Below are 1,034,478 nucleotides of genomic sequence, written 5' to 3'. Positions count from 1 at the left end.
TCTCGCACGCCCGCCCCCCCCCGTCTCTCTCTCTCGCACGCCCCGCCCCCCCGTCTCTCTCTCTCGCACGCCCGCCCCCCCCTCGTCTCTCTCTCGCACGCGCCCGCCCCCCCGGTCTCTCTCTCTCGCACGCCGCCCGCCCCCCCCGTCTCTCTCTCTCGCACGCCCGCCCCCCCGTCTCTCTCTCTCGCACGCCGCCCCCCCGTCTCTCTCTCTCGCACGCCCGCCCCCCCCGTCTCTCTCTCTCGCACGCCCGCCCACCCCGTCCTCTCTCTCTCGCACGCCCGCCCCCCCGTCTCTCTCTCTCGCACGCCTGCCCCCCCGTCTCTCTCTCTCGCACGACCGCCCCCCCCCTCTCTCTCGCACGCCCGCCCCCCCCTCTCTCTCTCGCACGCCCGCCCCCCCCCTCTCTCGCACGCCCGCCCCCCCCGTCTCTCTCTCGCACGCCCGCCCCCCCCCTCGCACGCCCGCCCACTCTCTCGCTCTCTCTCACGCCCGCCCTCTCTCTCTCTCTCTCTCTCTCTCTCTCACTCTCTCATGCCCGCCCTCTCTCTCTCTCTCTCTCTCTCTCTCTCTCTCTCTCTCTCTCTCTCTCTCTCTCTCTCTCTCTCTCACTCACACCCGCCCCCTCTCTCTCTCTCATGCCTGCCCTCTCCCTCTCTCTCTCTCTCTCTCTCTCTCATGCCCGCCCTCTCTCTCTCTCTCTCTCTCCCTCCCTCTTTCTCTCTCTCTCACGCCCTCTCTCTCTCTCTCTCTCACTCACGCCCCGCCCGCCCTCTCTCTCTCTCTCTTCTCTCTCTCTCTCTCTCACCCGCCCACCCTCTGTCTGTCTCTCACGCCCGCGCCACCCTCTCTCTCTCTCACGCCCGTCCCCCCTCTCTCTCTCTGTCTCCCACACACCCCCCCTCTCTCTCTCTCACGCCCGTCCCCTCTCTCTGCCGCTCTCACGCCCGTCCCTCTCTCTCTCTCTCGCTCACACACCCCCCCACTCACTCACACTCTCTCTCTCTCTCTCACCCCTCCCACCCTCTGTCTGTCTCTCATGCCCGCCCCCCCCCTCCTTCCCTCTCTCTCTCTCTATCTCGCACGCCCGCCCCCCCCGTCTCTCTCTCTCGCACGCCCGCCCCCCCGACTCTCTCTCGCACTCCCGCCCCCCCGACTCTCTCTCTCGCACTCCCGCCCCCCCGTCTCTCTCTCTCGCACGCCCGCCCCCTCTCTCTCTCTCGCACGCCTGCCCCATCTCTCTGTCTCTCACGCCCGCCCTCTCTCTCTCTCTCTCTCGCCCGCCCTCTCTCTCTCTCTCTCTCTCGCACGCCTTCCCCCTCTCTCTCTCTCGCACGCCTGCCCCCTCTCTCTCTCTCGCACGCCTGCCCCCTCTCTCTCTCTCGCACGCCTGCCCCCTCTCTCTCTCTCGCACGCCTGCCCCCTCTCTCTCTCTCTCGCTCGCCCGCCCTCTCTCTCTCTCACGCCCGCCCTCTCTCTCTCTCGCACGCCAGCCCCCCTCTCTCTCTCTCGCTCGCCCGCCCTCTCTCTCTCTCTCTCTCTCTCTCTCTCGCTCTCTCTCTCTCTCTCACGCCCGCCCTCTCTCTCTCTCGCACGCCCGCCCCCCCCCTCGCACGCCCGCCCACTCCCTCTCTCTCACGCACGCCCGCCCCCCCCTCTCTCACCACGCCCGTTCCCCCCCCCCCCCTCTCTCTCTTTCTCTTAAAGCACAGCACGCAAGGATTAGGTGGTGCCTTTTTTAGAGTCACAGTCATACTGCGCAGAGACAGACCCTTTGGTCCAACTGGTCCATGCCAACTATAATTCCAAACTAAACTATTCCCACCTGCTTGCGCTTGTCCCATAACCCGTTAAACATTTCTTATTCATGTGCCTATCTAAACGTCTTTTAAATGTTGTAACTTTACCTGCACCCACCACTTCCTCTAGAAGCTCTTTTCACACAGGAACCACTGTCTGTGTAAAGACAAAAAAAGTCCCCTTATGTTTTATTAGATCCTTCTCTTCTGACCTTAGAAATATACACCCTGGTCTTGAAATCCCCCACCCTAGGGAAAAGACACCTGCTGTTCCCCTTATCTATACCCCTCATGATGCTATAAACCTCTAGTGTCACCTGTCAACCTCCTACACTCCCAGTGGAAACAGTCCCTGCCTATCCAGCTCTCTTTATAACTAAAACCCACCATTCCTGGCAACATCCTGCTAAATCTCTTCTGAACTCTAGAGGCCTCATAAACATCCTGTACAATTTCAGCATAACGTCCTATATTCAAAGGCCTAACCAATGAAGGCAGCATGCTAAATGCCTTCTAAACCACATTATCTATGTGTTGCAAAATTCAAAGAATTCTGTATCTGTACCCCTAGGTCTCTGTTCTACCACACTACCCAAGGCCTTACTGTTAATTGCATAAGTCATGTCTTTGTTTATTTTACCAAAATGCAATACTTCACATTTATCCAAATTAAATTGCATCTGCCCTTTGACCCAATTAATCAAGATCTCTTTGTAATCTTAGATAATGTTCTTCAATGCTCACTATACCACCAATCTTGGTGTCATCCACAGACTTACTAATCATGTTTTCTATAATTCTCATCTAAATCATATAAATGACTAACAGAAGTGGACCCAGCACCGATCTCTGTGGAACATCTCTTGTCATAGGCCTCCTGTCTGAAAAACAGCCTTTTACCAACAATCTGTCTCTGCTGTTAAGCCAATTTTGTATGCAGTTGGCATGCTCACCTGAATCCCATGTGGTCTAACTTTACTAATTAGTCGACCATGCAGATCCTTGTCAAAGGCTTTAACAAAGTTCAAGTAATCAATGTCTATTGCTGTGCCTTCGTCAGTTTTCGTGGTTACTTTGTATTGTTCGACAATGAGCTCCCACTCCTGTACAAGTATGGGAACCTCAGCTTGAGAACACATTGTATTACCCTGAAAGGTCCCAGTGGAAGAGGGAATTGAATAAATGCTGAGCCTTGTAATGTAGCCCTGACTGCTACTGTGTACAGTCTATAGTGTCCTGCATCTGGTTTGCTGCAGCTGATCATAGTTCGTCATAGTGACCACAGTAATGGGGTCAGTTGACAATCACAGCACATACAGATGATATTTAAACATTGTCCTCCAAACTCTGGGGCATGAAGGTCTTTGATAAGGAGGACAACATGATGTCTTTGCTTGAATTTTTTATATAGTAGACCTGATGTAGATGTTTGCTGGGCCAGGATGCGGCACAGATGCAATAGAAAATTACAAAAAGACTTTTTTGTCCCCGCCCCCACCTCCACATTGTATGAGGCAGGCATCATTGCATCCCGAATAATGGTATGGACATCGTATAGTTCAATCTGTGAGGTAATCATCTCCTGGACCTTCTGCAGGCTCTGAGACCCTTGAAAATGTTTCAAAATTACGGAGCACAAGTGTAACTCTATAGTGTGTCTGACGTTACTTTTGCTTCACAGCAGTTTATTGGGTTCACTTGTTCATTTTGTTCTGCTTTATCCTAAGCATAAAGATGAGTGCCTGTCCCCACACACAAAGCAACCCAGCAGCAACATTGCATTGAAACGTGTGAGTGAACTCCAAGGTGCATTGTTCCTCCATGAGTGAATTGGATCTGTGCTACGATGCTGTGGTGAGGCTGTGGTTGGCTTATACCAGTGTTTGTAGAAGTGGTGCAGGCAGCTGCTGCCCATTGAGATGCCCCGAGATGATGGGAATGCAGGTCAAGATTGCTAATTGGAGAAGAACCTGAGTTGCTGTTGTCCACTAACTGCTGTCTAGTATCTCTCCAGGACCTGTCAAAATAGTGGTCTGCATATAAATGGGATGAGATTCGGTCATAATGAGGTACCCATACATGCAAATAGGCACCTTGTCACTCACTGACAAGGTTCTCATCTAGCCACTGAAAGCTTATTTGGAAATTGGAGTCTTTTCTTCTCAATGTTGAGAATCAAAATTTTCCATTCTCACAATATTTTCCAAACTCTCTCTGCATTTGCCCACGTTGTTCAGGGCCTGGAAAAACCAGCCCTTTTTTCTTTCTGTATAAAATCTTCATACCTGAGAGGTTTTGTTGTACAAATGAAAAGAACACTCGGTTATGTGCTGGTAGAAAATGTTTGTGTAAACCTTCAGATTTTGCAGTAAATGATCTCAGACAGCAGTTAGGATAAAATTCCTGTTCTGTGGTCTCTAATTTGGGCACATTAATGAAACATGAAGTTGTGGATATTTGAGCTTAATTATAGTGAGAAAGCCAAGTGCCCAAAAGAATGAATAACAAACTTGGAGAAGGAATACACTAATCCTGGTTTCTTGTGCATTCCGAATTTTAATTGCTCCACCATTTGGAGGTTACACCTTCAGTTGCTTAAGCCTCATGTACCAGAATTCCCTGTTTAGAACATAGAACATAGAACATAGAACAGTACAGCACAGAACAGGCCCTTCAGCCCACAATGTTGTGCCGACCATTGATCCTCATGGATGCACCCTCAAATTTCTGTGACCATATGCATGTCCAGCAGTCTCTTAAATGACCCCAATGACCTTGCTTCCACAACTGCTGCTGGCAACGCATTCCATGCTCTCACAACTCTCTGCGTAAAGAACCTGCCTCTGACATCCCCTCTATACTTTCCACCAACCAGCTTAAAACTATGACCCCTCGTGCTAGCCATTTCTGCCCTGGGAAATAGTCTCTGGCTATCGACTCTATCTATGCCTCTCATTATCTTGTATACCTCAATTAGGTCCCCTCTCCTCCTCCTTTTCTCCAATGAAAAGAGACCGAGCTCAGTCAACCTCTTTTCATAAGATAAGCCCTCCAGTCCAGGCAGCATCCTGGTAAACCTCCTCTGAACCCTCTCCAAAGCATCCACATCTTTCCTATAATAGGGCGCCCAGAACTGGACGCAGTATTCCAAGTGCGGTCTAACCAAAGTTTTATAGAGCTGCAACAAGATCTCACGACTCTTAAACTCAATCCCCCTGTTAATGAAAGCCAAAACACCATATGCTTTCTTAACAACCCTGTCCACTTGGGTGGCCATTTTAAGGGATCTATGTATCTGCACACCAAGATCCCTCTGTTCCTCCACGCTGCCAAGAATCCTATCCTTAATCCTGTACTCAGCTTTCAAATTCGACCTTCCAAAATGCATCACCTCGCATTTATCCAGGTTGAACTCCATCTGCCACCTCTCAGCCCATCTCTGCATCCTGTCAATGTCCCGCTGCAGCCTACAACAGCCCTCTACACTGTCAACGACACCTCCGACCTTTGTGTCGTCTGCAAACTTGCTGACCCATCCTTCAATTCCCTCGTCCAAGTCATTAATAAATCTTTCCATCTCATTAACTTTATTTGAGACACTTCTTAAAGCTTTAACTGAGAGCTTTTACCCCTTTAACCAAGCTTTAGCCGAATGACATAATAATATCTTGTTGCTTTTGCTATGCGATACTCCTGTGAAGTACTTTAGGACCTCTCATTACATTAAAGGTGCTATGTTAGTACAAATAGTTGTTGGGTTTTGCTGTTGTGTGACAAATGACTTTGTATTCTATGCTTATGTGGTTGAAACATGTCCCAGTTTATTTTTACTTAAGCAATAATGCTTTTATGAGAGTCTCTTTAATGTAACTAGTTTTCCAGGTACACAACCTACTGTTTGGCATAAGGGAACTAACATTGACTTTTACTAAAGTGGAAATCCTGTTGATGAATTATTTGTTTGCAGTTCTTTTTAAACTGGGGAGAACCTGCCAACCTGTTGCTTGGCATACTTACTAAAGTTGACTTTGAAGAAATGCGTGGCAAAATGGTGCGACCGAAAACGGAAGAGCCACAAACTGTGAAACTTAAATTTGTTTATTGTTTCTTAGGATTTTGCAGCCAGTGGAATTCGTGTTGGTACACTGTACACTGAAAATGCAGACGTAATCAATGCCCTCGGACAGTTGGCATCCTACCATGGTGTTCCAGGTCCCACGCAACATATGGTAGCACAGTTACTACGAGATCAAGGTACATCTACCGCAGTGGAGAGTTACCTTATTCCATGTCTGTTTGGGACTTGTGTGTCACATAAGTAGCAAGCTCAGTATACCATATGGAGAGTTTTATCTTGCACAGATTGAAGACCTCCTGCAAAACTGTTATGTCTTTTATGACAAATGCTGGCAAGCAGATGTCAAAGATTGCCACCATTTGCAGTATGTCTTCTTTGTATTCGATTCTGAAACCTTCCTCATCTTTACCTTACTGCTGTCCTGAAGATACTACTCCTGTTGGTGTATAGGTGTACATGCACCTCACCAAACATAACCTCTCGCATGTAAGAGCCTCTACAGTGTACGTCAACAAGTTAGATGCGAAAAGTATTGCAGTTATACTGATGGCAATTCCTTTACACACCGGATGTCTTCAACAGACATATGTGCACCTTTTACAACTGATATAACTGACTGTATTGAGGCCAGGAAATCTTGGCTGATTATTTATCTTTTCTTTGCTGCAGTAGCTGCAGAAAATAGTAACAACTCAATCAATTATTGCATTGTTGACATCAACTAACTCAGCTCATACCTGGAGATAAAGTTGCCATCTTGCTCTATTTGGCAGAGCATTAAATATGCAGAGGGTGGTGGATTGGATACACTCACCTACTAAAACACACACAGCTTTCTTTATTAACCCATGAGTCAATAAATATCATTTCAGAAACTAATTATTAAGGCAGTAAATTACTGAACCCCTGAACCTGACACTTGCTAAGTTTGTATTTTGCAGTTTATAAATCTAAATCTGTCTTTACCTACTGATCTGTTACTCCTTTAAAAGAGCAAGCTACTGACACAATTGTGCTTTGAAAGATTCTGGCCGGTCTGTATTTGTAAGATCTTGTGATGATCAGACTCCTCATTGAGCTTTTGAAGAATCCAAATAAAGAAAGTGTGTATTTTGCAGTCATTTGTTGTGGCTGTAGATTCTGCTTAATGCCATCATTTGCCACCTCAGGACATCAAATGTGAAATAAGGTATTTTCTATTTGTTACATTTGGACCATGTTCTATTTCCCTGAGCCTTAAGACTAAGGGTATGTAATATTCTGATGAGGTTGGAGAGCTCACATTATTGGCAGCATGAGTTGTAAACAAATACTTCATCCATGGGATTTTTACTTTCCTTCTGAGGAGTCTTTAGCATGATGCTGTTCTAAACAAACTATTATGTATTTGTGTGGAATATATCAGTGTGATTGTTGATATTAATGTGTAAATTTATTCAAAAAATTTGTAAGGGCATTCATCTAACATTAGCTGTTAAAGCAAGATGACTAAGTAATTGCAATTTTCCAGCATGAAAAGTTAATTGTGGCATCTTGAAAGATCAGATTTTCTTCTTGGTTAAACTGACTTGACGCTGAGGCGAGAATGTCCGGGTCCAAGTTGCACTCCTGAGGCTTGAGCACAGAAATCTAGTGCTGACGGTGTGCTGTGCTCTCAAACATGTTTGCTTTTGACCAAAATGTTAGTCAGAGATTGTGTGAATCCCCTCAGATGGATGTCAATGGCCCCATGGCATTAATTCAAAGAAGGCGAAACGAGTTATTCCCAGTGTCCTGGTCAATAGTTATGGGCTCAATCCACATCGTTGAAACCGCAGATTAATTGTTCATTATAAAATGCCTATTTGTGAGAGCCTGTCCTGTGCAAATTGACTGTCATGTTTACTATGTTGCAACATTGAAACTTAGAAGTATTCCATCGGCTGTCGGTGTTTTGGAGCATACCGAAATTGTGAAGGCCGTAGCGTGAATATGTCATTTTTCTAAGAGGTTTAAAATTTCTTAATGCCTCCTATCACAATAATCCACTGAGTTGATTTTTCTCGCCTCTCTGCTGTATAGATTGGATCAATCAGGTGTTTTTGCCAACAAATCGAGCCAGATTGAAATCTGCCCACAAGTGTGTAGCAAATGAACTCACAGCAATGGGCATTCCTTTCCTGAACCGGCACGCAGGCTTGTATATCTGGGCTGATTTCAGAAAGGTAATCTGTGCAATTATTTTTATGTTTCTGTCATTTCTCTTATTGTACTGGTGCAAATAAAGGAATGAATTGGGATTAAGTATAACTCTATTGCGTCAATTTACACAGTGATGGGATAGCCAAAAAATGTATTGGAGCTGTGTTGTTCTTAGCATTCATTTCTATTTTGAATCTTGCATTAGATTTCAGACTTGCAGTGACACTTTGCTTCACTGTAGGATATCTTGAGTACAATGAATTTGACAGTCTCAATTTGTTTTGTCTTTAGAGGCCAAATCAGTTTTTGAGCCCAAAACAATAAGAAAAGATTGTAATTACTTTAAATGTAGGTGTTGCAAAAGTGTTTGAAAATGGAAATTCAAGAGCTTGTATGTATTGGAAAAGAATCAATTATGAATTTTGGATAATAAAAAGTACTGGCCAATGATCTGGTGACCTTTGAAGCAGTACCAAAAGAGTAGTAGTTAAAATACAGAGACTGTATGACATACAATAAAAAGGAAAACAAAGCTGGAGAGGGGAGGTGTTCACTTTTCCTAATAGATTCCTGAGAGAGACTTTGATATTTGCTTTGTGTGTATTTATAGTTTATATCAAATGTGATTTGCCTGTTAACTTGTTTCTATTTTATTTTGATTCTGATTCAAACTGAAGTAAAACTACAAAAAATTGAAAACTTGTTCAAGAATTGGTTGTAAATATCTGATACCATACTTTACGCAGTTTAGAAAAAAAATCTTCTAATTTTAGAAACTAAATTCTTAAATGTAAAATATGACGAAATGTTTGGGTTTGAAAAATAGGTAAACATCCCTAAAATGAGGGTGGATTGAAAAGACTGAACAATGAGCTATTTACCTGAGTTTCTTGATAGACATGGAATGTCTGCAATTGACTTTGCAGAGGGTTCAATTATGTAGTTCCCAGACCAGAGGAACTAGAAGCACCCTTGCAAAAAAAAAATGGAGGTTTCCTGGTGAGAACTGCTGGAATTAAAAGTTATCTGTATGACTTCCAGAATCAAAAGGTTTAGTTTTGAACTTCAATTAATTGAAAAATTTAGTCACTATTTTAACTAACCTCAGTTACTGTAGAGATGAATGATTAACAGTGGAGCTTTGTTTGGGATTCTGGGATGTTGACTGAGTGAATTTGGTTTAGAAAGTCATTGGGGTTGAGGCTGGAAACAGCCAAGTTGGTGGGTCTAATTCCTCACTTTAGAAGGCAGAAGCTGTGGACCAGGAGGACAAAGGTATTGAAAACTCGAAGTATATTAATTTTCTGTCAAAGCCACCGTGCAGGAATTGCAGGAAGGTCAAACTTGAGCTGAGAAGCTTAGATTTGACAAAATCTCTTTGTAAAAAGTTTGGAGTTAATCCCAAGGAAGTGGATAGCCTTCAAGAATTTGATAAGTTGCCAAAGGCTTCCCAGGGAAAGTCAAAGTGAAAATCCCAAAGGGATGTTTATTGGAGGTTTTTAGTCTAAACTATCTGTGTGTTTGTTGTACTTTTGATATTAAGTATAAAGATATATATGTGTTTATTTTGTATTGTCTGCTTTACTTTGTTCTTGTATAGCAAAATTCATTTATTTTAAATGCAGAATTATAGTTTTGTTTTTCAGTGAATCACTGGCTGAATTTTTCTTTATGCCTTTGGGGGTCTCTGTGGGGATCACAACAAATGTCTACTTGTTTATTCAGTAAATTTGCTTCTTTATGAGTTCCTTTGGGCACTGTAACAAAGCAACAGTGAAGGGAAATCATTTATATTCATCATCTCTATAATGTTACTGATCTCTATGATGTGCCATGTCACTGCAAAATTCAATGACATATGTGACAAATTTGGATGTTTTACCTCTACATGCTAGTACAAGCTATTCTGTTGGAAAAATGCAAAGGATTGGGACTGCCCAAGATATAATTAAAGATAATTATATTTGTATTAGTTCATCCCAGAAATGACATGGCATGTGATGGTTTGAATGATCTGAAGTGAACTCTGAAAGGGGTGGACCCTGCAGAGGGGCCATGGAATATAAAGATGAAGGGCTATGCGTACTCATAAAGGCTGTCTATTAGTTTGGTTAGATCCGTTTCATTGATTGGAAGAAGAGCAAGTGAATTGGAGAATTTCAAACAAAGTTGTGAGAACAGTGAGAACTAAAGTGAAAGCTAACAACACATTTAAAGACCATGAATGATGGTTTACGAGGATAGAGGGGGCTAGCATGGATTTTTCTTTAGGAGGATCTCATTTGATGGCTGTTCTCTTGGTGTACTGGGCTGTGAAGAATCATGGACCTTCAGCAAGAAAGAACTGGATTCTACCAGTTTTTGTTTAGTAATGATTCTTAATTTGAAGTGTCTGTACATTGAGCTGCTTTGAGCCCTTTCCCACCCTCAGAGTAGATTTAAAAGTGCATTGGGTGATTCAGCAGATGAACTGCAGGAGTGAAAACCACAGAAATATAATACACCCATTTCTTCTGATCCAGTACTTAAAGGATCCGACATTTGAAGAAGAGGAAAAACTATTGAAGCAGTTAGTCAAGAATAAAATTCTTCTTGTCAACGGGAAATCATTTGGCTGCTGTGAGCCAGGCTGGTTCCGTATCGTATTTGCTGATGAAACCTACCGGCTACAGTTAGGTAAGTAGACTGATGAAAATATCTTCACGTTGTTGGTTTCAGCTCTCTTTTTGTGCCTCCATTACTTTCAAACATATATTTCCACAGCTCCTATTCCTCTACTAGAGGACTGTATAATCAAAATGCAGACGTTGGTAAAAGTGCATGTTTTTCGGAATATTGAAACATTAATTATCATTGGCATTACTGGATTGAAGTCCCTATTTACAGACAAAGATCCCTGAATGAAACTGTTTGTGTTCTAATTTTAATAGTAATACTGGAATTCTTCAGTATGTCCTTCCCAACCCCAATCCCACCAATGTAATGTCGTGCCAAATAACACTTATTGCACCATATTGTGTATTCACTGGGGAGGCAATAGCCTAGTGGTATTATTGCTGGACTGTTAATCCATTAGACCTGAGTAATGTTCTGAGGATCTAGGTTTGAATTCCACCATGACAGATGGTGGAATTTGAATTCAATAAATATCTGGAATTCAGAGTCTAATGATGACCATGAATCCATTGCCAATTGTTGGAAAAACCCATTAAGTTCACCAATGTCCTTTATGGAAGGAAACTGCTGTCCTTACCTGGTCTGGCCTATGTGTGACTGCAGACCCACAGCAATGTAGTTGACTCTGAACTGCCCTCTGGGCAATAAATGCTGACCAATGCATTCATCCCCTGAAAGTTTTTTTTTAAAATTCATTCTCCCCTGCACATCTGACACGCTGCACCAATTCTTCACGAGCATTTAGTTGGGCTAGATTTAATTCAGCCCATTGTGACAGGAAATATTGTAACTGGAGCTAATTAATAATGATGAGGCTGCGTAGCTGTCTCACCACCGGTGGGAAAAGCTTTTAGAATTACGTCTGAGGATGCAAGAGTCCGGCTGGGGAAGCGTGCCTGCTCATTAGTGAGCTGACTGATTCCTCTCATACTGGATCCACGTGGAGTGTCGTTGGTGGTTCAGGAACTAAATATGACAGGCACAGCTTTACCTGTCAAACTTAGCTGTGGCTTTTTGAGGGTGGTATCATTCTTTCAAAGGTACTTAACACTTGATTGAGGAATTCGGTGCCATGCAAGGTGGTTGTCACTGAAAAAAATGGCTCAGACTGTCCAGCCTCTGTTTTAACCCGATCCTGACTTTACCCACATTTGGCCTGGATCCTGAGTGATCTTAGTAATGCACCTGGGAGGAGGCCTGACAACAAGGCACTGTGTGGCCAGCAGTTCTTACTGGGTGAGATTTCTACTCCTGGGCTCATAAATCTCAGGAAGGACCTGAGACAGGCCAGTTAGTCTAGTCAGGCCTCACCCTCAGAGGTAGGGGAGGTAATGGCCTTGTGCTATTATCACTGCTCTGTTAATCCAGAGACCCAAGTAATGTTCTTGAGCCCTGGTTTCAAATCCTGCCACAGCAGATGGTAGAATTTCAATTCAATGAAAATCTGGAATTAGGCGTCTAAGAATGACCATTAATCCATTGTTGATTGACAGAAAAACTTACTTAATATCCTTTAGGGAAGGAAATTGCCATCCTCACCTGGCCTGGCCTATGTGTGACTCCAGACCCACAGAAATGCGGTCGAGTCATTAGAGCAATAAATGCTGATGTCATTCTATGAATGAATTTAATAAAAATTGATGTGCTAAAACCATGCCAATTACATTAAATTCCATGATAAATGTGCATTTGTGATCCTTGTACCCATTTTTTAGAGGCTACCCAGTTTATCCCCCATGGTTTGTGACAAAGTTCCATTATGCCCGTTCTAAGTCAAGCCAAAACTTTGAATGAAGTGACAAAAGAAATTCAAAATAATTTTGCTGCCTCTACTTTAATATGATAAGTAGCATTGTGAAGTATGTTTGAAAGTTATTTCTTCTTTTATTTTGCTAAACTTTCCAAAAGCAATTTGATATTTCACTCTTCTTTTGCTTAGGAATGCAGAGGCTTAGAAAGGTTCTGGAAGAGCAAGATTCAGAAATCCAGTCGATTGAAAAGGGACCGAATTCTGATTCTGAGAATAGAACCAAAATTGCTGAGGATGTAGTAGAAATTGGTGTTCAGCAGTCTCCACCTGATCCTGCTCTTGATGGTCTAATTGGACTGCTGCGTCAACAGATCCGATCAACTGACTGGTTACAGAGAAATACACCTGAACAGTTTGCTCAGGAGAATCCAGAAGTTTACGATGTTTTCTGCAAACTTGTAGAGAAATAATCTGCCTCTGTAATTTTAGAAAATGCGTTGACTGGAGTTCAATAGTGATTACTTTCAAATTTGTAAAATACTTGTAGCTTGTTCCTCATGACTTACTAACCCTTCAGCAAATGTGGGAAGGGAAACAGTTCTTAACACTGAAGTGAAACTGTTTGACACTGCTGGTATTTTACAATTTTTTTTGCCACCTATTTCTAATTTTGCCTATTCATTCATCCACCTTCCCCAGTATATGATGACTAATTTATGATTGTCCTCATATATTTTACTATGTGATGCTTTCAGAAGTTTCACTACCACGTATTGCTTTGTCAATATTCACAATTCTGTTAACTGATTTTGAATTAAGATAGAAGGTAGGGGAATGTGAAGTTTCACCATCCTTGTTAATGCGATACAGTAAGACAATACGCTATCCTGAATGATGGCTGAATGTGATGGGATGCTGAGAAATTTGCTATATACTGCTTCTTTATATATCCACTTAATCAAAGATGTGACTTACCTTCTCTAGGAGAAATGAATTAATCTTCTTAAAAATACTTTTTTGGTGTTGTCATCTATTCACATAGTTCCCAGACCAGATCTTTTCATCATGTTATTAAATTGTATGCAATTCTAGTTCATAAAGTTGATTTTAATTCACCAGCAGGACAATAGGAAGGAAGATTGTCTCTTCAATAGTGCATTGGGTTGGATGTCATTATTGATCATTCCTGGCACCTATGTTGCAAAATTTGCAAGAGAAGTTCATTGTTTTTCACTTTGTTAATGTCTTTGTGGAAAATTCAACCCATTGTGGGGCACCAAAACAAAACAGTCTGACTATTTTAAAGTATAGGCCCCAAAATATAATAGTAAAAGGAATGAATGGTCTCCTTCCCTTCTATGGAAACTAATCTTCTGTGTACCAAAACTCAAAGATCACATGCAAAGACGATCCTCATGGTCTTTATATTAAAAGGACAAGATAAATATTCTCGCATGTACTGAAGCTATGAGCTCATTTCTTAATGGGTCAAGTTTAGCAATAAAATTAATATATAGATTTGCTTATCTGTAGAGCTCCAGATTAATTATTTTCGAGGAGAGACGATATTGGTTGACACACAAGACTATCAATATTTTAGAATTACTCAAAAAAAGAAGTTACATCTGCCTAGAATGAGAGTGAGGAGGGTAGAGCCTGGATGTCACAATGATTGAATTCTTTGTATGTTCTGATAACTCTGTCTTGTGATTCCCTCACTTCCTTCACCCCCACTATTGGTCACCTTGCTTTCAACCATTACAGTCCTAATCTCTGGAACTCTAGCTCTTTGCTAATTCTCTCCTCTTTTCAGATAAGCCTGAAAGAATACCCCTTTGCCAAAGTTTTTGGTCACCCATTTAATCTTTCCAACTTTGGTTGGCTGCTTATTTTTTTTTTGATAGTGTTCCATTAAAGTGCATTTGCTTTATTAAAGATTCTACATGAATGAAACATTATATTACTGATATAACAAGGTGTAGAGTTGGATGAACACGGCAGGCCAAGCAGCATTAGAGGAGCAGGAAGGCTGACGTTTCGGGCCTGGACCCTTTTCTGAAGATCTATGCCCGAAACGTTAGCCTTCCTGCTCCTCTGATGCTGCTTGGCCTGCTACGTTGATCCAGCTCCACACCTTGTTATCTCAGATTCTCCAGCATCTGCAGTTCCTACTATCTCTGATTATATTACTGATGTTGGGAGCAGAAAGCTTTCTCTACTTGCCAGTTTAGTTCTGTGTCAATCATTGTAACTTTTTTCAAATACATTTACAATTTCACTAAATAAAACACATGTAGGAAATCTTGGAGACAGTAGGAACTGCAGATGCTGGAGAATCTGAAATAACGGGGTGGAGAGCTGGATAAACACGGCAGGCCAAGCAGCATCAGAGGAGCAGGAAGGCTGACATTTGTAGCCTAGACCCTTCTTTTTCTGATCATCCATCAGGCTGCTTAGTTTTGTTATTTTTCCTGCATTGAAACTGAGTTCATGATTTGGAGTTCCCCTGTACACTGACTGACTGATTCTAAATGAAATAGAAACTCTCATTCCACTTCCTGCTAGATGTGAGACTGAAATACCAAGTTGCTAGTGTTTTGCCTCCACATGTTTGACAGTCTCACTCCTGGAGCTACCAAATTATTGGAATGAGAGAAAGGGAACCATTTGTAAATACAGTCAGTTTGATTTTGAGATCACCATTTGAAGCATGGAGGGAACTTTATTCTGTGATTTCTCAACCTGGCAATATTTGGTGTTCATATTGCTTTTTAATGTGACAATACATTCTCTTCCTTAACACTGACTTCCCTCGGCTTGATATTAAAAAAAAGTTGGCAAATTTTTTTTAACATTATAAAGCGTCTACTGGTAGTGCTATAAACTCTACTGCAGTATTATTCTATGAAATGTACTGGGATGAATTCAGTCATGTAGTGCAAGTTGCAAATGAGCTAAGTTCCATATCAACAATATAAATCATAATTGTGAATAATAGGTCATGTAGGTTTTAATAAGTCGGTGATGATGGTTCATGCTGCTTTTCATTCAGTGCTTGCAGCAGTGCTTAGTACTTGTAGCGGATGCATTAATTAAACTGCTATTTAGTGTAATGAATAATTTGTTTTTTAGAGAGGTGAATGGCAAGCTTGTTAGAACAACAAAGAAGTCATTTTATACTTCTATTAATGCTTTAAAGCTTTCAAATTCTTACTCAATCAGAAGGGTGAAATCATGAAGCTGACCACAGCAGTTATTCAAATTAAAAGAAAAGAAAATTCTGCAGATAAATCAGACTTGAACTTGGTTTGGACAAAGGGCCACACCTGAGATAATAATCTTTTTTGCTGATTATCATTTTCTGTTTACAGTTAAAATTTCCATTGCTTTTTACGTCCACAGTGGGTTCCAGACCTACTTTTCAAGGAAGCAGGTAAACAGCAACCTGTTTGGAGTATAATTTAACTCATTATATCTCGGCAGATTTGTTGATCAAATAATATTTCTGATTTTGTGTAAAAGTTGTAATGGCCATGGAAATTGCCATCAATTAATGAGTAATGATTAATGTAGTCTCTCACTGTAAAAGACTACAAGATAAGTGACTGCCAGCAGCATTTTTGTTTTTACTTGTCATTATTCATGAATGAAACTGAAAGCTGGTTCTAGAAGGCGTTTTGTGTTTAGTTGTGACTTCTAGTTGTGTTGACTGAAAGCAAATTATTGACAGAAAGTTAATGGCATTGTTGAGGTGTCTAGAGTTTTTATTTAAATCTTTTTGCATTATGATAGTCCTGCATTATGTTTCACGTAAGTTACAGTTTAATGAAGCAAGGAGATCATGTTAGGAAATGGAGTGATTTTAAACACTGTGGACAGATCCTTCAAAAATTGATTTAGAATGACTCTCAAATTTATATTTCATGTGTCATGTGGAATATGATCTGTTGAAAGTGGATTTTCAGATTGTTGGGTTGTGTTGGAATCCCATCCCAGGTTGAAGCTTAGGGCAGTTGGATGGTTATGTTACAGTTTAAGTTATGTATTGCAGTGAAATTATGGTGCTTTTACTTGGATGTGTTATGTGAACCTGACAAAAATATGTTATTGTAACTTAGTATCCAGCACATGCATTGTTTTATTCTTAATAATTTTGGACTAAATTTTGTGCCAAATTTATGTAAATTTGTGTCGCAATATTTGTTTGTGCCTCTTGTTTAATTTGTTTGAGCAACTCTACACGTAGCGTTTTAATTCACTCTGGAGAAGAAATTTAGGTTTTGTCATTTAAACAAGTGCTGTTCCTCAGGATTTCTATGACAGGAAAGTTTGTGTTTTCATTTCTGGCAATTTTAATTCCTTCGTGTGACATGGGCATTGCTGGTTTGGTCTGTTTAAGAGCCTGTTTCTAATGGCTGTGATAAGGCGCTGGTGAACTGCTTCTTGAACTGTTAGAGCTGGACGTGGGACAGTAGGTTCAGATATATGAAGTAGGTTCACCCACATCGCTGGTAGGAAGAAATTCCCATGACTTTGACTAATTGACAGTGAAGGAATGGCAAAATAATTCCAAGTCATGATGGTTTGTTTCTTTGAAGGATTTAGTTTTGCCATGAAAGTCAACACATAAGTTGGCCTTTGAAGTCTGAAAATCCCTCCAAAAAATGGTGCTTGACTTGTACAGTGAACATAGGCAAAAATTATTTCTGGAGGACACGAAAATGGGGTTGATAAACGTCAACTTATATACTGCAATTTGGATATTAGCTGTACTTGGCTGGTTCAGTTTTGAAGATATGTGTGATTTAAACAACATCTTTTGAATATTTTAACCTTTTTTTGCAGTCCCATTTAAGAAAAAGATTCTGAAATTTTTGCAACTTTGTAAGAAACATCAAAATTGTAATTTTAACCAAAGTATGTTTCATTTAATTCAGGCAAATTGTGACTTAAATGGAAAAAGATGTTTTAATTTTTTTTTAGTGTGGACTCATTTGAAAGTCTTTTCCAGAAATGTTTTATATTTTTAAAGGTAGGGACAAGCATGCTGTGAATTCCTAGCATTTGGATATACTTGAAGGGAAACAGTTGTATGGCTGTGAGATGTATTGAATACCCTCACCAAAGAGCAGGCACAAGTGCGATAGACCAAATAACATTCACGTGTGCCACATCAATCCATGTTCCTATGAATGTCAAATTTTCTTTTGGGTTATGAGCATTTGCTGTTTATTTTTTTCCCCTAAGTATTTTGTTTCCATTATGGGAATCTTCAGGGTTATGTTAACAAATCTTGTCAGTGAAGGCCAATTTAGCAGTTTGACTGTGTTGCATGACTGTAATTTGTATCACATGACCCTCTCATGATGTACATTCAATGCAAGAAAGGAGCAGTGTTTTGGAGGAATACTCATCACAATATACGGTTGGAACTATTGTCACTAATTGTTGAAGTGAAATGTGAATTTGGATTAATCTGGACAATTTAGATGGCAGTGTGAAGTTCAAATAGGTTTTGTGCGAAAAAATTTATGCCAACGTTTGGTCTGTGTGATTGCTGATTTTGAACATATGATAATTATCAAGTTCCTATTGTCTAGAATGAACAGCAGTGACTTGTTTTAAATGGAGATATTTTTAAAAATTAAATGTAAATCATTAAGAAGCATTTAGTCAGGCTAACCTGACAACATGTGAAAACATTATCTTTCTACTTATTTCGCACTGAGCCTTGAAAGCTGATCAGATTATTGGAGTTGCCATTCTCTGACAGTATTAAACATACCATGGAGGACAGAAGTATGGTTTTTTTAATTGAAAAAATGGATTTTTTATTAATGTATAATATTCCCTTTAATAACTCAAATGGGACACAAACATGATATGTCACTTCTCATGTTAGAATCTTTGGACAACTACTAGGTTCGCACGTGGTTGAGCTACTTGTAACTAATGTACATTGCTGTCACGTGAAGTTGAATTGTGCATCTTGTTGTGAACCTTACCGAGGGAGGGAAGGCAAATGTATTTCATGTATTATTGCATCCAGTGCTGTATAAAAATAATAATTCAACATGATATATATGGTCATAGATTGTGAAACGATTTGAAATGTACCTTTTTAATGTAACCATTATTATAAAATTAATTCTTGTTTTGTACTGTCTATGTATCTGTCAAGTAAAATTTCACATAATTGCCTCAAGCATTTTACTCTGCATTGTGACTGGGGTGGGGTTACTCAAATCCTGCAAAACAATCTTGTGTTTGCTTAATTTGAACAAATGAGCAGGTTTACATTTGAATACCAAGCATTAACAGTGAAGGAATCAGCCAGAGAATGTCCCAACAAAGTTTTCTTCCCTTTGATGGAAAGAAAAACAAAGTTACATGAGTCTTCTGGAATTTATGACTTTTTCCTGGAGTTTCTGGTGGTATATTGTGTGTATTTTATGTGCCAGTTTTCTGTGTGTCTCATAAATGACCTTCTGCAGAGCTATGGTTGTCTTTCAGTATCTGGGTCAGGTCATCTTCTATCAAATGTGATCGTACAAAATAAGCTGTCAGGATATCCACCTGTGGGTGGTCATTGTCCTTGAAATACGCTCCACAGTGTCCACAAGCACCTGATCATTACCAAACATAAACCAGTCTTGGCTGTGCATTTTCAGAACTTATTCAAAACAAAGACTCTCAGTCAGCACCACTGATCTCCATGTTGAATGATGCATGTGAACTGTCCCAAACTTAAATGCAAATTTACCAGATTTTACTGCCAAATATCATAGCTTTCTTTAATTGTGGAAAACCATATGATGAACATGTTTTTCACTGGAATCATTGCAGATAACATGTCTCCAGTTCTACAGCTATGCAAGACCATGTGCCATTTTATGAATCTCAACCTTTAACTCTGACTTTATCCAGTAAGTGAGGTTTGTTGAATTGCTTGCCGAGCAAGTCATCAAGCTCACCTCCAACCTGAGGTACTAATCTTTGCTAAAACCTTACCCAGTAAGTGTAATTTACCTTTTGAAGGCTAATTACCCAAAGCATGTGATTTCCGTTCTCTCGATGTTTATTAGGACTTTTCTCCCAATGAGTATCCAATTAAAATTCTAATGCTGAAATTGTTTAGCTCTAAAACATATGACATTTGGGCTGAAATTTTCCTAAATTTAACTGAATGTTAATTTTGAGGAGTTTCATTGAGGGTTCTTCACCAAGAGCTCCAGTGAGTTTCGGTGTGTGATTTTACAATGCTAGCCTCATTAAATATGTGTCACATCTCCACGGTGCTGCTCTGACGCTATCTTGTGCTCAGTGGCATTGGTTGTACTCAAAATCGGCCAGCGTCTTTCAATTTCCTGCCCCACAGTTAAAGCCCAGCCATCTACCAGTTCAGACACCGGAACCCAAGTTTCAGCGTTTGAAAAATTTGCTCCAAAATTGGCCAAATTTGGCAGGTTGACATCCCAGATTTGCTGACAGATCCTGGAGATCCTGGTGGACCTTTTACATCTTGTCAAGTGAATAAGATTCATTGTGATGTGCTGTTCTCCTTTCCCAGTACAGCCACTATGAACATATTCTTAACATTACCCCTATTTTGCATCTAACTCCCCTTAGTCTTGTGCAGGCATGAGAGGTGTCCACACAGACTCTGTCATGAAAAACCAGCCACTCAGCTTTAATCACTTCATTCAATTGCATGAATATTTGCAGGAGCAGAAGGCAGGTCAATTAGAGACACTTAGGAAAATGGCTTGAAGGTTGGAGGAATCCACCAATGCCATCTATACCATGTTGGACTGGCGTCTGCAAGTGGCTGTCTCCATATTCCAGCTACCTGGCCAGACCACACCCAGCAAAATGCTCATTGATAACTGGAGGTGTTTGCAAAACTCCATGGTGTTACCCATTAGTGGCTGACAATTGCTAGGTGACAGGTTCTCCTTTCTCACAAGGGGACAGGGTGGTATCTGTAGGCACCCAGTCAAAGTAGGAACTACATACAGGACCCTGAACACACTCTGTTAAAACAGCAGGAAATATGAGGGGGGAAAAAAACAATTTAAAAAAGAAACCACACTTGTTTCTGGAACTAAATCTGTTTGACCTTCGAGCAACTAACTTACAGTCAATGAGTGATTACTTCACTCAACACAGATCTACAAGAAGTGGGTGTCAATTAACTCCTCTGCCTCATTTCCTCCTCAGAAGACTGCAGCCACTTTCCCAGCTCTTCAGCATCCATCACATTCCCTGCTCCATTTATGCAGAGCACAGCGGGCTCAGATTTTGTGGCACACTCAAAGAAAAGCAAAATACTGCTGATGATGGGAATCTAAAATAAAAACAGACAATTGCTGAAGAAACTCAGGACTGCCGATGTCTGTGTAATGAGAAATGTTTCTGTCTTCGCTAGATCTGCTTTGTTTCTCCCAGCATTTTGTTTCCACGCAGCACATTGGAATGTACTGATCCATGCATTGGAACTGTGTCTTCAGGATGCCTACTATCTGCTCCATGAAGATGCTCAGCACGTGGGAGAAGCCAGCTATGTTGGCAAAGCTCAGGTTACAGTATTGGCCTTGTCACAGGGAAATGAGATAAAGTGGTGGGATCTGACACAAATAACATTGGTAACAGTTTTGATACGTTTCTAAGTGAGGATTCAGAGATACCACCCAGGACCCCAGTGGTTCCTTGGAAGCAGCTAGTTGTATAAAAGTTAGTGTTGCTATTACCTTGAAGGTGACTGGGAGTGAATGGCCATCCACCCCTTCAGGTCACAAGTCCTGCTTCAGCAGATGTCTTGTCTTGTCCTGGGACATCCTCATATGGAGGTGACAATGTTCGTTCATCTGGAAGAAATTACATCAAAGGCAATAGGCTCTGGGCCTTTTGTAGCGCCAACTCATCCTGAGGATACCTGTCCCGTGATGAATTTTTGTGGACACTGTTCAGCTGCTGGAAGTTGCTAATGGCCCTAAGCTTCCTGCTGCGTCTGTTCCTCCTCCATTTCCTTGAGCCTTCATGATGCAGTGACCACACGAAAGATAACCCTTTCTGCAGCTGCATCCAATGTGGGGAATATCAGGAACAAAATTGCTTCTTAATAACGTGAGCAGTCAGCAGTTGCAGCACACTTAAATGACAAATCTGCAATGGTCCACTATACAATGAGACATGGAAACTTTTAATAAGGAGGTCATGGGATGCCTTTCCATGGCCCTTTGACATAACTGACCTTATTCAGATAGAAGCAGTACAACCCAGGTCATGAAAATACAATAGGAAATTGTAAATGGCATAGCTTTACTGAAACCTTGATGCTACATCACTCAAGAAAGGACCATTGCATATAATAGCATATTGACTAATACTTACAGTTCAAGAGGGTCTCCATGCCCTTGGGCAGACAATGCAACCTTGGAAAGTATCAATTATGGTCTACAGGTGATACTTGAAAGGTAGCCTGTAATTACATCTGCTTGAGACCCTGTAATTTAGGTAACTTCCTCTTGAAGGGCACCACATTGTATCCAATGGAGTGGCTTCCTTGTAAACAATCAATTCTCTCCTGGCCATCTTTAATTACCATTGCACATTTGTCATTTGGTTGATGGTAGAAGGCAACAGAATGAGCTCTATATTTGGTATATTATTGAGGGTGAACCCCCAAACTTTGTGTTTCCTTCTGCCTCTGTCACTCCCATCAGGTTTGAGATTCCCATGTTGCTAACCATTTTATTTAGCTTATGTCACCATTTTACCCCCTTAACCCCAAACCTAGAGCTTAGTTATGCCAAATATCTTTTGCACTGCATTCCCTGTTGAAACCAGGGTGACAGTAACCAACAATAACTTCCCCTCTGGCATTATCAGGTGCTGTGCAATGGCCTTTTGTCTCCCATCCTTACATTTTCAGTTTCCTGTTTCACAATTATTGTTGCCTCTATTGCACAGCATACTGCCTCCTATTCCTGTAAGTGACTTCTCTAACATTTTCAACAAGAGTCATGGCACCTCATAGCCTGCCTTGACTTTCTGTGATCAGACCCTAGGATTGAGTATGGACCTTTCCCCGACTGACCTAGAATTACTGTAGGATATCTGTAAATCTCCCAGATTGACTAACTGCCATTCTGCAGATTGGTTTCACTGGACCTACAGAATTGACACATGGCTCTTTCCCTAGATTGTAATAATATAAAAGCCCTGACCTTGGTCACTCCTGACTGTCCAAGTCTAGGCCACTGGACTGATGTCAGGTGATGATATTTATTGACTATGGTGGGTACTCCTTTACTAATGGCATCCCCTTGCACTTGACTAATGACTACTCCTCTTAGACATGATCATTTGAAGGAAGCAGATAAAATACTATTCACCAATAAGTCTGCTCCTTTCACTGACTATAGCTGGTAAACTTAAAATGCAAGGCGAGACAGAAGACATCTGTAATTTCTGAATGAGGCAGCAATGTGCAAAAACAAAAGCAAGGCAGAGATTCTGTAAGCATCCAAACAGGTACAAAATTGAGTGAACACTTATAAAGCAAGCTAAGAGCCCTGAGGTGCATGAGATGAGTAGCAATGCTTGTGTGTAAAGCGACCTGAACAGTAAGGTGCCAGTGAGCTCCAAGGTGCAATATTGAAGTGGGGCAGTGTATTAGAAATGATATGGTGATGTGCCTTGATGTCAGCCCCTGTTGATGAGCTGCAATCATCAGGTACTGCTCTGAATTTTGTGTCAAGACTTGTCACTGTCCAATTTCTCTCTGCTGCTGTGGAAGATTGCAAAGTGTATATGAATGAATGGTATTTGGTAATATTGAGATCTTATTGTGTGCCAGTGAGTTCAAGGCCATTCACTAGCAAGATTTTTTATCAAGTCATTGAAACCTTATGTGTGAAATCAAACTTTTTTCTTAATGTTAATAATCTTATTTTTTGTCATCATTTTTCTTCACTAACTTGCCATTGCTCATGAAATTGAGGACCTGGGATAATTCAGCTGAATATCTCTTTTATGATTGGTAAAATGTATTGCCTTTTTTTTCAAATGGTATTTGCAATTCCTTTTTCACATACCAAAGACTTTATATACTTATCTGCACTAAAACGTATACAACACTATTTGTCCAGTTACCGATTTGAAATACTTAAGTTGTTGCCTTGATTCTCATTACTCTTCCTGACCTAATTCATTGATTTCATTTAAATTTGCTTTCAGTGCTGCATACTCTTTAGCATTTTAATTAATCATAGCAAAGACAATTGAAGGTCTTGCAATTTTATCTCTTGCTCTTATGTTTTAGGAAAAAATTGACTTCCACTGTCCTGTGAGCCCTGCCATTGTGGGTTCATGTGTGTGTGTGCAAGTAAGATGAGATTGTGACATCCTCAGCTCTGGTAACCCAGTATAAAGCATCATGCTATGCATGGTGTCAAGCTTCATACATGAATCACACATGTGGACACCATACTGTCACAGTGCCTTCAGGATAGAGATGTAAATTATTGAAGTTTTAAAAGGAAAACATGTAGGATAATGTCTGAAAGCTTGGAAAATTTACGAGTGCAGTAACTTTATTTTCTATATATAACATCTTGAATTATTGGGGCCAACAGTGTATTTAATTAAAGTCTAATAACTTCAGAATTGCATGATTATTAGTAACTACTCAAATGCAGTCTGTGGAAACTGATACAATATTTGTATCTTCATAAGTATTTTAGAAATGCCTATGACCAAAAAGGAATAGTATAATTAATTACTTTCAAAGATGATTTCAAGGATTCTACAATGCTCTTTTGATACTAAGTTCCTAAAGTTGCCAAAGGTACTATTTGAGCCCTTCAGTCTGCTTCAAGTGAGTGAAACAACTACTTTAATTGTTTGTGTTGTTGTCTGATGATTGTGACTGTGTGCATATTCTTACATAGCAAATAAAAGGTGTTTCAAGTAGTCTTAGCTCACAAGTGTTAGGATGAGGAAAATTGATCAATCACTCATCTGCCGTGAATGACAGTAGTAATGGTTTTAATAGTAGATTATTCACCCATAGTGGAATAATCCTCATTCACAAAGTGATCTTCACATATTGGTGCCAAGTGCTGTACCAGGGAGTAGACATACACCTGTCTGAACATAGTTTGGTTGTTCTACATTTGGCTGATGCTTCCTTCTGTCTGGTACATATCACTTTGTAGTGCAGTGGTAGTCTCCCTACCTCTGGTCCAAAAGATCTGCTTCAAGTCCCAACTGCCCTGGAAGTGTCACATTAAACATACGTGAAATAACTGCACTTCTACTGTTCATTGTGCAATGCTTTGTTTTGCATTTGATTCTCAAATGGTCAGCTATTCATCAAATATTCCCATGCTCATTCTGTCACCTTAATTCACAACTCTGTTCTTAGTCAGGGGGAGATGGAAGATAGTTCTTTGTAATGTGCTGGCAATAATATATATGTGTATATATATAAAATTTTCAAGCACACCTGAAAATAGGGTATTGGCCTTTTAAAGATGTTTAATGGGACTTTAATAGAACATAGAACAGTACAGCACTTGAACCTTTTTGCAAAAGTGTTTCTAAGGACAATGTGTCAAGGGGAAAGAAAACAAATTTTTTACGAGGACTGCCCTAGAAACTTAGTGGGGCTAGTTTGGTGGGTGGGTATGTGTGCTAATGGCATGAGATAAGATGATTATGGCACAAATATGCACTTTACAGTTACAAGTTACAAGTATCCAGTTATTTGGTTGACCACAAAAAAAGTGATCAAAATATTAATACAGAAGATAGGGGTGATGGGGTTGGGGGTGATGTATTAGCTTGGATAGAGGGTTGGGATAAATGAGTATTTTTCTGGTTGGCAAGATATAACTAGTGAGCGAACCACATGATTTGGTCCTTGGGCCCCAACTGTTCACTTGAAGGCATGCCAGGTGAAGTATTCATAAATATTTTTAAAGTAGTTTATTTAATTTTATTTGAAAAACAACAATTTAGATGTTTTTAAATTCATGGCATGAGGATGTCACCAGGCGGCATTTATTGTCGAGAGGGCAGTTAAGAGTCAACCATGTTGCTGTGGGTCTGGAGTCACATGTAGACCAAACCAGGTAAGGATGGCAGTTTCTTTCCCTAAAGGGCATTAGTGAACCAGATGGGTTTTCACAACAATCAACAATGGATTCATGGTCATCAGTTGATTCTTAATTCCAGATATTTTATCAAATTCAAATTCCACCATCTGCCATGGTGGGATTTGAACCCTGGTCCCCAGAACATTTTCTAGGTCTCTGGATTAACAGCCCAGCAATAATACCATTAGGCTATTGCCTCCCCCGTGATATGATGCAGTCAAAAGCCAAAGTGGTAGGGAACACTTCGTGGTCCTTCTCCATCATTCCTGATCCACCTGCTATCTGAAGAAGGCAGCTGCCTGATGAAGACTCCAAATGTTGAGGAATACCTATTGTCTCTGAGCAGTGGGTGGGGCTGAAAGGGTCAATCGTGTGCTTGAACCTTTTCAACCAATGAATGCGGGAATTACCCAAGATTTCAGGATAGTCACATACTTCCTTGTCTATAACTCAGCTGTGATCAGCATTTTAATTTCAGGCTGAGGGTCAGTTTCTGACCATTTTTAACACTTACATATATAAGGGGTTGCACAGGATTGCGGGAGGCTCCTGGACATAAGTTCAGGAATGGTGTGACCTTAATATTGGTTGTGCAATCTCTCTACCTTGCTGAGTTCCTTGATTACTTAATATAATCATTTTCCTGTAGGAGAGGACAGTTGATACTGTGCAGCTGATTTATAAGAGTTCTTTAATGATCTTTCCTGAGGGTTCTTATTTCTTACATTAGTATGTAAAAACCATTGCTCTTTATTGTTTAGATACAAATTACAAACGTCATTTGAGCATGTCTGTGGACATTTACACACATGAAACATCTTCACCACAGTCACACTTTCTCTTATTCACAGTAGTTTTAACAAGGAAATGTTAAATTATATCATCTAATGCTCAAAATATATTAAGGTGGGTTTTGTGTATGTGTGTGTGTGGGGGTGGGCATCTGTCCCCAATATCCCTGAAATCAACTGAGAGAATTCACCTAATTGGCTGATCAATCTGAGAAAAGTAGTCTCTGTAAATCAAATGGAAGGAAGTAGTTAGAAAATGCTTTTCCAATCTCCATTTTCTCTTGTGTTTCCTGCTGGTAGGCTTATTAGTGAGTCCATGAGAGCAAAACAACTTGTGATTGGATGAGCATCGAATATGAGGTAATGAAATGCTAGCAGTGAGGAAACCAGGGTGTGCACAGAGAACTGAGGGTCTGGGGTCAAAAGCAGGGGTTCAGAAATGGATGGGCAAGGTTACCAGTCACCACTTTACCACGGCTGGAAGATAGAGCAGGGCAGGAGCTGCTGGCGGACCGGGGTAAGACTAGGAGAATGCAAGGGAGATGGATAGAGACAGGGGGTACCGTTGGGATAGGATTGGGCTGGGTGAGATGGGAAGGTTGTAAGTGCAGCGTGGGGAGAGAGAAGCCGCAAGGGTTTGAGAAAGGCGGAAGCTGCTGGGAATGGGGGAGTGTTACTGCAGGGCAGGTGAGAGAGTGAGATATATACGCTGTAAGAGGGAGTGGCGAGAGAAAGAGCAGGAGTTGCAAGGGGCATGACAAAGAGATGATGTCTGCAAGAGGGGATGTCAAAGAGAAATGGAGGCCACCAGCTGTGTGACAGAGAGGGAGTCCATAAGGGGCTGGAGTAGGTGAGAAGGAGGTCTTAAGGGGCTGTTATAGGAGTGAGGGAATCTGTGATGAAGAGAGAACATTTTCAAATATAACAGGAATAATCAGCTAACTAGAAGCTAAGTAAACATGAAATCATTGAGATAACAAATTACTTGCAAATGAATGCAGAATCTCTACCTTAAATGCTGCATAGTTCAGAAGCTATTGTAGAGGAAACATGCAGCTTATTTTAATAGACATTAAAAAAGGATAATAAATGATTGGTTAAAGTGTTCCGGTTTTGTGAATATGCAATGGAAGCAGTTTTATTATGACCTTGCCAATGTGGAATGTGTATTTCGGATGATTTTTGTTTCCCTGTGTAGAAGTTTGTGTCACTTATTCTTCAAGTTAGCTTATACCAATTTAAATACTATTTTATTATTTCTTGGAATTCACTGCATTCCTTGTGTTTTGTAGCTTTAAATTTAATGAAGGATTAACTATTGAAGATGTTGCTGAATTCTTTTAATTCCGCTTCTGTGTCCTAATGCTCGATATGTCTACGCCAATACAGAATGTATTGTTACGATGATTACAATCACCTAATCAATGAGCAAGTGAGAATGAAAAAGTGGCCCCTGAAAATCAAAAGATGCTGTCAAAAATCAGTAAGTAGCCCTCAGATTCTTCTAGAAAAATAGAGTAGTCCTGTCTAGGTGTTACTTCTGCAGTTCCTAAAGGAGACTGTTTTTGAAAAACAAATCTCCCTAAATCTGTGAACTCTACGTGAAAATAGTCTTGGTGTTCTCAGTCTGGTGGTTGTCAGAAGTTGTAATGACTTTATACAGATTCACACGATTCTTGTCGTGAAACACACTCCTGAAATGTTGAGCTCCTGTTCATTTTATATTTCGAGTTCTCGGTGTGAGCACTGCTCCATCATGTAAATAATTGGTAAAATAACTAGCAGTGTGAACCAAGCACACATTCCCACCCAGTATGCAGAGCCAAATTGTGTGATATCATTCTTCATTTGTTCCATGTGACGGTTGGTGAACAAAGACCATGCGATGAAATATAGTAGAGCTGGAAAGAAAAACATTGAAACTTCAAATTTTCCTGCAAAGGTCAGGTTGGTAATTCATGTAGTTACTATTGATGTGAAGTGTTAGTGATGGGTGGGAACTGAAGTGACCCCTTAAATATAATTTCCCAATGGAATTATCCAGATAAATTAGTGTTTTTCCAGGCACCTTTGAATGATAGCTAAGGTAAGAACCGACTGACTCAATTCTGTTAGTAAATCTTCTGATTATTTTTCAAAATAATTTGTAATAGTTATAAAATCCTTTGAGTATTAAGATAAATTTGACACAGTCATTGTTATGTATAGCCTACACCCTACACATTCACTTTTTCTAGCACTGACATAGTTGCAGCAATGGTCCTCACTGACAAGTTACACTTCAGCATCTCACCAAGACTCCATTGACAGCACCTTCCAAACTTTCAATTTCTAATACTAGAAGAGCAAGGGTATTGGATGCTTGAAATAACCAACACCACTCCAAGAGATATACAATCCTAACTTGGAACTGTATGCCATGCCTTCATTGTTGTTGGGCCAAAATCCCTTCTTAAAAGTTCTGTGGGGATTCTTCCACCCTGTTAAATACAGTGGTTCATGAAGGTTCTTGACCTTCTTGTCTAGTACCGATAGGAATGGAATGGTGGCCTTGGAAGTAATGTTCATATCCCATAAATGTATAAGTGAGCTTTCTCATTAACGTTAAATTAATATTCATCAGCTCTGCAGTAACAAGAAAGAGAATATCCCCACAACTGTTGACCAGTTTAAAGAAAACCGATTAAAAACTCAAAATGTTACTTCGTCGTAAATTTGATTTATCACTATATATGTTTATCAATAATAATGCAATGATTAAATCAAATGAACTGATTTGCTCAATTAGTCAGTGTAAAAAGCTGATTGTTCAGGGACCTACCAAAATTAATCTGTTACATCTCAGTAAATAGCAGTATGCAATAGTAAAACCCCAAATTCCATCTTTAGTTTATATTAAGACAACTGAGGTGGGAATCCTATATCACATCCTTGATAATGAGTGTTGGCAGGTCACATACCACAGGGGCAACAAACCTGATGTCTATGTATTTATCTTGAGCTAAAATAGTGATCACTGATGAGAAGCTTAAACTTCTTCCTCCCTTAAAAAAGAGGGCCATTACAGCCAGTTATAACACCCTTATTGCCAGTGTGATTGATCTGGGGATTAAATCTGTGATTTATATGGTCTACTTGACTCTGTTATTCCATATCTTTAACCAGCTGAGGAGCTCCAGTGACTGTTCTTACCAGTTGGCACCAGAATTACAATCAGCAATTTTCCTGGATGCAGTATCCGCCCAGGATTCATCTTGGATTCAGTATAGGTATCTGGGTTCCAGCAACAGATGAGCAGTAATGCGATACAGATGGCTGTGATTGCCATCATAGTCGCAATCACCCCAAATACACGTTCTGCTTCCACTGCTGGAAAGGAAAACAACAGTAACTGAACGAAGAATACAAGCAATACCTGAATATTGTTCTTGGATTCAAAATTCCATATTATTTAATCTACAGAATATTTTCAGTTTGTAAACAAAGCTGTTATTTCCTGACAACTAACGTCATGCTTTGTTATGCAAATTTCAATTGGACGTGAGGTGAAAATTGCACCCATTTCAGGATTTTTGTCAACCCCATTTCCTGCAGCAGTGGAAAGGCAACTAAAAGCCAACTATCAACATCAAAACTGCAAACCCAAGTGAATTAGAATTAGAATTAGTTTTATTGTCACATATGCACATAAGTACAGTGAAAAGTTTACAAGTTGCACTTAACGATGCCATCTTATGTCCCAGAAATAGAATGCCTTTCTGAAATTTTACAGGGAAATGCTGGTGTGAAATTTAAATGCAGGGAGAAACGTCATCATAATTGGGCATTAATATGGTGAAAATATGCTAATCAAAACAAATATCCGGTGTTATGGCTTTATTCTTTTAAGTGCCTGTTTCATAATTCCAGATTATGCTCTTTCAAACTTGTATTACAAATGATTGGTCGGAATAGAAACAGAAAGCTTGATGAATTTTGCATCATTATTAATAGCACTAGAGGTGGAAAGTAGAAATGGAGTTTGTGAAGTAAACACTACTAAAACTAAAACAGGAAATACAAATCTATGATTTATATCATAGAGAAGTGCTCCTTACTGCTCATAGCACTGTGTAGCATTTTTTCTCTGGCTGAAAATTAAAGCTTTTGAATTAAATACCTTCCAAATTATAGTGCTAGTATCGCTGGAAAATCTCAATTTGGAAAAAAAAATTTGAAGATACAAATCAAAGAGGGCCTGGCTGATTGACATTGAGCTACAGCAGTAACAGACCTTGGTGAATGACACATACTTAAAGCTTCAGTCCTTGTTTGTCTGCTAGTGTAGGGGATTGTGAGAGTGATATTTGTTTTCTGTCAAGGCTCCCAGCCAGGTAGCTAGGTCTGGCAATTGTGAACAGCAGTTTTTTTTAACAGATAGGAGTTATCATTTGGACGGTACCATCTAGTGATTCAATAGACTATAAACTCATATGACTCTTATCTTAGAAAAGAGACCTCTGTTGCTAACCACACGTAGTTAACAGGTTGGTCTGTTCACAGATGTACGTGGGATGATCCCTGTGGAGTTAAGTTCTGACAAAGGATCACTGGAGTCAAAACACTAATTGTTTGTCTCTTCGCAGATGGTGCCAGACCTATTGAGTTTCTTGAGTACTTTCTGTTTTTGTTATTGTTTCAGATCTCCAGCATCTACACTTTCAGGGAATTTTAACCTTGTTCACTTGTGCAAAGTAATCCATTGTATGTAAAGCACCTTGTGCTTATTTTCAGAGACGTGCTCCTGAGTAAGTCTACAGATTTGGGATCCTCCATTTTGGATTCAGCTTTGCTGGGACTGTAATCAGAGAAATAAAAACAATATCCAGTCTGATTCACTCATTTCTAGAATGTATAATCCATATCCTTACCTAAAAAGTTCAACATTCCCATTACAATCTTTCTTGCACAACTGAATGTTCCCCATAATCCAAGAAGTTCATCTGTTCAAGATCCTTCATGAGCTGATCATATCCTACTCTGGCAATCTAGATTACAAGTGTTCACTTTATCCTCCAGCAATAATGGCTCTGTGCCATGAGTCATTATGCCTTTGTTCTCTGGAACTCACTCCCTGAATTGCCCTGGTTTGCTGCTTGCTTTTTGTCTTTCCAAAACTTACTCACCTCACTAGGCTTTTCAGCTCCATATTTCCCTGTTTTTACATTTTGCCTCCTCTTTTATTTGTCCACTATTTACAAGTAAACTGTATATTAAACACACTGACACATTAGCTTTGTATGGGAGGAATGCAACCACAATGTAAATGATTTTAGTAGAGGTAATTTTTTTTAAGATTCAATGTCTCCCTTCCCTGTTCTTCATTGATCCTCCTTCAAATAGGTTATTGTCTGGCAACTGACTTTGATCACATTATTCAAGGTGCAAGTTTTCTGCATTGTTACTGCCAAACGATTGCTTGGGAACCTTATGACATTAATAAAACTATAGACTAAAACAAACTTGCCAAAATGGACTGGATGAGGTGTATGAGTAGTGAACAATCATAATTTTGCATCAGTGATAATGGGAACTGCAGATGCTGGAGAATCCAAGACAATAAAATGTGAGGCTGGATGAACACAGCAGGCCAAGCAGCATCTCAGGAGCACAAAAGCTGATGTTTCGGGCCTGGACCCTTCATCAGAGACCCTTCATAATTTTGCATCGTTGTCTTGTCAAGTTGACAATAGTGTAACATTGACTTGCTCAAAATTAAGAGATTTTCAGTCATTAAATAAGAAGCAAATATTTTGAAAAGCAGGAAGGCCAGTAAACAGCTGTAAGATAATTGGCTGGACTGCCCTGTTGAAAGAGGAATGGAAATAGGTTGAATAGAAACCTTCAAAAAGGTGTGGAATTTATACTTGTATAAGATAAGAAACAAAAGATGCTGAGCTGTACAACGACAGTATGGCTATGGTAATGTTTTTTCTATTCATGTGTGGGATGTGGGTGTCACTGGCTGGCCAGCATTTCTTGCCCATCTCTAGGTGCCCTTGAGAAGGTGGTAGTGAGCTGCCTTCTTGAACTGCTGCAGTCCTCCTGTTGTGGGTTGACCCAAAAACCATTAGGGAGGGAATTCCTGTAGGTTGTAGGTTGACCCATTAATGCCATTAGGGAGGGAATATTGGTACCCTTTATAATGTGCTACAATGAAGTGTTGTCAACAAAAATGGACACTGAACCTCTTTAGGAAAAACAATTAAAAGCTTCCTGAAAGACAGAGATTGTAAGAAATGAGTTTGATGAAGGTTCACAACATATTATTGTTCTTAAGAACTTGGGTTCTAAAATGACATAGGACCAATTATGGTCAGCTACTTCATTAATCAGCTTCCAGATATTTGCATAATATTCAGCACCATTTGTACCTCTCAAGATACCAAAACAATCCAGGGCCAAATGTGACAAGAAATGGATATTACTCAAGCTTGGGATGACAAGAAGCAATAACATTCATGCCATGCAAATGCTGGGCAATGACCACGGTCAACAAGAGGGAATCTAACTATTGACTCTGTGACATTCAATGATGTTATTATCGTTGGGTATCCCCCTATCAATGTGCTGGAGTTTGCAACAGGTAGTAACTCACCCCCTGACTCCTCAAAGTCTCTCCACCATATACAAGGTACAAATCACAAGTGTGATGGAATGCGTACCATTTGCCTAGATGAATGCTGCTCCAAAAACATTCAAGAAGCTTGAAAACATCTAGGACAAAGCAGCCTGCTATACTGGCACCTCATCAATCTTCTTCAATATTCACTTCCTCCACCACCAAAGTTCAGTAATTGTAGTGTCTACAAGATGCACTGCAGAAATTCACTCAGACTCCTCACAACCTTCCACACCCATGCCCACTATCATTTAGAAGGACAAAGGAAGCAGATACATGGGTTTACCACCACTTGCAAGTTCCCCTCGTGTACTGAAGATCACATACAGGTTAGTAAACTTAGGAACATAAGATCTTGGAGTAGGAGCAGGCAATTCAGCCCCTTGACTTGCTCTTACATTTCATACAATCATAACTGATCTCACCTCCACCTCAACATCACTTTCCGGCTTCCTCTCTTTATCTTCTCCTTAAATTTATTTAGTGTACCAGCATCCACTATACTTTGGGGCAGTGAGTTCCACAAGTTCACAACCCTTACAGACAAATAATTCCTCCTTACCTCAGTTTTAAATCTGCCACCTTTTATCCTAAATGATCTCTCCTTCCAGATTGCTCCACAAGGGAAAATGTTCACTCAAATCTAATTGGTCAATCCTGTTAGTTTCTTATATACCCCAGTTAGCTCTTCTCTCATTCTTCTAAAGTCTGGCATATATGCCTAAACTGCTCAAACTCTCTTCATAAGTCAAACCCCGCTTCCCTGGAATCAACCTAATGAACACACTCTGCACCTCCTCCGAAACAACTACATCCGTTCTCAATTACGTTGATCAAAACTGTATGCAATACTCCAGGTGACGTAGCTGTGACATTTACCTATTTCTATATTCCATTCATTTAGCATCAAATGCTGTAATTCAATTGCCTTCCTTATTACCTACTGTAGCTCTGCCTGGTTTTCTGTGATTCAAAACTTACATCCTTCTACATCCAAGCATTTTGAAAATTCTCTCAATTTAGATAATAAGTTGGCTTTTTTTCATTCTGGAATACAGTCCAGTCTTTCTACGGTTCTACAATTTTGTTTTCTGGGGCCGGTACATCTAAAACGGACATTCTGAATGTACGGAATGAGCTGCCAGAGGAGGTGGTGGAGGCTGGTACAATTACAACATTTACAAGGCATCTGAATGAGATGGGTTTAGAGTGCTAAGGGCCTAATATTGACAAATGGAACTGGATTAATGTAGAATATCTGGTGGGCCTGGACGAGTTGGACCGAAGTGTCCGTTTTCATGCTGTACATCTCTATGATTGCGTGAGTAGAGATGTGGCAAGGAGTTGGGATGAGCTGATCCTACTCAGAGCACAGGAAGCAGATGAGACAGAGAGAGATGGGGGGTGGGGGTGAACTGTTGGTGAGAAAGGCCGCATCGAATGGGCCAAATGGTTTTTCTTTCGGTTCTGCCCGAATCTGTGATACCACGTACTCTTCAGTTTAGAGACACCATCTGGAGTCGGTGTCCCTACGGCGCTTACCTCGGCTAAGCAGGTGGTCAAGTTCAGTCTGTTGAGAGGTGTTTGTATTTGTGAATTCCGACATGGACCACAGCCCCTTGCTCTGATACCAGCTAGGGCTACAAACCGAGTAGATCAAAGCGACAGAGCCGATTATTACAACGGTGTTCTGCAACAACCTGCACCTCAGCTCCCTTCTCCGTATCCCCATTGGTCTAATTCTGAGTGTCCAGTCTGCCGGGGGGGCGGTCACTGTTTCTGGAAGAAAACCACGTGGATCCTGAAGGTCAGAATCAGAATATTAAACGTTCCGGTCAACTGGTGTCGACAACTGCATTGGAACCGTTCAGATTCCTGAGCGAGAGACCTGTGATGCCGGATTTCCGAGCGAAACGCTGCAAGGCTGGAAAGAAGTCGCGGAATTTCCCTCCGTGTTTTCAAGCAGCTATTGGAAAGTCCCAGGCGATGGCTCCAACAGGGCCTGGAGATTTGCCGATGAATGACTGACCCCGGGAAGGACCATCAGCCCCGGGAACGAGCCGGCGCCACGAGGAAATAGAATCTGTTGCCAAAACCTCAACCCTGCAGAAGTGCAACCGAAGCGATAGAGTCATTTCACACCACAGGAAGGAAATTAAACAAAATGTGCTGATATTTCCACCTCTGTTCTTCACTCAGCGCACAGATGGGCCACTTCAACACCGGCAAGTTAGCATCACGGTCAGCTAGTATAAGGCAGCACCATGCAGTCCCAATGATGTGACAGAATGGGTGATTTTTTTTGACTGTGGAACAACGGCGACATTTACAACAGAAACTTTCCGTCAGAAATGTTGCTTTCCCCCAGTGATGTTCCTGGTTGTTGCGGTGAGGCACAGTACTTTTTGTTTTTTTTAAACGCTAACCTGCTTTTAATACAAAGCCGGAAAAGATTCACGAAAATAGTTCTGCGGCTCAGTAGAAACATAGTGATACTGTTTCCCCCAGAGATCAAGTTGCAGAGAGGAGATTGTATTGAGGCTGTACAAAATCAGAAGCAATTTGGGACTGAATTTGTTCCCATTGGCGGGAGGATCTAAGAAGAAAACTCATAATTTTAGGAACTTGAAGAATGAGTGAAAACTTATTTTACACGCAACTGGTGGGGATCACGAATGTGCAGCCTGAAGGTGTAACGGGGACACGCCGGAGGAAATTAGATCATGTGCAAAGGGAGTTGGGGGAGCGGGACTGGGGAGAAGGGCGAGGCTGATACCTCGCTAATTGAACTTTCGGAGAACCAGTAGAAACACAAGAACGCCGAACAGCCGCCTTCTCTGTTGTAATCATTGTGTGATTTTTATCTAACTCCCTGCTGGAATGACCACTGTGTATATGTGTGTCCCACGAAATGTGAAATTAGGCATTAAGTACTTAGCAGCCTAAACGTTTGCAGACTTTCGGATATTAGATTTCCTCAATCTTTTTCAAGTACCGATCGATTCTTGTCCCCTCTCTTCGTATTTGTGCAGCCATGATATTGGTCCTGCCTCAAGATACAGGTGAATGTTTCATGCAGATACACCCATTCAAACTGTGGCCAAATTTCAGGTGCACCTTACCTTAAACGGGCAAATAGAAGGTTGTTCCATGAATTAATGAAGTTGTCAAGTTTCATAGATATGTGTATCAAGATTGCTGAATATAAACAGACAGTGTTCTCTGTGATTTCTAATATTGTCAGAGGTACTGTTAAGGACACACTATTGTGACCTTGCAAACCCATGGCCACTACCACCTATAAGGATAAGGACAGCAAATACATAGGAACACTATACCTAGCAAGATCCTCTTCAAGCCACTCATTATCCTGACTTGGAAATGTGTTGTTGTTCTTTCAGTGTCACTGGGTCAAAATCCTGGACTTCCCCCCCTCTCTCTCTCTCTCTCACAGCACTGTGAGTCTACCTAGACCCAAAAGAACAGCAGCAATTCAAGAAGGCAGCTCACCACTGCTTTCTCACAGGCAACCAGGGATGGGCAATAAATGCTGGTTTGGCCAGTGATGCTCACGTCCCATGAATGAATAGAAAATGTCACTAATGTTTTCATTTCGCTCCTGACTTAGGATGAAGTATTGTGTGGCTTTGAACTACTGAAGCAGAATTCTTCACAATCAGCAACTTTATGAAAATCTTATGAGGAAAAACATGAATTTGCCAAATGATTGATGATACGTAAAAACACTGAACAAAAATATTTTCTGACCAAACCCCCAAAGACAGACACTCCTCTCCAACTGCTGTAATAAACCTGGAAAGACAATAAGCAACCCTCACAGTTGCTGACAGATCCTAACAGTCCCCTTTTAAACCACATAAGAGCTTGAGACACCCAATAAAGTGAAACAACTCCTAACTGACCAAAGCATATTGTGGTAAACACAAACAAACATTGAAGATGCAAAGGGATAATAGGAACTGCAGATGCTGGAGAATCCGAGATAACAAGGTGTAGAGCTGGATGAACACAGCAGGCCAAGCAGCATCTCAGGAGTAGGAAAACTGACATTTTGGGCCTAGACCCTTCATCAGAAATGGGGGAGGGGAAGGACGTTCTGAAATAAATAGGGAGAGAAGGGAAGGTGGATCGAAGATAGTTAGAGGTCTTCGATCCGCCTCCCCCTCTCTACCTATTTATTTCAGAACCCCCTTCCCCTCCCCCATTTCTGATGAAGGGTGCAGGCCTGAAACAACAAGATAACAAAGCGTGGAGCTGGATGAACACAGCAGGCCAAGCAGCATCTTAGGAGCACAAAAGCTGACGTTTCGGGCCTTGACCCTTCATCAGAAAAGGGGGATGGGGAGAGGATTCTGAAATAAATAGGGAGAGAGGGAGAGGCGGACCGAAGATGGATAGAGGCGAAGATAAATGGAGAGGAGATTATAGGTGGGGAGGGGATAGGTCAGTCCGTGGAGGACGGACAGGCCAAGGGGGTGGGATGAGGTTAGTACATAGGAAATGGAGGTGCAGCTTGATGTGGGAGGAGGGGATAGGTTAGAGGAAGAACAGGTTAGGGAGGCGGGGACGAGCTGGGCTGGTTTTGGGATGCATTATGGGGAGGGGAGATTTTGAAGCTGTGAAATCCACATTGAAACCATTGGGCTGCAGGGTTCCCAAGCGGAATATGAGTTGCTGTTCCTGCAACCTTCGGGTGGCATCACTGTGGCACTGCAGGAGGCCCAGGATGGACATGTTGTCTCAGGAATGGGAGGGGGAGTTAAAATGGTTTGCAACTGGGAGGTGCAGTTGACGTCAGCTGTCCTGCTCCGAAGATGCTGCTTGGCCTTCTGTGTTCATCCAGCTCTACACCTTGTTATCATTGAAGATGCAAACATACGTTAGCAAATATTGACAGGCTTAAAACACATGTAAGAGCTTTACAGAATCTAACAGAACTTAGCAAGACCTGATTGATTGAAACAAACAGAAAAAATGCCTAACTGATCAAATAACGCAAATTTTAACAGTTTTTTGCAGGATTGTGTGTATTGGCTGGACTAGCATTGATTGCCAATCTCTTAATTGCTAAGTAGCCACTTAAGAGTTAAGCATATTGCTGTGGGTCTAGAGTCACATGTAGGTCAGACATGGTAAGGATGGCAGTATCATTCCCTAAAGGGTTTTGGTGAACCACTTGGTTTTCCCCAACCACTAGCAATGGTGTCATAGAATCCCTATAGTGTGGAAGCAGGCCATCTGGCCCATTGAGTCCACAATGACTGTCCAAGTGTTTTCCATCCAGACCCAACACCTGGCCCCATCCCTGTAACCCTGCATTTCTCATGACTTATGGCCTCTTTCGATCTGTTACAATCTGTTAGGGACCATTTTGGTCTGCTGGCATCTTTTTGCATCAATTTGGTACTATTAGGTTCTGTCTGAGTCTGTTTGGGTTTGTTTAGATCTGTTTATTTTTGTTTTGACAAGGGCACTATAGGTAATATGCCCTTAAGGAGGTAGAGCTGAGTGACTCTCATGACTGTTGCAGTCCATCTGGTACAGGGACACCTGCAATGCTGTTAGGAAGAGAACTCCAAATTTTTGACCCAGCAACAGCATTGAAAATTTGGTGATATAATTCCAAGTCAGGATCCTGTGTTGCCTAGAGGGAAACTGCAAGTTAAGGCATTCTTACGTTGTTGCTGTGCTTGTTCTTCTAAACTGGCGCTACCCAAAATAATTTCTAATGTGACCACTTTTCAGTGCTTGAAAGTTAATGTGACCCTTGATACCAACAAAAATCATACAGCAACATAATTATATTCAGTTCAAAATTAATTTGGTTTGCAAAATCAACACATTATACAAATATGAAAAAATGTAATGAAATCTGGGCTTTGGCCAAGTCCTCCCACGGCTCTTTGGTCATGGTTATTAACTAAGATTCTGGTGGCTGGGGAAGTTTTCAGTCCATCCTCCACACCTGACTTCTCTTGGTCACACTCAGATGTGTCCACCCTTTGGTTGACACTCACTGGTTGATCGGACTCTGGTTTTAATTTGATTTGAACTGCACTTGGATCTCCCTTGTGGTGGTAACAAGGATGCTTGACCTTCAGGGCTACTAACTTCACTTGGCCCAATAACTTAGTGGGAGAGAGGGTTTTTTTATTTCCCAACTTAGTCCATTTCAATTGGGACACTACTGCCCTCTTGTGGGTGTACAGCCCCTGCTACTCTACCCTGTAAGCTCATCAAATAGATGAGACATCTCCTTCACCATCAGCATATCTTTTTGGAAGCTTTCCTGTTCTTTCTCTAAGGTCTGCAAAATGGTGTTGTCTAGCCAGACCTCCTGCTCTGCTAGCAACAGTTTAGGTCGCCTTCCTTTTTTACGAATTTTGTGGTTGAGACCTCTCTGCATCCCTACAGTGTTCTGTATCTTTGAGGACCTTCTCGCTCCCAGGGGTTGAAATGGCTTAAACTGTGCCCTGTGGCTCTTCAATTGGATCAGGAAGTTTCCTCACCAGTTCTGACAGTGATTGGGAACCATTGTGGTTCAGCCAGGCAACTCCTGTGTCTATCTTCAAATTCAGAAAGGCAGGTTTGGATAGCTAAATCTTGCTCACCCAATGGGGGTGTGGGCTTCTTACTTTAAAATCTGGCTGAGATAGTTTCCATCCAGACTGGTCTATTCTGATGATTTTCCTCTAAATGTGAGAATGTTTCGGTTAGCCAGATATGGTGTGAATCCAGCAGGAAAGTGCTGGATTTGAAATATACCAGCTAGCTATGGGAACTTTCTGTGCCCCTCTTTACCCTGGGAAAAGAAATCTACCAGCCACACTTAAGTTAGTCCCCCTTCAATAACTCCCATCCCAGCCATTTTGCTTGCTCTGGTTCCTCAATTAAATGCACACTGGTTTTGAGTACCTGGGAATTATTGGCAGCACAGACATTGTCCCTTGGGTTGTTACAAGCATGATATTGTTTCAGAGTATTGATTTTCACAATTTAGATATTGTGGAAATGGGCTAGAGTCTATTCTGTTCTATATCTGCTGCGATAACCTGGCTCATGGGCCTGCTCTCAGCATTTTTAAATCTAGGTAGCTTCGCTTGAGTCAACTTATCCCTGATGGATTCTTTCACCCTTTGCAGGCCTCTGAACTTTTTCTAGGCTTCTTCCACGCGGCAAAATTTGGCTAAAATGCTTTAATTTGTCCAGCTTCTTTGGACTGTCTCCTGGGTTTCATCCTGATCACTCTAGACACTCGGCTCTTTTTTGGCTGTTTTGATTCACAGGGTTCTATCCTGGCCCTTTTAAGTTATCACAATTTCAAATTCAGCTTGAAGGAGAGCAAATTAGGTCTGAATTCAGTCTCTTGAACTTATACACTTAAGGGGAAGGTCAGTAGTGAAGCAGTGGAAAAAAAGTTATTTCATAACATTCAATAAAAAAATTCTCATCATAAATAACTCAATAGGAAAGGTGAACTATGTGTGTTAACAGAGGCCGTTAGGGAGAGCATCCAATATAAGATTAAGGCTTGTGAAGTGGCTACTAGTGGGAGGCCAGAGGATCAGAAATGTAGCAGATGATTAAAATGCCAATAAAAAATCAAAATTGATTACGAAAATAAATTGGCAAGAAATATAAAAATAAAATAACGAGCTTTGAAAATTCATAAAAAAGCAGGTAGCTAAAGTGAATATAGACTCTAGTAGTATGTGACAGGGGAATTAATAACAGGAAGCAGAGAAATGGCAGATAATTTAAACCAATATATTTCACCAGTTTTCAATGTGGAGCACACTGTAAGCATCCCAAACATATCAGATAAGCATAGTGCTGGTGGGAGGAAAGGTCTTATGTCTACTACAGGAGAGAAAGTGTTTGACAAAATGATGAGATTGAAGGCAGACAAGTCATCAGAACCTGATGGCCCGGATCCCAAAGATTTTGAAGGAATTGATTGCAGAGATAGTGGAGATATTGGTTGAAATATTCCAGAACTCATAGGATTCTGGGAGGCTTCCAACAGATTGCAGAACCATTAACATGATGCTGCTATTCAAGAATGATAGGAGGCAGAAAGCAGAAAACTTTAGGTCTGTTAGCCTAACATTTGTCATTGAGAAAATGCTAAATTTATAAATAAAAGAAATAAATAGAAGGACATTCAGTGGTCTGATATTTAAGTGGTCTCCATTTCTTCATTCATACTTTGGTTTTTAAATAATAAAACTCAGGTGTTGGTTCTGATCCAATTTCTGAATGGATTATTTAATACAACTCTCAATTTAGAATCACTGTTGGATTACGATTAAAGAAAGAAAACCTTTCTGCATCATTTTCTTTTCCTTTCTAATTTTTTTTTTGATAATTGTTTCCAATAACTGTGTTTCCAAATCACCTCCTTTCTTGGAGTCTTCTTTTCTTCCTGTCTAATTCTATGGTTCTATGGTAAAATTCCATCAATTACCTTTGATGAGGCCAATATTTTTGGACCAGTCAAGTCATCCCCCAAGATGAAATCAATTTCTTCTCTCATGATTTGATTCATGATGCAAACTACAAATTCTCCATTTACGAAATCATTCTTTAATCTGTCTCTTAATTCAGTGTTCTCTGTTCTGAGACTTTTCCAAGAGGGGAAAGATCCTGTCACCATTTACCCCATCAAGCCTGTCATATTGGGGATCATCCTAGTGAACATTCTCTGAACTGGCGGATGAAATGATATATCTTCTTAAAGACCAAAACTGCTCACAGTACTCCAGATGTGGTATTACCAACACCTTGTACAGTTGTAGTAAGACTTCCTTACTGTTATACTGCAACCCCGTTGAAATAAGGGTCAACATTCTGTTAGCATTCCTGATTACCTGCTGCATGTGTGTGCTAGTTTTTTGTGTTTTGTGTCCATGTACTCCCAAGTTCCTCTGTGTTGCAGCTTTCTGCAATTTTTCTCCATTTAATTGATGTTCTGTTTTTGGTCTCCTTTCCAAAAGGAAGAACTTCACATTTTCCCACATTGTACTCCATTTATCAACTTTTTGCCCACTTACTTAACTTATCCACATCTCTCTGCAAACAGTTTGTATCCCTCTTGCAACCTGTCTTTCCACCAAATTTGGCTACAGTACATCGGTTTCCTTCCTCTAAGTCATTAATATATATTGTAAATAGTTGAGGTCCCAGCGCTGATCCCTGTGTAACCCCACTGATCACAGGTGACCAACCTGAGAAAGAATCCCTTAACCCCACTTGCTGTTTCCTGCCAGTGAAGTAATTATCTATCCAAGTCAATACACTACCTCTAAAACCATGGGCTCTTACCTTACGACTTCACTTTTTGTGAGGGACCTTGTTGAATACCTTCTGGAAGTCCAAGTACAACACATCTACTGGGTTCCCACTAACCGCGATGGTTGAGATTGCTTGAAAACTCCAATGAAATAGTCAAACACGATTTCCCTTTTATAAAACAAAGAAATGTGGATGCAAAAATTCTGAAATAAGAACATAAATTGCTGGAGAAACTCAGGAGGACTGATAATATATCTGAGTAGAGACAGCAGGTTTAACATTTCGTGTCCAGTGACCCTTCTTCAGAACAGATTCTGAAGACGGATTCTGGATCTGGAACATTCACACAATGATTTCACTTTCAGTGCACATATCACACACAATCAAATTGTAGCTTTAATTACAATTATGACACTAAAGGTAAATACTGCTGTGAGTGCAATAGGAGGTAAATGAAATAGATAAAGGATATAGAGGAATTTAGTCAAAAGGAAGGTAACCCCTTTTTTTTAAGTGATATGGCTGAACCCATAACCCATAGAAAAGGAATGAGGAGCTATGCAAGCTCCTTTTCTAGGCAAAAATAATTATTCCTCCAGAGTGCACTGAAATGGAATTCCCTCTCTCTAAGGGCATGTGGACTGCAGCCATTCAAGAAGGCTGCTGATTATTACCTTCTCAAGGACAACCAGGGACAGGCAATAAATGATGTCCATGTCCCACAAATGAATTTTAAAAAGTTTTAATAGGTGGAAAAGAAGAAAATATATACTCTTAGTATATGACTTCTTATCTGGAAATGTGACAGTGGGAGTTATTCAGAATTACCAGTGGCTATGGTTGACATCTATTAGGGAAATATATGACTGGAGTAAAGATGGCGGCAGTGGAGTTTAATTTCGAGTGCATGCCTCCTGCCAGAGCTATAAAAACTTTAAACTTGCCATGCTTATGAAATCTTGCTTTCTTTTTACTATCTGTGTGTCTGCTAACTCTCTCGTCTTAGCCTTAAACAAAGACTTCAAACATCTACTATTCCTATAAAAGTTTTGCAACATTCAAATGATTTTTTTGTAGTCCACCCCATGCAGTAAACTTCACCACAAAGTCTTGTTTATTTCCAATACATTTTGTTAAATAAAATTACAGTTCATTCTTGAGTTCAATGAATTCAGATCCTACAAAGAGCCTACACTAGTTATGGCTCTAGCTGATGTATAACTGGACAAAGCAGATTGCAGCATGAAACCTGGCTTTGATAGTTCACTTGTATTTTTTTTGCTTGGTTAGTTAATGTATTATTTGGTCACTGACATATATTTACATAAGCTGAAAATTTTCTTCACAACAGAACATATAATTATTGCATAGAAGACAACTGACTCAAGTTATATATACACAAAGTCATACAGCAGGGAAACAGATCTTACGGTCCAACTTGTCCATGCCAAACATAATCCCAAACTAAACTAGTCCCACTTGCTTGCTCCTGGCCCATATCCCTCCAAATCTTTCCTATTCATATACTTATCCAAATGTCTTTTAAATGTTATAATTGTGCCCACATTCACCATTTCCTCAGGAAGTCATTCCACACACAAACCACCCTCTGTGTAAAATGTTTGCTCCTCATGTCTTTTTTAAATCTCTCTCCTCCCTCCTTAAAATGTGCCACCTCATCTTGAAATCCCCCACTATGGAGAAAAGAACCAACCATCAACTCTATCAACACCCCTGATTATTTTATAAACTTCGATAAGGTCACCTCTCAATCTCCCCCAGTGAAAAACGTCCCAGCCTATTCAACCTTTCTTTATAACTCAACCTTCCATACCAGGCAGCATCCTGCTAAATCTCTTCTGAACCCTCTCCAGCTTGATAATACTCTTCCTATAACTGGGTGATTAGAATTGGACACAGTACTCCAGAAGAGGCCTCACCAATGCACTGTACAACCTCAACATTACTTCCCAACTCCTATAGTCAAAGGACTGAGCAATGAAGGTAAGTGTGCTAAACATCTTTTTAACCACCCTGTCTATATGTGAGGCAAACTTCAAAGAATTCTGCAATTGCACCCCTGGGTCCCTCTGCTCTACAACACTACCTAAGACCCTAACATTTATTGTATAAGTCCTACCCCTGTTTATTATAACAAAATGCAATACCTCGCATTTATCCAGATTGAACTCCATCTGCCATTTTTCAGCCCATTGACCCTTTTGATCAAGATCCCTTTAAACTTCTTCACTGTCTACAATGCCACCAATTTTGGTGTCACCTGCAAACTTACTAACGATGCCTTCTAAATTCTGATCCAAATCGTTTATATGAATGCCGATCCCTTTGGAACACCACTGGTGACACCCCTCCAGTCTGAAAAACAATCCTGCATCACCACTCTCTCCTGCCATTAAGCCAAATATGTATCCAATTGGCAAGCTCACCCTGAATCCCATGTGACTTAACTTTACTAATTAGACTACCAGTTGGAACCTTGTCAAAGACTTTACTAAGTCCAAACAAATAATGTCTACTGCTCTGTTCTCATCAATCCTTTTGGTGACTTCCTCAAAAAAATTCAATTAAGTTTGTGAGACACAATATTCCTCACACAAAACCAAGCTGACTACCCCTAATTTTTGCCTCTCCAAATGTCTATAAATCCAAACTTCTAAAAATGCCTCCAACTATTTACCCACAAACAAAGTCAAACTCCTAGATCTCTAGTTCCTTGGTTTCTCCTCACAACCTTTCTTAAACAAAAGTACAAAATAAGCCACTCACCAGTAATTTGGCACCTCACCTTTATTTGTAAACGATCCAAATATTTCTGCAAGGGGTCTCACAATTTCTTCCCTTCCCACAACATCTTGGATACATTAGATCATGTTTCAGCGATTTATCTTCCTTTATATTCTCTAAGTCCTCTAGGACTTTCTCTTTTCCAATGTGAACTGAACTTAATATTTATTTTCCTGTATTCTCTAACCTCCATTTCTTTCTCCACAGTAAAAACTGACACAAAATATTCATTTAGTGTCTCTCCTATCTCCTGGGGTCCAACACAAAGATGACCTCCTTGGTTTTTAAGAGACCCTCTCTTTAGTTACCTTCTTACTCTAATGTACTTGTAGAATCACTCTAGATTATCCTTATCCGCTAATGCTACCTCATATCTGCTTTGTCTCCCTGATTTCTTTCTTATGAATGCTCCTACACTCTTTAAATTGATTAAGAGATTCAAATGAACTAAGTTGTTTATATCTAAAATAAGATTCTCTTTTATTTTTGTCTAGAACTTCCAATATCTTTATTCATCCATTCTTCCTTAATCATATCAACCCTACCCCTCACTCTTACAAGAACAATGCCTTTGAACTCTTGTCTTCACACTTGAAAGCCTCCCACTTGTCAGACTTCATTCTACCTGTGAACAATCTACTCCAATCAATTTCTGAAAGTTCTTGTCTCAAACCATTATGATTTGCCTTATTACAATTTAAAACTTTTACTTTTATGGAAGGCATATCCTTTTCATAACCATTTTGAAACAAATAAGATTTATGATTACAGTTAGAAAGATTTTAGCTTTAATATTAAAACAAAGTTTCAAACTGTTTCTCAACTGTAACTGTTTCAGAGACTGCTATTCAGATTAATTACATACCTTCTCAATGTTTTAAGTTTTCTATGTAACTGATTCCTTCAATTCCTCTGTTTTGAACTGCAGAGGCAATTTTGCAATTCCTGTCTAGGTGTGATGGCCTGAACCTTTCACTGATGGTGACCTAAATTTTTGTCAATTCTAACAACATAAAGATTTCTATCCCAAATTCTCCTGGCTTTGAAAACTTTAAAAACAAGGGAGAAAAGCACTGCTATTGCAGTGACTGATATCCCCTGAACAAAAGCGAGCCAAAATGAAATAAATTGAATTGAACTAAAATTTGCCAGAAGAGAAAAAAATGCAACTTTTCATTCTTCTGAGCTAAACTCTGGCATTCTCTGCTCTGAAGTCAAAATGAAACGAATGGCTTAACATACATATGCTGCCTGTCATTAAGTCCAAAAATGCAGACATCATATTCCACTAGCACACCAGGTGCGTTCACAAGCCTTTGTTTACAGTCACATTTCTTCTTGGAACAAGTGCATTTACGTCACTGTTCCATAATGACTTTCTGACCTATCAAAATAAAACCTTCACAACACTAACCTGGATCCATATGACTTTCTGTTTAAAACATCCCAAATTAAGAACAACTTCTTCCCCATTGCTAGCAGAGTTTTGAATGGACCTGACAAATGTTAATTCTGATCTTGCTCTCTGTGCCTACTCTGCTGTTGTAACAGTATACTCTGCGCTTTGCTACACTTATGCACTTTGTATGGCACAATATGCCTGTATAATATGCAAAATGACACTTTTCACTGTATTTCAGCATGTGACACAAATAAATCAAACTCAAATTCCTAAAACAATAATATATTTTAAACAGTTGACATTACTTTTCTCTTTTCTGAGCTTCTGCTTCTTCTCCTTCAGCTTTTGACTTCATTTGGAAAACATTTATTTTTTCTCCATTTCCTGAGAGTCCTTCTCTGTTTCTTACAAAACCTTTCTGGTCACCTCCTTTCCAGCCCTATCTGCTATTTAAGGCTAGATGATTATTTTGTGTAAAGGACTTCTGTTAATTTTTGGTTCTGACTCTGCTATTCTGGTTAGGGACTGATGTTAATGTGCTCAAACTGCATTCAGAATAACTCATGTCTTTAGAAGGTATTTCTTCCAGCTACCAAATGCAATGCAAGAGTAGCTACGCTAGAATCTTACCAATTGATTCTTCCTTTCCTACACCTGTCTTTGTAGTATAGCTTGCCGTAATGTTAGATCAAGAGATTTTACTGTAGTTGTGTTTTTTTCTAAAAGTAATTTCAGCCATGAAACTTTTCATTCTTTGGTTTTCCAATGGTTCGTTTTAGTAACTGTTGCTGTTCATTTTAAAGTTTTATCTCTAGCCCTTTTCTTGCACTTCGATCAAATAATGCTCATTTTGTAATAATTTATCTCAAATGTGAAACCAGGGTTTTGGTCACAGACAAGAGGAAGGAGCGAATTCAACTATATTTACTGCTCTCCTCATCTGCTTATAAAATACATGGTGATTACTTTTTTTTATTTTAGTTGTTTTCCCTTTCCAAATAGGCATGGTATCCCACACTGTATTTTTTTAATGATCCACAGCAAATTCCTGAGTGCATAAACAAGGTATCAATTCTTAATATTAAAAACTTCCAGGAATGGTTCAAACATAGACACACAATTTACAAATTATATATTACTTAAAATTAAGGATGTGGCATCAATACAAATGCATTTGAGAGACTAGTAAGTAGATTGAAAGTGGAAGGCCTTTCTGAGCACAGAAATAAGTAAAACCTCTCAGGCAGTCAAGTGCAGTAGAAGTTGCCAGGACTTGCATCTGTTGTTTTCTTGTCTGGTGTTACAAGCAGAAAGAGGTCAGAAGTGAAACAATTAAACAAAGAAGCAGCTTTATTCAGGTGGCTTTTGGGTTAGGTCACCTTAGTTAACGTGTTTGCTTTGATGACCCCTCAATCATTGTATGCTAAAGAGGCCGTTAGCATCAAGGTCAAGTCAAGCATAATACGAAACGTCAGCTTTTGTGCTCCTGAGATGCTGCTTGGCCTGCTGTGTTCATCCAGCTTCACACTTTGTTATCTCGGATTCTCCAGCATCTGCAGTTCCCATTATCTCTGATCACAACTGTTGTGATACATTCTTTGGGCTTCTTTTGCACTGCCTTTTCTGGAATATTCATACAAATGGTGGTGCAATATTCCAAAGAGATGATACTTTTGTTCTAGTTATTGCCAGAAATTTCTAGCAACAGCCAATTTGGCCATTCTACGTTTAGAAGTAACCATATTATATCCACCAAGAGTCTGTTTACTTTTACAAAAAAAACAATCAAAACAGTGACATAGTTTCTGGGCATGACAGCAGGTCATTCCTACCGATACTCTCATGAGCTATTGCATGAACAACCAGTAGAAAGATCAGAGTGAGGTAAATTTGACTTTTCCATTTTGTGGGTTCTATTCCGACTTACAGCAAACTCAGTCTGGCTGGTATGTCTTTTAGGACTTGGTCAACTAAGTGGTGCTACTTGGTGATGAGCATGGAAGACCCCCAATTATAGTATATTCTGTGCTCCTGCCACCATCAATGCCTCTCCTAAATTGTGCTCAACATGAAATAGAAATGATTTGTCAGTTGAGAGAGGCAGCAGGAGCTTAAGGTTTCCTTCCTGATATTGGACCTGTTAAAAGGAGATGCCAAGCAGTCTGGCATCAATGTTCAGTCGGTTCAGATCACTTACAGTTAGTTTTGGTTACTCAGCATCAGTTAGGGGTTGTTATATACTATTTGGATTTATTTTCGGGACCATCTGCATCCATTACAACCTTTAATGAGTCTCTCATTATCTGTTAGGCTCTGTTTTGTATTGTTGGGTCTGTTAGAATTTGCTAGGGCCCATTTGATCTCTCAATATTTATTTGGTATATTTGGGTCTGTTTGAGTTCATAAAGATCTGAGTCCTCTGTTTGGATCTGTTAGTTTCTGGAAGGTGCTGTTGGAGTAATATTGGTCACTTGCTGCAGTGCATCTTGCAGATGACATGCAATACTACAACTGTGCATCAGTGGTGAGCGAGGGAATATCAGAGTGGCAGATGGGTTGCTGATCAAACAGACAGCTCTGTATTGCTTTTCCACTAAATTTGGATTATAAACAGAAATATTTTAATGCTATTTTGTTTATAAGACCATAAGACATAGGAGTGGAAGTAAGGTCATTCGGCCCATCGAGTCCACTCTGCCATTTAATCATGGCTGATGGGCATTTCACCTCCACTTACCTGCACTCTCCCCGTAGCCCCTTAATTCCTTGCGAGATCAAGAATTTATCAATCTCTGCCTTAAAGACATTTAACATCCCGGCCTTCAATGTGCTCTGTGGCAATGAATTCCACAGGCCCACCACTCTCTGGCGGAAGAAATGTCTCCTCATTTCCGTTCTAAGTTGACCCCCTCTAATTCTAAGGCTGTGCCCATGGGTCCTAGCCTCCCCGCCTAACAGAAACAACTTCCCAGCGTCCACCCTTTCTAAGCAATACATTATCTTGTAAGTTTCTATTGGATCTCCCCTCAACCTTCTAAACTCTAATGAACACAATCCCAGGATCCTCAGCAGTTCATTGTACGTTAGGCCTACCATTCCAGGGATCATCCGTGTGAAACTCAGCTGGACATGCTCCAGTGCCAGAATGTCCTTCCTGAGGTGTGTGGCCCAAAATTGGACACAGTATTCTAAATGGGGTCTAACTAGAGCTTTATAAAGTCTCAGAAGCACATTGCTGCTTTTATATTCCAACCCTCTTGAGATAAGTGACAACATTACATTCGCTTTCTTAATCACGGACTCGATCTGCAAGTTAACCTTTAGAGAATCCTGGACCAACACTCCCAGATCCCTTTATACTTCTGTTTTATAAATTTTCTCACTGTTTAGAAAATAATCCATCTCTGTATTCTTTGTTCCAAAGTGCAAGACCTCGCATTTGCTCACGTTGAATTTCATCAGCCATTTCCTGGACAACTCTCCTAAACTGTCTAAACCTTTCCGCGGCCTCCCCACCTCCTCAGTACGACCTGCCTGTCCACCTAACTTCGTACCATCGGCAAGCTTCACCAGAATGCCCCCAGTCCCTTCACCCAGACCATTAATATATAAAGTGAACAGCTGCAGCCCCAACACTCAACCCTGCGGGACACCACTTGTCACTGGTCGCCATTCCGAAAAAGAGCCTTTTATCCCAACTCTTTGCCTTCTGACAGACAGCCAATCCTCAATCCATGCCAGTTGCTCACCTTGAACAACATGGGCCCTCACCTTAGTCATCAGCCTCCCGTGAGGCACCTTATCAAAGGCCTTTTGGAAGTCTAGATAGATAACATCCACTGGGTTTCCCTGGTCTAACCTACTTGTTACCTCTTCAAAGAATTCTAACAGGTTTGTCAGGCACAACCTCCCGTTACTAAATCCGTGCTGACTTGTTCTAATCTGACCCTGCACTTCCAAGAATCTAGAAATATCATCCTTGATGATGGATTCTAGAATTTTACCAACAACCGAGGTTAGGCTAATTGGCCTATAAGTTTCCATCTTTTGTCTTGATCCTTTCTTGAGCAAGGGGGTTACAATAGCAATTTTCCAATCATCTGGGACTTTCTCTGACTCCAGTGAGTTTTGAAAGATCACAACCAACGTCTCCGCTATTTCCTCAGCCACCTCCCTCAGAACTCTAGAATGTAGCCCATCGGGGCCAGGAGATTTATCAATTTTTAGACCTTTTAGCTTTTCTAGCACTTTCTCTTTTGGAATGCCTACTATACTCAACTCTGCCTCCAACTCTCCTTAATTGTTGGGATATTACTCATGCCTTCCACTATGAAGACTGACACAAAGTACTTATTAGGTTCTTCAGCTATTTCCTTATCTCTCATCACTAGCCTTCCAGCATCAATTTGGAGCGGCCCAATGTCTACTTTTGCCTCTTGTTTGTTTCTTACGTATTGAAATAAACTTTTACTATCATTTCTAATATTCCTGGCTAACCTACCTTCATATTTGATCACCTCCTTCCTTATTTCTCTCTTTGTTCTCCTTTGTCTGTTTTTGTAGCCTTCCCAATCTTCTTATTTCCCAGTGTTCTTGGCCACTTTATAGGCTGTCTCTTTTTCTTTGGTACATTTCCTGACTTCCTTTGTCAGCCAAGGCTGTCTAATCCCCCCTGCCCACCCCGGATAATCTTTCTTTTCTTTGGGATGAACCTCTGTAACATAGAAGGATCTGCTGATCCTCAAAATGTCGGGCTGAGACGACGTCACCGAGCCGTCGTCCTCCTTTGGCCGGCTAAGCACAGAGCTGTCTTTGTGCACCTTCTGAAAGAAGAAACGCGAGCATGTCTCATCCTGCTCCACAGAGCAGACCCTGGACCGGAAGATTATCCTGGAGGCCTCCGCGGCGAAGAGCAAGGCTTGCTGGCCCCTCATCTCGCGGAGGTCCTCCGTGACATCGACCCCCATCAACTGCAGAAGGAGCAGGTTCTGCACCCTTTTCTGGAGTCGCGACAGCTTTCCCCACCTCTCTCTCGCCATCTGAAAACCCTTGAGGACAAAGAACCTCTTGATGTTCTCCTTCACTGTCTCCTACCAGTCGCCCGGAGACTCAAAGAGGGGTTTCACAGTTCTCCAACCGGCGTACTCCCTCTTAAGCTCCTCGACGTTCTCTGGGGTCAACAGAGTCGTGTTGAGCTTCCACGTCCCCTTGCCGGCCGGCTGGTCGTCCTGTAAGTGACAGTCGGCCAGCAGGAGGCAGTGGTCAGAGAAGAACACCGGCTCGATGCTGGTGGACCTGACCGAGAACGCCCGTGACACAAACAGGAAGTCTATCCTTGAGCGGATAGACCCGTCTGGCCGCGACCAGGTGTACCTCTGCTGCGCTCCGTCTGCAGGGGTGCTGAAGACGTCGAGCAGCTTGGCGTCCTTCACCATGCCCATCAGGAATCTGGACGTGACGTCCAGTTGACTCCCCCCACCCACTGTCCCCACGCCGGATCTTCCATCTGCATCGATGATGCAGTTGAAGTCTCCGCCTAGGAAGACCGGCCTGGACCTAGCCAGCAGGGGTGGAAGCCGCTGCAGGACGGCCAACCGCTCATTCCGTACCGCTTGGGCGTACACTTTGATCAGCCTCAGAGGAGCGTTCCTGTAGGTGACATCAGCCACTAGGAGGCGCCCCCCCCCCCACCACCTCCTGAACTTGAGAGATGGTGAAGTCGCGCCCCCGCAGCAGAATAGCCAGGCCCGAGGAGCGACAGTCGTTACCCCCCGACCAGATCGAAGGCCCACAGGTCCAGGCGCCGGACCATTCCCTGTACCTGCCGAGGTGCGGTATCCCGCACTCCTGCAGAAACAGGAGTTCCGCGTTGATGGTGGTCAGGTAGGCCAACGCGGACACACATCTTGCGGCGGACTTGACGCTGCGCACATTAATGCTCGCAACTCGTACCCCCATTGTGGGCAGTGACCGCAGTACCGTCCCCAAGTCCAAGGTCCAGCCCCTCCATCTGTCCCTTCATGCCCATTGCCCGGGCTAACCGCTGGACGCTCTCTGGGCTCAGGAAACCGTCTGAGCTGCCTTCCGGGTGGCATCCCCCCGTCAGGGGTGTGGAGGCAGGAGGGTCCGGCTCTGGGTCAGGCTGGGGACGCGCTGTTTCCTCCTTCCCGCCTGGTAGTTCCGGGGGGCCCTCCAGTGCCCCAGCGGCACGTGACTGGGTGTCGGAGGGAGCCTCTGGATGCCTCCCGTCATCTGGAAGCGGGGTGCTGCCTTCCTTCTCCCTCGAGATCTTTAACTTCTGCTTCAGGCGGGCCCACTCCGAATCCCCCTCGTCAGAGGAGCTCTTATAGCCCCCCTGTAGCTGCCTCTTCCCGCCTGATGGTTGCGGTTCCTGGGCCCATCGACGCACCTTCCTCCTCGCTTTCCGGACCGTCATCCACTCCCCTGGGTCGCCTGTCACTGCCTCCATCGACTCCGGGTTGTCGGGGGGGACCGGAGCCTTCAGGGGTGCTTTGCTGGCCTCGGGCCCATCCTGCGGGGCTAGGCCCTCCTGCACGACCTGGCCCTCCTGCACATTAGTGGGGTCCTTGCGGGGTCCTGGTGCCTTCCTCTCCTCCGGAGGGGCTGGCCCCGCATTGCCCCTGCCGACGACCTGGGCATAGGTGGTCCCCCGCTGTGGGCATGCCCTATAGAGGTGGCCCGCTTCCCTGCAAAGGTTGCAGCTTTTCTCTTGTGGGCAATCCTTTGCAAGGTGTCCTTCCTCCCTGCAGATGGTGGCTTTGCAGTCGGCCGCCACGTGCCCTGACCTACCACAGGCATGGCAGACTATAGGTTGCCCTGCATAGGTCAGGTAGCCCTTGATCCCGCCGATCGCAAAGCTGGACGGTGGGTGTACGACATTCCCGTCCGCGCCCATCTTCAGCGTCACCTTGACCTGCCTCTTACTGGTCCAGATGCCAAAGGGGTCCATGATGTCAGTTAGGTCTCCTTCCACCTTCACGTACCTTCCAAGGAAGGTCAGGACATCAACTGCTGGCACATGCAGGTTGTACATGTGTACGGTCACCATACGGCTCCTCTGTGCTGGCATCACAAACAGCAGGACAGCGGTCAGTACAGAGAGGGGGCCCTCACCTCCTTTCTCCTTGAAAACCTCCAGGAAGCGCTCGCAAAGCTTGGCACTCCTGAAGGTCACATCGTAAAAACCTCCTCCAGGGAAATCCTGCAGGCAGTAAATGTCCGCAGCAGCGAACCCACAACAGTCCAACAGGACCCTCTTCACGAAGAAGGTGCGGTCCACAGGTGCACCTGCATCCACCTTCTTTACGGAAACACGGATGGCGTTCTGGACCCCCTGACCTGGGGCACGAGCACTTGCCACAGCCATCGTTGCAGGTTGGCTGCTCCCCTGAACCAGCGTTAGGCCAAAGCCAGCATTAAGATCCACTGGTTGGAAGGGTGCACAGCCAACCCGACGTCCTCCTTTCACCTCCAAGACTGCACTCTCCTCCTCTCGGTCCACAAGAGAGTGGGTCTTTATTTTGATCCGGATGTAAGCTGGTTCACTGAGCAGGAAGGTTCGTTCCCAGACGTTTCGTCACCATTCCAGGTAACATCGTCAGTGAGCCTCTGATGAAGCGCTGGTGTTGTGTCCCGCTTTCTATTTATCTGTTCAGGTTTCCTTGGGTTGGTGATGTCATTTCCTGCATTGATGATGTCATTTCATCTTCTTCTTCTCAGAGGATGGTAGAGCCAATTGAGTTGGAGCCAATCTCCCATCCTCTGAGAAAAAGAACAGGAAATGACATCAACCCAAGGAAACCTAAACAGATAAATAGAAAGCGGGACATAACACCAGCGCTTCATTGGAGGCTCACTGACGATGTTACCTGGAATGGTGACGAAACGTCTGGGAACGAACCTTCCTGCTCAGTGAACCAGCTTACATCCGGATCAAAATAAAGACCCACTCTTTTGTGGACTGAGAAGAGGAGAGTGTGACTGTGTTGGAGGTGGAAGGAAGACGTCGGGTTGGCTGTGCACCGTTGCAACCGGTGGATCTTAATGCTGGCTTCGGTCTAACGCTGGTTCAGGGGAGCAGCCAACCTGCAATGATGGCTGCGGCGCATGTTCGTGCCCCAGGTCAGGGGGTCCGGAACACCATCCGCATTTCCGTGAAGAAGGTGGATGAAGGTGCACCTGTGGACCGCACCTTCTTCATGAAGAGGGTCCAGTTGGACTGTTGTGGGTTCGCTGCTGCGGACATTTACTGCCTGCAGGATTTCCCTGGAGGAGGTTTTTACGATGTGACCTTCAGGAGTGCCAAGCTTTGCGAGCGCTTCCTGGAGGTTTTCAAGGAGAAAGGAGGTGAGGGCCCCCTCTCTGTATTGACCGCTGTCCCGCTGTTCGTGTTGCCAGCGCAGAGGAGCCGTATGGTGACTGTACACATGTACAACCCGCATGTGCCAGCAGTTGATGTCCTGACCTTCCTTGGAAGGTACGTGAAGGTGGAAGGGGACCTAACCAATATCGTGGACCCCTTCGGGATCTGGACCAGTAAGAGGCAGGTCAAGGTGATGCTGAGGACGGGTGCGGACGGGAACATCGTACACCCACCATCCAGCTTCGTGATCGGCGGGAGCAAGGGCTACCTGACCTATGCAGGGCAACCTAAAGTCTGCCATGCCTTTGGTAGGTCAGGTCACGTGGTTGCTGACTGCAAAGCCACCATCTGCAGGGAGGAGGGACACCTTGCAAAGGAGTGCCCACAAGAAAAAAGCTGCAACCTTTGCGGGGAAGCGAGCCACCTCGAGAGGACATGCCCGCGGCAGGGGACCACCTACGTCCAGGTCGTCAGCAGGGGCAATGCGGGGCAAGCCCCCCCGGAGGAGAGGACCGCACCAGGGCCCTGCAAGGATGCCCCTAATGTGCAGGAGGGCCAGTTCGTGCAGGAGGGCCCAGCCCTGCAGGACGGACCCGAGGCCAGCAAAGCGCCCCTGCAGGCTCTGCTACTGACCCCCGCCCCCGCCACCGACAACCCGAAGTCGATGGAGGAGGTGACAGGTGACCCAGAAGAGTAGACGACGGTCCGGAAAGCGAGGAGGAAGGCGCGCCGGCAGGACCAGGCACCGCAACCATCAGCGGGAAGTGGCAGCTACAGGGGGGCTATAAGAGCTCCTCTGATGAGGGAGATTCGGAGGAGGCCTGCCCAAAGCAGAAGCTAAAGGTCTCAAGGGAGAAGGAAAGCAGCACCCCGCTTCCAGGTGACGGGTGGCGTCCTGAGGCTCCCTCCGACACCCAGCCAAGCGCCGCTGGGGCCCCCCGGAACTTCCAGCGGGAAGGAGGAAACAGCATGTCCCCAGCCTGACCCAGAACCGGACTCTCCTGCCTCCATACCCCCGACGAGGGGATGCCACCCGGAAGGCAGCACGGATGGTTTCGTGAGCCCGGAAAGCGTCCAGCAGTTAGCCCGGGCAATGGGCATGAAGGGACAGATGGAGGGGCTGGACCTTGGACTTGGGGAGGGTTCTACGGTCACTGCCCACAATGGGGGTATGAGTTGCGAGCATTAATGTGCGCAGTGTCAACTCCATCGCAAGATGTGTGTCCACGTTGGCCTACCTGACCACCGTCAAGGCAGACCTCCTGTTTCTGCAGGAGTGCGGGATACCGCAACTCAGCAGGTATGGGAAATGGTCCGGCGCCTGGATCTGTGGGCCTTCGATCTGGTCGGGGGGTAACGACTGTCGCTCCTCGGGCCTGAATATTCTGCTGCGGGGGCGCAACTTCACCATCTCTCAAGTTCAGGAGGTAGTGGGGGGGGGCGCATCCTAGTGGCTGATGTCACCTACAGGAACGCTCCTCTGAGGCTGATCAACGTGTATGCCCCAGCGGTACGGAACGAGCGGTTGGCCGTCCTGCAGCGGCTTTGGCTTCTACCCCTGCTGGCTACGTCCAGGCCGGTCATCCTAGACAGAGACTTCAACTGCATCATCGATGCAGATGGAAGATCCGGCGTGGGGACAGCGGGTGGGGGGTGTCAACTGGACGTCACATCCAGATTTCTCATGGGCACGGTGAAGGACGCCAAGCTGCTCGGTGTCTTCAGCACCCCTGCAGATGGAGCGCAGCGGAGATACACCTGGTCGCAGCCAGACGGGTCTATCCGCTCAAGGATAGACTTCCTGTTTGTATCACGGGCATTCTCAGTCAGATCCACCGGCGTTGAGCCGGTGTTCTTCTCTGACCACTGCCTCCTGCTGGCCGACTGTCACTTACAGGATGGCCAGCCGGCCGGCAAGGGGACGTGAAAGCTCAATACGACTCTGTTGACCCCAGAGAACGTCGAGGAGCTTAAGAGGGAGTATGCTGGTTGGAGAACTGTGAAACCCCTCTTTGAGTCTCCGGGCAACTGGTGGGAGACAGTGAAGGAGAACATCAAGAGGTTCTTTGTCCTCAAGGGTTTTCAGAAGGCGAGAGAGAGGTGGGGAAAGCTGTCGCGACTCCAGAAAAGGGTGCAGAACCTGCTCCTTCTGCAGTTGATGGGGGTCGATGTCACGGAGGACCTCCACGAGGTGAGGGGCCAGCAAGCCTTGCTCTTCGCCGCGGAGGCCTCCAGGATAATCTTCCGGTCCAGGGTCTGCTCTGTGGAGCAGGATGAGACATGCTCGCGTTTCTTCTTTCAGAAGGTGAACAAAGACAGCTCTGTGCTTAGCCGGCCAAAGGAGGACGACGGCTCGGTGACGTCGTCTCAGCCCGACATTTTGAGGATCAGCAGATCCTTCTATGCTGGACTGTACGACTCAAAGCCCACGGACAGCACGGCCTCTGAGTCGTTCCTGTCATCTATCATGGAGGTCTTAGATGACGGCACGAGGGAGTGGCTGGACCGGCCGATATCCCCGGACGAGCTGACCAGAGCCCTCAAGTCCTTGGAGAGGAATAAGACTCCCGGGAGTGACGGCTTACTGGTCGAGCTGTATTCCGCTCTGTGGGACCTGGTTGGCCAGGACCTGCTGGAGGTGTACGATAGTGCACTTCGGGCAGGGGAAATGTGCAAGTCCATGAGGAAGGGCATCATCACCCTCACTTACAAGAGGAAGGGGGAGAGGGAAGAAATTAAGAATTGGTGTCCCATTTCACTGTTGAATGTGGACTACAAAATCCTGGCCAAGGTCATAGCCAACCGGGTCAGGTGTGTCCTGGAGTCGGTGATTCACCCTGACCAAACCTGTGCTGTGCCGGGCAGGAAGATCGCTGAGAGCCTCGCGCTCATCAGCGATACGATCGCCTACGTGCAGGACAGGCGGGTGGACACCTGCCTCATCAGCCTGGACCAGGAGAAGGCCTTCGACAGGGTCTCTCATGCTTACATGAGGGATGTCCTCTCCAAATTGGGGTTAGGGGAGGGCATCCGCAATTGGATCCGGCTGCCCTACACCAACATTGTTCGCGCAGTCTCGATCAACGGGTGGGAATTGGGCAGTTTTTACGTCATCTGGAGTCGGGCAGGGCTGCCCACTCTCTCCTGCCTTGTTTGTGTGCTGTGTTGAGCCCTTTGCTGCATCCATCAGGAAGGACGTGAGCCTGAAGGGTGTGACTATCCCAGGCAGTGGAGGCCTTCAGGTCAAGACCTCCCCATACATAGACGATGTCGTCGTCTTCTGCACCGATCGTCGGATGGTGAGTAGGCTGTTGGACATCTGCGGTCAGTTTGAACTGGCCTTGGGTGCCAAAGTCAATAGGGGTAAGAGTGAGGCCATGTTCTTCGGGAACTGGGATGACCGCTACTTCATCCCCTTCACCATCAGGACAGACTACCTGAAGTTGCTGGGTGTTTGGTTCGGTGGAGCTGGGGCGTGCACTAAGACTTGGGAGGTGCGTATCACCAGTCTGAAGCAGAAGCTGGGCAGGTGGACGCTCCGGTCCCCCTCCATCATGGGTAAGAACCTGGTTGTCAGGTGCGAGGGCTTTCGGTACTGTTGTATGTGGCACAGGCCTGGCCTATTCCCTGGACCTGCGCCGCTGCAGTCACCTGGCCAATCTTCCACTTCATTTGGGGGTCGAGGATGGACCAGGTCCGCAGGGACACCATGTACAAAGACCTGGAAAATGGGGGAAAGGGCATACCGAACACCACCCTCGCCCTAACGGCTACCTTTGTGTGCGGCTGCATCAAGTTGTGCGTAGATCCTCAGTACGCAAACACCAAGTGTCACTACTTACTGAGGTTCTACCTGTCCCCGGTGTTGCGAAGGATGGGCCTGGCCTCGTTGCCGTGGAACGCTCCGAGTAGTTGGACGGTCCCGTACTGCCTGTCCTTCGTGGAGAAATTTTTGAAGGGAAACACCTTTTGACCACAAGGCCGTCAGGCAGTGGTCAGCACGTAGTATCCTCAAGACCCTTCAGGAAAAGGAGAGGGTGGATCCCGTCGTGTGGTTCCCCATGCAGACTGCCAAAGTTTTTTTGCAGAATGCCTCATCGCCAGAACTTTCAAACAAGCACAAGGACATTGCTTGGCTGGCGGTGAGAGGGGCTCTGCCAGTGAGATCCTTTATGCATGCCCGGAATCTCTGCGCCACCGCACGCTGCCCTCCAGGCGGCAGCCGGGGGGACGAGACTGTCAATCACCTCCTTCTGGAGTGTGCCTATGCGCAGGAGGTCTGGAGGGGGATGCAGTGGTATTTGTCGAGGTTCATCCCGAGCAGCTCCGTGACATGGGACTCCGTGCTCTACGGGCTGTTTCCCGGGACGCACACCGAGACCAACATCAACTGCGCCCTGGAGGACCATCAATGCAGTGAAAGACACTCTTTGGTCTGCCCGCAACTTGCTGGTCTGCCAGCTGAAAGAACTGACCCCGACCGAGTGTTGCAGACTGGCGCACTCCAAGGTCCAGGACTACGTGCTGAGGGATGCGCTAAAGCTTGGGGCAGCCGCCGCCAAGGCGCGGTGGGGAAAGACCACCGTATGAAACCCTTTGTACAGAATAGAAAAAAGGGCCCTATCTGGTAACTGGGCCCAATGGGGACTGTTTGGGGAGACGACTGCTGGGGTATTTTCTTTGCTGTGTTTTTTTTCCTTCTTTGTTTTGTTTTTTCCTTTAGTTGGTGTACGTACCCCCTGGGTAACCCGGAGTGGCTTGCATGACTCGGTAGATGTATAAATGTTTTATTTTTTGTACATCTTATGAATAAAGTATATTTTTTTCAAATAAAAGTGACAAAATGTCTGAAAACTAGCCTTCCAGCTCAGCGAGCAAACTCACATCCAGAAACTCAACCTGAGCTACAAATCTTCTCAAAACTCGCTATGCCCTATCTCTTTCCCGGTGCGTCTTGCACCCCTGGTCCTGACCACTGTTAGGAGGTCTGTACATAACTCCCATTAGGGCTTTTTTGCCTTTGTGGTTCCTCAACTCCACCCACACTGACCGCACATCATCTGACCCTATGTCGTTCAGTGCCATAGATTTAATTTCATTCTTAACTAACAAGGCAACTGCTCCCCCTCCCTGTCTTTTCGATAAGTTGTAAATCCTTGGATGTTATCTCCTGGTTTAGTTGATTTTAAAAGAGCTGAATAACATTCCATTTTTTAAAAAAAATTATGCCTTCATACACTGTTTTTCCCATTTGGAGAATGCTGGTGTGATGGTGGTATTGAACCACACAGTGAACACTCATCTGTCACCATTCAGATGTAACATAGGACTTGAACTCAAAGGTAGAGACAGTGTCACTGTACCACTCGTCTTTATATGATTTATCTCTTAATGTTTGCTAACTCCTAATATAATTCTGTGAAAGGTGTGCAGTAGATGCCAAATTTTCAACTCTGAGGATTCAGGTCAATCAGCGACTTTGACCACCTCTGAAAAGATTGTAAACTGCTGCCAAAGTTGCGATCCCAACCTTGGGTTTTGTCATTTGATCATACCCAGGTAGTTTACAGACATCACAACCAAAGAAACAAACGATGTACCTTTAATAATTTTATTAGAACATATAATATTTATTAAAATTGCATGAATGACATCACTCTCTGATAATGAATATGATAACTCCATCCAATTGACAGTTTGAATATATAATTTTCCTCAGAAGACCTCAACAGCCAGCTCACTTGGAGATTCAACACTAATGTTCTTTATAAGCGAACAATTATGCAATCTTAGGGGTTAACTTTTTACATGTTTTGAACATTACAAAATATTAAGTTCTTACAAATTAACACAGGCAATAATCTGTTTTTCCATGCAAAACTAATGCAGAGTTATTATGATAAGTATGGTTAGGTGATGTGATGTCTTTATAATAATCTACAATTGTTTTCAATCACTACTTTTTGCAAAAGCTTCTCAATAGTCCTGATTCAATAGTTACAACTAAATTAAATAAATAAAGTAATGCATCTCTGTGTGTGATTTAGATTTGAGGCTTCTGCAAAAGAAAATATATTTATACAGCACGTTCCATGATCTCAAAACAAAGCAATTTACAGCCAATAAAGTATAATCAATGGTGTAATTTAAACACAACAGCCTCTTTGTACACAGTGAATCACAGCAAACAAACAGATGTCCTGATAAACTATTCTTTAGTGACACTGATTCACAGATAAATATTATCCAGGATCTCAACGATCACCCCTATATTCTCCAGAAGAATCATCAGGTTTTACATCCATCTGGAAACTGTCTTCTGAACATTGACGCCTTGTACAATGCAGCAACCTGTCAAATCAAAACTGCATTAGTGTGCCAGCCTGTGTTATTGTTCTGAGGTTCTGAAGTGGGATTTCAACCTAGAAGCCTGTGACTCAGAACAGCCTTAACAACTGAGTCATTGCAAATACTAAGTAAGAATTCAGTGTTGTGCATTCTTCATTCTATTAACAACTTGTCCATTTCAGTATTCAATATTCATTAGACTGACATGTAGCAAATCTCTTTATAACTATGACCATAATAAACTAACCTTCTTTATCCATTTGCAAACAATCTTCAGCCTTTGATAGGTGACCACAAAATCATCCTCTGTTCTCTAATCATCAATAGTAAGAGAATCACCTTCCTCTGCTACACTATTATCCCTTAAATCTGTTTCTCATTTATACAGTACCTTTGCAACACCACCTGAAAGTGCTGGACCAATTTCCACATGCACTGATAACTCTATTGTGACACCACATCACAATGTCTCCCCACTAACTCAAAATGCTCATCCTGACATTTTACATTCAGTAATGGATGGAACGGAAATTTTCATCCATTAAAAGTAAGAAAGGCCAAAGTCGTTTTTTATTGGTTTCACTGGCAATCAACCTCCATCCTTCTCCTTGATAATTGTTTGATGCTGATGTAGACTGTTCACAACCTTTATGTCATACTTGACAATCAGCTTCTGAAAACATATCTGAACAATTACTAGGAAACAGTATTTCTATCTTTGTAACCTTACTTGACTGTGCCCCTGCCTTAACTTATTTTCTGCTGGAACTCTTGTTCATGCCTTTGTTACACATAATGGTGACTACATTTTTGGGATGTGTAACACACCTTTTTTTTCACCTTCTGAAGTCAGAGAAAATGATGATCATTACACCTTTCCAAGGAAATGCATATCTTGTTTGCTTCATTAATTGCTATGCCTGGATTTTTAAGGTGTACAGGCTGATGCTCAATGTGAATAAAGCAAAAGAGGGTCTCTTAAAAAAAGGATAAACACTGAGTAGCGTAGTGGTGAGATAATATTAAGGCTTCATTTCTTTTTGTACACAATAGATCTGAGGTATTTCCTCTTTGTAATCATGCTATTAACTCTAACTAATCTGTTTGCCGTTGCACAAATTCTCTTATTGACACAGAATCAGCAATCTCTGCTTGAGTAGAGGTGTATTCGGGACATTTTACACTACTTGTGTACACATGTTCATTTAAATAACTAAGTTATTTTTACACATTACTGAACAGTGGAATTTACCCTTGAATTACACATTTTAAATTTTTTTTGCGGTTATTGGTTGAATTATTAGATGTGTGAATTCAGCTCGCAAAGCAATAGAGGGCGCCATGAACTTCAAATCCAACACATTGGCGATTTCGGATGTCATGTCCTCCGGCTTGCAATTTGAATCGGTTTGTTTTACAGTATTATGCGAGGGAGGAAAGAAAAATTTTAAACGGTAAGCAACAAAATCAAAAGACGTGAAAACATTTTATTTCTGAAGATTAGGTTTCTGAAGGGTAAGAACAGAAACCATGAATTATTTGGCAAACCGGTCATTTCATTGCTGGAAACATAAATGATAAATATCTTTTTCACAGGTAGAAAAATTGTTTTTGTTTCCTTCCTTTAGACCTGAGACTGGTAAATTTGCGATGTGTACGTACAAAAGTTTGACTCTAAAGGGCAGATCTTGCGCGTCCACACTCCCAGCGAACACTTGGACTGCTTGTTTAGATTTTTGTTCAAGGATACGAGCTCAGATGTAGTGGTACTAGAGTGAAACGTATTATGGAATAAAAGCATGCGATAGAGTTTGGGTAGAAAACCGATCAAGAGATTCTAACCCAACTACTGGAAAGAAAATAAAACGGATATTAGGAAAAGTTGTGAAACTGCATTGATTGGAGCCTTAAAGATTTAACTAAAATTACCCTAGATGTGTTCTGTTCAGCAATAAGCCATTGGCTGCAACGCACCAGTGCACCCCGACAAAAGAACACAGTTCCGTGGATCGCTAATGATGAACTGTAAACAATAAAATAACGTCGGATAAAAATCTGGACAGCCTCACTTGAAATAGTAAATAAACTACCCTTCTATTTGGAAGTGGTCCGTGAGTTGCTTATAGATGAAACTTTTAAGCTAAAAGTTTTAATTTCAGATTTGTTAGTACAACAGAAACCGCAAATTGAAAGTCTGAAATGCATGCTATTAATTGTATGATGATATTAACAGTGCTCGCAGTAAAGTTATTTGCACGAAAGACTTAAAATTTCTGTAAAGGTAGCACAAAAGCTTTTCTTTAAAAAAAAAGCTGTTCCGATTTCAATAATCGGCGGCGTTTTCTTTTCGTAGAATCTCCACACTGTGCAAACAGGCCATTCGGCCCACGATATCCACACCTACCCTCCGAAGAGCATCTTAGCTAAATCCCCATATTCCTCCCATAGCTCTGTTAACCTTGCATTTCCCATGGCTAATCCATGTCTTTGAACTGTGGGAGGAAACTCACGCAGACATGGAGAGAATTCCAAACGGTCTGCTACTCAAGCATGGAATCGAACTCGGGACCCTGGCGCAGTGAAGCAGCAGTAAAGTCTGCTCAGATTTTCAGACTTTTTTTATTTAGGATTCTTAACTGCCGTGTTGTCTAATGTTTACACATGATACGTATTTACGATTTTCTGAAATAAATTCTTAATTTTCTGAGATAACAAGGTGTAGAGCTGGATGAACACAGCACGCCAAGCAGCATCAGAAAGGCTGATGTTTCGAAGGGTCTGGGCTCGAAACGTCAGCCTTCCTGCTCCTCTGATGCTGCTTGGCCTGCTGTGTGCATCCAGGTCTACACCTTGTTATCTCAGATTCTCCAGCATCTGCAGTGCCTGCGATCTCTGAAGCAACCTTCTTAATCTTATACTGGTTTCAATTCCTACAAAGTTACAAATAATGCTCATACAATCAATATACCTTTAAAAAAAGAAAACGCACACTTTTAAATTACAAATCGATATTTGTAGTTAATGCCAACTGCTTAAATTTAATTAAATTCCAGTTTTATTTGTAAAACTTGAGGCATTAAATTCCACAATTTTGTCGATTTTCCCATTTAAAAACATAAATGCTATGGCGCATTTATGCTGGAGTTACCCATCAAATTCTAGGCATTATCTCACTCATTGTAGCATTCCCGTTTGTTTTCGTCCTGAAAAGGGAAAGTGGTACATATGCGCTTATATTACACATGTTTACATGGCACAAACGGGAACATCTGAATTTTGTAAACATTTAAAATCAACTCCAAGTAAGTTTTCCTTAGCAGTGCCGAAATTATCAGAGCCAATATACACTTTTACGCCATATGTGACGAACGTTGGTATTAAATTCAACTAATATCAAAAGTAGAAATTAAATTACCTCTTTTCGGGAGCTCCATGATTAGGCTTTGAAGTTGACCTGTCTTTCTCATATTGTTCCAAAGGAAAAAACGAAAGTGATACTGCGCCGTAATCGCACCTTTGCTTGGTTTCTACTGGAAAGTTGCCCTTGTATTAACGATTTTAGTTTGAAATCTTCTATTTCTGGGCTTAGCTTGTTTTTTTTAAATGGCATGCTTCTGCTCCCATGTGGACGCACTTGCACAACCGCAGACCAGATAATTTGACCCCAGATCTAAATTCCCAAGGTTTGCTTACAATATTTGAGTGTGTTGATGGAACTAAGTAACATCGCCGACGTTCTGATCTCCGAAAACATACATACATCGGTCTAATCGTTGTTGTAAACTCCCTGACTTGTGGGCTCACTGACTGGGCAAACTTGAGACCTGAGACCTACGGCCGATTATAAAGAAAAAAAACTAGCAAACTAGTAGACATGTGCTGGGAACCTCGAGGCTCTTTGGGGTGCCGGTAGCGTCCATACCCATCCGACTATCCCTACGGGCAGAAAATCTCGGTTCGAGTTTCAAATGTCTCGGAGGATATCATAATCGGTTGGTTAAAACAACTGTAATGGCAATCTAAATGGGAGGGTTGTATCAACAAAAACAGTATAAATGTTGATCGGTTTCTGCTAATTACCTTACTACACTGAAAGAATTAGCATCCAATTAGCCCGTAATTATACAATTCTCTGAGACTTGGGAAACACTCTTCTCCCATCTCATAAATCGGAAAGGCTCTTTTCAAGATAACAAAGTGTGAAGCTGGATGAACACAGCAGGCGAAACAGCATCTCAGGAGCACAAAAGCTTCTTTTCATTTTATGAAAAAAATCAACTCTTGCTAATCAACTCAGAAAAAGTAGATAAAAAATCTCCAATGTTGTTTCCAACAATTAGATGCCATTCTTTATTCTTTATTACATTCTATAAATGTAATGCTTCACTGCCTTAGGGTGGGTCTGAATCTGTGATTAAACCCTACACGGTCGTGCTGGTTAGGTTTCCATCAAAGAAGGGATCACACACAAGATTGACTTATCTACTCATCGAACCTGGTCTCTTCGATTCGCAAACTGCATGACTGTACAAAGTATGTCGCATCCGGGGACAGCGAAGGCTACAGAGCTAAGCGAGTTTTGAGAAGATTTGTAGCTCAGGTTGAGGTTCTGGATGTGAGTTTGCTCGCTGAGCTGGAAGGTTAGTTTTCAGACGTTTCGTCACCATTCTAGGTAACATCATCAGTGAGCCTCCGACGAAGCGCTGGTGTTATGTCCCGCATTTCTATTTATAAATAGAAATGCGGGACATAACACCAGCGCTTCGTCGGAGGCTCACTGATGATGTTACCTAGAATGGTGACGAAACGTCTGAAAACTAACCTTCCAGCTCAGCGAGCAAACTCACATCCAGAGCTACAGAGCTTATTGGGGGCTGCGGGTTCCTACACTTTTGAGGCACGGGCTGTTGCTCTCTTGAGACATGGTGTGAACTAGCCTGATGCAAACCCAACCAATCGCTTCTCGCAAACCCATCAGGAACTGTTAACTTCAGCACCAGGGGGGGAACCTGCCCGAGAAAGAGGTTTCAAACATCCCCGAGGCTTATTGCTGTAGAGAATTAACGAACACATGTTAAGTCAACCCCACCCCGAACACCACAAAAGAGCCATATGTTTAATATATATTTAAGTACATCGGGTTCCTTTGGATTTGGGAACTGTCTCTGCCTGCCTGTGTACTTCAGGGCCTATCGCTGCTCCCTTGCTCTTCCTCATCCCCGGTCTCGGAGTGCTGGCGGTGCGGCTCCGTGAGCTTCCTCCTGCGGGTGGTGTGCTCGGGCGGCGGGAAGATGTCGAAGGTGGCGGCGTGAGGCGCGGCGTGGCCCCCGGCCTGCTCGGCGTCGGGCATGGGCACCCGGACGGTGTTCCCGAACTTGGAGTAGTCGACCGAGTAGCGGCCGTCCTCCTGGCTGACGACGGCGACGAAGCGGTGGCCCCAGAGGATCTCGTCGGAGAGGTAGGAGGTTCGGGCCTGGGTGGTGATGCCGGTGGTCTCGACCACCCCCTCGAGGATGACAACGATCTCGAAATGGCGGCTGTGCAGGTCGGCGGCGCGCAGCGGGTACAGCGGGCTGCCGGGCGCGATCACGTGCGCGATGATGATCGGCGCCACCAGGAAGATGCCGCCGCCGCCCACCGGGCTGTCCATCTCCACGTCGATCTGGTCGAGCGGCAGCACCTCGCCCTCGGCCGTGGCCGTCTGGCGGACCAGCTGCAGCCGCACCGTCGCGCCGATGATCATGCTCTTGCGGAGGTCGCCGATCCGGCACATGAAGCAGAGGCGGCCGTTGCGCGGCGACACCACGGCGTGGCGGCTGAAGATGAGCGTCTCGGCGCGGCGGTGCGCCTGCGAGGTCTTCATGAAGATGCAGCCCAGCATGATGGCGTTGATGACCAGGCCGACGATGTTCTGCGCCAGCAGCACGGTGATGGCGGCCGGGCACTCCTCGGTGATCATGCGGCCCCCGAAGCCGATGGTGACCTGCACCTCGATGGAGAAGAGGAACGCCGAGGTGAACGAGTGCAGGCTGGTCACGCACGGCACGGCCCCCTCGGTCCCAGCCCCCGGCCGGTGCAGGTCTCCGTGAGCGAAGGCGATCAGCCACCAGATCATGGCGAAGAGCAGCCAGCTGCACAGGAACGACATGGTGAAGATGAGCAGCGTGTGCCTCCACTTGAGGTCCACCAGGGTGGTGAAGACGTCCTGCAGGAAGCGGCCCTGCTCTCGGATGTTGGTGTGCGCCACGTTGCAGGCGCCGTTCTTGGCCACGAAGCGCACCTTGCGCTCCCGGGCCCGGTACCGGGGCCTGGACACGTCCTCCACCAGCCGCAGCACATATTCCTCGGGCACCAGGCCTTTCCTGGCCAACATCTCCGGCCCATCAGACACACCGCCCCTGTCCCCCCCGTCTCTCTCTCTCTCTCTCTCACACACACACACACACACACACACACACAAACACACACGGGGACAGGGACACAGACCGAGCTGCTGCCTCCCTCCTCCCGGCTCACACTCGCTCTGCCAGGCTACCGCTCACTGATTCTCTCTCTGTGTCCCCAAGGAAGGGACATCCTTCCAGCAGCCCGCCTGGTGCCGCCAATCACTCCGGTAACTCGATATAAGGGCAGGCTGAGGGCAGTCCGGGCAATGAATCAGCCCAGTGCCAGGCTCGCTGCTCAGCACCAGTTCCCGGCTCCTCCCAGCTGCTCCGCGCCGCCAGAGGGAGGGGAGCCGCAGCGCCTTCCTGCCTCTCACCTTCTTCATTATCCTCTCCTCCCCAAACTCTCCCCCCTTCACTATCCTCTCCTCCGCCGCAGCCTTTCATCTTCTTCACTATACTCTCCTCCCCAACTTCTCTCCTCTTCACTGTCCTCTCCTCGCTAGCCTCTCTCCTTTTTTACCATCTTGCCGCCCCCGGTTTCTGCCCTCTCCCCTCTCCTGTCCTGCCCGGCTTCTTCTATCTCCTGCCCCTCCTAACCTCGCACTGTTTACCCCGATTCAAGATTTGCTACAGTTCTTATCTGGGCTCGAACACATAGGTCGGCTTTGCACGGAATTCAATTTGTGTCGTGTAAGCAGTGAAAAACAAAAGTTCCCTCTCCGCTGCCTGTCATGAATATTATTAGCCCGGCATTTCAGCACGCTTTTGCTCCATTCGCTCGATTGAGTGTCTTTTCAAAAGACCGACGAGATGCCGCAGGCCCAATCAGAACACACATACACAAAAAGCTGGAATTAGACAAATGTTGTGGAGAGAGCGTGAGCAAGGGATCTCGGACCCGAAACTTCATTAGCTCTGTTTCGCTCCCTGCAATGACGCTCCCAGACCGTTTAATGCGGTATAGTTTGATGTGGTGTAGCTAAGATTTCCCAACGTAACCAGGCTATACCCTGCCTAATAAAATCCGAATAAAACTGCGAATGCTGTAAATCAGAAACAGAAATTGCTGGAAAAGCTTAGCAGTTCTGGCAGCATCTATGGAGAGCAATCAGAGTTAACGTTTCGGATCGAGCGACCCTTCTTCAGTTCCTGCCTCACGTGGTTTTCTGTGATTGAATGACGGGAGAAACTGTTTAGATTTGGTGGGATATTCCCGCTGTCCACTGCTATTTTGAGCTTGTTTGTCAGCAGTTCCAAGGCTCACTGCATAGTAGAATGATTAGCTTACCACAGTGCTAACATTTACCGGGCTTGTGTTGATCAGTGTCGAAACAACAGCGCTACCCATTGACAGCAAAAACAGAAGTTGCTGGAAAAGCTCAGCAGGTCTGGCAGCGTCTGAGAAAGGGTGACCAGACCCGTAACTTTAACTGAGTTTTTTTCTTCACAGATGCTGCCAGACCTGCTGAGCTTTTCCAGCAACTTTCGTTCCTGATTTACAGCATCAGCAGTTCTTTCGGTTTTTATTCAGCACTAAACCATTAGTTGTGCTTACCCGCAAACTTTTGCACAGTAGTTTGCGGCGAGCAGAGAGCTATTTCAGCCTAACACCCTTTCCAAGGGTTCTAAAACTTATGCGCGGAAATGTATCACATAGGCTGAAGACTGAAACTGGGAGTGTAAGTTGGACGGGTGAATTCAGTGACAAATTGGGTGCAGCAAACAAAGAGAAATATTGGCCGTGGGAGAGGAAAGACATAGAAATAAAAGACTGAAAACAATTGCAATTTTGACCTCCACCAATGACCAAAATATGAGACTCCACTGTTAATTTTAGCCCCCGAGGAGTGGCCCAGAAGTAATTAAAACAGATCAAACATTTAAAAGATACTTGCGCTGGAATGGATAAGTTTGAAATTTCTTGTGAGTTCAGTGAGCACCAACACAAGTACGGCAACTCCTTGCTGAGTGTCTTAGTATGATTCAGTGATTTCAGCATCTAGAGGATTAGTTCAGTAGAAACACTTTCCTGATTTCCGTATTTATGACTGCACATGCGCGGCTGCAAGAAACCGCTGTTCCATTTATACTTGAATAACAATGAGTGTTGCTAGCCTCCTTGTTATTTTTACTATGCCATTCAAGCCAGTCGTATTTATATGAATGGACCCTAGGTGGTCTTGGCTCTGCCAACTGTGTGTCTATTGAGGGTTTCAAATTCAGTTTTCCTATCTCGGAAAGGGTTTTGAGCAAGTCTGTTTACAAACAAACGCCACGCTTCTTGTCAGGCAAACGTGGGTATTTCGTTTATTGAAAGGAAGTTTAAATGAAATCCCTGATGGTTTGCAAAACATGCCCTTGGTACTTCAAACCTTGTTTTGATATGGAACTGGAATAACAGTCCATACACAGGCTTGCATCTCATCTGAAGCCGGGTAGATTCACCAATTTGTGTCCGCAGCCGTTGGTTACTTGCAGTAACTATTCAGCAGTGAGGCGAGAGTTACAACTTCACTGTGAGTTTAGAGCAGCAGGATTTCAATTTAAGGATTCCGCAAGCTTTAAGGATGACTAGATTTCGTCCTGAAATTATTCGGCAAAACTGGAAGCATACTTGAATTACCGCATAGTAAGGTGGCAAATAGAGTCTGCTTTATGAAATAACCAGGTGTAGGGCTGGATGAAAAGCAGGCCAAGCAGCATTGGAGGAGCAGGAAGGCTGACGTTTCGGACCAAGACCCTCTTCAGACCCTTCCTGCTCCTCTGATGCTGCTTGGCCTGCTGTGTTCATCCAACTGTACGCCTGTTTATCTCAGGTCCTCCAGTATCTAAGCTCAGACTGGCTTGCGTTTCCGTCTTGGAAGGTAACAGGAGAGAGCTGCATATGTCTGAATATGGTGTAAAAAGTGAATATTTTAAAAGTAGGAAGGAGCAAACCATGTTTTATAATTAGAAGCAGCGTCTATTGTAATTTAGTATGAAGTAATGTTCTGGACTTAACTTTTCGTAATTCGATATCCTCAGTGTCCTTCCTTGGTCACCTCTTTTCAGAGGGGATAAGCCATTATCCTCATTCAGTCTCCCATCGTTCTCATCAATCCAAAGGGCATTCTAGTACTTTGTTGTGGTATTGTGAGTGGCTGGTGTTCTGAATGCAGTACTGGGTGAATATATAGCAACGGCAGTGCAGCTCAGCCTGTTGCACCATTCGGTACTGGCTCCCGTCCATTTTCCAACTCTATGCCCATAACCATCAATTTCCCTAACTAAGAGATAGCAATCTCAGTTTTGAAGTTTTCAATTGACTCATGACCTCCCCGTTATGAGACAGACAGATACTTGGAGAATTTCACTACGCCACTTATGAAGTTTCTTCGCCCCGGATAGCCTCACGCTCTCATTTTTATTGCACGCCACTCCGTTCTGAAAAAAAAACCACTATAAATTTCTATCTCCTTGGGATCCTGTAACCAACTCAATCGAACATAGGACGCGGCAATGTGCGGAAAGTTGGTAAAGTGGGCTCTTGCTTTTCATCGCTTCACCCTTTCTGGGCTCTAGTCCTGGCGAGTTGTTGTAGTACCCGGCTGGATTGGGGAATGGATCAAAGGGCACGAGGCCGTCCGGCTATTGCAGCCTTCAAAGAAACGGATTAAATCTAACTTCTTTGAAACTTAATTGAAATATATAAAATAATCAGAGGGTTAGATAGGGTGGATAGGGAGAGCCTTTTTCCTAGGATGGTGACGGCGAGCACGAGGGGGCATAGCTTTAAATTGAGGGGTGAAAGATGTAGGACAGATGTCAGAGGTAGTTTCTTTACTCAGAGAGTAGTAAGGGAATGGAACGCTTTGCCTGCAACGGTAGTAGATTCGCCGAGTTTAGGTACATTTAAGTCGACATTGGATGAGCATATGGACGTACATGGAATAGTGTAGGTTAGATGGGCTTGAGATCGGTATGACAGGTCGGAACAACGTCGAGGGCCGAAGGGCCTGTACTGTGCTGTAATGTTCTATGTTCTTGGTGTACCTTGTTGATCTGTCCGGTGTGGTGTAGGTTTTTGCGGGTTTGTGAAGTGTTATTCTGAAGGATGGGAACTGATCGGAGTGCATCTCCGAACAGATGATTCTCCCAGTTGAGTTATTTGCTGATTTACAATAGGAGAGGATGCTAGGAATGGTTGGTGGGTGTGAGAGACTAATGTATCAGTTCACAGATATTGTCCTGAGTAACCAACTCACTGAAAGATAAAGGATACAGGCAACAAAAGAATGTCGTGGTGCGCTGCCAAGCGCTGTCAAAATGCTAGAATAGCTCAAAAGTACCAACATCGAGCCTTCAGACAATCAGGTGTGAACTTTTCAGCTTCTACTTTTGCACATTTATATTTATTAGCATCTATTACTATTGAAGACGACGTGATAAACCTTCAGCCAATCTTTCCCTCTTTGATTTGGACGCGCGTGATCAAACCTCCTTTACTGATGGTACCCCTCTGAGTTGTGTCCCGAGGGTCTTCCCTGTTATTGGTCTGTGGAGGTGAGTCACCGAGAACTACCTCAGGTCAGGCCGAAACAATTAGCTCTTCAACTCTTTCTCCCGGAAATTCAGACTGCGCGGGAAACTTTCTCTGTACCTGTGATCCCCTCATCCTGCCTCCTTGACCTATCCGTCTTCCCTGGACTGACCTATCCCCTCCCTACCTCCCCACCTATACTCTCCTCTCTACCTATCTTCTTTTCTCCATCTCCGGTCCGCCTCCCGTTCTCTCCCTATTTATTCCAGTTCCCTCTCCCCGTCCCCCTCTCTGATGAAGGGTCTAGGCCCGAAACGTCAGATTCTGTGCTCCTGAGATGCTGCTTGGCCTGCTGTGTTCATCCAGCTCCGCAATTCGTTTTCTCTGTACCTGTCAGTTTGTACGGCATAACTTCAAAGTGTTACTAAAATAGACCCCTAAGCTCCTAAAACGTGATTATTAAAGGTACGACTAAGACAATGACCCTGATAATATGTCCAGTTATTTGCGCGACTAAATCCATTACCACGAATGTTGTGATATTAAATTTGCTATTTCACCAATTTTTACCCTGAGATTTATTTACAAATTTCAATATTCGCACGGCTCTGCATTATGCTACATGGTAATTTGAATACGATAGGGTGAGTGTACATTGCCACACAATTCACCTCAACTCGATTCAAATTTAGTGTGAATTCTAAATTCAACTGCATCGAGTAACATTAGCTAGTGTTGAGTAGTGACCTACCTTTTGTAGGTAGTGCCTCATTGTATTGCGATACTGTAGTAATTAGACTAAGGTACATCGGATGGAGTAATTTTACCAATTATGCGCAGTAATACAGTATGTAATATTTGTAATACATACTTGACTCTTGTATGTATTAAGAAAATTATCCAATTTGTCGTTTTTTTCTGGAAGCAATAACAGACATTTTGATGTCCGCGTATTCGGCCGGAGTAACAAAAAAAAACACAGCTAGGCAGTTTCAGCATTAAATGCCACGTGGAGCAACAGGATTTCGTAAGGATGTGTTCTTTATTGCTGTGGGACGAAGATTTGCTATGAAGACCTTGTGCGATATAAGTTTGAATAGAAAACGGAGAATAAAAGTTTAATGTCTGTAGACATGATTGTGAGTATTTGTATTGAGATTTTTAGTATTCGGGGAGTGAATAACTGATACGCGGTGTGTTCCTGATGTTTTGAGAGATGGAACCTTGACAAACTAGATATTACAGAATTTTTAAAAAAATCTCGCTGATATGGATTGAACATTATGTTTGTGTGGAATTATAAGGCGTTAATGCTAGTTTATTACATTAGGGATATCATAAGAGAACATGGATTTGGAGATTTATTGAATTCTTTTCAGTAATGGTAATGTTAAATGTTGTTTTGTTTTGACGTTTGAAAAACTTTTGTGTCAGTGAGAGATTAGCTGCGATTTTCCTAGTAATTCGTTGTATTAATTTGTGCAAGCAATGGTGTTACTTTACATGTTGTGATGGTGGTGAACAACTTATCCATTGCGATAGAATCATAAGAAATGTGCCAATTTTATTTACAGATCAAATGAAATTACAAAAGCAATTCTAGAATGCAATTATTGCTATGTATCATTTATCTGCCTGCACAAAAGAGGCAAAGATTCCGTCCCTCTGTTCTAAGAGTATACTGGGAGTGTCATATTCTAGGATAATCCCTCTTTTCATCACAATCACCAAGTCTGCATTCAGAATAGTGTGCACTCGATGCTGGAAAACAGAAACACCCATTAGCGTGATTCAGTGCAAATCGATATACCTTTTCAAAGTGTGAGCTTGGTTAGGCACTCAATGCTGAAATGTAAAAAAAATACAGCCCGTGTTAGTGTGGAAGCAGAATGCAGCTCGATTTCTGTGAGGGTTTACAAACCATTCCCATACAAACCCGGCAGGCCAGTTTGTGACCAGTCTCTACTTATTGGACTTCACTAAGAAGGCAAATGTGCTGTTCCTGCTCAGTAAATTGGATACAGTATCATTTTCTGCTACTGTGCCATCTGACAGGACTATAATCTGATCTGCATCCAGAATTAGCGAAATCCGGTGCTACAAAAGAAAAAGTAAAGAAATCTTTCACACAAGCCTGACATGAGCCAGGGAATAACAACGCTTCCACAATAGCTATTGCAATTACGTGTTCAATAGATGGTTATCCATATATGGGATGAACTACCTCATCTCACTCTCACTCGAAAATCCCATGTCAGAATACTGTACCATTCAAATTTTAAATCCATTGTTAATAGTCAAAGTTTATTTTTCTCTATCACCAAACTCATATTATCAAGCAGCTACCTTTGCATACTTACAACAGTTAGTGATCAATTACTCAACCACTCCTGTCATACAGACACGGATGGACAATATTCACTTCTCCTGAATTAAATGAAGCAGTATTTTTAACCCTTTTAGTCATTGAGAATCTCTATGACAAACCTCATGTAGCATACCTTCTGATTTCTCTACATAGTGAAAATCTGACTGCAGCATTTATTGGAGCATAATCTGAGTATGATTTAGCACTTTATTATGCCAGAGTTAAATAATTAAGATAGTTCAGCTCTGGAAGAGAAAGAGGACTTTTGTTGCTTCTGCTTTTTCTAAATATTTTCGGCCTCGGCAAATGATTCTTACTTTGCTACAAGAGAAGAAGTTTGGTGATTATCTGATAAATAACTAATGTTTCTTCTATTTCTTAGGCTCAAAATAATATAGCAACTGGTGGCATGGTTAATAAATACATAAAATAACTAAATAAAACATTCAATTAAAAAGTCATTATTTAAACATATTGAGGATGGCAGGACAAATGATGTGCCACAGTTGCAGAATGTAGGAGTTCCTGGATGCCAGTGTGGTTCAGAGCAAACATTTACTGTAAATATTTAAAGTTCAAGCAGCTTCAGCACAGAATTTATGAACTGAAGACAGACAATGCACAATTTGAAGGGGAAAGTTACCTGGATTCTTTGTACCAGGAGGCAGCCACATCTTTTGGGGTCATTTAATCATTCTTTAGGATCAGTAGCGTCTGACAATGATTCAGTCAGGGAAGAGGATCTAGAGGACAAGAACCTCAGCAGTTCGATGGAGGACAAGAATGAGGGCTGTGGGGTGAATAAACTAACTGACCATGACAGTAAAGTACAGAAAGCCATTCATGTAGGGGCACCTGGGACAGTAAAAAGAGACGTAATAGTAAGGGGCAGTATGGTGAGGAGCCGTCTTCATTGATCTTTGCTGTTTTCTGCAGCAAACAGCAAGAGTCCAAACAGCACTGTTGTTAGCATTTGGGACATCTGCTCAGGGTTGGAGAGAGACTTGGAGTAGGACAGGAAATATTCAGTAGTCATCATCCGTTTAGAGTTATAGAATCCCTACAGTGTGGAAGCAGGCCATTCAGCCCATTGAGTCTACACAAACCCTTTGAAGAGCAACCACCCAGATCTGCCCCCCACCGTATTCCTGTAACTCTGCATTTCCCATGGCTAATCCATCCAACTTGCACATTGTTGGGCTATGGAAGGAAACTACAGCACCTGGAAGAAAACTGTGCAGCCATGGGGAGAATATTTGCATAAACATTTTTTAAAATTTGCCTTACCGGGTTTCTTCTGGCCATAATCATTCCCATGTTCATATTAAGTTTTAAAATAGCGGAACAAGTCTCTGATTTAACTGGAACCTAATCTGTATATTTAAGGATAACTACTTCAGCTCTGATTGAGCATTCTTATTACTGTAATTCAATATTGACCTTGGTCAGATTGGAATCGACATTTTAACTGTCACTTCTTGGAAAACTGGTGACAGTCCTCAAGACAAATCCAACACCTTGGCTCATTCCCATTATTCTACCAGATTATCACATCAAATGCAATTTATTTTAATAATTAGAACATGTTAATGTGGTGAACTTGTAATTCAGATGTCTGGTCAATAACACAGAAGTACTAGATTCAAATTCACCTCATTCATTTAAAAATGAGTTCAGTTGAATGAAAAAGTGATTGATAAATTAAGATGATAAATTCACTGATGGCCCTTCCTAATTTGGCCCTAAAAGTTCCTGTCTTACATCAACATTAATCATACTGAATTGCCATATGAAGTGGCAGTTGCATCAAATCACCTGATCCACTGTATTCTCATGCACAAAATATGTTGTCTATTTTCTTGATGCCACATTCCAAAAATTAATTAAAATATATTTCCTTGTTCAATCAGTGAACCATGCAACTTGAATTCCCCGGAAAAACCTTTTTTCTTGTTGAAAATATAGTTCGCCCGACTCTAACTTCTTTCACAATGAATTGAACTCAAGATCCTTGAAATTCAATGACCTTTCTCAGTTTTAGCTAATGTGAAACCAAGAAAGTAGTTGTTACTTACAGCGATGGTCACCACTGTCCGATCTGCAAAGGCTGTCATCACAACTTTCTGTAAAATATTTTCCTACAAAAGATAATAATGAACATGGTCTACATACCAATAATTATGATGCTCCTCTTTCCATATTACAGATCTTTTCAATGTACATTGCCTAACTGGTAACTGCCGTTATTGCCCAGCTCCCATCCATGTCAAAGATCTTCCATAAGATATAGGAGCAGAAATTAGGCCATTTTGACTCATTGAGTCTGCTCTACCTTTCAAATATGGCTGATATGCTTGTCAACCCCTTTCTCCCATCATCTCCCTATAACCTTTGATCCCCTTAACAATTGAAAACCTATCTATCTTTGTCTTAAATGTACTCAAAGACCTGGCCTCCACTGCTTTCTGTGGCAATGAATTCCAAAGATTCACCACTTCCTGGCTGAAGAAGTTTCTCCTAATCTCTGTTCAAAAGGGTCTTCCCTTTATTCTAAGGCTGTGCCCTGGGGTCCTACTTTCTCCTGCGAATGGAAACATCTTCCCAATGTCTACTCTATCCAGGTCTTTCAGTATTCTGTAAGTTTCAATTAGATCCTCCCTCATTCTTCTAAACTCCATTGAATATAGACCCAGAGTCCTCAAATGTTCCTTATATGTTAAACCTTTCATTCCTGAGATCATTCTCGTGAACCTTTGCTGGACCCACTCCAGGACCAGTACATCCCTTTTGAGATATGGGGCCCAGAATTGCTCACAACATTCTAAATGTGGTCTGACCAGAGCTTTATAAGGCCTCAGAAGTACATCCCTGTCTTTATATTCTAGTCCTGTCAAAATAATTGCCAACATTGTATTTGCCTTCCTGAATATTGACTCAACCTGCAAGTTAAACTTCAGAGAATCCTGGACTAGAATTCCCCAAGTCCCTTTGCACTTCAGATTTCTGAATTATCTCCCCATTTAGAAAGTAGTCTATGCCTCTATTGTTCCTATCAAAGTGAATGACCTCACACTCTCCCACTTGTATTCCATCTGCCACTTCTTTGCCCACTCTCCTAACCTGTCTAAGTCCTTCTGCAGCCTTCCTGTCTCCTTAATCTACCTGTCCCTCCACCTATCTTTGTATTGTCTGCAAACAGCCAGAATGCTCACAGTTCCTTCATCTAGATCATTAATGTATAAATTGAAAAGTTGTGTCCCTAACATTGACCCTAGTCATTGGCTGCCATCCTGAGAAAGACTCTTTTATCCCCATTCTTCACTTTCTGTAAGACAGCCAATTTCCAATCCATGCTAACTCTTTGCCTCTAACACCATGGACCCTCATCTTACTCAGTAGTTTCTTGTGCATCACTTTGTCAAAGGCCTTCTGGAAGTCCAAATATATACCATCCATTGGCTCTCCTGTGTCTAACCTGCTTGTTACCTCTGCAAAGAATTCCAACTGATTTGTCAGGCCCTGACCTCCCCTTGATGAAGCTATGCTGACTTTGCCATATTTTACCATGCACTTCACAAATATTCAAAAATCTCATCTTTCACAATGGACTCCAAAATCTTACCAAAGAAGGAGGTCAGGCTAATTGGCCTGTAATTTCTTGTCTTTTGCCTTACTCCCTTGCTAAACAGGGAGAGTGTGGGGGGAGGGGGGTTTGAAATAGCGATTTTTCCAGTCCTCTGGGACCCTCCCTGTCTACAGTGATTCATGGAAGATCACCACTAATACCTCCAGTATCTTTTGAGCTATCTTCTTCCGAAGCCTGTGGTGTAGTCCATCTGGTCCAGGTAATTTATCTAACTTCAGGCCTTTCAGTTTTTCTAGCACTTTCTCCCTGGTGATGGCGACCATACTGACCTCTGCCCCCCCCCCCCCCACCCCAATTCTTTTGAATGTTTGGAATGTTACTTATGTATTTCACCAGGAAGACCAACACAAAGTACTTGTTTAGTTCCTCCACCATTTTTTGATCCCCATTATCACTTCTCCTGCATCATTTTACAGTGGCCCAAAATCTAAAGAAACTCTTGCTATCCTTCTTCAGAAAAATGGCATATTATGCTTCAGGACAGGGTTTGGATCTAAAATTATACCACAAGATATTCCTGTATTGCAATCACTTGTCCTCAATATTACCTTTTCAGTAACAGGCACTGGTCAAATTTGAGCTTGATGCATATGATACAAGAATGAATACATTCACAACAATGAATCACCAATTTTCAATTATACCGTATGTGTCCAAATTTGATATTCCGAGGCTAAGCAAATACTGCACAGCATCAAGAATGTGTGTAGGTGCAAAAGATTGCAGATGCTGAAAATATGAAACAAACACAGAAAATGCTGAAGAAACTCAGCAGGTCTGGCAGCATCTGTGCAAACAGAAACAGAACTAGGGTTTCATGTCCTGTATGACTCTTCTTTAGAAGCATTGATACAGGGTGTTTTTCATACATGTACATGGTGAATATGCACAAATACTCTGCACACCCAATGATGATGATTAGAAAATTTGATCAGTTTTTGTAATTGGGTTTCACTTAAGTACAATGGGTGAACTGCTAGGATTATAAGGTTCCTTATAGATCATCATTCGGGAGAATGTGGGATCCAAAAAGTCTTCCACCACTTGAAGAACAAAGAACAAAGAAAATTACAGCACAGGAACAGGCCCTTCAGCCCTCCAAGCCTGTGTTGATCCAGTTCCTCTATTTAAACCTGTTGCCCATTTTCCAAGGATCCGTATCCCTCTGCTACCTGCCCATTCATGTACCTGTCTAGATACATCTTAAATGATGCTATCATGCCTGCCTCTACCACCTCCACTGGCAACGCGTTCCAGGCACCCACCATCCTCTGTGTAAAGAACGTTCCACAAATACCTCCCTTAAACTTTTCCCCTCTCACCTTGAAATCATGGCCCCCCGTAACTGAATCCTCCTCTCTGGGAAAAAAAGCTTCTTGCTATCCATCCTGTCAATGCCTGTCATGATTTTGTAGACCTCAATCAGGTTCCCCCTCAACCTTTGTCTTTCTAATGTAAATAATCCTAATGTGCTCAACCTCTCTTCACAGCTAGTGCCCTCCATACCAGGCAACATCCTGGTGAACCTCCTCTGCACCCTCTCCAAAGCATCAACATCCTTTTGGTAATGTGGCAACCAGAACAATACGCAGTATTTCAAATGCCATTGAATCAAAGTCCTATACAACAGTAACATGACCTGCCAACTCTTGTACTCAATACCCTGTCCGATGACTGAAAGCACGCAGTATGCCTTCTTGACCACTCTATCGACCTGTGTTGCTACCTTCAGGGTACAATGGACTTGAACACCCAGATCGCTCTGTGAATCAATTTTCCCCATGGCTTTTCCATTTACCATATAGTTCGCTCTTGAATTGGATCTTCCAAAATGTATCACATCGCATTTTCCTGGATTGAACTCCATCTGCCATTTCTCCGCCCAACTCTCCAATCTATCTACATTATGATGCATTCTCCGACAGTCCCCTTCACTATCTGCTACTCCATCAATCTTAGTGTCATCTGCAAACTTGCTAATCAGACCATCTATACCTTTCTCCAGATCATTTATATATCTCACAAACAACAGTGGTCCCAACACGTATCCCTGTGGAACACCACTGGTCACAGTTCTCCATTTTGAGAAATGCCCCTTCACTACAACTCTGTGTGGACTGTTGCCCAGTCAGCTCTCTATCCACCTAGCTGTTCACCCTGGACCCCATGCGACTTCACTTTCTCTATCAGCCTACCATGGTGAACCTTATCAAACACCTTACTGAAGTTCATGTATATGACATCCACAGCCCTTCCCTCATCTATCAACTGTTACTTCCTCAAAGAATTCTATCAAGTTGGTAAGACTAGACCTTGCCTGCACAAAACCATGCTGCTTATCACTTATAAGCCCATTTTCTTCCAAATATAGATAGATCCTATCCCTCAGTATCTTCTCCAGCAGCTTCCCCACCACTGACGTCAGGGTCACCAGTCTATAATTACCTGGATTATCCTTGCTACCCTTCTTAAACAAGGGGACAACATTAGCAAGTCTTCAGCCCTTTGGGACCTCACCTATGCTCAAGGATGCTGCAAAGATATCTGTTAAGTCCCCAGCTATTTCCTCTCTCCCTTCCCCTATTAACCTGGAAGAGATCCCATCTTGGGGACTTGTCCACTCTAATGCCTTTTAGAATACCCAACACTTCCCCCCGCCTTATACCGACTTGACCTAGATTAATAAAACATCTATCCCTAACCTCAACATCTGTCATGTCCCTTTCCTCAGTGAATACCAATGCAAAGTACTCATTAAGAATCTCATTCATTTTCTCTGACACCTCACATAACTTCCCTCCTTTGTCCTTGAGTGAGCCAACCTTTTCTCTAGTGACCCTCTTGCTCCTTATGTACGAATAAAAGGTGTTGGGATTTTCCTTAACCCTGTTTGCTAAAGATATTTCATGACCCCTTTTAGCCCTCTTAATTCTTTGTTTCAGATTGGGTCTCTTTCCCAATATTCTTCCAAAGCTTTGTTTGTTTTCAGTTGCTTAGACCTTAATAATGCTTACTTTTCCCTTTTTGCTAGTCTCACAATTTCATCTGTCATCAATGGTTACCTAATTTTGCCCTTTCTATCCCTCATTTTCACAGGGACACATCTGTCCTGCACTCTTAAACAACCTCTCTTTAAAACCTTCCCACATATCAAATGTGGATTTACCCTCAAACAGCTGCTCGCAATCCACATTCCCCAGCTCTTGGCGAATTTTGCTATAGTTGGCCTTCTCCCAATTTAGCACTTTCCTTTAGCACCACTCTCATCTTTGTCCATCAGTATTCTAAAACTTACAGAATTGTGATCACTATTCCCAAAGTAATCCTCTACTGAAACTTCAACCACCTGGCCAGGCTCATTCCCCAACACCAGGTCCAGTATGGCCCCTTCCTGAGTTGGACTATTTACATACTGTCTAGAAAACCCTCTGGATGCTCCTTACAAATTCTGCTCCATCCAAACCCCTAACACTAAGTGAATCCCAGTCAATGTTGGGAAAATTAGAATCTCCCATCACCACCACCTGGTTGCTCCTACATCTTTCCATAGTCTGTCTACATATTTGTAAAAGGGTAAAACATTTTGCAAAAGCGCTTCCTGGAGATCTCACTAGAGGTAACATGCAGCACAATGTCATTAGTGGTCCCCTGATTTTCAGATGCATTGTGGAGGTGGTATGGTGCAATAAGGGAAGTCCCATTGGCAGGGACATCAGCCCTAGGTTCTGGTGCAGACTGTCTGGATTCTGTATAATGACAACCTCTCCATTTGCAGTTTGATACAGGAATTTACAATCTGCTACATCTTTCCAAGACGACTGACTGAGATTTAATTAAATTCATTATTTGTATCTTAATGTTGGTCAAATTAGGATAAAATCAGAAATCAAAAAGTCAGGAAAAATGTAAGGGTATGGTTTAAATTCCTCAGTAATGCAGCAAAGTAAGTGTCATGGAAATAATCTTCTCATTTGGAATATATTGGGAGTGGAGTTCACCAAATAAAACCCAGGCTAAACTCCAGTAACATATGACCTTCGATATTTGAACACTTATAGCTTTTTCTGCAAGTGGTTATTAAGGGAGAGATGCAAAGTGGATTTGTGTCTGAGGTGTCTGTGATGCATGTCACTTTACACATGGGATTTTATATACTGACCTAGGGTCATCTATCTGGATGTGGAGGTGCCGGTGCTGGACTGGGGCAGACAAAATCATATGACACCAGGTTATGGTACAACAGGTTTATTTGAAAACGCAAGGTATGTTCAAGCCATCAGAGACTGTGCGAATGCCAGATTTATCAGCAGCATTCACAAGGTAGCGCAAAACATCGCCCACACACAATGTAATGCCATCTGTGCTCTCAAGACCAATCACAACATTATCATCAAGCCAGCAGACAAAGGAGGAGCCATCTTCATACAGAACAGAACGGACTACTGCAAGGAAGTGTATCAACAACTAAACAACCAGGAACACTTCAGACGATTCCCTGCTGATCTGACCAAGCACACACCTGTCGACTGAACAGACTGATCAACACTTTGATCCAGACCTTCAGAGTACCTTATGCGCTCTCATCACATGTACTCCCCGTGTAGGGGACTTCTACTGCCTTCCAAATTACACAAAACCAATACTCCTGGACATCACATCATATCAGGCAATGGGACCCTCTATGAGAACCTCTCTGGCTATGACAAGGGCATCTTGAAACCCATTGTACAGGAAACCCCCAGCTTCTAACATGACACTACAGATTTCTTACGGAAACTCAGTTCCCATGGACCAGTCGAGCCAGGAACGTTTCTCATCACAATGGGTGTTTTGGCACTCTACACCAGCATCCCCCATGATGACAGCATCACTGCAACAGCCTCAGCACTCAACACCAACAAATGCCAATCGCCAGACGCCATTCTACAAATCATCTGCTTTATCCTTGACCACTACATCTTCACTTTCGACAACCAGTTCTTCATCCAGACACACAGAATAGCCATGGGGACCAGATTTGCTCCTCAGTATGCCAATATTTTCATGCACAGGTTCAAACAAGACTTCTTTGCTGCACAGAACCTCCAACCAATGTTGCACATCAGTTACATTGATGAAATTTTCATCCTTTGGACTCATTGTGAGGAATCACTGAAACAACTACATAGTGATATCATCAAGTTTCATCCCACCATCAGACTTACCATGGGCTACTATTTAGAATCTGTCTCATTCTTGGTCACATGCATCTCCATCAGGGACGGACACCTCAGTACAAAACTCCATTGTGAGCCAACAGATAAACTGTACTTCTCTAGCTTCCACCCGAAACATATTAAAACAGCCATCCCCTATGGACAAGCCCTACGCATACACAGAATCTTTTTGGATGAGGAGGAACGAGACAGATTTGAAGATGTTGAAGGATGCACTCATAGGAATGAGATACGATGCTCAACTCATCGATTGCCAGTTCCATTGTGCCACAGCAGAAAACTGTAATGACCTCCTCAGAGGACAGACATGGGAGATGTCTGATAGGTTGCCCCTTGTCATCCAGTACTTGCCAGGAGCAGAGAAACTGTGCCATGTGAAATAACAAGGTGTAGAGCTGGATGAGCCTTGAGCCTGAAATGTCAGCTTTCCTGCTCCTCTGATGCTGCTTGGTCTGCTGTGTTCATCCAGTTCTACACCTTGTTATCTCAGATTCACCAGCATCTGCAGTTCCTACTATCTCTGAAACTACACCATGTTCTTTGCAGTCTTCAACACGTTATCGATGATGATGGTTATCTCGCTGAGAGCTTCCCTATGCCTTCACTTCTCGCCTTCAAACAACTGCCAAATCTTAAATGGACCGTTGTTCACAGTACCCAGCCTTCAGGACAACATCAACCACAACAATGTACAACCATGTCATGGCAACCGCTGCAAGACATGTCAGATCTTTGACATGGGCACTGCCATTACACCCACCACATGCATGGCAGATACTCATGTAACTCAGCCAATGTTGTTTATCTCATAGGCTGTGGGCAAGGATGCCCCGAGATATGGTAGATTGGTGAAACTATGCAGACACTATGACAACAAATGAATGGACACCTCACAACAATTGCCAGACAAGGATGTTTCCTCCCAGTGGGTCAAGGACACTTGGTCTCAGATCTTTGGGTAAATGTACTCCAAATCGGACTTCAGGATACACAGCACAGAGTTGCCGAGCAGAGGCTTATAGCCAAGTTCACTACCCATGAGGATGGCCTCAGCCGGGATCTTGGGTTCATGTCGCACTACAGGTGACTCCACCACCCTGTACACTCTCTCTCACACACACTTCTCTCTCTCTCTCCCTCTCTCTCTCACACACACACACACACACACACATCTATGGGGTGAATTTGTATTTGCAGATAAATTTTATTCTGTTCAAAAAGTATGCAATTTACAGACAATTTGGCATTTTATAAATTCCTACTTTAGAACTAAAACCAATCTGACTCCAAACCAAAACACAAACAGATTTTGAACAAGGCCTCACACTAACATGCATTGTCTGATTTAAAATGTCACCTCTTCTTTAAGTTAAGAAAAACTTTCGTTCTCTCAGGAATTTGGGGATTTACATATACATATTAATCAGTTAAAACCATCTCACTGATTAAAGATTTAACAGCATCTTTGGTTTGTTTAGTGGATCCTCATCAACAGTGTGACCCTTTGATCTTTTGCTTATAAATTCTGTGTTTGATACTACCTCTCTCACTAATACCTGAAGGAGGACTGAGCTCCAAACCCGAAATGTCACCTTTCCTGCTCCCCTGATGCCACTTGGTCTGCTGTATTCATCTAGCTCTACACCTTGTTATCTCTGAGTCTCCAAAAGCTTGTGTTTTCAAATAAACCTATTGGATTATAACCTGGTATTGTGTGATTTCTGACATCTATCTGGAAATTTCTGAAGAAACCTATCTTTGCAAGCTATCCTTCATTGTTGAGTTACTGGCATATAACATCAGAGACATTGACCACATTCTAATGAAACTATGTGCTGCCCTCTCTAAAGCTTTATTACATTTTCTTTCACATGGAGCTTAAATCGTCAGCAGCGCTTTTTAAGATCTTATATAGGTTTTTCTGCATCTCTACTTTTATAATTTCTATTTATTGGGATAAAATCCAGGATTTTAATAGCTTTTCTACAGCTTTATTAAGTTTAGCTGTCGTCTGCAATCTGATGTTTGTTCACACCACTGACCATACTTCCATTAAACCTCATTTCTTCTGCTATTCCGTCTGTGAAAATGCTACCTCGTTTACTCAAATTGAATTCCATCTATCACTTTCTGCTTCACTGTTCCACCCCACTACCCTTTAACATTAACGTTCTTTAGCCATTTGAAGTATTAACTAAAACTCCTATTTTATAACTTACTGATTTCAACATATTGGTCTCTAGGCCCGTAAAAACACAATTGCTGCAAAGGGTGAAAAGAAATAGCTCCAGGACTGAACATTATGGGACACTATTAGTCGCTTTAAACCTCTGAAAAACCTGTACTCTACCTTCCTCTATGTACCAACAAATTTCTAATCCAGGTTGTGATGTTTCCCCTAATTCAAGATCTTTAACTGTCTCTTACAATGTACCATATGGGACCTTATCCAAGGCAAAGTCCATATCAATTGCATCAACTGTAATTACCCTATATCCCATTTCTATTATCCCAATATGGGATTTTAGAGCCACAAAAATGCATATGGATTTGGAGCAGATGTGGGCCACTCAAACCCTTGAGCCTGGTCTGTCATACAATAAAATTATGGCCGATCAGCTTGTAACTTCAAATACAGATACCGGCTTACCTCAGAGAGCCTTTCACTCCCTTACTTACCAAGACTCTATCTAGCTCTACCTTGAAAATATTTAAAGACCCTGCTGCATTATCTTTTCAGGAAGGGAGTTCAGAGGCTTCTGACCCGCAGAGATTAAAATTAAATCCTCATCTGTGCTTTAAATGGGATAACACTTATTTTTGAATAGTGATCCCAATTTCAGATTCACCCAAACCAGGAAATATACTCTCCACATCTACCCTGTTGAGAATCTTCATGAACTTAAATGTTTCAATCAAGTGATATTTTACTCTTCTAAGCTGCAGAGGGTACAAGCCTAGCATGTTCACCCTTTTCGGCCCTCACCATTGTCTTACAAACAGCGGTACGGGGAAAGGGTAGATAAAAGACATTTGAAATGTAAAAGAAATCATCTGGCATGATGGTAGCAGGACAAGTCACTTCATTTTGAGCTCCACTCTGCTTGCCAGTTCCCTTTCGTTTACCTTTCCTTTTCTCTTCTTCATCTGCCCTTTTAACTACCTATCTAAGGAGTTGGGAAGGAGTCGGTTGTGACCAGGGTGTGCGCGGTGGGAGCTGATCTTGCGAGTTCTGTCCTGCAGCGATGATGGATTGAGTGTGGGCCGGAGTGAGTGGTGGATCAGGAGTGGGCCAGCTTGGCAATGAGAGTGGGCCAGTGGGACAGCAGCGGTGAGGGGGCAGCAGTGAGAGCGGGCCAGAGAGGGGGCAGCAGGAAGAGAGGGCCGGTGAAGGGGTGGCAGGGAGAGAGGGCCGGTGAGGGGGCAGCACTGAGAGTGGGGCCAGTGAAGGTGCAGCAGCAGTGAGAGCGGGCGGTGAGGATGCAACTGTGAGAGCAGGCTGGTGAGGGGGCAGCAGCAGTGAGAGTGTGCCAGTGAGAGCGGGCCGGTGAGGGAGCAACAGCGGTTAGTGCGGGCAGTGAGGGACAATGTGAGAGCGGGCGGTGATGGACAGCAGTGAGAGCAGGCCCAGTGAGGGGGCAGCAGTCAGAGGCGGCCTAGTGATTTGAGTGGAGTCTGCACCATTGTGGAGGTGGGACTTGGGTCTTTGAGATCTGGTCTTTTTTTGATTACTTACCTTTTGGCTCTGTTAAAATCTTGTTTTTGTGACCAAGTGGGTGCCGGTGAATGGGCGACATTATGGACTTTTTGCTGTGCTTATGTATTCCTACACTTTGTACATGTGACAAATAAATAAGTAAATTTATTATTGAATAGTATGTAGGCTGGAGGTGCTGAATGGCCTATTCCTGTTACAATGTCCAACATATCTTGTGCTGTCAGCAAATTTGGCAACTGTACCTTTCGTCCCTTCATCTAATCACTTACATAAATATTGTACACATTTGAAGTTTCAGCTACAATCCTATTGACCCACCTCCCCCTCTCACTGCAATTTCTTCTCAAGCGCTGATGTCCTGATGTCCCATACCCTGACACTAGGCTGGTAATACTGCCAACTGGACCCGTGCACATTTCCCGCAGACAATGGTGTCATTTCTTCACACTGTGCACTCTGCTACCTCTGCATTCATTCTCTTGAATGGCTTCTTGTACCATGTTCAGTTAGTTCATCCACCCTGCAGCCCTAATTCTCATCCAAGCAAGCACCAATATCCCTTTTGAAATCTGTACTGACTGTATTTAAATATTCATTTTTAAAATCTAGATATTGGTAATTCAATTTCTAATTAGAAAGAGAGAGAGAGAGAGAGAGGCTGTAAGATTTCCCAGAACAGATGTTGAACTAACTGACCTCTTTAAATCATTTCGATCGCGGTACTGTTGAAGCCTATCAAAGTTAGAGTGGAAGACTTTGGAATTTCCAGGTTTGAAATACCTTTACAAAGTATGGATCTTTGTGGTGAGGTCTCACAGTAAACAAATCATCAGTGGAAGTTGAAGCTTGGTACTTACAGTTGCCATGTCTATTGAGGCTGTAGCTTCATCCATGATCAGTACGCTACTCTTGCGTACAAAAGCTCTCGCCAAACAAAACAGTTGACGCTGACCCAAGCTGAAATTTTCTCCTCCTTCAGTAACTATAGCATCTACCATTCAAAAGTGAAAAGGAAAAAAAAGGAAACTTGATAACCATTCTTGTGACTGTTAACTTTTACCTAAACTTTCCTATGACGCACTATAAGACCAAAAGGTTTCTGTTTCTGGTACAATGTGAAAAAGGCATATGTGATTAGTTTTTGCCCTTACTCTGTCTAGACATGTTTCTAATTACTACTGTCTGGTTTATTGTTTCAGAAGTTAAATTAGTTTGAACGACAAAATATAAAGTGAATCTGGCACTTACTGTCAGGCTTTGTATTTGGTCCTTCAAACAAGTGCCGGAATGTGCCTACCAGTGACCTGCTGGGCTGATTGGGAGGCCATTTAATTCAAATAATGGAGGAAGAGACCTGCAACATCTGCGATGAGCCTCAGGAACCTGACACATAACATTAGCTGAAAAATGTGACTTTGTTTTAGCCAAGATCTGGGAGCATTGATAGGTTCTGGTGGGAGGGGGCATGTGTTAGGTTAAGATGGAAACTGGCTAACAAGTCCTCACCTTTAGGCACACCCTTGCATATGTGACTGTCTGTGGTTAAGGCAGGTGGCCACTCTGAACTATGTCATCCTCAGAAAAACTTCACAAATCTTCTTGGGGGAAGGTGAGAGCATAAAGTGCCTGCGGCTCTTCTTGATGCCAAATCCCTCAGTTAGCAATTGCCTGTGAATGAGCCTAGACTACCAAAAAAGTCTATTAACAGCCGTGCTTAAAGAAATTCAACATGAAATATTAGTGAACCTTCAACAAATCGGAAAAATTAAATTAAAAATGGTGTGGAACCTTCACTTAAAAAATGTCACCTGCACTAGTTCCACTGGTTTGATTGACAGGCCATTCATTTGATTCAAAAAAATAGCTATCTGTTATTCATGTTTCAACAGGCTCCCTTGTTTCGAACTTTATTGGTTTATTTTGACAGTTGAGCCAATTATATGGTTGTGTTTCAAAGGTCAAAATAATACTTTCTTCAGCAGGGGTCTGTGTATTATATTTATAGTTTTAAGAGGTTATTAATGTTATAACAACTGAACAGAACTTTGCTTTTACAACTGAATGACCAGATGAGGAGTTTGCCAGAGAAGATAGCAGGATATAGATAGGCTGGAGATTTTGGTGGAGAAATAGCAGATGAAATTTAATCTGGTGAAGTATGTTGGAAGGTTTAATGCAGAAGGGAATTATACAGTAAATGGGAGATACACAGGGATGTAGGTGTACAGGTCCACAGGTCCCTGAAAGTGACATCACATGTGGATGAGTTTGTCAAGAAGGCATATGGCATCCTTCATCAGTCAGGGCACTGAGTATAAAAATCTGCGAGTCATGTTGCAGTTGTTTAGAGCTTTAGTAAGGCCACTTCTAGAATATTGGAAACAGTTCCGATCACAAAAGGATGTGGTGGCTTTGAAGAGGGTCTAGAAAAGGATGTTGCCTGGTTTGGAGGGTATGAGCAATGAGGAGGCATTGAACAAACTTAATTTGTTTTCACATGACCATCAGAGGCCAAGGGATGACTTGATAAAAGTTTACAAAATTATGAGAGGCATAGTTGTTTAGTTGGACTCTTTTCCCACTGTAGAAATGTCAACCATTTAGGGACATAGGTTTAAAGCAAAAGGGAAGAAATTTTAAAAGGAGATGTGAGAAGTAAGTTTTCTTTTACACAGAGGGTGATAAGTGCCTGGAATGTGCTCCCAGAGGAGATGGTGGAAGCAGATACAATAGCAATGTTTGAGAGGCATATTGACAGATATGTGAATAGGCAGTGAATAGAGGGATATGGACTGTATAGAGGCAAAAGGGTTTTTGTTTAGAAAGGCAAGGCTTGGGTTGAATGGCTTGTTACTGTGCTGTAGTGTTCTTTGTGATCACATAAGGAGATTTAAAACGGTCTTATTGGGCTTGGAGCTATTTTTCCTCAGGATGATGGTTGTGTGTTTGAAAAATAGGTCTTTTTGAGTTAGGTTTTCTAACCAGCCTGCCTTGGCATCCACACTTCTCCAACGCTGCCTGAAGAGCTGGAAAGTGCAAACCCATGTATCCAGAAGGTGAAAACGTGGAGGTACGGGCAGAGATGAGAAATTCTTGTTTTCAGATCTCGACATAAAAATTCAACACAGTGAAGCAAGTATTTTTAGACTTGTTCCTGAAAAGGGAAATTATTTGTCCCTTATCTATTGGAAGTAGAAAAATGGTCAAAGATAGCTCAATAAATCTTCTCAGAATTAATTATATTTAGATTCCCATAAACCATAAAGACAGATGCAATAAACATTTACTTTTCCTCTCTCACTCTTCACTTTTAAATATTTCTCCCTTATTCTGAACTAAACATAAATACATGAAAATAGTTTCCTTTAATCCAAAACAACTACATCTAATTTTGAAATCATCTGGAAAAACATATTCATAATTATTGTTATAACTAATTATTCAGTCTTCATGGAGGTGAAATTCACTTGTGCTGTACCCTAAAATGTATGAAACAACAGCCTTTTTTACACTACTTCAAATTTTCTTTTTAATGGCTTCATTGGAAAAGAAAATCATGCAGACTGTGAAATGGTTTGCCAATTTGCTAGTGGTCATTTTCCAATACCCATCAAAATGAATTTCACTCAATTTTCTCTCTTCTTGTTACATGCTGTCTTGCTTTCTCTCATACAATCTCTGTCCCACTGAGATTTCTCTCTCAATCACATATACTGCTCTTATCCAATCTTTTCTTTCCCACAAATACACCTAAAGTTGGATAATTGCTTGCACCTTCAGACTATAAGCCAGCAGAATTTTAGTTTTGTATCAAAATATAAACTGAAGACACATGCTAAAATGTCTTGCCCATCATCAAGTCTATGACAGAGACACAATGAAGAAAATAAAGACATTGATAAAGATATTCAGACATGTAAATTCAACAGAGGAGCTTAACAATACTATTTTGAAAGACTTTTAAAAATGAATAAAACCTGTATTTAATCTTAAATTTGAAGATTGTTACAAAGTTTGTATACAGTGAATTGAAACATGTAAAACCTATTCATCAAGTTACACCCTTGAAGAAACATAAGAAACAAAGGAGAATAGCAAGCTTGTTGAGGATTACTATCATTAAAGCATACACTTTGTTAGTGGCTTCCCTGTGTAACTGTCACATAGAATCAAATTGCCTATGTTACCTAAGCCTCCTGGTAGTGCCTTCACCACATGTTTGAGCTGAGCGATCTCCAGGGACTCCCACAACACACTGTCTGTGCATTTTTTTTCTGGATCCAAATTAAATCTACAAAAGGAAATTTCGATTCAAACACAAGTGACAAAACCTTATACTTGTCTTACAAAATCCTGGTCAACAATCTGCTAACCTGTCATTCCCAAGCTTGCTGGTCAATATATTTTCAATGAATATAATAAGTTGTTTTATTGTTTATATATTCCTTAAAAATAGCAGTTACATTTCATTTGATGGTTTATAAAACAAGTCAAAATTTAACATCATTGCAGTCAGGGGATCAAAATAAAGTAGTATTTTGATTGTTATAGTTAATTGTATTCGGTTTCGGATTACAATGAATTCTTAGATAAATTCAAAAAGGGATGTTTTAATATGAGAACTTCTATTCACAAGTATGAAGATAAGTTCCAATGCTAATTCTATTTATTCCTTCTTAACATGGAGACTAATATTCAGATTTTTGAGCTGAATAAAACTTTTGGCTTGAAATTACAAACACCAAGGTCAAAAAAAAATGGCAATGCATGATGTAATGTCAAATGTAACTATCATCATCAGCATGAAGATATTCATAGTTTGATCCTGATTTGTTAATTGACAGTGACAGATGGATGAAATGATCAAACGTACATCTTGCCATTAAAGTAATCTCCCGAATTACCATACTTACTTTCTCTATCTGTCTCTGTGTGTATATATACATATATAATGATCTGTGCTACGAATTGGAATAGGGAAAAGCCTAGATTAAACACTTCAGTGAGGAGCTTGACTGATCATCAAGAAACACCATTCTTGTCTCAATCCCTATTTTAAAAAATGTCAAGTTCCAAGTTATTCCAATTGGCAAGAAATAAAACCGATCACTCAGAAAATCTTCTGTACTTTGAATCTAACGCTGTTCAGTGTGCCCTCTGCATTGCTGGGGTCTGCCTATAAACATGTTGACTGCACTTTGATTATGTTTTCAAGCAGTGTTGTGTGCAGGAGAACTTTTATAGCTTTCCATCAAGTAAACTATCATAGGGAATGCACTGAAAAGTAATCAAACAGATTACACTTAAATATGAGGAATTAATTAAGGTGTGATGCTTGAGATTACTCTAGTTGAGATTTTCTGCAATCTATATAATAGACAATGATTTTCACTAATGGGACAGCACAAGCTTATTTGTGCAAGCACATAGACCATTATAGAATAATCAGATCTGTGTCTCTGCTACAGACATTTATACTACATTACCTCCCATGGCATATTTTCCTTATTGGTAATGGTTAAATGTGTTTATTTTAGAAATATTTTCTGACACCACTTCAGAGACAAAAGCCCATTAAAATATCCAAAAGTTCCAAACTGTATGGATGCAAATATTTTATTTAAAAGATCAAAAAAAAAACTGGAAAAGAATGCCATTTTATAGAATTTAAACTGGTTACTTTAGAGGATGACTAATTGTGCAATGGCCTTTGCTGAATTATTTGTAGTAGATCCAGATGGCCTTATGGTTGATACTTACCGAATTGAACCACTGAATAGCACAGGATCTTGAAGAATAATGGAAAGTCTGGACCGTAAAGTGTTTAGTGGCAATTTGGAAATATCAATTCCGTCAATGATTATCCTCCCTGTGCAGAAAAACAAACATAACTCAGAAGAGATACTTTTAAGCTATGCTTCTATAAAAGTTTCATGGCATTTGATAAATAGTAGATTCTAAATGGAAAGTAAATAGTTCACGGTCAATATATTTATATGTAAAAATATGTCTTTTTAAGAAAAGAAAGACTTGCATTTATATAGTACTTTCACCACTGGGCATTCTGAAGTACTTTACAGCCAACCTGCTACTTTTTCTGAAATTTTGTCACTGTTGTTGTGGACTCATGGTAGCAAATTTGTACATAGTAAGCTTCTCCAAACTGTATTGTGACAATGACTATATAACCTGTTTCTTGATTGCCAATTGAGGAATAAACATTGGGCAAAGTATCAGGCATAACTCCCCTCTTTTTTGAAATAATGCATGGGATCTTTTATATCCATCCTGGAAGGCAGATCGGGTCTCTGTTCATCATCATCCAAAAGGTGACAATTTCTACACTTCAGCACTTCCTTCGTGCTGTACTGGAGTATCAATCCAGATTTCGCGCTCAGGTTCTGAAGTGAGACATGAATTCTGACACAAAAATGAGATAGCTACCAGTTGAGGCACAACTGACGCCAACACTAAGTAAACTCCAGACAAATTGAATATGATAATCTTATTTTCAGTAGAATTCAAATGAACATTCAGCTGTTTACATCTTTGTTCTCAAGTGTCTATTTTGTTTCAATTAACTGGATATCAGTAAAACACAAAAATATTGCATTTTGAAAAGCACCACCATTCTGAAATATTGACAAAAAGACCAAGGAGAAAAAGAGCCTATGATAATATGCTCTGATGAATGCACTTCCTTATAATGTTACTGAGCATTATGATAAGGTTTTCAACTAAATATACACAGTGTCACCTCAGTCTCATCAGTGATCCAAAGCTTTTAATTATTACACAAAGGAAGTAGTTATAGCTGTGCAATGGTTGGGGCTGAGGTGGGGAGGAAGATACATCTGTGTTATGTCTCATTTCTTAAATTTGTGTAGTTAACTGTGTGGTTAACTGAATACATTTTCTAATCTGTTAAATCACAAGTTTGGGCATGTTCATCACACACTCCCAGAATAAATCATTGGCGATAAAAGGAATATTTAAAACTTTTATAACTACAGGTACTTAGTGACAATAGTATTTCTATCATATGTAAAGGAAAGCCAGACTATTATTGTGTCATAAAGTATGTTTATTTACTGTGAACATCAACCTTCCATTTCCTTTGAATGTAGGGGGAGAATCAGTGAAAATAAACACAGGGCAATCAATCAATTTGGCTTGGTCTGGCAAAGGAAACTTTGCTCATTTGAAATCCACAGCCAGGCAGAAACAAAAAATGAGCAGACAAAGTGATTCAGTCCTCTAATTTGTACTTCTGTTTGCAAAAAAGGATATAACAATAGTTTTCTATGTTTAGTTTCAGTCTGTAAAATAAAACAGCCTAGGAAGTGGTAGTTAACATAAGCATACTGAGGTGCCTACTGAAAAACTAGATAAATGCACTTGAGGGTGTGTGCAAGATTCAAAATACCCATTGAAAAGCACGGTGAAAGCTGGGAAACTGAAAATAAAAGACTGCTGGAAACGCTCAAGCTTGTTATGGCAGCAGTTGTGGAGAGAAGTAGAGTTAATGTTTCAGCTGGGAAATGGTCACAGACATAATACCCAGTTTGGACCAAATAGGAGTCCAATTCTTACTCTCTGATTATGCTACCACATTGGTAGATATTGGGATTTCTGGGCACATACCTGCATGTAATACACTTGGATTACTTGCAGGAGTGATCAGTAAAGGGGACAGTACAACAAATTGTCTGCCAAGTTAAAAGAGAAACGAAACATATCTAACATTTTACACACATCATATTCATAGCATATCTTTGATGGCTGGCAAAATAGACTGGCTGCTATATATTTGGCAGGTCAGTTTTTGTGATTGCAAGTTTACTTTGATACTTTGCTGGGCAGTACCAACAGCGTCACAGTGTTTCAGAACTATGTGTAGCCAGCCAAGGCATTTAAAAGTACCAATATCTGTAGCTTAGGTTCAAGCCAGGATTCATTGCGAGGCAGTTATCAGTAGGTTCAAAAAAACTGAATGACAAAATATACAACACAAAGACGGAATAAAACATTTTACCTTCAAACATATCTACCATCCTGAAAAAGGCTAAAGAAAAGGAGGACTTGCCACTACCAGTTCGTCCACAGATTCCAACCTGTGTAATAAATAGATTCTAATATTGAATCTTATAATATTATGCATATTAAACCTTCAGAGATGCATACTAACGACTTGTTTCACTTACAAATATCATATTTATTAAAATCATGTTGTGATTTACATATAACAGTCTGGTTTTTGTGTTAAAATGGTGAGGCTAGCTTTATATTCAATTGTTTTTATTTCTGTCTCTTTCATATACTGTGCATATCTTAATCTCCTTTGCCTTTTCATCTGTTTTTGTTTTCTGTACTTCACATTGCAATGAATTAAGCATTCATACTTATACTTGATTTAGACTTCTGGGTCAGTGAATACTCTTCAGTTTGACTGATTGAAGGGCGGCATGGTGGCTCAGTGGTTAGCACTGCAGCCTCACAGCGCCAGTGACTGGGGTTCAATTCCAGCCCCGGGTGACTGTCTGTGTGGAGTTTGCACATTCTCCCCGTGTCTGCGTGGGTTTCCTCCGGGTGCTCCGGTTTCCTCCCACTGTCCAAAGATGTGCACGTTAGGTGGATTGGCCATGCTAAATTGCCCGTAGTGTTCAGGGGTGTGTGAGTTATAGGGGGATGAATCTGGGTGGGATGCTTCAAGCGGTGGTGTGGGCTTGTTGGGCCGAAGGGCCTGTTTCCACACTGTAGGTAATCTAATCTAATCTAATCTAAATGTACTGTTGCTTGATTTGCTCCTATGCACCACTGATCCCTTGGAAATAATCTCTAGGAACCATAAGTTGTTGCTTAAAAGCACACAACAAGTTTGTCAACAATTGTGATCACAATGAATGTGAACATTTTTGCTTTACTTCTGGCAAGAAAATCCAGGTCTGAGTGCTGTCTTGTTATAAGATTCTCATGATATGAATTACTATCATGTTGGATAACAAACCAGCTGTTTTGCACCAGCAAAATTACATAAACATAAGTGGCATGAATGACCTTTCTATTTTTAACAGGTGCTATTAATTGATAGAGGTATATTGGCCAGGACACCTGAAGAATTTCACTGCTCTTTGTTAAAATGAACTAAAATGCAAAGACAGCTGGAGGCCTCAGTGCTATTTCCCATCCAAAGGACAGCTGCTCTGATAATTCAGCTATGCTCATATTGGAACGCCTACCTGAATTATGAGCTCCAGTTACAGCATGAACTCAGAAGCGCAACCTTCAGAGTGAGAAGCACAGTTCCAAGGAGTGATCTAAGCTGCTATTTACTCAGGGCAAGGTCAGAAGATGAAAGAGCAGTGCTCCAAAAGCTTGAAATTTCAAATAAACCTGTTGGACTATAAGCCAATGTTGCGTGATTTCTGACCTTGCCCACTCCCCATCCAACACTGGCACCTCCACTTCATTTATTCTGTAAATAAATAATCTTGCAGATACTCATTTGTCAAAATGTTACAGTTAAAAACTACTTTAATCTATTTTCAGTTAATCTACCCTTTCCCCCTCAACCATTATACATTCTGATTTGGTTTTGTACTGATGCATGGCTGTAAGGTTCTCAATATTTCATTTTTTGGTTCCATATCAGCAATCAGGGATTAAACAATATTGACTCCAAATGGCTTCATTGGAAAATAACTGACTTTCTAACAAAAAGGAACAAAAATATCTGAATGCTTTCTCTTAAAATATATTTTCTTCTATCTCTAAAAATATGCTTTTAGTTGACGATATTCTGCCCTGCATCTAACATCATGCAATAAAGCATGTTCAAATACATGCTACAGCTCGGATAACAGAGATACAGTGTAAGTATGGAGTCTAGTCTTACTGTTGGAATTGATGCATAATAGACCATTGAAAAACACAACAATATTTCAGATAAACCAGATATTTTGAGCAAGTGGAGAGCTCAAAGTAAAAGGTACACAATCTGCTTTTATTCCAGCACAAGTACCATGGCATTAACATTGTACTAAATGGGTAGTGCTTAAAAACAAAATCTACTTGATAGCTTTGTCCTCATAACATAAGCTGTTTTGTAACATAATGGAGGAACATTACTCTAAAGCTAGTTATAAGCACGCATGAGCATGGCTGGAGTTACTTTCCTATGAAGTTTCTCCTTATTCTTGTGGTATTAAATCCACACTCAATGCTAACATTAAAATAAGGAATGTGCTATGTACAGAATGTAAGCTCAACTGTTCAACTCCTAACTTGTAGCACAATGTTCTCCTTCCCTCCAGCTCACAGAGGCACCATTTCCAATTCATGCCATGGATTAATTGCCAGTGTAAGAATTGCATTTTCCAACCCCATGCTAATGGTGCAAACTTTTCTTCGGGAGACCAAACAGTTTCTACACCACTCCTGGCCAATGCTCAACATGGTGCTGCATGATTTTAATTATTATTCAATATTTGGAAGGCCAATTTTAAAGGAATATTTAATCTGTCTCCAGCTGACCGCTTCAGATTAGCCAAGGACAGGGTGCGAACCTACCTTCTGTCCTGGGCTGATGTGGGCATTCACATTCTTTAGCACTGGTTTTAGGCTGCTGTCATAACGGACACTGAGATTCTGAATTTTAATTTCACCCTCATTTGGCCAGTTTGTAGGAATCTGGGAAGGTGCTATAGGAGAGTAATCAGGATGAGAAAAAAAAGCTATGTTAGATATTTCATTCACTAATTGGCAGCTTGGTTATATTTAGATTTCCTATTAAATGAATGCTCACAAAGAAGTCCCTCATAGTTTTCCGTTTCAATTTTAAGAAGACTGTTTACTCTTTGCACGGCACCCAGTTGTACTTCCATATCAGCTAGATTGCGTACCATCCAGTTCAAGTAGTTTGAAATCTGGAGAGAGACAGCAATAAAAGAAACAATTGACCATATGCCATTGGTAGCATCCAACCATGCTAATTACAGTCAATATGAAAAGACAAAACATAATGCACTACCGATCTTCCACATGAACAAATGTAATGATACATAAATCATAAATTTATAGAAAACAAGTTTCCTCTGGTCCCAACTTCATCAATGCTGAACATTTTCTCTGCCTTAACTTTAAATCTAAAATAAACCCCCAGGCAACGATTGTTGGTAAATTTACCCTTGCAGCTGTAAAGACCAAATCTATTTAATTTTCTTCATTTTTGGATTCTGGGCCAAAATGGGAAAAGGATTGTGGAGGGAATTTCTGTAATTTTTGGAAAAAAAAACACAAAAATTACTAGTTCTGATAGTGAGCTATGTTTACACTGTTGCCTTGTGCAAGCAGATTGGGAAGATGTCTAAGATGCCACGGCACTATAGGTGGGTGTGCAGAGCAAGCTGCGCTCAGAGAAAGATTGTTGATTGGTTTGTGTAATCAGGCCCTGTTGTGGAGGCCAGGAATCGTCAACATGTCAACGACTCTCTGAATGGCTCATGGGCAGGTTACACAGAGCATGGGTACAATACCAGAACAGAGATCTCAAGATTACAACAATAGTCTCAGGATATATTTTCTGAGGGTGTTTTAAGACATGTATAATTTCTTGGATTTCATTTACTAATTTATAAAGAGTTTCCTTCTGTATATAAGTATTCCATTCACACCCATATTTAAACTGCATCTTAACTATTCAAATATACATTGGGTTCTGCATCTTTGTGATATTAGAATAAGTTAACTAAAACAAAACTGAGGTATTCATGTTCAAATGTTATTTAAATATCTGCTAACTTCAGCAGTTTGACATGGATGAAATACCCTTACCATAAGTGCATAGGTAAGTCCTAGACCCACAAGTCCTGATGTTAGTCCGTAATACAATGAGTTGGTGATAGAAGCCACTGCTGCAATAAGAACTACACAGGCTCCAATGTACTCCTGAGAAATCATAAGAAACATGATTCCAGACACATAACCTTAGTGCTTAAGAAAAAACAAAAATGAACATGTAAGCATGGATGGACAGTAACACAGAGCTTGAGAAGAAATATAAGGAAAAATACTGAACAGAATGCAGGCAGCATTTAATGCTATGATGCAAAAATCTAACGTGATCAACATTTAATTTTTCATGGGAAAATGCATTGCGCAGTTTGTAGCTATTGATAAACGAGGCTCAGCAAGGATATTTGCCGAGATAGTAGGAACTGCAGATGCTGGAGAATCTGAGATAACAAGGTGTAGAGCTGGATGAACACAGCAGGCCAAGCAGCATCAGAGGAGCAGGAAGGCTGACGTTTTGGGCCTAGACCCTTCTTCAGAAATGGGGGAGGGGATGGGGGTTCTGATATAAGTAGGGAGAGATGGGGAGCTGGGTAGAAGATGGATAGAGGAGAAGATAGGTGGAAAGGAGACAGACAGGTCAAAGAGGCAGGGATGGAGCCAGTAAAGGTGAGTGTAGGTGGGGAGGTAAGGAGGAGATAGGTCATTCCGGGGAGGACGGACAGGTCAAGGGGGCGGGATGAGGTTAGTAGGTAGGACATGGGGTTGGGGCTTGAGCTGGGAGGTGGGGATAGGTGACAGGAAGGACAGGTTAGTGAGATTGAGACAAGCTGGGCTGATTTTGGGTTGCGATAGAGGGAGGGGAGATTTTGAAGCTTGTGAAATCCACGTTGATACCATTGGGCTGCAGGGTTCCCATGCGGAATATAAGTTGCTGTTCCTGCAACGTTCAGGTGGCATCGTTGTGACACTGTAGGAGGGCCAGGATGGACATGTTGTCTGAGGAATGGGAGGGGGAGTTGAAATAGTTCATGACTGGGAGTTGCAGTTGTTTTGTGTGAACTGAGTGTAGGTGTTCCGCAAAGCATCCCCAAGCAGATCCTCTACATTGGGGAAACCAAGCGGAGGCTTGGGGACCGCTTTGCAGAACACGTCCGCTCGATTTGCACTAAACAACTGCACCTCCTAGTTGCGAACCATTTTAACTCCCCCCTCCCATTTCTCAGACGACACGTCCATCCTGGGTCTCCTGCAGTGCCACAAGGATGCTACCCGAAGGTTGCAGGAACAGCAATTCATATTCCGCTTGGGAATCCTGCAGCCCAAGGGTACCAATGTGGACTTCACAAGCTTCAAAATCTCCCCTCCCCCTACCGCATCCCAAAACCAGCCCAGCTCATTTCACCCTCCCTAATCTGTCCTTCCTCTCACCTATCCCCTCCTCCCACCTCAAGACCCACCCCCATCTCCTACCTACTAACCTCATCCCACCCCCTTTACCTGTCCGTCCTCCCTGGACTGACCTATCCCCTCCCTAACTCCCCACCTACACTCACCTTTACTGGCTCCATCCCTGCCTCTTTGACCTGTCTGTCTCCTTTCCATCTATCTTCTCCTCTATCCATCTTCTATCTGCCTCCCCTTCTCTCCCTATTTATTTCCCCTTCCTCTCCCCCATTTCTGAAGAAGGGTCTAGGCCTGAAACATCAGCCTTCCTGCTCCTCTGATGCTGCTTGGCCTGCTGTATTCATCCAGCTCTACACCTTGTTATCAAGGGACAGAATTCAGTTAGCAACACAGTATAAAGGCATAAAATTTTTATGGCATGGAAAGAAGCCCTTCTGTCCATCATGTCCATGCTGGTCATTAAATATCTATTCTAATCCCATTTTCCAGCACTTGGCTCGTCACATTGTTTGCTATCCCCACGTAATAAGCACCCCCTCAATTCATCTGCTTTACTTGAAAGACTTCTTGCATTGAAATAAATGCCATCTAGCCTTGCCATGCTCCTCCACCTACCCTCCACAATGTTCCTTGGTCTTGCTCCAGTTTGGGTTCAACCCATTGACCTCGTACTGTTCCCATCTTCCCCAGAAATGAACCCAATAATCCAGGAATCTAAAAACCTCCCCTCAGCTTCAAATCTTCAGCCACACATTTATCTGTTCTTTTTGCCTATTCCTGTAGTTACAAGCCTGAGTCACCAGGAGTAAACCCAGAAATTACAACCTTTGATGTTCTGCTTTTTAAACCTGCTGCTTAGCTCCCTAAATTCTTGCTGCAGGACCTCATTCCTCATTTTACCTACGCCCCTGGTCCCAGTTTAAAATACAATCTTTGAATGTTTGCCTCCCCACTATGGAATACCCTGCAGCTGTCCAATGACCTCTACAATGCTTGCCCCAGGGAGACCATACTCCATCCTGTAGTCACAGAGACATCTATCTGTACCCTTCATTATTGAGTCTGCTACCATTGTTGTTCTCCATCTCTTTCTGCTCACCCCTTGGCTGGGATGCTGTACCCCCAGCAAAAGCATTACTCTCATTGTTTTCCAACTCAGTGAAAATTTGTTCTTGAGTGAGATGCACTCTGGTGTTTTCCCAACTACTTGGCTGCCACCTTCCTTCGGAACAACGGTCATCCATTCCCTCTCTGACTGAACTTGCTGAAGCTGCAGGGTGGTCACATAACTCTCAGCCTTGCAGATGCACTGCTGTGCCTCTAGCCAACACTCAGGCTTCAAAGCCCAGTACTCAGGCTGATGAAACCAATGGCACATCCCGCAGATGTTGTCATCCACAATTTCAAGAGAATTAAGATTCCCCTCAGTGTGAGGCTGTAGGAAAACAGCTGATCAGGCAGCAGGATACCAGTGCTGATGAAGGGTCTAGGCTCGAAACGTCGACTCTCCTGCTCCCCTTATGCTGTGTTCTTCCAGGTCTACACTGTATCGACTCTGATTCCAGTATCTGCAGTTCTTGCTATCTCCTAAGATTTCCCACATACTGCAGGACATGGTCCAACACATATGACTGATCTCCCCTGTATTAGCCTGAAACCTAGTTAAGATTCAGTGGGGACAATGTTCTGGATGTTATGGGCTGTTTAAGTAGCTGCAGCAGGATTTGCCAACCCAGTCAGAGGGCAAGCTGCTCAGCAGCATCACCAGGAGCAGTGACCATTCCTAAGGCAAACAGGGAGGAACTCAGAAAAAAAAACTTCATGGAACAGAAATCCCTCCGAGAGTATTACTGGGGCCATGGTGTCTGTTGGCCCAGTCCATGGCACCCATAGCCATGCCACACTGCTCAGGAGGAGCAGGGTGTGTGAGGGAGGGGGTCAATCTGCCATCAGCAAAATACTGACAGCAAGGTAAAATGGCTATTATCAATTCTTTTCTTACTTACACTGGCTACTGCCCCCTTGGGGATTCTGGTCCATTGTTGGTAACATATTGGCAGGATCTGACATGGCTCCTCATGATTTTACCAGCTTATCTCACTTCCCACTTCCTGCATGCCAGTAAAGTTCAGCCCACGGTATTTGGGAAACCACTGAGCAATTTTTCTTTCTGAATTCTCTGGTAGCTATACCATTCTGTGCCTTTTCAAACTAACTTTACAATGTCTCCCAGTTCCCAATTCCTGAAATTAAAAATGTGCATTCTTGTGTGCAATTTCATCCAGGACCTCGCCTCTTCTTTGTCTTGAGCTCCTTGAACTTTAAAATCCCACCTTCAAACACCACCTTTCTTTCTTTCACATTCACCATTCCCACCATTGGTTACTGTGCCATCATCTCTTGTGCCATCATCCCAACATCTCCCTGTTTTTCTACATCTACATCACCCTCTAATACTTAAGACTCCAAAGTAATTTCCTCCCAATAAACTCTTGCTTGGCTCAACATTCACTGTTTTTCATTCATGTCTTGAGTATCTTCCTGTATCAAGACATAAATACACATTTATGTATTTATGCTCAAGGAAACTGCAGCAATATTCATGTTATGATAGTCATTGTGGTCACAGTATATTTATCAGTAGCTTCAACTATAGAGAAGATTACTTCAACTGGTGAAAGTAATAATATAGATTTATAAATTTGTGTTTAGATGAGGGTGGATCACTCATTTATTGCTCATCCCTGGTAGCCCTTAAATAGATAGAATCTTCCTCTCCGATTCCTGCAGTACATATGATGGAGTTACTCTGTGATTCAGTTAAGTAGCAGATTTTGGCCATGTGTACCTAAATTGGATGTTGGCTGACTTTGAGGGGAACTTGACAGTAAACTTGGAAGATAGCATTTCCACACACCTGTTCAACTATGATATTCCAATGATGGACAGGAGGAATATTTAAGCTGGTGTGGGAAGCATCAAACATATAATAGTTCGTATTGAGTGTCTTGAATGTTGGTGCAACTGTACCCATATAGACAACTGGAAAATATTCTGTCGCCATTCCCTGTAATATTCTGTTCCACTCACAGTTCAAGCCAATCAGAATTGCTGCAACAGTATATTGTTGAAAACAAATGATGAAAATCCAAATTATTAACGTTAAAACCCCATAAACTCTCATAGTCTCAAGACAAACTTGGCCAATTTCTCACCAATTTCTATTTATTGCTATTCCTTAGCTAATTAATCAGTATAGCCCTGTGTTTAATGCAATGTAGAAGGAATAAAGTGGACAGCAAGTGTGTTGATGTACTTTGGATGAGGCCTTCAATGTCCATCACGAAAGGTGGTTGGATAAAATCATTCCTGACCTTACTGGCTGAGTTCTGAAGGATAAAGTTGTCAGACAAGGCTTCCAGCACATCGCAGAAATCACAGGAGAGAAGAAAGCTCATTTGACTTCATCCTCGATTAACCTGTCACAGATCCATCTGAACTTGACAGTAATGGTAGGAGTTATCACAACACTATCTTTGTGGAGAGACAAAGTTTCTCCACCATTGACACTCTCCATTATGTTGCTATAGCATCATTGAGCACTCTGTCTCATCATCCACAGTAAGTGGCATTCCATCACAGTCTAAAAGCTCTTGTTATGATGTATCCCTTATTCTATTATCACTCATCGATGGGATTGAAACTGGTTCAGTTCATGCAGAGGTGCATACTTGGAAAAGCACCAATTACCTGAAAATGAGGTGCCCACCTGGTGGCGCTACAACACAAGATTGCCTGCTACAAACTCAGCAGCAGAATGTGATCGAGAGAGCAAAGTGATTCCATAAATAACAGATCAAACCAAAGCTACAAAGTTCTCCAACAATCAGCCATGAATGTTTGTGTAGCATTAAACAGCTAAGAAGAAAATGGCTCAGAGTGCTGTGAGGCTGGGTCATTAATTATATTCGAGGCTGATAATAGATGGGTTTTTAACCATTAAGGCCGCAAAGTGGAGCTAAGGACTATCAGGTCAGCCATGATCTCATTGAATGGCAGAGCAGAATCAATGGGCTAAATGACCTACTTCTGCTCCTGTGCCTTCTGATCTTGGGTCTGATCACGTCCACTTGATTGGCATTGCGATCACTAAATTCTCAACTATCAGCAGTCGCTGAGTCATCATTGGTTAGGTATTCTGCAGTAAGTGCCTATGTTCCTGACTACCAAAAGTTGCTCCACCATCTGCAAGTCACAAGTCAGGAGTTTGATGGATTACTCTCAATATGCTTGGAGGAATGCAGTTCCACCAGTACTCAAACAGTTTAACACAACACAGCCCACTTGTATAGTCCACCGTTTACCACTATAAACATATAGTGCCTTCACTATATGGGTACATTGATTGCTAAATCTTTGTGTCACATGCATTGCAGCACCTCAGCAAGGCTTCTTCAACAGTATCTTCCAAACTATGACTTCTACCACCAAATTGGACATGAGGACTGGGCACTTGGGAGTACACCTCCATTAAAGAAAAAACACTGCATTCTAATTTGGTAATACATCACTGATTCCATCTGTAGATATAGTGCCCTGCCTTTGGTTTAGAAATTGTAGTTTACAGAGTATGTGGGGAGAAGAATTAATATTTGAGTGTCAAATATATTCCTGTTTATGAAATACCTGAATTAGGCTTAATTCAGCTTGATTTGCTGTCAGACTGCACTGAGACATTACACCTTTCAGGCAGCCTCACAATGTTTCTATTTAGATCAAGACCAAGATCCACTGCAGGAGCTATACATTCAATACATCTTTTGTTACAATCTATGAAGTGAGTAGCAGAAGGAGAACACTATTCAGCAAGGTTTTGGCTGTTTAAAATAAATGAACTCAAGGAAAAATAAATATCTTCGTTAAGTCCTTTTGAAGTATGGGTTTGTGAGGATGAATTTTTTTGGAAATCTGCAGTGCAGGCACTGAATAGATCAATTGTTATGTCCATCAAGTAAGAGCAAAAATGAGTCAATGTTAATTATTAAAAATGGAGAAACTGAAAGCCTTACCATGCGAACTTCTAGCCAGCGATTGGCAGCTGTGAGGAACAAGGAGGCGATGTTATTAGTGTCGGTGAGCTCCAGCAGATGCTGCCTAAAGCGATTTTCTTCCCTGAAAATATAGAGTCAAGTGATAGAAGGTAGATAAGTTCATGTCTGATGATAATTAGGAGAAAATGAACATTCTTCCTTGACAATCCTTATTCATCAACTGAAATAATTTATTCAGAATCTACAATCAGTTCAAAATGCTATTTTAGCTCTCAATAGTACTAACACACAGCACACCATGTAAGTCTTTTATGGATAGCATTCCTGATCTGTGCTGAGCTAGTTAAGCTGACTGTACAATCGAACTGTGTGAGTCAACGTCAATGCCTAAATCGTCACAATTACATTTGGAGGTCTGGAAGGTAGCTAATTTACTTTTGATACAAAATCCATGTGATTCACACTGCCTTGGAGATGAGCATTCAGTGGGGAATACCATTAAAAATCACTGTAGTGCCACGTTACAATTTTTTGGATCATCTATCTCTTATCAGTATCAGCTGTTAGATAGTACTGAATGGCAGAGTGGGCTCAATGGGCTGGCTGGCTTATTCATCCTTCTTCATATGAGATTTTTGTTATTCCACGTTTCTTGGATTAATTAGCACTCGGATATGAACCAACCAACTCCAGTTTAATCAAGGTTACAATGATAACATAGGCCTGTACAGGATTGCAAACATCATTGTAAACCACCTGCACTGTCACAGGGTTCATAAAGTACCACTCTGAACTCCAGTTTTTACATCCCTCAATTTACCAACACTACGCTAAAAAATAGATTTCGGTTTTCACAACAAGGGCAGTGATGTGGTGAAACATTTTATACACTTCATAAATACTGCCTGATTTTCATTCTAATTCTAATCTGCTGTATATGCATTTTCTAATTTTCTGAACAGCAAACTGATGAACTCTTTAGTAGATATTATGATAACTATTTTATAACCAGTGTAAATATACAGAACAATGACATTTTAGCTTATCTTATGTTCACTTCTTAGAACAAAACAACTAAATCACAGTGGGCTAGATAAACCTGACCTTTGCTCTGACCTTATGACGGAATCAAATGAAGATATGCTCTAAAGCTCAATGATTTTCTTCCTAACTAGCCAAGGACCTTACTAGCCTTTCTCAGCAGAGCATACCAATTGCATGGAACAAACATTTTCTTATTGCCTCCTTCTTGGAGATGCAGTTGGGAATTTGACCTTTGACTCTTAGACTTTGTGTGAAATGGCAAAATCAGAATAGTTTTGAAAAAGTGATATTGGAATGGCTAAATCTATGTGACAATAAGGTTTTCAGCAGTTGGAAGGCTGAGGGACAGCAGGTTGCACATGGTGTCTTATCATTAGAGGCTGTGTCTTTAGCCACTGACGCCCCTTCCTCCCTTCAGCTCCTCTGTATTGCTGTTACAACATAGGGACAGGTGGCTGAACTGAATCAGCTCTTCTACCTCTGTATTTGCAACATAGTAAAGTTAACTCATTGAACACCACTCTTCCCTCCACACCAAAGCTGACTCAAATGGTTTCTATTCCAGGCTATTGAAGAACCAATCCCAAACTTTGTGAATAAATAATACCAGGCCCTGGTTTTGTATCACAAGCAAAAGACTCAATTTAGTGAATACCCAATAACTTTGGCAGAGAAAAGCATAAACAAGAAGGTAATCTGATTAATATCAGTGCTTTGAACTCATTTGTTTTCACCGCCATCATTCACACAAGACAGGCAGACAAACAAACAAAGTCAAGAGATAATAAATGAAAATAACAAAATTGGCTTTCATGAATGATCGTTTCACAGGCATAGTTATGGACTGCTTGGGTTGCTTTACTCCAAGTATCACTCAGGGTCACCTCCTCAGTTCACTCACGGAAAAGGCAGTTTTACTTCTAGCTCAATTTTCTACTTCTCTGGCTTCCAAAATTTGTCGTGTGAGATAAGACAGGGAGCTTTCAAATCTTCATGGTGTGTTGTCACCTGCCTAGTGCATCTTCTCCAGAAAACACTGCCAGTGTTGAAATAGGACTCCAACTCTGGTTCTGACTGATGGACCGAACATATTTTTCCACTGAGACCTGAAATATGACACAACAACTGCTGTCCTTTTTAACATAGGATTTCTTCCAGACCTGCTGGAACCAATTCTCAGATACTAATCTCGTTAATAGCCATCTTCTGCTGTCTGTTTAAACACAATGCTCTTCCCAAGGATTGCTATGTCTGTAGGAAACCTGTTGATCAAGACTCAGTCTGCAATTAACCTCCACGCCTGACCTCACAAACAAATAAAAGTTTGCCTGGTCTATTCTGTTCCTTTTCCACAAACTGTTTCAGTTAATCCATAAATCACCTTTCGCTCCATACCAAAATTATTAAAAGAAGAAAATCAAAAATAATGAAAAATCAACAAGGGTTCTAAAATGACTTAAGCCACAAATGTTTGTCATCTGATGCTTGATTTCATGTTGAAAATTGACAATCAATTGAGATAAAGCATCAAGGGAACTGTTGCTATTTCCTACTCATGAATGCTGAATTTGGGATCCATTCAGGCCACTGATTGCAGCATTGGCCTGAGCATGTTCAGAAGGGCTGATCTTGAATGGTGACATGAGAGTGACTGCCACTGGCATCAATGTCATTTTAGGATAGTAGGTGGGTTCAACATCGTGGGGTGAAGGGCCTGTATTGTGCTATATTGTTCTATGTTCTGTGTTCTAAAGTGGTAATTGCCTGAGTATTCCATTCAGGGGTGAGCAAAATTGAAGTCAATGGAATCAGGAGCAAAGACTCAATCAGCTGCTGCCAGACCTAATGTTAACGAAGATGGTTATGGCTGCTAGAGGCCAATCTTTCAGCCCCAGGACACTGCTTTAGGCGTTTTTCAGTGCTGTTTATAAGACTCAAGCCTTTTCAGCTGCTTCCCTCCTTCATTAAGTCAGAAGTGGGGATGTTTGCTAATAATTACAGTGTTCAGTCTATGTGGAATTTCTCAAATGGTGAAGTGTATCTGTTTCTATAGCAGCAAGACCTGGCTAAAACATTGTGTGGTTTAGACTGATAAGTGGCAATAACAACAGCACTATAGAAGTCACAATAATCATTATATCTAACAACAGAGTTCAACCAATTGTCTTTGACATTTAATGAAATTACCATAGTAGTACAAAGTAATAGGAATGTGTAGCAAAGATGCAGGATATTTGCCCTATTAAATTTGCACTGACTGTCAAGTAACAATCCATCTTAAGTCTTGTAGTTTTGAAGCACTTCATTTATTTATTCAAGAATTTTAAAATGTTTTAAGGGTTTCAACCTCTACCATCCTTTCAGGCAGTGAGTTCCAGATTCTCCTCACTGTCTGCATATAAATATTTCCCTTTGAAACCACCCAGATCTCTTACCTTAAATCTATGCCCTCTGGTTATGGACCCATCAATCAAAAACAGTAGGAATGATCCACGGTCTAGACACCTCATAATTTTATATACTCCACTTCAGTCTCCTCTCACCCCGCTTTATTCCAAAGAAAACAATCTTAGACTGTCTGTTCTCTTGAAGTGGTGTGATTGGGTAGGTAGTTCACCATTAAACAGAAATTTAACTGGACCAGGTATGTAAGTACTGCAACTACAAAAACAGATCAGAAACCAGGTTTTCTACAGTGAGTTGTTCATTTCCTAACTCCCCAAAGTCTTCCTAAAATCCAGAAAATCCAGACTACTTTGCGCACTTGCTTGAACACATACAATTCCAAGAACGCTGTTTAATATGGTGTTAATTGAAACATTCCTATTGTTCTGTCTAATTGAGTTCAAATAATAGGCATAGAGTGTGAAATAGCAACAATTTTCTTGATGCTTTATCTCAATTGACTGTCAATTTTCAACATGAAATCAAGCATCAGATGACAGACATTCGTGGCTTAAGTCATGTTAGAACCCTTGTTGATTTTTCTATGTGTGCTACGGCATGTTTAACCAGTAGACCGAAATCTGCACACTCTGTGCCAGGGTATCTGTTATGTTTGAATTGCTTTGAGTTATGTTTGCTCTGGAGCCACTTGCAGTTCCTTTTTTTCTTCCTCCGACATATATCTGAGAAATATCGGGGCCCCATTGGGATTCCATTTTGCAGTCTTTGAAAAATTTGGGTCAAAATCTCCAGGCTGAGAATATACACCAGAAAGACCTAACTTTACAGCTGAGGCCAGAAAGTCAGATGTACAGGAGGTAAAATTATACTTAAAAGTGTTCCCCATGAAACAACTTAGGTATTTAGCCTTCAACGCTTCATTTGCATCTTTAACTGCCAGTTCTTTGGCAGGATATTAGCTTTAGATATTTTCTAATCAACATGTTTAGAAATGTTATTACATATCTCTAGAGCAAGTCAGACTTGAACCCAGGCCTCCTGGTCAGTGCATACTACCACTGTACTACAAATGCCTCCAGGTATATGCATTATACTGATACATAGTAAAAGGATGGAGTTCAGGGCAGAGACTGTGAATTTAGGATGGGGGAGATAATTCAATTCTAAGACTGTAATTTGCATCTTAGTACTATAATTAGTACTATAAATTAGGTGGATGTTAATTTGGATACATTATTCATGGGATGAAAGTATGCTAGAATGGAATTCAGCTTCAAATATTAGCCATGTACATTAGCACCGTTATAATTATGTCTTTCTTGGTCTGACAAATTTCAAGATCATTTAATTAGGTACAACTCAAAATTCATTGTCATTGGGGCTTGTGTCATCTTTTGATCAATAGTGCTTTAGGATAACAGCCAAAAATAGACTGTTATAGCATTTGTCACAGTTCACAGTAGTAGACTTATAAGAAGTGCTACCATTTTTCATTTTGTTTAAATTATTCTGCTGGCTGTACAACATTAGCTTGCTACACAAGATCACATTCCTCCATAATGATTAATTTACTGTGTGTCACTGGGAAGAGTTTATAGATGAAGTAACAAGAAGCAGCAAGAAAATTATTGAATACACTAATAAGTGGCATGCTACATGACAAATTTTAATGGAACAAGAATGCCATTCTAACCTGAGTTTATATTTACCTCAAGGCGCGTATTGTGGTTAATCCCTCCACAGTTTCAGAAAAATGGGATAACAGGGGAAGTTGTGTGCTGTCATCTAATTGCTGGAGGTCTCTGCAGTAAATAGGAGAATGTAAGTAGAATGAGCATTCTATTGGTGGTAAAGATTTTGCATTATTCTTCATTCAAAAGATAGTAATCCTAAATCAGCTGCATTGGAACAAATTCTAATCAACATCTTCTCTGCCTAAATCCTCATGTGCGATAGGATTGTTAATTACAAAATTTGATAATCTGAATTATATGAAATATTCACAAGCAGGATAGATTTTTCTAATCAACTAGTTTAAAGATGTTATGACATATCTGTCAACCAGCTGGGACTTGAAGCTCGCCCCTTGTAGTTCAGATCCCATTCATAAACAGGATTAGAATATCTAATTTGTTCAATCAATAAGGAAGCATTCCACAATTTGTCAGTGATAATATCATATATGAGATGTAAGTTTCTAATAGCTACTCCAGTAAAGGATTCTGATTTTTACCTTTGTGCATTCTTAACATACAATAGGTACACTGGTAGTTATTTGCCATTCGGTGAAGCTTTCACTTCAGAAAGAATCTGTAGTCATTAGAACTTCAAATATGAGGAGAGGTTGAAATGTCAGTATCTCTATTTCTGGAATAGAACAGGTTAAAAAATGATGGTGGAAATATTTTCAAGGTAGTGAGAAAGTTTGGGAGACCATTTGGGGATAAGCTGCTCAGTCTCTGAGGTGTGCATCATTGACCACAGGTCATAGATTTTTAAAATCATTAGCAAAAGATCTAAAGGGGACATCAAGAGATATTTTTTAAATCAAAGTTTTTATTTCATCCAGAACATTTATCTGAAAAATCTGTTGGAAACTGATTCCATCAATTAACGTAAAAAAAGTTGAATTGGTACTCACAGAGTTTCGACAAAAAAAACGGCAATTTGGGGGTGAGCATGTCTGCCTTGTCGAAGAGCTGAAATCGGCCTGAGCGCCAATGGCCTCCTGTGGTGTATATTTCTATAATTCTACTCAAATTCATTTGATGCTGGAACTGGAAGCTTTTATCTCCTCATTATGGTTAGGATTGAATCAAAGTTCAAAGGTGAAAGACATCTGTCCAACTGCACCAAATAAATTCAATAATATTTTAACGCTGTTTTAATTCATCAAATGATATAATATCTTATATATATAGTTCTAACTGACTAAAGATCTTTCCTGAAGTGAAAGTTTCACCGAATTGCCCACAATGCTCTAAGTGAGACTTACCCAATTCTTTAAATGTTCTAACAATATTTTTTGCTTTCATATGTTATTCCACTATTTACAAAAAAAGTAACCCCCTTTTAAAAATAACTTTAGGGTTATATGAATACCAAAATTCTTTTGCTCATTTACACTTTTCAAAATTGTGCCATTTTTCGTAAATTATCTCTCCATTTCTGCCTTACCAATATTTGCCACTTAAACTTGTAAACATTGGATTCCATCTGTCATATTGCAAGTTTTGTATTGTCATGTCCAAAAAGGCATGAAGAGGCCTTAAATTGTTTATAAAAACAAAACCAGAAGAAGGAAGGGTCACTGGACCGGAAATGTTAACTCTGACTTTTCTTCACAGATGCTGCCAAACCTGATGAGCTTTTCCAGCAACTTCTGTTTTTGTTTCTGATTTACAGCATCCGCAGTTGATTAGATTCCCTACTGTGTGGAAACAGGCCTTTCAGCCCAACAAGTCCACACTGCCCCTTACAGTATCCCACCCGGACCCATCCCCCTACAATCCACACACCCCTGAACACTACGGGCAATTTAGCATGGCCAATCCATCTAGCCTGCACATCTTTGGACTGTGGGAGGAAATTGGAACACCTAGAGGAAACCCACACAGACACGGGGAGAATGTGCAAACTCCACACAGACAGTTACCTGAAGCTGGAATCGAACCCTGGCCTGTGGCGCTGTGAGGCTGCACTGCTAACAACTAAGCCACTGTGCCGCCTGTTCTTTTGGTCATTTTTTAAAAATTGTTTATGTTTTGGAAAATACATTCTCTTGTGTTTTTTTTAAATGAGCACCTGCAAGTTTTAAAATAGCTGCCAACCATAGAAACTGCTTTCCAGAAACTTCCAGGTGACAAAAACTAACGTAATACCCTCTGGGACTGTCACATCTTTGCAGTACAAACACGTTCTGGTCAGTCACATAAAGGAGCAATGAGCAGTCTGTCTCCTCCAGTTGTGTTTGGTTTGAAATAAAACTGCACTGCACAAAATTAAAACTCAATGCTAGAGACTGCCCTCATGGTCCCCACAAGAATCTCCCAAAATTAGATTGGTTTAACCAGATGCATCAAAGCTACCTCTTTCACTGAAGCGACTCATCCAGGAGCCCTGGTCACGTGGCTACATGCCTTTTGTGTAGTTTTCATTAGACAGCTTGGCTGTCTTGCTTCAGATTGCTTTTATTATCAGGACAGAAGTAACAGCAGCAGCTTCAGACTGTTATCAGTCTACCTCTAGTCTCAAGCTCTTTTGAAATCTTGGTTTCTTGGAAGAATTCAATATCTCACCTAAAATGTGAACTAATTCCCAGTCACAAAAAAGTTTTACACAATATTCTCTAACAAGTATTATTTGTTTTCCGAATGAACTTGCTCATAGATGTCATTAAACAATTCTGAAGCAGGTAGACATGAACCAATGTCTCCTGGCCCAGAGGTAGGACACTACCACAAGATCCAGCTCAACAGGAATTGATTATTTTAGCTTCAATTTAAAAAAAAAGTAACCTATTTTTATAATCAATTCGTTCAGGGATATTATTATACATATCTGGAAGTTGGGATTTGAACTGGGCCTTTTGGTTTAGGGACACCACCACTGTGTGACACGAGTCCCTCAACACGAATTATTATCTTTAATTGTGTTTTTATTCAACTAATTTATATAGTTGACCTGTTCAGAAATGTTATTGCATATCTCTGGAGCAGGTGAGACTTGAACCTGGTCCTCCCAGTTCAGGGGCAAGGACACTACCACAGCATCACAAGACAGCACCAATCAGGAATTATTTTGCTGCATCTTCAACTGCATTCATTTGTGTCTGATATCTACATAAATGAATTCTGCCAGACCAGTCAAGTGCAAAAAATCACTGCACATTGACTTTTTGGACTCTAACTTGTGAGAATGAAACTTTGAACCTGAAGTATCTGTAATTGTAAATTCTTTCCTTTTCTTTTTCCTTTTGCTCTTTTTTGTATACTTGACTAGTATCAGTCACAATAATTAGCCTTGTATGTTTTAACTGTTTTAAAATTGGACTTCATAAACTAGTTTTGGGGAAATGCGTCACTGCATATTTCAAAGTGTTAATAGCATAAGAATAAAAATCATATCTGTTATGCAAAAAGGAGGACAACTATAAAAAAATACAATTGGACTCTTGTCTATGACACTTGCATTTGAAAATTTTATAACTTTGATCGTTACATCAATAACTTATATTTATAAAATATTTAACATCATCAAATAGTCTAAAATCATTATCAGTTAAAAAAATGACGTTTTGAGATTAAGCGTAGGAGGAGATCTCAGGAAAAGAACGATCAATCTCAGGATCAAAGAGATAAAGTTTTAGGAGCAATATATAGGAAGGGTGAGAGGTTTAAGGACACACATTCAGAGCTTAGAGCCAATGCAACAAAAAGCACCACCACAAATGGGGGGGAGTGATTAAAATAAGAAGTGTTCAAAAGTCTAAAATTGGAGTAGGATTTAGTAGGGGCAGTAGAGTTTTGGATGAGCAGTGTTTATTTAAGGTTGAAGGTGGGAAGCCAGCTGGTGGAGTATTGTGGTAGCCAAGTCTGGAAGGACCAATGGCATGGATGAATGCTTGGAATCAAGCAACGTTACTGAGGTGAAAGTAGGCTGTCTTGGTGTAGAACAGATAAGTTGGAAATTCAACTCAGGATCCAACACAAATGGTCTTACTCATGTTAAGGCAGTTACTAGGGATGAAAATGTTAAACAAGGAAGGGGCTTGGTGGTGAGTACCAATGAGAATGTTTTCAGCTACTCTAACATTTTTGTTGGAAGAAATTACTGATCATCCTCGAAGAGATATTAAACCAGCAATTTGACAAATCAGAAACAATGGAGAGGTTCACATATGTGATGATGAGATGGAGTATCCTTAACAATACATGTGAAATCTGATGTTATATTTTTGGATGATATTGCTGAGGACTAGCATGAGGTGAGGAATGGAATGGGGTTAAGATTAGATCCTTGGGTAACTTCAGATTAATAGAACAAGAGTGGAAAAAGTCATTGCAGATAATGGATATGATTAGGTGCAGAAAATCAAATTAAGCTAGGCAAGTCCACCCTCCTGGATGTTGGAACAGAACTACAGGACGTGGCAACTGCAGATTAATTGTGCTTAATTTATGCAGATTGGGGCATAAATTGGGAATTTACATGAACTGCTATAGAAGGATTTGAATGAAACTGTTGTTGTTCCATTAGAATGTTTGTTACTAAATAAATAGAGACATTTGCTAAGATTAGCTTTAGTTATACTCTTCATCAGCTGGGTCCTAGGATTAAAACAAGAGCAGATTGTTGCGGCCGACTGTGTTTAAGTCAGTAATTAGATCCAGAAGAATGTTAAAGGGTAGCTTACAGTCACAAAGGATGCAACTTGTCTTAACTCAATTAATAGTGAACTGTGCTCAGTTGGTCATCTCACTCAAAAAGACCATAGAGTGGCTAGTTTTAGAAAGGGCACACTAGTTCAATCAACATTTCTCTTTAGTCACTGGGTCTTACAGGTACTAGAAGTTATTGGGATAGACTTGAGGGAGCTTTGCTCCGCTCTTCACCATGCTTCACCTTACCAATGAGAGATGGCTAATACAGGAGTTCCAGTTTCCCAGTGGCAGTAGCCTTCACCTTGAATGTTATCAATAGGCTGGTTCTGTAATTTGAACTCTCTATACAACAGCATATTCAGTTCCTGATAAGAAGTTACCTGGATGCTACTCTGAAGTATTTCTGAATGAAGTAATAAGCCACAGCAAGAGGAACTAAGGTAATAAGGAATACAGGGGTCACATAAGAGATCACAGCCAAGGCAGAGACACACAGCAGAGTTGATCGACTGAGACACTCCAGAGTGGCAGGAATGTGCTGAAAATAAACACACCAAAGCATCAAATAATACAAAATCAATAAAATAAATTTAAAACTCTATTAGAAATTCATAATCAGCCCCCATTCTTCAAATCTATTGATCAAACCAAATTATCACTCAAACAGCTCTTTTAGTACTAGTAAGAATTCAAGGATTTGATTGTGTCAAGGAGGTGACAATCAAGGAGGTGAACATACATGGTTTCCCTAATAACATCAGATTAGCTTTTTGAAAGCTTATAGCTTCACTTACTCAACCTACAGCAGCTCTCCTATGATGTTACAAGTATTCACCATTTACCAAAAACATTTTAGAAACAATAACCAAGTGAAAGTTAATAACACAGACTACTAGGTGTCCCTGGGTTTTGAACAGGTTCCACTCTGGAGTCTGTTTGCAAGTTGATTTGTGTGCAACTCGGAACACTTTGTAGGTGAATATAAAACAGCCTTTCGTAAGTATGAGCAAATATTCACTTTAGATCTTTAGAATTAAAATTAGTACGCCTTTGTACGGGATTGCATTCATAACTATGAGCACTTGTAAGTTGCATATTCATAAGGTGTGGACCCCTGTATTTAAAGAGAGCCAGCAAAAGCGTGGTTTCTGATGAGGTGACAATGGGTGTGGATGAGAAAATTGCAGTTGATTTTGAGTATATAAATTTATAAAAGGTATTTGTTAACATACCACTTGTTATGTCACTGGTAAGATTAAAGCCTGAGAGATACAGAGGGCAGTAACAGCAGGGATACAAAATAGTTAAGGGACAGGTACAAACACATGTAGTGAAAGGCCTTCAATCATACAAGAGGAAGGAATGCAGAGTTAGATCCTAAGGCTCAGTATTCAGACCATTGCTGTTTTTGATAAGCATGAGTGAATTTGATTGGAGGTTCTATGCACAGTCTCAAAAATTTGAACATGACTTAAGATGCGCAAGGGTAATATACAATGAGGAAGGCTTCAAAAGCTGTGGAATGGGTGAAGCATGACAAATGAATTCTAACAGAAAACGGTGTGGAATGACATTATCAGGAAGAATAAAGCAAGACAATACAAACAAAAGATTACAATTTTCATGGAGGAACAAGAACAGAGTGTCTTACACAAATCATTGAAGATTACCCAAACAGATAATGGAATATATGAAATCATGTACAAAAACCTGGAACCTATAGTAAACCTACAGTAAACACTACTTATTACAAAGCTGATGTATTGTGTCTTGTTATGAAATCAAGTCAAAATGTTGCTTGTATTACTTTATGAAGAATACGAAGGCTTTGGGAAGGATGCAGAAGAGATTTCCCAGGGCTGAAGGATACAGTTAGGTAGGAGAAGCCAGGGTTACTTTCCACAGAGCAAAGAAAATTAACAAGGGCCTTAATAGAGGTGTATAAAATCAAGGAAAGTTTTGATGAAATCGATGAATAGTAACTGTTTCCAATGGTTTAAGATTTGATGACCAGAAGACCCAGACTTAAGTGAATGGTTAAAAATTGAGGAGAAATTAATTATTTTTAAGAAAATGAGTGGTTATGATTTGGAATGCCTGATAAGATGATGGATATAGATTAAAGAATAGCCTTCAAAAGGGATTTGGGTAAACAGTTGAAGGAAAAGACAATTGCAAGAGTATGAATAAAAAATGGGGATTTAATTTACAAAGAAGCTAGGACAGACTCACTGAACTAAAGAGTGTCCTTTTGGTGTGCCTTACTATAATACTATGAGTCTAATTATTGGAAACTAGACACCAAAAGGATGTTTATTGGCATTGATAAGCAGGTGGATGGGACATTTTATGATTTTCATATTAAAATTGCTCATGCCATGGGCATGCAAAGATAAGGCTGTGAAGCACATGTGCACATACAGACCTACAACAATGTAAAATGCTGGGGCCAGCAATGTCTTACAGGTTCTAGAACAATAACTGAGCCCTAGTAATATCAATCCACATGGTTCTGAAGCACCACACAAACACTTGTTTTTCATTCTCAAAGGAGGAGAATGCCTAGTCTTCATCTTTTCCTATTATTCCTTCCTGCAGCTACTGGATAATACAGAGGAAGGAATGAAGGATAGACAGCCTTTACTTTTCTCCTTCATCATATCAGGACGATGGTGTTAAAGGTGATGAATAGTAATACAAGCAACTTTTCGACTTGAATCAATCTGGCCCATTCACCTCTGCCCCAAATATCCTATAGGTATTGCCTACAGTACTTGCTTCCTGTCTCCCAACACAGAGAATGTACACCTGTAGATATTAGCCAGGGATAATGAGAAATTTACTGATTCTTGGACATTCATCTATGATATCAAACCTGGTGCAGAGTGGGCAATGCTCCCTTCCCAGTTGAATAAGAGCAAAAATGGCTTCATAATTGTGGAATTAGGCAGCAGATATCTAAAGAGGAAGCATCACTAACATCAGAGCGAGGTGCAAGCTTTGAGGGCAATCTCACAGGATGTGCAGCAGCTGTTAGAAATGGCAGATTTCCTCTGTGGCAAGATCTCATAGCTTTGTGCACTTGGCAGGCACCACTAAAACATCCTGCATCAGGCCCATATATAAGAGGCAGTTAGAGATCTCAGCAGATATTTTACAATTATAATAATTGCAAAATCCATTATTATAATTGAGCACATACTTGAGGCTCCCTTTTTAATGTGAACTAATAGCAGGCTGTTGTACCTCAGGCAAGATTCTTCCAGTAAGTCAGCAACTCCAATGAACAATACCTGCTGAGATCTCAGTCTGCCTCTTACATTGGGGGCCTGATGCAGGATCACTGCAGTCTCATTTGTTGTATTCATAGAATCAGATTAAGATCTCAGTATATACTGTTCAGCTGTCCATGCTCAGGGATGTCTTAAATCTAAATATCCAAGAGAAAGCTGTGCCCCATTATTTGAACGTAAAAATGTCTGTCTCAATTTTACAGTTCACATCAATGCAGATCTCATTTACATTTTTGCAGTCATTTTAAGCTACTGTATTCCAATGCTGGGTGGTAACTACCTGACATTCTCTGCTTCCTGTTACATTTCATGAAGATTCTGCCATCATTCAAGAATTTCTGCATACTGGAAGACCCCTGAACAATCAGGGAAATATCTCACCTGGTCAATGATATTTGTGTCCGCAGAAAATCGATTTAAAATGTTTCCAAGAGGAGTGGTTTCAAAGAACCTGAAGGGAAACAAGCAACAATACGGAATTTGTACTGAATATTTAGACGTGACAGCTACTTTGTATTTTGTAGTGTTCCACTTTGATCCCTTGGCTTACATGAGATTTAGTTCTGTTGCAACATTCACTTTGTAGTTACTGGTAGTAATTTCTGATGACTATTACAATTGTAATTAAGTACTCTTGATAATGCTTAAAAAGCATTAATGATAAAAAGCTACCCACAACTCTAATGGTTGTCTATAAAGATTTCCTTTGTCACTTTTAGCTTCTAATTTCCTAAATTTTGCCTTGTAACCTCTAGTTCAAATTAGAAGCAAATGGAAGCAAATTACTTTCATATGTAAATTTTGTTAATTCCTTTCGGGATCACTGGCGCCACATCACCAGAAGCTACTTTTAATCAGCTAAGCCTTGTCCAATTTATTATTCTTTTAAGTGAGGAATTCTGAGAAAACAATTACAAAATTTCTTCAATTTATCTGCTACCAGCATTCTGCATTAAAGCAGACTAACATCAAGATGTGGGCAGATCCAGAAATTTACGAGCATGCCTAAGTTGCCAATTCCTTTGAAATTTTGACTTTCTCACTTTGATTGAAAAACAATTACAGTAAGATGAGCTCTCAAATGTGACAAGTTACCTTTTAAACTATGGGGGTAGCTTAAACCTAATCAAATGGTGGGTGTTGCATTGGGCCTTGGTTACTACCACTAGTGTTAGTAGTGTTTGGGGTAATCAGCTGCATCAATCCTCCTTGTATTGCTGAGTATAATGGCCTGCTTAATTATCAGTGGAAAGGTATAAACCACAAGAGAGTCTTAACAAAAAGAGTCACTCACCTTACATAACAAATTGCAGCTCATTGCATGATTACAATAGGTACAAATAACATTAACTAATTAGGTATTGTTATAATTATTAGGAACCAGATATGACATATTAGTCTCCACTGGGACCTAGACAATTCTGCATCCAAAGACTGTGGGACATTGTTAGAGTTGAACACAGATTAAACATCAACTCTTTCAGAACCATTACTTTATTAATAGTGGGGAAATGAAGTCGATAAGAAATGAAACTTGGCAACAGGTAAATTGAGCTGTTGGTTGGAGTCTTGTCAGGAGGGTGAGGTTAAAAATACATCCTTATAATTTAAAGTTAATATTAATGAAAGGTAATTTGAAAAGGTGGTCCGATACCTCATGGGTGCCAGGATGACCTTGTTGAGCAAACTCTTGTGTAGTTCCTTGGTCACTTTGAGACCTGTCCATTCCACAGCAATAGAGGTAACTAAACAGAGGACAATTCCCAGGCAGCAAAGAATGCTGAACACTATTGTGTAGGAGGAATGATTGAAGCGACAGTCCTAGAGCAAAAAATAAAATGAAAGCATTACACAATGCTGACCACCAGAATAAAACAAGTAAGTCTGTTTTTTTAAAGTGAGTTTCATGTGTCAATGTCTGTACCTGGAAGTGCTCGCCTGTAGTGAAAGTTTCCAAATTTTCTATACGTTTAAATTAATAGAAAGAAAATTCAAAAAGCTTAGTTCCAGGTTGCAATCCTCCTTGCCTGATAATGCTGTTCATGATTTGTCACAAGAATGCTTTATAATCAATTGTATCCCCATATTTCTAGGATACTACTTAACCCAGTCAAAAATGCTTAGTCAAATAAGCATTACTTTCCAAAATATTCTTACAGTTTCTTTTCAATTTCTATAAATGGTATTGAACACTTCAATGACATTTCAGGTTTAATGGATCGCTTGTAGTCTTTTGATTTGGAAAAAAGAAATAATAATTTTTGATGTACCTTTTTGAACAGGAATTGTCTTTTATGCTTTTGTTAATGGCTATAATTTTATGCTTTGGATCCCAGCTAGTGAATGATTTATATTTAGATTGGGCCAATCCACCAATGGACTTAAGAAGCTGGCAGTTTGCTTTCTATTGACTTAGCAGTGAAACAGAAAAGTCACAGGCAAGTAATTCAGTAATCATCACTTTAAAATCTATATTTCATTTGGACATACAAGAACAGCATTGGATGCCAGAATGTACACTGAATGTATTTAAGCACAGAGGTTTTCTCAGTTTCACTTATAACTTTTTTGAAAGTGGTTTCATTCTAAACATAAATATGCTTATTTTGAATGATGTTTCAAAGACAGTGTGACATTTTTATATCTTTTTAGTAGGTTTATTGTACAAATCCCCCATAATTGTCTTTTTATTCCATAGACGTCCATGTTTGGCCATTTGAAAAGCCTGGATGATGATGCTGCCGTAGTCACTATGTACATCGGTGACACAGGCAGAGAATAGATTCCTCCCTTCTGAAGGCAGGCTTAAGGTTTATTGTTATCATTGGTGAAGTCAACACAAATCCCAATTAAGTTGTGAAAACATTTGCCTCTCCCAACACTAACACTGAAAATGATGATAAAAAGGTCACTTGAAAATGATTTGGCTGAACTCAGCACACAGACTGTGAGAACTGAAATTCTCTTCCCTGGAGGAGATGAGAAGGGGAAATAATTGGGTGAATTGGCCTTGGAAATATATTTGTCCTCACCCCACCATCCCCTCCTTGCTACATCATCAATTCAATGCCAAACAAGGAGGTCTACTGGGAACATTCCCGATTCACCAGTAATTAACGCTCTTCAGTGGTCAATAAAATGGTCACCTAAGTGCCTTTACTCATCATTCTGACTTCCTGCCTTCCTGGCAGGTGAGAAAAATGACCAACTTCCTGACTGGGAAACCAGGATGACTTGCCACTGGATTGGAGAGTTGGGCCTCAGTTTGCCCTGGTTTGGGGAAAATCAGAGACACAGGTTGGGTAGATAAGTGAGTGGCCTCTGAGGCCCTGACTCCCAACTTCCTGCAATATCCACCCTGTGCAAAAGAAGGTCATCTACCTTCTTTCCATTGGGTCCCTTGAAGACTAGACCACAACCAATGGTCCTTAGGACCCAGAATCTGCTGACCTTTGATTGTCGGGCTACATCTGGCTGTATGTGACTCTGCTGTGAATGTTTGTGATGGGCTGAAGAACTTGCTGGTCAGCTCTTAACAAGCTGATTAGCTCATGATCTGATAAACTGTGAAGATGACAAGTCAATTAGGAACCTACCAGCGCCCACACTCACCCAGCAAATGGGAGAATTTTAGCCTTGCAGTAGGTTTGCAGGATAGATTGTAACAATTGTTACAACTGTACAAAGGAAATGGATGCAAAGGCTTTCTAGAATCTCGGACCAAGAATAGTGACAGCACAGAAAAATGCCATTTGGCCTGACGCATCAGCCCTCACTCTGCTCATTCCACTCTTGCACTTTTTTTTACTTAGCTCTGAAGATTACTTTTCGTCAGATTCCATCCAGTTTCCTTTTGGAAGCTCTGACTGACTGCCACCATTGTACTCTTGAGCACAGCATTCCTGAATCTATTCAGTTGTTGCATAAAACAGTTTTTCCCCATTTCACCTTTGATTTTTTTTTATGAATGACCGTTAATCTGTAGCCTTTGTTCCTCAACACGCCTGTCAATGGGAACAGTGTTTCACGATATCCACACTCTCTAGACCCTTTATAATTTTGAACACTTTGATCAAATCATTTCTCAATGTTCTAATTCCTAACCCTCATCCTTGAAATCAGTCTCATTAATCTTTTCCACACACTAGTTAAAACCTTCAGATTCTTCCTAAAGTGTAGTGTCCCAGAATTTGTAATGATATGTCAGTTCAGGCAAAGTCACTGTTTTATAAAGGAGTTGTAAATGTTTTTTCTGCTCTGTCGTCTACTATAATTTGTACACATATACCTTTGGGTGTCTCTGTTTTTGCAGGTTCTTTAGAATTATAGTTATATTTATGTTATATTGCCTCTCCTCATTCTACCTTCCAAAATATATCACTTCAACAGCACTCACCAATGCCATTAGATGATACACTGTATCTGACAACATTATAATAGGATTATTGTTAATCTATTTTCTTGAAATCATTAACGGTTACTCCTGTCAGAGAAAAAAAAATTGCTCATGGTTTTAGACAGTTTCAAATTGCATTCATTCTGAGAACGATGGGAATTAAGTGCAATGTTCTAGTACATAGACATGAATTTATTCATGTGTGTTCTGCCCAAGGGTAGGTCCTTGGCTCATTGTTTGCTGATTCTTCACTCTGGGTCATTTCCTTTGCAGCTTCTGTGAGGAGATGGTTTGCTGTTTCTCAGGAGCAGGAGAAAGGCAAAGGTACAAAGTTGGTAACAATGATCATTTGAAGAGCTGGTGCAGGCACAATTGGCTATATGGGCTCTTTCTAAACTGTGACTTGAGAACTGTGATAACTGTAGATTTGCAGTCACACGTAGGCTCGGCTCGGTAAAGATGGTAGAGGTGATGACATAGTAATCCAGAGGCCTGGATGAATACCATGAAGATATGTTTCAAACCCCACCATGGCAGCTGGTGAAATTGAAATGAAATTAATCAATCTGAAATATTATGTTAGGCTCAGTAATGGTGGCCATGAAATTATTATTGATTGTGCAAAATATCTGTCTGGTCCATTAATGTCCTTTAGGGAAGAAAATCTACAATGTCACTCTAGATGCACAGTAATGCAGCTGACACTTAACTGCTCTCTGAAGTGGTCTAGCAGTCATTCAGTTCATAATAAAGGCTTACCTGGATCAGAGTACAGTTTATTTTCTCTGCTTCAATTTTAAATTGAATAGCATCTGAGGTCCATTTTGCTAGCCAGTAATCAATTGCCACCATCACTGTGTGCTTGAAAAGTTGTGAGAAGATCAGGAGAGGCAGTAAAAGACAACCTGCAGAGCTCAGGTACTTCCCACAAGCATGCCATGGCATCTTTGCTCTCTGGCGCAAGACAGATGAAAGGTTGTCTTCATCATCACTTTCAGTAATATCTTCTGTAATCAATGTACAAAGCAGGTCATAAGCCATTGACATAATACGTTTACTTTCACATTGACTGCAATGTCTGTAACTGAACAGTTAAGAGTGTGTAAGGGTTCTAAATTCCTCCCCCTGAAAGAAATTCACAAACCCAGTTATTCCTCTGAAGCTTCCTTTCTTGTTCCTGTTTACACATATTCTTCTCATTTTCTACATCTTTACACATTATAATCAAGATTCATCACATTATCTCTGAATTTCTCATGCTTTAGGAGAACTGCAACTTCTAAACAGCCCACTTATTCTCATGTTCATCTACAACCTTCAGCTTTTTAAACCCAACCCTGACGTTACCTAGTGAATATCCCACCATTTTCATTTTTCGCTTGATGGCAGTGCTGCATCTTAGCCTTGGCCCTGATTGAGGTTTCTCAATTCCAAAACACATTGAAACTTCAGGAGCTTTGCATTAAAATGATTTTTTTCATTGTCATTTACAAATTATATTCTGTCGTCGACAGTATTCCCTATTTTATTAAGTGATGGCAAATTGCTCACTCTCACTTTGGTGCTATGATCTCCTGAGAGTTTGGGCTGGATTTCACAAGCCCTCACAGACTGTGTTTTCAGTGGGGGAGCATGTAAGACGAGTTATGGGGCCATCACCCAATGCTGAGTTCACCCACACGCTATGGAGGGTTTGCATCTTTCCCACCAGAAATAAATAAATAAATCAGGGTCAGTTTAATTGACCCCAATATTATCCTGTTCATGCAAATAATATGATTGGTATGGTCAGTGGAATGAGCAGACTTCTTCAAAGCGGGCTTTTAAAAATGCAGCGAGGAAGTGGAATCCTATCTTTAGAAAACACCTTTTGCCCCTTGGGGCACCCTTTTAGAATACAGTATTGTGGCCTCCCTTCTGATCTACTTGGGCTTTAAAATTCACTCCTCTTTTATCCTCCCCACCCTCTCTAAGTTGCTAAACCCGTCCAGCTCATGACCGTTGATTTTCCTGGGTTCGCTGTTCTCAGTTGTCCTATGTGGGCCTGCCAGCAGGCAATGTTGGAGCTGCTGGTCAGTCATATTGACCAACTGTTCCAGAGGGTTGTACCCCTTGCCACTGAGGGGCAGGAAGCCCACTGTGTCTGGGGCAGGCTTATTCTGCTTCTTTTGGCTCATTTCCAGCTTTTCTTCCACTTTCCTGCCTCAGGACATCAGCATGAATCTAATTCTCTGATGATTTTTGCACACTGTTCATGAAAAATTAGATGAATACCTTCATCTTCGCTCTCTTGCAACGTTTTGAGAAGGGCTTCCCGTGAATACATTGCTCTCCGTAGGTTTTTCCTTTCCATTGCTGTCTTGCTTTCAGCTATTGTCTCCTGTAGAACAAAATAACGATTTTCCCTATTCATACTCAACATGCACTGACAGAACAAAAAAAAATGTTACTTCAAATAATGGCTAAGTGTATCATTGAAAACCAAATACTGGAAAGAGAACTCAGTGTTATCAAGTATTGGACTTCCAGCATTTTGTGCTGGAAAAACCTATACATTGGATAACTGCTGATAAGGTACAAATTCATTTTTATTTGTGACGCAAGGAAATAATTTTCTTTGCCTTCTTTTGACTTTGTTCATTTTTTTGCAAAAACAATTAAAATCCAGTCAGTCACCAAAGTAAACTCAAACTTGTTTCAATATGATAATATAAGCAAACTGAGAAATTTGAAAAACCTTTTCTAGATCCTGATCCTGCCTGTTCATTAGTGTTTTCCAAAGTTCAAATAGTTCCGGATCAGAATTCTGGATATCCTTGAGAGTTCCCTCTCTCTGAATTGTACCATCCTTCATTGCTATAATCTATGGAAATATAAAGTACATTGATGAAGATATTTAAACACATAATTTGTAAATAGTTTAAATGATAAATATATTCAAGCATTAACGTGTCTATGAAAACATCACGGTTTGAATTTGCAAGGCAATGGTGGGCAGTTTTGCCGGGAGTGGGTGAGAAAGATTAGGGATGTTTTTATGTAACAGATCCTTAGTTAATGGAGGCAATTGCACATGTAAAAGTGAAGCTGTCTTCATACAGATCCAATTTTCATTAGTGGGGTGTCAAAACACAGCTTGCGGAGGTCTAAACTCACCAGAATTGTTTATTTTAAAACTTGGCAGCATTTAAATCTGCACTTGAAATGTAGTTTAAAAAAAGTTTTTAAAAATGTGTTGTTATTGGCTGTTGACAATCATGTTAGTATTAATGCTGCATGACTGATTTCATATCATTATGGCAATGAAAAGTTGGTTGCTTTGTTTGAGAGTTCTGTTAAATTGACTCCTGCACAGCCAAAAAGAATGTCCTATGTTGTAAGTGCTTCTATGCTTCCACCTGCTACCACAACCTGATTTTTTTTCTCCATGAAGTGCCCCTATTTGTTTATATTGGCTCCCTCTCTAATTGTGCTCACTCAGCATTCTATTACAAGAAATGTCTACATTGTAGAAAGATAATTTATAACTTATGTTCAAAATTCTTATCCAACAGTGATTACTGCTACAAGATTCCAAGGTGCATATTTCATGAAGAACTTGTTGTACCATCATTCTGAATCATTTTGAGTTAGTTCCTTGACCCTCAGGTTCACCTGCCATCTGTCCCTGTCCCTATCCCTGTCCCAGTCTCTCTCTCCCTCTCTCTCTCTCTCTCTCTCTCTCTCCCCGCCCACCCATCTCTATGGCGACTGTACATTTACAATAAATAACAAAATTGCACAATGACTCTGCAGAAAAATGTGTCTGACAATACTTTTGTTAAAGAGGCCCTTAATCATTGGTATTCAGCTAATAATGTATGCTGATGCTTCACCCTGAGCTGTTTCCTTGGCAGTTTTGTCATTGGTGGTTTGCCATTGTTTTCTAATTTTAGGCATGGGACAAGAAAGAACACTTCAAACAAAATGGAAATCAAATGCACATGTTAGTATTATTTTCAATCTTCCATTAACCATCTAGCCCATTGACATCTCCAGCTCCAAAAATCATCATTTACAAAGCCAGAAAAGAATTAAAAAATGTAAGCTGTCTCACCCAGTCTGCATGAGGCAGGTACTGCAGCTTATGGGTAACCAGGACTACAGTCCGTTTCTCATCTTGCAGCAGCTTCAGGATTCCATCTTGCATAAGGTGATCACTCAAGTGAATGTCCAGCGCCGAGAATGGGTCATCCTAAAAAAACATTTGATTAATATTTGATTTAGTTCTCTCTTTCAATTTCACTGAAGAATGCACAAAGTGACACACATATAACAAGAAATATTGTGAACTTATTAGTTCTGCCAAAAATTGAAAGCATGTTTTTGTGGCTTAATGCTTCTTGATTGTCTATTAGCAGAACAGAGAAAATGTACAAACATTTATATTTTAAGAGATGCACAGTATCGCTTCCTTAAATTACTCAAAAATTCTCTTGTTCCCTACTCTGCCAGAAGTCCAATGTTAATCTTCATTTTGTGAAGAACTTGTCCTAAATTACATTCTATTTAGTTAAACCTCTTTCTCCATGCTCATAGATTAAAGTGGTATTTAGAGTTTATCTTTTCTCTAATAGTTAATAGCGTCAATTTCACTTTCAGCTGCCTATTTCAGCAGATTTCTCCAAAGGCTTGACCATTTCCTCAGAACCCAATCTCTCTGAAATTTGGGATAGCCCTCAGCAGTTTTTCTGCATCACCATAGCCGTCTGATGATTACAAATTGAAGCTCTCAAAAGTCTTATTTCAAAACCTTTTGCACCTAACTTGCTGGAAATGCAAGCACAGAATGGCATGATGTGGGCCATGGGGTATCAAAAGGCAATAGTCTACTTTGCACAGTCACATGGATGTGTAGCAGCCCATATTTCTGATGCAAGCTGCGTGGAAGTCAATCTCCTTAATTTACTGCCCTAAATTTCCAACATGAGTTTAACGGACAATTAATGTACAAATACAGAAAGTTCTTAGAAATACTAGGAGGGCAAAGACAAGGCAATTTTCGTATGAAATGGGGCCTGTAAATTAAACAGTAAGTCTGAAGATTTGCAACTCACACTGTATCTCTAAATGAATTGAATGGCTAATATGTGGATTGATAACAGGGCTGATATTTGTCTGTAGCAAGACAAGGAGTTAAAAATGGAAAACACCAAGTTCTGTTTCCAGTACACACTGCAACTCTTTCACTACTGGATACCTTTTCCAGATATTGTGCATGATTCATGTCCAACAGTCTTATTGGCAGGAAAACCTGCAAAAGAGCAATGTTCCAAAGGGAGGTGGCAAGGCAGTGAGAGATTGCTGTTGAAGTGTAAGGTGGTGAGATTTCAGCAAGTGTTGTGCTCTTCATATCACCCAAACTAATTGTGTGTGAGGGGCAAACAGAAAGGGGAAGTTGGTTTGGGGGTGTGGTCAGTCTGATTGTTGACCCTGGAAAAACACAACCTCTTCCTCAATTAGCTTTTGAATTGGATCTTTCTTTCATGGTTTTCCAAGGGAAGCTAACAGATAAAAATGGCTTTAAAGTGAAAATATACATCTGTCCTTAAAAAACTCTTTACCACCTGAATGCCTTCTGGGAAGGAACTGGTTGTTGATTTACTGACCTGCCTCTGTTGAAACTGGCTTAAATTTTTAAATTTTAACTTCTTGTTTGCCTGATCATAGTTATTTTTTGAGGGTTAACATTAGCCACAAATGGGAGGTGGAAAATTGGGGGGTGGTGGTGTGGGGGTCCACATGTGGGCGCAAATCTGAAGGATGTGGCATGCATCCTGTGTATGTCAGTGCTTAGGTCCTGCGTGCACTCCAAACGCATGGCTCTGTCAATGGAAGAACTCATGCACTATGTACCCCAAACCATGATGGTGCTTATGAGCTGATTCTTTCATTCTCTACCCATGGCCCTGCTTCAGGGAACTTCAACACGAGGGAGCACATCTATTACTGCTGAACCAGTTACAGCCTCCTTTGCTGTGACTCCTGCACTCCTGAACGAAGCCCAGCCAAGCAGGGCTGGATCTGTCTGCTGTGCTTTGAAGTACTGCTCCACATCTACCACACCTCCTCTCCAGCAAGTGTTGTGCATTTCATACCACTAATTGTTTGTGAGTGCCCACTGAGGTGAGAATATTTATGATAGTGGAGGGTACATGCATGAAGCATGTTGCTTCTTCTGAGCTTTGAGGTTGATGTTCGCGGAAGGATAGTGTGGGAGTTGACCTCATTTGTCTCAGTACCTGTGGAAAACATGAGGAGATCATCAGAGCTACCTTGGAGATAGTAATTGTCTGAGTGCTGAGGCTTGCAGCTGTAACGCAAAGCTGAAAACACACGGCAATATGTTCCCCAGATCTCTGACTGAAATGTCAGGCCAAAGTTCACTCACAGATAACTGGCTGCCATTTTATGTTTGGCAGGGTGTCCATTGGCACAGGTCAAGATGTCTTCCCCCATGTGGGGAGAAAGTCCTACCTTAAGTGGCTGCTGGGTTAGATTTGGGCAGTGGCTGAAGAAAAGGAGGTTATGGACACCATTCTGAAGTTAATTCAGTATCAACAAGTTGGCAGATCTCAGTGAGAGTGGTGAGATTGTGGCAGAGCTTAAGAGATCAGGGTGTGAAGGTAGCAAGTGGAGCACAATGTGGGGAAATGTGGGGTTATTCATTTGATAATCATTTTGTTTAAATGGTGAGAAACTATGAAACCTCGATGTTCATAAAAAAACTTGTACACAGAATATCCAAGTTAAGATGCAAGTCAAGGAAGAAATTAGCAAGATGTGTTGGCCATTCTTGCAAGGGGACATGAGTTCAAGACTCAAGAAGTATTGGTAGGGTTTTACTGAGATTATGGAGCACGGTTTAGCTCAGTTGGCTGAATGGTTGATTTGTGAAGCAGTGTGTTGCCAACAGTGTGGGTTAAATTTCCACACTGGCTGAGATTATCATGAAGGACTCTCTTTCTCAATCTCTTTGTTGTCTGAGGTACAGTGGCCATCAGGTTAAAGCACCAGCAGCCGTCTCTCTCTAATGATAGAGCAGGTCTATAGTCTGCAAAGACTTTGGTGGCATACTGATACTGAGATTACACTTGGAGTAATGCGTACGGTTTTCATATCTGCAGCTAAGGAAGGATATGCCAGATTGACTTTGTAGATGAAGGAAATGTTGAGTGGAAAGGCCATTACTCTCTGAAATTTAGAAGCATGAGAGATACTCTCATTGAAACAGACAAATTTTCAGAGGGTTTGACTGGTAAATTATTGAAAGTCTATTTCCCCTCACTAAAGAGTCTACAAATAAGGTACAGAATTCTCACAAAAAGGAGTCGCTCACTTATTACCCAGATGGAGAGAAATTTCTTCACTCAGAAGTTTGGAAATTTCGAGCCACACCCCAGAAGGCTGTGGCTGCTCAGATGTTGATTGTGTTCAAAACGGAGGTTCTGGATTTTTGCACTCTAAAAGAATTGAGGGATGTGGGGAATCAGGCCGGAAGTGGAGTTAGGTATAAGGTCAGCCATGATTCTATTGAACAACGCAGCAGGCTATAGCAGTCATGTAGCCAATTTCTACTAGTTCTTATATAGTTACACTAAAAATCTCCTACATCTTGGTCTTTTAGAAAAAGGAACAATTTCTGATGTGAGCAGTATGTAAAAAAAAAGTATCTGAATATCTAATTACTGACTAGAAAATTCAAGTTAGCAAGCTAACATGAAGAACTCAAGTACAAACCACATGCATTTTAAATAGAAACAAGCAAATAAGTGAACCAACCAGAAATACCACATTAGTTTGCTGGTACAGGGATCTTGCAACACTAATACGTTGACGTTGTCCACCACTTAAGTTAATTCCCTGGAGAACATTGGGAGAAGAAATAATCAAACCAAGTGAAATCCAATTTATTCACTTAACCAAAGCACAGTGAACAAATCTATACAGACACAAATTCATTCCCCAGAAACTCATTATCATTTAATCAGAATGAAATGAAGAGGCTCACATCCTTCAATATCAGTATGCCATTAAAGCTCTTACTTAACCTGACGATATGCCAAATGGATTGCAGGTATTTAACAATACACTGGCCATTTCGTATCTCCCCATCTAGGTATATCCATTAAACCTCTGCAGGGAATAGCAACGAACTTGCTACAGTACTGCCCCAGCAATTGTGAAGGCATGTAAGAGGGTTTGGGGATCTGTAACGTATTACAGTGCACGGCAGGTATTTGTAATCAACCTATTCAGACATGCTTTGACATTCCTCTGGAACATCTGGCACTTGAACCCACATTTTTCTGGCCTCAAGATAGGACACTAAGATTATACCACAACCAACTTCCCAAGAAGATACTAAAGCCTCAGAATGACAAACCATTAGGAAAATTGGCAGGGGACAACTTCTTGGTATCCTGTGGGAGAATGTCCAATGATGGAGGACTTTGACACAATGCTGTGTTGAAAAGCATTCAAAAACTGTCAACAGGATGACTTAATGGTTTATGGCCCAAAGCAACTAAATTAGTTGACCACTTGAAAGCTACTGATTTTTTGGGATGGCACGGTGGCTCAGTGATTAGCACTGCTGCCTCATTGCACCAGGGACCTGGGTTCGATTCCAGCCTCAGGCAATTGTCTGTGCGGAGTTTGCACATTCTCCCCGTGTCTGCGTGGGTTTCCTCCGGGTGCTCCGGTTTCCTCCCACAGTCCAAAAATGTGCAGGCTAGGTGGGTTGGCCATGCTAAATTGTCCGTAGTGTTCAGGGATGTGTGGATTAGTTGTGTTACAAAGGGATGGGTCTGGGTGGGATTCTCTGAGATTCGGTATGGACTTGTTGGGCCGAAGGGCCTGTTTCCACACTGTAGGGATTCTATGATTTCAAGCTGCAATCCTGGGTTTGAATATGCAATCCACATTGATAGTTGTGTACAATAATAGGAGCACCAAAGCCTTTAATGATATAATAAACCAAGGCACTGTCTGTCTTTTCCAATGATTCAAATGGATGTTAACAATGTCCTATTCTTGAAAGATTAGCAATCTTTCTTGGTACCTTGCCCACATTCCTCCCTTAGCCATGATCACCAAAAGAAAATTGCTCATTGAGCTGGGTCTATTGAGCTGAGAGATATGTCGGGGTCAATCTGATTTTTGGTATTTAAATGATGGATTTACACTAGCTGATTCTGACATTCTAGTGGATGGACTGAGGAGAATTGCAAAGGTTCCTGATTTTAGCAACATGAGGCTTAGTGGATTATAACTTGTGGTTTATTTTCTGTGTGCAGTTGGCAGGGTCACTGTGCAGGGTGATGGATCATTTACTCATACAGCAGTGATTGCATTTGAAAATACTCACTATTTAAACACTATTTGGAAAGTTTTTCAGAAATGTGATATGTTAGAAATACAAGTTAATTTTTTTAGGACATCATGAAAATCTCTTGAGGTTAGATGTACAGGCAGACATTTGAGATGATAGGTGGTCTGTAGTAAATAACGCGTTCAGTATTGGTGGCTCATGGCAGTGTTTCTGAAGTTTTAAACGGGCATATATTCTGGAGTTAATCTGATTATACTTGGGATTATTAAATTGTTATGTGGAACTTTTTCTGGAGGGATTAAATGTGTAGAGTGCCAGGATTTGAGAGCACAGATTGAAAATTGAAGAATGGACTTGGTAAGAAATGCATTTTCTCATTCTACTTTTATCAGACATTGTAGATTTTTACAGCCCTCACAAAAGTGAGCATTAAACATCTCATTCTATTAAATCCCCAATAACAAAGACATCTTGTATTTATATAGTAACTTGAAAAATCACGGGAACACTATCATACAAAATGTGAGACTAAGCTACACAATACAACCTTAGTTAAGGGAACATTCCCAAAAGCACGTTCAAAGGGGCAAGCTTTAGGGAGAGTGTTAAAGTAGGAAAATGTGGTTTAGCGTTTGAACTCCAGAGTTAGAGCTTTAGCAGTTGAAGGCATGGCCATTAATGGTGAAGATTAAAATCAGGGACATTCAGGGGGTCAGATATCTTGGAGGAGATTTGAAAGTAAAGGTCAGAATTTTAAAATGCAGTATTGATTAACTAGGAACAGGTACAGGTCAGTGCACAAGTTAGAAGAGTGACAGAGTTTAGTAAGGTGGAATATGGGAGTCAGCCAGGACTGCATTAGAATAATGATGTCTGACGCTAACAAAAGTATTTCATTGGTTTCATTGAGTGAAGCAGAGATGAAGACAAACAATGGTGATTGAATGGAAACAACAACAACACAGCCATGTGGGTTAACAAGGTGTAGAGCTGGATGAACACAGCAGGCCAAGCAGCATCAGAGGGGCAGGAAAGCTGACAGTTTGGGCCTAGCTTTCCTGCTCCTCTGATGCTGCTTGGCCCGCTGTGTTCATCCAGCTCTACACCTTGTTATCTCAGATTGTCCAGCTCCTACCATCTCTGAGACAGCTATGTGGGTAACAGCTTACCTTGAAGTTGAACATGGTAAGCTTGCAAACAGACAGTTTGATTCAGCCTCAGCACTTCGCCATTGAAATGGATGGAGTTTATGGTTCAGGAGCAGGGTTGTGATGGAGTGTACCAGTAAATAGAGATTGATTGATTGTTTTCCAAGGGAAAGAATGGGACTGGATATTATTTGCCCCTTCCAGGTGTGGTTTCAGTGGTGGGGGCTGGAGGTGTGTGGTGTTGGGGGATGGAGAGGTTGGAGTGGGGATGGGTTGGGGAGGAGGGTGCTCATCCACATGACATTATGACTGTAGAGCAGACAAAAGCTGATATTGTTGGCTCTCTTCAATGATTTTCCTTCTGGGAATGCAGTGACATGGTGTTGAGGGTTGGCCATCCAACTCCCCTTAAGTTCTGCCAATGGGCCAAATATTTAATAGCTATCTGTACACCCTTTATAATGGCAAACTATATGGAAATATTGCTCATGCTGTGGGAACAGGTCTTTTACCAGCAAACTTTGTGTAATGGCATCATGCTACAGTGACCACCTGCTGAATATCATAACCTATACTGGCTATTACATACAATAAAGATGGATGCTATTTCCTACAAAATCTATACCAATGTTACACTATTGTCGAACTTTGTTTATGATAGAAGTTTTGTTTTGAAAACCGAACCAGTTAAATTGCTGCTTAGAAAGAGGAAATGATCTTTCACAGAATATTATGACAACTGCATACTGTGCTTTGTACTAACAAAATGTTAAAGCCAGGATGTCATGTCCTGTCTAGGTCATGCTGTTACTAAGCGGGGGTGAATACTTCCACTAGAGGTGAAACTGGGAGAAAATGAACATAAGTGACTTAAATACCCCTCATTAATGGTCATCTGCAAAGAGATTACCTGGATGTGGGATCAGGTTTTTTGCCTGCTCTCAACATCACAGAATGATGTAAATATATCACGATGATCTAAATGACAAATAGAAAAAAAAAACACAAAAAAACCCCTAAACTACAGTGGTTGCTCCTCATAGGTATGTGTTATTTTGTAGGTTAGCAAGATTCCCATAACAATTGCCCTATCACCCTCTCAAATAGAAAGTCAGTGTTTTAGTAAACATAAATGCAAATGGCTGATTCTGTTCATTATCAGACATGAAAAAAATAGAGTGAAACAAATTTTGGCTGAAACCCAAGTGATTGGTTTTGACAAAATCAGACCTTTTATTGAATGATAAATTACATTTTTTTAAAAATAACAAAAAAATCAAACATAAACATATGGTTACTGACCCTCTCACCAATCTGAGTCTGATCTCCCTGAGGAAGGATGTCAATATCTGGCTGAAGTGAACAAGCATCAATTACTGTTTTATATCTGTGAAGAAAGCAGCAAAGAGTCAATTGGCATGCATTTATTACATCGAACTAATTGATTCAAGGGAAATTAACACAGATTGTCCAGCTGGAAACTATTGATTTTATCTGAAAGCCTAATGGACCCTTGAGACATTGTGTAAGCAGCACACCTCTGCATTATTTTGCTGATTGTGGCAGTAATTTATTTTCCACGATCTTGCGTATTTCATCTCCATAAAAGAAAAGCAATGAGTTAGACAGGTGACCAATACATTTATTACTAGGCAGTGTGACATGAGATGCTATGATACATGCTAAAAATTCCTCATGCAGCCCATAGGGAAAATAAAGATGGATTTGAAATTGTAAAAGCTAAAAGAATTCTTTAAAAAGTGACGCTTAGAAAGAGAAACATCAGTTTTGCACCTATTTGAGCAGAGCTGGATAGCTATAATCTCTTCTGCATGCTTAGGTGGAGGGCAGCAGAGAGAAGAGTTAACCTAGGCATAGTTGGATGAGAGCTATCATTGAATGGTTGCACACAAGCTGTAGTGATTTTATGAAGAAGGTACAAGACAGGTGTACCACAAAGCAGATCCCCTGGCACAAGTGGCTGCAACTAACGGCAGTGACTTCTTTTCTATGTTCTTGTTAAATCAATGGTTAATTGTCAAGAAAAATCAAACCATAATCCACTTCTCAACCCAAGACTGTGGGAAGTTCTTTTATTGTTTTGTCACTCTCTGTATGTAATAGTTTTGCTCAGAGTCACACTAACCCTAGAAACTAACCAGTTTATACAGAAATTAAAATCACATTTCACAGTGAATCTAACATTGCTTAACTATTACTCCTGATGGAATATAAAAGAATGCAGCATTAAAGGACATTTTAAAAGCTTTTTCTGAAGTTTCTTCTCAAATGTTGACAAAAATTGACTCACTGATTTCTTGATTCTTTCACATTAACATCTATCCATCGTAATCTTAACAAGAGGAGTCTTGCTTGCCCATCAACAAGGACAATGGTGGTAGCATGTGAATCTATACATTTTGCTAGTAATATTACTGAAATTCCCAAGCAGTGGAAATCTAGAGTTCCTATTTTAGCAACCCACCTTGCTTGGAATGGAAAGCAAGTAGAATAAAACTAAATGAGTATAACTGACTCATAATGGCCAATCACCAAAATACAGCCTATTATTTAAAAGAAGAGAGATTCCCAAAAAAAACAGTGCAATGCACAGGGATCTGGATGTTCCTGTGTATGAAATGTGAAAAGTTAACATGGAGATGCAGCAAATAATTAAGTAGACAAACGGAATTTTGGTCTTTATTCGTAGGCGGTTAGCATTTAAAAACTGGGAAGTCTTGTTCCAACTATGCAGGGTGTTGGTGAGGCTGCACCTAGAATACTGACTACAGTTTTGCTACAGTATTTAAGAAACCATATACTGGCATTAGAGTCAGTTCAATGCAATTCTGGATTGACTTATGAAGGACGGATAAACAAGTTAGGTTTGGAGTTTATAAGAATAAGGGATGAACTCATTGAACCACACAGGATTTTGAGGGGGTTTGACAGAGTAGACGTTGAGAAGATGTTTTTATTGGTGGGGAAATCTTGTACCAAAGCACATAGTTACAGAATTGTGTGGCGGTCATTTAAAACTAAGATGTGAAGGATTTCGTTTCTGAGGTTGGTCAAGGTCCAATTAGATAGGACACTGAAAATGTTTAAAGAGGAGGTAGAAAAGGTTTCTTGAAATATCAGGTATGAGGAGACAACAGGAAACCTGAGTTGAGGCCTGGGTAAGATCAGCCATGATCTAGTTGATCAGCAGATCAGTCTTAAGGGACTGAATGATCTAACTCTCTCTCTGTTTCTTCTGTTCCTGGGTAGTAGGATCTTAACAGCTGAATTAATACAAGGCTCTTGCGTTTGTTGTAGAATATGTTCTATGGATCTCTGGCCAATTATAAGAGGATTTTGACAAGATTCAATTCAGACAATTTGTCATTGAAGAGGAGAATTGTTTTTCCATCAATCTCAATTACAGTGCCTTTGAGGTGAAATGTAAGATTTCTTTATCATGCTATTCACCATACTCAGTCTAAATTTGAATCATCAAATTCTTCCTTATTGTATGCTATCAGTTTTATGATGGCTTTAGATAGAGAATTCCTCTCCAACCCATTGTGTCTCAGTAAGAAATATATTGTTGTCAAATCATTGATCAAACTACCTAGTAACAGTGCCCTAAAGAAACACCATCTGTCATGCTTTGCAAAACGTTGCTATTTTGGATAGATCTTTGCTTACTGAACCATTAATACTGCAAATATTGACAAAGCCATTTACTATTTGATGTGACTGTACAACCTTCATTACGTTACTTATGCACCATGTGAGAAGTATAGACCATCATCATGGCCCAAACTAAGTAAATGTCATTAAAGCAGTAGGTCATTACTGCAAGGTTATGACTTTTGGAAAGAGAAACAATCCCAACCACAAGCCCTGATCCCTTTCTCCTCCACCAATCTGAACTCCTAGGACTTGACACCTCCCATCCCTCCCCCAGGCTGGTAGCATGCATTGCTTGCTGGCCCCAATAATCCCTTCACACTTTTGTGTCACAACCCACCCCATCTTCTAGTTTCCCATAGTCCTGACAGCACAGCCCCCATCTCATGCTGGTCTCATTCACACTCCTCTCAGCTTCAGGCAAACCTCTCTTGGCCACATGGACACACACCCACTACACTTGCTGCCAGCTCAAACCCCTATCCCCAAACTACCTTAAGTACTCCATCAATCTACCTGGCACCCTAACTTCATATGTGCCTTATATATGATCCTTTCACAGCAGTCAGAACACGGCACTGTGACTGCTACAAAAGAATGTGTAGTCTGACTTCTCCCAACCATTCTTCACTATGAGGGAACTATTTGATTTTAGGTACATTCTGCATTTCTAAAGGAGCTGAGATTGGAGTTCCTGGCTACAAAATGCAGCGTTCTGTTTTAACGATAAAAGATACAAGCAGAATGCCAATCGATTGTGATTGCCACTCTTCAGAATATCCAAACTAATATTTCTCTCCAGTTAGCTAGCAAGTTTCTAGATCACTTGTGCTGGATCTACAACTTCTAACCATACAGCTCAGGCAGGCAACATCAAAGAGCTAAGAACTGATGGAGGAATGTGTCTTTGTTTATGTCAGTAATGTCTCTGTGCATGTGTTTCGTGTATGTGTGTGTTTGTGTTTGGTACGTGTGTACATGTGTGTTTGGTATATGTACATTGTGCAAGATGTCACCAGTACTATGCTTAAATTCCACATCTAATACAGTGGGTCTTGACATTGTGTCATTGTATTAAATGGGTGACAGGGACTCAGTCTCTCCCTATTTTTATATTCACTGATTTAAATATTTTGTATTAAGTATTTACTGCCAAAAATGATCATGTATAAAATGGATTCAGTTTTATTTCAAATTTGAATCAAACTCTGTTTCTGTAATACACAGAAGCAGCTTCTGTCTTGTTTATCTAGTGTTGTCTGTCTTCGTCAACTGTGTCAATTGTCCTGAATAAAACAATAAATAAAGAAAACAAAAACAGAAATGATTTGGAAAAATTCAGCAGGTGTGGTGGCATATTTGGAGAGAGAGCACAGTTATTTCAGATCCAGTGATCCTTCTTGAGCTTTTATTTCATTTTCAAATGGGAAATAGCTAGCATTATTTTGAATCCCCATTGTATGAACAATGCTTATTTTTTTAAACCTCTAGATAGGAATGAAGGACTATAAAAAAACTTGCAAAAGGTCATGAAAAGCAGCAACTTTTCTTTAACTTCTGTGGACAAATTAGGAAAAGTATCAAACAGCTATGAACCTAGCATTATTTAATTATAACCGTTTGATATCCTTTCTTGAGAACGGATAGGTATGCAGGTGTTGTTGGGTCAATAACAATGTAATAAATCGGTCACAGACCGTGCAAGTGAATATTTTCTTGGGTTAATCTACAGTTTAACTTCATAAAAGTAAAAGTAGAAAAAATAATGGGTGCACATGAAACTTATCTTTCTTCTTTTTCTTAAATGTCATCTGCTGCTTTCTCATCAATGAGACAAAAATACAATGGCATAGGACACAACTGAACTATCAAATTACCTGAATTAAGTTGATTTTTTAATTCCTCTTGATGGCCTTCAGGAGATCATTATCTTGAATTGATTACCCTTTCTGATATGTACATTATAATCTGGAGAGAAGATCTTAAACTAGGGTTGGATATTTCTTTGGAGTGGCCCTGCTAACTTTGCCTATGCTTTCATGGCATTTCAAGAAAAGCTATGAAGTAGAGTGGAACCATCTCTGTTATATTATCCTGACTCATGCCAATTTCTGCTATAGGCATCCCCTCACACCCCACTCCAATTGTACCATTCTTGCTGTAATCAGCTCATTTCAATATCTCCTTTCACCAGCCAGGTAATCAACCTGGCTAAATGCTAGGTGAGATTCTGCAGAGGTTTATCCAAATGAGGACTCCCCTTTACAATGGCACAGCCTTTGAATTAATTATCTTGTCGAATGGATTGTCTGCAGCCAGTGTTCTCCCACTCTCAACAGTGTCCCCAATGGAACTCAAGCCATCTTCTCGACATTGATCCTACCGTGCCCCTTTATCACTTAAAAGATCGCTGGAAGTCTCTTATCAGTCTTCAATACAAAAGGCACCTGCCAGTCCAGTCCTTTCTGGCAGTTGTCAGTCTGGTAAGGAAGCAATTGTGATGTTTCTGTTCAGGCCCAAGGTGAAACACTATTGATTTGTCATGAATTAATGTGCCATATTAAGTCAATAGGATCAACAATATTAATGTCAATATTAAGTCAGCAGGATCAATTCTGCCTGCTTTAAATTGGTGCTTCTTCAGCCTGTAGATTAAAATGGGAAATGGAACAAACATTTTGCATGTAAGGAAGATCGTTGTTTTTTAACAGCCCTCTTATCCAGGCAAATGGGGTTAAAATCTTTCCTTGAAAAGGAATCTAAACAAAATCTGGAACTTTTATAGAAACTTTGTGCAAGAATTCTGCTCCCTCCAAAACATTGATACAGCCATGTCCTCTATAAAATTCTGATTACAATATTTAATGACCACGTATCAAATGCCCCACAGTCAAAATAACACAGAAGTTCAATGCTTATACTACATGTCTATTCTACAAATTAAACTTTATATAACATTTATTACCTTTGTTTGTTAAATGGATTTCCAAAGGTGATGTTCTCTTCCACAGTTGTGTTCAATATCCAAGGTTTCTGTGCAGCATAGGCCACAGCACTCCTTCTCCTAGGGATAACAAACACACTAAATGCTGAGAACACTGGGGTGCGCCTATTCTGAGAATCACATTAATCTATTTTGAACTTCCAAGAACCTGTCTTGAACGACCCATGAGAATATTTTCATACTCTTTAGCTTGTCGTACCTCATTGCATGGATGACATTCACAAAGACAACTATATTTCCACTGATTAGAAGCTTAAAATATTTGCGAGGTATCAACCTTTTTCGCTGCATTTTGTTCCAATTAATTTGACTATGTTTCAAACTTCCTTTGATAATTATTTAAACTGATTCACAAACATGTGGCAATAGTAGCAGGGTTTTTTTTGTTAAATCAGCATGGACAATGCTACCTACCAGGGACAATATTGGAAATTAATTTTATTTGCCCTGCCAATGGATGTTGTTATGATCACTGCAGAAACCACTAACTTTTATAAATAGAAATTCACATTTCTGCCTAATACCTGTGAGCGCGATTTAGAAGACTTCATGCTTATGCTGTAACAATCGCACCAACCACGAGTGGATAAAAAAACTATTGACTAAATGCTATTGTTGTATACAACTTCTTAAACAACAAAACTTTCCAACATTACTTTTAACATAACCATAAAACTCACTTCATCCGTATACACTACACAAACCCTTAATAGTCATTCAAGTTTCCAAAACTCAGTCCAATGTGATATTTTGTTTCCCAGGGTTTACTTCTATTCATTTCCAGCAAATTTTACAGCCTTGTTTCAAATCCTCATGAATTTTGGTCTTTTCAATCTGAGCATGAGTTCCAAACCCCAAGTTTGCCTTGTGAATCATAAAGATTTTCGGTCTCTTGTTGTTCCTTTTCTCTTGGATCTTGGCAAACTAACTTGTCCATAAGTTTCAGGAACATCATCAAAACCATTTTCCTCTCATACTTAGCTGCATTCAATAGTGACTGACATGGATTGTAACCATGTAGAAATGCTAATTAGCTAATTTTTAGACTCCAAAGATATTCACTTTGGAATTAAACAAATAGTTTAAGCACACTATTTACAAACTGGCATTTTCAGCACATTCATTGGACTTTTGGGATTCTGTCTGACCACTGTAAACATAGATGCTGCACCGCTCCTGCTAATGTGGACACTTGACACATTCCTCATAAAGTATCACACCTTTCTTTAAAATTCACGGCCTGATCACCCAGACCTGTGGTCAGACACTTCAGCACCCATCACCTGCATCCCTCATGTCTCCTAAGTAAAAACACAGTCCAAAATATAACTAATAAATCTCATAACTGTAAAATGATCAAGAACTCTTATTCTGAGAATTGTCAAAGTTACATTCACCAACGCAGGCTGACAACTAAATAACAACATTTATCCATGCTAGGCACAAAAAAATCTCCAGGCATAATAAGCTATTTGACAATATTTTCACTGCTTGACACAATATCAAATGCAAAACTTGTGACATTTGTTTAATTATCTTTATCATTCAGGGACAGCAGAAAAAAAAATCACAAAGGAACACTCTCAACATCTGAACTATAATTTAGGATTTTTCCATTTCAAAGGGTTTAGCTAACAGTTTCTTAAAAGGAAATGGGAGATATTATAGGAAGGAATCAGATTATTTTGAAAAATGTTTCATTGTTCTGTAATCATAACTCCTAAACGTAATAACCTGTGTATCACAGAAGCTAAACTTCATAAATAACTTACAAGTATATTTGTTTAGTGCACCACAAAACATAGCAGTGTGACACAGCACCCCAAAGAAATTAAAATAAATGTTAAGGTGTATCTTTAAATAGAGCATGTACAGATAGAGTCAGATAAAGTCTTCCATGAAAGGATTAATGATAGGTGTGTGGTCAGAGGATGCAGGGACATCACCAGTGGAAAAGTACCACCAAGGTAGGGTTGCCAATTCTGGTTGTTTATATTCATAGGAGATTTCACATATCCTCGTACCCGTCCTTGATCACCAACCATGTCTATCTTTTCAGTGTACTTTTCTCCTTGGAAAGCAAATGCTCTTAATTATCCACAAAAACGAAATGGTCTTTGAATCCCATATCTGAATGTTGATTAGTTTAAAAATATTCAAGAAAATTTAAACAAAAATCAATAGCTTAAATAATATGATGTTACAAATTTGCTTGTTAGCAGTGCCATAGAGATTAATATTCAATGCCTGCAAACTCTGAGATGATCCTGGAGATTTGGCAGCCCTAAACCCAGGGGATACATCCAACAAAATCTGCTAATATTCACAACTGTGAAACAACACCAGGAGGAATTTTGGTAAGAGAGCAGCTTTCCATTGATAGGAAAGAACAAGTTGATATACCTCACTTCAATATCAACAGTCGAGTCTTCCTCTGTACTGCTGCAATATGTTAAACAGAAAGAGTACAAAATATTATGTCTCTTTAGGACAATGAAATATATATTACTCCAGTTAATTCCTCCAAAATATACAAGTACAAGTCTAAAATGTAGGAGATATACAGCTGTTCAGTCATCTACATCTATACCCTTCATTAGAATAAGATTAGCTTCTGTATGAGTTGTTGTCCAATATACAACTTTCCAATCCATTATTGCTTCTTTGTCGAAAAAGCATACCACCTCCACCAACTGTTTCTTTTTTCTCCACCAGTTTCATTCTTGGGAAAAACAATTGATAAAAGATTCTATTCAGAATATTAAGCCAAATTTCTGTCTCAGATTCTGACTGGACTGTTATCAATTTCATGCTCATAATGTTTCTATTCCTGAGTCAAACCATTATGTGTTTTGCTGTTATCACTCAAAAGTACAGCTCATACTGATGTGTCAAAGGGATGGGGTAGTGTTTTTTGTCATAATGTTTTATGGTGAAGGGGAGTCTGGCAGCAAGGGATTTGAAGCTTCAGTTTTGAAATCTTAAAATGATGTTTGTTAAATTCACATAATGTTCGGCTGTTCATCAGACTAATTTTTTTTCATCAATCTTTGAGACCTGCCACTTTATTTTCAGGAAGGTTGAAGCCAGAGGATTTGAGACAGGTCCTGATCTCAAATTGAAATTTGATTGATCTGATTGGTCACTTGAGTTTTAGAAGGATGTTGGTTGGAACATATTACAGTGATTAGAGTGCCTGAGGCGGAATGTAGCAGAGAACTATACTGATAGTGTGTGCAAGAAATAAATTGAATAAAGTGAGGGTCATGAGGGGAGACAACGGCCTAGTTGTATTATCACCTGACTGTTAATCCAGAGACCCAGATAATGGTCCGGGGACCCTGGTTCAAATCCTGTCACAGCAGACGGTGGAATTTGAATTCAATAAAATATCTGGCATTAACAATCTAGTGATGACTGTGAATCTATTGTTGACTGTAGAAAAAACCCATCTGGTTCACTAATATTCTTTAGGGAAGGAAACTGCCATCCTTACTTGGTCTGGCCTACATGTGACTCCAGACCCACAGCAATGTGTTTGATTCTTAACTGCTGTCTGGGAAATTAGGGATGGGCAATAAATGCTGCCTGGTCAGCGACACTCTCTTCCCGTGAATGAATAAATGAAATGTGGAGGATAAACATTGGCGTAGAACAGTTAGGCTGAATATTCCTGTACTGTAGATTCAGTGGAATTCTTTGGAAAAATCCAAATTATTTTCCATTTTCCTGGGAAACTGCATTGCGTATTTAAAGTTATATCTGCTAATGGTCATCCAATACTATGTTCAATGCATGACCATATTTTTCTGCCCATCTCCATTCTCCCAATGATGCATGATCTCAATTTATGAATTGGGGCTAAGATTTCTGCATCAGCAATTTCACCATATACAAGGAGGACATGCTGGAGATTTTCACACTCTGCTATGAGTTAGTAACAATTGTTCATTCCAATGAATGAAAATCACAAATGACAGAAACTTATACTTGTGCCTATTTTAATGTAAGCCTTATTTCACAAAATATTTTAGTTAACAGTGATATCTTGAGTCCACTGAAAATCCATCTAGATATATTCACTAAAAAATATTCTTGACTGATCTATCTTAGAAAGTTGCACTAACATTTTTAATTGGTCATCCGTTGCACCAAGATGCCAAAATAAAGGGAAGGCTGATAATTCTTTACCTTTGGTAAGTTGTCCAAAAACTAGTCTCATTATTTGATAGAATAACCTCGGTGCCACCTAAGTTGTACACTGCAAGCAACTGGTCCTCTTTTTACAACACCAAAGACACCAAACAATATAAAACTGCAGTGATAAATAATTCATAGAGTAAAAGTTATTAACCTGAACTGTTAAGTGTGTTCCTCTGCTCATAAATGTTGCCTGATCTGCTCAGAATTTCCACCATTTTGTATTTTTGTTTCAGATTTTCAAACTCTGCAGCTTGTTTTTGTATAAGGGGCTCTGCTGTTTACAGACCACCAATTCATGGAAATAAACAACATGTGGGATAAACAACCTCAAGTTTAATAAAGAGATGTTGCTGAAAATCATCAGCAGGAGCGAGCAACAACTACGGAGAGGCAAGTTAATGTTGAAAGGACTATCAACTGAAGTGTTACCTTTGTCTCTCTCTACTCAGATGCTGCATGGCTTGCTGAGTATTTACAGCATTTTCTATAATATCGTTCAGATTTCCAGCATCCACAATATTTTGTTTGTGTCCAAAATCTTTTTTTAATCTTGTCCTTTAACTGCATACCTGGCTGAAAGATTTGGGGGCAATACAGCGAACAGAATTGGAGACCATACCTGCTATTTCCCTCCATGCACTCACTGTATGTAGTACCGGAGGAGAATAAAGGAAACACGAATAAAGGAAAAACAGGGTGAAACTTATTTATGCAGAAACAGAAACAGAGAACAATGATCTTGCACATATATAGCACCATTTACAACTTCTGAATGTGCCAAAATGCATTTCAATTAATTCAATATTTTTGAAGTACAGTTGTTATGATAATGAAGGAAATGTGATAGCCAATATACTCGCCATATGAAATATATGAATGATTCATATAGTTTTAAGTGTTAAATGTGTGACAAATGTTGCACAAAACAGTGGGAAAATGTCCATGTTAATGAGTGCCCTGTGATCTTTTATGGTTCATCTGAGAAAGCAGGGAGGGTCTCGATTTCACATTTCAACAAAAAGATAAAAAATAAAGAATGCAACAGTGTGGTGGCCTTTAATTCACAAATCAGTACAGCAAGGAAATTGTGTAATTATTTAAATTGATTCTTGGGAAATGGACATTGCTGGCTAAACCAGTATTCATTGCTTATCCAAGATAACAAAGTGTGAAGCTGGATGAACTACCTCCCCACCTTTACTCTCCTCTCCACCTATCTTCTTTTCCGTCCATCTTCGGTCCGCCTCCCCCTCTCTCCCTATTTATTCCAGAACCCTCTCCCCATCCTCCTCTCTGATGCACATTGTCTCTAAAGTCCAATTTTGTGATTCTGACTACTTCAAACTCATACTTGGCCATTCTGTGAAGCACCTCTTTTAATTTCGCAATGAGCTCAATATCAATAAGAAGGACTTTCAAAGTTGACAGGATTGGGTTTGCTTGTTTCTGGAGCCTACATTGATGCTGGGTGGTCTATCCAGTTTTGTAGCTTGCTATAGACTTTGCATTGACTTTGATACAACTAACTTGCTTGCTGGATAACAAAGTGTGGAGCCGGATGAACACAGCAGGCCAAATTGCATCTTTGGAGCACCAAAGCTGACGTTTTGGGCCTAGACCCTTCACCTGTCTCAGTAATGTGTTTGACTCTTAACTGGCCTCTAAAATGGTCTAACTTGCTTGCTAGGCCATTTTAGAGGTCAGTTAGGAGTCAAACACATTACTGAGACTGGGGTCACATATAGGGGAGATCAGCATTCCTTCCCTAAAGAATATTAGTGAACAAAATCAGTCTTTACAACCATAGACTATGGTTACATGATTGGTATTAAACTACCTTTATAATTCCAAATATTTTATTAAATTTCAATTTCACATTATGCTGTTGTGGTATTCAAACTCATGGCCACATAGCATGAGACTGGGGCTCTGATTACTGGTCCAACGTTAATGCCACTACGTTTCCACTTTCCATTACAACATCTAGGAACTCTGTAATTGCTTTTAAGATTTTTTTGAAAAGGAATTCTCAGAGTTTAAATTAATTGTGAAGGGATCCATTGTAACTGTCCTGAATAATAAGAAATACTGGCCTATCTAAACTGAGGGTCCTTGACCGGGAAGCAGAAGAAACAGAAAGGAAGTAAGGAAGAGTCTGTCACTGACAGACATAGAATCAAATCCCCACAGTATGAAATCAGGCCATTTGGGCCATCAAGTCCAGACCAGCCCTTTGAAGGGCCTCCCACCAAACCCACCCTATCCCTGCAAGCCTGAACTTCCCATGGTTAATCCACTTAGCCTGCAATTCCCTGGTCACTATGGAAAAATTAGCATGGCTAATCCACCTAACCTGCATGTTTTGGGCTGTGGGAGGAAACTGCAGCACCCAGAGGAAACCCACACAGACATGGGGAGAATGTGCAAACTACACACAGACAGTTGCCTGAGGGTGGAATTGAACTTGGCTTCCTGGTGCTGTTGGGCAGTAGAGTTAACCACTGTGCCACCCCTAAAAAAGAACAGTTGGAAAGGAATACAAAGTGTGGAGCTGGATGAACACAGCAGGCCAAGCAGCATCTCAGGAGCACAAAAGCTGACGTTTCGGGCCTAGAGCCTTCATCAGAGAGGGGAATGGGGAGAGGAAACTGGAATAAATGGGGAGGGGGGAGGCGGACCGAAGATGGAGATTACAAGAGAGTTGCAGTGGGAGAGAGATTCCCTGAGGTTGGTCCGGAGGGAGGAGGGTAACTTCTTCAGGTTAGGCATCCCTGGAAGAGGCTTCACAGTGGGGTTGAAATTGTATCAGTGATAATGGGAACTGCAGATGCTGGAGAATCCAAGAATACAAAGTGTGGAGCTGGATGGATTCTCCAGCATCTGCAGTTCCCATTATCACTGATACAATTTCAACCCCACTGCGAAACCTCTTCCAGGGATGCCTAACCTGAAGAAGTTACCCTCCTCCCTCCGGACCAACCTCAGGGAATCTCTCTCCCACTGCAACTCTCTTGTAATCTCCATCTTCGGTCCGCCTCCCCCTCTCTCCCTATTTATTCCAGTTCCCTCTCCCCATCCCCCTTTTCTGATGAAGGGTCTAGGCCCAAAACGTCAGCTTTTGTGCTCCTGAGATGCTGCTTGGCCTGCTGTGTTCATCCAGCTCCATACTTTGTTATCTTGGATTCTCCAGCATCTGCAGTTCCCATTATCACTGTTGGAAAGGATAGCTTTATGCAGAGAAGCGGGAGGTTGTAGCAGATCGCACAATGAGAAAGTGCAGAGGCAGATCAAGTAACACAGACAATACGTGACAGATGAAGATGCACTTGCAGGAAGTGTTGAGTTTTTATTTGTTTCACTGAAAAGGAGAAAGAAGCTCTTGGATATACTGTGTGAGTAATTGTAAAGATCAAAAGCCTGGACTGCTGTATGAGTAGCTTGGAGGTGCTAGAGTTGGTATTTTCTCAGAAGTGGGCAAACAATGAACTCGGGTGTTATTGTTATTGTTTAGTTGGTTGAAATGGAATGCTACACCATCAGGACTGTCTTAACATGATGGAGACGGGGTTGCAGAAGTGGGCCATGCTGATGCTTATTCTACCCAGGAAACTTTCAGGTGAAAGCTATTTTTGGATAGGACTCCTGACCTCCCGAGTGAATCAAGAATAGGATAATGTAGAATTGTATAGCCACATAATGCTGCACACAATGAAGGGAAATGTTCATATCTTTGTTGTATTGTTTAAAGATGAGTTTATGTTTTTATTTCAAGTATCATTTTCCTGTTAATCAATGTTTAATTGACCTTAGTTCTGATTGATGTTAAAGAAGTGAAGTCTTGCTTGTCATTTCTTCATTTGGTGGAAGGGTCATTTGGCAAATTTGGTTGTTTTCAAATTACGGTTCCTCCTTGGGGATTGCGACAATAGTACTTGCTGTGAGGGCTGAGTAAACACTGGGTTGTGCAAATTGCCCATATGCTGAATTCCCAAATTCAGTACAATATTTTCAAGGTTACATTTGTTTTGTCTCTTTTTTGCAAAATTATGACCTCTGTCGGAAATTTGTGATTATCGCTTAGTTTGCAGAACAAGGCAAAAGCGACTTTAGGATATAAAGATCTCCAGACCATTCATGAAGAACACAACCGTAAGTGATTGCAGTTGATTCAGCTATAATTAGGAAGTTTTAATAATTCAGGACACACTTTAATATCATTCAGTTGCTTCAGTACCTGTTCCAGTAGACATTTCCAGAATTTTTTTGCATTTCTCCAAGAATTGCCAAAAGTAAGGAAGATTTGCCACACCCGACCTGACCAACTATCATGGTAAGCTGTCCTAAGGAAAAGAGAAAAACCTTTCAACTGCATATTACTTATACATCAGATCAGCAATACATATGAATATAACTTGTTTCAAAAAGTTGAATTGATAAAATTGCTATAAGACATTATTATCTCGTCGCTGACTAGCCATACATATTGCTCCAAAAGATATATTTTGGCATCGTGCAATAAATTTAAGATGAAGTCTTATATATATTTGGGTACTTTCCGAACCAACCTGTTCAGAGTTGTTATTACATGCCTCTGGAGTAGGTGTGACTTTAACCTCTGGCCGAGAGGTTGGGACCTTTCTACTTTGTTACAAGAGCACCACTCATATAATCACATAATTTACATAAATACACTTCGTATGTTTGTATTTACAATTAAAACATTAATGTTTTGCTAGAATAGCCGCCACCAATCTGCCAGACACAGCCATGTCTGTGCAACTTCTCAATTTTCCTCTAGCATCTACTGATGGTGCCTTAACTGCCTTAGACTAATTTATGAAAATGTTGACTTTCAAATTAAAATACAACAGACCTGCTCCTACTCTTCATTTGGAGCTGCTTGTCCATTGCCATGTAGTTTCCAATTGTGGATACTGGAGTTTAAAGTCACCAGGATTTAGTGGACCACAGGGACATACTCCTATCAGAGAGAGACACTGGTGTTGGCTTAATGTAAGCTTCACCACACTTCAGGCAAGGGGAGAGGTTGCAAAGAAGAATTTGTCATGGTAAGGTCAACCGGTGCAGGAATTGAGCCCACACTGTTGGCCTCACCCCATATTGTAAACAACCATCGAACCAATTGAAGCTACAACACAGAACCAGAAGCATATTGAAAAGAAGCATATTCTACGATTGCATTATAATCACTGAATACCCCAATACCCTGGCAATTAACACTGACCAGAAGCCCAACTGAAGCTGCTCCAAACATACTTCAACAATAGGTCAGTTGGTGGGAATTCTACAGCAACTATCACATCTCCTGTCTGCTGAGGCCTATTCACTATTAAGCACAAGTCAGGAGTGCTTTAGAATACTCCACCTACCTGAGCGAGTACAGCTCTAACAACTGTCCAGACCTTCAAAATCATCCAGGACCAATCAACTTGCTTGATCTGCGCCCCATCCACCACCTTCAACACTCACTCCCGCCAGCATTGTGGCAGCAAGGAGTGACTTTACAAGATGAACTGCAAGAACTTGTAAGGCTCCCTTGTAAAACCAGTGACCTTTAAAACTAGCCACTTCTACCACGGAGAAGAATAAAGCTAGAACCAAAACAAAGATGGTGGAAAAGCTCAGCAGATCTGGCATGAAGAAGGGTCACTGGACACGAAACATTAACTCTGTTTTCTCCTCCACAGATGTTGCCAGACCTGCTGAGCTTTTCCATCAACTTTGTTTTGGTTCCTGATTTACAGCATCCACAGTTCTTTTGGTTCTTATGAAGAATAAAACAAGCCAGTGTGTAAGGAAATTACCACCTACAGTTTTCCTCTTAGGCACACATCGTTCCAACTTGAAATATGTGTTCCTTCATTTTACAGGATAGAAATCCTGGAATTTTCTCCTTAACAGTGCTGTCTTTGTCCCAAGACCCAAAGGACTGGAGCAGTTTTCCCCTTAGCAATGGTAACCAGGAAATCACAGATTTAAAAAAAAATCCATTACACTTCAAACAGTAAGGGAAGGTGGTGGCTTAATGGCTATGTCACTAGACTTGTAAGCCAGACTAGTATTCTGGGGAAGCAAAAACAGAAGTTGCTGGAAAAGCTCAGCAGGGCTGGCAGCATCTGTGAAGAAAAAATCAGAGTTAACATTTTGGGTCCAGTAACCCTTCCTCAGAACTAGTATTCTGGGGACAAGGGTTTCAATCCCAACATGGTAAATGTTGAAATTTGAATTCAATCAATTTTGAATAAAAAGCTAGTCTAAAGGTGACCATCTTGTATCCATCTTGTTATTGTTGTAGGCCGTTCTGTTTCACTAATGCCATTTAGGGAATAAAATCTGTTGCCCTTAATTGGTCTGGCCAACATGTGACATCCACAGTTATGTGATTGACTCTTAACTATCCTTGGGGCATTTCGTTTGGTTAGTTTAGCAATTACATGTTTAGCTTTTTATTCTGGCCTTATTTACTTGGATATGTGGTTCGTACACTGAAATTTATTTGCTGTGCAACCATAATTGGTTACCTAACTTCAAAAAAGCCTGCACTTTGTTTTATTACATAATCATCTTGAAATTCATTTGAAAATTGTAAGCCCATTCTTCACTTATTAATGTCTCTGTAGAATTTGTTGCATTCCTCCTCAGTGTTAACTAGACCTCTTAATTAGGTATTTTCATCAATTTAGAAATTGTGTTTTTGATTACAAATTTCAAATACCAGTGATTGCAGCATTGGCCTTTACGGAACTCCACTTCCTGCCTTCTGCTGCTCTGAATACAGTGTCTACCATCCTGAAGATACAAGTATTGTAACTTGTCCAGGCTTCATTAACAGTACCTTCTAAACTGTGATCTTTGCTACCTAGCAGAATAAGAGCATGGGAACACCAACAACTCTCCCTCAACCATCCTGACTTGGAGATATCATGCTCTTCTTTCACTGTCATTGGCTCAAAATCCTAATCCAGACCTCATGGCTGTGTGGATATCTGTGCATCATGTGGCTGCAGAGATTGCAATAACTGTTTCTAGCTCTCTTTTCAAGGTCAATGAGATATGGATAATAGATGCTGACCTTTCCAGCAATACAGACATTTCATAAATTAATAAGAAAAAGCCTAACTGCATGTTCTGATCTGATCCAACCAAAGAATGCATAATAATAGGACACCTGATGACCATGACATCAGTAAATTCTGAGCACATCTTGGATGTCCATCATAGAACATAGAACAATACAGCACAGAACAGGCCCTTCGGCCCTCGATGTTGCACCGGCCTGTGAATTAATCTAAGCTCCTCCCCCTACACTATCCCATCATTATCCCTATGCTTATCCAAGGACTGTTTAAATGCCCCTAATGTGGCTGAGTTAACTACATTGGCAGGCGGGGCTTTCTACGCCCTTACCACTCTCTGAGTAAAGAACCTGCCTCTGACAACTGTCTTAAATCTATCCCCCTCAATTTGTAGCTATGTCCCCTCGTACAAGCTGAAGTCATCATCTTTGGAAAAAGACTCCCACTGTCCACCCTATCTAATCCTCTGATCATCTTGTATGTCTCTATTAAATCCCCTCTTAGCCCCCTTCTCTCCAATGAAAACAGACCCAAGTCCCTCAGCCTTTCTTCATAGGGCCTGCACTCCAGACCAGGCAACATCCTGGTAAATCTCCTCTGCACCTTTTCCAATGTTTCCACATCCTTCCTGTAATGGGGCGACCAGAACTGCACGCAATATTCCAAACGAGGCCGCACTAGCATTTTGTACAGTTGCAGCATGGCATCACGGCTCCAGAGCTCAATCCCTCTATCAATAAAACCTAAAACACCGTAAGCCTTCTTAACAGCACTATCAAGAGCCAACAACATTTAATACTAGTGCCAACTAAGGATGCAGCTTCTCTGCCTGCCACACACCCACACACCATCAATTAATGCCAGCAATGAAGGAAAATGCTGATTAGTTACTTTAGCCCCTAATTGAACCTGAATGAAGACTCTTTCATGTAAACTTTCATAAGAACATAGAAACAGGAGTAGGCTATTCAGCCTCTCAAATTTATTCTGCACTTCATGGCTGCAATGTGCCCTGACTCTACATTTTGATCTTTATTCTTTTACAGCTTTGCTTAACAATAGCCTATCACAGATTTAAAATCAACAATCGATTTACTATATTTTGTGGTAGAAAATTCTAAATCTTTATCACCTTTCCTGTCTGGAAATGCTTCTTAACATGCTTTCTATGGTTTATCCCTAATTTGTAGACTATGCCCTTAGTTCTAGAATCTCCTACCAGTGGAAACAGTTTATCTACACATCCTTTTTCTGTTAATATCTTGAAGACTTGGATAGATCACTTGTTAACCATCTAAATCCTTGAGAATCCAGGCCTAATTTATATAATCTCTTTTTATAACACAACTCCTGAAGTCCAGGGGGTATCGTTCTTGTCTGTTAGTGCTGATGCTTTATTATTTCTCTTTTCCAATTTAACCAACACACTTTTTGAAGTTTTGCCGCTAACTGCAGGACCTTAAATATGATTGCTGATTATTTCCTCATTCTCTATCCTGTTACTTGATTTTGAAACTGTATTGACTTCCCCTGAGCCCTCCTTCCCATTTATTGCTTTAAAGTCCACATGATCATCTTATTTAGCCTTCCTGCTCAGATCCTGGCACAGTGGAGTTTCCTCCTGTCCCAATGATGATAACAGTGCTCCACAAAATGGAACCCCTCTTAACCACATCATTTCTTTAGCCATGCATTTACATTATTAATTTTCTTATCTCTACGCCAATTTGCACGTCGTTTGGGATAAAACACCAATACTCCCTTGAGGGCCTGTTCTTTAATTTTGTCCCTAATTCCTGATTTTCCCAAACAGGACATCTTGTTTACTCTTGCCTACGTTGTTGATGCCAACATGGACCACAACAACTTGATCCTACCCCTCCCACTCCAATGTCCTTTCAAGCTAGTTTCAGGTGTCCCTTAACTTGGCACCAAGCAAGCAACGGACATCGTGGCTCTCTCAATCCTGCTTACAAAGGTGTTTTCTGTGCACCTAAATATAGAAGTCCTTCCCATTTCTTTTCACTAGCCCCACCTGAATGGCATCCTGTACACAGCACATGGTTAGTTTGCCCATTCTCCCTATAATCTTTTTCTTCATCCACACAGGGAGCAAGTTTCTCATTCTTGTTTGACAAGGTCAAGAGCTGAGGCTCCTTCTAAGTCACTTGTAGTCAACACCCTGCCTGTCACTGACCATTGGCCAAATTTGAAGTACTTAACGTACAGGGTATGACTGCTTTTTGAAACACAGTGTCCATGTAACTCTCCCCCTCCCTGATGTGTTACAGTATTTGTTGCTTGGAACCCAGGCTCATTCCTTGAGCAATTAACACTTGCCACATGTGTACTTACTCTGAACCACAATGGGGTCCACCAGCTCCCACATCATGCAGGTACAACACATTCACCTGGCCTTGCATCTCTACATTATTTAGTTAAAAGTTTTGATTAATTTTATACATTTCCTAATGGTCTTTACTTTTTAATCTGTAAAATATTTCCTCTATTAATCATTTTCAAATGTAACCCATTTCCATCCTTCAGGGAGACTCTGTTTGTCATGGTCTCTAGACAAATCCTCTTGGAAACTAACTGTAAGGATTTGAACCTATCATATTTGAATCTTGGTTCATTTTTGATCCTTTTCTAGTGCTACTGCTATGTTGGGAGTTTGAAGTAACCATGCACTAATTTACGGACACAGATCCCACATTTGTAATGATAACAATGTTCAGAATCAGTTAACTGTTTAATGCACAGAACTTAGCCCTCACTTTAGAATCATGGTTATCTCTGTTTCCATTTCAGAATCCATAAACAAAAGGAGATCAAGAAGAATCATTGGCTGACATTGATACTAGCCAAAGGTAAAATAAACTTGAGAATTAACTGATTTCTGTCTGTTGTAAATTTGCCAGAATTTATTGCACTTCACAATGTGCAAGTGGACATTTCTACAAATCCCTTTGAATAGTTGTAGCATGTTCAACAGAACAGAAAACGCAATTGCTGATTTCAGTAGCTGGAACTCTACGCTATCAACAGGTAACAAAAAGAACAAAGGCTGATTAATTCATGTTCCCAATCAATATAACAACATTTTTTATTTATCAAGGCATTACACATTTATTGTTCATGTATTTCTTTCACTGTCCTACCATGAGGAATCTTGATTTCAATGTTAGACAAAGTAGGAGCTCCGTCAGACGTCCAGGTAAAAAATCCATTTGTCACCTGCAGTTACATAGAAAAGTATTAGAAAAACCTGCAAACTATAAATAGTTCTGAAACATCAGTGATCAACTTTGTGATGTATATAATGTGTATATGTGAATTGCAGTCATTCTTATTAGCCCAAAAAACATTGACATGGGCCTGGATTGTACTATTTGCACAGAAGTCCTGGTCTTGGGAGGAAATGACTGTCGCCGGCACTGTCAGACAAGCAGCAGAACGTCAGAGCTTTATGGGCAGCAGCTAATTAAATTGCTTTCACAGGACTGCTTATAGGCCAGATGTACTCGTATTTCATCCTGAAGCATACAAAGTTTGCCAATGTTGTATGGACGTGACAGCTCACTATGCTGTATGAACTGCTGCACATGATGAAGATTATTGCTACCATCCTCCTGAAGTGCAAGAAACTACAGGACCTCCTAAGTCTAATCACTTCTTGGTCTAACCAGAAGAGATTCTTGGAGTTAACAATGACATTCTTATTGCATGTTAACAACTAGTTACCGGTTATATTAATATAACAGTGTTAACATTGTTACAGAGCTTTGAAGAAGACCTGGGTGTTAGGACTTACTCCTTCAAGATCCTAAGCTGAAGCTCCTACAAGTCCATGTGACATGATCAGAGTGGGTGATACTTATGGCATGCCTTTCAGACCCATGTACCAATGGCATGCATGTGCAACAAGCAATAAGAAAGCAAATGGAATGTTGGCCTTTATGGAGAATGTAGTATAAAACTTGAAATTTTTTTATGACTGTTCATGCTTTTTTATTATTGAGGCCACACCCCAGAGTACTGCAAGTAGTTTTTTTCTTATTAAAAGAGAGATATACTTGCATTGGAGACAGTTCAGTGAAGGTTTATTTAGCTGATTCCTGTGATGAAAGCGTTGTCCTACAGAGAAAGGCTTAGAAGGTTGGAACTATACTCATTGGAGTCTAGAAAAATAAGAGGTGATCCTCTTGAAAACATTAAAATTTGGAGGGACTTTGATAAGGTCGATGTTGAAAGCGTGTTTCCCTTTATATTTTAGGGAAATCTAAAATCGGGGGTACCATTTCAGAATAAGGGAGCTAGCATTTAAGGTGGAGATGAAGAGGAATTTCTTCTGGCCCAACGTTGTTAATTTTTGGAATTTTCTTCTATGGGGCGTAGAGAAAGCTGAGTTGTTGGCACTTTGATCTCTGCTAGCAGGGCAGATGTCTCTCTGTTCTTCACAGTCAAAAGACATTTTAGTTCTGAAGAAAAACTAAAGAAGAAATCCAGTTCACTTTTCCTTCAGCAGTTGTTGTAAGCTATGACTTTTAACTGATAAGTCAGAGACCCCTTATCAGTGTAGCAGCCTCCTTGTGTCTCTCGCAAACCAACAGAATTATCCAAAGAAAATTGACTCAAAAGCGGCATTCTAACAATCAAAAGAATCTGAACCAAAGAACTACCTCCCCATTTTCCTCTGCCCATAATTTATCTTTCCCTGTGTGTTTGTGTCTGTGTCTGTGTGTGTGTGTGTGTGTGTCTGTGTGTGTGTGTGTGTGTGTGTGTGTTGAGGTATATCAGTTCTAACTTGTGTTATATTCAATGCTTTGTAACTACTAACCCATAGTTAGAGGCTAATTACTTGTACTATATCGTAATTCTTGTTCATTAGCAAAACCTGGTTCTTGCTCTCTATCAACTTGTGTCCGAAAATCATGTAAAATGAGGAATTTTGCATATTCATTTTAAAATCTTTAACTTTTGCAATGACCCCAGGAATAGTGAGGTTTGATTTCTGGCTTGCTATCCCAGTGAGCCGTGACAATGTCCACTATGAACTGCTTCCCATGCTGCCTCAATACAAAGTGCTTCTGCAAAATGTCTGGACCACACACACAGGCTTGGTGCAGCAAGTGTCAGTTTGTAGGGCAAAAACACAGAATCCATATTTGCTGGACATAATGACATTGTAGCATCAGATACAGCCACTTCCAGAGTCATGCTAGTTGCAATCAGTTCACTGCCCACTTTCTATGAATGGACAGTGAAGGTGCTTCGAGATCAGATTTGGTCAAAGGCAATTTACAACGTACAACGTGCTTGAAAATTAAACTTGGGCATCTCAATGATGAAGTTAGCACCAATGACATTACAAAGGGTCACTGATGTCCAAAATGGAATCATTCTTTATGCCACCTTCCAGGGTCCTTTGTGTGCCACACGTCATTGCTTCATTGGTTACCATGCAAGATGGTCTAGACTGAATGTTGTGAGAAATTGATTTATTGATGTGGGGCAGGCAGGATGTCAGACTGCTGTAGGCACTTCCTTCGTGATGAACTGGGGAGTCATTCAGCTGGTATGTCTCATTTACCTCATCACGTTGCTGTGGATTTCATCAATAAGATTCCATTCGATTCAACTGTGAAGTGTGTGCCGCTATCCTGGAAGATGCTAAAATGTCTACATCCTAGAGCACTGTCATGTAGTTGGTGAATTTGAGAGTCTGGTTGCCTGCAGAACAGATACCCACAGATGCTTATGACACCATTAGACAGTCCTGACTGGTACAGAGAGCAGGTTTTATGTAACCCCTGTCTCAAACGGGTCTGTCATAGAGGAGATAATTGGGCTGTTCAGGATGTGGTTCCGTTGCCTGAACTGGGGGCCATCCAGTGTAGTCTTAACAGACTGGTGGTCAGTCTGTAATTAGGGTGAGAGAATGAGGTTCTGTGTGTGAGGGAATGTTGCCATGTCAACTATGTGCCATGGGTAGCGTGGCTTCATAACTGCGGTGTGGCAAGCTACAGGGATAATGCTGGATTGCCAAGTATAGTCCAAATTGCACTGTGGACTTTCAAAGGTGACACGGGTGCAATGGGTGCCAATCTCACAGCGATCTCGCGAGTGGTGACTTGTTCTGGGTATAGTGTGTGGTAAGATGGGGATGAAATTGGATGTAAGGGACACAGTCTGGGTAGGCTAGGTAGTTAGTGAGGTGAGCTTGGTAAAATATAGAAGAAATATTGCTAAGCTTCATGGTGGAATTTCTGCCAGAAAACACTATGCAACTTGGACTTAGCGAAAAAAAAGTAAAATTCAGCCCTTAATTTATTTTTCTGCTAAGGAAGGCCCTACAAATGGAATTCCACTTTTAACATTTATTTCTGTACAATTTTCAGGATTGCAACTCTGGCTTTTCGTGAGAACGCCCTTTATTGCTGGAGCAGCTCAGTGGATGCCATCTATCAGGACACTTTGTTTCTTAAGTGGCTGCTACTCAGCATGTTTCTCTGACCTAAATTCCAGACTTCATTTGTTTTAATTGTTCACTCAGTGAAAGAAATTAAGAATAAGCTGGTTGCATTTCATTGTTTAAAAGTAAATCCTCAAATATTTTGGCTTTTTTTTCCATTCATTCACAGGACACTGGCCAGGCAGCATTTTGCCCATCTCTAGTTGCACAGAGAGCACTTAAGGGCCAACCACATTGCTTTGGGTCTGGAGTCACATTTGGGCAGATTTCCTTCCCTAAAGGGTATGTGAGAATGAGATGGGCTTTTCCCCAAAAATTGACCATGGATTCATGATCATCATTGGACTCTTAGGTCAAGATATTTATTGAATTGAAATTCTGCTGTCTGCCATAGCAGGATTTGAACCTGAGTCACCAGATCATTACTGAGGTCTCTCAGTTAACAGTCCAGCAATAATAAAGGCCATCGTTTCCCCTATCTCAGCTTCACTATTTCAGCTTAAACATCTGCCAGGTTCTTTTGGATCTTCACAGAACTGACATAGTTGCATGAAACATTTAGGAAAAAATGCAAGCCAAAAATAAATATACATACCTAAATCATAAAACTGACAATTCTCACCTTCATAAAATTTAAAAAAAAATTGATTGTAGCTATTGTGAAAATAGATATAATTGACATTTATTTCACCTTTATAAAAACATCATCTCCTTCTGTGATGCTTATCTGCTGTCTGGACTGAGGTTCGTAATTGTGCCATTCCTCTTTGCTGGGCCGTTTGCGGTTAATGACTTTAAGGGGCTGTGCAGGAGTGAGCGGAAAATGGAAGGGTAAGTGTTCATAGTACGATACGTGCTAATTAAATTACATAAACAAATGCACACACAGCTTGAATCCATATAAATACATTCTTAAAGATTGTGTATTACATAACGGATGCTGTTAATAGAAGCGATTGATTGTGATGGACTTTTGGTTACAGGGTTCTCCTATTGCATGGTAGATTGTGAACATGCAGGAATGATGGAAGCAGGGCAATAGCACTGAGGAGCTGGCTGGGTGCTTTGCAGAAATGTTAATTTGTACTCACTACAGTCTGGTACTTGCTATTATTTTCGCTGTTCAGCTGGACCACAACCCGGCTGTGATCCTCTCCAATTTCTTCACTTGAGAAGAATTCGCTTAGTTTCTGCACGCTGGAAGAAAAATACAGTAACTTGCAACATAGGAACAGATGCTTGCAGTGTCAGGAGACAATGTGATCGCATTTATTTATCTGTGCATTGATAACTATTAAAAACAGCGTAATCTAGTGTAGGAAATATTTCAAACATTATTACAATTGTTCCCCTGCTTTGTCTTGAATGCATCTTGTAGTAAAGCTCCGCAGGCATCGACTGCATTCCATTATTTTATCAAAATACCAGTTGGACTGAGCAACCGAAGTGCACAACATATAACAAAAATACCAGTTGGATTGAGTGAGGAAGTTTGCAGATAGGCCTAATCCAGTTTTAAATCTGGAGTACATTTCTTTTCTTTTAAAACAAAACACATTTTATATCCATGATAATAAAATGTGAGGCTGGATGAACACAGCAGGCCAAGCAGCATCTCAGGAGCACAAAAGCTGACGTTTTGGGCCTAGACCCTTCATCAGAGAGGGGGATGGGGAGAGGGAACTGGAATAAATAGGGAGAGAGGGGGAGGCGGACCGAAGATGGAGAGTAAAGAAGATAGATGGAGAGAGTATAGGTGGGGAGGTAGGGAGGGGATAGGTCAGTCCAGGGAAGATGGACAGGTCAAGGAGGTGGGATGAGGTTAGTAGGTAGATGGGGGTGTGGCTTGGGGTGGGAGGAAGGGATGGGTGAGAGGAAGAACCGGTTAGGGAGGCAGAGACAGGTTGGACTGGTTTTGGGATGCAGTGGGTGGGGGGGAAGAGCTGGGCTGGTTGTGTGGTGCAGTGGGGGGAGGGGACGAACTGGGCTGGTTTAGGGATGCAGTAGGGGAAGGGGAGATTTTGAAACTGGTGAAGTCCACATTGATACCATTAGGCTGCAGGGTTCCCAGGCGGAATATGAGTTGCTGTTCCTGCAACCTTCGGGTGGCATCATTGTGGCAATGCAGGAGGCCCATGATGGACATGTCATCTAGAGAATGGGAGGGGGAGTCTCCCGTATTTCCCGCAACACATCCCTCACACCCCGCCCCCGCCACAACCACCCTAAGAGGATCCCCCTCGTTCTCACACACCACCCTACCAACCTCCGGATACAACGCATCATCCTCCGACACTTTCGCCATTTACAATCCGACCCCACCACCCAAGACATTTTTCCATCCCCACCCCTGTCTGCTTTCCGGAGAGACCACTCTCTCCGTGACTCCCTTGTTCACTCCACACTGCCCTCCAACCCCACCACACCCGGCACCTTCCCCTGCAACCGCAGGAAATGCTACACTTGCCCCCACACCTCCACCCTCACCCCTATCCCAGGCCCCAAGATGACATTCCACATTAAGCAGAGGTTCACCTGCACATCTGCCAATGTGGTATACTGCATCCACTGTACCCGGTGCGGCTTCCTCTACATTGGGGAAACCAAGCGGAGGCTTGGAGACCGCTTTGCAGAACACCTCCGCTCAGTTCGCAACAAACAACTGCACCTCCCAGTCGCAAACCATTTCCACTCCCCCTCCCATTCTCTAGATGACATGTCCATCATGGGCCTCCTGCACTGCCACAATGATGCCACCCGAAGGTTGCAGGAACAGCAACTCATATTCCGCCTGGGAACCCTGCAGCCATATGGTATCAATGTGGACTTCACCAGTTTCAAAATCTCCCCTTCCCCTACTGCATCCCTAAACCAGCCCAGTTCGTCCCCTCCCCCCACTGCACCACACAACCAGCCCAGCTCTTCCCCCCCACCCACTGCATCCCAAAACCAGTCCAACCTGTCTCTGCCTCCCTAACCGGTTCTTCGTCTCACCCATCCCTTCCTCCCACCCCAAGCCGCACCCCCAACTACCTACTAACCTCATCCCACCTCCTTGACCTGTCCGTCTTCCCTGGACTGACCTATCCCCTCCCTACCTGCCCACCTATACTCTCTCCACCTATCTTCTTTACTCTCCATCTTCGGTCCGCCTCCCCCTCTCTCCCTATTTATTCCAGTTCCCTCTCCCCATCCCCGTCTCTGATGAAGGGTCTAGGCCCGAAACGTCAGCTTTTGAGCTCCTGAGATGCTGCTTGGCCTGCTGTGTTCATCCAGCCTCACATTTTATTATCTTGGAATTCTCCAGCATCTGCAGTTCCCATTATCACATTTTATATCCATTCTGACTTTTTTGGGTAACACTAACATGTGAAGGAAAATATATCAGTTCATGTATGTATCTTTTTCAGCAGCATTCAATACAAACTGGTCCAAGGTGTAAACACAAAGCAATGTATATTTTAGTAGCTTTGTATCAATTCAGTTGCCAGCCTGACTCAATGACTCCTTTAGATATTTCTCTCCACTCCCCAATGATGCTATTTTATGTCTTACATAGAAATAAGTGGAAAAGTGACATTGAGATTAATCCAAATTATTTCTGCTCCAAATAGAACTGATTTTCACCAAATTGCTCTCCTTTGCCTAGTAAGAATGATGTTTTGGGGGTGTTAATACTGCATCAATTTATTTACTAATTAGGCTCCCATTGTTGTCTGGCACCATCTCTTCTTTGCTACCATTGAAGCCATCCAAAAATCTTTGCTACAATCAGCTAGGAAAATAATTAAATATTGAAGTTGTGGCTCAAACACAGTGATAAATATGAATATAGGGGGTATGGTTAGTATGTTTGCAGATGACACCAATATAGGTGGTGTATTGGATATTGAAGAAGATAACCTCAGAGAACAACAGGACCTTGAACAGATGGCCAATAGACTGAGGAGTTGCAGATGGAGTTTAATTTAGAAAAATGTGAGGTGTTGCATTTGAAAGGCAAATCAGGGCAGGACTTATACAGTTAATGGTAGGGCCCTGGGGAGTGTTGTCAACAAAGAAATCTAGGGAAGCAAATACGTAGTTCCTTGAAACTGGAGTCACAGGTAGACAGGGTAGTGAAAAAAAGTGTTTGGCACGCTTGCCTGTATTAGTCAGTGCATTGAGTACAGATGTTGGAATGTCATGTTGTAGCTGTACAGGGACACTGGTGAGGTCACTTTTAGAATACTATGTACAATTTCGTTTGCCCTTCTACAGGAAAGATGTTGTTAAACTTGAGAGCGTTCAGAAAAGATTGACAAGGATTTTGCCGGGGTTGGTGGGTTTGAGCTTCAGGGAGAGAATTTCTACAGTGTGGAAACAGGCCCTTCGGCCCAAAGAATCCACACTGGCCTTCCAAACTGCATCCCACCCAGACCCATCTCCCTACCCCTTTCCTCCAATCCTCCATTTCCCATGGCTAATACACCTAATCAACACATCCCTGACCACCATGGGCAATGTAGCATGGCCAAATGACCTATTATTCTAAGCTGGGCCTTTCTTCCCTGGAGCACCGGAGGCTGTGGGCTAGCCTAATAGAAGTTTCTAAGATCGTTAGGGACATGGATGGGGTGAATAGCCAAGGCCTTTTTCTCAGGGTAGAGGAATCCAAAACTAAATAGCATAGGTTTAAGGTGAGAGGGGAAAAGTTTTAAAGGGAGCTGAGAGACAACATTTTCATGCAGAGGGTGCTGCATGTAGGGAATGAGCTATAAGAGGAAGTGGTGGAGGCTGGTGCAGTTACAACATTTAAAAGGCATCTGAGTATGTCAATAGGAAGAGTTTAGAGGGATATGGGCCAAATGCTAGCAAATGGGACTAGATCTGTTTAGGATGACATGGACAAGTTGGACCGAAAGATCTGTTACTATGCTGCATAACTCTACGGTTCTCTAACCAGATGTGATTTTAACATTATGTTGGGAGAATCCTGATTTCTGTGGGACCTGAGATTTGAGATATGCCACTACAGGCTGAATGGCTAGATAGGACCAAAGCCAATTCTTTAAAAAGTTACAAGTTGATAAAATCTTTGTGGTGCAGGATTAATGAGAGTGCCCCCTGCTCCAACCCTCAACAAATAAATCCCAAAAGTCCTTGGGCGTCCCAAAACCCAGCATTGCCTTGGCTCTTGGTATTAAATCATTTAAAGCTTTTAGCAGAGCTAAGGTTATGCTGAAGACAGTGCCTTCGGGGTCCTGGCATCTTAAGGTTCCGGAGTCAATTTCTAGTTTCTCCCTTGCACCACCCATCCCTGTCCCTAAAGAAGATAATGATAAGAAAGAATATGCGAGATAAGGATATAACTGATTGCATTATAAAACCAATCTCGTATCCACTGTTTAAGTAACAACTATCAGTCCATGCTTGCAGCTTCAATTAACTTTTTGCAGAGTCAAGGTGAACCTGAAGGCCTTTATATACAGTGGGCGTGACCTGATTCTTGATTCCCATTCACATTCCAAGCACCAGCACTTTTCTAGTCGATGTGGTTCTACAGAGCAAAAGTATTGGCTATAGGGTGTCAATTTATATTGTCTGACGAGTTGGGAAATTTCCTGACTTGAGATTCTTGCCTCATTAGAGAAAATCTGGCTCTTTGTACTTCAGCCACCATATAAAAGCTCCTATTGCTCTTGTTGATGTCTCAGTTTTAGTTTCATGCATTATGACAGCATTCAGTGGATCAAAAGATCAAACATGGTGTTTGAACAGTATTTTACCTCACTAAAGCTTTGACAGTAGAACGAACCACACTGGAGAGCAGGAAGAGGGGTGTGACCAGGATGTGGAAGAGGGAGAGTGAAGCGAAGGCAACTGCTGGCGAGAGATCTGCATTCTCATACAGGTGGGTGTGAACCACAAATGTCTTTTGGAAAATTAGAAACATAATTGAAATCAGCCCTTTGCAGGCAAATAAAGATACATCTGAAGTAAAAATTACATGTGCAAAGCAATCACACTCAAAGAACTGACCAATCAAAATTCAGTCAATCCTGGAATCAGGTTAGGTTTAAATACTTCAGTGGGAGAATCTGATTCTATCTGTCCAAAGGAAGCCAGACAAATGGGCAGTAAAATACCTACTTTGCTTACTTGGTAGAAGACTGCTGGAATCAACATGTTGTTAATATTTTCTTACAAGCAGCTAAATGGCCAAAGTCAACAGGTTCATAAATCATGGAGATAAAGGTACAGAGCTGGATGAACACAGCAGGCCAAGTAGCATCAGAGGGTCAGGAAGACTGACGTTTTGGGTCTGGACCCTTCTTCAGATATGGGGGAAGGGAAGGGGATTCTGAAATAAATAGGGAGGGAGGGGGAGGCGGATGTAAGATGGATAAAGGAGCAGACATGTGGAGAGGAGACAGACATGTCAAGGAGGCGGGGATGGAACCAGTAAAGGTGAGTGTAGGTGGGGAGTTAGGATGGGTTTGGTCCGTCCATGGAAGACGGACAGGTCAAGGAGGTGGGGATGAGGCTGGTAGGTAGGAGGTGGGGTGGGGCTTGAGGTGGGAGGAGTGGATAGGTGGGCGAAAGGATGGACAGGCTAGGGAGGTGGGGACGAGCTGGCTGGTTTTGGGGTGCGTTAGGGGGAGGGGAGATTTTGAAGCTTGTGAAGTCCACATCAGTACCATTGGGCTGCAGGGTTTCCAAGTGAAATATGAGGTGCGGTTCCTGCAACCTTCAGGTGGCATCGTTGTGACACTGCAGGAGGCCCAGGATAGACATGTCATCCAAGGAGTGGGAGGGGGTGTTGAAGTGGTTCGCGACTGGGAGATGCAGTCGTTTTTCATGAACTGAGCGTAGGTGTTCCATAAAGTGGTCTCCAAGCCTCCACTTGGTTTCCCAGATGTAGAAGAGGCCACATCAGGAACAGCGGATACACTATACAACATTAGTAGATGTGCAGGTGAATGTCTGTTTGATGTGGAAAGTTGTCTTGGGGCCTGGGATGGGGGTGAGAGGGGAGGTGTAGGGGCAGGTATAGCACTTGCTGCAGTTGCAGCGGAAAGTGCTGGGGTTGGTGGTGTTGGCGGGGAGTGTGGACTGGTCTAGGGAATATGGAGAGAGTGATCTCTCCAGAAGGCAGATAAGGGTGGGGAGGGAAAAATGTCTTTGGTATGGGGTCAGATTGCAGATGGCAGAAATGCTGGAGGATGATGTGTTGGATCCGAAGGTTGGTGGGGCAGTATGTGAGGATGAGGGGAATCTGCTTTGGTTGTTATTGCAGGGAGGGGGTGTGAAGGGTGAGTTGCAGGAAATGTGAGAGACATGGTCGAGGGCGTTTTCGACCATTGTGGAGGAGAAGTTGCAGTCTTTGAAAAACAAGGACATCTGGGATGTCCGGGAGTGGAATGCCTCATCTCGGGAGCAGATGTGGTGGAGGCGAAGGAATTGGAAATAGGGGATGGCATTTTTGCAGGAAGGTGAGAGGAGGTGTATTCTAGGTAGTTGTGGGAGTCGGTAGGCTTGAAATGGATATTGGTTTCCAGGTGGTTGCCAGAGATGGAAACACAGAGGTCCAGGAAGGAGAGAGAGGTGTTGGAGATGGTACAGGTGAACTTAAGGTTAGGGTGGAAGGTGTTAGTGAAGTGGATGAACTGTTCGAGCTCCTCGTGGGAGCATGAGGCGGTGCCGATGTAGTCATTGATGTAATGGAAGAAGAGGTGGGGGATAGGGCCAGTGTAGCTTCGGGAGAGGGATTGTTCCATGTATCCTACAAAGAAGCAGGCATAGCTTGGGCCCTTTTGGTACCCATGACCAACCCCACTGTCTGTAGGAAGTGAGAGGAATTGAAGGAGAATTTGTTGAGGGTGAGGACAAGTTCATATATGCCAATGAGGGTGTCAGTAGAGGGAGACTGGTCGGTCCTGTGGCAAAGGAAGAAGCCAAGGGTCTTCAGGCCGTCTGCGTTGGAAATCCAAGTGTATAGGGACTGGACATCCATGGATCCATAAATCATGGATGTTCATTAGGACCCAATAACAGCAACTTGCTATGACAGTCTTTCTAGCTGAATGTGAAGTGCATCTTGAAGCTGAAATAGTCGTTTGGGTAAAAACTTTCTGTTGCAGGTGTAGGAGCAACAGGAGTCTTGGCAAATCAAGAAATGTTTGGGTCTCCCTGGGTCTGAACAATTTCCTGGAGGCTGGCAACTGCTTTCCACTCTTTGAGTTGGGTGTGGCCATTATTAAGCACCATTTAAAATTTCAAAAATCGAAGGGTGTTAATTTTAACATTTTGGGTTGCCAATGATCCCATACTAGCAAAAGAGTGTCTGAAGCAATTTCAAGACCTGGGCCTCATTTACAGTATTGGCTAGACCATAAAAGGCACTGTACCACGACATATAATAAAATGTAAAAACAAAATACTTTGGAAATATTTCGTGTAACATTCAGACTATAAAGCACAAGGCAATTTGAGGTGGCTTTTTTCCAATAAAGAAAAGTATCTTATGTTCCAGACAATATGGCAAATGGCATGGATTTTTTGTCCAAACAGGGGTCACTGTGCATCTTGTTTCTTACAGGCGGACACAACATTGGACAGCCTGAAGGCTGCTCGGCTGGTAAGTAGGCAAGATCGCATGAAAGAAGCCCAGGTTATTTTCATAAGGTTCAAAAAACCACTCCTGCCCAACAGAAATAATTAAAGCATTCTGTTACATGGCCTTATCAGCAGTCTTTCCATAAAAAAGTTGGAGAGGGGATAGATCAGGTCTGTAACCTGTTTAGGCCAAAGCACGTTATTAGAGAATGGGCACATTTTCTAAAACAGCTATCTTTGCACAATCCTCCACAATACTGAGTACTGTGTGTTAATGTAGAACAAGGGTAGGAGCACTGAGTGGACATCAGATTTATTTCTTGGTGGGGGAAGGATAAATGGGAATGGACTAGCCTTATCCATTCTCATCTTGTTCCAGAGGAATGTGCAGAGAGCTGTGTGTGCATCATGGGCTAGAGAATTAAAAAAAGGGAGTCACAGTCTCAGAACAAAGAATAGAAATCAATTACTTTGTAAGTTGGATCCTTTTTTGCCTCTGTAGTTTTGCATTTGTAACAGATTGATCATTTCAATTTAGGTAATGCAAGGCTAATATTCATAAAATAAATATATACGGTATCAAAACAAATTAAATTCGGACTACTTACTGTGAGGACTGCTGCAATGGGTATTGCTGCATTCATAAAAACTACAAATAAAGAGAAAACCTTGTGAAGATATGAAGCTAAAGCAGCTCACCTGTAACAATACAACAGAAAACTTAAATGCATTTCATTCTGGAAACACGGCTTGAATTTTAAGAAACACTAGGCCCAACATTAATAGATTAGTTGCAGTTTGGCCACCTTTATTTGTGGTGCACTTGAACATATGTTTGAATAACTTAGAAGTCTATTTGTTTCCCAGTCAGCTTTGTCCATCCAGCCTCCATTGTATGTTAAAATAAAAAGGGGCCATGTGAAAAGAAACCTGTTGCAAGGTAACACTGAGATTGAAGTAAAGGATATTGCAACTTAATTAAAAAGTACAGCAGTATCTTATTGGCAAAATTTTGAAAGAACAAACATAACTCCCCATAATAATACTTACAATAAGTGGGGAGTCTTTTGTTTCACTTGAGGGCAGAGTGTAAATCCCTATATTTTTTCTTGGAAGGAAGAGGGGTACATCTTTTTAGCTTTACTGGGTACAAAGCTGAAGAAAATAATAAACAGATTGTCTTCTTCATGAATTACACCTTCAACAGTTCATTGTGTAATTAAAAGCTTGTTTTCTTAAATAATAATTTTTTGGGGTACTATGCATCTATGTGAGTTCTGAGTGTCACCTTCAGCTACATGCACATGAATTATGCCAGAAGACATATTGCGAAAGTTACTAGTGACAACACAGTGATATTTGAGTGAATTGTGCAGAACAGATCAATTAGCAAGCAACACTGATTCAATGCCATTGCTGCCACTTTGGGGTTCCATGCTCAAGATGTATCGTATTATTGTCATTTTCTGTTCTTCAAAAATTCCTTGCTGTTAGATAGATTGTCTATGTTTCTTCATTTTCTTTAATCAACTTCTACACTTGCACCTCTGAAAATAGGTTATTGATAAATATCCGCAATAAGCCTGCCAAACCTCCTTGCACACTTTTCCTGCAAGGGCTTTATTCTAATTTTCTAGTTTCCCCACCTGTCAAATCTGTCATAACAATACCACCTTCTATACAAGTACTTTAGTATGTCAGAGATAATGGGAACTGCAGATGCTGGAGATTCCAAGATAATAAAATGTGAGGCTGGATGAACACAGCAGGCCAAGCAGCATCTCAGGAGCACAAAAGCTGTTTCGGGCCTAGACCCTTCATCAGAGAGGGGGATGGGGGGAGGGAACTGGAATAAATAGGGAGAGAGGGGGAGGCGGACCGAAGATGGAGAGTAAAGAAGATAGGTGGAGAGGGTGTAGGTGGGGAGGTAGGGAGGGGATAGGTCAGTCCAGGGAAGACGGACAGGTCAAGGAGGTGGGATGAGGTTAGTAGGTAGCTGGGGGTGCGGCTTGGGGTGGGAGGAAGGGATGGGTGAGGAAGGGATTTGTGCTCCTGAGATGCTGCTTGGCCTGCTGTGTTCATCCAGCCTCACATTTTATTACTTTAGTATGTCGTCCATTTTCATCAGTTGAAGATTTCTGTCCAGCATGTGATAGGACCTCCAGCAGTGTCTATCCCATTTCCTCCACTTCTGCTCTTACCCTTTTTTCCTGCCTGCCAACCTCACACTAGAACTTGCTTTCTCCTCATCTTCCACTCAACAGCCTCCATCCTCAATGGATCAGTTTTCATCTTTCCCTTTACCTCCAGCTTAATGCTAGCACTGAACACACCTTCACCTTTTCCTCTCTCACATTTAAGCATCTCCAGGGACTATTCTTTGTATAATATTCGGATCTATTCCTCAATCAGTCTAATACTCCCCCACTGTGCTTTTATCTGCAGCACCTACCCATTCAAACACAGTAGATGCAACACATTACCTGTTACCTCATCCCTTCAATTCACAGCTCACAATGTTCTTTCTTCTTAACTGAGTACATTCATTCAAATTAATCACCCTGATTTTTCAGGTCATCTATCATTTTAATTCTCCATCCCACTCCCATCCCTAACTGCCCTGTCCTTGACTGCCCAACAACATTCATTAAATTTGGATAAATTCAATAAATAAGGAGAGTATCAACAAAAAGTTCAATGCAAGTTTGATATCTCATTTTGATATAGACACTTCCTTGCCTTCTCAACACAACATTGAGTTCCACAAGTTCACTTAATGAACTCAGGCCCCATTATTTTTGGACAACAGCTATTGATACTGTTTAGGCTTTACCTTATTTTAGAAATCTCTTCTAGGCACTTTTTCCATCTTTACTTGTCCAAATATTATCTGCTTTGGCCTTGCTCCATTATCTCTTCTGACATCTAATCTCTCCTATCTTCCACATTATCACAAACATTCACTTTGGTTCTTTTCTCCCTTTCCTGTTTATTCTTGCTTAAGCTCCATTACATCTCTATGTATGCCTATTTCTGATGACATTTCTTCAACCTGAAATGCTGGACTGGATATTTCTGATTCAGTAGCTGTGAGATTGGAGTTGAAGGTGGGGTTTGGGGTTGGCAGGGGTGGGATTGAAAACAGGGGACAACATGGTTAATATGTTTAATAAAAACCAAAAAGAACTGCAGATGCTGTAAATCAGGAACAAAAACAAAGTTGCTGGAAAAGCTCAGCAGGTCTGTGAGCTAATGTGAAGGAAAAAGCAGAGTTAATGTTTCAGGTCCAGTGACCCTTCCTCAGAAGTTAATATGCCTTTCCAATGCATTCTTGTTTACGGGGGCATTCCCAGGTTGAGCTAGGAACTTGGGTATCCCAGTTGTTCCATGGAGGCAAGTATCTAATAAGTTCAATAAAGATTCACCTTTTGGGCTGTTATGAGCCAGTACCTATATTTTGTTGGCATCTCAGAGGCTTCTTGCTGGGTGTGAATGTTGCCAGCTCATGCAAAGAAGCCTCCCAGTGCCAGGCAAAGGGAGCCACATACCTGAAAGTTCTATACCTGGATGTCACAGCCAGCAGTTGTGATGATAGTGCCAGCAGTGAATAGGCCTGTACAGGGATCTTTCTTTTAGTGTGACTTTCATGCTGGCCTGATGCCTTTTAATTTATAATTTCAATGAAGACAGGCATAGGGTGCCTCCATGCTATGGCAGTTCGCAGCTTCCTGGGTTGTGCCCAACTCTGGAGATACTGGCTTGACATTGCACCTGGGTCTCTGATTGGGCCTAGAGCACCAGGTACCCATCTGTCATTTTAATAAGATGGCTTGTGACCCCACAAAGGTCAGGTGATAGGCATACCAAAGCCTACTGGAAGTTGTAAACCCTTTGGGCAGAATCTTGTAAGGGTCTGAGTGACATGAGCTACGGTGAGGTTTGACTAGAGCATGGGCAGGTTTCTCACGAGGCAGTGACAGGTTGCCAATTAAAGGGGATTTATTGCCTGACCTCAGTAGTATTCAGCTTCCTAAAACTTGGAATAAGAGTGGGTACCTGGCGAGTTAGCTCACTGCTTGTTCCGAAGAACCACGTTGTGAAGGTGCTGTAATGGCTATTTACAAAAGAGAGTGCATAATGTGTTGTAACCCCTTCTCATCTCAGACCTATATCAATTCTTCAATTTCTCATTGTATTCAGTACAGACCATTGTTAAACTGACATGGCAGATAACAAAGTGATGGTCTCCAACTCCCACAGCAACTTTGGAAGCCACATGATTAATGGGCAGCATTGACCACTTTTTACATCACTGCTGCAAACCTCGGCATCATTGAGATGCCCAAGCTCAATTTACAACAGCATGGTGCAATTTGCCTTTGATCTGCATTTGAGCCCTAAGCACATTCTGTCTGCACACATAGCAAATGGGCAATAAAATGATTGTAAATTAATCCCTGGGGTATGAGATGCCTGCTTCATGTTTTTTGCCCCTTCAATGTCTTAGCACCCAGCCGACACGCATCCTGCAAACACAGCAATTAGAAATCTGGTCAGTCATGTCTCAGGGCTGCTCAAAGTCAGCCAAAAGTCTAAGGTGAACGCAGTCCTGAGAGTCTGTCCATCCACTGTTCAAGAGAGTGCAACGGGCAGCAGGGGATCACTATCAAAAGTAGTGATGGGAGTCAGCATTGGGATGGGGGTGCATGAAGAGGCAGTTGTACAGATGGGAACAAGGTCAGTGAGGGGGTGCTGTAATCTGAAAGTGTATAGGGGTCATCAAAGTGACACTGACTTTGTGCATTCTGGGCATTGTCCCAATCATTTTCTTGTAGTAATTTCCATTGAGAGAAAGGGAAGTGAGAGGCAATGAATGCAGTTTGAGGTGGACAATGACATCATGGGTTATTCCTGGTCATCAGGAACCACCCTCTTTTCTTCCCCCCAGAACCTCCATGTCCCTTCTAACCTTGGTGTATCCCAAAAGCCCATTTCTACCCATCTCCTTCCCACCACGTTGACAGCAACCACTTAGAAGTTCACCTACAATTGTCCTCCTTATCCCCTAAACCTGACATTACATCTCAATGATGTCCACCCCGCTCCTCTATGCTTGCAGTGTAAAACCATGGTGGTGGTTACTGCCTTTAGTCTCCTCCTCCATAGCCTACCATGCCCTATGACGCAGTTCCACATAACCCATATACACATTCAGATTACAACCACCATCACTGACCTTGCTTCCATCTGTACAAATGCCACTGCATTCACCCCTATCTCAATCTTGACTCCCCCCACTAGTTTTAATAGTGATCCGCTGCAGCTCATTGCACCCTCTTGAACAATGGATGGACAGACTCTCAGAACTGTATTCACCTTTAACATCTGGCTTAGCTTTGAGCAGCCCTGAGACATGACTGACCAGACTTCTAATTGTTGGTGCTTGCAGCTCATGCCACTTTTCCTAGTGGAATGGAGAAGGTCATTGACATCCTTCCTATGTACTCTATATTCCAATGGATGGCTGAGACTGCACAGACCTGGGTTGCAACCTTGAACCAGGCTGGCATGATTTAGTGTCATTGCCTATACTGCTGGTCCTGGTGAGGAGGATTCCCATGTCTGCATCACTCTGCCCACCAGGATCCCCAAACCTGCAAAGTGAGGCGTTGATTTCCCCTTGTCTGCCATTTGTAGGGTAAATGTCAGCAACAATGAAGACCAACCATTCTTGTGGTGCACAATGGCCTTTTAACAATAGTGCTGGTCCATTCTGAACTATTTTGGCAGTGACCAACTGCTCCTGGTACAGCAAGTGGGAGAATGGGGCTAGAGCCAGGATAGAGGGGTTCCATAGGGGTAGGTGCACTTGGTAAGATAAGGCAAGAGCAGGATCTCATTAGGCTTTGAGGAGAAAAACTCTCCACGAAGCTTGAAACTGACATTTAGCTAAATTAAAGTAAGAGTCAGCTCAAAATTCTGATTAATTTTCAGTTATTTATTACCCTTTAAGTCACATTAAGGCTGTTCACAAAAATTACAGCTACTAAAAACCACTGAAATGAGATTATCCAAAATGGATAATATAATGGTCTCCCTGGTACGCAGCTGAAAGTTATGCAAATGCATGTATGATAGCCTTGGCAGTGATATGCACCCAATTTGTTTGCTATTGGGCAGATTGGACTTGTACCGTAGTGAGCCAGTGAAGTGACTGTAAAACTTTCTGTTATGTAACATCAAACTGGAGGAGACAAAGGAGATCATTAAAAATGAAGGAAACTGCAAGTTAACCCACAAGGATATCATCTTCATGCATTGTTAGCAATTTATGGAATGTACTGCCATCTAGCGTAGTCAAGTTTAACTCAGTTGGAGTATTTAAAAGCAAATCAGCTCAACACCTAATTCAATGTTGGATCAAAAGAAATAAGTTTGGTAAAGGAAAAATGCAGATTTTGTTATGAAGCTTGAACTGGACCTGAGAACAAACTTGAATGACCTCATCAGATTCATGCAGTATCAATTTTAACACTGAGTAGGATGACATCTTTTATGTGCTTCTCATAATCAAGAAATACAAGACTTCAAAGGACAACTTATGTTCCTCCAAATTGTCTATGAAAACATTAAATAGAATATCATTTTTCTAGGTCTCTCCTGACCTTCAGCAATTGGGTTCAATTTCTAGTTAATATCACATCGGGTTCTGGACTACATCAACGGACCTTAACAGTTTCAGATTAATAAAGCACCTACTTCTCAACTGATATGACCCTGATGGTCTGAAGCTCAGCAGTTAAAATGATGCTGGGTAAAAATAGTTCCTGACCATGATCCACAATTTTAGTATATCCCCCACATTAATTATGCCAGGGAAGCTGGGTTAAAATTGGGGCTAAATTATTTATCAAATACCTTATTGAATCAAACTGGGTTGCTGAGAAATCAGTTGTGAAGATTTTATCCAATTAAAAATTAAACTGCATAACTGCAATATTCTATTCAGAAGCATATTTCCAGCTTATTAACTAGTGTGCTTGGCATTGGATATATTTTCAGGGAATGACTGGTTCTAGAGATAGCCACAGCATTCCTTTATATAAATAGCTCTGTGATTACATGAGCTTAGTAAGTCTGGTTCCCAGAAGCTGTTTTGTGGTTCAGGCAAATGCAATCTCATTGGCCTCATATGTTTGTTGCAATATTTTGGCAACAGCTTTGTTTACCTTTAGCTAGTTAATTTGTCTTTGACCTTTATTATTTTTAGAGATGGATATCAGTAGTCATGAAGCTGAAGCTATCCATCTTCATTACGCAAGCAATGTGTTAATATTAAATACTGCAAACCATTCTGTAAACTGCCAGGCATATTTCTGCTTTGCCTGTTAGTGTTGCTTCCTTTGGTGCTGACAATTTACTTAAATATTAAGTAAACTGATATTGATGACCTGAATAAATCGACAAGAGAACAAATGAGCTTGAAAGTGTATCTTCATCTCATACTTTCTTAATGAGAAGCACTCAAAATAGCCACATGTAAACTGATATTTGAAGGGTTTATAGTGAGCAAAGGATGGGATGGTTAATAGAGCTGCAGAATTTAGAATATCATTTAGTTTCCACTCGAGGGGGAGGATCAAGCACACACATACAACACTGTCAGATGAAAAATCATGCTAGATGTTTGCTCTATTCCAATAGTGTATCTTATTTTCAAGCTCAGAAGAGCATCTTCATTTCACAGAAAATAAATCTTTCGCATAAATCATAACTCATCTAACATATCCTGTGGAGTCCTCTGACATTGGCAATTTGGTTACAATTACCACATAGCCTTCAGCAGTTTTATGCTGGGGTCGAAAGTTCATTATATCAATTGATGTTGCCTTTAACAGTCATATAAAAAAAAGTAACTCCCAAGTGCATCATGTGGTATCTGCAATTTATATGGCTTAGAAATTAATGAAGCAGGTAGTAACAAGGCAAACTATATCAAAGATTATGCTGCATCAAGTTGATGATATTTGGAGCTACATTGAATCATATCTTTGGATCATATTGTAGCCAGCCTGCATTTTCCTTTGCAATATACAATTAGTGGCTAAAATTAATTTTGGGAATTTTTAATGGGCAGGATTTCATGAGTAATGGGACCATGTTCCCTATGAATTGTGCCAATGTGTAGTCTGTGCAGCAATTTGGAACACGTGCTAGTACTAACACTTGAAGATATACTCAAGTGTAATCTGAACAGCACTGGGCAATGTAACAGTCACTCTCTACACAACAAACAGAAGCTACAGAAGACATTGGGTAGGATTGCCCACATAGTTAAATTTGGAGGAAAGAAAGTCACACCTACAGTCTGATTCTAGATCCTATTAAGTGTGCTTGGCTGCATGGAGTAAATTGTTCATCAGAGTCTGTGCTTTTGTACAGGCAGCTGGGAGGATAACTGAGTCCAACTGAGGAACATTTCATTGAAATCTAACATTTCTTGTCTCTAACACAATTTCTTGGACCTTGGAAAATGGACTTGGAAAAAGGAGGCAAGTCTATATACTTTACAGAAATCCAACAAAGCCAAATAGCTTGAATTTAATAAATGTTCAATTTTTGCAGAGCTTTGTTAATTCTTTCTCATAAATATTTACCAGACTGTTCTTGTGATCTTACACATCAGTATGGGAGGTCTCTCGGATATTGTTGGCAGTACATCAAATAGGAAGATAATCAACAGCCCATTGCAGCAATGATGTACTGGGGTGAGATATGTTGGTGCACAGGAGGGTGATGTATAACATGTCATAAGCATTTCCATTCGGCAGGGTATAAGTACCTGATAACGCACAGTATGTTAGCTCCCGCAATGTAAGAACTTACAAGGGTAACGTAATTCTGAAAGATTCAATAAGCATTTATAACAGTTCCTGGTATTTACATTATGACACTCAGTGTTAGGGCTACTGCTGAACTATTTGGACACAAACTGTAGCGCACTTCCATCAGCGTGCCATGCTTCAAGTGGCCTCAGGTAAAATGCACTTGAAGATCCTTACACTCTCAATTCATGTTATGATGCAGAAATGATACAATGAGCATGTTCTGTAAAGTTATAATACACATTAGCTACGAGATATAACATAGCAAGATGGAGTGCACAAGAGAGAGGCTGTCAAGACTAACCATATGCCAATCGTGAGCTATTTGCTATTTAGTTTGCCTTGTAGTCTCTGATCACCACATTACGGGTGACAGCTAATTTCTGGTCTGCTAAAATAGTATACTTGGTAAATGGATGAGAAAGGTAAAAGAATGGAAAATTCAATTGTCCATGTTAGGTCTGGGAGATATTTTTTGGTCACTCTTTATAGTGGAGAAATAATAAAGTTTGGACTAACCATTTAATCATGGTTAACTAATGGAGTCATGGTGAAAGAGTGATGAGCTTGAATGTACTTTCTTGGCTGCATGCAATCTGATGTTTGTACGGTGTGTCTTTTGATATATTATGATTTGTTGTTAGTATGCATTGAGTGTGCAGACCAAAGGCAGTACTGGTATTAATATTAGAGACAATTACTGATTTGCTCTCATCAGATAGAAACCTAGAAGCGTAGTGCTGGGTTATTGTTGGGAGTTGTGAAAACAACAATGAAGAATTGGATAAATGGTACTGTCATGTTTTACTCGTCTGAATATTTACTCATGCGGCTTTGTGTAAAATGAGTACATTAAAGAAATATTCCAACAAAAGACGACTGTCAAAACTGATGTCTGTATTTAAGTAATGACAGAAAATAGAACAGGAAAGTAGCTCGACAACCTAGGGAACTCAGGCTGCAATTTTCCAGTCCCTGAAAAAAATGAGCAGTGACAAGAAAGATGGTAAAATCCAGCATACAGCTTCCCAACTTCAAGAGTAAAACGTTCAATTTTTTAGTGAAGTTTGAGCAGCAAGATGAGATTCTCAACAGTGAGAGGCCACAATCTATTTGCATGTATTAGCATGCATGCCTGCTTTGTCATGGTTGTCAGCTGTGATCAATCAAGGAGACAGACATATTAAGACCATAAGACAGGTGAGCAGAAGTAGGCCATTCAATCCATCAAATCCGTTGCCTTTTCCTCATAAAACTCAATTGCCTTAATGATTAAAAATGATTTTAACTCAGCCTTGAATAACGTAGCATATTTAATAATCCAACCTCAACAGCGTTTTGGGTAAAGAACTCCTCAGATTCTTCATCATCTAAGAAAGAAATTCTTCTTCTTCTCTGTCTATAGTGGGTGATCCCTCATTCTGAAATTATTCCTCTGGTCTTAGATTCTCCCACAAGGGGAATCAATCTCTCCGTATCTCCCTGTTAAGCCCTAAGAAGCTCATAGGCTTCAATAAGCTCTTCTCCCATTCTTCTAAATGTCAATGAGTATGAACATAACCCACTCAGCCTCTCCTCATGGCAAAATGGCTCTATAGCCAGGATTAACCTCGTGAACATTCTCTAGACTGTGTCCAGTGCTCGTATATCTTTCTTTAGATAAGGGGCCAAAATTGTTTACAGCTTTAGCAATAACCTCCTTATTTTCTTGTTCTATTCCCTTTGAAATAAAGTTTAACATCATTTGCCTTCCATTTAATCCACTGAACCTGGCTTTTAGCCGTTTGTTATTAATGCACAAGGAATCTCAAATTCCTTTGTGCTGCAGCTTTCTGCAGTCTTTCTCCATTTAAATAATGTTCAGCACTTCTAGTCTTCCTGACAAAATATAAAACATCACACTTTCCCATGTTATATTCCATCTGCTAACTTTGTGTCCACTTGTGTAATCTGTTTATTTCTCTCTGTAGACTCCTTGTGTCAGCCTCACAACTTGCCTTCCCACCTATTCTTGTGTCATCTACAAATCTAGCAACAGTATGTTCACTTTCCTCAATCAAGTCATTACTGCAAACAATTGTGAGCCCAACATGGGCCTGAGACACACCACTAGTTACAGGTTGCCATTCTAACTCTCTGTCTATTAGTTATCCAATCCTCTATCTATGCTAATATCCTAGCCATAACACATAGTTTCTTATCGTATTAAATTGGGATAATTAATCAACTATCTTTTGGAAATACAAATATATTATGTTTATTGGTTACCCTTTATCTATACTGCTTATTAATTCCTTAAAGAATTCTAATAAATTTGTCACACATAATTTCCCCTTTATGAAGTCAAATTGACTCTGCTGGATTAAATGCACTACTATTACATTCTTTCTAATAGACTCTTAACATTTTTCCAATGAGAGATGTCAAGCTAACTGGCCTATAGCTACCTGTATTTTGTTGCTTCTCTTTATGAATAGGGTGCAATATTAGCAGTTTTCCAATTCTCTCGGTTTTTTCCAAAATCTAAGGATTCTTGGATGATTGCTACCAGTGCATTCACTATCTCTGCAGTTGCTCCATTAAAATCCTAGGATTCAAGCTATCAGGTCAAGCCTTTAGTCCCATGAGTTTCTGTAGTACATTTCTCTAGCGACAGTCAATTTGTTTATTTCCATCCCCTTCAACCCTTCATTATTCTGTATTTTTGGAATGCTATTAGTGTCCTTTACTATAAAGATTGATGCAAAGTGTTAATTCACCCCTGCCATTTCCTTGTTCCCCATTATTACTTCCCTAGCCTCATTATTTAAGGGCCCATGTTAACTGCAGCCTCTGTCTTCATTTTGATAGAATTAAAGAGGCATTAACTATCAATTTTATGTTATTTGCTATTTGCCATCCTAATTTATTTTCTCCTTTTTGGCCATTTTTTGTTAGCTTTTAAAACTTCCTCAAATATCTGATTTACACATCTTTGCAATATTTGATGCTCATTTTTTCAATTTGAAACTATTTTTAACTTCCTTAGTCACTATCAGTAATGCCTACACACCATACAAGAACAAGAAACAAAAAGAGCTACACTACCACTAGGAGCCTTATATAGGGAGCCAATGCAATGTTGCATATTTTAGATGTCTAGGCAGATCTGGGAGTATCTTCAGAATTCACTAGTAAGGGGGTACAGAGTAAGAGTGGTGTGCTGAGTCTTGCATTACATTGTACAGCAGAAAACATTGTGGGTGGAAATAAAAATGGTGCCCATCACTCATCTTCAGATAAGGACAACATTGAGGTGGTGGGGGAGGTCATATTAAGATAAGGTACCACTGTCTGACTAATTGTGCACGTTGCAGTGAGCTAGGGCAAGATTGTTTTAAAATTTAGCAATTTTTGACAAAAACATTATAAGTGGAATTTTCTGGCCACTTCCAGGACCAGAATGACAATCAATTCTGTCACTTTGCATTGTTGACTCTTTCAACTACACATCTACCCAATTCAAATTGGATCTTGAAATGTATCATCTTTAAGCAAATGAAAAGGTGGACTGACCCTTAGAATGCAGTAATTGATGAGATGTGAAAATGATTTTCAGCAATTCTTTTTGTTTTTGTAAGAAGGAAACTTAACAGCATTACATTTTGTTTATCACTCATGTCCTTGCTGAATTTCAGTGAATTTCTCTTATGCAGCCTGTAAGTTCTGTAGAAGTAAAGAGAGAAGCTGTTCAAATTCCATCTCTAAGTGTTGAAATGTTTTTGGCCTACGCTGTCTGGGGTTTAGAGTCTAGAGTGCCCTAGGTGATGATTATTGTGAATGTCAGTATCACAGTCTAGCACGCACAGAAGCAGCCGTAAAGATATATTTTCAGATATCAGACCATTTACTAAATTCAGGCAAACTAAGCTGCAGATGGCTTGAAAAAATATACATGACACAAAAATTGATTCTTAATGTTGTAAGCATTGATTGTTGCTGTATACAAAAAGCCTCTCCTCTCCTTCATCAGTTGATGTGGGAATCTACCGGGCAGACTGACAGACTCTCAAACTGAAAATTACCCTGACATACTTATCATTAATGAATTTTTCCAATAAAACCTAGCTATATACTGCATGTTAATTTACCAGGACTAGCATTTTGATGTCATTGCATGCACTCCTCAAGCATGTGACATTTCAACACTGCAGCAGGGAAAATATCTGTATTGTCACCCAAATTCCACCATTATTTTGACAGAATACCGATGGAAACCTTAGAGGGGCAGTGCTAATTATTGCCTTCTTGGCCTTTGTCCCAGGCCTCCACCAATATTTCATTGAAGGTATTGCAGATAATTTCAGAAATTCCAGCCAAATGTTTTTACATGGAGGCCAAGTTGATTTGTAACCAGAGAGAGAGAAGAAATACACACGTTCCAGGAGGCAATTGACCAAGTCATTGAGAGTAAAAGCTTACAAGAAATGAACTGAGATGAATCTTAAAGCTTTGCCTAAGCTGAATGGTATCATCCAGTTTTGTACCGTTTATTGATCCAATCCTGTAATGTCACATAAACATTTGTTTATGTATTCTGCATTACGTACTTCATGTATTTCTGTAAAGGTTGACACCATTTTCCGGAATCAAAGCCCAAAATTTATGGAAGCAAAGGGTATGTGGGGTTAGGAAGAGAAAGCTGTTGTTTTTAATGCTTGGAATGGCAAGAATGATGCCAAATAATTTTTTTTCATTTATTCATTAATTGGATGAGGTTGTCATGGGCCAGGCAGCATTAATTGCTCACTTCCAATTACCCAGAGGTCAGTTCAGAGTCAACCACACTGCTGTGGGTCTGGAGTCACATGTAGGCCAGATCCTAAGTAAGGGTGGTAATTTCCTTCCCTAAAGGACATTAGTGAACCAGACGGGTTTTTCTGACAATTGACAATGGATTCATGTCATCATTAGATTCAATATTTTGTTGAATTCAAATTCCACCATCTGCATTGATGGGATTTGAATCTATGTCCCCAGAACATTATCTGTCTCTGGATTAACAGACCAGTAAGAATATCACGAGGCCATTGCCTCTCCCACCTCAACAATAGTACAAAAATTCCCAGTAGGCGTAAAAGTTGTAGCGATAATTTCAGTGATGTGTTCGTAGCTGAAATTATAAATGCTGCTTTACTTTCTTCTTGAGCAAATCAACTTATCTTACTACTGCTTTCTCTGTCATATGCTTATCCAGCATTCACTTAATGCAAGTCATCTCAACCACTCACTGAGTAAACAAAAATCCTCCTGAACTCCCTATCAGACTTATCTTTTAACTATTGTTTCCAGTTCAGGAATCTACAAGTGGAAAAATCTTTTACACATCCACCCATCAAAGCCTTCCATGATGGTACAGGTATCTATCAGACCATGCTTCAGTCTTCTTTTATAAGGGAGAAGAGCCCCAGCCTGTTAAATCATTCCGAATAAGTATGACCATTGAGTTCTGATTGTAAGTTACTTCTGCACCTTCTCCAGTATAAAACTTCTTCGACTCATGGAGACCAGAATTGTTTTCAGCGATTTAACCAGGATTGCCGACAAGTTTAATCTAATTTCAATATTTTCCAATTTAAGATCTGTTGAAATGGACCAAATGATCAGTTTACTTTTTTCACTGACCTTACATATCTGCATCACCACCTTTAGTGTTTTACATATCTGTACCTAAGATCCTATTACTCCTCTACCCCAGTTGGATGCTAATTTTTAAAAGAATTGTAGCCTCCTTATTCTCTCACCAAATGTCCACTTCACACTTAGCTATAATGATGCTCATTTGCAAATTGCCTCCCCATTCTGCATGATTATTAATATTTTCCTGTATTTTTCAGTGTTTGTTTTTACCATATTCATCAATTTGGTGTCGACCATTAAATTTGAAAATTCAGAGTCCAAATCACTGGTGTAATTAATGTAATTGATGTACTATTGTAATGAACAAAAGTTGGCTGAGGATTGATTTTTGAGAAACACTGCTGCCACTTTTGCCAATGTGATTAACTGATTCCTAAAGAGATAGTGGGAACTGCCGATGCTGGAGAATTGAGACAACAAGTCGTGGAGCTGGATGGGCACAGCAGGCCAAGCAGCATTGGAGGAGCAGGAAAGCTGATGTGCAGGGTCAGATTAGAACAAGTCAGCATGGATTTAGTAAGGGGAGGTCATGCCTGACAAACCTGTTAGAATTCTTTGAAGAGGTAACAAGTATGCTAGACCAGGGAAACCCAATAGATGTTATCTATCTAGAGTTCCAAAAGGCCTTTGATACGGCACCTCTTGGGAGGCTGCTGAGCAAGGTGAAGGCCCATGGTGTTCAAGGTGAGCTACTGGCTTGGACTGAGGATTGGCTGTCTGACAGAAGGCAGAGAGTTGGGATAAAAGGCTCTTTTTCGGAATGGCAACCGGCGACGAGTGGTGTCCCGTAGGGTTCAGTGTTGGGGCCGCAGCTGTTCACTTTATATATTAATGATCTGGATGAAGGGACTGGGGGCATTCTGATGAAGTTTGCCAATGATACAAAGATAGGTGGACAGGCAGGTAGTACTGAGGAGGTGCAGAAGCTGCAGAAAGATTTAGATAGTTTAGGAGAGTGGTTCAGGAAATGGCTGATGAAATTCAATGTGAGTAAATGTGAGGTTTTGCACTTTGGAAAAAAAGAATACAGGCATGGACTATTTTCTAAATGGTGAGAAAATTCGCAAAGCAGAGGTACAAAGGGATCTGGGAGTGTTGGTCCAGGATTCGCTAAAGGTTAACTTGCAGGCAGAGTCTGTAATTAAGAAAGCGAGTGTAATGTTGTCATTTATCTCAAGAGGGTTGGAATATAAAAGCAGCGATGTGCTTCTGAAGCTTTATAAAGCTCTAGTTAGGCCCCATTTAGAATACTGTGTCCAATTTTGGGCCCCACACCTCAGGAAGGACATACTAGCCCTGGAGTGTGTCCAGCGGAGATTCACACGGATGATCCCTGGAATGGTAGGTTTAACGTATGATGAACGGCTAAGGATCCTGGGATTGTACTCATTAGAGTTTAGAAGGTTGAGGGGAGATCTAATAAAAACTTACAAGATAATGTATGGCTTAGAAGGGGTGGACGCTAGGAAGTTGTTTCCGTTAGTCGGGGAGACTAGGGCCCGTGGGCACAGCCTTAAAATCAGAGGGGGTAAATTTAAAACTGAAATGAGATGACATTTCTTCAGCCAGAAAGTGGTGGGCTTGTGGAGTTCATTGCCACAGAGTGCAGTGGAGGCCGGGACGTTGGATGCCTTCAAGGCAGAGATCGACAAATTCTTGATCTCGAAAGGAATCAAGGGCTATGGGGAGAGTGCAGAGAAGTGGAGTTGAAATGCCCATCAGCCATGATTTAAATGGCAGAGTGGACTTGATGGGCTGAATGGCCTTACTCCACTCCTATGTCTTATGGTCTTATGATCTCATGGTTTCAGGTCTTCAGAAAAAGCCCTTCTGAAGAAGGGTCCAGCTTTCCTGCTCCTCTGGTGCTGCTTGGCCTGCTGTGTCCATCCAGCTCTACGCCTTGTTATAACTGATACCTACTCTCTGTTTTCCAAATTTGTAGCTGCCTCACCTTTCACATTCACCTCACACTCTACAAGTTATCCTTGGACACCACAGGTTCTGACCTTAGGCTTGAATTTATTAGACAATTCTTACTAAAATCTGTTTGAAATGTCACAAGTGAAGACATCTCCCTTAAATCTATCCTGTCAAAATGTTTCATTATGCTAAAGAACTCCTTCAGACAACCTCTTAGTTAAATGTTTGTAGCTACAACAGCTCCAATCTGTTCAGTCTTTGGACTACAGCATTACTCTTTATCAAGCTATTTTGTTATCATGATCTTCTTTTTTCAAATGCATGCTTTTCAGGATATTTTCAGTTTCTAGGATTTTTAAAACTAAAATCTTTGAACAAAGATTCTATTATAATTTGTACCAATAAATACAAGCTAATTTGTTGGATATTTTTCAATTTTTTGCCGTAAATATTGGCATGATATCTGTTTGCTAGTCCGGTGGCACTGGTACCTTTTAGAAAGATATTTTACATATAAGTCATAATATTTTCCTATCATGTAATTTATTTTAATATATATGAATGTAATCAATGTTTTATTTTTTATATCGTTGTTTAGTTTTTTACTTATTTCCTTAAGTGTAAACCACTTGATTCTTTTGTTGCTCTTTTCTAATTGTTAAGTGATCTTGTCAAATAAATGGGAAGTCTGGAGTTGGAATCTCAGCGATGCTTTTTAGCTGTGTCTTAAATCAATGGCTTTAAACTAACCTGGCAAAGGGATGATGCAATTAAAACAGGCGGAGAAAATTCTAAAATGTTATGCCCACCATGATAAGTTCTAAAACCTCTCTGATAAATTCAAGTTAATTTAATTTTTATACACTGGCTATTGGAGAAACTCAGCAGGTCTAGCAGCATCTGTGGATGCAACAGAGGTAACGTTCCAAAACTGATACGACTGCTCTTCCAACTAAATTTCTCCAGCGTTCTCTGAAGATGTTTCATCTGGCTGGAGATTTGTAAAAACAAGGGACACAATTTTAAAATCAGGTGGAAGTCACCAAGGAGAAATTGCTTTACTTAGAGGGTGCTGAGTCATTGGAATTCTGTACCACAGAAGGCTATGGTGGTTCAGCAATTGGATGTCTGTGATGCTGGACGTCATAATTGCATAATTTGATTTATTATTGTCAAATGTGCTGAGATACAGTGAAAAGTATTGTCTTGCATCATACCTTAAAAAAGTACATCATGGCAAGAGGACAGAATGCAGAATATGGCAACCACTGGTGTCCAAGACAGAAATGAATAGATTTCCATGTATTAAAAATACTAAGCAATTCAGAGGTAATGAGGGAAAATGGCTATGAGGTAGAAGCTCAGTCATGATCAAGTCAAACGTGGAACAGTCTCAATGGGCTGAATGATTGATTCTGGTTACGATTTCCTTTCTATCTACAAGAGAATGTTGAATATTTTGGTAGATTTCTCAAGAGCACAGAACAAAAAGGGGAAAATGCCATCAAAAAGGCCAAATGGGACAGGGAAGGAGGTTTCACAGACACTGCTTCTTTCTAATATGTGCAAATTTCCTCATTACCTGTGAGCATAAGGATGCAAGCAGTACATGGACAGCCAGGGTATTATCTATGGCACCATGGAAAAGTGAGCAGTCAAAGGTGGGGAAGAACATATCAGAATAATTGTTGTCACAAGGATTATATTCTGCCCCCATCATTGTGACTGTGACTCCAACAGGATATGTCTCCTTATCTGATAAAGTGAAAGGATATCTTTCAGCAACTGGAGAGGAACTTGGTAAGAGGATGAGAAAAACCTAGGCATGTGACCAATGCTGTAAGGGATAATAGGGAGCAGTTCTTGGTACGGGACTGTCATAAACTAGGAACTAAAGTAAGAAACAGGACCTTACATATGGAACAGGTATAGGCCATTCAGTCCATTGTGTCTTCTTCACCATTCAAAATGGTCATGGCTGATCATCCACCTGCATGCATTTTTCTCACACTATCCCTATTCCCCTTTAGGCCAATGGTAATCCAAAATCTGTCAATCGCTGTGTTTAGCATAATCAATGACTGAGCTTCCTGAGCCCTGCTCATCTCAGTTCTAAAATGGTCTACCTCTTATTCTGAGACAGAGGCAGAATGTACAAACTCTACACAGACAGTCACCCAAGGCTGGAATTCAATGCAGGTCCCTGGTGCTGTGAAGCAGCAGTGCCAACCACTGTGCCACTGTGCCGCATGAAAGCCATGGCTTCATTGCTTTTCTCAGCGAATGCCTGAAGCTAGTACATGGTTGCTCTCTGCTCCATTTTGGGAAGGTGCTAAATTGAGATTACAAACAATTAGACAACATTTGACTCAAACCTCCCTCTGTAAGTCAACACCTATGCTTTTTGAAGTAGAGCTCCATGATAATAAGAGATGCATCTGAATTAATCTTTAGTTATATTTGTTATAACTATTATTATCAGGAAAACAACAGTGAGATACAATAAACTATTCTTTAAAATGTTTGATATTTTGTAAAGTGGCAAGATATTCTCAGCATCATGAGAAATGAGAAATGTTACAAGAAATATTCACTATAGGTCAACAAGTTTCATTAATCAGACACTGGACTGTATGATATAAGTCAAAAGGGGTCTTGCTCTAAGTTCACATGACCCACAATTTCTTTATTAGAGACAGGTTTATGTACAAGAAAGACAGGTACAATTAGTCATTAGCCATTTCAGTTATTTCCTTCTTACCATCCAGAACACAATCTGGACCTTGTATCTAAATTGAAGGTCCTTTCAATAATTATAGAAAAAATGACTTCTCAACCATCTAATCTCCTCTAAAGAGAAGGGTCCAAACATCAAATTTTACTTAAACCTTACTATGTAGTTTAGCACCCTTTTGAGAAAAGCAGACCGATTATGATTCCATGATGATTCCACTATGATTACCATGGCTTTTTTGAAGTGTAAAGCAAACATCTTATATCCTATCATAATGTATCATAAACAAACAGGTATTGAACTTTCTATAATGAAATGTAAACTGATTCTTACTAGATATGGAAGTATAGAGGGCAAAGGATTTGAGACTTGTTAGCTCCTTGTGTCGAGTCTCTTCCACACTTTTATGGAAGATTTTCTCCCAAGCATAGAGCTTCAGTAACTTGATTCCTCGCAGCAGTTCATTTGTTTTCCTCAAACGCTCGCTTGAATAATTCTACAAGAGTAAGGACAATATGCAGTTGGACTTGGAGAAGGACAAATTAATCTAACAGGTACATCCAAGGACAAGAACAACTGTCTATCAGCTTTAATGATTGCCTTACTCATTGTGTGTGTATTACCATCTTTTCTTTCAAATTCATTATTACCTCTTGCTCATGAAGGTTTGAAAACTCATTGTTGGAAAATGTAGCATATTCCCACTTCAGTCAAAGATGTCAGCATTAAGCACTCCAATGTTAAGCTCTGTAGGCTAGTGGAACGTAAAATTTCCCCTATTCTGTTCAAATACGTGTGTTACTCTGAGAAATGTACTCAAAAAAGTACTACTCCTGTCTCATAGTACCCATAATCAACACTCTAGCTATCTCTCTGAATGAGACTGAACTTCAAAAAAAATACTGTTTCTGTGTAGCATTTTTTGAAGTTAGTCAGGAACCGAACTCAGATTGCCTCAACAACAACAACCTTCATTTATAGAGCACCTTTAGTATTGCAAGAAGTCCTCAGCCCCTTCAAAGGATCACACCACGCAAAAGTTGACAACAAGCCAGAAAAGGAGACATCAGGATAAGTTACCAAATGTTTGCTGAAAGAGTTAACTTTTAAGGATTGTTGTAAAGCAGGTAGAGATTGTTGGCACAGTTGAAACAGGGAATACTAGAGCCATTTATGTAGTCAATTCAAAGAATGATCAATGTTGACATGAAAGAAGTCAGGACTGCACAAGGGGTCAGAATTGGTTGAACACAGAGTCTTTCAAGTCTCTCATTTGGCAGGTTTTCTGAATCTACACTGAAAAAATTCCTGATGTAACCCCAAAGGCACTATAAAAATGTAGACACATGCTTGCTCTAGTTACGGCTAAAAGTAGCTGATACTAATTGGATGAAGGTAAGGACATGTCTGTAAGAACTAGCGTCAACCTGAGCACAGATTGCTCTGTGAGAGGGATAAGTCATCTGTTTTTGCTGAATTCTCTGAATAAACCCGTGGGTAAGACGGACTGGATCCTGTTTATTCCTTTGCCAGATGAATGTTTACTAATTAGCTGAAAGAAAAATGTGGGTGATCTTTTCATGCCAATTTGAGTTTATGCCAACCATGATAATTACTCCATCCTGCTGTACCGTTGATATGAGAACTTTTAAAAATTCAAGTTGAAGAAATTGTGTTAGAAAGTGATGTGAATCAGTCAACCTTCCAGCAACATAGTTGAAACAGGCACTCAGAGAAATGTTGAAGTTAACTTGCATACCAACATTCTGTGGCACAGCACTTTGGAAGTAATCATGCTATACTGGGCTTCTATAGCACATTGTGACAGTTCTAAACACCCTTCATGTTGGTTTAATATTATTGAAAACGTGCATAACGTCAATGCATATAGCTTTGCTGAGAAAACCTACAAAAAGGAACTTACAAAAGTAGGAAGTAGGAGCAGGAGTGGGCTATTTGTCCATCGTGCATTCCCCACCATTCAACTGATCTTCTACCTCAATGATATTTTCCTGGCTATCCCTCAATATCTTTCATATTGAGAAAGATACCAAGCCCTGTCTTGAACATACCCAATAACTGAGCTTCCACAGCCCTCTTGAGGAGAGAATTCCAAAGATTCACCACCCTCTGAGTGAATAAATTCCTTCTCTCTTCGTGCCAAGTGGCCTATCTCTAAATCTGAGCTGTGTCTCTTCATTCTAGATACCCTTGTCACACCCCACCCTTCCCATCAAGCCAGGGAGCACACTTCCTATGTCTACTCATGAGAGTTTTATATCCAAGTATCCCTAAGTCCCTTTGTGTTGCAGCTTTCTGAAGTTTTTCTACATTTAACTAATACTGTTCTTTTGTTCTCCCTTCCAAAATGAACGACTTCACATTTTCCCACTTCAAATAACAACTTTTTACTCACTTACGTAATCTACCAATATTTCTCTGTAAGTCCAGGTGAACCATGTAAAAATTTGAATGTTTCAACGAGATCACCTCTTAATCTCTCAAACTCTTGGAAGTATGGGCATAGTCTTCTCAATCCCTCCACGTAGGAAAATCCTGATATCCAAGGGGTCAATCCAGTGAACCATCTTTACAGTTCCTCACAGGCAAGTGTATTATTCCCTAGGCAAGGAGACCAAAGCTGTACACAATACTCCTAATGTGGTCTCACCAATGTACTATAAGATATCAGCAAGATGTCTTTGTATTTGCACTCAAATGGCCTTGCAATCAAAGGATAACATACCACATATTTTCCTAGTCACTTGCTGAACCTCCATGTTAGCTTTCTGTGCATTATGAACAAGGACACTCAGGTACTTTTACATGTTGTCATTTTCCAGGCTCTTACTAGTAAATTAAGACTCCTCATGTCTTTATTTCCTATAGATGAAATCAAACTTGTAGTTTTGGAGATTTAAGGATTTGACAGCCTTTGACATCATCATATTCTATACAATCCCTCAGAAACATAAGCACTCATCTATATACTTGGGATCTGTAAAACATCCCTGTTTGGCTCACTCAACAAAACTCCATTCTTGTTTGCATTCTTAGAAAGGAAGTGGCAATTTGAAGATACTTTTTCAGAATGAACTGATCGTTGGACTAACCTCTACTATTCTCTTGAGCCCTGCTCAATAGTGGTTGGTAGAATAGCAAAGATACAACTTCATGACAACATCTCTTGGTTGCCTGCATTTTTGGTAAATATACCATGTGAGAACAGAACAGAAGAAGAGAAATTATTCCCATTCACAAACCAGCATTTGTATAAGTGATACTTACCAATGTGCTTCGCTGGGCCTGAGAGAATTTTGTTGCTACAAAGTACTGGACTGGGGCCAGCACTGCAATTACAGTTGCTCCAATTAAGGCACTAATTCCAAGGAGGTAGTAGAGAAGAATCACACCTACAATTATCTGTAAGAAATTAAAATGTGCATTTACACAGATATTCAATTAACTCTACTTAACAATTTGAACTACAGGTAATCCATATCCTGTTCACTTCATAACCATTATCTACTTTATGTTGCAATTTTTTTTCAAGTTAGAATCCTCTCCTCACCAATAAGAAAATCATACAGGGCCTGATTTTTTTTTTCCTGACAAATAATATCTACAGCTCACCAAAATAGGTGCTAATTATTGTTGCATCAATCCTCAGAGCAATCAGAATCTTCAGCCTGCCTCATTTAAAGTTTAAACAAGCTTAGCAATTAACTGTCAATAATCATGAACTGGTGCTTTCTCCACTGCAACATCTCTCTCAATCAGAGTCCACAACCCAGCCAGACAGTATAAATGATGTTTTTTTTTCTGATACAGGCATTCTTGTAAACTGTCCCGATGAGAGCAAGACAACAATGTTCAACGAAATGTATCTTTTTTCAACAATATTCAAGAAAGTTATCATTGTGTAACAACCTTACAGACAACAGGACTCCACTGATTGCTTCCTAATGACATGGAACTGAGCTGTATGGACTAGTAAAGTCTTACATTCCATCCCTAAGTATGCAATGAGTTTGCTCATCTCAGATACAGCAGTAATACTAAGACTACAATTTTGCACAATACAATTAGTTTCAGTCTGAATGGTTTTGGGAACAGAAAACAAACCAGGCTGGATTCAGCTCTTAACTACTAACTAGTGAATCCTGGACATCTTCAACGACATGACTGATTTGATTGCGATACCGCCATCATTGTTGAATTGCTAACAAGACTCACTCCTCATGTTCAACATGAAACATGACTAGAGAGCTTTCCCAGGAACTGAATAATCACACATCACTAGGGATGACCTCTTATACCTTACAGGCATCTCAAATAAATGTAGACCACTGGGGAGATAATGGTATAGTGGGAATATCACCAGACAGTAACTAATATGGATGTCCCAACTAATTCTTAAGGATATCAATTCATATTCTACCACACAGCTTGCAGAATTTGAGCTAATGAAATAAATCAGGAATTAAAAAGGCCAGTATCAGTAAAGGTAGCAAAGTTTTATATCTAATAATTATTTAATATTGATTTTAAATTAATAAAATAATGTTCAGTAACTATATTTTAAAAGTCATAAAAATCCATCTGGTTCACTAATGCCTATCAGGATGGAAAATCTGCCATCCTTATCTAGCCTGGCCTACATTGGATGACTAGTTGACTCTGAAGTGCCCAAGCAGTTGAATCAACTCAGAGAAGTCAAGCTAAAGCCTGACATAATCAGATGGAATCACACTTACAGACCATGTTCCTGACATCGCTGTTCCTGTATATGTCCTGACCTATGCCAGCACGGCAGACCCAGCAGAGGTGGAGGCACAGTGGTATACATCAGTGAGGGAACTGCCCTGGGAACCCTTAACAACTCCAGTCTCCAAGAAGTCTCATGGCATCAGATCAAATATGGGCAAGGAAATATCATTTTTTAATTACCACCAATGCACAGCTACAGTGTGCCAGGTACAAAATGCACTGCAGTAGTTGTTCATCAGCACCTTCCTAACTCATGACCTCTACCACACAGAAGGACAAGGACAGTAGACACAAGCCAAGTGCATGGATGGTGAATGTTGAAGGTGATGGAATTCAATTTGGGGGTGGCACGGAGGCTCAGTGGTTAGCACTGCAGCCTCACAGCACCAGGGACCCGGGTTCGATTCCAGCCTTGGGCAACTGTCTGTGTGGAGTTTGCACATTCTCCTCGTGTCTGCGTGGGTTTCCTCCAGGTGCTCCGGTTTCCTCTCACAGTCCAAAGATGTGTAGGCTAGGTGGATTGGCCATGCTAAATTGCCTGTAGTGTTCAGGGGTGTCTGGGTTATAGGGGGATGGGTTTGGGTGGGATGTTCCAAAGGGCGGTGTGGACTTGTTGGGCTGAAGGGCCTGTTTCCACACTGTAGGGAATCTAATCTAATTCAATTCAATTCAACATCAAGGGGGTTACTTTGTCCCAAATACTGTTGTTGGCATTGCCTCCATCCAGACAAGTGGATCATAATCAATCATAATCCTGACTGTGCTTTGTAGGTGGTGGACAGGCTTTGGGGAGTGAGGAGGTGAGTAGTTTGCCCCAAGATGCTCAGCCTCTAATCTGCTCTTGCAGCCATCTGCAAGTTGACTTCAAGCCACACATCATCCTGACTTGGAAATATATTGCAATTTGTTCAGTGCTGCTAGATTAAAATGCTGGAACTCTCTTCTGTACCGTGCTGCGGGTCTATCTACACCATGGACTATAACAGTTCATAGAGGTGGCTTACGACCACCTTTTCCAGGGCAACTAATGATGTGGAGTCAATACTGGCTCCATCAGCGATATTTATAAAACAGGAATGAATAATAAAATAAGGACACATTGCACTGGTACCAGCAAGTACAATAAATTAATATTCAATGGTTCTTTATACGGATTAAACCGCAGAGAGATATTTTTGATTATGTCGCGATGGTAGCAAATGGGTAGTAACATATTGGCTCTACATTACACACCCAGCTCAATTTTCCTTCATACTGAAGTCAAGAGGGAACTGGGTGGGTTGTGTAAATAGGGGACTATTGGTGTACTGCCTGAACTCTGCCAAGAGTTAGTCAGTCTTCTCATCTCAAATATGACCATAAGATAATGTTTCATAGCAGCTGCTTACATGTCAATCATCAGAATCAGCTGATGCTGTGTTTCAGTCATTAACTTTATTATTGGTTTGAGTTCTTCATCTGCTGTTCTAAGGTCAATGATTTTTGATTACAGATTCTGTTTTAGCCCTCAGAGGCTCAATTACAATAAATCTTCTCATGAAATCCTATCCCTAATATAAATAATGCTCAGGATTATGTGAAAGTTTATCTGAAAGAATTATGAATGCCCAGTCACTATGTCATATAATACTGCAAGACTCAAAGGGTGAAAACATCTGGTGAGGCGGTGAAATTGGAATTGAGAAGGGCGCTTAATTATTCCCAATCCTATTCATTCCCAATTCCTAGAATCGTCTCACCTTGAAACAGCATTAATTCCTGGTGGAAGGCCTGTAATTAATTTTGTCATATTCTTCCCCCTCTGCCCACTGCCAATTGAGGTGTTTACGTAGCCAATTATGGATCACTTAAAGGGCTCAGTCTACTACTGCAGGGATTAAGCCAGCTACAAATGGGCCTGTCACCGTACAGTGTCCCAGACAAGGTCACCCTTTGTCACACTGGCATGGGTGGCATCCCTCCGTTCAAGGCAATCAGTGCCTGATTAGGAGAACTCAAGATTGGGCAGTCTGTCCCTCTGGGAGTCATACGCCTGCATTTATTTTCAACACCTTTGCCTTATCTCTCCATGACCAAGGACAATCAGTCTCTCGCAAATTACTTACCCTTGTCTTGGGTTCACGATGATCCTGGGACTTTCTGGTGGGTGGGGAGGACAGGGATGGTGGCTGTTCATCCACCTACATCCAGGACCTCCACCACGGGTCTCTGATTGCTCAGCAGCTCTTCTGGGTGACTAGAGTTATTTTTCCAGGTAAATGCCTTCCACTGGTCTCACCACTGCCTGATTGAGCTGGCCTTCCCTCATAGAAGCAACATCGATTTCTCATTGACTAACCAGCTGGCTGACAAGAACCATGCTGCTTCAAAAATACTCGCCCCACATTTTCCCAACACCTCAGACTTTCACTCAGAATGCAGTCATTTATTTTACAAAGTTATTCCTGGCTTTCTTTCTATCCAAGCTCCGCATTGATCTGCTTTTTCAAACATATTGTCATGCAGATCATCCGATATTTAGTCAGCATTTATTTCTACTGCTCAGCAGTTCACAATTAATCATTTGGAGGTTGTTATACAGTGATAACAACCGACATTATTTGTATCATGGTCTCAAGTAAGTTGATAATTCTGAGAAGGACTATTTAAATCTTAAGACTTAAAATTTGCCAAAATGTGGGTATTAAAATAGCATGACTTTTACCAAATGTTTCCTTTACTGAAAGGGGCAAGGTTATCCTGTTTGATTTAATGGTGACCAGACTCAGGGAATGAAAAGTCCACTAACATGACACCAAGTTGATGGTAGATGTTTGATGTAAGAGTTGTCATTGTTTACAGATTGGATTTGATACATTTTAAACCATAGCATCTTCTCCCTGTTTGTGGCACACCTGTGGGACCCCTCTCACAATAATAAAGGTTTTCATTGTATACCGCACTGCATGATGCTCAGTTGGGCTGTATCATTCTCAGCAAGAAGCCCACAACGTTACATTGGTGGAGTGGGAGGTGCTGATAGCTGCTGACTGCTATTTGTGCTGTTCAGCCCACCCTATAACTATAACACAGAGAACACAACCCAATTCTGGGGTCAATAAGATCAAAAGAAGAGGCTTGAAAAGCTGGGTAGTTCAGGAAATTCTCCTGTTGTTTGCAGAATTCAAACACAAATTCTCACCAGCTTCCAAACCTGCCTGCATCTTTCATCAACTCCCATATTTTGACGTTTTAGCAGCTGTGTGGATTCTTCATCTCTTTCTGGAAAGATATTCCTCAGTCTTCAGAGTCTTCACATACACTGTTTCACTACAAATGCTATGAGCTGTCAAATGCCTTGCAGTTTTGGTGAACTTAAATCTCTGGCAGCTAGTCCATTCCATCCACATAATATAAATAAATGAATCCTGGGGCACTTTGCACAAATAATTCTTACCGAAATTTAAGAAGCCAGAAAGTGAAGTCAAGAGTTCTAAAATTCACCAACTTTTTTATCCTAGCATCAAATTATCTGGAGCACAAGTTAAACAGAGGAACAAGCTCCCATATGTTCCTTATCTCAAGTTAGAACGGCACCTTTGTATATTGTAACGTGATCTTACATATCTCACAACTCAATCTTAAATTTGGGTTTATGATTGTAATGTAGAGATAGTGAACGAAGAGCTCGAAGCAAATAGGCAGAATGAAAGCATTGGCCACTCCTACTACAATGTTGAAGATGGTCTTAACGGAGATCTGGGAATATGCCATTCAAAGCGTTCATACTCAGGACTCCTGAGCTAAAGAAGAGGTTTGGGAAATTGTTAAAGGAGCAAAACTGAGAAAAACTGACCCCTTCACAGAGTAGTTATACATAACTCATCATTTTAATTCATCAAGTAATTGCAGTCGAGCATTTGAAAAATATTGCTGTATACACAGGTTTTAACCTTTTTTCATGACACTATAAAACTGGAGACACAACCTGGTGCTCCAGTGTAGCATAACAGTATGACAATGCTGACAGGGATAACTATGTTTGTCATTTGAGGTGCAAGGAATGAAACTTCAAACCATGAGCAGCAAATGTGTAAACATCTCACTCATGCATCAATCATTATCATTATCTTCAAGCTATTCTGCAAGATTCCACATTGGTGTCAACCTCTCATTCTAACCTAGGTTAGGAAGGCATATCTGGCACTCAAAGGGATTGCCATTGTTGTCAAGTTGAACATCTGTGATAATTCATCAGTGGTTAGAGTGAAGCAGGTAAATTTCCACGTCTAAGATCACAGAATCACAGAACTGTTGTGGTGCAGAAGAGGGTTATTTGGCCATTGTGGATGCACTAACTCTCTAAATGAACATTCGGACCTAGTGCAAATTTTCCTGCCTTTTTCTGTATTACTGCATGTTGTTTCATTTGAAATAGTTACTGAAAGCCCTCTTGAATGTCTTGATTAAACCTGCCTCCCGTGTCCTTCCAGGCTCTGAATTCCAGACCCTAACTATGTGCTACGTGAATTTTTTTTCCCATATCACATTTGCTTCGAAAGCAAATGACTTTAAATATATGCCCTCTCATTATACATCCATTTAAGAGTGGGGACACTTTCTCCCTGAATATTCGAGCAGATAGATCATCCTTATGACGATTTCTGCCAGATCTCCTGCTAGCCTTCTCCTCGCTGAAGAAAACAGTCCCAACTTCTCCAATCTATCTTTGCAACTGAACTTTTTCATCCATCAAACTATTCTTGCAAATTTCTTGCGCAGTCTCTCCAATGTGGTTGCAGCCTTCCTGGAGGGTGGTGCCCAGAGCACTACACAATATTCTAGCTGAGGTCTAACTAATATTTACAAATTCAGCATAACTTCCTTGCTCTTGTACTTCATACTTATTTCAATAAGAGCCAGGATACTGTTTGTTTTATTAACTGTTCCCCACCTGATCTGCTAACTTTAAAGACTAATGCACAAATACTTTGGGGTCTCTCTACTTCTGCACAACCTTTATAGCAGTAGACTTTATCTTGGGCTGTCATTCTATGTTCTTTCTACCAAACTGTATCACCTTACACTTGTCCAAATTGAAATTGATCTGGAGTCCAAACCTGGAGTATTGTGTGCAGTTTTGGTCTTTTTTGTGGATGTTATAGTTATGGAGGAACTGTAACAGAGGTTTACCAGACTAACATATGTAGAGAGGTGGGATTGGTTAGGACTATATTCATTGGAGTTTAGAAGAATGGGAGGGGGGTCAGATCTCATAAAAACCTATAAAATTCTAACAGGACTATACAGCATAAATGAAAGGAGGATGCTCCTGACATGACCACTGAGTCCCCAGAACTAGGGATCACAGTTTAAGGATATGGTGAAGTCCATTAGGAGCTTTATGTCTCACTAACTTGATTGAGTTTTTCGAAGAAGTGACAAAGAGAATTGATGAGGGCAGATCGGTGGACATGATCTACATGGATTTCAGTAAGGCATTCAACAAGGTTCCTCATGGTTAGCAAGGTTAGATCATGTGGATTACAAGGAGAAAGTGTCATTTGAATACAGAACTGGCTTGAAGGTAGTAGACAGAGAGCGGTGGTGGAGGGTTGCTTTTCAGACTATGACCAGCAGTGTGCCACAAGGTTCGGTGCTGGGCCCACTGATTTTTGTCATTTACGTAAATTATTTAGATATGAATTTAGGAAGTATGATTAGTGTTTTTGCAGATTACACTTAAACTGGAGGTGTAGTGGATAGTGAAGAAAGTTAACTCAGAGTACAATGGGATCTTGATCAGATGGGCCAATTGGCTGAAGAATGGCTGATGTGAGGTGCTGCATTTTGGATAAGCAAATCAGGCAGGACTTGTATGCTGAATAGTAAGGTCCTGGGGAGTGTTGCTGAACAAAGAGACCTTGCAGTGTGGGTTCATAGTTCCTTGAAAGCGGAGTCGCAGGTACACAGGGTAATGAAGAAGGTATTTGGTATGTTGGTCTGTATTGGTCAGTGCATTGAGTATAGGAGTTGGGGGGGGGTGTTGTGTTACAGCTGTACAGGACATTGGTTAGGCCACTTATGGAATACCACATGTAATGCTGGTCTCCCTGCTATAGGAAGGATGTTGTGAAACTTGAAAGGTTTCAGAAAAGATTTACATGGATGTTGCCAGGGTTAGAGGATTGAGCTATATGGAGAGGCTGAATAGGCTGGGGCTATTACCCTGTAATGTTGCAGGCTGAGGGGTGCCCTTACAGAGGTTTATAAAATCATGAGGGGCATGGATTGGGTGAATAGGCAAGGTCTTTTCCCTGGGTTGGGGGAGTCCAAAACTAGAGGACATAGGTTTAAGGTGAGGGGGGCAAGATTTAAAAGGGACCTAAGGAGCAACTTTTTCATGCAGAGGGTGATGCTTGTATGGAATGAGCTGCCAGAGGAAGTGGTGGAGGCAGGTACAATGACAACATTTAAAAGGCATCTGGATGGGTACATGAATAGGAAGGGTTTAGAGGGATATGGGCCAAATGCTCGCAACTGGTTCTAGATTTATTCAGGATATCTGGTTAGCATGGATGAGTTGGACTGAAGAATCTGTTTCCATGCTGTACAGCTCTATTACTTTCTGATTGATAGAAGGATAAATTTCTTCACTCAGACAGTGGTAAACTTGTGGAATTCTCTGTCAAAGAAAGTGGTTTTGCCATTTCAAGAAGGAGTTAAATTCTTCAGCAAATGTGATCAAAAGTTTAGGGGAGGAAGCAGGAAATGAATTGGATAATCATCCATGATCATATTGAATGGCAGACTAGACTTGAAGGGTCAAATGTCCAAGGCTGCTCCTACGTTTTATGTTTCTATGACACCTATATGCCATTCCACCAACTTCTCAATGTCTCTTTTAAGCTCTACACTGTCCTCCTCATATGTTACAGTGCTTCCAAGTATTGTATGGTCTGTAAACTTTGAAACTGTCCTGCACACCAAGATCTAAATCTAATATATATCAGGAAAAGCAAGAGAACCAACAAGAAAGAAAAATTATGGCCAGTTCTACTGCAATTTCGACTCGCACTTCTTTCATAGTCCTTGGATGTATCTCATTCAGCCTTGTCATGTTTAAATACGGGGAGATTCTGTCCAGGGCCTCTTCTTGAACAATTTTGAACCATCCCTGTGAGTGAATATTCTCCACTGTTACCATAGTCTGACTACAAAATAAGTAAAATAATCGGAAATAAATAGGGATTTGATTCTTGATTCCATTTTCAGCCAATATTGTATAGTCAAGTTGAGCATTTAATTGGTTGCATCTGTAATACATTCTTTTATAGTTTGGAAGACCTTTCTGTCTTGTTACCAATGATAGCTGAAAAGCCAGGATAGTATACATAATGGGGAAATCTGATGATTTCACTCTTGTCTTGTTATGTTAAGTGAATCTCCTATTTATTACAGGCAATAGCTACCTGTGGTCAGGAACTTGTTCATTGCGGGGTGGCTTCCAGAAGTTATGCAAAAACACAAAGCTGACCTATATCTGTAGAAGAGCATTTCCCAGAATAAAATTTTATACCAAAATAAACAGAAGTATTACCTTGTTTAGATTTCAGCACTGTAACCAATGACAATACTCTCACCTGCAATAGGACTGTGATATCAATTTACCAAAAGTAAAGACCTTTAGCTTGTATATGCTCAATCTCTTTATAAATGACGGTGGGACAGCCTTTTGGAGTCACTCTATGAATATCTTGTTAGCTTAATTATGGGAATTTTCTCAGTGGCTTTGATGACAAGAAATATATATATACAAATGTAAAATATTAAGCATTTTATAGTACTGTAGTGCTATATGCAGAGAATGCAGAGAAAAATAAAGTCAATGGCACCCTACAGGATAACTTACACGCCCTACCTTCTTCTTCTGCCAATGTTGTCCAAATCTGTAAAATAGCATTAGGTGTTCCAATTCACAAGTATGGATAATTTCTAACACATGTCCCCTTAGGGAGACGTCTAAATGCCCATTAAAATAGCAGCTTTCAGCAAATTAAAACTTGTATATCAAGGTGGAATACAATTTTTCTTTTACATTATCAATATCAAGAAAGAAATTGTACCTTGTGTGCCACAGGATCTCAAAAGGCTTGAAGGGAGCACCAGGATATTACATAATCCCATCCGAGAGCCATTTATGCTCAACTAGGCCTTAGAAGGGCTCAAGCAATGCAAGCTTTCTATACTGATCATCTTGAAACTGTGGTGGGATACAGGTTAGTTTTGTCTGTCAATGACCCTTTCTTGTGGACCTCTGGATTATTTATAAAAATACTTTTTTATTGGAGTTCATTATTAAGATTTGAAAGATACAATGAGAACTTCAATTTTTATTGCTCATCTTTTGGTAACTCTGAGGTAATCATCGTCCTCCTCCTTAGACGACAGCAATCTTTATGCTAAAGATATGTCTAAATGGTGTTACAGAATTCCAACAATTTAGCCAAACAATGATCAAGGACTATGAGGCACTATGCTGAGTTTAAGACATTGTGTGGCTAGAAGGAAACTTGAAGGTAATCCCACTCATTCACAATATAAAAAAAAACCTGCTAAGAATTCAAATGAAAATGTGAGTTGTATACTGCACTCCAGACTGTGTTGTGTAATAAGATAAAAACATTTGAAATTGTAGGAATTATTATTACAAGTATCCTGTGTACACATTGTCATGACTGTGATCATAAATCCTGATCACCTATGGACATAGCGAACTTTGAAATTCCAATATGTGTTTTTCAAAGAGAATTTATTTAGCTGAAATTACTGCAGGTGTAAATCCAGTGGCTGTCAATAAAGAAATTGTGACAAGTCACACCTGATGGTGTCAAGAAGTTTCAAGGGAAAAACAAACCAGGAACTGAATTGTAATCCCCAGTGTGAACACGATGGTTAAAAATGATAGCAATCTGACTAAGGGGCATCTTCAGCTTCCAAGAATACACAGAGATAGGGTTAAAAACAAGCTACAACTCTGGTCAGTATGCATTCATGGCCTGACAGCCAACAACTGTTAAAAGGAACCAGGCCAAAGGAATATCAATTAGCCTACAAATGAAAAAATTCTCAAAATCAACTGTTTGATTATCAATGTCAACACAATTGGTTACATTCACTGCAACAGTCATAACTTTCGAATATCGTGTCCCTGTGGGTTTCCTCCGGGTGCTCCAGTTTCCTCCCACAGTCCAAAGATGTGCAGGCTAGGTGGATTGGCCATGCTAAATTGCCCATAGTGTTCAGAGATGTGTGGATTACAGGGGAATGGGTCTGGGTGAGATGCTTCAAGGGGCGGTGTGGGCTTGTTGGGCCGAAGTTTCCACACAGTAGGGAATGTAATCTAATCTATTCTTTATGAATGTTCAGAGATTTTTTCACATTGCTTTTATTTCACTTTGTTTTTTTTTGGACTCACTTCTTTCTCCTTACCAGTATGTATTTGTGCTGCACTATGATTTCTTTTTGCTCTAAGTGACTAATAAACTTAATCTTTTTTAACTCAAGGGAGCCTGGTTAAATTGTCTCCTTTTAAAGCACAATTCATTTGAGTGTGGAAGATATTGGCAAAGGAGGGCGTTCTTCTTAAAGTAACCTTGTTGTGATCAACTTAAGGGCCAGTGAATAATTAAGGGGAGTCAGTTCATCCCTCCTCAGCTAGAAGCTGAAAAACTTGGAGTAGTTTGTCAGGAACGTCACCGGAACAGGTTGTAACATGAACCATATGCACAGCATCTACTGGTCCTGCGTATTACCATCGTAATAATCTTTCCTTCAATGAGCCTCAGCAGGCTGATGATAACACTTGGCAAAAATCTGTGGAATTGATGTTGTGTGGCTAAGAGCTACATGAAAACTCTTAAAGAAAATTTGTATGTAAAGTACTCTACTTCAGGTTTTCCTTTCCAAGTAAATTATAAAAGGGTCTGAGCTCACTTTGTCTCAATCACACAGACGTATAATTCTCTCTTACGTGTCCATCAGAGACATGGTTTTTCACAGGACCAGAGCTCAATAAAACATCCAGTACAGGTGAATACTTTGGAGCAACACATAGTCACAAAACATTACAAACTAAAACAAGAACTGTGAACATCTGAAAAACCATTGAGTTAAATCATCATAAAGAGCAAATATATGCAGCAGAAAAATTAGGAAAAGATGAAACCATAAATACACTCTTATTACACTTATTTGAGTACATGTAGGTATTGTAGAAGTACAAATTGGAAATTTTCCCAAGTACTCACTCCAGCCTCAGTTGTTCTCCACACATTTCACATGGAGAGCAAGGCAGGTATCAGAGCTTTAAAAGTTGGAATCTGACCCCAAATAGCGTCTCAGCCCTCAACTGGGTTTAGTGGAGGTTGGACAGTGGGCAGACAATCAATCTGCTCTCAGGAGGTAAGTTAGAAATTTAAAGATTGTTCCCAGACTTTGGAAAACTCAACAAATGGAAGGAAGTGAGGATAACTATGGGGAGAAAAGTAAGTGTCAATACAGTATCTCTTGGGGCTGGAAGGAAAGTGGTGCTTCCTTCTTGACACCCCTGACTCCCCAGTAAAAGATTTCGTCTACTTTCAAGGATCAGAATCATCGCTCCCCAAACAGCAGATCCTGGAACATTCTGACCAATCCTTGCAGTCTGCTTCAGAGTCCTCATTTTCTGACCAGAGACCGAACCTTTCAATCAATCAATCAGTCTGACTTCTAGGCAGTGAATCTGTCCAGTGCAAAAGATTTGTACTGAAATTAAACTCCACAACATCGGTGGAAACCCTCAGTACCCAGCCGAATCTCTTGAACCTTCCACCTGCCTATCCAACTTTCCTAAGTTTTCATAAATTTTAGAACTACTCCAACATGTTTGCACTCATCACAAGAAGCAGAAATAATGTACTGCTAAAGCCATTTAATAACCAAAATTCAACTTTTGGATCAGCAAAATTAAACAAGTGGGAAAATTAATGAAAGGATTTATCTTTCCATGGTGTTCATATCATGTTGTTAGGACTGTGATGTTGTCCCAAAGCACAGTAATTCTAATGCTATGAAGTACAGCTACTGTCATCATGAAGCAGACATAACAACTGACTTATACACAATTTAAGTGCACAGCCAGTTAATCTGTATGTTTGATGGGGCTATTTGAGAAAAGTATCAGGCAGGACATCTTGCAATTTGACTCTTGTTGAATCATGTCACAGGATTGTTTACCTATATCCAAAAAAGGCCTTGGTTGAACATCTCATGTTAAATATGAATCTTAACAATGAAGCACTAGTTCTGATGTTCTATTATTACTGAAATCATGAAGATGGCTTTATTTCATAATCCTCTACCTCAGAAGTGAGAATGTTACCATTTAAAGTACACTATTTCAAGAGCGCAAACTACTTTCAATTTGGAAATTTATGCTTAATCAAATGGAGAGATGCTAAACCTTTCATTTTGAGCGTGCCTCCAGCAACCCTGCTTTGTTGGTGCGCCATGTACAAACATGTTCTAAAAAATCAACAATCCAAGTCTGGATCTCCAGAGCTATTCTTCTGTAGTTAGGGACTGTTGTCTTCTTCAAAGACACCATGAGCTGATCTCAGCTTCACTCACTGTGAGGATCGAGGTGTGAAAACTCTGACATAACTTGTTACTTGAAGCACTGGTCTCAGTGCTTCAAGGGAAATTGTTCAGCCCTTAAAAGACCACCCAGGAATTTCAATGTAGGACCGGGGCCTGGTATGTCCATTCTGGTCTGATGTCTACCTCTAAGTCGGGAGGACACTGAAAAAGCTATGGCCCCTTGGCACCAGTAGACATGGTACTAATGCCTAATTTATGAAAGTTATATTCAATTTCAAGTGATAAGTCTCTTATCTTTCCAATACTCTGATTGATGTTATATGTCTGCACTACGATCACTAAAGTTATGATGGCTATGTTAGTAGGGATTTAACAGACACTTATAAAATGTGATTACCTGCACAGGCATGGCCCATAGATTTGGAGAGAGAAAGAAAAACCACATTAGCTGGTTTGTATCTATGGCAATCAGATTGCAGATCTGTCCAACTGTCATCTCCCCCATGGACATGTTTGAGGTTGACAAACGAAGAATCTTATTGTAGATCTTTGTCTGTAGTAAAAAAGAAAATGAATTACAGTTAGTGTGAGAAACCGTCAGGAAAATTCTCCACCAACAAGTCTTAATATATTTATAACAAGATTTTGAAGAGTGTAAAAGTAAGTAATTGTGACTATAGAACATAGAACATTGAACATTATTAGTGCAGGCCTTGAAGTGATAGCAAACCATTAATAAAATTAAATTGTATGAACTCAAATACATTTTAATTCATTTAACAAACATAGGTCAGTTGTTCCAGCCTTATTTGAAATTTTGGTCTCCCTGTTAGAGCATAATGGTCGGTAACTGATCAAGCTCACCAACTCATTTCTGTTCCACCTATGAATGGCAGATATCTCAGTGGTTCTGGAAGGACTGGAAATTCACCAACTAACAGCCCAACCATGTGATAGGCAATTATTCTTGGAATATCATCAGTAGTTCACTCCTGTTAATACTGGTATAATTTTTTTAAAAAATCATTATTTCCTAGGTTATTTTATGAATGGTCTTTAAGGGCACTTCAAAGACCACTGGATAGGCCTCCCACTACTCAGTGCAAATGTATAGAGATCATGGAGTGTATGTTCTGCTTAAGCGTACCTTGAAATTTTCACCAGGATTCTCTGCATGTCACAGAAGTTTGATTTGAAAAATCTAATGAGGCCATCACCTGATCCAGCTGAGCAAATGGGTGAAACTGAAAAAGGCCCTGGTAATGTTGTGATGGGAGGAATTGAATTGGAACAGGGTATTAAGTGTAGAATAACCCAATGATGCTACTTTATTGTTCCCATCTGGTGAACAAAGCTAAGTTCAGTCTGACTGCTTCCCACACTCAAGGAGGATGTGGTCACTTCTCTTATCAGTGAATGGTCATCGGTTTCTAGCAGTGCTCCTTACATTTTGTGTTTTCACCATCAAGTAGGGCAATATAATTCTGTAGGACTATGGCCACTAACAAATCTTCATCAAAATTTGAGATAAACAGTCAGTAATGCTGAAACCATAACATAATTGCATTTACAGCACTGCTAATGGACCTGGAGGATTAACAAGGTTTTTAGAAAACCAGCCTCTGACCCATTTCAAGATAATAAAATGTGAGGCTGGATAAACACAGCAGGCCCAGCAGCATCTCAGGAGCACAAAAGCTGACGTTTCGGGTCTAGGCCCGAAACATCAGCTTTTGTGCTCCTGAGATGCTGCTGGGCCTGCTGTGTTCATCCAGCCTCACATTTTATTATCTTGGATTCTCCAGCATCTGCAGTTCCCATTATCTCTGACCCATTTCATGTGTATAACACCTTCACAACTATCTCCTCCACACAGCCATCATCTGACTGCCCTCCCTGGCCAACACATGCTTCCCTATCGTTTTTTTGCCACCCACACTACAATTGAGGCCCAGCTTCACCCCCAATTGATACCCCTAGCGACCATCTCGGCCTCATCCCTCACTCTAGTCTCATGGCTGGAATCCCCAGCTACTATTCTCCATCCCCAAAGGTCATTCCTGGTCAATATATTGGCCAAAGGTGGGAAATCTATAGAAAGCAAAAAGTACTCAGCCCCTGATGAGAACCTGTGAGTGGAATCTTTTGAAGTGGAATGGGGATTGTATTGCAGCCATCATACATTTCTGCTTGACCTGGAAATTCTCCTACACTTAGTATTTGTCACATGTATTTTTGAAGGTTTTGCAGGTTGGGAATCAACCTAGTTGGTCACATCACGAACACCATCCATAACCAGCAAGCCAATGAGTGGGAAGTGAACCAAGAATATGGTTCGGGGTGGAGCTACCACCTACTGTGACAAAGTGTCTATCTGGCATAAGGTCAGTCTGTACTTCCAGGTTTCCTGTTGTTAACTTCAAATTCAAGGTAAGATGGGGGCCACAGAAAGTAACAAATTTGTACTCCTCTCATCTGATCATTATATCCAGCAACCAAGAAAAACTAATCTTCTTGATGGCCTCCTGTCTTAACTCACCCCAGATTAAACGACTTTTAATTGCTGCCTTGATTATCTCTGCAAATATCTATTTCTGCTTAATTTACGCATTGTTTGTGACTCATAATGTTTTTGTAAGTCAGAAAACAGCTTTTTTTCATCTAAACTCAGTAATTAGTTGTGAGTCAAGATCTGCCCTGTAAGACTCAGTTTTTATTGACTTGATGGAAAATGAGGAAACTAGGTCATATGAAGTCAGCACGTTAACGTTTCAATTAGAAACATGTGCAGATGAAGCAGAGTGTAGGTTTTACCCTTTAGTTGTTTGATGAGTCTTCACTTTCAACCATTTCACTAAGAGAGTTTCACACACAGCAGTCATTTCCCTCAGAAGGTGAAAAGAAAGTCAAGACATTCTTGTCATAAAATTAGATCATTAATCCCCAGTTAACTTGGTAGGGGTGAGGTTTGGATCTATACTTAACTCTGCATCTTTGACTTGAAATGTGACCACAGCATTCCCTTAGGAAGGGGCACAAGGACAGCCCGTACTGCCCTGTTTCTCAGTGTAGCTTGGATTTGTTTGATTCATAAGAATGAGAGAGATTCAGTATGTTACCTACTTTATTAACATGGCTTCAAGCTCTCTTTGTCGATGGCAAACACAGGCCCAGCTTAAACCCCTCTCTCACCAATAAAGCTTTCTGAAATCAGAAAGCAGCATTAAAAGACTCCAGTTAAGTAATCTGTTAACATTTGCCTTGAGTTTTACCAATGAAGAAAATGGGCTTTGTGGCTGAAATGTTCAGCTGGATACATGTTTGACAGGTAAATATCGTCTATCATTTTTTACTGAAAGACTGGAGAGAAGCTATAACCATAATGAGTAGAGAAATATTGTGGCCAGAATTTTAATTATGCCTGGCTCCATAACTATTATGGGCTTTTGCATTAGAACTTGAGGCAATTTGAAATCTACTCGAGCACGAATGCCCCCACAGGGGATTTGGAACCTGTGTGAACATCGCAAACACCAGCAGTCAAATCAATGAATCAGACTGAAGAATCTTTACTCAGTTTGCAGAACCCGAGTCAGGAGGTGTGAGGCAGAACAGTGAAATCATTATAAAATCATGTAATGAAGGTGACATAAAAACAGGAGAAAGAAAATTATACTATGTCATGTACAAGAGAGAAAAAATACTTATTTTTTAAGTAATTAGTAAATATCCAAGAATAATTAAATCCAAAGGCATGTGACTACACACTTAACAAAGTAAATTTTCAGTGGATTCCCAGTGTAGTAGTTTGGCAAAATTAAAGTGTAACATGCATTAAAATTTCACTTATAGAGAAAGCTGTTGGCTTTTCTGGTGAGTTTAGCGGGTAAGTAAGGCCCATGTTTTGACATTCCAACAATTCTACTCTGAGACCTTGGGTGAGGAACTGCTGCAGCAAAGCTTATGGAGAAGCAGGATAACTCAGAAAGTGACTCTATTCTCAGCCATTCATCCCCATCATTGCCATCCTTTCCTCCATTGTCTGTCTCCTGTTAGTAATTTTGGCTCTTTATTTTTATCTTGTCCCTTTTTCATTGCCACTGCTGCTCGTTTTTACTTCAGTCCAACTGTGAATGCACTAGGACAGGCACTTGCCTTCTCACCATGCGGTTCCAAATGCTAATAGCAATTGCAGACCTTTTACCGTGGAGAAGAAATCAGAATGTTCTTACATGGCTAATCTAATATGTAAGGTTTGACTCATTGATAATCTATATTAACTAAGGCAAAAGCTCTCTGACTGAATCTTAAGATACATAATAACAGCTATATATTTTTCTTCCTTTCTTCTTGAGAAGATGCATTCAGTGGTTAAGCTTCCTTCCCATTTCTCTCCCTGTTAATCCTGACACTCGGCAATTTGGGAAAATTACAGATGCAAGGTTATGCTCCACCAGTTGGTGGTACTGAACTCCAACATGTCACCCTTCCAGAATAATTTGTTTCCTATGAGATTTTCAGGGACTTCTAGCTTCTTCGCTTACTAATAAATGCCTTCAGCTTGACACAGTAACATAGTTCAGGAACTTTGTAACAGAATTCTGTTTAGTAAACATCAATTTTATCTTCAGGCATAAATTACTACAGAAATGCAGATGACCATTTAAAGTGCCATCCTGAGCTGAGGTGGGTATAATAATAGGTCGACAGATTTTTGTTTGGCTCCATATAAATGCTTCTAAACGCTAATAACACTTTTTGTTGAGGTCTCCAGCAGTCCCTTAAGGACAATGGGTATGGCCTCAATGTCGAGTGAAACCAGATCCGAGAAGTACTTCACATACCTCACTCAGTTTTCAATAAAAGTCACAGCAAGCATAGAGCTGTCATTTAAATATTTATGCAGTTTTCCATCTGAATTTGAAATCATGATATGTGAAGAGAGAATTCTCACACAACACTCGAGAGAACTGTATTTGAGAATCTACCATGTATCGACATAAATCAAGGAGTTTTGCAACACATATGGAGTTCCTTTTTTAAATATAACAAGGGTATAGCTTCAGGGATAATGCCTTTGCAAGCACCCACAGCTCTGGATACTCCAGACTGATATCTCACTGTGTAGGTAGCAAGCCTTGTACATAAGAAAAAGCAGCTGTCAATTTGATAACCTTCCTGATGATTGATTTAATTGGAAAATGGGTACACAAGACTCCTGGCACATTTTCAACTGCTGATCATATATTTCACAGATGAGAAACAGACAGTGAACAATTTAAGGATTCTCCCTTTAGCTCTTTGAGGTTGACATACCATGAAAGTAGTTGAGGCATGCACAGTAAATTCAAAATATTACTCATAATCTGACATAAAATCACTTGGACAGCGTTTTTATTTGCTGTTCACTTGCTGCCATCAGCAGAACTGCAAGAAAATCTTCTAAATTTTCAGTTGTTACTTTAGACCTCCTTTTCTAAGTGTGTGAATTTTTTAAGAGAAACTATTGACGTAGTTTCCTAAACTGACATAAGAATTGTAATTTTTTCTTGATTTTACACTTGTATGTCTTTAGGATGTTTATTAAGAATTGAATGCCAAGCATCTTTGGTTCATCAGAGTGCTTGATTTTCACACTTTCAATGACAATGAGATTAATGATATGATTAAGGGTTTGCAATGTAAGTAAGGCAAGCCCTAAGCAACATATCTTTGCTTTAAAAACACCAATGCTTTCCTGTTGTCATAAATCACTTTTAAAGCATTCCCCACTCAGACTGACAATTTAAACGTGAAAAATTTTGTGGACTTTAGATTGTGCCAAGAGCAAATATGATGAAATTGTGCATCTCCCAACTTGGAAGTTTGGTGAAGAAGTTAAATCATGTACCACTACCTCTAGAGGTGCTACACAGGCTTGGTCAATTCTCTGGGGACAGGCAGCTCTACACGATTGTCCCATGCAAGATTCTTCATTGATATCAGTGAGGAGATCCATGTGTCGCACAGGAGTGTCCTGTAGTGATGCTGACTTTCTGGAAATTGATGTAGATTTGTGTAATTCTAGCTCAAGCAGTGCTACGTAAATGGATTTCTCCCTCATTATGTTTATAAATGAGAAGTGAAGAGCAAGTCAGTATTAGGAATGAGGAAACCTGTGATATAAATTCCAGACACATGCCAGCAGCAAGCACATTGAATATATTAGTTTTTCAACAATGCGAGACTGCTTTTGTGTGTTTTGTTGTTGCATGCTGCACATACTAATTTAGGTTTACAGACACTTAGTTTACATTCACAGAGGCAAAAAGAAGTTCACGTCATTGGTCATAACTAGACTTAACTTTAGGGTTTACTGGAGAATGATCACTGTAATAACTCACCACACTGATCATTCAATACAATTTATGGACAGGGAACCAATTGTTATTCTATCAAAGTAAATATATCTGGAATCTCATGTTAATGCATAATTGCATTATTATTTTAGAACACTTATTGGGAAGGAAATTTCTTTCAGTTTTAAATGAAGAATTAGCCTAATGGTAGAATGGATCTTCTAGATAAAAAGCACTTAAAACAATACCTGAATTGCTCCTCGTAGGTTAATTCCAGTTTCTATAGCAACATAATAAGATGCCTGAAGAAATGTCCTTTGCAAAAGAAGGGCAAGAAACAAAAGGACTGCGATAACATAAGCATTGGCCAAAAACTCCTGTGAGGAAATGAAGTAAACGCCCAGCAATTTGACCTATAAACAAAAAACAGAATCTGTAAATAGTCAGTAGCAATGTCTGTCATGAGCAGTTTGCAAAATATAATTTCCTAACAACTTTCATGAATTGGTTTAATTCGGTAAAATCATCAGCAAAATAGAAATATGAATCCTTACAAACAGGTGAGAAGGAGTGAACTAGCTTTCTTTTTTTCACCCTCTCCTCATTCAGAAGCAACAAAGATGATAATCCTTTTCAGTCTGAAGTAATATTATACTTCAATTAAAATATAATACTAGTAAAAATTAAGGTGAAAATGAAACAGTTTCTTGAGTAAAAGAAAAAGTAATCATATTATTTAGCAACTCCATTAAAATATAATAAAATGCAACATCAAATACATACACAAACACAGGCATAACATTTTAAAAAGGGGAGCATATTTAGCTCTGCACGAATAATAAATATGCAGTTTAAAAAGCTCTTGAGGTCCTTATATTGTCATAAGTGAATCTGACACCATGGCTGTTTAGTTTAGGTCTTATATCCTAAGCAGTGGTGAAATTTGAAAAACTATGAATTCTGAGTGAATGGAAATCTCTTTGCTTTGTTATATCACCGGTGCTGTTTTTGACAGCATTGAGAAGGAAACAGGAAGAGACAGACTCTTCCATCCCTTGCTGATACTTATGTATGTTGCTTCTCTTTTACAGCTGCTCTGCCATGGTGCCTATGTGTATTCACAGGTTTGGCTCCATGGTGATTGTTACAAGGTCAGCCGGGTGGATCTCATAGAACATGAGCTCCCTTCTTGGAACTGCTAGCGATTCAATCAGGGAGCCCTGGCTGACAGAGAAAAACAGGAATGTCAGACATCCTGAGAATTGGCTTTGAGGGAGCTGGATCAGTGTCAAGGACTTTCCACGGGTAAATAAAGGGTAATGTGGTGACAGGACAATGTCCTCTGTGGACTTATTCCAGGCTCCACTGTCTTTCTAAGCTGGATAGTTGCCAACAACCCTTCAATGCCCAAAGCGTGCAACTTCTCATACAAGTGTGAATTAAGTCAGAAAATGTGAATTTATTACATTTATCTTGACAAAATGGTAATGTCAGTTCAAATGATTTTGTTTACTCCACATAGTTTCCTAAACTTGCCTCAATCTATGGTCACATGGTTGCTGCAGCCATTATGGGTCCATGTTTCTTCCTTTGAATTGACCAACTTGGTCCATGAAGTCTTGGTTATTAATGTCAGACCATACAGTTAAAAATTGATAGTCCATATGTTATTATCATCGTGTTAGGATATTAAAAAGTGGGCTGGATTTTGTGTGAGTGCACTGAGTATGTTTTGGCGGAAGGATAAAATGGATTTGGGGTAAAATAGGTTAGACTCCAAGCTTACCACCGTTCTATTCACCACCAGATCACTCCATAATAAGCCAAGCAAATCCACCTGCTATATGTGAATAAATAAATGAATGTCTATAACACTTGTTGACAAGTCTATTGAACTAGACATTGTACTGCTTGTGCCATTGTACACTCATCATGACCGGCATGTGGAAAATAGTCCCTTTACATGGCCAGGATGGGATAGGGCAGGATTGAAGAAAGTGGGGAAGGGCTCAGTCAGTGAGATGCCCTGCCTGCATTAGAGCACCCAAAATGTCATTTTCCCCTTTGCCCCACCCCACTCACTCTCCAAATCCTGGCTCCCAAACTATATCTTTCCCTTCTCTGGACTCTGGGATCTCTCTCCATCTTAAAACCCCAGGAGTTTCCTTTCTGGGGGCATCATGATCTCCTTTGGGGGCTCCCACTAGAAAACTCATTCACAACCACTGCTCAGACCTAACATTCCAGACTCTCTTGGATCTTCCAGTCAAGCAGATTGGCTGGCACCTCCTGAAGGTGGGATTTTCTCTCATTGAGGAGCAGAACTTTAGCCTGCCCCATATTGTTATGGCTGCAGCCTGAAGAGTCGGCTTCTTCTGGGTGCATTGGCTTTCCTTCCAGGTGCACCCCCATCTTCAGCTTCACATAACATCCAGCTGAGTGATTCAGTCTTAAACTAGACAATCTTCTTTTAATCATATCCATACATTTGGTGCTGAGGTGATCGTATATTATATTACTTCATTACTTTGACCTATCTTAATCCATGAAGTTTCAACTCAGAATCGGCATTTAACTGTGGTATTGTTTAAAAATATTAGTAACAATAAGCTGTAAAGACATGGGGATTTTTTCTAACATACAAGTGGAAATTTGAACATAAACCAAGTGGAAAAAAAAGAGCACTGTATTGCCTTGAATTATTTTGTTATCATTAATGAGCTTGCCTCAGGGCTGTGAGGTATAAGAGGTATCCATTTGTGCAGAATGGATGAATTGTACATAATGATTAAAAGCAAGATCCCTGAGATTTGTTTTAATTCAGACAAACTGCACACTTGATGGGGTGAACGTGTGACCTCGTGGTCTGAAATCTGACTTTTACTAATAGTAAACTATGAACAGTTTGTTAAAAGAGAGATAGAAAGACAACACATGAAGAGTGACAACCAGTAACAGGAAGAAATGGCAGGTGATCAGCAGTTTATTAGGAATTAGGTAGCATTTAAGGGTTTCGGCAGTGTTTAGTTTCGCCCCCTTCTCTGGTCTTCGGTTCTCTGCTGGAACAAATTTGAACCTGTAAAAGCGCATAGATTCGGGGGATTTAAAATGACTGAAATAGGCAGCACATTGGGAAGCTGGCTCCAAATTATCAATGTCCAATTTAACTGCAGCTAGTTTGCACAGATAGGAGTCCCTCAGGGATAGCAGCTACAACAGCACCAGGCTGTTCCTTGCAAAGTCGCTGCTCCATAGGTCAAGACAGGGTGAGCGGAGAGCTCCACATGAGATTTATAATGAGGATGGTTTTCCTCAACATGTCAGAAAACCAGCTTCTTACAAAGCGCAGGTCTCAAAAGTAGGTAAGCATTGACATTTGCAACCTACTGGAACATGACCTGCTACTTGTTACTCGATCTTATGCCACGTTGTACCAGCAGCTACTACAGTCAACATCCTCTCAACTTCTTTTTCTTTCGATCCATCCTGAACTTTGCCAGAATCAATTTTGTAAGGTCATGGAGATGCCGATTCACCAATGCATAACACATGACTGCTGATTTGTTTACCAGAAAAAGCAATTGCCTCAACTTTGGCACCAATAATGCCAGTCAAAATGAGCAAGGCTTGGATTTGTGGCGCTAGTTGGCTGCCTGTAGATGTACAGCATCATCAGCGTATTTATGTGGCTTTCAAGATCTGCAAGGAACAAAATCACCTGTACAGTCTTCCACTGCACACTGATGAGCAACCATAAAAAGATGTTCACACAAGATTCCTGGACAGCTATCTGACTGCTGTACTCAAAAACTTCTTTCTGCCAGAAAAATAGTTCTGCTATGACCATGCCTCTTGACAAGTGAAAAGGCCGCTTGCAAAGTGAGCAGCCACAAATCCACAATGTGGGCAAACGATGGAGAAAAAAAAATCAATGTATATGACTCAAAGGTTAAACAGAAACAGAACATTCTAGTATTATGCTAATACCCATAGCCTGTGTAACAGCAAGTCTTTACACTTCTTCTTGAAAGTAGTTTTTTCTAGAGGTATCTGTATCTTCAACAGGGGAAGTTAGTGGTTTTTGTGATTTGATTGCTTGCATCATATCAAAAGTGGGGCAGCACAATGGATCAGTGGTTAGCATTACTGCCTCACAATGCCAGGGACCTGGGTTTGATGCCACCCTCAGGCGACTGTGTGTGGTTTGCATATTCTTCCCATGTCTGTGAGGGATTCCTTTGGGTGCTTGGGTTTCCTCCCACTGTCCAATGAGGTATAAATTAGGTGGATTTGCTATGCTAAATTGTCCGTAGTATCCAAAGATGTGTTGGCTAGGTGAATTAGCCATGGGAAATGCAAGGCTACAGGAAGGGTAATGGGGTCGGGCTGGGTGGAATGCTCTTCAGAAGGTCAGTGTTAACTCGATGGGCCAAATAGCCTGCTTCCACACTGTCGGCTTACTATGACTTTAAGTGCAGACAGGTTCTACAGTTGATAGTCTGTGCGACAAACCACAGGAGTCTTCCATCTCTGCTCAGCTGAGCCAATGAGAGGTGCATGTTACTATCCGGATAACTCAGATTTTCTGGAGCATGTAATGACCTACTCAAGGTTGCACCACTGCAGGGACAGATTTGGCCTTTGAGATGCAAGTCATCATGTGGAGTAAGGACTGAGTGAGTAGCAATAGTTGGGAAGAGGAAGAGTTTTCAGCCCTGCATCACTTCCACGTCCCTTTTCTTCATCATCATTATCTTTCTCATAGCCCATTCACACTATCCTGGTAACAATGAGCTGGAGTGCGCTATGTTGTGGATCAGTGTGGCAATTAGTATTTAAGGCTAGGATTGCATTTCTAAGGTGGCTTTCACAACACAATCAGGGGCTTTTTGTAATGATTTGTCATTTCATGCATAAGGACATCATCACAAATAGGTATTGTTCTACTCTTTATTCCATCCTTAGCCAATTACAGCCATGATGTCAAAAGCAGTTATTCTCACTTCACCTGTGGCTTGAGAAGTCAGAGTGAGAGAACTGATGAGGAAATTATGTCAGGACTGTGAGCATGGAGTTGAAAAAGCTAAGAATCAGATAAACGAATGAGAAGCAATAGCAAGATGAGAAGGATATTTTCCCGGCAAGCAGATGGGATATGTGGAATAGAGTCTAGACATTGCAATAATTAGCAATGTTTTAAAGGTACTGTATGAATATTTTGGCTGGGAATGGCACCAAGAATTATCAGAACAGTGAATGATACCTCAGAATTAATGAATCCTAATATCTTCTGTGCTTTACAGGGCATGGAAGTATAATGCAGAAAGAAGAATTTAATCTTAACTGCATTATTCTGGATGATAGATTAGTAGAGTTTCAAGAAATTTAATGTTACTTGTAATAGTCCTATTTCTAAACTACTTAGAGGAACACACAATCTATTCCATTTGTTAATAAGACCAGGAACAACTGATCTTTTACTCCATCACTCTTAGAACAAATTTGTATTACATATTTGCTTGCTGGATGCTACTCATTGAAGGTTAGAAATCACCATGTGAGTTGTATGAAATAGATTTCCCATTAGCCCGATGCTTAATCTATGTTTTACAACAGCGATTAAATTGCTGTACCGGTGTACGAAAGGTCTTGTTTTCATTACTCAGGTGATGCACAATCCCAGAGATGCAGAGTGGACCTGCAAAGCCCAGCAAGTCTGCCAGAATGCGAAATGTACTGCTGAGGACAATGGGATGACCAAATGCTTGCCGTAGCACATGCCAGATTAGCTTTGAATCCTGAGGACTGACTGTGGTTTTATTCTGCAACAAAAAACACAACAAACATTTCTCACCAACAGAATGATGGTACAATTCTTCTGTATTGTAAGGAAGAACAAACTTCATTTACTTGTCAGTTACAATACCTATTCAAACATTCTTTTTACCTAAACTGTAAATATTTCTCAACGTTGAAAAATAGATTCACATGAAGAAATGTTTTACTATGATAACAATAAGGATATGATATAAGAATACAATTGAAACATTTCAACCTAAACTATCTTGCGATGTCTTATTTTGCAACATTCATGAAGTACATAATAACAATTGCAGAAAGAGATTTCAGTCAAAGTAATCAAGTGGAAATGCTGAGTAGAATTAGGAACAGTAAAAAATGAAACACTCAAGTAGATGTTTTATATAGACACTACATCACTACTTCCAGGAGGTCTAAGATGTATAAATAGAGAGATCAGGAAAGCTCACGGTAGAAGGAAATCACTCAGAGACAGCAAGAACTGCAGATGCTAGAGTCAGAGATAACACAGTGTGGAGCTGGGGGAACACAGCAGACCAGCAGCTGCAGAGGAGCAGGAACGTTGATGTTTTAGGTCAGGTCCCTAGTTCAGGAATGGGCAGGGGGAAGGGACCTCAGAAGTAAATAGAGAGAGGAGGGGTGGGGCTGGGAAAGGTAGTTGGGATGGTGATAGGTGAGTGCAGATAGGGAATGGTGGGGATTGGTCAGTGAGGTGGGAGGAGTGGATACATGGGAGAGAAGATGGGCAGGTTGTGTTAGCTCCAGAAGGCGGGGATGAGAGGGATCATTGGATGTGGGATGAGGCTGGGGTTGGGAAGATTTTAAAACAGGCAAAATCCATGTTTAGGCCATTGGGCTGCAGGCTCCCAAGGTGGAATATGAGGTGCTGCTCCTCCAGTTTCCAGGTGGCGTCATTGTGACACTAGAGGAGACCCAGGATGGACATATCACCCGGGGAGTGAGAGGGGGAGTTAAAAAAGAAACATTCTGCCTTATTTGTTCAGTATCCCTCTATTCCTCCCCCATTATGTAACCATCCAGATGCCTCTTAAATGTCACCAACATGCTTGCTTTCACCACCTCTACTGGCAGTGCATTTCAGTTCCTACCCTTCTCTGTGTGAAAAAACTTCCCCTGCACATCTCCTTTAAACTTTCCCCTCTCACTTTGAACCTGTGCCCTCTTGTAATTGAAACTTCAACCCTGGGAAAAAGCCACCCTATCTATGCCTCTCAAAATTTCGTAGACCTCTATCAGGTCTCCTCTCAGCCTCTGTCTTTCCACTGAAAACAATCCCAGTCTTCTTCACCTTTCCTCCTAGGCAATTCCCTCAAGACTGGGCAACATCCTGGTAAGCTTTCTCTGCACTCTCTCCAAACCTTCCACATCCTTCTGGTAGTGTGGTAACCAAAAGTGCGCACAATACTCCAAATGCGGCCGAACAATGATTTTATATAGTTGTAACTCTTCTAGTCCATGCCCTGGCCAATGAAGGCCAGCACACCATTTGCCTTCTTAATCACCATGGTTACCTATGTTGCCACATTTAGGGAAACGTTGACCTGCACACTTGGATCCGTCTGGATGTTAATGTTCCCAAGGGCTCTGCCACTTACAGTATAATTCACACCTAAACCTGATCCTCCAAAACACATCACCTCGCATTTGTCTGGCTTAAACTCCATCTGACATTTCTGTGCCCAAGTTGCTAATCCATCTATATCCTGTTGTATCCGTTCACAATTGTCGGCACTATCAGTAACTTCACCAATCATCGTGTCATCTGTCAACTTCCTCATCAGACCACCCACATTTTCCTGTAGATCATTTATATATATATCAAACAACAGAGGATCTAAGACTGGCCTCTGTGGAACACCACTAGTTACCAGTCTCCATCCTTAAAAACACCCTTCCACCGCTAACCTCTGTCTTTAATGACCAAGCTAGTTTTGTATCTATCTAGCCAGCCCACCCCAAATCCCATGTGATTTTAGCTTTTCTACCAATCTGCTGTGTAGGGCTTTATCAAATGCCTTACTGAAGTGTGACGTCTTCTCCTTTGGATCCTATAAAGATAAATATCAATTATGCCTTAATAGAAAGAGTCAAAATGCTGAGGAAGAGCAAAATGGATTAGAACATCAGAAAACCTGGTGCACTGTTGTAAAAAGCACTTTAAAATGCTAATGGAAACTTGGCATTTATCTCAATGGAGAGGAATTTAAAAGTTAGGCAATGATCCTTTTATTGTAAGAAACCCTAGTCAGACATCTGGAAGAATGCTGTCAATTTTGGGTATCAATCTTTTGTAATACTCTGCTGATGAGACAGTACATGCGGAGAGAAAAATAGAGGTTGCATTTTAGGGTGAAGATCTTTCATCACAACTGGTGAAACAGCATCACCCTGAAACACTGCGCTGTCAGCAAGCTAGGTTTCTGCTGAGGGGATCTTTCCTCAGTATTTTTCCACCCACCCCAGGCTCACCCTCAGAACACAGCATGGGAGAAACACTGAAATCAGCAGCTCAATGACCACTCCTATTCTCCTTCAATTTAGCCCACCTTCAGCTCTGTATGATTGCAGGGAAGATTTGATATCAGTCTGTTTCCATTCTTCCAGTTCATCAGCATGTCTACCCACTCCACTATCCAATACTTTTCCATCCATTGACTTAGAGTTGAAGTGAATTCACCACCTTAACATGGGCTGGTTGCAAATTAATGAACTTTAAAATCAGCCACCTCAATAACATATTGTGGGTGGCCTCAATAAGTTGAAGGTCAGGGCTTTTGCCCCTCATTGGAAGGAAGTCCTGCTTTCCTAACCTTTTGAGCTGTAGACAAACTTGATTGTCACAGCAGCACAAGAACAAAGTGGTGATATCAAGCTATGTTAAACAGTGATATAAATACAATAATTATTGTTATTTATCAGATGTGAATGCTAAGAGATTCACAATGAAGCATGCTTGACACTTGGGATAAGTAAGTTTGTTTTTTTATAGATGGTGAAGAAATGGGTTCCATACTGAGGAGGAACGGAGTGCTTTGGAGGGTAGGTAGGGAAACAGAAAGTCGGGGTTTGGTCTTAGGGGGACTGACCCTAACGTGCGCAGGCACTTTCCCACCCCCGGCCCTCCTCCTAATTGATAAGAGATTCTGCTTCCTTCCTACCTTTTCACCACTTTCCACTCTCATCCACTTTATTCTATCCAGCATATTATGGCAATGGAGTTGGATTGATGCTCTAAATTGTTATCTGATTTGGCACTTAAGGGCTTCAACAGGCCTATGGGTGAAGAACCAGCCTGTTTTTTTTAAGAGGCGAATTCACTAGAACTTATTGTAGGATAGAGGCCAATAGATTTCTAGAATCAGAAACATTACCAAAGTTTATGAGGCATTCAGACAGACACATGAGCTGGTAGGGAATAGAGGGATGTGGACCATATGCAGGCAGACAGGATTAGTTTAGAATGGCATCATGGCAGGGGTTGAGTCCGGAATATTATCTATATAATTACCACTGTATGTGCAAAGTCTTTCCTAACTTAACACATATTGAAATATTGGCTATGTTAAACAATGATATAAATATAATAATTATTGCTATTTATCAGATGTGAATTTAAATGTACACATTATAAGCTAAGTGCCCAATCATGCTGCACTGAAAACATTCCCAGGCGGGCAGTGGAAGGGCAGAAAATTGAAAAATCCAGCCCTCCCATTTCCGCAGTATTTCCGTTTAGGATTTTGTTTCAGTAAAGCTATACTGACCTTGAATTGATTAGAGCACAGATTCACCAGAATGAAACAGAATTTGAAATACAAAACGTGACTTAAATTATTAATTTTTGAAACCCAAAGAATATACCAATGTAAAATTTCCAAAATTATAAAGGTTCAATCAGGCCCATACAGATAAACAAGTTTCTTTGGAGGGTAAATTCAGAATTTTTTTTTCTAATTCATTCACAGGATGTGGGTGTTACTGGCTAGGCCAGCATTTATAGCCAATCCTTACTTTTCCACAGGGTAGTTAATAGTCAACCACATTGCTGTGGAGTCACACGTAGGCCAAACCAGGTAGGGACAGCAGTTTCCTTTCCTAATGGACATTACTGAACCAGGTGGATTTTTCTGACAGTCAACAACTTTTATTGTCATCATTAGATTCTTAATTCCAGTTTTTTATTGAGTCCAAATTCCAACACTGACCATGGCAGGTTTCAAACACAGGTCCCAGAACCCTCAGAATAAGGCTATAATCTAAAAATTCCTGTCAGAGTGGTATCAGGGAGCATTTTATCACAGTAAGGATAGTGAAAACTTTGAACTCTTGCACTCAAAGGCCAAGGGTGCTAGCTCAATTGAAATTTTCAAAATAGATATCAATAGAATTTTTGTTTTGTTAAGTAAAGCTATCAATGAAAACGGAGCAAAGACTGATCTTTGAACTTGAGTTTCAGCTCCATCATAATCTAAGCAAATTATCAAATGAGCTAAAGGCCAATTCTATTCCTATGCCAAATCAATATGTTTCTTGATTTGTTCATTATACGGAGATAAAAACTGATTGGATCACACTTCCAAACTTTACTGGATTGAGGATGATTGTGTGTGTGTGTGCATGTGTATTGATCTCAATGTAGTCCAAACTCTTATCATTTTTAGAGGGTGGCTTCATCTTCAAATGTTGAAGTTAATGTTAACAAAACTACTCAGATATTTGAATGGAGTCAGACATACTTGTAAAATTTCATATTACATAATTTTTGTTGAGAGATTCTGAAATTTCATTTGAAATTCAACCAAAGAAGACATCAGACTGTCTAAAACTCAGCTAATCAATCCCCACTGAATATCAATTCTTAGTTTTTATAACACTCCTCACTGAATTCAGCAACATTTGGTACAAAAACATGAAGCATAATTTTGTGAAATATCAACAAAAAAACACAGAATACTGGTAATCTTGAAGCTTTGAGGAGTTAATAGTCACTTCTCCAACCAAAATAGAGATCATACGCTTTGCTCTTGACTGTCTCATTTCCTTCATGACATCAAATATTAATGTGAGTAGGCAAACCATAAGTAAAGAAAACAAACAATTGAACTAGACACAGTGAATCATTTGCCAGTTTAGGCTTGGATTATGTGTAATTAACTAGTGAGATAAACAAAAAGATGACAAGGACATTGCTCCACCCTCCAGAAAGATGGAACCAAAATAGAAAAAAATTCGAAAAGACATTGAAACTGATCTAATTTTGTATTCTACTGAATTTAGTTTACTGTCATATCTGACAAATAGCAATAAGACTTGAATTTATATCAAAACCAGTCAAATTTAATAGTTCAATGTGCTTTACCTCAAATAATACTTTGCAAGTGCAGTGGTACATGCATCAATAAAAATATACTGAGATCAGGAAGTAGAATTTGCACAGGAATTCCCTGACCTCACACCATAGCCCAGGAGAAAACACATCAATCTCCACTACACTGTTTCTCCAGGGTTTCCAATTACATTTCAACGGAGGTCAGAAAATCCTCTGTCCAATTTTTACTCATTGCATGATTGAAAGGGTGATAGAAAATACTGATCTACGTTTAATTGCTTTATAGACTTCATGATACCCATTAGTTTTACCAAATCATTCCTGCTAATAGAGCACAAAATCTGAAATGGGGATTAAATTCCAAGATCCAAGAAGTCAAAGTTAACTTGTGTAATGATTATCTGTATCTTGATGGGGTATCTTTTTAAAAAGATTGCTGACAATTTGTCTTTGTTAACAGACCATGAAGTATGCTGAAAGCGATGTACTGTCTGCTCTGTAATAAAAAGAAAACTCATAGCTTCCTGGGTGTTTTTTAGGGATATCTGATGGATGATTAAAATAAAACAAGAGCAGGAGTAGGTCATTTGGTTCTTTTATTGGCTCCATTATTCAATATATACATGGCTGGTCACCCAACTCAATACCCTATTTCCACTTTCTCCCCATACTCTTTGATCTGTTTAGCTCTAAGTCCTTCTTGAATGTATCAAATTGTAGAAATAAATCCTTCTGATTGCTTCTGATGTCTCAAAATTTTTTGTGATACTTTTGTTGAATATCAACTCTTTATAGTATCTAGCTTAGCAAATGTTGGATTTCTACATGTCATTCCAGAGAATATAGATGGCACAGAAAATACAATTGTAGCAAATGTCCAAACAGATGCTTGGCTGCTTTTCAAACAAATGAATGCCAGTCTACTACAATAGATGGCAATCTGGAATGTCTGGTAAAATATCATACATAAGCTGATTGTAAAAAATTAATCATCTTTCTTTATAGGACCAGAAACTCTTCTATCCTGATTTCAGGTGACATGGAATGCACTGTTCCAAACAGTCAGCGAGAAAATAGAAATATGCAAATGTATTCAATGTCTTTCATTCTTAAGCTCCTTTTATTTGGCTTAATCAAATTTGATCACAGAAGGAAGAAGATTTGCAGCTGTTAAGAAGGTATTTACATATGCTGCCAATGATTAGGGTCAAGCAGTGTGGTATAAATGAATTTCCCTCAAAAAACTGCTGATGAAAAATGGGAAAGGCAATGATACACAACTTATCGCAGTTGTTAGCGTAAGACTACATTTGGATTGTTCCAGTGTTATTGCTAGTCATCTTGTGGAATAAAGTTTTGTTATATTTATATCATAGCTTCCAGAACTTATGAAATTTATTATTAAACTTTAAGATTTTGGCTATAATGTAACTGATAGAATGAAAATAATCTCCATGCTTTCTTACAGTGAACTCCCTGATCTTGGGAAATGGTGATAGAAATTATATTCATAATTTATCCAGCAGAAACAGTGGATGCTTTGATAAAAGCTTTCACAATGATTACTTGCCTTTGAAAGCAATAGAAAACAAAGAGCTTTCAGACTCACTTTTTAATAATAGAAGTTCAAAGTCACAAATAAATTGGGGATTGGTTTCCAATGAACACTGATTTACAAGTAAAAAGTCAATTGTCCCTGACAAATTGGGTTTCACAAAGACGTCACTTAGCTTGCTTGAACAACAGGACATAATATAAGAATACCTCCTAATTGCAGTCATAATCTTGAGGGTCCTTCTTTCTTTTTGGAAGAATGAATGGATTATCATCCAACAATGAGATATAGTTGAAAAATCAAACGTTTGACTCTAACAAAAAGTCAAAAGCCTCACAAATAGTATTTTTTATGATCAAAATCTGCTCATCATATTACCAAGCAGTTTTTAGAATGTGTGGAGATCATGTATATATGAGTAAGCTATACATTTTCACATTGATTGCTTTTTTTATCAAGTTTATTGACAGAATGATCTACTAGCATTAATGTCTCTGCTATCACTTCATCTTTTTCTCTTCACGTTTTTAACTTTTCTGAGAAAGATGGCACATGCTGATTTATAAGTGCTAGTGCGTCTGCTCCTCTGATGTTGCCTGGCCTGCTGTGTTCATCCAGCTCCACACCTTGTTATCTTAAACTCAATGGCAACTGTTCTGGTGTGAAAACAGTGAGTGCCAATAGGCTGCTTAACCATTGTGGAACTTAACACTTCAGCTACACCTAGTTGTTACCCATTTGTACACAAGTGCCTCACAGCAAGTATCACTTGCTTCTGATCCGAAGCAGGGAATTAAAATGGAAATTTTCCCCCTAGCTTGGCAACACTGAGGCAAACCTTTCCTAGGTAAAGTTGGCTCGCAGAACATGGACCTCCAACTAAATCCTGGAAATTCCTGATGTGCCCATGAGAGTATCAAGGCAGTTTTACCCAGAATAACCAAAGGAGCCTAATACATAGCACTAAACGTTTAGGTAAAATGCAAAGAATGCACCAAACTAAACAAAATACTTCCAAATATTTGAGTGCTCTACCTTTTGTGCTTCATATGCATCCTTTAGGTGCACATAATTGGTCGCAGCTCTCATAGCAAAAGGCAGTTTGCCAATGGCTTTAAGGTCAATCGGTCTTTTATGTGCTGTTGTGATGAAGGTGTTCATCCACCAGTACGTGCCTTTTGAGAGTAGGTTCACAAATGGTTGCAAGAATCTGACACCTAAATCCTGCAAGTCTTCAGGAGGTTTCACTTCTCGCGAATGTTTGTAGAAGATGTAGCGCTAAATCAGGAACAATAAATTCTGGAGTTAATGATTGTTTTCTGCAGAAAACGGTGATGCAATTGAAAGTTTACAGTATTTATTAATTATAGCAAATTAAGAATCATGACTGTTCTTTTGTTAACATAAAATTAGCATGCACAGACTGTGCTTTTTGTCCCATTTTTACTGCCACCTTTTCTGAAGGTGTTGAATCTAAGGAGAAAGGAAGGAGTTCAATGTTATTTGAAAACCTAGTTCATGTTTCACATTGATAACCACTCACCATTCCCATAGTTTCAGACAGAAAGTTTCAATTGATTTTTTGATTGTGTGGCAGCATCAGAAGCTATTTCTATTTCCTCCCATGCACACACACACATACGTACATAGAGATAATGGGAACTGCAGATGCTGGAGAATCCACGATAACAAAGTGTGGGGCTAGATGAACACAGCAGGCCAAGCAGCATCTCAGGAGCACAAAAGCTGATGTTTCGGGCCTAGACCCTTCATCAGAGGGGTCTAGGCCCGAAACGTCAGCTTTTGTGCTCCTGAGATGCTGCTTGGCCTGCTGTGTTCATCCAGCTCCACACTTTGTTATCTCACATACGTACAAACATCATTTACCAAGTGTATCAGACAGTAAACATCAATAGAAGAGCTAGGTTACTTTATTCCCCTTCCTTTTGAGCACACTGAAGCCAAATATAATGCCACTAGCTCCACTTTAGTTGAGTTGAACTTTATCCTTTTGCTTAAATAGACATACTAAAATTGTGCAATGGATTCTCAAAGTGAACATTTATGCAAGGCTCATAAATAATGGAAACCATGCCCAAGTCAACCTATGGGAAAGAAGAATTTTCACAACAGCATCAATTACAAAATGTATGATATGAATTATGTCTCTCATATTTACTATAGCTAGATCTATCTCACATGTTCATTTTATATCTACTATGTTGATCACATCCAATGAATCCAGTCTGAATATTCAATGTTATATAGTTTACACAGTACAAAAACATTGGCAATGGTGACCAATTTGAGAGAATGCAATGAGAATGGAAAAGTTAAAATCTTGCTGTTGTGAAAAAATCCAATTTTCTCTTTAAGGTTTCAATAACCAGACGGGATCCTTGCCAGTAAACAGTGAGCATCCTATTTCTGTATATTTGCATCTCATTATTAGCAAATCATGCCTCATTTTTAAGCTAAACACGATTCTTGCAGATACTAATGAGAAACTAGGCAACACCAATTCTTGCCTTGCAGGTTTGAGTGATGATCCCGTAACTATACAACTTGCAGCCATTTTCTCTGGGCCACCATATTCATCATCATTTTCTAACATCTCTTTGCATGCTCAATGACCCGTGCCCATCTCTACCCTTCATTCTCAGAAGTCAGCATTGGCAAAACACTACCCTCATCACACCATCAGGGCTGATCTCGGACAACTGCAATACACACAACAGCATGGCACCACTGTACTTTGGAGCTCTCCAACACCTTACATTGCAATGCTCTTGTCAGATTGCTCTACATGCAGGGGCACACATTTTTCACATATATCTGCTGCACAGGAGGGAACTCAAGGCTCTGAGCTTGCTTTCTTCATGTTCACTCATTTGCGTTTACTTGGACACACAGCTTCTCCAATTTGCTTTTTAGCACAGATAAAAACCAGTCACCCTTTCATGTTTACTCACACTGAACAGTCAAAGGGATGGGCATGCTGCTGTGCAGCACTGTGCTTCACCGACGTCACATCTTACAGTACGTGCCAGCATCTCCTGTGACAGACATTGTATGTGTTTTAACCAACTGGCTATGCCTGTAATTCTGAAGGAGGTGGTCTTTAGTGGAGTGAAGGGAGATTATGATGGATCAGGAGGTTCTGACGTATTTCGTCAAGAGTACATCCAATCTCAGTCTATGGTATAATCCCTGGTCAATTAGATGTTTGACGTGCTTAGGATCCAGGAATTTACATTCTTCCAGGCTGGAGATTGGGTCACAGTCAGTCCTGCAGGTCAAATCTGATTTGTGTGGGGATAACAGAAAAGGCAGAAGACAATCATGACTGAAAAGTTGAGATGACAAGGTGTAGAGCTGGATGAACACAGCAGGCCAAGCAGCATCAGAGGACTGGGAAAGCTGACGTTTCAGGCCCAGGAGTTTCTGAGAAAGGTCTGGGCTTGAAACGTCAGCTTTCCTGCTCCTCTGATGCTGCTTGGCCTGCTGTGTTCATCTAGTTCTACACCTTGTTATTTCAGATTCTTCAGCATCTGCAGTTCCTACTATTACTGAAAAATTGCTCTGTTTTTGAATTCCCTACATAGGTTCATTGTACCCATCAAAATGGATGAGGTAACAGAAGATGCTTTCATTGCGGTCATACAAATACAGTGCAAATGAACTGACAATATTCAATGGCAGTAGCATCAGCAAGCCCAGTGTCTGACAAACAGCTTCCACTTGGAGAAGCTGAAGCAAAGGTTCCCACTAGCCAGTTACCTACCATCTTTGCTGTCATTTCTTCCAGATGACTAATGGTCAGTGTAGACACAGATGGAGGATGTTGTGGGGGAACCATTATGGAACTACATTACCTGCTGGAGCATGACTTATGCTCTGAAGGAGTGGGTGGACATCCTATCCCAGTGGCTGTTTTTTTCTGACTGTGAACTTCCAAGGCTCTACGGGGACCTATGTGGGATCTCAACCTCCAAACGTTACATGTGGAATTTGTGCAAGATTACACCACTTCATCTCTTTTGCCTGTGATGCTATGACAACCTAGACAGCGAGAGTTTTCATTATCATCATGGTCTCTGTTCAGAATCCTAAGGAAATAGGGCAGCTTCCATTCTATCATCTTGTCCACCAGGACCTCTATGTGGTTACTGGTGAACTGGTGGGTCAGCTAATAGCTTTCTCAACTATTTGTGGCAACCAGCACACTTCGAACAGTAATTCCTGGCCTGTAGTGATCTACATCTGGGATTTTTACATGGCTCTTGCAGAGTGAATGACAGAAGGTCCTACGATGGGGTGAACCTCTGCCTCTAGGAATGGCCACTCAGAGACTCATTAAAAAGTTGTTTGTTACATTAAATTCCTCCTATTGTTTATTAAAGTAGTTGCATGGCAAACATTTCAAAAAACATCATCACCTTGCAGTTTCCAGCTGTTTGGGAATAAACACAGCATTGATATCAACTTCAAGCATTAATTATAAGAATACTCACCAGTTCATGTTTATTTCTCCCATCCCTCAACTATAGGACATACCTTCTTCCTTAGCAAGAAGACCACCTACACTGCTTCCAACCAATAGTTAGTGCTAAACATGCAGATGAGTAGTTTAGCACCTCCAGGCAAATACAAATTAAGGTAATTAGCTATTACCACAGTTCTAATATAGCACTTGGTTTCACTCACCCTCTCTTTGAATTGCTTCCCCTACACCCCAAGCACCCATATTTATACAAAAACTGTAAAAACTGCAGATGCTGGAAATCAGAAACAGAAACAGAAATTGCTGGATAGAAACCAGAGTTAAGATTTTGGGTCCGGGGACCCTTCTTCAGAACTTCGCTGTTGCTCCTGGCTATTAATATGTCACATTTACATCTCTGTGCTGAATTTTTATACTCTTCAAAGGGTTACACTGGGCAGGATATAACGGCTTAGCAAAGGATGCCTGTGGCAAGTGCACAATCACACCAAGGCAGAAATAATGTTACCTCCTGTGGTGATAAATAATGAAATGGAAGTGACTCTGGGTTAAAGGATACCTGCATGAAATATTTCTCACCCTAAATTATTCAAATATTTAGAACTTTGCTATATCACTTATTGCAACACTGAGTTTCACGTGGTTTGAATGAAAACCTGGGTGTCTGTGCTATTTTAAACAGTTCTGAAGTGCTCAGCAAGGACAAATAAAAATCACACCCACGCACTTTTGTACAAAAGTGCAGTTGTTTTGTTGCTTCTGTTCATTATACAATGTCAGTTGGTGTTTCTAAGGTTAAGCACAAAAATTATGTTTTAAGGTTATTAATGCACTCACAAAGTTAGTAAAAATAGATTGCTTTTATTTGTCTACTGGACCTCACCTGCAATGATACGGAATATATATGGATTGAATGTCATCACGGGAGGTTCCAGCATTCATTAAAAATGATCAAAACAAGTTAATTCTGGGGAACACAAAGAATGAGTTATTAACCAGGACAGAAAGATGACAGCAATGGAAAGCAATGGATCTGGCACAGAAAGGGCTGATGAATGGAACAGTAAATAGCCTGCATTAAAGTCAGGGACCAGAATTCTGAAGGCTTCACTGTGCAATCAGACTGCCCAAGTTAAAACCATCCCTATATATAGAGGTGGGATAATTAAAATGGTTTTGATATGTAGTTTGCAAATTGCAAAGGTAAATCAGAGACACCTAGTTGGAAAGCTGAGCTATTTTATGAATTTGACATCAATGCTAGAAGTCTAAAAATTTCACAACTCTAACGGGAGCCACGAACATTTAAGTTCAGGTCAGCAATCTGGTCCAGCATTTATTGAGTACGTGGACCTCTGTACAGTAGCTCAGCAAATACCTCCTGCATGTCTCCTTCTGGTGTGTGAGTGTCTATAACATTGCAAAAACATCCGATGTAGACGTGTGGGTTTGGGCCCTTCTTCAGAACGAGGGTGTTTGTTTTTGTGGAGATATGGAGGCGTTGGAAAATGTGTAGAGGAGATTTATCAGGATGTTGCCTGAAATGGAGGGAAGGTCTTACAAGGAAAGATTGAGAGAGCTAGGGCTTTTCTCTTTAGAACAACGAAGGATGAGAGGTGACTTTATAGAGGTGTACAAAATGATCAGAGGTATAGATAGAATAGACAGCCAGAGGCTTTTTCCTAAGGGTGGAGGTAGCTATTACGAGGAGACATAGTTTTAAAATGAGTGGAGGTAGATATAGAGGACACGTCAGAGGTAGGTTCTTTTCTCAGAGAGTGGTTGGGGCGTGGAATGCATTGCCGGAGAGGGTAGTGTTGTTGGCCTCATGAGGGGCATTTAAGCAGCTATTAGATAGGCATATGGATGATAGTATAAGGTGGGGTGAAGGTCAGATAGACCTTAGGATTAGGGTAAAAGTTCAGCATAACATCATGGGTTGCAGGGCCTTACAGTGCTGTACTGTTCTTTGTTCTATGTTCTTTTTCTGAAGAAGGGTCCAGAAATGAAATGTACCAACTTTCCTGCTCCCCGATGTTGCTTCGACTGCTGTGTTCATCCAGCTCTACACCTTGTTATCTCAGATTTTCCAGCATCAGCAGTTCTACTATCTCTGAACCATTCATTGGAATCACATCATTTGGAAAGTCACTGTAATGAGGGGTTGGGATTTCTTGTAGAAGTTGTGGCCTCAGATTACAAGCCCAGCTCTGTCTTCCCAGGAACTGATAGCCTTATTTTATGTGTTTCATCAATTAGTCAGTGGAAGTCATGGTCTCTCCTGTCTGATGCTGGATTCCTTAACTCCAATACTTCTAGTTCATCAGAAGGCAGGCAGCTCTTCATCCCAGAAAAATCACTGGGAGTGGTGGCCCCTGTAAAGATGGCAACAGTTCCCAGAGCAGTGACCCTAGATCCAGATCAGAGTTTAGATAAGTAGGGTTGGGTACCACAGGGCCAATCAGGATGGGTGGAGGCCACTCACAAAGGAAGGAGCAGATAGTCCTTTGAACATTGCCCATGCTTCTATGATCTACAGGGATCAAAAATGACAAAATGATCGAAATGGACATCCACCAGATCCCACAGGGACGTGACCAGGTTTAACGACCTCCTAGATTGAAAAGTGCTGTTTCCCCCACTATCCTAACGGAATTGGGAGTAAGTCTGAAGTAGCATTAATTAGCCACTTAACAGGCTTAATTGGTCTGATTACCAGTACTTTTCCGTTGTGGACGCAAGAAAGTGTTGGGCATGTCACCCACACCATAATTCCATGTTACACTCCATATTCCTCTAATATTGCCAAATGCAGGTACAAAGAGTAGGAAAGCTTCCTGGTCAATCAAACTGTGCGGAAAGCTGCAAGACAACAGTCCTGCTACATTACATTACATTACAACGTGTGCAGGTCCTTGCCGTCATCATTTTGGAGGAATGATACTGAAATATGGACACGTATACAAGGGCACACAGAAAACTTGATTTAACTTAAAGCAGTTTGTCACAAGCTATGCTGGGAAATGAAATACAATATTTGGGGAAAAAGGAACTTATAAACACGAGAAAGTTGGGGCTCTAAGTGGCCATTGACCCCACAAACCTGCTTCTTTCACAAATTTTCTATTTTATTTCAGTTCAATTCATATAATGTCATGAGCTAAACTTAATTAGAGTTTCAGCCAGTGCCTCCCCATATCCTGACCCCAACACGAATCAACGCACCAAATTCTTGTATAATTTTGCATCCCATTTTAGGCACTCTTCATGGATTGAATGTTGTTGTAGTGTGATAGCTCAAGATTATCTCTGTAGGTTCTAGACCTTCTCACTAGCATTTTGATCATCTTACACCTCATAATACATTGAGTGACAGGATCATGTTTCATGCTGAAGGGGATTCCCATGTTTCAGCAGATGACCACAATTAGGAGCATGACTAATTGAATCACTGTTGATGTTCTTCTTCATTCATGCCATATCAATTCTCACAAGCTACTAACTGTACTTAGGTCAAAGTCATAGGACAGTCGAACAATGAAATGCCAGTGTTAATACATGTACAAAATGGCATGCAACAACAATCATTGACTTGCCAAATGGTCTAACTAGAATATGAATAAAATATACAGACTGGAATCTACAGAAATGTGTAAAACATCAGAAATATTAAAGCTCAAAGATTTTTTTTAACCAAAGAGCAATAAAGGTTTACAGCACAAAGAAGATCATTTATTTCATTGTTATTACAGGTCCTATGCCTAAACTGTGATACACTTGGGACATGGCCATGCTAGATTTTGGGTTTTTCTGGATTTTGGATGTGATCTGCCAAACTGCATTTGCCTGCTCAGTATTCCAAGAAAGCTTGACAAACATTCTTTTATTTCAGGCTTTACCTTAGATTCTGAAACATTAATGTGGGTGGCTGTACCTTGATGATAAAGTATGTTATTTGCTTCTCTCATTTTGTCTTCCACATAACACCCTCATCAGAGTTGGGAAAGGCGACATAAATGAAACTGCAAAGATGAACTTCTCCATTTTAATTATTATTAATTTATATCATGTTTTTTTTATCACACTCTTTAACATTATTTTTAATGCCTAACTGTACTATTCTACGCTGTAATTAATCTGTTTATTTTGATGTCATAATCACTGCGCTAAAATAGCTCAAACTAGAATTTAACATAACTGTATTAACTTGTGTGGCAGAAATTAAGCACCAGTATTTTATTTATTTTGATGTCATAATCACTGCGTTAAAATAGCTCAAACTAGAATTTAACATAAATGTATTAACTTGTGTGGCAGAAATTAAGCACCAGTATTTTAGTGTTCAAATTGGTACAGGAGTTATGGGCCAATCTTTAGAAAGGTATGTTGGTTTTAAATGAGTTGTGTTTAATTAAACCTCTAGTGAGCTCAAAAAGGATTTATCCACTTCGGCTTTGAATGTCATTAGTGAACCTAGCTCCACCTGGTGCGTTTCAGATTCAAATTACTCACTGTGTAAAAAGGTGTCTCCTGTTGGTTCTTTATTCATTCACATTGTATTGATGTCCATTGGTTCTTCTGCCAATGGGATCAGTTTATCCCTGAGAACTCTATCCAGATTAGTCATGATTTTGAATGCCTAGAATAAATCTCCTCTCAAACTTCTCTTGACTAAGAAGAACACCAGAACTTTTAAAATGTAATTGAAACTACTAGTTCCTGGAGCCACTGTTGTAAATCTTTGCTAGATGATTTCTATAAAAAAAAACACATCCTTCCTAAAGCATAGGGTCCAGAATGGTACATCTTGGGTTGAGATTGTCATGGTATTTTTCACATTCCATATTCTCTTAAAATACACATTCATGGTATTATCACTGTATCCCAGCATCTGACCTGAGGGTATAAAGGTCTCAAACCATCTTATCCTGGGATCTCTTGAAGTATGATGTATTACTGGAAGCATGCTGCTCAGTGTTACTCTGTTATAACCTATTAAATAAATGTTAGCCAAGATATGTAGGTGTCTGAAAAATGTAATGTTCGCATATACTAGATAGTCATAATAAATGCGTGTGGTATTCTTAAGACCATAAGATCCACACCCAGTTTCAGATATTACAAGGAAAGAATGAGCATCCCTGCATCAGGTGAATTGTATTGCTGGATTCAAAATCACATCAGAGGCTGGACCACTGTCTTATAAGGACTCATCGCATTTTCCTCCCTTTTGGGTTTTTTTGCCTCTGTTTATAAAGCCCAGGATTCTATATGCTGCCATCAGTAGTTTATGTATCAATGACAGCAGATTACTCTGTTCTTGTGACCCCCTTTGTAATTATACCTTTTATTTTATATTGTGTCTCCTCACTTATCCTGCCAACATGTATCATTTTGCAAACAGAAGTATTGGCAACTTGTCTCATATTTTAAAAACAATATTTAGTTAATTAGGTGACGAATTGAAGAGTAAGCTTGGAATGAGCAGTAGTTCCTGTCCTTGGCGTCAAAGGTTTTAGTTATTAGCTTCATTCCAGGCCTAAAGCACAGGAAGTCTTCCAACTGAATGTATCCCCAAGGAAAAGTGGAATTGATGATTTGGCTGATACTTATCAAAGGACAAATGAGGTTTTCACTGTACCGGGATACAGATTTAGCTTGCCTTTACATGTGCAGAACTGCTCTTTTATCTTTAGTTCAATACAACTTAATGCATTACCCCCAGTGCTGAGCAGCAGCATTTGAGAGGAGAGTGGGGTTGGGGATAATATAATTATCCGGAAAGGACCAGTTTGGGGTGCCTGTCAGCTTCACAACTCCTCACCCCATACCAAGGATTACGTCAGGGCCAGGGAATGTTGAGGTCAGCCTTCAACCTGCTGGCCCATAAACAGACTCATTTTGTTGCTACTGGTCATGGGTCAAGTTACTAGGCAGGTTACCAGACATATTCTGGTGGCCTCTCTGAAGACTCTGGGAAGGGGGGAGTGCACTGAACGCTTTAACCTTTTTTAAAAGTTCACTTGTGGGACATGGAGCACTGCTGGTGGTGAGCATTTATTACCCGACCCTGGCTACCCATGAGAAAGTGGTGGTGAACTGCCTTCTTGAACTGCTGCAGTGCTGTAGATTAACCCACAATGTCCTTTGGGAGGGAATTCCAGGACCTTTACACAGTGACAGTGAAGCAATGGTGATACATTTCCAAGTCAGGATGGTGAGTGGCTTGGAGGGGAACTTGCAAGTGGTGGTGTTCCCATGTATTTGCTGCCCTTGTCCTTCTGGATGGATGTGGTCATTGGTTTGGAAGGTGCTGTCTAAAGATCTTTGGTAAATTTCTGCAGAGCTTCTTATAGATAGTACACACTGCTTAGCAATGAATTGGATTTGGTGTCAATCAAGCAGGCTGCTGTGTCCTGGATGGTGTCAAGCTTCTAGAGTGTTGTTGGAGCTGCATCCATTCAGGCAAGTGGGGGGTATACCATTACACTCCTGACTTGTGCCAGGTTGATGATGGACAGGCTTCGGAGAGTCAGGAGGTGAGTTACTTGCTGCAGTATTCCTAGCCTCTGACCTGCTCTTGTAGCCACTGTGTTTATGTGATGAGTCCAGTTGGGTTTCTGATCAATGATAACCCTCAAAATGTTGAAAGCGGTGGATTCAGTGATGGTAATACTGGTGAACATCAAGAAGCTGAGATTAAATGGTCTAGTATTGCAGATTATCATTGCTTGGCAATCATGTGGCACAACTTGTTAAGTTGCTACATGTCAGTACAAGCCTGGACACTGTCCGGATCTTATTCCATTTGAACATGGACTGCTTCAGTATCTAAGGAGTCTAATGACGCTGAACATTGTGCAATAATCGGTGAACATCCCCACTTCTGATCTTATGATGGAGGGAAGGGTATTGATGAAACATCTGAAGATGGTTCTAGGACACTACCTTGAGGAACTCCTGCAGCAATGTCTTGGAGCTAAGATGACTGACCTCCAACAACCACAAATATCATTCTATGAGCCAGGTATCACTTTAACCAGTGGAGGGTTTTGCTCCTGTTACCCACTGATTCCAGTTTTGCTCGGGCTTCTTGATGCCACCTTCCCAATGGACAAGGCAATCTCTCTGAAAAAGTCCCCAGGCCTTCCCCAATGAGCACTAGGTACATGATCCCACAATCTGGCACTACTCATTTTCTTCTAGGGCCTGCATCACATTCTGCTGCTTTTGGTCACCTGTAGCCTCAGTACTAGTCCCAGTAGTACTGCTGGGAATGAAGATCTACCAGCTATCTGACTGGCCAGAATCTTGAGGGTGTAGAATCTTTGCCATTAAAACATGGGCACCCTGACAGCAAGTTAGGCATTAAATCTTGTCGAGACTGTCAGAAATGGCCAGGGAAGGGTTTTGATCCAGTGAATGAGGCCTCTGTTGCAGTCATTAAATTCAGCTCATTGGGTGCAAATTGACTGCATTACAAATTAGTTAAAGCAATAATCTTGAAGGCAATTAATTGGTCGTGAAGCAGTTTGGGACATTGAGGATTTGAAATACTGCAACTTGTTTCTATTTTAATGCCATTTCTACACAGATTTCAAATGATTTTGTAACCACATAATTTATGCATTTAAGAAGCATAGACAGTTATCTTGCAAATTTTTCCACATCGATAAACAACATGTGATTTTCTCACTTTAAGTGGGTTGTATCAATAATTACATTTACATTACTTGCCAGGGGAATTATCATGTTAGCAGTCATGACACTGTCCAGATGAAGTATGCTGTTGGACTCTAGTGCCAGTTTGAAGAGGTTCTGAGGAAAGTCCTTGACTTGAAACATCAACACTTTTTTTTCTCTGCAAAAATGCTGCAAGAGCTGTTGCTTATTTTCAGCAATTCCATTTTTGGTTATGATTGAAGAGGTTAGACTTTGCTGACATCATTTTAAAAACAATAAGTTACTTGGAGCTGTATTTCCCCAATTGCAGTTAAGGTCTAGGGGCAAGTGAGTTTCATAGCATATGTCAGCCATGAAATAGGACAAATTTTCTCACGCAATCTTCCGCTTTTCATCTCATTATTAACGCAAATGAGATACTGAGATAGTCTGTGAAATGTCTGGCACTTATGATGGAAATGCTCGCCACTAATGGGATCTTTCGGCTTCCATGTCTCTGGCACCACATTTAACACCCAGCTGCATGCCATTTCACATGCTGCAATCTAGGAGCAACCCCTCATACTAAAATGGTCAACAGTGAAAAGATCACTGAAGAAAGGCATGCTAGCTCCTCACTTCCAGGATAGGTATCTGGAAGTAGTGGTGGATGGAGCTGTGGAGGGGATGGAGCCCTTTTCTTTCAGAATGCCAAAGGAGGCCACACTAATTCGCATGATAAGCCGAGACAGAAATTACAGGATGGGACAGTGTTGTGTCATGCATCAAAAAGGAACACCCAGCAGTGCAGCAAGAAGGTCAATGATCTTCCACACTTTGGAATGATAAGGGTCACTGTCTTCCCTCCTCTATTTCACACTCAAGGGACAGTAATCAATTTAACTTGGCCACTGCATGTACATCTCACCAAAGCTGTGCATCAAAACCCTCAGTATCATGCTGACTCAAGAGTTCACACTGATCACTTCCAAATTGCAAATCCTTCTGCCTTCCATACCTCCTACTCATTCAATGAGGACATCTTACCACCTAAGCTGCTCACTGCTCTTCCATCTACTTACATCATACTCAATCCCTCCCCTTTGTCTAACTATAAGCAGGAAAAGCTGTCATCGTTCACCAAACGCCATCTCAACAGCGCCTTGAGTGATATACCAATGATCTGTTGACTGCTTACTCGTGACCTGCAATATTGAGTGTGGTCAAACCTTTGTAGTGTAAATAGGCAACTTCTTGATTGAGTGTAATCTCCCCTCATTACATCAAAGGCTTTTCCTCTTTGAATTGCACACATTACCATTTGCTTGGAGCACATGCAGAATCTTCGTCACATAGGTTACTAACACATGCTGCAGCTCTGACACTGATGTAGCACAGTACCATAAAGGTACATGTCCATCCCCGATCTGATTGATTGACTGAATGTTTAATGCTCCCCTCCTGTCACAAGCAGCCTGCATTTCTGCACTAAAAATAGAGACAAAATGCAAAGGCTGGCAGCCTGTAATTCAATGCTAAATTTAGTAAGCACTATGAAAGCAAGGTAAGAGACAGAATGTGTGTGTGTGTGTGTGTGTCGATAACATTGCAAAAACATCCGATGCAGATGTGCATATCAGCTTGGGAGAAGGATGCAAGTCATCGGTGTGCATTGGCTCCAAAGTAAAATGTTGAAGGGCCGAAGTTATGCCTGAGTTAGCCTGAGAGCAGGCAGAATGATGTGGGGAAGTTAGTGATTTATGGATGCAGAGCTGCAACGATGAAGGATTGTGGAGAATTGCGGCCAAGATGTGTGCAGGGACAGTGTACAGAGAAGCAGTTTCTTGATGGCTGGGACAGGCACATAGTGCGCTGCAGCCAATAAGTAATAATGGGAACTGCAGATGCTGGAGAATCCAAGATAACAAAGTGTGGGGCTGGATGAACACAGCAGGCCAAGCAGCATCTCAGGAGCACAAAAGCTGACGTTTCAGGCCTAGACCCTTCATCAGAGAATAAGCCAATAAGTACTTGCTTTCTTTTACCTGTCAGTTACTGTCTAGGTTTTATGAAGGAGAGGAGAATTGAAAGTGTGATGTAAATAGTATGAATTGGGGCTTTACTGAGATGCAAATGCATAGAGATAAGGGAGTCACCACTCAAAAATGAGATTCTGATAGAAGGGTCACTTGATCGGAAACGTCAACTCTGATTTCTCGCCGCAGGTGCTGCCAGACTTGTTGCGCTTTGCCAGCAATTTCTGTTTTTGTTTCTGATGATGCTATTTAAGGGGGAAATCAGGAGAATTCTTTTTTGACTTTGTGAAATTTTGAATCTGATCTTATTTGGTCACCATATTCTCCATGTTAAGTAAGAGTCAAGCCAACCCACATTCTGGCAACATAAACTGTAAGGCAGATGCTAAGTTTCAGAAAAATAGGTTTAAAGAAGTTAATTCCCATTAACTTGCGATGCAGTCATGAGTGGACCCTCATTATTTCTCTAATGGATTAATGGACTGGTGATTGATTTGGTGTGAGACTGAATCAAACATAGCAAAATAAAAAGTTCAATGTTAGATTACTTACAGACTAAACTACTAGATTTAGACATCATGCACATCATGAAATAAATAGAGAAAGCGGGGGGAAGACAAAGGAAGATGGATAAAGGAGCACATAGGTGGACAGGCGACAGACAGGCCAAAGAGATGGGGATGGAACTAGTAAAGGTGAGTGTAGGTGGGAAGTTAGGATGGGGAAAGGTCAGTCCAGGGAGGACGGACAGGTCAAGGAGGTGGGATGAGGCTTGAGGTGAGAGGAGGGGATAGGTGAGAGTAAGGACAAGTTAGGGAGGTGGGGACAAGCTGGGCTGGTTTTGGGATGCGGTAGGGAGAGGGGGGATTTTGAAGCTTGTGAAGTCCACATCGATACCATTGGGCTGCAGGGTTCCCAAGTGAAATATGAGTTGCGGTTCCTGCAACCTTTGGGTGGCATCGTTGTGGCGCTGGAGGAAGCCCAGGATGGACATGTCATCTAAGGAGTGGGAGGGGGAGTTGAAATGGTTCACGACTGGGAGGTGCAGTTGGTTGTCGCGAACTGAACGTAGGTGTTCCACAAAGCGGTCTCCAAGCCTTTGCAGACATGTCCATCCTCGGCCTCCTCTAGTGCCACAATGATGCCATCTGAAGATGGCAGGAACAGCAATTCATATTTCACTTGGGAACCCTGCAGAACAATGATATCAATGTGGACTTCACATGCTTCAAAATCTCCCCTCCTCCATCTGCCTCCCAAAACCAGCCCAGCTCGTCCCTGCCTCCCTAACCTGTCCGTCCACTCCTCCCATCTCAAGCCCCACCCCCACATCCTACCTATCAGCCTCATCCCGCCTCCTTGACCTGTCCGTTCTCCCTGGACTGAACTATCCCCTCCCTCACTCCCCACTGACACTCACCTTTACTGGCTCCATCCCCGCCTCCTTGACCTGTCCGTCTCCCCTCCACCTATCTGCTCCTTTATGTACCTTCCATCCGCCTTGAAGGGTCCAGACCCAAAATGTCAGCTTTCCGGCCCCTCTGATGCTGCTTGGCCTGCTGTGTTCATCCCGCTCTACACCTTGTTATCTCAAATTGTCCAGCATCTGCGGTTCCCACTATCTCTGTTTAGAATTAGAGTTGTGCACTCAAGAGGCAAGTTAGGAAACCAGTTAGTCACACAAAGGATGGTCATATCATGGAACTCTCTCCCACAAATTAGGTGATAATTTGGCTAATAATTTTAAATCTGAGATTAACGGTTTTTCAGTCATCAAGGATACAGAGCCAATGCAAATGGATGGAGTTAAGATCTAGTTCCATAACCATCTCACTGAATGGCATCTAAAATAGATTTGATTAGCTAAATAGCCTAATGTTGTTATTATGTTTCCATGTCTAATTGTGACTCTGCAGTAATAACTCATTTGTATAAACGGCAGACAAGGACAGGACATGGTTGACATGAGGTGCCCTGGAATCAACTAATGTACTGATTCTCAGTCTTTGGCATTGTGCCTGCATTATGACTGTTCAGATGAGCTTGTGAAGGTTGGTTGTCATACTCATAGAATCCCTACAGTGTGGAAACAGGCTATTTGGCCCAACAAGTCCACACCACCCCTCTGAAGAGCATCCCAACCAGATCCTTTCCCTTACCCCTGCATTTTCCATGTCTAACCGAGGTAACCTAAACATCCCTGGGCACTGTGGGCAATTTAGCATGGCCAATCCACCTAACCTCCACATCTTTGGACTGTGGGAGGAAACCGGAGACCCTGATGGAAACCCCCATAGACACAGAAAGAATGTGCAAACTCCACACAGACAGGAGCCTGCGGGTGAATCTGTACCTGGGTCCCTGGCACAATGAGGCAGCAGTGCTAACCACTGAGCCACCGTCCTCCCTTACAAAATTGAGAAGAAAGGGTGGCTGTTCACTTACCCGTACTCTGATGACGTTGACTTCCACAGCCAACAACATCCCATACAAAATAACCAACAGCGCAGCAATACAGAACCGGAGTTGACTTAGACCAATGCCATGTTCACAAAACTTGGCAAACTTGACGGTTTTTGTAATGAATGCTAAACTCCAATAGACCAGCAAAGCTGCAAAACAAACACACATTGACGCTATCAACATTTTAGAAAGTTATAACAAAAATGCAAACTGTATGAAACTATCAATTCCACACATAAAACAATTAATATTTTTTGAACAAATAAGCTCATAACTCAAGTCTTGTGCCTGTGGAAACCAGAAGTTTTAAAGAAAAGGTTTTAAGTGCTAACAATTGCTTTACTGTTTATAAATCTGTGTTGTTAAAACTATCACCATTTTAACCTATTACTGTGTGAAATAATTCTGAAACTGAAACATAAGAGCAGGAGTAGGCCCTCCACAAAACCTGTGTTTTCCTGTTGTTAGCCAATGGATTTAATGATCTTGTTAATTCAAACCGTTGCCCTGTTAATCTTGAACTAATCTGATTTTCCATCTGTGGAGTCTTATGAGAAAACCTTTTGCCAGATTTGCTTCTAAATGATTTCATATCTTAGTTTCTAAAAAAAACAAATAACATCTTAAGACCATAAGTCCATAAGATATTGGAGCAGAATTCGGCCATTTAGCCCAACATGTCTCTCTGTCATTTGATCATGGCTGACAATGTAATTCAACCCCAATTTCCTGCCTTTTCCCTGTAAGCCTTGATTCCCTTACTAGTCAAGAATCTATTTCTTTCTGTCTTAAACACACTCAATGATTTGGCTTCAATGCCCTCTGTCAAAATGAGTTCCATAGTTTCACTGCCCTTTGGATGAAAAAATTCCATGTCTTCTCAGATCTAAAGGGTTGTTCCTTCACTCTGAGGCTGTGCCCTCAGGCTCTACTTGTGGAATCATGTCCACATCTACTCTATCCGGGCCTCTCAGTGTTCTGTAAGTTTCAATCAAATTCTCCCTCATCCTTCTAAATTCAATAGAGTACAGACCCGGAATCCTCAACCACTCCTTAGATGACAGGCCTTCATCCCCAGGATCATTCTTGTAAAACTCCTCTGGACCTTCTCCAACATCAGCAAATCTTTCCTTCGAGATAGGCCCCAAACTGCTCACAATATTCTAAAAGCGATCTGACCAGAGCCTTGTACAGCCTCAGAAGTATATCCCTGCTCTTGTATGCTCTTATATCCCTCTCTTGAAATGAATGCCGACATTGCATCCGCCTTCCTAACCACCAACTGGGCCTGTGCGTTAACCTTAAGAGCAGAGGCTGAGAGCCAGTTTGGTATCCTGGATCTTGGGCTCATGTCGCACTACAGGTGACCCCACACTCGCGCACATGCATACATACACACACACACTCACTTTCATATACACATACTCTCTAACTCCCACCCACCCTTCCTGCCCCCACACACATACATACACACACACTCTCTCACTCCCCCACCCACAAACCCACACCCACACACACACTCTCTCTCATTCTCTCCCTCGCCTCCCCACCCCCAACACACACATATATCTATCGGGTGAATTTGTATTTGCAGATACATTATGTTTTATTCAAAAAGCACACAATATTTTGGCAGTCAGTCAATGTGGTGTTTTATAAATTCCTACTTTAGAAATTTATAATCTGTCTGACTCCCAACCAAAACATAGATTCTAAACAAGGCCTCACACTTAACATGCATTGTCTGATCTAAAATGTCACCTCTTCTTTACACTGATAAAATCTTCAGTTCTCTCAGGACAGTGACTTTGAAGGAATTCAGGGATTTACATATACATATTAAACAATTAAAGCCTTCTAACTGATTAAAGATTTAACAGCATCTTAGGTTTGTTTAATACGTCCTCATCAGTGGTGAGGCCCTTTCATCTTTTACTGACAAATTCTGTGTCTGGTACTAACGCTCTCACTAACACTTGAAGAAGGAATAAGACTTAGAAAGCTTGAGTTCTCAAATAAACCTGTTGGATGATAACCTGGTGTCGTGTGACTCCTGACCTTGTCCACCCCCAGGCCAACACCGGCACTTCCACATCATAAGAGAGTCCCGAACTAGGACTCCCAAGTCCCTTTTGTTTCTAACTGACTTTCCGAATTCCCATAGTGGGAGGTGTGTTATGATTTCTTTTTCCCAGAATTCAAAACAATTACACTTTTTAAACTCAGAATGCTTAGAACCATGAGGGATGGTGGCTCGGTGATTAGCACTGCTGCCTCACAGACGCAGGGAGCCAGGTTTGATTCCAACCTCAAGTGACTATCTGTTTGGAGTTTGCACATTCTCCCTCTGACTGCATGGGTTTGCTCTGGTTTCCTCCCACAGTCCAAAGATATGCAGTTTAGATGGATTAGCCATGGTATCCGGCGGCGCGGTGGCTCAGTGGTTAGCACTGCAGCCTCACAGCGCCAGGGACCTGGGCTCAATTCCAGCCTTGGATGTCTGTCCTTGTGGAGTTTGCACATTCTCCCCGTGTCTGCGTGGGTCTCCTTGCACAGTCCAAAGATGTGTAGGCTAGGTGAATTGGCCATATTAAATTGCCCGTAGTGTTCAGGGGTGTGGGGTTTATAGGGGGATGGGTCTGGGTGGGATAATTCAAGGGGCAGTGTGGACTACTTGGGCCGAAGGGCCTGCTTCCAAACTGTAGGGAAAATAATCCAAATGTGGGGTTATGGAGATAGGGTAGGAGTTTGGCTGGGGTGCTTTTCAGAGGGTCAGGGCAGACTCAGTCAGCTGAATGGTCTTTTCTCTGCACTGTAGGAATTCTATCAATCTTTGGGCATATGGGTATTTCTTATAACTCTCTGTGTGGCTAGTGGATGGATACATTGTTGCTTGATGCCTGACTGAAGTGCAACTGCAAATGCGACTAGATGTACATTCTCATAACAATTAGTTTCTAGCTCCTTACAAGTAATAGAAGAAAATATCAGAAGCAGCACACCTTTATCGCTGACCTTGCCAATCCTCTCATTGCTTTAAAAACTCAACTCATCCCTTTAACCTTGGTACTGAATTATGCACGGAGATAATAACATTGTAGATTTATTTTAAATCAAGATATCCTTTTGGAAAGATATGATGCATTTTTAGATCTTGGCCGAGGTCAACCTTGACACCCTTTAGGAGAGATCTCGTGCTATTTGGGAGTGTTAAAGCAGCCTCGCTTTTGCATAAAATGATTTGGACCGTCAAGCTATCAAAGCTGCCAAAAGAAATGTCATAGATGTCAGAGCACTGTTGAGAGTAAATATTAAGAATCCCCCTTGTGTACTAAGTACAATGTTGAAAGAATTGCATAGTTCATGTAAAGACCAATTTTGATGGAATTATAAACACAGGAAGACTACTGTCCAAGCATTAATTCTCCAACAGCTGATTACAAATTAAATGTGGATAAGACTATGCTGCCAAATTATTGCTGCTAAAGTTATGAATATTGACATGTGAATAAGTTCCATATTTATGCAAGATCCTTAGTTGAATTTTTAAATGCGCTTTTACAATTGGATCCTAAGTTCTATTTTGCTTCTGACTCCGTATTGTCAGCATGAAAGTTAGATATCCTAGAAATGCCTCTCGTAAAGTAAGTCAGTAAGAGAGGAATGGTGAAGGTAGGGGTGTAAGGGACGTTGGGAAAATCTTGTGGCTGGGATAGCACAGGGATTGATTATTTTAATGGAGCCCTGAGAAGTAATCCTGCTCCCCTGAGCTTCACAAATGAAAGGTCTGTGAAACTACCTCTGTGGTTCTATTGGCTGCACTTGTTTGTACAGCTGCAACAGATGCCCATAAGGCCATAACATAAAGGAGCAGAATTGGGCCATTCAGCCCACTTTAATTGTTCTGTCATTCGATAATAGCTGATAAAACTATTATTCCTATTCTCCTGCCTTATGACCCTTGATCCCCTTTTTAATCAAGAACCCACATATCTCTATCTTAAGTACTCCCAGTGAGTTGGCCTCCACAGTTCTCAGCAGCAATGAAGTCAACAGATTAACCCTCTGGCAGAGGAAATTCCTCCTTATCTCAGTTCTAAAGGGTCAACCCTTCATTCTAAGTGCCCTCGGGTCTCAGTCTATCTAACGACTGGAAGCATCTTATCCACATCCGTTATTGAGGCCTCCCAGTATTCTGTGAGTTTCATTCAGATCTCCCCTCACCCTTTTAAACTTCATTAAGTACAGATCCAGAATCCTCACCTACTCCTCATATGACAAGCGCAGGATCGTTCTTCTAAATCTCCTCTGGAGGCCCTCCAAGGCCAGCACATCTTTCCTTAAGACATGGGTGCTCCAAAGCCGTTCGCAATATTTCAAATGTGGACAGATCAGAGCCTTTGCAGCCTCAGCAGTACAACCTGCTTTTGTACTGTAGCCTTCTTGAAATGGATGCTAACATTATATTTGCCTTCCTAACTGCCTGTTGAACCTATATATTAACAATGAAATAGGATTCCTAATGTGCCTTTGTGTTTCAGATTTCTGTTACCTTTTATGTTTAGAAAATAGTTTATGCCTCTATTTTCCTGGCTGAAGTACAAGATCTTACACTTTCCTACATTGTATTCCATTTACCACTTCTCTGCCCATTCTCTGAGCCTGTCCAAATCATTCTGCAGCTTCCCCACTTCCTCAACACTACCTGTCTCTCCACCTATCTTTGTATCATCTGCAAACTTAGCAACGACGCCCTCAGTTCTTTTGTCCAGATTGTTAATGTATAATGTGAATAGTTGTGAACTCAACACTGAACCCTGTAGAGCTCCATGAGTCATTAGCTGCCATCTTGGAAAAGATTCCTTTATCCCCACTGTTTGCTTCCTGTCAGTCAGCTAATCCTGTAACCATTCCTGTAACTTGCCGCTAACACCATGCAATTTTATCATATTTAGCAACGCCTGTTTGGGTCCTTGTCATAGACAGGTTAAAATGCATCTGTATCCCACATACATTACAACTTTAATACACTGAAATTGCAGATCAACAAAGCAAAAAAATAGGATGTATCCACTTTCGGCGTTGCCCTTCTCCTTTAATGTCAATCACAGACATTAAAATTGCCTTCTGTAGTTTGTTACTTAAAAAGAAATGAAGGCAAGGCCTTAACTTAGAGTTCTGATAGACTCCTCAATCAATACAGTCTCTGCTTTTGTAAAGGAAAATTAGCAGGACTTGACTCACTGTATAGAACCTCAGTAACAGTGAGTATGTCAGTGGAGTGTAGGCTACAATATTGTAACCCTAGTGTTGTAACATCACAAGAATTGAACTGTACCCAGCTAAATGTCCCTATGAAATCATCCAGATGATACCGGGGTAATTCATAATCAGAATATTTCTTCCATACATTAGAGACTTACCAAACTAAACTGGATAAACATAATTTTATTCACATTTCAAAGTTTGTTTTGATCTGAGTGAAATTCAGTTTAATGTTTTAAAAGTAAAGTTTAGAAAGAACTCAGACACAATAACTGTACAAAATTGCCTATCTTATTGTACCAGAATTTAAATTAAATTCATTCTGCATGGGTTGTTTCTAACAGGAAAGGCTCTTCAGACTTCTTAATAATGTCGTGATCAAGTGCGCTCTCAAGTATGGTCCTATACCATAAAGACAGTGGATGGAATTTTAATTCAGTAACATGCCCGAGCTAGGTAGAATATGGGGAACACAAAGGTTTCTGCAGCTTATTTGTCATTATTTACTTAAACCAGCCATGATATTAGCATCTGGCTTCTGGGATTCCCAACAAATTAGCTCAAGCAGGCATGACCTGTATAAATCTATGTCAGTGGAATTATTTACTGAGACACTGCAGAGATGACAATTGCAGAATTCTACAGTGGCTTGAGCTGCAGAAATGATTACTAATGTGGCCACATACACTTTCATTCACTGATGTCTTCATAGAGCTGATTCAGTGGTCATGAGACTGTGGGCAAATTCTCCTTCCTGCCAACAGAAGGAAGAAGCCTGCCTCAGAAAATTCCAATGTTTTACTGAAGATTGCAGTGGTGACTAATAGGAGAGCCACTTGCTGTCTGGTACAGTGTCAGTTCAGGAAAGGGTATAACACATGACAACATGTACATAAGATATAAGAATCTGCTTTGTTAAGGCTACTTTGACTGTGATGTCATCCACTGCTCGTACCCCATAATTGCTGATTCTCATCTCATTCAAAAATGTGTCCTGAATATCTGTCTCAGTCTTTAATGGTATTCAGTTGTGTAGTCTCCACAGCTATCTGAGGTAGGGAATTCTAACTCAAAGAGAGAAATCTGTCCTCATATCAATATTCAATGGGTGACCTTTACTCTGAAGGTACACCCTAATTCTAGATTCTGTCATGATGCCTAGCATTCTTTAGCATAAATCCTGTCATCCTCAGATTCATGCATATACCAGTAAATCATTCTTCTGACCTTTAAAGAACAAAGGCCCAAACTGCTCAACATTTCTTCATAAGCCAACTCCTTCATCTCAGGATTCAGTGTCATCAATCTTCTCTGCACTGTCTCCAATACAAAAAATATGCTGCTAAAATGGGGCTAAAACTGTACGCAATGTTAGTGGTGTACTCTCACGAATCCCTGCACAGTTGAAACAATGCTCCCCTATTTTTTACATTCAATTCTCCAAAACAACATTGCAGTTGCCTCTCTAATTATTTGCTGTATCTGCATTCCAGTGTTTCATGGATATTCCATGGATGAGGACATTGAGATCTGCCATAGCACAACATTCTGAAGTCTCTCTCCATTTAATAAAATGTTGCTTTTCTATCCCTCTTATTGAAGTAGTTGACCTCATGTTTTCCATATCTGCTAAATTTTGTACCTGCTCATTCAACCATTCTAAATCTTTATAAAATGCTGATCCAGCTGTGAAAATCTCGAACACCAGTATGCAAGATGATTCAGATATACTTCTTTGCAAACGGTTAAGATGTTGGACCACTTGCCGTTATTGTTTTCCTCAGCATACTTATCTTGTCATGACTCCCAATGTCTTATTCTATTCAATACTCGCACAGCCCCTTCAATCCTTCCTGGTACGCGCTCAGATTACATTGAAAGGTTAATTACATTGAAAATGAGTAAGCCGTTCAACCCATCAAGTTTATTCTGCCAATTAACCCTAACTCATTGCAGGGTTCCTCAGTTGAAGCGTTGTCAATTCAATATTATTGAAAAGTAACAATGTATGATGCCAATCAATAATAATAATGAATAAACAAATAAATCGACTGTTTTATTAAAATGGATCCTAGGATTTAAAAGTTATTTAGATGATTGTTTTTCATAATTTTATCCAGCTTTCCATTGTATTTGGACAACGTTGCAAAAACCATAGAAATTAAATAATGCAAACTTTTAAAGCTGTAAGCAGAACATTTATCCACAGTAATGGGGTAAGTCCGCTACTGGGTAAATTGACAGAAGATAAGTGGAAGATATTCAATAAGGCTTTAACATGATACCCAATCCATTTATACTGCTGAGGGACAACAGCACCACTGGCCAAAGAACAGCCATGAATGGCAAGAAAGGAAACAAACTAAAAGGAACAGTTCACAAAAATGCAAAATCGCACCCATCTTGATTACATGGAGACAGTAAGTAAGAGAGACAGTAAGATTACAAAAACAAATATGAAAATAAACTTTCAAGGAATATTAACACCACCACAAATAATTTTAAATTGATTTTAGGAAAAAACAGACTGGTCTAGAGCATGGTGAAGGTGTTAAAAATTAATAATTGTATGTTATGCTCAATGGAGGCATGTCCTATTCATAACTTTCAACATGGACTGTGTTCCCTTGGAAGCTTACATGGCTGCCTTTATATTTTTTTAAATGGATGCTGATGAACTGTTTAAAAGGCAACAAAAAGTCAACTGACCTGTGCTTATTAACAATGGACTAACTCAAAATGTCTGGGGAGTTCGTAGGTGAATAACCACATATGAGAGCCATCTTCAAATGGACACACTAAGATGAAACCTATCTTAAATTTAGTCTTGCTGTTGTTTGAAGATTCATTTTCAACATGAGCCCAGAAACACTGACTGAATTGGAACCCGAGCAACAAAAGGTGGATAGTGGGGATGGCATTGTGGCTCAGTGGTTAGCAAGGCTGCCTCACAACGCCAGGGACCTGGGCTTGATTCCAGCCTTGGGTGACTGTCTTTGTGGAGTTTGCGCATTCTCATCATGTCTGCGTGGGGTTCTTCCAGGTACTCTGGTTTCCTCCCACAGTCCAAAGATGTGCGGGTTAGGTGGATTGGCCGAGCTCAATTCCCCATAGTGAGTAGAGGATGTGCAGGCTGGGTGGGTTAGCCATGGGAAATACAGGGGTACAGGGATAAGGTAACTTGATAAGGACCTGCTCTTTGGCAGGTCAGTGTGGACACAATGGGCAGAAGGCCTGATTACATTGTAGGGTTTCTATGATTCTATGAAAAGCATACCTAACCACCCTGTCTTGTACAGCTCAATCTCCCTCTCTGTGTCAGCAGAAACTAATATCACATGAAGGGTAAACAGGATGCTAAATACAAGAGTGAAACACATTGTCAATTTTCACTTGTTAAACAATACATTTTCTGGTAGTGGAAATCTTTACTTATATTCTTTTGCTACAAGATTTGTCATGTTGAACATTGTTCTGCCACATGTCAGGTACTGGACTATAATCCAGGAAAAATGAGTTTGTTTTTGAAAAGTTCAAAATTTTGGAAAAGAAAACCTGGGAATAATGCTCCCTATGTCAATGTGCATAGCAATAGCCTTCAGATAAGCCCTTTGGTCAAAAATATGACTATTGTTCACATATACAAAACCAGCTGTGGTTAATAGCTTTGATCTGGGAACCCAGAACAGATCTGAGCAGTCTTTAACAGTTCATTGAAAACTTCAAGAATATCAGCAGCAACAAAGCAGTGCCATATTTGCTTTTTTAAGAAACAGAAGCTGTAAAGTATTTCTCAAGTTTATCAGCCTGATCCCAAAACTCCAAATCCATCAGCAAAGAAAATAAAAACCGAAAGAACTGTGGATGCTGTAAATCAGGAAAAAAAACAGAAGTTGCTGGAAAAGCTCAGCAAGTCTGGCAGCATCTGTGAAGAAAAAAATCAGAGTTATCATTTCGAGTCAGGTGACTCTTCTCATATGAAGCCAGATGTGCCTAACGTCATGATCAGCTGAACACTAACCTAAACAAATGAATCCTGTAGAAATCCTGATTCCTGACTTCAACCATCAGAACTAGAATTCAGGAGTAGAAAAGACTTCCTTTGTCACTGCAGTACAAGGACTGGTTGATGCTACAATGAGCTAAGCATTTAACTATTCTTCTGGTTTAAGTATAATAGAAGTGTAGTGGTAATGCTTATGACTCTGAACCAGGATGCCCAGGTACAAGTCCCATTTGCTTTGGAGGTGCTCTTTAACTATATCTTTCATCACTGCATGGTGTGTAACTGTTGATTTTTCAGAGTATGAAAATAAATACCCTCCTTATAAAAACCCATGAAAGTTTGCTGTTGTTATTAAAACTGACCACATACTCAGGACGCCAAAAAGCACATGCAACTATCGTTCGAAAATAACTTGCTGACTATGTACAGCAAGAGAAGGGAATTGGTTGTTTCAGTTAATGTCTTCTTACCTGTCTACAATTTGTGTTACAGCATGATCAATGATTTTAAAAGAAAATTCAATTGGATCTTAAGGGAAAGAAACTGAAATAAAGCCGAGAGACCAGTATCCCATCACCAAGTCACCCTTTACTTATATATGGAAAGTTCTTGACACTGATTCAGCTCTCAGAGTGTCACGATGTCTGGCACTCGCCTTTTTTATCTGTAAGCCAGGGCTCCTTAATTAGACCAGATTAACAGCCTCAATCAGGGAACTCATATTCTATGAGATCTACCTGGTTGACCTCATTCCAATCATTACATCCCTCCTCCTCTGAGTCCAAGGACATAGGCTGGTTCATTTTTCTGTAGCTCCTCCTGGTTTGTTTTATCACCAGGGCAGGTCCCTCTGACGCTAGCTTAGATATGGGCAGGTTATAAAGCATAGTAGCTCGCCTATTGCCCAGAGCATCTCAGGAAAAATTCATTCTCTTCTTCAGGTGGCAAAGGCATTGAAGTGGTGACATCTGCCATGTCCACCTCAGGTTCTGATTTCTCTTCAATGCTTGATGGTGAAGGACAACCTATGGGATCTTCCAGCGTACCTAACTGTTCTGAAGAGCTGGGCACCACACCATTTGTGAGTCTACAAATCTTATATGGTCCAAATTCTTGTTCAGGACAATCTCACCTACCCAAACCTTATATGTCACTGGACCCAACCTTGTGTCACCATGCCTCTTACCCATGCAAAGCCATTTCTATGGTTCCTACGCCAAACTTTGCCTCCTAAAGTAAACTGTCACTCTGGCTTAGCAGAGTCTTGTGTCTGGCATTGGTATTCCTGATGCAATTTTACCCTCTCCTCCCAGTTTGGGAAGTTCAGATTTAACCTGGTGCAGAGTCTTCTCCCTATTAGCAACTCTGCTGGTGCTCTCCCTGCAGTTGCATTAAGGATGGTCCTATAATCAAACAGAAACCATGACCGTTTGGTATTTAGTGAAGCTTTTGGCTGTTTTTTAAAGCCTGTCTTCAAAGATTGGACTGCTTTTTCTGCAAGACCATTGGATGACGGATAGTAATTAAAATTGATTTTATATTCAAGTTCCCTGCTGGTAAATGATAGTCTATTATCTGGGACCAATGCTTCTGACAGTCAGTGTATTGTAAAAGATGTGTGCAGTTTTTTGAACAATGTTCCAATGTTTGACAAAATAACTCAATGCACATCCAGTCACTTTGAGTGGGCTTCCACAATGACTAGGACCATTGAGCCCATGAAAGGACTTCCAGAGTCGACATGTATTGAGTCCATGGTTTACCTGGCCATCTCTAAGGCGGTAATTTTTGTCCTTGTTGGCATTCTGGACACCACCCAACCAACATGGCTATGTCGGCACCCGATCCTGGCCACTAGCATTTTCATTTTGGAAATCCCTGGATGACCCTGGTGGAATTCAGCCAGTATCTGGAGGTGACCTTTGCTCAGGACAATGATTCTTGCCGTCCTCCACTGTGACCCGGTCTCCCTCGGTCCAAAAATGTTTCAATTCCAGTTGTGAGTGCCCTTTTAGTTTCCCCCATCACCACCAGCTGTTTCAGTTTTGTGAGGACCAGATCTTTCGGCTTCCAAAGTCTGATATTGTCAGCTATAACTGGATGCGTGTTCAGGAAATTTAAGAGCATTTTGGACTCTTCCAGTGGTGATATCACTGGTCGTGTATCTGCCAGCAGAAGGTAGCTCAATTCATCTGCATTTGCTGCTTGTTTTCTAGGATGATATTCCAACTTATGATTATACACAGTGTTAGAGCCCACCACTGAATTCAGCCTGAAGCTATGTGTGGCACTGCCTTATCCTCTTTAAGTAGACATAACAGGGGTTTGTAGTCCATTATTATTAGAAATTTATATCTGAAAACGTACTGGTAGAGGTTCCTGACTCCAAATATGACCAAAAAACCTTCCTTCTCTATATGGGTGCATTTATGCTCTGCATTAGCCAAAGTCCTAGATGCATACACTGTTGGGTGTCCCTTTCCACTGGGTCACCTATGAGTTAATACTACCCTAATGCCATGTGGGGAGGCATCGCATGTCAATATCAAATCTTGCTTGGGATCATAGTGTGTCAACACCTTGGAGGATCATAGTATTTCATCACCTCCCTGAAAGCTATGGCTTGGCTACATGACCATTTCCGAGGCTGATAATTTTTAGGAGTTGATGCAAAGGTGCCAGAATAAATGATATTATGTCAGGTTATATATGAATAGTCAGACATATTTCACTAGCCCAAGGAAAGACCTAAGCCCTGGTACACATGTGGGTGCTGGGGTACCTTTGATCACTCCCACTTTATCTTCCAATGGGTGTAACCAATCTTGCTCACTGCATAGCCCAAGTAGGTCACTTGAGGTGTCAGAAACACACATTTTCACCTCTAATGCATATGTCCATCTGGGAGAAACATGTTAAGGAATATGTCCAAGTTCTCTAAGCACTCCTTATTGGTCTTCCCTGTTGTTAGGACATCATCGAAATAAATGGCGAGCTGGGGTAGACATTGTAAAATGTTCTCTATTGTCCACTGAAAAAGTACACAGGCTGATGATACCGCAAAAAGCAGTGTTGTGTATTGGTACAAGCCTTTATGTGTATTAATTTTAGCATTCTTCTGGGAATCGTCAACCACTACAAATTGCAAGTATGCATGGCCTATGTCCAGCTTTAGAAAGGACAACCCTCCTACCAGCTTCGTGTGTAAATTCTCTATGCAAGGGATTGGGTATTTATCCAACTGTGAAAAACAGTTTACCATTTATTTAAAATAGTTGCAATGGCAAACTGACTTGTCAGCCTTCACAATTGGCACGACTGGTGCTCCCCATTCTGTAAGCTTTACTGGTTTGATGATTCCTTCACATTCCAACCTTCTGATTTCTGCCACTACTTTCACCCATAAGGCAAATGGCATTGGTCACGCCTTGCACAACTGCTGAATTGCTTCCTGATCAACATGCAAGGTGGCCTTTGACAATCCTTAGGCCTTCCTGAAAAACGTCCAGGTATTGAATTAGGAATTCATTCTAATCATTTTCTAATCAAAAATTGTTGAGCCAATCCATAAGCATTTTTCTCAACCAATTTCACCCCAACAAGCCTGGGCCTGAACATTTTACCACAATCAGTGATAGTTGAACCAGCTGCTTTACATTAAGAGTTAAACTAAAGTCACATGCCTCTGCCAGTCATCGTAAAACTCGTCAAAAATCCTGACATGGATTCCCTGGCTCTCAACATGCTGGGTAAAAGGATAGGGACTCAGAATTAGAGAAGACTGGCACAGGGGTCATAATATTCCCTAATTTGATCCATCAACTCTTGAAATATTTCAATATATGGTGCCTCAAGGAAAGATAGGTTCCTAATAACAGAAAAAGCTGCGGGTCCACAAGCTGTCAGAGAAATTACTCATTGCTTTACATCTGCCCTGATGGCATTTGCCCATTAAAAAAAGAATAAGGTGTTCTATTCACATACTGGGCCCATTCTTCAAAAGAGTTAAGCTTCCAAAATAACTACACAATGCTAAAAATGCTTACCCTAACCTAAAGATGAGTGTTGCATGTAAATTTCTTCAGGACCGTGCTTTGCTCTCATCGCCACTGAAATAACTCCACGAAGGCCAGTATCCCATTGCTAAGTCATCTTTTATTTACACATGCAATGTCCATTGTTTCTATCCAGCTCCCTCAGAGTCAGTTCTCAGAGTGTCAGGATGTCTCACATTCCTGTTTATATCTGTCAGCTAGAGCTCACTGACTGGACGAGATTAACAGCCCCAGTCAGGGAACTCATATTTGATGGCATCTACCTGGCTGACCTCATTACAATCACTACATAAACTTAGTGTTATAGAGATAGAGCAGGGCAATGAGTCTGACTGGATTGGTCTACAGACAGTGTATTATAATTAATTAGTTATTGGATTTAATGGCTTCCTTTTGTGTCATAATGACTGCATACTGATTCTTTGCAAACTCCTTGACTCCTCATAATGACCTTTCTTTTAACCTTTATTTGCTTCATCAGCAAATTTGAATAGCACACACTTGATCCTTTTATACAAATCATTATTATTGATTGAAATAGGAGGTCCAAGCAGTCAACCCTGCTACATTCCCATTAGTTACAGTTTGCCAACTTGAAAATAATCTATTTTTCCAATGCACTATTTTCTGTGAATTAGAAAATTCTCCACACTATGCCAAGAACTCTTATATTGTAGTGCTATCTGTGTGACACTTTTCAGAAATCGAAGCCACTACAGCCAATGGTTCCCCTTTATTCACACTACTGAATATATCATGAAAACTAATCATTTTATTTCTCTTTCACAAAACCATGTTGATCCTATGTGACTGAAACATGATTTTCCTAGTACCATTTTATTGCAATTCTAATTGCAGATTCCAACACTTTCCAAATGAGAGATATTAGGCTGACTGGACTATAATTTCCTCATTTCTATGTCTCATGTTTCCTGGACAATGGTGTTATATTTGCAATTTTCCAGCCAACTGGGGCTTTCTGAGAACCTAGGGAACTTTGGGAAATTATAACGTAAGAACATAAGAACTAGGAGCAGGAGTAGGTCATCTGCCCTTCGAGCCTGCCCCATCATTTAATGAGATCATGGTTGATCTTTTTGAGACTCAGCTCCACTTACATACCCACACACCATAACCCTTAATTCCTTTACTCTTCAAAAATTTATTGCCTTAAAAAACATTCAGCGAGGTAGCTTCAACTACTTCACTGGGCAGGGAATTCCACGGATTCACAACCCTTTGGGTGAAGAAGTTCCTCCTGACCTCAGTCCTACATCTGTTTCCCTTTATTTTGAGGTGATGCCCCCTAGTCCTAGTTTCATCTGCTAGCGGAAACAACCTCCCTGCCTCCACCTTATCTATTCCCTTCATAATCTTACATGTTTCTATAAGGTCTCCCCTCATTCTTTTGAATTCCAATGGCCTCCAGTCTACTCAGTCTCTCCTCATAATCCAACCCTCTCAACTCTGGAATCAACCGAGTGTATCTCCTCTGTACCCCCTCCAGTGCTGGTATATCTCTTCTCAAGTAAGGGGATCAAAACTGCACATAGTACTCCAGGTGTGGCCTCATCAGGACCCTATACAGCTACAGCATAGCCTTCCTGTTTCTAAACTCCATCGATCTGGCAATGGTAGACAAAATTCTATTTGCCTTTTTAATTACCTGCTGCACCTGCAATCCTACTTTTAGCGATTCATGCACAAGGACACCCAAGTCTCTCTGCGCAGCAGTGTTCTTCAATTTTTTACCATTTAAAACATAGTTCATTTTGCTGTTATTCCTACCAAAATGGATGACCTCACACTTATCAACATTGTACTCCATCTGTCAGACCTTTGGCCACTCACTTAGACTATCTATATCCTTTTGCAGACTTTCAGTGTCTCTTGTACACTTTGCTCTACCACTTATCTTCATGTCATCTGCAAATTTTGACACACCACACTTAGTCCTCAACTCCAAATCATCTATGTAAATTGTAAACAATTGTGGTCCGAACAATGATCCCCGAGGCACACCACTAGCCACTGACCGCCAACCAGAAAAACACTCATTTACCCCTACTCTTTGCTTTCTACTGGACAACCAATCGTCTATCCATGCCAATATGTTACCTGTAATATCGTGCAACTTTATCTTATGTGGCAGCATTTGGTGTGGCATCTTGTCAAACGCCTTCTGGAAATCCAGATATACCACATCCACAGGTTCCCCATTGTCCATGATGCAAGTAAAGTCCTCAAAAAATTCTACCAATTTAGTTAAACATGATCTACCCTTCATGAACCCATGCTGGGTGTTCCAAATGGGACAATTTATATCCAGATGTCTTGCTACTTCTTCCTTAATGATAGATTCAAGCATTTTCCCCACTACCGAAGCTAAGCTAACCGGCCTGTAGTTACCTGATTTGAATCTAGGCGTCCGAGCTCAGAGGTAAGACACTGCACTGAGAGCCATTTCCAACTATACCTTACTTACTTTGAATTTTTATAGGTGTCACCAGCTATATTCTCAATTGTAAGCCTTTATCTCCAAGCAGCCTGATACTAATGCTTACATGTACCTTTTCTTCTTTGGCTGCACGTGGCTGGCTATTGATGGATTAAAGTTAATGATGACTTCAGTATGATAGGATGGTGCCCCATATGCCAATCAAAGAGCAGAAAAGTGTGCTGAATATTCTGTACTCCCAAGCACACTTTCGGCCACTTTTTTAATTCAATCACTCTTCTTGGCAGTAAATTCCACAATGTTGTAGATACCCCCAGGAGATACCTGGACATTTCAGAGGCAAAAGAAGTTGAGGTCACTGTGAGAGTCACTGGGAAAGCATAGCCATCAGCTCCACTTGGCAACTGGTCTTTGTTTAGCCGGCAAATGTTGGTGATCATCTGACATGATGCCACAAGCCACCTGAGACATTGGTTTTCAGGCACATCCAGGAAGCTTGAACTTCTGCCAATAGGTCCTCAGTTGGGTGTATCACCTCTGAGAACTGATCCACTTTATCATCAATAATGCCAGTCAGAGTCAGTAGATGTTGCAGCTCTAGTTGGCTTCCCATAAATCCATGGAGTCACTCTTTGCTCACATGGGGCAATCAGTGCACCATCACATCACACTGGGGTCTTTGCTAACTGCTCCCCATCAATGTTCAGTTTGTGTGCATCTATAAAGATTAGGCATTGTGGACAAGTATTAGAATCTGCTCCTACACAAAGCATGTCAGTGAGGCTACTGTTGCTTCTGCTGGTACAGTGCCTGTTGCTTATCTTGAATATAATCTGAGGTTCAAGGTTAGGCAAATCATGCTAATCTGATATTAGACAGATGGAAAGTGTAGATTAGTTGCACCAAACTCCAAAGTATTAAAAGTAATCTCCATAATATTGGAAAACACTTCCAAGGTAATGAAGGTGCACTTTTACAAGAAAGCATCTTTGAGATCGCAGCTCTTTCAGGGTTCTTACTTATTGTTTGTTCAGCCCCCGTCAAATCCCCATTGTCCTGTTGTCTCACTTTCACCAGTCAGTTCCAGGGTGCCTGAGGAACCTTTGCACCCACTGTGAAAGTAGTTAATTCCAGTTAAAACAACTGTTACTTACCCCTTAAATATTGGAATTGGCAACCCATATTGCCTAGGTTGTGTCTTTTTTTCTGCAAAGCACAGTACAATTAAAAGTAGAAGCAGCAGTGAGTTCAAATCAAACTCGTACCATGCTGGTCATTTGCCTGCTCATTCCAAAACTCACCCACTCTGCTAGGTTGCAAATACCCTAAGGTGTCCAGATTAATCCCAAATCTGTTCTACCAAGAGACCTGAGTTCAAGCTCCACCTGTTCCAAAGGTGTGTAATAACATCTCTGAACAGGTTCTTTAGTGATACAGGTTAAATTTTAAAAATGAATAAATTTCACCTGGAATTGGGACATCAGAGAGTTGATCCTATGGAAGTATGCTTTAAAACAAAGTCATCTGGAAGCTACTTTCATTTAAACTTTGGGAAAATACAACATAGCACATGTTAAAGCTAGTTAACGTAACTTTAAAACAATGTTAAAGGGTTCTTCTACAAACCAAAAGTGACCAATGTTTGGATTATACTCCCACAGCAGGTAATGGAGGCAAAAGCTTTAGAACCATTTCAGAAATAAGTAGAAAGCAACTGGATCAAAGTGCAATTGTTCTAATGGATAAATTAGGTTAAACACCAGTCTTCATCAGAAAATATGTTTTTGTCTCAGCTCCTACAGGAATTGAGGGATTACAATTGACTGCAATGTCCATAGGACTTGGGATGGATGAACAAAAAGCCAGGATTCACATATCTGATTCTAATCCCTGTGGGAAGGTATAAATAGACTTGAAGAGACTCTTTCACCTTGTGGGGCAGTCTTGGACCAGAGGGAACAAATCTTGGAGTAAGGGGTTACCCACTTAAGACGGAAATGAAGAGGAATTTCTTTTCTCAGAGAGCAGTGAAACTCTGGAATTCCTTACTGCAGAAAGATGTCGAGGCTGGTCATTAAGAATATTCAAATGGACAGTTTTTTTTATCAGTGAGGAAATCAAAGGGGATGGGGTAAAGGCAGAAAAGTGGGGTTCAGGGTTATTAGAAATCATTGCATGGCAGAAAAGATTTGATGGGCCAAATGGCATAATTTTGTTCTTCTGTCTTCTAGTCTTGTGGTCTGATATATTAGATATTGAAGAGCAATGGTATACAATAGCTATGGTACTGATCATTTGTCCTGATGTGGTAATGCTCCTCAAGTATAAAGCATTTCTTATACTACAAAACTATGATTTAAAGTCCAAATGTTTACCAAACAATTGCCCTATTCAAGTAATTATCCTTACGATTCCACATTTAATTGACACATTCACATTACAATTCCATCAGGTTACAGCTGAACAACTTTAATAATGCCCAAGGGAGGGCTTTTGGTAATTAATTTCCACAAATTGGCCTCATTAATGCAATAAATTATGCCATTTTCATTCAAATGCCAAGTTAGGAAGATTTACATTGGCATACTTTTTATTATATAATCTATAGCTTCCCGCATTCTGAATGACCAGAATGGAACTACTGCACAAATATTGACACAATGTTCTAAATTCAACTCATTCCACTGTGTTAACTTGATCACTAGGATTATAGATGTAACGATAATCTACAATAATGAAGAGAAATTTACCAAACAGGGAGTAGAATAAGAAGGTCTTTTTTACACGCATTATGCATTTAAAAAAAGGTTAGTGGAGACAGATGCTCCTAGTTGAGAAGTTAATGTCAAAAAGTTATTGCTTTAAAACTGTCACAATAGGCAAATGATAACAAAGTGTGAAGCTGGATGAACACAGCAGGCCAAGCAGCATCTCAGGAGCACAAAAGCTGACGTTTCGGGCCGAGACACTTCTTCAGAGAGGGGGATGGGGAAAGGGAACTGGAATAAATAGGGAGAGACGGGGAGGCGGACCGAAGATGGAGAGAAAAGAAGATAGGTAGAGAGGAGAGTATAAGTGAGGAGGTAGGGAGGGAATAGGTCAGTCCAGGGAAGACGGACAGGTCAAGGAGGCGGGATGAGGGGGTAGGTAGGAAATGAGGTGGGAGGAAGGGATGGGTGAGAGGAAGAACAGGTTAGGGAAGTGGAGACAGGCTGGGCTGGTTTTGTGATGCAGTGGAGGGAGGGGAAGAACTGGGCTGGTTTTGGGATGTAGTGGGGGAAGGGGAGATTTTGAAGCTTGTGAAGTCCACATTGATACCATTGGGCTGCAGGGTTCCCAAGCGGAATATGAGTTGCTGTTCTTGCAACCTTCGGGTGGCATCATTGTGGCACTGCAGGAGGCCCATGATGGACATGTCATCTGAGGAATGGGAGGGGGAGTTAAAATGGTTCGCGACTGGGAGGTGCAGTTGTTTGTTGCAAACCGAGCGGAAGTGTTCTGCAAAGCGGACCCCAAGCCTCCGCTTGGTTTCCCCAATGTAGAGGCAGTCACACCGGGTACAATGGATACAGTATACCACATTGGCAGATGTGCAGGTGAACATCAGCTTAATATGGAAGGTCATCTTGGGGCCTGGGATGGGGGTGAGGGAGGAGGTGTGGGGGCAAGTGTAGCACTTCCTGTGGTTGCAGGGGAAGGTGCCGGGTGTGGTGGGGTTGGAGGGGTGTGTGGAGCGGACAAGGGAGTCGCAGAGAGAGTGGTCTCTCCGGAAGGCGGACTAGGGTGGAGATGGAAAAATGGCTTGGGTGGTGGGGTCGGATTCTAGATGGCGGAAGTGTTGGAGGATGATGCGTTGTATCCGGAGGTTGGTGGAGTGGTATGTGAGAACGAGGGGGATCCTCTGGGGGCGGTTGTGGCGGGGGCGGGGTGTGAGGGATGTGTTGCGGGAAATGCGGGAGACGTGGTCAAGGGTGTTCTCGACCACTGGGAGGAAGGGATGGGTGAGAAGAAGAACAGGTTAGGGAAGCTGAAGCAGGCTGGGCTGGTTTTGGGATGCAATGGGGGAGGGGCATCATCGTCCGACACTTCCGCCATCTACAATCTGACCCCACCACCCAAGCCATTTTTCCATCCCCACCCTCGTCTGCCTTCCGGACAGACCACTCTTCCGCTACTACCTTGTCCGCTCCACACTCCCCTCCAACCCCACCACACCCGGCACCTTCCCCTGCAACCGCAGGAAGTGCGACACTTGCCCCCACACCTCCTCCCTCACCCCCATCCCAGGCCCCAAGATGACCTTCCATATTAAGCTGATGTTCACCTGCACATCTGCCAATGTGGTATACTGTATCCATTGTGCCCGGTGTGACTGCCTCTACATTGGGGAAACCAAGCGGAGGCTTGGGGACCGCTTTGCAGAACACCTCCGCTGGGTTCGCAACAAACAACTGCACCTCCCAGTCACGAACCATTTTAACTCCCCCTCCCATTCCTCAGATGACATGGGCCTCCTGCAGTGCCACAGTGATGCCTCCCGAAGGTTGCAAGAACAGCAACTCATATTCCGCTTGGGAACCCTACAGCCCAATGGTATCCACGTGGACTTCACAAGCTTCAAAATCTCCCCTTACCCCACTACATCCCAAAACCAGCCCAGTTCTTCCCCTCCCCCCACTGCATCCCAAAACCAGCCCAGCATGTCTCTGCCTCCCTAGCCTGTTCTTCCTCTCACCCATCCCTTCCTCCCACCTCCATTTCCTACCTACCCCCTCATCCCGCCTCCTTGACCTGTCCGTCTTCCCTGGACTGACCTATCCCCTCCCTACCTCCTCACCTATACTCTCCTCTCTACCTATCTTCTTTTCTCTCCATCTTCGGTCAGCCTCCCCGTCTCTCCCTATTTATTCCAGTTCCCTCTCCCCATCCTCCTCTCTGATGAAGGGTCTCAGCCCGAAATATCAGCTTTTGTGCTCCTGAGATGCTGCTTGGCCTGCTGTGTTCATCCAGCTTCACACTTTGATATCTTGGATTCTACAGCATCTGCAGTTCCCATTATCACTGATACAATGGGTAAATGTTTTTGATCCCCTGTCAATGGGTTTGCAGGTGCCTTTAAAATTCCTTGGATGGCCTCCCATGGCCTCCAGCCTGCCTTGGTCTCTCCACAATTTTAGAGTGGAACAGTGAGATCTCCAACTGAGGTCCTTAAAAGGCCAATTATTGACCAAGAATAGGCAATTTCCAACACCACCTCCACTTTTTGGGCTGTCAGGGAAAGGTCAGCAATAGGTGGAAAGTCAGGAGAATGACCCTGCTCTGGCTTCAGTGATGGAATGGGCTAGTCACCTCCAATAATAACCTTCTTTCAAAATTGGGGCACTCCCTCTTGGGTCTTCACCCTAGATTGTTCTCTATACCACCCACCATGTTCTTCATTTCTCTCCACCAGTGTGATTTGGACATGCTGCCAGTGTGGGCAAATGCATGGCAGGTGCAGTATCATATGTATATATGTGGGGATTTCCATTTTGAGTGCAAAAACAGGAAGGCAGATTATTATCTGAATGGCTATAAATTGAGAGATGGAAATATACTACAAGACCTGGTGTCCTTGCATGCCTGTCATTGAAGATAAGCATGCAAGTGCAGCAGTTGGTTAAGAAGACAATGTTATGTTGGCCTTCATAGTGAGAGGATTCAAGTACAGGAGCAGGGATGTCTTGCTGCAAATGTACAGGACCTCAGTGAGACCACACCTGGAGTACTGTGTGCAATTTTGGTCTCCTTGTCTGAGGAAAGATGTTCATCCTATAGAGCAAGTACAGCAAAGGTTTACCAGACTGAATCCTGGGATAGCAGGACTGATGCGTATGGAGTGATTGAATGAGATAGAATTATGTTCACCAGAATTCAGAAAAATGAAGGGCAATTACAAAGAAGCCTATAAAATTCTAAAAAGACTAGACAGTGTAATTGCAGAAAGGCTGTTCCTGATGATAGGCGAGTGCGGAACCAGTCCAGTAACAGCTTAAAGATACAGCATAAACCAGTTAGGGTTGAGATGATGAGAAATTTCTTCATCTGAAGAGAGGTGAACCTATGTAATGCATAAGCACAGAAAGCAGTCAAGGCTAAAACTTTATATGATTTCAAGAGGAGTTGGATATAACACCTGGGGCTAAAGAGATCAAAGGGGGAAAACCAGGAACAAGCTATTAAGTTGCATGATAAGCCATGATCATAATGAATGGGTAAGCAGGCTTGGAGGACTAAATAGCCTACTCCTGCTCTGATTTTTCATGTTTTTATGTTAATACCTCACCACCAGGCCTTACCACCCAAACTCAAACCCCAACCCCTACCCTGAGACCCAACACTACTTTGCACTATGGGGTTTGGACTCGAGGGACTGGTTGTGGTTCCAATCCTCTTCACTGCAGCTTGTATCAATTCCTGAGACTACAGGCATGTCAATCATTCAGATTGAGTCGCAGCTCACTGAAAGGGGACTTCCACCCAAATGAGGGGCAAGAGTCCCATTTCCAATCAGTAATGGTCCTTGGGATATTAAATGGTTGCACAGCAACTCTTTTTGGTATCAATTAATTCTTCAATGACTCTTCAGGTGGGGGCCAGGAAACCCTGCCATCTGAAAAAGTCTGGCCTAAAAGAGGGAGGAGAAAATTAGACAGGAACGTCTTATGCATGAAAAGTTTTGTAGAAGTGTATTGCCATGTTTCAGACTGGGGAATAATTTAAGGAAAAATTGGATGAGTTATAGGAAAGGATGACAGAGTTCTAAAGAGAGAGAATAGAGCAGCTGCATTGTGTGATCACACAATTGTTACAGTGTATAACTAGGCCATTTTGGTTTTACTCTGGCAAAGAGCTCACAATAGACATGATGAACTGTATGGCTTCCACAGGTTCTAGATGTTTTAGTACTGGGACCAATGAGCTTAGGTGCATTGAATTTATTTTGGATTAGAAGTTCTAATTTGGGCAAATAAACAAACTATACATAGACTAATTTACATTAACATTAATCATCAGGTCAGAATCTTATAAGCCAGTCACTCCTTTCCAGCACATTGGTTTACACAGTAAATTACTAATGACTTAAATAAGAGCACCAACAGTTGCCAAATTTGGAGGTAACAACTTCATCAAAATTGCAACTATGTTACCGTTAACTCTGAAAGGACATCTTGTTCATGTCAAGCAACTTTTATGGCCCAACAGTTACGCAAAGAAACAATGCCGTAGACTTTTTGATCATTTTGCAGTACCACATTTCAAAACCTACCGAGCAATAGTTTGGGAAAGTTTGATGTTTCAATGTTGTGGTAATAAATAATGGATGTTATTGCAGCCAAGAAGCCCATGCCAGCTGGCATATAGAGATGCAAGTGACGTGTGTCAGTAAACCTAGAACATAAGACAAAAATAAATAACAAATATTAATTTGACAAAATGCCAATACAATACTGGTAAAATAATCAGGTATATCATTATTTTAAAAGTCCTTCACACATTATACTTCTGTTCACATATATTTTTGTAAATGTCTCCCAACCAACTGTTGTAACTACAAGAGAGGAGCAAAAACCAGGAGATTGGGTTTCTGTGAAGTTTCAGTGGCTTTTTGAAGTTCAGTTACAAATGAAGATGTATATTTTGTTATAGCTTTGGCATTGAGGTGTATAATGATGGGAATGGTCCTGATTTTGTTGTCAGCAGAGTAACAAAAAATACTGCGGGTCTTGAAGATCAGAGCAGTGGGAGATCTAGCAATCTCTGTAATGAGGACTTTACCATCATCAGCATGGAAAAGTAGTACAAGGACTGATTAAGCTGAAAGCTAATGGAGTAAATTACTATTCATCTTATGTAATTGATTTCACATTGTTTCTTGGGGGTTCCCTGCGATGTGCCACACTGATGTCATCAAGTTGACAATCACACAAAAAGAATGTTCATCAATGACGAACCAAGAATAAAGGCACTAATATTCAAAAGGCTTTTGACAAAGTTGAGGGAGAAATAAATATTGGAACATACGCAGGAAGCTAAAGTGTGAGCTTTCATATCATGAATAAATAGTTAAAAGATTTTAAAAAATCCAACAACTGATCATAAAGGAGAAATTTAGTAGCATCCCATAATTTTTATTTTAAAGAACCAAGTCAATTGTTCACTAGTAGTATCACCCAGATTATCACAAAAAATCCACCTGCATCTGACTGAGCAAGGTTTGAACTTCTTCTCGAGTTTCTAACAACAATGTGAAATTGGAACAGAGGAAATCCATTGCTTTTGATAATTCTCATCCCAGGGTGGTAGGCTCAGTGGGTAGAGTTTCAAAGTGCTGTCTGTAGCAAAGTTGTGAATGATGTGTCACACCTCCAGGGCTTCTGTGTTGATTGACGTGTGTGCCAAATCCTGAAGTAGCTGTCAGATTCAGAGGGCCAATGGTGACAAATGCTGACAGCTGACCAACAAATAGTGCATACATTCAATACTATTATACTACCGCAAAAATTTGAAAATTCCTTGCTTATTTTCTATCATGGCATGTTTCAATGGTAATACATTTAACTTAATTTAATTAGCATACTGTAAATCTTGAAGACTGTCTTCTAAATTCTGTATAAATGGACAAATAAAAATACTACTTATTCTCTCTGATATCTGCAGTTTCAATTTACTGAAGCTGAAGAGGAGCAATTGTGCTTTCTAACAGACATGAATCTATAATGCAAATAGTCAAAGCATTCTTACTCTCAGAGTCAAACGTGTGTTGCAGTGGAATGTGTAGGCATGATTGTATTGCAAAATAAGGATTGCTGAGGCAGAATCAATTAAACATTATTAGGCACCTAATGTTTCAATATTTAGTAACGTATTCTTTGATCTCTTTCCCACTCTAGCTAATATACCATTCAAGTCAGATTCACTAGTCCTACGAATGGTTAACATAATATGTATCTCTGACATGCTAATTGCAAATCTTCTAGGATATTGGCAATATTACAAAAATGAATAATTATTTAGTATCATTGGAACATATAGAACAGGAATAGGACAAGTGGTCCCTTGAGCCTGCTCCATCACTCAATGAGATCATGGAAATTCTATCAGCTCTATTTTTCTGCTCCTTCTCTAGATATCTCAGTTGCCTTCATACACAAAAATTCTATTGGCCTCATTTTAGAGTATATTCAATGATAAATCATGCACAGCCCTCCATCCAGAGAATTTCTGCTCTTTACTATTTATATTATGTTCTTTTAACTCCCATTTTGGAAACATTTTGGAGAATATTTCGTTGGATTACATATTTTTCCTTGGACCTACACTTATTATCTATATGTAGCGTGATACTTTGAAGATTTCTTTTACTATTTCATGATTTTCCAGCAACCTTGCTGATGATGTGTCAATTAAGCAAAAAATCATCACCCTATGATAACCGGTTATAGATTCATGTATTAGTCGATATGGAAATCATCAATTCAATTAGTGCTAGTTCTTTGAAAGACCTACACAATTAATTCATTTCTCGCTCTTTACCCACCTTTTGGGTTACACTGTTTCTATTCTGCGAATGCTATTCAGAATACTTATAACAATTAAAACCTAAAAATGTTTGCTAATTGATGAGTAGATAATGTGACATTTGAATCAAAACTATTAGTCCCCAATTTCATACATTGAGTGATGTTGCAAACCTATTTGAAGAAATGATTATCTCCAATTAAATAGTGGCAAAGGAATATAATACACATGGTACACTCACTAATATTGTCAGTATAATTTTTAAACTCAGATCAAAGTGTCATGTGGCTTCAGGTGTAGCACTCTATTCATAAGGTTGAAAGTTAAATTTCTATTGAAGGATTTAAGCAATAATCTAGATTGATAACTGAAGGATGGCAACAATAGCATAGATGCAGACCTTCAGATAATACATAAATTTGAGCTCCAATCTGCCAATTAAATGGATGTAAAATTATTTAATTCTTTTTTGAAGGAGGTTGTTTTCTTAGTGTGCTTGACTCTTTTTAGCTCTCAGTCAATTCCTTCAAATAAAATTAAATGGCCATTATATTTCAAAAACAATGCTGAAAAGACTTGTCAGGTGGGTCCAAATTCATTAATGTGATAAATGAGTTAACTATCCATTTTTCTGGTGTTGGCTGTTTCACCAGAACTAGTATTTTATCTCATTGGCCATGAGACCATGCTGTGTACAAATTTGCTGCCCTATTTTCCTACAAAAAGTTCAGTTGCTATCCACAAAAAAAGTGGTTATAAAGAGCTTGGAGGCAATAAAAGTAAGCCTTTACTTATGACATCTGGATTCTAACTCTACAGTACGAACATTTCTTGTTTGTTCAAAACTTAAATTTTTCAAAACCTTGAGGAAATCAGATTGGAGAAGTTGGAGCTGTTTTCCTTGGAGAGGAGAACTCTAAGAGGATACATGTAGTACTTTTCAAAGTCATGAGGGTCTGGACAAGGTAGATAGGTAGAAATTGTTCCCTTTTCTAATTGAGAATGAGAGGGCGCTGATTTGAAGTAATTTTCAAAAGAAGCAAATGCAATGTCTGGAGGTTTGGTGAAAACTGGTTCAGTCAAGGCTTTTAAGAAGTTATCAGATGATGGAAACAACATGAAGGGATACAGGAAAAGGCAGGAGATTGGCACTAGGTCATAACACTCATTAGGAGAGCCTGTACGGTAATAATGAGCTGAATGGGCTCTGTTTGCACTGTAACAATTCAGCGATTCTCTGAAGTGACCTCTTCTGATGTATGCTGCAAGAGTAAGCTTGGGTATTTGATAGATCAAAGTAAAGTTTAGATTATTTTACTGGGAATCATGTTGAAGGCATTCATACTTGGAGACATGAGTTTGCAATTGGTAGATTTTGAGGGCAAATTTTCCCTGTTTTAGCATAGTGGAGGAGTTTGCACAAGAGAAACCTGCAGCCTTCCACCCAGGCAGGATCATCCATGAGAAAGGGTGTTGTTCTCTTTTTGTGAGAGGTCTCAGGGGCTCAGGAGGGTAAGAATCAAGAGCAGTAGTATGACTCCCGACAGCCATTCTGCTACTGGAGATCCAATTCCTCGATCTTGCAAGAAGCAGTGCTGATTGAGGGGCAATGCAAACTCCATAGGATTATTACCTGTTTGCATTAGTTAAACAAGTGGGTAAACCAATTCTGTTTTTATCCTGCCTGAGGTTTATGAAGTTCCAGACTAAAACCTAATTTGCATACGGGGTGGGCAAGGTGTCAAGGCTCTGGTCTGCTACCATCCTGTGCAATTAAGTGCACATCCTGCCTTGTGGCTCAGAGGATTCCCCCTCCCAAAACCCTAGGTAGGAGTATCAACAATTGATTTGTGCACAGTTGTGCCACACTGTCCATTTACTACTAAGGTAAAAGAACTGGGAGAGGGAATTCAAGGATAGCAAATGAACATTTCCACCTGAATGTAAAGTTATATTTGATTTCATGCTGTAATAGAGAAGAGGATGGAGGAAGCTATTTTGAGATAAGATTACGGGCTTCCCTACAAATCAATGATTATTACAGACAGACAGCAGTTTTGCATGCAGTCAGTCAGAAAGGTTGTTTGGCTTCGTCAATGACAACAACCAAATATGGAAAGGAAGTAATCTTTAGTCAAAGAGACACATCTGGCAGAATCATTGGGACCTACTTTACTGCTGGCGATAGTTTTAAGAAACTCTCCAAAACCAATGGTCACTTAAAGTTATGACACAGCAAAACAGAGAAATTGGAATGACTAGAAGCTGCAAACTGAGGCCTGTTTGATAAAAGGACTGTCATTCTTTGGAAGGCGCGATGAGGCTATGTATTGAAGGGGAAAGTCATTTCCTGTATTTTAATGTATAGGTTCGAAATAAAAAGAACATAAGTCACATTTTCGCTTTCTGGGAGGGGAAGGGAAAGTGATAAGATGGCAAATAATTGGGTGAGTTAGTCCTGGGGAGACAGGCACCCTTGGTGATCACTGTAGCAATTAAACATTAGGCAAGAAGTTCCACTGGAATTGTTTTTGATTTGCCAACAGTTCAGACCCTTAGGTAGTCAGTTAATGGCCGCTTAAGGACCTCAACTTACCACTGACCTGATTATCTGTATCCCTGTCTCTGAGCTAGGAGGTTTGGTTGTAAATCACACCTAAACCAGAGATGTGTCACAGAACATCTGTCCAGGTTAATTAAAAATATCTTTCAGCCTTATCAGCAGACATGAATGAAACAGCTACTCTGCAGACTAGGAAACCTGGTCAACCTGACTGGTGGGTTCAAGGGCAAGGACCTCCATTTACTCCATCCTGGGGTTGAGAGGAAAGTGGGGAGGGGGTGGTCACTGATAGTCACTCCCCTCCCCTTGCCTTTAAGCCCCTGGGCTGGCAGCTTCTGATGTTGTGGAACTGCATTGTTGAGGCCTGCGATTCACCAAGAAGCATATCAATCAGCTCAAACAAGTGAACTGCAGCTTGACTCAATGCACTTTCTCAAATAACGAGTCAGTTGCCACTGAACATACCTGCCCTCGCACTTCGGCAATAAATCAAAGATTCCCAGCTGTGGTGTGTGGCAGTAGTGCTTTTAGTTATGAATCCAGTAAATGTTTTAAAATGTGAAATATTTTTTGGATCGTACTTTCAACCAATATCTGAAAGGTCAAATCTTTTTCAATGTTATCAGACTCAAAAATCTAGTGTGCAATAATTTCTTTTAATCATTCCTTGTGATCATTGCTGGCTAGGACAGCAGTTATTGCCCTGGAGAAGGTAGTGGTGAGCTGCCTTCTTGTAGTACAGCTAGTTCTGGAGCTTGAGTCTTCAGTACTATTGCCTGACTGTTACCAGGGCAAGCATGCACTGCCTTCAGCCATTCCTTGCTATCACTTGGAGTGAATCAAATTGCTTGAAGACTGACATTTGTGTTGCTGGGGACCTCCAAAGAAACTCTGGCTGAAGATGGCTGTAAATACTTGCACTGATGTGTAGGTTCCATCTTCATTGGGGATGTGGATATTTATGAAGCCTCCACTGCCTGTTATTTGTTTAATTATCTGCTACCATTCATGACGGGATGAAGCAGGAATGTAGAACTTACAATCTAATTTACCTTTGGTCTAGACAACTTCAAGTAACGCTTCTTGTTAATTTCCAGTTAATCAGCTGCAAAGTCTCTCTTCTTGATTTATGCTATTTTAATATAAAGCGTTCTTAATATTACCGCTGTTCCTATTGCATTCCTCAGTTCCAAACCAACACTGAGCAAAATGCTTTGTGACAATAACCCAAACCTTTAAACAGATGCCGACTGACAACTGATTTTTAGAAGTTGCGACATTCAGAACATCTGAACTTAATAATTAATCATTTGTACCAGTGAGCACAAAGTAACATTCCATTGCATTTCAAATTAAGTAGTGATCATACTGATCTTTTGGCTCACGTGATGATTTGTACTCTTAGGTAAAGCTACCATAGGAATCAAATTTTACGATATTTGTGTTACATTACATTCTAGATTTTATGTGGATTAAAGCAATGAGATGAACAGTGCATTGTGTCAGACAGTAAATTCCAGTATCTGCTTGTACATAGTTAAAACAGAATTCCAAAAGCTACTATCAGCTATGCTGCACTGTTCCACAAGATAACTGTCACGGTGTACATCAGTAGACAGAATGCAAAAATAAATGTAACAGCATGAACTTTGGGAAATTTCCTACTAGTTTGCCGCAAAACAGGCCAGAAAATGTTAAGGATTGTTGTATTCAGCAACAAGTAGATTTTAAAATTGTGATAAGTGACAATTACAGAAGGACCACCTCTCTGGCTGTGAAAATATAATTTTATACATGTGTAGTATCATTACATCACAAGTTAATTTTGGTTTGAAATTTAAGACTGCTTTTTCTATGTTTATTATATCCCTCTCTCCTAATTCTACTCTTTTGAAATATCTAGCCCACTTTATTAACATGAGTTATGTTTAATTCATTCTTCCTGCTGAGAACTTTATATGACTCAGTGAGGATTATTTGATCTGTATGGTTGAAGAAGGTTGCTGTTTCCTGACCATTTCTCAAAGATCAAAGATGCCCTAAGAAGGTGCTACATTGAATCTGACACCAGATTGGAGTAGTCCTGTTCTAAACCCAGAGACTATGTGGGAAACTGTCAATAAAATGAATGGTGAACAGTATTCCTTCACCATTGAGAGAAAACTTTGGCCATATATATCATTCTAACTATTCTCGTACCTCAATGATCAGTCACATGACATAACTGCCAATAGTAAATATTTTCGGACCAACTCTGGATAGCAATGAAAGAGCAAAAAGTGAAGATGTAATACATAAAATAATAGGATGTCGCAAACTAAAGCACAAATTTAGTGCTCAGTTTACACACAAAAACCTCCCTGTTTTAATTCTTGCAGTCTGAAATCATATTGAATCCTGCATTTGCTACTTCTGAAGATCAAACAACTAAAATTGATACTGAGAGGCCAAAAGAAGCAATTTATAATGGTGCATGTGCAGTATTTATTTGCAGCAATACAATTTCAAGTACTGTATATGTGGCTCTAAACTCACTGATCAGAGTTTATTCCTCAATCTGCCCATAACAATGTCTAACTGCATCTGCTCAACAAGATACTCCCAAACACTTTTTTAAACACACCATTGATAGCAAAGAGTTGACTGTACTGTTAGCTTTTTATTAGCATTAGAATGTAATGTTACCCTGACCAACAGGGAATGGAGTGGTAGCATGAACAAGTTCAGCATTGTCAGTTCACTCTGTTTTAAAGCAAGTACTGTTGTCTTTTTGTCCATGACAAGTACACCAAAACCTGAGTATCTGTAAAGGTCAATACTGACATTTTCTCTTGTACACGCTTAAATCAGAGCGTTCTAGCAATGCTCAACCATAAAATTATTGTTTGTTTTCGCGTGCATAATCAATACGTCATAAGTATTGAGATGTAGTAGTAATATTTTCTGGACACCGGTCAAGACCTTTTATTTGGTTATTTCATTCACCGCTATCTTGTTGTGATCCATGAATGTAATCTGATAGCAGAAATCTTTCACAGCTTCCAATAACAAACGTTACTGTTTCTCCCCATTTTGGATTGACTTAGTCCTCACTATTCCATAATCTTTAATAGCCTTAAATAAGTAACTAATATTACAAGCAAAGATAATTGTTTAATAAACAATTATACAGTACAAATCATATTTGGTTGATCCTATTCAATCTTATTTTCCCTAGGTTTTCCTTTTCAAAGCGACGGGAAGGATTTGAAACTTTATTTAAAAAACGATCAAGTTGTAAGTTGGGAAGAATTCAGAATTTAAACATTGAAGAACACTGTGGTGTAAAAGTGAGGGAAGCATTTTACATGCTATTTATTTGTTCATTGAAAGGAACACTACAGCGGTTATGCCTGAGTCTATGGGGAGAGCACACACTTCAGGTATGTCCCAGAGTTTGTATCATTGAAATCCCGACTCTTGTCTTCCCGCTGTGGGTTAACACAGACTGACATTTCCCTCCCTCTGACACTGAAGTAAATATTGCGAGAGGACAACTGGTGCAAGCAATGAAGCGCAAACCCCGCGCCGAGCTCGATCAGTAAAAATAGCCCTAGACGATGTGGAAAACACATGCGGCCACTTACTTACCCATCTGAAACGATCCCCTCTGCTATTTCACACACCAGGACAAACAGGAGGATAAACGTGAGGATCCATCGCAAATTATGTCCGGGAAAATGCAGCCACGTGCTGTGATGAATGTGGACTTTGGAACTCTGACTTCCCCAACCTCGAATCCAAAACAACGACAGATTTTATGCAGTTTTGCTTTTCTACATTATGACAGTACCGTAAATATGTAAACATAATTCAACCGAAACGCTGTGGTCTCCCTATTCCGAGAGCTTACCTATGAATAATATGGGGAAGGTGATGAAAAGCAGCAACACATGGGGGACAACATTCAAGGCGTCCACGAAACAGCCGTTGTTGAGCACTCCGTTGTCCACATTGTAGGCAGCCGTGTCGTTGTCATTGCCGCAAAAAGACAAGGACATGGTCGAACTGGGGCTCTGGTCAAATCGAAGAGGGGCAAAGCTTTAGCACATTTTCAGAGAAGTAATGCCAAAACGATCCAAAGTCGAAAAGAAAGGAAAGCGCGAGAACGCCGTGCTGTCAATGAGCTGACAGCGTTCCCGACTCCTGACTGTCCAGATCCATTTCTCCCATTACATCAGGACTTCTCGCTGATGAAACGAGAATAGGATCCAACTTCAGCGACTGCAGCAGCGGCTAACTTCTGCAACCCTAAGCAAATCTGCAACTGCTCAGAGTTGGGCACAGGCACACAGATAAAACAGCGCTATCTAGAAAGACATTTAATCACAGCGTGTGAAGTTTCAAGCGTTTAATGACTTGAATTGGAAGTTGAAGCCGAATACATAGACTTTCATACCCAAAGACAAGTATTTCGTAAAATTCCTTTTGAACACGAGCTGTAGTAGGCAATTACTAAAGACTGACTAACAACTTGGGTTATTTCCTTTTCTCTGAAGAAAGGTCACGTGTTTTACAAGGGTGTTACCATCACTGAATAATTGTGGGCAGTTTTGTCACCACGGAAAGTGAGGGGGAATTCATGCTGAAAAATTGTCACAATATAGCTACACAATACAGTTCAAGAACAGCGAATGAACATTCGATCTAAACAAAACCTTGTCAGGGATCTGTTCCACCTACTTGTTTTCTGGATCTCCATAAGAAAGCTTGCATAATATAGTGCCTTTAACCCATGAAACACTGTTTAATGCCTCACGATGTTTCAACGAGATTGGCATTAATGTAATTTTCAAAAACCAAATAAGAAATATTTAATAACGCTGCTAAGGTATAGGGATTTGTTTACTGTAGGATTTTGAGTACAAAGTTAAAAAGCTGGCAATCCAATTTAGCACTGAGGGTGTGCTGCACTGTTGGAGATAACCCCTGTCATAGGGGACTTTTAATTGAAGTCCAACTGCTAGCTGGAGTTGACATTCCTGAAGAATTGGTGGACCAGGGCACAGTTCTAATATTTAAAAGACACTTAGACAAGGTGTTGTTCTCCAATTTTGCATTCCGAGTTACAGTTTATCTTCCGCCTGGGCACACTACAGGTGGGAGGACTCAACCTTGACTTCTCCAATTTCAAATAACCTTACCACTCATTCCAGGCCTCCCCTTCCAGCCCCACCTCCTCCCTTCCAGTTCACTTTCTAATCTTTCCTTCCAGCCACCAACCAATTCATCCCAGCCATCGGCCAACCAGGTCATATCTATTACCAGTGTCCACCTATCACCACCATTCCATCTCCACCATTTGCCCCACATTTATCTGCAGCTCCCCCACACTCATATCGAGTCCTGAAGAAGGGTAATACCGGAAACGTTGACTTCTCTCCTCCAGATGCTGCCTGGCTTGCTTGGACTAGTTCAGTTTGAAATTATGTTCAGTGTAGACTGGTGGGACGAAAAGGTCTATTTCCATGCTATATGACTGCATTAAAGATTCCAAGATGCTATTCAGAAGAGGAGTAGAAGAGTTGTTCCTGGTGTGCTGATTAATACAAACGTCACATAAAGAACCAATTGTCTGGTCGTTATCACATTGTTTACAGATATCTTTCATGCTCTTTGCAAATTGGCTATTGCAATTCCTACATTGCAGCAATGACTACACGTCAAGTAGTTACTTGGCCATAAAGTGCTTTAAATGTTCGCTGGTCATGATGGGTATGTGCATTTCTTTATTTTGTTTCTGGCTAGTATTTAATGACTATCCCTAATTGCCCTTGACAAAGTGGTGGTCAGTTGTGTCCTTGAACCATTGAAGTCCTTGGACTGTTGGTACTCCCATGATGCTATTAAAAAGGGACTTCCAAGAATCTGACCTCGAGGCAATGAAACATGACAATATAGTTCCAAATCAAGTTGGTGTTAGCTAAAACAGGACCAAACCAGCCAAAGAGATAGCCTTTAATGTGAATTGTAAAAAATGAATGAGCATGAACCAGAGTTGGAGAAACAGAATTCTCAGTGATTTCCAGACCTGGAGGAGACTCCAGGATCGGGAGGGGTGAGAGTAAGAAAATTAAGGTCAAGGCATTCATGGGTCAGGGATCAGTATGGTGAAATGCGAACAGCACAGTGAATGTAAGATTCTTAAAATGAGTTAAAATATGGTAAAGCAGAGCTTTGAGTAGGTTTAATTTTCAGGATGATGTAAATGAAAGGTAGTCAGAACATTGGAATAACTGAATTTGAAAATAATGCAGAGTTTCAGCAGTTGATGAACTGAATGAGGGGCAGAAATAGGTAGTATTTTACAGAAGTTAAGGTGGAAGGGCTTGGTAAAGGGGAGGACACAAAAGTTCAGTTCAAGGTGAAATATAATTGAAGGTGATGCGTAGCCTGTGTTTCCAGACAATTGGTCAGTATGTAGATAGGATAAGTGGCAGTTTCAAAAAGCCAACCATTTTGCTTTTCCCAATTAAGGTGAACTGGAGGCAATTTTATCTTATCTGGGTCTTGATGTCGGAGAGACTGACGTCTCAAAGCATTGGAGGGGTTAAGAAGGAGATGGCAATGTAGAACAGGGCATGTACATGGGACTCATTGCATGTCATTGAGTGATGTTGCCAAGCGGCAATATGCAAATGAGAAATAGGAAAGATATCTATAGTCGATGCTTGAAGTCTCCAAAGGCATTGATAGGTGGAAGCAGAAACAGTCTAATTGCCACTGATACTTGTTCAGTTGTCCATTCCAATAGCTTAACATAATCAATAACTTTTAAATTAAATATGTCTCCCTTTTTTTAGAATCTTTTTGTTCTTAACTACCCAAGCTCTGGCCATTGATATTAAGACCAACCACCACAATGAAAAATTTGCTTCAATCAGTTTTGTTAATTCATTTCATAATCCTGAAAATGCCATCGCATCACTTGTGTATTACATTATCACTACGTTTTGGGCATGTTTATTTTGTTTGTGTTTTCACTACAAATTAACAATTAATGGCCCATGAAATGTTGCATTTTTTGTTCAAGATAATCAGATAGTTACATCTTTCTCCTCTTTTCATTAAATTGAGAAAGACAACTAAAGGATGATTGAATTGCAAAATATTGCTAAGATTGAACACAATGGAAAACAATGCAATAAGTCAGCAACTTGTGATTAGTTGTCAAGCTTAGATTTTTAAAGTCTGCACATTACAGAAGACAGAATAAATTGCAGAGTATAATGTTTAATAATTGTCAATATCAGACCTCTTCAAAACATTCCAAATGCCACTTTATGTCATATTGAATAGAAGATTTTCACCAATTTCATGTGAACATTTTGTTGTTTTTGTTAGCAGGCAACTATTTTGTTCTAATTCTCACTAATTCAAGATCATTGCCCAAGGGTGTAAATTATCTGGAATCATTGAGTTCATTTTAACATTTTGTACAGCTTCAGCTAATAGAGATAAGGTAAAGTCTCAAATTTATTTACGAGCAGCTGGATTTTCATTAATTAGAAGCTACTATTGAAATTAAAATGAGACAGAACCCAAAGGAGGGTGCAAAGACTGGGAGTTAAATACATTCTCCTGAGACGAGTAAGCTGTTGAAGTCTAATTTGTTGTCTCACATATAAAATTGTTGATACATTTCAATTATTGACCGTGTCTAAAAGAATGTTGATACAATCTAAAATCAAAAATACATCAGCAGGATGACAATAGTATTAATAGGCATGATTACTCTAACGTCCTTCATGGAAATTAAGTCCCATCACCATACACTGAAGGCAACCTCTATGATATTATGTGATATTACCACTATGCTAAACTGTACAGATTCAGAACACATCTAGGAACTGGAATCTTGCATCCGTGAACAAGTGTAGCCATCAGCAGCAGCAGAGCTGTATTCAGCTATAAAGATAGCCTCATCACTTGGCATTGCCCCCCCTCTATCATTAGAGTCAAGTCATGGGATCAACTCTGGTTCAACAAAGAGTGCTGGAGACCGTGCCAGGAGCAGCACAAAGCATATCTAAAAATTCTCAAAATGAGGTGCCAACCTAGAGAAGTTACAGCATCAGACATGACAAGCAGCATGAATGGTGCCGGACAATGAAACAACTAGTTAAAAAACTAGATCTACAAACTTCTCCATCTGCAAGGATGGCAGAGTCCAGCACATTAGTGCAATAATCTCAGCCAGAAATACTGGGTGGATGATTCGTCTTGCAACTTGGTCGCCTCCTCAGTTGCCCATCATCTTCAGCCAATTTGATTCACTCCACAAGCAATAGGTGAAGGCTTGGTGCAGCAATAGCTTTGGGTCACGGTAGTAATATTAATGATTTGCTTCAGATTAGGCGGACCTCTAGCAAAGCCATTGAGGTAGTAACGAAACTGGCATTTACCCAAATGAGAAAATTTCCCCAGTTCATAAAAAGCAGAACAAATCTAACTCAGTCAATTTCTACCCTTTTAATCTCCTTTCAATCATAATGTGATGGAAAGTGTCATTAGCAATGTTATGACGCAGGATTTATGAAGCAATAACTAAATGGCTAATGCTTAGTTTGTATATTGCTATGGCCACATAGCTCCAAACCCATCTACAACCTTGGTACAAATGTGAGTAAAAGTGAAGAACTCGAGAAGTGAGGTAAAAGTGACTGGTCTTGACATTGAGGTAGCACTTGACTAAGTACGATATTAAGGAGTCTGAGCAAAACTGAAGTCAATGGGAATCAGGTGAAAACCTTTCCATTGGTTGAAGTCATACTTAGAACAAAGAAAGACAGTTGTGGTTGTTGGATATCAATCACCTCAGTCCCAGGGCATCACTCAGGATAGTGTCCTCTGCCCAATATCTTTGGCTGCTTAACAATGAACGTCAAGCTATATTAAAGTCAGTTATACAGATTATTGCTAATAATTGTACAGTTTATCACCACTCATGACTCCTCGGATTCTAAAGTGATCCTTATTCATGTGCAGCAAATCCTACATAACATTCAGTCATGGGCTTATAAGTGGCAAGTAATATTCCTAGCGCACAAAAGTCAGGTAATGACCATCTCCAAAAAGCGAGAATCAACCATCTTCCTTGACATTTAACAACATTACCAGCCCTGAAATCCTCACCATCAATACCCTGGGATTACCACTCACAGAACTGTATTTCATCAAGCCATATAAATAACTGTGGCTTCAAGAACACGTCAAAATTATGTGGCCAGTAACACAACCAGCTCCCGAAAGCCTGCCTACCATTACAAGGCAAAAGTCAAGAAAGTGATGGAATAATCTCCGCTTTCCTACTTAAGAGTACCTCTAAGAATTTGCCTGAAGCTTAACACATTTAAGGGCACAATAACCCATTTGATCAGTAACTCTTCTACCATAGCAAAAAAAATCTGTGTGCTTCCACTAATGATGTATGGTGGTAGCGATGAGAAACATGCACAAGATGCATTGCAGCAACTCTACAAGGCTCTTTCAACAGTACTTTTCAAATCTGGAATTTCTATCACCAAGGAGAACAAGAAAGCAAATACATGGGAACATCATCACCTGTTTCCCTTCTGAAACATACGTCATTCTAATTGAAACTCTGTATCCACAGTGCTGGGCCAACATCCCAAACTCCCTTCATAACAACACTATGGGTATCTACACTGGTTAATCTGAATTAATTCAAGAAGAGAGCTCACCACTATAATGTTCACATACCCAAAAAAAGAAATAATAGTAAAAACAATTTCTACTTCTTTCTACATGTGATGCATACATTTAGTACATCAATATGTACTATGCAATACTATTTTCAAGCAATGTAAAATTAACTTGTATTCTTTAAGTTGCTGGATTAATGCAAAAATTCAATAATAATTAGGAAGTTAATTTACAGCACCATTAAATTCTCCCAGCCATGTGACTCCTGGTCTATATCTTGTATCTATAGCTGCAAAGTTAATAACTGACTATTTACCAGTAGGTTTATTTGTATAATAGATATAAATGTTTGCAACAGCTGATGGAAAACTAGCTAACATCAAAACAGAAGTGAACGCAAAGACCTAGAGCAAAAATATGTATTTAAGGTGATAAGGGAAAAAACCAAAATAGCTAGGAACAATGGCTTCGAATATTATTGCAAATTCATTTCTGTATCTTAGCAGTTTGCTTTCTAGTCTCTACAGGAAATAACTACTTTATTCTGGTTACTGATTCAAAACATTTATTTGTAATGTAAATCTATTTTATTTTAAATTCAATCATGGTCTGTTGATGTTGCTGACTTGGTCAATATTTAGAGGTTATTTCTGGTTGTTCTTGAGCAGATATTGGTGAGCTATCTACCTGAACTATTTCATTCCATTTGGTACATCCACAATAGCATTAGGCAGGGAGGTCCAGGATTCTGATCCATTAAATCAGGAGGAAAGGCAATATATTTGCAAGTCAGAATTGTGACCAGCTTGGATGCGAACTTACTGGCGGAGCAGTAACTTTTTTTTTACATGAGAATCTAATCTTCCTACCAATAGACGGTAGTTTGTATTTTTCATTTCTAACATCACTCTTTGGATATATGTGCTCCACAATGTTGATTGGAAACCATCGTCCTTATATTGGTGTTCATTAGATTGATAATAATAACTTAGTAGTAATCAATAGGATGTATAAACATTTGGTTTGATGAATTGTTATGGCTTGTAGGTTGGGGACAGTAATGTTATGCTTTACTAAATTTATTAAAACAAATTATTCTGTATTTCTTGCCTCTTTATATTGACTGAATGGGAAACATTTTGCCAACTGAAATTCATGAGCTAATTGTAACTATAATGTGACCCATTTCTGTGAATGCTATTGAAAACTATAACCTGAAATTCTATAATATTGACAAATATTGCCTTTTTCAACAAGTGGTAATGACACTCAAAACAACTACCCAATAGATTCAAATACCCTAAAATTAATTGGGATTTGACAGTTGTATTGTTCCAGTTTTCAGTAAATGCCTAACAGATACGTAGCTACCTCATAAAAATTCAACGTGCTTTGGGGTCAACCATAGATTCTGGATTTAAGCTACTTGGCTGATAGAATGATTGTTCATTATGGAGTTATCCTTCTTTCTCAAATTGGAAAGGAAAACCTGCAAGGGGATCTTAAGTATTGATTTTCAAGGCAGTGAATTACACTGTTGCAATTATGCAACATTATGTTACATGTTGGCAGTGCCCACACCCCATGAACGAATAAACTAAAACAGCTGAATACATCCGTCTAAACCACCAACGGCCGGGATAACGCACCCTCCCATCGGCCATGGTAACAAATATTAGCTGACTGCTGATGTAGCTGGTTTTGCTGGGAGCATGTGAGGTCTCACCATCCTTTCAAGGGCTCGTTGTTTTACGTAAAATGCCTGCCAAGATTTGGGCTGCTTAGCCAGACATTAACGTGAAGTATACTACAAGAATCTTTTTTTTCAAAAATCGTTAGGAATTGTTTACAGCCACATCGCATTACACATCTGAAGTCGTGATTCTAAGCATTGCACTAGCAGAAGTAGAGGGGATTAGTTTGTACTTTGTTCCTGGTAGGGGACTCCTTGTCATGTGATATAATCGAGACCAAACACAGCTCGAAGCAAAATCAAGACCCCAGTTGTGTAACAAAGCAAAATTCCTGGCAGCGAGCCACCTAGCGTATACAAATTCATGGTGCTGGATGTATACATTATACTGATGTTGGGAGTAACCCCCGTATCTAATCTACACCAAATTGGCTGTCGCACTATATTCTTATGAGCATAAAGTTGAGGATGTGATCAAATATGTCGTAAAATCTACCTAAATATAACCGGGTGTTACAAAGAATACAACCTAAAGAAATAAGTACTTCCGATAGTGTTCATATCCAGTGTCTTTCTTTTACTGGAAGAATGTGAATTTGGAAGTACATCGATATGTCATATTGACAGAATGAAGTAAAAACAATAACGATAGAAGATGAAAACAAAAATGACCCCGAGCTCTAGAGAAATGAAATACTGCAGTGCACTTGCCCAACGCAATTAGTAGTGCTCGTTTCAAACTCTAAGGGGGTTCGTAGTCGTTGGAGTCAGTATTTCCTTGAAAAGGGGTAACTTCATCCCATTACCTGACCTTCCCTCAGCCGCAGATGCAGCATTGCCGTCCCTCCTCTTCCCCTTCACTCATTGGCTCAACTACTCCGGCGGCGTCTGCACAGCAAACGTCATTTTGAGAAAAATACCCCACTTTGAGCTGACACCTCTTCAGCGTTTCAGTTCGGGTCCCGCTTCTATTGCGGTGCAAGTGATCACTTCAAACGTGTAGGCTAAAACAAAGACAAAACCCCGAACGTTCACCTTTAAAGGGAGCTGAGTCCATACTGACGGATACAGTGCCTGCAGCAGCTGCTCCGGACCCTGGATTTCGGAACCCTGATCTGGTTACTCTGACAAGCTTCTAAACCCCACAGCAGGCAGCACTTACTGAAGGGAGATACAATGCGGGTTCCCATGGTGCGATAATCACGACATTTAAATGTGCTTTAAGCTTACCTCTTTATACCTGGTTATCATTTTTTAGCTCCGAATTTAAGCTGTGAATAGTGTGCCATTGAGAATTACAGAGGTTCACGCACATTCGGCACAGCAGGTCGTGAAAATTGAAACAGGTCAGGACCGCGTGGCGGTCAAACCTATCACCGGAATCTCTCCTGCTTTGTTATGCTTCAAACTCCATCTTTTTCTCCAGAAGTAGGTCGACACTGTCATTGCTTCATCCCGATGCTATTTTCCGCGCCTCATGTTCTGTCGCCGTCGCTCTACTTGGCTGAGTGCAGGTTGATTACTGGAGTGCCGTTGCTACAGTGGGTCACACAAACACCCGGAAAGAAAAGGCTGGTGGGGGAGGGACACACACACACAGCTCAGTAATAAGGGGGAAGCTGCATTTAGGGTTCAGCGGGAGCTGCTTGAAGTGAGAGCAGCGCGGGATGTACTGTAAATAAGGCAGCAGAGCGCTCTCCGTGGTACCTGGAGTCATTTGCTAAAAGCTCTCGGCGCGGTAAAGGCGGAAAGCCGACTGTGCAATCTGATGTCATATTTGTTTGTCGAATGTGTATTTCTTTCGCTTCAGTGCAGGTGAAAAGCCAACATCGTGCCAATCAAGAGTTGGATAACATCTCGAAATCTAGTCTCACATCGACTCCACCGGACAGATACAATGACAGCATTCGCAACCTGAGTCAGGCAGTGACGGTTCGAGAGACTCATCATCCAAACCTACCGCTATCCTCTGGGTCAATTATTTGGAACATTTTCCAACTTCATAATCAGAGAATCATTTGTAAGGCGTTAGATACAACGTCTTAATGGGTGCAAGCCTTTTTCCATTTTCTTGAAGCATTTTATTCTTCATGATTTCAACAGCCAACGAAATGAGACCAGAGTTGAAAATGTAGAAATACATTAGATGTACAATTACTATAAAGAGTTTACCTTACAGAACAAAGATCAATTCAACCTCACACTGAAAGTGGTCCCTGTCAAATGCTTCAAAAGAATTTTTGTTTGCGATCCTAAGGTTCAAGCACCCCAGTCATTCATTGGTCGTTGGCACAACATATTTCCGTGGCTACGTCATTACTTACTTCCCACCTGATATCTGCGCTGCTTTCCCTCTGTTTTCCAGTATACCCCCCCCCCCACCTGTCCCCATTATATGGTGAGAATATGTTGGGAATATTGTAAGGATCACATAGGAGGCCTCAATGGAATGTGTAAATGGAGTTGGAGCTCCTGTGAACATTCAAAGATTGAGATCCTTTAAAGGGTAGATTTGAAGCCAAAGGGGATCTGGTGAGCTGAGGGACAGAGAAAATGAGGAAGCATTGACTAGTATAATTGGTTAGAAATGGGTATACATTTGAACTGTTAAAGCCAGAGAGATGGAGACATGATGCAGGTTGAACCATCTGAGTATGGTTATAACAAAGTGTGGAGCTGGATGAACACAGCAGGCCAAGCAGCATCTCAGGAGCACAAAAGCTGATGTTTCAGGCCTCGACCCTTCATCAGAGAGCTCTCTGAAGTGGTCCTGAGATGCTGCTTGGCCTGCTGTGTTCATCCAGCTCCACACTTTGTTATATTGGATTCTCCAGCATCTGCAGTTCCCATTATCACTGAGTATGGTTATAGCTTAGAATATGATCGATGCGATGATGGTTTCTAGCCTGGGAGTGTGAAGAAGAGGGCAGGACTACAGAGATGTCAGAGGGAATTTAATTAAGTGTGCTCCCCTATATATTGACAAGGTCTTAGGTTAGACCTCTAATTCTGCTGCCATGAAATCCTGGCAATCTAAAATGAAATAATATGTTCTTATATTTTTAAACCTACCTTTTCCTTTTGCAATCAGGATACTTTGCTTTGCTTCTTTGTGACTGGCTTTAGAGTAGGATTTGCACTATCTTAGTATCAGTTTTATGTTACAGGAAATGGATAAACACAGCTGAATAAAAAAATCCATTTTACAAATAAATTTGTGTATCATAGTCTTCATTAATGCTGCATTGAATTTTATGATGTAGTAGAGCAGAACGTTTGTGCACATGAATAATCATACATCAAAAGGATAATTTATCAGTTACAAGAAATTCTTATCTTTCAAGGCTATTGAAAACACCAACTATTTAAAACAATCACTATAATTTTTCCTTTTCCTTAAACAACAGCTTCCCTTAAAGTGATGTACCAGTTGAGACAGAGAGAAAGAATTAAACCTGGCAAAAATGTACCCAGAGATAATGGGAACTGCAGATGCTGGAGAATCCAAGATAACAAAGTGTGAAGCTGGATGAACACAGCAGGCCAAGCAGCATCTCAGGAGCACAAAAGCTGACGTTTCGGGTCTAGACCTTTCATCAGCTCTGATGAAGGGTCTAGTTTGTGCCTAGACCCAAACAGGCAAATTTCGTTCAAATAGAAACTCTAGGATTAGCTGCTGAAACTCTGTAATCATATTTTTCACAGCATAACATGCAGTTGTTGCGTGTTTGATAATACGTCCTCCTCGTGTCATGCAGATAAAATAGCACAGATGATTCATTTAGTTTTTATAAATCCCAGTAAATTTTGCACATTTTGATTGGTTACAACTATGGGCAATATTTGCAAAGTATTTAATATAATTCAGGAAAACACTCCAGTCAATGCCATAATCAATTTCATACCCATCATTTTAAATGTTCTGCAGTCAGATAAGCACACTTTGAATAGTTACCTTGCCTACATTTTAGAATTAGCCTGGACTATCTGGGAATTGAAGATTATTTTCCAGGACACTATTGAAGTCAATGTTGAAATCAAGCCAAAGGATGATACAAGGAAGTTGTAACCATTTTTTCATTTTTAAAATCTTTTTTATTAGAAGATGAAAAGATTACTTGAATGAAAATAATGTGTAATTCAGTTGCAATTTACTTTCACTTGCAAGGTAAATGCAAGGGAGATCCAGGTGGGTGATACTTCAGCATAAATAATAGAAGGTAATATTGAATGGTCACGAGAGCTTCAACTGCTGCAGCATATTTTTGTTCTGATGGTATTTTCTAGGGAGTTGACGCTTTCTGCTGGAAAATGGAACATCAACTGAAGATCAACATTGTGCCCTATTCTCCATTGAAAACATTTGTGACCATTCCTTCATAGATCTCAGCCCTAATATTGAAGTCACGGAGCTGAGAAATGACAGTGGAAAACAAGGAAACTGGGCCCAGAAAATGAGTTTCATCATGTTAGCCATTGTGATAGAGGTGGGAGGACAAGCAAAGTCAGAGTCAGGTCTGCAGCCAAATGATGGGTAGTTGTGTAGTTGTGAAATCAAGAAGAATTTTCCTTATGGATTGTTATGGCTTGGATCCAAAACAATCAGGTATCACTTGGTAAACATATCAATTAGTAGTGTTCGCTGTTCCGTTTGCTTTCTGGGTCCATACTGTGGTACACTGGTTAAAAAAAAGATCCTTAGTTCTGTGACACACACTCTCATTTGATGTCATGCATAACATTACAGCATTTTGTTCAATGGAGACTTAGTTTGCTCATGGTGAAATAACTCCACAGAGGCTAGTATCCCATCACTAAGTCATCCTTTGTTGAAATGTGCATAGTACTTGATGTTGATCTGGCTTCCTCAGAGCCAGCTTTCAGAGTGAACAGGATTTCCAACACTCCTGTTTATATCCGTCAGCTAGGGCTCCCTGACTTGACCAGATTAACAGACCCAATAAGGAAACTGATTCTATGAGATCCACCTGACTGACCTGCTTACAATTATATCCCTCCCCCTGTCAATGCCACAATCAATTTCATACCAATCATCTTAAATGTTCTGTCTGGGGATGTTGATCTGGTCTTTCTCTCGCAAGCCTCTCCTGGAGTGTTTTCACGCTAGGTCCACTTCCTCTGACTCTGCCTCAGACACAAGTGGCCTGTACCAGACTGTAACCTGCCTCTTGCATCCAGAATGTCTCACAAGAAATTCATCTTCAGGCAGTAAAGGTGTTGACACTGCGACATCCATTGTGTCCATCTCAGACTCTGAGGTTTCTTTGACGCTAGACCAAGGGAGAGAATGCATGGGTTCCAATAGCCTTTCTGGATGTTCTGAGGGGCTATGTGTGTTTTGCTCCTGCCTTATTTGCCAGTTTGCTGCTTTCACATGGTCCATGTACTTGTTCAAGTCCAGGTCACTCCCAAGCCAAATTTAGGTGGACTTTCCAGGGTGTGTACTCTCCTGGATACTGGGCTTATGAGTTTTCTTACTCCCGTTAGATCTAGTGGGACTCTTTTGTTGTCTTGAGTCAGCATACCATCAGCAACCACAATAGGTTGCTGTTTGGCTGAGGCTTGGCTTTGTTTTTGAGTTTTGTTGTGGGCTGACCTGGGGTCCCAAATGAGGCTATGCAATTGCTTTAATTCAAGTGGTGCTCTCCAAGCTCAGTCAGCATGCAAGGATGCCCACTCCATTGGCACACCCTGTAACTCATATGCTACACTTGCTGCATTTTCTAATGAGAAAGCCAGTAGCAGTGCCTGCTTGAAGTCCAGTTGGACTTGAGCTAGTAGGTGCTTTTGCATGGTCACATCATTAATCCCACATACCAAATAGTCTCTCATCTTCTTATTAAGGGTTAAACCAAAGTCACATGTCTCTGCCAGGTATCTAATCAGGTAAACAGGTAATCCCTGGTATCTGCCAGGTAATCCCAACACAATCCCCCTGTTCCTTGAACTGTTGAGTAAAACCGATAGCATCTTAAAATTAGAGGAAGCTAGATTCATAAAATTCCTGAACTAAATCCATCAACTCTTGAAAGATTTTACTATCTGGTGTGGCATGAAATATTAGGCTTCTTGTAACTAAAAAAGCTGTGGGTCCACATTACTTATTGCTTTTCATCTGGCCTAATGTCATTTGCTTAGAAAAAATGACACTATCTTTCCATATACTGGTAAACATCCTCAGTGCAGCCTCCGATGAAGTGTTGGTGTGTTTTCTGGCCTGGTTTTTAAACTCTGGAGTCAAAAACCAGGTGGGAAAACACACCAACACTTCATCGGAGGCTGCTTTGAGAATGTTACCCAAGCGTGGTAATGAAACGTCTGTGATACAAGAAACCAATTTGGCGAGCCAACCAACCTCAACACCCACAACCCAAGCTACAAATCTACTATAAGACCTTAGATACTGGTAAAACTGACACATTGCTCTCAAATAACACAACAATCTTCAAGTGATAGCAATTTTGTTAAACTAGATAAACATTGGTACTCCACATTTTATATCCTGATCTGAGGCTGTGAGCACACTTATCTGGAAGTCTGAGAGGTATACCAGTCAGCTCTTTGCAATCGACCCATGCTGAATTTGCAAAGGGATATAAAAAAGGGACAAAACAGACAATCTGTAAAGTGATTGGTTGCCAAGAAACTGCAATTAGTGACTGTGTTTAAATTGCTGTAAAATAACAATGCATTTTTTCCTCTAAGAGTTAGCCATATTTTATTCATTCATGGGATGTGGGTATTATTGGCTGGGTCAGCATTTACTCCCCCTCCTTAGCAGCCCTGGAGAAAGTGGTGGTGAGCTGCCTTCTTGAACCTGTCCACTCCATTTGGTGTAACGACATCCACTGTGGGTCCAGACTGACCAACATTGAAGGAGTGACGATACAGCTCCAAGTCAGGTTGGTTATTGGTTTGGCAAAGAACTTGCAGGTGGTGGTGTTCCCAAGTATTTGCTGCTTTTGTGCTTATAGATGGAAACAGTCGTGGGTTTGGAAGGACAAAGGAAATGAGAAACATCAGGAGCACGGTACATTCAGGGCCAAGACAATAATGTAATGCAGGTAATCCAAGACAAAGTTAATATAAAGGAAGTCATTTCATAACATTTAGATTTAAATTTAGATTCTTATGTCACATGTTCTCCAGTATACAGATACAGGAGTACAGTGAAAAAGAATACAAATTCACTATTCTCTGGTGCCAACTTAGTATACAAGACAGAATTACATATTTTTGAGGTGAAAGAAGATTTTTAAAAAGACATGATGGGCAAATGTTTTTTTTAACCAGACAGTAGTCTATATGAGGACTGAAATTCTTGAGGAAGTGGTGGACATGGTAAGTTCAGGAATTCGAAAAATTTGGAGGGTATGGGCCAGGAGGAGGCAGGTGGGACTGGTTTAGTTTGAGATCATGTTCAGCATGAACTGGTTGAACGGTTGTATGACTATGACTTTATAAGTAAAAAGAACCTGCCAAGAGAAAGGGAAATGTCCAGATCACTCCCCACCTCTACCATGAGTCCTCACTGCCACAAAGTCCATGCCTCAGTTTGTGAATACTCAGCTGCCCTCAGTCCCTGCACACCACTGCAGCTGGAACATCACCACCTCCACAGTCAGGACTCTGGGCCCAGCCATTGCTGCTAGAACCATGTCGCCATTGTTCAGTGCCATCTTGCCTCCACCAATGTTGTCGCTGCCATGAGTCCGTGCTGAGCTGATCTCAGTGATGCAGCTGCTGTTAAAGTCGCTGAGTCCTGAACTGGGCTCAGATTCAAAGCTGGGCACACTGCCACCGGCTCGCTGAGAATAGGATGGCTCCTACTGCTGAAGGAAACACTCCCACCAATAAAGGGGGAAAAAAAGAACAAAAATGAAAAAAATAGCAAAAGTAAAAGAAAGGGAGAGAGGAAAAGAAATGCATTTGGAAGTGGATGAGCACTGGGTTCAGGACCTGGGCATGAATTCTACTACTCTGCTACAGCGATCTTTTCTGTCATGGCAGTGCAGCTCAGTCAAATGAAATATTGGCCTGTAATAGTTGGGAAATTATAGTCCTTACTGATTTCCTCAATAACTATGTTGCACAAGTTATTGTCAGTGGCAGAAACTTGAATCGTGGTTTTCATAACTCAGTCACTGTGGGACATCATGGCTGGTTTTGGGGAAGACAATATCTGTACAAGCCAGGTGGGTTCCACTTGATCAGAGCTAGTACTGAGTTCCTTGTGGGGCCCTTTGCTAATACTGTTGGGAGGGCTTTAAACTAATTCTGCAGGGGTGTAAGAATCGAGTGGCACTACGAAAGCTGAAACTAGGGATGCACAAAATGTTTGCAGAGACTGATAACATGAGTATCGAAAATATAAAGGTGAAGGTGGAATGAGGAGAAAGGAACTCAGTTTAAAATCAGGATTATTGTGTATGTTTGTGAATGCACAGGATGTAGTAAATTAGACGGGGGAAATACGGGTGCAGATTGTCATCTGGAAATATGATGATGTGACGATAACAGAGACCTAGGACACGGAAGAGCAAGAATGGGGGTGTTAAAAATTACAGAGTAAATGCTGTTTAAAAAAGATAGGAAAGGAAAGAATGGATGAAGAATGGTGGTGGTGGTGAAGGAATTTTATAACAGAAGGAGGCAAAAAAGCTCATTAGAATCCAAGGCATTGTGAGAAAAGTCTGGTCGCCAATGGAAATTATCGAGTTTCTTGAAACAACAATTCTTTCTGCTAGCAGTAGACTGAGTTGATATTAGTCCAGGCCAGGAATTGTAACAGCAGAACTAAAAGAACCATTCATTTCTCACTTTAAGGACACTCAAAATTCCCTCAACTTGTATTAGGAGACATCATTCAACACAAGGAAGAAATCCATGACTTACTCAATGATGCTGATGCTTCATAAAAATAAAGTAACTGGAAAAAGCAGGGAGATGTTGAGGAAGATGCCCCAAAGTTGTTCAGAATTCTGATTGATATATTAAAATAAAAGTGCCAGAGAAAGGTAACACAGAAGCTGTCAATCTTACCACTGATGCACCAAAAACATGGTATTTGTTTCTGAAATTCCATAGCTTTAGGAAAGCTCAAATGAAGCAATTTATTGACCCATGTAATGCAAAAGATATCAATTTCTTTAGTTGTTTACCCAAGATTAAATTTATGATAGTATTATATAATCAAATACAATAGTATTTTGCAATAGAGAGTTCTTGGCTAAGGCATATTAATTCATAGATTGTACTTAAATGTTCTCCACATGCAACTTTCCTATGCCATTTTGGGTTGGGAGAAATAGTCAAAGGTGTATTTGGAACATAGAAACAGGAGTAGACCATTCAGCCCCTTGAGGCTGTTCCACCATTCAATGAGATCATGGCTGATCTGTCCTCTAAGTCCAAATATCTGCCTTTGGCTCATAGCCCTTAACACCTTTGATTAACAAAACAAAATCTCAGATTTAAAATTAACAATTTGTGATAGGGGGAAAAGTCCCCCATACCTGATATGACAACAGTCTATTCCTTTGAAGGACAGTTACTTCCCAACATTAAGCAACCAATGTTAAAATATTTGGTGAACTTATTGAACATAAAAAGTGTGGAACAGAATGAAACGATTTAGCTGAATGTATCACACCAACACAGTTCTACGAGGTAACCAACCCGGCAAGATAAAAAAAAATGCTTTATCAAAGGTGGCTCATTAAGCTGTTAAGTGTTGCGGAAGGTGGAGTTATGAACCACAAATCTTGGAATCCATTTCCTATCATCCATGTACATCACCGTATGGATATTGTAAACAGTTACAACCTTAATTTTTACAGGTTTTATTGAGAACCTCTGAGCAGCAGAACTGAATTAGTGGTCTTGCCACCTTGAGGGCTTGTGAATTGCATCATTGCCCCAGCTATGCCTGCCACTTTGTAGGTTATGTGGAACAGTCCCTCTTCCGCAACAACACAGGCCCCAAACCCCACCTCTTCCTCCGTTACATTGATGACTGTATCGGCGCCGCCTCTTGCTCCCCAGAGGAGCTCGAACAGTTCATCCACTTCACCAACACCTTCCAATCCAACCTTCAGTTCACCTCGGCCATCTCCAGCACATCCCTCACCTTCCTGGACCTCTCAGTCTCCATCTCAGGCAACCAGCTTGTAACTGATGTCCATTTCAAGCCCACCAACTCCCACAGCTACCTAGAATACACCTCCTCCCACCCACCCTCCTGCAAAAATTCCATTCCCTATTCCCAATTCCTCCACCGCATCTGCTCCCAGGATGAGGCATTCCACTCCCGCACATCCCAGATGTCCAAGTTCTTCAAGGACCGCAATTTTCCCCCCACAGTGGTCGAGAACGCCCTTGACCGTGTCTCCCGCATTTCCTGCAACACATCCCTAACACCCCGCTCCCGCCACAACCGCCCAAAGAGGATCCCCCTCATTCTCACACACCACCCCACCAACCTCCGGATACAACGCATCATACTCCAACACTTCCGCCATCTACAATCCAACCCCACCACCCAAGACATTTTTCCATCCCCACCCTTGTCTGCTTTCCGGAGAGACCACTCTCTCCGTGACTCCATTGTTCGCTCCGCACTGCCCTCCAACCCCACCACACCCGGCACCTTCCCCTGCAACCGCAGGAAATGCTACACGTGCCCCCACACCTCCTCCCTCACCCCTATCCCAGGCCCCAAGATGACTTTCCACATTAAGCAGAGGTTCATCTGCACATCTGCCAATCTGGTATACTGTATCCATTGTACCTGGTGTGGCTTCCTCTACATTGGGGCAACCAAGCGGAGGCTTGGGGACCGCTTTGCAGAACACCTCCACTCAGTTCGCAATAAACAACTGCACCTCCCAGTCGCGAACCATCTCCACTCCCCCTCCCATTCTTTAGATGACAACCAGCCCAGCTCTTCTCCTCCACCCACTGCATCCCAAAACCAGTCCAGCCTGTCTCTGCCTCCCTAACCTGTTCTTCCTCTCACCCATCCCAAGCCGCACCTCCATCTCCTACCTACTAACCTCATCCCACCACCTTGACCTGTCCGTCTTCCCTGGACTGACCTATCCCCTCCCTACCTCCCCACCTATACTCTCCTCTCCACCTATCCTCTTTTCTCTCCATCTTCGGTCCGCCTCCCCCTCTCTCCCTATTTATTCCAGAACCCTCACGCCATCCCACTCTCTGATGAAGGGTCTAGGCCCGAAACGTCAGCTTTTGTGCTCCCGAGATGCTGCTGGGCCTGCTGTGTTCATCAGCCTCACATTTTATTATGTTGTGAATTGTGATGGTTTTCTTAAAGATTTAATGGTTACAATTATCTCTGGGTGGATTAGAAAAGTATATATTTAAACAGATGCATGACAAAGTTTGACTTTTATGGTTTCCCTTGAAAGCAATAATGACCAAAAATTTGGATTAATTACAGATTTGAAAACAACAGTCACAGTGTGAAGAACAATAAATAATTACATTTATTAGATATTTGTGTAGTCATAAATTGGTTTTTAATTTAAGATTTCTTGAACAACACAGGCATTCTTAGCAATATACCTATTTAATTATTGAATGCAGGTGATTCAACTGTCATCACTATATTTAAGTAAATATTTTATGATTTCCACTTATATGTGCTGCTGCAACTAATTTTCCATGTTACATATTAATTGTACAAAAATGTACAAACTATAAGTGATCAAAAAACCCAACATCACTTCACATCAATTGGTGGATGTGTTTTTAGCAATTCCAGTGCCACTCTGGTAAATATGGTTCACATTTAACAAATTCCACTTTGGCATGAAGCCATGCAATTTGTGAAAGGGGGTTAGAGAATCAATCTCAGTGGGTGTGAAATTTATTTCTGGGCATGGGATCTGCAAAGTGTGGTGTGCAAACACATATTCTGATGGAAATGGGCAAGACATCAAATTTACCTGCACACCTCATCTGAATGAGTGTCTGGTGCCTCCGACATTGGTCTTTTCACCTGTATACCCACGTTGAGCTCCTCACATACCTCGCTACACAATTTGTTGCAGAGGCAGCATGCTTGTTCTTAAAGTTCAACGGCCTTTTGAAGAAGTGATAGGGAATAAGACTGCCACAATGGAAATTCTACAAATAGATCACAAGGGCACACAGAACGATTAAAAGTTGCACAATGTTACACTGGAGGCATTAAAGGCTATGGGTAGTGGGGAGAGATCTTTAAGAAGATTCACCAGTGAAGGGATGGAAGCAGCCAGTGAACAATTTGAACTCATGGAGTCTGAACTGAAGGGTCTTACAGCAGCACCGGAAGAACTCTAAGACAGGGAGTACATATGGCATTCCCTATCCACAACATTAATGTCTCATACTCTTTACTACACATTGACTCACTCAGAAACATACCCCAGCCTTCAGGAATCATGCATACCATCAAAAAACTCTAACCATAAATGATGTCAGCCTCATATCTGCTTGTCACTAACTCCACAGATACTTACCTATGGTGGGTACATCACCCAAATGCACTCATAGAATCCTACAGTGTGGAAAGAGGCTATTCATCCCATTGAGCTACATCAACCTGCTGAAGGGCATCCCATCCAGATCCATTCCCTCCAAGTTATGGATAATCCACCTAACCTGCACATCCTGAGACACTGTGGGACAATTTAGCAGGCCAATCCACCTAACCTGTACAGCTTTGTGGCAGGAGACTGGAGCAACCACAGGAAACCCCCACAGACATCGGGAGAATGTGAAAACTCCACACAGGCAGTCGCTTGAGAGTAGAATCGAACCCGGGTCCCAAGTGCTGTGAGGTAGCAGTGCTAATCACTGAGCCACTGTGCTGCATCCCTACACAGCCAGTGACGTACTATCTTTTCTTTTGCAGAAGATGGTGGCACACAATAGGAGGAAGCAAACCTCATGACCAACCAATCAGATATCCAGTTTGTTGCCCTGTCACATCCAGTAATGATCTTGGATAATTAAACAATGAACCCTAAGAGGCAGCTCCACAAATATTATCATCCCTCTTAATGGGGGAACCCAGCACATTTATGTAGCAGCCAAGACTGAAATATTGCCAACTATCTTCAACTAGAAGTTGTGATTTCCTCCACCTGATGTGCCCAACATTACAGATGCCAATTGTTAACCAATTTGATTTATGCCGTGTAATATCAAGAAACAGCTGAAAGCACTAGATACAGTAAACACTATGGGCCCTGATAACATTTCAGCAATACTATAGAAAACTTGTGATCCAGAACAAGCCACATCCAGAGCTAAGCTGTTCCAGTATAGCTACAACACTGGAATCTGTCCAAAAATGTGGATGATTTCTCAGATATGAGAAAGGCACAATAACAAGACAAATCCAACCTGCTGAATTAATGATAACAAAGTGGTGTGGGGTTGGATGAACGCAGCAGGCCAAGTAGCATCTTAGGAGCACAAAAGCTGACGTTTCGGGCCTAGACCCTTCATCAGAAAAGCTTTTCTGATGAAGGGTCTAGGCCCAAAACGTCAGCTTTTGTGCTCCTAAGATGCTGCTTGGCCTGCTGTGTTCATCCAGCCCCTCACTTCGTTATCTTGGATTCTCCAGCATCTGCAGTTCCCATTATCTCTGCTGAATTAATGCACCATCAGTCTACTATCAATCATCAGAAAATATTTAGAAGGCATCATTGACTGAGCTATTCAGCAATAACATGCTCACTGACTCTCAGTTTGGGTTCTGCAAAGTCCTCTCAGCTCCTGACTTCATCATAGCCTAGGTCTAATATGGACCAAAGAGCTGGATTCCTGAGGAGAAATGTGAGTGACTAGCCTAGACATCAAGGGTAACATTTGACTGACTATGACATCAAAGACTATAGTAAAATTAAAGTTGATAGAAATCAGTGGAAAATTCTCCACTGGTTGAAGTCATACCTAACACAAAGGGTTTTTGTGAAGGTTGTTGAATGTCAATCATCTCAGTTCCAGGATATCACAGCCATGTTCCTCAAGGTATTGTTCTAGGTCCAACTGTTCTCACGTGTTTCATTTCTCCATAAGGTCAGAAGTGGGAAATATTTGACAATGATTGCACAACATTCAGCACCATTTATGTCTCTTCAGACACTCCCAAAACAACTTGAGCCCTTATGCAGTGAGATCCGGACAACCTTGAGGCGTGAGCTGATTATAGTCAAGTAACATTCATAACATACAAGGGTGAGGCAATGATCATCTTCAACCAGAGCGAATCTATCCATTTTCTCTTGACAATTAATGCTTTAATCATTGCTGAATCTTTCTGTAACAAAACCCTGCAGGTTACTATTGATCAGAAACTGAACTGGAGTAGCCATATAAATACAGTAGGTAAAAGAGAAGGTCACATACTTGGAATTCTGCAGTGAGTAATCTGCCACCGACTCCCTAAAGCCTGCTCAACATCTACAATGCATATGTCAGGAGCATCATGACATACTCTCCACTTGTCTGGCTTGCTGCAGTTTCAACAGTAAGCATGAAGCTCAACACCAGCAAGACTGAAGCAGCCCACTTGACTGGCACCACATCAACTCCTATTAGTAATGCAGTGTGTAATCAGTTTGTACCATCTACAAGATACATTACAACAACTCACTAGGGCTCCTTAGTCAGCATGCTCCAAACCTGCAACTTCTTGGATCTAGAAGTACAAGAGCAGCATTAACTCTTAAATTCACCTCTCATTCCAGTTCCCTATTTGGGGCTATATCAAAATCTCCTCACTATTTTTGGGTCAAAGCCCTGCCTCTCTTCTCCTAACAACATTATGGGCTGTAGCTATATCACATGGACTGCAACATTTTAAGAAGACAGCTCAACATCACCTTGTCAAACACAACAATTGCTGACCTAGCCAGTGGCACCTACAACCTGTGAAAAACAATAAAAAAGAAAGCAGAGCCAGTAGAGGACAAGAATGTCTGTGTCTCCTGGTCCCTAGAGAGAAGATAGCTTTCTGCTTGATGGGACAGGCTGTATTTGGCCTTGCAGCATTTAATGCTATGGATGTAAATGAAGATGATGGTCACTTCATGCCTTATGGTCCTTCATTTAACTATTCTGGCATGATGAGCAGGTGCCAGGCAGTATCATCATGAAACTCTTACTTTCCACCTGAAGCTTTGTCTCATAAAAACCTCCCCCTTCTAATTTCTTGTTTTCAGTTTGTCCACTAATTATTTTCAACAATAGCAGCTGAGAGTTTTCATGATTCCACTTGTAAAGGCTCTCAGGTCATTGCAGTTTCATTGTATTTAACAACAGTAGCTTTCCTGTTCCGCCTTTGAGATGAGGTTTAATTCCTGGTTCTTGACTGTGCTTTTCTTACCCAGCACATTTGCTATCTGTAAAAGCAGATAGCTCGTCTTGTGTAAGTGCTATCTCCAATTCAATTAATTAAGCATAGGATTACAAAGATAAAGTGTGTCAGCAGAACAATATCAGACACATTCAGATCTGGAACAGCTTCGTGAACCTACAGGCAAACCTTATTAGGATAGGCTTATGAAGGTGAAGTACATTTCTGTTCATCATTGATTGTGTGACTCAGATTAAATCTCCTTCGTAAATTTTTAGGTTTTTTGAAAATTTGGTTGTAAGAAGATAATTTTTGCCAAACCTTCCAATATGATCTCAAATGAACATTAATTTGACACAGTACATTAAAAAATGCTTCTGTTACATTCACTTAAAAAACGTTTGGCTTTTGTTTACTACTTGTAGCAATATGCATCATCTGCATCTTTTATCATTATCATTACTTTCTGAATAAGATGAATCAATTTGATTTGCTTCCTTCTTTCTCATTTTCATAGATTCTAACATTGGCCAATATGGAGATAATTTGATTCTGGAGAGGGATTTTCCTTCTGAAGCTTTTGTTTCTTCACTGTCAAAAGAATGTCCTGTAAAAAGAGAAAAAAAGTGTTTATTTACTTTAACTTTTTATGCACTTGAAGTGCATTTGCTTCCCTTTGACAGGTTTCCCTGGGCAATTTACCATGTCTCTCAGAATCCCAGAAGTTGGCCTGTTTCAGGGCCTCATCCAATGCCACATTTTGACAACTATTTGAAACCTTTTCCATTTGAAACCATAAATAGATTGGGATATGTATCTTTTCAACTCTTTGAAACCGGAGCTGCATGGGTTTTCAATTTTCATGCATTTTAACCTCTAACATAACCCCAAATTAGTCATGTCTTTGTTATAATTCAGTCCATTAATCTGCACCAACATGCTGCCTGTAATTATCATTGATAGATGGAGTACCAATGTTAGGTAAAATTTTAAAATTAATTCCAAAGTTACCAGTAGAACTGAGACAACAATTATTAATGAGGCCAAAAATGTTAAATTGTAACCAATTAGAAATAATTTTTACAGAATTAAATGCTTTACCTCAAACAAATTGCACACAAAGATTTGATTTCAACAAAGGAACAGAATATTCTAATGTTAGGGATTAGAATAGTTGGCTGATTGTTTTTGACTGGCGCAGACTCAAAAAGGGGAGAAGGGACTTTTTTCTCTAACACTCTAAAATACAGAGTTCTGGATTCTAAAGCAGACGCTTCAATTAACATTTGCAGCAAAAACAGGTGCAAGGATTGTGATGTGTGATTAACCCAATGCTATCGTTTCCCACAAAGCCAAAATTAAATGTGCTGTAAGTGGCCAAGAGTTCACATTAGCTTACATACCTAAAGCCCTGTGCTGGAAATCATTCCAGATGCTGGGTTAATCCAAGAAAGACACAGGAGTGGCCGAGGCTGGGCTCGAAGATTTACTAATAAAGCACTGTAGGCCTTGATGCTGCAGGAGGACACTGGGAGAGGCTTAATCCTCCTTCAGGAACCCATAAACTCACCAAGCAAACTTTGAGAAGGTGGTTGGACGAGATAGCTAAATAGCAAGTAAAAAGGCGAAGGCACCATGATCCAGTTGGAGCAAAAAGCTGCTCCCTAATTACAGAGAAACAATTGATGGTGGTTTAAACTGAGGGTCACTACTCCTTAGGCAAGGTGAGAAGTTGAGGAGGAGGGTCCTCCAAGGTAACATCAACTAGTGCAGGAATTGAACCTGTGCTGCACTGCGAACAGCTGTCCGGCTAACTGAGCGAATCACCCCACACAGCCAAGTAGCAGGTATATCTTAAGGATTGGGGCAAGTGTCATAAGAAAGTTAATGATCTCATGCAAGTGGTTGGGGCTGGCAAATGCATCTTCAAATATCATATTCCACCACAACTGTGAAGGAGCAAGCAGAGTTAACGTTTCGGGTCCGGTGACCCTTTCAGGAAGGGTCACCAGACCCAAAATATTAACTCTGTCTTCTCCTTCACAGATGCTGCCAGACATGCTGAGCTTTTCCAGCAACTTTGTTTTTGTTCCTGATTTATGGCATCTGCAGTTCATATTCTACCAACTGTGTCAGCAGCTTTACAGAGTATTCAATGCATCACACCTCCATCACTTAGCTCCTAACAATTGATACAAATCCCAAACCATTCTTCACATTCACCGTTTACCTCAACTTCACAAACCTAGCGCTGCTGCAAGCCTCACACCTGCAACACACAGCTTGCACATGTGGCCAACCATTCAATTACCTCAGGAATGCCATTCACAGCAAGCATACTGCATCACACTCACTGGTATATATCCACTGCTCCTGCAGGACAACTGCACAGCTGCATATCCTCACCCAATCTAGGCCATGAAAGTGTTGATTCAGTCGGATTGATGACATTATGGTCTAATACAGGGCTGACTACCATCCTGGCAAAGTCACATGCATATTGTGTTTAGCTCTCTGGAAAAATAAAACAGCAATATTTTTCCCTTTGCATCCAGAGTTTCAATCTCACACAACTGTGAACAGGGAATTGCACAATATTGGAGAAGGCTCTTGCTGTAGCTTAGAATAAGCACAGTATAAAGAAGTTCATGGCTGTAATCACCCTCACTACCATTGACAGTGTCATCTTTGCCCTGCTTTGATGCTACAGATTTGCCTGGAGATGGGCAGCAAGATTGTTAGTGAAATGGAGGCACTGGGCATATTGCTTCTCATAGATACAAGTTACAGAACTCATGATAGAGCAAGTGGTTTAAGCAGAATCTGGGAAATCAGAACCAAGGGCTTCACCATGTCAGCTCATTCCCTTTAACATCACTAATTTGAAATGACAATACAAACAGAACAACAACTATTAGAAATTAATGACTAACATGGGAGAGGTTAATGACCTCTTTAAATTGTGTTGGTGCAGTCTTTCCTTTTGCTACATGCACTTTTAGGTGAGCAATATTAAATGAGGGCATTGGTTTGATTGGCGCAGCAAAAAAATGGCACTGCAAGAATCAAATCAACATTGTAATGATGGAAATCACAATCTGTCTACCTTGTACATTTCCAGCACTCCAGGAACTGTTAATCATGATCTATTTGAAATGGATCCAGTAAGGCCCACATCTGGAGTGTTGGTGCATGGCATTTTGGGATGCAGTAGTATTTGCAACATTCAAATTGTATATGCTATTGCAGCAAATTTTTCTGATCATTACTCCAGCACTGATAGAATAGTACATGCGATTTTTCAGTTCCACAGTTGAAAGCAGCAACATTTGCCAGTTAATGTTAGGTTAGCAGTAACATCAGTGACATGGAAAACATAACATGCGCACCTTTCTAAGAACAAATGATGCCAAACATCAGACTTACTGCAAACAAATTAATTACTTTACTTCATCGATGCCTCACTTTTTTCAAAGTCAATTATCGTCAATACACTATAAACAAGCATTTAAATCTTTCTGACTTTAATGATAACAATCTTCTAATATCTGTAGTGGATGTCATAGGTGTCGACAGCAATGTCATCCTCTGTTGATTAAGAAGCCACTAAAGCCTTCCTCTCAGTCCTCTGCTGCACCTCCCCACATTTGTTTGAGCAACAGCAGATTTGCACTCAAATAATAATGATGTTCAACAATCTCTGTCAAAACCCTCATGATTTGTGAAGCCAAGGTGACAGATGTGCAAATTTTCATTGCTAATTTAGCTTCAAGCTTTGAAATTATCCACAATATAAAGCTCAATTCTTGGAATGTGTTCATTTGTTTACTCGTAGTGTTTATGATTTGCTTGCAATACCTATCCACACAATGGGATCAGTCATTGATGTTCATTTGAGGTTTACAGATTTTTAGGAAGTACTTCTTCACCTGTGAGATACGAGTATCAAAGTCAAGAACACTATTTATTACCCATTCTGGTAGTCCTAAAATGGTTGAGCCATCTTCATTTGGAATCACTGCTTCGCCACTTTAGAGAGCAACTAAGTGACAAATACAATGCGTTGCCCACTATGGTCCCTATTCTCCAAATCTCTCTCCTATCCAGGATGTCGGACACTTTTCACTGGCTTCCTATACTAGAAGATATAGGTACAGCCCTTGAAAAAAATCTTTTCATTTGAAGATCAGTAACATTGAAAAGAGAGAAAAGATTTAAAAGATGCATATAGATATCTGAATGGTAATTCACATAATACTGCATGCAGATGGAAATTAACCAATGCTTAGCTGTAAATTTTGACCTACACTTCATCTTCATATTCCTTTGGTGGGGACACAGCAATAACAAGATCTATCCAATCCTGTAAGAAAAATACAATAGCTTTATATTTCGTAATAAAAAGATTTAAGTTATTGTTTAAAAATATGCTTTTGGTGGCTCTTTAATGAGCAAAAGGAGCCACATAGAGATCGAGAAGAGAGAGATGTTAACTGGCATTACTGATCTCAGTCAAGCAATGAAAATGTTGCAAAAATTAATGCAAATCTCCTAAGAGTTAGAAAGGGGAAAAATCAGCTGGTTGTTACCATGGATTGCTATCCAGTTAATTTCTGGAAGCCCATTAATCATGGAGATCAAGTGATGATATGATCCAGCTTCCCATGTTGATTGGTCAAATACTTTATCACACATCACATAGAAGCACAGAATGAGCACAGAATTCAAGGATTTTCAATGGTACTTTAAAAGTTCTAATTCCCTTCAGACAGATTTATGGCACTCCAGAACTATACTAACCAAAATACTGTTGAAATGGAGAAAAATATGTTCAGCACTAGATTTAGGGTGAAAGGTTACCTTCGTACATTTGATTTTTATATTTGGTGCCTAGCACAAACCTGAGCCATGAAGTACATTCTTTCTGGAAACAACTCGGATATTGCTGCAATCAACCAATGCAGCATATGGCACAAATTAATCTGAGACATTTTTGGCCAATGGATCTTAGCTAATTTTTACATGTCTTTGAGCTAACATACTGATAATTATTGACATAATAATTAATTTTTTCATTCGAAAACTGATTTTGCCTTTTATTTCAAACCTCCAAATTTCAACCAGAAATCAATGGGCATGAGAATTGAGTGGATTTGAAGTATCTGTTTTATCATTAGTGAATAGATTCAATTTCTTTCCTGCTTGTGTTGAAATCCACGTGATTTGGATAAGAGACAACGATGAATAGCTATGGAAGTTATCAGCTGAATTAATATAAGCCAGTGTGTACTCTTTCGATACTTTGTATCATGGAAGTTTCTATGGAATTCCTCAAGATCAAATGCAGCTGGGCTACAGTCTTTCATTGTAAAGTAGAAACATTTCAATAAATAATCAAAGAGGGTAGATGATTTGATGTCAGTAATGACAAAAATGAAAATAAATCAGAAGAAGGAACAAAAAAAATGTAGAGATAGGAGTCATACAGTTTTTTGATGTTTTTAAATGTTGAGACAATAAAGGAGGTATTTTCATGATAAAATCACTATTCATGAATTTTGGTTGTTAAGGGTTTCATTGTGTATTACTCAATAATGGATGTTGACCAGGTCTTACAATACGAATGTTGACTATTTCAGAATCTAAGGTGTCATGAATGGTGTTGAATTTTGTGCAATCATCAGTAAACATTCCCATTTCTGACATTGTATTGTAAGGAAGGCCATTGAGGAAGCATCTGAAGATGGCCAGTTTTGACGTCTAACCCATTTAGTTCAGTAGTACTGCCATACAACTAGCCATTGATTGGAGTAGCAGCTCCTCACCATTCCTTCCATTCTATTTATTGGGGTTATATTTCTCTGGCTGGATGTCCCCATGAGTTTCCAGGCGATTTGGCAACATTCGGGGCAGATTTACTCGCTGCCCTGTAATTGGAACACTGAATCTTCCTATGCTGAAAGCACTATTTAAATAAAAGTTATTTTATCTTGCAGATAAAGCTGTTGTTTACTGTATGTATGTTATCACCTGGACATTTACAGCAACCAATCATTAGAGATTTTGAAAGCTAGGATTCAATAAAACCCATTAGTCAGAGAAACTGTTTTATTCTTTCACCATCTGTAATTTTTTCCACCACATTGTGTTCCACCTCACAAAACAGGCTGAACTCAATTTTCTTGTAGTCATTGGGAAAGTATAATAAAAATACCCTCAGACCAATAATTTTTGCTGTTAGTAATGAGAATAAAAATGATTATAGATATTTCTGACTTGCTGCATGCTGCCTCTCATCTTTCTGCAAATACAACTGATCTTTTAAAAAGACAAGTGAATGATATTTAGTATGTAAATACAAGAATGTGTGTGAGATCCATACATAGGTGGAAATATACAGACTAGGGGAGACATGGTCTCAGGAATGGAATGGGGAAGATGGAAAGAAAGAATAAATGAGGTGGAAACAGTGAAAGACAAAAATCATTAGAATGATACAGCTATGAGAGTGGTGACTGACAAGCATAGAAAAAAAAAGTGGAAAAATGAAACCAACTTAGGAGCTCAAGAAAGAATTAATGTGTGTAAGAAAAAGATTTGGAAGTATACAGTCTATTACGCATTATTATACTTCTGACAATTTTACACATCTTACTCAATACAGGCAATGCTAAAGAAGAATTATTAAGTGTTGTGACAGACCTGCAAACAACATGTTAATCTAGACTTAGTGGTCAGTGGCAAGAGAATACAACCATCATTCATTATCTGTATTGTTGCCCAAAATCCTCTTGTTGGCTTTTGGCTGGTGATATGATCACTAGGAATGTAATGCAGCACAGAATAATCTCCTAGAGATTGGGGTCTGTGTGAATTGGGTAAGCAATTAGTGTTCAACTAATCAGATCAAGGAGTTTTATTGAGTCACTCAAAGTCTAAACCAGGACATCCAAGAATATTAAAATCATTGTTAAGTCACATAAATGACACAAAATGAAGAAGGGAAAGAAAAATAATATTGAAAGTGAGATAGAGAAGACAAAGAAAGAGTTAATGAAATTACTTGTTTTAATGTGTTCCACAATAATCAGAATCTGAAGGAATGGAATTCCACATTTCTACAAGTCAACCTTCGGTAGCATTTACATTTGAGTGGGCTTGTCCTAAACTTCTCTTGTATGTTTAGTGGATATCTACTGGATAATTTGATATATCACATACCTTTTTTGTGCTCCACTGTCATGTCACTTAGTGAGATACCAGTACTAAAAGGGCTGTGCAGCAAAAGCAGGGTCAATCGCTAAAATATTACCTGTGTTAACTGTGGACACTAGGGGTTGCTGTCCAATTTATTTCTTAATAATCGGGAGCACAGATAGTCTAACTGTTACTTCTACCACAAAATCCAGGATAATCATAATTTGCATGCCAATGGCACCATAGCACAGAAATCTTAATAAAACACATATTAATAATAAACAGAAAATATAGCAAAAACCTGAGTATCCTACCCACCCACTTCATCACACCCCATCTTCCCCACCCGAGGGCAGGGTGTGTGAATCCAGCACTGGTTAGTTTCACCACCTCAACACACATATTTTCCTTGATTTCATTTATTATTGTCATGTACCTGGGTACAGCAAAAAGTTTTGTTTTGCATGCACTATAGGCAGATCATACCACACAAAGTGCATACAGTAATAGAACAGAGTGAAGAATACAATGTTACAACTGCAGAGAAGGCGCACAGAGAGCGAGATCAACATTAAATTTAAAATTTGAGAGGTCCATTCCGATGTCTAATAGTAGCGGGGAAGAAGTTGTTCTTGAATCTGTTCACATGTGTATCCAAACTTTTATATCTTCTTCCTGATGGAAGAGGGTGGGAGAGAGTATTACCAGAGTGGGAGGGGCCTTTGGTTATGGAATACTGGAGTGGAAGTAGGTTATTACTCAATCCTGAGGCACTACCTGAGAAGGTATATTTAAGCATGGAGAGAACATGCAGTATTAAATTTTTTAACATGCTTCACTGAAATGTAAAAGTGAAATCAGCTAAACAAGATGTGAAGAAGAGTCACAAAGTTTTGGTAAAGAAATGCATGTTAATGGATGCTGGCAAATATAAGCTAATGCTGGTCAGCAAGCTTGCAGGAGAAGGATGTTAAAAAAAAATTAGGAAATACTGCTTGGGAAACAGAGTGGGCACAGTTCGTGATTAGGAAAGGTATAGGCTTAGAAGCTCAATATATGTTGAGGATGTTTAAGTTGAAAATCACCTGGTTCAGTCTAAAACAATAGCTATGCAGGAGTTTGAGTCATTACTTGAATATGGAGCTTGTGGCAGGTTGCTCATAAAATGGCAATTGTTTTTCCCAATTTTTTGGTGCAGTTCCTCCATAACTCACTAATGAAGAAGCAACGTCATTGTACAGACAGTGAAAAGATCACAAGGGCTGCACAGTGGTTAGCACTGCTACCTCACAGCACCAGGGACCCACATTCAATTCCACCCTTGGGAGACTGTGCAAACTACAGAGACATTCTCCCCATGTCTGCATGGGTTTTCTCTGGATGTCAGGTTTCTTCCCACAGTCCAAAGATGTGCAGGTTAAGTGGATTGGCCTTGATAAATTGCTCACAGTGTCAAGGGATGTGCAGGTTACGTGGATTAGCCATGAGAAATGCAGAGTTACCGGCTAGGGTAGTGGGGTGGGCTGCTCTTCGGTGAGTTGGTGTGGACTGAATGGCCTGCTTCCACACTGCAGGGATTCTATAATTCTAAGATGTGATGGTCAATAGGATATCAATGGTGTAAAATCAACTATATCCGTGGACAATGTGGGTAATTAGAGGTTTCTCTGGAGGATGTAAATAGTGATTGTTTTGCCTGAGGTCGATTAAAATTAGTTCTATTTTGGTCTTCCTTTTAAAAAATGGTACTGGATCACTTAATGGTCACACCCTAAAAAGTCTATTATGAGAGGTATGTATACTTACACCACCACTATTCCAAGACTTTTCCAGTGTTGCCTGAGCTTCACGTAAGGTAGCATCTGTGAGTATCTTTCCATTGACAGCCATTATTTGATCTCCCTTCACTATTCCACCTGATGGAGACAGTTGGAAACATAACAAAGACAAGATTGAAGGGAAAAAAAGCATAATCTATATCAATGCATCACTGAAATTTTGCACCAGGTGAACTACACCTCTGCTTTGAATGTGTTTAGCTAAGGTTGAAATTTAAATTGTACTCATAAGGCATTGGCAGTTTGAGCAAGAAAGGAAACCATATGTCTTTTTTTCTCCCATTGCCCTCTTGTACCATTCAATGAGATCATGGCCTCTCTGAGGTTTAACCTGTTAAAACTACTTTTACCTGATATCACTATATACCACTGGTTAACCAAAAAAACCAACTTCACTTTTAAAGATAATGGGAACTGCAGATGCTGGAGATTCCAAGATAATAAAATGTGAGGCTGGATGAACACAGCAGGCCAAGCAGCATCTCAGGAGCACAAAAGCTGACGTTTCGGGCCTAGACCCTTCATCAGAGCTCTGATAAAGGGTCTAGGCCCGAAACGTCAGCTTTTGTGCTCCTGAGATGCTGCTTGGCCTGCTGTGTTCATCCAGCCTCACATTTTATTAACTTCACTTTTAAACTTGGTTATGGATCTAGGAATGATTGTTTGCTACATAAGAGAATTCCAAGCTTCTACCATCTTTTGCTTGTAACAATTGATTTCTGATGTGTGTGGCTCTAACCTTTAGATTACCAATGTGCCTTCAAGACATGGGTTCCCAAATAGTGGCAATCGTTTATTTCTACTTACTTGAAATTTAAAAGTCAGCAATCAAATGACCCTTTAACTTTCTAAAATTCTCAGGAATACTTGTGTAATCTCTCCTAGTAACTTAACTCTTGAAGACTAGGAATCATTGAGAAAACTACTTAACCTTGTTCCAATAAATTTTTATTCATTTAAGGGATATGGGCGTCGCTGGCGGGTCAGCATTTGTTGGCCATCCCTAACTATCTTGCAGGCAGTCAAGATTCAACCATGCTGCTGAGGGTCTGGAGTCACATGTAGGCCAGACCAGGCAAGGACAGCAGTTTCCTCCCTAAAATGTGATGTGTAGATCTTCTTATAGTACTCAAGAGGGTAAATTTTACAAGAGGACAGATTATCATCCTCCTGTCAGACAGCACCTTAATGATCTGATAGTTGGTTGCTCCACAGCAATACCACATTAGGAGTGCCATAATTAAAGAGAGAGTGAGAGTGAGAGCGAGAGAGAGTGAGAGAGCGTGTGTGTGTGTGTGTGTGTGTGTGTGTGTGTGTGTGTGTGTGTGTGTGTGTGTGCACGCGCGCGCATGTTCGGGAGGGGTGTGGGTAACTTCTGCTTCTCAGGCATTGGAAGTCGTTCTGCAGAAATCCAATGGCTAATCTGATTAGTCAGCAGCTCTGTAGTTTCAGAAATCTTTAATGGCCACTACAAGGAGTCCCCACAAAAAAGCAAAGGTATCTCAAGACAATGGGGAAGTTGGAGGGTTTTGGCACATGTGATTGCAGACTCTTACATAGGAGGATAGAGCTGGGGAGGTGCGGTCAAGAGAGGAAATGGGGGAAGAAGAGATTAAGAGGGGAATATCATCATGGAAAAGTAGGCACAAGAAATATCCCCAGAGGAGGTATCCCCACATCTTTCTACCCAACAACAGCCCACATTGTCAAACTCCTGGGCTGTCTGCTATGTTTCTACCTTCCCTCACAGACAGAGAAATTCCAGCAAAGGAAGAATGAGGCCCTTACGTAGCAGTTAATTACATTGTGTGGAGCTGGGAGGAACACAGCAGGCCAGGCAGCATCAGGGCAGCAGGAAAGTTAACGTTCCAGGTTGGGACCTTTCTTCAAAAATAGGGTCGGCGAAGGGAGTTCTGAAATAAATAGAGAAGAGGGGTGGGGCTGGCGAAGGTCAGTGGGATGGTGATAGGTGAGTGCAGGTAGGCTGTGGTGGGGATTGGTCAGTGAGGCAGGAAGAGCAGATAGGTGGGAGAGAAGATGGACAGGTTGTGTCAGGTCAAGCAGGCGGGGATGAGAGGGAGAGTTAGACATGGGATGAGGCCGGGGGTGAGGAGATTTTAAAACTGGTGAATTCCATGTTTAGGCCCTCGGGCTGTAGGCTACCAAGATGGCTCCTTCAGTTTGCGGGTGGTGACATTGTGACATTGGAGGCGGCCCAGGATGGTGGAGAAAGCTGTGCTGGATGCAGAGGTTGGTGGTGTGATACGTGAGGCAAGAGGGATTCTGTCTTTAATTTGTTGGGGTGAGGGATCTGAGGGCAGAAGGGCAGGAAATGCAAGAGATACAATTGAGGGCTTTTTTGATCACCAGAGAGCGGACGTTGCGGTCCTTGAAGCGGGAGGACATCTGGGATGTCCAGGAGTGGAACCTTCCATATTGGAAGGAGATGTGTTGGAAGTGGAGGAATTGAGAATAGGGGATCACATTATTGCAGGAGGATGGATGAGAGGATTTTCATTTCCCTTGCATTTCCTACACTTTTGCCCTCAAACCCCTTCCCCAAACAAAAATAAAGACAGAACCCCCCTTGTCCTCACATATACCCCACCAACCTCTGCATCCAATGTATCATTCTCCACCACCTGCAATCTGACCCACAACCAAAGATATATTTCCCTCCCCACCCCTATGTGCCTTTCATAGGGACTGCTCACTCTCCACTAGCCTCACTATACCCTCAGCATTTTTCTCTGCAACCGCAGGAAGTGCTACACCTGCCCCGACACCACCCCTCTCACCTCCATTCAAAGCCCAAAGCAGACCTTACATATCAGACATGGGGTCACCTGTACATTCATCAGCTTGGTGTACTGCATCCTCTACATCAGTGAGACCAAGTGGAGACTCAGAGGCCGTTTTGTAGAGCATCTGCGCTCTGCACACGACAAACGACAACATCTTCTGGTCGAGAACCATTTTAAATCCCCTTCCCACTCCCACTCGCTGGGTGACATGTCTGTCCTGGGCCTCCTTCAGTGTTACAACGACACCGCCCGCAAACTGACAGAGCAACACCTCATATTCTGCTTCAGGAGGCCACAGCCTGATGGCCTAAACATTGAATTCACCAGTTCTAAAATCTCCCTACCACTAGCCTCATCCCATGTCCAACCCTCCCTCTCATCTCCGCCTCCTTGACCTGACACAACCTGACACGATCTGTACACCTTCTCTCCCATCTGTCCGCTCCTCCTGCTTCACTGATCAATTCCCACTACTCCCTACCTGCACTCACCTATCACCATCCCACTTAGCTGTCCCAGCCTCATCCCTGCTCCCTATTTATTTCCCAGCTCCCTTCCTGTTCCCCATTTCCGAACAAGGGTCCTGACCTGAAACATCAACTTTCCTGCTCCTCTGATGCTGCCTGGCCTCAGCTCCACACTGTGTTGTCTCTGACTCCAGCATCTGTAGTTCTTGCTATCTCTAAGTAGCAGTTAATTGTTCACTTTTTGGTCTCAATTGCCCCAACGGCAGAGAGGCTATCTGAAACCTTACCCTTCCCTCATAACATGACCACAGGTAAGGGATTTCGGTTTTTAAAATTTTCCTTTGGATTTGGGCATTGGTAGCGAGGCCAGGATTTGTTACCCATTCCTATTGATTTTGAACTGAGTAGCTTGTCAGACAATTACAGAGGGCAGTTAAGAATCAACAACAATGTGATCTGAAGTGGATATATGGCATAGACCAGGAAAACAAGAATTCAAACTGGTCAGGGAGTGGTGGAAGAGCAAAAGCTGGCCAACAGCAGAAAGACATGAGTAAAGGAGTATGTTATCTCACTCTCAATCTTGCAGCCAAAGCTTACAGACAAACATTATACATTTTTAGGACAATTGTTTAGAGGAAGGATCAGCATGTGGTGTGAGACACAGATCAAGGTGCCTGCAACCTGGAGAGGCAATAAAGATAACAAATGTCAGCCTGCCACTGGAGGATGTAGTCACTCCAGTTATGCTGCATAGGACTCAGAAGAGACTTTGATAGAAGAAGGCTGATGGGACTACACAGTTGAATTCTTAGTGTAAAAGGCCCTCTTGTGGTGTGGTGGTAGTGACCCACTCTTGAACCGACAAACCTGGATTCAAGTCCCACCTGCTCCAGAGGTGTGTAATAAGATCTCTGAATAGGTTGATTAGAAAAATAGATAAAACGCTCAGCGCATTGGCTTACCAGAAAGACTACAGTCAATGCCATAGAACATGGAGAAGTCTGGCACCTAATTGATACAGGATTTTGAGCAGAGCCTGGAGCCCATTTATTTTAGATGATATTGGAAACAAACTCGATGTGATGGTTCGTGTCTCAGTTTCTATTGCAGCACCAACAAAGCTAATCAACATCTCATTGTTGAAGTTGAGGTTCAGGCTGCAATATTGCAAGGCCTGCCTGCTGTCCCAGAAACTCATTGCCGTTATTGTAGCTAAGGATACAAGTATTCAAAATGGTCTGCAGTGTGGAAAGCAGCTCAGGAATGTGTCCTCCAAAGCCTCACTAGGATTGCTACTGCTACACCTTGGAATGAGTAGTGGCTTCATGGAGCATGAACCTTTTCAGAATAATAGCATTCATCTTTCCATCACTGTCACTCTATCAAAGCCTTTGTAGATTCTCCTCAGCTAGCTAGCCTAGCCCGCTGCCAATCCTGCCAAGGTGACACACTCTAAAGCTCAGCTTCTCCTTCAACAGCTGCATAAGATTGTCTTGCAAAGTCAGCTGTAGCTTCACCAATGGAATCTTCAGCCTTCTACTAACTATGTTGGAGCCACTAGCATAACTTTACACTAGGACTACAAGGAAGGTTAAGGCACCTTCACTTTGTCAGCATAAATAGGAAGGCATAATATTATTCGAATGGCTGAAAATTGAAGGAAGGGAAGATTCAACAAGACCTGGGTGTCCTCGTGCACTAGTTGCGGACAGTCTGCATACACTCACAGCAGGCAGCGGAGAAGGTAAACTGTATGTTGACTTTCACAGTGAGACAATTTGAGCACAAAAATAAGGATTATCTTCTGCAATTACCCAGGGCACAGGTGAAGCCACACCTGGAACAGCGTGTGCAGTTTTGGTCTCCTTATCTAGGGGAAGATGTTTTTTGCTGTGGGGAAAGAAGATTTATCAATTTGATTACTGGATGGCAGGATTGACATATGAGAAGGTGAGATGGTTAGGACTGTATTTGCTGCAGTTTAGAAGAATGAGGGGTGGGGGGACAGGGGTTTAAGGAAACCTATAAAATTCCAACAGAACGAGGCAGGTTGTATACAGAAAGGAAGGATGGTCTTGATGGTGGGAGAATCCAGAACCAGGGGTAATAATTTAAGGATAATGTGTAAACCTTTTTGGATTGAGATGTGGAGACAGCCAAAAAGTGATGAGCATGCGGAATCCACTGCCACAGAAAGTGGTTCAGGCCAAAGCATCGTATGATTTCACAAAAGAGATAGACTTAACTGTTGTGTTAAAGGGATCAAAGGATATGGGAGGAGGATTGAGCTCAATGATCAGCCATGATGATAATTAATGGCTAAACAGGCTTGGGGGTGCAAATGGCCTATTCCTAGTTCTATCTTCCATGTTTCCATGTGAATGCTGTGATGATCAGTAACAGAGGGGAGATAAGATGTGGGATTGTTGGTAAATGGGTAATAGGATCCTGCTTACCACAGCTGAGTGTATGTTTATTGTGGATGGTCTCACCAGGCATGGTGCATCTTCGATAATGGGAACTGCAGATGCTGGAGAATCCAAGATAACAAAGTGTGGAGCTGGATGAACACAGCAGGCCAAGCAGCATCTCAGGAGCACAAAAGCTGATGTTTCGGGCCTAGACCCTTCATCAGAGACAGGGATGGGGAGAGGGTTCTGGAATAAATAGGGAGAGGGGGGGAGGTGGACTGAAGATGGAGAGAAAAGAAGATAGGTGGAGAGGAGAGTATAGGTGGGGAAGTAGGGAGGGGATAGGTCAGTCCAGGGAAGACGGACAGGTCAAGGAGGTGGGATGAGGTTAGTAGGTAGGAAATGGAGGTGTGGCTTGAAGTGGGAGGAAGGCATGGGTGAGAGGAAGAACAGGTTAGGGAGGCAGAGACAGGCTGGGCTGGTTTTGGGGTGCAGAGGGGGGAGGGGACGAACTGGGCTGGTTTTGGAATGCGGTGCGGGAAGGGGAGATTTTGAAGCTGGTGAAGTCCACATTGATACCACTGGGCTGCAGGGTTCCCAAGCGGAATATAAGTTGCTGTTCCTGCAACCCTCGGGTGGCATCCTTGTGGCACTGCAGGAGGCCCATGATGGACATGTCGTCTGAAGAATGGGAGGGGGAGTTAAAATGGTTTGCAACTGGGAGGTGCAGTTGTTTATTGCGAACCGAGCGGAGGTGTTCTGCAAGGCCCTCCGCTTCTTCCTGTCCCGCAGGCCCGACCAGTCCCCCTCCACCGACACCCTCATCCGCCTAACTGAACTCGTCCTCACTCTCAACAACTTCTCTTTCGATTTCTCCCACTTCCTACAGAACAAGGGGGTGGCCATGGGCACCCGCATGGGCCCCAGCTATGCCTGCCTCTTTGTAGGTTACGTGGAACAGTCCCTCTTCCGCACCTACACAGGCCCCCAAACCCCACCTCTTCCTCTGTTACATTGATGACTGTATTGGCGCCGCCCCTTGCTCCCCAGAGGAACTCGAACAGTTCATCCACTTCACCAACACCTTCCACCCCAACCTCAAGTTCACCTGGGCCATCTCCAGCACATCCCTCACCTTCCTGGACCTCTCAGTCTCCATCTCAGGCAACCAGCTAGTAACTGATGTCCATTTCAAGCCCACCGACTCCCACAGCTACCTAGAATACACCTCCTCCCACCCACCCTCCTGCAAAAATTCCATCCCCTATTCCCAATTCCTCCGCCTCTGCCGCATCTGCTCCCAGGATGAGGCATTCCACTCCTGCACATCCCAGATGTCCAAGTTCTTCAAGGACTGCAACTTTCCCCCCATGGTGGACGAGAACGCCATTGACCGCGTCTCCCGCATTTCCCACAACACATCCCTCACACCCCGCCCCCGCCACAACCACCCAAAGAAGATCCACCTCGTTCTCACACACCACCCGATCAACCTCCGGATACAATACACCTCCTCCCACCCACCCTCCTCCGACCACTTCCGCCATCTACAATCCAACCCCACCACCCAAGACATTTTTCCATCCCCACCCTTGTCTGCCTTCCAGAGAGACTACTCTCTCCGTGACTCCCTTGTTCGCTCCACACTGCCCTCCAACCCCACCACACCTGGCACCTTCCCCTGCAACCGCAGGAAATGCGACACTTGCCCCCACACCTCCTCCCTCACCCCTATCCCAGGCCCCAAGATGACTTTCCATATTAAGCAGAGGTTCACCTGCACATCTGCCAACGTGGTATACTGTATCCATTGTACCCGGGGTGGCTTCCTCTACATTGGGGAAACCAAGTGGAGGCTTGGGGACCGCTTTGCAGAACACGTCCGCTCGGTTCACAATAAACAACTGCACCTCCCAGTCGCGAGCCATTTTAACACCCCCTCCCATTCTTCAGACGACATGTTCAAGATGGGCCTCCTGCAGTGCCACAATGATGCCACCCGAAGGTTGCAGGTACAGCAACTCATATTCCGCTTGGGAACCCTGCAGCCCAATGGTATCAATGTGGACTTCACCAGCTTCAAAATCTCCCCTTCCCGCACTGCATCCCAAAACCAGCCCAGTTCGTCCCCTCCCCCCACTGCAACCCAAAACCAGCCCAGCCGGTCTCTGCCTCCCTGACCTGTTCTTCCTCTCACCCATCCCTTCCTCCCACCTCAAGCCGCACCTCCATTTCCTACCTACTAACCTCATCCCCCCTCCTTGACCTGTCCCTAGGACTGATCTATTCCCTCCCTATCTCCCCACCTATACTCTCCTCTCTACCTATCTTCTTTTCTCTCCATCTTCGGTCCACCTCCCCCCCTCTCCCTATTTATTCCAGAACCCTCTCCCCATCCCTGTCTCTGATGAAGGGTCCAGGCCCGAAACATCAGCTTTTGTGCTCCTGAGATGCTGCTGGGCCTGCTGTGTTCATCCAGCTCCACACTTTGTTATCATGGTGCATCTTAGAGTTGTCATGCTACATGCACAAAACAACCTGTGCAGATTCAAAAGCACCATGGGGAGTCTGCAATCCTTGTGAAGCATTCTGCTGACTTGACTTAAATATCTTTAGCAAGCAAGCTTGGAAAAAGAAAGGTGCATAAATGTTGATACACATAATCACTTTCATAACTGTTGCCAATTCCGTGCTCACCCTACTTTGAGGTTGAAGTTGTGCCGACAGCAGTTAGCAAATTTCATTTAGGTCATCTATAGTGTAGTAATGCCGTCTGACTGTTATTTATTGAACAATAATTGCTGTTTAAATAAGTCTGAGTTGTCCTGGCTTCTTGCTGAGAGGTCTTCTCCCTTCCCTGAATCTCTGCCTCTTCTTACAGCTTTACTATTTTTGTCACCTCTGTTCATACTTTCTATTACTCTACAGTCCATGGTGAATGACTACAATTGTACCCGTGACTAGGAGCAGGTAGACTATCTTTCCATTTAGTCTTACTCAGATTGGAACAGTGTTGACGTGTTTGGTGTTGTCTAAAATTGTTTAAACTTGAAAACAATAGGACAAAACTTCACAAAATGGGGGACTGGGATCCCAAAGTAGGCTCTTGAGCTGAAACTTGCAGCACCAACTCTGAGACAACAATAGGGGTCAGCACTTGTCACACCATGCTCCCACTGTGACCTTATTTAGAAATGATAATTGTGATTATTGTGATTGTAACGAGGTCAGCCAGTTGGACCTCATATAATACAAATTCCCGGATTGGGGCTGTTAATCTGGTCGAATCAGGGACTGGTGGCTGACAGATAGGAATAGGAGAGTCTGAGAGCTGGCTCTGAGGGAGCTGGATCACTGTCAAGGGCACTCCATGTGTCAATAAACAGTGATTTGGTGATGCAATATTGGCCTCTGTACAGTTATTTCAGTGATGATGGTTCAGTTCGAACTTTGAGAGCAGTTGGGCTATTAGTGAGGGAGGCACAACTGTTTATAACTCTGCCAAAATTCTACCACATTGTTTCTTCAGATCTGGCAACACAAATTTGAGCTCATGACATCGCTTTGGGATCCCAACTGCCCACTTTTTGAAGCCTCATCCTATAGTACTCAAGTTTAAACAATTTTGGAAGACACCAAACAAGCCAACACAGTTTCAATCTGAATAAGAGTTAATGAAAATCAAGCAGCAAGTAATTTTGCTGTGGTTGATAACTCCCTTCAAATATGTATGTTCAAAACAGAGGACAAAGGCTTCAAAATGGCAGTGTGACCTCAATTTCACCTGTGCACTATGGATGCCATTTCGGAAGTCATTCATAATGCTGAAACTATTGGGTGCTAATATACTGAAGTTCACAGCAGTAACATCTGCAACTAAGAGATGAACAAGGAACTGGAAACAGGAGGGGGCAGTAGAATTGATAATATAGCCACATGCCTTTTCTTAATCATGACCAATAATGCTTGAAGCTCTTTCTTCCATTAGGCTACAGTATTCAAATGTTAGCTTTGGCTGTAAAGAGTTAGTGACGGCTGCTAAAATATTTTGCTTAAAAGGGAAACTGAACAGGAGATATTGACGTTTCACCTCAAACTAATCCTTTTACATGCTTCATTTTCACTTATTTTCTCTTGTGACCTCTAAGTAGTTCTCTATCCCAGTCTATCCAGTGGAATGCATGTTAATTTGTAATGTTTCTCTCAACTAATGACAAATTGTGATAAATTGTTTAATGAAGATTGCCCTTATTTCTGCTGTTCTTACTCCACTTTATTGAGATTGTGGTGAAGATTTTAAGTTAGCAACATCGGTGTCAATAGGACAGTAGATTTAACATGTCAGGCCGATTTAACAGGGATCTGCTGAAGACTGGCTGTAGTGCCCATCTATTTTAGACAGTATCAGAGATAATGGGAACTGCAGATGCTGGAGAATTCCGAGGTAATAAAATGTGAGGCTGGATGAACACAGCAGGCCAAGCAGCATCTCAGGAGCACAAAAGCTGACGTTTGGGCCTAGACCCTTAAGCAGAGAGGGGGATGGGGAGAGGGAACAGGAATAAATAGGGAGAGAGGGGGAGGTGGACTGAAGATGGAGAGTAAAGAAGATAGGTGGAGAGCGTATAGGTGGGGAGGTAGGGAGGGGATAGGTCAGTCCAGGGAAGACTGACAGGTCAAGGAGGTGGGATGAGGTTAGTAGGTAGATGGGGGTGCGGCTTGGGGTGGGAGGAAGGGATGGGTGAGAGGAAGAACCGGTTAGGGAGGCAGAGACAGGTTGGACTGGTTTTGGGATGCAGTGGGTGGGGGGGGGGGGGGGGAAGAGCTGGGCTGGTTGTGTGGTGCAGTGGGGGGAGGGGACGAACTGGGCTGGTTTAGTAATGCAGTTGGGGAAGGGGAGATTTTGAAACTGGTGAAGTCCACATTGATACCATTAGGCTGCAGGGTTCCCAGGCGGAATATGAGTTGCTGTTCCTGCAACCTTCGGGTGGCATCATTGTGGCACTGCAGGAGGCCCATGATGGACATGTCATCTAAAGAATGGGAGGGGGAGTGGAAATGGTTTGCGACTGGGAGGTGCAGTTGCTTGTTGCGAACTGAGCGGAGGTGTTCTGCAAAGCGGTCTCCAAGCCTCCGCTTGGTTTCCCCAACATAGAGGTAGCCACACCGAGTACAGTGGATGCAGTGCACCCGCATGGGCCCCAGCTATGCCTGCCTCTTTGTAGGTTACGTGGAACAGTTCCTCTTCCACACCTACACAGGCCCCAAACCCCACCTCTTCCTCCGGTACATTGATTACTGTATCGGCGCCGCCTCTTGCTCCCCAGAGGAGCTCGAACAGTTCATCCACTTCACCAACACCTTCCACCCCAACCTTCAGTTCACCTGGGCCATCTCCAGCACATCCCTCACCTTCCTGGACCTCTCAGTCTCCATCTCAGGCAACCAGCTTGTAACTGATGTCCATTTCAAGCCCACCGACTCCCACAGCTACCTAGAATACACCTCCTCCCACCCACCCTCCTGAAAAAATTCCATCCCCTATTCCCAATTCCTCCGCCTCCGCCGCATCTGCTCCCAGGATGAGGCATTCCACTCCCGCACATCCCAGATGTCCAAGTTCTTCAAGGACCGCAATTTTCCCCCCACAGTGATCGCGAACGCCCTTGACCGCGTCTCCCGTATTTCCCGCAACACATCCCTCACACCCCGCCCCCGCCACAACTGCCCAAAGAGGATCCCCCTCGTTCTCACACACCACCCTACCAACCTCCGGATACAACGCATCATCCTCAAACAATTCCGCCATTTACAATCCAACCCCACCACCCAAGACATTTTTCCATCCCCACCTCTGTCTGCTTTCCAGAGAGACCACTCTCTCCGTGACTCCCTTGTTCGCTCCACACTGCCCTCCAACCCCACCATACCCGGCACCTTCCCCTGCAACCGCAGGAAATGCTACACTTGCCCCCACACCTCCTCCCTCACCCCTACCCAGGCCCCAAGATGACATTCCACATTAAGCAGAGGTTCACCTGCACATCTGCCAATGTGGTATACTGCATCCACTGTACCCGGTGTGGCTTCCTCTACATTGGGGAAACCAAGCGGAGGCTTGGAGACCGCTTTGCAGAACACCTCCGCTCAGTTCGCAACAAACAACTGCAGCTCCCAGTCGCAAACCATTTCCACTCCCCCTCCCATTCTTTAGATGACATGTCCATCATGGGCCTCCTGCACTGCCACAGTGATGCCACCCGAAGGTTGCAGGAACAGCAACTCATATTCCGCCTGGGAACCCTGCAGCCTAATGGTATCAATGTGGACTTCACCAGTTTCAAAATCTCCCCTTCCCCTACTGCATCCCTAAACCAGCCCAGTTCGTCCCCTCCCCCCACTGCACCACACAACCAGCCCAGCTCTTCCCCCCCACCCACTGCATCCCAAAACCAGTCCAACCTGTCTCTGCCTCCCTAACCGGTTCTTCCTCTCACCCATCCCTTCCTCCCACCCCAAGCCGCACCCCCATCTACCTACTAACCTCATCCCACCTCCTTGACCTGTCAGTCTTCCCTGGACTGACCTATCCCCTCCCTACCTCCCCACCTATACTCTCTCCACCTATCTTCTTTACTCTCCATCTTCGGTCCGCCTCCCCCTCTCTCCCTATTTATTCCAGTTCCCTCTCCCCATCCCCCTCTCTGCTTAAGGGTCTAGGCCTGAAACGTCAGCTTTTGTGCTCCTGAGATGCTGCTTGGCCTGCTGTGTTCATCCAGCCTCACATTGTATTATTTTAGACAGTAGTTGCCTTTTCATTATAAAGGGGGAGCTATAGCACATGTATTGGCAATTACCATTTCAGACCAGCTGTGATCAGACTCTGTAACCAATTTTGCTGGGGAAACTGACAAGGTGACCCCAGAAGGGCAATTTACACATTAATTCTTTGGGTTCAGGAGGAGGAATGCTCCTTCACAAAACTCATCTAGATGACTGTCAATTTAAGATTTCCCTCCTTGACAAGTATGAGTTCACCTAAAATTTAGGTTGATGGTGGCTAGATAGCCTTCAGCCTCAGGGCACCACACTGAACCATGTTAATTAGGGCACTGATAGTGATTTGGAATGAACAACACATTAGTTCAACTTAAACAAGCCTTGGGTATCAAAATGGCTCTGATTCCTACAGTGCTGGAGTGGGCAGTCAATCAGCACTGTTCAACAGTTGGTCATCCAGAAGTTAACATCATAGATGACTCCTTTCTGTCTTAAGAGTATCATCAGTGATATTTAGATAAGCTTAAGTTAATATGCTCAGAGAAATGAATTGGAATACTTATTCCTTATTAATGGAAATTTTCCATACATCTACAGGATCTTTCTCACATCTTTCAGAAGTGGCATGCATCATTTCAGACCTAGCTTTAGGCTTTAATTGCAAATGAATTGGTTAAATAATAGATGAGCAAGTTCATAAATAGTGCTAATGTAATACAATAGATTTTAAGTGACAATAACTCCTTGTAGGGAAAATAACAGTTTACTGTGTCTTCATTACTATTTTATAATTAATAAAACTTCCCATGTGTCCAACATGAAGACCATTTGGACTTAAAGTCAAGATCATCTGGCTTATATTGAATCTGTTAGACAATAGATATAATTAATCTGTTTATTGTAAATGTAACCTAATTTGAATGAAAAAAGTTGTTAAAAACCTTACAGGTAATAGCTGGCCTCATTATTCTTGGGTGAAGAAAAACAAAATAGCTAAACTCCCTGTTCATGTGTACTCTCCACTGACACCTGTTAGAAGGTGTACCCATATAAAGGTAATTTGAGGACTGGACCAGTCTTTGTGAATACCCATGTAAGAAATTAGTAACAGTCACTGTTTATTAGCCATGAGGAAAAATAAAGAAAATTTATAATTATTTTATACGTATATTATTTTTTCTCCATCACTTCAGCATTTTTATAAAAGGTACAGGAAAAAATCTACAGAACAGTAAACCTACAAAGATGGTATAAACCTACGGTAGTCTTTGGTATTTTGTAAATGCCTTGTCATTGTACTCTTTTTAATAGACAAGGATTTTACTTACTATTGATATTAGATGAACTGGTTTGTAATTATTGGTCCCTCCTTTTGTTTTAAATGACATGGTATATTTGGCACCTTCCAATCTGCCAGGATATATTGATATGTTGTCTCCCTGGTGCTAGGCTCATGGATGTTTCAGAGCGGCTAGGCAACACCCTGGAGGAGGGTGATCACCTAATGGTTATGGTACACATTGCTACAAAAGACATTTTTTTTTAAGCAAAAAGGATGAGGTCCTAAAAGCATAATATAGGGAGTTAGGAAGCAAGCTGAAAAGTAGTATCTCAAAGGTAGTGATGATCTCAGGAATACCAGCAGTGTCAGGTGCTAGTCAGTAGAATTAACTGGATATAATTGGATGAATACATGCCTACAGAGATGGGGAAAGGTTTCAGATTCCTGGGGCAGTGGGATCGGTTCTGGGAGAGGTGGGGCCAGTGCAAATTGGGTAGGACCAGTACTGATGCTCAAGGGAGAGTTTTTGCTAGAGTGGTTAGGGGTAACCATATGGGTCAGTACTAGGACTCCAGCTAAATTCACAATATATGTCACTGATTTAGAAGAGGGTGGAAGGGTAAGCTGTGGGGAGGATGCAGAGATGTTGCAGTGAGATTTGGACAGGCTGTGTGAGTAAATGCACAACAGATGCAGCATAATGTGGATAAATGGGAAGTATTTCACTTCAGTAGCAAAAATAGGAGACCAGATTATTATTTAGTTAAAAATTGAAAGAAGGAAATAATCAATGAGACATGGGTGTCCTTGTGCACCAGTTGTTGCCAGGAAGCATACAGGTGCAGCAGGCAAACGGCATGTTGACCTACACAGCGAGAGGATTCAAGTTCAGGGACAAGGATATTTTGCTGCAATTATACAGGGTATTGCTGAGACCACACCGGGAATATCATGTGCAGTTTTGGTCTCTTTATCTGAGGAAGGATGTTCTTGCTACGGAGGGAGCACAGCAAAGGTTTACCAAATTGATTCCTGGGATAGCATGACTGACATGTGAAGAGAGGTTGAGTCGGTTCGGAATGTATTCACTGGAGAAGTATAAATGGGGGATCTCATAGAAATCTAAAAAATTCTAATGGGACTAGATAGGATGCACATAGGATGTTCCTAATGGTGAGAGAGTCCAGAACCATGGGCCACAGTTTAAGGGTAAACCTGGTAAGACTTCAATGACGAGAAACTTCTTCATCCAGAGAGTGGTGAGTGTGAGGAATTCACTACCACAGAAAGTGGTTGAGGCCAAAGTGTTGATGTGTTTTCAAGGAGGTAGATATAGCTCTTGTGGCTAAAGGGTCCAAGGGGGTAGGGTAGGATTAGGGTATTGAGCTTGAAGATCAGCCATGCTTATAGCGAATAGTCACAGCAAGCTTGAGAGTCAAATGGCCTACTCCTGCTCCTATCTTTTATTTTATGTTTCTATGTAGGATTGTTCTGGAATTTTGGAACTTGACAGTAGGAACTGCAAATGCTGCAGAATCTGAGATAACAAGGTGTAGAGCTGGATGAACACAGCAGGCCAAGCAGCATCCGAGGAGCAGGAAGGGTGACGTTTTGGGCCTCAACCCTTCTTCAGAAAATATTTCCTGAAGAAGGGTCTAGGCCCAAAACATCAGCCTTCCTGCTCCTCTGATGCTGCTTGGCCTGGCATGTTCATCTAGCTCTACACTTTGTTATCTCAACTTTTTCCACTGCCTTCTTCTTCAGTATCCTATGATGTAGATTAGGGAGCCAGTAACTTTCAGTCCCATTAACTTTCCCAGCACTAGTTTTTTCACTGATGCTAATTTCCTTCAATTCCTCCTCCTCAATTCACCCTTGCTTTCCAGCATTTGTGTCTTCTTTTGAGAATGCAGAGCTTCAGTGGTTTTGTAACAGCTCTGCCATTTGCTTGTTCTGCATTATCAAATCTCCCATTTCAGAATGTGTGTATATTTGTTTTCACAAAACCTTTTCTTTTTATATATTTATAGAAGTTCTTACAGTCTGTTTCTAAGTCCCTTGCAGGTTTACTTTTACACTCTATTTTAACCCTCTTAATCAAACTCCTAGTCCTTCTTTGCAGAATTCTAAATTACTCCCAATCGTCAGACTTGCTACTTTTACGAGCAACTTTATATGCCTCGTCTTTGGATCTAATCCTACCCTCAATTTATTTTGTTAGCCACAGTTGGGCCTATTTCCCTGTTGTATTGTCGAATGAGAAAGGAATAAATAACTTTTGCAATGTATGCATTCATTCTTTAAAATTTGCAAATGCCTACCCACCAACATGTTTTTCAGTGAATGTACCGAATTTATCACAGTCGACTCATACTGAACACCTTTGCAGTTTTTGTGTTATAGATTTAAGAATTGTTTGATGTTATGGTCACTCTTTCTAAAAGGACCTTACACAAGATTAATTAACCTATTCTTGACATACAATATGAAATCTTGGGCAGCCTGCTCTCTAATTGATTCCTCAAATGTTAGTCTAATATGCCTTTTTAATACTTACCTCAGGAATTCATTTGCTACTGAATTATTGCAGATGTGGCTTCCACAGGTTAAATGTAGACTAAATTCACTCATGGTTACTGCAGCACTCTTATTACAAGCACTTTTAACTTCTTGTTTAATATAGTCTCCAACAGAACAGTGTTAACTGACAAATTGGAAACTAGTGACATCCAGGTGCACAGTGAACACTTGAAAGATGTTTTCGGTGCTGTGCAAATACAAGTAGCAATACAGCTTGAATCAATATTGACTATCAATTGGATAGAGCTTGAGCTGCAATACTCTTCCTACGTATGTTTTTCTAGGTCTTCAATGGCTTAATTAGCAGTCCTTAATGGGACTACTGGAGGTAGGCATAAGGCAGCAGTTTTTCCTTAAAGTTTATAAAGACAAGGTAAAGCACAACCTATCTGGGGTTTGTCTACTCTGCTTTGCGCAAGTGGATCAATCTGCCATTGAGGCCAACTGAAATTCTTCAGACCTGACTGGCACAATGCTTTGGCATACTCGCATGTCATGTGTGGCTGGATGAATTCATGAAGCTGATTCCCAAAGTCCATATTAGTGATGGCGTTGGCCATTTTGTGCCAGAAACCAGTGCTATGAGAATGTTTTCTACATTATCTCCAAATAAAAGTATCCATTTCATCATGTTTATTAAGATGAAAGCTGGGAGATTACATAATACAGGGTCAATATAGATCCTAAACCAACAGATATTTTCCATCCCAGTATCCTCTATTGCATGGTAAAGTGGCAATAATAACTTGACCATAAATGATGAAAATCTTTAATTTCAGGACTATTATTAGGTTTGTTTCAGAGAGAAGCAATGTCACAAACTAAAATCAGACCTACAGATCAACATCCGTTACTACCATGGTGACCAAAATCCACATAAATACTTCATTGACCTTCAAGCAGCCTCTTTGCTGCGCATCATAGCCTTGCTCTTTTCTGCCTGGACTGTTGCCAGGCCTCAGTGAATGACCTCAAACTTTCTTCTGCATAACATGATCATTGGTATAGCTATCACATCTTATTATATAACTTTATACAACACATTCATAAATTCTGATTTTTGAGATCGAAATAATATTATACTAATTTTATTAATGAATTGTTAACTTAATTAAGTTATTTCAATGAAGTTGCGATTTAACAAATTCATTTTAACTAGTATAGTTTAAACTAGGTTGAAATAACAACCTTCTTCGTGGTACTGTATTTCAATTTTTAAAACAAATGCCATTATGATTTCCTTGATTAAAATTGAGCAAGTTAAAGAAGGTTGTTGGTAAAGATTCAGCTCTTTCTTCACATTCTGACAAAATGTCGCAAATGGAGACATTTCAAATAAAAGCACTCCATGCCACCAATTCAAAGCCCTTTGGGAAGTATATGGTGTGCATTGGAATTTGCTTCATTTCTCATCTCATCAGGTTATCAGCAAGTAGTGACAACTGCACCAGTAGATTTGAGTGTATTGAGACTATCATCATGTACACGAGCATGAGCATTTGGAAAATATATTATTTAAGAGAATGCAGACTTCCTTAACACACAACCTATGCACCATATTCTTTTACAAAACAATGAATTATGTATAAATATAATTACCACCATTACCATTCACTAAATATGCAATTGTGATATTGTGTATTGCTCTGACACTTTATACAAACCTGGTTACATTACTTGTAACACTATCTGTCCCAGCTGTTCCTCTGTCATCAAAAGAGATTAGAAGCTGACAATACCATGACAGACTCTGAAGATTGGAAGATTGTCTCTAACAGCCTAACTTGCCAACTCTGCCGCCCTCTTGATGCAATATTTCACAATTCAGAACTTTTATTAGTTTCATTCTAGGGAAAATTATCCTCACAGATGAAGCGAATTCAATATCCGTTATTCAGACCTTAGCACCATTCTCTCAGCAGAAATTTCTCAATTTAATGCCTACTGAAACTGCACCCCAGGAACCTAGCAAAATCCTGAGACAGTTATGAGTGAGCTCTTCAACCGGGTTATAACATTATCGTCACACTTGCAGCTATTTTAAAGCCGCTGTCACAGCAACAGAGACTGTTCACTGTTGGCAAAAAACATTGGTCAAACTATCAGACTTGAAGCAAAACATACTTTATTCATACATTGTAGTTAAAATACCAGGTAAAAAAGGATTGGAATAATTTACTCTATTGGAAAGCATAACAGAATTATAGATTATTTAACCACTCAACATCAACTGTTCCAATATGGTAACATACCATAAACACACTCTCGGTAAAGACAAAATCAGAAAAATAGATTCTCTCTCCTGCAAGTGTAGGAGCAGAAAAAGAACCCAAATATTTAGCTGTAGCAAAGAGATAGAGAGAGATGTAGCAGTTTTCAAAATCCCAACAGCTACTGAAAGCTAAAACTAAAAATCCTGGTTCTGTGGGAGTTTGACCACACCCATTCTGGCTGTTTCTATTGTTCCAACTTCTTTTAAAAAAATACTAAGGCTTCACAAGCTGTTTACATGTTTTTCTGCAATAATTGACATTTCATTAATGTGGATTGGCTGTAATGCGATTGGTGAATAGTAGACACGATTGGATGAGGCAAACTTTCTACTAGCGATTTCCCCATAATGTGATTTTCTGTTGTGCGAAAATACATAAGAATGAAGCTATTGTATTATGGGAGAACTATCTTTACCTTATTGGCTTTGAGCTCAACACTCAGCGCCTCTGTCTCAATCTCTCTTCATAAAAAGAAGACAGATTACACCTCGTAAAACCCTAGTATCGTCACAAGGTTCTCAAACTCATAACTCTTTTATCATTACTGAAAAAAAATCCCAAAACTCCAAGGGAATTTCAGAGAATCAGGGCAGACTAGCACATATTGCTGCTCTAACAATAACCGAGATCTGTCAGGTGGCCCAATTACTGAGTAGTGGCAATGGAGAGTTAGCAATGGTCCAGAGACCTGGTGACATTTCGAACTTAACTATCAATCATGTAGAATACATATCCCTTATAAGTGAGCTGTTATGGTCTGCACTAAATTGAATTTGTGAGCCCTCTCAATGTCAGCGCTAACTCATGTCTTTGATATCTCAAAACTTTCAGCTGCTCAGGAGATCTAGGAAAGGGTGAGCAATTATCACATAGAAAGGCATACTTCACATTTGAGTTGGAGCAGTTGGACATGAACAATAGTGGAGGGTCCATTTTGAAGGGGACCGTCCCTCCAAGCATTGCTCAGATGGACCCAGATGCTGAGCTTAAGGGAATATCAATCAAGCAGAAAAGATATGGCTTAGCAGCTAAAAACATCAGTGGCTCTGTCAGAATTTCCTGAAGCTATGCACATCCTTGATATGAGACTGAAACCAAGTGAAAGTACCATTATTTCTCAGGTATTAGCACCATCTAGATAGAGCATCACTTGCAGACGGTACATGTCAGCTGATACCAATCCACTGCCTGCCTCCTTACACTAGATAGAGGAAGGATTTACCATGGGTACTCAATGACTCACTGACATGCAGCGAAGTGTTCAAGCTTCCTGTTTGCAGAGAAATTGCAGGTGTACTACAAGAGGGAGGTTGGAGAACAGGCTGCTGGAAGTGGGAATTCATCTTACAGTACGCCCACTGCTCATTGCTTGTTCCCCTTCCTCCACACCTCTAACTTCCTCTCAATCAGACACTGACAGGTTGCTTCCCACTCCAGTGATTCACAACTGCAAACAGGCTATATTTGGCAGGGCCCTCATAGGTTCCAAAGCAAAGAAAACTGCAACCCATCTTTAGCTTTGCTGAAGCCACAGTGGCATCACTACACAGAAGTCACAGAAACAGGAAGAGAAAAACTTATGATTTCTTTGTTAAACAAAAAGATTTTCATTTGATTATAACAGTGTGAATAATATTTCATTTTTGAAAAGTAAATAAGATTTTCTACAGGTTACCCTTGATGTTGGTGCTTGCATTTTTACGTAACCATGTGTAAAGAGAAAAGATATGCAGAAACATCACCAGACATCCAAAATACTTGCAGTCAAATAAAATTCATGTATAACAAAGTGTGGAACTGGATGAACACAGCAGGCCAAGCAGCATCTCAGGAGCACAAAAGCTGATGGAATGGGCCTTGACCCTTCATCAGAGAGGGGGATGGGTAGAGGGTTCTGAAATAAATAGGGAGAGAGGGGGAGGTGGACTGAAGATGGATACAGGACAAGATAGGTGGAGGGGAGTGTATAGGTGGGGAGGTGGGGAGGGGTAGGTCAGTCCGGGGAGGACGGACAGTTCAAGGGGGTGGGATGAGCTCAGTAGGCAGGAAATGGAGGTGCGGCTGAGGTGGGAGGAGGGGATAGGTGAGAGGAAGAACAGGTTAGGGAGGTGGGGACGAGCTGGGCTGGTTTTGGGATGCAGTGGGGGGGGAGGGGAGATTTTGAAGCTTGTGAAAGCCACATTGATATCATTGGGATGCAGGGTTCCCAAGTGGAATATGAGTTGCTGTTCCTGTAACCTTCAAGCAGCATCATTATGGCACTGCAGGAGGCCCAGGATGGGCATGTCGTCTAAGGAATAGGAGGGGGTGTTAAAATGGTTTGCGACTGGGAGGTGCAGTTGTTTATTGCGAACCGAGCGGAGGTGTTCTGCAAAGCGGTCCCCAAGCCTCCGCTTAGTTTTCCCAATGTAGAGGAAGCCACAACGGGTACAGCGGATGCAGTATGCCACATTGGCAGATGTGCAGGTGAACATCTGTTTGATGTGGAAAGTCATCTTGGGGCCTGGGATGGGGGTGAGGGAGGTGGTGTGGGGGCAAGTGTAGCACTTCCTGCGGTTGCAGGGGAAAGTGCCGGGTGTGGTGGGGTTGGAGGGGAGAGTGGAGCGGACAAGCAACTCCCGGAGAGAGTGGTCTCTCCAGAAGGCAGACAAGGGTGGGGATGGAAAAATATCTTTGGTGGTGGGTCGGAATGTTGACAGCGGAAGTGTTAGAGGATGATGTGTTGAATCCGGAGGTTGGTGGGGTGGTATGTGAGGACGAGGGGGATTCTCTTTTGGCGGATATTGCGGGGGACGGTGTGTGAGGGATGAGTTGTGGGAAATGCGGGAGACACGGTTGGGGGTGTTCTCGACCACTGCCGGGGTGGGAGGGGGGGGGGGGGGGGGGGGGGGAGTTGCGGTCCTTGAAGAACGAGGACATCCGGGATGTACGGGAGTAGAATGCCTCATCCTGGGAGCAGATGTGGCGGAGGTGAAGGAATTGGGAATGGGGGACGGACTTTTTGCAGGAGGGTGTGTGGGAGGAGGTGTATTCTAGGTAGCTGTGGGAGTTGGTGGGCTTGAAATGGACATTGGTCTGCAGGAAGGTGGGTGGGACCCTTCTCCGACACTTCCGTCATCTACAATCTGACCCCACCACCAAAGACATTTTCCCATCCCCACCCCTGTCTGCCTTCCGGTGAGACCACTCTCTCCGGGACTCCCTTGTCAGCTCCACACTCCCCTCCAACCCCACCACACCTGGCACTTCCCCGTGCAACCGCAGGAAGTGCTACACTTGCCCCCTCACATCAAACAGATGTTCACCTGTACATCTGCCAATGTGGTATACTGCATCCGCTGTACCTGTTGTGGCTTCCTCCACATTGGGGAAACCAAGCGGAGGCTTGGGGACCACTTTGCAGAATGCCTACTCTCAGTTCACAATAAACAACTGCACCTCCCAGTCGCGAACCATTTTAACACCCCTTCCCATTCCTTAGACGACATGTCCGTCCTGGGCCTCCTGCAGTGCCATAATGATGCCACCGGAAGGTTGCGGAACGGAAACTCGTATTCCACTTGGGAACCCTGCAGCCCGATGATATCAATGTGGCTTTCACAAGCTTCAAAATCTCCCCTCATCCCTACTGCATCCCAAAACCAGCCCAGCTCATCTCCGCCTCCCTAACCTGTTCTTCCTCTCACCTATCCCCTCCTCCCACCTCAATTTCCTACCTACTAACCTCATCCCGCCCTCTTGACCTGTCCGTCCTCCCTGGACTGATCTATCCCCTCCCTACCTCCCCACCTATACTCTCCTCTCCACCTATCTTGTCCTGTATCCATCTTCAGTCCGCCTCGCCTTCTCTCCCTATTTATTTCAGAACCCTCTCCCCATCCCCCTTTTCTGAAGAAGGGTCGAGGCCAAAAACGTCAGCTTTTGTGCTCCTAAGATGCTGCTTGGCCTGCTGTGTTCATCCAGCTCCACACTTTGTTATCTTGTATTCTTCAGCATCTGCAGTTCCTATTATCTCCGATCAAAATTCATGCATAAAATTGTTTTTGCTGTAGTAATGCATAAATGAACAGATATTCTGTTTATTGCAATGTTGATTGAGGGATAAGCATCACTGAGGACATGGGGAATAACTCTCCCAATTTTCTTCAAATCAGCGTGATGCATCATTTACAACTACCCAAACAGGCTGGTAGAATCTTGGTTTATTCCCTTATTCAAAAGAAGATACCTCTAACATTGGAATGCGCTCTGAGTACTGCGCTGGATAGTCAGCTTTGCATTTTACACTCAAGCTCTCAAGTGGAACGTACATGACTTAAACATGACTCAGATTCTGGAATTAGATTCATATATCTAAGAAAAGTATTGAACTTCAGAGACAGAAGGATGTCAGAGTCACTGTGGTAGCTTCCAAGTTGAAACATATCTAACTGGCAAGTTACTCACAAATTCCATCAATCTATTCTGTAATCTAATAATGGTTTCTCAATCTAACAAATACAGCAATGATTCTGCATTGGTATTAACCAAAGAACAAAGAAAATCATAGCACAGGAACGGGCCCTTCGGTCCTCCGTGCCTGCGCCGATCAAGATCCTCTGTCTAAGCCTATCATCTATTTTCTAAGGGTCCGTATCCCTTTGCTCCCTGCCCATCCATGTACCTGTCCAGATACGTCTTAAAAGATACTAATGTGTCTGCGTCTACCACCTCCGCTGGCAACGCGTTCCAGGCACCCACCACCCTCTGTGTAAAGAACTTTCCATGCATATCTCCCTTAAACTTTCCTCCTCTCACTTTGAACTCATGGCCCCTAGTAATTGAGTCCCCCACTCTGGGAAAAAGCTTCTTGCTATCCACCTTGTCTATACCCCTCATGATTTTGTAGACCTCAATCAGGTCCCCCCTCAATCTCCGTCTTTCTAATGAAAATAATCCTAATCTAATTAGAATGAAACTCAAACTAATTAGAAACTAAATCTTATCTAAATTTGGACAAGGACACGTTTCCAACAAAGTTAGTAAAACTTGATACTTCACGGACTCAGTTAGGACTGCTCTTTCCACCTTTCATCTCCTTAAAAGACTGGAGCTTATCTGTGCAGCGAATTGTACAGTAGAGTCAAGAGCTTTGCAACTTTGAAAATAACATGAAGAAGTCTCAGAAAAAAGTTGAAATGTTTAAGTTGGTTTCAGTCCAACACCAAGAACATTTGAGAGAATTATTATTACACATCACAAAGGATTTCTTTTTAATTTTAAGACTTTTGCTTAGACCCTTCCTCAAGGGTACAAACTCAACTCAATAAGTACTAGAATAGGAAAGTGGTCTCAAAAGTAGAAGTCAATTTTTATCAAATCAAGAGAATGTCAGGATACAAGAGAAATAACTGTACCATGCTTATCTGCGGCGCCTCCATCGTAGATTGCAGATACAACAATCTTCCCAAGTGGGGAATTGATGCCCCCCTCGACTGCAAGATCTAATGGTCCTTCCTACATAACAGAACAGATAATCATAACACTTGGTAGCTCAATTATAGAATTCTAACAACTTTCATTTTCAATGCAGTTTTTATGCTATACTTACAGGCCAGATCTTTCGTCACTAACAATCATCAGTAGCGATGCACTGTGAATGATACAATACTGCTTATACTGGCAGCAGTTTGATAGGCTGCAGGGAACATTTTTCAGAGATCATAAAAAGACTGGTAAAAAGTAAATGGAAATCACATTTGAAGCTATTGAACATCTGCCCTAATGCAAGTGCTGTAAGTGATACAACATTTTGAAATTTTACATTGGTAATTACAAATGCTCAAACAGCTACCAGCGTGCATTTGACAATGCAATAAATGACATCGCTATTAACTAAATGACCAAGGACTCTACAAATGTCAATAACAGCCTGAGACACTGTAGTACTTCAATTTTGCATTGCTAAATCTCAGATCAAAACAACTATAACAGCTATATTTTCACATTTAAAAGAAAATCTGAAAGAAACAACTATCGAGTTAAGGCTAGTTGAAAATAATGAATAGCAGTTTTAAAATATTTTTACTTGCTCCCTTTTCTTTCTAAATACCACCATCAATGAGTATTCCTATGGAAATTTACTTGGCAGAAAATTACTGAGACTGAGGGAGTAAATGAAAAGCTGCAGTAGGCAGCCAGGTACTCCAACCAATCAGCTGGAGGTTAAAATCAAGCCTTACAATTATATGAACTTTTATGAAATTCATGAACATTTTGTTATTAGTGATGTAATACAGCTGGTGATATATTCGCAGAATAAAGTCAAGCCACATCAGGTGCTGTTACATCCATTTTAGGTCACTGTGTTGTGGGTCCTTGGCATGTGACCAGAGGGGAATGGAAATCTATTGTTGTCATTGACACAATAGAGCCACTTCTCTAACATTAGATTACAAGAAGTAGGAGTAAGAATAGACAACATGGCCCCTCAAGCAGGCTCCATCATTCAGTATGACCACATTTGATCTTCTGTCTTAACTCAATTTTCCCTGCTCCTCTGATGCTGCCTGGCCTGCTATGTTCCTCCAGCTCCACACTGTCATCTGTGACTCCAGCATCGACAGCTTTTGCTACCTCCGAGAACATATCTGTCTCTGTTTTTAAGACACTCAATGGCTTAGCCTCCACAGCCTTGTGCAGCAATGAGTTCCTCAGCTTCACCACTCTCTGGCTGAATAAATTCTTCTTCATCTCAATTTTAATGGGTCACCCCTTCATTCTGTAAGCATGCCTTTGGGTCTTAATCTCTCCTTCGAGTGGAAACATCTTCTCCATACCCACTCTATCCAGGCCTCTCAGTATTCTGCAAGTTTCAATCAGATTCCTCCTCATCCTTCTAAACTCTATCAAGTACAGACTCAGAGACCTCAATAGTTCTTCGTATGACAAGCCTTCATCCCCAGGACATTATTGTGAAATTTCTCTGGACTCCTTCCAAAGCCAATACATCCTTCCTTAGATACACAAAATTGCTCACAGTATTCCAAATGTGGTCTGACCAGAGTCTTACACAGCTGCAGCAGGATATCCCTGCTCTTGTAATCTAACTCCCTCAAAATGAATGCTAATATCACACTTGTCTTCCAAACTGCCAAATGAACCTGCACATTAGCCTTAACAGAATCCTGAACTAGCCACATATAATTGTAATAGGACTTGTTTATTCTGTTCTCCAGTTTATTTGCAATGAAAAACAAACGTCATTTTCCTGTTTTCCTTTGTTTAATGCAAAACTGAATAACCAATAAACTTCTCAGCATTATTCGCCGTATTCCAACTTGTTATTTATTCACTTAACCTGGCTATATCTCTTTGTTGCCCCTTGGTGTCTTCCTCATAGCTTACATTCCCATTTGGGTTGGACCCATTAGCAAACTTGGAGACATTGCTCCCAGTCTTTCTTCCAAGTCATTAATATGGATTATGAATAGTTGAGGCCTCAGCACTGATCTTTGTGTGACTCCCTTATTTACAGCCTACCGACTTGAAAATCCTCATTTACCTACTCTGCTCTCTGTCCATGAATAAATCTTCCAGCCATACAAATATATCATCACCCAGGTGCACAAGCTGTCATGTTGCATATTGACCTTTTGTGGAGTACCTATTCAAATGTTCAATAAGAGTTTATGATTCGAGCTTAAATCAATCACTTTTTTGAGGAATGTACAGATATAATGTGGATCACAAAGATGTTTATAAATATGGCCTTCACCAGTGTTGCCAAGATTCAAAGAGATTAATGCAGAAATTCATGCAATATCATTCACAGGCTGACAGAGAGCAGCTATATAGGTGAAACATGACTATTTAAAAAAAATTTTAATTCCTTATTAAGATTCATCCGAATATCTGCAAATGTTAACTGTTCTTAACCTCAGAAAATAACTGATTATTTTCAAACTGCAAATTAAACTTGCAGTCTACAAATTTCGAGTAACACCTTGTTGATTATTCATTGCTTTTTCATTTCCTCATTGAACATTTAAACTCCATTGAGACTTCCACATGCTGACACCTGGCCAAAAACTGACAAAATTCATCCTCCAAATAAAGTGACAACCCCAATACATGAACCTGAAATCTTGCAGTTTGAAGCCAAGTATTCCATCTGCTCTCAGTACCAAGATGACATTGCAGGGATATTATTTATCAAATGCTTCATGGACAAAATGCTGCATCAACTGTACAGTAAAATTAATTTTGTGCAAAAACTGCAATGCAGAGCAGCCTCCTGAAAATATTTTGATTTAACTTGCAGATATAGTTTATAGACAGAAGGAATAGGATGAGATTAAAGCATATAAAATAGGCATGTTTCTACTTCAGAATTTGAATATAAATTCTGCTGGAGAAATAATTCTTGTTACCTTCTTAATTCTCAAGAGGCGAACATCTTTTCCTGCAATCTGGTCTGATGTGAACTAGAATAAAATTATATTTTGATTAATGTCATGCCAATCACTGCTACATCAATATGATCTCAGCATCTATAATTCATCACACAAAGACATGACTTAGTTTTTACATAGATCAACATGAGCAGACAATGACATATTGCGGGGGGGAAAGTGAAGCATTAAACTCCTTTGAATCTAAACATTAGAATAAATAATAATTTGATATTCATTCTATGTATGACTGGTGGATAATGTGCTTCATAAGGTGAGGCAATATTTTAACTTAATTATCACTGTTGTTTTATTCACTAATATAATATAATTTATAACCCTTTATTATTTGCACTATTTACTTGCAGGAAAATAGCGTGGTATACTTAAATTGATTCAATAACTGCATTGAATGAATTTTATATTATAGGCCTCATTGCTTAATTAAATGTGACAATGGCATCACCTTTCTTGTATTATACTGGTGTCAAACTCTACCTACAAACAGTGTGGTGGTGTAGACCAAGGGATGGATAGGAGGATAAATTATCCATGCGTCTCACCCTCAGCCGCACAGCTAAAAAGTGACTGAAATGCCAATGATGTAAAATCTGACCACTCCATAGCAATAATTGGAGCAGACTGGATTCTTCAATTCCTCAAGGTTAGAACGAGTTGGTGCCCAATTTGACTGATTGGCAGTTCTATAGTCCAATCAGTGCTTGAAAACAGTAGTGCCTACTCCTAGGGCTACAAGCAATGCTGAGGATCGGTGTATGCAGAATCATCCCATGTGGCCACCCAGCTCAAAAGGACATTACACACCACCACCAGTGCCCCCCTCAATTCACTCCTCAAAACACCTAAAATGGCTGACAGGTTAAGGGTGGGAGGGAAGGTGGCAGGCTGATCAATTTACAATGCTATCCCACTATCCCCAATGCCCACTTTTAAACTGGTTGATAAGGGACCCATAACATTTATCCCCTGGAAAGTCTCAGTCCTATTCACTTTGTTTTGAACAAATTGTATTGCAAATTGTGTCATTGCTGAACAATTAACAGATGTATGTGGCTAATTGATATGATAAATCATGATCATCAAACATTTATCAGGTGTTTACAATACCAGTTGCCTTTACATTCAAATTTTAAAATTCTCATTTCTCATTCTATTCATAGTTTATTTTGAACCTCAATGCTTTTACAATGGTAATAGTGGATTTTTTGATGTCTTATTTGGACTTGGCAAGATACTCCCTTGAATGGTACCTTTAAGAACGTCCAGAGATCATTTTCTCAATGACACATTAATCAGCTTGCCACTGAAATTAAGGATAACAAGGTGTAGAGCTGGATGAACACAGTAGGCCAAGCAGCGTCAGAACAGCAGGAAAGCCGACTTTTCAGGAGAAGGGTCTAGGCCCGAAATGTCAGCTTTCCTGCTCCTCTGATGCTGCTTGGCCTGCTGTGTTCGTCCAGCTCTACACCTTGTTACCTCAGATTCTCCAGAATCTGCAGTTCCTACTATCTCTGCCACTGAAATTTAACTATTTATATCAATTGGGCCCAGCAATCATTGGGCATGTTATGTTTCTATAGGTAGTGCTCTCTTTCAATACTGCAGAGTTCGTTCCAACGTTTTCCATGCACCCCTTTCAATTCAACATAACAGTCATATTTCTTTTTAATGCAGTCAGACTAATGCCACCACTGTTGTACTTTGAAGGTAACCTCTCATTCAGCAGTTCAAATTAATATACATCTTCACCACTTTCTCTCACTGTAGCCCTTTCTTTCCTCCCACATCCTGTGTGTCACTCTTGGCTTTTGCTAACTGATAACTCTTTTGTTATTGTTAATTTCCTAACAGCACTGCAGGTGCACCAAACAAATGGACTGCAGTCATTCAGGGAGATATGTGTGCTTGCCAGTGACATCAAAAACAAATAGAAAAATATTTTTTAAAATCTTCCTTTTATTGTAACATGTCTCCTCCTTCCTACACTTACTATTCAGCTCCTCCCTTCATTGTCACCCATTGTGTTCCATCTCTCTTTGATTTTATTGCTTCCCATTCCTTTGTTTACTGAGATTCAGCTCCTCTCCTTCATTGCTGCAACTTCCTACCATTATTTTTCCACGTTTTCAAAACTCCTCACTTTACCCTCTCCATTATCATTTTTTTCCCCAATGTCATTACTCTTCATTTATTGTTATTCACCCTTCTTTCACTGTGATTCACTCCTCAGTATTTCAACATCCACTCTCTTTTATTAAATTCCATTTGATTCCCTACAGTATGGAAACAGGCCCTTCGGCCCAAAAAGTCCACACAACCCCTTCAAGCATCCCACCCAGACCCGTCCCCCTATAACCCACACACCCCTGAACACTATGGGCAACTTAGCATGGCCAATCCACCTAGCCTGCACATCTTTGGACTGTGGGAGGAAACTGGAGCACCCGGAGGAAACCCATGTAGACACGGGGAGAATGTGCAAACTCCACACAGGCAGTTGCCCGAGGCTGGAATTGAACCCAGGTCCCTGGTGCTGTGAGGCTGTAGTGCTAACCACTGAGCCACCGTGCCGCCCCAATCGCTCTTTTTACTCTGGCTTTACCAGAGCTCTTAAAATGAACGACCAACTTGGATAATGAGGATTGAAGCTTATTTTCAATCTGGTATACAATAAAGGAGATGTAATTTGTTTTTCACTGCCATCATTCCCTCCACTTCCACTGGCACCTATACATTTACTTTCATTACCATGCAATCCACCCTCACCATGTCTCACTTCAAGCAGAATTTGGAAGTTACTGTACCAGAACTGGTTACTGACCTTTGAGGACGGGGATAACACTATGGGTGGAGAGTAATTGGGAACTCCACTAGCGATAGCATAAGCTGTGAAACTAAGTGGAAAGGAGTTTAGCCCTCAATGAATGTTAACTGAGGTAATAGCGTGGACCTCAAAATATTGGTCATTGCAATATAAAACACTGCTAGTTTGTGGTTTTCGCTATGTTAGCTCGTGTGGCAGACAGTAGCAACAGTTGGGTTCCTGTTGAGTCATATCTTGAATTTTATTAATGGCACGATTTGCATTGCTATAATATCATAGATGTACACACATAATCTGAATTCTGGTGATTACTAATGATACCATACATTATACAAAGCTGATTGACTACACAATATATTACACAAGCAGAATGACTCTACTCTGGTATGTCACATGTTGTGATGTTAAGTAATCTGTCTAAAAAAACACAGGCCTATCTTGTCTAGAATCTATACGAGAATACAACGGTGGGTTTGCATGATTATCACTGAACACTAAATGGATAATATCAAAATAGGTGATGACTGTGACATGAAGAATTGTTTGTTAAGCAGAGTGCCATCATAAAATCTTTTCATTAGTGACCCATTTTAATGTAACTATCTTAGGCTTGTATCAAGCTATTTACTTGTTAATGTTTAAGGAAATTAATCTGAACTGGATGATTTAACACATTATTTTCTTGCAGTGTTTGAAACAATGTCAAAATATGTTTTTAACACAATGGGAGCTTTCTCCATAATTCAAATATGTTTCTCCAAATGTTCCTCTATTCTCAGACATTGAATGGAACCCAACAGTATATTGCACATTGAACTTGAGATTCATTTTCCTTTCCAAAAGTGATGAAATAAATGGATAAATCATAAAAGCAAATACAGGGCTTTTGCCAAATCATATTAAAGATATTCTTCATGCTACATTTTGCTTCCAGTAATCATTTAGCATCCATGCATAAATTTTCCAGCAGGTGCCAGTGAATAATAGCCAATCACCATTGCTAATTTTCCAATGTGTCTGATTTTACCTCCTTATTATCTAGGAGTGCTGAGAACCAGTCTGCAGCTATTACCTCTCTTATGCGCAAAGTCAGCACAAAACGCCAAATGAACATGGGATTTTCTGCTATAATAAACATGAAAAAAATACTTAAATGGCCTGAACTCCTTTACCAAGCAACAAAACATTTAATTATAGGCACAAGGATCACTTAAACAATTGCAAACCATATTAATAAGTCTCTAAGTCTGTCACAGGAGAGTTAATAGAATCCTAGAATCCCTACAGTGTGGAAACAGGCCCTTCGGTTCAACAAGTCCACACTGAACCTCAGAGCATCGCACCCAGATACATCACTCTATTACCCACCTCACCTACACCTCCCTGAACACTATGGGCAATTTAGCATGGCCAAACCATCTAACCTGCACATTTTTGGACCGCCGGAGGAAACCCACGCAGACATGGGCAGAATGTGCAAACTCGACACAGACAATCGCCCGAGGCTAGATTCAAACCCGGGCCCCTGGGGCTATGAGGCAGCAGTGCTAACCACTGTGCCATCTTTGTCTAAGAACTGCTTAATTTGTTATTTACATTGGGTAAAAATGGCTACTTCTATGTGTCATTAGCTGCACATAATTTATTTTTAAACTGCAAATGTGTTTGTTCATCAGTTTGTGTATTTTTTTTCTGGTCTATAGAAACAAAAATGTCAGATAGCTGTCATTTTATTATCAAGTATAAATCAGAATCATCTTGATTCAAACTTCTAACAAAATGCTTTTGTTCAGTTAGATACTAATATATGGGAACTCATAATCAAAACTTAAAGAAAGCAGAAAATCAACAGTGGTTTTTTTCTGTGGCCAATAACATGTGCACATCCTCTCGCAGGTTGCTAAAGCTTTTAAACAGAGGTTAACAAAAGGAAAACTTGGGGAGGCCCAAGTGTGCTCAACATATTGGTAAGAGTAATGGTAAGCTTCCCACTTTGTCTCCAAAAAGCAACACCTTCCTAAACTAACAAATGACAGTCATATAGCACCTATAATCTTCCTGAATGTCTGCACCCCTCATGGCCTGGGTACACACAAAGTGCTTTATTCTGTAGTGGTTTGATACAACTTGATGGCTTGCTGTACCATTTCAGAGGTTAGATCAGAGGGAATCACATTGCAGTGGCAAAGAAATCATACATAGGCAACAGCAGATAAGGCTGACAAATTTTCATCCTTGAAAAACATTATTGAAGCAGATAGATTCTTTTAAATATCAATCCAGTAATTTCATTATCTTTATGAGTAAGACCAGCATTTTGCTCCAGTGCTTAACTAAGTTTCCATGTTAAGATTTGAAGTCATATCTTCCAAGCATTAGTCTGAACCTCAGGAGTAGCAGCTTTACACTATTCTACCATTTCTACAAAACATGTTAACTAATAGGCAAGAGTGTGGGCAACAGCTATGACATTACATAAGGAGGGCAAGGAATAGATGGCGTTATGAAGGAGTTATCAGAAAGAAAAAGATAGATGAATGTGCAAGGTTAAGTGGGAGTGAGGAGTGATGTGATTAATTAGATGTGAGAAGGATGAGTGAGGGTTTGAGAAAAGTGCTTTTTAAAAAGTTTATGGGATGTGGGTGTCGCTTTCTGGAGGAACAGCAACATATTTCCTCATCTGGATGGTGAATGGCTCAGAGGGGAACTTGTAGGTGGTGCTGTTCCAATGGATCTGCTGCCGTTGTCTTTCCAGGTGGAAGTAGTCATGAGTATGGAAGATACTAACTGAGGATCCTTGGTGAATTTCTGCAGTGCATCTTGGAGATGGTACACACCGCTGTTACTGTGTGTCAGCATGGAGGGTGTGAAAGTTTGTGGATGTGGTACATTGTGGATGCAAGAGAATGTGAAAGTGCTCACCTTTCTTAATCTACAAGATCATTAAATTGCTTTATGCACCAAATCCATCAGCCTGGCATCATGTTCCTGCAGGTAATGTATAATGTCATTTGTAGGCATGCCAGGAAGGTTCTGTTGAAAGTCTTCCTTTCAACAGGAGCAACTGTGAGTCTGTGCAATGCCTCACAGTCTCCTACTGTGCATCGAGGAAGGCATTATTCAACCAAGCAAACTTTGTCATTTTGCAATCCATTACCAAACTTCCTTTCCCGATGTTTCACACTTTGAACTCCTTCAAATCCCAACTTCAAAGTGACCTTTCAAATGCTGGACTTAAGTCTGTATCATATGAGTCTTTGTTTTGCTCACTAGCGTCATTGGTCATGTCACAATCAGGTCAGGAGGACTGAATCAATTCCCTTCTATTAATTCAGAGACAATAAGGACTGCTGATGCGAGGCTGGAAAAGCACAGCAGGTCAGACAGCATCCAAGGGCCGAAACCCTTCCTCAGGACTGGGGAGGGGGAGGGAAGCCCAGAAACAAATGGATGGGTGGTGAGGCTGGTGAGAAGGGTAGGAGAGATGGTGATAGGTGGATTTAGGTAGTCGGTTAATGTGATTGGCCGTGGGAAGAGTGGAGAGGATAGGTGAGTGGGAAGATGGTCAGGTTGGGTCAGGTCAGGAGGGAAAGGGCTGGCCATGGGATAATGCTAGGGGTGAACGGACTTTGAAACTGGTTAATGTTACAGCCAGTGGGCTGTAAGCTTCCATGGCGTAATATCAGGTGTTTTTCTTCCAGTTTACGTTTGGCCTCACTCTGATAGTGGAGGAGGCAAAGTGTAGACATGTCGTCGGGGGAGTAGAAGGGGGAATTAAAATGAATGGCATCCAGAAGGTTCTGTGAACCACTCTCTGAATCTGCATTTGGTCTCCCCAATATAGAGGAGATCATGTCGGGAACAACGGATACAATAGATAAGTTTGGATGAAGTGCAGGTGAATCTCTGCTGGATCTGGAAGGATTGTCTGGGGCCTTGGGCGGAGATGAGAGAGGTGGTGTGGGGGCAGGTGTTGCACCTCTTGCAATGGCAGGGAAAGGTACTGAGTATGATGGAGGAATTGGTAGGTAGCGTAGAGCTAACATGGGAGTCACAGAATGAACATTCCTTAAGAAAGTGGACAGGGGTAGGGAGGGTCATACCTTTTTGATGGTGGGGTCTGACTGTAGGTGGCGGAAATGTCAGAGGATGATATCTGGGTTCTGGAGGTTGGTGGAGTGGTCCGTGAAGACTAAGGGGATTCTAGCCTTCTTATTGTTGGGGGGAGGGAGATTGAGGGCAGAAATGCAGGAAATGGAGGAGATGCATTTGAGGGCATCCTTAATCAAAGAGGAGGGGAAAATACAGCCACTAAGTTAGGAGGATATCTGCGACGTCCTGGATTGGAATGCTTCAGCCCGGGAGCAGATGTCAGAGGCGGTGGAGTTGGGAGTGCGGGCTAGCATTTTTGCAGGAGGGTGGGTGGCAGCAGGTGTAGTCGGAGTAGTTGTGGAGTCAGTGGGTTTGAAATGGATGTCAGTGGTGATTGCACTGGATTGGCTTCGTGTTGTTGTGAGGAGATTGAGCACTTCACTAACTTCACCAGCACCTTCCAACCCACTCTCAAATTCACCTGGACTATTTCTGACACCTTCTTTCCTTTCCTGGACCTCTCTGTCTCTATCTCTGGAAACAGACTCACTGCTGACAGCCCACTGACTCTCTCAGCTACTTCAAATATACCTCTTGCCCATCCTCCTGTAAAAATGCTATCCCATACTCCCAATTCCTCCGCCTCGGCCACACTTTCTCCCTGGATGAGGGACTCCACTCCAGTTCATCCCATTTATCCTCCTATTCTAGTGACCATAATTTCCACTCCTCTGTAATGAAGGATGTCCTCAATCAAATTTCCTGCACTTCTGCCCTCAAACCCCCTCCCCCCACAGCAATATGGAGAGAGTCCCCTTAGTCTTCCTGTGCCACCCCATTACCATTAACCTCCAGGACCCAAGCATCATCCGCCGATGACATTTCCACCACCTACAATCAGACCCCACCACCAAAAAGATACTACCCTCTCCAACCCTGCCCACTTTCTGAAGGGACTGTTCATTCCGTGACTCCCTCATCAGCTCTACACTCCCCACCAATTCCTCCATCACACCCGGTAACTTCCCTGCCATTGCAAGAGGTGCAACACCTGCCCCCACACCTCCCTTCAAACCTCCGCCAAGACCCCAAACAATCCTTCCAGATCCAGTAGAGATTCATCTGCACTTCATCCAAACTTACCTATTGCATCCATTGCTCCTGACGTGGTCTCCTCTATATTGGGGAGACTCGGAGACTGGTTAATGGAGCATCTGTACGCAACTTCCAACCCGGCCTTCCAGTCACCATCCATTTTAATTACCCCTCCCACTGCTTTGGCTGCATTAAAAAGCCATGGAGAGATACGTTGAACTTTCTTCTTGATTTCCCACAGATTCTCTGCAGACAACATGTCTCTGAGTCACTATATCCAAATCTCGATCTCTGTACACAAAGCTGTCATTGTGCATTGTCATTTACATGAAGCCATTTGTGTTTATTCACCTGACTATACAGAAGTATTAAAGCTCACTGCTCCTACTCATACAAGTTGCCCATATTTACAAGTACATTGTACAACTTGCTTTTATTGATTGAGTTCTTTATGGCCTTGAACATTCATATCATGATCAGCCCCATCACTTTAGAGCCTAATTATTCTTGGAGACTGAAAGAGATTCCAATCTAATTTACTTTATATTTTTGCCTCTGATAAATCTTTCTTTCATTATGGAATTGAACTGAACTCTAACTTAAGACTGTAATCAAAGATAATGGGAACTGCAGATGCTGGAGAATCCAAGATAACAAAGTGTGGGGCTGGATGAATACAGCAGGCCGAGCAGTATCTCAGGAACACAAAAGTTGATGTTTCAGGCCTAGACCTGTTCTGATGAAGGGTCTAGGCCCAAAACATCAGCTTTTGTGCTCCTAAGATGCTGCTTGGCCTGCTGTGTTCATCCAGCCCCACACTTTGTTACGTAACTTAAGACTTTCTGCTTCAAACCCTGTGCATATCAATAAGATGTAGATAGAAATCTACAAAATTATGAGATACATGGATAGGGTTGACAATCAGAATCTTTTTCCCCAGAGTTGCAGTGTCTAATACAAGGGGCATGCATTTCAAATGAGGGGGGCAAAGAGTTCAAATGGGCAAGTTAGGTGCATTTCTTTTATACAGAGGGTGGTAGGAGTCTGGAACTTACTTCCAGCAGTGGCAGTGGAGATGAAAATGATAGGGCATTTAAGAAACTTTCAGACAAGCACATGAATATGTAAGGAAAGGAAGGATATGGATCAATTAGTTCAATTTGGCATCATATTTGGCACAACACAAAGGGCCCATTCCTGTGCTCTGCTGTTAAAATTTCTGTGTTTTCATCCTGATTGGCTTGCAATATAGATAGTTAAATGCCTCCTCACGTAGTTCTCAAATTCCCTGTCAAGGGTGTTTCACAGAAACATATCCCTCATCACAGTCACTTAACATGCAAATGGTAAAGTAAAATGAATATAATCTGAGACATGATATTAATCCTTGTGAAAGATCAAAGCACTAGAGTTGATTAAAATCTGCTGCAAACAAGATCTGAAGCTTACGGATTCTATTTTCTGTGCTTTGTTGACATTGCCTGAAGATAACAACTAGCTTAATGTCAAGAAATGGGATTTCTTCCAGTTTTTTCTCTTGAAATGGATATACACTGCTCACTGTCATTACAGTGCTTAATCAGGTAGATCAGCTGTTACAAAACCAATACTGGTTTGCAGCAACAAAAACAGAAATTGCTGGAAAAGCCCAGCAGGTCCACCTGCATCTGTGGAGACAAATCAGGGTCAATATTTTAGATCAGGTGACCCTTCCTCAAAACTGAGAAACTTCTAAGGGTCACTTGATCCAAACCATTAACTCTGATTTCTTTCCTTGGATACCAGCAGACCGCTGAGCTTTTCCAGTAATTTATGTCTTAGAATTTCTAACCCTGCAAATTAGAAACAAACAGTTTTTATCTGGTCTGTAGTAAGGTTGTTTCATGATTTCACAAGTGGTGTGGTATTAATGTTGTCAATTGATACAAATATGAAATTAAAAAGGTTGATCAATGCTTGCAGCTTTAAAGTTGATCAAACTCCACATGGTCAATATCCAGCTGATCAGAAGTTACTTCTAAATTATGCACAAAGTACTGCAATGTCTGACTACAATGTAAGCACATTATGCTAATCATCCGGGTGTTCAAAAGTATTCCACAACCAACACTTTTGCTTCATAATCAGCACATGAAATCTGACATTGTTGTGTCACTTAGTCACATTTCAAGGAACACATGAACAGAATAATGAGCATTATGATAACACATTTCCTTCTTACACTAGATGAATCAATCTATAGTTGGAATACATTTCAGTCATAAAGAGCTCCTCTCAAGACTTTCTCCCTTCAATTACTCCTTCCCTAAGTAGTTTGTCATTTTGTTGCTGTCGTAACTGATCTCTGACTTGTAATTAGCTGCATCGCTTACCATGGAATAAGGATCAAAGTCCTCCACGTACTTCTGGAAGCCCTGTCGTGACAAGAAATTATGACAAATTACTTTTCACACTATGGTTAATGCTGTCATTGCGTTAATATGTTTTTTTTGCCTTAAACCCCCAGGTTTAGTGAAATTGAACTTCCATATTAATATTCTGACAGATCAATTGTTTAGCTCTGGTTTATCCATCACACTTTTTTTTGTAATTATACATATCATTACATTTTATTTCTTAATACATGACATATTATTTCACTACATTTCAATCTAAGGTAACACTTGCACTTATTTCCCTGTGTGCTGTAATTCCACCTGACAATCAAAGCAAGGATCCTTGCCATCCACAGCTTTATTTAATACATGCATTTGTAGCTATTCCATCTCTTATGATGGGCCAGCTGCTGTACAAAAAAAAAGCCAGTTGATTGAGATCATCCAATTGCCTCAACGATTCTTTTCAGAGTTTATTGTTGCCAATCATTTTTTAAGATTGTATTCACCTCTTTCACATGGGAACTGATTATCAGGTCATTTTCGAAGCATGGCTTTTTTTGTTGATAATCCAGAACCACTTGAGATGAAAATGTTTTCTTTCCGTGAGATTTGGCAGGAATTACTGAGCACTGAAAATGTTTTGTTTTGTTTTGCATGCCAGCTTTCTCTTTTCTTTCCTTGAAATTGTTGGATTATGGATCAACTAAATTTCAATTAACTCTCCCAGCTGAGCTTCCTTCAAGCACAACAATTTGCATTTATATGGCTCTTGCCCAGCTGCTGTCATGGTGAAGGAGCAATTAGGAGGTGTGGCCAAATTATTAGTTAACATAGAAATGTTTACAGCACAGAAAGAGGCCACTGGGCACATTGAGTCAATGCTTCCTAAAAAGAAACATGCCACTCAACCTAATCCTACTTTTCAGAATTTGGTCAATAGCCTTGGAAATTACAGCACTTGATGTGTGAATAAAGGCACCTCTTAAACGGGTTGAGAGTCTACTATCCCATGCGACATAAAAGCTAAGATAAAGGTGGAAGCTGGTGATGCTATTGAGGTAGAAGTGAGCGATCTTTGTGCTGCACAGAATATGGATTCAGGTGCTTAGTATGGGTTGAACAGAATGTCAAAGTTGTGAACAATCTTACACAGGCAGAGACAGCAGATGAGGAATGGGGTGTTGTTGTTAAAAAGAACACACCATTTGGGGTGGGATCAGAAGCTATAATTTCAGACTTGCAATACATAAACAGAAAATATTTTCAAAAACCACTGACATTAAACAATAACCCTGTTTCTCTCCTTACAGATGTTGCTTGGCATGCAGAGTACTTCAAGCATTTTGTGCTTTTCTTCTAGATTTGTGGCCTCTGCAATATATTGGTTTTGCATCAGTTTCCTCACATTTCTTTTCAAGAAATTATAGCTTAAAAATGCTGGCCATGTCATCTCATAGCACGAAGGCAAAGGAAGAGTCAGATGTGGCAGAGAGGTAGAAGCAAGTGTTATTTGCACACTTTTGGAAGTTGAATCTACATCAGCAAATGATATAAACAAGAAGCAGCATGTAGGACATTGAAAGGAGGAAATCAAGGATAGAGCTCTCAGAGTTGGGGAAGAGGTACTGATAAGGTGAGAAGCAGTTATTGGGGTGCTCTGGTTATAAATAAAAAAAGTGCAATACGTCACCATGAATTGGAAAACAGAACAGAGGCACTGAAGAAGACTAGTCTGTTTGCCACATTAAAGGCTATAGGAACAGTGAAAAGAATTTCAAGAAGTTGGGAAAATCAAAGCTGCAGAGTTATGTTAATGAATAAAGGACACATTGTGGACAGGCAGTAAGCTGATAACTCTAATCGCCAACATGTGCTTTATTCCCAGTGTTTAACAGAGGAGGTGTAATTGGAAGGCCTTGAGGACATACACAGTTGAAGCTGGAGATTATGGTTGAGACCACAGGAGAACAGAGGTGAGAGAAGATGGCAAGGTCATACCAAAGAGACTTTGTATGTATGAGATATAGGGAGGGCAGGATGACAATATGGTTATGGGGTTGATTTTTAAAAGTTTAAAAAAAACTTTATTGACATTTAGAAATGTTTTTTAAAAGGTCAATGAAGCCACAATCCAATTTTTCATTCAGATGGCAAATTGAAGATAAATATTGTTCAAACATTGAAGCTTCACAACCAAGCTCTTCCTCATTTTATCTATACACACATCAACTTTTCAGCTGGGGTTACTGAATCGTAATCAGGAGCAGAAACCCGAGGTAGTTCTAGTCTACCTGGTCCAGTGGTTCTGAGGACAACTCATGAAATTCCACAACGTCCTCGGGGGGAATGGTTGGTTCAGTACTGACCAAGTACGGAACCAGTGTGCTCTGTGTAACCCAGTAAAAACTTTGAGGAATACAATATATTTAATAACATATTCATTGAAAATCCTTCTCTAATCATCTTCTGCCTAAACTTACAAACTGACTTTTTAACAGTACTTTTTGCAGTACAAAGGAAACTAATTCTGAAATTTGCTTGAGAAAAGGTAATGTATCCGAAGCTTTTACCTGCTCCATGTAACAATTGAAACTTCAATTACAACAGAATAAAGCTAAAAAATTGTGAGTTACTACGTCTCTTGCTGATTTTTGTCTTTTCTAGTTTCTAGCAACTATTGCTGATTTGAATCAATATCATAGCATTATGATAGTCTGACAAATGTGGCAATTTGATGAAACGTTACACATATATTCCTATATTACAATACAGTATATTACAACATTACAAACGTATGGAATTGGTTACACAATGCATTTAGACAAGTGGCCACGACAGAGGTATATAAATGCAAGTCTTGCTTTTTAGATTGAAAATAAATTACTTGAAACATCACCGGGAGAGTTTTTGAGGACTTGCACATTGTTGTACTAGTTTCGAGAATTGCACGGATGAGGGCAAGGGGGAAACATAAAATTTAGATATGCGTTTGTCAAACATTTTGGACAGTTTGAGTTACTCAGTTGGAGGCAAAATCAATAATAAAAAATGGCGAAGACAAACGGTCACTAATGCAAGGTGAGCTGACTGCAAGATGTTTGGTATACAATACAAAATCATTAAACAATCACATCCCACACTTGATAGAGCTCAGGGAATGTATAGAATTGAAAATGAAAGTCGTACAAACAGCTAACAAAAGGAAGGAAGTAATTGAAGATCCAATTCATGTGGAATGTCTATGTCAAAAGAATGCATTCAGAAAAGAATCAAGGAAATTATGATAAAAGCCCTTGCTTATTTACGTGCTTTCCTTTAGAACAAATCGGTGAATTGTAGACCACCATTCGCTTCAACATCTCTGGTTGCTGTGAAAGGAGGAAAGCATTATGAATCAAGCAAAAATATAGTGCATTAACACTGTGCCAACAATCTAGACCTGGAAAAAAAGATCCAATCAGTAATTCCTCACTTTTCCTCAGAAATATATTCATGTTACAAAAGGACAGGTTGAAAGGTTTCAGATTTCTTTTTTTAGTCAGGGATAATGTTCAAGCAGGAATTTAAGATGAAATAAGACATTTCACATGTAAAAAGCATTTTAAGGTGCTTTACAGTGGCATAATCAGACAGAAATGGATGCTGAGTAAATCAAAGAAATTAAACTGTTAATAAAAAGTTAAAAATTACATTGTTTTTGTTGTAATGCCTAATAATGGTAAGAAGCTAATCAGTTGAAAATGCAACTAATGTGCATATGATTAAATTAGTGAACTAGTTATAATGGTAGAGAGCAAGTCTTCTCTTATTACCACTTAAATATTTTCAGGCAAGGCCAACTAGTTTGTCACTTATCATAGATTTGAGACTTATCTGGTAATTTGTTTTACAACATTTCTCCAGTTATATTTTTGGTGGAGATGTTTCAGTTGCTTTTTGAAGCCACATGGGAAGATTATGAGAGGCAAAGAAAAGCAAGGCCAATATATCAGCACCAGCAGCATCAGTTGCTTTCGTTGCTTTCTCCTCTGTCACATGACCCTGCTGGCGGAAAATCAACCATCTCAACTAGTTTTATCATCGGTGCCTCAAGAAGCTTAGGTTCTCTGAAAAGGTCATTGCTATGATCTTTAGCCTCCTGAAGGAGATGAACTTCTCAGTGGAACAGATTTTCATTCCTTGCCAGTGACCAGAAAGGTACATATCAGCTGAGGACCATCCTCAAGCCCCAGCTGCTCACTTGTTTGGGAACTTCTAGCCTCGGAGAGCTCACGTCACTGCAGATCTTCAGAACCCACAGTGAGGTTTCCAGTTAACAGCTTTCCTAGATCTCCTCTCCTTTCCTGTGGTCACTGTAGCTTTAAAAGTACATATGTTGGTGAGCCTTTGCAATCCATGTTCCGTTAATTACAAACCTTTTCTTTGACAGAGCCTGCATGTCATTGTGTGCTTGTTCCCTAACTGGTTGGAGGACCTCGAAGTGGAATGTTAATTGATGAAGATGGAAAGGAAAGGCCTCAGAAAAGCCTATCAATTTGGAAAACAGCTTCACACCCTGCAAATAGGTCTATCTTTCCTCATTGCCATTAATGCTGATTTGCTTCATCTATGCAAAAATCATTTGGAGAATTATTTGAATAAAACACTATCTGGAAATCTACCACACGTTGCTTTATAAAAACTGCTTTATTACAGCACAGTAATAACCTGAATGCATTTGTTTAACTGTCATTCCTAAACATTTCAATTCACAATAATGGTATCTCAATGCTTTTCACAGCTACATTCACAACAACAGGCAAAATCACTCAGTGCAATTACACATTCTTCTCTTTCAAACTAGGATCCCATCTAGACTGAGCATTTTTGAGACACACCGTATTGTGCTGATGATCCTAGCGATGCTACCGACAGATGTTGGTCAAAAGCAGTTTGATGCAGTGAATTGAGAGAGCAGACTTAAAACTCTGTGAGCATCCACACAACATTTCATAGACAATCACTAGTGGTAATAATCTTTCATAACACTTTTTTTTCCCAAAAGCAAACTGTTAATTAATACAAATCCAGCATTTTCTATAAATCAACACTATTTTCTATGAAAATTGTCCTGTAAATTGCTTCAACATTGCTCTCAAAATAGGTTTAATCTGATCCGTTAAAGGGGGGTATTCTGTTTGTTTTCTCCATTTCCGTGGTCCTTGCAAGCGCAGGAAGTGCTACACTGGCCCCTACCCCTTTTGCAGAACCTCATCCCCATCCCACACCCCAAGAAGTCCTTCCACATCAAGCAGATGGTCACCTGCACATCTGCTAATGTGGTACATGCTGTTCCAGATGTGGCCTCCTCTACATCGGGGAATCCAAGCAGAGATTTGGGGACCACTTTGTGGAACACCAATGCTCAGTTCGCAACAAACAACTGCACCTCCCAGTCGCAAACCATTTTCACTCCTCCTCTCGTTCCTCAAATGACATGTCCATCCTGGGCCTGCTGCAGTGCCACAACAATGCCACCTGAAGGTTGCAGGAACTGTACCTCATATTTCGCTTGGGGCCTCTGCAGCCCAATGGTATTAATGTAGACTTCACAGTCTTCAAAATCTCCACTCCCCCTACTGCATCCCAAAACCAGCCCGGCTTGTCCCCGCCTCCCTAACCTGTCCTTCCTCCCACCTATCCCCTGCTCCTACCTCAAGCCCCAACCTCATCTCCTACCTGCTAGCCTCATCCCGCCCCCTTGACCAGTCCATCCTTCCTGGACTGACCTATCCCCTCCCTAACTCCCCACCTACATTCACCTTCACTGGCTCCACCCCCACATCTTTGACCTATCTGTCTCCCCTCCACCTATCTTTTCCTGTATCCATCTTCCATCCGCCTCCCCCTCTCTCCCCATTTGTTTCAGAATCCCCTTCCCCTGCCCCATTTCTGAAGGAGGGTTTAGGCCTGAAACATCAGCTTTTCTGCTCCTCTGATGCTGCATGGCCTGCTGTGTTCATCCAGCTCGACATCTTGTTATCTTAGATTGTCATTCTGTTCCTTTTTACTCTCACTGCACTGGAAATCTGGCCCAAACTTCTGATTCAGACCTCATCAGAAATGTGGAGCATTCCTGTTTGGGAACTCTTCCAGCAAAGTGCTGGGTCAGCACTGGAGGCTAAACAACACCCCTCATTTTCAGCAGTATTTGCTGCATTCTAGATTTAAAGGCTGAAAACGTCTTTGACAGGAAGAGCAGTGTGTAAGGTAAACGAGGGAAGTACAGTGACAAGTGAGCGGCTGAGGAAGCTTGGAGGGGGCAGGTACGGTAAGCGCGTAGGGTACCAGGTGGATAGGTGAAGAAGTAGGGAGGTGACCAGGAGAGTGAGGGGGGCAGGGTGGGTCAGGTTTCAGGAGTGTTGTGGAGGAGGACTGGGGGGGAGATTGGAGAGGGACCAGATTCGAGTGGGGTTCAACTGTTTGAGGTGGGGGTCAGGTATGAGGCAGTTAACTGGGTGCTGTGGGAAAAAGGAGTTCCGGGTGTTAGGTGGGGTACCAAAATGAGCAATTTCATATTTTCTCACACTATACTCCATTTACCAGATGTTTGCTCACTCACTTACTTATCTCTCTCTCCCTTTGAAGCCTCCTCACATCTTTAACACAAATTATCTTCTGTTTATCTTTGTACCCCAAGCAAATTTAGCAACAATACTTTCAGTCCGTTCAGCCAAGTCACTTACAGTAATTATAAACTGAGGCTCCAGCACGGATCCCTGTAGCACACCACTCCTTACATCTTGCCACCCAGAAAATATCCCATTTATGCCCAGTCTCCAGTTAGCCAGGCAATCTTTTATCCACATCAATTGGATAACCACCCCACTACACCCCCAACTTTTATTTTCTGCAATAAGCATTGAAGCGGTACTTTATCAAATGCCTTCTAGAAATTAATGTACATATATCCTTCAGTTCTCCTTCATCCATAGCATATGGTACTCCCAACAGCTGCAGTGCCACCAAGTACCACAACCTGAAGTTTGCATAGGATGTCCAAGATAAAGTTCTGCTGTGCAATGTTAACATCAGGAAATTTATGTCAAATTTACTTGGATGAATTTGATCATAAATTCATCTAAAAATATTCAAACTCGACACAGAGGTTAAGCACTGTTTCATGAAATACATAACTGCCATATCTGGTTTTTGAAGGCAAAAAGTGCCACAGGTGACAGTGAATAATTTCTGGTTGCTGTGATCTCAGGACCATGTAGGTACTTCTGTCTGTTGACCAAACATACAGATCGTCAGAAAAAATTGCATTAATATCAATATTTCAGAAAGTAAATTGTTCAGGGAAACGCCAAGCTGGCAAATTGGTCCAAGAATTATAAACCAACGTCAGCTTTAAATTATTTAAACAAAATAGCATGCAAATATTCTGAAATAGACACATTGAATCCAGGTAATTAAAATACTATTAAAGACAAAGTTAAGATCTTTTGCGATTTCATTAATGGGCATAGTTAGAAAAGATACACTTGCACATCCATTTTCATCAAAAAAAATGGCAAGGCTACTCCTCAAAATTCTGCTGAAATCACCATCATAGAACACTTGTCCAGGCAGAATGGTGCTAATATTTGAAATTATTTTAGATACAGCTAAATGGAACAGGGTAACTGCTGATGTTTCTAAAGAGATGCAATTGAGTTGAATGAAGCCTAAATTAAAGGTCCTTTCCACATATTCAATTTATGGCATTTATTTCAAGTTGTGGCAAACACTAACAGGTTTCTAAGCAGTCTGTGTGTGCACATCTGCTTCTACCTCTTCCAAATGGACCACTCATTGAAAAGAGTGCATTAAATGGAAAAAATTGTATAACACTTCTTTGTATTAATTTATTCCAGGTCACTAAATGGAACAAACAATTAATTCACCTTTTTAAAGAACTTGGGTAATTGCCTTGAATGTCTTGGTTCTTTATTCCTTTTATACGAGTTGCATTTTATCTTTCTTTGCAGCTGACAGTTAAACAGAGATGGCAGATGTGCTCAAACAGTGGCAATGAGGTTTTAATAAGGTCAAACCACAAATAACTTTAATTGTTTTTCCTATGTTATTCCCTTTGTACTATTAAAGATATCAGCATACACTGATGGTTCTATGAAGATGGGACATTTCCCCCCAAGCTTATTGTCAAATTTGTGTGTGAACCAATTAAAAGGTTTATTAGATTCTTTGAAACTATGGGCTCAATTTTCTGATTTTCATTTAAAGTGTGGGAGTGGGCGTGATATGTTGTGTATAACACACCGCCCCCACCACACAGATAACTCAGGAGATCATCGATCAGCTTCTTAAGAACTGACCAGTCAGTGTGTGTTGGTGAGTTTTGAGGCTTATTGCAGGCTTCAGCACTGGCTACCCAGCTCTTCAGAAACTGCCAGCCAGCAACTTCAGGGAGCTAAAGATTGCCAGTTGAGGCCTATACACTAGGGCATACAGCAGCAACAACTCAGGAATAGAAATAAAAGTAGCCGATCCAGACCATTCAGCCTGTCCCACCATAGAACATAGAACAGTACAGCACAGTACAGGCCCTTTGGCCCACAATGTTCTGCCGTGGAATATTCCTAATCCAAAAATAAAATAACCTAATCTGCATTCCCCTCAATTCACTGCTGTCCATGTGCATGTCCAGCAGTCGCTTAAATGTCACTAATTGACTCCGCTTCCATGACTACCACTGGCAAACTATTCCATGCGCTCACAACTCTCTGGCTGAAGAACCTCCCTCTGACGTCTCCTCTATACCTTCCTCCTAACACCTTAAAACTATGACCCCTCGTGGCAGTCAATCCTGCCCTGGGGAAAAGTCTCTGGCTATCGACTCTATCCATGCCTCTCATTACCTTGTAAACCTCGATCAGGTCACCTCTCTTCCTCCTTCTCTCCAGAGAGAAAAGTCTGAGCTCAGTCAACCTCTCCTCATAAGACAAGCCCTCCAGTCCAGGCAGCATCCTGGTAAATCTCCTTTGCACCCTCTCCAAACCCTCCACATTTTAATTCAATACAATCATAACTGATTGAACACTTCAGTACCTTTTACTTACCCCCATCCCGATAACCCTATAGGCCACTGGTAATCAGAAATATTGCAAAGACTGAGCCTCCACAGCTCTCTGTCATTGAGAGTTCAAAAGGTTCACAACCCTCTAAATAAAAACAATTCTCATTTTTGACTTAAATACCATCCCCTTTATTTTTAAAGTGTGGCCCTGGCTCTAAATTCTCTCAGCAAGGACAGCATGAGATAGGAGGCAAAATTTTAGGAGCTATGTGTACCCTTTTCACTATTTTGAAGTTTTCAATGAGATCACTTCATTCTTAGGAATTCTTGACACCACAGGCCCAATTTCTCCAATCTCTCTTCAGTGGACAGTCCCGCCATACCAGAAACATGTCTGGTGAACCCTCACTGCACTCCCTCAATTACAATATCGTCTTTCCTGAGGCATGGATTCCAAAACTGCACACACTACTCCAAGCTCCTACACAATTGAATCAGACTTCACTACTTCTGCACTCAAATCCTCTGGCAATATAGGCCAGCATTCCATTAGCCTTCACAATAACTTGCTGAACCTGTGTGTTAGCCATCTTATCACTTAAGAAATATTCTGCACATTTGTTTCCCCAACCAAGGTGGACAACCTCACATTTTTCCACTTTATGTTCCAGCTGCATGTTCTTTCTCTAAACCTGCCCAAGACACCCCTGAAGCCACTTTTCTCCTTGTTCACAACATGCATTCCCCCCACTTCAAATCATTTATATATAAAAGTGCAGAGCTGGGCCCCAAGTACTTATCCACTAGTCACTATGTACCAATGTGAGAATGACCCAATTATTATTACCCTCAGTCTTCTGTCTGTTAGTTTTTCATTAATCCATGCCATTACAGTAACTTCTATCTTATGTTTTACATCTCACTAACCAATCTATGGTGGACATTATGAAAATACCTCTGAAAATCTAAGTATGGTATATTCATTAGAACTTCTTTAATTTTTTAGAACCATTTTCAAAGAACTCCAACAAATTTGTCAAACATCATTTCTCATTCACAAACCATATTGTCTAGGCCTAATCAGGTCATTATCATTTAAAATATCTATTTATGCTGCGCTTTCAAACAGATTCTAGCCTGTTCCTTATTACTGATGTAAGGCTAGCAGATCTGCAGTTCTCTGCCTTCTCTCCCCCTCCTTTCTTAAATACTGGGAAGACGTTTGCTACTTCCTTTCAACAGGGACTATTCGAGAGTCTATAAAAGACAAGCTATTTTGCTCTTGTCACATGGAGATCAGGACAAAGCAGGGTTATAGAAAGGGGTGCAGCTTTCATCCTGCCCATGGCTCCAATGCTCCCAAATGGTATCATTGGAAGCTTCCACCCATTATCTGGCAGGTATTATCTGTTGAGAAACTAGCCTTCCTCCTTGACAGCCAGGAAGGCAGCTAATTGCAGAGAAGTCAGTAGAGGTCCTTAAATAAAGTTAATTGCCTTAACAGGTGGCATGTTTAGAAGGTCACTCATGGGTCATTTTAACCAGAAATTAATGGTGGGGTGTTGAGAAGGAGGTGTGCATCTTGCCAGCGATGTAGAAATAGACTAGGAATATAATATTTAGTCAATAGTGCGTTTAGTATTTTGCTGTATCATAAAATATGAAATTTTGTTATGTCACCCTTTCAGCTATTAGAGAGGTCTCTACAGAGATTGTAACTCATAGCACAAAATGAATGTAGTATGTAAGGAACTGTGTGCATTCAATACAAATGAAACAACGGCAACCAGATACAAGAAGTTTAATGAATGCAAATGAGTTTTAGCACAAAAGAGGATTAATATTTTAAAAAATAATGTCCTATACCTTATTTACCAATATTTATTAATCCCACATTAATGGAGGGTTAAGTGAACCATTTCTAGAACTAGCATTTTTATTCAAAGATTTCATTTAATTAAGTTAACCTCAATTTCCTATTGCAGTGATGGGTTTTAAAATTAAATCTCTGAATTATTAATCCCAGGCCACTAGATTAGTAGTCCAGAAACATAACCACAACATGTGCATTATTATATTGATCCTTCTTTGTGTTTAAACAGCATTCTTAATTAATTTCTGACTGCGAAATCCACTGTTTCTAGTAATAATGTTGGGTTGAAAATATTTAAATAATGAAACAATAGTTCCTGATTATCAAAATAACAGGAGAGGGAAAACTAAAGAAAATATAGTCCAAATTAATGAAAATAAAAAATCTTCTTATTGCCCCTTTAAACTGTAGTTCTTTATCGTGCATGTGCTTAGCAACCTGAAATACACACTTACATAAAAGATTGAAGAATAGTGTGGAATGTATTACTTGTGTTATTTCTGCACGATTTCCAACCATTATCTATACTTTCATTTATTTCAGGTGAGTCCTTCCTTCATTTGGAAATATGTACCATGCACTGATGGAAGGATGACTCAAGGTTGGCAGTCAGATATTTTGTGTGTCAGTCTCCACTACACAAGATAGGAGTCATATTTTGGAAGATAGGGAGCAGATAATACAAGGATAGATTAAAAAGAAGAGGTGTGAAGAGAACAATGAGATCACACAACAATATAGATAGGTGAACTAAATGGACAGATTTGGCAAATGGAATATAAAGTGACAAAACATGAAACTGCCAGTTTGCCCGGAAAAATAAGGAAGTATATTATCTAACTGGTTGTGCAATTGCAAATCTCTGATATGCAGAGGGATCTGGGTTCGATTGCATGAATCGCAAAAGGTTTGCAATAATTAAGAAAATAATAAATAAAATGTTATCATTGACTGAAAGGGAAATTTAATACAAAAGTAGGTCATGCCACAGTTATACAGGATATTACTGAGACTACATTAGGAGTACTATATCAATATTGGTCTCCTTATTTAAAGGAGGATATAAATAAATATAAAGTTTATAAGACTACTGAGGAAACGTTGGACAAACTTGGACACTTTTGTTTTTCATTATAAAAATGACCTCTGAAAACATCTTAGCAGATACCATTTCACCTCTGTGGTCTCGATATCTTTCCATAAGTAATACACCCAAAACTAAATACAATAGGTGGAATTTTCCTGTTTGAATTAAAAGAATGGTGCCATGCATTTGGTTGACATGATAACTGCTAATGACCAGGCCAGTTTATGCCACTGATCTCATGCTTCTCAGCTTATTATCTATGCAGGTGTGAGTTGAGAGAATTACTCAGTCAATCACATGGTGACTGGGCCGGAGGATCTTGACATGGAGGAGACCTGCCAGGCTTCAAGGCCTCTTCGGATGCTGCAAACCAAGAAATGCCCATCATGAGGTGGTTACTCCTATGAATCTGGACAATGGAAACTAAGGCAGCCAACCTTTCTCCCAGGTTTACTGTAGCACTGCTGGATGGAGTAACCAAGAAAAGATTTATTTTCTTCTTTGCTGACCTGATAAGGAGGTCAGCCCATCAGACCCAGCCAGCCTGGGTAGAGATTGCAGCATGTCTCCACTGGAAAGTGGGACAGCGAACAATGGAGAAAAGTCAAAGATCTCATGTGTTCCAGAAGGATTAAGTGGCACCATCTTCTCTCCCTCTGCTACCTCACAGTAACAGGACCATCACTTGCTCTGATAAACTCTGCCACTGCACACATACCTCACCAAAGCTGATAAGCTACAACTCTCAGCATCATGGGCACACATAGCTCATCTGCTCACAACTGCTAACATTTTGCACCCTCTCTGTGCTTCTTAGTCACTCCCTGGGGACTTTTCACTACTTTGCATCATTATGAATGCTCACAAACTGCTCCTGCACCCATTCCCATCACAGTAAAGCCTTCTCTTTATCTCATTACTGCAAAACTGTCCCACAACCAAGCTGTGTGGGACAAGACCAGAAGGGTTTGGTGGACATTAGGCTCCTCATCTCCTTTGAGGGATGAACTGTATAATTAGCCCTAGAAGAATGGGTCAGTTCCTGTGGTGTCAGGGGGTACAGGAATGAGCCAACAACTCAGTAAGCAACATTGTGCTTTGTTCTTCTTGGATGAGAACAATTTCTCCATCTTCACCAATTAATTCCCTCCCTTGCCTTGTGCAGGTACGAGTGCACCCAGAGAACTTCAGCAAGGAAAAGGGCACTTAAGCTAAAGGTAAGGTGTAGAGGAAGAGCCAAATAGTGTGATGTCCAAATACATCACCATTCACATTCACTTCATAGGATGTGTGATGCATTCACATATTTCAAAAAGAAAAGGTTTGCTAACAGGCTTCAGTAAAGGAATGCTACACCACTCAAGTCTGAGAAATGGTTGATAGTTAACTCAAGTTCAGCATCATTCATTGTGCAATCCCCATAGTGAACAGATATACAAATCATACAATGTTGTAGTATAAGTGCTGTCAGATAGGATTCTTAGAGATAGCAATAGTACATTGCAGTGCTGTTGCATTGTGCAGCATTGAAGGATACGATGGAGAATTGCTCATAAGCAGTATTTTAAAAATGAATGACAACTCTATAGCCCTCTTGGTGGAGCTCAGTCATCCTAGAAGTGAATGGCTATAATGTTGTCTTTGGCCCTTGAGGGACCATTGCCTTTTCTTTCTCCCTTGACGCTCCTCATGGACCACATCGGGATCTTAACCCACATTTCCTCCTTAGGTAGAATACTGGGCCTAGTTCAATGGTATCAGGATATAAAATGACCATTTCTATGGTTCAACTCCTGTGAGGCAAGTGGCACTCCAATGCCTGTTATTCTGCTGGCAGTGGAGTTAAAATACCCATTCACAACTGTGGGGAGAAGCATAACCATTGTGTTGTGTGGGAGCAAAAACAGAAGCTGCTGGAAAAGCTCAGCAGGTCTGGCAGCATTTGTGAAGAGAAATCAGAGTTAGCGTTTTGGGTCCGATGACGCTCTCTGTTCTGAGGAAGGGTCACCAGGCCCAAAATGTTAACTCTGATTTCTCTTCACAGATGCTGCCAGACCTGCTGGACTTTTCCAGCAACTTCTGTTTTTGTTGCTGATTTACAGCATCCTGCAGTTCTTTCAGTCTGTGTTGTCTAGGAGGCTGTCCTTCCTTTGACAAACAGTGAGAATCATTGTGCTATTTTTTTCTAAAATGAATGCCTGTCCATTCCCACAACAGGGACCAAATGCACCTTTGCCCTGAGCTCATATTATCTCTGGTTCAATTAATATTGGAGCAGATCAGTCAGTCATTCACTTACACAATGGCAGGTGCATGATGCCTTACTCAGAGTAAACAATTACATGATATTTTCAGCAAAAAGATGATAAAGGAGTGTGTTGTAGTTTTCGATAATATGGCTCTTAAAAGTTGAGAGAATTATTGGCAAACTCGCAGAGCACTCCTTTATTCATTCATGGGATGTGGGTGTCGCTGACTAGGCAGCATTTATGGCCCATCCCTAATTGCCCAAGAGAGCAGTTGAGTCAATCACGTTGCCATGGGTCTGATGTCACATGTAGGCCAGACCAGGTAAGGATGGCAGTTTCCTTCCCCAAAGGGCATTAGTGAACCAGATGAGTTTTTCCAACAATCAGCAATGGATTCACGGTCATCAATTAAGAATGGATGCTTAATTCCAGATATTTATTGAACTCAAATTCCACCATGTGCCATAGCGGGATTTGAACCAGGTGGTCAGAACGTTATCTGGGTCTCGGGATCAACAGTCTAGTGATAATACTGCTAGGCCATCACCTCCTGGTTACCATAAGCCATGCATACATTTCATTCAAGAAATCAGAAGATTTCTAAAATTGTATAAATCATCTACTCAAATGCAATAACAGTGTTCTTCACATACAATATGTGACTGCCAAATATGCTTTTGTCCTGGAGGGGCAAGGCAATAACTAAACTGCTATGCAGTCTACTCCCTTAATCTATGAAACCTGTACACAATCCCAATAAGAGATAGTAGGAACTGCCGATGCTAGAGAACCTGAGATAACAAGGTGTGAAGCTGGATGAACACAGCAGGCCAAGCAGCATCAGAGGAGCAGGAAAGTTTGACATTTTGGATCTGGGCCCTTCTTCAGAAAAAAAAATTGACCCGAAAGGTCAACCTTCCTGCTCCTTTGATGCTGCTTGGCCGCTGTGTTCATCCAGCTCTACACCTTGTTATCTCTCAATCCCAGTAAAACTTGTTGGGCGCAGTCAGGAAAAAAGTCAAAAAATTTAATACCTTACAAGGTATACACAAAGACGACTGAGGGCTTTCATGCCACCAAGTCTGTAGGCTCGATGACAGCACCAAGTCACTAACCAACTGTGTTCAGGAACAGAAAAGCTTTCCACTCCATTAACATACATACATTTGTAACAATAACAGATTTCGGAGGTTTGCACAAGATATCCTGGGAGCTATCACAACTCTTACATATTGGAGTATTCACTGTTGCTAGCCTATTTCCCATGGCCTTTTGCCCACACAAGGACGCTTTTGGCAAACAAAAGCTATTCCCATCTAACCTGGATCATGACATCTAAGAAATCCTTAGATTGCTGTACTGGACTGGACTGTGATGCCATGCAATACAGCTCAGATATGATGTCCCACATTGCTGTGGGTTTCTGCCCTCCACAATATGGGCATTTACTGGATTGATCCATTTTATGGACAGTCAGGCAAAAAAATTCTGCCTCACGTGCAATCAATGGGTCTCACTTTATCACAGCTACCATTGTAGCACAATTTATACACAGTGGATCTGGCTCCTATACATCTGACAGGGTTCATATTTAAAACATAAAAGGAGCTACGACACTCAGCATCTCACACACCATCAGCTCACTGACCTTTCATCACAACTATGTGAACAGAAACATCTGATAACTTTTCACTAAAGGCTAGAGGAACACAATGCAAAAGAAGCTTCAGGGTGAACACCTCACAGGTATCTCATGCACATGCATCACAATGTCTTATGAGTTTTCATCAACTCTTTGATGATGTTGAAATACCTTTCATTCATTAGGCCTTTAGTACTGAACTTCTTTCACGCTACATTTTCTTATTCGTAATGCACACAGACAAGCACAGTTCTGTGGATTGACATCACTATCTGTATCTATTAAAGCTGGCATTGTGTTGAGGTAGCCACACTGGAGAAAAACATGCAAAATAGGTGGGAATGTATCCACCCAGGAATGAGGTTTCGTGGGTGTTACCTGACACAAGGTTTCTAACTCCATTCAAGGTGCAGATCAGTTAACTTGACAACGGAGCAAGAGAATGTACCTGTTCTGAAGGGAAAATTGGATCTCCATAAAGATCCAATCTACTCCTCCCAGCTGCATATCAAGTATCAACGTATTAAAGAAATTTTGGGTAAGTGGGTAGTCTCTGAGTAACAAGCTTTAAAAAGATGCATCATCAACGCCTTCCTCCCTGCTCTTCATCAGCACAGAGAATTCACCTCAGGAAATCCATCGAGATTACACTTGGATATCATGCAGTGTGGAGCTGGAGGAACACAGCAAGCCAGGCAGCATCAGAGGAGCAGGAAAGTTGATGTTTCGGAAACTCTTTTCAGAAGCAGGGTCCTGACCCGAAACATCAACTTTCCTGCTCCTCTGATGCTGCCTGGCCTGCTGTGTTCCTTCAGCTCTACACTGTTATCTCTGACTCCAGCATCTGCAGTTATTACTATCTCTGAAACTATACTTGGGTTACATTATGGCGCTAGCTCTAGCCTGCAATTAAACGAGGAGAAAGAAATGGCCTAATATTCTGACACTCAGAACAGGCTCCTGCTGAATCCAGTACAGTCATTAATACAAATGCATGTGCACGTATGGTAACATCTGGCAGAGATGTCAGAGATCAAGTGCAGACTCGAGAAATGGGCAGAGGAATCTGTTCAAGTTGTGTGTGATGCTATGACAAAAACCAAACTATGTGTGAGCATAATAAAATGTGAGGCTGGATGAACACAGCAGGCCAAGCAGCATCTCAGGAGCACAAAAGCTGACGTTTCGGGCCTAGACCTTTCATCAGAGAGGATGAAGGGTCTAGGCCCGAAACGTCAGCTTTTGTGCTCCTGAGACGCTGCTTGGCCTGCTGTGTTCATCCAGCCTCACATTTTATTATCTTGGATTCTCCAGTATCTGCAGTTCCCATTATCTATGTGCGAGCATGACTGCCTCCATGGAATTAGTGGCAGTCACTGTAAAGAGCCAAATCCAGTACAACAGTCAGTATAATTTGTTGGATATACATAAGGACAGTCATTCCATTGCTTGAGCTATTGATGTATTCATTCACGAGAGCTTGCTGAGGGATGTTGACCTCCTACAGGTGCCGTATCCCCTCAAGGTGGTCACAGCAAGGAAGACAGGCACTAAGAGAGTATCACCTCAGCACACTTCACTGATATTAAAATATTTCTTGACAGTTTGAGTTAATAGTTGGTGTCATGACATTCAAATAAGGCTGAGGGGTTCAAGTCTCTAATATTCTTGAGCGGTTGTACTCTGGATTCCAGTCTATTTTGCAACCAGGACTTTAAGTTCATGGAAAAGGATGAAAGTAGGTGAATCACCAATAAACTTGCTTTGAATCTAGCTATTCATCCCTCTTATTCAACTGGCAAATTACACAAAACAGCACAATATTACCAATACTGAGTTCTCGGCCTTTAAATGACTTGCGGAGAGTAGATGAGTTTGAAAGGCAATTGGCGCTGACCTCCGCACAGGAAATTGTGTTATAAATTTATGTTAACTTCAATAATTAGAAAAAGATGCAGCTAACAAAACTTATTGCCAAAATAATTTGGGGACATTACCTTATGCCATGAAATATATTACAGGTGAACGCTGCAGCAGTATTGCTGGGCCATGGCCCCCAAGTTAACTGATTGTTTCCACTGAATACAGCTAATAATAACAAATATGTTTCATCGTTTTAAACTTTTCTTAAGTGGGTGTACAATTGTGAGAACTTTTGTGAATTTAGTGAAGAAATTTTGCATGGAGTCTCAATACAACAGTATGTTCTAGATACTTGATTTTTAATCTATGCTTCAGCACTCAGAAATCATTACTGAAACTCATTGAATGTCTTTTATGTGTGTCTAAAGCAGGCACATTATCTAACTAACAACTGAAGGTGATTAAATCAATATTACCCTCATAAATAAAACTATGGGAAGGAAGTTATTTCATAAGCAAAGTAGATAATAGCACGATGAAATTTGCTTACAATTGACAATTTATTCCAATGTTAAATTAATCATACTGATGGTTTGAAAACAGTAGTTATTTTTCTAAGTCCTATTGCAAAAATGGAAACTCTTCATGGTTACTGAGGCTTAGTTGCATTTCTGATTTTGAAGCATAACAGGAAGTTGAGGAAAGCCATTCCCTTATTGAGTTCGTCCTCCCACAGAAACCAGTAATTCACTCATCACAAGACAAATATTTTAATCATCCGTCCCCATTACAGGACTGCCGATCTAAGGGAGGTTAGACTGCATCATTCACATAATTAAAGCAATGCTAAAGCAGTTGGATAAGCACAGGAAATGAAGTGTATTTATCCTGCAGTCATTTGATTTTGGGATTATCTCAGGGAATACATTGTACTTGGTTTATATCTTTCTGGTGCCAGGGATTTTATTATTTATTCTAATACAATGATATTTACACAGCTCCTGGATAGAACTCCTTCCTTAAGTACACTTACGTGAGAGGAATGGATACAGAATGACCACAAGGTGAAGCAACCAGAGTAATTATTTTCCTTTGTTTGGTTACAATACATCTTCAGATTAATGGGTAAAACGCTGCCTACTTACTAGAACATTCATTCCTAATTATCAGTGTTTGATTGTGAATGACAAAGTCAAGAATTCATGCTGTCTCATATACTTCAATCAACATAAGCAGCTGATTCCATTTGTATAATTAGCTCAACAGTTTCATGGGCTATGAGTCACTGTTCAATGGTCTTCCAATACTGTGTGTCATTTACTGACCTTCCAGAAACACAACTGGTAATTCCAAGCAACATAGTTGTACAGAAATCTCAACTTGTTCAATAAACATGATGGCTAATAAATTATAACATCTGGGGAATTAACTTTTATCTGTAATTTGTGATTTCAGATTTATTCGTATGGAGAGGTTGAAATGCAAGTTTGGAATGTTGCATTAGAATACATTATGTATTCTCTAACTCTATCAGCATTCTATTATCTGTAAATTTCTCTATCTACATGAATAGTGGAGGCAGCCTCAAGCAAACGTGTCATGCGTTAGTTCCATCTTTCCAAAGTACTAACATTGTCACATCAGATTTCTACTACGATGCTGCAAAACAAGTACTCCGTGAAGGAGAAATGGATTTTGCAGTGTTTGTTTGCTCAGCACGAGACTGTGAATATTCAGATGAGCAGGATGTCAGATGCCACTTCTGTAATGGGATTAGTGGGCACACATTTGCTGGCTGTCAGCATCATCCAGAGCAATCAGATGGTGGAGTACAGCATGTAGCAGTGCTACCACTTTGGATGCTGGTTGTTAGCTTTTATTTATTGATTAGCCCAGTTGGCTATGATGGCTGGTTTGTGATGCAGAGTAATATCAACAGTATGGGTTTGGTTCCCACACCTGCTGAGGTTGCTCTGAAGGACTCTCTTTCTCAACTTCTCTCCTCATTTGAGGCATGGTGACCCTTGAGTTACACCACCACCAGTTGCCTGTCTCTAACAAGAGAAGGCTCATGATCTAGTAGGACAATAACAACTTTATCTCTCTTTACGTGAGCTCACTGAGACCATATTTGCCGTCACATGCTCTGCTTTACAACACTGATTTACACTTCATGGCCTGTCAGGTATTTTGTGAAGTGACTGTAGAAAACACTATGGGAATGAAAGCTGACATTTTGGGTTGAGTTTCTTCTTCTGAATTTCTGAAGAAGGGTCCCGACCTGAAACGTCAGCTTTCCTGCTCCTCTGACGCTGCCTGGTCTGCTGTCTTCATCCAGCTCCACACTGTGTTATCGCTGACTCCAGCATCAACAGTTCTTACTATCTCCTCACGGAAATGAAAGCCTTTTTGAGTACTTCTGATTTTTGCTGCAATTCTAGGCATTTCGGATGCTTTTTCTTATTTGCTTAATATCAGCAAGTATAGGCTTACTGGTATTGAAGCATTTTCTTGGCCAACTTGTAGGTTTGAGCACAAACTATTTGCTCCCAGACACAAGTGGACAAGACAACTTAATGTGGTCATTGAGTATGCTGCGAGAATGAGCTAGGCTATCAGAAGAGAGATCAACTGATGGAATAGGGAGGAAGAGAATGGACAGAAATACTCCCAGCAGTGCAACTTCTCCTGATGGCCTGCACTGTTTCTCCTGGGTTAAACTAGATAGGCATTCCTCTCTAATTTCTTCCTATCTCCAATTGCTCAGTGTCGCCCTCAAGAAAGAGAGAAGTGTCATAATGAGTTGTATGCAATATGTCTGGATAATGTGCCAGTCATGAATGAAGAGCTGCCAGTGTGTGTAAAGCTGAGAGATATGAATGTGAGGTCTGTAACAGTGCTAAGTGAGGGTGAAGTGAGCACATAAATGTCAGGTCATTACAGAAAATATCGGTGAGTGATAGAAGTAAGGTGAACTATGCAGTGGAAAAGGCTACTGGGGCAATTGGTAAGAAATTGCTATTGAAGATGTACTCCTGACTTAGACAATCCATCTGAGATCAGTAAACTTCGTTCTGCATTGCATTCAGATCTTTAACACTTTTGATATTGAGCTCTATGTGCATTTGTCTGGAGGCTACTGATCCCCTTAGTGCACAGGATACAGATCGGTTCACCCTCCCTCCACGTTTTTCATCATGGCCAGCTTCCATACTGTAGGGATTCTATGATCCTATAAGATTTACTGTGCACAGGTTGGAAACAATTGTGCACATTCTCTATAGTTACCAAGATGGTAGGAACTGTCGATGTTGGAGAATCTGAGAGAACAAGGTGTACAGCTGGACGAACACAGCAGGCCAAGCAGATCAGAGGAGCAGGAAAGCTGACATTTTGGGCCTAGACCCTGCTGAAGAAAAGAAAAACTTCTATTTACACAGCAGCTCTTATGACCTTGGGCAGTCCTGAGCCCTTTGCAATCAATGCAGTTTTAGAAAGTATTTTAATATGCAGTGTAGGAAATGATGGAGTTAATTTCCTCCCAGCAAACCTTACAAGACAGGGCAAGACAGGACAGAAAATCTATTTTACTTACCGGTTGTGGCCTAAATTGAGAGTTCAGACCCATAGCAATGTGCCTGACTCTTAATTGTCCTCTGTGTATTCAAGAAGACGGTTCACCACAAATTGCTCAAGAGTAGAGGTTATAGGTAATAAATGCAGAACTTACCAGTGATGCTGAATGAATTTAAAAAAAGTCTTCAATAAATATTACTGTATGCCTATGATAAACTACCTAACATGCTATTTCCTTATAATGCAGCACCATTGTCTATCTTACCTGACCTCTCATCAGTCAGCTCCACAGCAACAAAGGAACCAAAGTTAATACCATTAAGCACATTTGGATATCAATTATGAATTCTATTTTGAATACAATACATTTAAGATGGTAATTTTTGAATAAATGTACACAAAACACCAACTCCACAAACTGACTATGGAGCAATTGAAACATTTCCAGAATGTTTTGCAGTGATGGGGAAGAATAGCCTGCACCAACTGCTTGAAATGCTGCACATGGTTTTAGGATCATGATGTTAAACCACTTGAATGGAGCAAAATATTTTTTCTGCAAGCTGTCAGCCGACTGCTGCTATTAAAAGAACCAGGCCTGGCTTTGAAACAAAACTTTTGTCTGACCTTATTAACACATCATAACAGTTTTGCCTTCCAGCAGATATGAAAATAACCTTTGGATGATTATTAGTCAAGCAAATTCCTTTGGTACTTTAGTTATCTCTTTCGACACAGTTAACCTACAAGATTAGAGCTATTTGGAGAGTCGGTGCAGGCACAGTGGGCTGAATGACCTCCTCTGCTCAGTAAACATTGTATGATATATTTTACATAGGCAAACGTAGCACCTATTTGATATAAGAAACAAGTATAGGCTGTTCAGCCCTTAAAGCCAACTCTATCATTCAACATGATGATGACATCAAACCAAGTATCCTTTATCCCGTCACTCCCTATACCTTTCGATCTATGTAGCTTTAAGCGCTATACTTCATTCTTTCTTGAAAATACTCAATGCTTTGACCTCAACCACTTTCTGTGGCAGAGAATTCCACAAGCTCACCATTCTGAGTGAAAACAAAATCATCTCAGTCCTAAACAGCCTGCCCCATATCTTTAGATGGTAATGTCTGGTTGTGGACTCCATGCTTAGAATTTATAGCAAGACACTTCAGGGGTCAGCAAGGAGACTGACAACCAATTAATTTTTCTTTTGATGATAATGAATAGATCCAAGTTAGGAGACTAGAAAAGATCACAAGACGCTACTGATGCTAGACCTTGACTGAATCACCAAGCTTAGTTTTCATTAAAAGAATGACACCACTTTCTCACTGTAGCACCAACCTGATAATGCTCTCAACTAGTGGATCACCTTCTTCAAACTCAAAGGAAAAGTGATGCCAACCAAGCCAAATTAAAATGATTTAATAATTTTTGTTCAGTGGCATATGGCATTTCACTTACACATAATTAAAACAAGCAATGCTACACTCTTTTACAATGAAACTGAATGTTTGGAAAATTTAAGATCCCAAAGCAGTTGCAAGCGGTGAACAGTCCGGATCTTTCTTCACAGACTATTAGGAAACTTTTTTGACTGTAAGGTTTCCTCATCAGAACTGTGCACACAATACATGGACATCATTTAGGAAATGACGGTGAATGATGACCTTGAATTCATTGTCAATTATCAGCAAAAACCCATCTGGATCACTCATGTCCTTTCGGGAAGGAAACTGCCATCCTTACCTGGTCTGGCCTACACGTGACTCCAGACCCACAGCAATGTGGTTGACTCTTAACTACCCTCTGGACAATTAGGGATGGACAATAAATGCAGCCTGGCCAGCAACACCTTCAGCCCATGAATGAGTAATCAAAAAGTACACCAACCTCCATAATGTTAAGACTACAGGCATTTAAGAACCAAAATTTCTGTGTGACTGAAGAGTTTTTGTGGTAGGCATGGAGACAAACTAAAGCATAGTAATTACAGTGACAAAATGAAACAGATCTGCTGGGTTTCCTGATGCTGTCTTGCCCACACGAGTACGGGAAGTACAAAGGAGGAAAGAAGTGATAACTTTCTGCGTGGCAGGGGAGGGGGTGCAGCTAGTCCTCAAAGCAGACTCTGAGAATGCAGTAGGAGCAACAAAGCAAAATACACAACAATCTTTATTTGAAATTCATCCACAGGGTGTGGGTGTTGCTGATAAGACTGACATTTATTGGATGTCTCCGATTGCTGTTGGGAAAATAATGGCAAGTCATCTTCTTGCAGATCACTGAGTTGCTTCCTAGCCACTTGGAGAATAGCCAAGGTTCACTCCAGAGCCACAGTGAAGTCAGAATGGCTAAGGGCAGCAAATAATCTTCCCTAAAGTATATTAGTGAACTATATGTGTGTTTATGACACTCTGATAGCTTTACTGATAGCAGATTTATTTAATTAATTGAATTTAAGTTCTGTAGCTGCTATGGGGGAATTTAAACAAACATCTCCACATCCCACAGAATTAACAGTCCAGAAACATAACTGCTATTTTACTGTACCTCAATTCTATATCAGCAACACAGTAATTGGTCGATCAAACAAAAACAATGTTTACAAATTCTATACAAATTTCAGGAACTTCAGCCAAGTCCTTTCTCTAGCATTACCCACAAGTATACAAACTTTGATGCTTTGTGGTTTTGTCCCACATCCTACATGAAACTCAAACTTAGTGTGGGTATATATTAATGATGTTCTCCTTTTTGACAACAAATCTCCAAGTTTGCAAACCACAAGATTATAGAATTATTTACTTGCAATATACAATGTGTGCTAGACAATCAGATAACTCTATCAGAGTGGCATGAATGCAGCTTCAACCAGCCAATTTTGGAAAGATAATCAAAGCCTTTTCTGTAAATCTTTGGATTCCTTTCAATAACAAATGAAAGGAAAGTGCAGTGAATAACCTAAATACAACAATTTAAATTTGAGGATATGGGTAGATAATTGCCAACTTAGTTGTAAGAATTGGAAACGATAAGTAAGCAGGAACTGGTGCAAAGAATACTAGCAGCAGAATTTTGAGTGAGTTAAAGTTTACAAGGGATATGAGTCATGCAGAGAGGACAGGGTTAATCCAGGTGTCAAAAAAGAAATATAATTTAGTGCTTCATTATCAACAGCTTTTATTACTGCCTGTGATGGAAAGAATGTTGGGTCAGAAACTCAGCTCAGGTTCGAATTGGCTGCAGGACTGTGATCAATTTCGTTCAACCTGTAATGGTGAATTGTGCATTGGAGGGATACAGAGTCAGTGGTGAGAATACAGAGCTTGAGGAATGAATACTTAGCTAGAGGGAATTATAATTCATCCAACCCTTAAGTTTGGATAATCAGTCTGGTAGTACAGAGGTAATGGAAGGATACAGTGATCAGTTGAACAGATAGAGCTTGTGTCAAAGTTAGTTCTGAAATGGGCCTTATGTCTGTGGATGATATTGACAATAGCACAGAGAAGAGAAAGAGGAAAGGACTAAAGATGGCTATTGGCTGATTCTGAGATAAATTGCTTGAGTGTGCGAAGAGGATTTTTGTGTGAAGAGGATTTTTGTGTGAAATAGTGAAATGAAGATAGTTGCACTAAGCTGGACAATAAAAACATGAGACTGTTGAGAAAAACAAGAGCATAGATGAGCTACATCAAACTATTCAGGAAAATCATTGCTGAAATACATCAGCTCCATTTCCTCCTATCTCCATGTCCCTTGACTTATCTAGCGCCTCAAAGTCTACACATATGAAGTTTGAATAAACTGATTTACTGAGCATCCACACAACATTTGGAAGATAATTCTAAAGAGCGCTAGCCTTTGGACAAAAACAATTTTTCATCATCAGAGATCTAAATAGCTGACCCTTACCCTGCATTCATGATGCCTTGATCCAGACTTTCAATCCAGAGGAGACAGATTTTCAGAATCTACTCAATCAAGTTTTTCAACAAAATCACATTTTTATACTTCTGAACTGAGTACAATCTCTCAAGATACAGTCATTTCACCCCAGGAATCAATCTAGTGAATCTTCATGCCTTTCCCGAGATAACAGCCCAAAACAGTACATAGTTTAGATGTGATCTCATCGAAGTCCTAGACGATTGCAGTAAAGACTTCCTTAATCTTATAATACAGCCCCCTTTTAATAAAAATTAAGCTCCCACTTATCTTCCTACTTGTTTGCTGTTCTTGCATTTTAACTTTCTGTGGCGTATGTATAAAAAGTTCCAAATAGTGTTTGAATATCAACATTTACTTATCTTTCACCTTTTGAAACAAATCTTCTTTTCTATTCTTTCTAACCTTATGAGTGTAGCTGATGGTGCCACTGGACAGGTCAAGTCCCAGAATAAAATCAAGTTTGGTAAATCATGCATTTAATTTTTGTTCTTGGTTAATGTGGTGGTTAGTTACTGAAAAGTGTTCACAGGAGGCTTCAGATAGTTTTTTTTTAAAACACCAGAGCATAACTTTGTTAGACAAAAGAACACAAACAAAGCTACAGTTAGAAAACTGGTATGACAATGGAAGAAGGAGGAATCTTGCCTGAAGTTGATGATCGAGATAGAAAGCACCATGAGAATAGAAGCCAGCCACTGGCTTATGCCATCAGCTCAATCTTGAGAAGGATTTATTAGCTCTTCAAAAATCATCAAAATGTTACATCATCAATAGAAATACAATGTGTACATAGGTATGTGAGTGGGCCAGATCTAACACCTGAATACCGCAGGTGTCAGACCAACAGCTGTCTAGTGCATTCACCTTATGGAAAGTACCTAATGTTGGGGCAAAAGGCCAAGATTGCTGAGAGACACTTAAAGAACCGGTTAGCAAACTGATGAGTTTCCAGTGATTCAACATCAGGTGAATCAGAGGCACAAAAAAAAATACTCTCTAAGTTTCAATGGCAACATGGATGAAAACTTTGAATTTTGATATACCCAACAACTGAATGCTCTGATTACAACGAATACGGAATATCAGTTATCCAGAAAGGTCAGAGAGATGACTTGTTGTGGAGGGATGACTATGAAACCAAAAACACCTCATTCATTTGACAGTGGAATCTTTAGGATGATGCTGTAGCTGAAGTGATTCTGTATAATTTCATTTATCACTTTGCACTGGGCATTGAAGACAACAAAATTGATTGTAACAAGAACATTATAATTTTGATTTAAAGTAGTACAGTAGAATTATTCAATGAAATAAAATATGACATTTTGATCGTATTTGACTTGCATTATTGATGTTTCCTTTTCACATTTCAATTTGGTGACCACTTACATCAACAGCAACGGTTGACTAATTATATTCAGTTTGTAAATTGACCGTTGCTTTTGGAGGGATTTTTCAAAGCTGTGAAGGTCAACTAATATGCCAAATTCTATAGCATTCTTCGTAAAATGTCAGAAGAAATGTAAAGTGGTTATTAGTCCTCTGAGAATTTTGCAGGAGTGCTTGAGTTTGATACTGACTTTTAGCTACTTATTGGCAGATTTAAGAAGTAAGTTTTGCAATGAAAAGCAGGTATACTTAGTACAGCTACATAGGTTTAGATCTCAAGATTGGGCTAGAGCTGTCAGCATTAAGGCAAATTGGTGAGGTGGATGTGGTTGTGGGGGCAGGGTTTATATTGTGGTAGTCCAGATTATTTTTTGGACCCTAGAAGAATTGAAGTGTTTCACCAATGTTCACAAAATACATCACTCACTATTGGTGGGATTCTTAAATCACATCATTCAGATGCATGGTACCATGTTCAACTGATTTGACTTAAAGTGGCAACTGAAGCCTATTTACCTATAACACCCTAGTTTCTATTTTAAAAGGGAGCAATCATTTGAAATTGACGTGAGTTTTGGATACCAGGCGAACGTTCCCTTTCAAAATGTAATTGACTATGTTGCTGTTGTTTATGAGTAAGCCCGTGTCAAGGCTATTTCTGCCCTGTTAACTGTAGGTGGAGTCAGAGAAAATTAATCCTGTTGTATTTTCTGACATTTATCACAATTGGAATTAATTGATTTGATAATTACAGCATCAGCCTAAATAAGTTGCAAACATGCACCAATCTTTCATGAACCTTTACGTTTTACTTTAGAAATGTGCATTAGGAAATCTGTCTAGTTAGAGGATCTCCTTCAGGGTGTCAAAAATTGCATCACCATGAATAGACTTTTATACTTCAAGTCCATTGTTCTCTTTTAGAGAAAAGTTTTCAATTGCAAATACTGAACTCATAACATTTGAATATGTGCTCAGTTAAAGCTCTAGAAAAAAGCTGAGTCTACCTCAATCATGACGGAACATCGTATCAACTGTATGTTATACAGTTATGAACTGGGGTACCATATAACCAGGAGGAGAAAACACAGCCCCTATCTGACACAATGGCACCTTCTTTGATTCAATTTTCTTTTCTCCCCTCAGATGGGCCAACAAAATGCATTGTCCATGGACATTGGTTTTAACCATCAGTGCAGGCTAATGCACAAATTCTTTATATAATGGAAAGACCTCTACACAATTTCAAAATGAAGTCATTCTAAAGTGGTTTTTAAGCTCAGACTCAGACAATATGTAAGAACAATGTACATTCTATTTTTAGATCTTATCATCTGAACTATTCAGTGGCCTCCTTTGTTATTTCCAGCTTTCGGTCATTCAAATTTCTTAACATGCAATACCAAAACATTTTGTAACATAACTAATGTAAAAATGTTGCTCATTATCCAGAGTCCATGAGGCATCATAGGTTTGTCTCCTCTTAGAGAGAGATAAGTGGTTATATATCTGTAGGGCAGCATTAAGTCTGGTATACGGAGGACTTTGTGCTCACCACAGCTTATGAAGGAATTAAATTTGCGTCATTGGCATTGACTTGACCATGACACCCATCCACATACATCTTCAGGATCCTAGAACCCTGATTAGTTTCCGGCAGAAGCCATGCATTCATTACAACAGATAAGGAAGAGAAATCTTATACCCAATCCTAACTCTGATGTACTTGTGATAACAATGTGTAGAGCTGGATGAACAGAAAAGGTCGGGTCTAGGGCCGAAACGTCAACCTTTCTGCTCCTCTGATGCTGCTTGGCTTGCTGTGATCATCCAGCTCTACACCTTATTATCTCAGATTCCCCAGCATCTGCAGTTCTTTACTTTCTCTGATGTACATGTGTTGGTCTTCTTTTTCATCCTCTGACTCTTACCTGAATTTGATCATTTCTCCAGATTCTGACTCCCAGGTATGGATTACCTTCAATTAGCTAACCTCTTGATGTTTTGTGCCCATCAGTACATTACAGGCAATAATGTAGCAGGCATAAAACACTACACACTTGGAAACTCAATTATAAGATAATTTCTCTTGACTGGCTTTAACTGTTGTACAAAAATAATGCTAATCATTGATTCCACTCTAAAATGAAACAAATTAAGAGGAAGAAGAGTTACATTTTTATACCAATAGATACGTTTTGAACAAGAACTTACCAATTCCATTTTAACCCTTGTCTTGTTCATATGCATAGAGGTAGGGGGCAACATGACTGGTTTGGAAGCCATCGGCCCAGTTGGTCGCTTTTGGATAGGTGGACTTGGGGCTAGTTGCTGAAGTTATGTGCCGTAAAAGATGAAAAACATCCACGGTAGATGCAAAGGGAAAGGACATTTAATATGAAAATCAAATAGTTGGTAATATCTCTATTGAAATTTACTTCAATAAATGAGAAACATAGTGGATGCAGTTCCATTCAAAAACATCACCTATCTGACCACTGCTGCATTTTGCTCTACCTAATGATCACAACAAAGCCCTTCTGAATAACTTTTTTACAAAAGACAAAACCCATTCTGCCTGATCAATTATTAAAAAGCAATTACTCTGTCAGTGATTGGAAATACACGAAACTATATTGCATTGTACCTTAAAGGCCAATATTAAGCTAAGATTTAATCAAAATGAAATATCAGTGCAACAGTATCTGAATTATTATAGATCTAAGTCATTTTCAAGCAAATCTCCATTATGAATTAATGAGCTTATAACTTCTAAAGGTTAAGTTTTTTAATATTATACATGTCATATATAAAATTTTATTTTCATCTCATTTCAACAGGACATGACGAAAGTGGACTAACAGGCCCAAAAACACATCATCAAACACTAAAAGTTAATCCTTTTTCACAATTGTGACACATTTACTTCCCACAGTTTAACTCTGATAAAAAGCCAAATAGCTGTACATGACATTGAACTTGGAGAGTAAATAATTTGATGTCAATGTGCCAGTGTTGGACTGGGGTAGACAAAATCAGAAGTCAAACAACACCAGGTTATACTCCAACAAGTTATTTGAAATCACAAGATTATAATGTAGTGTTGTGTGACTCCTGACCAAGTAAATAATTTGTGAAGACCTCAGTTGATTCCAAAGATGGTGTTAGTTAACCTCTTCCAGAGTCTCACTGTGCTTTGTTCCCATGTCAGCTTGGGGTCTTACTTTCAATTCAGATCAATACACGTGTGTGAAATGAAACCATTCCACAACAGTTCTACAGTTGTACTTTTAAGTCTGCTATTGTTAAGAATAGTTGTGGTCATGATCCTCATTCAAGGGTCAATCTGACAATAACAAAGCTCCAACGTACCATCAACTTTACTCATGCTATGGTACATGATGTCTACAAACAAGACTCAAAAGCAGGAGAATTTTCATGGGTTGTAAGGCAGTTAATTACTCATTTGACATTTCCAACACATTTCCTTTCCTTTCTCCACAAAAACCTCAATCTTAAAAGTCTAAATCTTTTGGGATAGGTTTCAGTATTGGCTTATACTAGTGTTCAAAAAACTACCATTACTCTATCACAAGTAGCAAGAGTGCCCTATAACACCCACGAAGCTACATACAATAGTTTTGTCACGTACCAATGGGATATTAGACGTGGAAGAGACTCTGCTTGCATGAGATGTGTTTCTCATATCCTGAGATAAGTCAACACATTTTACAATCATCATTTACATTATTCATCTTATTAATAGCAATCAGTCACTCCAAACACATGCAACATTCAAAGTTGGGCGCATGATGAGTATATTTGACCTGCATCAAGAAAAACTGACATGTCAAAAGATAAAACATTGTTAACCATTAGTAATCAAAACATTGTTAACCATTAGTAATCAAAACATTGTTAACCATTTGTAATCATTAACGATTATTAGCTTATAGATTTTTAAAAATTGCTCTTTCACATTTTTTAGTTTCACCTTTTAATTGATATCTAGAAACAAATAATTATATCCATCAAAACAAACTCCCTGAATGACATTGCATCTTTTATAATGGATTCTCTCTATTGGTGGGAGGAAGCAATTATAATCATAATATAAACACTGACTAAATTGGTTCAAGTTCCGCCTAGCCTACAGTTCAAGATTTTTATGATCAGGCATACTAACTAAAAATCATTCACATGGGACAAAAACACAGAGAATGCTGCACTATAGATTTGTGCCCACAGACTTGTGTGTGCTGGATTGTACATTTCTCAACTTTTCAAAAAAATCTTGCATTTTTAAAATAGTGCACATTATCTCAGAAATAATTGAAGGTGTTTCTTTTCCAATCAAATACTTTTAAAGTGCTCTGTTATGGAGTCTAACATTGCATCTAAAGAATAGCAGCTCCAACAATGCTGCACTGTCTCAGCATTAGACTGGGATGCAAATCTGATTACACATGCAAATATACATTTGAGACTTGAACTGTGCTTGGTTTGCTAAGCAGTTATCGCAGTAGCTGTGTAATTTTGTTCTGAACAGGCTGTCTAGTACAGTGCAAATTACTGTGGTTACTTTTACAGCAAAAGTTAGAAAATGCACAGACCAAAGGAGGATGGCACAGCAATCATAACAGATTTCACAACACACAGTTAATACCTTATAACTACGTGGATAGGAATGTTCACCAGTCAGGATATGCGCAGGACTGTAACCAACTTTTGAACTATGGTTGTTTACTTCCCAATCATTAGCTGCCTCCGTGCCAGCATGGGTGAAATAGCTTAAGTTGCTTTCTCTTGCTTCTGGGATGGTACCATGAGAACGTGCCAAAGCAATAGGATGGACGGGCATTGGAGGGGGAGGTGGTGCTGGAGGGGGTAGGGTAGGTTGTGGAAGAAGTTGAACTGGGGACACAGGTGATACTCTAGAACCAATGTGAGGCAGGTTTGAATGATGTGGAGATGGTGGAAGTGGAGCAGGCTTTTTCTGTAATGGTGTGCTAGTCGATGATGGAATCTTGGATGGCTGTGGTAGTGGAACAGGATGAGATGCTGGTGGTGGAGGTGCCATTTGCTTTGCTGGCTGTTCAAATTGATCTAAATTGATGTCATCAAGATCTGTGGTATGCAGTTGGAGGCCACTGACAAATTTCCGTACAGAGGTTGAAGGAGGTGGTGGTGCGGTTGACCCCTGTTAGTGGATAATAGGGGTCTTTAAACAATTGACAAACGTAACACAAAATCTGTACTCCAAACAACATCCATCACTAACACGCGCAGAAACAGTCCTTTGAAGATGATCTTTCAGAACAGTGATTTAGAAGAAGATCTCCAGTAAAACCTATGAGTCTTGCTGATACAGTAGCAAGCAGGAATGGGCATTGAAACAAGATTTGAATTTCAAATGGTCCAATGGGGCCAGGAATTGATGAATTCACTCATCATCTAAACTGAGACCAATACGGATTCTTGGGAAACATGAATGAGCTAAAATGTATTCAATATGATGTGTAAAACGTGGGAACATAAAAGGATGATGAAGCCAAATCTTAATGTGTCTATGTTTTTTAAGAAACAAAAGTATCAACATTAATTCATAAAAACTTAATCATCTAGGTCTTCCGAGAAAAAGAATAACTATAAGTCCGTAACATCACTGACAGAATGCTCACTGTTTCAGACAATGGGCTATCTCAGAGAATATCTTAATTCAGTTACTTCAAAAGGCAAGGCCCACAAGATGCCTGACCCACTAACTGTTGTATTTCTAAATGAGTTTTGTACAACATATAATTAAAAAAATAAAGTCTTTAAAGTGGTGAATGATTCTGAACATATAATCTGGCTGAAGATTCAAAGCCAGTTTTTTTTTAAGACCTCGAGTTTAGCTTTTGCTGTTGATGGCAAGCATTAACAATTTTGGTGAAGAGGAATCATAGAATAGTTCTCCTCCATGTACTAGAAGTTTTCGCAGTCAAAAGAACTCTCAATTTCTGCTGCATGATAGAAATTCAGTTGCATAGAAGGTAAAATGCAAGTGGTTCTCTCATCCCCAAAAAATCAAAATAAAAGCAAAGTTTTAAAACAAGTTTCAGGGAAACATATTTACAACTTCACTAAATTCACATTGGTTACAAAGATAAAACTGACGGAATACTATGAAAATGAGTTCCTGAACTGCACCCAGATGGCTAGGTAGCAGGGGAAATGTATTCTAAAGTGATATAGTTAAAAAAAACATTGAAATTGGACTTCAACTCTAAATTGCTTATTTTGTGCTAGACCAAAGACCAATACCACCCCTATACTCCGACATCAAATGAGGTATGTGATTAATTTTTGTCCAAGTGATCAATATTGGTTGCTCAAGGGTTGTTTGTCATTTTTATATTTGAAAGAGTTTTGTCAGCCAGTCATTACTACCAGGTTGTCAAATTGATTAGTTGGACATAGATGTTCCATCCTATAAAAAAATCACTTTCCATTTTGCATGAAGTGAAAACAATATATAATGCAGTACGCAGATGTATGTACAAGCATAGTACTGCTGAATAAATGTTACCTCAAGGGATTCATTCTCTGCTGATGAGATTTGCTCTAATCGAGTCTGGCACAGCCTCTCCACCCAATGCTGAACCTTTACAGACTCTTCGAGATCTTCACGTTCTGTTTCAGATACCTGAAGCAATGCACCAATTACTTCGCTCATTTAAACAGATTGATAAGGAGCTATAAAGTGAGAATCTAGCCTGGTAAATATGACTGTAAAGAGAAAAGTCTAAACAGACGAATTCTTCAAGTAAAAACTGAAAAAAAAACCTGTGGATGCAGTTCTCAGGGAGGATCACCAGACCTGAAATATTAACTCTGATTTTTCTTCACAGATGCTGCCAGATCTGCTAAGGTTTTCCAGCAAAGTATGGTTTTGTTATTTTCTTCAACTGTGCATTGAAAATGAAACTTTGGCATGAAATGCGTCCTACATTTAAAAAGGACATCGGTTTCCCCTCTACCAGCTCATCAGTGGTCTACTTTTCAATTTGGCTTTGTGATGTCACAACATCCAAAGTCTTCTATTTCTTTTAATGCCAAGTAATCTTCACTCCATTAATTTTCTCCTTTTCTCTCCTAAAAGTTCTGACATCCTGTGAGGGTAGTTTCAATGAATGCCAGAACCTTCTAGTGTTTTATCAAAAGTGGCATTGTATACGCAAACCTCAACAGTGAGTGACTCAGGCTCATTACAACAAAGTCCTAAATCCCATTTATCACCATGCCCTGTAACCCTGCAAATAATACTTGAAGTGCCTTTCTAAATTCTTTTTGAAATCTTTTACAGCCACCAGTTCTCACTTTCAAAGGGGTTATTGGCACAGCTATCAGTAACAGGAACCCTTGTCAATTGCTCCACCTATTATAGAGTCACACAGGTTAACTGTTTTGTCTATATTGTGACATGGCTGAGATTAGCAAATGCCAGCAGCAGCACAGACATAAGAATGTGAAATGAATTCTTCTTGCTCTATCTGATCCATCAATTGTTTTCAAACTTCAGGAAAATTCTCTATTATTGATGTCAGTTAATATTCATGTCAAATAATATTTCCATGAGAATACAATTTTATCAACTTGTGGGTATAATTTAATAGTAGAGGCATAACAATAAAACAGATATAACTATGCTTCATATCTTGTAAAACAAAATGACATGTACAGCTTTGAAAAATATATTGTCAATATGGACTGCTTGTTCTTGATTTGGAAACCTGGTGCCTGTGCCTAAGAACAATTGTTTTAAAAATTGGCTTCATTGAAGAGCATCAAACAAGCAGATTTAAGTACTATGAATTTGAGGTACATCAGAATAGGGGCTAAAGGTAAATGCAGAGGAACCCTAAAATTCATATAGTTACTTTTCATAAGGCATTATATAGAGGCATAGAAGATAAATTAAACAAGCTGGATGGATGATGTTGATGTTCTCTCTCATTTGAATTAAAGGGAATAAATATCATATAAATGAGTTCTAATTCTGTAATCTTCAAGGAAAGATAGATTACTAATATTATCTAACCTATCAGATTTGGGAAAGTTTATGCTACTTTAAGACAACCATATTTAAAGCACTCAGGTAGATTAAATATAACTCATTTCCAAACATCTGGTTGCTAAATACTTTCACAGAAAGAGGAATATTCTTTCACCAACAACTGAAGGTAAACTCCTCAAAAGAATCCTCCAAATATCTTGTGCGCTCTTCAACAATATGAAAAGTGTGCATTCCTTAACACACCTTCTAATAACACCAAATTACACATTACTTAATAATCACCTCCAAACAATTGTAGTGCAATCTTCAAACCTTCCCTCTCCCCAAGCAAATTCCTCGCATTTCATCTCTAATGTTGTCAAATATCATACTTATTGTCAATCTGTCAAAATACAAAACTATATGAAAATCCACTGGACTACACATTTTATCTGCACTAAAACAAAAACAAAATTGCTGAAGAAACTCAGCAGGTCTGACAGTATTGATGGAGAGAAAGCAGGATTAATGTTGAGTCTAGACCTGGAATTGAAATGTTAACTTTCAGAATTGTAAGCTTAACTCTGCTTTCGCTCCATAGATGCTGTTGGGCCCACTGAGTTTCTCCAGCAAATTCTGTTTTTGTTTTATATTTGGTAATGTTAGGGAATTAGATTGATTTCTATACTATTCATGGCATTGCTCTAAAAACATTTTTGAAAACAAAGCTAAGAAAAATCTTCATTAATTCCAAATTTCAGAGGATGATTTAAATTGTGAAATCGCGAAAAAAATTACTTAGAAGTAATTGATCTGATCATTTGCACTGCCAATATACCTCTTGGACCAGTCGATTTATTTTCAATTGTTTTTCTTTCTCCAGCATCTCCTCTTTCTCTTTTGCGAGTTTCTGTTCAAATTCCAGCTCCTTTTTATTCTTCCTCTGGTCAAATAATATTTCAGCTTTGGGCCGCTTCTTCTCCTTCCCTTTCTTACAAGTTTTAATATGGAGATGTGTTCACGAAGAAGCTCTGAATTACAATCACTGGAAACTACTCAAAAATTAGACCCACTACAGCCACAGCAATAGAAATGTTATAGAACATGCAGAAATTGAGATTATAAAATCCTCATTCCTCAACACATCCAAAATTCAAAACATGCAAGTACAACATAGATATATTGTAAATAAACCATTGTTAAGGCATTCTGTATTTAATTCCCTTGCCATCTTTTTGTGATTCCTTCCTCCCGTGTCAGTTGAGACAAGGTTAAGGCTATAAGGGGTGAAGAACAGTCATGCTCTTCAATGTTAGTGTTCAGCTTGTAGCTATCTCATTCTTTACATGGTACGCCACTGGAGATATAATATGGGTGAGATCTATCTCACCACGCAGTATTTTAACCCTCCTCAGTTTGGTGAATGACTGGTGGTTTACGTAAGGAGTGGAACAAGTGTCAATTAAAAAAGGAAAATCAACTGAAAAGGTCATAAACTCAAAATTATTCCAGTGAGTTTTGAGAAGATTTGTAGCTCAGGTTGAGGTTCTGGATTTGCTCGCTGAGCTGGAAGGTTCGTTTTCAGACGTTTCGCCACCATTCTAGGTAACATCATCAGTGAGCCTCCGGTGAAGCGCTGGTGTTATGTCCCGCTTTCTATTTATGTGTTTGGGTTTCCTTGGGTTGGTGATGTCATTTCCTGTGTTGGTGATGACATTTTCTGTCCAGTGCCACTAACCATTTATATTTTTTATTTGTTCTATTGGGAGTTTATTGGGAAGTCTTTCATTGCCATTTTACCACTCATCCATCTGCCAATGTTTTGCTTCATTTTATTTTTTTCCAATTTATAAAACATATTATATATTTCAAAAATATCATGCTGAACTAATACTGAAGTTTCCTACCTTAATGCTCTACATGTAGGATAAATGGTGGTGTAGTGGAAATGTCATTTGACCCGTATTCCAGAGACTCAGAATAATGCTCCGAGTACACTGTTTCAAAGTCTACCAGGTCAGCTGGTGAAATTTAATTGAAATTCAATTGATAAATCTGGAATATAAAACTAATCTCAGTAAAGGAGACAATGACAGTTGATTGTTGTTAAAAATGCATTTGGTTTGTGGATGTTCTTTAGGGAAAGAAATCTGAAGGTATATATGTGGTCTTAGGAAAATGGTTTTCACTTTTAACTGCCCTCTGAAATGAACCAGCAAACAACTCAGTTCAAGGGCAATTAGAGATGGACAACAAACATTGCAAATGGCTAGTGACACCGACATCCCATGAATGAAGAAATAAAATCACAGTTTGGTCAATGTCAGTTTAACATTTGTGGCTTATTTTACACATGACTGCTGATGGCTTAATTTTATAACATTTCTTACAATCAACTGAATCATAAACAAATATCAGAAATTTATTAATCTGCCATTTAGTTACATGCTGTTGCTATGGTTTTGAATCTATGTATTTTTTTTAAAACTCTCAGCAGAGGTCACCAAGGCAACTTTTTTTTTATTGGTTATGCATAATAAGTAAATGCATAATTCACCAGCAACAGGCTGGTGGACTGGGGGGAGACTTGGAGGTAGCAAACAGAAAGCTATTGGCAGTTAGATGTAAGAGGAGAGTTTGCTATAAGGCTGTTGTGTCGAGGTGCCCTGAGCAGCAGAATCTTCTCCTCTTGTGTGAGACCTCGAGGAACACAACTAGTTTGCTTTGTCGCACTAATGTATTTTTTAAAACTTACTTTGGTGAGAATTTTTGGCTTTAACAGCTATAGCTATTGGGACAGTATGGATGGTGCTGTATTCTAAAGCAATATAAAATTTTGGCCTTATAACTAACTCTCCTCTCACATCTAACTGCCAGTAGCTTTCTGCTTGCTACCTCCAAGTTTTCCTGCAATCCACCAGCCTGTTGCTGCTGCTTTTCACACAGGATAGGGAAGCAACTGACTGCTGACGTACAAGCACAGTTCAGTGCTTAAAATTGCTACGATTTTCAATGACAACCCCCCCACACAGGATTTTCAACCATTTCTGCCTTCATGCTAGGAATTAAAAATGGCCCTTCATTTTTTTGTAGTAATTCCTAAAATTAAGAGAGCAATACGAAGATCCGCACGCAGATGCAAAACAGGGAAGTATTAATTTAATTCTCTTTTATGTGCTGAGTTAGCTGACATTGATTGAGGAGGATATTGGGACACTAAGGCGTGCTAGTTCTGCAACAAATTCACTTCTGATCACGATCTTTTACTACCTACATAAAATATGCTTAGGTGTATCTTGTTGGCAGGACATTGCATGTTGTGACGCCTGTTGCAGTTGAATATATTTATATTCACAGTCTAAGCCCACTAAATGAAGAATGGTATTTGGGTGAGCCTCTGTGGAGCTGTGAACACTCAATGGAGGCTTTCAGATTCTGAATCAGAGCCTTCAACAATGACAGGTTGTGTTTCATGTTCAATTTGAAGTACTGAGTCCTCAAGTTCGGGATATATTCAGCTTATCAGGATTGTGGACAGGTTATTGCTTTGAGTTTTGTTTATTTGTAAGTGAGAAACGTCATTCAAATATTTTGATTACCATGTACCATGTAAATTCACAAGCTAACTTCTCTGGATAGTCATTATGTCACAAAAAAGTGATGACATGTACTTTCATGAACTATTTGAAAGTGAAACAGCACTGTCAGAAAAAAAAATCAGAAGTTAGATAAAAATTAAAGTGAATCCACACAGAAACAAGCAAACAAACAAACAAAAGCAGTTTATCACACAGTTAACACTCTCTACCTTTCGCATAGTGGGATATTTGCCATCATATCGATAAAACCAACCAATTGCTAAGAGTGAAAGAAAAAAGTAATGATGTGAGCATAATGTAGCATAAATTATTCAACACAGATTGCAGTCTGGGCTGTGTCGGTGCACATACACAATCATGAGATTGCCATAACTTCATCACTGGAAAAAAAATTATGTGGAATGCTGGACAATCTTAACAACTTGTACCATAACTTGCAAGCTGTGATCCTCTCATTCTAGTCATTTCTAAAGCTCAAAGTTCAGTCCTGAATATTGCCAGACCTCATGTCACTTTTCAGTATCACTTATTTCTGTTGACTTCTACAAGATACTCACCAATGAAACATGGAAAATAACACCATGCTTTAGAAACTGAAAGAAGTGCAAATTCTGTAAATCAGGAACAAAAACAGAAGTTGCTGGAAAACCTCAGCAGGTCTGGCAGCATCTGTGAAGAAAAAGATCAGTTAACATTTTGGGTCCAGTGACGCTCAGGCCAGAGCCTTCTGAGGGAGGGTCACCAGACCCGAAACATTAACTCTGATTTTTACCTTCACAGATGCTGCCAGATCTGCTGATCTTTTCCAGCAACTTCTGTTTTTGACCATGCTTTAGAAGCGTGGTTAAAGTATCTCTGACTTTGTCTTAAGTAAGTGACAGCTACATTATATGAAGATCTGACTGTATTTGAAAGCACAGAATTCAAATGCAAAGTTTTGATAACTGGAAGATGCGGACATTTTGTATTTTAAGACTTCTGTATGAAAATATTCCTTTGCTTTAAAAAAAATTAGTTGTTGCGCAGTTCGTACGTAAATACTAAACAATCTTTCGAGGCAGGAGAAAAAAAGTACTGAACTGCACAGATCCTGTTGCACACAGTATCCCCACTTTAGGCAGCGCTCCTTTTGATTGGCAGGTGAAATTTGATACAGCACATATGCTCAGAACTAAAGCTATAATACTGGCTACCCAAACCTGCTCCTTTTTCAGCTCCATGCTTGCTTCAGCCACTTGATCCATTGCTAGCTGACGATCTTCACTCTTATGATCTTCTGGGAAAGAAGAATAATGGAAGGAGAGAACAAGATTTGTTTTCAAAATTTATGGCGCTGGAACAAACGGATACTGTGCTGTATCTTCTAAATGAAAAATAACTTAGGAATTGGTTTAGTGTTAGACAATATCAAATGCACAAAGTCAGATGTTGTCTCACTTCTAAGAAAACAATTTTTAAAATGAGTAGAGCAAAACAGAGTAATACTTCTACATATAAAATGTTGACATTTCTAAATGTGTTTCACTGTAGGAAATCACAGTCGCACATTTCTACAAGTCAGTCATGAAGTTGTTCCAGTGTTCTAGAGTACAGATACTAAATGTGACATTTTCTGGGATTGTGGGCATCATCAGCAAAACAATTTGGAACAATACAGGATCATATCATTTCGGAAAAGAAATATTTATAGTGAAGGCAGATCAATTGTCATAACTCCTCTCCACTGTATCCTGTGCATTGGCTTTAAGAAAATCAAGAAATGTTTCATGACACATGACATTGTGACACAAGTTAAATAGCCAAAGGTTAACTAACGGGACTAGAAGTAGACCAAAATTGTGCCACTAAAGCAACATCTATTTATCTTTGTCACTGACAGAAAATACTCATTGTTTCTGCCATTTAAGGATTATTTTTAATGTTATCCAAAGCGGGTGCTATCGACTCCCAACTCCCACAGCTACCTGGACCACACCTCCTCTCACCCACCTTCCTGCAAAAAAATGCGATCCCCTGTTCCCAATTCCTCTGCCTCCACCACATCTGCTCCCAAGATGAGGCGCTCTACTCCTGGGAATCCCAGATGTCCTTGTTTTTCAAGGACCGCAATTTCTCACCCCACCCCTACCCCTACAGTGGTTGAAAACGCCCTCGATTGCATCTCTTGCGTTTCCCGCACCTCAGCCCTTACACCTGCTCCCTGCAATAAAAACAGAATTCTCCTTCCTCACATATCACCCTATTAACCTCCGGATTCAATGCATCATTCTCCACCACTTCTGCCACCTGCAATCTGACCCCACTACCAAGGATATATTTCCCTCTGCACCCTTATCTGCCTTCTGGAGGGACTGCAGTCTCCGCGACTCCCTCGTCTGCACCACACTCCCCACTAGCCCCATCACCCTTGGCACCTTTCTCTGCAACTTCAGGAGGTGCTATACCCACCTCTACACCTCCATCCCTCACCTCCATCCCAGGCCTCAAAAAAACCTTCCACATCCAACAGATGTTCATTTGCACATCCGCTAATGTGGTCTATTGTATCCTCTGTTCCCGATCTGGCCTCCTCTACATCAGCGAGGCCAAGCAGATACCGCTTTGTAGAACACCTATGCTCAGTTCGTGACAAATGACAATACCTCCCAGTCGCGAACCACTTCAACTCCCCCTCCCATTCCCTGGATGACATGTCCATCCTGGGCTTCCTCCAGTGTCACAACGATGCCACCCGAAAACTGGAGGAACAGTGCCTCAAATGCCACCTTGGAACCCTACAACCCAATGGTCTCAATGTGGACTTTATGAGCTTCAAAACCTTCCCACTCCCGACCTTATCCCAAGACCAGCCCCCTTCCTTGACCTGTCCATCTTCTCTCCCACCTACCTGCCCCCTCCCTCCTCACTGACCAATCCCCATCCCAACTCCCTACCTACATTCACCTGTACTGGCTTCTTCCATGCTTCCCTGACCTGTCCGTCTTTTCTCCACCTATCTGCACTACTATCCACTTTCTATCATTGCCTCCTCCTGTATTTATTTCAGAACCCCCTTCCCCTTCCCCATTTCTGAAGAAGGGTCCAGACCCAAAATGTCAGCTTTCCTGCTCCTCTGATGCTTCCTGGTCTGCTGTGTTCATCCAGCTCTATACCTTGTTACCCTCCTGGTTTAGAACACCACTGTCTGCATGTGAGATTTATGGGATCCTCAGATCAAATACAGGAGAATGGCTTCTATTCCAAAAATATTCTGTTTGCATGTGATTCGGCAATGACAACAATTTTGATGAATGCCCATTATCTTGCCAGTAGCCACAACATATTCATCCTGTGCTGGTTGGCTCTACCCACATATTTGAAGGGACACAGGCTTACTGCTATCCACTCTATAAGAGACTACCCATGATTATTCCACAATGTAAGCAAAGTGTACATATAGTGACAGTGATGGAGCCACTTTAAATATTGACAGTAGGCAATCAGTCTTCATTCACAGTGCTTCTAGCACCTTGACTGTTTAGGTAAGCTTCTCAATGTTTGTGATCCATTACTTTCATAGATGTGAATACCAATCCAGGAGTAAGAGGAGGAAGTGATGTAGGAGAAAGATGAGCAGGAGGAGGAACTAAAGGAAGCAGGAAGGAATCAGGTAGACCCATAGTAATGAAATGGGCTGGTAGAGAATGGATTATCAAATTTAGACAAAAAGTATCAATGTTCAATAGAAGAAAACCACTGCATGCGGCTACAGTTGGAAAATTGAACTAGAAAAATGTGTCAATGAAGATCATCAGAACAGGCTGTTTTCCACAGAGCTATCTGAATCTTCTCAATGACATAAGCAAGAGAAAGCTTTTTAGATAGTGCAAATTTATGAAGAGAAATTATATTGCATTGTGACAGAAGACCAATGTTTTGCAGGACCTCTCTGCAGAAGGTTTATTGCATTTTAGTGGTGTACAGTCAAACATCAACAAAAGATTGGATAAAGTTTCCTATATATTAGGAAAATAGATGGGACTCCATTGAATAGCTAGTCTAACAGTCAGTAAAAATAGCAGTGATGAAGCCAACTAGCCACGAAAAATATAGATACACAGTTCTTTTATGTTTGCCCAATTGCAAAATGCTTCAGCCAATGTTGGTAATCAAGAGAAAAAACCTCCAAACATCAGCAATTTCTAAGTAGCAATGTCCATTGTCATAATATTATGTGGATGGATGAATGTGGCTTGAAAATACTTCTGCTAAAAGTTTGGAGCTTCTGGCCAGGACAATTTCATTTAAAAAGTCTTCTCATCTGGGATTGGTTCAGATCACACTTTGTCAATTGGGTTGCTGATGTTAAATTGTAAAACACTGGTATTGTAATGAAGCCTGGTAGTCTAAACAGCCTTGTTCAACAATCGATGTTTCATGAAAGAAGTTCTTCCAGGGTAGCATGAATAGAGAAGTGGAATGTCTGGACGACTGAACAAAAGTAAACAATTACTAATAGGGACAGCCTGTGAGCTCTGATGTTATTAAATCTGTGTAAGTGGGTTGAAATCAGTAGAGATTGTCCTCAACTCATTTAAGAACTGTAGGATATTCAATGCAATTTGCTGGCAAGAGAATATTTATTTGTGGAAGATATGACGGATAACGACAGGATTGTTGATGATACTGTTGATGCCATCCAAGGAGCAGATTAGGACATGTTAAAGGGATTAAAAATTATAAGGATTAATATTTTAGTATATACAGTTGTAAATTGGCACAAATAATTAATAAATAATTCCAGAAGAAAATTATCAAAAGTAAAAATGTTACATGTGTTCTGTATCAAGATTCACAACTTTTGTTGAACACTGTTTAACTGTATGTACCCATATAATTCACAAAGCGTTACAACTCTGAATGTAGGACTGTGGCAATTAAATCTTTTCCTAATTCAGTCTCAACTAATGGAGATTGCAGGCAACACAAGTCAGTTTTTGCTGCAAACTATACTTTCTCAAAAGTTTTACGCGATTTTGTTTTTGTTTGGCTATTTCAGAGAATAGTTAAGAGTCAACCAGGTTTGTGTGAAACTGGAGTTAAATAAGCCTTACTAGTCAGACAGAAGTTTGCCTTTCCTAATGGACCTTAGTGATCTACAATATTTTTATGACAATCCATGCTCATTTTACTAATTCCAGGTTTTCCTATTTTGATTGATTTTAAAAACAGTAGATAAACTAATTCTTCAGGTTATTCATATAGTCATCAGGATTGCTAGTCCAGTACTACAACCATAACTTGTTCCTATTATAGAGAATTTTGTTATTCTTTCCTTTGGAGTCACACTGCATTTATTTTGGAGGTATACTGCCATCTATTGTTTCACCCAATTTTCCTCCTCTCCAGGCCAGTGGTAAGGCAATGCGCTTGCACACCAATAATATTTTAAATCTTGGCAATTAAAAATTAAACATTCATTATAAATTTAAATCTTGTTGCATCATTCTGTGGCATTGAGAGTTTGGCATCTCCCAAGCACACAATTTGCATCTTCAACTTTGCATAATCACAACACTTGAGAGCAGAGGCCATAAATCAAAAACAGAAGACTGTTCACAGTTTGATATTAATTTAGCATTCATACAGATATGAGGATGGCTGGTGTGGAAGATAAGAATTTCACACTGTTGACAGTAGAGCACATTTTCCTATCAAAGAAGTGCTGAAAGGATTTCATGCTGCATCTAATTTATGCCTTTTCCAGATCTGAGAAAGCTGGATACTATCATTAGAGACAATAAGTGGAAAACCTTTCATTCTTTACCACATCAATCATCACTGTAAGCATGAAGGAAATATTTAAAGTCCAGTAAACTATAAACTAGTGTCGCAGTTAATTGAGGTTAAATTTATAGTCTTCTTCATCCACAGTGGCCCTTAACTCTGACTTGAATAATATGATGAAATATTGATGAGCACTGCATTTCAGTGCTAATCTGGAATGCAATTTGCAACATCCTGTGCACTTTCAACATTGTGTCATTTTCTCACAAAGGAAGCAATTTCAATAAAATTGAAATGGCAGTGTATATTACTCTTCACTGCTCATATTGGAAAAGAGAAAGCAATACATATGAATACCAAAACCAATGACTAGCTTTTTCCTTATTATTGTGATAATGCTTTTAACTATAAAATAAATCCAATGCTTTGTTTCATTATACTGTTATATCAGAAAACAGATGATGCTAATAACCTCAAAGCATAAAGGCCTCTTTCATTGGTTGAAATTAATGGCTCTATATTTTTCTTATATTCACTTGGGATGTGGGCATTGCTGACTGGCTAGCATTTATTGCCTGTCCTTATTAGCCCATGGTGGCCTGGTGGTGGTGAGCTGCCTTTGTGAACCACTGCAGTCCATATGCTGGAGGTGACATATAATGCCCTTAGGGAGGGAATTCCAGGATTTTGACCTGGTGGCTGTGAAGTAATGGCAATATATTTCCAAGTCAGGATGGTGAATGACTTGGAGGGGAAGTAGCAGATGATGGCGTTCCCATGTATCTGCCTAGATGGAAGTGGTTGTGCATTTATAAGGTGCTGTCTAACATTCTTTAGTGAATTTCTACAGAGCATCTTCTAGTTAGTACATTCTGCTGCTACTGATGGTCAGTAGTGGAGGAAATGGATGCGGTGCCAATCAAGAGGGCTTCTTTGTCCTGGATAGTGGAAGTGGTGAGTATTCCACCTGGCTCCTGACTTGTGCCTTGTAGTTGGTGGTCAGGCTTTGGGGAGTCAGGTGGTGAGTTAATTGCCACAGTATTTACAGCCTCTGAACTGCTACTGCAATCGCTGTGTTTAGTTCAGTTGAGTTTCTGGATGAGCACCAGGATGTTGACAGTGGGGGATTCAGCGATTGTAATGGCACTGAATGTCAAGGGTGGTTTAATTATCCCTTATTGAAGATGGTCATAGCCTGGCATTTGTATGCCGCAAATATTATTTGCCACTTGTCAGCCCAAACCTGGATATCACCCAGATCTTGTTGCCTTTGAAAATGGACTGTTTCAGTATCTGAGGAAACGAAAATGGTGCTGAATATTGTGCAATTACTGGTGAACATCCCCACTTCTGACCTGATGATGGAGGGAAGGTCATTGATGAATCAGCTGAAGATGGTTGGTCCTCAGACGCTACCCAGAGAAACTCCTGCAGAGATGTCCTGAAGCTGAGATAACTGACCTAAACAGCCAGAGCGATTTTCCTACGTGTCAGGTATGACTTCAACCAGCAGAGAATTTGACCTTGATTCTCATTAATTGCAGTGTTGCCAAGACTTCTTGATGTCAAGGACCATTACTCTTGTCTCACCTCTGGAATTCAGCTCGTTTGTCCATGTTTGAACCAAGGCTGTAATGAGGTCAGGACCCGAGTGGCCCTGGTAGAACCCAAACTGAGCGTTGGTGAGCAGGTTATTGCTGAGCAGGTGCTGCTTGATAGCACTGTTGATGACACCTCCCACCACTTTACTGATGATCGAGAGTCGACTGATGGGGCAGTAATCGATCGGGTTGGATTTGTCCTGCTTTTTGTGTACAGGACATACTTAGGCAATTTTCCACATTACTGGCTAGATGCATTGTAACTGTACTGGAACAGCTTGGCCGGGGGAGCCGCAAGTTCTGGAGCACAGGTCTTCAGTACGATTAGCTGAATGTTGTCAGGATCCACGTACTTTGCGGTATCCAAAGTCTCCAACTGTTTCTTGAGATCAAATGGAATGAAGTGAATTGACTGAAGACAGGTAAATGCAATGCTGGGGACCACTGGAGGAAGCCAAGATGGAATATCCACTTGACACTCTGGCTGAAGATTGCTGAAAATGCTTCATTAAAGTAATGTGACAGCAACAAACTTGAACATGTAGCACTGGTAGTGATAGACAGAGGACAGATGTAGTCTACTATTCTGTTATGCCTGTAATAAAGCTAAACCTTCTACCTATTTATATAATCTATCGTGTGGATTTAAATCCAGGGGTGGGTCTACAGTTAAAAAAAACAAACCTTGCAGCTGTTCTATGACATAACTGTTCCCATCAATCAGAAAACTGCCTTGGATTCGCATTACTGATCCACTATCATTAATTAACTATCATAATAAAGACCTTTGAATATACCACTGCTGGGCCAATGTCTGACAAACTAGTGAACATATTTCCCGGAAATGTGAAGGATCCTTCATTTAAAACAAATCTAACTTTTAATACAGTGCTTAAATTACAGGATAATCACAATGATGCACAGGAAATGAAGCTGATTTGCATTATGTACTGTAACTGAAATTAAAGTAGCTGCAAGAGAGACTAATTTAGCAGTGAGAGTCTAGAAAGTCTACTCCCTGTACTATTCCTGTCTCTGAGCCAGAATGTCCATGCTCAAGTCCCACTACAGAACATGTTGTCCACGGCAGAAGGTTGATGATCTGGTTCAAACAGTTTGATAATCAGCCTTGTAACGTTTCCAGTATGTTCCCCATGAGTCCCCAACAATTGGAAAATTGTATGCAAAGATATAAAACAAATGGTGTGAGAATCTCATCCATATCTTTTGATCTTGTTTGACAAAGATAAAGACACAGGCTAAAGACAATGGGGCCCTTTGTCACTCATGAATTTGATCATCAAGATGTAACAACAATAGTAGCTCATCCTCTGGGGAAATCCAACATTTCCTGCTTTGCCACTGCAGGAAGAAAACTAGGGACAATCGAAGAAAAGGTAAAAAAATGGTAATTTTCATTTTAGTGTCAAAAACATCTGTGGGTCCCACAAGGAAAACGTAAGCCACCATTAGATCGTTGCCCTTTTTTGGGCATAGTCTCAGTCTAAAACCCAGGGTTTGACTTTCTGTAGTTCATTACTCTGCTTTGAAGCAGGATTTCTCAAAAAATGTATGCAAAGGATGAATAAGATTGTGGAACTGAATTCAGCAAGCCATTCAGTTAGATTAATGGATGGCTGGTGGACTTCATAGCAGTCTGATGGATTTTTAAAAAAAGTCAAATTTAGAAGGTGGAATTTAAATTCTTCCCTTCTACGCAAAAACTAGGCACCATGGGAATTAAAATAAAAGCTATATTCAAGCAATGAGTTTTTGCGGTTCTGTCATTTCCTAGGATTGGTTTACTAGGCAGGTGAAGCTCTCCTGTGAGTTTCATGAACACATTTATCTTCATCCTAAGAGATAGATTCTATTGCTCTTTTTCTCACAAGAATAACTTGCTGTCATTGGATTCCTTGCTGTGACATTTACAACTTGAATATACTCTCTGTGGTGACAAAACATGAACAGTATCTTGAAGTTTGGAATAAAAATATTGCTGTAAAGTATCTTACTTTTACTTTTCAGTGGTGGGTGAGGGGAAACATCGGTGCTAACTGATTTTGGATTTTTAGGCTGTTCTCGTTGTCCCCAGTCTTCATCCCATTCCTTTTTAAATTGCTGCTCCTCTGCTTCTATCCTGTAAAGACACAGTGGTTACTCAGATCTTTGCCTTCAATTAGACAAGAGTCCACATATAGCCTGAAAATGAAGAATGTTACTAAATTGAAGCAGTTTCACAGTTATACAGGTGAATTACATTGAGCTTAACATATCACATAACAGAACAGGGTGATTAGAAAAAGGGTTTTGAAAAAATCCTTTTTCCAATTACTGGCATCACCTTGTATAATTTGAGTTATATTTCCTCAGCAAGACACTTTAACCTAGAGATTTTTAAGAGAGAATGTAAGGTCATTTCTTGTGCAACTCATTAAGAAATTAACGGGCTGCATAATTGCAATTTGACTGATTTGTCTTTACTATTTTCTATTTACTAATAGTCACTATTCAGCATTCAAAAGAAATGATCTCAAATATGAACATTGACATCTATTCTGAATGCCAATTGGTTGTACCTAGCAATTTTATTTCAATTGTTGTTTGTTCATCTATATATTTGCAGTTAGGGAAATAATATAGTTTCAAAAATTCATTCACGGTATGTGGGTGTCGCTGATTGGACCAGTATTTATTGTCTGTCCCAAGCTGCCCTTCAGAAAGTGGAGCTGAGCTGTCTTCTTGAACAGTTGCAGTCCATTGGTGTTGGTATTCCCATCATGCAGTTAGGGAAAGAGTTCCAGGATTTCGATTTAGTGACAAAGAAATACTTCCAAGTCATGATGGTGAATGGCTTGGAGGGGAACTTGTAAGTCACTCACTTAAAATAATGTATTAACTAGCAAGCGAGTTTCCAAGCGTCAAACATACACATTAAAATTGAAATCCAGGTATTCATTTCTAAAAGCAGGATAAAAATTGGAGATGCTGGAATTCAGAAACAAAAGTCAGAAATTGCTGAAAAAACTCAGCAGGTCTGGCAGCATCTGTAGGGAGAAAGCAGAGTTAATGTTTTGGACCCAGTGACCCTTCTTCAGGACGGATTTTATTTTATTTTCAATATTTCTTTCTCTGAAATTTTCTGCAGATGTCATCCATAAGACCATAAGACATAGGAGTGGAAGTAAGGCCATTTGGCCCATCGCGTCCACTCCACCATTTAATCATGGCTGATGGGCATTTCAACTCCACTTACCCACACTCTCCCCATAGCCCTTAATTCCTTGTGAGATCAAGAATATATCAATCTCTGCCTTGAAGACATTTAACGTCCCGGCCTCCACTGTGCTCCGTGGCAATGAATTCCACAGGCCCACCACTCTTTGGCTGAAGAAATGTTGTCTCATTTCCGTTCTAAATTGACCCCCTCTGATTCTAAGGCTGTGCCCATGGGTCCTAGTTTCCCCGCCTAACAGAAACAACTTCCCAGCATCCACCCTTTCTAAGCCATGCATTATCTTGTCAGTTTCTACTAGATCTTCCCTCAACCTTCTAAACTCTAATGAATACAATCCCAGGATCCTCAGCCGTTCATCGTATGTTAGGCCTACCATTCCAGGGATCATCCGTGTGAATCTCCACTGGACACGCTCCAGCGCCAGTATGTCCTTCCTGAGGTGTGGGGCCCAAAATTGGACACAGTATTATAAATGGGGTCTAACTAGAGCTTTATAAAGCCTCAGAAGCACATTGCTGCTTTTATACTCCAACCCTCTTGAGATAAACGACAATATTACATTTGTTTTCTTAATCACGGACTCAACCTGCAAGTTAACCTTTAGAGAATCCTGGTCTAGCACTCCAGATCCCTTTGTACTTCTGCTTTACAAATTTTCTTACCGCTTAGAAAATAGTCCATGCTTGTATTCTTTTTCTCCAAAGTGCAAGACCTCGCATTTGCTCATGTTGAATTTCATCAGCTATTTCCTGGACCACTCTCCTAATCTGACTAAATCTTTCTGAAGCCTCCCCACCTCCCCAGTGCTACCTGCCTGTCCACCTATCTTCATATCATTGGCAAACTTCGCCAGAATGCCCCCAGTCCCTTCATGCAGATCATTAGTATATAAAGTGAACAGCTGCAACCCCAACACTGAGCCCTGTGGGACACCACTTGTCACTGGTTGCCATTCCAAAAGAGCCTTTTATCCTAACTCTCTGCCTTCTGTTAGACAGCCAATCCTCAACCCAGGCCAGTAACTCACCTCGAACACCATGAGCCCTCGCCTTACTCAGCAGCCTCCCGTGAGGCACCTTATCAAAGGCCTTTTGGAAGTCTAGGTAGATAAAATCCACTGGGTTTCCCTGGTCTAACCTAAGAATTCTAACAGGTTTGTCAGGCACAACCTCCCCTTACTAAATCCATTCTGACCTGTTCTAATCCGACCCTGCACTTCCATGAATTTAGAAATCTCATCCTTAACAATCGATTCCAGTATTTTACCAACAACCAAGGTTAGGCTAATTGGCCTATAATTTTCCATCTTTTGTCTTGATCCTTTCTTAAATAAGGGTGTTACAACAGCGATTTTCCAATCATCTGGGACTTTCCCCGACTCCAGTGACTTTTGAAAGATCACAACCAACGCCTCCGCTATTTCCTCAGCCACCTCCCTCAGAATTCTGTGATGTAGCTCATTGGGGCCTGGAGATTTATCAATTTTTAGACTTTTTAGCTTTTCTAGCACTTTCTCTTTTGGAATGCCATACTCAACTCTGCCCCCTGACTCTCCTTAATTGTTGGGATACTACTCATGTCTTTCACTGTGAAGACTGACGCAAAGTACTTATTAAGTTCTTCAGCTTTTTCCTTATCTCCCACCACTAGCCTTCCAGCATCAATTTGGAGCGGCCCAATGTCTACTTTTGCCTCTCGTTTGTTTCTTATGTATTGAAAGAAACTTTTACTATCATTTCTAACATAACTGGCTAGCCTACCTTCATATTTGATCCTCTCCTTCCTTATTTCTCTCTTTGTTCTCCTCTGTTTGTTTTTGTAGCCTTCCCAATCTTCTGATTTCCCAGTGCTCTTGGTCACTTTATAGGCTGTCTCTTTTTGTCCGAAGGCACATAACTCATGTTAACACCGTATTGCAGATATTGGTAGATTTGACACACCAGTATCAAGGGACTATTCTCATTGTGCAAGTCTGCTCAGGGAAAATGTTTTGACACTTACTGGGCATCCTGTATATCACACACAATTGATAGAAAGGATCAATAAAATTGCATCATGAGCTGTGAGCTTGACAAATTCCTTATCAAATGTGTCAACCGCACACATTCTGCCTGAGCTAACAGCACCAACTAGAAAGTGAACCTGTGCTCTTTCTGGATCAATAGGAATTTAAAACATGGAAGACTTGCCCATAATCAAGCAAGTTAGGTAGAACTCCACCAAAGAAAAAGTATGAAACATGTGATTCGTAAACCATACATATGCATAGAGTTAAAATTGGTATTTCTATTTCCAATGTATCGGTCAACAATTCACTAGTTTATTTGGCCAGCAAGGGTGAAATTTTTTTAATAATCATTTTAAAGTGGTTTAATTTTTTTGAGACAGAAAAAATGTTATTTCTTAATGTCGCCAAAATGATGTGAATAGCTTTGCTTTTAAATGGCAGATAGAGTAAAAGCTCTCTGTTGGTTGGAGCCATACTTATTGATTTCAAATTTAACAGCGTTCTTTACTAGCAAACTTGATCAAATGCTGCCCTGATATCCAGAAAAGTCACTCTATTCCCTGAGATTCAGCTCTTCAGTCCAATGCATAGGCCAAGGCTGTAATAAGATCTGGAGTGGAGTCTTGTCAGAACCCAAATTAAATATCAATGAGGAGGGTCTTGTTGAGTAATTGCCACTTGATAGCATTGTTAACAACAATTTCCATCACTTTGTTGATATTAGGAGTAGATTGATGGGACAGCAGTTGTTTGGAATGGCTTTACTTGCTGTTTATGGACAGGGTATATTTGGTAAATTTTGCAAACATACAAAATTGGAGCCGGGGTAGGCTATTTGTCTTCTCACATCTACTCTACTGTTGTATAAATCATACTGTCTGTATCTCTAATTCCACATTCCTATCTATCCCCAATAACCTTTGTTTCCTCTATCTTTTTTTACATACCTCCACCTTAAAAATATTCAACAACCCCATCTCCACCAATTTCTGGAGACAGCAAGTTCCAAAGTCACATGATTGCTTATACTAAATTCCTTTTCACAAAGCTATGTTGCCTCTTTCTGATTACTTTCTGTTTTTCTAAGTGCCCAGCTCGAGCCTCCTTAACAATCAATTCTAACGCACTTCGCATGACAGAAATCAAGCTAACTGCTCTACAGTTTCCTGTTTCCTTTCTGCCTCCCATCTTGAATAGAGGAGTTATATTTTCTACCTTACAATCTGAAATGGCCTTTCAATAATGTAGCAAATTATAAAAAAAAATCATTGCAACTACCTCATCAACACTTCTTTTATGAGCCTACAGATGAAGTTTATGAGGAAATGGCACAACAGCACAGCAACTCAGTGGTTAGCATTGCTGTCTTACAGCACCAGGGACCCGGGTTCAATCCTACCTTTGGGCAACTGTCTCTGTGAAGTTTGCACATTCTCCCCTTGTCTACATGGCTTTCCTTTGGGTGCTCTGGTTTCCTCCCACAGTCCATAGACTCTCAGGTTTGGGAGTGGATTGGCTATGCTAAATTATCCTGTTGTTGGCAGGTTGTGGGGGGGGGGGGGAAGAGCGGGGTTAGCTATGGCATATGCAGGGTTACTGGGATGCTCTCAGAGGGTCATTGTCGTCTTGGTGGACTGAATGGTGGCCTCTATCTGCACTGTAGGGATTCTCTGAAATGGGGGCAGTTCTATCAGTTTGCCCAGTATTGCTTCCCTAGTGCTCTAGTTCTTCTCTCCCTTCCAGCTCCTAATTTGCAACAATTGCTTCAAAATATTTGTATCCTTTTTGGTGAGTAGAGAAATAAGATATTTTTCCTTCATGAGCCATTTCCTTACTATCTACTGTGAACTCCATGTGATGGTTCTGGCTGAGCATAAGTCTCCAGTACTACAGACAGAATGTTGCCAAGGTCCATAGCTTTGCTGTGTCCAGTTCATTCAGCTGTTTTACATGGTGCAGGGTAAAATAAAAATCAGTCAAAACCTGCATTCTGTGAAGGGGACCTCAAAGAAGCTGAGACAGGTCACTGCTCAGCAATTCTAGGGAAAGAAGGCTATAAACAAATCAGCTTAATCTTCTGAACTGATGTGCTGCTTTCTTCCAGAATTGTGATTAGGGATGTTTCAGGAAACTTTCCTTACATTTATTTGTTTAACTGTCCACCACCACTCACCCGGCAAGACTGCAAAGCCTTGACCTGTTGTAAATATTTAGCTCTATCTGCGCTCTTCCGCTGTTTAGCATAAATTTAATCCTGCGTTGTAGCTTTGGCAACTTGAAATTTCACATTAAGTATGCATGCCCAGCATGTTGTCTTGTACCCCTCATTTAATCAAGATAAGATTGGTTCGATGGCAATAGACGACTGCAAGACGTACAGGGCCATGAGTTTACAAGTTGTGGTTAAATACTACTTGATTGCTTCATCTCATGGATGCTCACTTTTGAGATGGTACATCTGTGTTATTTAGCATAATGAATGTGTCGGAGCACTTTATGAATGGGAACCCGAAACTGAAGAGAAGGCCTTGTTCCCTCAAGGAATTGTGCAATTTTTTTTTAAAGCAAGCCCATCTTGTGAATTTCAATTATTTCTTTTCCATATCTTGACTGAACTGATGTCTTAATTTCCTGACTCTTTCTTTTTCTTCACTTGCCCCCATTTCAACAGTACTTCACCTGCTTCCACAAGAGGTGTGTGTAAAAACAGGACTTTTATAGTAGCTTTAATCAACAAGGCAGCCCTTCTGACATATATGCTTTGTCCTGATATTTCAGGTCAGTGGACTAACAAACACTCAATGGACCTTTACAACAGTGGAAACCAATCTCACGCTTCAGCTGAATGCCTTTCTATTGATCCAGTCGGGTGTATATCAATCAGCAGGTTTTATATCACTGTCAAAGTTTTATGCTCTGCTTTTTAGATAAAAAATTTAATTTTATACGACCATTTCATATCCATCATTTCAAACCTTGTTCTTATTATGGTTATTTTATACTAAACTACACGGTGAGATGTGTAAATAAATATTCTCCAGACAAGATACTTCATCTGCACCAGATTGAGGGCGGGGGAATAATTTGTGAAAAAAGCTGCAGAAAAATAACAGCTCTCTGCTTCAGTGGCTTGTAAATTCTAATCAAATGCGGCCTGCTATGACCTGAAATTACACAGCAGTATTTTTATAACATGGCTGTCTTCTTGATATGCTGTTTCATTCTTACTCAAACTCAATACTAATTCACAGGTTCTTTTTCTTAGCTTCTTAAACATGCAAGTATGATTCTTCTTAAATTAGTATGACCCCGCCCAAGAGCACCAGAATGTTCACTCTGGAATGCTAGTGTTATATTGCAATCTAGATTATGCAAAACTGGCTTGTTATTCTTGAGGAAATTGCAAACAAACCAGCAACCTCAGTTTTCCCCAGTGTTCAGAAAATAAGCATTTATACTTCTCCAAACAATCTTCACTTATCACTTTTTCATGTAGTAAAACTCTGAATGTAATAATCAACAGAATATTAATTGGTTTTGAAGGAAGCTTTTTCCATGTGTCATGACACATCCCGTATCTGCCACTGTGGAGGAGGAACTGAACAATGGAGCACAGTTGTGCTTCCCCAAATGTGCGTTTTCATGCAGATTGTGCTTGTATATGCATGAAATAAACACATCAAAAATAACAGTATAAAAGTAATTTCTGCACCCCCAAAAATTAAAGTAGTAATTGAAGAAATCAACTTGCATAAATAGAACCACACACACACAAATAACGGGTTATTTCCTCAACCTGTACGGTGTCTTCTTGGATGTTACGTGGGCAAACAGCGACCAATTTCCATTTGCCCCTGGATCTCTCAAATTTATTTGTGATTATGTTAGCTAAGAAAAGAATGCTGGGCAGGAACGTTCAGAACTCCTTGCCTTTCTTCTACTGACACCATGGATTGTTTGATATGAGTGAAGGCTTTGTCCAGAAAAGGACCTGTGGTGAGTAGTTAGGATGCTGAATAGTAAAAATACACATTTGGACAGATTCTGAAATGCCTACTTTGTTGATTAGACAATGCACTATTACAAAAGAAGCTGATTGCATGGGTACACCTCAGTGATATCTTGGAAGATTTTTTTTTGCAAAGATCTTCCAACTCTGTAACATTGCCTATCTTTACCCCTGCCTCAGTTTGTCACTGAAACTCTTATCCATTCCCTTTTTTAAACTGTAGAGTCACCAATTACATTCTTGTCCTTGTTGGCCTCCACTTATTTCACCTCTCACAAAAGCATCTAAAAACTTACTGCACAAATGATAAATCATCCCTCGAACCATTCTTGCATTTTCCCTGTGTTTGCTAACCCAAATTCAGTAATGGTGGTGGAGAATTAAACAACCCACTGGAGGAGGGGGCTCTGCAAGTATTCTTATCCTCAATAATGAAGGGAGTGTGGCATATCATTGTAAAAGATAAAGTTGAAGCATTTGCAGCAATCTTCAGCTGGAAGTGCTGTGTGGATGATTAAATTTGATCTCCTCCAGAGATCTGCAGCATTATAGATACCAGACTTCAGCCAATTCTATTCACTCCAAGTCATATCCAGAAACAATGGAAACACTGGATTGTGCAAAGGCTAAGGGCCCTGACAACAATCCGGCAATAGATCTGAAGAATTGTGCTCAGAATTTGCCACATCTCTCGCCAAGCCATTCTAGTTCAGCTACAACACTGGCATCTACCTGGCAACATGGAAAATTGCCTGTGTACGTCCAACACTCAAAAAGCAGGACAAATCCAACACAGCCAAATACTGTCTAGCGTGCTATTTTCAATCATCAGTGAGGTGGTCTAAGTGCTCATCAACAGAGGTACTGAAATAGCACTTACTTCACAATAACACTTGTTCAGTAACACACAGTTTGTCTTTTGCCAGGTCTACCCAGCTCCTAACTTCATTGCAACCGAGTTCAAACATGGACAAAAGAAATGAATTCCAGAGGCATGGGGAAAGTGATTGTTTTTGACTGTATTTGACCAAATGTGACATTTGAGAGCCCTAGCAAAACTGGAATCAATGGGTATCAGGAGGAAATCTCTCCACAGGTTAGAGTCATACCTGGCACCTGGGAAAATGCTTATGATTACTGGAGTTCAGCCATCTCAGCTTCAGGACACCTCTGCAGAAATTCCTGGGCCCAACTATCTTCTGCTGCTTCGTCAATGATCTTCACTCTGTCATAACAGTTGGAAGTAGGGATATTTGCTGACAATTGCACGATGCTCAGCACTATCCTCAGATACTGAGGCAATCCACATCCAAATGCAGCAAGACCCAGACAAAAACCAGGTTTGGGCTGACAAGTGGCAGAAACATTTGTGCCACAGTAGTGTTAAGCAACGACCACCCTCACCAGGACAGATTTTACCCATCACCCAATGACACTCAATATCATTACCGAAACTGAACCCTCCACTATTATTATCAATATCAATACCATTAACAGGATCCGAACTGCATTAGCCATACAAGTACCTATGGTTACAAGAGCAGGCTAGTGACTAGGATTCCTGCAGTGGGTAACCCATCTCCTGACCCCTTAAAGACAATCCACCACCTATGTTGCTGAACTCAGGAGTGTCATAGAATACTGACCACTTGCCTGGATAAATGCAGGACACAGTTCAAGATAAAGCATCCAAATGGACTGGGACCACATCTATAAATTTTCACTCCCACCACCCCCAGGTGAAGCAGTGTGTACAATCTACAAGATGCACTGCAGAAATTCACCAAGGCTCTTGGGCATCACCTTCAATACCATGGCCATCACCATCTAGGACAAAGGCAGCACATACATGGGAATCGCACCAAATTCCTCAAAGTCACTTACCACCCTGACTTTGAAATAACTTGCATTTCCTTCAGTGTCACTGGGGCAAAATCCTGGAACTACCTCCTTAACAGCATCATGGGTATTGCTAAAGCAGATGGACTCCTGCAAATCAAAACAGCAGCTTCTGGCCTCCTTCTTGAGGGCGACTAGGGCAGGGCAATAAATGTTGGCCCAGCCAGCGATGCCCATACCCATTGCATGCACTTGTTACAAAATAGTTCCCAGTCTGGCAGTGCCTTGATTTTAAAATTCACATCCTTGGTTTCAAGTTCCTCCATAGTTTTATACTTCCCCGTCAGAATAGAGTGACTGAATAATGTGCTTTCAACACAAAACCGAATGGCTACTTGCCAACTGCAGACAGCTGATATTTGTACCAATTTATTCTTCAATGTGTCAGATATTTATTATAAGAATACAGAATCAGAGTTATGATAACTCCCATTACATATTTTAACACACATACTCAGGCACGTCATAATTCAGAAATCAGTATGCAGACAAAATAAAAACTCTTTTTAAACATTTAAGTTTGATCAAAATTCTTCTAACAATTCTAGTTTGATTTCTACTTTCCCTGCATACTTCTACTAAACAATAAGGCATCAGAGGTCACAAAAATATCAAAATTATAGAACCAGCAAAATGTATTTAGCTCCTCTCAATCTCTTATAATCTTCCTGTTGCCATGGATATATTGTTCAGGTAAGTTCTTCAAATCTCTATTACTATAAACACATTGACCAGACCTACATTTCCCAGGTCCCAAGATATGGATGATAAACTTTCACACATTCCTTTAGCTTCTCAGCTTTGGCAAACAGCTGTTCTATAATGCACCTGTTCAGCTGCAAGCTGTTTTAACTCATCAGGCATTGATCCATAAACAGTCCAGCACAAGTCTTTTCCCTACGGTAGGGTATTCAAAGCTAGGGTGCTCAAAATTAGGGGGCATATTTCCAAGGTGAGCGAAGAAAGGTTTAAAAGGGGCCTGAGTGGTAACTTTTTCACACAGAGGGTGGTTCATATATGGAATGAACTGCCAGAAGCAGGAGCTGTAGGTGCTGTTACAACATCTAAAAGACACTTGGATGGGAAAGGTTTAGAGGGATATGGACCAAACACAGACAAGTGGGATCAGTTTAGTTTGGGGAAACTTGGTCAGTGTGGATGAGTTGGTATGAAATGTGTTTCCATACTGCATGACTCTGTGACTCTATAATGAGTTACAAGGGTATTGCAAACTCATTTTCCTACAGCTAATAGTGAGAGAAGGAATCTATCATTGAAGACGACTCTCTGGCTCTATTCTACAATCACAGCAACGAGGTGGGGCAGGATTATCATTTTAATTCTTGATTTATTCAATTATTATAGGAGCTTTACGTTGTTCATCTCCAATGGAACTGCTTATTTCACAGACAGATATCCATATGTTGAATTAGCCAGCAAAAAATGTTCAAAGATTTGAAAACATAAGCACCAGTTTATTCCTTTCATTTCAGGATCCTTTCCTTGTCATGAAGCCAATTGCCACTGCAGGCAGAACTCTGCTCTTCTTTTAAAAACAATCTGTTCAGAAATATTATGACACTCCTCTGGAGAAGGTGGGACTCAAACCTGTGTCTCACGGTTCAGGAGGAACACTACTGCTGAACCACAAGAGCCTCAAGAACCCAGCATTTTAGCACAAAGTCAAAACAAGTGTCATCAGGTTTCAATCTACTGTTCAGCTGTTCTGTTTCACTCTAAAATTTTGCCCTAATTTCTAAAACTGACATTGTTTCAGGCAGTGTGCAAATCACAATGTTGGTGTCTAAAACAGATGACAGACAAATTGTTGTGATAAGATTTCCAAATGTCTCAACTAATTAAGCAGTGAGTCACAGGGTCATACAGATCAAGAAAGACTCATCTCAATCTACCATTTGTGCTGATTATAGTTGGATTGGTAGTTTGAGATACGGCACTTAATTGCAGAACCCCGAGGTCAGTAAGGGAAAATGAGTAATGATAACATTCCTGGTTTATTAGCCACAGGATCTCACTGAAAGTACACATATTTGGATGAGGGTACTCGATTCCGTCATAGTATTCTTTGTGGACCATTGCCTGCTAACTAACTGTCTAGATACCAAAATGAAAAACGGTTTCTTGAGGAAGACATTGGAAAGCATCCTAGATCTGTGCAACTGTATTTCACTAAGAAGTCAATGTGTTCAGGAAACAAGAGGAAAACGTTTACAGAAAAGAGGGAAAGAAGTGAAATAATTACTTCTAAAGACCAAACTTGACTAGTATCATCCAGCGATACAAAATCAGTCTAGAAAATCCAGGGATAGTAGGAGCTGCAGCTGCTGGAGAATCTGAGATAACAAGGTGTAGAGCTGGATGAACACAGCAGGCCAAACAGCATCAGGGAGCAGGAAGGCTAATGGTTTGGGCCTAGACAGTTCTTCAGAAAGAAGACCTTCTGAAGAAATGTCTAGGCCCGAAACGTCAGCCTTCTTGCTCCTCTGATACTGCTTGGCCTAGAAAATCCAGGCATTCGTCTGAGCATCCAAACTAGTCAAGTTTAATCAAGGTTTGCAATTCCTTACAATGGCTTTTACCTGCCTATAGTCTGTTCAACAATTAAAAGGTGACACATTACATTTTCAAAACTAGCTGACTGCAAATTATTATAAAGCAAAATGGCCCAATACTTAAACAAAACACTTACTGCTCAATTTCCTTGCGATATCTCTCTTGCTCTTCAGCAGTTTTCTGTGAAATCTCTAATTTCCTTCTGAAAACATGAAACATTGGTTTATAAATGCAACTCTATTTTCATTGAATCATATAATCTCTACAGGGCAAATAGAAGCCATTCACTTAATAAGTCTGTACCAACTCTCTGATGAGCATCCTACCCAGACCCACCTCATCCCTGTAAACCCACATGGAGATTTTACCATGGTTAACACATTTAGCCTGCACATTCCTAGACACTATGGACTGTGGGAGGAAACCAGAAAGGCCTTAGGAAACCCTCACAAACATGGATAGAATGTGCAAGGCTGGAATCAAACCCGGGGCCTAGGTGCCGAGAGACAGCAGTGCTAACCACTGAGCCAGTGAGCTGTCCAAACCACTAAGTTGGTAACAGAAAATCAGTCATGATATCATTTCATTGGCTACAGAATCTTCCAAATTTTTTTATATTTAAAAGAAAGATTAAAGAAATTTTCATTCAGTCCTGGTCTCAGCTTCTCAGTTAATTTACACTTTCTCAATGTACTTCTTTTGAAGATACATACTCCTTTTCCGCCTTTTCCCTACTTCCTCCTTCTTAGGCACAAGCCATTTACAAAATAGAGTTACACAGACTGCCAAAGATTCCATTTGATGTTCCCTTCAACGTAACAGGATGTACAATGTCTACCTCAATCTCTATGTGAAGATGCAATTGAGATAGAGTATCCAAGATCATTTGTAAAATTAATCCTGATTTCTTGGGCACAGTGGCACTGACTGTTGGAGCAATGGCATCAACATAAAGTGACAACTAATATCACACTAAATCACTTGGAAATCCTATATATTCAGCAGGGTAAAAGTTACAGCACGCTACCTAGCCAATGATTCAACTTAACAGGCACTTTGTTTATATTTATTGAACAAGATAAAAATTGAAACTGGATCGGAAAGAACACTAATTAATTAGGCTAAATGTTTACAAAATTAATTCACGTTTAATCTAACAACAAAATATGGCTCCAACATTGGCTAACTCCTCATTGCTGTGCACTGCATTTTGTAAATAAGATTTCAACACAATCAGGGGACATTGCAGCAGCCTTCAGAGGGAATATTAAAATTTAAATGGACCAAAGGACAGATGTAGCAACTCTGTCCTTAATAATGAATTTAATTTATGCTATATTATTTGCAGATTCTAGTTAGAGTGAAACAGAACAATGCAATGAGATAAAACTGATGAATTGATCAACAACCTACATTGGTACAAAGTTGGAAATGTCAAGCTTCAGCACCTAATTCCAAGCCTACATTCAAAAGATATCACTTTAATTTAATGCAGAAACAGATGGCGATTCTAAAAACAAAATTAGAGTTGATCTTTCCAAGGTGACAAAAAAACCACATGATCTCTTTCATGTCTGATTTGCCAAGGGATTCAGAATTGCAACATTAATAAAAACCTAAAAGCTATATGATCTGTTCTATATAGCTAATTAACTAAATTACATATGATTATTTCATGAATTTAGCATACTCCCAACAACCACCAGGTTCTGTGTGCAGTAACAATAAAATAACTGTCCTTATTTGAATCATTAAGAATTATTTTACATTTCACTCTATAGTATTAAATAGATTCTACTATTTTAAGTTCAAGTTATTATAGTACATAAGGGAATAATGTTCTGAAGGGTTTATGAATTAGTGATTTCTAACATTCATGAATATAGATTTACGCATGCAGCATTAAATCACTACTGTTGCAAATTAATCTGAGTTTGGAATTGAATTTCACCCAGTTTGCCGGAACTCTTGATATCACATTAAATAAGGCAATGAACTGGTTAAAATTTAAAAGAAAGGAAAAACTTTCAAGGAGAGTGCTATGTTTCGATGGGAGCACTCAAACCTCTAAGTAAACAAGTTATGGGATTAACTTCCAATCCTCAAGGAGTGCCCTTAATTTTCACACAGATGGAGAGACTGCCAGTCTTTGCAAAGATGCTGGTAAAAGTCTAATTTTGAGAATCTCAGCCTCAAACCTGGCCTCTGCCATTTTTGCAGGAAGGGGTTTAGTAAGAGCGAACAACAGCAGATTCCAAATTGCACATCCTTGGATCGTGTGAGCAGATGCCCTTACAAACCAGTAGCTGTCTCAATGCATGCAATTTTGATGAGGTAATTGTCTGAAACACAAAGTGTGTGGTAGGAACAATTCTCTTCATTGCGGATTAATGGGATAGTTGCTGTGCCCTTTTGAGGATATAAGGTCAAAATGTCAAAGCTGTGCACGAATGATCAAGGTGTCAAAGAACTGTCAAAACCCACAGAAACTGTCCAAGATGTCAACGGATTTAGCTGTGTTGGGCTTCAAAACTATCTTTATGCAATGCCTGTCAAGTGAGCAGCTTGCTTGACAGGTCTATGTGGATACAAAATGGAAACATTCATTTTCAAATGAAATTAAGTTCTTAGGAGCGATAAGGTGCCAAAGGGATGGGTGTCAGCAGCCAAAGATTGCCATACAGGCAATAGGTGGCCATGGGGTAGACATATACAAGTATGAATGGAGGGATAAAGAGCAATAGGAATGGGTGGGGGTCAAGGGATCATACAGGTTGATAGGGATGGGACAAGAGGATTGAGGTATGTGAGGGGTGTGTGCTGGAGGGCTTCCTTCTGTATTAGTCATTTTTCTGTAACTGCAATACTGTGTCTATGCATCAAGGCCTTCCATGCAGTTCACCTCCACATCTAGTGTCACAATATTTGATCTGGGGTCTGACTCCCAGACAAGTCTGGAATTAAAATGCAATCTTCTGGGCAACGTTTTCTATTGTTGGACTTGCACAGCAGGGATACCTGCAGACTCTGCGCTCTTGAACCAGGAGTGAAGACCCAGGCTTAAAACATAATGCTGTAAAACTCAATGTGCACAGATGGGAGTTGTACTTGAATTTTGCAGTTGTTGTTTCTGGGATAAAAGGCTGAGATGTTGTCTGTCCTCTCAAAAGGACGTAAAATATATTATTGAGTTTAATTGCCAAAAAGAAAAGAAAACCTCCTCATATTCTGGCCAGTATTTATCCCTCAATCAACATCATTGAAAAGGATTATCTAGTCATTAGTGTGGTGCAGGGCATGTGGAGCAACATTGAATGACAAACGTGGGTCCTAATTGGCTGCAGTAATATAGGACATTCTGAGGTTTTAAAGTTACTTGACATTTTATTATTTTCTCTTTATTTTCTTCATGACAATATAAAATAATCAAGGCTATTAATAGCTCCATTAATAAGAAACAAAGAAACCTACAGCACAGGAACAGGCCCTTTGGCCCTCCAAGCCTGCGCCAATCAAGATCCACTGTCTAATCTGTCATCTATTTTCTAACGGTCTGTGTCCATTTGCTCCCTGCCCATCCATGTACCTGTCCAAATATATCTTAAAAGACTCTAATGTGTCCGTGTCTACCACATCCGCTGGCAACACGTTCCAGGCGCCCATCACCCTCTGTGTAAAGAACTTTCCACGCATTTCTCCCTTAAACTTTCCTCCTCTGACTTTGAACTCATGACCCCTAGTAACGGAGTCCCCCACTCCGGGGAAAAAGCTTTTTGCTATCCACCCTGTCTATACCCCTCATGATTTTGTAGACCTCAATCAGGTCCCCCTTCAATCTCCATCTTTCTAATGAAAATAATCCTAATCTATTCAAACCTCTCTTCACAGCTAGCACCCTCCATACCAGGCAACATCCTGGTGAACCTCCTCTGTACCCTCTCCAAAGCATCCACATCCTTTTGGTAATGTGGCGACCAGAACTGTACGCAGTACTCCAAATGTGGCTGAACCAAAGTCCTAAACTACTGCAACATGACCTGCCAACTCTTGTAATCAATACCCCCCCCCACAATGAAGGAAAGCATGCCATATGCCTTCTTGACAACCCTATTGACCTGCATTGCCACCTTCAGGGAACAATGGACCTGAACACCCAGATCTCTCTGTTCATCAATTTTCCCCAGGACTTTTCCATTTACTGTACAGTTTGCCCTTGAATTTGATCTTCCAAAATGCATCACCTCGCATTTGCCCGGATTGAACTCCATCTAGCATTTATCTGCCCAACTCTCCAGTCTATCTATATTCTGCTGTAATTTCTGACAGTCCCCTTCACTATCAGATACTCCACCAATCTTGGTGTCATCAGCAAACTTGCTGATCAGCCCACCTCCACCTTCCTCCAGATCATTTACATATATCACAAACAACAGTGGTCCCAGCACAGATCCCTGTGGAACACCACTGGTTACAGGTCTCCAATTTGAGAAATTCCCTTCTACTAATACCCTCTGTCTCCTGTTGCCCAGCCAGTTTTTTTATCTATCTAGCTAGCACACCCTGGACCCCATGTGACTTCACTTTCTCCATCAGCCTGCCTTGGGGAACCTTATCAAACACCTTACTGAAGTCCATGTATATGACATCTACAGCCTTTCCCTCATCAATCAATTTTGCCACGTCCTCAAAGAATTCTATTAAGTTGGTAAGACAATGACATTCCCTGTACAAAACCATGTTCCCTGTCACTGATAAGCCCATTTTCTTCCAAATGGGAATAGATCCTATCCCTCAGTATCTTCTCCAGTAGCTTCCCTACCACTGACGTCAGGTTCACCGGTCGATAATTACCTGGATTATCCTTGCTGCCCTTTTTAAAAAGGGGACAACATTAGCAAGTCTCCAGTCCTCTGGGACCTCACCCGTGTCTAAGGACACTGCAAAGATATCTGTTAGGGCCCCGGCTATTTCCTCTCTCGCTTCCCTCAGTAACCTGGGATAGATCCCATCCGGGGGACCTGGGGACTTGTCCACCTTAATGTCTTTTAGGATACCTAACACTTCCTCCTTCCTTATATCAACTTGACCTAGAGTAAGCAAACATCTAAACCAAACCTCAACATCCGTCATGTCCCTCTCCTTGGTGAATACCGATGCAAAGTGCTCATTAAGAATGTCACCCATTTTCTCTGACTCAGCACATAACTTTCCTTCTTTGTCCTTAAGTGGGCCAATCCATTCTCTAGTTACCCTCTTGCTCTTTATATATGAATAAAAGGCTTTGGGATTTTCCTTAACCATGTTTGCCAGCAATATCTCATGTCCTCTCTTAGCCCTCTTAATCCTTTTTCTCAGATTCGCTCGACATTCCCGATATTCTTGCAAAGCTTAGTCTGTCTTCAGTCGCCTAGACCTCATGTATGCTTCCTTTTTTCTCTTGGCTAGTCTCACAATTTCACCTGTCATCCACGGTTCCCTAATCTTGCCTTTTCTATTCTTCATTTTCACAGGAACATGTCTCTCCTGCATGCTAATCAACCTCTCCTTAAAAGCCTCGCACATATCAAATGTGGATTTACCTTCAAACAGTTTCTCCCAATCTACATTCCTCAGATCCTGCCGAATCTTGGTATAGTCGGCCTTCCCCCAGTTTAGTACTCTTCCTTTAGGACCACTCCTACCCTTGTCCATGAGTATTGTAAAACTTACGGAATTGTGGTCGCTATTTCCAAAGTAGTCCCCCACTGTAATATCAACCACCCGGCCGGGTTCATTCCCCAGCACTAGGTCCAGTATGGCCCTTTCCCGAGTTGGACTACATACAGGCTGCTCTAGAAAACCCTCCTGGGCACACCTTACAAACTCTGCTCCGTCTTGACCCCTAACACTGAGTGAATCCCAGTCCCAGATAAAGAATGGAGTTATCTATTTTAATAGCAAATAATTACGTAACAGAACTGCTTACATGTAAAAGGACATAGAAGCGATCAGTCACTTTAAATAATCTGTCTTAGTTTAGTTGACAGTCAGTCAAGATGTTAGAATCTCTCAATATTATTAAAAGCTGAATTACTATTATGACAGACCTTAAAGGAAAAAGTGACTAATTATAACATAAATGTTGACATTATCTTATTTTAACAGCTCTTTCAGCAAGACATACCCGCGGGGGCTGATGCCTAACTGTGGCCAGTTTGTAAAAGTTATAACCTGACTTTGGTTTTGTCATACTCTAGAAGACAGAAATGTGAAAAAAGTATCACTCACAGCCTCTCCTTCTCTTGTTGTTCTTTCACAATCTTATTCGTTTCCAATGCTATCTTTTTCTGATGCATCAATTCCTGACGCTCTTGCTCACGTCGATAATGCTCATTCATTCGTTCTTGTTCTGTCTGGAACAGCTCTTTCCCCTGAATTCAAAGTACAAGAACAACAAAGACACTGATGATACATGCATTCACTTCCTGAAAAACCAGAAAGGCCCTCACTTTTACATATGGCTTTTCTGCCCATATCTTTGTTTGAACCTAAAAAAATTCTGAGATCGTTCCACTCATTGTGCTTGTCTCCAGAACAATAACCTTATGGATGTAAACTTGACTTCAGAAGACAGGCTACTACACCTCAATGGTCATTTTTAATTCTTCCTCCACAGATGCACTTATTCAAGTAAACAATAGTTTAAAATGTACTGAATTATCAACACAAAATAGAATAATAATAATGGGATGGAAATCCAAAAAAATGCAAAGCAAATCAAATTTGTTCCAAACAGATGGGTTTAGAACTGCTCTGTATGTTTTCTTTAGATAGTTTAAATCAACCTGTAACATCACACATCTGATGCAAGTGGGGCTTGAACTGGGATATCCTGGCCCAAAGGGAGCGACTGTATTCTGCACCACAAAAACCGTGAAATTTTCATTTGAATGAGGGGTTGTAATGAGCAACCTGTTCATTACAACCTGTTGTGTCTACTGATGTGAAGATAGAACACGAGTTTGATGTTACTTCCTCATCTACACAATTGTACCATTGAGCTGTGTCTCCCTTTCTCCTGGTCATTTTAGAACTCAGCAGGGATTGCAATAGCATGTGGTCATAGCAACAACATGCTTTTCTTAAAGGCAATGTAAGGAAAGCTGCACTCAATTATGAAAGACAGCTGGTTACAACTAATTTTATTGTAAACAAGGGGTAGGTGGCCCTCAAGGATCAACTCAGATGAGGGTAAAAGGTTAAGTAAATTCCTAGGTAGTCGCCTGAGAATCTGGAAGCTGTGACAAAACAAAACTAAAATGAAGACCAAGTGGTCAAGGTCAGCAAATGTATCACTGTATGCCACCATTCTCCAGTGTGTCATGCTGCTAAATGTATTGCAGTGCCTTCACTCATCCATTAGCAGTAGCTAACACCGAGGACCTAACAAGTTATTCCTCACCCTCATACACTTATCAATGCTCATACCACTTCTCGCTGGTCAGAATTGCACCAACTATTCAACCATGGCAATCATATCATTTAAACAGTGCACATAGATAGTTCCCTGGCTATTGTTAGAAAGCATGGTACATAATAGAGGGAAGCAGAGCAGAACTGATGGGCAACAACAGCTCCTGCAGTTCTTGAAGATATAGAAGAGATGGCACATTATAGAGCCCATAATGCCTCTGGTATCCAGCATTTTTGAGAACATTGTCAGTTTATTACTGCCTTATGCCCCTTATCTTCACTTCCATTTATTCTTTATTCTGTTGTCTAGCACAATGACTGTGATGCTGATGGTTTGACCAGGGACCTCTTGCCCCACTTCATTTTTCCACCCAACCTTTACCTTCCAGTTTTCAGATGCCCAGGAACTGCCTTCTTGACCACAAATGCACCAGGAGGAACAGGAGAGAGCCCAGCGTTAAAGAAGGGGTCTCAAAACTCCATCAGAAATTTGAAACACTAACACTGCAAAAAGTTCGAAGCTGGAATCAGCATGTGGTGAGTCAATGGCCAGACCAGTTATTGCAGCTAACATCTCAGTCTGCACTCCCACCAGTGTTTGCTTGTATCCCATTCAAGTCCTGATCTGTGTCATAAGTAGTGGGACTAATCTGACCTTGCCATTTGGGGAGCTCACATATGCATCCTGGTCTGGTTGCGCTCCTCCAAAAATACTTTAGGGTATTCCCAATGTCCGAAGATTAATCGAAATCATCTCCCTGTCATTTGGTTTCCTCCAAAAAATATTAGTGCTGGGCCCCTCTTGCCAAATGGGCACAGTGTCTTTAGTAGTGAAAAGTTAATTTATTCAATGGATTGATATTGTTTAAATTTGGAATTTGCAAGTCGTATCAGTCTACAGGACTGAATGATGACATGACTGTTTGAAGTTGAATCCTTAGCATTGCTCCTTACATTGTATGAGCTGCCCAGTAGGCTTGCTGCTACCATTCTCCTTCTTGCAGGAACCAGAGGGCCTGATTGGTCTAGAATGCTAAAGAAAAACGCGTAATACTCGAACCAAAATAGTTTCATGTCTTAAACAAAATGTTTATTTTGCAGAATAGCAACTAGGATACAAGATAGATTGATAGTGTAGACTATTACAGGGATAATAGGGAGCAGCCAGGTTTGAAAGGTGGTGCCTGGCAACCAGTCACTTTGATGTTAGCTGGGTCTGGTGAGGTTGTCGTGGTTCTGGCTGCCTCAGAATTATTAAGCAGATGGACTTCTCTGTATATTGTACCTTTTAATTTTCGCTTATTTTTAAACATCAAAACCGTGCTGAATTATGGCAACAAACAAAAGTTTTGTTGTAAAATACATGTGACAATAAATCATTCATTCATTCGGTAAAGCATCTGAATAATAATACTGAGTGAGAATGATATCTTAGCACTGGGTAGTGTTTAAGGCACTCCTCAGAATTAAGCCTTTCAAACTGTTACCCTCTAACAAAACATTCACAGCATCATGTCAGATGCTTCTTGTATTGAAAGCAAATGACTTTGCAATTCACCTTCCACACATAGTACACTGCACAGTGAGCAATGGAAGTCACTGGCAGCACAGTGTGAACTGCCTCAAAGACATCTGGCTGCCATAATGCTTGCTTCCTGTGGCACCACAGGTCTGATTTTCGTGTTTCATAATTCCTGCTTTGCATTTGGTACTTTAATTGGATTTAGTTTTGAGAGATTAGGTGGTCTTTCTAATTATCAGATAATTATATACACAAAAATACAGCAGCCTTCTCAATTACATTAGTTCCGAAAAAATGTGGTAGAACAGAAGGAAACAGCAGAACTTCTTGCAAAGATCATTCAATTAGCTCAACTTTGCTGTTTTATCCATGTATTCCTACATGACTTTTCTTCTTTAGGTACCTATCCAATTCCTATTTAAATGTCAGTACAATATTCTGTCTGCTTTCCTCACGTTTTCAGATCGGTGATTTCAAATCATAACTTGCTAAATATCATACTTTATCTCTATATGGCTTGTAACTAACATTTTTAAATGTTTGCATAGTTCCCAACCTTTCTGCCACTAAAAACAGTTTCTCTCTATCTAATCTGTGAAAACCCTTCCAAGTTTTAAACATTATTTTCTCTGCTCTACTGAAAACAATCCCAGATTCTTTAGTGTCTTCGTATAACTGAAGTCTAGAACTTAAACACTGCTAATCAGAAATGAGAGGTTAAAGGTTTCTGATTTACACCCATCACTATGCAGGAAACAGACTTGAAAAACAAAGGACACCAACTTATATGGTATGAGAAGAGGGTGCTGATTAGCCCAAGTTTCTTTTTTAGTTACATTTTTCCTGAAGTGTGGGACCCAGAATTGGACATAATATTCCAGCTGAGGCCTGACTAGTGAGTTTTAAAGGTTTAACATTATGTCTTTGCTTCCATACTCTATTTATCATCCTTTCGGTCCCATATGCTCTTTAACTTGCTAACTTGACCGGACATCAAAGATTGTATTCGTGGATTGTTAGGTATCTCTGCTTCCCAACTGTACCAGTTTATTTATACTGTCTCATATTTTAGACAGAATATTTCATGCTTCTTTGTATTAAATTTTGATTCTGTCCAAAAATCCCTTTCTGTATTTTTGAATTTTCTTACAGTCTTCTTCACCATTCTTGGGCTTGCTCATTTTGCCTGCCAAGGCTGCTGGCATTTTGCTGATGTTCCTGTCGGACTTGCTGTCATCTTGTTACTATTTCTGGACAGCACTTACTGCAATGGAGATGCTTGGTAGTTGAGAGTCTGAAATTCTCTCCTTTTTTGCTCCAGCCCTCCCATACTTGTAAATCACAACCAGGTTGACAGATATTTGAGAAAGTGATCCACATTACTTTTGAATTTTTAAAATATATTTAAAAATATAATACGTTTATTCTTTTTACTTTGTTGTCAAGCCTGGATCTACATTGCAGCAACATACAACACAGAAGTTATGTTAAAGGTACCATTTCATAAAGTGGATAAATTACTTTTGAGATGTTTACTAAAAAGCAAAACTTGGATTGGCAATAATAATATTATGTGCAATGGATTTGTTGCAAAACCCAAGATCTTAAGAAGTAGAGGTCCTTCAAATTTGAACTACCAAAATAAACATGATTAAGGCTGACTATCTCAATTCCACTTTGCCACATGCTTGGCATATCCCTTCCTTCTGGAGAGCTGGGCCATTGTGTGACTCACAGTCTGCCCTCCTGAATCTTGTACAGAATTGCGTGGGATTTTTGCCTTTTCCTGCAGGTTTTGGGCTTGCAGTGCGACTTGTGAACCAATGCAGGAGGATTGCAGGTGCACTATTTTCATAAAATTATAGCACTCCAAAACAAAAGTATTTCAAAGAAGGAAAGAACACAAGGTGCTCCAAAGCAGAGGGCCTGTCGATCAATAGATGGGAGCAGGTGGTTATTTCCTTTCAAGCAAATGTGTACTTTTTTCAAGTTTCAAAAGCAGTTTCATTTGTAGCAAGCAATTTAAGTCACAGTAGAAATGAGGACAGCACATGGTGTCATGATACTTTGTAACATTTTTCACTGGATTATTGTACTTCCTACATTGGAAAAGTACTGTAGTGCACGTGGACATTAACAAAACACTGGTCAATTTAATTGGCTTGTTTCCATGATGAACCAGTGCATATTAAAACACAGTTAAAAATAGCATTTAAGCATGTGGAAGCAATTGACACTTGCCTTTCAGAATGTTCCCAACTCACTCATAGGTCTTTCATTTTATTCACAAACTCTCAAACTTGGTTTGCTATTAATAAGATTCTAAAACCTTGCACCACCAGATGAACATGCTGAGTTAGAGGAAGCCTATCAGAACATCAGATCCACACCTACACGCAATAGACATTAGAGGTCACCATAAAATAGATTTTATTGCCTTCCTGACCTTGCCATTCATATTTTTTGTGATTTCAGAAATTACAAATTGCTCCACCTGAGGGCAAATATTCTGCTGTCTATCAAATTCCTTTTCCACTGCTATTAATTCATCTAATCATATCTCTGATGTTCACTAACCACTTTTCTCAAGTTTAAAGTGAAGATTTTATGTTTTATTGTGTTTGATAGTAAAATAACTTTTTTCAAAAATATCAATTGTATACTCTAGTTATTACTTAATTTAATTGTTTATATAATCTAAACAAAGGTTTGGTAGAGATTTATTTTCAAGTTTATCATAATGAGGCAATGGTCTTGTCATGAGAACTGAGTTACATATCTGCAGTTTACTGCACAAAAGATGATAACAGCAGCACCAAGATCCCCAGGAGATAACTGTGACAGGCTGTATCCTCTAGCTTCTGGTGGTTCTGTGGGAACTTGAACAGTAATATGTTAAGAATCTGTCATTTAACTTATTGCACTGCAGGAAGATGTATGCCCACTGCCAACAGTTTCACATACACAGTTTCAGTTATAAATGTGGATACTGGAATTTATAACAATCATGTAAAAAAATGAAGGTGGAGTGAATGAGTTTAAGATGGTGACAGAAATACATCTGCATCATTTTAGTTTAGTCATCCTTGTTAAATAATGTTGCTTCTCATGAACGCTACCCAGGGCCTTAACTCATTATTTGTAATGAAGTAGGAGATTAATTAATTTTAAAACACAGAGCTCCCATCTAGATTATCATAACACAAGATACCACTCAGGTGAAAATGTATGTAAGAAAAATAAACATTTTTGGTTACTTAGTCATTTGAAAATATCTAAAAAGTGGATAAAATGATAATTAATTTATTAAAACTTGAAATGGAAATAATTCAAGCAGAAGGTATCTCAAATTCTTTGCAAGATCAACAGCAGACCATCTGATGTTAGTGGGTCATTACAGAGTGGTAAGAAACTATAAGGAGCACTGGTAAGGCCACATATCTACACCTATTACACATCACAGCTTTTACTAAGACAACAGCAATGTCCTTTTCTTTCAATCACTCCAGTCTTTGTTTGATCTTGTCCCCACAACACTTTACAGTTAGTGAATTTAAGGATATAGGATAGCTTACTGGGTTAATACATTGTTAAAGAGTGTATTCAATCCTCTGATTTAGTCAACATGACCCTGGTTAGGGCTACCTTTCGCTCATGGAAGTAAAAATGTCCTCTTCACCTCCAAGGATATTACAGACTGGGAAATGTGATTTAAAGGGCTGAGGGGCTGCAGACAGTCTGAGAGGTCCACTTGAAATGTTTAAGCAACTTTGCAGTAATTTCCTCAAAAGCAGAGTGTTGGATGATTATGAAGCTCTAACCATCATAGGACGAGGCAAGGTCAGTGGAAGGAGGCTTATTCTTGATATAGCTTGGACATAAAGACTTAATTTTAAGTGCCTCATATTCTTACAACATTAATTATTTATTTTTAGTTCTTTTCATTCTTTCCCGCAACAAATACTCTCCACTGCAACTTGTTCCACCACTTTCTCCCCTGTTAAAAATTCTGACAAAATCGGTAAAGCTGTGTGAAACTTCATATACAACAATCAATACTTTTTCACAAAGTTGCAGTAGTTTCTTTCACACAATCCTCGAATAGCCTGTTAAAACCATCAGTTTTCATATTGTTGTTTTAAACATGTTCAATACTTACTGTGCCCGTGAGCACAACAATTGTCAGGCTTCTACTGCTTTTCAGCACTCGGACAGCCTGTAAAACGACAGAAATTTAGGAAGAATTTCAATCCACGCCTCCTCATTTTTGTCACAAGGTGACAACACTCAATTGGCATACACACAAACACAGACACATACTTTCTCATATTTAAAAATGACTGAAATTTAAGCCGCATATCAGATGTGAAGATAGAGCAGGAAACTTCCCAAGGAAGTGATTATTCATATCTGATTTTTGAAGCTGGAAGAAAAATAAGAGATATTTGTGCTTATCATCTTCACAAATAGAGGTTCTAGCTGGAGTCCCTTTTTTTGTGGTTATCATATTTTTGTCAGATTGTCATTAAGGTTCTGAATTTACCTGTAATTGCAGAGTAACAACATTGTTCTGTTGCTTCCTACTAAGGAAGCATATTCCCAGCACTGGTGGCAACGTTTCCATTAGGTACAGCTGTTCTTTATTATTTTTAGACCATGTTGTTAAGTGAATGTTACGAGTTGTAGTTTTCAATGTGACTTAAGACCTACTGCGAACCATCGATCTGTATTATGCTAGTGACTTCATGATACTGTCTGATCAATATAAACAAGTGAATGACCAGTTTATCTGAACACATCAATTTCAGAAGACTGGACTCTCTATATCAAGGCAACCACTGTTGCTGAAATGGTTTAGAAATTAATTACACATGCTCATCAATTCTTGTGAAAGAAAACCTTTTGGTTATCAGTCTGTTGTCTTCGAACGCAGTTCACTAATTTGAACTAATATTCTCTTATCCTAATAGTTTAATTTATATGGGCTCATATTTCAGTTCTACCAATGTTAATTAATCTAATATCTCTATATGATGGTAATTTTTAAATGTTTTGATTGAAGTGTACTGTAAATATTAAACCTCTACAGTGAATTCCGTAAAAAATGCTGATAAATTCTTGGGTTCCCTTACTTGCAATGATAAGATCAAGTACCATTATGTTACATACAATGGTTATCCCTGTAAATAAAAGAAAGAGTGTTTGCTGACACTGGGGAGCTTATGCGGTATGCTCTAGGGAGACATGTACTAGTGAATGAGATTTGTTGACGTATTTCAAATCATGTGTCTATTTGACATGCCATTTCTTTCGAGCTTGAGACCTGGGGTGGGAGGAGGAAGAGTTGGAGTTCAGGACCCTAGGGGCAGAGAAGCTAATAACTCCAATAGGTTCTGGAAGACTTCCCTGCTACTGAATCCTGTTTCAATGTTGCACCTTTTCTGTTCAAATGTACATGCACAGTTGCGCATGACACAACCACGTAGAGAATGCGGGCTTCCAACTCTGCAAGCAGGCCTTGTTACCCTGCAGTTTTGATATCAGCAAACACTGTCTAACGAAAAAGCAGAAGGTTTGTCTGATATGACCGCGTAATCTGTTAACTACAGATATACTGTGTAGTACTGAAATTTAATTTATTGTTTGATGACACATTCCATTAATTTCTGTTTCTCATTAAAAGGTGTAGTTTCCTCATTTCCAAAATGATGCAGTAACATTTGCTTTTTTTCCTAACGAAAGCTAACCTTCCCAAGTCTAAAATTTTAATAGATGATGAAAATACTTACAGTTTCACCACAGATTTAATAGTTTGGGTGGAAGCCATCTTAAGCAACATTATTATCTCAACGATTTTTTTTTTAAATTCACTACGTTAAATCCAATAAGTCCTTTGCCTCAACTTATTTAGCTTCTTTTGTAATGGTGTTATAGAATCTTTCTCTAGTGAAAATGGATATAACTACGGGAATAACTTTAGCCTAGCTCTCTGGTTGGGTAGCATATAAGCCCAAATGAAATGCCAGTTTTCATACTTTCCAAATATTAATTTCCACTAACATTATGGAAAGTATAATTGAGCAGGATGTAAAACCAAATTTTCCATTCAATGCCATCAGTTTCCTGACAGAGTGATGAATTTAAAATTGTCCCCCTTATGAATTAATTTAACAAGTCTGAAATGCTGTCATTACTGGGAATGGAGATAAAAACACAAACAACTTTGTTTTTGGTGAAAAGGCTGAAGCACTTTTTTTTACCTCTCTATGATCCACATGTGTAAAATCTACTCCATCTACTTCGATAATTTGATCTCCAACCTGCATTTAAAACAAAAAAAGTGTGATATAAGAGTGTTGCTTGGTAATCTACATTCAAACATGATAAGATGTCCTTTTTCACTTCATTGAGTTATGTTCCAAATTACATTTCACATTCAGCGTCTTTGCATGCATCAGTCAGACTCACGACATAATTACACAGCAACCTCATAAGTCACAAATGCATTAACAATTCTCAAATCTCTTCAAACATGTCAAGGTATGAAGTGGATTTCAAGTAATGAAGAACAGATGACAAGGTTATAACATGTAGATTGATTTAGGAGTTAATACAAATTGCAAAACATTTATTTGTGTTTCACAAATGTTGCAGCATAGGAAGAGACAGGTTAGACCAATTTGATTGCATAAGCATCAGAGATAATGGGAACTGCAGATGCTGGAGAATTCCAAGATAACAAAATGTGAGGCTGGATGAACACAGCAGGCCAAGCAGCATCTCAGGAGCACAAAAGCTGACGTTTCGGGCCTAGACCCTTCATCAGAGAGGGGGATCGGGAGAGGGAACTGGAACTCCCCCTCTCTCCCTATTTATTCCAGTTCCCTCTCCCCATCCCCCTCTCTGATCAAGGGTCTAGGCCCGAAACGTCAGCTTTTGTGCTCCTGAGATGCTGCTTGGCCTGCTGTGTTCATCCAGCCTCACATTTTGTTATCTTTGATTGCATAAGCAGCCTGGTCTAATTTCTTTTACTTGCTACACAGCAATACACTTATTCTTTCCCACAAGATCTTATTAAACTATATTTTTTAAATAGTTTGGTTTTCAACAGTAATATGACATTCAAATCATAATTAAACACCAAGAATATTAGATTCAAAACAAGCTGAGACTAAGCTCAATAGTCCCCGGGGATCACAATGTGAAATAAACCTGTATCTATTTGTTCTGAGATAATAAAATGTGAGGCTGGATGAACACAGCAGGCCAAGCAGCATCTCAGGAGCACAAAAGCTGACGTTTCGGGCTGAGACCCTTCATCAGAGAGGGGGATGGGGAGAGGGAACTGGAATAAATAGGGAGAGAGGGGGAGGCGGACCGAAGATGGAGAGTAAAGAAGATAGGTGGAGAGAATGTAGGTGGGGAGGTAGGGAGGGGATAGGTCAGTCCAGGGAAGACGGACAGGTCAAGGAGGTGGGATGAGGTTAGTAGGTAGCTGGGGGTGCGGCTTGGGGTGGGAGGAAGGGATGGGTGAGAGGAAGAACTGGTTAGGGAGGCAGAGACAGGTTGGACTGGTTTTGGGATGCAGTGGGTGGGGGGGGGGAAGAGCTGGGCTGGTTGTGTGGTGCAGTGGGGGGAGGGGACGAACTGGGCTGGTTGAGGGATGCAGTAGGGGAAGGGGAGATTTTGAAACTGGTGAAGTCCACATTGATACCATATGGCTGCAGGGTTCCCAGGCGGAATATGAGTTGCTGTTCCTGCAACTTTCGGGTGGCATCATTGTGGCACTGCAGGAGGCCCATGATGGAAATGTCATCTAGAGAATGGGAGGGGGAGTGGAAATGGTTTGCGACTGGGAGGTGCAGTTGTTTGTTGCGAACTGAGCGGAGGTGTTCTGCAAAACGGTCCCCAAGCCTCCGCTTGGTTTCCCCAATGTAGAGGCAGCCGCACCGGGTACAGTGGATGCAGTATACCACATTGGCAGATGTGCAGGTGAACCTCTGCTTAATGTGGAATGTCATCTTGGGGCCTGGGATGGGGGTGAGGGAGGAGGTGTGGGGACAAGTGTAGCATTTCCTGCGGTTGCAGGGGAAGGTACTTCCCCTTCCCCTTCCCCTACTGCATCCCTAAACCAGCCCAGTTCGTCCCCTCCCCCCACTGCACCACACAACCAGCCCAGCTCTTCCCCCCCACCCACTGCATCTCAAAACCAGTCCAACCTGTCTCTGCCTCCCTAACCGGTTCTTCCTCTCACCCATCCCTTCCTCCCACCCCATGCCGCACCCCCAGCTACCTACTAACCTCATTCCACCTCCTTGACCTGTCCGTCTTCCCTGGACTGACCTATCCCCTCCCTACCTCCCCACCTACATTCTCTCCACCTATCTTCTTTACTCTCCATCTTCGGTCCGCCTCCCCCTCTCTCCCTATTTATTCCAGTTCCCTCTCCCCATCCCCCTCTCTGATGAAGGGTCTAGGCCCGAAACGTCAGCTTTTGTGCTCCTGAGATGCTGCTGGGCCTGCTGTGTTCATCCAGCCTCACATTTTATTATCTTGGAATTCTCCAGCATCTGCAGTTCCCATTATCTCTGATTCTATTTGTTCTGACGCAGGTAGCACGGCAACTACAATAAATCAAGATTCATATGGTTCACCAGACCCTCACGGGCGTAGCACTGCTGTAAGCATCATACCCACATCTCACAGCTTGTATAGACTGCCAGCTATTCAACAATGATGTTACATCAAACAGATTGCAACACACTTACTACTTTTGCAAGAAACGTTAGCACAGAACTGGAGGGAACAGAAACTGCCAGCTTGAATTAGGTAGGGATGCATGTCCTTAGGTAGACAGATGAGTTAGTAATCACCAATATTAGGCGATCATTGATAAAGCCATAGCAAGCAGTAGGGCTGAAACCAAATGAAGATAAGGGCATTGTTATACCCGACAAACACAATTTTCTACTTCTCAAATTTGCATTGTCCCATTGTTTTGAGGAGCATGCTCACATTATTAAGACCCTGTTCTGTTTGTTATGTACCCGCACAGCTTCATTTAAAGCATGACTGTTGGGTCCACCCACATCAAGTGTGATTATTATTATTGACACTGCGATCAATGACAGTGCAGAGGAATTAAGGAATAACGGATGCATTAGTAAGCCCAGGATCAGCAGCTGCTGAACAACCTACACATGAAGAGGAGATAGTTGAATGCAAAGGAGAAACAAGAGGGCCAGAAACCTTCATCCTCAATGTCATTTCAACCAGGCTGAAAATGTCCTGGGACACTGACACAGAACAATGTTAGGTTCTGCAGTGTGTCCTATGGCATGAAGGAGTGGACAGCTATCTGATCTGTTTGGTCAACAAGATGACAGGCCTGCTGAACTTTTACAAGACTGGACTACTTCCAAGGAACAACTGGGGGATCTTTACTTCACAGGAAATGGAGAATAAAAATAGGGAAGTCCTACTGAAAGTTTACAAGGCATTAGTTATGCCGCACGTGGAACACTGGAATATTGGACACCGTCCAGACAAGGTTCATTAAGTTGATTCCAACTATGGACCAATTGTTTTCTGGGAGAGGTTGACTATTTAGAGCCTGAACACATGGGAATTTAGAAGAATGAGAGGAGGCCTTAATGAAACATAGAAGTAGATATATTGTTGATACAATGAGTTTGTTTCCCTTGCTGGATGAGTGTAGGACCAAAGGGCATAATCTCAAAGTAAGGGGTTGCTAATTAACATAACTGTGGTAGAATTTCATTCCTTTGAGGGTAGTGAATCTGTAACCTCGATCATACAGGGCTGTAGAGGCTGGGCCATTAAATATACTCAGTGCTGAGAATGACATATATTTTATCAGTCAGGGAATCAAGAGTTATGAAGAAAAGGCAGGAAAGTGGAGTTGAAGTTTATCAGATCTCACTGAATCGTGGAACAGACTCAGGAGCTGAATGGCCTACTTCTGCAATATCTTATATGGGACCTCTGTGGGATCTCCCAATCCTCAACCTGCAAATAGATTAACACTGTTATTGATCAATTGGTGACAGATCACACCACTTCAGCTTCTTATTTGTGGCAAAGTCAGTGCCTAGGCAGTAAGCTTTGCCAACACAACTATTTCTACCCAGGAACAGGACGATGTACAAATCACATTGAGAGGGCCATATTATAATGCAGTTGAGTTAATCAAGAGAAAAGAAGTTCATTCCATCAATATGCAACTCATCTCTGATCATTTGAATCACATGCTAGAAGTCTTCCCTGAGAATTTTTTGGAGTTGCCATGATGCCTATATCCCTTAGAATGTTATTCCTGCTTCATTTGAAGGACAAGATGCTTTACTGGGAGACAGGGCTGCTTCCTGTGACCATGTCTGATCACTCCATTATACAAAGCCCTGACGTAGGCTGACTGTAGATACAATGCAGCTCAATCTTCAACTAGCGCCCTCCTGGCACAGAATATACATCTGGTGATGATGAGATTCCAGTGCTTGGATCGAACAGGAGGGGAAACCGGAAGGGATAGTCCAAATGAGGTGTGCCACATAATTCTAGAATGTTTTCCTTTGCACAACTACCTCAGGCAATGTGATGGAGACTGAAGAAGTCAGAGTGGGAGCAGTCTTCTGAGGAGGAGGATGAGGACAGTGTGCAAGGAGAACATCACCTTCAGTATGATAGACTGCAGGAGTATCTGCTACTACAAGCCAGAAACCCTGCCCCAGTCACTGGGAATTGGGTGCAGTGATCATTTATTGGATGTAAATTTCTTACTGCTCAAAAAACAAGCAGTAAATTTCTGTTCCAAGAGGCAATGCAGCTTTTTTTTTGCTCTTGCAGTCACTAAATAAAAGTAACGGCTCTGAAGGTTTTCTTGTGTGTGATGGACTAATGGAGTGTCAGCTATGTACCTTGATAAGTGTTAGTTTGCAGTTGCCCACCTATCACCTGCATGGGGAAGGGGAATTCTGTCTGTCAACACTGGGCCAGATGCTCAGTTGGACTTCAAACAATGCCATTATGGAATCATGGGATAGCCCAGCAGTGGCAACAACTTCTGCATATGGCAAGTAGGAGAATAGGACAAGCGGTCTATCAAAGCAATGTGGTGCAGGGTTAATGAGATAATTTGGGATGACAGCGAAGGAAAACAATCCTCGGCCTCCTGAGAGAAATCTTCCATGAAAGTATCCAAAATGAGACTTCAGTAATTCCTGGTAAAATTCATCCTTTTCCCCCCTCAGATTTCCAACATATGAAACGGTTTGCATTGGACATTGGAAAAGTTTTGCAGACAATGGAGGTGTTGACGAATGAGGTAGAGTTGAGTGTATGGAAACTGTCATTTTTTTTGGTGATGTTGTTAAAAGGAAGCATATAAATGAGAAATAAAACAAACAACAGATTTTCCAAGCTGTTTGGTTATGCTTCCTAGTGCCAGTCTTTTTTTTGTCTCATGTGCTTTGTTATGACTAAACACTTCGGAATTGCTTTGCATGATTTGTGTGTATTAATGTCTGAGCGATAAATTAGCCACTGTGAGTCCAGATGAAATAAACATCAATCTGTGTAAATTTTACCACAATAATTCAGTGGCAGGTTGAAATGCTCTTAAATGCATGACAATAGCATTTCCTGGAAATCATAAAATATTTAGGGTACAGTAGACTATTCGGCTCATTTTTGTCAATGTTTGTTGATGTACAGCCACCTAACATAACCGTACTTGTAGTTTGGGAGGTCAGTGGGGAGTCTGGGTTGCAGTTCATTAATTACCAGGAATTACAGTCAGTTTTTAGTCCTCTAATGTTTCCTGATTAGCTAGTCAACTTGTGAGTTGTTACCGATCTGTCAAGGGGTTACTAACATATCCATAACCCACTCATTTGTTATGCAAAATAAAAATATTAATTCATTCACAATGGAATAGTGATCTGGGTGACTTCTACCCTGTAAAGCTTGCATTTCTGTTGTTTCAAACTGTGCCAAAATAATATTAAGCATAGCAGCTAATCACCAGAAAAGGAAGCAACAAGAAGTTGCTATTTCTGTTTATCAGACTCACTTACCTCGAGGCCAACCTCTGCTGATACAGATCCTGGTTTCACATTGCTGATAAAGATCCCTGGTTTCTGAGTTGGACCACTAGAAATGCTACAGGAAAGGAAAGAAAGAATACGAAGTGAAGAGATCCACAAAGTAAATAAAGAAATGCCTTCAGTAATTATTGATAAAACTGAGAAGTGTGCTCTGCATTAGAAAATATTACAGATTTGACTGACAAATTAACAGAGTAACGGACCTGCATCCCATGCCTTTAGTGCCAACTAGGCTGATAAAGACCTTTTTTTCCTTGATTTCCTTGCTTCCCAGTGAAGCCAAGCCAGCCAAACTGATCTTTCCATCCTACAAAAGAAGTTTGGGAATGAACATTCAATGAATGTCAGACTTTTGACAAGATTGACAAGTAGACAAGACGCATTCAGTGGTTCAAGAAATTTTTTTTGAAGTCGACGGAAGTTTCGAAACATGGTTAGAATTCCTCAATATTTTGCAGTATTTGTTCTAGTGCACGTGGAGACAGTGTTAACATACTACAATGCTAATGACAATATTTTAAATTATTCTGTTAATTTTATTTTTCATTTTTATTTAAAAAAGCCACATATTCCTATCAAACTTTGTAATCTTTATGATCTTGTGTAAAGAAAAAAATTAATAAAATGAAGCTACTGAAGAATTAACTGAAACACACACTATATTGCCACCCTCAGTGTCTCCTGATGCTCATAGAATGGCAACTGGCATGCAGAAAACCATTTTGCAAGTAGCATTCCGTACACAACCGCTTGCTCAATTCTTTGTTTGTGTTTAGACAAGTCATCAAACTGATGAGAAACTGTGCTCTGATATATAGTAAACTATTACAGTATCAAGTGCATAATGAAAATTTCCACGAGCATTTTTCAAATTAAAATAGTGTTAAAATGAAATCCAATTTATTGTTGAGAACATTACAACAATACAAAAACCAAACAATGTTATTAATGCTTTTTAAAAAGGAAGTAAACAATATACTCATAAAATTACATGAGCAGTCAATTCTCTAAAAGGTGTGGGCTGCATATGAGTTGAAATTGTGACATAATCCAAATACCTGTTTTCATAAAATGCCTTATGGCTACCTCCTTTTCCTTCTGTGTGATGCTTTAAAAGTCCTGGCCAATAGCTGATTGTGTGTAAACAGTTCCTAGCATACCTCTCTTATGTTCATATTCAAGAACTTCGCTTGTCATCTTCAAAAAAACTATCAAAATTATCATTTCACCAAATTTCCTGTCATCTCATCTAATGTTTCCACAATTATGTGGTAACTATTTTTCCTATATGCATATCTTCCTTGATTAGATCAATTTTATTATTACTTTGCTGGCTATAAAGCACTGAGAGGTCATGAGATATGTCATATAAATGCATGACTTTGTTTTCACTGAAGTAAAGATGTTAAATAAGTGGACATTGTTGACGGTAGTCAATAATAACCATCCCAGCACACACAAACGAAGCTGCATGCGAACACTATTTAAAAGGGCAACATAGAACTAAGCCAACAGGAGGAGGAATACCCCTTCCAAGTGTTCAAAGATAATAGAAATCCAAAGACCTGGGTCAGGAGATGCCTTCAGGAGCAGCATCAGAAAGATTCTACATGCCCGACCCACTCATCACACTACCCTTCATCAGGAACACGTCAGAACTCACCACAAGACTTCTACGACCACTGGGCATCAGAGTGGCACACAAACCCACAGCTCTACACTTCGTTATCTCGGATTCTTCAGCATCTGCAGTTCCTATTAACTCTCAACCCTACGACATGTGCTCACCCGAACTAAAGACCCATGGTCAGGACCAATGTCATCTACAAGATCCCCTGCAGATATAGAGAAACACGACATCGGACAAACAGGAAGGAAACTAACAACAGGAGTACATGAACACCAACTGGCTACAAAAAGACACGACCAATACTCACTCATCTCAATCCACGTGGACAAGGAGAACCATGACTTTGACTGGGACAACACCAAAATCCTGGGACAGGCTAGGCAGAGACAAGCACGAGAATTCCTGGAAGCATGGCAACCCATATACATTCCACTTATGGAGGAAACCCGGAAGTGCAGCAATCCATCGCAACGGACCCCAGAATTTAAAAACCAGGCGGGAAAACACACAGACGCTTCATCAGAGGCTGCACCAAGGACGTTACCAAGCATGGTCACAAAACATCTGTGGAACAACAAACTAGCTCGGCGAGCCAACCAACCTCAACACCCATAACCCGAGCTACAAATCTACTCCAAAATCTTACAAGTGGACATTGTGGGTGATGCGGTTTTCCCCCTCCCCCCGCCAAAAAAAGTCTAATGGCAGGTAAACATAGCACATATTCTCAGTTAGTGTCATTAATGCATCAGAGAGAATGCCTGTCCTATCATATCACTACAAGTCTGAGACCATAACCTATTAAAAATGAATGTATGAGAGGGTTATTATTTTCAAAATTATTTTGCATTGTAACTCTTAGGGTGGCATACTGACTTAACAGGTTACAAATCCCATTGTAAATTTTTGGGTGGCACACTGCTGCCTCAGAGCACCAGGGACCTGGGTTCGATTCCACCCTCGGGCAACTGTCTGTGTGGAGTTTGCACATTCTCCCTGCGTATGTGTAGGTTTCCTATGGGTGCTCTGGTTTCCTCCTACAGTTCAAAGATGCGCAGGGTAGGTGGATTGGTAATGCTAAATTGCCCGTAGTGTCCAGAGATGTTTACGTTAGTTGGGTTAGACATGGGAAATTAGGGGAATGGGTTGGGGGGAATGCTGTTCGGAGGAGTGGCATAGACTTGTTCGGCTGAAGGGCCTATTTCTACACAGTAGGGATTCTATGATGCTGATATAAACCATGGTAGTTACTTTGATACAGAAAAAATCTGTGACATTGGTGATTAAAAAGCACCAAACACACATCTCACTTTACCTTCTTTAAATGCAAAAACACTTGCTCTGAAGTCATTAAATTATTTCAAGTAGGGCCTTCTATATTTTGCCTAAGTAGTTACCATCAGTTCTTCCTACTGCGAGAAATGTTCTCACGTTCCTTTGTACAGAGATGGTTTTATTTTAGGCTAGTATTTTTGGAGCACTCGGGATTTTGCCTGCTGGCTAGAGACACTCATTTTCTCTCCCTCCAGTGTTAAGTGCGACTTAGGCATTGGAGCAAGAATCCTCAGGGTGGAAATCCTCTCTCTTGTGAGATGATGGCCAATCAGAGGCCTACAGATCTTTGGAACAGCACCACCACTGGGAAGGCCATGGCTGTTGTAGAACATCGCCTACCAACGGCCCAGAATTGGGCAGTGACCCAGGCCACCATCAAGTCATGGCAGGAGGGGCTTTGCAGGTCAAGCTCTTGGGGAAAGGGTTGTGTGTGTGTGTGTGTGTGTGTGTGTGTGTGTGTGTGTATGTGTGTGTGTGTGTGTATGTGGGCGCGCGCGCAGGGATTGTATCATTTGATCACACATTGAGTGCCTTTGAATGAAGGATTGCCTCCACTTGCGTGATTGCACAGAAAATGTGTTGTTTTACCTGTCATACATGCCACATGTCGAGAGGCCCCACCTACCACTGGGTTAATACCTCCTGCACTGGGACAAGATTCTTAAATAGTCATGAATTGTGCACTTTAGGGCTTCAATTGGCATTGGTGCAGGATGCCTGGCCTTGTCTAAATTCTGGCAGAGGTGGGAAGCTGACAGGGCTCAGGAATACCACCATTCCACTTAACAAAAGGCCCTTCCCACTTTGAACATGCCACAGGAAAGACCATAACATTTCACCCAACAAGTGGATCTAATTTAAAATGAAAATAGAAATGAAGTTTCAAATAGTTTCCAGTGAAATATTACCAAGAGTTGTCAATGACGATAAAATGAAGAGGAACAAATATCAACTGAAAAGACTTCATAACTTACTCCAGATTCTGACACAAACTGATCCACAAACTGCCATTTCAAAGACTCCTCAGAAGAACTAGAGAAAAAGAATGAAACATTATTCACCTCTGCCAAGTGTTTTTCATTACTGCTGTCATGTCACCTTGTCAGTTGGCTGAAAGGATAAGTCACTGGTGTGCTATCAAGTCAGAAATTAGGAACATAAAGCTTTGCTCTCCTGTCAAATTATCAGTAACTGAATGACACAAATCTTGTTAATTCCCCAGTAATTAAGGGGAGAAGTGGAAGATCAGACTGATAAATACATAGCTACTGAAAAATAATCTTAAATTTAGAATTTCTCATTTCTTACCTGCACCGTACACTCAATGCAATTGGCATTTACGGTAATCAATCACCGTTGGATCATTCCTTCATCAAGCTAGAGCAAGTGTATAGCAATTACGATTTTCTTTATTACACTGTTACATAGGCATGAAGGGTAGTAATAACCGTTGAAAAATAAAGACTTGCAAAACAAGCTGTAAACACTCTCAGGGAATACTCTGAAGGATATAATGTCAGATTTAAGATGTAATGAATAACATAATCTAAATTTTACAGTATCAGCAAAACTTGCTGGAATGGCTGGTTGCCAGGCACTCACAATGAGCTTTGTAAGGTCAGGTCACGTGAATAATTAGAAGAACACTGCACAAGTAGCAATTTGGAGGTGCAGCCGAAAATGTGAAGCTTAACCAAATGTGACTGCTCCAAAATAAGTGATTACACAAGAGGATAGAAATAGTTTTGGCTGCCATAATGTTATAATTAGGATTAGACATACTTTTTAGATTTTGAGGAAAGAATTGCTGTTTGAAAATGTAACTAAAATGGTGCAAGTTTGCCACGTTTAAAGTGTTTTACTTGATGTGTCGGCACTTATGTGATCGCCAACAACAGAAAAAACTGGTTGTGGATACTGTGGTGTTGAAAATTTCCAGATTTTACAATTAACTATTATCTAAAAGCATTACATTCTTCAGGCCGACAGCCGTCTGGGTTAACACTATGCTATTTGGCTAAAACATAGGAATGTGCTTCCAATACCGCATCATGCTTCAAAGTGATCTGAGCTTGTCTATTGGCACTACAGTATAATTCTGCCAGTGCATGGAATTGGTGATCCATTATATGTTGAGGGCTGCTCAGGCACACAAATTTTTGGATGCATAATGCTAATATGTTTACACCAGCCCACGTGATGATTTTAGCTTTTAGTCTGTTATCCTGTTTTTTAAGACGTATGGCATTATTGGTTTTTAAAGCTTCTGATTTTCTTATATCATTGACATGGTGTGAGAGATTAACAATATGGAAAGCTTGGTCATCTACTGAATTTTTTCTGTTTTGGTTGACTGAACCTCAGTGTGTTTGCATGTGTATTGTAGGATTTACTGTCTTCTGGGTTACCTATGTTTTTATTCTGGGGTCTGGCTCGGCCTCTAATGAGATTTTCTGCACATGTATGCCAAATGTCTCTTGGTGCCTGGTGCTTTAAAGACATCAAGAAATGCTGTACAGTGTTTGTGTACATATTTTGACGTGTGTCCACCTGTAGGTAAAAATTCTGCCAAAAAAAAATTGAAATGGTGTTGCACTGGTTTTTCATTTTATTTTTAAGGTAATTTAGAGAAAGAAAATAGCTGAACCAATTAATGTATCAGTAAGGACAAGTCATTTGAATGTTGAGACTGTTTTTTTTAGAGATCTTGTTAAGCTTTATTTTCTTCAATGTAATTCTTTACAGGTTTAATTACCACAAAAACATTGGAGTCCTTTGTAAATAGCAACCACTGGTATCAGTTGTGAGCTTGCCTCCAGCAAGGTATTTTATCTGATGTAGCAACATCTCTCTAATCTCCTGTAACATTAAAAACTGGGTATGGATATTATAGTGTTGAAGAATCCCTAAAACCTGTATTTCATTTTCCTATTTTATACACACATTAGATTCACTCAGATAAAGAATGTCAGTGCTAGTAATCTAACAGTTTATTACATCAGGGAGCACTGAGCAACATACTTCCAGTAGTTTGTTATGCTTCAAGTCATCTCAGGGCAAGATGAAGGATGCAACTGTTAGACATTCAGGTCATGTTATGATAAGGTGACAGTACCACAAGCATGTCTTTAAAAGATATACTGACAGTAAAACAAAGCACAACATAAAAGCAGAGATAATGGGAACTGCAGATGCTGGAGAATTCCAAGATAATAAAATGTGAGGCTGGATGAACACAGCAGGCCAAGCAGCATCTCAGGAGCACAAAAGCTGACATTTCGGGCCTAGACCCTTCATCAGAGTCTAGGCCCGAAACGTCAGCTTTTGTGCTCCTGAGATGCTGCTTGGCCTGCTGTGTTCATCCAGCCTCACATTTTATTATCTCACAACACAAAGCAATTGAGTGTATGGAAGCAAGTCCACTGAGCAGTGTACCATCAGATCCAAATTGATATCAAGTAAAATCAGAATGCTGTTGCTGCATTAGTTGGGGCTGTGCTTGACATATTCCTGGGAATGGGTTGATAAGCAGGGAGTGCCTATAAAATGGCATTTGTATCAAGTCTGTAGCCTTCGTCCAATGCACCTTTACCAGGGGAGGAGTCAAAAGGCCCTTCACATGGGAACACAGTCCCATTGTGACAGCATCTGAACAGACCGTTAGTGTGAATATGTTGATGGGAGATAAGTTCCCTGGAACTTTCAACAGTCTGGGCATTTAAACAGTCACTCGGAGTGAACCCACCAGTGTCTCAGTAGGTTTGAAAGCTGAGTGAATCTCTTTGTTCAGTCAGTGCAGGTAAATGGTCTCTCCCAAGTATGTGCTTGCTGCTGCGTCAGCAGGTGAGCTAACTGAGTGAATCCACCTACACACCCAGATAAGCCTCTTCCTTGTGTGAATCCACTGGTGTAGAGTGACGTCGGATGATCTCCTGAACCCAGTGCCATAATAAGGGCACTTGAATGGTCTCTTGTCAGTTTGATGGAGCATCCATTCCCCAGACCTTTTACAGGACTTCCTGCAGTCTGAACATTTAAAAGGCCTTTCGCCAGTAAGAGTTCACTGGTGTCTCAGTAGATAGGCTAGTTGAGTGAATCCTGCGTACAATTGGAGCAGGTAACCAGCCTCTCCCCAGCGTGGACTCACTGGTGTACCAAGCATTCAAAGACAGATGCTCCCTATTCCCAGTCAACACCCTTGATACTTCACTAGGGCTGTATAGCTTCTGGTTGGTGCAGTTCCAGTAACATCCCTCACTCCTGGAGATACTTCTGAAACCGGGAAGTGGCTGGCCATTTGTTTATTTAGCATCCTTTGGAGGCAGGACCTCCTCTCCAATAGGGTGGACGTCCTACCTCTGATCAGCAACAGGCAGATGGTCATTAAGTCACAAGATCAAGGAGTGACATTAGCAGAAAGAGGAAGAGCTGATTGATCACTGAACACATGCTATTCTGGGCTGCATTTTATCTTCAGTAATTCTGAAAGACAAATTTCTAAACTAGCACAGGGAAATAAAGAATGTACAGTCACAAGCACGGGACTTGATTTGTGAGCAAGGGCAAAGAATTCTATTTTTTACTCATCTCCAGAGTTAGTCAATAGTATAGGAGTAAGATTAAAGTAATTCAAAAAAGTACATTAAATCCAGTAACTTAAGAAGTGTAAGGTAGGGTGGGATAGCTCAGCCAAGCAGAAATACACATCCTTTGGCATTTGGGGAGTCAAGGATAGTTCTTATGACTCAGACGAGCCTATGTCCACTTTCAGCATCCCATAGGATCTGCTCCCTTTGCAACAGCGTGGTCCACTCCTCCAAGACTTCTAATACTCCCTAACCTCTCCATGCAATCACAGAAGTCCCAACACATGCTCTTTCCCCTTTTCCCTGTCCAAGACCATAAATACACCTTTCAGGAGCAGTGTTTTACTTGTACTTTCAATCTATTCAACTATATCCATTGCTCACAATGTAGACTCCATCACGTTGGTGAGATCAAATGCAGACTGGATTACCGCTTTGAGAAACGCCGGTACTCTGTGATACCAACCTTCCAGTTTCTTGCCATCATCATAAACCATCTTGCTCCCTTGCTAACATTTCCATGTTGGGCCTGCTACAATGTTTCATTGAATCCCAACACAAGTTACAGAAGTAGCACCTTCTTTTCGACTAAGGCACTTTACGCTCTCCAGGACTCAACAACTTGAGTGTGACCTCAGTTCTTCATTTTGATTATCCCCCAATTTACCTCTGGCTGTGATTTCCTTGTGCTTGGTTGGCTTTGTTTCAGCACAGCAGGCCTTTTTTTTGTCCCTTTTCACTCCTTCACTTACACCTGTCTTGCAACATTATCACTCCCTTATCACCATTAGAACTCACTTTGTCTTTGTGCTGGGCACACTCTCAATCTTTTCAACTCTCTTCTCCACTCCTTTTATCAACAGCATTTAAAGAAAACAAGATGCAAACGTGTGATAGTGACACACAACTTGGATGCTGAAAATGTACACAAAACCATATTTAAACAAAAAAAGGTGATGTTAAATTAAAATAAAATCATACCAGAAAGAATAAATAATGTTTAAATAAAATGACATTAAGCAGGACAGCTGAAAACTTATTATAATAAACCAACCAAGGCGAAGTATAAATTACCCAGAGAAGGATACTTCAAATAAAAAGACAAGTTTCACTTTAAATTGTTAATATAAAAAAAAGCTTCAAGTAGTTACAAGCACTTGTATTACTTTCCATACCAATGTGAAATTTTAGCTTTCCCACCCAGCATCCACTATGTAGATCTCTCACATTTCTGGTCATCATTTTGACCCTAGACTTAGGCCATAAGACATAGGCGTGGAAGTAAGGCCATTCGGCCCATCGAATTCACTCCACCTTTTAATCATGGCTGATGGGCATTTCACCTCCACTTCCCTGCACTCTCCCCATAGCCCTTAATTCCTTGTGAGATCAAGAATTTATCAATCTCTGCCTTGAAGGCATTTAACGTCCCAGCCTCCACTGCGCTCTGTGGCAATGAATTCCACAGGCCCACCACCCTCTGGCTGAAGAAATGTTGTCTCATTTCCGTTCTAAATTTACCCCCTCTAATTCTAAGGCTGTGCTCACGGGTCCTAGTCTCCCCGCCTAACGGAAACAACTTCCCAGCGTCCACCCTTTCTAAGCCATGCATTATATTGTAAGTTTCTATTAGATCTCCCCTCAACCTTCTAAACTCTAATGAATACAATCCCAGGATCCTCAGCCATTCATCGTATGTTAGGCCAACCATTCCAGGGATCATCCGTGTGGATCTCTGCTGGACACACTCCAGTGCCAATATGTCCTTCCTGAGGTGTGGGGCCCAAAATTGGATACAGTATTCTAAATGGGGCCTAACTAGAGCTTTATAAAGTCTCAAAAGCACATCACTGCCTTAATATTCCAACCCTCTTGAGATAAACGACAACATTACATTCGTCTTCTTAATCACAGACTCAACCTGCAAGTTAACCTTTAGAGAATCCTGGACCAACACTTCCAGATCCCTTTGTACTTCTGCTTTATGAATTTTCTTACCACTTAGAAAATAGTCCACCCCTATATTCTTTTTTCCAAAGTGCAAAACCTCGCATTTGCTCATGTTGAATTTCATCAGCCATTTCCTGGACCACTCTCCTAAACTGTCTAAATCTTTCAGCAGCCTCCCCACGTCCTCAGTACTACCTGCCTGTCCACCTATCTTCGTATCATCGGCAAACTTCGCCAGATTGCCCTCAGTCCCTTTATCCAGATCATTAACATATAAAGTGAACAGCTGCAGCCCCAACACTGAACCCTGCTGAACATCACTTGTCACCGGTTGCCATTCTGAAAAAGAGTCTTTTATCCCAACTCTCTGCCTTCTGTCAGACAGCCAATCCTCAACCCAGGCCAGTAACTCACCTTGAACACCATGAGCCCTCGCCTTACTCAGCAACCTCCCGTGAGGCACCTTATCAAAGGCCTTTAGGAAGTCTAGGTAGATAACATCCACTGGGTTTCCCTGGTCTAACCTAAGAATTCTAACAGGTTTGTCAGGCACAACCTCCCCTTACTAAATCCATGCTGACTTGTTCTACTCCAACCCTGCACTTCCATGAACTTAGAAATCTCATCCTTAATGATCGATTCCAGTATTTTACCAACAACCAAGGTTAGACTAATTGGCCCATAATTTTCCATCTTTTGTCTTGATTCTTTCTTATATAAGGGTGTTGCAACAGCGATTTTCCAATCATCTGGGACTTTCCCCCGACTCCAGTGACTTTTGAAAGATCACAACCAACGCCTCCGCTATTTCCTCAGCCACCTCCTTCAGAATTCTATCATGTAGCACATTGGGGCCTGGAGATTTATCAATTTTTAGACCTTTTAGCTTTTCTAGCACTTTCTCTTTTGGAATGCCTACCATACTCAACTCTGTCCCCTGACTCTCCTTAATTGTTGGCATACTACTCATGTCTTTCACTGTGAAGACTGACGCAAAGTACTTATTAAGTTCTTCAGTCATTTCTTTATCTCCCACCACTAGCCTTCCAGCATCAATTTGGAGCGGCCCAATGTCTACTTTTGCCTCTCGTTTGTTTCTTATGTATTGAAAGAAACTTTTACTATCATTTCTAATATAACTGGCTAGCCTACTTTCATATTTGATCCTCTCCTTCCTTATTGGTCTCTTTGTTATCCTCTGTTTGTTTTTGTAGCCTTTCCAATCTTCTGATTTCCCAGTGCTCTTGGCCACGTTATAGGCTGTCTCTTTTTCTTTGATACATTTCCTGACTTCATTTGTCAGCCATGGCTGTCTAATTCCACCCCCGATAATCTTCCTTTTCTTTGGGATGAACCTCTGTACTGTGTCCTCAATTACACTCGGAAACTGCTGCCATTGTTGCTCTACTTTCTTCCCCGTTAGGCTCCGTTTCCAGTCGATTTTTGTCAGTTCCTCTCTCATGCCCCTGAAATTACTTTTATTTAACTGTAACGCCATTACATCTGATTTTGCCTTCTCTCTTTCAAACTGCAGACTGAACTCTACCATATTATGATCGCTGCCTCCTAAGTGTTCCCTTACTTTATGATCTTTTATAAAGTCTGGCTCATTACATAGCACTAAGTCCAGAATAGCCTGCTCCCTTGTGGGCTCCATCGCAAGCTGTTCCAAAATGCCATCCTGTAAACATTCCATGAATTCCCTTTCTTTGGATCTACCGGCAATATTATTCACCCAGTCCACCTGCATAGTGAAGTTCCCCATGATCACTGTGACCTTGCCGTTCTGACATGCCCTATCTATTTCCCAGTGCATCTTGCGCCCCTGGTCCTGATCACTGTTAGGAGGTCTGTACATAATTCCCAATATGGGTTTTTTTGCCTTTGTGGTTTCTCAACTCCACCCACACAGACTCCACATCCTCTGACCCTATGTCATTCAGTGCCATAGATTTAACTTCATTCTTAACTAACTTGACTTGCATTCACCTGCAGCTGTATCTTATCCAAACTCACAGAAGGTGCATGTCTATAAACCTCTCTCACTTGTGTCATACCTGTCTTAATCACATGAAATAATTTGACTAAAATTCAGATTTAATCGAAGATTTCCAACAATCCACTGTTATATCTTCTAATGCTAGAAAGCTTTAAATGTTGCTAAAAGTTATTTTTAAATTCCATGCAATAAATCTGACCTTAAAGCAATTTTATGTGCAGAACTGCTATATACCCATCATTAAAAAAGGAAGATACAGATCCCTGTTTTGTCCAGTGAATTCAAATCCTGCAAGAGTCTCTTATTGGTCTAATTCGAGCTGATGTTATTCTCAGACTGAAAACTGGCTTGACAGATTCTTTTTTCCTCTTCTTGATGAGGTGGTCTTTCACTGAAATACAACTGCACAGTGTTGCAAATGTGATTTTAACAATAAAACAGAAGCTTATTGCGCAAAAGAAATGAAGATAAAATAGAATAAGCCAATCTACTTACATAAAACACAATACAAAAGATTTCAAAACACATGGTAAAATATTATCCCATCTATTCAGCGCTATCACATTACAGTATTCAAACACTAGAAGAATATTCTTCTCTATCATATCTCTAAATTTGACTTAAATGTTTCTTTCAACTCCTGGTCTTGCTAGTTTGGTAGCCTCTTTCTTAATTAGCCACATAACAGAGCTTCAACTCTCTCAATTTTGAATAACACTTTCAGAGTTCTGGTCAAACACTTCTGATCTCGAGCTTTCAAGCTAAAGTCCATACACACCGAGGTAATGTATTTCCTAACAGTTTTAAACTATCTCCTCTTTTCAGTAGAAACTGTTTCATACTTCTAGATTCTACCAGAACTTCTGCAAACTGAATACAACAAGTTTTCCAAGACTTGGGATTTTCCCCTGAGCGAAATAAAATTCCTGATTCTTCTGAGTGCAATGTCTACTCTGCTCGCAAAGCCCTCCCAGTGCTAACAAATCCCCATTATCAGCTCGGAAATTTTGTTTCCCATACTGGGTAAAACAGAATCATGGGTCCAGAAATACTGGAAAGTTAATTCATTAAACTTTCTTATATGTACAAAACAAAACCTACATAATACTAATCCAAACTGTAAATACTTTGAAAAATCACACACTTCACATTACATTCAACCAACACACAAATTCTCTATGTTATGAACTGCCTGACACCAAGCCGGCTGGAATCCCACCACAGAGATTCATTTACTGCTTATCTTCTTGCTTCTGAGTCTTTCTTCTGCAATGGTAACCTAATATCACACAGGCATTTCTGGAAACTAAGAATGTGATAGTCAGGAAACCAATTCTTTCAGAATATTTTGCCATTTATGTTGGTCTTCTAGAAGGACACTGCATGATAAAACAAAATGCAGACTTTTCCTGTGGATTGTCTAATTATAAATCTAAATCCGACAAAAGTTGCACACAGCAATCTCCTGCAATTAGCAAATGAATGACTAAATAAGCTCTACTGCTCGTGATGATTAATGGAATAACATCGGTCAAGGTAGCTTTTCATCAACTTGTATCACTCACCTAAGATGGCTGATAAGAGGTCAACTGACCTTTTATTTGAAAAGCAGCGCTGCCTGTTATGAGCTGAAGCATCAGCTCACGTAACATGTGTAAATTCATCAAAGTACTTGAACCATAACTTTCAGATTCAGATAACAGAATGTTCTCAGTTGATGGAAGCCAATACAGAAATAATTTGAAGATCACTCATAAAAGGAAAAATATATTTGACAAGTACAAATTGGCAACAATATGCCCTAAAGGAAGAAGCTCCAGCCCAGTTAATTAAACTTCCTATTCGGCCAATAAATTCAATGACAAAAGGCTCTGGTGATGAGAGAAAACTAAATGAACTGCTTTTGTGTGTGGCATATATATCTGGAATTACATTCTTCATGTTTTGCAAGCAGTTACATTTAAACTGGATAAGCTAAAATTGCTGGTGAGTCTGTTTTGTGCAGTAAGCCAACGTAAATGCATTTAACTAACTACCATACAGATATTCAGACATTTCTGACATAGTCTTTTAAATAAATACCTCACCTTTTAACGGGAATCATTCCAACATCTGAAAAGAAAGCAGAGACATGATTAACAGTGTCTGGGCTGTCACCCGTAATGAATTTTAAGTACTCAGAAGGAAATATTAGAATGGATGGAAAGATCAAACCAAAAGACATGTTTTATTGTATATGTTTTCCCTGTCCTTTGGTTTTATATTGCCGCAACAGAAAGGAAGAAAATACCATTAGAATTAGGTGTATCCATACAATAATGGAATGACTTTTATTAGAATTACAGGACACACAGATGTTCCAAAATAATTGCTCTTAAGTTCTGAGAGAAAATGTATTGCTTCCATTTGGCAACCATACAGGAACACACATGAAAAATAATTGAATACACATCTAAGTATGTGTGTTTGCCCACATTGCACCAGTTTCAAAATATTCTTCAGTGGCAATAAGGAAGATGGGCATAATCTTTCATAAAACAACGACCTACCAAATTAAAAAGCATTATTTTAATAAAATATGCACAATCAACTTAACAGCTTTGCAGAGGATTTATAATTGAAAACTTTGATCTTTAAATTTTGATTAGCAATCTCATATTGAATAATACGAGGCCTGATTTTATTCTCCATAGCAACTCTTATAGCTTGATTATAAACGCTTACACACTTACGTCTGACTTTCAGGGAGACAGTCTTTTTAGTGCGGATTAGGTTTATCACTTCCTCGTGGGTGCAAGATGCTATTGAGTAACCATTTATCCGAACAATCTCATCTCCAAGCTGGAAAAAAACATATTAAAAGGAAATTGGAGTACCAAGTCAGAACAAAACTCATTGTTTGTAAGTGTAATATCCCAGCTATTTTGAAGTCTCTGACCCAAATTCTGTAATTCTAAGAAATAACTTTCCTTCCAGGTATTTAGGTCATGAATCAGTATGATTCATTTAACTATATTCCTCCAGCCTGTCCTTGTTTTTGGCCTTTCTGCACTTTAAGAAATTTTGTTTTTCCAGCTTTCTGTTTTTCTGCTGATTGTACCTGAACCCTAGGTTGGGAAGGTTCCAGGTTCCAGGCTCCACCTCTGGACTGTTCACGCTCAAATTTGTTTTTTTTCCAACACAAGCAAATTGAACTTTGAAGGCATAAAGATATCATTGTGGAAAACAGATAGGGAAAGAACTTGTCAAGTAAAATGTGGGGAAAAATATGTCGAACGCGAGTGCACCTATTTTTCCCTTACAATATGGGGCAAGAGATGAGAGATGGACAAGTCAGTGGAGAGTCAAGAATGAGCTGAGTGAAAGTGGAACAAAAACCAGAAGTTGCTGGAAAGGCTCACTAGGTCTGGCAGCATCTGTGAAGAGAAATTGGAGTTAACATTTCAGGTCTGGTAACCCTTTTTCAGAACTCTGAGAAAGGGTTACCAGACCCGAAACATTAACTCCAATTTCTCTTCAGATGCTGCCATACTTGCTGAGCTTTTTCAGCAACTTCTGTTTTTTGTTTCTGATTTATGCAGCATCCAGTTCTTTCATTATTTTTGAAAGTGGAACAAGATATGGTGAGATATAATGTTTGAGTAGATCATTCAAAGAGCAAAGTTTGGACTTTTGATGAGACTGAAGAGATGATGGGAAAGGGAGGAGCTAATGCAAAGAGAATATAATGAATTTGAAGATATCAGGAAGAACAAGTCCTGAACAAGAATCTGAGATAACAAAGTGTAGAGCTGAATGAACACAGCAGGCCAAGCAGCATCCCAGGAGCAGGAAGGCTGACTTTTCGGGCCTAGGCCCTTCTTCACAGGCTGGAGTTTTTTAAAAGTGGCAATGGAGAGGGTTGTTGAGGGTAATGCAGAACAGCTCCAGAGGGTGAAATCGCCTTCCCAATGAGAGGTGGAAAGCACACAGTTGGGCAATGGCAACAGCATGGCCTTCTTTTGGGTCCATCAGCTCACCGCCATCTTTCCTTCACAACCCTCTCCCCTCTCCAAAATTTCAGTCCAAAATCCAATTTGTTTCTTGACAGTGAAAATCAGCTGTCAGAGATCTTTCAACAAGAACAATAAATGTACTGTGCTAAATGATGAGAGAAAGAACGAATTGTTAGTTTGGAGGAAGGGCAGAGGAATACATAAAATGCTCGTATCTTATGTTAAAGTTGCAAATCCACCATGAGAACAAAGTAGCTTGTTTGTGAAATTTAACTACTTCTGTACATAGGAATAAACAACTCTGTTCCTTCAGCCTGCCTTGCCAGTCAATAATCTGACTGCACCACATTCCCACCTACCCTCAATCTTTCACACCACCCCCACACCCCAGTTTGTAAAAATTTAACTAATTCTGCTTTAAAAGTAATCAAAGACTCTGCTCCACAACCTTTTGAGGAAGAGTTCTAAAGATCCATCTGAGAGTCAAAGTTTCTCCTAATTTTCTTAAACGGATAGCCCTTTATCTTTAAACAGTGACCCCAAGTTCCGGATTCTCCCAAAAAAGGAAATATTCAATCCATATGCAGTCTTTTAAAATTCCTCAGTACCTTATATTTTTCAATCAAGTTATCTATGTTTCTGAAATCCAGCAGATACGAGCCGAACTTGTCAAAACATCTCTCACAAGACAATCGCTCTATTCCAGGAATTAGTCAAATAAACCTTCTCTGAAGTACTTCTAATACACTTACAATTTTCTTGAAATAAGGAGACATTGTATCGTGCTCCAGGAAAAGTGTAAGACAGCTCTGGAGTTAAAGGTCAACAAGCTGGAAAAGGAAAGGAATGATGTAATGCTTTGGGAGCTGACGATTACTTTAGACTGGTTCCAGAAGATCAAATGATGACATAAGGGACGGTGTAAAGTAAAACCCTCAAGTAGGATGTTTGCTTGTGTTGAAATTAACATCCATTTAAGAGTAACAAACAATTTTACATGGCTTGTTGTAAAATAAATTCTCTTAAATGAGCAAGTCTGGGTAGCTATGCCATCTTGTGGAGAAATTATGCCGAACACCATGAATCTTAATCGGAGATAAAGGGAACTGCAGATGCTGGAGAATTCGAGATAACAAAGTGTGAAGCTGGATGAACACAGCAGGCCAAGCAGCATCTCAGGAGCACAAAAGCTGACGTTTCCGGCCTAGATCTTTCAGAGGTCTGATGAAGGATCTAGGCCTGAAACGTCAGCTTTTGTGCTCCTGAGATGCTGCTCGGCCTGCTGTGTTCATCCAGCTCCACACTTTGTTACCATGAATCTTGAGTTGATTACTTGATAGACACCAAACTGGATGAGTGGTTTTTGAACCTTTCTATTTGGAGAAAATGTGAGTCAAATCATTAGTTTTGCCAAGAATTTCCATCCTTTTCTCGCTGTCACTTGGTCCATCTCTGACTTTTCCCTACCCCTTCTTGATTTCTCTGTTTTCATTTGTTTCCATGGGCTGTGCACCAATATCTATTATAGACTGTCAGAGGTACCCTAACCAAACTTCCTCATACCCTGCCTGCTGTAAGGACTCTATTCCTGGTTCCTCTGTTGCTGTTGCGTCTGTTCTGATGATGCTACCTTCCACCGGGCTGCCTCCGAAATGCCCTACATCCTCAGCCTTCACTGGGTTCTCCTTGTCCTCTCTTTCCACCGCACCAGTTACTTACCCTCTAATTTCTTTGGCTGCTGCACAGAGCTCCGAGGTTCATTATAAAGTGGCAGCTGGAGAACCTGGAAGTTAATGTGTTAGCACACTGATTGACATGCACAGACCCTTGGTGCTTCCATGCAGCTTAGAGGGAACCTTGCCCACCAGTCTCCGCATTCAAAGAATCATTCTCCACCATTCATAGCATCTCCAGCAGAAAGCCACCACCAAATATATCTTACCCTTCCCCTCCGCTGTCAGTATTCCACACGGTCTGTTCCCTCTGTGGCACCCTGGTGCACTCTACTATCACTCTGAACAATTCCTCACTCTCCTATAGCACCTTCTCATGAAATTCCAGAAAGCGTAACACTTGTCCATTTGTCTCTGCTCCCTGCTCAGTGTCCAAGGCCCCAAAACAATGCCTTAATTATACTTCTTCCAATCTGTCTACTGTACTAGCTGCTCACGATGAGATCGCCGTTACATTGATAATACCCAACACAGACTGAGTGACTGCTTGCTCTGTCAGTCCAGACTGACTCTGACCTTCCAGTTGCTTGGCATTCCAATAAACACCCTTGCTCCCATGCTAGCATTTTTGCCCTGATATATCACCAGTATTAGTTTTTCCAGCAAAACTCAACTCAAGCTGGAGGAACAACGCTTCATTTTCTGTTTAGACGCTTTAAAGCCTCTTGGACTCAAAATTGATTAAAACAACTTTGCAGCATGATCTCAGTCCTTCATGTTCCTCATTTCTCCACTCACCCCCCGCTCTTGCTTTCTTGCAGCTGTATCTTGTTTGTGTTTTAACCTATGGCATAGCTCTACAAAAACTAGGGAAGGGGAGAAAATGAGTGGTTTATCTCAGCTCCTCTTTCACCTTTATTTTTGATGAACTAGCTTCCATCCATTTAATGCTAGAGATTTATTCTTCCTTGAATTTTGCTCAACACTACAGCCTGGAATATATAATCAAAGTTGACTCTTTGATGTACTGCTAACCAAATGTTGCAATGTTAGAGATCCAATCACTTGGATAGAACATTGAATAGAGGACCTATCTGCTTGTTCACAATCCCATGACAATATTCAGCGACGTAAAACGTTCTCTGGGTGTCTGATCAACCATTCCTCCTAAATGTGGATTATTTGGTTCATCAATAGCAGAATCTCTTTGGGTACAGATTGACTGCCAGTGCTAACTACATAAGAATTATTGAATTCAAAAAGTAACTTGTTCGCTGTAGAACATTGGAATCTTAAAGATGCAACAAGGCAACATATAAGAAGTCAAATTCTTTCACTTTTTTCTCATAGCTGAACACGAAACCAACCATTTCCTTCTCAAACAATACAAATCAAACTAAATGGAAGTCTTGTAATTGAAAAGCCAACCACAAAAGTGCTGGAGAAACACAGCAGCTCTGGCAGCATCAGTGGAGAAAGAAAAGGCTTAAAGTTTTGAGTCATAAATAGAGGCCTGAAGAAGTTGTGTTGAACTTGAGATGTTAAATCTCTTTCTGTCTCTCCACAGATTCTTCCAGAATTGCTGTGTTTCTTCAGCACTTTGCTCTTATCACCATTTTTTTCCTGTGCGATGCTGACCAACTTGTGGATTGCTGACAACTTCCCATGCCTTTGCTAGCAGCCTTCTTCTGCCTCTATTGCCTTTTTACTAGTGATACAACAGCCTTGGTGCAAGGGGAGACTGTCATTTTGGTGGGTTTCATGACGCGGCCCTTTTTTTGAGTACTCTGGATTCTGGCCAACAAATATATAACCCTCACCCCTCGCACAATCTTCAATCAGTGACCCTGTCCATCATGACTGCAGCTTGCCTGACTGGGTCTGGTGCCCTGAAGCCCATCCTCACTTGAAATTATAGCTGTGTTCCTGAAAATCACAACTTTAAGCAAAACAATTCACAATGAGGCATACTTTCCTATTGTAGTCAATATTAAAGACGGATTAAGATTCCTTGGGGCAATGTTTTTCGGCCATAATAAGCAATGTAAAAGTTGAAATATTGGATGTGTAAAATTACATTACCAGTTAAAATAACTTGCAAGATAAAATGCATCAATAAATCTAAAAGAACTAAAATACCAATTTCTTTTTTCTTCAAAACTACTCATCTTCACTGCTCCATTGGAGGACTGACCATGCTTCAGACGGTGGCCGAAGTTGGTCGGTGGCCGAAGTTGGTCGGTGAATGTGACCTCCCAAGATCATTGGCACTGACTAACTTCTGCCACAAGATGGCGCTCACGATATCAGTTTGATTTCAGAAAGGAAGCAATGACCAAGGAGCAACCAGCGGTGAAGGGAACTAACTGGAACTTTCGAACTTAAAGGTAAGAAAGGTGGTGGGAAGTGTGGCAAAACAACACAAGGCCCAGGAAAGACAAAGGATGGCAGGCCATTGGGAGATTCAGACCTACAACGGAGCAAGCTGAAACATAAGACCATATCCGATACCTCTCCCTCCTTCTTGGACCTTTCTGTCTCCAGCACTAGCAAGCACCTGGAAGCCGATATTCATTTCAAGCCCACCAACTCCCACAGAAACCTAGAATACACCTCCTCCCACCCACCTTCCTGCAAAAATGCCATCCCCTATTCCCAATTCCTTCACCTCCGCCGCATCTGCTCCCAGGATGAGGCATTCCACTCCTGTACATCTCAGATGTCGTCATTTTTCAAGGACCGCAACTACATGCCCCCCCCCACCCCAACTCAGTGGCTGAGAATGCCCTTGTTTACCGCAACTCATCCCTCACACCCCCTCCCCGCAATAACAACCAAAACAGAATCCCCCTCGTCCTCACGTATCACACCACCAACCTCCGGATCCAACGCATCATCCACCGACACTTCCGCCATCTGCAATCCAACCCCACTACCAAATACACTTTTCCCTCCCCACGCTTATCTGCTTTCCGGAGGGACCACTCGCTCCCATGTCCGCTCCACACTCCCCTCCAGCCCCACCACACGCGGCACTTTTCCCGGAAAGTGCAGTAAGTGCGAGAGCTGCCCCTACATCTCCTCCCTCACCCCCGTTGCAGGCCCCAAGAAGACCTTCCACATCAAGCAGATGTTCACGTGCACATTTGCTAATGTGGCATACTGTATCTGCTGTTCCAGATGTGGCCTCCTCTACATCAGGGTATCCAAGCGGAGGCTTGGGGACCGCTTTGCGGAACACCTACGCTCGGTTCGCACTAAATAACTGCACCTCCTAGTCACCAACCATTCCAGCTCCCGAATCCCATTCCTCAGACGACATGTCCATCCTGGGCCTCCTGCAGTGCCACAACAATGCCACCCGAAGGTTGCAGGAACAGCACCTCATATTTCTCTTGGGAACCCTGCAGCCCAATGGTATCAATATGGATTTCACAAGCTTCAAAATCTCCCTTCCCACTACTGCATCCCAAAACCAGTCCAGCTTGTCCCCGCCTCCCTAACCTGTCCTTCCACCTATCCCCTCCCTCCCACCTCAAGCCCCACCTCCATCTCCTACCTACTAACCTCATCTCACCCCCTTGACCTGTCCGTCCTCCCTGGACTGACCTATCCCCTCCCTAACACCCCTCCTACACTCACCTTTACTGGCTCCAACCCCGCCTCCTTGACCTGTCTGACTCCTCTCCACCTATTTTCTCCTTTATCCATCTTCTACCTCCCCCTCTCTCCCTATTTATTTCAGAATCCCCTTCCCCTCCCCAATTTCTGAAGAAGGGTCTAGATCCAAGAATTCAGCTTTCCTGCTCCTCTGATGCTGCATGGCCTGCTGTGTTCATCCAGCTCTACGCCTTCTCTCAGATTCTCCAGCATCGGCAGTTCCTACTATCCCTGAAAGATAAGACTCATTGAGGCCAGCTTGGAGGCAAGATTTCTTGTCCATGGTCAGAACAAGAGGGAGGGAATGTGTGGGATGCTGGCATTGGAGTATGGTGTGCTGCAGCCTGGTTTGACACATGATGATTGATGTTGATAACTATCCTACAAATGACATTAAGACTAAAATATCAATGCGAAACAAAAAAATATACAGGCTAAAAGCACGAATGATGTTAACTCGAGTTTTAAAAAGGAAAATTTGTACCTGGTATGCACTCATTGCTGTGGCCTTGTCCTCCAGTGCTATACCTCTGATATGGCCAGGATATCTTTGGGGTGAGCATCTTTGATAGGATAATAGGTGTGCCTGCTGTAGTGTGCAAAGTACTGCCCTGGGTATTGCTGTCTGTCACAATAGTGACACCTTCTCGACTTCCTGCACTTCTTTCAAGCCCAGTATTGGGAACCCTGTAGGATCCTGAATGTCCCAGCTACTGAGTCAACTTGACCTATTACAGTAAGTCATGTAACAGCTGCACTCCAGCACTGTCAAATTGCTGAGACCAGTTTCTTTGCTTGTCCTCTCAATCCTACATGCTGTGCCACATATAACAATTCAGATAAGTGGCCAAATTAACTGCAAAAAGTATCATCCTTCCTAATGTCTTCGTGAGTAATACAGGTGAACAATTTCTGCTTACATGGAGTCTAACTGGCCTCATCAGAGGATGATTTTAATACTTGGGTTTTAATGCCTGTTTAACAACGGTGAATGGAAAATGCACTCTTAAGGACATTGGGTGAGGACAAGAATGCAAATAACTCTGTTACCACAGAATCCCTAAAGTGTGAAAGCAGGCCATTTGCCCTAACAAGTCCACACTGATCCTCCAAAGAGCATCCCACCCAGTGACATCCCCCTACCCTTTCCCTGTGGGACCCTACATGTCCCATGGGTAATGCAGCTAACCTACACACCCCTGAACATTATGGGTAATTTAGCACAGCTATATCCACCTAGCCTGCACATCTTTGGACTGTGGAAAGAAACCAAAGCACCCAGCAGAAACCCATGCAGACACAGGGAGAACGTGCAAACTCCACACAGACAGTTGCCCGAGGCTGGGATTGAACCCGGGTCCCTGGCGCTGTGAGGCAACAGTGCTAACCACTGAGCCACTGTACTGCCCTTAATTAAAGTGGGCCACTGTTCCTGCCCAGTCTCAAACCAGGGACCTTTCCTCTTTTAGACAACATGTGATAACCACTACACTACACAGTTACTGTGTACTCTCTCCAGCTGAACCTTGATGGCATGAAACTACCACTGTCAAGACTCATGAATAATAAATGGTGTCACAAATGTAAAGTTTTGTAAGATGATTATATGGCTAGATTTGGGACGATGCTGTGGACAAACTTTTAGGCTGTCAGATTTCGGACATAAAAAGGGATGGAGAACAGAGAGAAGAAAGGCTGCAGGTAGTGTGGTCAGCAGAGAGGAACATGTCTTTTCTGTGGCCTATCAGGCAGAAAACAAGAGGAAAGACATTTGCTGGTTGAAGCGCTACATTGACAGTAATCAAAGGAATCTGGAATATTCAAGCAGTTAATACCCAGGGAGTTAGTAAGGATCATAGGAGCTGTTCTTACTGCTGATTGTCAGTTCAGGACATCTCCAGAATATGAGAGAAGCTCCTTCAAAAACTGCCTCAGCAGAATGACTGTACAGTTTGGTCTTGCTAATAAGTTACAGGGGAGATACTTTTTCTGTAGTATAGAGTACCAATTGTTTACTAAATAATGTTTACCAAGTGTTGGTTTTAATTTTTTTTCCCCAGTAATAATGTTGAAATTGAATTCTTGTCCTGCATTTGCTTTATGTGAATCATTAAGAATTCAATTATCTTTGTAAAAGTTATCCATCCCATCAGGGATTCTAACAATGGGCATTTTTCAGACAAATTGAAGAACAGCCGACCCACTAGAACCATGATGTAGAAATGATCAGAATGTTTGGAAAAAAATGTGCAGGGGATGAAGCTGATAACAGTGGAGTAATTAAGGGGATATTTGTTGCAGTTATTGCAGAGCAGGGCCAACGGGTAGAGAAATGGACTTAAGAGCTTGTGAAGATTTCTTTGGAAAGTAAACATCATCATGGGCTGCTTGATTTGAGTGGCCTATTCCTAGTTCATTGATGCAAGTTCAAATGTTTTAACTCCATGTCTAGCTAATAGCATGCGACATAGTTTAACAAGAAGTACAGGAAAATGGAATTTAATAGCATTTAACTCAAACAAATGTAACAGTTTTCAACTGAATTTTGCTCTCGTGTAAGTGATTCATTCTAAATATTGTGACAATATTTATAATACATTGTAATGTGTACAACATATACCATCATAAGATAACAAAGTGTAGAGTTGGATGAACTCAGCAGGCCAAGCAGCATCAGAAGAGCAGGAAAGTTGACATTTTGGGTCTGGACCCTTCTTCAGAAATTTCAGAAAGGTGCATTTTGCTCAGTTTTGTGAATTTTTTTTAAAAAACGTGGTTAGAAAGTCATTTGTAGCAGTGACTAAAATACATAATTTCCAAGAAGGCATGTGATCCAGTCAAGCAGGTCAATGGATGGAACATTCATACTGCTGAGTTTACAACGTACCGGAGCCTATTATTATAGCTTCTGACTTCAGCTCAAAAAAAATCAGACTTCTGTTCAGAAGGAACATTAATCTCCTCCTAGCAGAGGAAACAAGTTTTCAGTTCAAAGGAACAAGTCATTTTAGCAGAAATGATTTTAGTTTGTGAAGTTTCCAGACTGCTTGATCTTGTATAGAAATCTTCCAAGGTTTTGGAACTGAAAAAGTTTAGACCATCAGAGGTTCATGCCAGCAGTCTCAAAAACAAATATAAATCTGTCTCCATAGTCCAAGAAAGAGATATGGGGAGGAGTTAATTAAGTAAAAAAAGTTAAGAGGCAAGATAAGAGTAATATCTCTCTTAGATCAATGATCTGTAAAAGGATAATGTTGGGGAAAAAAAAGATGAAATTTGATTTTGCTGTTTGTGTTAAGATCTTTCTCATTTGATCTCTGTGATATCTGGCATGCATGGCGAATGGGAGCTGAATCTGCCAGTTCCATGAGAAATACTAACGGCATTTGAGAGAACTTGACTAATCACTGCCACAAGATGAATGTGAATTTTAAGACCATGCACCCAGAGCCATTCGTAAATACTACCAGCAAGGCTTTAATGAAAAAGAGAAAGAGACAACCAAATTATCAGCTCCCAGAGCATGGAAACTGCTCCAATCCTGATAAGTCAGTTGCTCTGTTTCAGTAAGTTCTGCAGAAACTTACAATTCTGACTTCCAAATTTGAATCTTGGGCTATTGTGTTGTGGGAGAACTATACTGTACAGTAGGGAGATATCTTTCTGATTGCCAGCTGCATGAGAATTCTCGACATTTATATGCAGGATAACAGAGACTGTACTATAAATACTTCAATTGCTCCTTTCTTGCATAAAAACTCATGTTCTGTAGGTAAAGAACATCTGATGCTTCATATTTCTGGGATTAACCTCCACATTAATCATCTAGAAAAATTAAACACAAAATCTATCAAGCTAGGTTTCATTCTGGGATCTTATTTTTTTCTTGTAATATCATCTGGGATTGCAAAAATATTTATAAACTTCAAATGTATTCATTGGTGACAAATTTGAATGAATTACATGGCAAATAATTGTGGATCCCTTAAAAATAGTAGGCATTTGGACAATATCTCCAATTATGAAATAAACAGTTGACTAATGCTACAGATTGATTGTTCCATTGAAGGAGAGAATCTTACTAGAAGTATTATTAATATTTTCATTGTAAATAGCAAAAAAGAAAATCAGTGGTGGCTAAAATAGTGAACATTAAATTCCGTGCTTTACTTTCAGTCCTGGAGTAACAGATAAATCTCACTTTATGCACAATAAGGTAGAATGTTTTAGTTGGTATGTATTTTGCTTTTCACGTCTCCTTCCAGTTTGAACAAACTGTGAGCTTAAACAGTAATGTGAAAAAATGCACTTGCTTTCACAAAGAATCAGTGGAAAAGGTAGCTGGTGGAAAGAGAATGAAAAGAGAGTGAATTAGACAGTGTCTACTATCCCATGGAACTGTAGTTTGGAACAATGAAATTCGCAGGTATCACAATTACTTGACTAACTGGTTAATAGTCCATCAGAAAAGCTCTTTAGCAGCCAAACGTGGTAATCAAATAACAAAAAAGTCTTTGGAGATAAGATCACTTATATTCAAAAAAGGACATTTCTCCTCACTTTATTGCAATTCATAACAAACGACTTGGCAATGTTAATCTGACTTAAAAATAATATTATGTTGGACGTATTCAATATATTGCTTGACAAGTTAAATCACCTATTTATTTCTAAAAGGTCAGCAATGGAAATTGCATTTAATTGATAAAACACCACCGTTGGAATGCACCACAGATACAACAAATTAAGGTGGCATTTAAAGAAATAAGTAAAACATGTTGACTAATCTTCAAAAAAAAAAGCACAAGTCAAAACAAACACAATGGATCCTCAAATAAAACTGCAGAAAACAAATGACCGTTCAGACATTCTCAATTTGAAGAATAATTTGGTACTATTCTCTCATACGGAATGTCTTACTTCTCAACCTTCATAAATTGTTACAAGGTGGGGTGGAAATCTGCAGTTTAGAATGTAGAATTTCATTATAAAAAATTGACATCAATGGAGCTTAGTACATGGCCCAATATCCAATGCATTCCCTCTACGCACTGGTAATAATCAGTATTGTTCTTCACTGAATGAGATAACAAACTTGTTAAGTTTGTTTTCTCATGTCCCTCTGAAATAAATGTGGCTATACCAGTGAATGTACCTCTGAGTGTATACTTGGAATATTTTAATACAACCACTTTACTTGCACTTATGCCTTTGGTGATATTTCATGGGAAAAATTACTGATATATACTGTTTCAAAAAAAAATCAAGCAGTCAATAACATGGACATTCCAAACTTTACATGCCCCCATGTGCAACCCTGGAACCCTCCACACTGCCTCCACCATCAGCTGAACTTGTTTTCACATTTAACAACTTCTCCTTCAATCTTCCTCATTTCCTCACAGTACAGAGAGTTTCTATGGGAATCCACATGAGTTTTAGATATGCCTGCCTTTACTTGGCTTGTGTAGAATATTCATTGCTTCAGGCTGAGTCAGGTCTCCTCCTTCTCCTGTTTTTTTCTGGTACAATGCTCATTGTATCAGTGCTGTTATGTGCTCCTGACCTAGACTGCCAAAAAAAAAATCTCCCCAAACAAATCCCTGTTTACTTTCGGCCGCAGGAAGACGCACACACTCAGAACTTGCCAACTATTCAATTATGACAAGTGAATCGCCCAAACATACATTGCATCGCCCTCACTGATACATTTTCCTTACTCTGACAGGACAAACTAGTCCGTAATTAGAAGCACCAGAACCTAACTGGTAGTGGATGGGTAGGGCAAGCCCTCAGAACCACAGAGGAAACAGTGCTGGACATCACTGGGACAGTCACAACTGAAGCCATGGTCAACGGTGTGATTGAAACCACAGAAGACAGTTAATACTCTCTTATCCATGTTTTCATGACCCAATGTCACACACTGCCCTATGTCATATGAGGAGCAGCTGAGGGCTCTGGGTCTGTGCTCAATAGAGTTTAGAAGGACTGGGGTGATCTCACTGAAACTTAAAGAAAACTGAGAGGCCTGCATAGAGCATACGTGGAGAAGGTGTTTGCACTAGTAGGAGAGACCCGGACCCCAGGGCACAGCCTCAGAGTGAAGGGATGACGCTTGAGAACTGACACGAGTCGGAATTTCTTCAGCCAGAGGGTGGTTAATCTGTGGAACTCATTGCTGCAGAGGGCTTTGGGCGCCAAGTCATTGAGTGTATTTAAGATAAAGATAGATAGTTTTTGGTTAATAAGGGGATCAAGGTTATGGTGAGAAGGCAGGAGAATGGGGTCAGAAACACGTCAATCACGATTGAGTGGCGGAGAAGAGTCAATGTGCCAAATGGCCAAATTCTGGTCCTATGTTATACGATCTTGTGGTCATTCGTAATGTGCATTCCGTCTCTAATAAGGAGGAAAGATAAAATCTAAATAGAGTAAGTATTAGACATAAGTTCAGCTGATGGAAGCAGTACATTTGGTGAAGACAATAATGAGGGAAAGGGACGAAATCACACTCATGAGAGTCAGTAGTAATGGTGTATTCATAGATGGAGATCTGAGAAAGAGCATAATTGGAGTTAAGCATTGAAACTACAAAGTAAGTGTTATGATGAGCTCTGTCATGGGTTATTCTTGAGGAGGCAGAGGAATTGGTATGATGTGCACAGGAAATGTACTCACCTTTGAGAGCCTGGTCATTAGATTGCCACCTGCATGGAATCTAACAGCATAACACTACACCCCTGCTGCTGATCTCCTTTGTCACCCATAAACATCCAACCTTAGTGTCAGTATCCAGTTCCTCATCCTATTTCTCTGACTCCGTATAAATGTAGCAGCCTGCCATTAAACAGGGGCACAGTATTCGATTATCCTGACTTGATCGTGAGAGTCCGTTGTGGATTGTACAAAATACTAACTCTTTAAAATTGCAATCTTCATAATTGTAAAATAGCAACTTGTTCTCACACAAAAAGTGTGATGTACACATGCAATGGATTTTACTGAGGAAATTGCTAAGATTATTTGATGAACTGGCTGCGATTTCCAGATTTCTGGATAAGCTAGAATATGTTGATTTCCAACTTATGTCATGCTTAATGGTATTTAATAAAGAGGGGGAAGTTCTTAGAAGAAGTCACAAACCTCTCTGCAATTTATCTAATCTGGTGTTGGCATTGTCACAGGACATTGCTAAACAACTTAGAGCTGAAAAGGTCATTCTCTGTTTATGAGCTTGTAGATGGGCCACTGCCAAATAAATAATTTGGTGAACTGCATTCAGCACTGTTACAAAGACAGATGATGTTTACTGAAGCATTTCACCTCTCTTACATGACAGTCATCCTTACCTGTAGGCCAACGTTGTCTGCCTGTCCTCCTTTTACTAATTGAGAGATGAAGAGGCCACAGTTAAACTCCAAACCACCTCGCACACTCATGCCAAGTCCTTCAGGATGTGTTCGGTCTAAACGCACCTCTTTTAATTTCCTACAGGTTAAAAAAATACTGAATTACGAATATGAGTAAATTTCTTCCTTTGTTCATTGAGAAAGCAGACTTCACAACCTGAAATTATACATAAATACGTTGGCCTACATTGCAGAGGAAGTGGACAATGGTTTGGCACTTTGCTTCTGAGCTTCAATTTTCAACCTTTGAAACTATTTGTGAGCTGGTATTGGGTCTAATTCCTGTGTGAAATTCATTAAGGCCTCAGATTTAACATAAAACATTTATATCAACATCATGTGGTTCCCTATTGTTTGTTGAGTTTTTCTGTTTTATGTAATGATATCACGTGGAATAAGAACAAGGAAAGTGTCACCGACAGAAAATCTCTTAATTGGCCTTCTGGAAAAATTTGTTGTATCAATTACAATAGCAGATTGCTTCATTACACACAAATTTGTTTCTAAACTTTTTGCAAAAGCATTCAGATTTGAGGAGTCAGGTTTACAGAAAGGACAACCATCACACTTGCTCTTTACAGTGAGCTTGCTAATAAAATTTATGTTCAAATTTATACAAGGTGCAAGCGCTTGACAAGCCTGCAGACCATGATAAATTTACACCCTGTAACATAAGAAACAGATAAACATGACTGAACTTTTGAGAGGAACAGCAATACAAGTGGGGAACAGTCAGGACATCTCACACTGGTTATATTAATCAAATGGTTGATTTTCATTACAAATGTGAAACAATGTTATTTGAGCTTAAATTATATGCATTTTCAAACCAATGTATTTTATGTTTTTTTTCTCTTCCATTTCTTAAAATCCAGAATTTACAGCAACATGATGGCAAAAAAATGTAACAGATAGGACTTAGTCATCTGCACTGACTTGCATTGGAATGGAAAAAAAAACAGCAGGAAACAGTGAAAATGGGGCAACTATTGCTTTTGGAATAGTGCTCCTGGAATCCATTAAGCTGGATTGAGACTTTTCAAATTAGGCAGCATTTATTTAACTGTCTTGGAATTCTGCAAAAATAGTGTAGAGTTTTGGAATGTGGAAAGCAAAGAGTTTGGTATAATTTGAGAAGGTGATGCTGGAAGGAGGCAGAGAATATACCCAGCCGAGAAGTTATGGGCTAAGCAGACCTTGTGTCCTGTGTTTCTACTCATAATACTCATACCTATGGTGATGTTGTACTAACAAGCGAGGGGGTTGCAGGATTCTGATAGCACAGAGCTGGTTCTAGGCCTGACAGTATGGGAGGAAGAGTCCTGTGATCTGCTGATACTGTGTGCAGTTTTTTACTTAAGGAGATGTTATTGAAATTTCATTCAAGTGTCAAGTGTTTTAAAGCATTTGTAAAGGGCTGAAGCCTAATCCTCCTTTTTACATCCTACTTCCTTCATCATCCCACAATCTCTTCTAGTTTAATACCTGCAAATAGTGTCAACATACATCTCTTCCTTATTTAAACACATGCCTCTCATCACTGTATTACCAGAAATTGCAACCTGGCCAGGCAGTATTGGAAGAGCATGGGATGGAAGAAAAGGAAAATGGCAAAGAAGTGAAAAAGGAAGTAAGTCATCTGCAACCTCTAGTTCAGATAATGCCATATGTGTACTTTATGGGATAAACCTAGAAAGGGGCCTGTATGTGGTGAGACAAGGGCACAAGTGGCTTGTAGACAGGACAAAGTACCATAAATGGTGGTTTGATGGGGGGGCAACATTCACAAATTTTGAGCACATACAATAAAATGCTTGGTGCATTGAGGTTTGCCAGAAAGCCTGCTACCAATGTCACGGAGCATGGAGGAATCAGCAATAATTCGGTACAGGGCTTTGTTTGGAGCACAGGGTGCATTCTTTCAGAATGGAAATGATAGCCAACTCTGTTAACACTCTACAGACTCAACTATAATGAAACATTTGAGGGCCTGTGTCTCAATGTCTACAGTCGCACAAACAAAAGCCACTTAAGGTTTTGGTGCTGTACTGGAAGTTCAATCTGAAGTTAGCTTACTGCTGTACATTATTTCCTGCTGTCATGCAAGGTCAACCTGTTGCCATTCACTCTTAGACTATTATATCAGAACTGCAGATACCAGAGTGCAAAGATTCTTGCCTGTCCTCTGAAACATTACTGGATTGCTAAGGTGCTGCCTCAGGCCAGATGTACCATACAGCATGGAACTGCTGTTGTATGCAAGATGCCTGCAATCTTCTCTCTATTTTGGCACATGTGCTGTTCTCATTGCCCAGCATTATGGGGCACAGATTGCTACCAATGTGAAGATGGTACAGAAAGAAGCCTGACTTTTCAGGTTCAGAGCTTCTGGTTGTCCCACAAGACTGTCTGCAATTGCCTCACCAGAAATATAACCACCTTCCACTTTCAATTATGAAGAGAAACTCTCAAAAATGAAGAGAAGTGTCAAGAAGAATGATGAGCTGGCCTCCCAGTATCAAGATGTGATAATGGGTACTGCAGATGCTGGAGAATCCAAGATAATAAAATGTGAGGCTGGATGAACACAGCAGGCCCAGCAGCATCTCAGGAGCACAAAAGCTGACGTTTCGGGCCTAGACCCTTCATCAGAGAGCACTCTGATGAAGGGTCTAGGTCCGAAACGTCAGCTTTTGTGCTCCTGAGATGCTGCTTGGCCTGCTGTGTTCATCCAGCCTCACATTTTATTATCCCAGTATCAAGACCTGAGTTATGAAAATTTTGGGCCCTTGAACTTTTAAAGAAGGCACATTAGATGTGTATTTTTTCATTAAACTCAGACTGCCATGCTGTCAACAAATGGATAGGTCATCTCCGGCTGTGTCTGCATCTAAAATGGCTTGAGAATGCAGTGGGGTAGTAACCTTTTTAAACCATGCAATTTATATGATATCCTGCTGCTGGTAGCAACTTCTAGCGTTTTGACATGAAAATGCTATCTCCCAGTCAGAATAGCATATAACTTGGAAGGGAAATTGCACATGTTCTAAGTCCCCGCTACTACTTTCATTCTGGTTGGATGAAATCACAGGTTTGGAACATGTTTTCCAAGGAGTTGGGATATGGCATTGAATTGCATCATGTGGAATTTAGTAATGATACACACAAAGTGGAGTAGTAGGTGATAATAAAATACTGTTGATGCGAGAGAACCGAAATAAAAATAAAGTGCTGGAGAAACTCAACAGGTCTGGCAGCATCTGTGCAGAGGGACAGACTTAACATTTCAAGACCAACTGAATGTTCTGCAGAACTGTGGTGGGTGGGGGTGGTGTGGAGTAAGGGTGTAGAACATTGTATTTTTCATCCAGTAGACAAAGGGGAGGAGATGTAAATGAACAGATACTGAGGTTTCTCGGTGCAAAAGACAAAACAAGTGCAATGACAGGAAAGATATAGACATGGAATATAAGTTAATGGTATTTGTGAACAGCATACACAATTAGTTAGCACTGCTGAAAGTTAACTGTGCAAACTGAACATGGACAGGAAATCAAAATGTAAGACAATACTCATCCATAAAAGTTGTTGAACTCAGTTGAGTCATGAAGGCAGTAAAGCGCTAAGGCAAAAATGAAATTCTCTTTCTCCAGTTGGCCTTCACACTGGTAAGTCGGGATATTTCTTATGGACAGAGCAGAATAGCATTTGAGGTTATTCAGGATGCAGAAAATGGAATGGAATTGAGAGATGGGTTCAAACTGGCATCAGGCAATTTTAGGGTTAATGCCAGGAAAGCTCTTTTTCACAGAAAGACTAATCAATACATTGAACAAAATTCCACAAACAGTAGCAGACAAAACTCCCCATGTAATCTATTGAAAAACCATTGTTGACTATCTTGGGGCACATTAGGATAGCTCTGATGCATGCAGTAAAATGGGCTAAATGATCTTCCCCAGTCACAAAGTGAACTCTGGTCAAGTATTGCAGGAGTTACAGTCATTGTCTAGAAGACTTAGTTGAGTGACAAGTTGCTTTAATTAATTCCTTTTGTCATGGAAACTCCATTTTTATTTTAAAGCTCGAAAGAGATACAGAAAAGCCATGAAGCAAATTCCCATCGTATAATTAAAAAGAAGCTTCAGAATTCCTGGTATGGTTCAACAGTCATTCAAGCATCTCATAAAACAAGGAAATTCAACAATACAACATTGTTTCTCTTCATAAAAAGCTTCTTATTGCAGAGAGTTCCACTGTATGATCCCAGGTGAATACATTACTGTATAAAGCATGGATAACAATTGCAAGCATTGTTCAGCCAAAAGCACTTCCAAATTGTTTTAGGAGAACTCATTTAATATTAGAAAGCTGTCATTCTTTTTACATATGAAAAAAAGTTATTTGAGAAAATCAGGTAAACATGCTGACGTGAGAGTACTACCTAACTTTTTAAACTTGGTGATGCACATCACTGGAATGGAGAATGTGCAATCTCATGCTCCCAGGAGAGCTCTGGACTCACTCTGCGAGTAATGATCCGTGGAAACATCCCAGCATATTACTAAAAACTGTATTAAAACCAAAAGAACTGAAGATGTTGTAAGTTAGAAACAAAAACAGAAGTTGCTGCAAAAGCTCAGCAGGTCTGGCACAATCATTTCCGAAGAAGGGTCAGCGGGCCCAAAACGCTAACTCTGACTTTTCTTCACAGATGCTGCAAGACTTGCTGAGCTTTTCCAGCAATTTCTGTTTTTGTTACAAAAAGCTCCAAGTCCATTTATGTATACTCTCTCCCTTTCAAATTTTTTTTTCCATTATTATCCTGAAATCTTTAGTAGAATAAAGGGCTATTAGTGACAAAATAAAGACTAATTGTTAGATCTTTTCAACATGCACTGTTCAAGACAATTCACAAGCAATACCCAAGTAAAGGGAAAACAATATTTATACTGTATGAGAGGAGAGTGTTGAGTGGTTGGTAGAGTGTTGCTACCTAGGACGCTCCAGTTAAACGATGACCAACAGTTAATTCCCAAAGTTTTGGCAAAGGTACGTAGCTCGGGTTGTGGGTGAGGTTGTGGACTTGCTCACCGAGCTGGTTTGTTCTCAATCAGATGTTTAATCACCATGCGAGGTGACATCATAAACAGAGGCTCCAATGAAGCAATGTTATTCTACTCCACTTGGAATTTATACTGTCCGGTCTGTTATGGTGAGTACTGTCATTTCTGGTTCCAATCTCTCTGGGTTTGTATATGGGGCCCAATTCTACATTGATTGCATTACAGGTGGAGAACCATGCCTCTAGGAATTCCCACGCGTGTCTACGTTGGCTTGGGCTACCATGGTTACTTTGTCCCAGTTAAACTGATGGCCCTCATTGTCTGAGCATACTGATATTAAGGAGAGTTTGTCATGTCATTTTGCTGCTAGTTGACGTTCATGTATTCTGATGGCTAGTTACCTTCCTGTCTGTCCGATGTAATGTTTGTGGCAGTCGTTGCATGGTATTTAGTAGAAATTGCAATGGCAGTCCACTGCAATTCCTCTTTCCTATTCACCGACAGTGCCAGATCATAACTTCCTACCGTGTAAGAGTTGAGAGAGTCTGGAGCAACCTTACAATGAAGTCCTGGGCCTGCTCATATACATATATAACACAGTGCAGCAGAATCAATTAGATTTGAAGACAGAAGTGCATGTAGCAAGTGGCCCCTTAATGCAAGAGTAAGAATAGAGGCTTAGATCTCAGATTATCATGTACAGTTGCATTTTGTACACAGACACGATGAATAGAATTCTGAAGAAATCTAAGCCTGAAGACAGGCTTTCATCTTGCTTTCTCCTTGGTCATAAAATCATAGATCATAGACATGTACAGCATGGAAACAGACCTCTGATCCAACTCATTCATGCTGACCAGATATCCTACATAAATCCCATTTACCAGCATTTGGCCCATATCCTTCTAAACCCTTCCCATTCATATACCCATCCAGATGCCTTTTAAATGTTGTAATTGTACCAGCCTCTACTACTTCCTCAGGCAGCTCATTCCATACATGCACAACCCTCTGTGTGAAAAAGTTGCCCCTCGGGTCCCTTTTAAATCTTTCCTCTCTCACCTCGAACCTATGCCGTAATGTTTTAGAATCCCCTACCCTGGGGAAAAGACCTTGGCTCTTCACCCTATCCGTGCCCAGTGTGTCTCAAATCCAAACTCTTAGATGTGAGCTAAAACAACATGACAAAAGGCTTCCCTCTGTTAATTAGATCGTTGTGTCTTGCTTGACAACCAAGCAACACTAAAAATCTTCAAAAATGAAGCATTCCAAATCAAAATGTGTAAAGTCAATCTTCCCATGTTGCAAGAGAAAAGAGAATTCCCAATTATTGCCTGTCTTCCATGTCTTTGAGGCAGTATGAATACGAGGTTCTCTATCTCTTCCATCTGGAAAGGGCCATGATCAGTCTGCATGTCCACTGGAGCTAGTCTGAAGATTTGAGCTAAGTTGGTTGGAGAACTGCACAAAGATCAGTCAAGGATCTGGTCAGTCATCAGAAAGAAGGGGGTAGGCCATGGTCAGTTCTGAGGGTCAACCTTAACGAAAGCGAAGAAGCAATGTTAGTGCCAACTGCTGTGGTAGAGATATTGAAGTAAAGCACGGGGATTGGAGTCAGCAGACTTGAGATGCAGAAGGGACAATAATTAAGAAAGGGAGGGCAACTCAACTTGTAAACAGATCAGACAATGACACACTGGAGAGCATGGGGCATTACAGGGAGGTAACTGACAATCACAACAGCCCTGGATTCAACTGGTGGTGGTGAGCCAGTGCAGCATGATGGTTGGCATGTATGCGATATGGGGCTGAAGCTCAAAAGGTAATGTCATGAGATAAAGTCATAATTCAAAGAGGGTGCGTGGGAATGCCTCAGTACTGATGGGCTCAACAGGGAGTGCAAGAAAGAAAGGAACATGAGGGGTTGAGTTGGAGAGGAAGTGGTCTCTGGATTATTAGGCTGAGCCTGTCACTCATTGAGCCTGTGTTTTCTTTGCACAATGTATGCAAATTAGAAATGTGTAAGATAAACGGAAAATGGTGCGTTGACACCTGGAGTGGACGGAATAAGTGTTTTATTTTCCTCTCTGAGCACGTGGGCTCTACTTGAGGGCGATGTAAGGCCCTCCAGTGGGTAATTCCGTTAAATCAGGCATATTCACAATAAAGTGTTAAAGTCACCTGGAAAATCATAGCTTTCTACATGTGAAAGGCTTGCTGTGTCCAACCATGTGGAATACAAATCCTGGTCACATGCAACCTTGACATTGTCATTACAGATTGATGAGTCATTTCTATGAAGTGGAAGTAATCACAGATGACCTGTGAGCAACAATGCACAAAGACAGTCTACTATCTCATGGGCTACACATGAGCGTTGGCCTGATTTAAGTACAAGTATTTGCCAACATGCTGTTATGTGCAAAGTTGCCTTTCTTGAGTGATGGGAGGTATGGTGAGTTGGAGGTATGGGAGACAAGGCATTAGTAATTGTATAGCACTTACTATTTCCTCCTGCATTTGCATGGTGTGGCCTCTTCTGGATGCATCAGAATAAGGTCCGTATGTCAAAAGGTCCACATAGAGACATTGCATGTTTATTGCAGTCCTCTATGTACCACTGGACTATACTAGACCAATATCTGTATGCAATGTGAATATTTTGCTTCTGACATTCCCCACTGAAGCTCATTGGAACCATGACCAACGTATGCAGCCACTGCAGGGATGTTTCTCACCTTTTATGCATGCTATGTTCAGATTAATTCCATCAATGCTCAATTCATCTGTGATCATCAACACCACAGTCTGTTCCAAATAGTCTGGGAGCTGCCGTGACATCTATATCCTTGATCATTCCTACTTCATTTCAAGAGCTGCATGCTTTACAAGGATAGTTACTGGGAGATAAGGGCTACCCTCTGCAACAATGCTACTAACTGTTAACTAATCCTCTGACAGATGTCAAGCATGCTAGCCATCAGTCAACCCAGGATACAGTGTGCAGAAAATAGGCCTCTTGAACATGAGGTTACAATGCTTGAAACAGTTTGAGGGGACCTTCAGTCCAGATAGAGTGTGCAACATAATCCTGGCAGGCTGTGCTTTGCAGAACTGGAGAAAGCAGAGAGGGGATCTGATTAACACTGAACAGCTGGGAGAGCAACAGCAGTATTCCGAGGAGGAAAAAGATATTGAGCAGACAAACATCATCTTCTGCATTATAGAGTAGGGCACTGTCAAGTACCACAAGCCAGACAGGTCTTCACTAACACCCAGTCCCAACAGATGTGTGCTGGGAGCCAAGATCACAAATTGATATTTTGTTGCTGGTAGAAAGGCAAACAGCTCCCTATCTGTTTCCAGACGCAAATCCAACTTATCTATGTCTTTTTAAATTCCATGTGTTTGCTGTTGTTGAATAAAAACTCTTTTTTAAGACTGTCTGAACACTTTTTGGTCGGTGATGAAACCACAATAAAATATGAGAAGATATTAGGCAAGACTGGGCATTAGGAACAGAGCAGCTGTTAGAATCCTTGTTGATTTTTCATCAATTTTGTTTTTGTTCTTTTATCAATTTTTCCGAATCTCCCCCACTAACATTTGGAAGCCCAGGGGATAGAATGCTGAGTTAAAAATATTACTACTTTTACGTGAGTGAGCTGAGAAGGTGACCCTGATCAGCATGTTTAGAAAAGTAAACAAGGAGACCAAAGCTATACCTGTGAAATAACGTATTAAGGAAGCCATTTACGTAATTTGGTCAGTTTTGTTATTTTCTTTTATTTATCCTTTAACTACATGTGTTTGCCTGTCTTTTGTACAAATCGGAGCTGAAAACAAATGTTTTGCGTTTAATTAATGAGATATTAATTAGATTACCATATTGTTTAATTTTCTGTCTCTGCTAATGTTATTGCGTATTCCATAAATAGTTAAGTCTTTTGCCTAAGATACTAAACCAGGATCTGGAAATAAACTCTTTGAAAAGTCTGGGATTAGTTCTTCAAAAATTTGGATAGGAGGTATTGGAGTGACTATTGGGGGTCTTTAAGATCTTAGCGAAAATTTGTAGCTCGGGTTGTGGATGCAGTTGCTCATTTCCTTGCCGAGCCTGTTGTTCTGTAGTATACAGATATTTCGTTACCTTTCGAGGCAACATCATCAGTGCGACCTCTAATCAAAGTGTTGGTGTTCTGCTTTCTTACGATTTATATGATCTTCAATTGTGATGATCTTGTTGCTTCCAGTTCTGTTGTTTTAGCAGTGGTCTGTATTTCTATGTATTTGTTAATAGAGTTCCATGTTGAGAACTAGGCTTCTAGAAATTCCCTTGCATGTCTGGTCACTTTGTCCTAGTCAAACTGATGGCCCTCATTGCCTGCGTGTATTGAGACAAGTGAATATTGGTCATGGATACTTCAACGTGGGACTCCATTAACAAACATATAGAAATGGACCCTGTATACAAACTGCTGCTAAAACAACAGAACTGAAAGTGACAAGACCATCACACCAGAGGAGCATATAAATCCAGAATGAAGTTGAACACCAGCCCTTCGATTAGAGGTTACACTAAAACACCAGGCCTTCGATTAAAAGTTACGCTAAAACACTAGCCCTTCGATTAGAGGTTACACTAATGATGTTGCCTCGTAAGTTAATAAAACATCTACACACCATAGAACAACCGGCTTGGCGAGCCAATGAGCAACTGTATTGGGGGTCTTCAAAGGCCTAATATAACTCTGTTGCAAATACAGGTATAAAAATGCTGGATAACAAAGTGTGGAGCTGGATGAACACAGCAGGCCGAGCAGCATCTTAGGAGCACAAAAGCTGACGTTTCAGGCCTAGACCCTTCATCAGAAAAAGGGGGAAGGGGAGAGGGTGCTGAAATAAATAGGGAGAGAGGGGGAGGCGGATCGAAGATGGATAGAGGAGAAGATAGGTGGAGAGGAGACAGACAAGTTAAAGGGGTGGTGATGGAGCCAGAAGAGGTGAGTGTAGGTGGGGAGGTAGGGAAGGGATAGGTCAGTCCAGGGAGGACGGACAGGTCAAGGGAGCGGGATGAGGATAGTAGGTAGGAAATGGAGAGGCGGCTTGAGGTGGGAGGAGGGGATAGGTGAGAGGAAGAACAGGTTAGGGAGGCAGGGACGAGCTGGGCTGGTTTTGGGATGCAGTAGGGGAAGGGGAGATTTTGAAACTTGTGAAATCCACATTGATACCATTGGGCTGCAGGGTTTCCAAGCAGAATATGAGTTGCTGTTCCTGCAACCTTCAAGTGGCATCATTGTGGCACTGCAGGAGGCCCAGGATGGACATGTCGTCTAAGGAATGGGAGGGGGAGTTGAAATAGTTTGCGACTGGGAGGTGCAGTTGTTTATTGCGAACCGAGTGTGGGTGTTCTGCAAAGCGGTCCCCAAGCCTCCGCTTAGTTTCCCCAATGTAGAGGAGGCCACAACGGGTACAGCGGATGCAGTATGCCACATTTGCAGATGTGCAGGTAAACATCTGCTTGATGTGGAAAGTCTTCTTGGGCCTGGGACGGGGGTGAGGGAGGAGGTGTGGGGGCAAGTGTAGCACTTCCTGCAGTTGCAGGGGAATGTGCTGGGTGTGGTGGGGTTGGAGGGGAGTGTGGAGCAGACAAGGCAGTCAGTAAGAGAGTGGTCCCTCCAGAAAGCAGACAAGGGTGGGGATGGAAAAGGGTCTTTGGTGGTGGGGTCGGATTGCAGATGGCGGAAGTGTCGGAGAGTTGGCGTTTGGCCTCAGCGATGTAGAGGTCAGTGCACCATACTACAACTGCCCCTCCCTTGTCTGCAAGTTTTATGGCGAGGTTGGGATCGGATCGGAGGGAGAGGAGGGCTGCACGTTCTGCGGGGGTCTTGGGGCCTGGGATGGGGGTGAGGGAGGAGGGATGGGGGCAAGTGTAGCATTTCCTGCAGTTGCTGGCGAAAGTGGCGGGTGTGGTGAGTTTGGAGGGGAGTGTGGAGCAGACAAGGGAGTCATGGAGAGAATTTTCTTGGGGCCTGGGATGGGGGTGAGGGAGGAGGTATGGGGGCAAGTGTAGCACATCCCGCCCCCTTGACCCGTCCGTCCTCTATGGACTGACCTATCCCCTTCCTACCTCCCCACCTGCACTCACCTCTACAGGCTCCATCCCCATCCCTTTAACTTGTCTGTCTCCTCTCCACCTATTTTCTCCTCTATCCATCTTCGATCTGCACCCCACCCCCGTCTCTCCCTATTTATTTCAGAGCTCTCTCCCCCTCCCCCTTTTCTGATGAAGGGTCTTGGCCCAGAACGTCAGCTTTTGTGCTCTGAAGATGCTGCTTGGCCTGCTGTGTTCATCCAGCTCCACACTTTGTTATCTCGGATTCTCCAGCATCTGCAGTTCCCATTATCTCTGGTAAAAATGCTGATTTCGTTTGACTATCCAACTCTGTGCTGTAACTAATTTTTTAGGGTTTTAAGATGAGATGTCACAAAGGGCAGATAACCATGCAGCTTGGTTTTAAATGGTAAACCATTAGTCAATGTGCACTTGCAATGCATTGCCAGCCGTATCAGCTATGGTGTCATCTGAAGCATTTTCTTTTTGTGCCCCTTCCATTATGTGCATTGTGAAAGACAACCCCTGCATTTGTCCTGGTACACAGGCCAGCTCTAAAAAAAATGGTGCTGGAATTGTAGGAGGTTGTTGTAGTGATGGGTACTTTCACTATTGCTGAGAGAAGAGAGTGTGAATGGGGAAGCAAACAGATCTGGTGCATTGCAAGTGAAGCAAACTGTGGAGTATCGGAATGAGAAAGAAATATTACATTGTCAAAATTGACATTTGGCTGATCTCTGGCAAATTTCAGCCTAAAATATCCTAAATTGTGCTGCCATTCAGTATTAAAAATGTCCATTCACTTCTTACGTGACTACCAGCAGCTGCTGATGCAGCGAAAGCAAATAGCACCTCTGCTTTAAAGGCTTGCTCTGAATGGTGCAGGCTAGGTTTGACTGGTCTCATCACTCTCGATATTGGCCTCTTGGTCAGAGATCCATTTAATCAACCACACAACTAGAATGGATTAGGCACTAAAATGATATTGATAGTCACAGTTGGTGTGTTGTTTGCATTGGAGTTGATGGTTGGGATTAATCAGACATCACAATCCTTGCACTTGTTTGCAGATACCATCAAATTTAGCACTCTCCATGTCAATGAATGATTTGATCTTTGTCACATCACAACAGGTTTGTTGATTATCCTCACTAAACATCAAGACACTCATATTTTACAACAGGAAATCAAGCTTCTTCGCAAATAACTGCCATAATCAACTTTACACCTGACAGATAACACAGACTATTGTTAAAATTTGGGAATATTCTGATTCTTATTGTATAATACCCAATCAGCATAAATATAAACACATTTTAAATATACATATAATCTTTCCCTTTTTGTTTGGAAAGTCCTCTAAAAAATATCATGCATTAATTAGCTTGTAGCACACCATCCAACTCAAGACCTTTGGAAAGATAAAACTAATAAAATACTCCAGTGTTAATGTTACATTAGCATATAGATGGAAATTTGCTTAGGACTGTAAAGGACAGCAAATGTCTTTTGATCTAATTATAAAACCAAATGGACTTTCTTATGGATGTGAGTTTGCTCGCTGAACTGGAAGGTTCGTTTTCAGACGTTTCGTCACCATACTAGGTAACATCATCAGCGAGCCTCCGACGAAGCGCTGGTGTTATGTCCCGCTTTCTATTTATCGGTTTACATTTCCTTGGGTTGGTGATGTCATTTCCTGTTCTTTTTCTCAGGGGATGGTAGATTGGCTCCAAATCAATATGTTTGTTGATGGAGTTCCAGTTGGAATGTCATGCTTCTAGGAATTCTCGTGCGTGTCTCTGTTTGGCTTGTCCTAGGATGGATGTGTTGTCCCAATCAAAGTGGTGTCCTTCCTCATCTGTACGTAAGGATACGAGTGATAGTGGGTCATGTCGTTTTGTGGCTAGTTCATGTTCATGTATCCTGGTGGCAAGCTTTCTGCCAGTTTGTCCAATGTAGTGTTTGTCACAGTGTTTGACAAACACTACATTGGACAAACTGGCAGAAAGCCTGCCACCAGGATACATGAACATCAACTAGCCACAAAACGACATGACCCACTATCACTCGTATCCTTACGTACAGATGAGGAAGGACACCACTTTGATTGGGACAACACATCCATCCTAGCATGAGCCAAACAGAGACACACACAAGAATTCCTAGAAGCATGGCATTCCAACCGGAACTCTATCAACAAACATATTGATTTGGAGCCAATCTACCATCCCCTGAGAAAAAGAACAGGAAATGACATCACCAACCCAAGGAAACCTACACAGATAAATAGAAAGCGGGACATAACACCAGCGCTTCGTCAGAGGCTTGCTGATGACGTTACCTAGAATGGTGACGAAACGTCTGAAAACGAACCTTCCAGCTCAGCGAGCAAACTCACATCCAGAACCTCAACCTGAGCTACAAATCTTTTCAAAACTCGCTAGGACTTTCTTATAAACAGAATGTTTAACTTTCAAGGAGAATATTCCAAGTTATATTACTATTTCCTGAATTAACTATGCCTTGATTTCCTTTATAGCATTTTCACCTTACCGTGATCGTTTTGGTGTCAGGTTATCATATTCCACTTGATGTTTTAGTGGAATAAGTGGCCGGATAGCATCGAGCATTGGCAGACGACTTGGCTCATTTATCACCAGTTTCAGGTCTCCAACCAGAACAGGGAGATCCATGGACCTGAGAGACAAAGAAACAATGTCGGCCAGAAGTAAAACAATACCTTTCCTTTTTTTTGCCACTTTGTGTCATCATAACTCCACATTTGGCTCAGTTGATTCATCTCTGGAATTTTCTGTCTGTTTCAACATTGCCGCTGATATTGCCATTTGATTCAACAATAATTATTTCACTCATTCACAGAAGAGAAGCTTGTCTGACTCATTCTTCCCCATCGCAGACTTCCATCTCAATAGCTTTTGCAAAATGGCATATTCCATCTGTGTGTGTGCGTGTGAGAGAGAGTGTGTGCGTGAGAGAGAGAGAGAGAGAGAGAGAGTGTGCGTGAGAGAGAGAGAGAGAGAGAGAGTGTGCATGAGAGAGAGAGAGAGAGAGAGAGTGTGCGTGAGAGAGAGAGAGAGAGAGTGTGTGCGTGAGAGAGAGAGAGAGAGAGAGTGTGCGTGAGAGAGAGAGAGAGAGAGAGAGTGTGCGTGAGAGAGAGAGAGAGTGTGCGTGAGAGAGAGAGAGAGAGTGTGCGTGAGAGAGAGAGAGAGTGTGCGTGAGAGAGAGAGTGTGCGTGAGAGAGAGAGTGTGCGTGAGAGAGAGTGTGCGTGAGAGAGTGTGCGTGTGAGGGAGAGAGAGAGAGTGTGCGTGTGAGAGAGAGAGAGAGAGTGCGTGAGAGAGAGTGAGTGTGCGTGTGAGAGAGAGAGAGAGAGTGTGCGTGAGAGAGAGAGAGAGAGAGAGAGTGTGCGTGAGAGAGAGAGAGAGAGTGTGCGTGAGAGAGAGAGTGTGCGTGAGAGAGAGAGTGTGCGTGAGAGAGAGAGTGTGCGTGAGAGAGAGTGTGCGTGAGAGAGAGTGTGCGTGTGAGGGAGAGAGAGAGAGTGTGCGTGTGAGAGAGAGAGAGAGAGAGTGCGTGAGAGAGAGTGAGTGTGCGTGTGAGAGAGAGAGAGAGAGTGTGCGTGAGAGAGAGAGAGAGAGAGTGTGCGTGAGAGAGAGAGTGTGCGTGTGAGAGAGAGTGTGCGTGTGAGAGAGAGAGAGAGTGTGCGTGAGAGAGAGAGAGAGAGAGTGTGCGTGAGAGAGAGAGAGAGTGTGCGTGAGAGAGAGAGAGAGAGAGAGTGTGCGTGAGAGAGAGAGAGAGAGAGTGTGCGTGAGAGAGAGAGAGTGTGCGTGTGAGAGAGAGTGTGCGTTTGAGAGAGAGTGTGCGTGTGAGAGAGAGTGTGCGTGAGAGAGAGTGTGCATGTGAGGGAGAGAGAGAGAGAGTGTGCGTGTGAGAGAGAGTGCGTGTGAGAGAGAGTGAGTGTGCGTGTGAGAGAGAGTGAGTGTGCGTGTGAGAGAGAGAGAGAGTGCGTGTGAGAGAGAGAGAGAGTGCGTGTGAGAGAGAGAGAGAGAGAGAGAGAGTGCGTGTGAGAGAGAGTGAGTGTGCTTGAGAGAGAGTGTGTGCGCGTGTGAGAGAGAGTGAGAGAGAGAGTGCGTGTGAGAGAGAGTGAGTGTGCATGTGAGAGAGAGAGAGAGAGAGAGTGCGTGTGAGAGAGAGTGAGTGTGCATGTGAGAGAGAGAGAGAGAGAGAGAGAGTGCGTGTGAGAGAGAGAGTGTGCTTGAGAGAGAGAGAGAGTGCGTGTGAGAGAGAGAGTGTGTTTGAGAGAGAGTGTGCGTGTGAGAGAGAGAGAGAGTGTGCTAGAGAGAGAGAGAGAGTGTGCTTGAGAGAGAGTGAGTGTGTTTGAGAGAGAGTGAGTGTGAGAGAGAGAGAGTGCGCATGTGAGAGAGAGAGAGTGCGCGTGTGAGAGAGAGAGTGCGCGTGTGAGAGAGAGAGTGTGCGCGTGTGAGAGAGAGAGAGTGTGCGCGTGTGAGAGAGAGAGTGTGCGCGTGTGAGAGAGAGAGTGTGCGCGTGTGAGAGAGAGAGAGTGCACGTGTGTGAGAGAGAGAGAGAGAGTGTGCTTGAGAGAGAGTGAGCGTGTTTGAGAGAGAGTGAGCGTGTGAGAGAGAGTGCGCGTGAGAGAGAGAGAGTGCGCGAGAGAGAGAGAGTGTGCGCCTGTGAGAGAGTGTGTGAGAAAGAGAGAGAGAGTGTGTGTGTGTGTGATAGAGAGTGCATGTGTGTGTGAGAGAGTGTGTGTGTGTGTGTGTGTGTGTGTGTGTGTGTGTGTGTGTGAGAGAGAGAGAGAGAGAGTGTGTGTGTGCGAGGTGGGGGGGGTAATTTAAGTGCGTACATAATTTTCATATGTGTACCACTATCAACCAGTACTTATTTAGTAACAAACTATTATTCAGAACACAACATGATTTATTGACACCATCTGATCATATGATTAAGCCATCCAATTTACTCCTGGTTAATGAGTATTTCAGACTCATTTAAAAAAAAGTGCCAAAATAGGTGCCACTCAAATGGAGTTGTTAATATTTTGTGCTTTTTTTCCCCCAAAGATGTTTTAAATATGGAATGCATGATGCAACATGAACTCTATTCAGGAGCAGGTCAATGGATACAGTCTATTGCTGTTTATATTTCTTACATTAGGAGATTTTCTTTTCACGTTTAGTGAATTGATAAACATGTAATAACACATTAGAAAGAGTTGCAGAATCAGAATTCAGAATTTTGAAAAGACATCTGGATGATCTTGAAAATTGATAAGAAAAAGTATGGGAAAACAGAAGATCATGATATATGGAATGAAATAAAACAAAACAAAGCACAGATGTTGAAAGTGAGAAACAATATTCAAATATATCCTAAAAAAAACCCCAGCAGTTTAGCAAGTATTTTCTGTACAGAACACATCAGTAAAAGTTACATGGGGAGTTCTTTCACGAACAGGTAAAGGTCACAGCTAAGCAACATTTTAAAAGGAATGAAATTGAAGGAGGAAGGCAGAAGTGAAATCTCTAAGAAGTTACAACGGCAACAAAATTGATTGCAACACTGAAGCACCAGGCCAAAGCCTAATTCTGTGTCCAGGAATTTGATAACTGTTACAGAAACATAACTGGATACTTCTTGTAAATGTACCAAGTGGTGGGAAAAATTACTTGAGTTTCAGTTTGTTTCTTGAGCAAAACATGTAGGTGAACATATGATTTAAGACTAGACCATCTGGCTCCTTGAGCCTGCTTTGCCATTCAAAAAGGTCGTGGATCCTCTGAATGAAACATCAAAATCCACATTCCCAGTTATATCTGATAACCTTTTAACAACATACTTTACTAAGAATTTCTCTACTTCCGCCTTAAAAATATTCAATTTCTCCTATCTTATCATGGAGAAGGTTCCAAAGACACTCAACTCTCAGAAGAAAAAAAACATTTATTCTCTGTTTTAAGTGGGTGACGTCTGATTTTTAAATAGTGATTCCTATTTCTAAATTACCTGATAAAGGGAAACATGCTTTCCACGTCTACCCTGTCAACACCCCTCAAGATTTTATGTCCCAATTATGTAGTCTCTTACTCCAGCAGATACAAGCGTGGCCTGTCCAACCATTTCCCATAAGACAACTCATCCTTCTCAGATATTAGCCTTGAAAACTTCCTCTGAATTGTAATGCATTTCAAACTTCCTTAAATAAGGTGAACAATGCTGCACACTGTACTCCAGATGCAGCCTCATGAATGCGCTGTATACTGAAGCATAACCTCCCTACTTTTGAAGTCAATTCTGCTTGTGATAAATTATACCTTTCTGAATTACTTTCTGTAATGGGATTTATGAACAAGAATACCCAGACTCCTTTGCATCTCAGAGCTCTGAAATTTCTCACTTCTTTACATAACTTGCTTCTTTTATATTCTTCCTGCCAAAATGGACAATTACATATTTTCCTCACATATAGCCCATTTACCACATCTTTGAAATTAAAAAAGTCCTTGTGTTCTCTTCAAGAATGACTTTCCTATCTATCTTTGTGCTGTGAGCAAATTTGGTAACCATACCTTCTGTCCCTTCAACCCAGTCATTTATATAAATTGTAATTGAGTGCAGTTCCAGCACTAATTCCTGTAGCATACGAGTCCTTACATCTTCTCAAGCTGAAAAGATTCATTGACACGTACTCTCAGCTTCCTGTTAGCCAATCCCTCTTCTAATATGCTATCCCCTACATCATTAGCCATTATTTTTCACAATTGCCTTAGATGTGGCACTTTATCTAGTGGTGCAAGTACAGCATATCCACTGGTTCCTCGTTTATCCACAATCCAAGTTAGACACACAGATTATTTGGTGTATTAATGTTTCATATGATGCAGTATTCACATAACAGTATTTCTCAACGTACAGACATGTCAAGTATAGACCAGGATCTTCACGCACCTTTTCGTGGCTACTTCAAGAAGTAGAAACAAGTTACCCATCTTTCCCAGTTATGTACAAAAGCACAATAATCAACTGAGAAACTGAACTTGTGCTGAGTTTCCCTTTGATGGCAAATATATTTTAAAGAAAATCAGATCAAATCATAGTTTCAGAATCCTTAAGTTATCAATTTTCCTTTACAAGCAAAGTAATCTTGAAAACATAAAATTTGAAAAGTATTAAAATGAGTATCCCTTTTTCTATCAGTTATCATCAGAGGTAATTTTACAGGATAGTATGCTTTGAAGTTAAATAATGATTTTCAGAACCCAGCAATTATTTCTCATTCTTTATCTGTAATGATTTCTCTTCCATCCACACCTGTCTCTGCCACCACTCCAAGCAACCATCCTTTTTGTGCTCAAAAAGAAATCTATCGTCAAACCATTATGATTAATTCTGGTCTGTAAGTGACAAGGTTCACGACAAGGTGAAGGATTAATTGAATTTAGGATTAAGTTTATGATTAGCTAAAGGATTTAGTCAGTAGTTAGTAGAGATAAAAAGAGAGAAGCAACTGTTGGTCAAGGGTCAGTTTTACAAAGCTTAGATTCTCAACCACCCCCCAGTAGTTGGAATATCCTTGCAGTATTTTGTTACAGCTCAGCTAGCTTGATTTCAACAAGTGTGTACCAGAATTTTCAGTGGCTTTTTCAAAGAAGATCCAAATATTCTGATACAAGGTGTGGGATCTGGAAATGTAATAAATTAATCAAAAGGCAGAGAAAACACAGGTTATCATGGTATTGCACTGTATTTGAATAAGCCGGCGTAGGAATAAATTATTAAGAACTGTTGATTCATTGACGATCCAAACATTGCAGGGCTTTGCTTTATGAATGGGAAAAGTAATTAGGCAAACCTCCATGAAACTGAGTCGGAAAAGACCACTGAGAAACAACATCCATTCTCTCTACAAAGATCACATGGAAACTTTGCCAACGTCTACATTTCAGTTCCTTTTGTGCTTCTTTTATTCAAGTAATGAATGGAAACAATATATCTTACAAAACATTTCTGTGACAGTAGAAGACTAATAACCCATTCCAAAGTAGCTATTTTATGCAGAATAAAGTTCCTCAATTCATTTTGCATTTTATCAGACTGCGGATTAAACATTTAATGCCAACATATTCTGACATGGCTCCTTAAATTGAGTGGTAGAGAAAAAATATGGTAATTGAATTCTAATTTCATAAATCATATTGTATTTTGCAAGTACAAAATTGCTGCCATATACTTTCAACATATTTTATATGAAGTAATTAGCCACTGCACACTGTACAGTAGCTTATATTGTAACCATGTTGGAATTTGTATTGGTAGTGGTTTGTGATTTGTACACGATCAAAGTTATGGAGCTGCACAAACCATATTTTTGAGAAAGTTGAGAATTTTTACACATGCGCAAAGATACCTAAATCACATTTAAGTTTTAATCTTGGCAAAGAGGCAATGAATCATGTTGAAAATAAATGCCATCAATTACAGTGCAAATGTTTCCACACAGTCTAACTAATCCATTGTAATTCAACTTTTAAATGAAATTACAAGTACCCTAGAGGGATTGGAATTACCTATCAATGGTCCAAACCACAATGTTACAAGATACTACCATTACCAGTAAACTACTATATCAGAAAGCAGCAAGTTATTACCACAGAAATATTCAAACAAATCCAGTTCAGATGTTTATTAATGCGCTCAAGTATTTTACATTTTAAGGTCTAATATTTCTGTGTTTTATTATAAAAGTTTTTCTTATAATTTACAGAAATTTATAATATATATAAACTATAAAAGGTTCATTTTGAAGATTTTATCTTTGGTTGTAAAGCTATTAAGACATAGACTGAAAACAACCATCTTAATGAGTTCTTTTATGCTAATTCTTTCATTAGTGCTCCACAGTAAACAGGGAATTGAGCTTCCCCAGTCACTTAATTGATAAATGAATTATCCTGCATTGTAGTGAGCTATGGAGACCAGAAACACTGTGCTGAGGTGGCTGTTTGGGGAACACACAAGTATTCTATTGTTCCTGTTGCAGATTATTAAATTGGTGGAATTTTTTTTGGGAAGCGTAATGGAATTTATACCAGATGAAGGGCTGCATTAAGTTTAGCTGAGCTGAAAGCCCCTCCCACCCCCTCGAACGTACAGTTGAATACCAAACTAACATTTCTTAGTCACATAACAAAATGTAGACGTTTAAACTAAGGCTAAACAAATAAGATTACTGTGATTTGTCAAAATAAATCCTCAATTGTCAGATATTCAACTTTTATACCATTCTATTTTAATACCTTCTACATCATTGCAATGAGAATATTCAGTCTGGTTCACTCATTTATTTTATATGGATCTAAAATTAAAAGTTGCTGCTATTTTCTACCTGAATTCATTATTCAATTTGTGAAATGTTTTGGGGGCTCCAGAATCATGGTAGTCTTTCTTTATTTCTAGTTGTTTTACTTTCTAAGAATTACATTTACAGCTCAAATGTGTAGTTATATCAATTAACTCGCATTTCTACAATTTAGAACTTTTGTCAACTTCATTACTTCTTTTCCATCAACATAATATTTAAAAATTGTTAAAAAGAAAAGAACTCTAGTTGACTAAAAAGATATCCCCTTACAAACAAGAAAGAGAGATTTATCTAGTTATGAGTAAAAATGCTACTTACTGGTGGTACATTCGTAATACATCATAAAGATAATCCTTTTCTGCATCATTGTCAATCAATACGTCCACCTGGTATCAGGGGAAAATGCAATTCAAGATTATTTTTGATAGTTATTTTTGTTGCAAGTGTAAACTAATAATCAGAATATGCACAATGTTTAATAAAACCAAATAATTGGTCTGCTCCTGTAGATTGAAAATTTAATAAAAGATACTTCATCAAATTAAACACCATATCAGATATAAGTTTAAAATCTTCCACTGATATGTCTTCTAATTTAAAAAAGCTGAAATCAGGCTACCAGTTGGTACAGACTTGGATTTCCCATTAATAAAAAGATCTGATAAGCATTTTGTTGATAAAATCTTGTGTACCTGATGATTACTAAGCTGCTCAATAAATACATTCAGGAACCTCTTGGGCCATTCATTGATGTAGCACATTCCTCTACTCCAGAATTAGTGTAAAAACACAGACAGGTAAACTGATCAGTTGTTCTAAGCATATCGTATCAGTATCCAAGCACCAGGTATTGAAAGCACGTAGGCATACAGGTCTCTGTTGGTCACCTGCCACCCAAAGGAGCTGGATGCTCAGTCACTATCCTCTATTAGCTGACAGAGATTATTCAAAGTCAGTGTCATTTTGCAATACATTGTGGCTTATTCATCGATAAACTAAAGATAGTCAACTCATTTCTAAAATTAGTTATGGTTTTTTTGCCAAGTTCTTTAATATTTTAACACATAAAAATTGTAATGAACCATGAATCATACCTAATATTTCTCTATCACCATGCTTTCAGATGCTTCAGAGAATTAACAATTGCAAAGTATCAGTTCTGTACAGTTTCAGAATTATAACATGATACGTTCGACAGTGTACTAAAATATGGAAGTTTTGACTTTATTTCAGAATAAATGAAATGTTTCGTCTTCGGAAACAACTAATCATAATGAATGCTTAAGGGATGCAACAAACTTATGCTGGGTATGTGCTTTCTAATCATTGCCCATCTACAATATTACATAGTGAAGTATCTGTTTCATTGCGCCAGAACACACATCATTTACCAATAGTCTTTGTTACAGCGTTTTTTTTTACAAATAGCTCAGATCGGTGACATTAACTAATCACTACATGCTGATACCCACTCCCCTCTTTTGACTATCGAGACCATTATCAACTGCTCTAGCTCCAAGTCTCTATCCAGCTATCAATTTAAAATCACAACAAAAATCTCAATGAAATAAAACAAGTTAGACAGAGATAGCCTTTGTCATGCTCAATTGTAATGCTTCATTGGTTTCTCAATTTCCCTAATGGTTATCATTGCACCCTTAAAGATTTGTGCTTCAGCAGATATTAGAACACCTACCTTTCCCAGCCCCACCCCTCCTCTCTCTATTTATAACCCAGCTCCTTTACCCTTCCCCATTTCTGAAGAAGGGTCCAGACCCGAAATGTCAATTTTCCTATTCTTCTGATGCTGCCTGGCCCTCTGTGTTCCTCCAGCTCCACACTGTGTTGTCTCTGACTCCAGCTTCTGCAGTTCTTGCTATCTCATTAGAACAGTCCTTTCTGATTATTCTTCTTTTCTGGAGAGCTGAACTACAGCTAATATACTGCTGGTCACAGAAAGTTTAAACATTTCCAATAACATTCTAAATTGTCATCTTTTAAAATCTGTTAATACATGCACCAATCGATTTTGTTATTGTCCACCTATTGTGAGAATAAGAAATGGCCACAAAGCTGTGGTCTGTTCTAGGAAGAGAACAGGATCAGAGTTATCTTCTGAAAGATTTGTTCAGCTACATGTTGTTTGCCAAACAATTGGCAGTCAGGATTTCAGCACCATAACTAGATCCTGGATTGAGGTTTTTTTTAGCAAAATTGGCAACTAGGTGCAGCTGACTTAGTTTTCAATTAGTAGTTTGCTCTAAAGGAGAAATTAATTGGTAATTTTAAATCTGTGTTGACAGACAAAGCAAATTATATTATATTACTAATTGATTTTCAGTATCAAAGTCGGTCAAGGTCAAGTGCAAAGTTTGAAATAAGCAACAACCTGTGTTTATATAACACCTTAACCTCGTAAAATATCCCAAGAAACCTCACAGGAACATTGAGAAGAATAATATTAGCCAATGAGCTTGTTCAGAGATATAAGGTCAGATCACCTAAATGTTGATTGAAGACGTAGATTTTAGGGTGTGTATTGAAGGGAGAAAGCGGGAACAAAGAGGTGAAGATGACCAGCTTGCGAATTTCAGATCTCAGGGCCTTGACTGCTAAAATGCCGGTTGCCAAATCTGCAGCCTTCTAAAATTGGGGTTTCTCAAGAGGTGGTATGTTTTGAAAAGGAAGAGAGTGCAGAGAAGTGGTGTGGTGAGGTCATGAAGAATTTAAAAACAAAGATGAGGAGAATTTTAAATGCAAGCTATTGTTGAACTCAAGCAAATGTAGTAAGCACTGTAATGATGGATGAAGTGTGATTAGTATGAGGTGGAACCACTATTTCAAAGTTATGGAAGTTATAAAGTGGAAGCTGGCCAGGAGAGCATTGGAATTGCAAAGCCATGAGATGGCCAAGAGATAGATAAGGGTTTCAAGATTGTGAACAGTCTGGATCAGTTTTAGTATGGGAGAGAGAAGTCAGCCATGGGTCTGGAGCAGAGTTGCTTCAGTCCTCCAATGTTTTAACTAGAAGCAATTTCTGTTTATTCAGTTCCTGTCAAACAAGTAGTCCGACAATTTACAGAGTAGAAGGTCAAAGATTCACGTATTCATGTGGGAACTAATGATGTGTTTTTGAATTTTGTCTCCACGTGCCAGCCTGAAGCTGAGAAATGGAAGGGCTGAGGAGAGTTCCTCTGAGGAAACTCTGATCGAGTGGCAAAGGAAGCTATTACAGGTGATCCTTTAGCTATGACTGAAGTGGTAAGAAGAGAACCAGGCAAGTTTTAGTCTTGCTTAACTGGAAGACAGCAGAGAAGTGTTAGTGGAGGGTGATGTGGTAAATCTTGACAGGAGTTGCAGTCAGGTCAAGAAGAAACAGAATGCATAGGATGTCATTTATGACTGTTGAGACACATTTTGGTTGTAAGGCAGGGAATATTCTATTTAGAGAGATTCAAATGAACTTGTGGTGATGATGGAACACAGATTTGGGGGCAACTTGTTCAAGGTCTACGGGTTGTTATTGGGAATATTATTTCAGAGAAGCAGAAAGATTGTGAGATTTGATGGAGAGGTGCACAGTGTCTGAGGAAAGAAAACTACGGAACAATATCAGCTAACAGGAAGGAAAGTTGGATGATTAGTAGTTAATGGGAATCATAGGACATAGAACATAGAAAAGTACAGCACAGTACAGGCCATTCGGCCCACTATGTTGTGCCATGGAATAATCCTAATCCAAAAATAAAATAACCTAACCTACATTCCCCTCAATTCACTGCTGTCCATGTGCATGTCCAGCAGTCGCTTAAATGTGACTAATTGACTCCGCTTCCACGACTACCACTGGCAATCTATTCCATGCGCTCACAACTCTCTGGGTGAAGAACCTCCCTCTGACATCTCCTCTGTACCTTCCTCCCAACACCTTAAAACTATGACCCCTCGTGGCAGTCAGTCCTGCCCTGGGGAAAAGTCTCTGGCTATCGACTCTATCCATGCCTCTCATTACCTTGTACAGCTCGATCAGGTCACCTCTCTTCCTCCTTCTCTCCAGAAAGAAAAGTCCGAGCTCAGTCAACCTCTCCTCGTAAGACAAGCCCTCCAGTCCAGGCAGCATCCTGGTAAACCTCCTTTGCACCCTCTCCAAAGCCTCCACATCTTTCCTATAATAGGACGACCAGAACTGGACACAATATTCTAAGTGTGGTCTCACCAGGGTTTTGTAGAGCTGCAGCATAACCTCACGGCTCTTAAACTTGTTCCCCCGTTAATGAAAGCCAAAACACCATAATCCTTCCTGCCAAGTCTTTTTCGTGCCCCCTCCCGGCCCTCCTCAGTCCACTCCTGAGCTCCTTCTAAGCAAGCCTGTAATCCTCTAAAGCTGTGCTAGACCCTTGCTTCCGCCACCTTACGTAAGCTGCCTTTTTCTTTTTGACAAGAAGCACCTCTCTTCCTGTAATCCAAGGCTCCTTAATCTTACCCCTTCTTACCTGTCTCAGAGGAACAAATTTATGCATCACTCGCAATAACTGCTCCTTAAACAGTCTCCACATGTCTGTTGTGCCCTTTCTGTGGAACAATTGCTCCCAATCTGTACTTCCCAACTCCTGCTTGATGGGGTCATAGTTTCCTTTTCCCCAATTAAATATCTTCCCCTGGTAACTGCTCCTTTCCCTATCCATGGCTATGGTAAATGTGAGGCTGTTGTGGTCACTTTCGCCAAAGTGTTCTCCCACCGCGACATCTGACACCTGTCCTGGCTCATTGCCAAGCTCCAAATCCAAAATGGCCTCCCCCCTCATCAGCCTGTCCACATCCTGAGTAAGGAAACCCTCCTGAACACACCTGACAAAAACGGCTCCGTCCAAACCATCTGCACTAAGGAGGTTCCAATCTATATTGGGAAAGTTGAAGTCACCCGTAACAACAACCCTGCTACGTTTGCACTTTTCAACATCTGCCGGCCGATGAGTTCTTTGATCTCCCTACTGCTATTTGGGGGTCTGTAGAAAACCCGCAATGAGGTGACTGCTCCCTTGCTGTTCCTAACTTCCACCCATACTGACTCAGTCGACAAACCTTCCTCGGCAACCTCAGCCCATACCACCTCAGTAGACGAGTCCTCATCAAAAGTTCTTTCAGCCACCGTTATACTGTCCTTGACCAACAAAGCCACACCTCCCCCTCTTTTACCACCTTCCCTGACCTTAATGAAAGATCTGAACCCTGGAACCTCAAACATCCATTCCTGACCCTGCTCTATCCATGTCTCCGAAATGCCCACAACATCAAAGTTCCAGGTACCTATCCAAGCTGCAAGCTCACTTACCTTATTCCGGATACTCCTTGCGTTAAAGTAGACACACTTCAACCCAGCTTGCTGTCTGCCAGCACACTCCTGTGACAGCGAGGTCCTGACCGTGTCCTCCCTACGCTCATCCTCCTGTGTACTAGGACTACACCTCAGTTTCCCATCCCCCTTCTGAGCTAGTTTAAATCCACCCGAATAGCACTAGCAAATTTCTCACCCAGAATATTAGTGCCCCTCTGGTTCAAGTGAAGACCGTCCTGTTTGTACAGGTCCCACCTTCCCCAGAATGAGCCCCAATTGTCCATGTACCTGAAGCCCTTCCTCCTGCACCATCTCTGCAGCCACGTGGTCAGCTGAAATCTCTCCCTGTTCTTTGCCTCGCTATCACGTGGCACGGGTAACAAACCAGAGATAACCACTCTATTTGTTCGAGGTCTCAACTTCTACCCTAGCTCCCTGAAATCCTGCCTGACATCCCTATCCCTCTTTCTACCTATGTCACTGGTGCCTATGTGGACCACGGCTTGGGGCTGGTCACCCTCTCCCCTCAGGACACGATCCGAGACATCACGGACCATGGCACCTGGGAGGCAACTCACCAACCGTGAGTCTCTTTCGTTCCCGGCAAACCTTCTATCAGTCCCCCTAACTACTGAGTTCCCAGTGACTATCACTCCCTTCCTATCCCCCGTTCCCTTTTGTGCATCCTACTGCATGCCCCTGGTAAGTTGTCCCCCGCAACAGTATCCAAAACGGTATACTTGTTTTTCAGGGGAACGACCGCAGGGGATCCCTGCACTGACTGCTTTTTCCCCCTTCTAACAGTTACCCAGCTTTCTTCACGCTTAGGAGTAACTACTCCCCTGTAACTCTTGTCTATCATTGACTCTGCCGAATCGTGTCAAGGGAGCAGGATGTGGCCAAAATGAGCTAGAAAGGGACATTGTAGGAGCTCAGAGAGAAACCAGAAAGACAGCCACAAATTCGGGGCTTGGGGATGGAGAAACCTTAAAAGAAGTTTGAGCTGGCAGGCTTGGGAAAGAAAGGACAGTGGTAATAGGAGTTGAATGAAGTGGAATGCACAAATGGAACTCAATCATTCTCTTAAAGTGAAACAAAGAACTGCACGTGCTGGAGAACTGAAACAAACAAAAACAAATTGTTGGAGAAACTCAGCAGGTCTGGCACTGTCAAAGTTAACATTTCAAGTCCAGTGACCCTCCTTCAGAACAGTTCTCAAGGAGGGTCTCTGGACTTGAAACCTTAACTCTGCTTTCTCTTTACAGGTGCTGCCACACTTGTTGAGTTTTTCCTGACATATTCAAGTCATAGGCCTTAAGGTCCACTCAACAACAGAAGGAAAAGGTGCTCACTTTCATGTTTATGCACTGAATGTTAAGGCGTTCAAATGCCACAGCATGGAGAAGTAGGATGCTTTGCACATTTGAAAGTAGACTGATACAGTGGAATTATTTTCACAAATTGGAATTAAGTGGCGCTGCACACGCTTTCTGGAGACAGGAGATTTGACATTGAAACAGAAACAGGAGCTGCCAACTCTTCACATTAAATGATTTTGCTTTAGTGCTGCAGGTGGGTCAAGAGGAGCTGTATCTACCAAGCCTCTCTTTCAGCCCTACGGGTCCTTCCCCAACAACCAATGGATCTTTGACCTCCTCCCTTCTGAGCACAGCATTCCCAGTCATGGGCTCTCCATCTCCACTTCCAGTCCTCTGTCACCCATTGTCATTTGATCAATTGCCAGATGGGAGTTGGATCTGCAAGTTATAAACGTGGCCCTGACATTGCGACCTGAAATGTCTCCATGTCCTGTGTCTATTTTTGGCTCCACATTCATCGTTCTGGAAAATATTATGGATTTCTGACTTAATTTTTGCGTCAGTCCAGAACAAAATTGTATGTCCACATTTAAGGTGTTTCCATTACAAACAGACTTATATCTTGTAGTCCTGCTGTTGCAATGATTTTATCTCCACTGGTGAAAAAAGTTAATTATCTACCGACCAGTTTATATCGACAGCTTGTATTACAAATGAAGACTTAGGAACTCAGTGCGGAAGAAATAGGCACAAATATAATTGGTGCCACACAAGAGGCTGCTGCATAAGATAAGAATTCATGGCGTTAGGGGTAAAGTATTAGCATGGACAGAGGATTGGTTGACTAACAGGAAGCAAATAGTGGGGATAAATGAGTGCTATCCTGGCTGGCAATCAGGGACTAATGGTGTACCTCAGGGATCAGTGTTGGGACCGCAACTATTTACAATTTATATAGATGATTTGGAGTTCGGGACCACGTGTAGGGTGTCAAAGTTTGCAGATGACACTAAGATGAGTGGCAGAGCAAAGTATGTAGAGGACTGTGAAACTTTGCAGAGGAACATAGATACATTGAGTGAGTGGGCAAAGGTCTGGCAGATGGAATACAATGCAAATAAATGTGAAGTCATACATTTTGGTCAGAGTAATAGTAAAAGGGATTATTACTTGAATAGTAAAAAGTTGCAGCATAGTGCTATTCAGAAGAACCTGGGTGTCCTTGTCCATGAATCACAGAAGGTTGGTCTGCAGGTACAACAAGTAATTAGGAGAGCAAATGGAATTTTATCCTTCATTGCTAAAGGGATTGAATTTAAAAGCAGAGAGGTTATGTTGCAGCTGTACAAGGTGTTGGTGAGGCCACACCTGGAGTACTGTGTGCAGTTTTGCTCTCCTTACCTGAGGAAGGATGTACTGGCATTGGAGGGGGTACAGAGGAGGTTCACTTGGTTGATTCCAGAGTTGAACGGGTTGGCTTATGAGGAAAGACTGAGTAGATTGGGGTTACATTCATTGGAAATCAGAAGATTGAAGGGGGATCTCATAGAAACATACAAAATTACGAAGGGAATAGATAAGATAGAAGTAGAGTGGATGTTCCTACCGGCAGGTGAAGCTAGGACAAGGGGGCATATCCTCAAGTTTAGAGAGCGCAGATTTAGGACTGAATTGAGATGGAACTTCTTCACTCAGAGGGTTGTTAATCTATGGAATTTCTTGCCCAGTGAAGTAGTTGACGCCACTTCAGTAAACATTTTTAAAGCTAAGGTAGATTTTTTTTGAACAACAAAGGAATTAAGAGATATGGTGAGAACGCAGGTAAGTGGATCTGAGTCCACGAAAAGATCAGCCATGATCTTATTAAAGGCCGAATGGCCTACTCCTGGTCTTAGTTCTTATGGTTTCATGTTCTTACTATCATAAAACGGATCTTTCCATGTCTTATGCACGGAACATTAGGACACAGATTTTGAAATATAGTCATTCAAGAGCTAATTGATTTATAACAAATATTCATTAATGTATATATTATTCCCCAATACATTTGCAACAATCTTCAGCAAGAGGTTGCAAGTGAATGAGACATTTTGTTCTCCTCCTGAGATCACCACCATGACAGAGTTTAATTTCAGCCAATTTAATTTGGTCTGTATAATATTAAGTAAGTGCCAAGCTCACGAGCTACAGAAAATGTTACAAAGTTTGACAGCATATTACCTCTAGGGCTGAAGATCCTTGCTCCAGAACTAGCTCTATCTCTAGACAAACTGCTCCAGTACAGCTATAAGACTGATACCTAACTAATAATGTGGAAAATTGCCGAGTATGATCTAATCACAAAGAGCAGGACAAGTTTAATGCAGCCAATAATTAACTCATCAGCTTATTTTCAGTCCTCAGCAAAGCGAAGGACAATGTCAATGCTAGTGGTTTTAAGCAACACTTATTTACCAATAGCTTACTCACTGATGCTCAACTGCGTTTAGATCAGGACCATCTGGTTCTAGAATTGATTAGTCTTTGCATTCTAGATGTGGAGTGAACTTCAATTGGACAACAGCCCATCAGATGAGAACTCCATTCCAGGGACCTGGTTCTCAACAAAGATCTATGACTGTCCTCTTGTCCCAAATGGGCAGAGGGTACCTTCCTCCCAAGTGTCAGCCTGGGGTACCTCAACACATTTTTAGGCAGTCCTCTAGACATCAACCCAACATTGAAGATACTATTAGTAAAGTGAATGTGACCGCTCATAACATCACACAGCATTTTACCAAGTGTGACATCAACCAACCCCAGTAAAATTGAGGATCTTTGCTCCAGACCTGTCTCTATCTCTATACAAACTGATCTCTGGACAAAGCTCTTCTGAGGAAGGGTCACCAGATTCGAAATGTTAACTCTGATTTTTTCTTCACAGATGCTGCCAGATATGCTGAGCTTTTCCAGCAACTTCTGTTTTTATTCTGGTAAAATTGAATTCAGTGGAAATCAAGGGGGGAACGCACCTCTGTTAAAGCCACGCTTAGCGCAAAGAAAGATAGTATCATAGTTGTACAAAATCAATTATCTTATGTCATTGCAGGTAATTGTCAGGGGAGTGACCCAGGTCTAGTCATCTTCAATTTCTTTATCAACAATCTTCACTCTATCTTAAGGTTGGAATTGAAGATGTTCTGTTCGCAGATAATACCATCATGTTCAGTTCCATTCAAAACTCCTCAGATAGAGAATGCTCCATCAATGTGACAATATTCAGATGTAAGCTGGTAAAATGGCAAATAAGAGACAACACAGTGTGGAGCTGGAGGAACACAATAGGCCAGGCAGCTTCAGAGGAGCAGGAAAGTTGACCCTTCTTCTGAAATGAAGGGTCCAACCCAAAACGTCAGCTTTCCTGCTCCTCTGATGCTACCTAGCCTGCTGTGTTCCTCCTCGTCCATGCTGTGTGAAGTTCTTTCTATCTCAAAACGTCAAATAACATATTTACTACCCAGGTATCAACAATGACCACCTTCAACAATGTTAAGTTCAACCACATTGTTTTGGCGTTCCATTGAATGGACATTGCCAAATCTCATCCACATCTGGGGGTCACCATTGACTATATATAATAATTACTATATAGTTATATAATGCTATTAAATACTTGTCGAAAATAGCAGGTTGGAGAAACTGCACATTCTCCAGCAAATGACACACTCCTCGATTCCACAAGCCTGTCCACATCGACAAGGCACAAGTCAAGAGTGAAATGAAAATCAATGCCTGATCTTATTAACTCATTCATTTGTCACTTCATTACAGCAAAAACCAATGCGGTTATTTTATCATTTTCTGAAATAGAAGTCATTTTAGCACTATTTACCCTTTTTGGGATCCTTAAGGGGGAGGGGGAGCAGCCCCAAGTTGTGGTCCACATTGGCACCAATGACATAGGTAGGAAGAAAGATGGGGATTTAAGGCAGAAATTCAGGGAGCTAGGATAGAAGCTGAGAGCTAGAATGAACAGAGCTGTTGTCTCTGGTTTGTTGCCCGTGCCATGTGCTAGTGAGGCGAGGAATAGGGAGAGGGAGGAGATGAACACATGGCTACAGGGATGGTGCAGGAGGGAGGGTTTTGGATTCTTGAATAATGGGGCTCTTTCTGGGGTAGGTGGGACTTCTACAAGCAAGATGGTCTTCACCTGAACCAGAGGGGTACTGATATCCTGGGGGGGAATTTTGCTAAGGCTATTCGGGTGTGTTTAAACTAATTCAGCAGGGGGATGGGAACCAAAATTGTAGTTCGAGTATAGAAAAGGTTGAGAGTATGGAGGTCCGAAATCGAGTTTCAGTGACGCAAGATGGAACCGGCAAGCAAGAAGTTGCTTTGAAGTGTGTCTACTTCAATGCCAGGAGCGTCCGGAATAAGGTGGGTGAACTTGCAGCATGGGTTAGTACCTGGCACTTTGATGTTGTGGCCATTTCGGAAACATGGATAGAGCAGGGACAGGAATGGTTGTTGTAGGTTCCGGGATTTAGATGTTTCAGTAAGAACAGAGAAGATGGTAAAAAGGGGGGGGGGGGAGGGGGGGGGAGGTGTGGCATTGTTGGTCAAGGACAGTATTACAGTTGCAGAAAGGATGTTTGGGGACTCATCAACTGAGGTAGTATGGGCTGAGGTTAGAAACAGGAAAGGAGAGGTCACCCTGTTGGGAGTTTTCTATAGGCCTCCGAATAGTTCCAGAGATGTAGAGGAAAGGATAGCAAAGATGATTCTCGATAGGAGTGAGAGAGACAGGGTAGTTGTCATGGGGGACTTCAATTTTCCAGATATTGACTGGGAACACTATAGTTCGAGTACTATAGATGGGTCAGTTTTTGTCCAGTGTGTGCAGGAGGGCTTCCTGACACAGTATGTAGAAAGGCCAACAAGGGGCGAAGCCACATTAGATTTGGTACTGGGTAATGAGCCTGGCCAGGTGTTAGATTTGGAAGTAGGTGAGCACTTTGGTGATAGCAATCACAATTCTGTTATGTTTACTTTAGTGATGGAAAGGGATAGGCGTATACCACTGGGCTAGAGTTATGGCTGGGGGCAAGGCAATTACAATGACAGTAGGCAAGATTTAGGGAGCATAGGATGGGGAAGGAAACTGCAGGGGATGGGCACATTAGAAATGTGGAGCTTATTCAAGGAAACGCTCCTGTGTGTCCTAGATAAGTATGTACCTGTCAGGCAGGGAGGAAGCTGTAGAGCGCGGGAGCAGTGGTTTACGAAGGAGGTGGAATCTCTGGTCAAGAGGAAGAAGGCAGCTTATGTTAGGATGAGATGTGAAGGCTCAGTTAGGGCGCTTGAGGACTACGAGGTAGCCAGGAAAGACCTAAAAAGAGAGCTCAGAAGAGCCAGGAGGAGAAATGAGAAGTTGTTGGCGGATAGGATCAGGGTAAACCCAAAGGCTTTCTATAGGTATTTAAGGAATAAAAGATTGATGGAAGTAAGATTAGGGCCAATCAAGGATAGTAGTGGTAAGTTGTGTGTGGAGTCAGAGGAGATAGGGGAAGCACTAAATGAATATTTTTCAACAGTATTCACTCCAGAAAACGACAATATTGTCGAGGAGAATACTGAAATACAGGCTACTAGACTAGGTGGGATTGAGGTTCACAAGGAAGAGGTATTAGAAATTCTACAGAGGGTGAAGATATATAAGTCCCCTGGGCTGGATGGGATTTATCCTAGGATCCTCTGGGAAGCCAGGGAGGAGATTGCCGAGTCTTTGGCATTGATCTTTAACTCATCATTGTCTTCAGGAATAGTGCCAGACAACTGGAGGATAGCAAATGTGGTTCCCCTGTTCAAGAAGGGGAGTAGAGACAACCCTGGTAATTATAGACCAGTGAGCCATACCTCAGTTGTTGGTAAAGTGCTGGAAAAGGTTATAAGGGATAGGATTTATAATCATCTAGAAAAGAATAAATTGATTAGGGATAGTCAGCACAGTTTTGTGAAGGGAAGGTCGTGCCTCACAAACCTTATTGAGTTCTTTGAGAAGGTGACCAAACAGGTAGATGAGCGTAAACCGGTTGATGTGGTGTATATGGATTTCAGCACGGCGTTCGATAAGGTTCCCCACAGTAGGCTATTGTACAAAATGCGGATGAATGGAATTGTGGGAGATATAGCAGTTTGGATCGGAAATTGGCTTGCTGAAAGAAGACAGAGGGTGGTAGTTGATGGGAAATGTTCATCCTGGAGACCAGTTACTTGTGGTGTACCGCAAGGGTCGGTGTTGGGTCCACTGCTGTTTGTCGTTTTTATAAATGACCTGGATGAGGGTGTAGAAGGATGGGGTAGTAAATTTGCAGACGACACTAAGGTCGGTGGAGTTGTGGATAATGACGAAGGGTGCTGTAGGTCGCAGAGAGACATAGATAAGCTGCAGAGCTGGGCTGAGAGGTGGCAAATGGCGTTTAATGCAGACAAGTGTGAGGTGATGCACTTTGGTAAGAGTAACTGGAAGGCAAAGTACTGGGCTAATGGTAACATTCTTAGTAGTGTAGATGAGCAGAGAGATCTCGATGTCCATGTACACAGATCCTTGAAAGTTGCCACCCAGGTTGACAGGGCTGTTAAGGCAGCATACAGTGTTTTAGCTTTTATTAATAGAGGGATTGAGTTCCGGAACCAAGAGGTTATGCTGCAGCTGTACAAAACTCTGGTGCGGCTGCACTTGGAGTATTGCATACAGTTCTGGTCACCACATTATAAGAAGGATATGGAAGCTTTAGAAAGGATGCAGAGGAGATTTACTAGGACGTTGCCTGGTATGGAGGGAAGGTCTTACGAGGAAAGGCTGAGGGACGTGAGGCTGTTTTCATTAGAGAGAAGAAGGTTGAGAGGTGACTTAATTGAAACATATAAAATAATCAGAGGGTTAGATAAGGTGGATAGGGAGAGCCTTTTTCCTAGGATGGTGACGGCGAGCACGAGGGGGCATAGCTTTAAATTGAGGGGTGAAAGATATAGGACAGATGTCAGAGGTAGTTTCTTTACTCAGAGAGTAGTAAGGGAATGGAACGCTTTGCCTGCAATGGTAGTAGATTCGCCAACTTTAGGTACATTTAAGTCGTCATTGGATAAGCATATGGACGTATATGGAATAGTGTAGGTCAGATGGGCTTGAGATCGGTATGAAAGGTCGGCACAACATCGAGGGCCAAAAGGCCTGTACTGTGCTGTAATGTTCTATGTTCTATGTTCTAAAAGGCCACGGTGGCTCAGTGGTCAGCCCTGCTGCCTCACAGCACCAGGGACCCAGGTTCAATTCCACCCTCAGGCAACTGTCTGTGTGGAGTTTGCATGTCCTCCCTGAATTTGCATGGATTTCCACTGGGTTTCCCGGTTTCCTCGCACAGTCCAACGATGTGCAAGTTAGGTGCATTGGCGATGCTAAATTGCCCGTAGTGTTCAGGGATGTGTAGGTTAAGTGTGTTAGCCACGGGAAATGTAGGGTTACAGGGAAAGGGTAGAGGGATGGGTGTGGGTGGGATGCTGTTTGGAGGGTCATTGTTGGGATGAATGGCCTCTTTCCACATTGTATGGATTCTAAAATGGTGTACAATTTAAACAATTTGCAGCAAGATAGCCCGAGACTCAACTCAATAGAAAATTTCCACATTTGATTCAGTAGTGTTTTGGTAAATCAATGAATGATAGCTCAGGTCATAGCATTTCCTCTCTTGATACAGAAAGTGCCAGTTCTAGTCACACTCCCAGAACTGGAGCACAAATATAAATGTTGATACTCCAGCGTAGTACTAATAGAGTACTGCAGTCAGACATGCTGCCTTCAGACAAGACTTTAAACCAAAGCCCCATCTGCTCTTTCAGATAGAAGTAAATAACCCTTGGCATTATTTCAGAGAACAGCAGGAGAGTTAAATATTTATCTGATTGTATGGTCATTATTATATTGCTGTTTGTGGAAGTTGGTGGTGTACAAATCAGTTGTTGCTTTACATACAGTACAATAACGATTACTTCACGTTTCTGGAGAATAGAATGTAAAACACCACCAGGTATCTTTTGCAATGGTGGACTGCGAGGTAATAAAAACAGGGTTTCAGCAGCAGATCAGCTGAGGCTGGAGACCCCTCAGAGACAAAGGTTCCCCAACAGCAATGATACAAAGGTCCAAACGGTGATCTTACACATGACAAAAATATAAGCTCATCTTAGGATCAAATGTGACACCAAGATTGTAAACAGACTGATTTATGTTTCCAGGGATACATTACAACTTTAAGTTTCACCAATTATGTCACTCATAGGTATGAGAGATAACACACTAGGCACACCCAGACCCTTTGAAATACACAAAAAGGAACCTCCATTCTTGAGTCTAAGGTACTTGTTTGACACCAAGACTATACATGGATCAAAGTTCAATCATAAAGCAATAAAGCAAAAGGTTTCATTCGATAAAGTAACATATGGCATTTCATTTTGTGCTGTGTTGTTAACCGCTGAACAAAGTAGCAAAACAGCTGCTGCCAGAGCAATCCCAATTTTCAAACATTTCGACTACAATTGTTATGATTCTTGAGCAGACCACTAATTTATGTCACCAGATAGGAATCATTCATGTTTTCTTTCAAAATGTTAACAAATTATGTGATCCCAGGTACTCAGAAAAAAATAAAGTCACAAGATACCATGGTTTTGAATTAACCTAAACTTCCTTGTACAAAATTAGACCATTAACATGACCGGAGATACAAGTCGTTATAGTCCTGAAGGATCAGAGACTGTTTTGTCATTGGACAGACACATAATTGGTGGTGAATTTAGCCTAAAGAGCACCATGCCTCGGGCAAGGGATGAGGCTGAGAAGGTGAGGCCCTCATGGTAACTCAGCCAGCGCCTGCACTGTTGATATCGTTCTGCATTGCAAACCATCTGTCCAGCCAACTAACCCCCAATCTAGAACATATCTCCAATTTATATTCTAACATCCAAAGTCAACTGGAGGTAAATACAGGTAATAGAGACACTATGGTGAAACATCCCAAAGCGCACATTAAATGGCAAATGCAGTAAAGACAGATTGCATAGATTTCTCAGCACCCCACTGATGTTAGTGCCACTGCGGGCCATCAAATCTCATGAAATGTTCCAGGAGCTTCCAATTTCTTTTTGAAATAGAGAGTTTCAGAAACCCCTTTCTTACCACTCAATCACAGACAGGTCACTTTGTGACTATCCACTTTCCTTTCCTTTTCCCCCAACACTTAGAAACTGCACTCCAGCTAAAATATATAGGCGTGAAAGTAGGCCATTCAATAATAATCATGGCTGGTCTGATAATCTTCAGCTTCACTTTCCTGCTTTATCCTCACAATCCTTAATTCCCTTTGCTGACTAAAAATCTGTCAATCTCAGCCTTGAATATACTTAACGATTCAGCCTCAATAGCCCTCTGCAATAAAGAATTCCACAGATTGAGACTGCACTCCGAACAAAATTTTTCCTCATGTCTCAAATAGGCGACCCCTTACTCTGAGATTTTACCGTCTGGTCCTAGACTCACCCACATGGGGAAACAACCTCTCCACATTTACCTTGTTCAACTCCCCTAAGAATCTTGCATGTTTCAATAAAGCCCCTTCTCATTTGTCTGAACTCAAGTAAGTACAAGCCCTTCATATGCAACCTCTCCTTATTAGAAAGTTTCTTCACACCTAGAATCAATGTAGTGAACCTTCCATGGAATGCTGCCAAAGCCAGTATATCCTTGCATACTTAAAGGGATCAAAACTGTTCACATTATTCCAGATGATCTAACTGGTTCCTTGTACGGTTTTAGCAAGACCCCCCTATTTTCATACTACATTACTCTTCCTTTCGGACAAAATCCAGCTTTTCACAAACAGCTGGCTTCACCAAACTGGTACTGCCCTTGATTTTCTTTCTACTGAATTTAGCTTAGTCACATCAAGTGTGATCCTGCTAGTCGGCTTTCAACCAATCCCCTATCAACTCAGTGCTCTACTAAATTCTTAATAGCACACAGCTTCTTCTGAGGCATGACAACTTCCAAGGTTTTCCTGAGCCATAAGCCCAACACTTAGCTGCATTTCCTGGTTTCCAAGTCTTTTCCTGAATCCTAACTGCTTGAAGCCTGCTACAACAGCTATTTTTCAGAATTAAGTTTCTTCTCCTTGCGAAAGTACTTGACTAACTAGGAGCCTGAAGGTAACAATTCTGTCCCCTGGCTGTCTCCGTCCAACCGACACCAAAATATTGCTCACTGAAAGCTGTAGATTAGTAGCAGTAGATGCCAAAGTCCCAGAGGATTTTAGGTCAGCGCTCCCATTACAGAAAGAGAACAAGAGTTCAATGACGCCTGGGTACTTTTACATGTCTTTTTGCATGGCTTTAGTTCCAAGTTCCTAGGCAGCCTTGAATGTAACTAATATTTTTAGAACAGGCAAATGTAGCAAATTGTTGGAACTCTGTTCCTTTCCTATTATAATTTTTGCAGATTGCTGGTTTACATAGTACAATTGGATACAAAAAGAGGATTTCATCAGACCATTAGAAATGCCTAACTAACCTGAATGATGAAGTTAATTGTGTTGAATGTTTCTTCAGTTTTAAAGACAGCATCATAATGTGCTCAATTTGTACTGATGGATGAATTTGAGAGTGGTACTTTCAAAAGGATAAAAGTTTTTGTGCTGCAGTGGGCAGCATCTGAGCTAGAACCCTTGAGTTCAAATCTCAACCTAGGACTTCATGGGTAAAGAAGGTATAATCAAACAGATTGAGTATCAAGCTGAAAATTCTGGTTATTCCAAATTATTGACCCACTAACCTGCAATAACCAACAACTAAGATACAATATTAACATACACCAAAACATTGCTCACTGAAAGCTATAGATTATTAGCAGTAGATGCCAAAGTCCCAGAGGATTTTAGGTCAGCGCTCCCATTACAGAAAGAGAACAAGAGCGAAAGAAAGAAAGAGAGAGAGAGAGAGAGAGAGAGAGAGAAAGAGAGAAAAAAAGAGAGAGAGAGAGAGAGAGAGACAGCAAGATGGAGGGACAGAGCAAAAGAGACAGGGTGAGAGATAGATAGAGTGAGAGAAGGGAGACTGGTAGTGAGCTTAACCTGACAGTCACCATGCCTCCAGTGAAGCATGAGATCTTGAAGGTGGGACCAACACAGTCCACAAGTGAATCCACACTTTTGGTGTCACTCTGTATAGCAAATCAACTGTCCAGCCAACTGAGCAGCTTCCCCGGTTGATAGCTGTAGATATTTTTAATTAATCTGTTATGACATGTGATGTTACACCTTTAGATCAGTGAAACTTGAACCCTGCCCTTCTGGCCCAGTGGTAGAGATAACACCACTACACCAAAGCCCCCTGACTGTCATATTATTGCTTTACATCTTGTTTGTTCTTGATGAGTCACTGAAAATAGAATCATGCTTTTTTTTAAACAGTCAAACGTAACTACGTTTTCATGGATTTTATATTTTGGATCAATCGTGTAAATTCGCATTCTAGACTACTGCATGCCGAATGAGTGTCCTTCTGTATCTGTAAATCACATAGCAAGGGACAGAGGGTGGAAAGTTGTGTAGGCAATGCAGCTGTCAGCTGCAGAGCCAGTAAAATTCCTCACATCCTCAACTGTGAGATGATGGAATGGATATAAAAAGCCAAGACAGAACTCTCAGTAAACACATGTCCTCTCTGATGGCCCTAAATCAGACACAGACTGTCTTTAAATGAGGGACGATCTCCCCCACCCACAAATGTCTGCATTCACATGAGTTTACTTGTCTTTCTTTTCACTTGGAAAGCTCCCTGCTGAATTAATGGGATTGGATGAGGTCCTGAAATGGCTATCAATTTCCCGTTTAAGATATTCAATTGGAAGCAGAACAGAAAGGTTGTCCTCAGGCTTTCCCACTACAGACTGCAGTGAGGGTGAAGGAAAAAATATTGGTGGGGTCTCAATACCCCATCCTTCCATTGGTTAAACCCTCACCACCAAACAACCCATGGGGTGGACAAAACGTTCCACCCAATATGTGAAAAGGGAGTATAATTGCTAGAGGTATGGCAGGTCTTTCAGCATCTGTAGAAACATTGTAAGGGTGTTTTCATTTAGCCAAAGATAGAAGCATTTGTTGTCTTTCAATTATAGTCCTGTCCTCAAAGCCAAAACAATGACAACATGACAATGCATATCAGTATCAGAAAGACTGGGAAAGGAAAACTGATTGAATCACAGAAACAAAAGTTAAAGGAATCTGCTTAGCAACAAAGATAAAATAAAAGTATGATATAACTGGGGAAACAGCCATTACAGGTCTGAAACAATAACTGAAATTATGAAAACAGATACTGGGCATATCACTTCTGTACAGAATTTTTAAAAAATATCAACAATCTCGCTCACTTGGTAAAAATGTAATCTGGCAAAGGATCTACACTCAGAATTTCAATCCACTTCGGTGCAGACAGGTTCACCTCAATTCACTATCACCTGTTTGAAAGGCAATGAGGTATACAGGTAAGGTTTAACCTCAGATCACAGTGCTGAGGAGAAATCTGAGGTTCTAAGGCAACTGCCTGGTTTCCAGTGATGGGACACAATTCCCAGGGTCACATGGCAATAAGCTGTAGACATGCAGCTTATTATTTCCCGTTGGAACTCTCCTCAGGCGCAAACAGAAATTGCTGGAGAAGCTCAAGATAAACCCTCCTTCAGAACTATTACTGGGCCTGAAATGTTAACTCTGCTTTCTCTCCACAAATGCTGGAACTGCTGAGTTTCTCAAGTAATTGCTGTTTTCTTCCTCCTCCCAGATTTCCAGCATTCCCCAGTTCCTTGTTTTATTTCCTCGAGCACTGTTCCCAACCAAGTGTTTGGAACTGGACCATTGTCCCTAAAACTTGACATCACACAGTAATCATGCAAAAATGGAAGCAAGTTACAAACTACACGAGATTTTTATGCACATTAAACTAATTTCCTTTCCAAACTGCCACTGCAACTCACTTGCACCATCAATATTTTCTGTTTCTCATTGTAAATTGTTAGTTCTTGTAGATTATTGACAGACTAGTCTACTATTCTTTCTTCCTCAAATCTATTGTATCATATTGGATTATAATTTAATTAGCAACAGGATTCTCACTCTTTGTGATGTTTGAACTTTGACAAGGAGTGTGAGCAAGCAGTGATAAATCAGCTAATGGAAGGGAGGGAGGATCTCAGGAAAATCACAATCACCAGAGAAATAATCTTGTATAAATTGTTAGAGCTGTGAGCTGTCAACTGCCTGGGTCCTGATGGACTTCAGCTTTGGGTCCTAAAATAAGTGGCCAGTGAGATAGTTGATAGATAAAACGGAAAAAGAAATGTAACAGATAATAAGGGGGAATAGCTATCTCCGTTTCTCACAGAAAGTCACTTCTTGCACATTTGTAATTTGCCTTCCAGGAATATGTTAAAAAAAAGTTACAATCTGACTTTGACACTAACTCGTATGCATCATTGGCCTAATGTGATGAATGTGATTTCAGGCTCATACCTCTGAAGATAGCTATTTAAACACCTCAACACTGCAGGTAAAAAAAAGGGAAAAGATATTCCCTCAGTCTGCGTTCTGCTGAAAGGAACCAGTACAAAAGAGTTTTAATCTACTGACAAAGCCAAAAATTTCAAAATTGACATTTTAATTACCAAGATCATCACTACTAGTAATCTGCACTGCTCTGAACAAAACACTCCACAATCCACTCTTCATGAACCATTCAGAAAGTGATTGTTGTATTGTTTTAAAACCTTTTTATTTGTTATACTCACCTCTTATTTTATTGTGTGTGTGTATGCATGTATATATGTCTGGTGCACTACTATTTTTTCTCATGTTTTTGTGTTTAATCAACTCTTTGCTATTTAAGAACACTCGGTTAAATTTAAAGCATAAATTAAGTTGGATTTGTGAGAAAGCTAGGGATCCTTTTTTGAAATTAATCTTTTGTGACTAACTGAGAGAAGAAACAAGGGGAGCCAATTGACTATGGTGGGGGTGGGGGTGCTTTGAAGTGTCCTGTGAGCTGACTGCCTGAAACAGGGCAAAAAAAAGGAAAAATAGCAGCTGATTGAGGAGAAGAAGAGGTCAGATGTGTGATTAAAGAGGTTTGGGTGGCTTCAGTGGTATTCCTTTATAGCTGGTTGCTCCAGACCATCCTTTCATAAGTTATGGGGAAGGATGTTTAAAGATGGTCACAAAAGATGCAAGACAGAATGGGGGAGGCAGAGGAACAGTCCTATTCTTCCTGTATGAACAAAGGAAATATTACAATTTGTGTTTTTCTGTTGTTACGCCCAGTCCCTAACTCCCTTATTCATTTTGATCCTAGTAGAGGAGCTTGCTCCGCCTCTCTGTTCAACCACCTTGCACTGTTGGTTGTAACAAGGTTAACTTAAAGCAAAAAGGTCTGTTACTTCGTGGATAGCTTTCTAAGTTCCAATCCAGTGTTATTTTAAAAGGAGCCAATTTAAATAGAGCTTCTCAAATTAAAGGAAGTGTGCTTTTTAATTACTAAAACATGGACGAAAAATAAACTGCAACACATACACACACAATAGAAATGAGGAGTAAAAAATTACAGTTTTTAAACAAAAATTGAATCATTCTTTGATATATCTGTGTGCAGTAGATGGTGAATTGTTGCACTGTTAAGATGGGTGATTCCAGTGGCATTGACTCTGGAAGTTAAGCAGTTATTTTGGGGAATCTGAGCCCTGCAGATTAGCAAGACATTGTCCCCTATGCTGTCCAACCATGACTTTTGACTGATGGCTTACTCCCTTGCAATCAGAGAGAGCAAGAGACAGAGAGACAGAGAGAGAGAGAGAGAAAAAAACTTTGTTCCTTTTCTTTTGACGTGCAAGCACGGGGGTGTTTTGTAGATGTTCTCAGTTATAACCTTCACAGCACACTAGAATCTCAGGCTGGCACACCAACACTGGATTAGCACATTATATGAGAGCTACAGTTAGTTTCTGAGCCATTTTCTAGTCTATTTTGGGCAGGGAAAAACATGAATAAGCATTTTTCCAAGATTATTATAGCTCACATTATGTGCAAAGTCTCATAGGAGATGGTTCAGATTTTTGCATTGTATCTCTTGCTTAAAAATGTCATTTCGGAAATCCTAGGCAATATTCTAGCTGCAACATTCATGGTCTTGTCTCAAGGCTGGGTGCAATTCACGATGGAATTATTGCCATCTTTTGAGCTGCATTTTCAGCCATCTCTAGCTTTATGACCTTTGATTTTAAATGAAACCTGTCTCACTGAACAGTTCAGGTAACCCTAAGAAATTTGGTCTATGAACTGTTTGAATGCAACAGTCAGAGAGGACCATAACTTTGTGTGTGAATGTCAGAGGAGCACACATGCTTTTCTTGAAACTAAAAAGGACATTCTGTCTACAAAGTTATTTCAGCCTGGTGGGATAGTTATAGAGGTTTTCAGTCAGACCCCAGTTTTGAGATTATTTAATGTAGTGAAACTCCAAATTTTATTAAGGTAAATGCTGGAAACCTGAAACAAATGCAGATTGTGTCAAAATTGTATAAATGTGTTAGGTGGGAGTCATCATTCGCCTTCAGAAATCTAGAGGATACAATGAACAATGTTGATCATAGCATTATGAAGAGGTAATTAACTTCCTCTTAAAATGTCAGTCCACCTGGTTTCCACTGGGGGTGTCGGGTAAAATCAACCTGCATGTCTTTTGCTGGAACAGTCTTTGTTTATTTCTGGCTGGGTGGCTACTTTACGTAACTCCACGTTCCATCTGCAAAAATGATCCCAAGCTTCCAATTGCCTGTCAATTCAACACACCACTGTGTCCCCACACCAATATTTCTGTCACAGACCTGCCGCAGTGTTCCAGTGAGCCTCAGCACAAGCTTAAAGAATAGCATCTCTTTTTTCCACTATAGACTCTAGGTCCAACATCAAGTTCAATAACTTTGGAGACTGATTCCATCCTTCTATGTCTTCTTTACCCATCTGGCACCCAGTCCTGTTATGGCACGGGTTGCTTTCAGGACAGTCACCCATTCTCAAGTACTCCTAGTTCGGTCATCACACTATATGGGTTGTATAGAGCACAGTGCCCCCTATTTTCCACTCTTAGCTCTTATTCAACTTTTCTCCTGGCCTGTTGTCCAATGATCACCTTGTTTACATACCCTTTCATATCTCTCTCTCTCTGGGCTTTGGCCCCACCCATTTGCTCACTTCTCCACTTTGCCATCAACACCCTTCTACCCACCTTCCATTCAGAATTAAATACCACATTTTCCTAGCTACTAACAGTTCCAAAGAAGAGCCCACTGGATTCAAACGTTAACTCTGTTTTCTTCCCACAAATGCTGCCAAGACCTGCATAGCTTCACCAGCAGTTTCTGTTTTTGTTTCTGCTTATTTATCAGCTTATCTTTAAAGTTATTTCTCACTCTCATTCTCTCTAACCATGCACGTTTCTAGCCTCTACCTTTACATACTGTAACTCTCTCTGACCTAGAGAGAATGCCCCTTCTTGTAACTGGAGGCCAAAAATGTATGATAGTCATGAAGAAGTGCAGCAAGTAATTTAGAAAATAATAAAAACAACATACTGCGGACACTGGAGACCTGAAGTAAAAACAGAATACTCAGCATCCATGGAGAGAGAAACAGAGTGAACATTGCATGTCAACCAAATTCAGTTCTTCAGAATGAAATTTAGAAGAAACTCCTTCACACAAAAAAATGGTAAGTATGTGAAATTTATTAGCACGGCAGATTGCTGAAGCAAATAGAGATGAAATTAAAGAAAATGAAACAAAAATATGAGTGAAAATAATGAACAGATAATCATAATGGTACAATAAATGACAAAATAGGTGAGGAGGCTCAAGTGAAGCAATAACACTGACTAACAGCCTCTTCCCATGCCATATATTCCATGTAACATTTTTCCCTTCATAAAATTTCAGGGCACTTTAAAACTCATATGCACTAATATGGCTTCCATTTTTTGAGAAAATAATAATCAAAATATAGTATTGTTTCTTTCTTGTTCAGTTGTTGCAGAATTCCAATATTTGATCTACAACTTGCCAAGTCATCACAACTTGCCTTTTGCAATAAATAATGCATTAAATTTACAATAAGCCTTTTGTTAATAACATGCATTGTCGAAAATGAAGATTATAAATATTTGAAGTATTCTTTTGTCACTGCAGTCTCAGTAGTTATGTTACACTAATCATACAGGTTTCATGACGTTTATTACTCTGGTGTATTTTACAGTTGGTGATAATTGGCCTGGTATTTACTGTTCGTCTTTCAAAAAGCAGACTATCATTTATCAATGGTTGCAATCATGCGAGGATGGCAGAATAAAGGCTCATGAATCAGATTATTTTGACCTGGGTGTTGCTTTGTTGATCTTAAACAGGACTCGGAACCTACCGAGTGTGGAACCTTTAAGTGTCAGAGCTTGAGTGGGACCTAATAAATGGCCATATCAGTATCAGAAATGCAGGAGGCATTTGATCTTACAGTGAAAGGCCAAGGAAGTATGTCATGCCTAATTTTTAATGAGCAATTGAGTGGGCCCTGAGCACAAGGTGGAGTGGACTGAATGGAACCTGAAACTTGGGTCTGGATCTTTGAGGAAGGAAGAAGGATATAGGTTCTACATCCCTAACTTGGCTCCTCCATTGATGGGCATGCAGCTCCTAGACCCCAGAAAGTTTCTTGGAATCAGGCCTACCTCTCAAAGACTCGTATTTTATAGACATTTGGAGGTGAAAATAACTTTAAAAAACATCTTATCCATACACCTCCAAACATTACAGAGGGCTTTCATACCCTCCATGACAACTCTATGAATGGCCCCCTTATAGCCAAGGTCTATTTCCCAAGGTAGGAGAGTCCAAAACTAGACAGCATAGGTTTAAAGTGAGAGGGAAAGAATTAAAAGGGATCTCAGGAGCAACTTTTAGGGACAAAGCTGGCAAATAGGACTAGATTAATTTAGGATATCTAGTAGGCATGGGCAGTCTGGACTGAAGGATCTGTTTCTGTGCTGTACATCTCTATGACTCCAAGAACCATTTCCACATGCTGTGGTACAATAGGGTTCATTTTCTTTTCTGTACAGAGCATGTATGAGATTAATGGGCATGGAAGTGCCCTTTGTGGGCTTATGGAAATCTGAGAGGCCAATTGGGTTGGATGGAGGGCGATTGGTTATATGGACGGTACAGTATCTGGTGCGGAGAGGTGGAAAGGCCTGCATTTCGATGCAAGGGATAAGAGGCTGTTGGAGATGATTGAGGGCAGAAGTTGGCGTGGATTGGAGGTGGAGGGAATGGCTTGAAAGGACACAAGGATTAGAGGGTGTAATATTGAACAAAATGACAAATACAAAAGTCCCAGAGAATGTAAGACCTTTTTAAGCAGCCCTCCAAACACCTCATGTGGCTGTCTCCAAACTGTTTCCAGGGCAGCATACCATTCTTTACTCAGAGAGTAGTAAGGGAATGGAATGCTTTGCCTGCAATGGTAGTAGATTCGCCAACTTTAAGTACATTTAAGTCATCATTGGACAAGCATATGGACGTACATGGAATAGTGTAGGTTAGATGGGCTTCAGATCGGTATGACAGTGATAATGGGAACTGCAGATGCTGAGAATCCAAGATAACAAAGTGTGGAGCTGGATGAACACAGCAGGCCAAGCAGCATCTCAGGAGCACAAAAGCTGATGTTTTGGGCCTAGACCCTTCATCAGAGAAGGGTCTAGCCCGAAACATCAGCTTTTGTGCTCCTGAGATGCTGCTTGGCCTGCTGTGTTCATCCAGCTCCACACTTTGTTATCTTAGATTGGTATGACAGGTCGGCACAACATCGAGGGCCAAAGGGCCTGTACTGTGCTGTAATGTTCTATGTTCTATGTTAAAATGGGAGGCAGAAATTCAGTGAATGATTCCAAATGACTGAGAAATCGGTGATTACTAAGTGTACAAAACATGATTTTCGCGGTCTGGGCAACTTATAAATACAAAGCGGATACAAATGAAGCTGATGATCTCATGGTACAGATGGAGAGATGGCAGCAAGATATCATTGCTTTAATAGAAACTTGGCTTAAAGCGGGGGGAGGGGGAGGGGCAGCCTGATATCCCTAAATATAAAGTTTTCAGGCAAGGTAGGGAAGTGGCAATATTGGTTACAGAATCAATAACAGCTGTTAGGAGGAATAATATGCTGAATTAAGTATTAAATAAAAATAAAGTCAAACCAACTGCAAATGCTATAAATCAGAAACAAAACCAGAAATTACTGCAAAGCTCAACAGGTCCTGAAGCATCTGTGGAAAGAAGTCAGAGGTAACGTTTTGGATGGAGTGATCCTTCCTCAGAACTATTAAATAAGGCCTTACGGGCTGACATCAAATGAAAGAGGAGCAGACACATTACTCGACATGTAATATAGACTCTCTAATTGTGGGAGAGAGTTAGAGGGGCAGATATATAAGGTAATGCTCTGAGCAGAAAAAACATGACAATAATAATTGAGGGCCTCAACTACTCACTGACCAACTGGGATACAAACAATGTGAAAGGCACAGAGGACACATGATTCTAGAACTGCATCAAGAGAAACCCAACAGGATAAGATTTCAGGTTCAGTGTTAGGAAATGAAGCTGGGTAGGCGCATGAAGTAGCATTGGGTGACAATTTTGGAGTTAGTGTTTAAAATACAATTTGATTTAGCATCATTATGAAAAATGGCAAAGCTTGGACATGACCACAACTTCTAAACTGGGGAAGGCAAATATTACAAAACTGAGGAATGATTTAGCAAAATTTGGCTGGACATAATTTCTTGAAGGAAAATCAATGGCACATTATTGAGAGGCACAAAAATAAACAGGCGTACTGCCAAATCTAGGATCCCCTGGCTATCCAGAAGCAAATAGCTCAGGGTAAAACAAAGAAATAGAGAATGGTAATCTCAAAAAAGTAACATTTCAGGAATCTTAGAGGAGTATAGAATGTATAGGGATAAAGTGAAAAGGGACTTCGGCAAAGAAAAGGGAAAACATCTTTAAACGAGGATGTTACCACTCTATCCCTGCTCATTATTTTGAGCACCTCAATTTAGTTGCCACCTCCTCTGTTCTAGAGGAAGACATTTAAGGATGTTTTAACAGTGCTTTAAGCACAGAAGGATAAATAAGGGAAGGGCCAGGATTATTAAAAATACACATGGTAAAATGTACATTGGATGCAGAATGATGCAGGTTTCTTATTGAGAACTTTGCTTCTGTCTTCACTAAGGAAGGGAAACATGCAGGCATTCTCATTAAAGAAGAAAAATATGAAATATTCAACAAAATAAGCATAATAAGAAAAGAAATATTGGAGGAATTGGCTTCCTCAAAAGTGGATGAATCACCAGAACCTGAAGAATTTTAATCTTAAGCCTTTGATAATTCAGTCAATATTCAGAGGTTAGATTAAGTATTACTTAGAAAGGCATGGCTGAACTGCGTATCATCAGCAAGGTTTTGTTAAGGGAATGTGGTGTCTTACTAAGTTAATTGAATTATTTGAAGAAGTAACAAGGAGGATTAATCAAAGTAGTGCAGGAGACGTTAGTGACACGGATTTTAGCAAGACATTTAACAAGGTCAAACGTGGCTAACAATCAAAGAATTACAGCCCATTTGATACATTGCAAATTATTTTGTGCTAATGTGGCAAATTATTTCCAAAATTGGCTCAGTAACTGGAAATAAAGGGTCAATGGAGGTGAATGGCAAGTGGTTTCCAGAGGTGTTCCAGAGGTGTTCCACAGGGGCCTGTGTTGGGTGCCTTGTTCATTGTGGTATTTATTAATGATTTAAGCTTAAAGTGTAATTGGGAAATTTACAGATGACACAAAAAATGACTAACTTTGATAGTAAAGACACAGCTGTTGATTGCAGGATGGTATCAATTTGGCTGAGGGAGCGGAAAAGTGGTTAATGGAATGTTATGCATTAAGGAGAGAGTAGACGGGTGGAAACAAAGTGAGGGAATACCTCATTAACAGGAGGATATTGAGAAAATTAAATGAAGTGAGAGATCTTTGGAGCGGACATCCCCCACCAACTTCCAAAGGTTTTAGGACAGATAAATAAGGAAATAAAGAAGGCACATAGGAGACTTTCCTTCATTGGACTTGGCATCAAATACAAAAGCTGGGATGTAATACTGAAACCGTACATGGTTGGGCCCCAAATGGAGTTCTGTGTCCTGTTCAGGCCACCACATTACACGGAAGATGTAACTGCTCTCAAGAGGCAGAGCAGAAATTTACGAGAATTTACAGGGCTTGAAAATTGCAGCCAAGAGGAAAGATTGGATAAATGTGTTTCCCTGAGAACAGAGGAGGTGGTGACTAAACTGAGGGTACATAAAATAATGCCTTTAGATAGAGTGGAGGGGGATGGCCTGTTTCCCTGGTAGAGAATTCAATTACAGATTTTACACGATTGCTGGAAGGCTGAGAAGAAACTTGGGGGAGAAACCTTTTCACTCAGAGGATGGTGTGTCAGAAAAACTCAACTCATTTAAAAGGAAATTTGGAACAACACCTGAAGTGCTGTAACCAGTAAGTCTATGTACCAGATGCTGGAAAGTGAGATTAGAATGGGCAGATAGTTTAATTCAGCTGGCATAGACCTAAAGGGCCAAATGACCTTTCCCTAGGCTGTATACAATTCCTGGAACATCATGTCTGATTTGAAACAAGCACGAAGAGATCAGAATAGGTCTAATGCTTTCTGTTGGAAATTTTGAGTGTTCCTAAGGACAAAGATATTCATTTTGCTTTGGTATTGGAAGAGTATAGTAGCGATGGGAGTAACTGGACAGGAGAGAGAAGTTTGCAATTTTTATTTGTAATTTGTGTCACATCTGTGAACAGAGTTTATGCTTTAGGTCAATGATCTTTTGCCATAATGGACAAATTTATTGTGCATTTAATTTGCATAAGAAGGGGGCAGATGTCCGCAATAAAAGTAAATCAATACAGAGAGTCAGGAAACAATTGGAATTCTACAATCTCATTCCCAGAATTTGGTAAACATACAAATTAAATAAAAAAATAAAATTACTGGATGGAACTTGAACTAGCAATTGAGAATTTAGGAGTTTGGTGGGATTCAACATATGGAAATTGACAGGTTGTGGATGAATTGGTTCTGACCCATCAATTTCGTCAGCACATTAAGCGGTGGGTGAGCAACCCCCTCAGGAAAGATGTTTACTACTATTTAGGAGCAATTTTTACTGTGTTAAGTTTATGATTTTATCATGGCTACTTCTTTTCCTCAAACGCAGTTGTGAAAGGTGTGACATGGTGGCTCAGCGGTTAGTAGGACTGCCTCACAGCTCCAGGGATCAGGCTTGATTCAAGCCTCGGGCAACCATACGTGTGGAGTTTGCACGTTCTCCCTGTGTCTGCATGGGTTTTCTCCGGGAGTTCTGGTTTCCTCCCACAGTCCAAAGATGTGCGGGTTAGGTGGACCTGCTATGCTAAATTGCCCATAGTGTCCAGGGATGTGTAGGTTAGGTGGAATAGCCATGGGATAAACTACGGGATGCTCTTCAGAGGGCTGGTGCAGACTAGATGGGCTAAATGGCCTGTTTCTGCACTGTATGGATTCTATGATTCTGATGCAGTGAGAATTAAGGCAGCTGAAGAAATAACACTCAAAAATAGCTTACAAAACTCTTACTTCCCGACGTGTGGGATAGCTTTTTGATCTATTTCAACAAACTTCCATTAATTTATGAAGTTATTCCACTAGTTTGCTGACTTTGACTAGTTTTTCCAAGCCTGCCCACTTAATCTTCACTTCGAAGCTGAAATCTCTCAAATCAGTATAGCTGCCATTTATGCCATATTTTGTTCATGTTCTGGTGAGGACCAAGATGATCAGCAAGATTCACAACAATGTCAGCACCAAAACATGATAAGCGAAGCAGCAGCATGTTGCACACAGATATAACACAGAAATCAGGTTACATTTTGAATGTGTCACTGTACTCACTTTTCATGCCCCGATTAGGTCATTAGACCATCTTAGTCACTGAATCCAGGAGTTCATGTCTATGTTCTCACTGTTTACTTCCCAAGTAACCTCCAGCCATACCTTTCTGTTTTTGCTGGCACGCACATTCCTTTCATCATTTCTTCATAGAACAGTTACTCCCTTTGGGCACTTACAGGCATCAATATCATATGTAGTGAAGCATCACTGCAATTAGGCACGGATTTTGAAACACTGGAACCAAGAGCTATTAATATAAGGTAGACGCTAGTGAAATCAACAAAGAATTCATGTGAAGCTTCTTTATCTAGAGATTATCCAAGGATCATCCTCTGGACTCAGTTTGTTATGGTCTGCTATTTTTAAGGTTAAAATCTCTAATTTTTTTACTATAGTCCTTTAGTATAGTCATCGAGAGGGACAGGAACAGACAATATGGGTAAGTACTTAATTAGCGGAGGGGGAATTATTATGCTATTAGGCAAGAACTGCAGAGCATAAATTGGGAACAGATGGTTTCAGGGAAATGCACAACAGAAATGTGGAGGTTGTTTAGGGAGCACTTGCTACAATTCTGGATAGGCTTGTCCCACTGAGGCAAGGAAGTGATGGTAAGGTGAAGGAACCTTTGATGACAAGACATGTGGAACATCTAGTCAAGAAGAAGAAGGAAGCTTACTTAAGGTTGAGGAAGCAAGGATTGGATAGGGCTCTAGAGGTAGCCAGGTAGTTTCAGGAAGTCTGAAGAATGGACTTAGAAGAGGGTTTGAAAAAGACTCCATGTGTAGAATTAAGGAAGACCCCAAGGTGTCTTGGGGTCTTCCTTAATCCTACCCATGGAGGCATTTTCATTTCTAGCATGTACTCCTTCTTAACATCAACCTATTCCAGCAAAGTATTCAAGCAAATTATTCATTAAGGGCCTCTCCAACCTCCTCTGACTCCTTCTTGAGGAATAAGAGGATAGCCAGAGTTGGGGTAGGGCCAATCAAGGACAGTGGAGGGAATTTCTGTGTGGAGTCAGAGGAGGTTGGGGAGGTCATTAATGAATACTTTGTTTCAGTATTCACCAGTGAGAGGGACCTCGATGTTTGTGAGGACAGCATGAAACAGGCTGCTATGATGAAATAGGTTGATGTTAGGAAGGAGAACATGCTAGAAATTTAAAAAAAACATGAGGATAGATAAGACCCCTGGGCCAGACAGAATATACCAAAGGTTCCTACGAAATGCAAGGGAAGAGATTACTACGCCTTTGGTGATGATCTTTGTGTCCTCACTGTCCACTGGAGTAGTACCAATGATTTGGAGGGTGGCAAATGTTCAAGAAAGAGAATAGGAATAATCCTGGGAATTACACACCAGACAGTCTTACTTCTGTGGTGGGCAAATTATTGGAGAGGATTCTGAGAGATAGTATTTATGATTATTTGGAAAATCAGAGTTTGATTATGAATGATGAGGAAGTGGAAGGGTGGGTTAGTAAGTTTCCTGATGACACGAAGGTTGGTGGAGTTGTGCATAATGTAGGTTGCAATGGGACATTGAAAGGATGTAGAGCTGGGCAAAGAAATGGCAGACGGAATTCAAACTGGAAAAGTGTGAAGTGATTCGGTTTGGAAGGTCAAATTTGAATGCAGAATACAGGGTTAATGGCAGGATTCTTGATAATGGAGAGGAACAGAGGGATCTTGGGGTCCATGTCCATAGATCCCTCAAATTTGCCACCCAAGTTGAAAGGGTTATAAAGAAGGTATATGATGTGTTGGCGTTTCTTGGCAGGGGAATTGAGTTTAAGAGCCGTCAGGTTATGCTGCAGCTCTATAAAACTCTGGTTAGACCAAACTTGGAATGTTGTGTTCAGTTCTGGTCACCTCATCGTAGGATGGATGTGGAAGCTTTAGAGACAGTGCAGAGGAGATTTACCAGTATGCTACCTGAACTGGAGGCTAGGTCTTATGATGAAAGGTTGAGGGAGCTTGGGCTTTTCTCATTGGAGTGAAGAAGGATGAGAGGTGACTTGATAGAGGTGTACAGGATGATGAGAGGCATAGATAGAGTGGATAGCCAGAGACTTTTTCCCAGGGTGGAAATGAATATTACGAGGGGGCGTAATTTTAAGGAGATTTGAGGAACGTATAGGGGAGATGTCAGAGGTGGGTTCTTTACACAGAGTGCTGGGTGCGAAGAATGTGCTGCTGGCGGTAGTAGTGGAGCCAGATACATTTGGGACATTTAAGCGACTCTTGGATAGACACATGGATGATAGTAAAATAAAGGGCATGCAGGGTAGTTTGATCTTAGAGGAGGATAACAGGTTGGCACAACATCGTGGACTGAAGAGCCTGTACTGTGCTGTATTGTTCTATGCTCCAATGTTTATCACAGTTTGCACACTTCACTGTATTCTGAGTGATTACATGGCAGCTTCATAATTTTTAAATCCTATTCCATGATATTGCTATTTCAGGGCGATATTCAAAGGTTATGCAAAAGTGAGTTGCAGAATGACAAAGTTAGCAGCTCTTATTTCATGGTCAGCAATTAAACCACAATGTTCACCACTGAACTGCGAGAAAGATGACCACGAAGAACTAACAATCTGTGTTAGTAAAATGAACCACATGGTAAGATATCAAACTATAAAGATTAGAAAAAAAATTGCTGTGCAATCACTGTACAGAATTTGCTGATCTATGTTTGAAGCATAGGAGTTGGACAATGAACCTCAATAGAGTGAATACTCACAGGGTGATACATCACATGAAGTGCACAAATGTCAATGTCAAGTGAAAGCAAATTTGATACCAATGTCATACCTTTTCTATAACAGACAGGTTTTTCAATCAGTCACTATTTAGTTGGTACTTAATGAATGGTTAAGTTAGCAAGGAGCTGAGAAGGTGATGGCAGGAATGGAACCCACGTAAATTTTAAAACTTGCTGCAATATAATTTGCAACATCTTTGGTTTCTTCAACATAATAAACATCCCAAGGTACTTCGTGGAAGCAAATTTTTTTAAAAAGCTGAAAAAGAGGGGAAAAAAGGCAGTTATGCTTGGTCAAAGAATTAGAAAACTCCTTAAGGAGTAAAGCAAGATTGGGAGATGCAGATATTTGGGTAGGAAATTCTGGAGAAAAGGGTGGAGGCAGATGAAGGCAGTTGTTGCTTTTTATATATTTTTGCCATACTTTCTTCCTGTTCACAGTCAAAGGGTTAGAACAAAATGCCAAGGACATTAAATAGTTTAGTGCTATTACATGAGTGTACTGCCTTTATGGTGTTACAAAACATTGTTTCTAACTCCGCTACCTCGACACACACACACTTGCAACAATAAAGAGTGGGAAATCTATTTGGTCTTCCCTCAATCAGGACGTGCTACTGGAATCTATTGGAATGCCCAGACCTTACTGTCTTGGCTGGGAAGTCCTCATTTATTACAGAGCCTGCAGCGGCATCAATGCTGAGATATGCCTTGTGCTCCATAACGCTTAGGTAATTATAGACGAGGCATCCATAATCACTCAAATATTAAAGCAACATTGAAAACTATATTTTTAAAAACACTCATTCAATTGACTTTATTGCAGGAACTGAACTGACCTAAACCCACTTGGTTGGAAATATGGATTCTGCCAGGAAAAAAAAACCTCTATTTATTGAGAACTGTATGATCGCCGCATTATACGGGGTTCAATGAAGATTGTTAGCTTCTTTGGAAATAGCATGAAGAGAAATAAAAACTAATTTACTATTAAGTTTGATTGCGACATCAGTAATACTCTTCATTTTATTGTATCGATTTTGTTATATAGAGTCTGGAAGGCAATGCCTTTGTTAAGGTACAACGTTCCCAATATACGTTAGAGTCCAGGCGCCTTAACATGTGTCTAGATGCAAAATACTGGATTTCTTCGCGCAGTTGTAAATAGTTTTCATTACGATATCGCATTTCAATGGGTTCACTGTGTTCAATCTACTGCCAAGAGCTTATGGAAGTATGTGTTCCCCTGCTCCTCTGACGGCGCTCGACTCCCAGGGTTGAGTGAGATCGTTTCCTGGGCAGAGCGATTGCTCAGAACAGGGGAAACATTGCGGAAACTTTATCACAAATATCAACATTTAAAGGCGTTTTACTCCAGGTACACCGTTTGAACACTACGAAAACAGAGCTGAATGGAAATAGACATTTTTTCGGGAAACTAACAAATGCCCTTCCCCCACTTGTTATTGATACAGCTGGGTCCATAGTCTCTCATAACCTAAGCTTACGAACTCTTCTTTGAGCACAGCAACAACGTCCTAACGCTAACAGAAATACGTTCAAGATAAGTGAAAAGCTGCGTAGTTTTTAAATTTTGCAACTTCCCTCGCTCCCTACCTTACGTCTGAATTCTCTGGCCACCTTTTTCTCCATTCTGGCAGGCTGGATGCGATGGGAACCAGGAATGACCGGCCCCTTTTCCTCTCAACCCTTTGGGTGTGGAGAGCTTGCAGTTAATGACAGCAGACAGGGCGAGATAAGAAAACAAACTTTAAACATGATTTGTGTCTCTGTGAAGTATCACCGTTCGCATGTATGCTTCTGCTGTTACCGCATTGCTTTACTTTAAGTTGTTAAAATGATCGCGTTCATTTATAAAGCGGTTTGTTCAGTTATTTTTTAAAGACCCATCTTGCGCAGGCAAACACAATCCAAATAAATCTCATGTATATAATACCGAGCTTATGTTTTAAGGTGTCTTAATAGTTTTTTTCTGTGTTTATTTCAAGGTTCCTTGAGCAAAACACCGTGGACTTGCTTTAAAAGAAAGAACATTTGTTTAATCACTTTGTTTAGAGACGTTATGACACACCTCCACCAATTCAGAGATTTGAACCTAAATTTTCTGGCCCAGAGCTAGGAAGACCCCGAGCGTGCTTCCGGCAAATGTTACGACGCATGTCGGTAGGTGGAACTTGCATTTACGTCCTTTGGCCGAGATATAGCGATACAATTTCCAGTATTTTGCGTGCTGGGATTTGAACATAGTCCGCACAGGTTTAGCGTGGAGCTCTGAATTGTTCAGCTACTGACATTACCTCTACAACACCTGCTCCCCAAATTTTTCATCAACTACTTCAAATCTTATATAGCACACCTCATTGGCAGCTGGGACTTGAACCTAAACCTTCAAGTCCAGAGATAGGGACATTACCACTGACCTAAGAGATTTCAATCCATGGGGCTGCACATGACCATTAATTAATAGATGCAGGCAAGCAATGTGAGCGTTTTATTTATTTGATTTTCTTACTCTTCCTGTGGGGAGAAGGCTTGATTTCTGTTTTGGTACCTCCTGAAATCATTATATTTAAGATCAGAAACTTGGCATCAAATAGAATCACAAATTTATACTGCACCCTGTAGTGGCGCAGCTTTGTCTTTTTGAAGTTCACCAAGATTTAGCTTTGGTTTATCAAAATGTATAATACCTACTGCAAATGAGAATTAGCATAAATGCAGTGTTTTACAATGGTCTGAATTTTGCACAGTGCTGAAGCATAGATGCACTGGAGGTGCAATGATCTCCCTGGCTTTTTTTCTCTCTCACCCTGTACTTGATTCTTGTTTTCTGGGGAATCCTTCTATGCAGCTGCATCGAGATGTCATCAAGCTGTATGAACAGCCAAAGAATTCTCTAAATCAATGAAAAGCGCTTCCATAAAGTCACTGTTTTAAAAATTGACAAAAGCAAATTAAAGACTAGCATGTATGCATGGGGTGAAGCTACATACTGAAACATCACAAAAATATTTTTAAAGAATTATTCACAAAGCTTGGTTTTAAACAACTTAAGTTAATCATAAGAGAGACATTTTGTATCACTCCACAAATACAAAAATGCTTCTTCAGGGCCAGGATAATAAAATGTGAGGCTGGATGAACACAGCAGGCCAAGCAGGATCTCAGGAGCACAAAAGCTGACGTTTCGGGCCTAGACCCTTCTCTGATGAAGGGTCTAGGCCCGAAACGTCAGCTTTTGTGCTCCTGAGATGCTGCTTGGCCTGCTGTGTTCATCCAGCCTCACATTTTATTATCTTGGAATTCTCCAGCATCTGCAGTTCCCATTATCTCTTCAGGGCCAGATCTATTTTTGGATTGGGAAATTCTCACCACATCCACTTGGTTTGTTAATTGCTAGCTTTGCACGTGGGTTAGTGTCCACACATCAGCTTGTGGCAGAACAGTGAGTGACAAGTCACAACTTCAGCATTTCCAAATAATATGACAGATTTCTAAATCCTGAAGTTTCGATCAGTTTGTGTGCGCTCCACAACCTTGTGTAAAAAATGGAGTGCCTTGGAAATCAGTGCTGAGGCCTCAAGTATTTGCAATCTTGATCAATGCCTTGGATAACTGGACTGAATACGTGGCAGCTAAACTTGCCGAGAGATAAGATAGGTGGGAAAGTACGTTGTAAAGAGAACATAAGGAGTCTAAAAATGTATACAAATAGGTAATGAGAGTGAGAAAAACTTTGGTAGATGGAGTGCAATGCAGAAAAATGTGAATTTGTCAAGTTTGGCAACAAGAATAATGAAGCAGCACATTAATTAACTGGGGAGATTTAAACACAGAACTGATCATGCAGAGGGATCTGGGTATCTCGGTACATACATCACAAAGTTATATGCAAGTACAGCATGTGATTAGGAAGACATACATAACAGAGTCATAGAGGCCTACAGCACAGAAAAAAAGGCCCTTCCACTAATTGAGTCTGAAACAGTCAAAAACAACTTCCTAACTGCTATACTCCCATTTTCCAGCACTGGACGCATATCCATAATAACCTTTATGTCACACACATCTAAATATTTCTTAAAAGTCATCTGTCCCTATCATCCTGACAGGCAATGTTGTTATTTGTCGAACGGTAATGGAATATAAAAGTAGGAACATTTTTCTAGTTGTACAGACCATTGGTGAGATCTCATCTGAAATACTATGTAGATTTGGACTCTTTATTTAAGAAAAGACATAATTTCATTAGAAGAAATTCAGAGAAAGTATGCCCATCTGATTCCTTGGATGATGGAGAGCTCAGGTGGTTTTGGGGTGAGGGTAGAAGAAAGGTAAAGAGGAAAAGTTGGACATGTATCTCCTGAGTTTAGAAGAGTGAGAAGCAATCTAATTGAAATGTATAAAGTGCTTGGGGATACTCAAGGCACAATTACCATCATGGGAGCATTTAGAATTAGCGGACAGAATTTAAAAATAAAATTATCTCCATTTAGAACATAGAACATTACAGCGCAGTATAGGCCCTTCGGCCCTTGATGTTATGCTGACCTGTTTATCCCCCAACTCTCAAGGTCTTCTGATTCTTGCTAGCTCCACATTTATTTTTGTCACTCAGATGGAGATGGAGATGGAGATTTTGTTTTGCCTAGACAGCAGGGTTATTAAGTATATGTAAAATTGAGTTGGATAGCTTCCTTACAGAATACTGAGCGGCCTGGGTGGAGTGGAAATGGTGAAGATGCTTTCACCAGTCGGAGAGACTAGAACCCAATGGCACAGCCTCAGTAAAGAGATGACCCTTTAGAACTGAGATGAGGAGGAATTTCTTCAGCCAAACGGTGGTTAGTCTATGGAACACATTGCTGTGGAAGCCATGTCATTGCATGTACTTAAGGCAGAGATAGATATGTTCTTGATTTGTAAGGGGGTCAAGTGTTATGGTGAGAAGACAATGGAATGGAATTGGGAAACCTAGCAGCCATGATTGAATGGTGGAGAAGACTCAATGGGCTGAATGGCCTAATTTTGTGACAATATCTTATGGTATCAATTAACAAGAAAGTGAAAAGATGTCATGGGTAGACAGGAAGGCAAAGTTAAGGTCAAATCAGATCAGTCGTGAACCTGTTGAATGGAGTGTTTTGTAGCAGCTGATATTAGTACCGGACTAGTCAGATCTCACATTGAAACCTGGTTTGATAGACACTACCCTTTCTCTAAACTGCAGAGTTCAGTTACATTCAGAAGAGTCTGCAAGTGCATTTTTATCACAAAGAGTTAAACATTTATTAGACAGGTAAAAATATGAACTACATTAAATGAGATGAAAAGGTTGGAAAGTTTCATTACAAACACCAGAAAAGTAATGACACTCACTATTCTTTTTAGCGCAGCAATATTTTTACAAAAGTCAAGTCCCATCAAAGGTTTACTACGATCTCCATTCTAAAGCTTCTTGCTCAGTCTGGCACAACTGCAACCTGTTTCCTTCTGGCAAACTCCTGCACATTCATTTAGTGTTTTTGTTTGGCTGGGATCTTCTTGGAGCAACTGAAACATTGTGCAAACCGAACTGACGATTACTTTAACATCATAGTCAAAATGTGAATTCCCTAAACTCAGTTTTTGGCAGTATTGAAGATTTCTTTCTGAAACTGTCCTGTTTTCACTCTCTGGTACACCCACACACTGATTTATGTTATGATTTTCTGTTTGCGCCCCCTCCCAGATACCAGTTACTACATAAGAGCACAGTATTTTATACCTCTTTTTGTTATTGCACTAAACAGCCAAGCTTCATCCCTTCCGTCATGGTGGTAAAACTTTACTAAACATCTGCGTGTAAAGGTAAATTTCCTGACCTCCTGATACCCAAGTCTGCAAAAGCAACTGTAGAATTAACCTAGGGCTAAGCAATAATTGCTGGCCTAGCCAGCAATGCTCACACCTTGTGAATGAATGAAAAAAAAGTACCACCGAAAAGTCCCATAACTGGGTCTATTACCATGACTTGGGAACTGTCTCAAAGTATTTTAAAGAATTAATGCAGCTTTACATTTTACTTTTTTGTTTTCCTGTCATTTTTTGTGAAGTTTTCTTTCTGCTCAATGGAATTATTGCCGAAGAACTAGTTCTGTATAAAATATAGAAGCCATTTCTGCACTCAAATTTAAATTGTTTTGATGAAAATAATTAAGTATAAAATTATTTACTTTTTCTACATAATTTCATTTTTGTATGAGTGGAAAAATGTATTATTACATTTGACCGTAAAACCATATAAATTTTATATGCCAATATCCTAACCACAAATAATGTACTGCACATCACCACCTAGTGGAAACAAAGTTCATAAAGCAACCATCTGAAGAAATAGTTACGTGAAATCTTTGTGATAGAGATATGCAATAGACTGCATTTTGCTACAGACTTGTAATAAACAATATGTATCAGAAAATTCACTAAAATACTCCCAGGGCTTCCAGCAAAATATCGTGGATAATTTTAACCCTGTCATTCTGGCAAAAACTGGGTATGAAAGCAGTTAATGTTATTATGCTTATTGTTAGAGTGACAGTTTGAAATTTTAACTTGTTTAGATTCTTTTAATTGTAAGAAAATTGGGTTCAATAATGATGTTGGATTTTTATTGCAACTTTAAATCAACACCCTGCATAGTAGCAAGAGTGAATTAAGTAGAGAAAAGATTCAGGACCAAAACATTCCAAAAAGGTGTATTTTATAATGGTCCAGAAACTTCAATGGTCAGATGATTTTTTAAAAATTTATTCATTTGTGGGATGTGGGGATCACTGGCTGGCCAGCATTTATTTCCCTTCCCTAGTTCCCCTTGAGAAGGTGGTGGTGAGCTGCCTCTTGAACCACTACAGTCCGCCTGCTGTGGGTTAACCTACAATTCCATGAGGGAGGGAATCCCAGGATTTGGACTCAGCAACAGATAAGGGGCAGTGATATATTTTCAAGTGAGGAAAATGAGTGGTTTGGAGGAGAATTTGCAGCTGGTAATGTTCCCATGTGTCTGTGCCATTGTCCTTCTAGATGGAAGTGTTTGAGGGTTTGGAGGCTGCTGTTTGAAGATCCTTGGTGAATTTCTGCAGTGCCCTTTGTAGATAGTGTTGCATGCTGCTACTGAGTGTTGGTCGTAGAGGGAATGGATGGTGTGGATGTAGTGCCAATCAAGTGAGCTGCTTTGTCCTGGACAGTGTCAAACTTTTTGAGTGTGGTTGGGGCTGTACTCATCCATACCAATGGGGAGTAATCCATCTGCTCCTGACTTGTACATCATAGGTGGTTGATAGGCTTTGGGGAGTCAGGAGATGAATTAGTCACCACATATTCCTAGCCTCTGACCTGCTCTTGTAGCCACTGTGTTTATGTGGTGAGTCCAGTTGACTTTCTGGTTGATGATAACCCTGAGGATGTTGAAAGAGGGGGGTATTCAGTGACAGTAACACCATTGAATGTCAAGGGGCAGTGGTTAGATTGTCTGTTATTGGTGATGGTCATAGCCCGGCATTTGGCATGAACGTTATTTGCCATGTGTCAGTCCTAGCCTGGATATTGTTCAGATCTGGTTGCATTTGAATATAGATTGCTTCAGTATCTGAGGCATCACGAATGATACTGAGCATTGTGCAATCATTGGCGAACATCCCTTCTTCTGACCTTATGATGGAGGGAAGATCATTGATGAAGCAGCTGAAAATGGTTGGGCAGAGGACATTACCCTGAGGGACTTGTGGAGAGATGTCCTGGAACTGAGATGACTGACCTCCAACAACCACGACTATTTTCCTTTGTGTCACGACTATGTGCACGACTCCAACCAGCAGAGAGTTTGCCCCCGATACCAATTAATCCCAGTTTTGCTTGGGCTCCTTGATGCCACATTTAGTTGAAGGCAGCATTGATATCGAGGGCTGCCACTCTCACCTCACCTCTGGAATTCGGCTTTTTTATCCATGTTTGAACCAAGGCTGCAATGAGATCAACAACTGAGTAGCCCTGGCAGAACTCAAATGAATAGATTATTGCTGAGCAGGTGCTGCTTGATAGCACTATCGATGACACCTTCCATCACTTTCCTGATGACCGAGAGCAGATGGATGGTGCAGTAATTGGCAGCATTGGACTTGTCTTGCTTTTAATGTACAGTACAGACTTGGGCAATTTTCCACATTGTCAGGTAGATGCCAGTGTTGTGACTGTACTGGAACAGCTTGTCTCAGTGAGTGGCGAGTTCTGGAGCACAAGTCTTCAGTACTATTGCCAGAATGTTGTCAGAGCCCATAGCTTTTGCCAATCACTTGATGGAATCACATGGAGTGAATTGAATTGTCTGAAAACTGGCATCTTGATGCGGGGGACCACTGGAGGAGGCCGAGATGAATCAACCACTCGGTACTTCTGGCTGAAAATTGCTACAAATGCTTTAGCCTTATCTTTTGCATTGATAGGTTGAGCTCTTCCATCATTGAGGATGGGGATATTTGTGGAGCCTTCTCTTCTAGTGAGTTGTTTAATTGTCCATCACCATTCATGACTGGATGTGGCAGGACTGTAGAGTTTAGATCTGATCTGTTAATTCTTAATTTCTGCACAGTCAATTAGATTTTTACAGGGGATAATTCAAAAGGCTAGCAACATTTGATATTATGTGAAAAGAGAGAGCTGACTGATTTGCAAGTGGACTCTGATTAGAGGTGTGGCCATTGAAGAATGCACCAACTGCTGACAGTTAACTACCAAGATTTGTTTAAAGTTGTACCAAGTATTTTGACACATTGTTCAGAGTATTGTTCTGAGGAATGAATCAGGGAAAATGTTTACCTATTTTAAATAGAAAGAGGCACACATAAATACAGTGATAATAGGAACTGCCGATACTGGAGAATCTGAGATAACATGGTGTGGAACTGGATGAATACAGCAGGCCGAGCAGGAAAGTTTGACATTTCAGGTCAGGACCCTTCCTTCAGAAATACACATAAATACATGTTCTTTTTGTGTGCAAAGAACAGGATTTTGTAAATTAATTTATTTTGTGCAATACTCAAAATCTGTACCATCAAATGACAATAACAATGTTCTTTTAAAATTTCATGCATGATGTCAATGACTAATAAATTAAATATTATGAGCAGTATTTGTGTATTCATTCCCCTTCAAATAAGTAAGGTGATAAGTAAGGAAACTTTCCCATTACATTGTAGTACTTAATTAAAAAAAAGTCACAATTACTAGAACTTGTTCAAATGAAAAAATTGCTAAATAAACTGAAGTGAAACATTTTCTCCTATTTAATAAGATAGAGAATTAGCAGAATTAGCATTAAAAAGCTAATATTATAAACAATAAGCCCACACCTGGAAAATTTAGGGATGAATTCTCCAAGGAGACTTCATGTCCTACCAGCCCTGGAACTGAAAATGGAAGGCAAACCCCGTCTAGCAGGTGGCATGAATGTGGGGTGGCATTTTGGCACACTTTGTCTGAAATGCCTCCAACATCTATTGCATCCCCCGCCAAGAATCCTCCTGTGATAATTCCTCGAAAATTTCCAGTAAGTTAATAGTAAGACACGACCTTTTGTAATAAAACCTCACTCACTATTCCCACTTAACCTATGCTTTTCTGATAGTTAAGCCTACCTCGCCGTATTGGTTCTAATAATTTACCCTGCACCAATGTCAGACTGATTGCCAATAATTATTTGTTCTATCCATTGCACCATTTTTGAATGATGGTATAACATTAACAGACCACTAGATGTCTGGTACTTTGCTCGCATCTCGCCAAGATTGGAAAATGATCCATAGAGCATCTGCTGTTTCCTCCCTGGTTTCTTCTTACAGCCCAGGATACAATTCATCTAGCCCTTGTGATTTATCTATCTTCAAGAAATTGAGTTCCTCCTGTCATTCGCCCCTCCCATGAGTTCCTCCCATCTCATTATGCTTGTTTAATCCAATACTTCACACTCCCTCTCTTTAACTACAATATCTGCCTCTCCATTGATAAGCCAGAAACAAAATACAGATTAAGAACACTGCCTTCATCTACTCTTTCCACACTCAGGTTACTATGTGAATCTCTGAGAGGCCCTGTACTTTCCTCAGTCATCCTCTTGCTCTTGGCATTCTGACAAAACATCTTTGAATTCTCCTTAAATTAACCAGCTAATGTTTTGTTTTGGATCCTCTCTTTGTTCTTTTTACTTCATTTTACTCCTGTAATTTCTTTACCCCTTTAAGCTTTTTAAAGTATCACTTTATATGAGATTGTCATTACCTCTATTTTACTGCTTTATCCTGCCATGAATCCTCTGCATAATCAATTCCAGATGTGGCACTACCACTCTGTTTCTTTCTTTATGGGAGCATGCCTGCACTGTACCTGCCGACTCTCACTTAAATACTTCCACTGGTTAGCACTGACTTTCCTTCAGGTAGTTGTGACCTGTTCAACCTTTGCCAATCATCTCCCAGCTTTGCAATATTTGCATTCTCCCAATTTAGAACTTTTATGCCTGTTCTATGTTTCTATGATGCTGCTGAATCAAACCGTTTTTTGATTGCTCTCTCCAAAATGGCCAACTACTGCTTCTTCGTCAACCTGCCCAGTTTCACTTCTTCAGATTAAATCTAGAAATGCACTTTCTGTCATTAGGCTTGTGGTGAACTGACTGAAAAAATTCTCTTGAATTAAATTCAAGAATTATGTACATTCTGTGCCTATCAGACTGTTTGTACACCAGTTAATATTTGGACAGGTGAAATCCTGAACTATTACTACCATTTTTTCTATTGAATCAGAAATTTGTTGACACATTCGCTGTTCCAACTCTCTCCCGAGATTTATGGGCCTGTACCGTACATGTGGCAGCCTAGCTGCCCCCTTTTTGTTCCTGAGCTCAATCCATATTGTCTCACTTGGTGTTTCTTTTTCAGTTCATCATCCCACCTCATAGTTGTTGTTGATTCTGTAACCAATAATGCTATGCCCCCACCTTGGATATCCCTTTTCTACCTGAAAAATCCATATTCAGTGATGTTGAGCTGTATCCTTGCCTGTCTTTAAGCTGCTATGAGTCTATCTGTGCTCTCAGCTCATTGGCTCTATTTGCTAAATGCCTTGTGTTTACACATTTACCCTTTAATAAGCATATTTCCTATTCTTATTTTTTTTAGCCACCATCCGCCTCTATTTTGCCAGGTGAAGTGCTAATTTTTTTGCCTCTTGCCCCCTGTTCTGAATGTACCATCAGATTCCCAAATCCTCTGTCAAACTACTGTAAACCCAGCTCAACAGCACTGCAAAATCTCCTTGCAAGAATACTTATCCTGACCTGTTCAGGTGGCAAACATTGGCTTGCACAGCTCGCAGGTCCCACTTTCCCCAGAATGCATTGCAACACCCCAGAAATCTGATGCTTGGCCTCTTCCACTAGACATGCGTTCTGTCACTCGAATCTTCTACTTCGACATTTACTAGTGCATGGGACCAGAAATACTCGCGAGTTACAGCTTTTGAAGTCCTGCCTTTCAATTTCCTATCCAGGTCCCTGAAATCTGCTTTAAGGACCTCATCCCCATTCTGATCTAAGTCATTTGTGCCAAAGTGGACCATGATCTTTAGCTGGCCACCCTCCTCCAGAAGACTATCATGAAGTCGCTCTGTAACATCCTTTATCCTGGCACCATCCCATCCTGGGAGTTATGTCAATGCTTGTTTGATCCCCAACCATAGAATCCACAATCATTGTTGTTCATCTTTCTTCCCACCCTGTATAAATGAATCACACACTGTCTCATCTGTCTCTAGCAACATTCCCCTGAGGAATTATCATGCTCACCAGTATCCAAAATGGAATATTGATTTGCAAGCAAATTAGACTCCAGGAATACTTAAAATACTTGCATTGTATTCATAGTCTGGCAGTCATCCATTCCCTCTGTACATGTATGCTTCTAGCCTCTAGTGTGGCCATCTCCCTCAATGTATTTTCCATGTAATCCTGTGCCTTGCAGATGCTGGCAGTGACTTCTGCTGTAGCTCAAGTTCCCAAACCCAGAGCTCAAGCTCGTGTTGCTGGTTATGCTTCGCACAGATGCATTTGTGTGGCACATAATTTGTATCCATCACCACACAAACTGATCTGCCAACCCATAACTATTTATTACCATTAGAATAGCACAATGACTTACAAGTGTTCACCTATCAGCTTTTCTCCCTGCAGTGAACAAAGTAAGTGCCAGTTACAGGATAGTATAAACAGGGCAAGAAGAGATATGCATCCCCCTCACCCCAGCCCCATTCCCTCTAATACAGTTGACTTTCATTCTGTACTCTGTCTAAACAACACAGCACTCAATGCAGACCAGGCAAGACGATGGACTTTCTGAAAAGAACCTACTTGTGTTTTAAAAAAATTGGGTTAAGCCAGCCACTAATTAACTAACTACTGTTTTCTTCCGAGCTTATATCCCCCCAAGGATGTTCCAAAGGGATTGGTAGTGGTTCCAATTTTGTTTGTCATTTACATAAATCATTTGGAGGAGAATTTAGGACTCATGGTTAATAAGCTTGTGGATGACACCAAAATTGATGGTATAGTTGACAGTGAAGAAAGTTATCTAAGATTACAGAGATCTTGATCGATTGGGTCAATCGATTGAGGAGTGGCACATGGAGTTTAATTTGGATAAATGCAAAGTATTGCTTTTGGGCAAAAATAAACAAGGACAGAACTTGTACATTTAATGGTAGGGCCCTGAGTAATGTTGTACACAGAGAGACCTGGGGTTTAAAGTATATAATTTTCTTTAAGTTTGTGTCACTTGTAGAGAGGGTGGTTAAGATGGCGTTTAGCTGGTTGCCTTCATTGCTCAGACTTTTGAGTATGGGAGTTAGGTTGTCATGTTGAAGTTGTACAGGACATTGGTCAGTCCTGTTCTGAGGTACTGTGAGCAGTTTTGGTCACCATTTTATGGGACGGATGTTACTAAATTGGAGAGGGCTCAGAAAAAGATTTACCAGGATGTTGCAGGACTGGAAGGTTTGAGTTGTGAAGATGGACTGGATAGGCTGAAATCTTTTTCCACTGGATCTTAGAAGGTCAAGAGATGATTTTATAGAGATTTATAAAATCATGAGAGGCATAGTTATAATGAATAACAAGAGTCTTTTCTCTGGGATAGGGAAGATCAAACCTAGGGAGCATATTTTTAAGGTGAGAGGAGAAAGATTTAAAAAGATCATGAGGACCACTTTTTTTACACAGAAAATGGTTCATATGTGGAATAAACCACCGGACGAAGTGGTGGATGCAGGTAAAGTTACAACCTTTAAAAGACATTTGGATAAGTACATGAACACAAAAGGTTTGGAGGGATGTAGGACAAGTTCAGGTAAGTAGGAGTAGTGTGGTTTGGGAACATGATTGGCATGAACTAGTTGGACTAAAGGGTCTGTTTTGATGATGCATAATTCTATGACCCTAATAAATCTTAACTTCTATTAATTTAAAGAGTAATGGTTAGTTAATAGCGAAGAAAAAGCTACTCTTTTGAGCCAAATTACTTAAAGACTCTCGTACTCACAAGCTTGCAGCACTGTGCTTTCTTACTACAGGCAAGATATCACAAAATAGCACTTAGTGTCTCAGTTGGTGAATGAACTGCCAGTATACTCACAGCTGACAATGTGCCTGAGAGCAGGAAGACATTGGCCACTCCTTGACCCCAAGTTGCCAAAACTCCCATTTGCTAGCCGATGGCCAAGAGCCAAGAAAATTCAGCTTATAATCTTTTGCAGCATTCATCTTCTCAGGTTACCTTTAATTTTTATCTTTTGATTATATGTTCCCGGCCTGTTGTTGCATTTTTATTGGCAGAGTTCATTGTTAAAACTAAAAGCCTCTTGAAAAGGATTTCATAAGAAAGGAAATTAAAATGCACCTGGATTTTTATTGGGTTCATTGAATGCTAATATGCTATTTTCTTCGACCATGACAATCTTAATATGTTATTAAAATTAATTGACAAAAATTGCTGTAAATGTATAGCAGATTTGTTCACATCTTTAAAGGAAAAATAGGTTAACAAGTGTAACACGAAGGAAAAAGAGGCAATACAAAGCCTAGACCTTGTATTATTATATGAAACAAGTAACTGAATTTCGCACATTGACTTTAAATATACGAGCAAAACAACCCTTTTTATGTTATATGCATCTCCTACCATAAATATAAGCTTTAGGTAAAACTTTAGGGAAATACTACCTTAGACTTTTGTTTGATGGAAATTATACTGTAAATTTGAATCCATCTGAATTGATTCTAATGTTAAATAAACAACATTTGTTCTGTCACTGGCTTAGTTGATAGGAAACCAAAACTAGTTTATAACAACTACTTAACAAAACTGCTTTAGAATTTATCAGACAACATGAACCTGTAATCCATTTTACCAAAAAGTTGATGGAGCATGGTATTATATGCAATGATGAATAACTGATTGGTTTAGAAGTAAACTTTATGGTAAACTTTCTGGCAGCTACAATGTGTTAGACATTGTTGTGAGAGCAAGTTTTACACTATTCTGTGCTTTTTCAATATAATCCACAAATAGGTTGCAACATTCCAAAATTTTTACCTTGTTAGGAGAATGTTCATGCTGAGAATAGGACACTTAAACATTAAACATACTTTCGAAATGAAACTTGCAAGAGTCATGTTATAATAAATGTGGTTGATATTAATTGATCTTAATCAGGTAGAAATACAAGACAGCCTTGCATTAATGAAATTAACACTCCTGTCAGCTGTGACGTAATATGACAGATGTAAGAAGAATGGGAAATGAGGAAAGAAATCTCTGCAGCATTGGAGAAAATGTAATGTGGGAAATGACTGTATAACGAAGCCTGTGGACTCTGCATTACAGATGTCAGTCTATAACAGAAATAACCTGCTTCCTCTTTCCCCCAAGCCCCATGATCACCACTCTCCCAATAAATCTTTTCCTACTTCAGTTTCTTTTATATTCTTGTGTAGGATGTTGGTTTTACTGGGAAAACTAACATTTATTATCTGTTCTAATGATGTCTCTGGAGAACAACAAACCGAGAGAACCAATTTTATCTGAGCAAGAAAATCAACAACACAAAATTGCACTTCATATAACTTTTACTCTAACAATTGAACCAAAATCAACATGAATCAACAGGCAAGCTTTGGTCAATATAGATTATAAATTACGCATTAAATAGCAGATACAAGAAAGCGAGATCTCATGGAATTACATTGCAATCCACCAAGCATATAATGTCAGCCACAACATTCTTCAAAACTATGAATTTTCTCAAGCAGAATTCCAGCTCCTTTTCTTTGAATATTTAGTTATAGGTCCTCATACAACAGCAGTTCCCCAAGAACCCAAATCCCACAAACATTGTCTTCACCACAATGGCTTACTTTGCCAGAGCTTTCTCAGCTCAGTTCACAACAATCTTAATGGTGGAGAACAACCAGAAAATCCTTAGCCACCTTAACAAATTTGTGCAGTTTATGGCCAGTGCTAATTAATTAGTTTCTTTAAAATAACTGAAGCTCCAGTGGACCTTATGGCCTTTCAGGAAGATAATGGTATTTTGGCCTTTATTGTAACAGAATTTGAGTACAGCAGTAGCAACATCTTGCTTCAATTGTATAAAACTTCGATTAAATCACACCTGGAATTACTGTGTGTAGTTTTGGTTCCCTTACATTGTAGGAAGGCTATCTGGAGATCACAGCGGGTCAGGCAGCAACCATGGAGAGAGAGCAAGCTCACGTTTTTGGTCTAGATGACTCTTCATCGGAGCTGACGTGAAGTGTGAAGCACTAGTCTTCTCCCCAGGATGGCAGGATAGTCACATGAAGAGGCGTTGTGGAAACAGGCCTGTGTTCTCTGGAGTTTTGAAAATGAGACGTGCTCTGAAATAAACCCGCAAAATACTTAATGGTTAGACAGGATAAATACAGATAAAATGCTTCTCCTGCTTTTTGGAATATAGGACGAGGAGACACAATATCAAATTAAGAGGCAAACCACTTAGGGTTGAGGTGTAGAGAAAGATTTTACTTAGAGTCATAAATCTTTGGAATCCTGTTCCTTGGACATCTGTGAAATCTTGGTCTTTAAGAATGTGCAAGGTATATAGTGACAGATTTTTAAGTACCACAGACAATAAAGCAATGTGGGAAACAGTGTGGGATAACAGCATTGAAGTAAATGATCAACCTACCTCTGCTCCTGTGTTCCAGTAGTGAGCCTATTTTCCATTACCGCTGCACCTATATCCAGTCTTCATTTTTGCTCTTTTCCACTGCCTAATTGGGAGATCTGAACTCATATGGTTTTAACCCTGTTTTCCTGTTGAAATCAGTTTCACTTGCCCCAGAAACCTGAAGTTTCAGTCTTACTTTCACTGCAAACCTAGAAACCTCAATTTCGTTTTCAATGAGTATCTGGCACCAAAATTACAAAGTTTGAAGACATCACATTATTCTTAAGTTCCTACAGGAACTTGGTGGTGAACAGCATCTTGAATACAACTGATTGACTGACTTGCTAGACCATTTAAAAGGGTTGTTAAGAATTTTGTGTGTCTGGAGTCACATGTAAGCCAGACAGGCATAAAAAAATGTACAGACACTTCAGGGCCACTGCCAATTTTCCAGATGCAAAATGTCGTTTGCTGTATGGATATCGCCAGCAAGCTTCTCATGGACCAACCAGTGGCCTTCATCAACAAAAGGGGTTTCAACTCCTTCAATTTATCCAGTAAAAGTGGGCTCTCAAATTGTTGTACCAGTTGAGAAGCAGCAACAATGCTTACATGCTGCAACAGTCCAAGTTCCTGCAGCTTTTCTAGTCCACTCCACACATTCAGGACAGAAAACTGGTTATTATTATATTAACAAATCAATGACTGGCTCATGCTTTCGATACACAGATACAGAGGAGAGATGCAACACCTACCATAGGATGACGTGAGCAATCATTGGGCAGGCCATCAATCAACTGAAGATCTTATTCCCTTGCAAGGTGCACCTGTACTTTGTTGCTGGCTTGAGAAGTGCAAGGACATGGTAGAGACACCAGGCATCTCACCCTTCTCTCACATTGCTATGGCTGCTCTGCACTTTGTTGCTGTGTAGCTGGTAACTTCAGAGGCGCATCATCAGCTTGGTGCTTACCATGGTTTGACCTTTCTGAGCCCACTAAGATTCAGTGGCCGAGGTGCTTGACAACTTGTGACGTGAATTTTCCAGTCCATTTCCACGTTCTCACTGGCATCAGGGGCCAAGTTGTTGGAAGTGGCATTCTTGTGACCCACCAGGTTTCAGGCAGGTCTAAAGGCCCTTGCTGCCTGTCCAAGTGCAGGAGTGGACCCTGCAAGCCACCCTGCTAAGGGGTTGTCCTCCCACACCTATAGTGGTGGCCTTGCTACACGTGGCATTTAATAGAATTAGATTGAAAAAGGCTGAAGAGAAGATGTGTTTATCCTGCTGTATCCCTTTAATTATCTTCCATCACAGCTGCTTAGTATGATTGATCCATTTGTGCCCTTTGGCTTCAATTCGTATGGATTCTATATTTATTTTAATATTAATTATAACCATTTCTTTATTTATTACCTCCAGATGGTACAGCCCCCCAGCCCATTTTACTTTCCTAATCCTTTGCGATGATGTTATGTATTGCAGGATTTGACATCCAGTCTTGTTCTTTATTAAACCCATTTAATCTGCCCCTCATCTATTATGAATGGTATCTTGCTGCATATCATATCTTCCATCCTCTCCATTTTGAAATGGATGGTACACACATAGTTGTACAGGCAACTCAATTTATTTTTAAATGTATTCTTTCCACTTTCTTTTCACTATTTTAAAATAATTACTTTATACCTGCCTATGTCAATCTCACTGATCACGATTAACGCACAAATCTGCCAATAACATGCAATAAAGGAATATGTATGAATTGCAAATCATCACCAGTTGCTTGCTAATTGGTTCTACTCTGCCAATAGTTTTGTGAAAATGGTGTGTTGCGTTTGACTCCTCTATATGTGCCTTTTAAATGAATTCATATCATATACTTCAATCTTTCCAAATGGCGAGGAATTCAATATTCTCACCCCTCTCTGTAAAATGCCTTCAGAATTATTCATCAATGTTTATTAATGTTTTGCCTTTTATGACCTACCCTCACTCTTGTAAATGGCTTCTCCAGGACTACCTTATTCACATCATCCACTTCCATTGAAATGAAATTGTTATGTTTGCACATTAAGTGCCAATTGGAAGTTAATTTCCTGCACATATACAGCAAGATCCATCTTCTCTTGTACTCTTTCAGAATTGTACCCCTATTTTCTATGGTCTTTCAGTGTTCGTCTGACCAAAGTGCAATGCCTCACGCTTCTCCGCATGGAATTTCATTTGCCAACTATCTGCCCATTCCATCAAATTATCAAGGTCCCTTTGGAGTTCCATACTGTCCTTCTCAAAGCTTACAATTCTTCATATATTAGTGTCATCTGCAAACGTGTAAATTCTCCTCAGGGTACCAATTTCCAGATAATTTATACATATCACCAAAGGGTCATAACACTGATCCCTGGGAAGCTCCCCCAAGTTGTACCTAGAATTTTACATTGATCACGCTTTCTGTACGTTATAATTTGAAGTATTTTGCTCTCTGGTTGGATACTTGGCGTAGAAATGTATTTGCTAAATGCTCTTACAGTTACGCTTGTTTACAATTTGTTTGACAAGCCTGTCACATTCAAATTTGTTTGTTTATGAATTTTTATGAATAAATTATATTTTGTGATAAATAAATGCACACTCACTTCGATGCGACGTTACAAATTTGGATATATTCATAAGATGCAACAAATAAGACCGGGATTTTGTTTTGCAGTGAATTCAATTTGCACTGCTGTGCTGTTATACATTGGAAATGAATACTTGTAATGTTATTGGATCTGATTCTTCAAAAGCAAGTTACGGAACAAGAGGGCATGAATCTTTTTTAAGGATTAACTTGATAACAAAATGTCATAATTTAATGCTCTTTCTCGGCATTACGAAATAATCTGTGATTTTGATTTGCATACGCGCCTCCTCTTAACCAGTTGACCGGAATGCGGAGTCTTAAGAACCAGATAGGAATATCAGAGGAAGGTAACTTTGGAAACATGAGCGATTGATACACATCGAGAGCAATAGAGTATCTCACTGCTGGAAACAAACCTGAAGATTGAAACCAACCTGCATTGTAGGCGGCACACATGGAGTTCAGACCTCAGTCCAGAATAAAGAGCAACTTTTACTCAACTTTATACTGTTTGGTAATATTAACATCACAAGGTAGGTGAAAATAACATAAGGGTGACATTGACGGGCGTAGTTCCGCCGAAACAAGTGTCGAACCGAATGAAAGTAACGCAAACTTTTGGCTGATCATTGAAAATATATCAATGTGGCCTTAACATTCGCAATTCATAGAAATTTCAATTCAGAATTCTTTTCTTTTTAAAAGACAAATTCCTATAGAAAGTAATGGATTTGTTTTTAAATCCCCTCAGTGTCAATTGTCTGGAGTGTGAACACTGTGCAAATTGCCATTGCGGAAACTTCGGAACAGTAAGTCCGTCGCTAGCATCGAATAAGGCGAGATGTCTGGTACATGTCCTGCGCGGGGGAACTGATTAATTAATCATATATAAAAACACAAGAGAGGAGTTGACGAAATAGCAAAGGTGTGATTATATTTATCCAAACGAGTGAAGCAGATTTTTTTTCTCTGTCTATGTACGGATGTAAACGACAATTTCTGTAAGTGATTTCTGTAAGTGCCTGCTGTTCACTGTTTACTGTGAAGTAGCTCGGCTTTTATTCACATTCCTTTGCAGCAATGCGCAGCACATTACCAGTGAAGGTGCAGTTTACCTGAGAAGAACAAACCTGTCCTTGTTCTCTTTCACTAGGAAAAGCAACCGTACAATACGGCAGAAACGAGATATCATTTCCCAGGGACAGCAGGTAGGGATCGCTCTCACTCTCACTGTCATGTACCAGTTAAGAATTGTCTGAAATGTTGGTTCAGGTGAAACACAGACACTGACGGCTGTATTTGGAAGCCGCCAGCGCAACAACCCGGTTTACAATTTTCCTCAACCGTTAGGTATCCGCATTCGTTAACATAAAGGCTTCAAATCTTAGTATTTTTTTTGTTTTTTTTTAGAAAGTAAGTGGCAATGTGACAAAGTCCAAATATAACGTCGTATTTTAAGATAAAGGTAAATTGTTGTACAAGGTCAAACACTGTACTGCGCTGCAGCCTGTAAATGCTACATAATGATTCACTTCTCACAAGCCTGTAACAAATAAAGACATGTTGAAAGGTATTCTTAAGTTTTATTGTAACTTCAAGAAGAGACTTGCTGTTGAAAATCCGACCCGAAAGACTGACAACTGAACTTTCTCGAACTCTACATTTCCTTCTAATCAAATTACGGTCTGGATGCACCAATGAGGGGGGAAAAAGTTCCTACTGATCAATCAGCAAATTGTTATTTGGGAGTTAAGAATGTATGAATAAAGTAACCTTTGGCATGTAACGGGAAGGACGGTGTGTGCTAACATGAAATATTGAGGGAAAGGATTTTAGGTTTTTACATCTGGTTGCCAATCCTTGCACCACACGCTTCCGTGAGATAACGTGCAGTGTCTGTTATCTGAAACGGGCGATTTAATCTTCTTCCAAACGTGCAAGGTATGGTGTTTGAGGGTTATCAACAATGCTTTCGTGTTCTTTAATTACTTCCAAATGACCACTTTTTGATTATAACGTCTTTTTCGATGTACATATTTTCCATACTGAGCATAAAACGTTATAGCTATTTTAGTGACCCTTGGACTTTATAACATGTACGGGATACAAACATTGCATTTGTCAATTTTTCTAGAAACGTGAAAGTTTCCCAATCGTTAGCACCCCTTCCATCAATCAGTCCAGCTAATTTTATTTGCAATTATCCATACTTAATAAAGGTTCAAGCAATATTTCTTATGTGAACTTTCAGACTTGTGAATAATAATGAAAATAACTTAGCATTTTGTGCATTATTTTTGAAAATCTGCTAATTCACAGCATTTGAGCGTAATCATCAATCGTTTATTTGATGGGTGCTCAATAAAACGCAGGTGAAGTGAGCCTTGGTCGTGTAAAATTTATTTGTTTTCTTTGTATTTGGATACGCAATAGAAACATCTTGAAATCACAAAAGATAAACAAATGTTAAAAGAAATTAGTACTTGTCAAATTAGTAACTCCAGTTACATTTGCCAATTCCAGCAAACAAATTTTGCTCTCAAAATAATGTCTGCCAACTATGCAAATAGAAATGTTAATCCATTTTAGAGAAACTTGTTTCTTTTCATAAAACATTCTGATTAGTAAGCAGAGCTGTTCAAATGTTCAAAATTTGCTATTAGAGTTCATTAATAGTAAACATGTCAAGTTGTAATATCTATATATAGATTTTTTTTTCTGAAGAAGGGTCTCAACCCAAAATGTCAAGCTTTCCTGATTCTCTGATGCTGCTTGGCCTGCTGTGATCATCCAGTTTCACACCGTGTTATCTCAGATTCTCCAGCATCAGCAGTTCCTACTATTACTGCAATATCTATATTACAGCTTTGTATATTGCAATGTTATGAAGCAGAAAACGTGTAAATTATAAGTTTGGAGAATACAGTTTTTCCTGTGTGAAGTCTACTTAATGAATGTTTACATCAGGCAACTGATTGAACATAAAGGCGTTAAATCAGTGAAGCAGTTTTCCTGTTCAACTTCCAATATTAAATGTAACTGATTACAAATTAAAATCTGAATATGCACGCTTAGCTTCTGTTTCTTCGCAGAGATCGGTTCTTACTGAACAGAGTGTGATGTGCAATTGGCAGTACATCATAAACCTGCTAGCTGTACCTAGTACATTATTGGTGAGACTGATTTGTCGAACGAGACCCTATAAAATTAAAATGAAAATATTTCCCGTAATTTAGCTGCTAAGTTAATTCAATTGAAGCATTTTGGAAATTCTTCACTTCTTAATGTATGCTTTCCACAATTGCCCATGTGTTGCAGTTGGAAAAAAAAATCATGTAATGATTGTTTCCTCGAGAAGGAAAAAAATTCCAGAAATGGTAGGTACACAAAAAGACAGTGGAGTATGTGGAGAGGAGATTTTGCTCTGGGTTATTGGACAAGATGCAGAGGAGTTGATCTGTTCAAGCTACGAAAGATGTAAACTGATATGGCAAATAGGTGCACAATTAGTATTTTATGCCTTTACACACAGATGTGCTGGACTGACCACTCACACATATTTCTGTATGTTAATATGATCTTAAATATGCAGCCTACAATTTTGCATTAAGTTTCATTTTGCTGAATGTTTACTTACTCTGCTTTTAGAGCCTAAGAAGAGATATAGCTGTAAAACATAAGAATATGCAATTTGTGTAATAAGGCAATGATACTGTTGCATTCCTGAGATGTTATTTTATAAGTGGATATGAACAAGCAGAAAAAAAGATGAGATGCTTAGACCAGTTACCTGACTGACTGATGCCATTGAACCAAAGTAAGAACCTATAGTTGACCTGCATTTTCTTCAATCTTATTAGATCTCTCCGTAGAACCTATGTAAAAGTCATTACTTTGTAGTGCAATGAAGGGTGGCTGAGAATGGTAGATTCAGACAGGAGGTGGTGAGGCCTCTTCTGGACTACTAAGTGCAGTTCTGGTTCTCCGTTATGGGAAGGATATTATTAAATTGGAGTGGATTCAGAAATGATTCACCAGGACGTTGCTGGGAATGGAGGGTTTCAGTTATAAAAATAGGCTGGATAGTCTGGGACTTTCTTCTCTGGCCATAGGAGATTGAGGGGTGATCATGTAGAGGTTTATAAAATCATGAGGAGCATAGATAAGGTGAACAGCAAGGGTTTTATTCCTAGGGTTGGGGGAGTTTGAGACTAGGGAGCATATTTTCAAGGTGAGAGGAGAAAGATTAAAGAAGTTCATGAGGGGCAACTTTTTTACACAGAGTAGTTCATGTGTAGAGTGAACTGCCAGAGGAGGTACAGTTATAACATTTAAATGACATGTGGATAAGCACATGAATAGGTCAGGTTTGGAGGGATATAGGCCAAACACAGACAAGTGGAACTAATTTAGTTTGGGAACATCGTCGGCATGGACTGGTTAGACCGAAGAGACTGTTTTTGTACTGAATGACTCAATGAACTGCAATGGGTTCAGAGCCTAGACAGCCATGAAAATGAGGTGAAAGGATACATTCTCAATTCTTCCACCTCCTAGTAACTGCACAAGTCTTGGCACTCTGAAGCCCGTACATTGTTCTGAATCTGTCCAGTACCCAGGTAAAGGTGCCATTAATATTTGTCCAGTGCACAAATGGAGGTGCCAGGAAAATTGAGTCCCAAATGTTTTAAGATGAAAGGCAGTTAACATTTGAGAAGATTAAGCATGAGTTACCAAATGTATTCCCAAGTTTCAAAGTGAATGGAGTGCTGAAAAATTATAATTCAGTTAAATTAATATTTGTGATGCGAAAAAATGCAAATTCTTACTTAAATTGTATCAACAACAAGAAAACCTAGAAAACAAAAATACAGTCAAGGTTAGTCAGCAAAGATTTTAGAAGTCAAGGTTAGTTTTTTTTACAATTTTGGATTGTTTGAAGAAGTCATGGCAATTGTAAATAAGGGTATCTGATCACTTACAATATGTTTGGATTTTCAAATTGACACATGATAAATATCCTTGCAGTGTCAGGGACAAGCAGCAGGAAGAATAGCTGAAACAAAAGCCAAAATTGTTGGAAAATTTTAGCAGGTTTGGCAGCATCTATAGAGAGAAATCAGAGTTAATGTTTTGGGTCCAGTGACTCTTCCTCAGAATTGATGGTAGCAAGAAAAAAGCTGTTTTTTTTATACAGAAGATAGGGTGAGCGGAGGAGGTAAGGAATAAATGAGAAGTAGAGATAGAGCCCAAGAAAAGACAGACAAAGAACTGGCTAAAGTTCATCGTGAAAGAACAAATAGTTGCTAATGGGGATTATTAGTGGCCTACAATGGGTAGTAAGGAAAAAAACAGTCTACTTGATAACAAGGCCAGTTGTTTCAGGTTTTGGGTAAGGATGTGGGAGAAGGTATGTCAAGCCCTAAAATTGTTGAACTTGATATTGAGTCCAGAAGGCTGTAGAGCTCCCGAGTGGAAAATGAGGTGCTGGTCTTCAGCTTATGCTGAGCTTCACTGGGGCACTGTACCAAGCCTGAGCCGGAGATGTTGGGAACAAGGTGGTGTGTTGAACTGGTGGGCAACTAGAAGCTCAGGGTCTTTTTTTTTGTAGGCAAAGCATAGGTGTTCTGCAAAGCAGTCACCCAGTCCATTATCCAGAAGGATAGCGAGATGGTTACAAAACAGACAACATGTGATTTGGAACCTAAAGGCAGTTATTCTGATTGCTGTAAGGTAGGAAGCAGTGTTGGGACTAACTGCTTTTTACCAAATACTTTAATGGTCTCGATTTGGGAATCAAAAAGAGGCAACTTAACAATTTGCAAATGACATCATATTGGTGTGTATAATTAACAGTATAGTTGTGCAAAAAAATACAGGAACATGTTACTAAACATACAGGATGGGGCATGTAAATTGCAAATGACTTCTAATGTAGAGAAATGTGAGGTGATGCAGAGCAGACTCATTAAGGAGGCCCTGACTTCCAGGCTGCTACCAGCACATATGGGGAAAACAGTCAGGCTGGTCACCGTACATAACTTTCATGCAAGTGATGGTTAAATTTTAGCAGTCATTGCCCTAAAAGGGCCTCAATCTATGCACTGTTGTGTGGGCTGCTCAACACCATCCCCACTGCTCCTGTAAAGGTGATGACAGCTGGAGGAGATAGGTAGATTGTAAGCAGGCTGCCTGCTGGATCTAATAAGTCTCCCATTCACTGTCCCATGCTCAAACCTGTTGACTGGGGTATGTCATACACAATAACAATAAGTGAGGAATCTAACAAGAATCAAATGTACAATATTTCTTTCTATATAAGGTATTGATCGTAGGATGACAAATTTTTAGATTTAGAAGTGGCTTAATTTTCAGAAATGAGGTTCAATATTCTTTTGTACTTATTGCACTTTATTTAGATTTTACAGTCACCTGACACTCCTTCCTTTGCCTTTGGAACCACAACCATTCCATGGACATCCACACCTTTATTAGAGGCATCACCAAGTAAGGATTTTAAATTTATTTCTTTATGTTTTGTGTTGACATTAGACAAAATAAAATTGTGTATTGACCTACTAATCTGAACACTGGAGTTTTGACTCATCCCATTCAAAGTAACACTTTTTAATGAAGAAAACAGGAAATTATAGCCAGTTAGCCAAACGGCAATATTGGAACCTATCATCAAATAAGTTTCAACGATGCTCTTAGAAAATCAAAATGGTTTTATGAGGGGGAAATTCTGATTAGCTTTTATTTATTTGAGTTTTTTGAGGTTGTAATGAATGAGTGGTTCGTTGGCACGATGAAGTTTCATGAAGTTAGGGATAATATATGAATACTGATAGAGAAATGTTCGTTTTTATTCATTCATGGGATGTGCATATGACTGGCTGAGCCAGCATTTAATGCCCATCTCTGGTTTACCTTGAGAAGATGGTAGTGAGGTGTCTTCTTGTATTGTTGCAGTCCCTTTGCTCTTGGTAGAGCAACATCCACAGTGCTGTTAGGGAGGGAACTCTTTGACCCAATAACACTGAAGGAACAGCAGTATATTTCCCTCTGAAGCTCGTGAATGGCTTGAAAGGGAATGAGCAGGTGGTGTTCCCTCTATTGTGTGGGCCTCTGAGGCCCATGTGCAGCAGTAATTTCTAGACTGGAAGTCAATGCCACGAGTCACATTGCCATTTGTGGAACTTTTGAATGACTTTGTGTCTGCAGGTACAGACAAAAGTTAAATGCTATGTTTGTCTTTTATGGTAAGAGGATTGGAGTATAGGAATAAAGAAGTCTTATTACAAATACACAGGTTTTGGTGAGATCATATTTGGAGTATTATATGCAGTTTAATTTTCCACATTTCTGAAACATTTAAACTTATCAAGACAATTTTTCACCAAGTTGGCCCTAGGATGTCAGAGTTAGAGTCATACAGTCCTAGACGTCTACGGTATAGAAAAAGGCCCATTGTGTCCATGCTTGTCAGTAACAACCACCTAATTAATCCTATTTTCTAGCCCACGGCCCAGAGCTTAGTATGTCATGGCGTTGCAGGTGCAGATCTAATTCCATCTTAAATATTATGAGAACTGATCTATGAAGAAATTCTGAGCAAATTCTGTATATTCTCCATCGCTTAGAAGTTTGAAACACAATCTAATTGTACAAAATTTTGAAGGGACCTGATAGGTTAGACAGTGAGAGATTGCTCCTGCTCGGTGGGGAATCTAGGAACTTTAGGGGCACAGTCTTTGGATAAAGGGCCAATCATTGAGGTTAGATGTGAGAAGAAATGAGAAGAAGAGAGAAACACGTCCACAGCGGATGCTATTTTCCTAGCCCCACACTCATCCGTGGAACATCTGGATAACAAGGACACCTATTTCAGGCTCTTACTCATCGACTGTAGCTCTGCTTTCAATACCATAATCCCCACCAGACTAATCTCTGAACTTCATGACTTAGGTCTTGGCTTCACCCTCTACAACTGCATCCTCCAGTTCCTGACCCACAGATCACAATCAGTGAAGCTGGACGACAGCACCTCCTCCACAAAAATCCTCAACATTGGAGTCCCGCAAGATGTGTTCTCAGCCCCCTACTGTACTCCCTGTATGCCCATGACTGTGTAGCCAAAATCCGTATGAGTGCTATCTACAAGTTTGTCGATGACTCCACCATGGTAGGACAGATATCAAACAAAGATGATTCAGAATATTGGAAGAAGATAGAACGCTTGGTGTTGAGTTAAATTATGATAACAACCTCTCACTCAATGTCGGCCACACTAAAGACCTGATCATTGACTTTAGAATAGAAAGGAAGAGGATGTGTCCCCATCTACATCAATGGAGTGGAAGTGGAGAGCATCACATTCCTGGGAGTGACAATAATGGACACCTGTCCTAGACTTCCCATGTAGATGCAGTGGCCCAGAAGGCACTACAATGCCTCTTCTTCCTTGGGCTGTTAAGGAAATTTTGCATGTCCATAAAGACCCTTACCAATTTTCACAGATGAGCCACAGAAAGCATACTGCCTGGGTGCTTATCAGCCTGGCATGGCAACTGCTCTGCCCAGGACTGCAAGAAACTGCATAGGCCAGACCATCACAAAGCCAACCTCCCACCCATGGATAATACGGTGTGAAGCTGGATGAACACAGCAGGCCAAGCAGCATCAGAGGAGCAGGAAAGTTTGACGTTTCAGGTTGGGACCCTTCTTCAGAAGTTGTCCCATGACTTCGACTGGGACAACACCAAGATCCTGGGATAGGCTAGGCAGAGACAAACACAAGAACTCCTGGAAGCATGGCCCTCCACGAAGCATGCTATTAATAAACACATTGAACTTGACACTGTGTACGTTCCACTATGAAGGAAAATCAGAAGTGAGGCAATCCATCTCAACAGACCCCAGGGTTTAAAAACCAGGTGGGAAAACACACTGATGCTTCATCGGAGGCTGCCCTGAGGATGTTACCAAGCATGGTAACGAAACGTCAGCAGAACAGTAAACCAGCTCGGCGAGCCAACCAATCTCAATACCCACAACCCGAGCTACAGATCTACTCTAAAACTTTACACATGGCAGATAAATCAAAAAGAATTGGCTAAAGTTACATATTTTGTTTGGAAGAAGGAGGACCCTTGAATTAAATGATACAATTGTAAAGGGGTGCAGAAATAGGAATTTTTGAAGGTGGCAAGTCAAGTTGACAAAGCTGCCAAAAGAGCATTTAAGAATTATAAATAGAGTAAGCTAGAGTAAACACAGTAAGCTTTATAAATAGAGAAGAAAGGAAGTTATGTGAGACTTCATCCAAATTATTGGTTAGATTGGCTTACTGCGTTCAGTTCTGAGTACCACACAAAAGAAAAAATGTCAAAACCTTTGAGAGATACAAAAGAGCTTTATTAGAATGGTACTTGGGATGCGGGACTTCAGTCATTTGGAAAGTCTTGAGAATGTTTGGTTTCTAAGTTGCGAGTAGAGATTGAAATGTACGTGTTGTAAATCACAATGGCTTTTGAAAAAGTAAATATGGAGAATTTGTTTCTATTGATAACACAATTGGTAACCAGAAGTATGTAGATTTATTGTTAGAGGTGACAGGAGAAATCTTTTTCCCAGAATGATATGTTTTGCTCTGGAACATACAATTTTAAAGGATGTGGTAGTAGACACAATAATAACTCTCAAAGGGGAATTAAAATGCACTTGAAAGAAAAAAAATAAATGTTGCACTTTCAAAGAGCTATCATAGATATGATGGGACAAATTGACTCCTTTCGCACTGTCTTATTCTATGATTCTAGAAGCTACAATGATTCCCAATATAAGGTCCCAAGGCTATACTAAATTAACATTTCATATGGGACTATAGTTCATTTTCCTAGGAAGAAAGCAATACCTTGTCAGGAAAGATTGAGTAGGTTGGACCTGTATCTGTTGGTGATTAGAAGAGTGAGAGTTGATCTCATTGAAACATGGAAGATTCTGGGGGTACTTCACATTGAGAGGACTTTTTCTTCCCCTTTTGGGAGAAACTGAAATTAGGGAATGCAGTTTCAAAATTGGACCTCTCCCATTAAAGTTAGAGATTAGGGAAAATATTTTCTCTTAGGGTATTGTTCTGAGGAGATCAGTGGGGACAGAGTCTGTGAACAGGGAGTCAAAGTGTGTAGGAGTAGTCAGGAAAGTAGTGCTAAGTTCACAGTCAGATCAGCTATGATCATATCCAATGGTGGACAGGTTCAAGAGGCCGATTGGCCTATTCCTGCACATAATTTGTGTATTTATATACTTGTATATAAGGCAATTGGTCTCTGTAGTCCTGCACTGGGGAAAAACATGGCATTGTCTAGGTTTTTGCTTCTGATCATTCAGCAAATTAATTAGATTTATGTATTAAATAAAGCATAATTTTCATACCTGGAATCCTCACAGTTTGGAAACAGGCCATTCAGCCCAACAGGTCCACATTGACCTTCCAAAGAGCATCCCATCCAAATACATTTCCCTACCCTATCCCTGTAACCATGTACTTCCCATGGCTAATGCACCTAACCTACACAACCCTGAACACTACAGGAAATTTAGCATGGCTAGTCCAGCTAACCTGCACATCCTTGGGATGTGGGAAGAAACTGAAACACTGGGCAGAAACCCACACAGACACAAGGAGAACAAGGAAACTGCACACAGATTGTTGTCTGAGGTCAGAATCAAACCCGAGTCCCTGGTGATTTGAGACAGAAGTGCTAACCACTGAGCCACCGTGCTGCCCATTTTCATTAGCATGTTGGTATTTTAAAATCTCTGATAAGTGCAAGTGGTCTTACTTGAAACACGTAAGATCCTGAGGTATTTTGCAGGCTGGATGCTGGAACTAATAGGCCACAATTATAAATAAGGGGAGTCCAATTTAATACTGAGATGAGAATAGATTTTTATTTCTCAATGGGCGATAAACCTTTGGAGATCTCTTCCACAAAAGACAATGGAAGCAGCTACATGCTGGACCAAGGATGTGTCCATAAGATGCCCTGGAACAGAAAATTATCAGTTTATCTGCTAAATAAACCTATTTGATATCTTCAGGAAAATTAAAGCTCAGTGTCTTACCAGTCAAGTATGCGAGTAGTAATTGGGTTAAGGAAAGCAGCAGAAAAACATGGTAGGGGTGCATGGTACTGTGGAATTGAGAACATAATCAGATCATTCTCCTCCCCTGTAATGCTTTTCAGGACGTAGTTTAGTGGTTAGTCATAATTTCAAAGCACCATCTACTGGAATTGAATTACCTACACAACAGAGGAAACAATTCAATGCTTCAGTGATTCCGAATACAGCACAGCTGCTGAGGAACTGAACTTAATTCATTTTGCATCAGTAGAATAATTCGCATTATACTCCAAAGAATGCAATTACTGCAACCCAGGTTCAGAACGAAAGCAAGTTTTTTTTCTTGTTTTTTTTGGTCTAATCTCATGATTTCATTTAAACTTTGCTTTGTTTCTTTTTAATGGTCACTTTTGCAGATTTTATTATTTATGGCAATAATGATTAACATTTTTTGACTTCTAACATGGCTTCCATAACTTGTAGTATTTGCAAGACTAAAATGTTGTTTGCTCTTTCTATTAGTATTTGTTGTGAATTGCCATGTTGAGTGCAAGAAAGCTTTAATTTTTTTCAGCATAACATGATCAACATTTCCCAGCCATAGTATATTGCAACGTATCCATACTTTGACATTATTTAATACAGATGCCACTGTAGCCATCGAACAAATCTGGCTAAGTACCAATATTAACAAAATGAAGTATTTTCTTTTCAGCTTTATGCTAGCTCCCATGTCTAAATGCAGGAATATGTGTAAGTATGGACCAATGTGACTGCACTGAATTTGAGGCAAATGGAACCCTATGCCAAACAGATACAAATTTAACAAAAAGAGAAATCCCAATAACAACTTTTAAATCTATAATGCCTCATTATTAAAATTTTACATTTATAAATGTTTCTACAGTAAGCTAATTGCAAAAGTGTTTGAAAATAATTTGTTATCTATTTTCATTCAGCTAGCTGAAATAAGTACTTTAATGTAAATGGTATTTATTTTCATTAACTACGGATATACAGTTTCATTTAATGTCAAATTTAGTCCAAAAGATATGATAAAAAATTATTTTAGCTAGTAAGTTCTGTTACCTAAATTGGTATACTTTTACATACCAGTCCACACTAAATGTAGAATTAAAAACAAACAAATCCGGGAGAAACTGAGCCTGATAGTATGTGAAAAGTGCTTTTGTAGTATTGTACATAAATTCAGTATGATCATCATCTCTCCATTCAGAACATTTTGTTTAATTTTGATTTAAAAGCGAGTTTTAAAAATACCCATCTTTTAAAGTTAACATTGTATCAAATGCAATGCAAATTTAATCCTGAAATATTCCTATATATATAACGCTCCAGGGATAGTAAAATGTAGCCTTTGATGAATCTGTGAAGGGTAAGTGAGTGGAAACTGATTTGGATAATTTGCTTTAATGTAGATCAGGAATAATATATATTAGTTTGAAATTTAATGGATTGACAAATGTACTTTTTATGCATGCTTGGTTGTCAAACTCATCAAAATAAATTAATCTATTCAGTTTGAAGGTTGGTACAAAATTATTTAAAATATTTTCTGAAAGTTTTAAAAAGCAAGTAACTATTCTCTATTTTGCAGTTCCCAATAAAGGTAGCAGTCGTGATTTGATCTGCCGAACTTGGGGCCAGTACAATTATGAAACATTTGATGGACTTTACTATTATTATCCTGGAAACTGCTCATATACACTAGTGAGGGATTGCACACAAAATCAGCAGAGCTTCACAATCCAGGTAACAGAGACTCAATATAACATGCTTTTGATATTATTATAGTGTTGGTCATTTGTTCTCGGAATGTGGTGATACCGACAGACTTAATTTTGTCTCTTGTTCTTAATTCCTTTGAGGAGTTTGTTGGTGTTCTCCTTGAATAGTTGCGGTCTGGTATAGATCGTTCTCTGAAAATAACAAAGATAAATGGAACTTAAATGTGGCTATGGTAAAAGACTATGGCTGAGCCAGGGTTGCTGACAGCCTGGGGGGAAGTTGTAGATTATTGCATTCCTATTCTGAGGCTATACTTGCACTAATTTGTGATAGAGGTTGTAGAGCTGGGAGGTACTGACAATGTCGATATTTTTCGTCTTTCATTTTTCATGTGCGATAACTTTCTGAACAGGTTGATCAGTAAATAACTTTAGCAGCACTGAGAAAGGAAGAAATAGAAGCAGGCAGAATTCTTGTGGTGAAGTGGTAGTGTTGTTACCTCTGGGCCAGGAGGCTAGGGTTCAAATTCCTTCTGATCCAGAGATGTGTAATAACATCTCTGAACAGTTTGATTAGAAAGTATTAAACAGCAACAACAAAAACAATAGCAGGAGTAGTTTATTCAACATCTCAAGCCTATCCTGCATTTCACAAGATCATGGCTGATCTGTTCCAGGCTTCAACTCCTCTTTTGTGTCAACTGTTTATAGCCCTCAACCCTTCAGTATTTCAAAAATCTAACTACCTCCTCTTTAAATGCATTCAGTAATCAAGCCACCACAATTCTCTGGGGTAAAGAATCCCAAACATTCAACACTCTTGGGAGAAATCCCTTCGCATTTCAGTTAAATCAGTGCCCCCTTATTCTGTGACTATGTTCCGTTATTTGAGATTTCCTCTTCTCAACATCTACTCTGTCAAACCCTGCAAGAATGTTGTTGTGAACTAGCTCATTAAAACTTGACTGAATAAAAGTCTAACCTGTTTAGCTGTTCTTGGTAAGTCAACCCTTTCATCCCAGTCCAGTGAATCTGTTTTGAAATGCTTCCAAAGCCAGTATATCCTTTCTTAAAATACAGGACTTAAAACAGGATTGTATTGTAGTCATGGTAAAAGACTATGGCTGAGTCAGGATTGCTCACAGCCTGGACAGAAGTTGTACACAGTGCTCCAGCTGTGGCCTCATTAATACCCTGTACAGTTGTAACAAGACTTGTTTAACTTTAAACCCGAACCCTCCCCTCCCCCCCAGAAAACAAGGCCAACATTCCATTTGCTGCCTTGATAACATTTTTTTTTAAGCTGCATGCTGACATTTTGTGTTTCTTGCCCAAGAATACCTTTTTATTCTTCTTACCAAAGTGCTTAACCTCATATTTTCCTAGATTAAACTCCACCTGCCAGGTTTTTCCCATTCTTATCACTGATGTAAATCCTCTTGGAATCCTCACAGATTCCTGTGACCACATTGTGACATGTTCCCCTGCCTACTTTGTATCAACAGCAAATTTGAACTCATCACACTCTATACCTTCCTCAAAATTATTAGTATGGATGATAAATAATTTGATGGTAATTTAGAAGAGGGACAAGTGGAACTGGCATGTGGAAGGACCTCTTTAAGACTGAGCAGTTAATAAACTCCATCCATGAAGAAAGACGATTTGATTTCTTTCTCATGGATAGGCTTGGATCTGAATAGACACAGGGCAGTCTGTAGATTGTAAGTATTGAGGCTATAATACATCAATAACATGATTCTCTTTTGCTGTATTTTATTTTCTTCACTTTCAATAGGTAGTATGCACCATTGCTTGACCAACATTTATTGCCGGTCTCATTGCCCTTAAGTAGGTTGTGCTGGATCATTACAGTCGTTGTGTGCACAGTGCTGCTGGAAAGGGAGATCCAGGTTTTTTGCCCAGCAACAGCGAAGTGATGACAATGTAATTCCAAGTCATATTTTCATTTCCAGTAAACTCGAAGATGCAGTTCTTCCAGATGGAATTGAAATGCTTCTGCCTTGGCCAAGCATATTGACTCTTTACTAAAATATGGTGCCTGGTTTCTGGTTATTTTTGATTCTTTCTTCAAGCGGCATTATCTCGCTGAATTATAAACCCTGATGGTGGATCTGAACAGCTCTTCGACCACATCCTGCTGCAACTAAACCTGATTCTGGCCTTTCCAGAGGTTACCACACCCACACTTTCCAATATAAGCATCGGGAAGAAGAACCAAGGCTGACATTCCATTCTTTATCTACACAGCATTAAGACAAGTTATATTGCTCTTTCTGCCTGTCATCTGAGTTAAAACAGATTGTTTGAATAAAATGAGATAGAACTTTATTTCTTGCGAATACAGATTTTCATTGGATTAACCAGACAATACATTTAATTATTTTAAAGACTTTGACGTTTTCTCAGATAAGTGCTCAAATCTACTTCTTTTCAACGTGATTGTTACTGTATTTGATATTTAATGTGTAGTTTTAAGGCCTCATAGATCCTTTTACCATGGTCTAGTTACAATTATTTTCCCATCACTTTCTTTTGTCAGTAAATCAGATCAACAGTACAAGGCCCATTTGTGTCTTATTTTACAGGAATCAATCTAAATTGGATGCAGCCAACGGAATTTCCAACACTTAGGAAGGTTTATTTAGAATCACTTCTATTGAAGCAAAGCCTATGCTGAGATATTTGCATGTGATAATTGTGAATTGTGAGCTTTACAATATAAGAACAATTTTGTTAAATTGCAGTATTCTACTTCAGAAGGGATCTGAAACTATCCATTTTTGATCAAATGTCTATTGTTGTTTACAATACAGTTTACATCCTGAGATAGAAGACTGAAAGGAATATGGAAAGAATTTAGTTAACAGAAAATTTGGTACATAAAAATTAAACTTAACCTGGGGTGGCATGATGGTTCAGTGGTTAGCACTGCTGCCTCACAGTGCCAGGCAGCCAGGTTCAATTACAGCCTTAGGTGACGATCTGTGTGGAGCTTGCACATTCTCCCTGTGTCTGTGTGGGTTTCCTCCAGATGCTCCAGTTTCCTCCCACAGTCCAAAGATGTGCAGGTTAGGTGGATGGCCATGCTAAATTGCCCAAAATGTCCAGAGATGTGCAGGCTAGATGGATTGGCCATGGGAAATGCAGGGTTGCAGGGATAGGATTAGGTGATGTGTTGGGGTGCGATGCTCTTTGGAGCATCAGGGTGGACCCTATGGGCCACACTGTTTCCACACTGTAGGGATTCTATAAATCCAGTTTTATTTTTATGCCATTCACAATTTTAATTAGTCTTTAGAAGTATTCTGTGAAAGCCAAAATAAATTCCTCCAACTTTTACAATTGCCATCATATTTATAAACCCATTCAGTAAATAAAATTATTCCTGCAGCTTCTAGCAACTGTGTGTAGACTTGCCCTGATTCATCAGGACATGCTGTGGGATGCTGACATATGGTGTCATTTAGTGATAACCACAAAAAATATATCCCCCCATGAGATTCTTAGATAGAATAGTTAAACAAGGTAAATGGAAGTCAGTGTTGCATTAGGAATTTTTTTATTGACTTAACAAAATGAGCAATAAAAATTAATTGAACTGAAATAAAAAATTCAAGAGGTTTCCTTTCCTTTATTCTGCTGGAGCTATTACATAAATCAATGTCAGAAAGACTTAAACCAATATTTCACAAGATAAACAGTTGGGAACTGTACGTCAAAACAACATCATAAGGTAAATGAAAAAGATTTATCAATGTTATGGACGTTCCAAGGTTCTGAAGCACACTCCTATATATTGGTTTCACATTTTTTAATGCAATGCATTTAAAATGGATAATTAAATAATTTGGATAAATAGAAGTGGACAATTCCGACTCTTGTAATGAGCAGCAGAAAAACCATTGCACGTAGATCATGTTGTGATGCAAGTTGCATGATATATATTAATGTCATTTTTGGAATTAAATTAATTTGAAAAGAGGAGGCAGAGGGATTTCTGTTAGTTCTATGAAGCTGTTATTTATGTAAAAATGTCAAAGTCATTTCGGGACGATGAACTAAATGCAGCCATTCTAAGAAACCTTGGAGTTTTAATCGAATAAGATGTTTTGCTTTTGGGTTTATGATTGGCAGTGTAAACATGTTAAGTCATTTGTTTCCAGTTTTGTTCAGAGAACACTGGTGATTTAATTCAGAAGAATTAGGCATTGTATTCAGAAGCATGTGTTATTTTCTGTCCAAGCAGATTTTAGTTCAATTCAGAGGAAACCAGTCACTGCAGCAGCAGTTATTTTTCTAGTTTTAGTTCCAAAGTCAGGTGGCCTTCGGATAGATTTAAAATGGGGCAAAAAGTTTAAGCTATTACATTGTGAAAGATTTATGCTATCTTAGTTGGAGAGGAATTGTAAAAAGGATTTCCACAGTTCAAGATAGGGAAACTAGATTGAGTCAATCTCAGCAGAAAACTGAGTTAACATAGCACTATAATGGATGTGAGTTTGCTCGCTGAGCTGGAAGGTTAGTTTTCAGACGTTTCGTCACCATTCTAGGTAACATCATCAGTGAGCCTCTGATGAAGCGCTGGTGTTATGTCCCGCTTTCTATTTATCTGTTTACGTTTCCTTGGGTTGGTGATGTCATTTCCTGTGTTGGTGATGTCATTTCCTGTTCTTTTTCTCAGAGGATGGTAGATTGGTTCCAAATCAATGTGTTTGTTGATGGAGTTCCGGTTGGAATGCCATGCTTCTAGGAATTCTCGTGCGTGTCTCTGTTTGGCTTGTCCTATGATGGATGTGTTGTCCCAATCAAAGTGGTATCCTTCCTCATCTGTATGTAAGGATACGAGTGATAGTGGGTCATGTCGTTTTGTGGCTAGTTGATGTTCATGTATTCTGGTGGCTAGCTTTCTGCCAGTTTGTCCAATGTAGTGTTTGTCACAGTTCTTGCAAGGTATTTTGTAGATGACGTTTGTTTTTTTTGTTGTCTGTGTAGGGTCTTTTAAGTTCATTAGCTGCTGTTTTAATGTGTTGGTGGGTTTGTGGGCTACCTGATGCCCGTTGGTTTGTCTGTAGGTTTTGTTATTAAAAGTGAAGTGGGTGGTGAGGCATAGGTCCACTAGCTTGATGATGTTGTCCTTGCTGATGAGGTTGGCAGTGTCTGGTGTATGTGTCTTCGGTTCTTCTAATAATGTAGTCAGTGTTTCTTTGGCCAGGTTGATGTTGATGGATGTGAACAGAGCTGTTACGTCATGACGTAACAGCCCTGTTCACATCCATCAAATGATGTAACAGGCCTGTTCACATCCATCAACATCAACCTGGCCAAAGAAACACTGACTACACTATTAGAAGAACCGAAGACACATACACCAGACACCACCAACCTCATCAGCAAGAACAACATCATCAAGCTAGTGGACCTATGCCTCACCACCCACTTCACTTTCAATAACAAAACCTACAGACAAACCAACGATACACCCATGGGATCTCTGATATCAGGGTTCTTAGCAGAGGCAGTGATACAGAGACTCGAACAAACAGCTCTGCCAGTCATCCGACCCAAACTTTGGGTCCACTACGTGGATGACACCTTTGTCATCACTAAACAAAACAAATTAGAGAAAACCTTCAAGACCATCAATAATACCCTTTACTGGCATAACATTCACAAAAGAGGAGGAAAACAACAACAAACTGCCATTCCTAGATGTCACAGTAGAGCGAACAGCCAACGGGGAACTTCAAACCAGCGTCTACAGGAAAACAACACATATGGACCAAATACTGAACTACAGGAGCAACCATCCCAACACCCACAAACGAAGCTGCATTGGAACATTATTCCAACGAGCCACCACACACTGCAGCACAGAGGAACTACGAAGACCAGAAGAAAATCATCTATACAGCGTATTCAAAAAGAATGGGTCCCAATGAACACAGTCCGCCGATTTCTCAGGAACAAACCCAAACAAACAGACAAAACGGGCCCAGAAACCAGAACCACTCTCCCCTACATCAAAGACATTTCCGAAATGACTGCCAGACTACTCGGACCTCTTGGCATCAGGGTAGCCTACAAACTCACCAAAACACTAAAACAGCAGCTAATGAACTTAAAAGACCCTATTACAGACAACAAGCAAAATGAACGTCATCTACAAAATACCTTGCAAGAACTGTGACAAACACTACATTGGACAAACTGGCAGAAAGCTAGCCACCAGGATACATGAACATCAACTAGCCACAAAACGACATGACCCACTATCACTCGTATCCTTACATACAGATGAGGAAGGACACCACTTTGATTGGGACAACACATCCATCCTAGGATAAGCCGAACAGAGACACGCACGAGAATTCCTAGAAGCATGGCATTCCAACAGGAACTCCATCAACAAACACATTGATTTGGAGCCAATCTACCATCCTCTGAGAAAAAGAACAGGAAATGACATCACCAACGCTGGAAATGACATCACCAACCCAAGGAAACGTAAACCGATAAATAGAAAGCGGGACATAACACCAGCGCTTCGTTGGAGGCTCACTGATGATGTTACCTAGAATGGTGACGAAACGTCTGAAAACTAACCTTCCAGCTCAGCGAGCAAACTCACATCCAGAAACTCAATCTGAGCTACAAATCTTCTCAAAACTCGCTAATAGCACTATAATTTTCTGATTTGAGTCTCTATAATAGATAATGTTGGGAAACAAGTTGGACATTCATTTTTATGATTCTGTTAATGTCTTTATTATTGCATTGTGTATGATAACTTGGTTTGCTTGTTTTCTTTCTTTTGTGTACTAATCTTGTATTCTGAAGTTAAATATAATCTGCAAATTTCTGTGAATATGTTTTAGTAACTAATGAGATATTTTTAAAAGATCTGTCAAACTAGGGTTCAAACTGGGATCTACCTTGATCACTAGTGCCATCAGCTGTCCACTAACAATCCTACTTTTGTCAATTATTGCTATCTGATGGACAAATATGTCTTGGTTTCTAAAACAAATTCGTCATGCAGTTGGTTTAAATACTGTTTGGTAATTATGCTCTTTAGACAGTATTTTTGTGTTCTGGAGTAGTCTTCATTATTGCGTTACTAGGCTGAGGCAGACAGATCTCATATATTTGAGATATTTAATCCACTTTCTTGAAAGCAGAAAAATTAAGTTCCTTTCCTGTGGTTAGATTTACGCTTGGGGGTTTCCAGAGGTAGTGAGGAGTAACCAATGTATGTGAAGTTTTGCTGCGGCACTGCTAAACTAAGATTATTTCTAAGTCAATATTGCTGACTTGTCAATGCCATATCTCCTATTCTGCAGGTTCACAATGACCCAACATGTCAATCATCTCCATATACTTGTCAGCGATCAGTCAGCTTGTTCCTTACATATGAAGGGGAAATTATTCTACAAAGTCATGAAGTCATCCACCATGGACAAAGGTTAGTATTTTTGCTTCAAAAAATGCCCAATTCTTCTGGCTATTTAAGGTTGTTCCAGACAAAAACCTTATGTTGAAAATTTATTTAGATGGGAATAATTCTTTTCATTATGACCTAATAACACTAAACCAATCAGACTGTGACTCCTGTTGAGGAGACTGTTACAATACACTCCAAAGCTGCATCTCTGTACCACATCTCTCAGCATATTAGTATATAAATTTCTACAATATTGAGAGGGTTCACAGAGACAGACAAGACAGACAACTGCAGTCCTGCAGTTCTTTATTTGGGTGGTAAAGGTATCTGACTTCACGGAATTCAGGCCAGTGAATTATAATTTGGACATGCACTTTGTGTTTTCTAACAAAAAAGAAAGAAGGAAGTAAGGAAGGGAGAACGAGAGCAGAAATTCTTAAAGGTATTTCACTCCAGTATGATGTAACTTTTGTTGCATTGAAGAGAATTTATGAATATCTATATGGGGAAGTGGGCAGTATTCACCCCCACTCCCTCGATATTCGGTGAGAGGTTGTCCAACTGGAAATGGTGGACACATTTTGTGGTGAGTCTTATTATTGAGCAAATATTGCAAGAAGTGGCTGATTGTGTGGCCACCTCTCATGTTCAGAGGTTGTGGGGAAAAATACTAAAGGAATTCACCTTTCTGAAGGAAAGCGCCAAGGTGGTAATGTCCACAGTTTGACACCTCAAATTGCCTGTGCGTATAGATTGTATACCACAGATTCCTGCACGCTGAACATCATTGTAGGCGCATACCTCCCAACCAGGGACAAAAACTGAGGAGGGAGGCAGGATTTAGGCAAGTGGAAGATGTTTATTGAAGCAGAAACTGGTGATGCAGGGAGAGGGCCAAAGATTCTTTCCCAAGTCAAAAGGGAGATCTGATTTTTACAGTGAAAGTGCAGCATTTTATACACTTTGTTGCAATGATCAAATACAGCGTAGTCACTGTCAATCCCTCTTAATCTGTACACCCAATCCTGTGGCTCACCTAATCAATGATGGGCATTCCCACACACAGCCGCAGGTTCCCATGGTCTTACGGCATTTGTCTTCTCTAGGCTTTGGTATCATTCTATACATCCTTATTCGTTCACATTCCAAAAGTTTACTAGCTACACTTCTTAGGATCTGTCTCAGGCATCTTATCTCTAAGGACAGCGTGAGTTTTACTATTAATTGTATACATGCATTTTATATTTATCAAATTCAGCAATTCCTCTAATGTTTCCCACTGTCCCAATTGCATAATGTTAAAATAAAACATCAGTTGGTTAAAATTAGTTGCTATAAGGTTAATTTCTGTTATAAAGTTAATTATAAAGTGTAACGTTATAGAACTACTTCTACTGATAGTATTTTGTAATTTATGGGTTGTGAGCAATCTGTCTTTTTCAGGGTGTAAGAGAAGGCATCTCCTGAGGCCAGTTAACCTTCACATCTAGGCTTAAATGTTTTTTTTTAAATGCTTGTCTCATATTCTGGTTATGTATTGGATCAAACTTCTATGATAAAAGCATTTTTATCCAGCAGCTATTTAATATTGGAGGTGGCTTCAAAGGAGTTACTAAACAATATCTTGTATCAGTGTTTACTGTGGAGAAGCATGTAGAAGATAGAGAATGTGGGGAAATAAATAGCGATATCTTGAAAAATATGTGTTTTATGGAGGAGGTGGTGCTGGATGTCTCAAGATGCATGAAAATGGATAAATTCCCAGGACCTGATCAGGTGTGCCCTAGAACTCTGTGGGAAGTCCAAGGAAATGATTGCTGGGCCCCTTGCTGAGATATTTCTTTCATCGATAGCCATAGGTTAGGTGATGGAAGACTGGAGATTGACTAACATGGTCCCACTATTTAAGAAAGGTGGTAAGGAAAAGCTAGGGAGCCATAGACCATTGAGTGTGATATCAATGGTGGTCATGTTGATGGAGGGAATCCTAAGGGACAGGAATTACATGTATTTGGAAAGGCAAAGACTGATTAGGGGTAGTCAACATGGCTTTGTGTGTGGGAAATCATGTCTCACTGACTTGATTGAGTTTTTTTTGAAGAAGTAATGAAGAGGATTGATGAGGGCAGAGTGATGAACATGATCTATATAGACTTCAGTAAGGCGTTCAACAAGGTTCCTCATGGTAGACTGGTTAGCAAGGTTAGGTCACATGGAATACAGAGACACCTAGCCATGTGGATACAGAATTGGTTCAAAGGTAGAAGACAGAGGGTGGTGTTGGAGGGTTGCTTTTCAGACTGGAGGCCTGTGACTAGCAGTGTGTCACAAGGTTCAGTGCTAGGTCTGATGAAGGGTCTAGGCCCGAAACGTCAGCTTTTGTGCTCCTGAGATGCTGCTTGGCCTGCTGTGTTCATCCAGCCTCACATTTTATTATCAGTGCTAGGTCCGCTGCTTTTCGTCATTTGGATATGAACATAGGAGACGTAGTTAGTAAGTTTGCAGGTGACTCTAAAATTGGAGGCATAGTGGAGAGCAAAGATGGTTTCGTCAGAGTACAACGGGATCTTGATCAGATGGATCAATGAGCCAAGGAGTGGCAGATGGAGTTTGATTTAGATAAATGTGAGCTACTGCATTTTGGCAAGGCAAATCAGGGCAGGAAGGCAAAGAAAACATTACAAAGTCACTGTGCAGCTCTGCTTCAATGACCGTACTGACTGGCAGGTGCTTACTCTCAATCATTCGGATGGTAACAGTGAATCCAAGACACAATAGATGATGCAGAGAGACAACAGAGAAGAAAAGGAAGCATCCCCTATATTCCATAATGACATTAACTTGTATGGTTTGTCGTGGTCCCTCTGTGGTGTTCAAAAATCTACAGTGGAAGACTGCCTTGCGTAGATATTTTCCTCAAACTGAAGGCCAGCAATTGCTGCAGTCAGATCACAGATGGGTTGTAATCAAGATTTACGGGCGGCACGGTGGCTCAGCACTGCAGCCTCACAGCACCAGGGACCCAGGTTTGATTCCAACCTTGGGCAACTGTCTGTGTGGAGTTTGCACATTCTCCCCGTGTCTGCGTGGGTTTCCTTCAGGGGCTCCAGTTTCCTCCCACGGTCCAAAGATGTGCGGGCTAGGTGGATTGGCCATGCTAAATTGCCTGTAGTGTTCAGGAGTGTGTGGGTATAGGGGGGTGGGTCTGGGTGGGATGCTCCAAAGGATGGTGTGGACTTGTTGGGCTGAAGGGCCTATTTCCACACTGTAGAGAATCTAATCTAATCTAAAAAAAATTCATCTTAAATCAACACAGCACAATTCCATAACAATCATCTTATAAGAAATGAACTGAATGTTTTCACAATTGCTAATACAGGATTGGAATCCAAGGTAAGTTAATAATTTCATTTGCTCCCCCTGTTCACCTCCAAACTGCTGACTTGCTATTGGACTGCTCACTGAAATTTTCATGAGGAATATTGTAGTCATACAAATAAGTAACAAAGTTTCTGAGGGACTCCATAATCTGGAAACAGAGTAATGTGGAATGCATTGCCGGAGAGGTAGTGGAGTTGGCTTCTTTAGGGGCATTTAAGCAGCTGAGAATATAGGCATAGAGATGATAGTATAAGGTAGGGGTGGAGGTTAGATAGACCTTAGGATTTGGGTGAACGTTCAGCACAACATCGTGGGCTGAAGGGCCTATACTGTGCTCTACTGTTCTATGTAATAATCAAGAACAGAATTATCACAAGAAGTACTAGCAGCAAGTTCTAATATAATGTAGCTACAAGCAAACAAAAATAACACTAGGAATCATATCTTCTAAATATGAAACTTTTAAAGGTCAGAGCAGGGACTCTCTGCATAAAAAATGATGTTTATTTCATCCCAGGATAAAGTTACTTAAAAAGATATTAAAATTACAAAATGTAATGACACTGATATCATTTTCAGAGTTAGAAATTTCTGCTTCACAGATCGGTATCTCTTAAATGGGTTGCTCAGTCTGACTTGTTGAATTTATTGAGGAATAATCTGAAAATTTATTGGTATATTCAGCGTACCATAATCCTCATCAATTGACCACATTATGTTTTCAATTTTACATCACTTTATATCAATTTATATTTTGAAATAGCCATCTGCTGCTTCTAAGTTACTCTAATTTTTGTTGTTGTTTTCACGGGCATTTCCTACTTACAAGATGTTACTCACCATTTGTGCTTCTAGATTGTCTTTGAAAAGGTATTACTATAATCAGAACGTAAGTTTGTTTTCAACCATTTGGTACTTAGGCAACAGCCCCAAACCAAATGAAGATTTTCCAGTGCCAGATTTCTTTTTTGGCAAAGCATCAGTTTCATAGATTTCATGCTGGGTTTCTCTCCGTGAGAAGATGCACAACAAATTATCATGTGACATTTTACCAAACGTATCTCATTGCGTATCTAGCCTATACATAGGGCACTCCTCCCAAACAAATTTTAGCCCCATTCTCTCTCTCTATTTGCACCCACATCAGCTCACCACTGCTCTGAATGGGACATGACCATGAGGTCCCAGTGGCTGAGGTGTTGCTGAGGCAGAATATCCTCGTGCCCTTACGATTGGAGGCTGTAACACCAGATCATGCTAATCTGGTTCAAGAATTCCACCCAGGTCAGGGTAGTCTGAATTGATTGAAGGAGTGATCTACTCTACTTTGCCAAGGTAACTGCTGCCATCTTCTCTCTGATACCTCATACTCACTCCATCTCCACTTCTGAACCTACCATCCACCAAGTCTTGTGTGCTTCCATTCTCATGAATGGCTCCAAAGTCTCCCTTGACTTGCTGTCACGCACACCGACTAAACCGCACTAACCCAGTATGCTTCTCATTCACTCAAGACATTTCGCACTTGCACCAGGAGGTGTCCCACTCAGTTTCTTCTCCCTTACAAGCTGCCTACCTCTCATTCCAGGAGGAACATGGCCAGTAATAGGCTGAAAAGACTCAAGCTGTCATTCAGCTCCTTAGCCCTGATGTGGAGAGAATCCTTACTCTGACTTCCCCAAGTAGCTAACTGATTAATTCCAAGCCACTTGGATGGTATTGGAGACTGCAATTGGCCTACTGTGTTTGCAGTCATAGAGCCATAGAATCCCTGCAGTGCAAAAAGAGGCCATTCAGCCCATTGAATCTACATCAACCCTCCAAAGATCATCCCATTGCTTCCCCACCCCCAATCGTATCCTTGTAATCCCACATTTACCGTGGCTAATCCCCCTAACCTGTACATCCCTGGACAGGACAGGGCAATTTAGCATGGCCAATCCACCTAAACTGTACATCTTTGGACTCGGCTGACATCCCCTGTCTAGAGGCTATCTCCATTGATTTGACTGAGGAATGGCTAACAACTGTGACAACTTGATCCCTTGTGTCTTCATTAAATGGTACAACAATTCAGTCGTACTTTGAGCCTAGACACTCTGGCTGAGGAACAAGATGCAAGAAGTGCAAGGTAGGTGTGTTTTGAGCATCCAGGTAGGATCAAAGTGAGTAATTGGAAAGGGAGCAGACGAACCTATGCAGAGATCCAGACTGGTCGATTCCAGCAGCTGGGTGTGTGTCCCTCAGCACACAGCATCCTTGCTGCAGCTTGACAATGTTGGCCCCCCCAAGGTCCATTAATGAAGTTCAGAATTGTCCTATAAGTGGATTAGAGATGTATCATAAAGGTTCTTAGCAGCTGGCACATGTCAAGTCCAATGTCTGTGGATGTGTGGAGTGTGTCCTGAGATGCTGTTGTACAGTGACACTTTGCAGGCAGCTGGGTACCTGCTGTGATCACCTGAATTCTCAGCATTTAGATTGCTGGCAGTGAATGGTAAGATTGAAAGCTACAGATTGACTAGGCAAGGTCTGCAGTTAATAAGGTCTTTAACGATCAAATAATAGGCAACTCGCCACTGCTTAGTGAGAATCTTATCTTGACATCTATCACTTAGTTAAAATGTGCTGCAGATGTCTCACTGGACCTCCCGCACACTCCTGCCACATTTCACATTTGAAGACCATATTGTTCAGGCCCTTTATGTGATTCCACCCCAAGTGTCCAGTGCTGCCCGAATTAAGTACAGGAACATACCCAATGGTTAATTTGGCTTTCAATTTTCTTGTAACCCTCTTGGGAGCAACTTTTTCTTGATGCTCGTTCAGATTTTACTTTTTGCCAAAAAAGACACTTTATTCATGAAACATCTAGAAGTAGACTGCAAAATAGTTCAATCTGGTGATAATAGAAAACATTGTAAAATACCATGTTTTCCATTTGAGCACCTTACGTCGTTAGGAGTCTCAATCCAATTGCAAAATTTTAACACAAAGTAAATGTGATAAGAATTGTATGCATTCTTTTATACACATATAGCCTGAGGCTTTCCATCAGTTGTTAGCCTCTCAGTGGCTGAAATTCTTTAGGTTGTGGCCTTTGTTCACAGCACTTTAATGGCAGCTGGCCAAGCCTTCATGTACCCCTATTCTTGTCGTCCTGGACCTTGAATTGTGCTAGTCTGCTACTCACAGTCAAGGCCAACTCTTTGCAATGGAGGACAAATACGTTTGGGCAGGGCAAAGAGTGTCTTTCTTTGAGTCGATGGTCCTTCAGGTACCACTTACTTCATCCTTTCATTCATGGTTATGGTTACCATTCTGTTGATTGTTTATTCAGAGCTGTACTCAGAGTAATATGGCTGTTAACAAAGTGTGATGCTGTCATACTAACACTATCAGTTCTTTATAATCACAAAACATTGGGTCAGCTCTCTTTAAAGAAACGTAACTTTGAATTTCTTACTCTGTTCCCCAGGGTGCAGCTGCCATATGTTATTGGAAACCTAAAATTTGAACAAATAGCTGGATACATTCTGGTTAGACATCACCATGGATTTTCTCTGGCATGGGACGGTAGTTCAGGAGCCTACATAAAAATAAATGTGGATTATGTTGGAAAAGTATGCGGACTATGTGGCAATTTTAATGGAAATATGCATGATGACTTATACACTAGCTATGGTGAGTTTAAAAAAATGAATCAAGTAAGCACTAATGTGGTAATCTGATTTGGTTGTGCATGGTATAATCCTGGAGAACTGCTAGATATCTCAACATAGTTACTGATACCATTTATCTCTCAATGTGCAAAGTATGATTCTTTTTGAAGTCTGTAATTCAAATACCTTTTGTTTGCATCAAACAAATGCTAAAACCATTTTCATTCAACGTACCAAAAGATTCTTTCTAAGAATAGTTATGGTGCAGTGAACTAGTTTATCATAGCCAGGTCTTGATTTGTGCTCTTTTCCATTGTGGCTTTTCAATGGCAGCATCTGATTTGTGCAGCGGTCTGTTTAAACCTCTGAATAAGCAAGAGAAATACTGTTCTGTCAGAGCAAGAGGGTCAACACACATAATCTGAATCAGGACATGGCAATGTGTAGTGTAGAAGTTGCTTTTATCTCTGGGGAAACAAAAGTTTTTAATATGTACACTATTCATTCTGGAGAACTGGTGTATTTCTCATGTTTCACTCCAGTTATTTTCCTTCCAGTGTAAACAATGTAAATAATGTGAATGTTAAATAACAATAAGTGAAAAGGAATGATATTTTGCTACAAGTATAAAAAGCCCTGGGTAAACTAAATCATAGCTCAGTTCACTGCAACTTTGAAATGATACTTTCACCTTTGAAATATTACATAGACAAAATTATTAAATGATTGTGGTAGGGCACCCATTTCCAAAATTTGTGAACCTGAGATCATGTAAAACTCTACTGTCCATATCCTCACTTTCAAATGGTCCTCTTCACCGATCAGCCCTTGAGCCTGCTTGGGCAATGTATCAAGTTTAAAATTTTCATCCTTGTTTTCAGGTCCTTACATGGTTTCAGTCCCTCCCTTCCTCAGTAATTTATTCCAGCTCTGTAGCCTTCCAAGCTATCTGAACTCCTTCCTGAGGATCTCAGATTTTAATTATTCCTCCATTGGCAGCTTCTCTACAGTACCACATGCCTAAAGCTTTGGAAATCCCTCCCTAAACCATTGTGCAAGTCTACTTTACCTTCCGCCATTGACATTCATCTTTGACTAAACACTTGATCTTGTGTGATTCAGTGTTAAATTTTAATTCATAATTACCCCATGGTTTGGAATTTCTTTTCTATTTAAAGTTATTGTGCAAATGCAAGTTGAGATTATATACCCCAGTTCACTAGGCTTTCAGACTGACCAGAAAGCTGTCTCTCAATTTAACTCATCAATTTCATACAAATTCTTAAAAACTTCTATCAAATCTTACCTTAGTACAGGTAATATAAGCCTGGTTTATGTAATTGTGCCTCCAAATATGACCTTTGAACTGATGCGTCACACTTTCTAAGGCTGATATTTCCTTTTTAAGGTGTAGTTCCCAGAGCTGTACATTAGTCTAGCCAGGTCTTCTTTTAGCAAAACTTTGCCGTCTTTTTATCCCAGCTGTCTTGTTATAAAGGATGAAATTCTATCAGCCTTGAAATGCAATTTTTGTACCTGACTGTTCTATTTTAATAATGTGTGTTTGAACTCCTGAATCCTTTAGGATTTTCCAACATTTAAACAATATTCAGACAACCTTCAACAACATTGTTCTCCTTGTTTAAGTTGGCACCATAGTCCAGTTAATGAACTTCCATAGCCAAAGACCTGAAAATCAATGCCCAGTTGACAGAGATCACAATTAAAATTCCTGTCTGAACCCAGTCAACTTCTGAAGTTGGTGCTGGGATCTCATAACAATGCTGCAGATATGCAGTCAGCATGAAGTACATCCAGTTTTGATGGTCAGGGTGGAGATGAAGCTTGATTGACACTAATTAAAAACAACCAGCATTTCTTAAACAGAAGTGCCCTGTGGTTGCAGGAAGAAAAGAGTTTTGTGAAGGAAGAAATGGCTATTGACAGCTCCTTAATCAGGTAGGGGATCGCAGGACGGAAGCCCCCTTTAATTTTTCGGGAACAATAAATCATTCAGGCAATACCTGAGTTAACCACGACATGAGGCAGCATTAAACATCAATACCCAGAATTTAGCTGCAATGCTGCAAAAGGTTCAGTGACCTCTCCACGATTGAAAAAGTTAAAATATAGCTTTTTATTGTTTCCGCATATATGTGTCACTTCTGATCTTATTACTCTTCTCCCCAGGTATGCTTTCTCATCAATCTGCCTCTGCGCTCCTTCTCCATACTGATTGTAATCAATAGATTCTTACCACTATTCCAAATTCATGTTTCCACATGTCACATTCAATAGCTAACATAGCAGCTATTCAACCATAACTGGCATTTTCTTTAAAAATCTCACAGGGGATTTAGTAACAATCCCTTCACAAGATGCTGGCCCACAATCCTGAGACTAGAAACTACTAATGGAGGAGTTAGAACACAGAACCACATGCAATACCCCCTAGTATAAGATGTGCCAGCTATTATAAGAAAGAGAAGAGTCATGACCGTGTTAGTTGGCAACACTGGCAAAGATATCAAGCCAAATTTAGTTGCAATTTTGTCTTTTTTATAAAAAAAAGTCTTTCTTCTAATTCATAGAAATACGTTGGATGATAATTGCAGATGTTTTTACCAGCTCATCCTTTGCACTGAATCTAATCTTTCCCACTCTCCCTGTACATGGAGTAAAGAAATGTCACTTCAAGGATAAGAAGTCAGCATTCCTGCAGACATTGTGAAACTTTACTGAAGCAAGCTCTGAGATAGGCAGGATATGCAGTAGGATGGAAAATAAATTTCTGTGTAGTTGATCACAAAACACAAGTGTGTAGTAGATACAGCAGTGGGTATGAGTACCAAAAGTGCATTGCACTGTGTAGGAGAATTACACAATGTTTTGTTGCAGTGGATTTGGATGCCATGTTCGATGACGAAGCATTAGAAAATATTAGGAGCTCTAAGAAGCTTCTCAGCAAAGTCACAACTCATTGGATGAATCAAACTTCAGGGCCTTTTGGAGAGAGTTCTGTCTGAAATGGAGAGACTGGTGAGTTCCACGAACAGAGCGGTGGTGCTCAGCTAGAGCTCTTCTGGCACCCCATTCGACTACAATGGAGGCTCAAACACCTACAGTTTGAAAATTCCAACACAGTCTTCCTAGGCATCACATTACTGCACTGAAGGCTCATACAAAACCATCGGACTAATCCAACAGAGCCATGAGATAATGAATTTGATTCCATGGGGGATGGCATGACAAACAATTGATGTTCAAGATCGTTGCAATAGCGACAAGTTAAAAGCAGTGTTAACTGAACATTATTTTATAGGCAACTTACACTTTAAATGACAGGACAGATCTTGTATTTTTAGCACAGCCCACCTCACTGTCTTTTGAGTACTGCACAAAGGGACTTGGGTGTCCTTGTGCATGAATCACTGAAGGTGGGATTGCAGTTGCAGCAGGTGATTAAAAAGGCAAATGAAATTTTGTCTGCCATTGCTCGAGGGATGGAGTTTAAAAACAGGGAGGCTATGTTGCAGCTGAATAGGGTCCTGGTGAGGCCACACCTGGACTACTGTGCAGTTTTAGTCTCCTTACTTGAGAAGCGATATACTAGCACTGGAGGGGGTGCAGAGGAGATTCACTCGGCTGATTCCAGAGTTGAGAGGGCTGGATTAGGAGGAGAGACTGAATAGACTGGGATTATATTCATTGGAATTCAGAAGAATGAGGGGAGATCTTTATAAGATTATGAGGTGAATAGATAAGGTGGAAGCAGGGAGGGTGTTTCCGCTAGCAGGTGAAACTAGGACTAGAAGGCATTGCCTCAAAATAAAGGGAAACAGTTGTGGGACTGAGGTCAGGAGGAACTTCTTCACCCAAAGGTCTGTGAATATGCGGAATTCCCTGCCCAGTGAAGTGGTTGAAGCTACCTTGCTGAATGTTTTTAAGGCAAGGCTAGATAAATGTTTGACCAGTAAAGGAATTAAGCGTTATGGTGAGCGGGTGGGTAACGAGCTGAGTCTCAGATCAGTCATGATCTTATTAAATTGCGGGGCAGGCTCAAAGGGCCAGATGGTCTACTCCTGCTCCTAGTTCTTATGTTCTTATAAGTTCTTCTGGTACAAGTCAAAAGTGATCTTTATCTTTCAAAAGTCTACTTCTGTTGTATTCCTTTAGCAGCCTGGCAACTGTTAACTCAAGAGTCTCATTTAAGGTGAGACTTCTTTCTAGCTATTCTCCCTGTCATGCAAGCTGGTGAATCTTCTAGCCTTGTTTTCAATCTTCATGAGCTTTGTATTTTCATTCTGAGCCCGAGCTCCCTCACGTTTCACACAATTATTTATAACCTTCACAAAGTATTTTACTAATCTTGACCAGGGTGTTATGTGTATCTGCAAAATGGCCAGTGCCACTATTGCTTCGTTTCCAATGAGCATGTCATTGTGTCTAAATTTTGCAACAAGTTAGTTTTTTAACACCTAGCTGGCGCTGTGCAGTAGCCTGTAAGTTTCTACCATCATAAGGGCAAACTGTAATCTCTGGTGTTCCTGACACCAGAGTCTTGCTGCATTTATGCAACTTTGGCAACGTGAAAAACTTAATATGGTTAGCCCACCTTTTCATGAGTGGCTATTAGTTGTGACCTGCCACTCGTCCACCTGATCTTCATTCAAGGGGAAAGTCTGTGCTTCAGGGGACATGTATTTTTCGAATTAAATTTAATTTTTTGTTTGTTTTAGGTTTATTAACAGAAGAAATAACTCTTTTTGGTAATAGCTGGAGAGAAGACATTCCAGACAAGGACCTTTGCAGCATTATTCCTGTCAACCACCCAGCACCATGTTTCAGACAAAGCCAGACAGTGATTGAAGTTAGTAATGAACCAATTTAATTTTAAGCCAAGTTTTATTTTCAAGATAGTGAACTGTTTTGAAATGTATATTGATATCATAGGTTATAATAGTTTCTGTATCCTTTGCAAAGATTGGGAGAATTAGAAAATGACATTGATGCAATGTTATATCAGATAAAACTGATTTTGATGAATAATAATTTTGTCTTCCAGAGTCTCTATCTGTTTAATTAAGATAATTTTCCATAACCAGTGAATTTCCTGTGATGTTGTTTATGTGCTGAACCTTTGGCCACAATATCGTTTTGTTGGGAGTCATTGTGGGGAGAGTAAATGTTTTATAAAAAGCACATTAACAACAGAGATGCTAAAGTCAGGAGCAGACAGTCTAAGACTGACAGACGAAGGCAATAGTGTCCAGGTTCATGGAGAAGCTTGTAACATACCACAGTACTCCTACAGTGTAGAAACAGGCCATCCAGCCCAACAAGTCCATACCGACCTTCTGATGAGCATCCCACCCAGACCCACCATCTCCCTATAACTCTGCATTTCCCATGCTAAAGCATCTAACCTACACATCGCTGAACACAATGAGCAATTTAACATGGCCAATCCACCTAACCTGCATGTTTTTGGACTGTGGGAGGAAACCCACGCAGACATGGGGAGAACATACGAACTCCACACAGACAGTGGCCCAATGATGGAATCAAATGCCAGTCCCTGGTGCTGTGAGGCAGCAGCACTTACTACTGAGCCCCATGTAAGGAAGATAGTGCTGGGTGTACGTAGCCCAAGGTCTGGACTAGAGGCTAGTTAAAAATGCTAAAGATGAAGTCAATATTAGAGAGGTTTGTTACTGACCAGACAATCTGAAATTCAACAGAAACTCTGGGATTCACTACAATAAATATGTGGTCATTAATATATAAATAATGAATCAATGAGTTTAATCTACATGAATAGACAGTACCGATGTAAATAGATACCCATCTGTATTTAATATTTTATTACATGATATTTTAATACATGAATGTTATACAAAATTGAGTGTGAAAGACATATTTAATATATTCAACAAATTGAATGTTATGAATCTATTCTAATCATTGTCAACCTTAGTAGGCCATCCCTAGTAACTTCCAGAGCTGACCGTGCTGTAGTTGTACATGAATTAGTAAATCCCAAATAACAGTCTGATGGCAGGACAGAAAGTGTGAGCTATTTAGAAAACAAACCCTTCTTCTGGAATTTCCTCCATGTTACTGTATCTTTGCTATGATTGTTGTCCAACCAAATGTACAAGATTGGCTTTGTGATGGAAGCAAGGTTTCATCATTTAAGATCAGTGACATTTATGTTTTTGTATATCACTCCAGTTAGTTGGAGTTATATTGAATTCAAATTTTTTGTGCAAACTTTGGCTGAGTGCTAGGATTCTGTCGTGATGCTTTACGGATTCAAGTCTCATCCCTGAAAACAGTAATGCATGGTCATGTGATTCAGTCAACCAGGGGTATTCATTTATGATGGGAAGAGAGTAGCAACACCATTCCATCTTCACACTTAATCAATTCCATCTCCACCCCCAGTATTTCTTGGTTACTTTAATGCTTTGTCTGTATAAATAATTGTCTATATTATGGAAACAATTGACTGCACAATCTGTTTAATGCAAAAGCAGTGGAAGAAATAGTTTGCTACATGCTGCTAGGATGAAATAAGGAGTAGGTGAAAGGTTGACTGCGGATTGATTTTGACTTGGAATACCATGGCAAGTTTAATGCTGGGTGTTGGGGTCACTTAATTAGGGAGGAGGATGTTGGGTAGGAATCCTGTCAGCTTCCTGCCTCCACCCTGATGAAACCGATGCTGAGATGATAAACGAACAGCCTTTCTTCCACATTGTCAATTGAGGCCATTAATTGACCACTTAGTGCTCACTTAAGGACTCATCCTGTTCCATCTGGCTCTTTGTGGCACAGCGGTATTGTCCCTACCTCCAAGCCAGGACACCTGTGTTTAAGTCCCCCTTGCTTCAGAGGTGTGGTTACACATCTTAGCAGGTAGAGTAGAAAACCAAATGTGCAGTCATGCAGTGATAGTGTCACAGCAATTCTGGCTTCATGTCTCAATGGAACCAGAGGTGAGCAGAGAGTATGACAAACAGCCTTGCCAGGCTCATTGGGTTGGATTCAAACCTCTTATTCAAGGACACTCAGTGCCTGATCAAGGGCCAGACAGTAGGAAGGGAATTCACTGAGAGCCAGCCCCTGCCCTGATGTCAACCCAACCCTCTGTAGCCATTAGCCCTCCGTGACCTGGGTCCTAGGCTCTGGATCACTTTTGCATTAGCAACAACCATCACCTTCTTGATGGCATTACCAATCAGTAGAAGTCCTGTTTCTAAGAAGATGGTAGCTGCTGATGAGTGGGACTTTCACCCTTGATGTCCTTGATTCCTGGGGAAAGTTCTGCTGCTTGGCTGCTAAGTCTTGGAGTGGCAAATGTTATGACTGGCATATCCAGAAAGAGGTGATGTGATTCCTCACAGGCTGTCCAGCAACAGGTAGGATCCCTTTGCCTTGCCAAAATACTGGACATATAATCTTGCAGCACAAATCATCATTTGACCTCCTTTGGCTATGCCAACTCTTTGAAAGAGCTGGTCAAGGTATTACAATAGTGCAGTTTTATCCACACAAAGCTGAAACGTCTTCCTCTTCAAATATGTTAACTTTAAGAATTATGTTACCTCTGCATCAGATAAATACTTACTGATAGTGCGAGATCCCCAGTGGATGTGAATATCAATAGTTAATCTTTGAAGGAAAATTATGTTACATTTACAAGTTGCATCCAATGATGATTAGACTTGTAACACAGTAAGGCAGGAGGATTCTAGAAAGCTGATAACCTAACTACAGTTAACCAGGGAAATTAAGAACAGTAGCAAATTGAAAGAAAGAGTATATAATGTGACAAAGGTTAATGGCAGATCAGAGGGTTGGGAAAGTTTTGCAAGCTAATAAAATGTGTCCAAAATTAAAGTTACAAGGTAAACTTTGAAGACTAACTTGCAAGTAATTTTTTAAAAAGGAGTATCTTTAAATAGATAAAAGTGAAACAAGAGGCCACAATGAACATAGGCCCCTTAGAGAACAGGGCTTGAGAAATAAGAATGTAGAGCTAAGAAATGGCAGAGGAATTGAATAAATATTTTTTGATCACCATCACAGTATTTGATACTAATGGCATTCCAAAAAAATGTTAAATAAAAGGAGGGGGGGGTAATAAATACATGATCACAATTGAAAATATACCAGGAAAACTAATAGAATGGAAGGCTGATAATTCTATTGGACCTGATGGGTCACATCAAAGGCTTTTAAATGAAGTAGCTGCAGAGATAGTGGATGCATTGGTTGTCATCTTCAAAGAAGTTTTAGGTTTTGGAAATGTCCCATAGGATTTGAAAACTGCTAAAATAACACCTTAATTCAAAAAAGGAAGGAGACAAAAATGATTGTCTCTCAGCCAGTTAGCTTAACATTTGTCATGGGACAATGTTAGTGTCTACTACAAAAGATGTAATAATAGAGGACTTAGAAATACAAAATATAATCAAACAGAGTCAGCATAGCCCCATGAAGGGGCAATTATGCTTGACAAATTTATTGCGTTTCTTCTAAGAAGTAACAAACAGGATAGATAGAGGGGAACCAGTAGAGAAAATATATTTGGATTTCTAATAGTGTTCAGTAAGGCTATTTCATAAGATGCCCTGTGCTGTGTAGATAATATAATTACATGGATTGAGGATTGGCTAAGTACTAGAAGACAAAGAGTTGGGACAATGTGGGTATTTTTGGGTTGAAAACTTGTAACTAACTATGGAGTACTGCAAGGATCAGAGCTTGAGCCACAATTATTTAAATACATATTCATGACTAGGAAGATGGAAATGAATGTACTGTTGCCAAATATGTGGTTGACACAAAAATTGGTAGCAAGTCAGGTTATGAGAATGACACACAGAATTTATAGATGATATAGACATGTTATGAGAGTGGGGGAAATCCTGGGAAATGGAATATGACGTGAGAAAATGTGAGGTTGTGCACTTTAACAGGAAAAGTAGAAGAGCTGAATACTATTTCAATAGGGAATAATGGCAGGAAATTGCAGCTCAGATGAATCTGGGAATCCTTGTGCATTAATTGCAAAATGTTAAAAGACAGGTTAACAAGTAACAGGGAAAGCTAAAGAAATGTTAACCTTATTTCAAAGGGAATTGAGTATAAAAGTAAGGGATGTTCTGCAAAATCAATTCAAGGCATTGGTCTTGCTTCTGTTTCTTTGAAATTGATCTGACTTGTTGCAGTATCCATTTAAATTTGTAACCAGTTATTGAAAAGATAATGCCAGCTTTATTTTCTGTAATTTACGACATGTTTCATTTACCTCCTTATGTTTATGAGAGCTCTAACACTTCTATGATAATTTTCAGAAAATAAGACACACGTGTAGGGTGCTTCTAGGATATCCATTTGTCCTCTGTCATTACCATGTTCAACCTTATCCATACATGGCGAGCTGTGCGAATGATCTGTGCATGTGAGTATGTTAAAAGAAAAACAAGTCTTTGTAATATGTCTAATTATAATATGCACTCATAATTCACACTGTAAATACTCCCATAAACAATTTATGATAAAAGATGATGCAACTGAAACATGTAGCATTCCAAAGATCCACTTTAGTTGCCTGATTGCAAATGTTCATGAACAAGAGAAAAAGATTTTTGCTTAAGTGAAGAAGGCAAGGATAATCTTGCTGTGCAAATATTTTTCAGTGTTGTTACTTTCTTTCATTTGGTCAGGTATGGACCTGATAATACGACATTGTGTGGAGTGCTGACCGAGTATGCAAGAGCTTGTGCACAAGCAAATCAACCATTACATGAATGGAGACAGTTGTTCAACCAGTGTGGTATGATACACTGACAGCAGACGTATGGAGCGGATTTACTACACAGTCTACATTAATGCAGAGCGATTTTTCGGTCCCATTAGGCAATTAGAATTATCGTAATCCCAAGTACATCTACGAAAGACTTTGAGACCATATTCATCAACACTATGGATTGGTAACTTAGGAGCATGCAGGTGTTCTTTGGATTTATGATTTATGATACCTTGCAGTTGTTAGTCTGAGACATATATGTGTGGTACAATAATATATAATGAGAACAAATGGTTTTTATCACAGCAAATTATAGTTTTCTTTAACTTTGCAAGCTAGTTGGAGGTAATTGATCACTCAGGATCAAGTGCAACTGATGTAGTGAGTGGTTGAGTTCAATCAGATTTTAACCTGAAATAGAACTCTCTAGTTATTCACTACAGTTATATGACTGTAACAAGTAGCAAATATTAGTCCAGTCAGCACATGTAAGCAGCTCATTCTTCCATCATCTATTTCACTTATAGAGTCACAGAATTGTACAGCACGGAAACAAATTCTTCAGTCTAATTTGTCCATGCAGACCAGATATCTTTAACGAATCTTGACCCGTTTGCAAGCGTTTGGGCCCTATGTGTCTAAATCCTTCCTATTCATGTACCCATCCAGATGCCTTTTAAATGTTGTAAACGTACCAGCTTCCACCATTTCCCCTGGCAGTTCATACCATATATACACCGCTCTCTGCATGTGAATGTTGTCCTTTAGGCCCTTTTTAAATCTTTCTCTTCACACCTTAAACCTATGCTGCCTAGTTTTGGAAAAGTTTCCACTTATCCTGGGAAAAAAACGCTTGACTATTTACCCTATCCATGCCCCACATGATTCTATAAACCTCTCTAAAGTCACCCCATAGCCTCTGATGCTGCAGAGAAAAAAAGGGCCCCGGCTTATCCAGCCTCTCCAGCAACATCCTTGTGAATCTTTTCTGAACCCTTTCAAGTTTCACAACATTTTTCCTATAGCAGGGACACCAGATTTGAATGCAGTATTCCAACAGTGGCCTCAGCAATGTCCTGTACAACCACACATACCTCCTAACTTTGTTGCCTTCTCAAGCTTCCTTCAGCAGGGTTAAATGAAAAGCTAACACAAATTTCCAGTCTGATTGTTAGATTTAAGCATTAACGAACTACTAATCCACTATTGGAAGAGCCCTTGTCTATCTGTGAGCCCCTTTTCAGTCAAACCATTGCTGGCTAAGACTAAGTATTCCACTGGCCTTGTTTCTCTATAAATGAAATCTTAACTGATTTCTAGTGAAACAAAACCACTGGCACTGACCTATTTCTTTACCTATCACAGGATATATAAAGCTAACTTCGAACAGATAAAGCTTTTACTAAATTACTGTTACAGTGAACAAATTAAGTCAACAAGATGTGCGCTGAAAATGGAACAATTTTGCAGCACATTCAGTGCAAGGCTCTAAATATTCTTGTGTAACTCATGAATCATATTTAATGACTGAGACTGTATCAGGTCTGCTGTAATTGACTGGCTGCATGACAGATGCTGCTAGAATTGCAGGATCTTGTAAAATCTCACATGGGTCATTAGGACAGTCTGGGAACTGTATGATTTATGGAGACATAGCTTGGTATGCTGTACTTAGTTTGAATGGAAGACACATTGCTGGCAGCAGAAGAGAGGAATCTACTCGTGATGTGGCAGAATAAAAAAGATTTTGTGTCGTCAATGAGAGGCAGAAGTTTTTAATTCCTCAGAGCTGTTGTCATTTGACTTTGTAAGTGTAACGATTCCAAACTGATCTCTCTTGAATGCAATGTGATAATTCATGATTGAAAATCTCAAGTTGTCTTACTTGCTATCTTTTCTTTGCCTTTTCTTTTTCTCCACAGTGCCCATTTGTGAAGGTGAATTTGTCCACCGTGAATGTGTGGATTGTTGTCCTGTGTCGTGTGGCCTAGAGCAGGAATGCATTGACAGTGATTTTCAGTGTCTGGATGGATGCTATTGCCCTGCAGGTAGATTTGTAGTTTACACAATTTAAATTAAAATTATTCTTAAGCCTCATTGTGTTTGCTTGATCACAGTGAGCCTATCCAGTTTTGATGTGTCAAAAATTGACCCAGTGAGAGCATAAATATCGTTACATGACTATAACTTAACTATATTTTAAGTTGACCTTTGAGTCTAGTTTTCAAACAGCAATTTGGAAAATTCAAGTAATTATTGTGTGCATATTGCTGAATAAAGCCATCCCACCCCCACTTTTTAAACTCATTACCTTGCACTCTGCAGGACATTTAGAAGAATGCCAATACAAAGGGAATGGGTTTTTATGTTTTGTATGGGTTGAGCATGCTCATTGTTTGGCAAATTGATTCAGATTAGTAAAAGTGTTACTGTGGAGAATGCATCAGTAGATGATGACTGTCAGTTAAATAACCAGTTGTTTAAGTAATTTTGTCAGGATTTTGGCTGTTGCAAGCAGCTGTAATATCTTACTTGTCTTCAAATGACAATAGAAGAAATAAAATGAAATCAGAGCAAGTTTTTTATAATTGAAAAAGATGATTTTAGACTTCAGGTTTTTTTTGCGGGAACAATAAAGTTATGGTTAAAGTGGAAGGGAAGAGGACGTGAGAAAGTATAGTAGCAAGTCAAAAAACAGAACAGACAGAAGTTTTTAATGTTTCATTTATAATTCATTGTATGTTATCCCTTGATTCAAGGATGATTTCTACTCATTTGAGAGTTTCTGCTATTTCTTCATGTGACTGAACAGGCTGATTCTTGACTCTCAGATCTTTGAGTACATGAGGCAGGATATTGCACATGTGGGAAAACAAGATATGCTTCCTTTATTTCCCTCTCTGTTATTTCTTTGCTTTATCACTAAGATGCTTGGGCTTGAAGCATGTTGCACCTTGATGGACAAGTTGTCATGACGTTGAACAATTAGTAGCAGGCTCTTCCCATTTATTATTGTTAATGATGCCATACATCAAGCAGAGCATCAGAGTATCTTTGTAGTTTTTTTTACATCCTTCCCTGACTACATGCTGGTTGAGAATGGAGAAAATAGGGCCTGGTGGAGCAGTACTTTACAGGATTACAGACACAATATACAGTCCATTGTTAGCGAGTTTTGAGAAGATTTGTAGCTCAGGTTGAGGTTCTGGATGTGAGTTTGCTCGCTGAGCTGGAAGGTTAGTTTTCAGACGTTTCGTCACCATTCTAGGTAACATCATCAGTGAGCCTCCGACGAAGGTCCATTGTAGTTGATATTGTAGCCTGAGTTCTTATGGATCGGACTTCATTAGGGATACAAACATTTGTTCAAATGTTGTTTCATTGAATCTGAAGAATGTGGCAGAGGCATTGCCAATAGATTTTCTCAAACGTCTTTTATGTGTCACTGATACACAGTTCAGGTCTCTCTGTAGTGTAGGAGTGTGGCTACAGCAATTACTCTGTACACTAACACAACTGTTGACTTGTGGAAAACTTCCCTGTCAAATATGCATTGCTTTAATTTGTAGAAGACTGGTTTGTTTTAGTGGATCCAGTTTTGGATCATCTTGTCAATGCTGGCCTTTTCACGGCAGTGGATGGCAAGGTATGAGAACTGCTCAATATATTCCAGGGTCATATACATCCCCTGCTTTGGCAACAAGATACATTTGTAGTTTCCACAGCATGGTTTCTTTGGTTCTTAAAGTTAGTAAAAATTGTCTCATTCCTCAAGCCAAGGAAGGGATGGGTTGGAGTGGAGGAGCTCTTTTAGCTCCCAAATCTATAGGACGTGTGCATGGAGTCTTGATGTCTCCAGCAGCTCTGGAGAACTCGGCTAGAATGCTACCAGGATCCCTATTATTGTTATCTTTCAGCTACTTATATGCTTGTTGCAGCAGTCCCATCAATAGTTATTCATCAATGGATTCTACCACAAGATAACATGGGATGGCCTTGAGCGTATCAGCTTGTGACAGAGGAATGAAGAGTCCTTTAAACCAATCTAATTATAACTTGGCAACAGTTTAGATCCTAAGAGTTTCCTTGTTTAGATTATCTTGAAAACTTGGTACAGCATACTATAACAATTACCCCATCTCTACTTGTCTTCTGGTGAAACTCGCATGTGTGCTTTCATTTGCCTTAGGTTTAGCTATTCCAGCTCTGTCTTGGCTGGATCACCCACATTTTTCCTCCGTAAATTTGAGGTTGTACAAAATTTGGCTCCCCCATCGTGTCGCTGACCCTTGCTGAGTCCCAGTCAGGCAAAATTTCATCCTTGTTTCCAAATTCCTCCTCCCTACAGATGTAATCTTCTCCAGTCCCACAACCCATTGAGATATCTGCACTCCTCTCATTCTGCTCTCCTATGCATTCCTAATATATTAATTGGTCCACCATTGTTGACTGTGACTTCCATTATCTAGCATCTAAGCTCTAGCATACCCTCCCTAAACCTCACTGCCTTTCCTTATTAAGACACTCCTTAAACCTTAGCTTTATGATTAAGTTTTTGGTCATCAGCCCTAATATGTGGCTCAGTATTGTGCTTTGTTTCAATGTACCCTTGTGAAGTGCCTTGCAATGTTTTATTATTATATTATAGGCACGATCATAAATAGAAGTTATAGTTGCCAAAGTGGTTTTTTGGAACAAAGTTTTCCTGAAGTTTGAATGTTTAAATAAGAAGTTATTTTTGTCTGGTTTTATCAGCTAACCATTAGTCAGTAATTTTCTTACTTGTAACATAAAGTTTAAATATATTATTTTATGTGAACAATAGTATTTCTGACAATTATAAAATGTTTTTAAACATGAGGTATAAAATGTTGTAATTATTCCTTACAGGTTTAGTTTATGAAAATGGAACATGTTTGAACTCCACAGAGTGTCCTTGTATGTTTCAAGGGATTCCCTATACTTCAGGCTCTGTAATTCAGGAACAATGCAGCTACTGGTTAGTGATTCATTCTGCAAGGTGTCTTTCCGTTCTCAGTGGGATTTATTTCACATTAAAACACTTATCCTTAAGTTGTTGTGCATGTATTATATGGTGACTAGATCTTCCAGTCTCCCCGAAAGATGCACATTAGTACCTGTTGGTGTTTGATGCCCTGATAGTGTGGTAATTACAAGGAGGCTTAAATTTTCATTGGGCAATTGCGCCTAGAGTTATATTTGGAGACTTTGCAGTGTTCTGATTTACTTATATTTAATAATTCCCTTGGAAAAGCTGCTGGAATTAAGACCTACTCAAACTAACTGCTGACTATAAAACTGGCTACTGTTCCAGCTACTCACCACTGGAACTTCCAATCACTTGCAATAGTTATCCCCTCTTTCTGGCTTTCCAATGCCCCAATCTCACAGACCTCTAATAATCCCAATGGACACCCGAGTGACATCACTCTCACCACAATGGGCATCTGAGAGGCACTAAAATCTCCCACCCCCAAGGACACTTGACCAACCTACTTCCACCACCTGATACTCAACCCAGGCCTCTAGCCGCACACTCACTCAGGTGGTATGGGCAACCGTCCTCACTCACCTACCTTACACACTTCAGTTCTCTCCCTTACTATCAAGGTGGATTTAGCAATGTTTACTTTCTGGAACATGGCAGTTATTGCCATTAAAAAAGGGTAACAATTTTTGGCAATATTCACCTCCGTGTTGTCTCCATGTTTGCTGGACTGCTTCAGTTGTGATGGATCCAACGTCTGAGGTCTAGCTGGAAAAATTGACGAATAACTGAACAACCTTTCATGGGTCAGGAATAGGAATTCTGACTCGGGTTGAAAGATTCAGGCTGATGTGTTATAAAGGTAAATTCCAGTTTTTATATGAATCTTTTAAAATATTTAATCGATGGAGGTAATTTGAAATAGACCTGGATCTTCAGTTGCAACAGAAATGTTATATTGGAAAACAACAGGAACATGAATGTAGACAAGGGATGTCAATATATTGTATCAGAGATATTAGGAACTGCAGATGCTGAACAACCTGAGATGACAAGGTGTGGAGTAGATGAACACAGCAGGCCAAGCAGCATCTTAGGAGCAGGAAGGCTGACATTTTGGGCCTAGACCCTCCATCAGAATAGGCAGATTTGAGGTGTTATTCTAACTTTACTGTCCCAACAGCGAATGTTAATCAGAAATTCACATGTGTGCTGAAGATGACTTTCTAGTCATTAACAGAAAATGTTAGAACTTGGGGTGAACATTCTCAGCATGTAAGACTCCCGTCCAGAGGATCATGACTATTCCAGACTTGTACAGCCTCTCAGCATTTCGATTCACAGGATTAATCCTCCTTCATGGTTTAGAAGCCCTTGACATACCATTTTGGTTTAAGTGATAAATTCAGGATATGGTTCTCAGCTGGACTTACAGAGAAATAAGAGAAAATAATTGCCAGGAGAGAGGACTCTGACCTCCAGCAGCCTCTTCCTGAGAACCCTGGATGGGAAGAATCCACTTCATAGCTACATTTTGTCATTGGTCATCACTTTAAGACCTTACTTAAATAGTTAAGCTTCTTCAAGGCTGGGAGAACACAAAATTTGTTAGGATTGTGCTAAATATCCTGCTAGTATCCTTTACAAATTGAAAACTGAATGTTTATTGTGAAATAGATAAGAGATTTCTGAAACTTAAAATTATAGATGCTGTAAGCTATTGTTTAAAGACTTAGTGTAAGAATATTCACATATTCAGGATTTGTTGAATATGTCAAAAGACATGAAACTGTGATACACAGATGGATTTTATTCTTCAGTTGGGCCATTTGCTGATGTTACTTTGCCAAGTGAATTTTCCGAGTGGATATACGTATGTGTTGTTTTCACCCCAGGTAGTTGGGGCAGGCTGGAGACAGGAGTGCTGCCTTCTGATGCCGGATTAAGTGGGAAAAGTAGCAGGCCGATGTTGAGGCCAGCAGGTTAGGAGATCCATGTCTGTTTGCTAGGACTTTTATCCAGTTCTGTGGATGGCTGGTAAGCCACCTGGCCCTCATTCCTCATACATTCTCACCACTACACCTAAAGCCCAAACCCATGATTTTTCATTCTCAATCATTCCTCCTATGCTTTGTCTCCACCCATTCATATGTTCCAACATCCGCCCACTATGTATGCCAAGTGGATAACTTCTACCACCTACACGGGCAGGGTCTGTAGGTGCATGGGAACACAACCACCTGCTAGCTCCTCTCCAAGCCACGCACCATCTTAACTGCAAATGTATCACTATTCCTTCGTTGTCACTGGGTTAATATCCTAGAACTCAATTTTGGCCAGCAGTGACAATGAGTTTGCAAGGCTTGTACTGTAGCAGTTCTCAAGGAAAATTTGGCTTGGGCCAAAAATGCTGGCCTAGCTGGTGAAACCCATGTTCCACGAACAAATAGAGACAATAAAAAAAATCTCACTCATGTCTCACACATGCTCTCCATGTCTTCACATCCCTCCATATTCACTCAGTTAGCATCCACCATGGACAGAACTCAAAGCTATTACTAAAGCTCAAAATTATCATGAGATGCAAAAGAATGTGCGTTTATACGCCACTTGTAATTGCTCCTCCGAGGAACTCTCAAAATTGTAAAACACGTAGTCATTTATACTATCTTTTGAAAAATCATTCCTTTTCCACTACATGTGCTAATCTGTAAAATAACACAAATAGCCTTTCCAAAACCCTTATAGGACATATTAATCCAGCATAGGAATGAATAGTCAGGAGCAGAAGTAGGCCACTTATCCCGTCATGCCTGCTCTGTCATTTAATAATCTCATGGCTAATAGGATTTTAACCTCAAATCTGCATTCCCACCTACCCCAGCTAACCATTCGCTCTCCTTGTATAACGAATGTTGCTCCAATCTGCCTGACAAATATTCAAGGTCTCTTGTTCCCAGCCACTTTTTCAATTCCAAAGTCTCATGACTATCTCCAAGCAAAACTCCACTCTTCCTCAAACTGAATGTAAAACTCCATATTGCTGCCACTTAGAAATACCTTCACTATGCAATCATTAGCTGATCCTGTCTCATTATACAATAGCAAGTCTAGTATAGTTTACTTCAGAACATGCTGTTCAAAGAAACTAACCGTGAGACCTTCCACAAACTCTTCATGTGGGATCCTTCTGTCCATCTGTCTTTTTTAGCTTATATGTGGAGTAAACTTTTCCATGAGTATCAGTATGCCTTTCTTATTATATCTATTGTTTGGCTCGATTCTATTTAAATGGTTACTAAAGGGGTGGTGCCTTTATCTTTTCTCATTCCTACCCATTTCTCATTTCTTGTCATTCCTAAATGACCTGTACGCATCATGCTTTAGGTCCCAATCCCATGTGCCCACAGCTATGTGCCTGTAATTGCTACTAGATCACACTTCCTCATTTGCTGTCTCAATGCATTTGTTTTGCATTTGAGTGTTCTGTTCATTCAGATACAGCTCCTTTACTTTTGGCCTTTTGTTCTTTTTGTAAAGTTTAGCTTTATCTGTTGGATGACTCTGAGATTTGCAACCTCTATCCCTCTGCCCCAGCCTGTTTATCATTCTGCACATTAAAACCTTTCTCTTTGGCCTTGACTCTACATCTTACACTGTTACTTGCTTTAAAATTCTTGCTACTTCTCTAGTTATGCGATTATTAAAAACACTGGCCCTAGCACAGCTTGGGCAGGCTGTCCTATTGGTACAGATTCCACTTTCTACAGTACTGGTATCAGTGCTTCACAAACAGGAATCCACTTCCCTCACACCAATCTTTGAACATTCACCTATCTATATTATTTACCCTATTTCAATTTGCACATAGCTGTGGGAATTTAATAATGCAGGAATTATGATCTCTGATGTTCTGCTTCTTAATTTGGCACTTGCTACCTCTTACTGACTGTGCCAATCTCACTCTTTATCCTGCCCAAGCTGTTGGTACTTAAATGGACCAAGTTGATTGAGTCCTAAAACTTTCACTGGAAGTTGTTCTCTAGCCCGTAGTAGATACTGAAGCAGGACATGAAGCAGATAGTACAGCCATCTGGACTGAGGGTCTGTGTTTCAGATAATGGTATCAACTATTGTGACCTCTCCTAACATCTGTTGGATAACTACAATGTCTCTGGGTCTCCTTACCGTCTCACTCCACAGTTACAGTCTCCTGTCTCTGAACATTGACAAAATAAGATAATTCAATGCTGAGGGGCATGATTCTCTCCTGATGTGAAAAATCCAGGTAGCTTTTCCCTTTCCTGAAATATGGCAATGCTAGTTGTTCAACCTACAGCTCTTAAACCCTGAGCCAAAGCCCCCTAGGCTTCATACTCTGGCCACAGACATGTTTCCACTGGAACAAACTGGAATCCACAAACTCCCATGTGATGCAACAGTGATACATTACCTGTCTCACCAGTATTAATGCATTTTAATGAATTATATAATTCATTTACCTTTCCTGTTTATTAACTTTTGCCACCAATTTGTGTTCTAGACCAAATTTTAGCTGAGGTAAAGGTGTTAATTTAGGAGACACTCACCAATTAGCAAACCCTTTCTCTGTAGCAGAGAAAAGACGAGTCAGTCAGCTTCAACAAGTTTACCTCTGCATCTGACAACCATCCCTAGTCCTTATTTTGTCTGCTCCTGTACCTGCTGCTGACTCCTCTACCTGGTGCTCACCCTGTCCGCTTTTCTTACTAACTACTCATAAAACTGACAAACAGCGTTCTCTGTCCCTTTTTACAATGTGTGAACAGCCCCTGCTGCACTAAGTTCAAGGGTGCCCAAAACACACCAGTTCAGGCACACATCAGCTAATCTGAGAGTGTACTCAACTGGCATGAACCAACACAGCCCCTCACTATTCTCTCTTTTCACCACCCCACCCAAAAGCAGGCTCATGTGTACACACAGACAGACACACACACAACCACGTGTACACTAGTCCTTTTTGCCTATTTCCATTTTTCACAAAACAAATGCTCACTTGGCAGGCAGCAAGCAACAATGGAGAAGACAAGGCAGTTGAGGTTTGGGTAATATTTTACTTAATACACATGGAGCAGAAGTTTAACAGTTAAACCCTACTTTGAACACTATTGGGTCAGCTGTGGTTTAGTGCCAGCCCCTGAGCCAAAAGGATTCTGTATTCTAGTCTGTGATTTTTTTTATTTTATAATTCATTCATGGGATATAAGCATTTATTTCTCCTCCTTCGTTGGCCTTCAGAAGGTGATGGTGAGTTGCCTCCTTGAACTGTTGCAATTCACATGCTATTGGTAGACCCATAATGCAGTGTGACAAGGAATTCCAGGACTTTGATACAGTGACACTGTAGGAACAGTGATGTATTTCCAAGTCAGCTGATCTGTGATACACCCATTTGACACACCAAAGCTGAAATCTGGTCACTTAGTTCAAGCTGATACTGTCTTCCCTACCACCTCTTGGCTGATCAGAGCACTGTCCCAAGACAGAACTTCCATGTTATCATTACTCCTGCTGCCCATCCCCAATTGTCTCCTACACAGACACCATCTGACCCTTTCTCTTTTCTATCATTTTTCCAATTTTTAAATATTAATTAATGGGATGTGGGTATTGTAGCTAGCCCACGATTTACTGTTCATCTGTGGTTACTTTTGAGAAGGTGGTGGACTTCCTTGAACTGCTGCAATCAGCAGAGTCTGATGGATGCCATCAGAGAGGGAGTTCAGCCAAACAGTCAAACAGTGATATTTTTCTCAGTCAGGACATGAGTGGTTTGGAACAGGTTTACATTGGGTCGTATTCCCCAAATAAATGCTGCACTTTTTCTTCTGAATGGTAGTGTTTGTGTATTTCGCTATTGCCATCTATTTCTCTTCCTCTCTGATGGTTCTAAATAATCTGCCGTCCAAAATAGTTGGAAAGGCAGGTTGTGAGAGGGATATAAACAGTCTGCAGAGTGATATTGATAAATTAGTGGGCAAAAAGTTGGCAAATATAGTACAAGATCATAGATTCCATGCATGTGGGAAAATATGACAATGTTCTTTTTGGATGGGAGAATGAAAGAATTGAATATTATTTAACTGGAGAAAACCTGCAGAAAGCTGCAACATGAAGGGACTGCACGATATACAGAAAGCTAGCACACGGGTGCTGAAGGCCAATGGAATGTTGACCCTTATTTCAAAAGGTTGGGAGTTTAAGAGTAGGGAAGTCTAACTGCAATTGTACAAGGTGCTGGTGAGACCACATCTAGAGTACTGTGAGTAGTTTTGATCCCTTTCTTTCTGGAAAAATATTATTTAATTGAAGATAGCTCAGAGAAATTTCACTAGGATGATCCCTGTTATAGAGGGATTGTCTTATGCACGAAGGTTAAACAGGTTGGGACTCTACTCACGGTAGTTTAGAAGAATTAGAGGTGATCCCATTGAAATATGTTGGATTCTTAAGGGGCTTGACAGGGTAAATGCTGAGAGGATGTTTCCCCTCATGGGAGTGTCTACGACGAGAGGGCACAGTCTCAGAATAAAAGGACACAAAGTTAAAACTGTGATAGGAGAAATTTCTTCTCTGTAGGTTGTAAATCTTTGGAACTCCTTGCCATAGAGAACTGTGGGGACAGAGTCCATATGCATATTTAAGTCTGAGATATAGATCCTTGATCAGTAGGGGAATTAAGGGTTATTGGGAAAGTGTAAAGAAAGAGGACATAAGGAACGTCAGATCCACCAAGATCCTGTTGAATGGAAAAGCAAACTTGAGCAGATGAATGGCTACTCTTGTTGCTAAGAAAGAGAAAATGTGTCACCTGTTATGTTTCTAGAGTAGTTAAAAGTTGACATATTAAACATATTGTATGTAATTGATGTGTTATTTCAAATTGTTTCACTCAATTTATTCACTTTATTGGGTTCCAGCAAATGTGTAGGAGGCACCTGGAACTGTACAGAGAATGACTGTCCAGGTGAATGATTATTTTTATTCTCTTCTGTGCATTTGTTATTTAACGTTATGGAGGATGCTTTGGACTTGACTTGCACAATGAGTAGACATAATATTGGGGATACAGCTGCACTGCCAAGTCAATGTGGCATTTAGGAGTCCTGAAACAGTTTTGAGTTTAATTTTAATTAACTTTTTCCAAGCAAGTTGCAATAGCAAATAAAGATTAAACTAAAGTAGTTGGCCTGCAGATGAGAACACTCCTACTGGCTCCTGCTCCTCCTGGTTCAACATCAAGATTAAATTCAGAAGAAAACACACTCTGTACGTTTCCCTTCAAGACTTGTTGGTTGGGACACTGCAGAACTTGAACAAGTAGGCTGAGTTTACAGCCATGACATTTCTGATGACTTTTCATACTTTTGAAAATATTTTTTTGGAAATAACCATAGTAGCCCATTTCAATATTAGCTGCTTTTTAAAGAAAAGGCCAGATTTACAGTGGCACAGGTCCAGACTGAAATTATGATGGGCCTTACCGCTACAAAATTTGTTATTGGTGCATCATTTGTATGGCTGAGAAAAAGGCACAATAATGTTGTATTCAGAGTCAAATCAATTTTTTTTTTACTGCACAAGCTCTGGAGATCTGGCAGCATCTGAGGAGAAAAAAATCAGAGTTAACATTTCGGGTCCGGTGACCCTTCCTCAAAACACTTCCTCAGACTCTTCCACACTGGACCTAAAATGATAACTCCGATTTTTTCTTTACAAATGCTGCCAGACCTGCTGAGTTTTTCCAGCAACTTTATTTTTGTTCCTGATTTACAGCATCCGCAGTTCTTTTGGTTTCATTTTTTTTTACTTATTTGATAATAAATTATTATTTTGCTTTCCTTAATATCAGGGATGAGCAATGGGTAGATATAAGGGATTTTCTCTGCAGCAACATTAGCAGCTTATGGTTGACTTAAATATATAAAAGAACTTTTAGAAATCAGAAATTGCCATTTAGCAAATAAGACAAATTTTTCTCAAAATGACCAATCTTGTTGCATTCCTCAGTGACCAGCCTCCAGAAAAGTATTAATTTGTCCCTTAAATTCATTGCCACTGTACCCATCAAGGGCCACTCCTAACCTGTTATGCATCTCTATTACTCTTTAACTGTATTAGCCACGCCCGACTTTCCTTAATCATAAGTTATAATAAGTAAAAAAAAGGCTTGTGTCTACTGATATTTCATTATTGGCAACATTTTTTCAAACAAAGCAGAATGATTCCCATGTAAATTCATTTGTCTTTGCTCCACTCAAAGATAGCTTTGCAGTCTGCGAAATTCACCCAACAGTTGAGTTAAAACCAGTTGCCGTGCTTTGCAGTATAAAGTAGAGCAAATATCAAATGTGGTCACATAACTAAAATGTAGATGGTACAAAATCCAAAGGCAATCTCTGTGACCTAATAGAATTGTAGAATCCCTACTGTGTGGAAGTAGGCTATTTGGCCCATCGAGTCCTCACAGATCCTCCAAAGAGCATCCCACCCAGACTCATCCCCCTATCTATTTCCCCTGTAACCCTGCATTTCCCATGGCTAATCCACCTAGCCTGCACGTCCTTGGATACAATGGGCACTGTAGGATTGCTAATCGACCTAGCCTGCATTGTGGGAGGAAACCCATGCAGGCACTAGGAGAATGTACAAACTCCACACAAACAGTCACTCAAGAGTAGAATTGAACCCAGGTCCTGGGTACTGTGAGGCAGCAGTGCTAACCACTGAGCCACCACACCACCCCATATTGGTTTCTAAATGATAATTACTTATGTCCAAATTCACCTTTGAAAAAAATGTCAATGTGATCAACTGTCATTTACCCTTGATTCAGAAGGTTCTGTGATTGCCAGCAAGCTGTCAATGCGTAGTAGGCGTCTACCTCAATGATTCAGAAAGTTCTGACTTGGGTTACTACATGTGAAGGTTAAAGTACTTGTATACTAATTTGATTTTGCTTAGTACTTTTCTTGTATTGATTCTAGTGGAGTGCTCAGTAACGGGAGATATTCATTTCAAGACATTTGATGATCGGGTGTACACCTTCCATGCTGTCTGCCAGTATATTCTGGTGAAGAGTCGTAATTCAGGAAAGTTTACCATCAGTCTTCAAAATTCTCAGTGTGGAACAGTAAGAAACAATTTTTTTGGTCAAACAGAAGGTTGTAAATAATAAGAGTTTTGAACAAATCTGGAAATAAAATATGATTGACAGAAAATAAACATATATAGAAAATGGTTGGAAGAAAAGAAAGGATAGGAGCAGTGATGGGTGAATTTAAATCCAATGACTGAACTTGGCTGCACGTCTCTTTTTAGATAAAAGCCTTTCAACATATCATTACTAAATGGCACAATAAAGGCCATTACATTACAGCTGAAAATAAGATTACAAATTTTCTCAACTTTCAACCACAAAGCTAACAATCCTCTGGTGCCAGGGAGGTGATGAAAGCAATATTCGCGAAGACATGCAGATTTAAGAATCATGTGAAACTTTCAGACTCATTGAGGGCAATAACATGGACAAGAAGTTGAGTCAATGAATCCCTATCTGTGTCTGTTGAAATGTCGATGTCTTTGATGGTGTAGAAGATGAGAGCAGGCCTGGATGAAAGAAGTTTGCAAAGCAGCTGATGAAAGAGACAGCAGTTGATATGAAAACACTGGCCTGAAGAGGGTTTATTGTAACATTGTCAAAGAAACAATTCAGTAAAACAGGGAATTATTGTTGCCTTGAATTTCACTTCTTTTCTGGTGTTTCTCACCATATGTTTTGAGCACTGGCTTTGCACTTTGATTGCTGGCTCCAGTCAATGCTTAAGACCCAACCAAGGTTATAAATATTTTAAGAAGTAGTAAGAGATAAGCTGTTTTCAAACTTGCATGTATCTGAATATTCTGGTAGTTTTATTAACATGTGGCCCTCTATACTCAGTGAAAATCTTTTGAACTATTGTGAGATATTTCCATGTTATGAGACACAGATACAAAGTTCAGAAAGCCGCAATGTTAGCATTTACAAGAATAGGTCAAATAAACTCCAATAATATTTTCCATGTTCGTAGACAGGTTGTTTACTAATGAAGATATACTTAGAATTATGAATAGCAAAGATATGCATTTCCTTTCTAACCTTTTTCTGATGCTGAGAATGGTATTAGAACGTCCTGATACCAAGCCATATTGCATTTCTGTCATCTAATTTCCAGGATAAATCCATTTATAGGGGCACTGATTTTTTTTATGGTTATTACACTTTTTTCGATAGCTGAAGAGAGACCCATTGCCAAGATTTTACCTTGTACTTAACCGAACAAGTGAAAGAATTTTAAATTTCAAACAATCACAACAATTAATGTTGCATGAGAAAATCTGTGTGGATTGATTGGCTGGGATATTGCCCCGGAGAAAACAATAGGGAACGACAGGCTCTGCATGTCTCCAGATAAATCAAAAATTTTCAAGGATTGAACAGATTCTTGTTTGCAGAGATCAAGTCCTGCATATAAGCATATGCCCCTTTTAACAGGCATAAATTAGGCTTATTATAATTCAACTGATAATTTCAAATTGCTTAAATGTGGTTATTAGTGTACTCAGAATTGTTCAGGAAGGTTGTTTCCCATTCATGGAATGACATCTAACAATCTAAATGTTTTATCTTGGGTTCAGTAAGCCAAGCCTGGTGGAAACCAGTGTTGACTTGGTGTGATATGAGCAGCTGGAGGAACATGTTCGATTAAAACAGCCAGTTGTGGGAATGTCTGGCCTGCATACCTGGTATCTCATTGCCAACTAAATCCATAAATTGCATGGTCAATTGTGTGAAAGGCAAAATGTCTTTTTGGGTTGATGGCATAATCTCATTAGTGGAAAATATCACTTGTGTCACTAACGCTTGGTAATATGAAATGGCACGGTTAACCTGTTGTTCACACTTTTTAAGACTGAAGGTTTCTGTGCTGTATACCTGTCATACAGGTGTAACTGAATTTTTACATTAACACTCTGCGCTGTGCCTCTATCCCCATGTTCCCTTTCTGCTCAAAAATCTACAGATCGACTAAGCATGTGTGGTATAATGGGCTAGTGCATTCCAAAGATTCACAGCCCTCTGAGATGAAGAAGTTTCTCCTCATCTCAAACCTAAAAAAATTGCTGGCTGTTTCTCCCTAGAATTGACCCCTTAGATTCTAGATTTTACAGGTATCTCATCATCTGTCCTGTGAAGTTTTCTAAAAATATTCATTAAGTTCAAAGAGACCACTTATCTGCCTAAATGCCATGGAGTAAGGATTCTCTCAGGAAATCAATTGAGTGAACTATTTTTTCAGTTCCTTGTACTTTCTTTTTGGTAAGGAGATTAAAACTACACACTGTTGTCCCACCAAAATCCCTATGAACTTCCCAAGACAACCTTCCCGTTTAATTTAAACCACTTTGCAATCTTTTTTCCCCGCATCTTAGCACTTAGGATTCCACAAGCCTTTGTTTCAATAGCTGGTTATTTTAACTGCCACCAACATGTTTGTCAGCACAAATGACACTTCGGCCATGGACTGATATCTAAATCTGCACAATTAGGGGGAGAGAGAGATTGTTCAAGGTTTTTTGAAAAAAAAATCCTGAACATATATCTTCTTTCATTTGTTTCATTGTGCCAAATGCAACTTACACAACGTGATTCTCAGTTGTGTTTATGTCTGGATTAGTGATTAATTATATAGTTGTTCTTTGACTGGACAAATAAGTACCATGAATAAGTTTCACATGGCCCTTAAAATAGTGCAAACCAAACGGAAATATGTTTACATCTGAAGACATAAGAAATCACTTGCTATTGTGGTATAATATATGAATTCAGCTCCATCTTATGGTCAAAATTTGTAACAGTTTACTGCAATTGTGATGAAGCAAATTCTACTTATTTAAATATATTAATAAAATGGACAAAAGTATGCAAATTAACCATTTTATTTTTAAAGATGCTTATTTTGATTCAAAAAGCAAATCATGGTTGCAGATAGAAACAAAAGAGAAGTAAGTCACTTAACTGCACCACAATTTTTTTTCTAGCTATGGTAGCTCTGTTATATTAGTTCCAATTCTTTGAACTTCCTTGCATATTAAAAGTATTTTATTGGTAATTGGACCCAGACCAGATAGTTAAGTATTAAACATGACGCTGATTGTTTTCCTTGTTTGTGGGCCCAATCACAGGGTGCAGCATCACTGATGTCTCACTCCTGTCTAGTGAGGCTGTGTCGTTGTTGACTCTGTTTATTCTATTCTTGACGTATTCAAACAATAGTCATTTTGGGGCTTCTCCAGTCCCTGTGGTGCCCACTGGGTAAGAAAGGCCTTGAATATACTAGAAGGCATCACATTTTCCTCCTTCACGATTACCTGAGGACAGACATGACTGTGGTAGAGAGGCAGGCTGACAGCCTGATTGAACAACCCTCTCTGTATCCACTGTCCAGACCCGTTAATGGTCAACTTCTCCAAATCAGGAGCTGACTTATATGACGTTCTCCAACTTAGCCAGGCCTCCTCTGTAATTGGTGATTGAAGATCAGGAGGATGGGGTGGAGTACAAACAAAATTCGAGGAGCAGCTCCTTCAAATAATTGAAAATGTGTCCGCAATCCACTACCACCCCTGTACATGTGGAACACAGATGCTTCTTAACCACAAATAAAACGGCTGACCTAGGTATCCACGAGTTCTGAGCATGACCAGAGGTGACAGACGGTGTGATAAAGGGTTATTTATCGGACTAGAGACATGTGACCAGTGGTGTCCCACAGGGAATGGTGCTGGGTCCACTGTTGTATGTCATTTATGTAAACAATTTGGATGAGACCACAGAAAACATTGTTAGTAATTTTGCGGGTGACACCAAAATTGTTGCTATGGTGGACAGTGAAGAAGGTTATCTGTGAGTACAATGGAATCTTGATCAGCGGGGCCAAAAGGGCAAAGAGTGGTAGATGGAGTTTAATTTAGATAAATGCAAGGTGTTGCGTGTTATTAAGACAAACCAGGGAAGGATTCACAAAGCTAATGGTAGGGCCTTGGGGAATGTTGTACAACAGAGAGACTCAGGGGTTCAGGCACATAGTTCCTCTAAGGTGGCATCACAGGTAGACAAGGTAGGAAAGAAGGTGTTTTGCATACTTGACTTTACTGGTCAGAGCATTGAGTATGGGATTTGGGACATCATGCTGGGGCTGTACATGGGGCATTGGTAAGGACACTCTTCTATAAGAAGGAGATTCTTAAGTTTGAAAGGGCGCAGAAAAGATTTGCAAGGATGTTACTGGGACTGGAGGGTTTGAGTTATAAGGGGAGGCTGATTAGGCTAGGACTTCTTTCCCTGGAGAGTAGGATGTTGAAGGGTGATCTTTTAGGGGCTTATAAAATTATGAAGGGCATGGATAAGGTGAATAGCAAAGGTTTTTTTTCCTAGAGGGTGGCAATTCAAAAACAGAGAGCATAGGTTTAAGGTGAGAGGGTAAAGCTTTAAAAGGGACTTGAGGGGCAACAACATTTTAACAGATGGTGGTGTGTATGTGGAATGGGCTGTCAGAGGAAATGCAGGATCAGTTACAACATGCAAAAGACATTTGGATAGGTACATGGATAGGAAAGGTTTGCATGAATATGGGCCGAAAGCAGGCAAATAGAACCAGTTTAGTTTGGGAAACCTGGTTGGCATGTATGAGTTGAACTGAAGTGTGTGTTTCTGTGCCGTATGACTCTTTGACTGTGTAACCTCCTATTACATAAGTTTGCTACATACAACACCCTCCATGGCAGATCTCCAATGGTAAAAGGGAGAACAGGTGAAAGGCCAACATACAGTGCCCTCCGTTTAGGTCACTTGCCACCATTGGATGTCTGGACAGATGTAAAAGCAAGCCTGGACAGTAGTCGAGGGAAAGGAAGTGAAAGAAAAGCAACAGTACCCTAGGTAGGAAACTCCTCTGCACAGATTGAAAATGGCACAGAGTGAATTCTGAGAGTCAGCTCAGAGTGGAAAGAATGGGCTTCAGTGGGAGGTTTCTGACTCCCTTAATACTTGCTTGAAGGTATTTTTAATAACTCTATTCAGAAATGTTATGACATACCCCTGGATCAGGTGACACTTGACCCCAGTTTCTAGTCCAGAGGTAGGGATGCTATCATTGTACCACAGGAGCCTCTTGTTATGTGTTCTTAGCCCTTAACCATAGGAATAGGAGTAGGCCATTCAGCCCCTTGAGCCTGCTCTGCAGTTCACTAAGATCATAGCTGATCTGTAGCCTAACTTCATGTGCCTGTCCTGATATCCCTTGATAACTTTGCTTAATAAAAATTTGCCTGTCTCAGATTTAAATTTAATAATTGCATTGGTATCAACCACCATTTGAGGCAGAGTGTTCCAACCTTCCACAACTCTTTGTGTCTGGAAGTGCTTTCTAACATCTCTCCTGAATGGCCTGGTTCTAATTCTTAGACTATTCAACTAGTTCTAGAATCTTCAACTGCTAGAAATAGTTTATCTTTATCTACCCAGTCTTTCCATGTTAATATCCTGAAGACTTTGATCAGATCACTTCCTTTGCCTTCTAAATTTTAGAATTTGCCCTAATTTGTCTCATCTCTGTTCATACCTGGGCTTCAGGGGTTAAGTTATCATGCTTGTAAGCCTGCACTGAACTCCCTCCAGGGCCAGTATGTCCCAGATCGGCTCATTGTGATTTAAGTGGGATCTAACTAGGGTTTTGTATAACTGCAGCATAATCTCTGCATTGTTATACTTCAACCCTTTGGATATGAAGGCCAGCATTGCAATGTTCATCACCAGTGTTCCTTTAACGATGAAACCAACCAATCATGAACACATGTCTCAGTTTTTAACATCTCAATTGACTTTACTTTATGGTATTTCATGGCAGCGTATTCCAAAATCTTATGATGCTTTGATTTTTAAAAAATTCCTTTGTTTCAGTTTTAGACTGTTGAATAATTGCTGGAAATCTGTTTTAATTTTAGTAAAAATAAGCAAAAGCTTTGGACACTTTGTAAAATTGAAATTTCTGTTGAGCTTTCGACAAAGTTACACTAGGTAGTTGGGAACATGCTGAAGAAACCCTCAGTGTTCCCTTGTCTGACTTTATAAATTAATTAATTTATTGATAGATTGAAATCAAAACATTAAGTTGTAAAAGTGAATGGAACAAGCATATATTATGAAATTCTAAACTGTCTCTGTTGGTTCTTTTCTCAGGATCTAAATGGTGCCTGTATTCAGTCAGTGAGTCTAGTTGTTGATGAAGATTTGAAGAAACAGGTGACTTTGACTCATTCAGGAGAGGTGTACCATTGTAATAAGTACAGGATCAGTTTGCCTTATAAAGATGGTATGAAGTACTAACCTCTTGCTACAACAACCTTTCTGAAGCTGCAAGTGTGTCTTTCTCTTTCAAAGTGCATATTGCTGCTCCTTAGTCTTTTCAAAATTCATACTCAGTAATTTATAAATTTGCTTACCTGCTATACTTGATAGTTTGTAACAATTAACCAGGATGTTTAAAGTTAGTACTTGGCTTTTCATCAGCTTTTACTTGCAGCTAGCAGTGATCTCTAAATATTAAAATATTAACCAAAATGGACAATTGTCTAGCATATGGTATTATCTTGGCTTGGTGGAGGTTCTTTCCTTTTAATCTTCTCATAAAAAGCTGATGTTCATTTTTAGATAATTGAGATGAATTGTGAACACTGCATTTTTTTTCCAAACAGTTTCCATTTCCATGATTTGTACAGTCCTACTGAAGATCAACCTGTGTCCATCTGCTTCATGTTAGAGTTTAGTATATATTAAGAACTCCTTGAATGGTTCCTGGGCAAATGGCTGTAGCTTTGTGTATGGATAAGCATCCAGCTAGTGAGAGACAGAAAGCAGCTCAATCCCTCTCTCTCTCTCACAAACACTGTCTCTGTCTTTCTCACAGTGTCTCTGTCTGTCCTGTAAAAGTCCTTCTTGAAAGAAAAAATGGAGAGGGGTGGAAATACCATCAGAGAAACTGAAAGAGCAAACCCACAATTAAGGAATAAAAAATTATGAATTAAAATGTCCACAATCTCATATCCTCATTAAGTCGAAAGGTATCAGAAGAAACTGAAGGAAAGCACTCAATGACTCCTGTAAACCAGACTGGTGCCAGAACTGTGCTTTGCTTACACTTTTGTTCCTTCCCCACCCATAATATGGTGTCTACAATGTGTTTTTTTAAAATCTAGAGCAGAAATGGTACTTGAACCGTGCAAAGCCCTCGTTAGACCACACCTCAATTGCACGTAGTTATAGGCACCACACTTTGGGAAACACATATTGACAAGGAATGTAGTTTAGTTGCACTCCATGGAAAAATGAAATAAACTACTGTCATATGTCATGGAAGTTTGGAACTCTGTTCCACAAAACAATGAAGTTAATTATTAATTTTAAAACTGGAATTGATCACTTATTATGTAAAGATGTTAAGGGGTATGGCTGGGTCTGTGGAGTTAGTTTACAGGTCAGTCCTAATCTCTTTGTGTAGCACTGGAACAAGCTTGATAGCTTCAATGTCGCCTCGCCCTATACTCCCAGTTTGTTGTGTAGTCACCTTGTTGGTATTTCCCTGCCTCATTTTTTAAAATTACAAACTAATCTAAGGATGAGTTAGTTATGATACTTTTGATTATTCATGAAAAGGTAAATTTTACTTGTATAAAGAACCATATTTAACATAATTGCTGCTGCATTCTAGCTAAAAGACGTGGTAAAAAGTAGCTTGCCAGAGCAAACATTTTGGCATCAACCTGCTCAAACAGCTGTTTCACACCATATTCTCAATGGTACATATTTTTGTCCTTTAACAGACTTGTTTGAAGTCTCTGAGCTCAGCTCCATGTTTGTGCAAATTAAGACCAACTTTGGACTGCGGTTGCAATATGATAGAGAAGGGAGGCGGCTCTACATCCAGGCGGATACAAGATGGAAAGAGGACACCATTGGTCTCTGTGGAACATTCAATGGCAATATTCAGGATGATTTCTTGTGAGCATTTGTCATGCTTTGAGGCTAATTAGTTTGATTAGAACTTAATGACTGATTACAATTTGGCTACAAAGAATAATAATCATAATTAGATTTTTTTTGCATCTAAACCTTTGTATTCCTTTTCGACAAGGATTAATTTTTAACACTACTATTGGTGAGTTGTGGGGTTTTGTTTCATATCTGTACCTGGAGTTTGGCAGAAATTTCAACCTGTACCTGCCAATTAAATGACAAGCCTTTCATTTTTGCTTCTCCAGATGTTCACAAAGTATTCAAAGAATGGTTCAAATTAACAGTTTATTTTAATGCATTATTGCACAAAATAAATGAAAAGTTATCATTCTAAAAGTATTAATATTTAATCAGAGCTAGGGACTGAAAATCTAAACTAAATTATCCTGAACCAAAGTAAATTATATAAACTGCAAGAAATTCCAGAATTTTCAAAACATTGTTTTAGAATTTGTGTGTAGTTGTTCAGCAAGTAGTTCAATTTGGTTTAAATGCTAAATTGTGTTTCATCTACAGAGTGTGAAATCATTTTCGTTGTTTAGTAGATCACTCTATTAGACCAAACCGGTCATAGTGGGGTTAGTTTGTGTGGTGCTATGTCCATGTCACCAAATTACCAAGTTGCTGAGAGGCTTAGCTCACGGACAGCTCCTTGCAACCAACAGGTTGCAGTAAAAAAATTGGAAATATCAGAATATCCTGTGACTTTGAGCAGCGATAATATTAGGCAAACTGTCCATTTCTGGTTTTGCGGGTGGTGGAAGGTGATGATGAAATGTTATATTCTAATCAGTGAACTGGAATGTGTAAACTGAGGCTTGAGTGTTTCATGCTGGATTTCTGCAGTCTGAAGGAGCACTCTTGCTTCTCGTGGCTAACTCAAAATTCAAGAGAAACTCATCTCTGGTATTAGAGTCATAAAGATATACAACTTGGAAATAGATTCTTTGGTCCAATTCGTCCATGCCGACCAGATATCCCATATAAATCTAATCCCTTTTGCCAGCATTTGGCCCATTTCCCTGTAAGCCCTTTCCATTCATATACCCATCCAGATACTTTTTCAATGTTGTAATTATATTAGACTGCATCACTTCCTCTGGTAGCTCACTCTGCACATGCATCACCCTCTGTGTGAAAATGTTGCCTCTTAGGTCCCTTTTATATCTTTCCCCACTCACCTTAAACTTATGCTGTCTAGTTTTGGACTTCCCCACCAGGGAAGAGACCTTGTCTCTATTTACCGTATCCATGCCCCTCATGATTTTATAAACCTGTAAGTTCTTTTTGAACCTGGGCCACCACTTGATGCTAGTTAGAGCCGACACATCACTGCTGTATCCAAACGTACTTGTACATCATAGGAACCTGATCAGCATTTGAAATTTGCCTTGTCATCTCAATGCCAAAAGAAAGTGGTAATAATTCCAATCAGTAAGTAATAACAATATGCAGATGGAGATTTAAGGCTTTATAAATTCAATTACTTTGTTTAGGGTGAAATCGTTCCTGCCCTTTCCATGTAACTATTGATCTGATTAAAAATCAGGGACAGAAATATAATCTAGGCTGTACTTCAATGTAGTGATGAGGGAGTGTGACATTTTAAGAGTTGTTTTTTAGATTTTAGATTTTAAACAGTCCCCACCTGAGGTGGATGTAAAAGGTCTCATGACACTATTGAAGCTGTGAGTTCTCCTGGTATTGTGTTAACCAACAAAACTCTTCTACTGTGTTTTGCATTTTACAAATGCTACCTGGTGATCATTTCTCATTAACTATAGGGTAGCTACCTGACAGACAAATTTCCATTATAAATATGGACAAGAGTTTACATTGAAAAGTTCTGGATGTGAGTTTGCTCGCTGAGCTGGAAGGTTAGTTTTCAGACGTTTCATCACCATTCTAGGTAACATCATCAGTGAGCCTCTGATGAAGCGCTGGTGTTATGTCATGCTTTCTATTTGGTATAACACCAGCGCTTCATCGGAGGCTCACTGATGATGTTACCTAGAATGGTGACGAAATGTCTGAAAACTAACTTTCCAGCTCAGCGAGCAAACTCACATCCAGAACCTCAACCTGAGCTACAAATCTTCTCAAAACTCACATTGAAAAGTGTTAGAAAAGACTGGCATGAGAAACCAGATTATAACAAGTTTGTGGCAATGTAAGAAATATAATGCATTATCAAAAGTACATTGTTGCATTGACATGCCTTGTTCATTTGTCAAAGAATTGACTTGAGAAAATATTCTTTATTTCTCAATTGATACCAACAGAGAAGTGAACTTCAGTCTGTGAACTCAAAGAATTAAGATGACCAATAATTCAGGCACTACTAAAAAAGAATTGCAAAGGGATAGGGCCTCAAAAATAAATTGGACTTCAGTCCTTAACATTACCTGGAACATAGTAAAGTTCTTATAGGGGATAGATTCTTGTCGGACAAGGGAATCAAAGGTTATCAGTGGAAGATGGGAATGTACAACTTAAAAATGCAAACAGATTAGCTACAATCTTATTGAAAGGCAAATGGTTTCAAAGGGCTTCTAATTTGTATGTTTCATATGTATCTCAAATATTTCTGTAACCATTGACTGTTAGTCTGTACAATTACTATGCAAAAAGGCCATCATTAACTTATATTTGGAGTAAGTTTTTCATTACATTTATTTTAATTCTTCTTCCAAGTCTCACACCGTTGTACAGCAGCTTAAACCAAGAAGGGTGCAGGCACACTGATAGGCCTCTGTCAATGTTGTGTTTTAGTCTATTTCGAGGTAGTGAATAATAAAACCTGCCCAGGAGTTGCTTGCTATTTGATTTTTCTTTCCCTCTTTGGATTTCTTTTTCACTGTGTTGAGTTCTTGATGCTCACTCACAATGACACGGACAGTGTGGGACATGCGGTCAATGTAAAATATTATCAGTATGACCGTGGAAATTGTGTTTGGTATTTTATGTTAGCATGTTTTAGTATTTAATTATCTTTGCTGGATTATGTAACATGCATGATTCTATTATATTTTTTTTTAAAAATGGATATTAATTTGTTTTTAGCCACTGGTGGAAGATAGGTGATAAATTGGAAGCTCATTTTGTATGTTACCAATGCTTCCATTCATTGACTTTTTTCATAATTTTCTCCCTTTCTGTTTACCATTTGTAAAGATCTCCAGGGGGAATGATTGAAAGCACACCACAGTTGTTTGCCAATTCTTGGAGAATCTCCACAGCTTGCAACCCAGGTGCCAACATTCCTGAGGTAGATCCATGTGACATGCATCAGCAATCTGGTGAGTCTTGGAAAAAGCATTGTCAGTTGTTAATATTCTTGGAAATATTCCAGTCTGTGTTTGTTTGTTTTTGTTTGGCGATATAATTTTTTAATATGTAATACAGTAATTTGGCATATTTGGTATATCAATATGACATGGATTTTATGTTGTCATGACCATATGAGGAGGCATGAGTTGGCTGTCCTGTTTTTAACCCCCTTAGTCAAGTCAACCACAACAGAAATTTTATATTATTTCTAGTCTGTAGCTATAACTCACTTCAGTTGAAATCTTTTTTAAATTTCATTTGTGGGATGTGGGTATCATTGACTGGCCAGCATTTCTTGCCCCTCCCTACTTGCCCTTCAGAAGGTGGTGCTAAGCTGCCTTCTTGAACTGCTGCAGTCCACTTACTGGGGGTTGAGCCACAATGCTATTAGGAAGGGAATTCCAGGATTTTGACCCAGCAACAGTGAAGGAACCGAGGCATATTTCCAATTCAGGATGGTGAGTGGCTTAGAGGGGAACTTGAAAGTGGTGGAGATCCCCTGTGAATGCTGCCCTTGTCCTTTGAGATGGACGTGCTCATGGGTTTGGAAGGATGTTGTCTGAGGATCTTTGGTGAATTTCTGCAGTGCATCTTGTAGACAGTACACACTGCTGCTACTGACTGTCAGTGGTGCAAGGAGTGGATGTTTGTGAATGTAGAGCAAGTCAAGCAGGCTGCTTTATCCTGGCTGGTGTCAAGCTTTTTGAGTGTTGTTTGGGCTCCACTCATCCAGGCAAGTGGGGAGTATTCCATTGCACCCCTGACTTGTGCCTTGTAGATGGTGGACAGGCTTTGGTGAGTCAGGAGGTGAGTTACTCGCCACAGTATTCCTAGCCTCTGACCCTGCTGTTGTAGCCACTGTGTTTATGACGTTATGTCACTGATTTTTGTCATTTATATACATGATTTGGATGTGAGTATAGAAGGAATGGTTACTAAATTTGCAGATGACCCCAAATTTGGTGATGTTGTGGGGCATGAAGAGGATTATCTCAGGGTACCATGTGACATGGATCAGATGGGCCAATGGGCTGAGGTGTGGCAGATGGAGTTTAATTTAGATAAATGTGAGTTGTGCATTTTGATGAGGCAAATCTGGACAGGTCTTATACACAATGATAAGGTGCTGGGGAATGCTGCTGAGCAAAGAGACCTTGGGGTGCAGGTTCGTAATTCCTCAAAGGTGGAGTCACGGGTAGACAGGGCAGTGAAGAATGTGTTTAGTACGCTTGCCTTTAGTGGTCAGTGCATTGAGTATAGGAGTTAGGAGGCCTTGTTGCGGCTGCACAGGACATTGATTAGGCTACTTTTGGAATTTTGCACTCAATTCTGGTCTCTCTGCTATAGGACAGATGTTGTTAAACTTGAAATGGTACAGAAAAGATTTGCAAGGATATTTGCCAGGGCTGGAGGGTTTGAGCTATAGGGAGAGGCTGAATAGGTTGGGGCTTTTTTCCCTGGGGTGTCGGAGGCTGACTGTTGAACCTGTAGATGTTTCTAGAATCATGAGGGCAGGGATAGTTAAATTGACGAGGTCTTCGAGGCTAGGGGAGCTGCCACGCCTCAGCCCATTGGCCCATCTGAAAATTAGAGGCAGAGGTTTAAGGTGGGAGGAGAAAGATATAAAAGGGACCTAAGGGGCAACTATTTTATGCATAGGGTGGTGCGTGTATGAAATGAGCTGCCAGAGGAAGTGGTGGGTGCTGGTACAATTTCAATGTTTAAAAGGCATCTGGATGGGTGCGTAAATAGGAGGAGTAGGAAAGCTGCAATTTCGGGTCTGGATCCTTCTGAAGAAGGGTCCAGCTTTTCATCAGCTTTTCTACTCCTCTGATGCTGCCTGGCCTGTGTGTTCATCCAGCTCTACACCTTGTTATCTCAGACTCCATCATGGGCAGTTCTTATCATCCCTGGGTGCATGAATAGAAGGGTTTAGAGAGATAAAGGCCAGATGCTGGTAAGTTAAATTAATGCTGGCAAATCTGGTTGGCATGGACAGGTTGGACTGTGCTCTGTGAAACTATGACTCTATGTGATGAGTCCTGTTGAGTTTTTGGTCAATGATGACCCCCAGGGTATTGCTAGTGGGGGATTCAGTGATAGTAACATCATTGAATGTCAATGGGTTGTGGCTAGATTCTCTGTTATTGGTGGTGGTCATAGCCTGGCATTTGTATGACATGAATGTTAATTACCACTTGTTAGCTCAAGCCTGGATATTGTCCAGATCTTGTTGCTTTTGAACATGGACTGCTTCGGGACCTAAGGAACCACAATGGTGCTGAATATTGTGCAATCATCCTCCTTATGATGGAGGGAAGGTCATCGTTGAAGCAGTAGAAGATGGTTGGTCCTAGGATATTACCCTGAGGAACTCCTGTAGAGATGTCCTGGAGCTGAGATGACTGACCTCTAACAATCATGACCATCTTCTTTTGTGCTAGATATGACTCCAACCAGCGGAGAATTTGTCCTCAGTTTTGATTGATTCCAGTTTTGCCAGGCCTCCTTGATGCCACACTCAGCACACAAGGCAGCCTTGATATCAAGGGGTGCCACTCTCACCTCACCTCTGGAATTCAGCTCTTTTGTCTATGTTTGAGCCAAGGCTGTAATGAGGTCAGGAGCAGGTGTTGTTTGATAGCCCTATTCATGACACCTTCCATCACTTTACTAATGATAGAGAGTAGACTGATGGGGCAGTAATTGGATGGGCTGGATTTGTCCTTTTTTTATGTACAGGACACACTTGGGCAATTTTCCACATTGTTGGGTAGATGCCAGTGTTGTAACTGTACTGGAACAGCTTGTCTTAGGGAGTGGCCTGTTCTGGAGCACAAGTCTTCGGTACTATTGCCGAAATGTTGTCAGACCCCTTAGCCTTTGTGATATCCAATGTATCCAACCACTTATTGGTATCACATAGTGTAAATTGAATTGTCTGAAGACTAGTATCTGTAATGCTGGGGACTACTGGAGGAGGCCGAAATGGAGCATCCACTCAGCACTTCTGGATGAAGATTGCTACACAAGCTACCTTTTGCACTGATGTGCTGGGCTCTTCCATAATTGAGGATGGGGATATTTATGGAATCTCCTTCTCCAGTGTTTTGTTTAATTGTCCACCACCATTCACTACTGGATATGACAGAAGTGCAGAGCTTGGATCTGATCCGTTGGATGTGGCATCACTTAGCTCTGTCTACCACTTCCTGCTTTCACTATTTGGCATGCAAGTAGTCTTAAATGGACCTGGATGTTGAGAGATGGGAAGACGTCACAAACGATCACTCATGCTGGAGACGGGAACTACGCAGAGGACTGGAGCGAGGAGAGGAGAAACTGAGGCTTGCTGCTGAGGAAAAGCGCACTCGACGGAAAGACAGCAGCATGGCAACCCTGGAGGAGTGTCTTCAAATGCAGTCTCTGCAACCGAGACTGTCACTCCCGTGTGGGCCTGTACAGCCTCAACAGACGCTAGACTATCATCAGCAGCTGAATCAAAACTCCCCAGGGCAGATCCATGGTCTCTCGAAACTGACGATGCCACAACAACAGTCTTATTTGGCGGCTTCACAGGTTGATACCTCATCTTGAGGTATGCCTGGTGCTGCTCCTGGCATGCCCTCCTGCACTCTCCGTTGAACCACAGTTGATCCCCTAGGTTGATGGTAAAGGTTGAGTGGGGTATATGCCAGGCCGTGATGTTACACATTGTGGTGGAGTACAATTCTGCTGCTGTTGATGGCCCACAGTGCCTCATGGATGCCCATTCTTGAGTTGCTAGATCTCTTTGAAGCCTGTCACATTTAGCACGGTGATAGTGCCACATAACACAGTGGAGGTTATTCTCAATGTGAAAGTGGGACTTTATCTCGATAAGGACTGCGTGATGGTCACTCTTACTGATATTGTCATACACACATGCTGGCAGATTGATAAGGATGAGGTCAGGTATGTTTTTCCCTCTTATTTATTCCCTCACAACCTGCCATAGACCCATTTAAGCAGCTATGTCATTTCAGACCCAACAAGCTCAATAACTACTACTGCTGTCAAACCACTCCTGGTAGGAGACATTGAAATCCCCCATCCAGAGTACATTTTGTGCCCTTGCCATCCTTTGTGCTTCTTCTCAGTGTGGTTTAACATGGAGGAATACTGATTCATATCTGAGGGAGGATGGTATGCAATAACCTGTAGGGCGTTTCCTCGTCCATGTTTAACCTGAAGCCACGAGACTTCAGGGGGTTCAGAGTCAATGCTGAGGACTCCCAGGGCAACTCCCTCCCAACTTAATACCACTGTTCAAGGTTTTAGCAAAGATTTGTAGCTTGGGCTATGGGTCAGTTTGTTGACTTGCTCGCTAAGTTGGCTTGTTTTCATTCAGACGTTTTGTCACTATGCTAAGTAACATGATCGATGAGACCTACGATGAAGAGATGTTGTTCTACGCTGCTTGGGATTTATAGTTTGGTTCATTATGGTGAGTTGTGTCATTTCCGGTTTTGTTCTGTATGGGTTTGTATATGCGGTCCAATTCTATATGTTTGTTGAACGCATTGTGGGTGGAGAACCAAGCCTCTAGGAATTCCCGTGTGTGTCTGTGTTTGGCTTGGGCTAGTATGGTTACATTGTCCCAGGTAAACGAATGGCCTTCATTGTTTGGATCCACAGTTTAGGTTAAATGCAGGGGAGAGTAGTGCGTTCTAGTCTCTGCAGGACTGCCTGTGCAATGAGTCTTAAGATGGGTGACCCCATGAGTGCACCATTGATCTGTTTGTATAATTGACCATTAAAGATGAAGTGTGTGGTGTTTGTGTGGATGACACACTTGTCATTATTAAATGCAACAAACTAGAAGAGACTCATCACCTCATCAACAGTGAATTTGCTGGGATTAAATTCACAAGAGAAGAAGAAAACAACAAATCAACCTCTGTTTCTGGATGTCAGAGTTGAACGTATGGCCAATGGGGAATTCCAAACCTCAGTATACAGGAAAACAGCCCACACTGACCAAATCCTCAAACTCCACAGCAACTACCCCAATGTCCACAAACAAAGCTGCGTTAGGACACTATTTAAACAGGCCACCACTCACTACAACATGCCAGAACTACACAGGAAAGAGGAAGAGCACCTATACAAAATCTTAGCCGTGAACGGACATCCCCACAACTTATCCACAGGTAAATAGACAACAACAAGAGAACACAGTATGCCCTGGCCACACTGCCCTGCATCGTGAACATGTTAGAACTGACAATGAAAGTCCTAAGCACACTACGACTCATAGTAGCCCACAAGCCTACAGTCACTCTATGACAAACACTTACAAGGATTAAAGACCCCATTCCCACAACATGGTTTAAAAAATACCATGCAACAACTGCCACAAACATTACATCGGGCGGAAGGTAACTAGCCATCAGAATAAACGAACATCACCTAGCAGCAAAACAACACGACAAACCTTCCCTAATATCAGTACACTCTGACAATGAAGGCCATCAGTTTAACTGGGACAGCGTAACCAATGTAACGCAAACCAAACATAGACACGCATGGGAATTTCCAGAAGCATGGTTCTCAACTTTTAATGCAATCAACAAACATATAGAATTGGACCACGTAGATGAACCCATACAGAACAAAAATGGAAATGACATTACTCAGCATAATCGACCGGACAGTATAAATTCCAAGCAGCATAGAACAACATCTCTTCATTGGACGCCTCACTGATGATGTTACCTAGCATGGTGACAAAATGTCTGAACCCTGAATCTAACCCTAACTCTAACCCTACTGCAGCCAGTTCGGTGAGCAAGTCAACAACCTGAATACCACTGTGTCACCACCTGCCCTTAATAGCGCTGCTGGTAGGACAGGACGCATCCAAGGATAATGATAGTGGTATCTGGGACGTTGTTTGTAAGGTTTGAATCCATAAGAATGACTATGTCGGGCTGTTGCTCAACTAGTCTATGAGACAGCTCTTTCAGCTTTGGCACTCACCCACAGATGTTCTTAGGAAGGACTTCACAGGGTCAGCAGGGTTGTTTCTGCCATTGTCTTTTCTGGTGCCTTGGTCAATGCCACTGATTCATCTGATTTTATTTCATTGAGGCTTTGTAGCAATTATTACAACTAAATAACCTGCAAGGCCATTCTGGAGGGCACTGAGAGTCAACCTCAGTGCTGTGGGCTGTATAGCCCAAACCATGTGAGAGTGGCAGATTTCCTTCCCTGAAGGGCAACACTGAATCAGATGGGTTTTTCCAACAATCAACAATGGTTTCACGGTCATGAGTAGATTCTTAGTTCGAAATATTTTAAAAATTGAATTCAAATTCTACCATCTGCCATAGTAGGATTTGAACCCATGTCCCCAGAACATTAGCTGAGTATCTGGATTAATAGTCTGGCAATAATACCATCTCCTCCCCTTAATAGTTCACCCTAATAGCACTTTATAGTTCACCAGCATCAACTGTAAGGAGCCGGTTACAATGCTTTCTTTAGTGAAAAAAGAAGAATTGTGTTACTTACTAACACTGAGAAAATAATAAAGACACAGCCTCAACCACACAAACAAAAATGAGTACAACATTTCAAAAAGACAATGCTGTCTAATGCTTAAAAAATGCAGCTTAAAAGTCCTTCAAATTCATGAGTTGCTTGATTTTAACCTGAGTCCATAGATTTTTAATTGATTTCTTGTGCCATCAGCCACAGGAAATGTTGCAGACTTCTTTTCAAGGCACAAAGTGAAAACAGTGACTGAAAGTACTTTCCAATCTTCTTGTTGCAAGTCTATTTTTCTCCCTGCTGTTGAGCTCAAGCAGCTGCTTGAAATGCCATTCATTTGTTTATTCATATTTCTGTTGTCATTGTTTTTCCCAGCTACATAATTTACAGGTAACCCTTCCATCATAATTTCATTTCAATTTATCGATAAAGATGGACAAGAAGAACAAATGTGAATTTCAAAGCCTTTTGATAAACATGTTTGGGGTGGCATGGTCTCACAGTGCCAAGGACCCATGTTTGATTCCAGCCTTGGGTGACTATCTGTGTGGAGTTTGCATGTTCTTGCTGTGTCTGCATGGGTTTCCTCCCATAGTTCAAAGATGTGTAGGTTATGTTGTATGGCATGCTGAAATTGTCTGTAGTATTCTGGGATGTGCTAGGTGGATTAGCTATGATAAACATGATGGAGTAGGGGCTGGGTGTGGGTGCGATGCTATTCAGTGGGTCAGTACATCTCAGTAAGCTGAATGACCACTTCACATGTTTCGGGGATTCTTTGTTCATTTTGGCTCAGACCTGATCCTGTTTACGAATGGTTTCATAGGTTATCACAACCTGTGATTAGCTGATTGCTGCAGCCATTTTAAGTCAGGGCCTTTTTTGTCCCTTTTAAAAACCATTTTAGTCCACAAGGGTTTTGGGTATTAGAATCAGCTGACGGAAATACACGATTGATAGTATGACCATCATAATAATGTAGAAAATATGTAATAAGGTGCTTATAATTAAGACATGTACGGAATGTACTGTGAGTGGGAAATTTTAACGTTCATCATCGGAGTGACTCAGCATGCCATGACTGATTAAGCTGATTGAGTCTTAAGTGACACAACAGTTAGGCTATCACAGTTACGTCTTTGGCAGGTGGTGAGGGAGTGCGCAAAGGAAAAAAGAAACTTGCTTAACCTCTTCCTCACCAATCTATCTGTTGCAGATGTGTCCATCCATGACAGTATAAGTTGGAGTGACTACTGTACAAAGAATATATAAATGGAGTCTTGTTTCCACACTCAGGATACCCCCTCCCCACCCCCAATCATGTTATGTGACACCATCACTGTTCTAAATAGGAAAGACTTGGAACAGATCTGGCAATTCAAACTGGGCATCCATCAGATGCAATAGAACTTTTCAATCATAATCTGTAACCCTGTGCCCCCACACCTCTCTCACTCTTCAAGGAGCAGCACCACGGATACCTAAAATGAAGTGTCAACCCGGTGAAGCTACTTGCATAGAACATAGAACGTAGAACATTAGAACATAGAACATAGAACATTACAGCACAGTACAGGCCCTTCGGCCCTCGATGTTGTGCCAACCTGTCATACCGATCTCAAGCCCATCTAATCTACACTGTTCCATGTACATCCATATGCTTATCCAATGACTACTTAAATGTACCTAAAGTTGGCGAATCTACAACCGTTGCAGGCAAAGCGTTCCATCCCCTTACTACTCTCTGAGTAAAGAAACTACTTCTGACATCTGTCCTATATCTTTCACCCCTCAATTTAAAGCTATGCCCCCTCGTGCTCGTCATCACCATCCTAGGAAAAAGGCTCTCCCTATCCACCCTATCTAACCCTCTGATTATTTTATATGTTTCAATTAAGTCACCTCTCAACCTTCTTCTCTCTAATGAAAACAGCCTCAAGTCCCTCAGCCTTTCCTCGTAAGATCTTCCCTCCATACCAGGCAACATCCTAGTAAATCTCTTCTGCACCCTTTCCAAAGCTTCCACATCCTTCTTATAATGCAGTGACCAGAACTGTACGCAATACTCCAAGTGCGGCCGCACCAGAGTTTTGTACAGCTGCTACATAACTTCTTGTTTCCGGAACTCGATCCCTCTATTAATAAAAGCTAAAACACTGTATGCCTTCTTAACAGCCCTGTCAACCTGGGTGGCAACTTTCAAGGATCTGTGTACATGGACACCAAGATATCTCTGCTCATCTACTGTAATAAAAGGAGCATACAATAGTCAGGGCTAAGTGATCCCATTACCAGCACAGTAGACCTAAGTGTTGTATTCTTGCCACATCTAGTTGTAAATAATGGAAAGATTAAATCTTAACAGGAGATGGAGACTCTACAAATATCCTCATGCTTAATGATAGTAGTTTCTCTACTGTCACTGGATCCAAATCCTTACTTCCTTCCTGACATGACCATGGGTGCCCCAAACCTGAAGGACTGCAATGATTGAAGGCAGCACAGTTTGACTTTTCAAGAGAAATTGGGGATGGGAAATAAAGGCCACTGATGCCCCTAGACGTGAATACGTAAGGAAAGCTCAATCATTTATCTATAACTCATTCACTGATATTTTAACACTAACCCTTATATTTACTAAATAGTGACCAGAACCATTAAAATAATGTGTTGTGTGCTATGCTTCTGACTCTGCACCACTCCAATGAGCTCCCTAAAGACAGAGCAATTTTTTTTTGAAAATTGTGGAACACCTTGGGGAAAAAATACACACAACCATCCCTTGTCATTGCTACTGCTTTGAAGATTCAGGACAATATGTTTTCCCAGACATGAAAGTGATGGAGAATTGAAAATTGGGTGACTACTCCAGCCTACTGAGATGCATATTCCCAATGGCTCCAAGTAGATATGGCTGATAACAAGTTTAAGTGACATTTGACATACCGATCATATGAAAAGATCTTGGTGGATATATGTAATCAAATTTTAGTTTGAAAATTACAACAGGATGATTTTCATTTTGTGAATGAAGTGTTTCTCCATTTCTTTTCATGTTTCATTTGCAGCCTCTTATGCCACAGAGAAGTGTAGCATTATCAATAGCTATCTGTTTGCATCATGTCATCAATATTTGAGTCCAGACTTATATCAACAGCAATGTAAAACAGACACCTGTAAGTGCGGAGAAACTTGTATGTGTTCTGCTGTGGCCCATTACGCTCGACAATGTAGAAGCTATGGCATCTTCATAGACTTTCGATCGAATGTCTCAGAGTGTGGTAAGTAGTACATCACTACCCGAAATGCACACTTTTTTTTAACAAAATAGAAAATTCTTTCTAATTCCAGTGCGAAGGAGCAAGTGTTGAAAGTGTATTTTGTTGTACCACATTTGTAAATGAAATGGTTCCATTGTTTTAATGATTTACTGTTAAAACTGAATGGAACCATTGTCTTGGTGGATTGATTTACAGTTTCTTTCCTAATTAAGTAATCAAGATGAACAACAGGAGTGAAAAGTGAACTGAAGAAATCTGCAAAGAATCAGGAGGTAATAACTATAAACCTCAATCTAGGAGGACTGACAAAAAAAGTAGCATAATTTTGATGCTGTTGAAGATGATAAATGACTAGGATATGGTGTAATGATTTTCATTTCAATAGTTACGATGAACAACAAGAGAATTGTGCAGGAAGAACAAGAGAGACTTGTGACTTGTCAAAAGTCTTCAGGCTCAGTTAGTTATTACAGTTATGTTGTGAACTTTGATTTAAATACCCAACATGCTAAGGTTCCAGATTTCATTTTCTGATTCATTGTCATGGCCATGATTTAATGATAAGGTTCACATATGCTGCTAAATATTGTGTAAGGATGAAAGGGTCTGAAAAGGTTAATTCTTAAGCCAGTCCTCAGCAACAGTCACTAATAATGTCATAGTATCTGAAAGGAGTAAGGCATACTTTCCAAGTCTTTATAATTTCTCTAACCAAGTCTGTCATATCAATGCAATGTAATTTCTACTTAGTTTCTGACTTGCGTAGTAAAAGATTGGTTTTGTGAGACAGTTGACACAATTAGGCCAAGGACTCAACATGGATAGGAAAAGTTGTAATTGAATCAGCTACAGATGAGCAGTAATCCTGTTGTATAGCAGAAAGCACCTCAAGAACCTTATCCCATTGCAGATCAGAAATCCTCTGCTGTTTGATTGAGATGAAGACAAAGAGAAACATCAGGCCAAAAAGAACTTTCTGATTTCCTAGTTTCAGAACCAAAGTCATCAGTCCTTAACACTGAAATGTACCAATTCCACATCTAAAGAGAATACATTCTTAAACATTACTAAAAGGAGACAAAAAGGTAAAGAATTTTGTCTTGCACTCAACTGGACTAGTTACGCAAAAAACAGACTTTAAAAAGAGATGTCAGTTTATACAGCATGAGAAGTGGGTGTTGATGTCTTGAACCCATTGTTGGTGTGGAAATGCAGCAAGAGCAGTTAACTGTCAATCTTGGCTCTTAGTCTAGATGGGTAGACTCTAATTGGACAGGTTGTTACCTAAGGGATGTCTTCATGACATTTTTTTTCAATGATAAAGGTAAAACATATTAGATTTGTCTACATAAAATACCATTTCTCTGTGTTAGTATATATATATCACTTCTCGCACATACAAATACATCATATTGCTAGCTTGACTGATAATTGTAAATTGGTTTCTGGTGTAAGTTTTAGCATAGTCTGGATTGTTGAATAGATAATGATCAAAAATGGAATCACATCTATTGAATTGACATGAGGCTTGCCAGGCCGGATTGATTGAGTATGATTGGCATGCTGCCCAGCTATGAATGGCGAATGGGATATACATACATAGCGTCACACCACTGCTGAAACTTGTATTGCATTACTCAATTTTGTGGCAGGCAAAACATCTTTTTGGCTTGATGGCAGCACCCTGCTAAATATATCTGCTTGTCGGCCTATTGTAAAGTAAAAGATTTTATTTAACCTTAACAAGCTTTATCTGTTGATAAATTCTTGAGACCCCTCCCCCTTCCGGGGTATTCTGAATTAGAGTGGACACCATCCAGGGTGAAAAGTGAGTGACATTGTCTCCTGCATGAGCTTTTGTGATAGGACATACTAGGCGAATAATGCAATCTCTAAATCACCTGAATTTGTGAAGTCGGATACTTGGGGAGAGATGAGCAAGTGGTAAATGTAGTTATAGACATTCCTGGATAATAAAAGTTGGTGAGAAAAGGCTCAAGCTGAGATATTGTGTAAGGGTCTGACAGAGCTAATGCTGAGTATTACCTCAAGCGCCACTCGCTATGATTATGTCATACAGACCTGGTGGAAGAACAGCTTAGGATCTCAAAGGAGAAAGACCTACCCTCCAAGTCCTTCAGACGTAGAGCCTCTTCTCTTCAGACTAGCAAGTGGTTTTCCTCTACCAAGTAGGCCTGTAGATCTTTACAGCAAAGTTAACAGCAAACCTTCCCCACATGTTGAATAATAGTGCAGACAACCTCCTTCAACAATGTGAAAAATGGTGAGTATTGCTCTCACACCACTGATAGGTAAGTTGCTACAAGGTCATCACTCTATTGTCTGTTGTGGGTATTAGATTCAGTCCGCAACTTGAATGGTGGGAAGATTTAGCCAGAGTAGGAAATGGTTGATCAGGCATTTAGATGACCCACAACATATACCATCAGATCCAGCTGAATTGTAGATTTACTGTTTTATGTACTATTACTGACTAGGATAACTGATGATGCTCTGCTATTTCTTTTTAATCAATTCTTTCAGAAGCCGTCAACTAGCCTGTGTAGCTCAGTCGGTAGAGCATCCGATTTTTAATCTGAAGGTCCAGGGTTCCAGTCCCTGTTCGAGTGTATCCTTTGGAGGGTGGCATGGTGGCCCAGTGGTTAGCACTGCTCCCTCACAGGACCAGGAACCTGGGTTTGATTCCACCCTCAGCCAACAATCTGTGTGGAATTTGCACGTTCTCCCCGTGTCTGTGTGGGTTTCCTCTGGATGATCCTGTTTCCTCCCTCAGTCCAAAGATGTGCAGGCTAGGTGAATTTGCTATGCTAAATTTCCCATAGTATTCAGGAATGTGTAGATTAGGTGAGTTATGGGGCATGGGCCTGGTGGGATGCTCTGAGCGTTGGTGTGGACTTGTTAGGCAAAAGGGCCTTTTTCCAAACTCTGGGAATTCTATGATCTATTCGCATAGCACTGCCAGTGATTCTCAAAGTCAACTCAACCATGTAGTGTAATTTATCATCAGTTGTGCTATTATTGGTGACAGCTTCAGTGATGCTCAACATATTCACTGGCAGCTTACAGGTTATTCGTGTCATTCAGCATAGCTAAGAATTTAACAACTTGTATCTCTGATCATCGACAATGATTGGAAAACAAAGAAAAAAATCTACACGTCACCTGGCTTTGCAGGAGAACAGAATCAGTGCTCTCAAATTTTGATGATGTGCTTATTTCTCTGGTGCTAAATGAACACCTAGGCCTTCAATATGACAGGGAGGAAACATACCTCATTGTGAGCTAGAGATGCAATGTCTGCTGTAAAGGGTGCAGAGAATCCAAACATACATTAACTGCTTTGTGTATATAAGTAAGAGTTCCATAGCCTGTTTGAAATTCCATCTGTAAAAATTTGGTTCCCAGTACCAGGTTTTCATATGGCCTAACTAGTGATCCTAAATGAAGTCTAATATGGTCATCACCAAAAAGTAAGTTTTTCAGGTATATTTACCTGAATAGTAATTAAGGCACATTGGTTTGCTCTCACCCCCTGCTTCCATCCTTTCCTGTTCCAATCTCAGTCTCTGGCCCTGAATTTTCTGGAATATCCATCTTTTGCAAAGATGATATTCATCCCACTAAGAAACATATCCAGTTCTTGCTTGAGGGGAATCAGCACATTGACGTCTATTAAATGAGTCTGAAGTCTGTTTTGTGGAAAGCAAACTCCCCTCCTGATATCTGACCTAGCTCTAGATTCACACAATGAAAATAGTGACCCCTGGTCCTCCCATCTCCAGGGGTGATAGTCTGAGACCGGAAGACAAACAAGTGTCGAAGGACCTCAGTGAGGACAATTCCAATAAGCTGAATAATGGAGAATTTAAAAACTTTTTTTTCTCATTTGGTGAAGAAATTTTACCATCTGTGTAAGGAAGAGAGAAAAACCTGATTGATCAAGTTTGGATGCAAGAAGCATTATATCGATTCAGATTATGAAGCTTCTTGACCGGAAAGAATATGTATCACAATCTCTAAACTGATTTCAAGGTAGAAATTGACCTCATTTCATTTACAAGCTGCGAGGCATAAATTCTAATTTTCAACAAAAATGTGGCCACTTATTAACAGAATACTTCAAAAGAAATATTCAACTGGCTTTTGTTCAGCTGATGGAAGTTTGCTAACAGTTGGAGAACTGCTAGGGAATGTCTAATGATTCAGTTAAGTGGGGGTCCCAGTCAAATCAATTCAGTGTGCATTGTGGGTCCTTTCACCCATTCTAGGGCCCTGGATTAGGTATCGAGTGTCTGACTGCAGGGGTTTCTCTCACAGAGACTGCTGACACATCCAACAAGGTTTGCTTGGTGGCTTTTGAAGAGTGCAGGAAAGTTGCTTGGTCCACATGTAATCCTTTTGGTGGGCTCACAATTAATGAGTATAAGTTGGCTCATCAATGAGGCTAATTGACATCCCGTTGGTAGAGGACAGGAACCCCGTGTCAGCTCCATGTACCCTCCCACTTCATCAGGGATGGTTTTGACACTAGTGATTTGGGTTGTCTCCAAGGATTAAGTGACCTTGTCTGCTATGTTTCCCACTGTGATAATTATGGTAAATTTACCCTACTGTGACTGAGTTAAGAGCTTATAGTTACAGTGTAAAATTAATTTTGCCAATAATACATTACTTTGTCATTAGGAATTACAACTATTTTCAAGGTATAATAAGTGTTTATGCAACATGTGATATATAGTATGAATAAAATTAAGTAACATGAGAAAGGTAAGAACATAATTCAACCCATGATATCAAGTTGTCTGTAAAATAATAGTTTAGTTCTGATTACTAATGGCTAGTAATTCTGTTTGTGGGTGTAAAACAAAAAGTAAAAGTGAAGTTTCAGCAGTGCAAGATCACAGTTTGCTTTTGTGGGGTGTATTTGTGAGGGTGTACTTTGGAGAATGCTTGCAAGCTCTTCATCATCCTCTGTAGAAATATCTTGGTGAAGGCTTTCAGTTGTCACTTAGTTCAAGAACGAGTGTGAAATGATTTGAAAATCACATTCGCAGAGGTGAACTGAATCCTGCTGCCTCAGGAATATGGCACAATTTGCAAAGCCAGAGGGGATGCAAGGAGCCCACATATCTCTTTATTATTGGTCCTTGAAGCTTCTTGAGGATTTTTTTTAATGGGAGGGTACAGAAGGGAATATAATTGTCAAAGCTGAAATCACCAACTTCAATGGTCTGGTGCACATTAGTACACAGTTGTCAGGTCCAATGCTGACAAAAATTCATGTGTGTTGTTTTGCAGTGAAGAATTTCAGGAGCTTGTGGATCTCATGCCAGATCATGAGTTTTACCTAACATTTAGCTGCTTGGCCACTTTCATGCTGAGTGAAATTGCTGGCCAGCATTCTGCTTGTTTTCTTCTGCAAGGCAGTGTTTGCTGCCTTTCGGTGTTATTAGCTGTGCAAGCAGCTCCCAGCTCTTGAAGTTTGGTATGATGAATTGGGAACCTGACGTAGTCAGGATCTTTACGGTTGTCAGCATCAGTTGAGCCATAAAGTTGTGGCCCAGGTATGGGATGTGAAAATGATCCAATCATCAGTGTCCCAACTCCAGATTAGAAAGTGAACCCCTTACTTCTCCCTGTTATCACTTAATTGTGAAAGACTGAACTTGCAACAGTGAATGATTGGGGCAGCTAGCAAATGCTCTGATTTATAGCATCATCTGTGCTTCATGAAACAATTAATTTCTAATGCCTGACTAGAAATATCCTGAAATTTCTCTGTTAAATTACACTCTCTTAACTATGCTTTCCAATCTTACAGCCATTCAGTGCCCAGACACAATGAAGTATGGCACCTGTGTATCTTTCTGTAACCGGAGATGCCAGTCAATATCTATGCCAGAAGATTGCTCTGACGAATGTGCTGAAGGATGTGACTGCCCTGATGGTACATACTATGACACCAGAACACACAAGTGTGTGAAGGAGTAAGTGCCAACATTGTGAATTAGAAAATGATTGACCACGAGTGCTGTTTTGGAGAATTAACTGCTTCATTTGGTTATATCATTTGAGCAATTCAACTCAGACTTCTGATGAGATACTAAGAACTGCCAATGCTGGAGGCTGCGATAACGCAGCGTGGAGCTGGAGGAACACAGCAGGACAGGCAGCATCAGAGGAGCAGGAATGCTCCTTTTTGGGTCCCAACCCGAAACGTCAGCTTTCCTGCTCCTCTGATGCTGCCTGGCCTGCTGTGCTCATCCAGCTTCACAGTGTTATCTCAGACTTCTGATGTTGTTTTCTTGTCATGCTGTGAAATAGTGGAAAGAATAACTGCATCCAAAAAGGGAATTTATGACATTTGTCAGGAATGCTTGAGGGGTGTCAAGGGTCAATGAGGAGCAGTTGCTATATCATGGAGGGTAATGCAATATTTGGCTTGATCCCACTACTACTTGGACAGTCAGAAAAAACTTTAATGAGCTGAGCACCTAAATAAACTAAGTATTTAAGTATTTAGATGATCAATTGAATCAAGGCTACAGGCCAAGTTCTGGAAAATGTGACTACATAGGTGTTTAATAACCAATGTACATATGATGGGCTGAAGGTCCTCTTTCCATGCTGCAAAACTCTGACTGTATGTGCATAATTGACCTTACCAGAAGCCATCAACTGGTGGGTTGACTGGCTGCCTTTTGGGTTGTAGTACACTGAACAATTGATCTAGCTATTTCAAATGTGCAAATTACCGTATTTCCTTTGCTGAAACTAAAATAAGCAATAAACTGCATTTCCTAATTTTCAACCTTAGGCTTAGATTTTGCATAATAATCGCTGAAAGTTTTCTTTCCATGTGTGGAATAAGTATTTTGTCCATATTACTGAAACACAAAAGATTCATTCTTTCTCTGCATAGCTGCATGTCAAAGTCATTATTTTCCACACAGTGGGATGATTAGTAGTCAATAGTGTTACGTTACAGTGACTTTGATACTTTTCTACTGAGTTATCAATATGTGGTATTCTCCACAGATTTATATTCTTTCAGATTGTTTGGTGCAGTTAATGGGGCTAATAAGTTTCTAGCTTTTGGAAGCACTCCTAGTTGTAATGTTATACAATACTGTTTGTGGAATGTGCCCATCTTATGTTGCAATTCTGTGCAGCAAAACAATCAGTAATTCTTTAATACATTCTTTAACAAAAGAATTTACTTCAGTTTACTAGCTTAAAACTCAACTGATTTTTTTAAGTTGAGAAATTATTTAATTATGTAACACACAGAAAATAATCAGTGCCAAGAATGTAATGGAATCTAACTAGAAAAGCATTAGCAGGAATTCTCCATACCCTGGATCACTGAATGCCAGCTGGCCATCAGAAAGCACCCAACTATCGGACCTTCATCACATCAGCAAGTCTCTTCCTGCATTTTTTATTGACTATTCAAAAGGTGTCTCACTAAAATATACCCTGTTCTCATCATTTAAGTGAGTTAATAGACAAGTAAAGCAGTTAAAATGGCAGCATTTTCAAATTATTTTAACTAGTGTCCATTTCTATAAATGGTTATGGGTGTCTTTAGAATAACTGCTTCGGGTATATAAGCCAGTGATTATTGGGAAATAGTAACACTAAACTAAAGAGAAATTTCTTTCTACCATTCTGACTGGACTTTCATAATGAAGATAAGGGACTGGCATAGCAACCTCTGACTAGTTTTAGACATGTTTATGTTTTGTCACATACACCTAAGTGTAGAAGCATAGAAAATAGGAGCAGGACTAGACTATTTGAGCCTTGGAGCCTGTTCTGCCATTCATTACGATCATGGATATTCATCCAATTCAGTAGCCTGTCCCTGATTTTTCCCCATATGCTTTCATCCCTTTAGCCCCCAGTACTATATCCAACTCCTTCCTAAAATCATGCAATGTTTCGGACTCAACTGCTTTCCAACAGGCCACTACTGCCTTAGGGGAAGAGATTTCCTGTCAAGTCAATCTTGAATGATTTACTCTGTATCCTTAGACTGTGACCTCTGTTTCTGGACTTCCCTGCCATCAGGAACTTTCTTCCTACATTTATGCTGCCTGTCTGCTCCAATAATAGATAACATAATTACCAAAGTTGAGCATTAATTGTTATGTATTAAAGATGGGAACTGAACTGTTTAAGTGTTTCCGTCAGGAAGGTTTTTGTAGTTGAATAATCATGTAAAGTGTATGAAAACCACGGTGATGTGTTGGTGCATCTTCTGCGCAGCAACCTACTGAATTAAACAGTTTGAACTCTTATTCCTTGAAGTTTGAAGTGTGATTATCTTACCCATGTCAAATTATGATAAATGTGAACATTTAATGTATCCTGGATGAACTGTACTATTGATTTTTGTGTGTCACTTTTTCAGTTAACCTATGTATTACCTAGAATCTTTAAGAACTTTATCACAAACATTAACTGTATCACAAACATTAACTGTATCAAACACCTTGGCAATCAGCACTTCTTTGCACAATATAATTTGCATGTTTTTGTATAAAATAAAACTGGCTGTAAAAGTTCTCAATTCCAGTATGAGTTAAGCGAGAATGTCATCTTCACTGGGATATTATTTTTCCATTCATAGCTTTAAAATGATTTTAAAATGTAATATATGGTTCACCCAGTTCCCCTGTTACAAAAAACTTGATTGTATTGTAGAAGCAAGTTTTGAAATGATGCACTTGACTTTTTCAGCACTGACTGTCCTTGCTATTTTATGGGTGCAGAATATTCACCTGGAGAAGTGGCAATTAGTTCTTCAGGAATATGGTAAGTAACTGCAATTGATAATTCAGCTTGCAACATTTATTTGTATTGTATCCGAACATGAGGGATAGTCTTCAAGGTTTTATACTTTGTATCTTGAATTTACAGTGCTCTCTGTTCATCACCTTTATTAATTGACAGAGATGTTTAATCAATAATGCACTGTTGGGATCCATTATTGTAATATTGAATGATGTCCAATTAGACGTCATCATACGTACAGGTAAATAAGAATTATCATTGAGGAAGGAGTTTAAAAACATCAAACAAATGACAGATTATCAGTTTACATTGTAGTCCAAAGATCAGCTGGTTAGGTGGATTGGCCATGCTAAATTGCCTGTAGTGTCTAAGGATGCGTAGGGAGAGTGGACTAGGCATAGGAAATGCAGGTTGAGTGGGGTGGACTTGGGTGGGATGCTGTTCAGAGGGTTGATGTGGACTCAATGGGCCAAATGACCTTTATCTGCACTATAGAGTTTCTATGATTCTGTGACCTTAATCACAGTCATAAGTATGAAAAAAATTTCAAGTTTCATCTGAACTTTTTACACTGGGGAAAAGAAGGTAATTGGCAGTGAAAATTTTGAAGAAAATTATTGCCAGCCCATTTGCTGCTTGAGGCTAACTTGTGTGGGTTTTTAGTCTTATTGCAATGGGTGATTCACACACTCTCAAGAAACAGATGTAGAACTTATTTTCAGCTTCACCATCACTGCTGAAACTGACTGTGACTTCAGCAGTCTCCACATATATACATTAATAGAACATCTAGAACTTGCTATCATTGCTTCTGCATTTCTCCAAAGGGTGTACTGTTGAGATCAGATTGCAGTCACTGGGAAATCTTTAGAATGAAGAGATGTTCACTTTTAACACTGTTATTTTCATTATATAAGCCCTTGAAAAAGAAATACCGTGTTGAATCATGTGTAATTGAGATTTCAGTTGTATACTAATTCAACAATTACTGCTGAACACGTTTACTTTGAAAGCCAATTTATATTTTGGAATTGTCAAATTTCTTCACTGTACCAAATGTCCATATTCACAATTTATTTCAGGCTTTTTGAAATTAAACCAATTATAACTATTTTCCTATCTGAGATTTAAAATTAAAAAGCGTTTCAATGTTTTTAACTTCCTGTTTTGATTTGTCTGAAAGTACTTAAATGCATGATTTTATTTGGAGGGTGGGTGCGTGAAGATGTTCTCCCAAGTTTTGGCACCTCCATTTTGGTTTTGAAGGGCTCTTTTGTTTTATTCTCACTAACTTCTTCATTTGGTGATGCAGTCATGCACCTGTTGACATGTGAGGGATTTGGACTCACTTAGAGACAGAACTAGAAGAATTTGTCAATATTCTCAATAATCATTCAGAGTATGTGATAACACACACGTGATTTTGTTTTCAAAACAAAGTGAGTCAAAATTAAATTGTCTAAATGACAGTGTTCGCTGCAATAACGTCCACTACATCTAGCTCCATGAGTAGCTCCTGACCTCTTCTATCCTTAAGCTGGGGGCCACATTCATTTGCAAATAATTCATCACCGCTGTTTTTCCTGATTCCCTGTTAGTAGAGTTACTCCTTTGATGAAAAGTTTAAAATTGCACTCTTGGTTTTGTAGACTTTCTTTCCCCTTTTATAAGTTCTCTCCTCTCCATCAGACCCTCATAATACATTGCAAACCCTCCTTTCACTGCAGTTTTGCATTTCACAGCAAACACCGCTCTGTAGTTACTCCCGACCACAGTCTTGCGCTTGCTGAACCCCAATTTACCATCCCAGCCCAACAACTGGGGCTCCAGATCTTGCAACCAAGCTTCATGTGTTTCCCAACCCCACAGCCCTTGGCCTCACCCCCCATTTCTCTTTTCCCCAGGACTTGCCTTCAGGGCAGCTACTGGATCCAGCATTCAGCATGTCTTTTATAGGCACGTGCCTAATAATCACAAATAGTTATACAAAACTTGTCTGATGTTTGCTCCAGAAAACAAAAGTATCACTCCCAAGATGGCATTTTCAAACAAAAAATCCTTAATTCAATTTTATCATGGTTGTGATTTCAGCTAATTAATTGGAACTCAATCATTGACAAGAGTTTGATAGCTCAGTGAAAGGCTGTTACTTGGTGCATGACTTTCATGAACACATGGTTGAACTAAAGATGACTACTTAAAGTTTCAACTGAGAGCAAGGTTTCCTGTATATACCCAAGAAGAAAATATATCTTTGTTCATCTCAAGAATTTTAATATGAATATCACAAATGATGCTGTACATTTTATATGGATGCAAAACATGAAAGAAACTGTTTATTCCTGCTTAGCTGGTTACAGAACATTTTTGCCATTGATGAAATGAATCGCTGTTCATATATTTCCTGAGTATTAATTATAAACTGGGAATAGGTTTATTCATAAAACTGAATGTTTGAAAGTAACATCTTTGTTGACATTTTCAGGGTTTGCTCGGAAGGTATAATGCAGGTTCAGAGTCAAAAACATGGTAAGTTATACATCTGAGAATAAAACAGGTATTTTTTGGTATTGTAAAATTAGATCATTTCAGTAAGAATTGACCAGGAATAAATCAGATATTTAATGTTTTACTAATTTTCAAAACTTGCCTGTTTTCCAAAAAAATCATCTTCTATTTCATTTTCTGACATCCTGTTTGATAAAGAGAAATAGATAAAAATGAGTGGGTTGGTTGGTTTAATGGAGAAAGACATGAGGGGGTTAGGGGAGTGTGGGTCATAAAGGAATTTGGGAGGTAATCTAGAATATTGGCATCAGTCCCTTGCATATATGTGATAGCATATGATAGTGTGAAATAATAGATATTAATACGTACTGTGTTTCCAATTACATGATTGATAGCAAGGAGGGAGTTGGCAACATTAACAAAAATTGTTTTTGCTGTTCAGAAGAAGGCATCTCACCAAAACATTAATTTGTCTATTTTCTCCTCCAATATTGATTTGACCTGAGATAACAAGGTGTACAGCTGGATGAACACAGCAGGCCAAGCAGCATCAGAGGAGCAGGAGAGCTGATGTTTTGGGTTTGGACCCTTCTTTAGAAATTGTGGAGGGGAAGGGAATTCTGAAATAAATAGAGAGGGGGGGGAGGCAGATGGAAGTTGGATAAAGGAGCAGATAGGTGGGCAGGAGATGGACAGGTCAAGGAGGCGGGGATGGAGCCAGTAAAGGTGAATGTAGGTGGGGACCTTGGTCAGTCAAGGGAAGATGGACAGGTCTAGGAGGCAGGGATGAGGCTGGTAGGTAGCAGGTGAAGGGGGCTTTGAGGTGAGAGGAGTGGATATGTCCATCCTGGGCCTCCTGCAGCACCAGAATGATGCCACCCAAAGGTTGTAGGAATAGCACCTCATATTTCGCTTGGGAACCTTGCAGCCCAATGGTTTCAATGTGGACTTCACAAGCTTCAAAATTTCCCCACTCCCGACCTCATCCCAAAACTAGCCCAGCTCATCCCCGCCTCCTTGATCTGTCCGTCTTTTCTCCCACCTATCCACTCCTCTCACCTCAAGCCCCACTCCACCTCCTACCTACCAGCCTCATCCCCCCCACTCCTTGACCTGTCTGTCTTCCCTTGACTGACCAAACCCATTCTAACTCCCCACCTACACATCACCTTTACTGGCTCCATCCCCACCTCCTTGACCTGTACATTTCCTCTCCACCAATCTACTCCTTTATCCCTCTTTCATCCACCTCCTCCTCTCTCTCTATTTATTTCAGAACCCCCTTCCCCTCCCCCATTTCTGAAGAAGGGTCCAGACCTGAAATATCAGCTTTTCTGCTCCTATGATGCTGCTTGGCCTGCTGTGTTCATCCAGCTCTACACCTTGTTATCTCAGATTCTGCAGCATCGAAAGTTCCTCTCTGATTTGACCTGAGTCTTTCTCACATTTTCATTTTTTATGTTAAATTTCTTGCAACAGATATATATCCACTGCTTTTCTCTGTTTTCCCTTCTAACCTTATGGATAAATATCTTTAGTTTAATAGATTTAGAATTTTTGACTGGATAAGAGTAGTACAAGCATTGTGAATTGCTTCTCTGAATACTTCAGGGACTGTGGCTATTTGTTCAATTAATGATGCAAAAATAACAGTTGCTGAATTTACAGTGGGAGAGTTCAGATGATACCATTATTCAATAGTATTAGGCTTAAATGATTTACATTGCATTCCAATGCCAAATGTCCTTGTTAATTAAAATATAAGTAATACCACTATCTATAGACCTCAAATTTCTCACAGAATGAAATAATATATACTCTAAAAACACAGATATACCATGCCATACTAATGAAAAGTAAGTGCTGATGGATAAACTGAGAAATATCACAGAGATGATTGATTCATGAGTTTTTAGCATTTATTCACAAATATTACTAGCACAAATATGTACTGCAATTTCTAGCAGTGTTTTTTTAATTGAAAAAAGATCTCAATAATTGTAGTAGCAGTACTGCTACCTGTGGAAGCCTGTTTCCATTTATTCAAAAAAAAATTACATACAGATGTCACCAGGCAATTAATGTAAAGTGATTTCTTTACAAAAAGTGAAATTGTTGAGCTTGTAAATATTTTGCTATTCCAATACCTTCAATAATTTATGACAAAACTTGTAATTCTCAATAATTTATCCTATTAATAGCAATGAGGTAAGATTGAGACAGAAATGTTATCAATAAACATTACCCAATGTTTTGGCACTAGTTGTGAAAATCTAATCAGTATTAAATCAACCATAACAAAACTAATTTTACAGTGCACTAACAGGACTAGCAAACATGCCAAAGTTACATGTGAAAGTACTTTCCTCAGTAATGGAAGTTGTTTGCCACATGCCTTGACAATGTCAAATGGCTATTCTCACTCTTGAGACTGGATTACATTGAACAAAGACTGTGAAACTCCTCATTCACCTCACATCTAGTTTTAACCTTAATAGAACAAAATGACGTGACCTGAGAATTGTCTTAGTTACAAATAAAATTGAATAATTGAAACCATTGAGTAGCATTTTACTTGTCACCTTTGTTAAAAATGTCAACTGAAGTAAAAACAGTTTAAAAGAAACCGTATTATTATTCAATTTCCTAATTCTGCAGATTTGCAGTGTGGTCCTGGCCAAGTATACTTAAACTGCAGTGCTCCTTTGAGTGGCTTTGAGACCAGTGTAGGAGCAGGATGTAGAGATACCTGCGAAAATCTTCTGTTAAATATTTCATGTCCGGAATCCATGCCGTGTCTGTCGGGATGCATTTGCCCACCTGGGTGAGTGACTGTTACTTCAGTTATGTTGAATAAGTTATGCAAGCCAAGGGTCAATGGTTAAACTGGAAGTATAAAGTCTATACTAATCATGTCAAAGTAATTTTGGCTAATGGTGACCATCTAGTGTATGAACCAATAATTCCAAAGGTATGGCACCGCTGTCTTGCAAAGAGAGAGCTTCCCATGCATGGAGAGAATGTTTCCCAGCTAGCTATGTACCCATTTTAGACATGTTTGTGGGCTGAAGTCTCTCCAAAAATTGAATGATTCAATACTAACTTTCAAAGATGCAAACTCAATGCAGACCCTCACTAATTTTAAACTAGATTTCAGACTGCAGTGATGTGTACTGTATATGATATGAAACTCTCACAATGAGACGGGCTTTGAGAGGTTATCGCTGCATCTTGTCAATATTGTTATTGGTCTACAATAATATTTTGGATTTCTGATTTTCTATAATCCAGGATTTAGTTACATTGTATTATAAGAGCATTTAAATAGAAAATATTTTAAAAGTTTTTGTGTTTAACACATAATGTATAACAGCTGCCCTCTGAATAATATAACAGTTGATATTTGGAATTATTATTTACAAGTGTAAATAAGTACTGGGGTGCATTCTTGTTCAATCAATAATTTTCAAGTACTTTGTTACAAGTTCTTCTACAGAAATGGATTATTGCAGAGGGAAGAACAGTCAGTGTTGAAACAGACAGCATGTTGAAATCGCAAGCTTGGATTGATTCATTGCATATGTGTGCTTGTGTGACCACTTGACTAATGCCTTGTGCTGAAAATGAGATAAGAACCCACGGGATTAGGATAGAGGATGGATAGAAGATTGTCTAACTGGCAGAAGGCAGAGCCTGGGGAAGATGGGGTCTTTTCTAGAATAGTGGTTAGTGACTAGTGAGATTCTGCAGGACTCAGTCTTAGAAGCAAAACTATTAACGTTTTATATTGACAACCTGGACAAAGAACTGAGGGCATTTTTGTTAAGTTTGTAGATGACACAAAAATAGGTAGAGGGACATGTAGTGTTGAAGAGCTGGGAAGGTTGCAGAAAGACATGGAAAGGCTAAGAAAGTGGGCAAAGAAATGGCAGCTGTAATACAAGGGTGGGAAAGTGTGAGGTTATGTGCTATGGTAAGAAGAATAATGGCATAGGCTATATTCTAAAAAGGGAAACACTTCGGAAATCTAAAGCACAAAGGAACTTGGCAGTCCTAGTTCTGGTGCTCTTAAGGTTAACATGTAAGTTTAGTTGACAGTTAGGAAGGCAAATGCAATGTTAGCATTCATTCCAAGAGGGCTAGAATACAAGAGCAGGGATATACTTGTTAGGCTGTACAAGGCTCTGGTCAGACAGTATTTGGAATATTGTGAGCAGTTTTGGGTCCCTATCTAAGGAGAAGTGTGCTGGCATCGTAAGGGTCCAGAGGAAGATTATGAGAATGATCCCGGGAATGCAGATCTTGTCATATAAGGAATGGTTGAGGACTTTGGGCCTGTACATGATGGCGTTTTGAAGGACGAGGGGGAATCTAATTGAAACTGACAGAATGTTGAGAGGCCCAGAGAGAGCGGACGTGGGCAAGATGTTTCCACTAGTAGGCCAGACTGTGACCCGAGGCCACAGCCTCCAAGAGAAGGGACATCCCTTCAGAACTGAGATGAGGAAGAATTTCTTCAGATGAAGGGCGGCTAATTTCATGGAATTCATTGCCACAGAAGATTGTGGAGGACGAGTCATTGAGCATATTTAAGATAGATAGGTTCTTGGTTACTAAGTGGATTAGGAAGGCTGTAGGGAAAAGGCAGATGAATGGGGTTGAGAAACATATCAGAAATGACAATGATGGATCAGACTCAAATGGCCTAATTCTTCTCCTATATTTTATGCTGTAAAAAGCTATTGTAAATCTGAGATATACCAAATGATAATAACTAGGCCAGCATGTTCTCTGTGAGTTTCAATTTCTGTATGAATTAAGCTCAGCCTAATTTTTAGGAATAAGTGGATACATTTTCAACATTGCTTTTTTGTTATACAGTTTTGTGCTGCTATCCTAGAGTTTTAGCAGTAAGGTCTTTCCTTGCTGCAATTAAAATTCTGGATATGGATATTTCAGTAGGTATTCACTATACTGCACACATTTAGAATTGGGACAAAAGAATTAATTGGATGATGCAAAGCAAATTTATTTAAATCAGGAAAGCAGTGACAGAGTTCCATAAGTCTTCGTTCCCAGGCTGGTCTTACCAGTGAATGAGAAGATCACTAGAGCCCTGAACTTCAATCAAAATTATCATACCGACTCAAGTAAATAGCTGCAAAACTTCTCTTATTTGCCATACTATCCATCATAATTGTGACCCCAATTTTTTTTGGATTTCTCATAGTTGGCTTTGTGCCTTGGCTGGCATTTGCCCTGGAAGGTCAGAAATCACACAACACCAGATGAGAGTCCAACAGGTTAAGTGTGATCCATCACTGTGTGACCCTTTTGATCTTTTACTAATAATTTCTGTGTCTGATACAACCTGTCTCACTAACACCTGAAGGAGGAGTAAGACTCCAAAAGCTTGTGTTTTCAAGTAAACTCGTTGAACCAGGCGTCGTGCGTTTCCTGACCTTATCCGCCCCACCCCAACACTGGCACCTCCATATCATTTGTCCTATTAGAAGTGGATGGAATTTATATTCCATCTCAGTTATTGCTGAAACTCCTGGGAATGCAGAGACCCAACACAACAGGGTTTATACCTTTTTGCCAGTGAATCTTAAGCCAAATCTGTGGCGGATAATTGAGACAACCCCTTAAGCAATCATTGGCATTACTGCACTGTGCTAGATTTATCAAAACTGTCTTCAAAGAATGCTAATAGTTTGAATGCATCATACACTCAATATTTTAACATTTGTGTTAAACTATTAGAGTTATGACCAGTTTAGATTTTATTGTCACTCGTGAAATTATATCAAGAGGGTACTGCTAATGGGTCCCAAATTGGCATCAGTGATTGCTTAAAGATTGCTCAAGGATCATCTAGTTGTCTGTTACTACATTTTAATTAGTGTAACAAAATGCACATTGTAAAGTACTGAGTCATGGCATTTACAGAGAACCAGGAATTTGACATGACATAGCTGTGGATCATAAGTTTCCTTAAGGTAGCAGATTGGATTCTTGACTGAATGTTTGAATGATTTTATTGTCACATGTATTTTATAGTGAGTAAAAGAGTAAAATACAGTTAAAAGCTTTTCCACTGTCACCACGATCTGGTGCCATTTTGAATAGTTTTAAGAATGAGAAAAAAAATAGAAAGGGATTCTTAATTTAGATGCTGGTTTGTTAGTGGACTTGATACTGTTTCTAGAGTTGACGCCGGTGATCTATGAACAAATTCTGGCAAGATCAACAATTATACATTCAGGGTTACAGTATGAAACAAAAATAGTCATGTACATTTAGTAACTCTACTTCCTTTCATGCTGGTGTTGACTGTCAAATGATGTAAGATACTACACTAAGCAATACAACTATTGGTTAGTTTTTGGTTTTTGAGTTTTGGCTACTCTATTATTCTTCAGTTCAACCTATTTAATTCATGATTGTCACTTTAAATAAACTTGAAACAATATTATAAATGTGACATAATTAAGCTTGTCATAAAGGATAGCATAAATTAATGAATAAAAAACCAAAGTCTGGAAGAAACATTGTGTTAGAATTTCTGGACAGTTAAATCACAATGATTTCAGAGATAGTAGGAACTGCTGATGCTGGAGAATCTGAGATAACAAGGTGTAGAACTGGACGAACTCAACAGGCTAAGCAGCATCAGAGGAGCAGGAAAGCAGACGTTTCGGGTCAGGACTCTTCTTCGGAATTGGGGGAGGGGAAGGGGGGTTCTGAAATAAAGAGAGATAGTTGGGGTGCATGGTTATAGCAGGTAGACAATGGAGCGGATAGTTGGGAGAGAAGACGGACCAGTCAAGGAGTCAGGGATGAAGCTGGTAACTGTGAGTGTAGGTAGAAAGTGGGGATGGGGATTGGTCAGTGAGGTGGGAGAAGCGGATAGGTAGGAGAGAAGATGGACAGATCAATGAGCTGGGGCTGGTCTTGGGATGAGGTCGGGATGGGGAGATTTTGAAGCTCGTAAATCCCACATTGAGACCATTTGCGTTGTAGGCTTCCAAGGCAGAATATGAGGTGCTGTTCTTACAGTTTCTGGGTGGCGTAATTGTGACACTGGAGGAGGCTCAGGATGGACATGTCTTCCAGGGAGTGGGAAGGGGAGTTGAAGTGGTTTGTGACTGGGAGGTGTTGTCATTTATCACAAACCAAGCATAAGTGCTCTGCAAAATAGTCTCTGAGCCTCTGCTTGGTCTACCCGTTGTAGAGGAGGCCACATCGGCAACTTAGGATACAATGGACCACATTAGCAGATGTGTAGGTGAACATCTGTTTAATGTGGAAGGTTTTCTTGGGGCCTGGGATGGAGGTGAGGTGGGGAGATGTAGTGGCAGGTGTAGCGCTTCCTGCGGTTCCAGGAAAAGTGCCAGGGGTGGTGGGGCTAGTGGGGATTGTGGAGCTGATGAGGGAGTCACGGACACAGCAGCCCCTCTGGAAGGCAGATAAGGGTGGGGAGGGAAATATATCCTTTGTAGTGGGGTCAGATTGCAGGTGCTGAAATGGCGGAGAATGGTGCATTGAATCCGGAAGTTAATGGGGCGATACATGAGGAAAAGGGGAATTCTGTCTTTGTTTTTATTGCGGAGAGGGGGTGCGGGGAGGGGGTGTGAGGGCTGAGGTGCGGTAAATGTGAGAGATGCAGTCGAGGGTGTTTCCAACCACTGTTGGGGAGGGGGAGCAGGGGATGTTGCAGTCCTTGAAAAACGAGGACATCTGGGATGCCCGGGAGGGGAATGCCTCATCTTGGGGGCAGAGGTGGAGGAATTGTGAGTAGGGGATCGCATTTTTGCAGGAAGGTGGGTGAGAGGAGGTGTAGTCTAGGTCGCTGTGGTAGTCAGTAGGCTTGAAATAGATATCAGTTTCGAGGTGGTCACCAGAGATGGTGACAGAGAGGTCCAGGAAGGAGAGAGAGAAGTATCAGAGATGGTCCAGGTGAACTTAAAGTTGGGGTGGAAGGTGCTAATGAAATCGATGAATTGCTCGAGTTCCTCGTGGGAGCATGAGGTGGCGCCGATACAGTCATCGATGTAACGGAGAAAGAGGTGGGGGATAGTGTCAGTGTAGCTGAGGAACAGGGACTGTTCCACATATCGTACAAAGAGGCAGGCACAGCTTGGGCCCATGTGGGTACCCGTGGCACCCCTTTAGTCTATAGGAAGGGTCCTGACCCGAAACGTCAGCTTTCCTGCTACTCTGATGCTACCTGGCCTGCTGTGTTCCTCTAGCTCCACACTGTGTTCTCTCAGACTCTAGCTTCGGTAGTTCTTACTATCTCAGTTGCAGTGAATGGTTGTTCAAAGATGAAAATTGGAAAGCAAGATTTTTTTTCTTTCAGAAGATTGTAATTGCAGTTAGTTTTGAAAAGAGTGACTGAAAACAAGTGTGAAGTGTTGAGGAGATGCAGCATTCCACTCCCAAACATCCCAGATGTCCTCTTTTTTTTCAAAAACCGCAACTTCCCACCCACAGTGATCAAAAATGCCCTGAACCGTGTCTTCCACATTTCCCGCAACTCATCCGTCACACCCATTATCCGCAATAATAACCAAAACAGAATCCCCCTCATCTTCACGTATCACCCCACCAACCTCCAAGTCCGACGCATCATCCTCCAACATTTCTGCCATCTGCAATCCGACCTCACCACCAAGAACATTTTTCCCTCCCCACGCTTATGTGCTTTCCGGAGGGACCACTCTCTCCGTGACTCCCTTGTCCGCTCCACACTCCCTTCCGGCCCCACCACCCCCGGCACTTTTCCCTGCAACCGAAGCAAGTGCTACATCTGCCCCTATACTTCCCCCCTCACCCTGATCCCAGGGCCTAGGAAGACTTTTCACAACAAACAGATGTTCACCTGCACATCTGTCAATGTGATACACTGTATCCGCTGTTCCCGTTGTGGCCTCCTGTACATCGGGGAAACCAAACGAAGGCTTGGGAACCGCTTTTGCGAAACACCTACGCTCTGTTTGCAACAAACAACTACACCTCCCAGTCGCGAACCATTTCAATTCCCCCCGCCCCACTCCTCGGACGACAGGTCCATCCTGGGCTTCCTGCATTGCCACAATGACGCCCCCTGAAAGATGCAGGAACAGCATCTCATATTTTGCTTGGGAACTCTGCAGCCCAAGAATATCAATGTGGACTTCACAAGCTTCAAAATCTCCCCTCCCCCAATCACATGCCAAAACGAGCCCAGCTAGTCCCTGCCTCCCTAACCATTTCTCCCACCTCAAGCCCCACCCCCATCCCCTACCCACTAACCTCATCTCACCCCCCCCCCACCTGTCCGACCTCCCTGGACTGACCTATTCCCCCCCAACTCCCCACCTACATTCACCTTCACTGGCTCTACCCCGCCTCTTTGACCTGCCTGTTTCCTCTCACCCTATCTTCTCCTTTATCCATCTTCTATCCGCCTCCCTATTTATTTCAGAATCCTCTTCTCCTCCCCCATTTCTGAAGAAGGGTCCCGACCCGAAATGTCAAGCTTTCCTGCTCCTCTGATGCTGCTTGGCCAGCTGTGTTCATCCAGCTTCACACTATATTATCTCTGTGAAGTGTTGGGGTTTGATTTTCTCTGAAGTAAGTAAATATGATCTGATAACCATCAGAAACATGGCTGCAGAGAGCGACAAAGATTGGATCCTGAGTAGCAATGGATAGTGAAATTCAAGAAGACTCCTGACTCCTTGTTTCTTCCATCTCTGAAATTTCTGTCTGTTCCGTCTTCACTGGGTGATTTCAATGTGTGTGCATTTATCAAAACGTCTGTGGTATCTTGACATGCACGTTCCAGTTTAGTTTCCAAATTTCATGACAGAAGTACCAGAAGGTTTCGGTCAATTGTTCTTTCTTTTGTAAGCAGAAAGGAATGCTGTCCCGAGATACAACCAACTTGTCAATTGAATGATATTTGTGCAATAATTTTTACAAGGCATAAATTGTGATAAGGCAAAAAAAGTGTGGTGATTAGATGCAAAAATTCCAGGCAAAATTCTTATCAAAGCAGTTAATAAAAATATCATAGACAAGTAGAAGTTGTTGCAAATTTTCAGAACTTGAAATGAAGAACTTCAGTATTTAATATAGTTCAAGTACACAATGAGTTCTTTGTGAAGTGCAGTGCCTGGTTGTGACAAGTATCACCGATAACTGCCAACTCATCTCTCAAAAAAATCTATTCACTTTTTGGATAGTGTTCAACAACATTAGTGAAAAACTAATACTTCACGTTTAAATCTCATGAGAACCAACTCAGATTTCAGCATCTCGAGAACTGCATCTGACAATGCACTTTAGCAAATGCTGCTAACTTTTAGCAAACAAAATAAAAATTAACTGCTGCTGTCCTGTAGAGAGATCATAAAGTAAAATGCATTAATCGTATTACTTAAAGACAAATAGATAATGGGTATGTTTAGTCATTTGATTGTGACATGTACTGTAATCATAAAAAGTAATTAGATCTTAGCTAATTAGGTGAAAGCATTTATTATGGATTCTTCTTTTCTTGTACAAGCTCAAGCCAGGCTTGTAGCTTCCTGTTAAACAATGCTTATTAATGTTTTAAAAATAGTAAGACAATCTGCTTCTGAGCTAAACTTGTTTCAACCATCTGGCCAAGTCCATAATGCATAACTACTGAGGCCCCAGTTATATCACAGCATGCTTTGAGGCTCATCCTCACATTTGGTGAGCCGATGTTTGCTCGAATACAAGTAAAACATGTGATGTCATGGAAGTATAATGCTTGAAGGGTGAGGAATATACAGTGTGCACATTTATACTATTTTAGTAATGACAACAATCAATCCCCCATGACATTGCAACAGTAAGGCAGAGAATAAAGTTTTCTCACATCCTTGTCTCTCCCTGACACTTTGTTAGTTGATGTGCTTTCTTCTTCTAGTTTTCATTATTTTCATTCTGTTTCTTATTGAATGATAGATTTACTGTGGAAAGGAGCCATCAGTGATTAATGGCTGGTTTTAAGGTCTTGCTTGGAAGAAAATTGAGTATTTCAATATAACTTCTAAACCCCAGTTTTGTCTCCCTTGCTCTATGTATTCCCTACTTATTGCCCCCCTACTTATTGCCCCTTGCCCTCAAACAACTCTCTTGCACCTCACTGTTAACCTGCTATCAAATTCCCTTACCACACTCACCTATAGCTTATGTAGCCAGGGGGCAAATATCTTCTGAGCCTCAGACTGTTATTTGCCTTCTCTCCTGTCCATATTGCCTTAGCTGTATTACTACAAGGGGCTTTTGGCTTCCAAAATTAATAACTTACTTTGCAAAAAATAAAATCAGATTTGTTTGAGGAGAGAGACTCTCCTCTCTCTCTCTCCATCTCTGTTTATTTTGCTTGTGTTTGAAAATACTGTAGGATGTTTATCTTCACTGAGGGCAATATGTTAGCATGAATTGAAGGTTGGTTGTCTGGCTGGTTTTCAGACAGAGTACTTGCAAATGGGTCTTTTTCTGATTGACAGGATGTAGCAAATGCAGTCCTGCAGAGGCCTGTGCTGTGGTCCCAGCTTTTTACAATTTATATCAGTGACTTTGAATGAGGAAAACAAGGGCTGGGTTGTTAAATTTGCAGATGACAAAAAGATGTGAAGGAAAGTATATTGTGAAAAAGATGTAATAAATGCTGGCCTTATTTGCAATGTCCACATTCTGAGTGAATAAAAAAAAATGCCTTCCCTCTTCTTTTCCATTTTCAAATAGGTGATGTGTACTCACTTCCCTTTATCTGCAGTTCTTGCTTCCTGACACACACTGTTTGGCTCTATCGGTGTAACACACTTGCAGGATTGTGATGTTTATATCACTCTGTCTCTGTTAATTGTTTCAAGCTCATTCCTTCCCGATCATGTATTTCCTCAGTATTGCTTCACTCCAGTTTCTTTGTAAGCCTTTTCCACATTTTGCTGAATAAATTTGTATCTCTCGCTCATCTGTTTTAAAGGACCTGGGTATACAGACAGATTGTGTCTTCAGTGTCACTGTGCGGTTTGTCATTCACTCACAGACAGTGAAACTTGTAATTTAGGGACAGCTAAGAGACTTGCCTCAAGAGCCCTTCATCTTTAGGTATTCTTACTTATGTAGAATGAACTGGAAGACAGGTATTTTGGTCTGTTCTGGATCTCCAGCAGAGTTTGTTTCATTTCAGCTCTCACCCACAATCAGGTATAATTCTGCAATTTTGTCAACTGGCTTTGATTTCTGTTCATTTACTATCTTTTGAGTTTCCTTGAGGTTATTGCTACCCTTTTCAAGGAAAGAATGATATCCTGCTACTAGGATCTATTGAACTGAGCTGCAGAATTAGGATGCCACATTGCTGATCAGAATTGCTCATTTTATACCACGGTTACTTTTAAATGTAAAAGATAATCAGGAAAATCACAAAATGGTGCCTCAGACCACGTTCAGATTTATATACAGTGATTTGATTATCTCTCTCCACTCCCTTAACTAACTGCTTTTTTGCCTCCTGATTATTTGATATTGTCTCATGTTTAGATTTCTCAATAGACATTTACCTACAAAGTATTGTATTTGATTTGCGTGTTCCAATCCTGCTTAGTTTGGACTTGTTGCTATTTATCAATACGAAATTAGACCCAATGAGCACAAGGAAGAACATAGTAAGATTATGAATGATTGATTTATTGTCATGTGTACTGAAATACAATGAAAAAGTTTGTTTATGCACAGTGCAGGCAGATCACAGCAAGCCAAGGATGTACAGGTCAAAAAGGCTTACAGGCTTACAGGTTGTATGCGGGTTATGTTAGTTGAGGCTAGGGTCCATTCAACAATCTGATAACGGCCAGAAAGAACCTGCTTGTGCGTCTGTTCCGGCTTCTGTATCTTCTGCTTGCTAAAAGAGGTTGTAGAAAATCATTATCGGGGTGCAATGGGCCTTTGATGGTATTAGCAGCCTTTCCGCAGCAACAAGCCGTGTAAATTGAATCCCTGAGTGAAAAGTTGGCTTCCATGATGGAAGCACCACCTTCTGTAGTTTCTTACGGTCCTGGGCACAGCAGTTGCCATACCAGGCCATTATGCCCCCAGACAGTATGCTTTCAATGGTGGGAGTGAGGGGGAATGTTGTTCTCCTTTCTTTCTGAAGTTGATGATCAGCTCTTTAGTTTTGCCAACATTGAAAGACAGATTATTTTCATTACACCATGCCACCAAGCCCTCTATCTCCCTTTTGTATTCTGATTCATCATTGTTAGATAATTGTTCCACGATGGTGGTGTCGTCAGCAAACTTGTCGATGGTGTTCATTCGGAATCATAGGTGTACAGGGAGTACAGTCAGGGGTTGAGGAAGCATCCTTGGTGGGGGCACTAGCGTTGAGTATTATTGTGGACGAGGTGCAGTTACCTATCCTCACTGATTACTGCCTATGCTTCAGAAAGCCAAGGGCCCATTCGCAGAGGATGGAGCTGAGACCAAGGCCACATAGTTTTGAGATAAGACTGGAGAGGATAATGGTGTGGAAGGCAGAGCTGTTGTCACTGGGCAGGAGTCTGACATAGGTATCCTTGCTGTCCAGATGTTCCAGGGATGAGTACAGGGCTAGGGGTATAGCTTCGTCTGTGGACCTGTTATACCGATAAGCAAATTGTAGGGATTTGAGGCCGGCTGGGAGATAGGAGTTGATGCGGCCCATGACCAACCTCTTGAAGCACTTCATGATTATTGAGGTCAGAGTCACTGGGCAGTAGCCATTAAGGCACATTGCAAGTGCTTTCTTAGGTACGGGGATGATGGTGGTCTTCTTAAAGCAGGTGGGAACTTCGGCTTGTAGGAGGGAGAGGTTGAAGATGTCGGTGAATACTTCCACCACTCACCAAGATCTGAGTGCACGGCTGGGGGCAATGTTTGGGCCTGTCACTTTCCTTGGGTTGATTCCCAGGAAGACTGATCTGACATCTGAAGTGGTGACAGAGGGAACAGCTGTGACTGGGGCTGTCGGGGTAGGCATCACCATGTCGCTGGTATTCTGCTCAATCTGAGCATAGGAAGCATGGAGCTTGTCAGGGAGAGATATATCTTCACCTGCAATCTTACACTGTTTCATTTTGTAACCCACAACGTCATTTAGGCCTTGCCAAAGACAGTGGGAGTCTGGTAGATCTGGGCCTCTAACTTGCTCCAATACTGCCTCTTGGCCTTCTTGATGTGGAGGTCATATCCGGATTTTCTGTATTGGTTTGGGTCACCCAACTTGAATGCTGCACCATCTGTAGGGAGAGTTCAATGTGACAGATGTACCTCCATATGAGTGAACCTTTTTAATTTCAGACAAAGATCAGCTCTGTTTTAACACAAATATAGGGCCAGATTTTTGTGAAGTCATTTCTGATAAGTCCAATTTTTGACTAACATGGGAAAGAGCAAGGGGCATGATTCATATAAGGGAAACCCAAACACAAGAGGATCATTTAAATTTTGGCATTGTTAAAACATGTCCTTATTTTGTCAGAATTAAGTTCCATAATCCACAGTGTGCAAGTTATCAATCATGGAGTAGATGTAAATGCTCTTGAATGGTAGATACGATCAGAATAACTGTCATGGTCTGAAGTTGTTTTTAAATATCTTATTCTTTAAACTGAGAAAAGGGCTGCAGCTGTCTGAGTTTTAAGAAGTTTATCAGACTGCTCTGGTAAACATCAGCAGCATCTGGCCAGGCTGTTTCATCAGAGCTGTTTGTTAAATTTTCCCTCTGGGTTATCATTTATGTATACTTGGCTGGGTTTCAGTGTTATGGTTGTCTCAGGGCTTCCATGTTCACTGTTGACTGATAATTACATTGACTAATAACTTAAAGAGGCTCTTATAGGATTATCAGTTTCTGTGATACAGCCTGAGTCATTTTTTTTATGAGAGATAGCCAATTGAGATTTAAAAACTTTGAATGGATGGTATAAATTAAGTTAATTCTTCATTACTAAGTGTGTCAGAGTGAGAGTTGTATTGGATTGTCAGAGTTTTTTTTACATCTCCACATGGTTCCTGAGCTCTGTCCATATTGAAGCAGATGGGGCAAGAATTAGAAGTACTCAGTTGGCATCTGGAGTAACAGGGTTCATGGAGATGACTGACAGGCATGAACCGCCACAGAGGGTTCTTGGGGGGTTGATAAAGACTATGAATTGGCATTGAGGGTTTGAACATCATGAGCGTGTGGGAGCATGAGTGGAATTGACTTGGCACAGTGGATATTAAGAGTGACCAGGGCAGGTCGTTAGAATACTGAGCTGGAATATCGAATTAAATTAAGTGCTAAGTCAAGCGCTGAAGTAGAACATGAATGTATAATCTACCCAGTCAAAGATGAGAATGTTTGATTTCTGTTTAACATCAGCATATAAGCAATGAAAAGATGCTTTTAGGAATTTTCACTCTGTCTTAGTCTTCATTTAAAAAGGGAATCAAACAAAGAACAAAGAAAATTACAGCACAGGAACAGGCCATTCGGCCCTCTAAGCCTGCGCGGATCAAGATCTTCTGTCTAACCTGTCATCTATTTTCTAACGGTCTGTGTCCATTTGCTCCCTACCCATCCATGTACCTGTCCAAATATATCTTAAAAGACGCTAACATGTCTGCGTCTACCACCTCTGCTGGCAACGCGTTCCAGGTACCCACCACCCTCTGTGTAAAGAACTTTCCACGCATATCTCCCCTAAACTTTCCTCCTCTCACTTTGAACTCATGACCCCGAGTAATTGAGTCCTCCACTCTGGGGGAAAAAGCTTTTTGCTATCCACCCTGTCTATACCCCTCATGATTTTGTAGACCTCAATTAGGTCCCCCCTCAATTTCTGTCTTTCTAATGAAAATAATCCTAATCTACTCAACCTCGCTTCATAGCTAGCACCCTGCATACCAGGCAACATCCTGGTGAACCTCCTCTGCACCCTCTCCAAATCATCCACATCCTTTTTGTAATGTGGCGACCAGAACTGTACACAGTACTCCAAATGTGGCCGAACCAAAGCCCTATACAACTGCAACCTGACCTGCCAACTCTTGTAATCAATACCCCGTCCAATGAAGGAAAGCATCCATACGCCTTCTTGACCACCCTATTGACCTGCGTTGTCACCTTCAGGGAACAATGGACCTGAACACCCAGAGCTCACTGTTCATCAATTTTCCCTAGGACTTTTCCATTTACTGTATAGTTCGCCCTTGAATTTGATCGTCCAAAATGCATCACCTCGCATTTGCCCCGATTGAACTCCATAGGGAAGATTTTTTTTGGTTTCAAATGCCAGCTGTGCTATTTCAGAATTAAGAAAATTGCAACTCATTCTAGCTTATTGGCTTCATTTTTCCCTGAATAAATTGTTTTAAATATTATTTAAACGCAAACCTATTTGCCAAGAGGATCAGATGCCATCTAAGAAGCTTAACAGAATCATAGAAGAATACACAGGACCTCAGCACTATTTAATTAAACCAAATCAGAGCTGTTACATTATAAGTCAAAGTTGCATTTTTGCGGATTGTGGTTTTTTTTTGGCCACAAGCACAATACAGTAATGTATTGGTAGTAAACGGCACTGAACATTCACATTCAAACATCCTTTAAATCATAGTTTTTTTTCTCAACATTGGCTTTTGGAATTAGTTGAAGTATTACAATTTCTTCAAACACAATTTAATAAATATCCCTATTTAAAGTTTAAAAAAACTGATGATTTTATCACAGGAACCACATTCAACGGATATTTATGGACCATATAAATTAAAAGTCTTTCTGATTTAGACTTGAATATTTGGACTGTCCAAGCCCGCACTGCTATCTAGAGAAAAGAATTTTGAAAGTTAACATCCTTGGAGAAAAGAGGTTCCTCCTTATTGCTGTCTTAACTGGGACACACCATATTTTTAGTTTGTCTCCCAATTTTAGATATTTCCAATGAGGGAAGTATCTTTTTGGCAATCCCCTTGTCAAGCCCTCAGAAACTTCTGTCTTAGTCATACTGGAAGATTGGAGGGAGGCATGTGGTGTACATGGACTTCAGCAAGGCATTTGATAAGGTTCCCCACGGCAGGCTCATTCATAAAGTCAGGAGGTATGGGATACAGGGTGATTTGGCTGTCTGGATTCAGAATTGGTTGACTGACAGGAGGCAGAGAGTGGTTGTAGATGGTAAGTATTCTATAGCAGTGCTGAGTGGTGTCCCGCAGGGCTCTGTTCTTGGGCCTCTGCTCTTTGTAGTTTTTATAAATGATTTGGATGAGGAGGTTGAGGGGTGGGTTACTATCTTTGCTGATGACACAAAGGTTGGAGGTGCCATTGATAATATCGAGGGCTATTGCAGGCTTCAGCGAGACATTGACAGTATGCAGAGCTGGGCTGAGAAATGGCAGATGGCGTTCAGACTGGATAAGTGCGAAGTGATGTGTTTTGGAAGGTCGAACTTAAATGCTGATTATAGGATTAAAGGCAGGATTCTCGGCAGTGTGGAGGAACAGCGGGATCTTGGTGTTCAAGTGCATAGCTCCCTCAAAGTTGCCACCCAAGTGGATAAGGTTGTTAAGAAAGCATGTGGTGTTTTGGCTTTCATTAACAGGGGGATCGAGTTTAAGAGCCGCGAGGTTTTGCTGCAGCTCTACAAAACCCTGCTGAGGCCACAGTTGGAATATTATGTCCTGTTCTGGTCACCCTGTTATAGGAAAGATGTGGAGGCTTTGGAGAGGGTGCAAAGGAGGTTTACCAGGATGCTGCCTGGACTGGAGGGCTTGTCTTACGAGGAGAGGTTGACTGAGCTCGGACTTTTCTCTCTGGAGAGAAGGAGGAAGAGAGGTGACCTGATCGAGGTGTACAAGGTAATGAGAGGCATGGATAGAGTCGATAGCCAGAGACTTTTCCTAGGGCAGGATTGACTGCCATGGGAGGTCATAGTTTTAAGGTGTTGGGAGGAAGGTATAGAGGAGATGTCAGAGGGAGGTTCTTCACCCAGAGAGTTGTGAGCGCATGGAATAGTTTACCAGTGGTAGTCGTGGAAGCGGAGTCATTAGTGGCATTTAAGCGACTGCTGGACATGCACATGGACAGCAGTGAATTGAGGGGAATGTAGGTTCGGTTATTTTAATTTTGGATTAGGATTAATCCACGGCACAACATCGTGGGCTGAAGGGCCTGTACTGTGCTGTACTTTTCTATGTTCTATGTTCTATGAGTAAGATCACCTCTCATTTTACTGAATGTCAATGAATATAGGTCAAGTTGCTGAACCTTTCCTCATAAGAGAATCAGTTCATCCTTGATATCAGACAAGTGGTCCTTTGGATTGCATCCGATGCAAATATATTTCTCCTTCTGTAACGAGTAAACCACTGTTCCCAGTTCTGATGGCGCATTCTTACACTGTCCTGCATAGCTTTAGCAAACATTGTCTACTTGATGTTCCATTCCACTTGAAACGAAAGTCAGTATTTTGTTGTTTCCTACTTAGCTGCTGTATCTGCATGCTAACATCTTGTACTCATGATCATGAGCACCCAAATCCATTTGTACTGCATGCATTTTGAAATCACACTCTCTATTTAAATGATATTCTGTTTTTCTAATCTTTCTACCAAAAATGGACAACCACACATTTTCCTACATTGTACTCATATGCTAATTTTTTCTCTCATTTGCTTCACCAATTTATTTCTCTTTGCAGACTCTTTGTATGCTGTTTGCAATGTACATTTACATTTAATTGTATGTGGCAAGCAAATTTGGCTACAATACAGTTGAGTCAGTTTGTCTCAGTTATTAGAACAGATTGTGCAGTTAACTGGGAGACAAACTGGATTTCCAACTCCTCTTTCCACGAATTTCAAAGTGAACTTGACTCGCAAAGTTAGTTTGTCACCTCTTTAAAAAAAAATCATGAATAACGTCAGAAAAATTGCGAAACTCTTCAGTGCTGAGCAGGAGTGATGTGTTACTTCTCTCATAAGAGCATAAGACATAGAAGGCGATGGTCATCTAGTCTCTCACTTTTATTCAAGAGGATCATTACTGGTCGTTGGCCATTATCCATTCAATCCCCAAATCACCTGATTTCTGTGGTGTCCAAAAATTTATTGACCTTAGTCCTGAGCTGAATAACTGAGTAACTACTACTCCCTAGCTTAAATAATTCAAAAGATCCACAGTCTATAACTAAAGCCATTCTCCTAATTTCAGTGCTAAGTGATGAACCCTTATCGTGTGACCATGTCCCTGGTTTTATACTCTGAGTCTACTCTGTCAAGCCCTTGAAGAATTTTATTTGTGTCAGAAAGTCATTATAATGCAGAAATAGGCCTTTTGTCCCTCTAATTTCATGCTGGTGGGTCTCTGCTGAGAAGTCAAGTTAGTTACATTTACTTACTCTATTCCTGTAGTCTGAAAATTCTTTTCCATCAGCTGCTCATCTAATTTCTTTTTTGGAATGGTTGATTGCCTCACTTCCTCAGTTCTCAGGCAGCAAGTTCCAGGTTATTACCACTTGCTGCAAAGAAGCAGTTCTTCCTCATATTCATGCTTGGGTCTCTTACAGTCAACGTTAAACCAATGTCCCCTATGCCTTGCAAAATCAAACCTTTCATTATCTTGTGCATCTCCACTATGTCTCCCCGCAGTCATATTTCCTCCTAGGAGAACAATCTGCAGTCCCCAAACTGGTCTTGTAGTTAAGTCACCTCCTTTTTGGAATTATGTTCATAAATCTTCTCTACACTTTTTCAAGGAGTGTCTTCACAAAGTACAGGCAGCAATACTCAACACAATAATCTAGTTATTGCTTGACCAGAGCCTTATAAAGTTTCAGCACACCTTCTATGATTTTGTACTCAGTACTTGTATTTATGAGGTACAAAGTCAAATTTGTTTTGCCAGTTATTCTCTGAAAATATCCATCAAAAACATATGTACATGAACAGAGGTCCCTTTGAGTTGCACATAGAATTGTGCTATTAAGCCCACATTTCATAATGCTATTCCTTCTGCTAAAATGCGTCACCTCACACTTTTTTATTAAATTGCATCTGCTACTTGTAAAGTACTAATTTAGCACTTCAGCCTTTTTCTGTGTTAAACTACTCTTCAGCTATCTGTCACCCAAGAAGTTCCAACCTGTTATTCCTACTTTTTCTCTTCTTGGGAATGTAACTCAATTGCACTCAAACTGATCATCAAATGTACTGTGACTGAAGCAGGTTGTTGATACATGGTAGCCAATCTGTGAAAGGCCCCTATTCTCCCATTTCAGTTTATCTGAGGTATGTTCAGTCTCAACCTGCTGATATTGATCCTCTCCCAATTAGATGTCTTTGCTTTGGATTGGTCCCTGTTCATTTTGATTGCCAACCTAATTTTGTGGTACTAAGATATCAAAATGTGAAGCTGGATGAACACAGCAGGCCAAGCAGCATCTCAGGAGCACAAAAGCTGACGTTTCGGGCCTAGACCCTTCATCAGAGACGGGGATGGGGAGAGGGTTCTGAAATAAATAGGGAGAGAGGGGGAGGTGGACCGAAGATGGAGAGAAAAGAAGATAGGTGGGGAGGAGAGTATAGGTGGGGAGGTAGGGAGGGGATAGGTCAGTCCAGGGAAGACGGACAGGTCAAGGAGGCGGGATGACGTAGTCGGTAGGAAATGGAGGTGCGGCTTGAGGTGGGAGGAAGGGATGGGTGAGAGTAAGAACAGGTTAGGGAAGCGGATTCAGGCTGGGCTGGTTTTGGGATGCAGTGGGCGGAGGGGACGAGCTGGGCTGGTTTTGTGATGCAGTGGGGGGAGGGGAAGAACTGGGCTGGCTTTGGGATGCAGTGGGGGAAGGGGAGATTCTGAAGCTTGTGAGGTCCACATGGATACCATTGGGCTGCAGGGTTCCCAAGTGGAATATGAGTTGCTGTTCCTGCAACCTTCGGGTGGCATCATTGTGGCACTGCAGGAGGCCCATGATGGACATGTCGTCTGAGGGATGGGAGGGGGAGTTAAAATGTGAATCGAGCGGACGTGTTCTGCAAAGCGGTCCCCAAGCCTCCGCTTGGTTTCCCCAATGTAGAGGAAGCCACACCGGGTACAACGGATACAGTATACCACATTGGCAGATGTGCAGGTGAACATCTGCTTAATATGGAAGGTCATCTTGGGGCCTGGGATGGGGGTGTGGGAGGAGGTGTGGGGGCAAGTGTAGCACTTCCTGTGGTTGCAGGGGAAGGTGCTGGGTGTGGTGGGGTTGGAGGTGAGTGTGGAGCGGACAAGGGAGTCATGGAGATAGTGGTCTCTCTGGAAGGCAGACAAGGGTGGGGATGGAAAAATGGCTTGCATGGTGGGGTCGGATTGTAGATGGCAGAAGTGTCGGAGGATGATGCGTTGTATCCGGAGGTTGGTGGGGTGGTATGTGATAACGAGTGGGATCCTCTTGGGGCGGTTGTGGCGGTGGCAGGGTGTGAGGAATGTGTTGCGGGAAATGCGGGAGACGTGGTCAAGGGCGTTCTCGACCACTGTGGGGGCAAAGTTGCAGTCCTTGAAGAACGTGGACGTCTGGGATGTGCGGGAGTGGAATGTCTCATCCTGGGAGCAGATGCGGCGGAGGTGGAGGAATTGGGAATAGGGGATGGAATTTTTGCAGGAGGGTGGGTGGGAGGAGGTGTATTCTAGGTATTCTGCCTCCCCCTCTCTCCCTATTTATTCCAGAACCCTCTCCCCATCCCCCTCTCTGATGAAGGGTCTAGGCCCGAAACATCAGCTTTTGTGCTCCTGAAATGCTGCTTGGCCTGCTGTGTTCATCCAGCCCCACACTTCGTTATCTTGGATTCTCCAGCATCTGCAGTTCCCATTATCACTAATTTTGTGGTACTGTTATCTTCCCCCATTGTTTCCTCACTGACATTTGAACCAAACACATTCCCCAGAACCAAAAACCTTCTCTCTTGTTGGAGTAGAAATTTGTACAAAATTTGGAGGAATGGGATTGTGGGAGATATAGCAGTTTGGATCGGAAATTGGCTTGCTGAAAGAAGACAGAGGGTGGTAGTTGATGGGAAATGTTCATCCTGGAGACCAGTTAATAGTGGTGTACCGCAGGGTCGGTGTTGGGTCCGCTGCTGTTTGTTATTTTTATAAATGACCTGGATGAGGGCGTAGAAGGATGGGTTAGTAAATTTGCAGACGACACTAAGGTCGGTGGAGTTGTGGATAGTGACGAACGGTGCTGTAGGTTGCAGAGAGACATAGATAAGCTGCAGAGCTGGGCTGAGAGGTGGCAAATGGACTTTAATGCAGACAAGTGTGAGGTGATGCACTTTCGTCGGAGTAACTGGAAGGCAAAGTACTGGGCTAATGGTAACATTATTGGTAGTGTAGATGAGCAGAGAGATTTCTGTGTCCATGTACACAGATGCTTGAAAGTTGCCACCCAGGTTGACGGCTGTTAAGAAGGCATACAGTGTTTTAGCTTTTATTAATAGAGGGATTGAGTTCCGGAACCAAGAGGTTATGGTGAAGCTGTACAAAACTCTGGTGCGGCCGCACTTGGAGTATTGCATACAGTTCTGGTCACCGCATTATAAGAAGGATGTGAAGCTTTGGAAAGGGTGCAGAGGAGATTTACTAGGATGTTGCCTGTTATGGAGGGAAGGTCTTACGAGGAAAGGCTGAGGGACTTGAGGCTGTTTTCATTAGAGAGAAGAAGGTTGAGAGGTGACTTAATTGAGAAATATAAAATAATCAGAGGGTTAGATAGGGTGGATAGGGAGAGCCTTTCTCCTAGGATGGTGACGGCAAGCACGAGGGGGCATAGCTTTAAATTGAGGAGTGAAAGATATAGGACAGATGTCAGAGGTAGTTTCTTTACTCAGAGAGTAGTAAGGGAATGGAACGCTTTGCCTGCAATGGTAGTAGATTCGCCAACTTTAGGTACATTTAAGTCATCATTGGACAAGCATATGGACATACATGGAATAGTATATAATGGTATCGTCGGCACAACATCGAGGGCCGAAGGGCCTGTACTGTGCTGTAATGTTCTATGTTCTATGTTCCATGTACTGATGAAGAAAGTCCTCCTGAACACACTTCAGAAACTCTTGTTCCCCTCTCCATTTATGCTATGATTATCGTAGGAAAGATTATTATCAATCCCACATCGAGGAAACAAAGCGTAGACTGGGTGACTGTTTCACAGAGCACCTACTTTCTGCCCACAAGAAAAAAGACCCTGGGCTTTCAGTTGTCTGCCAGTTCACATTACCTTGTTCCCTGGCCAACATCTCTATCTCTGGATTACTGCAGTACTCCAGCAAAGTTTAGTGCCAGCTGAAAGAATAGCACCTCATTTTCTGCTTGGGAGCTTAAGTTTAACAGTTTTGTGGTTTGAGGCACCTTCTCCCAGGTCCTTTCTCCAACCTGCGCACAGCAGGCCTTGTTATCACATGTTCTGCTATTACATACAACCTATTATTAACCACTAATAGTCCCCATTAGCAGCTGTTCATTCTTCTAGGCTGCCTGTTATCCACTCCTTTGTCTGTCCAACTGTTTTTCTATCTCTTTGGGCTCTATCTCCACCTAGTGTTTACTCTTTAGAGCCCCTCCCCCTACCTTATCTTATGGGTAAAAAAAATGACATTTTCCTAGCTCCCAATGGCTGTGAAGAAGGGTCACTGGACCCGAAACATTAACTCTGAATTTGTTTCTTTTCTGTCAATACTCTCTAGTTTTTGTGTCTCTCTAGTATTTCCTTGTGAATTTGTTCCTCTGTTTCATTTGCATTAATTGGTGGCCTTTAGAGTAGATACTATAGCTTAATGTTACCTCTACTGTTTCTCAGTTCTAACAAAATAGATCCTATCTTTAATCCATCTTGCACATCCTTTTCTTCCAGTACAGTATTATAATACTCAATTTAATCAATACTGCCATCATTCCTCTTTCCTTTCGTTTCAAATCTTGCCTGAACTCTCTCTGTCTCTAACCAGTCCTGCACTTCAGTCAGGTCTCTGCTAATACCTCAACATCATATTCCCATTTGGCTATTCATACCTACAGTTCACCAACCTTATTTATCCCATGCCATGCATTCAAGCACATACACTGCAAATTCATTGTAAACATCGGTCTGTTATTCTGATTCCACTAAATGTCTTTTTCTTACTCTCGGGCTCGCTGTCACTCCCAGTTATTTGTGCTCTTTATTTTTCCTCTCTGATGTTAACTCCTGGTTTCTACATCCAGGCCAAATGAGTTTAAACTTCCCCAGCATTAATCCTTGTTAGGACAGTCTTAATATCCAAGGATTCAGAAGCTCTTCCTCAAGCACCTCTCAGGTAATGCATTACCCAGCAAATTATGAACCTAGTTGGGACTTTGACTGTTATTGCATATCCATGTTTCATTTTCTAAAATAGATTTCTGCAGTTTTAGGAAATCATAGCACATGCTTTAATCAATAAATCAGTTTTGTTTGATATGAACCTGAGTGTTGATGTCAACCAGTTTCTGAAAAGTGATTAATCTGGTCCTCAGCAAGAGGCTGAATGGTGGATTGTTTAAAATCCTTTGATCACAGAAATTAATCTGCTCTTGGCTTGTCAGTAGAGGATTCTGCTCACATCTTTGCTATCTGTAGTGTAATATAACACAGAAGTAACTCTCTGCTCTTGCAGTTCAGTGAATATACTGCATTTCCTTTGAAAACAGTTTTCAGTCTTGGTGAGAACAAAGTGCCATTCGATATTCTGAGGTTATTGAGAAATTTTTTTAAAAATCTAGCAGAAATGAAGCAGAAACTGCTCAGAAACACTTTGCAGAAGTATTTCTTATGTGACTGTGACGTGAACATGTAGCTAAGAGTTCATTCAGTTTTGATATTATTTTAAGAATGGAAAATTCTGTGGTTATTCCATGGCAATTGATTAACATTTACCATTTACTAACTTGTGAATTATATAACTACAACTTTAAACTTACGTCTAATAGTGAAATATGGATGGGGGCTTGAGTCATGGGGGCGTTGCTGTGATGTTCTGCTCCATTTCTCTTCCCTTCCTCTTGCATATCTATATCTACGCTGAGTTTCTTCTGGCAGTCACATTAAAAGGTAAGTCCTTTTAAATGTATCCAGGTAAGTGCACAATTTTATGATTGATAAGTATCGACTTCGACATTGATCAGAAGATTAGAACCAAATGCCACTTAAACAGATGGTTTGGAATTAATCCTGAGCCTAAATTGAAATGCAAATGCTATTGTAAACTTCATTTTATTGCCAGTTGTGTTGCCATATTTTGGGCATAATTCTCCATCATCCTCCCACCCCGATTCCACCACACCAAATACTAAATCCTGGCAAGAAGAGTTGGTGGCCGGCTAACAGGCTCAAAAGGTGTCTGTCTTGAATCTTAAAGAATTGTGGCCTGGCTAATATGATAGATTATGACCCTTCATGGCCCTTCGGCCCTAACTGCAAGGAGATCCCACTCTCGGGAGCTGCTGGCCCAAGTGAATCCTAGCCCTTTGTATTGGGTACTTCAGGACTGCTGACGGACTGAATGCATTCTGGAGACAGAGAAGTCAGGGCAGCTTTGGCTATTGGGGCGGGGAGGGGACTGATGGAAAATGGAAAGGTCACCGGACCTGACACGTTAACTCTGTTTTTACCTTTCACAGATGCTGCCAGACCTGCTGAGCTTTTCCAGCAACTTTGTTTTTGTTGTGAGGGGACTGATGGTATTTGGCAGCTCAGGGAGGAGGGCAAGAAGGTTGAGAGGGTAGGTCTTAAAGTATAACTGGGTCAGAAGGAAAGGGGTATGTTTTTAACAGAGGGTATCCTTGATAGGCAAATGACACAACCCTAAAGAAAACAGTTCATTCTTTCACACTGTTAAAAACACTTTTTATGTTAAAGAATGGAAATGTCCACTCCTGCCTGCTTGCACACGCCAACTAGAGAATGCTGTAGTAACTCAGCGTGTCTGACAGCATCTGTGAAGAGAGAAAGAGTTAGCTTTATGTGTCCAATGTGACTCGAAATGTTAACTCTGATTCACTCTCCACAGATGCTTTCGGTGTTGCTGCGTTTCTCCAGCAGTCTGTTTGTTTCAGGTATTGTACATACCAATTATTTTATAACACAGGCAACATAACATCGGGGTTGGTTGAGCTTTTAACAAGCTAAATTGACCCTTAGTTCTTTATTGACTTGTGGTAGTTGAGCTGCTGCTTCAGGTGCCCTTCCACGATCTAAGGTAAGACCAAGCATTGGTGAAATGGTAATGATTTGGACACCAATCTATATTATGTGCCCTTCTTCAAACTACCCCAAACCAACTCTGCCAAGGACACCTTGGAGGGGCATGAAATATCCAACACTATGTTTCAACATTATTCATGTTTACATTGGTATACTTAAGATTCAACTGAATGGAAACATAAATTTACGCATGAGGGATAATTAGGTTAACACCATTTTATTTTCACAAATGTCATTAATCTATTTTAAAAAAGGTTTTATTTGATATGTCACACTTTTTACCAGTCTTGTGAAGCATGAAGATGAATGCTTCAAGCCTCATGAATGCCCCTGTCTGTGGAAGGGACAGGAATATTTTCCTGGTGACCAAGTAAAATCAGCCTGTTATACCTGGTAAGTGAGTAATAGTTTAGGGTTGATTTGTGTGTTCTCCTTTCTTAAAGTTGTGGAAGTTCGTTTTGTTTAACCTTGTTTTTCACCATTAATCATCTTCCTCTTCTGAAGAGAGTGACCTCTTTGTTACATGACTAAATACTAAATGTTAAGCATAGTTTGGTACCTTACTTGTATGTCAGTTTTACAACTGATATTGGACAGTGACAGGTTACTTGATGCATTGAGTAAATCATAGCTGCTACTGCCCTCATTCATATCAGATTTTTTAAAGAAAAAATAAACTACTTATGTATTGAAATACAGATTAAAATAGCGAGTTTTGAGAAGATTTGTAGCTCCAGTTGAGTTTCTAGATGTGAGTTTGCTCACTGAGCTGGAAGGTTAGTTTTCAGACATTTCGTCACCATTGGGACAACACATCCACCCTAGGACAAGCCAAACAGAGACACGCGCAAGAATTCCTAGAAGCATGGCATTCCAACCGGAACTCCATCAACAAACACATTGATTTGGAGCCAATCTGCCATCCTCTGAGAAAAAGAACAGGAAATGACATCACCAATGCAGGAAATGACATCACCAACCCAAGGAAACCTAAACACATCAATAGAAAGCGGGACATAACACCAGCGCTTCACCGGAGGCTGGCTGATGATGTTACCTAGAATGGTGACGAAACATCTGAAAACTAACCTTCCAGCTCAGCGAGCAAACTCACATCCACACAGACTAAAATGACAAAATTTGCAGATAGCACCGAAGTCGGTGTGCAACTAATATTGAGGATGCTGCCAGTCGACTGCAATTGGACATAGATTTTTTTTTTAAAAGGCAGATAGGTGGAAAATGGAACTTGACCTGCAGAATTGTGATTTGATATATTTTGGCTGGAACATTAGGGAGAGGCAACACTGATGTGGTATTTGTAGTACTATAGAATGAGCTGAGGTGTGCACATGTGTCTCTTTAGAAGATTATATATATAGGCAGGCTATATAGAGTGAGTAATTAATAAAGCTTATGTGGGATCTCAAGTAGAGGTATTGAGTGCCAAAGCATGGAAGTTGTGTTGGAACAACTTAAAAACCTCTCACTAAGCAAAAACATAAGAAATTGGGGCAGGAGGAGACTCTATTTAACCTCCTGCACTACTCAGTATGACATGGTTGATCTTGGGCTTAAATTCTCCTTTCCTGTCCCTTCCCAATATCCCTTGATTCTCTCAGACCAAAAAAAAATCCGTTCATCTCAGATTTAAGTATATTAAATAATGGTCCATCCGTAACCCCTTGGGCAAAAAAGAAATTTCTTGATTCACTGCCCTTAGATTGATGAAATTGCTTAATTCATTCTTAATTGATTTGCTCCTCATTTGAAACTACTTGTGCCTTATGTTCTCAATTTCTGAGCCCAAGGAAACAATGCATCATTCTCTACTGTGCCAAGTCCTTTCAGAATCTTGTATGTTTCAGTTCTTCAAAACTTCACAGAGCTAATTACGCATTGACCCTCTCATTGTCGGGCAACACAGAGACCTTTACTATTCTGCCTCCAATGCAAGCCTTTCTTTCTTAAAAAAAACATGATGAACATTGCTGCGCACAGTAATCCAGGTGTGCTCTCAATAATGCCTAAACAGGTGAAGCAGGAATTCTTGATCCTTGTGCCACAGTCTCAATAACCAGCCTGCCTAATTACATGTTAATTTCATAGTATACCCAAATCTTTCTCAACATCTTTGCAAATATCATGTCTTTTGAAAAATATTCTGCTTCTCCTTTCTGGTAACGAAAAGTGAGTAACTGCACCCTTCCCACATTATTCTCCATTGTTCAGTCAGATGCCCCCTCAGTAAATCTGAAATGGTTGAGCTGGTTTCTCAAGTGGATCAAATCACCCCAAAGAAAATCAAGAAGAATAAAACCATGGACCAATTGGTGTGGAACTTGGCACTAAATTTGGATATGGCAAAGACATGCCCAGATGATATTGCAAGGGATTGCCATCAACATTCCAAAACAAATCAGGTAGTATGGTCACCATTGTCGTAGAATCACAGAAATCCTACAGTATCCATTGAGTCTATACTGGCCCTCCAAAGGGTACCGCACACAGATTTGACAAGTAAACTAACTTGATGGAAAAAAACCATTGATTTAATCAATTTCAGTCTGCCTATCACAGATGCATCTGACCATAATAGTATTTGCCCAAGTGACCACAAAATTACCATGAAGACAAACTTCCACCATCACACTGAAGACACTCAGTGTGTTGCAGTGCTACCATCTCCATGTTAAGTTGAATCATAAATTCATAGAACAGCAAACTACATCTCTGCTGGATCCCTGCAAAGGTAACTCACCTAGTGCTACTTCCCCGCAGCCTGACAAATTTCTATCATGAGAGGTGAAATTATGATATCCTAATGATTGTAGTGTTTACAGTTCGTTTGCAGCTTTGAATGCTAAATCAGTCCGTGGCTACATGCAGCAAGACTTGAACAGCATCAAGGCTTGATTTTATAAGCAACACACAACATTCATTTAAGTAGCAGGGAATAAGTACATCCCGCAATAAATAAATTAAATAATTTTCTTTGACATTGAACGCATTACCATTGTCAAATTTCCTATCATCTATATTCTGAGAGTTGCCAATTAGCTGGATCAGCCACATAAATGCTGTGTCTGAAAGAGCAAGCCAGAGGTTGGTATTCTGCAGCAATTGGCCCATCTTCTAACTCTTCAGTGCCCGTCCAACATCGAAAAGACATAAGTCTAGAGTGTGATGGGATGCTTTGCACTTACCTGGATGAGTACAGTTCAATCAGCTTAACACTACCTTGAATAAATCAGTTAACTTGTTTTGTACACTATTCACCACATTCAACACATACTCCCTCTACTGTCACGGCAATGGCCATTACAACTCAACATGGATTCTCAAGTGCTTTTCATACTCACTTCTGTTACTGAGAAGAACAAGCATATAAGACTTGTGAGAACACCATGGTTGCACATCTCCCTGCACGTCACACACCATCCTTCCATGGAACTAAAAAACACCATTTCTTGATTGATCACTTTGTCACTAATCTAGCACCATCTATATTAAATAGCAGCTGGGGAGTTCTACTGTTACACAGCTTGCTACTGATCAGAAAGGCAGCTCAGCATTACCTATTTAACAGTAGTTAGAGATGCGTAATAAATGGTGGCCAGCTTGATGATGTCCACATCCCATGAGTGAATAAAAACAAACTACCATGAAAATGCAAGGAAGTTTATTTTCATCCTTAGCAGTTCCAATAAAATGTCAAGATGTTTCAAAAATTTAGTTTCTAAGTCATCAAAAATAACTTCATTCAGTTAAACATTTCTTATTGTTTAATTACTATATTTGTAGCAGTTTCAGTTTGAACAATGTGAGTGATAATATATTTATTTCTAATATATGACATTGTAATAGTTGTATGTATAGAGATGAACTTGTTACAGTTGCCCCATTCCTGAAATGGAGTCACAAATGACTCACAACAGCGAGATATATATTCATTATTAAAATTATGCATTGAAGATATTCAAGCATTATTTGTATTTATTTTCTGAAATGCAAGAGTAAAAATTGCAAATGTATTATCAGTAAAAATAAACTGCTAAAAGAATTAGAGATTTAAAACTTGTCAGTCTCATAATGTGAACAAATACAGCGTAAAATGAAAGATAACAAAGTGTGAAGCTGGATGAACACAGCAGGCCAAGCAGCATCTCAGGAGCACAAAAGCTTTTGTGCTCCTGAGATGCTGCTTGGCCTGCTGTGTTCATCCAGCTTCACACTTTGTTATCTTGGATTCTCCAGCATCTGCAGTTCCCATTATCACAGCATAAAATGAAAGGTTGCTTTCTTTAGTTTAAAGAAAGCATTAGTTTAAATAATACAATTTTGAATGTAATTGTGCAAACATATACTTAAGTTAATCCTCAATGGTAACATACCTTTTAGTGTTTGCCTGCAGGGGACCTTCCAGTGCACATTCCAATCATGTCCATCAATGTGTACAGCTTATGGAGACCGCCATTACAAAACTTTCGATGGAGTTCTTTATGATTTTATTAGTCCTTGCAAGGCCTACCTGGTTCAGGTAAAGGTCCATATTAGTGTAAGATTCATTTTTTTTAATAAACTGTATTCATTCATCCTAAATAAAAGGTTTTCCAATAAGGTACAAACAAATAAAATAAAAACTGGGTCAAAGATTTAAAATTATTTGTAATTGTAAGCAAAATTATTTTGAATAACATGGACGCAATTTTCATGATCATAAAATGGACAGTAGACGTATATGGAGCCTGAATTGAAAGATCCTGGACTTGAGTCCCACCCAGTCCAAGACTTGTTGACCATAGAAGGAGTATTCATACATCTCAATGTCGGATGTTAATCAGTTCCATTATCCTTCCAACACTCCACGCCATTTGTTGAAGAGAGAAAAGAATCTGAAGGCGTGCAAATCAAGTAAACATTTATATTTTAAGTGTAGTTGGATTAGCCGTTTGATAGGAAAATGCTTGAATGTTTTCATCATGTACCCATCAGAACAACTTCCAATAAATACCAAAGAATCCATTCTCTGTTTTTTTTAAATTAGGGTGATGCCTTAATCAATAATAGTCAACCCACCCTGTTTAAAATTTAAGTAAAACTCGGCTGTCAACTGTTGGTCATCATTAACTGGTGCATTCTTGATGGAAAATATCGGCTAATCAGTGCTCTTCTGTCATAAATTTTATTTGTCCTTCTGGTATAAATTACAAATTGTTCTGCTGACTGCAAGATTGAAACCTTGGACAAAATGTCTCAGTTTTCAGCACTGGGTCCAAATGCAACCTGATTATTGGTTTTCACAAATTCTTTATTGATAACTCCCACTTTCTCTGCCCTCCCCCTTTCCCACTCGTACCCCTCACAGAATTCCCATCTGTTGCCTTTATTATTTAATTGGAAGACCCAGATTCAAGTGACTGGCTCGCTCCTGTTCATATGCTCCTGTGTTCTTATTCGTTGGATATGACATTCCATCGCTTTGTGTTGCTAACAAGCTGGAGGAGTGCACTATCATTTTAATCTTCCTATTATTCCATAGATTAAAATAAAAATTTAAAATATAAAATATTTTCTCCTAGTCACCAAGGTAACCAGTTAAATACTTTTTTCTAAGTTAAGCTTTAAATAAAAATCTATTCATCAAATTTCTTAATAAACACAACTGTAGGCTATTATCAAAACAAAACTGATTGTAATACTTGCTTAATATACACTGTCAGTGATATAAAAATAGAAATGCTTATCCCTTTAAGTATCTTCATTTGTCTCTCTCACTACAGGGAAAGATGAATAAAATCTAATTTCTCCACAGAAATATGCTTTTTGAAAAAATCACTGACGAATTAGCTATTCTTGAAGGTAACAGAATAAAGTGCAGGACTTTCAGAAATCAGTAGCTTTGATATTCTGGCATGTATGGTCAACTCATTAATCCATGCAAAATTGTCTCTGAGGTCTTGTAAACACTGTTTGCTCAGGAAATATAATCTTGAGATATTCTTCGAAAGAAGGATAGGTTTCACCCTGAACTGATGAAGTGAGTTCTTTTTTTCAGCAATGGGAAAGATCAGCCGGGCAGCATATTCATAGTAAGCTTCCCTCCAATTCAGCTTGTTATTAGCAGCTTTCCACCAATTTAGCTAGGTTGTTCAAAGAATTTCCTCCAACTCAGCCTGATGAATCGAGAATGTTTCCAAGTCGGACACTATACAACACAATCCCATAGGATTTACCACAAAAGAATTAGTTCTCACCAGCCATGTGATTCCTGGGATGCATGTTTCAAGTAAAACTCCAGTGCTCATAGTGAACTTACAATAACATCTTATAAAGAAAGCATTGCAGATTTTTTGCAAACTTCAAGAACATACCTTTTCTCTTGATCCTTCTAAACATAAGATCCCATGCAATATTAAATGTAAATTATCTTTGTAATACTTCCAAACTTGAGGCAAATTAAACACCATTTTTAAATGAATTTCATTGTTAAGAGTGGACAAACCATAGGTATAAAAACATTAAGACGCATTGATACGTGCATTCTCGTTTGCTGCTTCCGTGTAACCTACACCATTAATTCTGATGCATTTTTAATATTTAGACAACTCAAGCAAGATTACATTCTGACAAAGCACTGGAAGCCTTTTTTTTTATGAACAAACTTTAAAGGGTAGGACTGCATTCGCAAACACTGTCAAAAATTCCTGCCATTTTGGTTTTTAAATTTTTCCACAAAAGTTATGCTCGGTATGCACCAATATTTTTCCGTTTCAACACAGATATAGACTTCAAATTATTGGAGTCCATAGGATTCCCAGAGTTACTTTTTCCACAGTAGACCATCTATTTTGGTGTTCATTTCATTATTTACAGAATTATTCTACTGACTTCTCCAAGCCTGACCAATCATTTTGCAATAGAACAGCACCCCTCCCAAATCATTAGCCTCTGCTGTGATCTTGAAGATCTCAATGAAATTTGTGCAGCAAGCTCTGGTTCATTGATCAAAATAGCTGTGAACATGCTTGGCATTTGCCTGACCACACTACCTTGACTTTATTTATCAGCAGGACTACAGGTGGAGCAACGACAGTGCTGGTGTTTGTTATAAACTTGCATTAATCCCATAAAGTCCACAAAATATCTATTTCCTGTTTAGATTTTGGAGCAGGGAACTCTACTAATGCTTGAATGTCTGCTGTTCTTGACAGCACTTGACCTTGCTCAATAATATGCCCATATAAGACATTGACATTTGCTTTGTTTTTAATGAGAAGGACCTAAAGTGGGATCAAGGCTATAAAGTGAATGGTGTGTTTTGGTTCTTATATTTTTATTAAGCTCAGATACACGACACTTGAATACCACTGTCAGTTAGTGATGTATGAAAGTATTTCTGTCCTTGTGCCCAGTCTGAAACCACTATAGATGTGTAAACTATAAACTTGATACCATATGTGCATATCCAAAAGAATAACTTTTCTTCTGGCAGAGCCTTGGGGCTTCAAATCTATCTATCATGGCTGAAAATATTGATTGCTATGGGAGTGGCATCATTTGTCGAAAGGCTATGTCTATCACAATTGGAAATACTTCATTGGTTTTTGATGATGACAGCGGGAATGCAGTAAGTAGAACAGCAGAATAACACTATTAAACAGTTTTATGTCCGTTGTGTTTCATGGCTTTCCAGAGATTTTTCTTGTTAAAACAGTTCTATTTTCTTGGCTTTCGTAGTAGACAGATAATTCTGCCATTATTAGAATTTACTTCTAATAACTTAATAGTTTGTTTTTAACACTGAAGCAATGTTTAATTGGATGAATTAGTACCAAATGAAAAAAGAAATTTGTTCACCCTGGCACCAAGCGCATGTTGATTATTTGACTATTTTTTCATTGATGACCATTCATATCCCATTGTTTTCTTAAATATTGTCCATTAAATTATGATTACAAATCTCCGCAGAGTCCCTCTAGTGTCAACAACATGCAGCAAATTTTACACATATGGAAAGCTGGTATTTTTACTGTGATTTATTTCCCTGCTGAAGAAATTACAATACTGTGGGACCAAAGGACGATGATACATTTGCAGATTGGACCTAAGTGGCAAGTAAGGACTATAAGTACAATTTTGTGCTGTAGTTGAGATCCTGTACAGTACAACATGGCTGGTAGTCAACAACTGGTACACATAATCATCATTAATGTACTAGATGGCAACAACAAAGCTGTTCAGCATTACTCTATCAAATAGTTTTTCTTTCTCTTGCCTACCTACAGTATCAGACTGTACTGGACCAGTGTCTATAGCCACAGGTTATAACTGGTCCCTGTGAGCCCAGCCAGTAAGCAATCAGATGTTTGACCGTGGAGGCAGCACAGCCAAAATTGGTGTTCTCACTTACTATTCAGACCACAGAGTTAGATATTCATGCACACCATCTGGGCAGTAATTTGGTAGGAAAGAATGCCCATCTGTTGGATGCTACATCTGAATTCCAAGCCACTAATTTCAAGAATATTCGACAACATGGGGCAATCTGCTCTGCGAGATTACTGCCCAGGTAATGAAGGTAATTGTTTCTCCTTGGCTTTATATTAAAGTTCATTAGATTATAATCAGGCAAGGAGCATCTGGATGATACTCTAGATGCAAGGCTTTTGCTGGCATTCCTACTAAGACAAACTGTCACTGTAGAAACTGAATTCTATATTGAGCTTTGATCTGACTTTATGCGTTAACCTATCAGGAAGTAAAGATGTTTCTTCTAGCATGCTTATGAGACAGTGGTGTCAGATTAAAAGTAAAAGCAAATCATGTTTTATAATCCAGATAATATCATTGCAAATAAATTGGGATATCATAACCCAGGATATGAAATCTATCTTTTTGTCATGTCCACGCTACTTCACATTTACTTATTCTTGCTCATCATTATACCCTCAATATAATTACCTATGACCAGCCTCTCAACAAAATTAAAACACCACGCTTCTGTCAGTTCAATACAAGTAGTGCAGTGTTTGAAAAATATTCTAGCGTGACAGTTCCAGGAAATAAATTAAGTGTAGAATACATTGCTTAAATATGAAGTTTATTGTTTTGGTAGCTGTTCCATTGAACAGGTAAGTATTTCTCATATTGATAATTGATTTAATTTATAGTTTGGTTTACACTTCTAACATGTTAGGCTGTGGAAAACATTAATTACATTAAGTTAACTTCTGCATTCATCACGCTTTAAACTCCTGGAAAATCAGAAATTTATAACATTTCCTAAGTATAAAAAAATTATATTTAAGATGTGGCTGAGTAAACTTTAGGATTGCAAATAACTGACCATCATAATCAGTCCCTGGTAAGTCAATTTGGATTTAAAGAACTGATTCTAAATTCTTGAATTAGCATTGTACTTTGAAATAGTGTGTAGTATCAACCCCTTTCGATGAAGATAAGAAAATACAAAATAATAATATATCCTGATATAGGCTCTCTTTGCTTAACCAAAGACTTAGTATAAGTACCTTTTCGTTCATCAAAACATATGAGTTACTGGATCATTACCATAAAGAGGTGTCAATGTTCAAAGCACAAAAATTTATGTTGGGGTGGCTTTTGTTTTTATATTTGTGCAGGGTAAACTCTCTGGATTATGTGGAAATTTTGATATGAAAACTGCCAATGAATTGAGGACTCCAGATCACATGGAGTCACAAAATCCACAAGATTTTGGGAACAGCTGGACAGTTGAGGAGGTAAGTAATTACTTCGAAAACTAGACTGGCCATGGCACAATTAGATGCTGGGAAAGGGCACATATCTGCATGCTGGGTGAGTTAAAGGGCTGGGTTTGGTTGAAACAGATGCCTCTAGGCCATGGAATATTCTGTTGATTAGACCACCTAGTGGATGAATGTATTTGCAATTTCATTTTTTTAGACTATTACAGAAATGTCGTGTTTAAAAGTGGAAGAAAGGCAGTCTTAAAGGGCTGTAATGTGGCTCCTAATTTTCCAAACATCTAGCTTGTGGTTCCACCTTGGCTACATGCAGTGCATCATTAATTTTGCTGGGGTTAGCAACCATGGGCTAACATTCATTGGGGAATGCTAACAACTAACAGCCGCAGGACCCAATGTAAAAACCCATTGAACTCTACACATAAAAAACACAGCTATTCCAAGGGAAACATTTGTTAAAGTCATCTTCTGCAACCACAACTGCAGTACATTACATCTCCTTCACGCCTCCAAAGTCTTTATATAGGCTAATGGACATCATCCTTTTTTGATCAATAGGGCTTACTTTGCATTGTTCTATTTGTCCTCTGACTGCATTGGGCCAGGTATCTTCAATAATGTCTTCTCTTCCCAACTTGGTTTTTCTTTCCATTGCTGAAACATTTGATTTTGGAATTACATAGAATTTATTACAAACAGGTAAGGAAGGATTAATTAGCTCCACTCTTAATCACCCCCATTCCACCCCCCACCCCCAGTTAGCTGCACCAAAATATTTTTGGCTTATAGCTAACTTCAACTGAAATATGGTTTATGAAAAAACACAATAGCCTTTAAGGAAGGACATTGCCGTCATTACCCAGTCAGGTCTCTGTGTGACTCCAGATTTGACTTTTGGTCAATTAGCGATGGGCAATAAATGCTGGCTTGGCTTACCCAACAATGCCCACTTCCTGTGAATATGAAGGAGGGAGGGCTTACTTGTGAAAGTGTAACTCAACAGCGAGAACCTGATTTGATTTTTTGACTGTCCCCTAATTAATTTAACCCACCGACCATTATTACTTGACACAGCATGGAGTGGTAGATTTCATTGTCTTGAGTTTGACAGTGTACCTTTCGTAAACTTGTGTTCCAACCCAGTTTAAAGCTCACAACAATACACCCTGTTTTGATTGTTAACAAACTTCTGAACAGTTATTTAACTTGTTCTAGTGTGCGAGTAGCCCTGATACCCGTAATCCATGCAGCGTGAACTCACTCCGGGAGCCGTTTGCAAAGAAGGAATGTGGCATATTATTGTCTGAGGTGTTTGAGCCCTGTCACCCAGTGGTGAGTGATTGTTTGATTTATTGTTGTCACATGTGCTGATTCAAATAACAGGCTTTTTCCTTTTCATTTGTGATCCATCTCACCAACAATTGTCTTGTATTTAGTATAATGGGAGTGATCATAGGACAAATACATTTTTTTTCCTGATGTCATTCCACCATTTCTACTGTTGCTGGATTACTCTGCCTGTTTCCCCCAGGTAATTTAACTCTTAGTAATTGGAACCCTTAGTAATTGACACAACGGCACTGTCAGAATAGATTGTCTCACTTTGTTGGTTATTTTGGACAGCTCAACTTTCCTTTTGTGTATCTGCTAGTTGCTCAGTGCTACTTGACAAAATATGTTTTATTTTTTGTTAACTTTATGTGTTTGGGGACCAGCAGAAACAATTCCCATGTTTCATCATTTGAGACTTAGAAAGGTCAGGTCCTTAGAAAGATCAGGTCTTATTTGTTGTTCACCTTTCTTTGCCAGTGTACCTTCAATTTGGAACTCAATGCAAATTTCTCTCATATTCAGATTGTGGTCAATTGATTTATTCTGTAATTGCTGCCTATTTGATTCAATTGCTCCTCCTAGAAAATTAACCAAATAATGTGTGAGCTATTTGCCCAATGAACAGCAACAAAAGTTGAATAAAACTAATAAAAGGGACACAATTGTGAGTAAATTTTACAATGTTCTGGCCAGACCTGCAATACAGTATCTTTTTCTGATCTAGTGCAAGGATAGGCCATAAAAAAGCTAATTTCTACTGTCTAGAATTAGTGAGGAACTGGGATTTTCAATCTGGAAATGTTGAGCAGAATTTAATGACTGCGATGGGGGGTTTCATTAGCCAGCGTAAGAATTGACAGGTCCTATGTCATCTATGCTGGGAAAACCTATGGGTATTAAATGCTGATCGGGCACTTAAGTGGACAGTGTTGCGATCAAACAGTCTTGTTTGTAGCGTACCCACCACACAGAACTGCTGGTCAGTCAGACATCTCCAACTTTCAATTGCCTCTCAGTGCCACCTTCAGCAATTGCAGCTGCTGAAATGCACTCATGAAAGACCCATGATCAATAGGAGACTCCAAGAGGTGACTCCAAGAGGCCTATCCAGGCTTTCTTTGTAACTCCAACCTTCCATACCTGGCAACATCCTGGTAAATCTGTTCTGAACCCTTTTTAACTTAATAATATCCTTCCTATAACTGGGCAACCAGAAATGGACACAGTATTCCAGAAGAGGCCTCGCTAATGTCATGTGCAACCTCCTTTCCAACTCTGATACTCAAAGGGCTGAAAATGAAAGCAAGCGTGCCAAATGCCTTTTTAACCACTGTGTCTATGTGACGCACAATTCAACCAATTATGTACCTGCACCCCTAAGTCCCTCTATTCTTTTACCTTGCTGCGAAATCTATCAATATTGTGTGGGTATGCTATGTCCACTAGGCACTGAGTTGAACCTGTCCAAACTAATTTTATTTAGGGATAATAAAATGTGAGGCTGAATGAACACAGCAGGCCAAGCAGCATCTCAGGAGCACAAAAGCTGACGTTTCGGGCCTAGACCCTTCATCAGAGAGGGGGATGGGGAGAGGGAGCTGGAATAAATAGGGAGAGAGGGGGAGGCGGACCGAAGATGGAGAGTAAAGAAGATAGGTGGAGAGAGTATAGGTGGGGTGGTAGGGAGGGGATAGGTCAGTCCAGGGAAGACGGACAGGTCAAGGAGGTGGGATGAGGTTAGTAGGTAGCTGGGGGTGCGGCTTGGTGTGGGAGGAAGGGATGGGTGAGAGGAAGAACCGGTTCTCATACTCAAACTCTACTGCCGGTTGCCTGGAGGCCCACAGACTGGCAATTCCATCTTGGATTCCTTCCTCATCCATTACTGCAGGGTATCTCTGAGGAACAGCTCTTGTGTTGGAGACAGCTCACCTGCCTATCACTGCAGATTATCAGAACAGCAGTGCACAGGTGGGAGAGACAGGATCTGTGACTGGGGGAGCAGCTCTTCCTTTTCCAAGCCTGCAGTCACTGCCCGCTCTCAGCAACTACAATTTGACAGGTTTTTTTGTACAAAAACCTGACAGTTTGCCAAAACTGGCAAAGAGCTTTGGGTAGCTTTGTGAATGACCGGCTGCAGGGCGAAAAATCATGCTTGGAACAGTGAACACTGATGGTTTAATTTATTTTTAAAAGCTGCTGTTTCAGGTATGATGCTGTGCCCGTTCAGACTGTACGGCAATGAGAACTCATTAATGGCAGCAGGTCGGGGCCCCTCTAGCCACGGGCCCCAGTGTTTTGCACCTCTGCAAGTTTGCAAAATTGTTTGGCAAATGAACGCTATTGTCTCTATTAGCTTTCCATTCTTATTTAACAACCTATTTTGTGAAGGTCCAAATCCTTTGTGTTTCATGATCTGTTTCTTTTAAATTATCCAGGTTGATGTCACCTGGTTTTATTCCAACTGCTTGACAGATACTTGTGCATGTAATCTTGGTGGAGACTGTGAGTGCTTCTGCACCAGTGTGTTAGCATATTCTCACATGTGTTGTCAACATGGAGTTGCAGTTGATTGGAGAACCCCCACTATCTGCCGTAAGTAAAGCAGTCATTGGGCATTTTTGATTTCCCTTAGCTGCCTGGAAAACAGTGCTCTGGGGCCTACTCCTTCTGAGCATTGTTGACCCTTTAGTGAGATATTTCAGTGGAAACCTGGAACCTATGAAATCCATTCTCTCATGGCTTTGGCAGTATGCTGTTTGTGACTGTGGGGCTCTTTGAAGAAGCAATGGGAAAGTGTAACTTGCTATCTACATTTCTCACAGAGGTGATGTTGGATATATCAGGCTGAATTTTACCAGCCCTTTGGAAATGGGCTGCTGGGGTCCGAAAAAATGTTGATAGAACAACAAAACAAGTTCCCTGCAGCATCCCAGTGACAGAGACCAGGGAGGGAGTAGGGGGTTGTGGCTTCCCTTCTCAAGACCCTATGTGCCAAAGAGTGATTAACCAGTCATAGCAACTATTCTGTCTGCCAGTCCTCTCCTTGCTCTTAGAGGTTTAGCAGTAGCCACCTGTGTCAGTGATATTTCTAAGGCTGTAGAGTTACCTGCCATCTGAATAGTCTAGCATCTTGGATGTGCCAGCCAATGTCATTAATTGGGTGATGGTCCCAAATCACTGCTGTGATTCCTCTGCTCACCTGCATAAGTACAGCACCTGCATTTGGTCCTAGCTGATGGGATCCATGACATGTTGACCAAATTCATGGTGCTTATCTTCTTTCCGTTGATGCAAGCACTAAGTAGCAGGGATACCATACTCTATGCCTCTCCAAATCATTATAAATGATCAGATTTCATTTTGGCCCCATCCCAAGACTGATTAATGGGGCCTTTGTTGTCATAATTTAATCAATTTAAGTGTAATTGTATTATGGTAAAATAATTTTAGTTAGTGCTAGAAATCTATCTCATATTGAACGCAAATGTTTACTGCAATTCCCTTTAAAATCTCAGCCATATTAATATTATGTTTTGCCAACGGAACATCATCTGTAAGCAGCACTGTTTAGTGGTATGTTATTTTGAATTTTGTATTTGTATGTGCACTTGTTATTTGTACAATTCATTTGCACTGTGAACTACTAAAGGTGGACTCCAACCTCTGTGTGAAATCCTGAGTGGTGATCAGATACTTTAATGTGTAGAGTAAAGAGATGGTTATGCTGGCTTGCTTTTTGCTAGCTGTCGATCAAGCATTATTGATTGAAACTTGGGAGTGGTTAATCAACTTGTCACAACTTGAAATAATTCATGGAGGGAGAGAAATATTCAAACTTAATTTTATGGTATTAGTCTGGATTTTCTGATCTCTAGACTGTGGAGACTGGATGGACCCTGAAAGATGATCATCAGAGTCTCTTGGGAGTCCTGTCTCACTGTCTAGGTGGTAATTACCAGCAGATGTTTAAACTAGGACAATGACGTGGCATCTCCAAAAGAATCCCCAACTCTTGAGGGTTCAGACTCAAGGGTTTAGACTCACTTAACTTGATAGATAACTGGGAATATTTAGAGGATTAAAATCCACTCTAACTCTTGGCTAACTATAAAATTTGGTCCCAACCACATTCACAAACCTTCCCCCTCCCTACCTCCCTGACCCCCACCCCTCCACAATCAATAATACTGCCCTCCCCCATCAGATATGGCTACCTTCCCCCCAATGCTTGATCACACTATTCCTTCACTGATCTGCCACCCTATCCCCACACCATCCTCTCCCTCACTGACCTCCCACGCTATCCCCTCCCTCACTCACTTCCCTCACACTTACGTGTGACTTTATCCACCTGGCACCATAGAATAATACACATTCATCTGCGAAACTACACCCTCTACTAAATAATCTTCCTTAGTAACGGAAAAAAGTAGCTTTTGGTTCTTTAAACGTGTTGATTACTGGAACTTGAGAAATGTAGAAATGTAGCCTTGAAAAGAACATTTGGTTTCTGCAGTAATTCAATTTGTGATTTGTTGTTTTTCTATCTTTCAGCCTATGATTGTGAATATTACAATAAAGGTGAGATTCAGCTTTGTGATTGTAATTTTGTAAGCCAACAGTTGTGTTTCTTGCATATATAAGAACCTCTGTTCATATTGAAGGATAGTATACACTGATGAACAGTTAATTACTATTTAACTTTAATATAGCTGTGGTTAGTCTCCTGAATGTAGAGGAAAGCATGTGTGTAAGCAGGAACATGTACAGAAATAAATCAAAAGAAGTACAAGTAAATTGCTGTTTCACCTGAAAAGTATTTCAGGTAGACATTGCATGGAAAGGTGCCTTAGAAAGGGAGGAGGTGTTCACGTTGACTGAGGAATAGACTAGGCTATTGAAAAGGGAACAGTTCCTTTTGAATGCTGATATGGAGAGGGGAGGATGTGATGAGTAATAGTTTCATGATTCAGTTGAACAAAGTTAAACGGTAGAGGATATCCTCTGATGATGGAAGTTGATGAGGTGGAAGTTTCAGGGAAGTATCATTTCTCTCGTAACCAAGTCCTGCTAGTTTCAGAAATTTCTGCTTTTATTTCAATATTTCCACCATAAATAGTAATAATATTGTTGGATCTTTATTATACTGGAAACTTTCAGCATGTGAACATTAGAAAATTATGATCCTAGCTGAACGTATTACTGGACCGGCGAAGTCTGGGAACGTGAGCAAACAGTAAAAGTAGAAGTGAAGGAAATAGAGCAGGCACAAAGGATCCTTTCAATCACTGAAATGAAAAAGCTGTTTTCCAAACTATGGATACCTCTCCTAAGCCCCTAAAAATTCCAAAATCTTTAATTTGAAAGCAAAATGTTCTACAAAGTTTACTTTGTTCCCTCAAACATCCTCAATGTAAGTAAAAAGACATTACTCCAGAAGTCTTTTACTTATACTGTATTTTAAAAATAAATAAATCACTATTGAGGTTACAGATTTGCTTTTTATGAATTACCATTTCTACAAAAATGCAGGTTAATCATTATACCCTTTTAGACACACAGAAAATCCATGTGCCACAAACTCAGATTCAAAAATAAATTATAAATATGTATAAATCACACATATGACATCCATAAATAAAATTGTATTTACTACTGCATACATTTTAATGGGGGCATCTTCGTAACGAACTGACCTTTTCCAAAATTTGAAAAATGTGTTTGGTTTTCTCATTCCTTCGAGTCTTTATTTGCAATGCTATTGGAAACATATATTACTTACTGTGGAACATAAGCTAAGCTTGAAATAGACAAACCCACCATTTTGCATGCTCTTCTACTTTATAGTAAATAGGGATATATTTTGGACTCCTCCCACTGTAAAGTTAAAGAGAAATTTTTAATTGAGTGGTCGGTTCAGTTGCAAAGATGTGTTCCTTACACACAGAGAAAAACATAATAGATTTATCACGAATTACACATCAGCTGCTTCTTGTGTTTATAGAGTACAAGACTGAAGAATGAAAGAAAAAAGCTATGCTAAATTACACAATGTGCCTGAGTGTCACAGCCCTGAGGCCTGAATACGGAGAAGCAACTAAATTATCAGCCAGACTAAGCCCCTAGAGGGGGCTAAGTGTATTCTGTATGATATATTTGGAAAGCAATATTGCAAAAAAATCTCATTATGTGGGTTAATTTCTTGTCAAATAAACTGGTGACTGAACATTGCATTATACATAAGTTACATAAATGCACAAATTGCAACACTACAAGAACATTAAGCACTTAGAAGCAGCTCATAATTTGTTGTGTAGATGCAGGTAAGATTTCATTCATCATATTAATTTTTTTCCAATTTTTATGACTTGATATTCTGCTGTTATATTTCAAGAAAATATTTCAACAGGACCACCTTCTCAAACTTTGATTCTTGGCCTTGAGAAAAGAATACATCGAATTTCTGATCCAAATGAATTCTATGTTAAAAGCATGCTAAATTAATTTAAATGAAGTCAAGAAGTGTTTAAGAGGAATAATAATTAGAGGGCGTGAATAAAATGAATGAAAGTGTTATCGCATCTAACTTACAGTATTAAACTGCTGCAAAATCGGTTATGAAAAAATAAACAGGAGTGTTTAGCAACAAATGAATTTTCTAAGTGAAACTGAATCTGCTTTCTGTTTGCAGCGCTGGGAAAGGGTCCTTACTCATTGGTCAGTTACTTGGATGGCAACACAGTGGTGGCAGCCAATTTGTCAAGTGGTGCTGTTTATCTAGCAAGAAGAGAAATTTCTATTTCAGGAATATTGACTCTTTTTATGCTGACTCCGGGACTGCACTCACCTAAGGCACATGGTAAGCAAGTCTAAGCCTTCACATCCACCTTAGTGGAGGTCAGCAGTAAAAACTGTATATTTGACAGAAAGCAACATTATAACTGGCAATGCTTTGCCCCTCAGAACCATTTAATCATAATCTGTGCCTCATGAAAAACATGCAGTGTCAAACACATGTAACAGTAGACTTATTCAGCATTTTCTGTCATCATCTGCTACTGAAACTTTCCTGCTCTGGTCTCTCAAAGTAGAAAGCTGATAGAGGAGTAATATGTCACAACAAGCACCGTTTCTCTGTCATCATTCAATTTCAGACAGTGTCTTCACATTTACTGCAAAGAATATATGTTGATTCACAGTTTTGGGACAGCACGCCTGCAACATTAGAATATTTCTAAATGGACATAAAATTTTAAAATAATTTGCCCACGCATATGTATACCCCTTTCTCAGTTCCTCCTGAAATGAAGGTCATAACTTGTGGCCAGTTGTGGTTCCACTGGGAATGTGCAACATTATCAACCAATCATGAACAATTGCAAAAGATGACCAAGATTTCACAGCAACTCCCAGCAGAGGGTAGTAACAGGCATATTGCATTTCATCAATTTATAATCAAACAATGATAAAATATATCAAATGTGCAAGAGCATCCCTGAAACAACAACCCCGACTGATATTCTTTCACCCCTTATCTAGTTTAAAGTCATGTACGATGATATCATCCATTGTCTTCATTTTGCTGAGATCAGCAAAGGTAGAAAGTGCAGAATAATCTTTGGCTTTTCTCACATATGTGGCACATCTATAGACTATAATGCATTTTCTGATACAGTTACAGTTAATTCCTAGATGATTACAAATGGGTTCAAAATAAACTGAAAATAGTGTATTGGGGTCAGACAATTTGCATGATTAGACATTGCTCCAGATTTGAAAATATATAGACACTGTCAAATTGTAGGAGCAGAAACTGGAGGTCCAGGCAGAAAGTACAAGGGAAGAATAATTGACAAAGCTCCTTGGAGTTAAAAAATATTTGAGAGAAATTTCAACACATGCGCCAAAGCTGAAGGGGGAAGAATGCTACAAGAATATAACTAAGTTCCAAGATTAAATTTTTGACCAAAAGTAGCCAGTCAACTTTTATTCAAGTAATACTTTGGAAATTGAAATCTGCTGAAGTCTGTTTCTTTGCCTTGCTATTGTGGAGCTGCCAGGCCAGTGATTGCTTCATCAGCACCACACCTAAATGTATTGGAAAAGAAACAAGAAAGTATTTTTATTACTGCATTTTAATTTATAAATAAATGAAAATTTCCATGGAGCAAGATGTTAATTTCTGGACACTAAATTCATCAAATTTGTCACAATCATAAGCCATATCCACGCATTTTTGCATTTATTCATTCAGATTTTTTTCCAGAGTACAAAAATTAATATTACTTCCCAATTCATGGAAATTATCATTCACCTTGACTTCAGAACCAAGTAATGCATTGTGTTGTATTTTGTTCAGTTATATTTTCAGTCCACCTAATTCATCCATCCTTTGCAGTGAATGCAGACAACTACTCCTCTTAGGTATTGCTGATTTTGGAGGCTTTTTTCCCCCTCAAGAGTATCACCATTAGATAAAGTAATAAAGACAAAATACTATGGATGCTGGATATCTGAAACAGATACAGAGAATGATGGAGAAATGTAGAAGGTCTGGCTGCATCTGGAGAGAGAGAATCAGAGTTAATGGTTTGAATCCAGTATAATTGTTCTTCTCTGGAGAAAATCTGAAGAGCGATCATACCAGACTCTCAACTTTCAGACCACCAACATAAGCTTTGCCCTGTCAGACATGCCGAACAGTACAATAGTGAATCAACTGTTTGCACCATCAGTTTTCTTCAATAACATGGTTTTCTTACCAAGTTTGATCACCATTTGATTGATTGGCACTGAAAAATGCATGGGCGTCTCATTCATGTTTCTAGTACCAGCCAAACTGTATCTGGTATTTTATCAATGTTTGTTTACAAATTGTTGAAATGGAATAAGCCTGTTACCACCTTCTGTAGGGAGATGGTCTGACGTCTTGCTCTTCTGTTGTAATAGTTGTCTTTGGTTTTCTTCGTAAGCCTGACGCAATCTTCATAGTGAACATTCAAATTGCTCCTTAGGGAACTCAGAGTCGATTCAGGCAACTTGTAATGACAAATGTTACAACTTTGTTTTCCAGGTCTGGCCACAAACCAGGCTTTTCTCTTTTTGAACATTTAGTCTTGGGAATCTTTCAGATCTCTGTAGAGATCTTCCTCTAATTTCTAATGTTCTTCGCTGATAATCTTGAATTCTGTAGCTGCTGTATAATCACAATGACCTCACATACCAACTGGCCTGTCTGTCTGTGGTTCCTTCTTGATACTATTTTGCTCTATTGGAAGGCAAAATTGGTGGCCACACAGAACACAGCAGTCAAGTGGTAAGCTTGAAATCACATGTTCATGTGCACAAGGAATGAATAGCCACTTTTAATGGTTTGTTATAGTTCTTTCATTGGGCAGAAAGGTGACTTGGTACTCACTACCTGCTTACTGCTGAGGTTTTGTTTTGCAGAAGGTTGCGGGTTGACTTTTATAGTTTGATCATTTCTCAAGTCCTTGCAGTCAAATAAAGGTAAAACCAAATTGTAATACAAGACTGCAGAGACGTTAGAGTGGGTGGGGATCTGGCCCTCTCTTTGAAGGCGTCTGAAATGACAGTTCAACGACATGTCACCATGAGGAAGATAATATGTTTTATTCTCCATTTTAAGACACAATCCTGAATGATGAGCAGTACAACGTATGTGGATGGAGATACATCCAGTTGAGCAGCATGGAGAGCCCCCTAATTAGTCCTTTGTAGGTGTTCGCTGTAATGCAAAATTTGTATTTGCAGATATATTCTATTGTGTTCACAAAGCAGAAATTTATAGACTGAGATAACAAGGTATAGAGCTGGATGAACACAGCAGGCCTAGTTGTAGGCAAGGTGGCTCAGTCGTTAGCACTGCTGTCTCACAGCGCCAAGGACCTGGGTTTGATTCCACCCTCGGGTATCTTTCTGTGTGGAGTTTGCACATTCTCCCTGTGTTTAAGCCTTCCTGCTCCTCTGATGCTGTTTGGCCTGCTGTGTTCATCCAGCTCCACACTTTATTATCTCAGATTCTCCAGCATCTGTAGTTCCTACTATCTCTGAAACAATTTATAGACTTTCAGCCAATGTGATGTTTTATGAATTTCTACTTTAGAAATAAAACCAGTGTGACTCCAAACCAAAACACTAACAGACTCTAACATACATTGTCGGACTGAAAATGTCACCTCTTCTTTACACTGATAAAACCTTTAATTCTCTCAGGACCGTTACATGAAAGGAATTTGGGGATTTACGTAGACATATTAATCAACTAACACCTCCTAACTGATTTAAGATTTAACAGCGTCTTAGGTTTGTTTAATACATCTTCATCAGTGGTGTGACCCTTTTGATCTTTTACTGACAAATTCCAAGTCTGATACTATCTCTCTCACTAACACCTGAAGAAGGAGCAAGGCTCCAAAAGCTTGTGTTTTGAAATAAATCTGTTTGTATTAGGGCCAGCAGTGCCTCAGTAGTCCTACATCGCATTTGCAAGGGTTCTAGTTTCTAATCCCATTCCAAAATTTGAATGATAGTTAGACTTGCGAGGCTAAGTTATGAGGTGAGATTAGATAAATTAGGACTGTTAGCTTGAGTTTAGAATTAAGGGGGTATTGGATTGAAGTCTTCAAGATGTTGACAGGAAAGGAGAGGAAAGATAAAGGTAAACAATTTCTTCTGGTTGGAGATTGTAGAACTAGAGGCCAGAGTCTGAGAATTATGGCTAGACCATTTGGGAGAGATATTATGGAGAACTTCTACACATAAAGGGTCATAGATGTTCAAAATTTTCTTCCACAAATGGCAATGAATGTGGGATCAGTTGTTAATTTTAAATCTGAGATAGATACATTTCCATTAAGCAATGGTATTAAAGGATATGGGTCAAAGGCAAGTATATGGAGTTAAGCTACATATCAGCCATGATCTTGTTGAATGGTGGAACAGGCTCAAGCGGCTGAATGGTCTAGTCCTGTTCCTATGAATGCAAACTAAGTTAAAACATAAACTCCAGTGCATTGCTGACTCGGTGCTGCACTGTTGCAAGTGATATCTTTGGGATGAGACATTATACTGAGGCCCCATCTGTCTGTTCAAACGTGAAAGAGTCAGTGGAAGAGCATGTGTACTATTTCTAGTGGCTCGCAATATTTAGTCCTTAGCAAAAGAATAACAGATTATCTGGTCATTATCAAATTGCTACTTATATTCAAGTTGGCGGCCATGGTCTCCACACTACACTTACACTTTAAATGCATTTAAATGAATGTAAAGCACTTTGAAACTTCTTCCATTCATGAAAAGTGTTTTATAAATGCAAGACCTTTTATTTTGATGATAATGGAAACTGCTGTATAAATGTAAGTTTTTTTATTTACAACAGACATATCATTAGTTTCTTTGGAAGTGGCTGACAAACCAAATTACTTCCTTCGTACTGTATTTGATGGAACTCTGCAGCTCAGTAAATGGGAAGACAACAACATTTTTCAAAAAGAAGCAACGTTTATATTTCACAAAGATGCATGGGTGTTAGGATATGATGCCTTCGAGTCTTACATAAGACCAGGATTTTTTGTCCATCAAATGGGGTCCTTGCTACACCTGATGAAATACAATCATTCAGTGAGTTACAGACATGCTACTGTCTTCCAGCTTGCAGGTAAGTAATATCTTTTATCAAACTATGATGAGAGTAATGAACAAAAACATGTTTTAAAAATGTGATTATTTTAAATGAGGATCCGACTGTTTGTTGTAATTCATTAAAATGCATTTTATGTGAAGTTTCTGATGGACAGCTTATTACTTTTTAATTGATGTTTTAATCTGGAGTAATAGCGCAGTTTCTAGTCAGTCGGTTTTCAAACATTGGCTAGATTTAAAATGATAACGAAGGTCTAAGGACAAGAGATAAGAATAATCCATTCCAGCACAACATCCTGGACTACAAACTTACTTCCCAACACTTAACTGCACATATATGTTCTAAAGAAAGGTCACTGGACCTGAAAAGTTAACTCTGCTTTCTGTCCACACTTGCTGCCAGACCTGATGAGGTTTTCCAGCAATTTCTGTTATTTATTCTGATTTCTAGCATCCACAGTTCTTTTTTTGTTGATCATGCATATGTTTCCTGGCTCTCCCAGCCTGATTTTTGAAACCAATAATATTTAAGATTTGTCTTATTGATATCATTTAATATTTCATGATAAAGAAATCCTTTGTTGTAATATTGATGGTTTGACCCGAGTCCCTTAGCTGGAATACTGCTGCCAACCTTTCTTCCTGAGCTAGGAAGTCTAGGGGCTTTCTAGCAGTTAGTGTTGAGCAATGACTCAGCAGAAAGGGCTCCCAGCTTGGGTAATAAGTTTTATTACATAGTTTTAATTCTATACAGATTACATTAACAAATATTAGTGAACCACATGTATCCCTATAAACAGACTGGCACAGAAACCAGTTCCTGCCCGCATGAGCTCCTGATGCTATATTACTTATCACAAAGTGCACAGCTTCATCTTAGCGCTTTCATATCCATTATGTTATACACATCCACCCAATCTTTCTTTCTCCTTAATTCACCATCATATAATGATGTAAGAGCTATTCTGTACTTACATTTCACATTCTTTTCTGCAAGACTATATATCTTAAACGCCTCAATTTTTAAAAATATATTATCCTGTATATCTTATTGTTTTCCACTGTACTATCCTACCGTTCACTGGTGACTTAAGAGCCTTTCCTATTGATACTATGGTTTGACCCCTGCTGAGGGAAACATGTACCAAATATTCAACCTGTTCTGGGAAAATTTGACAGGCTAGTGGCTGGGCTGCCCCTTCCTTTTTGGGCACTTTGTACCAATCAAAGTGCAATCTTGCCTTTCATCCCAGTTACTGTCCACCCTCTGCTCTCAAACAGGATTAGAAGGGCTGCCTTAAACCAGTTAATGGACTAACAGTAATTAAATGGCTGCAAGGTGAACAGGCTTTACCCAGAATTTTACACTGGCATACCACAGCCATTTAAAATTCCGCTCATAACTAAAGCTACCTCAGAGAAGCTGTGAAGATATCAAGTTGCATCAGAGGTTTGAAGAGATGGTGAAACACTAAATGCGAAAATATCAAATAGTAGATGGTGATTCTAGCTTATTAAAGTAATAAGGAACATGGATCTAGTGTTTTAAAGAATAAAACAAAGTACATTGCCCCATTCATGCTCAAATAGGAAAATAGCTTAAAACTGAAAGTACTGCAGGTGCTGTAAATCAGAAACACTAAAACAACATTTCCTCAGAAGGGTCACTCAACCCGAAACGTTAACTGATTTCTCTCCCAAGATGCTGCTAGACATGCTGGCTTTTCCAGCAGTTAGGAAAATGATGTAACTTAGCTAAAGCTATTGAATAATTGATAGTTTGAATGGTTAAAGGTCACAGTTTTAAGGAAAGTGCTCACTATAATGTGTCATACGTAAGTGAGAGAGAATTAAGCTCCTTGTGCCTCCATCAGATTAATGCATAATGATTCAGAGCTAATTTAACAAAACTATATAGCTACCGTCATGGTTTTGAAAGAAGGATAACAGGTAAAGAGCACAGAAGGAGAGTAACCACCCCTGTTTTTTCTGACGGTATGCGGTTTGCTTTTCATTGACAAACCATCAGGGATCCATGAAGACTAATGGCAACCACAATGCAGTTTGCTCATTCTAAGAAAGTGTGAAAATTGTTCGGCTTTCATGTTCACGTAGTCAACAATCAGAGCTTGGGAAGTGGCGAAGAAACAATCTATGATGGACGGGAAGAGGGATAGACGAATTTCTTGGATGACTTGCAGATACTTTACACAATAAGTGTTTGGATGTGGCAACAGTTTTTGAGTAAACAAGCTTCTCAACACTATCAAAACAACAAGGTGAATTGGCAATTATTATGATGTTATTGATTAAGGGAGAAATGGTGATCAATAAACTTCAGTTTGAATAGTGACATGATAAATTTGATGTTCCTTTCAACTGCCGACAAGGGCCGACACAAAATATGCCTCTTCCAACATAGGGTTGTAATTGAATGCTAACCTAAATTAATCATTCAAATTTAGCATGTGACACAAATTCACAATCAGATTATGATTGTTGCAAAAAAGCATTTTTAAATACATTTGAAACTTGTAGCTGTCTTACTGAGTTTCTTACCTGCGACTAAAGAAACTTCAGTCATCAAGCCAAAATTCCAAAATCAGGGGTATCTGCACAAGTAGGATTTTCTCCTGTTATAGTTCATTTACTTAATAAAACATTCAATTAATGTGTTAATGATCACATAATGAACTTCACTGTGTTTTTCATTGTGTAATAATGTTGGGCTGACACAGCTGTGATTGGAATGCACCAACTTTTAAAAACACGACAGATTCTGTTAATGTTAAGTGACTGTTAGATGAGATTCCCTACAGTGTGGACATAGGCCCTTTGGCCCAAGAAGTCCACACTGCCCCTTGAAGGATCCCGCCCACACCCATCCCCCTATCACCCATACACCCATCCCCCTATCACCCATACACCCCTGTGTATGGCAGTTTACAGGCAATTTAGCATGGCCAATCCACATAGCCTGCACATCTTTGGATTGTGGGAGGAAACTGGAGCACCTGGAGGAAACCCACACAGACACAGGGAGAATGTGCACACTCCATGCAGACAGTCACCTGAGGCTGGAATTGAACCCAGGTTCCTGGTGCTGTGAGGCTGCAGTGCTAACCACTGAACCACCGTGCCGCCCCATTTGTCTGCTAACAAATGCTTTTAATCACAGATTCATTTATAGGTGGTCTGACAAGAATATTACCACCACTGGCATTAAAAAAATACCATAAACAAGCTTTTCTTTAAACAGTATCTCTTCCTTCCTTTTAAGTGAGATAAAAAGCATGCTACAATCCTTAATGATAATGTTTTTAGAAGTGCCATTGATATATCTTTTAGAGCATAGGGACCTTGCTCTCAAAGCAGTTCATGCTAAACATTCAATCCATGCCAATGGAAAACTTAAACAATTTACTTCAGCAAAAGGGATCAGATCAAATGATCAAATGGCATTTCATTAATCACCACATCCAAGGATTCAAGTTTCAACATTTTTATTAGCAAAGCTCTGTTGCACTTGCTTCATTCCCGAGTGCACTTTCTTAGGCACAGCCTGGACCCAGCATGCTGATGCAGGGTAATTACACATTCTAAAAATACAGCACCATTTGTTTAAGTTAATGGAAAAGTTATACCAGCTACAGAGTGCAAAGGCAAAGAGAGATTAAGTTTCATGCTGACTATTGTAAATGCCTAACATATTAGATCAACGAGCATATCCAACTGGGGAATGAAGATGCTTAGTGTAATGCAAGGATGAGTGACAATAGCTAAATATTAGAAAAGGATTTCAAGAAGAAAAAGCATTTTTCTTTATTCTCCATTGTGTACTGAACAACTGTTCTCGACTATGAAATAGCTGTTTATTTTACATTTTCAATCTCATGCTTTTCATTTATTCATTCTCTCCCCAGAATGATTGCTAGCTGCAATCTTCATCAGCTCCATCATTGCCTCTTCATGTTGAAAGAGTGGTGTCAGTGGTGGTGGTTGGTGGGGGGTAAATGGTAGTCTTTTGCAGTGCCTTCCACAGTTGGCTGTGTCATTTTTTTTTCACCTTTTTCACTGCCTGAGATGGAATCTACCATCATTGCAAGATGCTACATCTCATGGCTAGAATAAGTATTGGCAGAAGCTTTACTAAATATTAATAGATTAACAGAAAGCTCATGAATGCCAAAAAAAAGATGACTGGTCAATCAATATCTGAAAGAGGGCAAAGTGTTAACAATTTGAATGCTAATTATATAATAAGACCTTTAGTGAGATTGACATGAAAAAACAAAATCTAAAAGGGTGAAGCAGCAGTTTGAGTTGTGGTTATCCTACACCAAACATTAGCCTATGTAGCTGACCTGCATGTTTCCCACATCAGGAAATAACTTGCTGTCTCAGGCTCGATGTCATCATTAGCTGAGCTTCAAACTCTTGACTTAATGATTTAACTCAAATCAGTCAGTTATTCTATAATGTCAGTACCATATCTACATTTCACCACATTCCGAATCAATCTGTATTTCTTGCGATGTTTCCAGGCATGAAACATTGCATTCACCCCATATTCCGTGGGAACCAGAGCTAGGAACATGCGCATCATGGCACTAATACAGTTCTTATTTACAAAAAAAATAAGTTGCAGACTTTGGTTCACACAAATTCAATTCTCATTTGTACAATAAATGAGTATTCACATAACTATTAGTAGATAAAACAATTTAAGTGTAGGTATTTATCTGATGAAGAATGTAAAAGCTCAAAGTAAAAGCAATCAATGTTTGAAACATACAATGATCCATTTGCATTTGAAGGAGAAAGATGAGTTAATATTCTGAGTGAATCTTTGAAGGAATATGTTGGAGAAGTGTTTATTTATTCACTTGAAAATAACTGGTTCCTTTCTCAGTTTCAGTTCTGGCATTGTCTACCAAATGATGTTGGGCATACAACATAGATCCCTAAATGAATAACCAGTCATATTGTAATAAAAAACAAGGAAAATTACAGCATAACAACAGGCCTTTTGGCTGTCCAAGCCTGCATAATATGCTGCCTGTTGCAACTAAAACCCCCTACCCTTCCAGGGACCGTATCCCACTATTCCCATCCTATTCATGTATTTGCCAAGATGCCCTTTAAAAGATATAATCATATCTGCTTCCCTACATCCCCTGGAAGTGAGTTCCATGCACTCTCCGCCCTCCGTTTAAAAAAAAAACTTGCCTCTTACATTACTTTTAAATCTTGTCCCTCGCACCTTAAACCCATGGCCCCTGGTAACTGACTGTCCACTCTGTCCATGCCATTCTTAATCTTGTAGACCTCTATCAGGTCACTGCTCAACGTCTGTTGTTCCAGTGAGAACAACCCAGGTGTCTCCAACCTCTCCACATAGCTAATGCTCTCCATACTAGGCACCATCTTGGTAAATCTTCTCTGTACCCTCTCCAATGCCACCACATCCTTCTGAAGAAAGGCCCCAACCTGAAACATCAACTTTCCTGCCCGTTTGATGCTGCCTGGCCTGCTGTATTCTTCCAGCTCCATACTGTGTTATCTCTGACTCCAGTATCTGTAGTTCATGCTATCTCTGACATCCTTCTGGTACTGTGGCGTCCAGAATTGAACACAATATTCCAAATGCAGCCTAAGTAAAGGTTCTATAAAGCTGCAACTTTACCTGCCAAGTTTAAAACTCAGCACCCCAGCTGACAAAGGCAAGCACGCTGTATGCCTTGTGACTACCTTTTCCACCTGCGTTGCCACTTTGAGTGACCTGTGTACCTGTGCGCCTGTGCACCCAGATCCCTCTGCCTATCAGTACTCTTAAGGGTTCTGCCATTTACTGTATATTTTCCATCTGGATTAGACCTTCCGAAATGCATTACCTCACATTTTTCCAGATTAAACTCCATCTGTGATCTCTCTGCCCAAGTCACTGACCAATCTATATCCTACTCTATACTCTGACAGTCCTCATCACTATCTGCAATTCCACCAACCTTTGTGTCATCAGCAAACTAACTAATCAGGCCAGTTACATTTTCCTCCAAGTCATTTATATATACTACAAACAGTGAAGGTCCAAACACTGATCCCTGAGGAATGCCACTCGTCACAGCCCTACATTAAGAAACAAACCCTTCCGCTGCTACTCTCTGTCTTCCATGACTGTGCCAGTTTTTTGTCCATCGTGCAAGCTCACCTCTGTCCCTGTGCAACTTTTCTTTCTGTCTCAGCCTGCCATGAGGGACCTTGTTAAAGGCCTTGCTGAAGTCCATGTAGACAACAAACAGTGACCTACCCTCATCAATCATCTTTGTCACTTCCTCAAGAAACTCAATCAAGTTAGTGAACCACGATCTCCCATTCACAAAACTATATTGCCTCTCGCTAATACACCTACTTATTTCCAAGTGGAATAAAACCTGTCTCGAAGAATCCTCTCCAATATTTTGTCTACCACTGAAGTAAGGCTCACCAGCCTGTCATTAGCTGGATTATCTCTGCAACACTTCTTAAACCAAGGAACAACACTGGCTCTTTTCCAATCCTCTGGGACCTCCCGTGTCATCAGTGAGGATGCAAAGATTTTTCTCAAGGTCCCAGCAATTTTTTCCCTTACTTCTCTCAGTATTCTGGGGTATATCCCATCAGGCCCTGGGGACTTATTTACCTTAATGTTTTTCAAGACCCCCATACCTCTTCCCTTTTGATCTCAACATGACCTAAACTATCTACACACCCTTCCCCAGACACATCATCCACAAAGTCCTTCTCCATGGTGAATACTGATGCCAAGTATTCATTTAATACCATACCCATTTCCTTTGGCTCCACACATGAATTCTCTCCCCTGTCCTTCCCTGGCTGTCCTCTTGCTTTTTGTACATATATAAAGGATTAGGATTTTCTTTAATCCTGTTGGCCAATGACTTTTCTTGATCCCCTTTAGCTCTCTTGACTCCTTGCATAAGTTTCTTTTGACAATTCCACCCTTGCTTCTTGTTCTAAACTCGTAGCCTTGACAAATGCTTCCTTTTTCTTTTTGACTCACCTTACAATATTTCTCACTAACCAAGGTTCCCTAAACTTGCCGTATTTATCGTTCATCCTTACATGCCAGTCCGAGTTCCTATCAATTTATATTTGAAACCCTAGAACATTCCAGATGTTGAATTTCCTCAAACATCTGCCTCCTATCTACATCCTTCAGTTCCTGCCTAATATTGTTGTAATTAACCTTCCCCCATTTTAGCACCTTCACCTGACAACTACACTTATCCTTATCCATCAGTATCTTAAAGCTTACTGAATTGTGATCACTGTTCCCAAGCTGCTCCCCTACTGAGATGTCTGTCACTTGGTCAGGTTCATTCCTCAATACTAGGTCCAGTATGACCCTTTTCCTGGTTGGACTATCCACATACTGTTTCAAGAAGCCCTCCTGGATGGTCCTTACAAATTCTGCCGCATTCGTTCCCTAAGTGCTAAGTGAGTCCTAGTCAATACGTGGACATTTTAAAAACTCCCACAATAACAACCCTGTTACTTCTACAACTTGCCAAAATCTGCCTATGTATCTGTTCTTCTATCTCCCACTGGTTATTGGGAGCTCATAGTAAACCCCAAACATTGTGATTGCACCCTTCCTGTTCCCGAGCTCAATCCATATTGTCTTGCTGTATGAGGTGTCCTCCTGCAGTACAGCTGTGATAGTTTTCTTAACAAGTAATACAACTCCCCACCCCTTTTACATCCCCCTCTATCCCACCTGAAACATCCATATCCTGGAACATTAAGCTCCCAATCCTGTCCCTGCCTTAATCAAGTCTCTGTGATAACAACAATATCATAGTTCCAAATACTAATCAGGGTTCTAAGTTCATCTGCCTTATCCGTCTACATTTCTCACATTGAAACAGATGCACTTCAGTCCACTAGATCTGCTTTGATCAGCAACCACACTCTGCCTGCTCTTCCTCTGAGTCTTACTGGTAAAACACCTTCTGGAAGCAGTGACTGCACTGATGGAAATCTTCCCCATGTCAGCCAATCCGTGTCACCACTCTGCTGCAAACATCAAACAATGTACTTGGGCACCTGTATCATGGTAAAACACACAGTAGAAGGGATGTTAATGTGTTTGTGGTACCTGCATTGATACAGCAATTGTGATGGATGAATTTTTCAAAGTTCAGAAACTATACAGCTCATGCAAATAATTGAGGGCAATCATTTGCTTTTATAAAATTCAACCTTTTTTTTGATCTGTGTCCATATTTGAAGTCACAGTCCTACTCCAGACAAATCACTGGCTTTACTAGACACTAAACTGAAACAAAGTTTACCCTGTTGAAATCAAGGAATAATTCTTTGATGATTATCAATGAAGAACTGTGTGACCTACATCACCTATTGCTTTGTGGCAACAAAGTAGCGAATACCAAATAGTAATGAAAAAAGAATGTGGCACTAACAATTTTCTCAGTTTCTTTTATGTAGTTTTTTTTCCAGTGCCTATAGGTACAAAACGTGGTAGATAAAGTTGGCTAATTGCAGCAGGTGCAGATAACCACATAGGAATGCCATCACCTGGTGATAAGGACTCAAAGAAATGCATAAGTTGCAACTAAATACTCCTGAATACAAGGACCTTAGGAAAGATGAGTAGTGGTAATATTAATTGCTTTGAGTACTGCTGTGCTGAAGAGAGAGTGAATGTCTTGTAGGGGTCTAGGACAGAGTTATATTGCTGGGTGTATTCTTTACGCCACTAATTTGTGGACAAATCGAAGAGCAAATTTGCAGTAAATTACAGAATAGAGCAAAACTAGAGCTGTAATAATACAAATCTTCAATAATGCTATTATAGACTGGTATGGTTGATAAAGTGTCACGTAGTAGTGACAGCAAAGGTGAATCACATTGAATAAAATGCACGATGGAAAAATAGATACAGAATTGATTTCCAGTGACTAGAAATAAAAGTAATGGCGAACAGTTGTTTCTCATAGTGGTATATATGGAGGTTGCCCATTATTCAGTGTTCAGGTTTTTACTTTTAGTGATTTATATGTCCTGGATGTGTATTGCAATTTTCAAAATTGCAAATGGCACAAAACCTGGAAGTATGGTTAACTTTGTGGAGTTATAATAGACTTCAAGAGGGTTTAGACAAGCTGGTAAAATGGGTGGGCACATGGTAGATGAAAATCAATGCAGAGAATTGTGTAGCAATACATTTTGGTGTAAGAATGAGGAGAGGCAATATAACCTAAAGGATACAATTCTAAAGATGGTGCACGAATGGACCAGCGTGTTTACATGCACACTGCATTGAAGATGGACAGTTGAGAAAGTGATTAAAAATGTATAGGTAAATCTGAGGCAGAAAGTACAAATGCAAGGAGGTTATTGTGAAACTTTATGAAACACTGGTTTGTCCGCTGCTGGAATGTTGCTAGTTCTCTACAGTGCACTTTAAGAAGGATGTGGAGGCATTAGAGAGGATACAGAAAAAAAATTGTGATAATGGTTCCATAGATGAAGGATAAGGACATCAGTTGCGAGGATAGGTTGTAAAATCTAGGTTCTCCTTTGAGACAGAAGTTCAAAATCATGAGAGTCCAGACAAAATAAATAGAATCTGTTTCCACTAACAGTAGGTTGAGAATTAGAGGATATAGATCCAAGAAGGTTGGCAAAATGCAAAAAATACTTTTCTAATGCAGCAAGTGGTTACAGTCCAGAATGAGAGACAATGGGAACTGCAGATGCTGGAGAATTCCAAGATAATAAAATGTGAGGCTGGATGAACACAGCAGGCCAAGCAGCATCTCAGGAGCACAAAAGCTGACGTTTCGGGCCTAGACCCTTCATCAGAGAGGGGGATGGGGAGAGGGAACTGGAATAAATAGGGAGAGAGGGGGAGGCGGACCGAAGATGGAGAGTAAAGAAGATAGGTGGAGAGAGTATAGGTGGGGAGGTAGGGAGGGGATAGGTCAGTCCAGGGAAGACGGACAGGTCAAGGAGGTGGGATGAGGTTAGTAGGTAGATGGGGGTGCGGCTTGGGGTGGGAGGAAGGGATGGGTGAGAGGAAGAACCGGTTAGGGAGGCAGAGACAGGTTGGACTGGTTTTGGGATGCAGTGGGTGGGGGGGAAGAGCTGGGCTGGTTGTGTGGTGCAGTGGGGGGAGGGGACGAACTGGGCTGGTTTAGGGATGCAGTAGGGGAAGGGGAGATTTTGAAACTGGTGAAGTCCACATTAATACCATATTGCTGCAGGGTTCCCAGGCAGAATATGAGTTGCTGTTCCTGCAACCTTCGGGTGGCATCATTGTGGCAGTGCAGGAGGCCCATGATGGACATGTCATCGAGAGAATGGGAGGGGGAGTGGAAATGGATTGCAACTGGGAGGTGCAGTTGTTTGTTGCGAACTGAGCAGAGGTGTTCTGCAAAGCGGTCCCCAAGCCTCCGCTTGGTTTCCCCAATGTAGAGGAAGCCGCACTGGGTACAGTGGATGCAGTATACCACATTGGCAGATGTGCAGGTGAACCTCTGCTTAATGTGGAATGTCATCTTGGGGCCTGGGATAGGGGTGAGGGAGGAGGTGTGGGGACAAGTGTAGCATTTCCTGCGGTTGCAGGGGAAGGTGCCGGGTGTGGTGGGGTTGGAGGGCAGTGTGGAGCGAACAAGGGAGTCACGGAGAGAGTGGTCTCTCCGGAAAGCAGACAGGGGTGGGGATGGAAAAATGTCTTGGGTGGTGGAGTCGGATTGCAAATGGCGGAAGTGTCGGAGGATGATGCGTTGTATCCGGAGGTTGGTAGGGTGGTGTGTGAGAACAAGGGGGATCCTCTTAGGGCGGTTGTGGCGGGGGCGGGGTGTGAGGGATGTGTTGCGGGAAATACGGGAGACGTGGTCAAGGGCGTTCTCGATCACTGGGGGGGGAAGTTGCGGTCCTTAAAGAACTTGGATGTCTGGGATGTGCGGGAGTGGAATGTCTCATCGTGGGAGCAGATGCGGCGGAGGCGGAGGAATTGGGAATAGGGGATGGAATTTTTGCAGGAGGGTGGGTGGGAGGAGGTGTATTCTAGGTAGGTGTGGGAGTCGGTGGGCTTGAAATGGACATCAGTTACAAGCTGGTTGCCTGAGATGGAGACTGAGAGGTCCAGGAAGGTGAGGGATGTGCTGGAGATGGCCCAGGTGAACTGAAGGTTGGGGTGGAAGGTGTTGGTGAAGTGGATGAACTGTTCGAGCTCCTCTGGGGAGCAAGAGGCAGCGCCGATACAGTCATCAATGTACCGGAGGAAGAGGTGGGGTTTGGGGCCTGTGTAGGTGCGGAAGAGGGACTGTTCCACGTAACCTACAAAGAGGCAGGCATAGCTGGGGCCCATGCGGGTGCCCATGGCCACCCCCTTAGTCTGTAGGAAGTGGGAGGAGTCAAAAGAGAAGTTGTTGAGTGTGAGGACGAGTTCAGCTAGGCGGATGAGAGTGTCGGTGGAGGGGGACTGGTCGGGCCTGCGGGACAGGAAGAAGCGGAGGTCCTTGAGGCCATCTCCATGCGGAATGCAGGTGTACAGGGACTGGACGTCCATGGTGAATATGAGGTGTTGGGAGCCAGGGAATTGGAAGTCCTGGAGGAGGTGGAGGGCGTGGGTGGTGTCACGGACGTAGGTGGGGAGTTCCTGGACCAAAGGGGAGAAAATGGAGTCCAGATAGGTGGAGATGAGTTCGGTGGGGCAGGAGCAGGCTGAGACGATGGGTCGACCAGGGCAGGCAGGTTTTTGGATTTTGGGAAGGAGATAGAAACGGGCCGTGCGGGGTTGGGGAACAATGAGGTTGGAGGCTGTGGGTGGGAGGTCCCCTGAGGTGATGAGGTCGTGAATGGTGTTGGAGATGATGGTTTGGTGCTCGGGTGTGGGGTCATGATCGAGGAGGCGGTAGGAGGTGGTGTCGGAGAGTTGGCGTCTGGCCTCGGCGATGTAGAGGTCAGTGCGCCATACTACCACTGCGCCACCCTTGTCTGCGGGTTTGATGGTGAGGTTGGGGTTGGAGCGGAGGGAGCGGAGGGCTGCCCGTTCTGCGGGGGAGAGGTTGGAGTGGGTGAGAGGGGTGGAGAGGTTGAGGCAGTTAATGTCTCGACGGCAGTTGGAGATGAAGAGGTCGAGGCAGGGTAGGAGGCCTGGGGTTGGTGTCCAGGAGGAGGACTTGTGTTGGAAGCGGGTGAAGGGGTCAGTGGAAGGAGGGTTAGGTTCCCGGTTGAAGAAGTAGGCATGGAGGCGAAGACGGCAGAAAAACTGCTCTATGTCCAACCGTGACTGGTATTCGTTGATGTGTGGTTGTAGGGGGACAAAGGTGAGCCCCTTGCTAAGGACTGACCGTTCATCCTCAGTCAGTGGGAGGTCTGGGGGGAAGGTGAAGATGCGGCAGGGCTCAGTGTGGCTGTCTCCTCTGGGGTTGCTGGTTGTGGAGGTTGTGGGCGGAGCGATGAGGTCGTCGGCCGTGGGCGGGGTACCGTCGGCCGTGGGCGGGGTTCCGTCGGCGTCGGCCATGGGCGGGGTTTCGCCGGCGTCGGCCGTGGGCGGGGTTCCGTCGGCGTCGGCCGTGGGCGGGGTTCCGTCGGCGGTTGGAGGATCGGGGTGGGCGGCAGCAGCTGCGGTGAGGGTGGTGTGTGGGGTGTTGTACCTGGAAGTGGAGGTGGTGACTGCAGCAGCGGTTCCAGAAGTTCTGTGGCCGGCGGAGGCGGATGTGACGTCATCGGTGGGGTCTCCGGCCGTGTCCTCATGGTCAATGGCGGCGGGTGCATGGTGGGGGAGGGGCAGGGACAGAGTCGGGATTTGGGAGGCGCAGGAATCCTCTTGTGGGTGGCAGGGGCCAGTGAGTTGGTTGTACTTACGATTTTTGGTGTCCAGTAAAGCTGAGTGAAACTGGGTATTCAGTCTGTGGATCCTGCGGAGGATGAAAAACAGCAGGGGTCCTTTGCAGGTCTGGGAGAGGGAGGCTCTGAGCTGGGGCAGGCTGGATTGCAGTGCCTGGAGGTGCCGGCGCATGGCTGCAAGTGTCTGTTTCAGGACTCGCAGGGAGAAACGCTTCTGAAGGGTCTGAATATTCTGGGTGTAGAGGTGGTCACGGTTGGGGCCAAATTGGGAAGGCTGAAATGTGGACTGTAGTCCCTTGGGGATGATCTGGTTCCGTAGGCAGGTGCTGAGGAAGGTGATGTGGCTGTGGTACCTGGTTTGCTTCAGGACATGGTCGAGCAGTTTCAAGGCCGAAGAGATTACAAGAGAGTTGCAATGGGAGAGAGATTCCCTGAGGTTGGTCCGGAGGGAGGAGGGTAACTACTTCAGGTTAGGCATCCCTGGAAGAGGCTTCGCAGTGAGGTTAAAATAGTATCAGAGATAATGGGAACTGCAGATGCTGGAGAATTCCAAGATAATAAAATGTGAGGCTGGATGAACACAGCAGGCCAAGCAGCATCTCAGGAGCACAAAAGCTGACGTTTCAGGCCTAGACCCTTCATCAGAGAGGGGGATGGGGAGAGGGAACTGGAATAAATAGGGAGAGAGGGGGAGGCGGACCGAAGATGGAGAGTAAAGAAGATAGGTGGAGAGAGTATAGGTGGGGAGGTAGGGAGGGGATAGGTCAGTCCAGGGAAGACGGACAGGTCAAGGAGGTGGGATGAGGTTAGTAGGTAGATGGGGGTGCGGCTTGGTGTGGGAGGAAGGGATGGGTGAGAGGAAGAACCGGTTAGGGAGGCAGAGACAGGTTGGACTGGTTTTGGGATGCAGTGGGTGGAGGGGACGAACTGGGCTGGTTTAGGGATGCAGTAGGGGAAGGGGAGATTTTGAAACTGGTGAAGTCCACATTGACACCATATGGCTGCAGGGTTCCCAGGCAGAATATGAGTTGCTGTTCCTGCAACCTTCGGGTGGCATCATTGTGGCAGTGCAGGAGGCCCATGATGGACATGTCATCTAGAGAATGGGAGGGGGAGTGGAAATGGTTTGCGACTGGGAGGTGCAGTTGTTTGTTGCGAACTGAGCAGAGGTGTTCTGCAAAGCGGTCCCCAAGCCTCCGCTTGGTTTCCCCAATGTAGAGGAAGCCGCACTGGGTACAGTGGATGCAGTATACCACATTGGCAGATGTGCAGGTGAACCTCTGCTTAATGTGGAATGTCATCTTGGGGCCTGGGATAGGGGTGAGGGAGGAGGTGTGGGGACAAGTGTAGCATTTCCTGCGGTTGCAGGGGAAGGTGCCGGGTGTGGTGGGGTTGGAGGGCAGTGTGGAGCGAACAAGGGAGTCACGGAGAGAGTGGTCTCTCCGGAAAGCAGACAGGGGTGGGGATGGAAAAATGTCTTGGGTGGTGGGGTCGGATTGTAAATGGCGGAAGTGTCGGAGGATGATGCGTTGTATCCGGAGGTTGGTAGGGTGGTGTGTGAGAACGAGGGGAATCCTCTAGGGGCCTGCACATCTGCCAATGTGGTATACTGCATCCACTGTACCCAGTGCGGCTTCCTCTACATTGGGGAAACCAAGCGGAGGCTTGGGGACCGCTTTGCAGAACACCTCCGCTCAGTTCGCAACAAACAACTGCACCTCCCAGTCGCAAACCATTTCCACTCCCCCTCCCATTCTCTCGATGACATGTCCATCATGGGCCTCCTGCACTGCCACAATGATGCCACCCGAAGGTTGCAGGAACAGCAACTCATATTCCGCCTGGGAACCCTGCAGCCATATGGTATTAATGTGGACTCCACCAGTTTCAAAACCTCCCCTTCCCCAACTGCATCCCTAAACCAGCCCAGTTCGTCCCCTCCCCCCACTGCACCACACAACCAGCCCAGCTCTTCCCCCCCACCCACTGCATCCCAAAACCAGTCCAACCTGTCTCTGCCTCCCTAACCGGTTCTTCCTCTCACCCATCCCTTCCTCCCACCCCAAGCCGCACCCCCATCTACCTACTAGCCTCATCCCACCTCCTTGACCTGTCCGTCTTCCCTGGACTGACCTATCCCCTCCCTACCTCCCCACCTATACTCTCTCCACCTATCTTCTTTACTCTCCATCTTCGGTCCGCCTCCCCCTCTCTCCCTATTTATTCCAGTTCCCTCTCCCCATCCCCGTCTCTGATGAAGGGTCTAGGCCCGAAACGTCAGCTTTTGTACTCCTGAGATGCTGCTTGGCCTGCTGTGTTCATCCAGCCTCACATTTTATTATCTTACAGTCCAGAATAAGTTACCTGAAAGTACAGGTGAGGTAGACTGAATTATGGGGCAATTTAAAAGGGATTTTGGTAAGTACCTGAAGTGTGAAAATAAATGTATTTTTAAAATGTTATCTGTTATCAAAAGAATAAAAGCATTATTAACTTAGCACCATCTTTATAGGCAACTTGGACTTATTCTGCAAGTTATATTGCTCCAACAGCACTTAAGCATGTCAACATCATCCAGTTCAAAGTAGCCTACATTATTGGCAATCCATCCATCATCTTAATTGTACATTCCATCCAGTACTGATGCACTGTGGCAGAGACATGTAACTACCAAACCCATGGACTGTACCACTTTGAAGGGCAGAATAACAGATACATGGGAATACTCCACTACATGTCGCTGACAAGGCCACATACTATCCTGACTTGGAACAATATTGCCATTCCTTTAGTGTCACTGAGTCAAAATCCTGAAACTCTCTTCCTAACAACTCTGTGGGTATACCTACATCACAAGGCCCACAGCGGTTCAAAAATGAAAATCATGTTCACCTTTTCTGGTCAATTAATACTGACTTACCCCATGATGTTCTCATAGCATGAATGGATAAACTTAAAAATAACACCAAGAAACAGCACCTTTTATTTCAATTGGAATAAATCTTCACAGGCACATGTTACACTGTTCCTTAAGTATACACTTAATTGTGCCAGAAACAGTCCAGAGATATTTTTAGCTCCCAAGGATGTAATTATTTTCATTTCTCAGCCTGATAACCTCAGCATCTTGAAGTGTCTTCCACAGTGATGGCATTACTGTGATCCTTCCAGCAGAGCAAGCTGGGTAAAACTTCTCACTTCTTTTCAACTTCTCATAAGTTTGGTCTTTGGTCTGAGCACATGCTTGCCCCTGCATTCTAGAATAGTGACTTTTGGCCTTGGGCTGTTTTATCTCTCTCTCCTTTTCTTTCCCAGATCCTCGCAGATTAACATTGTTTGTGAGCTTTGAGGGATCTTAGAAATCCTACCTCTCTCAAGCCCATATCCATGGCAATGTGAATAACATGAGACTTGTATTCAAGTAGAGATGCTGAGTAGCTATCTTTAAGTGACAGGCTCTTTCATTCTTGTAACTAATTCACCATGTTTATGTACATTTGCTTACAATCCAATATTTTCAACACTTTTCAGAGGATTTGGAGGTTCAGGCTCTTTCTATCCTTGGAACATAGGCTGCTACCATCATCTTCAAGTGACATCATCTTGCTGCATCTTCCCAGTAAAACAATATGGCACCTTTTAATCTCTAAGCATCAAAACACCAGACTTGCTGTCAGGCAGTCCTCAGAACTGATCACACGATAGGCTGGGAATTACAAGGTGTCTTCCTGCTGACATTAGATTTTCTCAATGGCATAGCTGCCTAACAACTACAGAAAAACAGATTAAGACACAATTCTGTTTAATAAAGACAAGTACACTAGTACCTTATTATCTGTAACTGCTTCTGGGAGTCTTCAAGACACACACAATTATTGCTTTTTGAATCTTCAATAAATCGTGTCGGCAAGATCAGAATGGCATATTTCCTTCACTTAAGAACATTAATGAAACAACAGGGTTTCTAGGTCAGCAATTCATTTATCCCTTGGGCTACCTTCTAATTCTCGATTACTTTATTGAATTCAAATTTCACTATCTGCCATGATGGGATTTGAACCATTGTCCATTAGTCTGGGACTCTAGATTACCAGTCCAGTGACAATATTATGACCTCCCCTAAACATTTTTAAAATGCCTTTGAGGAACTGCAAATGTTCAAAATCAGTGAAACTTGCAATGACAATTAATTACTTTGGAGGTTTGGCTAGATTTGTGGGAAGCATTTCTTCTCGCAACATATTTTAAAACAGCACAAACTATTCTGAATACTCAAAATGCACAAATATTGATTATAATTAAAATTCATTGACGGCTTGTGCTTGTTTCAGTGAATTTTTTGGTAAAATGCAATGGTATGATTGAGATTCATGTAAATCATGTTGTAAGTGAACACGTGACTGCCAGTAAAAGAGAAGACATCAGTCTAAAAGGAACATGTGAAGAGATAAGTCTTACGCACTCTACTAGTGAGTTGTATTCGAAGAAACTACTATGTACAGACATAAATGAAGGAGTGCTACAGTAAATGAGTTGATGAGCCTGAATCAGAGATAAATATTAATTTGCCTCAGGGACAGTACATACGCTAATACTCACAACTTGAGATTCTCTGCTCCAGAACCCAGATAAGAAGCTGATACAGAATCTAAAGGACATAGCTGAAAAAGGATTAGTCTGAAGACTGGACTGAACCTTTGGAATATTGCAAAGCAACAGCTGAGAAAGAAAAACATGAAGACTCTGAGAGTCAGGAAAATAAACCTTAAAGGAATTTGAAGCCTAACTACAAAACAGCAATACGTTGGAGAGGAAGACAGTACATTGAACACTTTGATGACAGGAATGAGAAACCCAAGCACTCACCGAAACAGGCACAGTAGCCTATCGGGATGGCAGCTCCATTGGAGACCTTAGCATTATCTTAGTATTTGGTAATCCAAAGACCCATAGCAAGACCAGAACTGGAAGCGCTGGAAGTGGCAATTTTCATCACCTCTAGAACAGCATCAAGCTTGCCCATAAAGGAGTAGTGTCATCAGATTACACTTCTTTAGATGCTGTAGATCCAATAGCTGATCATATTCTACTAAGACAAATTGTCCAACAAAGCACCACATATTATATTATGATTAAAGCATTTGATGTGTATATTAGACTACAAGAAATTTAGTGATAGAAAGGGTGAGATTTAATTAGCAACCTCAATGTTTGAGAGAATCAATAGACATTGACATAATGAACTAATGGATATATTATCTTGCTGGATATTATGGGTATGGACCTTTAAAGAAAGAATTTGTTAGTGACCATATAGTCGTGAATGTGATGGATGGGAAGTTATCAGACTTTGTTCAATTGAAGGAGGATTTGAAATTGGAATGAACAATCCAATTGACTACTTAGGCAGAAATCAGGGCCAAAATTTGGTTTGTCTTGCAATGGGGGGCTCTTCAGATAAGGTTGTGTGGGCATGCCTCTAGATGGAATAAACTTTCCCCACATATCTCCTTTCAACTTTTCCCCTCACACCTTAAACTATTGCCCTTAGTATTTGAAAATTCCAATGCTTTTTCTTAAAGCTTGCAATAATGGGGTTTGAACCTAGATCCCCAGAAACTGAATCTCTAGATGAATAGTGATAATACCACTTGGCCATCATCTCCCCTTTATGGACACAAAATCTCAGTTAGGTAGTATAACTGAAAGAAGGGACATATCGCTAGTGACAGATCTAATAAAGTGGTGCTCAGGGCTTGTAACTGTTCCACTAGAAATGGAGAATGAGATTGTGTTTGGATCTCACCCAGTTAAACAAGTGAGAGTGAGAAGAGAAATTCATGCTTTTTCGTTTGTTGATAATAGTTTATCTAAATTAGCAAAAAGCATGTTTTTCATATTTGAGGCAGATAATTGATTCTGGCTGATACCCTCAGACAAAGAGTCAAGGTTACTGATTGTAAAATGCAAAACACATCTGCCACCTCCTTATTTTCCATTATTCATTTTCCAGACTAATTTTATATAGGACCAACACTCACTATATTAACGCAGTTTTTAAAAAATCTATAGAAATGCTTAATATCTATTTTGTTTTATTTCTAGCTGGTTTTCCGTTTTACTTCAAATTTCTCCCTCAATGTTTTAGTTTTTTTTTAAAATTCTGTCTGATGTTCTAATCTGCCAAACATCTTTGCTCAATAGGATGGTTTTCTTTATGTTTGACAATAAGTAGAACTTTTTGCAGTTGTTCACAGATAACACATTCTCCCCTAGGAATGTTTTTTACTTGTTGTAATGTTTCTCTTCTGTGTATTCTGCAATATGTCCTTAAATTTCTGCCATTGCATCTCAAAGCTTTAAGCTGTACTTTCATACCCTCATGATCTGCATTATTTAAGTTTAAAATACTAATCATTGACCCACTTCACTTTCCCCCAATAGAATGTAAAATTCAAACATATTTTGATTACTGCTACCTAGCACAAAGCAGACGATAATTATTCCAATCTCAGTGAGCAGTATTGGGTCTAGAATAGCCCGATCCCTGCTTGGGTCCAATACATGCTGTGCAAAGAAAGTATCTAATACCTATTATGAACTCCTCATCTAGGCTATCTTTTTTTTTCAAACTATATTTAGATTGAAAGCCTCCATGGGGTTATCAATGTATCTTTCTGCTGATATCTGAGTGCATGGTAAAATGAAGAAAAAACACTACCAAAGAATCAGGAATATGTTAAAAGCAACACAGAATGCAAGTCCTGCAACATGTCTAAAAGGCCAATTCTCGACATAATGATCACATTATCCAAGAACAAGGTATTATGGTAAATCTAAGGAAGATAAGGACCATTAAGGAATTTTCAGCACCAAAGTCTGTAAATGATATAGAAACCTTTCATTTGATTTATTACTGTCACATCTACCTAGGTACAGTGAAAAGCTTTGTTTTGTGTGCATTACAGGCAGATCACACCATACAAAGTGCATAAGGGTAATAGGACAGAGCGAAGAATACAATGTTAAGGATGCAGAGGAGGTGTGCAAAGAGCGAGGTCAACATTGGATTTAAAATTTGAGAGGTCCAGCATGGTAAATCAAATGGGAAAGTTTGTCCCCAATTTACCCAGTCTTACTCAACACATAATAGACAACCATTGAATGTTTACACCAAAGTTGACGCGCAAAGAAATCCAACAGAATCTCTGGGGCGGACATCTAGCTGTCTAGGTATGATAATTTATGTTGGCCAGGCACTTTGTAAAATATTCAGGATTATGTTCTGTTTCAACAAATGTGTGCCCCACACAGCCAAGCGCCTGCCTATTTAACGATTTCATCAATAAGTCTGGAAAGGCCTTGGATAAGACTAGCAAATGAATTCTTTCATTTTAGAGGGACAATTTATTTAGTCCTATCCACTATTAGTCAAGATGCATTGAGGTAGTAAGACTCAACCACAGGACACTTAGCGATGGGAGCCCTGAAATGAAGCTTTGTGATATGCAGTTTCCCAGAAGAAATAATATCAGACAATACATCTCTATCAGTTCATTAATGATGTTTTCAGGAAGTTCACTTTGGAAGCAGGTATCAACCAAATGACAAATTCTCCACTGTTTCCTCAGGTGAACAGGGAGATGCAAAGTGTAGTCAAGTCTGTTGATTTGTTGATACATAAGAATGCAGACCGGGAATGAGCTCTTCTCAGTTATAGAGCAATATGACTGATTCATAGGCCCCTGCCAGTGGAGTTGTTCATTGACAGAAAGTTAAGACAGAATGAATTAGTTTTAGAAGACAACCTCAAGCGAAATCTCAAGACCATGATAAGGTCAAACAACAACAGAAAAGCTAAGCTATAGCAAAGAATCAGCAGAAATGGCTGACCTCTAGACACAGGGCGAAAATTCCATCCCCCTAAGCCCAGGAAAAATATCTAGTGAAGAGACAGAAATTAAAAGCCAGAGCCATTAGAGAAACATATCAACTGAATAGAATACAGTGAGGACCTGAAGGACATTCCAGAGGAACAGACAGGCAATGATCTTTCTCGAAATAAGAAATGAGATTGAGTATGCTAATCACAAAATGTGAGACAGCCATAGTTATATACATTAGATGGGTACAGCGTGATATGACAATTATGGACACAGTACAACATCATTACCATTGTGTTAAACTCACCTGAACCAGGTTAGGGCACATCTAGACTGAGCTTCAGATCACCTCATCCTGTGAGCATTTTGGGGGGAGCGGGGACACCGTGATAATAGTGTCAATGATTAAATTATCAATGACTGCAAAACCTTTACAAATAAGTAAAAGTAAACTACTGAAACAATGTAATATAATAAAATGTGAGGCTGGATGAACACAGCAGGCCCAGCAGCATCTCAGGAGCACAAAAGCTGACGTTTCGGGCCTAGACAGCCTCACATTTTATTATCTTGGATTCTCCAGCATCTGCAGTTCCCATTATCACTGATACTCCTGAGATGCTGCTGGGCCTGCTGTGTTCATCCAGCCTCACATTTTATTATCTTGGATTCTCCAGCATCTGCAGTTCCCATTATTACTGAAACAATGTAGACCAGTTAGTGAGAAACGTGATCCACATGTGGCACAATGTGATGTATAATAATCATGATGGAATTGATCCCATCACTCTGACATCAGTCACCCAAAGAGAAGACACCAGTCTAAAATGAGCGTGTGGGAAGTGTTTACATTAGGAGCTGTATTTAAGAACCTACTGTGTATGGATGTTGTAGATGTGCTACAAAACATGAGTTCAAGAGCCTTACTTTGAGAGATGGAGCAAACAGCCTCAGAGATGGAGTTTAAGCAGACACCCACACCCACTCCAGACCAGTATCTCACTGTGCAGAAAGCAGTATTGACTTATAATACAAGATTAAACAAAATGTGACAAAATACTCAGCACAACCAAGCAGAAAGACCAGGCTAAGAAATTCAAATGCAAGAGCAATTCAAATTTTTGGGAAGGGTTCAAGGTTATCAAATAATCAGTTTATTTGGTGTCATTTTTTCTTTTTTATACCATATATGTTTAGGGGCCTGTGGTAATATCTGCTGCCAACAGGTTACAACATGTTTGTATCTTAATACATTAACTCAGTATTGTGCTGCAGACAGCAGATGGCACTATGTGTTCTAATTATTTAGGTGCTAATATTTCCTTTCATGGATCGTAGAACATGTTACTAGTGTTAAGTTTTTTTAAAACTTATTGTTAATTACGTTATACATTCTGTTAATTACATTACCTTTATTCAAAATCTATTACTGGGAGAGATTTCAGAATTCTCCTTTAGATGAATTGGACTGGATACAATGGGCCTTTTGGAGGTGGGAATGAAGAAAGGCAAACCTGTAAAATAGGGCACTGTTCAGTTGACAGTGTGCCTGCCACTTGCTTGCCAATAAGCACTTCCACCACAAATTCACAAATAGCACAGCAGGCATCAGTTGGGCTGTCTATCAACTGGGCAGTTAATGACCACTTAAGGTCCTCATCCCACTATGGCTCTCATTTAATAAACAGGGGGAGGGTCTGTAGTCAATAAAAACAGCTAGGTTTATGCCTCCCAGCTAGTCATCACTGAGGAGTGGGTCATAACAGGGACTGTGCCTCTGTTTCAGGTCTCAGGTGTCAATTTGCAGTCTCACGTCCACCCACCCCACTGCCATGACCAAAATTGGGTCTGCCTCCTTTCCAACCTTACCTGACATCCCTGAAGATGTCGGTTCATTGCTGATTGCATCCTCCTTGGCCTAGCTTCAGTACCAACATTGGCCAACATTGCTCCTGGTAGCTGTGCTGTGCTGGTATTGCACACCTGCTGGTCTCGAATTGTCTAATATCACTAGAGAGATAGTTAGTAGTTCAACCTTCTGTCAATCAAAGGCCCATTGGCTGAAAATTAACTAAGTGAGCCAACCAAGCAAAAGCACGCTTTTTCCCCATATATCCTCAGATACCAGGAGGTCACTCCCAGCAAATAACTCAATATCTCTTAAAATTTTGTGCATTGTACTTTAGTTTACATTGATATAGATTGAAAATATTTGCGTCCTCAGCACAGATACTTGTTACTAATCCTTGCTTTTTATATTATCAATCAGAAGAAGGCCAATTTATGCCTATTCTGTCTCCTGTTAGGTAATCAGTTCTCCATCCTTGTTGATATATTACTGTGGCATGATACACTACAAAAATGTTTCCTTGAAACCTAAGTAGATTGCTTCCACAGGTCCCCTTTATCCACATTGTTTGTTACTTGCGCAAAGAACCCTAAGTTAGTTAAACATGATTTCCCCTTCAGACAACAATATTGATTGCCTGATTGCATTGAGGTCTCCCTCCCCAACAACAGTTGTCACAGAGAGACCTCCGTGGCAAGTGACCAGTGTTGAGATAATTAAATCTCCATTAAAAAGTATTAAATAGGATTGATGTTATATGCATTCTGAAAGTTCTATATCATGGTCCTGAACTCCTGGCTTGTCAAGCCCCACTAATAGATGCCTAAATTTCTAATTTCTGGCATTACCTTACCACGTTCATTTCAGTACTGCTTCTTAATATAGACATTTACTATCGGTCAGTGACAGAACAAACTGACTGAGAAATTTGATTTAAGAAGTTTGAAATTTTTTTTAAAAGGTTAAAACAGTCAAAATACCATCAGTAGGCAGCTAACTGGCAGCAAGAATAAAAAGACTTCAATGTATGCTATGAAATATTTGTGAGGTATGTTTAAATAAAAAGAATTGAATATATCGATCTGTAGATTGAATACTTTGAACTAGCATTTATGAAACAATGGGGCAAACCTTTAGCTTGTGGTAGGACTTCCAATGAAGTAGGAATTGGAAGGCAACGAGCCCAATTCTAGACAGCCCAGTATCTGGCCTTGGGGGCTGACATCTGTCTGGGTAGAGCAATCAATGAAACAGTATAGTGGTCACGCTGGAGTCTTAAGGGTTTTCTTCAGCCACCAGATCAACACATTTCAGCATGAGGAAATGGGACTACTAGCCTTTAAGTCTAAGATGGGTGTGGGAGGCTACATGTATTGTAAAGGGTAGGTGGGACTCCTTACCTAGTTACATCTCACCTAGGAAAAGGCATTCCAAAACACAGTAGAAAATCACCTGAGCTAGTTTTCACTCATAATTGAAGAATTCCAGGTGATACTTGAGTTACGGTCTGTCCGATGACAGTATTGATATTTGAATAAATATAGCTTTTAATGATGTCAAAATAACATGCAAAGAAGTGGATGACAGATATATCTTTCTCTCACATTTTTTCCCCTTCATCTTCCATGAGGAAATCCTGCCCCTGCCACCTCACCACCCCCCAACCCTGAGCAATATATATGATATGGGAAATGTTTGTAATCTTCAAATCTCTGAAGCTAGAATACACTGTCATTCATTTCCCATAAATATTTAACTACATTCTTAATATGTGTATCGATTTTTCTTATTGAACAAGTCCATTGATTCTTTTGCTTCAGTATGTATTATAATACCTAATTTATATCTGCGTAATTGTGGTAACAATGATGTGTGTCAATTTTCCAGCATTATAAAAACAAAGCTCTTGTGCTGTTGAGCAAACTCCACACTTCAAACATGTTGCAGATTGGGATGGCTGATCCTCCAGCTTTCTAAGTGTGACAAAAGATGTTCTGAGCAGGCTGTTTCTGGGCTAGGCCAGCATATATTGCCCATCCCTAATTACATTCTTAATGTATGCCCAGAGTCACATGCAAGTCAGATCAGGTAAGGATGGCAGTAGCCTTCTCTAAAGGACATTAGTGAACCAGGTTTGATTTTCCAACAATGGATTAGACTTGTTAGGCTCTTAATTCCACATTTTAAAAAATTAGATTCAAATTCCACCATCTGCCATGGCAGGATTGTGATCCTAGATCCTTGCCTGAGTTGCTGGATTAACAGTCTAGTGATAATACCAAGAGGCCACTGCCACCCTTTGATTGCACCATTAGTTTTGAAAAGTACCATGGAGTCTAGCCAAAATACAAGTCTCTGTATTTATGTCAGAGCTCCCTCTACCACCACGCCCCCCCCATCCCTATTTCAGAAAAAGGGTCCCAATCTGAAGTGTCAACTTTCCCTTCCTCTAATGCTGCCTGGTCTGCTTTGTTCCTCCAGCTCTACACTGTGTTATCTATGACTCCAGTATCTGCAGTTCTTGCTATCTGTGGCCAAAATATATGTTGTGCAAAGTAGCGATCTATTATTCTTTACCTATTCACAATATACATGTCTGGTGAGCGGCAATTTCATTCATATGTAGAACATACACTTTGAGCTAGTTAAGGACAATATGGCTGAACAACTCAGTCAAGAGTTCAAATGATGTGACATATCCAAAAATATAATTCTTCTCTCTCACTCAGATCATGATTGACCTTTATAGTTGTCCTTTTTGCCTTTCAGAATTCTGGCATTCTGATTTCACATTTTGTCTGAATATAGTTGTTATCCACTGTTTAGCGGCTTGTATAGTTTAACGCTTATTCTGAATTAATGAATGGGTGCATAAAATAGGTTTAACTATATTCATAAAGAATACGGAATAAGAGCTGTTTTTCAACAGGTGTTGCTCATTTTCCCTGTTGCATGATTTCAGATAAATATCTCCACACCCCAGCTGTGGAATCTCATGTTGAACATTAATCCTGGGACACCAATTTAAAACAAAAATTATGTTGAAGCATAGCTCATTAAATAAAAACTGAGTATTTCAGGTCCAGAGCTAATTTTAGAGCAACATGACACAAGAATCTGAAAAAGAAAATGTAGTTACAGTTCATTCCCCTGACAAGTTGTTACATTGAAATGTTTGATGTGAGGCCTCAGTTCAATTATTGGGTTTGGTTTGACACCTGATTATAGCAAGGATGTCATCGCGTTGGAAATGGTAGAGAAGAGATTTGCTGGAATGGTACCAGGTATGAGGAACTTCAACTATATGGGCAGACAAGAGAGGTTGGGTTTGTTCCTTTTACAGCTAAGAAGGGTGAGGGGAGATTTGATAGAGTTGCTGGAAACCTTGAAAGATTTTGACAGAGTAAGTAAGAAGTTTCCATGGCAAACTACTTCACAGATTTAAGGATTGCCCAAATAACCTTGAGGTAACTTTTAAAACAATAATACAGTAAGTTATTCTGTTCTATAATTCATTACCTAAATGAGTGTTGGGAGCCAACTGAAGAGTAACTTTCAAAAGAGAAATATATGAATGCTTGAAAACCATATAGGGGACAATGAGAAACATGCAGGGGAGCTAGCATAAGCATTTTGAGTTGAATGGTTTCATTCTATGATGTATCATTCTCTTACCAAATATTATTGTCAGTAGCAAAGGAAAGGCTTGCACTGTTCCTTAGTTACAGTTCCCCATGACTTCATTGTTGCCAATTGAATGGCAGTTTATGGTTACTTGTGATCCTATACAGCATGCACCCTGACTGGAATCTGTGGCCAATGTGAGCAAGATAAGCAACAACATATTTCTCCAAACAGATCAAACATTCTCTCTGAGACAGCAGAGTCTAAAGCAGGGAGTCCTAATTCATTTTAAAACCATGTACAATAAGAAAATTGGGATTCAGAGAAAAAGATAGAAGAGAACAAAAGAGAAATTTAAGAAAAGATCTCCAACTGTAATGAGGCAAGAGATTTCACTCTTATAAAAATTGTCAGTGCCAGAGATAATTCAATAATAATTACGACATGAAGTTCAGTTAAAAATTAATTTACTCCTGAATGCACCAGCCCTACATTTTTCTTGTGTATTTAATAGGCAACAAGTAGATAAACACTGCAACTTCATATCCTTTAAGTATTTTAATATGGAGTCCATTGATACAGTTCCAGTGTAAAGAAGATTCAGAAGGAGCATTGTGTTTTAGGTTTCAGCATGTATGAATGTTCACCAGAATTTAGTCTCCACAGAAGATTTGCTTTGATAGCATGTCTCAGGCTTTCTGGCTGCTTGATCAGACCAAGTCAGTTTTAACCGTCTCAGTTTCGTTTGGAAGCTTAGCATACCAGCTCACTGGAGTATCTTTGCTGCTTGTCATCATCTGGTCCAAGACCAAGTCTGTCATGTAAAGCAGACTGGGCAGGACCAAGACTCTACACATTTCAGTACAGGAAGACCTACCTTCTTAGATTGGCATTAGACATCTGCCAAAGGCTGTAGTTCCTTTGGCAATTCTTGCTTGTGTCTTGTGATCAATTTAGATGCTTGAGTATACTGCCAGGAAAAATGAACCTTCTGACAGGTTGAGCTTTGAGGTATGGTTTTCCTGGAGCCGCCTGGTATATTACTTCAGCTTTTTTTCATCCTGACCATAAAGCCAAAGCTATCACAGGTATTCTAATACAAGTGGACATTATGTTGCATGTTCAGCTCTGAACCATTAGCTTGTGCAGTCAGCATCAAACAGGAAATGATTAATTATGTCTTTGAAAATGTTAGTTTTTGCCTGGATTCATCACTGGTTGAGTGGTTCTCCATCTATGTGATAACTGATTTCAACTTTGGGATCGTGCAAGGCACCGGAGAGCACATGTTGGACAAAAAATAGTTCTGTGAAGCTTGGTCCGAGCAATCAACCCCATGAGTTACTGTGAATGGTCCATAAAACTCAGAATTAACCAGGACATGTGTAATAATAGCATCATCAAATTATTGAACCATCATAATAAAATTTCCAGTGCAGCCCAATTTTTGACTCACATTTGAAAGGCCTTACGACTGCCTGTGTCAAAGGCTATGGTCAGATCAACAAATATGGTGTAGAGATCTGTGTTTTGTTTCTGACCTTTCTCCTGGAGCTGTCAAATTATTGTGTTACAGGCAATCCCTGACATACGTATGTTCAACTTTCAAAGGACCCCCTTTTAAAATTAATTTTAAAGATCTGACATTTACTTGCAGTTAGGAATGGCTATTTTACATTGTACTGTCTTGTATTATGGTCCAACTTGCATACACATTGACTTACAAACGTGCTCAAGGACACAACCCGTTAGTAACCCGGGCTGGCCTGTAGTGGTTTTTGACATTTTCTGAAACTACATTGACTTTCTGGAGCAGATTGTGGTCACGTTGAGTAGTTCAGAATGACATAGATGAAGATTTTGCTGACAATGGTGTAATAAGTTTCCCCTATGACTGTAGGCTTGCATTCTTGAGGGAAGATTCTTAAGTCGCACATAGACTGAAAGAGTTCAATGACGTTCTTGACTGGATATTGACCTTCAGCTTTGGAGATCTCGGCTGGAATAGCCTGAACTCCTGGAACTTTGTCACTAAACAGGAATTCAATTATATTTGTTTTTCTAACAGTATTTTACCACAATGGCAAGCCTTCACCACAAAACCAGCCAGGCTCAGTCATCCTCATCTCTCAATCATCTGTTTTGTACAGACTCAGAGATGCAAACCATCCCACTAAATCAAAAAGCAGACAAATGTTAGTCATAAGCAGACTTTAAAGGCTGGAGGAGGAGATTCTATGATGCTCTGAAATCTGCCTATAGGTCTTGGTCTACTTGTCATCGCTGGTCATTGGAGATTGAACAATACTGCTCATAGAAACAGTCCAAATTCCAGTAAAATTTGCCCTATCCTCAATTGGCCTTCATTCATCAATGAAAAAAGTAATCAAGAGGCTGCTGCTTTGATAACCTTCCCATCAGCAGGTAATGGAAAGAGTAGATCCCTTTTGGAGTGGATCCATTGATCTTCGGAGGAAATACCATAGTAGTACTTGACAGGCCTGCTGGCAAATCACTAGCTAGGAGCAAAGTCTGTATTCCAGTCAGTGGGTCATCAGGTTTTAAATAGATGTCTGTTGGACGTAGCAGAGCCACAATCTAAGTCACCAGGGGATCAGTTCTTTTTTCTGTTTAAGGTGGCCTGAATGCAACTAATGCCATAACGTAACAATTTAGCCCAGGAAAGGAAAAAAGCACATGGTTCATTCTTCACCTATCATTTTTGTAGAGAAACACAATGCAACTAACTAACTGGAAATCCCTTTGAATGTTTCTTCGTAGTTTCATTTATTGCTTATGAAATAAAGCAGAGTAATGATTCATATCTAGACTTTGTCTTTAATATTGCTAAGTCTGCCCTTGAAAAGCTTTGGAAAGCACGTGCAAAGAGACATGTAAAAGACAGTAACAGGTTAAAGATTATAAAGGATTTTAATCACTTGTGCCATTGATTACATTATCAAATAGTTAGACGTTGGGCAATCTGCGCAAACCTTTCATGCACTGGGCTACTCTTATGCACATCTCATTGATTCTATCAGATGTGCTTAACTATCTTCTCCTTAATGCATCTGTGGTATTCATTTCAACTACTCTATGCAATGTAGCAATTACATTCCACATTTAAACTGCTCCCTGGGCAAAGGAGTTTCTTCTGAATTTTTAAAATAGAATTTATTAGTGAAAATCTTATATTTACGTTCCCTGGTTTTGACATCAAAAATGAGAAACATCTACTTGATTGGACTAAATATTTCCAAAGTTTGGCTGTGGTAATTTTCGTGCACTTCTTGGAGGGATTCTGTCTGTGAGTTCAGGTGTGTATTTTTCTCACAGTTTATGCTCCTTACCTCACTGTCACAGTGCTGTTGCCTTGCCCACCCAGAGGCAGAAACACTTGCTATGCCGTGACCTTTCAGGTTACCTGCTGCTGCTGACATATTCCCGCTCTGCACCAGTCAAACAGTGAAAGCCAGGAATAGCCCATCACATTTGCAGTATGGAGACAGCCAGCATTTTGTTTCTGACTCCAAAGTAGTGAATGATTCTGAAACTGGTGGAGCCATCTAACTAATTGATCCTGCATTTTCCTGGAGATGGCTGGTCAAGGGAAGTTGACACCCTGCCTTATTAACAGGGGTCTGGAGGATGGTGTGGTGGAGAGGAGGGCAGTCCTTCTTTCTCTGCACGACCAGAGGTGCCTGCAACACCAGACTGCCAGCATGGTCTGTCATTTCCACCCAGGTCGATGCCACATCCATGGTCTGGAGGAACACTCAGCAATCAGATTACTAACCTCTAGAGTTCCACAAGGGTAAATGCCACCATATTCTCTCTGCCACCTCACACTCGCTTCAACTCTGCCACTGCACCCACCTCCCATCAAGGCTCATGGTTTACCCCTCCCACTGTTGCATGCAGAATCTTCCATCAATGCCACAAACATGTGATGCACAATATACAGAAGGAGATTGTGCGTGTGGTAGGAGAAGTGGGACCAACTCACTCACCAATCCCAAATCTTCACCTCCACTTTACCCATTTTGGATGGGCCAGTCACTGTTCTTTTCATTTCTGTTGTAGGTATTTTTGAAACAATGTGTTCAGGGATTTTATTACAGATTTCTAGAACAGGTGGGACTTCAACCAGAACTTCTGTTTTAGAGGTAGGGAGACTACTTCTGCACCAGAACAGCCCCTTCATTTCTGTGTCCACATGTGATTTGAATGAGGAACAGAGGCAACAGAGGTAAGCGCTTCACAGAATGAGTCACAGACTCAGCTTCTCAGTCAAGGAGAAACACCCCTAACACCACTCCCCCCCCCCAAAATACTTTCATCTTCCTTGCCCTTTTTGACAACCCCATAGAGTTTGTGCCAACCCATGTTTCCATCCTACCCTTTTATTTAACTTGTCATTTCAACTTCTCATTTTTCTACTTAACTAAGCTGTAGGCAGAGAGCACAGTGAATAATGCCTAGCACTGTGATGTATTAATCCCCCATCAGTGTGGTGGTGACCATTATGACCTCCCCTTCCACGGTACCTTGTCCTTTCCAATGCTGCGTCATCTTCCACCCTCACATTTTTAATTTGACAATTATTGCCCCCTGTGTATCCTAGCATGCTGGTTTCAATCCCCACAAATTGCCCAGCTTCCCCACCACAGCAATTGCCCTTGACAGCTCCTCTTGACTGTCAGTGAACAAACTCCCAGGACTGAGCAGGGCCCACCTACCTGACCAACTTGAAATGACGGCCCTAACTGATGACTGACCAAACTCCTTACCCATATCAGTGTAGATCTCTGACTGTCCTGCCATCTAATCCCTGGACTGGTCACAGTTGACCTTGGACTTCTGTGATACGTAAATCTTGTCCATGAATGCTTCACATGGAAAACCATTGATGTCCAAACCCTTGGACTGAATTCAGATTATGCCCTTGACTTACTATGCCGATGTGTCCTGACTGACCAATAGAGAATCTTGACTTGACAGAGGACTAATACCCTTAGAGATTTTGAGACATGGCTATTTATTTGGAGCACTGTCTTGGGGGGTTTGCTACATACTCTCCTGGCACATGGTGATGTTAGGCTGGAGAAATAGTAACGTGCAACGAAGAAATAGTGAGAAACTAAATTGATCATTCGCTTCAGCCTTCACAATTTAAGATACCAGTAGCATACCAGAACTTAAAGAGAATCGGGTCAGAGGTGAATGTCATGGCCATCATTAAAGAGCTGGGGAATCTGAAAGATGTGAAGGGTGGATAAATCACTTTGATTGGAGGGCTATACCTCGAGTGTTCTTTAGAAGATAGTTGAGATTGTTGAGGTATTGGTGGTGATCTTTTAGGAATCACTGGAGTCAGGGAAGGTCCCAGAGGACTGGAAAATGGCTTTTGTAACACCCCTGTTTAAGAAGGGGTGGAGGCAGAGGTCAGGAAATTATAGGCCAGTGAGCCAGACCTCAGTTGTTGGTAAAATTTTAGTGTGCATTATTGAGGATGAAATTGTGGAGTATTTGGAAGTGCATTGTAAAATGGGGCTGAAGCAGCATGGCTTTGTAAAAAGGAGGTCATGCATGACAAATCCATTAGAATTCTTTGAGGAGGTAACAAGCAAGGTAAACAAAGGAAAGCCAGTGGACATGATAGATTTCATTTCCAGAATGCCTTTGACAAGGTGCTGCACAGGAAACTGCTAAATAAATAAGAGCCCATGGTTTTAGGGGCAATGTACCGGCATGCATGGAGGATTGGTGACTGGCAGAGAGTGGGGATAATGGGGCCTTTTTCAGGATGCCAGCTAGTCACTAGTGGAGTTCAGAAATCTGAAGCACAAAGGGATTTAGGAATCCTAAATTCTCTTAAGGTTAAAATACAAATTCAATGTTGGCATTTGTTTCAAGAGGACTAAAGTACAAGTGTAGTGATGTACTGCTGAGACTATGTAAGTCTTTGGTCAGACTGCATTTGGAATATTGTGAGCAGCTTTGGACCCTGTATCTAAGGAAGGATATGCTGGCCTTGGAGGGAATCCAAAGGAGATTTACGACAATAATTCTGGTGATGAAGGTCTGATGACAAGAGGAGCATTGAGGAATCTGGGTCTGTACTTGATGTAGTTAAGGATGAGTGAGTATCTCTTTGAATATTACCAAATATTGAGAGGCCTGGATAGACCAGACATGGAGAAGAAGCTTCCATTGGTAAGCAAAACGAAGTCTTGAGGGCACAGCCCCAGAGTGAAGGGATGACACTTCAGAACTTTAGATGAGGAGGAATTTCTTCAGCTAGAGGGTGGTAAATCTGTAGAACTCATTGACACATAGGGCTGTAAAGGCCAAGTCTATTTAAAATGTGGAGGTCCTGGTGTTAGACTGGTTTAGACAAAGTCATGAGTCACACAACACCAGGTTATAGTCCAACAGGTTTATTTGAAATCACATGCTTTCAGTGCACTGCTCCTTTATCAGGTGAAATCACCTGATGAAGGAGCAGCGCTACAAAAGCTTGCAATTTCAAATAAATCTGCTGGATTATTACCTGCTGTTGTATGAAGTCTATTTAAGACAGAGATAAATAGGTTCTTGATTGAGAAGGTAAGCAAATAGAATTGAGAAATATATGGCTGATATATTTCTCAATGGCAGAACAGACTCAATGTGTCAAATGGCCAATTCTGGTCCTATATCTTACGGTATCATCTAGCCATTGAAACATTCCTTGGAAAATCAGACTTTATTTCTTGAAAACGGAAATTTATTTTTATATTATCACCATATTTTACCAACTGTCTTACCTTTGCTCATGTCATTCAGAGGCTTGGAAAAATGAGCTCTAAGTTTCTCCTATCAAATTTATCATAGTGAAATGAAGTCTTTAAGCAGAAGGGAAAGTGGAGCAAAACAGCTCAAGGTTCTGCCATCAAAGATGCAGAATTAGGACAGACCAACATTGAAAGGCTTGAGAACACAGGTTCAGAGAGAGGGAGAGAGAGAGAGAGAGAACTAAGAAAATTAATATAGGCACATGGAATTGAGCATTATGAAAGCAGAATGTAACTAAGTGATTTAAGAATCTGAGTCCATACGGAAAACCCAAAGTTGTCAAAATGCAGTATCTATTTTATGAATGTAAAGGTCATTTGAGAGGCTCCAGACAGTCTGACTGAAGCATTTCTGCTTCTGGGATGATTTCTGCACCTTGCAACCAAGTGCCTTTTTTGTTTTGTGCTTTCTTTAAAAAAAACACCAGAATTTGAGCATGAACTTCACAAGTGTTGGGCAAACAATGTATACTAGATTTTTTATATCGATTATTGATGCAAGTATTTTATATATAATAATTGTATGTCATTATAACCCTTGAATGAAATATTAATTTATTTGTGCATTAAACAGATGCAAAGATATTGTCTCCAGCTCATTCTACCTGTCAGTGGCAATATGAGACATGCACCAACTCATGCACCAGAACCTGTAAAGATCCCACAGGCAACATTTGTCGAACTCTACCAAGGTATGCTCACTATGAAAATATATGAATAGGTTCTAAGTGCCTGGAACCCTCCAGGCCTGCTAAAGAATGGATATGAAACAGTAAGGAAATGGGCTGACTGAAAACAACAAATGCTGGAGATCTCAGCAAGTCAGACAGCATCTGTGGAGAGAGAGCAAGCTAACATTGGCTTGCTGTCTCTACATGGATGCTTATAAGTATCTGAAGGAAGCAAGTTAATTTAACTGGGTAATTTTAATCATTACAAAATGCGCCTGCACTTATTTTTAATCTAGGAATTTACAAATACAGCTTACTGAGAAAGCAAGGGTATTTTGTGGCATAAATCAATTTAAATGATTGTTGTTTGATCAACTGAGCAATGGCAAAGTATTTACATCTTTTCCATTTTCTGTCCTTAATTTTAGCCACATGATCATATTTATGATACAGGAACTTAAATCTTGTGAAAAGCATGCATTTATCATTTTTTTTTCAAAATGAAACAGGTGATGACACAGATAACACAGTGTGGAGTTTTTGGCTAATAGATTTACTTTCTGAATTTTTTAATTTTTACTGTCATGCGGACATTTGTTTGTGCATTAAATTTGTGGACTGTTGCAAAACTGGCACATATGACGGTGCTATTGTTGCATTACCAGTCAGTGATCATATTCATGAATGAGCTGATATGTCTCAGTATTCCCATCACACACACACACACACACACACACACACACACACACACACACACACACACACACACACACACATATACACATATATACACACAAACATCCTGCCCACCCTCCACGTTGGGCTATGTCCAGTTCAGAGGCAATTTCAAGAATATTTATTATATAACTGAGTTTAATTTAACTATCTCATTCTGGTGAGCTTAGTGCAGATATGTGGTGGCAGCTTCAAGATGTTTTCCTCAAATTTATTGTTTATAAAAAAGAACAGACTTGGACAAAAACAATAGTAACAGTTTTGGCAAAAATCTGGGTTGTGGATGAGGTTGTTGACTTGCTCGCTGAGCTGGCTTGTTTTAGTTCAAATGATGTAATCTAGCTGATGACACAACATCAGTGGAGCCTCTGATGAAGCGATGTTATTCTACTCCATTTGGAATTTATACTGTCCGGTCCGTTAATGGTGAGTACTGTCATTTCCGGTTTTGTACTGTGTGGGTTTGTATATGGAGTCCAGTTCTATGTGTTTGTTGATTAATGTTTAAGTTTAATGATCAAGCTTGTCTGGGACAAAGCACCGTAGTAGCCCAAGCCAAACAGACACACACTGGAATTCCTAGAGGCATGGTTCTCAACTCATAATGCAATCAACAAACGTATAGAATTGGACAAACCCATACAGATCAAAACTGGAAATGACAATACTCACCATAACAGACCAGACAGTATAAATTCCAAGCGGAGTAAAATAACGTTGCTTCATCGGAGGATCCACTGATGATGTCACCTAGCATGTTGACGAAACATCTGAACAAAAACAAGCCAGTTCGGCGAACAAGTCAACAACCTCAACAATAGTAACAATTTAATATCGAAGGCTTGAAAGTTTGCTGTTACAGTTTTTGAAATTTTGGGAAAATGGACATTGAATGGATCCAACATAATGGTGCAAATAAGTTAAACAGATTTTGTTTTCACCCCTAACATGCAACAAATCAACTGTGTATACATGGTGATTTAAGAGTCTTTTTAATTTAAATCTTGGTTGTGAGCTTTTAGTAAAATTGCTAAACTCTCAGCACAACGTAATCGTAGGTGTAATGCACAATCATATTATATCAAATTGTGAAATGCACTCACCCGAAAATCTGCATCCTGAATTATCTTATTTTCTCCATCAACACTTCTGCAAACTTAAAACTACTTCACTTCCAGCTTTTATTCTTTGCACAGCTGTATAAATTTCCTGCATTTTGCTATAATATTTATCCTGCCATGATATTGTTCAATAAACACCATGAAATAATATTTATGCTTTTTTTTGGAAAAAATCCATCAACATTAATCTCTATGTGAGGTCCATTCTTCAACTTTTTTTGAAAAAAATGAAACACAAATCCTGAGGCATGTCATGTATGCATGTGCTATGTCTAAGAATTTAAAATCAGTTTATTCGTTTGGAGTATCAGGTCCAAGGCTCACATCCATCTGTGCACATTCACAACATTTCATTCTCATATCGCTATTTCTTTGGCTATTTTAGGCTCTCTTTGAATAATGTCGGCTTTTGACAACTGAGTGACCATTTCAGCCTTTAACATCGTCAACATGTCTCCTGTTATACATCTGCAATAAATATTCCCAACTTTGGGAAATAAGTTAGAATGAATAGAGAAAATGTACATGGCAATATTTTTGAACTTGCACAATTTTTAATTGCTACGATTATAGTCAAAATAGAATTTCTCCCCCACCCACGTATTTTTCTCCCCCAACTTGACTTGAGCAAGCATTTTGTTACTAAGTGTCTGCAGCTTCCAGCACAATTAAGTTGCTGCCTATTCATTTATATGTCTTGAATATGAGCTTCCACGGTCAGTATTGGCTCAGTATTTGACCATGAAGAGAAGCACAGATAAACCCTTTCTCTCCTAACCCAATGTCCATACATAATATATGTACTTTCCATCCATTGTCACACAATGTTGATCAGGAGTGTTGATTTTGGGTATTTTAGCTCAGTATTGCTCTGGTAAGATGAGGTGTGCAGATTTTGTTGCTGAACTGGCTGAATGAGCATTCATATATCGGCACTGAACACAATTTTTTACTCATTTTGTTATTTATGTAATTATGCAAATTATGCATACATGCACACTGTTGTATTTTATTAATACTTCTAACAACTTCAAAGGTAATATTTATATATAAGTGAATTCTTGTATTGCCTGAGAATGCTACATTCAATACCGCTTTGTAGAAATGGTTTCTAAATTTATAGAGGTAAAGACCAGTATCTAAAACCAGTAGATTAACCAGCTGCACAGTCTTAAGCCCACTATTAGCTATCTGAAAAACTATATACATATATAAGAAAATATGGCATCTTATTAAATAAAAGTCACACAGCATTTGATAGCCTTCTAAATAGGACTATAATTGTCACTGCACTGGAGACGAGGTATTGAAACATACTTATCAGCATGGCACAGGTAGTTCCCAAAGGCTGATTTATGTGTATAAAAATAAACAGTGTTTAATTTTTTTTGGATGCGAAGGGTAAATGTTTGTCTTCATCACCGAAGTTGACGAATCCAAGTAGTTTTATATAAATCGTTAGGACAAATAATTCAGATCTCCCTTGCCAACCCTGGATCTAATTTCTCTTCTCCTGTCGGCACGGACTCATGTAAATCTACAGTGCAGTGCAATTCACCACATTTCAGCACCTTATCTAAGTGTCCAGAGTGCCTGGGGAGCTGGAGGACTGGCAAGTAAGTAAAATCAGGGATGTTCAAGCGATCAGAATTAGAAACATCTGCAGTAAGTGATGAATGTTGAAGCCGTACCGTGGTATTTCTGTTTTTTTAAAATTCTGGGCCATTTAGGATTAAAATGGTTTTAGTGCTGCACAAACACTTTTAAAATGTATTTCTCGTTCCTTGTAATGCACCCTTTAAATTTTTCTAAACAGTCATAGGTCACGTTGTACTCGAGATTCTCGTGTGTTAGTCTGCACCAAAAAAACTATAATACCCCAAGAAAAGTTAAACTATAATAACAATAAGAAGTTTGTCATAATTTGAACTGCAAATTTTTACATAGAGGGGAATACTTTCTGTTTCTAAGCAAAAGTGGGAATAGAACATGTACACCATCTATATGATGAAAGGATGAGGAAATCACAAGAATTGCAACCTGACAATCGAGGCTATTTTGCATATTGTTCCTTTGGAAAGCTGGCACTGGTTCGAAGCATGCCGACTGCTGTCTTTTCCCCATAAACCTGCCTGCTCTTCCTTTTCAGATAACAATTCATGCTTGAATGCCTCAATTCACCCTGCCTTCACCATATTCTTAGGCAGTGCATTTCAGATCCTAACCACTCACTGTAACAAAAATTCTGTAAGTTTCCTTTGCATTTTTAAAAAAAACAGTCACCATAAATCTTTGCCGCCTTGTTCTCAATCCTCCCACCAAGAGGAACAACTTATCTTTTCCTTATCTACTCTGTCTGAACTCCTTGAGATTGTGAATATCTGTAGCAGTTTTTACTAAATGTCCATTCAAGTAAAACAGTCCCAAGTTCTCCAGTCCCTCTATGTAACGAAGTTTCTCATCTTTGAACCATTCTAATAAACCTCTTCTGTACTTTCATCGTTTCACACCTTTCCTAAAGCGTGGCACCAGATCTTAATGCAGTACTCCAATTGAGCCCAAACCTGCATATTGTACAAATTTAAGAAACCCTTTTTCATTAATACTCCATGCTGATATTAAATGAGCTGGAGATACTGTATGCCTCACGCTCTCTCTCAAGCTGTCTTGCACCTTCAATGATTTGTGCATATTCTTACCTGGCACTTTTTTCCCTTGCACTTCCTTTACATTCACACCCTTTGATTTGTACTGTCTATCTGCAGTTTTCCAAAATGAACCATTTCACACTTCTCTATATTGAATTCTATCTGCCAGTAATCCATCTATTCCACCGACCTGTCTGTGTCCTCTTGATGTTCTGCACTATTCTTGCTACAGTATGTTGCTTCCAAGGTTTGTATTTTCCGCAGATTTTGAAATTGAATTGTGCTCCAATGTCTATGTCATTAATACTTGTTACAGAAAGGACCCAAGAGCCAACTATTAGAAAACTTGACTCATTGCCTTCTTCCAATCTGAAAAGAAATTCATTAACCAGTACAGAGATAGTAAGAATTGCCGATGCTGGAGCTTGAGATTGCACAGTGAGTTCAGAAAATTTTTCTGAAGAAGGGCCCTGACCCGAAACGTCAGTTTTCCTACTTCTCCGATGCTCCCTGGCCTGCTGTGCTCCTTCAGCTCCACACCGTGTTATCTTCATTAACCAGTACTCCTTGTTTCCTGACACTCAGATAATTTCATATTTGTGTTGCGACCTTTTCTTTTTATCCTATGAGCAATACGATCTGGGAATGTTCAGGAAACAAAGGTTTGATTGTTTTTCTTTCATTTCCTTGGAGGATAGAACAAAATCTTTTTAAAGATATACATTATTCATGAGATGGGAGCATGCTAGCAAGGCAATAATTTATATCCCATCCTGAATTTCCGGTAAGAATGTGACAATAAGCTGTAGCCCAGGTATTGTAGGTATACCCACAGTGCTCTAGAAGAGGATGTTGACCCAGTGTCAATGAAAGATGACAATACAGTCCCAGATCAGGATGGTGTGTGACTTGGAGGGGAACATGGCGATGGTGTTCCCTTGTATCTGCTGTCCCTGCTACATGGTAGAGATTAGGGAAAGAAGGTAACTTACATCAAAAATGAAACAGATTTTGGGGTCCCGATTGATGATAATTTGGAGATTTTACAACAGTATTCTGTAGCAATGAGCAAGGCAAGTCAGATTTTTAGAAATAGAAAGCCAAGCTTGAATCAAAATTTCAAAAGGATCATGCCACTTTATGAATGATCTGTACAGCCGTTTACAGCATTTGGATAAAATGTTGTATAAAGGACATAACACAGTGATTACTGAGTGTTTTGGACTGTAAGCACAGATAAATGGTCTCCCTTAGGTGTTAGCTTCAGGCGCATGTTCTGCTCTATATTTCTAACTAATTTGTATATTGTAAATACCTAATACTTAAAGAGCATTGAATAATCCAATTTTGTTTTCTTAAGTGTGGAAGGTTGTGTACCTCACTGCCCGCCCAATATGGTGTTTGATGAAGATACACAGAGATGCGTGTATCCAGAGGATTGTAAGTGGCTATTTTTTTTCCCCTGCACGTAACTGAGGTGGAAATGTGCCAAAAAAAAATTCATGACAAAATACAAAGTAATGTAGATGTTAGAAAGTCGAAGCAAAATATAAGAGATTGGTGGAATTACACAAGATGGTTAGTCAATGAGAACAGATAAGTTTTACATTTTCAGGAACACTCGTGCAGAAATCTAGGGTTGAATTGGTTGTCTTCCCACAAATCTTTCTGTCCTGTTTTTCCGTTTCTATATGTGTTTATAAGTTAGTCTGCAACTTAGAGTGAAAACAAGCCTTGATTGAAAAGATCGAATGAAGGACACCTGACTGAAACTGTGATAGCCCCATGTGAAGTGACTCTGGGCAAACTTAAATCTGCTTTCTAAAGCCAATATTTAGGTATGCAACACAGAACTCTCTCACTCTAAATCAGAAATCTTATACAAAAGATGTAAGTATATGATACATGTGAAGTGGAACTAAGGTATTTTGGTTTGGGATTTAATAGCGAGACATTTAATCCACTCTCAACCAATCTGGTTTTGAGATTCAAGTACTTAATGCTGATCTTGAGTGCTTCAAACAAGGTACAAGCACTCAGATCCGACATTAAATGTATTTGGGTGATACCCATAGCTATTGCTGTGTATTAGTTAACATATCTGACAGTGTTATTAAACGAACAACTTGTTTATAAAAGAATCAAGTTAATTGTATGTTTGGATACTTCACTACGATAAAGAAAACAAGGAATTTTCTTTAAGATACAAGACTATGCAGACTTTAAAGTTTGAGGGTTAACTCCTGATTGATTTCTGTTTGAACATGATGCCAGACAGTTTCAGCAGCATGTGCTACAGTTAATGTTGGGACTTTCAGGGTTGTATAGCTGAATTTATCTAACACTCTGATCTGATCAGTATCAATTAGCAGCTACTGGAAGTTTGCATATAAGGGCAAAATGGGTTAGGCTTTATATTGCTCTCAAATAAAGAGTTTGTAGACATTCCTTATCTAAACTGTCTTTTGGATAGTTGTCACTGAGCAAGATACATAAAACTCCTGAGTTTGGGTTTATAAATATGTAACACCTAATTAGAGTTCACGAAACAGAACTTACATAATTTTTGAGGTTGTTCTGTCTCTGTGCATAATATATAACGGTGCTTGAATCAGAATATAAAATACCTGCCTAATTCATCAGCTGAAAGTGTGTTGAGCTCTCAATACATTGAGTAGTATTGAGGATGAATTTGTTGTCATAGAAGCATGCTCAATCTCGAATGTGAGCCCGATAGGACTCTTCACAAATTTGTCAGTGCAACTTACATTCCTGAAAGTAAGCGTACAGATGCAGCAGACAATAAAGAAGGCAAACTTAATGTTGATTTTCATAGCGAGAGGATTTGAGAACAGAAACAAAGATGTCTTGCTGTAATTATACAGACTGTTGGTGAGGCCACAACTGGAATATCATGTGCAGTTTTGGTTTCCTTATCTGAGGAAGGATACTCATGCTCGAGAGGAAATGCAGTGAATGTTTACCAAATTGATTCCTTGGATGGCAAGGACTGATGTAAAAAGAGAGATTGAGTCAATTAGGATTGTATTATAGAGTCTTAGTGTCACACAGCACGGAAACAGATTTTTCGGTCCAACTAGTCCATGCCAACAATGTTCCCAAACTAAACTAGCCCCATTTGTCTGCATTTGGCCCATATCCCTCCAAACCTTACCTATTTATAAACTTGTCCAAATGTCTTTTAAATGTTGTATCTGTACCTGCATTCACCACTTCCACTGGCAGTTCATTCCATATGCTCGTCACTCTCTGTGAAGGGGGGTCTCCTAGAAACCTATAAAATTCTAACAGGATTAGACAGGTTAGATGCAAGAAGGAGTATGGGTAAACTTCTTAATACTGAGATGTGGAGAAATTTCTCCAGTCAGAGAAATCAGTGAGCCTGTGGAATTCACTACCATAGAAAGCAGTTGAGGCTAAAACGTTGTGTTTTCAAGAAGAAGGTGTATATAGCTCTAGTTGCTAAAGGGATCAAGGGGTATGTGGAGAGAATGGGGTTAAGATATTGAGCTCGATGATCAGCCATGCTCATAATGAATGGTGGAGAAGGCTCAACAGGTCGAATGGCTCACTATTACTCCTATCTTCTATGTTTCTATGTAATCCACACGTGCATAGATGCAATGATGTACTGTTTTGTTTACCTATTTTAAGCTATAGCCCACTTTTCATGCAGTACCTTGCACATGTAGAAGAAATTTTAGCGAGTGTAATTTACTCAATGGAAATCCAAAATACATTTACTCATTCAGCAATAACTTCCCCAAATGACTCTTTTGAATAATGGAATTATGTTAGGGAAACGAAGATATGATATGTTTCTAGATTTATTCCATACTGTCGTGAAAACAGACATTTTTATTTCTGTATTTTTGGTCATTTTCTTAATGGTTTATATATTTTATGTAATGTATGCAAGGTAAAATTCAATTGCAAGTTACTGGTTCTACCAGAAGATACAATATAATGAGTAGTTGAATGAGGCTTAGGCCAATAGTTTCCACATTGCTCACAATCTTCCCTGGGTCTTGATTGAGAACCTGGCCCAATCTCATAGGATAGATGTTTCCTGCCCATTCCAGGATCCCCAGACTTGCACTTTTAAAATTCAATCATACGTCATAATATCCGATTAAGTTCCAACAGAACAAAACTGCATCCAAACTATAAATCAAAAGAGTCAAATTAAACTAGAATTTCTAAGGCAAGAACCAGTTTGTTGAATAGTAGGAAATTAGTGCAAACCCCAAACGTATACACACTAAATGTATCTAACTTCTCATTGCTTAAGCTATGTTAAAATGTACTTGTCAGGAGCTAATATATACTTACACTTTCTTTCTTAGGTATTAGACCAGCAGTTTACATTCAGCTGCCTAAACCCACAAGCTCACTGGCATCACCCGGAATATCCACTTCTGCAGCCTTTAATGTTTCATTCGAAAAATTGACAACACCTACCTTAAGTCAGTATACCGGTTCTCTAATGGCAGCGAAGACTGCGAAGACCACTGCTTCCACTCCAACAACAAAAACCCCTATAGTGACCCATCTGTCACAAGCTCCAACATTGACAACTACAAGCGCTTCTCCAAGTCCATCACTGATAGGAACAACCACCTTTGTACAAAATATAACCTCTGGAATGCCACCTACTACAGAACAAACCTCGGTGTCTAATTTCACAAAAAGTACAACATCACCCACTCATGCATTCCCAGTTTCTTCAACAAGAGGAATCACCACAACAACAGCTTTGCCTGAAATGTCAACAATGAAAAAAACCACAAGTACAACTGAATTACCATCAAAATTGCATTTCCTATCCACATCAATTGAAACAAAGCCTACTACTACAGGAATATTATTGTCAACAGCATCTGAAACTGGAACAAAATGGATGACTACAATTAAGACAATTTCTGCTAAAACAGAACATTTACCAGGGAAGACTTCCTCTTCCAGAACTGCAGCATCTCCTTCAATAGAAACAAAACCAATGACACAAAAAACAATTCTACTTCCAATTTCAAAAGTGACCTCAGCATATTCTACTTCAAAAGAAATGCAATCCACTATGCTTCCTCTCTTCACCAAGTTAACAACAAAAACCACAAGTTCTACTTACCCAGTCTCTACAGTGTATCACTTCTCTGCTGGAACATTGTCCTTGTCAACTGAAAAGAGCAAATCAACAACTGCAGGAGTCTTTAGAACGTCGGCAGCAATAGTGCAACCAGCACCTGAAAAATCTACAACATCTTCTCTAATATTAGTTCCAATAACAGAAAGAAATGAAACAATCACAAGAACTACCACTGAATCCATTTCAACAGAGAGGACCACAACATACTCACTGAGTTCAAGAACACAACCAACAACAGTTCCATCTGTGCCCTATCCAGCTTTAACTACTTTATTTACAACCTCCAAACAAGCCTCCTCAACATCTACTGCTAAGGTTTCTTTAACATCGTCTACCACATTGTACTCAGAAACACCTGCCAAAGCATCAACATCTGTAACATATCCATCTACATCTAAAACAAGCACAGCATTTTCTGTTCACTCATTTCAAACGTTATCTACAAAAGGATTGGAAACTAGTTCAACTGTGAAAATATTCAAACCTGTTTCAACTCCACAGAGCATGGTGATAACCTCCAGTTCAACAACAGAACCACATATAACAAGTAAATCAACTTCCTTACAACCAACAACTAAACACAAACCCACTTTCCGCCCTTCCCCAGCTGGCCAAAGCAATGCTCCAGTGGATACTTCATCTGTTCAGTTAACTACATCTCCAACTACAATAGTTCCAACCTCTGTAAGAGTATCCCCCATTTCCATCTCAACATCTAAAACAACCATTGCACCTACAAGAACTCAACTTGGGAAAACTACAGTTTTACCAACATTGTTTATAACAAATGCAACCTCAGAAATGCCCCAAGCAAAAACTGTTTCAGAGCTTACATCCACAACCGTTTTACATGTAAAAAATGCAACGACAAATGCTACATCACTTTTAACAACATTAGCTGCAGCTACTTCTATTCGCAGTCCTACTGAAAAGACAATATCTGCAGTGAAAGTAGGCGTGACTAGACCCACAGCCCTTCTGTCTAAAGCACCACTAACAACAGAACCATCAGTGGCTAAAGCAAATGAAACATCTACTACAGGATTAGTTGTTACAACATCAGAAGGAGTTACTGGGGCAACAAAAGCTTTTAGTTCAACAGCAACTCCTGTTGAAACCACAGGTGTCGCAGGAAAAGCAGCATCACCTCAGCAGCTTACAGGCACCACAATACCTGCATCTGCCTATTTAAACAGAACTGTTACCACCGGAAAAAAAATCTCAGTCAAATCTTCAAGTACTACTACCACAGAATCAGTTCCGTATACATTACATACTTTACCTAATGACACTTTGTCTCCGATTATTGTTCCCCATACATCAGAGTCTATAGCAGGCTCAACCATGTTCTCTGCAAGTGCTTATACAACAGCTTTGACCATCCCACCAACCAGCCAATGTGTGGTAAGTAAAAGAACACAGAATATTAATTATCAACAATTGCCATGTTGACTACAAGGATATGTTTGATGTATTGTGCTCTGGAGATAAAGTAAAACAAGCTCTTCATTTATTGATTGTCAAAGGTTTCCGGGATTGCAGAGATAATCCCTGGTTTCATTTCTGCATTTCTGATCCCTTCCCACTTTTCTTATTTCCAACAAATGTGAGGACACAATGTCCTCTTGATTACTATGAATGCCTACTTTCACGTCCATATTAATGCTTGTTCCACTCCTGACATGACCTATTTGCTGCCAAAACCCATTTCCATGCCATTGTCACCTCCAAACATGACAGTCCTAATCCATTCTTCCGGGGGCTTCCACTTCACCGTACTCTATAAACCTGACCCTCAAGCCCATTCACCTTCTGTAAATGTGCTGCCAGTATCCTAATTGTCAGCATTGCCCCATGATCTTTATTGGCTTACAGTTTAGCAATACCTAAATGGCAAAAAAAAATTAAATCCTTGGTGTTCAAGTTTTGCCATGGCCTCCCCACTTACTCCTCCTCCACTACCGCAACGATCACCACCAACCTCAACCCATCCCCATTTCAAGATTTTGGCTTCGTAGCCTCTGGAAGCATTCTGTGCTTTGCCCATACTGGCCTTACAACATTTACTATTTTCATGTGTCTACCTTTTGTCTCTGTCCTTTTGACTGACTGGGCCTTAAGCCCTGGAATTCGCAGCTTATCCTCTGACCCTCTTTCCTTCTTTAAGCCATCCGCTAAAACCTACCTCTGACATCTGTCGGATGTCAAATTTTGTTTGACATTTTTTTCTGTGAAACAGTCTGAGGTGCTTTACACACTAAAATCCATACGCTATATGACCTTCCCACCATCTTACAGTCAGAAGTAGAGCAGTTCACTGAAGATTTCATAATATTAAGCACAATTGAATCTCTTCAAATATTGAACCAGCCCAGGCCCATTTGTAGCATAACTTTGTCAACATCTAAGCTTGGGCTGACAAGTGGCACTTAATTTTTGCGTCACATGAAGTTTGTTGCTTTGATGTAAACAACTGCCATATTATTGTTCAAATAGAGTGTACATATTGCTGTTTACCATTGTTGCACATTTGTATAATAGATGATAAAGTGATGAGAGGGGTTGGTGTGAGTTGGTTCCCTCCAAAAGAAGTCAGTTGCAAACCACTTGGCTTTAGAAAAGGCTACTCCACAGCGATATTATTGTCTGTGTTGCCATGACAACCAAAGGCTGGATTTCCACCCAATGGGAGGAGGTCCTACCCCCAAAGAGTTGCTGGCAAATCAGATTCACAGAACAATGTATTGGACACTTCAGGCAGCCCCAAAACGGACCCTAATGACAAGTAAATCAGGCTTTCTTGAAGAGATTGCAGGCATTAGGCACCCAGGGCGTGGATGTAAAAGGTGAAGGGGTGGGGAAGACTTTGGAAGCCAGATAGTGATGCACAAAGTGGGGATGAGGGGTTTACAATCTTAGAGTTTGACTGGCACAGGATACTCCCAAAGGAGATACTTGCTGTATTATCAACTTTGGCGAAAACAAATGGCCTGCTCGCTCTTACCTGCCTTTCCAGTGTCCAGTGTCCAGTGTAATTTGCCAATGCAGGTGGAATGAGGCTACTTAATTGACATTGAAGGCCTTGCTAGGCCTAAAAGACGTGCTGACTGTTGCCTTACTTGCCCACTGTATTATAGTGGATAGTTTGGGGCTGGTGGGACGTTGATGGGCTAATCTTGTGCATTCTTGCCTCACACACATGCCCAGGCACCCACTGGAGACAGCCATTAATATCCCCTCAAAATTTTAGCCTTACCACACTGTAAATTAATCTTGCTCTTCTAAAATGCTTTACAGGTTCCATTTCCTCAGAATCTCGATGAATGCATCAAACAAATATGTGTGGAAGGGCAAATAATGCAAATCAATAGATCACATCACTGTCCCCACATTGTGACTCCACCTAGCTGTGAGCTCCTCGGATTTGCTGTGCAGGTGAATGGTGACAAATGCTGCCCACAGTGGGAATGTCCATGTAAGAGATTTGGCTTTGTTCTTGTGCTTTAATCTTAAGATGGTTATTGTTTCGTGTAGAATTATTCAGATTGATTTTGTTGGTGCAAAGCTATAGATCGTGGAAACATAGAAAATAGGAGCAGGACTAGGCCATTTGGCTCTTCAGTGGCTCTCCAATATGATCATAGCTGATCATCAAACTGTACCCTGTTCCTGCTTTCTCCCCACATCATTTGATCCCTTTAGCCCTAAGAACTTCATCTAATTCCTTCTTTAAAACACTCAATGTTTTGGCCTTCGTTATCTTGTGGCAGAGAATTCCACAGGCTCACCATGCTCTTGCTCCTTGCCCCTGTCCTAAATGGTCTACTCCTTATCTTTAGACTGTGACCTTGGTTCTGGACTCTCCAGTAATTGAGAATATCCTTCCTGCACTAATCCTGTCTACCCCTGTTAAAATGTTATACTTTTCTATGAGGCTTATGCTCATTTTCTGAATCCCATTAAATATAGTGCTCACCAAGTCAGTTCATCACATGAACTCAGTGGATGGGGTCTATTTCAACATTGCATCATTGAGAATATACTGAAACACTGGAGACAACAAGGTATAGAGCTGGAGGAACACAACGGGTCAGGCAGCGTAAGAGGAGCAGCAGAGTTGACATTTCAGGTCAGGACCCTTCTTCAGAAATGTTTGAAAAAGGGTCCTGACCTGAAACATCAACTTTCCTGCTCCTCTGATGCTGCCTGACCTGCTGTCTTCCTGCAGCCCTATATGGTGTTGTCTCTGATCCCTGCATCTGCAGTTCTTGCTATCTCCTATTGAACCACTGTAACATTACAGCCAAGTCAGTATTGTGAGACCTAAACCAGAAGAGAGACTTGCCAATTCACAATTCATAACTTCAGACTAACTTACATTACTGATTTCAACTGCTCCTGTAAACAATCTTTAGTATTTACTTCTGCAAATAGATGCCACAATCACATACTCCTGTTTAATTTAAAAACAAACTTAATAGGGCAACAGAAAGACCTTGCAAGCTATTTTACTGAAGTCCTTATACTTTTACTTGAAAATGTTAAATTTCAAATTAGCTGATATATTTTGCAACTGAAGTGGAAATTCTTGTTGAAGAATAAATGTTAATATTAGCATTTTTTCAACAGTTTGTTCATAAATAATGTAATACCACTCAAATGGCAGTAACACTGGTCCATGAAGAATATTGTATTCTCAGATTTTGAATAATATGTTCAGCCATTGTTGCATTAAAACATTTCATTTGAATTGTTAGTGTGGATCAAGATAAATTGCTGATTTTGTGTCTACGTATTTAATAAAGTGGTAAATAATTTTACTTGCTAAATATAAAGTTTTGTTTTAATATACTGGTTCAAAGTGCAGAACAGGTCATTTGTGAGCCTAAACTCCAGGGTAGGACGATGAAGAGCAGTCTTTAATCCCATGTTTTTAAAGCAAAAAAAAATCAAACTTTAACAAGACTATTTTACGCCAGTTGAGCTGACAAATTAATTGCAAAAACAAAATAGGTGCAGAAGTAACCCATTTTCATTTACTGCTTGAAATTTAAGCTGTCTTGATCAAAAGGTGAATGGTATTTGTGCAATTTACTTACTTCACATCACTAAGAGAATACGCTTTTGTGAAGTTATACATGTTGTTTTGCTGTTGGTGCTTAAATACATTTCCAAAGACATGTTTTAATTGCAAACCAGCTAGGCAGACATGGTGGAAGATATTAAGACAGATTGCAACACAAATGCATCTGCACTTACTACTACCTTTGACAGGGATTTTTTGATGATTATTTAAAAGGCACTGGTGCTTTAATGCAATGAGAGGCCGCTAGAGCGTTCAGTTATTGGAAGCTATTAATAAAAAGTAATAGAGGCGTTTGTGTATTTGTAAATAATCTGCCTTCAATTAAGCTTTATTGTGGCTGATCTCATTGTTGTAAATAACTTTGTTCGGATAATATTCCCCTCCTGCAACAATTCTGTAAGAAAATTGCAACAAACATTTTCGACAATTATTGCCCCAACTGCATGTTAAATAGTTTTCCGATATTAGCTTTCATGTTGCCACAATTTTATGTTGCCCAGACATGAATGACTCCTTCAGCCACAATGAAACCCTTCATTGCCTTAATAAAGGTTCTTTGATGCGAACTTGTTAATTATTTGAATGCTGTCCCCAGTTACAGAATGGAAAATTCCATAAAGCTCTAGAAAACATATAACTTTGAGGACATCAAGGTTACATTTACAAATGGTTAAAATTCACAAGTGATGTCAAATTAGACATATAATAATAATGTGTGAAAGAGAATGAAAAAAGACAGCAGTACAAGCAGACTGTTTAAATATGACTAAAATACGTCCATTTCAATATAGTTATTATTTCAATGTGAATGTACTCCCAAAATTTGAGATGTTGTTAATGCAGATTTTTATGCATTATACAGACCTGAGCTGAGTTCAGCACTTTAGCCAGAGCGAAAAAGCTTTAATATGTAAATAAAATATAGAAAATTGAATTATTATTGAAGTATATTTAAGAATAATAAATTAAGTAAAATAGATAAGATAACATATATGCTAATATATCTGAATGGTAAATGAAAGGGAATAATAATTCAAGTGGCTCAAATAGCTTGATAAATAGAAAACAGAACATAGAACATAGAACATTACAGCACAGTACAGGCCCTTTGGCCCTCGATGTTGTGCCGAACTGTCACACCGATCTCAAGCCCATCTAACCTACACTATTCCATGTACGTCCATATGCTTATCCAATGACGACTTAAATGTACCTAAAGAGTAAATGAGTCTTGACACATTTGCCATTATTATTTCTTTAACCGCAAAATGTGTTATGTCATGAATTGTAAATAATGAAGGAAAATGGAAAATAGAGGCAATGTACTTAATATATGTTAGATCAAATTCATCACATGAAAGAAATAATATAGTTATTTTATGCACTATTTAAGTTAATTGGCTTGCTTATTAAGAGGGCAGATGTAATCTACATTTAAGTTGTTTAGTCAGTGGAGATCGCAGTGAACAGGTTTCCACAATCGGTCACTGAACATGAAATATTTATAATATTACGGCAGTATAGATTAAAGAATAACTTTTATGCAGCTTTCTTAATTACAGCTGTAGCACGTTGACAAATATTCATGAAGCAATCATTGAAACGTGCATAAAAATGCATTCACTTAGGCTTAAATTTGGAAAAATCCATTTGCCTTTTGTACCTTTTGTGTTATGAACTGTAAGGAGAAGGCAATTAAATAACAAGATCAGCCATGTTTTCCTGCTAATTTTCTATATCATACCCTCAACTAAAATCCAGAATTGTAAGGAAAGCCTGAATTCTAAATTGTTTGATGTCTTTTGAAATAGAAAGTCTATTTGGAAACCCACCAAATTACTTGGCAAGATGTAAAATAAACAGAAACTATGCAGAGGCTGTCATAATTGTCTTGTAAAGAACACCTGTCTATAACAGACCTCCCACTCAACATTAAATTGACGATTGACATTTAAACTTGTGTTAAACATTGCTCAATGAACAGAAATATCCCCATGTCATTTCATAACAGATAATGAAATAAAATTTGAAATGGAGGTGGTTTTCCCACAACTCAGTGAAGAAAAGAAGCATAGCTCCAAAATTCCAAGCTGATACTCGAGCTTAAACTTCCCAATTTCCTGTCAGGGTGTTTCATCATATCTGGTTATTGGCAATGATTCAGAATGTTTACTCCTGCACAGAAGGCATATCACCCTGTGGGGTGCTCATCAGGACAACAGACTTGCAAAGGGGGTGGCACAGTGGCTAGCTCTGCTGCCTCACAGTGCCAGGGACCCAGGTTCAATTCCAGCCTGGGGTGACTGTATGTGTGAAGTTTGCACATTCTCCCCATGTCTTGGGTAGGTGTGTTCCAGTTTCCTCCCACAGTCTAAAGATGTACAGGTTAGGTGGATTGGCCATGCTAAATTGCCCGCAGTGCTCAGGGAGGTGTGGGTTGTAGGGGGATGGTCTGGGTGGGATTCTCCAAGGCTCAGCGTACACTTGTTGGGCCAAAGGGTCTGTTTCCACACTGTAGGGATTCTAATTCAAAGTACAACCACCAGATGATCCTTGGCTTCCACACCATTTTGATGGTTGGAGCTAATTTTATCCTAGGAAGGCTAGACACAATTTTACACCACTGACTGTTTCAAAGGATAGAGTGTGGAGTTGGCCTGATGTCCATTTAAAGTGAGCTTCCACCTTCTTAACTCAGAACTTCTTTTAACTTATCAATTATTATAACCCGTTTTTGAATTGTGTTATCTCTTGCCATGCCACTAAAATTTAGTTGCACTGCAACAAAATTCCACAATCGTGAAGGTGAGAATAATGTATTGCTTTCTCTTCATCTTAAGGTGCTACACTGCCACAGCTCATTGCAAATGTTCCCCTCCTCCACTCCACGTGCTACGGCTTCAATCACAATAGAACAGCACGTCAACTCTATTTCTGAACAGCCGCAAACTGTATTCTTATTTTATACTGGCAACAAGTGAAGCGTTGTTTTCTGCTAACTGCTTTTATAGCAGACCCATTTTTTTGCATATCACTGTCTTCCCATCTTGTCACAAACTGCTGCTTCTAGTTGTCTGCATGCTCATTTTATGAAGTTGACTCTCAAAATCCACAAGCCTTTTCAAAAATCATCTCCCAGTTCATTTCCATGCTTGCACAAAACACTGGCTCACAGAGGAACCAAAGCAGCGAGTTTGAGACTCTGTACACATCCTCAAATAAAGCATCAATGTCTTGGCTCTAATCAGATCAACAGCAGACAGGGATAGCAAGTCCTGCAACAATATTTTTGTTGCACTGCCACCTCATTGCCACCTGAAAACAGAGTAAAAACCTGGCCCACAAATAAAAAGTGGCAGTGATGCTCCTTTATGACAATAACTTTTTTAAAAAATACCACGCTAGAGAGCAGTTAAACTGTTATTCTATAATGAAGGAGGTGCTTGTGTTATTGGATGCTGCAGAGGTTGAGATTTGAAGATTTGTGCGTATGTTATGTGTTTTTACATTTTTAAAATATTTTCCGTCTTTCCAGACCTACATATGCTATTTAAAATGTGTTTCACTGATATTAAGTAGAAGTTTAAAAAGGTTTTGCTAACATTTTGTAATTATACTTGTACTGATTAATGTCATTGTAAAAACATCATTATATGATTTGACTGTGATGTGAAAGTACTCTCACAGACTTGCTCGCTCCCTAAATAGCAATCATCCTCCTTTGAAGCTCAATTTACTGGGAACTAGGCTTTAATAACAGCATAAGCTTTTTTAATTTTTGTAGGTCGGTGTTCCATTCTCACTAATCTACACATAATTACTTTCGACGGAAGTGGCTTTGGCATTTCTGGAGCTGCTTCGTACATTATTGCTTCACTGGCAAATGAAACCATTATTATCGGGATCAGCAAATGTCTCAGCTACCAGATGGTAAGTGTTCAAGATAATGTAAACCCCTGAGAATCCATGTTGCCTCACAGCATAAAATACAAGGTTGGCTGAATTTCTCCAGCTTTCTAATTCTTAAATATCCCTCATCTTTCAACACTATTACCTTACTTTTAATCAAATGTGCTTTGGAAGCCAACTTCAATTAAAGGAATTCCTTGGCGTCTATTTAAATAATTCAGTGCAGTGTTACTACACTGGTATTTGTTATAAGAAAAATAACATTGACATGAACGTAATCCATTTGCCTTGGTATGAAGAAGTTCACAGCTGGTTCACTTGAGCTCTGAAGCAAGTGTTTATAGGTTGTATATGATCTGCATAACTATTGGGAATTAACTATTGCAGATCAGATCTTTTTTGGCAGGTTTCCCCATTCTACTGGTGCTGCCTCTTGCTGTTTGGATCGGAAGCAGAGGGAAACCTGCAATCAGTAGCTCAGGTGACTATTCTGTATCAGTCAACAGAGACAGTGAGCAGGTTGACAGCCCATTTCATTATGGTGGGCATTGGAACCAAGCCTGATCCTCTTTGCACACATGTTCTAACAAAGAAATTGTCAGATGATACTCATGAGGCGGAACCCTGGTCAAGTCCCTCCTCTGCCCTGAGATCAATTGTAACACCCCTATTCTTCCACCAGTTTCAATGGAAAGTCAGAACACATGAAAGATCAAACCTATTAGCTTGTACACAGTTAGCTTTGCTGTTAACTAAAAGCTTATTCATATTGTTCTCATTGCATGTACTTATCATATTTTTTTCCAGAAGATAAATCAGTTTCCTGTTTTGAAGTACATAATGCACTATTAGTAATGTACGTTGGATGAGCAAAAGTGATTAAGGGAATGGGATAATGTAGAGACATCAAACTACTTTAGTACCTCTCTATCTATAGTTTAATCATTGAAGGAAAAGATGGTACATTGCAATTGATGGTGATGTCTCCTGGCATAAGCATTTGCTTCTCAGATCTTTAGGAAAGAAATCAACCCATAGTTTAGTTTTGATGTTTCCTGCCACCATTCAGTTTGGATGAGTGTAAGTTGCATTTCAAGTTTTGTATAATTTCACCTACTGGACTGCTAGAATGTGATGCATGTGTACAGCATATATAAACAAAGATATGTACACTGAAATCAAATCAGAAATGAAACTTCTTCGGTCTAAATGCAAGCACTGGTTTTCAACTTCCAATGGCAGAAACCTGTTGTTTATGTTCAATTTTAATTGTTCTTTCACAGATGGCCATACTTTCGACTACTGATAATCTAATATCTGGAATTTCATTCCTTCTGGACTGTCCTTTAAAATATTTCTTGAGATCACAGTTTTGTCTGCATGTTGCAATGTCGAAGATCTCTTTAAAATGCTTTCTTTTTCAATAGTGCCTCTGTGAAACACATTAAAGCCATTTCTGGGCTGAATTTTACATTGGAACAATGCATTAACTGATGTCATGTACCCAACATCATCATGCTGGTCTGCCATAAACACCAAGATCAGCAGGCCACCTTTCCAATAAAAGACTGTAAAAGATCTGTTTAACGTGTGATTAAGGGGTTCTCAAATCCAGAAGAATTGGGATAAAACATTGTCCTTGCCATAGTGCAGTGGGTACAGAAGAAACATGGCTAATGGAAGTTGCACTTCCATCAACAGCAACTGTTAAAAAAGCTGAAAATGTAATTATGTCTGACTTTGGCAGAAAAGTCTACTGAGACTTAGGAAGTGTTTGATATTTTACTTTTCATACCATTTTTATCTACATCAGTTCCTTTGGGAAGGAGCTGAAATGATGGGCGCTCATCATGATTGCAGCACCACACTTCTCCCATTGGATTTGTATATTTGATCAAAGGTGCCATCTCCAACGAGGAGGAGAAGGACCAGACCAGCTGGCCAGAGCTACAGGAAGATTGGAAACCTGCTGAAAAAAGAAGGGGCTGTGAAGTGGCAGCAGTGGGGAGGCAAAAGCCTCAAATAAGTCGACAGGATCAGAATATGTGACCTGTAGGTGATGATGCATCTGAAGGCTCTGCCTATTGAGAGAGACAGTTGCATCCCAATGTGATGTGCTTTTGATTGAGAGAGACTTGAATTGTATGGATGGTCATCCAATGCTTCTGGCCTTAAAGGTAACAATGACATTGAATGTCTCGCCTTTGAAACATTCCAGACAATTTGGAGATATCAGTGAGACTTGCTGCACATCACTACATTAAGAAATTCAAAGATGCCAGGTTTGGGTGTGCACATCAGTGTGTGAGTTTTACATCTGACAGCACAAGTCAAGGGGACAGGGCGAGAAGCCAAAGCTGGTTGTCAGCAGGTACAACGGTGATTGATCAGGCTGGACTCTTCAATACAGACCAGCCATAGTTTCCCTTTTTTTTAAACTCTTGTTTGCTCTGTTGTACACATCCTGGCCCTCCAGAGAGGGAAAATCCAGTCAGAGGAGGTACAGACGGAGACTGCCCTGTCTTCCGATGAGTGAGTGATCTTGTGAAGAGGAGATTGAGCTGTAGCTGATAGCTGTCCAGCCCAGTCTGTGGGAAGGTCTGGATGTCTGCACATCAAGGGAACCTTTGATACTTGGAAAGTTTTCAGTGGCTGAATGAATCCAGCTCAGAAACACCTCTGGTCCTTAGTGCCTTGACATTGTAGCTGTCCATCATGAACACCAGGCTATTGTAAGGTCAATTTGAATCAGCCAAATGAGTCAAGCAGAGGGGCCCACATAATAGCAAACTTCCATAAATGAATTAAAGGAATTCGTACCCAAATAAAAAAATGCAATACATAAATGCAACTGGCTAATCATTTGAAAAGAAGAATGAATTATGCAAACAAAAGCTTAAAACATTGGTCAAATTTCTACAATAAAAGCACCCATAAGTGACTAACATGGAGATAACTTGATATTTTTCATAGGTGCGGTGCTAGGGACAGACCGATCACCCATATACATCCTTCAGGAATGACCATAGCCACTATCCTCTGATCTAGGAAGACTATAGACTAGTGGGAGTCTCCTGCACAATGACAGGAGGTTCATCTGTTGCCACACTGTGCGAAGAAATCGGAGCCTATGGCAATGGGACTGAGGAGAAGCTGTACCCATTAGAACTAGTCTGAGAGGTACTTTCATTGGGTTCAACTCCTGTCAGTTGGCATGAAAACCTTTTTTTTGATCATTTAAAGCCTGGAGGAGGACATGGAGGGCATGATTATTACATCCTAGGCCCATACTTGGTTTCTTGCTATCCCTAGCACCTGCCTACATTCTATCAACCTTCTCTGCACAGACAAAGGCTTGATTTTCAATATGTCTCTAAACATTTATGATGCATTAGAGGAATGGGTCACCTGCATTTCAGTTTCATTTCTTCCTCAAAAATGGACAGGAGATGGCAATCCATGCACTTCCAGATTAATATCTGACCGCTGGCCAACAAGTTACAGAAAAATCAGCCTACCATAAATGCAAACTGGTGTGAACAGAGTACATGTAGGAAAAAATAAATATAACTTTCCAAGATAACTCTTATAGAATCCCAAAGGATGCATTGGCAGAAGATATCTATAATCTGTGTGCTTGCTCCTCTAAATAACCTCCTGGAACTGACTACAAGCCAAAGGAAGCGTTTGGACATTTGGTTGTTTTTTTAAAAAAACTGTTAGAGGGAGAGGCTTAAAGGCACGTTTTATGAAAGAAACCATCTCTGGAGACCTGACTGGGCTATTGGTCTCAGAGATAATGGGAACTGCAGATGCTGGAGATTCCAAGATGATAAAATGTGAGGCTGGATGAACACAGCAGGCCAAGCAGCATCTCAGGAGCACAAAAGCTGACGTTTCGGGCCTAGACCCTTCATCAGAGAGGATGCTCTCTGATGAAGGGTCTAGGCCCGAAACGTCAGCTTTTGTGCTCCTGAGATGCTGCTTGGCCTGCTGTGTTCATCCAGCCTCACATTTTATCATCCTGGGCTATTGGTCTCCTGCATTGAAGAGATTCACTTCACTTGCTTGCAGTTTCACATCATTTGAGCAAACCTTTAGGAGTTAAGTAAATGAGACAAGCATAAACAAACTCGTGGTGAATTTGCAACTACACTATTCAGTTTACCTTGGTGCAGTCAAAACTACGTGGTATTCAGCATGAATTCAGTATAATAACTTAAAAGTTTCTACAGTTCCGGAAGACGGAACACCTGAAATGAAGGGTAATGTTACAGTCACAACTTCAAAATACAGTGGCTTAAAAACTTTTGTTAACTAGATTTAAGCAGTGATTCTTTTAAAATGAGGGTCAAGTTTAGTCGTGTCCTCACGTCATCTATTTAATAGATCCAACCAAACCAATCCACTCATCGTCTCATTAATTATGTGTTTACTTATCGGGAACACCTGGTCCATTGCACAAATTAAGCCTTAATTGCATGTTATTGAATGTCTTTGCTACATAGCTATAATACAACAGCAGTTAGAAGGGGGTCCAGGTTATTATAGTGCATCTATTAACAATATTTTTGGAAAACTCCAGGATGTTTGATACTTTGTCATGAGAAAGATATGTGGAGTTTTTAAATTAAGTCATATCCATTCACACATTTCCTACTTTATTGAACATGGTTCAGGTTTTGTCTAATCTTTTTTTCTACTACATCCTTCCTCTTCGAATTTGGCTGGGAATTTGATACATTTTATAATTCAAGTTAAATAGGATGATTTTATAAACAGTGATTTGCTACAGTTTCACTTCCAGTATCAACTTTCGTTTCAGCTTGAAAGGAGAAGTCAAATGGCATGCAATATAAGATCCTAAGCCTTTGACACTCAGCTGACCCACCATTATATTCTATAAAAGTTATTCCTGTTGGTAAACTGAGGGCTGAATTTTGAGCCTGTACTGAACTGGGACAGGAGCTACAAATAGCGTTGCCAGATGGCATGCCAATCCCCAGCATAGTCCCACCTCCAAACTAATTACTGCACAAGCAGGATTAGGGAGAGAGTTGGCTAGTAGCAGCAGAGCTATCTGCCCGCACAGTTCATTAAAAACTCTGCTGAGGCCTAATAAAGCAGCCCGACTGGGGGTTTTCCTTTGGTGGGGACCTGTTTCTCTGCTGACTGCTGAGGAGCAGGAGCAGCCACAGGCTGCCCGATCTAGTATCCACTTTCAAGCTACACCTCCAGCCCTAATTGCAGAGAAAGTCATTTTGTTTTCCTTCTGCCTCTGAATTTTACTGTATTCTTACCACAGCTCAGTGGCACAGTGGCTCAGTGGTTAGCACTGGTACCTCACAGCACCCGGGACTTGGGTTCAGTTCCACCCTCTTCTGCACATTCTCCCCGTGTCTGCACGGGTTTCCTCTGGTTTCCTCCCACAATCCATAGATTAGTCATGCTAAATTGCTCTTTGTGTCCCGGAATGTGCAGGTTGGGTAAACTAGCCATGGGAAAAGCAGAGTTATTGGGATAGGGTGGGAGGTTGGGTCTGGATGATGTGGACTCAGCTGAATGGTCAGCTTCCACACTGTAACACTGGTAAAGCTAACACTTATTGACCATCCCTAATTTCCCTTGAGCAGATTGATTTTCCAGGCTATGACAGAGAGCAGTTGAGAAGTTGAGCAGTTTCTGTGGGTCTAGAGTTGCATGTAGACCCGACCAGGTAAAGGGTGGCAAATTTTCTCACCTAAATGAAGAACCAGAAGGGTTTTTACAACAATTATCATAAGAACAGCTATTTTCCAAATGTCAGGTTTGCATTTGCTTTTGCAGGAGGCCACAGTTTTTTTCATTTGACTGAGCCAGGCCCAACAATCCTGTGCAAGCTTCTCTCTGGACTTGGTGTCAAGATTGAAAATCCCGAGTGAATCCTTCAGAGTGTTATTTGCATTGCTTTTTTTGTCCATCGTGGAAGTGCATCCCAGACTCGAGTGTTTCATTGAAGATTCATTTTGGTAATTGAGTGTCTGTCATTCTGATGTCATGACTATCCTAAATCCATTCTGGCCATTTCAGTGCAGCGTGCATGCTTGGCAGCTAGTTCAGTGTCTATTATCTTTACCTGATCCCTGGTCTTCAATAAATGTGGTTGGGCTTCTTGGCATGATCTGATGTACAGTTTAAGTCTTGCCTGCAGAGTGCAGAATGGGCCAGATTGTCACTGTACAAATGTTAAAAGTTGGGAAGCAGAAATAGTCGTCTTAATTCCCAGAATGGCAAAAGGTTACATTTAGTCTGGCAGTTCTTGTATGTGTCTCATTGTCAATAATAAAACTGCTGACAGATTCTGCAGTCTTTTGCTTCACAGAGGGCTTTCCTGGACCAGACTGGTACATTGCTTCAGCTTTCTTCATATTCATTTTAAAGCTGAAGTTCTACTTTTATTTTCACCTAACAGTCATTAGGATCTTTGAATGTTCCTTCACTTCCAATCTGACAAAATCCAGGTATGTCACAGCTTTCAGGACTTCACTTTGATTCTACTCCATATACATGCAATTTTCCTCAGTATTCTTGCTATTTTCCAAATGTAAGATTCCTTGGGGTCTTTCATTAGTATCTGGCTAGGCTCGTTTCCAAGTCTCTTTCAGTGCAGACGCCCCAACCGAAGCATAGCCCTCACTGCCTTTTTGCTGACTGACTCCAGAAACAAAGAACACCCATGTTTCTAACAGCCATTTTCTTTTCACCTGCAGCAACTAGCAGATTTCACTCCCTCTTCCTCAGCTTTCAAACCCATTCCAGGCTCCAACTGCCTGTTCTGTGAGAAATGCCATTGATAAAACCCCAACTTTCCTTCAGCAATGCGATATACATGGCATGTTCTGGATGGAGATTAAAACTTAATATCTCCCATTCTCAAACTTTCACATTGCTTTGGGAGCCCATGCGAAATAGGCTTTTTCTGAACACAACTGTAGGTATCTGGGGCTAAAAGTCCACTATTGCAGGAGTCAGCTCCTTTGCCTAAGGAAATTCTGGCCCTGAACCCAGCACACATGTTTTAATTGGGGCTGGAGCAATAGTCCCTCTAATTTCTTCTTTTGGCGCATGGACCTCAGAGGTCTGTGCACTTCACAACTTTAAAAACTGAAGTCAGTGTGTTGGCATGCAGAACAGTGTGCATGAAACCTCAGGGGCAAGATGGCTAAAAGGGAATGCTGTTGTTTCAGGCAACAGGCCTGACTTAATTTAGAACCCTGAATGAAAATCATACCTTTTGGGATAGTTCTGCTTCAGTCAGGTTTCAGGAACTGCATGTTTTCCTGATTCTGCTTTCAGTACTTTCCCATTTCCGACTCTGACTGTATTAAATGAACATAGGCCACTAATTTTTAATCACCTTATATTTGTTTACCAGCCTCCCATCAGGGTTTTACCCTTGAAGATTTCAATTCACATACTAACTTACACTTCTGAAACATGCGAATCATGAAATGTGACTTATTTGTAAAACATATTCAAGCTTTGCTATCAATCATAATTATCTCAGTGCAAAATAAGACCATTTGCCCCGTTGCATTTGCCATGCTTTCTGAAGTGATTATTTCTCTTAATGCCATTGCCTCATAACTCTGCACATTATTCCTTTACAAGTAACAGTTGAACTCTCTTTGAATGCCATGATTGAACTTTCCAATCAGAATACTCCAGACATTAACTGCTTAGTGCATGTACAAAAGTTTTTTACTATATCACTTTTGCTTTTATTGAAGGTAACTTTAAATGTGTACTCTCTTGCTGTCAATTCTTTCATGAATGGGAACAATCTTTTCCTCAGGTAGTTTGGCCAGACCCCTGATGATTTTCAAAAACTGCATTTGCTCTCTTTCAACCTTCTCCAAGCAGACAATCCTAACTTCATTAGACCTTCATAATTAATGTGTCTCATCCTTGGAACCATTCCCATAACTGTTCTAGAAGATTGATAATGCCGTCATGTCCTTCCTAAAATGCAGCCTCCAGGTAAGGTTGAACTGGTTTCAAGACAAGCTCCTTGCTTTTGTTCAATATGCTCCATTAACAACACATTAGGTTGGTAACAGATTCGTAATAGGCAACTGTTATGACCAGATAAAGAGGGATGAATGAGCTATCCTTATTTTAACTCCCACATGTTGTCAGTCGCAACAAAGATATTCAAAAATTATTTTTAGCATACAGTTACATCACACTTCAGTGAAGATGTAGAGGTCCCTGTGTTGTATTGGGATGGTCAAGATCAGAAATTACACAACACGAGGTTATAGACCAAAAGGTTTATTTTAAATCACAAGCCTTCATCAGCACTATCTATTCACCAGACGAAGGACAGAGCTGAGAAAGCTTGTAGTTTCAAATAAACCTGTTCGACATTTCAGTTAAAGCTGAGCTTGCCATTTGACCAGAACTAAATAGGAACACAATTAGAACATTCACTTATTTGAAAGAAAGGAATTTTATTCCTTACTAACCCAGTGAAAAATAATAAAATGAGGTATGACTTGTATTTTCAAAAATAACAATTTTTGTAGATACCTTTGAGTTCTCAGTGAATGAGTATTTCAGCAAATTTTCTTTACCACTGGGTATTGTCCTTTGAGAAGGACTGAGAGACATTGGGAAAGAGAACAAGCCTTTCAGTTCTACTGTTATAAATCTTGTATATTCTTCTCACAACTTTACCTTAAACCTGTTGCCTGGAATATAGTTTATTTGTGCATCCCCATTTCTGGCTTTATTTACTTTCCCAAGGTGGATAACCTGTCACAAAGTCTTTTATCTCAATATGAGTAGCTATCAGAAATATGTAAATCAAAGAAGCGATACAGATTTGAGTGAGATTGTAGAAGCTGCAGATGCTGGACAATCTGAGATAACAAGGTGTAGAGCTGGATGAACAAAGCAGGCCAAGCAGCATCAGAGGAGCAGGAAGGCTGACGTTTTGGGCCTAGACCCTTCTTCATTTCTGATACTACTTGGTCTGCTGTGTTCATCCAGCTGTACACCTTGTTTTACAGATTTGAGTGACTGGTTTTAATTGTTTTGTTAGTTTAATTTCAGTTCGGTTTGGATCTTGTTATTTGATGGTTTCCTGAAGCCTGACACAACTTGGTGAAGTGATCACAGTGATCATTTCAAGTCAGTTTTGTTCCTTTTTTAAAAGCCATTTTAGTCCATGAATGGTACTAAATATTAAAAATTAGATGATGGAAATTGAACATTATCACCAATAGTATTATACAATATCTTTACCGTTCCAAGAAAAGCTACTGCAGACGGAAGAGCTGTGCCTGAGGAGAATGACTCAAGAATTTCATGACTGAGCTGTGTCCTCCCCAACATGAAGGTTTGCAATCAGTCATTCAAAGGATGTCACAATAACTCTGCTAGCCTACCTGTTCAGCTTCTTACAGACTGGCATGAGTTGTTTCTAGTTTGTGACAAACTTCCATCTGCTTACAAATCAAATGGTTTGGATATATTATTAAGTATAATTGTGACTGGGAGCTGGGCTTTCTTCTTTTCAATTCCAGTTAACCCTGTGCCTGGTGCCCTAATGGTCAGTGCAATTCATGTTGGACAGATTTCAAGCCTTAAAACTAGTTTCAGTTGGTGAAATTTCATTCAAACCATTGTACAAACTTGGGATCTAAACAAACTGCATGCAACCTTTCTCAGCTGATAACTGTAGCGTCATTATTGCGAAAGGATATGAATTCTAATTGGATTTAGCTGCAGTTCTTCTATTTAATTTCCTATCGCTTGGTTCACATTCATTTACCACATAACTATTGGTTTCTGTATAGATCAGTCACCCTGCTAACATAAACTATGCCTTATCTATCCTGCCAGGATTGCATTGGATAAGCCCTTGCTGCATAGTGTTATCTATGAGCAAAAATGTTGGAAAGAATGATTACTACAGAGCACTTGTTATAGATTTTCCGTGTGTTTGAAAATACTAGTGGTACCTTATTAGACTTCTTTATGTCCTATTTCAGCATCATTCTACATGAACCCATTCCATACCACACTCTATCTCATACTGTTTCTAAAGTATGTTCAATGATCTCTGCTATCTGAGGGTTTTAAATAACTCAGGAATGCAGCTGAGCAAACAGTTCACCTGGGTTCGTTCTTTCTGCTGTGTGATCTAAATATTGTTTAGTGTTGTGCTCAGTGCTGCAACATTTAGTGGCACGCTAACGTAATGCATGTTACAACCCTGTATCTGTAAGCCATCATGATAGCACTCAAAAACTTGCACAGTTAGTCCCTCTGCGCAGAATAAATATTTATATTTAAGCTTGCATTTTTAAATATGTTTTCCATAGCTTTGAATATTTTTGACAGTAAATTTCCTTATTTTTTGCTCATTGCTTGAGCTAATGACACCTTCCTCATCTTGTCTCAGACCAATACTTGTTATGAATTTGGCACTCTGGAGCAGGCCAAGTTAATGTGAAAAATCAATAACTGGGGTTTGTAGTTTGTAATTCATTTTTATACACGGTCTTGCTTCACAGAATGAAAATGTTTGTCGGAGTAGGGTTGGATAGCTCAGTTGGCAGGACAGCTGGTTGGTGAAGCAGCGTGATGCCTCACTGGCTAAGATTACCTTGGAGGACTCTCCTTCTCAACCTCTCCCCTCACCCGAGGTATGGTGACTGTTGGGTTCAACCACCACCTTTAATGAGAGAGTAGCCCATATTTAAAAATATTAGCTTAAATATAAGTACTTATTCTATGCAGAGGGACTAACTGTGCAAGTTGTTGAATGTTATCATGCATTGGATTATTTATTTCATGGTCTACAGATACAGGATTGTAACATGCATTATGTTAGCAGGCCATTAAATGGAACAGCACTGAGTTCAACACTAAACAATGTTTAGATCACACAGCAGAAAGAAGGAACCCAGGTGAACTGTTTGCTCAGCAGCATTCCTGAGTTAACTAAACCCTCCTAGGATCAAGTAGGACTATGGTGACTTCACCTCTTTATAAGAGTAATTACTCTAAAAGTAAAGAGATTTATGATTAAAGGCTTATTAAAATTGTTTTACATCATGCACTTTACTGATTTATTTCCAAAGTAAAGACTGAGTGTTTAATCAACATGTTTCTCTCCTAATCAGACAACAATGATCCAGCCACATGTGAACTCCAGTTTTCTATGTCTGACAAAGCTTAACATAACTCATGGATCAAACCACGTCATTATTGACAGGCAGTTGAGAAGGGTAGGTTGATTTCTAAATTATAACTAGCTGCATGTTTCTAATAACTTAAAATTGCAGCTTAATCTTTCCAAGGAACAAATAGTCATCATGCTGAAGTTCATGAGCTTCCATTACTGAATATATGCAACAGTACAGTACAGTTTGATCTGAGAATATTTTCATTCCGATATATTAAAAATATTAAAATAAATATATTGGAACTTAACTGATGCTTGAAATGTTTCTCTGCAGAAGGAAGTCATGAAATATTTGCAGTGAGCATATGATCCAAAGCACTGTAATCCTCATTTTATATATTGAAGGGCAAAGGTTTTGACAAATTAATTGTATCAAAATGTGATTTGTACGATTATAAATGTGCATATGCCATGAATATATTTTCAAATAACAGCTATTTTCACAATAAAGGATGGAGTTGTTCATCAAGAAAGGTTCAACACCTGAAGTGCCAGGTACCATTTCACTTTATTTTGTGAATTAAACCCAGAATATGGAGATTTGGCAATTATGCACAGATTAAGACGAGGTACTGTTTTCTGTCTTGCATGTTAGATATTATTGTTACTTATTTTAAAGAGGAAACTCACAATAACTTGTTTGGAAATGTCTTCTTTTTGTTGAAAGTGCAGAGGTCAAACATTTCCTTGGGCATTTCCCACATGTGAAATGTACTTTTATTTTGAGAAGAGTAACTGTTCGCAACAATGCTCAAGAAACTGCCACTTCTAAAGTCGGGCCCATTTGTCAAAATGGCAAGATATCAATATCCTAATGATATGGAGCTTAAGATGCTATACAATGAAATAGTAGCACACAAGAACCATATAGCCTAGAAGGGGGTTTATTTGGCCCTGGGTGCCTATGTCAGTATTTTGAAGAATAATCCAATGCTGCAAAATCTGAAGCAGCAAATACAGCAAGACCAGGAACATCCATGACCGCCAGGCAATGACCATCCCCAATACAAAAGAATCTTACTATCATGAAATCTCTATTATCATCATCCTGGGATTACCATTAACAAGGACTCAGCTGGACTAGCTATATAAATACTGTGGCAACAAAAGAATGTCAGAGGTTAGGAATTCTGCATCACATAGCACAACTTCCAACCCTGAAAGCCTGTCCAACATCTACAATGTACAAGTCAGAATTATGATGGATTGCTCTCAATTTACCAACATGGATGCAGTTCCACCAAATCTCTTGATCCTTGCTGTCGTCCAGAACGAAGTATCCCCTGGAATTGGCACCCAATTTAACACCTTAAGTATTCACCCCATCCAAGATGAACACAGAGGCATATGTGTGTACCATCTACAAGAGACACTGCAGCTTCTTCCAAATGCATGACCTCCACCAATCAGGAGGGTATGGGAGCGCCATTGTCTACAAGTTCGCGTCTAAGCCACACACAGTCCTGACTTGAAATTATATTGCCCTTCTTTTTCTCTTGCTGGTAAAATTCCGAGAAGTTCCCTGCTAATGGCACTAGTAGGCATATTTACCTTTAGTAGATTGTGCCATTTCAAGAAAGCCACCTGCATCTCCTAGTCAAGGGCAATTAAGGATAGACAATGAATGATGGCCCAGTTAGCGAAATCGACATCTTGTAAATGAGTAAAATAAAATTGTCTGCTGTCTTGTAAATATCTTCTTCTCAAGTACATTATCCAATTGTTTTCTGAAAATTGTTATTAAATCAACTTCCAATCCCCTTTCAGGTTGTGCACACCAGATCATGGCTCACAATACAAAAAGAAAGCTCCCCCATTGCTCCCAGGATCTTTTTGCTAATCATCTTAAATCAGTGGCCTCTTGTCACTGACTTCCTTGGCAGTAGGAATAGCTTTTCACCGTTAAAAATTTTTGTAATCTTGAATCCCTCTATTAAATCTCCCCTTGACCTATCTGGTTCGAAGAGCCCATGCAAATCAAATCCCCGCATTTCACCAACATCGTTGATATCATTCTAGAAAGTCTCCTCCACAACCTCTCCAATGCAAGGAAATTGCACTAATTTTTCCCATTCTAAGTTAGTGTTTTGTCAAGTGAAGTGGTGCCTTGTTCACAATGGCTTTTCTCTCAGTCTGCTGCTCTTCATCACCCTTTCAACTATGCTCTTTGGTCCCCATCTCATGGAATCATTTAGCAAGAAAGGCGAAAATGTTCACCACTGCTGGTGCCATATTTAAAACTAAACTGTGCATCTCTTCAGGTGCTACAATCCAAGAACTAGCTCTCACATTGTGGTACAGCTTAGTTCTCACAGAGGCTCAATGATGCATTATTCTATCGTGCTGTCATAGATATGCACCCCCCCCCCCCGCCCAGTCAATATCCTGATTATCATTTTCAGAAGATTGCTGTCAATTCCTGATTTTTCTCTGCATCTCTGCACTCTCCCTTTGTCTCCTTCACTTGTGAATGGCACAGCTTGTTGTAATCATGTCTTCCACCTTTCTGGTATATGCTGCCAGACTCCGCTGGATATTGAAATCATATCTTAAGAAGGTTAAAGTCTGTTCCCCTGTGACCCTGATGGAAGCATGGACAATGTTGTGTGTCCTTTACTGCCTCAGTATGAGGATTTCATAAAACTAAGGTGTCAGGATCCACGTTGAAGGGAGTAGCCATATGCTTCCAGTAATCCAAAATGGGAATGCTGTCAGAAGCCTGCTGAACATTTAAACTTAAAGCAGAGCCATCAGTGTGACCTGTCATGACCAAGGTTTGTTATCTTTTCATATTGGCTTAATGAAAGAGCCACAAGTATGAGGGAACACTGATGCAGCTCTGAACTATCACTGACGTGCTTCAAATTCAGCAGGATCAGAGGCAGTCTGATACAAGGAAGCATTAGTGGGTTCTGAGCGTGGCTCTGCAGCGGAACACTAGATGTCTTCATCGTCTGTCTGCCTCTTTGGGGCAGTTTGCTGATTTCCATGGCAGCTGACTGTTGGCCCCAGTTAGAATCATCTGGAGGCAGATCTGATTTCCCTCCACAGCCCTCACCCCGGCAGCCCTCACCTCATCTCTGAACCCATCCCCGTCTCTATGGTAAAATTTAGCACAATGTTTGGCTTTTCTGAGAAACAAAATGAAGAGAAAGTGACAAATGATTTTTGCACTGGTGTATCAATGTTTTCTTTTTTCATTGTAAAGTACCAATTCTACAGCAGCTCATTATATTGAAATTTGGAGAGGAAAGGCATAATTTAAATTTGTAAACTTATTAATCATTGTATACTTTGTTTTGTAGAACTGATCGAGCAGCTATTACAATCTATGTGATTTCGAGTCAATTCAACCACATTTAAAGACTTTAAATCATGCATTTGATATTTAATTGCCAAATAACTGTACATAAATCACATTTCTATTTATATTTCTTTAGCTGAGCATTAATTCGAGGTTTGGCTACACTCCATTCCGAAGATTTGATTTTGAAATCGTAGATACTGGGAATATGTACACAGTCATGACTCCAGCTGGAATACACATACAGTGGTTTCACAATACAGGGATTATGGTTATCGATACAGGCACATCCAATAAAAATCTAGCAACTGTGGGGCTCTGTGGTATGTAAACATTGGTTATTTTATGTTGTTTTCAAGTTTACTTAGAAGATTCTTTCATGGTAAAGAGAGTAAAGGCATTTAGTTGCAGGATACTATAGAATGGGCTCAACAGAGGGCTGGGGATGATCTATGAGCCCTAAGATGGGTTGTGCATCTGGGTTGCCAGAGCTTGGAGATCTGGCTGACTTCAACGTCTGTTCCTTATTTGGATAAGTTCTACTGGTGTCTTAGCTGATCCCATTCAAGTCCAGGGTGGTAGGTGGGAACAGTAGTCAACAGGTTGCGCTGTGTGGAAACCTGTGGGAGTAATGGGCTGATTTAACATCCATGGTGATGGGCCATTCCGCCAGCTCTCCAGCTGGTGGCAACACTCTTCAGACATCCCCTGGAACTCCAATGTGGCTGATGCCAATAAGGCATCTACTTGCAGAAGCAATGCCCACCATTGATAATGCAGAAGGCCCCAGGAAGAGGAATATCCCTGGATTTTTCAGAAGCATCCTTTCTTTATTCATCCTGCGCTATTTTAAACTCCAATTCCAACAAGCCCAACCTGACCAGCCTCTTATCACAAGGCAACCTACTCAGTCCAAGTATTAATTTAGTAAAATTGCTCTTAGCATCCTCCAACACTCATCCTACATATATAAAGAAACATAAAAACTGCATGGTATTTAAGATTTGACCTCATCAGTGCCCTGTGTAACTGAAGCCTGACTTTTTATTTTTATGTTCAATTCCTCTCACAATAAAATATTTACCATCTCAGTAGCTGCCTTGGTTGTGTGCTTTATCTGTATATCAACCTTCTGTGACTCATGCCCTAGAACTGTAAATCCCTCTGCCCTCTGATTTCTGCAGTTGTTGTTCATTAGATAATACACTGCTGTTCCATCTTTCCTGTCAAAATGAAGAGCTTCACATTTTCCCATAAACCAGATTTTTGTCCACTCACTCAACCTATCTATATCCTTCTTTAAATTCCTTATGTCTTCTTGACAACATACTTTCCTGTCTATCTTTGTGTTGTCTGCAAATTTAGCTGCCATAACATTTGTCCATTCACCACATCTTGCTAAACAGAAAATGACCCATTTATGCATGCAGTCTATTTTCTGTCAGTCTTCTAATTGGTAGCATAATATGTTATCCCTTTCACCAGTTTATTTTCTGCAGTAAGCTTTCTTGTAGTATTATGATGATGCGATTATTATACTACAGTTTGGAGTGTGGGGAATTTGTTCTTTAAAGGTCATTGCATAACATTTTTCACATGCTCTTGCTTGATTTATTTTCCATGTGGAGGCATTATGGAATAAGATTTTCTTTAGCAATGAATCATAAACAATGGAAAATTTCAAAATGGCAACTCAAATCAACATAAAATGCTATTAATGGCACTTTGATGCTTTTTGCCGCTTAATGAATGGTGTCCACATTCAAACTGAATAATTAAATGTGATACTAACTGGATTGAATGCCTTTGTGATGCATTTCTGAAATATTTGATCACTTATTACATAGGTCATAATTTCAACTAGCCTTTTTTGGTTATACAAAGGATGATTCCCTGAAATGTAACCTCCATGAGCCATCATACAATAAATGCTGTAAATGATAACAGTGAAATTTTAGTGATAGCTGGAGCCTAGTATTAAATGAAATAATGATTGCTTAAAACAGAATTAATTTACATCTGGAGAAACTCAACAGACTTGGCAGCATCTGTGGTGGGAGAAACAGAGTTAATGTTTTGAGTCTGGCATCACTGTTACTGTTCTTCTTTGAAGAAGAGGCACACAGGACTTGAAATGGTAATTCTAGTTCTCATTCCACAGATACCGCCAGACCTGCTGAGTTTCTCCAGCATTCTCTGGCTGTGTCATATTTCCAACATCTACAATATTTTGCTTTTATAATAATTTAATCTCTTTTGATAATAGGTGAAATCTCAGCAAATTTAGTACATTTAAATAATGTAAGAGGTAAAGGACCCTGAAGTACCCTCACCATAATTAGTCTACTCTTTCCTTTCTGATGCTTGACAACACAAACATAGGAACGTCAGACTTAAGCTGGATAGCCCATTCTACCATTTGAGTCTGTTCTGCCTTTCAATAACATTATGGTGAACTGGTTATGATCTCAACTCCGTTTAATTACTTGCCATGCCCTTGAAAAAGTATAATTCATTGACTTGAGAATTTGATGTCTACAAATGTTCTTATCATACGTACAGGTCACTGTGATGGAAACCCAATAAATGACCTAACCTTGAAAAATGGCACAGTTCTTCAAAAAGACGATGACCCAATGACCTTTATTCAAGACTGGATGGTGGCCAGCACAGAGACAGGTGTGATGATGAGTCGACATTTAGAGGTTAACTGTTCTACAAGCAACTGTTCTGAATGCTTCAGAATGCTCCAGAGCGAGACATTTTCCCCCTGTCATGCACAAGTATGTATTTATAACAATCAGGCAGAACAATGCACTACATAATTTCAGTTTATCGATCCTTATTCCTTCTTCACCATCTTTTAAGAATGATAGGATTCCTCTCACCCTATGTCTGCTAGATCATTGTTCATTATTTTTACAATCTACAATGTCATCCCACCAATATGTATTTCCTCCCTTTTCTTATCTGTATTTTCTAAAGGAATATTCCTTCTAAAATGTTTGTTCGCTTTCTCATGATCCCCATCTATAACTGGCTTTCCCAACATTTCTTCCTCTATGCTGCAAAAATGTAATACCTGTTCATTTGCCTCTTATTCACAAATCATGACCAAAGGTTCTTCTCATATAGTTCAAAGATTTATATTCACTTTCCCCAATCTAATATACATCATTTGCTGCTCTTCTTAAAGAAGATTCAGCAATCACTTCACAAAGCATCTTATGCTAAATTTTTCATGTCTGGACACAAAGCAAAGGTACCTTGAGAGAACAGGAGCCTCAATTTTAAATATGTCTCTGATTCAGGCTGCCTGATTTTCATTAGGTAGGAAAATGTGCCATGCTGTGACCCAACGTGGACCCAACATGAGACCCTTGCTTAAAGTGATGTTGAATGCCCTCTGTACCTTCACGTTTTCTTGTCATTGCTAGTTTCATGTAAATGTAGGTACCTGTAGACTGTGGATACCATGCTGGGTAAATTAATTCATGAACTTTGGGAAAACCTGCTGTGGAGACAGGTACTGCTTGAAAAATGAGTTTAAAAACTCTTGCCATCTTCAAACATTGCAATGCAATGGTTTAGATACTTCCCTAATCCACCTGCTCAGAGATATTATTACACACCCCTACAGAAGGTGAGGAAAGTTTTAATTATGTTTTCAGTATAATGATCATAAAACCTTGTCCCTAAAATGTAAATGACCATTGCACTGCATAAAAGTCCAGATGTATTTGAGTCCTTTCTCCATCTTCTGCATTGTGCAATAGGAAAGGATCAAATGTGAAGGTTTGTCAGGGATGCTGTGCTTTGATTTGGTTGTACTGCATTTCATGTACACTATTACTGCCACCCAGAATCTATCCAAGAAATCTATTCGAGCATCTTAAATTTCTTCTTATTACTGATGTTCTTCAACCTTGACATAATTCTAGTAAATCTCTCCACTTTCTTATAGTCCTTCACAATTTTTCTAACATTTGATAATCAAAATAAGACGCAAAGCACCAGCTGAGGCCTAACCAGCTTAACTGCCTTGTTTTTATATTCTATGTCTCTAATGTCTCTAATCTTAAAGCCAAAGATCCCATCTTTTACATTGTCTTTTTTACCTGCCACAATTTAGCTATATCATTCCCCAGGTCTCTCTGTTTTGTCGCTTACTTCAAAGTTGCCCCATTTAGTTTATAATGGGTGTTCCCATTCTTCTTCCTAAAGTGCCATTTGACTTCTCTTTCGTATGACATGTATGGCTTCTCCATCTCAATGTTTCCTTGAAGTCTACAACTGTCCTGCTAATGATGTTACATATCTGTACGTTTTGTATCATCATTATCTCTACTAATCATTTACAATCAACACGCTTAGTTTTGCATGTTTAATTGTTAGTACTTAGTTTTTTAAAAATAATTACACATTAAAGAGAATAATAAACATTTGATATTGAATTAATGTAATAAATCACATCTCGTGTTAGTGATGAAAGATATTTCAATAAAATCTTGTCTATCACTGAGGACCATTGTTTCTGTAACAGATCACCATAACTGCAATATTGTGAAGAATTTCTTTTTTTCCATGCTAGGTTTCACCAGAAATGTTTTGTGAGCTCTGGATCCGTGATTCATTGTTTATGAGCAACCATTGTTCTGCTCTGGCTGCGTACGTGGCTCTCTGTAACAAATTTAATATTTGCCTATCATGGAGGAAACCAGACTATTGCTGTAAGTAGTGGTTTAAATAAACTGACATATATTTACTGCATGATGACTGCCACAAACCCAGAAGTGAGTAAAACACTCCCTACTCCACTAACAATTGTTGCAATTATTACAATGGTGCATCAAGTGGTGAGTAATATTACTTGGGCATTTACATCAATCTTCAAGTCGAATTATGTATAAATCGCAATCAAAAAAACAAACTGATAATGTGACTATAATGTCAATATCTCATCTGTGCCTTTGTGACTGTCAAGTTCTTGAATTTTTCAATACAGAATTGTCTAATTTTCCTAACCAATGAAAGAAAATGGTAGAGAAGCACAGACAATTATGGAGAGAGGAGGAGGGTCATCATTTCTTTATTCATGGGATGTGGGCTTTGCTGAAAACTCGTATGAATGACCGAGCGGGAGTAGGCCAATGAGTTCTTCAAGCTTGTTCCACCATTGCAAGTCATGGCCGATAAACCTAGTTCGATGCTGTTTTTGTGCGCTTCAGTTGTGATCATACCCCTGGCAAGGTTCCTAATTTCTTTCAGTTCTGCATGAAATTACCAAAATGTTAGGAACCCTGGTGAGGAGAGGTAAATTGGCTATCTTCCTGTATTCATCCAGTGCTGGATGCAGCAAGACTGCTTTTGAAAGGAGCCTTTCCTTTCTCCCAGATGCAATAGAATTTACATTTTAGAAGTAGCCCATTTAAGCAGGCTTTCTTAATTTAGCAAAAGGAGTGAGTTTATTAATTGCTACATGCAAGAAGATTGGCCATGCTAAATTGCCCGCAGTGTTCAGGGGTGTGTGGGTTATAGGGGGATGGGTCTGGGTCTGGGTGGGATGTTTCAAGGGGCGGTGTGAACTTGTTGGGCCGAAGGGCCTGTTTCCACACTGTAGGGAATCTAATAAATGCTATGACACCACACATGCACACAGATCAGAAATGAGTGAAAAGAAAATGAAAGAAATTAAGGAAAAAGATATATGAATTACTGTCTAAATTGTTCACAAAGAGTGGATAGGTGAATGATGTTGACTTTGCAGTGGAGATTACTGGCAGCAATGACATTGGGAGGTGATTAGTTGGTTTCACGATCCTAAATTAACTGGCTGAGATTCTATAATTCTGTTGTCTTTCAACCATGTTTGAGTACCAGCATTCTGAAAAGCGTGAGTACTTTGCTTTCCTGTTTCATTTTTAACTGATTTGCAGCACACAGAGTTAGAGAAGACTTTTACCTGCAACATGGTTAACAAGGGTATAGTTCTTGGCTGTGACAATCATAGCAAACTAATTGTCAGACCCAGGATGGTACATACAATGGTATTCATTCCTATTCGTCCACTCAAGTAAAGTTGGAATGGGCTTTTTAAACTCCTGTCTTTGTGGATTCTTCAAAGGGAAAAACAAACTCTCTGCAGTTTGGAAATAATCCACAGGGAATGGCTTGCTGTTGAACAAGGCACTGTCAGTTCCTCGCTATCTTTGTAATCAACAGAGATCACGGTCTTTGTCTGATGTTTCTTTGACACCTTTAGGTATTACACCCCATTGATTCTACATAAAAGCTTTTGAAAATGCATCAATTGTCCCTCTCTAAAAGATTAGAAGTGTCCATAGAACTTGATGATTTTGACCTCTGGTAATGAGCCTACCTTTTGGGGTTAGGTTTTGTAGTAGAGGCAGATGGATCTTAGTTTGTTCTCTAAAAGATTTCTTTTATAAGTTTAGAAATTCATTTGGAACAGTGACCTTCTTTCTGGAGGGCATGTGATTCAATCAAGGATCCCTGTGGTTTTAATGGATAGAATATTTATACTGCTGAGTTTACGCAGACAAAAGCCCATTAGTTTAACTTCTAACTTCAGTTCAGAAGAAACAGGAATTCAGTTCAGCAAGAGAATCAAGTTTTAGGATCAGATAGTTTGTAAAGATGTCTTCAAGTTGTTAGAATTGAGTTTAAGCCATCTAAATTGTAAAATAAAAGAATTTTTTTTTCATTTTGTTAATAAACTTTTGTTTTATTATGAAAGAATATCTGCTGCCTTGTGTGAATATGTTTCAGTGACTAACTGTCATTGTAACCAGTTGCAAAAATTTATCGATGAAGAGGAGTATGTGGCAGTGTGGTAATACTAATGATAACAAAGTGTGAAGCTGGATGAACACAGCAGGCCAAGCAGCATCTCAGGAGCACAAAAGCTGACGTTTCGGGCCTAGACCCTTCATCAGATGAAGGGTCTAGGCCCAAAACGTCAGCTTTTGTGCGCCTGAGATGCTGCTTGGCCTGCTGTGTTCATTCAGCTTCACACTTTATTATCTTGGATTCTCCTGCATCTGCAGTTCCCATTATCACTGGTAATACTAATGGATGTTTTTTTAAAAAAAATCATTCATGGGATGAGGGCATTGTTGACCAGATAGCATTTATTGCCCATCCCTAGTTGCTCAGAGGGCAGCTCAGAGTGAATGATATTGCTGTGGGCCTGGAGTCACATATAGGCCAGACCAGGTCAGGATGGCAGTTTCCTTCCCTAAAGGACATTAGTGAACCAGATAGGTCTTTCCTGACAATCAGCGGTGGGTTTATTAGATTCTTTATTCCAGATTTTTTTTATTGAATTAAAATTCCACCGTCTGCCATGGTGCAGTTCAAACCCAGGTACCCAGAAGGTTATCTAGGTCTCTGGATTATCAGTCTAGCGATAATACCACTAGGCTATTGCCTACCTGTGGAAATCCAGAAACCCAAGCTGACACTGTAAGCATATAACTTGAATCTCACCATTGCAGATGGTGGAATTTGATTTCAATAAATAAATCTGGAATTAAAAACTTTGGTTTCTTCGTTGCCATTTGCCATTGTCCATTACAGTGAAAACCTCTCTTGTTCTCGAATGTCATTTGTGGTTAATCTCAATTTTCATTGTAACTGTTGTTTACTTGAAATATATTTTGCTGAATTTTTGAACATATATGAATTCAATTTAACCTTAAATAACTTTGCAACAAATGATTTTCCTACTGTTGTTTCAGCCTTTACATGTCCTGATAATATGATATACCAGGCTTGTGTCCCCACATGTGAAGCTCAGACCTGCCAGAACAGAATTTTCTTTCCATCTGAGGATGTATCATGTTCTGTCCTGAGTGAGGGATGCGTTTGTCCTGAAGGAACTATCCTCCATCGTCTAGACTCCACCTTGTGTATACCTGAGGAAAAGTGTGGTAGGGTAGATTATCTTGTCTACCTGTAGCCATAAAGAACTAGCAACATGATCTTCCATTGTTTCTTTTATTATAACTAAATGTGTATGAAACTTGAATATTTGTAGTACCAGGGACATTGGACTCATGCATTATCAGATTACTGTCAACATATTTTAGTGTTTGGATAATTATCTTGTTGCTCAAGAAGGTAATTACATGCATTTCATCATTTTCAGCTTGCACCGATACTTGGGGATTACCACATGCTGCTGGTGAGATGTGGAATGCCTCACTGGATGGATGCTGCATGTACCAGTGCCTGGACAATGGGACAATTATTACAGTTGATCACAACTGCTCTTCGGTCCCCGATCCCATCTGTCACCGTTCTGGAGAAATAGTGGTTAGCCTAGCTGGTGATAAGAGCTGCTGCCCTAAAAAATTATGTGGTAAGCGTTAAATTCTGTCTGCAGCTGATTAGTCCACCATGTCCGGAGAATCTGAGATAACAGAGTGTAGAGCTGGATGAACACAGCAGGCCAGGCAGCATCAGAGGAGCAGGAAGGCTGACATTTCGGGTCTGGACTCTTCTTCAGAAAAATGTCTGGAGAATGTTAGGTTTTCATAAAATAATTATGCTGTAGCCTCATTGCTGTGATGTCCAAAAAAAAAGCATTGTAAATCCCGGAAGTTAAACCTGGAATCAAAACCAGTGTCCTGAACCTAGAACTGTGTTGTAATCATTTAATCCAATGAATAATTCAATCCCAGGCCCAGTATTTCAATTGCACATTGAAAATTGGAACTTTCAACTGCCCCAAGATTACAACATTGACCTTAAACTTCAAAATAAATCAATATACAAAGGCAGAGATAGTAGGAACTACCGATGCTAGAGAATCTGAGACAACAAGATGTAGAGCTGGATGAACACAGCAGACCAAGTAGCATCAAAGGAGCAGGAAAGCTGAAGTTTCAGGTCTAGACCCTTCTTTCCGAAACATTAGCTTTCCTGCTCCTCTGATGCTGCTTGGCCTGCTGTCTTCGTCCAACTCTACGTCTTGTTGTCGAATATACAAAAGTATTCTTGTTGCCTGCTGCACCTCAGATATGCTGGCAAATTGAGCAGGATTGTAGTGGATAGAGAGAGCAGAAGACGGATGTAATGGAGCAGCAGCATGGTGGTCCATTGGTACCAACTTTGAAGAAACATATAGCATTGACAGCAACCTGTATGTATGTAGCTGTTTGTATGCAGCTCTCTCCCAAGCTATACTCTGAAGACCAGTCAGTAGTCTGACATGGATGCCTCAAGCACTGACCTTTTGACCCTCGGGCACTATCTGGAAACAACAGTGAAAATAATTTCTAAAAAGTTATTGCAAATCGATGAGTAGGAAAATTGGGCAATTTCTACAATTTCCACTGACATGGAGCAGATTTAGAGCCAGGTTTTAAGTTGCAAAAATGTAGTCTTATGTTTATTAAGACTGCCAGAAAGGCAACTCTGTTCTTACTCAATTGGAGAAAAGGAAATTGTGTTTCAGCTGGCTTGTATTCTTTTTTTAATGAGCTAATACATTTGTGTTAACTTTAAAAAGGCTTTAAGTACACCGATGCTTTTGTATCCACGTAACAAATGAATAGTATGTTAATGCATGATGCGCTATCACTGTTTCCATTTTCAGCTTGCAATCAAACAGTTTGTGAGACTTTTGCTCCTCAGTGTACCTATGGAGAAAGGCTCATCACCCTTTACAAACCAGACTTCTGCTGTCCTGATTACTTTTGCGGTAGGTATATGTTGATGCAAAAAAATACAGCCTGAAGTATAATCTTGAGTGAGATCATGGAAATTCACAGGGGAAAAATGAAACTTGCACTACGCAACACTTTTAATAAACATAGAATATCTCAAAGATATTTAGAAGTGGTGAAGTTAAGTTGCTGTTTAATGTTAATTATTTGGAAGGTAGTTTTTCTTAAAAAAACCTTGCACTTGCAACCGTATGATGGTAACAAGCTAAACTGCATTTCTGATGTTGATTGAAGGAATAATATTGGAGTGGGAATTTAGACCAAAAATTTCTGTCTCAGCAAAACACAAGTGCTCCTGTTGTGGTCCCCATGTGCACAATTAACTTTTAAAAAAGATATAAATTTCCCAGCAACTGACCAAGAGAATCACATGAGATTTCACATTTGAGACATTTACTGTGACAAACAAACCAACATTAACATAAAGAAAACATTTCTTAAGAGATAATTCATTTCTAAAACTATAAAGAAGTTATTTTCCCACTAACTAGTTAACACAACTAAAATACTTTATGACCTAATTACACATTAAACTACACCATCAGCAAAGGGATAGACTTATCAATGAATTCCCATATTCTTACCAGCTGTCCAGTGGGCTCCCTTCACTCAACTACATGTGGGCTACTTTTCCAGAGGCTTTTGGAAATCCCTTCACTCAATTGTCTGACTATGCTGAATTGACTTTCAACCATAAGATCCTTTTCAATGATTCCTTGTTCCTTAAATCTTCACAAGTCCCATCTCTTTGAATGGAAAAGCACTTCTTCTAGACAGACTATTCGATGATTAACATAAAATGATCCTTTTCTCTGCTTTGCACAACAGCTGTTGCTTCACCCAATACTGTCTATCTATCTTAGAGCCAGTGTCCAGAAAGACCTTTTGTGTTAAGGTTTGGAAATTGCCAAATGATTTGCTATATATTTTGGTCTAGGTCTCTTTGGCAACCAAATCAGATGGGTCTCCCTCTGGGCAGCATTAGTGTGATCACCCCATCCTTTTAGAGCATTCTGTACGACCTTAAATTAAGAGATTCTGGAACATAACTGTCATCTAGATCACTCATTCATGTTGCTATAGATTGAGAGAGTACATGGATAACATGTTTTTTTGTTTCATTTTGTTTTTGTAGAGTCACTGGGAAAGAATTACTTTTATTTAGTCATGGGATGTGAGGATCACTGGCGAAGCCAGCATTTGTTGCCAATCCATAATTATTCTTGAACCGATTGGCTTGCCATGTCATTTCACAGAGTTCCAGCTTCAAATTCAAGTATACATTCAGATAGAGTGAGGAATAGGCATCAAGGGGTCACAGACAGGGCTAGTGATGATAAGCAAATATAAACAACCTACACCATCTCCAAGAAAAACTGGAGAAAGTAAAAAGTTAGGATGGCTGCTAGATAACCTCAAGATATACAATGTTCAAGTTGGGGCCACGCATGAGATGTAAAACATAATAAAAAAAGTTACATTTTAAATTTTGAGTAAATTTACAGTATATACTTTCAAACATTTCAAACAAGCACTTAAACTTTAATGTGTGCAATGTATTTACTGCTTGGCTGACAGGCTGTTTGTTTTCTGCAGAATGTGATCCAAGAAAGTGTGAGTCTGACATTCCAACTTGTCGAGAGGATCAAATGTTAATTGCTACTCGTGCCGATGGAAGTTGTTGCTTAGCATATATCTGTAGTAAGTTGCACAATATATATATTTGATTCAAAATGACTTGTATTTGTTTATTAACTATAATTATAATCCAATCAGTTTTGTATCATTTGCAGTGATACATACTTTATCTTAAATAAGTTCTGTTTTTGTTAGGAACTAAACTCAATTTTAAAATATTTAATGGAAGTCTACAGACAGATCCAAATTGTAAGGAGTTAAAAGTTTGCTTCGACTAATTTCTTTCTATTCCCATTTAACATTTTAGCAGTTTTCATTCACAGTTGTACACAGAGCTTTCAAAATAATATTAACATTTTTGTGCTTTTTTAAATTTTGTTGGAACTCGTTCAAATGTGAGAAGGGACCAAATTTTGTAGTCGCAGTGTAGTAATTTAAATCAAGCTGATCTCTAGGAATAGAGTGGCATTGCTGTCAGCCATCAGGAAAAACAGCAAACCATATTCTCACAGGCAATAAGGAATTAAAAATTTCAGAATCTCACTAATTTTAAATTTAAATTTCAGGTGGAAAAATTAATCACTATCATTGCATTAAAATAGACATTAAAACATAGCTGAACCTGAAAATAAAAAGAAAACATGCAGCATTACTTTTTAATCCTGGCAAAATTTGACATTTTATGTATTTAGCTTTATGTTAAGGACTAATTTTTAAGCATTTTTAAGGACTAATGATAGCAAAATAAGAGTGATGATAACTTAATGTGTCATTTTAAAATGTTTTGTAAGGCTATACCAGCAAGGCTAACAGTGTAAATGGAATAAAATAAAGAACTGCGGATCTTGCCGATCTCAAACAAAAACCAGTGTTGAATCCTAAAGGCTGCAGGGTCCACAAATGAAAGATAGGATGCTGTTCTTTGAGCTTGTGCTGGCACTCACTGGAATACTACAGCAGGCCTGAGACAGAAATATTGGTATGGAACATGCTGATGCATTGAACCTACAGGCTATTGGAAGCCCGGGGTAATTTTTACGAACAGAATGTAGGTGTTATGCATTCACCCATTGTGAGCAGCAAATGCTGTACACTGGATTCAGTGAAGTCCCCTAAATCACAGCTTCACCTGAATGGCATGTGTAGGGCCTTGGATAGTGAGGAGTGAGAGATAAACAGTGTTACACCTTCTGTAATTGCGTGGGAAGGTGCTGTGGTGAAATGTTGCGAGTAGGAGTCGACCAGGGTGTCCTGGATGGAATGGTCCCTGTAGAATGCTGGTAAAGGAGGGGAGGGAAATAGATTTGTGGTTGTGGCATCTCACTGGACATGAGTATGAGGCAAGTTCTTCTAAATTTGAACATCTCCTATAAAGCTTCAGTATAAAAATAACACTGCTCAATGTCTGAACTGAACCTTCTAATTGATCCTTAGAAATAACGTAGAAACTTGCATAAGCATGACGGTAACATCTTATTTTCCTACAATTAGCGTGTGGTGCTTGTGCTGACAAAATTCCCACCTGCCAGAAAGGAGAAATCCTTATCGTAAACAACAATACCACTGAGATGTGTTGCCCAGCCTATCAATGTGGTAAGAACAATATTTTGCTCTGTAAGAAAAACATGTAACAGTTATAGCTTGTGAATGCCAAAGTGGTGATAGAGAGAAATCAAGCTGTAATCTGACATCAGAATCCAAGAAGTGTGAAGCTGATAGGATTTTATCTCAATAGGTATTTTAGATACCAGTTTTACACCACTGCACAGGTGCACTGAACTGAGATGTGCTTCCTGTAACCCCATCATTACTTTGAAATTCAGGTTATTTGCATTGACTTGCTGTTTGGTAGGCTGAGCATCCAGAATCCTGGAAGAAAAGCTCATTCTGGGGCAAGCAGCGATGATGATAATTGCTAACTGTAGAGCCTAACAACCGCTCTGCAAAACATCACCCAGAAGATCACAGCACCTCATTTGTGACGGTGCTCGTTTTAAACTCAAGTGTGCCTTGGTCAGAATGTGCACTTGCACTCTGAGTGACTTTCATGACTTAGACTGTTGGAGCTCCATCATCGAGTGAAGCCTCAGGAGATTATCTTTGTTACCAGTCAGTAAAACAGGCACTGAACTGTGAGGGGGAAAAAATACTAAGCATTTTAGGTGTTTTATGCACTCGTTGCTTTGTCAGACTCAGAGCCCGGCACAATCCATATGGTCCAATAACATTGGCGATCTGGTCTCAGCTCCCTTGTGTTTAATTACAACGCCTGCATCTAGTCTTTTCACAACCCCAACTAAAAGTTTGGTTTAGAGACAGACTTTGAAAGAGATTTTGAAAGGAAGAGAAGGCAAAAGAGAGTGTAAGTAAGGTAGAAATGGAATACCAGATTGCACAGCTTTGATACTTGAAGACACAGCAGCCCACAGTGGGCTAAAGTATGTTTTTGGGGTGTAGTGGAGGGTGGTGGATTTGTGGGGAGAAAGCAGAGTGGCTACAAGGTGAAAATCATAGTAATGGAGAAGCTAAGGTGGTTTAAAAGCTGCAGGAGGTTTCAGAGTAAACAAACAAGTGGATAAGTATGTGGATATGTGGAAGAAAATGGTATGGAGTTGGCAGTCAATGTGAGTCAAAGGAAACAGGGTGATAGGTGACCAAAATTGGATGCTGGCAGCAAATCTTTGAACGAGCTGAAATGTGCAGGGTCTGGAGGTTTGGTTGCCTTTTAGTGGATATCTACTTAGTGGCAAGTTGCTCTGAAGAGACTGCATGGCAAGAGGACAGAAATCAAGAGATGCCATAGAGCAGGATGGGAAATTAATGAAGTGACTTTAATTAGATATGGTGAAAGAACTCTCAGGCTTTGGGACAACAAGCTCTTCAAAAAACTTGATACAATTTGGACTTAGATTTTTTTAAAAAAATGTAAGTTTCAACTTGATAATGCAATGATTCCAGTCGTGAACCGTAACCTGGATCAATTCATGATTTTCTGAGCTTTTTTTGTCCGTTTCTACTGATTTCTGTTCTGTTTCTCTTTAGTTTGCGAAACCAATCGTTGTCCAAAATTTCAGTGTCCTTCAGGAATGAAAGTACTTGAGGCCTGGAGTCCAGATCAGTGTTGCCCATTTCATTCCTGTGGTATGATGACAACTTTAGATTTAAAAGCATTTCAACAAATTTCCGGATTCTGTGACTAAAAGTACCTTGTTTGTAATTATTGTTTGTTTCAGAATGTGCTTGTGATACAGTTCCTAAGCCTCAGTGCAAACCGGTAAGTAACACACTCTCGTCTTTCGATTATATTTGCTGCATTTGTCTGTTTTTTTTATAACCATTCAATCATTTGGCTTGCAGGGAGAAGTTTTAGCTACAGAACAGCAACACGGAAATATCACAGCTGATCTATGTGGATGTCCGTATTACAAATGTGGTAAATGCAATTTTCCCACAGTACAATTATTCTATGGTCTAATTGCAAGCAAGAATTTTTCACCAAACAGTTGGGAATTACATGAGAAACTGAAAATGTCATTTTATTCCAAGTAAATCGTGAACTATTGAAGCAAGTGGAAAGATTTAGGATTTGGCTAATGGATGACTTTTCTTATTAGAATACATTTAAAAATGAAGAAATGTTCCATTGCAGGCAATGTTTTTTTTTCGGTGATGATAGGTGCCTGTTATGAGCTGGCATCTGTGACTCACTTAGTCACACTTTCTGCACTTGAACTTCAAGGTTGTTTATTCAAGCCCTATTTTTGAGTCTTAAGTACAAAATATGTGCAGGCACTCCAGTGCAGTGCCATCTGAGTGCTGTCTTTCAGATGAGATGTTAATCCAAGGTCTTGTCTGTTCTTTAAGGTAGACGTAAATGAGCTGATACATTTTAAACAAGATCAAGGGGTTATGCGTTGCACCCTGATCAATATTAGCCCTCAATCAATAAGACCAAAATAGACTATCTGGTGATTAGCATATTGGTGTTGTGGAACCTTGCTCTGTACAACTTGGCTGTGGCACAGCCTGCATTATAACAGAGACCACACTTAAAAACTATTTCACAGCTGTAAAGCACTTTAGGCTGTACCTCAGACTGTGAAAAGCAGTACATTAATGGAAGTACTGTTTCATAATAAATCATCCAGTAGGGAAGGGTAATCATAAAAATGGGAAGAATTTTGAATTCAGCTCGAGAATAAAAATCTTAGATCAGAATATAGTCTCTTAATCTGAAAGATAGTTACAAAGGTATGAACATGATTAACTAAAGTGAATTTGGAAAATAGACTAAGAGGCAAGACAGTTAGTGAGTGTTTAAGGAGCTATTTCATAATTCTCAACAAATATGGATTGTATTATGACTGAATCTCTCTCCAGGTTGTTCTGAAGTGATAATGAAAAGCATACAAAAGATATGCATGGAACAAAACGTTTTTTTTTAATTCCTTTCAAATATGTTAGCCATTATCAAGACTTGTTTTTATTTTACTCTTCTTGCTTCTGTCACTAAAATGCAGAACAGTAAATAAGAGTGACTAAGCTTCTTGACTTTCATTTACATGAATGGATTCTTCTGAGTGTCTGTATCTGGAGAAGTGTTGAAAATTTCAACTCACTTCTAAGGATTTCTAAGTGCTGTATAATAAAGTGCTTTGGTATATTGCCACATAATTCTTGTCAGAAACACTCCTACTTCAGTGATTGAATGCATTTACAGTATAAACAAGAGTAATTGAACAGATGGGATGCTATTTTGCACATTATTCCATACAAAGCAATTTCCAACCATAAAGCAAGTTTAAAGAATGAACCAGTTGCAATTTGAAAGGAATTTTTCCTCGGCCTTTTATTGATCATTTCTATTGTACATTCCTTCTGAAAGTGAATAACTAATGATTTCTTTATTAATATGCATTTTCTGGACATAAGAAAAAAAACATTGCAGTCCATATTATGACCATTATGTTACATAGTGCATTTTCTCTAATTAATGGCAACAAGGTTAAAAATATGGCTTTTTGTTGTTTTATCACAGTAAATGACCATGTCTGTGTTGATGGAGAAAGGGGTGTATTATACCCTGGACAGACTATTATGGAGCATACAGCAGATGGAGTGTGCTCTGCCACACAATGTACCCATAATCTGGACAACAACACTGGCTTCTACCAACTCGTTGTTAGAATGGTCAACTGCTCAGCTCAATGTGAAATGGTGATTACACATAGAATAGCTATGCTACAACTCTACTTATCTTTGTTTCAGTTTTTGCTAATGTTGTTAAAGTGGTTTTTGGAAGGCCTATAAAAAAAAGAAAATCTGTCGTAAAAGTTGCATTAAAAGCATAAAAGCTCTTAGTTAAGCCAACATTTATTCCAACGTCTGATCCAGTGAAGTCTTAGTGGAAGGATAGATTTCATTTAGTACTTTAAATTATGAGCTACTAAATTAGTGACAGCACATTGTTCTTCTAAGTTAGAACATAGAACAGTACAGCACAGAACAGGCCCTTCAGCCCACAATGTTGTGCCGACCATTGATCCTCATGGATGCACCCTCAAATTTCTGTGACCATATGCATGTCCAGCAGTCTCTTAAATGACCCCAATGACCTTGCTTCCACAACTGCTGCTGGCAACGCATTCCATGCTCTCACAACTCTCTGCGTAAAGAACCTGCCTCTGACATCCCCTCTATACTTTCCACCAACCAGCTTAAAACTATGACCCCTCGTGCTAGCCATTTCTGCCCTGGGAAATAGTCTCTGGCTATCGACTCTATCTATGCCTCTCATTATCTTGTATACCTCAATTAGGTCCCCTCTCCTCCTCCTTTTCTCCAATGAAAAGAGACCGAGCTCAGTCAACCTCTCTTCATAAGATAAGCCCTCCAGTCCAGGCAGCATCCTGGTAAACCTCCTCTGAACCCTCTCCAAAGCATCCACATCTTTCCTATAATAGGGCGCCCAGAACTGGACGCAGTATTCCAAGTGCGGTCTAACCAAAGTTTTATAGAGCTGCAACAAGATCTCACGACTCTTAAACTCAATCCCCCTGTTAATGAAAGCCAAAACACCATATGCTTTCTTAACAACCCTGTCCACTTGCGTGGCCATTTTAAGGGATCTATGTATCTGCACACCAAGATCGCTCTGTTCCTCCACGCTGCCAAGAATCCTATCCTTAATCCTGTACTCAGCTTTCAAATTCGACCTTCCAAAATGCATCACCTCGCATTTATCCAGGTTGAACTCCATCTGCCACCTCTCAGCCCATCTCTGCATCCTGTCAATGTCCCGCTGCAGCCTACAACAGCCCTCTACACTGTCAACGACACCTCCGACCTTTGTGTCGTCTGCAAACTTGCTGACCCATCCTTCAATTCCCTCGTCCAAGTCATTAATAAAAATTACAAACAGTAGAGGCCCAAGGACAGAGCCCTGTGGAACCCCACTCACCACTGACTTCCAGGCAGAATATTTTCCTTCTACTACCACTCGCTGTCTTCTGTTGGCCAGCCAATTCTGTATCCAAGCAGCTAAGTTCCCCTGTATCCCATTCCTCCTGACCTTCTGAATGAGCCTTCCATGGGGAACCTTATCAAATGCCTTACTGAAGTCCATATACACCACATCCACAGCTTGACCCTCATCAACCTTACTAGTCACATCCTCAAAAAACTCGATAAGGTTTGTAAGGCATGACCTACCCCTCACAAAGCCGTGTTGACTGTATTTGATCAAGCCATGCTCTTCCAGATGGTCATAAATCTTATCCCTCAGAATCCTTTCTAACACCTTGCAGACGACAGACGTGAGACTTACCGGTCTATAATTGCCGGGGATTTCCCTATTTCCTTTCTTGAAGAGAGGAATTACATTTGCCTCTCTCCAGTCCTCAGGTACGACTCCAGTGGAGAGCGAGGATGCAAAGATCTTCGCAAGTGGCGAAGCAATTGCATTTCTCGCTTCCCAAAGCAGCCGAGGACAAATCTGATCCGGGCCTGGCGACTTGTCAATCTTAATGTTTGACAAAATTTTCAGTACATCAGCTTCCTCTATCTCTATCCATTCCAGCATGCACACCTGCTCTTCAAAGGTTTCATTCACTACACAGGTCGTTTCTTTCGTAAAGACAGAAGCAAAAAACTCATTTAGGGCTTCCCCTACCTCCTCAGGCTCCACACACAAGTTCCCTATGCTATCCCTGATCGGCCCTACTCTTTCTTTGACCATTCTCTTATTCCTCACGTAAGTGTAAAATGCCTTTGTGTTTTCCCGGATTCCTTCTGCCAAGCCTTTCTCGTGCCCCCTCCTGGCTCTCCTCAGACCATTTTTGAGCTCCTTCCTTGCCTGCATGTAATCCTCTCTAGCTGAACTTGACCCTAGCTTCCTCCACCTTATGTAAGCTACCTTCTTCCTTTTCACTAGAAGCTCCACCGCTCTCGTCATCCAAGGTTCCTTTATCTTACCCCGTCTTGCCTGTCTCAGAGGGACATATTTACTCATCACTCCCAACAACTGTTCCTTAAACCATCTCCACATGTCTATAGTTCCCTTACCATGGAACAACTGCTCCCAGTCCATGCTTCCTAACTCGTGTCTAATCGCATCATAGTTTCCTCTTCCCCAATTAAATATCCTCCCATTCTGCCTAATCCTCTCCTTCTCCATAGCTATGTAGAATGAGAGAGTGTTATGGTCACTATCACCAAAATGCTCTCCCACCACAAGATCTGATACCTGCCCCGGCTCGTTTCCGAGCACCAAGTCTAGAATGGCCTCTCCCCTCGTCGGCCTGTCAACGTACTGCGTTAGGAAACCCTCCTGAACACACCTTACAAAAACAGCTCCATTCAAATCTTCTGCTCGAAGGAGGTTCCAATCAATATTAGGAAAGTTAAAGTCACCCATTACAACAACCCTACTGCGTCCACACTTTTCCAAAATCTGTCGACCTATGCTTTCTACAATCTCCCTGCTGCTATTGGGGGGCCTGTAGTAAACCCCTAACGAGGTGACTACTCCCTTGCTGTTCCTAATTTCCACCCATACTGACTCAGTAGGCAGATCTTCCTCGACAATGGAAGCTTCTGTAGCTGTGATACCCTCTCTGATTAGTAGTGCTACACCCCCTCCTCTTTTTGCCCCCTCCCTATTCTTTTTAAATGTTCTAAACCCTGGAATATCCAGCAACCATTCCAGCCCATGAGAAACCCATGTCTCTGTTATGGCCACAACATCATAGCACCAGGTACTGATCCATGCTCTAAGTTCATCACTTTTATTCCTGATACTCCTTGCATTAAAGCAAACACACTTTAACCGATCCCTTGGTTCCCTCCCAGGAAAATCCTTCCCACTAGCTGGTCTACCTCTTGCTACTGCCTCACCTGCATCAACGCTCACCTCTGGTATACAGCTCAGGTTCCCACCCCCCTGCCATACTAGTTTAAACCCTCTCGAACTACTCGAGCAAACCTTCCACCCAGGACATTGGTCCCCTTCCAGTTCAGATGCAACCCGTCCTTCTTGTACAGGTCCCACCTTCCCCAGAAGGCATCCCAATTATCAACATATCTGAAACCCTCCCTCCTACACCAGCTGCGTAGCCACGTGTTCAGCTGCGCCCGCTCCCTGTTCCTCACCTCGCTATCTCGTGGCACCGGTAGTAAACCAGAGAACACTACTCTGTTCGTCCTGCTCTGCAGCTTCCATCCTAACTCCCTGAAATCACTTTTTATATCCTCAAACCTATTTCTGGCTATATCATTTGTGCCAATATGTAACACGATTTCTGGCTGTTCACCCTCCCCTTTCAGAACTTTATACACCCGATCGGAGACGTCCCGGACCCTGGCACCAGGGAGGCAACATACCTTCCGGGAATCCCGATCTTGCCCACAAAATCTCCTGTCGATTCCCCTAACTATCGAGTCCCCTACCACGAGTACTTTTCTATTCTGCCCCCTTCCCTTCTTTGCCACAGTGTCAGGCTCAGTGCCAGAGAACTGACTACTATGGCTTTCCTCTGGTAGGTCAACCCCCCCAGCAGTATCCAAAACGGTATACTTATTGCTGAGGGGAATGCCCACAGGGGATCTCTGCACTGTCTGTCTGTCGCCTTTCCTCCCCCTAACTGTAACCCATCTATCCTCGTCCTGAGCCTTAGGAGTGACCAACTCCCGATAACTCCTCTCAATTACCCCCTCTGTCTCCCGAATGATCCGTTGTTCATCCAGCTCCAGCTCCAATTCCCTAACACGGTTTTCAAGGAGCTGTAGCTGGGTGCACTTCCCGCAGATGTAGCCAGCGGAGACGTGTGCCACATCTCCCAACTGCCACATTTTGCAGGAGGAGCAAGCAACTGCCCTAGCATCCATACCCCACTTATCTGAACACCCACTCAATACTAAAGCAGAAAGCTCACTTCAAGTAATAATAACAAATTAATAACAAACTTATGTTCAATAGAGAAAGTTTAGAATGAACCTTACCTTATTAACTAGGTTAGAGGAGGGCGGCGGGTGGGAGACACTACAGTTGTAGAGTCTCGGGTTAAGCCGCCTTGCTGATATATATGGTCACTGCTTTCCTTCCCGGCTGCCCCTCTGGTCCTCGTCACTTCCTCTGATGCTCCCGCTCCTTCTCTGAAAGAGGAAAAAAAAAACACCACTGCCCACTACCGGTAAGTAATTTTAAAAATAAACTGCTTTACCTTAGCTGCAGTCTTCCGGGTCCGTCTTGCCTCCGCTGCTGCTCGCACTCAAAAAGGCCGTTGGCGTCGAAGGGTGAGTATTTATACTCACTGCTTTCCTTCCCGGCTGCCCCTCTGGTCCTCGTCACTTCCTCTGATGCTCCCGCTCCTTCTCTGAAAGAGGAAAAAAAAACACCACTGCCCACTACCGGTAAGTAATTTTAAAAATAAACTGCTTTACCTTAGCTGCAGTCTTCCGGGTCCGTCTTGCCTCCGCTGCTGCTCGCACTCAAAAAGGCCGTTGGCGTCGAAGGGTGAGTATTTATACTCACTGCTTTCCTTCCCGGCTGCCCCTCTGGTCCTCGTCACTTCCTCTGATGCTCCCGCTCCTTCTCTGAAAGAGGAAAAAAAAAACACCGCTGCCCACTACCGGTAAGTAATTTTAAAAATAAACTGCTTTACCTTAGCTGCAGTCTTCCGGGTCCGTCTTGCCTCCGCTGCTGCTCGCACTCAAAAAGTTATCAACTGATCTGTGTACATCAGTGACTGAAATTTAAACAATATTCCTTACATTAGTGGATGTAATTCATAAAGAAACCTGATCAATACCATGAAGATGTAATCAATATTGACTACATTTTTCTTGGTACTTGTTACACTATTAACTCACAAAACATAAGCAATGCACAAACATTCTATCTACTAGTTTATACAAAATTATTATTTTTGGAAGGAGTGGCATCTGTCTTTCTTCTAAAGCATCTGCATAAAATTCCCGCACAGGTAGAATACAGGGACAATGGAACTAAGAAAAATTAAGAGTAAGAACTCAGTATTAGAAAAACAGAAAATACAAGAAATACTCAACTTGACTTCAGACTAGAGAGGTAATAGTTACCAATCCAGGTCAATGACTTTTCATTATAGACCTGAAATGTTTTTTTTTCTCGCCGTAGACACTATTGAGTATTTCCATCCTTTTCTGTTTTTATTGCAGATTTCCAGCACCTACAGAATTTTGCTATGCTGTAGAAACTTTCTGTTCATTTTAAAACATGGGAGAAATGTGAAAATGATTTGGTAATTGGCAGCTTTAGTTCTTTTGACTTGCTAAGCATTAGATGCATCTCTTGGTGTAACACCACCCTGATCCCTATTTTATCACACGTTTGTGTGAAGTGGCATAGCAATAGATGTACTATTGTTGGTCTGAATGCTCTGGGATTAATCAGGGATAATGACCAAGTGCACCCACTCAGATTTCTATTTACCAGTTGTGCTGAAATTATACATCTGTGTATGTTTTGTGAGGATAGGATCATCTTATGTTATTTGCCACATGTTCAAATTCAGAATCTGGCTTCCAATTAAAGATATTTTATTTTGGCAAGGTACTAGAGTTTCCAGATATTTGTTGAATCATATTCAGCCAAGAACTAGTAATTAAGAACAGGAAAGAAGAAAAGTGAGCAGAAAGAAGAGGAAGGACAATATTTTGTACTGCAACCTTTTGTAAACCAGTAATGATGTTAGTATCTATATAAACCAATGTGGAAAATACAAACATAAAAGTTTTCAGTCAGATCACATGATTTCTTCATGTTGTGATTTGATAAATATACTTAATCTTATAATTTAAAAAAGTTACTTTATGTCATGTGACTTATCAACATACTAGATGAGATACATGTTAATACTTGCCATCAACTAATTCCACAGAACCAGATTTATATTCCTCCTTCTGACCTGACAACTTGCTGTGGTCAATGCAAGAATGTATCCTGTCTAGTTAACTTTGAGAACAGAACTACTACCCTGCAGAAGGTAAATACTAAAGACAAAACAAGATTGAAGTTAAACAGAAGTCAACATTTCCCATCTTCAATCCTTACTCAAGATTGTCCATGCTAGGGTGGATTAAAACCTGAAACATTGACTTCTGTTGGCTGTTTGGCTAAGTACTTACAGATTTTTCTGTTTTAGTTACCAAATTTTCACTATCTGTTGTGCTAGAAAGTATGTTGCCTTTAGGCATTTACATTACATAGCTGTTTCCCATGTATGGGCCAGGAAGTGTATTTAACACATTTTAATTCAGGTGTTTGATGGGCATGCTCTTTGAAGTGTCTCCCAACAAGACAGAGATTGGAAAATACATCATGTAGGTACTTGAGTGTTAATTTGTACATCACAACACACATTGGGCACATTGCAGTTTATCACCCAAATGCCTTGCTCTGCCTTTCCATGCTATCTTATACTGCAATGTCATACTTTAATAAAGAATGTTAAAATCTAACTAAAAATATTTGCAGCTTTGGAACAACTTGACAGTTGTCCAAAAAATCTCAGGTTCAGTTCCTGGCCATACTGACCTAACTGATCTCAACTGAAACAATCGTAGAAACGTTGTAATAGGCCTCTGCATGCCTATATCCAGCCATCTCTGTCGGAAGTGTATTTGTATAGATGCAAGGTGAGGACAGAGTTGAGCTTATACTTTCAGATATTAAATAGCCTGTTAATATCTCACTGAGGTCCAAAATCAATAATGCTCATATTCACTGAAGTATGAGAGACGCGTCATGGAACAATCTGCACCTTCATCTTTTCCCTCCCCTGCCTGGTATCACTAAAGTTAAATCCAGTGCTTCAATTCGGACAAATTAAGGTCACATAATTCACCAGACCAGGGATTAAATCTGAGGCCTTTGCTTAGAATACACTTAGCTGTTGAGTTATCAGAAAACAATCTGCCTCCGATTTTTAAAAAATCATTTAATACTGGTTTTATTCATCAACTGGCATTGCTTTTGTTTAAACTATATAAATTACTAACTTACTTTCTGACTTTAAAGGACACATTCCTTTGAAATAAGCTTTTTTGCCCAGAGTTTGTTCCATTTTTTATAGCAACCGCTGTTAAACTAAGATAATTCATGGATATTTTGATGAAAATTTGTACAGTCATAGAATCCCTACAGTGTGGAAGTGGGCCATGCAGCCCATCAAGATGATACCAACTCTCAGAAGAGCATCCCATCCAGGCCCAACCCCCAAACCCTATCCTTGTAACGCTGCATGGCCAATCCACCTAATCTGCGCATCTTTGGAAATCCATGCAGACATGGGGCAAACTACGCACAGACAGCCACCCAAGCGTAAAAATAAACCCAGGCCATTGGCCCTGTGAGGCAGCAGTGCTAACCACTGAACCACCATGCTGCCTTAAAATTGGAATAACTACTTTTCTTGTACCACTGAACTAATGGCTTGCTGTTCTTGGGTGCAAAAGCCTTAAGATGATTCCAAAGATGAAAGTTGGTCAATTCTAAAACAAAAATAATAAAGTCCGAATGTGTATTTTATAAGCTAAATTTCTCAAGGCATCCTGATGTTTTCTTGAAATCTTATCTTCCTTTCATATGATGTTACTGATATGATTTTTCAGTGACAGGAAAGTTCACGCTGTTGTTGTATGCAATTTTTATATTAAAAAAATTCTGCCCCATTTCAACTTTTTTTCTTCTTTTAATAGCCGGGGACATCTTGGATGTCCAACTGTGTCAGGCATGATTGCATGGACACAGTTTCGGGACCTGTTATGATCACCTCAAATATTAGCTGTCCTCCTTTCAATGAATCTGTATGCTTAAAGGTCAGTGCACTACATACTGTAACATGGTTTAAATGAGAACTTATTAAAAGTTATTTCATGCTAAGAAGCTTTGTGATGAGAAGTAAATTGCATATACAAGTAACACGATGTGAAGCTGGATGAACACAGCAGGCCAAATGGTATCAGAGGAGCAGGAAAGTTTGACAGTTCAGGGTCGAGACCCTTCTTCAGAAGGAGGGTCTCGACCTGAAACATCAAACTTTCCTGCTCCACTGATGCTGCTTGGCCTGCTGTGTTCATCCAGCTTCACTCCGTGTTATCTCAGATTCTCCAGCATCGGCAGTTCCTACTATCTCTGCATATACAAGTAAAGTCACTTCAGGATACTTCCAAATTGGATTAATTTATCTCTTTAAATAAGTTATGAAATTGCACATGAAAGCAAAGTCAAAAGACTCTGACTTGGTTCTGCTGATACAAAATTTCTTGAGACCACCCGGGGTAAACAGCTCTTTGACGTGATATTTTTATTTTGTTTCTCTTCATTTTCTTTAATTTAATATGGCTTGGCAGAGCTTGATTATTAATTATATGTGTGAGCCTGCTATTTCCTGCTTCAAGGCACAGGCTGCTAATAAAGTATTAATATCAAGACATGTTATTTTAAATAACTGTTTTATTGAAATGGTCCAGTGGCACAGCTTGGTGCAAACCATTAATAGAAAAATTCTTAAAATAAGTTTACTTTCTGTAGTCCCAACATAACCTGACATTGGTGAATCAGACACTGAATCTGACAGTGGTTGGTCTCAAATGGAAATGAAATGCTCACCTGGCATCCCTCAAGGCCATAAATTAACGCACCATATGCAGAAACCAAATAAACAAAGCACAGAAATTAATAGGTTCAAGGTTTGTGGTGTGCTGTTTCTAGAATATGTCCAAAATCACAGAAAAAAGTTCTTAAAATTCTACAGAATAAAAAGAGATCATTCAGACTGTCACAATTGTGATGGCTCTTTGAAAAGACTGTCCAATTTTGCTCAGGCCCTCTAGCTGTTTCCTAAAGATGGGGACCAATGGCCTGGTGGATTTTTTTTCACTTTTCTATTCGCCCAGAGACTCACTTAATGTTCCAGGAGCCTGGATTCAAATCCCACCATGGCAGACTAGAACTTAAATAAAATCTGGAGTTAAGTGTCTAATGATTGCCATGTTGATTGGCAGAAAAAGGAAACACATCTTTCATTAATCTTCTGTAAGGAAGGAAATCCATCCTCTGGCCTATGTGTGACTCCAGACTCAGAGCAATGTGGTGGCTTTTAACAATCACTTAACAATTAGGAGTGGGAAGTGGATGACCCAGCTATTGATACCCACATCCTGTAAATTAATTTTAAAAAGTCTCTTAATGATATTTTAAATTGCATTTTAAAATGCCTTTGGACTCTGATTCCATAACCCTTGAAAGTAATGTTTTCCCAAGTCTTAAGAAATATCATGTAAGCGCTCAAACTTTTCATCTCATCTCAAGTTCTTTTGTCAATCATTTCAAATTTATGTCTTCTGATATCCTGACCCACTTATCAGAGGAAATATATTAATTTGGGAGGAATGATCAAAATGCCTCATTATTTTGAGTATACCAGTAGGTCTGTCCATTGCCTGAACTGCTGTAATGAAAGTCCAACTTTACAAATCTCACCACATAACTGAACTTTGTTATCCTTGGTAGCATCCTGGTAAAAATCCAAAGCACCGAATCTGAGTCCTCGATATCTTTCTAAATGTGTAATCATCAGAACTGTACACAACACATCAGAGGAGACCTAATCAGAGATTTGTAAAAATGTGTAGTGCCTTCCTTGTTTTGTCTTCACTGTTTTTATTTGTAAAGCCAATGATCTCTCATACTTTCTGAACCATCTTCTCACCTAATATATACAAAATCCATGGCAAATGAATTTAAATTTTACGTTATAATCATGTCTTTGGGATATGCTTTTATGTGGCACACAGATGTAAAAGCTTGAGCCTTCAAGTTTGGTAGCAAATCTCAAACACTTAGGTTTGTGTGCATTCTAATAATAGTGACATTATTTTAAATAATTCATGTTAAGTGGCTTTTTTAATGCATATCATCAAGCTTCAAGGATTCACAGATCTTCTGGAATCATTTGATTTCTTTCTCCCAGTGCATAAATATGAATTTGATTTCAATGTCCACAATTCAGCTTTTGTCATCAATAGATTTAACCAACATTTTTCTTCTCCAGACTGGAGGATCGGTTATAGTTTACATGGATGGTTGCTGTAAAAGCTGTGAGTATGTGTTAAAATAGTATTTCAGATTTCATTGGTCAGCACCAAATTAAATAGTCCTTTACTGTAAAGGAACAGCCAACAGTGCCTGCAAACGTTTGGTGTTCTTGAAGTAAATTATCATTCTGGGCACTCCCATGTTAAGGTACGTCTGTTTTAATATGAATGTTTGAACTTGGGAGTGCTGACAGTCCAGTTGCATTGTGAATAAGATTAGTTTTTTTAGGTTATGATGATAAATAACGACAGTAACCCACTATAACATCATTACCCTGACACAAAAGATGGGCCACTGACATCATGCAATGTTTCAACATGATGCATGGGGTGTATAATAGACATTCTGGAAAGGTCACCCACTGGAGAGCTAATACAATTTTATTTCAGACTGTTGGATGTGGAAAGACAAAGACAGAGTGAGCCTGGCATTGAGATGGAGGATCAACCATGATCATATTGAATAGTGGAGTAGACTCCTTGGGCTGAATGTCCTACTCCTGCTCCTATTATGTTATATGTTTCTTTGCAAAGACTAGAGAACTGAAGACAGGACTCCAGGTCAAACCTCAGATAGGGTCGAAGGTCTTGCCTTGAGCCAATTACTGTTTCAACAGCTATAAAATTGGCTTGGCACATCCAGGCCAAATGGAGCTTAGCTCATCTCATCTTTTGAGCCAGCTTGTGTTGTTGAAAATTTGCAGAGTAATTAGCATGACACATTGTGTAATGGAAAGGATAGCCTTGTCAACAGGGTTTAAAATGCTGCACAGAATTGTTTGAAAGAAAGTAATAAGGCACCCTTTCAAATAGTTTCATGCTTTAACAGAAGAAATTGTTAAAAATATTAAATATTTTGTAGTTGAAGTCTATTCACCTGAAGTTGGAAGGTTTTAAAATGGACACATTGAGTTTTTTTGTGTTAATGATTTTGTGCAGGTAAAGAGGATGTGAAATCATGTCAGAAAGTGGTTGTGCGAATGACCATACGGAAGAATGACTGCAGAAGTAATAGGCCTGTAAGTAACAAATGAAATGATAGAAAGTATGCTTCTTTTGCATGATCTGCATTCTCCTCCCCAATAAATACCATTCTAACTTTACACCACACTTTGCGATACACTTTTTAAAAGATGGATATTGTGGGAGTCCAGTAAAGTTTGAGATAATCTGTACAGTTTCAAAACATAAATATGTCCATTGATTTTAATGTGGACTTCACCAGTTTCAAAATCTCCCCTTCCCCTACTGCATCCCTAAACCAGCCCAGTTCATCCCCTCCCCCCACTGCACCACACAACCAGACCAGATCTTCCCCCCCACCCACTGCATCCCAAAACCAGTCCAACCTGTCTCTGCCTCCCTAACCGGTTCTTCCTCTCACCCATCCCTTCCTCCCACCCCAAGCCGCACCCCCAGCTACCTACTAACCTCATCCCACCTCCTTGACCTGTCCGTCTTCCCTGGACTGACCTATCCCCTCCCTACCTCCCCACCTACACCCTCTCCACCTATCTTCTTTACTCTCCATCTTCGGTCCGCCTCCCCCTCTCTCCCTATTTATTCCAGTTCCCTCCCCCCATCCCCCTCTCTGATGAAGGGTCTAGGCCCGAAACGTCAGCTTTTGTGCTCCTGAGATGCTGCTTGGCCTGCTGTGTTCATCCAGCCTCACATTTTATTATCTTGGAATCTCCAGCATCTGCAGTTCCCATTATCTCTGATACAGAAAATTCCTTTTGTGCATTAAGTCTTTGTAATTTTGAATCAAGCAAAACCAGCAGAGGCACAATTGCTTACCATTCAAAAGCAGTGTGATAAATTTATTAATAAATTGAAAGGATGAAGAGGTACAGCGGTAATGTCACTGGACTAATAATCCAGTGGTTCCAGCTACTTCTGGGGGATAGTGGTTCAAATCCCAGCATGGTAAAGGTTGAAATTTGAATTCATTTGATAAAATCTTGAATTTGAAAACTAGTTTAATGGTGACCATTATTGTAATTACTTCTAATTAACTAATTTAGGAAAGGAAATCTGCTGCCTTTTACTGATGTGCCTTACATATGACGCATGACTGACAGCAATGTGTGTGACTCTTCAGTGGATGTGTTACCCAGCATCAACATAGCTGCTGACTGTGATCTGCTCAATCCCTGCAAAGTCCTCCTTACTAACTTCTGGGAGCTTGTTCCAAACTCTAGAAAGCTCTTCCACAGACTGGTCAAACAATAGCCTGACATTGTCTGTGAGGTATAATTGAACGAGTGTGGCTAATTCCTAGATGCTACCATCACCATCCCTGGGTATATCTTGTCACACTGGTAGGTCAGACTCAGCTGAATTGGCAGCATGGTGGTATACACTTCAGGAGGAAGATGTCCTGAAAGTCCTCAATTTTACAACATTGCTTCAGGTCCCCATGAAGTTTCATGGTGTCAGGATAAACATGGGCAAGACCTCCAGCTGGTACACCCTCCATTCCTCCCCCGCTCCCTCGGTTGATGAATCAGCATACTTCATGTTGAATACCAATTTGAGGAATCACTGAGGGTGATAAGGGTACAGAATGTATTCTGGGTGGGCAACTTTAATGTCCATAACCAAGACTGAAATACAAGAGTCATAAAATATGATAGTAATATAAGGTTGGGTGATGTGTTGTTGCCGAAGCACGTAGGAGCTACTGGAGACCAAGGTGATCCAGAATGCACACATCTTGGTAAATGTTTGAAGCTCCCTTAATAGGGACAGGGAAAGCTACTTGTCCAAGGCATGATCACTCCCCTCAGTGTTGATAATTCAAATTCGGTCTGTGTCCATGGTTGGAAAGCATGACTACAAGTGTGGCAGTATTGAGGGGCCCTGGGGCTGGGCATTAAAGAGCCTTGGCCCCTGCAATTTTCCAACAATTAGGATGTTCTTTTAAGCTTTGTAGATAGAAATGGAGATGGCAATCATAATCAGTTTACCTGATCATGACACCGTGGTATAGGGATTTGTTCATGTAGGGGAGGAAATAGGAACATAATTGCTCCAGAGGACAATGTAATTATGGCTACAGACACTGCTTTTTGCAGTTGTAAGCATGAGTCCTGTAGACATATTGCCTGCCCAGTGCTGGGGATAAGGACATTTCGTCAGTAGTGGAGAGGAACTTGGAGTGGAAGGGGAGGGATCCAATTGTCATTGTCTACATTGGTACCAGCACATGGATAGGACGAGAAATGAGCTTTTGCTGAAAGAATCTGATTGGTTAGGAGATAAATTAAAATATAGAATCTCAGTTTGCTACCTTAGCTGAGACCAAGCTAACATTGAGTAAATGAAGTGAATGAGTTAAAAGCATAGCTCCAATATTGTGGATTGAATTTTGTTCATGGGCACTGGCATCAGTATGAGTGTAAAATATTCTGGTAGACCAACAAACCTGGAAAAGTAATGTGACAGGATGTTTTGCCCTGGTGATGGTGCTACTTTAATTGTAACAATTCTAGTGGCTCATTTGCTTAGGGAACTAAAATAAGCAAGCCATACGTCAGCTTTAATTATGGGTCTATGTTAAATGAACTATACTAAGATAGCAAAGAGCAGCTATGACTGACTTTAATGTTTCTGGCTAATTTAGTCTGATTTGGGTGGAGATGGAGTCAGTTAACTCTTGCTACTTATCCAGAGATCAGCATTTAATCATTAAATGGCATGACTGTGCAAACACCATCAAAAATGATACAAGAATAATGTACATTTGCTGGGGTATTAAGATGGCTGGTTCTCTAGAGCCACAGTTCTACACAAATAAGCATTTTCAGTAAACAGAAAATTAGAAAGGATAGGAGCAATTACCAGAAAGTTTTTCTGTATTGATTAAAATTATCGATCTGTTTTCCAGGTGAACATAGTCTCTTGTGATGGAAAATGCCCCTCTGCTAGTATTTACAATTACAGCATTAACACACATGCCAGATTTTGTAAGTGCTGCCGGGAAATTGGCCTACAAAAACGCATGGTACAGCTTTACTGTAGCAGCAACTCTACTTGGGTCAGTTACTCCATTCAAGAACCCACAGACTGTTTGTGCCAGTGGTCCTAGAGACTCAATGAAACTGCATACCTGTAATTTCAACAAATACCTGTGATGACCTGTAGTTTGGTACTTTGTGCAAACTACATGTACCCCAGTTAACCCAGTCTGCACTTGAACATCTTCATCTTTATTTTGTTTTAATTTTACTCCATTTTCTATGGATTCTTTGTTTCAGTCCTTCACTATTCTCTTCTCAGCTGCCTGGAATAGTTCAATAACTGCACACACATAATAAATCTGTATATTTTACTCATATAAACTTGCCAAAGGAATCAAGCTATTTGGAGCCTAAATTGTGCAGGTTACCATTCCTCCAGTTGTTTCTGCCTTTACAAGATTGTGTCTCTGCAAGTAAACTAAAAACAGTTTACCTGCTCTGCAGTGTTTGACATTAGCACTAGATACTCAAATAGAAAATGTTCAATTCACTGGCACAAACTTCACACAAGTACATTTTATTAAAAGAAAATCTTTTACAAATCATAACTACATCATTTCCTAAGCTAAAGATGGAAACATGGGCATCTATATCAGATGAAGTTTGTTTTGTACAGAACTGTTGGCTAGACATATCAATACATTTATTAAAATATAATGAATTTTGTACTTTTATTCCCAATAGTTTTGTATTGTTGAGGGCAATTACAGTGATGTTTACCTTTAAATGTTTTAGTATTCATGATTCTTTCAGAATTATATATAAATTAAGTTCGATCAAGGAGAATTAATGTAATAGAAAATGATCAAACTAGGTTTTCAGTAAAGCTACCTGTTACATAGAAGGTATGTTTAAGGGATGTTTGTTCATTTACAAAACCCAAACAAACAATCAGTTGTATATTTCTTTGCACTTTATTTAAACATTAAAACAAATAAAACCAAATTAAATTTTTGTGTTTGTATGTATCTGAAATTTAACCCAAATCTGTTCTATTTAACATGAGCAATTATGTTCTCTATATATAGCCTGGCTCTTTGGAATTATAAACCAACTATGCTATTTTCTAACAGCTATGAACTCTGCTGATTCTGCTATTTCTACTTATAAAGATCAAAAATGAATGGAGAAGCAATTATAATGAGCATATGTTATTTTTTAAAATGCACTGGGTGCACGTATGTTTCTGCTTTGAAAATTTTGTTCTATTATAAATAATTGAGGTCTAATGCAAAAAAAACCCTCCATCTCCTACAAAAGCATTCATTTTGGATGTCTTATAGCCACTGAGAAAGTCCCCCAGTTTACTTATGTTGATACTTCTCTTGTGTCTGTCCTGTGTCTAATTTTAAATTTCATCTTATTATCATATTCAGCTGTACTAGAATTTAACCATGAATGTAATCAATGCATTGATTTTATTTGTACTGCACCTTGACTGTATCAGATAACCGTACACAGATATAAGGTTTTCTCCTGTATTTTCAACTATTAGAAAAATGTTGAATGGGCTGGAGAAACGTGTAAAGCTATGGCTTCATATGCCATCACAGTATATAATGAAGTGATTGTAAAAAAGTAGCTACTGAAGCAAAGCTGGTAAAGAACATATTTTCCAGGAATATCTCTTCTGGCTGAAATGATATATGCAGGTTGGAATACAACATATTGATTGGACAAAAGTGCTGCAAACCTGTACACTACAACATGTCTTAGAATATAAACAGAAGACTTTAATCTCTGAGCTCTACTGGCGGGAGAGTTACTTGACTGAATTGCACACCTGTGATTTACTTCCATTGTTATGTTGTCTCATAAATATATTCAATTTCACAGTTCCTTAGTTTTTTCACATATACATGTACTGTAAGAAATTTTAATGTATCATTTCTTGCAGGCAAATCCAACCACATGTAATGGCAAGGGTCCATTCTTCTTGTATTGCTCTAGCTAGTGGATGTGAGTCAGTGCTGCATCAGATAACACACAGACTCAGTTACACTCATAATAAAAGGGAAGAAAATGCATTATTAAGGTTTTGCTATTCAACTTTTGTGATTAACGTCAGTTGATTTTAAATCTCTAATGCGTTGGAGCTTACAGATCGACAAAGTCTGTGTTGAGATGAGCTGTTTTTTTAAAAAGAATGTCAGTAGAGCACAAATTTAACTCAGGATAGTGAAGGATAAGACACAGATGGCCCAACGGTTGACATCGGAAGCAACCTTTATCCATTTATCTTAAACAAATCCCTCCTGTCATCTTCTGATCTATCCTTTCTCCTTTCAGTTCAAAGCAGCCCAGGCCTGAGGATTGCTTTCTAACTGCCTGTTTGAGAAAAATAATTAAATTAGAGGGAAATGAGCACTTGTCCTTGGTGACCATTTTAGCTTTAAAGAATTTTGAAGTCAAGTGGGTCTCATTAGTGGATTCTTTCATCCAATGCCTCATATGAGAAATAAAGACAGTCAAAGAACGTGGAAAGTGAAAGGATGTAGACATCTGGGCAAACCTAGCCAACTGGACTAAGCAATCTGAGAGAGACCACTTATATTTAACTCTGTCAAATAAAAGTTTATATTGTTGCATAGATAAATAAATGATAAGCAAGATGATCAAAATCAAAATGAAGGACAGTAAATTTGTATCAATAATGATGACAACAACAAAGGCCATCACTACACAATGCAAACAGGAGTTGTGCATTACTTAACAGAAGCGATAGCGTATTGCTATCGTGCATACATAATCCATATGATTTTTTTTGCTGTTTCATTAGTAGCAAACAAATATAAAGCACAGATCTAAAGTTTAACCCCAGTGACCCCATGCTGATGTTTCTGCTCCATTTAAACTTTTCCATTTCTCCTTCATTTGACTTTCAGCAAAACCTTATTTGCTTCTCCTGAAATGTATCTACACTACTTGCTTCAACTGCTTGTTATAGTAGCTTGTTCTACACTCCTGTCACTCTCTGGGCTAAAAGATTTCTTCTGATTTTTTTTGATTCTTCAGTGACTATTTTGTATTGATGGCTTTTTGTATTGCTATTCCCATGAACTGAAAGCACTCTCTTGTGTCTGCTCCATTATAAGCTTAAATAATTTTAGAGACACCTATTAAGTCATGCCTCAGCCTTCCCTTTCCAAAAGTAAAAGGACAGAGCCCCTTCATCCTTGACAATAGTATGTGCTCACAGGATATCCTTGCAAGTCTATTTTTTTTAAATCCTCCAATTTCTGATTGGGCAACCAGAGTTGTGTTGATACAAGCTTTGCAAGCTTCTCTATTTTTCAATTGTATCTCCCTGAAATAAACTAACCAACTTTTCTCTTATTACTGGCCCATATGACAACTTTTAATGATTTGTGTATTGTACTCCTGAGTTCTCTTTGTTCCTCTGCTTTCTTTTAATTCATTCATGGGTTGTGGGCTAACCAACATTTCCCTTGAGAAGTTCCCTTCTTGAAATTCTGCCATCCATTTGATGTAGTTAGACACACAATTCCATTAAGGGGGGAGTTCTTAAAGGGACACATGTGCCATCTCCCAATCATCAGCCCACAAATGAAGCCAGAATGTAATTGATACCATTTTCTTTAGATTGAAGCAGTTTATATCCTTCCCCCATGATAGGATTCAAGCAGCTCAGGTGATGGGATTCACCAACACCCCTATACAAACACCACATTCAGGATGCTATACACTGCACTCACATTGCTTGACAGTGACCTATCACAAACCTTCACAGTTCAACAGTAGAAAAGATTTCCACTCCACCAATGACCAGCTTATTTGTGACCATCTTTGTCAGATTCTGGAGGTGTACATCAGATACCCTGGAGTTGTCGTGACTTTTACATACTAGAGAACTCAGAAATCTCTGCCTTCTTCTATGTCCTCTGACAATACAGGCATGGCTTCTGGAAGACCAGTGATATCCTTACAACCATGGCGATGACCATGTTGTCACTGTACATAGCTCCCAGACTGATGAAGTATGGAGATACATGCTGTCTCTGCTATGCATTGCAAGCATAGGAGCTCAAAAGAACCTAATTGAAACTGATTTCCAGGATGAGCAAGCTGGGTCTGGCCCTCCTTTAATATTTTTAATTCTTGTGGTTATGTGACAAGCAATATCTGGCCAGTCCACTGTAGATATGGACTTGATTATTTCTGCACTCCTTGAACATTTCTCTTGCTGAATAAATTTTCACACAGGTGTAGGTACATTAGCTTCTGCTGATCCCACCTTAAAAGTAGTTATATAATCTAGGTCCTCCTCACTATTTGGGAGAAAGCAGTCAGTGATTCAGGGTAGTAGCATTGCTTTGCGACAAGGTTAAGTTGGTTTTAAGTCTTCAGCCAGCAAATGATATTTGAGTGTTGTGCAGTTCTGTTTCTCATAGAAAGTAGCAGATTAGGAACAATAATGAGGCACCTCTCTTTCACCCTTTCATAACCAATTGGCCTTCAACATTTCAGTTGAGTTGACAATAGCCTTGAGTATCTGACAGCATTTAACCTGAGAAAGGCAGTACTTGGGGAATGTCAGCACCATTAGGCATCAATGATAAAAACACTGCTGATAAATGGGAAGATCCAGCCCTTTGGCTTTATTATCAGTAGTACATGGCTATGTGCACTAGAAATTGACTTCTTTAAAATGAGGATCTCAATTTTTATTAGCATCTGTTTCTTTTTGTGTATATTACTTTACATGCAATTTAGATGATATTACTCGGCACAACATTGTGGGCTGAAGGGCCTGTTCTGTGCTGTACTGTTCTATGTTCTACTCATAACTTGCAATTCCATTTCATCTAAGCATTCTTGACTGTAGTTGTTATTTCACTTGCAGCTGCCAAAGGTGGGTACCAGTGGCAATGCAGATTTGGAATAGGGTGAACAACTGTCAGGGCAGGATGGATGCAAACACATGTCATGAGTTTTGCACATACACTAGCTTTAGAACTTAAGATTCATTATGAAGTTCTCCTTCTTGACTTAAAAGAAGTAATCTCTACTTGGTGTAAGGCAAAGGAGATTGCTACATAAGTTTGTCAACTTTTGGAATCAGGCCTATAAACAGTGTACAGCAATTCTGAAGGGCCTTCCAGAATCCAGCTATATAAAATTTTCAAGTTACTACCAGAGAAACAAAAAAACAAAGTAATCAATTGGTTATCCACAAATGTAGCAAAGGGGTGATTGAAATATTTTATGCAAAATAACATTGCACTGATTCACAAATGATACTGCACAGAAGCAGGCTATTCCACCAATATCCCCTGTTTCAACGTTTTCCAAATAACTAAAAAGGTCGTTCACATCCTTCCATTAATCTGCTTTTCCCCATTTTCTGCAAATTTAGCACCTGTGACGATTTATCCAATTCCCTTTTGAAAGCTGTTAATAAGTCTGTGTCCATCACCCCTTCTGGGAATTAAATCATAACTCTGTTCAGAAAAAAGTAAAGAGGTTCCCACATTGCCTCTGGTTCCTTCTTACAAAACCTTGAATCCACATCCTCTGATTACTAATCGTCAACTGAAAACAATTTTGCGTTATTTACTCCTCTCAAAATTCTTCATAATTTTAAACAATTTTACGAAATCCATAATTTTAAACCGTTTTATCAAATCTCCCTTTTATCTCTATGTCAAGAAAAAGAACTCCAACCCCTCTGTGGTCTTCCTCGTAACTAAACACCAACAGACCTGCAGGCTTTTATTCCAATTTTCCTTGGCCCATCAGGTTTACTCTGGATATCAATAACCTAAGGCAGTTGCAACAACATGATTTACCCAATTGTTCCTTATTGAAACAAGGTACACTACAAGAATACTGCAATCATAATAATAAGGAGGCCTAGTGGTATTACCATTGGATTGTTAATCTAGAGACTCCGGAAACTGGGTTCGAATCCTGCCATGGCAGATGGTGGAATTTGAATCCAATAAAATATCTGGAAGTAAGAATCTAATGATGACCATTGTCGATTGTTGGAAAAACCCATCTGGTTCACTAATGTCCTTTCGGGAAGGAAAATGCCATCCTCACCTGGTCTGGCCTACATGTGGCTCTAGACCCACAGCAATGTGGTTGACTCTTAACAGCCCTCTGGACAATTAGGGATGGGCAATAAGTGCTGCCTGGCCAGCAATGCCTTCAGCTCATGAATGAATAAAGAAAAAGAAATCACAAAATTACAAGTGATGTGGTTTATGTTGATTTGTTCGAGAATCAGGCTGAAACAATTGATTAAACAAAAACAATGTTGCTGGAAAAGCTCAGCCTGTCTGGCAGCATTTGTGAAGGAGAAAACAGAGTTAACGTTTCGGTTCCAGTGATCCTTCCTCAGAACTGATAGTGGCTGGGAAAAGTGATAATGGGAACTGCAGATGCTGGAGAATCCAAGATAATAAAATGTGAGGCTGGATGAACACAGCAGGCCCAGCAGCATCTCGAGAGCACAAAAGCTGACGTTTCGGGCCTAGACCCAGCCACCGCCTCCACCTCCAGCCACAACACCCCACACACCAACCCCACCGCAGCCGCCGCCACCCACCCCGAGTGGCTGGGAAAATGTCAGTTTATATGCAGAAAATAGGGAGTGGGGGTGGGGTAAGGATTAGACGAGAGGATAGAGCCCACAGAGAGAGAAAGACAGTTGAACAGACAAGGGAGTTGCTAATGATCAGGATGGGAGGGGGAATAGTTGTTAATGGGGACTAGTGACTAACAGCAGGGCGTGTATAATTGCAGGCTATGTTGTAACAAAGCCTGATGTGTGGGGTGGGGGGCTGGGACAGGGGAAGAGTTTAGATCCTAAAATTATTGAACTCAATATTGAGTCCAGAGGGCTGTAGGGTCCCCAAGCAGAAAATGAGGTGTTGTTCCTCCAACTTGCACTGGCCTGTGCTGTGCTGTAATGCTGCAGCAAGCCAGAGACAGAGATGTTGGCCAAGGAGCAGGGTGGTACATTGAAGTGGCAGGTAACGGGTAATTCAGGGTCTTTTTTGTGAGTAGAACATAAATGTTCTGCAAAGCGGTTGCCAAATCTATGCTTCATTTCCCCAATGTAGAGGACACCACATTATGAGCAGCGAATGCAGTAGACTAGATTCTGGGAAATGTAGGTGAAGTGTTGCTTCACCTGAAAAGTAAGTTTGGGCCCTTGGGTACTGGGGAGAGAGAGGTAAATGGGCAGGTATTACACCTTCACTGGTTACAGGGGAAGGTGCTGTAGGGCTGTGGGGATGTGTTGGGGATGAAGGAAGTGTGGACCAAGGTTCCTGGAGGGAACGGTCCCTGCGGAAGGCAGACAAGGAAGGGGAAGGAAATATGTATCTGGTGGTGGCATCTTGCTGGAGGTGGCAGAAATGGCGCCTGATGATCTTCTGGATGTGGATGCTGGTGGGATGGTAGGTAAGGATAAGGGGATCCCTTTCGCTGTTGCGGGAGGGAAGAGAAGGGGTGAGGGCAGAAGTGTGGGAGATGGATCGGACCTGGTTGAGGGCCCTGTCAACAACGGAGCTGGGGAAACCTCGGTTGAGGAAAAATGTGGACATTTTGGAGGACCCCTTGTCGAAGTTGACCTCATCTCTGCATACGCGATGGAGACGGAGGAACTGGGAGAATGGGATGGAGTCTTTAAAGGAAGCGGGGAGTGAGGATGTATAGTCCAGGTAGCTGTGGGAGTCAGTGGGTTTGTAATGGATATTAATGGTCAGTCTATCCCCAGAAATGGAAACAGAAATGTCGAGGAAGGGAATGGAAGGGAGGAGTCAGAGATAGACCAGGTGAAAGTGAGAGCAGGGTGGAAGTTGAAGGCGAAATTGATGAAGTTTTCCAATTCTAGATGAGAGAGGGAAGCAGCATTGATCATCTTGATGCATCAGAGAAAGAACTGTGGGTGGGGAATGTTCCATATATCCCACCAAGAGACAGGCATAATTAGGGCCCATGCAGGTACCCATGGCAACGCCTCTTACCTGAAGAAAATGAGACAAGTTGAAAGTAAAGTTGAGAGTGAGGACAAACTCGGGCAAATGGAGGAGGCTGGTGGTGGGTGGGGATGATTCAGGACTTTGCTCCAGGGAGAAGCGGAGAGCCCTTAGACCCTCCTGGTGGGGAATGGATGCGTAAAGCAATTGCACATTCATGGTAAAGAGGAGGTGGCTGGAGCCTGTAAACTGGAAGTTTTGAAACCGACATAAGGCATCAGATGAATCGTGGATGTATGTGGGTAGGGATTGGACTGAGGGGAGAAGACAGAGTCAAAGTAGGAAGAGATGAGTGCTGTGGGGCAGTTTTGAAACAGTTTGAAACAACTTTAAAGCAGTTGATTAGACTGCTTTGTCACAACCTCCAATCGTTGACAGAAAACTCTCATTTCTGAGCTACCCATCACATACTTTCTTATAGTCCTTTTCCATGCATGCAGCCTTTGAGATCAAACCTTGACATTGTCCAACTTCAGCAACTGATCAGTTTGACACCGGCAAAAAATTATAAATGTGTCACATTTCCCATGGCTGGTTAGCCTATCCCTCATTAAGACAACTGCTTGTTTTCTATGGAAAGAAGCTTATCTTTTGATTTTAACAAATCTTAAGCCCAGATAAACCCGCTCATATTATCCATTTCCTTCTAGTTTTTATGTAGTACATGGCATAATTCTTTGGTTTTGATGACAAATGGTCATCACACATTGAGTGCACTGTATCGGTTTAAATCAGCATGTCAGGTTACCAGTTAGTACATCACCCTGCTGAGTTGTAAACACACAAATCCTTTCTGAGAAAACAGAAAATACTTGAGACATTAATCTTTCAATACAGCAGGCTTCTTTTTTCTTATTTTGGCTAACCCAGCAAATTCAAGGTTACAGCCTTTCATACCTGAGGCTATTCCAGCCTTGTCTGCAACATCTGTTGTCTTGACATCCTTCCTAATGTGATTCCCAAAGTTGTGAACCTGACAGATAGCATAAGCACATTGCACAATTTAATTAGAAGTCTAATGGTGACCTTTTGACCATAGTCATAAAAACCCATCTGTTCGACAAATGTCCTTTAAGGAAAAACACTGACATTCTTACCTGATTGAAGTTGCAAGTAAGGACCACTGTCATTATCTCTTAACTGCCTTCTGCAATGGACTAGCAAGCCACTCAGTTAGGAGAGATGAGTCTCACAATAATCAGCCAACAGCCTGACATGGTCATACTTAGAGAATCATACCACACTAATAATGTCCCACACACTACCGCCAACTCTCTGGACATATCCTGTCCCACAGGCAGAACTGCCTCAGCAGAAATCGGCAGCACAATGGTGTACTGTCAGGAGTTGCCATGGGAGTACTCAAAATTGGATCACATGAATTCTCATGGCATGAAATCGAACACGGATGGGGAAACTTCCTGCTGGTTACCATGTACTGCTTCGCCTTTGCTGATGAATCAGTATTTCTCCATGTTGAACACCACTTGGAGGGAGCAATGATGTTGGCAAGTACCTGAGTGTATTCTGGGTAGGGACTTCAATGCCTATCACCAAGATTGCCTCAGTAGCAGCACTACTGACCGAGGTGGGCAGGGCCTAAAAGGTCATTGCTGCTAGCAGCAAGTGATGAGGAAATCAACAAAAGATAAAACATACTTGGCATCAATCTGCTGTGGCAAGACAGTACAGCATGACATGGGTGGCATGGTGGCTCAGCGCCAGGGACCTGGGATCGATTCTAGCTTTGGGTGACTGTGGAGTTTGTGTGTTCTCACTGTGTCTGCATTGGTTTCCTCTGGGTGCTCCAGTTTCCTCCCACAGTCCAAAGATGTGCAGGTTAGGTAGATTGGCCATGCTAACTAAATTGCCCTATTGTATACAGTTTGGGCGGATTAGCTGTGGCAAGTGCAGGGATACGGGTATAGGTTGAGGCTGGATCTGGATGGGGTGCTCTTCAAAGGATTGGTGTGGACTTGATAGGCTGAATGGAACCTTTGTACATTGTAGTGATTCTATGATACTTCTAATACTGGTCCCATCTTTGCACCAAGTAGATTTCTACAAATGTTCACTCACTCTATCACTGATAGTCAGTAGATGCAAGGTGTACCAGCCACAAGACACCCTGCAGAAATTCACCAGCACTTTCCAAAAATCACAGCCATTACCATCAATGGGGAACAGATACATGGGAATATCACCAAGTACAATTCTTCCTCATGTCACTTTCCACCCTGCCTTGGAAATTGGGTCACTGGGTCAAAATCCTGGAACTCCTTTCCAAATAATATTGAGAGTCACCAGTTTCAACCACCTGCAGTGGTTTAAGAAGGCAGCTCACACCTTGGGATGGGCAATAATTATACCTATATTTCATGAGCGAATTTTGAAAGAATTAGCTCAGCTGGCACCTCCTTACACCTCTTTACACAGACAGGGTGCTTCAGTAGAGAAGATCCACTTCTATCCTCTGTGTATACACCTTGTGCAGCAGCCAATTTACTTTGATAATAGAGATAACAAGATTTAGAGCTGGATGAACACAGCCTGCTGTGTGCATCCAGCTCTACACCTTGTTATCTCAGAGACTCCAGCGTCTGCAGTTCCCACTATCTCTGAGCCAATTTACTTTTCCTGTCGACAGAGAGTCAGTCCAGTGTTGGTCAAAGTTTGACATGCGGTCACTCCAAAACCTATTTAAAACTCATAGCTTTATTATTAAGGTGTCTAAATACTTCATACTTTGGTGTAAACCTGCTAAGTTAAATATTAGCATTTTGCTTGAGGCCTACAAACATCATTCAATTTTTCTGGTCAACTTGGGATCAGTTACTTAATGTCATAAATTACTCATCCTATAATCCTTAGACAATAAGAAGTTTGTTTGGCACCACTTTCTGAAACAATCCTTCCGAATGCTACTCCTCTCTTTAATTACCTTTGAAGCATTTAATTTGAAACTTGAAACTCTGAGTTGAAACATCAGAATGAGACTGAAGTAAACTGCCGCTCTGTGATGAGTGTAGCTGTTCACATTTACCAGAGAAAAAACAGCATGTGGAGGTTTTGGATTTCTTAATCTGACACTGGGTTTTATGCAACAAAGAAAATGTTCTCAAAAATATTTTGCAAACTAGCAAATGTACTGATGAGATTACCTTGATAACCAGATTGAGATTTGGAGGGGGGCACTGAATGATGCAAGATGTTGTTATCAACTCACGCATGTCTTGTTACAGCTCAATTTTGAGTTTGTAGTTTGAAAATTGTCTTCAAATTAAAAACAAGGATTTGGGGAATGGCCTGGCTTGATAATAGGAATAAGATTAGGAAGTAAGATAAAATTGAGGCACTTAATTGCACTGTGTACAGTTCTGGTCGCCACATTACCAAAAGGATCTGGATGCTTTGGAGAGGGTGCAGAGGAGGTTCACCAGGATGTTGCCTGGTATGGAGGGTGCTAGCTATGAAGAGAGGTTGAATAGATTAGGATTATTTTCATAAGAAAGATGGAGATTGAGGGAGGACCTGAGTGAGGTCTACAAAATCATGAGGGGTATTGACAGGGTGGATAGCAAAAAGCTTTTTCCCAGAGTGGGGGACTCAGTTACTAGGGGTCATGAGTTCAAAGTGAGAGGAGGAAAGTTTAAGGGAGATATGTGTGGAAAATTCTTTACACAGAGGGTGGTGGGCGCCTGGAATGCGTTGCCAGCGGAGGAGGTAGACGCAGACACGTTAGCGTCTTTTAAGATATATTTGGACAGGTACATGGAGGGGCAGGGAGCAAATGGACACAGACCGTTAGAAAATAGATGACAGGTTAGGCAGAGGACCTTGATCGGCGCAGGCTTGGAGGGCCGAAGGGCCTGTTCCCGTGCTGTAGGTTTTTTTGTTTTCTTTGTTTTCTTTGTTTAAGAAAAGCTAAAACCTAAATCAAGATCTGATCAAAACTGGTGATCACCATTGCAACTGAATTAAGGCCCATCCACAAAATTAGAAAATGTTCTATTCTCAGCAATTGTTTTTCCATCACAAGGAATGAAAGATCACAGGACGAATTTAATATAATTGATGGAGTTTCACCCATTGATTGAAGAATCAGTTGGATACGCACTTTGGTTCTAAGAGGACGCCCAACTGGATTAATTGCCTATAACTCAATATATTACGACATGAAGGTGCTGATGTTGGACTGTGGCAGACAAAGTCAGAAGTCACATGACACCAGGGTATAACCCAACGGGTTTATTTGAAATCACAAGCTTTTGGAGCACTGCTCCTTCATCAGGAAGTGGAGGACTTTTGATCACCTGCAAGAACTTGTTATTCAGGCTGTTGACAGTCTACTCACACCATTTGTACAATCTGTTGACACTATTAATTACCTGGAATTATCATGCAATGATCTCTCCACCTAAAAATTCTGTGCCTTTGTGCTTCCTTCCACTTCACCAGATGAAGCAACAGCGCAGCAAAAGCTTGTGATTTCAGATTAGCCTGTTGGCCTATAACCTGGTGTTATGCGACTTCTGAGTTTGTCAATATATTCTGGTTCCAGATGATACACCCTAAATTGTCAACCTCCCCACTGAAGAGGCACGGTTAATTTGAAAGAATGGTTTTCTCCCAGATCCAAATGAATTACTACTTTAAAAGGATGACCTGGATGACCTGGATGAGGGCGTAGAAGGATGGGTTAGTAAATTTGCAGACGACACTAAGGTCGGTGGAGTTGTGGGTAGTGACGAAGGATGCTGTAGGATGCAGAGAGACATAGACAAGCTGCTGAGCTGGGCTGAGAGGTGGCAAATGGAGTTTAATGCAGACAAGTGTGAGGTGGTGCACATTGGTAGGAGTAACCGGAAGGCAAAGTACTGGGATAATGGTAAGATTCTTAGTAGTGTAGATGAGTAGAGAGATCTCAGTGTCCATGTACACAGATCCTTGAAAGTTGCCACCCAGGTTGACAGGGCTGTTACGAAGGCGTACAGTGTTTTAGCTTTTATTGATAGAGGGATCGAGTTCCGGAACCAAGAGGTTATGCTGCAGCTGTACAAAACTCTGGTGCGGCCGCACTTGGAGTATTGTGTACAGTTCGGTCACCGCATTATAAGAAGGATGTGGAAGCTTTGGAAAGGGTGCGGAAGAGATTTACTAGGGTGTTGCCTGGTATGGAGGGAAGGTCTTACGAGGAAAGGCTGAGGGACTTGAGGCTGTTTTCATTAGAGAGAAGAAGGTTGAGAGGTGACTTAATTGAAACATATAAAATAATCAGAGGGTTAGATAGGGTGGATAGGGAGAGCCTTTTTCCTAGGATGGTGACGGCGACCACAAGGGGGCATAGCTTTAAATTGAGGGGTGAAAGATATAGGACAGATGTCAGAGGTAGTTTCTTTACTCAGAGAGTAGTAAGGGAATGGAACGCTTTGCCTGCGACGGTAGTAGATTCACCAACTTTAGGTACATTTAAGTCGTCATTGGATAAGCATATGGACGTACATGGAATAGTGTAGGTTAGATGGGCTTGAGATCGGTATGACAGGTTGGCACAACATCGAGGGCCGAAGGGCCTGTACTGTGCTGTAATGTTCTATGTTCTATGAAAACACGTAACCGTGCTTTCTCTAATTAGCAGAAGTTTGAGTATTAGTTACTAAACATGAGAAGAAATAGCCACACAAAACACATACACACTGATTGAATCTTACCAGAAATTAGTTAATTGTAATTCTTGTTGATTTCAATAAAGAGTTTCTCTCCACAAGACCTAATGCATTTTCTCATGGTGTGATTCCAAATTCACCTCATTAAACATGAACCATATCACTATGATGCCCTGCTTGTCTGATGGCAGGCCAGTTCTCCCACTCGCTATAAGTGGACATACTTATTGCTGCTGAGCCTGGGATCCTAGGCAGTGGTACCATGTTTAAAAGGCCATTGTGTAGCCAGTCAAAGGCAGTCAGTCGTGAGCTGCCCTGTACAGTTTGCGGACACGGACTTGACAGTCCTGTTGGTTGTGTAGAATAAGGCTACTCCATTTTCCAAGACCAGCAGAGGAATGCATCAGAACACCAGACCCTACTGGCCGTGTCTGTTGTTACCACCTAAGTCACTGTGATTTCAACTCTCTGGAGGAAGAAGGTCATTGACCTTCTCTGCTCTGTCAGCATAAGTGCCACCACCCTCTCTCTGCTCTCTCAAATCAGTCTAGGGTGTCTTTCACCTGCACAGTCTGAGTGCCTGTGTAATTCCCTTACCCTTTTAAAGACCTCAGGTCGGTTACAATTGTAAATCCTCTCCCTTACAGAATGAAACATTCCTGACGTGTTGGCAGCCATTTTAAGCTCTGTTGCACGCTTGTTATTTACATGATAGAAGGAAACTGCAGTCGCTCCTCCCACAATGAATCTGAACTTCAGTCACTTACTTTTGGTGAATTTCCAAAAGTACACATTCTCTTCAGGGCAGCTCAGCCTATCAACCCCATCAGCATTGAACTTCTACAGGTCCTTACCCAAGCTATTTATATCTGCACACTTTATCATACTCAAAGGCATAACATTTAAACATCACAATGGTGTATTGTAACCACTCTCCAATTGAAACTGGGGAGCTGCTGACTGTCAATGTCTTCACTCCTGCGCTACCATTTCCTAAATTGCTCTATTGTTTCCCTCTCTTTTACATTCCCCTTTAATGATTACATTCTCCTCTGCAGCCCAGCATGGTGTCTCTAATCCCCGCAAATAAATTTCCTGGCTTCTCTCCCAACTGCACGGTTTCTGATTGTCAAATGGCAAAAAACACACAATTCTAATTTGATTCTTTTTTAATCTGCGCTGAATTAGTTAAGCACAGCAGAGAACACAAGAAATTTTAACTGAATAAATGAGTGGGTTTGAAAATGGGCAGGTGGTTAAAATGGCTCAAATAAACAATACGTCTGAAAATCAGCTGCAAGATATCAAATTCCGCTTTCAACCACAACATGTTTGGGGGCACGCGAGAAACTCTGCATGAGATACAGGTTGTCAAGTTCATTATGTTAAAAGGCAATTAACAGCTCTTTTAACTGAGCTTTTCAAAAATCAATCTGTATGAGTGAGAGCAGGACTACAAAGGTGCTAAAAATTGAGAAGAGTAAATGCAGGACAGACAAGAAATTCTGTAAATCTGGAAGATTCACACAAGTTCCTGTGCTTAGGTAAAATGTTTTTGCTCACAAGACTTAGAACATAGAACAGTACAGTACAGAACAGGCCCTTCAGCCCACGATGTTGTGCCAACCATTGATCCTCATGTATGCACCCTCAAATTTCTGTGACCATATGCATGTCCAGCAGTCTCTTAAATGACCCCAAAGACCTTGCTCCACAACTGCTGCTGGCAACGCATTCCATGCTCTCACAACTCTCTGTGTAAAGAACCTGGCTCTGAGATCTCCTCTATACTTTCCTCCAACCAGCTTAAAACTATGACCCCTCGTGTTAGCCATTTCTGCCCTGGGAAATAGTCTCTGGCTATGAACTCTATCTATGCCTCTCATTATCTTGTATACCTCAATTAGGTCCCCTCTCCTCCTCCTTTTCTCCAATGAAAAATGTCCGAGCTCAGTCAACCTCTCTTCATAAGATAAGCCCTCCAGTCCAGGCAGCATCCTGGTAAACCTCCTCTGAACCCTCTCCAAAGCATCCACATCTTTCCTATAATAGGGCGACCAGAACTGGATGCAGTATTCCAAGTGCGGCCTAACCAAAGTTTTATAGAGCTGCAACAAGTTCTCACGACTGTTAAACTCAATTCCCCTGTTAATGAAAGCCAAAACACCATATGCTTTCTTAACAGCCCTGTCCACTTGGGTGGCCATTTTAAGGGATCTATGTATCTGCACACCAAGATCCCTCTGTTCCTCCACACTGCCAAGAATCCTATCCTTAATCCTGTACTCAGCTTTCAAATTCGACCTTCCAAAATGCATCACCTCGCATTTATCCAGGTTGAACTCCATCTGCCACCTCTCAGCCCATCTCTGCATCCTGTCACACCTTACAAAAACAGCTCCATTCAAGTCTTCTGCTCGAAGGAGGTTCCAATCAATATTAGGAAAGTTAAAGTCATCCATTACAACAACCCTACTACGTCCACACTTTTCCAAAATCTGTCGACCTATGCTTTCTTCAATCTCCCTGCTGCTATTGGGGGGCCTGTAGTAAACCCCTAACGAGGTGACTACTCCCTTGCTGTTCCTAATTTCCACCCATACTGACTCAGTAGGCAGATCTTCCTCGACAATGGAAGCTCCTGTAGCTGTGATACCCTCTCTGATTAGTAGTGCTACACCCCCTCCTCTTTTTCACCCCTCCCTATTCTTTTTAAATGTTCTAAACCCTGGAACATCCAGCAACCATTCCTGCCCATGAGAAACCCATGTCTCTGTTATGGCCACAACATCATAGCACCAGGCACTGGTCCATGCACTAAGTTTATCACTTTTATTCCTGATACTCCTTGCGTTAAAGCAAACACACTTTAACTGATCCCTTGGTTCCTTCCCAGGAAAATCCTTCCCACTAGCTGGTCTACCTCTTGCTACTGCCTCACCTGCATCAACTCTCACCTCCGGAATACAGCTCAGGTTCCCACCCCCCTGCCATACTAGTTTAAACCCTCTTGAACTACTCGAGCAAACCTTCCACCCAGGACATTGGTCCCCTTCCAATTCAGATGCAACCCGTCCTCTTGTACAGGTCCCACCTTCCCCAGAAGGCATCCCAATTATCTACATATCTGAAGCCCTCCCTCCTACACCAGCTGCGCAGCCACGTGTTAAGCTGCGCCCGCTCCCTGTTCCTTGCCTCGCTATCTTGTGGTTCTTGTTCTGAGAGCGTTCTTCCACTATCTATAAGGTGATTTTTAATTTGTTGTAGTTTGTCTGTTGATCTACATTATCCATCTGACAAAAAAATCAGTTCATCTTAGTGCTACTTACACAGTAATATCATGGACCACAGTTAAAGACAATTACAATCAGCAATACATGAATTATAGATCATAGAACAGTACAACACAGGAACAGGCCCTTCAGCCCACCATGTCAATGCCAACCATGAAGTCATTCTAAACTAATTTCATCTGTCTGCATGTGGACCGTATCCCTCTGTCCATGTGACTGTCAAAATGCTTCTTTAACATTGTTATTCCACCTGCTTCTACCACCTCTCTTGGCAGCATGTTCCAGGCACCTGCCACCCCCTGTGTAAACAAAACATTCCTTGCACATTTCTTTCAAACATTTTTCCCTCTCACCTTAAACCTAAGCCTGCTAGTATTTGACATTTCCAGCCTGGAAAAAAAAGACAGTCTGACTGTCCACCCTATCCATACCTCTCATTACTTTATATACTTCTATATATCTCATCCTCCGATACTCTATCAAAACAATCCAAGTTGTCCAACCTTTTCTTATTGCTAATACGCTCCAATCCAGGCAACATCCAGATGAACCGGTTCTGCATTTCTTCCACAACTTCTACATCCTTCCCTTTTTATGGTGACTATAGGGGCAGCACAGTGGCTAGCACAGCTGCCTCATAGTGCTAGGGACCTGGGATCCATTCCAGCCTTGGGTGACTGTCTGTATGGAGTTTGCACATGTTCCCTTGTCTGGGAGAGTTTCCTCCAGGTGCTCCAGTGTTCTCCCACGGTCCAAAGATGCACAGGTTTAGTGAATTGGCCGTGCTAAATTGCCTGTAGTGTCAAGGGATGTGTAGGTTAAGTGGGTTAGCCTTGAAAAACACAGGGATACATGGATAGGGTGGGATTGGGTGAGGTGGATCTGCGTGGGATTCTCTTCAAATGGGCTGTGTAAATTTGATGGGCTGAATGACCTACTTCCACACCGTAAGGATTCTGGTGATTCAGAACTGCACACAATACTTCAAATGTGTCCGAATTAAAGTCTTAGGCACCTGCAAGATGACTTGCCAAAGTTTGTACTTGATGCCCCAACTTACAGTGGCAAGCATGCCAAGTGCCTTCTTTATCACTTTATCCATTTATGTTACCATTTTCAGGGAACTATATCCATGCTCTCAAGATCTCTCTGTACTTAAGTGCTCCTGAAGGTCCTGCCATACATGTCTTCTTCCATCTTGCATTTGACCTCCAAAAATGCATCACCTCACACTTGTCAGGATTCAACTCCATTAGCCATTTCTCCAATCGGCTTTCCAATTGATCTATTTTGTGTTGTTTCCTTTGACAAACTTCCTCACTATCAACATGTTCCAAACATCTATTGTAGATATTACTGAAGTGCATAACTCGATGAGATAAGAAACTTTGCACGAGACAACTCCACCAATTTTTGAGTCATCTGCAAACTAATGCTGCAGCTCCACAGGAACGAGGGAATGAGCAGAGAATTAAAGATCGCAAGAAACAGAAGATCAGTTTCCAGGACACACCTAAACATGAGTGTCTCAGGAGGTTTAAGCTATCATGACATGATTTGTGAACCTTACAGCATTTCACTTTCGAAGTGACATAGTGACCACTCACTTCAAATTGCTGTCAAATTCACAACTGCTGTCAAATTCACAACTGCGTTCAATTTCCTTGCCTTTGACTACTTCTAAGAATCTGCAAGAGATATTACTAGTATCTTGCAATCTGCTGCTCATGAATGCATCGTGCATGCCATGGAAATATTAAGTTGGACAGGGCCAGAAAGGATGTGAGCTCTGTCGTCAACCATCAGAACGAGCCTGTTTTGCTCTCTGCTGGCATTCCTCCAGTCCAGGGAATCACTTACTGAATCATAGCTCCCACAAATCAACCTGGATTCATCACTAATTACAAAAGTTTTCATTCCATTACTGTGAAGCTTAGATATAACCATGGAAACATCATGTATGTTTGTGGAAGATCCTGCAAATGGCCACAATACCCTCAGCTACTGCCGGTCAACACTCCCTACGCTGCAACCTTACACATCAGAGTGCAGCAGAGTGGATTGGAGACTCTCTTCCTCTTCAAAGGAGTGACAGGTGAGGTGGATGAGCATGATGTGATGAGAGGATCAGTAGCAGCACTGATAGCTGTTTAGGAAAGCTTAATTCTATAGATAGATAGAAGGAGTACACCCAAATAACAGCCATGTTGTGAATCCACCTGCAAGCCACCCCTAGTCCCAACTCAAAGCCATTCAATAATCAACAAAGAATTTTGTCACTAACATCTATTGCTCATTGTTATTTTTTTCTACTACTACATGATGCAATTTCTGTAGTTTCAGCTAAGGCTGCTCTTTAATGTGAAGAATCTGGATGCCTGACAGCACCGTCAGATGTGATCCTGAACTGTCAAGGTAGGAAGATGAGTCAGGCTTGTTCACATCATTACTTCAATGGCTGTGACATCAAGTGAACCTGAGTGAATCTTCTATGACATGTTGATGTGCAACTTCTAATTCTGTCAACAGGTAGCTCTAGCTCTTTATCTCAGATGGGGAGAACTAACAAGGCACTGCTTACCTCCAGTGTCTCCATGTTTGCAATTGTCAAGTTTGAGACGCTGAGAAGGCCATCTCCAGGTTACTGCCTTTCCTTTCTGTTCTGTGCTCTCCTCCCCTGTGCTTCCCTGTGCAAGGAGGGAAAATGAGGCTAAGTGAGAAAACTGCAAGGTATCAAATAGATAGTTTATAGCCACGAAGAAGGATAGACATGGCATTGTTTAAGGTTGGGTTGAGTGTTTAATATCATAGATCATGTCCATAGTGATCATCTCAGTATTATTTGCACTGATTTATTTCAGGCAGCTGGAATTCTTTATGACTGTAGCCAGTAACTCAGTGATGCCCCAGTCAAGGTAAATAAGGTAACTACTCATCCTAATACATTCTTCTGCTTATTCACATGGCTCAAGGATGTAAAAAAACAACTGCCTTGATAACGGTCCTAACATTTGCTTTTGTCAAATCAAGAAAAGCGGTCATAATAGCATATCTAATATAATATCCCCAGTCAAGTATGAACAAATACAAATGATTATTGATATGCGTGCAAGTGCAATTTAACAGATAACAATGCTCATTACACCCAAAAGCCTAACCATGCTATGTTTCTGTTTTAGCAATCAGGAACCTTCTTGTCATTCAATACCCGCCACCTGTCATTTGTGTGCTCTGTTGCCATGCTTGTGAAAAAAATTAAATGTGGTGTATGTATATAGTATGTATACACACACAATTCAACAGAGCACAGGATGATATTCATCTCATTTCTCTCTGTCAGCTTCCTGTTACTCATAATTTCCTTAAATGAAAGAACAGCCTGGAGACCTGCCAGCCATACTGATGGCAGGGTCACTCCGTAACCAACCATGTCACATTGGACAAGAGTAACTGGCCAATAACTTTCCCATGTCGGCAAAAGCTAACATGAGAATGCCTGTCAGACTTCACAGCACTGAGACTCAGTGCTCAGGTCTGTTGCACCAACCTCCACACCCCTTCATTGATCCATCTGTTTTTATAATAATCATAAAAAATGCTATCAATATATTCCAAGTATAATTGTACAAGGCATGCCCTGTTGGCAGCACATACAGTGAAAGGCTACAGAACACATGCTGAGGATCTTCTGTTAAATCCCAGTCACAAAGACTCATTCAGAAATTTATTGAGGGGGGTTTCAAACAGAATATTTCATAGATTACAAAGCGAATTTAACCAGGTTTCTTCCCCAAGGACTTTCCACCAAACTTTGGCCAGGCTAAGGATACATTGTTGATTTGAACTTTACACATGAAATTAGTGAACTTGGCTCCACCATTTTGCACATTGCACTTAAATTGTCTGCTTTATTCCTGGATCATTGTAAAAGAATAATTTTAAAAAGTGCTGCTTTTAATTTTATTAAAAATTATGTAGTTGAAGTATTTTTTTAAAAAAGATAAAGTAGTCATTGATTTGTATTATGAGAGCTTTGAGACGTTTTATGATTTATTTTTGAGGGATAAGGGAATTTTATTGTTTCACCAGAACTATGAACCCAGCTGCTTCACTGAAATAATGATGCAATTCCAACATTCCTGCCGTATTTTGTACACAGGCTCTTTTATAACTTCAGAGAGTTCCAGCCTGTAAGAATCAATTTAACATAGCATGTACTTATCAGAGAAACTCTTGAAGAACTTATTTTAATTTAATGGCATCCTGTAAAAAAGTTTTACAGGATAAAAGTTTTGATGCCACCCACACTTTAGCCATTTTCTTAAAGCAGTTCATTAATGTATTTCCCTGAATATCCACATTAGTGTCTGCCTGTGAATGTTAGTACATTGGATAACATCCTCTGAAGACTGGATGATTATGGTCACAATTTCCAAAGTTATTTATTTGTAGTTATTGATTATGTCCAAGTCATAGCTAATGAAAACTAATTCATCGCATGACTCTTTCTCACCCCCTCCCGTTCAGTCATTACATATACTTCACCAAATGCCCCCAGTCATGCATAGCATGCTATATTTCAGTTTAACCAGTCAGGAATCAGGGCAAATCACACTGATATGAACACTATGGAGGTGATCTATTATGTTAGACACTCAACCCAACTTTAAACAATGCCATGCCCATGCTTCATGGTGACCTTTAGCTATCTACTTGATACCTTTCAGTTCCCTCATTTAAATGTTCCCTCCTTGCAGGAGGGGAGAGCACAGAACAGAAAGGAAAGGCAGTAGCCTGGAGATAGTCTTCTCAGCCATCTCAAACTTGACCATTGCAAACATGGAGACGCTGGAGGTAAACAGTGGCTTGTTAGTTCTCGCCACCTGAGATGAAGAGCTGGAGCTATCTGGTGACAGAATTAAAACTTCGTACATCAACATGCCATAGAAGATTCACTCAGGTATACTTGATGTCAACAGCCAGTGAGATATGATGTGAACAAGACTGACTCATCTTCTTACCTTGACAGTTCAGGATCATATCTGTCATGCCTGACAGTGCTATCAGGCATCCTACAGGTGGTGGTACAGGCAGGGAATCAAGATTCTTCAAATTAAAGATTAGTATAGCAGACCTCATGCAGATTATGGATCAGCTCCAATGGACATACTTTGGTGGAATAGGCTAGACAGTGGCTAGATATTCACACAATGTCTCACTCATCACAAGTACTGATGATGGAGCAGTGGAAAGTTTCCATTAGAAAGCACAGGCTGCTCTATTCTTCTCTCAACTTGACACAGATGCCTAACCTCTGGGACAGATGACAGAGAGGGTAATCACCCTTAAAGGCCTCCAGGAATGAGTGTAGCTGTTGTGCCTTAACAGTGGGACAGTGCTGAATGTGCAGCTTCCGTCTCATCTAAGGACATTGATGATATTCCTGCAGCACAGAAATGCTGCTTCTCCTCATTTGGCTCGGTGGTAAAGGAACTTATTGAGAACTGGGCTTGCCTCAAAGAACAGAGACTACTGTAGCGAAGAGGCTTTCCAGTACAGCTGAGCTTTAACATGCTGTCACCATGGTAAGGGATATGTTGCATCTTTTTGTGCACAAAATTCAATACATCTTCACCCTGTCCACCATTTTCCCATGTTCATTTTGTTTACTCCTTCAGACAGCAATGCCATTAACCCTTCAAGGGCTGGATCGTTTATTGTAGTAAGTATGGTGAGCTAGTGTACACTTCTGACTGAGGTTATACAAAATAGGAACTGTAGCAGACTATTTGACCCTTTAAACATGCTCTATCATTCAAGAAGAACATGGCTGATCTGGTTGTTTTTCAAATTCCACAGTACCATCTCCCCCTGATGTCTTTTTATTTTCTGCCTAACAAGAATCTATCCACCTGTGTCTTAAAAATATTCAATGACCTCACCTCTGCCATCTCCTACCTTAGCTGTTGAGTTCCAAACTGGGACAACCACTTGAGAGGAAAAAAAAACTTCTCATCTCTGTCCTGAAAAGATGATCTCAAATATTAAAACAGTGTCCCTACTACTGGATTCACCCATAAAAGGAAATACCCTTCCCACGTGCATCCATCATTCAGGATCTTATACAGTTCTCTCTTCTTTCTTTTACTGTTCTAAACTCCAGTGGAAACCAGGCTAGACTGTCCAACCCCTCCTCAAAAGACAACTGACTTATTCTAGATATCAATCTAGTAAATCTTCTCTGAACTGCTTCCAGTGCATTATTTCTAAATGAGCAGAACACAACTTCACACAGGATTTGAGATGGGATCTCACCAATTCCCTTGAAAACTGAAGCATTTCATCCTGACTGCAAGTTCAATTTCTTTCATAATGAAGGATAGCATTCCATTGCTTTGTCTGAGATGTCTTCCTGTGTGTCATCTTCCCCACAAGGATATTAAAAGAGGACAATATGTTGTACTGGTAGCATTGTTACTGGCAGCTGAAAGTCGATTTTCAGGATTATTTGCTTTGTAGGCTTAACAGACTTTCTTAGTACTGACTCCTTTTATGAACTGCTTTTCAGCATTCAGCACGAGAGCGATTGTTTTTCTTCATTTCTTTACCTGCAGTGAAGGGGTAATCACTGGTTATTCCTAAATTGTGAATTCCACAGAATGCTAGGCACATTCTAATCTACAACAACATAATAATAGCACACAGGCTATCCTTAAAGGTCTATTTTAACAACATACGTATATTCATGAAATATAGCAATAATCCAAGGTTACCTTACCTCTGTGGAGTTGCTTCGTTGATGCTTGTTTAGTTTATTGGAGAAGTACTTGATTAGTACCTGTATTCTGGATTTACCTTTTTGAAGGAAGGCAGATATTACTGTTGATATTGCTTGCATCAATAGCTACTTTGAATGATTGTTTAAAAGTTGCAGCTTTAAAAACAGGCTGAATTATAACAATGGACTTCTGCTTTTCAATTGGTGATTGGCATTTCTCAGTTTATGCTACTATCAGTTTTTTTTTTCTGTAGGTCTGTCAGTGGCAGATCTACTGTGCTAATGTTTGGGACAAACCTTAAATGGAACCTGCACAATTCTCAATGTTATGATTTCCTGTTCTGTTGTGGAAATGAGGAATTGTGTCATTGCTTTTACCTTTGAAACACTGGGCAGGTAATTGTCTTTGGCTCTCTATGTATTCTGGATAGGCCACTTGGGTTTTAGCAAACTCAGTTTGTAAGATTGATTACTATACCATCTGACTCAATTTTCAGGACGAGGTCTTACTTTGGTCCAATTGTGTTTCCCAGGTGTTGCTGTGCATGAGATTATCAAGACACAGTCTGCAGTTAGATAAGGCTGCCATTTTCTGGTTCATCAACCTTAGATGGGTGATTAGGGCATTTCAAAGTCCAAATGTCATGATTCATCATTGGTATAATCTGGGGGGAGTTACAGAGGGAGACATTTCTTTCATTTGGGCAGTCAAAGGAACCTATACTTGTTGAATATATTTCTCTTGGTAATGTAGACTGCTTTACCTACCCTATGAATGCAATGTTCCATCCTGATTATTGGGTAGTAGTCAAATCTGGTTACTACATTAACTTTTCACCATATTCAGCTGGGGAGTTCCAGTTACTGCAGTATGCAATATGGTGATAATTAGTGAGAAGCCAGAAGATTAGGGAGCTTTTAAAAACCAGGGGACAATTAAAAAGAAGGGAGAAGATGAAATATGAGGATAAGTTGGCTAACAGTAGTAAACAAAAATGATTGCAAGAGTTTTTCTTTACATATATGAAAGCTAAGAGAGAGGCAAATGTAGACATTGGACACTGGAAAATGAAGCTGAGGAAGTACTAATAGAAATGGTCGACAAGCTGATAAGGCACTTTGCATCAGTTTTCATGGTGGAAGACCACAGAATACCAGAACGTCAAGAGAGCAGGGGGCAGAGATGAGTGTAGTGGCCATCATTAAAGAGAAGGTGCTGGGCAAACTGGAAAGGTCTGTAGGTGGATAAGTCAGCTGGAATAGATGGACAGCACCCTAGAGCTCTAAAGGAGCTAGCTAAGCTTATTTTCAAGGCAATGGTGGTGATCTTTCAGGAATTGCTGGAATCAGGCAGGGTCATAGCAGACTTGGAAATGGCTAATATAACAGCCATGTTTAAGAAGGGAGGGAGGCAGAAGACTTGAAACTATAGGCTGGTTAGCTTGACCTCAGTCATTAGTAAGATATTAGAATCTATTATTAAGGATGAGATTTTGGAGTACTTAGAAGTACATGGTAGCATAGGGCTGATTCAGCATAGCTTCATCAATGGGACGTCATACCTGACAAATCTATCAGAAATCTTTAAGGAGGTACCGATCAAGTTAGACTAAGGAGAGATAGTAGGTGATCTGTTTGGGTTTCTGGAATGCTTTTGACAAGGTTCTACACAGGAGGCTAATTTGAATAAGAGCTATTGATAGTAAGTACAGTTCTGCTCACCATATTACTGGAACAGCAAACCTCTATTCTCTACATGGAATAAAGAATAGATTTACAAAAATGTTGTCAAGGCTTGAAATTTGCAGTTATGAGGTAAAATTAGAAAGGCTAGGATTGTTTTCCCTAGAAATAGTAGAGGATGAGGGGTAATCAGGTGTACAAAATAATGCACAGTTTGGAGAGAGCGGACAAGGATGGTCTGTCTTCTCCAGCGGAGAGTTCAATTACCTGGTGTGACAGATTTAAGCCAAAGGGTAGAATGAGTAGGGCAGGCATGGGGAAAAACATTTTAAAGAGAGTAGTAGGTGTCTGAAATCTGCTGCTCAGTTTGGTGGCTGAGGTGGAAACCTTCAGTGCTTTCAAGAGGAACCTGGATCTACAACTTAAATACAGTAATCTGCAAGGCTGCACATCTGGGGTTGGACAGTGGGATTGGAATGGACGGCCAATTTATTCAGCTGGCACAAACATGATGTGCTGAATGGCCTCAATCTTTACTGTAATTTTTCTATGGTCCTATCAGTCTAGCAATTGGACTAAATATGTTGAAGACATAGATTTAAACTATACATGATGCTGGCTGGCCAAATCTATTAAAACAGTTTTATCATCTAATGTCAAAAGTATCTTTAGAAACAGGATTTCTTTTATAATAATGCTCAATCTCATTTCCCTGGTTAAAATTTATGTTTCAAATATGACTTTTATATTCTTAATCCTCTTCCTGTTCAAAATATCATTCAGTCAACATCGACATTGTCATGTAATGATTCCAGTTAGAAGCTTAAGCATGCTGAATTGCAGTCGTCATGGAGCTTCCAATGTCATTGTTGAAAGGCGATACAACAGGGTGCAGTGAAGTTTTTTGAGTGCCACATTTTCCACTGAAAGTGTGCCTCTGTCTTTGCATAAACTGTGCGGGGGGCTTTGTTAATCCCTGGAGCAAGGCTGGGGAGTAATTTGTGGCGCAGCTGTCTATTGATGGAACACAGGCAAATTGTCCTGTAGGAGGTCAGCTGCAGCAACAAATGTCCATAACAAATGAAGAAACAAGATGTTTAAACCACAGCCTTCAGCCTCACACAATATGGGACACGTGAGACTGGAAGTGGATGCATTATCTAAACGAAATTATTTGACTGGAGGCTTAGAACCAAGTGGTAGCATCACGTCAGTGGTGTTAGAGGAATGTTCCTGAGTTAAGTAGGTCTCACAATGGCGTTGATTCATCTGAGCTCAATATCATTTTGGTATCTGATTATTCACACTTGAATGAGGTAATCACAAATCATATCTTCACCAGTTTATAGTAGCTCAGAAAATCGACAAAAGAAAGACAGTAATTCCATGAAGGAAATAAAATATTGACATACATATAGAGAATGAACTAAAACAACCATCTTACCACTAGCCATCTGTATTATGTTGTTTTATATTGATAACGGAATACACTGAATATGCAATGACACATAGGGAGATTATAATTTAAACCATATGATCACTTCTTTTATTATACATAGAAGACAACACTTTATAACAACAGTGAATTGTGAATTTACTGAAGGAAGGTGTGTTGCAATGAGACAGCCAGTCAAAAAAAGAAACATCTAATTTCTTGAATTATATGAAAGAACAACTTAATGTGCAAGACTTGTTTCCTTGGAGATGTGGAGTTATGCCACCCAAGATATATTGACCTTTGAAGTTTATATTGGGAACTTCCAAGAATTTTGGAGATGCTGTACTGTAATTCTGCCTTGCCAGATAAAATTGTCTCCTAGAATGATTAGAGACAATATAAAGCTGAAATAATATAAAAATAGCATTTATTACGATTTCAAGAAGGGGAGCTTGGCTGGAGAGAATGGAAGCAGGAAGGATGGATAATTAAAGCTTGAGAGGGTAGAATCCACTAAAAAGTATTGTTGCCTTTGTAGAGGAAGGTGATTGTGGTTATGAATACCACCTTCCTGACACAAAAGATCCTTTGCAGTGCAAGAAATGTATTGGCTTTATCCAGAGCAATCATGGCATGGTACCTGCTCGTTCAAACCCGCTTTGTGGTGTCCTTTGTGGATTTCTTTTATCCAAATTTTTTGTTATCATGCTCTAGCACCACTTCTGACCTCTTTAATCAGTTCCTTCGGTTGAATCTTCTTTGAATCATACACAGCATGGCGCTAACGTTCCAAATCCATACCATCTTTATCATTCAAATACTGCGCTCAAACTTTTATAACCAAAAATTATTCCCAGCCTGACTTGCAACAAACATGCATTTTCTCATACAGAAAGCCATATAGAAACTCAGTTATGCATGGTAGGCATCCAAATTATAGGCCACTCACCTCTCGAGGAAGAAATCATGTAACTAGATCTGCATAAGGTGTACATATTGGGTTAGGTGCAGCTGTGTGTGTATCCAGACCAGGTGCAGTTTTCCTGGCAGCAATAGGAGTCACTTATAAATATAAATATGCAGTAAAACCATTTGTAATATTAATTTCAGTGTAAGCAGATAAATGTGGTCTTTTGCATTGTATCTGAAAGGACATTCAATCAGTTTGCAATGGAACACACAGTTGCTTCCTTGTTTCTTCAAATGAATCTCCTTTGAAAACTTTCTTAATGCATGACCTTGAGACTTTGGAGGAAAGGCACTATAAACTTTGCTCTTCCTCCTGCATTTGTTGTGACTCTTATATAAAGGACATATATAGAGACATCTGCATTAAACCTTATGATAATCACCAACCGACCAGTTCTCCAGGGAGGTTGGGGATAGTTAATATGTGATGATCTCACCAGTGATGCCTACATGCTGTGAATGAATAATACATAAAAGCCTCAGCCCAGGGCTGAACATTAAAGTTGCTGCCATGTCATCAATGCCCTTTGCCCTATTTATCCTCATCACTTCCTGGTGCTGTAGATGTTCTACAGTATCATCCACAACTTTCTTTCTATGGCTTCCTGCAAGCTTCAAGTGACAAGTTTCCTACATTCATAAAGAGTCCCTTCTTTAAAAATCAGAACCTAGCAAATGTGGCTATGTGTAAGGAATTGGGTGCTCTTGTGTAGAATCACACAAAGATCAATAAATGCAACAAGCAAAGCAGTGAAGCCATAGTGTAAGGAACATAGAAATGGAAGGAGGAGCAGGCTACTTGGCTTTGGTGAGCCTACTCTGCCATTCAACTAGATGATGGATGATCAACTGCATTTTCTCACAATATCTCCATACTTCTTGATATTATTCATAGCGAGTATTAATTTCTGTCTTGATTATATTCAATGACTGAGTTTTCACAGTCTTCTGGATTACAGAATTCCATAAAATCACTTCTTTTTGACTGTTAAATTCCTCATCTCAATGCTAAATGACATCCCATTCTGAACTTGAGTGCTCTTTTTGTTTCTACACCACCACCCTCTATCCCCTGCTCCCAGACAGATGAAATCTCCCTCCAGCAGCTACCCTATTAATACTTGGAAGAATTTTATATGCTTCAATGGCAGCACTTCTCACAGTTCTAAATTCTCCTCATAGCACAGTCCCACCATCCTAGGAATCAGCAAAGTGAACCTTTGTTGCCTTCACTACATTGGCACATTTATCCTTCCTCACATATGGAGTTCAAAACAGTATGCAACACTCCAGGTTGGTCTCACTAGAATCTGTACATTTGAAACAAGACTTACTTGCTTCTATATTCAAATCCTCTTGCAATAAAGGCCAGCATATGATTTGTCATTGTAACTGTTTGCTACATCTACCTGTTGGCTTTCAGCGATTCATGACAAAAATCACTTTGCACATTGACATTTGTTAATCTCCTAGCATTTAAGAAATAGTCCACATTTCTGTTTCTCCTTCCAAGGGGGATAATTTCACATTTTTCCACATTATATTTTATCTGCTATGCCCTTGCCCATTCACTTAGCCTGTCTAAATCCTCTTGAGAATTCTTTGGGTCTTACCACAGCCCACATTCCTACTTAATCTTATGTTAACAGAAAACTTGGAAATATTACACTTGGTCACCATATTCAAATCATTAATATAGATTATGAACAGCGAGCACCCAATCACTCATCCCTATGGTATCCCACTTGTCCCAGACTGTCAACCTGAGAATAGCTCATTTTTTGCTAATGTGTTTGCTGTCTATTAATCAATTTTCTTTCAAAATCAATATAAAATCTCAACTTTACAGGTTCTGATAGTGCCTATTAATCTTTCATTTGGGACCTTTCAAACACCTTTTGAAAACCTAAATACACAATATCCACTGGTTATACTTAGTTACTTGCCCAAAACACTCTGTCATGATTTTCATTTCAAAAATCCAGGTCAACTCTGCATAATCTGTCTGATTATTTTCGAAAGCACCAGTTATCCTGTCCTTTCCAATGACTCTAGCATTTTACAATCTACTGATGTCAGGTTCACAAGTCTGTAGTTCCTCAAATTTCCAAACATCCTTTCCTAAATAATGGGTTATATTTTCTACCCTCTGATTTGCAGAAACTATCTCAGAATTGATAGACATTTGAAGGACAACAGCTGATGTATCCACTAGCTCTGCAGACATCTCCTTAAACATTCTGGAATGTAAATTATATTAGCTTCTCCTGCTTTATTTTTACTATTTCTAATTTTGTTCAGTTCCTACTTATCTTGGTTTTGCCTGTTGGTTTTGTAGTATTCTCAGAAATATAATTTTTGCATCTTTTCCTGTGAACAGAGATACAAAGAGTATAATCATGGAGGGGCCTGAATGAAGTGGGCTACAATGAGAATCAGTGATAATGGGAACTGCAGATGCTGGAGAATCCAAGATAATAAAATGTGAGATAATGGGAACTGCAGATGCTGGAGATTCCAAGATAATAAAATGTGAGGCTGGATGAACACAGCAGGCCAAGCAGCATCTCAGGAGCACAAAAGCTGACGTTTCGGGCCTAGACCCTTCATCAGAGAGGGGGATGGGGGGAGGGAACTGGAATAAATAGGGAGAGAGGGGGAGGCGGACCGAAGATGGAGAGCAAAGAAGATAGGTGGAGAGGGTGTAGGTGGGGAGGTAGGGAGGGGATAGGTCAGTCCAGGGAAGACGGACAGGTCAAGGAGGTGGGATGAGGTTAGTAGGTAGCTGGGGGTGCGGCTGGGGGTGGGAGGAAGGGATGGGTGAGAGGAAGAACCGGTTAGGGAGGCAGAGACAGGTTGGACTGGTTTTGGGATGCAGTGGGTGGGGGGGAAGAGCTGGGCTGGTTGTGTGGTGCAGTGGGGGGAGGGGATGAACTGGGCTGGTTTAGGGATGCAGTGGGGGAAGGGGAGATTTTGAAACTGGTGAAGTCCACATTGATACCATATGGCTGCAGGGTTCCCAGGCGGAATATGAGTTGCTGTTCCTGCAACCTTCGGGTGGCATCATTGTGGCAGTGCAGGAGGCCCATGATGGACATGTCATCAAGAGAATGGGAGGGGGAGTGGAAATGGTTTGCGACTGGGAGGTGCAGTTGTTTGTTGCGAACTGAGCGGAGGTGTTCTGCAAAGCGGTCCCCAAGCCTCCGCTTGGTTTCCCCAATGTAGAGAAAGCCGCACCGGGTACAGTGGATGCAGTATACCACATTGGCAGATGTGCAGGTGAACCTCTGCTTAATGTGGAATGTCATCTTGGGGCCTGGGATGGGGGTGAGGGAGGAGCCTGGGATGGGGGTGAGGGACTGCCCTCCAACCCCACCACACCCGGCACCTTCCCCTGCAACCGCAGGAAATGCTACACTTGTCCCCACACCTCCTCCCTCACCCCCATCCCAGGCCCCAAGATGACATTCCACATTAAGCAGAGGTTCACCTGCACATCTGCCAATGTGGTATACTGCATCCACTGTACCCGGTGCGGCTTTCTCTACATTGGGGAAACCAAGCGGAGGCTTGGGGACCGCTTTGCAGAACACCTCCGCTCAGTTCGCAACAAACAACTGCACCTCCCAGTCGCAAACCATTTCCACTCCCCCTCCCATTCTCTTGATGACATGTCCATCATGGGCCTCCTGCACTGCCACAATGATGCCACCCGAAGGTTGCAGGAACAGCAACTCATATTCCGCCTGGGAACCCTGCAGCCATATGGTATCAATGTGGACTTCACCAGTTTCAAAATCTCCCCTTCCCCCACTGCATCCCTAAACCAGCCCAGTTCATCCCCTCCCCCCACTGCACCACACAACCAGCCCAGCTCTTCCCCCCCACCCACTGCATCCCAAAACCAGTCCAACCTGTCTCTGCCTCCCTAACCGGTTCTTCCTCTCACCCATCCCTTCCTCCCACCCCCAGCCGCACCCCCAGCTACCTACTAACCTCATCCCACCTCCTTGACCTGTCCGTCTTCCCTGGACTGACCTATCCCCTCCCTACCTCCCCACCTACACCCTCTCCACCTATCTTCTTTGCTCTCCATCTTCGGTCCGCCTCCCCCTCTCTCCCTATTTATTCCAGTTCCCTCCCCCCATCCCCCTCTCTGATGAAGGGTCTAGGCCCGAAACGTCAGCTTTTGTGCTCCTGAGATGCTGCTTGGCCTGCTGTGTTCATCCAGCCTCACATTTTATTATCTTATAATAAAATGTGAGGCTGGATGAACACAGCAGGCCCAGCAGCATCTCAGGAGCACCAAAGCTGACGTTTCGGGCCTAGACCCTTCATCAGAGAGGGGGATGGGGTGAGGGTTCTGGAATAAATAGGAAGAGGGTGGGGGGGGTGGTGGCGGACCGAAGATGGAGAGAAAAGAAGATAGGTGGAGAGGAGAGTATAGGTGGGGAGGTAGGAAGGGGATAGGTCAGTCCAGGGAAGACGGACAGGTCAAGGAGATGGGATGAGGTTAGTAGGTAGGAGATGGAGGTACGGCTTGGGGTGGGAGGAAGGGATGGGTGAGAGGAAGAACAGGTTAGGGAGGCAGAGACAGGTTGGACTGGTTTTGGGATGCAGTGGGTGGAGGGGAAGAGCTGGGCTGGTCCAAATTGGGAAGGCTGAAATGTACACTGTTGTCCATTGGGGATGACCCGGTTCTGTAGGCAGGTGCTGAGGAAGGTGATGTGGCTGTGGTGCCTGGTTTGCTTCAGGACATGGTCGAGCAGTTTCAAGGCCAAAGAGATTACAAGAGAGTTGCAATGGGAGAGAGATTCCCCTGGTAAGGCTCCTCTCAATATTGGAAGCATCTTGCTTTATTGCTTTCACAAGTGGCACCGAACGTTCGAGTCATTGATAGTTAAGTGCTTTGTTGAGTGTCCAAATCACCTTGTCAATGTTCAGTTTGCTATCTCATCAAATACAGCAAAAATGCTGGAACTCAAGAAATCTCAATATGGAAATCAGAGCAGGTACCTTGAGAATTCTGCTCATTACTTGCTCCAAAGGACTCCACGGTTGGACATAGAGCACCAACACAAAGTCATAGAGATGTACAGCATGAAAAGGGACCCTTCGGTCCAACTCATCCATACCAATCAGATGTCCTAGATAAGTCCAGTCCCATTTGCCAGCATTTGGCCCATATCCTTGTAAACCCTTCCAATTCATATACCCATCCAGATGTCTTTTAAATGTCGTTACCCTCCACCACTTCCTCTGGCAGCTCATTACATACATGGATCACCCTCTGCACCCTCTTAGGGCTCTTTTGAATCTTTCTCCTCTCACCTCCAGTTTTGGACTCCCCCATCCTGGGGAAAAGGCCTTGTCTATTCACCCAATCCATGCCCCTCATGAGTTAATAAACTTCTACAAGGCCATCCCTCAACCTCTGATGATCCAGGGAAAATAGCCCCAGCCTACTCAGCCTCTCCCTATAGCTCAGGCCCTCCAACCCTGGCATCATCCTTGTAAATCTTTTCTGAACCATTTCAAGTTTTCAACATCCTTCCCATAGCAGAGAGACCAGAATTGAACACAGTATTCCAAAAATGGCCTAACTAATATCCTGTACAGATGCAACATGATCTACAAATTCCTATAATTGATACATTGACCAATAAAGGCAAGCGCACCAAATGCTTTCTTCACTATCCTGTCGACTGGAACTCCACTTTCAATGAAATATAGACCGGCACTCCAAGATCTGTTTGTTCAGCAACTCTCCTCAGGACCTTACCATTAAGTGTTTAAGTCTTTCCAAAATGCGGTATCTCACATTTATCTAAGTAAAACTCCATTTGCCACTCCTCGGTGGCAAGATCCCATAGTACTCTGAGGTAACTTTCTTTGCTGTCCACTACACCTCCACTTTTGGTGTCATCCACAAACTTACTAACCATACCTCCTATGTTCACATCCAAATCATTTATATAAATTACAAAAAGTAGTGGACTCACCACCGATCCTTGTGGCATATCGCTGGTCAGACCATAGGTCTCCAGTCTGAAAAGATACCTTTCACCACCACCCTCTGTCTTTTGCCTATGGGACAGTAGTCCAAATGGCCAGTTCTCCTTGCATTCCTGATCTAAACTTGCTAACCAGTGTACCATGATGAATCTTGTTGACAGCTTTACTGAAATCCATACAGATCACATCCACTACTTTGCCCTTATTAATTCTCTTCATTACTTCTTCAAAAAACTCAATTAAAGTAGTGAGACATGATTTCCCACACACAAAGTCATGTTGACTATCACTAATCAGTTCTTGCCTTTCCAAATATATGTAAACCCTGTCCTTCAGGACCCCCTCCAACAACTTGCCCACCACCGATGTCAGGCTCACCGGTCTATCATTACCTGGCTTCTCCTTACCGCCTTTCTTAAATAGTAGCACCACATTAGCCAACCTCCAGTCTGGCACCTAACCTGTGACCATTGATGGTACAAATATCTCAGCAAGGAGCCCAGCAATCACTTTCCTAGCTTCCTGCAGAGTTCTTGGGTACACCTGATCAGATCTCGGGGATTTATCCACCTTTATGAGTCTCACAGCATGATCCCTGGGCACTGGCATCCTGGCATCCATAGACCTTGCCATACGAAACGTGCCAGCCTCCAAAAGCCTGCCTGGTATATCTGTGGTCCACTTACAGGATTCTTGTGTAGACAGTACTGCAGCCCAGGCTATACTGGTAATGATCAGTGTAATATTGCAGCAAGAACACGGTGTTATCTGGAACAGCTCATGGATTGAACCAGGCTGTGTCCCCCACCTCTTCACTCACTGTGAGAATGCTTACTCACTCTGAACCTGCCTGGGATGCTCATAGCCGTGCCTTTTTGCCCTTTGTCCCTTATTCAGAGATAACCCAGGTCGAAAGAACTTCTGACTTGCCTTGTCATTTAGTTCAGACACAAAAGGATCATAGCTAGTCATGGTTGACAGCATGTCTCAGCTAAATTGAGGGGATAGCTTTTGGTTAGGGAGCCCTGGCACAGTAAGCCAAGGGCAGCTTAGATACCAGTCCAGGGACTTGGACATGATCAGCCAGCCAGCCATTCAGAGCAGTAAGAGTCAGAATTTCTCCTCATAAGGGGTGAAGAGCCACATGCTGAATCTTTCTACCCAAAGGGGCTCTGTTTTCCTCCTGGAATAAAGGGCGGGCAGGTATTAAGGGAGATGAAAATGTATGGTACGTCTGGAGGTGTTATCCCAAATGAATGATTAAGCAGCAAAGAGGGCATGCAGGGTTAGTGATGCTGGGGATTGGGATGGATACAGTAAGTGAGGGAAGATGTTGCAGGAGGCAGTGAGAGAGGTACAATACCAGAGATAGAGATGAATGTGAAATATTTGAGAAATGTCGGCACTTATGCTGATGAGGTGGAGAAGGACGTTGGCGCTTTTACAGTGCATTTCTCCAGAGATTGAGACAGTTTTAATCCAGGTGGTAACCATGGACCAGGCTGGCATGGTCTGGTGTCAGGGTCTCCATTAAGGGCCTGTGGGACAAGGTAATCCCACCTCTACACCTGCCCAATGAGCAGAACCTCCAAGTCTCTGTCCACAGAGCAAGACACCAATTTTCCATCTGCCATATCCAAGGGAAGTGTCAGGAACTGTGTAAGGCAGCTCCTGACTGACAGTTCACAGCTTTGGTTCAAACATGTACAAAAAAGCTGAATTCCAAAGGTGGGAGAGAGTGACAGCCCTTAGCATCAAAGCTGCATTGGAACAGTGTAGCATCAAGGAAGTCGAGCAAAACTGTAGACTATAGGAATCAGGAGGAAACCTCTCTGCTCGTTGGAGTCATACCTGGCACAAAGGAAGATTGTTACAGCTGTCAGAGGAACGACTGCTCAATTCTAGGACATCTCTGCAGGAGTTCATCAGGATAATGTCCTAGGCATGTCTCAGCTAAATTGAGGGGATAGCTTTTGGTTAGGGAGCCCTGGCACAGTAAGTCAAGGGCAGCTTAGGTACCAGTCCAAGAACTTGGACATGATCAGCCAACCAGCCATTCAGAGCAGTAAGAGTCAGAATTTCTCCTCATAAGGGGAAAAGCCCCTGTCCCAGAGGCCCATAATGGAGACCCTAACAGCAGACCATGGCAGCCTGGATAATGTCCTAGACCCAACCATCTTCAGTTGCATTGTCAATGACCTTCGCTCCATCATAAGGTCAGAAATGGGGATGTTCGCCAATGTTGTGCGATATTTTTAGCACCATTCCTTGCTCTTCAGGTGCTGAAGCAGTCCATGTTCAATTGCAACAAGACTTTTTAAATTCACCCATGGCATGGGGACATATTTCGATAGGCCAGTATTTATAGACCATCCCTAAATGGCCAGAGAGCAGTTAACACTCAATCAATCACATTGCCAAAGGTCTGGAAACTCATGTAGGTAAGGATGGCAGTTTCCCTCCTTAAAAACAACATTAGTGAATCAGATGGTTTTTCCAAACAATTGGCAATAGTTTCAGGGTCATTATTAGACTCTTAATTCCAGATTCTTCACAGGGAAGATGTATTAGAAATCCTACAGAGGGTGAAGATAGATAAGTCCCCTGGGCCGTTTGGGATTTATCCTCGGATCCACTGGGAAGCCAGGGAGGAGATTGCTGAGCCTTTGGCATTGATATTTAACTCGTCATTGTCAACAGGAATAGTGCCAGATGACTGGAGGATAGCAAATGTGGTTCCCCTGTTCAAGAAGGGGAGTAGAGACAACCCTGGTAATTATAGACCAGTGAGCCTTACCCCAGTTGTTGGTAAAGTGTTGGAAAAGGTTATAAGGGATAGGATTTATAATCATCTAGAAAAGAATAAATTGATTAGGGATAGTCAGCATGGTTTTGTGAAGGGAAGGTCATGCCTCCCAAACTTTATTGAGTTCTTTGAGAAGGTGACCAAACAGGTAGATGAGCGTAAACCGGTTGATGTGGTGTATATGGATTTCAGCACGGCATTCGATAAGGTTTTCCGCAATAGGCTATTATACAAAATGCGGAGGAATGGAATTGTGGGAGATATAGCAGTTTGGATCGGAAATTGGCTTGCTGAAAGAAGACAGAGGGTGGTAGTTTATGGGAAATGTTCATCCTGGAGACCAGTTACTAGTGGTGTACCGCAAGGGTCGGTGTTGGGTCCACTGCTGTTTGTCATTTTTATAAATGACCTGGATGAGGGCGCAGAAGGATGGGTTAGTAAATTTGAAGACAACACTAAGGTTGGTGGAGTTGTGGATAGTGATGAAGGATGCTGTAGGTTGCAAAGAGACATAGACAAGCTGCAGAGCTGGGCTGAGAGGTGGCAAATGGAGTTTAATGCAGGCAAGTGGAAGGTGATGCACTTTGGTAGGAGTAACCAGAAGGCAAAGTACAGGGCTAATGGTAAGATTCTTAGTAGTGCAGATGAGCAGAGAGATCTCGGTGTCCATGTACACAGATCCTTGAAAGTTGCCACCCAGGTTGACAGGGCTGTTAAGAAGGCATATAGTGTTTTAGCTTTTATTAATAGAGGGATCGAGTTCCGGAACCAAGAGGTTATGCTGCAGCTGTACAAAACTCTGGTGCGGCCGCACTTGGAGTATTGTGTACAGTTCTGGTCATCGCATTATAAGAAGGATGTGGAAGCTTTGGAAAGGGTGCAGAAGAGATTTACTAGGATGTTGCCTGGTATGGAGGGAAGGTCTTAAGAGGAAAGACTGAGGGACTTGAGGCTGTTTTCACTAGAGAGAAGAAGGTTGAGAGGTGACTTAATTGAAACATATAAAATAATCAGAGGGTTAGATAGGGTGGATAGGGAGAGCCTTTTTCCTAGGATGGTGACGGCGACCACAAGGGGGCATAGCTTTAAATTGAGGGGTGAAAGATATAGGACAGATGTCAGAGGTAGTTTCTTTACTCAGAGAGTAGTAAGGGAATGGAATGCTTTGCCTGCAACGGTAGTAGATTCGCCAACTTTAGGTACATTTAAGTCGTCATTGGATAAGCATATGGACGTACATGGAATAGTGAAGGTTAGATGGGCTTGAGATCGGTATGACAGGTTGGCACAACATCGAGGGCTGAAGGGCCTGTACTATGCTGTAATGTTCTATGTTCTATGTTCTTAATTGAATATAAATTGCACCATCTGCTGTGGGGGGATTCAAACTTGGGCCCCCAGAATTTAGCTGACTTTCTGGATTAATAGTCTTGCAATAATACCACTCGGCTATTGCCTCCTCTTTTCAATATCTGGACAATATCCCGGCATGGAATAAAAAAGTGGCAAGTCACATTCATGCCACAAGTCACAAATGCCTACATATAGCCATCTTTAATAAGAGGCAATCTAACAACTTTCCCTTGATATCGAATAGTGTTACCATCACTGAATCACCTATGAACACTTGGTATACCAGTTGTATCCATTTGCACAATCTAACAAAACAGGACAAACAAATTCAAAAAGCTGCAAGAAACCTCTAAACATTGAAGTTTTAAAACAGCCCAAGTTAAATAGGAAAATACAGGGATGCACAATTTCAAGCCAGTAATGGGTTTGTCATAGCATGAAGTGCAAACTTGTGAGGGAAGCAAGTGTATCATGTGAAAATGGCTTTCTGTTGTTGCCAATATTTCACATTATATTCCAGGGTACTGTTTGGCCCTCATAAGGGTAAACATTGTTTTATGAACTGTAACCTTTCTTAACTGAGAAAAAAAAGCGTAGCGATCGGTATAGCTACCTAAACTCATTTTAAAAATACATGATCCTAACAGTTAGAAGATAAAGGTCAATTTCTGGGAACTGCCACAAAACCACCGTAAAGAGGCAGTTTGTTAAAATACTCTCAATTTGAACAGGTGGCAATGTTATGGGATATTATTAACAAAGCAGACCGGCTGCTAAAAAAAAGCTTACAACAGGCCGACTAAATCAAAAGGAATTACTAGGGATGCATTGTCAGCACATGCTCAGCCTACAGCCAAGAGGAACAGAGGGATAACCTAGCAGAAGCTAGAGAAGAAAAAGCTATGTTATAGTTTATACAAATTAGAACTGGTAATATCAGGAATGCAATGGAGTTGGGCAAGAACCAGAACCAGGAGAGCGTAAAAACAGAATATTTATCCCACAGTATGTTAAATGGGCTGGAGTTTTCAGTCAATGTTGAACAAATGGTGCCAACCATTCTTGACACTTGCCCATGATCTATGAGCTTTTGCATCAGAAGCTCAATATCAGATGGAGACTACAGAGGTCTCGCTCACTACCTCTAATCTGTGCTGCCTCTTTCAGGGGAGGCCAATTCTATTAAAAGGACCAAAAGACTTATCTTTTCTGATGTCATATCACTTAACCAGGCACACAGTGCCTAGAAATGAGGGATCCCCATGCCCAGTAACTACAAGCAACTGCTCACAGATTTGCTTGTTATGCTGTCGCATGAGGACCGTCCTTAGTCCTCCATTTAGTTACTAGTTCTAGTGGTGGGATCAGACCTTTAACTGGGCATTAATTGCCCAGTTTAGCACCTCAACTGGCCCACCCATGGGCCTTGCTATAATGCCCTGAATTGAGGAAATGGTGAGAAGGCAGGAGGGACCTCTCCTGCCATCCTCACTCCTGATTTAATTCATTCCCACCACTAAACCCACTGCACTGTTTTACATTCCTCCCAAAGTCCCAATCAGTGAGCCATCTAAAATGGTCCACCTCCATCTGTAGGGCACCTGAGGATTGTGTAACTAGTGCAAGCAGTGAACCAAATAGATAGCAGAATTATCAGTGAGCAGCATATTGTCTGAACCAGTAAATATCAGTTGCAATCTTGAATTCAATGTTAAAGTCCGCACATGAAGAAAAATAAAAAATAGGGCCAAACATATTTGATTGGCAGACATAGTTAACAATGACAAAAGACAAAGGCAAAAATTCATGTAGTATTTTTAAACAAAAAGAAATCCAACAACTTAAAATCTGAATAATCTTTCACACCTGTAAAAGTTAATTTTCAGTATTAGAGATGTTGTCAAGAATCAGGCTTACTACATGACAAGCATAGTACTTACATTGGAATGGACATGTTCAGTTTGGATATACCGAATACTTACAGAAATTTCATGATATTCAATGCATTTAATTTATGAGTCAGGAAGTGAAATACTACTTTCAGGAGACCTTTGGAGAAGAAAGAGATCACAGACAATGGCTTACTCATTTTTGCGTTTAAATGGACGCAGACAGAGTCAGGATGTTGCTGTCTGATTTGCCAATAATTTGTGGTGGATGCTATTGTCATACAATTATTTTCACTGCAAAATCTAACCTATTCTATCCCCATTCCAATTTTCAATGATGGGCTAATATATAGTAAATTACTTATTAGTTACCACAAATGCATTAAAGAAATGTGAGCATAGCTGCTACTTTTGCATATGTGTTGAGGTACAGAGAAAATGGTACTGCCACTGTCACAAATTATCTATTGTATTCATATATAACTTTGATTAAAATGTCCATGAGAGGAAACAGATCTGTTGGGGTGAATATTGATAACTGCACAGTGTGTATTATCTTGCAACATATACTCCAAGTGATAGAAATGTAACCAATTTGGCAGAGAGAGGGAAAAAATAACTAATCATTGGGCCAACTACAAAATTATCCAGAAATAGGTGCACAAGAGATTGTGAAGCCAAGAGAAAAAGGATCAGTTACAAATCATGCACTGTAATACGGTAACAAAAACAGGAAGTAAACCAAAATTATTACAGGTCCATACAAAGTATAAGCCTTGGATACACAGGATGTTAAATTGCTGAAAAAAAAACTGCTTGAAGCTTTCTTTTTCTAAAATCATTAAATGTTCATACTATACCATGCAACATTGAAATCATTGCATCAATATACTAAGACCTTTACAATGAAACAGAGGTTCTAGCCAGACTAAAGGGAGAGGAGCAAGTTCCCAGAAAGTAATGAACTAGGGGTCTGCGGTGCTTAGAAAAATAGAGGAGAAGATTGAAAAAAAAATGTTGTTACTCATTTTGAGGAGCAAATGAGATTTCAGCAGAATGGATGCTGTCCTTTACTGCTTCTTAATTGATGGAGCGTTCTTGCCTTGCCTACCACCATTTTGCCAATCTTTTGCAGTTCTTGACTGCCTTTCCAAATCGCTATCATAAAGTTGCTGTTTTCAGCTCAGGATCTTGCTGCCCTGGAAGAACAGGTTCTGCATTGAATACACTTGTATTGGATAAGTTCCTAAACACAGAACCTTTTCAAGAATGAAGAGCATTCACTTATCCAAATATTCTTCACAGCTTTTCTCTCAAACACTACAGAGCAATCTTGCTTTATTATCTCAGACACAGTAGAATGGAACTGTAATTGTATAGCTGGTATTATAACTTAATAAATAACATTCAGGATGGATTCAAGAGTGAAAATCTCCAATTTGCAAATCTGCTAGACTTAGTTGAGAAGATTGCAAATAAATCAGATAACTGTTCTTTATCCGTCAACCCTAATTCTTGTACCTAGAAAGGAACTAAAGTGAATGGATTGTAAAAGTACAGAATTTTCGCTAAAACTACACAAGACACTAGTTAAACCACAGCTGGAATATATTTTGGACCCATTTTCCAAGGAAAGATTACAAGCATTGGAGCCAGTCCAGAGAAGATTCACCGGATTGATGCTAGGTAAAGAGCAACTGTATTATGAGGAAAAGTAAAGTAAATTGGGCTTATGTTCTTGGGAATACAGAAGAATGATAGGTGACCTTTCTGAGACATACAAGATTCTTAGGTGACTTGACAGGTTGGATATGAAAAGATTGTTTCCCCCTTGTGGGAGAACCTAGGACCAAAGGGCATAATCTCAGAATATGGGGGTACAAATTTAAGACAGAGATGATAAAGAATTTCTTCTCAGAAAGTAATTAAATCTGTGGGATTTTTTAGATCAGATGGCTGTTGAGGCTGATCATTAAGTATACTCAAAGTTGAGGTAGGCACTTTTAATCAACAGGGAATTAATGGGTATAGGGAAAAGGCAGTTAAGTGGAGTTGAGGAATATCGCAACAGCCATGTTATTCATCTCATTGAATGACAGAGCATCTCAATGGCCTACTTCTGCTCTTACACTTTATGGTCTTACACAACTCAGTGTCCAATAATTCTGGTAGATTTCCTTTCTTTATCTGGCCTAGTTTCTGTAACTATAGTTCATTCACGTGCATTTAATAAAAAAAAAATGATAAAAACTGGTGAAGTCCAAAGTAGGAATTTACTGGAGTTTAGAAGAGTCAGCTGACATGCTTGAAGTGTATATGATGCTAAATGGTTGATAAAGTGGAGGTGGAAAGGATATTTCTTCCTGTTGGTTAGTCTGGAACTAGAAGATGTTGTTCTCAAATTAAGAGTTACTCTTTTAGGGCAGAGATAAGGAATTTTTTTCTTCCATAAGGTTGCCCAACTTTTGAACTCGCTGCCTCAGGTCACGGAGGAAGTGGGATCATTAAATTTTTTTAAAGTAGCAGTAGGTTGATACTTGTTAGGCCAGAGAATCAAAGGTCACTGGGGCATCGTCAGGAATGTGGAATTTAAAACCTAAACAGGTCAGCTCGGAACCTATTGAACAGTGAAGGTTTGATGGGCCAAATAGTCAATTTCTGCTCCTATTTTGTATGTTCATTTTTAAAAAAAAACTAGTTTGGACATGCTTATGTGTCGTACTGTGACTGTTTGATTTGAAGCAATGCCCCCGACTTGCCTTTCCAATATCATCATTGTTCCCTTCGAAATATGTTTTCAGTTCAATCACCTGCTTTTTAAAGATCTAAATTCCAAGATATTTACCACTGTCTACGTTTACCCTAACATATAAAAGGAGATTTGGTTTGCAAATTTAACATTTTACGCTAAGAATAAGAATTCCTGTGATGTATTTTTTAGATAAGCGTTGATGTTATACATGCAAATGAATGAATACTTTATTCTTAGCACTTGCAAATTTTTATTCTACTATTCATCATCTATTTAAAAAAAAGATGCAGCAGCTGGTTTGAGCCAGTCAGCTAGGCCAGGTCCTTATCCTGCTATTATCCCAAGTCATTAACTGGCCACAATTACTGGCTATATCAGTTACTAACATCTGTTGTCATGGGCCACTCATAGGATTCCTGCCAGTGAAAAGGATTAACTGCAGAAAGCAAAGCAATGAAAAAATGATTCAGTGTTACCCTGAATCTGCATTTACAGTACTTCCAGTGTTGGCTCCATATAGTTTAAAAACTCCGCACAGCTGCAGAGAATTAAGGGAAAAGATAAACTGTAAAGACTTTTCAAAGCTGGTATAGAGCAAGAATTTTTTTTTTAGCATCTTTAACCAATTCTGGCCTCCCTCTGTCTTTGCAAGTGATTGTAGCTTGATTAAAGGAAGAGAACAGAATCAAGCTGTTAAAGGAATAAAATTCTATCTCAAATAATGTTTCCTTTGTGAAGAGGAAAGAAAATATTTGCAGCCCAATCCTGTCAAGAAAAGACAAACGTAAATTTTGAGAGATGTGTTTGAGGTAACAACTGGAATATTGGATCTTCAGAAGACATTTAAAATCTTCCAAACAATGGCTGAAAGTTAATCCATAAAACAAGTTTATAGTCCAAGGTGACAGGCAGTACTTGGAGTGAATGCATGATGTGCTCTACCATCATAATTTGATCTTCTTTATCTACCAAACTCCTAACTTCCCCATCATATTCATATTATAATAAACTAATACAGGTCCAAACAAAAACTTACAGCTGTCAGAGTGAAAAGTCCTTGATTCCATCAGTCTGAGTTATATTCGAATCCAGATTCCAGAGGTCAAACAGTGCATAACCTAATACACACAACACCAAACATGTTTCCTTCTCTCATCTGTTTTTCTCTCATCAGTTCTATCCATATTGCTTCATTGGCTAAGAGGTTTAACCAATGGAACTTAAAACTAGAGCTGTATCTATATCTTTGTAGAGTGAATCCTCCTGAATACTTAACAAGAAGCAAAATCAACATGCTTACATATGATGGATTTTGGACCCTTTTCACAAGCTGTGTACATGCTAATTTTCCATATTTTGCAAAAGAAGAATTTTGTTGAATATCTCAAAGGTTATGCAATGAAGTCAGCAATTTGGAAATCATATAGCTGCCATTCAAATTACAATCCAACAATCTCTCTTTGAAGCAAATAACCTATGCAAAACAAACCAGAAGAAATCGATGAAATAACATTAAGGTCAGCTTTAGAAGAGATTACAGTCAGTATAGTTTGGGAGGAAATTACTGTCAAGAGGACAATCAAGTTTCATAACCTTTAAAGGTTCTGCAGATAAATAATGGAACTCATGTATGTATGATTCCACAAATAAAAGTGATATGAATGCAGTGTTTTAATTTCTGTGTAAATCGGCAGATGGGGCCTTTATTTAGCAGTCCTGCCAGATGTCTAACAATGCATTAGGACCTCAGATCCAAGCTACAGATGACAAAGTTTTAAAATGGAATAAAAGCAAAATACTGCGTATTCTGAAAATCTTGAAAATGCTGAAAACACACAATAGGTCAGGCAGCAGCTGTGGAGAGGAAAGTACAGCTATCATTTTAGGTCAATGACTGCTCTTCAGACAGCTGAAATGCTTAATGTTTCTATTTTCAAAAATACTGCCTGAACAGCTGAGTGATTCCTTTCTAGATGTTATTTTGCAAAGGATCAATGATCAGGAGAAGGCTTCTAGCTATAATAAACCTGAGCCAAACAAATAGCTGGGAATATTTTAAAGGAGAATACTAAAGAGTTTAATCCCATCCTCATATCTAGGTAAATAGTAATGTGTTTTATTTTCAGAGTCTGTTGAGGAGCAACAGGTTTTTCTGAAAAAGTTTTGTGTCAGTTTCAAGGAATTAATAATAATTAATCTGGAACTAATGAGAAATTCACACAAAAATTCAGGAACTTAAAATGTGCTGCACTTTTGTAGTTGTAGTACTATTGCTTTCTGTGAGTGTTGGCACATATTTCCTATAGATAGTTGAAGGAGAAAGAGAAGAATTATAAATTGCTTTTAGTGCAACTGTATTATAATTTCCATGCAGATGAAGGGTTAGATTAAAACGTCTTGCCTGAGATTAACTTTGGTATTTTCAATCAGCCATCCATTACTTCATTCAAATTCTATCCCAGTGACCCAATTAACAAAAAAGTATCTATTTAACAACGTGAATGATGATAGAAGTATCATATTTTCCACAGTTTTGTGCCATTAACTTCCATCCAATAAGGTTTGAATCAAACTGGTTGAAAATCATTTCATTGAAGGCTGGTATTTTCAGTGCACAAGAATGCTCTAGAAAAGCATGCAAGGTTCAAAGCAGAAGTGGTTTGGTCGACGAACTACTGTTTCAGACATCTTAACTGGCTTGGTAAAAGAGAAGGCTTATCTTGTCAGTGTTCCAAATCCATAGCGTCAGTCTAGTGGTGAAAATAATCCATTTGCACAGGTTCTTTTATCTGACATATGGAAACTTGGATTTGGGGATTCACAGTTTATCTTTCAACTGTGCAGAATCCGGAGTCTGATGATCCTTAGGTGCAATAATAGGCTAAGAAATCCCTTCCAGTGATTTCCTCTTCCGTTGCTTCGGTGTGACTACAATGTTACTCTATATAATTCAGTGCTGCGTGAAATCTCCTTGCTGAGTTTTAGTATCCACCAACAGTGAGGAAAATATACCCCAATGGCTGCCATATGGTTCTGGGAAAAACAGATACAATAATCTGTTCTAACCAAAGCAACAAGTTCCTTTCCCACACATTGAAATAGAGAAGGACACATTGGTAAACAAGACCAACAGTTGCTGAATAGAATTTTTGCAGGGAATGTGTGGCTTACATACACTTTCCTTTTATTCACAAGATGGTAAGGCCCAGGATTTATTGTTTCACCCTGGTTGTCATAACCATTCACAATTGGATTTACATCTGGCAGGATTGCAGAGCTTTAATGTTATCCATTGGTTGTGGTGTTGCTTAGGCATGTCTATGGCATATTGCTTCCTCTATTTAGTATAGATGTAGTCCTGTGCTGTAGCTTCAGAATACCAGATAACAACCTGTTTTTAGGTATATCTGAGTACTGCAACAGCTGGCATAGCCTTCTTTTGATACTAGAGTTGATCTCCTGGTTTAATGGCAATAGAACTAACAGCCCAATCAGCAAGATCATGAGAATATGGATTATCACTATATACAATTCTGTGGTTGTGAGCCCATGGTCTTTCATAGGTGCTGAGCTAGATCTTTTCCAAATCAATGTTGGTAAGTGATGCTGGAGGGAACAGTATGAAGAAAGAACTTTGTCATACCTAACAATATGCTAATAGGTTTAAATGAGAGCCTTTTAACAGGAATTGAATTCTCCATCAAATTTTCCATCGCAGGTTCCCTTGCACTGACCACAAGGAAACACATTTGGAGTTACATTTCAGATAGCTCAAACTTCATAAATGCTAACTTCTTACAAATGCTTTATCAATTGTTTCTTGTAGATGTTTTCCATCATCATACTGTGATTAAAGAATCTAGGAAACTTTCACACAGAAGCTAGGAGAAAGGGAGAGATAATGGGAACTGCAGATGCCGGAGAATCTGAGATAACAAAGTGCGGAGCTGGATGAACACAGCAGGCCAAGCAGCATCTTAGGAGCAGAAAAGCTGATGTTTTGGGCCTAGACCCTTCAACAGATGAAGACCCTTTTCTGATGAAGGGTCTAGGCCCGAAATGTCAGCTTTTGTGCTCCTAAGATGCCGCTTGGCCTACTGTGTTCATCCAGCTCCGCACTTTGTTACCTAGGAGAAAGGGAGGTGGATTGTACAACAAAAAGAAAGGAAGATATTCCCCATCCATGGAATCAGCATGTGTACAGGATGAGTTAGACAGTACAGTGGTTCACCACCACAGGACATGGCGAACTAACAAAGATTAAGTTTTTTTGACCTCTTGGAGGAACTGCTTCTTGGTTTTTCGTTTAAGTGTGGTGGCAGGTGTAAAATTGAGTTGGAGCATCATGCTCCCACCCCAGCAGTAAATATGAAAGCCCACTGAATATTGTGCCTATCAAGCACCTAAATTGCCACCTGTTAGGCTATTAGCACCAGAAAGGGATATGCTACCTCTTCCTGAAGTTGCTGGTCCAGAGGACAGCAATACCAATACACATGCCTGATGGTAGCACAACAACCCTAGAGCACAGGAACATCAGGCACAGCAGGCACCATTTTGGTGGAGTTTCAAGGTTGTGCTCAATAAGAGAAGGGAGCATTGGTATTAGGCAGAGGTCTGAATTGAGGGCGGGCAAGTGGCTTTTTGTGACCAACCTGCCCCGATCTTCAGACGGAGGAAGTGCAGGTAGAGCTGGGAGGGTAGCAGATAGAGGTGAATCAAATCAATAGCCTTTCACCTTCAGATGAGGAGAACATTGAATCGGAGGCATCTGAATATGAAAGATCCATCAGAAGGTCAGCCACCTTGTATTGCTGATCATGATGCCCAGGATGTTGCAGCAGTTCAAACAAACATTCAGTTTGTGGTGTCTTCAACCCATAAATCACAAAGTAAATGCTTTGATTGACTCTCACAATCAGCGTTAATCCCAATTTACACCACACTTTCGATTTTCAAACATGCACATTCCCCCAGTATATCACATTATGTATTAATGTTCATCATGAAACAAATGCAGCAGTGAATTGACACATGGGACGCAATAATAGGCAAGAACTGGAAGTGGTGTTGAGCAAGAAAATTTAAACATATTTATAAAAAACACCTAACGACATAATATCTTGTCAAACAGTTACCCAGCAAGGTCATTCCACTGCCCGTTTCTCACTTTGACGGCACCGTTGGTTCCTGTGTCACCATCTTCTGCTAGGTAATTAGGGATCTGCAATAAATGCTGGCTTAGAGCATCTAGGTACCAAGAACGAATAGAAAACAACTAATCAAAAATCAGAGAATCCATATGTAAATTAAAAAAAGTGGAATCCACTATGTTTTCTGAAGTAGTCATCTGGGACTCAAAATGTTAATTCTCTCTCTCTCTCACCTCACAGCTGCTGCCAGATCTACTGAGTTTCTCCAGCAGTTCCTGTTTTTATTTCAGATTTCTAGTATCTGCAGTATTTTGCTTTTGGCAGAGAATCAGTGTGCTAATTTAACTCTGGGGTCTTGACCATGCAGTTTCATTGTCCCATTGGAGACTCATTGCTTTAATATTGAGGAACAAATTTCACTGACTTCCTATATACTCCAGCTGACTCAAACTGTTGACATGGCCCAACTACATACCAGGATTGTCTGATTAATTAATCAAAAATACTAATAATTCAATTCAATAACCTTCAGCACAACATTGACATGGCCATTTTAGCTAAGACCATGTTCTGTATCAAAAGAACACACCTTTAAAACATTAAATGTGAGCTGTATTCTAAACAACCTCTTTACATACGTTATTACATGCATCAGGAGTGGGTCCTCCTGACTCAGAGGTAGGGGCACTGATGCTGACACAGGAGCTCTGAATAGGAAATGCGAATGTCACTGATTATGTTTGAACAAGATTCTCAAAATGATACAGACACATGTAGTTTTGATTTCACTGCCCGAGTGGTGATTTGACAAAACTGGTCCCTGTTCCTCACAGAATACACAATATTTACATTCCAAATGGCCTCTATAAAACATTTATGATCCAGTCTGCCAGCTCTCATCATCCACTGATTGAGGATGAAAGTCTAATTCATTAGGCTACTTCAACAAAAACACTTTGGATGAATACTAGGATTTGTTCAGGCTGTGATTTAATCCCGTGCGATGAATGTAAGACTTTATCACAATACAAATTTATTTGAAGTCCCTTCTAGGTGAAGTTGTCACAAAACTGACTTCTGTCAAGCAATTATAATGAACATTTCACTATTTCCCTGCTCACTAGTAATCATAGCAACAGGTATGAAAAGCAATCTAAAATTAATGCACCTTGTCTTGGTGAAGAATGAAAAATCTGCCCTTACTCACTTCTGAAATAAACAACATTTTTACAAAATCTACTGGCACAGTTATTTTAAAATACTGCACATGTCATGTTGCTCTGTTCCACTACTTTCAGTTGAAGCACTTAAACCAGTTCAGCTACAAAAGCTGAAATGATCTAGATTACACAATAAATAAAATGGAATTTGATGGAATAAAATTGCTGTACATAAACATTGGTTAGAATGCTAATACATAAATTGTAAAAGTCCTGATTACCAGAGGATAGCATGCCAGTTCGTTAACATACCTCAGTGCACAGTTATTAACATGAATTAACGTTGACAACTCTAGTATTACAGCAAAACACAAAACTTCTATTTCTTTTAAACAAAGCACAAATATCGTGAAAGGTTAGCAACAGAATCCCTTAATACACTGGGTTCAGAATCAAAATCAGCTACTTCTGTTCACACCTTTCTTCAGTGCAGCCAAATTCTTTAGCAGTTCAAGTTTGCCTTTTCAACCATCCTTTCATATGCAGTTTTATAGAAACTGAAGTTATACCCCACTTTACTCAATTTATTTTTCTTCAGAGATAATGGGAACTGCAGATGCTGGAGAATCCAAGATAACAAAGTGTGGGGCCGGATGAACACATCAGGCCAAGCAGCATCTTAGGAGCACAAAAGCTGATGTATCGGGCCTAGACCCATCAGAGAGGGGAATGGGGAGAGTGTTCTGAAATAAATAGGGAGAGAGGGCGAGGCGGACTGAAGATGGATAGAGGAGAAGATAGGTGGAAAGGAGAGTTTAGGTGGGGAGGTAGGGAGGGGATAGGTCAGTCTGGGGAGGATGGACAGGTCAAGGAGGTGGGATGAGGTTAGTAGGTGGGAAATGGAGGTGCGGCCTGAGGTGGGAGGAGTGTATAGGTGAAGAGGAAGAACAGGTTAGGGAGGTGGGGACGAACTAAGCTGATTTTGGGATGCTCTGGGCTGGTTTTGCGATGTAGTCGGGGAAGGGGAGATTTTGAAGCTTGTGAAGTCCACATTGATACCATTGGGCTGCAGTGTTCGCAAGCGGAATATGAGTTGCTGTTCCAGCAATCTACAGTGTTTGTATGTTACAACTGTAGAACAAAAATGAGAAATTCCTATTCAAAAGAACTGTGGACGTTGTAAATCAAGAATAAAAACAGAAAAGTTTGCTGGAAAAGCTCAGCAGGTCTGGCAGCATCTGTGAAGAAAATCAGAGTTAATGTTTCAGGACTGGTTCTGAGGAACAGCCACTAGACTCGAAATGTTAACTCTGCTTTCTCTTCACAGTTGCTACCAGAACTGCTGAACCTTTCCAGCAACTTCAGTTTTTGTTGTATAAGAAAATCGACCCCATAACAGCTGGTTTTACTGCAGTTTACGAACACAGAATAAAAATGTTTTCTCAAATCAGTATTCTTAATTTAAATTTACCTAATTAACATTCAATCAACAAAATTGGACATGAATTATAAAAATAGTACAGCATTATCAACAAAGTTAAAAATAATAAAACAGGAATCTGACTGAGTTCCCACTGTGGTATACATAAATGCATTAGTTAGTCTGATCAGGATTTTGTTGAACCATTGCTTAAATGTGAATAATGTTACACTTTGTTCATTCCATTTTTAGTGGCAATATTAGTCACAATATATTACAATTGTCCAAAAGGCCAGTGTCACTTTTGTATTTTCTGTGTCACTTAACTGCACATCCAAACTTCAATGAATTATGCTGTAGCTTTCCAAGGCAGTGTTTAACATTTTTCTATAATGATGCTGAACTTGAGAGTAATAAACTTTCACCACCTTTTGCAGGACAAGCTTTAAGGCATAGTTGTATATATTCAAATCTCCTGCAGAGGGCACTGCTTTAACAAACAATAATGGGTAAAATGCATTCTCCCCAAGATGTTACTCATATTGGTCTATTGTCAGCCTGAATCTGATAAAGTTTCTGAAAAACACTTGTTTTGCCTAAAGATGGAGATTCTGTACTTCATTGCCTTAAAACATTTATGTGTATTCTAATTCTTGCCATAACGCCTATAATTGGTGCTTTTGCCCCATTCTTACTTCTTTCCAATAGTGTAGCCTCTACACACTAAGTAACAGCTGCAAAGAACTTTTTGGGTTAGAATATTTGAAAGATAATTTGTTGACATATTGTTAACATAAGAAAATAGGGAAAAAAAAATCCTGAATTAAGGACTCACCAAAAATGTCGGCCCTAAAATTGGGCAGTTAACTTTTAAACACAATTTAGCAAACTCCCTACTGTCAAAATAAAAACTGCCAAAATGATTTTCTTTTATCTGCAATGGTAACTATAAATTTTACAAAGCCTCCCCTAACCAGATAGTTTGTAGATAACACGATGCCTGTTTCTTTTTTTTGACAAAAAAAATGTATTGTTAAAGAATGCAACACTTGGTATCAGCACTGAGAACATACAGTAAAAATGAACTGTGCCACCTGGTAAATTACTGTGATTTTGTTGATATAAAAGAAGTTGACAGATAATCCACATACCCAATCCTTGATTTCTTGTGTGTTTACAAATTAGAATCCCTACAGTGTGGAATCAGGCCATTCAGTCCATTGAGTCCACACTGACCCTCTGGAGAGTATTCCACCCAACTCCTGTAATTGTGCATTTCCCCATGGCTAATCCACCTAGCCTGCATATCTTTGTACTGAGACAAAACCAACTTTGCACTTTGAGACGAAACCAAAGCATCTTGAGGACTGACAAAGGGAGAATATGCAAACTTGACAGAGGCACAGCCACCCAATGGTAGACTCGAGCCTGGGTCCCTGGTGCAGTGACGTAACATTGCTAACCACTGACCACTGTGCTGCCATTAAATTGGTGCACACTTTGAAATATAGAGACTGCCCCCACTGGGTAAGCTTTGTATGGATAAGACTGGCTTCAATAAGTGAGTATTCTTCCATAAGAAAGATATGGGGAAGGATGTCAACCATTACCACTTTTCAAGCTTATTAATAAAGTCTGATCCACTGTCCGAGATTGGGAAAAGAGGAGAGAGGCAGACAATAACGTGAATCATGTTAAATTCTGGATGTGAGAGATTGCTCACTGAGCTGGAAGGTTAGTTTTCAGACGTTTCGTCACTTTTTTTTATTTGAAAAAATATACTTTATTCATAGAATGTACAAAAAATAAAACATTTATACACCTACCCAGTCATGCAAGCCGCTCTGGGTTACCCAGGGTGTACGTACACCAACCCAAGCTTTAGCGCGTCCCTCAGCACGTAGTCCTGGACCTTGGAGTGCGCCAGTCTGCAACACTCGGTCGGGGTCAGTTCTTTCAGCTGGCAGACCAGCAAGTTGCGGGCAGACCAAAGGGCGTCTTTCACCGCATTGATGGTCCTCCAGGCGCAGTTGATGTTGTTCTCGGTGTGTGTCCTGGGAAACAGCCCGTAGAGCACGGAGTCCCGTGTCACGGAGCTGCTCGGGATGGACCTCGACAAATACCACTGCATCCCCCTCCAGACCTCCTGCGCATACACACACTCCAGAAGGAGGTGATAGACAGTCTTGTCCCCCCGCAGTCGCCTCGAGGGCAGCGTACAGTGGGGCAGAGATTCCGGGCGTGCATAAAGGATCTCACTGGCACAGCCCCTCTCACTGCCAGCCAAGCAATGTCCTTGTGCTTGTTTGAAAGTTCTGGCGATGAGGCATTCTGCCAAATGACTTTGGCAGTCTGCGTGGGGAACCACACGACGGGATCCACCCTCTCCTTTTCCCAAAGGGTCTCGAGGATACTACATGCTGACCACTGTCTGACGGCCTTGTGGTCAAAGGTGTTTCCCTTCAAAAATTTCTCCACGAAGGACAGGTGGTACGGGACGGTCCAACTACTCGGAGCGTTCCACGGCAACGAGGCCAGGCCCATCCTTCGCAACACCGGGGACAGGTAGAACCTCAGTAAGTAGTGACACTTGGTGTTTGCGTACTGAGGATCTACGCACAGCTTGATGCAGCCGCACACAAAGGTAGCCGTCAGGGCGAGGGTGGCATTCGGTACGCCTATTCCCCCATTTTCCAGGCCTTTGTACATGGTGTCCCTGTGGATCTGGTCCATCCTCGGCCCCCAAATGAAGTGGAAGATGGCCTGGGTGACTGCAGCGGTGCAGGTCCAGGGAATAGGCCAGGCCTGCGCCACAAAAAACAGTAGCGAAAGCCCCTCGCACCTGACAACCAGGTTCTTACCCGCGATGGAGGGGGACCGGAGCATCCAGTTTGGTGATACGCTCTTCCCAAGTCTTAGTGCACGCTCCAGCTCCATCGAACCAAACACCCAGCACCTTCAGGTAGTCTGCCCTGACGGTGAAGGGGATGAAGGAGCGGTTGTCCCAGTTCCCGAAGAACATGGCCTCGCTCTTACCCCTATTGACTTTGGCACCCGAGGCCAGTTCAAACTGACTGCAGATGTCCAACAGCCTACTCACTGACCGACGATCGGTGCAGGAGATGGCGACATCGTCCATGTACAGGGAGGTCTTGACCTGAAGGCCTCCGCTGCCTGGGATAGTCACGCCATTCAGGCTCATGTCCTTCCTGATGGATGCGGCGAAGGGCTCCACACAGCACACGAACAAAGCAGGAGAGAGCGGGCAGCCCAGCCTGACTCCAGATCTGATGGGAAAACTGTCCGATTCCCACCCGTTGATCGAGACTGCGCTAATGATGTTGGTGTAGAGCAGCTGGATCCAATTGCGGATGCCCTCCCCGAACCCCAATTTGGTGAGGACGTTGCTCATGTAAGCATCAGAGACCCTGTCGAAGGCCTTCTCCTGGTCCAGGCTGATGAGGCAGGTGTCCACCTGCCTGTCCTGCACGTAGGCGATCGTATCCCTGATGAGCATAAGGCTCTCAGCGATCTTCCTGCCCGGCACAGCACAGGTTTGGTCAGGGTGAATCACCGACTCCAGGACAGACCTGACCCGGTTGGCTATGATCTTGGCCAGGATTTTGTAGTCCACGTTCAATAGTGAAATGGGACGCCAATTCTTAATTTCTTCCCTCTCCCCCTTCCTCTTGTAAATGAGGGTGATGATGTCCTTCCTCATGGACTAGCACATTTCCCCTGCCTGAAGCGCACTATCGTACGCCTCCAGCAGGTCCTGGCCGACCAGGTCCCACGGAACGGAATACCGCTCGAACGGTAAGCCGTCGCTCCCTGGAGTCTTATTCCTCTCAAAGGACTTGAGGGCTCTGGTCAGCTCGTCCAGGGATATCGGCTGGTCCAGCCACTCCCTCGTGCCGTTGTCTAAGACCTCCGTGATAAGCAACTCGGAGGCCGTGCTGTCCGTGGGCTTTGTGTCGTACAGTCCGGCATAGAAGGATCTGCTGATCCTCAAAATGTCAGGCTGAGACAATGTCACCGAGCCATCACCATCCTTCAGCCGGCTAAGCACAGAGCTCTCTGTGTGCACCTTCTGAAAGAAGAAACGCAAGCACGTCTCATCCTGCTCCACGGAGCGGACCCTGGACTGCAAGATTATCCTGGAGGCCTCTGCCGTGAAGACCGAGGCTTGCTGGACCCTCACCTCGCGGAGGTCCTCCGTGACATCGACCCCCATCAACTGCAGAAGGAGCAGGTTCTGCACTCTTTCCTGGAGTCGCGACAGCTTTCCCCGCCTCTCTCTTGCCTTCCGAACACCCTTGAGGACAAAGAACCTCTTGATGTTCTCCTTCACCGTCTCCCACCAATCGCCCAGAGGTGTTTCACGGTTCTCCAACTCAAAGAGGGAGTACTCGACGTTCTCTGGGGTCAGAGTCGTGTTGAGCTTCCACGTCCCCTTGCCGGCCTGCTGGTCGTCCTGTAAGTGACGGTCGGCCAGCAGGAGGCAGTGGGCAGAGAAGAACACCGGCTCGATGCCGGTGGACCTGACCGAGAACGCCCGTGACACAAACAGGAAGTCTATCCTTGAGCGGATAGACCCGTCTGGCCGCGACCAGGTGTATCTCCGCTGCGCTCCGTCTGCAGGGGTGCTGAAGAGGTCGAGCAGCTTGGCGTCCTTCACCGTGCCCACCAGGAATCTGGACGTGACGCCCAGTTGACTCCCCCCACCCGCTGTCCCCACGCCGGATCTTCCATCTGCCTCGATGATGCAGTTGAAGTGTCTCCCTAGGATGACCAGCCTGGACGTAGCCAGCAGGGGTGGAAGCCGCTGCAGGACGTCCAACCGCTCACTCCGAACTGCTGGGGCATACACGTTGATCAGCCTCAGGGGAGCGTTCCTGTAAGTGACATCAGCCACTAGGAGGCGCCCCCCAACCATCTCCTGAACTTGAGAGATGGTGAAGTTGCGCCCCTGCAGCAGAATAGCCAGGCTCGAGGAGGGACAGTCGTTACACCCCGACCAGATCAAAGGCCCACAGGTCTAGGCGCCGGACCATTTCCTATACCTGCTGAGGTGCGGTATCCTGCACTCCTGCAGAAACAGGAGGTCTGCCTTGACGGTGGTCAGGTAGGCCAACGTGAACACACATCTTGCGGTGGACTTGACGTTGCGAACATTAATGCTTGCAACTCATACCCCCATTGTGGGCAGTGACCGCAGTACCCTCGCCGAGTCCAATGTCCAGCCCCTCCATGCCCATTGCCCAGGCGAACTGCTGGATGCTCTCTGGGCTCAGGAAACCGTCTGTGCTGCCTTCCGGGTGACATCCCCCCGTTGGGGGTACGGAGGCAGGAGAGTCCGGATCTGGGTAGGTTGGGGCATGTTGTTTCCTGCTTCCTGCCTGCAGGTTCCGGGAGCTCTCCAGGGCCCCAGTGGCATGTGGCCGGGTGTCAGAGGGAACCTCAGGACACCTCCCGTCCCCTGGAAGCAGGGTGCTGCTTTCATTCTCAGTGGAAATCTTCAGCTTCTGCTTTGGGCGGGCCTCCTCCGAATCCCCCTCGCCAGAGGAGCTCTTATAGCCCCCCTGTAGCTGCCTCTTCCCGCCTGATGGTTGCGGAGCTGGGGCCCTCCGGTGTGCCTTCCTTCTCGCCTTCCGGCCTGTCGTCCAGTCCCCTGTGTCATCTGTCACCTCCTCTATCGACTCCAGGAGGTCAGAGGGGAGTGGTGTATGCAGGGGCGCTTTGCTGGTCTCGGGTCCATCCTGCGGGGATGGTCCCTCCTGCATGACCAGGCCCTCCTGCACACTAGGGGGGTCCTTGCAGGGTGCCTGGTGCCTTCCTCTCCTCCTGGGGGGGTGGGGGGCTTGCCCTGCATTGCCCCTGCTGGCGACCTGGGCACAGGTGGTCCCCAGCTGCGGGCATGCCCTGTAGATGTGGCCCACTTCCCCACAAAGGTTGCAGCTTTTTTCCTTTGGGCAATCCTTTGCAAGGTGTCCCTCCTCCCTGCAGATGGTGGCTTTGCAGTCGGACACCACATGTCTGCCATGCCTGTGGTAGGTCAGGTCTTTGCGTTGTCCTGCGTAGGTCAGGTAGCCCTTGCTCCCGCCAATCGCGAAGCTGGACGGTGGGTGTACGACATTCCTGTCCGCGCCCGTCCTCAGCGTCACCCTGACCTGCCTCTTACTTGTCCAGGTCCCGAAGGGGTCCATTATGTTGGTTAGGTCCCCTTCCACCTTCACGTACCTTCCAAGGAAGGTCAGGACATCAGCTGCTGGCACATGCGGGTTGTCCATGTGTACAGTCACCATACGGCTCCTCTGCACTGGCATCACAAACAGCAGGACCGCGGTCAGTACAGACAGGGGGCCCTCACCTCCTTTCTCCTTGAAAACCTCCAGGAAGCGCTCGCAAAGCTTGGCACTCTGGAAGGTCACATCGTAAAAACCCCCTCCGGGGAAATCCTGCAGGCAGTAAATGTCCGCAGCAGCGAACCCACAACAGTCCAACAGGACCCTCTTCACGAAGAAGGTGCGGTCCACAGGTGCACCTTCATCCACCTTCTTTACGGAAACACGGATGGTGTTCCGGACCCACCAACCCAGGGCACGGGCACGAGCACTCACCACAGCCATCATTGCAGGTTGGCTGCAACCCTGAACCAGCGTTAGGCCAAAGCCAGCATTAAGATCCACCGGTCGCAAGGGTGCGCAGCCAACCCGACCTCTTCCTTCCACCTCCAACACAGTCACACTCTCCTCTTTTCGGTCCGCAAAAGAGTGGATCTTGATTTTGTTCCGGATGTAAGCTGGTTCACTGAGCTGGAAGGTTCGTTCCCAGACAGTCCATCACCGCTCCAGGTAACATCATCAGTGAGCCTCCGACGGAGCGCTGGTGTTATGTCCCGCTTTCTATTTATCTGTTTAGGTTTCCTTGGGTTGATGATGTCATTTCCTGTGTTGGTGATGTCATTTCCTGTTCTTTTTCTCAGAGGATGGTAGATTGGCTCCAAATCAATGTGTTTGTTGATGGAGTTCCGGTTGGAATGCCATGCCTCTAGGAATGGCATTCCAACTGGAACTCCGTCAACAAACACATTGATTTGGAGCCAATCTACCATCCTCTGAGAAAAAGAACAGGAAATGACATCACCAACACAGGAAATGACATCACCTACCCAAGGAACCCTAAACAGATAAATAGAAAGCGGGACATAACACCAGCGCTCCGTCGGAGGCTCACTGTTGATGTTACCTAGAATGGTGACTGATTGTCTGGGAACGAACCTTCCAGCTCAGTGAACCAGCTTACATCCGGAACAAAATAAAGACCCACTCTTTTGCGGACCGAGAAGAGGAGAACGTGACTGTGTTGGAGGTGGAAGGAAGAGGTCGGGTTGGCTGCGCACCCTTGCGACCGGTGGATCTTAATGCTGGCTTTGGCCTAACGCTGGTTCAGGGGAGCTGCCAACCTGCAACGATGGCTGTGGCAAGTGCTCGTGCCCCAGGTCAAGGGGTCCAGAACACCATCTGTGTTTCCGTAAAGAAGGTGGAAGAAGGTGCACCTGTGGACTGCAACGTCTTCGTGAAGAGGGTCCTGTTGGACTGTTGCAGGTTTGCTGCAGCGGACTGCCTGCAGGATTTCCCCGGAGGAGGTTATTACGATGTGACCTTCAGGAGTGCCAAGTTTTGCGAGCGCTTCCTGGAGGTTTTCAAGGAGAAAGGAGGTGAGGGCCCCCTCTCTGTATTGACCGCTGTCCTGCTGTTTGTGATGCCAGCGCAGAGGAGCCGTATGGTGACTGTACACATGTACAACCCGCATGTGCCAGCAGTTGATGTCCTGACCTTCCTTGGAAGGTGCGTGAAGGTGGAAGGGGACCTAACTGACATCATTGACCCCTTTGGCTTCTGGACCAGTAAGAGGCAGGTCAAGGTGACGCTGAGGATGGGTGTCGATGGGAACATCGTACACCCACCGTCCAGCTTCGCGATCGGCGGGAGCAAGGGCTACCTGACCTATGCAGGGCAACCTAAAGTCTGCCATGCCTGTGGTAGGTCAGGTCACGTGGTGGCCGACTGCAAAGCCACCATCTGCAGGGAGGAGGGACACCTTGCAAAGGATTGCCCACAAGAGAAAAGTTGCAACCTTTGTGGGGAAGCGGGCCACCTCTATAGGGCATGCCCGTAGCGGGGGACCACCTGTGCCCAGGTCGCCGGCAGGGGCAATGCGGGGCCAGCCCCCCCGGAGGAGAGGAAGGCAGCAGGGCCCAGCAAGGACACCACTAATGTGCAGGAGGGCAAGGTCGTGCAGGAGGGCCCAGCCCCGCAGGATGGGCCTGAGGCCAGCAAAGCGCCCCTGCAGGCTCCGCTCCCCGCCCCCCGCGACAACCCGGAGTCAATGGAGGCAGCGACAGGCGACCCAGGGGAGTGGACAACGGTCCGGAAAGCGAGGAGGAAGGTGCGTCGACGGGCCCAGGAACCGCAACCATCAGGCGGGAAGAGGCAGCTGCAGGGGGGCTATAAGAGCTCCTCTGACGAAGGGGATTTGGAGAGGGCCCGCCCGAAGCAGAAGTTAAAGATCTCCAGGGAGAAGGAAAGCAGCACCATGCTTCCAGGTGACGGGAGGCGTCCTGAGGCTCCCTCCGACACCCAGTCAAGTGCCGCTGGGGCCCCCCGGAACTTCCAGCGGGAAGGAGGAAACAGCGCGTCCCCAGCCTGACCCAGAGCCAGACCCTCCTGCCTCCGCACTTCCGATGGGGGGATGCCACCCGGAAGGCAGCACGGACGGTTTCCTGAGCCCAGAGAGCGTCCAGCAGTTAGCCCGGGCAATGGGCATGAAGGGACAGATGGAGGGGCTGGACCTTGGACTTGGGGAGGGTACTGCGGTCACTGCCCACAATGGGGGGACGAGTTGCGAGCATTAGTGCGCGCAGCATCAAGTCCGCCGCAAGATGTGTATCCACGTTGGCCTACCTGACCACCGTCAAGGCAGACCTCCTGTTTCCGCAGGAGTGCGGGATACTGCACCTCAGCAGGTACAGGGAAGTGGTCCGGCGCCTAGACCTGTGGGCCTTTGATCTGGTCGGGGGGTAATGACTGTCACTCCTCGGGCCCAGCTATTCTGCTGCGGGGGCACAACTTCACCATCTCTCAAGTTCAGGAGGTGGTGGGGGGGGCGCCTCCTAGTGGCTGATGTCACCTACAGGAACGCTCCTCTGAGGCTGATCAAAGTGTACGCCCAAGCGGTACGGAATGAGCGGTTGGCCGTCCTGCAGCGGCTTCCACCCCTGCTGGCTACGTCCAGGCCGGTCATCCTAGGCGGAGACCTCAACTGCATCATCGATGCAGGTGGAAGTTCTGGCGTGGGGACAGTGGGCGGGGGAAGTCAATTGGACGTCATGTCCAGATTCCTGGTGGGCACGGTGAAGGACGCCAAGCTACTCGACGTCTTCAGCACCCCTGCAGACGGAGCGCAGCGGAGGTATACCTGGTCGCGGCCAGACGGGTCTATTCGGTCAAGTATAGACTTCCTGTTTGTGCCATGGGCGTTCTCGGTCAGGTCCACCAGCATCGAGCCGATGTTCTTCTCTGACCACTGCCTCCTGCTGGCCGACTGTCACTTACAGGACGACCAGCTGGCCGGCAAGGGGACGTGGAAGCTCAACACGACTCTGTTGACCCCAGAGAACATCGAGGAGCTTAAGAGGGAGTACGCCGGTTGGAGAACCGTGAAACCCCTCTTTGAGTCTCCGGGCAACTGGTGGGAGACGGTGAAGGAGAACATCAAGAGGTTCTTTGTCCTCAAGGGTATTCGGAAGGCAAGAGAGAGGCGGGAAAAGCTGTCGCGACTCCAGAAAAGGTTGCAGAACCTGCTCCTTCTGCAGTTGATGGGGGTCGATGTCATGGAGGACCTCCGCGAGGTGAGGGGCCAGCAAGCCTCGCTCTTCGCCGCGGAGGCCTCCAGGATAATCTTCCGGTCCAGGGTCCGCTCCGTGGAGCAGGACGAGACATGCTCGCGTTTCTTCTTTCAGAAGGTGCACACAGAGAGCTCTGTGCTTAGCCGGCTGAAGGAGGATGACGGCTCGGTGACGTCGTCTCGGCCCGACATTTTGAGGATCAGCAGATCCTTCTATGCCGGACTGTACGACACGAAGACGACGGACAGCACGGCCTCCAAATTGTTCCTATCTTCTATCACGGAGGTCTTAGACGACGGCACGAGGGAGTGACTGGACCGGCCGATATCCCTGGATGAGCTGACCAGAGCCCTCAAGTCCTTGGAGAGGAATAGGACTCCCGGGAGCGACGGCTTACCGGTCGAGCTGTATTCCACTCTGTGGGACCTGGTCGGCCAGGACTTGCTGGAGGTGTACGATCGTGCGCTTCGGGCAGGGGAAATGTGCAAGTCCATGAGGAAGGGTATCATCACCCTTACTTACAAGAGGAAGGGGGGGAGGGAAGAAATTAAGAATTGGCGTCCCATTTCACTATTGAACGTACAAAATCCTGGCCAAGGTCACAGCCAACCGGGTCAGGTCTGTCCTGGAGTCGGTGATTCACCCTGACCAAACCTGTGCTGTGCTGGGCAGGAAGATCGCTGAGAGCCTTGCGTTCATCAGGGATACGATCGCCTACGTACAGGACAGGCGGGTGGACACCTGCCTGGTCACCCTGGTCCAGGAGAAGGCCTTCGACAGGGTCTCTCATGCTTACATGAGCAACGTCCTCTCCAAATTGGAGTTCGGGGAGGGCATCCACAATTGGATCCGGCTGCTCAACGCCAACATCGTTAGCACAGTCTCGATCAACGGGTGGGAATCTGACAGTTTTCCTGTCAGATCTGGAGTCAGGCTGGGCTGCCCACTCTCGTCTGCCTTGTTCGTGTGCTGTGTGGAGCCCTTCGCCGCATCCATCAGGAAGGACGTGAGCCTGAAGGGCGTGACTATCCCAGGCAGCAGAGGCCTTCAGGTCAAGACCTCCCTGTACATGGACGATGTTGCCGTCTTCTGCACCGATCGTCGGTCGGTGAGTAGGCTGTTGGACATCTGCAGTCAGTTTGAACTGGCCTCGGGTGCCAAAGTCAATAGGGGTAAGAGCGAGGCCATGTTCTTCGGGAACTGGGACAACCGCTCCTTCATCCCCTTCACCGTCAGGGCAGACTACCTGAAGGTGCTGGGTGTTTGGTTTGGTGGAGCTGGGACATGCACTAAGACTTGGGAGGAGCGTATCACCAAATTGAAACAGAATCTGGGCAGGTGGACGCTCCGGTCCCTCTCCATCGCGGGTAAGAACCTGGTCGCAAATTGCGAGGGGCTTTCGGTACTGTTGTATGTGGCGCAGGCCTGGTCTATTTCCTGGACCTGCACCGCTGCAGTCACCCGGGCCATCTTCCACTTCATTTGGGGGTCGAGGATGGACCGGGTCCGCAGGGACACCATGTACAAAGGCCTGGAAAATGGGGGGAAAGGGCGTACCGAATGCCACCCTCGCCCTGACAGCTACCTTTGTGTGCGGCTGCATCAAGCTGTGCGTAGATCCTCAGTACGCAAACACCAAGTGTCGCTACTTACTGAGGTTCTACCTGTCCCCGGTGTTGCGAAGGATGGGCCCGGCCTCGTTGCCGTGGAACGCTCCGAGTAGTTGGACCGTCCCGTACCACCTGTCCTTCGTGGAGAAATTTTTGAAGGGAAACACCGTTGACCACAAGGCCATCAGGCAGTGGTCAGCACGTAGTATCCTCGAGACCCTTCGGGAAAAGGAGAGGGTGGATCCTGTCGTGTGGTTCCCCACGCAGACTGCCAAAGTCATTTGGCAGAATGCCTCATCGCCAGAACTTTCAAACAAGCACAAGGACATTGCTTGGCTGGCGGTGAGAGGGGCTCTGCCAGTGAGATCCTTTATGCATGCTCGGAATCTCTGCGCCACCGCATGCTGCCTTCGTGGCGGCTGCGGGGGGGGACGAGACTGTCGATCACCTCCATCTGGAGTGTGTCTGTGTGCAGGAGGTCTGGAGCGGGATGCAGTGGTATTTGTCGAGGTTCCTCCTGAGCAGCTCCGTGACGCGGGACTGCGTGCTCTATGGGCTGTTTCCTGGGACACACACCGAGACCAACATCAACTGCGCCTGGAGGACCATCAATGCGGTGAAAGACGCTCTTTGGTCTGTCCGCAACTTGCTGGTCTGCCAGCTGAAAGAACTGACCCCGATCGAGTATTGCAGACTGGCGCACTCCAAGGTCCAGGACTACGTGCTGAGGGACACGCTAAAGCTTGGGGCAGCCGCCGCCAAGGCGCGGTGGGGAAAGACCACGGTATGAAACCCTTCGTCCAGAATAGAGAAAAGGGCCCTATCTGGTGACTGGGCCCAGCTGGCGCCTTCCCCAACTGGTCAGGGGGCCAACGGAGACTGTGCAGGGCGACGACTGCTGGGGTATTTTCTTTGCTTTGTTTTTTTTTTCTTCTTTGTTTTGTTTTTTTCCCTTTTTTAGTTGGTGTACGTACCCCCTGGGTAACCGAGAGCGGCTTGCATGACTGGGTAGGTGTATAAATATGTTTTATATTTTGTACATCTTATGAATAAAGTATATTTTTTCAAATAAAAAAAAGTGACAAAATGTCTGAAAATTAACCTTCCAGCTCAGTGAGCAAACTCACATCCAGAAACTCTACCTGAGCTACAAATCTTCTCAAAACTCGCTAATCATATTAAATGTATTGTTACAGCTCAGTCAGGAATTGTTTTTGTTCTCAACCAAATATTTTTAGCATTAGTTAGCAGGCTATTAAAGTGTAGTTCTCCAGAAAGTGTGCGGCAAATTTTCTTGAATGAGAGAAATGGGATTTTTATTAGCCACTAACCTGACTTTATTTTTTGAAAGAAATGGATAATCAAACACACACAAAAACACAAGTATTATGTTTAAAAGAATGCTGTGGATGATGTCTAATGGAAACTAAAAGGTGAAAGGACAGCATTGTGACAGTGACTTGAGTCCTGATTGTTTAGCCATTGTCTTGTTTCTCCAGGAGTGGCAGCAAGGCTCGCAAATATCCTTGAATCTTTGATAAAGTGTTGTTTCCCCAAGTTGCTTTGTCAGCAGGGTGTGCACATGCGCTTGTGCAAGAATGCATGCGATGTTCAGCTTTTTGTTGTTATCAATTTATATTTTGCTCTCAGCATTGCTGCTCAAAATTGTCATCAAGAATACAGCTCCTTTTCTGGATTATGGTGTCTGTCATCATTTTTTTTCAAGCTGGATGATTTCCAGCTGACTTTTTCCCAATGTGTAATTTCCAGAAATGTATGAATCATCTGGGGAGTATGGATCAGAATTTCTGTACCGTTAATAATGCAATTAAATTCCGTTCAAGTCTCATCCTCATTACCAGTGACTTCATGAGGTTGGCTCAGCCTGGTCAGATGATCATGGCAGATATTTTAGGAGTATATTTGTCCTGCTCGTTCTTTTTAGTCCTTGAAAGGTCTCAAATATGACAAATCAGATGATGAAAGCTGATTATTGATAGTGCCTGTTTAAGGTAGTCACTATAGTCCCAGGGGACCATAAGACTGCTCTCTCTCATTAAAGAAAGATGACTATGGTTGTTTAACTTGAGGGCTGTCATGCCTCAGGTGAAGGTTGACGTTGAGAAGGGCTTTCATGTTGACCACAGCTGGTAGGTGGGACAAATCCACACCGTTAGCATCACTTTGCATCACACATTTGCCATTCAGCCAACTGAGCTAACCATCTCCCATACTTTGCCAATATTGCAACACTGTAATCAATTTTAACGTATACCTAGCAAAGAGGAACAAAACTTGTGGCTGGTTGGCTCACCGAGCTGGTTCGTTGTTCTGCAGACGTTTCATTACCATGCTGGGTAACATCATCTGTGCAGCCTCCGATGAAGCGTCAGTGTGTTTTCCCAACTGGTATTTAAATGATGAGTTCTGTTCAGTTGGATTACCTCATTTCCAGTATTCCTTTGCAATGGAGTGTACATGGGGTTGAGTTCTATGTGTTTGTTGATGGCTTTTTTTGTGGAGTACCGGGCTTCTAGGCACTCCTGTGCCTGTCTTGGCTTTGCTTGTCCCAGAATCTTGGTGTTGTCCCACTTGAAAAATTCCAGCTTCATCGGAGGCTGCACTAATGATGTTACCCAGCAGGGTAATGAAATATTTGCAGGATCAACGAACCTGCTTGGCAACACAACCAACCACAACATCCATAGCCTGAGCTACAAATTTCCTCTAAAGCCTTCGTAGGAAAACTCAACAGATCAAACAGCATTTGTGGAGACAGAAAAAGGTTAAAGTGGCATTTCAAGAGAATTTTCATGGAAAGAAGACTACTACTGCAACTTAAATGGCTGACTGTTTCTTATTTTATTTCTCCTGCATCGGAACTATTTTGCTTTCATTCAAAATGCAATGGTTCAGCTAAATTAAAAGACATATTTATAATTCGCAGATATATTACATGAAAGGCTGGCTTGAGCTCAGGCTATACCAATCGTATGGCATCACTTATTTAGTAAGGGAATGGATTATTTTAGAGTTTGCCTTTTTATGCCTCAAATCATTTGCAAACATTAATTTTAGGTAGAGGTATCTTTCATTTTATTTCATTTGGGATTCACTTTCATTTATGGTTTTACATGCTTCTGTCCCAGTGGAAATTGACCCAGTGTTAGGAAGTTCACCAATTTTCAATTCAACAACTAGTGTACATGGATACAGAATTGCCTGTGCTAAGTAAAGTTAGCAGTGTAGAACAAAATCCCACCAGTGTTGTATTTGCTCTTCTAAAGCTGTAGCTGAAGCTCAAAAGGGATCTTGTGGTGCCATGGTAATGTCCTTACCTCAAAGCCAGGAGGCTTAGGTTCTCAGCCCCACCTGCTCCCTAGTGTGCAATAATATCTCTGAACAGGATGATTAGAACGGGATATTTTTGTGGGTGAAGCTCATTGTTGGTTCAGAGTAAAGAAAAAAATACTTTGCATATAACTGTGCTATTTTGGTGTGGGAGCACTTGAAGATTATTTTTAAACGACTTGCTTGGCCATGTTATGACACACCTCCAGGGCAGATGGATCTTAAACCTAGACCTTCTGACCCAGATGTGAGGGCACTATGACTGTGCCTCAAGTCCCTGAAAAGATTTTTAAAAATTCTGTTGGAAAATGTTATGACATCACCGTTACAGTTGACATTAGTTACAATGACCCCATGGATTTATTTGTCTTCAAGATGGAGGTTATTCAGCTGTTTCAGCCTCCCACAGTTTCACTGTTCTCTTTGACCATTTGGAGCTCACTCTTCACCAAGCTGCAATGGTATCAGAGTACAAATTCTTTCCCATCTTAATCCTTCCTCTCATTATTCATCTCTTCCATGAGGCCTACCTCCTGCACCCTTGACCCTCTCAAGACTCAGTTCCTGCTCATTCAACTATTCCTTTCTAGATTAATGTCTATTGACATCATTACCTAATCTCTCATCTCATGCAATATTTCCTGTATTTTCAAAACTGACAACCATTTGACTCCTTAAAAAGACTATTTTCAATTTCTCTGATAGCTGTTCTACCATCTCCCCTTTGTTGTTTTTGGAACATGCTGGAACCATGCTGAAACATAGGTTTTTAAGCATAACACATAGCACAAGTATTATATAACCACGTTTCACAGGAATTAGATTCTTTATAAATATTAATGAAAAACTTAAATTAGAAGAACAAACTATTTACAAGCAACATTCAGAGCCAATGTGCCAGAGCTATCAGTAGATAATTGAGGGTTTAATTATTGATTTATAACTAATTTCATTATCAGCTGTCAGTGTTGTTTTTATAATTTCACATGACTATATGAACCAGATTATCTTGTATCGGAGTGAAATCTTCACAATCTATCTTAGTTTCCGGCAGGTTATACCAGCTGTACATCACACCTGACCCTTTAACCACTGTCAGAGGTTTCCAAATGCCTATTTGTGGCCTTGCCTGTTATTACATTACAAACTAAGACAACAAAATGTGAGGCTGGATGAACACAGCAGGCCAAGCAGCATCTCAGGAGCACAAAAGCTGACGTTTCGGGCCTAGACCCTTCATCAGAGAGGGGGCTGGGGTGACGGTTCTGGAATAAATAGGGAGAGAGGGGGAGGCGGACCGAAGATGGAGAGTAAAGAAGATAGGTGGAGAGAGTATAGGTGGGGAGGTAGGGAGGGGATAGGTCAGTCCAGGGAAGACGGACAGGTCAAGGAGGTGGGATGAGGTTAGTAGGTAGATGGGGGTGCGGCTTGGGGTGGGAGGAAGGGATGGGTGAGAGGAAGAACCGGTTGGGGAGGCAGAGACAGGTTGGACTGGTTTTGGGATGCAGTGGGTGGAGGGGAAGAGCTGGGCTGGTTGTGTGGTGCAGTGGGGGGAGGGGACGAACTGGGCTGGTTTAGGGATGCAGTTGGGGAAGGGGAGATTTTGAAACTGGTGAAGTCCACATTGATACCATTAGGCTGCAGGGTTCCCAGGCGGAATATGAGTTGCTGTTCCTGCAACCTTCGGGTGGCATCATTGTGGCACTGCAGGAGGCCCATGATGGACATGTCATCTAAAGAATGGGAGGGGGAGTGGAAATAGTTTGCGACAGGGAGGTGCAGTAGTTTGTTGCGAACATTACATTGCAAACTGCCTGCTTCTTTCTCCCTTACCTCATGGCATCTGGCTATGTCCTTCAACTTGCTAAAGACACTATTCCCAGGATGCAAGGGCCCACAGAGTCTAACCTGTTCCCCTGCTGGATGCTCTCTGCCGTCATTGTCACCCATTGCAGGAAGCCCTGCTAGAATACCACCATTCTCCAACTGGTCAACTCTCTAATATTTGACTCCATCCTACCCACCTATGGCAGCCAATTATGTGATTATTTCTGCTTTCTTTCACATAGTCACGCAGATCTGATCCTTGATTATTTCCTATTCTTTGTGAATGCGTTGTTTTCTCAGACACCATCTCCATAATGCCACCTGACAGTGCACAACATTCCTGATCCAGTTGACTGCCTGTTCAGATGAAGCAGAATTTCTTACAGCACAAAATTGACAAGGCTAATGCCATTAACTTTGTCCCATTGAAAATGACATTTCCTGATTCCTGGATAGCAAGGGCTGCAGACGTTGGAGTCAGAGATAAACAGTGTGGATCTGGATGAATACAGCAGAACAGGCAGCATCAAAGGAGCAGGAAAGCTGATGTTCCAGGCTGGGACCCTTCTTCAGAAATCGGGGAGGGGAAGGGGCCTCAGAAATAAATAGAGTGAGGGGATGGGGCTGGGGAAGGTAGTGGGATGGCGATAGCTGAGTGCAGGTAGGTAGTGGCGGGGAATGGTCAGTGAGGTAGGAGGAGGAGTGGATAGGTGGGAGAAAAGATGGACAGGCCAAGGAGGCGAGGATGAGGGGGAGGGTTGGTCTTGGGATGAGGCCAGCGGTGGGGACATTTAGAAGCTAGTAAAGTCCACATTGGTATCATCAGGCTGTAGGCTCCCAAGGCAGAGTAGGAGGTAACGCTCCTCTAGTTTCTGGGTGGCATCGTTGTGACACTGGATTTTCTCTTTCCTGATTCCTGTTTTTTTCCCTCTGCCCACACATCACTAGATTCTCATTCAAAATGGGCCTTGAGTGGAGCCTCAAACTTTTTTTTTGGCATCATGACTGCTTATTTTCACCTACTGCAATTATCTCATTGACTGTATCCACATCTTTGATGCTTCTGAAGTTGTCTTTTTTCCTACTACTCACTCAAGTTTCCCCTTATAAAAGCTTCAAATCTACTACTTAAATCCAAAGTTACATAGAGTGAATCAGCATGGAAACAGACCCTTCAGTCCAACTTGACTGTGCTGACCAGACATCCCAATCTGACCTCGTCCCATTTGCCAGTATTTGTTCCGTATCCCTTTAAACCCTTCCTATGCATATACCCGTCCAGATGATTTTTAATGTTGATGGTAGCCATGATGTGGAGGTGCCTGTGGACTGTAACCTGGTATTGTGTGACTTCTGACTTTTGACCGTCATAGTTGTACCACCTCTACCACTTCCTCTGGCGGCTCATTCCATACACGCACCACCCTTTGCATGAAAACGTTGCCCCTCAGTTCCTTTTCAAATCTTTTTCCTCTGACCTTTAGTTTTGGGCTCACCCACCCTATTACAAAGATCTTGGCTATTAACCCTATCCCACACCCTTCATGATTTTTCCTGTTTAAAAATCATCCTATCCTTGTTCACATCCATTATCTTCTTGAGCCTCTGTGCATTGATTATAGCGTCCATAGCCTTATCCTCCTTGCAATGGCCTTCCCTACATTGTAACGTCTTCACTTTAGTTCCCTACTCTCAGAGTTCTTTTTGGTGGACACTTCTATACTCTTCCTCTACTAATAGTTACAGAGCCCCACTCTCTGGAATATTCTCCCACATATCTTTGTCTTCTGCATCTTCAACATCCTCCTTATCATCACCTTCCTAAAGGTCTTCTTCTTTCACAGGTCTTGCAGCCAGTGGGGAGCATCTTGGTGTGGTTTGATGTTGAAAGCTTCTGTGCAAAAACTTGCTGTTATTGTTGTTGCCCACCTACTACATAATGCATACGTATAAATATCTTGCACTTCACGGAGTATCCTAAAATGTTTTTCAGGTATCTCTTGCTTTTAAATATTACCACGATTGTTGCTTTTTTAACAAATGTGCCCATAAATTTGTGCAGGCAACGCTTTACAAATAGCAAAGAGATGACTAATGGTTAATCAGTTTTGATGCCTGCTGCTTAGGAAAGAAAGTTTCACATCACACCCAGAGGATTCACGGCAACAGACTGCGCGGGAGAAGGCATATAGCCCAACAAATCTGTGTCAGCCTGTGTAAGGGCCATGCAGTTTATTCCGCTTGCCTACTGTTTCCACATAACACTTCCAGTTCTTTGAAAAAAAATGGCACAGGATCTTTAATGGACAGCAAAACCTTGCGTTAACATCTCGGCTAAAGGACTAGACCAACGAAACAGCACTCTCCCAGTTTAGACTTGTCAACTGAGATTTAACATTCAAATTTACAGTACAACATGAAGGTAAAACCTTCCGATTCAATGATTCTGAAACAACTGGTATTTGTAAACTTGTAAAGATCTATAGAATGCAGTTTCCTTGGTGAGCTGACAAGCAGATGCAAACTGACAAAGTCCCTCAGTGATGCTGTTCATTGTCAATCTTGCTGGCATTGGGTTTAAAGAGGTACTGGAAATATAATGATGGTCACAGTCTTGCTGAGAAAATAAATTTGACTTGACATTTAAATCACTTGAGAGAAGACCTTTCGATGTCCTCTGAAACAAGTGCATTCCTTACAGCTTATGTTATCCTTCTGTCTCTTGTGTAGGGCACATAAGGCAGCACAATCAAATAGAACAGATATTCCAAATAGAAAATAACACTCAAAGAATTATAAAAATTACACAAGTAAACCAAATTTACACTTAAATGCCTGTCATGAAAAATATTAGGTACTAATTATTTTTTGGGTCAAAGATATTTAATTGCAAAATTCTGGTACTAAACCAGAAACAAGACTGCCTATCGTGACAGAACGGACCATATAAATTCAGAACGGGACAGAACAACAGTACTTCAATAGAGGCTACACAGCACTGACAATGTCACCTAGAAGGAGACGAAACGTTTGCATGACAACCAGTCAGCGAACCAACCAACAACTCCAACCGCGACCTGAGCTACAGATCTTTGTTAAAACTTTAAATACTTAATCTTGACTATTCCTGTCAGCATTTTTGAAACCGCAGGCTCCTCAAATTCATGTTTCTCTGATGTTCAAATCTATTTTAGGGAGCTAAGTTAACGCTTACAGTTTTAAAAAAAAATTAATCGCCCTTATGCACATTTCTGCTTACTGAGGTTACAACTGGTTAAAAATAACAGCTGGAGGTGAGGCATGCAGTGCAAGGCTAACTGTCAAATGACCCCTGTGAAATACTTTATGCATGGTGCATATTCTGGCACAGTGCTGTGTTTTTAAATTCAGCAAAAAGAAAATTGCGCAATGATTGAGGCAGGATTGCACATTGCTATTTTTCCATTCTGTAATGATTCCATTACTAAGGTTTCAATCTGTTAAACTTTTTCCCCTCAATTGTCAATTTCAGATTAGTTTATTCCTTTGCATTCAACTGTCTTCCGAGTAAATCCACAAGCGATGGCTTTTAACATTGAAGCACTGGCACATCAAAACCAAAGATTTAAAAAAAAACTAGCATCCACACTTGGCCAATATTCAACCTCACTTTGGTGATGCTGGTCACCGAGTTACGGGATTGAAAAGTTTGCAGATGCTGTGTTCTCTGACTCCAGAGAATTGCGATGGAAAGTGTTGCAACCAGATCAGCTTGCCCAACACAAACATATCTCATGGTAGTTTATTGACACTATTAACTGTGGTAATTACTGTGGGCTAGACCATATTAAGAGGTAAAATTGTTTATGGTAGATGGCACGAATTGCAGTGGCAAATATTGTACCAACGCTAAAAGAAATTGAAAGGATATAAATGATAGATGAATAAATACTAACATTTCACCTTGAATTTACCATTGCGAAGGAGTTTCATACAATTGTAAACTGAACATTTTCTTACCTTGCAAATGTATTTGCAAGCAGTCTTGAATGGATAATCTTTTCACATGAATGAAAAATTGTTTTGTGAATTTCAGCAATAGCTGTTGTGGCAATAAGTAGGGAAATAAAATCAGATGAAAGCTTCCATAGATTGCAGCTCTTCCTGTGCATCTGAATTAAATATCAATCTATTACTCATCCCCATCTATTTACTATTTCTTAACTAACTCAGAAACAGGCTGAAATGTAGCTACTGTTGTAATATAGGGAAAGCATCAGCTAATTTGCACAAGACAAGGCCCCTAAAATCAGTCAGTCAGGCAGATTCTTCACTTGCGAAGATCAGTTGGGAAGAGATTCGTCAGCGATTTCGTTGGCACAACTGTTGGTGGCTGTAGAGTCCTATTCTGGACCTGCGAATCCTGGGGCAGTGCGGGCAGGGGAATGCTCCGGACAGCGGGGCTTGAGATGAGGGCTCCTTCCTGTGTTTCTGTCTGTCCTCTGCAGCTGGTCTCCTCGAACATTCGAACTGCTCCGTCACCGTCGTAGTTTTCTTCCGCCATGCGTTCCTGTCAGAGGCCAGCTTTTGCCATTCCATTGAGGCGATGCCAGCCTGAGAGCGCTGTTGCTTCACCTGGTCCTTGCAGCGCTTGTGCGGGGCACCGCGGTTTCTTTTGCCATCGCAGAGTTCCCCGAAGAACACTGTCTTGGGTATTCTGGTGTTGTCCATCTGTGATACATGGCCCGACCATCAAAGTTGCTTCAGGAGAAGGGTCACTTCGATACTGGGGAGCCGGGCCTTTTCCAGCACTTCATTGTTAGAGATGCGGTCCTGCCAGGTGATGCCCAATACAGAGCGCAGGCAACGTTGGTGGAATTGTTCTAGCAGCCGCATCTGTTTCCGATACAGAACTCAGGCCTCGGAGCCGTTGAGCAGTGTGGTGATGACCGCGGCCTTGTAAACCTGGATTTTCGTTGACATGCTTATCGAGTGTTTCCCCATACACGCTTCCGCAGTCGCCCGAAGGTGCTACTTGCTTTCGCAAGGTGATTGTTGACGTCTCCTGTGACTGTAGCATTGTTGGAGATTATGCTTCCCAGGTACGTGAAACGTTCGACTGTGTTGAGGGGGTGGCTGTCGATCGAGATTCGAGGTGGGTTGTATGCACTGCATGGTGGCTTCTGGTACAGGATCTCCGTCTTCTTCAGGCTGATTGTTAGCCCGAAAGCCTTTGCAGCTTCAGAGAAGCGCGTCACTGCAGTCTGTAGCGCATCTTCTGTGTGTGTGAGTAGGGCGCAGTCGTCTGCATACAGCAGCTCCATGATGGGCTCCCGTGTTGTCTTCATGCGAGCGAGGAAGCGGTGCAGATTGAAGATATTGCCGTCCGGGTGGAAGTGAATGTAGATGCGGTTCGTGATGCCCTCCTTCGCTTCCTGCAGCATCATGTTGAAGAAGATGGCAAAGAGCGTTGGTGCCAAGATGCAGCCCTGCTGTTTCTGTAATGTTGACTGGGGAATAAAACTTAGGCAGTACTCTCGGATAACTATCTTGATTTTCCTCGAATAGGACTGTGCAATCTTTTATGCCCATCCAAGAGGCAAGTGGGATCTTGAACTATTGTTTTATCCAAAAGACAGTGCTACAAAAGTGCAGTGCTTCCTCAGTACTGCAATGTAGCAACTGAATTAATTTCTGAATGGAAATTGACCCAGAACCATGTGACTAAGAGGTGAAGGTGTGCCAACTAAGCTGTGGTTTACAGAATTATTAGAAGTCTTTTGTTTCCTATCTTTAATTACAGCAAGGAATCCATCATTTTATGTCTGCCATTTCAGTTACTCTTTTGCTGATATTAGTCAACTCATATTTTCCTATATGTTTTCAGTTCTCATGAATAGCATGACTTAATACACTTAGCACAAGTCTTTGGAGCTGCATTTTATGAAAGTGGGCCAGCATAGTGGGCTCAGACTATAAATTTACCCCTCTAGAGAAAAATGCAATTGCCAATATGAACTGGATAAATAATTTCTTTCTGCTGCATTTTCTTCCAGGGCCAAATCCTAAATAATGTATTCACCAATCTGATGGGCATGTAAGCCTCAAGTGATACTGGAAATGGAGTGATCACAACAATGCATTTTTTGAAAGTGAACAGAAATCTGATGATACTATTGGTGGATGTACTCACCGTACATAGTATTTATGCACTGGAATGATGAACCGCCTCAGAGATTCCATATCACTGCTAACTGACATTAGTCTACTTTGCATTACAACCTTACAAGGGTAATTGAAATATTGAAACATTTTCTATTAACATAAAGGGCAGACTTAAAGGATTATAGAATCATAATAATAAGGCTGTAATACAGAGGGAGTGTCTTTGGCCTGACATACCTACATTAGGTCTTTGAAAAAACTGCCCAATTTTCCATTTCGTCCCGCTCCTTTACATTTTCCCCATAGATCTCTCATTGTGTCAGCTTCAACTAATGATTCAATTCCCTTTTGAAGGTTATTGTTGTATTTACTTCAACATTCTTTCAGGTAGTGCATTACAGATTGTAATAGCTTGCTGCTTAAAATTAATTTTCATGTTACTTCTGGTTTTATTGTCAATTGTTTGTCTGTACCATCTCATTATTGATAAATCTGACTTTGGAAACAATTTTTCATGCATTCTATCAAGATCCTCATTAAATATCCCCTTAGCCTTCCCTTCTGTAACAAGGGAAAACCTAGTTTCACTTGCCTCATCCCTTCAAACCTGAGTTGTATTGTTCATATTAAATATAATACTCTAACCCCCACTACCCTGTCTGCCTCACCCTCAGTTCTGATGCATGCCAGGAATTTCTCCCAGCGTGCAATATCCAGGACAGGTTATTGACCATAGAACTAGTTAAACCATTGGTATTTGACTTCATTGAAGCTAGCTTTTACAGAAATCTGGAGACAGCATGCCATCAGCATTCCAAACAGGACAGAATTCCGATCTTTTATCAGTAGATCAGATGATTTCAAGTGCAGCTCCCAAGACATTTGAAAGGACATCAATTTAATTCTTGAAACATGAGATTCTTTCACCCAGAATGCTGCTCCCAACTGTTGTTGTTTTGACAGGGTGTGCAATGATAAATGAGAAGAAAAACCTCACACAAGAAAGGAATTCAAATTTAATAATTAATAAACTGAATATTAGGAATAACGCTGAAGATGGCTACGTGTTAGAATTCACCATTCAGCTATCCCAAGTAGATTGAAAGCCTTCTTGAAATGTCGACCTTGTCACATGTTATACAATAGGAATGCTGAGGCAGGAAAAGTTGCCTCAAATTTCAGACTTGCTGAGCAGCTGGAGATTGGGCTTGACACAATTTCGAAATCATGAAGCCATATGAAAATGAACGGTTAGTATTTTACAATTATATTCTTTACACATGTTTCAGTCAAATCAAAAAATAATTTCTGTAGATTCTACCATGCAAATGAAAATAAATATATGCACACTTAAAGGCAAAGAGCTGAGTTAAATAGCTAGATCATTACAGAGCATGCACACATGTAACAATGTCCTGCAACAAGAGGTCTGCTGAGAGCAGAGTTGCTTTAAAAGGAATTCCATATTGGTGGAAGGGATCTGGGAGAGGTAAGCACACAAAATGCCAGGTGCCTAGTTCATGGTACCACAGCCCTGATGGGAAAAGTGTATTGGGTATCAAACCACAAAATTTAATGGAGAAGCCACAAATGTGAGATATGACCTATTTAATCACTAGGATGGTTAATGTCTAATTGCAACTACTGTCTAAGACAAAAAAAGACTCACACCAGGTTTCATCCATGAAGAAGAAAAAAAAAACATGTTTATTAAAGCAAATTATTCTCTACCAGGATCTTTCCTGGCAAGGGGCATTTTACCCATGAAGAAAGGTTGAACAGACTGGAGTAGTTTTCACTGGAACGTAAGAGGTTAAGGGACGACCGGATAGAAGTTTAAAAGATTGTGAATTGCATGGATAGAGTAGAAAGTATGAGGATTTTTGCTGGGGCAGAGGTGTCAATTACTAGGGGACACAGATTCAATGTGTGGGTGTGAGGGGGCAGAGGAGGCAGGTTTTCCACACAAAGGGTGGAGAGTGCCTGGAATGCGCTGCCTGAGGAGGTGATGGAAGCAGACACAACAGCAGCATTCAAGAAGCACCTGGACAAATGCATGAATAGGAAGGGAATAGAGAGATCCTGTAAATGAAGGCAGTTATAGTATAGAAGGGCAAAATGAGCCAGCGCAGGCTTGGAGGACTGAAGGGCTTGTTCCTGAGCTCTATTGTTCTTAAAATGTGAGAAAATGATACATTAATTAGTAAATTGCAAATTTAAATTATACCTCATTTGAATCCAACCATGCACACACTCGTTCGCTAATTGGATGGATGGGACAGATGTGCCAGACAGTTTTGCAGGAATATCATGGGTGAACAATATAAGTGTAAAAGGAAAAAATTCGAGATTGCTGGTGCAAACCACAATTGAAAGTAAGATAACATTTTCAAGTTATTAAAAAAAACTCATGCTTTCTCTGCATTACAGTTACCAAACTTTCATTTTCTAAATTATATTGCAAATAAAACGTGATCCTTACAACTAATTGAAGTCAGATAGTTGTGAAATCAAAATCAACTTTTGATTCTTACAAATACACATGAGCATCATCCTAGTGAATACTGGAGACTTGGTCCAACGTTTTGCTAGCTTGTTGGAGACAGGCTGGAGGGTAGATGGGTGGGGAAGTTGCAGGGAAATGTGTCAGAAGAGAAGCTTGAGGTATTCATGAGGGCAGGGAATATTTCCAGAGGTGATTTCCTAACCTGTTGGTGCTATTTCAGCCAATGGGAATGGGTCAGCAGTCCCAAAATGGAAACTGAATCATAAGCTGATAAAGTGAAAAGGAGATGGAGGGCAAAAGAAGGGGACACTACACTTTTTTGTACAGAGAAGATGATACCAGCCTGGGAGGCTTGTTCAACACTGGTTCTGCTTCCTGCAGATTCCAGAACAGCAATGCTTTTGTCCAGGGGTACAGTGAGTACTCTGTGCGTTATCATGGAGCAATATGAAGCAATAGCCATGTAAATGATAATGGTCTAATAATCAGTTGTCAGGGATTGATTAACTCCATAGATTTCTTTACTTAGAATAGTTAAGCATATTATAAGTCACGAAACAGACACTAAAGCAAACCAAATACATTGAAAGACAAGGAGAGTAGATACATGGAACATCACAACCAGCAAGTTCACCATCAAGCCACCCACCATCCTGATTTGGAAATATATCACTATTCCTTCACTGTCACTGGGTCAAAATCCTAGAATTCCCTCTGTAAGAGCATTGTGGGTTAAACTACACAACATGGACTGCAGTTCTTCAAAACCTATCTCACCATTACCTTCTACCATCGGGCAATAAATGCTGGTCATCCAGTAACACCTACGTCCAATGAGTGAATTAAATAATAGTGAATTTATGAATTTCTATAACAGATAGGTAATGTGCAAATAAGTTCGGATCTCAGGACAGTGATGGGCTAGTTGTGCCATTGTCATAGCCATTAGTTTGGTTTTGTTTGTCATTCCTGTTTGTGTTGTGAAATTTTATTTTCAAGGACTGCACTGGCCCCAGAATTTGCTTACCTCGATGCGCTGTCAGTAGGCTTTGTTCTAGATTAGGTACTGGTTGATCTCCTTCCTCAAACTGTTTCAGATGGTTCAAATTGTTTTGGTTTTTACTCTTATTTTCCCTTAAAATTTTCCAGCTCATTTTGAAGCATTGGTGTTACACTCCAGATTCTTCTCATTCTATTAATGGATTTAGTCGTTTTTCAGTCCAGTACATTTTCTCCATCACACCCTGCTCCAATAACTGACCAGCCTCTCCAAAGCTTTTGTTTCCCTTGGTCCCTGGACAATACCGATATACTTTAACATGTGTTTGTTTTTTTCTCTTCCTATTTAATTTATTTCACAACAGTATAACTGGCAACATTTATTTCTGTTTCAGGAATGTTTTGTAGCTCCTTACATGCTCTGTACATCTGCAGCTGTTTTAGCAAGTCTGGAATTTCTCCAGCATTGCACTAAGATCAACCCTTTGTATCTGTAGCTGCTTCGGATGCACCTGATCTGTTTGTGTGAGTTGTTCCAGATCTTCTATAAACTAGCATTTTTAATTGATTCAATGACACATAGTTTGTAGTGCCCCTTGTGTCTTTTTGTCCTCTTTCAGCTCTTCATTCATCATTGTGAGCTGAGCTAAGGTATCTCTTAAAGACATCAGAAAGATTGTATTCCCAAGTTTGGATTCATCCTGAGCTAACTGTTCAGTCTTTTCCTCTTGAATATTCATTTTTCCTGTCAGCAGAGAATTGAAATTTCAGCTCCATATTCAATTCTTCTTCAATATTCAAATCTGCAGGAGTTTCCTGAATGGTCTGCTGCAATTTCTGATGTGCCTCTAATGCTTGACTGATTCCATGGATTGTGATTAGATTGAGGTCACTGATATATTGGTACCTGTCATTGCAGGTCCAACTGCAGCTTGAAAATTTATTGTACCTGCACTCCAACACCATTGATCCAATCCGTGGAAATAGTGAACTGTTGTATGCTGTAAGATTGCACTCGCAAGCTTTCTCAGAGTTTCCCATGTTTGTGGGTATGTATTTTATAATTTGCAGGGATAGTTTATTCGCAGTAGCCTCTGAGTCAATCTTAGCCAGTAAGAGTTATAAGTTTTCTGAGGACAAATAATTTGAATTTTTGCAATGGATGATATTAACATTTTCCTAAGATACTAACAGTGTGAAAAATGTGCTCACCACTGTGTTTCATCATCAGATTCTGGTCACTTTATATATACAGCTCTCGTGGGATACCAGATGCCAAGTCTTTAACTCATCTAGCAAACCTTTCTGGAAAGCCATCTTATAGACCAGACCAACCCACCCCTCAAAATATATTAAGAATGTAGCCTAGATACTAAAGTATTCTTACCTTAAAGGTAAGTGTAAGGCGTTGCACTTCCAGATGCAATTTGAATAGTCAAACCATTCAACTTTAAACAAAACATACTATTTTTACAGTACAATGAAAATACAAAATAAAAAAAGGCTTAACTGAAGCTTGATTGAAATGCTTAACAAAATAACATATTTATATTAACTACTACTAATTCACTGTTCTAATATTGTGGCATCCCATAAACACACTCTGGGAAAAGGCAGATTCAATAAAATAGATTGTCTCACATGCAATTCTAGCAACAAAAAGAGAACCCGAGCCTTTAGTTGTAAATGAAAGAAGAATAAGGGCTTCCACATCCAGCTTGAATATCCCTGCAACTGCAAAAAGTTAAAACTAAAAATCCTGGTTCGGTAAGAGGTTGACCCCACCCATTCAGTCTGCTTCTATTGTTCCAACTTTAATAAAACAAAAAGGCATCACTAGCTGTTTACTGTATTGGCTTTGAGCAAAGCACCCAGCATCTCTGTATCAACCTTTCTTCATAACAAAAAAAGGACACATTAGATCTGTTAAAGCCATAGTATAATCAGAGTCAGCGTGGCGGTGAATACGATCACCAACTCATAAATTCTACTGACTGGCTCCCCAAATGAAAAGCCACATAAATGAGTCCTTTTCTCTGTATACAGTCACAAAGTAGTTTATGGGTTCTGTAGGCTTCTGTTTAAATGAAATGATTTCTAATCAACAAATATGGAAGTGTAATCTGACTTTGAATAGATCTTGATCTTTTAGCTCTTAGGATGTTAATTCGTACTTGTTTGGGCTGTGTAGATCTTTGTTCCCAATTGCTAAACAAATCTTAGAAATTTTCCTAATCAATCTGCTCAAGAGTTTTATGAAATACCAATGGAGCAGGAGGGAATTAACCTGGATCTCCTAACTCAGAGAAAGAGATGCTACCATTGTACCGCAAGAGCCCTGAGAAACAAATCTTAAAGTCTTATGCTTCTGCATTGGATATGTCTGAATCTGGAAACAATAGCTCTGAATGTTGTTCAAATCATAAAAATAGTGTTCGAAGGTCTCCTGATTCGAATGAGGGACTTTTGTGGCAATTTTGATAAGATGCCCTTGATGTTCCTTTGTTTGGTCTCCATCTGGCATACTTGCTGATCACTTGCCTTTCTCAAGTATATCGTAATGAACAAAGACCTAAAGGATTGTGTCAGGCATTTAGTTCACTTTAAAATGGTTGATTATGTGTTTTGGCTGTAGAATAACTTGTTGGCTATAATAGGCTCGCAACATTTTCCACTGAAGTTCATCTCTCACATAAATGATAATGACCAAATAATAAGTTGCTTATTAGGGATTGACTAACTCTGTGGGTTAGTTAGTAAGACACATTGTAATTTATGAAGCAGACATTATCGCCAACTTTCTGCTTTTTGTTTGTGAAACATGCAAGCTCTCAGCAGTCCTAACAGCCAGGCAGATTTACAGCATAATACACTTGCAGTGCCCAGAATATTTAAACTAAAACTTGCTGAAATGCAAGATGTACCTATAATACCCATTGAGTGGAAGATTAAAAGTCACATAGCAATAAATTCCAATGCCTCAGGACCATTCAAAGTTACTTATTCAACAAACTGATTTGATGGCAGTCTAACTGTCTGTCACAGTGCCATAGATTGCCTACAGCATCTGACCAGTCAGTATTAGCTGTGCTGGAGTTACTTTTGGCTGTCTTAGGTACCGCACTGACAGACAGCTATGTATCTGCTCATGCTTATCCCTAATATTAACATTTCCACCTATAGTGTGGGAATCCTCTCCTCCAACCTCACATTTATCTTTAGTGATATTTAAGGCTGAAAGCTTTATATTGTACACAGTACTCACCATTTTCAGAATGTATCAGGCCATTGGTTCTCATCCTGAATTGGAGCCAGGTTGCTTTCCTCATTTTTTTATCACAACCTGTACCAATTTCTTTTGATCTGCTGTTGTCTTCCAACAACAGAACATCTCTCTGAACATTTTACAGTCTTGATGGGCACCTCCAGAGAGAAGTCAGTAAACCTTAGTGGGGCTTTTCCTCTGCTTTGTCACTGATATTGCTGCTTCTGCCTTTAGCAGGGCTCTCTTTTTGGTTCCTCTGGGGCTGCCTTTTAACAGCGCTGCTGACTGTCTTTTAATGATGGCAGCAGTCATGTCTTCAGCAGTACTTTCTCTAACCTGTGTCTCCTGACTGACTGGTTCTTCCACCTACCAGCTATCAATTGATGGCTGTGAGATGACAGTGCTCTTCCAAGACACACTTGAGATGCTGATTGTTGTGATTTTGTAGCAATCTGTAAAATTCAGCCATGGATACAAAAGCAATGTTAGCGTTAATACAAGCACTGGGTCTCCTCTTGCTCTGTGAGCAAATTCCCAAACTGCCAAGGGTTCCTCCCTCTTTCTACAGGCCAAGTCAAAGCACATGTCTTCCAGATGATTTCTCATTGAAGTCATGTTTTCCATTTTCCACAGAAACTCTAAGCCTAATTATTTATTCTTTCCTTCTTATTTCACATTTCAAACATTGCTAATAGTTTGCTTTTCTTTGCATTGTCCAGACCCTCTTAGATTACACATCAATATTATGGGCTTGACTTAAATGTATCATCCAGGCTCACATCCATGTGTGGAAATGTTATTTCATAAAGGTGCTGTCCTTTGTTTAAGGCATTAAATTGGAGTTCTAAAGTCTAACTATTTAGATATTAAAGACATTGTGAGAGTATTTGAAGTGGAGTAGTGAATTTGGTCACAAAGTCTACCTCAAGCATTCCACTATAAACCCTAATCAAACATCTAATTAGTATCTGTGGAACATACAGTAGATAATGACTGCTGAGTTTGTCTATATAGCAATGATCACTAAACTGCAAAAGATACTGTGTGAAGTACTTTAAAATATTTTGACAAGCTAAGACATTGTGTAAATCCAAGACTGATTTGGAAAGAAGTCTTTCAGCATAAGTTTAATCCCTCATGAATTAACTTTGGCAAGCCCAAATTTTAATTGGTTGTTAAATTAATCAGAGTTAAGTAAATTTAGTTTACTACCAAATCAACTCTGGCTATTCCAATTTAAGAAATCATAAATTTGTTAAACCTGTTCATTTCAGGTGCCCTTAAGAATGTAGATAGGGTGTCTAATTGGATGTTTTTGCACTCAGAAATCTATTGTGCCATGGCCCCGTAACAGAACCAAAGGTAGTGATGAATTAGAAAACAAAATAGAAATAATCAATGCTTTGATGCTGGTGGGACAGGCATTATAAATCCTGATGCTGTCAGTCTGGGGTAGCCAGTAGAAATGCAGGGATTACTATTTATAGTATGTATTGCTGTGCAAGCCTGTGAAGTCAAAGCTGAACTTTGCTTTAGCTATTTGACTCTATGAGGCTGATGTTGAAGATAGCAGACATCTCAAAAATGCATGCCTCTAATCTCTTATAACCAATGCTCCGACTGGTCAGTCTCAAGTGCTACTGGACCACCTTGAAATAATCTTATCAGAAATCGTAAAAACGGCTATACAACATTCCAACACATTAACTGTTCAAAATGTACAGTCGATTTCTCCATTTCAAACAACTGTCCAAGTTTATTCAGCTGGTAGCTGCCACTGAAGGACAGCAGATGCACATATGATCTGAAAACCCGCTGCGTATCTGGCAGAGTACAGTGTGTTTCTTTTTAAATTTGTGGCATAAATGCATTAAACGTATGTCTTTTATCTAGTACTCAGATTCCTTACCTTCTGCCGTCAAGAGCTGTCTACCTGAATATATTTGTTTCTTTTACGAAACCAAGGTCAAGGACCAATATCCCAAGGGCATCTGTAATTTGAAACCAGGAAAGAGATGAATGAAGTAAATCAGGAGGTGGTATTTAGCAATAGTTAGCTTACACTATAAAAACTTAAAGATATGGAAGGAAAACAACAGTAAAAGAGTTAATGTTTTCCTCACTAAAATATTTTACAGTGCAGAGGCTACTTTGTTTCTCAGAGATATCATACCAAGGCCTAATCTTGGCCCTGCTGCAGGTGTGAATTGGTTGCCTTCCTTGTTTCAATGCATTAACACAGAAGATGGGCTTGTTCTTAGAGGCTTATGTTCAAATTAACGTTGGCATTTTGTTTTCCCACACAACCCAACTGAATCCATCCTTAGAAAAGGATGGGTGTGAGGGAGAGGGCTAAGATTATCCTCACTGTGTATCAAAATTCTCTTTCTTAACAGGAACTCAATTTTGATCCTCTGACGATATGAGAACAGGAATCAACTTGCCAAACAGTCAGAGCTCCCCTCTCATGCATGAAAAATGTTGTTTTCCCTTTTTCTGTATTTCTTGCAACTTAGTCTGATGAGTGCAAGACAAAAAATTTCAATAAAATGTGTCTTTTTCAGCAAATCAAAAATGATGAATTCAGTTGAATTCTTCAACAGAGATGAAATATCCCAAAACACATTTCTAAGAAAGGTATTGAAGCTTTCCTGCTCCCCGGCTAATACTTATCTTTCAACAAATAACTAAAACTGTTATTTATATCATTGTTGATTTTGGATAAATTGACTGCTGAAATGCCCACATTGAAACAATGAGTATTCTTCAAAAAGCAGGACAAAACCAAACTGCTAATGACTATCTGCAGACGATAGAAAGTATTATTGTTGGCGCAATCAAATAGTTTTGGATGTGCAAGGACCACTCAGCCCTAGATCTCATAACATAGATAAATAAGCTGAAATCAAGAGGTGAGGCGAATGTGACGCCTTCTGACATCAAGGAGTATTTGAACAAATACAGCATTGGGGAATGTTAATGAAACTGAAGTCAATGGCTTGAGGGGAACTCTTCCACTGACTGGAGATTTACTGTACATAAATGAAGCTGTATGTGTTTTTTGGAGACAAATGATCCCAGTCTCAAGATAACATTGCAGGGATTCCCAAGGGTAATTTCCTAGCAGAACCTCAGCTGCTCCATGAATGACAGTCCTTTCATCACAAAAAGAGAGATGCTCATTGAAGGTTGCACAGTTTTAGAGTCCATTTGCAACTTCTCAAATATTGAATTAGTCTGTATCTGAACTTTGAAATATTCAAGCTCTGACTAATAATGAGCAAGTACCATTCACATTAAATGTCAATAATGCCATCTCAAAGAAGAAAGACATACAATGGGTCAATACTATGTGGAGCTGTAGGAACACAGCAGGTAAGGCAGCATCAGAACAGCAGGAAAGTCAATGTTTCAGGTTTACACCCTTCATCAGGGCATCAGACATGCAACGATATTGCCATCACCAGACATGCCTACCTTTAACATCTAGTGAGGGTCACCATTGATCAGAAATTTAACTGAACCAGCCACATAGTTACTGGCGCAACAAGAGCAGGGCAGAGGCTAGGTATTCAAAACCTCTGAATGATTTATTTCTTTAATCAACTAGAAATATGCAGGAAGCGGGAACATAGGAGCACCATCACCTGCACCTATAGCCCCAAAGACAAATCATCCCAAGTTACGAATGTCTTACTTTCTTTCAATTTGCTAGGTCAAAATCTGGAGTGTCCTATCTGATAACACTGTATGGGAGCATGTTCACTACATGGAATTGAGGTCTACCAATTTACCTGCTTCCCTTGTCCATCTAAGTGGTGGAGATCTTGGGTTTGGGAGGTACTGTTAGAGATGTCTTTACTTATTGCTACACTGCATTTTGTGAATGGTAGATGCTGCAGCTAATGATGGACGGTGTGGAGATTCAAGGTGGTGGGTGGGGAAGCAATTCAAGTGAGCTGCCTTGTCCTGATGGTAATAAAAGCAAAATACTGGAAATCAGAAGTGAACGCAGAGAAAACTGGAAAAATGCAGCAGGTCTGACAGCACCTGTGGACAGAGAAACAGAGGTAATGCTTTCAGTCCATTATGTCTCTTCTCAAGAACCAAAAGGATTTGGAAAATGGCTTTTGACAGAGGTGAAAGAAGGGTGGAGGAGGGGCAAAGCGAACAGTCGGTAAAAGCCCGGTTCCAAAGAAAAGGGGTTGTTATAAGTAGTGAAAGGGAAAGAGAAATGTACATTTACGCCCATTTTGAACTGGGCCTCCACCATTGCTTCACTTCACCCCTGCCTTGACAAAAATCTAAAATAAATTATCTAATCCCTTTCAATTCTGAAGGGTCAGACTGGGCTAAAATGTTAATTCTATTTCTCTCTCCACAGATGCTGCCAGGCCCAAACCTTTCTGTATTTGTCCTGGATGATGTTGATCTTCCTGAGTGTTGTCGCAATTGCTCTCTCAGGCCTGTTGAAATGTATTTCATCTCATTACTGACTTGTGCTTTCAAGATGGGGGTAGAACCTCTTTCTCACGGTTACTTAAGGATGGGCAATAAATACTGGTCTTACCAGTGTCATCCAGGTCCTGTGATTAAATAAAGAAAAGTGCTCCAATGGCTGTAAGACACCATATTCCAAAGTCATGAAAGGCTTATAAAATGCAGGCTCATTTCTTCTTTTGTGGCAACCTACACAACTTCTGGGATGGTAGAGAGAACCAAAAATATACAAAGAGATGATCGGACAGTGCTGTTTGCTCCAAACAGTTTGAGAATGCATGGTTCAATCCAATAGCTCCTGCATGCTAATAAAACAAGTGTGTGCATTCCATCTGCTTTTTCCATTACCTAATGATACCCTGATCGTAAAGTATAGAACATTTCTCTACCAGCATTTCCAATCAAGCAGGTAGAATTACTACATCAATATAACATGCTGTAAATGTCACATGTACATTTATTAGTGTAGCTAAATATACAAGGTTGTCTTATGTTCTTTTCTTTTATAAAACCATATGGTTCTGAATTGTTCAGAAATAAAATTTATGTAGGCATAAGTACTTTTCCATCTTAACCTACATGCTATGCCTTAGGCATTGCATTGTATGTGTAACCTGATTTCTTATGTATGCCTGGTTTAATGCACATTAAGTATTTCAGATTCCAGAGAGATCAATTTAAGTTGGATGAATTGGCTCTTACTTCTAATGCAAAGTGGCTTCGGGTTGAATTCAGCAATTTCATGCCATACCTGAGTGGACATATAGGTTCCGTATGACAATTGTTTATATGATTGCTCAGTACAATTGTCACCCATTTTATATTTTGCATTTTTGATGCCCGCTCCTTTCTGGTATTTTTTTCAGACATTCCCACAGCTGTCACCAGCCCTTCTCTAGATAACAATCCTTGCCAACTCCCATTGTGTTTTCCAAAGAGCAATTAAATACCATTGCAATATCAGCTAAGGAGAACTGCACTGGGATGTATAAGTATAGATTTCCCTCTTCCGCACAAATTTCTATGTTTCTTTCACGGAAATCTCATCGCACATATCAAAGCTCTCCAAGTTAGTGTAAGCAACACAAAAGGAAAGGAAAGCTTGGTGGGTAGATCATGTAACCTAGCCTTGAAATGCAAACACGCACCATCTGCATTTTATATAAAATGCGATGTGTAGTCTACTGAATTACTTCATGATTCTAAATAGAAAAAGCACTACAATTTAAATCTCACACTCATGGCCTTGAGAATATCTTTTTGAAACTACAAAGTACCGACCATAGGTACCTGGAAATAAAAGTCTAATGATGATCACAAATCCATCATCAATTGTTAGGGCTAAACCCATCTGCTTCACAAACATCCCTAACGTAAGGGCACTGTCATCCTTACCTGATCTGGCCTAAATTAGACTCCAGAGCAACAGCAATATGGTTGACACTCAACTGCCCTCTGGCAATTAGCCAAAGATTCTCACATCCTATGAACAAATAAGGAGCACCTTTTTTTCAATATAAGTCCAAAAAGAGTAGAAAGGGGCCATAGTTGTACTAAGCATAATCTGTTCACATTTATGGAAATGTTTAAGACTCAGAATGTCAGGTGAGTTTATTTCTTCAATCGTACCACTTAGGAATCACCACATTGTCGGAAAATCATATGTAATGTCAACGATCCCGCCCAGAACCTAAGGAGACCTGGTTTGAAGTGAAGAGATGTAATTAACAAGACCTGGGGGAATAAATGTGTGCTATGCACTTATGTTTATTTGTTCATTTACCTGAGGGGGACAAGTGTCATGACAATGGATAGTAACTGTTGACCACCTATGGACATGTCAAATTTTTGGTACAACATGTGTTTTTATTAAAAAAGAATCACATAGATAGAGGGTGACTGCGGATGTGAATTCCAGACTGAATCAAGAGACATATACTGGAATGTCACACTTGATAAGGTGTCAAGGAATCTTCAAAAGGAGAAAATGCCTACAAACTGATCTCTTAATCTACCGAGAGTATGTATGAAAATGATTAAAAGCAAAATAGATAGAACTCTTGCTAAGAAACATACTTGCATTTCTCCTCTTTCAAAAATGCACAGTGACAGGGCTAAAAGTCAATTTCAGCCCTTGTCTGTGTGAGTTGGTATCCCCTACTTCTTGGACTTTGGACTAGTAAGAGGTGAGGGGAATAGCTCTCAGCACAGTTTCTGCACTGCAGGTGATGTACGTAAATACTGTAGCTCACTCTGAGTGATATCAGTCATCCATTGACAAAAAGAATCAGAACAAAAGAATTTTAATTAATCTATAAAGTCATGGATCTTGAACTGACTGATCAACTATCAACGCCAATGACAACAGTAGTATCTACTGTATCAGCACTGTTGTTCAACTATCCACTCCTCACAAATAATTCAGAGAATGATCCTTTTTTAACTTTTTTCTGCACATTCATATTAATTCTGATCTGTGCATACATGTGTTGCAGCACTATTCCTTCTTGCATTTTAGTAATGAATAAACTCATTCTTTTTATTAATTCAAGAAAGTCTAGTAAAATTGGTTCCTTTTACAACATTAGATTATTTGGGTCTAGGAGAAAGGTATCCACAAGGGAATGGATGCCTTTTTAAAATTGAACATCACCAACATAAAGAGTGGATCAATAACCAAGGGAATCTAAGTCACTCTCCTCAGTCTGGAGCTGAGTAGATTGTGGTATTCCATCTGGAAATGTAATAATTTGGGAACCTATCTTGGGGGCGGGCCATAAAGGTTTGTTGTAAAAATCACTAAGCAACAGCAAGTGGTACCTTGGTGACACCAGGCAACCACAACAGCAAATAAAAACAAATGGCCCTCAGACAGGGAGACCTTGTCGGAACATAGATACAAGCTTGGAACTGGAGTGAGAAGAGATCTGAGTTTGGCTACAGTTATAGATACCTACCCAAAAAAAAATAGCCACTAGGGAAACAAATTAAAATTAAAATGGGATAAACTGATATTTTGAATTTATTCAAATATTTTAACACAACTATTAATGGATTTAGGAAGATAATAAGATTGCTAAGGCATTTGTTCGGTATAAAATATCAGTGCCAAAGTTTGATAGAAAATGCCATAAAATGTCAAAATTAAAATTTCCCAGTGGAATGGCAATTTTCTACCACTAAAGCTCAATACCCTTCTGAATACGTATAAATTTGCCCCTGGAAAATTTATATTTCTGTGGTTTTTAATCTTTGCCTTATGGAATATTGTTAAATTTCGATTTCGCTGTTGATTTGTATTGAAGGCAATGAGAATAAATACATGTCACGGTGTAAAATCAAACCCTGTCAATTTGTTAGTATGTCCACTACAGGACAAAGTCAAAGTCTACCCTTCTAATTGCAATCTATTCGCTATTTTAGTGTTCATTGAATGAATAGTCAGGGGACCCTCCCCAGACAAACACACCAGTGAGGTCCCTCTTATGTCGCCAGTGACTTACGTGTTGAAAACTAATTAACATATTTCTGTCATCCAGTCTGCTGTCCTCTTGTTGCTGGGCTATTTGAATTTCAGACATGCTTCTCTGCTATCAGATCCTGCTCCCTAAAATAGTGTCAACCCACGCCATTCCCCCTCACCCCACCCTGAGCTTAACTAATGTGAAGGCTTGTCTTACAGCCATTGCCGGTGGCTATCCAGGAAGAAGGATGGACAAGAGATTCCTAGGGATTAGGGGATTCATTCTGAAATGAAATGTCTAGGGTTGCAAATAAATGAACAGATTATAAGACAACAAGCCTGCCAAGTCGATTGAAACAGAGGCTTAAAGGCTCACTTTCTCAACTGCTGGTATAAAATGGCTTGGTAGAAGTCAAACACGACATACACCACCCGATCTATGTTCCCCTGCAAGGAGCCCAGGCAAACTATCTTAATACTAAATACAACATGGTTTCGGTCCACAGGCTCATGAACCTGAATTGTTGATGGTGACATAAAGCTCAGTTGAGTTTCTCCTTCCGATGACACATTGATTCAGACACTTTTTTTTACTGTAACTGCTTCTTCTGAAGTTATAGTAGTCCTTGGGCATCCATGTTACTTTCCATAAATCACCGAACTTGTTGCTTGTTCAAACTGAAAATGCCAAATACTTTTATATTTTTCCCATCAGGTTCCATATTAATATGGTCAACCAGAGATTTCCTGAATTATGTCATCTGATGTAAATGATAATAGCAGGAAATATGTACACAATCACAACAACGAGACTTGCTTTTTCCATCCCTGCAGTCTGATTTTTTGAAAATTATAATGGACGATATGGACTTTATGGAATCTCTCCTCCTCCCCAAACAAGTCCTTGGGTTTGAGATCCTCTATTTCAATATTGTCGGTCACAACCTGGTGAGGAGGGGTAATTCAGCTCCCCTCTTTTTAGCACGCTCTCGGTCAGTCGTAACAAATATTTTTATTTATTTTAACATTCCGCTACTTCACATTTCAATTAAAACATAGTACTAGTCAATAGCAAGGAGACAATAAAAACATTTTCTTAAGTAGAGATAGAGCAATTTATTTGCTAAAAGGTAAAGTTGCCATAGACTTACCATATCTTAGGGCTGTTTGCTCATTAGAGAGACAACTAGTGGTAGGGGAGGGGCAAGATTGAGGACATTTCTTCACAGCAACCTCAGATGGTATAGGAATTGAACCCATGCTACCAGTTTCACTCTACATCACTAATCAGCCATCCAACCAACTGAACTTACCAACATTTATTACTTACTAACTACAGAAAACTAATATAATACTATATATATGAACATAATTGTGAGGCTTTTAAAAAGGTGAGATTAATTAGTATAGATAGGAAGAATAAAGGTTATGCAGTTCAAAAGTGCTTATAATTTGGGAGGTGTTAGATTTTGACTTGAAACCACAGTTGTGTAATTTGTGACTAGTAATCTCAACAGTATTGAAATTTATAAAGTTCCTTGAGTGAATGGCTGATTTTTTTTTGACTTGCTTTTGTACCATGTATTGTTTTTGAGGTGGTCAGGAAGAAACAAGAAGAGGGAGAGATTTCTAGTCCTCACTGTTGTGAATTTCATATTTTTTTCTCTCTCTGCTGCTGTACTAAGCAGCTATTGAAATATGGTTCATTTGTGTTCTTCTAAGTCTGGCTCCATTATTTTTCCAAGCTGAAGAGTTGTAGACATTCTTTTTACGTCTAATATTTATAACATCTCATTCAAGCTTAAGTTAAAATATAATATATTAGTTGACTGATGCCTGAAGGTTGACTGTTTTCAATACAGGTATTTCTCCAATAACATGATAGTTGTGTTCTTGTGCGACCTTGCACTATAGAAAATTGCGTTATAGGGAAATTGCTATACTTTTCAACAGAAAGTTTGCATTATCCAAACAGCGCCCACTATTCATCAATTATGACACAGCCAATTCACATTAATGGAACATACATTATAGCAGAAATACCTGCATGTTTGGATGACGTTGTAATTTCAGTTCAGATGGTTTACTTGATTTTGCATTGGTTTCCTGAACTCACTCAATCCATCGTTGGGTGATCACTGAAGCAATTTTAGGTTGGTATTTATCCTTTATCAAAAACCATTTAAATCTATGAAAGTCCTCATGTATAACTACTGGATGTTGGAATTTAGAATTTGGTCCATTTTTACCAGTACCTTAATATGTCAGAAGTTACAAGATGATAATTGTATTGATGGAGGCTGCCATTATGTTTGTTTAATTCTCCTACATACAAAGATACTTTCTTCAAATAAAGCCTTTCTTCCTTCAGTTATTGTTGATTCCTTAGCTGGAGGCTGGCTGACCTTTACTATCACACCCATAATACTTCATGAGTGGGTTGAGATCATATTTACTCATGGTTTATTTGAGCTTTGACAGTTGGCTGTCAAGTCCCAACAATTCAGTCCCTAAAATCACTCTCATACACAAAGGTACATACTTATCCACTCATTCAAACACAAATAGACTGTCCATGAGTTGAAAATTATGGTTAGAATTATCTGCTCTAGCCATGTCTCGTCATTGTGCTCACTTATATTGAAAACACATATCACTGCCACAACAGTTACAGTGCCTTACAATGTAAATGCTTTCTTTAAAGACGTGACTTAAGCTCCTCATTCTAACATATACTGCTCTTCCATTATATAAGCTTATTGGAGTAGCAGCAGTGCAGGCAAACCAACACCTCACACTATATTGAAGTTCCTTCACCAGAATTCACATGTATCATCACAGCTCACCACACAGCAAAGAATAAAGATGGTAATTTTCAGTAGCTAGCCCCAGAAAAACAAGATTGTTGAGAAGTATAATGGAGGCAGGTTCAATCGAGGATATCAAGAGAACATTGGATGATTATTCAGATAAAAATAATGTGCAAGGGTACAGGGAAAATACAGGACATTGGCAATAAGTAATGATGCTCATTTAACAGTGAGTGTAGCAATGATGGGCTGAATGGTTCCTTCAGCACTGTAACATTTCTTTAACTGCACTGTCTACAAATACATTAGAAACTGCAGTATATAAAGTAAGTTTAAACATTTATTTTATGTGGCAAACAGAGAAAACACGCTTCAGTCCCAAATGTGAACAGCACCAGGCACAACATTAACCCATTACCTCCACAACATGATTAATTTATCAGAGAAATTAACTTCTAATTTTAATAGGCAGATTCATGCAGTGAGATATTAGCAAGGTCATATGTAGAATGATAGAGCACAGAATGATAGAATGATAGAACCCCTACAGTGTGGAGACAGGGCCTTCAGCCCAACAAGTCCACACTGACCCACCGAGCATCCCACCAGACCCATCCCCAAAAATCCACCTAACCTACACACACCTGAACACTGTAGGCAATTTACCACGGTCAATCCACCTCCGCACATCTTTGTACTGTGGGAGGAAACCGGAGCACTCAGAGGAAACCCACACAGACATGGGGAGAATGTGCAAAATACAAAAGTAAAAACTGCACTGCACTATCAGAGAAAATCCAGTTCACATTCAAGTATAAACAGATCATTGATGTTCACTATTAAACTCATTGAGAACCAGTTTGTACAACATAATATGGTTATTTACAAAAGTAAAAATTTGTTAGTACGCAACACAGGAAGCAAATTTTTATCCAGCCTAAGATTTATACTGAAATGTGCTGTGTAGCGTCTTCTACTGTCAATTGTGCCAACACTTGTCTTTGGGATGACAGAGTTCTACACAATAAGCCTGAACTGACATTTTAGAACTATTTCATACATAGGAATGTATAGACAGAAACCTGATAATGTCATTGGCAGGCATCATCATTTTCAGAGTTTATGCAAGTATATGAAAGAGGTCATCTCTATTCTGGAAATATACTCTGTGTGCTAACACTGAAGATTCCTTAGGTCAGTTCTTCCCCACTTCTCAGATAACAGGAAGTAATATCTCAGTCAAAGCTATTTCATCCTTCATCCTTCTAAGGCTTCCCTCCTTAAAAAAAAGGTTAATTTCAGTAAGTAAAAGCAAGGATACAATCAACTCCCTTTCTCCAACAATAAATTGTATCAAGGACAAACAATTTGTGATTTGTTTTCTATGATAGTTACATTTTACAGAAGGGAGATTTGTGATGAGCTGCAGTCTGTGCATAACATCATCATGACTTGTTTGGTCTCTTCAGGACTTATCATTACTATGTCCTGAATTGTTATAGAAGATCTTATTTTCAGTCTATTTATATTTTTCAGAATTCTATTGGCCTGTTAACTATAGTAGAACTTCCTTCTGACCCACAGAGATATACCTCAAAATCAGAACAATAGGAAAATACTTGGAAATGCCACAATTATGTCATTGATGTCTAAATCTACAACAATTTCTCTTCAATCCTCTCCAGCGCATCTATTCTTAATATTTGAAATTTCTTCTTTTTCTGCTTGTTCATGTAAACGTCCATTCATCTTTCACTATTTTGTTTTGTGAAGTATTTTAACTTGGCATCTTACTAACAATGTTTTCACTTTCTCTGAGTCAAGTACATTCTCCCTTTATGCCAAATATGCTCAACAATTCAACTTTCAAGTGCACAATTCACTTTCAGCCCAATAACACATAGAAAGGAGCTGATCCTGCATTCAGACAATTGTTTTTGCCCATGATTTAGAACGGGATTATGACTGATCTATATCCTATGTTTATTTATATATTTCTGTATTTTCTTACGTCTGTGTCTCAACAAAAGACGATGATCCATTACAAATTTAAATGCCTTTTTTTTTGTAGGATAAAGTTCCATACTACTTTGTCTGAAGATGCCTTTTTGAACTTATCTCCTGAATGACCTGACTGTTTTTTAAGATGGTGACTGTTTTTCCCAGACTCCCAGGACAAGAGAAAATGATTATCTATTTATTTGATCAATTCCTTTCAAAATCCTAGGATCCTTCACCAAATAATTGTTTGATCTTCGATATTCTAGGAATAGAGGCTTAGTTTGTGTAATTATGCCTCAATTTAATCTGTAGCGTCTTGGTAACATTTTAGTGAAACAGTACTGCACTCTTTCTCAGCTGTGTCCTTTCCAAGGTCCGGTGTTCAAAACTCTGCATAGTCCCGGATGTGATTAGGGCTTTTGTGATTGTGATTGTGATTGACTAGTCTATGATGTAAGCTTGATACTGAGACAGGGTTTATCAAAACCAATTTACATGAGAGTGGCTCTTCTGATCAAGTTCTTACTCACTGTATATCATGAAAACCCAAGTAGGGGTCCACGGCCACCACTTTAGGCTCTGAGTGGTGCCCAGCTGACCTCAGATTACCCTCAAAGAGGAAGATGTCTCAAAACTTCGAACTACCTGTGGAAGAAGCTATTTCAAGCTACTAATTTTGCAGTAGAGTCACAAGACATAATCTCCACCAAAAGATGCTGTGATCAAGCCTAGATGATAGTCTGCCTACGAAACAAATGCACTGTGGTATACCAGTTTTAGTGCTGGAATGATGTCAGGTGTGTAGGTCTTATGTCCCAATGGCTAGAGGACAGTATAAAACAGCATGCCGCTTTGACAATCTATAGCAAGTAGCATGTGGAACATGATCAACCAGTACATACCTGCAAACTGCAGATCTAAGTGTCCAGTACTAGTTGTAGTTCTGCTTTTGAATAATATTAAATAATCCTGATTCAGCTAGGAATTACATTGGAAATCAATTTAAGACCATCAATCAAACTTGCAGTGTGGTTAATTCGTGTATGCTAGAATCTAGATTAGTTCACGCAGAGGATATAGTTCTTTGTAGACAAAAAGAGTAAATCCATATATTGTAACTTTTTCAATGACTGATGGGTTCTAATGATAGCCTATGCAATTCGTTTGGCCATTCCTGTGGCAACATTGTGACAAATCAGTTAGTTTGAAGATAATCAGTTAACTAACAAAGTTAGGAGTTCCTCCGGCACCTCCGTGCCAACCATAGTCCAACCAATCAGCACCTTCTTGTCATATGGTATAAATTATTGTTTCCTTTCTAAATTTAGTCCTTTTGCATTTCAGTCCTAATGAGTATAAGATGAGCAACTTTGATTTCATGTCTCTTTCTAGGAATATTTAAGTTCAATACAATCAAGCAGCTATATGTCACAATTCCTTGTGGGATGCCACGAAAAAATTCTTTCCAATGTAAGTACATAGATGTTATCTCTACTTGCTGGCTTCTATCAACCAATCAATCTCTTAAGAAAACGATTTGTTCAATTTCACAAACGTTCATTTTAGCTAACAGTTTTCATTTCAAACTTGCACCCCTCCTTCTTCCCACATCAAAAACGTTATGGCCGGCTGTTTAAAGCACATGTAATAGCTTCCACATATTAACATGCTTTACGACAAATTATAGCTAGCACTGCTTTCTCAGAATGCACTTTGATTCACTAAACAATCACAAAAGCCCTATCAGTTTCTAGAAAGCAGCAATTCAACGGGTAGAATATTGAACTATATATCTGAAATAATTACATCTAAACAGTGCATCTAAACATTAGTGCAAAAGTTTAAATTTCTCCACCCAGACCAGACTCTGTTGTGCGTTCAAGTTTGATCTTTAAGGCAAGAAAGTCATTAATGTCCATTAAACTGATTCCTAGTATCAGAATCAAATTGTATGGCAAAATTACATTTTGACATTGAAAGGAGGTGACTGAAAGACTGTTTTTTTTCAGTGTTTGTATAGCATCTTTAATGCAGTAATATCTCTCAAGGCACTCTGTGAAACTCCACACAGAAACTGACTCTGAATCAAATGAGGAGAATTAGCTCAGATGACCAAAACGTATAGCAGTGGAATTAAGTTTAAGGAGACTTAAAAGAGCAGAAACAGATGGAGTGGTTAAAAAGTTTGGGGAGGAAATTTCAGAGATCAAACCAAAGTGAAAATGTGACTGTTAATTGAAAAGAAGAAAGCTGGAGATGCTTGAGATCAGAAACAACGAGGAGAACATTCTTAGCATTGTAGAACTGATAGACGTGACAGAGGTAAGGAGAGGTGAAGCCATGAAAATGGCTGGAGCGCAAGAATGAGAATTTTAAATTTGAAACATTGCTGTTTTGCACATCAATGTAGGTCAGTGAGCAAGCACAGGTTATAGACATATAAAAGATTGGTACAAGTTAGAACATGGAAGCAGAATTTTGAATGAGCTCAATTTTATGGCGTGTGTAAAATAAGTGGCTGACTAAGAAAGCAGAGGAAATGTCAAGTTGGTAGGTGACAAATAGAAACAGAAAGTGCTGGGAAAAAAAATCTCAGCAGGTCTGGCACCATTTATGGACGGAGAAACAGAACTAATATTTCAAGCCTTGTTTGACACTTTTCCGGAACTGAAGACAGGTAAGTGACAAATGCATGTTACATCAATTCACAAGTGAATATTTATTTTCCACAACCTTTAATATGACTTCAAATATGCTCTTACAGAGAGTTTGTCCAGGCACGAAACCCTTGTTACTGTCTCAACTTATTGAAGATAACAAAAAGCCTTGTGATATCTGATGTTTTAGAGAGGAGGAGAATACATACTCTCAGACTGAGGGTTATAAGCCACAAAATAGATTTATTAATGAGCATTTAAGTATCCATTACCATGACAAGTACATGAAGACAAGAAAAATATATTTACTATCACAAAGCTGATGATAAATGATTTACTTGCAGAAACACACATTCATTTATTTTGGATGCAAACCTTTTTAAGAAAAATAATACTTTCAGAATCTATTGAAAATTGTTTCGTCTCAGAAACTGCCAATGCACTCACAATTCTGTTTTGTGGCACTAAATAAGAGAGCTGAAACTGGGAATAGATTTGTTTTGTAACAATGCACTATTAAACAATCACTTCCAATTGAGCTGCTATCCATTTATTTGTTTTCCAATCACTGTTAACCTCTCCTTGCATTGGACTGAAGTAGAAACAGTAAATTGCACAGTTTAGGGGATGAATTGTAACATTTCATACGGCTCAGTACATGAATTGAGAAGTCAGATAGTTAGCAAGCAGAACACACAGCATATGATTCCGATACCAAGACACTCGAAGGCGCACGTCTGCCACTTTGGAATCTAACTGCACTCAGGAAAACTATTCAAAGCGTTGGTCTAGCTCATACATCATGTGACAGTCAAATATTCAGATCTGTTCTACTCAGTTGACAAATTGGACAGATGGCTACTGGAGGATTCTGCATCATGTCAAAACCAGGGTGGCCACTGACCAGTATTTTAATTTGAAATAAAGATCCCACATCTAAATCACTCAGAAAGAACGTGTATGTGACATCACACCTTAAAGAGGTATGCAAGGTGGCTATGGTGGTAATGTAGTCCAGTGGTTATACAGCTGCTGTATATAGCAAGTCAGTAAAATACTGTTTATAATCTCTGAAATAGAATGGAGTTTAGTTTTCCTGTTATCTAGAGAACAAATCTCTGCTCCCATTGTTATTTTGTCAGCTGCAATAGCATTAATCTTATGATTTATGGCAACAGACAAACAGTCTAGATCTTACTTGTTGATTGTCAACCTAATAACTGTCACAGGAACAGTTTCAGTGACTTCTGAATAGCACTACTCAGGAGTAGGGATATTGCCATAATGATCTACTACTAACGCCATGGGCAGTTATTACACTTAACAGAGAGAGCATTGTCCAAATCACTCAGTAATACTATTACAATCTTTTCAAATAACTACATTTTCTAATCAGTTTAATCCTGATAACCTGAAAGCAATGATTTTTTTCCATAATGTATCCTAGCTGAGAGATAAATTAATTACTTTATACCCCAAGTGGTAAACCAATTATCGAATTAAACAGGCTCATGGTACATTATTTCTTGAACAATTAGATATTAAACATAGATAATAGATTTACAAACTATAGTAAATTAGTAACAATACATAGAAATGTAAAGCATGAACATACAGTGGATCTTTAAAGTACAGTGAAAGGACATGCAGCCACTGAGAAATGGCAGTAATTGATAATATTCCATGTAAGAAGTTCCAAAGCTAATTAACATTTGTTGATGAGAAAGAGTCTGATTTTGATGGGGTACATTGAGAAAGGCTTGTTTTCCTTCATGATTTAAAGCCATTAACACATTACAACTCACAGTATTGCAACACCTCAAGCTTTGTCACCAAGCGTACTATTAGATTTTAATGTTGGCTTGTCTTTAATCTCTTGTGAATAAAACAGTTGATCGTAGTCTGAGCAAATCTTTTGCTTCCATTCCAGACCTGCTTTGTTTCCTTCAGTCCTCTCTTTCTCTAATTCCCCTCACTTCTCATTGTTTCGCATCTATAGATTACTCCCATGTCCTGTACAATTCTTTGTTTTATTCATCATTTTCCAATGTCTCGTGATGTTGTGTTATTCCTGGGATGAAAGTATTTGCTGACAAAAGCAGCATTTACTTCCCATGTCTGATGTCCTTTGAGAAGGTAGTGGTGAGCAGTTGACTTAGTGCAGGCAACACATATAATACTGTCAGGGAGGAAGCGTGGATTTTGACCCAATGACAGTGAAAGTGCAGCAAAATAATTAAAAGTCAGGATTTGGAGGTAACTTTCAAGTGACATTGTTACCATGTGTCTGTATTTCTTCCAGTTGATACAAATTGTGGATTTAGAAGTTGCGGTCAAAAAAGTGTTAGTGAGTCTCTTGTTGTCATTTTGTGCCCTAGCGGGTGTTTAGGGTTCACTACTCTATGAAAGAAACGTAGCTAGTTCTGAAGATTTTCCAAATAATTTTTAAATTTACTTTATACTATCTATAGATATTCTGCCTAAATCAGAATATCTGTCCACCTTACCTTCTCCAGGACAATTATCAACACCTCTAATAGGCGTAGAATGAATCTTCAGATATCACAACTGAGGAAGTGAACAAGTTGATTTCACCAATAGTTCATTCAGCCAGGGCAAACGGGAAAGTCCAAATTAACCACTTAGTTGAAATTTAATGTCAACATACTTCAGCACAGATCTACAGGCAGATTGCGAACAAAAATGATTTACACAGATTGAGAATGTGGTGCATACACCTCCATATATTCCACCTCGAAGATGAAATCTGCAATGTCGAACAATTCAGGAGGTTGTAAAGAAAAAACTGCCTTCTCTCGTAGCAGTAATGTCTTCCATGAAAGAAATATGAGCGAGTAAATGTCCTCCTGTTCACAGAGAACTACTAACCTTAGTCTATCAGAAAGACAATCCAAGACAACTACTTTCTATCCAACAATCCAATATTGTTCCAAGTTGGAAGAGAAAATGTTCAAACAGAGTATTGAATCAACTAGATCACCTCAATTTTTAAGCTCTTGTGCTTAGATCGGGTAGTGGTAAAAGTAACTATATAACAAATACAAACTAACTTAACTGGAAGAAAGACTTGGAGAGGCGTTGTATATGTCACTAAAGGGATATGAAAGGGTTTGGATCAATCCATTGCCGTAAGTACCACTCACTGTAATGATGTTGTGAGGGGTGGACGGGAAGAGTAACTAACGATCTTAAGGGGGCCAGATCGAAGACCAATTTATACAAACTATCTCTCTAATAATATATACATATCCTGGTAACCTGCAAATAGTGGTAGAGATGCAATACGTTATATCTCATTCACTGAAAAAGGCTCTTCTATCTAGACCAGAGGGTGGCTGTCCTCATCCACTCTAACTGTGTAAGCTGTTGGAGAAGGTACTCCTGGAAGAATTTACCTGTAACATGTATAACAGTTCAAGTCTGAGAACTGTCCAAAATAATTCTTTATTTGCCTTATACTAGCTTCATACATTCTAGTGAAGAACAAAGTCCAGACTATTTGTTCTTTTCTTCAGAATCTTTCTACCTTGCGATCTTCAATCTCAAGAATAACCTTTTACAGACTGCCGTAACTGCGCAAAAGTGATGGAAGGACTGAATGTTTAAGGTTGTAGATGAGTGCCTATCAAGTGAGCTACTTATCCCTGGATGTATTAAGTTGCCTTTAATGTTGTCGGAGTGACACTCAGAGGCAAACAGACAGTGTTCCATCACAATCCAAGCATATGCCTGTGGTAGAAAGAGCTCAGAAGATGAATTACTCACTGCAGAATCCCTAGCCTCTGGCCTGTTCTTGTAACCAGAGTATTTGTTTAGCTTAAACAAAACAGAAACTGCTGGAAGAGCTCAGCTGAACTGGCAGCATTAGTGGAGAAAAAACAGTGTTAACGTTTCAGGTCCAGTGACGATTTTTCAGTTCTGCTGAGCTTTCCCTGCAATTTCTGTTTCTGTTTCTGATTTCCAGTATCCACAGTTCTTTTGGGTTTTATTTATTTAACATGTCCAGTTAAGTTCCTAAAAAATGGTAACTCCCAAGGATGCAGATCTTGGTGATGGCGTTCACTCTTAACTCATTTCTGGAATTAAAGGCTTTTACACCATGTTGGCACCCAGGCTGTAATGAGAGCTGGAGTTCTGTGGCCCTGCCAGAACACAAACTGAGCATTATTCAGCAGTGTAATCCTGAGCCAGTGCCACTTGATAACACTGTTGATGGCTGCTTCCACCACTGAGAGTGAATTGATATAACAGAAATGACTACACTTTATCTATCCTGATTTTTGTGGACATTTGGGCTATTTTCCATTGTCAATTAAACACCAGTGTTGTAACAATACAGGAATGGCTTTTCCACAGATGCAGCTAGTTTGGAAGCTCAAGTATTCAGTACTACAGCGACCAAATTGTAGTAGTATTAACCTTTGCTATGTCCAGTATGCTCAGCATTTGATAGAATCTGAATTGTCTGAATCCTGTTATTGGTGATTGCTAAGAAAACACTTGACAGCATTTAGGTGTTGTTGGACATTCCTCCACTCATTAGCTTGAGAATCCGCCACTCATTAGCTGTTTATTCCTCATCTCCAGTCACTATTGGATGCAAAGCTTCTCAAATCGCTACAGTGTGGAAAGGGACCATTTGACCCATTGAGTCTACATTAACCCTATCCATGTATATATCCTTGAATTTTCCATGGATAATCCACCTAGACTACACACCCCAGGACACAATGGGCAATTTAGCATGGCAAATCCATCTAACCTGGGCTCCTTTGGACTGTTGGAGGAAACCTGGCCACCTGGGGAGTCATAGGTAGAATGTGCAAACTGTACACAGACAGTCACCCAAAGCTAGGACTGAAACTAGTTCCCTGGCACTGTGAAGCAGCAGTATTAAACACTGAGCCAACATGTCACCTCACTTCTGCAAACCTTCATGCGTACCGTGCAAAATAACTGCAAGAAATAGCTGCACTTACAGTTAATTTACTACATACTATAGAGGGTCTGTACCTTATGGTAGAGGTAGCATGTAGAGTTTAGAAATTATACTGCATTAGGAAGGTCTCCATATTGCCTGCATATTGTATATTTCATTGTGCATGGTTATGTATACAGTTTGAATACTAAACATTTTCATGAAATTATGCTTTTGGCTGTGTAGACTACACAATACAGTGGTGTTGTGTCTCCTGTTTGTGAGTACAATCTACCTATAATGTGTTATGGAGTGAGTGTATTCCTAGACCAGACTTTGGTGTTAAAATATGTTGTGCTTCAATTTGCCATTGAAACATTATTTGGAAATGTTTTCCAGTTGGTGTTAGTGCTCCCTCTGCTGGTTCAAAAATATGTTCTAGGCTGATAAGTCAATTGCCGACAGAATCGTAGACGCACAGAGACCCTTCGGTCCAACTTGTCCATACTGACCAGATATCCTAAATTAATCTATCTTTTTCAGTTCAAAGTCACACATTTAGAATATGTTTGATAACTTCAAATGGCATATTTGACAAGAGAGAATCTAACCATATCCCCTTGACAGTCATGGCAACCCATCGTTGCATCCTCCAACATCAGCATCCTAGCAGTTAGCACTGGCAAGTAACTTAACACATCCAGTCATTTAACCATGGCGCCTACAATTCAGGTTAAAGGCTGGAAATGGCTCCTAACCCAAAGCCTGCCTACCATCTGCAAGGCACAACGGGAGTATAATGCAACATCTCTATTTGCCTAGATGAATTCAGTTTCAAAAACACTCAACAAATCTGACACCATCCATGACACACTTGACTGCTTCATCAGCAGTTCATCCACTACCTTAAACATTCACTCACTTCATGCCCAGACCAAGGTTGCCGCATTATATACAATAAGATGCGCCATAGCAACTCACCTATCTCCACCCAAGTCTACCACTGAGAAGGAAAGGAGTAGCAGACCAATGGGAACAAATCTATCTACAAGTTCCCCTCTATGTCACACTGTGCTGATTTGGAAATATGCCGCCTTTCCTTTTGCCTATGACTGGAGAAAAAGATGGAGCACCATGACATTCGAGTGGGCATGTAAGGAAAGCTAACACAGTCTGGCTTAGCCAGCAATGCTCCAGTTTCAAGAACAAACAGCAGGAATTGTTGAAATAACAAGAGTTTATTGAGCAAAGTGCTCTGAGTTTGTATGATCAATAATTTTGAATTCTATTGTTATCTTGGAACAATTCATGTGAACAATGCTCTACAAATCCTTCTGAGTCAAACGGAAATATGCCTTATTACACAATTTTATGTTCTTGATAGAACATCAAGAAACATTCCCATTTGCTATGAAATTCTGGTTTCAGTAAGTGAGAGGTATGAAAGCAGTTGCTGAACAATGCTTGCCAAATTCAGCAGTCATGTTATGCCTAAACTCAAGAGCCTGGAACAATCTAATCAAGGCAACAGTTCTCCAAATGGAATATGTCTCTACAGGGCACATATTGTTCCTGTTAAGAGTACACAGATTTGAGTAATGCTGCTGCAATTCTGGGATGTGAAACTGAAGAACATTAAATTGTTTTTTCAGATGAGAAATCTAGATTAATAAAAAAACAAAGTACAGTGCACATTACAGCGAAGTTTGGTATGAGTTAAAAAATCCGGTTAATTTCGTGCACTGGATGAAAATGCAACATTTGAAGCATAAAAGCCTAATGATTTTAAAAGGAAGAAAAGGCACAAAAAGGTATTAGTAAATTCTATGAATTTAGGTCCTAGGGAAAGAAAACAATTATAATTCTATGTGGAGTTATAATTTCTACATGTAGGAATGGGTGAGAGCACCAAAACATTGCTGTTTTAAGAAAACAAAAGAATTGAAAATCACTGTTTTTCATGATACCAGTAAAATGAAGGCATGCATTCGCAGTCCAGTTCAGAATTTCAAAGTCGTACACTTAAGCATACTTTGCTGGTGAGATTTGGCTCAGTGGCATTGATCACTCAAGCATAGTGATTCAAGCCATTAGTTCAAGTCCTAGTCACATATCTATCAATTGAAATGCTCTGACAATGCTTAGGGTTTTCCTGCAGTTCAAACTTTGCACAGAATAATATAGGGAAAAAACATCCATTCTAGGAGGCACAGGAGTACTAGCTGCTGTGAAGAAGTTGCCTGACCAGACTGAAGTGACTTCTCATGAGATGCTGCTGGGCCTGCTGTGTTCATCCAGCCTCACATTTTATTATCTCATACTATGGTTTCTGTTTGCACGTCAGGGCAGTTACTTAACCTGGAAAAAGTCATCAGCCCAGCAAGACACATTGTCTTTGCTGAAGGCATACGTACAGAATCAAACTCCGGCACCGGGGTGTAAAATTACAGGGAGGACAAAACATCCCATTAAACCCCAACCTAATTAGAACAGAACAATTAAACCTTTAATTATTTATTCCCATCCCAGACTCCCAGGGACATCCTTATTATTGCAGAATCAAAATAAGGCTTTTTTAAGAGGGTGAAAGAAATCCCTTGCGATTATTATAAGGAATGATATTCTGGAACAAATTTTCCCTTTTTGCACTTGTTCACATTGACTTTGATGCAAATAAATATCAGGAGAGATGCAAATAAGGCTGATGATACACCATCAAATGTTTTACAAGTTAATGCTCTACATCTACAGTTGCAGATCATAGTGTATTTTAAAGTAATGTTTGATTTTATTAACACCACACACCTGAATTGTCAAGATAGTAAGAACTACCGGATCAGAGTCAGAGGCAGCATAGTGTGGAGCTGGATGAACACAGCAGGCCAGGCAGCATCAAAGGAGCAGGAAGGCTGATGTTTCGGGTTGGGACCCTTCTTCAGAAAAATTACATTGCTCTATTCTACATTTAGCAGGACAGAAGAACTTTTCTTCTCTTTAATGAGTGGTGTCCATCATGGATGTGTACTGAGCCCTCAACTTTTTACAATTTATACAAATTCCTTGGATGAAGGGATCAAACGTCGATTTTGTTGAATTTGGTCACTGTACAAAGATAAAAAAAAATCAACATGACCAAAACATCAACTTTCTTATTCCTCTGATGCTGCCTGGCCCACTGTGTTCCTCCAGCTCCACACTGTCTTACATAAGAAGACCAGAAAGCCTTTTTTTAAAATTTGTTCATCTTATGAGAGTGTCAATAGATGACCAGCATTTATAACCTATCCTTATTGCCCTGGAGATGGTGGAAGTGAGCAGCTTTCATGAATCTTCAGTCAGTGGACTGCAGAGAGACCTGTAGTGTTGTTAGGAAGGGAGTTCTGAGATGTTGACCTATTGACGATAAAGTAACAGTGAGATAGTTCCAAGTCAGGATGGTATGTGACTTGGAGAGGAACTTGCAGGTGATGTATTTCTATGAATCGGCTGCCCTTGCATTTTTCGATGATAGAGGTCACAGCTTTGAATAGCACTGTTGAAGGACTTTCGGATCATGTTTGGACTCAGGCTGTAATGAGGTCAGGATCTGAGTAGCCCTGTTGCAGAGCAAACTATTTGTCAGTGAGCAGGTTATTACTGAGTATGTGCTGCTTGATTGCACTGTTGACAACCCCTTCCATCACTTCACTGATGATCAGGAATAGACAAACAGGGCAGTAATCGGGATGGATTTGTCCTGCTTCTTGCTGTGCAATTTTTCACATTGTGGAGTGGATGTCAGTATTCTAAAAGTACTGAAACTGATTGACTAGGCACACATTAAGTATAATTGCAGGATTGTTTGCAGGGGCAGGGGCTTTTTTCAGTATTCAGTGGCTCCATTAATATCATGTGGAGTGAAATGAATTGGTTGAAGGTTAGCATCTGTGATTCAAGGGCCTACAGAGGAGGCAGAGATGGATCATCCATTTGGTATGTTTGAAGATGTGTGCAAATACATGCCTTGTTTTTTGCACTGATGTGCAAGACACTCCCTATTATTTAGAAGCTTCCTCCTGTTAGATGTTTAATTGTCGACCAACATTTCAATTCAAATCTTGATCTGAACAGACTGGTTGTGGAATTGCTTGGCAATGACTACTGCATCCTGTTTCGACGTATAAGTAATCCAGTATTGTAGCTACGCCAGGTTGGCACCTCATTTTCACATATGTTCTCCTGCACTCTTCATTGAACCAGGTTTGATTCTCTGCATTGTTGACAATGGTAGAGTTGTAAATATGCTAAACCATGTGGTTATAAAGTTGAATACAATTCTGCTAGTGTTTTTGGACCATAGTGTCTCATGGATGTCCAGTTTGAGATGTTAGATCTTTTAAAAGTCTGTCCAATTTATCACAGTGTTTTCACCAGACAAATGATGAAGGGTGTCCTCAGAATGAAAGCAGGATCTCCTCTTGGCATTAGCTTCTTAGGAGCTGGGTTGAAGCTCAGATTTCCTACCCCAATGCTGTTTACAATGTAATTAGTTTAATCTGTATCTTAATCTATATGTTGGCTCAACAAGCCTACAGTGGCTCTTTTGTACAGTAATTCCAATAATCACACTTCACATCCGTTCCCCCATATCGTTGCAATTTTGTTTCTTCAAATAATTACCCAACTCCCTACCAGTTGCTCCTCTTGACTCCAATAAGCAGCACACTCCAAATTCTGATTTCTCATCAGCAATTCATTTTTTTCTTGGATGTCACCTCTACTTCTTCTTCCAATAATCCTTCATTCCTTCAGTTTGCTGATCTCTCGTATTTGCAAGGACTAAATAGATTCAGAAAGCTGTAGATTAAGAAAAGGTTCTGATAAAGGGTCAATGGATGCAAAACATCCGTTCTGATGTCTCTCCACAGATGCTGCCAGACTTGCTGAGCTTTTCCAGCAACTTCAGTTTTTTGTTTAAGAAGCCTTAGCTCAGTTTCTGGTTTACGTGGAGTTAAGTGAATTCAAACTCATTGCTGTACCTCATGAGAGGAAGAAAGGAAAATAATCGACTGCAGTTCAAAATCCTCATCATGACCCATTGCGTTCTGATGAAAGGATCATGCAAATTAATGGTGGAACAGGAAGAACAGAGTTCACTTGTGATACTCAATAATGGTTGAACAGCCTCCTACTGTCTAAGTTTGCATAAAGAAAAGTAATTTGGACAAGATACCATAAGACTGTTAGGATGTTTAGCTCAAACTACCAACACGAATCAATGCTTTCAGTGGAGAATAAAACTGAATTCAAAAATAAAACTTCTGACTCATTAGCCTTCACACAGAATTCACATGCAACAGCTAGATAGTAACGCAATAGAGATCTGCAAAAACCTGCTACACCCAGTTCTGGAGCTTTCAGTCCACACCACATCTTTAAACATCAAATCAAATACAGCTCCCAATAGATTCAGATCTTTGAGTGGAAATTGACACCTTCTTAATTTCAGAATTTACCTGCACCATTAAAATAATGCAGACTAATGAGAATTAAATCTGTTTATTTTGATTGTATCTGAATTACCGACTTCTGTATAAATAAGGATTAAGTGCTGAAAGAGCAAACCTTGAAATGAAGCTTTTTATAACTTAACAGGGTAATGCACTTATGCAGAAGAATCTGTGGGAAGTGTAAGTGATACACAGAGCTGGATAAAAGAAAAACACACCAGAATTCATTCTCATGAAATAAAATGCCAGTTATAACTGATAATTAATTGTAAATATGGTACCAATGGGTAATCACAGATGTAGGGGCTTAACGTCTTTAAAAAATCATTATTAGTCACATCCTTTCCTAAATCTCATTATTACTCTATAATCCCATTGGAGGATCATTTTCAAAAATGAATACACAGTTTTCCAATAGGTTTATTAATATATTCCTTTAAATTTCCAAGAAAAATCCTTCCTTTTCACAGATAAAAGGAAGCTCATTATTAAAATAACTGCTTTCTTTAATTCTGATGAAACCAATTATTGCAAAAATTTACATGGGTATTCTCAGAGGTGCAACAGACCTCATGTGTCACTGCATATTCTCTTTGAAGTTGACCCTGATGGAAATCTAATGTGGATGGTTGTGTTAAGAATCTGAGAATCTTTCATTTGCTTAAGATTTTGAACAAGAACTCTCAGATAGCTCAGAAAGATGAAGAGGAAAGTGTGGTTTAGGGTGATAGAGGGGAATATTAGCCTCTAATACCAATTGTGATGAACAGAGATAAATTCTGCCATTTTTGTGTGCCTTTTCCAATGCAAGAAGCAGTGTCCTGTTGAATTGCAGCAGGTCTCACAGTGGCATGTCAATATCATGTTCCACATTCTATATTTATTTTAATAGAAACCACATAGTCAGAGCCTTTACAATTATGGTCAACTGTTCATCAGTACTTTGAACACATCTAAAAAACATCAATAGATGCATTAACCTGTTGAGCTTCTATTCTAAGCTAAAGCCTAATCTTTGATCTGGCTGAGATTGCTGACACTTTTACTCTTATAGAAATAACTTTATCTATATGTTGGACTTGATTTAAACACAGGATTTCAGGCTAAAGGATAATACCAAGACCAGTACAATTTTACGCTATGATTTGGAATCGCAGAATAATGCAGCACAGAACAGGCTACTTGGCTCATCAAGCCTATGGTGGCTCTTTTGCACAGCATTTCTAATAATCACACTTCAATGCCTTCCCCATATTGTTGCAATTTGTTTCTTCAAATAATTACCTAACTCCCTTTCAGATGCTCCTTTTAAGTGCAACAGGCAGCACACTCCAAATTTTGACTTTGCATCAGCAATTCATTTTTTCTTTCATGTCACCTCTACTTCTTTTCCAATAATCTTAAATCTCTAATGAAACAGAAATTACAGGAGAAACTCAGCAGGTCCGGCAGTAACTGTGGAGAGAAAACAGAGCTAATATTTCAAATCCAGGGGCCCTTCTTCAGAACTCAAACCTGAAATCTTTGCTTACTTCAGTCATTGAATACAGCTTATTTCTACTTACATCCCCTAACTCTTCTACGATTTTAACATTTCTATCAAATTTCAATTTAACTTCCTTTGCTACAAAAAAAAATTCAGAAATCTGTGGTCTATCCATTTAATTTTAACCCTCCATCCGAAACATCTTCCTTGCATGTCCCTTTAGTATTGTCTCCAAAGATTTCACGTCCTTTCAGAAGTGTGGTGTCCAGAATTGGATCAATAACCCAGGTGGGGCCAAACTAACAAATAATGTTTTAGCACAATGTTCAAAGAACATTGTTTTGTGCCTCTATTAAAAAGTACCATGTGCTAGCTTAACCCATTCTGTGGCCTTCAATGTTCAATGTGCAAACACCCCCAGCTTTCTCTTCATGCACTCCCTTTAAAACTGTACAAGGTAGGATGGATTTCCTCCTCCCCATTTTTAATTTCATGTCCTCTTGAAGATTATTGTCTCCCTCATCATTAATTATGCTTCCAACTTTCCTATGTGAAATGAATTCAAACACTTTTAACCTATCTTCCACTCATTAAGAATCCATAGTGTGAAGACTACCCACAATTGATACTGTATCTTCTTGCTATCTGGGGAAAGCTGGTAAGGCGGTTGACAGGGGAAATGGAAAATGTGCAGGAGTAGGTACTGTTTTGAGGTTGTGTTGCAAGTCTATTAATAAACTGTGACTCATCTGGTGGCAGTTTGTGATGTATAAATATGGAATAAGGCTAATAAAAGGAATTACAGTATAAAATAATTGGGAATAAATTACGTTTTCTTAGTTCTTTCTTGGAATGTTGATGCTACTGAAAGGCAAAGATTTTGCTCATCCTTAATTTCCCTTGAGAAGATAGTGGTGAGCCACCTTCATGAACCGTGCAGTCCAACTGATGTAGGTAAAACCCTATTGCCTTCAGGATGTAGTTCTAGAAATTATCCCGACTATACTGGAGGAACAGCATTGTATTTGCAAGCCAAGAAGACTTGGAAAGGAACTTGCAGTGGAAGGGTTTCCCAGCACCTGCTATCTTTTATCTTCCAGGTAGTAAAGGTAACAAATTTACAGGTGCTACCAAAAATATCCTTGATGAGTTGAGGCAACACATTTTAAGGATGTTAAATTCTGTTTGTGCTTTATGCCATTGGAGGCAGGTATGAATGTTTAAATAGTGGGTGACATGCATCAAGTTTTGTGTTTTAGTATTCTGATTGTGTGGGATTTTTTGAGTATTACTGGAGCTGCATTCAACCAGGAAGTAGAGAATGTCACTGCATGTTAGCACTGTATGCAATAATACATGGTACACCACAACATGCCAGGTTCTGATCTTTTTGTTACATTGTTAACAGGCTGTTATCACATGGTTCTCTCTTTGAATCTTGTTCAGATCCAGTTACCTCCTCCCATGTTGTACTATTTATTAGATATTGAAGAAGCTCCATGACATCATTGTAGGGTTGCTCTAGGGTCCTATAGCCCTTACATAACACCACTCCCCAAGCTTTTGTCCCTCCTGTCATAAACATTGATTAGCCTTTTCGTACATTCACTGGTGTCAGTGCATTGATCTAGGATACCTCCATCTGTGTTTTCCTAATTTGTCAACATTTCTTTTATTACAGCCATGCTGAGCATTCTTTGACATCAGGAAGCTACGATTTGCACTGTTTTGCCCATTCCATTTACCTCAATAGCTGATATTGGAGTTCCCTGACATTAAAGTCTCCCAGAGGATGGTCTTTTTCTCTTTTGGATTAGTAAAGAGGATTTCAACAAGGTCAGTATAGAACTTTTCTGTAATATCTTCATCCAAATCAAGAATTGAAGCATGAGAAATGATTACTGTGACATATTGAGTACAGCTGAAGCTTTGATGTCAAGAGTTTTTCAGATATACATCTAGAGTGCTCTGATGGCAAAACCAACTCCCTAGATATTAGATAAACAGATGAAGATGCTGCAAATATGAAACAAAAACAGAAATTGCTGCAGAATTTCAGCAGGTCTGGGTACATTTGTAGAGAGAAAGCAGAGTCAATGTTTTAGGTCCACTGACTCTTGTTCAGGGTATTGGATATGAGGGTTGCTGTCAGTCTTGCCTTTCCAGTGAAACACATATCGCCTGCTTATTCATGTACAGCTTGAAAAACAGAACAAGGTGTAAGAGGAGACAATAGGGAGGGGAGCAGATTCAGATAAGTGTGTTAAGGGAAGGGTGCATTTGGGGAAGATGTCACTGGGAGAGAAAGAAAATTTCAAAAATGTAGCAGGAGCAAATGTAGCAACCAGAAAGAAGATGTCGATAAATGTTCAGGACAGCAACATTTTTAATGTACCATGTCTTATCATGACAGTAACTACTTACAAATCCATGAAAAGAAGACAAATGAACAGAATTAGGAATTGAAGGGGGGTATTTGATCCTTTGAGCTTATTCCAACATTCAATCAGATCATGGCTAATTTCCAACTCCACCTTCTCACATTTCCTTTGCATCCCTTAGTACTGAAACATCTATTGAGTTTTGTCATGAGTATAATTAATGACTAATCATTTACAGTTCCTTGATATCTGGCATAAAGAATACTAAAGATTCAAAAGTGTTTGAGTGAAGGATGTTCTCTCTATCTCAGTTCTAAATGGCCAGTCTTTATTCTTAGACTGATGCTATATTCTGGACTGTTCAGCTAGGGGAAAGATTTTCTGAACATCAACCATGTCGTATCTCTTAAGACATTGATATGATTCAATTAGACGACCTTTCATTCTTCTATGTGCCAGAGAACAATGGCATAGGCCACTTATTCCCTACTCATAGACATTCCCTTTATCCAAGAAATCAGAACATTTAGGGCAAGTGATTCATTCCTTAACATCTCCAGACAACATTCCATAGTAATAATGGAATGCTCCAGTTTCATGTGATCCATTAATACTAAAGAATATTGCAGTGAGATAAGTGTATGTGCATGTGCGTGTGTGTGGGAGAGAGAGTGTGCCCACATGATTGAGAGAGAGAGAGAGACCGCGTGTGGGTGTCTGAGAGAGAGTGTGTGTGTTTGTATGTGTGTATGACAGAAAGTGTTTACATGTGTGTGTCTGTGTGCTTGTGGGAGAGAGGGAGAGTGTGTGTCTGAGAGAGTGAGAGAGAGAGAGGGTATGTGTGTGTGTGTGTGTATGAGTGTGTGTGTGTGTGTGTGTGTGTGTGTGTGTGTGTGTGTGTGTGTGTGAGAGAGAGAGAGAGAGAGAAAGAGAGGGAGGAAGGGAGAGAGAGTGAGAGTGTGAAGCTGATCCATGCTATTTTATTCAAAAAATGCACAATTTACAGACAGTCAGTCAATATGGCATTTTATAAATTCTTACTTTCGAAATAAAACCACTATGACTCCAAACCAAAACAAACAGATTCTTAACAAGGCCTCACACCTAATATGCACTGTCTGACCTAAAATGTCACCTCTTCTTTAAACTGATAAACCTTTCATTCTCTCAGGACAGTGACTTGAAAGAAATTCAGGGATTTACATGTACACATTAATCAATTGAAACCTTCAAACTGATTAAAAATTTAACAGCATTTTATGCTTGTTTAATACATCCTCATCAGTGCAGTGGCCCTTTGATCTTTTACTTATAAATCTGTGTCTGGTACTATCTCTCTCACTAACATCCGAAGAAGGAGTGAGGCTCTGAAAGCTTGTGTTTTCAAATAAACCTGTTGGACTATAACCTGGTGTCATGTGATTTCTGATCTTGTCTGCCCCCAGGCCAACACTGGCACCTCCACATCAGATACTCCATAAAGCCAGTTGCTATTCACTCACAACAGTGGCGATCTCACATATTTTCACACTCACTTACTACCTGTCACAAAACCCATGTATCACCATATCCATTTGCCGCCCTTGCCATCTACAATTTCAGCCACCTTATCCATTTACAAATTACTTCATGTACACTACCAACTAACTAACATGCATCTGTTCACGTATGCATTAGCAATCGCAGTGGACATTAAAACTTACCATACAACAGCTAATATTAGAAAAAGCGGCATGCTCAGTCTTCCTACCCTAATGTACAGCTCTGTGGTGGAGTTCTTGGAAGGACAAAGCACTCGGCACTCCTGGTGTAGCAAGGCTTACAAGATGCAATAACTACATCAAAAAGGGTGAATGTTCAAGTGGTGTGGCAATTCAGTGTTGATTGCTACTCCTCAAAAGATCCATGTCAATTTATTGTGTTATATTATTTGGATTGAAACCCAAGTATATAGAAATGTTTGTCTTAGTTTGCCATAATCATATGACCTGTATCAGGAGGCACTGACCCTGCAGACAGACATCTTAAGCTTTGCTTAAACAGGCTTCACTTCCTCATGTTAAACACACTGCTGTGACGTACACACAGACACGGTGTCAGAAGAGATGACCAGAGCTGAAGTAAAAAGCACAGCTGCAGAGTGAGTGAGCTTCCAGTGAAAAAGAGAAAAGTTGAAGATCACAGTGAAACCATTGCTTAAGAGAAAATGGTGACAACTTCCTTCCCTGGCAGCTCCTCTTGAAATGACTGGAGATGTGAGACAAAATTAGGAATTTTTCCATGGATAATCACAGAATTATGTAACTTGTTGAGCAAACCAGAGTAAGTGCAAGCCGCTGTGCTTCTATCACTCTTGTGAAGTGACTGTTTTAAAAATATATTCCATCCTAAATCACTCTGAAGAGTAAAACAATACACGGCAGAAAGTTTAGAAGTTTTGAAGCCACATTTTGAGCCCAAGTGAATGTCACATATGAACAGTATGTGCTCAATAATAGGGAATGAAGTGAAAGATGTCAATTGATCAATACATACCTGTTACACAACTTACTGAAACTTGTCAATTGGAGCAATTAAAGGATGAACTAATTAGTGACCTGATTGAATTAGAAGTAAGTATCTAAAAGTAAAAGCATGCCTCTTGCCAGAAGACAATCTTACACTCTGGAGATTAAACGCAGAAGTGTCGAGGCTATGTGAATCAACGTCTAGAGTGCGTTCAGGGCAGAACAGACCAAGGTTTATATTATACTGACAGATATCCCAAACACACGGGACAGGACCATCACAGACAAAGGGCAGGATTCAAGTACTGTGGGAGGGATCATGCAAAAGAGAAGGAAATGATCCAACTGTTGGGAAAAGTGTGTTCTCACTGCAAAAAGCTAAATCATTTTGTGCACAAGCATGCAGTAAAAAAGGAGTACAACAAGCAGCCATAAATGGCCATTTGAGTGATTTTGGCTAAGATTCTGATGCAACAGAATATACACTACAAAAATGGTGAAAAAAAATCAAGGTGAAATGACACTTCAACAAATTTGCTGAAAGATTACCTGGGTTGAGTATTGAAAAGCCTGTCAGGGAGCAAACATTCAATGGTCTTAGTAAAAGCCAGCCCCCAAGTGGCAAATCTGGACCCGTTGTCACCTTAATCAATGTGGCAGAAGTGAGTGACCAGATTTACCATTGCAACCGTAGGCACATAAACCTAACTGCAGAGTCCGTTCCTTAACTGCAAGCTGCTGAGCAAGAAGAGCTAAATGCACCGACCACCCACTCAGAACACACATCGACCACCAGGCTTAGCAACCAACAATAGTAGAATAACAACAGCTACCACAGCAGTAACAAATCACACAGCAACAACACAGCCCGGTGAAACAAATGGTGGCAGGGCAGAAAAACGGAAGGTGGTGGCAGTAGTGCAGGAGAGTGCCACGTCTCACTGCTGGAAAGAATGACCTGCCTGGTTCCAGGGCTCAGGGCATCCGATCCAGATTAGAGATGAATATAGATTGGGAAGGGGAGTATCCAGTCATCGTGGTCCATGCATGTATCAATAACATATGCAGGACCAGGAAGAAGATTTTGCACTGTCATTAGGAAGCAGAACCTCAAAAGTAATAATCTCTGGATTAGTCCCTGAGCTACATGCAAATTGGTGTATGACAAATAAGATTTGTAAAATAAACACATGGCTCAAAGATGGGTGGGGTAAAATGGGTTGCAATTTGTGGGACACAGACTCCAGTACTGAGAAAAATGAGGCCTGTATTTTTGGAATGGTCTACACCCGATAAGGCTAAAGGTAACAAATAATAAAGGGCTCAAAATTAAAAATGTGTTGCATTGAAACAAAACGGATGATCTGAGGTGAAAACAGAAATAAATGTGTGCAAACTAATAGCCATTCTAGAGCCATAACTGTAAATATCAGGACCTGGACATTGAAAGGTACGTAAGATTTAGGAAGGAGAAGAAATTAGGGGAAATGGTAGAAGTATGGCTCTGTGAATTAATGATGGTCTTTCTTAGTGGAGAGAAGGATGAGCTAAGTTCGGGAAAGCAGAATATGAAAGTGGCTTACATAGGGATTTGAAATGATTAAGGCAATAAGTCACTTATGAGAAGGAAGTACAGCCCTCCAGACAGTGCCACCTAATAGATATGGAGTAGAAAGAAAGAAATGATATCAGTTTGTCACAAAGGCATAGTGATACTCCTGTGGCTTTATTCCACTTTCCCTCCTGTTCAACATAATACCACCCAGGTGAACAGCCATTGAAAATAACATTCATGCATACCATTAAGGGTTGCGGCACAGTTTAAGGACTGTGTGTGCAATATAAATGCAGAGACTGATGTAAGCGATGATCTGCTAAGGTGTGAGAATAAAAATGCATATACTTGGCAACTTGGGCAACTGAAAATGTACATGATAATGCGTTCCTGTTCTTCTTTTCTTGTATCAAAAGGACAGTGTTTGTATTGATGTGCAATCATGTACAAATGACTGACTTGGACTGCTGTAATCACGTGACCTCTAACATGAGATACGCACCTGTGAGCAAAAATCTTAAGCATCACCTCTATTAAGTCCTTGCATTGAACACAATGCTGTGATGCTTTTGACATACACTTTATCATATGTTATATGAAAATTCAAATATATAACATATAGATCTTTATACTTACCCATCTTACTAGTTACATTTTCAAAAACTCCATCAGGTTTGTTAAACATGAATGCCTTCCAGAAATTCCAGTCAGCTTGGCCTAATTATAACATAATTGTCTAATTGTACAATTACCATATCCCTTAAATTATTTCTACCATTTTGCCAAGAACTTAGGCTATAAAGCTTGAATCCCATCAAGTTCTCTTCTTTCTCTTTGTTAAATAAAGTTTGCTACCTTCCAATGTTTGCATCCATTATTTCTGCAATTATCCCTTGAAACCCTAGGCTGCTGGTTATCAGATTGAAGGGATTTGCATAATACTTAATCCCATTTACTTTATAGTCCCTTGCTTGTAATGTTTCCATTAAATTCCTATTCTTGCTACAAGCTTAGTTCCCCATTATTCTATTCGTTCCATTATTCCTAGTGTGGACACAAACCCAAGCTTTTTTTTGCTATGCGTTGTTTTCTTATTGCCCTGGATAAGTTCATGTCTCCACTTCAAATAGTTGATTTTCTTTAATCTCTTCCCATTTATGTACTTATGGAAATATTCACACTCTGTTCTTGTTAGCCTTTATAGTCTATTCCTCTTCTGTTAATAATTTCTCGGTCCTTTTTTGCTGAATTCTAAAATCTTCCTAAACATTGGGTTACTATCTTTGTGGATACATTGTAACATTGTTCCTCTGACCACCTATTTGCCCAGAAATTCCGAGCAGGGTTAGAAGTGTCTTTAAGTTGGTTGGGTCAGGGGCTATTGGTTTGCATTGGGTGCAGCGTGTCGGGTAAGGTTGGAATGGCATTCAGCTGAGTTAGGTTTGGACTGGGTTAGGTTTGGATCGGGGCTGTTGGGTCTAGTGGTAAGGAGGAAATTGGACCAGGTCAGCAGGTGCTAGATTCATGGAGAGGGGTGGATGGAGTGTAATATCGGGTCAGGATGAGGGCTGACAAGTCACTTAGGGTGAAGGGTGCAGCAAATGCATCTGAGGTATCATAAAGTAAATGGGATTAAGTATCACGCAAATCCCTTCAATCTGATAATCAGCAGCCTAAGGTTTCAAGAGATAATTGCAGAAATAATGGATGCAAACATTGGAAGGTAGCAAACCTTATTTAACAAAGAGAAAGAAGAGAATTTGATGGTCTTCAAGCTTTATAGCCTAAGTTCTAGGCAATATGTTAGAAATAATTTAAGGGATATGGTAATTGTACAATTAGACAATTATGTTATAATTAGGCCAAGCTGACTGGAATTTCTGGAAGGGTATTTGATAAGCTGCAGCCGCCAAGTGTCTGTGATTTTCCTGTCAGGCTTTTGTGCTATCTAGTCCCCTCAGGGACAATAGGAGAGGTAGAATTGGGATGTAAATAGGGTGCATTTGAATTTAATGAGAAACAAATACATGTAGGCAGTGTGGCCATCACTGAAGAGCAAAATTCAGAAGTCACCATTTTCTGCTTGAAGGGAAGAGATTTTATTTCAAGATAACAAAGTGTGGGACTGGATGAACACAGCAGGCCAAACAGCATCTTAGGAGCACAAAAGCTGACATTTTGGGCCTAGACCCTGGATTCCGCAGCATCTGCAGTTCCCATTATCTCTGATCAAGATTTTTTTTCAATTCAGTTTATCATATAATACGACCTGAAGAAATGCCTGAGACAGAATAGAATGAGAAAACAGGGTATAGATGTACTCGTTTAGCATTAATTGTGTGTGAAGTGGTTGTATAAGTTTAGGGAGCTAGTGCTCAACTGGGTGTGAGTTTTATGGAGTGTGGTTAATGAAATAAAGCTCTCACTAAAAGTGTGGACATGAATGTAATTTGAACAGTTAACATGGTGTAACCAGGTGACTTGGGTAACAGTGGTTGTTTGAGTCAAATGTAAAGTTTCAACATAATATAATCAAGCCCTGTTTTCTGAAAAGTTCCTTAAGATCATTGCAAATATGAAGTTGCAATGTGGATCTGGAATACTTCTTTACCAAAAAAGGAAGTAAGGTGTGGCCTTGGCGCTTGTATTACTTTATAGAAGCAAGATTAGAAGCAAAGGTGTTTGCTTTAGAATTGGAGCTGGATGAGTTGAACATGATGATTTGGACAGATTGTTAACTTTCATAGATAAAATATATCAAAAAGATGACCTATTGACTGCTTATAAGACATTTTGACAAAGTTAAAAAGACTGAGGACTGTATTCTGGAAAAACACATAACAGAATTCAATAGGTTGTATATAAGACTACAGAAATTTCATTTGGAAATTTCCCAGTCTGCACAGGCATTTAATTAATTGGACTCTGATAAAGTACCAAGTATGAACATACTTCTAATTTTGCCTGGAGTTGAATTCATGTACAAACCTACATTATGAGAGCAAATTTCAGAAGCTTTAAAAAAGCTACACAATCATTCCTGCCCAGCAGCATTCATAAGCAGGTGACAGTTGGTGATAAGACAGACAATGAAGGATGCAGTGTTAACAACTTGGAAAGACTGTCTGGATATAGGTCATAAGTGACAGTATGGGTAGGCAAACTGAGCTAATATAAATGAGGAGAGAAATGCTATTAATAATGTTGAGAAGCAAAGAGAATTTGGGAGATATAACAAGGAAGTGAACTCCAGAAATACTCAGGGTGTAGCTAATCAATATTTCAGGCATGATTCAAAGTACTACTATGCCATGAACTGTTCTGATTAATACAATAAAACACTTAAAATAAAATATGAAATGAAATAGAGAATTTGGGTCAAGAAGATCGAGATACCCATAAAATAAACCATTGTAGTATTGGACAGTGGACACATATCTGCTGTATGGCTAGAATGATACCTAGACTCTGTGTAAAAAGATCAGACAAAATGCAAGAATTTAAAGGGCCACAAGTATCAGATTTGAGGATGATAACACACTATAAAGTCTTTGAAAAAAGTGGTTATTCCTTATAAAATAGGTGAAGTCAATCATTTAATCAGATAGATGTAGCATCCAGTGAAATATTCTTTAAGTAAGCCATCAATAAAGAAAGCACAGATAAAATTTGATACAGAAAACTACAAAAGAATTTGGAAAATTTGAAATTGCAATGTACGCAATTGGGATGCTATTGTGTTCTTTTAATAGAGGCTGACTTCTGTAAAGAAAGTAAAGAAGTGTTAATGATATCAAGGGGTGGAAATTTAGAAAGCTAAAAGTGATTTGTGTTAAAATCATAGGCAATTGGACCATCTTTCCTTTAATGCATTAAAGATTTAGTAAATGAATCAGGAAAAAGGGATGGGGATAATAACAAGCTCATCGATAAGATGTGAACATTTGTTAAAAAAAACCTCAAAGGACACCATTATGGCCTAAAGTAAGTCTGCCTTTAGCAAGAGATTTCAAATCAGGTTGTGGCCATGGATTTAAAGATATGGGATAATAAAAATTAAAACATTGCACAGTTTGTGCATTTGGAACTAGATTCTGTCAATCAACAATAATACAAAGTAAAGGTAAGGTAACAGTTATGGATAAGGTAATGGAAAAGTGAATAGGGACTAGTCTTGGACTCCTGGCAAAATTTCTCACTGTTTTTGGATTGAATAGATATGAATACAGCAGCAGAAAGCCCTTTTAGCAAAGGGGTCTGTAAAAGAAACCATACAGTAATAGAGAAAATGGTTCATAAAAGTTTGGCAGATCAGCCAAACTATAAATTTTCATCTGCACTCACATGGGCAGTTCATGCTATGAAGTTAAGAAGTCTTTTTCAGAGCACAACGGGACCTCGATCAGATGGGACAATGGGCTGAGGAGTGGCAAATGAAGTTTAAATTAGATAAACGTGAGGTGTTGCATTTTGATAAGGCAAACGAGTGCAGGACTTATGCAGTTAATGGTAGGGCCCTGGGAAGTGATACTAAACAGAGACCTATTGGTGCAGGTGCATAGTTCTTTGACAATGGAGTCGCAGGTTGTCACGGTAGTGAAGAAGGTATTTGGCATGGTTACCTTCATTTTTCAGAATGTTGAGTATAGGAGTTCAGCTGTCACGTTGCAACTGTACAGGAAATTGGTGAGTCCTCTTTTAGAACACTGTGTACAATTCTGGTCACCTTTATATAGAGAGAATGTTGTTAAACTTGAGAAGGTGCAGTAAAATTTATATGGATGTTGCTGAGACTGGAGGGTTTGAATTAAAGGGAGAGTTTGAATAGGCAGTGGCATTTTCCCCTAGAGTAACAGAAGCTGAGGAGTAACTATATAGAGATTTATAAAATCATGAGGAGCATGTATCGGGTGAATATTTCCAAGGGAAGGTGAGTCCAAATAAGGGCATAGGTTTAAGATTAGATGGGCTAGGTTTAAAAAGGATGTGACACATACCTTTTTCATCTAGAGGGTGGTGCATGCTTTGAATGAGCCTCCAGAGGAAGTGATGGAGGCTGGTAAAATTACAATATTTAAAAGGCATCTGAAAGGGTATGTGATTAGGAAGGGTTGAGAGAGATATGGGCCAAATTGCTGGCAAATGGGGTTACGTTAGATTGGAATGTTTGGTTGGCACGGCGAGTGAACTGTGCTGTACAGCTTTATGGCTAATTTGTTGCAGAGGGTTGGTGAATATTATCCAAACCCATTAGTTTTTCATAGGGATTCCAGTTCCATCATTATTATATGATCTGTTTGGGAACAGGCCACAATTAGTTATGCATTTTCAAAGCTTTTGAATTCACTATGTCCAGACAGAAAGACTTTCAAAATGCTGAAGTCTCAGAAATAATTCAGCAAACCTTGAGATGTAAGTTAAGTCCATTGGAAACCAGTTTCAATCAGGGAGATACAGTTTATTGTAAGAGAGAGGGCATTATAAAGTAGGGAGGGCAAGGGTCTTGGTTAAGATGGTAAAATAATAGTTGTACAGCATGACAACCAACATATTCACCTTCTTCTTGCTTGGCATGGATTACAGGTTTGCAGATTCTGAAGGAGATGTAGAAAATAGACCAAACAAGTACATCTGAAGCCCAAATCTTGATGCAGCTTTCAGGATCAAACAGCTGCAATTGGCAGTGTGCTTAATGATGGATAAATCAGTTCCATTGGTCAATTTGAGGCCATTGTCCAAATGAACAGCTATTGAAAATGAGAACTAAAGTCAAATACTTACCAGAACAGGTTAATCAATGGCAAAATGTGATCTTAACAAGTATAGCAGGGAAAACCACTGCAAATATAAAGGCTGGATGAACATACAGATTGGGGCGCAGGAGAGTAAAACCGTGAATTGGGAACACAAAGTACAAAGATAGAAGATAACAAAGTGTAGTGTAAGTTCAAAGAGTGGCCCAGGAGCAACCATGCCCCAAGGAGAAGATGGAAAGTCATTGAAAAAAAAACTTATTGCTAGGAGTGGGAGGTCAAACAGTAGTAGTTCCAGAACAGATAGAAGCCAGGTCTGAGGATATAACTTAACAAAGACAAAAAATATAGTATGTACCAAAAGTACCACAGGGGCACAACAGCCCATGAAATCGGTAAGTCTTACTCAGCACGAACAAACTTGAATTCACATTAATAAAGGACAACAAACAACAAGGGCTGCAGAGATGGAAAGAATTTCAACTGTACACAGAGATGCCAGATGGAGGACAGCCAGACCTATCACATAGCTGGTTGTGCACCAAAAAGGTGTTCTGATGGGATTTAACTGGGGGAAAGCAAGGCTAGTGGTATAAGGTTTTCAAGAATCGATGGGAGAATCAAGATAGATCAATAGCAGGATCATAAATTTTGAAAAATTTCCTGTTTTTATTGGCAACAAATACTTGGGTGTGTAGATCAATTGATATTAAAAGTTTATTTCTGCAGAAGATCAGCTCTAAAAGGAAATCTTTCATCTTCCAGAAGAACCATAGAGTAAGCCACTCTGGAAATTAAATAAATGTGTATACGGCCTCAATGATGCCTCTAGAGTTTGGTTCTTCTCAGTAAGGTCTATCTTATTAAAATCGGGTTGTCTTCAGTTAAACACAGGCCATACCGTGTTGTATTGGCATCATGTGAACAGCTTTCAGGCATTTTTACAATGTTTGTACATGGTTTGGGAGCATAGAATATGAAAATGTTGTTATACATGGACTTAAAGCCAAATTCTAAGTTGGAAGTCAGATTTCAGGGGCTTTTAGAAGCATTGGGTTGGAAATCAGACAGAATAGATCCACTGTCACTTTGCATCAGCAATCGTATTTGAAAACTAATAGCTCCTTTGCTATTAGTCAACATAAACAAGTAATTCACAAAAAGATTCAGCTTCAAACAACTGAAATGATGAAACTGCAAAGTCTGACTAGACAGCCGAATTGACTGGGCATCAAAATAAGGTCAGGTGCCATTTTTCATATATTAGAGCTGAATATAACTATGAAAGATCCAAAGTGGATGACATTATTCAGATAAACAAAATATTGAAAAACTTTAAATAGGTACCTTGTGTTTTGAAATTGCCATTATTGCAAGATGCGAGGAAAATGAAAGTTCTTATTTTAACGAGGCTTCATTTGCAAATCTTGAAAGTGGGTTTTCAAATGGAGGAGGGTTTAGAATTTTTCTTTTCTATTTATTTGTGGGATGTGGGCATTGCTGGCTGGCCAGCATTTCTTGCACATCCCGAGTTGCCCTTGAGAATGTGGAGATGAGCTGCCTTCTTTAACCTCTGCAGTCATCTTGCTGTAGGTTGACCCACAATGTCCTCAGGGTGAAATTCCAGGATTTTGGCTCAGCCATAATGAAGGAATGGCGATATATTTCCAAGTCAGGATGGTAAGTGGCTTGGAGGGGAACTTGGAGGTGGTCGTGTTCCCAGATGTCTGATAACCTTGTTCTTTTAAACAGAGATGGCTGTGGGTTTTGGGAGGTGCTGTCTGAGGATCTTTGGTGAATTGCTGCAATGCATCATGTAGATAGCACACACTGCTGCTACTGAGTGTTGGAGGTGGAGGGAGTGGATACATGTGGATGTAATGCCAATCAAGTGGGCTCCTTTGTGCTGGATAGTGTCAAGCTTCTTAAGTGTTGTTGGGGTTGCACCCACCCAGGCAAGTGGGGAGCATTCCATCACACTCCTGCCTTGTGCCTTGTAGATGGTGGACAGGCACTGGGGAGTCAGAAGGTGAGTTCATCACCACAGTACTCCTAGCTTCTGGCCTGCTCTTGTAGAAACTGTGTTTATGTGGTGAGTCCAGTTGAGCTTCTGGTCAATGATAACACTCAGGATTTTTGATAGCGGGGTATTCAGTGATCGGAACACTATTGAATGTCAAGGGATGGTAGTTAAATTGGCTCTTATTGGTGATGGTCTTTGCCTGGTAATTGGCCGGGTTGGATTTGTCCTGCTTTTTGTGTACAGGGCATACTTGTACAATTTTCCACGTTGTCAGGTAGCTATCCTTCCTGTAAATTTACTAAAACAGTTTGGCTAGGGCAACGACAAGTTCTGGAGCACAAGTCTTCCATACTATGTCCAGAATGTTGTCAGGGCTGGCAGTCTTTGCAGTATATATGGAATGCTCTGCCCCAGAAGGCAGTGGAAGCCAACTGTCTGGATACTTTCAAGAAAGAGATAGATAGAGCTCTTAAAGATAGTGAAATCAAGGGTTATGGGGATAAGGCAGGACCAGGATACTGATTTTGTGGATGTTCAGCCATGATCATAATAAATGGTGGTGCTGGCTCGAAGGGCCAAATGGCCTACTCCAGCACCTATTGTCTATTGTCTATCCAGAGTTTCCAACAGTTTCTTGATTTCAAGTGGAGTGAATCGAATTGGCTGAAGATTGGTGTCTGTAAGGTTGGGGATCACTGGAGGAGCCGAGATGAATCATCCACTTGGCACTTCTGGCTGAAGATTGCTGCAAATGCTTCAACCTTATCTTTTGCACTGATGTGCTGTGTTCTTCCATCATTGAGGATGGGGATATTTATGGAACCTCCTTCTCCAGTGAGTTATTTAATTGTCCACCACCATTCATGACTGGATGTGGCAGAGCTGCTGAGCTTATATCTGATCTGTTGGTTGTGGCATCACTTAGCTCTGTCTATCACTTGATGCTTTTGCAGTTTGGTGGCTTCACCAGGTTGATACCTCATCTTCAGGTATACCTAGTGCTGCTCCTGGCGTGCACTCCTGCACTCTCCACTGACTTGGGTCGATCCCCTGGCTTGATGGTAATGGTTGAATGGGGGATATGCTGGGCCATGAGGTTACAGATTGCGCTGGAGTACAATCCTGCTGCTGTTGATGGCCCACAGTGCTTCATGGATGCCCCGTCTTGAGTTGCTAGATCTGTAGAAGTCAGTCACATTTAGCACGGTGATTGTACCACACAACACAATTTATCCTGTTGTCCTTTATCTTTGAGAGCTAAAATGGACAGAAGAGTTGTTAAAAAGTGCCTAAGTGACAGATAGTCTCACATCTGGTGAGACAGTAGTTCTGACATTTTGTTTAGGTGAAAATATTGGGAAAAAAATTTAAAAAAGGATTCAGCAGCAATATTTGTTGACTGTCACATAGTTAATCACTGTTAGATAATGTACGTAATACAATATGGAAATGGAAAATGACTGAGTATCAATATTATCATTTTGAAACAGATGCTGGAGAAATCTCCAAATTGAAAAGGGTTGATAGCAGCAGTTAGATATTGGAGTCTTTCATAGTCACCTCTTTTGGTGTGGGAATTAAACTAATACTATTGGAATCACTCTGCGTCACAAACCAGCCATCCAGCCAACGGAGCAATAAAACCTGAATTTAGAGAGCTGGACTAATAGTGACCATTTAACCACTGATGATTGTCATAAAATCCCATCTGGTATATTAATGCCTTTTAGGGAAGGAAATCTACTCCTTAGCTGGTCTGGCCTATATGTGATTCCACACGCATAGTAACATGGTCCATTCTTAAGTGCATCTGTGCAATCAACGATACCAATAAATGCTGGTCTAGCCAGTAATACCTAAATCCTGTGAGCTTTGTTTTTAGAAACTGTGTACTAGCTATGAGATGTACTTTGCATTCTTTTCACTGCTCTTTGGACATCATCTCCAAAACCTACAATCTCAATTTCCTAGAAGGATAATTCTCGTGGGTGTGTGAGAACATCACCAAATCTAAGTTCCCCCTCCAAGACAAACACCATCCTGATTTCCACACATAATCACCAGCCTTCTCACTGTGAAAATAGAACTTACTAACATGCAGCAATGTCTACATATGGACAAGAAGATGCAGTGTTGCTCGCAAAATGCAATCAGTTCTGGTCTTGGGACACAAATATCATGAAACTAGGTTAAAGAGGGAGCTACATCTGTAAGTATTGGATGCAGAAAGCCACACCACACATTTTAAAAGTCTTAAAATAGATGGAAGCGAAACAGTGAAGGAGTTAAGAGAATCCACAGGCAGACACAATAGGATAATATAAGGAAGGAGGAATAGATGGTGCATAACAATTGTGAGAGGAACAAAATGCTTCTCAGACACAAGAATCTTAAACATTGTTTTTTTTTTCTCTCTCTCTCTCTCTAATATATTTCTAATCAATGTGCAATGGCATCCTCAGAGACAAAACAAAGATTGCTTACGGGATAATTTCATCATTTTACGAGATATACGGAATGACTTGAGGTCAGGAGGGTGGTTGGCACGTGTGGGCTGAATGCAGATCAAAACACTTTAACAGCTAACTATTTGTCACTTTAAAGGACCCCTTAAAATGTTTACAAAAGGAAAAGGGGAAGATGAAGAATTCTGCTAGCCCGGCTACCATTAGGCCACGGAAACTGCTGCTTCATTAATTAGTGCTGTCTGTTAGACCATAAGGCACTTGCTGTGAGTATGCCAACAGGCCAGCAGCATGCTCAGATTTCAAAGGTGGCCCTTTGTGCCAGCTGCATCTGAAGATTCTGACAAATTTTAGTGATATAATTCTGGGCCCTTTTGAAATAAAAGCTGAGCTTGACTAGAGAGATCAATGTACCAAAAAAAATGTTCGTTGTTTGATACGCAGCAGATGTCAGCTCGGGTTTTTTGGAAGGCTGTTGACAGTTCCTGACGTATGACATCTTGACTTTTTCACAGCTAATCCCCCATCAGTGAGGCTTTAGAACAACAAGACTTAAACAAATTTTGATAGTTTGAAATTTAGTTTTGTGGAGAAGGAAAGCCAGATGGGGAAAATACTACACTGAGGAAAAACTCACACAGCATGATCCTTTCAAGGGCACTAATGTCTGGGATTTCAAGACTTTCCCATTGTCCTTTTAGTTCAGGTCCATTAAATTTCTTTTTTTTTGGATACAGAACCACCAATTATTTATACTGTTTGCTCAAGATTTTCTTGACCCAATTAGCCTTTTAACTCCACGGCTGAAAACTAAAGCCAACACAATGATTCTGTTTACACCAAACACTCTTTGCAACAACTCCATAGTGCATGGTACATATTTTTGTCATTATGCTGATAAATACTGAGGATACCTGGAGCTCTTTAAACATAATTCTTTTCCAGAGCTTTCTGTAAAGTATCTACTTGCCTGGGGCCCATTTTGTACCAGGAAGTTTTACAGCCTAGAATTTTTTAGATTACATATCTGTTTATTTTCCTTTCTGAAAAATTGATAGTGTACATGATACTTAGGGAAAAAAAACTGTGTCAATGAGGTTTAATAATTATCACACTATATTCTGATGAAAGAAGTCCATTAAAAACTTATATCTTTGAGAAATGATTAGACATATTAAATATGTTTTCCATTTGTATCACCATTGGTATTTCTGCAAAACTTCTGATTGTCTTTTCAATGAACATCCTTATCTCTAGTTCAAACTTTACAGTATTAAAACTGAAACCCCTGTTACATTCTATATCTAAGCCTACACAATTGCTTAGTTATTACTTTAATGACCAGTACATAAAGCAAAAGAAACCGAAATTAAGAATGCAGTTCTAGTTGACAAAACAACAAATGCTTTTAAACAACCAGCATACAGATAATTACAAGGCCAACCTTTAGACTAGATCCCTAAGAAGGCTGGCCAAAGCTGAATCACAAGGTATTCATAAATAGTTAGATGCCGTATTGGTTCATAGGTTTAATTCTAGTAGGCAATAACTCTGCATCCGCCAGCCTAGACGCCATCCACTTATCTTCCACTTTAGCCCCGCTCACCTGCCACCTTATCACCTTACCCACTTCCTGCCAACGTTCCTCCCTCAGGTACCCAGCAGCCAATCTGTCTCACAATTTTTGTCTGAGAGTGTGCCCATCATGCACCGGGTGATTAAAAAGGATAAGAGGCAGTTCCAGGAGCAGCTCAACAAAATTGACCATGTATCTGATCAATGTAGAACATGCCATGGAAGATAGCTGTAAGTGTGCAGCTGTTAGATATGGGCAAAGAGAGGAGTGGGTTTTATTATGATGCCCTATTATTGAGAGACTGGCAAATATTCACATGCGGGATAGACCATCAACTTGTGCAAGATACCAGAGAGCATTGGCAAGAGAACAAGACTGAACTCTGTCAAGGGTTTAGTGCCTGCAGGACAGAAAGAAAAAGCTAAATATAAATGAACCCAATATATTGTGCTTTAATAAGGAGCTAATTCAATCAAAATGACTTTTAGAAAGGACACTTGCATTGTTGGACACAGGGGAGCAGTAAAACCAATTTGGCAATTCAGATCAATACCATTGACCTGTAGCTTCAAACACACTACAAACAACATTATGGTTGCAGCCACTTGTTAGTTATGTTTTAATCAGTTCATCTCTCAGGTGGGTTCATTTTTTCTCCTGAGGCGCTTCCCTTTTTCTGCCTGGTGAAGCAAGATTGTTTGTAACATGAGCTAACTCAGCACTGAACACAGTAAGATGTTTGCGAGGCTTCATGCTAATTAAGCATGTTGCTTTCAACAGATCCTCCCTATGGTGCATTGTGGAAGCACAAATATATTTGTGCACATTCCAAACTCCACTCTGCACCAGCCCAGGTGGCAAGGTTGCTATCTGGCATTGGTTAATGCAATAATTTCTATTACCCATTGTCCGTTAATCATTTAATCAACAGCTGGCTCAACTAGTCAACAATCAGAACTGAACTCAACTGGCTCTATCAATGTGTGCAAGATGAATTGATTTCTAGAGTCAAAAATCATGTTAGGCAGAATCTTATCAAGATCTGAGTGACATGGAGTACGAGTGGTGGAACTGGTGAGGCCCATCCTAATGTTGAGATCATCTCTCCACATCTGGAACATTTCTTAAAGGTGGTGTGGCGAAGTTCTTACTAGGCAGCAGTGAGCTCCCAATTGATGTTCGTTTGGCTTGATAAATGCCTTGCTAATGGCCCAATTTGCCACAGGATGCCTTCTTACTAAATGCGCCAAACAAACCAGCCATCAGGAAAATTCGACATGGAAAGCAGAATGGGTTCTTGGTGATTTCAACTTAAACATTTAGATCTGACATTTGAGATAATGGGAACTGCAGATGCTGGAGAATCCAAGATAATAAAGCATGAAGCTGGATGAACACAGCAGGCCAAGCAGCATCTCAGGAGCACAAAAGCTGATGTTTTGGGCCTAGACCCGGGGTCTAGGCCCGAAAAGTCAGCTTTTGTGCTCCTGAGATCCTGCTTGGCCTGCTGTGTTCATCCAGCTTCACACTTTATTGTCTTAGATGTGACACTTGGCAGCTTCTAAGAACCCTCATGGCATGTCTCTGATCCACTTACAGGACACTTTGGGACTTCAATGCTTCACCTCAAGCTGCACCAGCAACTATCATGTTAGTTCTGCACAGTGGACATGCATACACCCAAAGGGCCGTTCTAGGTTGCATCTCCCAGCTTTTCCTTTGTTGTATAGCACTCCCTTACTCTGAGTTTACATGGGTGCCTAGCATGATCTGGATTAATGGTCTTAATTGCGTGTCATGGGGAAGAGAAAGCCCTGTCAGTGAATGATCCTGTCCAACAGGGACTGACGGATCATGCCTGTAAAGTGGGGCATCAATTTCTCTCTGTCGGTCTCACCCAGGGCAAATGCTCGGAATTGGTCGGGGCAGCCCCTGGGCTGACAGTCCTTGTCTGAGTATACAACATTCATTTATGTACAGCTCTCGTGCTGGGAATGCTGATCAATTCCAGGATCGCCAGACAGTAGCAAACTGTTCTAGAAACATTGCATGGTGAGATAGGGTAAAAATTAGACTCTCATGATTCTTGCTGCAAGGGCCCAATTAGCAATGTGGGTGCCAAGTTTAGTAAGATATGGCAAAAAAAACTGCTTGTTCGTGGGGCAAGATAAACACCAAAAATTCAATGCTACTTATACTTTGGCAAAAAAAAACTGTTAAGATTCAGCCCAATGCTTCTAAAATCCGTTCAATACTTAAGCATTTAAATTGCCATTAACCGTATGCTCAATAATGGTCACACTATGGAAAAAAAACAAATTTCAAGCCTTCTGATTGGAATTGGTTTCTTTAATTCTTTTTCAATCCAAGAAGTCATATACAACTTCATGTAAATGCAATTGTAACAAGTTTAAGTCAGTGTGTCTGTGCCTGATCTCTGAGAGGGGAACATTGTCAATTCAAACACCAATATCTTGTGCGATTTGTCCAAGTATATGCAGGATTGGCAGTTTGTTTTCAATTTCACAATTATTTAAATCTGCTTACTCAAAGTGGTTTTCTTTTTAATGGCACGTTACCTGAACTATTCAAATTAATGAGTGTTCTATAACATTCAAAGAGAATTAGTTAATGCAGATAATTCACATAGGGGATACAAACTACAAATAAATCTACATTGGAATATTACTTTACAGCCTAACATAGCAGTTAAATTATTTTTGATCTATGTTTTTAATTAAGAAAGGATTTGCAATTATTGCAAGCACCTCCAATGATGACAGGATGTTCCAAAGTTAAGCTCAATAACTAATGTAAATTTACTTCATATATCCCACTAATATCACTTGCTTAATGCATAAATTTGGAGTTAAAGTAAATTTCACAGTTTTGTGCTCACTGAAGACAGAGGATCACATAATGGTATGGAACAGAGGTATGAGCTGATGTAGAAATAATCTGAATAGGATTCTTTCTGTGTTTGGGTACAATATAACTTTACCTCAATACGTATGCACGTGAAAACAATATCTGCGGGCCACGGAAAACTGAGATTCATTGGTAAGTTACCTGAAAAAATATCTAGAGTATTTCATATAGTTAACAAAAAGTTTGGTTTATATCACTCATAAATTGATTTCAAAGCTGAGACAGTAAGGAGTTGTTATATCATTCCCATAAAATAAAGACTTAAGGGAAAAATTGGGGATTAAGAAAAGGACATACACTATGTATACAATTAAGGATGAGTTCATCATAAGAGAAACTATGAAGAGATTAGGAGGAAGGTTAATAAAACAATTAGGGAGGTAAAGAGGAAATATGAAGTTAAAGGATCAAGAAACATAAACTAAAATTGAAAAAAAAAATTTTCAGGCACATCTTATAAATAAACAAAACTAAAGATTGGAGTAGTAACTGAAATATTTTTGGTGGCATGGTGGCTCAGTGCTTAGCACTGCTACATCGCAGCACCAGAGTACTCGGTTCAATTCCAGCCTTGGTGGCTGGTTGTGTGGTGTTTGTACATTATCCTCATGTCCATGTGGATTTTGATGGTCGGCGGAGGAGTGAATGGCAAGGCCAGATGACAGGCGGTTGTAAGGGACTCAGCCAGCACAAGGGCAGTGTGCCTCTGTCAGGAAAGCCCAGAGTAGAATGACTGCAGACCCATGGCTATAGGAGGACTGTAATGTTGAACTTTTAACTTATTTCTTTATTTTTCTATTTTGCCCCTAAGATTTTGTACCCTTTATCTAAAATGGTACTGGTAATGGCGGCTTTGAACACTTTTCACTCTAGTCCAATCCTTCTGTAACTGAGTATACATAACAATAAACCCAATTCTAATTTATTCAGTTAAGGCTTAATCATCCAACATCGTCCAACTGACATGTGCATGACCCTAGATTGAGGTTGGATGCTTAACTGACTGGATCTCCTACTGACAACCACCTCTTTGACTTGGTACCTCCCACAGATTTTGAGATATGGCCATTTGGCTAAATTATGTAAGGTGAGTTATTTGCAAAAGCTGCCAGCACACGCTATAGGTGTAATATTGATGAAGCATGGCACTGTACAGCAACGTGTCCTTCCCCACGTCTGATCCCTGCTGACAACCACATCAAGCTGCCTGGCTTTATGTCTGCACTAAAAGGTAAGGCAAAGCAAGAATACTGAGAGCTTTTACATTCTCAATGAGGCAGAAAAGTGCAAAAAGACAAGGCAGAAACTGCATAAGCATCCAAGAAGGTATGAAATGAGTGAGCGTATAGAAAGCAATCGAAGAGTCGTTAGATGCACACACCTCTGATTCATGAGATGGGTGTGTGTCCACGTAAGCAAAGTTGGTTGGCAGCAGTAATGCAATGAAATAAGTTGATGCACTCCAAAGCAAACACAGAAGTGGCGAAGTACATTCTAAGCATGTGGGGGATGTGCATTGCCACCTTCACCAGTTGTTTCTCATGCTCCTCCTCCTTTGTCAACCGCAGAAAATCATCATTTTCCAGCTCCCTTCAGTGCTTAAGTGTGCAATTGTACACAAAACATTAATTTTGTTTCTTTCTACGTAGGCCCTCCCAGGCTTGTTCAGTTTCTCCATTGCTTTAATTTGAATTTTCAGTCCATCTCATAGAATCTTTTTCTGGTTTAGACTTGGGCTACTTTGTGTAATTATAGTTCAGAGTGATTGTGTTGGGCCCACTGTTGAGCTTGGGATTGATTACACTTTTAATTTAATGAGGAGCTGAAGTGATTAAGTAGAACTGATGATGGCCTCTTCAACTTTTGCTGGGAGCATTACTCTAGTTGTGAAACTCCTGTGCAGCTTACTTCAAAGGACAGAATTAAGTGTAAAGTATTTAAGATAGAAGAAACAGCAACACATCAAGTTGTTGATGTCTACAATCAGGCATCAGGAATTTGGTGCAAGTTCTTCTGGGAGCCCAATTACCTTATCTCATGATTGAAGCAACAAAAGAAAACAGGCAGAGGATAAGCTGAATGGTCAAAAAAGGAGCCCTGAGTATGGTGTTTGTGTGACCTTAAACTCAAGAAAGCCAAACAAACCTATCCCAGAGGAGCTGCTAACCTGTTGTTGCTTCTGCATGACTGTTCATCAATTATCAGCTGGAATGAACCCATTGATTAAAATCTTTCCAAATAATGCTTCAATTAGTTAATTATTAGTTTTATTTTTTAAAAGAAGTCTTTAGTTAAACATTATAAATATTATTGTCACATGGTAATTTTGCTTTCTACCATGAATAAAACAATCAGTCTCTGCAATTACACAATGAAATTTCATGTGGAAATTGACATTGGCAGTGATGATAAAATGTGGTAAAACACAGCAAAGTATTAACTGCTCAGTTATTTAAATAATCAATGCAAATTAATTTATGGAGATAGATTGTGTGCTTAATGTGCAGATTAGCAACTCAAGCAAGAAGTTCCTAAATTGATCTTTACAACTTGTTCAACAATAAGATTTAACCAATGTTAAGTATTTACAGGAAGGCGGTTGAAATGAAATCCTATTGATTGTAAGCAGTAAAAAGAAACGTATTGGAATCATAGTGGAGGTTTTGTGGCTCAGTCAGTTGCAACCTTGCTTTTTCCCAAAAACTCTAGGTTTAAGTTCCTTGATGCCCACAAAAGGTATGACCAAACATTTTGAGTGTCAATTTGAAATCCTTCTATTATGCACCAATGGAAGTTCATAAGGGACAGTGCGAGAGATTCCTGATTAGACATGTGATGCAAGGAACTTAGGCCCTCTACTTTCTATAATCCATAGGCTACAATATGCATGATATTTAAGTGCCTTCATTCAGTTGTTTTGACTGCCAGTGTGGATCAGATTGGTCAACAGAGGTTGGCGTTTGATCCCTGATTTGGCTGAGGCGGATTCAGAACTTTTTTATCCTATCCATGGTGGAGGTCATGGCACTATGGGGTTAGACCTGCTGTCAAATAGACAGCTGAAAAATACAGGTACTATGATCCCACCTGATAGTAATACTTGTCAAGTCAGATCCCTGAGTGAAACATTTCTGATCATTTTGTTAGCTTAGTTTTTGCAATTGGTTAATTGGTTATTTGTCACTGAAACAAGAGGCTGTAGGAGTTCTTAATGATACCACAGAAGTTATTACACAAAAGAAGAAACAAACAAAGTCATGTACAGAAGACGGTTAGAAGGATTTTAATATGAACACCGAAATAAAGCTAATAAAATGTGAGGGTGGATGAACACAGCAGGCCAAGCAGCATCTCAGGAGCACAAAAGCTGACGTTTCGGGCCTAGACCCTTCATCAGAGAGGGGGATGGGGAGAGGGAACTGGAATAAATAGGGAGAGAGGGGGAGGCGGACCGAAGATGGAGAGTAAAGAAGATAGGTGGAGAGAGTATAGGTGGGGAGGTAGGGAGGGGATAGGTTAGTCCAGGGAAGATGGACAGGTCAAGGAGGTGGGATGAGGTTAGTAGGTAGATGGGGGTGCGGCTTGGGGTGGGAGGAAGGGATGGGTGAGAGGAAGAACCGGTTGGGGAGGCAGAGACAGGTTGGACTGGTTTTGGGATGCAGTAGGTGGGGGGGAAGAGCTGGGCTGGTTGTGTGGTGCAGTGGGGGGAGGGGACGAACTGGGCTGGTTTAGGGATGCAGTAGGGGAAGGGGAGATTTTGAAGCTGGTGAAGTCCACATTGATACCATATGGCTGCAGGGTTCCCAGGCGGAATATGAGTTGCTGTTCCTGCAACCTTCGGGTGGCATCATTGTGGCAGTGCAGGAGGCCCATGATGGACATGTCATCTAGAGAATGGGAGGGGGAGTGGAAATGGTTTGCGACTGGGAGGTGCAGTTGTTTGTTGCGAACTGAGCGGAGGTGTTCTGCAAAGCGGTCTCCAAGCCTCCGCTTGGTTTCCCCAATGTAGAGGAAGCCACACCGGGTACAGTGGATGCAGTATACCACATTGGCAGATGTGCAGGTGAACCTCTGCTTAATGTGGAATGTCATCTTGGGGCCTGGGATAGGGGTGAGGGAGGAGGTGTGGGGGCAAGTGTAGCATTTCCTGCGGTTGCAGGGGAAGGTGCCGGGTGTGGTGGGGTTGGAGGGCAGTGTGGAGCGAACAAGGGAGTCACGGAGAGAGTGGTCTCTCCGGAAAGCAGACAGACCACCCCTGTCTGCATTCCGGAGAGACCACTCTCTCCGTGACTCCCTTGTTCGCTCCACACTGCCCTCCAACCCCACCACACCCGGCACCTTCCCCTGCAACCACAGGAAATGCTACACTTGCCCCCACACCTCCTCCCTCACCCCTATCCCAGGCCCCAAGATGACATTCCACATTAAGCAGAGGTTCACCTGCACATCTGCCAATGTGGTATACTGCATCCACTGTACCCGGTGTGGCTTCCTCTACATTGGGGAAACCAAGCGGAGGCTTGGAGACCGCTTTGCAGAACACCTCCGCTCAGTTCGCAACAAACAACTGCACCTCCCAGTCGCAAACCATTTCCACTCCCCCTCCCATTCTCTAGATGACATGTCCATCATGGGCCTCCTGCACTGCCACAATGATGCCACCCGAAGGTTGCAGGAACAGCAACTCATATTCCGCCTGGAAACCCTGCAGCCATATGGTATCAATGTGGACTTCACCAGTTTCAAAATCTCCCCTTCCCCTACTGCATCCCTAAACCAGCCCAGTTCGTCCCCTCCGCCCACTGCACCACACAACCAGCCCAGCTCTTCCCCCCCACCCACTGCATCCCAAAACCAGTCCAACCTGTCTCTGCCTCCCCACCCGGTTCTTCCTCTCACCCATCCCTTCCTCCCACCCCAAGCCGCACCCCCATCTACCTACTAACCTCATCCCACCTCCTTGACCTGTCCGTCTTCCCTGGACTGACCTATTCCCTCCCTACCTCCCCACCTATACTCTCTCCACCTATCTTCTTTACTCTCCATCTTCGGTCCGCCTCCCCCTCTCTCCCTATTTATTCCAGTTCCCTCTCCCCATCCCCCTCTCTGATGAAGGGTCTAGATCCGAAACATCAGCTTTTGTGCTCCTGAGATGCTGCTTGGCCTGCTGTGTTCATCCAGCCTCACATTTTATTATCTTGGAATTCTCCAGCATCTGCAGTTCCCATTATCACCGAAATAAAGCTTCTATCTTTTCCCCATGCCATTTGTAACCAAGACTCAATCAGAGAGAAGCATAATTTCTATCTCAGCAACAGCATTTTAAAGTCTTTACTTAACTGACTTCTCTCAGTTTCTACATCTTGAACTATGGGTACGGTTTTGTAATTCTTTTCCAAGTCTGCAGGCTTGAACCTCTCACATTCTTGGGTCGTAAATTTCTGCAGTTCTAACAACTTGAAGCTTTCTATACAAATTCCCTTGACTAGGATGTTCCACAGACTAAATCATTGGTTCCCTGAACTGACTTGCTTTCTCCTGCTAGAAGAAAACTGTTCAACTTCCTAAACTGAACTCCAGTTTCTTCTGTACAAACCCTTTGAAATTTCTGTTCTGATCTCAAAACTAACCTAATTGCCTTTAATATGCTTACATTGTCTGTCATAAATGCAATAGCATAAACATTTTATGTATTAATGCTATATGGGCTCTCCAAGGCATTCTTTTGGAGTAACATGTTTTCTTCGAATGATATATTTAGGTCCCAGTTCCAAATTGACTTCATGGCCTTCGTTAAAAATAAAAACCTTCACTGAATTAAGCTATATCCATCAGGCTCTGTTTTGAAATGCAAATCCAATAATGTATTATTTATATATATAAGTGCCCTTCCTGGTTCCAGAAAAAAAAATCCTCACGCAATGCCTTGTGTTCATCTCTGTTACTCTTACGTTATCATTTGGGGCTAATTTGCAACTCCCACACTCTTCCTCCAAAATCACCCTTTTAATGAGCTGAGCATCTTGGAGGATTAATAAAATTTTTGGCTTTCCTAAATAGATAATTTGTTCTCAATCATTGTGGAGCAAATTATCAATTAAATTAAAATTAGAACAGCCCAAGAAATAATTTGTGCTCTCAAATGTACTTTGGAGAAGTGCTTAAGGGACTGTTTCTTGAAAGTTTCTAAAAGCATGAAACTAGGTTCAGTTACTGACAACATTTCAAGAGAATTTTCATGACTCTGAAGTGCTTTATGACACAATGCTGATTATGAAAACAAATGATTTTTTCTAGACTTCAAGAAGTAAGCTCATTAGGTCCTGAATCCTTTTTATCGGAGATCATTCTACTACAGAACACATGTCTCTATCAGTCGTGGCACAGATTATAAAAGCAAGGAGGTTGTGGCGGAGCTGTACAAAATGTTAGGCCACAGCTGGAGTATTGTGGGCAGCTTTGTTAACCTCACTTTAAGAGGACGCTGTGGCACTCAATAAGGTGCAGAGGAGATTTGCTTGATGTTGCTTGGTTTGAAGCAATTTAGCTATTGAGAGAGATAGCAGGAACTGCAGATGCTGGAGAATCTGAGATAACAAGGTGTAGAGCTGGATGAACACAGCAGACCAAGCAGCATCGGAGGAGCAGGAAAGCTGATGTTTCAGGCCTAGACAGCCTTGCTGCTCCTCTGATGCTGCTTGGCCTGATGTGATAATCCAGCTCTACAACTTGTTAGCTATGGAGTGAGACTGGATAAGCTTGCACGGTTTTCTTTGGAGCAGAGAAAGATCAGAGGGGACTTGATTGAGGTATATCAGATTAAGGGGCATGATGAAGGTTGGATAAAAAGTAGTAGTTCAGCTCAGTTGAAGGCTCAGTAACAAGGTAGCATGATTTTATCACGAAAGGCAAGCGGTTTAGAGGGGATTTGAGGATTTTCTTTCTACCCAGAAGGTAGTTGAAATCTGGAATGCACTATCTGGGAAGGTAGTTGAGGCACAAAACCTCACAATCTTCAAAAATTACTTGAATGATCATTTGGAGTGTCATAAGGTTATGGATCAAGTGCTGGAAAGAGGGAATTACATAGATTTAGAGTAGGGTTTTTGTCAGTGCAGACACAGTGGGCTGAAGGGCCCCTTGTATACTGTATGATTCTCACATTCTACCTACATCCTACCTCTGTACTCCAACCTTCCGCATTCTATACCCACCCCTGGAAAAAAAACTATACCCTAATTCAGAGCAGGTGCTCTTTCAAAATCCCAGCTGCCTAACATTTGTCTTTCCATTCACTATCACAATTCTGAAGCTATTAATTTACTCTGGTGCTTCCTCATTTCCACACATGAAGCCTTAGCCCTCAATAAAACAATTATTTTCCCACACGCTGACAATTACACCTCTCATTTCTGCTCACCTGTGTCCAAGGGGAGAAGGGTTGTTTCAGCTATCTACGCCCCCCCCCCCGGGTCTAGCTGGACAACTCAAAATGTTGTTGGATCTTACTGTCATCTACTAAAACTGCTCACTTTTTCAGGATCATCTCGAATGAGAAGCTGATCCTTGGCTTCCTTTCTCTCCTGAAAAACATGTTCTTAAATCCCTCTCTCTGTTCCTTCTACATTGTCTCCAACAAACATTGTAAATAGCATTTGGGAATGTTCATCGTTAAGATCAAGAGCCGCGCTCAAAATACATAGGGACATTGAGTAAGTATGAACAAAAACTGAAAAAGTAAGTATGCCTCAAAAGTCCAAATCTCCCAGGAAAAACTGAATCATTTAGGCAATCAAGCTGAGAAAAGTTGCCGTGGCATACAACTATGGGAAGCCGTGGTTCACTTAAAGTCACTTCACTTAAAATTGCAGCTTTCAGGAGTGAAACCATGACTTTAAGTGGAAAGTTCCTGTAGCTCCTCCAGTTTTTGTAGCTATTGCAATGGGGATAAATGCTTTGCTTAAAGTTGTAATTTTCGTTAGTGCAACCACGACTTCAAGTGAGAATTCTTTGTAAAGGGGTCAGTGAGAATGGAAAAGTATCCAATGAAGATGAAGAAGAGACACCTGAATATCAAAAGATGGGCTTCAAGGAATTTCAAGGTGAGCCCTTGAAGAATAGAATATATTTTAACTCCCGTCCAAGAGCATCTAAATAGCTGTTTCTGCCACCTCACTACCGTCTAATAACCTTACAGGTAAAGCTTCTTCAAAGGTTTCCACTCCACTAGCCTTGAATTTAAGTCTTTCTCTAGATTCTAAATGGTCCCCTCATGCCCTCATTAAGTTAATCCAGTCCATGAGATCCATTTTCTGTACCCTTGATCTTATTCTTATGAAACTGCTTACCATGTTCAAGTAAAGGCAAGATACTGCACATGCAGGTAATCTGAAAAAAAGACACAATACTGGAGAATGTCAACAGATCTGGCAGCATTGGAGTAACAGAGTTAATGATTTGAGTCTGTTATGACTCTTCTCTGGTAAGTAAGGTTGAGAATTGTGGAAGTATTGGCCATTATTTTTCAATCTCCTTTACAGATATGGTGGTGATGCAAATATTATACCTTGTTCGGAAAAGATATCAGGGTAAGCCCTCCCATTTCCAAACTAGTCAGCTTAACTTTAGTGATGGGAAAACTTTTAGAAGTAATAATTTGGGACAAAATTAAAACTCATTTGGACAAATGGTGAATTATTAAGAAAAACCTGCATGGATTTGTTCATGATAAATCATACTTAACTAACATGATCGAGTGTCATGATGAGATAAGCAGGGGAAACAGAATTCCCTCTAATTTTCTTTCCAGCTGTGTGGGCCTCTGGGGTTCATGCACAGCAGTGACTTCTGAAACCAGAATCTGTGTGCCACTGCCAATGGCTATACATCCAGCTTTGGAGTGCAGCCCAGAGGGAACATTGGAGGGTAATGCTGCTGATATGGTATGCATGGACTTCCAAAAAAGTGCTTGACAAAATGTCACGTAACAGGTTCATCAGGAAAGTTAATTCCATGGAATAAAAAGGGACAATCACAGTAGGGAAATGAAGCTGGCTAAAAAGTAACAGGAAACAAGAGTGTAGTCATGAACAGTTCTTTTCCAGACTGGAGGAAGATATACAGTGTGATTCCTCAAAAATCAGTATCAGTACCAATACTATCAGAGATAATGGGAACTGCAGATGCTGGAGAATCCAAGATAATAAAATGTGAGGCTGGATGAACACAGCAGGCCAGGCAGCATCTCCTGTGCTCCTGAGATGCTGCCTGGCCTGCTGTGTTCATCCAGCCTCACATTTTATTATCTCAGTACCAATACTGTTTTGAGCTATGTTAATGATTTGAAATATGATTAAAGCTGCTTTCAACATCAAGAACAACCAATATTTAAGGTGGTCATCTGCTACTTGGAGTATAGTTGATTGGTTTCTATTGGCTGTTGCCCAGATTGTAGAAGAGTTTGGCACATTTTATGAGTTGACATCCACTAGGAATGGAGTGGCAGGTGGTGGAGGAATTGGCCCTGAGTTCAAGACTTCTGTATAACCCAATTTCTCCAAGATGTGGAGGGAGCACTATGACATTTCTCTCACTGTGCAACATGATTTGGAAGATGAGCAGAAGTGGCACCAAGCAAAACAAGACTGCTAGAATGGGAACAGACAGGAAGGGGAGAAAGTTTTCTCAGCAGGAAGCTATATCTGTTCAGGATGTTGAGGGAGCAATTCTCCCATGTGAACTTGAGCACAGCATAACCTGTCAGATGTTTGTGTGTCAATAAGGTTGCCCTCATTGAAATCTGCCACCTGCAGCAGTTACAGCTTGAGGAAGAACACCACATTACCACTAGTTGTGAAAGGGGGCAAACCTTTAAGTTTTATCTCATTGAGCTCTTCCAGGTAAGAACATCTCCTAGTCTGTCGTTCATTCTTGCATAAGGGTGTTCACTAAAGCTGTCATTCTGTTCACCAATGTCAAAGAGGCAGGTGTGATCTCCTGGGCAACAGCTTTCTGATGGTGCTGGGTGCCATTCACCACATACACATCTCTTTATACCTCCTGCATGTCACATCAAACACACGAAAGCAGGAGGATACACTCCCCTAATTCCCAGCTGGTTCTGCAAAATACACAGTGAATCACACAGCTCGGTGCCCACACCCTGACAGTAATCATGAAGCCTTTGTTCTGCAGCAGTCTACTGTGCCATCCACATTTTAGGCACTATAACCAACAAAAGGGTGGCTGTTGGTCAACTGGTGCTAATCCATTGATGACATTGTTGATATTTCCATCGTGTAAACTATGCTCATATGCTTAGCCTGTGTACAATGAAATCCATGCTGGCATTCAAAAGTGAACCATTTCTATGTTGAAACAATGTCCCTACAGCTTGCTTATCTCTGGAGGAGCAATGCAGTGCTTGACAGCGTGAATATTAAGGTTCATCAGAGTTTGCTGTGTGCTGCTAAATATCACCTCAGCCTTTTGCTGTGTCCATGTTGCGAGCAGCTGAGGAAATGCAGGAGTAGAAAAGGAAATGACAACCTGGACACTTCCTTTCTGGAAGGCTCCCTGTGAATAATTCAGCCAAGCAAACCTAAATCTCCATTTACATGCCATAATGTCTTTCTCTTGCTGACTGGCACAGCCTCTGCATTCCTCTAATACAGAAACAAAAGCCAACACAAAACAAAAATTCCAAGCCAAAACTATAAATCAAACAATACTATTGTGCAGATATAGCACATATGTTCTGTTCTGAATTTCTTTGAAGAAACTCTCCAGTGCATAATCAGATAAAACCGGAGTCCATTTTCTCCCTTGTTGTGTTATTCATTTGTTTTTAAATGCCATTTCATCTCCGTACAACTTCCAGCACCAACTTCAATCATAATGCACCTCTCCTTCGTGAAGTGCAGGATGGTTTTAGTCGATACTATTCTGTTATCAATTTTGAAGCCATTGTAGCCACATAACAGCACAATTAAATTTGGCTGCATGTGTGAAGCTAACCAACATGTAGCATGGCACTGCCATATTGAGCAGTACAGATCTAGTGATGAATACTTGTGAAGTACTGTGGGTTATCAATGGCCGGGGCCTGTATTGCACTTTATTCCTAAGCCTCTCATATTTATCACTATTTAGTTCAAAACAAATGAATAAAGAAAATAATGGCACTACAAATGTTAGAAAAGGATTCAAGCAGGTTGAAGCTAACAGACTGCTGAGTTGAGGAGGATTATTTAACAAATAACTTAAAATGTTTGGAGGATAATTAAATATTGATTGCTTATATATGTAAATAACTGAGGGGAGACTAGTTAAAAAGCTAAAATCAATCTCACGCACAACTGTGGTGTCTCTTGGCATAACTAACGACAGCATTGTCCAAATATCTCCATTCTGGTCAGGAGATGTGGTGTCATCAAATGTGACCACAAATCACTGTATTTATGGCAGTTTCTGTATACACTGCACAGTGGATGCTAAACATTTCTTTAAACATTCAGCCTTGGTGAATAAGTGCCTGGGGTGGCAGCAACATCTCAAAAAACAATCTGCACACTTCTGTCTATCTTAGGTAAAGATAATAAAAATAAGGCACCATTATGCTCAGAGGCATGTGGAGGAATAATGCTGCATGGAGGCTACATGGAGTGGCCAGGTACAAATAGGAGGGGAGTGATGGATTGACTGCAAGGTTTCTCTTCTTATCCTATGATGCAAGAAACTAGTTTACAGAGAATGCATGTGGAAGGCGTAAGTGTTTGTTGTGGAAAGATGGGGAAAGAGTCTGTTGTATCGAGATAATGGTTCTGTGCCTCTAGAAATGGCTGTATAAATGACTCCAGCAGCTGTTAAAAGGAATTGTTCCCCTCAATCTGTCTCCAAATAAGCCGCATTGCAAAAGGACAGGTGGTTCTCTATCACTAAGAATAAAAGAAAGAGCATGGTCTGCAAAAAATACCGAAACAACAAAACCATTTTTATTCAAAAGATCAAAAATGAAAACCACTTATTGGTGATAACTGCTGTCTCCTGAGAAAGGGAGCAACAAACAGCCACTAGTACAAGGAAGGTTTTTATTAGTTACGCCTGAACTCCACTCAGAGCTAAGAAAAACATTGCAGAATTCTCTCAGAGATAATGGGAACTGCAGATGCTGGAGATTCCAAGATAATAAAATGTGAGGCTGGATGAACACAGCAGGCCAAGCAGCATCTCAGGAGCACAAAAGCTGACGTTTCGGGCCTAGACCCTTCATCAGAGAGGGGGATGGGGGGAGGGAACTGGAATAAATAGGGAGAGAGGGGGAGGCGGACCGAAGATGGAGAGCAAAGAAGATAGGTGGAGAGGGTGTAGGTGGGGAGGTAGGGAGGGGATAGGTCAGTCCAGGGAAGACAGACAGGTCAAGGAGGTGGGATGAGGTTAGTAGGTAGCTGGGGGTGCGGCTGGGGGTGGGAGGAAGGGATGGGTGAGAGGAAGAACCGGTTAGGGAGGCAGAGACAGGTTGGACTGGTTTTGGGATGCAGTGGGTGGGGGGGAAGAGCTGGGCTGGTTGTGTGGTGCAGTGGGGGGAGGGGATGAACTGGGCTGGTTTAGGGATGCAGTGGGGGAAGGGGAGATTTTGAAACTGGTGAAGTCCACATTGATACCATATGGCTGCAGGGTTCCCAGGCGGAATATGAGTTGCTGTTCCTGCAACCTTCGGGTGGCATCATTGTGGCAGTGCAGGAGGCCCATGATGGACATGTCATCAAGAGAATGGGAGGGGGAGTGGAAATGGTTTGCGACTGGGAGGTGCAGTCCTGCAACCGCAGGAAATGCTACACTTGTCCCCACACCTCCTCCCTCACCCCCATCCCAGGCCCCAAGATGACATTCCACATTAAGCAGAGGTTCACCTGCACATCTGCCAATGTGGTATACTGCATCCACTGTACCCGGTGCGGCTTTCTCTACATTGGGGAAACCAAGCGGAGGCTTGGGGACCGCTTTGCAGAACACCTCCGCTCAGTTCGCAACAAACAACTGCACCTCCCAGTCGCAAACCATTTCCACTCCCCCTCCCATTCTCTTGATGACATGTCCATCATGGGCCTCCTGCACTGCCACAATGATGCCACCCGAAGGTTGCAGGAACAGCAACTCATATTCCGCCTGGGAACCCTGCAGCCATATGGTATCAATGTGGACTTCACCAGTTTCAAAATCTCCCCTTCCCCCACTGCATCCCTAAACCAGCCCAGTTCATCCCCTCCCCCCACTGCACCACACAACCAGCCCAGCTCTTCCCCCCCACCCACTGCATCCCAAAACCAGTCCAACCTGTCTCTGCCTCCCTAACCGGTTCTTCCTCTCACCCATCCCTTCCTCCCACCCCCAGCCGCACCCCCAGCTACCTACTAACCTCATCCCACCTCCTTGACCTGTCCGTCTTCCCTGGACTGACCTATCCCCTCCCTACCTCCCCACCTACACCCTCTCCACCTATCTTCTTTGCTCTCCATCTTCGGTCCGCCTCCCCCTCTCTCCCTATTTATTCCAGTTCCCTCCCCCCATCCCCCTCTCTGATGAAGGGTCTAGGCCCGAAACGTCAGCTTTTGTGCTCCTGAGATGCTGCTTGGCCTGCTGTGTTCATCCAGCCTCACATTTTATTATCGCAGAATTCTCTCATTTTTGTTTTTCTGATTTGAACATGTGAGCCATTATTGTCTTTCGGAGAGATGTCTGAGTCTTCTTCTATTGACGGTCCATCTTCTAAAATTTCCTTCTAAAACCCATCTATTTCTTTCTCCTGTTCAAGGTTCCTCTTTAAAATGCATCCACATAATAAAGATTACAGCTATTCCTCTCACCATGTATTTCTTTTGGCCAACACTTTGAAACACTTCTGTACATGTACAATAACAGACAATACTGGACTGAGTCTGAAATGTTTTGGCTAATTGTGAGTTGCATCAATATTTAGTTTCAGAAGAAAAAAACAAAGTTGCTGGAAAAGCTCAGCAGGCCTGGCAGCATCTGTGAAGGTTAAAAACAGAGTTAACGTTTTGGGTCTGGTGACCTTTCCTCTGTTCTGTGGACGGGTCACCGGACCCGAAACAATAACTGTTTTTTTCTATCCATCCTAGGACAAGCCAAACAGAGACACGCATGAGAATTCCTAGAAGCATGGCATTCCAACTGGAACTCCATCAACACATTGATTTGGAGCCCATCTACCACCCTCTGAGAAAAAGAACAGGAAATGACATCACCAATGCAGGAAATGACATCACCAACCCAAGGAAACCTAAACAGATAAATAGAAAGCGGGACATAACAAATACAGTTCAGTGCATCATTGCTTCCCAATCCCAACATCTAAATGATCCATCTTCACTGGCCAAGCCCTTAGTGTTTAGTTTTCGTTCTCCAGGAGCTTCCAATGGTTTGTAAGTAATAGGGTGGCTGATTCACTAGAATTTGTCAATTTGATTCCAGAAACTGCTTCAAGAAAGGTACCTAATTTTCTTCAAGTATAAACTGAGTTCTGTTTTACTGCAAAGAACAGGCAGCTTCTGCTATGGGGAACAACTGCATACACAGTCTCTCAGTGTCTCTCTCTGCCATTCTATGCCTGCACCTCTGTTACTTGATTCCCGTTCCAACCTGTTCAATTAGTTTTGAACCAACCATCTTCACTTGTAAACAACTCCCCAGCTTTGATCATCTGCATATGGAAGGGACATACAACCACAAAGGGAGAGTTTACAACAGATATCAAATTCCTTGCTGTGAAATTATGCAGCAATCCAGATAAATCCCTGTTTTCTTATGAAAAAAAAGTTTCTTTCCTTTACTGTCAACAGTTTTTAAAGACACAAAAATAAAAAAAACAGAAACATGGTACTTGCAGCATCCAGATAGTGATAAGACTGAATGAGTACTATGACAATGAATGAAAAGCTCAGAGATGCAGCCTGTTCCAGTCCATGAGCTGAACCAGAGGATCATTGGAGCAGCATTGCAATGATCATTGCTGGTGCAGCCCCAAGTACAGTTCTGAATGCATAGGAGTGGCCTGTAAGTGGATTGGAGATGTGCCATGAGTGTTTTTAGAGATTGGTACATACCAGGTGCCAATGTCCATGGATGTGGTGTCTGGCTGGATGATGCCAATGGAATGTGCCATGAGATGTTTTGACCATGTTGAACATGGAGGTTCTTCAGAGCAAATGTCAAGCTGAATTCACCAGGTACTATTTCTTCATTTCTCTGTTGGCTTTTCCCATGTTATACTTGCTCATCATTATCACATCAACTATATTTTGGATTGCCAGGTAGTTTTTCAGCAAGATACCCCACTTACCACTAAATTTCTTATCTGGCTTGTTGACCAGCACCAATACATACTCACTTGCAAATAGCTGGGTTCTTTCACAGCAGTGGGACTTAAAACACAGAGCCTTCCAGCTCAGTGGCAAGACAGTTACCAATGAATCCATTCCACCTCTCTATGGGCATAAAGTAAGAGTGAAATACTGTGGATGCTGATGATCTGTAATATAAACAGAAAGTGCTGGAGAATGTAAGTCTGGCAACATTTGTGAAGAGAGAAACAGTCACTGTTTTGCATCCAATATGACTATTCTTCATATACATATGAAGAACAGTCATATGAATATGACTATTCATATAGTAGGCAAACAACACTCCACTGAAACTGAAAAAAAAATAAAATTAAGCATGAAAGGTTTTTAGAGCATTGGATGAATAATCACTGAATATTGAACTTAAAGTTTGTACAGGATTACAGAGTTACTGGTGTGAAGATGAAATCACTTTGGATCAGTGCAAATTGTGATAAGAACAGATCCTAGATTGCCATTTGTTAATGATCTGTTAATGCCTATTCCAGTGCACTACATTTCAAAAAATACTGTACATAGTTAAAGTAGAGTTAATTTGAACCTGTCAGCTCGTGATACCAGAGCAACAACTGTACTGAGGAGAAAAAAACCTTGTTTACGATAGCATAAGACTTGATGAGAGACCAGCTTTTGACATTCAGGGCAGATCATCATGCATGTTAATTGTGTTTCTCAACTCATAGAGTCATAGAATCATAGAGATGTGCAGCATGGAAACAGACCCTTAACCATTCTTTCTTTAAATGTCACCCCCCAATTTCTCCCTATAATTAGGTGAAAGAAAGATTAAAAGCACAGAGAGCTCAGAGGTGGTCAATGCGAGCATTGACAGAAAAAGGTGGTGTGTGTTAAAATTGGTCAGATGCCTACAGATATATGAACTAAGGATGAAGTGTCATTTTGGCTCCTGCTTCAGTTTGCTTTCACAAAAGTGAGGAGGTTTGGCAGCACTTCCACTAAACGGGGATTTTCTGACCAGGGCTGATTGGATAACACTAGATTCCTTGTTTAGTATCACATTGCTCATGGATTATAGAATTGGCCACAGAAATTCATGCTGCTTAAATGACAGATTCATCCAACCTGTGTTGGTTAGCAGCAAGACTGTGCCATGTTTTATTCAGCAGAACTAATATTTTCCATCTGGTAATTGTATGCACCATGTTAGAGGGCACAGGAGTACAACTCAGAGCAATGGGCATCTACAAAATGCTATGATACATTTAAAAGGGACCACCAGAAAAAGAGCGCGCAGTTAAACTAATAGTGGAGTCCAAACACATATCTGAATGACCAAACTGGCAAATATGTTGTTGCTACTGGTCCAGCAGTCATCATTCTGTGAAATACATAGCTTAGTTCATTATGGGAAAAAAATAATTTAAATGTAAATTGTTCATGTTTTAATTTTATAAATTGGCTCATATCTCAGTTAAAGTTGGATGGTCAGTGTATGGCCCAATGCAGCTGTTTAGTCTCTAAGACTTGCGAAGCAAAAACATCTCTTTGGGTTTGTACTAATCATAAAATAATATATGTAGTTTATGCATTATGGGAAACAAGTTTATCAAAGACTTGGTAATTCACTATCATTTTTGGGGAGGAGATAGCCTCATGGTATTATCACCAGACTGTTAACCCAGAAGCCCAGATAACGTTCTGGGGACTTGGGTTAGAATCCCGCCGTAGCAGATGGTGGAATTTGAATCCAATAAATATCCGGAATTAAGAGTCAAATGATGACCATGAATCCATTGTCGATTGTTGAAAAATCCCATCTGGTTCACTAATGCCCTTTAGGGAAGGAAACCGCCATCCTTATCTGGTCTGGTCTACATGTGGCTCCAGATCCACAGCAATGTGGTTAACTCTCAACTGCCCTCTAGCAAGTACAGATGGGCAATAAATGCTGCCTATCCAGCAATACCCTCATCCCATGAACAAATAAAGAAAAAAATCAGAGCTTGGCAAGTCTGCTATCCTACAAAAGTGCTTTTGATAAGTAAATGTCCAACTTAGAGCACTGATGGCAATGCGGTTAAATCCCGATAACATTGAAAGCCAATGTTCCAGTGAATAAGACACTCCTATCTGTAAGTTTAGCAGTGCTTCATAATACCTTTTCACAGTTTATCCGGAAGACTTACAAGTGTTTTAACAGTTCATTCCAAAAGAATGCAACAGAAGCAGAAAATGCTCTCAACACAGGGTAAATCCATGAATATTAACCACTAGGATAGAAATGTTGATATTTCAAAAAAAACCTGTGCAAGATATTACAGAGGAAACTCTCAAAAGAATAATCGGAATGAGTAAAATAAGAGTGAAATATTGTGGATGCCGAAGATCTGTACTATAAACAGAAAGTGCTGGAGAAAGTAGGTCTGGCAACATTTGTGAAGAGAATGAGCAAAATGAGCAAATCATGTAGACAAGAAAAGAGAAGAGAATGACATGTAACGTCATCAGGTGAAGAACAGGAAATATTTTAATAACAGAAGTGGTAATAGTGTAAAAAGCGGCATGATGGCAGATACTAGAGAGAAAAAGAAGAAATTTACAAGACACAGAGAATGTAGGAAAAATTATCTCTAGTTGGTTACATTTAAGAGAGGATGTATAAAAATCTTGGTAAACTGAAATTCGATCTAATGGCCCAGGAATCTGCTGGAAGAAATAATGAACATTGGGGCGTAAGCCAGCCCACCAGGAATGTATTGTATTTTCATCCAAAGCAAGTTCTTCTCACCTACAGTGAAAATACTAGTAAACTTGTTAGCATTACCAGCACCTAAAAAATGCTTAGAATTTTATAGGTATAAAATATTCCTCAGTATAGCACTCACTCGCTTCATTCCAGTGCTCCCCACCACCAGTGAGTCTTAACACAAGGAAGTTCTTATCTTGACAACAAGTAATTTATTGGACGATAGCAATTAGATACAAATTACATTAACTAAGTAGACATTGTTATTGAGAGACATAGATGACACATCCTTCCCCTTTGAGTTTCATATGTACTTATGGTTTCACCAACCAGACTACATTACATTACTAGATTGCTGGAACTTAGTACAGTCTACTACATTAACCCTTTCTGAACTATTACCTAACAAAAGAGAAACCTCCCCTCAACCTCTGCCAAACAGAAGGAGTGTATTCTGTGATGTTCCCTTTGCGACTGATATCTGAATTAATGAGTCATCATCTGACCCAATCATATTTTTTCAACAAACTGCAAAGCTCACTCAGCTGTTGTAAAAACAATGAAATATCACTCTTGTCCAGTGGGTCTGCTTCAAAGTAAGGTTAAGGAAAATTGGATAATAGTATAGAAAAAGTTTTACCCTGAACGAGGTTCTTACCAAGCATCAGCAAGAGTACGCTTACTGACAATTTAATTTTTAAGAAGTAGAAAATTGATCAGTTCTGAACCATGACATTTTCCAATTTAACAATCACAGAATATTAAAATATCCTGCAGTGTCATCCTCAAAACATCATAAGCTCATTAACTAAGGCAGATAAATTAAAATCTTGCTCAGAGCTGTCAATTTCTTTACAAATATCCAGCGTAAGAAACCAGACATTTTTCATTTTTTGCGACTATACAGTAAAATGGAAATTCAAATGCTTCAATGGAAAATAAGATTGTTTTCCACCTTGAAAAACAAATGTTGTTTGTTGGTGAGCTGTGACATACAGTGTTGTTTTTTGGAAGCAAAAAGAGGCCAAAGTTGAGACTGAACTGTACCAAGAACCTCGAGCTCAGAAAATTCTGCCTGTCAACATGTTTCTGATTGGTTGAGCTGCAGTGTGTTAAATGTTGTAAGTACCAAGATCAGAAAAAGACCAGTCTACAAACAGCATCCTCCCTCTCCCCGTCTCTATTTCACTCAATGTAGAGAGAAAATAGAAAACCCTAGAAACTCAAAAGGAAGAACTCACACATGAAATGACCAAAGTACCTGATCAACCATTGAATTGAATAATGACTCTTATCATACCAGCCACAGTATCTTACTGTTTGAAAATCAAAAGGACTGCGAGGGAAAAACAAGACTTACAACCTTGTGATTTGGACTTCTGCCTTTGTGAATTTGTTTACCCTGTCAATATTATCTCTCCATGCATGGCATATTTGCTAAGCTACTTGTTTTAAGACTGTCTTAATTGGGATTGTGTGGTTGTCTCTGCAGGTTAACACTGCTTCGTTGGATGGCAATGCAGTGAGTTTAGAATGTGGAGCCTATTACACAAACAGTTGTTGAAATAAATAGCACATATACAATTAAAAAGATGCTGAACAAAAATAACAGAAAGCTATGCTGAGAGGATAAGTGAATTAGGGTGGAAGGAAACAATTAGAATCCCCACAGCGTGGAAACAGGTCCTTTAGCCCAACAAGTCCACACTGACCCTCTGAATAACAACCCATCCAGACCAGCCCCCTACCCCATTATCCTGTAACCCACACATCCCTGAACACGATGGGCATGGCCATTCCACCTAACCTGGACATCTTTGGACTGTAGGAGGAAACTGGAGCACCTGGCAGAAACCCGCACAGACACAGGAAGAATATGCAAACTCCACACAGACAGTCACCCATCGCGTGAATGAAACCTGCATCCCCAGCACTGTGGGGCAGCAGTGGTAACCACTGAGCCCCATGTCACATGTGAAGCTTAAACATCAGCAAAGAGAAGTAGGCCTGAATATCCTGATTCTATGTGGCTGATTTTAAGTAACGTAATTATCTTTTCAACAAAATACCCATTTGATATTCAAAGCATTCAGCACAACACATGGCAGCTCTTAACTCAGTATTCTTTTCTAGAGCAAAACCTTTATTTTAACAAATCATTGGCACTCACAGATCAGGTTTGGTGTTGACATTGTTGGAAATGGCATCAAGTATAGGGCAGGTCAATTCATGATACATAATTCCACCAACAATATCCATAATCCAGAACTTATGATCAGGGCCAAAGGCATAGTGATCACAAAATTCAGATGTGTTACACTTTAACAAGATGGGGGCCAATTTGACTCCAAAATGGTGCACATGGTTTATTTTGGTTTGGTTCTGTACTGAATAGTATTTGTTTGTCTCATCAGGTGATTTATGACCTGTTTTGTATTTGGGAAGATTTTATCTTACAGGAGTGACTGAGATCTGATTCCAGTAGCGTTCTGCAAGGCCTGTTTATTTACACTGCAGAACATTCATTAGGTAAGCACATCTCTCTCTGGCACAGACTATTTCTTCTCTCTTAGACTTGCACATGACTGCTGATGCCACTGTTACATCATCATGTACATCAATATCACATGTGGCCCTGTGAACTCTCTTGGCGAGGGTGTTCCCACAGATACAGATGGTATCGGCCATAAGATTATGTAGTAGGCAGATTGTGACTTAAATTGGTTTGTGATACTGCTTTGAAGGCAGTGTTACAGCATTGAAGCTCAATGTTTCAAATAACACTCCACGTTAAGCTCACAAAGCTGAGCATGTTTCAATAACAGGAAGGATCCCTCACCAACACTATTTAAAAAGAATCATTAATTACCTTCAAATCCATTACTGATGGATTTCTTCAGGCTTTTGCTGCAATTGTAGAAGTATTCAATGATTCTAGAGACTCAAGTTGCTGAGTGGTGTGGTACATGCTGAAGAACTTTACTCTGCACAGACCCCTTACCCCAATGGAATGCGTTAGTTTGTATTGCCCTTGGTTTACAGTGTAAAAGAGAATGGGCAGAGGGGACCCACACTAAAACAAACTGCTAGAAAAGGAAGGAGGAGAAATGGGAAAAGCTCTTGTCAGAAGGACATACCTCCACTCAGAATGTTTAGAGAGCAATTTTCCGGCCTGGACCTCAGCAAGGAAAATGCAGCAACCATCTCTGCTTCATTAAGAGCATCCTCACTGAATTCTTCCACCTGACGCGGGTTCAGAGCTGAGCAAGATTATATTGTTGGAAAGTGCAAGCAGGAACTTGTGTGTGTGCCTTTCTTCTCCCAGGCTAGAGGTGGTGATATTTCCAACAGCTCCCTGTTTGCTGTACTGTGCAGAACAAAGACATTCATCAAGGGCCTGGCTAAAGCAACTGATTACTTTTTGCTGTCTTGCCACAGCGAAACAGGCAAAACGTGCATGTGTTTTCTAGAGGTTTGGAAACTTCCTCATGATGCAGGGTGTCATTGAAGGTACATGCATTGCAGTACAGATGCATGTTAATTCAGAGATGTATTGCAACAAAAAAAAAGTGGGCAATCAAACACAGTGACTCATGCAAGTAAATATCTGCTTCCTCAGCAGCAGTCATAATGTTTTCATTCAGTGTCAGTTCAATGTATCATCAGCATTTGAACTACACAAACAAACCAAACTTGTCTTTGGGGTGACAAGGATTATCTGCTGAGCATATCTCAGTACTCCAGTTTGTAACCCTGGCAGCACACACCTAGCAAGAACCATCTAGCACATGGCCTTGAGGATGCTTAAATGATATGTCCATGCCTGAACTGCTTGAGAGGAGCCCTGCAGTACGCAGCAGTTGGGGTAGCAAGCTTCCTCGTGGTCTGTTGCACTCTGCAAAACCTGCCAGCTTAGTTCTTGCCATCAACTATACAGTGGGCAGAGAGGAATAGGAAATGGGGGAAATAGGAAGAGGTAAAAAATGAGGAAGCAGTAGAATAAGAGAGAGTGAAAGAAGAAGAAGCAAACAGGCTGAAGAAGATAAGAAGGAGGTGGAAGAGGAAAATGGAAAGAGAGAACGGAGGAGGAGGATGGGGATGAGGGAGTGGGAGAGGAGCAGGATTTGGAAAGGGAGGAGGAGAAGCAAAGAGAAAATGAGGAGCAGAGGAATACAACATGGAGGGGCAGAAGGAGGAGAAAAAGAATGAAGACGAGAAAGAGGGAAGGAGGAGGATGAAGAGGTTGAGCTGGAAGAGGGGAGGAGGACCAAAGTAACTATCAGCACAGCTGCTGTCATAATGACTCTATCCAACTGTGAAAATTCAAACCTGGAATTTGAGCATTGCTGGCTCAACCAGAACTTTTTTTCCATTTCCAATGCCCTGAAGAAGATGGTAGTGATCTGTATTCTTGAACTGCTGCAGTGCCAGAGGGCTTTTAGGCCAGAGTTCCAGGGTTTTGATCCAGCAATGATGAAGGAATGAAGAAAGAGTTCCAAGTCAGGATGGTATGTGGCTTGGAGGGGATCTTGCAATTGGTAATGTTCTCCTGTTTCTGTAGGCCTTGTCTTTCTAGATGGTTGATGTCAAAGTTTTGGAATGTGCTCTTGGGCGAGTCTTGCTACGTTGCTGCTGTGTATCTTGTAGATGATACATAATGCTGCCACTATGTGTCACTGGTGAATGTTTGTGGGTGTGGTGCCAGTCAAATGTAGCAGACCTTGTGTTTGACATTACCCTCACATAACATGTGTCTTTGCTGCATCTGCCCTGGCTACACGCCAGTGGTGTCTCACCAGTATAGATCCTGCCTATAGGTGATCCTCTAAAAAACATGCATTGTCTCTATGAGGGGTTGTGGCTGCTAGTAGGAGTGCAAGGAATAATGTTTTTCATCAGCAAGATCTTCTTGCTTATCCATCTCTTTGATTTCCACTACAACTTGACCACATTGCAATTCTTGGAAACTAGCAACTGACAAAGTCAAAATTTTTGGTCTAAACATTCCCTCTCAGTCAGGAGTTCAGAGTCAGAATTCCTGTTCCATAAACCTGACCTGCTAATAAAATATCCTGGTTATTCTGATATTTGTCAGGGAGACGGCAACTGGTAAAAGTTCAGAGGCTGCTGGTTACGGAGGATGGTTATGGAAAGTCCTCCCTTGGTGCTTGAGCACATTTCCCAGCTGTTGGTGAAAGAATAAAATACAAAAGGCCTCAGCTTCACACGCCAATTCGCCTCCTTACAAATCCCATGTACATACATGCTAGCATGTGCTATTTTGTCCCTCTCCCCAATGACCCCCATACCCTCAATGGCCAACCTGTGGCCAACCTGTGCCCATCTACACATCCTCTTTGGCTGTTTCTAGCTCTTTTACCACCTTAGGAGAAGCTGGGTAGCTGGATGACTGGTTTGTAATGGAGAGTGGCCACCAATAGCGTGGGTTCAATTCTCACTAGGGTTACTGTGGAAGACTCTCATTCTCAACCTCTCCCCTTGTCTGAGATATCTGGAACTTCAGATTAAAACATCACCAGTTGTCTCTCTGTAATGAGAGAGTGGGATTATGGTGACCTTACCTTTACCAGCTTACAGCCAAACATATGCCAACCCATGACACCACCCACCACTTTTCCTCTTACACTTTCAACATTCCCTTTCCCAAACACGTCCCTGGGCCTATCCAAAATGATATCCACTCCCAGAAGGGTACCTCCCTCTCCAAAAAGAAAACTCTGGTAGATTCATAACATGTCCTACTATATCTAATTTTTAAAATATATTCATTCACAAAATATCAGTGTTACTGGCCAGGCCAACATTAATTGCCCATCCCTAATTGCCCAGTGGGCAGGTGAGAGTCAATCACATTGCTGTGTCTGGAGTCACATGTAGGCCAGACCAGGTAAGAAGAGCAGTTTCTTTCCATAATGGACATGAATGAATCCATTTTTTTTCCCCTGGCAGTTCAAAATGGCTTCGTGGTCATCATTAGACTCTTAATTCCAGATTTTTGTTGAATTTGATTTCTATCACCTGCCATGCCAGGATTCAAGTATGGGTTTAGAACATTTTCTGGTTCTCCAGGTTATTAATACAGTGATGATACCAATAGGCCGTTGCCTCCCCTAAAGTGCACTAGTCATGTTTTAAGCATTGAATTTCTGTACCATTGTGGCATGGCCAGTTTGTACATTCATTCTGTCCATATGGGAGTGGTATACGGGCCCCATAACAGTAACCACACTGTAAAGCAGGATATATGGGAGAAACTAATGGGGTCTTGAGGGATGGGTATGGAAATAATCATGGATTATTTTAATACACATATAAATTGGATATAGTCTCACTAACACTATGTAAAATAGTGGCGAAGAGTCCTTATTTTCTTGTCTCAATGCCAATGCAGTAAATGGTGCCATTCAATCTGCCTTCTGCATCATTGTACCTGTGCCATACATTTGTGTGATTATGGTGCCAGGATGCCTTATATCCCTCTGCACCTTAGAACTCTGCAATCTCTCTCTGTTAAATATTTTTATATTCTTCTTGCCAAAGTGGTCAAGTTGCATTTGTGGACACTATACTTGATCAGCCAAATTTTTGCCCACTCATAGGCTCCTCATGTCCTCTTCACAGCACACTTTCTTACCTGTTTTTGGGTCATCAACAAATGTGGAATCATATATTCAGTTCCTTCAACCATGTCATAATGTAATTAGAAATTATCAACAGTTACAGCATTAATCCCTGTGGCCCTGCACTCAAACATCTTACCAACCCAAAATGATTCATTTAGGTTTAATCCCTGCTTCCTGTTAGCGAACCAATTCTTCATCCATACTATTATATTACTCCTTATGTCATAAACTCTTATTTTGTATAGGAGTATTTGGCACTTTGAATGTTAGCTAGAAGTCTAAAAGCTAATAATAAATATGTTGTGTGTAGATCCCCTGGTGACAGTCTTTAAGTGCGAGATTGAATAAATGCAGAAATTAGACCAATGTGTAGCAAAGCCAGAGCAATATTAATGGGGCACCTGAACTTTAACATACATTGAGAGGTAAACAACTGACAAAAAGGTAGTGAACCTCTGGAGTATGTCTGGGATAGTTTCCTAGACCAACATGTCTTGGGTTTAATATGGGAACAATCAATACAGAATTTAGTAGTTTGAAATGAACCAGACTAACTGTGCATGAACAATTGTCAAATAGTGACTATAACATGATCAAGTTTGGCGTAGCATTTGAAAGTGAAAAGCATGAATCAGCTCTAAGAGTTTTAGATTTAAGTAAGGCTGACTTTAACAAGATGATGCAGATACAGTCCTCGATAAATTGGGAAATCTGCTAATGGGTTTAACAACTGAAGAACTGTGAAGGATGTTTTTTAAAAAATTTAACATAAAACAAAACCAGTTTATGCCCCAAGAAAGAAAAACTCCAGCACAGAGGAAAGGTAGCCATGGGCAACTAAAGAGGTTTGGGACATGCAAAAAAAAAAGACCCTGCTGAATGGGGAAGATACAAAGACTAGCAAAAGACCACAAAGCAACCTATAAGAGTTACTAAAAAGGATTACGGACATCAAAATCAATAAGAAGAAATTTTATAGTTATGTAAAGGGAAAGCAGGTGGCCATGAGCAATGCTGGCCTACTAAAGATTGAAAGTCGGATATTGTCAATGACTGAAGGGAAATGACAGTTGTTTTTAATAATTACTTTCCTCAATATTTACAAAAGAAATGGAAGATGGCTTGCTGGAAATTAACAGTGGATCAGGAACAGGGGCTGAAAAAATAATCTAAGTAAAAATCAGTAATAAGGAAATAAATGGAATCAAAAAATGACAAATCCGTGGAACCTGATGGTTTCCATTGGAGGGTGTGAAAGGAAGTAAGGGAGACATTGTAGATGTCCTTACGGTAATCTTTCACAGTTCCATGGATACAGTTGTTGTCTCTCTGGATTAGAAAATTGCACGTCATTCCACTTAAGAAAGGTAAAAGAGAAAAACCAGGGAAATACACATCAGTTAGATTAAAATTCATGGTGGGGAAATTGTTGGAATCTATTATTAAGGATGGGTAAATGAACACCTTGAAAATTTTCAGTTAATTAGGTACTCTCAGCATAGATTTATGACAGGTAGGTCATGTGTGACAAACCTTACTGAATTTTTTTAAGAGGTGACTGAGGTAGTGGATGGAGGAATATTATGGATCTTATTTATATGGACTTCCAGTAAGCATTTGCTAAAGACCCACATGAGAGATTGTTAACTAAGGTAGAAGCCTTAGTTCCCATTCCTTAGAAAAAACAAAGGAATTGAGGGCAAAAAACTGGCATGGCTGGGAATTTCAGTTGAGCGACAGATGACAGAAAACGGGGATAATGGATAGGTTGTCAAATGAGAAGAGGTTGTACAAGTTAGACCTGTGTTCTCTAAAATTTAGATAGTTAAAGGATGATCATATCAAGGTCTTCACGATATTAACAGGAAAAAAGAAGAAGAGTAGATAATGATAAACTATTTCCACTAGTTGGGGATTCTAGAAATAGGGGCATAGTCTGAGAATTAGGGCCTGACATTTTCAGAAGCACTTCTATGCACAAAGAATGACAGATGTTTAGAATGTTTTATCACAAATGGCAGAGGATGCTGGATCAGTTATTAACTTTAAATCTGAGACAGATAATTTTCTGTTAAGCCAAAATATTAAGGAGTATGCAGTTAGGCCACAGAGCAATCATGATCTAATTGAACGGTGGAACAGACTCAAGGGGCTTAATGGCCTACTCCTATTCCTATATTCCTTTGTTCTTGTGCTCCCAAACATAATGTCACCTTAACTGTTACAGGGTAAGATTGCTGAAAGTGACGTAGCAAACAATATTGTAGGAGCAGCTTTACTACCAATGCAGCATCAGTTCGAGAAATCAGCTCAGCGCCACCTTCACAAAGGTAGCAAATGCTGGCCTTGCCACTCCTACCCACATCATCAGAATGAATATAAAAAATACAACTGGAAATAACCTGAAAGAGTTCCTGCCCTTGACATTGGATCTTGCCTGCCTTTATTTACAAAGTACCAAAAACAGAAATATCTGAAGATATTCAGCAGGTCTGGCAACATCTGTGCAGAGAAAGCAGAGTCAATGTTTCTGGTCTAGTGACCCTTCTTCAGAATTGATTGTGGCTAGGAAAAGGTTAGTACTTATGCTGAAGACTGAGGGGGTGGGGAGGGAAGGAGTAAACAATTAGTGGAGATGGAGCCCAGAGAGAGAGAGAGACACAACTATAGTGGGGCAAACAAAGGAGTGGATAATGGTGAGCTATGAAGAATGAAAAGCTACTAGTAGGAGCCAGTAGTGGGTGAAAGTGGGTTGGCTGTGGTGTAAGTAGCCCATGTAATGATGATGCTTTGTAGATAGGGATTGGGTAAGAGCGTGGAAGATGTTCAGACACTAAAATTATTGAACCTAATATTTAGTCCTGAAGACTACTGGATCCCCAAGTGGAAAATAAGATGTTGTCTTCCAGTTTGCTCTGCATGGCAGCAAGCCCACATTGCAAGTGAACATGGCAGTGTGTTGAAGTGGCAAGCAACTGGAAGCTCAGGGTCATTTTTGCGAACTGAACATAAAATCAGTTGCCCAGTCTACATTTAGTCTCCCCAATCTAGAGGTAACCACGTTCTGAGCACTGAGTACTGCAGACTAAATTGAGTATAATGCAGAAGTTTTTCAACAATCTTCTTTTACAAACTCTTTGAATTAATTTCAATCCTGTATGTGTTAAAACCATTCAACCCTCAATCCCTCAGCCCTTGCTTGTTCTTGCAAGAATTTATCACTTCAAAACTGTAATTAAGATGGAAACAACATCAAATTCTTATCAGAAATCCAGGTTTATCCTGTCAATTTCCTTGCCTCTTCTGTTCCTGAAAGTAAAGACAAAGACAGAAGTGCTGTTCCAAATGTACCACTCATCTACCCACATCTCTTAAGTTTCCTTTTGTCAAAATATACAACGAACACTTCTCTGACATAAGCCTGATCATACACTTTCAATTGGGATTCACGGAGCACTTTCTGTCTGATCAGTAAAAAGGAGTGGAAGATCCTTTCTGAGATCTACAATTGTGACAATTTCCGCAAAAAAGCCTGAATTGAAATGTTGATTGAAGAGATGACTGAATAGTCATTACAGCAGTGTTCAAAATGTATCCATCCCAATGGCAGAGTAAAAGGAATGCAATTACTCACACATTCTAAAGTTCAGGTCCATTTTAATTAAAACTTTCTTCTTCATAATTCTTCTCCTGGTAACATATTAAAGGGAGAAAAGTTGTTATGTAACTTAAAACTGTTTATTTCGCTAAAATGCAGCAATATTTTAGCACCCAACGCTTTTCTGCCTCTGTACGTATAATTCAGCTTCAGGGAGTGAAAAGCAATGCCCCAAATGATATATGGGCCTTTAATGGAGAATCTTGGTTTCACCAAAGCTTTTACCAGTCTGAAGAATTCTTTGCAGCACATTTCTCAGGGAAATAATGGGACCCCTCTCATATCAACAAGCTTATATAATTCCAAATCAAAAAATACCATTTATATATTCACTTGCTCTTCTTATGTTATCAGATGGCATTATTTTAGACATTCTAATTCAAACTGGCCTAAAATTGCATTAGGGGTTGAAATTCTACATTTTGTAATTAGTGAATAATACATCTAGACAGGAATTTCCAACCATGGCTTATATTTCAAGTCTTAAAAGTTGCAAATGAAACTGTGGTAAGTGCATCCAAAGTGAAGCTGAGAAGCTAATGACCGTAATTTAGTTTTTGCCAATTTGACATGATTAATTGATTCATTATGGTGGCCCATTTATAAAATGTGATTGTCGTTAATTGGTGAAAAACAACAAATGAACATGCGTTCACTCCTGAAAATCTTAAAAATCTTTTAAGAGAAAAGAAAAAGAACCTTTCAGTTTACAAACTTTGGTGTCCAGAGAAAAGGAAAGATACCATGGTCGATTATTCTGCTTTGTTCTCTTGTAATAGCCTTTTATTTAAATTAAACATTGCACACATTTACTGTCTACAAAATATTCTTACTCAACATCGCTTCTGTATATTTGTAACGCCCCTGGAACTTTTGGCTTGGCTTATTCATGAATCAATACACAAAGGAAATTAATATTATGAACTTATTTTATAAATAAAGATATATACTATTATTATTCTCACCTTTACAGTGCTTGATGCCTGTCATTGTTGTGAAAGGATAAACATGCAAGTAAGTCAGGACTTTCGAGGTGCACCACAATGTTTAAAATCACCACGCACAGCAGATTTTATCTCTACATAATAACGTAACCCACACACACAAAAACAGACGAAATCAGCACATTCTACTGAATTAAATCATTAATGGTTGCTTCATTGTGAATAATTGAAGACTTTTGATCTGGAAAAAAAGGGTTAGTTTCCCAATGGGGAATGCTTTACATCCCAGGCTAAAAAATGCAAGTGTTAATTGATGCTTTATTGTAATAATGTCCACATCGTGGAGCTACAAGTGTTTCATAACTGATTCTGTGCAGAGAAATCTTTGGGAATTGATAGAGTTTGCATTGTTACCCATGAAACTATTGCAGGTTTCGACTATATTCTTTATCTTCATAATCCCCAGCATGTGCCCAGTTTCAATTGTCAACTAGTTGAGTCTAAATGCCAACAAATTCAAATTCAAAGTATATTGTCAGGTCCCCAAGTCTGCAAGTGGAGATTGTTAGAAGATTGCCCATTAAGATTTGAGGGCTTAAAGTATATTTTTATTGATTTTTTTTATATACAGTGCATGCAAAAACCTGACATTGCATTGATACTGACAATGAATACTGAATACACAACAGTACAGGCAATTCACATTCACAAAACACAAGTTCTAAAAAAGAAAAAGATTGTTTTGAGGAAGGATCACCAGACCCAAAACATGAACTCCGATTTCTCTTCACAGATGCTACCAGACCTACTGAGCTTTTCCAGCAACTTCTGTTTTTGTTTCTGATCTACAGCATCCTCAGTTCTTGCAGTTTTAAAAAAGGAATGGCATACTCAGATTATGTCTAAAAGAAACATACAAGATAGAAAAGTATGTAGTGTTGTGGCCAAGTTAGACAAAAACAGGTTGTGAGATCTGCTGAGTATAGAGTATCATGTTTTAAGAGCATTTTACAGCCTTGGCAGATCATAAATTATTGAGCACAAACAGACTCTTCCCTCTAAATGTTGCATAATTTGATAAAATGGAACTCCCTGCATCTTCAACATGTATATATTGTACTGCCCAAAAAGACAGCATATGTCATAACTTAGCTGATAATTCTGAGGATTTATATTTCATGATTTGTGCTTTCAAAGGAAGAATGACTTTCTGAACATCGAGTCTTGAAGCATTAGGGTTGTACCAAATAACAGGGCAACAAATGTGGATTGCGTGGAGGAAAAATTGTTAGCAATGTACAGCAATATTGTAATCCATTATCAAGTAGATAACAACTTCAAGAATATCTGAGAAAAGTCTTCTACCCTCAAGTCATCAAGGGTATTTAGGTCTTCTTTCTGTAAATGGTTATATGCTAACAAAGAAGCTAGAATAGCAGTATGAAACTGAGATTTTTTTCCAAATCTAATAGGATTGGGAATAATCAAGGATTCTTAAGGCAGTGCACCACCAACCTCATTGCCATCAATATCACCATCATTCAGTAGCCACAATATGTCTTTTTCGAATGCTGTGGCATGGTTGTACTGGGTACAGATGATTGACTTCTTAGTATGTCAACACACAAAGATTTAACTCTTTGATACACAGGCAGGCATCAGCAGACACAAAGGCCAAGGCTGAAGGATAAGACTACAAGCCATAACAATAACTAGTTCTGAGGAACGGTCACCAGACCCGAAACATTAACTCTGTTTTTTCCTTCATAGATGCTGCCAGATCTGCTGATCTTTTCCAGCAATTATTTTTTTGTTCCTGATAACAATAACTGGTAATTAGAATGCAAAATAAATTGAGAAGAGGCAGTTTGTCCTGACCTTCAAAGCCAATTACTGAAAATAAAAGCTCATGATGTCAGGCGTAACATATTTGCATGGATAGAAATTTGGCTAGCTGATAGGAAACAGAGCACAGGTATAAATAGATCATTTTCTGGTTGACAAGATGTAATGAATCTTGTGTCACAGGAATCCGTGCTGGAGACTGAACATTTGGCAAGTGATATAACTGACTTGGATGAAGGGATTAGAGATATGGTTGCTAATTTGCAGACAACTGAAAGATAAGTGAGAAAGTAAGTTGTGAAGGTAACATATAGAGGTTACTAAGGGATATGGATACATTGATTCAGTGAGTGAGGATTTAGCAAATGAAGTATAACATGAGAAAATACGAAAACGTCCATTTTGACAAAAGGTGAGAGAGTGCACAGCTCAAATATGAAGGAGGATCTGAATGTCCGAATGCATAAATCACAACAGGGTTTTAGTAGGCAGGTACAGAAATTCATTGTGATATTAACTAGTGAGGATAATTAAATAACGAAGTGGGGAGGTTACATATTATTTCTACAGTACATTGGTAGGGACACATCTCTAAAAGTGTGGGGACATATCTGGAAAAGTGTGTATAATCTTGTTTTCCTTTTTTAAGGAAGTTTGTAAAAGCATCAGAAGTAGTTCTGATGAAAAGTTTACCAGGCTAATACTTCAAATGATTGAATTGTCTTAATAGGAAAGATTCTGATGGGTCATGGCAGGGTGGCTGGGTAGAAGATGTTTCCTCTTGAGTGAGAATCTCGGGTCATTGTTTGAAAACAAGGTGTCATTCGTTACAACAGAGGCGATAATAATTTTTCCTCACAGAGGGCCGTGAGTCAATGGAACTCTTTCTCAAAGTGGTGGAAGAAGAGTCTTTGAATTTTTTTTTAAGAACAGAGAAGGAATCTTGACAAACACAGGGGTGAAAGAGGGCAGGTAGAAATTTGAAGTTTGGGTTACCGCCAGATAAGCAAGAACTAATTTAATGAGGGCCTGCGTGCTCTATTCCTGCTCCAAATCTTGTTGATTTTCAAGCCACTAACCTCCTCAAATGTTTAAGAAAGTGACATCTCATGTCGACTGTAAGATCGCTGTGACATATTAGCCTGGATGTTAACAGGTGCAGGTTGCATAGATACAGATGAAATTGTGGATGAAACAGCAAATTTTTCCTCATCTTGTATGTTTTGGTCTTGTAATGTTCCAATGCATAGATCAGCCTTAATTGACAGACATTTTTTTTCTGATCAGATAGGGAAGACTCTGAATAAGGTCAGAGATCAACACAACAATATGAGAAATGGTGGTGAGTTGAAGGGGAGGAGTAAATCGGCTGTTTGTCATAGCCACTCCTGATCTCTGAAGGCTTTGTATGAGGATTGGGGTCTGGGGTTTGGGAGTTGGAGGTTGTGGGATTTGGGAAGCTGGGGAATGAACACTTGCTCATTCTGATTGACCCATGCACAATGCTCAAAAGCCATTTAGTGCTTTCCTGAAGCTGTTCTTGTCCCCCCCTTTAGTTGCCAGCTTTCTAGATGCCTAGATATTCTGGCTAGCCACTGTAAACACTGTGAGGAAGGTTAAATCAGGTGCCTCCTGCCTCATTAAATTGCTTATCATGGGAGCAATGTTCTGAGAGCAGGTTGGCTGACCACCCGTCATTTTGTCTCAAGTAGGCAATTCAGAGGTGAATTGTGCTTGGGGTTGAGATTTTAACATTGTTCACCCTTCAGTCACTCCTAACTTTCTTTTTTCTTGTGTGTGCCAACCTTCTCCTACAACCTTTCCAGTGTACCTGGATTCCAAAGAGGTTTAGTCAAACTCAATGCAGGGTAAACTCCAGGAATCGACAATAAATTGGTGGAACTCAAGAAATAACAAATGCTCTTGAGATGAGCCATGGCAGGATGAGATTAGGTATTGACCAGGAATCTCCAGTGCTTCACTCCTGTTTCTTATTTACGTAAATGATCTAAATGTAGAAACTCACTGGTGAAATATGTAGATAGTACCACACACTGGTATGGGCAGTGGAATCAAACAAAATTCAATAAAGCGAGTCAGATAAAATATAAGTAAGTGGGAAGATAATTTGCAGATGTACTGCAGTTTTACCACTTCCTATTTTGATGTTAGTCACAATCTTTGTAGCAAGGTTCCAAGCACCCTGTTCTAGATCCGTTTTTGAAAAGGTGGACAACACTGATTAGATTTTTCACTCAAAATCCTTCATATTCACAAATATGCTCCATTTCCCCGCCACCCAGTTGTATCTGTTAACTTTATGAACCAGTTTTTGATGAGGCATGTCATTAAATGTCTAACTAAATCTGCATCTATAATCATAACATTAGCTACAACGTTTACTTATCTGAAAAATGTATGTAAATTGATTTGGCATCATTTTCCTTTAATTAGCACATGATAACAGAGGAGACGATGGCCTGGTGGTATTATCGCTGGACTGTGTTGATTCAGAGACCTAAGTAATATTTTGGAAATAACACAGTGTGGAGCTAGATGAACCCAGCAGGCCAAGCAGCATTTTGGGAGCACCTTGTTATCTTGGATTCTCCAGCATCAGCAGTTCCCATTATTTCTAATATTTTGGAAACCTAGGTTTGAATCCCACCATGGCAGATGGTCAAATTTGAATTGAATTTTAAAGATCTGGAATTAAAAATCTATTGATAACTATGAAATAGTTGCTGATTTCCAGGAGAAGGAAAAATTCATCTGGTGCACAAATATCCTTTAGGGAAAGAAACTGCCATCCTTACTTTGTCTGGCCTACATGTGACTCCAGACTCACAGCAATGTGGTTGATTCTTCACTGCTCTCTGGGAAATTAGGGATGGGCAATAAATGTTGGTCTGGCCAGCGATGCCCTCATTCCATTAAAGAATCAAAAGAACTCTTACCAATTAGTGTCCATCTCCCGAAGTTTTTCGCAATCATAATACTAAGGATTAATTCTAGATTTTTCCCTGTATTGCTGTACCAATTGGGCTACAGTTATTCTGATTCTCTAATATGGCTTTCTCAATATACATAATTTACTTTCCTCCAGATTTCTCGTACCACCCCGTTTCCCATGAAGACACAAGTATGCCTGCCAATGGTTAGGATGTGTTTGACTTCTCTAAGAATGCAAGCAGAGTCCCATCATGGCCCAGGCACTCATTCATACATCTAGCTAAGTGGTAATGTTATTTTCTGTTGCAATGACTGGAACATTTACTTTTAGTCTCCTTGCGTACTCTCCTTTTCCTTGTGGATACTGAGCTTTGGGCATTAACTTATAAATTGTTTTACATTCCTGCGCATGAAACATGAAAAAAATGTCATTTGAACTCTTGCCATCCATCTCTGATTTTTAGATTCCACCCGCTCTATCTTAAATACAATATTACTCTTTATTTTAATTGTTTTAACTGTGGGTCATAGTTTCTCGATGTTTACCCTTCTATGTTCCAAACATGCCACCTTCCATATTCTTCCTGCTTATTGCTTCATTGCTTTGAAATTAAAATGCATCCCAAAGTTTCATTTTTTCCTTGGACCTCAAAGTTGTGAAATTCTCAATTTCCTTTATCTCACACATGATGCAGGCTCTAAACTGAAGCTTAATGTTTTCTAATAATGATTTCATGTTATTTTCCTAACTTTTTTATAGATCCCTACAAGCCCCACAGTGTGGAAACAGGACCTTTGACCCAATAAGTCCACACCGACCCTCAGACCATCCCACTCAGACCCATTCCCAAAACGCACCTAACCTACACTTCCCTGGCCAACCCACCTAGCCTGCACATCTTTGGACTGTGGGAGGAAACCAGAGCACCCAGAGGGTACACACCCAGACACGGGGAAAATGTGCAAACTTCAATCAGGCAGTTGCTTGAGGGAGAATCAAACCTGGGCCCCTGGCGCTGTGAGGCAACAGTGCTGACCACTGAGCCACCATTCCGCATATAATTCGCAGCCTACAATTTCCACTCATAATGATGAACTGCGATAAGATCTTTTCACTTCACCTGGACATCACAATTTAAGAAGAAAGAGAAAACAGGCCTTTGGGATGGTTGAAGGTACTGGCTGAAGTTAAAGTGACATTGCAGTTATTGCTTCCTCAGCAATGTTGAAGATATTCCTTTGACTTCATTGCACAATGCTTCATCTGCTAGAAGCACACAATCGTGGAAATCAGATGAAGACGTTATCAGTTTGTGCTTAATGGAAATAGATAGTATTGAGCTCAATTGTGATATCTCTTGCCAACAAGGCTCACACATGCACAATGCATTAGGAACTGAAAGGGAACTAATATCTGTGGAATCACATCTCAGAAAGAAGGCAATGTCTGCAAGAAAGGGAAGAAAAAAATTGCAGCAGAAAGAAAAATAACTGGCTGAACAGAAAGCCCACTCTTGCTGGAATAATTTAGGGGCTGTCAAAGATTTTCAGTCTCTATATATGTAAGGATGCTTGAACTCAGATGCTCCAGGGAGTGTAAGTTGGTCAGCAGGTCAGGGAGTGATATGAACCGACAGTAAACAGGTGGAAGAGCACAGTCCAGATAGGGAGCACTCTGCAGACATCTGCCGTCACTGTCAATCAGCATACATTTCTCTCCTAAATACGCAACACAGACATGGCCATGACTTGGACAATTCAGAGGGTCAAAAATTCCCAGAGGTATCTCACAGTTTCTTCAAGGTTATTAATACTACCAAATGAATCTGCTTTTTAAAAAATTATTATTATTTAAGTTTGAGCTATGAATATTAGGCTTGCCAGAAACATGGACAAACATAATCTACAATATATACTCATTCAACTATTGCATTGCTAATACTCCAGTGAGGTGAGTTTGCTGAGCACTTCTATTTACTACTGTTTTTTCAAGTACTATCAGATATTCTGTATGTCAGAGTTTCTTTATGGTATGCTTACTTTAGCTCTATTATCTGTATTATCAAGTTGTTTTTGCAAAGGAGGGGAGGTGAACATCAGGTAAGGGCTTACAATTTCCAGCAGTTAAGAATTAGATCAAAATTTTAAATTTCCTTAATCCATTCAACTGAACATACTTGGATTGACAGTCATCGATTCTGGTATTAAAAACATCTTGTATTTTGGGGCAATTGTTTAACTGTTATATTACAGAGTGCCACAGCATAATCTGACTTCACCAAACTCAAAACAAATTTTGGACTAACAAATTGAAATTTTAAGAAAGCATTTTAGGTGCTCCTTAACATTACAAATGCAGGTTAGATCACAATTTAACACCAAATAAACAAGTATAATAAATTACTGTTAAAGTAGCGACAGAATTTATTACATCAACAGTCGTAATGTTTCACATTGCATTTGTACATGGTTGTGAACAAGGGAGAAGGAAACAACCATAAAGAAGGTTATGAGATTAGTCACAATTCTAATTGTGGGGTCCCAAAACTCGTTGTTTAATGAAGGGCAGAGGGCAGAGGGCAGGGGGAAACTGTGTGCAGATCACTATCAGAAGCCAGAAACGTTTTTGCTGGGCATGAAAACATGTCAGAGTGACGTGGCTTGCGGCACTTTTGCGTGTTCCTGAAGCTGATTAGAATGTTACACGTGAATGGTTTTAATGGACAGAAAATCATGGCTAGTGCATTCCAATGCTGAGAAAGTATGAATATTTTTAAAATTAAAAATGGCGTTCCAAACTGTGATTTTTCTGTGGATTCAAGCTTGACTATCCAGAAACAAGGACTTCTGAATTCCAAATATAACAATCTAATTTAGGGGCCTTGCAGGTATGGCCTTTAACTAATTTGAGCTGGGTGGACTTGTGCATCATCGTTAACGTTGAGACACAAAGTACCACACATGTGTTGTTCGCTTCCAGAATTTACATTCTCAGCTGTACTCTCATAATTTCTCAACTTTTGCCAATGACTTAATGAATTTCAAGCTCGTTTTACTTGATATTTTTTACTGCAGTGCAGACTTAGGCTTACAGCAATATTGTTAAATTTTCATGCAGACAAGAGAAATACTGGACTCGAACTGATAAAAACAAATAAAAAATACATGCCTGGCTGGATTAATTTTTCAGTAAAAGGCTGTACAACAAAAGCAGAAAATTCTGTAAGTATTCAGCAAGACCTTTACCATTTGAAAAATAGACAGCATTATAATGATTTATGGAACATTCTCAAACCTTTGTAACCATCAATTGTATCCCCATAATTGTCCGATTCAAATGCTTGCTGACCTGCTACGCATCTACAGAATTTTCAGTTTATTTTGGATTTTGGGACTTTTCTCTCCATTCCCTGGGATTTACTAACTAACAGTGTAGAACACTTGTTTACCAAACAGGGCTAGTAGTGAGAAACAGGCAATTTTGATGACAACTTACTGATTGAGCGAAGAGATCTGCAGCAATAAACGAGGGAAAAGGTACTTGGATCAAGTGTTTGTTTTGATAGACTGTGTTCTAGTCCTGTGTGTTTCCAATTGCAAGCATTATGTCCCTGCTTTATTTTGATTCAGGAAAACCAGAGACTCGTGGCTTCAGCTGTTGCATGTGGTGCCCCCAGCTCATTCTCACTTATGCAGACAAGGGTATTCCCAGTATTTGTGGCAGATGTAGGTGTCTCTCAATGGGATACTAAGACAGCTGGTATTTAATAAAGAGGCATAAAATATTTGTCCACTTCTATTTCATTTTTACTCACACATTTTTCATATTTTCAAATTGTTCATTTTCACTTAACTTGTGCTTTACTTTGAAACAGTTATTCCTCATATTAATGTTAAAGGTTTTTTGAACAGAAATTAGTCAAGGCCCTGCTGGACATTAGCAAAAGCAACTAAAGAGCAAACACAAATGGTTCACTTCACTCCAGAGCTCACGGGGAAAGATTTAGATAGTAGCATTTGCAGAGTATCCAAGAAATTTTTCTTCATTATTTGGCAGACAATTTGGCATATTTCACACCATGCTTGACCTGAGCTTGAGCATTTGAGATAAAATAAGAAAACAAAGACAGAAGAAAAGCACAGAAAGGGAAACTGAAGGAAGAAAACTATTGTGGTTAAAAAAGACTGAGAAAAGAAATACAAGAAGATTGTAAAGTCAAATACTATTGCTCAGGCTTAAGCAATCTTTGTTTGCAGAGTACGTATATAATTAAGCACAGTAAACAAATTAATTTGTGTTGCTTACAAAAAGATTGAACAAAAGCAGAATCAATATCAGTGGCAGAAAACTGACAGCACATAGTTGTTCCAGGATAATAAAATATGAGGCTGGATGAACACAGCAGGCCAAGCAGCATCTCAGGAGCACAAAAGCTGACGTTTCGGGCCTCGACCCTTCATCAGAGAGGAGGATGGGGTGAGGGTTCTGGAATAAATAGGGAGAGAGGGGGAGGCGGACCAAAGATGGAGAGAAAAGAAGATAGGTGGAGACAGTATAGGTGGGGAGGTAGGGAGGGGATAGGTCAGTCCAGGGAAGACGGACAGGTCAAGGAGGTGGGATGAGGTTAGTAGGTAGATGGGGGTGCGGCTTGGGGTGGGAGGAAGGGATGGGTGAGAGGAAGAACAGGTTAGGGAGGCAGAGACAGGTTGGACTGGTTTTGGGATGCAGTGAGTGGAGGGGAAGAGCTGGGCTGGTTGTGTGGTGCAGTGGGGGGAGGGGACGAACTGGCGTCCTACCTTCCCTCGACCTCTTCATCTCCAACTGCCGTCGAGACATTAACCGCCTCAACCTCTCCACCCGTCTCACCCACTCCAACCTCTCCCCCACAGAACGGGCAGCCCTCTGCTCCCTCCGCTCCAACCCCAACCTCACCATCAAACCCGCAGACATGGGTGGCGCAGTGGTAGTATGGCGCACTGACCTCTACATCGCCGAGGCCAGACGCCAACTCTCCGACACAACCTCCTACCGCCCCCTCGATCATGACCCCATGCCCGAGCACCAAACCATCATCTCCAACACCATTCATGACCTCATCACCTCAGGTGACCTCCCACCCACAGCCTCCAACCTCATTGTTCCCAACCCCGCACGGCCAGTTTCTATCTCCTTCCCAAAATCCACAAACCTGCCTGCTCTGGTTGACCCATCGTCTCAGCCTGCTCCTGCCCCACCGAACTCATCTCCACCTATCTGGGCTCCATTTTCTCCCCTTTGGTCCAGGAACTCCCCACCTACGTCCGTGACACCACCCACGCCCTCCACCTCCTCTAGGACTTCCAATTCCCTGGCCCCCAACACCTCATCTTCACCATGGACGTCCAGTCCCTACACACCTGCATTCCGCATGCAGATGGCCTCAAGGCCCTCCGCTTCTTCCTGTCCCGCAGGCCAGACCAGTCCCCCTCCACCGACACCCTCATCCGCCTAGCCGAACTCGTCCTCACCCTCAACAACTTCTCTTTTGACTCCTCCCACTTCCTACTGACTAAGCGGGTGGCCATGGGCACCCGCATGGGCCCCAGCTATGCCTGCCTCTTTGTAGGTTACGTGGAACAGTCCCTCTTCCGCACCTACACAGGCCCCAAACCCCACCTCTTCCTCCGGAACATTGATGACTGTATCGGCGCCGCCTCTTGCTCCCCAGAGGAGCTCGAACAGTTCATCCACTTCACCAACACCTTCCACCCCAACCTTCAGTTCACCTGGGCCATCTCCAGCACATCCCTCACCTTCCTGGATCTCTCAGTCTCCATCTCAGGCAACCAGCTAGTTACTGATGTCCATTTCAAGTCCACCGACTCCGACAGCTACCTAGAATACACCTCCTCCCACCCACCCTCCTGCAAAAATTCCATCCCCTATTCCCAATTCCTCCGCCTCCGCCGCATCTGCTCCCACGATAAGACATTCCACTCCCGCACATCCCAGATGTCCAAGTTCTTCAAGGACCACAACTTTCCCCCCACAGTGATCGAGAACGCCCTTGACCGCGTCTCCTGTATTTCCCGCAACACATCCCTCACACCCCGCCTCCGCCACGACCGCCCCAAGAGGATCCCCCTCGTTCTCACACACCACCCCACCAACCTCCGGATACAACGCATCATCCTCCGACACTTCCACCATCTACTATCCGACCCCACCACCCAAGACATTTTCCCATCCCCACCCCTGTCTGCTTTCCAGAGAGACCACTCTCTCCGTGACTCCCTTGTTTGCTCCACACTGCCCTCCAACCCCACCACACCCGGCACCTTCCCCTGCAACCGCAGGAAATGCTACACTTGCCCCCACACCTCCTCCCTCACCCCTATCCCAGGCCCCAAGATGACATTCCACATTAAGCAGAGGTTCACCTGCACATCTGCCAATGTGGTATACTGCATCCACTGTACCCAGTGTGGCTTCCTCTACATTGGGGAAACCAAGCGGAGGCTTGGAGACTGCTTTGCAGAACACCTCCGCTCGGTTCGCAACAAACAACTGCACCTCCCAGTCGCAAACCATTTCCACTCCCCCTCCCATTCTTTAGATGACATGTCCATCATGGGCCTCCTGCAGTGCCACAATGATGCCACCCGAAGGTTGCAGGAACAGCAACTCATATTCCGCCTGGGAACCCTGCAGCCTAATGGTATCAATGTGGACTTCACCAGCTTCAACATCTCCCCTTCCCCAACTGCATCCCTAAACCAGCCCAGTTTGTCCCCTCCCCCCACTGCACCACACAACCAGCCCAGCTCTTCCCCTCCACTCACTGCATCCCAAAACCAGTCCAACCTGTCTCTGCCTCCCTAACCTGTTCTTCCTCTCACCCATCCCTTCCTCCCACCCCAAGCCGCACCCCCATCTACCTACTAACCTCATCCCACCTCCTTGACCTGTCCGTCTTCCCTGGACTGACCTATCCCCTCCCTACCTCCCCACCTACACTCTCTCCACCTATCTTCTTTACTCTCCATCTTCGGTCCGCCTCCCCCTCTCTCCCTATTTATTCCAGTTCCCTCTCCCCATCCCCGTCTCTGATGAAGGGTCTAGGCCTGAAATGTCAGCTTTTGTGCTCCTGAGATGCTGCTTGGCCTGCTGTGTTCATCCAGCCTCACATTTTATTATCCTGGAATTCTCCAGCATCTGCAGTTCCCATTATCTCGTAGCACATAGTTGTTCCTTGTATGGCTCAGTATGAAAATGGCCTCCATGGTCATGATTTTAAATGGAGAAAAACATAAAACTTGGACAGGAATCACTTAATTTCCCTCAGTAGCTCAGTGCATTTATCTCACAAGCAGTTGAAGTATACAGGTAAGGTATTCATCAACTGCGCTGAATTCACTTATCCCTGACAGTCTTTAAAATGATGTCAGTGTCCCTAGGTTCAGATATGAACATTAACCAAAGCTCTCATTCCTGGCTGCCGGGTAGCAACCCCTTTAGGTACTTCATGTGCATCAACACAGTGGGCCAGCATAGACAGGGCTGTGATACCACTTTGGTTGAATTGTCTCTGCTAACACACACTTTCAGGGATGGTATGCATAAGTGAGGCAGCAGATGAAGACTCGCACCCAGAGAACAGGACACCAGCCATGATTCACACAATCAGTAGAGTAATGAAGAAAACAGAACTGTTGGATAAAATTTAGGAGGGAAATTCAGTTTTTGAAATAGATTGACATAGTGGATGCAAAATCAGAAACATTTCTCCCTTCAGCTTGCAGAGACTGAAGCCAGTTGTAGCATTCCCACTCACAGGTCAGTCGCAAAGGTTTGATGACTCTGGTTTCATACCATGACATGTTTGCCTATCTAAGATATTAGAGGCACCCTTACGCATTTAAACACATTTTTATTGAAATTTCAATTCAAATTCAAATTCTTCCATATGTATCTCCACTTCAATATCTCCTTAAACCACTACTGTTTCCCTTTTACATAACAAAAGCAATAGAGTATGGGAAACTTAATATATTTTCAAATCGAGCTAATCACTAATGCAGGACAATTCCTTTGCAAGACTACAAACATATGCAGCTAAATTAGTACTTCACTGTAGGCCTGTAGTTCATAGAGTTTTCATCCATTTGCTGTACATTTTGTTAGTACACTTTTTTTCTAGTTGATGATGAATTCATTTTCCACCTGGGAATGCTTGATTAGGCTGAAATATTCTGTGAACACAATACTTTTACCACAGTCAACCCCACCCGCAACCAAAGGAACGAGGTTTGTGTTGGAATATTGAATTTTTTGGTTTTATTAACCAAACCCTCTGAAATTTTCATTTAACTTGGTAAATGAGCTGCAAGTGAAATGGAGAATTGCTTCAGTGGTTTACTGTTGACCCAAAAACTAAAATGTCAGGACCCAGCTGTTGGGTTTTGAAAATGTCACTGACTCAATGAAAACTAAGTAACTTAGAAGATGTCAGACATCTTCACCATTTGGATAAGACACAGCTTTCGCCACAGTAGAGTAAAGGGTCTCTTTGTCCAGTCCCCTTTATTATCCAATCCATAGTTAATGGGCACCCATCTGTAAATATGGCACACATTGTTTCTATTCATGAATTGATTGTTGCAACCATACACAGGTGAAGTTCCTGAAGTCATAGTTCCAAATGGATACCTTAATTCATTAAACTCTTGAGTAAGGAAGGATGAACAGGCTCCTCATACTTATTCAAATGAACACCCAGTCTGTTACCACAAGGTTATTTTTTTTTTAAATCCCTCCCTTGTGGATGCTTTACTCCCAGGCCAAATGAATTTATGTTTCAAAAAGGAGTCAATGTAACCAGGCTTTCTTGAGTTAATGGAAGAATGAGTTTGCTAGCTACTGAATGCAAAAAGAAAGAACTATGCAACATTTACTTTTGGCGGCATGGTGGCTCAGTGGTTAGCACTGCTGCCTCACAGTGCCAAATACCCGGGTTCGATCCCACCCTTGGACCACTGTCTGTGTGGAGTTTGCATATTCTCTCCGTGCCTGTCTGGGTTTCCTCCCACAGCCCAAAGTTGTGCAGGCCAGGTGGATTGGACATGCTAAAATGCCCATAGTGTTCAGGGATGTGTAGATTAAGTGGGTTATAGGGGGATGGGTCTGGGTGGGATGGTCTGAGAATCTGTGTGGACTTGTTGGGCTGAAGGGCCTGTTTCCACACTGTAGGGATCCTATGATCTATATACATATGGATTAGGATCAAGAAGTGACTCCAAGAAAAGACAAAAGTTAAAATATATCGGGTTCAGTCTTCCCGAATAGTTTGGGAAACTTAGATAGTGGAGACATTGATAGTTGAACAATTGATTTTGGGATTCTTGACTTTTGAAGTTTTGTTGATTTTTTATTTCTTTTTCCTTCTGATGTGGTTTGCTGGTTGACTGTGAGTGAGTTGTTTCATTCACAATGCAGTGTTACTAAATGGGTGATTGTTTGACTGTGACCTTCACAACACTCCAACCTTCAAATCCAGGCTAATACACATGGACCTCAGTTCACTAGTGCATCTTCTTCCACAAGGACTCCCGGACCAGGGTTGCACTTGGTTTATAAATCCCTGGAAGGACATTGCACAAAAAAAAATGCTGAAAGTGGCTTTCTGCTAAGATGGAGATAACAACTTCTTATGTCTCACCCTGCTACATCTCTCTATTCCTGTTCGAAATGTTTCTGACATTCTACAGGTGTAACATTCCATGTGTCCAGTACGCCACTTTCTTAGACTGTATTGAATTTACCCCTGTGGTCTTTTTCTTTCCTCACCTGTAGCAGTTCTCTTTTTCTGAAATAAAACAGATAATTTGGAATTATAAGTTAAAAAGCACTTTGTGTTTCTGATCAGCCATTATGGCACTGGTGAAAAACTGAGGCAGGGCATTCAATGAATAATGTTTTATAATATTATTCAGAACACTTCCTTTTTTTGATGTACCAAACCTCAATATTTATAGATAACAAAGAGTGGAGCTGGATGAACACAGCAGGCCAAGCAGCATCTCAGAAGCAGGAAAGCTGATGTTTCGGGCCTGGACCCTTCATCAGAGAGGGGGATGGGGAGAAGGAACTGGAATAAATAGGGAGAGAGGGGGAGGTGGACCGAAGATGGAGAGAAAACAAGATAGGTAGAGAGGAGAGTATAGGTGGGGAGGTAGGGAGGGGATAGGTCAGTCCAGGGAAGATGGACAGGTCAAGGAGGTGGGATGAGGTGGTAGGTAGGAAATGGAGGTGCAACTTGAGGTGGGAGGAAGGGATAGGTGAGAGGAAGAACAGGTTAGGGAAGCAGAGACAGGCTGGGCTGGTTTTGGGATGCAGTGGGGGGAGGGGAAGAACTGGGCTGGTTTTGGGATGCAGTAGGGGAAGGGGAGATTTTGAAGCTTGTGAAGTCCACGTTGATAACATTGGGCTGCAGGGTTCCCAAGCGGAATAAGAGTTGCTGTTCCTGCAACCTTCGGGTGGCATCATTGTGGCACTGCAGGAGGCCCATGATGGACATGTCATCTGAGGAATGGGAGGGGGAGTTGAAATGGTTCGCGACTGGGAGGTGCAGTTGTTTATTGCGAACCGAGTGGAGGTGTTCTGCAAAGCGGTCCCCAAGCCTCCATTTGGTTTCCCCAATGTAGAGGAAGCCACACCGGATGCACTGGATACAATATACCACATTGGCAGATGTGCAGGTGAACATCTGTTTGATATGGAAGGTCATCCTGGGGCCTGGGATGGGGGTGAGGGAGGAGGTGTGGGGGCAAGTGTAGCACTTCCTGCGGTTGCAGGGGAAGGTGCCAGGTGTGGTGGGGTTGGAGGGGATTGTGGAGTGGACAAGGGAGTCGCGGATAGATTGGTTTCTCCGGAAGGCAGACAAGGGTAGGGATGGAAAAATGGCTTGGGTGGTGGAGTCGGATTGTAGATGGCGGAAGTGTTGGAAGATGATACGTTGTATCCGGAGGTTGGTGGGGTGGTATTTGAGGACGAGGGTGATCCTCTGGGGGCGGTTGCAGCGGGGGTGGGGTGTGAGGGATGTGTTGCGGGAAATGCGGGAGACGTGGTCAAGGGCGTTCTCGACCACTGCTGGGGGAAAGTTGCGGTCCTGGAAGAATGTGGACATCTGAGATGTGCGGAAGTGGAATGCCTCATCCTGGGAGCAGATGCGGCGGAGGCGGAGGAATTGGGAATAGGGGATGGAATTTTTGCAGGAGGGTGGGTGGGAGGAGGTGTATTCTAGGTAGCTGTGGGAGTCATTGACCTTGAAATGGACTTCAGTTTCTAGCTAGTTACCTGAGATGGAGACTGAGAGGGCCAGGAAGGTGAGGGTTGTGTTGGAGATGGCCCAGGTGAACTTGAGATTGGGGTGGAAGGTGTTGGTAAAGTGGATGAACTGTTCGAGCTCCTCTGGGGAGCAAGAGGCGGCACCAATACAGTTATCAATGTAACGGAGGAGGAGGTGGGGTTTGGGGCCTGTGTAGGTGCGGAAGAGGGACTGTTCCACGTAACCTACAAAGAGGCAGGCATAGCTGGGTCCCATGCGGGTGCCCATGGCCACCCCCTTAGTCTGTAGGAAGTGGGAGGAATCAGAAGAGGCCATGTGCATGAGGAATACAGGTGTAGAGGGACTGGACGTCCATGGTGAAAATGAGGTGTTGGGGGCCAGGTAATTGGAAGCCCTGGAGGAGGTGGAGGGCATGGGTGGTGTCACGGATGTAGGTGGGGAGTTCCTGGACCAAAGGGGAGTAAATGGAGTTCATTTATAGAGTTGTTTTCTACATGGTATACAACTCTCACAAACCATTTTTTTTGGATTTTGCAAGAGTGCTTTTGTCAAGTTTCGGTTCCAAAGGTCGAACAAGATCAGTCCATAAAAGTGGAAACATGGTTTGTATATTTGGTACCTATTCTCAGCTAGGTCATTGGACATTGAATAGATTATTCCAAATCAATAAGGGTAACTCTTTATCACACAGCATCATTTTTTGTATGATAACTATGAGGCAGTCCTATATAGCAGTTTAGACCCAGGGATAATTAATGCATGGTTAACAGCATTGGGGGAGGGTAGAAAGAGAGGAACTTTTAGAATAAAGGGAGAGGTCAATGATACTAATGACTTGGTGATGGAATGTGGGACAAAACAATCAGGAACATTAATGCAATGTTATGGAAGAATCATAAACCTTTCATCAATTAAAAAAGGAAATGTTTACTTAGTGTTAATGAGAATAGTTCTGTTGCAGATAGATTACAAAATGCTCTCCACTCTATTTAAGCATACATCCTGCATTGGAAGAAAGCTGTCCGATGCTAAATGTAAGATCTGTTGGTGTGAAATTGTTGCAGTTAAAACAAATTCAAGTCTCATAATTCCGTGAATTGCAACTCGCATATGATTTTCAGATTTTTAAACCCTCTTCTAACCTATCAATAATGACAAACAAGAAATTGCTGTAAATTGCTATTCAAATTTCATAGTGAGCCACTATAAGTTTGAGAGAAACAAACTATATTGGTTTGCACATAATCTGTGCAGTTTTTACAATTGCTGGTGTTGCAAAATGAGCAGTATTGAACTGACTGGTTATGTGGTGCATAATGGCCTGGTAATTCAATGCCATGCATTTTCAAATATTGCCCACTTACTCCAAATATGTTCTAAGCTTCCATTCAGTAGACTGGACAATGTAAAGGGAGAAGTTATTTTCTTGTTAATCATTTGAAATAGCCCTGAAAATCAACATTGCTCTTGAATAAAGCATTAACAAGTACATAAAGTCAATGCAGAAAGAATACGACAAAGTGGTTATAGCAGGGTTGCGATTTGAGTGAGGTTTCTCCCTTGACTAAATGATGCAGCTGCGGGTCACCTCAAAGTTTACTTGGAAAGATTGACTGCTAGATAATTATGTTTGCACAACTGCCACTTGTAATTTCCGAATGATATTTTCATTCTCTTGTTGTGGCATGGTTTGCAGTCTTGATTATCAAACTGCACATGAAATTTTCTTTGTAGAGAGAAGTGCAGTATACAGCGGATAACAATTATTCAGAAATCCGGAGGAGTGTAGGAGATATTGTACTGTCAAAGGATACTCCTCAGCGCTCCTTCAAGATCCTAAAAATATCGGTTTTATTTGTAGCAAAGCCTTTGTGTTATATATACTCTCTTCTCTGGTCATAATTATCAGAACTTACTTCCATACAAAGAAGTGATACATACAAATTGAAGGCTTTGGCTTGGCATTCGCAGTTAGCCCTGTACCAATGTTATGTATCGTCTGGTGATGTTTCTGAGCTAGTCACTACATCATTGGTAAACTTTTGTCTTCTTCGGTATCCATCACTCATTCCAAGTTCATAAAATGCACATGCTATGACAGGTCATTTGTGTTACTTTGCTTGGTAACTGGTGTTACTAGGACAATTTTCCTGATTTTACAGGTCCTTCTCTTCCATATCCAATGTTGACAGAACACTGAATGCAACCATGTTACTTCACAAAAACCTAAATCCTGGAAAATAGATTTGTAGCAAAGTAGTCTTAACTCAAGACTTCAGTTTCCTCAATGCATCTTCAGCAGCCCTCTTTGAGTAAGGTGAATGCATTGAGTAAGCAACACATTAGTAAGGCAACATGCAGTACTTAAGTCTTAAGTGCATAATCTGACACTTCCAAGGAAGTCAAATGACATTCTACACAAATTCAGCATGCACTCAAACGCTTCAAGCAATAATTTTGCGACTAGCGGGAAACAAACAGTAAACGAATCTTGAACTCCCTCTGATAAAAATCCAGTCCATCATTTGCTCAAAGTATTAGATTTGACCTCATTACCAATTTCAAGATTCTAAACATTGGGGAATTTTTAGTGCAGGTCTCAAAGCAGGTCCTACTGGGAAAAAGTCCTATTTATACCAATCTGCAGCTTCCCTCAGAGGCAATGACAAAATTAGAACAAGAAATTAAATGTCACAAGGTAAGGGTGCAGGTACATTGCTGAGCAATTTGGATTTTAGACCAAGCATGTGCTATCCCAAATCTGGGAGTACTTAATTCTGGCTCACCAAAATTTTAAAAAAATCCATTCTCCACCAGCAACCATTAATGACGCTGGTCACTTGTAGGATAGCAGGTACTTGCTGTCTTTTCATTTATCGTTCTGTCTAACCTCAGGTGGTGTTGAAAATAAATTCACACTGTTAACATTACTCTGCAACACACACCAGCTATCCAGTCAACTGAGTTAATTGACCACCAAATGATTACTGTGAAGGACTCTCCCCAACTTCACCCGTCACCTGAGGTATGGTAACCCTCAAGTTAAACCACCACCAGTCATCTCTCTCTAATGAGAATGCAGGACTATAGTGATTGTACATTTACTTAATGGAGGCTTGGTATTGCCAGAAATTCCTCTCCAGCCGGTTTACAAATGCAGGATTCAGAGTGAACAGCAAACATTCTGAACTTTTCAGGTAGCTTTACCTTTTCAAAGTTTCAGTGGGGAAGCATTTTATGAATAGTGATCATAGTTCCAAAGGTTTTAGGATACTCCTGGATACGGACAATTGTGAACCTCGGCTGAAGACGTTAAATTGGGAGAAGGCCAACTATAACCAAATTAGGTAAGAAGTGGAGAATGTGGATTGGGAGCAGCTGTTTGAGGGTAAATCCACATCTGACGTGTGGGAATCTTTTAAAGTCCAGTTGATTAGAGTGCGGGACCAAGGTACATTCCTGTGAAAAGAAAGGACAGGAATAGCAGGATTTCGGAACCTTTGATGGCAGGGGAAATTTTTGGCTTAGTCAAAAAAGAGGGGAAGAATGTCTAGGTAAATAAGAACAAATGAAATCCTTGACGAATATAGAGAAAATAGAAAGGAGCTCAACAGAGACTTAAGAAGGCTCGAAGGAACTATGAAATGTTCTTGCCCAGCAGGATGAAGTAGAATCTCAAGGCGTTTTATGCATTTATTCGGAGCAAAAGGCTAGTTACAGAGAGAGTAGACCCACACGAATATAAAGGGGAGTGGGGGGGGGGGGGGGGGGGGGGGCGCGGTGTTATGTGTGGAGCCAGAGGAAATAGGTGAGATCTTTAATGAGCACTGTATATTGGTGTTCACTAAAGAGATGCATGTGAGGGACGTTGAACTTAGGGAAAGGTGTGCGAATACTTCTCAGGCAACATAATGAAGGAGGAATTGTTTGGTGCCTTGAAATATATTAAGGTAGGCAAGTCCCCAGGGGCTCAAATGGGACCCCAGGATACTATGGGAGGCAAGGGAAGAGATTGCTGTGCCATAACTGAAATCTTTGCCTCAGGCAAAGTTCCAGATGGCGAATGCTGTTCCTTTGTTAAAGAAGGGAAACAGAGATAATCCAGGTAGTTATAGACTGGTGAGCCTGACCACAGTCATAGAATCATAGAATCCCAACAGTGTGAAAGCAGGCCATTCAGCCCAATGCATCCACAACAACCGCCCAAAGGGCATTCCACTCCGAGCCAGCAATCTCCCACGCTATCCCCGTAACGCTGCATTTCCCATAGGTAATCCAGCTAGACTGCAATCCCTGGTCACTACGGGCAATTTAGCATGGCCAATCCACCTAACTTGTGAATCTTTGGACTGTGGGAGGAAACCAGAGCACCTGGAGGAAACCCTCGCAGACACAGAGAGAATATGCAAACTCCACATCAACAGTCATCCAAGGGTGGAATTGAATCTAGGTCTTTGGCACTGTGATACAGCAGTGCTAACCATGAGCCATTGTCAGTGGTAGGAAAGCTGTTGGAGAAGGTACTGAGACAGGATATATTCACATTTATAAGCAAGTGGATCTGTCAATGGTAGGCAACATTGGTTTGTGCGGGGAAGATCTTGTCTCACCAGCTTGGTTGAGTTTTTTGAGGAGGTGACAAGAATGATTGATGAGGGAAGGGGCAGGGGATGTTGCCTACATTGATTTTGGTAAAGCATTTGATAAGGTTCATCGTGGAAGGCTGGTACAGAAGGTAGAGTCTCATGGGATCTGGAGTGAGCTGTCCAGATGGATACAAAATTGTACACCTGATGATAGGCAGTAGCAGTGGAAGGGTACTTTTCAGAACAGAGACCAGTAACTAGCAATGTTCCATGGTGATCAGTGCTGGGACCTTTGCTGCTTGTAATATAGATAAATGATCTGAAGGAAGATGTAGGTGGCCTGATTAGTAAGTTTGCATGACACTAAAATTGGCGGACTTGCAGATAGTGAGGACGATTATCAAAAGGTTACAAAGGAATTTAGATAGATTGCAGATTTGGGTGAGAAATGACAAATAGAATTTAATCCAGACAAATGCAAGGATGCATTTTGGAAGATCGCTTTTGGGTATGAATAATGCAGTAAATGGCAGAACCCTTAGGAGCATTGACATACAGAGGGATCTGGGAGTACAGACCCATAGATCCCTGAAAGTCACCATAAATGAATTTAAAAAAAGGTCCACACTTTACAGTAATATAATGTCTGTAAGGTAATAAATGTCAAAAGGCATTTCACAGGAACAGTGTAGCACAAAACATGATACAGAGGCACATAACAGATGTCACACCAGATGGCCAGAGGTTTGGTCAAAGGTGAAAAGCAATGGAGAGAGGCTGAGATGTGCAGGGAGGTTATTTCCAGAGTTTGAGGTTTGGGGAACTGAAGGCGCCGCCATCAATGGTGAAGCAATTAAAATGGAGTTTCTTAAGATGTCAGAATTAAACGACGACAAAAATCCCAGAAAGTTATGAAGCTGGAACCGACGACACAGGTAGGGAAGGATGAAATCATGGGGAATCATAAAACAAGAATGAGAGTTGTGAAGTCAAAATATTGCTTGTCAAGGAGGCAATAAGTTAGCAAGCAAAGGAGTGATGGGCACGGGGAGTGGTGGAGAACAAGATTTGGTGCAAGTGATGACAGGAATACTTGGGTTTGTGATAACCTCAGGTGTACAGTAGGTAGTTATGGGAGACCAGCCAGGAATATTCTATATGCAGTTGACAGTTTAATGGGCATAGGAACAGGGGAGTGGGAATTGGGTCATGTGGACAAGATGAACTCAGAGGGGACATTAAACAAAATATAATATTTCATTGGCATATTGCAGTCAGCCCCAGTGACTGACAACCTGAAAGTAAGCGAATAATAGTTGAACCTCTTCAATGCAATGACCTGGTCCTGACAAGTTCCATCCTTTTGGCACATTATGAGAAACGTATCATCAGAATATCTAAAACTAAACTGCAAATTTAGGAGTCTTTCTGAAAAAGAGTAGGTGAGATATATCTCAGAATAAAGCCACTTTTACTAGCTTCTATGAAACTTGAAAGAGTGAAATCTTTCCACTGTGCATTTTTCTGTCTTGCCAGTAGAGGGTGCTGCCTCTCTAGTCCAACAGGATTTGATGAGTGTTGCATGAAAAGGCCACCAGGGACTCTGGATTTCTCCAATTGCAGGCAGTCAGACTGGCTGGCACCCCAAAAGTAGCTTCTTCATCCCAGAGACAGCTGCGTTTTATGTGACGACACAGGCCTCGAATCAGGAATGAGCTGGATGGTGGCAACAAAGCACGACCGAAGAACTTGAATGCCAGAGTCATGGGGCCAGCTGCCTGACAACAGTAAACACCATTCCTCCAGCAGTGGGTCAGGAGAAAGAACCACATCCATTCAAACAGACTCATCGGGTCTGATTCAGCCTTCCAGAGCAAGTTAAAAGCGATTTTTAAATACCAACTACTGGTTTCAAGCAGCTAACTGCACATTAGCGTTTATATTCCTAAAATCAAAGCATGGTGTTTTCTAACTTTAAGCCCTTACCGAATTTTAACCCACAGTCTATAATAGTGTCTATCAGAATCAGTCTGACACAGAAGGAGACCCTTTGGCCCATCAAATCCGTGTCTCTGTGAGGCAGTTCAGTTGGTGCTATTCCTCTCTTCTATCTCATGGCCCTATAAGTTTATTTTCTTAAAATGTCTGTCCAATTTCCATTTGAATAATTGATCATCAGCACTTTCAGAAGCCTGATAGGTGGCAAGCTCCAGGTCATTGCCATTGTATGTGAAGTCATTCTAAGGTTATTGTCTAACGAGCATTTTGTCCAAACTGTCTGCAATTTCCAGAATGCAGAACTTTTTTTCAAGTGAGAAAAGCTGGAAAGGCTGGGACATTTTTTCACAACAATATAGGAGGTTGAGAGGTGAATTTTTTTAATAGGTTCATAAAATCATGAGAAGTATAGGTAAGGTAAATGGTAGCCACCTTTTCTCTAGGATTGGGCTTTTCAAGACCAGGGAGATTTTTGAACGTGAAAGCAGAGTGATTTAAAAAGACATGAAGGACATTTTTCTTTTTTTACAGAGGGTGATTTGTGTATGGAATGAGCTTCCTGAGGAAGTGATGGATGCGGGCACAGTTACTAAGTCTAAAAGATATGTGGATAAGTACATGAATAGAAAAAGTTGAGAGATATGGGCCAGGACCAGGCAGGTGGGACTAGTTTAGTTTGGGATTATGTTCGACATGAACTGATCAAACCCTTGTCTCTTTTCCATGCTGTATGACACTACGACTCTACAACGTTGGATCAAGATAAAAGAAGAAATAATTTGCTGCAGCATGGAGATAGTGTGGGCTGGCTCTGAATGGAAGAATAAAAATGGGCCAAAAGGATTTCTTCCTTATCCATAAATGTCATGTTAATTAATTTGGAATAATAAATGTGGTCAAAAGGAGGTGTGGTTTCTATACCTTAGTCAACTGCAAAGCCTGAAAAGCCCAGATCCTCTCTGGTATTCCTAGAATGATTCCCTAATACATGAGCTAGACATTGACAATCTGTGTGGGCAATCAAGTATCCTGAAATCAAAACTTCTGCAACTGCTGATTTAACTTGAATAAATGCATTCACATCTTATGAAATTCAGATCAGATTTGACAGGGCAATGATATTCTCTTGGACAGTTTACTGAAGGTAGTGGGCTCACTACATTAGAAAGTAAACAATAATGGAAGTACTAAACAAAAGCTAAAAGAACTGAGGAAAGGTCACTGGAGCCGAAACATTAACTTTGATTTTTTTCCTAAGATGCTGCCAGACACGCAGAGTTTTTCCAGTAATTTCTGTTTTGTTGTTGAACAATGTATGTACATTCTGGGTTAGAACTGAATATTGGATTATATCACTTGTAGAACATTAGAGCTCTCTCCACTCTAGTTTATGGGATTGGATACTCCTGTGACCCCACTTGCACCCTTTATCACATCATCAATTTCTGCATCAAAATAATTTGTTCTGCATGAAAAAAGAATCAAGCTGAGCTCCTGGATAAATTCAAGACTGTTCTGCAGGACATGGTTCAGCATTTTGTCTATTTGAATAGTCAGAGTGAGAGTAACTCAACATCACTCTTATTCCAAATAATATGAAGTTTCACATATATGGCTAGGGAACAGAGGCTTGTTGTCCACTTGTTGAAATGAAGGTTCAGTCTCTAAGCTGCCCATAGATACTCTGAGCCAAATATAGATTAATTAACACATATTAGAAAAATGTCTCAGATTGATTTTAAAAGAGGAGAAATGATGCACAGGCAACCAATTTGCTCATGGGATGTCATTTAGTGATTTAATACTTTATGAAGCTGTCTACCTTAATGTTAGCACACAATCTAATTTTAGCTATTGGTGACCTACTTTCCAAAAGTAAAAGGAGATTAGAAGGGCTGAAACCATGAAGTAATTGCTTTCACAGTACTGCTTGTGGGCCAGAGGAGCCAACAGTAGTGCTTTTCCCAACAAGGTGCCCAATAAAAATTGACTTCACCTTTCACCTTATACTTCAAACTACTGTTGTTGGAAGCTACCTCCCCCCACTGGCAATCAGGCACCCACTCCCCAGTGATTTCGATTTACTCCTTTGGTATGTATAGCTGCTTTGATAGTGCATGCTGTTGTGAATCAAGCTGCCCAGCTGATATGCTTAGTTTGTCAATCAGATTGTCTGTGACTGGAATGCAACCGAAAAAAAACTTTAATGCGGCCGTGTAGTTAAAACAGCGGGACTATTCAAGATTTACAAAGAATGGTTGTCATGAACTCACAGCCCTAGCACCACCACCCCGCCCCCCCAAGACATTTCCCCACCATCCCGCATGCTGAAATCCAGATCCAAATGTGAAGACCATTTCTAGGGTCAAGCTCATCCAGTGAGTTGTCTTGGTTAGTTTTTCTCAACCTCTTCCATTCCCCTGTCTCTGATTATTCTTGGTCAAACACATTATACCTTTACAACTCTCCCAATCACTCAGTCTTATTTAACAACTATCTGTCACCAGTTTGGACCTCATAATGTTGCTAATTATTCACTCTCTTCATGTTCTTCCATTCTAACTTTCAAGGATGATATTTAACTTCTGAAACACATTCATTTTTGCTCCTTTATTCTTTCATATTTTACCCTTTCTGGTAGTACCCAGGGTTGGAGTTTTGTGTTCTGGATCAGGTTCAAATGGAAGCAACACTAGAAAAAATAAATGGCCAGCCAACTACACACTTGGAGGTCAGCTTTTACCCTCAGCCCTTTCACAATGGTGGGGGTCTGATCAGACCCTAAACAGGCTCGTCCCTATTAAGGAGTGATTGACAGTGTTGTGGATTCACAAAAACCCCACCTTCTTTAAATTGTCATGGAGGCAGCCAGCCTTTAGCAGCTGTCAGGTTTAACAGCAGCTGCACAGAGGGGATTTCGTTTTATTCATATGACTAAAGTAGTAGTTATAGTTTAATGTCAAGGTTAACAATCCACTCAATAGTTTCAGTTGACGCAGTTTGAGTGTCTGTGATGTCACCAGGCATCTCAGATGGCAGAGGGTCTGTATCTGGGCCATCGACTGACATGTGTGGCCTGTGACAATTTGAGCTATTCCTCACATTTCACTTGTGGAGAAAACTGCTGCAACTTCCCTGGACCTTGCTTAAGCATTTCAGGATTGTCCAGATTTTCCACTGAAAATTGAAACCTGGAATGTAACCGCTCAGGCCAGCTACATGTTGTCGGTCTCAGTCAACCAGGAGGAGTGAACCATGGATTGGAGGAAACAAGAGTTGAAAAGATAAGTAAAATGCTTTAACTCCTTTGTAGCTTGCCATGAAATTGTGTAGCATGAGTGGCATTTGTGTTGATTAAGATGAACCATGACAGTGCTGTTATTATGTGATTTGAAGATATAACTACCTGTTAAACAAAAGACCAGATTTTCATGGAAGTGACACGGTTGTCAACCTAGCAGATTCTGATCCTTTAAAAGAGTCCCTGTCTCCTGTATATTCACTCTGAGTAGGTAGATAGGTGCGTGATGAGGTGTGGCCCATCACCAATCCAGGCAAGCCAAAGGCAACAATGGATGAAGGAGGATGCGTACATTTAGCACATCACTGCCATTTATTGGGCCACTGGCACTGTTCTATTAATAAAGTCATGTCCTCAAACCCTCACTCCATAACCTCCCTTATGATGTCACATGCCCCTCGTTCACCATATCCCCTCAAGTTCCCATACTTGCATGATATCTCCGTGCCCTCTGATTCCCCAATGCCCATTCCGTATCCTCTCATACTCATCAACCACCCTTCATCCCCACATGGATCCTCCATAACCAACCATCCAGTATTCACTATGAGCAGACCTTAGGACAAATATCTTTGAAACAGAGGTAAAAGTAAGTAAGATGCTGACAGTATAATAGATCTCTCACTCAAATTCACTTCACACTGACAAAAACCTCTCATTTATAACATAGATTCCAATATCTAAATCCCTTCAGCTAGTCAATTTATTACAAATAAAAATATATTTCACTAACCACCAAGTTAGATTCTTCTTCAATACCTACTCCAAATTGTCCATGAAAATGGGAACATTGCCCTACTGCTGAAGTAAGTTGGTCTACAGCCTTTAAACTCAGCCAGGCATTCATAATAAACACTGCATTACGAACAACGATTATAGCTCACGCATGATGAGGCCTTTTTCAATCGCAAAAGCAATGTTTTGGCCTTTTATTCCCAAGTTATATTAAGTAGCCTGTCAATCAATGCAATCAAGCACATAGTTTAATTTAATTTAAGTACAAGCTGAAGACCTTTCTCAGTTTTAAAGAGTTAGAAATTTAAAGCCTTCAGATGATGATTACTAGAATTCCCAAATAGCATTTTTCTTATTCTATTTCATATACACCATAGCATTTTTCTATTAGAAAGTGAATCTCAACTCTTAGAGTTTCCATCAACCAAATGGTCAACTTGCCTTTGCAGTTTAGAGCTTCACAATCAATTATTGGCAGTAAAAATACAGTTACCCTACTTAATAGCATCTTAACTATTCAAACTGAAAGAGGAGTTTTTTTTTATTTCAAAGACTTTTAGTAATAGATTTCTAGGAACAGGTGACATTTTTGAATCCTTATTGAGAGCTCAGTTGTGGTTCACAAATCATCTGAGAAACTGTGTAACTAAGTACTCTTACAGAAAGGACTCAATTTACTGAAAATTGCATGGCGTTTAAACTGTCCCCAGCCAATGGGGACACCAGGCCTGGAAGTGTTGTGTATGAATAGTTACCTACGCCTCAGGCCACACCTGCAAAAGTTGTCAAGAAAATGGGAAAGTGGTGCTGAGGACTATTTTGTACCATGCAGCTACTTGGTTCCAGTCCAAAGTAAAGAGAATACAATCATGAAGGGTCCAGGCCCGAAATATCAGCTTTTGTGCTCCTGAGATGCTGCTGGGCCTGCTGTGTTCATCCAGCCTCACATTTTATTATCCAGAATACAATCATTGTTGCTTGCTACAACCTAGTGGGAAGGTTTTATTCTGAAGTTGTGCACTCTGTGAGAGCTCAGTAACAAGTATGAATAAGTCCACAAACCTTGTTGATAACTCACCAGTGCCCACTTGACTCACTTCTTAAAGGGAATACTGTCCCAATGCTATATACATACATATTACAACTATAATACAGAACAAGGACGAAAGGGTTGTTGGGGGAGGGGAGGTGGAGGTTGCTATGGGTGTTGCAGAATTGGACCCTACCTACTGTTTTAAAGAATTCCAAAGCTGTGTTGACTGAAAATATTGGTCAATTCATTTGGCGTATTGTTTGTTCTGTCAACTGACAAGCTGTCAAGCAACAGACCAACGTTGTAAACGAGGGGAAGGCTTCAGGTGAGTTTCAAAAATAGTCCTGAAATGGTTACGATAGTAGCTTCCATTTTATAGCATTGGAAGCATTACAATGATAACAACGTCCAAATGTTCATAGAAACACAGCTAGTCGGCAGCATCTGTGGACAGAGAATCAGAATTAAGATTTCAATCTAGTATGACTCTTATTTGGAAATGGAAGAAGGTATAATTTTTTTTAATGCTTTAGATAAAGCAAGAGGAGGACAGGGTAGAACAGATTGTGAGTGCCCAGAGCAAAACACAGTGGTGATAAAGAAGTTGTAGTAATGTAAAATATGTGTAAATGTTAGCTATAAAATGGAAAAAAAATGGATTTGGTCTACTGACAGCAAAGCCGACAAGATATAAAGAAGACAAGACCAAGATATGTGAAGAGTGTAAGAAAAATGGAGTGCAGAGGCCATACACTGAAGTTGTGAGTCTCAATATTGAGTCCCAGAGGCTGTAATGTACCTAGCAGAAAATGGGAAATATTTGTTTCTCCAGCTTGTGTTGAGCTTCATAGCATTGAAGCAGAGCACTGAAGGAAATGTTTGTGTGGGAACAGAGTGGTTGTGAAATGGCAATCAATCAGAAGGATAGAGTGATTCCTACAGACAGAACAAAGGTGCTGTGCAAAGTGGTCACCCAGTCTGTGTCTGATCTCACCAATGAAGAGGAGAAAGCATTTTGAGCCATGACCAGCATTGACTGCCCATCCTCAATTCTATAGTGGTTTACCTCCAGCTATTGATAGTTAGGTAGGCACTTATGTTCATCAAACAAAGGAGGATTTGTGATAGAGAGCTAACCAACCACAACCAGTAGTTGATACCCCGAGCCCAATACAATAACAATCACATTTTCAAAGATAATTGTGGATTATGCAAAGTGGCATAATAGTGTGATGGCCTGGAACAGTCATGATTTGACACTCACATCAGCTCCCATAACATACAAAAAAGACATTGGTCCCCTAATACTGAAGAGTTCAAATGAACTTTTATTGCTGCACGTGGTATCTACACATGCACAGTACATTCATTGGCAATTGTGCGTCTCGGCTCAAGCTAAATGATTTGGATAGTCTGCTTTCCTCAGTGCTCCTGCAGCAAGAGAACTGAGCTTACTAATACAGAGGCAGAAACCTTTGCATTATTAGGTTACACTCCTGAAAATGTGATGACACCATGAGCATTTCCCTCAAATATACATCGCATATACTGCTACAAGACATAATACAACAGTACTCACTGCAGTTGTAGGTTGTAAAGTTATTTTTGACATACCTGAGAATGTAATACTGGACTACAGAAATGCAATGTTTTTCTCTTTATTTCTACATAAATAAATTTGCACATAATCTGAAAAACTGGAGATGGAACGGTTAAAATGCAACCTTGCTTGGAGCTTGACATTAGCAACTGCAGAGCAGCCAATTCATTCTACAAAGAGTGTACAACGGGCAGCCAATCCATTGCCACTGATTTTGTGGCCCCACCGAAACTGAACTTTACCCCATAGGGTTTCAAATGGGCTGGACTACTTCCTACAGATGAGATTTCCAAGCATGCTTGAGTAACTTGAAGCCAAGAGAGAAATGAACCGTGTGATTCAAATATTTTGGAAAGTTTCCAATTCAGAATTAATTTTCACACCAGTTGCCTGAATGAAAAGTAGGATCACATATTGTACAAGAAACTTGGAAATGACTCATTTGTGAATCCCACTTTACAGATTCTCAGAAACTTTTAACTCTTATACACACTCAATTGCTCTTGTAATTTTTGCCATCAGTTGTCGTCATCTTTAAAACATCCACCTTTCTCCATTTTCACTGAAGAAAAACCAACCCCCTATTTTTAACTGTTGGTAGAAAACAGAGAGTTGGAAATTTATCAGCCACAAGAAATCAGGCCCTGAATATTTTATCTCCTATGCTTGATTACCATATTGTTGGCCCACAGGTTGGAATTGTGTGAGGACCAGTTTTTGGACTCTGGTAAATGTGGCAGCAAAGCTATAACATCCTTTCTCACTCCAATGGTAAAATCTGCCTCTGTTAAGAAGCCTGTGTAAAACACAGATTTTGTGACACGTAGCAACTTGAGGACAGCTAATTAATAAGGATGTTGCATCCTCTCCCAGTTTCTGCTGGGCCTGTCAGCTTACAAAGAATCATCCTTTTCACCTAGCATTTTGGTATTGTATCCTTATCTAGCTCATCCTTTTCTAAAGCCTAAAAACTAAAGAACTGTTGTTTGCTATGGTCCTACCTTTAAATGAAGTGAAACAGTGTCCTCACGTATATCTCTAAAACTCAGATGACCCTAACCCCACACCAGGTGACCTCTGCTAGCTCTCTCAATTGAAAAATAATGCCAGTGGGTAAGGCATAAGATCATCTTCAGAAATAGGAGCAGAAGTAGACCATCCAGCCTATTAAACCTGTTCTGCCATTTGTTAAGAGCTTGGTTGATCTGGTTGTAATCTTAATTTCACTTTGCTGCCTGTCTGTCCATATTAACTCCATTTTTGATCAAAAGCCTCTCTAATTCAGGCTTGAACATATTCCATGACTTGCCCTCCACTGCTCCCTGAAGAAGAAAATCCCAAAGACTAATCGCCGTCTGAAGAAATTCCTCCTTAACTCCAACTTAAATGGATCCTCATTTTGAGCTCTGTCTCCTAGTGTTCAATTTCCCCAAGCGGAAGAATTCTCCCAGCATCTACCCTGTCAGGCTCCCATTAGAATCACATGTGTTTCAATAAGATCATACCAAATTCTTCTAATCTTCAATGAGTACAAGAACATAGGAGGATGAATGGGCCATCCAACTGCTTAAGCGTGCTCTGTCATTCTATATCCTGATTGATCATCTACTCAATGCTATAATTCAAAGCTACCTTATATCCCTTCATGTCATTAGTGACTAGAAACAATCTCTTTTTGAACTTACCTGATGACTGAATTTTAACAGCCCTCTGAGATAGAGAACTTGAAATTCATTACCCTCTGAGTGAAGAAATACCTCCTCATCACAGTTTTAAATGGATTATTTAAATGGTTCTGCAGCTACCATTGCAGAATTAATAGAATTTTGAAAGACGATCACCAATGTGTCAATTACCTCTGTAACGACCTCCTTCAACACTATAGGGTGAAAGTTGCTGATTCAAGGACTTTGTCAACATTTGGTCCCATTAATTTCTTCAACTATTACTATTTTTACCAACACTAATTTCTTTCCATTCTATACTCACTATATCCTTGTATCTTTATTATTTCAGGGACACTTGTTGTGTCTTCCCTCTGAAGCCAGAAACAAAGTAATTATTTCCCTCTCTGCCATTTCTCTCACCTATTAAAATCTCTCGTGTCTCAGCTTGTAATAGAGCCTACTTGTCTTTGCTAATCTTTGCTTTTACATTTCTAGTGAAACTTTTACAATGTGTTTTTATACTTTGCTATTTTACATTCATATTCTTTTCACTCTTCCTTTATCAGTGCCTTTCTCCACTTTTGTTGAGTTCTAATATTCTCTCAGTCCTCAAGCTTATAGAAGTTTTGGCAACTTTACAAGCCTCCTCCTTTGATTGAATGATAACTTTAATGTTTGTTAACATGGATCTCTCGCTTTTCCTTTTGGATATTTTTGATTTTATACAAATGCATACTTCTTTGAAAAGCAAGCATTCATTTGTTAAATATTAGCCATTTCTTATCTTTTGTCAAACTTTTAAGATTCATTTTGCCAATCCACTACAACCAACTTCCTCCTTACATCTTCAAAGCTGCCCTTGTTTAGATTTAAAATGCGAAAGCATAGATGCAACCTGCTCAACCTTTCTTCGTAAGACAGTTCCTTTATCTGAGGAATGAACCCAGTGAACTTTATCTGAATTGCTTCTAAAAAAAAGTTTCTCCTTAAGGAAACCAAACTGTTCATATGCACCAGGTATGGTTTTACTTTTGCCCTGTATTTCCAGTCTGCTTGCATAAAAGGCCAATTTTACATTTGTCTTCCAAATTACTTCCTGTGTACACATGCTTTTCTTTCCTGCTTTGTGTACAAGGGCACACAGACCCCTGTGTACTGCAGAATTCTCCAGTCACTCTCCATCTAAATAACATTCTGCTTTTCAATTCTTCCTGTTCACATTTTCCCACATTATACTCCATCTGCCAAACCTTTGCCATTTACTAAAACAACTACACTTATTTGTGGACAATGTGTATCTTCCTTGCATTTGCTTTGCTACCTTTCTTTGGACCATATGCACATTGCATGAATTTGCACGATCAACAATGATCAACTATTCTGCTGTGAGACGGGCCAGTGCCAGTATTAATTAAAGGCTCGGCACCCAAATTAAATTTGGGGAGCTTTATGAACTTCTGCTATTTCAGTTTGTCTGGAACCCGTGTGCATTTTGTCTCCAGCAGGATGTTTTACCTGATAGAACAAATCTTATTTTTCCTCTGATAGCATAAGAAAGTAGGAAAGAAGAATTCAGTGGGCATTCAAAACTTTTCACTAGTATATAAGTTCACTGATGTCCTTTGGAGAAGGAAACTACCATCCTTACCTGGTCTGGCCTACATGTGACTCCACACCCACAACAATGTGATTGACTCTTAACTGTCCACTGAGCAATTAAGGATGGGCAATAAATGCTGCCTATTCGGTGACACCCTCATCCCATGAATAAAGGAAAAAAAAGGCACATTAGTGCTTGGGCTCATATTAAACTATTTGGTTACAAAGAGTAGTGTGCTTTTAATAGTGTACCATGCTTCAAGTAATCACAGGTAAGATGGCATCAGAGATGTTTACATACTCAGGTGACATGCTATGACATAGTGATTATACCATGAGCACATCTCTTAAAGGTACACTAACCATGAGGCATTATATGACATGCACTTCCAAAAAGGTAAAAAATTATCCCGGAAGATATAAATGGTTGCACATAGGCATGTGTTGTTAATTTGATAATTATACAAACATATTTTATAAAAAGGTTATAAGATTAACATTTCAGATTTCAACATAACATTTCAGATGACTGGCAACTCATCCTGATCTGGTGATCTCATCCATCTGGAGAGATGCACTTTGCCGTTTGTTGTACTCGTTTGACAACTTGATTGTTTTATTAGCAGTTGGTGTCACTTAACATCATCACACAGTCATCATCATTGGAGCATTCTTTCTTTGTCCCTTCATGTATGATTGGTGTGTTGCACATCATTTTAAGTTGATTTCTGTTCCCTCACAATATAATACAATGATGAATATCGACTTCGTATGATCTGTACTGGTTAACTTTGCTGATACCTAAGTATTTTATTTCAAGCTTACAATTTGTTCTTTGTGCACAGTCATGTGCACAGTCTTTACTCCCTTGTTGATGATGTATCTCTTTCATTCTACTTGGTCTTTGAAGAAGAATATCTATTGCCTCAGAATAGTTAGATACTTGTTTGCTGTACAAGATTGTTCATACTTATGATCATATATTGTGACAGCGATGGTAAACTTATCTCTATTGGTGTTCCATGAAAATGTAGTAATGGAATATGAAAAGCTTGACCATATTCTGAAATTTGTTGATCTGAGTCTCATTGACATATTTATGTTTATGCATCTTGGTTACATACGCTTTGTTCTAGGCTCTGGTTAAGTTTTAAGTACCCAGGTTTCCTTATATGTATGCCCGACACTGCTTACTACCGCATGCTTTGCTGATATAAAGAAAAGCTGGTTAGCTTTTCAGTAAGTGTGACAAACCATATCAATTACGAATTTTGTTGAGTCATGTACTTTCCTGACCATAGCAATAATGTTGGCTGCACCAAAAACTGCAAATTTTATTGGTCTGCTAATATGAGACTTCACACTCCCATGCACCTACAAGTAATGTATTAATGGTACGGCCCTTTGATTGCCCAAAATTTTCTTCCTAAAGGCTTGATTAGTGTAGAGGCAATAACTAACTCAATGAACCTCAGTAACAGTTCCTATTTGGAAAAGTCAAAGTCATGCCCTATGCTGCTATATCATGTGACAAACTGGTCAATAGACTCTTGGGGCTGCTGTTACCTATCATTAGTTGAACCCTGTAATTCCAAAGACATTTTTACCCTGATCTAGCCTTCATGAGCTTTTCATATATTTTCTGGAACTTTCTGATCATTTGTGGATTGAGAAGTATTACATTCACAGAGACATCAGTGTCTGGGTTCACATTGAGCCATTAGCTTACAAAGAGCATTATGCTTTCACTTGCTTGTCATGTTTCCTATGTGTGATCATCTTCAGCAGCTTCATCACTGACCTTCCCTCTATCAGGAGTGGAAAAATTTAGTGATGATTGTACAACTTTCAGCATGTTGGTAACTTATTAAATACTGAAGCAGTTTGAAGCCATATGCAGCAAGGCCAGACAACATTCAGGCTTGGGCTGACATGTGGTACGTAATGTTTTGATCCACACAAAGGTCAAGTCCAAAAATAGAGAATCTAATCTTGTCTCCTTTGTATTCCATCATCAAACTCCCTATTATCAACCTTCTGGGGTGTTATCATTAACCAGAAACTGAACTGGACTAGCCATGCCATAGTTAATAGAGCACGCAAGATGTTAGGAATCTTGTGGAAAGTCACTCACCTCTTGACTTCAAAGCCTGTTCATCATTCACAAGGCACAAGGAGTATGATGGAACACTTACTTGGATGAGTGCCTTCCAGTAATACTCAAGAAGCTCAACACCATCTGGGACAAAATAGCCCTCTTGATTGGTGTCACACCACATTAAACAATGGCATCATCACCATTGATGCAGTGGCAGAGATGTGTACCATCTACAGGGACACAGAAACAAGTCACCGAGGCTCCTCTGATAGCACCTTCCAAACCCTAAACCTCTACCACCTAGATGGACAAGGAAAGCAGATACTTGGCGATTCCACCACCTGCAAGTTCCCATCAAACTAGTCATCATCATTGGAACTATATTCCCTAACAGTATTTCAACAAATTAACTTCACCTTCCAAAATATGTCCTTATATCCGATAATAATTTGGACACTAGGAATTTCCTTTGTGCACCAGTTGCTTTCTTTGACTAGGAAAAGGCACATGAATAAATAGCATCTGTAACGGGATCAACTGCAATCTTACTAGACATGCTGGCTGCATTTCTAAACTACGCCACCTATTGTTTTTGCTTTCAAATTCTAACCTTTTAATGTAAGTATGAACCAATTGAAGTGTAATTATCTTAGGGAACCTATCATTTTCTCAAGTATAATTTCTTTCTTCCCCTATTTAACAATTTAAAAATTCAGGGCCCTGAATATATGGCAGGATATGAGTACGAACAGAATCAAGGCTGCTTCTTCCCTTCTGTTATCAGACTTTGGACCAGACCTCTCAAATGTGATCTTTCTCTCCCTGCATCTTCTCTGCAGCTGTGACACTGTATTCTATACTCTGTATGTTATAAACTGCCTGTAGAGCAAAAGAAAATACTTTTCATTGTACCTCAGTACATGTGACAACAATAAATAAAATCAACTGGGACAGCTCACATCTCCTATGTTCAAACTAATAACTCCTCCTGGCTATCTAGTGTACGGATGAATTTCCTCTTTGCTGTAATGGCAGTAGCTCATCGACAAGATATGACCCTGAACCTGAGGTTATTGTAATCTAAATTATATGGGCAGATTTTGACGGTATTGCACTCTCACCAGATAGTATGCCTCCTGTGCAGTGGGGGAAGTGTAAGTTGCAGCAGTAACTGTATAATGACAACTTGCCAACAGAAGTAATGAAATTGTTTTCTTTAAATTTCGCTTTCAATTCCGTGCCTTGCCTGGTGGACTTTGGAATTTTCGTGTTTGCGTTAAGTGTGGGTGGTCCTTTAACTTATGGCCAAGAGAAACCCTGAGGACAAGAATGTACCAACATTCCAAGCGATCAACATTGTTAAATCTGTGCATGACAGAAAATGTTGTAAAATGTACAACAGTTAAGCATTAACAACATTTCTAGCACCATTCAGGATGGATATACCAGAAGTGGCAGAGTATATTAAGAAACTGTACAAAATGTCTCCCCATCTTTTTACTATGCAACCTGCCTAAATTGTCAAAGTAATCTGAAGAAATGAATTTGGGTCGTAAACTGAGGAAGTTCTGAGAAAGGGTCACCGGACCTGAAACATTAACTCTGATTGTTTTCTTCACTGATGCTGACAGACCTAGTGAGCTTTTCCAGCAATTTCTGTTTTTGTGACTGATTTACAGCATCCACAGTTGTTTGTGTTTTTATTGGAACATAAACTGCTTTTTCTAAATCTTCCTTTGTTCCCTGCCTTTCTGCTCAGTAAACTTTTCCCCAAATTCTCTCTACTGATGTTAATCTAGTTCCACCACTCAGTCAGATTGTCAAACAGTAGACGTTATTATTCATTATATCTCTGCTGACTCCTCATTGCCCCAGGCTTTGTAACTCCTCCTTACTGATATCAACTGTCACCTTTTGGAACATTAAGAAAAAAGTTATGGAAAATTAAAGAGGACCATCTAGTGTTTAAAACAATGCAGAGGTTTGCCTGTAAAGATTCCCATTAAATCATTAAACAATGCTTCCTCAGCTAATACATTGCAGAGTCCATTATGTATTTCAATAAGAGTTATGAGAAGAAGGCCCTTTGCTACAATTTTTGGATGGTTTGTCTCTTTTTACCATTTTAGTAAAGGCATCTCCTTTGTAGAATGATCCTGTTCACTTGTAAGTACTTTAACCTTTACCATTTAATGCACAAGGCAGCAGTACTTGAAACTGAGTGGAAAGTGATTAAGCAGGTGACAAGGCTGAGAAGGGGGCATGACATTAGTGTCTGGTCCTCCCCTCACTGATAAAGATTAACAAAAGGATCAAACCAAATAAAATACCTTTCCTGTTGATCATCATCTTCCATCTTAACCTTACCAACTCCATTTAAGGAGAAGAACAACATACAAGGGGACGAAAGGCAAAACATCTCTGTTTAAGAGAGGAATCTCTTTAAGCACTGAAAATGCTCGGTGGCTTAGTGCACTGGCATGTGTTCTTGCAACATCTGAGAAAACGATTGGCCAGTCATTTCCGATGTTGAACATTCAAAAGTGGCTTTTAAGGAACATATAGAACAATGGAATTTTCCAATCTCTTGGAATAAACTCTGTTGAAGATTTCATCTAAGTCCAAAAGCTGTCCTTGTAATTCCTTAGCTGGATGGCATCGTTGGTGCTGAATGGTTACATGGTGGAATAAATACACTCATCAATAAAGTTAAGGTCAGATTACAAATGACATACAAATACTAGCTGTATTGGTACTGAAAAATATGGACTAACTTAAATATTTCAGACAATAAGGAATTGCATTTACCGGAATTAACTCGATAAGTTCTGTCCAGAGTTCTCAGCCAACAAGGCCCTATATCCACAGCTTCTGAACTTTGGAAGTTGCCCAGTTTTCAGGAGGCTTCAAAACAAAATTCTTTATTCTCCAAAATCCAGACAATCATGACTTCTGCTCCCACCATATTAGCCATCAGAGCATTTTATTATAAACAAAATATATTAGGTCTGAATACAACTAAATTTCAGTGCAAAGAAGAACACTTGGATGTTGCTTTTTCACAGTTTACAGTGCCGTTCTTCCTATGATAAGTGCAGGGTTTGAACCTCTGATTTAGATTTACTAAAAGCAACTGTGGCTTTCAAAAATATTTGTTTTACTAAGTGTTTTGATCCAACACACGGTAATTTCCTTAAAGGTTAGAGAAACTTCACAGAAGGAGTCTGGCAGTGAATCGCCTTCACAAACGGAAATGGGAGAAGCTAATACTGATGGCAACCATATTTATTGGTGTTCTTTGCCTTGACTGTCAGCAGTGTTGACTCAGCTTGTTCTGTTTTTCTATTCTAGGTGGGCATCACCACCATCAAAAAGGGAGACTTCAGTCATGTTGCTATATCTCATGTGGTGTACAATAATGCCCTTGCATTACCAGTTTTCCTTCAAAGGTAACAAAAAAAGCTTTTAATATTAAAAAATTGTCCTGCGTTTCTCTCTCTGACATGCTGGGTGTTTCTCACACTTTCTCTTTCTATTTCAGATGATTTCAGCCACCTACAGCATTTCGCTTTTCAGGCTGTAAGTGGTGTCTAAATGACATCCCTCTGATTCAGCTGATACAACGCACAACCCAAAATGAAACTGACCTGTGCAGTCTCAAAGATGCAGATTCAATTGATTGGTCAGCTACCTGGTTTCTGACAGACTATGTCTGAGATGCATTGAAGCTAAGGAGGGAAAAACATCATTGGCTATTTGAGCCTTTTACTGCTGTCTTTGCAGCAAAGTGTGACCATATGCATATCATGGGAGGACTTGTCTACCATCTGGGACCAGACTTTAAAGGAACCATACACTTTCCAGAAAGTTTGGGGAACAGGGGTGAAGGGAAAAGGGCATAAATTGGCTACAGAATTGTTAAAAATTCTTCAGAGACCAAGATTGGCTGTACAGCGGAGATCTCAAATTCCTCACAATATTCTCAGTCTGCTACATAGCAATGCCAAGCAGTCCCTTGTTGCGTCTGTACAGCACAAAAGTAATTGAAAATTTATTTAAATACATTATCAACATTCACTTTAAAGCCTTGTTTTCAAGTCATAACGGCAAATGTTTATATTGAGGTAGCAGGATTGGAAAGAAAGGGTTTGACCCACACAGATGTTAAAGCTCTATATTTAAAAGCTACAGAGAATATTTATAATCCTGCCTTTCCGGAGCCATGCCAGGTGTTATGCTACTTTACAGAAGTACAAATGCATATCTGGTTTATGTCATTAGAACAGAGATCAGATGCTAAAACTGAAACAGGCTCCAGAGAGGTAGCATCCGCGTTAAACACTATTTTATGTTGCTGTTTCGATTAATCATTTAGCAAGGTCTCTGAAAACATGCAAGTACTTTGCTAAAGCTGCTTGCCAGAAATTAGGTTTCCTCTTTCAGTTCAAACAAATCTTTTACCCTCAGCTATCCTTAACACTTTCTAAATCCCAGCTTAATATATCATTCCCATATCCTGTAATATATTTTTCACAGCGCTGGGCAAAATTAAAAATTTGTAGTCTAGAGGGATGTACTCTTCATTTTCATATACAGCCCAACTCCTCAAGTCATTTCTCAATATTTAATAGGATAATGGTCAGTGGTTCTCTGAATTTTCTTTTTATGAAAAATAAAGATGCAGCATTCTCCCCATTCAGCTTATGACTGCAGACGTTAGTATACTGTATGTTCCTCCACTCTAATATGTACTTTCGCAGGTCCCCAGAGAGTGGAAATTCTTACTCTCTTTCTTTAACAATTCAAAGACTTTAACATAAAATCTTGGTGATATCTATGAACAAAAACAAAGTTGCTGGTAAAGCTCAGCAGGTCTGGCAGCATCTGTGAAGGAGAAAACAGAGTTAACGTTTCAGGCTCTTTCTTCAGAATAACCTGCAACATTAGCTCTGTTTTCTCCTTCACAGATGCTGGCAGACCTGTTGAGTTTTTCCAGCAACTTTGCTTTTGTTCCTGATTTACAGCATCCACAGTTCTTTCGGTTTTTACTTGGTGATATCTAGTCTACTTGATTTAACTCACTTGTTTTCCTTTTGTTAAAAACAAACTTTGGAAGTATCCTCCACTAAGGTCCTTTTCCTTCATCTGCATTTCTCAAGTAATGATATATATGGTCTAAGTTTTCCCGCTTTTTGGCTGGGTGTCATTTTCAAGAAGTTTCATGGATGGGCTCTCACCATACCCCTGGGACATTTTTCTCAAACAGTCTTCTGCTGTTCACCTCAATAAGTATGCACCCAGGTTCCCGGGTGCCCCTGTTGTTTGATCATGTGACAGCGAAGTTGGAGGTACTTGCCAATGCTGGGGGCTACTGCCATCCACTGGTCAATGGCTTATCACTCTCACTGTTGCAGGCTGCATCATCACTCAAATGGTTCTCACCCACCTCAACTTCCCAAATGACCAAACTTTCTTGCTGTCTACACTTCTTACTCCCTCACTGGGTAAATATATTATCGCCTTACCTGCTCTACCATTAAATAAGCCTTCCAGCCACTTTCACCTTAATTCACTCTTCTTCTTGTCATATTGCAGGAGAAAACGTCACATGTTGGGACAGAGAGGACAAGAACCAGAAGTTGAGGTGGCTGACACTCATGTTCACATTACATGAGTAAAAGATCCTTGAACTGCTGGAAAGAGACAAAGACTGCTTATATACAAATGCCACAACCATCATGTCAAGACAGCCAAGTAAAATGCATTGCAGTGTGCTGCAGGGCTCTACCATACCATTACTGTCATCTTAAAATGTTCAAGCTTCTCCACTTCTGCACACTAACCTTAGTCTCTCTTCTCTCATACAGGCACCAACGGTACCTACTCAATCACTGCCCAAAGGACCAGCCCCTTAGCCAATCAACTACTCTTAAGTAGAAACTACATATCCTTCGGAGGATTTACCAGCAAGGTTTTCTCCTGTACCCTTCATCAGCTCAGATGTTGGCACCTTGCTAGGATGTCTTTCTAGATTGGATTCAGGGACACTCTCCACATCTCAGGCACGTCTTTGTAGCTAGTTGAGGAAAACATACCCCTGGCTGATGGCATGCAGAGTACTGCCAGAGACGAGGTACTTGTTCGAGCCCTGACAAAAGATTGCTCCATGTTGTCAACCATTAATAATTTTGAAGAAGCGCACAGTCACAGGAGCAGCAGGCAGCTTTGTAGGAGACCTGTGAGGACCTGTCTCAAAGGTTGGATAAGTCTGGTGTTATCAGTACATTGCTGGCTCTGGAATGCTTATGCATGACTGTCTTCATGGTCAGGTTGACAGATACCATGTAAAGTTAGGTCTAATTGAACACTCAGCAGCTGCTGAGAATGTATGCTGACCTGCGCTCCATCACCTTAGCCATTGTGGTTCAACATTAGCAACAAGTGAGAGGCAGAAAAGGGGCCTCAAACGGATTCAAATGGCCTGTCCTCTCGAGGATGCAGAATGGTGCCTGTAGGCACATGGACAGAGGAGGTCCCACATACAGCACACCCTCTCCTCTAAGGAGTTACCTCTCAGGACATTCCAGAGGTGCCACACCCCCTCTACCTTTATACTGCCCGTGATTTGCAATGCTGTGGAAATTGCAAATGAGGAGGGTGGGCCTGTATCTGGGCAGGATATGCACAGCATGTCAGAGTTATAGAATTATACAACACAGAAACAGTCCTTTTGGTGCACCATGTCGAACCAAACTCGCTCCGCCCACTGCCTCCACAGCCAGCAGCTCCAAAGGAGACAGCAGCACACATCCCTGCCGGGTCTTCACCATTCCCCCAGACCTCCCCTTTACTGAGGATGAATGGTCAGTCCTCAGTAAAGGGCTCACCTTTGTCCCCTCCAACCAAACATCAACAAATACCGGTTACTCTTGGATGTTGTACAGTTTTTCCACTGCCTCCGCCTCCGCGCTTACTTCTTCAACTGTGAGCCTAACCCTCCCTCTACTGACCCCCTTCTCCCACCTCCAATGCACTCCCTCCTCCTGGACTTCAGCCCAAGGCCTCCTACCCTCCCTCGACCTCTTCATCTCCAACTGCCGTCAGGACATCAATCGCCTTAACCTCTCCACCCCTCTCACCCACTCCAACCCTCCCCTGCAGAACATGCAGCCCTCCGCTCCCTCTGCTCCAATCCCAATCTCACCAAGAAAACCATGGACAAGGGAGGTGCGGTTGTAGTATGGCTCACTGACCTCTATATCATTGAGGCCAGATGCCGACTCTCCGATACCTCGTCCTACCGCCCTCTTGATCATGACCCCATCCCTGACCACCAAACCATCACCTCCCAAACTATCAAAAGCCTTCCTGCTCCTATGATGCTGCTTGCCCTGCTGTGTTCATCCAGCTCTACACCTTGTTATCTCAGATTCTCCAGCATCTACAGTTCCTACTATCTCTAAAACATCAAACTACACTAGCCCCATTTATCTGAATCTGTTCTGTAGCCTACTATGCTGTAGAATTTTAACTGTTCATCCAGATGCTCCTTAAATATTGCAAGAGTACCTGCCTCTGCTACTTGCTCGGGCAGTGGGTTCCCCTGGGTGAAAAAAAATTTCCTCAGATCTCCTCTAAACCACTTACTCCTCACTTAAACTCGTACCCTCTCGTCTTAGACATGTTCCATCTGCCACATGGAAAGGATTCATACTATCTACCCTGTCTATGTCTTTTATAATGTTGTAGGCCTCAATCAGATGCCTGCTCAGACTCCTCTGCTCCAAGGAAAGCAATCCCAGTCTATTCAGTCTCCCTTCACAACTAAGACTTATCATCCAGATAGTATCCTCGTGAATGCATTGTGTCCATGCATTCACATCCTTCTGATAGTGTGGCCACCATATCAGTTTTTCACTTGTTGCTTAACTTTATAAAGTTGGAACAAGACTTCCTTGCTCCTATATGCTACGCCCTGACTAATATAGCAAGCATCCCATACGCCTTCTTCACCTCCCAATCCACCAATGCTGACACCTTCAGGGATCTATGGACTTGTACACCAAGGTTCCTTTTTTAATCAGAACTCCCTAGGGCCCTTCCATTCATTGTACTTATCCTTCCCTTTTTAGACCTCCCAAAATGCATGTCTAGGTCCTCTAGTTACAAGTACCGCTCTGCTCCCCTCCTCTGAAGTGTCATCTGCCCAAATCTTCGGGCCAACAGCCTCTGCTACAGAAAAGGCTCCTTCCGCCAAAGCTGTGAATCAAGGGACTGTGCCTAGACTTAGTGGGAGGACAAAATGTTCTTTTGTGTACATACAACAGCATGGGTAATATTTCATTGTAAGTACTTTTGCATATCTACAAATATATACATATTTTAGGTGATCACATATCTGAACGACTGTCATTTTAACATAGTATTGCATTCCATGGCTATGATGGCAGAATTAAGCAGCATCTTCTTAAGATAAACGTTAATGTTGAAGCATTGCCTGTCTCTGAGAAGTATTCTGCATGGTAATAAATTTCATATCTCCTTCACCTCTTAAGTTTATGAGTGTAAAAAGACTTGGCACTTTAATGAGAAGTTGTCTGAAGGTAAAGTTAAAATGAACACCTTACAATTAGTCTTTACAACTCAAATGCCACACTTAAAGCTCACTTTTGGTTTTGTGAACATTCATGAATACACATTTCACTGGCAGCAAAAATTTATTCCACTTATGTGTCTTACAACACACATTTAAATTTGGGGATGTCCTATACTCTATTAACAACCAAACTCTACCTCATAATACAAAGAAGTCCATCCTGCCTGTGCGGATAATGAAACTTATTCTACACTGTGAATGAGTTGGTGGCAAATATTTATACTTAATGCACAGTTGAGATTCAGTTGAAGATGGAAGGGGATCCATGTCATGTTCATGAGAATGAATTCTAGGCTCTGCCTGAACATCAAGACTAACACACACACATCTTGTATAGTTGTCCCTTTGAAGCCCATCCGTACTAAGCCTTCCCGCCTCATTCTTATTTGATGGACAGTATTCCATATCTTCCCTCCATAGCCCTAGTCTATGCAGTGTCATGCCCAATATTGCTTTTTACTATCTACCCTAATGAAGACAGGGGCAAAGTGTTTGTAAGAAACTCCACTCTCATAGTACCCTATACCCTTCAATGAAATATCAGATACTTTATATTTGAAATGGGCCCCTTCACTGTCATTGTCTCCCCATGTTCCAGCAAAATGCTTTAAATTCCCGTGTTTGAGATTGCCACTGTCTAAAGCACTGCATGGACTTTGCCCTAATAACCTCAAACCACCAGGACTACTTGTGGTCTTTTCTTCTGACTTGTAAGGCAGCCCCAACTGAGTAGAGCCCAGTCCCTGACTTCTGTCTCTACAGCTCCCCAACTGGGTTATCTGTGCTCCTCAGGCTGGTTGGACTTAGCCTGCAGGACTGACTGGCCCAATCCCTGGCCAGGAAGGATGTAGATTACCAAACCATCATTGCACTAAGCAGCAACTGACTGTGGCCAAGCATTTAAACTGAGTTTAGACGATGTCATTGACTGAGTCATAGAATGAGTCAGTTTTTACAGGACGGAAAGAGGCCATTGGGTCCATCATGTCTATGCCTATCATTAAGGATCCATCTACTCCAAGTCTATTTACCAGCACTGGACCCATAGCCTTGGAGCGGTCACAATTTCTAACTAACCATTGGCCCCCTTTTCTTGGACGAGGGCGACTCTCATAAGGCTCGGATATGTCTGTTTGGCTGGGTAATGGAAACTGGGCTTATCCTGAATTTTTCTTTGAAGAAGAAAGTATTTATTTTTGATATTTTCAGATCAACCTGTTCAGAGATGTCATTATACACTGTTGGAGTAGGTAGGACTTGAACTAGGCCTCCTTTGTAACTCTTTAGCTTTCTGGCACTACCTTTACATCAGAGAAGGATTGAAAGATTGTGGCCAGTACCTCCACTATTTATATCTTTCTTTCCCTGAATAAGCTAGGTGCATTTCACGGCTACTTGTCCATTTTCCATGCAGCAAGCCTTTCAAATATCTTCTCTATTCAGATTATAACCCACACAATATCTTATATATCCTGCAAGTATTATGCTGGACTGCAATGAATTCAATGATAAGTTGAAAAGATACTGTGGGTCTGGGATGTCAAAGGGACCAGAGTGCAGAAGCCGTTCCCTTTTGACATAGTGTGCTGCTCACTCAGCCAGCGCCTTCACTAAATTGTTGCACATTCTGTGACCAGAGCCACAATGGAGCAGGCAATAGAACACTGAAGATGTTGTGTGGACTGGCCTGGGGGTGGGGGGGTGGGGACAGTGAGGGGGTGTGGAAGAACTCTAATATTCTCTGGAGAGAGTGTGTCACATTATACTGGCATGCTGTGCTCTACACAATTGGTGCAGCCAAAGAGACAATGTGCTGGATGCAGAGGAACTGGGTGCACCCTTCTGGCAACAAGGATATAGGCATTGGGAGGAGAAAGCTATCCCTGCATATGGCAGAATTCGGCTGTGCCAGGCTCTGCTAGCCAGACAGGACCTGATTGACAACTGGTTCCATTAGATGGCATTTGGGTTCAGCAGCCCATGGTGGAATGAAGAATAGTAATTGGTCACCATACCAGTGTTTGATTTGTATTTTGGAGCAAACGGCAGCCTCCCCAATTCATTTCTATATGCTTTTGCTGGCTATAAATAAAAGCTCATGTTTCTATGAAAACAAAGTGTGAAGCAGGATGAACTCAGCAGGCCAAGCAACATCTCAGGAGCACAAAAGCTGACGTTTGAGGCCTAGATCCTTCATCAGAGAGGGTGATGTGTAGAGGGTTCTAAAATAAATGGGGAGAGAGGGGGAGGAGGACCAAAGATGGATAGAGGAGAAGATAGGTGGAGAGGAGAGTATAGGTGGGGAGGTGGGGAGGGGATAGGTCAGCCCGGGGAGGTCGGACAGGTCAAGGAGGCGGGATGAGGTTGGTAGGTAGGAGATGGAGGTGCGGCTTGAGGCGGGAGGAGGGGATAGGTGAGAGGAAGAACAGATTAGGGAGGTGGGGATCAGCTGGGCTGGTTTTGGGATGCCAGACACTCATGTTTCTAACAGTCTGATTGTCTGCCTGTATGTGATTTCCCAAACTAGACAAGGACAAGTTGCATCAGTGATAATGGGAACTGCAGATGCTGGGGAATCCAAGATAACAAAGTGTGGAGCTGGATGAACACAGCAGGCCAAGCAGCATCTCAGGATCACAAAAACTGATGTTTCGGGCCTAGACACTTCATCAGAGAGGGGGATGGGGAGAGGGAATTGGAATAAATGGGGAGAGAGGGGAAGGCGGACCGAAGATGGAGAGAAAACAAGATAGGTGGAGAGGAGAGTATAGGTGAGGAGGTATGGAGGGGATAGATCAGTAGGGAAGATGGACAGGTCAAGGAGGCAGGATGAGGTGGTAGGTAGAAGATGGAGGTGCGGCTTGAGGTGGGAGGAAGGGATGGGTGAGAGGAAGAACAGGTTAGGGAAGCAGAGACAGGCTGGGCTGGTTGTGGGATGCAGTGGGGGGAGGGGACGAGCTGGGCTGGTTTTGTGATGCAGTGGGGGGAGGAGGGGAAGAACTGGGCTGGTTTGGGGATGCAGTGGGGGAAGGGAGATTTTGAAGCTTGTGAAGTCCACATTGATACCATTGGGCTGCAGGGTTCCCAAGCGGAATATGAGTTGCTGCTCCTGCAACCTTCGGGTAGCATCATTATGGCACTGCAGGAGGCCTATGATGGGCATGTCATCTGAGGAATGGGAGGGGGAGTTAAAATGGTTCGCAACTGGGAGGTGCAGTTGTACGTTGCGAACTGAGCGGAGGTGTTCTGCAAAGCGGTCCCCAAGCCTCCGCTTGGTTTCCCCAAAGTAGAGGAAGCCACACTGGGTGCAATGGATACAATATACCACATTGGCAGATGTGCAGGTGAACATCTGCTTGATATGGAAGGTCATCTTGGGGCATGTGATGGGGGTGAGGGAGGAGGTGTGGGGACACGTGTAGCACTTCTTGCGGTTGCAGTGGAAGGTGCCGGGTGTGGTGGGGTTGTAGAAGAGTGTGGAGCGGACAAGGGAGTCGCGGAGAGAGTAGTCTCTCTGGAAGGCAGACAAGGGTGGGGATGGAAAAAAGTTTCGGGTGGTGGGGTCGGATTGTAGATGGCAGAAGTGTCGGAGGATGATATGTTGTATCCGGAGGTTGGTGGGGTTTTATGTGAGAATGAGGGGGATCCTCTGGGGGCGGTTGTGGCGGGGGTGGGGTGTGAGGGATGTGTTGCGGGAAATGCGGGAGACGCGGTCAAGGGCGTTCTCGACCACTGCAGGGGGAAAGTTGCGGTGCTGGAAGAACGTGGACATCTGGGATGTGCGGGAGTGGAATGCATCATCCTGGGAGCAGATGCGGCGGAGGGGGAGGAATTGGGAATAGGGGATGGAATTTTTGCAGGAGGATGGGTGGGAGGAGGTGTATTCTAGGTAGCTGTGGGAGTCAGTGGGCTTGAAATGGACATCAGTTTTGATGAATGGTCTAGGCCCGAAACGTCAGGTTTTGCGCTCCTGAGATGCTGCTTGGCCTGCTGTGTTCATCCAGCTCCACACTTTGTTATCAAGGACAAGTTGCATGTCTCCTAAGAGCACTGAGGACAGAGTAATAGGTGACTTTGAGAGGCTGTTACGATTAGATGTAGCTAAGGGCAGGCAACATCTGTGGCCTGGTACTAGTGTGAGAATATGGAGTTATTTGTCAAGTGAGTGTCAGCCACAGGTGCTGCGAACAACATGTCTTTGTGGCTGCTACATCGTTACTTTGCCAAAACGACGACATCACATTGCCAATGAACCTTTCTAAAGATAGCACAGGTAGCAGGCATGCCTGTCTTTTGATCAATATTTACTAAGTGGTGGGTTGGAAACTGCACATGATAAGATAAGGCTAGAATCAGATGGAAACGAAACTATTGGGATGACATAGGTAGTTAGTGAGGTAAACTACGTAACATATGGTGAGAAATCTCAATTGGTCTCAAAGTGAAAAAAGCTCTCCAATCACCTTTGTGCAACTGAAACAAAAAAAAAGTAGAAGATTCAGTCCCATAAATTTATTCACAAGATCCAGCTGTTGTAAGGCATGAATGCAACCCCTATGTCTGGCAGAATTGTCACGTTAATGAACAATGGAAATGAGCTGTAGAAATGGGGAATGTTCCTAGTTTGAATTCCATTCTGTAATGAATTGAATGATCCCAAACAATATAACAGTCAGAATGCTTGAGTTGACCTTAGTGCCACAAGCTCATAAAGCACTTCACGTTTTTGAAATTTCTAGGATTAAAACTTACTTGCACTTTGCATAGAGACCAAGTGTAATCGCATACATTGAGAAATATATGTACCAGAACATGTTATACAAAGAAATGTCAAGAAATTGAAGTATTTGCTATGTCCTGATGAAGTTTACTGCTGAAACTAATTGGTTAAACTGCATCCAAAACCAAAGGGATCAATGAGAACTACACTTGAGAATATCCAAAGTTATCATTAACGTTAGGCATTCTTTGGTGATGTGCTTCATCTTGGAGACAAACCTCTGGTAAACTGGGCCATGAAGATTGGAATCAAAATCAAGATAGGACACATACCTACAGCCACAGAGGTGTCTTTTGGCAACCTGAACAGATCTTGCCAAGAAAAGTCTCGTGTCATTTGCAATGAGACCAAACTGTGCACCTGTGGATAATGATGTAATAATCTAACTGGTAAAGTGTAATTGTTTGTTCGATGCCCTCATTAAGTTCCCTCTGAACTTATACATTGATGCCATCTCTGTGGTCTTGATAAGACTTATCAATCAATAAAATGGACAAAATATTTGGACTTATATAATGCTTTTAATAAGCTTAGAATATCCTACACTCATTATTTCTAATGAATTAGTTTAAAATATCCATGTGTGCAAGCACGGCAGCCAACTCATACACAGCTTTTGACCTATACACAGTAAATAAATGCTGATTGTGGAGAAACAGTTGCATGGGATTTGAACTTGTTTGTTTATTTGTGGTTGGATGTTCTGTTTAAATCATCTGTGTTTCATTCATCTTTTCACCGATATCAAGACTGAACTCAAGAATGAACTGCCATTTTATGAAATAAATGATCACATCAACATAACTAATTATTACGCACATACATCGTGGGTGGTCTGTAATTGAAGGCGGTTTCACCTATTTGCTGAAAAGCTGTTAAGCGGCAACATAGCGCTCTATGTGGAATTAAGTGTTGTGCAGATTCTCAATCAAACAGCAAGGGGCCATCTTCAGGATCAAAGACACCAGAAATTGAAAACCAAAACCGTAGGAGCTACTGGCCATTGAAAGGTCTACAGTCATTCAAGAGGAGCCAGCAGGAGGATTAGCAACTGCTGGCAATGTCCTAAGGGAGAAGCCTGGGATCACCAAGGGATATAGGCCATGGGTGAGTGATTGTGAAATGGAGGTTGCAGGGTGACAGTGGTGGAGATCTCAGGGTGCAATGTCATGAGAGAGGGGCCATGGTCACCAGTGTAACTCTCACCAGCCTTCCATCTACCCTCCTTCCCTGTGCTGGGCCCTTCATCTACCACTGGTGCATTTCAATATGGTATACCTACCTCCAGAAGCTTGCAAGAAAACGTGACAAGGCTTAGCTTCTTGGGCATACTGCATAGCTACTTCCCTCTACCACTAGTTGACACAGAGACAGGTGGAGGGACAGGTAGTGTTGCGGAAGTGGGGAGGCTCCAAAAGGACTTGGAGAAGTTAGGAACATGGCAAAGAAATGGCAGATGAAAAATATGAGGTTATGCACTCTCAGAGAAGAATAGAGGCATGGACTATTTTCTAAATGAGGAAAGGCTTTGGAAACCTGAAGCACTAAAGGGACTTAGGAGCCTGAGTTCAGGATTTTCTCTAGGTTAATATACAAGCTCAGTTGGCAGTTAAGAAGGCAAATGTGATGTTAATATTCATGTGGTGAATTTCGTCAGCCACAGGGTGGCTGATCTGTGAAACTCAATGCCACAGAAGGCTGTGGAACCAAGTCTTCAAGTATATTAAAGACAGAGATAGATAGGTTCTTGGTTAGTAAGGAAATCAAGGATTACAGGGAAAAGACAGGAGAATGTGGGTGAGAAACGTATCAGCAATGATTGAATGGTGGAGCAGACATAAGGGGCTGAATGGCCTAATTCTGCTCCTATCTATTATGGTACAATGGACTGCAAGTGGCAACAAGTTGAGGTTCTTCAGTAGGTATTGACTGCCTATTTATGGACCTTAATTGGCACAAAGTTGAGAACTGTGTCCATAAGCATTTCTATCTGAGACTCAATCAGGTCATTAGCAGGCTGTTAGTGGTGTTTCCGCCCAACACCATTCCGACCAAATAAATGCTTCCCAACTTCCTTGCAGGGTGTGGGCAGGAACATTAAATTCCACCAATGTGTGAATTCAAGTGAACGTTCATTCTCTTTGTGTCTCTCAGTTTGCATTTGTGCTAAGCTGCTTCACTGAAATAGAAATTGGTGCTAAGTATTAGGCGAAATTCATGAAGCACAGTTGAAGAGGTGGCATTGAAGAAGCTTGCAATAGAAAGGACAACGTGAGGGGTTTAAAGAAAGAGTTTGGACTGTAGGTGAAAGGTAAGTTGGACAGCCCTGAAAATGTAGCAGAGAAACGATAGAATGCCTATTTAGAAGATCTGAGTTGGATGGATAGAAAGCCCTTGATGGTATACTACAAGAGAGAGAGGTCAATGGGGATAAAAACAGAACTGTAGAGTAGAATAAGGATTTAAATATTAGAGTATTGAAACATAATGTGCAATGTGCTGTTGAGCTATACAGTTTATGAAAACCTTTGATTCTCTTCCTGTTAACTGTACCACAAGGGTAAAATCTCAGCCTATTCAACAATTGGAACACATCAGATAGCTTTGGTGTTTACACAGAAACGTAGAAATTAGGAGCAGTCGGCCATTCATTTCCAAGCCCGCGCTGCCATTCAAGATACTCATGGCTGATCATCAAGCTCAATACCCCTTTACCCCCTCCCCCAATCCCTTGATCCATTTAGCCACAAGAGATATATCTGCATTCTTACTGAAAAGACAATGCTTTGGCCTCAACCACTTTCTGTGGCGGTGAATTTCATAGGTTGACCACATTCTGGGTGAAGAAATTTCTCCTTATCTCAGGCCTGAAAAAGTTTTCCCCTTATCTTTGAAACTATAAGCCCTGTTTCTGGACTTATGTGCCATCGGGAACTTCTTTTCTACATTGACACTGTCTTGGCCTGTTAGAATTTTACGGATTTCTGGAAGATCCCCACTTATTCTTTTAAACTCCAGTGAACACAATCCTAACTGACTCACTCTTTCCTCATGCTAGTTCTACCATACCAGGAATCAATTTAGCAGACCTTCCCTGCACTCTCTCTATAGCATGAACATCCTTCCTCAGCCGTAACTATACACAATATTTCAGGTGTAGCCTCACCAATGCCATATATAATTGCAGCAACACACAATTTTCCCCGTGCTCGAATCATTTCGCTATGAGACCAACATATTTTCAGTGACTGGTGCACGAGGATAGCCAGATCTCATTAAACATTCCCCTCTCTCAAATTGCAGTCAATTAAATAATAATCTGCACTCCTACTTTTGCTGTGTCACATTTAACCACATTATAATGCATCTGCCATGCATTTGCTCATTCACTCAGCCAGCCAAAATCAAACTGCAAAATTTCTGCATTCTCCTCACACCTCACCCTTCCACCCAGCTTTGTATTATCTGCAATTTTTAATATTACATTTAGTTCCCTCAGATAAATCAATAACATACATTGTGAATAGCTGGGATCCTAGTACTGGGATCCTTGCGGTACTCCACTAGTTACTGCCTGCCATTCATAAAAGTGTGCATTTATTCCCACTCTTTGTTTCCAAGTTTCTATCCATCTCAGTACACTACTCCAATCCCAAGTGATTTAATGTTACACATTAATCCTTTATGTGGGACTTTGTCAAAAGCCTTCTGAAAGTCCAATTAAACTATAGCCACTAGCTTCACCTGGCAAATCTACCAATTACATCTTTGAAGATTTCCAGTAGATTTTCGAGCATGATTTCCCTTTTGTAAACAAATGCTGTGTCTGATTCTACCACGGTTTTCTAAGCACTCTGCTATACTCTCCTACCAACATCAGACTCACTGGTCTATAATTCCGTTTACTCTATATCTCCATTTTTAACTAGTAGGGTTACATTAGCTACCTTCCAATCTGTAGGAACTGCACCAGAGCTGAAAGAATCTTGGAAATTGAGCACCAATGCATGCACTATTTCTAGGCCAGTTCCTTAACTTTCCAGGCTAAGGATAGGAGAATAAAAGCTTGCTCTTCCTGTCATTGTCCATTGACTTCTGCCGATACTGAAAGCCTGTATACCAGGGCTTAATTTGGATGTATATTTTGTGGGAAAATAGAACTGCAAGTTGAGCAAGGTGTCAAAGGATGCCAGTAATTGTAGAGTAGTACATGAGAAGACAGCACTACTGAGATGGTGGGAAATAAATAACACCGTTTCACCTTTAATATTATCAACTTAAAATAGTGGAAATAATGATTTTCCTTAGTGTTTGCTTGAGAGCATTCCAATGAAATTTTACAGAAACTATCTAAGAAAGGGAAATCTATAGTATTTGGTTTTATTCTAAGCATTGAGCAAAATTCAATGAGGAAAACATAATCTGCCTGAGGAACTGATCCACAAATGACCAGTTCTTTGTAAAACAAACACTGTCATAATTCCATAAAACTCCAATGCTTCTTCCAGATTTGTAATAGATACTATTCCACAAGCACATACAAACATTGTTGCACAGAAAGCTGTATAGAGAAGCCCTACAGCAGTGTCACCTTTTCCCCTCAACTTCTAGCCATCGTCCTTTTCCCTCCATAAATTCATAGGCTTAATGACCTCTGACAGCTTGAAAGTTTCTCTACCACCCAGATGACTTAAAGTCACCACACTAGGAAGTAACCAGTGCAAAAAGATAGGATTACTCCACAAGCTGTACTTATGTAGTTATAATTGTTCATGGTCTCACAGCCTGACCTGACCCCAACTTGTCTCAGGTCATGTCAGGAAACAGCCATTGTGAAGTAAATTAGGTTATGACAGACAAAACGTACAAATCAGAGACTGTGGGCTGTTGGGTATGTTTTCAGCAAGGGGTTGGGGGGACATGTAAAATAGCCTACCATCCTCCCACTCAGCCCTGAGATCAAACCTATTACAGAGGATGGATGGGCACCGGAATTATCAGCCTGTTTGTCATATGTAACTCAACAATCATATACATTCATAGAGCCCCTGCAGAGCGGTAGGAAGGTATTCGGCCCACTGAGTCTACACCAACCCTTCAAAGACCATCCCAGCTAAACCCAGCCCCCTACTGTATCCTGTAACCCCACATTTACAATGGCTAATTCACCTACCTAGCTCACGCATTACTGAACACTACAGTCAAATTTAGCATGGCCAATCCACCTAGTCTGTACATCTTTGGACTGGGGGAGAAAACCCACGCAGGTACAGGGTGAACATGCAAACTCCACACAGACAGTCTCCACAGGATGGAATTGAACCCGGGTCCCTGGCACTGTGAGACAGCTGTTCAAAGAGCTGACACACCATGCTGCCCCAAATTGTTAAGATTCAATTATTCTGGTCAAATGGTCAAGTGACCCCACTAATACTCTGTCCATGCAAAAACCGGGATAGCATGGGGAGTTGTACAGGAGGGGCAGGGCGATGTTTATTAAACAAACATGATGAAATGTGTAGGGCATTTGATTCCAGGGATGCCTTATTTAGGCCATAAGGCATAGGAGCAGAAATTAGGCCATTCGGGCCATCGAGTCTGCTCCACCATTCAATCATGGCTGGTGAGTTCCTCAACCCCATTCTCCTGCTTTCTTCCCATAACCCTTGATCCCCTTGATAATGAAGAACTTATCTATCTCACTCTTAAATGTACTCAATGACCTGGCCTCCACAGCCTTCTGTGGCAGTGAATTCCATAGATTCACCACTCTCTGGCTATAGAGGTTTCTCCTTATTTCTGCTCTAAAAGGTTTTCCTTTTGTTCTAGGGGTATGCCCCTGGTTCCTAGATGCTCCTACCAATGGAAGCATCTTCCCAACATCCACTTTGTCCAGGTCATTCAGTGTTTTGAAAGTTTCAGTTAGATCCCCCTCATCCTTCTAAACTATAATGAATATAATCCCAGAGTCCTGAAACGTTCCTCACATGTCAAGCTTTCCACTCCAGAGACCATTCTCATGAATGTCCTCTGAACCTGCTACAGGCCCAGTACATTCTTCCTGAATGGGGCCCAAAACTGCATGCAATACTCCAGATGTACCCTGACCAGAGCCTTATAAAGTCTCAGCAGTACATCCTTGCTTTTATATTCAAGTCCTCTCAAAACAAATGCCAACATTGCATTTGCCCACCTGACTACTGACTCAACCTGCACATTTACCTTGACAGAATCCTGGACTAGAACTCCCAAGTTTCTTTGCACTTCAGATTTCTGAATTTTCTTCCCATTTAGAAAATAATCCATGCTTTTATTCTTCTTACCAAAGTGCATGACCTCACACTTTCCCACGTTGTACTCCATCTGCCACTTCTTTGCCCACTCTCCTAACCTGTCCAAGTCCTTCTGCAGCCTCGCCACCTTCTCAATACTACCTGTCCCTCCACCTATCTTTGTATCGGCTGCAAAATTAAGCGGAATGCCCACAGTTCTTTCATCTAATCATTAATATACAAAGTGAAAAGTTGTGGTCCCAACACCAACCCTTGCGGAACACCACTCATCACCAGCTGCCATCCCAAGAAAGACCCCTTTATCCCCACTCTCTGCTTTCTGCCAGACAATCAATCTTCTATCCATGCCAGCACCTTGCCTCTAATGCAGTGGGCCCTTAGCTTAGTCAGCAGCCTCCTAACAATTCCCCCAGTGCTGCCTGTCCAACAGACTTACCTTTCAGTACCACTCATGATTCTCTTCATGCTTTGTCCTGCACCACTGGCACTGCCCACTAGTAATGGAGCAATGCATCTGCTGAGAGCCTGTTTGGCTGGAAACTGCCCAAGGCAGGACTTCTGCCCCACGTGAGACTCCAAGGTCCCACAGTTAACCCCTTGAGCCAACCTACAGTACAGGTGAACCATCAGAGATAATACCACAATCCTTCACCCCTGCCTCATATTTCTGCCCCACGTGATGTATTACTGATCCAAAAATGCCACACTCCTCACAGGCTCCAAATAAGCTTCTTTCTGCCTAAATCTAATTTAATAGAACATAGAACATAGAACATAGAACAGTACAGCACAGAACAGGCCCTTCAGCCCACAATGTTGTGCCGACCATTGATCCTCATGTATGCACCCTCAAATTTCTGTGACCATATACATGTCCAGCAGTCTCTTAAATGACCCCAATGACCTTGCTTCCACAACTGCTGCTGGCAACGCATTCCATGCTCTCACAACTCTCTGCGTAAAGAACATGCCTCTGACATCCCCTCTATACTTTCCACCAACCAGCTTAAAACTATGACCCCTCGTGCTAGCCATTTCTGCCCTGGGAAATAGTCTCTGGCTATCAACTCTATCTATGCCTCTCATTATCTTGTATACCTCAATTAGGTCCCCTCTCCTCCTCCTTTTCTCCAATGAAAAGAGACCGAGCTCAGTCAACCTCTCTTCATAAGATAAGCCCTCCAGTCCAGGCAGCATCCTGGTAAACCTCCTCTGAACCCTCTCCAAAGCCTCTTAATGTAAGATTATTAAATCCAATATAGTGACACACAATGCAGGCATTATGACGAACAACGCAGCCCACAACATTTGTATTCCTGGTGCGAGGGATGTCAAATTATGGGAGTTCCATCATAATGTTGGACGTAAATCTGCCTTCTGGCAATGCTTCTTAATAAAAATAATCAACAAGGGATGATAAGACACAGAGAGATCCTTTCAAACTCTATTTCCTAGTTACTGACCCCATCCATCTCACAGGTTGAGACTAAACCAGATCATACACAATCTTCACGTCATGTTTATCACCAATATGAGCTTCTAACCACATATTCACAACCTCATTTAAACCACCTACTTTCAACTCTTGCATTGTTGAACTGCTTATTCCATTCACCAAACTTTGGGGCATTTGGCCTATGTACCTGGCATTATACAGGCAATGGAATTCCTTTACCACATTATTAATTTATATTATAGGCAGTGTGCCTTGCACAATTCAGATCAGTTTTACTGATACCATGTGTGTCCAAATGTATGGTGTTGTTGTGGGATCCTGTAAGGCCTAGCCCTTACCAATGCTTCTATTAGCTTTCAGAAGAAAAGTATCTTTCACAGTTCCATGTGGTTTTAGATTGGTCTTACTGTAAATAGGATCCTAGATGTTTGTTCGCTGTGTAAGCTCAATGCTGAAAATGAGCACATCAAAGCCATTCAGTGGGACAATAGCCAATGTGATTGGATTATTTTTGCTTTGCATCTCACAAACTCATGAAAGATGCTAAGGCAGTCTCTCATGATTCTGAAAACAGATGAATCCACTTTAGATTACCCCAGACTAAGAGATCTTAAACATCTGACCAACAGGTGAAGCCAGCTATTTCATGTTACTGTTATGTAGTAGCAACATAAGTGGTCCCTGCCATTAACAAGATGCCGTGATCAAGCCAAAAATACATTTTTGCCTATCACAGAAATAGTAAATGTGGTGTATGAATTTCAGTGTTCATGTAACGCTAGGTATATAGGCCATATATTCCAAAGACTGTTTGATCATATAAAGTTGTATTAGAACATAGAACAGTACAGCACAGAACAGGCCCTTCAGCCCACAATGTTGTGCCGACTTCCTGTTACAAAAGCAAAAGTTACTGGAAAAGCTCAGCAGGCCGAGCACCATCTGTGAAGAAAAATCAGACTTAATTTTTCGAGTCCAGTGGCCCTTCCTCAGAACTCAGTCAAGGGTCACTGGACCCAAGATGTTAACTCTGTTTTTTCCTTCACAGATGCTGTCAGACATACTGAGCTTTTTCAGCAACTTTTACTTTTGTTCCTGATTTACAGCAACTACAGTTCTTTAGGCTCATATTTAGTATACCCCTTTAGCTGTCTGCAACAAGCAAGTCGCTAACCATACCCAACCAGCCTGTGCTTGCAAAACCCTCAACACATTATCCAATATTAAATGTGATTCTGTAATCAAAAAACATTGAGTTAGAACATAGAACATAGAACATAGAAAAGTACAGCACAGTACAGGCCCTTCGGCCCACAATGCTGTGCCGTGGAATAATCCTAATCCAAAAATAAAATAACCTAACCTACATTCCCCTCAATTCACTGCTGTCCATGTGCATGTCCAGCAGTCGCTTAAATGTCACTAATGACTCCGCTTCCACGACTACCACTGGCAAAGTATTCCATGCGCTCACAACTCTCTGGGTGAAGAACCTCCCTCTGACGTCTCCTCTGTACCTTCCTCCTAACACCTTAAAACTATGACCCCTCGTGGCAGTCAATCCTGCCCTGAGGAAAAGTCTCTGGTTATCGACTCTATCCATGCCTCTCATTACCTTGTACACCTCGATCAAGTCACTTCTCTTCCTCCTTCTCTCCAGAGAGAAAAGTCCGAGCTCAGTCAACCTCTCCTCGTAAGACAAGCCCTCCAGTCCAGGCAGCATCCTAGTAAACCTCCTTTGCACCGTCTCCAAAGTCTCCACATCTTTCCTATAATAGGGTGACCAGAACTGGACACAATATTCCAAGTGTGGTCTCACCTGGGTTTTGTAGAGCTGCAGCATAACCTCGCGGCTCTTAAACTCGATCCCCTGTTAATGAAAGCCAAAACACTATATGCTTTCTTATCTTTGAGGGAGCTATGCACTTGAACACCAAGATCCTGCTGTTCCTCCACACTGCCGAGAATCCTGCCTTTAATCCTATATTCAGCATTTAAGCTCAACCTCCCAAAATGCATCACTTCGCATTTATCCAGGTTGAACTCCATCTGCCATTTCTCAGCCCAGCTCTGCATACTGTTAATGTCTCGCTGAAGCCTGCAATACCTCTCGATACTATCAACGACGCCTCCAACCTTTGTGTCATCAGCAAACATACTAACCCACCCCTCAACCTCCTCATCCAAGTCATTTATAAACACTACAAAGAGCAGAGGCCCAAGAACAGAGGCTAGCAGGACACCATCAGCACTGACCTCCAGGCAGAATACTTACCATCTACAACCACTCTGCTCCTGTCAGCCAACCAATTCTGAATCCAGACAGCCAAATCACCCTGTATCCCATACCTCCTGACTTTATGAATGAACCTGCTGTGGGGAACCTTATCAAATGCCTTGCTGAAGTCCATGTACACCACATTCACTGCTCGACCCTCATCAACCTGTCTCATGACCTCCTCAAAGAACTCAATAAGATTTGTAAGGCATGACTTGCTCCTCACAAAGTCATGCTGACTCCCTTTAATCACACTGTGCTTTTCCAAATAGTCATAAATCCCATCCCTCAGAATTCTTTCCAAAACCTTGCTGACCACAGATGTAAGACTGACTGGTCTGTAATTTCCAGAGATTTCCCTATTCCCTTTCTTGAAAAGAGGAACAACAATTGCCTCCCTCATATCCTTGGGAATAGCCGTATCTTTTCATCAAATTTTACAAGGGTCCATTCCTTGGCTTCTCAACAGTAGAGGACATGATAGTGCGTTCTTTTGGAGTTGGGGCCATTGTGCCCAGCATTATTTCTGAGATGACCACAGAGACAACTTTCTGCCTCTGTGAACTGTACACTTGAAAATAATGTCCCAGTGTTATTTATTCCTCACAAAAATGATGATTGCTGATTGGACAATGGGACATCTTGCCTTACAGCTCTGGCATAATTTTGGCTAGTGCACAGAATCCATCTATTTTTGCAAAATTTAGTGTCCTCGATCCTAACATTCTAAGAAAAATGTTGAGATTACTGGGTTGTGAACCATTGTGCTTCAAACTATTTCCTTCAAAGATAAAAGAGGGTTGGAGTTTCAAGGCCACATTTCTAATTGGATTCAAGCATCATGTGATTCACGTCACCACAGAGATGGGCTATGAGTAGGGAAAGGTTTATAACAGATAGCGAGTTTTGAGAAGATTTGTAGCTCAGGTTGAGGTTCTGGATGTGAGTTTGCTCGCTGAGCTGGAAGGTTAGTTTTCAGATGTTTCGTCACCATTCTCGGTAACATCATCAGTGAGCCTCCGACGAAGCGCTGGTGTTATGTCCTGCTTTTTATTTATCTGGTTAGGTTTCCTTGGGTTGGTGATGTCATTTCCTGTTCTTTTTTCTCAGGGGATGGTAGATTGGCTCCAAATCAATGTGTTTGTTGATGGAGTTCCGGTTGGAATGCCATGCTTCTAGGAATTCTCGTGCGTGTCTCTGTTTGGCTTGTCCTAGGATGGATGTGTTGTCCCAATCAAAGTGGTGTCCTTCCTCATCTGTATGTAAGGATACGATTGATAGTGGGTCATGTCATTTTGTGGCTAGTTGATGTTCATGTATCCTGATGGGTAGCTTTCTGCCTGTTTGTCCAATGTAGTGTTTGTCACAGTTCTTGCAAGGTATTTTGTAGATGATGTTTGTTTTATTTGTTGGTAGGCTTGTGGGCTACCCTAATGCCAAGAGGTCCGAGTAGTCTGGCAGTCATTTCGGAAATGTCTTTGATGTAGGGGCAAGTGGTTATGGTTTCTGAGCCCGTTTTGTCTGTTTGTTTGGGTTTATTGCTGAGGAATCAGCGGACTATGTTCAAAGGGTACACATTCTTTTTGAATACGCTGTATTTACCTAGAATGGTGATGAAACATCTGAAAACTAACCTTCCAGCTAGCGAGCAAACTCACATCCAGTTTATAACAGATCCCAGAAAAGTGAAGACAAAGGCAACTTCCCAGGATCAGGATAGAGAGAGACAGGCAGAGCTTTTTGAGGCCGAAAGTTCCTAGAGTTTAACATAGAGATTGGAAAGACAACATTTCTGAAGAAATACTATGAGGCTGAAAATTTGCTTCAATTGAACTGGCTGAAGATTCTCCAGTTAAAAAAGTGAAATACACTTTTAAGCTTATGAGTGGCCTCACCAAGAAAGAATTTTAACTGACCATGTCAAGAAAAGAAATGAGCAGATGTAAACCCTCAAGAACTACAAATCACTTTGGATTGGTTCAAAGAGAATTAGATGCCTTCATTAGAGACAGTGATAACGCAGTGTGCAGCTGGAGGAACACAGCAGGCCAGACAGCATCAGAAGAGCAGGAAAGATTAGGGACAGCGTAGTGTTTACCTGAGAAATATGTTTCTTCAGTTGTGCTAAAAGTAAAAAAAAGAAAAGCGTCGGTTTTGATCTGTGGTTTAAAGTATATGTGCAGTTAAAAGTTGTGTTTAGCCCATTTCTGAAGAAGGGTCCCGACCTGAAACATCAGCTTTCCTGCTCCTCTGATGCTACCTGGCCTGCTGTGTTCCTCCAGTTCCATACTGTGTTATCTCTGACTCCGTATCTGTCGTTCTTACTATCTCTGTTTAGTCAATACAGCTTAAAATATTTTGTTACAGGAAATGTCTTAAAATGTAAAATCTTATTGTGTTACTCTTTCAACAATGAACTGCAAGAATCAATTTCTTTTTAAATGTTATTGGTCTCCATGAGAATTATAAACAATGGAAAGCAATTCTGCTTGGGAATAGCCATATCTTTTCTTCTAATTTTACAAGCGTCCATTCTTAGGCTTCTCAACAATTGAAGCCATGATAGTGAGTTATTGGAAGTGGAAGCAGACAGAGGGGGAGCACAATCAGAGCAGGTAGTGGTTTGCAGGTCAAGAAAGAATGGGTGCATCATTCTTAGTCAAAATCTTGGTTGAAAGTGAGATTAGTCCTGACACATCTCTCATTGCCCTCGCATTTGGGACAGCTATCAAGATATCTGTCCTCTTCTGTCAATTCCTCCCTATCATCCTTATCTGAGTTTAACAATTTCTCCTTGTCCTTAATTGGGAATTCCTTTCTCTTTACAATGCCAAGTTGTGAAAGGCACAGAAGACAATGGCAATACTGGGTACCCCTTGTGATGTGTACTGAAAAACTCCAAGGATTCAGAAATCTTACATAAACAGATAATTGCATCATTTGGCAGCAGGTGCCAAACTGTAATGACTATCAAATAAACCAAGTAATCATGAATCATTGCATAACTATAGACTTCCAATGAAATAAAATAAATTATAAATTAAAGGATTGCACAATTATGAACATTTGAGTATGCAAATAATTACAATATATTGCAAAATGGGTGATCTCTTAACTTCCAGAAAAATATGAAAAGTCTCTGCACTCTGAATTTATGTATCCTCTGAGCAGTACACTGATGTCATGAGCCACGTCCTGAGGGGATAAAACTTGCCACTGAGGATCTAACTCTACACTTAATAGGGTCTTCTGAATAGCTCTGGCCTGTCAGGGTTCCTCAAGATGTATGCATCGTGAGAGCTCCTAGGAAATGTGCACATACTTATGCAATTCTTTTCTGGCACTCTCTGACAACTTGAAGCTAAAAGGGAGTGAAATTCCTTTCACTGTGCTGTTGCAGCTGATTGTTTCCAAGGTGCTTTAATAGCCACACTTGTGCAGTCAGTTTCCTGAGTGAACCATAATGGCAAACCTGATGCCAATGTTCTAGTGGCCTGGCTATCAAATACTGCTGAGAATTTGATTCATTTGCTGATCCTTCAGAACAGGGCACTAATCTCCTGCTTTATGCATCTATATGATGCAGCCTAGGAAAGGCCACTCATGGAATCCTGAAATGGCTTGCTTTTGTAAATGTTTCAGGCTGTGGTTATCTTCAAGTCAAGAGGCATGGTGCTCCACAAGGCTGCAGATCTGCTTGAAGCATGGGGATGCTTCAAATGGTATTGACTCTATGGCAGCTGTGTGCTTCATGAACACGAAGCACGCTCCGCAGTTCGACAATATCGAAAGTGGCTCAGGTCAGGTTCCTGCTGAACTTCTCCCTCCTCAGCTGGCGCTGGCTGACACCTGATGGATTAAATCATTGTGTGATCAAGGCCATCCTCTGGTGAATTCTTTCTGTTGAGTAAGGTTGCAAAAAGATTGGGTATGTGGGAACAGTCCGGGATCCATACAGACAGAGTCGTGTGAAAATGGGAGCATTCTAGGACATGGTTTTCATTCCTAGAGGAGATGTAAGTGACTACTGGGGATGTTGCTTAAAATCACACCTAGAATTCCTCCTATCCCACAGTTGCCTCCTCTGATCTTCTACAGCTGTCCACTTAAATCAACAGTGATATTTCAGCATCCCTAAAACAAGGATCTTACAGTCTGCACATTAGAATTGCTAAAAGCATGAGTAAACTTTGTGGATTAATTTGGAAGAGATGACATTGCCCTACAGATATAATCTGGGTCATCCTTGACAGTTCTGTTTCGCTTCAGTTGAAGTCTGATACTCTTCCTAAGGTGCAGTAGTGGGTGGAGTCAGTTTTTCTTGCAGGAGAATTTGTGCTTAAAATGCACGACCTTTTGAAACTGTGAAACCTTTAAAAATGGCCAAGTGCCGCGAACTGTCAAACTTTTCAGGAACTATCCAGAATGAGTTTTTATGAATAAGTGTGTTTTTGAATTGAGCGTAATCTGCAATATGAATAGAACTTTTTTCCACCTTTTACATAGATACTTCTGGATATTAAGTGAATTAGCATGGTAGGTGAAAGGAGAAAGATCTCTAAGAGAAAATAGGCGTAAATTTGGCATAGGGCATATAGGGGGCATAAGATGGCAAATGGGATATGAGGGTTCATGAAAGATTGGCAGAAGGCATTAGTGACAGCTACAGGCACAGATGAGATATGTGGAGTAGGTGAGGGTACGCAGAACTGAGAGATTAGGGCTGCAGGAAATTTTATATTTTATTCTCATACTTTTATTTTTGAATTGGCAGACACCTCAGCTTGTCCTTGCCACCTGACCTGACTACCAATCCAACGCAGCCCTTTGGGCCAAAGATGGGGCAACAGCTAGCATTTTAAAACACAATGGTAGGGCCCTAGATAGTGTTGTTGAACAGAGAGGCCCAGGTGTTCAGGGACATTATTCTTTGAAATTTGCGTCACAGATAGGCAGGGTGGTTAAGAAGGCATTTAGCTTGCTTCCCTTCATTGCTCAGACCTTTGAGTATCGGAATTATGATGTCATGGTGAGGTTGTACAGGACATTGGAAAGACCTCTTCTGGTGTACTGTGTACAGTTCTGGTCACCCAACTGTAGGAAGGATTTATTTAAACTGGAGAGTGTTCAGAAAAGATTTACGAGGTTGTTGATGGGAACGGAAGGTTTGAGCCATAGAGGCAGGCTGGGGCAGGTTGGAGTGTAGGAGGTTGAGGGGTGACCTTATACAGTTTAATCAAATCATGAGAGGTGTTGATAAGGTGACTGGCAAGGACCTTTTCCTACGGTGGGGGAGTTCAAAACCAGGGGGAATATTTTCAAGGTGAGAGGAAAAAAATTTAGAAAGGACATGAGGAGCATCCCTTTTCTGCTTTTCTTTCTATAAAACACAGAGCATGGTTCCTACGTAGAATGAACTGCCAGAGGAAGTGGTGGATGCAGGCACAGTTACATTATTTAAAAGACATGAAGCTGCAAGCTTGGAGGGATATGGGCCAAATGCAAACAAAGGGAAATAGTTTGGTTTGGGAAAATGGTCGATGTGAACTAGTTGGACTAAAAGCTATGTTCCCATGCCGTTTAGCTCTATGAGCTGGGATTTCACCTGCTTCTCTGGGCCACTGACCTGGTAATGAAAATTGGGGGGGCATTGGATTTCATGTCAAGATTGAGCAATTTTGTGCTGGGAGAAACAAACAGGAGGTGTTTGGGATCACATTTATACATTCTTGCTTCTATTCTCAGAATCTTCATTAAGTTAAGCAACATGATACGTCATGACTCGTCATCCAATTAAAATAGCAAAATAAACTATTCAAATGTCTGTTGCAAGTTTACGGTCTAGCCACCTTTGAGATTTACATTTAGGTCGGTGGGGTGTCATTAAGGCTGTGAAATCCACATTCTGTAGGTCAGTTCATGCACTTTGAGAAAGTCAGGAAATTGTAGATAGATAAGTTTAAGAGTTTTTGCTAACTTCAACTGGCTTAATATAGTTGATTCATTTTCAGCGCAACAATAAATCATGGAACTGTGTGATTAACAGGTAAGATTTCTTTAAATTGATCAGTATTGTGTAAACATTCACATGTATTACAGTTCTTTCTCCAGTGATGCATTCTCACAACTGTACGAATAGAAGCCAGCTGAATAGGTGGCCCAACACCTGTTTTTCCAGATGACAGCTTAATGAAAGCTTGGCTGAGCTCCAAGATTCACAAATGGAACCTGCTTAGTCGAGTTTGCTTACATAGTTGTAAGTAGACTTACAGCTTTGTTTAATGGACAGCTTAAAGACACAGTAATAGCTGGAGAGACAAGAGAATGAAGTGCAAAGATTCACGGGTCTAAGACTATACATTTAACTGAGCGATGTCTCAGTTATTGGAGGTGCACTTTCTAAGCTATTGTCCACAACATGTGCTCATCTCTGCTAATTCCTTGTGCTTGCCTCAGAAAAATAGTAGGTTTGACACCAGCCAGTGCCCACCAGAAGAGTGAGCTGACTTTTAAAGTAAGGACTGTGACATCAGGAAACAGCCTGATGTATGGTTCCTGCGCTGAAGCTTTAAAAAAATACTTGACAATACAGAACAAGAATAAAAAATTGTCTAGAATTATTTTTAAAGACACAGGCTAGAAGAAATTGACTGGAAAGGTACCACAAGAAAGAGATTTTGCTTGTGTGGAGAGACTGAAGAAACTGAGTTATTCCATTTGGATCAGGGAAAGCTAGAGAATATTAGTTATTGGTGATCAAAATCATGAACTGTTTTAATAAAATATACATGGCGTTCTGTGGCTAAGGGATGATCAACTGAAGGTCATAGATTTAAGGTAACTGGCTAAAGAAACACAGTTTACATGAATATTTTACACAGTAGGATTAATTGGATATTTCCATGTAGGACCTGGCTTTGGCAAAATGGGCTGTAAAGCCCCCTTTGGTACTGTATCATGACTTGTTTTGACAATAATGTAAATGTATGCTGAATAAAATTAATGAAAACATTCACAGCAATTGTTCAAGTCATTTCGTGCCTATAAAAGGTTTGCAAAACTTACAACTCAAATCTGTGTAGAATTATTTAATCTTACATGTTTAAAATGCAAAACTAACTATTATATTCCCAACTGAAAGAATCAGATTCATCCATTTAAAAAATGCTTCAGAACAGTGGGTACAACATGTCACATACACAAGCACTTGACTTAATTGTCTTCTACACAATTTGGTAGTTACTTTCTTAAACAGTAATCCCAACAAAGACAACTTTTTTTAAAGAAGTTTATTGAAATAATGAATCCTAGGTCCTAAATTCACTCGTTCATCCCCATCCTTTCTTTCTCCTCAATCATTTTGAATCATTCCCAACAGCACTGGATGCAAGTAGTAATGTGTACCAATGTTCAATTTATTCAATGACTCAGCCAGTTTATTTAATGAGACATTGAATTTCAATGGACATTTAGAATCTTCGCTGATTTATTTGATCTGAACTAATGTAGCTGTAGCATGGTGACAATTGACATTATTACCATTGATTAAGAGGAGCACAAATCAACTACAAGTCTGTCTCTCACCATTGTTGCAACCATTATGAGCAGGATGCATGCATATATGTTCAGTTAGAATCAGCTTGCTGCTAGCTTTGATAAATTGTGATTGTATAACTTGCTGCTACCCATCATTAAGATTCATATATGAGTAACAAGCATTCGTTGAGTTAATGGACGACAGTCTCCACTACGGAATTGTATTTCACAATGACCCAGCCACATAAGAAGAGGATAGAATTAAAATGTTAGCACACTGGCTCAGTGGTTAGCACTGCTGCTTCACAGTGCAAGGGAGCCAGGTTTGATTCCACCCTCGGGTGACTGGCTGTGTGGAGTTTGCACATTCTCCCCGTGTCTGCGTGGGTTTCCTCCAGGTGCTCTGGTTTTCTCCCACAGTCCAAAGATGTGCAGGCTAGATGGATTGGCCATGCTAAATTGTCCATAGTGTTTGGGGATGTGTAGATTAGGTGGGTTATAGTGGGGGTGGGTCTGGGTGGGATGCTCTGAGGGTCAGCATAGACTTGTTGGGCCAAAGAGCTAGTTTCCACAGTGCAAGAATTCTATCATCTATGAACATATTTGAGTAACAAAATATCAAATTTTTTGATGTAAAATCACGTGAAAATAGCTGACACAATGTACGGGTAGGAGAAATGATGCAAATAGTGAGCTGAAAGCTTATTCCAGTTTGTCTTAGTTTACTGACTCTCAATACCTCAAGAATTAAATCGCATTATTTTACTGAATACAAACAGTGTTTGATCCTACATGGTATTAACATACCACATTAGAAATTATATTTCAACTGCATACACAGATGATATATTTCCCATATCTGCCTGGTTAGGGTCAGTTGTAATTGGGATCTATATTCAAGGTGCATGCACAGATCTAACAACCACAACTATCGATACCATTTGGGAGAAAAAGATGTCAGTTTACGTCTAAGGCCACAATGTAAATTGACAATGAGAAACTCAGTTGTGTGCTGGAATGCTTAGGCTCGGTTCATAATTTCCTCTTCTGTGTGATAAAAGCACTTTGTCATGAAATCAGATACTTCTAAAGATCACTTCCTCTGATCCCATGGTGTTACATGTTGATTGTGCTAAACTGCATTGCTGTTCTAGATGTAGAATTTTAACATAATGATATCAGTCCATTAATAGATCATATACTGACTCCGGTAGAATGTGGCATTGTATAATTATTTTCTGTGTCATCTCTTACTCAGGCTGAATCGGTGATTAGATTATTTGTTTGACATTCCAACTTCCTTGCCAGCTGGCATGAACTTTTAATAGCAAATGGTTTACCACTGGACATTGACTGAACCCTTATCCCTTTAACATTCATTAGGCTATACTGAGCCTTAAAGCTTCCTGTGAACTGATACTTCTTGGGTCTTAATATAATGCATCACAGCAGGGCCGAAACCCAATGATGTGTAAAGATGCGATACCAAATTCTAAGAATGTTATTTGAATGTGATGTCCCTAATGATCCCATAACCTTGGATTATAAAAATTGATGTTCAAATATTATGCAGTTGTTAAATTACCAACAGCTATTTCCATTGGCTCCTCTGACACACTGTTCTCCTCTTGTCCTGAAAAATGTATTCAAATGAATCACATTTCAGTCAATAATATCTGAACACAAGTAATTTAATACAGTTGTGAATAAAATTCTTACTATTCTTCTTTCATTAGGTGATGCTTAATAAAAGTAAGTTACCATTAACTGTAGCCAAAAATCTGGAGCAAAAACAAACATTTGTTTACAGTAAGCAGAACAGAAGACAGTTAATATTAATTGTATCTAATAAACTGAAAAAATAGTGCATGAAGTTACTGAATAATCCAAGCAATGAAAGTTTGAAAAAAGTCATTTGAAGAACATACATTATGTTTAATAATGGTCAGATTTAGAATCTCTTCTTTGGCCTAATCTCCCACTTGTGCTTTAACTCCCCATTTCATAGGTTAGTGATCTGAAATCGCCAAACTTTCTGCACATATATGATGTCTCAATCCCTGGGTTACTCCTCATCATTGCTGCACATCAGCAAACCGTGCTCTGCCTTGCCTGATTTTCTTCAACTATTGCAAGAAACTTTCCTAAATAATAGCTAACTCAACAAAGTGGACAATGACTGACAACTGATGTATCTAAGGTGGGATGGAATTTCCTGTGATTACTGTGTGTAGGAACAGACATATATTCTTTGTAACAGATTTCCCACAAGATGCTACACATATTATTGCAGAAATCCAAAGAAACAGTAACAGGAAATTAGTTTATATTTCTACTACAGTTCTCCTCCTCCTCTGGAGCATTATTCCACTGATGTTGGGTACACTCTAACGTCCTACTCAAATGTCCATTTTCATATGGAAACCTAAATAGTAAACAGGCTGTTTAAGCAAAGGATACAGCACAGCTAGCTCATTCTCAACTGACATCCACAGGATAAGTCAGTCAGATCATGAACAGACACAGGAACCTTGATTTACTTTCCTCTTCCTTAAAGACGCAAAGGTTTGGTGGAGCACTGTCATAAACTATGCCATTGAGATTAGCTATTTCAACTGACTGAGGATCAAATCTTGTGTATTCTGGCCTATATAGGTCAGTTCTACACTGGAGAGCTCACTCCCCCTGCACACACACCACCACCACCCCCCCCCCCCCCCCCCCCCACACACACACACACACACACACACACACACACAAACTCTGAACCATATGGAAATCTTAGCTCTTGAAAAAATGTTTCAAAACACAAAGGACTTGGGAATCCCTAGGTCACACTTGTGTATTTCAATATATTCATTCCTTAACATTCCACAAAAGATTAACTTTAGCCTCTAAGGTCATAGGTGTTGTGTCTTGCTGGACTGCACTGCTGGTCATTCTTGAACAGCCTTCCTCAAATTCCAATGTGTGTTTTGCAGGCAGATTGTTATTCTGACCAGAATTGCTTTGTACATACCTATTTGATCATCTCACTTAAGGGATTTCCTTGGAGGTGCAATTAATCACGTTGATGATGGATATAGCCCAAATAATTCTATTTAATTTTACCACCTTTCCGTGCAAAGTTCTTACATCCAATTAAAATTCCTCTTATATCTCTTTTCCCTAGATCCACAATATCATTTTATCAATAGCCACTTTGATCTTTGCTGCATGTCAGGAGGATTAAGGAATGCAATGAATGTTTGACAGTAAACTCTTGATGACTAAGATTGGGAACACCAGCCAAAATATTGACTAAAAAAGGATCGGAGGGTTTCTTTATGTATCTGATTAAAGAGCCAAATGTAAATACTGTGCTAAGACCCTACATGTGTTTTAACCCTTTGAATGCTATAATTCTGCTGCATAAATGCAATTGCAATCCAGTAGAACTTGAGGGCATTTAGATTTTAAAACAATTATGGCTTCATTTAAGAAAGACTACATTTCCTCATTTATCTCCCCCTTCCTACATGCTCACCCCCAGTTCATATGCTGCCATAGCAAAAACAGGCTGATCACGAAACATGCTTCCTGGCATCTGTTACTGTCAATCTGACAATAGCTGGAAAACAGTTATGAATGTGGTTCAAGGTGACTCTTCAGTTTCACTTGATATTTTAATGTTCTCTCACTTGGCATCATGCACTTTATTTAAGCAATACTTATAGGCCAATACATATTTGGAATGTGCACCCCTTGCTGTATGTTACCCTATCTGCAGTCGTTTTCAGGATGCTTTGAATAACACAGATCTACCACCTGATGCTAGTATTCTACAGGTCAAATGCCAACAGGTGTTACACTCTTTAACCTGTATCCCATCTGCACTTTAAATTTTCACATTGTCACCGAATGTTCCACAACAATTGCTGATTGCATCAACATCATTATACTCCAGAACGTGAAAGACCAAAAGAACACAAAGCTTGTCCAGATATTTCAAGTACTTAAAGCATGAGCAGAACTGTAATGAACTGTCTCCACCAGCAACAGCAAAGTATTTACATCTTATGCAACAAATGGTAGTACACACTTGTCTACAACTGAGACATCAATTTGTGGCAGCATTACTTTCCATTATAAAATTGGACTAAATCACAAACACTGGCAACTCACAATTCAATTGATATAATCAATGTGTTTTTCTTGTGAAGAGGGAAGTAATTGAGTGTTTAATGTTTGCCAATATGGTGAAACATTTTCTATGACGAAAATCCTGAATAACAGTAGGTTGCCAGAAACAGTGTGTGATTTGATTTTCCTCAGTCAGATTGCTTTTGTTTGGCATTTATGATTTTTATGCCTAATATTAATGAATCAACCACCAAAAGGGATTAACTTGTGATTTATCTCATTGCTGTTATAAGCAATTTTGCTGCAACTGAAAACATTATCAAATTTAGCTTAGGGTTCAAGGCGAGTAGATGTTGCAAGTGTGAGGCACATCATTATCAGGGCTGAGCCTCACGGTCACAATTAACTGCGTTGGGCCTGACTCCCACCTAAATCCACCACAGGGTTCATGTTGTCAACTGGGGTGAGTCTGGCAGCAGTGGGACCCGGGTTTGACTCCCACCACAGCAGATGGTGGAATTTGCATTCAATAAAAAATGCCAACAATGAAGAATCTACTTGATTCATGATCATGAAATCATTTGCCAATTGCTGGAAAAACCCATCTGGTTCATTAATGTCCTTCAAGGAAGGAAATTTGTAATCTTCACCTGGTCTGGCCTTCGTGTGACTCCAGGCTCATGGTATTGTGGATGACTCACAGCTGCTCTCTGAAATAGCCTAGCAAGCCATTCAGTTGTACCAATTGCTACAAAATCCCAAAGAAATGAAACCAGACGGAATTAATCCCCATCCTATGTGGTATCGACATAGCATTGGAACAAACAATAGGACAAACAGGCCTGCCAACCCTGCAGGGTCCTCCTTACTAACATCTGGTGGCTAGTGCCAAAGTTGGGAGATCTGTCTCAGAAACTAGTCAAGCAACAGCCTGACATTGTCTGTCTGTAAGGTATGATTCTCTGAATATGACAATGCACAAGATATCACCATCACTATCCCTGGATATGTCCTGTCTCACTGACAGGACAGACCTGGCAGAGGTGGTAGCACAGTGGTAGACAGTCAGGAGGAAGTTGCTCTGGGAGTCCTCAACTTTGACTCCAGACCCATGAAGCTTTGTGGCTTCAGGTTAAACGTGGGCAAGGAAACCTCCTGTTGATTACCACATATCTTCCCTCAGCTGATGAATCGGAACTCCTCCATGTTCAACAACACTTAGATGAAGCACTGAGGACGGCAATGGCAAAGTGTACTCTGACTGTGGGAATTTCAATGTCCACCACCAAGAGTGGCTCAGCAGCAGTAAGACAGATCAAGGTGATCAGGTTCTAAAGGACCTACGTGTCAGACTGGATCTGCGGCAGGTGGTGAGGGAACCAACAAGAGGGAAAAAACAGACTCAATCTTATCCTTACCAACCTACCAGCTGCAGATGCATCTGTCATGACAGTATCAATAAAAGTGACAATCACAGTCCTTGCTGAGATGAAGTCCCACGTTCACATTCAGAATAGACTCCGTCATGTTGTGCGGCACTATCACCGTGCTGAATGGGATGGACTTCAAACAAATCTAGCAACTGAAGACTGGGCATCCACGAGACGTTGTGGGCCGTCAACAGCATCAGAATTGTACTCCACCACAATCTGTAACCTCATGGCCCAGCATATCCCCCACTCAACCTTTACCATCAAGCCAGGGGATAAACCGTGGTTCCCTGGAGAATGCAGGAGAGCATGCCAGGAGCAGCACCAGGCATACCTGAAAATGAGGTATCAACATGGTGAAGCCATCAACAGAACTACTTGCACACCAAACAATATAAGCAGGAAGTGACAGACAGAGCTAACTGTTTCCACATCCAATGGATCAGAGCTAAGCTCTGTAGTTCTGCCACATCCAGTTGTGAATGGTGGGGGACAATTAAACAACTCACTGGAAGAGGAGGATCAACAAATATCCCCGTCCTTAATGATGGAAGAAGTCAGCACATCAGAGCAAAAGATAAGGCTGAAGCATTCATAGCAATTTTCAGCCTGAAGTGCCAAGAGGATGACCCATCTCGGCTTCCAGTGGCCCCAGCATTACAGATACTCGTCTTCAGCCAATTTGATTCACTCTACATGATATCAAGAAACATTTGGAGGCACTAAATAGTGCAAAGGCTATGGGCTCTGATAACATTTCAGCAATAGTGCTGAAGACTTGTGCTCCAGAACTTGCCATTCCACTAGCCAAGCTATTCCAGTACAGTTACAACACTGGTACTTACCTGAAAATGGGCAATTTTCCACAAGCATGACCTGTGCATAGAAAGGTGGACAAATCCAATCCGGCCATTTACTACCTGATCAGTCTACTCTTGATCATCAGTAAAGTGATGGGAGGTGTCATCAATAGTGCTATCGAGCAGCACCTTCTCAGCAATAACCTGCTCAGTGATGCCCAGTTTGGATTCTGCCAGGGCCACTCAGCTCCTGACTTAATTACAGCCTTGGTCCAAACATGGACAAAGGAGCCAAATTCCAGAGGTGAAGTGAGAATGACAGCCCTTGACATCATGGCTACATTCAACTGAGTGAGGCATGAAGGAGCCGGAGCAAAACTGGAATCAATAGGTGTCATGAAGCAAACACTCCAGTGGCTGGTGTCATTCCTGATACATGGGAAGATGATTGTGGTTTTTGGAAGTCAATCATATAGCTTTGGGACATCTCTGCAAGAGTCCCTTAGAGTAGTATCCTAGACCCAACCATCTTCAGCTGCTTCATCAATGACCTTGCCTCCATCATAAAGTCAGAAGTTGAGATGTTTGCTGATAATTGCACAATGTTCAGTTTCATTCATGACTCCTCAGATACTGAAGCAGTCCATGTTCAAATGCAACAAGATCTCCCTGGGCTGGGGCTGACAAGTGGCAAGTAACATTTGCACGATATAAATGCCGAGTTATGACCATCACCAATAAGAGACAATCTAACCAGCGCCACTTGGCACTCATCAACATTCTCATCACTGAAACCCCCACTATTAACATCCTGGGGATTATAATTGATCAGAAGCTCAACTGGACTCACCACATAAACACAGTGACTACAAGATCAGGCCAGAAGTTAGGAATACTGTGGTGAGTAACTCACCTCTTGACTCCTCAAAATCTGTCCACCATCTATTAAGGCATAAGTCAAGAGTGTGATGGAATATCCCCACTTGCCTGTCTGAGTGCAACCCCAACAACATTTAAGAAGCTTGACACTATCCAGGACAAAGCAGCCCACTTGTTTGGCACTACATCCACAAGCACCCACTCCCTCCGTCACCAACGCTCAGTAGCAGCAGTGTGTACTATCTACAAGATGCACTGCAGAAATTCACCAAAGATTCTCCGACATCACCTTCCAAACCCACGACCACTTCCACCTAAAAGGACAAGGGCAGCAGGTATATGGGAATACCACCAATTTTGAGCTTCTCTCCAAGCCACTCACTATCCTGACTTGGAAATATGTCATTGTTCCTTCATTGTTGCTGGGTCAAAATTCTGGAATTGCCTCCCTAGTGGCATTGTGGGTCAACCCACAGCAGGAGGACTGCAATGGCTCAAGAAGGCAGCTCACCACCACCTTCTCAAGGGCAACTAGTGATGGGCAAGAAATGCTGGCCAGCCAGTGACACCCTCATACCACACATGAATTAAAAAAATAGTCTGTGGGAAGATACCCTGGATAAATACTGGCAAGACAACTGCCTGAAATGTCCCCATTGTGACTGCCGCCTTGGAGTGGAGGTCTCAGTGCTGCACACCAAGGCAAACCTCATCCTCTGTGGCAGAGGTTACACATGGCAGAAGATAGCACAGCGATGAGATGAGATGATTCAAGGAACAATTCCTTCTGCAGGGCCTGAAGAACACTCCTGCAACGTCTTATTCTCAAATGATTACTCAAAACATAACAGTTGAGATGATGCATACAGTAGTGGCATGTTACCAATAATTAACCTTGCTGCAACTTCTGCAGACATAGGGTTAAAAGCAATTCTATTATTTTAACAGAAACACTTGTCAAATTCAAAACATGTAACCTATATCTTCATTTCCTGGTAGGTCATTTGGTATTGCCCAGGCAAAGGATGCTGGATGGGTGAAGGAGTTGGCACTAATTTGGCATAGATGTTATCAGGGTCATTGGGGTGAATGCAGGACCATAGGTTGGCGCGGAAGCACGTGTCACCATCGGACAGTGGCCTGAAGGATGTAAGTTGGAATATGGCAGTTACCGAGAAATATGTTGACATGAAGGGCATCAAGGTTTCTGAGGTTGGTATAAAGCAAATGGTGGCACAGGTTGGCATGGAGAGCCTATAAGCAGTGATGAGGTACAGACAGTTGAGAACAGTTTTATATTTTATTCTATTTTTTAAACTTCAATATCGTCCATCCGGCAGACATCTGATATCCTCCTCTCTCAGTCCAGTGTCACATAGCCTAAGTTCTAATATACCCATAATCCAGAACTAAACATCAGCTATCAAGCCAGTCATTTTAAAAGTCAACTTTGCAGAGCTGGCAATCCTCCTGACCCTTGTACCTGACTGACGGAAGAAAGTCCAAGCCAAAGCTGAGAACTGGTCAATATGGCGACAGGTCATGTGATTATATTAGACCATTCCACTTAATTAGTCAGACCACTGAATTGAATATCCCTGAATTGATTATAACACAGATTAGGGTGTATTGGCTCAGAGGTTCTTTGAAAATAAACCTTTCTTCCATTTGGCCAAATGAAAATAAACAAAAGCAACTTGCAATTACATAGCAGCATTAAAGTAGCCTAGTGTCATAAAGGCTGCATGGAAACATCACAGAAATACAGACAGTGAATCAAGATATTGGAGGGGCTGTCGAATGTGGTGAATTTATGAACGTAAAGATTGTACATTTTCCTGTAGAGGATTTGCAAAATACTTTTGCATAGGCATTACATCCTGAAGAATTCCAGGGGAAATAATCTCTTTAACTACGGTCAATCAATCAAACACATAACTCTCAAGGTGGTATAGACACTATGACAGAATTCAGCCAATTCAAGACCTGTGTTTCCAAACCTAGTGTGAGCTTGGTGAACTGTGAAGTCAACATGAGACCACCAAGGATTTAGAAAAAAAATTGCAAACGCAGGGACTTCAACAGTTATAGTCTAATAACCCCTTGCTACGTTGAAACTGTTAAAAGACATCACAATAAGAATAAACTGTACAGGCTGAAGTAGGACAGCAGCAAAAACACAATGTGTTGCTTAGTCAAATCTGTAATTTGTGTTAATTGTCTAGCATGCTCTAATTTTATGAAGAATTAATTTTTCCCAAAATTACTTATCAACAGTACCAACACTATCAAGGAAACACTTAACCTTAACAAGTTAAGTAAATTTGCTACATCATGCATTAAAAGTTAACGCCACAATGTTGCAATGCAGAGACACACCTTGAGCTTCAGTTGTTATTGCCAATAAATAATTCAGTCATTCAAGAAGCCTGAGCTCCTTGATGCTATGGAAGGGCTTGCTGTCAAGAACCCATGTGGCACAAGAAAAAGCAGCCCTCTTGAAAAGAGATGACACATTACTCTCATTGGATCTCCACTTGCAAATGAGACCGCCACTGCTTCTGTAAGATTCCAGCTATAAAGTTCATTCTATGTCCTTGTCAACATTCATCCCTCAATCTGACAGAGAAACAGGTTAACTATAATTGGTTATTGCAAGATTTAGCAGTATAGATGATGGCAGCCTCAATTGAACTTCAAAAGTATTCATTTCATATGAAACATTTTGATGCTTTGGATAACATCCCATAGATTTTCAGCTCTTCTTTTGATGAAGGATAGTTCTGATTGCATATTTGAACTAGCAATATTTTTGAATACTGTACAATTTTTGTAGTGATGACATCCCAGATCAGATATTCAGATCCAAAGAATTTGTGGTACCATATGTGATTTCCAGCTCAATGGCAACATTGAAATATTGTTCCCTCAACTTGATAGCAAAACTTTTAAATTGTCCTGCACATTGCAGCAACAGAGTGATGATGCCTTGAAATATATTCTGGAAGTTCAAGCCACAGAGAAAAAACAACAAGCCTAATTGCTTCAAACTAAAACATGGGAAAAAAAGAACTTTGATGGAGATTTCTTTCATACTTTACATTAAAGTTGTTCATGCCGACTATCACCGGCTCCCAGTACAAACAAAGCAAATGACTTACAGGTGGGTATAATTTGTGCCTTGGCAATTTTAGGTGTAGTTTTTGGGATCAATGCCCTCTGATCCATGGACACCTTAAAAATGTCAAACTTAATATTTGATTGATTTATTTTTCTGTTATTGAGAGCTTCCACATGAAACAGGAGTATCCTAATTTGCCTCAAGATCTTTTGCACCAAGGTTTGTGATGAACTGCAGGATAAACTGTTTCTTTGAATAAAATAGGTTTAATGCAATATAACAACTGATATTTATTAATGACTTATTAGTGATTAGGTCAAACTGTGCTTTTCTTCTAGAGTATAAATATTTCAATTTGAGGTAATTTTAACCAATGCTAATTTTATTCACATTAACCAATGCTAATATTAATTTTCCTGTTGCTTAATCTCTAAATAATTACATTTATTGCGTCAATATGCCTTTGAATTAACAGGCATATTTCAGGGCCCTAGGAATCTGTGCTTTGACAATCTAACTTCTTTGATTTGTCAAAAGCGCAAATCAATGTTTTAATTATTCTGTTATTGGTAGCTGGCTGAGTTTAAGGTATAGGTTCATTATTAATGGAGACACTATAATAATTCTGATTCCCTCAATGGTGATCAAGTCAGTATTGGAAAACAGCTTTGGTATTCAATGTGAATCAGAGATAGTAGCAAATAGGAGGAAGGAGGGAATAGGCAAGAGGAATTCATGTGTACTTGTGTGGAAGAGGAGAATGATTAAAGAGAGAACAGATGCAACAGTGGTGCAGCTGCAGTAGGTGAATTTCCTAGAACAAACAGCAACAACTCTTCTGGGGAACTTCTCACCCCGCGTTTTCCCAAGCAGTGACTGAAAACATTTGCATCTATTCAACGCAACTGATCAGCAATAGTAAGCAATGCAAGTTCTCCAGTCCCAGCTTTCACAATTATGTATACACCAGCACCTCTCCAGATGTGACAAGACATAAACATACCAGGATAACAAAGTGTGGAGCTGGATGAACACAGCAGGCCAAGCAGCATGTCTGGAACACAAAAGCTGACGTTTTGGGCCTAGACCCTTCATCAGACGCTCTGATGAAGTGTCTAGGCCCGAAACGTCAGCTTTTGTGCTCCTGAGATGCTGCTTGGCCTGCTGTGTTCATCCAGCTCCACACTTTGTTATCTTGGATTCTCCAGCATCTGCAGTTCCCATTATCACATAAACATACCAGGATTGGGTCATGGCAGAGAGGAGTTGTAGTAGCGCTGGCTGGTCACAGCAGTGAAACAAGGACCATTTTGTTCATCAGCCTCCTCAGTGGTGACTTTGAAAGTGTGTGTTGCATGAAATAAATAATGAGGAGCTTTCACAAAAAAAATACAGAACTCCTCATGACTTGGGAAACACTTTCAATAGGTCTTTTCTCTTCCCTACTGCAATTACCCACATGACAATCGGGGTCTCCTAGTTTAGCCTCTCTTCTACAGAGTTATAGACAGACACCAAACCAGTCTTAAGGTGAGGGCTGAAGCTTAGGTGAGGCAGAGGTAGGCATGAAAATATTAGTAGAAAGAGCTACTTTCTTCAGTGTGTTTCCCCAGCATTTGGAATAACCTGTATAAATGAAAATGTTTGGCTCAGAAATTTATTTTAAATATATTTTAGAAGGTCTGGCTGTTGGAAAATACTCTGAACAAAGCAGTTCTATCCACCTTTTCTGGCTGGATACAATCTAAATCACCTTGCCCACAATCCCACCAGTGCAGTGGCATTATTTAAGTTTCTGAGGTACAACACAACTCTGAATTGGTGAGAGATGTTGAAAAGGGGCCAGTCACTGTGGGGCTCAAGGTGAAGATCACAGTCATGGCAGACAATGAGGGGAGTGACAAGGGAAGTTGTATAAAGTAGAGATGGGGTTGTAGCATAGTGACCCTGCTCTTATTGGGACTCCAAAATGTGGTGCAGTAGCACATCTGCTATATTCATGAAGAAGATCTGACATAAGTATAAGAATCTTTAGATGTCAGGTAAATTTGGCATTTTTTCTTCCACCAAAACTCAGGGACAACTTGTATCTTTAAAAAAATGTGGATTAGCTGAGATATAGAAGTTTTAAGAACTTGAAAACAACCCTAAGCTACCCCTAACCCATCAGTGTTAAGTTTTAATGGAGGCAGAACCAGGAGTAAGCAGCCTACCTATTTTCAGGGGGCACGTTGACCAATTGTATATCATGATAAGGCTGGAAATGTCATATTTAATTCCCTTTACAGTCTGTAATTACACCCCCCTCCCCCAACTACTCCAGACTCCACTTCCATCCAAAGGCAACCCAGGGTTGGAACTTAGCCTCCATGCCTCCACCCTCCAACAGATGCAGCAGTAGGTTTAGTTCATTAAAACAAAACAAAGAACTGTGGACACTGAAGATCTGGAACAAAAACAAAAACAATCACGGAGACAATTTCTGTTTATGCTTTTGTTTCAGGTTCAGCTCATTCCCTGCTATTCTGCCTGGAGTGTTCTCTGGAATACTCCTTGTCAGACAACAGCCTCCAAACCTGTTAAATAAGGTTATGTTTGGGCAGGAATTCTGCTCAAAATAGATGCATTTCACAGAGTCACAATTCAACAGCATGTGGGTAAACTGGACTCAGGGGTTTCCGTAGCAAAATTCAGCCCTCCTACCCTGCTTCTGTAACCTGGCCCATCAAATCGGAGCCTCAATCTCAGTACGAGATTCATTATCATTAAAGGTGGTAGATGGCTTGCTGTACAGCTCCGTGACAGCACTGCTATTCTGAATACAGCCACAGAGAAGAATATAAGTGCTTACTTAATAGAATTGGAGTAGGAGCAAGGATGTCTTGCTTCAATTGAATACGGTTCTGTTGAGACTGTACCTGGAGTATTGTGCATAATTTTGCTCATTTTGTTTAAAGGAGGATATTGTTACCATAGAAGCAATACCACAGAAGTTCACCAAACTAATCAGTAGAATGACAGTACTGTCCGATGACCAGAGGTTAGAATCATGGAATTCTATGATTGAGGAGATCGGCCCTGTATTTTCCAGAGTTTAGACAATGGAGACATGAAGTTACAAATATGTGAAAGAAATAAGTGAGGTGGACACAGAAGGAACCAGGGATATGGCCTCGGAATGAGGGGCACCCAATTTAGCGCTGAGATTAGGAGGATTTCTTCACTCAGAGGGTGGTGAATCATTGGAATTATCCAACTCGAGGGGGCTATGGAAGCCCAGTCAGTAAATAAGCACAAGACTGAGATTAGTAAATTTCTAGATGCCAATGAAAAGAGATTTGGGGAATAACATGGGAATAACATAGAAAAATGGCCTTGGGACAGATGATATGCTATGATCTAGATCCAGTACAGGAAAGCAAGTCTTAGGACCTGTACAGCTTACTCTTGCTCAGATGTACCTGTGTAGGCTTCAGAGCAAACGGCGATTCAACTCAATTGAACTCAATTTTATCTTTAAAAATGGACAAACTGTGAGTGAGTTAAAATCTTACATTACTTTCACAGATGGCTGCTGTGGGAAACACAAGATGGGAAATGCTCCTTCACTTCATGACTCACAATGGTGGTCCTGCATACTCTATCACCATGACACCCAGAATCAGCTTTAATGCAGCACTTTTACAAGAATTTAACTAGTCTAAATTTTTGTTTCTTTACATAAAAATAGCAATTAATTTAGAGAAATATAACAATTGCCTGTTATTACAATATAACCAAAATAGGTCAAAGTTTAAAACACTAAGGGTTTTCATTCGTGTGAAAAGAAAATAAAAGGCAACTTAATATTACTTTAATATCAAACAATCCTTTCAGAACTTTGTTTTCCACTTTTGAAATATACCAGCTTTTCATGGTTATGACTCTGTGGTAACAAAACCCTTTGAATCTATTCCCTCTGTGTGCCATCATCTTTTAGCTGTATATTAAACAAACATTGACTGGAAGTACTTCAAAGTATGAAAACATTTTTGCAAAAAGTCTTGTTAATGAAACTACTGAATTCGAGGAGTGGGAATGTCTGAACTGGAAGAAGGAGCTGATGCAGTTTGTCAAGAATTGAGAAAAACTAAAGAGACATTAAAACGCAAAGGGCCTCTCAATTTCATCAACATGAACTTTGCTGGGCTAATCTTAGCACAAAAGTAATGTTTGCTGAGATGTATCAAACCACTCTTGTATACATTTATAACTAAATCACATATCTGTAATCCGACATAATTAACATCATTTTCAAAAGCAAATTTAGTTGTAAGAGACCACTAAGGTAACCAATCTTTAGGGCACTAACAGGCTGTTGTTTATCCTTGCATTATCCTATTTACCTGGCAGCCGACCCCATTTTGCCAACACTCCGTCACTCCTTGAACACACTAGCTTTGACAAGCAGGAATTACCCAATAAATTTAAAGACAAAAGGAATTAAACCCATGTTGTTTTACATACTGAACTTCAGACAATTAACATGACAAAAAGAGTACTGATTCTCATTTTAGGCTACATTGCACTGCACAATCTTATCTGCTACAGGCTGCTACTCTCTGGAGCTACCTTATACTACCTTACATTTTCACAAAATTTTACAGCTGTGATTTTTAGTCTTCCATTACACATAAATAATATGGCTGTCTTCATGTATTATCGGCTAAATCACAGCAGATCAGATTGCAACTTAATATTTAAAAGGTCAGCAATGCCATTTTAAATGTGATCAGAAAAGAGGAGTTAGAAAATGGAAGTAAAGAATGAGGTGAAAATTGCAAAGCTTCAGTTCCTAAGCCTGAGTTAGAGTGTTATTTCGGCCTTAGTGATTTAAACAGAAATACTTTCCCGTTGACTAATCTCACCTGATCCCTGGTGGGGAAGGTCGAGCCCATAAAAATGAACACTTCTCCTTGGTTAAATTTCATTTTTAGCATATCGCCTACACACTTCCAGATTCCTTGTTTTAAGACCATTAATCAGCATTGTTCATGGTTCATTCCACAGCTTGTCTCTCACCACTGAGTCGTGGCATTATTCTTGGGCAAACAACTATCCACGTGATTCATCCTGGTAGGATACTGTTTCTCTTATCAATTGGAAAGCAAATAACAATTTAATTTTCTTCAAAAAAGCATATTGATATTTGTTTACATTTTCAATATAGTAAAAGTCAGTTTTCATTAAAGGGAGAAATTAATAAAAGCCCATTATACCCAGTAAACTTGCTCCATGTATGACAATTCTATCACAGATTTTCTTTGACGCCTAAACCACAACCGTTTTTTGATTCTTCATTTTAAGCGCGTTTAGGCTTTTTATTCCCCTTCATTGCCTTGAAAATTAATTCAAACAGTTACATTTCTACAAACCCAAAAAACTGCCTCAAATATCTACCCAAATCACATTTAAAACAATTAATTGATCCTAGAATCAGCTACTTGATTTAAGAATCTCTCACATTTTCACTATCCTGTGGGGAAGGATTCTGATTTACAACTTTACTCAGATAAATTTTGTACTTCGCTTGTGGATTATGGGTACCTGGAAAAGCAAACTTAAACAATGGTAAATATGGTTTAGCTGCGACATGGAGTGGCGAAGTACCTGTTGTAATTCTAGTTCAATTAATTTATAAAATACTGAAGTCTGTATACAGGACACTATTTATTCAGTTCTGCCCTACTACCCACCACTCACAACACAGGTATAAAATACTGTATAGGTATGAAGTAAAATACTAGGGTTTAAAAGAGAGTTTCAGCAAAGTATTCAGGAATCATATTGCTTTCTACGTTCTTAACCTATTCTCTTCAACCCAACAGTAGTTTTGGTTCTTTGACTTGTCTTGTGATTTAGGCCAAATACTGCTACCTGAACATTGAGACACGCGTTGTCTGTGGTTGTGGGTGTCCACAAGTGTCTCTTCCATGAAGCTGCTAGTTCCTTATGTCCAAACAAGCTTATATCCTTTCTTTCTGTAAATTGTAGATACTCAAATGTAGCTCCTCATTATAGTAAAAATAAAACCTCACTCTTCACATGCTCATGGAGTCTTCACTCTGATATCAGAAACATGTGATTAGTTACATCATGATTTACATGAGTTTCGCTCTACTGAGCCTTTAAATTGGATAAAGGAAGAAATAGATTGAGGTTCAACAGTTTGTGGCATAATTACAACTTGCTTTGTTTCTCATTGATGAAAATTATGAATCACTGATGTAAAGCTGAGCAGTTTGTGTTGAAACAGTTTGCAACATTAGGAATAGGCATAATAGGTATGGGAAAAGTGGAAGGAAATTCAAAAGGCAAGTCAATACAAAATTCAGGATGATGCTGTTGGATAGCCTCTCTCTTTGCACTCAGGATTCTCACCAAAATCCATATAATACAGATATATTGCTGTCATTTTTGTGTGACTAAGATTTGAGAAATAGTTCCATCAGAAGCTTTATAGTAAATGGGAATCGTAAGCCTACGAGTTCTGTAAAGTCAAAATTATACAGTGCTGTGTAGTAGCAGCTAAACCTTGAAAGAAGGAAGGACAATTTTGTTTCTGAGTGCCATCTTTCAGCTGAGAAGGTTATGATAGAGTCAGAACCTTAAGCAGAATTTGCTGTCTGTAACTATGGGTAGCTATATCCACCTTATTGTAAAACTAAATTACCCAATTGAAGTTAAATTAGCTTCTGAAGGCCTTTGAACTTGATGCAATTAAGACAATGCCATGTTTATAGTGTAGGTAAGGCTTGAGTAGTTGTTTTCAGTTCCCCAGCAATTATTTATACAGGCTTTTTGACTGCTGAATTAAGGTTGGCTGAGTATTTACCAAGATACAATGTAGTAACTGCAATATTCAGTACCTATTGTTAGAACTAACATCATGATGTGCACTGTATGTGAGTTAGACACTGTCTCTTTTCTCCTGTCCTCATTTCTAGGGTTAGGGCCCTGGCCTTCTGCTGGATTGATACACACTCGTGGGGGAAGCACAGCAGTAATTTGCCATTAGCTGCTGCAGTCTGTCTGACCAGGAGATTTTCCCACTCTTACCACTTACAATCTGGTGTAGTTGAAGGCTTTGCAGGCTGATAATCAGTCCCTTTGGCAACATCACTGATGTGTTTTCCATGGCCAAAGAGCCCTGGCATGGCATACAAATCCATGAAGCCTCAGACGCAGAGGGAGAGATCTCTACCACTGTACCATAAGACCTTCCAATAATGCAGTCACTAACTGTGATGCCACTAGCCGAAATGTATTACCTGGACGATACAATTGCCATTGAAGAATGTGAGAACTGACAAACATCACTTGCTGGAATAGCTCAATGGCTTAAACCTCAAGTCATTATCCATTTAACAGTCATTTTCAATGTTGCCCATGTGCCCAAATTTATTTTCTATGTCACACTCTTTCAAATCTTTTATGGTGATTCATAACCTTTGCATATAACCGGTCTTAGGCATGTGAAGAGCAATTCTTGCGATATTTGTGTAAGATTATTTTATTTTTCCATTTTAACTATACATATCTTGTATTCCTCTGCTAAAATTGACTGAGTCAGGAATACCTACTGTGATACACCTAGCAAGAGGAACATGAATGGCCGAATTAATCTAACATGTGTTGCTTGTTTTATAAAGTCTTTGAATACCTGCAGCACTGCAAGTGCTTGTTGGATCATCAGGGAAACAAGAAAAATTGTAATGCTTTAATACACCTTGTTCAAAGGCCTTCCAGACCCACCTCCTCAGCTGGAGGTGGAATCGATGCACAAGGTTTTTTAAAAATCTAACATCCACTGTTCTCTTTGGAGGAAAATAGGCTTTCAGTTTTGATTAATCAATTCTCCAAATAGAAGAGCTTGACATGCTGCAAACATTACCATTGATCAGGAACCAACCACACTGAATTAATTACCTGTTGAGTATATACCTGCATGTTTTGGTGGGGGCGAGTGTATTCTAAATAAGCTGAGGGTTGGACTTCCTCAGCCCTCAGTAGAAAGAAGTCTTGTCCTCTAGAACTGCTGGCTAAACAGATTGGCAGCACCAGCAGTTCCAGTAGCTAGTGTTAGAACGCAGGGGGTCTGAGAGTGAGAGCGCTGATGGGACTTTATTTGGATTTTAGTAAAGCCTTGCACGTTTTAGACTAATTTGTAAAGTTAGGTCACGTGGGATTCAGGGTGAGCTTGCCTAATGGATACACACTTGGCTGGACAGCCGGAGACAAAGAGTAATGGTAGAGGTTTGCTTTTCAGACTGGAGGCCTGTGACTAATGGTGTTCCACAGGGATCAGTTCTGGGTCCTCTTTTGTTTGTCATTTATAGAAATGATTTGGATGAGACTAAAGAAGGCACGGTTAGTAAGTTCGTGGATGACACCAAAATTAGTGGCATAGTAAACAATGAAGGAGGTTTTCTAAGATTACAAAGAAATCTTGATCAAATGGGTCAATGTGCTGAAAGATGGCAGAGGGTGTTCAATCTGTATAAATGTGAGGCATTGCATTTCTGTGAAACAAACAAGGGTAGGCTTACACAATTAATGGTAGGGCCTTGGGTAGCGTTGCAGAACAAAGGGACCTAAGGGTGCAGGTACATAATTCTTTGAAGTTTGCATCAGTACAGGCAGGGCAACTAGAAGCATTCAGCACGCTTGTGTTCATTGCTCAGTCCTTTGAGTATAGGATTTGGAAAGTAATGTTGAGTTTGTACAGGACATTGGTCTGTTGTTAAATACTGCATCCAAATCTGGTTGCCCAGTTATAGGAAGGATATTATCAAGCTGGAGAGGCTTCAGAAGAGGTTTGCCAGGACATTGCCAGGTAAAAAAGGTTTGAGTTATAAAGAAAGGCTGGAATAGCTGGGACTTTTTTCACTGGAGCATAGGAGGTGGTAGGTGACGTGATAGAAGTTAATAACATAATGAGAGGTATGAATAGAGTTAATGGTAGTTATCTTTTCCCTAGGATGGGGGATTTCAAGACTAGGGGACATATTTTTAAAGGTGTGTAGAGAGAATATAAAAAAAGCAGGAGGCAGATTTTTTTTACACAGTGTGGTTTGCGTGTGGAATGAATTTCCTGAAGAAATGATGGATGCAGTTACAATTATAATCCCCAAAAGACATTTGGATAAGTACATGAATAGGAAAGGTTTGGAGGGATATTGGCAAGAAGCAGGCAGGTGGGACTAGTTTAGTTTGGAATTATGATCAGCACTGACTGGTTGGCCCGAAGGTTCTGTTCCCGTGCTGTATGACTGACTGCACAGAGGCCTTATGAAAAAGATGGCACGATTGCCATAGCAAGGTAAGTTGTGGTTTTTGATGGGAAGAGGTTGGGAATATTGGGAAACTGGAGAGTTTTGAATGGCAGCAGCAGGTACCAATTGTGGGGTCCACTAACATCGAGGATTGGAGGTTCCCTTTTGCCCACCCAGCACCTGCTAGTTTTGCATCCCACACCTTTCAATCTGCCTTTTTAACAAATTTTTGAAAAAAAGCATCTTCACACCCTCGCCAATCTTCCTTTTTCCAGATTATTGTGACAGTGGAGGCAGAGTGAGAACATTACGAGGGAAATAATCAAATAAGGACTTCCAGTAGGCCTAAAAGTGGGCTGCTTAGTGGATACTGTACCCACACCGTAGATGGGCAGGAGGGTAGTGGGCTTATATATGTGCACCCTCCTTTATGGAATCATGCTCATGGAAGATCTGTAAAATGCAGCATATAATTATACACTACATTTAAAATGTGGCCTGAAGAACATTGAAAGAGTCATTATATCCCTTCCTGTCTGTAGAGAGAATATAATGAATTGATTAAAGATCCTGCACTTGTGTCTGCGTTGAAAAGTTAAGAATTACAATAGCTACAGTTTAGCAGAGTGCCTTGACATTTCGCAGAGCTTCTCTTTATCCTTGTTATGGCCGCACTTCAAACAGAAGTGTAGACAATCAATAAGGTGCTTTCCAACCCCAAAGTATTTCTATATGTTTGAAGGTGCATGGTCAGAATAGCTTTGATTAATTTTCAATCCTTCTCAAACATTGAAGAAACTAAGCACATTAAAAACAATTATTAACAGAACAGCAACATAATTGGACAAAATTAAGTCATTCAAGTTTGACGGACAATTGCCAGTCTTTTAAATTCCCAGTGAATTAATCACAACAATACCATAAATATTATGTTTTTCCTGTTGTTACCCTGTCATAGTATAACAAAACTCTTAACTTACTTATATGCAACCATTTTACCAATATAGACAATGACCAAAACGATATGTTCTTACTCCACAGTCGTGCGTCAACACACTATCCAAGTGAAAAGATTTAATTCGCCAACCAATAATACAAACATTATATAAGGTATACAAGTGACTAGATCAGGATTTCCAAATAAAGGTTTGTGACCATCGCATTTAGGCCACAAACCGCAAGGCAACAGTGTCAGCTGTGGAGTTAAAGTTAAGTTTTGGCAGTCTGAAGATTGGCACTGAGATTCCTTTAAATGCATATTCTTTTCTACAGTGGGTGTGGCCAAATGAAATAAGTCCTGAGATCCAATCACTGGCACATGAGTTTGCAAACTGCTAGGGATCCATGTTACTTTTTGTGCTTGTAGTGCAGCCAACTGCAATCTCTGCCTCACCATTATCACCAACCCACCTATTACCCTTCTGCCCCCATAACCTCCTGTTTATTCCCCCTACCTCCAACATTACATTCTGGGGTCACACCCTGTGTAAAACATTAAAGTGAATCACAGGAAGCACTGGACTAAATATTTCTGTGAACCTGCATAAATGTACAAACAAAATGCATTTAATTTTAAGAGTGCACTTTTATTTTATTGGTTTCTGTTCTATTTGAGATAATGATTTTAAAACTACAATTTTGATTTTGTTTTAACCTCCTGGGTTCTGTCTGAAACACAAGTCCATGTGTGGCTCTCTGTCTCTCTCTGAAAGTGTTCTGTATGATATAATGTTCACGCTGACATTGCAGTCAGTTTATGTATATTTAACTATTATCCTCTCCTTCATCACTCAGTCATATGTTGTCAGACCTATTTCTATCTAGATTGTTTCAGGTGCCTTTTTATACAGCAGCTGTTATTTTAACACATGGTCATTTTTCAAATCTTTGAGCACGGGAGATGACATTAGTCCAAAATGAGAAAATAGCAGGTAATTTGAAGCCATACTATCTTATAATTTTTGGTATCAGTTCTCCTTGTCAAGTCACAAACATGCAGGGTTTCTGCACAGTCTGCAATTGGCGTGACCAAGCCCTTGGGGTGAACCAGTCGAGACATCCTCTCTATTTGTTTATCTAATCCAGAGATCACAACTTTGTCATAAAAGTACATGTATCACACCAAGTATCATGCTCAACAAAAACAGTCATGGTCAGGATACTTGCAATAAGGAAACTTCAGAATATTTTCAATAGTATTATGGCAAAGATAAATATTTAGAGAGTATTACTGCTAGGGATGGAAATGATGCGCTTAGGAATTTATTTGGTGCTCTAGAGAACTAAAGGTCAAGGTTCATCCTTGCCATAGCCCAGTGAGTAGAGTTTTTAAACCTAGTGTCGGGCTAAACCGTACAAAATTTAAGACCTTAGTTTTGACCACCAGTTCATTTCTGAGTTAGCTGATCTCAGCCTAGCAGAGTTCCACAAGTGGTCTTAGCAAGCGAGGTACAATTTTCACATCCGCAACTGGAAAATGAAATGGAGAAAAACCAAATGCTGCAAATGTGCATCAGGCCGCACAGGATCTTTAAAAGGGAGGAAGGACTGTCACAGTCCAACACTTCCTTTGAATATTTCTTTATTGTTCTAAGCCTGTTTGTTGCATTGTACAAAATAGTTTGGATTGTTGTGCAAAACAATGCACTTGTCCAGCTTAAAGGACACAGTGATTGTAACAAGTATTTTTCAGCATTTCCTTTCTCCCCATCCTTATTGTTATCTTAGGGTAAATGTGCACGAACGTGTATGTCAACATTGTGATTCCTGGACTTACAAGAAAGGACAGTTGTCCTGATCTCAAGTAACATGGATTGCTGTACAATTTCACAAGCCAAACTAAACCAAAATGGCTGAAAACATAGGGTCCCCCTCATTTATAAAATGAGAAATGTGTACTTGGTTTCGAATTTAAAAAAAATGTAGGTCTTACGTCCTCTCTGGACAGTCACTCTTTCAATAGAACAGTTTTGTTAAAGATTAACAAACAAAACAAGATTCTTGAAAGTGTTAAACCTGGTAAAGAAATGTTACTTTGTAAATTTCACTCTTGCCTCAATCTAATGCAAACGTCTCAGCTCACTTAAACCTTAGCCCCACTTTAAATAATAGGGTACACTTCACTAGAACTTTCAACGCACTTCGTGGTTTCTATTTGTTAGCCCACGTATATTACATACAGAATCAGGTTCTTGTTGAGACAAAGTCTTGAAGTTTAAAAAGAACACGATTTATGTGGCAGAACAGGTTGGGAAAAGGTAGTGAAATGACCCAAGTAATTGAGTAGATAGCCAGACAGCATGCAGGGTTAGTAATGTGAAGGGAATAGGGTATCTGAGAATAAGTGAGGAAAGATATTGTACAATTGTGAGTGGCAGTTTGAGCCTTGGTGGGAGGTGGGTGCGATAATAAAGATTGAGTGTGCGAGGTACCTCAGATGATGATGCTTACCTTCGCAGAGTGGAGAGTGTCATTGACCTTTCTACCCTGCTGGCCATTTGCTCAGACAGCTAAGACTGCACTAATCGGAGTGGTAACCACAGATCAGTCCGGCAGGTTCTGGTGTTATGCTGCTTCATTTCATTAGCCTCTGGGTGAGTGGAATGCTCTCCTCTGCACCACCTATACACTAGGGCCTTCAGGTGCCTTTCTGCAAACCAGGCTGCCTATTTCCCTTTTTTAGGGATGTCCAGGGCAAATTTCACAAACTATACAGGGTGACTCTGGCCTGCTAGCACTTTTGGTTGTGTGTGCTGTCTATTTAAATGTGGTACCTGAGGTAGGGGCAACTGTCTGATCTTGGATATCCTGGCAACAGGGAGTTCTTGCAGCTGTAGTAAGTAGCAGAATAAGGCTAGAATTGGATGAGGGGTAAGCCATAGGGACAAGTCGATAGTTAAAGCAGTAATTTTGGTGTGATAGCTTGAGAAAAATTGCTAGGCCTCACAGAAAGGAAACTTCTACAGAACTCAACAAAAACAACACCTTACTAATGAATGGTAAGATTCAGCTTCTAGTCTCTATATATTCAGATAATACCTTGGTGAATGTACAAGACCAGATCCAGTCCTTATACAATCACCATGATTTAACAGCTTCACCCTGCAGTGTGCTGTCTTCATGATGAGATGTGCCATTTGTTGCACTTGTGTGTTTTTGTACCTTACCTGATTGCTTCAGATATTGAAACTTCATCCTGTGTGTTAACGGCATGTATTTTGGATAAGCCATCTATTTCTTTGTAGAAAGCGACCATTCCTCATTTGTATATCATTATGACAAAAGACTGGATACAATCGACTGAATCTTACCAAGGTCTGAGTTATGGCAGGATGTGTGACAGAATTGCATGAGAAGTGTGATAAGGCCAAGATCACACTGCTGCCATTTTTCTCAAGTGGCATGGTGCGATTCTCACCAGGGAGTTCAAGTTGCACATGAAGGGGTGGAATGATTAGAAAGTTCCTTGTTGACCAGCCAACTCACCTCAATAATACTGAGTGTAATTTTATGAAACTCAGCAAACAAACTAACTGTGAAGACATTAAACCCAAAGTGGGTGTTTGGCAGCTTCGGTTTGTCCACCTCCTTTGGAATGACTACCGTTTTTCGGAGCAGGGCAAAAAAAACCCAACAAGAGCCAACTTCATACACCCATGGGCCACAGGCACTGGCACTCGACTTTCAAGGACTCATTACCACAAAACTGTCATTTCTCCAGTGCCTAGACTTGTCGAGCCAGGCTCACCAGCAAGCATTTATATATGACTATATTGGCAGTCTCCCACACCAGTCCCAGGCTTCAGTTATGGTCAGTCACCTGGCCATGGTGGCTTTGTGCAGAGGCCAATGTCACGCATGCCCCACACCACCCCTTGCACCAGCATGATCTTATGGAGACCACACTCCTCCTTGCCCGGAATGACCATCTTTCCTCATCCCACCTCCAAATGCCAGGCCTGATAGCCTCTTACACCTTCCAGAACCCACCCATTTACTAAACCTGATACATTCCACCCCACTGCTGGGTCTAGCACACTTCAACCACTGAAGTACCCCAAGCACTCACTCACCTGGCACATTGGCAAACAGGCTGCTACTAACCTCCCCAATCCCACCTGACACAATACCCACTCAAGAAACTGTGACTCTAACCCCACGCTTAGCATACAGACTTACCCTTTCACAAGAACTGTCAAATATCTGGCTGCCCTGCTGCTTGCAGAACATGGCAGACTGAGTGCTAAAAGATGGGGGATAGTATATCTTCTTCATTGCTGGTGTTGTTGATTTCCACTCATGTTCATAACGGAGACCTGTCCTGGAATCTCCACCACTGAAGACATCTAAAAGTTAAATCCAATCAGTGCTTGGAATAAGTTTTCTGATCCTGATCAGAATATCTGAGCCAATATCTAATTTGCTAACGTATCTTGTACATAATTGCTGTCGTGCCAAGAGTCTCATTATAACTCACTGGTGCCTCTTCTTCTACGACAATGAGCTAAATAGGCCCTGAGATCCAGTCAAGGAAGGAGGAATGATGGTAGCATCCTTTCACCCACAAGTGACACACACTGCTCCCCTCTCCCAAGATATCTAGGGCCTTCTGCTACTACAAAGAAGCTCAAATAGTGATTAAGAAGGTCCATAGGCTTGTGGTCTGAAGAATGCACACGTAGTTACACTGCGCAACATTAATGAAGAAATCATATCACTGTGATTAATACGTAATTGTAAGCAAATTGAATAATAAAAGTGAACTTAACAGAATGAGCAGAGAATTCCCTACTGTGTGGAACAGGCAATTTGGCCCAACTAGTCCATACTGACACTCTGAAGAGCATCCCATCCACACCCATCCCCTTACCCTATCCCTGTAACCCTGCATTTCCCATGGTCAATCCACCTAACCTACACATTTCTGGACACTCTGGTCAATTTAACGTGGCTGATCCACGTAATCTGCACATCATTGAACTGTGCGAGGAAAATGGAGCACCCAGAAGAAATGCACACAGACGTGGGAAAATGTGATAGATTGCAAGGGTCAACTGCTAATATGAAGCCTAATTGAGCAATTCTAATGATATAAAAGATTGGGAGGTAGTGCAGCTTCAAAGTTAGATTACAAGCCCTGAAGTTATTCCTTATATCGGTTATTATTTGCATAGGACTTTTGCTTATGCTGTTAGCTAATCTAGTCTCACTGCTTGACTACCGTCATGTGGTGACAGCAATAGGAGGCATACAAGCTGCAGAAAATTTTCAGGTAAGCCTGAAAGTCATGTTGGTTCAAAATTACTGAATCAATAATAAAAATGCTTTTGTCATTAATGATTAGGAAAGGAGGCTTAACTGGAGATTTTTTTCTGCTCCTGTTTGAGATGCCATTTATTTTGCTCTCCTAAATGTTCTTTCCACCTCATACTTGTGTGTTCAAACCTAGGCAAGAACATTCTCCTCGCTGACTTCTAGAAGTTAATGTTGCACCAGGGACTTTCAAACTAGTTCCAACAAGGAAAAAAAATACATGTAATTCTGCACAAATCCATCACAAAAGAAAATGTTACACTGTGCAATAGGGGTACTTTTATACATCAGAATAACAGGACAGTTTTGGGATCAATTTGTTGTTGGAACAACAAATAATAATATGCAAATATTATTTCTTACATTTCAATACAGACATTGAAGATATTTGAACTCCATGATTTTTAGCCCTTTTAATTCCATATTTACTCTTTCTATATAATGAGTTGAAATTGGACTAATGAAGACATTGTACTGATAAAGTGGGAGAAAAATATGGTTTCCTCTCATTACAAAAATATTCACTGGCAATTCTCAAATTACTTTGAAAAGTTACTATCGCAGAATGGCTCCTTAATTCCAACCATAGTAATTGTTGGCTGCAGTTCATAATTAATTCACTATATGAAAAGATTTTAAATGTTGATGATGTACCCTTCTACTCTCAAATCAAATCATTGCATAGTTACTTTGTTAAATAAGTATTTTCAATAAAAAGAATTCTCCAGTTTTAATTGGCCTGGAAATCTTACTTGCAGCACACAACAGCAGGGTCTAGAAGTTAATTATTTTAAATGAAAGACACTAATTAAAGAGGAACTGAATAAAGTTATAGAACTACTTTTTGTATTGATAGTTGGAAATTCTATTTTTGGGATATTCTATCGGCTATGGAATTGGGGATAAGCCAAACCACAAATCTCTATTGTACTGGTACTGGTGGTACATCATTGCAATGTTCTTTTATTAATCCTGCTTAAAAAAAAATCTTGCGCAGGCTAATGAAATGTAAAATCCATGAATCATCAATGCAACTTTTTTTTTACAGGGCCTGTATCCTATATCTCTCACCTTCAACCCATGGCCTCTCACTTTATTCACTGCCATTATTCCAAAAGCACAGACAATGGTAGTTCATAAGCACAATTTTTATTTGTGAAATGTTGACCATCATAATTTTCATGTGCTCTCCAGAGACTCATTTACAGGACACTTTTGTGGTTTGTCAGATATTTGATTTTCTCCAACTCTCCGTAAACTCTTTAGAACAATAAAAATAATAATTTCCCACACTACATGTGCTCAACTCTTAAAGAGCAATTCATTTATGTTGCTGAGGATTTTAAGATGGGTTTGGTAAATGATTTCATGAAAGAAGGAACAAAAGTAAATTTGTGATTCTATTTTAAAAACAGATTGGCTTTATTTCTCTGATAATAAAATGTGAGGCTGGATGAACACAGCAGGCCAAGCAGCATCTCAGGAGCACAAAAGCTGACGTTTCGGGCCTAGACCCTTCATCAGAGAGGGGGATGGGGGGAGGGAACTGGAATAAATAGGGAGAGAGGGGGAGGCGGACCGAAGATGGAGAGTAAAGAAGATAGGTGGAGAGGGTGTAGGTGGGGAGGTAGGGAGGGGATAGGTCAGTCCAGGGAAGACGGACAGGTCAAGGATGTGGGATGAGGTTAGTAGGTAGCTGGGGGTGCGGCTTGGGGTGGGAGGAAGGGATGGGTGAGAGGAAGAACCGGTTAGGGAGGCAGAGACAGGTTGGACTGGTTTTGGGATGCAGTACTCCCCCTCCCATTCTCTTGATGACATGTCCATCATGGGCCTCCTACACTGCCACAATGATGCCACCCGAAGGTTGCAGGAACAGCAACTCATATTCCGCCTGGGAACCCTGCAGCCATATGGTATCAATGTGGACTTCACCAGTTTCAAAATCTCCCCTTCCCCCACTGCATCCCTAAACCAGCCCAGTTCATCCCCTCCCCCCACTGCACCACACAACCAGCCCAGCTCTTCCCCCCCACCCACTGCATCCCAAAACCAGTCCAACCTGTCTCTGCCTCCCTAACCGGTTCTTCCTCTCACCCATCCCTTCCTCCCACCCCAAGCCGCACCCCCAGCTACCTACTAACCTCATCCCACCTCCTTGACCTGTCCGTCTTCCCTGGACTGACCTATCCCCTCCCTACCTCCCCACCTACACCCTCTCCACCTATCTTCTTTACTCTCCATCTTCGGTCCGCCTCCCCCTCTCTCCCTATTTATTCCAGTTCCCTCCCCCCATCCCCCTCTCTGATGAAGGGTCTAGGCCCGAAACGTCAGCTTTTGTGCTCCTGAGATGCTGCTTGGCCTGCTGTGTTCATCCAGCCTCACATTTTATTATCTTGGAATCTCCAGCATCTGCAGTTCCCATTATCTCTGGCTTTATTTCTCTTTTCAGATAATGTGTGACATATCTTTCGTATTGTAACCTAAGGTACTAGTGTGTTCTTCAGAGCATAGTTTATAACTGTAATTGAGGCAGAAGAATCGTTCACCTTCCATCTGAATAGAAAATACAAATCATAGAATGGTTACAGCACAGAAGGAACCTTATGTCGGCTCTGGTGGTTTAGAAAAGCAACTTGCTTAGTTCTGTTGTTCTACAATTTCTATACGCTTCAGCAAAATATTTAGTTCTCTGTTGAAACCCATGATTGAATCCACCTTCACCACACTTTCAGCCAGAGCATTCTAGCACCTCACGTCACATTTGCTTCTTCTGAAGGCCTGAAATAAGAGTCCTCTGGCTCTTGACCATTCCAACAATGGGAGCAATTTCTACCTGTCTACTCTGTCCAGAACACTTCAATTTAAGAGAAGATCTATCAGACCTTCTCTTAACTTTCTCCTTTGAGGAAAACAACCCAGGCTTCTCCAAAGAAGACAGTTTTGCAAACAAGAGATTAACACTGATCAAATTCAAAGAAAGGCTTATGATCAAATTGGAAGTTGAAATACTGAATGGCATTAATGGGAAATAAAAGAAATGCAATGACTTGATGAAACCGGGATTAGGAAGATTTTAATTCAAAATTAGCCTTTCAATATTCTATGTGAACGTATATAAAATGCTACACAGTAATGAAGGGAGCCTACTGGTGGCAGATGTTTGACTGTTCACCCATTGTGTTCCACTCTGAGGTTGGTTTGAGCTTGCATCACCACAGTGACTACACTTCAAAAGTACGTAATTGACTGAAAAGTGCTTGGAAATATCCTGAACTTGTGAAAGGTGCTTTACAAATTCAAGGTTTTCTTCTTCTGCCTCACATTCCAAGTGGGATTCTTGGGCTGCTGAAAACAGGAAAGTAGCTGAGATGATTTCCCATTCTCTTTTACATTATTTTTATCCTCAGTCTACATTCTCCCAGGCAGAGTGGTCATTCTTCCAGTTTTCCACTGCTTGAGTTTTAGTTGGCCCAGTCACTGTACAGTACTGGATGCTTCACTGTTTGATATACTAACAAATGGAAGTGGTGCCAGTGTGCAAAGTCTCATGCCTGACTGAGCTACTGTACTAAAAAACCAAGCTTGGCCATTCCTGGAGCTGTCAAAACTTAACATGTGACCGCGTGAATGTTATACATATTTTGGCTGTTGTCCAAATCAAAGTACAGTTTCCATTTTGTCAGCCATTATCACTTTTTCTCGAAACACCTCTTATCCTTTTGATGCAGCATGTACCTCCTTCGTTCTCTATTATCAGTCGCCTTCCATTGTTCAAGCCTTTGCCTCATTGCACTTGTTATTTCTTGTGATCACCTTTTTGACAACTACTCAAAATCTAATGTTTGCCAAATAACCCAATGCTTTCTTTTCTGCTGCAATACATCACCACTCATTTAGAAAGTGAAGGGGTAGAGGGATTTTGATTCTGTTGGCACCTCCTCTCGAAAACATCTTTTGTTTCTTTGTCCTGTTACTACCTCTTGTCTTGCAGCATCATCTGTTTTGTTATTTAACCTATCATGCCTTCTGTCTATCATAGATATCTCTTTTATTCTTTAACATACCCTCTTTTCACCTGTGATAATGGGAACTGCAGATGCTAGAGAATCCAAGATAATAAAATGTGAGGCTGGATGAACACAGCAGGGTCTAGGCCCACAACGTCAGCTTTTGTGCTCCTGAGATGCTGCTGGGCCTGCTGTGTTCATCCAGCCTCACATTTTATAATCTCTTTTCACCTGACTCTGTACTTGTTTAAAGCCTGTTACGTTTTCAATTTTGTTACAGTTCTGATGAACAATCATTGAAAAACAAACCAAGATTTAACAGAATCCAGCAGAGTGGGCATGATGGTGGGATATCTGCGAGAAAAAGTCACAGGTACCCACTCCCTGTTCCTAGTTTTGGGAAAAATTACTTCCAGTTTACTGGAGAGCCTGATGGGGCCAAATACAGGAACCCAACTGCTAGGCTTATTAAAAGTGACACTTCGAGGCAAAAGTCCTGAGCCCACTGGACTTTGAAAGGTTCCCTCATACCTCCCAAAAGGTTGCCGATAATCTCTAAGGTTCACCATTGTCCTACCAGAAGAGTCCTTTCTCATAGGCATTGGGAAGCTAACTTCTGAGGTGCAACATTTTATGGTTATCTATCACCTTTCTAAACGTTCGACAACTGTTAGTTGGTATTTCATTTCTTGCCCCTCAGAAAACCCTCATTCTCTATGATCTCAAACTTCTCCTAAACTTTTCTTAACTTCCAACCTCTCTGAACTCATCCTCAAACCTACCCTTTGTACAAATTGCCTGGTACAAACGCAAGGAAATGTACTGTACAGTCTACAGAGATCTTAGCACACAAGGTCTCTGATTCCAACTTACATGCATCTTTTGCCTTCAATGCTTTTAATACAATTCTCTCAATTTTAATCTCTCCTAAAAACCTTCGACTTACTTTATTAATTTATGAAAGCATCCCTGTTCAGACCAGCATTTATTGCCCATCCCTAATTGCCCAGAGAGCAGTGAAGTGTCAACCACATTATTGTGGGGCCTGGAGTTACATATAGGCCAGACCAGGTAAGCATGAAAGTTTCTTTCCCTAAAGGACATTAATGAATTAATTATAACAATTGGTGATGGATTTATAGTTATCATTAGACTCAATTCCAGATTTTATTGAATTCAAATTCCACTATTTGCCATGGCAGGATTGGAACCTAGGCCCTGAAACATCTCCTGAGCCTCTGGGTTAACACTCCAAGGTTTACTTCCACCTCCATCCCCATCCCACACCCCAAAAGACTTTGCACTAACCCTCTCCCACTATATTACCAATAAAGCTGGTCAAGAGTACAGAACAAAGACTCCAACTCGATCTCTCCTAAAGTAACAGATGTGACCTAGGTGTATCATAGAATTCTGGTTTATGTACAAAAAAGGTCTGACTTTTGTGGGTACAGTAAAAGTGGCAGTGCAGGCACTAATGGGTGGTAAGTTTGCCAAAACGGATTTTGTTCACTGTCAGTTTTTTCATGAAGATTTTTGCAAATTAAAAGCAACCCCCATGTGCAATTCACTTGATAATGTTGGTGGGGGGTGGGGGAGAGCGCGAGAGGCAGAGAGCGTGAGAGGCAGAGAGCGCGAGAGGATCTGCAATCTACCTTTGTGACTTCCTTCTTCATCTTGCTCCTAAGTGTACACTCAAGCCCAAGCTTAGCATCATCTAACCAATCATGCCAGTCCTGTCCTGCACCATGTACCCCGACCCAGAGACCTACGATTTTGAGTAAGTAATACTGCAGTCAATGTCTACCATAGAAAACTGCAGCTAGGCTGCACAGGAATTATACTTTTTAACTATTTTTTCCCCTGGGGAAAAAAACAAACAGGGGTTGGTGTCAATGTACTAATCCCTCTAAATGGAGGCATGATGAAAACATCCTCTCTGAAGATTCCTCTCATTCCCTTGATCCTTCTGTGAGACAGTGGTGTCTATATCTGGAGCTGGTAGGAATGATCAGACTCTTGGATGAACTGCAGTATTCCCAGGGAACAGCACGTTCTGTCTGTTGCCATGCTGTTTAATTGTCACTCCTGTAACTCCATGAATTCCTACAGTAACTTTAGTCAGTGTAAGAAAAACAAGGGCAATGTGACACCTTGTATACATCTTATAGAAGAATTTAATATTTCAGCAGTGAAAACTGGTTCAGACATTATCTCAAATTATCACAAAATAATAATTCACTCAACTATTTAACAGTGGTGTTTATATTATGCTGGCTCTTTGAAGTTGAAATGGCTTGTGTTATTCAGAAACTTGTATTCCCTTACCAGATTTTCATCAGTTTTCTCTACAGCAACAGACTATTCCAGAACAAAGTGGTAGTATTTAGCACACTTAATGGGCTTATTTGAATGTACTTCTGATCTTTTGTCTTATGCTCTTAAGGTTTAAGACTTTTACAGATCAAATATTTTCACTGTAACAGTGGTTCATTATTGTGTGCTCTGTTCACTGGAATTTGTGAACTACAAATATAGGTGAGTGAATTTTTCACATAGCATATCCACAAAAATATCCAAAAATCTTTCCAGATTTTAAATTGTGGAACATTAGGATAAGATATTGATATTTAAAAATGTATAATTGATATTTAAAAAATGGGAATAAGGGTTCTTTTAGTTTTACTTCTTTATAATTGACTACAATGCACAGTACTCCAACTGTTAATAGTATCCATAAATGTAAAAGACAAAAATAACATTGAAGAAACAATGTAAACTAGGAATTTGGGCATAGGTAGTTGCTTTTGGTACCTCAAGTCCTCCATGTTTTTCTCTGATAAACAAATTTAAATATACACGTATTGTATTGCAAATTTCACCTTAAGAACACAAACAGCATTAACAAAAAAGCCTAATTGTAAAAACAAGATTCATTGGCTCATTATAAAAAAGCATCACCTTCTCATAGTCCAAGGTCAAAGCAGCCTGAGGATTGATAATCCCATGCTTGTACCCAGTACCGGATACGCCAAACTGTGATATTTTCAGACTTATCTATTTGCCTTGGAGGGGATTTGTGTAATTTACATTGATTTTAGGCTAATGTTCATTTATAGCTGATAAAATTCTCTTTTTCTTACTTTCCTTCCGGTCGATATAAGGGGCAATCAACTGTTGTGGAGGCATGGGCAAAAAAAAAGGCGATTAGAATATAATGTGGGCAAATTTGAAGTTGATCATTTTGGAAGGGAGAACAAAGAACAGTGTTATTTAAATAGAGAAGAGCTGTAGAAAGCCAACACACAAAGGGACCACACTTGGGTGAGGTGCGGGGGTTGGGGATGGTGGGGGTGTTGGTCTTGGACGCAACAGAACTAGCACACAGGTGCAGCGGGTAATCAAGTAGTCTGATTGAACGTTTGCCCTTATTTCAATGGGGTTTGAAATGTAAGAGTAGGAACATCTTAACAATTGTAGAAGGTGCTGGTGAGACCACATCTGGTGTACTGTGGCCAGTTTTAGTCTCCTTATTTAGCACAGATAAAGGTTCATAAGGACAATTCCCTATATGGAGAAATTGTCTTATGAGCAAAAGCTAAAGAACTTGGGACCCTACTTATTGGCGTTTAGAAGAATGAGAGGTGATTTCATTGAAACATGAGTTTAACAGGCTTGACGGGGTAAATGTTGATATGTTGTTAACATCGTCGGGTTGTCTCGGACCAGTGGGCACAGTCTCAGTTACGCAGCACCCATGTTAATGCTTAGGTGAGGAAGAATTTGTTATCTCAGAAGGTTGACTGTCTTTGGAACTCCTTGCCAGAGAACTGTGGGGTGGAGTTCTTGGTGTATTCTTAAAGCTGAGATAGATAGACAATAGGCGAATTGAGGTTCATGGGAAATGCAGAAAATGGTTGTGCACACTGTTGGATCAGCCATGATCCTGCTAAATGGAAAAGTAGGCTTGAGGGGAAGAACAGCATACTCCTGTTCCTATTTGTTATGGTCTTAAAGACCAGGCTTACACATGAGTGGGTATGAATTGCATAGGATTACCTTCAAGGAAAGAAGTAATTCGGTCCAGCAAGTCCACACCAGACCTCAGTAAGGATCAGTGACAACACTTTCTCCACAACAATCCTCCTGCAAGGCTGTGTACTCAATCCCTTACTATACTCCTTATATATTCACGACTATGCGGCCAAATTCAGCTCTAACTCCGCTTAAATTGGCTGATGACACCACCATTGTGGGTTGGATCACAAACAATGACGAACAGTACAGGAAGATAGACAGATTAGTGGCATGGTGTAACGGCAATAATCTTTCCCTCAAATGTCAGCAGAACAAAGGAGCGCATAAAGCAGAGGACATGCCACTGTCTGTATCAACGGAGGTGGGTGGAGATGGTCAAGAGCTTCAAGCTCCCAGGAATAAATATCATCAATCCATCCTGGTCCATCCACGTTGACATTACAGTCAAGAAAGCACCGAACACCTCTACTTCTTTTGAAGGCTAAGCAAATTCAGCATGTCCACTATGACTCTTACCGATTTTAAATGATGCACCTTAGAAAGCATCCTGTCTGGATGCAACACAGCCTGGTTTGGAAATGGCACTGCTCCAGTCCACAAGAAATTAGAGTTGTGAATGCAGCCCAGTCCATCACAAAAACCAACCTTCCTTCCATTGACTCCATCTACACTCGCTGCTGCCTCAGGAAGACAGCCAAACTTAATGAAAGACCCCTCCCACCCTAGTTATACTCTTCCACCCTCATCCATAGGGCAGAAGATAGAGGTTTATTCCCCACTTATCAGACTTATGAATGGACCTCTCATACATGACAGTTGATCTTTCTCTGCACCATCTCTAGCTGTATCCTGCATTCTGTTCTTATGCAAGGTATAATTCACCTGGTTAGCATGGAATACAATACTTTTTACTGAATCTTGGTGCATGTGACAATAAATCACAATCAAAGCACAAAGATACAGTACAAGCAGGTCATTCAGCACACCAGGTCAGTACCAGCTAAATAAACTGGCTACCCTTTTAAATCCTGCTTTGCAGTACATGGTCTGCAGCATTGTAGGCTACAGCACTTCAGGTGCAGATCCCGCCTGGTTCTACTTAGATGAGATGAGGGTTTCAGCCACAACCACTAAACCAGACATTGATTTCCTGAATTCTGAGACTTTTCCTTGTGCCCCTTTAATCCTTCCACAAATCACTTTAAATCTGTGAACCCCAGTAACCTACTTCTGCATTAGGGGAAGAGGTCTGCCCTGTCTATTCTACCCAAGCTCCTCATTTAATGCACCTCACTTACATCACAATTCAGCCTGTTTTACGGAAAACAATCCCAGCTTATCCAATCTATTCTCAGAGCCACATTTTTTGAAGGTCCTACAAATTCATGTCAATCTTCTGCATGCTGCCTCTAGAGTAATGATGTACCTTCTTTAATGTAATGACCAGAACTGTACAGTAATGCCCAGTTATGGCCAAACCAGTGTCTTCTATACTTCCAGCGTTGCATCCCTTGTTTGTGATTTAGCACCTCTCCCAATGAAGGAAAGCATTCCACATGTTTTATCTACCTGTCTTGACACCTTCAAGGTGTGAACATGCAGTTGAATATCCCTTGCTTCCCCTACCCCTATTGCTATCCTTCTGTTTATTATGTATTCCCTTGCATTGTTTGCCCTCCCCTAAAGCATGACATGGAATTCAACTGGAGATTTTCAATTTCCCACTTTTCTGCCATATTCAATTAATTTTTTATATTCATTTTCGGAGGAGGGGGAAGAGATGAGAAATAGATACATTGGATCTTGGAGAAATGTTCTTATTTATACAGCTTTTAGCCAGCAGACTAGAATTTTTTTTGGACACACATGGTGATACCAGAAAGACCATAGAATTAAATACATACCATGGAGGTTTTATCATTAAAATAGCTGGGTCATGCTATTGTTTAGGAAGTTAGTAGGTTTTCTCACCATGCGTTAGGAATGTATGGTCCAGTTAAGACTGTTTGGATATGAAACCCAAGATAACACTAACTTTAGACCCATAAATCGTAACTTTGGCCATCAGTGTACTGCATACTACTGAACATAAGCTTAGCTTAATGTGAATTAGTATTCTACCAGGGCCTACAAGAAAAAGGACAGACAGGTAAATCTCGATTGACCACATTATTTCTCCTACAATCAAATCCTGGTTGTCATTTAATCACTCTGCAATCAGAATCATAAATCCTTCAAAATAGTCCATGGCACAACATCCTATGCATCAGATATAGCATGTTGTTTAAAAACATGTACAGATTAGAAAATAATCATGAACTTCAGAGAATGTGTTGTAGACACCAGAAAACAGGACCTTAAAAGACTTAGAATGATAAAAATTCAGTAAAGTTTCAACTCTCTAGTTTATCATAATTTTGTACCTGTTGGATTTATTTAATTTAATATCTTATATTATGGTACTCTTCCTGCATGTTAATTTGAGTTCTTACTAGTTTTTACTCTGCTGGTTGTTTGAAATTTTATTCTGTTGTATGCAACATATTTAGGTAGCAGCTTTATTTTCGATAAGGCACCTTATGAAATGTAATGCAAGGAAAATGGACAAAACCAGGTGGCCCAGTGGTTAGCACTGCTGCCCCTTAGTGTCAGGGATCCAGGCAACTGTCTGAGTGGAGTCTGCACATTCTCCCTGTGTCTGTTTCCTCAAGGGACTTCAGTTTCCTCAGTCCAAATATGTGCAGCTTCAGTGGATTGGCCATTCTAAATTGCTCATAATGTCAAGGGATGTACAGGTTAGGTGGATTAGCCATGGGAAATATAGGGTTACAGGAATATGGTAGTGGGGTGAGATGCTCTTTGGATGGTTGGTATTACTCAATGGGCCGAATGGTCAGCTTCCACACGGTAGGGATGCAATGAAATTGAAGGAGAAATTAGTGGGAAAGTAGCCAAAAAATTGTTTTAAATAACCTGGCTTTGAGTGGCCTCTAAAAATCCATTATAAAAACATAAAAGTACATGTTTAACAATATGTAGTTTACCTATACAATTTTATGCAAATAAATTTATTCCAACCACATTAATCTGATTATGTTTATCTACGTGCTCTCATTAATATACAAACCATGGAAACAATCTCTTCCAATTTATCAGAGAACACTCAATCTCAAAGGGTTTAACTAGGCTAAACATTGAGGGAATTGTAAGCATGAGTGTGTTACACCCAAAAATCACTTACATTCTTCTTTCTACAATCCCTTCCTGCACTGGTTCAATTTTGATTTTTCTGAACCTGGTCCCACCCACAAAGATCACGTCCCAAAGTCAAAGTTGAGTGTGTCCATCAATTGGCTTATTTTCTACAGCCTACCTTTTTCCTCAGGGATCCTGAACCTTTAAGTAATCATTGTCTTCTGATGTTCCAGCACTTCTGCCATCACCATCAAGAATATGCTACTTCCACCATTGGCCATGGTTTGTAACCCTCAGCTTGGAATCCATTATCTGGGCCTGGGGAAGTTTACAAAAGGGCAGGAATGACCACAGCATGAGATCTTAAAGGCTCCTCCAGTAGAACCATGGAGAGGATTCAGCCATAAGCACCCCATCCCAGTATCTTAAGATGACCAGTAACATTGGAATCAATTGCAATTCTTGGGAATATCAACATTAAATTTATCACTTGCTTTAGGAATAAGCTAATTGTATATTCATGCCCATTCTTTGCTTTGAAGTTGCAAAACTGGAACGATTTACTGTTCGTGCTGTTTGAAAAGACCGGGTGGTTCATGTGGTTAAGCTATCAAGGGCACTGTATTGTTCAATTCACTACATTACCAGACAGATGAAAAGTGGGTTAATGGGTTGGAGGAATTGCTGTACCAATTGAGGTATGAATTATGTTTTTCTAGTCATCCATTTTAGAGCATGTTGTCAAAAATTCATAGTGATGTTATACTTGAAATTAGCCCATATTTTTTGAATCAATTAATTTTGGTCTCTTTTTAAACTTCATTTAATGATACATACCAATTCAGATTAGGTAAATATAATAATTTTATTTATTTATCTACTTTTTCACTGCTGGACAATTTGTGCTGCACCATATCCCATTCACTTCACAGATTTCTGAGTATTATGCTGTGCATTTAAAATGCAATATTTATCGTTTCCCATCCACATTCAAGTCTCATACAATTAGCAGTTTGGGCATTAAAAGATGAAAAATATGATTAGTGAACCAAAGTGACCAAACTAGTGGGTATGTTTTGCATTGTCTATGTGTCAAAATGTAGAATCTTTTGTTTTAGTTGCTTGAAGTAGCAAGGGTGTCACAGTCTGCCACTGTCTCAAATGCATGCAACTCCTTCCCTCACTGGCTCTCAACTGCCCAATCCCTGTAGCCTATTTGACTTGCATGGCCTTTGTACTGCCTACTTACCCATTTGGGATGTTTCACCACTTCTGTCCCACTTATACTAGCATTAACTTTGCTCTCACTCAAAACCTCCCTTCCTATAGTTCCAGGAGAAGATGGCTTGGTAATAGGCTGAAAGTCAGGACACGTGTGTTGGAACACCTAACATTTGGATCCTCACCCCTCAGTATCGTAGTCTCACTATCAAGAAACAGAACTGGTTTCCTGGAGACACATACATCCTTGTCTTGGTAAGCAAGTAAGAAGCAGTGTTTATTGTGGTGTTATTCTCCCATGAGTGTATTAACATGCTAGAACTGGTCTTAAACCTCTTGTGTGTGATGTACTTTTTTTTACTTCCTGCAGTTAAGTGGGGCATTGACGTGGTCTTTATGGTCAACAACATAGCCATCCTCACCCCTCCATTTCGAAGTAAGGAAGCAAGGGAACTCAAGGAATATTTGGCAAGGGTGTCTCATGTACCCCTGCTAACACAGGCATGAAACATTTCAGCAGTTACTTTAGTTATATCAGAGTTGTGAGTGTATGCTGGTGAGCACATCACTTCCACATCTCCACAGCTGGAGGAGGAAGAAATTCCCAGGTGCCTGGGGCTTGGAGGTTTGCCAGAGACCAGCTATTCCACTGTGTGGTGTCAGCCACTCATGACTCCATGGCATGCACTAGCAGATACAGGAACAGCAGGCAGGTTTGTCAGAGCATTCAGTAAAATGAGAAAGGTTATAGGACTGCTGCTTTGGGACCATGCCATAATTGCATGTCTCTGTGTACAAGTTAGTGGCTGCTGTGGACAGCCAGGTCTAGCATTCTGAGTTTGCTGGAAATACGTAAAGACCTGAACTCCATTGCTCTAGCCATAGGGGTTGGGGGGGATGGGGGGGCGGCAGTTGGGGAGGATGAGGAACCTTGACCTCACTCCAGGTGTCCTTCCTCACAAGGAGACAAGGTGGTGTCATAGGCACCCAGCTAGAGGAACTACACCCAGGCCTCTCAAAAGTCTCCTCTGAGGACAATAGAGGTTTCCACCTCCACTCTTCCTGCAGCATTCAGCCCTACAGGTGGTCAAGTGGAGGAGGGTGCACCTGCCTCTAGGCAGGACACATTCAGCATGTCTAGGACATCCAGCAGCAAATGTCCCAGGGGCATTGATCAATACTCCAAAGCCAATGGCCTCAACCTTGGCTGTAGACTCGAACTGCATCGTAACACAATGGAAGGGAAAAGAAGGAGAATACTTTTTGATGGTACACATCACCGTATTTGCAAACATATGTTTGTCTGGACATGCACCAGGCCCTTCTTGTGGATCAGCTTTTGTCATCAGCTGTCCCGCCACACCTACAACAATATGTGTGCAAAGCCTAATTTGTTTGCTACTTTGGCAACTAGATTCAGTATTTCCAGGCCTCAAAACAATGCTTTATACATATCATCCATTCTTGGGATTGATTCACAATGTTGCATGATATGGTGAAACGCTATCTATAGATATAAATGATATCTATGGAACACAATAGATTTTATTACCTAAGGTTTACATCTCATGGAGTGCTCATAGGCATCTTTCATTTGTATTCAATAAGTGCCTGTGTAACGCTCAAGCCTTCTATAGGCCTCAAATCTTGTGAAATTAAAGTCCCCTTCCTCACAGAATGGACAACTACTCTGCCCTGTCAGTGTGTGGTGTGACCAATTTCAGAGACATTGCACATTTGTTACTTAAAGTACATGGAAGTAAATGTTAGTTGCTTGTCACGCAGTGTGACTCAGGTTCAGCCTCTTATTAGTCCCCAGTTGTATACATTCCCTGCTTGGTAGCTATACCTATTAACACCATTGGCTTTGATCTTCCCTAAGTCTTTGTCCAACTCATCAATCTCAATCATCTGCCTTTGTTCCACCGACCAAATTCAGAATGCCAAGTAAGCCTGCTTGATATAGTAATGCACTGCCTCTCCATCAAAGCCAGGGTAACGCTGATTGTCTAACTCTCCCTCTCATTACTCCTTTGCCTTCAATGCTGTATCATCTTTCCACCTTATGAAAGAAATTGCTCCCCCTTGGTTCCAATCACTTCTGCATCTCCACATACCACCTCCAATTCCCTCGGTTCCCTAGTCCCCCTTGCATATCTCTGGCTGTGATAGCTGGCCCCTTCCCTTGACTTTTAGGGTTAGAGCTTTAGTCAGGATCCTGGCCAACAGGGATAACTGGTTTCTGTACAGCTCCCTGAATGTCTTCCTATGACTAGCCAGACTGATTTTACCGCAGCCACAAGGCTGACTGTGACCCACCTCCCAGGCATAGAAGTGCAAACCTCAGACTCTGACCACTAATCTGATGGTGATGTGTCCAAGCCCCTGTGCTGATTTTGGGGACTGACCTTGACTTACCGTTCCAGGACCCCTGCCAGAACAGGTCCGAGTGTTGTTCCCCTGGATTTTGAGATCTAGTCCTTTGCGTAAAATGTATGCAATTTTGATGTAAGTGCAGTAAACACATGGTGTTCTGACTTTCCTGTCAGGGATTATTTCTGTTTAGCTTCAAAGTGGCAGATGGGAGAATGGCGAATTACATTGTTAATGAATACTGTGCTCTTACTGATAAATTCCCTGGAATTCTCACCTGATTTTCCCAACTTTCTCACCATGGTCCATCATGTTCATGGTCTGGGAAGATTCTGTGTTTTTTAGAGACAGTCCTGTACATGGGTACAAACGCCTCATTGAAGCATGAGTGAGAACTTGTGAGCAAGACAATAACCAAAACACCATGAAGTTTAGAAAATATCCTGAGTTTTAGTCATTTATTCTGTGGCAGTGCATAAGATGCCATGAAAATTGGTAAAATCCTTTAAGATTATGTCATGGCAAAAAATATGGAATGATGTAAACCATTCATAAATTAGGATGAGTAATCTGTTTTGCCATATTTGGCTCAGGAAGCAGACAGTTTAAAATCAGCTCTAAAATGGACTCAATTTCTAAAATGTAGTTCATATTTTAGGCACATCAATGAACACTTTGTTCCCATGTAGATAAATATATTTTAGAGCCGCACTAAACAGATGTATTGGCTTCATCCACTGCCACCTATTCTTACTAACATTAGCCCAATCTACTGCTATCAAATGGAGAAGGACGCCCACATGAAGTCTGCAGAAGTGTACCCTATTCCAATATGCAGGATAGATTGATTACATAGTATTAATAGCTAGTAACATTACATCTGAGTTATACAAGTTCTCCAGGAGACTTCAAGCTAGAATTATTGAGTAGGGACACATTAAATGTGCAGATTTAGCACTTACCTGAAACCAAATAGAACAATGGTTATTTCCTCTGAGGAACAGTCCTTTATATCCTGACGGGCAAGATTATCTTGTGAAGTCAGTTAATCCCTTCAAGTATTGAGTTTTGTTTTAAAACGCACCTCTCACACCCTATCCACCAGAGCTTCAAGGATTAGCTGCTAACAGTTGCAATTGCTGGCTATCCTGTCAAGCAGTTTTCCCTAGACATTAGTGACTTGTAGGCATGGCCTTATTTTATTTCAATAGATTTCCAACCTCTTCAGTGGTTGCCTGTAATTGGAGGTGATCTTTACCATGAAGCAGTGTCCACTTCTGCTAACAGGTTCATACCTTTATGCGTTGCAGGCCCACTAATTAGCCAGAGAGCCAAATATTCATCCTGCCAACCTTTTACAGGGGCACAAACATAGAGCTAGAATGTGTGCAAGGCACCATCTCAAGATTGTAAGGGCACAAGAACTCATTTTATAAATCCCAACAACCAGACCATAGTGCTGAAAGCTCAAGCTCTAGAGGGAGAAGGAGTGAAGCTGTTCCACTACAATTATAGCAAGCATTTTTCATCATAAATTGATAAGTTAAGATCAGTCTAGTCTATAAACAGCAGAACAAATCCATTCCAGGTATTATCCCATCAGTTTACTCTCCATCAGAAAAGTGGTAGAAATGTGATAGTGAGACCACTAACAAGCAATTATTTCTCAGGAATAATATGCTCATCAACACCCAGTTTGGTTTCTATCTAGGGACCTTAACTCCAAGATAACAAAGTGTGGAGCTGGATGAACACAGCAGGCCAAGCAGCATCTCAGGAGCACAAAAGCTGACATTTCAGGCCTGGACCCTTCATCTCCCTTTCTGATGAAGGGTCTAGGCCCAAAACGTCAGCTTTTGTGCTCCTGAGATGCTACTTGGCCTGCTGTGTTCATCCAGCTCCACACTGTTATCTTGGATTCTCCAGCATCTGCAGTTCGCATTATCACCTTAACTCCAAAGCTCTTTTGAACCTTGCACAAAGTATGAAAAAATGAACTGATTTCAAGAGGCAAGTCAAGAGCTACTATACTTTCCATTAGTTAGCACTGGGCAGAACATGACACAAGGAGGCTTGACAAGACAGAACAGAAATCATGGAGCAAATCCTCAATGGGGTGGATTCAGACCAAATACAAATGAAGATGCTTGCATCTGCTGAAAGCCAATCACCTCTGTTCAGGACATTACTGATGTCCTTGGAGTAGTGTCCAATGCTTAACCTCTTTAGCAACCTTCCCTCCAACATAACATGAGGAGTAAGTATGATCACTAATGCTTGCATTGTGCATGGTTAACCTTGCTCAACTAAAAAAGTGAGGCAGTTTGTGCCTGCATTCTGAAAGACCTGAGCAATATGGAACATTGGACTGGTAAATGACAAACAAATAATATTTCTACCACACATGCCAAAGTTGTCACCGCAACAAAACTAGATCTAGCCACTTACCAACATTCAACAGCAATATTCAATAGTCAACAGCATTTCCATCATTGAATCCCCTACCATCAACCCTACCTCAGGGGTTATGGTTGACCATAAATTTAACTGAACCAGCCACATAAATACCATGGTTACAAGAACAGGTCAAAGGTCATTTATTCAATAGTGAGTGACTCACCTTCAATGGTACAATAACAGTAAGTATTAGTCATAAATTAGGATGAGTGCAGCTCCAACAACACTCAAAAAGCACAGCACTATCCAGGACAAAGCAGCCTTTTGTTTGGCAGCTGACCCACCACAGCAATCATTTACTTTCCCCAGCACTGCTGTAGTGACAACAATGTGCATCATCTACAGGATGTCATGCAGCAATTCACCAATATTTACAACTTTGTTTTAGTTCTAGGACGACAAACCATGATAACCACTTTCTGAAATAACTCCACAGAAGCGGATATCCTATCACTAAGCCCCCTTTTATTCACACATAGCATCCATGACACTGACCCATCTTCCTCAGAGCTGGCTCTCAGAGTGAGCAGGACCTTTGATCCTCCTGTTTATATCTGTTAGCCAGGGCTCCCTGATTGGACGAGATTAACAGCCCCAATCAGGAAACACATACTCTATAATATCCAGCTGGCTGAACTTGTTACAATTACTGTATCCCTCCCTCTCCGGGCTTGAGGGGCTAGGTGGGTTTTTTTGTAGCTCCTTCTGGGGCGTTTTAAGATCAGGTCAGGTTCATCCTTCTCTGTCTCGGATATGGGTGGTGTGTAACACACAGTAGCTCACCTGGAGCATCTCAGAAGAAATTCGTTCCCCTCTTTAGGCAGCAAAGGTGTTGAGGCAGTGACATCTGCTATATCCATCTTAGATTCCAAGGCCTATTCAATACTTGACAGAGAGGGAGAAACCATGGGTTTCAGAGCATTCAAGAAGGCTGTTGAGGAGCCAGGCGCATCTTGCTTCTACACCGTTTGTGAGTTTGCAGCTTTCATATGGCTCACAATCTTCTTCAGGACCATTGCACCTATGCAGACTTTATACATCATTGGACCTGACCTCACATTGATCCATGCAAAGCCATTCTCATGGTTTCTAAACCAAACTTCATCCCCTGAAGTAAACAACCTCTTTCACCTCGCAGAGTATGAGTTTGTCATTGGCATTCCTGATGCCGTTTCACTCTCAATCTCCTCAAACCCCACCCCTCCCAGGTCCGGGATGATGAGATTTAGCCAGGTGCAGAGTCTCCTCCCCATTAGCAACTCTGCTGGAGCTATCCCTGTAGTTGCATGTTGCATGTGGTGTGGTCCAATAATCAAATAAGAACCAGAACAGTTCGGTACCTTGTGAAGCTGTAGGCTGTTTCTTCAAGCCTGCCTTCGAAGTTTGGTCTACTCTTTCTGGCAGACGATTGGATGATGGATTGTTTGAAGCTGACTTTACATGACAAATACCATTCAACTTTCGCAAATACTCTAATTCCCTGCTGGTAGACAACAACCTGTCATCTATATGACCAATACATTCAAGAGTTCGTGTATCACAAAAGACGCAGCAGCTTTTCTGTCAGTGTCCCCATGTTTGGCATATGAACTCAATGAACCTCCAACCACTTTGAATGGACATGCACAATGACTAAGAACAATGAGCCTGTGAAAGAACCCGCATTGTAAACGTGTAATTGAGTCCAGGGTTTAAGAATATGAGGGAGCTGCTGCAGTACTTTTGTTGTTGTTGGCACTCTGAGCACTGCCACATCAATGCAGCTATGTTAGCATCCGATCCTGGCCACTGGACCTAACTTCTTACCAACATCTTCATTTTGGAAACGCCTCGATGACCCTGAATGGAGTTCAGCCGATATCTTTGCTCAGGACAATCACTCTTGCTTCCCACAATAATATGCCATCCTCTATCATGATCTGGTTTCTCGGTGTCCAAAAAGGTTTCAATTCTGGCTGTGACAGCCCTTTGCTGGAGATACTCAGCAGATGCAGCAAAATTTGAAGAAAGAAAAGTTAATGTCTCATGTCATGAACTTACTTTATATAGCAGAAATAAGATGGTTAAGAGGAGGTTCAATGGTGGAGCGTTAGGTTTCAGACCCACCCCAGAACTTGATTTTACCAATATGTCACAATGACTGGCAGAGATTAAATGCTGAGCTAACAAGATGTAGAGCTGGATGAACACAGCAGACCAAGCAGCATCAGAGGAGCAGGAAAGCTGATGTTTCAGGCCTAGACCCTTCTTCAGAAAGGAGTAGCTTGCTTCTTTATGCATGGAATGTCACATTGCCAGCCAATACACCTGTTCCCCAGCTCAAACCCAGGGCTAGTTTCCCTGAGGTAGAATGAAACAGCAGGATGGTGTAAATATTTTCTAATCAACCTGCTAAAAAGTGCTATGATATGTTCTGAAGAAGGGTCTAGGTCTGAAATTTTATACCATCATGTAACCTCTCAATCTCCAATCTGCTTTGTCCATTTCACCCTCAATGTGAAGATATTAATTCTAAACTGTTTGATTCTTCCTTTGAGCTTGAGTCCACTTTATGTTATTTTTCACTTTAAAACTGACAGCCAGCTATGAGGAAGTAGCATTCCATGATAAAAAATATTTACAAAGATAATCGATTAAATTGATGGTGGAAATGTGCTTCCCTCATTTGATTTCAATGATAAATAAAGCCAAGCTTTTGCCTTCTGATAATCAACACAATAGGGCTTAGTCTCTGAAATAGCAAGAACTGCAGATGTTGGAGAATCTGAGATAACAAGGTGTAGAGCTGGATGAACATAGCAGGCCAAACAGCATGAGAAGAGCTAAAAGACTGATGTTTTGGGCCTAGACCCTTCTTCAGAACATATCATGGGATGCTAGTTCCTAATAGCAGGCTGTCAGTTTTAAAGTGAAAAATAACATAAAGTGGACTCAAGCTCAAAGGAAGAAACAAACTGTTTAGAATTAACATCTTCACATTGAGGGGGAAATGGACAGAGCGGATTGGAGATTGAGAGGTTACATGATGGTATAAAATTAGTATAGTCAAATGGGGACTCATTGGATATTGAGCAGACAGAGTAATTCGCTGGCATTAAAGATGTTCAGCTGTGTACATATCATCCTAATTTTGGGTGCAGACAGATTAATTTGAGTCCTCCTCGTAACCTCAAGAATGAAGTAGGAGCATAATTCCATTTATGTTCATCATACCATAGATCATCACACTTCATTTTGTAAAACAGAATAAAACATTACATTGTGATATTAGGTTTACCACTAGAACTAACGCAGACATTGTGAGAAATATTGGTTCCAACTTTCTTTAAAAGTATTGGGATGCAATGAAATGTGGGATAAAGTTTCTTAAATACTATAACCATAGCTCATTCATTTATTCTCATCAAGTCTGCAAATGACACATCACTTCCCAGTATGTCCTTGAGTCAGGCATTGAATAATCCTGAGAACTGTGGCATCGATTACAGACCACTTGCACTTGACGCGTAGACTGCTGGGCAGAGTGATTCAGACAGTAAAGTGCCTTCTCCCTCTCAGCCCACAGTCAAAATGAATAATTTCTAAATGAGAGAGCTATTCATGAATAAAGATTCTTTCCCAACAAATAATATTGGAGGTGTAGGAGTGACACTGACAGGCACCAAGTCAATGGTTATAATAAGAACCAAAAGAATTGCAGATGCTGTAAATCAGGATCAAAAACAAAGTTGCTGGAAAAGCTCAGCAGGTCTGGCAGCATCTGTGGAGGAGAAAAAAGAGTTAACGTTTCGGGTCTGGTGACCCTTCCTCAGAACTGATGGTGGCTGGGAAAACGTCAGTTTATATTTCCTGCATATAAACTGACGTTTTCCCAGCCACCATCAGTTCTGAGGAAGGGTCACCAGACCTGAAACGTTAACTCTTTTTTCTCCTCCACAGATGCTGCCAGGCCTGCTGAGCTTTTCCAGCAACTTTGGTTTTGTTCCTGTTAATGGTTATAATGAATCTGATCTATGTAATTCCAATTTCCCATTCTTTTTCACAATGTTGCTCAAGTTGTCCCTAGTATAGACTGGTTGAATGGAATCAGGATCTTTTTAACATCTTTTCAGCAGTGAGTTCTGAAGCATTAATGTGCGACGGTCACCCATCCACTTAGTATACTTTCCTATGAAAGCTGAAAGCCATGGACGTAGATTGAGCGGATTAGAGTTAGGTTGTGTCATTTTTATTTACATTTTTTAAAAAAGGGTTTCTCAAGACTTGTAAAACTTTGGAATTCTAGCCTCCAGAGATGTGTGATTAGTTAATCACTAAGTACAGTATATTCAAGACAGACTTTGACAGATGTTTGGATACTTTGAGAATTAAGGTGTAAAAGCTTGCAGGGCCTTAAGGTCTTCTCCCATTCCAGTTTCGTAAATGTTTTATGTTTGGTGGTAAGTGTTCAAGAATGCTGCAAGGACTAACCGGTAGAGACTAAACAGGAATGAATTTGCCCTCCAACTGTTTATAAAACCGTAAGAAATAGGAACAGGAGTAGACTGTTCAGCCCATCGATCCTGCTTTACCATTCAATAGGATCATGGCAGATCCGACACTCCTCATATCCACTTTTCTGCATTTCCCCTGTAATCCTTGATTCCTCTGCTGACTTAGAATCTACCTATCTCAGTCTTAAATATACACTACAACTGTGCTGCCACAGCTCATGGTGGCAAGGAATTTCAAAGACACTCCACACTTTGAGAGTAGAAATTGCTTCTTATCTCAGTCTTTAATTGGTATCCCTTTATTCTGAGACTGTGCCCTCTAGTCCTAGACTCTACCATGAGGGGAAACATTCTCTCAACATTTACCCTGTGAAGTGCCTTCAGAATCCAATCCATTTCAATGAGATCATCTCTCATTCTCCTAAACTCCATTCAGTACAGTCCCGACCAATTTAACCTTTGCTCGTAAGACAATCCCTCGATAATAGGATCATCCTAGTGAACCTTCTCTGAACCACCTCCAATGAAATAATTTTCTAAGAAAGGGTCTCGACCCAAAATTTCCTGTTCCTCTGATGCTGCCTGGCCTGCCGTGTTCCTCCAGCTCCACACTGTGTTATATTCAATTAAATAATATCTTTCTTTAAATAAGGTGAGCAAAACTGCACACAAAACTCCAGCCGTAGTCTCACCAGCACATTATACAATTGCAGTAAGACTCCCCTATTCATAAACTCCACACCTCTTGAAATAAGGGCCAACATTCTATTAACCATCCTAACTACCTGCTGCACCTGTGTGTTAGCTTTCTGTGTTTCATGCACAAATACCTCCAAGTCCCTATGTGTTGCAGCTTTCAACAGCCATTCTCCATTTAAGTAGTGCTGTTCTATTGTTCTTCCTTCCAAACTGAAAACATCATATCTTCCCATAGTATGCAGTACTTTATTTCTCAACATTTTGTCCATTGACTTAACCTATCAATATTTCTATCTAAACTTTGCATCCCTCTACAACTTGCCTTTCCACCTATCTCTTGTGTCATCTGCAAATTCAGCCACAGTGTATTCACTTTCTTTCTCCAAGTCATTAATATATATTGCAAATAGTTGCAGTTCCAGAACAGATCCCGAGGGAATCCGATGGGTTACAGGCTGCCAACCTGAAAAAAAACCCTTTATCCCTACTAGTTGCTGCTGGCCATTAGCCAATTCTCTATCCATGCCAATATATTATCTCCAACACCCTGGGTTCTTATCTTATGACTTAGCCTTTTGTGAGGCACCTTGTTGAGCACCTTCTGGAAATTCAAATAGAACACATCTACTGGTTCCCCTCTATCCATTTTGATTGAGACTTCCTTGAAAAATTCTAAAAAATTAAATAGACAGGATTTCCCTCTCATGAGGCTATGTTGACTCTGCTTAAGTGGTTTATTACTTTTGAAATGTGCTGTCATTACTTCCTTAATTATGATTCCAGCATTTTTTCCAATAAAAGATGTTTGGCTAATTGGCAGGAAGAATGAAAATGCAGAGTTGTGCTTAAGTGGAGAACAACTGTAGAATTCTGGGATGCAGAGGAATCTGGATGTTCCAGTGTATGAGTCACAAAGGAATCTTACCAGATCCTGAGCAATCTGGCAAAATCATATGAGTAGTCAAGCAAGGTCTATCTAGGTGTCAGGAGCAACAATATGTAGTCCCCAACAGTGTTCCAGCCATTAAGACTAGATTCCAACTTAATACATGAGATGCCTATTAACAGAGGTTATGAGTTATTATCACCCTCATTAACCAGAAATCTTGCCTTACTAATTTGCAGCTTCCCATTGTACCAACGACAAGGAAGCTAGATGCTAAGAATTTCCGACATGAAAGTCTGAGCAAGTAGTTGACAATTCCAGCTCACCACTGCTCCTTTGGACCAATATCTTGGAGTCCTGCCACCAACATCTCTAGGCATGCTCCAGGGCAGTAGTTGAATGCGGCCCAGGGCCATGAATGCTGCTATCTAACACGTAGCAGCCCCTTCATGCCATCACGGCACACCTCCCATCCACTTACAGTATGGTTCTGGGGTGCAATGCTACCCTTTGGAGCACACTGGCAGCTATCATTGGAATGCTGCTGCAAGTATCCCCTGTATGCTTGAAGAACAGAAAGTGTAGACTGGATTAGGCTACATCTCAGGGCGGCTCACTTGTCTCTTAATGCTCTCTCACCTAGCACCTACCTGCAGGCTGACAGCATCGTCATCCTGCCTTGCCTTTCGTTGTACCTTGCAATCTTAGCCAGAGCTGAAAGACTCATGGTACTGCTGTATTGCTTTGCTGTTTAACACATCCATCATACATCTCTGACCAGCCATGCAGCTTGGCATTGTGGTTAGCAGTTAAGCAGTCAAGAGAGTGAACAAGATATTACCACACCAAACTCACATCTGCACCATGTGCCAGCAGTTTACATGGCATGTCCTGCAAGCAAACATTCATGTCTAAAAGTCTTAGGGGAGTAGGTCTCTCTGATGCCGAGGGAGACACATGTAGTAGGTCAGTAGCGGCCTCCGATCCCAGTCCAGGAGCTTGGTCACAGATTGTCAGCCACTCAGGTTGGTCAGAGTCAGGATACTCCCCAGATAAGGAATGAGGAACTGATTATTGAGCAGCCCACCACCTACCTCGACTTCTTTCTCACTATTGGAGGCTTCTTTCCTCTTGGAATGAGAGAGGTGCAGGGGTGAGGGGTGATGGAAGTGGGTAGCGCAGCTGATATGTTTTGTGCCGATGTGGAGATGTGCTGAGTGACAGAGTAAGCAGCTTGGCGGGTTTAGTGGTATCAGGATTTTAGTCGTGTTAAGTCATCAGTGAATGAAAAAAATGTTACAGGCAATATTGAGAGTGGTAAAGCATAAGTCTGTTGGCATAGTACAGTAGCAGGGATAGAGCGATGTATCAGTCAGAAGATGGTCACGCGTTCCAACAGAAGGCTGAGACTCCATTAACCCAGGTAACAACTTTGGACAAGGCTGGCATGGTCCTGAGGAGGCATGAGGAGGTGATGAGTAAATCCTACCTGTTCACCATGTCATCCAGCTGGACTTCAATGTCCCTGCCTGCACAGCAGCAGTGTGGGGCACTGATTTCCCTCTGTCTTTTGCTTCCTTCACAAATGTCAGGGCAGAGCAAACAGGACTGACAGTGCTTGTCCAGGTACATAGGAGAATTTTAGAGATGGCACAGGCAGAAGGAATATGGGTGAATTCAAGGATATGCGCTGAATGGTAAGTTGCTGTGGGAATTGTATGTGGTAAGATGGGTCTGAAATCAAATCTGTGAATTAGGTAATTAATAACAGTGTATTGAGTAAGTTTTGTGAGAGAATTTGTAAGGCCTTGGAATGAAAAACCCTCCAAAAATCTCAGTGCAACTTGGACTCAACAAAAAATGACATAAGATTCATTGCAATCTATGGTATTTTTGTCTGTGTTTTTTCTAATTACAGGTTGTTGAAATAAGTGGGTTTTTATTACCATTGTTGAAAATCATGGTCATGAGAAGGAAGGTCTAAATGCCCATCAGACAGTCTAGTCTTGCTGTAGATCTGAAGATTTCAGCTACAGGTAAGGGGCAAAATACAAATTTGAATTTTGGACTATGCAATCCATTTTTTAATGTATCATTCAAGAGATTTGAAAGTGCAACCCAAGCAAAAAAAAATCTGTTATTTTAAATACAGTTGTAATATTGTCAATCTACCTCTTATGATACTGGGCAATTCATGAGGTTTTTCAACTAATTTCAACGTCAGAAAGCAAACCTGGAAGAAAAATGTGGAAATGGGTAAGTGACATAAATAAATTTGATTAAAGCTCAGCACTGCTCTGTCACAATCTGAGCCGTATAGCTAGTTTTAAATTTGCCAAAAGTTGGAAATCCTTCCAATGTTTTAAGCGAAATAACATCATACTGGATCTGGGCAGCTAAAATAGAGGCTCATGTGGTCTTGGATATAATTATATGGAAGTAACTCTAACCTAGTACTCACAGTCTGAATATCTCTGGTAAGAATGTATTCTGCTGTTTTATACCAGCAGTGAATACAGTCACTTGGATTCCTTCTATTAATAGTCCTTATAGTGTTCTGCAAAAAGGGCCTTGTCTAACCATGCCGCAGATAAGATTCCTGCTGTAAAACGTATATTTGTCTTACTTCAGCTGAAGAGAATCTTCTGCAATGATTCACTTGTGAGCTTAATCTTTCCTCTCTCGGAGAAAATTTCAACCAACCCCAAGAGACAAAATCATCAGCCTTGTAGATGGAATTAGTTCGTAGAAACAATCAACACATGTTGCTCATTTTCTCTAGAAATCCTTTCAATTCAGTGCCCCAGCTTTGTGGAATATATTAATTCATATGCCTACTCACACACACCCTCATCATATGTCTCTGGCCAGTTTATCAATGCAGCAAACAATGGGAAGCAAAAAGACAAATTAAGTTCCAAGACCACACGAAGAAAATGGTGCACTTTTGAAAACAAAATGTCAAATTTAAGTTTCTATCTAAATATTTGAATATTCACATCAATGTTTAGTTTCTTTACAGCCCAATGAGGTGCTGTAAATACATTAGTCATAATATTCAAGGAAAGGAGATTCCAGACCATGTAGTAGGAAACAGCACGGTATATAATTTTGGAAAATAATACTATCCAGCATTATATTCTTTTGTCAATTAATGTCATGTCAGAAAGCATATTCTGAAGTTGTAGAATAATTTAGCCTCATCCAGTATAATGTACATTTGAAGATCAATGTGATACCATACAATACAATCCTTGTAACATGAAAATCAGTTCCAAGCCAAGGTGATATAGCAGAACCCAACTTATAATTCTATACCTTATATTGTAACATATATTGTGCCTTCTCATTATATTGTACTGTAATGATCTCAAGTTCATACCACGTTAATAGATTCTTCTTGAATCTCATAATACTACACAGCACCTTACCCTGTTCAACAGCAGTCCAATGCTGTAAAGCATTACCTAATGTTTTTGTTATGGAGGTTAGAATGTATACAATGCAGTGTAGAGTGTTCTAGCAGGATCAGCTTTTATGGTTTGCCTGGTAAAAATCTAATATGATGCTTTAGACTTACACTATTATAGATGAATACTATACTATGTTTTCCAGATAGAAGAAAATGCATCTTCAGATCAACTGCAGCACAAAACCCTATTATAATTCAGTGGAAAATGCAAAAGGAAGTTTCAAAAGAAATGCTGAAAAGATTATCACAAATATTAGACATGATCATTTTGTCCCAGCTAAATCTATTAAGAGGAATCTGTTAACAACTTATATTCTGCGAGTTTTTAGGAATGATGCATCTGAGATTGACTGATTTGTGTGGTACAATGTAACCATTTAAAAAGTCATAGGTGATCAGTCAAAGGGCTCTCAAACATTGATAGCATGCAAAAATTAAATGTTTGATGTTTCTAATTAATGTTCTTAGTTGTAAAAGTATCCATCAGAATATTTAATAAATGCAAAGGCACCAAAGTCCCAGAGGACATCGTTGCTTTCTCATTGGAGAGAGGCAACTGGTCATGGTTAAACCTGACAGTTGCCACCAGGCAAGGGGAGAGATTGTTCTGGTGGGGGCTTCATGGTAGCCTCTGTTGGCATCACTCCATATGCTTATCAGCCATTCAGCCAACTGAGCTAACCAAACCCTGTAGGACAATAGGACATCCCAATCTTCGCTGGAAACACTGTCACTGAAGGCTGGAATTTTCTCAGGCTGCATTGTTATACATTGGCCTTGTATAGTCTCAAGTGCAGCTATAAAAGGTCCTATTTCCCGCAATTTTAGGATTGAATGTTTCAAGTTGGAGAACAAGTAAGGGCTTGAGTAAAAAATATACAGGGTGAACAAGGAAAAAGTCAATCTTTATTAACCATGTATACTCTTTTTTATTATTATTCACTATGAATTGGACTATGATCAATAAGTAGGCTGCATGACATTCTTCAACAGTGACTGGAGCTGCCATTGAGTCTGCATTATTATTATGGACACAGATTCCATTCTACTCTTTTAATCCTGTAGCGTTTGATATTTCATATTCTTACTTCTTTGAGTAAGACAACCAGATTGGAGGCCTTCAAATAGGTCACTTGCCTGGACTATCAGCCCAAGGCTGGTTGTGAATTATCAAATTGGAGATAGGGTGTTAAGAAGTGGGAGGAGGAATTGGGCAACAAACAGGGACAAATGTTTCTTCAGTAACTAATTTGTCACTGGGTGAGAATCAAATGATTAGATTCTTGTTACGTGGGTTGTTTATGATCAGGTCAGATTTAAGGGTAAAGTGCAACAAAGAATTTAATTTTATCATGAGGAAAAAGCACCTATAAGCACCTACCCACAAACTCTCGACCCTTGCCCCCACAAGAATTGATAGTTAGTCAAATATATGAGGGAGATATAGAAGTGAATTAACTTAGAAGAAAGAAACTGGCTGCAACTCCAAGAACAAAATCCTGCAATGTAGTGGGAGAACACAGCGTGGTAATTGGGGAATTACAGCTGTTAGTCACAGAAAATAGGTTACAGTTGTGGGTCAGGGACCTGGGGTCATGGCACAGGAAGCAAAATTGTAATTTAGAGGCGATGAGGAACACAGAGTACACGCATTACTGTTCAGTTACTGAAGACAACTTCACACCTGTTCTCGGGGACACAGACTTGTGTGCAGAGATAAAGTGGAGGAAATGTAAAACAGTAATTGGGCAACTTTCTGTAAAATCTGAATTTTGTCAGTTAGAGCTGAAGGTAGCTTTTGTTTCTTTGCTATGACTGTGTGGAATTTGATGAACACTGAACTGGACTAGTAATCCAGGGGCCCAGATTAACATTCCGGATGCATGCGTTCACCAGGGCAGCTGGTGGAATTTAAACTCAATTAATTAAAAAATCTGAATAAGAAGCTCAGTCGTACCATCACTGACCAAGCTGACTGAAGCCTGAAGGATATATTTTCCAGATTAGGTCCAGGGGCATGGCAGAGCAAACACGATGAAAAAAAATTACTTCACCTCATCACCAATCTACTTATCACCGATGCAGGGATTTGACAATTTTGATAGGAGTAACTACTGCACAGTCATTGTGGAGATGCAAGCTGTAACTGTATCCAACAAGACATGGACAACCTTTGGGCTTTGGCTGATAATTGGCAAGTAATAGTTCATGCTATATAATCGCCAGACGATGACCATCCCCAATGAAGGAGAAATGTCTATCTCCAAGATGTTCATTGGCGTCTAGATTACCAAAGGCCCTCCATCAGCAATTGAGATAGAGGGTGACTATTGACCACAAACTTAAATAGCCGTATAAATATTGTGATTTCAAAGCTGTATTAAAAGCTTCAGCGGGTAACTTGACTCCTGACTCTCAGTCTAGCCACAATCTACAGAACACATGTCACGATAATGATGGGATGCTTTCCACTTGCCTAGATGATTGCAGCTTCAACAGCACTCAGGAATCTCAGTATCATCCAGGAACAGAGTAGCCTGCTTGATTTGCAGCTGATCTACTACCTTGACCATTCACCCCCTCTCCGACTAGTGCACAGTGACCCTTACCAAGGATCCTTCAACAGCACTTTCTAAAACTCCAACCTCTACACCCTGGAATGACAAGGACACAGATGCACTTTCCCTTTAAAGCCCCACACTTTTATGACATGGACTTATATCACCATTCCCTCAGTGTCACTGGGACAAAATCCCTTGCAACAGCACTCTGTGTATACCTGCACATCAAATGTAGCAGTTCAAGAAGCTAATTCGACATCAGTTTCTTCAAGACAACTGAGCATGGACTGGCCTAGCCCATGTAATTTTCTCTTTTCTTAAATGACCAAACATTCTAGCAACACTCATTGTAAGGTCGACACATGAAACAACAACTTGATGGGAGAGGAACTATGAAAACTTGAAATACATTGTTGAAAATTTCAGATGAACTGAATGTGTGGAATGAAAATGATAACAGGTGTGCAATTTTGATTCTGATTGTACTTTCTGATTTAGCCTGTTTTCTACAAAGACCAAAGAATGCTTCAAATATTTGTATGGATCGAACAACTACTAAAGATTGGCTGCATGTTACTGGTGGAAATCAGTTTTAAGCAGCATTTTGAGTTTTTCTTCCCAGCCAAAGACTGCCAGGGTCCACCAGGAAACAGATAAAAGTTTTTACATATGAGATGACAGACTGATGCCTCACAGTGTTAAAGTTACCAAACATGAAGATAGATGGAATTTAAAATGCACCATGAACAAGTATAGTAGTGTTCCTCTTCTCCTTCATGTGTGGAGGTTAATGTGGTGATTTATGCACCTCCACCCCTTCCACTTGCTAATGAGATACTTTAGAGAAAAGGTAGAAGAAGCAGTGAAAATCATAAGGTGCTTGCAACTCATCTGGCGTAGCCTGCTAGCCTCCCTGCAGAGAACCCAGCACAATTTAATGATTTAAATAATCAATAGCCATTCTCATCAATGTGAGAGCAACTCAACCGAATGTCTGAAAGAAAGGAGCAGTACAAAACAGGCAAACATATGGGGCAAGTCGGGACCGCCAGTTGTTACACATGCTATTTTTGTTTATATACTGAATCTTTATCTACATCAGTTGATACAAGGGGGTTAATTACTATCAGTGTACTTCAGAAAATCAAACACCAAGCTTCCTAGCAGTATACTGTTATAGCTAATGTTTGCCAAGTACTAGACTAAATGCTAACTGGTCAAATAACAATACTTCTGAGGCTGCAAATTTTCATGCCCTAGAGCGTTTCACATTATGGTATGGATACGACATGAAAAAAATAAACATTTTGGAAACTTTGAAAAATATTATTAAGTGGGTTTCGAGAGAAACTGAGTTTATTTCTCAATATAGGACTCAATTATTTGGATGGTTTTCTGGACTAAACAGACCTGAGACCTCCATTATAATGCTTTCATTTGATTTCAGAGAATTTGAATGTTAAATAAATATAATAGCTATCCCTTGATGTACCCTCACAATTATTCTTCCATTGTCTGCCCAAGTTGGTTATTGATTACCAAGACTTTTACTTTAAATTGGCTTTCAATTCCACTATTTCTCCAGCACTACTGTGTTACTAATACTAATAGCAATGAATGTTTGGGGCTCAGAAGTATAGATATTCTTTATCTTATTCCAGATCCTGATGTTCAGATTTTGAGACAAAACCCCATGCTGATTTAAAGGTCAGTTCAGTTGGTCTTGAGATCATTCTTTGTCCTTCTCTCTCAGTTTTCTTGGATGCCATCTCTAACACCTGACCTGTGAGTCTTGGCAATCCATTCACTGAATTGGCCAACTCCATCAGAAAGTTTGCCTGACACAGGGAGATGGCCCAGGAAGGGATTGGATCTCATCCACAAAAAGGTAGCATTGAGAATAGGCTATGGATGAATGCTGGGTACTAATACAAGCATATGTCAGCTCTGAAAAGTACACAGGTGACTTTTGTTACTGTCAGGAGCCAAGGTACATGAATAATCAAGCAGAGTCATCATTTGTCCATTACCTCTGGATAATAGGGGCCGGTACAGGTCTCAGCAATGCCATTGACCTTGTAAAGCTCCTGTAGCACTCTGAATCTGACATGGAATACCAAAAAGGATGAATCAATTACACACTAATACGCTGCCTAGAATTGAGGCTTTTTGGTCATGGGAAATGCCTGCGTGAACTTGGGGGAGACATCCATGAATATGAGAACATCCTGTTAATATTGAGGGCAAGAGCTATAAACCGGTTTTGAAGACACCTATGAGTTTCTGGGCAACCAGGGGTTTCATGTTAGAGTGAAGTTACTTCCCTGCTTTGGTCAAAGTATCTTGCACAATTTCAGCTGTGGTTATCAGTATCAACATCCATCCTGAGCCATTAACACCACTCTGTGGTTTAAAGTAGTCATCTTTTCCTTCACTAGTAGCCCTTCTTGATCATGAACTACTCCCAACACTTGACTCGTGGGGCTGTCTCACTCATTGCCATGAACCAGCTGATTGAGAACTCCAAGCTCCTCCCTGGTCCTCTTCCAGCACCACCAGCTACCATGCCTATTTGAGCTTCCTCATCAGCTGGTGCCAGGATGGTGGATGCAGAAGCTTCTAATACTGGTGCAGTCTACAGATATCCCCATCAACCAGATGAAACTGTCTGAGGTTCTTTTTCAAGAGAGAGAGCAAAGATGTCATAGAAGTCTACAGCACAGATCCTGCCCTTCTGTCCATCAAATCTGCACCAGTCAAAAACAAGCACTAAACAATTAACAATTCTGATCCCATTTTCCAGTGCTTGGCCCATGGCCTTATAAGTCTTAATATCGTAACAGCACATCTAAATACTTCTCAAATGTAATGAGGGTTTCTGCCTCTACCACTTTTACAAGCAATGAGTTCCAGATTTGCGCGACCCCCTCAGGGAAACATTTTTTCCTCACATCACTTCTAAACTCTTAGCTCTTACCTTAAATCTGTGCATCCTGGTCATTGATCCCTCCATCAAGAAGAAAAGTTCCTTCCTATCTACCCTATCTATGCATCACATAATTTTATACATCTTGATCATATGCTCCCCTTAGTTTACTCCATTCCAAGGAAAACCACCCCCAGTCTATCCAATTTATCCACATAACTAAAACTCTCCAGCCTAGGCAACATTTTGATAAATCTCCCTGTACCCTCTCCAGTGCAATCATTCTCTCCTATAATGTGAATTAAAAATTTCCGTAGTCTCACCAGACTCTTATTAGAGAGAGATGACTGGTGGTGGTTTAACCTGAGGGTCACCACACTTCAGGCAAGGGTAGATGTTGAGAAGGAATGTCCTTCACAGTAACTTCAGCTAGTGCAGGAATTGAATCTTCACTTTTGCATCATAGGCTAGCCATCCAAAAAACTGAGCTAACCTTCCTTTGTTATTAATTGCCCAATGAGCTGCACTATTGCCCACAAAAGTTAAAACTTCCCTATCTTGACTTTCAAACCAATCTTCAAAGGTGGATTCAATACAGAGCTCAAACAGCATCCTCCTATATTTTCAATGTCTCTTGCTGGCCATTCAGAATGCCACCTTTTCAATATCTTGTTCAGTTTTGGTAGTTGGTTACAATTGTGGGCTAAATTGAGACTGCAGTAATACTGTGCACCTTTGAGAACTTGTAAAACTTCTTCACACTTAGTTAGAGGGTAAGTATCCCTATGAGTCTTTACATTGAGTGCCTGGTAATCAACACAGATCCTCGTTCTTTTGTCCTTCTTTCTCATGAGGACTTGTGGGATGGGAGGCAGGGGGAGCGGGGAGGGTCTGGTGGTGAGGTGGGACAGGTGGCATTTCGGCTTGGCAATTCTGGATGATGCTTCATTGCAAAGATACCTGCATGTAGCTCAGGACCTCCTTCCCAGTTGATTCAGTGGTAAGGAACCCATCCTAGATAACCATCTTTACTTACAATCCTGTAGCTTACCAGGTCGCAATATCCAAAGTCAACATTGTCTTCATTGGAAGGTGTCTCATACTTGGTGAGAAACAAGTTGCATCCTCGGGGCATCTTCCAATTTGTCAAAGTCCATCTATGAAATGAAGTAATGGATCTCTCCTCCAATCACCTTCTGAAGGACAACCACAGACAGGCAACAGATACAGTTTTTTCCAGTGAAGCCCACATCCCATGGAAAGAGATTGGCAGCATCCTTGGCTTTGAGTCTGAAGGTTTTAGATTCAAGACCAACTTTATGGCTTAACACAATAGTCTCTCCAGTGCAGCCTTGGGAGGGTGCTGCATTATTGGAGGTTCTATTATCTTGTTTGTGGTCTCACTTACCTTTGATTTTTTTGAAGAAAAGCAGGAAAGAGTGGTTTGAGAGATCCAATGGTTGTGAAGAGCACTGTGGAAATGTTTAATTTTTTTTCTTTATTCCGATGAGGAGGATGGATGGATTTCTAGGTCAAACAAAAAGATCACAGGGCATGTCCATGAATAGCAGAAGTCTGAAATATTTACATATGGAGCAAAATCAAGTCTGCACCTCACTATGTGGGAGGTTTGTTGCCAGCATCCTTTTAAGA

At 40.8% G+C, this 1,034,478-nt stretch overlaps 6 protein-coding genes and 1 long non-coding RNA gene across 20 annotated transcripts in view; 3 read left to right on the top strand and 4 right to left on the bottom strand.

The window, feature by feature from the left end:
- Positions 1-14,485, top strand: part of accs (1-aminocyclopropane-1-carboxylate synthase homolog (Arabidopsis)(non-functional)) — an 88,576-nt gene extending 74,091 nt beyond the window's left edge. For all 6 annotated transcript variants that reach the window (XM_048545095.2, XM_048545094.2, XM_048545092.2 and 3 more), the window contains 4 exons: positions 5,915-6,056; positions 7,942-8,084; positions 10,584-10,737; positions 12,677-14,485. In XM_048545095.2, the coding sequence (XP_048401052.1) occupies positions 5,915-6,056; positions 7,942-8,084; positions 10,584-10,737; positions 12,677-12,957 (720 nt within the window). In that variant the 3' untranslated portion in view covers positions 12,958-14,485. The remainder of the gene's footprint in view (positions 1-5,914; positions 6,057-7,941; positions 8,085-10,583; positions 10,738-12,676) is intronic.
- Positions 14,486-26,401: 11,916 nt separating this feature from the next.
- si:ch211-256a21.4 (uncharacterized) lies at positions 26,402-35,606 on the bottom strand. The gene is made up of 3 exons (XM_048545235.2): positions 34,645-35,606; positions 29,634-29,810; positions 26,402-28,342 (listed from the first exon to the last, which is right to left on the bottom strand). The coding sequence occupies exons 1-3, from the start codon at positions 34,832-34,834 to the stop codon at positions 28,161-28,163; spliced, it is 549 nt and encodes a 182-aa protein (XP_048401192.1). The 5' UTR covers positions 34,835-35,606; the 3' UTR covers positions 26,402-28,160.
- A 30,851-nt stretch (positions 35,607-66,457) lies between these two features.
- LOC125459338 (ATP-sensitive inward rectifier potassium channel 11-like) lies at positions 66,458-68,487 on the bottom strand. Its single transcript, XM_048545687.2, has one exon. It carries the CDS (start codon positions 67,726-67,728, stop codon positions 66,538-66,540), a length of 1,191 nt encoding a protein of 396 aa, XP_048401644.1. The 5' UTR covers positions 67,729-68,487; the 3' UTR covers positions 66,458-66,537.
- Positions 68,488-73,804: 5,317 nt separating this feature from the next.
- abcc8 (ATP-binding cassette, sub-family C (CFTR/MRP), member 8) lies at positions 73,805-278,911 on the bottom strand. Of its 7 annotated transcripts, none has more exons than XM_048545426.2 (39): positions 278,423-278,911; positions 269,687-269,849; positions 269,425-269,566; positions 260,980-261,101; positions 237,869-238,035; positions 222,257-222,499; positions 214,130-214,318; positions 208,745-208,909; positions 202,556-202,711; positions 189,058-189,192; positions 186,103-186,265; positions 167,160-167,200; positions 163,722-163,867; positions 159,045-159,150; positions 158,645-158,755; positions 154,640-154,715; positions 148,616-148,721; positions 142,582-142,620; positions 140,140-140,238; positions 134,802-134,886; positions 130,800-130,880; positions 127,075-127,212; positions 125,716-125,841; positions 125,253-125,358; positions 123,738-123,985; positions 120,237-120,403; positions 118,964-119,033; positions 115,670-115,827; positions 110,616-110,708; positions 105,475-105,577; positions 99,041-99,154; positions 98,013-98,133; positions 97,778-97,908; positions 95,244-95,322; positions 92,969-93,077; positions 91,396-91,499; positions 88,066-88,199; positions 76,704-76,766; positions 73,805-74,021 (listed from the first exon to the last, which is right to left on the bottom strand). In XM_048545426.2, exons 1-39 carry the CDS (start codon positions 278,441-278,443, stop codon positions 73,884-73,886), a joined length of 4,758 nt encoding a protein of 1,585 aa, XP_048401383.1. In that variant the 5' UTR covers positions 278,444-278,911; the 3' UTR covers positions 73,805-73,883. The 7 variants fall into 7 exon arrangements, with proteins under 7 accessions (XP_048401383.1, XP_048401385.1, XP_048401384.1 ...); XM_048545428.2 differs by lacking the exon at positions 278,423-278,911 and adding an exon at positions 270,233-270,284; XM_048545424.2 differs by lacking the exon at positions 278,423-278,911 and adding an exon at positions 74,197-74,357 and having other exon boundaries at positions 73,909-74,021.
- Positions 278,912-290,790: 11,879 nt separating this feature from the next.
- On the bottom strand, positions 290,791-502,763 carry ush1c (Usher syndrome 1C). 3 transcript variants are annotated; one of them, XM_059652022.1, is made up of 21 exons: positions 502,645-502,763; positions 468,729-468,796; positions 461,569-461,712; positions 447,772-447,910; positions 433,824-433,932; positions 433,179-433,203; positions 423,531-423,588; positions 419,795-419,898; positions 419,562-419,646; positions 413,727-413,786; positions 411,626-411,682; positions 404,760-404,902; positions 398,629-398,694; positions 386,780-386,904; positions 378,597-378,673; positions 339,055-339,096; positions 328,630-328,683; positions 325,615-325,714; positions 301,587-301,696; positions 296,891-296,946; positions 290,791-293,190 (listed from the first exon to the last, which is right to left on the bottom strand). In XM_059652022.1, the coding sequence occupies exons 1-21, from the start codon at positions 502,678-502,680 to the stop codon at positions 293,178-293,180; spliced, it is 1,671 nt and encodes a 556-aa protein (XP_059508005.1). In that variant the 5' UTR covers positions 502,681-502,763; the 3' UTR covers positions 290,791-293,177. The 3 variants fall into 3 exon arrangements, with proteins under 3 accessions (XP_059508005.1, XP_059508006.1, XP_059508007.1); XM_059652023.1 differs by having other exon boundaries at positions 378,597-378,670; XM_059652024.1 differs by lacking the exons at positions 290,791-293,190; positions 296,891-296,946 and adding an exon at positions 300,272-300,455.
- Positions 502,298-751,758, top strand: otog (otogelin). Its single transcript, XM_048545992.2, has 57 exons — positions 502,298-502,405; positions 503,037-503,211; positions 520,264-520,498; positions 520,717-520,774; positions 521,119-521,173; positions 526,385-526,472; positions 532,714-532,868; positions 540,208-540,329; positions 547,168-547,373; positions 552,091-552,221; positions 556,717-556,823; positions 557,089-557,198; positions 559,094-559,219; positions 562,062-562,170; positions 569,142-569,188; positions 571,209-571,354; positions 577,502-577,634; positions 579,142-579,319; positions 582,509-582,633; positions 592,267-592,479; positions 598,322-598,487; positions 601,246-601,320; positions 603,785-603,828; positions 606,466-606,631; positions 630,411-630,518; positions 634,527-634,665; positions 637,621-637,755; positions 638,097-638,243; positions 639,770-639,889; positions 641,090-641,206; positions 643,642-643,798; positions 645,761-645,787; positions 647,898-648,065; positions 652,608-652,886; positions 686,522-686,639; positions 692,483-692,562; positions 695,490-697,693; positions 699,587-699,764; positions 705,160-705,305; positions 716,459-716,563; positions 719,961-720,147; positions 722,387-722,607; positions 724,416-724,554; positions 727,585-727,776; positions 727,995-728,207; positions 729,447-729,551; positions 731,173-731,277; positions 732,706-732,807; positions 734,257-734,355; positions 734,448-734,488; positions 734,572-734,647; positions 736,253-736,431; positions 742,632-742,736; positions 744,451-744,570; positions 746,808-746,853; positions 747,790-747,869; positions 750,740-751,758. Exons 3-57 carry the CDS (start codon positions 520,420-520,422, stop codon positions 750,938-750,940), a joined length of 9,078 nt encoding a protein of 3,025 aa, XP_048401949.2. The 5' UTR covers positions 502,298-502,405; positions 503,037-503,211; positions 520,264-520,419; the 3' UTR covers positions 750,941-751,758.
- Positions 751,759-940,516: 188,758 nt separating this feature from the next.
- LOC125459160 (uncharacterized) lies at positions 940,517-951,953 on the top strand. The gene is made up of 3 exons (XR_007248974.2): positions 940,517-946,969; positions 949,116-949,274; positions 949,388-951,953. It is a non-coding gene; the product is annotated as an uncharacterized LOC125459160 (long non-coding RNA).
- Positions 951,954-1,034,478: the final 82,525 nt, after the last annotated feature.

The sequence above is a fragment of the Stegostoma tigrinum genome, chromosome 17 (genome assembly GCF_030684315.1).
Source record: "Stegostoma tigrinum isolate sSteTig4 chromosome 17, sSteTig4.hap1, whole genome shotgun sequence".
NCBI classification, from domain to species: domain Eukaryota; kingdom Metazoa; phylum Chordata; class Chondrichthyes; order Orectolobiformes; family Stegostomatidae; genus Stegostoma; species Stegostoma tigrinum.
This window is presented reverse-complemented; position numbering and strand designations above follow the sequence as displayed.

Coding starts and splice junctions, on each gene's coding strand:
- ush1c (XM_059652022.1), bottom strand. CDS start 502,680: ATGGAGAAAAAGGTGGCCAGAGAATTCAGACGTAAG. Junction 423,589..433,178: donor GGAATGATTCCCGTTAAAAG/GTGAGGTATTTA, acceptor CTTTTTCTCTAG/TTCTTCTGAGGAGTCTTTGA. Junction 386,905..398,628: donor TATCGCAAGGAAATTGAGCA/GTAAGTGTTTTG, acceptor GTGTCTTTACAG/GATAGAAGCAGAGGAGCAGC.
- si:ch211-256a21.4 (XM_048545235.2), bottom strand. CDS start 34,834: ATGGGGATACGGAGAAGGGAGCTGAGGTGCAGGTTGTTGCAGAACACC. Junction 29,811..34,644: donor TGACCACCTGCTTAGCCGAG/GTAAGCGCCGTA, acceptor TTTCCTTTCCAG/CAGTGGAAGCAGAACGTGTA. Junction 28,343..29,633: donor TGTAATTCTGGTGCCAACTG/GTAAGAACAGTC, acceptor TTTTCTTTCCAG/CTCTACTATATTTCATCGCA.
- otog (XM_048545992.2), top strand. CDS start 520,420: ATGGAGTTCAGACCTCAGTCCAGAATAAAGAGCAACTTTTACTCAACT. Junction 638,244..639,769: donor AGATTGGACCTAAGTGGCAA/GTAAGGACTATA, acceptor ATATTTGTGCAG/GGTAAACTCTCTGGATTATG. Junction 699,765..705,159: donor CCCACAGTGGGAATGTCCAT/GTAAGAGATTTG, acceptor TAATTTTTGTAG/GTCGGTGTTCCATTCTCACT.
- abcc8 (XM_048545426.2), bottom strand. CDS start 278,443: ATGATAACCAGGTATAAAGAG. Junction 95,323..97,777: donor ACATCAGCCCAGGACAGAAG/GTAGGTTCGCAC, acceptor TTTATTACACAG/GTTGGAATCTGTGGACGAAC. Junction 88,200..91,395: donor GGCACTACCAGGAGGCTTAG/GTAACATAGGCA, acceptor TTTGAATGGTAG/ATGCTATAGTTACTGAAGGA.
- LOC125459338 (XM_048545687.2), bottom strand. CDS start 67,728: ATGTTGGCCAGGAAAGGCCTGGTGCCCGAGGAATATGTGCTGCGGCTG.